General features: G+C 45.3%; 5 protein-coding genes and 1 long non-coding RNA gene across 9 annotated transcripts; 3 read left to right on the top strand and 3 right to left on the bottom strand.

Annotated features, from left to right (window-relative positions):
- Positions 1-31,108: 31,108 nt before the first annotated feature.
- CSPG5 (chondroitin sulfate proteoglycan 5) lies at positions 31,109-180,063 on the bottom strand. Of its 3 annotated transcripts, none has more exons than XM_030196643.1 (5): positions 179,821-180,063; positions 176,306-177,914; positions 68,944-69,132; positions 40,161-40,317; positions 31,109-31,667 (listed from the first exon to the last, which is right to left on the bottom strand). In XM_030196643.1, the coding sequence occupies exons 1-5, from the start codon at positions 179,915-179,917 to the stop codon at positions 31,506-31,508; spliced, it is 2,214 nt and encodes a 737-aa protein (XP_030052503.1). In that variant the 5' UTR covers positions 179,918-180,063; the 3' UTR covers positions 31,109-31,505. The 3 variants fall into 3 exon arrangements, with proteins under 3 accessions (XP_030052503.1, XP_030052521.1, XP_030052512.1); XM_030196661.1 differs by having other exon boundaries at positions 40,242-40,317; XM_030196652.1 differs by having other exon boundaries at positions 40,161-40,314.
- LOC115460062 (testis-expressed protein 36-like) lies at positions 65,111-66,844 on the top strand. Its single transcript, XM_030189913.1, is given in 3 exon segments — positions 65,111-65,311; positions 65,313-65,601; positions 66,684-66,844. Coding segments are annotated over 3 exon segments (651 nt in total).
- Positions 180,064-260,453: 80,390 nt separating the features above from the next.
- On the bottom strand, positions 260,454-803,346 carry SMARCC1 (SWI/SNF related, matrix associated, actin dependent regulator of chromatin subfamily c member 1). Its single transcript, XM_030196622.1, is given in 29 exon segments — positions 260,454-263,059; positions 271,688-271,867; positions 314,129-314,384; positions 321,703-321,837; positions 354,131-354,282; positions 362,570-362,678; positions 383,794-383,855; positions 431,058-431,219; positions 438,206-438,464; positions 460,892-460,951; positions 461,454-461,567; positions 499,225-499,306; positions 499,308-499,376; positions 501,353-501,466; positions 516,828-516,899; positions 539,917-540,038; positions 557,102-557,139; positions 591,945-592,004; positions 627,329-627,453; positions 640,291-640,409; positions 669,223-669,348; positions 691,366-691,441; positions 714,811-714,880; positions 723,979-724,048; positions 744,550-744,642; positions 770,831-770,912; positions 777,445-777,530; positions 794,504-794,623; positions 802,449-803,346. Coding segments are annotated over 29 exon segments (3,666 nt in total). The 5' UTR covers positions 802,995-803,346; the 3' UTR covers positions 260,454-262,952.
- On the top strand, positions 616,405-635,434 carry LOC115465849. The gene is made up of 3 exons (XR_003941468.1): positions 616,405-616,510; positions 626,275-626,277; positions 635,390-635,434. It is a non-coding gene; the product is annotated as an uncharacterized LOC115465849 (long non-coding RNA).
- A 24,555-nt stretch (positions 803,347-827,901) lies between the features above and the next one.
- Positions 827,902-1,004,517, top strand: DHX30 (DExH-box helicase 30). Of its 2 annotated transcripts, XM_030196598.1 has the most exons (19): positions 827,902-828,095; positions 835,212-835,336; positions 858,584-858,694; positions 872,386-872,687; positions 882,483-882,603; positions 883,354-883,503; positions 889,937-890,089; positions 893,330-894,160; positions 902,832-902,910; positions 921,007-921,111; positions 921,716-921,891; positions 941,302-941,508; positions 943,742-943,823; positions 957,360-957,553; positions 969,994-970,153; positions 992,443-992,600; positions 994,178-994,281; positions 999,337-999,473; positions 1,002,872-1,004,517. In XM_030196598.1, exons 1-19 carry the CDS (start codon positions 827,909-827,911, stop codon positions 1,003,120-1,003,122), a joined length of 3,633 nt encoding a protein of 1,210 aa, XP_030052458.1. In that variant the 5' UTR covers positions 827,902-827,908; the 3' UTR covers positions 1,003,123-1,004,517. The 2 variants fall into 2 exon arrangements, with proteins under 2 accessions (XP_030052458.1, XP_030052469.1); XM_030196609.1 differs by lacking the exon at positions 858,584-858,694.
- A 33,085-nt stretch (positions 1,004,518-1,037,602) lies between these two features.
- On the bottom strand, positions 1,037,603-1,144,718 carry LOC115466372 (microtubule-associated protein 4-like). The gene is made up of 11 exons (XM_030197600.1): positions 1,144,674-1,144,718; positions 1,144,330-1,144,528; positions 1,118,211-1,118,273; positions 1,113,842-1,114,158; positions 1,112,322-1,112,447; positions 1,107,165-1,107,290; positions 1,097,279-1,097,371; positions 1,072,615-1,072,696; positions 1,055,864-1,055,976; positions 1,039,949-1,040,129; positions 1,037,603-1,039,681 (listed from the first exon to the last, which is right to left on the bottom strand). Exons 1-11 carry the CDS (start codon positions 1,144,716-1,144,718, stop codon positions 1,039,677-1,039,679), a joined length of 1,350 nt encoding a protein of 449 aa, XP_030053460.1. The 3' UTR covers positions 1,037,603-1,039,676.
- Between the last annotated feature and the right edge of the window lie 8,715 nt (positions 1,144,719-1,153,433).

Here is a 1,153,433-nt window from a genome sequence, read left to right as displayed (position 1 = left end):
CTGATCTGGCATTGATGTAGCCTGCTGGTATTGGCAGGTAATTGTCTTTTGGTTTTGTGGCTGTGGTTATTTTCGTTAGCTGACGTTTAAATGGGTCTTTGTGTCTCTTGGTTTCCTTCTTAGTGCTATTTTTTCTTTGGGTGTTTATTGAGTGGTTATATCTTTTCGGAGTTTCCCATCTTGTTGGTTGGGTTCTGCCAGGAAAGAGGTTGGTTCATCCCGATAGGTGTCCTAGGTTGCATAGTATTGGTATGTTGTTGCTCTCACTTTGTGTCAGGGCTTCCGTGGATGTTATTAGTGTTAAGGATAATAACCCCAGTAGAATTTTTGTTATGTACATTTTTTTTAAGCGTGTAAGTATGTGTGTGTGTGTTTGTGGTGGTCTGTTGTTTCTATTATCATGCCTGTGTTTGTAAATTCCTTATACGGGGGGGGGGGGGGGGGGGGGTCCTATTTGTAGGCTTTGCATAGAAGTGTGTGTTGTAGACAACAAAAGGGAGGGTCAATGCCACAAATTCTGAGCTTTTGCAGAGTGTTCAGAAAGGACGTTATGGTTAGGTAGTTTAAGGCACGGTGTAGTATCTGTGGTTATGGGTAGAGATTGCTCTAGTGTGATATAGGCAGGTGTCCCCCCTAGACTGAGAATTTAAAATGCAGTCAGATTATTCTAAAGTAGGAAACAGGAGGATAGAGAGCTTAGATAATTATCCTTAGAAAAACTGAACAAATTTAGTTCTGTCCAGTACATGGCAGCTGCACAAAATAAGAGGTCAATTCAAGCCAACTGGGAAAAGAAGAGTTCAATAATAGCAGCAGTTCATCTAGTTTAGATCTGTTCAAGGCAGCTGCAAAGAAGAAGACATCAAATCAAGTCAACTGCAAAATAGGGTCAGTAATAGCAGCAGCTCATTACAGGTTTGGGTATTAGGTGTATGTGTCCGTAGTCGATACAGCCAATGGGGCTTGTAGGTTTTATCGGGCAAGTGCTCCATGAAAACCTGTCCACATCCCTTTTCGATGGCGTCTTCGTCACCGTGCCGCATATTAAATAGTAGATCAAGGGGATGATAACCAGGTCGTCAGGCGCTGCATGAAGTTCAGGAGGAGGGTGTTGTCTAAGTCAAATTTTTATGTGCAGTGAGGAAGCAACGGCTTCTTTCTAGGGTATAAGTACCGCTGTGAGGGAAAGTGAAGGGAGAAGTGTAGGGATGTACTCAGCTTTGAGCTGTCGTTCTTCGTTTTTGGGGTCGTACAGCTGCATTATGGGCATCAGTGGTAATGGTGGCGGGACTTTTGAGTATTTTCACTTGCATAGGCGAGAACAGATTCTTTCAAAAGTAGTTCTTAAATTACGTTATTCTATCTGGGTCCTTTATAAAGAAGGGTATTTTTTCCCACCTCCATGACCTCTTGGGGTAACCACTCCAGTGAGTCACGGTCTAATCGGATCTGGCTGCCATGTGGAAAGGATGGTTTTGGTTTCTTCCCTGGGCTGTGGATTACTGGTGTCGTCTTTGGTTCTGCCGCGGGAGCCTGCTCAACAGTGGGTGAGCCGTATCACTGTGATTTTCTCTTAGGTCTTCGGAAGGTCTGATGTTGCTAGCCATGATTTGATTTAGGTTCTACCTCTTCCCAGACCCGGGCCGAAAATGCAGTCAGACTCAGTGCCAGTACACGGCCTTTAAACACAGGCCAGTACTCAAGTGTGTTCTGCCCCTCTCCAGCATAAGAGTTGCACACCGGCACCGAGTCTGATTGCAACTTCAACCCACGTCCAGGATGAGGTACAGCAGTGGTGGTGGGGGTAGGGAAGAGGGGGAAGGAAGAGAAGAGGAGATGGTGCTCTCCTGCTGTGCTGCAACCCCTCAAATGCTGCTGCCCTAGGCAGACACCTAATTCACCTAGAGGCAGCGCAGGCCCTGCTAATACTGCACATGTATACTCTCCCCATCCTTCCGTTTTCCCTCTTTCTCTGCCATCCTTCCATCTGTTTTCCCTCTTTCTCTGCCATCCTCCCATGTTTTCCCTTTCTCTCCCCATCCTTCCGTTTTCCCTCTTTCTCTGCCATCCTTCCATCTGTTTTCCCTTTCTCTCCCCATCCTTCCGTTTTCCCTCTTTCTCTGCCATCCTTCCATCTGTTTTCCCTCTTTCTCTGCCATCCTCCCATGTTTTCCCTTTCTCTCCCCATCCTCCCGTTTTCCCTCTTTCTCTGCCATCCTCCCATCTGTTTTCCCTCTTTCTCTCCCCATCCTTCCGTTTTCCCTCTTTCTCTGCCATCCTTCCGTCTGTTTTCCCTCTTTCTCTCCCCATCCTTCCGTTTTCCCTCTTTCTCCCCATCCTGCCATCCGTTTTCCCTCTCCCGATTCAGGCCCACCAGCCCCAGCTCCCATTGCCGGCCACTGCTGCTTTTCCTGTTGAGCAGCAGGGCCGGCGCTACAAAAAGAAGAATCGCTCAGCTGACTGAGCTGAGCGCCAATGCTAACGACGAGAAAAAATGTTTTAAAAAAAAAGCGCGGCACCGCAGGCAGCCTCGAAGCACTGGCTGCTGGCTCTGCAGGCTCCTCCCGTCTCTTACGTCATTGCCCCTGGAGCGAAACAGGGGCAGTGACGTAAGAGACGGGAGGAGCCTGCAGAGCCAGCAGCCAATGCTTCGAGGCTGCCTGCGGTGCCGCGCTTTTTAAAAAAAATAGCTATAATCAGTCTCCCAGACACATCATTATTCACACCAACTTCTCCATCTTTATCACCACCAATGGACATGTAAAAATAAACATTTTACTATTCGGGGATCTTCAGATATTTCAAAAGTTTCCACCATATGGAACTTTGCCACAAATTGTAAATGGTGTCCTTTACATCCTCATGGATCAACCCGTCAATTTTTTACTTTATCTTTTTCTTACATTTTGCTCTTTATATTTTAAAAGAAGTCGTTAGCGTTGGCGCTCAGCTCAGTCAGCTGAGCGCTTCTTCTTTTTGTAGTGCCGGCCCTGCTGCTCAACAGGAAAAGCAGCAGTGGCCGGCAATGGGAGCTGGGGCTGGCGCGGGCCTGGAGGAAAAGTGGGTGGGCGGGCCAGAGCTGAAATTGGGTGGGCCTGGGCCCACCCAGGCCCACCCGTAGCTACGCCCCTAGGATTCTATCCCTTTCAACTAAGGACATCTATCAAAGAAGGATTACAACATTTGCTTCAAACGTTGTCTATTTAAATGACTTTTACAAGGTATCTGTAAACTTATCAGAATGGTGAGGTGACATGAGAGGGATCCAGAGTCTCAGACCTTTTTCCATTTGCTTGCAGTGCACACACCACACACTGTGGGAACTGTGATGCTAATTAATTAATTTGCTGTTCTTAGTGATGTCACTTGCATTTCAATGACAGCTTCATCACTTCTAAACACATCCATATTGATGATTATTAAATTACAATGCTTCATTAGTTCATGAGGGGAAGTCTCTGGTTCTCAATCATGAAACGCTGGCATGAGACTAGAATGAAATGAAGCTGGCAGGACAAAATCAAATGTATCTTTCCCCACTCACTTTTCTCTCCCTCCAGGCACATAACTGGATTATAGCCATGAGCTGGGGGATGAAGACAGCTTTCTTCCCTTCCTTTTCTTCTTTCCTGCTTCCCTTCCTTCAACAAAAATAGCATTTATCACTTTGCCAGGGTCATCAGGAAACACAGTGCTGCATGAAAGAATTAACAGGGTTTTGATACCCTTCCACAACGTGCTTACACTGAAAGGGTTCGTGATATAAGACTTTGAGGAGGTAGTCTTAAGACAATGTTTCCCAAGTCCGGTCCTTGAGTACCCCTTGCCAGTCGGGTTTTCAGGATATCCACAATGAATATGCATGAACTTGATTTACATACACTGCCTCCATTATTTGCAAATCTCGTTCATGCATATTCATTGTGGATACCTGGAAAACCTGACTGTCAAGGGATACTCCAGGCCCGACTTTGCTTCTCAACCCAGTACTCAAGGCACAGCCAACCAGTCAGGTTTTCAGGATATCCACAATGAATAATCATGAGAGAGATTTGCATACACTGCTTCCTTGGTATGCAAATCTCTCTAATGCATATTCATTGTGTATGTCCTGAAAACCCAAATGGTTGAGTGTGCTCCGAGGACTGGGTGGAGAAGTATTGGTCTAAGGCAGTGATTCCCAAATTTGGTCCTGGAGGCACACCAGCCAGTCAGGTTTTCAGAATATCCACAATGAATATGTCCAAATGTTCTGAGAACCTGACTAGCTGGGGTGCCTCCAGGACCAGGTATGGGAACCACTGGTCTAAAGAATAATGTTAGGAAATATTTTTTATGGGGAGGGTAGTAAATGCAAGGAACATATTCCTAGGCTGGGTGGTGGCAGTTCATAGGTGTCGCTATGGGGCTGCAAGGAAAGCCCCTCCTCCCTCCAAGACCTCTGGGAGTTGTAGTCCCCTTTCCTCCCCTTCCCAGCAAGCCTTTCTCCCTGCCGGGATCTCTGGGAGTTGGAGTCCCCCTTCCCTATTTCAGCATCAGTCAATCCTTGCCTTCCAGGAACTCCACCCCCAGGGTACTGGGATTTCTGGGACCTGTAGTGAAGATTCCCCAGAGGGTGTAGGGCCCTTCTACCGCTTCCCCCAACTCCCGCCTCAAGCGCCCCTGGAGGGTTCTCACAATATGCATGAGATTGATCTGTATGTACCAATTCCATTGTACGCAATAGATCTCATGCATATTCATTGTGGAAATCTTGAAAACCTGAGTCATGGCCTCTGAGGACTGTGGTTGCCAACCCTTGCCCTCAGGACCAGCTCAAGGGATAGTGGTGCCCTGAGCCAACTTGATTTGCCAGCACCCTCTCCCCTGTTGAATCTGGCATCTCTCCCTTCCCCCTCATATAGTATCTCTTTCCCTCTTCTCTGTCCACCTCCTGCAGGCTCACCTCTCTCACTCCTGCGCAGTCCTGTAAAGTTTACATCGGTTGCTGGCGGCAGCAGCAGTATGACAGGCTGCCTTCGGCCAGCCTCTGGGTCTTCCCTCTGCTGCGTCCCACCCATAGGAAATTGCATCACAAGAGGCAGGCCACAGCAGCGGGAAGACCCAGGAAGCAGAGCCAAGAAAGCCTGTCATGCTGCTGCTGCTATCACTAGCAATTGATGTAAACTTTACAGGACCACAGGGAGTGAGAGAGGTGAGGGAGCAGTGCCAGACCTGCAGGGAGAGGGAAAAGAGAAGGGGAGAGACTGGACTGGAGGGGGAGAGAAAAGGCTTTACTTATAGACCAGGTGAGGTCGGAGGCTGAGTATTTTGGCACCCTTAATCGCAGGTGCCTGGTCCTGCCTTAGTTTATTTATTTATTCATTTTATAGCATTTGTATCCCACATTATCCCACCTTTTTGCAGGCTCAATGTGGCTTACAATTCATCGTGGATGCTGAACATAGAAAAGAATTTACATTTGGTTTTACAACAGGTATTGGTGCATGGTGGAGAGATACATGGTAATGGAAGTAGAAAAGAATAGACATATGTGTTAGCAGAGGTTTTGTGTGTATGATGGTGAGATACTTGATAGTGTTTAAGTTATGGGCATTAGGTACATGATAGTGAGAGCAAAAGGCATTAAAGAACGTTCCTGGATCTCTTAAAGAATGTAGTGTTACGCGTGTTGTCCATTGTGATATATTTTGTCGAAGAGATAGGTTTTCAGGAGTTTGCGGAAATTGGTAATTTCGTAGACCGTTTTTAGATTTTGTGGCAGTGTGTTCCAGAGCTGTGTGCTTGTATAAGAGAAGGTTGATGCATGCATTGATTTGTATTTCACGCCTTTACAATTGGGAGGGTGAAGGTTGAGGAATGTGCGGGAGGACTTTTTTGCATTTTTTGGTGGTAGTTCTATTAGGTCTGACATGTAGGCTGGGGCGTCGCCATGGATGATTTTATGGATCAAGGTACAGAGTTTGAACGTGATACGTTCTTTGAGTGGGAGCCAGTGTAGTTTTTCGCGAAGGGGTGTTGCGCTTTCGTATTTTGGTTTGCCGAATATAAGTCTGGCTGCCGAGTTCTGGGCTGTCTGGAGTTTTTTGAATATTTGCTCTTTGCAGCCGGCATAGAGTGAGTTGCAATAGTCCAGATGACTAAGTACCAATGATTGTACCAGGTAGCGGAAGACACTCCTTGGGAAAAATGGTCTGACTCTTTTTAGTTTCTACATTGAATGGAACATCTTTTTAGTTATGTTTTTTGCGTGGTTCTCAAGTGTTAGATGTCGATCAATGGTGACTCCAAGGATTTTCAGGGTGTCTGAGACTGGTAGACTTAGGTTGGGTGTGTTGATGGTGGTGAAATCCTTTTTGTTGTATTGCGAGGTGAGAACTAAGCATTGGGTTTTTTCAGCATTTAGTTTCAGTCGGAATGCATCTGCCCAGGAGTTCATTACGTGTAGGATTTGGTTGATTTCATCGGAAATTTCTCTTAGATCGCGTTTGAAAGGGATAAAGATTGTCACATCATCAGCATATATATATATATATATATATGGGTTTAGATTCTGATTCGATAGTAGCTTAGCCAAGGGCGTCATCATTAAGTTGAATATGGTCGGTAAGTATTTTGGCACCCTTAATCGCAGGTGCCTGGTCCTGCCTTAGTTGAACTCTTCCGTTCCCTTTTCCATGAGTTAAGCTGCCTCTTGCGCTTGTAAATTCAAAGCATGAGCTGTTTGAACTATGTTTGCTCAGAATGCCTAGCAAGCACTATATAAGATGGCAGCAATGAGAGAGCAAGTCAGCAGCTCTGGCTACCAGCTGCATCTCCTATGTGACCTGTGGAGAAGGGAGAAACTCTGTGCTCTCACCCAGCACTATGGGCATCAATCTACACAGCTTTCCAGAAGTTGCTTTTTTTCCCCCATTTTTATACCGATGTTTAATGTTCTGCTTATTTGGGGGTCAGGATGTAGCAGAGAGAGCAGGCTTCAGTGTTGGCAGCGGGCAGCCTATGTGAATTGGTGACGCTGTCCTGAGCCCTTTATGGAGAAATGCATGTTTTAAGGTGGGGAGTGGGTTCAGAGACAGGAGGGCATACTGGACAGCCAGAAGAGGGGGGGGGGGGGGGAGGACACAAACTTGTCCACAAAGGGCCTCCTAATTGCAAAGGTGGGCCCTGAACTCCTGGAGTTACCTTTATGACTCTCTGATAATTGGGACACACCCTGGGGGATGGGCTGAAACATCAGTATTTGGGAGACCCCCTCCTCACTAGAAAGCTCCTCTTTTTACTCTATGGACACAGCTTTCTCCATAGTAGAAGCACACAGGGGTCCTACAAGTACATTGTAAAAAATTTAAAAAAAAATTCCAAAGAGCAATAGAAAAATAAATAACAGAACATTATAATATACCTAAAAAAATTTTACTATGTGTTTTTGCCTCCAACGCAATCTTTCAGCGCCCCACTTTGCCTTCCTTAGCGCTTTGCATTTGACTTGACATTCCTTATGCTGTTTCTTCTTCTTCTAATTATTATTAAGCTTCCTTGCACCTACTGTTACTCTATTTTCCACTCTGTATATATTCCCGGAGTTGGTGCTCTCCTCTCCGGAACCTGTAAACCACATTGAACCTACTGCTATGCGGGAAAATGTGGGATACCAATGTAATAAATAAATATTAAAATTTTCACAGGGCTTTAGTTTTGCTCATAAGGTGGAAACTGAATCGGGCAGGTCTCTGATCCCCGGGGAGGGGGTTCCAGTGATTGAGCCAAGCCAGGTTCCCAGACAGTGCAGGAGGCTAGAGGGTGCCAGCTGGCTAAGCATACAGGTCACTTCTCTTTACAAAAAGGGGCAGACACTGGCTATTTGTGAGCAGGAACAATAGTGATTGCTAGTGATTCCCACCACGAAGATCTGGCCACCCCACAAAGCAAAGCAGGAGAACAAGGCACGGGTGCTCCGCAAGGAACTGCAGTGGCATGATTAATGAAGAGACCAGCCGAAGCTCCCCCCCCCACCCCCACCCACCTGCCATCACAGTTCTGAGCATCTGGGCCAAGGCATCAAGAATGGAGGGGGAAAATTCAACAAACAAAAGAAGAAACAGAGATCCAATTTCTTTATTTAAGATCTGAAAAGCCTGGCTGCCAATTTATGCAGCTTTTTCAGGGGTTGGAAAGAGGAGGAAAAAGCTTCTAAGCCTCCATTGAAAGAACAGGCTTCTTTCAACTGAGACACACAGAAAAAAATCAATCGATCCAGCCCAGGGATCTTTGATGAAAACAAAAAGGAAGAAAGCATTGAATAGAATGTGTTGTGGACCACAGCCGTAAGCATAGTTTGATTATTTACTTTGGAGGGAGAGGGGACAAGGGGTAGGCAGGTCAGATCTGTGGAAGAAGAAGAGGGGTATTTTAAATTGGTTATAAACCACAAGAAAGTGTCCCAGAGGCATTTAATCCACTCATTTAACCTTCCAGTGGCATCATTTAACCAGTTCTTCTGTGCGGCAGTCAGAACTGCAGTATACGTCATGCACCTCCAGTTCTGTACAACTCCCTTCCTGGATTCTATAAAGTTGTACGCTCAAATTTATGACTAGCATGCAAATTTGGGCATGCAAGTCGTAAAATAGTGTCAGCTGTGCACCTAACTTACCCCCCCTTGTTTACTAAGCTGCGCTAGCGGCTGGCGGTGCGGTAATGCCGACACAGCGCTCACTTTGAATGGGCTGTGTTGGCATTGCCACACGGCAGCCGCTAGCACAGCTAAGTGAACAGGGAGGTTAATTGTTAAATTAGGTGCCAGCTGACCTTAAGTACCAATAATAGCTCTTCATGACATTACTTGGTGCTAATTGGCACTAATTTGTAGCCATCGGGCTGTACTTAGGCAATTACTTTATAAATGTACCCCCCCCCCCCCCCCCCCAATATTTAAAACCATTAACTGGCCAGAAACAGCTCCTGGCTGGTTAAAGGGAAATGGGACTTGATATACTGCCTTTCTGAGGTTTTTGCAACTACATTCAAAGCGGTTTACATATATCTCTTTAACCTAATGATGATACCTCTAGCCAAACTTCTAGCCAATCAAAACCTCAACCCCTACATATACGCAGACGATGTCACGATTTACATCCTGTTCAAACGTGATCTAAACGAAATCACCAATGAGATCAACCAAAGCCTCCAAATCACGCATTCCTGGGCGGATGCATTCCAACTGAAACTCAACGCAGAAAAAACACGTCAAGTACTCACCTCACAACACAACACAAACAGCTACTCCACCATAACCACACCATACTGTTCTCTTCCCGTCTCACAAAATCTGAAAATTCTTGGAGTTACCATTGATCGAAACCTCACACTCGATGCTCACGTGAAGAATACGACGAAAAAGATGTTCCACTCCATGTGGAAACTCAAGAGAGTAAAACCTTTCTTCCGAGACATATCTTCCATACCCTGGTACAGTCAATGGTAATAAGTCATCTGGACTATTGCAACGCACTGTACGCTGGCTGCAAAGAACAGACTATCAAAAAACTCCAAACAGCCCAGAATACCGCCGCCAGACTCATATTTGGAAAAACTAAATATGAAAGTGCAAAACCTCTAAGAGAGAAGCTTCACTGGCTCCCACTCAATGAACGCATTGCGTTCAAGATCTGCACGATTGTACACAAAATCATTCACGCAGACGCCCCAATCTACATGCTAAACCTCGTGGACCTGCCTCCCAGAAACGCCATAAGATCAGCCCGGAAATTTCTCAATCTGCACTTCCCCAGCTGTACAGGACTAAAATACAAGCTGATACACGCCACCACCTTCTCTTACATGAGCACGCAGTTGTGGAATGCATTACCTACAGCCCTGAGAACCATTGACGAAATAACTAACTTTCACAAATCTTTGAAGACACATCTCTTCAATAACGCCTACAAAGAGAACCCATAGCCTTACAAAACTACCTCACCAACCCACCCAGTTATTAAAATCCACCATCTAAACTATCCTGCCCAATACATTCCTTCTCTCTTCCCTTTCTTAATCTCTGTATATTACTAATTGTATCTGATATCCTGGAATGACTATGTCATAACAAAACTCTGTAAGCCACGTTGAGCCTGCAAATAGGGGGGAAAATGTGGGGGATACAAATGCAATAAATAAATAAATAAATATTTAGGTACTTATTTTGTACTAGGGGCAATGGAGGGTTAAGTGACTTTCCCAGAGTCACAAGGAGCTGCAGTGGGAATCAAACTCAGTTTCCCAGGATCAAAGTCCACTGCACTAACCACTAGGCTACTCCTCCACTTTTAACCGCTATCTGGCAATATTCAGTGGGTTATCTCCTGCTGAATATTGTCAATTAGCACTTAGCGGATAACCAGTTATATTGCGTGATATAACCAGTTATCTGCTAATATTCAGCACATCGCTGGCTAAGTTTGGCGTCCAATAGGCCACTGAAATAACAGGCCTATCTTTGGCCAGTTTCAAATTAACCAGCCAGCGCTGAATATCAAGTTGGCCAGTTAAATTTAGACCAGCCATAAAACACTCGGATATTCAATGCTGGTCACTGGAAATGGCTGACCACCAACTATGGGAGTTTCAGTAGCTGGGCTCCCCCTCACGGTCTGAGTATCGGGACTTTGGTGCCTAAATGTTATAGCGCACAACTACAAAGGGGGCGTGCATATGGGCAGTTCAGGGGCGAGTCTTGCATTTGTATACATAGGTTCTAGAATACTATCACGTGTGCAACTGCCAACTTTAGGCGTGACTATTTACACCAGCCCTCCACGTGATGTAAGTGATTGTACCTAAAGTTAGACCTGTGCATGCCGACTACCGTTCCATGGCTGCTTAAATAATTAGTATCCGTATATGAAATAAATTTGAACCTGAACCTGCACAGCAGGAATTGCCTTCACTGCCAAGTACACTTTGAAATGGTACAAAACTCTTCCATAAAGACACTCAGAACCAGGGGCAGACTGACAATGATTTGGGCCCCGGGGCAATGTCCCTCAGCTCTCCCTCTCCAGATCCAACATATTTCTTCCCCTCCCTTCCTCCTACAATGCAACATCTCTCCCTCTCGTTCTTTCTCCCTCCTCCAGGTGCACCATCTCTGCCTCTCCTTCCCCCTGGGTGCACCATCTCTGCCCCCTCCCTCTACAGCTTCACCATCTCTGCCTCCCTCCCTCCCTTCCCCAGGTCCAACGTATCCCCCCTCTCTCATTGATCCCCAGGTTCAGCTCTTCCCCCCTCCCCCCACACACATTTACCTCAAAAGTTCCTTTCTCCATACAGGGCCCCGGCCTAGGCTGTCTGCCACGGACTGGAACCTTCTCTCTGCCACGGCCCACCCTTGTGGAAGTAGAAAGTTACATCAGAAAGGGGAAGGCTGCGGCATAGAGAAGATTCCGATCAGTGGCAGACAGCCTATACCAGGACCCTGTACAGAGAAAGGAACCTTTGAGGTAAATGCAGGAAATGCCGGAGAGGGGGAGGGGGTGAGAGAGAGGGGAAGTGCCAGAACCAGGGACACAAGGGAGAGAGATGTCGGTCATGTGGGGAAGAGGTACTGGGCTCCCCAACTGCTCTGGGCCCTCGGGAACTGTCCAGTTGTTCGAATGGTCAGTTTGCCCCTGATCAGAAACTTTGCAGCAAGCCTTCCATACTATGATAGCTCTAACACCCAGGACTCATAACAGCAACAACTCTGCCTATGAAAAGGCAACACTGCAAATATTACATTGGCCTTAGAATACCAACACATCTGCTGGGAAAACAGAATCAAGCATACTGCTGCAAAAAGCCTACACAGAATTTATACATTAACAGAACACTTTACCTTGGTCACTCATGCAAAACATAGACAGACCTTCACCAAATGCAGAATACTTTACCTGAATTTAGAAATGTGCAGAAAAAGAAGGAGAAGTCAGGCTCTACCTGACCCTGGAGAAATGGAAGCAGAAATGTATTTCCTTTTCTGCTGAGCAAAATAAGAGGTGCCCATTCCCAAAGCTGACCTCTTCTAATTACTAAATTAAAATGAAATGCTTTATTCTACCTTTGTTGCCTGAACATCTTGTCCTTCTAATTGTATTGATCCCTGTTTCTCTGTTCTGCTTCTCATCTTGTTTCTTCTTTATCCAAGGTCTTCTTTCTTCCCGTTTCCCTTTACTTTCTCCCCTACACCTGTCTCTGATCTTTCACTTTCATTTCTCTTTATTTTGTCCTGCCTCTATCCATTCATGACTACATTTCACCTTTTTCTTCTCTTCCTTCTCCTTTCAATCCTAAATTGCCCAATTTTCACCTCTCACCAACCCTATCAGCTTTCCATTTTCCACTCTGAACTCCTTCCTAGCCCGTCTCCATGCTCTCTCACTTCTTCCCCAGTTTCCTATTTCCTTACTCTCTACTCTCCCATGTCCACTCTTTATGCTCACCTCTCATCCACAAATACTTTGCCTCTGATCCTCTCACCAACATTTTCTCCTCTCCTGTTCATACTCTCCCCTCTTCATGTCCCAACAGGTGTCTACCTACCTCCTCACTGCTTCTCTTCCTGCCTGCCCAGTGTTTGAACTGCACCAGCCTTTGTATCTAACAGCTGAGGTCTGAATCGTGCAACTCAAAGAAAGTACCATAGGCAGCAGAATCAAGTGGGCCACAGGGACCATGGCAATACCAATATTTTACCCAACATGACTTCAGCACTTTAACAGGGAAATGGGATGGGCCACAGATCTGTAGCCCAACCAACTATATACACCACACTGCATCAATAACTAGGGAGCTTGTTGAGAGGGGGAGGGGGGGGACAGAAGTCAAATTTTATGCCCTGCTTCCCAAACAAAAAGATGTTCCACCAGAAAGTCACCCCCAGGAAAAACATGACAGTGGGGAAGGTAATGTTAATATAGAAACCATCTAAACTCAATAGCACATGGAAAGCAATGAGCACAAATTCTCATAGCCTAAGTAAAAAGATTCAAGATTTGCAAGCCCTGATGTTTGAGGAAGATGTTGCCATTACAGAGACATGATTCAATGATGCCCATGAATGGGAAACGACCATACTGGGCTTTAATCTTATGAAGGATAGGGAGGTCCTAAAAGGTGGAGCCAGTGGCGTAGCAAGGGCGGGGCGGTGGGGGCAGTCCGCCCCGGGTGTCAACGGGTGGGGGGGGGTGCTCCGTCTACCCCCACCCCCGGTGCAGCGCCTCTCACTCCCCCCGACAGTCCCCACCTGCCTACCAGCTGAGCTCCGGCCAGCACCTCCAATCTGCAGCGCTGCTGACTTTAAATGAAGAAAACCGTCTCGTCGTTGGCCCTTCCCTACTGAGTCCCACCCTCTGATATAACTTCCTATTTCCTCGAGGGCGGGACTCAGTAGGGGGACTGTCGGGGGGGAGTGAGAGGCGCTGCGCTGGGGTTAGGGTCCACACCAGGGGGGGTGCCGACGCCAGGGGGGGTACCGTTCCATGCCAGGGGGGCACCGTGTTGCGCTGCACCCGGGGGGGGGGGGTGCGCGCAGCGGCGATCCGCCCCGGGTGTCAGCCAAGCATGGAACGCCACTGGGTGGAGCAGTGGCATTATATGTGAAAAATAATATCAGAGTGGCAGACATGCAGGGAACCTAGGGAAAGGAAGAAGCCATATGGATCGTCCTGGAAAAAGAAGATGGAATGTGTATCTACACAGGTGTTATCTACAGACCTCCAGCACAAATGGAGAAGCTGGACAAGGATCTGATTGATTAAATTCATCATATGCAGTAAGTCTACTTCCAGACATTATCTCACACTAGTCTCAAAATGTTCTTCCTGTTAATTGGCTATGTATTACTATTCTATGTCACATTTTAACTGGTTCTCCCTCTATCGCTTTAGAAACCTACTTTAATATCCCAGTCATTATTTCTCAGGTTTAAAGTTAAAGCAGGAAGCTACAAAACACAATACGGCAAATTCAATTATTGTAATCAACTAAATCATACACATAGTATCAATCAAAAAACACCTGACTCAAAGCCACCGTACTCAAAAATAAAACATAACTCTTTCTCCACAAGATACGGAAGCATTCAGTGAGCACTCGGTGCGATTTAAGCAACGAGACGTGATAGAATTTATGCGATCTCCACTGCTACCTGTTTCTGTCAGTCGTGCTAGCATAATATCATGATCCTCAGTGTCAAAAGCTGCTAAGAAATCTAACAGTACTAACACCAAATTCCAGATTGCTGTGCAACAGATTGATTTTCAGTGTTGTGTTTGCTGATAGTTCCCATTTCCTATATCTATTTGGCATGTTATTCTCCATTAGGAAGATGATGTGAAAAAATGAGGCCAAATGGGTAAAAATGTGAAGTACAATCAAGGAGAACTCCTGAGGCTTAGGAGCTGAGACGCTTCTGTCCCATGCTCTGCACAATGCCAGGTTGGATCCCACCAAAAATCAGTCCTGGCTATGCCATGGAGCAGTACACAGTTCAGTTGCTTCAACACTGTACCCTAATTTTCCTTATCACTACGTGCCTCAGTTTCTAGAGTACCGGGTAATAATATAATTTCTTGCCCCAGAGCCAACTTTTCACAATGATTGAGCGTTCTTAAGTCAATACAGTGAAGGTGTAGTTAAAACACCAATACCTAACAAGATAGGTTAAAATGAAGTGGTATTGATGAGCTTCAACTCTATGTTTCGAGTGGTCAATTCTTGAGAAACTAGGAAAACAAAAATGAGGACGTTATAATGCCTTTGTATTGCTCCATGGTGTGACCGCACCTCAAACACTGGGTTCAATTCTGGTCACCGCATCTCAAAAAGGAATTAGAAAAATGATAAAGGGGATGAGACGACTTCCCTATGAGGAAAAGCTGAAGCGGTTAGGGTTCTTCAGCTTGGAGAAAGGACAGCTGAGGGGAGATATGATAGAGGTCTATAAAATAATGAATGGAGTGGAACAGGTAGACGTGAATCGTTTGTTTACTCTTTCCAAAAATACTAGGACAAGGGGGCACGCAATGAAGCTACAAAGTAGTAAATTTAAAATGAATCAGAGAAAACGTTTCTTCGCTCAACATGTAATTAAGCTCTGGAATTCGTTGTCAGAGAATGTAGTAAAGGCAATTAGATTAGCAGTGTTTAAAAAAGGTTTGAATGACTTCCTAAAGAAAAAGTCCATAGACCATTATTAAAATGGACTTGAAGAAAATCCACTGTTTATTTCTAGGATAAGCAGCATAAAATGTATTGTACTCTTTTGGGAGCTTGCCAGGTACTTGTGACCTGGATTGGCCACTGCTGGAAACAGGATGCTGGGCTTGATGGACCTTCGGTCTGTCCCAGTATGGCAATATGTATGCACTTATGTAGAGCAGAATATAATCCAGCTTATTTTAGAAAGAGAAAGACGCCCATATTTCGACCCAAATTGGGAGATGGGCGTCTTTATCCCGTGGGCGAACAAATCGGTATAATCGAAAGCCGATTTTGGTCATCTTCAACTGCACTCCGTCGCAGGAACGAACAAAGTGGATGGGGGCGTGTCGGAGGCATGGTGAAGGCGGGACTGGGGCGTGGTTATCAGCCGAGAAGAGATGGGCGTCTTTAGCTGATAATCGAAACAAGAAGGGCGTTTTTGACGAGAATTTGGTCCGCTTTATTTGGACCCTTTTTTTCAGATCCAAATCCCAAAAAAGTGCCCCAGCTGACCAGATGACCACCGGAGGGAATCAGGGATCACCTCCCCTGACTCCCCCAGTGGTCACTAACCCCCCCCCCCCAAAAAAAAAAACACTTTACAAACTTTTTTACCCAGCCTGTATGCCAGCCTCAAATGTCGTACCCACCTCCATGACAGCAGAATGTGTTCTATCCTCTGACAGCCTTTCCCTGGTTCTGATGTGGCTCTCGGGTGAGTGTGACACCTTTTCTGTTAAGGGCACTGCAGAGTCACATCAGCAATGCATTGTGGTGGGTGTAGGGTATTGGGCTCCGTGATTCCACTAGCTTGTGTTAAATGCTCACGATGTTGGTAGTTGGTAGGCTCTACTCCCATGGTGCTTTTCCCTCTGCTTACTGGGTCAGTGTGTGCTCTGTTTTGTTTCCGGTAGTCCATGAGGTAGTGGCCATTTTTGTAAGCCAGTTTTAGATCCCTTTCATGTATTACCCACGTTAAAGAACGTTATTACCTTGAATGTGGCTAAAAGAGGGCATTGTACACCATTCTGCCAGCTCTGACCTACTGCTAATCTCAGTACCAGGGAGACTCTTTGCCAGTGGGGCACAACCTCTGATCTGCAGTTAACTGTGAGTAAACGTGCTTATTCCAATAAAGGACGTTTTCGGAGACATTAGTCTTCAGGTGTCAACTGGTGTGCCAAGGGTCTACAGCAGCAACAAGTCCTAGAGGCCTGGAGCACTTTTAGTGGGTACCGCAGTGCACTTCAGGCAGGCGGACCCAGGCCCATCCCCCCTACCTGTAACACGTGCTGGTAAATGGGAGGCCTCCAAAACCCACTGTACCCACATGTAGGTGCCCCCTTCACCCCTAAGAGCTATGGTAGTGTTGTACATTTGTGGGTAGTGGGTTTTGGGGGAGGGGGTTGGGGTTGGGGGCTCAGCACCCGTGGTAAGGGAGCTATGCATGTGGGAGCTGTTTTTGAAGTCCACTGCACTGACCTCTAGGGTGCCCAGTTGGTGTTCCAGAGTTTAAAAAGGCATGGGATGTCAGGGGGGTACCAGTGTACTACGAATCCTGGCCCCTCCCATGACCAAATGGCTTGGATTAGGACGTTTTTGAGCTGGCTGGTTTTAGTTTCCATTATCGCTAAAGAAAACAAATGCCCAGCTCAGAAACGAACAAATCCATGGCATTTGGTCCGTACAAACCGTATTTTCGAAACAAAACAAAGACGTCCATTTTTTTTGAAAATACGGTCTGTCCCTCCTCTTCACGTACCCGTTTTCGGACATAGACGCCCATGGAGATAGGTATTCGAGTTCGATTTTGCCCCTCCACAGCATCCATTTTTACGTTGTATAGAACTGTGAGCAAGAAATGACAGCTTTCCTGATCAAGACAGAGATCTAATAGCTCAGCAGGTAGCCACAAGCTACACAGGAAGAAGAATAAAGGCATTGTTTCTACTAACCTTGTTCTGCTGGGCTTTATGTTCACTACCCAGTCCCCCTGGAACAACAGCTATGTTGTAGGTGGAAAGCACTCATCCCCCTATCCCTCTTTTTCGACAAATGTCACTGTGAATTATACTGTGACTGGTGGATATCTGCTGAGCATGGAACAGAGCAAGACATCAAATCTCATGCAGTAAAAAGTTTCACTGTGGGGGCATTTGTGATTTTTTTAGATGGTTTGAAATTGAGACTGAGAAATCCGTTCCAGTAAGAGGAATCAGCAAAAAGGCACAAAGAGGTCAATGTGATGTACAAAGGTCTGCAGATATGGCCTTGCTTGCCTCCCAAAAATGGCTACCTTCCATTTCTGGTGATGTCATTTACCAGAATGGCAGCATAAGGGGTGAGCTCTGCTAAGCTCACGCAAATTCCCTCATTTAAAAAAAGCGTAGTTGAATATTTATGCTCCCCAAAAGTGAATGGCAGCACCAGGGGAACTTTTAGCAACCTGGATGGCATAAAAAGGAATGTGAGTCAACCTTACTTTATATGCAATTAAAGCAGGGAAAGAACTTGCTCCCAGAGCCAAGACTGAGGCTAGTGACACGAGAGATCAAAGAGGCGACCCGTCAAAGTGACAACAATGAGCTAACATACTTCAGGATAAAGATCAAAGGTCAGTTCAGGGAGCTTAAAAATGAGTTATAGTGGCAAAGATGGGAACACAAAGTTTGATTGGAAAGGTGAGAAACAGAGAAACATGACGGCAGATAAAGGCCATATGACCCATCCAGTCTGCCCATCCTCTGTAACCCCTAATTCTTCCTGTTCCTAAGCGATCCCACATGCTTATCTCATGCCTTTTTAAACTCTGGAACAGTCCTGGACTCCACCACCTCCACCAGGAGGCCAATCCATGCCTCCACCACCCTTTCTGTGAAATAATACTTCCTCAGGTTACTCCTAAGCCTAGTCCCTCTCAACTTTGTCGTATGTCCCCTCATTCCAGAGCTCTCCTTCATTTGAAAAAGGCTCTCTTCATGTACATAAATGCCCTTGAGATATTTAAACGTTGAACTGAAATAGCGCGATGGGACAGAGAGCAAAGGGAATGTCTCCAAAGGTGGAGGACTGTGAAATCCTGCAAATAGTAGGGGATACTTTACAAGTGCAGAAACAGTTCTGGGATAAAATGGAGGACATGGAGAATAATGTGTAGTACAGCAATCTGAAAATGCAAGGTGTCCCCAAGGAGGATGAAAAGAAGGATTATGTTTGTTGTTTGTTATGAATCTGTAAATCATTCCTATTAGCAGCAGAGGTGGAATCAAGAGAGTGTCTCCAGATTTAAAGGATCCCATGGAACATTGGACCCTCGGAGAAAAAGCATGCTCAGAGATATAATTTATTTATTTATAGCATTTGTACCCCGCTCTTTCCCGCTCGGTAGCAGGTTCAGTGCAGCTTACAATGTATGTGTACAAAGTATAACAGAGGTAACACAATGTGTGGGTACAAAGAATCCCAGAAGTAGCATAATGTATGGGTACAAAGTATCACGTAGATAACACAATTGTATAGAAAAGGATAAGAGGGAGAGATGTGAGGGGGAAGGAGAGAGTTATGGTTAATGTTAGTGGTGTGGATTTGGTTCGGGAATTGTTGGGTCGTTTGGGTAGTGTATAATTATAGTACAGCAAGAGACCCTCACTGGATGCCCACCGGAAGGGTGGGAAGGCCAGATTTTAGGACCCAGGCTGTAAAAATACCAGCCAGGTTTAAAAATCTATGACTGGCTGCGCAAGGACTTGCTTTTCCTGTAAGTTAATATGTGTCCCCGCTTGGGATCCATCCACTGGAATAGTGATGGGTCAATTTACATACCTTTAACAGCTAAAATAACTAAAGAAGTACTGACTAGGCCAAATAACAAGTACATGATTTAATATTTGAGAATCTGTAAAAAGCGGTTCTGAATAATGAGTCCTGCTACAAATTGGTACAATTTTTAATTCAAATTCAGCTCCTGTACTGGGGAAAACAAAAACAAAAGGGATGGCTCAGATGAACAAAATGGAGCCTATTACATAGTTCTTAAGATGAACAAAATGGAGCCTATTACAGAGTTCTTAAGATGGTGTGAAAAGTATGTGAAAACTATTGCAACAGGGAACAGGTGTCTCAGAAATGAGATGTGAAAAAAGAACTTGTTCCCAAAACATACTGATAAGCCCGCGTGGGAACGTATCATCTCAGAAATTGAGAGCTAGGTTTCCCACCATTGACTTCTATGGAGAGGTTGTGTATAAAAGAGGGGAAAATGTGCCTTAACTGGGAGTCTTCTCAGAGGGCGAAGCTCTGTCCGGTTGTACTCAGAATCTCTCTGCTGAATGTACCTGATTAAAGTCTGATGTCTGTACTTGTACCAACTTGAAGACTTGTCTTTGGGTAAGAAATAAAATGTATCTATTTATTCAAATCTATCTCTGTCTTTATTCTATCTTCTCTTTACCTTACATTTAGTTTACAAGGCAGATTACATACACTCAGTCTCTGGAGAAACTTAGACAGATTTTTATTAGGCATTATCTGGGAACATAAATGGCCCAGAGTATACCTAGATCCAGGAAGACAGAAAGCAGTAGTTATGGGAATTAGAATTCGATTACAGCCCCTAATGCAAACCCAGAGCAGACCTCCTTGTGATTGGGTGACAATGGAGGTTGGAGAAACCATACAGAACCTGTTAGGTAAAATAGGTATCTTTAGTCCCCCGTGTGATCTGGAGTCAGAAAGAGGTCCAAGAGGGGGAAATTAAAACAGTAGGCTTGTTTGAAGAGGTATGTTTTCAGCAGTTTTCGGAATGGTAGATGTTCGTTGGTTGTTCGGATGTATCTTATGGTGTTCCAGAGTTGGCTGCCTATAACGGAGAAGTTGGATGCATAGTAGGTTTTGTATTTGAGACCTTTGCAGTTGGGAAGGTGAAGATTGAGATATGTACGAGAAGATTTGGACCCGTTCCTGGCTGGCAGGTCAATTAGATTGGTCATGTAACTTGGGGATTCTCCGTGGAGGATCTTGTGGATCAGTGTGTGGACTTTGAAGATTATACGCTCTTTGATAGGGAGCCAGTGGAGTTTTTCATGGAGTGGTGTTGCACTTTCAAATCGTGATTTACCAAATATGAGTCTGGCTGCCGTGTTTTGGGCGGTTTGGAGTTTTTTCAGGATTTGGGCTTTGCAACCAATGAAGATGCTGTTGCAGTAGTCAGCGTGGGTGAGTACTGTGGATTGTACCAAGTTGTGGAAAGTTGCTTGGGGGAGGAAAGGTTTTACTCTTTTCAGTATCCACATTGTTTCACAAGTACAAAGCCAAAGAAATGATCCTGCAAGACACGAGGACTCTCAGCAGAATTTGGTGGGAAAGTAACACTTTAAAGATGTATTTGGACCTCTCACTGATTACCCTGCATAAAAGAAGGAACTTCAAGGAGAATACCAAAACGCTGAGAATGGGAAAAAGTCTTGTATAGGTGGTCACATCCCTTCAGGGCAGATGGTTACAACAGAGGCACGGAATGTAATGCAGTGCAGGTCAATAGCAGAAATAAATAAATCAGAAACACCAGTACCACGAGACAGCCATTAGAGGGAGTCAGACATCAGTTTGGAGGAGATGCTGACCTGGGTAGCAGTGGAGACAGATTGCTGCTGCCTTGGATGTCCTGATAACTCTGCAGACCCCCCAGTAGGATACGGGGGGGCTGAGGGCTGGAAGGAGGGTAAGGAAGGGGGGCCAGGTTTTGGGGGCAGGGGTTTTGAGTAGGATGTAGGAATGTTGTCAGGGGCTCAGAGGGTCCCAGATTTGTAAGGGGTGGGTTAGGGTGCTTGAGTGAGAGGGCAAGTATGAGTTGGAGGGTCAGGGTTCTGGCGTGGGAGAGGCACTTATGTTGAAGCTTCTAGTCAGGGTGGGGAGCAATAAGAAGGATCAGGAGGAGGTATTGTTGGGAGCCCTGCTGCGTTATATATAGCAGCTGTGCTACTGGACTACCGTAGCAGCTGTACTTACTCAGTGTTGTATAGTAACTAAGTAAAAGATTTGTCACTTTTACTTTTATGTTTAAACTGTTTTATTAACGATTCTCACAATACAAAGTAATGTAGAATATGCATATAGCATTGCTTGATATACAAAACAGCATTCTTACAACATATTCAACTTCGCCAAACACTTTTCGTCCCCATTTTTCTCCCCCCTCCCCTCTTAACAATTCCTTGGCCCATGCTAACATTAGGTTTTAAGTGACTCTTGCTCCGAATATCATACACTTGAATACTTCATTAGGTAAAATAGTGCTTATCACAAAATATCAGTAAACTAAACATCAAAGCTCTAGATCACTGCCAAGCTTTAGCCATTTACATCTCACTCAACCCCTCCAACCCCCCACCCAATACCTCCCCCCCTTGCAAGCAGAATTCCACTCTAGACTAAATTTACTACTCCAGGCTACCCATACTCTCCATTTCCACCATTTATCAGGCATTAACAAGCAGACTACGTCCCCTTGGACTAAGCATTTGCAGGTATGGTGTCCAAATCTGCAGAAAGCGCACTCTACGTTTAGGCGATTGTTTTGAATCCCTAGCCTCCCAAGAGGCCAGGAGATGCACCTGATTGCGCCAATGCCAGTAAGCTGGCCCTTCCGATGAGACCCAGTATTGCATAATGCATTTCCGCGCTACCAAGCTCAGCTTCCTGCATAACATTATAGCAGGGGCGCCTAATGGGGCAAACGCTCTTGGTTGATCCAACAGAAACTGCCGCTCCGTTCCTTGAACTCTGTTCCCCAATCGAATCAAAAACCCTTTTACCCTCTGCCAAAACATGCGCACCTTGGGGCATTGCCATAATGCATGATATAACGAGCTGGGACCCCCTCCGCATTTAGAACACCCCGAGTTGTCCGGCCCCAACATATGAGCCAGTTGTGTTCTAGACATATACCCCCGTAGGACCACTCTATAACCACACTCCCTCAGCCTCTCATCTGTTACCAACGCCCGTATGCCCTTCAAGGTAGCTGACACATCCCATGTTGCCAGGGAGGTCCCCAGATCCTGTTCCCATTTTCGCTTAAGATCAACATATTGCCTCTGTGGCCTACGCCTAGCCAGTGCCCCATACAGTGCTGATACAGATTGTTTCTCTATCTGCAACTCCTCAAAGAAAACCCTTAGCAGCTCCCCCATCCGCCCTCTCAGGGGTACTTGGCTCAGGGATTTCACATAGTGTCGGACCTGTGCATAGGCAAATCTATTGCCCCAAGCTGATCCCACTTTATCTTGAAGAGCGTCAAATGTTATCATTTCCCCATTGTCCAATAATAGGTGTTCCAATCTTGTGATGCCCAGCCCTTGCCATCTGCTAAATGTCGGGTTATCTATCCCTGCTTCAAAAACCGGATTGCCTACGATTGGGATTTGATCTGTAACGTGTGGTTGGCCCCCCATTTGCCGCATCCACCACTGCCACGCCTCCCGAAGGGGCTGTAGTATTATACTTTTTTTAAACTTAGAAGGGAGCTGACTACGAGGTAAATGGAGCAATGCTAATATATCATAGGGAGCAAAAAAAGCTTCCTCCAAGCCCCTAGGTGTGTAATACTGCGTGGCATTCAACACATCTCCTAAGTGGCGCAGCAAACACGCCTGATTATATAGGAACACATCCGGGATACCCATTCCCCCCTGTCTCCAGCTCCCTATTAACAGGTTTTGGCTAACTTTAGGCTTTTTGCCTGCCCAACAAAATCTACTAAAAAGGCCATCATCCGCTTCAAATCAGACTGCGATAGGCGTATGGGTAAAGTTTGAAGAACGTACAACCAGCGCGGAAACAACACTATTTGTACTACATGTATCCGTCCCATTAATGACAGTGGCAGACTCATCCAAGAGTCCAATTTAGTTTTAGTATATTCCAGTAAGATTTTAACATTCAACTGATATAAATCTAATGTATTCATTGTGAGTCGGATTCCTAAATATTTAAAAGACTTCACCGAGGAGGATTTGGGGGGGACACCGGTGCCGGAAAGAATATTTGAAGCGGGGGAGTCGGAGAAACTAAACAAATTCTCTGTAACCTTGGAGGATGTAATGGGTCAGTTCAGCAAGCTGAAGAGTAGTAAATCACCGGGACCTGATGGTATTCATCCCAGAGTATTAATAGAACTAAAAAATGAACTTGCGGAGCTACTGTTAGAAATATGCAATCTGTCCCTAAAATCGAGTGTAATACCGGAAGACTGGAGGGTAGCCAATGTTACTCCGATTTTTAAGAAAGGTTCCAGAGGAGATCCGGGAAATTATAGACCGGTGAGTCTGACGTCGGTGCCGGGCAAGATGGTGGAGGCTATTATTAAGAATAAAATTGCAGAGCATATACAAAAACATGGACTGATGAGACAAAGTCAGCACGGATTTAGTGAAGGGAAGTCTTGCCTCACCAATCTAATGCATTTTTTTGAGGGGGTAAGCAAACATGTGGACAATGGGGAGCCGGTTGATATTGTATATCTGGATTTTCAGAAGGCGTTTGACAAAGTGCCGCACGAAAGACTCCTGAAGAAATTGCAGAGTCATGGAATCGGAGGTAGGGTATTATTATGGATTAAGAACTGGTTGAAAGATAGGAAGCAGAGAGTAGGATTGCGTGGCCAGTATTCTCAGTGGAGGAGGGTAGTTAGTGGGGTCCCGCAGGGGTCTGTGCTGGGTCCGTTGCTTTTTAATGTATTTATAAATGACCTAGAGATGGGAATAACTAGTGAGGTAATTAAATTCGCCGATGACACAAAATTATTCAGGGTCGTCAAGTCGCAGGAGGAATGTGAACGATTACAGGAGGACCTTGCGAGACTGGGAGAATGGGCGTGCAAGTGGCAGATGAAGTTCAATGTTGACAAGTGCAAAGTGATGCATGTGGGTAAGAGGAACCCGAATTATAGCTACGTCTTGCAAGGTTCCGCGTTAGGAGTTACGGATCAAGAAAGGGATCTGGGTGTCGTCGTCGATGATACGCTGAAACCTTCTGCTCAGTGTGCTGCTGCGGCTAGGAAAGCGAATAGAATGTTGGGTGTTATTAAGAAGGGTATGGAGTCCAGGTGTGCGGATGTTATAATGCCGTTGTATCGCTCCATGGTGCGACCGCACCTGGAGTATTGTGTTCAGTACTGGTCTCCGTATCTCAAAAAAGATATAGTAGACTTGGAAAAGGTACAGCGAAGGGCGACGAAAATGATAGTGGGGATGGGACGACTTTCCTATGAAGAGAGGCTGAGAAGGCTAGGGCTTTTCAGCTTGGAGAAGAGACGGCTGAGGGGAGATATGATAGAAGTGTATAAAATAATGAGTGGAATGGATCGGGTGGATGTGAAGCGACTGTTCACGCTATCCAAAAATACTAGGACTAGAGGGCATGAGTTGAAGCTACAGTGTGGTAAATTTAAAACGAATCGGAGAAAATTTTTCTTCACCCAACGTGTAATTAGACTCTGGAATTCATTGCCGGAGAACGTGGTACGGGCGGTTAGCTTGACGGAGTTTAAAAAGGGGTTAGATAGATTCCTAAAGGACAAGTCCATAGACCGCTATTAAATGGACTGGAAAAATTCCTCATTTTTAGGTATAACTTGTCTGGAATGTTTTTACGTTTGGGGAGCGTGCCAGGTGCCCTTGACCTGGATTGGCCACTGTCGGTGACAGGATGCTGGGCTAGATGGACCTTTGGTCTTTCCCAGTATGGCACTACTTATGTACTTATGTACTCTCTGGCCCATCTCAACGGAAATTCAGGAATCCAGTCCCTCTGGTTCACCTCTGGCGAAGCCAGCGCTTCTGACTTGTCTAGATTAATACGGAAACCTGAGTAGTCGCCATATTCACGAAAGGTTTCCAATAACGTGTCTAAGGATTCCCTTGGATTTGTGAGATGTACCAAAATGTCATCCGCAAATGCTGCAATCTTAAACATGTGGGTCCCTAAGCCAACTCCCCGGATCAAAGGGTTTGCCATGATTTCTCTGATAAGGGGATCTAAAACTAAAACAAAGAAAAGAGGGGACAATGGGCACCCCTGCCTCGTGCCCCTCCTAATACAAAAACTTTCCGATTCTATCCCGTTTACTCTCAGAGTGGCACATGGGTTGGCATATAAAGCATGAATTGCCTCAACAAATCTCCCTGAAAATCCATAATGTTCCAGCGTATCAAAAAGAAACTTCCAGTGAACCTTATCAAAGGCCTTTTCCGCATCAAAGCTGATCAGCAATGATGCTACCTTCGCCTGCGAGCTGTGTTCTAGTGATGTCAATATTGCTCTCAAGTTTTTGCTCACTGCTCTATCTCCCACAAATCCCACTTGACTTTCATGAATCAACCTTGGGAGCAGCCTCGCCAGTCTATTAGCCAAGATTTTTGCCAACAACTTGGTATCATAATTTAACAGGGAGATAGGCCGGTACGATGTCGGCTCTAGAGGGTCCCTCCCCGGTTTCAACAAAACTATTATTTGAGCCCTATTCAAGTCTGGGGGTAACCTCTGTCTTTCTATCAATTGGTTCAAAAATCTAGTAATTGCAGGTATAACTCCTCCTTCCATTAATTTATAGAATTCACCCCTTAAACCATCAGGTCCCGGGGCTTTCAGTCGCGGGCTGCGGGCAATAACTAGACTGACCTCATCCTCAGTAATGAATTGATTGAGACTGTCCAATTCTTGTATTGTAAGCTTTGGTAAAGCCAGATTTTCTAAATACATCTGATTTAACAGACCGTCTTCCTCTGGGGAAGCGTACAGCTCTTGATAAAAGGCCCGAAAGGTTTCACATATTGCTTTGTCTGATGTGTGGAGCCCTCCCCCCCTTTGTCTCAGTGCCAAAATGTTCTTAGTCCCTCCCCGGGGGTTAATTATTTTTGACATCAACTTGCCTGTTTTATTACCATGTTTATAAAGCATATATCTATAGTAGAGCTGTGACTTGTGTGCCCTTTCTTGCAAAAGTACATTTAAGGCGGTTTGAAGCTCTAACACTTGTTGTTTATCACCTATCGCGTGTGTCTCCCCATATCTCTTCCGTGTCTTACAAAGTTGGTTACTTAAACGCAAGATCTTTCTATCTCGTGTCTTCCTCACAAAGTGCGTGTGACTTATCACTTCGCCTCTAAGAACCGCCTTAGCCGCTTCCCAAAACAAAACTGGGTCTTCTATGTGTTCCTGATTATGAGTACTATATTCCGCCCAGCGAGCTTGTAATCTGCCTTTAAGCATTGGATCTGAGCTGAACTCCAGGGGAAATTGCCATTTATATTCTTGTGGGGTTGTACCGCTTGGTATCCATTCTATCTTAACCCAGGCATGGTCCGACACCATGTACGGTCCTATCTCCGCTGTTGTCACTTCCCCAAACATCTGACGTGATGTCAGAATATAGTCAATTCTCGACTGAGTGGAGTGGGCCCGCGACAGGTGTGTATAGTCTTTCTCACCTGGGTGTAGCACCCGCCACACATCAACCAGGCCCAACATCTGGCTCAATTGTAAAAGGCCTCTATTATTATAACATGAAGAGGCCGTCTCCGGGGCTGATCTGTCCAGAGAGGGGTCCCAAGTTGCATTTAAATCACCCCCCAGCACTATAGCTGCGTGCGGTTGCCTAAGCAAAAAATTAATCAGAGTTTGATAAAACTTCCGATCGTATCTATTTGGAGCATAAATATTACAGATTAGCAGTTTCTGTCTCCCAACTACCACTTCCAATATAACATAGCGGCCTTCAGTATCAATCAGAAGTGGATTAATTACAGAGGCTATGCCTTTTCTAATTAGTATCGCTACTCCTCCCTTTTTACCTTGTGCATTTGCTGCTATACAATCCCCAACCCACCAGGAGCTGAGCTTGGCATGTTCAATCTGGTTCAGATGCGTCTCCTGCAAGAGTGCTATGTCTGCTTTCTGCCTATTCAATTGTTGTAGAATCTTAGAACGTTTGATTGGCGAATTAACTCCGCCTACATTCCACGTTAGTATTCTTACTATTCTTGGATTTGAAAGTGTGTGTCTATATCCATAGATGTCCTCTGTTGTAATCGAGGGGGACATCCCAGCCTCTGCCCCCCCCCCCACTTGCACCTCCACTATGTCAGCTGCCTTATTATGTTCTACTTCTTTTCTAGTTAAGACTTGTGCCCTGCTTGCATCCCTCTTCCCTCCCCCCACCCCCTCCTCCCCCCCCCAATTCCTGTATCCCTTATTCTCAGGTCCACCAATTAGGACCTTGACTTCCTTACGTCTCTCCCTCCCCCCTCCGCATTATACAATGTTACATTAAACATAACTTTCATTGTCAAGCTGATCAGACACTTACAGGGTCTCCCCCCTCTTACCAGGGGTTCAAACCGGTTCACCCACTGTCCATGTCTGCCATACTGAGGCATATTTTCAAAGCACTTAGCCTCCCAAAGTTCCATAGAAACCTATGGAACTTAGCCTCCCAAAGTGCTTTGAAAATATGCCTCATAGTGTCTTAATCAACAGCAAAAGATAAAAAAAAAAACAAAAAAAAAACTCAACACTCAAGTCTAACTCACAAACCATAGAACCTTAACTTTCCAACTGCAGCCATCTTGCCAAGCCTTCTGCTACTATAAGTGGTCCATCTTTGTTTTTGGCTGGGAGATTACTGTATTGTCATGTATTGACCAGTCAGGTCTCTGCTGACCTCTCCGTATAACATTACTCAGTGTTCTCAGAGTGTTCTCTTTTCTATGCTGTTCAACTTGCATCTGAAGATGTTGTTCCCAGCTGTTGTAGAAATTCTTTAGCCGCCCCTGCCGTCTCATATGTCTTAGTAATACCATTATACGTGACCCGCAGTTTGGCAGGGTATTGTAGTGCAAATCTTATTTTCTTTTGGAATAGCGTTGAGCAAACCTCCGAAAACTGTCTCCTCCGTGTGGCTACTCCTGCTGAATAATCTTGGAAACATCTTACTGGGATTCCTTCATACTCCAATGCTTTTCCAGCTCTCAGCAGCTTCATCACTTCTTGTTTTTGCGCATAGTTCAAAAATCTTAAAATTACCACTCTTGGTTTATTGGTGCCAGTCATTTTCATCCCGATGCGGTGAGCCCGTTCTATCTGTATTGGCCCCGAGGCTTCTGGGAATTGTAGTTCACTGGCAAACCATCGTGCCAAAAAAACCTCCAAGCCCCGTTCGGGTAACGCTTCTGGCAGGCCCACCACTCGGATATTATTTCTCCTGGACCTGTTTTCTAAGTCCTCAATCTTTTCCTCCATCGCCTGCAACTTTTTTTGAGTTATATCTTGTATTGTCTCCACCTCCGTTACTCTGTCCTCAATTTCACTCACACGTGCTTGAAAGCCTGCACAATCCCGAGAAAGATCCGTGAGCTGTTCTTTTACCTTTTCCAGGTTAGTATTTATGGGGGAGAGCCGGCGATCCAACATATCTTCTAACACTGAGGACATTTCTGAAGTTATTTCGGCGATCCAGGCCGATGACACTGTCGGGCCCGGCGGGCTTGCGGGCGGCGCCATCTTGTCTTCTGCTCCTCTACCACGGAGCTTATCTTTATGTATATTTTTCGCTGCCATCACGCCGCCAATTAATTTAAAATGTACGTTGCCGGCCTCTCTAATGTTTCAGGCTGCGGCGAATTTCGTTTTTAAATCGCGGTTTGTGAGCTGGTCATGCGGAGGGGGGATTGAAGCCGGAGAGATCTTTTTCCTTCAACCCCTCGCGGTCATGACGTCACCGGAAGTCCTGTCACTTTTACTTTTAAAGAAGTACAGGAAACATTTAACTTTTACCACAGTAATAATTTCATCAATTTTTTTAAAACTCAGTTACAAATCTGATGCTTGCAGTTAAAAATGAAAAGTAAAAGCAGAAACGAGACATAAATGAGAATTCCTCAGTAAACCAAATGAAGGAGCACAAACCAGAACAAGACCTTGCTATTGCAAACCTCATCATGCAAACAGTCTATCATCTCAATCTAAATATTGCTGTTCAGTGAATATAGCCTATGAGAACAGTGAAGTGCCTGTCTTTATTGAATTGGTTACTGGTCGCCAGCCAAACCGAACAGTGATGCTTTGGGTCACTTTGAATTGGAGATGAAGCTGGCTGCAATTCTTGACGAACAGAAATATATGTCTGTACCACAACAGAATGCTGGTCATCCGATGGAAAATTTTACATTGGGGTGACTGTCCACTGGATTGATAGAGTCTTTAGAGAGGAAGTCTGCTTGCCTGGCCTTAAGACTGTTCTTGCATCAGTTCTCGAAGATATTCAAATCAGATGAAAAATTGTTAGAACAGACTTTGTGAAAAGCTTTCTTTGTAATTGAACAGCATGACGATAATAATGAAGATGCACGTGGTGTATTAGACTGCATTACTTCTAATGTAGATGATAATGATGATGATGATAAAGTACTCTTTGATATATGGAAGTCAAGTGTTTCAGACATTCCCTTGATGATAACCTGCAGACCCAGTCAGAAGACATCAGTAATACTGAAACCTGGCCTGATTTGAAGGACGCTTTTATCAGATCGAACAATCCACTTCCTATCAGTGCAGTTGTTAAACACATTTTTAGCTGTGTTGGATTAATGAGTCACAAGCGCAATTCCATGAGTGACAGTCATTTTGAAAATGTAGCTTTCCTATAAGCAAAGTGGATTGAGTAGTAGGATCTATAAAGTTGAGATAAAAACGTTAACAAGAGCTGCATTCATTGTAGTTACAGTACTTTTACTTCTTACTCAATAGAAATCAAACAAAATAAAACATGGAAAAGAAAATAAGATGATACCTTTTTTATTGGACATAACTTAATACATTTCTTGATTAGCTTTCGAAGGTTGCCCTTCTTACTCAAAAAGTATTATATTAGGCAATAACTTTTACGTTCACTTAAGTGAAGGGTCCTTTTACAAAGGCGCACTGAAAAATGGCTTGCAGTAGTGTAGGTACGGGTTTTGGGCGTGCGCAGATCCATTTTTCAGTGCGCCTACAAAAAAATGCCTCTTTTTTTTTAATGCCGAAAATGGACGTGCGGCAAAATCAAAATTGCCACGCATCCATTTTGGGTCTGAGACCTTACCGCCAGCCGTAGACCTAGCGGTAAAGAATTTGGGCAGTAATGACCTGCGTGTGTCCGATGCCACTTGGCGCGCGTTGCAGTAAAAAATATCTTTCAGATGCGCATAGCGGACGCACCCCAAAATAGAAATTACAGCAAGGGCCACGCGGTAACCGGGCAGTAACCTCAATTTGGCGTGCGTTGGGAGCGTATAGGCACCTAAGCGGCTTAGTAAAAGGGGCCCTAAATTTTCACTTAAGTAAATTTTGTAATGTTTTTCACTGTACTTTTACTTTTGTATTAAAAGATATGTTTATTTTTACTTTTACTAAAGTAATTGACTAACTCTGTACTTACTGCCTCCTCTTGAGATGAAGGTTAAGTTCACCTGTGTTAGCGGCATTCCTGACAGCTACGCACAGTAACGACTCGTGTGCTAGCTGTCACAGCCAGCCACTCTTCCTCCCACTCATGTCCCTCCCAGATGCTGCTCTCTCCCACATTCAGCAGCTAATGCGGGGATTGTACTGCAGTGGCTGCCTTTTTAACACAGGAGGCAGTAGTGTAGGTCTGCACTACTGTCCACTGCACAGTGAACTCCACCTTAACTGCTTAACACAGGACCCCGAAGTGACGTGTCTAAAGTGTGTCCGTGGAGGAAATGGATTTAAACTCTGATTTGCAGCCACAACCTTCCCTGCTTTGCTTTAGAATTAGTAGTTTAGAAACTAGGCCAAAGCATCGAGTCATAGGTTAATTTTAAAAAGTTTTATTTCAATTTTTTTTTCCAATTTTTTATTTTATTGTATTTCAAAAAAAAATTGGTAAAAGTACAAAATAAGTCAGTCAAGTACAGGAAAGGTTTAAGAAATCGAACAGCAGTGTAGAGTTGTGCGTGTCTTCAAACTGAAGCAAAGAATATACACATGGGTATGGGAATCAGACAATTCGCTGGCTACATCACCCGGACTTCCGCAGCATCTCCTGTGCCTTCTCTTCTCTGTACAACACACACCAAAGCATGCCATGGACTTGGGGGAGGGACAGACAGGGGAAGGGAGAAGCCACAACAGTTAGGAGCAATGAGTTTTGTACAATGTTTCTCTCGCCTCTCGCTCTCTCATGGTGTCCTCGTGCTGCCGCTGTGCTCTTAAGTCAGGTTGTTTTGCAGGCAGTTCACCTCCAGGCAGTCGTGTCCACTTGTGTCACTGTCATGCTTTGGCGACAGGGCGTTCTGAATGTTGAAGGGCTCCTCGTCCTTCGCAAAGGACTTTGTGGGCTCCTGCAGTTTGTGAATGGCGTTGGGGTCTTCCTGCAGAAGGGAAGGGAAAACAAAGAGGGTCAGAGAGCTGGTGCCGTTCAGTTCGGCTTTTTGTACTCTGCCTTGTTTTCTCACTGCAGGGTGGGGAGGAGGAAGGGCAGAGGGAGGTATGCTGGAGTTCAGAGGAGGTGTCCTTACGACATTTTCCATCAGACTCCAGACATTCGGTAGATGGAGGGGGGCCCTGGAACTCAACACGAGCTGTGTTTCAGCTTTACTGCCTTCATCAGGAGTACACTGCTGAGTCTTTTCAGTACAAAAGTAATGTGGTCATAAAAAGCTTTTGCAGTTGGCGGGAAAGCCGGTAGTTTGTGCCAAGGTGTTTTAGCTGGCAACATCCAAAAGGCTTTTTATTATTATTATTTATTGCATTTGTATCCCACCTTTTCCCACCTATTTGCAGGCTCAAAGTGGCTTACAGAGTGTGGTTATGACATAATCATTTCGTGATAACAGGTACATCTCTTATAGACTGAATACTGTTAAGAGAAGATAAGCGTATACGTTTCTTGGTGACGAGGCTTTTTATGATGCTTGTGGGCTCATTTTCGAAAGAGAAGGGTGCCCATCTTTTGACACAAATCGGGAGATGGGCGTCCTTCTCCCAGGGTCGCCCAAATCGTCATAATCGAAAGCCGATTTTGGGCGTCCTCTACACTGCCCCTGTAAAGGGATTTGTTGGAAGATCACTCATTGTGGGGTCCATGCAGAATGCCTCGCGCTTTCCCACAAAATTAGCACTACAAAAATACCGTGGCATGCTATATGCAATGAGCATGCAAATTACTTCCATGTTAAAATCATTGCTCAATATCACCTTACCTATCAGTTCCTGAGCAGTGATTGGCTCAGGCACTGACAGAAGGGGTGATATTAAAAAAAATAATAAACAAGAAGCTGCAGGCACGCATGCTGTGGAATTTTGCATTGGCCCCCATCACTACCCCCCAATCTGATCTCATTTCAAACCTCCCCAAACACAATATCTCTTCCTGTGCTCCCCCTTCCAAAAAATATCCCTCGTGTCTAGTGGGCCCCCTTTCCCAGGCCCCTATACCTTAAAATAAGGCAGGACCGATGCCCACTCACTCCTGTCGTCTTCAAAATGTCGGTGCACTGCCTCATGCACTGCATTCGGAGATGCACCAGGCAGAGTCTGCCATATAAGAGAAAAATTCCCTTATATGGCAGACTGAACCCGCCCAGTGCATCCTAAGATGTACTGGGTGGGGGTCACTCTGCCATATAAGGGAGTTTTTCTCTTATATGGGGCTGTCATTTAAAAAAAATGGCAACATCCTGCCCCATGCAGTGCATCTCAGGATGCACTGCGTGGGGCAGGGTGCTGCCATTTTTAAAATAACAGCTCCAAAGGCAGGAGCGGGTAGGTATCGCTCCTGCTTCATTTAAGGTTAAGAGGTCTGGAGGGGGCGTAAGCCAAAAGGTCGTGGGTTGAATGGCCCCTCACCCCCAAAACCACGGAGTTTTGGGGGAGGGTGGGGACCACTATACTACCAGGGCAAGTTGCTTTTTTTTTTAATACTGGGGGAAGGGTGAGGGTCCAGGTTAGGGGCAGGACCACTAGACTACCAAGTTGGTTCTTTCTTAAATATTGGGGAGGGGGGGTTGAGCTAGATTTGGGGGGGGGGAGGCACTGGATTACCAGGGACTGTTACAGAAAGGAGTCCGGAACAGGATAATCAGGTTGGAAGGAGAGAGAATGTGCACTAAACACATGCTCCTCTAACCCTTCTACGTTGCCTTGCTCCTGGTGAAAAGCTTGTTGCACACAATGCACATCAATCGCAGTGCCGCAGAATTGTTAATAACTGCATTACCATGCATTTTAATACATTTTAATGCACTGTGAGTAATGGTTTCCCAATGACTTAACACTCATGGTGAAATCATCTCTGCATTGCTTGGCCAGTAAAACCTGCAATAAAACCAGGTTAAACTAACAGTAATGCTTTCTAAAGCATGGATGGTTCAACAGCTGTACACATGTGTTGCGAGATACTTGTTCTTTAGTTAGTTTAGGCATAAAGAAATTCTTGGGATCATGCAAAACTCAGGTATCTGGATTCTAATTTGCATGCAAAGTTCAATCACAACACTACAAGGGTAATTTTATAACAGATCACCTAGCTTGAGAGAGCAAGAAGACACCTATTTGCAGCCTCTTTGATAAAGATACATAGGAGCATATATTTATGTTTAAAAAAAAAAGTGCAAACCCTTCAGAAAGAATGCCCATAATGAAGCCATGGATATCTGCATGACTTTACCTATGCTCCACCCCAGACCACGCCTACACTAAAGTTGTATACAAGCACGTAAATTCTTGTTGTTGTGCATACTAATATGTGACTATCTTTGAGAAAAGGTGACTAAAAGTCGCAGATCCAAAATATTGAGAATGGCCCATACGCAGTCTGCAAAAGTGACATGTTTAAACTTCTGTAACTTCTCTCTATATAAAACGCACCTCCAACATTCTAATGAAGACGGAATCTGTAGTTGTGTAGATCGCTGTTTGCCCATGAGCGTCTGCCCTGCCCTCGCGTCACAACGTGATGACGTCGAGGGCGGAGCACTGACACTCGCCGAATCGCATCGCTCACCCGTTAGTATGCCACGAAATGTTACGTCAGACGCATCACGGACCTAAGAGAACGACGGCCATTAAAAAAGTAAGGAGTATCAACAGCTGCTGCAACTCGGAGGGAGGGGGGGAGGACCCTGGAACTCAGAGGGAGGGGGGACACTGAAAGGAGGGGGGAACCCCGGAACTTGGAGGGAGGGAGGGGGGACCCTGGAACTTGGAGGGAAGGGGGACCCTGGAACTTGGAGGGAGGGGGGAGACAGCCCTGCAACTCGGAGGGACGGAGGGAGGGAATGGCCATGCAACTCAGAGGGAGGGAGGGTGAGAACACATTTAGCCTAACAATCGCTTTCAAAGCATTAATTGCAGAAAGGCAATACCTTGCTAGCGCCCGTTTCATTGGTTTCCGAAATGGGCCTTTTATCCTAGTTTTTCATATAAAAGGTGGGGGGGAGTTCGAACTGTTGTATTACAAATTGTTTGCTCGAACTGAAATCATGAAAACCTCTTTTTTTTTTTTTTGTTTCTGGTGACTTTTTGGTCACTTTTTTCCAGAGATTGTCACATATGTGTATGGTAGTTCTATGAGTCATTTAGGGGTGAAGTCTATAAACGGTGCCTAAAAAATTGTCACAGAAAAATACTCTCTTAACTGCTACTAAACTATACTATCGGAGTTTTCTCTACCGCTATTATTCCGAAAGGATTCAAAGCGGTTTACAGTAAATAGAAGAAGCTCCAATAATGAGGATTACATAATACAGTAAACAAAAAACAGATATAAAATCAAAAAGTCTTAAAAATACATCAAAAATTATTGTTCAAATAGGTACATTTTTAACATTTTTCTAAAAGAAAGAAGATACCAGCCTGAAAGTCAAAGGCAGTTTGTTCCATACTCTCTGGCCCCGACAAAAGGAAAAGAAACCTCGAAAACAGACTTGAAGCGAATATCTTTTTTTTTTTTTACTTATAAATGTTTATTAGAACAACATCTCAAACACATCATCGAGCCAGTGGCTCTAAACACATTACAACTTATCATTTTTTAAAAACATTTTCCTTTTAACCCTTTTATCCCCCCTGTGCCCCCCTCCCTTCCCTCCCCCCTCTCCCCTCCCCCCTTTCCCTCTACACCTTATTCCCCCAATAGTCCAAATCCCCCCTACTCTGTATTTCCCCCACCCTTTGTCCCCTTGTCTGCTAGATGTGACCATTCTGATGCCTCCGAATTGTATCTCCCCTTGCGCTTATCAGTCAATTTTTTCCAATTCTATGATGGTTCTAAATTTCTCCGACCAATCTTTTAAAGAGGAAAAATCTAACTTCAAAGTTCTCATAAAACCCAGCTTTCTATCTACAGATGGAAATACCAACAACTTGTTCAAGCGACGTTTAAGGAATAGTGCTTAAGCGCAGGGGCCGTGCGTAAATTTAGGCGCATCCACTCGCACCAACAAAAACGTGGTGCAGATGCCCACACCTACATTTACGCACGGAACCCGCTTATTTTATAATTGCACATGTAACTAGAATCCATGCCCACACTCCATCCCGAAACACCCATGACCCTCCCATTTTCGCACCCCTTCTCCAGGACGTGCATAAAATTTAGGCACGGATCACATGCCTAAATTTATGCATGTATACATTAATTGATTTCAATTAGCGCCAATAATTGCTTGTTAAAAAGCCAATTATTGGTGCTAATTGGCTCATCATTCAATTAATTTGTGCGCGCAATTTTTAGCGCTTGGGGGGTTAGTGTGTGTATACCGGACATCCCCATGAAAATGCCTTTATAAAATTGCCCTGCACATATTCACTGACTTCATTTCTTCCCCTATGGCAGTCGAATCCTTCTTCCATTTTCTGAAGGATTTTTTTTTTTAGCTCTAATAGCTTCCTTCACCTCACTTTTTAACCATGCCGGATGTTGTCATTCTGAGCCGGCATGGTGACTGTATTAATGCCAGCACAGGCACTTATATTATTATGTAAATTAAGTGCCCTTTCTATTTAGTTTAGGCTTGCTGTTTGTCAGTCCCAAACTAAGGCCCCGATGATCAGAAGCCCTGCTCCCTGCCATCACACCACATTTCTCTTTCTACAGCAATGACATTTTTGGGATGAATTCAAACCAAAGGCACAGCTAAGTGCTAGAAAGCAAGTGGCATAGTGTGGCTGTATCTTTCAACTTTAACCTCTTGCTTCTCCTTAGCTCCACTGGTTTATAATGAACATTGTATCAGGACACTCTGGAGAGGAGAGAATGCCATGGCATATCTGAAAGGTATTAATCTGCAAACGAACCTTTTCCGGAGATGGGAAGGCGGTAGAACTAGAGGGCATGATATGAGATTGAAGGGGGGCAGACTCAAGAAAAATGTCAAGAAGTATTTTTTCACGGAGAGAGTGGTGGATACTTGGAATGCTCTCCCATGGGAGGTGGTGGAGAGGAAAACGGTAACGGAATTCAAACATGCATGGGATAAACATAAAGGAATCCTGTTCCGAGGGAATGGATCCCCAGAAGCTTAGCCGAGATTGGGTGGCAGAGCCGGTGGTGGGAGGCGGGGCTGGTTGGGAGGCGGGGATAGTGCTGGGCAGACTTATACAGTCTGTGCCAGAGCCGGTGGTTGGGAGGCAGGGCTAGTTCTGGGCAAAACTTATACGGTCTGTGCCCTGAAAATGACAGATACAAATCAAGGTAAGTTATACACAAAAAGTAGAACATATGAGTTTATCTTGTTGGGCAGACTGGATGGACCATGCAGGTCTTTTTCTGCCGTCATCTACTATGTTACTATGTTACTATAAGGATAGGGCTATGAGTTCTTAATGCCACTAAAAGAACTCCTTTACCTGGGTATCACATTTTAGTTTACCGCACTGTCCTGCAGGAAGGGCCTTTGACTAAACACAGGATGGGATCCGGAGAAAGTAACATCAGCTACCATAGGGCAGTTTCCCAAACCTGTCTTGAGAAGCTCCCCAGGATATCTGCTGTGAATGTGCATTAGATAAATTTCCTTGCAATAAGAGCCGTTTATGCAAATTCACTTCATACATATTCACTGCAGATGTCCTGAAAACCCCAGGACAAGTTTTGCCATGAGGGAAACAAGGGGCAGACACAAGATCAAATGGTGAAGTGAGCACAAGCAGTGTTGCAGCGAGATTTGGAGGGTGTTTACAGAACAGCTGCAGTTGTAAAGTGGTAAGACTGATGAACAGCCCCTGAGGAAGCTGTAATAATGAAATGTATGGCCTTCGTCGGCTCAGTTTTGTCGGCAAAACCGCAGCCTACGCGTCTATGAGTTTTGAAATATGGATAACTGAGCACATTTCTGTATGGTTTTTTTTTTTACAAAAAGAAAATAGCAAACAAGTAATAAAACTGGAGTTAAAATATTAATAAAAATACAGAGGTTTCTGACTGATGAAAGAAATTTGGGGCCATCAAATAGACACATGTTTAAGTGTCCTGAGGCATCTGAGGTCTTTTCCTCAAACATATACTGTAGGTTCATACTATAGTGGAAATTAATTCCTCGGATTAGATGATGTTATTGGATGTAAGAAGCACATTTGTACAAAGGCAATTTTTGGTCTAATATCATCACTCAACCAATTCTATGGTGGAATATAATACATATTTGAGGGGGATGAGGTGAGGGAGGTGAGGTGGTGGGGGGGAAAGGTGGGGGGTAATATTCAAAACGTTTGATGACAATGTAAAGGTATTTTATTTTACTACATATGACTATTTGTATCTACCTATTTTGTTCTGGTGACACTGTTGACATGTTTCAGTCATCAATAAAAATGTTTTAAAATTAAATTAATTCCTCGGATTATATTGTGGTTGTGTTTTGGTATCACTTAGTATAATCAAGAAGCATCTTTTTGTTTTTGGCCAGTACAATGAATCCATAACCTGAGCTTTAGCACACAATGCCTTCAACAGAAAGCTTTTTTGGCATTTTTGAGGATTTCTGTGTAGGCTTGAACATGAGATTGGAAGAGGACAAATGAAACGGAGAGAGCTGTTTCATTCATTAGTGGTGTGACTGGTGACCTACTAGTGGACTGTACAATTGCTTTGCCTTGGGTTTGTTTCTTGTACTGGATATGCTCAGTACTGATTTCTGTATGAGATTCCACTGTTGGTAACACTAGCATAAGTCCCAAGGGTATATGGAGCATGTTGGTAGAAGCCCATCCAAGTGACTGTCACTCCAACATGGATTGCTTCAACTTAAGATTGTTCTTCCTTTCCCCTCCATCAACTTCAGTAGAAACAGAGAAAAACCAAATGGCCTATCCAGTTTGCCTACTCAAATGTCAATTTATACTCTGACTAGCCGTTTAGCCCGTTAAAACGGGCGAGATTTTTGTTATGCAAAATTCCTCTGTCCCCTGCCCTCTCCCCTCCCCTCCATCCATGTGCATCTCCCTTCCTGTCTTCCCTCTCCTCCATCCATGTCCAGCATTTCTCCTGCCCTCCCCTCCATCCATCTATGTCCATTAGCTCTCCTCTCTCCCCTGCCCTCCCCACCCTTGGCCAGCGATTCTCTTTTACCCCATGTCCTCCCCTCTCATTCTTACCCCCTGTCCTCCCCTGTCATTCACATCCAGTTATTTTCCTCTATCCCCTTCCCTCTCCTCTGCCCCCTCCCCTCCATCCATCCATCCATGTGCATCTTCCTGTCTTCCCTCACCTGCATACATGCCCAGCATTTCTCCTTCCCTCACCTGCATCCATGTCCAGCATTTCTCCTGCCCTCCCCCCCCCCGAGGTCGCCGCTACCGCCCCTCCCCCCCGGGGTCGCCGCCGGCCCCCCTCCACCCGGGCCGGGGGCTCTCCTCTCCATTAAGCTTACAGCGCCTCACCTCCGAAACCGCAGCAGGCAGATCGCCTCCCATCGGCCTCCCTTCCCTGCCTGTGTCCCGCCCTCGTGTGACGGGAGGCAATCTGCTTGCTGCGGTTTCGGCGCTGTAAGTTGAATGGAGAGGAGAGGGCCCGGCCCAGGTGGAGGGGGTGCCGGCAGCGACCTTGGGGGGGGGGGGGGGAGCGGTAGCAACCTCGGCGGTTCCCTCCTTCCCCTTCCGTGTTCCAGGTCCACTCCTCAGCGCAGCATTTCTTTCCCTGTCTGTTCCATCCTCTGACGTCATCACGTGTTGACGCGGGGGCGGGACAGAGAGGGAAGTCTCTACTGCGCATTTGCGGGTGAGTCGGTCACTTGCCATTTATATGTTTGATGAGTGTATAGAACATTTACCCTCTGACTCTAGAAACAGACAAGTAACTTTTGTAGAAGGAAGCTCAATAACTAGATGTTTCAGCAAGAAATGCTTCAGGGGCAGAAATCCTAAAAATGCTTAGAACCATAATTAGCAATATTGAGCTGTAACCTTTTCTTGCCAGGTGAGCATCAGGATAGACTCACTCTCATTGATATGAAAGTTGTTCTATTGAAACTATGAAATTGTATCACTGCAGGGAGAGAAGGATTTCCATTGTATCCCCCCACCCCACTAGCTTCCTTATACAGGTATGATCAAAGTTCCTCAGTATCTAAGGCAGCTTATATCTCTTAAGGGATGGGCATGCCAGTGAATATGGTGGCATCTGATCTCTCACAAGATCTGTATGTATGGTGGCAGTAGTATGAAGGGTGATGTGCCCAAGGTGTGACATAATGGAGATGTATATAACCCCTGGTAAGGAGGAGTTAGTGGTCTCCTTTTCTTTCTCCCAGGTGGTCCTAGGCTGAGTCGAAGGCTTATCTTGAGGATTGGTCCCCTGAACCAGACCTTAGCAGCAGGGATACGGGTCAAAGCATGCAAAGGGAGACATGAAGAAGATGAGTTACCTGACAGATAACGTTATCATAGTAAGCCAATGCACGGGCATAAGGGGAGAGGTTAGATGGGGTGTCGCAAAGTTTCCTTACATTTGGGTGCGAGCCTTCAGCGATCGTGGAGAGAGAAAAATTATCGTTGTGAAGCTCTGACGGTGTTCGGTATCTGCTGGGGAAGGGGGTGACAAAAAAAGGAAAAGAGAAAGAACAAAGCAGAAAAGTGAATGGAAATAAGTAACATCATTGCAATAACTTACATCCAATTCAACAAGGATAGGTGACAAACAAAATTCATCTATTTCATTTTGCCGGCTAGAACTGTAGCTTATACATATGTTTTAATGATTTTTTTTTAAACATTTTTTTCCATTTCACTTCCCCATCCCTTCAGGTTTCAGATTTATTTTATATATCACCTATCATGGTGATAACTACTCAGTTTCCTCAGTTTCCAATAAATTAAAATATAAGTTATACCCTTCATCCACAACCTCCCTTTCCTCTCCATCAAACCACGATTGCTACCAACACTTACCTCTCAAGAATGGTCTCCTGGTCATTCAGGCCAGGGCTGCCGAGAGACAAAGCTGGGCTTGGGGCAAACAATCTTTAGGGCCCCACCGCCCCCGACCACTTCTCCCTCCACTGCTGCCGCCCTCCCCCCCTGCAGCAGCAAATGAGAGCATAAAATTTGTTTTACTTTTTTGGGATCTTGCCAGGTATTTGTGACCTGTATTGGCCACTGTTGGAAACAGGATACTGGGCTTGTTGGATCTTTGGTCTGTCCCAGTATGGTGATACTTAGGGTAGTGGAAAAGGCATATAAATTTTGGTGGGGTGGGGGGAAGCAGCGTTCCCCAGGGGATATGTGTGAATTCAACACAGTTTTATGGACAGGTCATGGTACTATAGTCTGAAAATCATTACATGCAGCAGGAAAGATCACTCAGATAAACGGTAAATATCATACACTACATACTGAGTCTGCTCTCCCCTGGGCCGTGAAACATGTCCCTAGCCTTTCCCAGTGAGTTTTAGCAGCACTGCTCAATAGAAGGATTAACTCGAACTTAGGCCGGAGGGCCTGGGAAATCACACAGTTAGTACTGCAAACGTGGCCTTGGATAAACCGTGTACAATTTTATTCTGGCCAAAAAACTGTTTTTCCAGCATTCCAGATGTGGTCGGAGATGAAGGAAGTGAGCTGATTAAATGGAATGCTGTTTAACAGCAGTATCATGACGAGCAGTGCTTCCTTGAGTTTAAATATTGTTATTCCATGTGCATGGAATGGCAAAGTCTATGAGATGGAAGCACTGCTTTTAGACAACTGCTGCACTGAAGTAGTTATTGTACATATTCATCTGGAGCCGAGGGAGGCAGTAGGTTGTCACTGCTGCCAAGAAAATACAACAGTGCATCCATATTATCCTGTTGTAATACATCTCTGGCATTCTATAGAGCTATACCCAGCACCTGCAGTAAATACAGAGTTTTGGGGCTATCGGGGTAATTCTATAACTTGGCACTTCGTTAACACTGTTCCCTCTAAGCTCAGAGGGAGTCCTCCACCTACAGTCCTGCCATCGGGGGGCACTGTTTCACTGTCACATTTTCAGTACTGAGGGACAGGTAAGCTCTGCAGGACTCCAGGGAACCTGACTGCTCCTAGCAATTGAAAACACAAGAGTGGAGGAGTGGCCTAGTGGTTAGGGTAGTGGACTTTGGTCCTGGGGAACTGAGGAACTGAGTTCGATTCCCACTTCAGGCACAGGCAGCTCCTTGTGACTCTGGGCAAGTCACTTAACCCTCCATTGCCCCAGGTACAAATAAGTACCTGTATACAATATGTAAGCCGCATTGAGCCTGCCATGAGTGGGAAAGTGCGGGGTACAAATGTAACAAAAATAAAATATTGAAGCACCACCACCACCCACCGGAAGCAATGAAGTTGGAGGAGCCCCGCTCAGCTTACAAGGAACAGTGCTCGTTAGGCGCCTTGATGCAATGCGCCGAGTGCCAATTTAATAACAGTATCTTGCGCCATTATGGACTAGTAGCACACAATTTGTCATCAATTCACCTACCTTCAGTTCCAACCACTTATGCCAGGTCTATGGCTGGTGTACCTAAGTACGCCACACAGTGTGTGTAACTTATACCGTCCGTTGTTAAAAATTTACCAGCACACCTCTGCCTATGTGGGGCTGTGTCAAAGGCTTTACTAAAATATAAATATACACCACATCTAGTGCTTCCCCTAAACCCAACTGTTTGGTCACCCAGTCAAAGAAGTTAATCAGATTAGTCTGACGAGAACTTCCTCTAGTAAAACTATGCTGCCTCGGGTCCTGCAAACCATTCGATTCCAAAAACCTCTCCATCCTCTGTTTTAGGAGCCTTTCCATTAATTTACTCACCACTGAGAGCTAAGACTAACTGGCCTGTACTTCCCAACCTCGGCCCGATATTCAGACCACGGGAGTTAGCCGGGCTAACTCTCGCGGCTGGCGCTAAAACTGGATATTCCATGCCACGTTATTTCAGGTGACCAGCACTGAATATCCAGTTTACTTTTGGCCAGTTTGACTTTGACTGGCCAAGCACTGGCAAGTCAAAGTCAAACCGGCCAAAGGTAGGACTGCCTTGCACATGGCCAAATATACTACTACTACTTAACATTTCTAAAGCGCTACTAGGGTTACGCAGCACTGTACAATTTAACATAGAAGGACAGTCCCTGCTCAAAGAGCTTACAATCTAAAGGACAAATGTACAGTCAGTCAAGTAGGGGCAGTCAAATATGGCCACTAATGTTAAGTGGCAATGCACCGAAAATAGCCGGTTATATCGTCCAATATAACCGGCTACCCAATACCTACTAACCGGCCATGTCCTGCTGAATACTGGCCTGCTGAATAGCCAGCTATGTGGCATTTAACCAGCCAGGTGCCAATCCTGGCCAGTTCAATGCCTTTGAATATTGGGGGCGCCTCCTCTCTACTTCCACTTTTGTGGAGAGGGACCACATCTGCCCTTCTCCAGGCCTCCAGGATCACTCCCGACTCTAGAGAAATATCGAAAAGTCACACAGTGGGGCTGCCAGTACTTCCGTAAGTTCCTTCAGTAGCCTCATCTATATCCCATCTGGCCCCATCGCTTTGTCTACCTTTATTTTTAGCTAGCTCCTCGTGAACACAGTCTTCTGAAATTTGGTCAAGGTCTACCACACATTCATTCTTATTAGCATTTGTCTTCTGTGGTTCTACTCCCAGCCCTTCATCTGGGAACACAGAACAGGAATATCTGTGGAGCAATTCCGCTTTATTTTTTAAATCAGCTTCTATGTATTGCTCCCCTTCACCTTCTATTCTCACAATGCCATTATTGCAATTCCTCCTGTCACTTACATGTCTAAAGAATGTCTTGGCCACTAATTTTACCTTATTGGCTATTTCTTTCATTTGCATCTTTGCTTGCCTGACTACTTTATCAGCTGCTCTAAGCTTTTCCATGTACTGTAGCCTGTCATCTTCTTTCTGTGATGTCTTGTAATTTATGAAGGCTTGCCTCTTTTCCATTACCTTTTCACAGGGCCGCCGAGAGATTGCGCCACTGAGGATAGTAGAACTTTGCGATTTGGAAAGAGCGTGCGTGCAATGCTGAAAGGAAATCGCATGCAAATAAGCTGCATGTATTTCCAGCAAGCATTTCGGTAGGGATAGCGTCTAGCACATGTGCAGGACAGTCTCTTGGTAAGTGTCCCCGTCCTTCGCATGTGCTAGGGCTGATGTACTCTTTCCTGTCTCTTGCAGAAATTCAGTGCCAGTGCCCGGTCCCCAGGCCCCGCCAACAGAAGTTTTCCTCCAGCGATGTTCTTCACTCTGCCGACCTGCCTGCCCTTCAGCTGCTTTTTGAAACGCATGCAGTTTTTAACGGGGACTTTTGTGCATCGGGCCCTTATTTTTCTAAAATGGATTTTCATGCCACACATAACCAGAGCATGAAGGCGGTAGAACTAGAGGACATGAAATGAGGTTGAAGGGGGGCAGACTCAAGAAAAATGTCAGGAAGTATTTTTTCACGGAGAGAGTGGTGGATACTTGGAATGCCCTCCTGAGGGAGGTGGCGGAGATGAAAACGGTAACGGAATTCAAAAATGCACGGGATAAACATAAAGGAATCCTGTTCAGAAGGAATGGATCCTCAGAAGCTTAGCAGAGATTGGGTGGCAGCACCGGTGGTTGGGAGGCAGGGCAAGTACTGGGCAGACTTCTACGGTCTATGCCCCGAAAATGGCAAGGATAAATCAAGGTCAGGTATACATATAAAGTAGCACATATGAGTTTATCTTGTTGAGCAGACTGGTTGGACCGTACAGGTCTTTATCTGCCATCATCTACTATGAATGTCCATTTCACCATCTATTTTAGAACAGGCTCTATGTTGGCAGACCCTGTTCTAAACATACTAGCAGCACTTGAGACATCCAAACCAGGGTATCTCAGGTTCTTCTAAAATACTGCTCTATATCAGTGTAGGGGGTGGGGTGGGGCTCCTTTCCTCCACTTCCCACTAGCTTCCTTATAGGGGTAACAGTGAAGGTTCCTCTGTATCTATGGCAGCCTATGTTTTGTAAGTGATTGTGTGACACTAAATTCGGGCACACCTGATCCCTCACAGGATCTGTATGTTGCATGAAGAGGGGCAGGTCAAGAGGGGATGTGCCCAGGGTGTGTTATAATGAGCCCCTGGTAAACAGAGTAAATAGGGTTAGGGGTTTCATCTTCATTCTCTATCCTCCTGAGAGGCAGCCAGGATTCAGAAAGGGAGAACCTGGGCCCTGCAGTAAAGAGTCACCAAGCTGGGGTGTACCAGCAACAGAAGAGAGAAATCCTGTGAGGAGTCCTCACCCTGGTGAGCAGCCAGGGCCAAAGGAAGGTGTCTGGACTCCACAGTGAGGGGTTGCTGGGCTGGAAGTTGTTTCGGACAGAGGAGTACCACAGAGGGCCTGTGTTCTAGTGAACTCCATACAGGAGGAGTTCCTAACTATTTGAATAGTCATCTGGTTAGAGGTCTGAATCAGGGGCGAAGCCAGAAAACAGATTTTGGGTGGGCCTAGGCAAGAAGTGGGTGGGAACCAAGTATTCTCCCCCCCCCCCCCCCCCCCCCACCACCAACCACCACCAAAAAAAAAATCTCAGCTGGCAGGAAAACGCTTCTTTCCACCTTGGCAGTCTGTAGCACGCATGCGCTGAAAACTAAGCATGTGCAAGTGCTGGTATCATGGAGAGTAGAATTTTCATTTCCATCAGGTGGAAGTCTTCAGCTGGTGGAGCTTGGGATCCCCACCAGCTACCGCTAAATGTGTGCTACTGTTGGGTGGGCCTGAGCCCTAATTAGGTGGGCCCTGGCCCATCCAGGCCCACCTGTGGCTACGCCACTGGTCTGAATATTGTTGATTAAGCGCATAACCCCAAGGACTGCCCTTGCTCCACCCCAGCACTATCCAGATAGTGCCAAGGTAGTACTTAAGGATATTCAATGGCACTATCTGTATAGTGCCGCTGAATATCCCAGTCAGTGGCACTTAACTGGTTAGCAGATACTGAATAGCAGGCTGTACGTTTTTATTCAGAGACTGGCCTGAACTATGAATTTTGTAGTGTACTTGAAGGTTGAGCAGATTGGTACAGCCAAAGGAGGAAGACAAGAGACAGTAGGGCTATGAGAGTTAGCTCTCCCCTCACCTAACAGAGCCCCAGGGGTCAGAAGCCTGGAATTTACACCTGGTGTGAAGGCCCCAAGCACCCAGGCTGCTACTTCACTCTCTAAATAGAGGACATTTTTGGACAAACGTAAAATATAGGGACTAGTTCTGGAACCCTGGAATTAGCACCAGTCCACGAAGACTTTTTCTGCATCTCAGACTAGTATAAGATGGCCAGATAATGCTGTGTTGTTCAGGGGCCAGTCCAGCACTGCTTTTACTTCACATCCAGCTGCCTCCAGACAGAGAGGTGTGGTCACACTGTGTGGAATTAAGTTAACTCATTAATGCAACTGTATATTAACAGCCTGCGTAGCTGTGGCAATTGTGTGTTTAGTGCAGGATAGAAGATTTTGATTGGAGTTCTATTCCTGTTTGCTGGCCTTTTTTACTTTGAAGAAATCAAAGCAATACAGAGTATTTTTATTTAGAGACTGGCCTTGATGGTGAAATCTGTAGTATACTTGAGGGGTTAACAAACTGGTATAGCCTGAGGAGGAAGACAGTAACCCACAGAGATCTTCCACTACCTAAAATGACCCCAGGGGTTGGGGCCTGGAGTTTTGCTTCTATCTCACATTGTATGCTTGGTGTGAAGCTTCACAACCTCTCAGGTCTTTAAGTATGCAAAATTGACACTAATAGATTAACTCTGGGGTAGGAGATTAATGCAGCAATGTGTCTTTACAGGAGGCAGGCAGGACGGAGGCTTTACTAACCAGACTCCTCCATCTATGAAGTCCAGTGTTAATTCCCTCCCTGAGCTCCACTTGAGTTCCCCCAGCATGGGGATATCAAGGCCTGCATATGTGAGCTGCAGATAGAGACCCTCCCTGCATTGGAATGTAAATCCCAGGAACCACCAGATGGCCAGGGAGGCTCCTCGGGCTGGTGAAAAGGGCTATTCTGAATACAAGAGAAACACATTTGCACCCCTCTAACCTATTTGCATATTTATTTATTTAGAACAGTTATATCCCACAGATTCCCACCACGGCAGGCTCTATGTGGCTAACAACATTAGGAAAAGAACATCAAACTAAATCATAGGCAGAACAGAGAATAAGGTGCATCTTGGATGGGGCAAACAGGAGGTGTCAAAAGAAGGACAGTAGGAAGTTAAGTAACAGAGGAGTATGTTCTAGCACATAGATAAGTCTTAAAGGACTTCTTGAACAGGTTGTGGTCAATAGTCTCCTTTAATGTTGATGGAAGAGCATTCCAATAACGAGGACTCACAAAGCAAAAGGAGGAGGCGAAGAGTGGTTTGTATCTCAGATTCCTGCAGTTAGGAAAGTGGAGATTGCGATAGGTCCGTGAAGGCTTTTTGGAATTTCTGGAAGGGAGGTCAATCAGGCTGAACATATAAGCTGGAGCTTCCCCGTAAACGATCTTGTGTGTTAGTGCACAGATTTTGAATTCGATACGCTCTTTTATCGGGAGCCAGTGGAGCTTCTCTCTAAGGGGTTTTGCTGCTTCAAACCGAGATTTACCAAATATTAATCTTGCTGCCGTATTTTGAGCCGTTTGGAGTTTCTTTAGGCTGTGCTCTTTGTAACCGGTGTAAATCCCATTGCAGTAGTCGAAATGGCTCAATACTAGAGAGTGTATGAGTCCGGAATAGGTCACACGGAAGGAAATATCCTTCTGAAATATTACTTATTTGTCTACAAAAGCCTTCAGGATAACGGAGTGACTTGGTATGACTTAGGCTTAAGGAACAAATTATTATTGTAGAAAAAAAAAAGTTAATGAAAACGTATTTTTGGTCGGGATTTTGGAATTTTTTGCATGACCAGTAGGACATTTGTTGGATGTATTTTGCATTTTAGCATGTAAATTACATTCGTTTTAATTGCACTGGAAATGATCTCTCATGTTGAATGAAGTATGTAAGTTAGGTCATGTTGTATCATATAGGAATAAATACATAATCATTTTATTATTTTATGTTAGTGTTTTAAGAGGTTTTAGGGGGTCACATGACGTGAGCATTTATGCCTACCAAAGGCTGGTGTAAATGCTGACGCCCAACTGATGGCAGTTAGGCGCAAATCCAAGTATTTTATAAAATCACGCATAATTTCTGGGAACACTCCTAACTCGCCCATGCCCCTCCCATACTCACCCTCCTTTGGACTTGCATTTTATGAAATTTAGGCACATATGTTATAGAATCTGTATGTAACTCCTAATTACTGCCAATCAAGTGCCCGGTAACATCAATTATTGATTGTTAGTGCCTAATTAGCTAAGTAGTTTATGAAGGGATCTGCAATCTCTGCCCAAATTTGGGTGATGGGAAGAAGTAGACACTGAAAAGCGAAGCTCCTCTGTTCCTCTCTCTAATTTACTAAACTCTCCGCCTCTGCTCACAGAGTGAATTCTCAATTCAGCTGGTTAGTCTCAGGACTCCTTCGGGTATCATCTGTGAAAGTTTTCACTCGATATCACCTGATGATGGTTTCCAAACTGCTCAAAAATGACCAAGGCAAGCAGCGTGTAGCAGATACCAAAATGGCAGCCCCGTGCTCCCCGCCGAGCCCGATCATCTGCTCTTCATGGGCTACAGAGATAACAGCTAAGGTCAGGGCCACCGAGAGACTGGGCCAGGTCCGAGGCAAGGCTGCCCCCGCCGCCGCCCCCCGAGGTCATCGTCGTCGTTGCCGCCCCCCTCCGTCCACCATTGGGCCGGGCCCCCCTGAATTAAAATCATAGCACCTCACCTCGACCTTGCTCAGTGTGAAAGAAGCGCTGCAGCGGCAGTCTGCAGATCGCCTCCCTTCGGGCCTTCCGTCCCTGTGTCCCGCCCTTGTGCAAGTTACGTCAGATGAGGGCGGAACACAGGGAGGGAAGGCCCGAAGGGAGGCGTTCTGCAGACTGCCGTTGCTGCGCTTCTTTCACACAGAGCAAGGTCGAGGTGAGGCGCTATGATTTTAATTCAGGGGGGCCTGGCCCGGTGGCGGATGGAGGGGGCGGGTGGAGGGGACTGCGGCGCCGGGCCCCCCTTGGAGGCCCGGGGAATTTTGTCCCCCCTGCCCCCCCCCCTCCTGGCGGCCCTGGCTAAGGTCACTGAGGCAGTAGAAGCCGCGCTAGATAAAAAGCTGCAATAGATTAATGACAGAGCCAAGGAGGCTCACAAACGGCTCGATAGCTTGAGTCTGGAATTGGATGCGCATATGCAGAGGACTGGCAATTGCTGGCGATCACTCCAGGACAGCTTTGTAAAGCTCCAGGCCTCAATGGATTCTACATGGAATTCTATAAGGTGCTGAAGGAAGATATTCTCACCCTACTGATAGCAGCGTTTAATGAGATAGTACACAGAGGGCGCTTCCTGATAGTCTAAAGACAGCTCAGATTTTGGCCTTTCCCAAACTGGGCAGAGATTGTACTAAGGTAGAATCCTATCGGCCTATATTGCTAATAAGCTATGAGGCTAAATTGTTAGCTAAAATTATGGTGAATAGGTTAGCCCAAGTGTTGCCCGGATTGTTGGCGGAGCCTCAGGTAGGTTTTGTTAAGGGTAGGTATTCAGTACTACTACTACTTGACATTTCTAAAGCGCTACTAGGGTTACGCAGCGCTGTACAATTTAACATAGAAGGACAGTCCCTGCTCAAAGGAGCTTACAATCTAAAGGACAAATGTACAGTCAGTCAAATAGGGGCAGTCTAGATTTCCTGAAAGGTATAAAGGTTAGGTGCGAAAGCAACATTGAAGAGGTGGGCTTTGAGCAAGGATTTGAAGATGGGTAGGGAAGGGGCTTGGCGTAAGGGCTCAGGAAGTTGATTCCAAGCATAGGGTGAGTACAGAATGTGCAACGTATTCTAGCCTCATTAGAAGAAGTAACTTGGTGTAAAAGCCCTTCCTTGCTAATCAGTTTTGATGCTGAGAAAGTTTTTGATAAGGTAAGGTGGGATTTTTTTATATGCTACTCTAAACGCTTATGGTCTGACGGGATTGTTTAAGGACATGGTCAGTACTCTTTACACGGGTCCACAAGCGGTGTTAAGTGTCAATGGTATACAGTCGGAACCTTTTCAATTTTTCGAGGGACATGTCAGGGATGCCCCTCTGTCCCCCTACTGTTTGTCTTGAAGCTTGACCCCCTGCTCAGGGAGGTGGGATCTAATCCAGAAGACATCATCAGAATTTAAGATTGCCGCATTTGCAGACAATCTACTTGTACATCTTTTGGACCCCCAATCTTCCCTGCCGGCTTTGTTGGACATTTTCCACAATATGGGGATTTTTCGGGGTTTCAACTTAATTTTCTTAAGTCTGAGGCTCTGCAAGGGAGATTTCCTTTATGATGGGTGGATGGCCATTTCAAATATTTAGGTGTTTATCCGATGGGAGATGTATCTAAGTTATATCACTTCAACATGCAAAAACTATTAGTGTTTTCAAAGACACAACTCAGTGGCATCCTTTGCCGCTATCCCTTATGAACAGAAACAGCTTATACAAATGGCTTTATGTTCTTAGCTGCTCCCTTTATATTTTTGTAAGAAGGACCTTACCTTGTTGCGGCTATTATCTTGTTTTTGCTGGCAGGGTAAAAAAACCTCATTTGAAATTTCAGCTCCTTTGTGGTTGGTGGTCTGAGGGAGGGCTAGGACTCCCGAATGTGGGTCAATACAACAAGGCTTGTATTTTACAACATCTCCAAGATTGGGTTTTTGATACTGATGATTTTACTCCCATAAGGTATGAGCAAGATTATTTGGCCCTGTTGTGCCCCCTTTCCTTACTTCATGCTTCTCAGAGATTCCTCCCAAAATACTTGAAACAAAGCTTGATATTATGGCCTCTGCAGTTGGTATGGAGGGATGTTGCGAGATTATGGAGTCAGAATCCCAGAGGGTTGGATTTATTGCCCATTCAAGGTAATATAGAGTTTTCCCTGGAGAAACTCAGCAGTATTTCAACGATGGGAAAAAGGGGGAGATTTCACTTTTGGTGCACGTGCTTTTGGAAAATGGCTCTCTCATGGCTTTTTCTGAGTTACTAAGACCTCCTTTGATAAACTATTACTACTACTTATCACTTCTATAGCGCTACAAGGCATACGCAGCACTGTACACCATACACGAAAAGACAGTCCCTGCTCAAAGAGCTCACAACCTAAATAAGACAGATAAACAGACAGAACAACTAAGAGGTAAGGGAATTAAAGAGGTGGGGTACAGGGCAAGAAAGTAGTGGTTAGGAGTCAAAAGCAATGTCAAAGAGGTGGACTTTTAGCCTGGACTTGAGTAGAGGAGTGTGGTAGCCATGTTAGTCCACTCTTAAGGTTATCAATAGAAATCAAACAAAATAAAACATGGAAAAGAAAATAAGATGATACCTTTTTTATTGGACATAACTTAATACTTTTCTTGATTAGCTTTCGAAGGTTGCCCTTCTTCGTCAGATCGGAAGCTGACAATGTATATAAGTGAAAACATTCAAGCATTACTATGACAGTCTGACAGGGTGGGAGGATGGGGTGGGTAGGAGGTATGCATGGGGACATCAAAGCATATCATTGATATTCTAACAGGATGGGTGTGGATAGGTGAGGGGTGGGGTGATCAACAGAGAAATACAACTTTATGGTTTATAATGGGCTAGGAACCCCAGATCCTTGTTAAGTCCTTTCTGTTGGGTGTTAAAATATTCAATCATTCTGACTTCAAAGGTCTTACGTAAGTCAGAATGATTGAATATTTTAACACCCAACAGAAAGGACTTAACAAGGATCTGGGGTTCCTAGCCCATTATAAACCATAAAGCTGTATTTCTCTGTTATCACCCCACCCCTCACCTATCCACACCCATCCTGTTAGAATATCAATGATATGCCTTGATGTCCCCATGCATACCTCCTACCCACCCCCATCCTCCCACCCTGTCAGACTGTCATAGTAATGCTTGAATGTTTTCATTTATATACACTGTCAGCTAGCACATTTGCTTATTTCCGATCTGACGAAGAAGGGCAACCTTCGAAAGCTAATCAAGAAATGTATTAAGTTATGTCCAATAAAAAAGGTATCATCTTATTTTCTTTTCCATGTTTTATTTTGTTTGATTTCTATTGATAGCCTGGACTTGAAAACGGCCATAGACGGGGTTAGACGTACAGGCTCGGGAAGTCTATTCCAGGCGTGAGGTGCAGCGAGATAAAAGGAATGGAGTCTGGAATCAGCAGTAGAGGAGAAGGGGACAGACAAGAGAGATTTATCTACAGAGCAGAGTACCAGAGGGGGGGGGGGTGGCATGCCTATCTCCAATTGTCACACTATATCAATTCCCTTCTGAAACCAGGGCTTATCATCCACTATAGTAAGGTTTTGCGTAACTGGTAGGTTTCCTCTAAGGGAGACCGGCTCTCAATTTCAGAGCTGTATAATCGACTACTGAAGAAAAGTGGGCAGGTGGACTTTAGCATTATACGGTACAAATGAGTGGAGGACTTAGGATCTGGGGTGGTTTTAGATTTTCGACGAACCATAGCACAAATTCTTGCTGTTGTTTATTCAGCTGAATTGAAAGAATGTCAATTTTGGGTACTTCATCGGGGCTAGTACATAAGTATTGCCATACTGGGAAAGACCAAAGGTCCATCAAGCCCAGTATCCCGTTTCCAACAGTGGCCAATCCAGGTCACAAATACCTGGCAAGATCCCAAAAAAGTACAAAAGAAATTGGCGTAAATGGTCGCACCTAAATGTAGTCGCGGTTCCCAGCTAAATTTTCAGCACCATTTTTTAAGGCACCGTTTATTGAATTTACTCCATTACGGCATAACATGCTACTTACAATGTCGACACAGTTCACAAAAAAAATATCTTGATTGATAGCACAGGGTGTAAGCAAAGATGGAACATATAGAATAAGGGGATTAATTTAAAGAAAGATGAACGTGAAGTCAGGTGCCTTAATATAATCTCAGCTAGAGCAGGAATGGATAAGCAATTCCTGTTACGGTATGTGCAGCTGGGGTTAGTCCTTCTGTGTGTGTCACTATCTAGTTAGTATGTGCAACTATGAGCCGTCTAGGATATTGGCGGAATACTAATACATAAATGAATTAGTATCAAGGCATTTCAGTGTGAAGAAGCTGGTGGGGTCCACAACTGGCATGGCGTGATTTAAGGAGCGCTGAGGCCAGTATAAAAACTCCTCAGCAACCAGGGGGGAGGATAATGGGAGCGAAGGACACATGTCCTTACATGCACAAAGCTTCTTATTACAAATGCAAATGAGCTGCCCCCCACCCTGCCTCTCTGCCCAGCCACAATAGATCCCTCTCTCCTTAAGTCCTCCTTCTCCCCTTAGCTTAAGGAGTTAAAGAGCTTTGCAGAGTTTTCAGCAGCTGCCGCTCTGCAGGAGGCATCTTATCCCGGGAGCAGCAGATGGTGCTTTGTTAGGCCATCACTTGCAAAACCGGGTGAAGAGATCCAGCCATGCCCTCTTCGGAGCTTGAGTTCAGCACCAATCATATTCAAGCTGCACCCACACCTGCACAAAAGGCTCCAACAAGGAGATCAGTTGAGGGGCTATAAACATTTAAGCAGTGGCATTCCTAGGGGGGCAGACACCGGGGCGGCGCCCCCCCCCCCCCCCGATGCAGCGTGGACCTCCCCCGCAAAAGAGCCCCCCCGGGTGCATGCTGCTGGGGAGGGGTGCCGCAGCGCGCGCCTGCTGCGAGTTTACTAACTTTGCTCGTTCGCTGCAGCTCCCTCTGCCCCGGAACAGGAAGTAACCTGTTCCGGGGCAGAGGGAGCTGCAGCGAACGAGAGAAGTTAGCGAACTCTCGCAGCAGGCGCACGCCGCAGCACCCCCCCCAGCGGCGTGCACCCGGGGCGGACCGCCCCCCACCCCCCTTGGTACGCCACTGCATTTAAGCACTTTGAATATGCTTCAGATCTGGTCAGAAAAAAATGCTCCAGGAATCATTGCCTGTTTCCCCTGTGAACTACCTTCTTAGTCTGTTTGGGTTTCCTGTTGCAAAGGATTTTGGATAAAAGTGATGTCACAGTGCTCTTACATATGTGTAGGTTGTTGGCATCAGGAAAGGCTCCTACTGGAGAATGTGTGTGAATGCGAGGCAGGGTCGGCCTGACCACTAGGCAAACAAGGAGTGCACTAAGGGCAGCACAATTTTGGGGTTGGCACCAATGCAGTAGTGCGCATGCCTATGGATGATAACACAGCTGATGCAGGGCACTGAGCATTCACACAGGCTTAAGAACATAAGCGTTGCCATACTTAAGAACATAAGCGCTGAAAGGTATTAATCCGCAAACAAACCTTTTCCAGAGATGGGAAAGTGGTAGAACTAGAGGACATGAATTGAGGTTGAAGGGGGCAGACTCAGGAGTAATGTCAGGAAGTATTTTTTCACGGAAAGGGTGGTAGCAGTGGCGTAGGAAGGGGGGGCGGGAGGGGCGGTCCGCCCCGGGTGCATGCGCTCGGGGGGGGGGGGCCGCTGGTTCCCTGCTCCCTCTACCCCGGAACAGGTTACTTCCTGTTCCGGGGCAGAGAGAGCAGGGAACCAGCGGGGCCGACGCAGCTCCGAGTGATGTGCACTCGGGGCGGATCGGCCCTCCCGCAGGTAAGAATGGGGGAGGGGGGATGCCGCAGAGGGGGGGGGGGGGGGTCACGCTGTGCTGCACCCGGGGGGGGGGTGCGCAGCGGCGACCCACCCCGGTTGCCTGTAGCCCTCGCTACGGCACTGGGTGGTAGATACGTGGAATGCCCTCCTGCGGGAGGTGGTGGAGATGAAAATGGTATTGGAATTCAAACATGCATGGGGATAAAGAAGGACAAACTATTTAGAAGGAATGGATCCATGGAATCTTAGCGGAGATTGGGTGGCAATGCCGGTAACTGGGAAGCAAAATTTACTATGCTACTATGTTATACTGGGAAAGACTGAAGGTTGTTAAATTTCCTTGCCCTTCCACTGATCAGCACATTCCTTTGTAAGGTCATTCTCTCAGCTTTTTACAAGCCTTCTGTAGTTTTCCATTCTTTTTCTATACAAGGTCCATCGAGCACAGAATCCTGTTTTCAACAGGATATGAGGCTTGATGGATCTCGAAGGTCAGCTCCTGTCACCTCCAAACTTCCTGTTTCAGAAGGGATGGGACCAAGGAGGTTTAATTGACAGGAGATGGCATCACATAGTCGCCATCTTGATGCACTTAAAGCAATGCAAACTATTGGTCCACTCCATGCCAAGCCACACCTAGGCAATCCTTATTTCTAATAGCATTTGCTATTGTTTTGGGTGACTCAATATTGCGGCAAGCTCCACCTACTGGCTTCAGGCCAGAAAATGGGCCAAGCAAACTCCTGCTGTCTCCTGTCAATTAAACCTCATCGGGTTGGACTCAGCAGGCCTTGAGCATGTGAGATTTCTCAAGATCCTGTGTAATGAGTGTTCAGTAGGCAGGCTGAATGCTGCATCAGTGCCACCCCAGAGGAAATAAGGAAGGACAGGAAGCCACTGAACACCTCAGGGTCAAGAAATAGGGAGGGAAGAGGAGATACTGGATACCACAGGGGATGGTGGGAGTAGGGAAACAAAGATCCTAGACACTATTGGGGGGGTGAGGAATTACAGAAAAGGAAATGCTGGACTTTGGGGGGCTAGGGTAGGGAAGGGGAGATGCTAGACACTGGACTTGTTTGGTGGGGGAGCCCTGATGTGAGGGGCCTGCTTTGCTAAATTTATGGGACTGAAGCAATATAACACAGGATGCCAATTTAATCTAGGCTGAGAATAGGCTGAAGCAGTCCTGGTTTTGCCAGGGACTAGTTCTGAATTTCTTGGGGCAATCAAGGGGATAATTAGACCTATATGTCCCTGTATGCACTGGGACACTATCTCCTTTCTCCTCCTTGGGGCAGGGGTAGCAGAGGTGTAGTTTTGCTGCTTATTTTGGGGAGGCAAAGCATAAGGAAATCATAAAGGCAGTTGGGATGGGGCCAATTCAGCATTAGCACCTGCATCATTTGGAAAGAGGCCCATGCTCATCTCAAACTACGCCTATGGGGGGAAGGGACGGGAGGGAAAGATGGAGGGCTGTGTGAACTGTATGAAATTTAGGAGAATGTAAGAATTAATTTTGGGGCTCGCTTCGTTCTGCTTCGATAATTTCTAGCACCGTTTAAAAGAGAAGCAACTTGCACACCATTCTGGCTCAGACACCGCGTCTGACCTCTGCCTGGGATGGTCACTCTGCACATAAATCACAGCGAGGCATTAATTCAGCATCTCGCTGGAGCATGAAGACCTTCAGAGAATGAGCAAAGAGCAAGCGATGGTGCCAGTGCAGTGAATCCATAAACGAGGTTCTGTCGATGTTGTCCTGCTGTTCACGTACTCTCTCTCATCTGAAGCTGTGATACGTACCACATCGACAGAAGGAGGGAGAGGTTGTGACTGGAGCCACAGCGAGCCAGCCCCTCTCAGAAGAAGCTGTATACCTTCTAAAGAGCTACCAAGTTACTCACCCCAAGAGGGAGACTTTTTGACCGGTCCTGATTTTAAACTTATATCCCAAAGCAGTGTAGTATTTGCAGTCTATGATTCTATCCATTGAAATCAGTGCTGCAGTACGCCAGCTGCAAAGAACAGACTATCAAAAAACTCCAAACAGCCCAGAATACGGCCGCCAGACTCATATTTGGAAAAACTAAATATGAAAGTGCAAAACCCCTAAGAGAGAAACTTCACTGGCTACCAATTAAAGCACGCATTGCGTTCAAGATCTGCACGATTGTCCACAAAATCATTCACGCAGATGCCCCAATTTACATGCTAAACCTCGTGGACTTACCTCCCAGAAATGCCATCCTGCAAATTTCTCAATCTGCACTTCCCCAGCTGCAAAGGACTAAAATACAAGCTGATGCACGCCTCTACCTTCTCCTACATGAGCACGCAGTTGTGGAACGCATTACCCACAGCCCTGAAAACTATTGACGAAATAACTAACTTTCGCAAATCTCTGAAAACATTTCTCTTCAACAAGGCCTACAAAGAGAACCCACAGCTGTACTAAACTACTTCACCAACCCACCTTCCATACTTACCCGCCTAACACTTTACCTCTTTCCTCCGCTACTCAATCCTTTACACTACTAATTGTATCTGATACCCTGGAATGACAATGTCATAACAAAACTATGTAAGCCACATTGAGCCTGCAAATGGGTGGGAAAATGTGGGATAAAAATGCAACAAACAAATAATGCACCAGGATGAGGTTGACAGAAATCCAGGACCGGACAAAAAGTCTCCCTCCTGGAATGGGTAACTTGGCAGCTCTGCTTCTATGCTCCCCACAGAGTCTTCTGCCATGAAATGAACTTACAGCCCGACAGTGTAAATAATGCTCCTGCTGAGCGGCTGTGACTGCATATACTGGGAGCAGCCCATGGAAGACATAGTAACATAGTAGATGATGGCAGAAAAAGACCTGCACGGTCCATCCAGTCTGCCCAACAAGATAAACTCATATGTGCTACTTTTTGTGTATACCCTACTTTGATTTGTACCTGTCCTCTTCTGGGCACAGACCGTATAAGACTGCCCAGTACTATCCCTGCCTCCCAACCACCAGCCCAGCCTCCTACCACCAGCTCTGCCAATCAATCTTGGCTAAGCTTCTGAGGATCCATTCCCTCGGAACAGGATTCCTTTATGTTTATCACATGCATGTTTGAATTCCGTTACCATTTTCCTCTCCACCACCTCCCGTGGGAGGGCATTCCAAGCATCCACCACTCTCTCCGTGAAAAAATACTTCCTGACATTTTTCTTGAGTCTGCCCCCCTTCAATCTCATTTCATGTCCTCTCATTCTACCGCCTTCGCACCTCCGGAAAAGGTTTGTTTGCAGATTAATACCTTTCAGATATTTGAACGTCTGTATCATATCACATTTACAGGGTACTGCTTTCATGATTAAAGGGGTTCATATAATAAGGTCTGAATGATATCCTGTGCTATTTAGAATTGAAGTTATAGTAAGGCTGCTAACTGGAGCCAGGTTGATCCAGTCCTGGGTTTACCCCAGTGCATGCTTGGATCGTGCTTTTCATAGGGAATGCAATGAGGAAATCAGAATTACAAGTCCCTGCATGCAGCAGGGTAAACCCAGGACTGGATTAATTCTGTCCTGCAAACCTGGATTCAGTTGGCAGACTTAAATTATAGCCTACGAAAGATAGGTATCTGACACATCAGTTGAGGTGATTTTGAGATACTCACCATACGCGTTGCTACAGGGTGTCAAGAGGTAGATTACGCCACCCCTCAAAAATGGCCTGCCACTCCATCCAGAAACAGTTGACGTCTCTAAGCTGGTCTGGCTGGGCTGTGGCTCTGGTTCTGACAATGGGCTCCTCCTTCCTACATCTGCAGGGCTGTGCAATTGGAACATGCTGTGTATCTATGGAACCCTTTGCAGGTCAGATCAGGAGCGTCGCTGCTATGGGGCCACGGGGGCCAGGGCCCCCATAGATTTGGCCCTGGACCCCCCTACCGTCGACCCCCCCCCCCGCCCGCTCGCCGTCACCTACCTGGGCTGGCGGGGACCCCATCCCCCGCCAGCTGAAGTCTTCTTCCTTCCTTTCAGGTTTCTGAGTCTGATGTCCTGCACGTACAACATACAGGACGTCAGACTCAGAAACCTGAAAGGAAGAAGACTTCAGCTGGTGGGGGATGGGGTCCCCGCCAGCCCAGGTAGGCGACGACGAGCGAGGGAGGGTCGAGTCGGCGATGATGGCGGCGGCAGCGGTGGGGGGGCGATGGTGGCGATGGCGATAGCGGCAGGGGGGCGATGATGGCGATGGCAGTGGCGGGGGGGGGGGGGGTGGCGGCGCCAGGGGGGGCTAAAATATGCCCCTCACCTCGGCTCTGGCCCCCCCTACCGCTGAAGGTCAGATACGCCCCTGGGTCAGATATCGGTGGTGTCAACCACATGGGCCTGTGCAGTTCAAACTAATAATCGTTTATCTTTTATTGAGTTTTAATATACCACCTAATCTGCATTGCACATCAAAGCGGTTTACGAAGTGAAATAACAATAAATAAAAGAAAGTTACTCCATAAAATAATAAAAAACTTTCACTTTCATAAGAAGAGTACACTCAAAATACACATTCTAGAAACCTGGAGCAATATCTTCCACGCTGCTGTCACTGGTAGTGAAAACAACAAATAATTAATTCACAGCAGGTTCAAATGCTGCAGTGAAAAAAATGTGTCTTAAGCTTAGTTCTACAAAATTTAGAAGAAGTTTTGCCACACAAAGATAATGGTAGGGAATTCCACAACACAAACCACAGAAAGTGGAAGGAACACTGGTATCCCACGGAGAAACTCGGGAGAGGAGCAAGGAGTGGGAACGGAGTCAGGTGCTTCGAAACAGACAAGAGACACTTAAGCGTCAATCAATAATCTTTAATGGAGGATGAATTGACAAGGTACCCTGTTTCGGAACACACGGTTCCTTCTTCAGGAGTCTTGTAATCAGTATATGGAAAAGGGAATCCTCCAATCGAAAATTATAAGAGTAGTTGGTCTTGAGAAAGACCTTTGTGGTGAAGTAAAATAGTGTCACTTCTGGACGTCACTAGGACAGCGGTGCTCATCTCCAGGGTATTCCACAATGCAGGTGCTAAAAAAGAGAAAGCACTTTACCTTGTGGACTCCCACCATGCACGAGATGGTCTTGGGAGAATTAATCTATGATCATTGATAGAATGTAAGAAACGAGCGGGTATGTAAGGGATGCTAAGTAGTCAGGTACACCAGAATGTACAGCTTTAAAGGTGAGCGTAAGGATCTTAAATTTAATTCTAAACTCTACTGGTATCCAAAGCAAGTGCAGAAATATGATCCCCACGGTTGGCACAGCAAAATATACAAGCAGATGTATTTTGGACTGTCTGAAGACTCTTTAATTCTGATTTGGTGATTCCTGTATACACTGCATTGCAATAGTCATAACAAGAAGCAATGAGGGCATGAAACGGGGGTAAAGTGAATTTTCATCCAAGTAACCTTGAATAGATCTTAACTGATACAGGGCAAAAAAAAAAAAACTAGACCTCACCACTGAAGAAATCTGTTGGGAAAAGGAGAGTCTAGAATCTAAAATGTGGCCTAGTGGTTAGGGTGGGGGACTTTGGTCCTGGGGAACTGAGGAACTGAGTTTGATTCCCGGCACAGGCAGCTCCTTGTGACTCTGGCAAGTCACTTAACCCTCCATTGCCCCAGGTACAAATAAGTACCTGTATATACTATGTAAACCCCACAGAAAGGCAGCATATGAAGCAAAATTCCATGTAGAAGCCTGCCCTTGCAGATCAGCAATGCGGCCGCGCAGGCTTCTGTTTCTGTAAGTCTGACGTCCTGCACGTACGTGCAGGACGTCAGACTCACAGAAGCAGAAGCTTGCGCAGCCTTCTGCTAGTGGAATAGCAACATTCCATGTAGAATCTCAAATAGTAGCGACATTCCATCTAGAATCTCCAATAGTAGCAACATTCCATCTAGAATCTCCAATAGGGAAAGGGAAATGGGACTTTATATACTGCCTTTCTGAGGTTTTTGCAACTACATTCAAAGCAGTTTACATATATTCAGGTACTTATTTTGTACCAGGGGCAATGGAGGATTAAGTGACTTGCCCAGAGTCACAAGGAGCTGCAGTGGGAATCAAACTCAGTTCCCCAGGATCAAAGTCCACTGCACTAACCACTAGGCTACTCCTCCACTAGCAACATTCCATGTAGAAGCCTGCCCTTGCAGATCAGCAACGCGGCCGTGCAGGCTTCTGTTTCTGTGAGTCTGACGTCCTGCACACAGAAACAGAAGCCTGCGCGGCTGCAAGGGCAGGCTTCTACATGGAATGTTGCCAGTGGAGGAGTAGCCTAGTGGTTAGGGTGGTGGACTTTGGTCCTGGGGAACTGAGGAACTGAGTTTGATTCCCACTTCAGGCACAGGCAGCTCCTTGTGACTCTGGGCAAGTCACTTAACCCTCCATTGCCCCATGTAAGCCGCATCGAGCCTGCCATGAGTGGGAAAGCGCGGGGTACAAATGTAACAAAACAAAATCACTCCCAGGTATTGAAAAGAATCTACAGGATACACTACTGTATCAAGAAGATTTAAAGAACCCGTTGGAATTGGAGAATGACCTGAACATGTAGGGATCCACAAATACCAAGCCCTACAGTTCAAACAGATGATGAGCTGGAACTGGAACCGGAACCAGAGCCACTGCCCCAGGCTGATCAAGTTAGAGGTGCTGGAGCCAAAGAAGAGAGACTGAGAGGCAGATGCACCAAAGTCCCGGTAAAGCACCGATCGCTATTTCCACCTCAGTAAAAATTACCGAGTTGGAAATAGCAAGGGATGTCCAAAAGAATCGGCATGCAAATGAACTGCTCGGTCTCCCGAACATGCACAGTACAGCCAATTGCTAAGCGTGACTGCTCTACGCATGCTACAGATGTCTTTCATACACACATACAAGCTGCATGTATGAAAGCAGTGTGTAGCTTTTTTGTTGTTGTTTTACTTTCAAACTTTTTTTATCACCACCAGACCCTCGGCAGAAGTACAGGGAGGGAAGCAAGGGAGAGCAAGGCGAAGGAGAGAGTGAAGGGCTGCCTGAATGCATGCTTGACGAGGGGGGGGGGGTTGCAAGCTCTAGAGATGCCGCAGCTCTCCTCAGCCACCCGGCAGCTGCTATTTCAGCGGTAATGGGACGGAAACAGCAGTACCAGCAGCTCCTGACCACCCGTAAAAATTTCATCCTAAAGGTAGGTGGTCCTTTCTGTGCATCGCTAGGAAAACAGCTGTGCATCACTCGGAATGCACATCTGAATAGTAATTAACTCATTAAAATAAATTTGCATACAATATTCATTAGCTGCTACTGTGACAGGAAAAGAGCCCACAGAAACCTTTTGTGCATGTCTCACTGATCTCCGTGGTCGCTAAACCAGCTAGAACCAGCATACAAAGCACGTTGCTGGCTCGTTAAGTTTTGTGCATCTGGGCCTCAGAGATTAGGCAAGACGGAAGAACATGGACTCAGGGACTTGGAGCAGAGCAGAAGAAGGATGGGACTTAGGAAGAGCAAGGATCTGAAGATGGTAGAGGGAGGGGCGCAGAGCTGAGAACTGGAGATGGGAGAGAATTTGGAGGGGACAGCAAGGACCCGGCAACTGAGGAGGCATGAGTGGTGGTGGTGGTGGGGGGGGGTGTTAGAAGGTCTCAAGGTAGCAAACAGAGCGATAAGATAATAGATAAAGCCAAAAGGAGGTTAGACTGCAAAGGGAGGAGCATAACCAGCAGAACGAAGGAGGTGATTGTGCTCCTGCACTACTTAGAATAGTGAGTTTAGTATTGGAAGCCAAGTTCCGGAGAAAAGTGACCAAAACATGCAGGATCTGTGCCAGAAAAGACTGGAGCCCTAGTATGTATACACAGTGGCGTTCCTAGGGGGGCTGACACCCGGGGCGGATCGCCGATGTGCCCCGCCCCCCCCCCCCAGATGCAGCGCGGACCCCCCCCGGCAAAAGGACCCCCCGTGAAGGAACCCCCCCCTCGGGTGCACGCCGCTGGGGGGGGGGGGGGTGCCGTGCGCACCTGTCCTCCGTTGTTCCATGCTTCTTCTCTGCCCCGGAACAGGAAGTAACCTGTTCCGGGGCAGAGAAGAAGCATGGAACAACAGAGGACGCGCGCGCCCCCCCCCCCCCCAGCGGCGTGCACCCGGGGCAGACCGCACCTACCGCCCCCCCCCCCCTAGGAACGCCACTGTGTATAGAGGAGGGATGGGGAGAGGTGATACAGATGTTTAAATACTTCAAAGCTTTAAGGGACCAAAGCCAAACGTTTTCCAAGGGAGAAGAAGCTGTAGAGCTATGTGTCATGATATGAAGCTACGAGGAGGTAGGTAGACTCAGGAGCAACAGCAGGGCACGTTTGTTTTCACGGGAACGGTGGCAAATGCTTGCAATGCCTCCAAGAGCAGGTGGAGGAGATAAAAATAGTGATGGAATTCAAAAAGACAGAAGGAGTAAGACATGCGTCATATGGTTTTAAGCATAAAAATAAAAAAAGTTTATATAACTGGGCAGATATTTATGTATATATAGGTGTGCATGTGACAAGATTACGCCTTCTTACCTGTTTGCCGCTTGTACACATTCCCAGGGAGCAGAGGCGGAAGCGTGATATATGTGCGTCTGTATTGTCTTTAAAATAGCAATGACATAGGTGCTGCCTTCAGCTTTCAGCACAAGATAAATTCCCCCCCCCCCCAAACCCCCTAACAGCAAGAGGATGGAAACAAAGTACTGGGGTAACCTACGGCACTTCAGTTCGAAACAACAGGGCAATGAGAGGAGGGCATGGAGCAGCAGCCACCGTCCTGAGGGGATGCAAACCATCCTATATTCACTTGTCATTTTCTGTGTTACTCCTGGCCAAAAACAGTGCTGTATAGGGTGATAAGCAGTGGCGGCTCTACCATTAAACCGACTGAAGTGGGGGGTCTCAGGCAGCACTCTCCCTTTCTCACCTCAACCCTCTTCCCCACCTTTACCTTACTTTTTTCTTTTACAAAAGGCGGCAGTGGCAGCGATCTCCAAAGGCTGCCCTGCCACCAGAACCGGCCTCTTCTCCCTACTGCGGCCTACCTCTTGACGTAACTTCCTGTTTCCTCAGAGGTGGGACGCAGTACAGCGAAGAGAAGCAGGGCAGCCTATGGGAATCGCTGCTGCATTTTGGAAAAGAAAAAAATACTAGGACTAGGGGGCATGTGATGAAGCTACAAAATAGTAAATTCAAAACGAATCAGAGAAAATGTTTCTTCACTCAACGTGTAATTAAACTCGTTGCAAGAGAATATGGTAAAGGCGGTTAGCTTAGCAGAGTTTTAAAAAGATTTGGACGGCTCCGTAAAGGAAAAGTCCATAGACCATTATTAAATTGGACTTGGGGAAAATCCACTATTTCTGGGATTAGCAGTAGAAAATGTTTTGTATTTTTTGGGGATCTTGCCAGGTATTTGTGACCTGGATTGGCCACTGTTGGAAACAGGATGCTGGGCTTGATGGACCTTTGGTCTGTCCCAGTATGGCAATACTTATGTACTTATGTACGGGTGAAGAGGGTTGAGGAGGGAAGGGGGGAGATGCCAAACCGGGCACGGACAGCATCTCATCCCTGCCTCGGGCGGCAGATTGCCTTGGGCCGCCCCCCTGGTGATAAGGATTCAGGTACAATACTGTACAGTCTTAATTATCTGACCTTTGTCAATCCGACCAGCCAGCATATCCAACAGACACCCCCCCCAGTGACATCACTGCGTCGCCGTTACGAAGTGCGCGACTTCTCTTTCCGTTTTCCAGCATAGCACAGAGGGAAGTTTTGCACCTGAGACAATTAGTTTGAGACCTTACTTTTACTACAAAACAGCACCGTCGTGAGCCGGGACCCTGCTTTTACAGCCTTTGTTTCTGCATTGTTTGAGGGGTTACCATTGCTTTCCGCATTATCCGACTTTTCACGTATCAGACAACAGGTGGGTCTCGTTTACGTCGGATAATCAAGATTGTGCTGTTTATCCTTGCCTCAAGGAGTTTACAGTTTAACCTTCTAATTCCATAAACTTGCAAACAAAATTTTATGCTTAGCATGGAAAGTTGCAAGCACAACTTATTGAATAGTTGCCAGTTACAAACATAACTTCATTGTTACAATAACTGCTAATTGGCATTAACAACCAATAATTGGCTGTAATCAGTGTTAATTGGACTGGATTGGATTTATTGCTTTGATAGACCACAATATACTTTTGTGACCCAACTTAAAAGACTCAACTCTGCAACACTTCACTACCAAAGATCGTACTGGACATTATCAAACCCTCCTTACCTTTAACCCTACGTGCTTGAATCTTATCTTCCCTATTCCACCATAACATCTTTTGTACTTGTCCCCTACCCGACTTGGCGAATGCCTTTACGGTACTATGTAAGCCACATTGAGCCTGCAAATAGGTGGGAAAATGTGGGATACAAATGTAACAAATAAGTAAATAAATAGATTCTTGAAACGGACGAGGAGGATTGGCAGGACGTTTGTACTCACCTAAAGACGTAACATGCCTAAAGGAAGGCGTTCCAATCCTTCCACTGAGAAGGATGGCAAATGGTTCCCTCATGGTACAGAATTACAAAACCAGTTTATCTCAAATACAACAGCCATGTTATTGCAGTCAAATAAGACAGCTGTTCCAGAAATTGAAAAAAAAACTCTGCCAACGCTATTTAAAATTCAGCCACAGAAAGCAATAAACATGGAAATTTCCGTTTTCCCATCACCACAACAGACATGCTCTTCAGAATACAGGAGAATACTTTGATACTGGTCTGGGCCGCAAGAAGCCTGACAAAGGTAAGAATCAACTAAATTCTCTCAACTTCATTCTTTGGTGTCATGAACCCCCCCCAGAAGCAAAAGGCAGTTTGGATGGTTTTACTAATTATCAAACATCCTATCAGCATCAGCAACATGAAGAACTTTCTGTTTATAGGCGATACCCAAAGAATGGCCTGTAAAAGTCTGGCAGGCTTATTTTCGAAAGAGAAGGGCGCCCATCTTTCGACACAAATCGCAAGATGGGCGTCCTTCTCACAGGGTCGCCCAAATCGGCATAATCGAAAGCTGATTTTGGACGTCTTCAACTGCTTTCCGTCGCGGGGACGACCAAAGTTCTCGGGGGCGTGTTGGAGGCGTAGCGAAGGCGGGACTGGGGCCTGCCTAACACATGGGCATCCTCGACCGATAATGGAAAAAAGAAGGGCGTCCCTGACGAACACTTGGACGACTTTACCTGGTCCTTTTTTTCTTACGACCAAGCCACAAAAATGTGCCCTAAATGACCAGATGACCACCAGAGGGAATTGGGGATGACCTCCCCTTACTCCTCCAGTGGTCATTAACCCCCTCCCACCCTCAAAAACAAATTAAAAAAATATTTTTTCCAGCCTCTATACCAGCTTCAAATATCATACCCAGCTCCATGACAGTAGTATGAAGGTCCCTGGAGCAGTTTTAGTAGGTGCAGTGCACTTCAGACAGGCGGACCCAGGCCCATCCCCCGCTTCCTGTTACACTTGTGGTGGTAAATGCGAGCCCTTCAAAACCCACCACAAACCCACTGTACCCACATGTAGGTGCCCCCCTTCACCCATATGGGCTATGGTAGTGGTGTACAGTTGTGAGGAGTGGGTTTTGGGGGGCTCAGCACCCAAGGTAAGGGAGCTATGCACCTGGGAGCAATTTGTGAAGTCCACTGCAGTGCCCCCTAGGGTGCCCGGTTGGTGTCCTGGCATGTGAGGGGGACCAGTGTACTACGAATGCTGGCTCCTCCCACGACCAAAGAGCCTGGATTTGGTCGTTTCTGAGATGGGCATCCTCAGTTTCCATTATCGCCGAAAATTGGGGATGACCATCTCTAAGGACAACCATCTCTAAGGTATACCTAAATTTTGCGATTTAGGTGTTCCCAACCGTATTATCGAAACGAAAGATGGACGCCCATCTTGTTTCGATAATACGGTTTTCCCCGCCCCTTTGCCGGGATGTCCTGCGAGGACGTCCTCAGGAAAACTTAGGCGCCCCCTTTCGATTATGCCCCTCTGGGTGGTTTAAATCACTTCAAGACTCAGCAGTTTGGATTCCAAATTATGACAACTACAATACTCCTGTATGTTCAGTAACTGCTTCTGATATTTCCTCCAAATCCAGTGCAGGTTCAGTAACTGTTTCTAATGTTTCCTCCAAATCCAATCTAGGCTCTGTTTCTGATGTTTCCTCCAAAGCCAATGTGTGAGAAACACTGCATTTTCCATAAGACTACAAATTCACTAAATTGAACATTTGGCCAGAAAGTTCATATAATTTAATATTTTTTTTTCTTTTATAATACTGTCCCTAGAAATATTAATACATGTACATAAATTAGGTAAATGTGAAAACAAATACAATTCAAATTCCAAATTACATTCACTAAAAACCTTCTTCAATAAACCATCGACCACTCAAAATAACATGACTAAAACAATACTTCTAAAATAGCCTAATCTTCATTAAGTCCATTATCAACTACATTATCGTTGAAACAATAAGGTTTTTAAAAGTTCACGAAAAGCATAATAAGAAGCTGTATCAGACAAGCTATTCAGCCAAAAATTCCATCAAGAGGGTCCAATGTATGAAAAAAACTCACTTCCGAGTTGACGACAACCTGACAGTGTCCAAACTGGGTAACTGAAGATGTCCTTTTTGCGAAGAGAGCAATGCCCACAAAGGAGAATACTTAGGGTTTTTTTTAACTAAGCCACGGTAGTGTTTTTCGCTCACGGTAGTAATCAGCTGATTTCTACTGCGAGTTAAAAATGCTACCACAGCATAGTAAAAGACCCCTTTAAATATTTTCCTAAATAAATATGCAGGACGGCCTAAGTTTAGAGCTTTAAAAACAAAACACAACACTTTGAATTCCATCTGCTTTGAAACTGGTAACCAATGTAAGTCACGCAAGATTGGAGCAGCATGGTCTGATTTTTTGTTCCACTAATTAGCAGTTGTGCATATAACTGCTGTCGGCATTCTATAAATACCGTGCAAAATGCAAAGTGAGCAACTGCAAGGGTGGTGTGGACCTGAAAAGGACATCAACGGCACAGGGGTGTACCCAGCACTGGCAAGCACAGGTAATAGAGAACTAGCAGTTTCAGCCTATTGGCAGTTAAGCACAAGCATTTATACCAGCCACTGAGCTAGCGTAAGGGCTTGCACTTAAAGTTAGATGTGTAACTGCAGATTTGAGCTAGGATTCTATAATGGCAAATGTGTACCCAATTTGCATTTAGCTCGCATCATCTCGGCGCTTTTCTTTAGACGATCTATAGAGAATTACCTCCCTGTGCGGGTGTCTGGGGCACTGGGAGATGAAATGACTTACCCAATGGCAGAAGTGGGATTTGAACCCTGGCTCTCCCTGGTTCTCACTTGGCCACATCCTTTGTTCCAGACAGACTGGAGGAGTAGCCTAGTGGTTAGTGCTGTGGACTTTGATCCTGTGGAATTGGGTTTGATTCCCACTGCAGCTCCTTGTGACTCTGGGCAAGTCACTTAACCCTCTATTGTCACAGGGTACAAAATAAGTACTTGTATAAAGCATATAAACTGTTTTGATTGTAACCACAAAAAGGCAGTATATCTATCCCTTCCCCACTTCCCCTTCTATCTAGTATGTTTCTATGCGCTCAAACCTTGTAGGAGGCTGTGGAGGGAGCTTGACCTTCTGCTTACTGATCCATACATTGATTATCTCCATAAGTAAGAATCCAGGGCCATGCCTAAGGTGTCTGGAGCCTCCCTGCACACCATTAGTTGGTGTGCGCGCATGCGCGCGTGCCCCCCCCCGCGCTTTAAATTTACCTCTCTCCGCCTCCAGCTCTGACATCTGCGCAGCGTCAGTGAAAGCGCTGCCTGTCTGACGTCTCTCCACCAGCCTTCCCTTCGCTCGTTCGTTCCCTCTGTGTCCCGCCTTCTTCTGACATCATTTCCTTGAGGGCGGGACACAGAGGGAACGAACGAGCGAAGGGAAGGCTGGTGGAGAGACGTCAGACAGGCAGCGCTTTCACTGATGCTGCGCAGACGTCGGAGGTGGAGCGAGGTAAATTTAAAGCGCCGGGGAATCGGGGATGGAGCGGAGGAGTAAGGTTTTTTTTTTAAATACAACTTGACAGCACGGTGCCCTTGAAGGCAGGCGCCCCCCTGCGGCGCTTACCGCGCTTACTGTGTTGGCACGGCCCTGTAAGAATCTCAATCATTCTGCAGAAGCCTGATTTGCTCTTTGACCCACTGTGACCCCAGCCCAGCGGTGCCCCATGCTACCTTCCTCTGCCCCTGGAAGATACTCACTTCCTCTTGCGCAGCTTGTAGTTCTCTGTTTTCAGCAGATAAAGCTTCTTGGCGAAGAAGACCGTCATCATGAAAAGAAGCAGCACCACCAGGGCCGCCGTGCCCACGGCCACACACATCACTTGGAAATCGGTAATGATGGACTCGCATCGCACCCCTTTGTGCCAGATGTAGTCCTGAGTGTTACACCTGTAGTGAGAAGCAGGAAGCAAGAGACGGCAATGAGTTCCAGGGCTGCCAGAACCAGTGTACGAAGCACACACTTTTCACTGGGGTCTTTGCCCCCTTGCATCTCCATTCTCCTCCTCCTCTATAAATAACACATCCTTCATGCCTCCTGCATTGCGCTCAAGGTCTCTGATCTTTTCAGCATCTTTAGTACTCTCTCCTCTGACTTGCTTTTGCTCCTTTGCCCTCCTTTTCCCATTCGTCTCTCAGTCTTTTCCCTCCTTTTCACTCTCCCGCTTTCCCTGTACATCCTCTTTCCATCTCCCTTTCTTGTCTGTCTCCACTTTTTTTGTTCCTTCTTCTCTCTCACCCTTTCTCTCCACCAGGGGGGTAGCCAGACACCCAAGTTTGGGTGGGCCTGGGCCCAAGATGGGTGGGCAGAAGAACTCCGCCTTGTCCCACAAGTGATTTGGTCTCTCCCTCTCTCGCCTGCATGCCATATGGTCTCTCAAACATTCCCCCTCCCCCGCATACCTTTTAAATAGCAGATTTTCACCGACAGCGAGCAGCAAGTAGTACACACTGCTCATGTTGGCCCCACAGCCTTCCCTCTGATGTAACTTCCTTTTTCCGCATAGGCGGGAATACATCAGAGGGAAGGTTATAGAGTTATGGGGCCAGTGCAGGCAGTATGTATCAGTCGCTGCTCACTGCAGGCAAAGATCTGCTATGCAAGGAGGGACAGTTGTTGAGCGTTTTCGGCTGATGGGACTTGGGGATCCATTCCAGCCACATCATAGGTGTGCTGATACTGGGTGGGCCTGGGCCCACCCGAGCCCACCCTTGGCTACGCCACTGCTCTCCACCCTATTACATATTCAGCTTTGCATGTGGATGTTAGCTTTAGCTGTTAGCTGACAGTCACATGTGTGCTTGCTGAGAGCACACCTTTAGCTGTCTTGATCTGCTCTGGTGCAGCAGGCCTTAATTTCTGATGAACCCCAGCAGAAGGCAGCCATGGGCAGCCTAGTATACAGCAGAAAGGAGGTGTGGTATGTGTGTGGGGTGGGGGTAGGGAGAGGGGATGAGAGTGTGTGACAGCAGAAAGGAGAGGTAGGGGGAAAGTAATCACACATACAGTCACACTTGCATGTAGATGAAAGGCAAAACAGACGCTACAAAGATACTTGCTTGAAGATGGACTCAACGCGGTCCGTGTTTCGGCTAACATGGACCATGTCGAGTCCTCATAAACATAACTCCTGATGAAGGCGTGTTAGCCGAAACACAGACTGTGTTGAGTCCATCTTCAAGCAAGTATCTTTATAGCACACACACACACACACACACACACACACACACAAAGGGGGGGGGGGGTCACTGAAGTTTCCCCTTCCCATGAGATAGATTAGGAGATAAACTTCTGACCCAGGAGGATTCTGTGACAGAAGGGGGAATTAGGCTGTCTGTTAAAATTGGAGGACTACCTCTGTTCACTTACTCTCTTGTCCTCTAACTCTCTGCCCCCTTTTCTACTCCCCCTCTGGTTTCTCTCTGTCCCTTTCTCTCTCAGCTCTCCATTTACCTTCTTATCTTGATCAGGTCCCAGATAATGCACAGTTATAAGTGCCATGAGTGATTCATGGGTGCCAAACTGGGCACCTGTATAATGAACAGCTAAACAGGAGGCAGACTGGCTGACATCCTGTAACTTGACCATATAAGAGTGTGAATTATTTTTAGTCTCACAGTTTTCTGCAGCTTCTTTGGGCTTCCAGCTCAGTGGAGCTATGGGACCATTAACAACTGTGCAGGGGTTTATCTGTTTATAATGTTTATCTTCCACTTACTCAGCCCAGTGACAGTCAGCTAGGTGCCCTGTGATCGTGGGTTCTAAGTCAAGCCACTAGGTGTCACTGTTGTCGTCATTTGGACTCCCTCTCCATTCACGAGCAGAGCTTCCCAAGCTACGGGTCAGGACCCTAAATGGGGTCACACAAAACCCACATTTTGGGTCACAAACTGGGTGAGCTCTCTATAGGTGCATCATTATTCTGTACCAGGGGTGAGGGGGGGTGTCACACAATTTTATTTGGCCCTGATCATGGGGTCACAGCCACAAAAAGATTGATAAACATTGCCCCACAGCATCTCAAGCCCCATGTGGCTCAGAGAGCACAAGAATGGCTTTTTGAGACTTATGTGGCTCACTACTTAAAGAGACTTCATGACAAAAGTTGAGATCACCAGTCCTAAAAGAGCATTTCGAGTTTAGGCCTTGAGTACAGCCAAATTCAGGGTTTCAGGATATCCCTAATAAATATGTATTAAATACTAACTAACAACCGTTTAAAGATACCAAACAATTCCTTTATTTATTAAATACTAGGAAAAAATGCCCGTTTCTGAGTGCAACGAAACGGGCGCTAGCAAGGGGCCCCCCTCCCTCCGAGCTACTTGCCTTGTTCGGGGTTCGCGTTCGCCTCGCGTTGCGGCCCTCGAGTGTTATAGCTCCGCCCTCGATGTCATGACGTTTTGACGCGAGGGCGGTGCAGACACTCCAGGGCACACCGGATATCTCGGGCGCCTCAACTTCCGTGGAGGCTTCAGAACGTTGGGGTTGCCTTTTATATAGAGAGATAATATATAACCCAACTACAATTTTAAATAACCCATAGTTATAAAAGTATACTATTCTAAATCCATACACTCACACATACACATACATTCATACACAATTCTCTAAAATTTTAATACACACTAATACAGGATTTATATCTGATTATAACCCAATGTGTTCCAATATAAGAACATAAGTAATGCCACACTGGGAAAAGACCAAGCGTCCATCGAGCCCAGCATCCTGTCCACAACAGCGGCCAATCCAGGCCAAGGGATATATCATAACACATTGGGTTATAATCAGATATAAATCCTGTATTAGTGTGTATTAAAATTTTAGAGAATTGTGTATGAATGTATGTGTATGTGTGAGTGTATGGATTTAGAATAGTATACTTTTACAACTATGGGTTATTTAAAATTGTAGTTGGGTTATATATTATCTTCTATATATATAAAAGGCAAGACCAACGTTCTATGAAGCCTCCAGCCGGAAGTGTGAAGCGCCAGAGATATCCGGTTTCCCCATGAGTGAAGGAAAACAGCACAGCACGAAATCCCTCGCTCTGTAACAGTGAAGGACTCAGAGGGGGAGGGGAGAGAGCAGTGGCGTACCAAGGGGGGGGCGGTGGGGGCGGTCCGCCCCGGGTGCACGCCGCTGGGGGGTGCCGTGGCATGCGCCTGCTCTGAGTTCGCTGACTTCACACGTTCGCTGCAGCTCCCCCTGCCCTGGAACAGGTTACTTCCTGTTCCGGGTCAGAGGGAGCTCCAGCGAACGTGTAAAGTCAGGGAACTCTGAGCAGGCGCGCGCTGCGGCACCCTCCCCCCAGCGGCGTGCACCCGGGGGGGGGGGTTCCGCGCTGCATCGGGGGGGGGGGGTGCTGCAGCCGGGGGGGGGGGGGCGGGGCGCCGCCCCGGGTGTCCGCCCCCCTAGGAACGCTACTGGGAGAGAGATGCCCTCACTCTCTCTGTAACACAGAACAGCAGGAAACTTAACACTGAAGGACTGGACTCCAAGGGGGGAGGGGGAGGGAGAGAGGCCAGAGGGCAGGGACACACACTCCCACATGCACACTCTGAAGAAAACCTTGCTAGCCCCCGTTTCATTTGCATCAGAAATGGGGCTTTTTTACTAGTATTTAATAAATAAAGGAATTGTTTGGTATCTTTAAACGGTTGTTACTTAGTATTTACTGCTGTATTGAGTACGACCAATTATTGAGTGTAGACCTGATTTTATATTGTAATGAATATGCATGAGATAGATTTGTATACAATGGAGGTGGTATCCATGCAGATCTCTCTCATGCATATTCATTAGGAATATCCTGAAAATCTGACCTGTTTGCGCACTCGATGCCTGAACTCCTGCATCCCAGTCCTACAAGCTAATAGGGATGAAGAAATATGCTAATCTCTCCAGTCTAATGAACACCGACAAAAGGCAAGAAAAGTGTCTCTTCTGTTTCTCACATTTGTAATATGATAGCGTGCCTGGGCATGGTTGCCAGAGCACAGAAGGTTTTCAAAGATTGATGAAATGACAAGAAACCCTTTCAGTCCAAGTACTCTAAATCTCAACTGCCACATAGATTGTTAATGTTTGTATTTTAATTTGATGAGAATTAAATTCCTATCTGTTTATCTGGTTTTAACTTTCTGACTTTTATTGTTTTTTATGCTATGCATTTGAATATCTGGAAAATGGTATATAAAAGTCATCAATCAATCAATCACCAAATAAATCCGAGGCTAATGTGACCTGTACATACGTAATTATTAAAGGAGCTGTGCTAGTTGAAGTGCACAAATAGCTGCCTGGCTGTTTTTTAGCACCAGGGTGTTTTCTCGAGGACTCATGCCAGAGTCGCCAAAAATGGTCCATCTCAATGCTGGAGATTTCCCATTGCTATGCTGGAGATTGAAGGCCAATAAGCAAGGTTTTCCTCACAGCCCCAGCCATGCCTAACACCAGATAAACCGGAGAAAATATTTCTTCACTCAACGTGTGATTAAACTATGGAATTCACTGCCAGCAAATGTGGTAAAAGCAGTTAGCTTAGCAGGGTTTTAAAAAGGTTTGGCCAATTTCCTAAAAGTCCATAAGCCATTATTAAGATGGACTTGGGAAAATAGGCAGGGTAAAATCTGTTTAACTTTTTTTGGGATCTTGCCAGATACTTGTGACTTGTTTTGGCCATTGTTGGAAACAGGATACTGGACTTCATGGACCTTCGGTCTGTCCCAGTATGGCAATGCTTATATTCACAAATTGACATATTCTAACCAATAAATAGAAAATAACACTCCTTTTTCTACTTTTGTTGTCTGTTCTTTTTATTTTTCTAATCATTTTGCCCCCCAGTCTCTGGTTTCTGCTTTCCTCTGTGTTCTCTAAACTCTCTTGCCCATTTGGCATTTTATTTCTCTCTCCATGTCTACCATTCATCTTCCCTCTGTGTCCCTATCCACTAGTCCAGCATCTTTCCTCTGTGTTCCTGCCCCTATCCTCCCACCATGTTGTGTAACTCCCCTCTCTGTGTCTTTATTCTTGCCCTTTTCAGCATCTCCCCTCTGTGTCCATATCCCTCCCTCTCTGTGTCCCTTTTCTGCCATGTGTCTGATATCTCCCTTATGTTTCCCTATCTCCTTTCGTCATGTCCAGCATCACCCCTCTGTTTTTCTACCCTCCCCATGAACAGCTGCTCCCTTCACCCGTTCTTTCCTGCTGCACAGCCACTCCCCAGGGCCAACATTTCTCCATTTCTCTTCCCTTCCTATTGGACCCCTTCCTGGGGATTCACTAAGTTTCCTCTCTCTGCCCCCCCCCCCCCCCACAAGAAAGGGTTCAGCATTGCTTCCTCTACCATCTCTTCCTCTCCATCTTCCCCTTCCTGTGGATCAGGCATCTCTCTTTCCCTTTCCTCCTTCCCTCCCCCTGCCTCCCAGAATTTCTCCCTCCTCTCCTGTGGCCCAGCATCTCTCACTCATCTTCTGTCCTCATGGCCCACAGCAGCACTCAAACATGTTGCCTCTGGTCAGTGCAAGGCCATCTCTCTGCCATGTCCTGCCCATTGGAAACAGGAAGTTGTGTCAGAGGAGATAGAACAAAGCGGAGGCAAGGCCTTGCGCCAGGTGGAGGCAGCATATTCAGCACTGCAACCCACAATAGCAAGGTTGGTGAGAAGTGGCACATGGTGGAGGGGGGAATCTGGTACAATCATTAGTACTCAGTCATCTGGACTACTGCAACTCACTATATGCAGGATGCAAAGAGCAAATACTCAAAAAACTCCAAACAGCCCAGAACACGGCAGCCAGACTCATATTTGGAAAATCAAAATACGGAAGTGCAAAACCCCTATGAGAGAAGCTACACTGGCTCCCACTCAAAGAACGCATCATGTTCAAAGTATGTACCCTAGTACATAAAATCATCCATGGCGAGGCCCCAGCCTACATGTCAGAACTGATAGACCTACCACCCAGGAATGCTAAAAAATCATCGCACACAATCCTCAGTCTTCATTTCCCCAACTGTAAGGGTCCAAAATACAAATTAATGCACGCATCAACCTTTTCCTATATGAGCACACAATTCTGGAACGCACTGCCACGCAACCTAAAAGCGACTTATGAACTGACCAGCTTCCGTAAACTACTAAAGACCCATCTCTTTGACAAGATATACCACAAAGATCAAAACATGTGAAACTCCCACATATATCCAGAAATGTTAATAATGCCTTTGTTATATTACTATCATGTATTCCATTACCAGGCAAACCAAAATCCTTCTGTAACACCTAAAATCTATTCTCTTCTCATTTCCATTATCCATGATGTATTGTAAGCCACATTGAGCCTGCAAAGAGGTAGGATAATGTGGGATACAAAAAATAAATAAATACTGCCGGGCCATGAGATGGGGGAAAGGAAAGGGAAAGCTGATGCCATTCCTTGTGTGTGAGACTAGCAAATTAATTATTTCTTCCATTAAAGGCCTGGTTGAAGAGCCAAGCTTTCACCTGCTTCAAGTAGAGATAGAGTACCCTAGCAGGAGAATAAGGGACAGTAAGACGAGAAAGATAGGAACACACCTATTCTGTAAGCCTTGAAAGTCAGAAGTACTATTTTATAGATAATCCGGTATTTAATGGGTAACCAGTGATGTTGTTTCAGTAAAGGAATTGTGTAATCCATGCGACAGTCATGACAGAGTAGTTTAATAGCTGTGTTCTGGAGGGCCTGCAGTTTCTTCAAGGTAGTATATGGAAGACTTGCGTAAATAATATTACAGTAATCTACACGGGATGCGAGTGCATGGAAAGTGTTGTGATCGAAAAGGTGGCAGATGGTCCTTAATTGATGAAAAGAGAAAAAACAGAGTTTAGTCAGAGAAGAAATCCCAGGCCAAAATGACAAAGAAGAGTCAAGAATCACACCTAAGTAACAAAATTGGGATACTGAAGAACTTGATGTACCAAAGAGAGTAACAGGGTCTGAGGGAGGATTTGTAGACCCAGAGAACCAATAAGCAAACAAACAGCTCTGAAGATGGATGCATTTGTTGGATTAATGAGGAGAATATCATCGGTACAGAAATAAGCTCAGATCTCAAAAGATTAAATAAGGGGTGCCAGTGGGCTTAGAAATAAATTGAGCAGGAAGGGGGACAGCATTACAATAATCCACTCTGCTTATGATCAATGTATTTATTAAAATGGTAGAAATAGTTTTGGAATGGAGTCAGTGGCGTTCCTAGCCTCGACGACACCCGGGGCGGATCGCTGATGCGCCCCCCCCCCCCCCCGGCAAAATGACCCCCCCCCGGGTGCACGCCGCTAGGGGGGGGCGGTGCCGCGGCGCGCGCCTGTCGGCTGCGAGTTCGAATCGCTATGCTAAATTCTCTCGTTCGCTGCAGCTCCCTCCCTCTGCCCCGGAACAGGAAGTAACCTGTTCCGGGGCAGAGGGAGGGAGCTGCAGTGAACGAGAGAATTTAGCGTAGCGATTCGAACTCGCAGCCGACAGGCGCGCGCCGCAGCACCCCCCAGCGGTATGCACCCGGGGCAGACCGCCCCCACCCCTTGGTACGCCACTGAATGGAGTTTACATATTGAACAAACCATGCGGAGTATAAAAAAGCATTTCTTAACTAAGGGGATCTTTTACTAAGGTGCACTAGCATTTGTAGCTCATGCTAAAAATCAGCTGGCGCTAAACGCAGAAATACCCATTTTATTCCTGTGTGCGTCTCAGTGTTTAGCGCCAGCTGATTTTTAGCCAGCCTAAAAGCACTAGTGCACCTCAGTAAAAGACCCTCTAAGAGATATGCAAACTGATGTCTAAATTTGAATGCACTGCCTGAAAGGCTCTGTTTAACACAAGACTATCTCTACTTCAGGAAGCAGGTGAAAGCTTGGCTCTTCAACCAAGCCTTTAACGGAAGAAGTAACTAACTTGTTAGTCTCACTCACACACACAAGGATTGACTGGGGCTGCACAACTGCAGCAGGACATGTTTATCCACTCCTACCCTAGCTGAGATAATATTTAACCATCTCTCCAACCTCATGTGCAACTTTCTTTAAATCAGTCACCTTACTTTCTAATTCTTCTTACTCTCTTACCTAGCTATATGTTCCATCTTTGCTTTACCCTTCACTATCAATTATAATGTTCTATTACATATTGTGTTGCCATTGTAAGTAGTATACTATGCCATACTTTGTATTGTCGTTTGAATATTTTTACTGCTGTAATTGCCTATTGCTCGTTTGATTTATTTTTACTGTACATCACCTTGAGTGAATTCCTTCAAAAAGGTGGTAAATAAATCCTAATAAATAAATTATCATCAATAATGACTCTGAGGATTTTAATGGAATTAACCACCAGACAGCCAGCTATTGAGGTTAGATAACTGGGTCAGCTTCTTTAGGTTTGTCTGAACGATTATGTGTAATCCGCACTGAACTGCAAGGTTGTGGTGGAATAAAAGAATGTATCAGTATCAAAAGAATAATGCCTTTAATTTGGGGGAATTTAATTTTAATTTGTGAAACAGTCAGTCAGATATGGTCTGAAGTTTGGTGTTTAACTGAGCAATTTCAGCTGAGCTCCTGGTACTCATTTTTCTTATTATCTGTGTATCATCCACATAAAAGAAGGCAGTAAGCTCCAGAGGTTGAATCAAACTAACCATGGGAGCCATGAATACATTAAATGGAGTCGGTGCAAGTATTGAACCTTGAGGGACTCTACAGCTACAAGAGATTGACTCCAGGACAGAATTCTTTCATTGAACATGAAAAGTACGCTGATGCAGATAAGAACGAAACCAAGGCATGAGCTGCTAATCCAGTGTCAGCTAATCTATACAGAAGCAGCTTGTGGTCCACGAGCTACCCAAAGGTCTAATGAGATGAAGAGAAAAGTTTTGTTCTGATCTAACATTGGACCTAATATATATCAACAAACCAACAATAGCTGTCTCTGTACTACGGTGTTTCCTGTATCCCATTTGATGCAAATGAAGAGAGTTTGTTTTCTTAGAACCTGGTGTTTAAATCTGTATGGTGACCACCATCACTGACACAGAAAAGCCAAGGGTGGCCCATCTCAAAGTTGGAGATTTAGTACCACTATCCTGGAGAATGCTGGAGGATTTTCTTGCAGGCCCTAGCCATGTCTAAAACCAATTCTGGCAGATATACAGTCTAAAAACTTGCAGATTCTAATCAATAAATACAGAAGAATAGCCATACTGGGTCTGACCAATGGTCAATACGGCCCATTATCCTGCTTCCAACAGTGGCCAATCCAGGTCACAGTCTTGATCACCAGTCTGCTCTTACTGCTCAGAATTCTGCAGTTAGAAATAATCTTTTCAGGCTTTCAGGCAAATTAGATCCCTTAGGTCATTTATCAACAGGGATACTGAGCTCTTTCATTAAAACTTGGGAACCATGGGTCAATTTTAGCAGACAGTAGAAAAGGTGCCGGTACTCAGTTCCCCCAAGTACCCCCTCAAAAAAAGCCCTGCATAAGATGTTCATGCTGGCTCAGACCAAAGGTCAGTTGAGCCTGACATCCGGTCTCCAATAGTGGCCAATCCTGGTCACAAGTACTCAACACATGCCAAAGGGTAAATCATTCCTTGTTGCTCACTCCAGAGATAAGTGGTGGTTTTTCCAAATCTGCATGGGTTTAACAATTTTTTTTTTTTTGTAGTTCAGGATCTGTCCAAACCCTTTTTAAGTTCAGCTATGTTGGATGTTTTGACTGTAGTGCTGGCCAGACTTATACGGTCTGTGCCCTGAAGAGGACAGGTACAAATAAAAAGTAGCACATATGAATTTATCTTGTTGGGCAGACTGGATGGACTGTGCAGGTCTTTTTCTGCCGTCATCTACTATGTTACTATGTTATTGCTCCATATTTTCATTATTTTCCACATTGATTTCTGTAATATTCTGTTTAACTACCCAACTATGCTCTTAGGAGACTTCAAACTGTTCAGAATATGGTTACACTTCTTTAGTTTAAGCTCAAACTCACTGACCATGTGTCTTCTTCCTTATGGGAAGCAACCCCCAATCCAGCAGCATTCAAATCCCCCTCCTAGTAGCACTCAACACCCCTCCTTCAGTTGTGAACCCCCACCCCCAGCATTCAGATTGCTGGGGGAAAGAAGGGAAGACAAAGAGTGACTGTTGGTTACAAGGAAGGGGATTAGAAACAGAGAAATATGACGGCAGATAAGGGCCAAGTGGCCCATCCAGTCTGCCCATCTTCAATAACCACTAACTCTTCCTTTCTAAGGGACCTCACATGCCTGTCCCACTCTTTCTTAAATTCTGACACAGTCCTTGTCTTTACAACCTCCGCCGGGAGGCCATTCCAAGCATCTACCAGACCACCACTCTTTCCGTGAAAGAGTATTTTCTTAGATTCCTCCTAAGCCTTTGTAAAAGAATCCACAAGTTTTTTAAGTTTTGTGAAACGCCAAATAATCAGAATTCGAATTTCGAAAGGTAATGAGTTCCACAGGGCAGCAGCTTGACAGTGCAAAGAAGAATTAAATATAGATTTATACTTAAGATGTCTAATGGATGGAAAATGTAACAACATCAAATTGCGCATATCATATGAAACCTTGAAATGAAGTACAATAGCCCAGTCATCAAGATAAAAAGGCACTAATCCATTTAGGGCCCTGTTTACTAAGTAGCCAAGGGTGGGCTTGGGTGGGCCCAGGCCCACCCACTTTGGGTTCAGGCCCACCCAGTAGCAGCATATGAATGATGTGGCTGGCAGGGATCACCAAGCCTCACCAGCCGAAAACTCCCAACAAGTGTCCCTCCTGCATACCTTGTAAGTAGCAGATCTTCGCCTGCAGTGAGCAGTGACATACATACTGCTCGTACCGGCCCCACAGCCTTCCCTCTGATGTATTTCTGCCTAGGCGGAAACAGGACGTTGCATCAGAGGGAAGGGTGTGGGGCCAACATGAGCAGTGTGTATTAGTTGCTGCTCAATGCTGGTGAAAATCTGCTATTTAAAAGGTATACGGGAGAGGGGGGATGTTTCAGAGACCAAATGGCATGCAGGCGAGAGAAGGAGAGACCAAATCACCTGTGGGACGGGGCGAGGTTCTTTTGCCCACCCAAAATTGGGTGTCTGGCTACGCCCCTGGCGCTAAGGGCGCGTTAGAATGTGGTAAAAACGCTACCGTGGCTTAGTAAACAGGGCCCTACATATCTTATAGACAAAGGTACAGAGCTTAAACTAGGCCCTAGGCCTCAACTGGAAGCCAATGTAACTTCTCCAAAAGCGAAGCAGCTGACTCTAACCTGGAAACTGAAAATATCAAACACGCTGCAGTATTCTACAACAGCTGAATTATATTTACTAGTGTTTGTAAAAAGGGAAGGGGGATAAGAGATGTAAAACATTTATGCAATCAGCATTCAAACTTACGCACCTTGAGATTATACAATAAAAAACCGACTCAGCCTGCATCTTATTCTGAATGATGATGATGATTGTTCTTATTTTTAATGTAAATATTTCAATCTGGGAGTGAGTGTGTCATTTTATACACCATCCATGATATTTTAAAAAATACATATATTCAGTAGCACTATTATAGATAGGGCCCTTTTACTAAGTCGCACAGGTGCCTACGCGTGCGCCAATTTGGAACTACCGCGTGGCCCGGGCGGTAATTTCATTTTTTACCAGCCTGCTAACCGGGCAGTAATCGGCAGTGTACGCATGCTGACGATTACCGCCCGGTTAACGCATGAGACTTTACCGCTAAGTCAATGGGTGGCAGTTATGTCTCAGGCCCAAAATAGATGCATGCCAATTTTTATTTTGAACACGACCATTTTCTGCCAAACAAAAAAAAGGCCTTTTTTGCAGGTGCGCTGAAAAATGGACCTGCACGTGTCCAATACACGCATCTACACCAGCGCAGGCCACTTTTCAGTGTACCTTAGTAAAAGGACCCACAAGCCATGGTAGGCACGCAGCACAAAGCGCTGCCATGGGACATGCTGAGGTGTCCCGCGGTAGTATGCCTATTAGCGTGTGCTAATCCTATGCTGAAAAAGTTGATATTTTTCAGCACAGGGGGCGTGACTATGGGAGGTGAATAGGCGTGCCCTGCGCTAATCAGGTAACATGGGCTCACTGATGTACGCTGCCCAATTACCATGGGGTTAGCGCGGGAGTGCCAACAAAATCGGTGTCGGTAAGGGCTCCCGCTGTAATGGCCACGTGGTAATTGGGAAATTAGCATGTGGCCATTTTACTACCATGCTAAAAGTAGCCACAGCACATGGAAAACCCACATGCTGACAACAGCACTGGCCACTGTTTAGTGTGGCTTGGTAAAAGGGCCCCACAGGAACTGGCACTGAATATACATGGAGAGCACTCTCAGCTGGCAGCTAGATGTACGGAAGCAATATTCTGACACTATACACATAGCTAAGCAGTTTTAGCTTGTTAGCTGTCCTAAATTAAACCGCCTAGCTATATGAATAGGGGATGAATTTCACTGCTATCCAGAAACACTAGGACTAGGGGGAACACAATTAAGATACTAAGTATTACATTTAAAACAAACTGGAGAAAATGTTTTTTCACTCACCTGCAATCACCCTCTGGAATTGGTTGCCAGAGAAAGTGGTAAAATCAGTTAGCTTAGCAGGGTTTAAAAAAGGTTTCTATAATTTCCTAAAAGAAAAGTCCATAAGCCATTATTAAGATGGACTTGGGAAAATCCACTGCTTATTTCTAGGATAAGCAGCATAAAATCTATTTTACTGTTTTGGGATCTTGCCAGGTACTTGTGACCTGGATTGGCCACTGCTGGAAACAGGATACTGGGCTTGATGGACCTTTGATCTGCCCAGTATAGCAACGCTTATGTTCTTATGTACGTAAAGTTGAGTGAAGCACCCTCTCTCTATTCCAGCTCTACACAGACTTTCAGCAGCACTTTGCACATAGAGATGCTAAAAATCAAGGAACTGAAGACTTACACATTTAGCAGCAGCTGCTAAGGGCTAGATTCTGTATATGGCACAAAAAAAAAATGAGCGCTAAGTGTTGGGCAGCTATAGACTAATCTACTTAGATTTTAGCAAAGCTTTTGACACGGTTCCCCACAGGAGGCTCTTAAATAAACTAGATGGGCTGAAGATAGGTCCCGAAGTGGTGAACTGGATTAGGAACTGGTTGACGGACAGACAACAGAGGGTGGTGGTAAATGGAGTTCGCTCGGAGGAGGGGAAGGTGAGTAGTGGAGTGCCTCAGGGATCGGTGCTGGGGCCGATTCTGTTCAATATATTTGTGAGTGACATTGCCGAAGGGTTAGAAGATAAAGTTTGCCTATTTGCGGATGATACTAAGATTTGTAACAGAGTGGACACCCGGGAGGGAGTGGAAAGCATGAAAAAGGATCTGAGGAAGCTAGAAGAATGGTCTAAGGTTTGGCAATTAAAATTCAATGCGAAGAAATGCAAAGTGATGCATTTAGGGAGTAGAAACCCACGAGAGACTTATGTGTTAGGCGGTGAGAGTCTGATAGGTACTGAGGGGGAGAGGGATCTTGGGGTAATAGTATCCGAAGATCTGAAGGTGACGAAACAGTGTGACAAGGCGGTGGCTGTCGCGAGAAGGTTGCTAGGCTGTATAGAGAGAGGTGTGATCAGCAGAAGAAAGGAAGTGCTGATGCCCCTGTACAAGTCGTTGGTGAGGCCCACCTGGAGTATTGTGTTCAGTTTTGGAGGCCATACCTTGCGAAGGATGTTAAAAAAATGGAAGCGGTGCAAAGAAAAGCTACGAGGATGGTATGGGATTTGCGTTCCAACACGTATGAGCAGAGACTTGCTGACCTGAACATGTATACCCTGGAGGAAAGGAGGAACAGGGGTGATATGATACAGACGTTCAAATACTTGAAAGGTATTAATCCGCAAACAAATCTTTTCCGGAGATGGGAAGGCAGTAGAACTAGAGGACATGAAATGAGATTGAAGGGGGGCAGACTCTGGAAAGATGTCAGGAAGTATTTTTTCACGGAGAGGGTGGTGGATGCTTGGAATGCCCTCCCGCGGGAGGTGGTGGAGATGAAAACGGTAACGGAATTCAAACATGCGTGGGATATGCATAAAGGAATCCTGTGCATTAGGAATGGATCCTCAGAAGCTTAGCCGAAATTGGGTGGCGGAGCAGGTGGGGGAAGAGAGGTTGGTGGTTGGGAGGCGAGGATAGTGGAGGGCAGACTTATACGGTCTGTGCCAGAGCCAGTGATGGGAGGCGGGAAATACTGCTGGGCAGACTTGTACGGTCTGTGCCCTGAAAAAGGCAGGTACAAATCAAGGTAAGGTATATACATATGAGTTTATCTTGTTGGGCAGACTGGATGGACCATGCAGGTCTTTTTCTGCCGTCATCTACTATGTTACTATCCAGCTCATTTTCGAAAGTGATCACCAGCCATTTTCCGACATTAATCGGGAGACGGCCGGCGATCTCGGAAAAGCGGCCAAATCGGTATAATCGAAAGCCGCTTTTTTTGCCAACATCGCCGCTTTCCCGTCGCGTTGCCGGCCAAAGTTCAAAGGGGCGTGTCGGTGGCGAAGCGAAGGCGGGACATGGACGGGCATGGGCGTGGCTACCAGATGGCCGGCTTTCGCCGATAATGGAAAAAAAAAACAGCAATAAGCAGTATATCGCCAGGTTTACTTGGTCCTTTTATGTTCACGACCAAGCCTCAAAAAGGTGCCCCAAATGACCAGATGACCACTGGAGGGAATGGGGGATGACCTCCCCATACTCCCCCAGTGGTCACCAACTCCCTCCCATACTAAAAAAATAAAAGTAAAAACCTTTTTTTCCAGCCTGTATGCCAGCCTCAAATGCCGTACCCACCTCCATGACAGCAGAATGTGTTCTATCCTCTGACAGCCTTTCCCTGGTTGTGATGTGGCTCTCGGGTGAGTGTGACACCTTTTCTGTTAGGTGCTCTGCAGAGTCACATCAGCAATGCATTGTGGTGGGTGTAGGGTACTGGACTGTACTCCCATGGTGCTTTCCCCCCCTGCTAACTGGGTCAGAGTGTGCCCTGTTTTGTTTCCGGTAGTCCATGAGGTAGTGGCCATTTTTGTAAGCCAGTTTTAGATCCCTTTCACGTGTCACCCATGTTAGAGAACGTTATAACCTTGAATGTGGCTGAAAGAGGGCATTGTACACCATTCTGCCAGCTCTGACCTACTGCTAATCTCAGTACCAGGGAGACTCTTGCCAGTGGGGCACAGCCTCTGATCTGCAGTTAACTGTGAGTAAACGTGCTTATTCAAATAAAGGACTTTTTCAAAGAGATTAGTCTTCAGGTGTCAACTGGTGTGCCAAGGTTATACAGCAGCAACAAGTCCTAGAGGCCTGCATGTATGCAGGTCCCTGGAGCACTTTTAGTGGGTACCACAGTGCACTTAAGGCAGGCGGACCCAGGCCCATCCCCCCTACCTGTAACACTTGTGCTGGTAATGGAAGCCCTCCAAAACCCACTGTACCCACATGTAGTTGCCCCCTTCACCCCTAAGAGCTTTGGTAGGGTTGTACATTTGTGGGTAGTGGGTTTTGGGGAGGGGGTTGGGGGGCTCAGCACCCAAAGTAAGGGAGCTATGCATGTGGGAGGTTTTTCTGAAGTCCACCGCACTGACCCCTAGGGTGCCCAGCTGGTGTCCTGGCATGTCAGGGGGGACCAGTGCGGTACAAATGCTGGCTCCTCCCACGACCAAATGCCTTGGATTTCGCCGGGTTGGAAATAGCTGGCTTTTTTTTCCATTATCGCTGAAAAACAAACCCGGCCATCTCAAACCCAGCAAACTCCAAGGCATTTGGCCGGGATAAACCGTATTATCGAAAAAAAAGATGGCCGGCCATCTTTTTCGATAATACGGTTCCGGCCAGCTGTAGCGCCGCCGCCAACATAGATCGCCAGCGATCTATTTGGCCGGCAACGTTCGATTATGCCCCTCCACTTTACAAAGAAGTATAAATAAAAATTCTTATCAGGCAGTCGCTCCCCCCGAATGCAATCTCTAGCCTACCCCTCTGGTAGTGCACAATCAGGATTTAGCCCCGCCTCCCAACCACCAGCCCTGCCTTCCCCCACTGGCTCTGCCACCCAATCTCGGCTAAGCTTCTGAGGATTCCTTCCTTCCGAACAGGATTCCTTTATGTTTATCCCATGCATGTTTGAATTCCGTTACCGTTTTCATCTCCACCACCTCCCGCGGAAAGGCATTCCAAGTATCCACCACTCTCTCCGTGAAAAAATAATGCAGAGATACTCAAAATATCACACAGTTACTTTTTCCCACCATGCAATCTTAAAGCCTAAGGGCCCTGTTTACTAAGCCACGCTAGAAGTGCGTTAGTGCTTTTAGCACACGCTAACTGTGTAGGCGCCCACAATATTCCTAGGTTAGTGCATGCTAATTTTGTGCACGCGATAAACAAGCTAGCGCACCTTAGTAAACAGGGCCCTAATTTTCCGATGTTATCAAACTTGTAGTCATATTCACTGTGGGACCAATGAGGAGCATGCAATGCTGCACTAAGAAGCTGATTTTTGGCAGCAACTGAATTGTAATATCTGAGGATCCCTTTTCAAAAAAATACTATTTATGTGTTGATATGTGAAAATGATTGCAAGTTTGATGACATCGGAAAGTTAGACTAAGATTGCTTGCTGGGAAAAAGTAACTGTGTGTTAAACTTGGGAAAGGCAAGCTGAAGGCGGAGCATGAAAGGGAGGGAATTCCAAAGGGACGGGGCAATAGAGTCAAAAGCGGATTGTCTTGTGGATTCTAGTCTTGCGGTGGCTGTTGCAGGGATGTTTAGGTGTCAGTCATTCAAGGACCTTAGGAGTCTGGGAGGCATGTATTGGGTTATCAGTGATGAGAGGTATGAAGGGATCCTTGAAGACAGAATTTTATGAGTCAAAGTGAGGATTTTGTGTTGGATGCGATAGTTGATTGGTAACCAATGGTGCTGGATAAAGAGAGTAGTAATTTGCTCATACTTTCTGGCTCAAGTTCTGTATAATATGGAGTCCACAAATAAGTGTTTGAGTGATCCCAGAATAAATGGTGTTACAGTAGTCTAGGTGTGATATAAGTGTGGAACTTTCAGGGAAATCTAAAGGAAAACCTGTGTCCAGCTAAAGAACGGTGTGCAAGAAACATTTTACGCTTCTCTTGCGTTTGCTTGGACACAGCTGGGAAAGTAGAAAGCTTCACCCTCAGAAATACCTTCTCTCTATTGCATCAAACGCCTTTAAGAGAAAATCTCTGTCTCTGGCACCAGGGAGACTAAAAACCTAGCAGAAGCACTTTCTGCTTCCATGGACGTTTAAAGAAAATGAGAAACATGTAGACTGTCCAGTGTTAACTGGGCAGCTGGCTATGCCTCTCCAGCCCGTCTGCAACCTTCCACTGCGGTAAATAATACAAATAAGAGACATCGCTTCCACAGAATATCCCACATTCTAGGGATTAGGTGTTTCTTGCTGATATCCCCACATTGTCAGGAAAACGTCTTACTCTCAAATCACTTCTAAAGCTGAGCTGACCACTTAATATTTATGATACCCACTGTAGAATATAAGGGGCAAAATGAAATGTTCAATTGAAAAGTGGAGGGAAAAGACCTCAAAAGTCTCAGCTTGGCAGCAAGTAAATCCCTTAGGCCCAGATGCACAAAACTTTTACGACCCTTTAACGACCCTCTAACGAGGAAAATTTGAAACGTAGCATGCATTAAAGGCCATTTTCCGACGACGCTAGCCGCTAACGAAAACGGAATGCAAACGAGAAACTACCATTGAAATGTGGACAATTTGGAATGCACTAACCATACCGACGATTGCAACGAATCATTTTCCGTGAGAAATTTAACGTCAGCTCAGACCTGTCGTTAAGGCCTGAGCTGTCATCTGCTCGCTTCCCCCTGCACCATGAAAATCCAAGCTGGCATGTTTAAAAACAAAAGTGAGATTAAAAAAAACACTTGGCTCCCCGCTTCCCTCTGCATAAAATAAAAAATGAACACAAAATCGAAAAAGGATCGGGAGGGGGCAAAGGCGCTCGTCAGAAGCGTACAGTATGGACGGCCTTGCCCCCCCCCCGAGGTCGCCGCTGCTCCCCGCTTCCGCTCATATAAAAATAAAAAATTAAAACAAAACTAAAAAGTTTAGCAGCCCCGGTCCCCCTTCCTTCCTGTCTCTCACTGTACTCCTTCTCCCATAGCTCCGCCTCCCTGCATCCTCCGTCCCCATGCCCCGCCCCCCTGAGCTCATTGCCGCCGTTCCCCCCTTTACCGGACCCCCCCTCCGCTTTACTGGCCCGCACAGCGCCTCTCACCTCTATGTGAAGGCACTGCACGGGATGGAACAGCTGATCAGCGATCACTGTTGCCTCCACCGACGTCTCTCTCTGTTCTTTCTGGGCCCGCCCTCCTCTGACGTTAGTTATCTACGTCAGAGGAGGGCGGGCCCAGGAAGAACAGAGAGAGACGTCGGAGGAGGCAACAGTGATCACTGATCAGCTGTTCCATCCCGTGCAGCGCCTTCACACAGAGGTGAGAGGCGCTGCGCGGGTCAGTAAAGCGGAGGGGGATCCAGTAGAGGGGGGAGCGGCGGCAACGAGCTCAGGGGGGCGAGGCACGGGGCGGAGGATGCATGGAGGCGGAGCTATGGGAGGAGTACAGAGAGAGACAGGAAGGGAGGGGGACCGCGGCTGCTAAACTTTTTAGTTTTGTTTTCATTTTATACGAGCGGAAGCGGGGAGCAGCGGCGACCTCGGGGGGGGGGGGGCAAGGCCGTCTATACAGGATGCTTCTGACGAGCGCCTTTGCCCCCTCCTGATCCTTTTTCGATCTTGTGTTTATTTTTTATTTTATGCAGAGGGAAGCGGGGAGCCACTGTTTGTGGGTTTGTTTGGTTTTTTTGCTGTTTTGGACGTTTGTGGCATGTGCAGAGCAGCCAGCATAATGTTGGCTGCTCTGCGCACGGTTTAGGGGCCGATTACCGACGAGGATTACGAATCTTTGACACATTGTACTTTTCAATACCGCACCGAACATGTGCGACTTGTTTTTTTGCTGCATGCTTCGTTTTTTCAAATTCGTTAAGGACTTTAACGTTTTAGATTTTTTTTTACGTATAGTTGATGCATCTGGGCCTTAGTGCCAGCGAAATGCAGACTCCAGTCTTATCATTGGTCAAGAAACCTCCAACAATATTCATTCAATCGAACAAGTGTCATTACTATACGTTATTCTGTTATTTTTTCTTTTTTCAAGGTTATCAATAGAAATCAAACAAAATAAAACATGGAAAAGAAAATAAGATGATACCTTTTTTATTGGACATAACTTAATACATTTCTTGATTAGCTTTCGAAGGTTGCCCTTCTTCCTCAGATCGGAAATAAGCAAATGTGCTTTTCCATGTTTTATTTTGTTTGATTTCTATTGATAACCTTAAGAGTGGACTAACACGGCTACCACACTCCTCTTCTTTTTTCAAAAAAGCCCCAACACCATAGTTATGTCTCGAATTTACTGTATTAGGTAAATATATAAATATATATGTAGATGAAGTCACTTAGCTTGTGATTTCATCCAGATATATCTCTCTATATAAAAGGCACCACCAACGTTCTATGAAGCCTCCAGCCGGAAGTGTGAAGGGGGAGAGATATCCGGTTTCCCCATGAGTGTCTGCCCCGCCCTCTCTGTAACACAAACAGTGAAGGAAAACACAGCAAAGCACGAAATCAAATCGCTCTCTCTGTAACAGTGAAGGACTCAGAGGGGGGAAGGGAGACAGGGCAGAGGGCAGGGACACACACACTCCCACATGCACACAGAAGAAAACCTTGCTAGCCCCCGTTTCATTTGCATCAGAAACGGGGCTTTTTTTACTAGTATTCATATATTTACCTAATACAGTAAACACGAGACATAACTATGGTGATGGGGCTTTTTTGAAAAAAGACAAAGTAACAGAATAACATATAGTAATGGCACTTGTTCGACTGAATGAATACTGTTGGAGGTTTCTTGACCAATGATAAGACTGGAGTCTGCATGTCGCTGGCACTAAGGGATTTACTTGCTGCCAAGCTGAGACTTTTGAGGTCTTTTTCCTCCACTTTTCAAATGAACATTTCATTTTTCCCCCCTTATGTTCTACAGTGGGTATCATAAATATTAAGTGGTCAGCTCAGCTTTAGAAGTTGTTGGCACAAAAATTTTTTTTTTGCTGAGTGAATGTCCTAGTTTGTTACCCTCAAATTATACTTTCTTTGAACATTATCCAACGTCTCAGCCTTAGATTTTAACGTGAGTTCGCCTTCATCAATGCTAAATCTATTTTTGAAACTTTTGCAGCTTGCTGCTTTAGTCTTTCCAACTTCCCAGCATTGCCTCCACATTAATAACTCATCCAGGCATCTGAAAACACTTTTCTTCAAATATTCTGTCACTGACTGAATACAATCTAATGTCATAATCAGAGGTTTTACCAGGCCACTTCTCCAGGTTTGCAGCCAGAAATCAATTTTTGGGGAGGGGGGGGCAAACATTTTTCCTCTCTAATCATCTCTCTCCTCCCCCATGTTAAAATTCATACCTTTGCTGGCAATGATGCCCTATCAGCTGAAGATGTATGCTGTCCAAGCTCCCCTTACCCCGTGCTGCCAGAGCAGTGGAGAAGTCGGCAGCATGTTCCAGCCACCGACACTTAGCACTCCCTATGCATGCTCTGTTTATGTACGTGAAATGAGCATGCACGGGAGTGCTTGCATCGGCGGTTGGAAGTGCACTGCCGATTTCCTTGCTGCCCGGGCAGCAGAGGGGGCTCAGGGCTTGAGCATCAGCTGGTGGGGCTTGGGCATCCTCACCAGCCAAGGTGGGGGGCCCAGGCCCACAAGGCCCCCCTGTGACTATGCCACTGCTCGGGAGATGTCCCTGCCACACTGTGACTGCAGCTAACTGCTACACTGGATTTACTCAGTCTGTGGGTAGTAGGCAGTAAACACAGTTCCTTTAAATAAATGCCTACTACTGAGAGTGGCAGTGCAGTACAGTTCATTTTAGGTTCCACTTACAGTTCAGGTGGGTGCAGGTCCTTTATAGTTAGGATCGGTTGAAGGATCCTCAGGAACCCTGCAGATATATTAGGTGTATATGTCCATCAGCCCTGTGATATTCCTGGACCATCGGTACCTAGGATTAAATCCAGGTTGCCTTGCTGGAAAATAAACTGAGCAGTCTCTTCTTCTCCACTTCTCAAAAGTGGAGGAGTAGCCTAGTGGTTAGTGCAGCGGACTTTGATCCTGGGGAACTGAGTTCAATTCCCACTGCAGCTCCTTGTGACTCTGGGCAAGTCACTTAACCCTCCATTGCCCCTGGTACAAAATAAGTACCTGAATATATGTAAACCGCTTTGAATGTAGTTGCAAAAACCTCAGAAAGGTGGTATATCAAGTCCCATTTCCCTTTCCCTATTTGAGATTCTACATGGAATGTTGCTTCTATTGGAGATTCTAGATGGAATGTTGGTACTATTGAGATTCTGTTGCTACTATTTGAGATTCTACATGGAATGTTGCTATTCCACTAGCAACATTCCATGTAGAAGCCTGCCCTTACAGATCAGCAACGCGGCCGCGCAGGCTTCTGTTTCTGTGAGTCTGACGTCCTGCACGTACGTGCAGGATGTCAGACTCACAGAAACAGAAGACTGTGCGGCTGTGTTCCTGATCTGCAAGGGCAGGCTTCTACATGGAATGTCGCTAGTGGAGGAGTAGCCTAGTGGTTAGTGCAGTGGACTTTGATCCTGGGGAACTGAGTTCAATTCGCACTGTAGCTCCTTGTGACTCTGGCCAAGTCACTTAACCCTCCATTGCACCTGGAACAAAACAAACATAGTAACATAGTAGATGACGGCAGAAAAAGACCTGCACGGTCCATCCAGTCTGCCCAACAAGACAACTCATGTGTGCTACTTTTTGTGTATACCCTACTTTGATTTGTACCTATGCTCTTCAGGGCACAGACCGTATAAGACTGCCCAGCACTATCCCCGCCTCCTACCACCGGCTCTGGCACAGACCGTATAAGTCTGCCCAGCACTATCCCTGCCTCCCAACCTCCAGTATAGTATTTGTGGGGGAGATGTGATGCCTGAATCCCTTGAGAAAGCACATTCTTTATATATGGCGTGTTAGAATCAGATCATCAAAAGGATAAAGAGTACCTGAATATATATAAACCGCTTTGAATGTAGTTGCAAAAACCTCAGAAAGGCAGTATATATCAAGTCCCATTTCCCTTTCCCTTTCTTAGTGTACCTAAGATTTTGGAGGGAAATGTACGAACTGGATGCAGGGAATAGCCCGGGTCTTCCTTTCTTCCCACAGGGAAGTCCATTAACCAGTGAAAACAAAGGGTATGATTAAATGGCCATTTTTTTTTTTTCAATGGAGGAGGTTGAATAGTGGAGTGGCACAGGGATCAGTTCTATTTAACATACTTGAAAATTATCTGGAAATCAGGACACGTGAGGTGATTAAATCTGTGGAAGACACAAAACTATTCAAAGTTGTCAAAACACATGCGGACTGTGAAAAATTGCAGGAAGACCTTACGAAACTGGAAGGCTGGACATCTAAATAGCAGATGAAATTTAATGTGGACAAATGCAAAGAGATGCACATTAGGAAGAATAATACAAATCAGTTAGCTGATGCTAGGGTCTACCTTGGAAGTCAGCGCCCAAGAAAAAGATCTAGGTATCATTGTAGACAATACACTGAAATCCTCTGCCCATTTGCAGTGGCGGCCAAAAAGCAAACAGGACGCTAGGAATTACTGATGCATGAAGATGTCATTCCAACTTAATATATTCACTTTTCCTGAGATCTGTCACAAGCGATTTCCCCTTTGATTTCTCTAAGGAGCACAGAACTACATCTTCATGCATGTGATGGCACAAATAAAAAAAAGTGGTGCAACCCAACTAAATAATTAAACACTGCCTATAGGGACGTCATAAGACAATCACTCAGTGATAATAAAAGAGAAATCACAGTGGAAAAGATATAATCCTCATTGTCCTATTTATGATGAAGAGGCCTAGGAAGATTGGGAAAATGAAATGAATAGAGCAGGGGTTCTCAACCCAGGACACACTCAGCCAATCGGGTTTTCAGGATACCCCCAATAAGTATGCATGATATATTTACTTGTCCTGCCTCCACTGTATGCAAATCTATCTCATGTATATTCATTGTGGGCAGGGCTTAATACTCAGTTCCACACTTCTTTTCAGAATCCAGAGCCATATGGTTGTTTTGCTGTAGCTCCCTCCTTCCAGGCAACCTGCAGAGGACGGGAGGGAATGAGGCTGGAATAGAGCAGAGAGCAGTCACTCTACTCCCTAATCCTGCCCCTCTCCTGTTGTGGCCTGTCTGGCCTCTTCCCGGCTTCATAGTTCCTTTTTGTCAGGCTAGGTGTCTCAAGCATGGCTACCAAGAGACACAGCCAGGCCCGAAGCAGGACGGCCTCCGCCACTTGGGCTGCAGCTGAGCTGAATGCCTGCCCCCCCACCCCCACCCACACACTCAAGCAGCTGCTGCCTCCCTTACCTTCCTGTGTCACTCAGCTCCTCCCTCAGTCTGTTGCAGGAGAGAGACAGACCAGGAAGCAGGCAGGCACAGTTGCCAGATGGGAAACTTTTGCCCGCGGCGGGTTGCGGTTTTTTGGGCTCGTTTTGTTTTTTCTGTGTGGGTTTTGGGGCGTTTTTTCGGCTGGCGGGGGGTGGGGCTAATGGCAACAGAGGCGGGGTTTGTGACGTTTTGGGCGGGGTTTGCTGACGTATTGGGCGGGGCGATGACGGTGGGGGCGGGGTGATGACAGCGGGGGCGGGGGTGATGACGGAAGGGGCGAGGTTGATGATGGCGGGGGTGGGGGTGATGACGGAAGGGGCGGGGTTGATGACGGCGGGGGTGGGGTGTGTGCGGTTTTTGGGCGGTTTTGTGTGTGAATTTTTTTTTTTAAATTTGGCAACCCTGCAGGCAGGTAGGAAGAAGCTTCTGCTCCCTCATGCCATAACCCCCCTCCCCCCTTGGAGGTTGGACTTAGGGAATCTTGCTACCCTTGCCCCCCCCCCCCCCCCCCCTTGGCGACCCTGGTGTCCAAAGGACTGGGTACAGAACCCCCTGGGTTAGAGGGAAATGCATCTCTCTTTCTAATTCTCAGGACAGTTCATTAAGGGGCATATTTGCTAAAGTGTGGTAAGAATTTGCACTTATCACTCATTAACAGTCACAATTAACATGAGGTAAGTGCAAGGCCCTGCAGTAGCTGTTGGTGGCATGTCCAGCATCCCCCCTGCAGTTACTGCATAGACAAGTTTCCTACTGAATGCTAATGATTAGCACGGATGCACCTAGCGTCACCTCTTAAAGTGAATTCCACCTCCCCTAGATGAAAGATTCCCCAAACATCTATCAAACTGAGCTCCCTGATGAGAAATTTTACTCCTGTTCTTTCACTGTCCCTCCTACTCGCTCTGGGGGAGGGGGGGGGGGGGTTGCAATCTTTATTTATTTAGATTTGTTCACACCTTTTTCAGTAGTAGCTCAAGGTGAGTTACAGCCAGGTACACTGGGTATTTACTTCAGGTATGCTGGAAATATTAAAATCCCTTGCTACTATCAACAGTTAAGGATCATAGGTAGCTTTGCCAGCACTTCTGAGAAAAAGTGGTGAAAATAAACATTAGGTGCATATAGGTTGCAGAGAGTAACTTTGTGGCCTTATAAATCTCCCAATAGGATGACTTTCAGGCTTATTTTCGAAAGAGAAGGATGCCCATCTTTCGACACAAATCACAAGATGGGCGTCCTTCTCACAGGGTCGCCCAAATCAGTATAATCGAAAGCCGATTTTGGGCATCCCCTACTGCTTTCCATTGCGGGGACAACCAAAAGTTCCCGGGGGCGTGTCAGAGGCGTAGCGAAGGCAGGACTTGGGCGTGCCTAACACATGGGCGTCCTCGACCCATAATGGAAAAAAAAGGGCGTCCCTGACGAACACTTGGACGACTTTACCTGGTCCTTTTTTCCTACGACGAAGCCACAAAAATGTGCCCTAAATGACCAGATGACCTCCCCTTACTCCCCCAGTAGTCACTAACCCCCTCCCACCCTAAAAAAAATGTTTAAAATATTTTTCCAGCCTCTTTGCCAGCCTCAAATATCATACCCAGCTCTATGACAGCAGTATGCAGGTCCCTGGAGCAGTTTTAGTGGGTGCAGTGCACTTCAGGCAGGCGGTCCCAGGCCCATCCCCACCCCCCACCTGTTACACTTGTAGTAAATGTGAGCCCTTCAAAACCCACCAGAAACCCACTGTACCCACATCTAGGTGCCCTCCTTCACCCATAAGGGCTATGGTAGTTATGTACAGTTGTGGGGAGTGGGTTTTGGGGGGCTCAGCACACAAGGTAAGGGACCTATGCACCTGGGAGCAATTTATGAAGTCCACTGCAGTGCCCCCTAGGGTGCCCGGTTGGTGTCTTGGCATGTCAGGGGAACCAGTGCAGTATGAATGCTGGCTCCTCCCACGACCAAATGGCTTGGATTTGGTCGTTTCTGAGATGGGCGTCCTTGGTTTCCATTATGGCCACAAATTGGGGACGACCATCTCTAAGGACAACCATCTCTAAGGTTGACCTAAATTTTGCAGTTTGGGCGTCCTCGACCGTATTAGTGAAACGAAAGATGGACACCTATCTTGTTTCGATAATATGGGTTTTCCCGTCCATTCACCGGGACGTCCTGTGAGGATGTCCTCAGATGCCCCTTTCGATTATGCCCCTCATGGTGTCCAGATTTGCATGCCCAAATTATTGCGCATGCAATTTAATTGCGTAACAATCCGTTAACTATCAATAAGTTAATTGGCACCCATAAAAATGTGTGCGTGCATCTGGCTGTGTGCTATTCTACAAGGCATGGTGCCTAACTCTAATAGTGTGTAACTCAAAAGGGTTGTGGCCATGGGTGTTTCAGAGGCGTCCGAAAAGCTGCACGTGTAGTTATAGAATATTGCCTCAGCGCGCTTAACTTGGGCACCAGCATTTACATCAGGTTTCAGCGGGCGTAAGTCTAAAGCCTAAAGTTAGGTGAAGAAATCGGTGCTAAGCGCAATTATACAAAGGGCGCTTGCTAAAATCCACACTAACTGCTTAGTGCACTTTAGCAAACGTGCCCTTGAATGTCTCATCTCCCAGGGGCTGTGAATACAGACTCTTAGCTTCTACATCCCCAGCCACAAAGCTCTGCAGTATTCCATCCTTTTAATCAGAGCATTGCGCTCTGATCGTACGGGCAGAATACCACCTTAACCCTATGCCAGCCCAGAGCTAGAGTTAGGGTTAAGGCTCCTCTTTTCTTAACCCCTACCCCCCCCCCTAAGCCAGGCAGCCTGGGCTGCCACTGTCAGTCCAGTGGACCCCCCAGACCTGCCCACCCCCAATGAATAAGGTCCGCCCAAGCCCCTGAACACCCCCCAGACACCAACACAGGGTGTTGATGTCAACTTCCTGCTCCTCCAGGGGCAGAGAGAGGAGAAAGGAGCGGCTGCAGAGCTGAGCCCATGCTTGAAGGCTGCTGCAGACCCACGCTTACTTTTTAAATTTTTTGGTTAGCTCTTTTTATTTATTTTTTTGTCGCAGCCACTGCTGCTGAAGAGGAGAAGCAGCGGTGGCCAGGAAATTAATACTGGGTGGAAGGGGGAGCTGCTGAGGCCGTGTCTCAACGGGAAACTTTCCCACTTTGGCAGGAGATGACCCGCTGAATGCGGGAGACTTGGCAGGTCTGACAACTTCTGTGGGAGGTTTGTGCCTTGGGCGCATGCCTAGCCACAATCCTCCAACAGACGTACCCCCATGATCGAAGCTAATAGCACACCTAAATTTTCATGCTATTAGTTTCGATCATAGGGGAGTTCTTTCCCCACGCTGTTCCAACACTAATTTCACAGCATTGTTTGGAACAGGACGGGGAAATTGATCATCGGGGCCTCAGAGAGGAAAAGACCTGACTCTAGAATCAAACCCCAGTCTCGGATTAGCAGTGCTGCCTCTGACCATCCCGGTATATAACAGCAAGTAATGCAGCCTACATAGAACCAGCCAAGACACTCCTTTGAGTGAAAGGAACAAGCACCTCCTGATGAAACCGACTTTAAACAGAATCTGTGGAACAGAAGCACCATGAAAGACTAGCTGTCAGTCTCATTTCCATGCCATGCAGCGATTTATGTTCACAACACGTTTTCCTACTTGTACCGCAATGCATTGTGGGCCATCTACTTTTCTGCAGGCAATTAGAGCTGTAAGAAGCTGAATACCCTCAGATAATAAACCGAAAATCAAGATTTGTTCAGAAGATGTGTGGCCAGTTCGGAATGCCAAGTCCAGTACTTACCAAAACATTAGCATAATGTGCAACGTGCACTTTCTGACTCATTTAGGCACCTCAAAGACACAATAAAGGAACCTATTTTGAATCTTTCATAAAGTACAAAGAATAGGGGACACTCAATGAAGTTACATGGAAATACTTTTAAAATAAACAGAAGGAAATATTTTTTCACTCAATGAATAGTTAAGCTTTGGAACTCTTTGCCAGAGGATGTGGTATCGGTGGTTAGCATATCTGGGTTTAAAAAAGGTTTGGACAGATTTCTGGAGGAAAAAAAATCCATAGTCTGCTATTGAGATAGACATTGTGAAAGCCACTGCTTGGCCCTGGAATCAATAGCATGGATCATGCTACTATTTGGGATTCTGTCAGGTACGTGTGATCTGAATTGGCCACTTTGGAAGCAGGATACTAGGCTAGAAGGACCAATCTGACTCAGTATGGCTATTCTTATGTTCTTATGTAACATTATACCCTGGATTCTATATAGTGCGCCTATAGATCGGTGCCAAATTTGACGTGGATTCTATAACACGGTGCACAACTTAACAAGCTTAACAAGCTAATGAGCACTGATATCATCAGCACATAAGAAGCAATAATGAGCACTAATTGGCACTGATTAGAAATTAGGCGAATAACTCTTTAAGTGTATTTTGAAATGATGTACACTGAACTTCTAACGCGCGCAGGCAAAAAGGGGCATAGTTATGGGAGGGGAAATGAATGTTCTGAAATTTACATGCCTAGTTATAGAATATGGCCTAGTGTGCCTAAATCTACATGCCGTGATTTATGCCACATTTTTGCTGGTGTAAATGGATGCACGTAGATTTAGGCGCTCAAATATCAACCAAGCGTATTCTGTTATAGCATACGCTTAGCACTGATTTCAGCTCTGATATTTTAGATGCCATATATAGAATCTCCCCCAATATGGGCAATATACAAAAGGATAGCAAAATGTCTAAATACAAACAATTCAATAAATATTTTGCTTCTAAATGCCTATAAATAAAGATCCACTGTATAAATTTATTAAACAAATGAAACGTCAACTGCCACAGGGGATTCCATAAAACAACAACCCCAGAACTTTGCTTTGAACAGATCAAGTTCATCACGAAAATGTGGCAAACCATGCTTCCCCTGCAGTATGCAGATGAACAATTTGTCTTTCCTAACATCAAGATTCAGTGAAGCATATTTCAGGAAGACTCCCTGTCCCCGCTTCTGTTTTGTTTGACACTTAATCCACTGAGTATTCTTATTAACTCCTTGGGCTATGGTTAGCCTCACTGTAAAAGATGCCAACAATCCAGAGTTACATCATAATCACTGTTTGTAGATGACCTGAAACTCTATAGTTCCAGTAACCAGCAATTAACAGAACAACTTTAAGTGGTGAAAAGCTTTTCAGGTGACATCAAGATGACTTTTGGGCTGGACAAATGAGGCTACGGTGACTTTCCTTAGGGGAAAGTTGAGCAAAACTGAAAACATCTCTCTGACTGATGACTGTGAGATAAAAGAACTTGAACAGGAAGTTATATATAAATTTCTAGGAATGGAGAAAGGAACAACTATCAAGCAGAAATCACTGAGACAAAAAAATCAGTACACAATATTATAGGCGAATTAAACCTATATTGAAGAGTGCATTAATATCACGGAATAAGAAATGAAAAGTTAGATGTGCAAATGAGAAAACTCCTCCATGCCCACAAGGTCATTTATAAGTATCAGTGTATGCCTAGACTGTACATTCCTAGATCGGAAGGAGGGATGGGTCTCATAGAAACAGATTACACCTATCAAGCTACTATTATAGGCCTTCAGGCTTTCTTAATGGCATCAACAGATCCCAATGCACAAAAGGTGTTGAAATATGAAAGAAAACTTCCAGAATCCAGTACCATCATTAAATTTGGACATGCATTCCGATGAGTAGAAGGAATGATTGAAAATCCATCGGTAGCAAAAGTGAAGGAAGAGAAAAAAAAACTTCGAGAAATTGGATCAGCAGGGGAGAAACAACAAGTGGCAAAAGCTAAGTACAGCAGGAAATGCAAAATGTTACTCCAGGAACCATTTGTGGATCAACATCAGACACATAAATGGTGAAGGAGAGGTAAATTGAAATCTAAGATTGAGCAATTGATAGTTTCAGCCCAGGATAGTGGATTATGGATGAGATGCATTACAGCAAGCACTGAAAAAACTGGTGCAACAGACATACCTGTATATAATATGTAAGTCGCATTGAACCTGCTATGAGTGGGAAAGCACGGGGTACAAATGTAACAAAAATAAATAAATAAATAAATTTGTAGATTCTGTAAGAAAGAGCTAGAAACAGATATTCACCTCATGGCTGGCTGCAACGTGCTGATGGTGGAATATTTTTACACATAAATGCACAACAAGGTGGTACGTCTCATCCATTGGAAACTCTGTAAGCATTACAACATCAGTGTACCAGAAAAGCATTGGTATCATGACCCTAAGAGAATTGTGGATTACTCGGTGAATTGTGTGGATAGCGAGAAGATTCTCAAGTACCAAGAAATGCAGTCCGAGATCAAGGAAATGTGGCAGAAAGATACAGAAATATGTCCCATCATTTTGGGAGGCACATGCTTGATCACAAGACTGAACCTAGGCCCTTCTAGAGTCTATATGTTAATGTTGTGGTAGAAAATTCAAGTTTTAAAACTATGGGGGAAAGGGTATGGAGACTAGCTAATAAAGTTTTGATTTTTTTTTTTTAAAATTCTATCTGTGTTTATCAATATCCTACAATTCCTCTTTAAACCCAGTCACAGAGCAAAATAATGTAGCTTACCTAGAGATATATCCTCTTCTCTCAGCACTTCTCAGAAAGAAAGTTAGGTGAGATCTTTCCTCTCTATATAGTTTGGATTCTAATAAGACTTTCAAACAAACCCATTGAAACTAACTCAGCAATCAAATTACCCTTAGTAACCTTTGCAAATATTCTACTTCCTCACACCTTAATTAACACCTAATTCAGGTCAGTAGCAATGCTACCTCTCTAGCAGGCAAAGAACAGAATATAACTTTCATTTAGGACAGTTTGAGCCTTGCTACTATACTTTTAAAACTCTTGGCTGTTAAGTTTCTACCTCTAGAGAAAGTTTCAGTTTAAAACTATGGGGAAAAAGGTTGCACACTATTGGGCTCATTTTTGAAAGAGAAGAATGCCCATCTTTTGACATAAATCGGAAGATGGGTGTCCTTCTCACAGGGTCGTCCAAATCGAAAGCCGATTTTGGATGTCCCCAACTGCTTTCCGTCACAGGAACGGCCAAAGTTCAAGGGGGCGTATCGGAGGCGTAGTGAAGGCGGGACTTGGGCGTGCCTAACACTAGGATGTCCTTGACCCATAATCGAAAGAAACAAGGACGTCCCTGACAAACACTTGGATGACTTTACCTGGTCATGTTTTTCTTACGACCAAGGCACAAAAAGGTGCCCGAAATGACCAGGTGACTATCTGACAGAATCGGGGATGACCTCCCCTTACTCCCCCAGTGGTCACTAACCCCTTCCCACCCTCAAAAAACATCTTTAAAAATATTGATTGCCAGCCTCTATGCTAGCCTCAGATGTCATACTCAGCTCCATCACAGCAGTATGCAGGTCCCTGGAGCACGTTTAGTGGGTGCAGTGCACTTCAGGGAGGCGGACCCAGGCCCATTCCCCCTACCTGTTACGTTTGTGGAGGAAACAGCGAGCCCTCAAAAACCCACCACAAACCTACTGTACCCACATCTAGGTGCCCCCCTTCACCCTTAAGGGCTATGGTAGTGGTGTACAGTTATGGGTAGTGGGTTTTAGGGGGGTTAGCACACAAGGTAAGGGAGTTATGTACCTAGGAGCAATTTATGAAGTTCACTGCAGTGCCCCCTAGGGTACCCGGTTAGTGTCCTGGCATGTCAGGGGGACCAGTGCACTACGAATGCTGGCGCCTCCCATGACCAAATGGCTTGCATTTGGTCGTTTCTGAGATGGACATCCTTAGTTTCGATTATCTCCGAGTAGAGAGGTGTGGTAGCCATGTTAGTCCACTTTTAAAGGTAATCAATAGAAATAAAACAAAAGAAAACATGGAAAAGAAAACATGATGATACCTTTTTTTTTTTTAAATTTGAAAATTTTTATTAGACACAACTTAAGGAACACAATGCAATGCTATGCTGCCTTCAAAATTCTGAAATACATCAAACAATTGAGTTACATCTCGGTATATCATCAGTTTTAATATTTTTCCCCCACCCCCCTCCCCCCTCCCTCTCCCACCCTCCCCTATTCATTACTGTCCACTTCTTGGTTGTATCCCCTGTTTTTTTACAATGTATTAGTCCATAATTTCTCCAAATGAATCCACTCTTTAGCATCAGGTTTGTATTTACCCATTCTCTTATCAGTCAACTGTTCCAAGCCTACAATATTCTTGACTCTCATCTTCCATGATGCAATAGTGGGGCCAAGTCTCTGTTTCCAGTGGGCCGCAACTTCCAATTTTGCGGCTGCCAACCCTAATCTTTTAAGCCTCCTTTGCCATTTCTGACCCCTTTTATTTCCCCACCCTAGTAAACACCATTTTGGCTCTGTTGGAAATTGTGTGTCCAGAATGTGTGTCAAATGTGTGGTAACATCCACCCAAAATGATTGTATATACAGACATTCCCACCATACATGTATAAAGCTACCTACCCCGTCCTTACATCGCCAACATTGATCAGATACATTGGGATATATTCGTTTTAACCTGTCCGGCGTGTAGTACCATCTACTTAGAACTTTGTACGCATTTTCTTTTATTAATACACAGATAGATGCTTTTTTCACCTCCATACACACCCTTTCCCATTCCTTCACACTCATTTCAATATTTAGATCTCGCTCCCACACTGTCATATAGGGTAATTTCTTCATTTTGTCTCCCCTTATATATGATACCTTTTTTATTGGACATAACTTAATACATTTCTTGATTAGCTTTCGAAGGTTGCCCTTCTTCGTCAGATCGGAAATAAGCAAATGTTGGTAGATGACAGTATATATAAGTGAAACATCAAAGTATTTCAGTGATAGTCTAACAGGATGGGGGTGGATAGGTGAGAAACAGGAAGAGTCGAGTGGATGAGGACCAGGGAGATATGCATGGAGATAGGAGGATGACAAAGCAGTACAATTTTATGGTTTATAATGGGCTAGAAAACCCAGATCTTTGTTAAGTCCTGTCTGCTGGGTGTCAAAATATTTAATCATTCTGACTTCAAAGGTCTTACGTTCCTGTATTGTTTTAAAGTTCCCTTTCAGGATTCTTACCATGAAATCACCAGTACAGTGTTCTGGTTTTGTAAAGTGCTGCCCCACAGAGGTGACATCCTTATTGGTACTAGCATTTTTCATATGGTGTCTATGTAAATTAAATCTCTTCTTTAGCATCTGACTTGTTTCTCCAATGTAGCAGCCTTCGCTGCATTTTTTACACTGAATGATATATACCACATTGGAAGATGAGCACGTGAAAGATTCCTTAATGTTGAGTATATTTCCTTTGTGAATGACCATGGGGGTCCTGTGAAATGTTTAGACATAGTTTGCAGCTGGATATATTGCAAGGATGTGTGCCATTCTCTTCTTTTTGAGTCTGTGTTGGGAGCTTACTGTCACGTCTGTGGCCGTGACCACCCTCATTCTTACCCTGTTTCTGGGAGTCAGTGGCTGTGCTGGCTTCTGCTTGTCTCTGTGTCTGTCTCTGCCTTAGTTTCTCTCTGGCTCTGTGTGCTGATTGCCTTACTGGACCTCACCTGTGTGGGCTATGCCTCTTCCAAGATGGCTGCCGACTCCTCTATGCCAGTATCCAAGATGGCTCCCGCTGTTCCTTCCTTTGGGCTGACTTCTCTGTGTGTCAAGCCTCTGTTTGGAGGCAAGGAGATTGCTGCAGCTGTGCCTCTGGTGTTGAAAGGCTTTATTAATCACTTTGAGACTGCAGCCCTTGCCTTTGCATTTCGTCTAAGGGCCCTGGTATGTAGAGTGCTCTGTACACTGCTACATTGTTTGCTCTGTGTGAGTTTCTAGTGTTTGACTAGCTAGCTTGGGCACAGCTTTGCTTGTTAGCATGTGTACAGGTTTGCTAGTTCTCCTGTGTTTCTCTGTGTATGTTTCGAGTGTATGACTTGTTAGCTTGGGCACAGCTTTGCTTGTTAGCCTGTGTACAGCTTTACTAGTTCTCCTGTGATTGCTCTGTGTATGTTTCTAGCGTTTGACTTGTTAGCTTGGGCACAGCTTTGCTAGTTAGCCTGTGTACAGCTTTACTAGTTCTCCTGTGTTTGCTCTGTGCATGTTTCTAGTATATGACCGGTTAGCTTTCGTGTTTAGCTTTCTGGTTTTTCCCGTGTGTGTTTTCTTTTGCTTCTGGAGCTTCAGCCCTTGTTCTGTCTGTTGCCTGTACTCTTTGACACTGGAGCTGCAGCCATAGTTTTGCTCCTTGTCCTGACCATTGCTTTGAACCTGACTACTGCTTTGCTAGCCGCCTGCCCAGAGACTGTGCTTTGAACCTGACTACTGCTTTGCTAGCCGCCTGCCCAGAGACTGTGCTTTGAACCTGCCTACTGCTTTGCTAGCCGCCTGCCCAGAGACTTTGCTTTGACCCTGACTACTGCTTTGCTAGCCGCCCGCCCTGAGACTTGCTTTGAACCTGCCTACTGCTGGAACCCGGACATTCCCTGCCTGTCTGCCTTGCTTTCGCCTAGGCGCCTCGGGGCACTTCTGTATCCTGACTCCTGTTGTTCCTGCCTGCTAGTTCCTGTTCCGGTTTTTCCTGTAAGCCCTACCGGCTGCCCGAACATGAGGGCTCAACCCTCGGGGAACGGTGGCTAAGCGTAGGTGAAGCCTAGGTCCAGTGTGTTCCAGTCCAGCGGGCGTCGCTCCCGTATGTTCCAGTCCAGTGGGTCCACTCCAGTGTGTTCCAGTCCAGCGGGCTCCACTCCAGTGCGCACCCGTCCGGTGCGTTCCAGTGCTGTGTATTCCTGTGCAGAACTCCAGTCCGGGGTTCCGGTCCAGTCTTGTCTCTACCTTGAAGGTGATCTTGCCTGCCACCGCCGCTCCACGGTAGTGGCCCAAGGACTCACAAACCCAGTGCTCCTGGGGAATAAGCCTGACAGTATGCCAAGGTCCTCGAGAACGCGACACTTACTTCTAATTAGCTTGTGTTTTAAGATGGGTAGCTGACGGAAGGCCAGCACTGGTGGGGATGGGAATATCTCTTTCAGTAATTCATCCTCCTGGAGTACAGAATGTAGATCTTTTATGATTTTTCTTAATTTTTCCAGCTGGGTTGTATGTCCTATAAGGGGAATTTTGTCTGTGGCTTTTTTTTTCTTTGTACTGTAGCAGATTTTCTCTGGGTGTTTTGAGGGAGGAGGCAATATTCTTGGAGATTATTTTGGGGTTGTAGCCTTTCTGTTCGAAGGATGCAGTCAGGATTTCAAGGTGTCTGTCTCTGTCCCCTGGGTCAGAACAGATACGGTGGTATCTTGTGGCTTGGCTGTAAATAATGGATCTTTTTGTATGTGAAGCGTGGAAGCTGGAGTTGTGGAGGTAGCTGCACTTGTCTCCAAAATTCAGAAACAACCAAGTCTAGGGATGACCATCTCTAAGAACAACCAAATTTCAGGAGTTGGGCATTCCTGACCGTATTATCGAAATGAAAGATGGCCTTCCATCTTGTTTCGAAAATACGGATTTCCCCTCCCCTGGATGGGGACGGTTTGCGAGGACGTCCTCATCAAAACTTGGATGTCCCTTTCTAAAATGCCCCTCCACGGAAACTAGTTAATAATGCTTGCTTCTCTATAATGTGTTACAGACAGATTTTGATGATGATCATACATTAACAAGCAATCCTGGCTGTTAGATGCAACAGGAAAATCCAACTAAAAAAGAAATGAAATAGCTACTTATTATTCAGAAAAGGAGCTACATTTCACCCCTCCCTCCTTCTTCTTCCCCCCTTCCCCCTCCCCACCCTCTTTTCTCCCATTGTTTCCTTCCTCTTTCTTTCTTTCCCCTTCCCCCTTCTTTTAGTTGTTTTTTTTATTGTTTTAGGTTTCCACTTAAGATATCATCTTCCATGCATGTTTGCTTCTTTCCTCCTTTTTTGCACAAGTAGTTCCTTTTTTGACCCACCCCATCCTCTCACCCTGTCAGACTGTCATAGTAATGCTTGAAGGTTTTCACTTATATACACTGTCAGCTAGCACATTTGCTTATTTCCGATCTGACGAAGAAGGGCAACCTTCGAAAGCTAATCAAGAAATGTATTAAGTTATGTCCAATAAAAAAGGGTATCATCTTATTTTCTTTTCCATGTTTTATTTTGTTTGATTTCTATTGATAACCTTAAGAGTGGACTAACACGGCTACCACACTCATCCTTCTATATAAATACAATACAATGCTTCTGGTCCACAAACACTTTGACAGTTCATTCCGGATTATAAAAAAGAAAACTGGAACATAACTACTATGAAATACACCTTTACTAAATAAAAATAACCAAATTAAATTCCATAAAATTTCTCAAACAACCAAGTTTTCAAGAATTTGCGGGGAAAAAAACAGATAGTTTGATTTAACACGAATATCCTCAGGTAACTTATTCCATAATATAACAACCTGATAATATAATGAAGTATTAATGATAGATTTATATCCGGGTTGCTTAATTGAAGGAAACTGAAGCAACATTAAGCTTACGCAATTTATAAGTGAAGTGAAGGGAAATCTTGCCTCACCAATCTATTACATTTCTTTGAAGGGGTGAACAAACATATGATAAAGGTGAGCCGGTCAATATTGTGTATCTGGATTTTCAAAAGGCGTTTGACAAAGTACCTCATGAAAGACTCCAGAGGAAACTGGAAAGTCATGGGATAGGAGGCACTGTCCTATTGTGGATCAAAAACCTGGTTAAAAGATAGAAAACAGAGAGTAAGGTTAAATGGTCAGTTTTCTCAATGGAGAAGGGTAGATAGTGGGGTTCCCCAGGGGTCTGTGCTGGGACCGCTGCTTTTTAATATATTTATAAATGATCTAGAGATGGGAGTAACTAGTGAGGTGATTAAATCTGTTGATGACACAAAGTTATTCAAAGTTGTTAAATCGCAAAGGATTGTGAAAAATTACAAGAGGACCTTAAGAGACTGGGAGACTGGGCGTCTACATGGCAGATGACGTTTAATGTGAGCAAGTGCAAAGTGATGCATGTGGGAAAGAGGAACCTGAATTATAGTTATGTAATGCAAGGTTCCACGTTAGGAGTCACCGAAAAGGAAAAGGATCTAGGCGTCGTCGTTGATGATATGTTGAAACCCTCTGCTCAGTGTGTGGTGGCGGCTAAGAAAGCAAATAGAATGTTAGGTATTATTAGGAAAGGAATGGAAAACAAAAATGAGGACATTATAATGCCTTTGTATTGCTCCATGGTGCAACCACACCTCGAATACTGTGTTGAATTCTGGTCACCGCATCTCAAAAAAGATATAGAGGCATATTTTCAAAGCACTTAGCCTTCCAAAGTTCTATAGGTTTCTATGGAACTTTGGAAGGCTAAGTGCTTTGAAAATATGCCTCATAGTGGAATTAAAAAAGGTACAGAGAAGGGCAACGAAAATGATAAAAGGGGATGGGAAGATTTCCCTATGAGGAAAAGCTAAAGCAGCTAGGGCTCTTCAGCTTGGAGAAAAGGCGGCTGAGGGGGGGGAGATATGATAGAGGTCTATAAAATGAGTGGAGTGGAACGGGTAGATGCGAATCGCTTGTTTACTCGTTCCAAAAATACTAGGACTAGGGGGGTATGCGATGAAGCTACAAGGTAGTAAATTTAAAATGAATCAGAGAAAATTTTTCTTCACTGTGTAATTAAACTCTGGAATTCGTTGACAGAGAATGTAGTAAAAGCAGTTACCTTAGCGGGGTTTAAAAAAGGTTTGGATGGCTTCCTAAAGGAAAAGTCCATAGACCATTATTAAAATGGACTTGGGGAAAATCAACTGCTTATTTCTAGGATAAGCAGTATAAAATGTATTGTACGTTTTTGGGAACTTGCCAGTTACTTGTGACCTGGATTGGCCAGTTAGAAACAGGATGCTGGGCTTGATGGACCTTTGGTCTGTCCCAGTATGGCAATACTTATGTACTTATGTAGGTTGAATGAAGTAAATTTGCCCAATTAACCAAATAAAAAAGGGCTAACCCATTCAGTATGTTAAATACAAAACTACAAAGCTTAAATTGAGCCCTTGCCTCAACTGGAAGCCACTGCAACTTTCTTAAAAAGGAGTGACTGATTCAAACCTGGAGACTATAAATATCACACATGCAGTAGTATTGTGCAATAACTGCACTCTTCTTATCAACTTCTTAGAACAGCAGATAAATACAATATTACAATATTCTAGTTTACTCAATATTAATGCTTGAACCAACAGCCTAAAAAAGCAAAAAAATGTGCAAATAGTTCTTAACTTTCTCCCAGGAGTGGAGGAGTGGCCTAGTGGTTAGGGTGGTGGACTTTGGTCCTGGGGAACTGAGGAACTGAGTTTGATTCCCACTTCAGGCACAGGCAGCTCCTTGTGACTCTGGCCAAGTCACTTAACCCTCCATTGCCCCATGTAAGTGGCATTGAGCCTGCCATGAGTGGGAAAGCGCAGGGTACAAATGTAATAAAATAGATACTATTGGAGATTCTACATGGAATGTTGCTACTATTGGAGATTCTACATGGAATGTTGCTATTCCACTAGCAACATTCCATGTAGAAGGCTGCGCAGGCTTCTGTTTCTGTGAGTCACAGAAGAAGAAGCCTGCGTGGCCACATTGGTGATCTGCAAGGGCCGACTTCTACATGGAATGTTGGAATAGCAACATTCCATGTAGAATCTCAAATAGTAGCAACAGTGGAGGAGTGGTTAGTGGTTAGGGTAGTGGACTTTGGTCCTGAGGAACTGAGTTCGATTCCCACTTCAGGCACAGGCAGCTCCTTGTGACTCTGGCCAAGTCACTTAACCCTCCATTGCCCCATGTAAGTGGCATTGAGCCTGCCATGAGTGGGAAAGCGCAGGGTACAAATGTAATAAAATAGATACTATTGGAGATTCTACATGGAATGTTGCTACTATTGGAGATTCTACATGGAATGTTGCTATTCCACTAGCAACATTCCATGTAGAAGCCTGCGCGGCCACATTGGTGATCTGCAAGGGCCGACTTCTACATGGAATGTTGGAATAGCAACATTCCATGTAGAATCTCAAATAGTAGCAACAGTGGAGGAGTGGTTAGTGGTTAGGGTAGTGGACTTTGGTCCTGAGGAACTGAGTTCAATTCCCACTTCAGGCACAGGCAGCTCCTTGTGACTCTGGCCAAGTCATTTAACCCTCCATTGCCCCATGTAAGTGGCATTGAGCCTGCCATGAGTGGGAAAGCGCGGGGTACAAATGTAAGAAAAAAAATAGCATAGAATGAATAAGTAAGTAGAAAAAGTCAATAGGCTATCTACTTCAGATCCCAAAATTTGTGTAGATTGCTCAAAGACAAAAGAGTCCAATCCTACATGAAAATTTAGGTTTTTTACAGTTTAATTTCAAACAATTATTAAGTAGAGGAGTGTGGTAGCCATGTTAGTCCACTCTTAAGGTTATCAATAGAAATCAAACAAAATAAAACATGGAAAAGAAAATAAGATGATACCTTTTTTATTGGACATAACTTAATACATTTCTTGATTAGCTTTCGAAGGTTGCCCTTCTTCCTCAGATCGGAAATAAGCAAATGTGCTAGCTGACAGTGTATATAAGTGAAAACATTCAAGCATTACTATGACAGTCTGACAGGGTGGGAGGAGGGGGGTGGGTAGGAAGTATGCATGGGGACATCAAAGCATATCATTGATATTCTAACAGGGTGGGTGTGGATAGGTGAGGGGAGGGTGATCAACAGAGACATACAGCTTTATGGTTTATAATGGGCTAGGAACCCCAGATCCTTGTTAAGTCCTTTCTGTTGGGTGTTAAAATATTCAATCATTCTGACTTCAAAGGTCTTACGTTCTTGTATGGTTTTAAAGTTACCTTTGAGGATTCTCACTGTGAAGTCACTGGTACAGTGTCCTGGTCCTGTAAAATGTTGACCAACAGGCGTGGGAACGCTGCTGGCACCAGTATTGTTCATATGATGTCTATGTAAATTGAATCTTGTCTTAAGCATCTGGCCTGTTTCTCCAAAATAGCATCCTTCGTTACATTTTTTACACTGAATGATATATACCACATTGGAAGATGAGCAAGTGAAAGATCCCTTTATGTTGAATATCTTTCCTTTGTGGATGACTTTGGGGTCCTGTGAAATATTTTGGCACAGTTTGCAACTGGATAAATTACAGGGAAGTGTGCCCTTCTGTTCCTTTTCAGTCTGTGATGGAAGTTTACTTCTGATTAGCTTGTGTTTTAAATTGGGTGGCTGTCGGAAGGCCAGTACTGGTGGGGATGGAAATATCTCTTTCAGTAATTCATCCTCCTGGAGTATAGGTTGTAGATCTCTTATGATTTTCCTCAGTTTTTCCAGCTCTGGATTGTATGTCACTACAAGCGGGATTCTGTCTGTGGATTTTTTCTTTTTGTACTGTAGCAGATTCTCCCTGGGTGTTTTGAGGGAGGAGGCAATATTCTTGGAGATTATTTTGGGGTTGTAGCCCTTCTGTTTGAAGGATTCAGTCAGGGTTTTAAGGTGTCTGTCTCTGTCCCCTGGGTCAGAGCAGATACGGTGGTATCTTGTGGCTTGGCTGTAAATGATGGATCTTTTTGTATGTGAAGGATGGAAGCTGGAGTTGTGGAGGTAGCTACATCTGTCTGTGGGTTTCTTGTATATAGATGTTTGTATACAGCCCCTCACCTATCCACACCCACCCTGTTAGAATATCAATGATATGCTTTGATGTCCCCATGCATACTTCCTACCCACCCCCCTCCTCCCACCCTGTCAGACTGTCATAGTAATGCTTGAATGTTTTCACTTATATACACTGTCAGCTAGCACATTTGCTTATTTCCGATCTGAGGAAGAAGGGCAACCTTCGAAAGCTAATCAAGAAATGTATTAAGTTATGTCCAATAAACAATTATTAGTAATCTATCAATGAGTTGAACACATACTTCCAACTTATTCAGTGGAAATCCAATCTCTAATAATAGGTAACAATAATGTATTTATTTATTTGTGACTTTTATATCCCACATTATCCCAAACAAGTTTGAGTTCAATGTGGCTTACAATAAACAGTACAGGATGCATAAGAAAGTAATTTGTTGTAAGAATCCAATTATACAATACAGTATCATAATCATACTGGGATAACTATGGATGTTAACATTTAGAAAACTAATTATGAATGAGAAATTGTACATGAAGCAAAGAGAAAGTTAATTGTAAATAGAGTAATAACCAATTCAGGTAATAATTAAAAATGAATATTAATAATGTAATATTATTAATATTAATAATGATGTAATCTCATCTGCATAGATATAAAATGGTATGTTCAATTCTCCAGTTCCTGACCCAGAGGTTGAAGCAGAACATTAAACAGAGTAGGCGACAATACCGACCCCTGGGGCACCCCACAACCTGGCCTCCAGCTCCAAGAAGAACAATTCTGCCTTTTGACCATATAGCTACGTTCAGTCAAAAGCCTTTAAACCAAGAAAGTACAACCCACCTAAACCTAGCCTCTCCTAAGTACCATCCAATTTTTGACAGCACCAAGCAAAACACTCCATTAATAAGCAAAAAAAAACCCATAATTAAAATAATGACATTTGAGATTTTGTATCCTAATTCTTTTGAAGTGAGATCATTTAGCATGGAAAAACGGCAATATTTTGAGCAGTCCAGCAGTTGAAGACGCTCTGTGAGTTGAGTACATAAATACAGAGTGGCAGGCCTTTCTCAGTAAGTGTCAAGTGGTTCCTTAAGTGCAAACACCCCGTATAAATGCCATAGTGCTCTTTATGGAATGATCGGTGGATTCAGCCTGCACTTTTAACAACTTCTAACAAAGCAGGTCATAAAATGCATTAGCTGTAAAGACCAAACAGATGGCACAAAGGAAAAGTTGTTAGAAAATAGCGATATTGTTACAAGGTGACATGCATTTGCTTGAATAGGACATTATGTTGCTGCCAGCCCGCTGCAAACGGGCATGCGGTGTAATAAATAACCATTAATAGCAAAGCAATTATGAATGGTTTATTAATTTCAAGTGTCCCCGCTGACTGTCTGAAGGCCCCCTCAGCAGTTATTAATCACAGTGAATGTTCCCTCCCCTGGGATGGATGGTAACGTGGGATGCCATGGAAGAGCTCTGCTCCAGTTGAAAGTATTACATGATCACTGGGAGCCCAGGTGGGTCTGTTAAATTTGCAGAAAGCACTTTTGTACTTAAGGGCAATGTTAAGTCACCAGATAATTATGAAGCCCAGCTATTGCTGGCACTTCAAGGGATGGCAAACAAACACTAGAGAGTGCTGTGTATTGAAGCATATATGTGTGTGTGGGGGGGGGGGGGGGGGATGGGGGGGTCATTCTTTAACCAAAGCCAAGGAAGGCTGAGGCATGTATGTCCTATGACATACTATACCTAGGGCCGACTCAAGGCATTGTACCACCCATGAGCCAACTTTTGCTTTAGTGCCTCTATACTGGCGCCCATGTTGGTTCCCTTCCAGCCAGCTCCTGTCCCCACCCTGCCAACTTGCCTGCATCAGCTCCCTTTCAGTCAACTCCTAACCCATCCATCCACCCACCCACCCACATCAGCTCCTGCCCACTTGCCTGTATCAGCTCCCTTTGTCTATAAATTTTTAGCTATAATGTTGTACTTCAGGTGTGCTGCACTATTTCCCATCCCCCATCTTTCTTTACTATCAGTCACATGAAGGAATTTCTGGCTGATCACAAACTCTGATGGGGCCTCCCGTTCCTAGGGCAACTTAGCTACCTGGTATAACCTGTTACAAATGTAATTTACTGAGAAGAGGTGTGGCAAGGACACCAATTGCAAGCCTCCAGCACATATTAAAGACCCAATTACAAGTCGCCAGCACATATGCAGCACCTATAATTGGTCCAGGGTAGAAGAGAAGTGAATGCTCACCACAGCCTATAAAAGGATGCTGCAGACAAAGAAACTCTGAAACTAGCCATGCTGATAAGAGAGTTTCATACCCTTCCCATTGGCTATTTTTTCCAAAGGAGGTACTTCCTCCCCCCCTCCCCCCCGTAAAAACGAATTCTTTATAGCTAAGAATCTTTCTTCCTTTCTTTCTCTCTGTTCTATGACCTTTGTATGACAGTGAGGAATAAAACTTTCCTTCCTAACTGGATAGATAATGAAAAGTTTGAAAACTTATGGGGGTCTCTATATGGGGGAGGAAAAGGGATCTCTAAGCTATACGAACATATTAGGGGCACTACCTTTGAAAAATTACCCTATATGAAAGCTTGGGAGCAGGATCTTGAACAAGAATTCAATGGGGGAGAATGGAAGAAAATGTGTATAGAGGTTAAAAAAGCATCGATCTGTGTACTGGTGAAGGAAAACGCTTATAAAGTCATGAGTCGCTGGTATTATACACCTGACAGATTAAAAGTAATGTTCCCTAATGTATCAGATAAATGCTGGCGCTGTGAAGAAGGGAAAGGAACATACTATCACATTTGGTGGAAATGCTCCATTATACAAGAGTTTTGGGAAATGGTTACAGGATTAATTACCCAAGCAATAGGGGTTCAGTTCACTTGTGATCCCAAATGGTGTCTGTTGGGCTACGGGAATAAGGGAGGGAAGGCATGGCAAACTCGAATAAAGCGTATATGCCTAGCAGCAGCCAAAACAACAATAGCATTGAAATGGAAACAAAGAACAGGCCCCACGAGACGGGATTGGGAAAATAAAATGTACTTCCTGATGGGAATGGAAAAAATGACTGATAGGCGAAAGGGAAAATATAAACCCAATGCGGAAGAATGGTTACGATTAGGTGAGCTAATGGGGGGAGGGGAGGGGGAGGAAAGGGAGGAGGGGGGGGAAAAATAAAAGAATGTTTACTAAGATTGAATGTTGCAGATGAGCTATGTATAGGAATAATGTTTAAGAGTGTAATACATTGTTGGAATATTAATAAAAAGTTTAACAAATAAAAAAAAAAAGTTAAAAAAAAAAAAAAACTTTCCTTCCTATTGTTAGACTCTGTTCTGTAAAACTACTAATGCCAAGAGCCAATAATATTTCTGGTGCTGTTGCTAGTGAGAAATAAAGATTCCTTTACTTCTTCTAACTTTGTCTGAGTTTTTTTATAAGAATGGCATGACCTTATGCAACAAGCAAGGCAAACGATCTGTAAAATCCAATGTGGAGAACAGACCAGCAGATCTGTATAATATCCAAAATCCTTTATTAAAGAGATACCGTATGTTAGACAAACGCCCAACACAGGCCGTGTTTCGCCCAACAAAGGGGCTGCGTCAGGGGCTAATTAGTATCTTTCCTAAGTAAAAACAGTAGCAAATCGCATATCACAGCATGAATAAAAGAATTCTCCTAAAAAAAACCAGCATAAGCAGCAAAAAATAGCGTCTACTATGGAGTCGCCAAGTAATCGAAATAGTCGAAAGGCCTTTCACAGCAGACTATTATGTGAGAAACTTATAGAATACTGTAAGTCACATACGTATTCCCCCTGATCCTATAAAAGTCACCAAAAGCTGCATGCACAAATCTGGGTGTGCGCCGAATTTATGCATGCAATTTAAATGAATAACGAGCCAATTAGCACCAATCATTGGCTTTTTTCCCCATATTTATAAAGTTTTATGAAATTCAACAAACACAATAAAATGGAGCATACAAATAAGACCAATATTACAAACATACAAAGAACAGTGAAAGTAAATATAATATTAATTATCAGTGTATATAAATGGATTCGAAAATTGCAGCTGTAGAAGAGGGCATTGTAGGATCTAAATAAGTAGGGGAACAAAGAAATATATTTGGGCAGAGGATAGTCTCAATAACAGGAGGAGGAGGGGCTTTTTAACAAGCAATTATTGCCACTGACTGAAATCAATTAACATTTATGCGCGTAAATTTAGGCGCACGATCCATACCTAAATTTTACGTGTCCCAAAAAAGGGGGTGCACAGAAATGGGAGAGTCACGGGCATTTCAGGGCTTGGCCATGGATTTGAGTTACACACACAATTATAGAATAAGGGGGTTTCCGTGCATAAATTTAGGCAGGGGTATTTGAACCACATTTTCCTTGGTGCACCTAAATTTACACATGACCCCTGTGCTTACATGCTATTCTATAAATTGCGCCGAACCTTAGGCACGGCTTATAGAATTGCACCTTAAGAGGGGGGGAGGGGTTGGTACCGATCTTTTAGGAACAATTTATAGAATTCACCCCTAAGTGCCAACAGTTAGGTACTAACATTTACATCTCTCTTTCACATAACACCTAAATGTCGCACAAATGCCGACTTACAGTTTATTCTATACCAGAATCTGGGTGTCCGATATAAAAATACTATGTTAGAGTTGCACATTTTTGGTGGCTAACATTTAGCGTCCTTCATAGAACTGTCTCCACATGTATAAGTGCCGATCCATTTATGTGGAAGTTGTAAAAATCTACGTGGAAACTGCCGAGTTGATGCTGCTTTCATTATGGCTGTGTATAATTGTAAAATGGCTGCTCCCGATGGATGTCCTAGTGAATACACATGCCGTCGTGCACATCCTTAGATATATTTTACAAAAGGTTCAGTATTCAGCAGAGCCTTTTGTAAAATTAACTGTGATTGTCCCAACCTGGATATGCTAAGCAAAATGAGGCTTCATGTGTGTTACTGTGTTACCGTACTGTGTGCGCTAACACACTTATGAAGCGCACGCAAACACAGTAGCGACATTAAGCAAATCTATTCCTTATCTTAGACTGTAAAACTCACCGTGAGCTACCACAGAATAGAAATGGATAAATACTAGACAGAAATTTCTCTCCTATATACTAACTCTCGACATAGGCTATCCTGTCAGCATTTAAGGACAGCAGTTGTATATCTTGTCAGGGTTTACCAAGTGGCTTTGGGGTCCTTTTACTAAGATGCGTTGAAAAATGGCCTGCGGTAGTGCAGATGCGTGTTTTGGGCGCGCGCAGAATTATTTTTTAGCGTACCTACAAAAAAATGCCTTTTTTTTTTCCGGAAACGGACGTGCAGCAAAATGAAAATTGCAGCGCATCCATTTTGGTTCTGAGATCTTACCACAAGCCATTGACCTAGCGGTAAGGTCTCATGCGGTAACCAGGTGGTAATAGTCTACACGCGCCAAATGCCACTTGAAACGCGTAGCTGCCCTGGCGCCAGAAAATAAAAAAATATTTTTCAGACGCGCGTCAAAACTGAAATTACCACAAGGGCTACACGGTAACCAGGCAGTAACTGCAATCTGGCACAACTTCGGCGCGCATAGGCGCCTACGTGGCTTAGTAAAAGGGCCCCTTTAGTTTCTAGTTGACTAGAAATGACAAGTGACCCAGTTCAAAAAGGCCGTCTTCAAATCTAGGCTAAAAGCCCACCTTTTTTATGCTGTTTTTAACTCCTAACCCTTACTCACTTGTTCAGTACCTTAATTTTATCATCCTCACCTTAGTAATTCCCTTGTCTTTTACTTGTCCTGTTTGTCTGTCCTAAGTAGATTGTAAGCTCTGTCGAGCATGGACTGTCTCTTCATGTTCAAGTGTACAGCGCTGCGTATGTCTATTAGCGCTATAGAAATGATAAGTAGGAGGAGGAGGAGGAGATGTTTAGGTCAGTCCTGGATTTCATTTTCTTTTTTTTTTAACAGTTTATTGCAATAAGATAACACAAACAACAGCAAAAATAATAGTGCAATAACCCACTACACACGTGTGTACACCCCAAGATCCTCCTCAGCCACCCCTCCCGAACCCTCCCCCTTAGAGTCAGGGTGCCACTTTCACTGGGTTTGCAGACCCGAATGAGACCTCCAGTGCTCATAAGTTTGCCAGATTTTTGAAAAAGACAACACTATCCTGGATTTCTGACAATCCTCTGGTAGGTTCTGGTAACTGCAGAGCTGATTTCCAACAGCAGAAGCAGGGACTGCAAATCCTACAATACACTGGACTGGCCTTAAAGTTTACAGACGTCAGACAAATAGAATAGAAATGAGAATCTTTCTGAGCTTATTAGACATGTTCCCACATCTGCCTAAACACGGCCTTCTCAAAATCTTCTCTGATCTTATTAGTCATATTTCCAGTTTTATTAGGAGCTGTGATTTACCAAGCTGTGAATTATCCAAGGGGTTATGGCTTTACCTAATTTGGAACTGTGCTCTTGGCCATCTAGACTCATTTACATATGTGCATGGTGCGGAGCAGATGTGCAGGAATCCTGGCTTGCAACGGAACAATTTCAAGCAGTCTAAATTTAGCCATATTGCTTGCCTTCATCGAATGTGCCAGGTCTGTAAGCAAGTCTCATCACAGCACATACTCTTAAAACATGGTGTGTGGTATGCAAAATGTTTAAGATACCTGGGGAAAATTTGTCTTATTTCTGTTCTACAAGGTGATCCTTATACTTCAGCATATGCCTATGCTTTGAATATGGGCTCTGGAAACAAAATGGTTTATGGGGTTTTTTGTTTTTTCTTCCATTTCTAGGAAAACGGAGGTTAAATCTGAAAGCAATTTATGTTTCAACAATTTTTATTGATGATATTATACAGATAACAGTTCCCAGAAAAACATAATGGAGCTCTGATAATGAACACATTCACAGCTCAAGAAAAAGAAAACCCCCTCACATAGAGCATTATCATCAATGTTTTGATATAGAACCCCCCTCCCCCCCTGCCAGCATTCTAAAACAATCTACTTTGAACTCATATGTTCCCCCAACCCATATCAAACTGCCACCACTCTCGAAATTTAATAAGGAACAGAATGTTATCAAAAATTAGAACAGTAAAACAAACAGTACCATCCTTCCCCCCCCCCCCACCTACCCCCCTCCCCTTGTTGAGAGATATCCAGACTTCCAACTTCTTACCACAAAGAATGGACCCACCTCAATATATATCTAAAGGGAGTTCACCACTAAACTCCGCCTTTTAGGAGACAGGCTGTGAATATATGGCCCCCAAATATCCAGAAACCGCCTCCGCTGCCCAGGGGAGCTGCCCACACTTCTCCTCTCAAACAACATAAACTCATGTAGCTTGTTTCGCCAATGCCAGAAGTCCGGAGGGGTCTCCGCCACCCACTGGCTCAGTATTAGCCTCTTACCAATCAAAAAGGCCTTCTGGACCAATTGACGGGCCAAGCCCCCCTGTAAAAGGAAAGCTTCATATTTGTCTAACAAAATTCCCATCGGAGAGCACATGATTCTCGAGTCCAAAAGATCCGCCAGATAGTGAGCAATGGAGTCCCAAAAATGTCTCACTTTATAGCAGCTCCACAAACAATGAAAAAGAGATCCCGGAGCCCTCCCACATTTCCCACATAAAGGCGTAGAAATTCCCCCCATCTTGAATATCTGAACCTTCGTTAAATATGCCCTATGGAGAATACGATATTGGCACTCTCTAAGCCCTGCACTACCCGCCAAACTCCGTATCCTGGCCGTCAAAACATCAAAGTCTAAAATGATATGTGGTCTCTCCAAATCCCCTGCCCACCTCTGTCGAATATGCTCCCGATCCTTGGGCGCCAGAAACTTCCCTAACACTTTGTGTAACCCAGAGATAGAAAGACGTTCACTCTGTACCGAGTGGAAAAACTGCCTCAAAAGACGACAGTGCCCAGAGCCCAGGGCCTCAGTCTCCAATGAATCCACATAGTGTTTTAACTGGGCATGGGCAAAAGCACCTCCCATATCATATCCTAACCCCAGTGCTCCTAGATTCAACATGAAACCTTGCCGGTTCAACACATGTTCCAACCGAGTTATCCCATGCCACGCCCATATCCGAAAAACAGCATTCTCCAAACCAGGCCGAAACAGCAAATTACCTTGAATAGGAAATCTGAAAGCAATTTAAATCTTCCAAGTTTAGTTTACACATTCATTCAGAATATTTGCATTGTCAAATAAGATTTGCCATATGTCTGACAGGAATGTTAACATCCAATGCTCTCCCCAGGACCGGATGAATGGACGGGCCTAGCTGATTTTACTCAGGGCTGGTTTTAGACATGGTTGGGCCCAGGGCAGAAATTAAGGAGGGGGCCTCTGATCCTCCCTCCAACTGATCTCCCCACCTGCACTGCTACTACGTGGTCCGGGTATCTCTTCCCCTTCTACCCACCACAGTCCCTCTCCCTCCCTTCCCCCTCAGCTTGAGTTCTTCTTTAAAATTTTATTTCCTTTCTTAGAGGGGCACTGGCAAAGCGACCATCCTCACAAGCTGCCTCCGGCTGTCCTGAAGCTTATCCATCTCTGCCACAATCTGCCCAGGAGGAAACAGGAAATTGCATCAGAGGGGAGCGGATCACAGCAGAGAAGGGCATTTTGGAGGCATAATTTGCACCCAAAGCTACTATTTCACTTGGACCAACTGGTAGAGCCTCCCCTCTAATCTGCTACTTATAAGAATGAAGTAATTCATCTCCTTTCTTGCATACATTTGTAAAATGTATGTTTTCTCAATAAAAACAAGCGGGGAAAGCATGCCAAGCATGGCTCATGATATTCTGTCCAACTCCTCTACATGCGTGCATGCATCCTTGTTGTGTGTTCTGTGTGTACACTGCATGTGTTGTGTTTGTGGGGGTAGAGCTAGGGTTGGTGGTGCAGTTTGCAGGGAATATTTTTCAGGGTCAGGGATGATTGTAGATTTGGGACATGGGGCATTTTGTGGGGTGGTAAGGCATTAGTTGAGGCAATTTTGGGGGACAGTTTGAAGGATAGTGTTAAATTTACAGGGAGCAGTTTGCTGGGTTTTGGTTAAGTTTGAAGAGGTAGTTTTTAGGAGTGGGGTAGTTTGTGGGGGTGGGCAGTTTTTAGGGTGATAGGGCAGTTATAGAGGAGTATTTTTGAGGTGAAAAAGTGTGCAGGGTGCTTGGGCAGTTGGGGTGGGTAATTTTTAGAGGTGGGGCAGTTTGTGAGGGATTGCAGCAGTTGAGGTTAGGTAATTTAGGATTCAGGCAGTTGCAGTGGTAAGCTTTAAGAGTGGCAGCTGTATGTGGAGGGGTGGCAGGGCTATTGGAAAGTAATTTATCGGGAAGGGGCAGTTTGTGGGATGATGGGGAGTTGTAGTGGGTAGTTTTAGGGTGTGGGGCAGTTTGCAGGATGATTGGCAGTTGTGGTGGGTAGTTTAGGGGATGGGGCAGTTTGCGGGATGGTGGGCAGTTGTGGTGGATAATTTTAGGGGTGGGGCAGTTTGCAGGATGGTGAGCAGTTGTGGTGGGTAGTTTTAGGGGGTGGGCAGTGTGTGCAGTTTTCTGTGGTGGGAGTAGTTTGCTGAGGTTGGAAATGGAGAGAGACGGTTTGAAAGAAGGAGTTCCCTGATACGTTTCACTGTATATACATTTCCATGCTATAGAAGTTGTAACTCTCCCATTAAAGTGCATTGGACCACTTTTGGGGCAAGCTTATTTCTCTGGATCCCTCAGTCCTATTTTTCAAACTCACAGTGTCTTTTTACTGGTTTTTCCAATGTGCCAAGTTTCATCCCATTTCATTACATTTTTGAAGAGTTACTTTGCCTTCAAACAAAACACAAATGGACAGATGACATACTTGACCCCTCCTATATAATAATTCTCACCTCCAACGTTCTGTGCTTGGGACCGTGGATCCCTGGAGGTGGTCTGCTAGGCAGACACGCACTGACGTCACGACAGCTGATTCCAAGGCAAGGAGAGGAGTAGGGAAACACCCTGCCTCGGAATCATCTGTCACCCCCCACGCTACGGCCCCCTTCTTCCGCAAACCTGTCGACTCCCCCCCCCCCCCCCCGCTGCCGTTGTGGACTACCTGTGCTGACGGGGGACCCAAACCCCCGACAGCCGAAGTGCTGTTATGCCCTTCGCGTTGCTTCCTCAATCATCTTCTCTGGAAGTTCCTCTGTGTGCGTCTGACGTCAGACGCACGCAGAGAAACTTCCAGAGAAGATGATTGAGGAAGCAACGCAAAGGGCACAACAGCACTTCGGCTGTCGGGGGTTTGGGTCCCCCGTCAGCACAGATAGTCCACAACGGCGGCGGGGGCGGTTTTCACCGACACGGGGGGGGGGTCAACAGGGACGCGGAAGGGGGGCGAGAAATTGCCTGCCTAGGGCCCGTTTCCTTGCCTTCAGAAACGGGCCTTTTTTACTAGTTTTATATAATTCTTTCCAATTTCCACTGGGCTGGAAAGAATAACGAACAAACAACATCTTGGCATCTCTGGGTAAGGCTTCTGCTCTTTCAGCTGACCTGCGTTGCAAGAGGGCAGCAGTAACAGGGCAGTCACTGGACAAAATGATGCTCTAAGCAAGCCTTGCCACTTATGTTCCCTTCCCTTTTAGGCTCAGACTGGCTGAAAAGAATGATGTGGCACCTTCTCCACCCTTCCCCCCCCCCCCCCCCAGGACTTGGAACCCAGTGAAGCAGCCATTTTTGAATTAGCCTCTTGGAGTCAACAAAGGTGAAACAGCAACCCTGTAGTAAGGGGCCAAATCTCAGTGATTTGGCACAAAGAAGAACCAGAAGGAGCCATGGAAAGTGCCGCATTTTGTGCTCTCAATCACTGGAAACCTTCAGTGTCCAGAACCTGTTATTTTGGAGAGAAACTGGAGAAATCTTTCTGTGCTGAGGCACAGAGATCTGTGTGAATGAATTTGGAACAGAAGCCAAATATAATAAATTTTAAGCTATTAGTCTTGGCGGAAAATCCTACAGATAATGTCTACTTTGGAAAAGATCCACTATAGAATTTAATGTGAAAACCTTTGATGAAACAAGCAAAAAGAGTGAAATTTGTTTGAGACTCGTGGGGCTGGTTGTGAACTGTGTACAGACCTGAAATTTTGGGGGCACCCAGACTTAACATGGGAGGACGGAGCACTAGGCATATAGGTGTGAGCAGTACCTGGTATATTAATTTATTTATTTGTTACATTTGTACCCCACATTTTCCCACCTATTTGTAGGCTTAATGTGGCTTACATATTCATAAATAATGCCCTTGGGCGTCTCGGCGTTTACCGCCAGCTGATTTCTGCCGTGAACTAAAAACTCTACCGCGGCTTAGTAAAAGACCCCCTTGGATTGTACTTGATGATAGAATTCTAAATAAACAATCTGCCCAACTCTTATCTTGCATCAACATAAACCCCACACACACTTATGGAAACTTTGGAAACACTGACATTTTTAAAAATAGTCACATTATCCCATAACGTAATCTCTGCCATTATAGAAGACAAGTCTGGTCAACATCTCAACACATATCACAGTATCAGGCAAAATAATTACCACAATGGTACATATCTTTCAACTCGCTGTATAACAAACATAAACACCTTTTTAAGCTGTATTAATAAAACAGGTAAATACTTTTGAAGTCGCAGTTTAAATATGTAGACAAAGAAATGTAATATAAAAAATACCATAAGTACATAAGTAATGCCATACTGGGAAAAGACCAAGGGTCCATCGAGCCCAGCATCTTGTCCATGACAGCGGCCAATCCAGGCCAAGGCACCTGGCAAGCTTCCCAAAAGTACAAACATTCTATACATGTTATTCCTGGGATTTTGGATTTTTCCAAGTCCGTTTAGTAGCGGTTTATGGACTTATCCTTTAGGAAACCGTCCAACCCCTTTTTAAACTCTGCTAAGCTAACCGCCTTCACCACATTTTCCGGCAATGAATTCCAGAGTTTAATTACATGTTGGGTGAAGAAAAATTTTCTCCGATTTGTTTTAAATTTACTACACTGTAGTTTCATCGCATGCCCCCTAGTCCTAGTATTTTTGGAAAGCGTGAACAGACGCTTCACATCCACCTGTTCCACTCCACTCATTATTTTATATACCTCTATTATGTCTCCCCTCAGCCGTCTCTTCTCCAAGCTGAATAGCCCTAGCCTCCTTAGTCTTTCTTCATAGGGAAGTCGTCCCATCCCCGCTATCATTTTAGTCGCCCTTCGCTGCACCTTTTCCAATTCTACTATATCTTTCTTGAGATGCGGCGACCAGAATTGAACACAATACTCAAGGTGCGGTCGCACCATGGAGCGATACAAAGGCATTATAACATCCTCACACCTGTTTTCCATACCTTTCCTAATAATACCCAACATTCTATTCGCTTTCCTAGCCGCAGCAGCACACTGAGCAGAAGGTTTCAGTGTGTTATTGACGATGACACCCAGATCCCTTTCTTGGTCCGCACACTGGTCTATCACACTGTTAATTTAAACATATTTTTTTTGCATCCACACAAGCCTCCCATAACTCCTCCTCTAAGAATGGTTGCAAAGCAGAAAAGAGCATTTCCCCAGGAACTTGCCATACAAAAAATGTTGATTTTGGTGTTTCGTGACATGCCTAGCCACCCACTTGGGGCTACCCCACAGCCACTTAGAGAGTCTATCCCCAGCACAGCTCAAGTCCACCTGCACCTGCCACTTGTGCTCTACACTAGCACCCTCCTCCCACCAACTGAGTCTCAACTGCCTCTGGGCAAGTCTTCCACTCTCAAATTATCCCCCGTGATTTCTAGATTATTGGGGCCACACTCCCAGTGGTTCCACAGTTCCTAGGAAGAACTCACAGATCCAACACACAACCATGGATTCTTAGTCAGTCCAGACAAGCAAAGGCTACTAGAAAAAATAATAAAATTGATAAAAAGTAAAATTGAGAAAGCAGAAGTCAATACAATTTAGTCACCACATAGAATATATATCAGCCAGAACAGGTTTTAGACATGACTAGGGCCTGCAAGAAAAACTTCCAGCATTTTCCAGGATAGCGTTCTATCTGTTGTGTCCTGCCTTCATGGACACAGAAAAACACACAGTTGCGGAAGCAGGAGCAGAACAGGTAAGATACTCAGGGGATGAGCCCTTTTGTCAGGTGCCAAATGTGGACATGCCCTTTTGTCAGGGGCTGATTTGCCGGGGGCTATTTTGTCAGGGACTTATTTGTTTTGGGTTTTCTTTGTCGGGGTATTTTGACCAGGTACTGTCCAAAATACATGAGCCCTTAGCAAATTTAGATACCAAATGGCTAGTTACAAAAAATCAAGTTGGGCAAAAGAAGACCAAAAATGGTCTGCTGGACAAATCACAAGTAAAAGTGTTCCCAGCATCTTGCTGAAATGATAAATTTGGGGTGGAACTCAAAGTTTGAACTGAAAGAAGAGAGCAAAAGCTTCCATTGTTAAAGTCAACTCTAAAACAGGTTGTGGGGAACTAGTGAGTAATTTCATCAATTGAAAAAAGCTTAAATTTTTACTCTCTAACTTTAGAAGAATAATATTTTAATTTCTCTCTTTGCATCAGATCTTTTTAAGCCCTCACCTATCTCCTCCAATTACCCCTATCTTGCACGTCACGTGTTTTTCTCCAAATATCTGCTAGACTTTTTAAAAAGTTATCAATTCCTGTGTACACCACAAATTAATTCCAGATCTAGGGACTTTACTTTCCTGAACCAATGCTATCTCATCAAGAAGAGCCTGAACAGTGTCATTCCACTGAGACACTGCCAGGCCAGAAGGGAGAACAGGGGCGTCTCCTAACTGCAATGCTACCTTATCCCAAAACAAATAGGGTCTATTTTTCCCCTGGTTAACATCTGTCCTCTATGTGTATCTCGTTCCCAGAGTGCTAAGAGACAACAAATTCCTGCTGCATGTGATCTGACCACATTACAGGGGAAGTTTTCCAAGTTCCTCTCGACTGTTCTAAAAAAAAATTCTGGTACATTAAGCGTGTCCAACATATGACCTGCCACATGTGAGCTGCCAGTATTCAGTATCTTCGGATCCAAATTGTCTAAAAACTATAAAAACAGACTGAACCTCTGGATTTAAATCTTCCTCCAAGTGTAAAATTAAAATCACTTACTATAGGAGTGTAAGGAGTCAGCACTATTGCTTGCAAAATAAGGGGCCCTTTTACTAAGCCGCATAAGCGCCTACACGTACCCGTGTGCCAATTCCAAGTTACTGCCGGCTACCTAGTAGCTCTTGCGGTAATTTCATTTTTTGGAACGCGTCCGCAAAATATTTTTTATTTTCTGGCGCGCGTCAGCTACGTTTGCCAAGTGGCATTTGGTGCGTGTAGGTCATTACCACCCGGTTACCGCTTGAGACTTTACCGCTAGGTCAATGGCTGGCGGTAAGGTCTCAGCGGCAAAATGGATGTGCGGCAATTTTCATTTTGCCACACGTCCATTTTTGGCAAAAATTTTAAAAAGACCTTTTTTTACAGGTGCACTGAAAAATGATCCTGTGTGCAGTCAGAACCCGTGCCTACACTACCACAGGCCATTTTTCAGCGTACTACTACTACTTAACATTTCTAAAGCGCTACTAGGGTTACGCAGCGCTGTACAATTTAACATGGAAGGACAGTCCCTGCTCAAGGAGCTTACAATCTAAAAGACAGGTGTACAATCTAAAGACAATCTAAGCAATCTAAAGACAAGTGTACAGTCAAAAAGACAAGTGTGGAACACCCCTGACCCGCCCATTCCCCTCCCATATCAATGCCCCCTTTTGGATTGCACACAAGACGATTTGTGCACAGATCTTTATAAAATCGTGTGCAGCCAGATCCACACACAAATCCAAATTAGAGCCAATTAACACCAATAATTGTTAATGGTGTATTAACTCATTTATTTGCACACACAACTCAGGATCATGCTCAAATTTGAATACCATTTATAGAATCCAGGAAATAGCGTACCTTAGTAAAAGGTCCCCAAAAGCAGTTAAAATAATCTACTACGGCACTTCATAATCCAAGAGGACAATGGGGAAGAGAAGGAAAAATGGGGATAGACTAAGAGGGACACAGAAAATCTGGACTGAGGAAAGTATGAAATGAATACAGGAAAATAATATAGGAGGAAGAAGATAAGGCATGGAGACAGAATAGGAGAGAAAGGAGGAGAAATGGGCAAAGTAGAGTAGGCAGTAAGAAGAAACAAGAAGCAGCCATAGAAAGGAGAGAAGAAAGAGAAGAGATCAGAAAGAAGGAAGACGTGGCATTCACAGATTTACCTGATGGAAAGAGTAAGAGAACTAAAAGAGAAAAGGAAAAAACAGAGAACACCGTAGACAGAGAGAATAAAGGAACACATTCAAGATCAGAAAAAAAAAAAGATATGCTAAGCTAGAAAATGAAGCCAGAGACATCAAAGGTTGGATCTGTTTATTGTCTGATTGAGAATATTAATAACTCATTAGCGCAAAATATCCCAGAACCCAGTTCAAAGTCTCTGACCTGGACATGATTCTCATGTAGAGTTTACATGGTGAGAATAATTGGATTTTGTTGGCTAATTTGATTTATTCTTGTGTATAATTAATTCTGTTATATATAGGATGTACTAATTAGCACTGAGGATTTTGTACTGGGCCCCAAAACATATTAGATATTCAGCCATTTTGCCGATCGTCTTCAGCGTTATGCCCGGAAGTTCAAAATCAGGCCATGTCTAGGCTTCGGCATTGACTTTTGGGGTTTCCAGTGGCTGCTTATGCCATACCTGGTTAAGTGCAATATTCAGCACTTAACTGGCTATGGGGCACCATGTAAAGAAAGGACTGACTTTTATGCGGTCCTATTATGCGATGACCTTGGCCAGTTAAGGTTCAATTCTCACTACAGCCTCTTGTGACTAGGCAAGTCACTTAACCCTCCATTGCCTCAGGTACAAAATAAGTACCTGTATATAACATGTAAACCGCTTTGATTGTAACCACAGATAGGCAGTATACCAAGTGCCAAACCACTTCCCTTTCCCTTAATTGCTGAACATCTACACTTAACCGGCCAAATGCCAACTTTGCCCCTGAAATGCCCTCACAATAGTCAGTTTTGTTTTAAGCACTAACCAGCCATTTTTGGTGGCACTAGCTGGTTAAGTACTGCTGAATATGACTGGTTAGCCCCAAAGAAGTGATTTAACGGACCAGGAGACGTTTCTGGCTGGTTAAATCGATGTGAATGTTGACCCTATTGTGGAAAAATAATTAACAAATATACTATTGTTATATTTTGAAAGTAGGTTACCACGCTACCCCCTAGGACTAGGGGGCATGCGATTAAACTACAGTGTAGTAAATTTAAAACAAATCAAAGAAAACTTTTCTTCACCCAACGTGTAATTAAACTCTGGAATTCATTGCCGGAAAATGTGGTGAAGGCGGTTAGCTTAGCAGAGTTTAAAAAGGGGTTGGACGGTTTCCTAAAGGACAAGTCCATAAACCGCTACTAAACGGACTTGGAAAAATCCAAAATCCCAGGAATAACATGTATAGAATGTTTGTACGTTTGGGAAGCTTGCCAGGTGCCCTTGGCCTGGATTGGCCGCTGTCGTGGACAAGATGCTGGGCTCGATGGACCCTTGGTCTTTTCCCAGTATGGCATTACTTATGTACTTATATACGCTTTCCTCCCACCACAGAGAATTGCTCGCTCACTACTGGTACTTCAAAGAACAAGTATCTGAAATCAATGTTTCTCAAACCAGTCCTGTATTACAGCGGACCGCAATGGATGAGGATCCATAAAACAATGGATTGGGATCAGTATTTTAGCAGAATTATTATATCTTTGCTAGCAATAGCTGCTGTTGTCGCTGCCTTCCTGGTCTATTCTAATGCCACTACATGGAATTTTATAGACAATTCAACCGGTCAATATTTAACCCGCAGCTGATTAGATGTGGATACTCAGCGCTGGGCCAGATCCAGCTACCAGCACTGAGTATCAGGCTCTACAGCAGCCAGTACCGATACCCAGATAGCTAACCGGGCAGGTTAGGATTGCTATTTATGCGATCTGACTTTCCTGGACCATAAGTGAATATCGTTGGTGCCCTGATAATTTCTAATTCTGCATTTCCTCTGCCCCTGGATCATGCTGCAGTGGTCTGTGCAAATGTTCAGTGGCAGTCTCCTGCTAAGTGCATGTATACCCTGGAGAAAAGGAGAAACAGGGGTGATGTGATGCAGACATTCAAATATTTGAAAGGTATTAATCCGGCAAACAAACCTTTTCCAGAGATGGAAAGGTGCTAGAACTAGAGGACATGAATTGAGGTTGAAAGTGGGCCGGCTCAGGAATAACATTGGGAAGTATTTTTCACTGAGAGGGTGGTAGATACCTGGAATGCCCTCCCGCGGGAGGTGGTGGAGATGAAAACGGTAATAGAATTTAAAAATACACAGGATAAACACAAAGGAATCCTGTTTGAAAGGAATAGATCCAAAGAAGTTTAGTGGAGATTGGGAAGCAACATTGGTAATGGTCTGTGCCCTGATCGTAGCTAAATAGATTTGGATGAGCTGGAGTGGAGCTTTTCAGGGGCTTCAATGTTAACCTCAGAAATTTTAGAACAAGGACAGTGCTGGGCAGACTTCAATGGTCTATGCCCTGAAAATGGTAAGGACAAATCAAGATCAGATATATATATGAATTATAATATACCATATGTAATGAGTTTATCTTGTTGGGCAGACTGGTTGCCTCATGTACTATGTTACTGAATATCTTCCTTGGACCAGTCAGTGTAGGTTAACCATGTAGGAACCAAACCACCTACACAGTTAATTCACAATGAATATCAACCCCTTAAATTAATGCACTGTAAGGTAAATTGATACAGAGGGTGACTGAAACAGTTTGTTTTGTGTTTTTTAACATTTAATCCAAAACCAAATTTGAGGTCGACATTCACCGCATGGTTTCGGTCAAAGCTAAAAACCAAAAAAGGTACTGGCATGCCCTCTCCCCTGAACAAACGTGGGGCCCACTCTGACCTCAGTCCACCCCTCTGAACAAAAAGGGTCCCACTACCACCTCTTTCCACCCCCCTGAAGAAAAACAAGACCCACTCCAACCCCAAACAAAAATGGCCACCTTCTGCCACTCCCAAACAAAAATGGGCCCCCACTTGTGGGCTCCCCTGGGTCTACCTTATAAACCCTGGTGATCTAGTGGCCTCGCAGGGGCAGGAGAAATCCCCAATCACTCCTGCCCATGCCAGCTTCGTAGTGAAAATGGCTGCCGAGACTGCTGTGAAACGTCATGGCAGCCATTTTGAGACTGGAGCTGGCATAGGTAGGAGTGATCCAAGTCACTCATGCCCATTCTGGCTCCAATTTCAAAATGGCTGCTGCCATGGGAAGCCACCACAGTCACTTTAAATGTGGAGTCAGTACGGGCAGGAGTGACTGGGAATCACTCCTGTCGTGACAAGGAGTGGCATGGGTGGGGGCCCATGGGAGGGATCTCGTTTTTGTTCGGGCAGCAGAGTGAGGCTCCGGAAAGATTGGAGGGTGGCCACTGTAACACTGATTTTCTAAAAAGGTTCCAGAGGTGATCCGGGAAATTATACACCTGTGAGCCTGACGTCAGTGCCACGAAAAATGGTAGAGACTATTATAAAGAAAAAATCACAGGGTATATTCAAAAGCATGGATTAATGAAACAAAGCCAACATGGATTTAGTGAAGGGAAATCTTGTCTCACCAATCTACTACATTTCTTTGACGGAGTGAACAAACATGTGGCTAAAGGTGAGTCAGTTGATATTGTGTATCTGGATTTTCAAAGGCATTTGACAAAGTACCTCATGAAAGACTCCAGAGGAAATTGGAGAGTCATGGGATAGGAGGTAGTGTTCTATTGTAGATTAAAAACTGGTTAAAAGATAGAAAACAGAGAGTAGGGCTAAATGGTCAGTATTCTCAATGGAGAAGGGTAGATAGTGGGGTTCTGCAGGGGTCTGTGCTGGGACCGCTGCTTTTTAACATATTTATAAATGATCAAGAGATGAGAGAAACAACTGAGGTAAGTACATTTGCTGATGACACAAAGTTATTCAAAGTTGTCAAGTCGCAACAGGATTGTGATAAATTACATGAGGACCTTACGAGACAGGGAGACTGGGCATCCAAATGGCAGATGTTAATGTGAGGAAATGCAAATGATGCATGTGGGAAAGAGGAACCAGAACTATAGTTACATGATGCAAGGTTCCACATTAGGAGTCACCGACTAGGAAAGGGATCTAGGCGTCGTCGTTGATGATACGTTGAAACCCTCTGCTCAGTGTGCGGCGGCGGCTAAGAAAGCAAATAGTATGTTAGGTATTATTAGGAAAGGAATGGAAACAAAAATGAGGATGTTATAATGCCTTTGTATCGCTCCATGGTGCAACCGCAACTTGAATATTGTGTTCAATTCGGGTCACCGCATCTCAAAAAAGATATAGTGGAATTAGAAAAGGCCCAGAGAAGGGCAACGAAAATGATAAAGGGGATGGGACATCTTCCCTATGAGGAAAGGCTAAAACAGCTAGGGCTGTTCAGCTTGGAGAAAAGATGGCTGAAGGGAGATATGATAGAGTTCTATAAAATAATCAGTGGAGTGGAACAGTTAAATGTGAATTGCTTGTTTACTCTTTCCAAAAATACTAGGATTAGGGGGCATGTAATAAAGCTACAAAGTAATACATTTAAAACAAATCAGAGAAAATATTTATTCACTCAACATGTGATTAAACTCTGGAATTCTTTGCTAGAGAATGCAGTAAAAAGCTTAGCAGGGTTTAAAAAAGGTTTGGATAGCTTCCTAAAAGAAAAGTCCATAAGCCATTATTAAGATGGACTTGGGGAAAATTCATTGCTTATTTCTGGGATAAACAGGATAAAATGTATTATACTGTTTTGGGATCTTGCCAAGTACTTGTAACCTGGACTGGACACTGTTGGAAACAGGATGCTGGGCTTGATGGACCTTCAGTCTGTCCCAGTATGGCAACACTTATGTTCTTATCAGGCCAGAGTGGGGCCCTCTTTTGGTCGGGGGAGAGGAGTTTTGGTTTTAGCTCAAAATGAACTGACATTTTCAGCTCAAACCAAAACAAGGCCAAATTTGAATTCGGTCAGTCTCTAGATTGGAATGAACTATTCTAGGCCTAGGGGGTCTTTTACTAAAGCTGAACTCGAGTTATTTGCACCAGGGTCCATAGGAATAAAATGGGCCCTGCTGCAGATAACTCGAGCTAAGCTTTAGTAAAAGATCCTCCTAACGATTAAGGTGGTGTGCATATGTGTAGAATGTGTGATTAGCCAACACATGTTTAAATCAGTGCCAAGAGCATTCAAAACCATTTTGGGAACTGGAGTTTCCAATATAGTTAACTGTGGGCTGAGAAATGCACAGTAAGAATCATAACAAAGGGGGCTCCCTATATAGAAAGAACAGTGTGATCTAAAAATGTTTGTGAAGATTTAACAATTTTGAATGATGTTTAGTTATTGAAAATAATCATACGGATGCATTTAGAGATGACAGCTGACTTGACTTTTCTGTCTTAGACTGCTTGATTTAATATAAATACTGATGGGTACATATTTTGTGGTGATTTATCTTACGATGTTTAATTAATTTTTTGTGGGTAAAAGAGTGACTGTGATAGCATTTACACATGTGAATACTGATAAACGTTACATGATGACAGCTGTCTCAATAGAGGGCAGAAACCCTCAAATTCTATAAAAGTTATGTGAGGACCACTGCAAGCTACGTACAGGCAGAGCGGCCACACAGGCACAAGGGAAGCTGGGGTGTGAAAATTGCACCCCTTCTATTGGCTTCCCTTGCAAAGTAGGTGGGGCAGGGGAGGCGTGTCAGCAGCATTTGGGGGCGTGTCACATAGGGCATGCGCCAGGCTTGCTAAACTCCCGATTGGCTTGAAATTGGCAATACCAATCCCCACCCTCACCCCCGAGCAGAGAAAGCACTGATTTTTTTCTTCCATAGAAAGCTCCTCCATGGTTGTCATGGAGAAGGTAAATTGATATATTTCTGACAGCCTGTTCTAATCACACACATATGTCACCATCAAAAACAGAAAGAAAAAAAATCTCACATATCAAAATGCCAGTCTCTTTAAGTTATATTTTGGATTTTTAGGAAAAGGAACCGTAAAAAAAAACCCAATTCTTCTTTGTTAAATAACCAGCTTCTCTTCCAACTGTTAACAATAATAGTTTCAGTTCTGTAGCTGGATCCTCGTGAAGTGCTTTGTAAAAATTTGTGTCATAGATTTGTCTATTAATTTCTTCTATATACTTAATCCTACCCATGACTACTATTGCTCTTATCAGCTTGTTCAATAACAATATTCATATCTTCTTTGAGGGACTGAAGAGCCTGTTTTTCATCCTTACACCTATATTTACTAAGCAGCGCTATCGGCGCATTAGCGTTTTTAACACGCATAAATGGTTTACGCGTGTTAAACGCTAACATGGCCATAGAAATGTATAGGCGCGTAGCGTTTAACGTGTCTTAAATTTAGTAAACATACCCCTTAGTCATATTTTTTAAAAAAAGGTTTTTTTTCATCCTTTGATTCAAGCGCCTCAATTGTATTCTACCAAAACCCAGGTTATAAATGGGTTTCACATGTAACAGATGGGGTTTGTTTTTCATCCTGCAGAGATACGAAGTTCTTAAAAGTGCATGTCCCTATAGCGTTCTCACCAGCGGCGTAGCAAGGCCGGCTGACACCCGGGGTGGGTCGCCGCTGCGCACCCCCCCCCCGGGTGCAGCACCACACACCCCCCCCCCCCGGAGTGCATCATTACTGCTGGCGCTCCGCCCCGCCGAGTGCATGTCGTCTCTGGGAGCTGCGTCGGCTCCATTGGTTCCCTGCTCTCTCTGCCCCAGAACATCTGCCCCAGAACAGGAAGTAACCTGTTCCGGGGCAGAGAAAGCAGGTAACCAGCGGCGCTGACACCCCCCCCCCCCCAGCGCGTGCACCCGGGGCTGACCGCCCCACCGTCCCCCCCTTCCTACGCCACTGGTTCTCACATATATAAAATAAAATATATGTATGTAGGTAAATCCATTCCACTTTTCTAATACCATCAAACTCCGTTTCTAATAATACTTTACTATAGCACTGCGCTGGATCCTAGGGTTGGTAGTAATCCAAAAGGCATATAACAGTGCCACAGAAGAGAGGTGGCTGATACCTCTGACATTTAGGGGCTGCGGTAAAAAGTGGCCTGCAGCAGGGGTGTAGCTACAGGGGGCCACGGGGGGGGGGGGGGGGGGGGGGGGGGGGGGGGGCTCCCGCAAACTTCATCTGGCCCCTGGTTTGGCTGGCGGAGGTCCCCAACCCCCACCAGCTGAAGCCTTCTTCAGCGGCGATGTCTAGCGCAGCCACGTACGCTGCCTGCCCCCTGCTCTTCTTTCTTCTCCTGTGCACGCCGATGCAAGAAAAAAGAAGAGCAGGGGGCAGGCAGCGAACGTGGCTGCGCCGGAGACCGGCGCTGAAGAAGGCTTCGGCTGGCGGGGGTTGGGAACCCCCACCAGCAAAGGTATTTGTTTGTAAGGGGAAGCGGCGAGGAGGCGAGGCGGTGCGGGGGGGGGGCGGCACTCAAAATGTGCCCCCAACGTCGGGCTCTGGCCCCCTCCTACCGTGAGGTCTGGCTACGCCCCTGGCCTGCAGTAGTGCGAGCGCGTCTTTTCAGCATGTGCTGGGCCACTTGTTACTGCGACTAGGAAAAAGGGACTTATTTTTAAAGGGGCTGGAAAATGGACACGCACTAAAATTGAAACCAGCACGTGTCCATTTTCGGCCTGACACCTTACCATCACTCGCTGGCCTAGCAGTAAGCTTTCATGTGCTACCCAGGCGGTCAGCATGCAGTGCATGCCAACTGCCGTTTACCGCTGGGTAGGCACAGAATTACCACCTGGGGCACGTGGTAGCCAGGGGGTAATGCCGATTTGGCGTACACTGGACAGACGTAGGCCCTTACACACCTTTGTAAAAGGGCCCCTTAGTGACCAGACTTGTGTCCGCACCTGTGCTGACATCCAGAGAGACCCCAAACTAAGGACTGGGCTTCTGATGACTAGGGTTACAAACCCACCCCAGACCAGCTGAACAGGCTAATTTGGTCCTGGCTTTGACTTCAATGGAAAGAACCCAGTTTTTCACTTTTAATAAATAAAATTATACTCCTTTCCTTTCAAACCCAAGTATTTATCTCTATTATTTGCTGAAATCCATAGAAAGCCCTTAAAACCATTTTTTTTTACAGCAGATTCACCACATATAAATAAATTGTACACAAATTATCATCTAAATCTCTCTGAACCCCACACCCCCCCCCCCAAGTTACCTCACACCAGCAGTACAAAGTATAACAAGCTCCCTCATACTCACTGCACAGCCATGTAAAGCTTTCAAAATGCATCAAAATAAACAACTCAGAATTAAATGAATAAAATTACTTTTTTCAACTTCCCAACCAACCAGAGGACCCCTCTCAGGACCAAACTATCATTGAAATTTAAATTAAAACAATTTTAAAAAACCTTGGCCAAAACCCATAAATTCAGCCCCTGTGTATAACTTGTTTACAACATTCCGTTGGGTCGGAAAGAAAAATAAAAATAAGTGTGAGAATTCATTAACAGATTCTGCAGCTGCTACAATAGTCTTTCCCACAGAATTGCATTGCCTTATTATTTTAGGTGCCTTCTTTCCTTTACAGAATAAACACTACATAGGTGCCTTCTAGATGCCTAAATACAGGCACATTGTGATGGAATTCGCCCTCCCCTTCCCCCAATTAATTAATGTGCAATCTAGCCAATGAGGACCAAGAAACCTTGTCCATTAATGATCTCTTTAAACTTGTTTGATTAATCCACTATCCTGCTTATAATCGAACGAGAAAAACGCCCAAGTTCCGACCTAAATCGGGAAATGGGCGTTTTTCTCACAAAAACAAATAAAGCGGTATAATCGAAAGCCGAACTTTGGACGCTTTCAACTGCACTCCGTCGCGGATGCGGACAAAGTTGACGGGGGCGTGTCGGAGGCGTGGTGAAGGCGGAACTGGGGCGTGGTTATCACCCGAACAGAGATGGGCGCCTTTCGCCGATAATGGATACGTTTGTAGCTAGAATTTAGGGCACTTTTCCTGGACCCTGTTTTTTCACGAATAAGGCCCCAAAAAGTGCCCTAAATGACCAGATGACCCCCAGAGGGAGTCGGGGATGACCTCCCCTGACTCCCCCAGTGGTCACTAACCCCCTCCCACCACAAAAAAATGATGTTTCACAACTTTTTACTTTCACCCTCAAATGTCCTCCTCCCAAGCAGCAGTATGCAGGTCCCTGGAGCAGTTGTTAGGGGGTGCAGTGGACGTCAGGCAGGTGGACCCAGGCCCATCCCCCCCCTACCTGTTACAATTGTGCTGCTTAATGCTTAGTCGTCCAACCCCCCCAAACTCACTGTACCCACATGTAGGTGCCCCCCTTCACCTCTTAGGGCTATAGTAATGGTGTAGACTTGTGGGCAGTAGGTTTTGAGGGGGATTGGGGGGCTCAACACCCAAGGGAAGGGTGCTATGCACCTGGGAGCTCTTTTACCTTTTTTTTTGTTTTTGTAAAAGTGCCCCCTAGGGTGCCCGGTTGGTGTCCTGGCATGTGAGGGGGACCAGTGCACTATGAATCCTGGCCCCTCCCACGAACAAATGCCTTGGATTTATTCGTTTTTGAGCTGGGCGATTTCATTTTCCATTATCGCTGAAAAGCAAAAACGCCCAGCTCACACCTTGGCGAATAACACATGGGCGTCTATTTGTTTTGAAAATACGGTTCACTCCGCCCCTTCACGGACCCGTTCTCGGAGATAAACGCCCATGGAGATAGGCGTTTCTGGTCGATTATGCCCCTCTATGTCACTTATGATCTTTATGTAATACCACTTGTATCTGTCACTCTGGAATGGCGATCACCATGACGGAACAATGTAAGCCACATTGAGCCTGCAAATAGGTGGGAAAATGTGGGATACAAATGCAGCAAATAAATAAATAAATTTCATCAATACAATGGAGTCCAGGATAAGCCCACAGACCAGAGATAGGCAACCTTGGTCCTTAAGGGCTGCAAACCAGTTGGGTTTTCAGGATTTCCTCAAGTAATATGCATGAGATCTATTTGCATACAGTGAAGGCAGTGCATGCAAATAGATTCATTGAGGAAATCCTGAAAACCTGACTGGGTTGTGGCCCTCGAGGACCGAGGTTGCCCACTCCTGCCATAGATAGTCACAGTTTCCTCATTATCCCTCTTCAAGTTGCTGCTTTCGAACAGTAAAAGTATCACAGGAAATTAAAATACTACAAGCAAATAAAAGACCTCCTATACTGAAATCCGAAGTAATGACGCCCCAGATAAACACACCTCCCTCCATGCTGGAGTGGTTTCAGATCAAAGTCACGTGAAATCTTCCATAGAAGAGCCATTCTTATGTCCTGATTACAGAGTTTCTATTGCTACTGACCTTCACAGGCACATCACATACACGCAATCCAGACTACAGTAATGCAAAAAATTATTTTACATAGGAGGAAAAAGCCTCAACAGACTCTCTAATATTTTAGGTAGTACTGGAGTTCCTGCTGTCATCATTGGCAAAAAAAAAAAAACTCCTGAAATCACAATAATTAACAAGATTCAAAAACTTTAGCTTAAAAATGCTGGAGCCTCTCTGATCAAGATTGTTCCATGACCAACAACGGCCAAAGTTTCGACAGGCTGCTTCAGGGTCCGTGGAGCAATCTAAAACAGAACTCCATAACAATGGCTGTTCCTCCTTAGGCTCCCTTCCCTTCCCTCCACCTCCTCTTGGTTCCAGGATTTTTCTCTTTCTTCTCCCCCCCCCCCCCCCCCCCCCCCCCCGGTCAACTTCTCTCCTTTTCTCTTGCTCTTTCCCCTCCCCCAGGTTTACCTAAAAGTGCAAACTGCATCTCCAAGGAGATTCTCCGGCAGTGGCAGCAATTTCACTGTCACTGTTTGCAGCCTGCTTGGAGCCTCTCTTCTGCTGTGACCCGCCCCCTTCTGATGCAACTTCCTGTTTATGCAGGGGTGGACCAAGGCAGAAGAGTCACTCCAAGCAGGCTGCAAACAGTGGCAGTGAATTACTGCCGTTGCTGGGGAATTTCCTTCCAAGACATGGTTTAAGGTAGATGGGGGGGGGGGGGGGTGGAGTGAAGGAGGAGAGTCAAAGAAACAGGGAGAAATGTGGCACTGGGCCCCCTGCTGCTCTGGGTCCTTGGTTGCTAGAACAGTCAGTCTGCTCCTGCCTGCGGCACACCTGGGGTGCAGCTGCGAACACCGGTTGAAAAACGCTGCTCTACACCATAGTGTTGCAAAAGGGAGGGAGGGGAGAAGGCCATATTTCCCAGACACCAGCCCTGGGGAAAAACTGGCAGGAAATGAGCTAGCCTCACTATGAGGTGGTCAGCAGGTGGCAACAGTACTGCTCTCTGCGATACTTGGTTCCTGGGTCTTGCAGTGCTATTGATCCATGTGGTCTCACTCCTCTCTCAAGTCTCTACTAGTGCACTTCCTTTTTCAAAACAGAAGTGTATAGTAGGAAGAGGAGTGAGACCGTGAGGATCAGCCATACTGCACATGCTCCAAGTCCTCATGGCCAATGAGAGAGTACATGAAGAACTAGACTTACCGAACAGGCATCTCAGAGACTTGGTGGAAAGAGAAGAATCAATGTGACAACGTGATACCAAAATGAAAACTATATCGAAATGACTGAGTGGATCGAATCGTTGGAGGGATGGTGGTGCTATGTGTTAAGGATGGCATAGAGTCAAATAGGATAAAAGTTCTGCAGGAAACATAATGTAATGTGGAATCTTTATGAACAGAAATTCCACGTGTGACGGGGTGAAGCTATTCTACTCATAGGAGCCAACTTTTCAAAATTATTGGGGGTGCTAGGCCCAATGAAAATAACCCCTCCCTAGACACATACAAGGAATTTTCTCAATATTAGGGGTGCTCAAGCACCCACAGAGCTGGCTCCTATGATTCTACTGTCCATCTGGACAGGATGAAGTGACAGACAGTGAAATGTTATCAGAAATAGGAAAGCTAACAAATTTGATAATACAGTAATAATGGGTGATTTCATTTAATCCAGTATTGACTGGATAAATATCTCATTGTGATATGCTAAAGAGGTAAAGTTTCTAGATTCCACAACTTGTTGCTTCATGGAACTATAGGTACTAAAACTGGCTGAAAGGAAGATTATTTTAGGTCTAGTCCTTACAGGTACATAGGTCTAATGGTAGGGATAATAGGAAATTGTGATTTCATATTTTTATTTCAAATGTTAATAAGTACCAGAGACAAGACATCACTGAATCTATGTTCCTTGTGTTGGGAGGCAGCTGCCTTGGAGAAGCTATTTTGTCTCTTGGAAGTCTGGCTATAGACAGTCCATGTCTTGCATTTCTGGTATTTTTAGTTTCTATTTCCTGATTGGCCCAGTGGGGAACAGCCCAGAGCGGGTTTCAGCATTTCTGCTCCACCTCTGGACTTGTTTCCTGCTCCTTCAGTATTGTTTTCTTCTCCAGATGTGCATTTGTTTCCCAAAAATTTAGGATTCCAGCATTTTGTCAAGTTCCTTGCTTTCAGTCATCCTTGTTTGTTCTTCTGTGTTGGATGCAGTTCCTGAAGGAACAGTGACGTTAACGCTTACTTGAGCAATCTAGGTTCTTGTTTTGTTCTAATCTAGTATTCAAGCCTCAGGAGTCCCTGCTAGGGACTCTGTGAAAGAATGAACCAGGCAAAGTAAAGGTACTGAAAGATTGACTCAGGGCCCGATGCACAAAGGGGTTAACATGCAAATGAGATGCATGGATCCCCTTTTGTGCATCAGTTGCTGGTTGCAACTTGGAGCTGTTAAATGCATTTGACAGCTACGGTGCCAGAACGACCGAACCCTACCCCTCCCCATGGACCTGACCCCCCTCCCAAGTCCTAAACAGTTCCCTGGTGGTCTGGTGAACCCCAACCCTCCTCCCCACACACCCCCTCGGCCCCTCCATGCAAAAAATCCCTGGTGGTCCAGTGGACCCCTGCACCCCCTCCCAACCTCCCCAAACAAGAATTGCCCTGCTTCTAGGCCCACCCTGCGCAAAATGGCGGCACCCAGCCCCAGGGTTGTCAGATTCCAAAAACATTTGGTTAAATTTGGAGCCAGAATGAGGCTTGAGAGGCACCAAGCTTCATTCCAGTTCCAAATCTGATCAATAGGAGACAAAGCCGGAAACCACCCAAAATGTCACAACCCATGACAGTTAAAAAGTGCCTGCAGGCAACTTATAAAAGCCACCCAATTCCATAGGAAAACCGTGTTGTTGGCAACCCTGCCGAATACATTCTGGGATGCATTGGGTGGGGATAAGCACCATATAAGGAAGAAAACTCCTTATATGGTGCTTAGCCATGCCCAGTGCATCCCAGGATGCACCGGGCAGGGGCTGTGTGCTGCCATTGTGCACAGGACGGGCCCAGAGGCAGGAGGGAGGAGGTGTTGCTTCTGCCTTCCTGCCTTCAATGTTTTTAAGGTATGGGGAGGGGGTCACTAGACCACCAGGGCAATTCATGCTTTGGGGGTGAGTCAGGAAGGGGTGCAGAGGGGTTGGGGTCCACTGGACTGGGGAATTCTTGCATGGGGAGCCAGGAGTATGTGCAGGGGGTGGGGGTCAGGGTCTACCGGACCACCGAGGAAGTTTTTAGGTCTTGAGGGGGTTCTGAGCGCCTACCATGCAGTATACTGCTGCGCCCCATAACAACAGGTTCAGATCTGCCATAAAAGTTTGCACGGTAAAGGTAGGCACTCACGTCTGTGCATTACTCAGAATGCTCATTTTAATACTAAGGAGCTCCTTGCAGTGCATTTACCTAGGGTTTTCTGTGAGTCATGGAAAATCCCTTTGTGAATTACTCGCTGAATAATGTTTGCTTTAGACTAGATACAACCAGTTCATATCATATATTCACAACATGGAAAGCTTTGTGCATCGGGCCCTCAGCCACTTAAATAAAAAGGCTGATAGAAGACCTCAGCTAAATTTGAGTGTGCACAGCAAGAGAGTTGACAAATTACCCAGTTTGAAAAACGAGATTTTAGGACAGTCCTGGCTTTCTGACCACCCTATCATGATATGTTATGGGATCTGCAATATGGATTTCAATGGGTAGAGTTATAAATCCCATATTGATTTAAGCTGTAAATTCAAACCAGGATTAAACAAAACATTACCCTTCCAGAACTAGGTATCTTGGCATTTCTGCATTAGAGAGTTTACTAATGAATTGCCTCCAGTGGTTCCTGGCACACTCCCATGAGTTTCTTACCAGAAAAGGCCAAGGCAGGCTTTACTGCCCCCACTTCAAAGGAAACATCTTATGCTGGATTACTCCCCTGCTGGATGAAAACAGCCCATTACTGTGCAATCTGAAAAACTTTCTGTCATGACCCTCAGGTCTGGGGTACCCTCATGAGCTCCAAAGTCTGTGGCTTTAAGCCTGTTTCAAGCCTCTGCTTCCAAGGCTTCAACTCCTGGATTTCCAGTGCAAGACAGTTCTGCTGTAACATTGGCTCCAATGCTCACGCACCTGGTAAAATCTGAATGTAAAGCACACACTGGCATCTGTAGCCTTTTAGCTTGGATGCTTATAGTAGACGTAGGAAACAGATGCCAATGTTTGTTTTAACTTTGGGCGTTTTTACATTTTTCTAGCATGGACACATTAAATTTATTTTTTTTATTACATTTGTACCCCGTGCTTTCCCACTCATGGCAGGCTCAATGCGGCAGGCAATGGAGGGTTAAGTGACTTCCCAGAGTCACAAGGAGCTGCCTGTGCCGGGAATCGAACTCAGTTCCTCAGTTTCCCAGGACCAAAGTCCACCACCCTAACCACTAGGCCACTCCTCCACTCTGGAAACAGACGCCAATGTGTGCTTTCACTTGGGTCTGCTGTTTCTCATGACCAGTGCTTAAGGGCTTGCACAGGCTTCCTTCTGCTTCCAAAAGCAATCAAAACCAGCAGATTTTGCAGAAGGAATCATGAGAATCATGAGAAATCCTCTCTTCCAACACCCTAACGCTGCTCCGATCTGGCATTTTTGCATCAGTAAGGCAGTTTTGTTTTGGACACTCTTTTCTAAGCATTGGGGAGGAATACAAAATGACCTCATTAACATGAGCTTGACTACATTAGCATGCTACTTGCGTTGTTCTTCTGTGCACTCATTTGTTCCAACGCTCCGGGCCTCTGAACATTCTGAGCAGGTAAATATGGGCGCTAGCATGGCACTAATGGCAACTAGCACCTGCGTTTACTTTTGAACATCGGGGCCTAAATGACTTATTTGCCTCAGTCTTTACTGAGGAGGATGTTGGGGTCATACCCACCAGAAAACATTCTTTGATAGTGATGACTCCGAGCAACCAAATCAGCTCACTGTATGTGGAGAAGATGTGCTAGATCAAATTCACTCAACTAAAGAACAACAAATCACCAGGACTGGATGGTATCCAACCCAGAGTCCTGAAAAACCTCAAAAATGAAATTGCCATTCTGTTACTAATAATATGTAACCTATCATTTAAAATGGACTAATATAATGCCAATTTTTAAAAATGGATCCATGGGAAATCCAGGAAACATTGATGAAAGAGACTCACCTCCTGTGAACTTATGCTGCATATAGAATACTGTCATTTGTGCGCCCAACTGCCAAAAATTAGGTGCCAGCATTTGCACCAGGTTTCAGCAGGCATAAATGCTGGCACCCAAAGTTAGGCACAAAAGCCGCACTAAGATCAAATCCAGCAGAGGGTGCGCTGAACTAAACACTCTTTGCTGAAGACAATCTTAACAAAGATCTTTCTGGAACCTAACTTTGGGTGCCGTTTACTGAATCTGCTCCCTACTTTATAAAATACATACATACAGATACACCTGCTCTTGAGAAGGAATCGGGGCGGACTGACCATTTGGGCAACCGGGCAGTGCCTGAGTGCCCTGTGCAGCTGGGGGGCCCAGTACCTCCTCCCTACATGTCCGACATCTCTTTCCCTTCGTCCCCGGGTCCAGCACTCCTTCCCCCTTAACCCTCCCACCTGTTTACCTCAAAAGTTCCTTTCTCCATGCAGGGCCCTGGTTGTTTGTTGGTGACCGGAACCCTCTCTGTGACGTAACTTTCTGCTTCCACAAGGGTGAGCCGCGGCAGAGAGAGGTTCCACTTAGTCAGGAGATGAGAGGTGGAGATGTTGACCTTGGGACAGGGGAGAGATGTTGGACCTTGGGAATAGAGGGAGAGGACAGAGATGGTAGAGCTGTGGAAGAGAACAGAGATGGTGTATTGAGGAGAGAGAGAAAGAATGAGAAAAAGAGAGAGGTATCGGCTCAGTCTCTCAGCGGCCCTGAAATGGTCAGATATACCATATGTACAAGGGTCAGTTGTGGGGTGCCCCAAGGGTCTGAACTGAGACCTGTGCTAAAAATTCATAAGCAATCTGCAGTTAGCAGGTGATCAAACTTGCAGATGATACAAAATGAATCAAAGTAGTCCTTAAAATGGCAGAGGATTGTGAGGATTTGCAGAAGGGTCTTGTGAGATTAGGAAACTGGGCCTCTCAATGGCAGACATTGCAATGTGGACAAGTACAAAGTGATGTACATTGGAGAATATAATCCCAACATCAAGTACAAAATGCTGAGTTCTGCATTAGGGATCACCACCCAAGAAAGGGAAAAGGGAATGAGACTTGATATACCGCCTTTCTGTGGTTTTTGCAACTACATTCAAAGATCTTGAGAGTGGCTGTGGATAATATGTTGAAATTGTCAGCCTGATGTACCACCACTGTTCAAAAAGCAAATTGAGCGTTAGGGATCATGAGAAAAGGGACAGAGAACAAAACTGAGAACATTATTGTACCTCTGAATAGGTCCCTAGTCCAACCACACTTTGAGAATACTATTTATACTTCTGGTCATCCCATTTAAATAATGATGTATAGCGGAAGTAGAAAAGGTTCAGAGAAGAGCAACAAAAATGAGAAAGGGGATAGGAAACCTTCCTTTTGAAGAAAATCTAGACAGATTAGGACTCTACAGCTGGGAGAAAAGTTGACTGAGTGGGATAGAATGGTTAAATAGGGAATGGTTGCTTTACCTTTCGAACAACACTAAAAGAAGAGGCACTCCGTGAAATTAACAACCAGCAGATTGAAAAGAAATCATAAAAAGAATTTTTCACACAGCTCATAGTTAAGCCAGAGGATGTGGTCAAGGTGACTAGCACAGTGGGACTGGAAAGATGTTTGGACAAGTTCCTGGAGAAAGAGCCCATAACTATTATTAGCCAAAGAAACTTGGCAGAGCCCTGGAAATGAGCTATGAGCAACAGATCTTTTGGGGGATCTGTGGCAACTTGTGACCCAGACCAGCCACTGTCAGAGCTTGAGGGACTTGGTCTGACTCATCACGCCTGTCTAATGTTCTTACGTAACCTAGGGTGCAAACAGTTCATTGGTGAATAAGGGAATAGGCACCCCCTACCCTCCCTTGAGAAAACCTCTGTCTTACGAAAGAAGAAATCTGCACGCAGTGGATTAAAAAAAAACATTGATATTTGGAATTGTGCAAAGATGCAGAAATACAGAATATTCATTCTGTCTCCAGTTTTACAAATATTTGCTTACAATGTGGAGAAATCCAAGGGCAACATCTTGAAAAGATATCAGAACTCGTTGCCAAAAGTGTTTCTCTGTCCAGTTTAGTTCTGGCCTTGGCTCTCCTGTAACACAGAATGACACTTTCACCTTATAGTTCCTCGTTTTTTTCTTTGCTAAAGAACTCTTTAGCATAATAGACACCATGAGTCCGATATTCAGTTGGCAGCAACTATGAAGAAGCACATAAAGATGGACTGTGTTTTATGAGGTCCTACTTACGCAATTGCCTTGGCCGGTTACTTGCTGAATATTGGCACTTAACTGGCCAAGTGCTGATTCTGCCCCCGGAATAGCCCCAAAATAGCCTGTTTTGAGTTGGACGCTAACTGGGCATTTTCACCAGCGCTATCCAGTTAAAGGGGGAATTCATCAAAGACCTAAATGTTAAGAAGTCCATAGATATAAAATAAATTTGATGAGTTACCACTAATGGCAGTTAGGTGCGCAAATGTAAGAATTCTCTTATACTGCGCCTAAATTCTGGGAACGCCCCTGACCCACCCATGCCCCTTTTGGAGTTGCACGCTATGACAATTAGGTGCACATGTTACAGAACAGGGCATAGGCAGCTCTGCACATATCTCCTAATGACTGCCAATTAAGTACTTGTTACCACCAATTATTCATTGTTATCACCAATTAAGCCAATAATGTTGCACACAGATCCAACTGAGAACCCAACTTTGGGTAACCTATACAGAATTCCCCTGCGAATGCCTACACAGAGAAGAGAGGAGTGAGAGATTGGAGACCAGGGTCCATCCCATGTCCTAAAAGCTGACTTACACTATCTAGGAAGAGAAGGGTGGGGCTGCTAAAAGCAGGGTCGCAGAGAGACAAATCCGGGCATGGAGCAAACAATCTTAAGGGCCCCATCACCTCACCATCAGTCAAAAGTAAAGTCATTGGCTGGCAGGCAGCAGTGATCGAGAGAGACTGCTCTGTCGGCCATGGGTCCTTCTTCCTGCTGCGTCCCGCCTCCTCTGAAGTAACTTCCTGTTTCTGCACAGATGGGACAAGACAGGAAGACGGACCTGTGGCCAGCAGTGCAGTCTCTCTCAATCGCTGTACTCCCAGGCAAGTAGAGGACCGGGGAGGGGGACTTGGAAGGGAGGTTAAGATGCTGAACCTGACTGAGCGAGGCTGTCAGGCTGATGATAAAAAATACAGAAGAAACCTGTCTTCGCACAAAACAACAATAATCAAAAACAGCGAAGATGACGCAAAAAAGGAAAGGAAAAGGAGAAAAAAGAGAAAAAAAGAGAAAAAAGCAAAAACGAGAACAAAATTAAGGAATAAAAAATAGAAAAAATAGATAAGGAAAGAAAAAACTAAAAAGTGAAATGGTGGATAAAATATAAAAATCAGAAAAAAGACGACACAAGCAAAATGAAAAAGATAAAAAAATGATGCATTTATTAGGGTGATATGACTCGACACAGCTGTGTTTCGGCCCAACTGGCCTGCGTCAGGAGTCTGTTACACCATATATGTATTCTCTGATAATGGAAGTCCTTGTGGAGTATTCAATTAAGCACGCTTAAATTCAGTAACACTCTACCTTTAAAAAGGCTGTGTGCACAGTTTAAAAAGAGTCGTTGTAGAGGACTCTGATGTTGTTGATATATATATATCTCTCGTCAACAGAAGTTGTAACGATACTTGTGTTCGCTGGCCAGCGAACACAAGTATCGTTACAACTTCTGTTGACGAGAGATATATATATATCAACAACATCAGAGTCCTCTACAACGACTCTTTTTAAACTGTGCACACAGCCTTTTTAAAGGTAGAGTGTTACTGAATTTAAGCGTGCTTAATTGAATACTCCACAAGGACTTCCATTATCAGAGAATACATATATGGTGTAACAGACTCCTGACGCAGGCCAGTTGGGCCGAAACACAGCTGTGTCGAGTCATATCACCCTAATAAATGCATCATTTTTTTATCTTTTTCATTTTGCTTGTGTCGTCTTTTTTCTGATTTTTATATTTTATCCACCATTTCACTTTTTAGTTTTTTCTTTCCTTATCTATTTTTTCTATTTTTTATTCCTTAATTTTGTTCTCGTTTTTGCTTTTTTCTCTTTTTTTCTCTTTTTTTCTCCTTTTCCTTTCCTTTTTTGCGTCATCTTCGCTGTTTTTGATTATTGTCAGGCTGATGAAACATCACTGAAAAAAGCGGCTTTTTGGGCCCTCCTTGGAGACGGGGCCTGGGGAATCTTACCCCCCCCCCCCCCCCCCCCCGCCCCTCTCTCAGCAGCTCTGGCTAAAGAGTTAAACATCTGTCCACAGTGAAGGAGCATAGGAGACGAAGAACAATAGAGAAAAGAGCATACCGCAGAGGAGATCAAGACTGTGAATACTTTGAACACATTTTAACATAGTAACATAGTAGATGACAGCAGAAAAAGACCTACACAGTCCATCCAGTCTGCCCAACAAGATAAACTCATATGTGCTACTTTTTGTGTATACCCTACCTTGATTTGTACCTGTCCTCTTCAGGGCACAGACCGTATAAGTCTGCCCAGCACTATCCCCGCCTCCCAACCACCAGCCCCGCCTCTTTATGGACTATATGCCTTATTATTTTAATATTTCAACTTTTGCAGAGTTTTGTGTGCTTGGGAAGGGCCCAGTAAATGGATATAATTTTAACAGCCTCTTTCTGTTATTTTTCCAGCGTGGGCTTTGTGGCCCTGTCCAGAAACTACACACTGATTATGCAGCCAACTATCAGGGACTAAGTGTGCATGGGGGTGGCGAAGGGGGGGGGATATTTGATCGTATAGCCACAGACCTTAAAAATAATATGTGTACCCCCCTCACCCCACTACATCAAGAGACTGGCTACTCTTTTATTTCTCAGTGTGCTGTTAATATCCCCGTTTCTCCCTGGAGCAAAACTTGCCAGTCCTGATTAGGGATATGGAAGTTCCTGCTGGCTAGACAGGAATTTGTTGACCTAAATTCTCTTCCCCTTCTGGATGAGTGAAGAACACTTATCCCCCATCCCCCTGAACTTTATAATGTTGAGGCCTGGACCCTCCGTGTCTGTTGCTATGACTCCCATTCCCATTGATGTGACTGAAAGAGCAGGAGGTTAACCCCAGTCACTTACCCTCAAATTCTGAGGCACTGTCAACCTATCGATCAGCATTCCTGCTTCTGCCCCAATCCATTATTTCCCTGTAACGCGCGCGGTTCTTCTGCACATTTCCCATTCACGCCTGAGATTCAAGAGTTCTGACAACCCCCACCCTCCTATCCTGAACTCACCCATTCAACTGCTCCCGTCCAACCCAAAGATCTTTCCTTTGTGTGCATTGTCACTCTTTTGTGGTTGGGAAAGTCAGCTGGCCTCTGGGCCCTTTCTACACTGCCAGAAATGGAAAACACAGTTTCAAGACTGATTTAGTAGCCTGTGGCTCACAAACAGACTAATTAATTGTGTGTTTTCCCATCTGTGATGTACAGCCCTGCTTACAGAGAGTATCACGTTGAATTGTGCCATCAGAACCGCAGTATCTGCCCAATTCAAGGAATATAACTGACCATTTTCACGCCCAAAGCTTCCATGTTATCCAGTTCTAGGAGGGAAATGCTAGGCCAGTCCCGGATCTAAACTATCTGAGTTTGGGGGAAGAGTTTTATTGTTAGGAGATCTTAATCTACATATGCATGATGCATTAGATCGAGATGCTAAACATTTTTTTTTTATTTTTTAAAGCTTTGTCAGTTTCAGATGTCTGATGTTCAGTCAACTGATGTTAAGGGTCACCGCTTAGCTATAATAGCTTTTTCGCTGCAGGGTTTAGTAACCTCAATTGTTTGGCAACCTGTCCCTTGGTCAGATCATTTTAAATCATGTTTCTATTTTAATATTTCTCTTCCTAAGGCTTCATTGTTTAAATGTACTAAATCTGTTTGTGTAAGGGATAATGTTAACATACCTGTTTTTTTTGGTCTCAGATAGTGAGACAATCAGATTTTGATGAAACTGACCCTGCAAGATTATTTTCTAATTGGAATTTATTGGTCAGTCACATCATAGAAGACATTGCACCATTGCAAGAAAAGACTGCAAGTCTTAGAAAGCCTGCTCCTTGGTGTCTACTTGAATTAAAGAAAAAAATGCCGGCGACTGGAACATGCTTGGCTTAACCCTAGTGATTCTGATTTGAGACGGTCTTGGAGTGCACAGTTTTCTCATTATAAATCTGAGCTCGTATTGGCAAAAAGATCTTATTAGGCCATTCAAATTTTGAATTCTCCATTTCACTCTAAGACATTGTTCCAAACTGTTCACAAATTATCCTACCCTCCTTTTTCTGGAGATGAAGCGCTTTGTAAACAGCCAACCGCTCAGATGCTGGCGGATTATTTTTCTTTTCTAAAATTAAGAAAATCAGACCTGAGTTATTATTAACCAATGTTACTGGAAGTATCCATGGCGTACTGTTGACTGAATCCTTAGATCAGTGGTTCCCAAATTGTGTGCCACTGCATCCCAGGGTGCTACAGCGAACTCTCAGGGATGCCGCAGCATATTTTCTTCACCTCCCTCCCATGGCCATCCAAGCTGATGCTTCTCTATGAGCAGCGGCAGTAGCAAAACAAGCTTGTCCTTAATAGGGAACTAACCTTCTTGTTCCAGGTTGCAGGGTGGTTTGTTATGCTGTGGCTCCAGCCGGATGGAAGGGAGAGAGAAGGTGGTGCTGAAACTGGATGGAAGGGGGAGGGAGGTGGGCATAAGCTAGACAGAGTAGGGAGAGAAGGTGGGCAGAAGCTGGCTGGATGGAAGGTAGGATTCAATACCATCGGTAGCAGCGGCAGCGGCAACGGGGGGTGGGGGGGGAGAGACTTGAGAGGAAATGTGTAGCCTAGGGTTGCCATGACCCAAGAAAGTTTGGGAGCCACTGCCTTACATCATATTCCTGTTGATAAATCATCGTCTAGTTTTAATGATGTTTCATTTTCTTTGGTTCAATCTCAACTTAAAGTAACAAAATCTTCATCTCCACTTGATAGTTGTCCTGCTGTTTTTCTGAAAGATGCCCCTTCTCAGATAATTAACTAAGTTATCCAGTAAATAAATACTATCTTATGTATAGGAAAATATCCAGAAAGCAAGGGATTTTGCCCTACCTTTGGCACAGAAACAGTGTTGGCTAGACTGTTACCAGAGCGTAGATTAATTTTAGACAAGGGTCACCGGGCATTTCTGGTGCAATTGCATCTTTCTGCAGCATCCGACCTGGTGAACCATAATATCTTGTTAACTAAATTATCAGAGATTAAGAACATAAGAGTAGCCATACTGGGTCAGACCAGTGGTCCATCCAGCCTAGTATCCTGTTTCCAACAGTGGCCAAGCCAGGTCACAAGTACCTGGCAGAAACCCAAATAGTAGCAACATTCCATGCTATCAATCCTGGGGCAAGCAGTGGCTTCCCCAATGTTCATCTCAATAACAGACTATGGACTTTTCCTCCAGGAACTTGTTCAAACCCTTTTTAAACCCAGATACGCTAACCACTGCTACCACATCCTCCGGTAACAAGTTCCAGAGCTTAACTATTCTTTGAGTGAAAAAGTACATTCTCCTATTTGTTTTCAAAGTATTTCCATGTAGGGTCACCTGATGCTGTGCTAGAAAGCAGGTGCGGGTGAGACAAGCTCCTGGGCTCCGGTCCTTACCTTCACCCTCTGGACAACCAATTCTGGTTCTGGCACTCAGATCTACATCAGCCCTTTATTGCAACTGGTTCCTGTGACTGCGGAGTAGTTAGAATATCAGCAAACTGCAAGTATGGCTTCCAGATCTCAAAAGCGAGAGACGGGAAAGCCACGGAAGAGTGAAGTCAAGATGGCGGATGGCGAGCATGCTGGACCACTGCCCATGTGTTCTGCGTGGGTGGGAGAGATTGTGGCAGAAGTCCGCCAAGCCTTTGATTCCTCTCTAGATAAAAAATTGCAAGCTGTGACTGACAAACTCGACATTATAGATGGTCGGCTGGAAGCCCTAAGAGGGAAATTTTCCACTCAGAGTCAGTGCATCTCTGATCTGGAGGATCAAATACAACAGCTTACTATTACTAACACCACCCTTCAATCTCAACTGCAAATGCTGGAAGATAAAGTGGATGATACTGAAAACAGATCACGAAGAGGGAACTTACAATTGGTCGGCCTGTCCAAGGCAATTAGCGATGCAGAACTTAGATCTTTCTTGAAATCTTGGTTGATTAACTCCCTGCATCTTCAATCTGAAGCTGGGCTGCTGCGTTATTGAGAGGGCCCATGGGCCCCCAGAAATCGGCGGAGGGTCGTCCTGAAGAGGTCATCCTTAAGCTCCTTAATTATGCCCATAAAACAGAGATATTGCGGGCTATCCAATCACACGACCTCTGACTTATGAGAATAAACAGATCCTATGCTTCCAGAATTTTTCTACCAGGTATCTACCATGCAACAAGCCTACGTGCCGATTTATGTAGACCTCCATAAGAGATGAATCCAGTTTGCCTTGCTCGACCCAACTCGACTGAAAGTATTTACAGAAGGTAAACCTCAATTTTTTAAGGCTTTTCTGCAACAACTTTCAACTCAGGAGACATCACCTCGATAGATCATTCTGCTGTTCGGTGGTTACAGCTTGTGCATTGGGGAGGTTTGCTTTGGTTCCCATTATCTGCTTATGGAACAATACTTAGTTTTTCATTTGACTTTGCTGGGCAATGTACTAGTGAGGACTGGTGCTATTCCCCAGACCAGAAGATTTGACATTACCGGACTTGACTCTCTTTTGGATTCCTCTAGCACTTTACCCCCACCCCCTTTTATTTCTTTTTTATGTTTTTGTTTCTTCATTTGTTTCTAATGTTTGTTTGTTTTCTTTAATTGAATTAAACGGCAGCCTTTTTGTTTTAGGTTATAAATAGTTGACTCTTATTGTTTATTCTGCTCTTCTCCCTTTTATATATCCTGGTGATGATGTCTGCTATGAACTTGAATGACTCTTTTCTGCGCCACTTAATGCTGCTGGAAACATAAGCTTGCTATTAAAATCTTTCATAGGGTCCTACCTTGTTCTTTTGCTCATTTCATAGCTTTGATTTGTGGAGGAGTAGCCTAAGTGGTTAGTGCAGTGGACTTTGATCCTGGGGAACTGAGTTCGATTCCCACTACATCTCCTTGTGACTCTGGGCAAGTCACTTAACCCTCCATTGCCCCTGGTACAAAATAAGTACCTGAATATATGTAAACCGCTTTGAATGTAGTTGCAAAAACCTCAGAAAGGCAGTATATCAAGTCCCATTTCCCTTTTATGTTTGATAATTGCTACAGGCTGGTGGGCTCTCTTTGGCACAATCTTCATGATTATGTCATCTGTTTGCTGGGATTTTATATGTCTTCTGACTTTTTTCTTCTTCTTCTTCTTCTAGCTGGGAGCATTTCCAATGTTCCATGTGTTCTTCTATGCTGTTTTTTATTTTTCACTTCTAGGTTGATCTTACATGTTATCTTGTTATGTCTGAGGTTTTGGATTTTTTTTTTATTCTTGTCTGGAATTCGTTGCCGGAGAAAGTGGTGAAGGCGGTTAGCTTAGCAGAGTTTAAAAAGGGGTTGGACGGATTCCTAAAGGACAAGTCCATAAACCGCTACTAAACGGACTTGGAAAAATCCAAAATTCCAGGAATAACATGTATAGAATGTTTGTACGTTTGGGAAGCTTGCCAGGTGCCCTTGGCCTGGATTGGCCGCTGTCGTGGACAGGATGCTGGGCTCGATGGACCCTTGGTCTTTTCCCAGTATGGCATTACTTATGTACTTATGCCATATTATATACGTATTTTCTTTCTTTGGAATTGGTGCTTGTTGGGGGGGGGGGGAGGAATTTGTGTCTGTTGAGGGTCTTAGCTCAATCCAGCTGATAGGTTCTCTTCTGTAGTGTGTCTGGGGGGGAGAGGAATGGTGGGGGGGGATCTCAAAGTGACCTAAGTCCTCTCGAGGGCGTAGAACTATTGGATATTTTAAAGGAGGGGAGATTCATTGGGGTATTGGGTTGTAGTGAATATGAATGGGGACTTAGTAGGGGAATCTTCTTCTTTCTTTTTATATTTTCTTCCTTAAGGTGAGATGGCTACTTTTAATTTTATTCTTTTGCCTTTAGATGAGCTTATGGCATGCACTATGTGGTAGGACTCTCCTACCGACTCCACACAAGCTTTCATGATCAAGGGGGGGGGGGAGGGGGGATTACTGGCTAGGACAATCCTCTTGCTCTATGATTAAGCTTTCGCCTAGTTACTTTACTATTTTTCAGGCTGTTCTTGATGCCAGGTGGTGTAATGCATGAGACTAAAAACATCAGAGGAAAGGATAATGGCCACTTAGGAAATAAAAACCATATTAAAAAGATGTATCATACCATGCACAGATATGGGGAGAGACATCCATCTAGTCAAGCATTCCTTCACATGATCTAAAAGACATGAGATGTTAAAAGACTACTGCAATGCACTTTATACTGGCTGTAAAGAACAAATCATCAAAAAGTTCAAACAGCCCAAAACACTGCAGCCAGACTCATATTTGGTAAAACAAAATACGAAAGTGCCAAACCCCTAAGAAAAAAGCTACACTGGCTTCCACTTAAAGAACATATCACGTTCAAGGTCTGCACTCTGGTTCATAAAATCATTCACGGAGATGCCCCGGCCTACATGTCAGGCCTCATTGACCTGCCACCCAGGAACGCTAAAAGATCAGCACGCACATTCTTGAATCTTCACTTCCCCAACTGTAAAGGACTAAAATACAGATTAACACATGCGTCCAGCTTTTCCTACATGAGCACACAGCTGTGGAATGCTTTGCCATTTGACGTGAAAACATTGTGCGACCTAATCAACTTTCGGAAATCACTGAAGACTTACCTCTTCAACAAGGGATACCACAATGAACCATCATAGGAACTGTAACGCATCACCGCTTACCTGATATTCCGAATGCGATCTCTCTATACCTGATTGCTTAATTCTATTATGTTATCCATGTTCTTTATGTAATACCAATTGTATCTTTTACTCTGGAATGGCGATTGCCATGATAGAACATTGTAAGCCACACTGAGCCTGCAAATAGGTGAGAAAATATGGGATACAAATGCAACAATTAAATAAATAAATAAATCTCGAAGCAAGGAAGTTTTATAAGGCAACTGAATTCCCAAGTAGCAAAAGGACATGGTCTTCCACTTTAAGGGACAAGGGCCCTCCCAGCCATGTCTTACCAAGGCCACAGTGGGCAACGCAAAGGATTTATCTAGATTCAATTTGAAGCCAGAAAAGTCTCCATATTCAGTAAAGCTATCCATTAGCACCAACAGAAAAAGATGAGGCTCCACAAGGTGGACCAAGCAATCATCTGCGAAAGCAGAAAGCTTGAATTCTTGAGCACCGATCCACACCCCTTTGATGTCTGGGTTAGCCAAAATCTCTCGAATAAGGGGGTCCAAAGGTATGACAAACAATAAAGATGAGAGCGGACATCTCTGACATGTGCCTCTCTGAACACCATTCACCCAAAGTACTGCCATAGGTGATGCATAAAGAGCCCGTTCAGCATCCAAGAAAAAGCCCATGAATCCATACTTCTGGAAGTTAGCAAATAAGAAATTCCAGCTCACACAGTCAAACACCTTCCCTGCAACAAACTGACCAACAGAAAAGGCACTGCCAACCTCTCCACCTGTTCTATGGAAGCAAGAAGCAGTCTCATATTCTTGGTGATCGTACGGCCCTGTACAAACCCCACTTGTGAATCAGCCACCAATGATGGTAACACTTGTGCCAAAAGGTTCGCCAAGATTTTTGCAAACTGCTTAGCGCCTACATTCAAAAGAGAAATGGGCTAAGAAGTGGTCTTAGTGGGGTCCTTCCCAGATTTCAAGAGCACTACTATCTGAACGAGGCACAATGACTCCGGTATACTCCATTCACCACAAACTGCGTTAAAAAAACTTTCAAGGGAGAAACAATCTAGGAACTCAGAATCTTACAGAATTCCACCCGGAATCCATCCGGTCCTGGAGCTTTATATAAGGTATACTGTTGAATAGCTAAAATAATCTCATCGGTTGTAACTGGGACATTAAACTTATCTCATGAAGTGGTGGAAATTAATCGTAAATTCAAACTTTTCAAGTAAACGTCACTCTCCAGACATCCTTCAGAGGGACAAGCAAAATGATGTTTATAATAATCCTGAAACACCTCAGCTATCTCTCGATCCATGTGTACAAGCCGCCTGCCCACTTTATCCACTTGTGATATGATGTGGGACCCTTTAGACTGTCTGATAAAGTGTGCCAAAAGCCGTCCATGTTTGTTTCCATGTAGATAGAGCTGATATTTAAAATATTGTATAGATTTAACCATGCACACATGAATAAGCTCATTAAAGGTGGCCTGGGTTGCCAACAGGGAACTCCTTTGCTGAGGGTTAGGATGAGAACCATAAAGAATGCGCAACACAGTGACTTGACGCGCAAGACATAAAACATCCCTGTTGTGGGCTTTCTTCTTAAAACTAGTATAAGCTAAGATAGTACCCTGGAGCACTACCTAGCAGCTTCCCAGTAAAGCACAGGATTGTCTTGGTGAGCAGCAATATGGAACTGTTATTCCGACCACTAAAGCAATAGGTATTCTTGGAACTCCATATCCCAAAACAACTGAAGAGGAAACCACCACTGATACATCCCCTCCACAGAGACACCAATGTCCAAAGAATGCCATATCAAAGCATGGTCAGAAATGCCATATGGGCCAATACCCCATCTCGTACCTTAGAAAAATTTATTTGAGATAACAACCAATAATCAATTCTATATTGAGAGGCATGGGCTCGAGACAAATGGGTATAATCCCTGCTCCCAGGATGTAAAGTACGCCAAATGTCCAAAAGATCGAGAGTGGAGCAGAGTAGGAGAATACCCTTAGGAAGATTAAAACTGTCCTGTCCTGAGCCAGAGATTCTATTTAAAGTAGGATCATGAACCATATTAAAATCCCGTCCCATAACAACAAGAATGTCCGGATGATGGAGCAGAGTGTAGATCAATTTACTATCATAGACATTAGGGACATAAACATTCCAGAGAAGTAGCAGTTGCTTATTTAAAGTGACTCATGCAATAAGAAAATGCCTAGAGGAATCCTTCCAACTTCTTCCAAGCAGAAGCAGCAGAGATGGGAGTATGTGAGGGAAGGGGGGACAGAGAGGAGGCAGACACTGGATCGGGGCATGAAACAGAGAGAGGCTTAGGCTGTATGGAAGTGGAGAGAGAGAGGGCAGAAGCTGGGTGGAAGGGGTAGAGGGAGCAGAGGCTAGATGGAAGTTGGGAGAGAGGGAAAGCAGAAGCTGGATGAAAGTGGGAGGGCAGAGGCTGGATGAAAGTGGGAGAAAAGGAGGGCAGAGGCTGGATGGAAGGGAGAGAAGGAGGGCAGAGGCTGGATAGAAAGGGGGAAGAGGGCACACATGGGAATGCACGCGTTAGTGGCTGAAGCATGCCAGAGGTTTGCTTTCTGCACAAGCAGCATGGAGCTCGGACCTCTTTGGCTGGCGGACCTTGGGCATCCCCGACAGCAAAGGTAGGACTTAATACTGTTGGGGTGGGGGGAACCTTAGCTTAGCTCAAAGCGGACCACTAGTGGCCAAGTTCAGGCTCAGGTTCACTATTTTGACAAGAAGACTCAAGTATCCAACATAATTAAAATCCTGCGTCTTTGCTGAATGGATACTACACCTGGGTAAATAGTTTCCCACACTGGTAATCATTCAGAGTTATTTTACACAAAATGCAGAACCAATATATACTATGGGACTCCAGGGGAAGCTTTCTGAGGCCGATGCTCAAAGCCGGGTGCAAAAGTACATAACAGAAAAAAAATAGGGCAGCGAAGCTCAAAAGAAATCATATGCATATGATATGTGTGGTTAATTTGCGCTAACAAATTGAAAGTAAGTGGAGGGATGTGCCTGGCACGTGCACACAAAGGACTGCAGTAAGCGCGGCTCGTATGCGCATGCCCAGACAAAACCGGAAGTGTAAGCACACCCTTTTAAATATGAGCCTTTCAAAAATGGTTTGCACTTTCATTTTTGAACGGCTCATATTTAGGTGCTGATATGTGCTTTCACTTTTCATTTTGCTCAGATTCGCACACGTTTGTTCCTCCTCACTATCAACATTTAAAACTTGCACGGGCTTGCTTCCACTTCTAAAAGATGACAAAACACAGGGGCAGTTGAAAATGGAAAAACTGACAAAAATCTCCTGAAAGCCTTCAATGCTGCCCCTGCCACGGCGAAAACGTTTTGACATTATAAGGCCATCATTTCCTTCTGCGTATTGCAGGGCTTCCGTCTGAGCACTGCAAAGGAATGTTTAGTGACCTCGTTAACATCCATTTAAATACATTTCAGCCATCTTTAGTGCACACATTAACACTCGCACTACAGCTCTTTGAGCATTTGGCGTGCAATAATGTGCACGCAAATCCGACACTAACCACTATTTAACACTGGCATTAGTTTTAAGCATTGGCCTCTCCGTGCTCAAAGAAGGCTTCAAGCATATTTAGACATTATTCAGTAAAGAATCAAGAAAACATCCTTAAGTTTAACTTTACATCCTCACTGAGGTCAAATTTATTTGACAGGATACAGAAAAACCTATTCCCATTAATAAATAAACAGCTTTCTGCCTTATATTTCTGGCCTATTTGAACATTTCTAGCACTGTAGGTGGCTATTTAGTTAATTTTAAAACTTATGGCCCACTTAAAGCCTATAAAACATAAAAATCACATAAATAATAACTTCACCAATATCATCAACAAAAACAATATACATATCCTGCTTATCAAAACAGTCCATATATAGTACTGTATAAGAGGAAATAGGCTTAGAAGGAATCTGAGAAAATACTATTTCACGGAAAGGGTGGTGGATGTGTGGAATGGCCTCTCCTGGTGGAGGTCGTGGAGACGAGGACCTTGTCGGAATTTAAGAAAGAGTGAGACAGGCACGTGGGATCCCTTAGGAAAAGGAGGAGCTAGAGGTTACTGAGGAAGGGCAGACTGGACGGGCCATTTGGCCCTTATCTGCCGTCATGATAGTAACATAGTAGATGACGGCAGAAAAAGACCTGCACGGTCCATCCAGTCTGCCCAACAAGATAAACAAATATGTGTATACCTTACCTTGATTTGTACCTGTGTTTTTCAGGGCACAGACTGTATAAGTCTGCCCAGCACTATCCCCTCCTCCCAACCACCAGCCCCGCCTCCCACCACCGGCTCTGGCACAGACCGTATAAGTCTGCCCACCACTATCCTCGCCTCCCAGCCACCAACCCTCTTCCCCCCACCGGCTCCGCCACCCAATTTCGAGTAGATTCTATGATTCTACGTTCTAAACCTTCCTGAATTTTATCCACTTAACGTAAAATGTTTCCTAAATAAATGTGTTTTTAAAAATGTCTTAAACTGTTCCAATACAGAATTAACAGAAAAATGAATATCACCACACCCTGTCCTACAGAACTTTACATGGATATGACATGTCACCCTACAACAATAACATCTGCTCACCACGTAACCCAAGCAGACAAGTTAGACGTACAGCGGTGGTGGTCAGAAAGGCACTCATTCAGCACACTCAGGACGTGTTCAGCAAACTGAAGGGCCAATCCTCAGAACTCCTGCGGTATGCCAACAGCGCAGAAACCTAATTCGCCAATGCTCAAAGGAAATGATATTCAAATTATATGTGCGCTGTAATAGCGAAAGCAAGGGGGGAAATGTGCTGGCGTATCCACAGAAGCTCAGCTCCTGTGCGCATGCATCTGGCAAACCCAAAAGTGAAGCACACACTGGCGTCTGTTTTCTGTGCCTTTAAATATAAGCGTTTCAATTTTTTTTTTACTTGGAAGGTTTATATTTAAACGCAGGAAACATGTGCCAAGGTTGGGTTTGCTCTGACTCACACACATTTGTCTCTCACTACCAGTGCTTAGGGCAATGGCTCCCAAATCTGGTCCTGGAGGCACCTCAGCCAGTCAGGTTTTCAGGATACCCACCCTCATCCACACCCTTGTCACCTCTCATTTAGACTACTGTAATCTGCTTCTTGCTGGCCTCCCACTTAGTCACCTCTCCCCTCTCCAGTCGGTTCAAAACTCTGCTGCCCGTCTCATCTTCCGCCAGGGTCGCTTTACTCATACTACCCCTCTCCTCAAGACCCTTCACTGGCTCCCTATCCGTTTTCGCATCCTGTTCAAACTTCTTCTACTAACCTATAAATGTACTCACTCTGCTGCTCCCCAGTACCTCTCCACACTCGTCCTTCCCTACACCCCTTCCCGTGCACTCCGCTCCATGGATAAATCCTTCTTATCTGTTCCCTTCTCCACTACTGCCAACTCCAGACGTCGCGCCTTCTGTCTCGCTGCACCCTACGCCTGGAATAAACTTCCTGAACCCCTACGTCTTGCCCCATCCTTGGCCACCTTTAAATCTAGACTGAAAGCCCACCTCTTTAACATTGCTTTTGACTCGTAACCACTTGTAACCACTCGCCTCCACCTACCCTCCTCTCTTCCTTCCCGTTCACATTAATTGATTTGATTTGCTTACTTTATTTATTCTTTGTCTATTAGATTGTAAGCTCTTTGAGCAGGGACTGTCTTTCTATGTTTGTGCAGCGCTGCGTATGCCTTGTAGTGCTATAGAAATGCTAAATAGTAGTAGTAGTAGAATATTCATGAGAGAGAGATCTGCATGCAGCAGTGCAAGACCAGGTTTGGGAACCACTGGCTTAGGGGCTTGCATGAGCTGCCTTCTGCTTCCAAATGATACGAAAACTAGCAGATCTGAAAGAATCACGAGAAATCCTCTCTTCAAACACCCTAACGCCTGCTCTGAGCAGGTATTATTTTTTTTTCAGCGGTAAGGGCGGCTTTGTTTTGTGTGCTGTCCTCTGAGCATTGGAAGGGAATAGGAAATGAGCTCATTAACATGAATCTGACTACATTAGTATGATATTTCTGCTAATCTTTGGCACACACGTTGCCTTTTGCGCTAGAGCCTCTGAGCATTCTGCGCTCACTAATCGCCACTAGTGCCCACATTTGGTTCTGAGCAGCACACTCAGAGTCTGAGGAACATATGTACAGCAGACTGTACATGCAACACACTCATGGTCAAGGGGGGGGGGGGTGTGTACAGAAAATTGAATGCAGCACATTCTAGGTGGAAGGGACATGTATACAGTCAACTGTGCATGCAGCACACTCGGGGTAAGGTAGGCATGCGTACACAAGGGTGCACATGCAGGATAGTCGGGGTCAGAGAATCTATACAGCAAGCTGACTGTTCAGTACATTTGAGTAAGAGGCAGTGACGTAGACAAGGGTGGGCCTGGGTTGGCCCACCCAGTAGCACCACACCTATGATGTGGCTGGCAGGGACCCCCAAGCCTCACCAACCGGAAACTCCTAACAACTGTCCCTCCTGCATACCTTATAAATAACAGATCTTCGCCTGCAGCGACTGATACACACTGCTCGCACCGGCCCCACATCCTTCCCTCTGATGTATTCCCGCCTATGCCGAAACAGGAAGTTGCATCAGAGGGAAGGCTGTGGGGCCAATGTGAGCAGTGTGTATTAGCTGCTGCTCGTTGTTGGCGAAAATCTGCTATTTAAAAAGTATGCAGGGGAGGGGTGGATGTTTGGGAGACCATATGGCATGCAGGCAAGAGAGGGAGAGACCAAATCACTTGTGGGACGGGGCGAGGTTCTTCTGTCCACCCATCTTGGGCCCGGGTCCACCCAAAATTGGGTGTCTGGCTACGCCCCTGGTCAGAAGGGCTTTTGCACAATCTACTATAATAAAACTCACCCTCAACGTTCTGAGGACACTGACGTCAGTGAAGCCAAGCTCTGACTTCCTTCAAAAAGGTTCGAAGGTTCGTGGTGGTGAAGCCACCAAAATCGCTCCGGGCCCCGACCTCGAGGGCGGAGCAATGGCAGAACGAAGGGGTTGGCAGGGAAGGAGGCAGGGAGGCGGGGGAAATCGCTCCGGGCCCCGCCCTCGAGGGCGGAGCAATGGCAGAACAACGAAGGGGTTGGCAGGGAGGCGGTGGGGGGAAATCGCTCCGGGCCCCGCCCTCAAGGGCGGAGCAATGGCAGAACAACGAAGGGGTTGGCAGGGAGGGAGGCAGGGAGGCGGGGGGGTGGGAAATCGCTCCGGGCCCCGCCCTCGCGTCAAACTTCATGATGTTGGGGGTGGAGCAATGCCAGAACAACGAAGGGGTTGCCCAGGGACCGAGGGGGGTGTTGGCGACGAAAACCTTGCTAGCGCCCGTTTCATTTGCTCTGAAACGGGCTTCTTTTACTAGTATATAATAAATGCAGCACATTTGAGGCAGATGGGCCTGTGTACAGCACACTCTGGGTGAGAGCAGCATGTGAGAGCAGACTATGTATCAGCACACTCAGGGTCACAGGGGCCGGTGTATGGTTGTCTTCATATACAGCACTTTTGAAGCTCAGAAGGATGTGTGTAAAGCAGGTTATGAGTGCAAAACACTCGGGGTGAGAGAAGAACGTGCATAACAGACCACACATGCAGCACACTCAGGGGTGACTTGTACAGCTTAGCCGAGATTGGGTGGTGGAGCCAGTGGTGGGAGGCGGGGCTGGTGGTTGGGAGGCGGGGCTAGTGAAGGGCAAGACTTCTAGGGTCTGTGCCCTGAAAATGGCACATACAAATCAAGGTAAGGTATACACAAAAAGTAGCACATATGAGTTTATCTTGTTGGGCAGACTGGATGGACCGTGCAGGTCTTTTTCTGTCGTCATCTACTATGTTACTATGTTACAGCAGGCTATAAAAACAGTACACTTGAGGTGACAGGAGTATGTGTACAACAGACTACACATGCAGCACACTCAGGGGTGACTATGTACACCTTAGCCGAGACTGGGTGGTGGAGCTGGTGGTGGGAGGCGGGGCCAGTGCTGGGCAGACTTCTAGGGTCTGTGCCCTGAAAATGGCAGATACAAATCAAGGTAAGGTATACACAAAAAGAAGCACATATGAGTTTATCTTGTTGGGCAGACTGGATGGGCCGTGCAGGTCTTTTTCTGTCGTCATCTACTATGTTACTAAAAACAGCACACTTGAGGTGACAGGAGTATGTGTACAACAGACTACACATGCAGCACACTCAGAGACACTTGTGTACAACAGTTATAAATGCAGCACACACGAGGTGATGAGCACGTGTACCACCAGCTATGTGTGCAGAACATTCAGAGGTGCTTGTGTACAACAGACTCCACATATAGCACAGGTGAAGATCAGAAGAACATGGGTACAGCAGGCAATAAATACTGCACACGCAGAGTGAGAGAAGCATGTGTACAACAGGCTGTGTACACAGCACATTCAGAGTCAGAGGCACATACAAGACATCTTAAGGTCAGAAAGACGCGTCTTCAGCAGGCTTCACATGTAGCATAATCAGGATTCACACAGCAGAGGCCTGCATGCAGTTCAAGGACTTTTACTATGGAAAGACATTCAAATTTTCCAGGATCACAGATACTAGTGTTGCCATAACCAAGTCTTGAGATGAAGGAAAATTCCTGGCAAGGGCTGCCAGTCTGGCACCTTCCACAAGCACTCAAATAATAATGAGAAAGAAAAAAAATAAATAAACGAGCAGCAGGAGCCCAGGGTACACTTAATCCAAATTTATTCCTACAGGGAATTTTCCAGCTGGAAACTTCGTGGCATGTGGATCCAATAAACAGTAAAATCACAAGCATTCTTTGCAATAATTATTCTGGGCCACCGCGTCACATACACTGCAGTTCTCGGCATCTCAAGACACTTTCCCCCAGGTTCTATATATGGCGCTTTCAGCTGCGCGCATACATTTGGCCACGCACCCAATTTGCATGAACAACTTAATTGAATAACGAGACAATTAGCACCGATAATTGGACAATAAAATCATTATCGGCACTAATTGGCAATAATTAGAATCTACGCACACATCTTTTTAGGCATATTCTATAAAGAGGTGCGTGTAAATTCTAGTGCATGGCCCCGAAAAGGTGGCTTGGCCATGGGAGGAGCATAGGTAGGTCGGGGGGGGGGGGGGGGGGGGGTTCCCGCAATTTATGCGAATTGTTATAGAATTACAGGGATCTATGTCTAATTTGCATATGGAGATTTACACCAGGTTTCATTGGTGTAAATGGTTGCACCTAAATGTAGTCGCGGTTCCCGGTGCTAAACCTTATTTTATAAACTGCACCTAATTTTAAGCGTGGTTTATAGAATAGTGCTAACTGCTATTTTTTTTTTGTGTCAATTTTTTTAGGCACCATTTATACAATCTACTCCTTAGTGGCTCCTATTTGTAAACTGTAAATTGCCCAGGACAGCTGACAGCAAAGTGGGGAATGTTTCAGATGAAGGAGAGCCTCTGCTGATGAAAAACTGCTAAGATGCAGGGCGTCACTCTCTCGCTGTGCCAAAGGACGCAGCTTTCACCACACTAATGTTTATATCGTTCAAGCTCAAATCTTATGCTACAGGTGTGAATTCAGCTCTTCCTCAGTTTGTACCAAAAGACCAGTCTGGGTCAGGAATGCTTCAGCAATGAGGGTTTTAACAGCAACGGGGAATATGTTCCCTGTCTCCATATGCTTCCTCCGCTAACATTCATTAGAAAATATTGCTGTGTTATTCTGTTTTGAATTCTGCACTCGTGAACGGTGTTTTTTTGACAACACTGGAAACTGCAGTCTGCTGTTAATCAATGTACCGTGGCCAGCAAAGGCAGCTGCAATACAAATACACCCATACACACACACACACACCTCAGAATGGGTACAGCACGAGCAGCAGCACACTGCCCCATCACCAAACAGCACGGGCAAGAACAGCACAAGCTTCCCTCTCACACACACACCAGATGCGGTACAAGCTAATTTTTTTGTGTGTTACATTTGTACCCCGCGCTTTCCCACTCATGGCAGGCTCAATGCGGCTTACATGGGGCAATGGAGGGTTAAGTGACTTGCCCAGAGTCACAAGGAGCTGCCTGTGCCTGAAGTGGGAATCGAACTCAGTTCCTCAGTTCCCCAGGACCAAAGTCCACCACCCTAACCACTAGGCCACTCCTCCACTCACTGTCCCACCACTGTCATGGCGTATTATCATTCCGGCATGGCTCAGGCTTCGTCCTCAGGCGTCCACGGGTCCAGTGCAATGCAATTCTGCACCACAGCACTCTGGGGAACGTCGACGCATTTCTCAGGCTAGCGTTTCCAGGTACCACCTGGGAATCACGTGACCCGGTGACGTCAGATGTGCTGGGATTTTTTTACCGCTCATCTGCTGGGTTTGGGGCTGCAGCTTTTGTTCGTTTCGGTTCCAGTTGCTCCCTGTCTGTCTCAGTGCTGCCTGTTTCTGATTCTGGTGGTTGCCTGCCTTCTGACCCAGCCTGACCTCGGATTCTGCTTGGACCTCTGCCTGCCTTCTGATCCAGCCTGATCTCGGATTCTGTCTGAACCGCTGCTTGCCTCTGGACCTGACTGACCCCGGCCTCTGCCTGCCGTAGCTGTTTGCCCCGCTCTACGCCCCACCTTTCTTCCAGAAGTCCTCCTGACTGCCCGCACCTGGGAGCTCAACCCCCAGGGAACGGTGGTTGGTGCAGGCGAAAACCTAGGGGCTTGTAGACTGACTTTTTCCTCTTGGGAACAAGCCCAAGGGCTCACCACACGACGATTTTCCCTGAATTGTGACAACCATAGTACAGGTACAGCACAGGCAGGAGAAATGAGCTTTACTCACACACATACTGTCCCACCACAGTGCAGGTACACCATAGAGCAGGGGTTTCAACCCAGTCCTCAGGAGACACCTAGTCAGTCAGGTTTCCAGGATACCCACAATAAATATGCATGAGACAAATCTGCATACACTACCTCCATTTTATGTAAATCTATCTCATGCATATTCATTGTGGGTATCCTGAAAACCTGACTGGCTAGCTGTGTCCCAAGGACTGGGCTGAGAACCTCCACCATACAACAGTGTTTTTTTGGGGCATTCCATGCTATCAATCCTGGGGCAAGCAGTTGCTTCCCCATGTCTGTCTAAATAGCAAACTGTGGACTTTTCCTCCAGGAACTTGTCCAAACCTTTTTTTAAACCCAGATATGCTAACCACTGTTACCACATCCTGCAGCAAAGAGTTCCAGAGAGCTTAACTATTCGTTGAGCGAAAAAAATATTTCCATAGAAAGAGCGCACTGGTTAAGCTCGCCAGGGCCGTGCCAACACAGTAAGCGCGGTAAGCGCCGCAGGAGGGCGCCTGCCTTCAAGGGCACCGCACCGTCGAGCTGTATTTTTAAAAAAAAACTTACTCCTGTGCTCCATCCCCGATTCCCCGGCGCTTTAAATTTACCTCGCTCCGCCTCCGACATCTGCGCAACGTCAAAGCGCTGCCTGTCTGACGTCTCTCCACCAGCCTTCCCTTCGCTCGTTCGTTCCCTCTGTCCCCCGCCCTCAAGGAAATGACATCAGAAGAAGGCGGGACACAGAGGGAACGAACGAGCGAAGGGAAGACTGGTGGAGAGACGTCAGACAGGCAGCGCTTTCACTGACGCTGCGCAGACGTCGGAGCCGGAGAGAGGTAAATTTAAAGCGCCGGGAAATCGTGGATGGAGCGGAGGAGGCTCAGGCCAAACCCAGCCATTTCCTCCATCGCGCCCCAGACGGCAGCTTGGGGGAGCAGCGCTCGGCTCTTTGGCACCGCCCAGCTCTTACAACTGATAGTCTGCAGGGGGATGCCTGATGGTCTGCAGGGGGGCACCAGAGACCCTAGGCACGGCCCTGAGGCTCGCGACAGGCTTCCTCTACTAGGCCTCATGTGATCATTATGAAAATACTTAACTTTGCCCATAAAACAGCCATAATGTGGGCCCTGAGACCTAGGAAAATGCTGTCCTATGAAAGCAAGTATGTCCTGTGTTTTCAGGATTACTCAGCACAGGTTGCTGCTCAGCACAAAATGTTTATTGCCCATCTGCTCCAAATTATTCACTTTGAAGGTACAATTTGCGCTATTGTATCCTGCTAAACTAAGAGTGATTTATAATGGCACCACACACACAGGTGCGAAACTGTGCCTGAGACACAAACACTTTTGACCCGGATTGAGACAGGAGAGGGTGCTTTGTCATCCTCAAAGCTGATTACTGGTGGAAGGGGACAACCTGGACATATTTTAGCAGAGCTGTTGGATGGGATGCAGTTCCACACATCATTAGATTTTTTAACATGGATATCGGGACACATTACCTATTTGCCTGTTGGCACATTTTTCTGGCAGCATTCTGATCTGACCCCTTTGGGTAACGTCCGGATTTTGGGGCTGGTATTGGACTGAACTGGACTATTGGATACGTCACCATCAAACATTTGTTTAAAGTTTCTATGTACGCTGCCAACTGCCAGGAGGCCCCATTGCCTACTTTCTTTGATCGACCACGACTGGGCTTGTGTTCCTTTACATGGAGGCCTGGACCTTGTTTCAGGTAGTTTGTAGGCAGTATAGCACGCTGGCCTCTGGCTGTGTGGGGCGGGGGCTTGGCCTGCTCTGTGTGACTGGTGGTTTACACAAGCCCCGATGGACCTGGATGTTTCCTGAGAGGTCTGATGTTGGATTATTATATCTTGTGATTGAACAGGCCATTTAACACATAGGCCTGCATTATCTGAGGGTCACAATGGGCACTAGGTACTGTCTGTTAAGATTTCTGTTGAGTGTATATGTATGAGTGTGTGTTTGTGTGTGGATGTATGTGTGTAAAGGTATGTAAGTAACATGGAGAACACACTGTATATGGAGGGTTTCTACCACAGGGGGATTTGCAATAGAGCTGGCAGCAAATGTGGTGATTCCTGTTTTGGGAACCTGGGGGATTGATGGCTGGGGATTACTTCAGTTGTGGGGGCTGGCAAGGGTGGTGCAGTGGGGTTGGGAGGATTGGGGGTGGTAGGGGTTGGGGTACATGGGATTTGATTGTTAGTTTTTTTGTGGAATGACGTATTTGGGTGTACTGATACTGGGCAGTATGGCCTATTGTTAGGATGGTGGGAAGGGCTGAGGACAGGACTTCGAGGGAGCCAGAGGCTAGAATGGCTTTCTCAATGGCATACGGCACACTCTTAGTGATTATCTAAGGTGAAAATTGTAACTTGGAACGAAGGGGTTATCAATTCTCCTATTAAAGAGTGGAGGAGTGGCCTAGTGGTTAGGGTGGTGGACTTTGTTCCTCTGGAACTGAGGAACTGAGTTCGATTCCCACTTCAGGCATAGGCAGCTCCTTGTGACTCTGGGCAAGTCACCTAACCCTCCATTGCCCCAGGTACAAAATAAGTACCTAAGCCGCATTGAGCCTGCCATGAGTGGGAAAGCGCAGGGTACAAATGTAACAAAAAAAAAAATTCTACAACACCTTCAGCATAATAAAATTAACATTATTTTATTACAGGAAACTCACCTTAACCCTTTAGTGTCCAATGTTCCCGTAATAAGCCATATGGGAACAGATTGATGGGAACATTGGACCCTATTAATGCCCCTGAATATGCAAAACATAAAACCTGGTGGATGGGGGAATGTACTGCAGCTCGTGCAAGGGGGGAGGGGTTGTCATTCTGTTCAGAAAAGGTATAACTGCCCAGGTTCAGACACTTTTTGCTGACCTAGAGGGTTGATATATTGTATGTCAAGCACAGGTGGCCCAGCAGGAGCTGTTCTTCTGTAACATGTACGCTTCCAACCAATATGATAGGAATTCCTATAAAGCGGTGACAAACCTCCTCTTGCAATACAACACCAAGTTCCTTATTGCTGGGGGGGATTTTAATGCAGTCTGGGATCCCATTCTAGATAGATTGCACAGCCCCATTTCAGAATGCACACATGGCACTAAGGGCCTCCCAAATATGTGTCAGATTATAGATTTGATTGATGCTTGGAGGATCCCCATCAACAGAGACATACAGCTTAACAAGGATCCGGGGTTTCTAGCCCATTATAAACCATAAAGCTGTATGTCTCTGTTGATCACCCCACCCCTCACCTATCCACACCCATCCTGTTAGAATATCAATGATATGCTTTGATGTCCCCATGCATACCTCCGACCCACCCCCATCCTCCCACCCTGTCAGACTGTCATAGTAATGCTTGAATGTTTTCACTTATATACACTGTCAGCTAGCACATTTGCTTATTTCCGAACTGAGGAAGAAGGGCAACCTTCGCAAGCTAATCAAGAAATGTATTAAGTTATGTCCAATAAAAAAAGGTATCATCTTATTTTCTTTTCCATGTTTTATTTTGTTTGATTTCTATTGATAACCTTAAGAGTCTGAAGTAAATTGGTTACAGTTTTTGTAAAACAAAGAACTTGGTTAACAGTTAGTGTAGAATTAGGTTATAGTTTGTATAGTAGAACGTAATTAACAGTTGTCTTGAGTAAGACAGGCTTTCAGTGTTTGTAGTTGCATCAGTTAGGTGTGTTAAGTGTTCGGGATGAATTTGGTGATGGAGATTAGTTCTGTTCTGTTCATCGGGTTTGTATAACGCTGAGTCGGTAGTCTGGTTGGTTAGGTTGGATCAGGGGGGAGGAATTTTCTGAAAAGATGGGCCTTCAGGTGTTGTCAGAAGATTAGGTAGTTGTCCTTCAGTTTTAGGTCTTTCGGTAATGTGTTCCATAGCTTGGTGCAAACATATGAGAAGCCGGAAGCGTATGTTGATTTGTATTTAACGGTTTTACAACTGAGGAAGTGGAGGGTAAGGTACAATCTCGCTGAGTTAGTTGCGCTTCAGGTTGGTAGATCTATATACTGGTCATGTAGCCTGGTGAGAGGCCGAAAATTATTCTGTAGGCCAGGGAGCAGATTTTGAAGGATATGAATGCCTTGATTGGTAGCCAGTGCAGTTTTTGGAGAAGGGGTTTGACACTTTCGAATCATTTTTTTTTTTTTTCCTGAAGATGAGTCTAGCTGCTGTATTTTGTGCTGTCTGTAGTTTCTTTAATATTTGTTCTTTACACCCAGCGTAGATTCCATTGCAGCAGTGGCGTAGCAGGGGGGGGGCTGCCACCCGGGGCGGGGCGGTTCGCCGTTGCACCCCCCCCCCAGGTGCAGCACGATGACACCCCCTCCCCCCTCCCGACCAGCTCCCGCACCCTACCTTTAAAAAGAATATCGGGAGGCGAGGCACAGCGCCTCACGCCTGCCCTGCACGTAAAAGAAATGTGGACCGTCGGGTCTTCCCTCGCTCTGTCTGTCCCGCCCTTGCGGAAATAGGAAGTTGCGTCAGCGGAGGGCGGGACAGATAGAGCGAGGGAAGACCCGACGGTCCACATTTCTTTTACGTGCAGGGCAGGCGCGAGGCGCTGCGCCTCGCCTCCCGATATTCTTTTTAAAGGTAGGGTGCGGGAGCTGGTCGGGGGGGGTGTCGATTCGCCGAGGGGGGCAGCTGGCAGGGAGCACCCCCCCTGACCTGACACCCAGGGCGGACCGCCCCTCCCACCCCCACCCCCCCTTGCTACACCACTGCATTGCAGTAATCCACATGGGACAGAACCATGGTTTGGATCATGTTGCGGAAAACCTCTCACGGGAAGTATTGCTTTATACCTTTAAGTTTCCACATTGCGTGAAGCATTTTCTTTGTGGAGGCTTTAGTCTGGTTTTTAAGTGATAAGTCTATGGTGATTCCTAGGATCTTCAGATTGTCTGAGATTGGGAGAAATGATCCCAAGGCATTGATGGTTATGTAAAGTTTAGTATTGTGTGGGGATGAGAGTATTGTCTATTCCATCTTTTAGATTAACGTCTTGTTTTCGTTCTACTTTTAATTTAGGTTACTAATAATAGTCAAAGGAGTTTTATTGAAAAAATTTCCTGAAAGCTCATTCTGCTATCAATCTAGCAAAATGTAGAATAACCTTCCAGTATCCATAAGAAGTAAGCTTAATTATTTAGCATTTATTCAATAAGTTCTTTGTTCTTTTTTAACTGTCTTTTTTTAGTTGTAACCCGCTTTGATTCTCTGGTTGAAAAAGGCGGGATATAAATGCTGGTTTGGATTGGACTGGATCAAGAATTTTAAGCCAATCTGAAAAATCATCTCCTAGATTGAACCAGTTTGTGATCTTAAAAAGATAAGGCCATTCTAGTCTGTCAAAAGCTTTTTCAGCATCTAGTGATAGGGCTACACAAGATTCTTTTTTATTACAGGCAATAAAATTAAGATCATAAAAAAGTCTCATCGTAAATATCCTGAAAACCTGACTAGCTGGGTGGGATTGGGATGAGAGACACTGCCATCAATATATATAAATGGCGAGTGTGGTACTCACTCGCAAATGCGCAGTAGAGACCCTCTCTGCCCCGCCCCGCGTCAATACGTGATGACGGGGCGGAACAGAGAGGGTCTCTACTGCGCATTTGCGAGGGACAACGCCGTCGCTAACGCTCCCCCCACCCGGAGTCGCCGCCGCCACCCACCTTCCACCCGGTCGGGCCCTTGCTCCGCTATTGAAACAGCGAGGGCACGCAGCACACAGCTCTGCTGAGCTGCCGTCGGCCTTCCTTCTTCTCTGCCTGTGTCCCGCCCTCGACGATGTTACGTCACACGGGGGCGGGACACAGGCAGAGAAGAAGAAGGAAGGCCACGGCAGCTCAGCAGTAGAGCTGTGTGCTGCGTGCCCTCGCTGTTTCAATAGCGGAGCGAGGGCCCGACCGGGTGGAAGGTGGGTGGCGACGGCTCCAGGGGGGGGGGCAACTCGGAGGGGAGCGGCAGCGGCGAACTCAGCAGTGGGGTGGGGGGCCTTTTACGGGCTGAACGGCTAGTACAGCAGAAGCAGTGCAAGCTTTTCTCACCCACACAGACACAGACACATATATATTGCTCTACCACAAAGCAGAGAGAACACAGGTAGCAACAGTGTAGACTCCCCCCCCCCCCCCCCCCCACATACACACACATACATAATGCTCCACCACAGAACAGGTAGCAGCAGTTAAAGTTGCCAACCATCTCCAGTTTTTGAAGACATTTATCTAGTGGTGAATTCCTATCACATCACTACCTAGAACCTTCTACTACTACTACTCACTACTACTTAACACTTCTAAAGCGCTACTAGGGTTACGCAGCGCTGTACAGTTTAACACAGAAGGACAGTCCCTGCTCAAAGGAGCTTACAATCTAATGGACAAAATGTGCAGACAATCAAATTGGGGCAGTCCAGGACCACTGAGAGGGGGACGAGGGGGGGCAAGATTCCCTGACCCCAGCCTCCAAGGGGGGGGGGGCCGGCGCCGGCAAGGCTTCTGGAGGCAGGCAGAAGTTTCTGCTCCCTCAGTCTGTCTCTCTCCTGCTCCTCTGTGATTGGGTTAATGCGATAACCCAGGTCCTGGCACACAGGAACAGAAGAGTGACAGACCAAGGGAGAAGCAGATGCAGAAAGGTAAGGGAGTGGGGGGGGGGGGGGCGGTGGCAGCCCTACCCCGGGGCCAGCTCTGTCTCTGAGCAGCCCTATTTACATCTACTGCAAAGTCACCCTTTCATGAAAAGGCCAGAAATACAGAGGAATCTATGGATAGCGCTGCGTGCGTCTGGTAGCGCTATACAAATGTTAATAATATCACACAATTTAAGGCAACCTGAGAATCTTTTAAACTTGCAGGCTGCTGTTCTTTTGCAGCAAGAGATCGCCTGCAAGGAGGTATTTTAAAAATGCTTAAGGCCCATTCTGCCAACCACTGAAAAAAGAATTTGGTTTGTGGCACTTAAGGCTGCCAACTGGATCCAGATTTGCAGGACAGGGTTGAGCCAGTCCTGGGTTTACCTTCGTATAAAGTGGGACTTATAGTCTTCCTTTTCTTAGGGAATTAAATTGAGAAATCAGAACAGAACTATGAGTCCCTGCAGGTTATGGGGTAAACCCAGGACTTGCTAAACCCTGTCCTGAGAATCTGGATCCAGCTGGCAGTCTTACTTAAAGACAGTGGTTCCCAAACCTGATCCTGGAGGCACCCCAGCCAGTCATGTTTTTTGGATATCCACAATGAATATTCATGAGAGAGATCTGAATGCAGTGGAGGCAGGCAGTGCATGCAAATCTCTCATTTATATTCATTGTGGATATCCCAAAGACCTGACTGGCTGGGGTGCCTCCAGGACCAGGTTTGGGAATCACTGCTTAAAGATATTCAGGTAGATAGGAGAGAATCAATCAGTGTCATTTCTTTGAGTAGAGAGGTGTGGTAGCTGTGTTAGTCCACTCTTAAAGGTAATCAATAGAAATAAAGCAAAATAAAACATGGAAAAGAAAATAAGATGATACTTTTTTTATTGGACATAACTTAATATTTTTATCTTTTAACTTGATTTTATCCATTTATGAGTAGGCTCAGATTTCTCTATTAGATCTAGGACATCCCAAACCCATCCTGCTGACCCTGCTGTTCCCTGTCAGGTTTTCCAAATGTCCACGATGAATATGCATGAGGTTAAAAGTGTTACTGTAAGCAACATATCTTAAACTGGAGTCAGATATTCAGAGATATGTCTTAACAAACAGCAAAAACAGTGATCCCAAAGCTCCAAACTGAGAGGAAGCTTTCAAAGAAATATGTGTAACCTCCAGAGGGCTAAGAGAATCATCAGGTCGAGCAATCCTTGAACTTCTCCATGAAAAGTTGGATTGAAAGTATAAAAATTGAAACACCAGATAGACAATTCTGTACATCATGTCCTTTGCACATGAACTGAGAACCGTACTGCTCAATGCTCAGGCATTTTTTCACATTCATTTGACATATTCATTATTTATGCCTGTATCATATGTGTGCTAGAACTTTAAGGGGTCCTTTTATTAAGGTGCGCTGAAAAATGGCCTGCGGTAGTGTAGGCGCATGTTTTGGGCACGTGCAGATCCATTTTTCAGCGCGCCTGCAAAAAAATGCATTTTTAAAATTTTTGCTGAAAATGGACGTGGTCTGTGACCTTAGCGCCAGCCACTGACCTAGCGGTAAAGACTCACGTGGTAACCGGGTGGTAATGACCTACGTGCATCAAGTGCCACTTGGAACGTCCAAAAATAAAAATTATTTTTTGGATGCGTGCCAAAAATGAAATTACCACGAGAGCCACGTGGTAGCTGGGCGGTAACTCCATTTTGCCGCACGCTGGGCACGCATAGACGCTTACGTGGCTTAGTAATAGGGCCCCTAAGTGTGCAAATCAATTGTGCCCATACTAATTCAAAGTGATTTTTGTGCACTTTAAATTTCTGGGTGCTCAAACAAACCTGAACGCAGACGTCTAGTGTAACTGCTGGATGTTAACCACATAAGTGGCGAGTATTTTTTTCTTTTTTTCCTTTTTTATGTATTTTATAATACATTCATGTAACTCACCTTCAGCTACTACAGAAAAAGGTGTGAGCAAAATCTAAATAAATAAATATCATGTGAGTGAAAGTGATGCGTAACCTTCATGCAATACCATAATGTATTCTTCTTTACCATGCATGTATGCACATGGTATATATGTATACCATGAACTGTTCCATGTATGTTATGTTCCATTTATGTTACCATGTATGTATGCACCTTAATGCAACACCATTTGTAATTCTGTTACCCGGAAATGGCAACCGCCATTACGGCAAATGTAAGCCACATTGAGCCTGCAAATTGGTGGGAAAATGTGGGATACAAATGCTACAAATAATAATAATAATAATATCTCAAATGGGAGAAGGGAAGACATCTTGAGGTTGAATTTAGCGAGTAAAATGTTGTTAGTAATACTGTTGGATTGTTGGTTTAATCATGAACTGATAATGAATATGACAACTGGGCAGACTGGATGAACCATGAAGGTCTTTATCTGCCGTTTTCTACTATGTTACTGATCCATGTAATTGCTGTATCTTACATAACTGAAAGCCCAAGAGGAGCCAGTGAAGGAGCCGAGGTACAAATACACTTTTGGATTTTAGAGGTAAGCAAAAATTCTGTCCTCAGTTACTCCTGTAAATGTCCACACGAAGAGCACAGCCACGGATAGGCCCTGCAGGTCCATTCTTTTTTGCCTCGGGCCTACCCAGCAACAGCACATCATTGGTATAACTCGAGGGAATCCACAAACTCCGCCTGCTGAAGACATCTGCAGCCCACTAAACTGCCAAACCCCATCAGAAAACTGCAGCAGCCAGTGGCAGTGCCCCGGGCAGCTGATACCAACACCTTGGGCTTGCTCGGTTCTCATGCATGCTCAAGTTAATGTGCAAGAACTGAGTATGCACGGGTGCTGGTTGAGGTGGCTCCGAGCACCACCGCCGATTGCGGCTGTTTTCTGACAGAGTTCAGCACTTCAGCGGGCTGTGGATGTCTTCAGCTTGCAATAACATATGAGCTGTCGTATTTTCAAAAGTACATGTGCTATTTTAGTCAGGAGAAGCGCCCACAGAAAAATGAAGTTCAGGTGTCTGTGGGCGTTTGTAACTTTGATGATTTTCAAAGTGAAAGCATGCGCGTGCTTTCACTTAAAAAAAAACACTGGTGCAATGTCCAGGAATAAAAAAATACCCCCAGATCTCACAACTACGCAGGCGGTATGAAAATCGCTTCCAAAATGTTACCGATCTATGAGAGAAAGACTATTCACCTTCTCTCTCAGTACAAAGTATGTTAGCAGAGACTTCTGAGTTCCAACAACTTTAGCAGGTTTACAGGCGTATTTTCAAACCTATGGAAGTTTTTAAGTGCTTTGAAAATGAGCCCCTTAGTGTGTCAAAGTAAAAGGAATAAACAACACCTAGCTATCAGCCTCTATGCACAAATCTATTTAAAAAAATTACCATAGAAGTTACATAAATGAACATGTTGACAGAGTAGAAAAGAAAGCACAAATTACAGTGATTTCTTGACTTATAACCTTTATGCATTTCCTCCTCTAGAAACGTTTAAAACTGCAGTGACTTCCTAAGGGTGAGTATGATGCAGCTCACTCTAGAGATAACTGGATTTATTCTTTATCTAGGCACCAAGGCTCACATTGAGGCATATTTTCAAAGCACTCCATAGAACTTTGGAAGGCTAAGTGCTTTGAAAATATGCCTCACTGTTACTTTAGCAGTGCTTCCCAACCTACCTAGCCCAGGGAATGAGTGCCCAAGCTGGAAATCAACATATGCATTCAGCTTCCCTCATATAAGCATGCAACTATGGAACGCATTACCAAACACCGTGAAAACAGTGCATGACCCTGCAAACTTCCGGAAATCATTAAAAACTAACCTGTTTAAAAAGGCATACCCTAATGAACCAACCTAAATGCCTGAACCCTGCAATACAAAGTGACTAATACTCAAACTGGACATTACTTAACTCCTCCTCTTGTTTCCCTATTGTGCCTGTCACACATGAACTCTTATCACATTACCACTCTGTACTTGTTATACCGGAAGTGGTGATCGTCAAAACGGTATTATGTAAGCCATATTGAGCCTGCACTATCTTTCTACCCTCATCTCCCCTTACGTTCCCGCCCGTAACCTCCGTGCACAGGATAAATCCCTCCTCTCAGTACCCTTCTCCACCACCGCCAACTCCAGGCTCCGCTCGTTCTGCCTCGCCTCACCCTATGCTTGGAACAACCTTCCTGAGCCCTTACGCCAAGCCCCCTCCCTGCCCGTCTTCAAGTCTTTGCTTAAAGCCCACCTCTTCAATGCTGCGTTCGGCACCTAACCCTTACCGATCAGTGAATCCAGACTGCCCCAATTTGACTGTCCCTATTGGACCGACCGTTCACTTGTCTATTAGATTGTAAGCTCTTTGAGCAGGGACTGTCTCTCTTTGTTAAATTGTACAGCGCTGCGTAACCCTACTAACGATCTAGAAATGTTAAGTAGTAGTAGTAAATAGGTGGGGAAATGTGGGATACAAATGCAACAAATGAATAAATAAATGAGGTTCAAATCTACCATTACAACAAGCAAATCACTAGCCCCAAGGCTGTTGTCTGTTCTTCCCACTTCCTACCCAGCCAGCTTTTATCTATATAAGCCTTGGGTATCAGCTCCATTTTAAAAGGCTGCCAGATCTGGACCAAACTCACCATGGAGAGAACATAATTAAAACACACACACTAACATCTCAGAAAAGAGGTTTGTTCCAAGAGCAAGGGATACATCTAAAAGACATCTGTGCATTTCAAGCCTCCGAAACCTGGCTTGGTGACCCCACAGCCAGTCAGGTTGTTAGGATATCCACAGTGAATATGTATGAGCAGAGTATAAATAAATACATCACCCTACTTATCTCTGACCAGTTGATTTTCATTTCTGGAGGGAAACTGGGAGGGAAAAGGAATGGGACTTGATATGCCACCTTTCCGTAGTTTTTGTAACTACATTCAAAGCGGTTTACGTAGTATATGCAGACACTTACTTGTACCTGGGGTAAAATGGAGGGTTAAGTGACTTGCCCAGAGTCACAGGGAGTTGCAGTGGGATTTGAACCCACTTCTCTAGGATCAAAGTCTACTGCACAAACCACCAGGCTACTCCTCCACTAGCAACATTCCATGTAGGGTCTCAAATAGGGAAAGGGAAATGATGTACCACCTTCTCTGCAACTATATTCAAAGCAGTTTACATAGTACATACAGGTACTTAATTGTACCTGGGGCAATGGAGGGTTAAGTGACTTGCCCAGAGTCACGGGGAGCTGCAGTGGGACTCAAACCCAGGTCCCCAGGATCAAAGTCCACTGCACTAACCACTAGGCTACTCCTCCACCAGTAACATTCCCTGTAGAAGCCTGCCCTTGCAGATCACCAATGCAGCCGCGTAGGCTTCTGTTTTTGTGAGTCTGACGTCCTGCACGTACTCACAGAAGCAGAAGCCTGCGCAGCCTTCTACATGGAATGTTGCTAGTGGAATAGCAACATTCCATGTAGAATCTCCAATAGGGAAAGGGAAATGGGACTTGATATACCGCCTTTCTGAGGTTTTTGCAACTACATTCAAAGCGGTTTACATATATGCAGGTACTTATTTTGTACCAGGGGCAATGGAGGGTTAAGTGACTTGCCCAGAGTCACAAGGAGCTGCAGTGGGACGCAAACCCAGGTCCCCAGGATCAAAGTCCACTGCACTAACCACTAGGCTACTCCTCCACCAGTAACATTCCCTGTAGAAGCCTGCCCTTGCAGATCACCAATGCAGCCGCGTAGGCTTCTGTTTTTGTGAGTCTGACGTCCTGCACGTACTCACAGAAGCAGAAGCCTGCGCAGCCTTCTACATGGAATGTTGCTAGTGGAATAGCAACATTCCATGTAGAATCTCCAATAGGGAAAGGGAAATGGGACTTGATATACCGCCTTTCTGAGGTTTTTGCAACTACATTCAAAGCGGTTTACATATATTCAGGTACTTATTTTGTACCAGGGGCAATGGAGGGTTAAGTGACTTGCCCAGAGTCACAAGGAGCTGCAGTGGGACTCAAACCCAGGTCCCCAGGATCAAAGTCCACTGCACTAACCACTAGGCTGAACAGCAAGAGGAGGGCTGGGCAGCAAAGTCTAATCCTGGCATAAAAGAACACCTCCGGCACTACGGACAAGCAGCAGCAGAGGGGGGGGGGGCCAGGAGGAACTCCCCCAATGACAGGAAGAAGCAGTGCCAGAGAGTGGGGCCACAAGAAACATCTCCACTACCATGGGCAGGAGAGAAGGACTGCAGGGAACACCCAGTGAGATGGAGGAGTCCAGCTACAAGGAACACCACCATTACAGCAGAGGAGGAGGAGGAGGAGTATCTCCACTGCCAATATCTCCACTGCTACAGAGTTGCAGGAAGCCCAGTGCCAGCTTCCCCCTACCTCCACAAGGAGAGAGGCAGCCCAGGTGTCTTGGTCCTAGATCAGGGCCTGGGAAAGCCGCAGCAAAGCATGGAGAGGAGCGTAAGGGGGATAGAAAGACGGACAACGGAGATGGGATGAAGTAGGGAATCAAGAATAGAGAGAGAGAGAAGGATGCAGGGTTTTTTTTTTTTTTTTACAAAAATAGTAAAAACATTTCATCCCTGGTGCCAATTTTTCAAATCGTGTACATGACAAGAGATTTACTGCCATTGAAGACTTTGCATATGCAAATTGGATCTTGTACACATTCACTGTAGATATCCTCTAAACCTACAGGGTTACTAGTCCAGCTCAGGGAAGCCCTCGAGTAGAACTACAGCACTGCCGCTTACCTGCAAAATGCCCCACTATTTTCCACCAAGTAGCACTGGCCCCCGTTGTAGCAGTAAGTGGGGTAAATGTCACACACCGACTTGCAGGTCCTGTTGTGTCTAAGGTAACCACTTCTGCACTCGGCGCTATCGTTGCTGGAGCCAGCCAGTGTCTGTGTCGGCTCTTTCATGGTTTCGGGGTTGGATTTGGGGTGCAGTTCCCCCTGGGAGGTGATGAAAGTTTGTTGGGGGACCTGCTGCACACTGGTGGGCTTCTCGTTCCGCACGGTCATCTGTATTTTGGGAGTAAAAGTCTTCAGCTTGGAGTCGTCTTCGTCTCCAGGCTTTCGGATGGTGCCATCTTCATTCTCCGTGTCCTCCTCCTCGTCATCCTCAATGCCACCTTCCTCGTCCCCATCAGTGTAAAATGAAGTTGTGGGATAGAAATCAGACTCGTCAAAGGTTATAAAGTCATTGTAAAGATCTGATGTTGCCCAGGATGATTTTTTTTTGTCTTGCGTGGTTTTAGTGGAGTCTCCGTCTGGAAAATTCTCCAGATCACTATGGCCATCCAGCTCAGAAAGATCATAGTAGTCAGCATCAATGATCTCAGTCAATAACTTCTTAGAAGGGGGTTCTGGTGATTTTAGGACATTCGGGGGCGGTGTGTTGTCAGTCCAGGGCTCCATTTCCTTGTCTGGTAATGTCAGATCAGTGCTACTCTGGGCTGGAAGGCTACTAGCCGTCTCCTCCCAGGTTTCTGAGGGCAGGTGTTGCTCTCTTTCTGGATCCAAGCTAGTCTCGAGCTTTGACACCCTTTCGGGATTGGGATCTGCAGGTCTGCCACTTGGAGTAGGTGACTGGAGGACCGCTTCCCGGAATACCTGCAAAAGGTGATCGGTCTCTGCAGAATCTGGGCTTATGCTTTTGTCCCCCGGCTCACGTGCCATACCGGTATCCTTTGCTGTAGTACTTGGGGATGGAAGAAGGGTAGCGGTACTTCCCAAGAAGGTCACCAGGCTCCATTCTCTCTCTATGGAGTTTGGAAGCGTGGCCACAACTGCTGGGGTCCGAAGGTGCTGATGATCTCCACTCCCTAAGTCCTCCTGGCTTTCAGCTGTCCCATTAGTGCCACCTAATTCCCGGGCAATGGACTCTTGACCAACAGGCCCAAGTGTACGTCCCAGGACTCCTGGAGTTTCCAAAATACCTTCGTGCTTGACCGTCAAAGTCTCAGCGTCGGGCTGTAATCTTTCATTAACAAGTCCTCCAGAGCATCCCAAGCAGACTGTTGACCCATTGCTTTCATTACGAATCCCACCGCCTGCAAGGGAAAGGCTGCTGCCGCCGTCAGCAGAAATCAAAGTGGCAGCAGCTGTGCCCGCTGCCGGTACCAGGTTTGGGGAATCTACAGGTGGCTTTCTAGAGGACTGCTCTTCCTCCATTCTCTTCCAGGCCTGGTTTTCCACAAAGACATCTTCCTCCTGCCCAGTGGTTGCAATTCTCAATGGTTCTTGGTCAGAATCAGGCAGACTCCTTGCCAAGACATGATCCGGGGCTCCACTGCTGCCCTCTAAGCCAAACTTCGGGGTGTCTGGGGTGGTTTTAGGACCTGGATTCCATTCAGGCACTGAGGGGGTATACACAGAAAGAAGAGAAACAGGTAAGCTATGATGCTTTAGATGTCATTCAGCATAATCAGTTAATTCTGAGCATTCACTATTATAATGAATTCATTATAATAGTGTTATAACTGTTCCAGAATTAGTTAACATTGAATTATTCTTATTTTGGTTACTTTATTACATTGTCATTATTGAATGCTTTTTCACCACCCTTGATTTCAACAATCAGATAACACTACCACGCAGCCTGAAAATGACCTACGAACTGACCGACTTCCGCAAACTACTAAAGACTTATCTCTTCGAGAAAATCTATGGCAAGGATCAAAACACATAAAGCCCATACAATCTCATAGACACGCACCAATACACTCTCTGAACCTCTACTCCCGCGCTCTCATCACTCTTAAACCCTACCCACAGATAAAATTGTCAGACCTCCCTGTTCCCTCGATAATGTTTTGCCCCCCTCTCAACTCACCACTATTATATTCCACTGTTCTATCCCCTAAGAATATCCTGAATTTACTCTGTCTTATATAATTCTTCACAATGTAACCCATAATTGTACTGCAACCAATTGCACTTCCATCATTTACAATGTATTGTAAGCCACACTGAGCCCGCAAATAGGTGGGAAAATGTGGGATACAAATGCAAATAAATAAATAAATTTCCTATATACTACAAAGCCCAAAAGCTATTAAAGCAGTGTACAATCAGGTAACTTGGGTATTTTCTGTCCCTGGGGGGCTCACAATTTAACTTTGTGCCTGAGGCAATGGTGGGTTAAGTGACTTGCCAAAGATCACAAGGAGCAGCAATGGGACTTAAACTGCATTCCCCTGGTTTCCAGCCCTGCTGCTCTAAACATTAGAGTACTCCTAGACTCATCCGTGGTTTCTTCATTACTGTAAAGACTTTAATAAACGTCTAACAAGTTTCCTTCAGCTTCGTTAACAGAGAAACAAAAAGGCCAGGGAGAAAACAGTTATACTCAGTCTTTGTCACTATAAAGCCACCTTAGCACCAAAGTACTTCTGAGTTCAATCATAAACCACAGCATAGCACTTTTAACTGCCAATGTGGTGCAGGAGGGCCCCAGGCTAAAGAGCAGTTGTGATTTATAAGTGGAAGGCTACAGATTGTGGGGGAGGAAGAGCTCTCAGCCTTGCTCCCTGCACTAGTAACCTTCATCTGGTACACATTCTGCCATTCACACACATCAGGAACCCGAAGAGACTGGAGGAAACTGGGCCCCCCCCTGGAGCCTTGCCTTCCAGCCCAGCTTCTGTGTCTCCCTAACCTTAAAGATCCTCCCCAAGTATCCAGGTATGGCGACCCACCCCCACCCCTTTTCAGCTGCCTTTCTCAAGGCAGAGCCATCATCAATCCCTGAAGTACAAGGCACCTCCTGTAAAAGAAATCCCCAGGCAGTGTCCAGTATAGAGGAGCATCTGCAAGGGGCCAAGAAAGTGATAAAAATGCATCTTAATTACCAGATCTGACCTGTCATACAAATGCATAAATAAAAAAAAAACTATGAGATTGAGAGTGGGAAGGAGTAGGAACATCTACCTGGCTCACTTTTAATACACCGACTTTATAATGGAATAATCGATGCAATTTGGCCAGCAAAAGGATTCAGGACAGGTGCGGCCACCACAGCATATGCAGTAAATGCCTTATTCCCAGTAACAGCTCCATCATCGACCCAGTTTTCTTCACATAGGTCGTAGCATCATGAATTCAATAATGCTTCTGCTACAGACACGACGGGGAAAGAAAATGTTTTCTCTCTGAGTCTAGGAGGCAACTTTTGAACATGATTGGGGGGTGCTAAGCCCTCCCTGGACACATGCGAGGCATTTTCCTAGGTATATGTATTGAATGCAGACGCAAGTGACCTACCGGGAGAAGCCTGGGGCGTGAGAGTGCAAAGGAAGGCGATGAGCAGCGCGGTTGTCCCCCAGCGCCTCGGGCAGGGAGTCCTCCGTGCTGCCTCCATGCTCGCCCTGGGGCTTTTCGGCGTTCGCTCCCGCTGCTGCTCAGCCCCCGATCGCCCGCATGCTTCGTCTTCCCTGGCCTGGCTCTGCCCACCTAGAGCCCGGCTGGAGCAGGCTGCACGAGCCCCATCTCTCGCTCGGCGCTTGGTCTGGGCTCCGGCAACGTAACTCTGACGCTGGAAGCAGCCGCCAGCCCTCCCCCACCCCCCCAATCAGTTCATCACCCCTTCGGGCTTGATCGCTGCTACAGCCCAGCCTCCCAGGGGTGTCCTGTGTCAGAGGGAAAAGGGGCATTTCTAGCCCAGAGGCACTAATACAGGTTTAACCCCTTTAGCAGTTTTGTTATCCTGGGGCACGTTTGCATACAGCTCTAATCATAGGAGCCGGCTCTGTGGTGGGTGCTTGAGCACCCCCAATATCGAGAAAATTCCTTGTATGTGTCCAGGGAGGGTTATTTTCACTGGATTTCGCACCCACAATAATTTTGAAAAGTTGGCTCCTCTGGCTCTAATGGATGTGTGGCATTGCCTCTTGCCCCCCCCCCCCCCCCCCCAGCAAAATGAACGTAAACAATGACACTTCTGCTGCTTTGTTTGCTAAAAACTTTTGGGAGCGCAGAAATGGGATCCCCCCCCCCCTCCCTTTCTCTCATAGGCAGCACAATGGAGGGGTAGGAGGAACACTAGGGCAATGGCCTGACCCATATTATACCCCAGAAGGCATCTTCAAGCAGAGCGCTTGGGCTTTGAGCGGGAGATGTTTGGCCCTTCCAGCCAGATCTTTTTTTGTTTTTGTTTTCTTCAGCCATGATTTTGTTGTAACACCAACTGTATCTATCTCCTGGACTGTGGCGATGCCATAACAGGTTTTTTTGTAAGCCACATTGAGCCTGCAAACAGGTGGGAAAATGTGGGATACAAATGCAATAAATAAATAAAAAAATAAAGGTGTTCCTCAGCCCCTGTGGATACTCAGAGCAAAATACACACCGAGATCCAGAATCGGGGTACACAGTCTACTTGTCCCTCAAACCCCCCACACGCACAATTGCTGTGCGATCGCAGAAAGCTTTGCGCGGATAAACGCAGCATTTGGCGTGGGCGGGCTTGGCTGGCTTCCTTCCCTTACTAGCAGGAGGAGAAGCTTAAATATTGTGAAAGCTTCTTGCCCCTGAGCTTCCTCTCCAACTCGGCTGCATCCCCACCGTGCCAAAGTCTGGAACCCCCCTGGCTCGTAAAGGGGAGGAAAGGCCACCTCGCTTCTTGCAGCAGCCCCTTTCCTGGCCTGGGGGAGAGGGGGGGGGGGTTGCACTGAAGGAATCCAGAGCCGCCGATTAACAGGTTGCGAGCAGTGGCCAGCCGTGGAGGCTGAGCAGAGGGGCTGTGAACGAGAATACGGCTAGAAAAATGTCACCAAAAGGGAATGTTATCTTTATTTGACAAAGAACGACATGGTTGGGATTTAAAACACAAAAAAAACGTAGGGGGTCGACTCACACCGAGAAATCTAACATGTGCTTCTGACGGCGCTATATTGAACAGTGTGAGCTCTGTGTGTTCGTCGTACAATAATGTCTAAAGCAGATGCAGTCCGAGGAAAAGGAGGAGGAGGGAGGGGGGGGGTAGGGAGGTGTACAGCAAAAAAAAAAAAAAAAATGATGAGAAACACTAGAGCAGGAAGGGGTAGGGGGCTTGGTTGGTTGGAGCACAGACCCTGAATTGAGAGAGAAGAATGAGAAGGAGAAAGGAGCTGTGTTGTGCAGACGTGACTGGTATAGCAATCGCACGACAGAGTCAGTCTCTGCTACAGTAATCTCATCTCACGAGAGAAAGTCAGTCAGTCTCTGCTGCTGGTCAGGGTTTGTTTGTGTTTTTGTGACAGCAGAACTCGGATCTAGGTACTAACTAGCCCTCAAGGGCTATGAAGGCTACCTGTATCAGAACCTGGCGGCGGCCTGATGGTGTTGACAACCTTTTGGTGTGTGACAGGGATCACAAAGGAAAAGAATGAAAGCTGGAAACGGGGTTCAATCCAGTCCTTAACAATCTCAGGGGCTGCCTTACAAACAGTGCTTTATAGCAAAATCCAGTGTTATTTTGGAACAGAGCTATGATTATTACAGGAGTGCTCAGACTTAGCCACCCTTCTTAATTGGAATTTCGAGTAGAGCTGGGGGGGGGGGGGGCTCCTAAAATTAATACAATTAAAATAGTCTATGACTTAACGCTGTCTGGCTTTGGTTTTCTTCTAAATTAAGGATCCTCTCTTCATACCACCACATTAAAGCACGTATAACAGAGCCCCCCCCCCCCCCCCGCCCCCCGCCCCCAGTACAGTAACAACAGAAAACCTCAAGCAGACCAGTGCGCTAAAGCACAGGCAGGGCTAGTTTAAGGCACCTGCTCATCCTGTTCTTCACATGGCAAGGGCGTGTTGCTTTGCTTTCGCTGCTGTGCTCTCCTTCCTGGGCTGGCTGGAAGGAACCAGCACCGCTGCAGGTTTAAATGCAAGAGCAGGTTCTGGTGTTTCAATCTGAGGCTGTGCAGGGAGGAAAGCACGGTCGACGGTGAGAGTAACGACTAGGTAAGGAGCTGATGTGGGTGGGCAGCAGGGCCGGTCTTAGCAAGTGTGGGGCCCTGTGCAGACCAATTTGGTGGGGCCCCATCCTAGCTAGCTCCACCCCATTGACAATTAATACCTTTAATTAAATTTAGATATTAGATATGTATCATATGTCAAAGAATAAAGTGGTTGCTCAAAGCATATACTAACCACAATCGCTCAACTGCAAAACACTATGCACAACTTTGTGCAAAAACACACTCAGAACCTTACTGTACCATAAATATTACACTGGGCAGAACCTAATACACCAATATACCACCCATACGGAAAATGCAGACAGTCAACAATATGAAGCAAGGGATCATAATATCACAATTCTCATGTAGAGCCACAAAACACCCTTTTAGGGTGGTTAGTGTTCACAATGAGTTCCTTTTATCAGTGGCGTTCCTAGGGGGGGCGGACACCCGGGGCAGCGCCCCCCCCATGCAGCGAGGACCCCCCCCGGCGAAAGACACCCCCCCCCACGAAAGAGCCCCCGTGGGTGCATGCCGCTGGGGGGGGGTGCCGCAGCGCGCGCCTGCTGTGAGTTTACTAACTTTGCTCGTTCGCTGCAGCTCCCTCTACCCCGTAACAGGAAGTAACTGCCCCCACCGCCCCCCCCCCCCCCGGTACGCCACTGCCTTTTATTAACGACCATATGTAGATCATTCAAGAGGTAGTGTGTCATGATTTAGGCTCTACACCCTTTCTGATGTTTTGGTGCCACCTTAGTAAGGCCAACACACAATCTCTCCACTGCAAAACACTATACATAAACTTGTGCGAAAACACACTCATAACCTTACCAAACCATAACAGCACTAATTCCAAGGACAGGACGAGCTACAACCTTATGCGTGGAAAGGCAGCACTATAATTACACCAGGCTCTAAAACACCAGTACACTACCTAATGAAAAAAAAAAAAGGGCTGCAAATACTACACGCTAGCAGAATACTGCACCTTGATCACACATGAAAAACACATGACACAACAGATATGAAGGCAAATTTCTGAACTGGAAAGTTACCTCAAGAAGTCAGATTCAGCATGCAGAAATACTAGAAAAATTGAAACTTACATGCAAAATATCACAGATGCACATTTCCAAAAGCTGACATATTCCAATTAATAAATTCTGAATTAAAAAATGTTTTCTACCTACCTTTGTTGTCTGATCATTTAGTTTTTCTATTTGCTTTGGTCCCAGTGTCTTCTGTTTTATGCAGTGTCTTCTTTCCATTTGATATTTTTTCACTCACCATGTCCACCATCCTCCTGTGTCCTTATGTTCTCTCCCCCTGCCCTCCCCTCTCCTCATCCATGTCCAGCAATTTCCTCTCTCCCCTCCATCCATCCAGCCATGTCCTGATGTCCAGCAATTTCCTCTCTCCCCTCCCCTCCAGCGATCTCTCTCCCCCCGCCCTCCTCTCCATGTCCAGCGATCTGTTCTCTCCCTCCCATCCCATCCATAGCCAGCAATTCTCCTTGCCCTCTCTCAGCTCCCCTCTCCCTCCCCCTGCCATCCCATCCATGGCCAGCGATTCTCCCTGCCCTCCCATCCCATCCATGGCCAGCGATTCTCCCTGCACTCCCTCAGCTCCCCAACAGCCCTCCAATTCCTCACCGTTCCCCCCCCCTGCGCACATGAGTGTGTTGAACCTGTCCTTTTTTTTTTCAGTAGCAGCGAGCGATGTGAAGGTACTGCAAGCTCGCCAGCTTCAAGTTCTCCCTTCCCTGTCTTCACACAGTGTCCGTCCCGCCTTCGTGGAAACAGGAAATACGTCATCGTAAAGGTGGGACGGACACTGTGTGAAGAGGAAAGGGAGAACTTGAAGCAGTGTCTTCATGTCGCTCGCTGCTACTGAAAGAAAAAGGACAGGTTCAACACTCTTGCGTGGGGAGGGACGGAACGGATGGGGGGGAACGGAACGGAGGAGGAGGGAGGAACGGAGCGGAGGAGGGCTGCTGGTCAGGCCAAGGGTGGGAAGGAGGCACGCTGCGCGGGGCCCCTTAGAGCGCAAGGCCCTGTGAGGTCGCACCACCCTAAGACTGGCCCTGGTGGGCAGAGACTTGGTTTAGAAGGGGTGATGATGAGATGGAAACCGATGCTGGGGTTGATGGAAGGGGTTAATGCCGAGGGGCCCCCAAACTGGAAGGGAGCTGATACTTGGGAGGGGGCTGGGACTGCAACAAGGCAGCTGATGCTGAGTGGAGGGTAGGAGAAAGGAAGTTGATAAGGGAGAGGAAGTCAGATACTGTGGGGGAGGAAGAAGCAAAAGCAAATCCTGGGGATGGAGGAGGACAGAGATAGATAGAAAGACGGAAGTCCAAAAGACAGCCAGCATGGTTGAAAAGTGAAGTGAAGGAAGCTATTAGGGCTAAAAGAAACGCCTTCAGAAAATGGAAGAAGGAACCGTCTGAAAATAACAAGAAGCAGCATAAGGAGTGTCAAAGTACATAAGTACATAAGTAGTGCCATACTGGGAAAGACCAAAGGTCCATCTAGCCCAGCATCCTGTCACCGACAGTGGCCAATCCAGGTCAAGGGCACCTGGCACGCTCCCCAAACGTAAAAACATTCCAGACAAGTTATACCTAAAAATGCGGAATTTTTCCAAGTCCATTTAATAGCGGTCTATGGACTTGTCCTTTAGGAATCTATCTAACCCCTTTTTAAACTCCGTCAAGCTAACCGCCCGTACCACGTTCTCCGGCAATGAATTCCAGAGTCTAATTACACGTTGGGTGAAGAAAAATTTTCTCCGATTCGTTTTAAATTTACCACACTGTAGCTTCAACTCATGCCCTCTAGTCCTAGTATTTTTGGATAGCGTGAACAGTCGCTTCACATCCACCCGATCCATTCCACAAAGCAAATACAAGGCGCAGATAAAGAAGGCCAAGAGGGATTACGAAAAAAAAAGATAGCATTAGAGGCAAAAAAAACATAGCAAACATTTTTTTCGGTATATTAAAAGCAGGAAGCCGGCATAAGAATCGGTTGGGCCGCTGGATGACCAAGAGGTAAAAGGGGCGATCAAGGAAGATAAAGACGTAGCGGAGAGACTGAATGAATTCTTTGCTTCAGTCTTCACCGAGGAAGATTTGGGTGGGATACCGGTGTCGGAAATGGTATTTCAAGCGGACAAGTCGGAGAAACTTACTGACTTCACAGTAAACCTGGAGGATGTAATGGGGCAATTCAGCAAACTGAAGAGTAGCAAATCTCCTGGACTGGATGGTATTCATCCTAGAGTACTGATAGAACTGAAAAATGAGCTTGCGGAGCTACTGTTAGTGATATGCAATTTATCCTTAAAATCAAGCGTGGTACCGGAAGATTGGAGGGTGGCCAATGTAACACCAATTTTTAAAAAAGGTTCTGGGGAGATTCTGGGAAATTATAGACTGGTGAGTCTGATGTTGGTGCCGGGGAAAATGGTAGAGGCTATTATTAAAAACAAAATTACAGAGCACATCCAAGGACATTTATTTTTTTGTTTAATTCTTCTTTATTAAACTTTTCATGAACATGCATACAGAAGTATCTGTGTTCAAAATGTCATTTTTATTTATTACATTTGTACCCCGCGCTCTCTCACGCATGGCAGGCTCAATGCGCCTTACGTAGTAACAATATAAAGAAATACAAAGTCGTGAGAAGAATATACAGTTTGTGGTAAATGCAAAGCTAATGGAGTTAACGGATAAGTAAGTGAACCTGGGAGGAATTGGGTTCGGAAGGAAATAAACGTAGGGAGGTAGGCATAGAAAGATGGAAATGAATGGATATGGGATGGTAATAGGATAATGGGAAACATGGTCAATGTATAACTCTTGTCAATGAGAATCATGTGGACAAGTATTGGTTAAGTTGGGTCGTTAGGGTAGACTATCTTGAAGAGATGGGTCTTCAGTGCTTTTCTGAAAGGCAAAAGGCCGTTAATGATGCGGATAGGTCTTGGTAGAGCATTCCAAAGCTGGCTGCCTAAAAAGGAAAAATTTGATGTGTAGAAGGATTTGTACTTAGTACCTTTGCAGTTGGGGAGGTGTAGATTAAGGTAAGTACGGGAAGACGTCGAACTGTTTCTGGTTTGGGAGGTCAATAAGGTGATTCATGTAGGTGGGGGCTTCTCCTTGTTATATCCTGTAAATCATTGTGTAGATTTTAAAGTTAATTCTTTCTCTGATGGGGAGCCAGTGAAGTTTCATTCGAAGAGGTGTTGTGCTGTCGAATCTTGATTTACCAAAAATAAGTCTGGCTGCCATGTTTTGACAAGTCTGGAGCTTTTTCAATATTAGGGACTTACAACCTAGAAAGACACTATTGCAGTAATCAACGTGTGTAAGAGCAGTGGATTGTACTAGGTTCCCGAAGGTGTCTAAGGGAAGATATGATTTCACTCTTTTCAGGATCCACATTATGTTGAACATCTTCTTGTTGATGACTCTTGCATGGTTTTCAAAGGATAGATGACTATCAATCGTTACTTCAAGGATTTTCAAGTTGTCTAATATGGGAAGTTTAACCTCTGGGGTGCTAAGAGTGGTTGGGATGAATGAAGAATGTTGAGAATATAGGACTAAACCCTGTGTTTTCTCTTTATTTAATTTCATCCTGAAAGCATCAGCTCAAGATGTTGAAGTAGTCATACCTGTGTTAATTTTATCGAAGATTTCAGATAGGTCAGTTTTAAAAGAGATGAATATGGTGACGTCATCAGCGTAAATGAAAGGATTAAGGCCATATTTGGCTAGTGCCAGGACTTCCGTGACTAGAGAGAGAGGGTCACATGCAGGGGTTGACCTATCAGAGTCCAGACTGTAAGGACAATCAGGAAGTGACAGTGGAGTTATGAAAGACCTGTCTCTGCACAGTGGGAGAAGGGGGTCACATGCAACGGAATGGCCACTAGGATTAAAGATTATACAGGAGTAAGTAACAAAACTACAACAATGCACTGCAGGACATTGTGGGGAGCAGAACACTGGTTAAATAGGTGAAAGGTGAAGAGAGAGAGACTGAAAATTAAGGAAGGAGAAGGAGAAATTAAATCTAACTTTAAGTATATAAAAAGCAGATGAAAGAAACAAAGAAAAAAAAAGACGAAGCAGAAGGATCAATGTCAGAGACAGATGTAGGACAGGAAGGGAAGATGACAGGGAGAATGAAGAAACAATATGGAAATGAGATCCTAAAAAAGGACATAGAAACAAACGAAAAAGAGAAAATGGTAAAAGGAGCAGCAGAACAGGCACTGATGTGTACTGGCATTTCTGGGGGTTTTAGACATGCGCACAGAACCCTTGTTACCTGCAAAACCTTTCTGCGCTAGTGGCTCCCCTCCCCCAATTAGCAGCAAGTTTTTCATACATAAAATTAGAATACATTTAGCTTTCTTCGAGACACAGTATTATGCTCAGGGTAGAAACCAGGCTCTCAGACATCTGCATGCAGCTGTACGGTGAGAGCGGAGCCTTCTGCACTGACCCCACAGTATTCTACCACAAACAGGAAAACACTTCTTTACAACAGATGCAGTAAACTTAATTGCATGCAAATTACCGCTGCATTAAAATAGTGCACAGTGTAGCAGGGAGAGGCAGCCCTTTGCTGCATCATAAGTAAACATCTCCCTTCCTGTCAGTGTGTGAGTGAAAATTGGTGCTCATAGTGACAGGAAAGGAGATTTATTTGTACCCCGCACTTTTTCCCCACTCATGGCAGGCTCAATGCGGCAGGCAATGGAGGGTTAAGTGACTTGCCCAAAGTCACAAGGAGCTGCCTGGGCCGGGAATCGAACTCAGTTCCTCAGTTCCCCAGGACCAAAGTCCACCACCCTAACCACTAGGCCACTCCTCCACTGGCAACATTCCATGTAGAAGCCTACCCTTGCAGCCGCGCAGGCTTCTGTTTCTGTGAGTCTGACGTCCTGCACATACGTGCAGGACGTCAGACTCACAGAAGCAGAAGCCTGTGCAGCCTTCTACATGTAATGTTGGAATGTTGCTAGTGGAATAGCAACATTTCATGTAGAATCTCCAATAGTAGCAACATTCCATGTAGAATCTCAAATAGGGAAAGGAAACTGGGACTTGATATGCTGCCTTTCTGTGGGGTTTACATAGTATATACAGGTACTTATTTGTACCTGGGGCAATGGAGGGTTAAGTGACTTGCCCAGAGTCAAAAGGAGCTGCCTGTGCCTGTAGTGGGAATTGAACACAGTTCCCCAGGACCAAAGTCCACCACCTAACCAATAGGCTACTCCTCCACTAGCACATTCCATGTAGAAGCCTACCCTTGCAGCCGCGCAGGCTTCTGTTTCTGTGAGTCTGACGTCCTGCACATACGTGCAGGACGTCAGACTCACAGAAGCAGAAGCCTGTGCAGCCTTCTACATGTAATGTTGGAATGTTGCTAGTGGAATAGCAACATTCCATGTAGAATCTCCAATAGTAGCAACATTCCATGTAGAATCTCAAATAAGGAAAGGGAACTGGGACTTCATATGCTGCCTTTCTGTGGGGTTTACATAGTATATACAGGTACTTATTTGTACCTGGGGCAAGTGACTTGCCCAGAGTCACAAGGAGCTGCCTGTGCCTGCAGTGGGAATCAAACACAGTTCCTCAGTTCCCCACGACCAAAGTCCACCACCCTAACCACTAGGCCACTCCTACACTCTTCTGCCTGATTCCCCTCCAATCCCACAAATAGCCTGTGGACCCCCCTTGATCCCCTACAAAAGTCTCACTGGCGGCCCATGGGTCCCTCCCTTACCCTCCCCCAACACCACTCCAAGGCAGGAGTCATGTTGAATGGCAGTGTTTGATTTTCACCAAACAAAAACATTTGTTTGTATTCTGTTTCTTTATGGTTTGTTTTTCTGTGCAAACTAATTAATGAAAACTGATTGATACAAAAAAAAGTTCAATTTTTGACTCAGCTGTCCAGGGAGCATTCTTCCAGAAGTCTTGGGGGGGTCACCCAGATGCTCTTCGGCAAACCAGAACTAGGTTCTTTCTAGTGAGCAGTCATTTCTTTTTAACTGTCCTCCCAGGAACACTATTCCTGTTCAGTTTTCCCTTGTGGTTGATACAATAATCTTTATATCAGAAAACACGTATTCCACACATTTAAAAAGGTTGATAGTAGATAAAATGATAGTCGCTGACCAAGAAAGGGATCTCGGCGTTCTTGTTCATGATACGTTGAAATGCTCTGTTCAGTGTGCTTCGGCTGCTAAGAAAGCAAATAGAATGTTAGGTATTATTAGGAAAAGAATGGAAAACAAAAGTGAGGACGTTATAATGCCTTTGTATTGCTCCATGGTGTGACCACATCTTGAATATTGTGTTCAATTCTGGTCGCCGCATCTCAAAAAAGATATAGTGGAATTAGAAAAGGTACAGAGGAGCGGCCTAGTGGTTAGAGCACCGGTTTTGAAATCCAGAGGTGGCCGGTTCAAATCCCACTGCTACTGCTTGTGATCTTGGGCAAGTCACTTAAACCCTCCATTGCCTCAGGTACAAACAGATTGTGAGCCCTCCTGGGACAGAGAAATATCCAGTGCAGAAATGTAACTCACCTTGAGCTACTACTGAAAACAGTGTGAGCAAAATTAAAATAAATAAATTAATAATAATGCACAGAAGGGCAAGGAAAATGATAAAGGGGATGGGACAACTTCCCTATGAGGAAAGGCTGAAGCGCCTAGGGCTCTTCAGCTTGGAGAAGAGATGGCTGAGGGGAGATACGATAGAGGTCTATAAAATAATGAGTGGAGTGGAACAGGTAGACATTAATCATTTGTTTACTCTTTCCAAAAATACTAGCGATTAAGCTACAAATTAGATTTAATACGAATCGGAGAAAATCTTTCTTCACTCAACATGTAATTAAACTCTGGAATTCGTTGCCAGAGAATGTGATAAAGGCAGTTAGCTTAGCAGGGTTTTAAAAGGGTCTGAACGGCTTCCTAAAGGAAAAGTCCATAGACCATTAATAATTTGACCTGGGAAAATTCATTGCTTATTTCTGGGATAAGCATCATAAAATGTATTGAGCTTTTCTGGGATCTTGCCAATTATTTGTGACCTGGATTAGCCATTGTTGGAAACAGGATACTGGGCTTGATGTCCCAATGTGTCAATGCTTATGTACTTTAGAGAAGGGGGAAAGCGATTTGACATGATAGAGGGTGATATAATAGTCATTTAAATACCTTTGTGGCATAAATACACAGGAGGCAAGTCTCTTTCAATAGAAAGGAAGCTCTAGAACCCCGGGGCATAGGATGAAGCTGAAAGGCGACAGACTCAGAAGTAACCTGAGGAAATTCTTCTTCATGGAAAGGGTGGTGGATTCATGGAACAGCCTCAAGGTGCAGGTGGTGGAGACAAAAACAGTATCTGAATTAATGAGAGCTTGGGACAAGTACAAGTGCAAAATTAAAACCGGTCTGGTCCTTATGGAAAACTGGGCAGAAACTTTCAAACTCAAACAGAGACAAAACCATATTCCTGGTACTGTCGAGCCCGCAGAACCCCACAGCCCACCAAAACTTCACAATCAATCACCAAAGAAACCCAATTGAAACACAGTTAAAAAATACTGGGAATCATCCTTGACAAACACCTAACACCAGATCAAATATCAGCAGTAACAACAAAATGCTTCAGAACACTATGGAAATTGGCTAGGATTAGAGACCATTTTCCTAGACAATCATTCCAGATAATAGTACAATCAATGATACAATCACAGTTCGATTACTGCAATGCAGCTTACATTGGCTGCAAGGAAAGCGCACTGAAATCACTGCAAACCATCCACAACATGGCAGCAAGGCTAATTTTCAAGACACTGAAATATGAAAGAGAAACCCCCCACTACTTTAAATACTATACTGGCTGCAATCAAGGTAAAACTGATCTTCAAAGCGAGCACCGTCATCTACAAAATATTATTTGGTCTGTCTCCAGAATATATGCTAGACTTGGTAAAACTATCCCCAAGAAATGCAAGCCCGGAAAACTAGAAGCTACTTACTTCTTCACCTACCCAACTGCAGAAACATAACTTACAAATCCACCATATATGGCCAGATTTAACTACCTGGGCACCAAATGGTGGAACTCAATACCAAAGATCACAAGAAGCTATCTTCAATTTAGACAAGAACTGAAAACATACCTGTTTATAAAATTCTACAACAAACAATTTAACTATCGATGCCCATTCTGATTATTAAGCATAAACCATTCACTATAAGACCCAACCAAACTGTAAAATGTAATCCAATGCTGTAATTGTTAACCAGAATATAATTTGTAAGCCACTTTGAACCAAAGCTTGGTTTTGGATAACAGTGGGATACAAGAATGCATAAATAAAAATAGGATCTCTGCAGACTGAATAGGCCACATGGTATTTATCTGTCATGCTTCTATGATACACTACACCTTTCTGTGTTACAATCAAAGTGATTTACATACGACATGCAGGTAACATTTTCTGTCCCTAGAGGGCTCACAATCTAAGTTTTGTACTTGGGGCAATAGAGGGTTAAGTGACTTGCCCAGGGTCACAAGGAGCTGCAGTGGGAACCAAACCTGGTTCTGCTGGTTCTCAGGTCACTGCAGTAATCATTATGCTACTCCTCCTAATGAAGGGGTTTATTAAGACCAAAAACAGGCATCTTTAAACAAAAAAAAATAGAAAACAAGGCCAATTGAGGAGAAAAGGGATGAGCATCAACACTGGCAAGTTAGAGGTAAAGCAGTAATAATGCAGGCCAAGAGAGAATTTTAAAATAACCTTGCTAAAGAAACAAGTAATAGAGAAAGTAATATTAAACCTGTGTTGGTTGGCATTTTTAAAATGCTGATCACGGATTTCCCTATAGCAGGATGGGCCACACCTGTTATATCAGCTGAATATCTGGATACTTGGCGGCCACCTGAATTAACCTGGCTACCCCCAATTTGCAGTGCTGGTGCCCAGAAAGCAATCCAGGCACGTTAGGACTGCTGTTTGTGTGACTTAACACCCAGACGGTTATTAAGGAACCAGTACTGACTATTTGGCAGTACTTGGATAACTTCTGACTCCACCTAAGCTCCAACCCCGGACCTCTCTGGCATTACCTACTGTAGATAGTGCTGAGGCATCAGACATGATATTCAACGGCACATCCACGGAATATCACTGCCTGGGCCTGGTGAGCGCTAGTTATCCAGGTAGCTGTCCAGATTACTAGCTTTAAATATCAACAACCTGCAAAATCTTTGTTAAGTTCATCTGAGACATGAAGCCTACAAAGGAGTCAACTGGACCACTAGATGACCAGAAAGACAAAGGGGGACTTAGAAAAGACATGGAAAGAGCAGAAAAACTAAGGCATCTTTTTACTAAACTGTACTAAAAAATGGCCTTAACATGCCCTTATGCAGGTCTTTCCCATGTGCTAAGGCCATTTTTACTGCGACAGTAAAACCCCAGATTTCCCATTTTTCCACATGAATGTTAGTAATGTAGCTGCGTTGACTAGTTAGTGCAGGAACACCCATTCTCTGCTTCTGACACGCCCCTAAAAGGTTACATTCATGCAGTTAGCGTGTATATATGGCAAAACTAACACAGAACGCTTTTGTGAATCTCATGTTACGCATGCATTAGTGCCTTAACGCAGCTTAGTAAAAGGGTCCCTAAATTTGTAGTTTTGGCCATTACAGAAGAGGATGTTGGGCTTATACCTAGACAGTCACAAACAGAAGGAAACTACTAAAAAGGGGGCACCAAACATTGGAAAAAGTAGAGTAACGAAAACTCCTCACAGCTGATGTTCAAACCAAAATTTATTCAGAGTTCTTCTAAAACATGGACAACGACCCGACATGACTCATGTTTCGGCCTAATCGGCCTGCATCAGGGGTCTGGAAATAGTAAACCAATACGTATTTCCAAGACTAGTCATCAAAGGTTAAAAATCCAATCCAACTGAATTCTCAAAACACAGATATAGTAATAAGCTGTATCTATAACAGAACTGTACTCTGATGAGGATTCTAAGGAACTGAAGCCAAATCACAGTGAATTGGAGGATATATTAGAGCAATTTGACAGGCTATAAATCATTAAATCACCAAAACATGATGGTATTCAGTCAAGGGTTCTTGAAGAACTCCGACAGGAAACAGAATAGGATTACATGGTGAGTTTTCCAAATGAAAACAGGTAAATACTGGAATGCCCCAAGGATCTGTACTGGGACCAGTGCTGTTGAATGTATTCATTAATGACCTAGAAATGGGAGTAAAGAACGAGGTGATCAAATTTCCAGATAAGACATTATTATTTAAAGTGATCTAAATAAAAACTGAGTGTGAGGTTGGGAGACTGAATATTGAAGGGGTAATTGTATAGATGATTTTTTTGTGCATAAAAAGCTTTTAAAAAATTAGCTACACCAGTATATGGGATAATTTATTTTTATTTAGTAGGAACTATGTGACGCACAACCAACCAAAATAAATGCCACATATTCAATTTACGTTCTCTTTACTAATGTTACTAGCATTACAATTATCTTAGAAAGTTTTAGGAACATATGTTGTTATCTCTAAATACCAAAATGTACATATATAGGAGTAAAAAAGTATGCTACTTCCGGAAAAAAAGAGGAAAAAGAACCTCAGATCCTTACCAAAAACTAGGGCTGCAAGTTAATCACAGTTAACTCTATGATTAATGCATTAATTATTAATTGTGATTTTAAAATTTGTGTTGCAGCATCTCCTATATCCTTCAAAGATCTCTTCTACTCTCTTCCACTCCCAACCCCTGTCCTCACAATCCGGTATCTTTCCCCCCCTCCCCCCCTGCACTGGTCCATCTTAAAGATGGTCTTCTGTTGGTCTCCAGCAGCGGCCTGTACCGCCCATGCAGAAACAGGAAGTGAAGTCAGAGGCAATGGGACAGGCCAGAGGGAACGCATCGAAGCAGGCCACAGTCAGTGCATGTGCAACGCTTCCACTGCTGGAGTCCAACAGAAGACCATCTTTAAGGTAGACTGGTAGGGGATGGATTGAAAGGGGGGCAGATGCCAAACACTGAGTGGGGAGAGAGGAGTGAGCTGCAGGCCTGCAACACACAACTAGAGGGGTCACTAGTGCAAGCTATGGTCAAGGCGGTAAGTTCAAGCCACAAGAAGAGCTTGATGCTGCTCACCACCAAGTTTGTGTTGCTGCTTATGGGGGTGGAGAAGAGGGAGGGAGGGGTGTTGGACAGTGGGAGGCAGGGAGGAAGGGAAGAGGGAGAGAGAGAATGGACCACCTGGGCGAAGAGGAGAAGGAGGGAAAGAAGAGAAAGGGAGAGATGTGGAGAGATGTTGGATCTGGGGATGGGAGAGGAGGAGATTATCAGGCCTTTAGGGAAGGGAAGGGGGCAGAGGCATAGCTAGGTGGGGTATACAGTGGGGGAAATAAGTATTTGATCCCTTGCTGATTTTGTAAGTTTGCCCACTGACAAAGACATGAGCAGCCCATAATTGAAGGGTAGGTTATTGGTAACAGTGAGAGATAGCACATCACAAATTAAATCCGGAAAATCACATTGTGGAAAGTATATGAATTTATTTGCATTCTGCAGAGGGAAATAAGTATTTGATCCCCCACCAACCAGTAAGAGATCTGGCCCCTACAGACCAGGTAGATGCTCCAAATCAACTCGTTACCTGCATGACAGACAGCTGTCGGCAATGGTCACCTGTATGAAAGACACCTGTCCACAGACTCAGTGAATCAGTCAGACTCTAACCTCTACAAAATGGCCAAGAGCAAGGAGCTGTCTAAGGATGTCAGGGACAAGATCATACGCCTGCACAAGGCTGGAATGGGCTACAAAACCATCAGTAAGACGCTGGGCGAGAAGGAGACAACTGTTGGTGCCATAGTAAGAAAATGGAAGAAGTACAAAATGACTGTCAATCGACAAAGATCTGGGGCTCCACGCAAAATCTCACCTCGTGGGGTATCCTTGATCATGAGGAAGGTTAGAAATCAGCCTACAACTACAAGGGGGGAACTTGTCAATGATCTCAAGGCAGCTGGGACCACTGTCACCACGAAAACCATTGGTAACACATTACGACATAACGGATTGCAATCCTGCAGTGCCCGCAAGGTCCCCCTGCTCCGGAAGGCACATGTGACGGCCCGTCTGAAGTTTGCCAGTGAACACCTGGATGATGCCGAGAGTGATTGGGAGAAGGTGCTGTGGTCAGATGAGACAAAAATTGAGCTCTTTGGCATGAACTCAACTTGCCGTGTTTGGAGGAAGAGAAATGCTGCCTATGACCCAAAGAACACCGTCCCCACTGTCAAGCATGGAGGTGGAAATGTTATGTTTTGGGGGTGTTTCTCTGCTAAGGGCACAGGACTACTTCACCGCATCAATGGGAGAATGGATGGGGCCATGTACCGTACAATTCTGAGTGACAACCTCCTTCCCTCCGCCAGGGCCTTAAAAATGGGTCGTGGCTGGGTCTTCCAGCACGACAATGACCCAAAACATACAGCCAAGGCAACAAAGGAGTGGCTCAGGAAGAAGCACATTAGGGTCATGGAGTGGCCTAGCCAGTCACCAGACCTTAATCCCATTGAAAACTTATGGAGGGAGCTGAAGCTGCGAGTTGCCAAGCGACAGCCCAGAACTCTTAATGATTTAGAGATGATCTGCAAAGAGGAGTGGACCAAAATTCCTCCTGACATGTGTGCAAACCTCATCATCAACTACAGAAGACGTCTGACCGCTGTGCTTGCCAACAAGGGTTTTGCCACCAAGTATTAGGTCTTGTTTGCCAGAGGGATTAAATACTTATTTCCCTCTGCAGAATGCAAATAAATTCATATACTTTCCACAATGTGATTTTCCGGATTTAATTTGTGATGTGCTATCTCTCACTGTTACCAATAACCTACCCTTCAATTATGGGCTGCTCATGTCTTTGTCAGTGGGCAAACTTACAAAATCAGCAAGGGATCAAATACTTATTTCCCCCACTGTATAAGAGGAGTGGCTACTTCCCCAAACAGATTTTGAATAAAATGGTACCTATGTAGATCAGCCCTTCAGCTTCATACTAATTAAAGTCTGCTCCCTATGACCTCAAACCCTGGCTACGCTTCTGGAAAGGGGATGGGACTTAATGTACTGCCTTTTCTGTGGTTACAATCAAAGCAGTTTACATATTATATACAGGTACTTATTTGTACCCAGGGCAATGGAGAGTTAAGTGACTTGCCCAGAGTCACAAGAAGCCACAGTGTGAAATACTACTACTACTACTTAACATTTCTAAAGCGCTACTAGGGTTACGCAGCGCTGAACAATTTAACATAAAAGGACAGTCCCTGCTTAAAGAGCTTACAATCTAAAGGACAAGTGAATAGTCAGTTCGATAGGGGCAGTCAAATAAATAAATAAATAATAAAACCCCATTAATTATGTAATTAATCGCGATTAAAATTTGTAAATCACATGATTGACCAGGATTAAAATTTAAACTGACATGCAACCCTACATAACACACAATTCCTTGGCATTACTTATCACCAGTCCTTAAAAACTACCCAAATACATTGCACCAATTTTAGAGCTCTGTTTACTAAGCTGCGCTAGCGTTTTTAGCACACGCTAAAATGAGCGCACACTAAACGTTAGAGTCAACAATATGTTCCCATGGGTGACGTAGCATTTAGCTTGTCCTAATCAGCCCACGCTAAAAACGCAAATGCGCCCTTAGCACTGCTTAGTAAACATGGCCCCTACTGTTCAAACATAAACTACAAAATTACTGTATAGTCCAATCATATTTCCCCTGAAACGTATTTTTCTCAAATGTAAATGGGCATACTTAGAATTATCTTTCAAAATATGCAACCCCTCATGTCCACTGTACAAATCTTGCAACCCCCATTTTTCATACTGTTTCTGATACCTCATATATTATGGAAAATAGATTCTACATTGTCCACTCTAGTTTTCTTGTCTATAAAAACTCTTTACCCAACAGGATGCTCTGTTTTCTGGTGGTATTCTGTTCTGAAATCACACCCTGCTCCAACCTTGTTCCTCCTCTGCCCCCATCTACCCTACTGATTTAGAATCACAAAATAAAATGGCCCAAAGCTCAAGGATAAACCTCTCACAGTACTAAGGACTGAGGTTCAGATCATATCTAACAAAAATGAGTCTGCCTGAATCACCTTAGCCGAAAGCTTAGCCGAAATTGGGTGGTGGAGCAGGTGGGGGGAAGAGGGGTTGGTGGGGTTGGGAGGCGAGGATAGTGGAGGGCAGACTTATACGGTCTGTGCCAGAGCCGGTGATGGGAGGCGGGACTGGTGGTTGGGAGGCGGGAAGTACTGCTGCTCAGACTTGAACGGTCTGTGCCCTGAAAAAGGCAGGTACAAATCAAGGTAAGATTTACACATATGTTTGTCTTGTTGGGCAGACTGGATGGACCATGCAGGTCTTTTTCTGCCGTCATCTACTATGTTACTATGTTACCTTGTGACATTGAAGAAGGTGCAATCTGGGAACCGTTTAACTCCTTCAGGGCCAGCAGTCAGTGTTGCCAGGTGGGCGGTTTTACCGCCCAATTGGGCGGTTTTCCGCAACCCGCCGCGGGCAAAAATTGCCCACGGCGGGTTGCGGTTTTTTGGGCTGCTTTTTGGGCTTCAGGGCGGTTTTTTGGGCGGCTTTTTGCCTTTTTCGGCCGCGGGGGGGGGGGGGCGGGGTTTTTGGGCGGGGTTAGTGACGTTTTGGGCGGGGCCGATGACGTGGGAGGCGGGGCCAATGACGGGGAGGCGGGGCCGATGACGTCGGAGGCGGGGCCGGTGATGGCGGGGGCGGGGTTGATGGGGGCGGGGGTGATGACGCGGGGGTGGGGTTTGTGTTTGGGCGGTTTTTGGGCTGTTTTTTGGGCTGGATTGGGCTGGAAAAAAAATTTCCACCTGGCAACCCTGCCAGCAGTTGAGGTTGCTGTGCTTGGCAGATGCTGCATCTGCACCAGAGGTAGGAGCTCAGCTCTTGCAGGCTGCAGAGAATTAAACCTCCCTGGCTGTACTCTCAGGCCCGGGTCAGCCTTAACACTGCCAGGGGAGGCCCCAAGTAAGCCAGATCTTCTTGGCAAAAGACTTACTGCCTTGAGAGGTTTTATTTCTTAATGACACAAAAGCCTCACAGTAGAGGTCAGATATCTTTGCTTGGTCCTGGCTTAATCATATCAACAATGCTACAGACACAGTTTCATCTTTCCATGACAGCCTGGCCCAATGTCATCAGATATCGATGTTCCCTAAGTCTATCTGATGCAAGATGCTGTCAATTAAAAAAAGAAAAAGAGAAAAAAACAACCAAGAAAAGGAATCCTGCTAATATTGAGACCTTGCAGCAAAGCTCTTTCCTAGCCCTTAAAGCCCAAATTGCCCCTGGTGTCCTGAAGGTGTACATTCACCCTCTTGCAATATATCTAAACTCATTGCAAACTTTGTTATCATTGCCAGAGAATTCACAGGTTGGTGGATTGAGTGCATTGTCTGACTTAGCTGAAGTGCTGCAATGGCTGGGTAGCGCGAAGATACCCACCTGTAGCAGGTATTCTCCAAAGACAGCAGGATGAATATCGATACTGAAGGATGATATCATCCAACGGAGCCCGACATGGCAGGTGATTCCCAGCATTTTTCTCGAAGCTTTTAGAAGCAGTCCATTATGCACGCATGTGTCTTCTCACCTACCATCACCACACAGGACCTTCTCAGCCTAGAATAACAGCTCATAGACTATAACTTCAAGGGGAGGTAAGCAGGGCAGTGTGGATATTTATCTTTGGCATTTGTCTAGCTCCTCCACCCACCGGCCCCCCCAAATGCTGCAGCATATTGCTAGAAGAGGCAGTGATGAAAGCGGTCTCTTTCTAGCCGGCTAAACCTTTCCCCTGTGTGTCCCATCTCTCTGATGCAACATCCTGTGGGTGGGCCGTGCAGAGGAAAGGCTTCACCTGCCAGAGAGAGGCCGCTTTCACTGCTGCCTCTGTCAGCAACATGCTGAAGCGTTTGGAGGATTGGCGGGGGAAATGGAGAAGGAGGGAAGGTGAAATTTCAGGTAGTCCTTACCACTGGGCAGCCATGAGCATTTTGACAGGCTTGCTTAATGGTAGCTATGACCCTGGTGATGACATCCTGCAGGTTCCCCCTGTTCTAAAACCATTGGGAAGACAGGGTCCATTGAGATTACCTCAAATTGAGGTATGCATGGATGTAACATGCACTGTGGAGGCCATGTGGCCCAACAACTTCAACATTTGCCAACTGGTACCTGTTGACTGGTATTGCCAAGCTCTGTCCAGGGATGCCTGCCTCTAACCATTGAAAACACAATGTTGAAGCACTGCCCCCTGCTGGCAGCAGTGCAGTTGGAGGACTCCCACTCAGTGTAGAGGGAACCTTGGTTGGGACAGGCTGAGATGGGGATTTGGGATAACTGATGACAAACTTAATAGTTCTAGAGTTGTGCTCTTGACTGGCCAATTGTCAAGGTAAAGAAACACTTGCCCTCCCAGGCTGTGTAACAACAGTGTGACTGTTGCTAGGTATTTTACAAAGACCCTGAGTGCTGTCCGCACTTAAAGAGCCAGCATGCTCAACATGTAAGCCCATCAGACCCCAAGAGATGGGCGTCATTGAGACCGCAGGATAAATACAGTTCCTGGCTTCCCTTTTCCCTATGGGCAAAAATGAAGAAAATAGCTGAGGTCTCACAGCAAGTGTCCATGGACCACTGTCATCTTAGCTGTGCTCACCCCTGCCCAAGTCCCTTTTTCTTAAGTAAATCCCTAATTGATTGATCCATTACCCCCTGAAGTACACATGTTGGGAATGGGAAGGATGAGAGATTCAAGTTAAGAAGGGGAGGGAGAGTTACTGAATGTTTCCATCGTCTTCATTGAAACTGGCTAGAATAAATTTCAAACCAGATGGTGTTATTTCCTTGTGAACTGAAATGTGGGCTTCAGAGCAGCAGCAATTGCAAAAAAAACAAAACAAAACATATTTTTTATATAATCTGGTTGGCAGACACAAAACCAAATTGTTAGGATTTCCCTTTCTCGTGCAAATTTGATTTCATGATGCATGGATGCTCTTTTTTTTTTTTTTTAATTAATTTCAATTTACAATGTATTACTTTGGGGCTTTTAGCTCATCTAGAACCAACATCTGTTTCCCTTTCTTCCTCACGCTGAATTTCTACCGCTCCCTCACTTTCTTAGACCCTTTGCAGTAGGAGTCCGGGCTGGGTAGCTAAGCCACAGCCAAAGCAGGATTAAGGTATAAGCAAACTTAGGGCCAGATGCACTAAGGTCCTCGGAAGAGCCCTTCCCTCACCAATTCCATAGCAAATCGGTAGGGAACGGCCATGCATTAAGGAAATGGAATGCAAATGAGCTGCTTTGTTGTAGCTCACTTGCATTCTCTATTCCCTCGGAAGCCAGTCGGCCGGTCGAGCATGCGCAGAGCAGCCAAGCGTTATGCTGGCTGCTCTGCACATGCCAAATACGTCCAAAAAAGACGTCCCTGATGACGTCCGCCTTTTCCGCTTTGCCTATGGCCGTCCCTGTGCCACCCGGGAAAGGAAGACGCCGCGCCGCTCACCCTCTCCATGGCCTGCTGCAGGAAGGCTCCGATGTGGCTCGGGTTCCTCCCTTCCGTGATCCTAGCAGGAGAGTGCAGTTGAGGACGTCCACGTCTTTGACACCCGTCCATCTTCCGTCTTGTAATAGGTTCTGTGACTGGTTGCAGGGGGCCTGGCTATTGTGGGGAGGGTCCCTCAGTGATTACCCCCACCCCTGAAGGGTGGCCTAGCATTTGAGTACCGGCACCTTTTTCACTAGAAAAAGTGCACTGGATTTACTGCTCCAGAGTAAGGTTTTTCAGATGGTGTGTCTAGGGCAGTGATTCCCGAACCTGTCCTGGAGGCACCCCAGCCAGTCAGGTTTTCAGAATATCCACAATAAATATTAATGAGAGAGATTTGCATTCAGGAGTCACCGCCCAGGAAAAGAATCTAGGTGTCATGGTTGATGATACGTTGAAACCCTCTGCCAGTGTGCAGCGGCATCTAAGAAAGAAAAAAGAATGTTAAGAATTATTAGGAAAGGAATGGAAAACAAATCTGAGAATATTATAATACCTTTGTATCACTCCATGGTGCAATTGTACCTCAAATATTGTGTGCAATTTTGATCACCCATCTCAAAAAAGATATAGCAGAATTAGAAAAGGTACAGAGAAGGGCAACAAAAGTGATAAAAGGGATGGGATGACTTCCCTATGAGGAAAGGCTACAGAGGCTAGGGCTCTTTAGCTTGGAGAAAAAATAGCTGAGGGGAGATATGATAGAGGTCTGTAAAATACCAAGTGGAGTGGAATGGGTAGACATGAATCGCTTGATTACTTTTTCCAAAAATTCATGGGCTAGGGGGCATGCATTGAAGCTAAGTAGTACATTTAAAAGAAATCAGAGAAAATATTTCTTCACTCAATATTTAATTAAACTCTGGAATTAATTGCCAGAGACTGTAGTAAAAGCAGTTAGCTTAGCAGGGTTTAAAAAAAGGTTTGGACAAGTTTCTAAAACAAACATCCATAAACCCTTATTAAGATGGACTTGGGGAAAATCCTCTGCTTATTTCTGGGATAAGCAGCATAAAATCTGTTTTTCTCTTTTGGGATTCTGGAATTTGGAAACAGGATACTGGGCTTGATTTATCTTCAACCTGTCCCAGTATGACAATGCTTTTTTCTTTTTTACTGATCAAGGAGGAGGAGGAGGAGGAGGAGGAGGAATGCTGCTCTGAAGACATACTGCTATTGCTGCTTTGCCTAGAAAGCTATTAGAGGAAAGAGTTTTCTGAGTCCTCAGTATTTTTGCCCTTGACACAGACTTTTTGAAGCTGAAATGTGACCACGTCAGGCACTTTGAATGATGAACATTTTTTCTACATCTTGTTAGTCTGCTCTGTTTTGTTTGTGGACATAACACAACAATTCCACAAAACGTACCCTGCTGCTATATAGTTGCAGGGTATTTTTTATGGAATTGTTCAATTATAAAATTGTCTTTGTGTGCTGAGGTAATACAGGATTGTCAGGACTTACTTCGATACAAGAGTTTACATTAGCTTTTGTTTTATTGTTTAGTTATCTCAACTCTTTACAATAGGACTTTAATAGTCATGTGTATGATGCTTTCAACTTTTACAAACACTGCAGCACAGGTGATCACTGGTGCTAGTAAGAACATAACAATAGGTATACTGGGTCAGACCAATGTTCCATCTAGCCCAGTATCCTGCTTCCAACAATGGCCAATCCAGCAAAAACCCAATTAATATCAACATTCCATGCTACCAATCCCAGGGCAAGCAGTGGCTTCCCCCATGTCCATCTCAATAACAAACTATGGCTTTTCCCTGCAGGAACTTGTCCAAACATTTTTTAAACTCAGATATGTGGGGGTGGGGGGATTAAGGGGGGGAGTTACCATTTAGGAATTGTTAGGTGATGAGTGTGTTTAGTTATATTAAGATCTGAGCGATCCGTGGACTCCACCTAGGTTCAGATCCGTGTATGTGATATAGGAATGTGTTCAGCCTTAGAGCCTAGTTAAGAACACTGCAGTAGGTATTGAACATTTGCTGAGAACTGATTCGCCTTAACCCTAGTCCCTGAAGAAAGACGAGTGAAACCCGCGGTGTCGGGCGTCTTCAGGGGAAGGCGGAGGACAAAGTGGACTATGTTGATGCAGTCGGGGCACTTATCCAATACAGAACTCAGATAAGTGATTGGTTGTTTCTCATAACAGTCTCTATATGGTGGTACAGTTGAGATTAACAGTTTGTAGCTTTATGAGGTATTGGGCACACACATATAAAGTGTTATTTTAAAGAAATAAAAAATTTGGTATAGTGTTGCACCAAATTAACAGCACCTGAATTGGGATATAATAAATTAAAATAAGGAACAACCCGATGAATGAGATGTCGTACCACAAAAAAACCACAGTAATTTATCTGTGAGTTATGATGGTGGGAATATCTGAGGGTGCTCCTTAAACGTAGATAAAACACAAACATTAACATATAAATATCCACCATAGATAAGAACACAGAGCATAGATAGTCCAATCAAGTAGATCTTAGAGCTATATGAGTGCAGAGAAGTTCCGTTAATTAGTATACAATTCTGGGAATAATCAAGAAATTAGCAGTTCGTAGAGGCGGGGCCTATAACGAAGGGCTATAAGAAACAAGGCTCTTTGCGATATGATATTGTAATGTATCAGACCTCCCGTAGTGTGAAGTAATATGTCTGTATTTGTTTGTCTGTTTATCCCCTTCACATATTGAAAGATAATAAACAGATTTCAAAAATAAAATTAAACTCAGATATGTTAACTGCTGTTACCACATGCTCCAGCAATTACTACTACTACTACTTAACATTTCTAGAGCGCTACTAGGGTTACGCAGCGCTGTACAAAATAAACAAAGAAGGACAGTCCCTGCTCAAAGGAGCTTACAATCTAAAGAACGAAATGTCAAGTTGGGCAGTCTAGATTTCCTGGGTAGAGGTGTAGAGGTTAGGTGCCGAAGGCGACGTTGAAGAGGTGGGCTTTAAGCAATGATTTGAAGATGGGCAGGGAGGGGGCCTGGCGTATGGCCTCGGGGAGTTTGTTCCACGCGTTGGGTGAGGCGAGACAGAAAGGGCGGAGCCTGGAGTTGGCGGTGGTGGAGAAGGGTACTGAAAGGAGGGATTTGTCTTGAGAGCGGAGGTTACGGGTAGGAACGTAAGGGGAGATGAGGGTTGAGAGGTAAGGAGGGGCTGCAGATCGAGTACATTTGTAGGTTAGTAGCAGAAGCTTGAATTGAATGCGGTACCTGATCGGAAGCCAATGAAGTGACTTGAGGAGAGGGGTGATATGAGTGTATCGGTTCAGGCGGAAGATAAGACGTGCAGCAGAATTCTGAACGGACTGAAGGGGGGATAGGTGGCTAACAATGAGGAGTAGGTTGCAGTAGTCAAGGCGAGAGGTAACGAGAGCATGGATGAGAGTTCGGGTGGTGTGCTCAGAGAGAAAAGGGCGGATTTTGCTAATGTTATAAAGGAAGAAGCGACAGGTCTTGGCTATCTGTTGGATATGCGCAGAGAAGGAGAGGGAGGAGTCGAAGATGACACCGAGGTTGCGGGCAGATGAGACGGGGACGATGAGGGTGTTATCAACCAAAATAGAGAGTGGAGGTAGAGGGGAAGTGGATTTGGGTGGGAAGACAAGAAGTTCGGTCTTGGCCATGTTCAGTTTCAGGTGGCGGTTGGACATCCAGGCAGCAATGTCGGATAAGCAGGCCGATACTTTGGCCTGGGTTTCCGCAGTGATGTCAGGTGTGGAGAGATAAAGCTGGGTGTCGTCAGCATAGAGATGATACTGGAAGCCATGAGACGAGATCAGGGAGCCCAGGGAAGAGGTGTAGGTAGAGAAAAGAAGGGGACCAAGGACAGAACCCTGAGGGACTCCAACAGAGAACGGGTTAGGGGTGGAGGAAGAACCATGAGAGTGTACTCTGAAGGTACGATGGGAGAGATAAGAGGAGAACCAGGAGAGGACAGAGCCCTGGAACCCAAAAGAGGACAGTGTGTCAAGAAGTAAGTTGTGCTTGACAGTGTCAAAAGCGGCGGATAGGTCGAGGAGAATGAGGATGGAGTAATGACCTTTGGATTTGGCGAGGAACAGGTCATTACAGACTTTGGATAATGCCGTTTCTGTTGAGTGAAGTGGGCAAAAGCCAGATTGAAGTGGATCGAGGATGGTATGAGAGGCGAGAAAATCAATGCAACGGCTGTGAATGGCGCGTTCAAGTATTTTGGAGAGGAAGGGTAGGAGGGAGATGGGGCGGTAGTTAGAGGGACAAGTAGGGTCAAGTGAAGGTTTTTTGAGGAGAGGTGTGACAACAGCATGCTTGAAGGTGTCAGGGACAGTTGCGGTGGAGAGAGAGAGGTTGAGGATATGACAGATGGGAGGGGTGATAGTGGGAGAGATGGTGGTAAGTAAGTTGGTGGGGATGGGGTCTGAGGAACAGGTGGTGCATTTCGAGGAGGAGAGAAGATGGGCGGTTTCCTCTTCGGTGATATCAGGAAAAGAGGAGAAGGAGGCCTGGGTTGATTGGTTGAGGGAGTGGGAGATAGGATGAAGGGGAGGAGAAGGTTTAGTGGTGAATTCGAGGTTGATCTTCTGGACCTTGTCACGGAAGTAGTCAGCCAGTGATTGAGGAGAGAGTGAAGGGGGGGGTGGGAGCGGAGGGCACTTTGAGGAGGGAGTTGAGAGTGGCGAAGAGACGACGAGGGTTAGAGCTGAGGGAATTAGTCAAGTGAGTGTAGTAGTCCTGTTTGGCAAGGAATAGGGAGGACTGGAAGGAGGATAGCATGAATTTGTAGTGAATGAAGTCAGTATGGGTGTGAGATTTCCTCCATAGGCGTTCAGCCGATCGGGAGCAGGAGCGAAGGTAATGGGTGCAAGGGTTAAGCCAGGGCTGGGGATTAGTGCGCCTAGTGGGATGGGAAACAGACGGTGCAAGGGTGTCAAGGGCGGAGGAGAGAGTGGCATTATAATTGGAGACAGCCTTGTTGACGGACTCGGAGGACATGATGGACGGGAGGAGACCAGAGATACTAGCGGATAATGTGGGGGGGGGGGGGTCAACTGCCTGGAGATTCCTGGAGGTAGTAGTTAGGGTTGGGCGGGACTGAGGACTGAGGGGGAGGGTGATGAAGTGTGAATGTGATCAGGTGATGGTCAGAAATGGGAAGAGCGGAAACGCAGAGATTAGAGGGCATGCAGGTAGAAGAGAGGACGAGATCAAGACAGTGACCAGATTTGTGAGTAGGGGTGGTAGAGCTCAGTTGGAGGTTGAAGGAGGATGTTAGGGTGAGGAATTGAGAAGCGTATGAGTCAGATGGGTTATCAGTGTGTATGTTGAAGTCACCAAGAATGAGGGATGGGGATGAGGGCTCGAGGAAAACGGAGAGCCAGGCATCGAAGTCAGTAAGGAAGGAAGGAAGGGAGGGACTTATCAGGGGGACGGTAGATGACTGCAACACGGAGTGGCAGCGGGTAGAATAGACGGATGGAATGGACTTCAAAGGATGAGAAGCAGTGAGACTGTGGTAAGAGGAGGGGTTGAAAACTGCAGGAGGGCGAAAGTAGTAGGCCAACACCGCCACCGCGGCTAGCTGTGCGGGGCGAATGGGAGAAAAGGTAGCCTCCGTGGCAAAGAGCTGCGACTGAGGCAGAGTTGTCGGGGGTGAGCCAGGTTTCGGTTAGGGCGAGCAGATGGAGGGAATGGGAGATGAAGAGATCATGGGTGAAGGTAAGTTTGTTGCAGATTGAGTGGGCATTCCACAGGGCACACGAGAAGGGGAGGGAGGAAGGGGGGAGGAGGGGAATGGAGATGAGATTGGAGCTATCGCGGGAACGTTTGCATAGATGAGACGAGGACGAGGACATGTGTGGTGGACCTGGGTTGGGATTGATGTCTCCCGCGGATAGCAGGAGAAGGAGCAAGAGAGAGCGGAGAAGGGTGGGGGAGGTAGGGCGACGAAGGTGCCGAAGGCGGGATGTGCTGAGGAGGAATGGGGAAGGGTTCATGGCAGGAAGGAGGTGTTGGAGGTTGAGAGCTAGGAAGGAGGAGGAGGACAGTAGGGATGGTGAGGTGGTGGGGGATAGGGGTAGGTAGGGTATAGCAGTAGTGGGCAGGACGGGGGGGATGGGTAGTGAGTTCGTGTGGTAGACAGCGGAGGGAGGGGGAAGAGATTGGGGAGGGATAGGGCGAGAAATAGAATGTGAAAGGGGGCCATAGGTAGTGAGAGAGGTAGGGAGTGGGTGAGCAGGCAAGTTGGACAAGCTGGTGGGGTGGAGCAAGCTGGTGCAGATGGACTGGAAGTTGGATCAGGTGGGCTGGAGCAAGCTGGTGCAGATGGACTGGATCGAGCAGGGGAAGCTGGATCAGGCTGACTGGAGCAAGCAGGTTTAGGCGGGCTGGAGCAGCAGGAGCTACTCATCGGAGCTGCGATCCCGGCCAGAGGGGAAGCTGTCTCAGCGACGGCCCACCTGGAACGCTACCAGAGCTCACGCCGCAACCCCGAGGATAGCGATGGGTTCACAAGACCCACCTGTCGGAGAGGAGGTTGCGGTTCGGCAAACCGCTAGCTCAGCTTCTTTGTCCGGCGGTTCGTGGTTGCGAGGTCGGCTGGGCTGCCTGGAGGCCACGAGGTCAGCTGGCCCGTTTGGCCTGCTTGGTGGTCGTCAATCCCTGGCTGGTAAACGCCAGGCCTCGTAACGGATCTCTTCTTAGACCTCCTGGGCTCCGGTAAGGTCGGCACTACCTCCCGTGATCTGTTCTAGCTATTTAAAGCTATTTAAAGCTGACTTTGTTGTTGGATGGCGGCCGTGGGTTACGGAGCTCCTTGACTCCGTGACCCTTAGGTAGCGGCCATCTTTCTTCCAGATTAGTTCCAGAGCTTAAATATTCTTTGATTAAAAAAAAATATTTCCTCCTATTTGTTTTAAAAGTATCTGCATGTAATTTAATTGAGTGTCCCCCTAGTCTTTATATTTTTAAGAGAGTTAAAAATTTATTCACTTTTACTCATTCTACACCATTCAGGATTTTGTAGACTTCAATCATATCCCCCACTAGCTACCTGTTTCTGTGAGAATGCAATACAAAGTCCTACTCGTAGCCCATAAAGCATTGCATACAAGTACTCCTATCTCTTCATTCCATCTAGGTCACATCACTCCTTACGCTCCCAATATCTAAATCAGTTGCACTGGCTCCCAATCAAAGAACGCATCACCTTCAAAATCTGCACCCTGGTTCACAAAATCATCTACAGAGAAGCCCCGAGTTACATGACAGACTTGATCGACTTACCAATTAGAAATACATCCGAATCAACACGATCTTATCTAAATCTGCACTACCCAAGCTGCAAAGGACTTAAATACAAAACAACTTACGCATCTAGTTTTTCCTACATAAGCACACAATTGTGGAACGCACTACCAAAAGTCTTGAAAACAACGTACGACCACCTAAACTTCTGGAAATCACTAAAAACCAACCTGTTAAAAAAGGCATACCCTACCAATCCAACTTAAATGCCTAATATCTGCAACACAACCAAACTAAAGCATGTAATGGACATAACACAACTTTTCCGTTCTCCGATTCCCTAATGTGGCTGTTCCACATGAACTTGATCTTACCACATCACCTTGTATTTGTTCACACCGGAGCCTGCAAAGGCCTCTCTGGTACTATGTAAGCCACATTGAGCCTACAAATAGGTGGGGAAAATGTGGTATACAAATGTAACAAATAAAATAAATAAAATTCCCTCTGTCTCAAATCCATCTTGATACTACCAGACACTCAGCTTTTATCAGTGTTGCTCATTCCTGCTGGAATGTCCTTCCATCCACTTTGAGGTCTGAAATCAATCATATCAAATTTAAATGGAATTTAAAAACTTGTCCTTTTTGTCAAATCTTCAAGAATGTTGCATAGCCTGGTGGAGGTGGGGGGAGCTGGTACACTGGTGTAATCTTTTTCTTCTCTTCACTAACACTGTATTTTTATGATAATATGTTGTAAACTGCTTTTTTTTACCTTGTGTTTGGTGAGGGGGTGGTATAAACTAGCCTAGCCCCAAGTTTACTGCATTGATTGTATTTTGGACCACATTCTATTTATGGTGCCTGAAAAATTTAGGCGTGGTTTATAGCATAAGCCTAAGTGGAATTATAGAATATGCCTAGCTGCCATGACATTGCCTAATTCTAGTCGCATCCATTTACGCCAGGGAAAACTTGGTGTAAATACCAGCACCTAATTTAGGCACGAAGCAGGTGTATTCTATAACCTTGAACGTAAGTTTATGGAATGCCCACAAACTGCCCATTTCATGCCCATGGCCCTGCCCCTTTTTTGGCAGCAAGCATTAGAATATGCTTAGCGAGTAGTGTGAGTAAATTCTTATTAATGCCAATTAGTGCTGCTAATTGATTAACAACCAATTATTGGCGCTGATTAGCTTGTTATCCAATTAGGTTATGCGCATTGTACGCTTCGATTTCCACATGGAAATCTCAGTGCTATGTATAGAATTCAGGGGTTTATGCTTATATTTGGGCATTTTGTTATTGTTATGCTTGTCAAGCCTCTTAAGACTTGTTAACTGTAAAGTCCCAATATCTTGAAGTATAACCTTGGCACACCAGAACACACCTGAAGTCTCTTTATTTTCTGAAGTTTCTTTTATTTAATAAATACAGATAATTTACTCACAGTCAGATGTTCAAAAGTGTTGCCCCAGGGCACAGAGACTCCGTAATTCTGTATCAGGGGTTGGAGGTAGAAATCTGAAGAGAGGCAGCATTATTGCAGAGGTGAGAAAATAGTTGAACAGGTAGAAGTGGCTCAGAGCTGGGTGACAGGAGAGTGCAATATCACATTAGGAAGATATATTCAAGGTAAAAAAACAAGTTCATTCCAAGGAGTGAAGCAGGACAAATGCTGTCTGAAGCAAGATGGAGAATACCTCATGGCGAGAGAGACAGGGAGGTCAAGAAGGCTCACACAGGCCCAGGGAGGAGGAGGTAAAGACCAATGGGGACAGAACCTGCCACCAGGTGGCAAGGGTGGTCCTAGAAGACGGCTCTTGATTGGAGGGAAAGGTTATACCTGGCTGACCTTTCAGGACAGAGATAGTAAGGATGACCAGGAAATGATAGCAGGAAGCTTGGCTGAAAAAGAGAGGTGGTCTGGGCAGCAGCACAAACCAATGGTGTGGCTGCATTGCCTGTGAACTACATTACACACAATGCATTGCTCACGTATCTTTGCAGTGAGAACTGCAGCAATGAAAATCCTTAGAAGTGAGAATAACATCAAAGGCATTAAACACATTTTAGGATCACATTATACACTAGTGCGAGGCTGTCAGAGGACAGAACAATGCTGTTAAGAAAATGTATGTTGTTTATATCAAGCTGTACCAGTTGTACTTCCTTAGGTGACTGTCTCCATAAAGATGGTTAATAAATCCCAATAAATAAATACATTACATAAACTAGGTGAATTTTCAGCCGAAACTTCCTGTTTGACTGAAATTAGAGGACAAAGTTAGGCGCCTAACTTTAGGATCTCGGCTTATTTTGACTATCAAGCTCTTAGACGTCAGTTTGGGGTTCTTTGTGACATCATGATGATTTTCCAGTTTGCTTTTTGAGAGATTTTTGGCAGGATGACTGCTCCTGAAGAAAGGCATTATCATTTTAATTGTTTTCTATTTGTACACTAACCCCAAATTCTATAAAAGTCGCTAAACACTGTGCACGCGTTCTACACGCGAGTTCAAAAGGACTGCAGAAATGGAAGGGTCATGCGCAGAAAGGGGGCGTTCCTAAAATTTGGATGCATTGTTATAGAATGAGGGGGGTATATGCTTAATTTAGGCGTTGATATTTGTACCACTTTTCAGTTGGTACAAATGGCCAAGCCTAATGTTAGCCACGATTCCCGGGCGTAAGTGCTAATCTGTAAACTGCGCCTAACTTTAAGCATGGCTTAAAGAATAGCGCTGTTTTTCAGTTCCATATATAGAATGTAGCCCTATGGGGGTAATTTTCGAAAGGTTGCCTAAGGTTAGTTGCTGGGATGATGTGTGCTTAGGGCCTTATTCTATAAAGGTTATGCTCCTAAATTTACGCTCCTAAATTAAGAGCATAATCTATGCTCCAAAATAGATTACATTCATAATTTAGGAGCATAAATTTAGGCATGTAAAATTTAGGAGCGTACTTTTTATAGAATAAGGCCCTAAGTGTGAATTCTGTATTGACAATTACAACATATGTAATTACCTTTATAGGATACAGTACTAGCGTTAGTCATAAGTTACACACCTAGGCATGAGCAGTTATGGTAACTCAAATGCTGGGGTAAATATTCTCACCTAATTGCTGTCGGTTATAGAATTCTATAATCCATGAACGTAAGTGCTAGGCACGACCCTGACCTGCCATGCCCCTCCCAGATCCACGCTCCCTTTCAGTTGCACACTATGGATTTTGCACAACACAATTTGTAGAAGCCTAAGCTTCTATTTAGTGCCAATTAACATCAGTTATAGCCATTAATTGGTTGTTAATACCAAAGCAGCTAATTATTAAATTACGTTACGTCCATATCTGACACTAGTCTAACTTGCACAGGCAATTTTGCACAATAAGCGTAAAATTGTGCATGCAAGTTTATAGAATTAGGCGGCATCTGTCTAGGTCATGCAAACGTGTTCAGACAGATAAGCATCAGCTATTCGTTTTCATAGGTCAACTGGAATTTATTTTAATTGTGGCATGATGAGTTCCATCCGGCTTTTATGGTGAAGACCAAACACAAAACCTTTGGAAAATTCCTATAGGATAGGATGCCCAAATACTCTGCAGGGTGGTTTACTGGTTACCCACCTATTTACTTGTGAATGTAACTTGCCTGGAACTACTGCTGAAAAGGTGTGAACTAAATGCAAATTTAAGCAGTTGATTCTAATTAACGCTGTATAGGAAACTAGGAATTTGCTTATTATTTCCACACTATTGAGTCTCAAACATGGAATTTGTTTAATTTATACCTTTTTGTATGCATACAAAACCATCAGTTTCAGTTAAACATGAGTATTATGGTAGGAGCTTGTAATTCTCATTATTTTACTTGGGGTTCCAAACTTTTTCTCCACACTGAACCATGACAAAAATGGTCCTAAGCAAGGGTATATCAAAAATGATCTCGACCTCTCAGACACTGTGAATGCACTTATCAACAGTTATGTCATGCCAAGGAGAACTTTCTCCTGGAGTTCATACGGTGTAATTGGCAGGCAATATATCAATTAATCAGGCCAGTGGCGCCCAGTCCAACTGGGATTCGTGGTCATACACTACAGACTGCTTACCAACATCTCACCAAAGTAGCTAAAACTCCAGGATCACACCTTTCTGAATTGAACAGGAGTTCCAATGCTTTCAGGGGCAGTTATCAAACAATTTCCCAAATCTGTAATGTCTACCAGTACTTTGTATCCACAGATGGCATATCAATTTTCAAAGAAAAAAACATTCTTTGGAAAAGTCTGCATATGAATCTGTCCCTGTTATTTGTGTGGGTAATTTACCTATGCATATATTTTGGAAACTCCTAACATATGTGCATACGTCTACTCTGCAACTAGGAATGCCTCCATGATGAGCAAATAGACTTATATGCATAGTTTAACTGCAGAGAGGGTGGGCAGCTCTTAAAGACTGTATTTTTGTACATAAAACTCCAGGAGGCGTATTCCACCATTTTATATTTAAAAAATAATGACGTACGGATAGGGCTTTTACCTGGCTTTTTCACATTCCCACCGTAGAACAGGTACAGCACTGCACACACACACACACACACACACACACACACACACACAGCACAGCAGAGGTAGAAGCACTGCAAACTCCCCCCCACACACACACACTGCCCCACCTCAGAGCAGTTACAGCAGAGGTAGCAGCACTGCAAACTCCCCCCCACACACACTCACATACACACTGCCCCACATCAGAGCAGTTACAACAGAGCACTGCAAACTTCCCCTCCCCCCATACACTGACCTACCGTAAAACAGATACAGCAGAGGTAACAGCACTGCAAACTCCCCCCCCCACCACCACTCCCAAACACACACTGCCCCACTGCAACCCCCCCCCCCTCACACACACATACTGCCCCACCACAGAATAGATACAGCAGAGGTAGCAGCAGTGCAAACTCCCCCCCCCCCCCAGCACACTGCCCTACCCCTGAACAGATACAGGAGAGGTATCAGCACTGCAAACTTCCCCTCCCCCCAAACACAGACACTGGTCCACCCCAGAACAGATACAGAGGTAGCAGCACTGCAAACTCCCCCACCACCACCACCATACTCATTCACACTGCCCTACCCCAAACAGATACAGCTGAGTTAACAGCAGTGCAAACTCCTCCCCCCCAGCACACTGCCCTACCCCTGAACAGATACAGGAGAGGTATCAGCACTGCAAACTTCCCCTCCCCCCAAACACAGACACTGGTCCACCCCAGAACAGATACAGAGGTAGCAGCACTACAAACTCCCCCCCTCACCACCACTCACAAACACACACTGCCCCACTGCACCCCCCCCCCTCACACACACATACTGCCCCACCACAGAATAGATACAGCAGAGGTAGCAGCAGTGCAAATTTTGCTCGAACAGTGCCGACAGTATGGAACATAGACAGCAGCAGTATCATATAACCTCCCCAGGACAAGTGAAAGGGTATTAGGCGCTGCCAGTATAGCCCCTCCCCCTTCACCACACTTAGCACCTTTACTCTGGTTATCTTCCCTCTTAGTATGTGCCAGTAATGTTCACAAGAACACAGATCCTACAGTGGCAACAAAGCATCTAACATTTTGGACACATGCATAGTCATTCTTATTCTGTCCCTCTCTTTCCCCTCACATATTATCTCTTTCTTCTTCCTTCACAGTAACTCACTCATTCTGTCCCTCTTCCTCTCCTCTCCTCCTGTTCCTTTTCTGTGGCTGACGGAAATGAAAGCTGCTCAAAATAGTGCCCCACTCCCTCACAAAAGCCTGGTTTTTACACTGGAAGAGTGGAGTGTGCCAGAGCCGGTGGTGGGAGGCGGGGCTGGTGGTTGGGAGGTGGGGATAGTGCTGGGCAGACTTATACGGTCTGTGCCAGAGCCGGTGGTGGGAGGCGGGGCTGGTGGTTGGGAGGCAGGGATAGTGCTGGGCAGACTTATATGGTCTGTGCCAGAGCCAGTGGTGGGAGGCGGGGATAGTGCTGGGCAAACTTATACGGTCTGTGCCAGAGCCGGTGGTTGGGAGGCAGGGCTGGTGGTTGGGAGGCGAGGATAGTGCTGGGCAGACTTATACGGTCTGTGCCAGAGCCGGTGGTGGGAGGCAGGGATAGTGCTGGGCAGACTTATACGGTCTGTGCCAGAGCCGGTGGTGGGAGGCGGGGCTGGTGGTTGGGAGGCGGGGATAGTGCTGGGCAGACTTATATGGTCTGTGCCCTGAAGAGGACAGGTACAAATCAAGGTAAGGTATACACAAAAAGTAGCACATATGAGTTTATTTTGTTGGGCAGACTGGATGGACCGTGCAGGTCTTTTTCTGCCATCATCTACTATGTTATATGTTTATATGAGTGTGAGCAGGATGGCATTTGTATGAAGCTGGTCATAGGCCCTGTCCTTTTGTTGTCGCCAGCATGGGCTCACACCTTCAATTACAATTTATTAAAATTTGATACACCCCCTAGCCTACGAGGATTCAGGTGATTTACTGTAAAATAAAATAAAATTGTAGAAATTAATGTCATAAGCCTTAAATAGGATAGACCTAACACACACATTCCAAAAAAACCCAATAATATTAATATTGCTACAATTCTGTATCCGCAGGTGCACTAGTAAACCTTCCACTCCTCCTCAAACTGCAGATTGAATACCAATGTTTTATTTTTTTTTTTATAGGTTTTTAATAACATTTTGAAATTTTGTTCAAAACAACTTCTGCTCAAATAATTTTGGGTCAGTTATTCCATAAAGTAGATTCCCATTGGATGTGTGTGGATTCCCATTGAGCAGTAGCAACCGGTGGTAGGACCATTCTGTGGCATGTATGGATTAGTGAGAAGAAGTAATATGTTCATAATCTCAAGGATCGGTGCTGGGGCCGATTCTGTTAAATATATTTGTGAATGACATTGCCAAAGGGTTAGAAGGTAAAGTTTGCCTATTTGCGGATGATACTAAGATCTGTAACAGAGTGGACACCCCGGAGGGAGTGGAAAACATGAAAAAGGATCTGAAGAAGCTAGAACAATGGTCTAAGGTTTGGAAATTAAAATTCAATGCGAAGAAATGCAAAGTGATACACTTAGGGAGTAGAAATCCACGGGAGACATATGTGTTAGGCAGGGAGAGTCTGATAGGTACGGATGGGGAGAGGGATCTTGGGGTGATAGTATCTGAGGATTTGAAGGCGACGAAACAGTGTGACAAGGCGGTGGCCGTAGCTAGAAGGTTGTTAGGCTGTATAGAGAGAGGTGTGACCAGCAGAAGAAAGGGGGTGTTGATGCCCCTGTATAAGTCGTTGGTGAGGCCCCACCTGGAGTATTGTGTTCAGTTCTGGAGGCCGTATCTTGTTAAGGATGTAAAAAGAATTGAAGCGGTGCAAAGAAAAGCTACGAGAATGATATGGGATTTGCGTTACAAGACGTATGAGGAGAGACTTGCGGACCTCAACATGTATACTCTGGAGGAAAGGAGAAACAGGGGTGATATGATACAGACGTTCAAATATTTGAAAGGTATTAATCTACTACTACAACTACTACTATTTAGCATTTCTATAGCGCTACAAGGCATACGCAGCGCTGCACAAACATAGAAGAAAGACAGTTCCTGCTCAAAGAGCTTACAATCTAATAGACAAAAAATAAATAAAGTAAGCAAATCAAATCAATTAATGTGAACGGGAAGGAAGAGAGGAGGGTAGGTGGAGGCGAGTGGTTACAAGTGGTTACGAGTCAAAAGCAATGTTAAAGAGGTGGGCTTTCAGTCTAGATTTAAAGGTGGCCAAGGATGGGGCAAGACGTAGGGGCTCAGGAAGTTTATTCCAGGCGTAGGGTGCAGCGAGACAGAAGGCGCGAAGTCTGGAGTTGGCAGTAGTGGAGAAGGGAACAGATAAGAAGGATTTATCCATGGAGCGGAGTGCACGGGAAGGGGTGTAGGGAAGGACGAGTGTGGAGAGATACTGGGGAGCAGCAGAGTGAATACATTTATAGGTTAGTAGAAGAAGTTTGAACAGGATGCGAAAACGGATAGAGAGCCAGTGAAGGGTCTTGAGGAGAGGGGTAGTATGAGTAAAGCGACCCTGGCGGAAGATGAGACGGGCAGCAGAGTTTTGAACCGACTGGAGAGGGGAGAGGTGACTAAGTGGGAGGCCAGCAAAAAGCAGATTGCAGTAGTCTAAACGAGAGGTGACAAGGGTGTGGATGAGGGTTTTGGTAGAGTGCTCGGAAAGAAAGGGGCGGATTTTACGGATGTTGTAAAGAAAGAAACGACAGGTCTTGGCGGTCTGCTGGATATGAGCAGAGAAGGAGAGAGAAGAGTCAAAGATGACCCCAAGGTTTCGAGCTGAGGAGACAGGGAGAATGAGAGAGCCATCAACAGAAATAGAAAACGGGGGGAGCAGGGATGTGGGTTTGGGGGGGGGAAATGAGAAGCTCGGTTTTGGTCATATTTAATTTCAGGTGGCGTTGAGACATCCAGGCAGCAATGTCAGACAAGCACGCTGAAACTTTGGTTTGGATGCAAGGTGAGATATCAGGGGTAGAAAGGTAGATTTGGGAGTCATCAGCATAGAGATGGTAGGAAAAGCCATGGGATGAGATTAATGAACCAAGGGAAGAAGTGTAGATAGAAAAGAGGAGGGGACCAAGAACAAAACCCTGAGGTACGCCGACAGGCAGAGGGATAGAAGTAGAAGAGGATCCACCAGAGTGAACACTAAAGGTGTGGAGGGAGAGGTAGGAAGAGAACCAGGAAAGGACAGAGCCCTGGAATCCAAGTGAGGACAGGGTATCGAGAAGTATGCTGTAATCTGCAACCGAACCTTTTCCGGAGATGCGAAGGCAGTAGAACGAGAGGACATGAAATGAGTTTGAAGGGGGGCAGACTCAAGAAAAATGGCAGGAAGTATTTTTTCACGGAGAGAGTAGTGGATGCTTGGAATGCCCTCCCGTGGGAGGTGGTGGAAACGAAAACGGTAACGGAATTCAAACATGCGTGGGATAAACATAAAGGAATCCTGCTCAGAAGGAAGGGATCCCCAGAAGCTTAGCCGGAGGTGGGAGGCAGGGCTGGTGGTTGGGAGGCGGGGATGGTGCTGGGCAGACTTATATGGTCTGTGCCCGGAAAAGGACAGGTACAAATCAAGGTAAGGTATACACAAAAAGTAGCACATGTGAGTTTATCTTGTTGGGCAGACTGGATGGACCGTGCAGGTATTTTTCTGCCGTCATCTACTATAATATGCTCTATGAGCAATACTGAGAAATTTAAAACAAATTCTATAGCATATGGGTAACCTATGGAAGTTCAAGAAAAGGGGAGTAATATGATCAAACTTTCTCACATTGCCCAAAATTCTCAAAGCAGCATTTTGAAACGTTTGCAAATGCTTAAGATCATAATGAGAACAATATAAACCACTAGTAAAACATGCCCGTTTCAGGCGCAAATGAAACGGGCACTAGCAAGGTTTTCCTCCCAAACCCCCCCTCAAGAAGTCAGACTCAGCATGCAGCAATACCAGAAAAATTGAAACTTACATGCAAAATATCAAAGATGCACATTTCTAAAAGCTGACATATTCCAATTAATAAATTCTGAATAAAATACTTTTTTCTACCTTTGTTGTCTGATCATGTAGTTTTTCTATTTGCTTTGGTCCGTGTCTTCTGTTTTATGCAGTGTCTTCTTTCCATTTAATATTTTTTCTCTCACCATGTCCACCATCCTCCTGTGTCCTTATGCGTTCTGTCTACCATCTGTAGCCCTGTCCCTATCCTTCCTCGATTTTCAGTATCTGCCCTCAATGTGTTCCAAACCAGCCCTTAAACTCAGCAGTTTGCCCTCCATCCATATCCAGCATTTCTCCTCACTCCCCTCCATCCATGTGCATCTACTTCCTCTGTCTTCCCTCCCCTCCATCCATGTCCATAATTTCTCCTCTCTCCCTTCCCCTCCATCCATGTGCATCTCCTTCCTTTGTCTTTCCTTCCCTCCATCCTTTTCCAACATTTCTCCTCTCTTCCCTGCCCTCCACTCCATGTCCAGCATTTCTCTTCTCTTCTCTTCCCTCCCCTCCATCCATGTGCATCTCCTTCCTGACTTCTCTCCCCTCCATCCATCCGTCCAGCAACTCTCCATTCTCCCCTGCCCTCTCCTCCATCCACCCATATCCAGCAATTTCCTCTCTCCCCTTTCCCCTCCATCCATCCATCCATGTCCAGCAATTCTCCTCCTTCCCCTGCCCTCCGCTCCATGTCCAGCAACTTCTATTGTCTCCCCTGCCCTCCTCTCCATCCATCCATCCATCCATCCATGTCTAGCAACTCTCCATTCTCCCCTGCCTTCTCCTCCATCCATCTCCAGCAAATTTCCTAAGAAAAATCAATTTCACTTTAAAGTGAGAGCAATCTGCTGCAACACTCTGGACTGCTTGCTCAGGGAGTCTGAAAAGATTCTCAGAAAATATTGCCCAATATTTATACAATATGTCATTTAGGGCCCTGTTTACTAAGGCGCGTTAGCAATTTTAACACGCCTACAATTAGCACGTGCGTTAAGTGTGTAGGCGCCTATAGGAATATTGTAGGTGAGTACACAGTTAATGCGTGTACATGGTTAACACGGTTAAAATGCTAACACGCCTATAACGCTGCTTAGTAAACAGGGCCCTTAAAGAGAGAAAGAGAGAGAGATTCCTTTTCCCGCCGCGATCCCCCTCCCCTCCCCTCTCCACATCACACACACACACACACTCTCTCTCTCTCACATACATACCAAGTCTCTGGACCAGTTAATTTTGGACATATCGGGCAAAAAAAATGTTTATTGGAATAAGTGGTTTGTAGTATGAGTGGATCAGATTTGGTTCTTTGTGTATAAATAAAACAAATATTTTTGTATTGTATGTTTGATGGTCTGAAACATTTTTCTTTCTTAGTCTTGTTATTTTACGTCAGCTATGCTCTGTCCGTCGTTACTTCAACCCACAATCGTTTCATGCTGTTATTTTGTCACTTCTAATCACAGGACTTGATTATTGTAATATTAGTCATCTTAGCTGTCCTCGCTATCATTTAAAAAAAGCTCCAATCTTCAAAACACAGCTATTTGCCTTCTCTGTCATGCGTGTCGCTTTGATCACCCCTCCGCCCTGTTAAAACAACACCATTGGCTTCCTGTTGAACAAAAAGTTCTGTTTAAATTTCTTATTCTTACTTTTAGGGCTTTTAGAATAGGTCTTCCATGTTATCTTTCAAGTCACACTATTCTTTATTCTTCCGCCCGCACTTTGCGTTCCCTCAGTGATCATCACTTCCTGGGCTGAAAAAGGTCAGTTTGGAGTCCCTTGTCGTTGTGCCTTTTTCTTTGCCTTCCCCCTTTCACTGGCACTCCTTTCCAAAATAAATTAGGAGCAAGTTATCGTATTAAAAATTTAAAGTTGAATTGAAGACTTGGCTCTTTACTTTGGCTTTTGGTACTGCTTGATCGGGTCTGCTCCTTTTTCTCTCACCTTGCTTTTTTGTTTTTTTCCATTTCTAGGAGTACCTTAACCTACCCCTGTTTTTCTCTTCCCCCTTCCCCACTCCTATTCTCCCTGTGTTCTAGCCCAGTGTCTCCCCCTAATTTTAGTCTGTATGGATGGCTATCTTTCTTATCTGAATATTGCTCCTTTCTGTTCTTCTGAATGTTTTGATACTATGTAAACCGCTTTGATCCGCTACTTGGTAAAGGTGGTATAGCAAGCTCAAATAAACTAATCTAATCTAATTTTAAATTTCAATTGAAATGATTATAAAAATATGACATACTTATTAAAAATTGTGCAAAGCTCACTTTCCATTGTATGAATAGGACATGCCATGCATCTGATACATTTGTTTTTTTAATTGCTGATGTATGCTTTGTTAAATACAAATTATCATGAAAAGGAAAGATAAACTACAGGCAAAGTCAGAAAGCAAAACTAGTATCAGTCTCTTGTTGATTCCTTCAGGACTCTCAATTCCTATGAGGCTCCTCTTTGGATCTTTTACTGCTGTACTCTCTGAATTGGTTTACCCCAGATGGGAGTACCAGTCAGTCTCTATTTTTTTGTGGATTCCAGAGATATTTTCTGTATCCCTTCCTGCTTCTCAGGATCACGATCCCCCCAGGTTTCTCCATTTTCTCCTACTGCTCCATTCCTTTGATCCTCCTTCTTAGAAGTGAAGGTAGGTTAGTTCCCTCTTGTTTACACTGTCAGGCAAATGTAGAAGCCACAGCAACCCTGTCACTGCTTCTGTTTTCCTGCTGGTATAATGGCTGGGCTCCCCAATGATCTTCTTTCTCAACAGTATGATTGCAGGAGCCAAGACTGGAATTTTATACCAGTCATAGCTTCCCTCCAAAAGGGATCTCCTCCCTCTGTTACTGTCTTAAGGTTATTGCTATTGTACAAGGTTTTGGTTTTGATGCATAGAGTTTTGCATAAGGGAGTGCCTGAGTATGTGATACCTATGGTCCGACCTTATACGCCAGCTCGGACTTTGCAGTTTGCTACTGCGCAGCTTTTATCTTTCCAGAAGTGAGTTGGGCTTGCTTTAACGTATGGCAAGTTCTGTTTTTGTAGAATCAGTTCCCCCAAGGGTTGAGGGAGGAAGGATATTTTATGCAGTTTAAAAAATAAATTGAAAACACATTATTGTTTTTTTTTTTCCAGCAAGCTTTTGAGTTGGCTACTTGACCGGAGCAGATTTCACCTTAGGCCTGCAGGATGGTGATTGTTTGTCTTTGTTTGAGTGTGATTGAGGTCTGTCCTGTTTTATATTGGCAGTCTTTTCTGATTTTACTATGATTTTATATAGTGAACCATTATTGACTTAGAAGCAGGGCCACCAAGGGGGGGGGGGGGGCAAGATTCCCCAGGCCCAGCACCAGCAAGGCTTCCAGAAGCAGGCAGAAGGTTCTACTCATCTATCTCTCTCCTGCTCCTGTGTGTCAGGACCCGGGTGATTACATTAACGCAATAACCCAGGACCCGCAACACAGAGTAGGAGGAGCAGATGCAGGAAGGTAAGAGGGGCAGCGGTTTTTATTGTATGTGTATTCATTATAAACTATTTTGAATGGACTTGTTTCACGAAGATGGCATAGATAATTGTATAAATAAATAAGTATTGTATTTAATAGAACACTTCATGATCCAGATCACATAGACATCAAACTCAGCAGAGCACTGTGCTAGAAACCCTTCCTCCCTCTGAAACCTTGCTGAAAATAGCTGTTCCCTCAAGGGCTACAGAGAAGACAAAAGGAGATCTTGGTTCCTCAGACCCTAAATGAAAAGGGCTAGAGGGAGGCAGGAGATCCTGCTCCCTAGACAGCTTATCAAAATTGGCTATACTGATACCAGGGGTTACTGGGTACCACCCAGAAGCTGAGAGTCACCACTGAAGCAAACACCCAGGGGATCACTGTAACAAAAAGCATACTGCTCTAACCCATCTCACATGAGATAGCCCTCCTAAAACGGGCAGTCCTTTATTAGCGCTATAGCTCTCAAATATGTATATATCTACAGGCTAGGATGTTGGCTAGGGTAGCGACTTTTGGGGTATAGCAGAGAACTGCCACAGACAGAGCGAAACAATAGGTCCTGACTGCTATATAAAATTAAAGAACCAGCAAAGCAGCAGATACTTTTACTGACAGGGAGGTGGATCACTTTTAAGTAGCCCTTGTACATGAATTTGCTGACAGCACTTTTGAAGTAATACTCTACTTCTGCATCACTTTCTCCACCTAATCGTAGAGCCAGCCCTGGCACACTGCCTTCAAGTCAATCTGGCTTAGTCAAAACAAACTGATCTGTGTGTATGTATACAGGGCCGGCTGAAGACAAGATGCTGCCCCCGGGCCATGGTCTGGCATCTCCCCCCTTGCGCGAGTTTACCTTCTTTTCACATTTTGCAAAAGGAGGTGGCGGTGATTCCCATGCGCTGCCGGCACCAGCCTCTTCTCTACTGCAGTCCACCTCTGAGCAAACAGGAAGTTACATCAGAGAAGCGGGCCACAGTACAGAGAAGAGGCTGGTGCCAGCGGCAGGGCAGCATATGGGAACTGCTGCTGCTGCCTTTTGGAAAATGGACAAAGAAGGTAAACTCGGGGAAGGGAGTGGAGGAAGGTAGGGGGAGATGCTGCTCCAGGAAGAGTGCCACCTCAGGTGGCCTAATGGTAGAGCCGCCACTGTATGGATAGATAGACAGAGAGGGGTCTTTTTACTAAGCAGCGGTAAGCACTAATGTGAACTTACCTTGCGCTGAAAAGGTACTACCTCAGGAAGTGCTCAGGTGTCCCACGTTAGTTCTTGGATTACTGTGACCCAATCCCACGCTAATAACAAAATCAAGTATTTTTTTTTAGCATGGGGCTTGTATGGAGGCAGAGAGCATGTGTGCCTTGTGCTAATCAAGTAGCCTAGAAAAATGTCCACACACTGCCCAATTAGCGTGGGGTTAGTGTGGGAGCTCTTAGCGCATACAAAATAGGCGGCAGTAAGGGCTTACACGGTAATGGCCACACGCTAATTGGGAAATTAGCACATGGCCATTAATGACACAAACAAAATTGTGGCCATTTTACAGCTGCACTAAAAGTGGCCGCAGTGCATGGGAAACCCACGTGCTAACAACTGCGCCGGCCGCGTTTTAGCATGGGTTAGTAAAAGGGCCCAATAGATAGATAGAGATATAGGTACAAAATGAAGTGGAAGAGTAGCCTAGTGGTTAGTGCAGCGGACTTTGATCCTGGGGAACTGAGTTCGATTCCCACTGCAGCTCCTTGTGACTCTGGGCAAGTCACTTAACCCTCCATTGCCCCTGGTACAAAATAAGTGCCTGAATATATGTAAACCGCTTTGAATGTAGTTGCAAAAACCTCAGAAAGGCAGTGTATCAAGTCCCATTTCCCTTTCCCCCTTAATATTTAGAAGAATAAAATCCAATTACAGAGTTTACAGGAGTGTTCTGGAGGGGTGGTGTTGGGATGATCATGATTGATGAATTTAATTATCAGAATTTCAGAGAGGTGGCTAGGTGCTTGAAAGTTACTTGCATGTCTATCTCTGTGCGATGCTCTGTACACAACTGCACCTGCTTAAAGCTGGTGGTGTGAGGGAACTGTCAGAGCCTCTTGCCCTGACGCAGTCAATTTCTGAAGCCACTAGAACATTTCTCCATTGTGACAGGTCCATCTGTCTTTCTATGCCTTCTCTCTCTTTTCTTTCAATTTATTTATTTATTTATTGCATTTGTATCCCACATTATCCCACATTTTCCCACCTATTTGCAGACTCAATGTGGCTTACAATATTACATCATGGCAAGCGCCAGTCAGGAGTAGATAAACAATTGGTTACATACAAAGAAACAAGTGTAACATAATGGATATAATCAATTCAGTAAATCAGAAAACAGTCATCAAGTAAGTAGTGATGCATTGGAGTTCCTATTATTGATTGTTATGGTAAGCCTTGTTAAAGAGAAAAGTTTTTAGTGTTTTTCAAAAGTTAAATAAGTTGTGAATAGTTTTCAGATCAAGTGGTAATGCATTCCATAGCTGAGGGCCAAAGTAAGAAAAGCAGGATGCATGTACTAGTTTGTGTTTTAGACCTTTACAGCTGTGGAAATGAAGTCCCAGGAATGTGCGTGCTGATCTTTTAGCGTTTCTAGGTGGCAAATCAATAAGGTCTGACATGTAGGCCGGAGCGTTTCCATGAATGACTTTATGGACCGAAGTGCAAACTTGGAACATAGCACGTTCCTTAACTGGAAGCCAATGAAGCTTCTCTCTAAGGGGTTTTGCACTTTGATATTTTGTCTTTCCAAATATAAGTCTAGCTGCGGTGTTAGGAAGAGACAGGAGGAGTTTTCAGTACTCTTGGCTGTACGAGTCCTCTCCATGTCTGCACTGCTTGCTTCAGAGGGTCTGCTGCACTGCACATCATTTTCATTAATATTGGTGTACCTTGTGCTTTAAGAGGTTGGTATACAGAGGACTAGAAATAAAGATATGTAGACAAAAACTGAATGGAAACTGGGCCAGTGTTAGACATGCTGGGGCCCAGGGCGGAAGTTTAGGAAGAGGCTGAAAAAAAAAAAAATCCACCGTTAGGCTGTGAACTTTTCAGGTTTGGGTAGGCTGCCTTGGGGTCTTCTTTGGCATGGGGGCCCAGGGCAGATGCCCTGTTTGCACCCCCTTAAATCCAGCCCTGAGAAGCTAGACTGTATGTAGTGCAATGCTGGAGAAAAAGTGCGTTTCCTGCTGTGTTGGTAACATACAGATATCAGAAATGCATATTTCCCAAAGTTGAGAGAGAAAATCAAAGACTTCCCACAAAAGAATAAGCAGGATAAACTTTGTATAATCCCAAGAAAACAGGAGAAGCAGCAAAATATGTTATATCCTGCCACCAGACCAAAAACATGATCTGACCTGGGACAATATGGACCAGCAGCAGAACCAAGGGGTTATTGACCTTTCTGTATGCTGTGTTTTCATATTACTGATATTTCTATTATGTAATTGTTTCTCTCTTTATTCTTTTCTTTCAGCTGTCTCACGTTATTACTTTGGGAGCCTATCTGCTACCTGTTATGCTGATAAAGTTTCCTAAATCTGAATGATGTGAACAGAGAGGCACCATTCTTACAGTCACAGGATGCTGCTAATGTGTCCACAATTCAAATTAAAAAAAAAAAAAGAGGTAAAGAGATGGAACAGGAGAGAACAATTGCTTCTGTGTCTGAGCTGCGGTGGCAGGCTCTGTAAGGGAGGGGGGAAATGGAGAGGGAGTGGGAAAGTTTGGTTTTCTGAAAGAAAGCTGGTATTGGATTGCTGCACCCAGGCTGCTTTAGAGCTGACACCACCAGAATGATTCTTTTTTCTGCCCCTTCCCTCCTCCTCTGGGTACCAGGAAGGGAAGTCTGAAAGGTATCTCTGTAAACCACCTGCTCGCTCTTTAAACTCAAAGGAACTAAAGACTGACTTAAGCCAAGCAGCCTCAGACCCAAATCAGAGATCTCTCTTTTCAGGTGCCCTTTCTCCTCATTAACAGCAAGATATTTTGAGATTTTAGGTTCTGGAGTCTTTGTGGGTGCTAACCAGCTGCACCTCACTGCTCAGATCACAGGCTATTGGAAAGTTATGGAAAGGAAGCCAGCCTAAATTAGTCTCCAAATATAAAATTGCATGTTGGCTGCATCAAAATCAATTTTTTAAATCTTGTACAGGAGCCACTTTCTTACTGGTCACACCTCTGCAAATTTGGTGAGCAGTTTGTACGCCTGCACTTCCTTTCTTTCTGACCACTTGTGAAAAAATGCAAAAGTGCATGTTTTGTTTTAATTGCTGGCTGAACCCTGACCCAGGCACAGGCACACTTCCACTCAAAGCAACCCAGAAGACAAGTTGTTCCATAGTGCACAATTTGTACCTCCACATGGGGGAAGGGCAGGACAATTGTAGTCTTTTTCTGCTGGTCATACACTGCTGGTCATACCTGTAGAAATTACTTTGGAAATTGCCCACCAACCCCCAGATTCTGTATAGGTCATCCAGATTTGGACACAGATCCCAGATCCATGCATAAACTCAATTAGGCGCTTGCAGTCTATTATTGAAGTTAACAAGCACTTAATTGGCAGTAATTAGGAGATACACACAGCCAGTGACACATCCATTCAAGGAGCTTGTGTTATGTATGCACCCCCTGTTGGTTCCTCCCTTCTCCCACATCTCTCCCTTCCCTTCCTGGCCCTGCAAAGTCTTTGTCTGGGCAGTGCCAGTGGCACTCATAGGCTGCCTGTGGCCTGCATGGGGCGGGGCTTTATCTCCAAAGCATCCCACCCCTTCTGATGGAACTTCCTGTTTGCTGAAGGGCAGGACAGCTCAGAGCGAAAGCCTTGAATAGGCCCAGCTGTGCCTTCTAGAGGCTATCTGTTAATGATGTAGGCTGTGGTAGAAAGTTAAAGTTTTAAAACTGCAGGGAAAAGGGTTTTATACTGTGTTGCAAACTAAAGTTGAAACTCTAAACTGGGGTTTCCTGTGATTATCAGCTCTGCTCTACACTGATGCTAGAATAGTCCCTTTACTGCTAGCCTATGGAACTGTAATAGAGAATTAAATGCTAAACAAAGAAAACCCTATTCCTTAAACTGCCTTTGCTAAATAGAGTATCTTAAAAATAAAGACACTGAAATAACCTATTTAACTCTAAATCTACCTTTCCAAACTTTAAGAGCAATTTCCCAGCAAATTACATACTAATGGAGATTTGCCCTGCTTTGGATTGGAGTGTACTACTGACCGCCTGGCCAGGATGAACAGATGTAGAAATGTTATCTGAAATTAGTGAGGCTAACAAACTGGGCAACACGATAATAATGGGTGATTTCAATTACCCTGATATTGACTGGGTAAATGTAACATCAGGGCATGTTAGGGAGGTAAAATTGCTTGATGAAATCAAGGACTGCTTTATGGAGCCGACAAGAGTAGGAAAAATTCTAGACCTAGGCCCAGATGCACAAAACTTTAACAACCCTTTAACGACCCTTTATCGAAGAAATTGCCAACCGTTTCATGTACTAAAGCCCATTTTTCGAGGACCGTAGCAGCTAACGAAAATGGAATGCAGATGAGCAATTAGTGTAGAAACCCTTTTGAAATGACATACACTAACGTTTTCCAATTGGTTTAACGAAGGAAAACGCCAAGAAATCTAACGAGAGGTCTGTACCTCTTGTTAGGGCTCTCCGGCTAAAAACTCTAATGTAGAACTAAAAAAAAAAAAAGAACAAGGGGGGTGAAAACACGCGCCAGGGGCGTCCTTTATTGACGCCCCAGGTCGCTGCTGCTCCCCGCTCCCTCTGCAAGCAATCCAGAAGTTAAAAAATAAAGGACCGGGAGGGGGCAAAGGCGCTCATCAGGAGCGTCCTGTTTGAACGGCCTTGCCCCCCCCACCCCGTCCGAGGTCGCCGCTGCTCCCCGCATTATAAATTTAAAAAGCAAAACGAAGAAATCCTTACTTTAGAAGCCCCGGCCGGCCCCCCCTCCATTCCTCTGTACTCTGTCAACCCCATAGCTCCGCCTCCTGACTGACACCCTCCACCCTGTGCCCCGCCTCCTCCGCGGGTCCTCGCCGCCATTCCCCCCTCCATCGGCCCCCCTCCCTCTTACCGGGCCCGTGCAGCGCCTCTCACCTCTATGTGAAGGCGCTTCACGGGCAAGAAGATCAGCTGACGCCTCTGTCTTCGCCCATTCTTCCTTCGCGTCTCTCTCCTTTTGGGCCTGCCCCCGTCTGACGTAAGTAACCAACGTAGGTTACTTACGTCAGACAAGGGCGGGCCCAAGAGGAAAGGACGTCCTCCTTTGCTCCTGGGCCCGCCCTTGTCTAACGTTAGTAACCAATGTTGGTTACTTACGTCAGACGGGGGCGGGCCCAAAAGGAGAGAGACGCGAAGGAAGAATGGGCGAAGACAGAGGCGTCAGCTGACCTTCTTGCCCGTGCAGCGCCTTCACATAGAGGTGAGAGGCGCTGCACGGGCCCGGTAAGAGGGAGGGGGGCCCGATGGAGGGGGGAATGGCGGCGAGGACCCGCGGAGGAGGCGGGGCACAGGGCGGAGGATGTCAGTCAGGAGGCGGAGCTGTGGGGTTGACAGAAGAATACAGAGGAATGGAGGGGGGCCGGCCAGGGCTTCTAAAGTAAGGATTTCTTCGTTTTGCTTTTTAAATTTATAATGCGGGGAGCAGCGGCGACCTCGGACGGGGTGGGGGGGGCAAGGCCGTTCAAACAGGACGCTCCTGATGAGCACCTTTGCCCCCCTCCCGGTCCTCTTTTGAGTTTCGTTTTTATTTTGGGAGCCACCTGTTTGTTTTTTTTTGTTTTGACAGTGGCATGCGCAGAGCAGCCAGCATAACGCTTGGCTGCTCTGCGCATGCTTTAGGGGCCTTTTACCAATGGGGATTACGGACGTATGATACCTTGTACTTTTCAATACCGCACCGAACATTTCTGAGCTGTTTTTTTACTGCATTCTTCGTTTTTTAAAAATTCGCTAAGTACTTTTACGATTTTGATTTTTTTTACGTTTGGTTGATGCATCTGGGCCCTAGTCCTTAGTGGAGCACATGATCTGATGCGGGAGGTAATGGTGAGATAACAGTGATCATAATATAATCAGATTTGATATTAGCTTTGGAGTAAGTATACACAGGAAATCCAAAACATTAGTGTTTAACTTTCAAAAAGGAGACTATTATAAAATGAGAAGAATGTTGAAAAAAAACCTTAGTGGAGCAGCTGCGAGGGTCAAAAATTTCCATCAGGCATGGATGCTGTTCAAAAATACCATCCTGGAAGCCCAGGACAAATATATTCCGTGTATTAAAAAAGGAGGGAGGAAGACCAAATGACAGCTGGCATGGTTAAAAAGTGAGGTGAAGGAAGCTATTAGAGCTAAAAGGAAATCCTTCAGAAAATGGAAGAAGGAACTGATTGAAAATAATAAGAAACGGCATAAGGAATGTCAAGTCAAATGCAAAGTTCTGATAAGGAAGGCAAAGAAGGACTTTGAAAAAAATATTATGTTGGAGGCAAAAACACATAGTAAAACTTTTTGTTTTAGGTATATTAAAAGCAAGAAGTCGGCAAAAGAATCAGTTGGACCGCTAGATGACCGAGGGTTAAAAGGGGCAATCAGGGAAGACAAAGCAGAGAGATTAAATAAACTTTTTGCTTCGGTCTTCACTGAGGAGTGTAAAGCTACACGGCTACGAGAAGACAAAATCCCCCCAATATTCAAAAGCATTTAACTGGTCAGGATTGGCACCTGGCCGGCTAAATGCTCCATAACTGGCTATCCAGGAACATTCAGTGGGGGATAGCCGGTTATCCCCCACTGAATATTGTTGGTTAGTGGCTAGCAGATAACGGGTTATATCGGATGATATAATCAGCTATATGCCGATTTTCTGCCCGAGTTTAGCAGCCAAATATGGCCACTTAAAAATGTGGGATATCTTTGTCCAGTTTCAAGATACTTAGCTGGTTATGTTGAAACTGGCTAAAAATAAACCACACTTGGCCGGTTACCGGAAATGTCCCAGTATTGAATATCTGGCATCACTGCAGACCACGGGAGTTAGCCAAGTTCATAGTTCCACCACGCTAAATTGAGAAGTAGGCCTTTCACAACCCACTGAGACATTTTCCTCTCTTATATCATCCCAGGACAAACAGAGACATTCCTTAAATCCCTCTTCAAGTACAGAAACTCAAAGTCCAGGACCAGTATCCTATCCTGCTGACTTTAGATATCCCACACTGCAAGAAATTGCTTCTCTAATGCTCCACTGACTCAATCCAAAAAATATATACCAGGAGAGACACCCTTGGGCTCATTTTCGAAAGAGGACGTCCATCTTTCGACATAAATCGGAAGATGGGTGTCCTTCTACCAAGGACGTCCAAATTGGTATAATCGAAACCCAATTTAGGACGTCTCCAACTGCACTCCGTCACAAGAATGGCCAAAGTTCAAGGGGGCATGTCAGAGGCGTGGTGAAGGCGGGACTTGGGCATGCCTAACACTTGGACATCCTTGACCCATAATCGAAAAAAACCAAGGTTGTCCCTGACAAACACTTGGACATTTTCACCCAGACCTGTTTTTCTAACGATTAAGGCACAAAAAGGTGCCCAAAATGACCAGATGACCACCGGAGAGAATCAGGGATCACCTCCCGTTACTCCCCCAGTGGTCACTAACCCCCTCCCACACTCCAAAAACATCTTTAAAAATATGTCGTGCCAGCCTCAGATGTCATACTCAGGTACATGACAGTGAATGCAGGTCCCAGGAGCAGTTTTAGTGGGTACTGCAGTGCAGACAGGCAGACCCAGGCCCATACCCTCCTTACCTGTTACATTTGTGGAGGAAACAGTGAGCCCTCCAAAACCCACCACAAACCCACTGTGCCCACTGTTGGATTATTTGTAGTAAATAATTAGCAGATTTTAGTACACACAGCTTCAGCTTTAGAAATGTTAATTTCTTTCTTCATCTCTCTCTCATTCACCCCAGAATAATTCACTGCTGAGTCACTTTAAAGTTGAAGTAACAAAACATCTGTTTACTCACAGTTTGTAGTTAGATTATAATCAGACAGGCTTATATATACATATTACTATACATTTGTATTATCAGCTCCTTCCATGTGCTTAGATGGTAATGGATGCTCACACCACCATAGATCCTCTCAGGTTAGGAGAGAACATGAGCTCCATGTGCTCCATGTGCTGTGTGTGCTGCATCTAACCCCCACAGGAAGTTGCATAGCTGTGTGACCTCTCTAAGTAATTCACATCAGAGGTCACAGAGTAATCACAGAGAAATAATATCTGACAGGCAATGCATGTAAAATACAATTACATTCCAACAAACCCCTTCTCATGCATAACTGTCATGCAATTATTTATTCATACAAAGTCCAAGCTTTATACGCAGATTCACAAAATGTTCTCTGGGTAACGGTTTGGTCATGATGTCAGCTGTCATCTCACTGGTGTGACAATAGTGTAGACTGATGACCCCTTCTTTCGCCAACTCTCGCACGTTGTGGTATTTCGTTGCGATGTGCTTGGTGCGTGACTGAACCTTGTCATTCTGTGACAGTCGGATGCAGCTCTGATTATATTCCGAAATCCACCAAAAGTTTTTCAATCCACATCAGTTCTCTGCACGCTTCCGATACGGCCACATATTCAGCTTCTGTAGAAGACAGACTCACAATACTTTGTTTATGACTGGCCCATGAAATTTGTACATTTCCATACATAAACACATATCCACTTGTGGATTTATAATCAGAATGATCCCCTGCCCAATCTGAATCACAGTAACATATTAGTTTTGGATTACTATTGGCTGAAATCTTTAATTTACAATCAATGGTACCCTTTAAATACCTTACCATCCTTTTAACTGCAGTCCAATCTGATTTGGTAGGTGAGCTGACCCTTCTGCTCAAAATTCCTACTGCATTTGCTATATCAGCCCTGTATGTGGTAGCTAGATATAAAAGCTTACCTATGGCTGATCTATATTGGATGTTATCTGGTAAAGGTTCTCTTACTGTTTCATCCTTCAGAAAATCAGTGATCATGGGAGTGCTTACAACTTGGGCATCTTGCATACCTAAACTTTCAATAAGCTCATTTATTTTCTGCTTCTGGCTTAGAAGATAAGAACCATCATTTTGTTTCTCAATTTCTATACCAAGATAGTATGACACATTTCCAAGTTCTTTTATCTCAACATTGTGGTTTAAACACTTTACAATGTCCTTGTACTCTTGCTCACTTTTGCTTGCAATGAGCAGATCATCAACAAAAGCTAAAATGTATGCATATTGTCCATTTGTGCACCTAGTGTACAAGCATTTATCTGCTTCACCTTGCTTAAATCCTAAATTTGTCAATATTTCATGCAATTTATCATTCCAACATTTTGCACTTTGCTTTAATCCATAAAGACCTTTGTTTAATTTACACACTAGCTGTCTTTGTTTTGTATTTATGAAACCTGTTGGCTGTTCCATGTACAAGTCTTCAGTTATATCTCCGTGAAGAAACGCTGTTTTCACATCAATGTGGTTGACTTGCATGCCTTTTGAGACTGCAATGCTCAGAAGTGTTCTGATTGTCGTGTGTTTCACTACAGGTGCAAACACTTCATCAAAATCTTCTCCATATTTTTGAAGATATCCCTTTGCGACTAATCTGGCTTTATACCTTTCCACTTTTCCTTGTGCATTCCTTTTTAACTTGAATACCCATTTGCATCCTATAGCTTTCTTGCCAGGAGGTAATTTTGTAAGAATCCAAGTATTATTTTTATCCAATGCATCAATTTCTTCTTGTGCAGCTTTATGCCATTCAGCAGCTTCTTCTGCTGGCATTTTCTCAATCTCATCCCATGTTAAGGGCTCTTGAGCTTCTGCTGACTTTGTTAGGTAAGACAGTCTTGGGGGTGGAACACCTTTGTTTTCCCTGGATGAGCGTCTGACAACAGATTGGTCTGACCTTTCCGCATCCTCTAAATCTGAGAGTTCTTCTCCAATTGATTCCCCTTCTCCAACTGTACTGTCTTCTTCAATGATCCTTTCTGTGTCTGCTTCCTCTGCCTGTTCCTCGTTAGATACAGGTGAGTTGCTTTCAGACATCTGCCTTGGTATGGCATTTATATACACTGGCATGTCTATTATGGTTCTAGTTTCATATTCTGGATGATAAGGCTCATCTGGGATAATCCAGCCTTTATCAACCCTTTTGTTTTCATCAAAATATGTAACATGTCTTATGCCAACAATGCCAGTTTTCAGATTCAAAATTCTATATCCTTTGTGTCCTGGAGCATAGCCAACTAAAATGCCCCTTTCTGTTGTGGAATCCAGCTTATGCCTTCTTTGCTTTGGTACATGAGCATATGCTGTACTTCCAAATGTTCTTATGTGTGACAGGTTTGGCTTCCTACCATGCCATGTCTCATGTGGTGTGCGCTCAGCGCCTTTAGTTGGCATTCTGTTTTGTAGGTACACTGCTGTGAGAATGGCTCCCCCCATAGTCTTTTAGGGAGATTGCTATCTGACAGCATACATCTGGTCATTTCCACAAGTGACCTAAATTTTCTCTCTGCAACAGAATTTTGCTCTGGTGTATAAGCTACTGTTGTGATATGCTGAATGCCTTCTTGTTCTAGAAATGTGCGCATGCTTTGTGAAGTGAACTCACCACCATTGTCGGTCTGAAGAACCTTTGGTTTTCTTTCAAATTTATTGCTCACCATGGCTACGTATTTCTTCAGCATGTCTGTGACTTGACTTTTTTCTTTCAGCAAATAGGCCACACAGTATCTAGAGAAATCATCCAAGAATATTAGCACAAATCTGTTATTTCCCAATGATGGGATATTAAACGGTCCACATAAGTCACTGTGTATTAAGTCCAGCACTTTATTACTCCTATTTCCTGTGTATGCAGGAAATGAGGGTCTCACACCTTTTTGAGTAACACAGTCTATGCATTTCTCCATTTTACCAGCATCTGCACTTATCTGAATGCCGGTGGCTAGTTGCTTACTGTAAAGATCCTGGATCACCTTAGAATCACGATGTCCCAGGCGGCGGTGCCAGATTTCCAGACTACATTTACCATCATTCTTCCTTACTTGCGCCATATGTGAGGCTTCACCTGAAATGTTCAGCTTATAAACATCATTATGCATAAAAGCTTCAGCATACACTTCATCATTTTTAGAGATTGTGCACTTACTGTTTTCAAAATGAATCACAAATCCCTTCTTATCTAATGTAGATACACTAAGCATATTGCAAACTGCTTGGGGAATATACAAGACATCACTTACAGGAATTTCTTTAACTTCATTAGACACTTTGCATTTTAAGAATCCAATACCTTTTGCTTGGATCTTAGCAGTCCCTGCGTTTGCAGTTTTAAGAATACCTTCCTCTGGACACATTTCCTGAAAGAAATCCTTACAATTGGTTAAATGGCATGTGCTCCCCGAATCCAAAATCCAAGTACTTTCATTTGAATTATTATTTACCATAGTCAAAGATTTTTCTGCCATTAGAAAGCCCTTGTGTTTATCTTTGTCCTTCATACATTTCCTGGTTTGAAAATTCTTTAGTTCCATTGGCTTAGGTGAGCTAGGGGGAGTGTTTTGTGTTTCCTTACACCATTTAGATACATGTCCCTCCTTTCCACATGAGTAGCAAATCAGCTTGCCCTTGGGTGGAGTTTTCCCATAGCTCCGCCTTCCTCTGTTCCTTGCCAAGAAATTTGTTTCATTTCTCTCTGACTTGCTTTGAGAACACATCTCCTCAGAATCATTTATTATGCATTCCTGCCTTAGTTTTGATGTTGTCTGTTCAAAAGATTGCCCTTCAATGGCCTCATTTACAGACCTAAAAACATCAAACTTCTTTGATAGTGAGGTAAAAAGAAATGCTCTTTTCAATGCATCACACATGGGAATTCCAGAAAGTTCTAGCTTTTGAAATGAAGACATAAGATGCATAATGTGATCATTACATTTACTTTTATCCCTTAATTTGGTTTCATTCAACTCTGCCAACCAAATTGGTTGCTGCTTTGCATATGTAGTTGCATACATAGTTCTCAGTTTATATAAAATGTCCTTTGGTGTATCTTTTCCCTCTACTAATATGGCTTGTTTCTCTGAGAGAGCTTCCAAAAGCATGCACTTCACATAATAGTTTGCATTGTCCCATTCAGCCATATTTTCAGCTGTTCTGTCTTGGTCTAAGCATATATTTAATCCTTTTGCTCGAAGGAGACATATGAATCTTAATTCCCATTGCTGATAATTAAACTCAGTTAATTTAGGCACCTTGAGAGAATAGAAAAATGGTGAATTTCTTCCCTCAGCCATTTTCTTAGCCTTCTGTCTGCTGTGTGGGGGGAGAGAGAGACAGACTGAATCTTTCCTTTAAAACTTAAGAGAAAAATGTGGCCTTTTTTTCTGCCTGGTAATATTTCTCTTCTTTTTCAATTCCTGGCCCTGGGCCCATAACCCTTTTGTTGGATTATTTGTAGTAAATAATTAGCAGATTTTAGTACACACAGCTTCAGCTTTAGAAATGTTAATTTCTTTCTTCATCTCTCTCTCATTCACCCCAGAATAATTCACTGCTGAGTCACTTTAAAGTTGAAGTAACAAAACATCTGTTTACTCACAGTTTGTAGTTAGATTATAATCAGACAGGCTTATATATACATATTACTATACATTTGTATTATCAGCTCCTTCCATGTGCTTAGATGGTAATGGATGCTCACACCACCATAGATCCTCTCAGGTTAGGAGAGAACATGAGCTCCATGTGCTCCATGTGCTGCATCTAACCCCCACAGGAAGTTGCATAGCTGTGTGACCTCTCTAAGTAATTCACATCAGAGGTCACAGAGTAATCACAGAGAAATAATATCTGACAGGCAATGCATGTAAAATACAATTACATTCCAACACCCACATCTAGGTGCCCCCCTTCACCCTTAAGGGCTATGGTAGTGGTGTACAGTTGTGGGTAGTGGGTTTTGGGGGGGCTCAGCACACAAGGTAAGGGAACTGTGTACCTGGGAGCAATTTATGAAGTCCACTGCAGTGCCCCCTAGGGTGCCCGGTTGGTGTCCTGGCATGTCAGAGGGACCAGTGCACTACAAATGCTGGCTCCTCTCATACCCAAATGGCTTGCATTAGGATGTTTTTGACATGGACGTCTTTGGTTTAGATCGCCGAAAGTCAGAAACGTCCATGTCTAGGGACGTCCAAATTTAAGGATTTGGATGTCTCCGATGGTATTTTCAAATCGAAAGATGGATGTCCATCTTATTTTGAAAATACGGGTTTCCCTGCCCCTGGATTTCGCCATTTTACAAGGACGTCCAAATCACAACTTGGACGTCCCTTTTGAAAATGCCCCTCCCTGTCTCCAATTAAAGAGGCCCCTCTCCTCCCTCTCTGGTTGAAGGATTCATGCACTCCCCTTTTTATAATCCTACTAAACTCTTGAGGATGGGCAGCATCTCTCTTTATCTTACCTCATCACAATTAACCCTCTCCCCAAGCTTGGAAAGTTCCTTCTCAAATATTCAAAAACAACACCCGTTGATGGAGTCCTAGAGGTCTTCACAATAATTAGAATCTAGCCAGTCATACAGAGATAGAGATTTAAATGAGATAGCAGAACAGAACAAAAACATGGCTCCTGAGAAGTAAAAGCCGAGGAGAAAACAAACAAAAAGGGAATGGGGATGGGATTCGATATACTACCTTTCTGTGGGTTACTTTCAAAGCGGTTTACATATTATATACAGGCATTGGAGCCGACTCTGTGGGTGCTTGAGCACCCCCAATATTGAGAAAATTCCTTGTATGTGTCCAGGGAGGGATTATTTCCATTAGGCTTAGCACCCCCAATAATTTTGAAAAGTTGGCTCCTATGTATACAGGTACTTATTTTGTACCCGGGCTAATGGAGGGTTAAGTGACTTGCCCAGAGTCACAAGGAGCTGTAGTGGAAATTGAAACTGGGTCCCCAGGTTCTCAGGCCATGGTACAGGGTTGTAGCTAGTAATGCACAAAGGGGTTTTCCGTGGCTCTAACGTGTGCCATTAGTAGCCACCGAGAACCGCATGCAAATGTATTACAAAGAGCTCATTAGTATTCTAATGAGCTCATTAGTTCTAATGTGTATTCTGGGGGATGCACTGCTCCAGAGCAAAAGCAAAAGCTGCCTCCTTATGCTTCCTACCGCTCACCTCCCTGCAACCCCCCCCCCACCTCCCCAGCCAAATATATATTTTAAAATTTCACTGGTGGTCCAATGGACCCTGCCCCCCCCCCCCAATTTTTTTTTTTATTTTCTCTGGTGGTCCAGTGAACTGGAACCCTTCTCTGCATACACACCCCTCTCCCGATCCCCTCGCACTCCTCCCTGTATCTTTACAAGAGGTGGCGGCAGGAGGGCAGGAGGGCAGGAGCAACAGCTCCTCCCCTCCTGCCTCCTGACATTTTTCTTGAAGGGGGCAGACTCAAGAAAAATGTCAGGAAGTATTTCTTCACGGAGAGAGTAGTGTATGCTTGGAATGCCCTCCCGCGGGAGGTGGTGGAAATTAAAACGGTAACGGAATTCAAACATGTGTGGGATAAACATAAAGGAATCCTGTTCAGAAGGAATGGATCCTCAGGAGCTTAGCCGAAATTGGATGGCAGAGCCGGTGGTGGGAGGCGGGACTGGTGGTTGGGAGGCGGGGATAATGCTGGGCAGACTTATACAGTCTGTGCCAGAGCCGGTTGGGAGGCGGGGATAGTGCTGGGCAGACTTATACGGTCTGTGCCCTGAAGAGGACAGGTACAAATCAAGGTAGGATATACACAAAAAGTAGCACATATATCTTGTTGGGCAGACTGGATGGACCGTGCAGGTCTTTTTCTGCCATCACCTACTATGTTACTAACCAGCTTATTTTCTAAAGTGATCGCCGGCCATTTCCTGACAAATTGGGAGATGGCCGGCGATTTCTTAAAAGCGGCGAAATCGGTATAATTGAAAGCGGCATTTTTGACAGCATCGCCGGCGAAAGTTCAAGGGGGTGTGTCGGTAGCTTAGCGAAGGCGGGACATGGGTGGGCATGGGCGTGGCTACCAGATGGCCCGCTTTCGCCGATAATGGAAAAAAAAAAAAGCGGCGTTAAGCAGTATTTTGCCGGGTTTACTTGGTCCTTTTATTTTCACGACCAAGCCTCAAAAAGGTGCCCCAATTGACCAGATGACCACTGGAAGGAATCAGGGATGACCTCCCCGTACTGCCCAGTGGTCACCAACCCCCTCCCACACTAAAAAAATAAAAATAAAAACCTTTTTGCCAGCCTGTATGCCAGCCTCAAATGCCGTACCCACCTCCGTGACAGCAGAACGTGTTCTATCCTTTGACAGCCTTTCCCTGGTTGTGATGTGGCTCTCGGGTGAGTGTGACACCTTTTTCTGTTAGGTGCCCTGCAGAGTCACATCAGCAATGCATTGTGGTGGGTGTAGGGTACTGGGCTCTACTCCCATGGTGCTTTTACCCCTGCTAACTGGGTCAGAGTGTGCCCTGTTTTGTTTCCGGTAGTCCATGAGGTAGTGGCCATTTTTGTAAGCCAGTTGTAGATCCCTTTCATGTGTTACCCACGTTAGAGAACTTAGTTATTACCTTGAATGTTGTTGAAAGAGGGCCTTGTACACCATTCTGCCAGCTCTGACCTACTGCTAATCTCAGTACCAGGGAGACTCTTTGCCAGTGGGGCACAACCTCTGATCTGCAGTTAACTGTGAGTAAATGTGCTTATTCAAATAAAGGACTTTTTCAAAGAGATCAGGTGTCAACTGGTGTGCCAAGATTATACAGCAGCAACAAGTCCTAAAGGCCTGCGTGTATGCAGGTCCCTGGAGCACTTTTAGTGGGTACCGCAGTGCACTTAAGGCAGGCGCACCTATGCGCCCCCCCCCACCTGTAACACTTGTGCTGGTAATGGGAGCCCTCCAAAACCCACTGTACCCACATGTAGTTGCCCCCTTCACCCCTAAGAGCTACGGTAGTGTTGTACATGTGTGGGTAGTGGGTTTTCTGAAGTCCACCGCGCTGACCCCTAGGGTGCCCAGTTGGTGTCCTGGCATGTGAGGGGGGCCAGTGCACTACAAATTCTGACTCCTCCCACGACCAAATGCCTTGGATGTCGCCGGGTTGGAGATTGCCGGCATTTTTTTCCATTATCGCTGAAAAACAAAACCGGCGATCTCAACCCCGGTGAACTCTGGCATTTGGCCGGGGTAAACCATATTATAAAAAAAAAAAAAAAAAAAGATGGCTGGCCATCTTTTTCGATAATATGGTTCTGGCCAGCTGTAGCGCCGCCGCCAAAATAGATTGCCGGTGAACTATTTCGCTGGCGACGTTCGATTATGCCCCTCCACGTTACCTCAGGCCCACCGGGAACAAATGATGGTGCCCAGGCCCTGCCCAGTGCATTCTGGGATGTACTGGGCAGGGCTACGCACCAAATAAGGAAAGTAGGATTAACTGGTCAGTATTCTCAATAGAGAAGGGTAGATAGTGGAGTTTGTAAGGTGTCTGTAATGGGACCACTGCTTTTTAACATATTTATAAATGATTTACAGATGGGAGTAACTAGTGAGGTAATTAAATTTTGCTGAGAACACAAAGAGGGGTATAATCGAAAGGGACGCCCAAGTTTTGCTGAGGATGTCCTTGCAATACGTCCCGGTGGAGGGGCGGGGAAACCCGTATTATCTTAACAAGATGGACGTTCATCTTTCATTTCGATAATACGTTCAGGGATGCCCAAATCTTACATTTAGGTCGTCCTTAGAGATGGTTGTCCCTAGACTTGGTCGTTTCTGATTTTTGGCAATAATCGAAACCAAGGACGCCCATCTCAGAAACGACCAAATGCAAACCCTTTGGTCGTAGGAGGAGCCAGCATTCGTAGTGCACTGGTCCCCCTGACATGCCAGGACATCAACCGGGCACCCTAGAGAGCACTGCAGTGGACTTCATAAATTGCTCCCAGGTACATAGCTCCCTTACATTGTGTGCTGAGCCCCCCCAAACCCACTACCCACAACTGTACACCACTACCATAGTCCTTACAGGTGAAGGGGGGGCACCTAGATGTGGGTACAGTGGGTTTGTGGTGGGTTTTGGAGGGCTCACTGTTTCCTTCACAAACGTAACAGGTAGGGGGGATGGGCCTGGGTCCACCTGCCTGAAGTGCACTGCACCCACTAAAACTGCTCCAGGGACCTGCATACTGCTGTGATGGACCTGCATATGACATTTGAGGCTGGCACAAAATATTTTTAAATATTATTTTAGGGTGGGAGGGGGTTAGTGACCACTGGGGGAGTAAGGGGAGGTGATACCCGATTCTCTCCGGTGGTCATCTGGTCAGTTCGGCACTTTTTTGTGGCTTGGTCTTAAGAAAAATAGGATCAGGTAAAGTCGTCCAAGTGCTTGTCAGGAACGCCCTTTTTTTTCCATTATGGGTCGAGGACGCCCATGTGTAAGGCATGCCCAAGTCCCGCCTTCGCTACGCCTCCGACACCCTCCCGTGAACTTTGGTTGTCCCCGCGACGGAAAGCATCTGGGAACGCCCAAAATCGGCTTTCAATTATGCTGATTTTGGCGACCCTGTACGAAGGATGCCCATCTTCCGATTTGTGTCGAAAGATGGGCATCCTTCTCTTTTGAAAATGAGCCTGACAGGCTAAATTTAGGCCTAAAATGGCGAAAAAGGGGTTCTCTCTACACACGAGAACACACAACTTATACCATGAGAGGCCAAATAGACCCGGATACTTTCTGGCAGCAGATATACAACGATTGGACAGCACAAACGGAATCCATACATTACCTCTCAGAATGGGACAAAAGATGCAGATACATACTAGACGAAATAGCACCCTTACAAATAAGAACTTAATGTAGACACAACTCGGCACCGTGGTTCAATGAAGAACTGAAAAAAAATAAAAACACAATCTAGGAAACTGGAACGCGCATGGAAAAAAAAAAAGACGAACACACACTCAATGCATGGAAACAACTACAAAGGAGATACAAATACGCAATTAGACAGACCAAAAGGTCGTACTACAAAACCAAAATTGGACCAGATTACAAAAACACGAAGAAACTATACCATTTCGTGAACAAACTACTAGACACAACACCGGTCACCACAACCAACACTGACATCCCATCTGCAGACAACCTTGCTAAATATTCAAATGAAAAAATCGTAAACCTACGCAAAACCCTACCTCAGAATAACATGGACATAGAAAACTTCATTAATGTTCTAGACCCAACCCCTGATGAATACCCTTGCTGACCGAATATGGTCAAATTTTGCTCTACTCAGTGTCGACACAGTTACCCAAGCTATTAAAAAATACTCAAACAGCCATTGTCAACTGGACACCTGGCCCAGCCACCTAATACAATCTGCCCCATACCGCTTCATAATAGATCTCACATCCCACTTAAACTTCATGCTTCAACAGGGTATCTATCCTCAAGAAAAAGGCAACATCCTGCTCACCCCAATACCAGAAGACACTATGAAAAAAAAAACAAATGACATCACCAACTACCACCCAGTAGCATCTATCCCATTAGTAGTCAAACTAATGGAAGGACTGGTGACAAAACAACTCTATGACTACATAAACAAATTCACTATACTACATGAATCACAATCAGGATTTCGACCCCTACACAGCACCAAAACAGTACTACTCACTCCCCTAACCAACTTCAAGCAGGAAATAGCAATAGGCAAGAGCACTCTCCTCCTCCAATTTGACGTCAAGTGCATTCGACATGGTTAACCATAACATATTGCTAAGAATCCTAGAATACTTCGGAATCAGTGGTGGCAGTCTCAATTGGATTAAGGGTTTTCTAACCACAAGAACATATCAAATGAAATAAAAAACAAACATATTGTCACCGTGGAAACTAGGCTGCGGAGTACCGTAAGGATCACCACTATCACCGATCCTTTTCAACCTCATGACGACTCCACTAGCCAAGACCCTATCCACCCAAGGCCTCAACCCATTTATCTACGCTGATGACGTTACATTATACATCCCATACAAACATGATCTGGCGGAAATCACAGACGTAATCAAGTTATGCTTAAACATCATGAACTCATGGGCAAATGCATTCCAACTAAAACTCAATACAGAAAAAAACACACTGTCTCATCATCTCATCCCAATACAATACTTACAAACCCACAAACATTAACACCCCAGGATGCACCCTCCCCATAGGCGCCCGGTATAAGAGGCTTGGACAGGCTAAGCCTCCCCTGCTGTGCTCTGAGGGGTTTAAATTGTTGATTTACCTCCATCCTCACAGCAGGAGCTGCAGTGAAAGCCCTCTAGCCTTGTCCAGTTGTAGAAATTGGTTTATGGTTTGTTTACCTTACTGCTGGGAGAGTGTGGGGGGGTGTTGGCTGGAGGTGTCCTGGGTTGCCAGGGGGATATTTAACGAGGATGACTTCCTGACCTGCACTGAGGACAGATAGCAGCAGAATCATACTGGGCCAGCATGATCAGAAAAAGTCACCAGACAACAAAGGTAGAAAAGATCATTTTATTTTCATTATAGTGTTTGGAATATGTCCACTTTGAGAATCAGGTGCTCAACATTAAAAGTTTATATTTATTTACTTATTTATGGCATTTTATCCCACATTAAACATGAATTAGGGTGTTTTGTGGCTCTACATGAGAATTGTGATGATATGATCCCTTGTTTCATATTGTTGACGGTCTGCATTTTCCGTATGGGTGGTATATTGGTGTATTAGGTTCTGCCCAGTGCAATATTTATGGTACAGTAAGGTTCTGACTGTGTTTTTGCACAAAGTTGTGCATAGTGTTTTGCAGTTGAGCGATTGTGCTTAGAATATGCTTTGAGCAACCACTTTATTCTTTGACATATGATATATATCTAATATCTAAATTTAATAAAAGGTATTAATTGTGATTATTTTATTTTTATTTTTTTTTCTGTGTGTTATCAGACAATTATGTATATAAGCTCCGCCCCTGGCTCCACCCCTAACCCCACCCCCTTTAGCCTCCCCAAACAGTTGGGTCACCGACCGCCTATGACCCTCCCTGTCTCAGACAGCCTGAAAATTCTCTGAGTAACAATCGACCGTAACCTATCGCTAGAGACCCAAGCGAAATCCATCATAAATAAAATGTTTCTCTCAATGTGGAAACTCAAACGCATAAAACCATTCTTCCCAAGGGAAATATTTCGTAACCTGGTACAGTCCATGGTACTAAGCCACGCAGATTACTGTAATGGAATCTATGCGGGATGCAAGGATCAAATCATAAAGAAACTTCAGACTGCCTAAAACACAGCAGCCAGGCTTATATTTGGAAAAACATGCTTTGACAGCGCCAAACCACTCAGAGAAAAATTGCACTGGCTACCAATCAAAGAACGTATCACTTTCAAAATCTGCACGACTGTTCATACAATTATTTACAGCGAGGCACCGGGATACATGACAGACCTCATCGACCTGCCAACCAGAAACACTACAAAATCTGCACGATCATACCTAAACCTCCACTACCCAAGCAGCAAAGGACTCAAATACAAATCCATCTATGCAACCAGCTTTTCCTACCTAAGCGCACAACTATGGAACGCAGTGCCAAAAGCAGAAAAAACTACGCTCAACCACCTAAACGTTCGGAAAGCACTGACAGACCTGTTCAGAAGAGCATACCCCACCGACCCAACATAAAAATGACTGTTCACTTGCGACACAATGCAACCAAAGACTGTAATGAACATTACCTGATTCTTCTTCTCCCTTTTTCCTCTCTAAGTTCCCCCAATTGTACCTACCTTACATGTACCTCATTCTACCACAATATCACTTTATATTAATTCATACCATGTATCTGTTCAGACCGTAATCGGCTAAAGCCGTTAACAGTGATATGTAAGCCACATTGAGCCTGCAAAAGGTGGGAAAATGTGGGATACAAATGTAACAAATAATAATAATAATATCCATTACCATTCACTTCATGAGAAACTGGAAGTGGAAAAACACACTAAACGAAATAGCACCACTCAAAATGAAAACTAAGAAGAGACGAGAACTGTGCTATCGGTTCAACAAGGAACTATTAGAGATGAAAAAACTGTGCAGGAAACTGGAAAGAGAATGGTCCAAAACCAAATCATACATGAACAAAACCACATGGAGGAAAGCCCAAAGTAAGTATAAACATACCGTAAAAAGAGCCAAAGCGGAATACTATCCTGCTTATAATCGAACGAGAAAAACGCCCAAGTTCTGACCTAAATCAGGAGATGAACGTTTATCTCACAAAAACGAATAACGCGTTATAATCGAAAGCCGAACTTGGACGTTTTCAACTGCACTCCATCGCGGACGCATACAAAGTTGACGGGGGCGTGTCGGAGGCGTGGTGAAGGCGGGACTGGGGCATGGTTATCACCTGAACAGAGATGGGCGCCTTTCACCGATAATGGAAAAAAAGTATGCTTTTGTAGCTAGAATTTAGGGCACTTTTCCTGGACCTTGTTTTTTCATGAATAAGGCCCCAAAAAGTGCCCTAAATGACCAGATAACCCCCAGAGGGAATCGGGGATGACCTCCCCTGACTCCCCCAGTGGTCACTAACCCCCCTCCCCACCACAAAAAAATTATGTTTCACAACTTTTTATTTTCACCCTCGTCATACCCACCTCCCTGGCAGCAGTATGCAGGTCCCTGGAGCAGTTGTTAGGGGGTGCAGTGGACTTCAGGCAGGTGGACCCAGGCCCATCCCCCCCTACCTGTTACAATTGTGCTGCTTAATGCTTATTTTATTTATTTATTTTTTTGTTACATTTGTACCCCGCGCTTTCCCACTCATGGCAGGCTCAATGCGGTGGGCAATGGAGGGTTAAGTGACTTGCCCAGAGTCACAAGGAGCTGCCTGTGGCAGGAATCGAACTCAGTTCCTCAGTTCCCCAGGACCAAAGTCCACCACCCTAACCACTAGGCCACTCCTCCAAACTCCACTCGTCCAACCCCCCAAACCCACTGTACCCACATGTAGGTGCCCCCCTTCACCCCTTAGGGCTATAGTAATGGTGTAGACTTGTGGGCAGTGGGTTTTGAGGGGGATTTTGGGGGCTCAACACACAAGGGAAAGGTGCTATGCACCTGGGAGCTCTTTTACCTTTTTTTTTGTTTTTGTAAAAGTGCCCCCTAGGGTGCCCAGTTGGTGTCCTGGCATGTGAGGGGGACCAGTGCATTACGAATCCTGGCCCCTCCCACGAACAAATGCCTTGGATTTATTCGTTTTTGAGCTGGGCGCTTTCATTTTCCATTATCGCTGAAAAACAAAAGCGCCCAGCTCACAAATTGTCAAATAAAACATGGACGTCTATTTTTTGCGAAAATACGGTTCGGTCCGCCCCTTCACGGACCCGTTCTCGGAGATAAACGCCCATGGAGATAGACGTTTTCGTTCGATTATGCCCCTCTATAGCACATACATGCACCCTGAAGAAACACCAAAAAAATAAATGAACTAATGAAAAATGTACTGAACACACAAGCTCTGCTAACGTCAAATGAAAAATCACCAACAGATGAGCTTGCACAATATTTTGAAGAAAAATAAAAATAAGATCAAACCTAGCTGCAACACAAACAACACTCAGACGTCCTACATGAATGTGCAATCAACAAGGACCACATCAAGGCAGACAGAATCTGGTTCTCCTTTAAGATACCAACAACCAGTTCAGTTAAAGCACTGACAAAATATGCACACACCAATTGCTTACTAGACAGCTGCCCAAAAACCCACCAGATTGGCTCATCATAGTATACATGTTCTCGAAAGGCCATTTCCCTTCTGACAAGGGCAACATCATACTCACTCCAATCCCTAAAGACGTCACCAGAAAGATCAATGAATGCATTAATTACAGACCAGTGGCATCAATACCACTGCTGACAAAAACAATATAGGGACTAGTAGCACAACAATTAATGGAATAGCTAACACACTACTCAGTCTGTCACAGCTCTCAATCAGGCTTCAGACCATACTATAGAACTGAGTCATAACCACCCTGATCATAAAAATCAGAATAATAAGCCAAGGCCAGTCAATACTACTACTACAATTTGATATGTCAAGTGCCTTCGACCTAGCAAATCACACAATACCTAATGACCCTGCTCGACAACATAAGAATAACAGGAGCAGTAGCAGCCTGGTTCAATGGTTTTCTAAGAACTAGATCCTACCTTGTCAAGATGTTCAATGAATTTTCAGCCTCCTGGATCCCTGAATGCGGGGTCTCTCAGGGTTCCCAGATATTATCAATATTATTAAATGTCCTAATGGCTCCACTTGGCAAGAAACTGGAAAACGAATGGGTTTAAACCCATTCATATATGCAGACGATGTCACCATCGACATACCTTTCAACAGCAGTATCACAGAGATACTGGATAAGGCCACAAAAGCCTCAACCTCATGGAAAACTGGGACACAACTGTCAAACAAACTGAACTGAGACAAAACAAAACTCCTGGTTTTATTCAGCCAGCAGAATCCCACTACTTACCAAAACCTCATAATAGATCAACAATCTCACACAAATAAAAATACTAGGGATCATTCTTGACAAACATCTGACCCTTGAAGACCAAGTTGCTGCAATCACATCGAAAAGCTTAAAAATACCATGGAAACTAAGAAGAATCAGAGACTATTTCCCCAGACAGTCATTCCATCTTATAGTACAGATGCTGATACTGTCCCAAGTAGACTACTGTAATGCAGCATATGTAGGCTGCAAAGATCGTTGCACACTGTCCAAAACCCAGCAGTGAGATTGATATTCAAAAAGTTAAAATGTGATATAGAACCCCAGTACTCATAATACTACACTGGCTCCCGATCAAGGCCAAACTATTTTTCAAAACCAGCACAATCTTCTTCAAAATACTGTTTGGCGTGTCACCGGACTACATGCTAGACATGATCAAACTGTCACCAAGAAATGCAAACCCAAGAACTAGAGGTTAACTACTACTTCACCTGCCCAACTGCAAAAACACACAAGTTCAACTACACGGCGGGATTTAGCTACCTGGGCTCAGAATGGTGGAACTCAATTCCCATAGTCATAAGAAGCATCACGAACTACCTCCAGTTCAGAAAAGACCAAGACCTACCTCTTCAGGAAATTCTATGAGTAAAATATGCACTAATTATTCTGGAACAACAATACACAGCACAACCTCTAACTATAAAGCGAATGCTACATACCTGTAGAAGGTATTCTCCGAGGACAGCAGGCTGATTGTTCTCACTGATGGGTGACGTCCACGGCAGCTCCTCCAATCGGAAACTTCACTAGCAAAGGCCTTTGCTAGTCCTCGCGCGCTCATGCGCGGCCGTCTTCCCGCCCGAACCGGCTCGTGTTCGTCAGTCCCATAAGTAGCAAACAAAGCAAGGGAAGACACAACTCCAAAGGGGAGGCGGGCGGGTTTGTGAGAACAATCAGCCTGCTGTCCTCGGAGAATACCTTCTACAGGTATGTAGCATTCGCTTTCTCCGAGGACAAGCAGGCTGCTTGTTCTCACTGATGGGGTATCCCTAGCCCCCAGGCTCACTCAAAACCACCACCATGGTCAATTGGGCCTCGCAACGGCGAGGACATCTGAGATTGACCTAAAAAAATTTACCAACTAACTGAGAGTGCAGCCTGGAACAGAACAAACAGGGCCCTCGGGGGGTGGAGTTGGATCCTAAAGCCCGAACAGGTTCTGAAGAACTGACTGCCCGAACCGACTGTCGCGTCGGGTATCCTGCTGCAGGCAGTAATGAGATGTGAATGTGTGGACAGATGACCACGTCGCAGCTTTGCAAATCTCTTCAATAGTGGCTGACTTCAAGTGGGCTACCGACGCTGCCATGGCTCTAACATTATGAGCCGTGACATGACCCTCAAGAGCCAGCCCAGCCTGGGCGTAAGTGAAGAAAATGCAATCTGCTAGCCAATTGGATATGGTGCGTTTCCCCACAGCCACTCCCCTCCTATTGGGATCAAAAGAAACAAACAATTGGGCGGACTGTCTGTTGGGCTGTGTCCGCTCCAGGTAGAAGGCCAATGCTCTCTTGCAGTCCAATGTGTGCAGCTGACGTTCAGCAGGGCAGGAATGAGGATGGGGAAAGAATGTTGGCAAGACAATTGACTGGTTCAGATGGAACTCCGACACAACCTTTGGCAAGAACTTAGGGTGAGTGCGGAGGACTACTCTGTTATGATGAAATTTGGTGTAAGGGGCCTGGGCTACCAGGGCCTGAAGCTCACTGACTCTACGAGCTGAAGTAACTGCCACCAAGAAAATGACCTTCCAGGTCAAGTACTTCAGATGGCAGGAGTTCAGTGGCTCAAAAGGAGGTTTCATCAGCTGGGTGAGAACGACATTGAGATCCCATGATACTGTAGGAGGTTTGACAGGGGGCTTTGACAAAAGCAAACCTCTCATGAAGCGAACAACTAAAGGCTGTCCTGAGATCGGCTTACCTTCCACACGGTAATGGTATGCACTGATTGCACTAAGGTGAACCCTTACAGAGTTGGTCTTGAGACCAGACTCAGACAAGTGCAGAAGGTATTCAAGCAGGGTCTGTGTAGGACAAGAGCGAGGATCTAGGGCCTTGCTGTCACACCAGACGGCAAACCTCCTCCACAGAAAGAAGTAACTCCTCTTAGTGGAATCTTTCCTGGAAGCAAGCAAGATACGGGAGACACCCTCTGACAGACCCAAAGAGGCAAAGTCTAAGCTCTCAACATCCAGGCCGTGAGAGCCAGGGACCGGAGGTTGGGATGCAGAAGCGCCCCTTCGTCCTGCGTGATGAGGGTCGGAAAACACTCCAATCTCCACGGTTCTTCGGAGGACAACTCCAGAAGAAGAGGGAACCAGATCTGACGCGGCCAGAAAGGAGCAATCAGAATCATGGTGCCTCGGTCTTGCTTGAGTTTCAACAAAGTCTTCCCCACCAGAGGTATGGGAGGATAAGCATACAGCAGACCCTCCCCCCAGTCCAGGAGGAAGGCATCCGATGCCAGTCTGCCGTGGGCCTGAAGCCTGGAACAGAACTGAGGGACTTTGTGGTTGGCTCGAGATGCGAAGAGATCTACCTAGGGGGTGCCCCACGCTTGGAAGATCTGGCGCACCACTCGGGAATTGAGCGACCATTCGTGAGGTTGCATAATCCTGCTCAACCTGTCGGCCAGACTGTTGTTTATGCCTGCCAGATATGTGGCTTGGAGCACCATGCCGTGACGGCAAGCCCAGAGCCACATGCTGACGGCCTCCTGACACAGGGGGCGAGATCCGGTGCCCCCCTGCTTGTTGACATAGTACATGGCAACCTGGTTGTCTGTCTGAATTTGAATAATTTGGTGGGACAGCCGATCTCTGAAAGCCTTCAGAGCGTTCCAGATCGCTCGTAACTCCAGAAGATTGATCTGCAGATCGCGTTCCTGGAGGGACCAGCTCCCTTGGGTGTGAAGCCCATCAACATGAGCTCCCCACCCCAGGAGAGACGCATCCGTGGTCAGCACTTTTTGTGGCTGAGGAATTTGGAAAGGACATCCCAGAGTCAAATTGGACCAAATCGTCCACCAATACAGGGATTTGAGAAAACTCGTGGACAGGTGGATCACGTCTTCTAGATCCCCAGCAGCCTGAAACCACTGGGAAGCTAGGGTCCATTGGGCAGATCTCATGTGAAGGCGGGCCATGGGAGTCACATGAACTGTGGAGGCCATGTGGCCTAGCAATCTCAACATCTGCCGAGCTATGATCTGCTGTGACGCTCGCACCCACGAGACGAGGGACAACAAGTTGTTGGCTCTCGCCTCTGGGAGGTAGGCGCGAGCCGTCCGAGAATCCAGCAGAGCTCCTATGAATTCGAGTTTCTGCACTGGGAGAAGATGGGACTTTGGATAATTTATCACAAACCCCAGTAGCTCCAGGAGGCGAATAGTCATCTGCATGGACCGCAGGGCTCCTGCCTCGGATGTGTTCTTCACCAGCCAATCGTCGAGATAAGGGAACACGTGCACCCCCAGCCTGCGAAGTGCCGCTGCTACTACAGCCAAGCACTTTGTGAACACCCTGGGCGCAGAGGCGAGCCCAAAGGGTAGCACACAGTACTGGAAATGACGTGTGCCCAGCTGAAATCGCAGATACTGTCTGTGAGCTGGCAGTATCGGGATGTGTGTGTAGGCATCCTTCAAGTCCAGAGAGCATAGCCAATCATTTTCCTGAATCATGGGAAGAAGGGTGCCCAGGGAAAGCATCCTGAACTTTTCTTTGACCAGATATTTGTTCAGGGCCCTTAGGTCTAGGATGGGACGCATCCCCCCTGTTTTCTTTTCCACAAGGAAGTACCTGGAATAGAATCCCAGCCCTTCCTGCCCGGATGGCACGGGCTCGACCGCATTGGCGCTGAGAAGGGCGGAGAGTTCCTCTGCAAGTACCTGCTTGTGCTGGAAGCTGTACGACTGAGCTCCCGGTGGACAATTTGGAGGTTTTGAGGCCAAATTGAGGGTGTATCCTTGCCGGACTATTTGAAGAACCCACTGGTCGGAGGTTACGAGAGGCCACCTTTGGTGAAAAGCTTTCAGCCTCCCTCCGACTGGCAGGTCGCCCGGCACGGACACTTGGATGTCGGCTATGCTCTGCTGGAGCCAGTCAAAAGCTCGTCCCTTGCTTTTGCTGGGGAGCCGAGGGGCCTTGCTGAGGCGCACGCTGCTGACGAGAGCGAGCGCGCTGGGGCTTAGCCTGGGCCGCAGGCTGTCGAGGAGGAGGATTGTACCTACGCTTACCAGAAGAGTAGGGAACAGTCTTCCTTCCCCCCAAAAATCTTCTACCTGTAGAGGTAGAGGCTGAAGGCTGCCGGCGGGAGAACTTGTCGAATGCGGTGTCCCGCTGGTGGAGCTGCTCTACCACCTGCTCGACTTTCTCTCCAAAAATATTATCCGCACGGCAAGGCAAGTCCGCAATCCGCTGCTGGATTCTATTCTCCAGGTCGGAGGCACGCAGCCATGAGAGTCTGCGCATCACCACACCTTGAGCAGCGGCCCTGGACGCAACATCAAAGGTGTCATACACCCCTCTGGCCAGGAATTTTCTGCACGCCTTCAGCTGCCTGACCACCTCCTGAAAAGGCTTGGCTTGCTCAGGGGGGAGCGCATCAACCAAGCCCGCCAACTGCCGCACATTGTTCCGCATATGGATGCTCGTATAGAGCTGGTAGGACTGGATTTTGGCCACGAGCATAGAAGAATGGTAGGCCTTCCTCCCAAAGGAGTCCAAGGTTCTAGAGTCCTTGCCCAGGGGCGCCGAAGCATGCTCCTTAGAACTCTTGGCCTTCTTAAGGGCCAAATCCACAACTCCAGAGTCGTGAGGCAACTGAGTGCGCATCAGCTCTGGGTCCCCATGGATCCGGTACTGAGACTCAATCTTCTTGGGAATGTGGGGGTTAGTTAATGGCTTGGTACAGTTCGCCAGCAATGTCTTTTTTAGGACATGATGCATGGGTACTGTGGACGCTTCCTTAGGTGGAGAAGGATAGTCCAGGAGCTCAAACATTTCAGCCCTGGGCTCATCCTCCACAACCACCGGGAAGGGGATGGCCGTAGACATCTTCCGGACAAAGGAAGCGAAAGACAGACTCTCGGGAGGAGAAAGCTGTCTTTCAGGAGAGGGAGTGGGATCAGAGGGAAGACCCTCAGACTCCTCGTCAGAGAAATATCTGATGTCTCCCTCTTCTTCCCACGAGGCCTCACCCTTGGTGTCAGACACAAGTTCACGAACCTGTGTCTGCAACCGTGCCCGGCTCGACTCCGTGGAACCACGGCCTTGGTGGGAGCGTCAAGAGGTAGACTCCCTCGCCCGCACCGGCGAAGCTCCCTCCGCCGACGTAGTCGGGGAGCCTTCCTGGGAGGTGACCGCAGTCGGTACCGCACGCGGCACCGACGCCGGAGACCTCACCCCGGGCGATGGACCTGCTGGCGCCTCGCTCGACGGTACGGGTGGCGCAAGCACCCCCGGTACCGGAGGGGAAGGGCGCAACAGCTCTCCCAGGATCTCTGGGAGAACGGCCCTGAGGCTCTCGTTCAGAGCGGCTGCAGAAAAAGGCATGGAGGCCGATGCAGGTGTCGATGTCAGAGTCTGTTCCAGGCGTGGAGGCTGTTCCGGGCTGTCCAGAGTGGAGCGCATCGACACCTCTTGAACAGAGGGTGAGCGGTCCTCTCGGTGCTGATGCCTGCTGGGTGCCGACTCCCTCGGCGACCCAGAGCTCTCGGTGCCGACACAGGAAGGGGACCGGTGTCGATGCTTCTTCGATTTTTTGGCTAACCTCGCTACCTGAGTCCGCTTTTGTAAAAGGGAACACAGACTACAGGCCTGAGGGCGGTGCCCAGCCCCCAGACACTGAAGACACGACGCATGCCTGTCAGTGAGCGAGATTACCCGGGCGCACTGGGTGCACTTCTTGAAGCCGCTGGAAGGCTTCGATGTCATGGGCGGAAAAATCACGCCGGCGAGATCAAAACTCGAAATGGCGAAAATTGGCACCACAAAAATTGGGAGAAGAAAATTTCGACCGAGGCCTAACTAAGGCCTACCCCGACGAAGAAAGAAAACTTACCGGGGCGAAAAGCTCGAAATACGGGAAGGGAAAAACCAAAAAGGGTCTTCCCGAAACACTTCTCAAACTTTCTGTGAAGAAACGAGTCGAAAACGACGCGCGAGGTCAACTTTCCGGGGCACGAATGGCGAAACACGACCGTACCGAGCGCGGACAAAAGAAGACTGGCTGGCACGAGCCGGTTCGGGCGGGAAGACGGCTGCGCATGCGCGGTGCGCATCGGCGCGCGAGGGCTAGCAAAGGCTTTTGCTAGTGAAGATTCCGATTGGAGGGGCTGCCGTGGACGTCACCCATCAGTGAGAACAAGCAGCCTGCTTGTCCTCGGAGAATAATATTTCAGCTTGCAGGAAAACGCTTCTTTCAAACTTAGCAGTCTGCAGCAGGCATGTCCTGAAAACTGAGCATGCGCAGGTGCCAGTATCATGGAGAGTAGCATTTTTGTTACCATCAGGGGGAAGTCCTCAGCTGGTGGAGCTTAGGATTCCCACCAGATACCACTAAATGTGTGCTACTGTTGGGTGGGCCTGAACCCTGTGGAGGCCCTGGCCCACCACTGGTCTAATCTACTTAAGGTGTCATGGGCTCTGGACCTATGCGTGTATTCCCTTTCTGTGGGATGTAATGTCCTCTATGTGTCTAGTAAATTGAGTGTTTTAGAAAATGATCTTAACTCTTTGGCCTTCTGACCTACTTGGTGGGAGGAAGTTTTATTTGAGCAATCCAGTTGCGTGTCATACACTAAGTTAAAGTCACCCACCACCACCAATCTCTGTTTATTGTAGTTGGCACATTTGCCCACCAGGGTCCGTAGGAATGAGGGGTCATAAGTATTCAGCCCATACACTGTTACAAGTATAATCTCCATTCCAGGTAGCCATACTTTTAGTATTATATATCTCCCATCTTCGCCTGTAGCCTCTCGGGCTACTTTATATACCAGCCCTTTTCTGAACAGTATTGCTATTCCTCCTTTTTTCCCTTTAACCTCCACCGAGAGTACCTCCCCAACCCAGGTCCTCTTCAATTTGGCGTGTTCTGCACTAGACAAATGTGTCTCTTGTAGACACGCTATGAACTTTTTGTCTTTTCAAGGTTGATAAAATTTTTGCTCTTTTAATCGGGGAGCTAATCCCCCCGACGTTCCAGGTTATTATTCTGACCGGCATCTTGTTCTGTCTTGTCTAATATGTTCTTTTACTCTGTACCTGTCCATTATGTGCATTTCTGCCCCTTTTCTGATGTTGGGTGTCTTATTTGTGAGCTTCCTATCCCATTTTTTAACCTTCCCAAACTCTCCCTCTTCCCTCCCCCCCCTTCTCGAAACCCTTTCTCCATGCTCAGGCCTAACGTGCACATGAAGTCTTAGACTCCCTAGGCACATGAGGCCCCTACCCAAACCAACTTTATACCTTAAGTTTCTGGTGCCCTTTATAGTTGTCATCCTCATATCTTGTCCAGTAGTCCTGCTGCCAACACTGCTGTTTTTGCTTCCGTTGCCGTCTTGAACAGCTTCCATCGTCCTTGAATCTGGATCCTCAGGTTGGCTGGAAATTGTAAAGAAAATCGTACTCCTTTGTTCACCAGCGCGGTGCATAGTGGATGGTACTGCCGCCTCTTTGTTTGCACTTCTGTGGAGAAGTCTTGAAATATTAACACCCTATGTCCTTCGTACATCAGGGAATCTCGCCGTAGTTTAAATCCTTGTAATATTTCCATCCGGTGTCTGTAATTGAATATCTTAGCGATTATTACGCATGGGCACGTGTTCCTCCAACTCGCCCCGCGCGGTGTGCTCGTTCCACCACAAACGAGCCCATGGTGGTCTGTTAGCGCTAGTTCTTTGGCTAACCATGTCTCCAGCCAATTAGCCAAGTTCTTATCCGGGACCGCTTCTGGTAACCCCACGACCCGTATGTTACTCCTTCTGGAACGGTTTTCTAAGTCTTCTAGTTTTTTGTGGCATTCCCCAAGCTGTTTGGAGAGGTTAACTATGTCTGGGCCGTATCCTCGTCCGTCATCTTCTAAGGCAGACACCCGAGTCTCAAGGTCCCCCATTCTCGTACCTACTCCGTCTAGCCACGTGGTAAGTTCTTCTAATTTTTGTTTGACTGTTGCCCATTTCGGATCCCACGCCTTTTCTACTGCCTTTGTAAGTTGGAGAAGCTGCGCTTCGGAGAATCCTTCTGTGTGCGGAGCTACTGTTTCCACCATCTTGGTTTCCTGCGCGTTTTGTTTTAACTTTCTCCTTCTTCGCCGATTTCTGCGCCATCGTTTCTGGTGATTGTTTTAGGTACTTGTCCATATATTAATTACTTAAATATCACTTCAGGCACCTCCTGTTTACATGTAGATTTGGGCAGGGGACTCAGAGCTTGACCCGCACGCTGCTGCTCAGCTCATGTCCCAACTGGAAGTCCCGCATGCTTTATTTTAAAGATAAATTACATATTATTAACAATAGTTCTGAAAATTCATATTTAAATTCTACCAGTACGCTGAGATGAATACCATCCAGTCCAGGCGATTTGCTACTCTTCAAATTTATCAATTTGCACCATTACATTCTCCAGGTTTATAGAGATTTAATTCAGTTTCTCTGACTTGTCAGTTTTGAATACCATTTCTGGCACTGGTATCTCTCCCAAATCTTCCTCCATGAAGACCAAAGCAAAGAATTAATTTAATCTCTCTGCTATGGCTTTGTCTTTCTTGAGTGCCCCTTTTACCTCTCGGTCATCTAGCAGTTCAACTGTTTTATTTTGCTGGCTTCTTGCTTTTAATATACCTAAAAAAACTTTTTAACGTTTGTTTTTGCCTCCAAAACAATCTTTTTTTTTCAAAGTCCCTCTTTGCCTTCCTTATGCCGTTTCTTATAATTTTCAATAAGCTGATAATAGTACTGGGTTTTGAGAAGATATCGGTTTCCAATTAAGTAAACACAAAATTGTTCTTAGAGAAAGCAAAAATTGCGATATAAATTACAAAACTAAAATGTATAAAGCCATTGAAAATAAAATTGTAAATTATTAATTGTGCTCAAAATGTGTAAAAACACCATTCCATCATCATTACTACTTAGCTTTGTATCATCTTAGGAGGAAAATCTTTGCTGTAGCGGGAGTTCGGTGTCAATATCTCCTGCTACAGCAAAGATTTTCCATCTAAGATGATACAAAGCTAAGTAGCTCTTTTTAAGACGTTTAATTTTTGTTGAAAATACCAGATCACGTAGGAGTGGAGGCAGGGAGTGCAATGATGGTGGAATGGTGTTTTTACACATTTTGAGCCCTTGGGTCACTGTAATGCACCAAAAAAACTGAGCACAATTAATAATTTACAATTTTATTTTCAATAGCTTTATACATTTTAGTTTTGTAATTTATATCACAATTTTTGGTTTCTCTTATGATTTTCACTAAGATCCTTCTTCCAATTTTTGAAGGATTTTCTTTTAGCTCTAGTAGCTTCCTTCACCTCACTTTTTCACCATGCCGGCTGTTGTTTGGTCTTCCTTCCTCCTTTAATACATGGAATATATTTGGCCAGGGTTTCCAGGATGGTATTTTTGAACAGCATCTACGCCTGATGCAAATTTTTGACCTTTGCCTCTCCTTTAATTTTTTTCACCATTCTTCTAATTTTATCATAGTTTCCTTTTTGAAAGTTAAATGCTAATGTATTGGAATTCCTGTGTGTACTTACTCCAAAAGCAGGTATCAAATCTGATCATATTATGATCACTTATCAAGTGGCCCCAGCACCATTACCTCATGCACCAAATCATGTGCTCCACTAAGGACTAAGTCTAGAATTGTTCCTCCTCTTGTTGGCTCCTGTACCAGCTGCTCCATAAAGCAGTTCTTGCTGTCATCAAGGAATTTTACTTCCCTAACATGCCCTGTTACATTTATCCAGTCAATATCAGGGTAATTGAAATCACCCATTATTATTGTGTTGCCCAGTTTGTTAGCCTCCCTAATTTCTGATAACATTTCTATATCTGTCTATTCATCCTGGCCAGTAGTACACTCCTATCATTATACTTTTCCCCTTTACACATCGAATTTCAATCCATAGGGATTCCAAGATGTGCTTTGTTTCCTGTAGAAGTTTCAATCTATTTGATTCAAGGCCCTCCTTAACATACAATGCTACCCCCTCCACCAATTCGGTCCACCCTATCAGTACAACAAAATTTGTACCCTGGTATGACAGTGTCCCACTGGTTATCCTCCTTCCACCAGGTCTCAGATGCCTATTATATCTATTTTTTTTCATTTAGTGCAATATATTCTAATGCTTCCATCTTATTTCTTAGGCTTCTGGCATTCAGATATAGACATTTCAAATGATTTTTATTTATTTTATTTCTGTTACATTTGTAGCCCGCGCTTTCCCACTCATGGCAGGCTCAATGCGGCTTACATGGGGCAATGGAGGGTTAAGTGACTTGCCCAGAGTCACAAGGAGCTGCCTGTGCCTGAAGTGGGAATCGAACTCAGTTCCTCAGTTCCCCAGGACCAAAGTCCACCACCCTAACCACTAGGCCACTCCTCCACTTTGTTTGTTGTTCCTATTTACATCTTGATCAGCAGTTGGGAGTGTTAATTTGTCTGCTTTTTCTTTGAAGGCACCTGGTCTACTATGGTCTCTATTACAACCTCACTATCAGGATACCCTACCTTCCCTATTTTGTTATCTTTGAAAGATACCTTGTTCCGCACCATGCGCTTTTGAATGACTGTCAGCCTTCCCCCAGGTTCTAGTTTAAAAGTTGCTAAGTCTAAATCCCCTACTGTCTAAACCAATTAAGAATGAAGCTCCTGGTCTGCACAGACAGAAGCCTCTTTTCTGTTTCATAGTTATTGTAGAGCCAGTTTAGGTGGTCTTTCCAGTCTCGTTGAGACATCTATCCACAAAGCCTGCAATTAGCCAAGTGGTCTGAACACAGTTACATTAGTCATTTGGAGAGTGAGTTCTGGATATTGTTTTCCATACCTCAGATAGGGATAGAATGCTGTCTGGGACATTTCTGCTAAGGAATAAAACAAAACAAAAAACAAAACCACACACACCATAGCTTTTTTTTTTTTTTTAAGAAAAGACCACAAAAAAACAATGGAATACATAAGAGATTTGTTTTTCTGTCTATTCAGCACAGCAGAAGAAACACAGCTGAAGGGACTGAGAATGCTACTCACAGGAAGGGTTCTGAATGCTCAAAACTTTACAACAGTTCTGGATGCTGAAAGAACTATTTAAGCAGGCTTTCAAATGGCAACATTCATTGGGTGCCTGACTTAAGTGGAAACACTATGGGCCCAATATTCAAAATGATTTAACTGGGCAATGATTTAACCGGACAGGAGAGTCTCCTGCCCAGTTAAATCACACTGAGATCAGGAAGAGATATTCAGTGACACCTACCCAAGAAGTGCAGTTGAATATCCCTTCTGACCACTGCAGCACTGTCCTGGTGGTGCTGGAGCAACCCAGAGGCAGAGTCTGGAGTTATATGAGCATTAGCTAATTGGGCAAGTAGGACTGCTTAAATAGCAGGCCTACCTTTGCTTAGTTATGTGGGTACAAAACGGAATATTGTTCATACGTGCAAGAGTTCCAGGTACTACCACTGACCCAGATATCCCCAGTGCTGGTGTCCACATGTGACCCAGCACTGAACATCCAGGTCTAAAGCGCATACATCACTGATTACCAGCAGCTATCAATATTGACCCATATAATTTTTAGAAACCATACAATTGTCTTTATTCTCTGTAAAGGCATTCTGCAATCAGATATGGCCTTTTCTCTACTTTCACCTCTTCAACCAGCACATTGCTGGTTATAATTAGATTCACTGATCTATTTACATTTTCAGTTTGTTCTTAGATTAGATTTGTGCAACTGTAGTTTTCTTTTACATTGTGACTGGATTCCTCTTGGTTTGTGGTAGTCTTCAGGAAATAATGTATACATTAGTTTTCAAACATCTACTGAGGCAAATTGAATTCATTATGGGCTACATTTACTAAACTATACTCCCACATTGGTGCACACTAATGCCTTTCATGTGTATTAACAGGTTCCACAGACATGTTAGTATAAGGCAGTGCACTAAATCTAGCCCTGCATGCGACACATTTCATTCAAGAGAGAGACAGATTTTTGCAAATACTGCTGACATATACACAACAAATTCTCTTACATGATATATGTATTTATAAAAGTCGAAGTACAAAGAATGTAAGGCTTGAAATGTTAAGGCTGACTCCTAGCTCTACCTCTTCACACCACAGATTTCAGCCTGCTTGTCTGACATTTTTGCCTGGGTGTCTCACTGCCATTTGAAACTAAACATGGCCAAGAATGAACAACTTATTTCTCCCCCTAAACCCACCTCTCCTCTTCCCCCATTCTCTATTTCTGTGGATAACACACTCATTGCCCCTGTCCTCTTAGCTCATAACCATGGAGTTATTTCTGACTCTTTTCTCTGTCCATATCCAACAGACTGCAAAAACCTGTTTCTTCCTATCACCACCAAAATTCATCCCTTCCTTTCTGAGAGCATTACCAAAAACGTCTCCATACTATTATTACCTCACGCTTAGATTACCGCAACTTGTTTCTCACAGGTCATCTACATAGAAGCCAACCAAGTTTTGGTTTCAGCACTGAAGCCAACCTGAATTCCGGATTCAGGTTTTGGTAAAAAATGCTCATGTAGTTTTGGCTGAAACTGAACCCCCCCCCCCCCCCTCAAATCATTCTCTGCTGCCACAGCTACTCCCTCCCGAAAGCGTGGCCTCCTCGACCAGTTGCCAGCCAAAGGCTCTTCCTAGGCCTCCCTTTAAATGGTCTGGTGGTGTCTTCTGGGAAAGAGTGACCCCCAGTTGCTCTTGCAGGTTTCTCAGCCAAAATGGCTGCCAAGACTGGCATGGATGGTCCTGACGGCCATATTGGGATGGGAAGCAGCATAAGCATGAGCGCCTGAAGATTGCTCTTGCCTGTGCTGCTTCTAATCCTAAGATGGGTGCAGGGACCTCCCATAGCAGTCTCACGAGGCTGCTGCAGGAAGTCCTGGAAGCCATTTTGTCTGAGGAACATACGGTGGCAAGATCGACTGGTGGAGGAGTTGGGTGGCCAGCCAGCTGACCCACCCAGGATCCAGAAGATGCCATTTTCAGTTCAGGCTCCGTCTGAAAGTGAGCAGCGAATTTCAGCCGCAAATTCAGTTTCCGTCGGCCTCTACTCCCACTAAACCATCTCTCCCCCCTTCAATCTGTTCAAAATTCTGTTACACGACATATCATCTGCCAGCTCTTAAAATCACTTCACTAGCTCCCTGTTTCATTTCAATCCCCTTTCTGACTTACAAGTGCATTAACTCAGTATCTCTCTCTCTCCTTCTACCCCTTCCTGGGAACTCCATTCATCTGGTAAATCCCTCTTATCTGTACCCTTTCTTCTCCACTGCCAATTCTGGGCTCTGTTCCTCTGATCCTGCTGCACAATATGACTGGAAGAGACTTTGAGTCATTACATCATGCTCCATCTCTATTAAAATCTAGGTTAAAAGCCCATCTTTTTTTAAGCCTACTTTTACCTTTTGACCCCCCTAACTCACCTGATCAGTTTTAATAATTTGCACAATAAATAACTCCCTAATCTCATTTGTCCTGTTTGCCTTGTACAGCTTGTAAGCTCTGTTGAGCAGAGACTATGTGTTTGGTGTATAAGTGTTGTGTACATCTAAGTAGTGCTATAGAAATAAGTAGTAGTAGTTGAAAAACTAGAAAAGTAGCTGAACTAGAGAGTAATTTATAAATCATCCATAGTTTTGTTCTATCAGTACAGCAAACAGGACAATTTTTTTTTTGTATAAAAGAAAACTTTATTTCACAAAAATGGGTGGCTGTGCATTAAGAAAACACTATCACACATATATGATCTAATGCAGGGGGTGAAAGAAGAAAGGAAAAACAAACAAAATCATCATATATTTATACAAACACAATTGCTCTACAAATTCAGGAACTCATTTATGACATTCCCCTATTACAGTAAAAATACCTTGTCAGGATTTATTTTTCTCTTTTCAAAAACTGGAGTCAATTATATTAAAAATAACCTGAGGTGATATAACCAGACCACAGTCTGAACAACAATTTCTATATGGAATTAAAAACCCTGAAAATTAAAGTTGAAAAATATTTTTCAAGGGGATGGCGAAGACACTGTGACAGGCACGGTGAGTTATTAGAGACCTTGGGCAGGATAGAGGATGTATGTGATGAGAGTGGGTTAAAAAAAAGCAAGCAACACTGCAATTTACTAAACTCAGCAAAAAGTCAATTTAGAACACACTATCATACATTATCAACTCTGAAAATGTCCCCCACTTTATTAGAAAACTCAGCAGCAACATTCAAGATTTCCATTTCTCTCCTTTTGTGTGAAAAGAGGATGAGATTGACGTTGCTTTGCAAATAAAGCTGTTCAAATCTATTTCACTTCTACCACAAAATCCCAAACGATCATCATGAAAACCAATGTAATAGGCGATTTAGAAAATGCTAATCAAAAGGAATGTTGAAAGATTTGAACGGGAAGAAATACTTGAAAGGGAGGACATAGATGAGAATCTTCATTTCCTCAATTACTTAAAAACAAACAAACAAAAAAAAAAAAACAACAACCCTGTAAGAAAAAAAATAAGTACCACATTTACTGAGTTTCCTACCCAAGTTTTCTGAAGAGGTAGTTCTCGGGTTTAACACAAACACATATGCCTGGGTCATCCCAAATTAGAGAAGATCTCACTTCCTGTCTATCTAACAGAGTAAAAATAAAAGTACATGCTCCAAACGATATTCCCCCCACACAAAGTTCTCATTATTTCTCAATTGGCCTCTGTACTGCACTAGTCTAGTTTTAGTGAGCCTTTTTTTTTTAAAGGAAATGTCGTCCCTAATATCAAACAGTAGAGATCTCCAGCCTAATCCACAAGGTAAGCCAACAGTAAATTAATCAGTACAGCCAGACTGCAGTTTTCATCTTAAATGTTTAAACTATAAATTAATCAGTTTATGTTTTTTTTTTCATACAGGCTAAGATCAAACCTCTGTTTTACAGCTTTTTAAACTACTAGAAACAGTCAGCCTATCATTTAGATTGACAGTTTATCTGAGAAATCCTTTCACTGGAAATGTGCTCCAAAACAAACAGCTGGTCACTGCTGCTCTGAACAAGATAGAGACAGCAGATAAAGAAAAATAGCTTCATTCTGGATTGCTTTTATTACTCTGGAAGGACAGGAAGGGTGCTAAGGGAGGGGATTGGGTTGGCCTCATTTTGAAAGTTGACAAGATAAGCAATTTATGGCTCTAATGAAGATACAACCAAGGATGGTTCTCCCACAGATATTCCTTCCATCCACTCTGTGGTGGTGGCACTGGCAGTAGTGGGAGCTTTGATTTTACCATATTACATAAACAAGACATGCTAGAACAATCTCTTATTAGGAGCCAGTACCTACTGCCAAGGGCATTTATTCCACTGCTTTCTCACATCCTTAAGAGAACTTAATTGGTGCAAACAAAACAGACAGGGAAGGAACAGTCACATTTCCTGCAGTCAGAATCATATCGCAGTAACAATTTCTCTTTGGTACTTGATACCCTGGTAGATGTAGGCTCATCACTTGCAGAATAAAAAATAATGCTTTTGCTGCTACAGAAAGAGCACCAAGATAATTTAAAATGGCAATCTGTCTAAATATGCACATCAGCAAGGACTCCATTAACTTTAAATACTTAAAAAAAAAAAAAAAATTTCTCAGTTTGGGTGAGAGTTCAAAGTCAGTCATTAAATGGAGAAAAGAAGAAAAAAAAACCTGATTGAATTGCAGCTAGCATCTATCAATTTTTAAAACTGTTTTAAGAGAAGAGTTTCTGCAGCAATAAAAAGCAAGGATGGATGGTAGAAGGCTCCACTCTGGTCTGGCTTGCACACCACTTCTCTACGAGAACTTCAAAGACAAGCCATATAAAGATGAACACTAAATAGTCTCTGCAAATCACACAGGGAACCCCCAAATATAGTCCTCAAGGAATGCAACTCAGTCAACTTTCAGAATGTTTACAATATGCAAAAGACTTATTTGTATATAATGTAGGTAAGCACAAGAGATATTCACTGTAGAAATCCTGAAAACCTGAATGAGTTGCAGCTCTCAAGGACTGTGTTTGAAGACCATTAGGTTAGAACATCAAAATAAAATGTCCCTTTAGAAAACCAACAGAAGTAAACGGGGGAATATGAGACTGCCTCTCTCCAGGTTTAAAAGCATCTGACTTAGAGGCTCTTGCTGTTCAATAGCTAAGGAGTTGAAGAGGCTACTGGTACTGAGGGAGGTGGTGTTGATCCATCAGATGATGGCTGAGATGAAGCTTGAGGCAGCTGCTGCTGTTGTTGTGCTGGTGGATCTGGAAATATAAAAAAGATTCGTAGTCAGCAAGTGAGTAAGAGCAACAGTTAGGTCACCACTGAAAGAATACAACAAAGGCAACACAGCAAGATGGGGTGAGCAACAGGGGTCATGGCTCTACCAAGTTTTTGCCCTACACAGCATTGGCAGTCAGACACAGCTTTGTTGGTTTGGCCCTCCAAAACAAAAAGATATTCTGCTACCCTTGATAAAGTAAAGGGAGGATAGCAGGCCATTCATTCTCACATGTGGGTGATGTCATCCATGTTGCCTGCTGCGGAGCTTAAACAAGATAAGATAGCTTTAAGCACACGCACAGCACCCCCACTGCAAATGTGCGAGTGCCTGCCTTCCCACTCACCATGAAAGCGCGGGACCAATAGTACAATAACATAGCATTGAAAACAACTCCAAGGGGAGGTGGGAGGGTATGTGAGGATGAATGGCCTGCTGTTTTGTTTATTTTAGGAAAATTATAGGATAAGTTAGTTTAGTATAAGGTCTGTTTCACATACGCACTTGAAAATAACTTCAAGTACTTCTACAGCAAACAATTAAGCACTTAAGTAATTCAACACACCCTATTTTCTGCTAGGAAATATAGATCTCTGATTGTTATACATGAACTTTTAGTTTTTATTTTATTTTGCATAAGCTGTTTTACATAAAAATAGAATGCTTCAACCTTTTTCCATTCAACTTCCTCTTTGTCTGAGTACTTTAATTCTAAAGCAAATAAAGCATTTAACTTCGTCCTTTCTTTCCACATAATCTCTAAGCATTTAAATAAGTATTAATTCCATATTTACTAATTACCCTTACACCTGCATATAAGTATTTAAACTTACCTTTTTCCTATTTTAGAAGTAACATTGTAACTTCCAGGCATCCCTATGCTCACACCAGACACATCCGAAGGCGATTCAGATCAAACACAGGAAATTACCCCGTCACTTCCCCTGGTGTGGTTGACACCGCTTAACTTAAAAATTAACTCTTGTAGGACCATCTTCCTCTATCATAGGAGCCATAACCATCCCATTCCTGTATGCATTGATTGAGCTATCTGTTGATCAATTGCTAAAAAAAAATTTTCAACTAGCATACTAACAAATATGTATATTACCCATTTCTTCGCCCTTAGCCTTATCGCCATAATTTTATTTTATTTTTGTTACATTTGTACCCCGCACTTTCCCACTCATGGCAGGCTCAATGCAGCTTACATGGGGCAATGGAGGGTTAAGTGATTTGCCCAGAGTCACAAGGAGCTGCCTGTGCCTGAAGTGGGAATTGAACTCAGTTCCTCAGGACCAAAGTCCACCACCCTAACCACTAGGCCACTCCTCACTCACATATGAAATATTGAGATCACTGGCACTTACCCAACTGTCCACACCTTTAGGTTAGCTCTAAGCTCCCAACCAGTGATACTCCAATTTGATGTCTGTATGTCACATGCGGTAATGCAGAATGGCAGCGGTATTATGCCAAGCACCCTGTCTATAAGTGTGTTTAGGACACACCACAATCCATTTATGCTTATAATCCTTGTGGAACTGAGACCCTGTATCCAACCCTACCCTCATACTGGCAAGGACAATGCGCCTTAGCCCAGTTAGTTATTCCCATCACCACAGCAGATACAGAAGATTCTTTTTAGAGTATGTTTTATTTTGTACCCTGTAAATATTTTTCACTCTTCTCTGAAATCACTCAGTTATTGACCATATTAGCCTGCCACTTTGATACCATGCCATCCTGTTGTCCTCCTTTTGGACCATGCCTTTGGTATATCTTGCTTACATGGATTTCCTCCCCAACTAGTGTCTCTCTTATGTTATATCCACCTTTTAGTGCTCATGACTGTGTGGCCATGACTGGTAAAGTAAGGCCTAGAAATCCCATCCTGCTTAGGGATTTTAGGATACCTGCAACCTAAGACAGCTTATAATCACAGCATTAAACCATATCCTTTTTGAGTTTATGGTAATACAGAACTAGCTCAAAATGATTTTGAGGTGAAAGCAAACGCTTAGGTGCAGGACTAGGTTACTTGCAAGGAGCACTAGCCATTCCCATATTTAGTGAAGGTGTTCAAAGATCTTCAAGGGGGGAGATGTCTATTATCATTACAGCTGTCTTTGGTTCAGGATTTAAAAATGACAAAAAAAAGTTTACAGGCCTGTAACTTTAATTTGAACGCTGGAGTTCCAGTAAAAATACTGAGCTATTGGGACACAACCATGCAGCAAAATGAGGAAAGGGCTAGGGTGCAAAAACCTCAAAAACAGTATGATGCGGTTTACCAACAGGGCAGAGTCAGTTACATCCAAGAAGATATGGTCAGAAATGTAGAACTGAGTGGCCTTGTGAGAAGATGACCAAGCTTTCTGACCAATGCTAAAAAAATGCCAAGCACGTATGGTAAATGGTACCATATATGGTCACTAAGGTGGTGACTACAATATATTATATCCAATAAGGTGAGTTACTGTCATTTTGTCTGTATGCTAAATGGGCACATAAAAATGAGTGTACTTCCTATTTCTTTGGAGAGAGACAGTTACAGCCAGTACCTTTGTGCAAGCAGGGCTGCTCTCTCTCATGAGAAACCAATCAATTGTATCTGCATTGGCAAGTAATCCTATTGCTTTCTCATAAGTAATTTTGAATCTTTTATACATATATTTGGGAGAATAATAAATAAAAGCATTTGATTGCTTTTATATTCTTTGGAGTCTCAGATAAAGAAGTAATTTTGTGTAGCAATGTTCTGTACTCCCAGTGAGATATCACTGATCTGCTAATAATACAAATACTTGATAAGGTATCTAATAAAGAGCGAACTGATGCAGCCTAGGGTGATTTGTTTCTTCCTAGGTATTGGTGGGTAAACCACCATTGGGAGGGATAAATATACCCTAAAAAAATACATGAACTATTCAACTGAAATGCACTAAGATGAAATGTTCCTTAAATGTGTACTTTTGCCTCACAAGGAGAATAATTGTTTTCTCAGTGATTAGGGGCTTGGAGTGGGCTGAGAGCTTATTCCTTATCTAGAAGCATCCAAGCTTGTCGGAGTTCCATGCTCCTACATTTCCTCTTAAGAAAGTCAAAGAACACCTGGAAGCAAGATGCAAATCAACACAATATTTTCTTATTTCGTCTTTCTGAGGAAATAGAAAAGTTTGAGAACTTTTTGGTCTGATTAGTTTGACATCTCTAAACAAGGTAACAAATCTATTTTGCAATCTCATCCTTAAAACATTCTTTCTTTCTAAAAGTTCAACTAATCCTGAAATTGCAACTTCAGTTCTTGAATTAGTTATCTGTAGACCAAAGATTTCCAACTTTTTTTTTTTTAACACTGTGTGGAACCCCTGATTAATCTCCAAAATGTTCTGGGACTCAAGTTTATCCTCATCACTTTTCCTAGACCCCTTCCCTTCTGATTCAAGCCAGTTCCCACTAGCCTTGGTATCTCCCTTTTCTGTTTTCACCAGTCTCTCTCTCACTCACCCCAACCAATCTCTTTTTCTTTCCCAGCTAGTCCTTACCGGTCTCACTCTTATCCCTCCCCTCAGCCAGTTCCCTCCATTTTCTCTCACCCCCTAGCTCTAGCCTCCAGTATACACAGCTGCCTCTGAACAGGCACCCTTCACTGCTGATCTCACCACCCCCAACTGCTTCTGGTTTGTGCAGCTACCTCTTATACCACTCGCCACAGCTGCTACTTCTTTTATCCTTCAAAACTACTGATGCTGCTACTGCCATCTCCACAGCCACTGCTGATCCTGCCTCTACTGGCTATATCCATTCTGCACTCTGGCTGAATGGCTATAGCAGCATGAGATGTCCTCCAGGAGGTCTGTGGATCACAGGCTGGGGGCCCACTGCTGTAGACTATTCAAGTTAATCAAGTTTGACTGAAGGTTGCAATCCCCGTGGAACTAGTAAACAAAGCATGCATGTTCTCTCTCTTGGTGGGGAGTCATTTCCTAATGGTTAACTCACAATAATGCTGTTATTGAACGTAGTCTACTGTAGGAATAACTGCATGATAACCATTAGTAAATAACTCCCTACATGCCTTACTCTACTGCCAATCTTGGATTAGTCTTAAACAAGCTCTTCTGTCAAGCCACTGATGCACCCTCTTCAGGATAAGACAGATCAAAATCACAAATTTTCAGGTTTAGATGCTTCACATTTCTTTTTAGAAAGAGAAAATGTTTTGCAGATCATGGATTGAACAATTGTTGAAGTACTCAGTGTTTCCAAAACAAAAAAAAAACAAAAAATCAAACATCCAAGCCTATGTACATAGTTTCTGCAAAATGCCTAAGACCCTGCTTTGGACCATTTATAAGGCCAGAGAAACTTTCTACATTCCCAGATTTGTCCACAGGAACATAAATTTGTATAAATATTCAATAAAATATTCTAAGCTTAAAATATCAAAACTGTTTTTACCTCCAACAGCAAAAAAAAAAAAAAAAGAGGGGGCTGGTTCTCTAGTAGCCTAGTGGTTAGTGCAGTGGACTTTGATCCTGGGGAACTGAGTTCGATTCCCACTGCAGCTCCTTATGACTCTGGGCAAGTCACTTAACCCTCCATTGCCCCTGGTACAAAATAAATACCTGAATATATGTAAACCGCTTTGAATGTAGTTGCTAAGACCTCAGAAAGGCGGTATATCAAGTCCCATTTCCCTTTCCCTAAAAAGACGCAGATATGTGTCCAGAACCCAGCTCTTGCAATTCAGACTCTAGAAAGTGTAGTATGGAAGTTGAGTCCTCAATTGCTGTTTTTAAAAGCAACACTGACTTGCTGGCTCAATAGTATACTTGTGTTGTGTTTCAGAACACTGATCTGTTCCTCACAATTACGGCTACTGCTAATATGTAGGAAAAACTCTGGGAAGCCACAAAAGCCTATGGTACTATAGCTTCTGCCCTCCACATCAACATCACCAATTAAGGCTAATGCAAGTTTTATATGAGCTGGAAACCTATCAAATGAAAACATGATGTTTCAGCAGCTGTTAGACTTTAAAGAATCCAAATATATAAGAGTTCTTTGTAAAATACCATCACAGTTACAGCATACATTTCCAAGATAACTGCTGTAGTCCTGCACGCAAACTGAACTGTTACCATGGTAACCAAAGTAAAATTAAATGCAAAATTAACAAAGATGCTAAAGCACCCTTATCTTTTAACTCTTCAGTCAGAAATACATTTTAACAAGTGGAGAAAACATGTAAAACTTGGCTCATGGAATTTTCACCCTCTCTGTATGTGCATGCATGTATATGTTGCCTCTCTGCATTAGTCTCTGACCTGAAGGGGATGAGTCTGTTTCAATGGAGCAGTACCAAATATTTTGTTAATAAAATGAAATCAAATGTGATGATTTATCAAACTGTAAGACATCAGTATCAACAGATTTCAAAGAATGGATTTTGCAGTTTAATCACAGAGTGCCTCTGTCCCACTGCAACAGGTAGTGCTCTACTTCTTCAACACTAGATAGTGGTACACGTGGAGGGGCATAATCGAACGCGAACGCCCATGTGTAAGGACGTCCATCTCCGAGAACGGGTCCATGAAGGGGCGGGCTGAACAGTAATTTCGAAAAACATGGATGTCCATCTTTTTTTTCGAAAATACGGTTTGTGCCAGGCAAATGCCTTGGATTTGGGTGTTTTTTTGAGCTGGGCGTTTTCATTTTTCAGCGATAATCAAAACCGAAGCGGCCCAGCTCAAAAACGACCAAATCCAAGGCTTTGGGTCGTGGGAGGGGCCAGGATTTGTAGTGCACTGGTCCCCCTCACATGCCAGGACACCAACCGGGTACCCTAGGGGGCACTTTTAAAAAATAGAAAAAAAACATTAAATTACCTCCCAGGTGCATAGCTCCCTTACCTTGGGTGCTGAGACCCCCAAATCCCCCCCAAAACCCACTCCCAACTCTACACCATTACCATAGCACTTAATGGTGAAGGGGGCACCTAAATGTGGGTACAGTGGGTTTTTTTTTTGGGGGGGGGGGAGGGGGTTTAGGGCTCCCATTTCCCACCACAAGTGTAACAGGTAGGGGGGGGGGGGGGGATGGGCCTGGGTCCACCTGCCTGAAGTCCACTGCGCCCACTAAAAACTGCTCCAGGGACCTGCATACTGCTGTGATGGAGCTGGGGATGACATTTGAGACTGGCATACAGGCTGGAAAAAAAAAGTTTTTAAAATTCTTTTTTTTTTTTGGTGGGAGGGGGTTAGTGACCACTGGGGGAATTGGGGATGACCGATTCCCTCCGGTGGTCATCTGGTCATGGGACATGTTCGTGAGAAAAAAGGGTCCAAAAAAAGTGGCCTAAATTCTCGCTAAAAATGCCTTTATTTTTTTCGATTATTGGCCGAGGGCGTCCATCTCTCCCCGGCCGATAACCACGCCCCAGTCCCGCCTTCACGCCTCCGACGCCCCCATCAACTTTATTCGTTCCCACGATGGAGTGCAGTTGGAAACACCCAAAATCGGCTTTCGATTATACCGATTTGGGCGCTCGCGAGAGAAAGACGTCCATCTCTCGATTTAGGTCGGAATTGACTGTTCACTTGTCTTTTAGATTGTAAGCTCCTTGAGCAGGGACTGTCCTTCTATGTTAAATTGTACAGCGCTGCGTAACCCTAGTAGCGCTATAGAAATGTTAAGTAGTAGTAGTAGTAATTTGGGCGCCTTTCTCTTTCGATTATAAGCTGGATAGCCAGCAGTAGCAAACCATATAGTTCAGCTACTAGTTACCACTATATATAGTAGCTACTAAAAGCTATATAATTCAGCATAGCATTTACACACAGAAAATTAAATACACAGAATTGCTAAAAGCCAACTCAATAGGGATAGGTGTGGTAACAGTGGGGAAGAGGGTGGTGGTGAAGACATGCAGAACGGGTCTCATGGAATTATTCCCAATCACTGTGTGTGTTTCTGTGCCTTTGTATGTGTGTTTTTATGACTAGCAGAATAGAAAAGGGCAGAAAGGCAATTTGAAAGTAGAATTTCCTAATGCTAACTTTCAGCATATCAGTATTTCTATACATAGAAATGCACTGGGCCATTTTTTGTGAAGCTTATCTCTCTGAACTCCAAGGCCCAATCCATCTCATTTTCACACTAACTTTTCACAGTTGCAAGGGAGTATAGTTTGGAACTGGGGCAGTTTGTGGAGTGTTATGTTAGTTGCGGGTGGGGTTGTTTGTAGGAAGTTATTTTTTTGGAGGATGGGGCAGTGTGTTGGGCAGGGACATAGCCGTAAGTCCATTTTTGGGGGTCCAGTACTCTCTCCCCTTTCTCCCTCTGCCACAATAAATGACCACCTTTGCTGGAGGAGATACCAAGCCCTGCCAGCTGAAGACATCTCTAGCACGAGTCCCACCTGTGCTGAACGAGCAGTACTTAATTCAGCAGGCATGCTTCGGCCGCTAATGCCAACTCTCCCACACATGCCCAAATCAGTCTAACTGAGCATGTTGAATTGTGCTGCTCGTTCAACACAGGTGGGACTCCTGCAGGAGACGTCTTCGGTTGGAAGGGTTTGGTATCCCCGCCAGCCATGAAAGCAGAGGGGGACAGAGCCAAAGGTGCCCATGCCCTCCCCTTTCATGGTTACACCACTGGTGTAGGGATCTAGTGGTGGGTAGGTTTTGAGGGTGGGGTTTTTTTTTTTTTTTTGAGTGAGGCAGTTTGAAAGAGGTAGTTTTAGGGTTGGGCAATTTAGGGGTACTGTAGCAGCTACAGGGGACTTTTGATTGTGGGGCCACATTTTGGCAGTTGCAGGGGATAATTTTTAGGTGTAAGACAATTTGCAGGGGACAGTTTTAGAGGATAGGGGTGGTGTGGTGTGGCAGGTGTGTGTGTGTGTGTGTGTGGGGGGGGGGGGGGTAGATTCTGGGCTGTGATGGCAACTGGAGGGAGCAATTTGAAAAGTGTGCAAATTGCCATGTTCTCAAAACTGCTACATTTTACTCTAAGTTTTTAATGCTACAGAAGCTGGAAATCCTTTTCCCATAGAAATGCATTGGGCCATATTTTAGAGGGTATTTATCTAGAACACGTAGTCCAATATGGCCCATTTTTGAACAATGTGTCTTCACTGTTTTTTCTCACATGCCAAGCTTCATTTCATTCCTTGAAATGTTCTATGCTACAGAAGCTGGAACTCATTCTCTTCCAGAAATGCACTAGGTCATTTATTTTGGGAGGGTGGGGAGGGGGCTTATATGTCTGGAACCCTCAGTTCGACTTGGCTCATTTCAAATATTCTAATTTTTTAAACCAGTTTTTCCTTCATACCAAATTTCATCTCATTCTGTTATATTTTTGCAGAATTATTTTGCCTCCAGACATTCTTAATCCCTTTCTAGCTTCCACTAGGTTAGAATCAATAAAGAAAAAAAAAAAAAAAGATTCTTTCCATAGTAACTTCAGTCTGATAGGCATAAAAAAATTGTGATATGTAAAAAGAACTGCTAAATTCCACCACTTCACAAAATCCATAAAAATATCAAAGAACAATCCCATGCTATTTTTCTCCAAGAGGGCTATCTAAAGAGAAACTTACACATGCCATTTGGTGCCAAAGGTGCACGTGGTCCAACTATGTTTCCAGACAATGGTGGCAGACTTGATGCAGGTGGAGGGTGAGGACCACCAGCTGAGTGCACATTGGATGAGATGTTTGACATTATGCGGCCTGGAATAGTTTGACCAGATATCATGGTACCTGTACTTGGCATCTGACCTGCTGAGATGAATAAACATTTTAGTGAAATAAAAAGCCTTTTTTAGTTATAATTTATTTGGCAGCCTGTTGATCTGCTCAAGATAACTGAAAATATGGCAAGCAGCATAACATATATTTAAATATTTATTAAATTTGCTATTCCGCTTTTGTTGCAAACAAAACAAAGCAATTTACAATAACAGCAATAAAACATAAAAATTTAAAGATGGAAAAGAATGCCATTTGTAGATAGAACAGAACATGCTACCATTATCACTCAGACACTAAAACTTAGTCATAAGAGCAACCACATCAGATAAACAAGCATACAGAGTTAACAAAAGTACAAGAGCGAAGAAATAAGTCAGAGACAAAGACAACCCAAACATAAGCACCATCCCTCCTAACTAAACCTAAACTCTGACCTCCTGCTGTAGGATCAGTCTGGACCTATGTATAAAATGCTTGCTGAAATAGATGACTCATCTTTCAAGCAAGGAAAGCATGACTCACAGAACTCTTTCCAAACCTCCTGCATGTAAAGGCATATGAGCATGTGTATTGGGGGAGAGGGTGTGATTGGTATGTGTGTTTCAGTCTGTGCATGCTTGCATACATGTTTGTGTGTGTTTGTGCTTCTTGTGCCTCTGATCAGGAAAGGAGATAAAGGAAGGAAGTCAGAAAGGTGCAATTCTTTTATCACAGTATTGGTGAATCAGTGAATACATACTGCAGCTGTTGGAACTCCTTTCCATAGAAATATATTGTGGGAGTCTTTATAAACATGATGACAGATAAAGGCCATATGACCCATCCAGTCTGCCCATCCTCTGTAACTCCTAATTCTTCCTGTTCCTAAGCGATCCCACATGCTTATTCCATGCCTTTTTAAACTCTGGAACAGTTCTCGACTCCACCACCCCCACCGGGAGGCCATTCCACGCCTCCACCACCCTTTCTGTGAAATACTACTTCCTCAGGTTGCTCCTAAGCCTATTCCCTCTCAACTTTGTCGTATGCCCCCTCATTCCAGAGCTCTCCATTTGAAAAAGGCTCTCTTCCTGTACATAAATGCCCTTGAGATATTTAAACGTTTCTGTCTCCTCGCTCCCTCCTCTCTTCCAGCGTATACATGTTGAGGTTCATAAGCCTGTCCCTATAATTTTTGCATTCAAGACCGCTTACTAATTTCGTAGCCGCCCTCTGGACCGACTCCAAAAGGTTTATATCTTTCCGTAGGTGCGGTCTCCAGAACTGCACGCAGTACTCCAAATGAGGCCTCACCAGAAACTTCTACAACGGCACTATCACCTCCTTTTTCCTGCTGGTCATGCCTCTCTTTATGCACCCAAGCATCCTTCTGGCTTTGGCAGTCGCTTTTTCTACCTGTTTGAAAGCTTTAAGGTTGTCAGACACAATCACTCCCAAGTCCCGCTCTTCCTTCGCACACTGAGCACTACACCCCCTATACTGTACCGTTCCCGCAGAGTTTTGCGACCCAAGTGCATGACCCTGCATTTTTTGGGATTAAACCTTAGTTGCAAAATATCGGTCCATTCCTCTAGCTTCGCCAGGTCCTTCCTCATGTCATTCACACCCTCCAGGGTGTCCACCCTGTTGCATTGTTTAGTATCATCTGCAAAGAGACAAACCTTACCAGACAGCCCTTCCGCAATATTGCTCACAAAGACATTAAAAAGAGCCAGCCCTAGGACCGATCCTTGCGGTACTCAACTGACTACCTCCTTTTCTTCAGAGCAAGCTCCACTTATCACCATCCTCTGTCTCCTACCATTCAACCAATTTTTTACCCACTTAGTTACTCTAGGTTCCAAACCGAGGGACCTCAATTTATTTATCAGTCGCCTGTGCAGAACCGTGTCAAAGGCTTTCCTGAAATCCAAGTATACCACATCAAGCGCCCCTCCCATATCCAACTACTTGGTCACCCAGACGAAGAAGACAGTCAGATTCGTCTGACACGACTTGCCACTAGTGAAGCAATGCTGCCTCGGGTCTCACATTCCATGTAGTTCAAGAATTGTCACAATCCTCCTCTATTTTTTTTATGATTTATCATTTTTATTAATTTTCTACAAACTTAAAACAGGTACATTCTGTTAAGTGAAATACAGCCATTAGGAACATTACTGTTACAAAATAAAATAAATTCATTTTTCATAACATGTATTGGCTTCATTAGACCCCTATATGAGAGGAGGGGGGGGGTAGGAATTTAGTTAAGATATAATATAACAATGTATTACAGCTTTAAAAGAAAATGTGTCGCCGTAATTCTCAATTACTATTCGAAGTCTCTATCATTGTTTTGAGTCTAGGAAAGACTTAAGCTGATCAGGCATATCAAAGACATATTTAACCTTACAATACATTTACATGGACATACCAAGAGGAAAGATCCTCCTAATTCTATTGTCTTTAACTTCATTAATAGAAACATTTTCCTTCTTTGTTGAGTGACTTTTGTCACATCAGGATAAAGTCAAAATTTTTCTCCTCCAAAAATTATGATTCGCTGATTTAAAGTAAAGTCTCATGATTGAATTTAAGTCTTGTTGAAATACAAAAGACACAATCAGCGTCGCTCTTTCAGTGACGTTATCCAGTGACTGTTCCGATATAGCCATTGTCCATATTTAAATCATGTCCTCAATTATCATTCCTTTCTCCGTCTGCCTTCTTAATTGTATTAGGTATAAAGTAGATTTTATTTAAGGGAGGAATTATCTCTTGTGGATAATTTAAATTTTCTCTCAGGAATCTGGTAAACATTTCTAATGGGGATACCCCCAAAAGTTTAGGAAAATTAAGCAGACAGAGATTTAATCTCCTATTGAAATTCTCTATTTGTTTGATCTTCCTTCTTATATCAACATTGTCCTTTATTACTGCCACTTTAAATTCACTCATTTGTTTCATCTCGGTTTGTAAACTCTCAGTTTTTTGGGAAAAATCCTGCTTAACCATTTCTATTGAATCTTTCAATTCTTGAACTTTAGAGTTCACAACTTTTACCTCTCCTGAGGACTGTTGTAAGGTTTTCTCCATATCTAGTAATTTCAGCCATATTTTCCCGAGGCTTACCTCCGGTTCCTTCCCCGAGGCCATGGTTGTTAGTGCTGAGCCGGTCACACCACAAGGTCCGCCAACATCCACTCTTCCGGTGTCTGTTAGGCTCGCTGCTCGGCTCGCTGACGTTGCGGGGCACGGAGGAATAGTAGAGAGCGGCGGGGGAGACAAAGATGTTTCTCCTTCCAGCGGGGGAGGCGCTTCACTGGCTCCTCCCGCTATGGAATCTAACCGTTTACTGCCTGAGAAAGAGCGGGAAAGAAGCGCTCCAGCCCTGGCCTCACTGGCGTGGATGACCTGGTAGGTGGGGGAACAGCCCGGACAGTCCATTTTCTTTTTGAATGAAGCATCATCAAATTGAAGAAACGAAGTTTAGCGAGGCTGCTGGCGCAAACTTACAGAGCGTCCGCTCTCGGCGCCATCTTGACACCCCCCCCACAATCCTCCTCTTTAGAAGCGTTTCCATTAGCTTACTCACCACGAGGTCAGACTGACAGGTCTGTAATTCCCTACCTCCTCCTTACTTCCACTCTTGTGCAAAGGAACCACATCCGCCCTTCTCCAGTCCACCGGGACCACTCCAGTTTCTAAGGAAGCTGAAGAGGTCCGTCAGCGGAGACGACAGAACTTCTCCGAGTTCCTTAAGCACCCTCGGGTGTATCCCATCAGGCCCCATCGTTCTGTCTACTTTTAGTTTGGCAAGCCCCTCACGAACACAGTCCTTCGTAAACGGGTCTTGGTCTACCATACATCCATCGCCTCTAGCCTTTGTTTTCTGCAGCCCTACCCCCGGCTTTTCATTCGTGAACACAGAGCTAAAATAATCGTTAAACAGTTCAGCTTTATCCTTATCTTCCACATATTTCTCACCCTCAGCTTTGAGCCTCACAATGCTATTATGGCACTTCCTCTTGTCACTTACATATCTGAAAAAGGTCTTGTCACCCAATTTTACCGTATTAGCTATCTTTTGCTCCATTTGCCGCTTCGCTTTCCTGATAGCTTTTCCAGCTTCTCTTCGCTTATTTAGGTATTCTCTCTTGTCTTCATCTTTCTGGGTCTTCTTATAACGAGCAAAGGTTAGCCTCCGTTCCCTTACCTTTTCAGTTACTACATTCGAGTACCAGAGAGACCTTCTTTTCCTCTTACTTTTATGTAATTTTCTAACATAAAGGCTAGTTGCCTTTAATATAGGTCCTTTCCATTGCTGTTCTACATCCTTCAGCTGTTCCCATCCCGCTAACTGTTCCTTGAGAAACTCCCCTATCTTGGCAAAGTTAGTTCCTTTGAAATCCAGGACCTTTAATCTCGAGTGAGCCCTCTCTTCGGTTTTAATATTGAACCATACCATACAGTGGTGTGCTGGTAAATTTTTAACAACAGGCTCTCTCCCTGGTCCACCTCTGTGACCCCTCCAAAAAAAAAAAAACACATTTGCAGAGCTGGCTATACCCGGGGAGAGAGTGTGCTTTCAAACAATCCTTACATCCAAATTTACCTTCTTTTAATGTAAAAAAAAAAAAAAAATCCTTTATCCTCCATCTTTTAAGACACTGCCTACCTGCTGGATTGTGATGGCACAAGGAAAGCAAGTGAAGACTAACTCAAAATAACCTGGCTGTTCCTTAGATGGGCACTAGTATTACGATATTGAAGATGCGACCATAGAATGACTCTGCGGTTATGCTCCACTAATAAGTTAAAAGATTAACTGGATTTCTTGAAAGGATTATATAAACTTAGGATGCAGGACTAGAGACACACACATACACGTATTTAGCCAATATCATAATTCGTCATGTACAGCCACAAAACAACCTTTTAGGGTGGATAGTGTTCACAATGAGCTACTTTTATTATCGACCAGATAGAGACAAGAGTTTTCAGTTTTAACACAGTATAATTTATCACAAGAACAAAATATAAGAAAACCAATGGGCTGCATTAGGGGCTTATGGCCCATTTATGTTTAAACAAAAGAAATCTGCAAGAAACAAAATATTTTTATTTTGACTAATAAAGCTACTTGCCCCTGAAACATGTTCAAAACAGAATAATCCATTTGTGTATCTAAAAGGTAAACTTCTACAAAACAGATTAAGATCTGATTCCATGTGCCCCAATGAAAGGAGAGTTTAATTCTACTTCCATTTAATTTCAATATATTCCATCATCATCTTTATAACACAAGGCTTCCCAAGGTAGATTACAACAACAGTTAAGATGAACCCATCAGGAAACAGGATATCCTCACTGAAATTTGGCCATCTGTATTGTATATAGAGAGTGTATTTATTTATTTATTTTAGTGTAGAAAAATGAGCACAAAATACAGAGTTTAAGATTGCTGTTTCTACCAGCTATAATAATTTTTAAAGATGTTTTAGTGATATTCAATTGTTATTTCAAGATATTTATATATTATGGGAAGCTTTCAAATAAATAAAAAATCTTTCCAATAAGTAAAAAAAAAAAAAATAATAAAAATGAAACAAAAACTTTTGTCCTCCTCCTTTTAAGGCACTGCTTATCCAATTGAAACAGCTTTAGACTTGTTAAAGATGGACCAAGAATAAAAAAAAAACCGAGAATGTGGATGCAGCAGCTCATAGGTTTGATTGCTTTGTTTGGTTTGAGAGTTCACTAGAGGACAGCTGTGCAGGGGAGTGAAAACAAAGATTAAACAAATTGGTTTCCTTGCTTACCGTGGAGTAGATAGGCTGCCTGCAGCTCATCACATCAAACCTCCTTGGTCCCGACAGTGTCCTTTGCCTGCGTCCTGCCTACAAGTAACGATCCGGTCCGAACTGCGGCGGGGGATGGGGGGGGAAGAGGTTGAAGGAGGGAGGCAGGGAGAGGGAGCAGATAGGGAGGGAAGAAACAAAGTTCAATGCATGGGGCAGTGGGAAGGGCAGCAGCAGGGGAGAGAGAATCAGGAACTCGGACGGACGATGCACACGAACCTCTTGCCTGCCGTGAAGCACGAGGAGGCAGGGTTGCCACACACCATGCATTCACCAATATCAGGTGACAGCTGGTGTGTTTGGGCATGCGTGCCTCCAGCCTCCTGCTGCAATTTGTGGGGGAAAAAAAACCCATTCAAGTCCCAGCTGAGAGCAGAACAAGCGGCTCGCTAAATTGTTCAAAAATTAACAACCGGCTCTGCAAAGCCGGCTCCAGCACACCACTGATACCATACGATGATCACTAGATGCCAAATGGTCCACCATCTTGACGTCAGAAATGTACTCTCCATTGGTAAGCACCAGGTCCAGAACAGCTCCATCCCGCATCGGTTCCGTCACCCACTGCTGGAACAATTCTTCCTGTAGGGAATCTAAGATCTCTTTGCTTCTAAACGACCCTGCAGCCGGGACATCCCAATCAACATCCGGTATATTGAAGTCACCTATCAGTAGTACTTCCCCTTTTCTAGTAATCTTGCAGGGGTTCATTTATATTCCACCCTTTTCACTAAACACAGGAATTTCACTTGTACAGTACAAAACTTTTCTTCAGATCACATCCTCTCTTCCTGTGAGTTCAGCTTTCTTCCAGTGTTCTGCCCCCACTGCCTTCCCATTGGCTGGATTCTACCAACAGTCTCTGCTCCTAGTTATAGTGGGGAAAGGAGAGTTTTGTGGGGGAGGCAAGGACCAGAAAACTAGATAGGACATATTCCTGAGCTTAAAACCTCTAACATATTATCCACTCTACCTTCTGGCCATTAATGTGAAATTCTGCTGACTACTTCTGGAATCTTGAGTAAATCTCACAGGGCCCCCGAAACATGTGGGCACAAAGTTAACATGGCTCTACCCATGGCAAGAGATGTTACTTGGCAATAAACATAGCAACCAATAAAAAACAAACAAACAACCAACTGTATAATTCTCAAAGTAGTTTTCACAGAATTAACAACAAATGAAATAATAGGGAAATATTAACATTTTCTCTGTGTAAAATAGTAAATGACAGTAGACCAGCATGGCTCATCCGTCTGCCCAGAAAGGCAGCTAGGACTGTATCTGTGAATCTGTGCGGGCCACCTCCAACCTCTGCCCTGGTGTGTGTGCTGGGCATGTGTTGTTTCTGTGGAAGAGGTAATGGGGGTTGGGGGAAACACTAGCAGGACATCAAGTTTGCGGAGGAGGGGTCAGTTTGTGTGGTATTGTGTATGTTGTGGGTAGGGTATTTTTTTGGGTGTGGGACAGTTTGTAGGGGATTATTTTTTGGGGTGGGGCAGTATGTGGGGTGCTGAGGTAAGTTTTTTTTTTTTTGGAGTAAGGCAGTTTTAGGAGGTGGGGTAGATTATTTATAACCCGCCTTTACCCAAGAGGGTACAACAACACATACATAATAAAAATAACAAATATACCACATACATGTAACCAGAAATACAAACGAATTGACACAAAAAACAAAAATCACAAAAATACATCGTCCATCCTAAAAACGCTCAAAGCATTGCAAAAACTTGTTGCAAGAGGTGACACTTCAATAACTTATTGAAAGAAGTGACAGTCTGTGGTTGTTGTAGCACCAATGGTAAATGATTCCATTCACAAGTCAGTTACTGAAAAAGCCCTTTGCTGTGCCACTTCGAGCCTTGACTGCCGAGAAGTTGGCACCACCAGCCACCAACAGCATAAGGTTGTAAAGCATGATGTACCTAAAAAGAAGAGGAATGATAAAAGTCCCAAATGTACCAACAAAAGTAACTTACACTTGATAAAGAAGGCCACAGGAAGTAATCTAAGTCTATCAAGATGAGGAGTAATATGAAAAAAACGTAGAGACCTAACAAAAGTCGCACTGTGGAATTTTGCAAAACCTGCAAAGCCTGCATTCAAGAGTCGGACAGTCCTAATTAACAATGTTACAATAGTTGATTCCACTGAACACAATAGATTACAAAACACAAAGTCTGGTAATGCCAAAAATGGCATCAATTTACTCAATAACGTAAAATATGAGTTCTGTAGTCCTATCAGAACTGCTGAGCTCTCACTCTCACTGTAAGCTTGCACTTTAGAATTGTTAAGCTCCCACTTTTACAGAAGTCTACACATTTATTAGAACTGCTGAGCTCCCGTTTTTACAGTATTCTACACTCTTATTAGAGCTGCTGAGCTCCAACCTTTATTGTAGCCTGCTCTTGGAGAAGGCTTTCCTCAGCCATCATCTTTCACAACATAATTTCAAACCAGGCAGATGGCTGGTGGCACCAGATAGCACCTCCCACAATAGGCAGCTTGCCTCTGAGGCTCTACTTGTATCAGAACTGCTGAAATCTCACTCTGTGAGCTTATATTCCTATCAGAATCTGCTGAGCTCCCACTCTCACTGTAAGCCTGCACTTACTTTAGAATTGTTGAGCCCCTATTTTTACAGCAGCCTACACATTTATTAGAACTGCTGAGCTTGAGCTGGAGAACCAACATACCAGCCGAAGAGCCAAACAAACAAAAGTGACCGGTCAGAACAGCTGGCAAGGAAATCAACAGCAGGATCCAAGGGAATTTCGAACCGCAGATCAAATTCATCAACTGACGAGGCAAACAACGAAAGTGGCCCTAAACAACCCAACCAAAAGGTAATACACAGCCATACATCGCCTAACCCAAAGAAAACATACTGAGAGATAGTGAAGGCAGACAAGATCTCAAACAGTCATACACAAACAAAAACCAAGTCATTCACTAACCTCATGCGCATGCACATATATACATTAACCCCCCCCCCCCCCCCCAAGCATAAGCAAATCTGACTGGAGACAAACAATCATCTCTAGGCATCTCACTACCGGACCCAGGAAACACACCTCCCCTCCCTAACCTGGAATCACAATGCACTAATGGGCTGTCAACAGTCAAAAGCATTATCCGAGACTGCCAAAGTGCATATATTAGAGGATAAACTTGAGAACAGTAAATGTTCCCATGGAAGCCTAAACCATTGTTCAAGCACTAGCTTCCTCGCTCCCACATTCCAAAGAGCAATCAAGTTAAGTACCTTACCACTGTCTTTCAAACACCATTCATTGACCAAGAGAAATCCTCCCCTCTGGGCCAACAGCCAGCAATCCAGGACAGCACATTTGACACCTCCCTGCTAACTACCTTGAAAGTGCTCTGAAGTTCCCCCCCTCAATCTATCCCCTACCACAGCCAGAAATAGAGCCTGCAGTTTACCTGGCTAGGGTGGGTGAGAAGCAATTAACTGCTAGGAGACAGTTTACAGGAGGACCCAGACTCAGAGCTACCTTCCCCCCCTCACCTTCCCTGCTTTTAACTTATCACTGAAACCGAACCCAACATCGAGCTCAACAGCTGACAGGCAAACCAAACCAGCACATAAGACCAGAACACCAGATTCTATACCAAAAGGAAAAGTCCTATCACGCACCCAACCCTCAGAACACGGTCTTATTAGCAGCCACAGGGAATAGAAACCAAAATGAATACCCTCAAACTACTTCTAATAATGTACTCTTTAACACTAATCCACCTAGCACTAACCACCCCACTTGCTGAAAGCAACATCATACCCATACACAATCGTCATAGATTGACCAGATACACCACACCTCATTAAACTGACAACAACTTAAGCAATAGAAGAATACTAACATGCAGACAATCACAACAGAAGGGTAAGAAAGGTCCAAACAAACTCACCTTAACAAAAGAAACAGCAACTAACAAAAGTCCACATAACACCTAACACAGCAGACCTATTCCAAATAATCCAAGTGGGCTACATCAACGTCAGATCAGCTGTAAATAAAACAGCAACAACAGACTGGATCATGTCTGAAGACCTTGACCTACTCTTCATTAATGAAACCTGGATCCATGACCAAAAAGACCCTATAATCCTAGACCTATGCCCCCCCCCCCCAGGATACAAAATCACACACTGGGCCAGAAAAGACAAAAGAAGCGGAGGCATAGCCAGTGGCATAGCCACAGGTGGGCCAGGGCCCACCCACTTAGGGTTCAGGCCCACCCAACAGTAGCACACATTTAGTGGTAGCTGGTGGAGATCCCAAGTTATATCAGCTGAAGACTTCCCCCTGATGGTAAGCCAAGATGGAAAGAAGCGTTTTCTCGCCAGCTGAGATATGTTTTTGGTGCTGGTGGGGGAGAACACTTGGTGCCCACCCACTTCTTGCCTAGGCCCACCCAAAATCTGTTGTCTGGCTACGCCCCTGGGCATAGCACTAATCTACCGATCCCATTTCACCAGCGAAACAACTGCCGAGTCCATAACACCTCAACTTGAAAATGCCTCAATCAGAATTCACAATATAGACCTATGTGATCATTTGAATTGCATCCTGTTTTACAGACCTCCAGGTAACTGGAACGAAGCCCAGACTAACTTCATGGATTTCATCTCAAACACATGTGTAACCAACTCCAATATATTAGTATTAGGAGACATCACCCTTCACTTGGAAGACCCAAACTCCATCAACGCACGAGAATGCAAGGAATTCCACCGCTTATGGGATCTTAAATGGCTACAAATGCAAGCAACCCACGTCAAAGGACACACACTCAATCTCATCTCACACAAACTTTCAACCAACCAGAATTTAATAATAGCAGCTATCAAATGGACAGAAACACCCTGGACTGACCACTACAAACTAAATTTGTCCCTGGCGGAAGAAGGGCTTACAACGAATACAAGAACACACATCCTACAGCACAAGAGGTCAAGTAGACCATAAACCATTCTGGCAACTGATATACAATAACGAATGGACAGCACAAACAGACTCCACATGCTACCTCATAGAATGGGACAAAAGCATACTAGATGAAATTGCACCCTTACGAAAAGAACCCCACGCAAGCACAACTTGATACCATGGTTCAGCAATGAACTGAAAAAACTAAAAACGCATACAAGGAAACTCGAACGAGCTTGGAGGAAAACCAATGATGAACATACACTCAACACATGGAAACATATACATAGAAAATACAAACATGCTATAAGACAGACAAAAAGATGTTACTACAAAACCAAAATAGGGACAGATTACAACACAAAGAAACTATACCAACTCGTGAACAAACTCCTAAATACCAGTTTGGTCACTACAACAAATACAGACACCCCATTTGCAGATAAACTTGCTAAGTATTTCAATGAAAAAAATCATAAAACTACGCAGCACTCTACCCTCAGGACAACACAGACATTGAAACGTTCCTTAACGAGTTGGACCCAATCACTGGAGAATACCTGGCTGATCGGACTTGGTTAAACTTCGCCTTCCTTACCACTGAAACAGTCGCCCAAGCGATTAACAGGTTCTCCAACACTCACTGCAAACTAGATACCTGCCCCAACTACCTATTGAAATTCGCCCCTGATCGATTCATAGTAGACCTCACATCCCACCTAAATTACATGCTTGAACAGGATCTCTTCCCCAAGGAAGCCGGCAATATCCTACTCACCCAGATACCAAAAGATACCAAGAAAAAAAACAAATGAGATCACCAACTACCGTCCAGTAGCATTGATCCCGCTAGTAGTAAAACTGATGGAAAGCATGGTAACCAAACAACTTAAGACTATATAAACAAATTCTCAATACTACACAAATCACAGTCAAGTTTCCGCCCCCTCCACAGCACTGAAACAGTACTACTCACCCTCCTAGTCAAACTCAAACAGGAAATAGCAACAGGAAAAAAAAATACTTCTCCTCCAATTCGACATGTCTAGTGCATTCGACATGGTAAACCACAATATACTACTAAGACTGCTAGATAAACTCGGGATTGGTGGAAACATACTTAGCTGGACCAAGGGCTTCCTAACCACAAGAACATATCAAGTAAAAGCAAACTCAAAAATATCATCACCGTAGAAAGCAGACTGTGGAGTACCACAAGGATCACCACTATCACCGATCCTCTTCAATCTAATGATGACCCCACTAGCCAAGAACTTATCCAACCAAGGCCTCAACCCTTTCATATACGCAGACGATGTCATAATATACATCCCTTACAAAGCCAAACTGACAGAAATCACTAACAAGCTCAATCTCAGCTTGAACATCATGAACTCATGGGCAAATGCATTTCAACTAAAACTCAATAAAGAAAAAAAACACATTGTCTCATCCCAACACAGTGTGGACAACCCCACAAGAATGGGCACACCAGACTACACCCTTCCTATCTCAGATAGTCTGAAAATCCTCGGCGTAACAATGGACCGTAACCTAACACTGGAGAGCCAAGTGGCATCCAGAACAAATAAAATGTTTCACTCAATGTTGAAACTCAAACGCCTAAAACAATTCTTCCCGAGGGAAACATTTTGTACCCTGATACAATCAATGGTACTAAGCCACGCAGACTACTGCAATGGAATCTATGCGGGATGCAAAGAACAAACCTTAAAGAAACTTCAGACCGCACAAAACACGGCAGCTAGGCTTATATTTGGAAACACGCGATTTGAAAGCGCAAAACCCCTCCATAAAAAGCTACACTGGCTCCCAATCAAAGAACGCATTGCTTTCAAAATCTGCACCCTGGTTCACAAAATCATCTACGGTGAAGCCCCGGGATACATGACAAACCTGATCGACTTACCAACCATAAACATATCCGAATCAACACACTAAATCTTCACTACCCAAACTGCAAAGGTCTTAAATACAAATCAATCTACGCATCCAGTTTCTCCTACATAAGCACGAAATTATGGAATGCATTACCAAAAGCCTTGAAAACGCCATACAACTACCTAAACTTCCGAAAATCACTAGACTAACCTGTTCCAAAAGGCATACCCTTTAAAAAGGCGGTAAATAAATCCTACTAAATAAATAAATAAAAATACCGACCCAACTAAATGCCTGAACTCTGCTACACAACAAAACTCAAGTACATAATGGACATTACTCAACTCTTCCATTGCACAACTCCCTAATGTGACAGTGCTACATGAACTCTATCCTATCACAACATTACCTTGTATTTGTTCACCGGAGACTTCAAAGCCTCTCCGGTATTATGTAAGCCACACTGAGCCTGCAAATAGGTGGGAAAATGTGGGATACAAATGTAACAAATAGATAAAAAAATAAATGAGGCTGAAAAGACAACCATGAGTTGAATCAAACTCCAAGGTTAAGAACCTGATTAACAACCTTTATGGGGATCCCAAATTTTCTGGGGACATTCTGTCAACGACTGTCAGGAATGGTGACCCCTTGGACCAAAGCCGGAGCTTTGGCAGACAAATCACCTGGGCTGGCAGAGGCAGGAATCAGAACAGACTGGACTAGGATAAACTAACAGACTCAACAAGGCAGGATAGAGGTAACTAAACACAATGGACAAAACAAGGACCAGATTCAGACGAAGCAAGGACAACAAGGCAAAGGGGCCAGAACTGGAACCCAGACAAGGCAAGACTTGGAACTGGATTAAAACTGGGACTGGGACCCAAGCAACACAAGACAAGGCAAGACATGGAACTGGCAACTCCACTGTTTAACCTCTCTCGTTGACTGTGCAGGTTTTTGCCAGTTGCTTCGCCCCTGTCATTCTCCCAGCGTAATCACATGTTCCTTCCCCTCCTGTCTCATTCCGTATCTGTGCCTTCTATGTACTGTATTATATCCTCTTGAATTAATGTAAGCCACACTGCGCCTGCTCTTGTGGGAAAATGTGGGGTAAAACACCAAAATAAATAAATAAATAAACTAGATTAAAACTGGGTCCAGAAAAGGGCAAGACAAAAACAAGGCAAGGACTGGATCAGGACAGGACTAGACAAAGAGGCAAGACAAAGCACAACTAGACAGGCAAGACAGGGTAGGAGCTAGGCAACAACAGAAGCAAGACAATAAACAAGGCAGGAACAGGATTCTGGAACAGACTTGGCTTGGCTGAAACAGGATACTGAAAGGGACTTGGCTTAGCAGGGAACAAGGACAGAACTAGCTCAAATACAGAGCAGGAGCAGAACCTGGCTCAAACACACAGCAGGAACAGAACTTGGCAGAAACAAAGCTCACAAGAGCCAGGAAACAAACATAGAAGACAAAGGATTAAGCAGACTAAGGGAAAAGCTGCTTCTAATACACAAGTCAGCAAAGGGGAAGTGCTCAAAAGAGCCAGGTCACAAACACAGCACACAAAGGGTTAAAGCAGGCTACAAGGAAGACAAACAAAGAAGCAATGTGCTTACCAGCACCCACAGCTGGGAAGGGAAAAGCCAGGCAGGTAGAGGCAGCAGACACAGCTGCATAGCAGTGAAGTAATCAGGGACGATGCTGGCTTCTAAAGACTCTCAGAATAAACAGACAAGAGCTACACATACCCAGAACAGTACAAGCAGAGCTAACTAAAAGGTAGTCCATACAAGTACAAAGAAGAACCACACACACAGGAAACAGAACAGGGGATACAGGAAGCAGGAACAGAGCTTGGCTAAATACAGAGGTTGGCTTAAACACAGAGCTTAACTGAAGCAAAAGTCAAAAGCAGGAGCCAAGGGTACACAGTCAAACAGATACAGACACCAAGGGCAGGGTGTGGCTCTAGAGCCAGGCTTTCAGGAACAAGGTTCAAAAGCAAAACTCACAGAAACAAAGCATTGAAGTACAAGAGTACAGAAACACAGAACAGACCTTCAAGGAGCAAGACTCAAAGGACTTACTGATGATGTCACAACTTGGAATGAGGCTTGAATAAACTACAGTGAGGCTTGGATTGCAAGCACACCAAAGCAAGGCTTGGATTGCAGGCAAACCAGGCAGTAGATGCATCAATACAGGGACAAGGCAGTCCAGAGAAGTCACAGAGCCAGATCACTGGAAAAAGGTGAGTCTGGATGCAGGGGCATGACCACATCCGTGACACATACCTAAAATGGAACCTTTTGACACAAACAAAAGTTCAGTCTTGGAAACATTTAATAAACAATTTGTTCACATTCATCCAAACTGAGTTGAGTTAAAAAAATAACCTGCAACAAAGAGGAAGTGACGTCACGCGGCTGAATGGCCGCTTAATCCCTGAGCTCCGTGCTTCCTTACCCTCTCTAAGGTACCATCTGACATCAGAAACCTCTCCAAAACTCTGATGGGGCTGCACTTGTTTAGCAATCACTCCAGAGCGCAATCATGAGTAAAAAGAGCGGAACGCTGCAGCGGGAAAGCGACCGTCCCTCCAAGAGGCAAACGGAATGAGGCCTCGCGCGCCATGTCTCACCCAAGTCGCAATGCCAGTCGGAGTCGGGGTCGACTTCTTCCCGAGAAGACTGCTTCGGTTGCACTGACCCGGCCCCTAAACCAGCTCTCCCTGCGGATTTGACTAGATGCTTACAGGTAATCTGCGCTGAAATTCAAGCATCCAAAGAAGAGATTCTGGAGCACGTGGGCCGGGTGGAAGCCTTAGAAGAGCGGGCTGATGAGCAAGGGGAGAAAAACGAAGAGGTCGACAAGCGCATTGAAAAGTTACATGAGCAGACGGAGGAACTTCAATATAAATTGGATGACCTCGAGAACCGCGGACACAGACAAAACCTTCGGTTCCAAGGGATTCTCGAAAATGGAGATCGGGAGGATGTCCCGGCGGTGGTGCGTGCTATATGTGCCCAGTTGATGGGAGAGGATTTTGACTCGGCTGCAATGGGCATTGATAGAGCCCACAGAGCATTGGGGAAAGCGCGGGATAACAAACCGCGAGATATAGTGGTACGTTTCTCCTCTTATGGTTGCAAGGACCAGATATGGCAAAAAGCCAGAAATACCCCCGACTTGGAGTTCAATGGGGAGCGAGTTGCAATTTACCAGGATCTCTCACTGTTCACTTTGAGCTTGAGGAGAGCTATGAGGCCGGTTATAGAGATCCTGATGAAAGAGAAGATTTTCTATACATGGGCATTCCCGTTTGCGATATGCTTCGAGATTCAGGGCAAGCAGCACAGATGCCGAGGAGTGGGAGCAGCGTGGAAAGGTCTGTACTAAGCGGGATTGGCTCCGACGGCAACCTTACCGGTGGAGTTGGCAACTTCAACAAAAGCAAGGCTCCAGAAGTGGAAGAGGGTAGAGAAAGCGACTAAGAAAGCAAGACCCCAGACCTGAGGAGCCGGGATGTGATCGCGAGACGGGAGCGCAAAATTTGGAGCCGGTGGCCCTAGACAGAGGGCAATGAAGAGAGATTACTTGGGTAGAGTAGAAATGAGAGACTTATGTAGCTGGATGGTATGGGATCAATATGTGTATGTATGTGTATCTATGAGTAAGAGGGGGTGGGGGTGGGTGCGGGAGGAGGGGGGATGGGGGGGGGGGGTTGTGTTCATTTGTGTGTTGTAAAAATTGTTTGTTTAGATAGTGGGCTACGTTTGGCCAGTGGAGTTTCTTCTTCCTAGTTCCCAAGTGGTGCGATATGGTACCAGTTGGTGGGTGGTGGATTGTGGGTCAGGAGGGGTATGGACGACTGGGAGTGGGTTGGGTAAGAGGTAATAGGACAATAGAGAAGTGGGGGGGGGGGGGGAGGGTTTAGGAAGGGTAGGCGTCCTCCATCCAAAGTGGGATGTACACTGTGATAAGTAAGAGGGCAGTCCTATCCGGGCTAGGCCCCCAGAAAGCGCTAGTAGGAGAATAGGTGGAGGTCACTAGGACCGGGGAGAGCTCTGGGAGGTCCACAGGTGTGGGAGGTTATGGGCTGGGTCCTGTGTAGCTAATTAACCACTTTATACCCCACCTGAGTTGTGAAAAGAAGAGAAGTGAGCTAGCAGCAGAAGAAGAGAGAGCCCCTGGAAGATACTGGCTAGCCCTATGGACTTGGGGAGGCCTGTGTGTCCAAAGGAGATCTGCAGGCTGAAAATCCTGGGGTAAGAAGTCCCTAAAGCATTAGTGTTTGACTGTGTGTCCTCAGTACTTATAGGAACTGTGTGTTCAGTGGAAGGACTGTGTGTCCAAAGAAGAAAGGACTGTGTGTCCAGAACGGTGGGTTCAAAGAGAGGGGACTGTGTGTCCAAAGAAGAAAGGACTGTGTGTCCAGAACTGTGTGTTCAAAGAGGGGACTGTGTGTTCAAAGAAGAAAGGACTGTGTGTCCAGAACTGTGTCCCTAAAGAAGAAAGGACTGTGTGTCCAAAGTACTGGGAGAAGCAGGCTGCAAAGCCTGGGGTTAGAAGTCCCCAAAGTATTGGAGCTAGTACTGAGCCCATGTATCTGTGTGGGGAGGCTCAGTGGGAAGACCTATGAAAGTATAAAGTATTAAGCTAGAAGAAGTGTGCCCAGGGGCTGGAATAAAGAGTTGCCTGAGAAATATGCAGTTGGTGAGACCTGTTTAATTTGCTGAGTGGGAACCAGGTCACCCTGAGCTAGAAGGGGTAGCACACTAATTTGCATCTGATCTGCATATTGAGAACCAGGTCACCCTGAGTGAGAAGGGGGATAACACAACACACAGAGTGTTAAATGGTGGACTTTAAGTTGGTCACTTATAATATAAAAGGGTTGATGAAACCACAAGTAGTCTTTTTGCAAGAAACCCATCTATTGAAAAAGCATGAGGGCCTGTTGTCCTCTAAGCAATACCCGGTGGTGGCTTGTGCCTCAGATGCAATGGGCGCTAAAAAAAAGGGGGATGGCTATACTATTCCATAAAGATGTGCAGGTGCAGATTGTAAATTCTAGAAAGGACAGGAAGGGAAGATTTATTTTGCTGCATGTAATGTTGGAGCAGGAGGAGTACACGCTGGCCAGTGTGTATGCACCAAATGAGAGGCAGTTTTTTTTTTTCTTGCGTCTCCGGAAAGAGCTGCAGAGTTTTGCCAAGGGTAAAGTAATTGTAGGAGACTTTAATGCTACTATGCAGCCCGGTATAGATCGGTCTACTCCTCCTGCTCCGTCTGACTGTAAAATTTCACAAGCTTTGAAAGATTGTGTGGATGAGTTGGGCTTCTATGATGCTTGGAGATTGGCCCATCCTCGTGGGAGGGACTATACCTTTTATTCTCCTGTGCATCTTTCTTACTCCAGACTCGATTATATTTTTCTAGATAAAACACTATCTGATGGAGAAGGTGCATCCTCTATAGGTCACATTAGTATATCAGATCATGCCCCGACCTGGTGTATCCTCCCTTCTTTACGAGAAGAGACGAGGGAAAAAAGATGGACACTTAATAATACCTTGTTGCAGGACCCGGAACTGGTGGCTGGGTTTTGTCCATTTTTGAAAGAATACTTTGATATTAACATGGACTCGGGACCTTCCCTGGGAACGGTGTGGGACGCCTTTAAGGCAGTCTCGAGAGGGTACTTTATACAGAGTGCAGGTTGGAGGGCCCGAGCACATAGAGCACACTTGACTCAATGCATGGACAAGCTGGGGACTTTGGAGGCTAGATATTTATTTATTTGTATCCCACATTTTCCCACCTCTTTGCAGGCTCAATGTGACTTACAACACATCATGAATAGTGGAAACATATAAGAAAATATACATTTAGCATTACAGAAAGAACTTGGGTTATATGATAATGGTAAGACATATTAGTAGTTTAACAAGCAAATATTATAAGGCAGTTCTGGATATTTGTATATAAGACCATGGGCTCTGTGTCTGACCTGCGACGGTTGCAAGCAGTGAGATTGGAGATTAGTTCGCTGCACGAGGAAAGCTTGCAATTTGCGCATGCCAGATGAACTAGGTCCATTATGAATATACGAATAAGCCCGGTAGGCTACTAGCAGCCAAATTACGGCAATTGAGATCCACTCGTCACATTTTGAGAGTTAGGGATACCAGGGGGCAGGTGGTGCATAGCTCGGCACAGATCAGAAAATGCTTTGCCCAATACTATGAGACTCTATACAGGGAGGATGCCACTGTGCAGACTGGGGAAATAGATGCTTATTTGGAGGCCAGGGGGTTGGCAGTCCTGACTGAATCACAGAGGGAGGAGCTTGAATGCCCGGTGGGAGCGGAAGAGGTTATTAGGGCTATCAAAGCCTTGCCGACAGGAAAGGTGCCTGGCTTAGATGGGTTCACTAATGAGTTTTTTTTTAAGGCATACGTGATGGACCTAGCCCCTTATCTGACAATGATTATCAATTCTGTGAGGGAGGGTATGCCCCTTCCCAAGACTATGATGGGCTGTTATCCCTAAACCAGGTATAGATGTCACTGACTGTGCTTCACATCGCCCTATCTCCATACTAAACACAGGCGTGAAAATTTTGGCTAAGGTTCTGGCGAACCGATTGGGGAGTGTGCTTCCTAACTTGGTCCATCCGGATCAAGTAGGGTTTGTGGCCAAAAGACAGGCTATGGACAATATAAGGAGAACAGTGGATCTTTTGTACGCAGCTCAGACAAAAGCCAGACCAGTAGTACTGCTTGGATTAGATGCAGAAAAGGCGTTTGATCGGGTCCACTGGGGGTACCTGGACCAGGTTTTACATAGGGTAGGGATAGGGCAGTACTACAGAACCTGGATTCAGCTTTATATTCCTCGCCACAGGCCTGTGTGCGCATTAATGGAGAGAACTCTGAATCATTTAGGTTGGGTTGGGGAACCAGACATGGCTGCCCACTGCCCCCTCTCTAGTTTGCCCTGGCAATGGAACCGTTGGCGGACACCATTAGAAATAATGATGACATCGCGGGAGTGAAGGTGGGAGGACAAGAATACAAAATTGCATTATTTGCTGCTGATGTCCTCTTGACCTTAACAAACCCGCTAATTTCTTTGCCTAACTTAATGCAGGTGATAGAGAATTATGCGAAGATATCTGGGTATAAATTAAATGCCAACAAGTCCACTGGATTAGCAGTGGGAGTCCCACCTAGATTGATGGCCATGAACCTTTATGTAAGGAAAGTAAATAAAAGCAAGAGAAAAGGGAAACCGATATGGTTCTCCAAGCAAGTGGTTGAGAAAATAAAGGCTAAAGAGTTGGCGTTCCAGAAATACAGAAAAACTCAAAAGGAACACATGGAGGAATACCGGATGAAACTGAAAGAAGCCAAGAGAGAGATACGACTGGCAAAAGCGCAAGCACAAATGGCTAGAAATGTAAGGAGGGGTGACAAAAATTTCTTCAGGTATATTAGTGAAAGGAAAATGACTAAAAAGGGAATTGTGAGACTAAAAGATACTGCGAACCGCTATGTGGAAAATGATGAAGAAAAAGCAAATTTGCTAAATAGATACTTTTGTTCTGTTTTCACAGAAGAAAATCCAGGAGAAGGACCGCGATGGACTGGAAATAGTACAAATGAGAATGAAGTGGACAGAGCACCGTTCATGGAAGAAAGTGTGTATCAACACTTGAAAAGCTAAAGGTGGACAAAGCCATGGGACCGGACGGGATCCACTCCAGGATATTAAGGGAGCTCAGAGAGGTTTTGGCGGGTCCTCTTAAAGATTTAATATATCCTTGCAGACGGGAAAGGTTCCAAGGGATTGGAGAACGGCAGAGGTGGTCCCTCTTCACAAAAGTGGTGATAGGGAAGAAGCTGGAAACTACAGGCCGGTAAGCCTCACTTAGTAATGGAAGCGATGCTGAAGGAAAGGATAGTGAATTTCCTGGAAGCCAATAAGTTGCAAGATCCGAGACAACATGGTTTTACCAAAGGGAAATCGTGCCAAACAAATCTCATTGAGTTCTTTGATTGGGTGACAGGAGAATTGAATCAGGGACGAGCTATAGACATAATCTACTTAGACTTCAGCAAAGCTTTTGACACGGTTCCCCACAGGAGGCTCTTAAATAAACTGGATGGGCTGAAGATAGGACCTGAAGTGGTGAACTGGATTAGGAACTGGTTGACGGACAGACGCCAGAGGGTGGTGGTGAATGGAATTCGCTCGGAGGAAAAGGTGAGTAGTGGAGTGCCTCAGGGATCGGTGCTGGGGCAGATTCTGCTCAATATATTTGTGAGTGACATTGCCGAAGGTAAAGTTTGCCTATTTGCAGATGATTCTAAGATCTGTAACAGAGTGGACACCCGGGAGGGAGTGGAAAACATGAAAAAGGATCTGAGGAAGCTAGAAGAATGGTCTAAGGTTCGGCAATTAAAATTCAATGCGAAGAAATGCAAAGTGATGCACTTAGGGAATAGAAATCCACAGGGGACGTATGTGTTAGGCGGGGAGAGTCTGATAGGTACGGGCGGACAGAGGGATCTTGGGGTGATAGTATCTGAGGATCTGAAGGCGACGAAACAGTGTAACAAGGCGGTGGCCGTAGCTAGAAGGTTGTTAGGCTGTATAGAGAGAGGTGTGACCAGCAGAAGAAAGGGGGTGTTGATGCCCCTGTATAAGTCGTTGGTGAGGCCCCACCTGGAGTATTGTGTTCAGTTTTGGAGGCCGTATCTTGTTAAGGATGTAAAAAGAATTAAAACGGTGCAAAGAAAAGCTACGAGAATGGTATGGGATTTGCATTACAAGACGTATGAGGAGAGACTTCCTGAACTAAACATGTATACTCTGGAGGAAAGGAGAAACAGGGGTGATATGATACAGACGTTCAAATATTTGAAAGGTATTAATCCGCAAACAAACCTTTTCCAGAGATGGGAAGATGGTAAAACGTGAGGACGTGAAATGAGATTGAAGGGGGGCAGACTCAAGAAAAATGTCAGGAAGTATTTTTTCAAGGAGAGAGTAGTGGATGCTTGGAATGCCCTCCCGCGGGGGTTGGTGGAAATGAAAACGGTAACGGAATTCAAACATGCGTGGGATAAGCATAAAGGAATCCTGTGCCGAAGGAATGGATCCTCAGGAGCTTAGTCAAGATCGGGAGGCGGGGCTGGTGATTGGGAGGCAGGGATAGTGCTGGGCAGACTTATACGATCTGTGCCAGAGCCGGTGGTTGGCAGGCGGGGCTGGTGGTTGGGAGGCGGGGATAGTGCTGGGCAGACTTATACGGTCTGTGCCCTGAAGAGCACAGGTACAAATCAAAGTAGGGTATACACAAAAAGTAGCACATATGAGTTATCTTGTTGGGCAGACTGGATGGACCGTGCAGGTCTTTTTCTGCCGTCATCTACTATGTTACCTTGAATGCGTCCTTTGCTTTAAGTGGGAGGACAGAGCGTTAGGATATTTAGGAGTTAAGTTGCCTGGCAATTTGTCTGAGCTGTTTACCATTAACTACCCGCCCCTTAAGCGAGAAGTACAGAGGGACTTGGACAGATGGATGTCTATGGGGCTATCCTGGTTCGGGAGGATTGCCGCAATTAAAATGAACATCTTACCCCGACTTTTATATCTGTTCAAGGTCCTTCCCATAAAGCTGTCTAGATCTTTCCTATCTGGACTGCAAGAAGTGATTATCCGCTTTATATGGAATCAGAAGAGACCACGTTTGCCTCGTGCCTTGCTCTACAAGAGTAAGCGGGCGGGAGGGTTGGGGGTGCCCAACTTGTTCTGGTATTACGGGGTGGCTCAGTCTAGAGCGGCAGTTGCCTGGTTTAGGAGGGAGGATCTCCACCTATGTGTAGACATTGAGCAAGCTTTGGTGGGCTCTCGGAGATTAGGGCACCTGATGTGGGTTGCGGGCAAGCATAGGGGGCAGGTTGATAGATTCCCACCCACCGTACAGGCCTTCTATTACTGGGACCTTATGTTTACAGAGAGGCAGCCACTAGTTTCGGGCTTGGCACCGATAATGGATTATCCCTTATTTGAATCCAGGATAGGGAGCACCATTTTTAGTAGATGGGCGGAGTCTGGATTAGACATGTTGGGGCAGATGCATGTGGGTGAGACTGTTGTATCCTTTGAGACCCTGATGGATGATTACGGGCTTAGGCCTGGGGACCGTTATGCTTATTTGCAGCTGGTGCATTTCATGAAGAGCCCCATCTATGTGGGATATCTGAGACGGGAAGTCCATCAGCTGGAGATGCATGTGGGTGAGACTGTTGTATCCTTTGAGACCCTGATGGATGATTACGGGCTTAGGCCTGGGGACCGTTATGCTTATTTGCAGCTGGTGCATTTCATGAAGAGCCCCATCTATGTGGGATATCTGAGACGGGAAGTCCATCAGCTGGAGGAGATGTGTGTTGAGCCCAAGGGTATGCATGGAATGATATCTTGGTTGTATGCGTATCAAGTGGCAAGAGCTAAACCGTTCACCTTGCATAGGAAGAGATGGGAGCAGGAATTGCAGTTCACACTGCCTGAGTCAGGCTGGCTGGCTTTGGAAAAGAAGATCTTAAGGTCCTCCTTGGCGGTGGCCATGCAAGAAAACGCTATAAAGGTTTTCTACCGGTAGTACCTGATGCCAGTACGATTAAATCATATGTTTACTCAGGTATCAAAGTTGTGTTGGGAGGAACTGTGTGTGTGGGGGTGGGGGGTGGGAACTGCCGGTCATATCTGGTGGCTGTGTCCCAAAGCGCAGGCTTACTGGAGAGGGGTGCAGTCGCATCTCCAGAAGTGGGTGGGTCAATCTGTGCAGTGGCATCCTTTAGTCTTTCTGTTTGGGCTAAGGCCGGAAGGTTTAAAGATTGATCAGTGGCTACTGATGAGATGCTCTCTGAATGCAGCTAGAGTAAACTTAGCCAAAAGTTGGAAATCGCCTCTGGTGCCCCCAATGGGAAGATGTATCACCAAAGTAAGATACATGTGTGAGATGGAGAGATTGACTGCTGTGAAACAGAAAACTATGCGTAAATGGAATAGAGTTTGGGAACCTTTCTACAAAAGTGCTCTGGATGAGAAATGTGCCTACTGGATGGATGGGAGGACATAGGGGGTAGATGAGGGGGGCAGGGGGAGGGAGGGAGGGGGAGAGTTAGGGTTGGGGAAGGGTGGACTATATAATACAAAAATGGATAAAGGTTGAAGTATAATAAGTTTCTGTTACAGCATTGATACTGGATTGGCATTTTTTGTTGCTGTCTGCTTGAGTTGTATTCAATGTTTGCACCAGCCTTTCATAGAGCTGCATATGTATTGTACTGTTTATCAATGCTCAATAAAGACTTCTCGAAATTAAAAAAAAACAAAAAACCTGCAACTGCGCAATCACATTTGAAACTGGCAAATCCACTGGAAGTATAAATTGGGTATCGTCTGCATAAATTATATGAAATTCCAAGAGAGCACAGTAATTTGCATAAGGGGATCAAATACAAATTAAGAAGGACTGTCGACAGGGAGGAACCCTGTGAGACCTTGATTCAAAAATTTATATTCTGCTAATAAGTAAACGGAGTACACAAAACATAAATAATAAAATCATAAACAAAAAGAAAAATGCCTCTTACTCTGTGCATAAATAACAAAGACATCAACCCCGTGCTGTCACAAACAAGTATGTTTTCAAACCTTTATAAAACTGTTCCATACTTTTACACATCTTAAATAACCAGACAAGGCATTCCAAATCTGTGGACCAGTTATCGAAAATGCTGAAAGCCGAGTGGAGACATATTTCTCAGTTCCAAATTTTTCATCTGTAAATAACATTGAATTTTCTGAATGTAAGGCCTTTGATGGGTGATACACAGTGATCACCTGTTTAAATACCATGGGACAGATTCTGAGTATAATATATGATGAATCAACCATGCAATCTTATATTGTACATGAGATGCAATTGGTAACCAATGTTAACGCCCGGAGTACTGGTGACATGATCAAACTGTGGCATTTTTGTCAGTAAAATGACTGCAGCATTATGGATAGTCTCAATGCCTGCATCCTAAATTTAGCAACTCCCAGATACAGTGCACTGATCAATCCAAGATATCACCAGATTCTGAACCACCGACCTGAAACCATATTTAGTTAACATAAGTTTTAGTCTTGTCAACAAGTGGAACTGAAAAAAAACACAGACTTTACTACATTCAAAATCTGACACTGCATAGACAGATGGGGGATCCAAAATCACACCCAACACCCGCATTCTGTCCCTCACAGGCAACTCACCCACCTTCACACACTGAAATAAATCCTCATCCTTTCCAAGAAACATCAATTCAGACTTCCTTAAATTTAAAGCTAATCTATTCTCCAACTGCAATCATAAACAAGTTTATTTTTTGGCTCAACCCATTCAACCCTCCTCGCACTGGAAAAAAAAAGGAACTGAACATCACCTGCATATATTCTATGTTCTACCTGCAAATCTCTGAACACCCTACCTAGTAAAGCCATACAGATGTTGAACAAGGCAGAAAGGGCAACAACCTAGTACGAGGGATGGTGAGACAATTGCTGTGGATGTTTCTGGGGTTTGTGAGGTGTGGCAGTTGTAGAGGGCAGTTTTTGGAGATGAGGCACTCTGCAGTGTGGTGTGGAAGATAAGGGGGGTTGTTTTGGGGCTGCAGAACAATCTGGAGAATTGGGCATTTGTGAAGGAGTAAATTTTTGGGGCTTGGAGCAGTATGAGGGTTTAAAGACTGGGGAATTCCACCTTTTAAAACACAGGTAATACGTGATGACATCATTTCCTGCTAGGGAACATAAAAAGCCTTTGCTCTTATTGAGCCGTGCACCACTAGAGTAGGGGCACTTTTCTTTCTTCTTTTCTGTTTCGTGAATCTTTAGCAATCAACATTTCGAGTTCCTGAAGAAGATTCATCGAAACCCTGCAGAGTCAGACTCATTATGATTTTGCTTTACACGGCAGCACACTGAGTTATGTAGCAGTATGGAGATATTAAGATGTGGCGGCATTGAGACGCTGAGATACAAAGACATGGAGACAGTTAAGATGGATTCATGTTGAGAAATGCTACACTGGTGCCATTACATTTCTCTGAAGGGTGAACAAGCATCTGGATAAAGGTGAGCTGGTCGATATTGTGTAACTGTATTTTCAAAAGGCGGTTGACAAAGTACCTTATGAAAGACTCCAGAGGAAACTGGAGAGTCATGGGATAGGAGGTAGTGTCCTATTGTGGACTAAAAACTGGTTAAAAGATAGAAAACAGAGAGTAGGGTTAAATGGTCAGTATTCTCAATGGAGAAGGGTAGATAGTGGGGTTCCCCAGGGGTCTGTGCTGGTACCGCTGCTTTATAACATATTTATAAATGATCTAGAGATGGGAGTAACTAAGGTAATTAAATTTGCTGACAACACAAAGTTGTTAAAACACAAGAGGATTCTGAAAAATTACGAGACTGGGAGATTGGGCATCCAAATGGTAGATGACACTTAATGTGAGTACAAAGTAATGCACGTGGGAAAGAAGAACCCAAATTATAGCAACGTAATGTAAGGTTCCACATTAGGCGTCACCTACCAGGAAAGGGTTCTAGGCATCATCGTTGATGATACGTTGAAACCCTTTGCTCAGTGTGCAGCAGTGGCTAAGAAAGCAAATAGAATGTTAGGTATTATTAGGAAAGAAATGGAAAACAAAAATGAGGACGTTATAATGCCTTTGTATGGCTCCATGGTGCGACCGCACCTTGAATATTGTGTTCAATTCTGGTCACCGCATCTCAAAAAAGATAGTGGAATTAGAAAAGCTACAGAGAACGGTGATGAAAATGATAAAGGGGATGGGATGACTTCCCTATGAGGAAAGGCTACAGCGGCTAGGGCTCTTCAGATTGAAGAAAAGACGGCTGAGGGGAGGTATGATAAAGGTCTATAAAATGAGTGGAGTGGAACAAGTAGACGTGAATAGTGAAGATACTTACCTGTAGCAGGTATTCTCTGAGGACAGCAGGCTGATTGTTCTCACATGTGGGTCGGCGTCCACGGCGGCCCCAGGAACGGAGATTTTCCAGCAAAATCTTCAAAACCTTTGCGACAGCCAGTAGAGCGTGGAATGGACGCACAGTGCATGCACAGCCATCTTCCCGCCCGCGTCCGTTCCCGCCTCAGTTAAATGAAAAGCAAATAAAGCAGAACACAACAACTCCAAATGGGAGGAGCGCGGGTTGGTGAGAACAATCAGCCTGCTGTCCTCAGAGAATACCTGCTACAGGTAAGTATCTTCGCTTTTTCCGAGGACAAGCAGGCTGTTTGTTCTCACATGTGGGGTATCTCTAGCCCCCAGGCTCACTCAAAACAACAAAAAAGGTCAATTGGGCCTCGCAACGGCAAGAACATAACAGAGATTGACCTACGAAGAACAGCTGAAAGTGCAGCCTGGAACAGAACAAAAACGGGCCTAGGGGGGTGGAGTTGGATTCTAGACCCCAAACAGATTCTGCAGCACCGACTGCGCGAACCGACTGTCGCATCGGGTATCCTGCTGAAGGCAGTAATGAGATGTGAATGTGTGGACTGATGACCATGTCGCAGTCTTGCAAATCTCTTCAATAGTGGCCGTCTTCAAGTGAGCCACTGACGCTGCCATTGCTGTAACACTATGAGCCGTGACATTACCCTGAAGAGTCAGCCCAGCTTGGGCATAAGTGAAGGATATGCAATCTGCTAGCCAATTTGAAATGGTGCATTTCCTGACAGCAACTCCCTTCCTGTTGGGATCAAAACAGACAAACATTTGAGCGTACTGTCTGAAGGGGCTTGTCCGCTCTACATAGAAGGCCAATGCTCTCTTGCAGTCCAATGTATGCAACTAACGTTCAGCAGGGCGGGTATGAGGACGGGGGAAAAATGTTGGGAAGACAATTGACTGGTTCAGATGGAACTCCGACACCAACTTCGGCAAGAACTTAGGGTGCGTGCAGAGGACTACTCTGTTATGATGAAACTTAGTATAAGGAGCATGGACTACCAAGGCTTGGAGCTCACTGACTCTATGAGCTGAAGTAACCGCCACAAAGAAAATGACCTTCCGGGTCAAGTACTTCAGATAACAGGAATCCAGTGGCTCAAAAGGAGGTTTCATCAGCTGGGTGAGGACGACGTTGAGATCCCATGACACTGGTGGAGGTCTGACTGGGGGCTTTGACAAATGCAAACCTCTCATGAAGTGAACAACTAAAGGCTGTCCAGAGATAGACTTGCCCTCTACACGATAATGGAAAGCACTAATTGCACTAAGATGAACTCTTACGGAGTTGATCTTGAGACCAGACTCTGACAAGTGCAGAACGTAGTCAAGCAGGGTCTGTGTAGGACAAGAGCGAGGATCTAGGGCCTTGCTGTCACACCAGACAGCAAACCTCCTCCACTTAAAAGAGTAACACTTCTTTGGGGAATCTTTCCTGGAAACAAGCAAGACTCGTGAGACACCCTCAGAAAGACCCAAGGAAGCGAAGTCTACGCTCTCAGCATCCAGGCCGTGAGAGCCAGAGACTGGAGGTCGGGATGCAGAAGCGCCCCCTCGTTCTGAGTGTTGGAAAACAGTCCAATCGCCACGGTTCTTCGGAGGACAACTCCAGAAGAAGAGGGAACCAAATCTGACGCGGCCAAAAGGGCGCAATCAGAATCATGGTTCCGCGGTCTTGCTTGAGTTTCAGCAAAGTCTTCCCCACCAAAGGTATGGGAGGATACGTGTACAGAAGGTCCTTCCCCCAATGAAGGAGAAAGGCATCTGACTCTAGCCTGTCGTGGGCCTGAAGTCTGGAACAGAACTGAGGGAGCTTGTGATTGAGCTGAGAGGGAAAAAGATCCACTGAGGGGGTGCCCCACTCTCGGAAGATCTTGTGAACAACTCTGCAGTTGAGCGACCACTCATGAGGTTGCATTATCCTGCTCAATCTGTCGGCCAGACTGTTGTTTACGCCTGCCAGATACGTGGCCTGGAGAAACATGCCATGACGGCAAGCCCAAAGCCACATCTGGACGGCCTCCCGACAGAGAGGGCGAGATCCGGTGCCCCCCTGCTTGTTGATGTAATACATGGCAACCTGGTTGTCTGTCTGAATTTGAATAATTTGATTGGACAGCCAATCTCTGAAAGCCTTCAGAGCGTTCCAGATCGCTCGCAGCTCCAGGAGATTGATCTGAAGACCTGATTCCTGGAAGGACCAAGCTCCCTGAGTGTGGAGCCCATCTACATGCGCTCCCCACCCCAGGAGAGATGCATCCGTGGTCAGCACTTTTTGAGGCTGAGGAATCTGGAAGGGACGTCCCAGGGTCAAATTGGATCGAATTGTCCACCAATGAAGGGAATTGTGAAAATCGGTGGACAGCTGGATCACATCCTCTAGATTCCCCGCAGCTTGATACCACTGGGAAGCTAGGGTCCATTGAGCAGATCTCATGTGCAGGTGTGCCATGGGCGTCACATGAACTGTGGAGGCCATATGGCCGAGAAGTCTCAACATCTGCCGAGCCATGATCTGCTGAGATGCCCTGGCCATGGAAACGAGAGACAGAAGGTTGTCTGCTCTCGTCTCGGGAAGATAGGCCTGAGCTTTCTGGGAGTCCAGCAGAGCTCCTATGAATTCTAGTTGTTGAATTGGAAGAAGGTGGGACTTTGGGTAATTGATGACAAACCCTAGTAGCTCCAAGAGTCGAATAGTCATTTGCATGGATTGAAGAGCTCCTGCCTCTGAGGTGTTCTTCACCAGCCAATCATCGAGATAAGGGAACACATGCACTCCCAGTCTGCGTAGCGACAATGCAACCACTGCCAGGCATTTTGTAAACACCCTGGGCGCGGAGGCAAGCCCAAAGGGCAGCACACAATACTGAAAGTGCCGTGTTCTCAGACGGAATCGCAGATACTTCCTGTGAGCTGGAAGTATCGGAATGTGAGTGTAAGCATCCTTTAAGTCCAGAGAGCATAGCCAATCGTTTTTATGAATCATGGGAAGAAGGGTGCCCAGGGAAACCATCCTGAACTTTTCTCAAACCACATATTTGTTCAGGGCCCTTAGGTCTAGGATGGGACCCATTCCCCCTGTTTTCTTTTCCACAAGGAAGTACCTGGAATAGAATCCCAGCCCTTCCTGCCCTGGTGGAACGGGCTCGACAGCATTGGCGCTGAGAAGGGCGGACAGTTCCTCTGCAAGTACCTGCCTGTGCTGGAAGCTGAAAGACTGAGCTCCCGGTGGACACTCTGGAGGTCTGGAGATCAAATTGAGGGAGTACCCCAACCAGACTATTTGAAGAACCCACCGGTCGGAGGTTACGAGAGGCCACCTTTGGTGAAAAAATTTTAACCTCCCTCCAACCGGTAGATCGTCCGGCACAGGTACGTTTATGGCGGCTATGCTCAGCTGGAGCCAGTCAAAAGCCCGTCCCTTGCTTTTGCTGGGGAGCTGTAGGGGCCTGCCTGGGCGCACGCTGTTGATGCGAACGAGCTCGCTGGGGCTGAGCCTGAGAAGGCTGTCGGGAAGGTGGATTGTACCTATGCTTATTATAAGCATAGGGAGCATTTCTCCTCCCTCTGAAAAATCATCTACCTGTTGAGGTAGATGCTGAAGGCGCCCGGTGGGAGAGTTTGTCGAGGGCGGTTTCCTGCTGGTGGAGCTGCTCTACCACCTGCTCGACCTTCTCACTAAAAATATTATCCCCCCGGCAAGGAACATCCGCAAGCCGCTGCTGGGTCCGATTGTCCAGGTCAGAGGCAAGCAGCCATGAGAGTCTGCGCATCACTATACCTTGAGCAGCGGATCTGGATGCCACATCAAAAGTGTCATAAGCACCCCTGGACAGGAATTTACGACACACCTTCAGCTGCCTGACCACCTCCTGAAAAGGCCTGGCATGCTCCGGAGGGAGCTTTATCCACCAAGTCCCCCAGTTGTTTAACATTGTTCTGCATGCGGATGCTCATGTAGAGCTGGTAGGACTGAATTTTGGACACGAGCATACTGGTAGGCCTTCCTCACAAAAGAGTCTAAAGTCCTAGCTTCTCGCCCCGGGGGCGCCGAGGCGAAATCCCTAGTACTTCTGGCTCTCTTGAGAGCGGAATCCACAACCGCAGAGTCGTGAGGTAACTGTGACCTCATCAACTCAGGTTCCCCATGGATCCAATATTGGGACTCTGCTTTCTTGGGGATGGTGGGATTAGATAAAGGTTTCATCCAGTTCCTGAGCAACATCTCTTTTAAGGACATTATGCAGAGGGGCAGTGGATGACTCTTTAGGTGGCGAAGGACAGACCAGAACCTTGAGCATCTCAGTCCTGGGCTCATCCTCATTTACCACAGGGAAGGAAATGCCCACGGACATTTCCCGGACAAAGGAGAAGGCCAGACTCTCTGGTGGAGAAAGCTTCCTCTCAGGGGAAGAAGTGGGATCAGAAGGAAGACAAAAAGACTCCTCGGAAGAGAAATATCTGGGGTCTTCCCCTTCACCCCAGGAGGCATCCTCCTCGGTATCGGACAAGAGTTCAAGAACTACATTCCGAAAACAGGCCCGTCTCGATGCCGAGGAACGATGTCCTCAATGGCGATGTCAAGAGGTTGACTCCCATGCCGGTGGCGACGAAGCTCCCTCCATCGACGTTGAGTTGACCTGGGTGGCAGCTGAGGCCGATGCCGCAAGCGGTACCAGCGTCGGAGACCTCACCACAGGCACTGAGCCAGTGGCCACTTCCATCGTCGGTACCGAAGGCGCAAGCACCCCCGGTACTGGAACAGCGTGCTGGAAGAATGGCTCGGATGCTCTCCTCCAGTGTCGCTGTTGAGAAAGGCTGGGAGGCCGGTGCAGGAGTCGAAGTCAGGGTACCGGGCTGTCCGGAGATCGACACACCGACGCTTTCTGGGTGCCGAATCCTTCGACGCCCCAGAGCTCCCGGTACCATGTCTAGGAGACCGGTGCCGATGCTTCTTAGCCTTCGTTTGAAGCACGTCACCGGTACTCCTCTGTACCGACGAGGAGGACTTGGAATCCACACGCCTCCTCGGGGTCGGGTCCGACAACAGTCGATCCCGGTGGGCCTGCCCAGCAGGAGTCTTCAAGACGGGTGGAGACCCACTCGACGGTTCACTGCTCCCAGCTAAAGGTGAAGTTCGGAAAGCCATTACCTGCGCTCCTGATGCCACCCCCAGTGCCGATGTAATGCCAAGGAATCAGTCGGAGCTCGGAAAAGACGGTCCCGAAGAGCTCTTCTTGACGCCTGTGTCCGCTTTTTTAAACTCAGACACAACTTACAAGCATCTTACTCTTTCCAAAAATACTAGGACTAGGGGGCAAACAATGAAGCTACAAAGTAGTAAATTTAAAACGAATCGGAGAAAATATTTCTTCACTCATCGTGTAACTCTGGAATTCGTTGCCAGAGAATGTAGTAAAAGCAATTAGCTTCGTGGGGTTTAAAAAAGGTTTGGATGGCTTCCTAAAGGAAAAGTCCATAGACTATTATTAAAATGGACTTGGGGAAAATCCATTACTTATTTCTAGGATAAGCAGCATAAAATGTATTGTACTTTTTGGGGATCTTGCCAGGTACTTGTGTCCTGGATTGGCCACTGTTGGAAATACTTATGTACTTGTGTCTTCCACTGAGCTGTAATAAGCTCCTGCATAGCCTTATTAATACAGAAAGATACAGGAGGTCTCTTAGTACCTGACATAATAGATGGAGCAGGACCAGAGAACTGAGAAGGGAAGAAATGTTTAAAGCCTCCATAGATTTTGTGATCAACAGAGGGAACTCCGACCTCAAAAACAGCCTAGCTACAGTAGGATCATCACCCAGTCTGCCTCTGAAATGTCCAAGTCAGGGCCATCAGCAGAACTAAGACAGTCAGAATACACAGAAAAAAAACCCTCCTCTGAGTCCTGAGGAGGCACATTCTCCAAATCCTGCAAAATGGAAAGTTTTTGTTCCTTAGGAAGCTGCTTCTCAAAAGCAATGTGAGGGGAAGAAGGAGAGGCAGATTGAGCTGACTTTAATAAAAATGCCGTAATAAAAGAACAAATTCAGGAAAAAATTGAAGAGCAGAGACTTCTACTCCCACAAAACCAACATCCCGGGACATTGTAGCGGACGAGGAACCCACTGACAAAATGGCTGCCCTGCTGAAGCCTCATGGAGTGCAGGAGCCGTTAGCTCTGAGCCTGCCAAAACCGCCGAACGGGGCAGGATTGAACTCCCAGAGATGGAGTACTGACGGCCAAATTAGGCAAAAATGGCATGTCCACAGAAGTAAAGCAAAGCGTGCAGGAACAGGTAGCCTACAGCTTAACCCCATAGTGCACACAAGACTTATTAGGCTCAGACACAGAGAATAATAAATATACTCACAGAAAACAGCCAGTCTCGTGACCTCCAAGGCACTGAAGTCCCACAATCTTGTTTTGATAGAGGCATGAGAAAAAGAGAAGTGAAGACTGAGATAAAGAGGTAGAAAATGGTAACAGGGGAGCAGACAGGGACTTGGGGGGCGGGGAAGGTATGTTGGTGGGTTTCTGGGCAGGGATGTGCTCAGTGCCAAGATTAAAATAATAATTTAAAAAAAGATTGTATATTTTATGTTGGTTGTTTGCTTCAGGGTGGTCTCTGCAGCGACCAAAACATTAAAAAATAAAATGTTTTATATTTAATGCTGGTTTGCTTCAGGGTGGTCTCTGCAGCGACCAAAACATTAAAAAATAAAATGTTTTATATTTAATGCTGGTTTGCTTCAGGGTGAAGGGGGAGATTGGGAAGAGCAGGGCAGATGCCAGACTATGGGGGGATAGGTAGAGGGTAGAACAGGGCTGACACTAGGCTACAGGAATTGGTGGGCGAGTTAGAGTAGAGCTGATGCCTAGTTGCAAGGATAGATGGTGAAGAAGGGAAGGATAGGGCTGATGCTGGGCTAAGGGATGGATGAGGGGAAAAAAGAAGGGAGGGATAGGGCTGATGCCGGGCTATGAGGATGGATTTGGAGGGGGGGCAGGGAAGGCAGAAAAGGGTTGATGCTGGGCTATAGGAAAATTTTTAATTTTTGGTTCTCTATTCTGTATTTGATGAGGGTTGGTATATGTTCGGCATGTGAGCGAGGTGAGAGATTCTGCTGGCTTGTGTGGTATGAGTCTAACTTGTTTGAATTTTCCAATGGAATGTTTATTGCTGCTATGTATATTCACCTCTGCCTTTATAAAAGTAATGTTGGAGGAAATTGGAGAGTCATGGGATAGGAGGTAGTGCTCTATTGTGGATTAAAAACTGGTTAAAAGATAGAAAACAGAGAGTAGGGTTAAATGGTTAGTATTCTCAATGGAAAAGGGTAGTTAGTGGGGTTCCCCAGGGGTCTGTGCTAGGACTGCTGCTTTTTAACATACTTATAAATAACCTAGAGATGGAAGTAACTAGTGAGGTAATTAAATTTGCTGATGACACAAAGTTATTCAATCGCGGAAGGATTGTGAAAAATTACAAGAGGACCTTCCGAGACTGGGAGACTGGGCGTCTAAATGGTAGATGACGTTTAATGTGAGCAAGTGCAAAGTGATGCATGTGGGAAAGAGGAACCCGAATTATAGCTACGTCATGCAAGATTAAGACATAAGCATCGCCACACTGGGACAGACCAAAGGTCCATCTAGCCCAGCACCCTGTCTCCGACAGTGGCCAATCCAGGTCACAATCACCTGACAAGATCCATGGAGCAAAGCATTTTGTACTGCTTGTCCCAGGAATAGTGGATTTTTCCCTACATCCATTTAATAACATTCTATGGCCTTTTCCTTCAGGAAGCCGTCCAAACCTTTCTTAAACTCTGGTAAGCTAACCGCCTTAACCACATTCTCCGGCAACGAATTCCAGAGTCGAATTACGCGCTGAGTAAAGAAAAAAAATTCTCTTATTTGTTTAAACTTACTGCACTCCAGCTTCATCACATGCCCCCTTGTCCTAGTATTTTTCGAAAGCGTAAACAGACACTCCATATCTATCTTTTCCTACTACTACTACTTAGCATTTCTATAGCGCTACTAGGGTTACGCAGCGCTGTACAAGTTAAAACATGGGGAAGGACAGTCCCTGCTCAAGAGAGCTTACAATCTAAAGGTAACAAACTATGTAGTCAGTGTATCATGAATGGGGAAGGTGGTTAGGCGCCAAAAGCAAGGGAGAAGAGATGGGTTTTAAGTAAGGACTTAAAGATGGGCCGGGAGGGCACATAGCGTATGGGCTCGGGGAGTCTGTTCCAGGCATAAGGTGATGCGAGGCAGAAGGGACGGAGTCTGGAGTTAGCGGTGGTGGAGAAGGGTAAAGATAGGAGTGATTTGTCCTGAGAGCGGAGGTTACGGGTGGGGACATAGGGGGAGAGGAGGGTAGAGAGGTAATGGGGGGCTGCAGATTGATTGCACTTGAAGGTCATTAGGAGAAGCTTGAACTGAATACGGTAGCGAATCGGGAGCCAGTGAAGCGACTTGAGGAGAGGGGTGATATGAGAGTATCGGTTCACGCGGTAGATAAGACGTGCGGCGGAATTTTTGACAGATTGAAGGGGGATAGGTGATAAGCGGGAGACCAGCAAGGAGAAGGTTGCAATAGTCAAGACGAGAGGTAACGAGTGAGTGGACGAGGGTTCGGGTGGTCTGTTCAGAGAGGAATGGGCGGATTTTGCTAATATTATAGAGGAAGAAGCGACAGGTCTTAGCTGTCTGCTGGATATGGGCACAGGAGAGGGAGGAGTCGAAAATGACTCCGAGATTGCGGGCTGACGAGACGGGGAGATTGAGGGCGTTGTCAACAGAGACAGAGAGTGAGGGAAGAGGAGAGGAGGGTTTGGGTGGGAAGACAAGGAGCTCAGTCTTTGCCATGTTCAGTTTCAGATGACGGTTGGACATTCAGGCGGCGATATCTGAGAGGCAGGCCGAGACTTTGGCCTGGGTTTCGACTGTGATGTCGGGAGTGGAGAGGTAGAGCTGGGTGTCATCGGCATAGAGATGGTATTGGAAACCATGTGATGAGATCAGTGAGCCCAGGGAAGAGGTGTATATTGAGAAAAGAAGCGGTCCAAGGACAGATCCTTGGGGAACCCCAACAGAGAGCGGGACAGGGGTGGAAGAAGAGCCATTAGAAAATACTCTGAAGTTGCGTTGGGAAAGATACGAGGAGAACCAGGAGAGGACGGGGCCCTGGAATCCAAAAGAGGACAGTGTGTCAAGAAGTAAATTATGATTGACGGTGTCGAAGGCGGCAGATAAGTCGAGGAGGATAAGGATGGAGTAGTGACCTTTGGATTTGGCAAGGAACAGGTCGTTGTAAACTTTGGAGAGAGCTGTTTCTGTTGAGTGTAGTGGGCGAAAGCCGGATTGAAGCGGATCAAGGATGGCCTGAGAGGAGAGGAAATCAAGGCAGCGGCTGTGGACAGCGCGTTCAAGTAATTTGGAGAGGAAGGGTAGAAGGGAGATGGGGCGGTAATTGGAGGGACAGGTGGGGTCAAGTGATGGTTTTTTAAGAAGTGGAGTGACTACAGCGTGCTTGAAGGTGTCAGGGACAGTAGCAGTGGAGAGAGAGAAGTTGAGGATGTGACAGAATGAGGGGTTAACTGTAGGAGAGATGTTGGTAAGCAGAGTGGTGGGAATGGGGTCAGAGGAACAGGTGGTGCACTTAGAGGAAGAAAGAAGGCGAGCAGTTTCCTCTTCGGTGATCTCAGGGAAGGAGGAGGATAGGTTAGGTTGGTTGAGGGAGTGGGTTAAGAAGTCACAGGGAGGAGAAGGCTTGGAGGTGAATTCAAGGTTTATCTTCTGCACTTTATCGCGGAAGTAGTCAGCTAATGTTTGAGGAGAGAGTGAGGGGGTGGGTGGGAGCGGAGGGCACTTTAAGTAGGGAGTTGAGGGTTGCGAAGAGGCGACGAGGGTTGGAGCCAAGAGAATTGGTTAATTGAGAATAATATTCCTGTTTGGCAAGGAATAGGGAGGACTGGAAGGAGGATAGCATGAATTTGTAATGGGTGAATTCTGACAGGGTGCGAGATTTCCTTCAGAGTCGTTCAGCAGATCGGGTGCAGGAGCGAAGGTAACGGATGCATGGGGTTAACCAGGGCTGAGGATTAATGAGCTTAGTGGGGCGAGAGACAGATGGTGCTAGGGTATCCAGAGCAGTGGAGAGAATTTCATTGTAGGTAGAGACAGCCGTGTCGACAGATTCAGAAGACGAGATGGACGGGAAGAGATTGGAGATGTGAGAGGATAGGGTAGGGGGGTCGACAGCTTGGAGATTCCTGAAGGTAGTGGTTATAGTTGGGCGAGGTTGAGGGGGAGGGTGATGAAGTGTGAGGGTGATTAGGTGATGATCTGAGATAGGAAGGACTGAGGTGCAGAAATTAGAAGGTGAGCAGGAAGAAAAGAGAACGAGGTCGAGACAATGGCCATCACGGTGAGTAGGGGCGGTAGAGGATAGTCGGAGGTTAAAGGAGGATATCAGAGTGAGGAATTTAGAAGCGTAAGAGTTGGATGGGTTGTCAACGTGAATGTTAAAATCACCAAGAATGAGGGATGGAGATGCGGGATCAAGAAAGACGGTGAGCCAGGCGTCGAAGTCAGTAAGGAATGAAGAGAGGGGGCTTATCAGGGGGGCGGTAGATGAAGGCAACTCTGAGTGGTAATGGGTGGAATAGTCGGATGGAGTGAGCTTCAAAGGACGAGAAGCAGTGAGACTGCGGCAGGAGGAGGGGTTGGAAACTACAGGAGGGCGAGAGAAGTAGCCCGACGCCTCCGCCGCGGCCATCTGGGGGAGTGTGGGAGAAGAGATAACCTCCATGACAAAGGGCGGCGACTGAAGCAGAGTTGTCAGGGGAGAGCCAGGTTTCGGTTAGGGCGAGTAGTTGAAGGGAGCGAGAGATGAAGAGATCGTGGATGAAGGGCAGTTTGTTGCAGACCAAGTGGGCATTCCACAAGGCACATGAGAAGGGGAGGGAAGAGGGGGGAAGGAGGGGAATAGAGACGAGATTGGAGGCGTCACGGAATCGTTTTGTGGATAGGAGGAGGACAGGTGAGGGGGGCCTGGATTAGGATTAATGTCTCCCGCGGATAGCAGGAGGAGGAGCAGGAGAGTGCGGAGGAGGGTGGGGAGGTCGGGCGACGAAGGCGACGAAGACGGGGTGCACTTAGGAGGAATGGTGAAGGGTTAATGGTAGGAAGGAGGTGTTGAAGATTAAGGGCTAGGAAGGAGGAGGGGGACAAGAGAGATGGTGAGGTGGTGAGGGATGGGGGTGGATAGGGTATTGCCGTAGTGGGTAGGTTGGGAGGGAACACAGGTGGGCAATGAGTTCCAGCAGTGGACAGCGGTAAGGGGAGGGGAAAAAGATTAGGAAGGGATAGGGCAAGGAAGAGGATGTGGACAGGGGCCATAAGTAGTGATTGCGGTGTAAGTGTAGAGACTGAGGTGAGAAGTAGATAGATAGAGCGGAGAGTCGGAGGCTTGGAATTGGAGGGATAGATGGACTGGAGAGCAGGTAAGTCAATGGCTGACAAGTTAGCAGGCAGGCAAGTGAGGCAGTGGCTGCCAGACTAGCAGGCGGGCTGAAGCAAGCTGGTGTGGATGGACAGGGATGAGCAGGGAGAGGCTGGGGGGGTAGGTAGGTCAATGGCTGACAAGTTAGTAGGTAGGCAAGTAAATCAGTGGTTGACAAGCTAGTAGGCGGGTTGGGGCATGCTGGAGCCGGTGGACAAGAACGAGCAGGGAGATTCTGGAGAGCAGATAAGACAAGGGCTGACAAGTTAGCAGGCAGGCGAGTAAGTCAATGGCTGACAAGCTAGCAGGCAGGCTGGAACAAGCTGGTGCAGATGAGCAGGGAGAAGCTGGAGCAAGCAGGCTGGAGCAGATGGACTGGAACAGGCAGGGAGAAGCTGGTTCAGGTGGATCGGAGCACGCTGGAGCAGATGTACTGGAGCAGGTGTATTGGAATAAGCAGGGAGAAGCTGGTTCAGGCAGACTGGAGCCGGTGTACTGGAACAAGCAGGGAGAAGCTGGTTCAGGCGGACTGGAACACGCTGGAGCAGATGTACTGGAGTAGGCAGTCTGGAGCAGGTGTACCGGAGTGGGCAGGCTGGAGCAGGTGTACCGGAGTAGGCAGGCTGGAGCAGGTGTACTGGAGCAAGTAGGTGTACTGGAGCAGATGGGCTGGAACAAGCAGGGAGAAGCCTGACTGGAACGCTGGAGCAAGCAGGGGAAGCTGGGTCGGCGTACTGGAGCAAGCTGGGATCGGCATACTGGAACAAGCTGGGATCACGAGATGGGATCATGCAGACACGAGCAGGCTTGGAGCAGGCGGACTGGAACACACTAGGGCAGGAACATGCTAGCAGGGAGAAGCTGGATCAGGCGGACCGGAACAGACTGGAGATGCTGGATCAGGCGGACTGGAGCAAGCTGGACTGGGAGAAGCAGGGAGAAGCTGGATCAGGCGGGCTGGAGCGACTGGAGCAGATGGACTGGAACGAGCAGGGAGAAGCAGCTGGATCAGGCGGGCTGGAACAAGCAGGAAGAAGCTGGATCCGTTGGACCGGGACAGGCTGGAACAGGTGGCTGGAACAGGCGGACTGGAACAAGCAGGAAGGAGCTGGATCAGGCGGACCGGGGCAAGCCGGAGCAGGAGGCAGGAACAGGCAGGGAGAGGCTGGAACTGCGGACTGGGACAGGCAGGAAGAAGCTGGATCAGGCTGCAACAGATGGACTGGAGAAGGCCGGGAGAAGCTGGATCAGGCGGATTGGAAGAAGCAGGAGCAGAGGCACTGGAACAGGCAGATGGATTGGGGCATGCTGGTGGGCTGTAACAGGCAGCGAGTGCAGATGGAGCAGAGCTGGTGGGCTGTAACAGGCAGCGAGTGCAGATGGAGCAGAGCTGGCAGGGAAAAGCTGGGCCCTGGGTAGCCGGCCGAGAGTGAAGGGGACAGGCTGTAGCAGGCAGGCAGGCGGACAGACAGCCAAGACTAGCCCCGAGCAGAGAAGCCGCGCGTCTCAGCGCGCAACCGAGTGTGCGGCGCTTCCCTCCTCTTCACCTTGATCAGGACGGCAGGCGCTCGCCCCGTTCCGGGGCCTCCACGAGGCAGCAGATAGCCGTGATTGGCTCAGATCAGCCCGTCCACGCCGGCTCCGCACCTCGCCGTTGCAGCGGAAGGAAGACTGTCTCCCTTCCGCTCCGGCCCGCCGCCTGTCCTTCAGCGGGTAAGTGGCGCCTTCTCTGGGGACTTTCTCAGGTGCTCAAATAGTTACCTTGTGGGGGAGGCCTTGTTCGCGGTTTAGGCTCCCCCGGCGAGCCCCTCCACCTTCCCGGGAATGCAAACCCTACGAGAGGAGGTATTCCACCTCCTCGTGTGCAGCAGGGCCGCACAGATCGCGATCTCCGACAGATCCCAGCGAACTTCAGGGGAGCTCCCGACTCGGCATCCGATCAGGTCGCCATCTTGCCTCCCACTTATTTTATATACTTCTATCATATCACCCCTCAGCCGCCTTTCCACGTTAGGAGTCACAGACCAAGAAAGGGATCTAGGTGTTGTCATTGATGATACGTTGAAACCTTCTGCTCAGTGTGCTGCTGTGGCTAAGAAAGCAAACAGAACGTTAGATATTATTAGGAAAGGAATGGAAAACAAATGTGAGGATGTTATAACGCCTTTGTATCACTCCATGGTGCGACCGCACCTCGAATACTGAGTTCAATTCTGGTCGCCGCATCTCAAAAAAGATATAGTGGAATTAGAAAAGGTGCAAAGAAGGGCGACGAAAATGATAAAGGGGATGGGACGACTTCCTTATGAGGAAAGGCTAAAGCGGCTAGGGCTCTTCAGCTTGGAGAAAAGGTGGCTGAGAGGAGATATGATAGAGGTCTATAAAATAACGAGTGGAGTTTAATGGGTAGATGTGAAGCGTCTGTTTACGCTTTCCAAAAATACTAGGACTAGGGGGCATGCAATGAACTACAATGTAGTAAATTTAAAATGAAAGGGAGAAAATTTTTCTTCACTCAACGTGTAATTAAACTCTGGAATTTGTTGCCAGAGAATGTGGTAAAAGCGGTTATCTTAGCAGAGTTTAAAAAAGGTTTGGATGGCTTCCTAAAGGAAAAGTCCATAGACCATTATTAAATGGATCTGGGGAAAATCCACTATTTCTGGGATAAGCAGTATAAAATGTTTTGTACATTTTGCCAGGTATCTGGATTGGCCACTTTTGGAAACAGGATGCTGGGCTTTTTTCCCAGTATGGTAATACTTATGTACTTACGTTGGTATTCATGTTCAGAATTGGTGTTAAGGAGCTTCTTTGCAGGCTTTAGTGTTACTTCACAAAGTACCTGGTAGTGAAGGGATTTTGTATTGCTATTATTGAGGTGCTAGCAGAATTTGAATACATTTTTCCTATATAATTATATTGCAGGATCCTGCCATGTGTGTTGAGAAGTTTGCCATCGTAGTAGACTTATGTATGGTCAATTTTAAGATATGGGATAATGTAATCATATTTAAAAACTTCAATTTTCCCTTAAATATGTATGTGGTTATGTTGATACAAGGTAGTTGTTGGACAGACTACTTAGAAATCCATTATCAAGTGCATTCTAAGACATTATTTTGTAGTATCACAAGAAACACAACTATATTCACAGTGCCCACTCATATTAGCTCTTGGCCCACCCAAAATCTCAGGTCTTGCTACACCACTGACCGATGCCCTGATCGTGCTAGTCAGATTCAGCTTCAGTAGCTGGAGAACAAGGCCAGTGCCGGGCAGACTTCTATGGTCTGTGCCCTGAAAATGGTAAGGACAAATCAAGATCAAGTAGACATAGGAAGTATCACATCTTTTATCTTGTTGGGCAGAGTGGATGAACCGTACATATCTTTTCTTATGTTCCTTTAGGCTTCTGGTTCAATAACAACTGGGACTAGGACGTGGTTCTATGAACTTTGATTGACCAGTATCTGACAATATCCCTCCTATTTTATATCCCCTACAAATTAATTTCCCCATTGCAATAATATTCTTCAGTTGGTGTGAGGGATAGATCATGCAGGTAACAATGGCACCCTACAATCATGAGTCCAAAGGCAATATAGTAGGTGCTATTGTTGTGAAAAGACTCTGATGCTTTCCACAGTATCCCCAGATGACCCAGAACAGTGTACAGATCCTCTGCATGGCAGTGGAAAGCACTATTCTAGCCCTATAAAGCTTGTTTCAGTGGTGGCCAGGAAATAGAATGGACGAGATGTATGCAATAATTACCACTACGCAATCAAGTGTCAGCTATTTATTAAGTCAGCCTTGAAACAGTATTGCTTAAAGCAAATATTACAGGTACTCAGAAGCTTTAATCATTCATTCTACCTTATACTACCGAAACTGTAAACCAACTTTTAGTATATTGCTCCAACTTTGTTAATCTACTACCTTGCTGTGGTACATGAGGCAGGGGCATCTGATGGTGCAGTGTGGAATACGGAGATGGCTGCTGATGAGACATAAGTCCTGACAGGTTGGATGATGCAAGGGGTGCTATGCCAGACCCAGCAGGACCTGCAGACTGCTGTGTGTTTGAGCCATGCTGCTGCTCCAGCTGTTGACGAGCCCTCATTTCAGCATACTTCAGCTGCTCCATGTGAAAGTTCTGACGCTCTGTAAGCAGCTGTTGCCTTTGTTGTTCAAGCTGCAATATCAGAAAAAAAGGAAAGCTTAAAAAAATAGAAAAGGAAAACAAACAAGAAGGGAGAGCTTTCTATGGGAAACACCAAAAGATATGGGGTCAATATTCAGAGCGATTTAACTGGGCAGAATAGTTTGTGCCACTGAGTATCAACACTACAGTGGCGTAGCCAGACCTGACATTTTGGGTGGGCCCAGAGATAATATGGGTGGGCACTATGTATATATAGGTGTGAGTAGTTTTTTTGGGGATCCTAAATCATTTTTAATAAACAGTCTGCCCAACAGCTGTCCTACAGCAACATAAACCACATACATATTCGGAACCTATGTTGCAAACCTTAAAACCACCATGCCGAGAGTACAAAACACTCAGGACCTATAGAGCAATTGATGCCTGTTGAAACTATTTATTTAAAGTGTTTTATTTGTAAAAAGCCATTATAATTAAGAGTAGAATTAGAAATTATGTTTCAACACGTAATATCTTCCAAATCCAATTTACTGGAGATTGCTGCTGTTTGTAAGGAAGTTTGGAAGCGAAAGGCATTTTGTTGCATAGGTCCTTTATATTGGAATAAACCGCCTCTGGAATTGAATTTGTCTTCTTCCCTTTTATTGTTTTGAAGAGAGCTGAAGACACTTGTTTTCTAATATTTAATATCTATACTTGTGTTATTTATTTTGTTTTTGCCTTCTTGATTCTTTTTATTATTAATGTAAACCCACTTTGAATGATTATAATAGAGGTATAAATCTTATAACTAACTAAATAAAATAATCACTAGGAAAAACAGAGAGGGGGTCTCCCATTTCCTCATCTGAACCTGGGTTAGGATTCTGTAAACAGGCATTGTCACTGCCTCATTGGGTGGATTGAGGACTTGGAAGCTACCCAGTACTTCTGTCCTGGGCTCCTCCTCCATCTCTAACTGAAATGGGACAACCTAAGCCATCTCCTAGATAAAATAAATGAGCAGAAGTTCCTTGGAAGAGGATTTACACCTCTTGTGGGGTGGGGAGGAATCTGAAGGGAGACCCATGAACCCTTCCTCTGAGAAGAACTCTAATTCCTCTTCAGAATCCCAGAAGCGCTCTGACTCAGACTCATAGACATAATCTGTAACTGGAGTTCAAGTCTTTGCCTGTCTTGAACTATTGACCACTGGGTCAGGTCACCCGTTGTGGATTCACAACGTGCTGGCAAAACTTTCTCCCTGGATGCACTAGAAATTGACACAAGTTTGGCCAACATCAATTCCATGCCCTGAGGTAATTTTTTGTAAGCAAAGCATGGGTCTCGAGTATTGGCTGGACTGTGTCTGCTCTCGATACTGATGTTAAAATTGAATTTTCACCAAATGAAGAAATGCTCCATCCACTCTTCAAATATCTACAAGATCTGCTCTTTGATGGCTGCCATCGACAACAGAATGCGCAAGGCAACAGGAATAGCCAAGTCCTCCTGAATCACTTGGGGTGTGTATTGGAACCAGGGCTCAGGTCTGGGTCCATGGTGCACCCTGTCTGTCAGCACAGGGAATGAGTGGTCCTTACAGTGGGGGAGTGGGCACTTCAAGGACACTGGCAACTTTGGTGCCTTGGTGTTCTCAGTGACATATCTTGATGAGAGTAATGCAGAGACATTCCAGATTCCACCCATTGACTGCCATTGTGCTCCCTTGGCACTGACAAGAATAAATCATTCCTCTTCTTTGGATGGCACTCAGACGACGACTGCTCCTGGTGTCTTCTACTCAGGGGCGTAGCTACGGGTGGGCCTGGGTGGACTTTGTCCTAATCCTTCAATCAGGAGGATCTTCTAGGTGCTAGATAGGCTGCAATCACTTGTCAGTTCTGCCGCTGCGCAGCTACATAAATTTAGGTAGCCGGCACTGGCAGCAAAAACAGACAGCAGCTCTCCTACCTGTGGTAACTTGCTTAATTTTTAAATCCGGGTCAGAATGGAAGTCTTCCGCTCTAGCGCCACTGCTGCGCTCTCACTCCAAGCTGGCTCTAGTCTCCAGTGCCCCTTGGTACCACCTTTTAGGTGTATAAAAGTTATATAAAAGCCCAGCCCTAATTATGTGCGCTATACTGGTGGCGACAGAAGTGTGAAGGGGTCGTGTACTAGTGAATCCAGCAATAGTGCAATTAGGGAGAATTTTGAATGAGTTTATACCGATCAATCCCACACTCAACGAAGGAAAGAAATACTAGTAGGATCGCCTTGCAAAATGAGTATGGGCTGTTGATATTCTCAGGTCGCCTGCCTTGCTCCCCCCCCCCCCCCCCCCCCCGTGCACACAGGCAAATCTGACGCCAGTGCCGCAGCTTGGCTGGCCAGGTGTCCTCCACCATGCCAGCAGTAGCTGGAGGAGTTATTGGGCCCTCCCAGGCTTGCTTGATCAGCCTTGAGTTGAGCCCCCTCCTCCCAGGCCTCAGCCCTCTCCTGCGGCCACAAACAGGTCAAGCACAGGAGTTAGAAGCACACAGAGCACAATCTACAGTGCTCTGAGTCTGTATCTGTTACCACGTGCACACTGAGTGTATGGTGTGCATAAGAATTTGGAAAACTGAAGCCCAGCTGCCCAGGTAAAATATACATATTTATTTATATTATATACAATGTAATGCTTGTGGTGGGCTCTTCACTGCCTATGGAAAAAAGTATAATCATTAAGTATAATTTTTTTTCCCCTCAGTGAAGGCCCACCTTCACCCAGAAACCCACCAACAATAAATTTTAATAAAGGTGAGTTTCTGGGTGGGGGTGGACTCTACAGTGCACAGGACATTAAACCCCCCCCCCCCCCAAATGTTTTATATTTAATGCTGGTGTGCTTCAGGGTGGGGGAGGGGGAGAATGGGAAGGGCAGGGGATGGGTAGAAGTAGGGCAGGGCTGAGGCTATAGGGAGGGGTGGGGGTAGGATAGGGCTGATGCCTAGCTACGAGAAGGATGGTGAGGAAGGGAAAGGCTGATGCTGGGCTATGCGGATGGATGGGAGGGGGGGGGTAGGGAAAGCAAGGACTACAGGACAAATTTTAATTTTTGGTCTTTATTTTGTAATTGATAAGGTTGGTCTGTGTTCTACCTGTGACCGAATAGGTGAGAGATTCTGCTGGCATGTGGTTTGTGTGAGGATCTATGACTTGTTTGGCTATTCCAATGGGATGTGTATTGCTGTTGTGCATATTCACTGCTGCCTTTTTAAAGGTACTGTTACTGGTATTCCTGTTCAGAATTGGTGTTAAGGTTTGCAGCATAGACTCTAAGAAGCTTCTTTGCAGGATATAGTGTTACTTCACAAAGTACCTGGCAGTGAAGGGATTTTGTGTTGCTATTATTGAGATGCTATCAGAATTTGAATACATGTTTCCTATGGAAAGCTGTTAGAGGAAACATTCTAGCTATGTTCTGTATGTATCCCAAGAAAGGCTACTCATAACCTATATGCATAGTGCCCACCCAAAATGTCAGGTCTGGCTACGCCACTGCTTCTACTGATGCTCAGTGTTGAGGGTGACAGATACTCTTGATGCCAATGCATCCCCAGCATCTGATGCAGGCTACAGGATCCAATGAGATTAACTCAAGTGCTGTTGAAGGAATGATTTTATCATCAAAAAGCTTCTCCTGTAGCTTTTGTCTACCACAAATCCCTCCTTGACATCTGTTAACAGAGAATACAATGAGAAGGACTCATGGCTATGTTCCAGGTTTTGCAGGAAGGTATCTGTGATAGATATGGCCCTGCTGAACACTTCTGAAGCCATTGGGAGTCTTCTCTTGGGACATATCATCCAGAAAAGAAGTGCAGTGAAATCAAATGAATCCACAGTGACAAAAGTACCAGGATGGCAGCTTCAGGCCTATATAGGGCTTGAATCAAGAAAGAAACGTTTAAAATGAATGAAAATCTTACTACGACTACCAGGGATCAAAAGTAAAGAAAACCATGTGACAGCACCATGCAAACGCCGAAACCCAATAACACACACACACACACACACACACACACACACACACACACACACACACACACACACACACACACACACACACACACACACACACACACACACACACACACCACACACACACACACACACACACACACACACACACACACACACACACACACACACACACACACACACACACACACACACACACACACACAAGCCCAATCAGCTATGCTGGAAATAGAAGACTGAGGCGGTCCTGCATGACAGCAGCTGATGGGAACAGGCGCACACACATATACACGTTGAGCCTGCTCAAACCTTCTGCAAAAATCGTTTTCCATGCCAAACTCCATTAGACATGCCACCTGTGAGGATTTAGCTGCCCTGCTTGCCCTCAGAGAACCATTTTTATTTTTCATTGAAACCTATGGAAAGTTTATTATTTTACATTTTTGAATGTTCCTGCTTCTTATATACTTTCACTATGAGAACTCTAAAGTAAAAACCAGAGCTAGCTACCCTCATAAACACAGGTAGGTACTATCGTGAAACATACAGGAGTGGCGGCCTAGTGGTTAGGGTGGTGGACTCTAGTCCTGGGGAACTGAGTTCGATTCCCACTTCAGGCACAGGCAGCTCCTGGTGACTCTGGGCAAGTCACTTAACCCTCCATTGCCCCAGGTACAAATAAGTACCTGTATATAATATGTAAGCCGCATTGAGCCTGCCATGAGTGGGAAAGCGCGGGGTACAAATGTAACAAAAATAAATAAAATAAATAAAGTTGAAAAGCTAGTCAAACATATTGTTTAAATAGAGGGTGCTGCATAACAGACAATATAGCATAATAAAGAATACAAATCACAGAATGGACACCTAGACAAAAGAGAACTACAAATTAAACAGTGGAGAAAGCATGAGGTGCATTAATTCATGGAACATTTTCCGTGTGTGAGAAAGATGCATGGGAACGGGGATCACAGGAATCCCATGGAGTATGCGGGTATAACTTCTGGATTTGTGGAAATCCCATGGGGATGGCAGCTGCTGCTTCGGGTATCCTGTGGGAGTCAGGCTTAAAACTCACTGAAAGACAATTGGAGCACCAGAATGAGGCTTGGAATGAACAGAGAGGAAATTGGAGCACCAGAACAAATAAACCTACACATAAAGCTATGCGGGAAAAACTACAACTGCATCTAGTGGGGATCCAGCTGTCAGATGAGCTATTATAGTGCTGTTTTTGAGGCACAGGAGTGCAAATGTACCGATTGTTTACCAAGGTAAAAAAAAAAACCCAAAAAACCCAACTTTCAGTCTTTGCTCTTTGATGTCCTAAGATACTTTACTACAGAAATACCACAATTTGAGACAGGGCCGGTCTTAGCAAGTGCGGGCCCTATGCAGACTAATTTGGTGGGGCCCCATCCTAGCCCCGCCCTAGCCCCCACCCACCATAGCTCCGCCCCCACTCTAGCTCCACCCCATTGAAGATATTCCATTTTTAGAAAATTTATTTATGAAACTTCAAATAAAGACAAATGAAGCTAAACTTGTACAAAAAAGACTGATGGACTCCTCATGCCACAGGGGGCCCCAAATTTGCCTGAATTAGCAAGGTAGGTGTCCTGGGTCCCAGAATGTCTAACACCAGCCCTGTCCCAAAGAGGGATATAGGGAGAGAGGAAAGGTAATGAGTCACAGACTTAAAGATGTTGTAGGTGAGCAAGAAAAGTTTGAAGTGTATCCAGAAATGTGAACAAGCCACTGAAGTGACTTGAGGAGTATTATGTTAATATAGGGAGACCAGTGGAAGATGAGTTGCACAACTGAATTTTGAATAGATGGTTCAGTAGGAGAGCTGTGAACAGCAGGTTGCAATAGTCTAGTGCTATTGATCCTGGACTAGGAATATTAGTGTTTCCTCCACAAACCTCTTTTATGCACTTTTTCTCTCACTTCTAAGTTGGTTTGCCCATATTTTGGATTATTAAACTGAAAGCAGCAGGCTGTATAACTGTATATTAATATCATTAGGTCCCTAGCACCCCTGATCTCAGAGCCCCCTACTTTTGACCTCTCTATGCTACCTGTTGGTACTCTTGCCACTTTTTAGCAGAACAAGGTGAATACACTTCAGTCCTCCTTAATTAGCTCTTCTCCCCTTTCTCATCCCCCCACTCAACTCCTTCATTCATCCCCCTCTCTCCCCCCTCTAGAGAGTGCTGCCCAACTTCAGTCTTCCTGGTGCTCTTTCAGTGCTATCATCCTCTTCTCCCTCAAAACTCTACTCCAGGACATGAACCCCTTTGACTCTCCTCTTGATCCCTGGCACACTCACTTATTCAAGCATCTAGCACCTCATGTGTTCCCCTTATTTTTACCCATCCTTCAAATCTCGTTAACTAACAGCAGTGTTCCAAGTGCCTGGAAGCATGCTCTAGTTTTGAAACCCACCCTTGACTCCTCTGACCCTGCAAACTTCTGACCCATCTCAAACCTTCCATTCATTGCCAAAATTGTTCACTACCAACTTTGTGACTTCTTGGACAAGACCTTTGCTTTACACCCCTACCAGACCGTTTTTAGGAAGAATGATACCCTGGAGCATCTAAGACTGGCCCTGGGCACAAACTTGCTCCATCTCCTCCACTTGACTTAATTTTAAGTCGCACAGCACTTGCACCAGCGATGGCTCACCTGCACAAATGAACCACCAGATCATCACTTTAATGGTTGAGTTCCATTCGCAAATCAACAAGAGCACTTTGGTTCCTTTATAAGAAAAGCCATCATCATTCATACCTTGCCGGCACTGGCAGAAACTTGCTCCAGGCGCTCCACTTGACTTTCTTTATTTTTTAAGTCGCACTCGCACTGGCACCAGCGAATCGATGGCTCACCACACTCCAGCTCCTTTTCCCTTCCCGCTCAATGACTCCCGCCTGCCCTCGCAGAAACAGGAAATACCTCATCAGAAGGAGGCGGGACATTGAGCGAAAAGGCGGAAGGGAAAAGCTGGGGTGAGCCGTCGTGCCTGCAACTGTCTGTCGGGGGTGGGCCGTCGCTGCAACTGTCGTTGTCCTGGGACTGGGAGGCGCCGGGAGCTGACAGCAGGCTCAGCAGGGGGGTAGACATAATCTCCTAGGCTCAAATGTCACCCTTCCAGTCCCTTATTTCTATGATTTTATAAGATCTATATACCAAAGGAAATGGTATGTTGTTATCCTGTAGTCTGACAAATACCCTTCAATGGTTAAAGCAATGCTCAATCTGCAGGATAGCATCAAACTGTGAAATTTATATCAGTTAGCATTGAGCAGTTATCTTCATACTGAGTGCATCTACTTACAGCCTCTTTTTCTCTGTCCATAATGGTTTCCAGCTCTTCAAAATGACGAAGTTTGATCTCAAGTTTCTTCATTTGTGTTTCCACAAGGAGAGCAACAAGGGATTTGATCTTTCTCTCTTCTACTGCTGCCAGATGCTGCAGACAAAGAATGCTTTTCATTAACAGAAACAGTTGCAAACACAATTTATGGTCTGCTAAATACTGTAATACTCTAAAATACTACAAAAATATTGCTAAAGTCCATACAGAGATAACAAAAACAAAACAGTACTATGTAAACAAAATCTTTAATATGCATTTTATAACACAGAATTTTTAAAATGTATTGCATAGAACTAACTAGTCCGCTGTGGTCTCTTTCTCTGGTTAGAAGCATCCAAACAGTAGCCATTACAGTACAAAAGGAATATCATCTAAGGACAATCTTGTAATAGTGGGTCCTGAGACTGAAATCCCTCATAACAACTATTTAGTCTTGTAAAGTTTGACAGATTGTCACTTATTCCTATACCGCCAGTGCTGCCAATCTTTCTGCAGTCACAACCAATTTACATGGCCATAGAAAGTGCATAATGCCTGGGCACTGCGGGACAATGAACTATCTAGGTCATAACCCCAGAAGCGAATTGCCTAACAATTCACAAGTTGGGAAGCTCTGCACTACACCTTCTTAATTAACTAGTAAAAAAGGCCCGTTTCTGTTTTAAAGGAAACGGGCGCTAGCAATGTTTTTTTTTTTGTTTTGTTTGTAACCATACAGTTTGTATAATAGTGTTTTAAGGAGATGGAATACCATGTGCAGCAACCGTATTGCCATGTGGTAGACTGGTTGTGTGTTGAGAGAGACAGAACGTGTGTGTGTGGGTGAGACAGAGAGAGTGTGTGTGTGAGTCACAGATACTGTGCGATAGAGTATGTATAGAATCTATACAGAATCTATATATATGTGTGTGGTACTGAGAGTGTAAGAGACAGAGTGCTCCCCCTCCCTCCTCTGTCATTGGCAAAGTAAGGTTCCTTTGCATGACAAAGTATGTGTGTGTGTGTATTTCCATGACCTCCTCCTTCCGTCTGAGGTGCAGGACCCCCTTCCCTTGTGTGTTGATTTTCAGTTTTTTTCCCCTAAAGACTGTGTGTGTGTGTGTGTGTGTGTGTGTGTAAGAGAGAGAGAGTGTGTCTGTGTGGCAGAGTATGTGTGTTTCTGCATGACCCCCTTCTTCTGAGGTGCATGTTCCCCCCCCCCCCCTCTCAGTTCCAAGTTCCTGCCCCCTCCCCCTCCTGTGTGAGTGGCAATGTAAGGTTGTTCTGCATGAAGTCCCCCCCCCCTTTCTAAGTGAATTGCGTCCCCCTCCCCTTATGACACTTACCCAGAACAGTTTTCAGGCTTCGGAGTAGTATTTAATTTTTCGTTTTGTTTTTGAGTTGTGTTTCATGTGTTGTCTGTTCCGTCATTGCTGGGTGTTGAGGGCGTTCTGAAAGCCCTGGAGCTTTTGGAGGGCATTTTGTGAGACAGCTTCTGGAGGGTGTCAGTCTTCTCAGCTGTTTTTTTTTGGACTGCGGTAGTCTGTTCCGTCATTGCTGGGTGTTGAGGGCGTTCTGAAAGCCCTGGAGCTTTTGGAGGGCATTTTGTGAGACAGCTTCTGGAGGGTGTCAGTCTTCTCAGCTGTTTTTTTTTGGACTGCGGTAGTTTTGGGAGGCCGGTTCGTGCTGGCGAGAGTAAGTCAGCTGTTTTTTTTTTTTTTGGAGGGCGGCAGGTTCGGGAGGGCGACTCATCAGTCTGGTCAGCTGTTTTGTTCATTTTGAGGAGTACGGCAGGTTCGGGACGGTGGTTCGTGAAGGTGGCAGTCTCGTCGGCTGCTTGGTTTTTTGAGGGCGGTAAGTGTGCGCGGGAGGTTCGGGAGGTTGGCAGCCAGTGTCGAGCCTTTTTTTTTCCCCCCGTGTGCCTCTTCATTGGATTCGATCACCAGTGTGGGATGTATGACGTCAGTGTTATCTACCACACTTAGCAGACCACCTCCGAGGGACCCACAGTTCCAGGCAGCGTCAGAACGTTGGAGGTGAGGATTATTATATAGGATTAATTGGTAAGAAGTGTGTCTTTTTTTCCCCCCTGATGAGTAGGTTCACATGTATTTTATAAAATCTGCGCACCTACATGGAATACACATGCACATATACACTTGCTCTGAGGAGGTATAAATTTGTGTGCACGCATTCTGGATCCTTATTTTATACAAAACAAATATGCATATACATGGCCTTTATAAAATCAACATACAATATGCCCATTTGTCACTTTTTAAAAGGCTTCCTGTTATAAGACTCTCCTCTCAACTTGCTATTTTCAGAAAGATAGTTATGAATGAAATCATTTTGGACAGTTGCGGGTTGATATTCAAAGCGATTTAACTTCCCAGAAACAGCTCCTGGCCAGTTAAATCGTTTGTTTGAGGCTAACTGGTCATGTCTCTTAAACACTTAACCAGCTGGTGCCATTGAAAATGTCTGATTAGTGCCTATCTCAAAACCGGCTATTTTGGGGTTGTTCTGGGGGCAGAGTTGGCACTTAACCAGCCAAGTTAACTGCATAAATAGGACCATATAAAAGCGGTTAGGTGTCATTAAATATTCCCAGTTAGGCAGCGGTAAGCGATTTAAATTGCTTTGAATATCGGCCAGTAAAGCGAAAGATACATACCTGTAGCAGATATTCTCCGAGGACAGCAGGATGATTGTTCTCACGACTGGGTGACGTCCACGGCAGCCCCAGGAACGGAAATCTTCCTAGCAACAAACTTTGCTAGAGCCTTTGAGCAAATGGGTGAACGCACCGCGCATGCGCGGCCATCTTCCCGCCCGTCGCGCAAGAGTCCCGTTTAGTTAAATAAAAAAGCAATAACAAGGAAAAGGACAACTCCAAAGGGGAGGTGGGTGGGATTGTGAGAACAGCCTGCTGTCCTCGGAGAATATCTGCTACAGGTATGTATCTTTCGCTTTCTCAGAGGGCAAGCAGGCTACTTGTTCTCACGACTGGGGTATCCCTAGCACCCAGGCTCACTCAAAACAACAAAGAAAGTCAACTGGGCCTCGCAACATTGAGGACATAACTGAGATTGACCTACGAAGTAACAACTAACAGAGTGCAGCCTGGAACAGAATAAAAATGGGCCTAGGGGAGTGCAGTTGGATTCTAAACCCCGAACAGATTCTGTAGCACCGAGTGACCAAACCGACTGTCGCGTCAGGTATCCTGCTGAAGGCAGTAGTGAGATGTGAATGTGTGGATTGATGACCACGTCGCAGCCTTGCAAATCTCTTCTATAGAGGTTGACTTCAAGTGAGCCACCGACGTCGCCATGGATCTAACACTATCAGCCGTGACGTGACCCTCAAGAGTCAGCCCAGCTTGGGCATAAGTGAAGGAAATGCAATCTGCTAGCCAATTGGAAATGGTGCGTTTCCCGATAGCCACTCCCCTTCTGTTGGGATCAAAAGAAACAAACATTTGGGCGGACTGTCTAAAGGGGCCAGTCCGCTCCACATAGAAGGCCAATGCTCTCTTGCAGTCCAAGGTGTGCAACTGACGTTCAGCAGGGCAGGTACGAGGACGGGGAAAAAATGTTGGCAAGACAACTGACTGGTTCAGATGGAACTCCAACACCACCTTTGGCAAGAACTTAGGGTGAGAGCAGAGGACTACTCTGTTATGATGAAATTTAGTATAGAGAGCATGGGCTACAAAGGATTGGAGCTCACTGACTCTACGAGCAGAAGTAACAGCCACCAAGAAAATGACCTTCCAGGTCAAGTACTTCAGATGGCAGGAATTCAGTGGCTCAAAAGGAGCTTTCATCAGCTGGGTGAGAACGATGTTGAGATCCCATGCCACTGGTGGAGGTTTGACAGGGGGCTTCGACAAAAGCAAACCTCTCATGAAGCGAACAACTAAAGGCTGTCCAGAGATAGGCTTACCCTCTACACGACGATAAGCACTAATCGTACTAAGGTGAACTCTTACGCAGTTGGTCTTGAGACCAGACTCTGATAAGTGTAGAAGGTTTTCAAGCACGGTCCATGTAGGACAAGAAAGAGGATCTAGGGCCTTGCTGTTACACCAGACAGCAAACCTCCTCCATTTGAAATAGTAACATTTCTTCGTGGAATCTTTTCTGGAAGCAAGACTCGGGAAACACCCTCTGGAAGACAAAGGGAGGCAAATTATAAGCTCTCAACATCCAGGCTGTGACAGTCAGAGACTGGAAGTTGGGATGTAGAAACGACCCCTCATTCTGGGTGATGAGGGTCGGAAAACACAGTTCTTCGGAGGACAACTCCAGAAGAAGAGGAAACCAGATCTGACGAGGCCAGAAGGGAGAAACCAGGATCATTGTTCCGCGATCTTGCTTGAGTTTCAGCAAAGTCTTCCCTACTAGAGGTATGGGAGGATACGCATACAGAAGGCCTGTCCCCCAATGAAGGAGAAAGGCATCTGACGCTAGTCTGTCGTGTGCTTAAAGTCTAGAACAGAATTGAGGGACTTTGTGATTGATCTAAGTGGCAAAAAGATCCACCGAGGGAGTGCCCCATGCTCGGAAGATCTTGAGGACAAAAACCATATTGAGCAACCACTCGTGAGGTTGCATGATCCTGCTCAACCTGTCGGCCAGACTGTTGTTTACGCCTGCCAGATATGTTGCTTGGAGAAATATGCCGTGATGGCGCGCCCAAAGCCACATCTGGACGGCTTTTTGACACAGAGGCGAGATCCGGTGTCCCCCCCCCGGCTTGTTGGCGTAATACATAGCAACCTGATTGCCTGAATCAGAGTGATTTGGTTGGACAGCCGATCTCTGAAAGCCTTGAGAGCGTTCCAGATCGCTCGTAATTCCAGGAGGTTGATCTGAAGATCCTTTTCCTGAAAAGACCAAACTCCTTGAGTGTGAAGTCCAAGAGCTCCCCACCCCAGGAGGGATGCATCCGTCGTCAGCACTTTTTGTGGCTGAGGAATTTGGAATGGACGTCCCAAGGACAAGTTGGATCGAATGGTCCACCACTGAAGGGAACTGCAAAAGTTGGTGGAGAGATGGATCACATCCTCTAGATCCCCTGTGGCCTGGCACCACTGGGAATCTAGGGTCCATTGAGCTGATCTCATACGTAGGCATGCCTTGGGAGTTACATGAACTGTGGAGGCCATGTGTCCTAAGAGTCTCAACATCTGCCGAGCTGAGATCTGTTGAGACGCTCGAGCCATGGACATGAGGACCAAGAGATTGTCTGCCCTTGCCTGGGAAAGATAAGCTTGAGACGTCCGTGTGTCCAACAGAGCTCCAATGAACTCCAATTTTTGAACCGGGACAAGATGGGACTTGGGATAATTGATCACGAACCACAGTAGCTCTAGCACCAAAATAGTCATGCGCATGGACTGTAGAGCGTCTGCCTCCGAGGTGCTCTTCACCAGCCAATCGTCGAGATAAGGGAACACATGTACTCCCTGACTGCGTAGCGACAACTGCCAGGCACTTTGTGAAAACCCTGGGCGCAGACGCGAGACCAAAGGGCAGTACACAGTACTGAAAGTGCCGAGTTCCCAACCGAAATCGAAGATACTTCCTGTGAGCTGGAAGTATCGAGATATGTGTGTAAGCATCCTTTAAGTCCAGAAAGCATAGCCAATCGTTTTCCTGAATCATGGGAAGAAGGGTGCCGAGGGAAACCATCTTGAACTTTTCTCAAAAAAGAAATTTGTTCAGGGCTCTTAGGTCTAGGATGGGACGCATCCCTGCTGTTTTCTTTTGCACTAGGAAGTACCTGCAATAGAATCCCAGCCCTTCTTCCCCTGGTGGAACGGGCTCGACCGCACCGGCCTTTAGAAGGGCGGAGCGTTGATCTACAAGTACATGCTTGTGCTGGGAGCTGTATGAATGAGCTCCCGGTGGGCAATTTGGAGGTTTGGATTCCAGATTGAGGGTGTATCCTGACCCAACTATTTGAAGAACCCACCGATCGGAGGTTATGAGAGGCCACCTTTGGTGAAAAAATATCAACCTCCCTCCGACCGGCAAGTTGTCCGGCATGGACACTGGCTATGCTGCACTGGAGCTAGTCAAAAGCCCGTCCCTTGCTTTTGCTGGGGAGCCGCAGGGGCCTTAGGCGCACACCTTTGACGGGAATGAACGCGCTGGGACTGAGCCTGGACTGCCAAGAATAGGGAGCACTCCTCTTCCCTCCAAAAAACCTCCTAGATGAGGAGGTGGTAGCAGAAGATGCCCAGTGGGAGAGAGAATCCATAGCAATATGGCGCTTCTTGATCTGATTGACCATATCCTCTACTTTTTCGTCAAAAAGGTTATGCCCCCGGCAAGGAACATCCGACATTTACTGCTGGGTCTTATGATCCAGGTCAGAGAAGCACAGCCATTAGAGTCTACGCATCACTATACCTTGAGTAGCTACTCGGGATGCCACATCAAAAGTGTCGTAAGTACCCCTGGCCAGGAATTTTCGACACGCCTTCTGCTGCCTGACCACCTGGTGAAAAGGTCCGGCGAGCTCCGGAGGAAGTGCTTCGACCAAACTGGACAGTTGCCTCAGCGAGTTCCGCAAGTGGATGCTCGTGTAGAGCTGGTATGTTTGAATCTTGGCGGCGAGCATTCCAGCCTGATACGTACGACTCCCAGGCTGGTACCAGGTTGCCAGAAGACCGATGCATCGGCACCTCCTGTATAGAGGATTAACGGTCCTCTTGGCACTGACGCTTCTCGGGTGCCAAATCCCTCGGCTCCCCGGAGCACTCGGTACCACGCATGGAAGGAGACAGATGACGGTGCTTTTTAGCCTTCACTCGACGCCCTTCATCGAGACTCCTTGGTACCGAAGAGGATGTGGAATCCTCAGGCCTCCTCAGGGCCGGGTCCGACGAAGGTCGGTTCCGGGGGGGGGGGGGGGGGGGGGGGTTACATAGCAGTAGGCCTCGAGACAGGTGGAGACCCACTCGATGCCTCGCTGCTCCCAGTGTGATATGGTCATTCGGCAGCCATTACCTGCACTCTCAAAGTCGATGCTTCCCTCGACGACATCGATGCCGCCGACTTTGGTATCGATGCCAATGCCGACATCGAAGGACCGGACCGATCAGCAAAAAGCTTTTCCCATTGAGCCTCCCGAGACACTTGGGTCCGTTTTTCATTAAAGTACACAGCTTACAAGCAGCTGGAAGATGATCGGGTCCAAGGCACTGGAGACACCACGAGTGGGGGTCGGTACCCGAGATGGTCCGGTTGCACCGAGTACAACGCTTGAAGCCGCTGGGTGTATTTGATGACATGGACGGAAAAACAGCGGCTGTGAAATTAAAAGACGATGATGCCAATAAAAAGGCACAAGAAAGGAAAACAAAACCCGGCCGAGCAGCCTAAAAGCCGGCCGCGGTGAAAAAGGAAGGAAACAAACTTCAGTGAGAAAATCTAAGGAAAAGAAAGGGAAAATAAACTTTTTTTTTTTTAATTTTGTTGAAACAAAAAACGAGAAGAAAAAGAAGAACAAGTGGCAAAGTGCAGAAAGTCTCCTGGGCCAAAAGGAACACAGCTGAACACCATGTCACCTCAGACGCGGATGAAAATAAACTGAGGATGACACGCTCGCGCCGCGGGCAGGAAGCTGTTCACGCATGCGCAGTGCACTCTGTCCGCATGACGGACCATTCTCAAAGCTTTTTGTATTACTTGCAAAGTTTTGCCGGTTTCCTGGGCCGCCGCGGACGTCGACCCAATCATGAGAACAAGCAGCCCGGGGGGGGGGGGGGAGCAGGAGAACGAGGAGAAGACCGAGAGATGCGGGGGGGGGGGGGGGGGGGGGGGAAGAGAGATGCAGCAGCAGAGGGAAAGACAGCAACAGATGTGTGTGTGTGTGTGTGTGGGGGGGGGGCAGCAGCGAGAAAAAAAGAAGCACGAGAGATGTGGGGGAGGGGTGCCAGAGAGGTAAGAAGAGATGGCAAGAGAAAAAAAGGATAGAAAGAAAGATGGGGACCATGGTGGGGGGTGGGGGGAAGATAGAGACAGATGCTAGAAATAGGGGGCAGATTGTGCTCATAGAAGGGAAAGGGAGGAAAAAAAGGAAAAAATGGTGATCACTGAAGGAGGGAAGGGAAAGGAGAAGGAGATGGAATCAAAGTTACTGGTTGAATGTTTAGGATCAATAAAAGAAAATGTGAACTATGGGGCTCATTTTCAAAGCATTGAGACTTACAAAGTTCTATAGGGTTACTATGCAACTTTGTAAGTCTAAGTGCTTTGAAAATATGCCTCCACGTGTGTAGGAGTAACGCAAGGACTATGAAGCACTATGTACCGCCCTGTATGTACAAGTATGGAAAATATATCTCTCTATATAAAAAGCAACACCAACGTTCTATGAAGCCTCCAGCCGGAAGTGTGAAGGGGGCGAGATATCCGGTTTCCCTATGAGTGTCTGCCCCGCCCTCTCTGTAACACAGTCAGTGAAGGAAAACAGCAGAGCACGAAATCAAATCGCTGGCTCTGTAACAGTGAAGGTCTCAGAGGGAGGAGGGGAGAGAGGCCAGAGGGCAGGGACACACACACTCCCACATGCACACAGAAGAAAACATTGCTAGCCCCCGTTTTATTTGCATCAGAAACGGGGATTTTTTTACTAGTGGATTCATAAAATGCATAGCACTATCCAGCATTAACAACCTGATTACAATACGCAAACTCAGACATTTCATCTTTAAAGCCTGTTGCTTCATGAAGCCGCAACCTTGCATACAAAGACTGCTGACACAAGATTCTCAATGTACTAGAACAAGGTTGCTATCAGAGTTGATATCATGGCTAGGACAGCCAAGTACTCCTGGACTTATCTTTGCAGCCGGAGAGATGCTGTGGCTGGCAAAACCACACATTATTTATGTAACCTCTTAGTCAAGGACCCCTGAATGCGGTGCCAGTGAGACAATCATATGGCCCCTGAAGTCATAATATTTGAGGTAAACAAAGTTATGTGTATGTCATCCACAATACTAGAATGTGCGTCATTGATAGAGCTGCTGTTCATTTCTCCTCTATAAAAAGTGGTTCTTATCACTAATGTTAGTCTGGTCTGGGAACCATTTTTTTCAGAATTAATACTAAGTGTCAGATGCTCCAACACCACCCCAAAAGTGTGTTATCTGTGTTGTGCCTACACGTGTACATGCTAAATTTATTTCAACTCCCTTATGTTTGGATCATGCGATTAATTATGTGATCAAAAATTTTAAGTCCTCGACTCCACAACCTCCACCGGGAGGCCATTCCATGCCTCCACAACCCTTTCTGTGAAATAGTACTTCCTTAAATTACTCCTAAGCCTATTGCCTCCTAACTTCATCATATGCCCCCTCATTCCAGAGCTCTCCATTTGAAAAAGGCTCTCTTCTTGTACATAAATACCCTAGAGATAGTTAAACGTCTCTATCATGTCTCCTCTCCCTCCGTATACATGTTGAGGTTCATAAGCCTATCCCTATATTTTGTTTGTGTTCAAGAACACTTACTAATTTTGTAGCCATCCTCTGGACAGACTCCATCCTGTTTATATCTTTCCGTAGGTGCGGTCTCCAGAACTGCACACAGTACTCCAAATGGGGCCTCACCAGACACTTATACAATGGCACTATCACCTCCTTTTTCCTGCTGGTCGTGCCTCTCTTTATGCACCCAAGCATCCTTCTGGCTTTGACCATCACTTTTTCTACCTGTTTGGAAGCTTTAGGTTCATCAGACACAATCACCCCCAAGTCCCGCTCTTCCTTCGTACACTGAAGCACTTCACCCCCTATACTGTACCGTTCCCTCAGATTCTAGCGACCGAAGTGCATGACCCTGCATTTTTTGGGATTAAACCTTAGTTGCCAAATGTAGGTCCATTCCTCCAGCTTTGCTAGGTCCTTTCTCATGTCATTCATGCCCTCTAGGGTGTCCACCCTGTTGCAGAGTTTGGTATCATCTGCAAAGAGACAAACCTTGCCAGACAGCCCTTCCGCAATATCACTCACAAAGACATTAAAAAGAGCCGGCCCTAGGACCGATCTCTGCGGTACTCCACTGACAACATCCTTTTCTTCAGAGCAAGATCAATTTATCACTACCATCTGTTTCCTTCCATTCAACCAATTTTTACCCAGTTACTCTAGGTCCCATACTGAGGGCACTCAATTTATTTATCAGTAGCCTGTGATGTCCGCATACCAAGGACATCTTGGCCAGTCTGGACCTACAAGAACGACCTTCTCAGGATGACACTCAATCTTGTGCAACATCCTTCCCACAAGAGATCACGGAGGAAACACATAAAGGAGGCTGTCCAATGGCTAAGTCTGTACCAGTGCATCCATTCACAGGGAGTCTCTCTCTCTGAAGCGGCTGTAGAATCTGTGTAGTTGCACACTGAGTCTGGATGCCATGAGGTCCAGAACTGGAAAGCCCCACTGTGAGGCCAAATGCAGTCTTTGACAGTTGCCATTTACCCCGGGTCCAGAGATACTCTGCTGAGGAAATCCACTTGCAAGTCCAGCAAACCTACATGAGACGCTGAAATCATCAGAATGTTCAATTCTGCCCACTGAAAAAGAAGCAGCAGCGCATCCTAGGCTAGAGATACACTCTTTGTTCCTCGACGTCTGTTGATGTAACGGTTGTGACATTGTTCAAAAGCACATGAACCAGCCTCCCGCGAACAAGAGGCAAAAAGGCTAGTAGAGCTTTCCGGACAGCTCCAAGTTCCAATCTGTTGATGGACCAGGAAGCCTCCAAACTCAACCAGTGGCCCTGTATAGAGCGGTGGAGATAAAGGGCTCCCCATCCGAAGAGGCTGCCATCTGAGGTGAGAACACACCTACTGAGAGTCTGTCACCTGAGTGTGCACGGGGAGAAGCCACTAAGGCAGACTCCATCTGGCTTGAGGTGTCCACGGCCCCAGCTGGTCATAAGTCCCTGAGACCGGAGACCACAGGGGCTACTGTAGGGGCCACATGTGGAACTTTGCCCAAGGCAGAACTTCCCAAGTTGCCGCCATAGAACCGAGAACCTGAGCATAACTCCATGCCAGTGGGCACGGAACAGAGAGAAGACTGAGAATTTGCTGTCTGAGCTTCAGCTGACGATGCTACGGCAGGAAAACCTTCCCTGCCTGGGTACTGAAGCATACTCCCAGAAAGTCCACGGTCTGGGTGGCGGGGTGGTGAGACGATTCTTGTTGTAATTTACCACCCAACCCAGCGCAGAAAGAAGAGACAGGATTGTCTTTGTACTGTGAAGCCTCTCTTGATAAGAGGCGCCCGAATTAGCCAATCATCCAAGTAAGGATGTACCTGGACCCCTTGCTGATGAAGAAAGGCTGCCAGCACCACCATAACTTTTGAAAATGTGCAAGGTACAGTGGTAAGGCCAAAAGGCATGACCCTGAATTGAAACTATCTCCCAGGATCGCAAACCAGAGAAATGCCCTGTGAGGAGGCCAAATTGGGATATGAAAATAAGCATCCTTGAGGTCCAATGATGTGAGAAGCTCGCCTGGCTGGATTGAGGCTATGACAGAATGAAAAGTCTCCATGCAGAAGTGCAGCACTCAGAGCCTTGTTCACCCCTGAGATCCAGAAGCAGGCAAAGCGAGTCTTCTTTCTTTGGGATGACAAAATAGATGGAATATCGACCTGTGCCCCTCTCTGCCGGAGGAATGGGCTGAATGGACCCCAGTCGCTTTAAAGAGGCTAAGGTAGTTAGCACTGCCTCACTCTTTCCGGAGCTGCCACAAGGGGACAGCATGAAAAGATCTGCGAGGGGCTTTGAAAATTCTAGCTTGTAGCCATGGAGAATGATATTGGTCTGCAGTAATGTTAGTCCACTCCTTGTGAAAGGGGAAGAGATGTCCGCGTACAAGGAGTGAACCTTGACCCCGTTATTGCAATGGCTGCCAAGACGGACAGGTTCTTGCGGAAGCAGAAAAGGGCTTCTTGCCTCTTCAAAAGAAAGACAGTCTGAGAAATGTGAGGTTTTTGAGAAGCAGAAGCACTATCTTTCCCTGGTCTATATATCAGCTCTTCTCAAAAACGAGACAGCCACCCGGAGATGAAGCTTAGGCTTGTCCTCAGGTAGCCGCAGGACCTTGGAATCTCCCAGGTCTTTAACAATCTTTCCCAAATCCAAACCAAAGAGTAGTTTCGCCCAAAACGGCAACGTCACCAGATGATATTTGGATAACACATCAGTAGCCCAATAACTCAACCATAGCCAGCATTGCACAGAAACGGCCAAAGCCATACCCTTAGCCGAAGCACAAAGAATATCATAAAGAGTGTTTGACAAATAGGACAATCCCGCTTCTAGAGTAGGGAGAAAGTCTGGAGGCAAGTCCAACGTGGCCGATTGTTGAATCCACGATAAAGAAGCTCTGGCTACAAAAGAAGAAATTGCTGCCTGAGAATTTAACACAGCTAGTTGAAAGGCAAGCTTCAAGGAAGCCACAAGCTTATGGTCATGCATATCTGTCGCCTTCAACAGGGATAGTGGAACGTTTAGTAACCGCTGTAATAAGAGCATTCACCTTAGGCAGAGCAAACTGCTCTAAATCAGATGGCAGAAGGGGATATAATTTGGACATAGCATAAAGCCACCCGGAGGTTAGAATCACGGGTCTCCCACTGAGCTGCAATAAGCTCTTGCATAGTCTCATAAGTACGGAAAGATACAGGAGGTCTCTTAGTACCTGACATAATAAATGGAGCCGGACCAGAGGACTGAAAAGCAGGGGAAGAAATGTTTAAAGCCTCCATAGATTTTGTGATCAACACAGGCAACTCTGCTCTCAAAAACAGCCAAGCTACAGTAGGATCATCACCCCTGTCTGCCTCTGAAATGTCCAAGTCAGGGCCATCAGCAGAACAAGGATAGTCAGAATACACAGATAAAACTTCCTCTAAGCCTCAAGGAGGAACATTCTCCAAATCCCGTGGAACGGAAAGCTTTTGTTTCTTAGGAAGCTGCTCCTCAAAAGCAACATGAGGGGAAGGAGAGGCAGCTTGAACTGACTTTAATAAAAGGGCATGATGTAATGTAAGAACAAATTCAGGCAAAAATGGCAGGGAAGACATTTCTACCCCCCCGCAAAACCAACATCCCAGGACATAGTAGCATATAGCACTAAATCTTTCACATTTTGCATGCCGTGCTGTATGTTATTTGAGAAACATCCCCTGAAGAAGCCCAGGCGGGTGAAATGGGTCCCATTGGGATTCACTCTGAGCCATTGATCCAGCACAGCCTAGAATGAATTGAATTCCCAGCAGACAATCTTGGGACTGTGAGTAACAGAAGTTTAAATTAAGTGCTTCTTTAAGTTATGCTGTGGGGCGAATAGTAGTAGAAAGATTGAACATTGAAACATTTGATTCTTCAATCGGTGGAATGATTTGGAGGTTTTTTAAGCCGATGATTATTCTGAGTCATATGGGGCCTGGCTTTGGAACAAAAGTGGGCCAACAGTGCCCAGCCACTGGCGATTCCTTTGACTGCTGAGGCTTTTTCCTCCACTTAAAAAAGAAAATAAAGAAAAACAGAAAAAAGAATAAATAATTTTTGTACTAAGATTTGTTTGCAGTTAAGGAACTTTTTAGTGTCACTTGAATAATTATTCTTTTTCAGATGCTATATAGGTTTCCATCATTTTTGGGTATTATATAACAATTAGAAATTATTCTCTTATTTCAACTGACTCATACTAGGGCTAGGAAAAGGTTTGACGCTAAGGCTGGGAGAAGGGGGCTTGGAGCTAACACAGGGGCAGGGGATTGGAGAAAGGGCAGATACTAAGGTATGGGTGTAGGAGAAGGGTTCTAATGCTGGGGTTGGGAGAAGAGGGCTAGGGGCTGATGCAGCACTGTAAATGGGTGATGGGAGAAGGCAAAGAGTGAAAAGGGGTTCAGAGTGCAGGTAAAGAGGAAGAAGAAAATGGAAGGGACTAGAGGTCAGAATGTAAGGAAAGAGGGAGGGACGTGATGAGATGGGATCAAAATGGAAGAAGAAGGGCAAGAAGGGAAAAGCGTGGAAGGAAGGAATGGGGAGGGGGTGGATATGGGCTGATGGGCACTGAAAAGGAACAGTTGAAAGATCAATGGCTCGGAGTGAATCCCAATGGGACTCGTTTCACCTGCTTGGGCTTCTTCAGTGGATGTTTCTCAAATAACATAAAGTACTAAATCTTAAACTTTCTGTATGCCGTGCTGTGTTATTTGAGAAACATCCCCTGAAGAAGCCCAGGGGATGTTTCAGTTGAAAGGGACAGATTTCAGAAGGGAATGAGAAAACTGGAAATGAATTTGGAGAGATGGAATTTGGAACAAGATAAATGAGGGCTGGGGAGGTGTGAGTGGAAGATAGAAAGCTCATAAGGTAGGTAGAAAGCTCATAGGTAGGTAAGATGTGAAAACAGGAAAACCAAGGACTAGTGGGTAACAGAAAGGGAGAGAGGTAGTATTTAACTGCTGAGTGGAGATGCACAGAACAGAGCAACAGAGAAAAACAAAAGAAGGGGAATGATCAATCTCAGACAGATATAGAAAGCAAAGGAACACAGGAGAAGGAAAAAATAAAAACAAGACCATCCAAAACACAGCAGCAAGACTGATACTCAAAAAGCCGAAACATGATAGAGCAACTCCACTACTCATAATGCTACATTGACTCCCGATCAAGGCCAGACCTTTTCAAAACTAGTACAATCATCTTCAAAATACTGTTTGGCATGTCACTGGACTACATGCTAGACATGATCAAACAATGACCAAGAAATGCAAACCCAGGAACCAGAGGTTACCTACTACTTTCACCTGCCCAACTGCAAAAACATACTATACAAGTCCACCTACACGGCGGGATTTAACTATCTGCGCTCAAAATGGTAGAACTCAATTCCCATAGTCATAAGAAGCATCACAAACTACCACCAGTTCAGAAAAGACCTAAAGACCTACCCTCTTCAGGAATTCTATGAGTAAAATATGTACTAATCATTCTGGAACAACAATACACGACACAATCTCTAACTAAAGAACTAAGACATATCTTTCTCAAGAAACCCAATGAGTATTCCACATGAACTAATGGTTATCTTGCCAACCACTGTAAAACACAGCATCATACAACCTTATAAATGTAACTGAATCAACTGGCAAAAGTATACCTGAGAATGGAATGGATATAGCACCGTTCACGGAAGAGAGTGTGTATCAACAACTTGGAAAGCTAAAGGTGGACAAAGCCATGGGACCGGACGGGATCCACCCCAGAATATTGAGAGAGCTCAGAGAGGTCCTGGTGGGTCCTCTTAAAGATTTGTTTAATAAATCCTTGGAGACAGGAGAGGTTCCGAGGGACTTGAGAACGGCAGATGTGGTCCCTCTTCACAAAAGTGGTGATAGGGAAGAAGCTGGAAACTACAGGCCGGTAAGCCTCACTTCGGTTATTGGAAAAGTAATGGAAGCCATGCTGAAGGAAAGGATAGTGAATTTCCTGGAAGCCAACAAGCTGCAAGATCCGAGACAACATGGTTTTACCAGAGGGAAATCGTGCCAAACGAATCTCATTGAATTCTTTGATTGGGTAACTGGAGAATTGAATCATTGACGTGCTATAGACGTAATCTACTTAGATTTTAGCAAAGCTTTTGACACGGTTCCTCACAGGAGGCTCTTAAATAAACTAGATGGGCTGAAGATAGGTCCCGAAGTGGTGAACTGGATTAGGAACTGGTTGACGGACAGACGACAGAGGGTGGTGGTAAATGGAGTTCGCTCGGAGGAGGGAAAGGTGAGTAGTGGAGTGCCTCAGGGATCGGTGCTGGGGCCGATTCTGTTCAATATATTTGTGACTGAAATTGCTGAAGGGTTAGAAGGTAAAGTTTGCCTATTTGCGGATGATACTAAGATTTGCAACAGAGTGGACACCTGGGAGGGAGTGGAAAGCATGAAAAGGGATCTGAGGAAGTAGAAGAATGGTCTAAGGTTTGGCAATTAAAATTCAATGCGAAGAAATGCAAAGTGATGCATTTAGGGAGTAGAAACTCACGAGAGACTTGTGTGTTAGGCGGTGAGAGTCTGATAGGTACTGAGGGAGAGAGGGATCTTGGGGTGATAGTATCCGAGGATCTGAAGGCGACGAAACAGTGTGACAAGGCGGTAGCCGTAGCTAGAAGGTTCCTAGGCTGTATAGAGAGAGGTGTGATCAGCAGAAGAAAGGAAATGTTGATGCCCCTGTACAAGTCGTTGGTGAGGCCCCACCTGGAGTATTGTGTTCAGTTTTGGAGGCCGTATCTTGCGAAGGATGTTAAAAAAATGGAAGCGGTGCAAAGAAAAGCTACGAGAATGGTATGGGATTTGCGTTCCAAGACGTATGAACAAAGACTTGCTGACCTGAACATGTATACCCTGGAGGAAAGGAGGAACAGGGGTGATATGATACAGACGTTCAAATACTTGAAAGGTATTAATCCGCAAAAAAACTTTTCCAGAGATGGGAAGGCGGTAGAACGAGAGGACATGAAATGAGATTGAAGGGGGGCAGACTCAAAAAAGATGTCAGGAAGTGTTTTTTCACGGAGAGGGTGGTGGATGCTTGGAATGCCCTCCAGCGGGAGGTGGTGGAGATGAAAACGGTAACGGAATTCAAACATGCGTGGGATATGCATAAAGGAATCCTGTGCAGTAGGAATGGATCCTCAGAAGCTTAGTCGAAATTGGGTGGCGGAGCAGGTGGGGGAAGAGAGGTTTGGTGGTTGGGAGGCGAGGATAGTGGAGGGCAGACTTATACGGTCCATGCCAGAGCCGGTGATGGGAGGCGGGACTGGTGGTTGGGAGGCGGGAAATACTGCTGGGCAGACTTGTACGGTCTGTGCCCTGAAAAAGGCAGGTACAAATCAAGGTAAGGTATACACATATGAGTTTATCTTGTTGGGCAGACTGGATGGACCATGCAGGTCTTTTTCTGCCGTCATCTACTATGTTACTATGTTTCTAACAACTGTTAAATGCAAGCCACATTGAACCAAAACTTGTTTTTTGGTATTTATATCCCACATTATTCCCACCCACGGCCAGGCTCAATGTGGCGTACAATAGACTATTAAGCAACATTAATAAAAAATAAAGTAATTAGTGTCAGAGGAGGGAAAGAGGAACAACAGGAGGGAGAGGGAGAGAGGGGAAGGTGACAATTTGTCGCTATGGCAGCCGTGGTTCAGAAGGATGTAACACCAGGAGGGCTCACGGCATATGCTCTACCGAAAAGGAAGGTCTTGAGCCGCTGCTTAAAGGTCGGGTGATCAGGGGTGAATTTGACCACTTGGGGCAGTCCGTTCCAGAACTGAGTGCTAAGATAAGAAAAAGAGGACGCATAGACAGTCTTATATTTTAGGCCACTGAAAGCTGGATAGTGGAGATTGAGATACGAGCGAGCTGACTTGCGGGAGTTCCTGGGCGGCAAATTAATGAGAGTGTCCATGTAAGCAGGAGCATCTCCATAGATGATTTTCTGCACCAATGCGCAGATCTTGAAAACGATATGGTCCTTCACAGGAAGCCAGTGCAACCTCTCACATAGTGGGCTCGAACTTTCAAATCTTGATTTACCGAAGATGAGTCGAGCTGCTGTGTTCTGAGCAGTTTGCAATTTTTTTAGTAGCGTGGATGTGCATCCCCCGTAGATACTGTTGCAGTAATCGAGACGACTTATAACTAGGAACTGAACTAGGTTGCGGAATACCTCTCTAGGGAAATAAGGCTGGATACGCTTAAGCTTCCAAAGAGAGAAGAACATTTGCTTGACTACAGAGTTCACATGCTGCTCCAATGTCAAAGATCTATCAATTATGACTCCCAAGATTTTTAGGGACTCCGAAATTGGCAGGACAAGCTCAGGAGTGATTAGTGTAGGAGGTCTGAGTTTGTTAAAACGAGAGGAGAGGATCAAACAATGTGTTTTCTCGGCGTTGATTTTGAATCGAAATGAGTTGGCCCAGTCAAGCATGGTGTTAAAGCCTTGTTGGATCTTACTAGTTATTTCATTGTATTTGAGGAATACAAGTATGAATAAATAAAATAAATAAACTTAGATGAAGACAACACAAGAAAAGTTGAAAGAAGAGTTATGGACCAAACTGATTAGTAAAATAAAATGCCCAGACAACAAATTAAGACAACAGTTTTTCAGTTAAGTGAATGGCATATATCCAGCTTTTGAAATGTGCAATCCTGATAACTTCATATTCTACACAGTATAGATTTGTTTCTCTTGTGTCACATTGCATTCAGACTTCTCAAAATTCATATTTCTATTTAGTGATTGCTTATTCTGTATTTGAGGCTCTATCTGTATTCTGCAGGAGCAATAGAGGTGAGGTATTGTGCTAGTGCTTAGCTTCTTTAACAGTTTGAGTTCTGTGTTTTTCTTTTTCAGCAGGAAGTATAGAGCTGCCTTTTTATAGGCAAGGCTGTTATTCGAGTTCTGGACCTTGGTACTGTTTTATGATGAGAGGTTTTCTATATAGGTCTAATGTGTTTGTTCTTTGCAGGGTCTGGTTACTGGAGCTCCAAAGGGGTTCCATTCCAACCACCACCCCCCCCCCCCCCCCCACCATCATGTTCCCACCACTTTGGGAAAGATGGTGTTATAGGGGAACATCTTAATTTTTTCACCCACAGTTCATTCAGTTCTAACTAAACCACTGGGGAAACTAAATTCTTACCGGAATCAAAGTGCACCTGTAAGGCCAAAAACAGTGCACTCTGTAGAATGGTATGAATGAATGCCAATTAGCCTTGGGTAAATACCATTAGTCTTCTCTAATGCATCTGTCACATACGAACCTTATTCAACCTAGACATTACTTTGTATTCGTTTATACCGGAAGGGGTGAATGCCTTTACAGTTCTATGTAAGCCACAGTGAGCCTGCAAATAGGTGGGAAAATGTGGGATAGCAATGTAACAAATAAATAAATAAAAATGACAGTTTAGAAACAAGGTGAAAGAGACAAAAAATAAGTCAGCTTTGGGGTCTTTGAGATGGGGGTGGACAATGCCCTGTTTCCAGCCATCAGTGAAAGAGGATAGGAGAGGATCAAGGACTTGTTTGAGGAAACCAGAAAATAACAGAGCAGTGGAGAAGAAAGGGGGGGGGGCTTTATTGTGGCGATAATTTTGGATATGTCTAGCTTAGCAGGAAGGCTAAAACTGGAGAAGGACTGTGAGAAATCAGGGAAGGGTTGCTCGGTGGGATAAGGTTGGAGTTATCAAGATAGGAGGCGCACAGGAGGAGGGAAAAGTGGAATGTAGCTTTCTATTTTATCAATGAAGCTGGCTGCAAATTGGCCAGGAGAGACAGAGATGGAGAGAGAAGTTCAGTTATTTAGTCCTTTAAGGGGGGAAGTTATCAAGGTGTGCTAACAGGTAAGCCTTTACCACAACTTAATTTACTATGGGAGTCATCAACCTGCAGTATTTCTGTACTGCGGGTTGCTCAACTCCTGTAGTAATGGACTATTGCTGCTTGCGAGTGCCACCCCCCTCCACTACCAAGTTGCAGCCTAGGACTTGTACATATAGGCAACATCTATGTGCACGTCCCCAGCGCAGGACTTCCATTAAGGTCCCCCTCCTCAATAGTGCCCCCAATCCTCCCTCCAAAGGGCTTATAAGGTAAGATATATGTTCTTATATGGAAAGATGACCCCTAGTGGTAGCACTTGTGAGACCACAACTAGGGGATCAACAGTGCCATTTTGGATTCTGACTGGGGATCACTCCTGTCCACCCCCTAGATCACCACTGATTTGTAAAGGTATGGGTGAAGGTGGGTCATTGGAGAGGGGAGGTGTGAGGGGTCTTTATGGACCGGGGGGGGGGGGGAAGACACACATGTGGTGGTGGGGGACCTTATGTGGGGGAATTACACACATTGATGGTGCTCCTTTAAGAGGTAATTCAATGCGCCTGGGTGATAAAATAACCTCAGCTAAAAGTCCCTTTATGGAATTTACAAAGTAATGAGCTGCTTATATGCATTTCCATGTTCTGCATCTCATTACTCTGTAACCCACGGTGACTTAAATATTGCCATGTTAGTGTAGGGCAAGCTGCGTTAGTGCCCCTTAAGTCACATTAAGGAACAAATACTGTGACTTAAAGCCCTAATGCAGGTTGATAACTCTCCCCCCCACCCAATCTAGCATCTTAAATAACAAAGATTGCTCTCTCTCTGAAAAACAGTATAGAAATGTTCAATCTTCATATTTGATTGAAATATGTTAATAAAGAATAAGTTAAAAATATAATTTACCTAAAGGGCTTTTGTATATTGCCCTCCCTATATACACCAGGAAAACTGCCACACTTTTATTCAAAAGCAAAGATTATTCCTAGCAGAAACAAACACACATCCTGTGAAATTTAACATGCAATTTTAAATGTGAAGATAAAACACCCACATCTTCCAACTGTTTTTCAGTTGGAAGTGTTAATATACTACATTCTTTAAAACAAAGATTCTCAACTTTCATATTGATGTTAATCTCATTCTTACATTATTCAACAAAGCCCTGGCAATTTTCTCTTAGAAGGACAAATTAAGCCCTATTTTTAGGCTAGAAGCATCTGAAGCAAAAGAAAAAAAATGCTGTTTATGCCTGTTTACATTTTTAGTGTGTCTGATTTCTTAAAAGGAAGAGAAGTAAAAACAATAAGTAGCAATTTAATGGATCACCTTCAAGATCTGCACCCCTTGTCCACAAAATTATATATGGTGTAGTCCCAGGATACATGATAGACCTCACAGGCCTTCCAACCAGAAACAGATCATCTTGTACATACCTAAACCTTCACTAGCAACTTGCAAAGGACTCAAATACAAACAACCTATGCATCAAGTTTCTCCTATATAAGCGCACAAATATGGAACACACTCACAAACAGAGGCGTAGCCAGACACCCAATTTTGGGTGGGCCTGGGCCCAAGATGGGTGAGCAGAACTCCGCCTTGTCCCACAAGTGATTTGGTTTCTCCCTCTCTCGTCTGCATGCCATATGGTCTATCAGACATCCCCCCTTCCCCTACCTTTTAAATAACAGATTTTCACCGGCAGCGAGCAGCAGCTAATACACATTGCTTATGTTGGCCCCACGGCCTTCCCTCTGATGCAATTTCCTGTTTCTACACAGGCGGGAATACATCAGAGGGAAGGCTGTAGGGCCGGTGCGAATAGTATATATCAGTCACTGCTTTCTGCAGGCAAAGATCTGCTATTTACAAAGTATGCAGGAGGGACAGTTCTTGGGAGTTTTCGGATGGTGGGGCTTGAGGATCCCTGCCAGCCACATCATAGGTGTGCTGCTACTGGGTGGGCCTGAGCCCAAAGTGGGTGGGACTGGGCCCACCCTTGGCTACGCCACTGCTCCCAAAAGCTGTGAAAACAATCCACGACCACCTAAACTTCAGAAGATCACTAAAAACCAACCTCTTCAAAAAGCGTACCACTACAGATCCAACGTAAATCCCCATATCCAGCCACCACAACTAAACCAAAAACCGTACTGGACAACATAAAACCTCCCTCCTTTCGACCCTAATGGAGCTTGGAACTACATCTACCTTATTGGAACACAACATAACCTCATATCTGTCTCTCTACCGGATTTGGCAAACGCCTCTTACGGTACTGTGTAAGCCACATTGAGCCTGCAAATAGGTGGGAAAATGTGGGGTACAAACGCAATAAAATAAATAAATAAAAGATATCTGTTGATTAATCACTTTGAAACTTTGTCCTATACAGCTGTGGGCACATCTAAGACTCTTTGCTTAGTTCTCTGATGAAAGTTTAATTACATACAGTAACTACAATGGAGAAAATGTACAGTCTAATTGGTTAAGAGTCAGGACTATTGAACCAGAGTCTGGAGAACTGCTGGGATCAAAGTTCTAATCCTGTCCAATACTTTATCTAAATGTCCCTTGAAGAAAGCCACTATCTCCCTGTGCTTCAGTTTACCAAACAGTAACCAATTAAACTTTGGAAACCTCTGTGCAATCTAGAAATATGCTACCAGATCATTCAAGTCACACATGACATCGACTTTCAGAGTACTAGATTCTACACAACCCTGAGAGACAGTATTTGAAGAGAACTAGATCTTTAAAAAAAGGAGCTACAACATAAACAATTCGACTGCCCATCTTCAAGTCTGCTCAAAGCCCACCTCTTCAATGCTGTCTTCGGCACCTAACTCTCACCTCTCAGGAAATCCAGACTGCCCCAATTTGACTACCCCTATCGGACTGACTGTTCACTTGTCCTTTAGATTGTAAGCTCTTTGAGCAGGGACTGTCCTTTATATTTAATTATACAGCGCTGCGTAACCCTAGTAGCGCTTTAGAAATGTTAAATAGTAGTAGTAGTAGGAAGTGATGTCAGCAGAACAAATAGCAGCTTAATTGCTGAACTCTGCCACTACTGTCCCTGAAGTGATTTTTGCCAATAGTCGATAAGAGAGAGAATACTAGTGGACTATGGAGATTTCTTTTAATCTCTATAGATCAGGATGGGATGGTTAAAGAGGACAAGTAGAACTGAACTAAGAGTGAGAGGTGGTGTTCAAGTGGTGGAGACACTGCACATGGAATGAAGCCTGTAAGCAAGTTACTAGCAGGCTATGAGTCATGGAGGAAGGGAAGGGGAGAAGGGTTGAAGCCTCGCAGGATGGGAGTGACTGTGAGAAGTGTGTGTGGGTTGTGAGGTGCACAGTGATGAGTGAGCCATGATTTCTTACATGAATATGAGATTTGTCTCACTAAATGTCAGAGGGCTACTTTCACCAGAAAAAACATTACTGTGCAGAAACCTAGCCAGTTAGCACACATTTTCTATCTGAGCAACCACATAAAGTTAGAACAGAAAAAAGGCTGTCCTAACTTTATGTGGCAAGTCAACGGAGCACCAATCTAAATTATCAGTCAGTGCCTGGTTAACTTTCAGGTCATGGCATGAAGAACTGACATTGCCCCCTCCCTCCTTGCTATCCCTCTCCCCAAACATCCAGAATCGCTCCTTCTGATTCCCACTCCCACCCCCTGGAAGAACAGCAAGACCCTTCCCTCCAAACCACCCCCAAATGCTTTGAAAGCCCACCCCTTCTGATGCTTGCTTCCCCCTTCCCCCCAAAGCTAAGCATCAGCCTCATGGTACTTCAAAGAGGAGAGAAAGAAAAGATGAATGCTTAATAAGAAATAGTAAACGAGTAAACTGAATCTGAACTCTGGTCCCTTGTTGTGTTGCATTTTTTATTAAAAAAAAAAAAAAAGAAATATAAATATATATATTTTTTTACAGGGGGGGGGAGGGGGGTGACTAGCGTTCTGTTAAAGTGAAGATACTTACCTGTAGCAGGTATTCTCTGAGGACAGCAAGCTGATTGTTTTCACATGTGGGTCGGCGTCCACGGCGGCCCCAGGACGGGAAGATTTTCCAGTAAAATCTAAAACTTTTGCGACAGCCAGCAGGACGCGAGACAGACGCACTGCGCAGGTGAGAACAATCAGCCTGCTGTCCTCGGAGAATACCTGCTACAGGTAAGTATCTTCGCTTTCTCCGAGGACAAGCAAGTTGCAGGTCACATGTGGGGTATCCCTAGCCCCCAGGCTCACTCAAAACAACAAAGAAGGTCAATTGGGCCTTGCAATGGCAAGGACATAACTGAGAACTTTTGGCCAGTTTGTAAGCAGATTTGACCACTATGGAGTTGTGTGGCAACTGTGCCTTCTTGAATCTGGGAGCCTTCTGGATACAATACTGCATATCCACCTCCTTGGACGCAACCTGCACTGTGAAGGACAGGGTACAAGGGTACAGTGATCCCTTCCTTAGAAGACAACATAGACCAGGGCAGGAAAAACATCTCTGTTCTGTACATCCTATTCCATCTCCAACTTAAATGGAAGGCCACAGGCATCTCCCTCAGAAAACTGGTTGAAAGAGTGCCTCAGGTGGAGATTTTCATCTCTCTTTTTTTTTTTGTGTTACATTTGTACCCCGCGCTTTCCCCACTCATGGCAGGCTCAATGCGGCTTACATGGGGCAATGGAGGGTTAAGTGACTTGCCCAGAGTTACAAGGAGCTGCCTGTGCCTGAAGTGGGAATCAAACTCAGTTCCTCAGGACCAAAGTCCACCACCCTAACCACTAGGCCACTCCTCCACTCTTGAGGAGAAGAGGGATCAGATGGAATTCTATATGACTCCTCCATGAAGGAATGTGAATTCCCAAATGACTCCCATGAGCCATCCCAATCTGATTTCACCATACTCAGGTGCTGGTGAATGAGTCTGTACTGACCTCAGCCTGGTGGAACGATGTCCACGCTCTGAGGAAATTTGAGGTGCAGCCCTACCCTTAAGACTACAGGGATGCTTCTTCCCCCAATGTAGAAGGCAGTACTGCCTGCCCTGACATCGACACCCTACGAGGCGCCTGCGTCATCTGAGCACCGGTACTGATGGAGCCTCAGAGAGGGCTCGGTTGGGACTGCTTCATCGGTGGAACAAGCACCCTCAATGCCAAAGCAAGAGCATCCTGCAACTGCGCCAGCTCCTCTCGGAGTATGCTACAGAGCAGCTCAAAGGTAGGCATCGGCAAAGTGAATGGGAGCCGGGACAGAAGCAATCTGAGAAGATGTTGGTGCTGAACCAGTGACAGTGACTGGGCCACCCGACTTGTGCACTGGAACCTCTTCTAAGGAAGGGGGGGGGGGCACTCCTCCTGGCTCCAGTGCTTCTCGGGTATAGGCGATTCGATGGCCTGGTGCTCCCGGCACAGTGTGTCAAGAAGATCAATGCTTATACTTGGGCTTTCTCCGATGCATAAAGCCTTGATCCCCTGGTGCAGATGAGGATGCTGCCGAATCTGTATAGGTCCGATTCTGATTGGTCCAGGGGCCTGCCACCAGTGTTGAGGCAGGTGGAGACCCATTTGATGTCAGTGCACTCCCAGTGGATGCTGAAATTGGAGCAGCCATGGAGGTCAATGCCACTGGTGCTGGAGTTTGATGGGTCTGGCCTTCGAGGAGCCAAAATGATGTCCATTTGAGGAAGTAGCACCCGCTGACACCAATTGTGCAGGTCCATGGTTGAAATCACATGTCCATAATTGGTGCAAACTCTTGAAGCCATGGGGGCCCTTCTGTGACATCCAAAAAAGTACCCGGCTAAATTAAACTCCTGAAATAAAGAAAACCTGAATAGCTGAAAAATTAACAAATACGAGGGGTTAAGGGAAAAACAAAAGTGGAAAAAATATATTTGTAAAATAAACAAAAAAAAATCCACATGGGAAGGCACAAACAAGTCTTAGTCAAACACAGTATGAAGGAGACAGCACAGAATGTGTCCCCTCAGTTGCACAGAAAAGCAGATTGGAGGACCCACAGTGGGATGCTGCTAGAATTTCTACTGTACTTGCTAACCAGTGTCTGTACCGGGCTCAGTCAGATGACATCACCCAGGTGTGAAAATAAGGCAGCCTGCTTGTCCTCAGAGAATCTGTATTTGAAACCAGCATATTAGAAAGCACTGCTGTCTACAGAAAGAAACCTCCAGAGAGCCAGTCTTCATGGTGGCAGCTGGTGGGGGAAGGGAAGGGACTCGGCACTAATGAGTGTTAGTTAACAACAGAGGGCAACACTCTCCAGTAAAGCACTCCCCATACTCAACTGGTTTATAGCCAGAAAACTGGACCAGAAGTTAGTCATAGATGAATAGTCTGGAGGTAGCTCAACCCCACACTCCTCTCAGGGTAGGAGAAATAGGAAAGGGACTTGGAGACCTCCAATTATTTCCTAACTGCAGATTTCCTGTAAGCTCAGAAAATGTTGAGCTTCTGATGGCCAGAAATAAAATAGTTCAGAAGCAAGAGACTGCTCAGAACACAATCACCATCTGAATGGAGAGTAAAGCGAATGCTACATACCTATAGAAGGTATTCTCCGAGGACAGCAGGCTGATGTTCTCACTGATGGGTGACGTCCACGGCAGCCCCCTCCAACCGGAAACTTGACTAGCAAAGGCCTTTGCTAGTCCTTGCGCGCAGATGTGCACGCGCGGCCGTCTTCCCGCCCGAACCGGCTCGTGTTCGTCAGTCCCATATGTAGCAAGACAAAGACAAGGGAAGACACAACTCCAAAGGGGAGGTGGGCTGGTATGTGAGAACAATCAGCCTGCTGTCCTCGGAGAATACCTTCTACAGGTATGTAGCATTCGCTTTCTCCGAGGACAAGCAGGCTGCTTGTTCTCACTGATGGGGTATCCCTAGCCCCCAGGCTCACTCAAAACAACAAACATGGTCAATTGGCCTCGGAACGGCGAAGACATAACTGAGATTGACCCTAACAATTTATCCAACTAACTGAGAGTGTAGCCTGGACAGAATAAACTTGTGCCTAGGGGGGTGGAGTTGGATTCTAAAACCCCGAACAGATTCTGAAGCACTGACTGCCCGAACCGACTGTCGCGTGTGGACAGATGACCACGTCGCAGCTTTGCAGATCTCTTCAATAGTGGCTGACTTCAAGTGGGCCACTGACGCTGCCATGGCTCTAACATTGTGAGCCGTGACATGACCCTCAAGAGCCAGCCCAGCCTGGGCGTAAGTGAAGGAAATGCAATCTGCTAGCCAATTGGATATGGTGCGTTTCCCCACAGCCACTCCCTTCCTGTTGGGATCAAAAGAAACAAACAATTGGGCGGACTGTCTGTTGGGCTGTGTCCGCTCCAGATAGAAGGCCAATGCTCTTTTGCAGTCCAATGTGTGCAGCTGACGTTCAGCAGGGCAGGAATGAGGACGGGGGAAAGAATTTTGGCAAGACAATTGACTGGTTCAGATGGAACTCCGACACCACCTTTGGCAAGAACTTAGGGTGAGTGCGGAGGACTACTCTATTATGATGAAATTTGGTATAAGGAGCATGAGCTACTAGGACTTGAAGCTCACTGACTCTATGAGCTGAAGTTACTGCCACCAAGAAAATGACCTTCCAGGTCAAGTACTTCAGATGGCATGAATTCAGTGGCTCAAAAGGAGGTTTCATCAGCTGGTTGAGAACGACATTGAGATCCCATGACACTGTAGGAGGTTTGACGGGGGGCTTTGACAAAAGCAAACCTCTCATGAAACCAACAACTAAAGGCTGTCCTGAGATCGGTTTACCTTCCACACGGTAATGGTATGCACTGATTGCGCTAAGGTGAACCCTTACAGAGTTGGTCTTGAGACCAGACTCAGACAAGTGCAGAAGGTAATCAAGCAGGGTCTGTGTAGGACAGGAGCGAGGATCTAAGGCCTTGCTGTCACACCAGACGGCAAACCTCCTCCATAAAAAGAAGTAACTCCTCTTAGTGGAATCTTTTCTGGAACGCAAGCAAGACACGGGAGACACCCTCTGACAGACCCAAAGAGGCAAAGTCTACGCTCTCAACATCCAGGCCGTGAGAGCCATAGACCGGAGGTTTGGGATGCAGAAGCGCCCCTTCGTTCTGGGTGATGAGGGTCGGAAAACACTCCAATCTCCACGGTTCTTCGGAGGACAACTCCAGAAGAAGAGGGAACCAGATCTGACGCGGCCAAAAAGGAGCAATCAGAATCATGGTGCCTCGGTCTTGCTTGAGTTTCAACAAAGTCTTCCCCACCAGAGGTATGGGAGGATAAGCATACAGCAGGCCTTCCCCCCAATCCAGGAGGAAGGCATCCGATGCCAGTCGGCCGTGGGCCTGAAGTCTGGAACAGAACTGCGGGACCTACCAGGGAAGATCCGGTGCACTACTCTGGAGTTGAGCGACCACTCGTGAGGTTGACATAATCCTGCTCAACCTGTCGGCCAGACTGTTGTTACGCCTGCCAGATATGTGGCTTGGAGCAACAAGCCGTGACGGCGAGCCCACAGCCACATGCTGACGGCTTCCTGACACAGGGGGCGAGATCCGGTGCCCCCCTGCTTGTTGATGTAATACATGGCAACCTGTTTGTCTGTCTGAATTTGGATAATTTGATGGGACAGCCGATCTCTGAAAGCCTTCAGAGCGTTCCAGACCGCTCGTAACTCCAGGAGATTGATCTGCAGATCGCGTTCCTGGAGGAACCAGCTTCCCTGGGTGTGGAGCCCATCGACATGAGCTCCCCAACCCAGGAGAGACGCATCCGTAATCAGCACTTTTTGTGGCTGAGGATATTTGGAAAAGGGCGTCCCAGAGTCAAATTGGACCAAATCGTCCACCAATACAGGGATTTGAGAAAACTCGTGGACAGGTGGATCACGTCTTCTAGATCCCCAGCAGCTTGAAACCACTGGGAAGCTAGAGTCCATTGAGCAGATCGCATGTGAAGACGAGCCATGGGAGTCACATGAACTGTGGAGGCCATGTGGCCAAGCAATCTCAACATCTGCCGAGCTGTGATCTGCTGGGACGCTTGTACCCGGGAGACGAGGGACAACAGATTATTGGCCCTTGTCTCCGGAAGATAGGCACGAGCCGTCCGAGAATCCAGCAGAGCTCCTATGAATTCGAGTCTCTGTACTGGGAGAAGATGGGACTTTGGATAATTTATCACAAACCCCAGTAGCTCCAGGAGTCGAATAATCATCTGCATGGACTGTAGAGCTCCTGCCTCGGATGTGTTCTTCACCAGCCAATCGTCGAGATAAGGGACACATGCACTCCCAGCCTGCAAGTGCTGCTGCTGCTACTACAGCCACACTTCGTGAACACCCTGGGCGCAGAGGCGAACCCAAAGGGTAGCACACAGTACTGGAAGTGACGTGTGCCCAGCTGAAATCGTAGATACTGCCTGTGAGCTGGCAATATCGGGATGTGCGTGTAGGCGTCCAAGTCCAGAGAGCATAGCCAATCGTTTCCTGAAACATGGGAAGAAGGGGTGCCGAGGGAAACCATCCTAAACTTTTCTTTGACCAGATATTTGTTCAGGGCCCTTAGGTCTAGGATGGGACGCATCCCCCCCTGTTTTCTTTTCCAAAGGAAGTACCTGGAATAGAATCCCAGCCCTTCTTGCCCGGATGGCACGGGCTCGACCGCATTGGCGCTGAGAAGGGTGGAGAGTTCCTCTGCAAGTACCTGCTTGTGCTGGAAGCTGTAGGACTGAGCTCCCGGTGGGCAATTTGGAGGCTTCAAGGCCAAATTGAGGGTGTATCCTTGCCGGACTATTTGAAGAACCCAACGGTCGGAGGTTACATGAGGCCACCTTTGGTGAAAAACTTTCAACCTCCCCCCGACCGGCAGATCGCCCGGCACAGACACGTTGATGTCGGCTATGCTCTGCTGGAGCCAGTCAAAGTTCGCCCCCTGCTTTTGCTGGGGAGCTGAGGGGCCTGCTGAGGCACACGCTGCTGACGAGAGCGAGCGTGCTGGGGCTTAGCCTGGGCCGCAGGCTGTCGAGAGGGAGGATTGTACCTACGCTTACCAGAAGAGTAGGGAACAGTCCTCCTTCCCCCATAAAAACGTCTACCTGAGGAGGTAGATGCTGAAGGCTGCTGGCGGAAGAATTTGTCGAAAGCGTTATCCCACTGGTGGAGCTGTTCTACCAACCTGTTCGACTTTCTCTTCCAAAAATGTTGTCCGCTCGGCAAGGGGAGGTCCGCAATCCGCTGCTGGATCCTATTCTCCAGGTCGGAGGCACACAGCCATGAGAGTCTGCGCATCACCACACCTGAGCAGCGGCCCTGGACGCAACATCAAAGGTATCATATACCCCTCTGGCCAGGAATTTTCTGCACGCCTTCAGCTGCCTGACCACCTCCTGAAATGGCTTGGATTGCTCAGGAGGGAGCTTGTCCACCAAGCCCGCCAACTGCCGCACATTGTTCCGCATATGGATGCTCGTGTAGAGCTGGTAGGACTGAATCTTGGCCACGAGCATAGAGGAATGATAGGCCTTCCTCCCAAAGGAGTCTAAGGTTCTAGAGTCTTTGCCCGGGGGCGCCGAAGCATGCTCTCTAGAACTCTTAGCCTTCTTTAGGGCCAGATCCACCACACCAGAGTCGTGAGGCAACTGAGTGCGCATCAGCTCTGGGTCCCCATGGATCCGATACTGGGATTCGATCTTCTTGGGAATGTGGGGATTAATGGCTTGGTCCAGTTCGCCAGCAATGTCTTTTTTAGGACATGATGCATGGGTACTGTGGACGCTTCCTTAGGTGGAGAAGGATAGTCCAAGAGCTCAAACATCTCAGCGGGCTCATCCTCCACGACCACCGGGAAGGGGATGGCCGTAGACATCTCCCGGACAAAGGCCGCGAAAGACAGATGCCTTTGCCTTTCAGGGGAGGGAGTGGGATCAGAAGGAAGGCCATCAGACTCCTCGTCAGAGAAATATCTGATGTCCTCCTCCTCCTCCCACGAGGCCTCACCATCGGTGTCAGACACAAGTTCACGAACCTGCGTCTGAAGCCGTGCCTGACTCAACTCCGTGGAAACACGGCCACGGTAGGAGCATCGAGAGGTGGACTCCCTCGCCAGCACCGGCGAAGCTCCCTCCGTGCGGTACCGGTATCGGAGACCTCACCTCGGGCAAGGGGCCAGCTGGCGCCTCACTCGATGGTACCGGTGGCGCAAGCACCCCCGGTACCGGAGGGGAAGGGCGCAACAGCTCTCCCAGAATCTCTGGAAGAACGGCCCGGAGACTCTCGTGCAGAGCGGCTGTGGAAAAAGATCGAGAAGCCGATGCAGGCGTCGATGTCAGAGTCTGTTCCGGGCGTGGAGGCTGTTCCGGGCTGTCCAAGGGGGAGCGCATCGACACCTCCTGAACAGAGGGTGAGCGGTCCTCCCGGTGCCGATGCCTACTGGGTGCCGACTGCCTTGGCGACCCAGAGCTCTCGGTACCGAGACGGGAAGGAGACCGGTGACGATGCTTCTTAGATTTCTTCAAGCGAAGCATGTCACCGGAGCTTCCCGGTACCGACGAGAACGTCGTAGAATCCAGCCGTCGCTTCCTCGGGGCCGAAGGTCGATCTGGGGGGGCTGTACCGCAGGAGCCCTCAGGGTAGGGGGAGACCCACCCGAAGGCTCACCACCACCAGCAGGGGAATGGACAGCCCTCACCTGCACTCCAGACGAAGCACCACCGTCCGACGACATGAGCAACAGCGGAGGTCCCGGTACCACCGACGTCGACGCAGCCTTTCGATACCTCGGTACCGACGATGGCGAAGGTAGGGGCCTCGATGCAGTCGATGCCGAAGGCAGAGGCCTCGATGCAGCCGATGCCGAGGTCGAAGACTTCGATGCTGTCGACGTCGATGCACTCGATGCCCGTGCTGTTGTTGTCGAAGAGCCCGAGAACAACACGTTCCACTGGGCCAATCTCGCTACTTGAGTCCTCTTTTTTAAAAGAGCACAAAGACCTGGCAGGCCTGCGGGCAGTGCCCAGCCCCCAGACACTGAAGACACGAAGCGTGCCTATCAGTGAGCGAGATTACCCGGGCGCACTGGGTGCACTTCTTGAAGCCGCTGGAAGACTTCGATGACATGGGCGGAAAAATCACGCTGGCGAAATCAAAATTCGCGATGATGACGAAGGGCACCAAAAAGAAGGGAGAAAAACCCGAATCGAGGCCAAATAGGCCGATCCCGAAAGCGAAAGGAAACTTACTCGGGAAAAAGCTAGAACTACGGGAGAAGGGGTAAATCGTATTTTTTTTTTTTTTTTGCGAAAATTGCGAAGACGCGCGAGGGTCAACTTGAGGGGCACGAAACGGCGGTAAAACACGACCGTCCCGAGCGCGGACAAAAGACTGACGAACACGAGCCGGTTCGGGCGGGAAGACGGCCGCGCATGCGCATCGGCGCGCGAGGACTAGCAAAGGCCTTTGCTAGTGAAGTTTCCGGTTGGATGGGGGCTGCCGTGGACGTCACCCATCAGTAAGAACAAGCAGCCTGCTTGTCCTCGGAGAATACTGAGCATTAAGGCTGTACAATCCCCTTTAAGGGAAAAAGCACATGGAACAACTTTCTCGCTCCGCCTCTATCCACTGGTCGATGGACACAATACCCAACTTACTTGGGGCTGGTCTGGTATGGACAATAAGGAAATTTGCTTTGTGTATATATTTATATTTTTTATTGTTTGTAATGTGTTTTTTTGGCAGTTCTGGAGAGGCATGAATATAGAAAGATTTGATTTGCCCTGACAATAGCTGAAACATGTAATATATGAATCACATCACACTTTTATATTTAAGGGCATATTCAATCATGTAGTCACAACATGAAAGTATTACTTTGCTGTTAAAAGGTAATAAGATAAGTGACGATCTCATGTCATACCTTTGCTTTGGTTGCAGCAGAGGCCAAAGCAGCAGCAGCAGCAGTTACCACATTCCCTTCTGAAATATCATGCTCCATTTTCTTCTTCACAAGGCTATTTTCCTTCTCCTTGGCTAAATCAACATTTTCCTTGTTCTCCTCTGCCTCTTCTTCTAAATGGTAACATTTTCATTATGAAGGACAAAGTTTGTATGGGATCAGATTTATGGTATATTAATATAAGTAACAGTAAATTCTCATTTTCGTTCTACTCCTATCCCACCCCCTATTAAAAAAAAAACCTTGAGAGACTGACCATGCACTATTAGGTTGAACAACTCCTTATGATTCAAAGGGTAGAGGGAGTTGGGTGGGGAGTGGGAGGGTGGGGAAGGGAATAAATACAATGACGTTGAGTAAACAGTCATAAGAGGCTTAAGGAGGGGGGGGGGGGGGGGAGGAGGGCTGATTGGGGATAAAAATGTAAAATTATTTGATGTTGCTGCAGTGGCAGTTGTTGATTGTACTGTTATTGTATTTAATGGCAACATTCTGCGTGTATTATTTGTTCTTTAAGTTAATAAACAGATTTAAACATTAAAAAAAAATCCTCTTGATTTTTCACAAATAACTCCCATTTCCTTCATTCAGTTATATGTAAGATATCCTCACCTCACCTGCTAAGGGATACAGCTGGCCTTAGCTCCAAATCCCTTATTTATTAATTTTTTTATTTGGATGGAAGGGTACCATTACAATGGCTCTACTTTTTTACTTAAAATTTTTTCTACAGTGGATTGAAATGTTCAGAAAAATATACAATGTATTTTACTGACATATTCTAGTACGCTTTGAAATGTCAAACACTGAAAATGAAACCGAAAGGACTGATATAAAGGGAAGTTACTATAGAGGAAACTACACTTCTCTTTTCTTCCTCAAAATGTACCACCTGTCCTCTGATCCCATTCCCACCCACCTCTTAATGCCCTCACCTGCCTAGTATTCCTTTTATCTGTCACATTCTCAACCTCTCACATTCCACCGCAACTGTCCTACTGCCTTTAAACATGCTGTGGTCACACCTCTCCTTATGAAGCCTTCACTCGACCCTACTTGTCCCTCTAATTACCGACCCATCTCCCTCCTTCCCTTTTCTCTCCAAATTACTTGAGCGTGCTGTTCACCACCGCTGCCTTCATTTTCTCTCCTCACATGCTATTCTTGACACCACTACAATCTGGGGTTTCCACCTCTCCCTCAACCGACAACTGCGCTTACTAAAGTCTCCAATGACCTCTTACGGCTAAATCAGAGGTCTCTATTCCATCCTCATCCTGTCTTGATCTTTCCGCTGCTTTTGACACTGTCGATCACAGCATAATCCTCGATATCCCTGTCCTCACTTGGATTCCAGGTCTCTCTCCTTTCCTGGTTCTCTTCCTACCTCTCCCTCCGCACCTTTAGTGTTCACTCTGGTGGATCCTCTTCTACTTCTATCCCCTCTGCCTGTCGGCGTACCTCAGGGTTCTGTTCTTGGTCCCCTCCTCTTTTCTATTACACTTCTTCCCTTGGTTCATTAATCTCATCCCATGGCTTTTCCTACCATCTCTATGCTGACTCCCCCCAAAATCTACCTTTCTACCCCTGATATCTCACCTTGCATCCAAACCAAAGTTTCAGCGTGCTTGTCTGACATTGCTGTCTGGATGTCTCAACGCCACCTGAAATTAAACATGACCAAAACCGGCTCTCTACATTTTTCTCCCCCCAAACCCACCTCCCCACTCCCCCGTTTTCTATTTCTGTTGATGGCTCTCTCATTCTCCCTGTCTCCTCAGCTCGAAACCTTGGGGTCATCTTTGACTCCTCTCTCTCCTTCTCTGCTCATATCCAGCAGATCGCCAAGACCTGTCGTTTCTTTCTTTACAACATCCGTAACATCCGCCCCTTTCTTTCCGAGCACTCTACCAAAACCCTCGTCCAACACCCTTGTCACCTCTCGTTTAGGACTACTGCAATCTGCTTCTTGCTGGCCTCCCACTTAGTCAACCTCTCCCTCTCCAATCGGTTCAAAACTCTGCTGCCGTCTCGTCTTCCGCCAGGGTCGCTTTAATCATTACTACCCCTCTCCTCAAGTCGCTTCACTGGCTCCCTATCCGTTTTCGCATCCTGTTCAAACTTCTTCTACTAACCCATAAATGTACTCACTCTGCTGCTCCCCAGTATCTCTCCACACTCGTCCTTCCCTACACCCCTTCCCGTGCACTCCGCTCCATGGATAAATCCTTCTTATCTGTTCCCTTCTCCACTACTGCCAACTCCAGACTTCGCACCTTCTGTCTTGCTGCCACCCTACGCCTGGATAAACTTCCTGAGCCCCTACGTCTTGCCCCATCCTAGACTGAAAGCCCATCTCTAACATTGCTTTTGACTCGTAACCACTCGCCTCCACCTACCCTCCTCTCCTCCTTCCTGTACACATTAATTGATTTGATTACTTTATTTTTTGTCTATTAGATTGTAAGCTCTTTGAGCAGGGACTGTGTTTCTTCTATGTTTGTGCAGCGCAGCGGCTGCGTACACCTTGTAGCGCTATAGAAATTCTAAATAGTAGTAGTAGTAAAAAGCATCCGGTATACTAAGATAATATACAGGTATACATTCAAAGGGGAAATGGACCTTTGAGCACCTATACATTTGGGACATTAAATCTTCTCCCATGATAACTAGTCCAATGATGATATGACTGGAAGAGCTTTTCCCCAACTTGAGGTTCCAAAGGTTCCCCTAATTCCTTGATCCAATAATCCTGTAAACATACATCTCCACCTGCCCCTCACAGGAGGCTCTCTCACACCTCTTATTTTTTTAATATTAATACTCTAAAACAGCATGTGTTTAATACACACAGTACAACAACTACCATGTAGGATAAAAATAGCATGTTTTCATAAATATCCCCTAAAATACCAAAACAATTTTTTTTCATAAAATAAAATCCCAAAAGATATATGGAGTAAAATAACAATAGTACCAAATATATAAACTCCTCCTGTAGCTGGAGTACATTATAGAACCCAGACTGCATAGATCGTGGAAGTGACGCCAGTCCTTGAAGCAAAAATCAAAACATGGCTACGTTGGATTAAATAGCGTTTTAGCAATCACTGCGGCTGCAGAGCATTTTTAGTGTCAGTTTTTGTCAGTAGCGGAGAACGATGAGATTGCCAAAATACTTACAGGTAAGTTTGATTCCATCATACTTCATTTACAATTGGTGGACACTTTACATTTAAGTTGGTGTATGTGAACGCAGAGACACAAATTATGCTTCTGGAGAGTGAGGGTGACTGATGACGTAATGTATTAACGAATTCCCCCCACAGTTTTGGGTTGCCTTGATTAGCTTGATGCATTGGGGACGTTAAATCCGATGTTAGTTTAACATGGGTGTGGTGCATACACTGAGGGCACATTGTACACACGCACATACACAAATCTATCTATACAGCTGTACTGAATAGCACATTTTATTATTCAGCCAAATACAAATATGAATAATAGACACCAAGCTTTAACATAACAAATAATAAAGAAGCAAAGTGAAATCAGAGATTTTCATTTCAGTAGCATTTAGCACAGTAGAGCCCCAGATTATTCATATTTGAATTTAAATGTATTCAGGGCTGAATCGAATCTGAATATTCAGTACAGTCCTAATATATGTGACAGGGAAGCCCTGTCATGGAATGAGAAGAGGGGGAAAGGAGAGAGGAGAAGGCAGGAAAGGTCCAGCAGTTTTTCTTATCCCCCAGGAAAACAGAAAGAAATGGGGGTGGGGGGGAACCCTGTCCTTACCTAGGAATTTCTGCTATCAGAGCTCTAGCAAATACATGGAACTGGTACAAGCAAAACTCCTGAGGAAGGGACAAGCAGAAAACAAAACCCAGGAAGCTGATCAGGCACATAGCCTGGGGAAGGCAGATGAGGATCCTGGGAATTGTAGCAGGAGGGACTCTCTCACACACACAGGCCAATTAGTCCCATCTAATCAGTAGAGAAAGAGAGAGGGGCATGCCCAACACTGCACAAAGCCAGCAGTATATTAGAGCTAGAGGCACAGAGAGGGGAGGAGCCACCACAGGAGATGTAAAACAGTCTGCAAAGAGACTGGAAGAGAAGCCAGCCCAGGAAGCAGGTGTTTGGAGAAAGCAGGAAAAGCTGTCAGGTGCACTGTCCTTTGGTGGTGCTCTGTTTGCATAGTGGGAGGAGGGCTTGAAGAAGCAGTTAAAACCCCAGGAAGGTGCACAGAGGCAAAGGCAGTGGGAAGGAAGTACAGACTGAAGGAAGTTGGGAACCAAGTATGAGTACAGAAAAGTGTTCCAATTGCACAGAAAAGGAGGAAGAAGAAAACTTAGATGAAGCTAATACTTAAGAGTACTGCAGAAAAGACACGAGGCAGAGAAAGCTGGTAAGGGAAAGTGAGTACCCTTTAAAGTGTTGCCTTTATGCAGGAACTTACACAGAATCCTTGAAGGGTGGGGTTCAGCCCTGGTTAGAAGGGCAAGAGAATCACTGACAGGCAGATGCACCAAAGTCCAGTTAAAGCACTGACTGCTATTTCCAACTCGGTAAAAATTACTGAGTTGGAAATAGCAAAGGATGCTCAAAGCAAACGGGATGCAAATGAGTTGCTTGCAAAAACAGCAAGCAGCTCAGCAGTGGGGAAGGCAATCGATCACGCGAGCATGTGCAGAACAGCCAATCGCTATGCATGCTTGCTCTGTACATGCTGCAGACGTCTTTCATACATGCATACAAGATGTGTGTATTAAAGTAGTGTGTAGTTTTTTTTCCAAACTTTTTTTTAATCACCATCAGCTGTCTCTTCTGTAGTACTCCCTTTCCTGTGGCCAGACCCGCCCAATGACCCTCGGCAGCAGTGCAGCCGGTGTTGACGGGAAAGGGAAGCAAGCCAGGCAAAGGAGAGAGCAAAGGGCTGCTTGGGAAGGGGGAGGGAGGGGGGCCACTACTACTTATTTCTATAGTGCTACTAGATGTACGCAACGCTGTACACTTGAACATAAAAAGACAATCCCTGCTCAACAGACCTTACAATTTAATCAGGACAAATAAGGGATAAGGGAATTACTAAGATGGGAATGATAAAACAGACATGGGTACTGAACAAGTGATAGGGGTTAGGAGGTAAAAGCAGCATTAAAAAGGTGGGCTTTTAGCCTGGATTTGAATTGACATACTAGCTCAGGAAGTCTATTCCAAGCATATGGTGCAGCAAGATAAAAGGAACGGATCTGGAATTAGCAGTGGAGAAGGGTACAGATAAGAGATTTACCCAATGAACGGAGTTCCCGAGGAGGAGTGTAGGGAGAGAAGAGCGGAGAGATACTGAGGAGCTGCAGAGTGAATGCACTTATACGTCAATAAGAGGAGTTTGAGTTGTATGCGGAAACGGATAGGGAGCCAATTAAGTGACTTGAAGAGAGGGCTAATATGAGCATAGCGACACTGGTGGAATACAAGTCGTGCAGCAGAATTCTGAACAGATTGAAGGGGAGAGAGATGGCTTAGTGGGAGACCTGTGAGAAGCAAGTTGCAATAGTCTAAGTGAGAGGTGATAAGACTGTGGATAAGGGTTTTGGTAGTGTGGCTCAGAGAGGGAAGAACTAATTTGGTGATATTATAGAGAAATAAGCAACAGGTTTTAGCAGTCTGTTGAATATGTGCAGAGAAAGAGAGAGAGAGGAGTCAAAGATGACCCCAAGGTTACGAGCTGATGAGACAGGGAGGATGAGAGTGTTATCCGCAACTACGACATATGCACAATCTTTATTATATTTATATTATATTTATGGCATTTGTATCCCACATTCCTCCACCTATTTGCAGGCTCAATGTGGCTTACGTATGCAAAATCTTTATTACATTTTACCAATCACTATTACAAAATCTTTAAAACATATTACATCTCATATGTGATCATTCTCACTCATGTCAAAACGTTGCATATGTCATAGTTGCTTCTATATGATGTATGAAGATTTTGCAACTATATTGGAATTGATAAACCCAAGTATTGAGTGTGTGTTTTACAGAGATAGAGAATGGGGGAAGAGGAGATGTTGGTTTAGAGGGAAAGATAAGAAGCTCAGTCTTGGTCATGTTTAATTTCAGATGGAGGTGAGACATCCAGGCAGCAATGTCAGACAGGCAGGCTGATATTTGGGCCTGGAGTCCTGCTGAAATTTCCGGTGTGGAGATGTAGATCTGGGGAGTCATCAGCATAAAGTTCACTTGTCTATTAGATTGTAAGCTCTTTGAGCAGGGACTGTCTCTCTTTGTTAAATTGTACAACGCTGCGTAACCCTAGTAGCGCTCTAGAAATGTTAAGTAGTAGTAGTAGTAGTAAAGGTGATACTGAAAACCATGGGATGAGATCAGAGCACCAAGGAAAGAAGTATAGATGGAGAAAAGAAGAGGTCCCAAGGCAGAGTCCTGAGGTACACCAACTGATAGTGGGATAGAAGTGGAGGAGGATCCATCAGAGTATACACTAAAAGTGCGATGGGAGAGGTAAGAAGAAAACCGGGAAAGAACAGAGCCCTGAAATCCAAGTGAGGACATCATATCATGGAGTAGGCGGTGATTAACAGTGTCAAAAGCAGCAGACAGATCAAGAAAGATGAGGATAGAATAGAGACCTTTGGATCTGGCCAGGAACAGGTCATTGGAGACTTTAGCAAGTGCTGTTTCAGTTGAATGAAGAGGGCAAATGTCAGATTGAAATGGATCAAGAATAGCTTGAGATGAAAGAAAGTCAAGAAAACAGTGGTGAACAGCACTGCTGTTCAAGTATCTTGAATAGGAAAGGGAGGAGGGAGATGGGGCGATAGTTGGAAGGATAGGTAGGGTCCAATGAAGGTTTTTTTGAGGAGTGGTATAACTACAGCATGTTTGAAGGCATTAGGAATAGTCGCAGTGGAAAGTGAAAGATTAAGGATATGACAGATAGAAGAGATGACAGTAGGAGAGATAGTATTAAGTAGATAGGTGGGAATAGGATCAGAGGAACAGGGCACTAGAGATGCCACAGCTCTCCTCAGCAAATAGGCAGCTATTTCCAAGGTAATGGGAAGGAAACGGCAGTACCGACAGCTCCTGACCACCCGTAAATATGTCATCGTTAAGGTAGACCGTCTTTTCTGTGCATCACTAGGAAAAAGGGCTGTGCATTACTTGGATTGCATATTTGAATGGTAAGTAGCTCATTTAAATAACATAGCATGCAATTATTGTTAGCTGCTACCATTTCAGGAAAAGAGCTCACAGAATCCCTCTGTGCATGTCTCGCTGAACTCCAGTCTGGCTAAAACCAGTGTAAAAACCACGTTGCTGGCTCGTTAATTTTTGTGCATCTGGGCCTGAGAAACCCTGGCTAGTGAAGTGCCTGAGTGGGAGAAAAGTCTGTGATTCAGAAATGAGGTTCTGGAAGAGAAGAGTAACACTGTTTCAAGGTGAAACCCAGAGGGAAGATTACTGAGAAAAGGTTGGGGGGTGCTTGTACTCTGCATAGCACATTCCTCTTGGAGCAATTAGCTAAGAAATGTTTAGTGCTGATTATTATGTACATGCCTTGATCAGACTGAAGAACTTATAGAGTACTAAGATTAATCCTCCAGTGTTGGAAGTTCACTTGAGGAATGCTTGGCTGTGTTTTGTATGCTCGTAATTGTATAGAAGGAGCCAATACTGTTTGTAAGAGGAATTTGTATTTTCCTTCTGAGTAAAAACAGGGAGGTTTGTGCTTTTGATTTGAGCTGAATAAAAGGGCGACACTATGACGCTAAGAGAATAGTCTTATTGGGTGCCAAGAAAGCTTCTGGAGGGAAAATACCTTGAGTTGAAAAGAGGGAGGGCCTGCCACTAGAGGGGGGCAGGGTGCAGTGTAAAAAGAGCTTCCTCTTCAGGGCAGTGCTTCCAGGGAACTATTACCCAGACAGTGCAGGCAACCTGGGAACAGATGCCAGGGCGCCCCCCTAGCTGTGACAAATAAATATAGGTAGGTAGATATATTTTTTCAAACTAAAAAATTATTTGGCTCTACAACATACTGCTGCTAGAGGTGGAGTTTATATATTTAGTATTAAAACAAATTTTCTGCAGTTTACAGCTCTTAAAATATAAATGGATTGATTTTATTTCATTTCCATTCCATCTAAAAACTAGGTGGATTAAAAATCACAAAGTTAAAATTAAAAAAAACAAAATATTACACTATATAAAGTGACTTACATGTCTCTTCACGATATGTACCCTCCTCCACTACTACATCTTGGACAAAATATCCAATGGAAACCAGCAGCTGACTATTTTGGGAGAGATACTCACTTCGTATCATGTTACCCTTTGTTGCTCAAATTTAAGACTAGCAGTCACCTGTCTTTTCAGTGGTCTCACCATCTTCTTCCTTATCAGTAGGTTTCTCGTTTGTTCCATATGAGGGTCTCTCACCACTCTCAGTTTCACTTTCCCCTTTGATTTCAGCCTGAGAAATGAAAGACAACAGGGTAGAGGAAAAATGCCTAATAAAATTTAAATTTGAATCCATATGCCTCTTACATCTCTCTAGGCCATCCATTCCCAATCCAGTCCTTGCGGTTTACCTAGTCCCATCGGGTTTTCAGGATAATCACAATGAATATACATGAGATAGATTTGCATGCATTGCCTCAATTACATGCAAATCTAACTCATATATTCATTGTGGATATCCTGAAAACCCGATGGCACGGTGTAACTGGGCTGGGAATGGCTGCTCTAGGCTATTTGTATAAGCTCTGTTTCAACAGCTACAGCTAACAAGTAAATGTTGCCTTTCAAGACAGTTTTGAAGGAAGACGTATAATACTGAAAACAGTACATAGACACTACAACTTTTATTTGCCTTTATCATTCTATTCAAAGTGAAAGCCTAATACTAAATGTTTTTAATTACAGATGAGCACAGTTGCTTACTTGAAACAAGAAGCCAAACACGGAGAGGAATACAGGAGGAAACTGAAAGAAGCCAAGAGACAGATACGTCTGGCGAAAGCGCAAGAACAAATGGCTAGAAATGTAAGGAGGGGTGACAAAAATTTCTTCAGGTATATTAGTGAAAGGAGGAAGACTAAAAAGGGAATTGTGAGACTGAAAGATGCTGCGAACCGTTATGTAGATAGCGATGAAGAAAAAGCAAATTTGCTAAATAGATACTTTTGTTCTGTTTTCACAGAAGAAAATCCTGGACAAGGACCGTGATGGACTGGCAAAAGTGCAAATGAAAATGGAGTAGATATAGCACCGATCACGGAAGAGTGTGTGTATAAACAACTTGAAAAGCTAAAGGTGGACAAAGCCATGGGACCGGACGGGATCCACCCCAGGATATTAAAAGAGCTCAGAGAGGTTCTGGCGGGTCCTCTTAAAGATTTGTTTAATAAATTATTGGAAACGGGAGAGGCTCCGTGGGATTGGAGAATGGCGGACGTGGTCCCCCTTCATAAAAGTGGTGATAGGGAAGAAGCTGGAAACTACAGGCCGGTAAGCCTCACTTCGATTATTGGAAAAGTAATGGAAACGATGCTGAAGGAAAGGATAGTGAATTTCCTGGAAGCAAATAAGTTGCAAGATCCGAAACAACATGGTTTTACCAAAGGGAAACCGTGCCAAACGAATCTCATTGAATTCTTGGACTGGGTGACTGGAGAATTAAATCAGGGGATGTGCTATAGACGTAATCTACCTAGATTTCAGAAAAGCATTTGACAGGGGTTCCCCACAGGAGGCTCTTAAATAACTGGACGGGCTTGAAGATAGGACCCGAAAGTGGTGAAACTGGATAGGAACTGGTTGACGGACAGACGCCAGAGGGTGGTGGTGAATGGAATTCGCTCAGAGGAGGGAAAGGTGACTAGTGGAGTGCCTCAGGGATCGGTGCTGGGGCCGATTCTGTTCATTATATTTGTGAGTGACATTGCCGAAGGGTTAGAAGGTAAAGTTTGCCTTTTTGCGGATGATACTAAGAATTGTAACAGAGTGGACACCCGGGAGGGAGTAGAAAGCATGAAAAAGGATCTGCGAAATCTAGAAGATTGGTCTAAGGCTTGGCAATTAAAATTCAATGCGAAGAAATACAAAGTGATGCACATAGGGAGTAGAAATCCACGGGAGACGTATGTGTTAGGTGGTGAGAGTCTGATAGGTACCGACGGGGAGTGGGATGTTGGGGTGAGAGTGTTATGGTATAAGCCAATTGTCAGAATTATCAATATAAAAATGCAGCTTTTAAAAGATGTATTGAAACTGCATTTCAATACCTTCTTTCCCCTTTTCCTTGGGAATTTCTGGTAGCAGGGCTAGTCAATTACAAACACTTAACAAAGACAAAAGAGAGATATATAGCTTCCTATGCCCTCCCACCTAAAAAGACTGAACAAAAGCATGACTAAGGTGGATACTTGAAGAATCACATAGACATCTCCACCACCAGACAGATAGTCTGGAAAAGGCATAACTCCAGCTATTGATAAAGACTTCAGAGGGGAAACCATAAACAGAACATTTGCCTGTCATCAGAGGTATACCTGCCCCTCCCATCAACTATCAGACAAATGGACGCCAGGACATCTGCAGATCATGTGAACAGACTACAATAACCATAATGCCTTGCAAGTTATCCGGTGCAAACCAGGAAGCAGGTGCTGGAACTGTGATCATATCCTCCTGCAGCTTGCAAGATATAAAAGCAAAAGCTGTTTCCCCAAGATTCAGATTCTCTCTCTTCAGCTGCAAGCAACTCAGATCCACTCACTGCAGAAGCCCTGCTCCTGACCATGTGCTCATCAATCAGCTGGACCACAGCATGCTTGTAACAAGGACTGTGAGTTAACCTACCTGTTACTTTGTTCTATTTTATGCACAAATTCTCTGTTCTAAGATCCTTTTAAAAACCTACCTCTCGTGTGAAATTGTATTTTAAAATAAACCTTTCCTGAAGCTAAAAGTATAGTCTCTTTGTGCTCTGAGTACATGCTTAATTTATTTAATTTATTGCAATTATCACTTTTGGTGATTGGTGGAGAAATTGATATCCTAAAACTTATAAATACAGCGCCTGCTCTTAAATTATAAACAGTAGTGAGTGCTCTAGAGCTCTTTCCCCCAAGATAAATCATTTCTTGTAACAATAGTATCTGAGGATCTGAAGGTGACGAAACAGTGTGACAAGTGGCCATAAGTAGAAGGTTGCTAGGCTGTATAGAAAGGGGAGTGACCAGCAGAAGAAAAGAGGTGTTAATGCCCCTGTACAAATCGTTGGTGAGGCCCCACCTGGAGTATTGTGTTCAGTTTTGGAGGCCGTATCTTGTTAAGGATGTAAAAAGAATTGAAGCGGTGCAAAGAAAAGCTACGAGGATGGTATGGGATTTGCGTTACAAGACGTATGAGGAGAGACTTGCTGACCTGAACATGTATACCCTGGAGGAAAAGAGAAACAGGGGTGATATGATACAGACATACAGACGTTCAAATATTTGAAAGGTATTAATCCTTTTCCGGAGATGGGAAGGCGGCAGAACGAGAGGGCATGAAATGAGATTGAAGGGGGGCAGACTCAAAAAAAAATGTCAGGAAGTATTTTTTCACGGAGAGAGTGGTGGATGCTTGGAATGCCCTCCCGCGGGAGGTGGTGGAGAGGAAAACGGTAACGGAATTCAAACATACGTGGGATTAACATAAAGGAATCCTGCTCAGAAGAAATGGATCCTCAGGAGCTTGGGTGGCGGGGCTGGTGGTTGGGAGGCGGGGCTAGTGCTGGGCAGACTTGTACGGTCTGTGCCCTGAAAACGACAGTTACAAATCAAGGTAAGATATACACAAAAAGTAGCACATATGAGTATGTCTTGTTGGGCAGACTGGATGGACCGTGCAGGTCTTTTTCTGCTGTCATCTACTATGTAACAGGTGTCCTCTCTAGATAGCAGGATTAATCAGACAAGTCAATGATATCATCTGACAGTGTCAGAATGGAACAGCTCTCCCATGGCTCTGAATTAGTGAAAGGTTGTGAAAATGTGCAGTCCCTTCCAAGCACAGCAGTATCCATAGTTTAAAGCTCAAAACGGACTCTCTGAAAGGTAGGTAGGAATGTGTGCTTCCCTAATCCTGTTGTCTATGGAGAACACCTGTTATAGGTCAGCAACTTTGCTTTCTCCAACAACAAGTAGAACTGAATCAGCCATATGAGTGGTTAATTCCTAACCTATTTTCGAAATGCAACTTGCTGATGTGTTTAAATGTGACTGAATAGTTCACATGGACAGACCATTCCAAATTGCTTTACTGAAGGCATTGTACTTGACGGAGGTCTGCTTCAGGCAGTAGTGTGGTCTTAAAATGAGGACCATGTACTTGCTTTGCAGATGCTGTGTGATGCAGATTCCTCTCACAGTTGGAGGAATACCAGCTGCACTGCACAGACCGTTTGTTAGATGCTCTTTTTAAGCAGTATGTTAGAGCCTGTTTACTTGCACTGATATTTACAAGGCTTAGGATGTAAGGCAGATGAAACTATCTCCTTATACCAGAAATGGCATATTTAAAATGTGTTCTTAAAGCTACCTTGTTGTGAAGTTACTGCTATTAGAAAAAGTACTCTCAATGTTAGATATTTTAGGCATGTTCACTGCATCAGTTCAAAAGTTGGCCTCATGAGGGAGAAAAAAAGGCACAAAAATCAGGTCCCATGGGACTGGTGGCATTTAGAATGGAGGTTTAGGATGAAGACCCCTCATGCACATGAAGATAACTGGACACTCAAGAAGGAATCAGCTACAACTAAAAAAGAATCCAGGATTACTCAATTCTCTGCCAATTTACCACCACCACTGCCACAGAGAATGAAACAGAGTAATAGATGGGTCACAGTAGGCTCTGGTAGACTAAGATCTGTGACACAGAAGCACTCACCTTCCCAACCTTTGCCCCTGTCAAATTATTTTGCTGCGCTGCATCATTATGATGCTGAAAAACAAAGTATTGTGGTGGAACCAGAGCCAATGAAAGTAGCACAACCCAAGAAACATCCCTCAAGCAATGACAGATTGGTGAAAAGCAGAAAACTCTTACTGCTCAGAGACTCCATTATCAGACGAATTAACTTAGGAACACAGTTCAAGGGTTCCAACCTAGTGAAATGCCTTCTAGGATCTTCAGATCTACTGACCAAATACTGAAAGTGATCTGAGAAGAGAGCAAGGCTTCAAATACTGATGTTGTAATTCACCTGGGGACAAATAACCTGGCCAACAAAGCAAAAGCTACATACCTGTAGAAGGTATTCTCCGAAGACAGCAGGCTGATTGATCTCACTGATTGGTGACGTCGACGGCAGCCCCAGAACCGGAATTCTCCCTAGCAACAGAGTTTGCTAGCCTCGCGCTCCCGTGCGCATCGCGCATGCGCGACTGTCTTCCCGCCCGAACGCAAGCGTGCTCCTCAGTCCAGTAAAAAGCAAAGAAAGGGAAGACACAACTCCTAAGGGGAGGTGGGCGGGATTGTGAGAACAATCAGCCTGCTGTCCTCGGAGAATACCTTCTATAGGTATGTAGCTTTCGCTTTCTCCGAGGACAAGCAGGCTGCTTGTTCTCACTGATGAGGTATCCCTAGCCCCCAGGCTCACTCAAAACAACAAACATTGGTCAATTGGGCCTCGCAACGGCGAGGACATAACTGAGATTGACCTAACTTAACCAACTAACTCAGAGTGCAGCCTGGAACAGAATAAAAATGGGCATAGTGGGGAGGAGTTGGATTCTAAACCCCAAACAGATTCTGCAGCACCGACTGCCCAAACCGACTGTCGCGTCGGGTATCCTGCTGTAGGCAGTAATAAGATGTGAATGTGTGGACAGATGACCTCGTCGCAGCTTTGCAAATTTCCTCAATAGTGGCTGACTTCAAGTGGGCCACTGACGCAGCCATGGCTCGAACATTATGAGCCGTGACATGACCCTCAAGAGTCAGCCCAGCCTGGGCATAAGTGAAGGAAATGCAATCTGCTAGCCAATTGGATATGGTGCGTTCCCTACAGCCACTCCCCTCTTGTTGGGATCAAAAGAAACAAACATTTGGGCGGACTGTCTGGGGGGCTGTGTCCGCTCCAGATAGAAGGCCAATGCTCTCTTGCAGTCCAATGTATGCAGTTGACGTTCAGCAGGGCGGGTATGAGGACGGGGAAAGAATGTTGGCAAGACAATTGACTGGTTCAGATGGAACTCCGACACCACCTTCGGCAAGAACTTAGGGTGAGTGCGGAGGACTACTCTGTTATGAGCTACCAAGGCTTGAAGCTCACTGACTCTGTGAGCTGAAGTAACTGCCACCAAGAAAATGACCTTCCAGCTCAAGTACTTTCAATAGGCAGGAATCCAGTGGCTCAAAAGGACGTTTCATCAGCTGGGTGAGAACGACATTGAGATCCCATGACACTGTAGGAGGTTTGATGGGGGGCTTTGACAAAAGCAAACCTCTCATGAAGCGAACTAAAGGCTGTCCTGAGATCGGCTTACCTGCCACATGGTAATGGTATGCACTAATCGCACTAAGACGAACCCTTACAGAGTTGGTCTTGAGACCAGACTCAGACAAGTGTAGAAGGTACTCAAGCAGGGTCTGTGTAAGACAAGAAAGAGGATCTAGGGCCTTGCTGTCACACAAAACGGTAAACCTCCTCCATAAAAAGTAACAACTCTTTTTAGTGGTATCTTTTCTGGAAGCAAGATTCGGGAGACACCCTCTGAAAGACCTAAGGAGGCAAAGTCTACGCTCTCAACATCCAGGCCGTGAGAGCCAGGGACTGGAGGTTGGGATGCAGAAGCGCCCCCTCGTTCTGAGTGATGAGGGTTGGAAAACACTCCAATATCCACAGTTCTTCGGAGGACAGCTCCAGAAGAAGAGGGAAGCAAATCAGACGGGGCCAGAAAGGCGCATCAAAATCATGGTTCCGCAATCTCGCTTGAGTTTCAGTAAAGTCTTCCCCACCAAAGATATGGGAGGATATACATACAGGAGGCCCTTCCCCCAATGAAGGAGCAAGGCATCCGACGCTAGTCTGCCTTGGGACTGAAGCCTGGAACAGAATTGAGGGACTTTGTGATTGGTCTGAGTGGCAAAAAGATCTACCAAGAGGGTGCCCCACGCTTGGAAGAACTTGCGTACTACTCCCGAGTTGAGAGACCACTCGTGAGGTTGCATTATCCTGGCTCAACCTGTCGGCCAGACTGTTCTTTACGCCTGCCAGATACGTGGCCTGAAGAAACATGCCATTCCGGCGAGCCCAAAGCTACATTCTGACGGCTTCTTGACACAGAGGGCGAGATCCTGTGCCCCCCTGCTTGTTAATGTAATACATAGCAACCTGGTTGTCTGTCTGAATTTGGATAATTTGATAGGACAGCCGATCCCTGAAAGCCCTTAGAGCGTTCCAGACCGCTTGTAACTCCAGAAGACTGATCTGAAATCGTCTTTCCTGGAGGGACCAACATCCTTGGGTGTGAAGTCCATTGACATGAGCTCCCCACCCCAGGAGAGATGCATCCATAGTCAGCACTTTTTGCAGCTGAGGAATTTGAAAAGGACATCCCAGGGTCAAATTGGATCGAATTGTCCACCAATGTAGGGATTTGAGAAAACTCGCGGACAGGTGGATGACGTCCTCTGGATTCCCGGCAGCTTGGTACCACTGGGAAGCTAGGGTCCATTGAGCTGATCTCATGTGGAGATGGGCCATGGGAGTCACATGAACTGTGGAGGCCATGTGGCCGAGCAATCTCAACATCTGCCGAGCTGTGATCTGCTGAGACGCCTGCACCTGAGAGATGAGAGCCAGGAGACTGTCGGCTCTCGTCTCGGGAAGGTAGGCACAAGCTGTCTGAGAGTCCAGCAGAGCTCCTATGAATTCTAGTTTCTGTACTGGAAGAAGGTGGGACTTTGGATAATTTATCACAAACCTTAGTAGCTGCAGGAGTTGAATAGTCATCCGCACTGACGCACTGACAGAAGGGCTCCTGCTTCTGAGGTGTTCTTCACCAGCCAATCGTCGAGGTAGAGGAACACGTGCACTCCCAGTCTGCGGAGAGCTGCTGCTACGACAGCCAGGCATTTTGTGAATACTCTGGGCGCAGAGGCGAGACCAAAGGGTAGCACAGTATTGAAAGTGCTGCGTTCCCAGACGGAATCGAAGATACTGTCTGTGAGCTGGCAGTATCGGAATGAGAGTATAAGCATCCTTTAAATCCAGAGAGCATAGCCAATCGTTTTCCTGCATCAAGGGAAGAAGGGTGCCCAGGGAAAGCATCCTGAACTTTTCTCGGACCAGATATTTGTTCATGGCCCTTAGGTCTAGGACGGGACGCATCCCCGTTTTCTTTTCCAGAAGGAAGTACCTGGAATAGAATCCCAGCCCTTCTTGCCCTGGTGGCATGGGCTCGACTGCATTGGCGCTGAGAAGGGCGGAGAGTTCCTCTGCAAGTACCTGCTTGTGTTGGAAGCTGAAGGACTGAGCTCCCGGTGGGCAATTTGGAGGTTTTGAGATCGAATTTAGGGAGTATCCTAGCCGGACTATTTGGAGAACCCACTGGTTGGAGGTTATGAAAGGCCACCTTTGGTGAAAAACTTTTAACCTCCCTCCGACCGGCAGATCGTCCGACATGGACACTTTGATGTCGGCTATGCTCAACTAGAGCCAGTCAAAAGCCCGTCCCTTGCTTTTGCTGGGGAGCTGCAGGGGCCTGCTGAGGCGCACGCCGTCGACGAGAACGAGCGCACTGGGGTTTAGCCTGAGCCGGCTGTCAGGAAGGTGGATTGTACCTGCGCTTATTAAAAGTGTAGGAAGCATTCCTCTTTCCCCCAAAAGATTGTCTACCAGTTGAGGTAGATGCTGAAGGCGCCCGGTGGGAGAGCTTGTCGAATGCGGTGTCCCGTTGGTGAAGCTGTTCTACCACCTGTTCGACCCACTCACCAAAAATATTATCCCCCCCGGCAAGGCCCATCCGCCACTCGCTTCTGGACTCTACTGTCTAGGTCAGTGGCACGCAGCCTTGAGAGCCTGCGCAACACTATACCTTGAGCAGCGACCCTGGATGCAACATCAAAAGTATCGTAAGCACCCCTGGACAGGAATGTACGATACGCCTTCAAGCTGCCTGACCACCTACTACTACTACAATTTAGCATTTCTATAGCGCTACAAGGCGAACGCAGCACTGCACAAACATAGAAGAAAAAAAGACAGTCCCTGCTCAAAGAGCTTACAAATCTAATAGACAAAAATAAAGTAAGCAAATCAAATCAATTAATGTGTACAGGAAGGAGGAGAGGAGGTTACAAGAGGTTACGAGTCAAAAGCAATGTTAAAGAGGTGGGCTTTCAGTCTAGGATGGGGCAAGACGTAGGGGCTCAGGAAGTTTATTCCAGGCGTAGGGTGCAGCGAGACAGAAGGCGCGAAGTCTGGAGTTGGCAGTAGTGGAGAAGGGAACAGATAAGAAGGATTTATCCATGGAGCGGAGTGCATGGGAAGGGGTGTAGGGAAGGACGAGTGTGGAGAGATACTGGGGAGCAGCAGAGTGAGTACATTTATAGGTTAGTAGAAGAAGTTTGAACAGGATGCGAAAATGGATAGGGAGCCAGTGAAGCGACTTGAGGAGAGGGGTAGTATGAGTAAAGTGACCCTGGCGGAAGACGAGACGGGCACCTCCTGAAAAGGCTTGGCTTGCTCAGAAGGGAGCTTGTCCACTAACTGCTGCACATTATTCCGCATGTGAATGCTCGTATAGAGCTGGTAAGACTGAATTTTGGACACGAGAACAGCAGAATGGTAGGTCTTCCGCCCCAAAGAATCCATAGTTCTAGACTCACGCCCAGGGGGCGCCGAGGCGTAATCCCTAGAACTCCTGCCCTTCTTAAGGGTCAAATCCACCACCCCAGAGTCATGAGGCAATTGGGTCTTCATTAACTCTGGGTCCCCGTGGATTCGGTACTGGGACTCAATTTTCTTGGGAATGTGGGGAGTAGTTAATGGCTTCACCCAGTTCGTCAACAATGTCTGCCTAAGGACATTATGAAAAGGAACTGTGGTGGATTCCTTAGGTGGAGATGGATAGTCCAGGACCTAGAACATCTCAGCCCTGGGCTCATCCACCGTCTCCACAGGGAAGGGAATGGCCGTAGACATTTACCGGACAAATGAAGAGAAGGAAAGACTCTCTGGGGGAGAAAGCTTTCTCTCAGGTGAGGGAGTAGGATCAGAAGGCAGACCACAGGACTCCTCATCCGAGAAATACCTGGTGTCCTGCTCCGCTTCCCATGCGTCCTCTTCCATCGGTATCGGACATGAGTTGGTGAACCTTGGTCCGAAGTCGGGCCCGTCTCGACGCCAAGGAACGATGTCCTTCGTGGCGATGTCGAGAGGAAGACCCCCGAGCTGCAGGTGACAAAGCTTCCTCCAGCGACGTCGGCAGGGAGTCAACCTGGGTGGCGGCCGATACCGGTACCACAAACCTCACCACGGGCGACGAGCCAACCGCTGCCTCCCTCAATGGTACCGATGGTGCAAGCACCTGCGGTACCAGAACAGACGGTACCGACGGCGCAAGCACCGAAGGTACCGGAGATAGTCGCCAACAGCTCTCCTAGAATCTCTGGGAGTACGGCCCGGAGGCTCTCGTTCAGAGTAGCTGCAGAGAAAGGCAAAGCAGCCGGTACAGGCGACGACGACAGAACCTGTCTGGGGCTCGGAGTCAGTATCGGGCTGTCCTGGGTAGAGTGCATCGACACCTCCTCAATGGAGGGCGAGTGATCCTCCCGGCGTTGGCGCTTTTCGGGTGCCGAAGTCCTTGGCGTCCCGGAGCTCTCGGTACCATGGCGGGAAGGTGACCAATGGCGATGCTTCTTAGCCTTCACTCGAAGCACGCCAACGGTACCCTCTGGTACCGAAGAGGAAAACGTGGAATCCACACGCCTCCTCAGGGCCGGGTCCGAAGAAGGTCGATCCCGGGGGGCCTGTAGAACAGGAGTCCTCGAGGCAGGTGGAGACCCGCTCGATGGCTCACTGCCACCAGCATGGGACTTATGGACAGCCCTTACTTGCAATCGGGACATCGATGCAGTCTCCGGTACCGACATCGATACCGCCGACTCCGTCGATACCGAAGGACTGGACCTGGCTCCGAACAAAATGTTCCACTGAGCCAATCTCGCCGCCTGAGTCCTCTTTTTCAATTGGAGGCAAAGTACAGGTGTTGGGACGATGACCAGCTCTCAAACACTGAAGACACGAAACGTGTCTGTCAGTGAGCGAGATTGTCCGGTTGCACGATGTGCACTTTTTAAAGCCGCTGGTAGGCTTCGCGGACATGGGCGGAAAAATCACGCCGGCGAGGTCAAACGCAATGGTGTTGAAAGAAAAGGACACAAAAAAAAGAAAAAAGGGGTCCCGCACGGGCGGCCCAAAATGGCCGCCGAAGAAAAAGAAAGAAAACTTACAGGAGCAAAGTTCTACGAAGAATAATGGAAAAATCTCTATTTTTTTTTTTAAACGGAAGATCGTGGAAAGTGAAAAGAGCCAAAAAAAAAAAATGGCGAAAAACTCACGGGGAGTCCGTAAAACCGCAGCGAGGGCAGAGAAGAGCAGCAAAGCAGCGTCCCGAGCCGCGGGAAAAACAAGACTGAGGAGCACGCTCGCGTTCAGGCGGGAAGACGGTCACTCATGCGCGATGCGCACGGGAGCGCGAGGCTAGCAAACTCTTTGTTGCTAGGGAGAATTCCAGTTCTGGGGCTGCCGTCGACGTCACCCATCAGTGAGAACAAGCAGCCTGCTTGTCCTCGGAGAATAGCAAGTTTACAGTACAGAGAGCGTCCCAGAAGCTTGGGAAGGGACTGAAATCTTTGGTTCGGACTGTGGCTTTTTCTGAAGTAATTCCCACGTGGGGAAAAGGAAAGGAAAGACTACACAAAACAGTGGATTTCAATAAGTGACTTGAGTCTTGGTGTAAAGAAGAAGGTTTTAGATAAATAGGAAGATGGGGTAATACGTGGAAAAATAACAGGCTGTACTGTAATGATAGGCTACATCTTTCTGTGACAGGAAAAAGGATCCTTGGGGAGAAATTCAGACAGCATGTTTCTAGACATTTAAACTAGAAGGCGGGGTGACAAAAGGAAACAAGGGAATTCAGATAGTCACCCCCAGAATAAACATGATGGCAGAGGGAAAGGTCATCTAAATATAGAAAACCACCTAAACTCACTATGCACATGGAAAGCAATGAGAACAAATGCTCACTGTCTAGGTAAAAAGGTTCACAACTTGCAAGCCCTGATGTTTGAAGAAAACTTGGATATTGTTGCTATTACGGAGATGTGGTTCAATGATTCCCATGAATGGGATGTGACTATACTGGGCTATAATCTTTTTAGGAAGGATAGAGAGGACCTAAGGGGTGGAGGAGTGGCGCTGTATGTGAGAGACAATATCAGAGCGGCTGAAATGAGGAGAACCTGGGGAAAGGAAGAGGCTTTATGGATCGACCTGGAAAGAGAAGATGGAACCTGTATCCACACGGGGATTATATACAGACTTCCTGCACAAATGGAGAAGCTAGACAAGGATCTGATAGAAGATATTCAAAAGATTGGTATGAAAGGGGAGGTGCTACTGTTGGGAGATTTCAACTTGTCTGATGTGGATAGGAACGTCCTGTCTGCAGAATCGGAAAGAAGTAGGGAGGTTATGGACGCCTGTCAAAGTACCTTGGCTCAGAAAAATGGTGATATAACCCACGAGGGAAGGGTCGATGCTGGATCTAATGCTCACAAATGGAGGAAGTGTTTCCAATATCTGGGTGGGTGCCCACCTATGTAACAGCGATCATCACACGATATGGTTTGATATAAGGGCAAAGGTGGAGTGTGAACGCATAAAACTCAAAGTACTGGATTTCATATGTACTGATTTTGATAAAATGGGGGAATACCTGAAGAAGCTGTTGGCGTGGGAAGGCTTAGAAGAAGTGGAAAATTAGTGGTCAAAGCTAAAGGCTGCTATAATCTTTACGCAAGGAAAGTAAACAAAAACAAGAGAAACAGGAAGCCTATATGGTTCTCCAAACAAGTAGCTGAAAAAATAAGAGCAAAAGAGGCTCTGTTCAAGAAATACATAAGAACACAATGAGAAATGGATTCATCTAACAGATATTGAGGGGGTTTAGGGGGGTTTGGGCTGTTGGGGGAATCAGTTGTTGAGGGGTTAGTGTGGGGGGGAGGGTGAGGGGGGGGAAGTGTGGGGGAATAGGGGGGATAAAAGGGTTATAAGCATAATGTTAAAATAAAAATTAAATTGTTGCATTGTCATGTGCTGGAGCCAATGGCTCGTTGTTATGTTTGAGATGTTATCTCAATAAAAATTCAAAGTAAAAAAAAAAAAAAAAAAAAAGAACACAACGAGAGAATCATGGAAAGACTATTGGATTAAAACCAATGAAGCGAAGAAGGAAATACGGCTAGCAAAAGTGCAAGCGGAAGAAAAAATGGCTAATGATGTAAAGAAAGGTGACAAGACCTTTTTCAGATATATTGGAGAAAAGAGAAAAGATAGGAATGGAATTGCGAGACTGAAAGATAATGAGAATGGCTATGTGAAGAGTGAGCAGGATAAAGCAAATGTGCTAAACAATTACTTCTCTACGGTGTTCACGGAAGAAAATCCTGGTAAAGGACCGTGATTGGCTGCCGAGGGAATATCTGGGAATGGAGCAGATACTGTGCCGTTTACAGAAAGCGAAGATACTTACCTGTAGCAGGTATTCTCCTGTCAGGTTCTTAGGTTCAGAGCTCGCGGGGCCGGGCTCTGGAGCAAACGTGAGCCCTTGAGCTGTTGACGAGGAGCGACAGCAGCAGGCAAAACCCACCAACCAACGCTGGGAAAGCACACCAGCACCGGCAGGACTGCAGGCACCGCCCAGCGAGCCGGAACACACGGACTGGAACACTGGACTGGAATCCCCCGGACTGGAGGACACTGGACTGGAATCCCCCAGACTGGAACACTGGACTGGAATACACCGGACCGGAACACACTGGACTGGTCCCTACAGCTTCACCTGCACTTAGCCACTGCCCCCCAAGGGTTGAACCCTTGGGTTCGAGTGGCCGGCAGGACTTACCGGATACCGGATAACACAGGGACCAGGATACTCGAACAAGCTTGCAACAGAAGTGCTCCTAAATCCTAAACTAAGTGTTCCTAACAGTAAACTAACAGACCTAAGCACTAAACTAACAGCAGCGCTACTAAGCGCTACACTAACAGCAGCGCTACTAAGCACTACACAAACAGAAGGACTTCCAAAGCCCTATACTAACAGGAGTGCTCTTAAGCACTACTAGGGTAAGCAGGGGAGCCACAGGGAAAGAGCAGGGAACCTAACACAAACTAGCACAGGTGCTCCTAAGCACCAAGCACAACAGCTCTACAACCCTAAACTAACTACGGTGCTCCTAAGCACCAAACTACCAGCAGAGCTCCTAGCACTAAAAGGGAAGACAGGGGAGCCAAAAGGGAAAAAACAGGGAAGCTAAACCCAGAAATCAGCAGTGCTTCTAAAGCACCAAACACAGAAGAGCTTCCAAAGCCCCAAACCCAGACGTGCTTCTAAAGCACCAAACACAGAAGAGCTTCCAAAGCCCCAAAACACAGTAGTGCTACTAAAGCACCAAAAAGGAAAGCAGGGGAGCCACAAGGGAAAAGCAAGGAAGCTAACACAGATCAAAAGTGCACACTGCACTACCACTAACCTGGACCTAAAACAAACGACTATGCAACATTGCAAAGGCCCCAAAGGGAAGAACACCACTTCCTTATCAAGGCCCTGCCTGATGATATCACCACTACCAGACACAGGCAGGCAGCATACTGAAACAGAGCTAGAGCTAACTCAGGCTTAACCCCCACAGCTGCAGTATAGCAGAGCAATTAGAGCCACGCTGGAAGCAACCAGCACAAAGAGAGCTCAGGTAACACACACAGCTGCAGTAAAGTAAAGCAATTAGACTCATGCTGGGAGCAGCCAGCCCACAGACACAGAGCCAGCTCTAGCAATACAGAAAGAAGAAACGAAAGCCAGCACAGAAGCTGACCACCAGAATAAGGTAAGTCTGGGAGAGGTCACGGCCACAATCGTAACATCTCCGAGGACAGCAGGCTGATTGTTCTCACATGTGGGTGACGTCCACTGCAGCCCCAGGTCCAGAAACTCTTCTAGCGACAAAGCTTGCTAGAGCCTTCGAGTGTGCGGGCGTGCGCACCGCACATGCATGGCCATCTTCCCGCTCGTCGCATGAGAGTCCCGCTTCAGTCAATTTAAGAAGCAAAACCAAAGAAAATGAACAACTCCAAAGGGGAGGTGGGCAGGTTTGTGAGAACAATCAGCCTACTGTCCTCGGAGAATACCGGCTACAGGTAAGTATCTTTGCTTTCTCCAAGAACAAGCAGGCTGCTTGTTCTCACTGATGGGGTATCCCTAGCCCCCAGGCTCACTCAAAACAACAAACAGTGGTCAATTGGACCTCACAACGGTGAGGACAGAACAGAGATTGACCTACGAAGAAACATCTAACAGAGTGCAGCCTGGAACAGAACAAAAATGGGCCTAGGGGGGTGGAGTTGGATTCTAAACCACGAACAGATTCTGCAGCACCGACTGCCCAAACCGAATGTTGCGACAGCTATCCTGCTGAAGGCAGTAATGAGATGTGAATGTATGGACTGATGACCACGTCGCAGCCTTGCAAATCTCTTCGATACTCTAACACTATGAGCCGTGACATGACCCTCAAGAGTCAGCCCAGCTTGGGCATAAGTGAAGGAAATGCAATCTGCTAGCCAATTGGAAATGGTGCGTTTCCCGACAGCCACTCCCCTTCTGTTGGGGGTCGAAAAAAACAAACATTTGGGCGGACTGTCTGAAGGGGCTTCTCCGCTCCACATAGAAGGCCAATGCTCTCTTGCAGTCCAATGTGTGCAACTGACGTTCAGCAGGGCGGGTATGAGGACGGGGGAAAAATGTTGGCAAGACAATTGACTGGTTCAGATGAAACTCCGACACCACCTTCGGCAAGAACTTAGGGTGAGTGCAGAGGACTATTCTGTTATGATGAAATTTAGTATAGGGAGCATGGGCTACTAAGGCTTGAAGCTCACTGACTCTACGAGCTGAAGTAACAGCCATCAAGAAAATGATCTTCCAGGTCAAGTACTTCAGAGGGTTAGGCATAGTATGCTGCTGGGGCCTTTGTGGCAGATGTGGAGGGAGCTGCTTCAGAGGTGGCGGCAGGACCCGTCCAATAGCGTATTATTACCGTTACATGGCAATGATGATTTTACGCCAGGCAGAGAAAATGTTGTTTACCGAAGACTTAAAGAACAGAGAGTAACACTGCTAGAAAGTTTTATTCAGGAGGATGGAACATTAATCTCAGCAAGTGATTTTATACAGAAACGTTCAGGAGGACTGGCAGTGATTTTGACGTATCATCAACTGGCTCACTATGTGCAAAGCCTTCCGAAAGACAGCCTATCGCCAGGTTTTGGGAGGAAATTGAGGGACTTCTTAGAGGGAGGCGCAGTCGGACAAGTCTCGGTTTCCTGGTTTTGTAAGGAATTAGAGAAAGGGCAGCCAGTGAGGAAGGTATAAGAGGTAGCAGCACGATGGAATCAGGATGCACAGAAACCAATACCCGAGTGTCTCTTAAGGAGGTCACTTGTAGGGGTGCCAAGGGTTATACAAAGTACGGAGCTCCAGGAGTGTCAATTCAGAGCGGTACACAGAGAGTACTTCTCCCAAAGGCGGGCATTTAAGGCAAAGGTAATAGACAATGACAAATGCCAAAAATGTGAACGGATGGGTGCAACCTTTATGCATTGCATTTGGCAGTGCAGATATATTAAATCATTTTGGCAGGATCTAACTAAATTTCTTAGCGAGGCTTTAGGATTCCCGGTGGTTCTCACATTTGAAAGAATGATCAGTATCGTTGGACAATGGGGAGCAGGCACACAGGGGGAACAAATATTTTTAAGTCTTGTATAGTGGAGAAAAAAATGTATTCTCAATCACTGGATATCGGACATACCTCCCTCCTATTGGTATTGGAGGAATAGGCTTCAACTTATGTTATGGGAATCAAGGGGGGGGGGGGGGGGGGGCGAGACTTTTGCCAAAAAGGCAGGGGAGATTTCTGGCCATATGGAAACAATACCTAAATAAGGTGTCTCCAAGAGCACGTGGTCACGTCCTGAACTTGTTGCCATGGGGCAATACAGGGAGAATGGAATCGTAAGGTGTGTGGTATGCATTTGGAAGGGTGGGTGAGTGCATGATGGGGAGGGAGTTGGGAGAGGAAGGGGGGAAAAAGATAAGGATTCATAATAGATTATGGTTAGTTAACCTAGGAAAGGGGGTTGAAAGGGGAGTTTGATGTTGCTTTTGACTACTAACTTTTCACTTGTTCGTAACCTTTATCTTGTCTTCCTCTCTTCAATAGTCCCTTACCCCTATGTGTCCTGTCTGTCCTACCCTTATCCCTTATTTGTCCTGTCTGTCTGACCTGAATTAGATTGTAAGCTCTCTTGAGCAGGGACTGTCTCTTCTTCATGTTCAATTGTGAAGCGCTGCGTACGACTGGTAGCGCTACAGAAATGATTTGTTGTAGTAGTAGTAGTAAGGGGAATTGGGGGGGGGGGGGTCTTGATGCTTGTAGCTGATTTTGTACTTCTTTCTCTTGGTAAATCAGGGTAACTTGGTTATGACTGCCTTACTTGTTAGCTATGGGGATCGTGGATGCTTTCCAAAGTGTTTTGCTCAGACAAATGGTGATGGAACCCACGAGAGAGGGAGCGACACTGGATCTGGTGCTCACAAATGGGGATAGCGTGTCAAATATCCGAGTGGGTGCCCACCTGGGCAGCAGTGACCATCAAACGGTTTGGTTTGATATAACAGCTAAAGTGGAGAGCGGCCACTCAAAACTCAAAGTCCTGGATTTCAAGCGTGACTTTAGTAAAATGGGGGAATACCTGAGGAAGGAGATGATGGGCTGGGAGGAAGTACGAGAAGTGGAAGGACAGTGGTCCAGGCTGAAAGAAGCTATAAATAGGGCCACGAACCTTTATGTAAGGAACGTAAATAAAAGCAAGAGAAAAAGGAAACCGATATGGTCCTCCAAGCAAGTGGTTGAGAAAATAAAGGCTAAAGAGTTGGCGTTCCAGAAATACAGAAAAACTCAAGAAAAGGAACACATGGAGGAATACCGGATGAAAATGAAAGAAGCCAAGACAGAGATACGACTGGCAAAAGCGCAAGCGGAAGAACAAATGGCTAGAAATGTAAGGAGGGGTGACAAAAATTTCTTCAGGTATATTAGTGAAAGGAAAATGACTAAAAAGGGAATTGTGAGACTAAAAGATACTGCGAACCGCTATGTGGAAAATGATGAAGAAAAAGCAAATTTGCTAAATAGATACTTTTGTTCTGTTTTCACAGAGGAAAATCCTGGAGAAGGACCGCGATGGACTGGAAATAGTACAATTGAGAATGAAGTGGATAGAGCACCGTTCACGGAAGAAAGTGTGTATCAACAACTTGAAAAGCTAAAGGTGGACAAAGCCATGGGACCGGATGGGATCCACCCCAGGATATTGAGGGAGCTCAGAGAGGTTTTGGCGGGTCTCTTAAAGATTTGTTTAATATATCCTTGCAGACGGGAAAGGTTCCGAGGGATTGGAGAACGGCAGAGGTGGTCCCTCTTCACAAAAGTGGTGATAGGGAAGAAGCTGGAAACTACAGGCCGGTAAGCCTCACTTCGATTTTTGGAAAAGTAATGGAAGCGATGCTGAAGGAAAGGATAGTGAATTTCCTGGAAGCCAATAAGTTGCAAGATCCGAGACAACATGGTTTTACCAAAGGGAAATCGTGCCAAACGAATCTCATTGAGTTCTTTGATTGGGTGACAGGAGAATTGAATCAGGGATGAGCTATGGATGTAATCTACTTAGATTTCAGCAAAGCTTTTGACACGGTTCCCCACAGGAGGCTCTTAAATAAACTGGAGGGGCTGAAGATAGGACCTGAAGTGGTGAACTGGATTAGGAACTGGTTGACGGACAGACGCCAGAGGGTGGTTGTGAATGGAATTCGCTCGGAGGAAGGAAAGGTGAGTAGAGGACTGCCTCAGGGATCGGTACTGGGGCAGATTCTGTTCAATATATTTGTGAGTGACATTGCCATAGGGTTCGAAGGTAAAGTTTGCCTATTTGCGGATGATACTAAGATCTGTAACAGAGTGGACACCTGGGAGGGAGTGGAAAACATGAAAAAGGATCTGAGGAAGCTAGAAGAATGGTCTAAGGTTTGGCAATTAAAATTCAATGCGAAGAAATGCAAAGTGATTCACTTAGGGAGTAGAAATCCACGGGAGACGTATGTGTTAGGCGGTGAGAGTCTGATAGGTACGGACGGGGAGAGGGATCTTGGGGTGATAGTATCTGAGGATTTGAAGGCGACGAAACAGTGTGACAAGGCGGTGGCCGTAGCTAGAAGGTTGTTAGGCTGTATAGAGAGAGGTGTGACCAGCAGAAGAAAGGGGGTGTTGATGCCCCTGTAAATGTCGTTGGTGAGGCCCCACCTGGAGTATTGTGTTCAGTTTTGGAGGCCGTATCTTGTTAAGGATGTAAAAAGAATTGAAGCGGTGCAAAGAAAAGCTATGAGAATGGTATGGGATTTGCGTTACAAGACGTATGAGACTTGCTGAACTAAACATGTATACCCTGGAGGAAAGGAGAAACAGGGGTGATATGATACAGACTTTCAAATATTTGAAAGGTATTAATCCGCAAACAAACCTTTTCCGAAGATGGGAAGATGGAAGAACGAGAGAACATGAAATGAGATTGAAGGGGGGCAGACTCAAGAAAAATGTCAGGAAGTATTTTTTCACGGAGAGAGTAGTGGATACTTGGAATGCCCTCCCGTGGGAGGTGGTGGAAATGAAAACGGTAACGGAATTCAAACATGTGTGGGATAAGCATAAAGGAATCCTGTGCCGAAGGAATGGATCCTCAGGAGCTTAGTCAAGATCGGGAGGCGGGGCTGGTGGTTGGGAGGCGGGGATAGTGCTGGGCAGACTTATACGGTCTGTGCCAGAGCCGGTGGTGGGAAGCGGGACTAGAGGTTGGGAGGCGGGGATAGTGCTGGACAGACTTGTACGGTCTATGCCAGAGCCGGTGGTTGGGAGGCAGGGCTGGTGGTTGGGAGGTGAGGATAGTGCTGGGCAGACTTATACGGTCTGTGCCCTGAAGAGCACAGGTACAAATCAAAGTAGGGTATACACAAAAAGCAGCAAATATGAGTTATCTTGTTGGGCAGACTGGATGGACCGTGCAGGTCTTTTTCTGCCGTCATCTACTATGTTACTATGTATGTTAGCTTTTTTTTCCCCTCTTGTACTGGTGTTTGTGTTCTGTGTATTGATTGTTCCTCTTTGTTCGGTACAGTATAAAAAAGTGTTTTAAAAAAAAAACAAACTAGTTCTGTAGTAGTTACTAGTTTCTCCATGATTTTTCAAAAAATTAAAAACAAACAAACAAACCTCTTGTTAGCTTGAATCATGAGTCCAAAACATAAACCTCTCACTCACAAAAGATTGTGAGCATTTCAAGAGACAGGTTGTAGATATTCAGCAAGGAGCCATCACTTCAAAGGGGTATCAGTGTTCTAGCTCCCTAAGGAAAATTAGTCTGAGAGCAGGTTTCTGAGTACTGGCCTTATACTCAACATACTAAGATGCACAGTAGTAATGTTAAATGAAAAGGATGCATTTCATATGGTTTAGATATAATAGAAAAACATTCTGCAGCTACATACATTGGAACAGTTGTACCCAAAACCTGTTCTTGGAATTCCCACTTTCCTATAATTAATGGAGTTCTGCCTTCCTTTCTCTATGCTTCTTGTATGCTGTCTGTTCCTACTCCACTTTCCCCTTATAATTGATACTAGATTGTAAGCCGCCTAGATAGTTTGTCTGTAAGGCAGGGTAGGAAATGTGAATAAAACTTGAAACTTGATTTCAGGATATCCACAATGAATAATGCAAAAAATAAACGGACAGTCTGTATTGTAAGCAGGTATCTTGCATTCATATTTATCAAACAGACTAAAGGTTCTTAAGAACAAGTTATAAAGAATGCCACTTTGAGGCATATTTTTAAAGCACTTAGCCTTCCAAAGTTCCATAGGTTTCTATAGAACTTTGGAAGGCTAAGTGCTTTGAAAATATGCCTCTTTAAATCCGTTACTGTTGTACCCAAAGAGCAATCTTCTGTATTCAAATCTCACTTGACAAGACTGCACTGGTCAGATTTTATGATCTCATACTATATATTCCTTCATGAGACAAACTCACACCACTGACTCTCTCCCTCCATATACTTTACACTTCCTCAAATTTGACTGATTCTGGTTAGTAACCTCAAACTTATAAGTTATACCTTTTCAGTTGCTTCTTACCTTTTCATGAGGCGGTGCTTCTGTTGTCTCTGTTTCCATTTTATCTTCTTCTGTTCCATCAGCTATTGGAAACGAAAACAAATCCAGTAAATAATTTACAAGACACATCGACTGTTACAACAACAGTTGGGATCATACTACAGTGTGTCTAGTTACCTTCAAAGGGTGATGTTTTCTCCCTCAGTCTTCTGAGTCATTCACAAATTGAACTTCATTTTAGAACTAATCTTATCTGTAAATTTCACATATATTAGAAAATAGCTAGAGCAATGTTTTCTTTTCAAGAGATATTTGCTTACCTGTCATTTTCAGATGAAAACAAAACACTAAGGGCTTCTTTTACTAAGCTGCAGTAGTGATTTCTGGCTCTGCAAATGTGACAAAACCCATTCAATTTTCTATAGGTTTTGTCACATTTGCCGTGTGGGAATTACTACCAAGGCTTAATAAAAGGTGCCCTAAGTTCAGAAGTATTAACTAATAAAGAATGAATTTGAAAGAGTAAATTTTCATAGTATGCAACTCTAAAAGCCTGGGATAGACTAATCACAGCGTAGTGCATACACATTAGAAAAAGAAATGAAGGTCAGGAGAAAAAAATAGAGAAGACACTAGCTAATGAGGTTAAAAAAAAAATTCCACCCTTTTTCAAGCACATCAAAAAGAAAATTGGAGGGGGTGGGGGGTGGCGGCGCTGATGAGCCAGGGATATGAACAGATGTGGTGTTCCAGAGCTCTCATGAGGCCTACTGATATTTATCATAACAGACAGCCTATATGCATCTTAATCTCTTATTTTTGCTTTAAATATAAGGTGCACTTACTGTTCCTAATGGCGACTACAAGAACTCTGAAGATAAGATGTTGCTTTTGCTGAGATCAGAATGAAACGGTCTAAACCGGACCCACCATCTCCTCAGAAATTGGCAGTCGGTAAGGAGAAAGACTGATGCAACGCTGCACTCCTCAATGATTTTAGCAGAAGTAAGGGTAATTAAATACCTTATTACTACCAACCACTCTGCTATCACTGATATCCGAAAAGAGTTGAGGCGCAACATGCTCAAATACAATCTTTTCAGAAGCAACTTTTAAAACTGGAGCAACTACTGCTGATCTTAAGCTACCACAAATTATTAAACCGTGCTGATTTGGAGGGCCTCAATAATCAAAATTGACACAATTTGCACTTACTTGGAGTTCCTGAATCCACTGAATCAGATATTTGTTACATTTAGACCCCACATTTTCCCACCTATTTGCAGGCTCAATGTGGCTTGCAAAGTACTGTATGACATTTGTCATTTTGGTTGATAACAAATACAAGATTGTGTTGTGGTCAAATGAGGTAGAACTGAATCAGCGACATGAGGTCGAGGAGAAAGAGGAAAGTAAATTGTCCAGTACGATCATTGATTATGGTGTGTTGCTGGATGCAAGGATTTATGTTGGATCGGTGGGGTAAGATTTTTTGAAGAGGTGGGTTTTTAATGATTTCCTGAAGTTCAGGTGGTCATGTATTGTTTTCACCACATATGGGAGTCCATTCCATAGTTGTGCGCTTATATAGGAGAAGCTGGATGCATAAGTTGTTTTGTATTTTAGCCCTTTGCAGTTTGGATAATGTAGGTTTAGGTATGATCATGCTGATCTAAGTCTGTTTGTAGTTGGTAGATCTATGAGGTCTGTCATGTATCCTGGGACTACACCATAGATTTTGTGGACCAAAGTGCAGATTTTGAAGATGATCTGTTCTTTGATTGGGAGCCAGTGTAGCTTTTCTCGTAGGGGTTTAGCGCTTTCAAATCGTGTTTTACCATATTATCAGTCTGGCTGCTGTGTTTTGGGCAGTCTGGAGTTTTTTTGTGAGTTGTTCTTTACATCCTGTGTAGATTCCATTGCAGTAATCTGAATGGCTTAGGACCATTGATTGTATTAGTTTACGAAAGGTATCTCTCGGGAAGAAAGGTTTTATTCGCTTGAGTTTCCACACTGAGTAGAACATTTTCTTAATTACGGTTTTACTTGGCTCTCGAGAGTGAGGTTGTGGTCGATTGTGACTCCGAGTATTTTAGGCTGTCTGAAATAGGGAGTGCGTGTCCTGGTGTGTTTATGATTGCGGGGTTGTAGTTGTGTTGAGATGAGAGGATAAGGCAGTGTGTTTTTTCAGTGTTCAGTATCAGTTGGAATGAGTTTGCCCAAGAGTCCATGATGTTCAGGCCATCATTGATTTCATTGGTTATTTCAGTCAAGGCATGTCTGAAGGGAATGTAGATTGTAACATCATCTGCATAGATGAATGGGTTAAGGCCTCGACTGGATAAGGACTTTGCCAGGGGGATCATCATCTTGTTGAAGAGTATTGGTGATAATGGTGAGCCTTGAGGTACTCCACAGGTTGCTTTCCATGGTGGGGATATGTTTGAATTTGATTTTACTTGGTATGTTCTGCTGGTTAGAAAGCCCTTGATCCACTTGAGTACGTTTCCAACAATCCTGAAGTGGCCAAGGAGTCTTAGTAGTATGTTATGGTTTACCATGTCGAATGCGCGTGATATGTCGAATTGGAGAAGTATGCTTTTACCTATGGCTATTTCCTGTTTGAATTTGGCCAGGAGAGTGACTAGGACCGTTTCGGTACTATGGGGGGAATGGAATCCTGATTGTGAGTCATGTAGTATTGAGTACTTATCCAGGTATTCCATAAGCTGTTTGGTCACCAAGCTTTCCATCAATTTTACTACTAGAGAGATGGACGCAACTGGGCGGTAGTTGGTGAGATCATTTGTTTTTGATTAGTGTCTTTTGGTATCGGGGTAAGTAGGATGTTACCATATTCCACTGGGAAGAGACCTTGTTGTAGCATGAAGTTTAGGTGGGGTGGGATGTGATGTGACTAGGACATATGTCCAGTTTGCAGTGGGTGTTGGCGAATCTATGAGTCACTTGTGTAACTGATTCAGTGGTGAGTAGATTGAATGTAGACCAGATACGGTCAGCTGGGCATCCGCCCGGGATTAGGTCTAAATTGTCGAAAAAGGTTTCGATGTCGGTGTTGTGATGAGGAAGAGTAATGCGTAATTTTGTTATTTTGTCCTTAAAGTAGGCAGCCAGTTTGTCTGCCGATGGGATGTCTGTGTTGGATGTAGTGACAGGGGTGGTGTCTAGTAACTTATTTATGAGTTGAAATACAGTGCAATCTGCTTAAGTGCAAGGGTCTGGGACCAAAGAAATGCATGCAGTTAACCAGAGCGTGCACTTAACCGTTGTGACCCAAAGAAGCTTGACATCTGATAAACATATGTATAGTATTATTATACATACAGTATACAGTCTTAGTTAAATGACATTAGGCTTGCTTGAAGTAATCAATTTTAGTCCTCTGTACACTCTTGGGTCTGTGAGTTCCATAGACTACGTCTGCCAGACTGTAAAAACTGTCATAACACTGACATCCAGTGGCCTCCAGATAGGCCTGCACGGTGTTGAGACTCTCCAGCGCTCTTGCAAAAGTGACAGGAGGAGGTTGTTGAATTTCGTCAGCATGTGCCTCGCTGCTTATTTCTTCATCTGTTCCATCATCAGTCGTTGTTGCCGGCATGTAGGCGCATATCTCGACATCAGTGCGGTCTTCAGCTGTTTGTAGATCGTAATCAACAGCTACGTAGCAACTGAACTCCTCCTTCAGTAACACCGGCTGGGATGTCAACCTCTTCATCTGACGCGTTTGCAACAGCTGCATCTATTTCATCCCTCTCCACATCCTCAACAAAGCTTGCCCGCTTGTAGCAGTTCACAATGGTTGCCTGTGTAACATGATTCCAGGCTTCTTTATGCATATGTAGGGAATCCAACAGTGATAGATTACGAGCCAGTTCAACAGCACGTTTATCCTTTTGCAGTCTGGTCATCCATAACGCTCATCAGACGATGTAGCACAAGAGCCCGATAATGTTGTTTGAAATTGGCTATTATGCCCTGATCCATAGGTTGGATCAGAGAGGTAGTGTTTGGTGGCAGGAAGACCACCTTGACGTTATACAGACTGACATCATCCCTGTGTGCAGCACAATTATCACAAAGCAGCAAAATCTGATGCTTTTGTGCCCACATTCTAGTGTCTCACTTCTTTAGCCACTGCTTCCAAATTTCACCAGCCATCCATGAATTTGCGTTAGCCTCGTATGACACAGGAAGTCGTTTAACTTTCTTGAAGCAACAGGGCTGTTTGCTCTTTCCAGTGACGAGGGGTTCCAACTTCTCACTCCGATCCAAATTGCAGCAGATTGTCAGTCGGTCCTTCGGTGTTTTACCTCCAGTAGTTTCAGCATGTTTGAATGCAAGTGTTCCATCAGGAATTGCTTGCCAGTAGAGACCATTTTCGTCAGCATTGAAAATGTCACAAAGTGCAAACTCGTTCAAGATGGTAGGAAGAACTGAAACAATCCAATTTTCAGCACCAAAGTCATCAGCGTCTTGTTTCTCACCATGCTGTTTCTTGAATTTTATGTTGTTCCTCTCCTTCCATCTTGCCAACTATCCAACAGTGGCTTTGAATCCAGTTAGTCCAATACTTTCAGCTAGCTGGTTAGCTTTCTCCATAAGCAGTGGACCACTGACAGCAAACTGTCGGCTCCTGACTCGAGAAAACCACCGAAGAAGAGCATCTTCTACCTCCTCAGCTTTTCCCGCCCGTTTTCGTTTCCGTTGTGGATTTGTATTGTTTTGCCATTCTTCCAGAAGCTTGTCTTTCTGCTTCAAGACACGTTAAATTTGACTGGGATTGACACCATATTCTTTAGCAATAGATGCTTGACTGTTTGTTTTCTAATTTTTTTAAGAACTTCTATTCATTCAGCCAGTGTTAAAGTCTTACAGTTCCGCCGCGACGATGATTCCGGTGTACGCCCTAACAACATTCTTTCACTTATTCTGCCTGTGGCAGTTAAAGAGGCAGTAAATTTGAAATCTCATTGGTTGTCTTGCGCCAATCGGCTTCCATATTCCATGCATGTGCTTATGTGGAGTCTTTCCTGCAGAGGAGCGGTCTTGAACCATGCATATAAGCGAATCTTGCCCTTATCAGTGGTGCGCTAAACTGAAGTTTGTCCCCATAGAAATTGATGGTGCCCAAAACGGGACCGAAGTACGGCATGCAGTTAAACAGAGCATGCGCTTATCTGGCGTGCACTTAAATGGAGTGCACTGTAGTTTCTTAAGATCTTTGTTGTCCGATCCTAGTTTAGTCTTGTAGTAGGTATGATCCAGTTCTGTAAGAAACTTTTTCAGGAGCTTTTTATCACACATTGAGGGCCAGATAGAAATTGAACCAACACAACCTCAACAGTTCCCTCAATCCATCGTCTTTAATTTTTTGAGATATCAGCAAGTACATCAAATTCTGAATGCCCAGCCTACACCAAAATGGCAAGGGAATAAAACCATTATTACAACAGATGTCAGTAAAACCAAAGCTGAAAAGAGAAAGCAGTTTCTTGCCATCCGTGTTGATCTTAAAATAATTAATACTCAGTATGGTCTTTTTTACCCGGCCAGGATGAGAATTACTATAAATATCACTAAAAATGTTGATGATCCATCTGATATTCGGGTTTATCTCCACCAACATGTGTATTTATCCATGGACACATGATTTGTATATCTGTTTACTTTTATCCACTCTGTGTTTTGCATAACTCAGTAAGTGTATCAATTGGATATGTATGCAAATAGCCAAATCTGACACACTCAAAAGGCAAAAAATATATGTGACGGTAAAGGGAAGGAAAAAGCCTCAACGAGCTCCAGACCAACCGGTCTATAGAGTTAAAAGCAATCAACATGATCTGTTTCTCTTCATTGGCTAAAAAAACCTTCCCTAATGTCCAACAGAACTCGTTATGGAACAAAATCCTTAATATTAACAATTCAGCATCAAAATGTACAAAACCCAAATCCACACTTAGGGTGTCAAATGCTGTTAAAAACATATTGTCCATCTAAACTGTGGTCAAAATAAATACAGCACAAAAACTCCAGGATTAAATATTTAGCTTGAAAAAGTTATCTGTCCCGGAGTCATATTTCCAACTCTAAACAACCGGTAGATTGTTTAGAGTTGGAAATAAACCTGAAGGGGGGAGTCTGGCATTTGACAAAGTCCCTGAAATAGTGCTGTTAGGTCCCTGAAAAAGAAGTGCTGACCGCCAGCTGCATCAGGACCCTGGTACCAAGACCTGTAAGGTCAATCCGGAGTTCCTAGCACCACCAAACCAGAATGCAACTCTATACATTGAAAGATCTGATCCATCAACGGCCACAGGGGATAAACATACAGAATAACCTGGACTAGCAAAGAAGAATCAATGCATCAATCCCTTATGGCCGAGCTTTGTGTCGCCGATGGAAGAACCGGAGCACCTGGGCATTGTTGGATGTTGCCATCAGATCTATCACTAGCCCCAAACACAAACTATGCTCTCAAAGGCTTCTCAATCCAGAGACCATTCTCCCGGATCCAAGGTGTACCTGCTTAAGAAAATTGCCTGCACTTTTCATTCACCTACCACATAAGCCACCGAGAAAGCTAACAGATGAGACTCCACCCAGCACAGAAGGATCACCATCTCTTCTGCCACCAGACTCCTCCTTGTGCCCCCTTGACAACTGGCGTAGGCTACTCTTACCAACCATTCTTTGAAAATTTGCTGCCCAAGTTTCCAGCCTGTTGATAGGCCATCAAGCCTCCTCCTCACCTGACCAAGATAATGGGTACCACAGCGGACCAGGGAGACATCGGGGCTGCTGCACAGGTTGCATGTGTGCCCTGGCCCAAGGCATCACTTCCAATGCAGCTGCCATCGACCCCAATACTTGCAGATAATCCAGTACTCTGGGAGATTGGACTGAAAGGAGGGCACATATCTGGCCCTGCAGTTTGAGAATTCTCACTGATGGAAGGAAGATTCGGCCCTCCTGTATTATCGAACCATACCCCTAAATATTTGAGGATCTGAGTGGGTGAGAAGTGACTGTTGAATGGATTCACAACCCAACTGAAATGTTACAGAAACTGCACTACCCATTGCCATGACCTGTTCGTTTTCCTGAAAAGACATTGCTCAGATCAACCAGTCATCCAGAAAGGGATGCACCAAAATGCCTTCTTCACGAAGTACCACTACCACCACTATCATCACCTTGAAAAAGGTCCAAAAAGCTGTCGCAAAATCAAAATATGAAGAAACGCCTCTCTAAGAACCAGGGAAGTGAGGAAGACCCTGTGACGAACTGTGATAATGATGGTTTGCTGAGTCACCATATGAAAAGAAGGACCTTTAGGGCCCTTTAGATCTAAAATGGACCATAAGGCACCCTCCTGTTTGGGGACTACAAAACAAATGGACTAACTGCTAGTTCACTGTTATTGCTCTGGAACAGACAATAGCCCACAGTCAAAGAAAACTGTGTATTGTGTCCCTTATAGCCTTCAATTTACAGCAGGAATGACAGGGAGACTCCACAAACTGATCTGGAAGAGGTCACTTAAATTCTAGAGAAAAGTCATAGGTTTAAGTTTATTTAATATACCACACCAACAGTGGAAACTATCTAGGTGGTTCACAAATCTACATCATGAATGACATCAAGGACCCACTGGTCTGAGGTGACCTGGGTCCACTTCTGATAAAAGTCTCTTAACCAAGCTCCTATTACTAACAATGGACAACAGTATCTTCTATTGCAAACTCCTGGCCTGCCCAAGAGCTCCCCGGCCACACGCTCGACCTCTGCGACTACCTCCATGAATGCTCTGCAGTTTCTGAAAGTAATGACCCCTTTGGGTCCCACTAGTTCTACAGGACAGATTATCAAACCTTTCACTTATCCAGTTCCTCCCTGAACAGCACATAGTTCCAGAAAGGAAAAGTACAAAGCTTGAACTTGGAAGCCGCATCTGCGACCCAACTCCTATGCCACAATGCTCTCCAGGCTACCACTACAGAGGGGCATATTTTTTGCTGATGCCCACAGCAGATCATAGAGCGCATCCACTAAGAAGGATGAACCCATTGTTATGTTTGCGACATCTTTGTCCACTGCACACCTACCCAGTGAAGGGCCATCTAAAACCCTTTCCGTCCAGAAAATTTCTGACCACCAGAATACTGCAAATGGACTCCAGAAGCCCAGGGCCAAGAGATCAAAACTACATGTCAACATCTCCATCCGTCTGTCCTGAGGCTGCTTAAGCACAGCTCCTCTGTCTACGGGGATAGTGGTCTTTTTGGTAACATAGTAAGTGACAGCAGATAAAGACCTGAGTGGTCCATCCAGTCTGCCCAACAGTCATACTCATTATCAATTCAAGATTAAATCAATAATGAATGTGATATTATATACTTGATCATGTTTTTTTCTTTGGTATTTCTCGGACACAGACCATAGAAGTCCGCCTGGCTCTGTCATTATGTTCCAACTACTGGAGTTGCTGTCAAAGCCCACTCCAACCTATCTGAATCAGTCTTGTCATTTGCTGGACCCAGACCGTAAAAGTCTGCTCAACATCGTACTCAGCTCCAGCTACTGAGGTTGCTGTTGAAGCCCTTCCAGCCCATCATAAACTGGACTGCTATATACAAAACACAGACCTATAAAGTCTACTAGACTCCAGCCTAGTCACTAGTGACAGCCGTCACTAGTACATCCAACAGAGAGGTTTCAAAACCTCTCTATTCTCCACAGGATTAGTTTGCCCATCGCCTTTGCAGTACCTGGAGACACCCATTCAGCATGAACCATGTCACGGAAGTCTCGATTCACTGCAAAAGACTTAAGTTGTCACTTAATGCCCTTCACCAAAGCGTGCACCTGCTTAGGGATCCTTCCAGTAATCTCATCATCAGATTTTAGCATAGAAGAAACCTGGGCAATAAGCTCAAAAGTTTATCTCAATGGAAAATGTGTACCACAAAGGATCTTCCCCAAAGAATTCCTACCCCTCAAGATCCCAGTCCTCAATACCTCTGCCCTCCTGGTCACTAAGGTCCTCATCTGAAAATCTGGATAAAAAATCATCTAAATCCATGTCCCAGTCCAACCTAGGATGTTTAGCTACCACTGGAGGCAGTGTCACAGCAGTCCCCCTGCCCATCTATCCCCCCCCCCCAACTTCCAGGCCTAAAACATGGTTCACATGAAATCTGGAGGGAAACCTGACCCTACCAGTAGTTGAGGGAAAATAGAGGGGAGACTCCAGGGACAAGCGTGGTGGCATCTCAGAAGACCGGGCTGATCCCAACATGGTAGCATTTCCCACCAAAAATGGAAGTGCTTGCCTCAGCCTGTCCTGATACTAAGATGGACTCTGCCCTTGCATTCTCCACCGCAACTTCCTGCATGTTTGCCGACAAAGATTTTGATTCCCCACAGAGCTGACTGAGTTCCCGGTGCTTCTACCTGCCCCCCCCCCCCCTCCCGGGGCACACAAACATGGCTATGACTCAAGGTGCCCAAACTCATCATGCAGCCACTCATGACAAGCCATGGGGACTGCAGAAATCATCAGCTTAGGGCAGAGAGCAAAACAGCAGCAGACCACCATAGTATTAACCTGGAACACCTCTCCATCAGCTGGAGATTCCCAATTTGTACGCTCCCTCTGTTAACTCTTTTGTTGTCCCTGAATTACTAAAACGTTACTTAGGGGCACTCAAGGATCCCAAAGCATGAGAGCAGAGGCACACTGCAGTCCTCTCCAAACTGGGAGGGCAGGGGAGGGGAGAGGTACCCAGTCACCCGGGTGTAGCACCTCAAGGTGAAACGTGGCTCCAGCGGACAAACATCCCTGAACACCATGGCACAGATATTAGACAGACAAAATCCATTCTTTAAAATTTTTTTTTTTTTTTGGAGAAAATCCACTTTCAGACCAAGAGCACTCTGGAGACTACCCCCCTCCCCCGGGTCTACCAGAGCAACTCACACTTCACAGCCACCATCTGTTGGGAAACTGAGAACTACTGGCTGGCAGGGAACTGCACAGGGTTTTTATACAATTTTCAGAGTTAGATGTCCAGTCTCTATCCGCTGATAAACATGCATAACCCAAAACTCTTGACCAGTCTGGAGGGTTGCTGAGGAAGTTGATGCTTTACAAACTTCATAAGGCTGAATTAAAGAGTATTCTACCCAAGTAGAGTGAGCTTTTAAAACTGAAATTACTGGACACCCATGGAGAATATAAGCTGAAATTGTTCCTTAATCCAGCGAGCTACACTGGCTTTAGATGCTATTCTCCCTTATGGGTTCCTCAAAACAAAACAACCTGTTGTCCTTAACTCATCTGCTCTACTAGGATACTCCAACACTTGGTCCACATTCAACTGATGCAAAACTGTAGACTTGTTTATTTCTCTCTTCCTTGAAAACAGGCAAAGAGGTGGACTCGTTCAAATGAAAAGTGGAAACCATTTTAGGAAGGATGGTACCAGTCGAATCACTACTTTCTCATTGGAAAAAACAACTAGAAAGGACAAGGCTTGAAACTCTGAAATGTGTTGAGCAAAGCAAACAGCAATGAGAAAAACAGTTTTAAGAGTAAAATCCATCATGGAAGTTCCCCTCAGAGGTTCAAAGGGCACTAGAACAAGGGTAGAAAGGTTCAAATCCCAATGAGGGATGACGAGGAAGTTTAATCAATTTTACTACCCTCAATAAAATGAACCACATCCTGATGGGAGAATAAGCTCTTACCTTGCACTAGTCCTCTGAAATAAACTAATGCTGCCATTTGTATCTTCAGGGAAGCAAGAACTAATCCCTTATCCAGTCCAGTCCTGGGGAACTGAGTTCGATTCCCACTTCAGTCAAGGGCAATTCCTTGTGACTCTGGGCAAGTCACTTAACCCTCCATTGCCCCAGGTACAAATAAGTACCTGTATATGTAAGCCGCATTGAGCCTGCCGTGAGTGGGAAAGCGCGGGGTACAAATGTAACAAAAATAACAAAAATAATAAAATAAAATCCTGCAAGTCAGACATGGATGACCAGATGGAACCAGACCCTTTCTGCACACCAACCTTCAAAGATTCTCCATGCATTCTGTGATGTTGCCATAAGATCTAGGACCAGCAGGCCTCAGCGGTGTACTACTTAGGAAAAGGCTTCCTCCGTGACATTCCATTTTCCCAGATCCATTTCTGTTGAGAAAGACTACGTGCATATTTTGGATTCCTGTCATATGAGCTGCTGAAATATCTTCCAGATTCTTTTCTGCCCATTCCATCAATAGCTTCACCTCTTCTGTGACTTGACAACTTCTTGTTCCTCATGTTTGCTTACATACACTAGTGCCTTCGCATTGTCTGAGAGAACTCTGATTGTTCCGAGATATACTAGATGATGGAACTCTTTGAATAGGCAACTGATTGACCACTAGACTTCCTCCTGCAATCAGTGATCAGATTACTTGTCAGTGTAATGTGCACACTAACCAGCGAGGCGTGCATCTATTATTACTGAAGTCCAGTTTGCATCACTAGACTTTCTTTTGAGGAAATTGTCATTCTTTAATTACCAACTGAGACTTTTCTTGGCTTCCTGAGTTAATGGCAACACTTGGTCGTAATCCTGCGTCTCAGGAGATCGCTAAATCCAGGGTTGCTACCATTGATTCCAACACCTGTAGGTAGAACCACAAGGGCAGTTTGTGGAGTGAGTCAAGATTTCTGATCTGTGACTAACTTCCTCATTCTTTTGAGACAGAGAAACACTGCCTAAAGTGGTATCGAACCTGGCTTTCAAATATTCCAGAGTCTGGGAAGGAACATGTTGCTCTTGGAAAAAGTTCAATACCCAACCTAAGTCCTGCAGAAATTGAAATACTTGTGCAGTTATTCCTTCGCTGTCTTCTCTGCCCTGTGCATAGATTAAAATAATCTAAATCAAAATGAACTAAAATTCCATTTTTGTGTAGCGCAGCAGCCATGATTACCATAATTTTTGTAAACATCTGAGGAGCTGAAATGAAAATCAAAGAGCATTAAATTGAAAATATTGACCTAATACCGCTACAACCATTTTCAAGGTCTTCATCTAAAAACCTGGTAATCATAAACTTACTGCTGATCACCCGACCTTCAAGAAGCGCCTCAAGACCTTCCTTTTTGGTAGAGCATATGCTCCAAACCTGCCTGATGTCTCTTCCTTCTGAATTACAACTGTCGTAGCAACATACTGATCACCGCTACTCTTTCCCCTTTTCTCACCTTGCTCTTTCCCTTTCTCTCTTACGATATTGTTTGTTTGCAGAATTGTTGTATGCTTTTGTATACTGTTGTACACCACTTTGAGCCTGCCCATGGGTGGGAATATTGTGGGATACAAATGCTTTAATTAAATAAAAACCTGCTGTTTTGAGGTGAAGAATAGGCTGAAGAGTTCTTTCCTTCTTTAGTAAAGTAAATTAAATAGCGTCCAGTCTTTTCTTCCCAAGGAGGTACCAGAACCACTGCTTGTAAATGATTAAGTCTTGCTAGTGTTTAATATAGAGCTGTCTGCTTTTGCAGATCAGCCAGCTTTGTATATGTAACATCTTCCTTTATCTATGATCTACAGCTAATCTGTGTCTTCTTGGCCTTTTCAGAGACGAGTTAATAGACAGGCTTGCTTGGCCTAAGTAATGGGCCATAAACTTTAACAAGCCTCTGTTTATTTTCAAATAGGCTTTGGATATAATACAGAGAAGCACTTTCAGTGAAGGACAAATATGAATGGTAAATATTCAGGGAGAAGGTTACAAAGGGCAAATGATAGAAAATACCAAAGAAGCAGAGTTATGTTAAGGTGACCTTAGAGGGCAGGGTTGAAGAATACCAGATAAGAGAAAAAATATAAAAGGCATTAAGAAATTAGACACAGGGAAGCTTCCATATTCTGGCTAAGCACATCTTGTACCAGTCAGATTCTGATAGCTTCCAATGAAAACACAGAGAGATAGATTTTATTTTGTTGAAATTTAGACTGATATGAATAAGAATTCAAATTTCTGTAACACTGGAATAAAATGTATTCATTTACTCTAATACATTTTAGCATTATTATAAAAGAGAAAAAGTATACTCTGGAGTGTGTTTCCTTTGCCAGAAGGGCTTTCAGACTCTTCTGAAGTGTTTAGCCCCCCTTTAGAGGCAAGATGGGGGCTTTACAATAGGGACTGTTTAACTGCTGCCATCTTTAGACAACAGCAACACAGGGAATCTAGAAATGCCTGAGGAAGAAAATTCAAGTGCATATCCATTGCAAATAACCTTTAGTATCCAGTGATTTAAGGTTATTTGGGTTCACCTCTGATAGAGCAATGCCTGTCGTCCCCACACAGGAGGTATCGGAGAGTAGACCCACAAACTCACACAGGAGGCAACGAGAAAAAAAAAAAACACCTCACATGGACCTTAGAACCTAATTTTTTTCACAAGTCCAAGCTCGCCAGGTGCCCTTGGCCTGGATTGGCCACTGTCGCGGACAGGATGCTGGGCTCGATGGACCTTTGGTCTTTTCCCAGTGTGGCATTACTTATGTACTTATATGGCCCAAGGTAGCCCTATCCAGTCCACATTTGGGACAGTTACCTGACTCAGCAAAATGTGCTTTAAATGCCCTCCAGGGGGATATAAAAGTATGGAGCAAAAATTTGTACTCGTGTTCCCTGTGAAGCATATTGATAGATGTTCTGACAATACTGCTAAGAAAAATCTGAAGCAAAGCAGCAGTGATATTGCAGTCCAGGTCCTTTGTCCAGGCATCAGCAATAACTTGCAGAGAAAAATCAGGCAACAGGCCAGAAAGAAATTCTACATGTTGGCAAAGACACGGGTGCGCAGAGTCCTCCAATCTCAGACACAATGTCACCTGCTGAGCGAAAGAGGCCTGGAGTCGGGCCGCTGGTAATGAGGAGATATAATGCCTCAATTACAAAATCGCATAGAAATCAGAGTCCAGCAGCCTGTATCTCTCCTGCAATGAGAAGGAAAGCATCTTGCTCTCCGCATCTAAAAGATCACCAGTCCAACACTTCTCTCTCCCTCTCCCATCTCGAAAAACTCTTCCCCAAATCTGGGGGAAAATCAGGGTTTCCTCTCACAGGCAGAAATGGTGAGAGAAACCTACAACTCTTTAAAGATACACAGAAACCCTTCCAAACATCTCTCATCTCCAAACCACATGATCCTCAAAAGCTTCCCCTAACCTTGCCCTCCAGGCATGTATCACATAGGAAGCAGACATGGGGTAAAGAAATGTAGCTTTCATCTCCCCTGGCGTAAAACCAGAAGTACCCAACAGCCAATCTTATATGCCGCAACCCACACCCCAGATTGTACCTACGCAGATCTAGAAATCCAATACCACAATTCGAACTAGGGAGCACAAGTGTAGAGAGAGCAATCCTAGCCCTCCTACCTTTCCAAATAAACAGACTTATATAACTTCCGCAAGTCCGCCTCTCTCAGCCACAAAGTGAATGATACATACCTGTAGCAGGTATTCTCCGAGGACAGCAGGCTGATTGTTCTCACGACTGGGTGATGTCCGCGGCAGCCCCCATCAACCGGAAGAAGTTTCGCGGGCGGTCCGCACGCAGGGCACGCCCACCGCGCATGCGCGGCCGTCTTCCCGCCCGTGCTTGACCGTTCCCGCCAGTTGAATGACAAGCAAGAAAAGATGAAACGCAACTCCAAAGGGGAGGAGGGAGGGTAGGTGAGAACAATCAGCCTGCTGTCCTCGGAGAACACCTGCTACAGGTATGTATCATTCGCTTTCTCCGAGGACAAGCAGGCTGCTTGTTCTCACGACTGGGGTATCCCTAGCTCTCAGGCTCACTCAAAACAAGAACCCAGGTCAATTGAACCTCGCAACGGCGAGGGCATAACAAAAATTGACCTACGAAGAACAACTAACTGAGAGTGCAGCCTGACCAGAATAAATTCGGGTCCTGGAGGGTGGAGTTGGATTTACACCCCAAACAGATTCTGCAGCACCGACTGCCCGAACTGACTGTCAAATCGGGTATCCTGCTGGAGGCAGTAATGTGATGTGAATGTGTGGACAGATGACCACGTCGCAGCCTTGCAAATCTCTTCAATAGTGGCTGACTTCAAGTGGGCCACTGACGCTGCCATGGCTCTAACACTATGAGCCGTGACATGACCCTCAAGAGCCAGCCCAGCCTGGGCGTAAGTGAAGGAAATGCAATCTGCTAGCCAATTGGAGATGGTGCGTTTCCCGACAGCGACCCCTAGCCTGTTAGGGTCGAAAGAAACAAACAATTGGGCGGACTGTCTGTGGGGCTGTGTCCGCTCCAAATAGAAGGCCAATGCTCTCTTGCAGTCCAATGTGTGCAACTGACGTTCAGCAGGGAGGGTATGCGGTCTGGGAAAGAATGTTGGCAAGACAATTGACTGGTTAAGATGGAACTCCGACACCACCTTCGGGTGGGTGCGGAGCACTACTCTGTTGTGGTGAAATTTTGTATATGGAGCATGAGCAACCAGGGCTTGAAGCTCACTGACCCTACGAGCTGAAGTAACTGCCACCAAGAAAATGACCTTCCAGGTCAAGTACTTCAGATGGCAAGAATTCAGTGGCTCAAAAGGAGGTTTCATCAGCTGGGTGAGGACGACATTGAGATCCCATGACACTGTAGGAGGCTTGATAGGGGGCTTTGACAAAAGCAAGCCTCTCATGAATCGAACGACTAAAGGCTCTCCAGAGATGGCTTTACCTTCCACACGATAATGGTAAGCACTAATCGCACTAAGGTGATTCCTTACTGAGTTGGTCTTGAGGCCAGACTCTGATAAGTGCAGAAGGTATTCAAGCAGGTTCTGTGCAGGGCAAGAACGAGGTTCTAGGGCCTTGCTCTCACACCAAACGACAAACCTCCTCCACTTGAAAAAGTAACTCTTTTTAGTGGAATCCTTCCTAGAGGCAAGCAAGACATGGGAGACACCCTCAGACAGACCCAACGCAGTGAAGTCTACGCCCTCAACATCCAGGCCGTGAGAGCCAGGGACTGAAGGTTGGGGTGCAGCAACGCTCCGCCGTTCTGCAAAATGAGAGTCGGAAAACACTCCAATCTCCACGGTTCTTCGGAGGACAACTCCAGAAGAAGAGGGAACCAGATCTGACGGGGCCAAAAGGGCGCTATCAGAATCATGGTGCCGTGGTCTTGCTTGAGCTTCAGTAAGGTCTTCCCCACCAAAGGTATGGGAGGATAAGCATACAGGAGGCCGGTCCTCCAATGAAGGAGAAAGGCGTCCGACGCTAGCCTGCTGTGTGCCTGAAGTCTGGAACAGAACAGAGGCAGCTTGTGGTTCGTCTGAGAGGCGAAAAGGTCCACCGAGTGCCCCACTCTCGGAAGATCTTGCGTACCACTCTGGAATGAAGCGACCACTCGTGCGGTTGCATGACTCTGCTCAGCCTGTCGGCCAGACTGTTGTTTACACCTGCCAGGTATGTGGCTTGGAGGAGCATGCCGAACTGGCAAGCCCACCGCCACATGCCGACGGCTTCCTGACACAAGGGGCGAGATCCGGTGCCCCCCTGCTTGTTGGTGTAATACATTACAACCTGATTGTCTGTCCGAATTTGAATAATTTGGTAGGACAGCCGGTCTCTGAAAGCCTTCAGTGCGTTCCAGATCGCTCGGAGCTCCAGGAGGTTGATCTGCAGATCCTTTACCTGGAGGGACCACAAACCCTGGGTGTGAAGCCCATCGACATGAGCTCCCCACCCCAGGCGAGATGCATCCGTCGTCAGCACTTTCGTGGGCTGCGGAATTTGGAATGGACGTCCCAGGGTCAAATTGGTCCGAATGGTCCACCAGAGCAGTGAAGTGCGGCAACTGGTGGAGAGGCGGATGACATATTCTAGATTCCCGGTGGCCTGGAACCACTGGGAAGCTAGGGTCCATTGAGCAGATCTCATGTGAAGACGAGCCATGGGAGTCACATGGACTGTGGAGGCCATATGACCCAGAAGTCTCAACATCTGCCGAGCTGTGACCTGCTGAGACGCTCTGGTCTGCGAAGCCAGGGACAGGAGGTTGTTGGCCCTTGCTTCGGGAAGGAAGGCCTGAGCCGTCTGGGTATTCAGCAGAGCTCCTATGAATTCCAGAGACTGGGTTGGCTGGAGATGGGACTTTGGGTAATTTATCACAAACCCCAGCAGCTCCAGGAGTTGAATAGTGCACTGCATGGACCGGAGGGCTCCTGCCTCCGAGGTGTTCTTGACCAGCCAATCGTCGAGATATGGGAACACGTGCACTCCCAGCTTGCGTAGATACGCCGCTACCACCACGAGGCACTTTGTAAACACCCGTGGGGCAGAGGCGAGCCCAAAGGGCAGCACACAATACTGAAAGTGCCGTGCGCCCAGGCGGAATCTGAGATACTGTCTGTGAGCTGGCAGTATCGGGATGTGAGTGTATGCGTCCTTTAAATCCAGGGAACATAGCCAATCGTTTTCCTGAATCATTGGCAGAAGGGTGCCCAAGGAAAGCATCCTGAACTTTTCTTTGACCAGGAATTTGTTCAGGCCTCTCAGGTCTAGGATGGGGCGCATCCCCCCTGTTTTCTTTTCCACAAGGAAGTACCTGGAATAGAATCCCTGCCCTTCCTGCCCGGGTGGTACGGGCTCGACCGCATTGGCGCTGAGAAGGGCGGAGAGTTCCTCTGCAAGTACCTGCTTGTGATGGGAGCTGAAGGATTGAGCTCCCGGAGGACAATTTGGTGGAAGGGAGGCCAAATTTAGGGCGTATCCGCACCGTACTATTTGGAGAACCCACTGGTCGGAGGTTATGAGAGGCCACCTTTGGTGAAAAAATTTTAACCTCCCTCCGATCGGCAGATCGTCCGGCACGGACACTTTGATGGCGGCTATGTTCCCGTGGATCCAGTCAAAAGCCCATCCCCGGCTTTTGCTGTGGAGGCGCAGGGGGCTGCTTAGGCGCACGCTGTTGACGAGAACGAGCGCGCTGGGGCTGTCCCTGTGCCTGACGAGGCCTTCGGGCCGGCTGGGTAAACCTACGCTTGGTAAAAGCATAGGGCGCAGCCTGCCGGGCCCGGGAAAATCGTCCACCTGCTGAGGTGGATGCTGAAGGCGCCCGGTGGGAGAGCTTGTCGAGGGCGGTTTCCCGCTGATGCAGTTGGTCCACCAGCTGCTCGACCTTCTCACCAAAAATATTATCCCCCCGGCAAGGGACGTCAGCCAGTCTCTGCTGGGTGCGGTTGTCCAGGTCAGAGGCACGCAGCCATGAGAGCCTGCGCATCACTATACCTTGGGCCGCAGCACGAGACGCCACGTCACAGGTGTCATAGATACCCCTGGACAGGAACTTTCTGCACGCCTTCAGCTGCCTGACCACCTCCTGAAAAGGCCTGGACTGCTCCGGCGGGAGCTTATCGACCAGGTCCGCCAGTTGCTTCACATTGTTCCGCATGTGGATGCTCATGTAGAGCTGGTAAGACTGGATGCGGGTCACGAGCATGGAAGGTTGGTAGGCCTTCCTCCCAAACGAGTCCAGAGTGCGAGACTCCCGCCCCGGGGGCGCCGAGGCGGTATCCCTCAAACTCCGTGCCCTCTTGAGAGCAGAATCCACGACCGCCGAGTCATGGGGCAATTGGGGCCGCATTAATTCTGGGTCCGAGTGGATTCTGTACTGGGACTCTGCTTTCTTGGGAATGGTGGGATTAGATAATGGTCTCATCCAGTTCCAGAGCAGTGTCTCTTTGAGGACATTGTGCAACGGCACCGTGGAGGACTCTCTAGGTGGTGATGGATAGTCGAGGACCTCGAGCATCTCAGCCCTCGGCTCGTCCACAGAGACCACGGGGAAGGGAATGCATATAGACATGTCCCTAACAAAGGAGGCAAAGGAGAGGCTCTCAGGAGGCGAGAGCTTCCTCTCAGGTGAAGGCGTGGGGTCGGAGGGAAGGCCCACAGACTCCTCTGAGGAGAAATATCTGGGGTCCTCCTCCTCCCCCCACGAGGCCTCTTCCTCGGTATCGGACATAAGCTCATGTAGCTGAGTCCTCAACCGGGCCCGGCTCGACGTCGAGGCACCAAGGCCTCGGTGTCGTCGAGCGGTGGACTCCCGCGCTGGCGGGGACGAAGCTCCCTCCATCGACGTCGACGGGGACTCCACCTGCGTGGCGGTCGAGACCGGCGCCGCAAGCGGCGTCGGTGTCGAAAGCCTCGGCACCGGGCTAGAGCTCGCCGGCACCACAGTCAACGGCGCCCCTGGCGCATCAGCCCTTCCAGGATCCCCGGAAGGATGGCTCGGAGGCACTCGTCCAGGCCTGCTGCCGGGAAAGACGGGGGGGCCGGTAGAGGCGTCGGGTGCTGGAAGCTGCTCGGGTCCAGGAGACTGCACCGAAGTGCTAGGACCCTGACGCGTCGGTACCTCCACTACCGAGGGGGACCTCTCCTCTCGACGCTGATGCTTACCCAGCGTCGACTCCTCTCCGGCGCCGGAGGCCGGTTGCATCGATGGCGACCGATGACGGTGCTTCCTTGGCTTCTTGCGGTGCCCGTCATCGGCGCTAGGTGGTATGGAGGAGGAGGAGGTCGATCCCCCTCGATCTCGAGGGGCCGGATCAGACAGGGTTCGGTCCCGAGGGCCATGAGCAGAGGGAGTGACCGGGGCCGACTGCCCACGCGGCCTCTCACTCCTACCCTCACCGGAAGACCGGCGGGCCGACGGGACCTGTGCTCCTGGGGTCGATGCCATCGGTGCCGATTTCGCGGACATCGATACCGGTACCGAAGAACTGGCCGTCGATACAGATGCCGTCGAGGTCGACGTCGAGGGGCCGGCGCAAGTTCCAAAAATACGGTCCCGAAGAACTTGCCTCTCAACTTGAGTCCGTTTCCGGAGACCAAGACACAAAGTACACGACTTGGTATCGTGCTCCGGCCCGAGGCACTGGAGGCACCAAGCGTGGGTGTCGGTCTGCGAGATAGGCCGGCGGCACCGACCACACTTTTTAAATCCACTCGGGACCTTCGAGGATATCGACGGAAAAATCGCGTCGGCGAAATCAAAGTCGTCGATGGTGGCAGTAAAATCACACCTCGAAAAAATAACCGACCGCGCGGCCACAAGGCCGCAATGTGACGCCCCCGCTAGAAACGAGGGAAAAAACAGCGCGCTCTCTTTTTTTTTTTTTTAACAATAGAAAAAACCCTTGCGGAACGCGCGACAACAAGGAAAAAAACAAAGAAGGTTCGCGAACAACGCGACGGTTTTCCGGGGCTGACGAAGAGAGAGATGTGCGACACGTCTCTCTCCAGGCGCGGAAAAGAAAAGACTGGCGGGAACGGTCACGCACGGGCGGGAAGACGGCCGTGCCCTGCGTGCGGACCGCCCGCGAAGCTTCTTCCGGTTGATGGGGGCTGCCGCGGACGTCACCCAGTCGTGAGAACAAGCAGCCTGCTTGTCCTCGGAGAAAGGCAAAGTTTGCAGCTGGTTCAGCCACCTAGGTACTATGAGCATATTATACAAAAATATTCTACCTGTAAGGGCCAGGCGCAATCCTGACCACAGCCGCAAGCAGTCCACAGATTCTTGGAGGAGACGACTCACATTCAACTCTTAGAGCCTTTTCATATCAGTTGGTATATACGTGCCCAAGTATTTGATAAAGCCTGCGGCCTCCTTCAGGGGGAAGTCTCCCCACAGACTACCAATCGGCAGTGCCTCAGACTTAGAGACATTTAGTTTAAGACCAGAAAGCTTACAAAAGTCTGCAAACATCTGAAGGACAAATGGTAGCTTCTGCCTTGGATCAGTCACCACTAGCATAATATCATATGCAAAAGCCATACACTTCACTGGAGTACATGTCTGCGGCACGTCTATCCCTGGTATAAGTGGGTTACCTTTAAGCTGCAACAACAGAGGTTCTAAAAAAATATATATATAACAAAGGCAAAAGCAGACATCTCTGTCTTGTACCTTGCCCCAAAGGAAACACCTCTGATGTATTTCTAATCACTAAAACGGCTGCTGTAGGTTTAGTATACAAGGTTTATAGTGCCTGATAGATAAATCCATCTATACCATAGTAACCCAATAAAGAAAACAATAATGACCACTCTACCCTAGCAAAAGCCTTTTCAGAATCAAAGCTACTTGCCAAAACAGGGATGCACAATTGAGCGCACTGTGTTAGGGCCAGAATTAAATGCCTTACATTCACTACAGCATGTCGACCCTTCACAAAGCCATCCTGATCTTGTGGAGTGGAGGAGTAGCCTTGTGGTTAGTGCAGCGGACTTTGATCCTGGGGAACTGGGTTCGATACCCACTGCAGCTCCTTGTGACTGTGGGCAAGTCCCATAATCCTCTATTGCCCCAGGTACAAAATAAGTACTAGTATATATGTAAACCGCTTTGAAAGTAGTTGCAAAACACCACAGAATGCAGGTATATCAAGTCCCATTTCCCCTTTCAACAAGCTTAGGTATATACACAGCCAATCTATTGGCTAGAAGTTTTGCTAACAACTTAAGAGAGATAGATCTGTAGGACTCCGGCAACAGAGGGTCTTTCCCAGGCTTAGGAAGAACCGTGGTCAGAGCTTGACTGGACCACTGGGGAAAGAACCCTCGTTGTATAGCTGTATGAAAGCCAGCCCCCAAAAGGACTACCAAATTACAGTTTAGGATTTTAAAAAAATTCTCCACTGAAGCCATCAGGCCCTGGTGATTGATTTAATAGATCTTCCAGCCAGAAACAGAATCAGTTCACCACGTACTTATCTGAACCTTCACTATCCAAGCTGCATTGGACTCAGATACAAATCAACCTATGCATTCAATTTCTCTTAAGTACGCAAATGTGGCATGTATTACCAAAGAGTGTGAAAACGATGCACGACCATCAAAACTTCAAGCGAAGTGTAAACACCTATCTGTTTTGCAAGGCCTACCCTATTGATTCTACTTAAATGTCTCAACTCTACAACGTATCTATACATACATTGCAATGGACATTTTATTTCTTATTTCCTTGTCCCTTATTGTACCCATTTACCCCTACACCTTACTTGACCCTTTTTCTAATTGTATTTAATACCTACCGTACTTGGCGTACACCATTACGGTATTTTGTAAGCCACATTGAGTCTGCTAATATGTGGGAAAATGCGGGATACAAATAAAATAAATAAATAATGTAACTTCAGCTTCTCGATAGCTTGTTGGAGTTCAAGGCCAGACAGAGGCTCATTTCAACGACTGCATTCCTCCTCCGATAGCCGAGGAACTCCACAAGTATGCAAAAAAGATTGGATTTGTTCCTTTTGCCCACTACCCTCTGTCCTATATAACGAACTATAAAATTGTACAAATAGCGATTCTAATCCTGGAGCGAGGATATTGTTGTTGGCCCAGGCTAGCTTTTTGTAAGATTTGCCAATAACCTGCCCGGTTTGTTACCAAATCGAAAAAGGTGGTATTTATAATAAAAAATATTTTTCTGGGCCTGCTCCTGCAGGAGACCATTCAGGGCAGCTTGTCTCTGCTCAAGAGAATGTTTACAAGCAGCATAGGGATGCGACTGCAACCTTCTGTTTAATAGTCGGATTCGCCACTCCAAGTCTACCAAACGACTTGCGAGGTGCTTTTTATGCTTAATAACAAAAGCTATGATATCCCCCCTAATCACCGCCTTTTCCCTGTGTCCCACATTGACTGGATCTAAGATATGTTTATTGTTACAGAGGAATTCATCCCACTTTTATGCAAGGTAGCGTCTAAAAGCCGGATCTGTGTAGAGATGGGCTTGGGAGCGCCATTTACCACTTTTCTCCCCCTGTGTGCCTCCCAATTCAACAGTTATATAAACGGGTGTGAGGTCTGAGATCACCAAGGGCCCAAAATCTGCTGATTCCATACTACGAAACAGGTTCTTTGTGACAAAAACACAGTCTATTTGGGATTGGGTAGCATGAGCCTTAGAGACATGTATGAAATCCTTTTCTTGTGGATGAAAGGTTCTCCAAGGAGTGGACTCTTTTCCCTTCATTAGCTTCCTCTGGAGGCACAGAAGGCCTTTGCCCCCGGACCACTGTCCTTTCTGATGGCATGAAAGGAAGAGACCCTGTTTGGTAACTAAGGAAGGAAGAGATGGTTCTAGGAAGGAGATATGTAGGACCTGGGGAAAGGGAAAGATGTTGGACCCAGGGTGGAGGGGCAGAAGGAAGAGAGAGAGAGGGAAAAGATGTTGGACCTGGGAGCAAAAGGGAGAGATGCTGGAAAACAGGAAGAGAAAGGGAGACATGCAGGAACATGGGTGGAGAGGAAGGGACAGATATCAGGCTACAAGGTTTAGGGGGGAGAGATAAGGAGATGCTGGACTAGAAGGATGGAGAGAGGAAGGGGAGATATTGGGAATGTTGGAACCATATGGGAGAGGCCATGGGGGTTTGGTCAAGGTGATGAGCAACATGAGGATAGTAAATATAGAGAGTTGAAATGTGGTTTGGGGAAGTAGATGAAAAAATAGAATAGGAGGCTGGGGAAGGGGTGAGACTGGAAATGGGAGAGCTATGGGGTGAGAGAAGGAGGTGAAAAGTTGATAGGTAGGTGAAAGTAAAAAGGAGATGGAGAACTGGAAGGTGAGAAAGAGGGTGAAGCTTGAATGGACAAAGACAGAAAATAAAATGAAAGCAAAGAACTAAAAGGGAAAAAAACCCAGTGAGTTAAAGACAGGTGTAATAAGGGAATTGAACAAGACAAGAGGAAAGAGGAGAAATAACAAATGGACAACAGCCTATTTATTTATTATATTTGTATCCCGCACTTTCCCACTAAAAGCAGGCTCAATGCGGCTTACATAGTAATAGGTAACACAGAATTTTGTTATGTAAAGTAGGAAATTGAGTATAACATAATAGAAGGATGGATGGGTAGTAATAGGATGGGTAGGTAGGTAGGTAGAGACAGGTGCTAGAGAGAGGAGGGTAAGGTGGGAGATAGATTCTGGGTCAATGTCGTTTCTCTTCAGTATATGTAAGGTAGACAGAGACTAGAAGGCAGGAAAACAGAAAAGAAACTGGGCCCAGTATGATAGGAAAGTAAAATCTCCAGACAGCAAAGGTAAAAAAAAAAATACCCCCTCCCCTCAATATTCAGTTGACTGTGGGCAGTATTTGCCCACTGCCTGTGTTAAACCCGGATATTCAATGCTGGGCTGTTTCCAGTATATATTTTGGCTGCAAAACACTTAACCAATTAAGTTACAGTGGTTAAAGATAGGAAAGCTCTTTATATGGTCTTATTTAACCACTAATCTTATCCATTCTACCGCTGAATATCCGCACCTAACTGGATAAGTCGTGGGACACAGCTGGTTTACCGGTTATCTCGCACTGAATATTGAGGGGGGGGGGGGGGGGGGGTCAGTGTTTTATTTATTTATTAACTGGAATATATTATATCTTTAGGGCTGTACTGAATACTCATATTTGATTCAATTCGGCCATGAATACATTAATCATATTCAGCCGAACAGTGATTTAAATTCAAATATAAATAATCTGGGGCTCTATTGTCCTAAATTCTACTAAAATAAACACTTGATGTCATGTTGCTGCTTTTATTATTTGTTATGATAAAGCTCAACACCTTTTTGTATTCAGCCAAATAATATTTTTCATTATTTGGCTGAATAGTAAAATATGTTATTTGGTACAGATCTCTTTGGGAAATGTGAATTGCAAATGGCTTTGTAGTATGTTCAGTATAAGAGGAAAAATGCATTTCTGTTTTTATGTCTTTATTGTTGCAATATATGCAGTTTGACTTCTTGGGGTTCCTAATTCAATTTTTGTCTTCATATTTCTATGTATAATTTGTGATCCCTTGGCTCTGTATATGACGAGGGTCTGACTGTAATTTGGATATGACTGAGATGTGGCATTCTGTTTGCATGTAATTTCTGTGTAGAACTCATTAGCAACTCCACTTGTTCTGTATTATTTGTTGTAGGTGCACTGTTTTAGGACACAGTGTAATTAGGGTTCTTGCTGTTTGAATCATAGGATTAGTGCTATTACATAGGATTAGGGCGGTAGAGTCAGAGTTATGCAATTGGAAGCAACTTTGAGTGGGGTTAGAGTTGGTAAAAATATAACAACTCAGACTTCAGCTTCAAAATAAGACATAATATATGGTAAATATATCATTTTAAATATATATTTTTGTTCAGGTGCACCAGATGTAATCTACTTGGATTTCAGCAAAGCCTTTGATATGGTCCCCCAAATAAGCTAAAAGGGCTGAACTTAGGACCAAAGTGATGAACAGGATAAAAAAACTGGTTGACCGACAGGTGGCAGAGGGTGGTGGTAAATGGAATCCGCTCAGAGGAAAGGATGGTGAGCAGTGGGGTTCCTCAGGGGTCAGTGCTGGGGCCCCTTTTGTTTAATATATTTGTGAGAGATATTGCTGAAGGGTTGGAAAGAAAGGCTTGCCTTTTTGCGGATGACAAGAAGATAGCCAATAGAGTGGATACCCTGGAGGGAGTAGAAACGATCAGAAGGGATCTCCAAAAGCTAGAAGAATGATCGAGGGACTGGCAGTTAAAATTTAATTTGCAATACTGAGGTATCAATTCTTTCTGGTTTCAGATTACTATATGTAATATTTATACAGAAACCGTTACAATTTGTCTTTTTTTTTACTATTTTCATATGCTGTGAAATTACAATTATGTGTGAATTATATTTTTGGTGCTCAGTTTGCATTTCTCCGTGTGGCTTGTCTTCTAGAAATATGCTGTGCTGCACATCATCGCACCATACAACCTGCCTACCTCCCTCGCAATGTTATGATCTTATGTTTCAATGGTTTTTATTGATGACACATAGAAAAGCACAATCCATCTTAACATAGCTTGTTTCAATACAGGTCAACAGAACTCAATAAAATAACATTTCTGAATTAATACTTTCGTGTAGCCATCAAATGTTTATAACTTTTCCCCCCCCCCCCTTCCCCCCCCCTTTCTACTCCCTCCTCCCTTCTTATGTACCCCTCTAATGTGTCCCCCCCCGTGCACCCTCTTTAAATGTACTATTAGTCATAGTTTATTAAGGATTAGACTTCTTCCCCGTTGTGTTAACTTGGCCAAGTAGGGGTTCCAAATCCCAAGAAATCGCAGCTTGCGTTTATAAGAGCCTCTGGCCTCTAGAGCTTCCCAAGTAAGTACCTGATGTATTTGATTTCGCCAATGCCAGTATTCAGGTTTGTTCTGTGAGGTCCATTGTTGCAAAATGCATTTTCTTGCTATTAAGCAAAGTTTACGGCATAGCAAAGCATCACCTGTTCTGAACCCACTAAATGCGTCCGGACAATCGAGCACTACCTGAGCAGGTGTACCCTGTATACAATTTGGCATCATGAGAGAAAGAAAAGCCACCACCCTCTTCCAAAAACATCTTATAAGCGGACATCCCCAAAACCCATGATATAGAGAGTTGTCGGCTAGGTTACACTTCAAGCAAATGGGCGTCCTTATTCCACCTGCGCGGAATAGCTGCACTTGTGAAAAGTAGGCTCTGTGTATAACTCTGTACGCGCATTCTCTATATCCTGCGCCAGTGATTAAGTGTGTTATATTCTTAAGATGTGTTGCTATATCCCAAGATGCTAAGTCTTGGCCTACCTCTACCTCCCAACGCCTCTTAAGCTGAGCCAGCTCTTTTCCAGGTACTAATGACCAAATTTTCTTTTGTAAATTCGAGATGGAGGGAGCCTCATTAGAAACTTCAGCAAATAGGTTTAAAATTTTTTCTCCCAAACGAAATTGAAGTGACACCTTATTAAGAGAATTAACATAATGTTTCAACTGACAATGTGCAAAGGTGTCACCCCACCGAATTAACTCTTGAGGGATTAGATGATTTAAAAGTTTGAGCTCTCCTGTGTGGCTTATCACTGTCTCCAGGCTAGTGAAGCCCTGTGCTTCCCAACGCACAAAAACTGAATTTTCTTGTCCGGGTCCAAACATCGGGTTCCCTCTAATCGTTAAGAGTTCCGACACCTGTGGGTCTCCCCCCAAAAGTTTCCCCAAAAACCTCCATGCATCTCGTACAGGTCTCAAAAGAACAGATTTACCTCCCGAATGTGCCAGTGATGGACCATCCCCATGCAACAACGAGACCAATTGGTATGGTTTAAACAATTCCCTTTCTATGCCCAGTGGTGTATGGTAATCAGAGAGACAAATCCAATCACGTACCTGTCTCAAGTTACATGCTATGTTATAGAATTTAATATTGGGCAGTCCTATACCACCTTGTTTCCATCCCCCCAAAAGTAAGGGCAACCGTATCTTTGCCTTTTTATAAGCCCAACAAAACCTCGTCACCAATCTATAAAACAATCGTATATCCCTCTGTATTAATCTTATTGGCAGTGTTTGCATAACATATAGCCATCTAGGAAGAATTACCATGCGTATCAAGCACAATCGACCTGACAATGACAGTGTCAACGCCTTCCAAGCATCCAACTGCTGCCTTGTTTTCTCTAACAGCCATTGCATGTTGGTTCTTTGTATGTCCACTGTCCTTGCAGTCAGTAGTATACCCAAATATCGAAAGGAGCTCTCCACCCATCGTAGTGGAAACTGTCCCACCCATGTTCTACGGGTCTCTGCTGTTATAGCCAGTGCTTCTGATTTATCGTAATTAATTTTAAATCCTGAGTATGTTCCAAATTCTAAGAATATTTCCAATAAGTCTGCCAGTGATTCCCGAGGCTTAGTGAGCACCACTAGCAGATCATCAGCAAAGGCTGCCACTTTAAATTCTTGATCACCAAACTTCACCCCACTGATTGACGTACACGAAGAGATATCGCGGATCAAAGGATCCATATATAGTGCAAAAAGTAAGGGTGAGAGTGGGCAACCCTGCCGAGTTCCCCGTTGAACTTTAAATACTTCGGATTGCAACCCATTCACCCACAATTTAGCCTGCGGCGCTTCATATAGAACTGTTATCGCCCTCATAAACCACCCCTGAAATCCGTATTTTCCTAAGACAGAAAACAAAAAAGGCCACTCCACCCGATCAAATGCTTTTTCGGCATCAAAGCTGATCATAATGGCTGGGTCACCCGTGTTCTCTAAACGTTCTAGGGAAGCTAAAATACATCTAAGGTTTCGAGTTACCGACCTTCCTTGAACAAAACCCACCTGTGCCTCGTGGATAATACTTGGAAGCACACGTCTCAACCTGTTCGCCAAGATTTTTGCAAAAAGCTTGACCTCTTGGTTAAGAAGCGAGATTGGCCTGTAAGATGTTGCTAGGGTGTGATCTCTTTTAGGTTTAGGCAGTACTATTATTTGGGCTAAATTAAGATGTTTTGGTAACTGGCCATACTCTACCCAGGAATTAAATGCTGCAGTTAAAGGTGAAACTATAGAGTCCCCCAATACTTTGTAAAATTCTGCCCTTAAGCCATCCGGGCCCGGAGCTTTGCCAAGCTTGCAGCTTCCTATGGCCCAGCTCACCTCATCGCTGCTAATAGGAGCATTCAAGGCCTTACATTCTTCCTGTGATATACAGTGGGGGAAATAAGTATTTGATCCCTTGCTGATTTTGTAAGTTTGCCCACTGACAAAGACATGAGCAGCCCATAATTGAAGGGTAGGTTATTGGTAACAGCGAGAGATAGCACATCACAAATTAAATCCGGAAAATCACATTGTGGAAAGTATATGAATTTATTTGCATTCTGCAGAGGGAAATAAGTATTTAATCCCTCTGGCAAACAAGACCTAATACTTGGTGGCAAAACCCTTGTTGGCAAGCACAGCGGTCAGACGTCTTCTGTAGTTGATGATGAGGTTTGCACACATGTCAGGAGGAATTTTGGTCCACTCCTCTTTGCAGATCATCTCTAAATCATTAAGAGTTCTGGGCTGTCGCTTGGCAACTCGCAGCTTCAGCTCCCTCCATAAGTTTTCAATGGGATTAAGGTCTGGTGACTGGCTAGGCCACTCCATGACCCTAATGTGCTTCTTCCTGAGCCACTCCTTTGTTGCCTTGGCTGTATGTTTTGGGTCATTGTCGTGCTGGAAGACCCAGCCACGACCCATTTTTAAGGCCCTGGCGGAGGGAAGGAGGTTGTCACTCAGAATTGTACGGTACATGGCCCCATCCATTCTCCCATTGATGCAGTGAAGTAGTCCTGTGCCCTTAGCAGAGAAACACCCCCAAAACATAACATTTCCACCTCCATGCTTGACAGTGGGGACGGTGTTCTTTGGGTCATAGGCAGCATTTCTCTTCCTCCAAACACGGCGAGTTGAGTTCATGCCAAAGAGCTCAATTTTTGTCTCATCTGACCACAGCACCTTCTCCCAATCACTCTCGGCATCATCCAGGTGTTCACTGGCAAACTTCAGACGGGCCGTCACATGTGCCTTCCGGAGCAGGGGGACCTTGCGGGCACTGCAGGATTGCAATCCGTTATGTCGTAATGTGTTACCAATGGTTTTCGTGGTGACAGTGGTCCCAGCTGCCTTGAGATCATTGACAAGTTCCCCCCTTGTAGTTGTAGGCTGATTTCTAACCTTCCTCATGATCAAGGATACCCCACGAGGTGAGATTTTGCGTGGAGCCCCAGATCTTTGTCGATTGACAGTCATTTTGTACTTCTTCCATTTTCTTACTATGGCACCAACAGTTGTCTCCTTCTCGCCCAGCGTCTTACTGATGGTTTTGTAGCCCATTCCAGCCTTGTGCAGGTGTATGATCTTGTCCCTGACATCCTTAGACAGCTCCTTGCTCTTGGCCATTTTGTAGAGGTTAGAGTCTGACTGATTCACTGAGTCTGTGGACAGGTGTCTTTCATATAGGTGACCATTGCCGACAGCTGTCTGTCATGCAGGTAACGAGTTGATTTGGAGCATCTACCTGGTCTGTAGGGGCCAGATCTCTTACTGGTTGGTGGGGGATCAAATACTTATTTCCCTCTGCAGAATGCAAATAAATTCATATACTTTCCACAATGTGATTTTCCGGATTTAATTTGTGATGTGCTATCTCTCACTGTTACCAATAACCTACCCTTCAATTATGGGCTGCTCATGTCTTTGTCAGTGGGCAAACTTACAAAATCAGCAAGGGATCAAATACTTATTTCCCCCACTGTATGTGGTAGCAAGACATTTTCTAAATAGAGGTCTTCGCTAATTCCACTTTCCTCTCCTGGCTTATACAGTTGCTGGAAAAATTTCTGAAAGACATCTCTTATTTCTTCATCTGCGTGACATAGTTTACCCGCATCATCTCTAATAGTTAGTATATGTCTGGATACGTTCTTGGAATTAATCAAATTCGCTAGCATTTTGCCCCCTTTATTCCCATATCTATAAAGTTGGAATTTGTAATATGCCTGCGACTTAACTGCCCTATCATGTAGTAAAGTATTCAACGCAGTCTGGGCACTTATAATATTTTGTCTAATCTGGTGAGTGGGCTGTTCCCCAAATTTTTTCCGTAAACCAGTTATATGTTTTTCTAAACGTAAAATTTCATTATCTCTGGCTTTCTTGTGGTGACTGACATAACTGATTATGTCTCCCCTTAGTACCGCTTTTGCAGCTTCCCAAAATAAAGCAGCCCTATCTTTCATCTCTTCATTATTATGTGAATAATCCTTCCACTTGTTTACAAGGAACTCCCCAAATTTCCCATCTTTATAAAGGTAACTAGGAAAGGACCAACCTCTTCCCTTTCCTCCTTGATTCCCCCCTTTCCATGTCATCGACACTGCTGCATGATCTGAAATTATACGAGGGCCAATCTCCGCTCCTATTACATCTGAGAAATTCTCACGTGAGGCTAGTAAGTAATCAATCCTAGAATGAGTCTCATGTGCTCTGGACTGATGTGTATAATCCCTTTCTGATGGATGGAGAACTCGCCATACATCTATAAGGCCCAATATTGAGCAGAAATCTGGCAGTCCCCTCATTTTCGATACCCCTTGCCCTGCCGGGGGATTAGATTTATCCATCTGAGGATTCCAAGCCGTATTAAAGTCTCCCCCTAGTACCAAAGGTGTAGATTCTATTTTGGACAAGATTGTAATTAAATTTTTATAAAATTTTTGGTCAAGTTGGTTTGGGGCATATATACTACCCAGGAGCAACTGTTGTCTGTTTATTGTTGCCCGGCAGAAAATAAAGCGACCGTCTGGATCCTTCACAATGTTATTGATTTGCATTGCCACCCCTTTTCTGACTAAAATGGCTACTCCTCTTTTCCGTCCCACTGCCGCTGAGGCCACACAATCCCCTACCCACCATTTTACTAATTTGGCATGTTCACTGTCTGACAGATGCGTCTCCTGCAGAAACACTATATCTGCCTTAATACGTTGTAAATACTGCAATATTTTAGATCTTTTTATGGGGGAGTGAATACCCCCCACATTCCACGTAACTATCTTAACCATGTTCCTTATAGAAAGTATTACTTAACCCCAATTATTTAACATCATATCTGGGGAGAAACCTGCCCAGCCACTGGTCCCCCCCCTCCAGTATCTCAAAGTTTTCATCAACACGTACATCATAATAAGTTGCTTTTGCAAAAGATTCATTCCTAATCTTCTTGTCTGGTGCACTTTCCTAAGTATCCCTCCCATCCCCCTTCCCGTCCCTCCCCAATACATCCCATCCAAATTCCCCTTCATTCCCCAACTATCCCTCTGCGAGATCTTAGTCACTATTGACACCTCCCCCTCACCCCGCATCCAACCAACCAATATTAACTTATGTGTTAGCCCTTCTTATTTATTTATTTAACCAAATTATTGCTTCATCTCTTCCTTCGCCAATACTCCATCTCACTTATTGTACAGATTATATATTGTAAATAACCTCCCCCAGATCTATATTTACCCAAAGAAACAGTTGTAACATTTTTAACCATTCTATCATTATTCCCGCCCTCCCCGACTTAAGCCAGGGTGAGCAAGCACCATTCCTCAGTGCCATCAACGCTGCAGACTTTGATCACCATCAATTTGCTTAAACCTTTTCATGGCGATCAAAACAATATATTTGTAAATCAAGAACAAATTGAACTATTTATAACAGATCATCTCACTAACATTGCTTTGTTAATAATGATCATTCATTCTACAAACATCCAATCACGAATTGAACCTTTCAGCCTCCGGTTAGCCCGTTAATGATAAGTTTTCCTCTGATCCCTCATGGAGGCACATATATTACTTCATTCCATCAGCAGATTGTTTACATCAAGCTTACATACTGCTGCCCCTGATATTCGAGGGGCTACCCTTTATGTAGTGTCCAGACATTATTTTGCCGGCCAGGTTGGAGCCCAGTACTGAACAAATTAGATATAGGGCTCTGTTTCACTCTTCTGAAACTGAAAAGTGGTTCACACTTTAGTAATTAATACTAAACCAGTAGGTAACCCATAATTTCCATCATAGCCGGTCCACTCCAACATTTTCTTTTGCACCTCTCTGCTGCTTCTGAACTCTTTGCCAACCTCCAGCCCCAAACTCCGTCTGCAGCAAGAAAAGACCAGAAGTCAAACAGCTTTTCTCAATTCCACCATTAGAACCTGTCAACCGCTAAGACTCTGCCATTATATGGTGTTCATTAAGCTTATTTTCGGCTTCTGTTGCTGTCTGAAAGGTCTGCCAACGATCTTGCACTTGCACCCGTAGTTTCGCGGGATATTGTAGAGCAAACTATCTTTTTTGCCGCCAGCTTTGAACATATAGGGTGGAATTTTCTCCTCTGCTCCTGGACTGCTTGGGTGTAATCCTGAAAAATCAGTATGTTTTGTCCTCCATATTTCAATGAATCTCTTCGTATCTTGAAGCCCTGAAGGATCTCTAGCTTATGTTTGTAGTTTAAAATTTTTGCCACTACTACCCTGGGCCTGGCATTTATCTCCAGTTTCCTTCCCACGCGGTGTGCGCGCTCAATCACCAACGGGCCCGCCGAATCCGTCAAGGCCAGCTCTTTTGTCAACCAAGCCTCCAGCCATGGTTCCAGATTGCGCTCTGGCAATTGTTCCGTAAGTCCCACAATGCGTACATTATTCCTTCGCGATCTGATTTCCAAATCTTCAATTTTTAACTCCTGATCTCTCAGTTTTTGTTGTAAATTTCGCAAATCGGGACCAAAACTGCGTGTGTCGTCCTCAATTGCAGAGACTCGCGTTTCTAAATCACTTGTTCGAGTACCCAGACCGTCCATTGCCATTTGGAGATTATCTAATTTATCATTTAGCGCTGTCCATTTCAGAGCCCAAGCGCTCGTCATTGCGCCGGTCAACTGGGAGAGCTGCTGTTCCGTAAAACTCGACCCCGCCGCTTCAAGGCCTACCTCCGCCATCTTGCCCTCTGCACTGCTCGCCTTGTTTTTTCCTTTATTAGTCAGCCGTTGGGTCATTGCTGTTGGCGATTTCGTGAAATATTTTTCCATACGCTTTTGCTGTGTTGCTCAGCGGGTTTTGAAGGACTTCTCCGTGATAGATGAAGCTGTTTGCGGGATGAGGGTCTTGGAGCCGAGGCAACACGCTGCTAGCTCAGCTCATGACGTCACGTGACCCCCCAATGTTATGATCTTATGTATTCACAATTTCTCAAATTATGAGCTGTTGCTATCACTGTAGGTTCACTTATCTTAATCTAGTCTTCTATTTTTGAGATGGTGGTGCAAATCTCACTATGGAGTAGAAAACATGTTGACTTTTAGTGTTCCTGATTAGTGCTTGTGCATTCCTCCTTTCCACATTATTCATCTGCTTGGTCTTATTATGGTTTTCAGTTTCCGACACAAGCTGTGTTTCGCTCCTACTCAGCGTCTTCAGGAGAACTGCTATGACACCAGCTGTTTCCCGCTATAGTTAGCGTCTTAGGAGAACTCTATAATTCTAAAACATGAATTAAAAATAGACTTTTTATTGAGCACTCCTCCTCAAATAAACTTTTGTGAATCCAACTAATTCCTTACTCTACATCTATACTTATTATATTAAATATAGGACGTACCTTGTGTGGACCGTCATTCCGATTCAAGATGGTTACCAATTTTTTTTAAAGGACGCTCACCCATACGCACTGCTTTTAAAGTCCCGCTTTATGACACCATCATTCAATTAACCACTCAACCTCACGGTTCAATTCGTGGGGTGTGACGGTATTCCACTGGAAGATTAGTCTTTGTTCTTTCCGTTTTAGTATTTTGATACCTGCCCCTCCAAGCATTGATTTTATTTGGGTTAGAACTACATACTTTAGATCATCCAGTCCATGTTTTTTGTCCTCACAATGATCAACCAATCGGGGCATCTTTCTTTTTTATGCAAAGGTTGCTGATATGCTCTGCAATTCTTTGTTTTATTTTTCTGGTTGTGTACCCTATGTACCATTTTGTACATGGGCATATGATTCCATAAACTAAATGCGATGAGTTACAATCTGTGTTCATTAAAATCCAGTATGGTTTCCCTGCGTTTGGACTGGTTACTGATGTTATTGTCCATTCGTATTTACAATACACACATTTAGAGCATGGTTTGTGGCTTCCCTCTCCTGGTTTTATGGATTCTGAATTTCCGTCCATCCGCTGCTTTAACAGCTCTCCCATGTTCCTAGATCTTGTGAATGCAAATAGCGGATTTTCCGTGATGTTAAGGAGAGATAACATGGGCCAATGTTTTCTTATAATATGTTTTAATTGTCCTGTTTGCGCCGAATGGGGCAGAACACATGTAAATTTATCATGGTCCCTGTCTTTTTTTTGCCGGTTGTAACAACCACTGTTGATGTGTGTTACCTGCTCGTTTCAATGCTTTCCTGATGATATTATTAGGATAACCGCTTTGTTTGAAGCGGTTTTGCATGGTTTCTGCATTACTGCATAGTTTCCTGAGCCATAAAAATTGTCCAATCGGAATACCTGTCTTAGATGTATGTGGATGGAAACTCTTAAAATGTAATAACGTGTTGGTATCTGTGGGTTTTCGATATACCGTGGTATTGAAACCATCAGTATTAAGCCTAATGGTTATATCTAAATTAATTGATTTCCTCTCACTGTAGTTTCAAATTTAATAAATCGATCACAACTGTTGATATACATTAAGAATTCCTCCAATAGTTCCAGGTCCCCTGACCATGCTAGGAAAACATCATCTATGAATCTTTTCCATATTTTAATGTGGGGGCCAAATTTACAACCTTGTATATATTGCTCTTCAAATTTCGCCATATACAAGCATGCTATTGTAGGGGCAACTGTAGCTCCCATGGCTATGCCATTCGTTTGTATGTAATAACGATCTTCAAACAAAAAATAGTTCGTGGTGATCACTCTGTCCGCCATTTTATTGAGTAATTGTATTTTTCCGATAGACAATTCCAGTTTATTCAAATGTGTGTCAATTATTTTCAAAGCCTCCGTGTGAGGTATTCGCTTATATAACGAGACAACATCCATGGAAATGAGTTGTAAATTATCATGATGAATGTTCGTGCTTTGAAGTATACTAATCAAGCGAGCCGAATCTCTTACAAACGAATCAATTCCTGTAAGAAGACGCTGCAAAATCAATTGCACGATCCTTCATATTACAATGAACTGAACGGAGACCCCACAGAATTGTACCAAAAGGAGGTCCACACGTGTATACCTTGGAGGAAAAGAGAAACAGGGGTGACATGATACAGATGTTCAAATATTTGAAAGGTATTAATCCGCGAACAAACCTTTTCCGGAGACGGGAAGGTGGTAGAACTACAGGACATGAGGTTGAAGGGGGGCAGACTCAGGAGTAATGTTACTATGCTATGTTAGGCTCTTTGTTCAAACTTCAGATAAATATATTTTGTAGTCTATTAATCCTAATTTTGTATATAAAAAAACATCCTAAGTTTCTGTAATTAATCAAATTCCTTTCATATTTACTATACATAGCAGGAGTCAGTTGGACAGTAGAAAAATAGAGGAGTCAAAGGTTTGGTGTACCAACTCTATAGCCCTGGTCATATGACATGTTTGCTACATGTATGCTAAGTTAGGATTTTTTCAGGTTTTGTATTATTCACAGTGTGAAGCCCTGCCCAGCACATCCCAGGATACACTGGGCAGGGCGCCGCCATTTTGCAGGCTATTTGCACTAAGAGCCCTGTTTTGAATGCATTTGCATGCTAGCTGCGTTCAGAGCCCGCAAGCGTGTTTCACGTGCTCGGGGACTCTAATCATGGGTCAGTAGCAAACGCTAGCATGGTACTAAAAGCCAGCATGGTACTAAAAGCCTCTAGTGCCGGAATTTGCTTCTGATCATCCGTATGAGTCCATAAAGTTTGTAGGAATCCGCTTCTCTGTTATCTGGAAGCTCTGTTTGTCTCTCACTACATTACTCTAAGAGTTAGTTCCCAAATGGTACAAGGTTAGAGAGTACATCTCAGCACAGGGCCACAGAAGACAGCCCCGCTGTAAACTGGGAAGTTTCTGCTGCAGAATCAAAGTCATGCGTAGCTCCATTATGAAAAATCCACAGCTTTGCCGGGTACGCCAAGTTAAATCGGATGTGGTTTCACTAAGTCTGTGCAAATGGGAGCAAATGTTTTCCCCACCTCTGCTGAATAATCTTGAAAGCAGAGCATTAAATGGTCTTCATATTTTACTACTACTACTATTTAGCATTTCTATAGCGCTACAAGGCGTACGCAGCGCTGCACAAACATAGAAGAAAGACAGTCCCTGCTCAAAGAGCTTACAATCTAATAGAAAAAAAAAATAAAAAAAAATAAAGTAAGCAAATCAAATCAATTAATGTGAACGGGAAGGAAGAGAGGAGGGTAGGTGGAGGCGAGTGGTTACAAGTGGTTAGATGTTTTCCTCCCTGTAGCGCTTTTAAAATCTCTATTGTGTGCACATAGTTAAGTAGATGGAATATGACAACTCTTGGACGGTTTGAAGATTCCCACCGTTGTCGCATCCGATGCGCATGTTCGATGAGCAGAGGACCGGTGGTACATGGTAAAGAGTGTATCTGCCAGCCATTTTTCCAAAAAAAAAATTCGGAAGTCAGCCTCAGGGAGAGTCTCCATAAGGCCGACCAGCCGAAGATTATTCCGCTGAGAGCGGTTCTCCAGTTCGTCCAATTTAGCTTTCAGACTAAGGTATTGTGTGTGTCCAACTGTGGCTGGTGGTCCTCCAGAGCCCTCACCAAATCCTCCGCATCAGCAACTGGACATCTTTAGTAATGGAAGCAAAATTGGATTCCATGGTGTCCAGTTTATCCATAATACGTTGAAATTGACACTCCATAGAGGATTCCATAGCTGCGCTCACTTCAGACACTATCTCAACGGCCCATGCAGAGCTTGGTGAAGGAGACGGAGGCGTGCTCTTATCCGCCATTTTCTGGTCTGAAACACGGCCTCTCTCCCTATGTTTTTTTGTAGATCTGTATGCCATATTTTTTCCAGAATACAGCTGGACCTTTGCGGAGGGGAAGAGAATACTGCCCTGGTTCAGAAACGTTTTGCTGAAACTGAGCAGATAGTTGGTTTGGAGATTTATCCATTCAGAGGAGGACAAAGGCACTTCAGATATGGCCCCAGACATGGTCCAACCATTCTCCCTTGCAATTGGAACTCACCGTAGAGGTGGATCAAGGAGGCACTGGGTATTGGCGTTTTAATGATAAGATCCCATTGACGAGAACCAGTTAGAAAATGATCTTTTATAATACATACAATATAATAATGGGGAGGTTGACCCACTTATGCTATGGAAGGGGCATAAAGCTGTCATTTGTGAGAAACTCACTGATTTGCAGGCTCATCTAAAGACTACGCAAGAGTGTGTGGATGTGTGGAGCAGGATCTCCGGGCAAGGATAGCGGCTTTGGAATCTCAGGCTAAAAAGCGGAGTGCTGCTTCTCCAGAGGGAGATCTCTCTATGCTCTCCAGGTGGAGCTTTGTGCGTTGCAATTAACAGAAGTGATACACTTTTAATTTGGTAATAAGGCGAGCCGCCTCTTGAATCGTAAGCTACAAAAAAAAAAAAAAAGCAGGACAGTCACACACAGGCTCCATCCAGGACGAGTGGGGTTCTCCATACCTCGACGACGGGAATTCAAGATACTACTGTCCATTGTAATGCGCAGCTTTACACACCTGACATATCCCCCCCCCACCACTACCACCACCAAGAGGAGGAAAAGCGAATGCTACATACCTGTAGAAGGTATTCTCCGAGGACAGCAGGCTGATTGTTCTCACTGATGGGTTGACGTCCTCGGCAGCCCCCTCCATCGGAAAGTTTACTAGCAAAGGCCTTTGCTAGTCCTCGCGCGCCCATGCGCACCGCGCATGCGCGGCCGTCTTCCCGCCCGAAACCGGCTCGAGCCGGCCAGTCCAGTATGTAGCAAGACAATACACTTCAAGGGAAGACTCAACTCCAAAGGGGAGGCGGGCGGGTTTGTGAGAACAATCAGCCTGCTGTCCTCGGAGAATACCTTCTACAGGTATGTAGCATTCGCTTTCTCCGAGGACAAGCAGGCTGCTTGTTCTCACTGATGGGGTATCCCTAGCCCCCAGGCTCACTCAAAACAACAACCATGGTCAATTGGGCCTCGCAACGGCGAGGACATAACTGAGATTGACCTAAAAAATTTACCAACTAACTGAGAGTGTAGCCTGGAACAGAACAAACAGGGCCCTCGGGGGGTGGAGTTGGATCCTAAAGCCCAAACAGGTTCTGAAGAACTGACTGCCCGAACCGACTGTCGCGTCGGGTATCCTGCTGCAGGCAGTAATGAGATGTGAATGTGTGGACAGATGACCACGTCGCAGCTTTGCAAATTTCTTCAATGGAGGCTGACTTCAAGTGGGCTACCGACGCAGCCATGGCTCTAACATTATGAGCCGTGACATGACCCTCAAGAGCCAGCCCCGCCTGGGCGTAAGTGAAGGAAATGCAATCTGCTAGCCAATTGGATATGGTGCGTTTCCCTACAGCCACTCCCCTCCTATTGGGATCAAAAGAAACAAACAATTGGGCGGACTGTCTGTGGGGCTGTGTCCGCTCCAGGTAGAAGGCCAATGCTCTCTTGCAGTCCAATGTGTGCAGCTGACGTTCAGCAGGGCAGGAATGAGGACGGGGAAAGAATGTTGGCAAGACAATTGACTGGTTCAGATGGAACTCCGACACGACCTTTGGCAAGAACTTAGGGTGAGTGCGGAGGACTACTCTGTTATGATGAAATTGGTGTAAGGGGCCTGGGCTACCAGGGCCTGAAGCTCACTGACTCTACGAGCTGAAGTAACTGCCACCAAGAAAATGACCTTCCAGGTCAAGTACTTCAGATGGCAGGAATTCAGTGGCTCAAAAGGAGGTTTCATCAGCTGGGTGAGAACGACATTGAGATCCCATGACACTGTAGGAGGCTTGACAGGGGGCTTTGACAAAAGCAAACCTCTCATGAAGCGAACAACTAAAGGCTGTCCTGAGATCGGCTTACCTTCCACACGGTAATGGTATGCACTGATTGCACTAAGGTGAACTCTTACAGAGTTGGTCTTGAGACCAGACTCAGACAAGTGCAGAAGGTATTCAAGCAGGGTCTGTGTAGGACAAGAGCGAGGATCTAGGGCCTTGCTGTCACACCAGACGGCAAACCTCCTCCAATGGAAGAAGTAACTTCTCTTAGTGGAGTCTTTCCTGGAAGCAAGCAAGATGCGGGAGACACCCTCTGACAGACCCAAAGAGGCAAAGTCTACGCCCTCAACATCCAGGCCGTGAGAGCCAGAGACTGGAGGTTGGGATGCAGAAGCGCCCCCTCGTCCTGTGTGATGAGGGTCGGAAAACACTCCAATCTCCACGGTTCTTCGGAGGATAACTCCAGAAGAAGGGGGAACCAGATCTGACGCGGCCAAAAAGGAGCAATCAGAATCATGGTGCCTCGGTCTTGCTTGAGTTTCAACAAAGTCTTCCCCACCAGAGGGATGGGAGGATAAGCATACAGCAGGCCCTCCCCCCAATCCAGGAGGAAGGCATCCGATGCTAGTCTGCCGGGGGCCTGAAGCCTGGAACAGAACTGAGGGACTTTGTGGTTCGCTCGAGATGCGAAGAGATCCACCAAGGGGGTGCCCCACGCTTGGAAGATCTGGCGCACCACTCGGGAGTTGAGCGACCATTCGTGAGGTTGCATAATCCTGCTCAGTTTGTCGGCCAGACTGTTGTTTACGCCTGCCAGATATGTGGCTTGGAGCACCATGCCGTGACGGCGAGCCCAGAGCCACATGCTGACGGCTTCCTGACACAGGGGGCGAGATCCGGTGCCCCCCTGCTTGTTGACATAGTACATGGCAACCTGGTTGTCTGTCTGAATTTGGATAATTTGGTGGGACAGCCGATCTCTGAAAGCCTTCAGAGCGTTCCAGATCGCTCGCAACTCCAGAAGATTGATCTGTAGATCGCGTTCTTGGAGGGACCAACTTCCTTGGGTATGAAGCCCATCGACATGAGCTCCCCATCCCAGGAGAGACGCATCCGTGGTCAGCACTTTTTGTGGCTGAGGAATTTGGAAGGGACGTCCCAGAGTCAAATTGGAGAAAATCGTCCACCAATACAGGGATTTGAGAAAACTCGTGGACAGGTGGATCACGTCCTCTAGACCCCCAGCGGCCTGATACCACTGAGAGGCTAGGGTCCATTGAGCAGATCTCATGTGAAGGCGGGCCATGGGAGTCACATGAACTGTGGAGGCCATGTGGCCCAGCAATCTCAACATCTGCCGAGCTGTGATCTGCTGGGACGCACGCACCCGCGAGACGAGGGACAACAAGTTGTTGGCCCTCGCCTCTGGGAGATAGGCGCGAGCCGTCCGAGAATCCAGCAGGGCTCCTATGAATTCGAGTTTCTGCACTGGGAGAAGATGGGACTTTGGGTAATTTATCACAAACCCCAGTAGCTCCAGGAGGCGAATAGTCATCTGCATGGACTGCAGGGCTCCTGCCTCGGATGTGTTCTTCACCAGCCAATCGTCGAGATATGGGAACACGTGCACTCCCAGCCTGCGAAGTGCCGCTGCTACCACAGCTAGGCACTTTGTGAACACTCTGGGCGCAGAGGCGAGCCCAAAGGGTAGCACACAGTACTGGAAGTGGCGTGTGCCCAACTGAAATCGCAGATACTGTCTGTGAGCTGGCAGTATCGGGATGTGTGTGTAGGCATCCTTCAAGTCCAGAGAGCATAGCCAATCGTTTTGCTGAATCATGGGGAGAAGGGTGCCCAGGGAAAGCATCCTGAACTTTTCTTTTACGAGATATTTGTTCAGGGCCCTTAGGTCTAGGATGGGACGCATCCCCCCTATTTTCTTTTCCACAAGGAAGTACCTGGAATAGAATCCCAGCCCTTCTTGCCCGGATGGCACGGGCTCGACCGCATTGGCGCTGAGAAGGGCGGAGAGTTCCTCTGCAAGTACCTGCTTGTGCTGGAAGCTGTAAGACTGAGCTCCCGGTGGACAATTTGGAGGTTTTGAGGCCAAATTGAGGGTGTATCCCTGCCGGACTATTTGGAGAACCCACTGATCGGAGGTTATGAGAGGCCACCTTTGGTGAAAAGCTTTCAACCTCCCCCCGACCGGCAGGTCGCCCGGCACTGACACTTGGATGTCGGCTATGCTCTGCTGGAGCCAGTCAAAAGCTCGCCCCTTGCTTTTGCTGGGGAGCCGCGGGGCCTTGCTGAGGCGCACGCTGCTGACGAGAGCGAGCGCGCTGGGGCTTAGCCTGGGCCGCAGGCTGTCGGGAAGGAGGATTGTACCTACGCTTACCAGAAGCATAGGGACCAGTCTTCCTTCCCCCGAAAAATCGTCTACCTGTAGAGGTAGAGGCTGAAGGCTGCCGGCGGGAGAACTTGTCGAATGCGGTGTCCCGCTGGTGGAGAGACTCTACCACCTGCTCGACTTTTTCTCCAAAAATGTTGTCCGCACGGCAAGGCGAGTCCGCAATCCGCTGCTGGAGTCTATTCTCCAGGTCGGCGGCACGCAGCCATGAGAGCCTGCGAATCACCACACCTTGAGCAGCGGCCCTGGACGCAACATCAAAAGTGTCAAACTCCTCTGGCCAGGAATTTTCTGCACGCCTTCAGCTGCCTGACCACCTCCTGAAAAGGCTTGGCTTGCTCAGGGGGAAGAGCATCAACCAAGCCCGCCAACTGCCGCACATTGTTCCGCATGTGTATGCTCGTGTAGAGCTGGTAAGACTGGATCTTGGCCACGAGCATAGAAGAATGGTAGGCCTTCCTCCCAAAGGAGTCCAAGGTTCTAGGGTCTTTGCCCGGGGGCGCCGAAGCATGCTCCCTAGAACTCTTAGCCTTCTTTAGGGCCAGATCCACAACTCCAGAGTCATGAGGCAACTGAGTGCGCATCAGCTCTGGGTCCCCATGGATCCGGTACTGGGACTCAATCTTCTTGGGAATGTGGGGGTTACTTAGTGGCTTGGTCCAGTTCGCAAGCAATGTCTTTTTCAGGACATGGTGCAAGGGAACAGTGGACGCTTCCTTAGGTGGAGAAGGATAGTCCAGGAGCTCAAACATTTCAGCCCTGGGCTCGTCCTCCACAACCACCGGGAAGGGGATGGCCGTAGACATCTCCCGGACAAAGGAAGCGAAAGACAGACTCTCGGGAGGAGAAAGCTGTCTCTCAGGAGAGGGAGTGGGATCGGAAGGAAGACCTTCAGACTCCTCATCAGAGAAATATCTGGGGTCTTCTTCCTCTTCCCACGAGGCCTCACCCTCGGTGTCAGACACAAGTTCACGGACCTGTGTCTGCAACCTCGCCCGACTCGACTCTGTGGAGCCACGTCCACGATGGGGGCGTCGAGAGGTAGACTCCCTCGCCCGCATCGGCGAAGCTCCCTCCGCTGACGTAGTCGGGGAGCCTTCCTGGGAGGTGGCCGCTGTCGGCACCGCACGCGGTACCGACGTCGGGGACCTCAACCTGGGCGATGGGCCAGCCGGCGCCACGCTCGACGGTACCGGAGGCGCAAGCACCGCCGGTACCGGAGGGGTAGGGCACAACAGCTCTCCCAGAATCTCTGGGAGAACGGCCCGGAGGCTCTCGTTTAGAGCGGCTGCAGAGAAAGGCTGAGAGGTCGATGCAGGCGTCGACGTCAGAACCTGTTCCGGGCGAGGAGGCTGTTCCGGGCTGTCCAGAGTGGAGCGCATCGACACCTCCTGAACAGAGGGTGAGCGGTCCTCTCGGTGCCGATGCCTGCTGGGTGCCGAATCCCTCGGCGACCCAGAGCTCTCGGTGCCGACATGGGGAGGAGACCGGTGTCGATGCTTCTTCGACTTCTTCCGAAGCATGTCACCGGAGCTCCCCGGCACCGACGAGGAGGACGTAGAATCCATCCGTCGCTTCCTCGGGGCCGAGACCGAAGAGGGTCGATCCCGGGGGGGCTGTACCGCAGCAGCCCTCAGGGTAGGAGGAGACCCACCCGAAGGCTCACCGCCACCAGCAGGGGAATGGACAGCCCTCACCTGCACTCCTGACGATGCACCTCCGTCCGACGACATCAGCAGACGAAGTCTCGGTACCACCGACGTCGATGCAGTCGCCCGATGCCTCGGCGCCGATGCAGAGGTCCGATGCCTCGATGCAGTCGATGGAGCGGCAGCCAAGGAAGATGGTCCGGACGCTGACGACGTCGATGCACTCGATGCCTCCGGTGCCGATGCCGACGAAGAGCCCGAGAACAAAACGTTTCACTGGGCTAATCTCGCTACCTGAGTCCGCCTTTGTAACAGGGAACACAGACTGCAGTTCTGAGGGCGGTGCTGGGCCCCTAGACACTGAAGACACGCAGAGTGCCTATCAGTGAGCGAGATTACCCGGGCGCACTGGGTGCACTTCTTGAAGCCGCTGGAAGGCTTCGATGTCATGGGCGGAAAAATCACGCCGGCGAAATCAAAAGCCGAAATGGCGAAAATTGGAGCACCAAAATTTAGAGGGAGAAAAATCTCGACCGAGGCCAAAAGAGGCCTACCCCGACAACGAAAGAAAACTTACGGGGCAAAACTGAGAAATACGGGAAGGGCAGAAAACCCGAAAGGGTCTTCCGGAACACTACCGGAGCGCTTCCCGAACTTTTTCAAGGAAAAAACTGCAAAAAAACACGTCGAAAAGGACGCGCGAGGTCGACTCTCTGGGGCACGAACGGCGTAACACGACCGTACCGAGCGCGGACGAAAGAAGACTGGCCGGCTCGAGCCGGTTTCGGGCGGGAAGACGGCCGCGCATGGGCGCGCGAGGACTAGCAAAGGCCTTTGCTAGTAAACTTTCCGATGGAGGGGGCTGCCGAGGACGTCAACCCATCAGTGAGAACAAGCAGCCTGCTTGTCCTCGGAGAATACAATTTTATCTGTAACCTTTTGATATTCCTAGGATATCTGTCAGAGAGTGATAATATATTCTTAGGCGATTCAAAAAAAAAGGGAAAAAAAAACAAAACAAAAAAAAAACTTACCCATTGGCAAATCTCCCGGACCAGATGGATTTTCCAGTAAGTGTTACAAATGCTTTGGGAGGCATCTGGCTCCATTAATTCTTTGTGCTTTAAATTTTTTGGAGTCAGGGGGCACTTGCCGGACTCGTGGAGACTGGAGGCTATAACCGTACTGTCCAAACCGGGAAAAGATCCCTTGCTTTATACCACATATAGACCTATCTTTCTATTAAATACAGACTATAAAATTTTTACCAAAATACTCACACAGAAGGTCCAAAGCGTGTTACCCTCTCTGATTCACTTAGATCAATCAGGTTATAATTATGTTTGCAGAGCGATCCATCTTATCCAGCAGGCCCACACTGCTCAGATTCCAGTGCTGTTCCTGTCATTTGATGCCGAAAAGGCATTTGACAAGGTTCACTGGCCTTTTTTGTTTATCATACTGAGTAGAATGGGATTTTCTGGCCGTTTTCTTACCTGGTTTACCCAGATTTATGCTCAGCCAGAAGACTGTATCAAAATAAATGGTACTTATTATCCCCACTGTTTACTACTGAAATTAACTTTTAGTGCAATCTAGACAACATCATCCCAAAATAGCTGGGCTTTGCTGGGGAGGAATATAAACAACAACTTTTTGCTTATGACATTCTTCTTACCCTTACGGATCCTAAATGGTCCCTACTATATATGCAGTCTTATTTCATTTTAAAATAAATATGACAAAATCTGAAATTTTAAATGCTACCCTGAAAAGGGCTTTGGTGGTCTTATTACAGGGAAGGTTTCTGTACTCATTGGGCTCCCTATCATATATGCTATTTGAGTATTGATCTGACTTCTAATGTATTTGACCTTTATGCTACTAATCTCTCTGTTAGGATGGAGGAACTGTTTGGTGACCTATACAGATGAGAGGGCCTTAATATTTCCTGTCTGGGAAGAATAAATGCAGTTAAAATAATGTTCCTACCAAAGTTGACCTATCTGTTTATGGCTTTGCCCCTTCAAGTACCCACCTTTTTCAGCGTTTAAAAATAGGTATTTCGCTATAATTGGAATAAGTGTCTCCCCCCCCCCCCCCCCCCCCCACAAGGGTGCTGGTTTTATTGTAAAAACCTGGGAGGGATGCAGATTTCTTACTTTATTTTCAGGCTGCACAGCTTCATATTCTGACAGACTGGGTGGCACATTTCCCCAAGGTGTGGGTGCAGATGGAGCAGCACTGGATGGGCTCTGTCCCATTATGGGCTATTCCAAGGCTGCCTAATGCAGAGCTCTTAAGCTGCATTAGACAGCTGCCAGGGGGTATAGGAGGTCCTCTTCAGACCTGGTACACTATACGAAAGAAATTCTTCCCTACTAGAATATGCTTCTTGCAAAGTCATTCAATATGCCCCTGGATTTCGGGCGGGACGGGAGGATAGGGTGTTATAGCCAATGGGAAGCCGAAGGGCTTGTGACTTTGGGTCAGATTTGGGAGGAGGGGGAAATTTATTCTTATCAAGACCTCCAAGAAGATATATGGATTAACTCCACACCAGGTCTTTCATTATGGGCAAATGAGAGACTATATCTTAAGGAAAGCCTGAGGAGGCAGTTTAGATAAGACTCTTTTAGAGAAAGCAATGCCCGGTGGTAGGGAGCAAGGCTGTATTTCTTGCTCTATCAGGCCTTGCTCTTGGCTTATTCACCTTTAGATCCTTATATTCATGGTTGAGAACGCAACCTAGGGATCACATATGAGAGGAAGAAATGGTAAATGAGTTTTACAATTCTACTTAAACCATCTGTCAATAGTGCACTAATTGAAAATGGACACAAAATGTTGTACTGCTGGTATTATACATCGCAGCACTTGTTGCGACTTTGTAAATGTAGTAAGGGACTTTGTTGGCGGAACAGTGAACTGCGAGGGGATATGTACCATATCTGGTGGACTTATCCCCTTGTCCAACCATATCGGCAGAATGTTCAGTCTCTGGTGCAGCAGCGTTTAGGGGGCTCTTATGCCTTGAAGGAGGAACACTGTTTGTTGCATCATAGACCTTTTGGGGTAGCCCTCACAGCACAGTTTGGAGATTCATCTGTTCACAGTGCACGCCTAGCTTTGGCAGCAGCCTGGAAGAATTCAATGATACCAGCTCGCTCATTATATCTACATAAATTGGATTATCTTTGCTTAATGTTTGAGTTAACAGTGATTAAAAATGGCCAAATTCCAAAATGTCATAAGATTTGGAACTGCTATCGAACACGGAGGTCCAACCCACAGAACAGAGGATGACTGAAACTGTGCTTACTTAGACTTTATCCCAAGGTGCAATACATGGAGGCTGAGTGCTTTTGTCTTAGGAGAGAGACCCTATTGGGGTATTTTGGGGTGGGGGGCAGGGGGGTTTGATCTTTAGATTCTATTGGATGTATTACTGATAATTTTCAATAAAGTTTTTTGAAACGACAAAAAAAAGAACCATTACTGGCAAAGAAAGATATCTGGAAGACAACTTGAGACATCCAAAAGAGGAGTCAAAACAAAGGATTTTAAAAAAATTATATTTCTCTTGTGATTCATATTTACATCATTCACAAACACACCTTTGACCAAAAGATTTAATTGACCTAATCCCTGGGAAGGAAGAAAATCTCTTTGGACCTACCAGAATTACCAGGATCGTTTGAACCAGTTCCTGCAATGCAGCTATGCTCCAGCCCATACGTGGGATCGACTTTCCCAGATATCCTGGCTGCTTCTTGTACCTTCTTAACATGGGCTTCTACCAATTCTAAAGGTACCTCCTCCCGGACCCGAGAAAACTCCTCTGAGGAAAGGGGGAAAAAAACCCAGTAAATCCTCAGTTATTCTAGTGCCTCAAGAAACCACTGCTACAACGAACAGCACAAAGTTGCAGGGACAAATTAAGCTTTGCATGAGTCTGCTTAAAAACAATATACAGCCGACCCTTAAATTGCTAAATACGCTATCTATATTCAATAGGAATGGGCCACACATCAGTGGGTTACTTCTCAGTTTGTTCTTCAAGTTTAGTTTTATTTAATATACCGCACCAACAGTAAAAACTATCTAGGTGGTTCACAAATTTACAATACAATAAGGCAATGAAAGGAACCACAATTTCAATAGGAAAGAATAATAAAAGGAAGGAGAGGAGACAGATTGGGTCAGAGGAGATGACAGGGAAGGAGAGCAGGGTCACAGCAGAATGTACATATATGCCCTGACTAAGACAGTATCATAACAGGCATCTTGGAAAAGGAATGTCTAATTCTGTTTTAAATTTGTCAAGACTACATTCCAATCAAAGATAGGGTTAAAATAAGTTCCATAGTTTTGGACCACTGATACAGTGAATGATACATACCTGTAGCAGGTGTTCTCCGAGGACAGCAGGCTGATTGTTCTCACGACTGGGGTGACGTCCGCGGCAGCCCCCACCAACCGGAAAAAGCTTCGCGGGCGGTCCGCACGCGGGGCACGCCCACCGCGCATGTGCGGCCGTCTTCCCGCTCGTGCGTGACCGTTCCCGCCAGTTGAATGACAAGCAAGAAACAACATGAAAACGCAACTCCAAAGGGGAGGAGGGAGGGTAGGTGAGAACAATCAGCCTGCTGTCCTCGGAGAACACCTGCTACAGGTGTGTATCATTCACTTTCTCCGAGGACAAGCTGGGGTATCCCTAGCTCTCAGGCTCACTCAAAACAAGAACCCAGGTCAATTGAACCTCGCAACGGCGAGGGCATAACAGAAATTGACCTACGAAGAACAACTAACTGAGAGTGCAGCCTGACCAGAATAAATTCTGGTCCTGGAGGGTGGAGTTGGATTTACACCCCAAACAGATTCTGCAGCACCGACTGCCCGAACCGACTGTCGCGTCGGGTATCCTGCTGGAGGCAGTAATGTGATGTGAATGTGTGGACAGATGACCACGTCGCAGCCTTGCAAATCTCTTCAATAGTGGCTGACTTCAAGTGGGCCACTGACGCTGCCATGGCTCTGACACTATGAGCCGTGACATGACCCTCAAGAGCCAGCCCAGCCTGGGCGTAAGTGAAGGAAATGCAATCTGCTAGCCAATTGGAGATGGTGCGTTTCCCGACAGCGACCCCTAGCCTGTTAGGGTCGAAAGAAACAAACAATTGGGCGGACTGTCTGTGGGGCTGTGTCCGCTCCAAGTAGAAGGCCAATGCTCTCTTGCACTCCAATGTGTGCAACTGACGTTCAGCAGGGCGGGTATGCGGCCTGGGGAAGAATGTTGGCAAGACAATTGACTGGTTAAGATGGAACTCCGACACCACCTTCGGCAGGAACTTTGGGTGGGTGCGGAGCACTACTCTGTTGTGGTGAAATTTGGTATATGGAGCATGAGCTACTAGGGCTTGAAGCTCACTGACCCTACGAGCTGAAGTAACTGCCACCAAGAAAATGACCTTCCAGGTCAAGTACTTCAGATGACAGGTATTCAGTGGCTCAAAAGGAGGTCTCATCAGCTGGGTGAGGACGACGTTGAGATCCCATGACACTGCAGGAGGCTTGACAGGGGGCTTTGACAAAAGCAAGCCTCTCATGAATCGAACGACTAAAGGCTCTCCAGAGATGGCTTTACCTTCCACACGATAATGGTAAGCACTAATCGCACTAAGGTGATTCCTTACTGAGTTGGTCTTGAGGCCAGACTCCGATAAGTGCAGAAGGTATTCAAGCAGGTTCTGTGCAGGGCAAGAACGAGGTTCTAGGGCCTTGCTCTCACACCAAACGACAAACCGCCTCCACTTGAAAAAGTAACTCTTTTTAGTGGAATCCTTCCTAGAGGCAAGCAAGACACGGGAGACACCCTCAGACAGACCCAACGAAGCAAAGTCTACGCCCTCAACATCCAGGCCGTGAGAGCCAGAGACTGAAGGTTGGGGTGCAGCAACGCTCCGTCGTTCTGCGAAATGAGAGTCGGAAAACACTCCAATCTCCACGGTTCTTCTGAGGACAACTCCAGAAGAAGAGGGAACCAGATCTGACGGGGCCAAAAGGGCGCTATCAGAATCATGGTGCCGTGGTCTTGCTTGAGCTTCAGTAAGGTCTTCCCCACCAAAGGTATGGGAGGATAAGCATACAGGAGGCCGGTCCCCCAATGGAGGAGAAAGGCATCCGACGCCAGTCTGCCGTGGGCCTGTAGTCTGGAACAGAACAGAGGCAGCTTGTGGTTCGTCTGAGAGGCGAAAAGGTCCACCGAGGGGGTGCCCCACTCTCGGAAGATCTTGCGTACCACTCTGGAATGAAGCGACCACTCGTGCGGTTGCATGACTCTGCTCAGTCTGTCGGCCAGACTGTTGTTTACACCTGCCAGGTATGTGGCTTGGAGGAGCATGCCGAACTGGCAAGCCCACCGCCACATGCCGACGGCTTCCTGACACAAGGGGCGAGATCCGGTGCCCCCCTGCTTGTTGGTGTAATACATTACAACCTGATTGTCTGTCCGAATTTGAATAATTTGGTAGGACAGCCGGTCTCTGAAAGCCTTCAGTGCGTTCCAGATCGCTCGGAGCTCCAGGAGGTTGATCTGCAGATCCTTTACCTGGAGGGACCACAAACCCTGGGTGTGAAGCCCATCGACATGAGCTCCCCACCCCAGGCGAGATGCATCCGTCGTCAGCACTTTCGTGGGCTGCGGAATTTGGAATGGACGTCCCAGGGTCAAATTGGTCCGGATGGTCCACCAGAGCAGTGAAGTGCGGCAACTGGTGGAGAGGCGGATGACATCTTCTAGATTCCCGGTGGCTTGAACCCACTGGGAAGCTAGGGTCCATTGAGCAGATCTCATGTGAAGACGAGCCATGGGAGTCACATGGACTGTGGAGGCCATATGACCCAGAAGTCTCAACATCTGCCGAGCTGTGACCTGCTGAGACGCTCTGGTCTGCGAAGCCAGGGACAAGAGGTTGTTGGCCCTCGCTTCGGGAAGGAAGGCCTGAGCCGTCTGGGTATTCAGCAGAGCTCCTATGAATTCCAGAGACTGGGTTGGCTGGAGATGGGACTTTGGGTAATTTATCACAAACCCCAGCAGCTCCAGGAGTTGAGTAGTGCACTGCATGGACCGGAGGGCTCCTGCCTCCGAGGTGTTCTTGACCAGCCAATCGTCGAGATATGGGAACACGTGCACTCCCAGCTTGCGTAGATACGCCGCCACCACCACGAGGCACTTTGTAAACACTCGTGGGGCAGAGGCGAGCCCAAAGGGCAGCACACAATACTGAAAGTGCCGTGCGCCCAGGTGGAATCTGAGATACTGTCTGTGAGCTGGCAGTATCGGGATGTGAGTGTATGCATCCTTTAAATCCAGGGAACATAGCCAATCGTTTTTCTGAATCATTGGCAGAAGGGTGCCCAAGGAAAGCATCCTGAACTTTTCTTTGACCAGGAATTTGTTCAGGCCTCTCAGGTCTAGGATGGGACGCATCCCCCCTGTTTTCTTTTCCACAAGGAAGTACCTGGAATAGAATCCCTGCCCTTCCTGCCCGGGTGGTACGGGCTCGACCGCATTGGCGCTGAGAAGGGCGGAGAGTTCCTCTGCAAGTACCTGCTTGTGATGGGAGCTGAAGGATTGAGCTCCCGGAGGACAATTTGGTGGCAGGGAGGCCAAATTCAGGGCGTATCCGCACCGCACTATTTGGAGAACCCACTGGTCGGAGGTTATGAGAGGCCACCTTTGGTGAAAAAATGTTAACCTCCCTCCGACCGGCAGATCGTCCGGTACGGACACTTCGAGGGCGGCTATGTTCCCGTGGATCCAGTCAAAAGCCTGTCACCGGCTTTTGCTGTGGAGGCGCAGGGGGCTGCTTAGGCGCACGCTGTTGACGAGAACGAGCGCGCTGGGGCTGTCCCTGTGCCTGGCGAGCCCTTCGGGCCGGCTGGGTGTACCTACGCCTTGCAAAGGAATAGGGCGCAGCCTGCCGGGCCCGGGAAAAACGTCCATCTGCTGAGGTGGATGCTGAAGGCGCCCGGTGGGAGAGCTTGTCGAGGGCGGTTTCCCGCTGATGCAGTTGGTCCACCAGCTGCTCGACCTTCTCACCAAAAATGTTATCCCCCCGGCAAGGGACGTCGGCCAGTCTCTGCTGGGTGCGGTTGTCCAGGTCAGAGGCACGCAGCCATGAGAGCCTGCGCATCACTATACCTTGTCATAGATACCCCTGGACAGGAACTTTCTGCACGCCTTCAGCTGCCTGACCACCTCCTGATAAGGCCTGGACTGCTCCGGCGGGAGCTTGTCGACCAGGTCCGCCAGTTGCTTCACATTGTTCCGCATGTGGATGCTCGTATAGAGCTGGTATGACTGGATGCGGGTCACGAGCATGGAGGATTGGTAGGCCTTCCTCCCAAACGAGTCCAGAGTGCGAGACTCCCGCCCCGGGGGCGCCGAGGCGGTATCCCTCGAACTCCGTGCCCTCTTGAGAGCAGAATCCACGACCGCCGAGTCATGGGGCAATTGTGGCAGCATTAACTCTGGGTCAGAGTGGATCCTGTACTGGGACTCTGCTTTCTTGGGGATGGTGGGATTAGATAATGGTCGCATCCAGTTCCGAAGCAGTGTCTCCTTGAGGACATTGTGCAGCGGTACCGTGGTGGACTCTCTAGGTGGTGATGGATAGTCGAGGACCTCGAGCATCTCAGCCCTCGGCTCATCCACAGAGACCACGGGAAAGGGAATGCAAATAGACATATCCCGCACAAAGGAGGCAAAAGAGAGACTCTCAGGAGGTGAGAGCTTCCTCTCGGGTGAAGGCGTGGGGTCCGAGGGAAGGCCCGCAGACTCCTCTGAGGAGAAATATCTGGGGTCCTCCTCTTCCCCCCATGAGGCCTCTTCCTCGGTATCGGACATAAGCTCATGTAGCTGAGTCCTGAACCGGGCCCGGCTCGACGTCGAGGCGCCGGGGCCTCGATGTCGTCGAGCGGTGGACTCCCGCGCCGGCGGGGACGAAGCTCCCTCCATCGACGTCGACTCCACCTGCGTGGCGGTCGAGACCGGCGCCGCAAGCGTCGTCGTCGTCGACGGCCTCGGCACTGGGCTAGAGCTCGCCAGCGCCACAGTCATCGGCGCCGGGGGTGCAGCCTGGCGCATCAGCCCTTCCAGGATCCCCGGAAGGATGGCTCGGAGGCACTCGTCCAGGCCCGCTGTCGGGAAAGACGTGGGGGCCGGTAGAGGCATCGGTGCCGGAAGCTGCTCGGGTCCAGGAGACTGCACCGAAGTGCTGGGACCCTGACGTGGCGGTACCTCCACCACCGAGGGGGACCTCTTCTCTCGACGCAGACGCTTCGGCGTCGACTCCTCTCCGGTACCGAGAGCCGGATGTGTCGAGGGCGACCGGTGACGGTGCTTCTTAGCCTTCTTACGGTGCCCGTCACCGGTGCAGGGTGGTATGGAGGAGGAGGAGGTCGATCCCCCTCGGTCCCGAGGAACCGGGTCAGACAGGGTTCGGTCCCGAGGGCCACGGGCTGAAGGAGTGACCGGGGCCGACTGCCCACGCGGTCTCTCACCTCTACCCTCACCGGAGGACCGGCGGGCCGACGGGACCTGTTCTCCTGGGGTCGATGCCATCGATGCCGATTTTTCGGGCATCGATACCGGTACCGAAGGACCGGGCGTCGATACCGATGCCGTCGAAGTCGAGGGGCCGGCGCAAGTTCCAAAAAGGCGGTCCCGCAGAACTTGCCTCGCAACCTGAGTCCGTTTCCGGAGACCGAGACACAGAGAACACGACTTGATATTGTGCTCCGGCCCGAGGCACTGGAGGCACCAAGCGTGGGTGTCGGTCTGCGAGATCGGCCGGCCGCACCGACCACACTTCTTAAATCCACTCGGGACCTTCGAGGACATCGACGGAAAAATCGCGTCGGCGAAGTTAAAGTCGTCGATGGTGGCGGAAATCACACCTCGAAAAAATAAATCGATCGCGCGGCCACAAGGCCGCAACGCGACGCCCTCGCTAGAAACGAGGGAAAAAAGGAGCGCATGCTCTTTTTTTTTTTTTTTGAAGAAAGAAAACTGGGGCACGCGGCAACCGAATAAAACTAAACAAAACTAAACAAAATCGCGTAAACGCGACGGTCTTTCCGGGGCTGCGAAGGGAGAGCGGCGACGGCACGACTCTCCTCAGGCGCGGAAAAGAAAAGACTGGCGGGAACGGTCACGCACGAGCGGGAAGACGGCCGCGCATGCGCGGTGGGCGTGCCCCGCGTGCGGACCGCCCGCGAAGCTTTTTCCGGTTGGTGGGGGCTGCCGCGGACGTCACCCCAGTCGTGAGAACAAGCAGCCTGCTTGTCCTCGGAGAATGACAAGTTTTGAATAAATGGTGTCAAAATGAATCAGTTTAAATGAAGGAATGAAAAGTAGCTTTTGGTCTGAAGACGATGACTCCTAACTGGGGTACATAGTATAACTTCTCTTGATAAGTAAGGCGGTTGACTTGAGTGCAACACTTTGAAGATCAGGAGTATAAGCTTATAGGTAGAACATTTGTCCCAATCTCAATTTTTTGTAAAACTGGTTGGGTAGAAGTTGAAACAGGTTTTAATTTGATTCTTGAAATTGCCTATTTGAAACAGCTTGTAATACTAATATTCTTATTCTATGCATGCCAGAAACATTTAAGTTAAAAAGTTAAAATTTATGTACAGTTTAAATTATTCTACTGGAGGAAGGAAGCTGAAGAAAACATGAGCATCAAAAAAGGTATCTGTTTTAATGAAATTTTCTTTTTGCATAATCTTTATATAGCAAGCAAGTGGGGGAGGTACCTAGAGCAGCTTTGGCTGCAGCTGATGCCACTCTGGGGTCCACCACAGAAGCCAAGAAAGCAACTGTACTCATAACAGGATTTCCAGACTGGCTAAAGGGGACAGGCTGATAAGCCAGAGGACCAAGTGATGCATCTGAATTCTCCAAATAAGGGTCTTCAATGGGAAGCCTTAGGAAGTGGAGAATGCATTCATCCTGAGTGCGGCTGCCTACATGCTCCGAAACCTTATTCCAGTCATCTTTGTACATTTCCAGAGCCTGAAATAGAAGAAAAGAAGCATTACTGATGATATCAGTTTCTACAGTAATAAATATATATGGAATAGACCCCTTTAACTTATATTTATATAGCACCCTAAACCAGAACACTTTCAAAAATTATACACAGGTAGAATACGTAATGTTGCAAAGTGCTTACAGTCTACGTGCTTTCCAAAGGCAATAGGGAACAAGTAACTTGCTTATAGTCCCATATGCTATTGGAAGCAGCAGGACTTGGATCCTGGGCTGTTTAGTGTACAGTTCTGAGCATGTTCAGCCCTAGTTTAAAGCTCAAAATCAACTATCAAGAGTTGAGTGGGATTATGTGTCTGATTAATCCTGAAAAACTGTCTAGGAATGATGAGAACCATCTGCCCATTTAGTACCTGTAACAGCTGCTCGCTGCAGTTCCTGTTCTGTCAAGCATGAGAGCATGGCTCCAAATGCCCCAGAGTCGGGAGGTACTTAAGAGCTGCCGCTCTACAGCACACTGACGCAGGCTTGCTGATATTGATACAGCAATGAGGGGCATGGCAAAGAGGCACACCCTTTTGTGAGACCTGAGGAGACCCAAGGAGATTCTGGTTTTTTTTTTTAAGAGGATCATGCTTTATTATATGTAAAAAGTTCTGTTAGTGTACATGGAGGTAGTATTTGAGGTACTTGTATTAGAATTCAAAGTAGGGATGAAGAGAGTGGGATGGCTTGGTGGTAAATTGGTAGGATTTAGGGGGGAGGTGGATAAGTGTGGGGTGATGGGAAGGAAGGAGTCAAATGTTGCACAGTGGATTGGAAATATGTGAGGAAGGGGTAGGTATGCACACTGGGGGTTTAATGTGCAGAAGTAAAATAGAACAAATGAGAGCAGGATCAACAGGTGTGGTGGGGGTAGGGTGGGTAGAAGGCAATGTATGGAATTTAGCATTATTACATGTTATAGTGTTGTGAAAGGAATATGGTAGTGGCAGTTTGCCCAAAGGGAACTGAAGATTTTTTTTATTGAAATGGGAGACAAAACTGGCATTGGGGTGTTATTACATTATGTCCAGCTCGGATTGGTGGTTCAGGTTTGAGAAGAGGTAATTGAGTTTTAGTGGTGTGATTGCCATTTTCAGAATATACGATATTAGGCGAGTTAATATCCATGTTGTTGAAAGGAGCTATTCCAAAATCCAGCTACTAGCTTCCTCGTTGGATGTGGGGGACTTGCTGCAGGTGGTGAAGGAGCCTACAGATCAGCGAGGGCATACCCAGGATTGATTTTTATAATGGAAAATATTTATCAGAAATAGCAGGTTCAGGTGGGGAGAGGGAGGGCATAAAACCGATACCACAGTAAGGTAATTAGAAAAACATAGGTCATGAAAAGGGGCACTATTAGGGTGGTAGGCAAGGGAGAGGTAACGGGGATGTGGAACGTTGGGAAGAGTTGGGAATTGTAGGAGGGAAAGTCAGTGAATGATTTGATGGAGAAATGGTGTTAAGATAACTGGGGATGCTTTAGAAGAGATGGTGCCAGTTCAAACCAAATGGATAAGGCCAGTCCATCAGAGGAAGTGGTATATGGAGGCACTGAAAGTTCAGAAATGTAGATCTAATCTAATCACTTATAACCCTCTAAATCCTGAATAGGTTCAAAGTGGTTTACAAGAAGAAATATTTAATAAACAAAAATAACAATTCAAAGCAATAGAGAGAAAGCGAAAATACTTACCTGTAGCAGGTATTCTCTGAAGACAGCAATCTGATTATTCTCACAACTGGGTCGATGATCCGCGTCGGCCTGGGAATCGGCAAGAACATAGCAAAAAAAAAAAAATTTTGCCAGAGCCTTCTGGCGCATGTGCAGCGCGTATTGACTTCCCGCCTGTCGTTTAAGTTTTAAAGCATAAAGAAATAAAACAACTCCAAAGGGAGGTGGGCAGGTTTGAGAGAATAATCAGCCTTTTGTCCTCGGAGAATAACTGCTACAGGTACCGTATTTTTCGGACTATAAGACGCACCGGACCATAAGACGCACCTAGGTTTTAGAGGAGGGAAATAGGAAAATTTTTTTTTTCCTTTTTCCCTCCTCTAAAACCTAGGTGCTCCGGTGCGACTTGTCCAAGTTCGGGATCGCCCTCCCCCCGGCCCTGTCACCACTTCTCCCCTACTCACGTCACGCGATGTTCCCTGGTGGTCTAGTGACGTCGGGGCAGGAAAGAGCCCCCTCTTTACTACTAACTAACTAGCATTTCTAAAGCGCTACTAGGGTTACGCAGCGTTGTACAATTTAAACATAGAAGGACAATCCCTGCTCAAAGAGCTTACAATCTAAAAGACAAGAGAACAATCTAAAGACAAGTGAACAATCTAGAGGACGAGTGAACAGTTAGTCTGATAGGGTGGATAGATTGGGGCATTCTATATATCTCGAGCGGTTAGGCGCCGAAGGCAGCATTGACGAGGTGAGTTTTAAGCAGAGATTTGAAGATGGGTAGGGAGGGGGCATGGCGTATGGGTAAAGGAAGATTGTTCCAGGCATAGGGTGAGGCAAGGCAGAATGAGCGGAGCCTGGAGTTGGCAGTGGTGGAGAAGGGTACTGAGAGAAGGGCTTTGTCCTGTGAGCGGAGGTTACGGGCGGGAACATAGGGGGAGATGAGGGTGGAGAGGTAGTGAGGAGCCGCAGACTGAGTGCATTTGTAGGTAAGGAGGAGGAGCTTGAATTGTATGCGATATCTGATCGGAAGCCAATGAAGTGATTTGAGGAGAGGGGTGATATGAGTATATCGGTTTTGGCGGAATATAAGACGTGCAGCAGCATTCTGAACTCTTTCCTGCCCAGCGCGCTGCTCTCCGTCCTCCTGTATGCTGCCTGACAGCCTTGGCGAGATTCAAAATGGCCGCCGAGAATTGAAGTCTTGGCGGCCATTTTGAATCTCGTCGAGACGGTCAGGCAGCATACAGGAGGACGGAGAGCAGCGCGCTGGGCAGGAAAGAGGGGGCTCTTTCCTGCCCCAATGTCACTAGACCACCAGGGAACATCGCGTGACATGAGTAGGGGAGAAGTGGTGACAGGGCTGGGGGGAGGGCGATCCCGAACTCGGGGGGAGGGCGGGAGGGAGGGAACTCGCTACCTTCGGACTATAAGACGCACCCCCCATTTTCCTCCCAAATTCGGGGGGAAAAAAGTGCGTCTTATAGTCCGAAAAATACGGTAAGTATCTTTGCTTTCTCAGAGGACAAGCAGGCTGAGTTGTTCTCACAACTGGGGTATCCCTAGCATCCAGGCTCACCCAAAACAATTAACATTGGTCAATTGGGCCTCCCAACAGCGAGGACAAAACGCAGATTAACCTGAAACTAAATACAGCTAGCTGAGAGTGCAGCCTGGAACAGAATAAAACAGGCCTAGGTGGGTGGAGTTGGATTCTAAACCCCAAACAGATTCTGCAGCACTGACTACCCAAACCGACTGCTGCATCGGGTATCCTGCTCAAGGCAATAGTGTGATGTGAATGTGTGGACTGAAGACCACGTTGCAGCTTTGCAAATCTCTTCAATGGAGGCTGACTAAGTGAGCCACAGACGCGGCCATTGCTTTGACATTATGAGCCCTGACATGGCCCTCCAGGAGTCAGTCCAGCTTCAGCATAAATGAAGGAAATGCAATCTGCTAGCCAACTGGAGATTCTGTGTTTTCCGATGGTGACTCCCCTCTTGTTAGGATTAAAAGTAACAAACAACTGGGCGGACTGTCTGAAGGGCTTCGTCTGCTCCATGTAAAAGGCCAATGCACTCTTGCAGCCCAAGGTGTGCAAGCTGCTTTTGCCAGGATGGGCATGAGGACAGGGGAAAAAAGTTAGCAAGACAATTGACTGGTTCAGATGGAACTCTGACACCACCATCGGCAGAAACTTAGGGTGCATGCAGAGGACTATTCTGTTGTGATGAAACTTAGTATAAGGTGCATCCACTACTAGGGCCTAAAGCTCACTGACCCTACAAGCTGAAGTAACAGCCACTAAGAAAATGACCTTCCAGATCAAGTACTTCAGATGGCAGGAATTCAGTGGCTCAAAAGGAGCTTTCATCAGCTGGGTGAGAACAACATTGAGATCCCATGACACCGATGGAGGTTTGACAGGGGGCTTTGACAAAAGCAAACCTCTCATTAGCCAAACTAAAGGCTGTCCAGAGATCGGCTTACCTTCTACACGCTGAGAAGCACTAATTGCACTAAGGTGAACCCTTACTGAGTTGGTCTTGAGACCAGACTCTGACAAGTGTAGAAGGTAGTCAAGCAGGGTCTGTGTAGGACAAGAAAGGAATCTACGACCTTGCTGTCACACCAGATAGCAAACCTCCTTTATTTAAAAAAGTAACACCACTTAGTGGAATCTTTTCCGGAAGCAAGACCCGGAAGATACCATCCGAAAGACCCAAGGAAGCAAATTCTAGGCTCTCAACATCCAGGCTGTGAGAACCAGAGACTGGAGGTTGGGATGTAAAAGCGATCCCTCGTTCTGGGTGATGAGGGTCGGAAAACAGTCCAATCTCCACGGTTCTTTGGAGGACAATTCCAGAAGGAGAGGGAACTAAATCTGACACGTCTAGCATGGTGCAATCAGGATCATGGTTCCGCTATCTTGCTTGAAATTAAGCAAAATCTTTCCCACCAGAGGTATGGGAGGATACGCATACAGAAGGCCTGTTCCCCAATGCCGGAGAAAGGCAGCTGACACTAGTCTGTCCTGGGCCTGAAGCCTGGAACAGAAATGAGGGACCTTGTGATTTGAGTGGCAAAAAGATCCACCGAGAGGGTGCCCCACGCTTGGAAGATCTTGCAGGCAATGCCCATATTCAGCGACCACTCGTGAGGTTGCATCACTCTGCTCAGCCTGTCGGCCAGACTGTTGTTTACGCCTGCCAGATAAGTGGCTTGGAGAAACATGCCGTGACAGCGTGCCCAAAGCCACATCTAGATGGCGAGATCCAGTGCCCCCCTGCTTGTTGGTGTAGTACATCGCAACCTGATTGTCTGTTTGAATCAAGATGATTTGGTTGGACAGCCGATCTCTGAAAGCCTTCAGAGTGTTCCAGATTGCTCAAAGCTCCAGAAGGTTGATCTGAAGACCTGTTTCCTGGAAGGACCAGGCTCAGAGTGTGAAGCCAATCTACATGAGCTCCCCACCCCAGGAAGGATGCATCTGTCGTCAGCACTTTCTGCAGCTGAGGAATTTGGAATGGTCGTCCCATGGTACTGGGCTGGATTGTCCACCACTGAAGAGAATTGCGAAAGTTGGTGGACAGTTGGATCACATCCTCTAGATTCCCCGCAGCTTGGAACCATTGGGAAGCTAGGGTCCATTGAGTTGATCTCATATGTAGAAGTGCCACGGGTGTTACATGAACTGTGGAGGCCATGAGCCCCATAAATCTCAACATTTGCCAAGCTGTGATCTGCAGAGACGCTCGAACTGTGGACACTAGGGACAGAAGGTTGTCTGCCCGTGTCTCGGGAAGATATGCTCGAGCCATCCTCGTGTCCAGCAGTGCTCCAATGAACTCCAATTTCTGAACAGGAGTGAGATGGGACTTGGCGTAATTTATTACAAATCCCAGTAGTTCCAGCATCTGAACAGTCATCCGTATGGACTCCAGAGCGCCGTCCTCTGTGGTGCTCTTTACCAGCAAATCGTCGAGGTAAGGGAACACATGCACTCTAAGTATGCATAGTGACGCTGCAACTACTGCTAGGCATTTTGTGAATACTCTGGACACAGACGCCAGGCCAAAGGGCAGTACGCGGTGCTGAAAGTGGTGCATTCCCAGCCGAAACCGAAGATACTTCCTGTGAGCTGGAAGTATTGGGATGTGTGTGTAAGCATCCTTTAAGTCCAGAGAGCATAGCCAATCGTTTTCCTGAATCATGGGAAGAAGGGTGCCCAGGGAAACTATCCTGAACTTTTCTCGGACTAGGAATTTGTTCAGGGCACTTAGGTCTAGGATGGGACTCATCCCCCCTGTTTTCTTTTGCACAAGGAAGTACCCTGGAATCCCAGCCCTTCTTCCCTTGGTGGAACAGGTTCAACCGCATGGGCCTCCAGAAGGGTGGAGAGTTCCTCTGCAAGTACCTGCCTGTACTGGAAGCTGTATGAATGAGTTCCCAGTGGGCAATTTGGAGGTTTGGATTACAGATTGAGGGTGTGTCCTACCCGGACTATTTGAAGAACCCACTGGTCGGAGGTTATGAGAGGCCACCTTTGGTAAAAAAAAAAAAATAAATAAATTATATATATATATATATATATATATATATATATATATATATGTTAACTTCCTTCTAACCGGCAAGTCCTCTGGCATGGACACTTTTACTATGGCTATGCCTTGCTGGAGCCAGTCAAAAGCCCGTCCCTTGCTTTTGCTGGGGAGCAGCAGGGGCCTTGGGCGCACGCTGTTGACAAGAACGAGTGTGCTGGGGCTGAGCCTGAGTAGGCTGGCGAGACGCTGAAGTGTACCTATGCCTTGAGTAGGAATAGGGGGCACTCCGCAACTCACCAAAAAACCTCCTGGAGGAGGAGGTCATAGCAGAAGGTGCCCGGTGGAAGAGAGAAGCCATGTCAACATTGTGCTTCTTGATCTGTTCAACCAGATCCTCCACCTTCTCTCTAAAGAGATTATACCCCCCAGCAAGGAATATCCACAATTCTCTGTTGGACTGCACGATCCAGGTCAGAGACATGCAGCCATGAGAGTCTGCACATCACTATACCTTGAGCAGAGATTCTGGATGCTACATCAACAGTGTCATAAGCGCCCCTGGCCAGGAATTTACGGCACGCCTTATGCTGCCTGACCACCTGGTGAAAAAGTTTGGCCTGCTCCGGTGGGAGGGCATCGACCAAACTGGACAGCAGTCTCACCGAGTTCCGCAAGTGGATGCTCGTGAAGAACTGGTAAGACTGAATAAGGGCAGCGAGCATAGCGGCCTCATACATCTTCCTCTCAAAAGAATCCAAGGAACTAGGTTCTCTGCATGGGGGTACCGAAGCATAGTCCCTAGAACTCTTGGCTCTTTTGAGGGCGGAGTCCACCACCATGGAGTTATGGGGTAACTGAGAACTCATTAACCCAGGTTCTCCATGGATCTGATACTGGGAATCCGTATTCTTAGGGATCACGGGACCAGTCAGAGGGAACGCCCAGTTTCGCATAAGGACTTCCCTGAGTACCTTATGCAAAGGAGCGGTCACTGCCTCTTTACGAGGAGAGGTGTAGCCCAGGACCTCGAGCATCTCAACCCTGGGCTCATCCTCCACGTCTACAAGGAACGGAATGGCCTCAGCCATTTCACGTACAAAAGAGGAAAAGGAGAGGTTCTCCGGGGGAGATAGTCTCCTTTCAGGTGGAGGGGATGGTTCAGAGGACTCATCTGAGAAGTACCTGGGATCCTCCTCTGACTCCCAGCGCTCCTCTTCAGTATCGGAAAGCACTTCCCTCAATGACCTCCGAGACTGTACCTGCCTCGACGCCGAAGTCCTACGGTCCTGATGGCGATGTTGAGGGGTCGACACCCGCATAGACTGCGGCGAAGTTTACTCCACCGATGTCGATGGGGAGATGACCTGGGTGGCAGCCGACACAAGAGCCGCAAGCAGCACCGAGCTCAGGGACCTCACCACAGGTAAGGGGCCAGATGTCACTGCAACAGAAGGCTTGGAAGGTGCAAGCATCCCCAACGCCAATGGACACAGCAGTTCTTCCAGGAGCTCTGGAAGTAAGGCCCTGATGCGCTCATCGACAGCCGCCATTGGAGAAGGCTGCGGGGCCGGTGGAGCAGTCGGTGACAGAATCGGTTGAGGCTCGGGAGCAGGAACCGGACTGCTGGGAGACCGACGCATCGGCATCTCTTGTATTCCCGCGCTGACACTTCTCAGGTACCGAATCCCTCAGCGCCCCGGAGCTCCCAGCACTGTGTGTTGAGGGGGAACGGTGACTGTGCTTCTTCGTCTTCGCTCGATGAACATCACTGAGGCTCCTCGGTGCCGACGTTGAATCCTCATGTCGCCTCAGGGTTGGGTCTGACAACGGACGGTCCCAGGGGGCCTGCACAGCAGGAGGCCTCGAGATAGGTGGAGACCCACTCGATGCCTCACTGCTCCCAGCTTGCCATGACCTCTCAGCAACCATGCATACCTCTGCTCTCGATGTCGATGACCTCGGTTTCGATGTCGACGTCGAAGGACTGGAACGAGTCTCTGGGCTTCTCGAGCCAATTAAGTCCTTTTCTTCATATGAAGACAAAGGACACAATGAACCAGGCTATGGTTAGGCCCAAGGCAGTGTTTACACCAGGAATGGGTATCTGTACCTGAGATGGTCCAGTTGTACCGAGTACAACATTTGAAGCCGCTAGGAGTCTTCGATGACATGGAAGGGAAAACCGCACATGCAAAATCAAACGACTCGATTATGCAGAGGAAAAAGGGCATTAAAAAAAAGGGTAGAGACCTGACTGCGCGGCCTAAAAACAGCCACTGACGAAAAGGAAAGGAAACAAAAAGGAAAAAAAAAAAAAAACGAGAAATATATTTTTTTTTACAAAAATGAAGAAAACAAAGTCAGTAAAAGAAACGATAATAAGGTCGAATGAAAAAACTTGAAGGCTCTTTCGCAGGCACGAAAAAAGGAGACACAGAATTAACCTGCTGCTCCTTCCGCGAAAAGACTGAAGAGCACGATTGCATGATGGGTGGGAAGTCAGTCCGTGCAAGCGCACCAGAAGGCTCTGGCAAGCTTTAAATTTTTTGCTATGTCCATGCCAATTCCCAGGCCGATGCAGATCGTCAACCCAGTTGTGAGAACAACTCAGCCTGCTTGTCCTCGGAGAAAGAATAAAATCAACCTAAATATTTCTGGAATAGATAACTTTTCAAATGCCTTTTAAAACAAAGGATAAGAAGATTGTTGTTAATGGTAGACCACTCCAAACCTGGCCCATATGAAAGAGAAGAGATCCTTCTAATAATTTCTTCACATGAACACGCTTAAAAGAAGAATCTCTATATATAAAAGGCACCACCAACGTTCTATGAAGCCTCCAGCTGGAAGTGTGAAGGGGGAGAGATATCCGGTTTCCCCATGAGTGTCTGCCCCACCCTCGCTCTCTCTGTAACACAAACAATGAAGGAAAAAACACAGCAAAGCACGAAATCAAATCGCTCTCTCTGTAACAGTGAAGGACTCAGAGGGGGGAGGGGACAGCAAAGCACAAAATCAAATCGCTCTCTCTGTAACAGTGAAGGACTCAGAGGGGGGAGGGGAGAGAGGGCCGAGGGCAGGGACACACACACTCCCACATGCACACAGAAGAAAACCTTGCTAGCCTCCGTTTCATTTGCATCAGAAACGGGGCTTTTTTTTTTACTAGTAATTCAATAAGTTACGGTTTGAAGACCTAAAAGTACATCTACTAGAGGAAATAACCAGTATAAATAAATGAATAGATGCAAAGCCATAGAAATTATTATAAGCAAAATATGATAGTTTAAAAACTACATAAGCATGAACAAGGAACCAAAGAAGATTTACAAGCAATGGTACAACATGGTCAAACCTCACTCATTTGTAAAATAATCTGGCAGACATATTTTGCAGTAACTTAAGCTTCCTCCAGGTCTTAGTTGTTATTCCAGAGCATGTAGCATTATGATAGTCCAGTTGTGATAATACCACATGCTGGAGTAGTAAAGCAAAGTGATCCTCATGGAAATATGAACGAATCACTCTGTTTAAGAGAGAAAAACACTTTCTTGAATAAGTTATTCACTTGAGGTTCAAAAGATCATAAAATATTTGTTTTGGCAGTATTCAATTAAAGGTATAATCCTCTTGGACAATTTGCAGAACCCACTGGTCTGAGGCTGCAAGGGGCCACCTTTCTAGGAAATAATTCAGCCTCCCCCCTTATTGGTGGACTGATACTTTTACTTTAGCGAATGTACGTAGTATCACACCATACCTTATGAGTTTATCTTGGTAGGCAGGCTGGATGGGTCATACAGGCCTTTATCTGCTATCATCTACTATGTTACTATGGCTATGCTCTACTGGATCCGGTCAAAATTCCATCCCCTGCTTAGACTGGGGATCTGGTTGGGGCTTCTGAATACACTGTGTGGAGAATGGGAATGCAGAGGCTGGGCCTGATGCTAAGGAGGGGAGGAAGGAGTGAACCTAAGCCTTTGAGTGTAGTAGGAACTCTTGTAGCCTGAACCCAAAACTTCCGAAACGTGGAGGCTGCAGAAGGAGTGGACCGAGATAGGGATTTGATGGTGTCAGTTCTCTTCTTTATGAGATCTACTACTTTTTCCATCTTATTCCCAAAAAGATCGTCTCTTTGGCAAGGGACGTCTATTAACAGCTGGTCCCAGGTCAGAGACACGCAGCCATGAGAGTGTCTGCACATGCCAACAATAACAGCAGAAAGTCTTTATGCCACATCAAAAGTGGCCCAAGCTTTGTGCCTTCTATACTCTGCTTATTAGTAATCTAATGAAGTTGAGTGGCCTGTTCTGGCAGGACAGGGTCCACAAAGTCTAGCACACTGCTCAAGAAGTTCTTCAAATAAATGCTTGTGTAAAGCTGGTAAGACTGAGGTAGAAGAAGAGGTTGAAATCTACAAGAGGGTGAAAGTAGTAGCCCGACACCATCTCCGCGGCCAACCGGGCAAGGAGTATGGGAGAAAAGATAACCTCCATGGCATAGGGCCACGACTGAAGCAGAGTCTTCAGGGTAATGCCAAGTTTCAGTGAGGGCAAGCAGATGGAGAGTACGAGAGATAAAGAGGTCATGGATGTAGGAAAGTTTGTTATAGACAGAGCGGGCATTCCACAGAGCGCAAGAGAAAGACAGGGAAGGAGGGGGGGAGGAGAGGAACAGAAATTAGATTGGAGATATCACGGTGTGATCTGCACAAATAGGATGAGAGCTGTTGTGGAGGACCATGATTGGAATTAATGTCCCCAGAGGACAGCAGGAGAAGGAGCAAGAAGGTACGGAGAAGAGTAGGAGAGGTACAATGACAGCGACGGAGAGCAGGAGAAGGAGCAAGAGAGTATGGAGAAGAGTAGGAGAGGTACGACGATAGCGAAGAAGGCGAGATGTACTCAGATAGAAAGGAGATGGATGAATGGAAGGAAGGAAATGTTGAAGGTTGAGAGCTGAGAAAAAGAGGAAAAAAGAGATGGTGAGATGATGAATACAGAGGGTGGACAATGTGTTCCTGCAGTGTACAGTGGTTTAAGATGGAGAAACAAATTAGGAAGGGACAGTACAAGAAGAAAAAGTGTACTGGAGCCATAAATACTAACTGGGAGAAAAATAAATGTAAAGAGAATATGGCGCGCGGCACCTAGAGCAGAGGTCCTGAGTGGATCGGAGTGGACCTGGGAGTCACCCCGGAGAAGGCTGTAAAGGATATGCAGATGAGCTGCATATTACAGCTAAAGTGGAGAGCGGCCACTCAAAACTCAAAGTTCTGGATTTCAAGCGTGCTGACTTTAGTAAAATGGGGGAATACCTGAGGAAGGAGATGATGGGCTGGAGGAAATACGAGAAGTGGAAGGACAGTGGTCCAGGCTGAAAGAAACTATAAATAGGGCCATGAACCTTTATGTAAGGAAAGTAAATAAAAGCAAGAGAAAAAGGAAACCGATATGGTTCTCCAAGCAAGTGGCTGAGAAAATAAAGGCTAAAGAGTTGGCATTCCAGAAATACAGAAAAACTCAAGAAAAGGAACACGAGGAGGAATACCGGATGAAACTGAAAGAAGCCAAGAGAGAGATACATCTGGCGAAAGCGCAAGAACAAATGGCTAGAAATGTAAGGAGGGGTGACAATAATTTCTTCAGGTATATAAGTGAAAGGAGAATGACTAAAAAGGGAATTGTGAGACTAAAAGATACTGCGAACCGCTATGTGGATAATGATGAAGAAAAAGCAAATTTGCTGAATAGATACTTTTGTTCTGTTTTCACAGAAGAAAATCCTGGAGAAGGACCGCGATGGACTGCAAAAAGTACAAATGAGATTGAAGTGGACGGAGCACCATTCACGGAAGAGAGTGTTTATGAACAGCTTGAAAAGCTAAAGGTGGACAAAGCCATGGGACCGGATGGGATCCACCCCAGGATATTGAGGGAGCTCAGAGAGGTTCTGGCGGGTCCTCTTAAAGATTTGTTTAATATATCCTTGCAGACGGGAGAGGTTCCTAGGGATTGGAGAACGGCAGAGGTGGTCCCTCTTCACAAGAGTGGTGATAGGGAAGAAGCTGGAAACTACAGGCCGGTAAGCCTCACTTCGATTTTTGGAAAAGTAATGGAAGCGATGCTGAAGCAAAGGATAGTGAATTTCCTGGAAGCAAATAAGTTGCAAGATCCGAGACAACATGGTTTTACCAAAGGGAAATCGTGCCAAACGAATCTCACTGAATTCTTTGATTGGGTGACAGGAGAAATGAATCAGGGACGAGCTATAGACGTAATCTACTTAGATTTCAGCAAAGCTTTTGACACGGTTCCCCACAGGAGGCTCTTAAATAAACTGGATGGGCTGAAGATAGGACCCAAAGTGGTGAACTGGATTAGGAACTGGTTGACGGACAGAAGCCAGAGGGTGGTGGTGAATGGAATTCGCTCGGAGGAGGGGAAGGTGAGTAGTGGAGTGCCTCAAGGATCGGTGCTGGGACCGATTCTGTTCAATATATTTGTGAGTGACATTGCCGAAGGGTTACAAGGTAAAGTTTGCCTATTTGCGGATGACACTAAGATCTGTAACAGAGTGGACACCCGGGAGGGAGTGGAAAACATGAAAAAGGATCTGAGGAAGCTAGAAGAATGGTCTAAGGTTTGGCAATTAAAATTCAAAGCGAAGAAATGCAAAGTGATGCACTTAGGGAATAGAAATCCTCGGGAGACGTATGTGTTAGGCGGGGAGAATCTGATAGGTACGGACAAGGAGAGGGATCTTGGGGTGATAGTATCTGAGGATCTGAAGGCGACGAAACAGTGTGACAAGGCGGTGGCAGTAGCTAGAAGGTTGTTAGGCTGTATAGAGAGAGGTGTGACCAGCAGAAGAAAGGGGGTGTTGATGCCCCTGTATAAGTCGTTGGTGAGGCCCCACCTAGAGTATTGTGTTCAGTTTTGGAGGCCATACCTTGCGAAGGATGTAAAAAGAATAGAAGCGGTGCAAGAAAAGCTACGAGAATGGTAAGGGATTTGCATTACAAGACGTATGATGAAAGACTTGATGACCTGAACATGTATACTCTGGAAGAAAGGAGAAACAGGGGTGATATGATACAGACGTTCAAATATTTGAAAAGTATTAATCCACAAACCTTTTCCGGAGGTGCGAAGGAGGTAGAACGAGAGGACATGAAATGAGATTGAAGGGGGGCAGGCTCAAGAAAAATGTCAGGAAGTATTTTTTCACGGCGAGAGTAGTGGATGCTTGGAATGCCCTCCCGTGGGAGGTGGTGGAAATGAAAACGGTAACAGAATTCAAACACGCGTGGGACAAACATAAAGGAATTCTATTCAGAAGGAATGGATCCTAAGGAGCTTAGCCGAGATTGGGTGGCAGAGCCAGTGGCGGGAGGCGGGGATAGTACTGGACAGACTTATACGGTCTGTGCCAGAGCCGGTGGTGGGAGAAGGGGCTGGTGGTTGGGAGGCGGGGATAGTGCTGGGCAGACTTACACGGTCTGTGGTCTAAGCCCTGAAAAGGACAGGTACAAATCAAGGTAAGGTATACACAAAAAGTAGCACATATGAGTTTTATCTTGTTGGGCAGACTGGATGGACCATGCAGGTCTTTTTCTGCCATCATCTACTATGTTACTATGTTACACAACAAAACAAAAGCTCGTAATGGTCACTACCTAAATCTTCCTCTCTACGATTCCACAATGTGTCTGTAACACATGAACCTTATTCGACCACATCATTTTGTATTTGTTTCTCTATCGGAGTTGGCGAACGCTTTTATGGTACTATGTAAGCCACATTGAACCTGCAAATAGGTGGGAAAATGTGGGATACAAATGTAACAAATTAATTAAATTAACAAATTAAACTAGCATCAAGCCTTGAAAAATTTGCTTCCCAGCTGACTCCAGAGTGCATCCCTACCTAGGGGAACTGAGGCATGGGTCCTTGAACTTCAGGCTCTTCAACCACCACAGTGTGATGCAGCAAATGCAGCTTCTCGAATCCTGGAGCCTTCCGGACTATAGAGTCCACCTTCTTTGGTACAACATGCACAGAGAGTGGGTTTCCCAATTTTTTTATCTGCACATTCTTAAGGATGTTGTGGACGGGCTCTGTCACAGCCTCCTTAGGTGAGGGAGTCAATCAAGGTCGTCCTACATCTCGATCCTGGGCTCATCCTTGATCTCCAACTTAAATAGAATGGCCTCCATCAATTCCCTCTAAATCTTACAAAGGAGAGTGCCTTTAGGGAGACTTCCTTCTTTCTTGTGGTGGGAAGGAGTCTGAAGGAAGGCTAAGGGATCTCTCCTCTGAGAAGTCCTCTGGCTACATCTCGGAGTCCCAGGAGTGGTTTAACTCCAACTCAAAGTATTCCTCACAGGAAGTCTGATCTTGTACCTGCCTCGACCTACAGGACATCTGGTCAGGATCTGGGCGAGAGTGCCAAGGTGCAGGTCCTCCCCTGGACTGCAGGTTTGCTTCCTCCCCCAATGGGTTCAAAACAAGTAACACATAGGTCAGTGGTGACACCGATGCCTGGTTAAGCACCGATGTTGACCAATGGTCAACAAGCAAAGCATGGGTATCAAGGATTGGCTGAAGCAGCACCATAGTTGGCACCAATGCCCTCGATGCCTTGGTATCATGATGAGCAAGGATGCACCTCAGTTCCGCCTTTAACATAACCCTCAATCGCTCCTCAAGGTCAGGCATCGGTAAAGGGGCAGCCAAAGCCATTGTTTGTACAATGGCAGCCTGCAAAAGAGGGAGGGTCCTGGCTTTAGGGAGACAGGTGCATCAAAATCCCTTCTAAGGAGTGCGCGGTCCTCAGGGCTTTGACACTTTTCAGGTCCTAGCACTCCTAGTGCCATGTCTCAAAGAGGACTGATGCTTCTTTGTCATCATTTGATTTATTTATTGGGATTTATTAATTGCCTTTATGGTGTACAGTAGGTACAGTTTAACCCTTTAGTGTCCAATGTTCCCGTAATAAGCCATATGGGAACAGATTGATGGGAACATTGGACACTAAAGGGTTTTTAACAGAACTCAGTTAACAGCATTAACAATGGTAAAATAACCAAGAATAAACACAGTAACATAGTAACATATTAGATGACGGCAGAAAAAGACCTGCATGGTCCATCCAGTCTGCCCAACAAGAAAAACTCTTTGTGTATACCTTACCTTGATTTGTACCTGTCCTTTTCAGGACCATAATAATAATAATAATAATCAAATACAATAAATGAAGTAAACTTGAAACAGTAAATTGAAATCTAATAACAGAACTACAGTGAAACAGTATCAAAAACATACACATTTAACAGCACGAATTCAAATACCAGAGATATAATACAATGTTAGCATAATGCTAATGATACATCTAATATGCATGCATTAGAACATTCAACTATCAGATATGATGCTAAAGATTTTCTACAATACAGCTTACCATATAGCTGAGGGGCCAAGAGCAGATATATGATGGGAACAAGATATGTGGTACAGAATCAGTTGTGATAATTTGATGGTTAAACTCAAGGCAAGTTCGTTACATAGTTAAGCAAGAGATTTTATTTTTTGTTACATTTGTACCCCGCGCTTTCCCACTCATGGCAGGCTCAATGCGGCTTACATGGGGCAATGGAGGGTTAAGTAACTTGCCCAGAGTCACAAGGAGCTGCCTGTGCCTGAAGTGGGAATCGAACTCAGTTCCTCAGGACCAAAGTCCACCACCCTAACCACTAGGCCACTCCTCCAAGGAACTGATCTAAGTTACAGTGTGTATAGCAAGCTAGTCCAGGTGAAGAATGAGTGTATTGTTAGTCACCCTACATATTAAAGGCTTGGAAGAAGAGTCAGGCTTTCACCTGCTTCCTTAAGTAGAGGTAGCCTCAAGTTAGACATAGTCCCTTTGGGAGTAAATTCCAGAGCATGGGGGCTATTCCTGAGAAAGATCGATAGCAGGTATCACATCGTACAATTTCTTTTGATGAGCATACAAATAGTGATGATCCTTGAGAGGACCTTAGAGGTCTGAAAGGTGTGTAAAGGGCTAACTTATTAAGTACTCTGGCCCATTTTGTCTGAGGACCTTGAAAACCAAAGAGAGTTTTAAATTCAGCCCTGTAAGGTACTGGTAGTCAGTGTAGCTTTTGCAGGAAGGGTGTGATATGGTCACGCCACTAGCAGCCTTTTGCTGTAGCATTCTGAATTAGTTGGAGCTGATACAAACACTTTTTGGTTTGGCCAGTGTACAGGGCATTACAGTAGTCTAGTCGTGATGTTATCATGGACCACTGTGGTCAGACTTCAATATATGGAGAGAGATTTCATAGCTGACGTAGATGATAGAGACAATTTTTGAAGGTTGTTTGAATTTGTGGGATCAGAGTGAATGATGAGTCTTGCAGTATCCCAACAATCCTGACCTTTGACTTTAGGGGGCGTTCATACTTCCCAAAAGGTATTTGTCCATTTGTGTTTGGTACCCAAAGAACCTCTGTTTTATTTGGATTCAGGCAAAGTTTATTTGCCTATTCCTGAGTTGCAGTTAGGCAGGCAGGCAGGCAGGCAGGCTGTCGGTCAGTTTTCTCAGAGTTGTGGGTAGATCTCATTCAATAGGTATGAGTAGTTGCACATCAGCATAGATGTAGAATTTTGTGTCCATTGACCAAAGCAGCTTAGATACTTGAGGTAGATATTAAATAAAATGGGAAACGGTATGGATCCCTGTGGCACCCACAGACCAATGCCCAAGGTGATGATGTGCTGTTGCTGAACAGAACCAACTGTTGTCTGACAGACAGGATTTGAACCAAATAAGTATTGTGCTACTGATAATTGTTTCTGCCAGTCTTGTAAGCCTAATATTATGATCCACGGTGTCGAAGGCAGAAGAAACTGAGCAACACTAGTATTGAGGCAGATCCCCTGTCATAATGCATAACATAAGGATCCTTTGGCACTGATGAGAACTAAGCAAATCCTCAGGAGTCTTTGTGCTGGGTCCGAGTGGACACAGGACACCTGATATAAAGGGCGGTGGAGAACTTGATGTATCTCCAACTTCAGGTGCCGTTCCCAATGCCATCTGGGCCAATGTCTTCAATACTGATGGACTGGACTTAGTATTGAAAAATCTCTCATGCTGGGCCTCTACTCTTCTGGGTGCAGAGTTTAAACTGAGAAAACAAAAGATCAGGGCCGAAGCATGGAAGACACCAGCAGTATCAGTCAACGACATGGCTCTTCTACACTTAGAACACCTTTTGAAACTGCTGGAAGGCTTCTGGGGCAAAGGGAAAACTGCCAAAGGGAAATGGGACTTGATTATACCGCCTTCTGAGGTTTTTGCAACTACATTCAAAGCGGTTACATATATTCAGGTACTTATTTTGTACCAGGGGCAATGGAGGGTTAAGTGACTTGCCCAGAGTCACAAGGAGCTGCAGTGGGAATCGAACTCAGTTCCCCAGGATCAAGTCCACTGCACTAACCACTAGGCTACTCCTCCACTCCACAAAATCAAATGACTCAATGGTAAGGGAAAAACAAGTTCCCCCTTTTCTCTTTTAGGCTGCAGCATGAAGAGACTGCTGAGAACAGACATGACAGAAGTATATAAAATCATGAGTAGGGAGGTATAGAGAATGGTAGCTTATCATTGCAAATAGTACTACATCATACACAGGCAGTCTTACAGACTGTTAACCCCAAGTACACCTGTTCATACCCATTTCAACCAATGAGGATGACTTTTATTCTCTGCAATAATTGTGGTGCTTTAGTTTCAAGGCCAATCATCTGGAGACTTAAAGCTTGTCCTATCTGTCTTCAGTTATCTAGTTTAAAACAAGAGCTCAGTAAAGTAATGCAAGAATTGGATACAATTAAAGCAGCTTCTAGGACCTCACACAATAAAAACTTCTCACCACTGCCTCAAAGAAAACCACATAAGAACAGATGGTTCACAGTAGGCTCAGGCAGACTTCGTCAGGTGACACAGAAACATCCACCCGCACAAGTGTTGCCACTAAAGAATTCTATTGCTCCATTACAGCACTGTGATGCTCCTAAAAATAAAACTGAGGCAGAGGAAAAACCAATAAAGTTGGAACAAAAAGATATGAAGGTACCCAAAGTGAAAAAACACCCCCAAATCACTAATGTTGAAACACATACCAGGAAATATAGATGGAAAGCGATGGCCACAAATGCTCGTAGTCTAAGCAATAAAGTACATGACCTTCAAAGCCCTGATGTTGGAGGCAGACTTAGACATTGTTGCAATCACGGAGACGTGGCTCAATGGTTCCCATGAATGGGATGCAAACATACCAGGCTATAATCTATTTAGGAAGGATAGAGAGGGTCAAAAAGGTGGAGGAGTAGCTCTGTATGTAAAGAATATCATGGCGACTGAAATGACAGGGACCTGGGGAAAAGAAGAAGCAATATGGATCACCTTAAAAAGAAAGGATAGAACCTCTGTCCACGTGGGTGTTGTCTACAGACCCCCGACACAATTAGAGGAACTAGATAAAGATCTGATCGCAGATATTCAAAAATTAGGAAAGAAAAAAGAGGTTCTCTTGATGGGAGATTTCAATCTGCCGGATGTAGATTGGAAGGTTCCGTCTGCAAAATCGGAAAGAAGTAGAGAGATTGTGGATGCCTTCCAAAGTGCTCTGCTCAGACAAATGGTGACGGAACCCACGAGGGAGGGAGCGACACTGGATCTGGTGCTCACAAATGGGGATAGTGTGTCAAATGTCTGAGTGGGTGCACACCTGGGAAGCAGTGACCATAAAACAGTTTGGTTTGATATGACGGCTGAAGTGGAGGGCGGTCACTCTAAACTCAAAGTCCTGGATTTCAAGCGTGCTGACTTAGTAAAATGGGGGAATACCTGAGGAAGGAACTGATGGGCTGGGAGGACGTTCAAGAAGTGGAAGGACAGTGGTCCAGGCTGAAGGAAGTAATAAATAGGGCCACAGACCTTTATATAAGTAGAGCAAATAAAAGCAAGAGAAAAAGGAAACCGATATGGTTCTCCAAGAAAGTGGCTGAGAAAATAAAGGCTAAAGAGTTAGCGTTCCAGAAATATAGAAAATCTCAAGAAGAGGAATACGGGGAGGAATACCGGGTGAAACTGAAAGAAGTCAAGACAGAGATACGTCTGGCGAAGGCGCAAGCGGAAGAACAAATGGCTAGAAATGTAAGGAGGGGAGACAAAAATTTCTTCAGGTATATTAGTGAAAGGAGAATGACTAAAAAGGGAATTGTGAGACTAAAAAGATACAGCGAAACGCTATGTAGATAATGATGAAGAAAAAGCAATTTGCTAAATAGATACTTTTGTTCTGTTTTCACTGAAGAAAATCCTGGAGAAGGACCGAGAGGGACTGGCAAAAGTACACCTGAGAATGGAGTGGATAGAGCACCGTTCACGGAAGAGAGTGTGTATCAACAACTTGGAAAAGCTAAAGGTGGACAAAGCCATGGGACCGGACGGGATCCACCTCAGAATATTGAGGGAGCTCAGAGAGGTTCTGGCGGGTCCTCTTAAAGATTTGTTTTAATAATCCTTGGAGACGGGAGAGGTTCCGAGGGATTGGAGAACGGCAGATGTGGTCCCTCTTCACAAAGTGTGATAGGGGTGGTGATAGGGAAGAAGCTGGAAACTACAGGCCGGTAAGCCTCACTTCGGTTATTGGAAAAGTAATGCTGAAGGAAAGGATAGTGAATTTCCTGGAAGCCAATAAGTTGCAAGATCCGAGACAACATGGTTTTACCAGAGGGAAATCGTGCCAAACGAATCTCATTGAATTCTTTGATTGGGTAACTGGAGAATTAAATCATCGACATGCTATAGACGTAATCTACTTAGATTTTAGCAAAGCTTTTGACACGGTTCCCCACAGGAGGCTCTTAAATAAACTCGATGGGCTGAAGATAGGTCCCGAAGTGGTGAACTGGATTAGGAACTGGTTGACGGACAGACGACAGAGGGTGGTGGTAAATGGAGTTTGCTTGGAGGAGGGAAAGGTGAGTAGTGGGGCCGATTCTGTTCAATATATTTGTGAGTGACATTGCCATAGGGTTAGAAGGTAAAGTTTGTATATTTGCGGATGATACTAAGATTTGTAACAGAGTGGACACCCGGGAGGGAGTGGAAAGCATGAAAAAGGATCTGATGAAGCTAGAAGAATGGTCTAAGGTTTGGCAATTAAAATTCAAAGCGAAGAAATGCAAAGTGATGCACTTAGGGAGTAGAAACCCACGAGAGACTTATGTGTTAGGCGGTGAGAGTCTGATAGGTACTGAGGGGGAGAGGGATCTTGGGGTGATAGTATCCGAGGATCTGAAGGCGACGAAACAGTGTGACAAGGCGGTGGCTGTAGCGAGAAGGTTGCTAGGCTGTATAGAGAGAGGTGTGATCAGCAGAAGAAAGGAAGTGTTGATGCTCCTGTATAAGTCGTTGGTCAGGCCCCACCTGGAGTATTGTGTTCAGTTTTGGAGGCCGTACCTTGCGAAGGATGTTAAAAAAATGGAAGCGGTGCAAAGAAAAGCTACGAGAATGGTACAGGATTTGCGTTCCAAGACGTATGAGGAGAGACTTGCTGACCTGAACATGTATACCCTGGAGGAAAAGAGGAACAGGGGTGATATGATACAGATGTTCAAATATTTGAAACGTATTAATCCGCAAACAAATCTTTTCCGGAGATGGGAAGGTGGTAGAACGAGAGGACATGAAATGAGGTTGAAGGGGGGCAGCCTCAGGAAAGATGTCAGGAAGTATTTTTTCACGGAGAGGGTGGTGGATATGCTTGGAATGCCCACCTGCGGGAGGTGGTGGAGATGAAAACGGTAACGGAATTCAAACATGCGTGGGATATGCATAAAGGAATCCTGTGCAGAAGGAATGAATCCTCAGAAGCCTAGCCGAAATTGGGTGGCGGAGCAGGTGGGGGGAAGAGGGATTGGTGGTTGGGAGGCAAGGATAGTGGAGAGCAGACTTATACGGTCTGTGCCAAAGCCGGTGATGGGAGGCAGGACTGGTGGTTGGGAGGCGGGAAGTACTGCTGCGCAGACTTGTACGGTCTGTGCCCTGAATAAGGCAGGTACAAATCAAGGTAAGGTTTACACATATGTTGTCTTGTTGGGCAGACTGGATGGACTGTGCAGGTCTTTTCTGCCGTCATCTACTATGTTACTATGTATGTTACTACGACCAAGGGAAACCTGATGAAATTAATAAATAACATTTAAAACTGTGAAAAGTATTTTTTTCACTCAATGCACATTTAAGGTGTGGAATTTGTTGCCAGAAGATTTGGTCAAAGCAGTTAGGACAGCTGGGTTTGGCAAGAATTTAGGTTAAGTTCCTGGAGAAAGAGGCACTGCTTATTCCTGAGAGTGGGCAAAAAAAAAAAAAAAAAAAAAAAAAGTATCCAGGATCTCACAGAGTACCTGTGACACATTTAGTATCCAGTTGGAGACAGATGTAGTGCTTGAATGACTTTTGATCTGACCCAGGAATGGCACGTCTTATGGAAAATGCAAAACAAGAATTGTGATTTAAAATATGAAAATTCTTGACCAGTCTCACAGCAGGGACATGTAAACACAAAGTAATATAGCTGCCATCATGCAAAACCAAGACCTCCAGTTGCACTTATATAGCTCATCATAAGATCAGAAAAAGTAGGTGGCAATGCAATCACCAAGACAGCGGCATGTTGTGATTCCTCATGGAATAAGTAATCTACTGCATCTGTCACTCTCCTGAGAATCAGTTGTGTTTACACAAAAGCAGTGATGTGGTAGTAGATCAAGAACCTCAAAACACTGCAACAAATGGGATTCATTTCTACCCATCATCCCAACCCTGCTGCTGAAATCCTAAATCCAGCAACAAAGCTTAACATGGAAGTGCAGAAGTTTAATTGGATTCAACATCTGAGAAATCAATACAACAGATCCTGTCAATCTGAACAGGTCCTGTCAAGCTGAACAGCTGTTCAGATTGATGGGGAGAATGACACAATCGATTACTATATGGAGTAGAATGGAAGGTAAACTTAAGATGGACAGGAACTGAAATATCAGTCCTGTTATCCTCATGATCATCAGAATTTCACAACAAAGCAAGCTTACCTCCAACAGTAGAAGTGTCTCCTGCTCCAACCATTCCCTTCCAGCACTGGCTCCTTTACTCTACAAGAGCAACATTTTAATTAAGAATGTTTAAAATCTGCTTTTAAAACAAAGATGAAATAAAGCTAGAATTTTTCATTCCTTCTCTGTCATGCAACAGGCCTTTTCTATGGGCAAACCACCACACTGCTAGTCCCAATTGCAGGTCTCCTTCCTTCAAAAGCCTGGCTTGTCATGGGCAGATAGAATGTGTACAGGCCTTCTGGGAGGTGAGAGGGGGAGATATGGGAATGCAAGGAACTTGGATGCCAACAGCTAGCAGTTAGGCACCTTTGAAGGGTTCAGCTATACAGAAGTTTTCCAGACTAACCCCATAAAACTGAGGACAACACTCTATACATTTCCTTAGAAAAAATGAAGAACAGAACCAAAGACTAGCCCTTCAGGAGCATATAATTCATTATACATTTACAGCTGTTCAGCCCAGCAACACTTTCAAGGTTTTTTTTTTTTTTTTATTTGGGGTGGGGGGTGGGGGTGGGAAATCACAAAATGAGCTCACCTTTGCTAATGTTTTCTTTGAGTAAATGTCTGTGCGCAAACCAAAGTTTTGCAGGTCTGTTGGCTTGTCTTTGTTTTTCTCAGGAAAATTCAACATTTGTTGAGCAGCAGGAATCTGAGAACAAAAATTAAGATCTGGATTAAGAAATATCAAAAGTGAATCTCCATCTTAAAATACCTAAAATAATCTAGTAATAAGAAGAAATATTCTTACTGCATCTCCAAAAAACAAAGGCCATTATGCTTTTTTTTTTTGTTTTGTTACATTTGTACCCTGCACTTTCCCACTCATGGCAGGCTCAATGCGGCTTACATATTATATACAGGTACTTATTTGTGCCTGGGGCAATGGAGGGTTAAGTGACTTGCCAAGAGTCACAAGGAGCTGCCTGTGCCTGAAGTGGGAATCGAACTCAGTTCCTCAGGACCAGAGTCTACCACCCTAACCACTAGGCCACTCCTCCACTTAAAAAAATTCACATATTTTAAAATTATACTAAAAAACGCAGTGGGTCTACAAAAGCTACCATGATGAAACTGTCCTCCTACAGGAAATGTCAGAGATCATGCATTAGCTTTCTATTTAAGTGGAAAGGAAAAAAAAACCTGGAGGTTAAACCATGTTAGTTCTCAAATTAAGATGAGTGGCAAAAGAAGTGAACGGGATAAAATTTAAACTTTTAACTCTAATCAACACAAAGGAGTCCTTTACAAAGGTGTGCTAACAAATTAGTGTACATTACTTGTTATGCAGCCAACAATGGACTGTTGCGGCATTTATTGCATGCTAAATCCATTAGCGCATCTTAGTAAAAGAACCCATAAATTATGCTGGGGCACCACTGCAAGCAACTAAAGGTACAGTAAATTATCTCAGTGTGTTATGGTTAAACTATAGGATAGGCATGATACAGTTCACTGTGGGAAGGGCATGATCAAGTGAACCATAATGTGCTAGTAATCAAAGAAGAGCAATTACAGAAAATGCAATAGCCTGAGAATATCAATTAATGAAAAAGCAAATTCACTTATTTGTAAAAGGGTTCTCTGCAGATACAATAAATCAGCTACAAAAACAAGTAAGATCATATAATGGAACAGCTCTCAGAAAAATACACAAGTCAAAGGACCACCTCCTCAGTACACAACTCCTACAGGGTGGGATTGTGTGACACATTCATCCTGTTGTCTATGAGGAGCCCCCATTATTGGTAAGCAACTTTACTTTTCATGTTAACATGATAAATCACTCATTTTAACCCGAGACCCTGAGGAAAGATTCTTGAAACCCGCAGTGTCGGGCATTTCCAGGGGAAGCCATTATACGGTCAGAAAGAGCGAATGGGAAGCATGAAATAAGAAGCAAGCTGAGCAATTGAAATCTTGAAAAAAACATATTTTTGATAAGAAGTCTTTATTGAATATTGGTAAGGAATACAGATTATATGCAGCTGAAAACCAAACATTACACTATATCAATCTCACATTAATACAAACTTAAAATACTTTTGGCAAGAAACAAAACCTTCAAATACCGCACCATTGCTATAACAGTAACTCATTATACTTCCAACTTTTTTTATTTTTTTAATACATAAGTCCCCCCTAAATCTACTCCACCCTCCACCCCACTCCCCTCATTCCCCTATCATCCCCCTATCCTACCCCCATGTCCTCCCAAACAATCAACATAATTGCCTTCTCATCCACAGCATTTTTGCAAAAAGGGTTCCCAAATTTTCTTCCATTTAGGCAGCAGTCAGTCTCTCCATCTCACACATACGTCTAACTTTAGTAATCCATCGCACCCTGGACGGTACACCTTGTGATTTCCAGTGCTGGGCTAAGTTTACTCTGTCAGCAGTGAGAGAGGCTCTTACTAAGAACCACTGATCTGTCTGTCATAAGTCCCACTGGCCTCTGCCCCAGCAGAAAAATCAAAGGATGCCACTATACAGACCTACCTGTCCACCCCTCCAGTAGGCCTGTGCCTTAGGGCAGAGCCACCAGATGTGTCCAGCAGTTCCCACCCCTCCACACTGTCTCCAGCAAAGTTTAGATACCCGGGCAAACATATTGTGTCATTTCACCGGTGTCAAGTACCATCGGTAGAAGACCTTTATAGCACTTCCCTATGGCCACCGCCCCAGATGAACGCAGAAGCTGTTTCTCCAAGGCCAACCAACCAGACTCTGGCATTGTGAAGTGTAGCTCCTGTTCCCATCTTGTCCTTTGTAGGAGGGACGGTTTGGCACAAGTCGCCTAATATTCATACAAACGGGATATCATACCTCGCATGTCGCTGGATTCAACACATACCCCCTCCAGCTGATGTACCTCCCGTCTCAAACAATCTACATAGGAAGGACTTTTCAAATAGCGCAACAGCTGTAAATAGGCATATCTGTCCTCAGGTCTAAGGTGGTAGTCAACCCTCAAAGTTTCAAATGGAACTGTAGTCTCTCCCACATGTAACTGCCCTAGCATATCGAGTCCAGAGTCTGCCCATCTACCATATGTGCTACTCCCTATCCCGGGCTCGAACAAAGGGTTATCCACTATCGGTGCTAAACCCGAGACCAGAGGCTGCCTCATTGGAAACATAAGGTCCCAGTAATGGAAGGTGGCCTGGACTGTGGGAGGGAATCTATCTACCCTCCCCCTATATTTATTCGTTATCCACATTAGGTGTCCAAGCCTCCGAAAGCCCACCAAAGTCTGTTCAAGGTCAACCCATAGTTTATGATCCTCCCTCCGGAACCAATCCACCGCCGCTCTGGACTGAGCCGCGATGTAGTACCAAAACAAATTTGGCACCCCCAGCCCTCCCATCTTCCTACTTTTATAGAGTAAAGCACGAGGCAATCGTGGCAGTTTCTGGTTCCATATAAATCAAATAAGCTTACCCTGCATGCCGGACAGAAAAGATCTAGACACCTTAACAGGGAGCACTAGAAACAAGTACAGAATCCGCGGCAAGATGTTCATTTTAATTGCGGCGATTCTTCCAAACCAGGATAATCCTGTGTCCATCCATCTGTCCAAGTCTCTCTGTATCTCCCTCCGAAGAGGCAGATAGTTAAGAGCGAACAACTCAAGACAGATTTCCAGACAGCTGAACCCCTAGATATCTTAGTGACCTCCCCTCCCATTTAAAATGGAAGGACTGCTTTAGTATTTCCAATAACTGCGGCAGGACTCCTACCGCTAGTCTGGTAGATTTGCTAGCATTAAGTTTATATCCTGAGACTCTAGCATAGTCCTCAATCACTTTCATTAAGTTAGGCAGAGACGTTAGAGGATTCATTAAGGTTAATAGGACATCATCTGCAAACAATGTTGTTTTATACTCTTGGTCTCCCACCTTTACTCCGGCAATATCGCCATTTGCCCTAATAGCGGCTGCCAATGGTTCCATCGCCAGAGGAAACAGTAAAGGAGACAAGGGACACCCCTGCCTTGTTCCCCGCCCCAATTTAAACACCTCAGAATTTCCTCCGTTCACTCTCACACAAGCCTGTGGCTCAGAGTATAATGCCCGAATCCAAGTCCTGTAGTGCTGTCCTATCCCAACCCTATGTAAGACCTTATCCAAGTATCCCCAATGGACCCGGTCGAACGCTTTCTCCGCGTCCAGCCCGAGCTACAGGTCTTTCCTTCTTCTGAGCTGTGTATATAAGATCTATTGTTCGCCTAACATTATCCATGGCCTGTCTTTTGGCTACAAAGCCCACTTGGCCTGGGTGGACTAGACTAGGTAAAACATTTCCCAACCTGTTCGCAAGGACCTTCGCCAATATCTTTACATCTGTGTTAAGTATTGATATGGGTCGGTACGAGGCACACTCTGTAGTGTCTTTACCCGGTTTTGGTATGACAGCCACCCAGGCTTCCATCATGGTCTTCGGAAAAGGCGCTCCCTCTCTCACCGAATTGATAATCATTGTCAGGTAAGGGGCCAGATCCACCACATGTGTCTTAAAAAATTCATTAGTAAAACCATCCAGGCCAGGCACCTTCCCTGTCGGTAAGGCTTTAATAACCTTAACAACCTCATCAACCCGCACCGGACATTCGAGCTCCTCCTTCTGCCCATCTGTCAACACCGCCAGCCCCTTGGCCTCCAGATACCCATCTATTGCCTCGGTCTGTACAGCAGCATCTTCTTTGTATACAGTCTCGTAATAATGGGCAAAGCATTTCCTAATCTGTGCAGAATTCCATACCACCTGCCCTTTGGTATCCCTGACCCTCAAAATATGACGATTAGCCTTCAGTTTCCTTAATTTAGCCGCCAATAGCCTACCAGACTTATTGGCACACATATAATGGAACTGACTCAGCCGCGCCTGCACAAAATGCAGACTCTCTTCATGCAAGGAGCCAATCTTCAATCTCACTGCTTACAACCGTCGAAGGTCAGAGACAGAGCCTGAAGCCCTATATCTAGCCTCCAAGGCGCCAAGCTTGTCCATGCACTGAGTCAGATGCAGCTTATGTTCCCTGGCCCACCTGGATGCGCACTTTATAAAGTACCCTCTGGATACTGCATTAAAACCATCCCATACCGTTCCCAGGGAGGGCCCTGAATCAACATTTATGTCAAAGTATTCCTTTATAAGGGGACGAAAGCCCGCCACCAGCTCTGGGTCTTGCAATAACAGATTGTTAAAGGTCCATCTTTTTTCTCGTCTCCTCTCTCAGAGAAGTGAGAGCTGACCAGGTCGGGGCGTGATCTGATATACTAATGTGACCTATAGAAGAGTCGCCACCCGCCTCAAAGTCTTGTCCAGAAAAATATAATTCAGACTGGAATAAGATAGATGAACTGGGGAATAGAAGGTATAATCCCTCCCCCTAGGTCTTTCAAAGCACGGGAAAGTTTACAATCAAGCGGAGCTGGAGGAGTAGATCTGTCCAGAGCAGGCTGCATTGTGGCGTTAAAATCTCCTGCCATTATTACTTTGCCTTTAGCAAAATCCTGCAGCTCTCTGCCCAGACGCAGAAAAAAGTGTTCCTGCCTCTTATTAGGAGCGTACACACTGGCCAATGCGTACTCCTCCTGCTCCAGTAACACATGCAAGAACAAAAATCTGCCTTCCCTGTCCTTTTTAGAGCGCAATCTGCACCTGGACATCTTTATGAAACATTATAGCCACACCCCTTTTCTTTACCCCCAGCACATCTGAAGCACAAACCACCTTTGGATATTGCTTAAATGCCAGCAAGCCCTCATGTTTTTTCAAAAAGTGGGTTTCTTGCAAAAATATTACATGTGGTTTGAGCAGCTGCAGTTCATGCAGAAGTGAGTGTCTTTTATAAGGGGAATTTAACCCTTTTATATTGTAGGTAAGAAACTTAATATCAGTCATTTACCACTCTATATGCAAACCAAATTATAAGTGGAGGATAACTACCCAGGTCTAAACCCCCCCTCCCGTCCCTATTCCCTACTCCCCTGCTACCAAATACCCATCCCTCCTTCTTCTCCCACCCCACCCCCCTTCAGACCCTTAGCTCGCCCTATACCCCCCATAAACACTTTACAACACCCACCAAGTAGTACAGTAACACACCACCTGGGTTTTGGAAAGAAGAAACTCCACTGGCCAAATGTAAACCATCAGCTAAAGTAAAAATAAAGTTAAACACAACCTCCCAATCCCCCCGACCCCGCACCCAATCCCACCCTCCCATTACTCATGTAGTCCCATATGTCCACACTAGCAGCTTATACCATCCATCTCTCAAAGTCTTTAATATCACCTCTCCGCTCACAATCTCACGTCTCCGTCCACTCCAGGTTCGTCTATTCTGATGTCAGTGTCCAAATCTCTCAGATACAGCCCAACTGTTCAGGTCTTGGATTTCTCCTTCCGACTAACTCTTTCCACTCGCTTCCATTTCTGGAATCTTGCTTTTGTGGCAGTCGCCATTCCCATCGGAACATTCGCTGTCGGAACCAGGCCCGCCTCGTGTAAACTCTTCCACGCTATTCTCACATTTCTGCAGCGAAACTTCTCACCTTTTATCTCGAAGCACAATGCAAATGGAAAGGCCCATCTATAATAAATCTTCGCCATCAAAATCTCTGTAGCCGGCCTCATGGCCCTCCTTAGGCTCAAAGTAAATAAAGAAAGGTCCTGATAGATGGCCACATATTCCCCCTTAAACTCCAGGTCAGAATTTTTCCTGGCTTTCTGCCAGATTTGGTCCTTGCAAGTATAATTTGTGAATCTCACCACAATGTCTCTCGGCTTGTCGTTGCGTGGTGTTCCCAGCGCTCTGTGTGCTCTACCAATAACTATTGCGGTGGAATCGAAGTCATCTCCCATGAGCTGGGCACATATGGCGCGCACTACAGTCTGGACATCCATGTAGTCGCCATTTTCTGGGATTCCTCAGAATCGCAGGTTTTGTCTACGCCCCCGGTTCTCGAGGTCATCTAATTTATATTGAAGTTCGTCAGTTTGATCAGTGAGCTTACTCATACGGCTTTCTAGCTCTTCAGTTTTCTCACTTTGCACATCTGCCCTCTCCTCCAGGGCTTCCACCCGGCCCCAGAGTTCTCTCAGATCTGCACTCAGAGTATCGACGTATTCAAGGATTTCCTCCTTAGATGATAAAATCTCAGCTCGAATCGCCTCCAAGGTTTTGACCAAATCTTCTGGAGAAGCTTGTGCAGGGGCCACATCGGTGCTTGCATTGCCGTCTTCTCGCGAAGAAGCCGAACCCGACTCAGACTGACACCGCGATTTAGGAGACAAATGGCGGACAAAGCCTCATTCTCCTTGCCTCGTGGTCGGTCGTTCGCTTTCCCGCAGCGGTACGTTGTTTTTGCTCATCTCGTCGGGTCGGAGCGATCACTAAGCGAATGCAGCCCCGTCGCTTCGATGGAGGGATTTAATGTCGGATGGTTCTAATAAAAAGGTAGGAAGGCACGGAACTCTGGGATTAAGCGGCCATTCAGCCTCGTGACGTCACTTCCTCCTCTGAAAAAAACATTTTAAAGATAAGTTCACGTTTTTTTTGAGTTATCACTATGTTATGTTATAGCACTATTTATTGAGGCAATAGCACATACACTTATGTACAAGAGTGGCCCGATGAAAGAGGAGCTATATCACTTTGGCAAAAGAAATGATATTGCCTTAAAATGAGTGGTTGCTTCTGAGGGCACTCTTTGAACATATATATACAATATAGCGAAAGCTACATACCTGTAGAAGGTATTCTCCGAGGACAGCAGGCTGATTGTTCTCACTGATGGTGACGTCCGCGGCAGCCCCTTCAATTGGAGATCTCCTCTAGCAAAGACGTTTGCTAGCCCTCGCATGCACAGCACGCATGCGTGACTGTCTTCCCGCCCAAACTCGCTCGTGTTCGCCAGTCCAGTAAATAGCAAAGACAAAGGAAGACACAACTCCAAAGGGGAGGCGGGCGGGTTGGTGAGAACAATCAGCCTGCAGTCCTTGGAGAATACCTTCTACAGGTATGCAGCTTTCACTTTCTCCGAGGACAAGCAGGCTGCTTATTCTCACTGATGGGGTATCCCTAGCCCCCAGGCTCACTCAAAACAACAAATATGGTCAATTGGGCCTTGCAACGGCGAGGACATAACTGAGATTGACCTAACTTAACCAACTAACAGAGTGTAGCCTGGAACAGAACAAAAATGGGCCTAGGTGGGGTGGAGTTGGATTCTAAACCCCGAACAGATTCTGTAGCACCGACTGCCCGAACCGACTGTTGTGTCGGGTATCCTGCTGAAGGCAGTAATGCGATGTGAATGTGTGGACAGATGACCACGTCGCAGCCTTGCAAATCTCGATAGTGGCTGACTTCAAGTGGGCCACTGACGCTGCCATGGCTCTAACATTATGAGCCGTGACATGACCCTCAAGAGTCAGCCCAGACTGGGCGTAAGCGAAGGAGATGCAATCTACTAGCCAATTAGAGATGGTGCGTTTCCCGACAGCCACTCCCCTCCTGTTGGGATCAAAAGAAACAAACAATTGGGTGGACTGTCTGTGGGGCTGTGTCCGCTCCAGATAGAAGGCCAATGCTCTCTTGCAGTCCAATGTGTGCAGTTGACGTTCAGCAGGGCGGGTATGCGGACGGGGGAAGAATGTTGGCAAGACAATTGACTGGTTCAGATGGAACTCCAACACCACCTTTGGCAAAAACTTAGGGTGAGTGCGGAGGACTACTCTATTATGATGAAATTTGGTATAAGGAGCATGAGCTACCAGGGCTTGAAGCTCACTGACCCTACGAGCTGAAGTAACAGCCACCAAGAAAATGACCTTCCAGGTCAAGTACTTCAGATGGCAGGAATTCAGTGGCTCGAAAGGGGGTTTCATCAGCTGGGTGAGAACAACATTGAGATCCCATGACACTGTAGGAGGTTTGATGGGGGGCTTTGACAAAAGCAAACCTCTCATGAAGCGAACAACTAAAGGCTGTCCCGAGATCGGCTTACCTTCCACACGGTAATGGTATGCACTAATCGCACTAAGATGAACTCTTACAGAGTTGGTCTTAAGACCAGACGGACAAGTGCAGAAGGTATTCAAGCAGGGTCTGTGTAGAACAAGAGCGAGGATCTAGGGCCTTGCTCTCACACCAGACGGCAAACCTCCGCCATAGAAAGAAGTAACTCTTCTTAGTGGAATCTTTCCTGGAAGCAAGACTCTGGAGACACCCTCTGGAAGACCCAGGGAGGCAAAATCTACGCTCTCAACATCCAGGCTGTGAGAGCCAGGGACCGGAGGTTGGGATGCAGAAGCGCCCCCTCATTCTGAGTAATGAGGGTCGGAAAACACGGTTCTTCGGAAGACAATTCCAGAAGAAGAGGGAACCCTATCTGACGCGGCCAAAAGGGAGCGATCAGGTGCCTTGGTCCTGCTTGAGTTTCAACAAAGTCTTCTCCACCAAAGGTATGGGAGGATAGGCATACAGGAGGCCCTCCCCCCAATGCAGGAGGAAGGCATCCGATGCTAGTCTGCCATGGGCCTAAAGTCTGGAACAGAATTGAGGGACTTTGTGATTGACTTGAGCAGCGAACAGATCCACCAAGGGGGTGCCCCACACTTGGAAGATCTCGCATACCACTCGGGAATTGAGTGACCACTCGTGAGGTTGCATGACCCTGCTCAATCTGTCAGCCAGACTGTTGTTTATGCCTGCCAGATACGTGGGCTTGAAGAAACATGCCGTTCCGGCGAGCCCAAGCCACATTCTGACGGCCTCCTGACACGGGGTGAGATCCAGTGCCCCCCTGCTTGTTGATATAGTACATGACAACTTGATTATCTGTCTGAATTTGAATAATTTGATGGGACAGCCGATCTCTGAAGGCCTTTAGAGCGTTCCAGACCGCTCGTAACTCCAGGAGGTTGATCTGTAGACCTTGTTCCTGGAGGGACCAACTCCCTTGGGTGTGAAGCCCATCGACATGAGCTCCCTGCCCCAGGAGAATGCATCCGTCGTCAGCACTTTTTGAGGCTGAGGAATTTGGAAAGGACGTCCCAGAGTCAAACTGGATCGAATTGTCCACCAATGGAGAAACTGAAGAAAACTCGTGGACAGCAGGACTACATCCTCTAGGTCACCAGCAGCTTGGTACCACTGAGACGCTAGGGTCTATTGAGCTGATCTCATGTGGAGGCGGGCCATGGGAGTCACATGCACTGTGGAGGCCATGTGGCCGAGCAATCTCAACATTTGCCGAGCTGTGATCTGCTGAGACGCTCGTACCCAAGAAACAAGGGACAGAAGACTGTTGGTCCTCGCTTCTGGGAGGTGGGCACGAGCTGTCTGAGAATCCAGCAGAGCCCCTATGAATTCGAGCTTCTGAACAGGAAGGTGGGACTTTGGATAATTTATCACAAACCCTAGTAGCTCCAGGAGTCGAATAGTCATCTGCATGGACTGTAGAGCTCCTGCCTCTGAGGTGTTCTTTACCAGCCAATCGTCAAGGTAAGGGAACACGTGCACTCCCAGTCTGCATAGAGATGCCTACGACCGCCAGGCATTTTGTGAACACCCTGGGCGCAGAGGCGAGACCAAAGGGTAGCACACAATACTGAAAATGCTGTGTTCCCAGACGGAATCGAAGATACTGTCTGTGAGCTGGCAGTATCGGGATGCGAGTGTAAGCATCCTTTAAGTCCAGAGAGCATAGCCAATCATTTTCCTGAAGCATGGGAAGAAGAGTGCCCAGGGAAAGCATCCTGAACTTTTCTCGGACCAGATATTTGTTCAGGGCCCTTAGGTCTAGGATGGGACGCATCCCCCCTGTTTTCTTTTCCACAAGAAAGTACCTGGAATAGAATCCCAGCCCTTCTTGCCCCGGTGGCACGGGCTCGACCGCATTGGCGCTGAGAAGGGCAGAGAGTTCCTCTGCAAGTACCTGCTTGTACAGGAAGCTGAAGGACTGAGATCCCGGTGGGCAATTTGGAGGCTTTGAAACCAAATTGAGGGAGTATCCTAGCCGGACTATTTGAAGAACCCACTGGTCGGAGGTTATGAGAGACCACCTTTGGTGAAAAAATTTTAAACCTCCCCCCCCCCCCCGACCGGCAGATTGTCCGGCACGGACACTGATTTCGGCTATGCTCTGCTGGAGCCAGTCAAAAGCCCGTCCCTTGCTTTTGCTGGGGAGCCGCAGGAGCCTGTGGAGGCACACGCTGTTGACGAGAATGAGCGCGCTGGGGTTTGGCCTGGACAGAAGGCTGGCGAGAGGGAGGATTGTACCTACGCCTATTAGAAGAGTAAGGAATAGTCCTCCTTCCGCTATAAAAACGTCTACCAGTTGAGGTAGATGCTGAAGGCTCCCGGTGGGAGAATTTGTCGAATGCGGTGTCCCGCTGGTGGAGCTGCTCTACCACCTGTTCGACCTTTTCACCAAAAAGATTATCCCCCCGGCAAGGAGAATTCGCTATCCACTACTGAATTCTATCCTCTAGGTTGGAGGCACGCAGCCATGAGAGTCTGCGCATCACCACACCTTGAGCAGCGGCTCTGGATGAGACATCAAAAGTATCGTAAACACCCCTGGCCAGGAATTTACGACACGCCTTCAGCTGCCTGACCACCTGCTGAAAAGGCTTGGCTTGCTCAGACAGGAGCTTATCCACCAAGTCCGCTAACTGCCGCACATTGTTCCACATATGGATGATCGTGTAGAGCTGGTAAGATTGGATTTTGGCTATGAGCATTGAGGAATGGTAGGCCTTCCTCCCAAAAGAATCCAAGGTTTTAGAGTCTCTGCACGGGGGCGCCGAAGCATACTCCCTAGAAATCTTGACCTTCTTAAGGGCCAGATCCACCACACCAGAGTCGTGAGGCAACTGAGTCCGCATCAACTCTGGGTCCCCATGGATCCGATACTGGGACTCGATCTTCTTGGGAATGTGGGGATTAGTTAGTGGCTTCGCCCAGTTCTCCAGCAGCGTCTTCTTGAAGACATGATGCATGGGTACTGTGGACGATTCCTTAGGTGGCGAGAGATAGTCCAAAAGCTCAAACATTTCAGCCCTTGGCTCATCTTCCATAACCACAGGGAAGAGAAGCAGACTCCCGCATCGGCGGCGATGAAGCTCCTTCCATCGATGTCGTCGGGGAGTCTGCCTGGGAGGCAGCTGACGCAGGCACCGCAAGCGGTACCGGCATCAGAAACCTCACGACAGGCAAGGGGCCAGCCGTCGCCTCACTCGACGGCACCGGCGGTGCAAGCACCTCCGGTTCCAGAGGAGAAGGGCGCAACAGCTCCTCCAGGATCCCTGGAAGGATGGCCCGGAGGTTCTCACTTAGAGTGGCTGTCGAGGAAGGCTGGGAGTCCAGCACAGGCGACGAACTCAGAATCTGTCCGGGGCGCAGAGGCGGTACCGGGCTGTCCAGGGTAGAGAGCATCAACACCTCCTGAATGGAGGGTGAGCGGTCCTCCTGGTGTCGATGCCTAGTGGGTGCCGAATCCCTTGGCGACCCAGAGCTCTCGGTACCGCGTCGGGAAGGTGCCCGGGGCCGATGCTTCTTTGCCTTCACACGAAGCATGTCACCGGAACCTCCCTGTACTGACGAGGATGTCGAATCCAAGCGTCTCTTCCTCGGGGCCGGGTCCGAAGAAGGTCGATCCCGGGGGGGGGGGGCTGTACCGCAGGAGCCCTCGAGGCAGGTGGAGACCTACTCGAGGGCTCACCGCCACCAGCAGGGGAACGGACAGCCCTCACCTGCATTCCTGACGAAGAGGCACCCTCCAACGACATCAGTACCAACAATGATCCCGGTACCGTAGATGCTGAAGCACCGGTCGATGACCTCGGTACCGCAGATGTCGATGCACCGGCCGATGACCTCGATACTGTGACCGTCGAAACACCAGGCGAGGCCCTGAACAAGACGTTCCACTGGGCCAATCTCGCCACCTGAGTTCTCTTCTTCAACAGAAGACAGAGATTACAGGCCTGAGGACGGTGCCCAGCCTCCAGACACTGAAGGCACGAAGCGTGCCTATCAGTGAGCGAGATAACCCGTTTGCACTGGGTGCACTTTTTGAAGCCGCTGGAAGGCTTCGATGACATGGGTGGAAAAATCACGCCGGCGAAGTCAAAATCCGCGATGATGGCAGAGGGCACCAAAAAATAAAAGGGAAAAAAACCCGTACGGGTGGCCAACAGGGCTGCTTTCGAAAGCGAAAGGAAACTTGACGGGAAAAAAACAACTCAAAATAAAGGGTTCTTTTTTTTTTTTTGAAAGAAACACACAACGCGATTACTTAGAGATAAAAACATGACTTCTGAAGCGGAAGAACGCAACGAAAGCGCAAGGGTCTCCTCAGGGCACAGAACGACAAAAAACACAGCCGTCCCGAACGCGGAAAAAAGAAGATTGGCGAACATGAGTGAGTTCGGGCGGGAAGACGGTCACGCATGCGTGCTGTGCGTGCGCGAGGGCTAGCAAACGTCTTTGCTAGAGAAGATCTCCGATTGAAGGGGCTGCCGCGGACGTCACCATCAGTGAGAACAAGCAGCCTGCTTGTCCTCGGAGAAAAAAAATATTAAAAAAAGGTTTTCACTAGTATTGCTGTTAGTCGTGGACTATGTATAGCAGATAACAATACATTCTATATAGAACCAAGACTATTTTTTTTACCAAGGACTGTGGGATTTGCTTTCGCATATATCCGGATTTTGAACAAGATAAATCAGGCACAAAAGTGGGGACTCCCAAACTCAAGAGTTGTTCGAAATCCCTGCTCTATTTCCCAGAATCGGTAAGGAGATCACCTGATTCACATGAAAATCAGGAACAACCTTAGGCAAAAAAGACAGGACTGGCTTCAGGGTCATTCCATGTCAAGTGGTCTGATTTCAGAGAAGTGCCCTGCGCAACCATCATGGATTTCGATAAATTTTTTTTGTGAACATTCATATATGTCCCCAATGAACATTGGTAAAGTTTTACGTTCGCCGATGCAATACTTGCTGAGATATAGTAATCTGTTTGACACCATACTGCAGCCTTCTATGGTATGACTCCAAGATTTCGGCAACTTTGAGACACGAAAAAATTATAAAGTTTAGCTTTTTATATTTCTGGAATTAAAGGTGTGATAAACGTGAAACTTTGCACACAACAACAACTTAACACAGGGTTTTCGAATATTAAATTTCGTGCCGCAAATTTTTCGGACCAAGTTTGCTCCAAGTTTTCTTCATGGAAATCACTCATGAAGATTTTTTTATTATTTTGTTTAATAGAGCGCAAAAGTTGTACAAGATGGCCAAGTTTTGTTTCTCTCAACAAAATACTGCCAGAGATACAGTGTCTCAAAGCTGCCGAAATCTTGGAGTCATACCATAGAAGGCTGCAGTATGGTGTCAAACAGATTACTATATCTCAGCAAGTATTGCATCGGCAAACGTAAAACTTTACCAATGTTCATTGGGGACATGTATGAATGTTAACAGAAAATTTCATCGCAATCCGTGATGGTCGAGCAGGGCACTTCTCTGAAATCAGACCACTTGACATGGAATGACCCTTCAGCGAAACCTTCTCCTTGGAAAAAGACAAAAAAGGAGCTCTACAGTACAAAGCCTGCAGCTCCAAAATCCTTCACGCTGAGGAAATGGCCACCAAAAACACTGTCTTCAGGGTAAGGTCTTTACAGGTGCTCGCCTCCAGTGGTTCAAAACTAGAATCTCCAAAATCAAATTCAAATCCTACAGAAGGACCAACGGACGCCATAGTGGGCAAATCAGATTTACCCCCCACAAAAAACAGACCACATCCGGAGAAGAAGCTAAGGACACCGCCGGAACCTTCCTCCGGAAACAAACCAAATCCGCAACTTGCACCTTCAAGGAGGACAGAGCTAGACCCCTGTCCAAACCATCCTGCAAAAACTACAAGATCTCTGTAACAGAAGCCCGCAAAGGAAGATAAGAATGATCCTGACACCAACTCTCAAAAACACGCCACACGCGCACATAAGCCATCGAGGTAGACCATTTGCGTGGCTGCAGCACAGTAGCAATTACCTTGGGAGAAAAACCTTTCTTCCTCAATCGACTCCTCTCAAGAGCCAAGCCATAACCGAGAAAGGAGATGGGTCAGGTATCACGATCTGACCCTGATGCAGCAGGACTGTCTCCCCTAATAGTACTGGCTCCTGCACCCGCCAGACGCACTAGATCTCCGTATCACGGACAACGTGACCAATTTAGAGCCACCTGGATCACCGGGCCCGTGTCGCTTGATTCGCAGAACCACCCAAACCACCGTCCATGGGGGAAATACAAAGTAACACCTGAGGCGGCCACAAAAGAACCAACACATCGATCCATTCAGAATAAGGATCCATCCATCGATTGAAATACTGTGGCACCTAAGTACTGTCAGCTGACACCATGGGATCCATCAACGGCATACACCATTCCACAACAATGTGGTCGAAGACCAAACGATGAAGAGACCACTCTCCAGGATCTAGAATGTGTCTGCTAAGAAAGTCCACGCTGGCCACAGGTCCTGCAGAGAGATCCTGAAGATGAACTTCTGACCAGCACACTAACACCTTCTCCTCCTCTGGAACCACCCGGCTATTTGTGCCCCCTTGCCAATTTGACATAGGCCATGGCCATTGTGATGTAGGAGAGAACTCTTATGGCTCTGCTGACGAGCGACCAGAAGGACACCAGAGCCAACGCGTCTCCAACCGATTGATGGACCATCGAGCCTCCTCCATCAACCAATGTCCCTGAGTTACCTGGCCAACACAATGAGCCCCCCAACCCACCAGATTGGCATCTGTGGAAAAAAACTATCCACTCCGGAGGTTGCAGAAGCATGCCCTTCTCCAGATTCGGTGTGTGTAGCCACCACTGCAGACTGTGGCATGGGGGCTCTCGTCAGTGGCAACCGTTCCTCCAAGTCCTGAGTCTGTGGAGACTAGCAAGCCAGAAGCTGCTACTGCTGCATGTGTGCCCTGGCCCAAGGAACCACTTCTATTGTTACCGCAATCAGACCCAGCACCTGAAGGTAAGAATGGGCTGCAAGAGCCTTCTCTGACAGAAGCTGTCGAATCTGTCCCTGCAGTCTGGCAATCCGAGAGGCAGAAACACATGTCCCTTCAACGTGTTGAAACAACCCCCCCCCCCCCCCGGTACTCCAGGGACTGCGATGGTAGCAGATGACTCTTGGCCGGGTTCACCACCCAGCCCAGTGACTCCAGAAAATTTACAAGATCTGTGGTTGCCGTTTCACTCTCCAACCACGATTTCGCCTGAATCAACCAATTGTCTAGACAGGAGTAGACCAAGATGCCTTGCTTTCGAAGAGCAGCAGCCACAACCACACCATGACTTTGGAAAAGATCCATGACGCAACTGCGAGACCAAACAGCACAACACAGAATTGAAAATGCCTCCCTAAGACAATAAAATGAATTAAACATTTATGAGCCGCTCAGATGGGAATGTGCAAATAAGCCTCTGTCAAATCCAGGGAAGTGAGAAACTCCCCTCGCCAAACTGTGACAATGACCGATCGCAACATTTCCATTCAAAAGGAGGGAGCTTTCAGAGCCCCAATAACACTCTTGAGGTCTAAAATGGGTCAAAAGGAGCCCTTCTTCTTGGGCACCATGAAATAAATGGAATAACAGCCCGTCCCCTGTTCCCTTTGAGGCACGGGCACTACTGCACTCAGAAAGATCAGGCGAAGAAGAGTATATTCAAACAGCCCCCCCTTGAGCTGACAACCTTCGGCACTTCCTTCCTGCCATTAACCCATCCCCTTTCCTCCTCAGTACACCCCGTCTTCGTCGCCTTCGTCGCCCAACCTCCCCCACCCTCCTCCGCACTCTCTTGCTCCTCCTCCTGCTATCCGCGGGAGACATTAACCCTAATCCAGGTCCCCCTCACCTGTCCCCGTCCTATCCTTGCGAACGATCCCGGGATGTCTCCAATCTCGTCTCTATTCCCCTCCTTCCCCCCTCCTCCCTCCCCTTCTCATGCGCCTTGTGGAATGCCCACTCAGTCTGCAACAAACTGCCTCTCACCCACGATCTCTTTATCTCTCGCTCCCTTCAACTGCTCGCCCTAACCGAAACCTGGCTCTCCCCGGAAGACTCTGCCTCCGTTGCAGCCCTCTGCCATGGAGGCTATCTCTTCTCCCACACGCCCCGCCCAATTGGCCGCGGCGGAGGCGTTGGGCTACTACTCTCACCCTCCTGTAGTTTCCAACCCCTCCACCTACCGCAGTCTCACTGCTTCTCATCCTTTGAAGCCCATTCCATCCGGCTATTCTACCCGCTACCACTCAGAGTGGCAGTCATTTACCGCCCCCCTGATAAATCCTTCCCTTCCTTCCTTACCGACTTTGATGCTTGGCTCTCTGTCTTTCTTGACCCCTCATCTCCGTCCCTCATTCTCGGAGACTTTAACGTACATGCTGATGACCTATCCGACCCCCATGCTTCTAAGTTCCTCACCCTAACATCCTCCTTCAACCTCCAGCTGTGCTCCACCACCCCTACTCATCGTGACGGCCATTGTCTTGACCTCGTCCTCTCCTCCTCCAGCTCACCCTCCAATTTCCACGTCTCAGCTCTTCCTCTCTCCGACCATCACCTGATCACATTCACACTTCTTCACCCCCCCCCTCCACCCCGTCCAACTTTAACCACCACCTCCAGGAACCTCCAGGCTATTGACCCCTCCACCTTATCATCTACTATCTCTAATCTCCTCCCCTCCATCATGTCCTCCGAAACTGTCGACAAAGCGGTCTCCGCCTACAATACCGCTCTCTCCTCTGCTTTGAACACCCTTGCGCCATCCATCTCCCGTCCCACAAAGCGCACCAATCCCCAGCCCTGGCTGACTCCTTGCATCCGTTACCTTCGCTCCTGCACCCGATCCGCTGAGCGCCTCTGGAGGAAATCTCGTACCCTTCCAGACTTCCTCCACTACAAATTCATGCTATCCTCCCTCCACTCCTCCCTATTCCGTGCAAAACAGGACTATTACACCCAATTGACCAATTCTCTCAGCTCCAACCCTCGTCGTCTCTTCACCACCCTTAACTCCCTCCTAAAAGTGCCCCCCGCTCCTACTCCCCCTTCTCTCTCTCCTCAATCACTGGCCGACTATTTCCGCGACAAAGTGCAAAAGATCAACCTTGAGTTCACGACCAAGCCACCACCTCCTCTTCACCCTTTAACCCTCTCCATCAACCAACCTACCCAGGTCTCTTTCTCCTCTTTTCCTGAGATCACCGAGGATGAAACTTCCCGCCTTCTTTCCTCCTCGAAATGCACCACCTGTTCCTCTGATCCCATCCCCACCAACCTACTCAACACCATCTCCCATACTGTCACCCCCGCCATATGTCGCATCCTCAACCTCTCTTTCTCCACTGCAACTGTCCCTGACACCTTCAAGCACGCCGTTGTCACACCTCTCCTCAAAAAACCTTCACTTGACCCTACCTGCCCCTCCAACTACCGCCCCATCTCTCTTTTACCCTTCCTTTCCAAAATACTTGAGCGCGCTGTTCACAGCCGCTGCCTTGACTTTCTCTCCTCTCATGCCATCCTCGATCCACTTCAATCCGGCTTTCGCCCTCTGCACTCGACAGAAACAGCACTCTCTAAAGTTTGCAACGACCTGCTCCTGGCCAAATCCAGAGGTCACTACTCCATCCTCATCCTCCTCGATCTTTCCGCCGCGTTTGACACTGTCAACCATGATTTACTTCTTGCCATGCTGTCCTCTTTTGGGTTCCAAGGCCCTGTCCTCTCCTGGTTCTCCTCTTATCTCTCCCACCGCACCTTCAGGGTACACTCCCATGGATCTTCCTCCACTCCCATCCCACTATCTGTTGGAGTTCCCCAGGGATCTGTCCTTGGACCCCTTCTCTTCTCAATCTACACCTCTTCCCTGGGCTCGCTGATCTCGTCTCATGGTTTTCAGTATCATCTTTATGCTGATGACACCCAGCTATACCTCTCCACACCTGACATCACCGTGGAGACCCAGGCCAAGGTATCGGCCTGTTTATCCGACATTGCGGCATGGATGTCCAACCGCCACCTGAAGCTGAACATGTCCAAGACCGAGCTCCTCGTCTTTCCTCCTAAACCCACTTCTCCTCTTCCTCCACTCTCTATCTCTGTTGATAACACCCCTATCCTCCCTGTCCCATCTGCCCGCAACCTCGGAGTCATTTTCGACTCCTCCCTCTCCTTCTCTGCGCATATCCAACAGACTGCCAAGACCTGTCGCTTCTTCCTCTTCAACATCAGCAAAATTCGCCCTTTCCTCTCTGAGCACACCACCAGAACTCTCGTCCACGCTCTCATTACCTCTCGCCTTGATTACTGCAACTTACTCCTCACCGGCCTCCCACTCAGCCATCTATCCCCCCTTCATTCAGTTCAGAACGCTCCTGCACGTCTTATATTCCGCCAAAAACCGATATACTCATATCACCCCTCTCCTCAAATCACTTCACTGGCTTCCGATCAGTTATCGCATACAATTCAAGCTCCTCCTCCTTACCTACAAATGCACTCAGTCCGCGGCTCCTCACTACCTCTCCACCCTCATCTCCCCCTATGTTCCCGCCCGTAACCTCCGCTCACAGGACAAAGCCCTTCTCTCAGTACCCTTCTCCACCACTGCCAACTCCAGACTCCGCCCATTCTGCCTTGCCTCACCCCATGCCTGGAACAATCTTCCTTCACCCATACGCCATGCCCCTTCCCTACCCATCTTCAAATCTCTGCTTAAAGCTCACCTCTTCAATGCTGCCTTCGGCGCCTAACCACTCGAGATATATAAAATACCCCAATCTATCCACCCTATCAGACTAACTGTTCACTCGTCCTCTAGATTGTTCACTTGTCTTTAGATTGTTTTCTTGTCTTTTAGATTGTAAGCTCTTTGAGCAGGGACTGTCCTATGTTTAAATTGTACAGCGCTGCGTAACCCTAGTAGCGCTTTAGAAATGCTAGTTAGTAGTAGTAGTAGTAGTAGTAGTGATTTGAGAAATAAATCGGGAATCAGGCTGTCAAACTCTAGTGCATATCTGTCGCATACTACCTTGAGAACCCACTGGTCCGATGTGATCTGGGTACACCTCTGGTAAAGTTGCCTCAACCGAGAGCCCACTTGCACCAGAGGCTGGACTCCTGCACTCTCATTGAGAGTTGCATGCAGAACCAAAACCCCCAGAGGAGTCAGCGCACCTTCCACGATGCCCCCTCAAAAGAACTGGGTCCACTGAAAAAAAAACAACCTCTGGGAGCTCCGCCTGTCCTGCTTATCCTGTAGCACCGAGCCTCAAGAGCACAATCACACGACAATGCCCCCCCCCCCCTGATCTGGGACAAACTTCCGGAAGCCAAGGAACCTTAGCTTCCCCAAGACCACGCAGCAACTTATACAATTCCTCTCCAAAGAGCATGGAACCTTTAAAGGGAAGAGAACATAACTTGGACTTAAGAGGGCACGTCTGCAGCCCAACCCTGTAACCAAAGAGCCCGGAGGGGCAGCAACCACCAGAGCCATATTCTTCTCCGACACTCAAAGCAAATCATAAAGAGCATCAGCCAAGAAGGAAAAGCCCATCTCTAACTTGGCCAATTCCTGCACCAAAACAGACCTGTCCAAAACCAGATCATCCAGGAGTTTCTCCGCCCAGAGGAAACAAGGGTGAGCCACTAAACTCCCACACAAGATGCATGCAGTGCTAGAAGCGATAAATCAAAACTACGTTGAAGATTCCTATCCCGGAGTCACAGAGCGCCGCATCACCATCTACTGGAATAGCCGTTGCTTTAGTCACCGCCGTTACTACCGCGTCCACCGTGGGAGGCTTTAGGGAATCCCTATCCTCCTAAGGAAGCCTAGCCATAGCCCGAGTCACCTTACAAGTCTCTTGCACCACCATCTCCCTAAGATTCTTATTCATGGGAAAGGACAACGGAGAACGTCAAATCCCCTTAACCAAAGGGTCTATCTGCCTGGCATCCTCCGCAGGGGCCTCTGTAGGTTCAAACTTGAGTAGAAGACACCTGGTCTATTAACTCTGCCAGCTCATCCCTGTGAAAAATCCTAACCAATGAGAGGTCCTCCCCTGGCAGTAAAAAATCCGTCTCCTGAGCCAAGTCCAGAGGATCCTCCTCCCCGAGATCACGAAGAGCTTTCTCTGATCCTGTGGAGAGAGCCTTTAGATCCTCAGCCCAATCCAGGCGAGGTCTACCACCGGACCTGCCCCCCCCCCTCCTACTGGGAGGGTCTGTCCAGATCAGCCCCAATTTCCAGGCCTGATAAAGAGTCCAAATAAACTCAGGAGGGAACCCCATCCCCCCTGAGCTCTCACTAAGCAAGGCAGGACCCGGAAAAAATTTCTCCCTGCAATAACCGAGGCAGCTCTGCAGCGCAGGAAGAATCCAAGATGGCTGCGGTTCCCACCGAAAACAGGACCATTGTTGCCGAATCCGCCTGCATGGCAGTCAGCCCCAGCTGTGTCTGCTGTGGAAATCTCCGCGGTCAACTTGGGAGGTGCGGCCGACAGAGGCTTTTGCTCTCCACAGAGCTGGCACTGTGAATCCAGTGCCGTCTTCTCCCTGGCGTGCATACGAGTGGCAGCGGAGCAGCTTCACTGCACACATCACCGCAGTAGCAGAAAGGGAAGGAGAGATGCTACCCGGCTCCAAAACCAGCAAAAAAGTACCTCCCTCTAACAAGATGCCTCTGCTTTACTGGACTGCAAAGACAAAAAGACACCAGGACCAACTCAGAGCTCTCTCTCTCTCTCTTTTTTTTAATTTAAGCCCCGTTTGAACTGAACCAACACTCAAGGCTCCTGCCTGAACACGGCAGCCAAGGCACAAAGCTGTTCATTCAGGAAAGCAGCGCGGGGGGGGGGGGGGGGGGGGGAGACCTGGCCACCTGGGTGTAAGACCCCAAGGGGAAATTGGAGCTCCACGGGTCCCACACCCCAGAAGCACAAAGAGGTCCCAGGCACAGGGTTAGTTTTGCATTTTTTTTTCTTAAAACTCCAAAAGAAGACCCCAAAGAAAGACACTAAGCACAAAGGACCCCTTAGGGCCTACCAGACCGGTAAGGCTGCTTGTTTACCCTCTGCTGGAGACTTGAGAAATACTGGCTGGTTGGGGTTCTACACAGGTTACATATAGTGTTCAAAGTTAAGTTTTCTTAGTCTCCCTCTGCTGGTAGGTATGAATAACCCCAAGAGTCTTGACCAGTTTGGAAGTTTGCTGAGGAAGCAAGTGCTTTTTACTTAGAAGTTACCAGAAAAACTTTTGTGTAGTCAAAGATGGAAAAATACATATTGTTGACAATAGCAAGGCAGCTAAAAGCAGACTGTTATAATGGTTCCCGGACTGAAATCATGGATCAGCCATAGTGGCTTTGTTCTTTTTGTCTCCTTGTCATCTTGACACTGGAGAGCCATGCTTGTTCTTGGAGCTGACCTGGATGGATGTACAATTGGGGACTATGTGGCTATCTAGAGGATCTGTTCTTTTATCTGTGTGCTCACAAGTGCTGTCTACTAGCACAGATCTGAATTTCCTCAAGACATTTTTTGCACAGACCAGAAAAACATTACAACAGACAGATGCAATTTTGTGCATAGGGATAGCGAATGATACATACCTGTAGCAGGTGTTCTCCGAGGACAGCAGGCTGATTGTTCTCACGACTGGGTTGACGTCCACGGCAGCCCCCACCAACCTGAACAAAAACTTTGCAGGCGGTCCGCACGCAGGGCACGCCCAACGCGCATGCACGGCCGTCTTCCCGCCCATGCGCGACCGTTCCCGCTCAGTTGAATGACAAGCAAAAGAATGAGGAGAAACGCAACTCCAAAGGGGAGAAGGGAAGGTAGGTGAGAACAATCAGCCTGCTGTCCTCGGAGAACACCTGCTACAGTTATGTATCATTCGCTTTCTCCGAGGACAAGCAGGCTGCTTGTTCTCACGACTGGGGTATCCCTAGCTTTCAGGCTCACTCAAAACAAGAACCCAGGTCAATTGAACCTCGCAATAGCGAGGGCATAACAGAAATTGACCTACGAAGAACAACTAACTGAGAGTGCAGCCTGAACAGAACAAAATCGGGTCCTGGAGGGTGGAGTTGGAATCAAACCCCAAACAGATTCTGCAGCACCGACTGCCCGAACCGACTGTCGCGTCGGGTATCCTGCTGGAGGCAGTAATGTGATGTGAATGTGTGGACAGATGACCACGTCGCACCCTTGCAAATCTCTTCAATAGTGGCTGACTTCAAGTGGGCCACTGACGCTGCCATGGCTCTAACACTATGAGCCGTGACATGACCCTCAAGAGCCAGCCCAGCCTGGGCGTAAGTGAAGGAAACGCAATCTGCTAGCCAATTGGAAATGGTGCGTTTCCAGACAGCGACCCCTTTCCTATTGGGGTCGAAAGAAATAAACAATTGAGCGGACTGTCTGTGGGGCTGTGTCCGCTCCAGATAGAAGGCCAACGCTCACTTGCAGTCCAATATGTGCAACTGACGTTCAGCAGGGCAGGTATGTGGTCTGGGAAAGAATGTTGGCAAGACAATTGACTGGTTAAGATGGAACTCCGACACCATCTTTGGCAGGAACTTAGGGTGAGTGCGGAGTACTACTCTATTATGATGAAATTTGGTATAAGAAGCATGAGCTACCAGGGCTTGCAGCTCACTGACTCTACGAGCTGAAGTAACTGCCACCAAGAAAATGACATTCCAGGTCAAGTACTTCAGATGGCAGGAATTCAGTGGCTCAAAAGGAGGTTTCATCAGCTGGGTGAGGACGACGTTGAGATCCCATGACACTGCAGGAGGCTTGACAGGGGGCCTTGACAAAAGCAAGCCTCTCATGAATCGAACGACTAAAGGCTCTCCAGAGATGGCTTTACCCTCTACACAGTAATGGTAAGCACTAATCGCACTAAGGTGATTCCTTACTGAGTTGGTCTTGAGGCCAGACTCTGATAAGTGCAGAAGGTATTCAAGCAGGTTCTGTGCAGGACAAGAACGAGGTTCTAGGGCCTTGCTCTCACACCAAATGACAAACCTCCTCCACTTGAAAAAGTAACTCTTTTTAGTAGAATCCTTTCTAGAGGCAAGCAAGACACAGGAGACATCCTCAGACAAACTCAACGAAGCAAAATCTACGCCCTCAACATCCAGGCCGTGAGAGCCAGAGACTGAAGGTTGGGGTGCAGAAGCGCTCCGTCGTTCTGCGAAATGAGAGTCGGAAAACACTCCAATCTCCACGGTTCTTCGGAGGAAAACTCCAGAAGTAGAAGGAACCAGATCTGACGGGGCCAAAAAGGCGCTATCAGAATCATGGTGCCGTGGTCTTGCTTGAGCTTCAGTAAGGTCTTCCCCACCAAAGGTATGGGAGGATAAGCATACAGGAGGCCGGTCCCCCAATGGAGGAGAAAGGCATCCGACGCTAGTCTGCCGTGTGCCTGTAGTCTGGAACAGAACAGAGGCAGCTTGTGGTTGGTCTGAGAGGCGAAAAGGTCCACTGAGGGAGTGCCCCACTCTCGGAAGATCTTGCGTACCACTCTGGAATGGAGCGACCACTCGTGCGGTTGCATGACTCTGCTCAGTCTGTCGGCCAGACTGTTGTTTACGCCTGCCAGGTATGTGGCTTGGAGAAGCATGCCGAACTGGCAGGTCCAACACCACATCCCGACGGCTTCTTGACACAGGGGACGAAATCCGGTGCCCCCCTGCTTGTTGATGTAATACATTGCAACCTGATTGTCTGTCCGAATTTGGATGATTTGGTAGGACAGCCGATCTCTGAAGGCCTTCAGTGCGTTCCAGACCGCTCGGAGCTCCAGGAGGTTGATCTGCAGATCCTGTTCCTGGAGGGACCACAGTCCCTGGGGTGTGAAGCCCATCGACATGAGCTCCCCACCCCAGGCGAGATGCATCCGTCGTCAGCACCTTCGTGGGCTACGGAATTTGGAATGGACGTCCCAGGGTCAAATTGGTCCGAAATGTCCACCAGTGCAGCGAATTGCGGCAACTGAGGGACAGGCGGATGACATCTTCTAGATTCCCGGTGGCTTGGCACCACTGGGAAGCTAAGGTCCATTGAGCAGATCTCATGTGAAGACGAGCCATGGGAGTCACATGAACTGTAGAGGCCATATGACCCAGAAGTCTCAACATCTGCCGAGCTGTGACCTGCTGAGACGCTCTGGTCTGGGAAGCGAGGGACAGGAGGTTGTGGGCCCTCGCCTCGGGAAGAAAGGCCTGAGCCGTCTGTGAATTCAGCAGAGCTCCTATGAATTCCAGAGATTGGACTGGCTGGAGATGGGACTTTGGGTAATTTATCACAAACCCCAGCAGCTCCAGGAGGTGAATAGTGCACTGCATGGACCAGAGAGCCCCTGCCTCCGAGGTGTTCTTGACCAGCCAATCGTCGAGATACGGGAACACGTGCACTCCCAGCTTGCGTAGATACGCCGCGACCACCACAAGGCACTTCGTGAACACCCGTGGGGCAGAGGCGAGCCCAAAGGGCAGCACACAATACTGAAAGTGCCGTGTCCCCAGGCAGAATCTGAGATACTGTCTGTGAGCTGGCAGTATCGGGATGTGAGTGTAAGCGTCCTTTAAATCCAGAGAACATAGCCAATCGTCTTTCTGAATCATTGGTAGAAGGGTGCCCAAGGAAAGCATCCTGAACTTCTCTTTGACCAGGTATTTGTTCAGGCCTCTCAGGTCTAGGATGGGGCGCATCCCCCCTGTTTTCTTTTCCACAAGGAAGTACTTGGAATAGAATCCCTGCCCTTCCTGCCCTGGTGGCACGGGCTCGACTGCATTGGCGCTGAGAAGGGCGGAGAATTCCTCTGCAAGTACCTGCCTGTGATGGGAGCTGAAGGATTGGGCTCCCGGTGGGCAATTTGGTGGAGTGGAGGCCAAATTCAGGGCGTATCCGCACCGCACTATTTGGAGAACCCACTGGTCGGAGAATATCAGAGGCCACCTTTGGTGAAAGCCTTCAACCTCCCCCCGACCGGCAGGTCGTCTGGTACGGACACTTTGATGGCGGCTATGTTCCCATGGATCCAGTCAAAAGCCCGTCCCCGGCTTTTGCTGTGGAGGCGCAGGGGGCTGCTTAGGTGCACGCTGTTGACGGGAACGAGCGCGCGGGGACTGTCCCTGTGCCTGAGGAGGCCTTCGGGCCGGCTGGGTGTACCTACGCTTGTTGTAGGCGTAGGGCGCAGCCTGCCTGGCCCGGGAAAAACGTCCACCTGCAGAGGTGGATGCTGAAGGCGCCCGGTGGGAGATCTTGTCTAGGGCGGTTTCCCGCTGGTGTAGTTGGTCCACCAACTGCTCGACCTTCTCGCCAAAGATATTATCCCCCCCCGGCAAGGGACATCCGCCAATCGTTGCTGGGTGCGGTTGTCCAGGTCAGAGGCACGCAGCCAGGAGAGTCTGCGCATCACTATACCTTGGGCCGCAGCTCGAGATGCCACATCACAGGTGTCATATATACCCCTGGACAGGAACTTTCTACATGCCTTCAGCTGCCTGACCACCTCCTGAAAAGGCCTGGACTGCTCCGGAGGGAGCTTATCGACCAGGTCCGCCAGTTGCTTCACATTGTTCCGCATGTGAATGCTCGTGTAGAGCTGGTATGACTGGATGTGGGTCACGAGCATGGAAGATTGGTAGGCCTTCCTCCCAAACGAGTCCAGAGTGCGAGACTCCCACCCCGGGGGCGCCGAGGCGGTATCCCTTGAACTCCGTGCCCTCTTGAGAGCAGAGTCCACGACCGCCGAGTCATGAGGCAATTGGGGCTGCATCAACTCTGGGTCAGAGTGGATTCTGTATTGGGACTCCGCTTTCTTGGGAATGGTGGGGTTAGATAATGGCTTCAGCCAGTTCCGAAGCAGTGTCTCTTTGAGGACATTGTGCAACGGTACCGTGGAAGACTCTCTAGGTGGTGATGGATAGTCGAGGACCTCGAGCATCTCAGCCCTCGGCTCATCCACAGAGAACACGGGGAAGGGAATGCATATAGACATATCCCTGACGAAGGAGGCAAAGGAGAGGCGCTCAGGGGGCGAGAGCTTCCTCTTCGGTGAAAGAGTGGGGTCGGAGGGAAGGCCCTCAGACTCCTCTGAGGAGAAATATCTGGGGTCCTCCTCCTCCCCCATGAGGCCTCTTCCTCGGTGTCGGACATGAGCTCTTGCAGCTCAGACCTGAACCGGGCCTGTCTCGACTGCGAGGAACCATGTCCTCGATGATGGCGTCGAGCGGGTGGACTCCCGTGCCGGCGGAGATGAAGCTCCCTCCATCGACGTCGACGGGGATTCCACCTACGTGGCGGTCGACACCGGTACCGCAAGCGGCGTCGGTGTCCTCGGCATTGGGCTAGAGCACGCCAGCGCCTCTATCAACGGCGCCGGGGGCGCAAGCACCCCCGGTGCCGGCAAGGCCTGGCGCATCAGCCCTTCCAGAATCCCTGGAAGGATGGCTCAGAGGCACTCGTCAAGGCCCGCTGTCGGGAAAGGCAGGGGGGCCGGTATGGGTGTCGGGGCCGGAAGCTGCTCGGGTCCAGGAGACGGTACTGAAGCACCCATGGACGGATGCAGCGACACCTCTTCGACCGAGGGGGAACGCTCCTCTCGGCAACTGCCGCTTCCTCGGCGTCGAGTCATCTCTGGAGCGCCGGAACTAGTAGTCCCGTGGGCGACCGATGACGATGTTTCTTGGTCTTCTTTCGGTGCCCATCATCGGAGCTCGGTGGCAGAGATGAAGAGGAGGTAGAACCCCCCCGGCCTCGAGGGATCGGGTCTGACAGGGTTCGGTCCCGATGGCCCTGGGTAGAGGGAGTGGCCGGGGCTGACTGCCCACGCGGCCGCTCGCCGTCCAACGGTACCTGTGCTCCTGGGGTCGATGCCATCGTCGGTGCCGATTTCGTCGACATCGGTACCGGTACCGAAGATCCGGCCGTCGACACCGATGCCGTCGAAGGGCCGGCGCAAGTTCCAAAAAGTTGGTCCCGACGAAGTTGCCTCGCCACCTGTGTCCGCTTTCGCAAGCCGAGACACAAGGTGCACGTCTTGGTATTATGCTCCGGGCCAAGGCACTGGAGGCACCAAGCGTGGGTATCGGTTTGCGAGATCTGCCAGCCGCACCGACCACACTTTTTGAATCCACTCGGGACCTTCGAGGACATCGACGGAAAAATCGCATCGGCGAAGTCAAAGTCGTCGAGGGTGGCGGTGAAAAGCACACCCGAAAAAGAAACGACCGCGCGGCCACAAGGCCGCAACGAGGCGCCCCCGCGGCTAAGACGACGAGGGAACAAACCAACTTTTTTTTTTTTTTAAACACAGAAAATAAAGAAAAGAAGCGTGAACGCGCACGATTAAAGAGAGATGGTAACACGTCTCTCTCCAGCGCAGAATCGAAAAAAACTGAGCAGGAACGGTCGTGCACGGGCGGGAAGACGGCCGCGCATGCGCGGTGGGCGTGCCCTGCATGCGGGACCGCCCGCCAAGTTTTTGTTCCGGTTGGTGGGGGCTGCCGTGGACGTCAACCCAGACGTGAGAACAAGCAGCCTACTTGTCCTCGGAGAAGTCTGGGTACTGTCAGTTTACCATTGGTGAATTTGCTTTATCTACATTCTTTTCTTTTTCTTTATTGCCTTTAGGGAGGGGTGGGTTTGAGGTGGGTGCAGGTGAATTGGAGGAGAAGTGTACTGACTTGGGGCAGGGAGGGACAGGTGGAGGATGAGGGGAGAGGAGAGGAAGGGTGGGGGATTAAGAGGGTAGGGTTAAGTTTATTCAGAGAACACGTACAGAATTGTACTTGTCAGAAAACATTTGGTGACCTTTTTGTGTGGGTTTTTTTTCAACCCCCCCCCCCCCCCCAACCCCTGGGTATATAGACCACTGAGGAGGCGGGGATTCCTGGTGCTAGCCAGTACGTATTTTACATGTGTTTTCTATGAATCCTATACTACCCATATCACAAAATGATATGGGAGTCATATCTTGGAATGTGTCAGATATCAGATATTAATTCCCCGAACAAGAGGTCAAAAATTCTCAAGACTCAAAATAGGCACAAAGCTGGGATAGTGGGTTTACAGGAAACTAAACTCAATGATGCAGAACATGAAAAACTACAATGCTCTTGGGTGGCACAATGTTTCTATTCATCAGCCGACATGAGCAGAACCAGGGTAGCTTTACTAACACATAAATCTGTACTATTTAAGCCACAAAAGGTGACAAAGGATCCTGAGGGACGGTTTGTCATTGTGGAGGGTCTTTTACGGCAATCTACTGTCATAGTTACTTCAATATATGCCGCAAACAATTAAAAAAAACAAAACTTTTTACAGGACATTACTAGCTAAACTATCTAATACAATGGGCCCCTTCAAAATTTTGCTAGTGGACTTTAACTCTAATTTACATATGCAGATGGACACCACAGCAGTTCTACACAGAATCAGACCTTGGTTCGATGACGGTCTGGGAGTCTTAATAGTTTAGACTTGGGGGCTCATTTTCAAAACACTTAGACTTACAAAGTTCCATAGGAACCTGTTGAACTTTGTAAGTCTAAGTGCTTTGAAAATACGCCTCTTGGTGTACTGCTGGAGGATCTTATACTCCCATGAGCGGGATCTTACTGATATCTAAAGGGCATCATATTGACTGTTTCAGTTACTGAAGAGATGCTTTCTGAAGTCCAGTTGGCACAAATTGGCCGCCTAGTGGTTTCTGATCACAGAACAATTTGGACAGATGTTGAGTTGGTGGGGGGGGGGGGGGGGGGGGGGGGGGAGAGACCCAGGGGAGGGGACGGGTGGTGTTTCCCAGCCCACCTTTATAACAACCATACTTGCAGACTATCTTACAATGAAGTGCAAGACTTTCTTGAAAACAAGTCCATGAATCTGACCCCATTTTGTTATGGGAAGCTGGCAAGGTAGTGACCAGGGGTTATATTATTGCTTAGGTCAGTAAACCAAAAACTCAAAATTTGTTCTAGATGGTAACCATGGGCATAGTTTGACTTTTTCATTTGAGGGGACAAAGGATGGGGTGGGGCATATTAGAATATTCATTTGTGTGTGTGTGTATATATATATATATATATATATATATTTTTTTTTTTTTGTGTGTGTGTGTCTGACACAAATGAAACGGGCGCTAGCAAGGTTTTCCTCGGAGTGTGTATGTTTGGAAGAGTGTGACAGTGGCTGTTTGAGAGTCAGAGTGAAAGTGTGAGTGTGTGTGTGTGAGAGAGTGAGTCTGGGTGTGAGTGTGTTTGTGAGAGAGTGTGTGTGTGAGAATGAGAGTGTGTGCAAGTGTGTATGTGAGACAGTGTGAGAGAGAGTGTGTGTGTGTGTGGGCGAGAGAGAGAGTGTGTGTGTGAGACACAGATTCTCTGTGAGAGTAAGTGTATGAGACCAAGCAAGTGTGTGAGTGACTGTGTGGCACATAGAGAGTGAATGTGATACAGTGTGAGACAGAGTGTGAGAGTGAGAGTCAGAAAGACATTGTATATGAGAGAGAGAGTGTGAGCCCTGCCCTCCCAATCCATGCCAATCTGTCCCTTGCCCCCTCCATTCATCCTTTTCCACCAATTCCCCTCTCTCCCTGAGCCTGCCCTCCCAATCCATGCTCCTCTGTCACCTGTCCCCTCCATTCATCCCTATCCAGCAATCCCCTCTCTCCCTGAGCCCTGCCCTGCAATCCATATCCATCCATGCCCATCTGTCCCCTCCATTCATCCCTATCCAGCAATTCCCCTCTCTCCCTGAGCCCTGCCCTGCAATCCATATCCATCCATTCCCATCTGTCCCCTCCATTCATCCCTATCCAGCAATTCCCCTCTCTCCTGAGCCCTGCCCTGCAATCCATATCCATCCATGCCCATCTGTCCCCTCCATTCATCCCTCTCCAGCAATTCCCCTCTCCCTGAGCCCTGCCCTCCCAATCCATGCCCATCCATGCTCCTCTGTCCCCTGCCCCCTCCATTCATCCCTTTCCAGCAATTCCCCTCTCTCCCTGAGCCCTGCCCTCCCAATCCATGTCCATCCATGCTCCTCTGTCCCCTGCCGCCTCCATTCAACCTTTTCCAGCAAGTCCCCTCTCTCCTTCCATGACCCCCCTCGCATCCATGCTCCTCTCTCTCCCATGTCCCAGCCTGGCCCCGCCCTCTTCTCCCCCCCCTTCTCATCCATGGCCCCCCTTTCGCATCCATGCTGTCGTTTCTCCCCTGCCCTCCCGCTGCCATTGTTCTACTTTACTGGCCACCCTCTTCTCTCCCCCCAACTTCTCTTTTTTTTTTTTCTTTCTTCTTTTTAAATTTACCTCCGTGGCGGTTCCGGCAGCGAAGCGTCAGGGAAGGAGGCGGCGCTCCCGACGTCTAGCCTTCCCTTCGCTGTGTTCCGCCTTCTTCTGACGTCATCCTTGACGTCAGAAGAAGGCAGAACACAGCGAAGGGAAGGCTAGAGACGTCGGGAGCGCCGCCTCCTTCCCTGACGCTGCGCTGCCGGAATTGTTTGGGTTTTTTTCCGCCCTCGACGTCATGACGTTTGACGCGAGGGTGGGGCAGAGACGGCTGGCTGGCTTGAAGGCTTCACACCACGAATCCACGAACCCTTCAGCCTGGGAGTGACGTCAGATGGCTTCAGAACGTTGTCCTCAGAACGTTGAGGGTGCGTTTTATTATATTAGATATATATTATTCAAAACAACTGTTCACTCTAATTAAATTCAATACAAACTTTATTAAGCTCAAACTTTATATAACAAATCAACTTAGAATAAACCACATGCACATTCAATCTTCCATTCATTCACACGATATTGATACAATTATCTAATAGATCATTAAAACAACTTATGCTTAAATAAATGTTAAATCGTGACACATTAACTGGTCCTTCTTTATCATAATATTAATATGTCCATTAATACAACATTTCTAATGTCCCGTATCAAAGTTTGATGTTGCAATTCTTGTCGAACATCTCTGATCTTTCACCAGACTTTATATGAACTGTGCTTTTTAATACTGGGACAAAAGGACATCTCTTGTTTAATCATATACTTGTAGACAGTCCAGTGTTAGTGTCTGTAACTTTCTTTAGCCTCAATATTTTCCAAAATGTAGAAATGAAACGTAAAACCCGACACAATTGTGTTTCGCCATCTATGGCATCTTCAAGGATCGTACATTCATCCGACTTCTATCGGCAGTCGGGAACACACCTCCACCAGCGGCACAGGAAGCGAAAAAACGCCCACACAATGCTCTCTTGCAATCCAGGGTGTACAAGCTGCTTTGGCCAGGAAGGGCATGATGTTGGGGAAAGAATGTTGGCAAAACAATCGACTGGTTCAGATGGAACTCAAGACACCATCTTCGGCAGGAACTTAGGGTGCGTGTGGAGGACTACTCTACTGTGATGAAACTTAGTATAAGATGCATCCACTACTAAGGCCTGAAGCTCACTGACCCTACAAGCTGAAGAAAATTACCTTCCAGGTCAAGTACTTCAGATGGCAGGAATTCAGTGGCTCAAAATGAGCTTTCATCAGCTGGGTGAGAACAGCGTTGAGATCCCACAACACTGGTGGCGGTTTGACAGGGGGCTCTCACAAAAGCAAACCTCTCATGAAGAGAACAACTAAAGGCTGTCCAGAGATAGGCTTACCCTCTACATGTTGATAAGCACTAATTGCACTAAGGCGAACCCTTACTGAGTTGGTCTTGAGACCAGTAAGTGTAGAAGTATTCAAGCAGGGTCTGTGTAGGACAAAAGTAAGGGGAACTAAGGCCTTGCTCTCACACTAGACTGCAAACCTCCTCCATTTAAAAGAGTAGCACCTCTTTGTGGAATCTTTCGTGGAAGCCAGCAAGACCCGGGAGACACCCTCCGAAAGACCCAAGGAAGCGAATTCAAAGCTCTCAGCATCCAAGCTGCGAGAGCCAGAGACTGGAGGTTGGGATGTAGACGCGACCCCTCGTTCTGTGTGATGAGGGTCAGAAAACACTCCAATCTCCATGGTTCTTCAGAGGGCAATTCCAGAAGACAAGAACCATATCTGCCGAGGCCAAAAGGGCGCAATCAGAATCATGGTTCAGTGGTCTTGCTTGAGTTTCAACAAAGTCTTTTCCACTAGAGATATGGGAGGATACGCATACAGAAGGGCCTATCCTTCAACTGAGGAGGAAGGTATCTGATGCTTGCCTGCCGTGGGCCTGAAAGCCTGGAAGAGAACTGAAGGACCTAGTGATTGATATGAGTGACAAAAAGATCCACCAAGAGGGTGCCCCATGCTCGGAAGATCTTGCGGGCAATGCCCATATGGAGAGTCCACTCGTGCGGGTGCATTATCTTGCTCAGCCTGTAGGCCAGGGTGCTTGCACCCACTAGATAAGTGGCTTGAAAAACATGCAGTGTTGGCGAGCCCAATGCCACATCTGGATGGCCTCCTGACACAGAGGGCGAGATTCAGTGCTTCCCTGCTTGTTGGTATTATACATTGCAACCTGATTGTCTGTCTGAATTAGAATAATTTGGTAAGACAGTCGATCTCTGAAAGCCTTTAGAGTGTTCAAGATTGCTCGAAGATCCAAGAGGTTGATTTGAATCGTTTCCTGAGCAGACCAAGCACCTCAATTGTGAAGCCCATCTACATGAGCTCCCCAACCCAGAAGAGATGCATCTGTTGTCAGTACTTTCTGTGGCTGAGGAATTTGGAATGGCAGTCCCAGATTCAAATTGGATTGAATGGTCCACTATAGAAAGCGTACAAGCTCCAGGGACACCTGAATGACATCTTTTAGACTCCCCATGGCTTGATACCACTGAAGCCAGGGTCCATTGAACTTATCTCATGTGAAGGCATGTCATGGGGGTAACATACAATGTGGAAGCCATGTGGCCCAACAATCTCATCATCTGCTGAGCTGTAACCTGCGGAGAGGCATGAACCCTGGATGCCAGTGAGACAAGATTGCCTGTTCTCATCTCTAGAAGGTAGGCTCAAACTGTCTATGTGTCGAGCAGGGCTCCTATAAAATTCAATCGCTGAACAGGGTGGAGATGGGGTAGTTTTAAAACAAATCCTAGTAGCTCTAGCACCCGAATAGTCATCAGCGTAGACTCCTGAAGACAGTCCTCTGAGGTGCCCTTCACCAGCCAATTGTAGAGATATGGGAATACATGGACTCCCAGTCTGCGTAGCGATGTTGCGACTACCGATAAGACACCTGGTGAGACCCTGGAAGCTGACGAGAGGCCAAAAAGCAACACGCGATACTGAAAGTGATGTGTTACCAGCCAAATTGAAGATACTTCCGGTGGGCTGGATGTATCAGGATGCGAGTATATGCATCCTATAAGTCCAGAGAGCATAGCCAATCGTCCTTCTGAATCACTGGGAGAAGGGTGCCCAGGGAAACCATCCTGAACTTTTCACGGACTAAAATTTGTTCAAAGACCTTACGTCTAGGATGGGACGCACCCCCCTGTCCTTTTCTGCACAAGAAGTACCTGGGATAGAATCCCTGCCCTTATTCCCTTGGTTGAAGGGGTTTGACCACATGGGCCTTTGGAAGGGTGGAGAGTTCCTTTGCGAGTACCTGCCTGTGCTGAGAGTTGAATGAATGAGCTCTCAGTGGGCAATTTGGAGGTTTGGAGAGTCAATTGAGGGTGTATCCGAGACGGACTATTTGAAGAACCCACCGGTCAGAGGTTATAAGAGGCCATATATGTTAAAACATTTTTGAGCCTCCCCCGACCGGCAAGTCGCCCAGGACGGACACTTTTATTGCGGCTATGATCTGCTGGAGCCAATCAAAAGCTTGGGAGCAGCAGGGACCTTAGGAGCATGCTATTGACGTGAACAAGCGCGCTGGGGATTAGCCTGAGTAGGCTGACGAGCTGGAGTGTACCTACTCCTAGAACAGTAGTAGGGACTGCTCCGTGGCTTGCCAAAAACCTCCTAGATGAAGAGGCAGATGCAGAAGGCGTCTGGCAGGAGAGAGAAGAGATGGTATCAGTGTGTTTCTTTATCTGGTCAGCGACCTCCTCAACCTTCTCTCCAAAAAGGTTATCCCCCCAGCAAGGGGCATCCGCCAACCTCTGCTGAACAGAAGGAACACAGCCATTAGTCTCTGTGGATTGCTATGCTTTGAGCAGAGATCCTGGATGCCACATCAAAAGTGTAGTAAGTGCCCCTGGCCAAGAACTTTTGACACGCCTTCTGCTGCTTGACCAACTGACAAAAAGGCTCGGCAAGCTCCAGAAGGAGCGTATCCGCCAAGTCCGATAGCTGTCTAACCAAGTTTTGCAAGTAAACGCTCGTAAAAAGCTAGTATGACTGTATACAGAATATCAGCATTGAAGTCTGGTACATCTTCCTCCCAAAGAATCCAGGGTTCTAGCTTCTCTGCCTGGGGGAGCCGAGGCATAGTCTTATTTGTTGCAATTGTACCCCACATTTTCCCCCTATTTGCAGGCTCAATGTGGCTTACATAGTACCGTCAGAGGCGTTTGCCCAGTCGGTGGATAACAAATACAAAGTTGTATAGTGATAATATGAGGTATAAGTGGAGGGTCGGAATGGATGAAGATTGCATGTTGTCCTGTTCGATCATAGTCATGCTGTGTTGGTAGGTGAAGAGGGTTACATGGGGTCGTTGGGGTAGGCCTTTTGAAGAGGTTGGTTTTTTAGTGATTTCCTGAAGTACAAGTGGTCATGGATTGTTTTCACAGCTTTTGGGAGCCCGTTCCATAGTTGTGCGCTTATATAGAAGCCGGCTGCGTAAAAGTAGTTGAAAGGCACTCAAAAGCTCTTTGAACCGGATGTGTGAGGAGAGGACTGAAAAAACGCAGCTGCTCCTCACGTGGAAAGAAAAGAACTGAGACCACGTTTATGCGATGGGCAGGAAGGCACTCGCATATGCGTGGTGGAGCACGGCTCATGCTTCACAAAGCTCTAACTTTTTACTTTGGCATAAATGGCAGCCCGGGCAACATGGATTGGCATCTACCCACTTGTGAGAATATGCAAGCCGCTGGACGAAAATGGTGTTAAAGGGGCGATCAAGGAGGACAAAGCCGTAGCGGAGAAATTAAATGAATTCTTTGCTTCGGTCTTCACCGAGGAGGATTTGGGGGGGGACACCGGTGCCGGAAAGAATATTTGAAGCGGGGGAGTCGGAGAAACTAAACAAATTCTCTGTAACCTTGGAGGATGTAATGGGTCAGTTCAGCAAGCTGAAGAGTAGTAAATCACCGGGACCTGATGGTATTCATCCCAGAGTATTAATAGAACTAAAAATGAACTTGCGGAGCTACTGTTAGAATATGCAATCTGTCCCTAAAATCGAGTGTAGTACCGGAAGACTGGAGGGTAGCCAATGTTACTCCGATTTTAAGAAGGGTTCCAGAGGAGATCCGGGAAATTATAGACCGGTGAGTCTGACGTCGGTGCCGGGCAAGATGGTGGAGGCTATTATTAAGAATAAAATTGCAGAGCATATACAAAACATGGACTGATGAGACAAAGTCAGCACGGATTTAGTGAAGGGAAGTCTTGCCTCACCAATCTAATGCATTTTTTGAGGGGGTAAGCAAACATGTGGACAATGGGGAGCCGGTTGATATTGTATATCTGGATTTTCAGAAGGCGTTTGACAAGTGCCGCACGAAAGACTCCTGAAGAAATTGCAGAGTCATGGAATCGGAGGTAGGGTATTATTATGGATTAAGAACTGTTGAAAGATAGGAAGCAGAGAGTAGGATTGCGTGGCCAGTATTCTCAGTGGAGGAGGGTAGTTAGTGGGGTCCCGCAGGGGTCTGTGCTGGGTCCGTTGCTTTTAATGTATTTATAAATGACCTAGAGATGGGAATAACTAGTGAGGTAATTAAATTCGCCGATGACACAAAATTATTCAGGGTCGTCAAGTCGCAGGAGGAATGTGAACGATTACAGGAGGACCTTGCGAGACTGGGAGAATGGGCGTGCAAGTGGCAGATGAAGTTCAATGTTGACAAGTGCAAAGTGATGCATGTGGGTAAGAGGAACCCGAATTATAGCTACGTCTTGCAAGGTTCCGCGTTAGGAGTTACGGATCAAGAAAGGGATCTGGGTGTTGTCGTCGATGATACGCTGAAACCTTCTGCTCAGTGTGCTGCTGCGGCTAGGAAAGCAAATAGAATGTTGGGTGTTATTAGGAAGGGTATGGAGTCCAGGTGTGCGGATGTTATAATGCCGTTGTATCGCTCCATGGTGCGACCGCACCTGGAGTATTGTGTTCAGTACTGGTCTCCGTATCTCAAAAAAGATATAGTAGAATTGGAAAAGGTACAGCGAAAGGGGGACGAAATGATAGTGGGGATGGGATGACTTTCCTACGAAGAGAGGCTGAGAAGGCTAGGGCTTTTCAGCTTGGAGAAGAGACGACTGAGGGGAGATATGATAGAAGTGTATAAAATAATGAGTGGAATGGATCGGGTGGATGTGAAGCGACTGTTCACGCTATCCAAAAATACTAGGACTAGAGGGCATGAGTTGAAGCTACAGTGTGGTAAATTTAAAACGAATCGGAGAAAATTTTTCTTCACCCAACGTGTAATTAGACTCTGGAATTCGTTGCCGGAGAACGTGGGACGGGCGGTTAGCTTGACGGAGTTTAAAAAGGGGTTAGATAGATTCCTAAAGGACAAGTCCATAGACCGCTATTAAATGGACTTGGAAAATTCCTCATTTTTAGGTATAACTGTCTGGAATGTTTTACGTTTGGGAGCGTGCCAGGTGCCCTTGACCTGGATTGGCCACTGCGGTGACAGGATGCTGGGCTAGATGGACCTTTGGTCTTTCCCAGTATGGCACTACTTATGTACTTATTAAGCCTGCTTGTCCTCTGAGAATAGTGTACTTACTCAGAAAGAAAAGTGGACATCTCATTTTGGAGCAGATTATGTTTCTTATCTTGATTTAGAAGATTTCATGGTGGAAGATGAACCCTACTCAGATTTCTTTCCCTTCATAAACAATACTGGAATTTCTGCATCTTCAATGGCAATGTTTTAAATTTTCAGTACTGAATAGCTCTTGGGGACATCCTCACACATGCTGAGAAATTAGGAATATAACGGCTAGGCACCAAGCATGTACAAAGGAGCTTGGCATACATGTAGGATTTTACCTGAGGGGTTCGGAGGTGCAGAGGTGCAAGTCCTGATGGGGTATCTGCAAGCACATTAAAATGAGGAGTAGGTGGAGGGCCATGCCATGGGACGAGACTCTGCATCTACTTGGTAATTAACAAGGCCCCACTGCTCCAAGAAGGCATGTACCCTAAGGAATATTACAACAGGTCAATATTGCAGGAAAGGAACAGAAACCTACTATCAAGAGTACATGAGAAATAAAATACACAACTTCTCAGAACAGCCGTCATTCAACATCTCCTACCAAATCCATCCATTAAGACAGGAGTTCTAGTTATTTCTGGGGAGTGCTGAGAGCACTTGAAGCCTCTCTGAGCAAGTAGGCATTACTCTGCTCAGATATTTGGTTACTTAAACCATGGAATTGAACAGAATTTGTGTTCATCAATAACATGTTTTAATTTCAATTAAAATTAGCTTACTTAAAGACTCTAGTATTCTTTTGTCTCAGTCTAAATGTAGTAGCTAAAGCCCTAGAACATTAAAAGAAGTTATTAAATTGATCAGAGAGTCTTAAAGTCATTTGCCTCCGTTTAGACAGCTTTCCCATCCACCCCAGGAACATCTCTTAATTTATATTCAATTATCCCAATTAAAAAGACAGAAGGGAAATTTGTCACCACAGAGTATTTTCAGGAGCAACTGATTCACCATAAACAAAAAATTATTTGCGGCTTGGTGAGAAGCATAAATATACAAAATAATCTTAAGGAATTTTATATTAGGTTAGGTTCCCCTACTACCTTATAAACTTTAAATACCCAAAAAACTCAATAATAAAATTCAGACATCAGTCCAGAAGTGAGATGGCTGCTATCCAGTCTTTTGCATTGACTGCCACATATATGATTATCTCCCAGCTGGTGAGACGTCATGTGTGTGTACTCAATGCAAAGAGCTCCTGAATCTCAGAGAATGGATCCAATCTTTTGACGCTAGACTAGCAGACGGAGTCGCTGAGGCAGACTGCTATACATTTGTAAATACCAACTTTCTAAAACTGGATCTTACACATACGTGTAAATGCCAGTATAAATTGCAAACAGGCTTCCAAAATAAGGATCATAATAAACTTAGCTCATAAATTTTGAAGTCAGGCTTGAAAAACCAAGGAGATGTTATTTAATTTATCCTATTAAGTTCAAAGAGATCAATATTTACAAAGCATAAAGATTAAAATAATTTTTAAAAAGAGCATTTTCATACAAAGTTTACAAAATAAAAGCATCCATAAAACTTAAAATCCAGACCATTGAACTATGATAAATAAAATTATATAACATAATGGGGTTTATTCTGGATGGATTGAAGAACTCCTTACATAGAAATGTCTTGAATGTTTTCTGCACTTAAGGAATTCTCTTTCTTACAATATATTTTTTAGGGGGGGGAGGGGACAGAGTTCCAAAGCACAGGAACTACGTATGAAAAGGCACATCAACTTAACACAACTCTATCAAAGGAGCTTCTAACAAATATTTTCAGATCTCAAGTTATTGCCTGAAACATACCTCTTCTCACTTTCCCTTTAATGTTGTGAGGGTCATATCATACAAGGCTTTAAGTGTCAGACAAATCTATTGGCTGAAAGTAGGGTTGGGAAGCTTGCAGCTTGCATTATCAATGTACATTATATGGGTAGCATATTATATACTTGTAAAACTATTCTTATAAAATCACATAGGTATATACATATGTAAAAAGCAGATGCACACACAGAGTACCTACATTTATGGCATATACATGTAGGAAATCCCAGCAGCATGATTAAGGATAGCTCTGGGTACGTGTTTTATAAGGCAGATAAGACACCTGCATTGCTTTTAGAAACTAGGGCCTCATTTACTAAGCCGCGCTAGAGATGCAATAGTGCTTTTAGCCAGCGCTGTGTAATAGCACACAATATTCCTATGGGCGCCTACGAAGTTAGCATACGCTAATTTTGTGCATGTGCTAAAAACACTAGCACACCTTAGTGAGGATAGACACTGTGGTTTTTAATCTGGCATCTTCTATGCAGACCATAATTGCTACTTAATTCTTTTATTTTATTTATTTTCTTTTACAGATTCTGCAGGACTTATTGTTCTCCCTTTCCCTTACCTCATTACAGCACAGACATCTCCAGTTAGATTTCTCCTGCAGGCTGTGCTGGTTAAGTACTCCTGAGGATTCAGCCGGTATGTATCAATAATGAAGTTTCGGTAAGCCAGGTATCTGTAAAAAAAAAAACAAACAAAAAAAAACATACTTGCAGCCTTCAGAAATAAACAGATGCTAAAAATAAATGTGGATAAACGTGACATTGCTTGCATTGAAAAACACATCTAACTAGAATTATAAACCTTTACAATGTCCATGTCATTCAGTAGAATTGTAATACACAGAGTCTTAACAAAAAAACCCTAGGTTGTGTGAAGGAGGAGTAGGAAAGCCCTTAGTGAGGAGGCTGGCTCAGACTGAACAAAAACCCAGATACAAACTCCCTCTAGTCTGTAGTTCAGTTGTCAGAACTAGGGGGAGGGGGAGAGTAGAAAAGTCTCTGGAAGTTCAGCCTACAGGCAGCAGATGGCATCAACCAGCCTGGGGGAAGGTGTTTGAAATGGAAATTTTGTTTCACCAATCTGACATTTCTTTGAAGGGTAAGTACAGAGCTTTTTTCTTGACCAGCACTTCCCCCTCCCCCCAGACAGGAGAGGTACCAAGAATCCTAGCCCGACCAGCAGCAGGGGATGGGGAGAACAAGGAGTAGCCAGGGGCGTAGCTAGACTTCGGCCTGGGGGGGGGGGGGGGGGGGGGGGGGGGGTCCAGAGCCTGAGGTGAGGGGGCACATTTTAGCCCCCTCCCGGCACCGCCAACCGCGCCGCCGCCACCAACTTTACCCCCCTTACAACGACCCTCTCGACCACCCCTCCCGCCGTCTCCTAGCTTTGCTGGCGGGGGACCCCAACCCCCGTCAGTCAAGGTCTTCTTCTTCTCATAAAAGGCTTCCTTTTGTTTCGGACGTCCTGCACGTACAACATGCAGGACGTCAGAAACAGAAGGAAGCCTTTTGCGAGAAGAGGACCTCGGCTGGTGGGGGCTGGGGTCCCCCGCCAGCAAAGGCAGGCAACGATGACTTGGCGGCGGAAGGGGGGGGTCGAGAGGGTCGTCGGCAGGGGGGGCCAGGGCCAAATCTACGGGGGCCCAGGCCCCCTTGGCTACGCCACTGGGAGTAGCGGTGCAGGGCTCGAGTGCATGCTGTGGGCTCTGCCGATTCCCTGCCTCTCTGACGTCAATTTCATGCTCCAGAGCAGGGGACCGGCAGAGCCCACAGCGCGTGCCAAGCTGTGGCCCCAGCCTGTTTTCTCCTTGCTTTGCCCCCATTGCTGCTCACCAAGAGAAGCAGTAGTGTAGGCAGGAGACGCAGGCTGGGAGAGAGAGGGGAAATGCTGGCTGGAAGTGGGAAGGGCAAGCTGTAGGCAGACACAGTCAGAAGTGGGAAATTGAAGATTGGATAGTAAGAAAGAAATCTCAACAGCAGCAGAAAATAAACTGAAGAAAGCTGAAAGGAAAAGGAGGAGAGAAAAATGACAAATGAACAGGAAATCCCGGCAATAGAGTTAAGAGAAGCCGAGGAAAATAGAAACCAGAGACTGAGACCAACACAACTTTGATGGTCAGACAACAAAGGTAGAAAAATAAATTTTATTTTTATAGTTTAAGATAAAGTTAGTGTGGTAGTTGTGTTAATTTTTTTTTGTTTATTTGTAGTTGTTAATTTGTAATGTAGTGAATGAAATGTCAATTTTTGAAATTTCCATCTGCTATCTTTACAGCAGTACAAGGGGAATATATTTTTGTTGTTCTGGTGTTCTCTCCTGAATGAAGTCTGGTTCTGAGGATGTGGAGTGGGGTTCAGCTGAATTTTTGTCTACATATTTTATTAGTTTATAGTCACTTATAGAGGTTCTTTTGTGGGGCCTATGGACTTGTGTACTATTGTCAATGATGCCTTTTTATATTTATTCTATTTATTTAGATTTTGCTCACACCTTTTTCAGTAGTAGCTCAAGGTGACTTACATTCAGGTACACTGCTCCATGGCTGGTAAAATGGATGTGGCTACTATAGGGGCCGAGCCATAGATAGTTACCCGATCATAAAGTTGGCCCTGTACAAGTATCAATACCTTTTTCCTACATAAAAATACTGAATAAATATGAGGCTAAGTGAGCCAGTTAATACTGTCCATCTAGATTTTCGTAATGCATTTGACAAAGTACCTCGTGAACAACTCCTGAGGATATTAGAAAGTCATAGAACAGGGGGCAATGTCCTACTGTGGATGAAGAAACTGGTTAAAAAATAGAAAACAAAGTAGGGTGAAATGGTCAACGTTCTCAATGGAGATGGGAAAAGCTAAGTTACTTATCTGTAGCAGGTATTCTCCAAGGACAGCAGGCATATATTCTCATGTATGGGTGATGTGATCCATGGAGCCTGGTGCAGACACCACCAAGTGCACAGTCACTTAAAATTTTTGAGGCAATGCCTTCATCGCACATGCACGGGTGCCTTCATGCCTAATTCGCTAGTTCTAAGAAGACAACTCCAAAGGGAGGTGGGAGGGATGTGAGAATATATGCCTGCTGTCCTCATAGAACATCTGCTACAGGTAAGTAACTTGGCTATCTCTGAGGACGAACATGCCTAATATTCTCACATATGGAACTCATTAGCTACCAGGTTAACAGGAAAGATGAATTTTTATTTATTTTCTGCATTTATATCCCACATTTTCCCACCTCTTTGCAGGCTCAATGTGGCTTACAATAGCGTAGTGGCGATCGCCATTTCCGGAATAAGAAATACAGAAGAATGTTCCAATCAGAGTATATAGAGTACACAGTAAATTAGAATAAAATCTGTAATCAATACATTTCAGGTGCTGAAATCAAGGATAGTGAAAAGCGTTCAATAATGACAATGTGATAAAGTAACCAAAATAAGAATAATTCAATATTAACTAATTCTGGTACAGTTCTGATGTCCTGTTTTAAGAAGGGTCCTTTTGATAAGTCTCTCTGAACAGGTTAGTCTTTAATAGTTTCCGGAAGGCTGCCAAATCGTGTGTTGTTTTTATGGCATTCGGCAGTGCATTCCAACGTTGCGTACAAATGTAGGACAAACTAGATGCATAAATTGATTTAAATTTATGCAATTGGGATAATGGAGATTAAGTAAGTGACAAACTTTTTGTATTCCTTGCTGGTAAATCGACGAGGTCAAACATATATGTCGGGGCCTCAACATGAATAACTTTGTGGACCATGGTACAGATTTTGAATGTAATTCGATCTTTTAATGATAGCCAGTGTAACTTTTCTCTGAGGGGTTTGGCACTTTCATATTTCGCCTTTCGAAATACGAGTCTGGCTGCAGTGTTTTGGGCTGTCTGAAGTCTCTTAATGATTTGTGCTTTACATCCGGCATAAATGGAATTGCAATAGTCCAAATGGCTTAACACCATTGACTGCACCAGGTTGTAAAAAACCTCCCTTGGAAAGAAAGGTTTAACTCTTAAGTTTCCACATTGCATGGAACATTTTCTTTGTTACATTTTTTGCGGGGCTTTCTAGGGTAAGATTTTGATCAATTGTGACTCCCAGGAGTTTCAAAGTATCCGAGACAGGAAGAACGTGGTTTGGAGTGTTAATATTAGCATAATTGGCCTTATTATATTGCGATGAAAGGATAAGGCATTGAGTCTTATCAGCATTAAGCTTTAGTTGGAATGCATCGGCCCATGAATTCATTATTTGGAAGCTGTAATTGATTTTCTTTGTGATTTCTGTTAAATCATTTCTGAACGGGATATATATTGTGTCATCATCAGCATAGATGTAAGGATTGAGTCCTTGATTGGATAATGATACTGCCAGTGGTGTCATCATTAAGTTGAAGAGAGTCGGTGATAGCGGCGATCCTGAGGCACTCCACATTCAGGTTTCCATGGAGATGATGTAATAGAACTTGAAAGCACTTGGTAATTTTTTAGCGGTTAGGAAGCCTTTAAACCAGTTCAATACATTTCCTCCAATTCCAAATATTCTAGGATGTTCAATAGAATATTATGGCTAACCATATCGAACTCACTAGACATGTCAAATTGAAAGAGGAGAACATTGTTGCCAGTTGTAATAATTTGTTTAATTTTGTTAAGAGTGTTAATAGCACTGTTTCGGTGCTATGATTAGATCGAAATCCTGACTGAGATACATGTTTACTGAAAAGTTATTTAAATAGTCAGTAAGCTGTTTAATAACTAGACTTTCCATTAATTTGATGAGAGGAATGGATGCAACCGGGCGGTAGTTACTTATAACCTTTAGTGTTTTCTTTAAGTCTTGGGATCAGGGTAAGCAGAATACTACTACCTTATCCCACCGGGGAAAAAAACCATGTTGGAGCATATAGTTTAAGTAGGAGGTGAGGTCTGTTAAAAAAAAACGTTGGCGAATTTGTTTAATCAATTGAGTAACTGTATTCTCCGTCAATAAGTCAAAGTTTGTCCAGATTTGATCTGGATAATTTATGACGAACCCCAGTAGCTCTAGCACCCGAATAGTCATTCGCATGGACTCCAGAGCACCCTCCTTCGAGGTGCTCTTCGCCAGCCAATCATTGAGATAAGGAAACACATGCACTCCAGTCTGCGTAGCGACGCTGTGACTACAGCTAGGCATTGGTAAATACTCTGGGCGCAGACGCCAGGCCAAAAGGCAGTACACAGTACTGAAGTGCTGTGTTCCCAGCTGAAATCCAAGATACTTCCTGTGAGCTGGAAGTATCGAGATGTGTGTATAACCATCCTTTAAGTCCAGAGAGCATAGTCAATCATTTTCCTGAATCATGGAAAGAAGGGTGCCTAGGGAAACCATCCCTAAACTTTTCTGGACTAGAAATTGTTCAGGGCCCTTAGGTCTAGGATGGGATGCATCCCCCCTGTTTTCTTCTGCACAAGGAAGTACCTGGAAGAGAATCCCAGCCATTCTTCCCCTGGTGGAACGGGTTTGACCGCTTGTGCCTTCAGAAGGGCGGGAGAGTTCCTCTGCAAGTGCCTGCTTGTGCTGGGAACTGTAAGAATGAGCTCGCGGTGGACAATTTTGAGGTTTGGATTCCAGATTGAGGGTGTATCCTGACCGGACTATTTGAAGAACCCACCAGTCGGACATTATAAGAGGCCACCTTTGGTGAAAAAACATTAACCTCCCCCCAACCGGAAAGTCATCCGGTACTGACACGTTTACTGAGGCTATGTTGAACTGGAGTCAGTCAAAAGCCCTTCCCTTGCTTTTGCTGGGGAGCTGCAGAGGCCTTAGGCGCACGCTGTTGACGAGAATGAGCACGTTGGGACTGAGCCTGGACAGGCTGCCGAGAAGCAGGAGTGTACCTATGCATATAGGAATAGGGAGCACTCCTCTTCCCACCTAGATGAGGAGGGTAGTAGCAGAAGACGCCCGGCGGGAGAGAGAATTCATAGTATCATTGTGCTTCTTGAGCTGGTCAACTAGATCCTCTACTTTCTCACCAAAAAGGCTATTACCCCAGCAAGGGACATCCACATCCGCTGCTGGACCGAATGATCCAGGTCAGAGACACGCAGCCATGAGAGTCTGCGTATTACTATAACCCTTGGGCAGCGATCCTGGATGCTACATCAAAAGTGTCAAATGTACCCCTGGCCAGGAATTTTCGACACGCCTTCTGCTGCCTGACCACCAGGCGAAAAGGCTCGGCCTGCTCCGGAGGGAGTGCATCAACCAAGCTAGACAGTTGCCTCACCGAGTTTCCGCAAGTGGATGCTCGTGAAGAGCTGGAATGTCTGGATTTTGGTAGCGAACATAGCCTTCCTCCCAAAAGAGTACTATGTTCTAGATGCTCTTTTGAGTACTAGTCCCCAGTACTCTGGCTCTTTTGACAGCAGAGTCCACCGCCATAGAATTGTGAGGTAGCTGAGACCTTATCAATCCAGGCTCCCTGTGGATCCGATATTTGGATTCAGTCTTTTTCGAGATCATGGGATTAGACAGAGGGAATGACCAGTTTCGCATAAGGACTTCCTTCAGTACATTATGCAAAGGAGCCGTTGCAGCCTCTCTAGGCAGAGAAGGATAATCCAGGACCTCTAGCATCTCAGCCCTGGGCTCATCCTCAACCTCCATAGGGGAGGGGAATAGCCGCAGCCATTTCCTAGACAAAGGCGGTGAAGGATAGACTCTCTGGTGGAGAAAGTCTCCTTTCTAGTGGAGAGAAGGTTCAGAAGGAATCCCATAGGACTCGTCAGAAGAAAAGTACCTGGGATCCTCCTCTTCCTCCCAAGAACGTTCATCCTCAGTATCGGACAAGACATCCCTCAGAACAGTCCTGAAAACTGAGCCTGCACCGACGCCGAGGAACGAAGTCCTCGATGGAGGTGCTGAGAAGCCGACGCCCGCCTAGACACCGGTGAAGCTTCCTCCACCGATGTTGAAGTCGACCTGGGTGGTAGCACACACCGATGCACAGGCGAAGGACTATATGCCGCTGCAGCAGACGGTATGGAAGGCGCAAGCACCCCTGACACCGAAAGCAGACTGGCACAGCAACCCTTCCAGAAACTCTGGAAGCAGGGCCCTGATGTATTCGTCGAGAGCCGTCGTCGGACAAGGCCTGCAGGGTCGGTAAAGGAGCCGGTGGCTGAATCTGTCGAGGCTGGGGAACAGGTACCGTGTGCTAGACCGACGCATCGGCACCTCCTGAATAGAGGGAGAGCGATCCTCTCGGCATCGACGCTTCTCGGGTGCCGAATCCCTTGACACCCCGGAGCTCCTGGCACCGCGTGTTGAAGGAGAACTATGACGGTGCTTCTTCGCCTTCGCTCGACGCCCGTTATCGAGACTCCTTGGTACCAATGAGGAAGACTGGAATCCTCACGTCTCCTCGGGGCCGGGGTGCCTGCATACAGGAGACATCGAGACAGGTGGGAGACCCACTCGATGTCTCACTTCTCCCAGCATGAGTTGGTCGTTCCGCAGCCATTACCTTCGCTCCCGACGTCGATGCATCCCTCGATGTCAATGCTGCCAACCTCGGTACTGATATCAAGGACCGGACCGAGCCCCAAAAGCTTCTCTCGTTGGGCTTCTCGAGACACTGGGTCCGTTTCTTCATGCGAAAGACAAAGACTGCAAGCGGCTGGGCTATGGTTGGGCCCAGGGCACTGGATACACCAAGCGTAGGTATCGGTACCCACAGATGGTCCAGTTGCACCAAATACGTTTTGAACCGCTGGGTTGTCTTCGATGACATGGAAAGAACAACGGCTTCAGTGAAATTAACAATGCGATCGTGCCAAAAAAGTAAAGGGCACAAAAGGGAAAACCCGACTGCGTGGCCTAAGGCCGGCCAAATCGAAAAGAAATAAACTTAGGTGTTTTTTTTTTTTTTTTTTAAAGAAAAACGAATAACGATATAAAGAAAATATAAAAAATATTGTGAAGACTCTCTTTCCTAGGCCAACGAAGCAAACAAGGGAAAAACCTCTTCCCACCGCAGACAAGAAAAAAAGTGAATCGGAACGCTACATGAAGCGGCGGGAACTTGTACGCGGCGCTAGAAGGCTATGGCAAAACTTTTTAAATTTTGGTGTAGAAAAATTTGCCGTTTCCTGGGCCGCCGTGGACACTGACCCACATGTGAGAACAAGCAGCCTGCTTGTCCTCGGAGAAACAGATGTACAAAGAGGAAGTATAATAGTGGAATAACTTCTCATAGGTAAAGTAGCAATTTGTTATAAATCATAATTAGTGTGTCATTTGGAGGAGGGGCTGGTTATAGGGACACACTAGCACTTGTTGTATTTGTGCAGAGATTTTTTTCTCCTGGTAAAGAGCTACTAAAACAGTCATCATGTTATGAGAATCAGGTGCTCAACATCCAGAGTTTCTATTTACTTATTTTAAGCTATTTATGACATTTATATTATCCCACATTAAACATGAATTAGGTTGAAATCTAGGAGCATCTAAAATCTTTTTTTTTCCTGTGCCTATATCCAAAGTGAAAGATAGTTGGCATCCATGCCAGCAAAGGTATGCCTAGTATGCCCGCATTGGGGGAGGGGGGAGTGAGGAATGTGTTGCCCCCCCCCCCCCCCCAAATTGTACAGCCCGGAGAGAGAGCCTGCTAAAATTTTTCCAGCACACCACTGCCCGCCAGAGAACCTTCTCAGGAGTAGCCCCCACACTCTGGAATTTACTCCCAGAGGGGCTACATCTAACTTCAGACTACCTCTACTTCAGGAAGCAGGTGACAGCCTGGCTCTTCTCCCACACACCTGCTGAGACAGAGAACATACTGAGGAGTTTCCAGCAACACATGACCACATAAAGGGAGGCAAAAGATTGCTCTCTATCTCCACCTGCTGGTAGATGGACACAACCCACCAGTCTATGGATTGATCTGCTTGATGATATGGAACTGCAATTGGCCCCTTGGCTACATGGTAAGCTGTATTGCAGAAAATCATTAGTATCATATCTCTGTTATTTGAATGTTCTAATGCGTGATTATTAGATGTTTCATTAGTATTATGCTGACATTTGCATTATATCTCTGTTATTGGAATTTCAGTGTTGTTAAATCTGTATATTTTGATACTGTTTCATAGTAGTACTATTATTAGGTTTTAATTTGCTGTTCTCAAGTTTACTTCATTTATTGTATTTATGGTGAAATTAGATCTTACCTGCTAATTTTCTTTCCTCTAGACCCTCCAGACCGGTCAAGACGCGTGGGTTATGTCCTCCTACCAGCAGAGGGAGACTGAGAAAACACTAAGCTTTTGAAGCCTGTATATATAACCTGTGCAGAACCTCCACTAGCCAGTATAACCCTGACAAAGCAGAGAAACAAAAAACACTAACAACAACTAGCAACCCTGTACGTGGTCACAGTAAACTGCAAAAACAAGAAACATCTTCCGCTTGCTCTTATGGAAACATGGTCCTTTGCCTTTGATAAAACAGTTGGGCTTCTACAGGTGGACTATCAAAGAAGAGCCCCACCTGTCCCAGACTCCTATCACAAAACAGAAATAAACAGTCTGCAATTAGAGAAACAACAATCTACAGCTGCCAAGAATTATCCAACAAACACCTCCTGGCCTCCAATACAGACAGGGCGGGCCTCTTGACCGGTCTGGAGGGTCTAGAGGAAAGAAAATTAGCAGGTAAGATCTAATTTCACCTTCCTCAGCGACCCTCCAGACCGGTCAAGACGCATGGGACGTACCAGAGCAGTAACTAACTTACGGGAGGGACCTACTAAGGCCAGAGGTCAAAACTGCTGCCCCAAAGCGCACCTCGTCCTTTGCATGCACAGGAATCCTATAATGCTTCACACAGGAATGCAATGAAAACCAAACCGCAGCCCGACAAATATCTAACGGAGAAATCATATTATTCTCCGCCCACGAGGCTGCCATTTCCCTAGTGGAATGAGCAGACCAGCCCCTAGGCACCACAGGACCCTTCAAGTAAGCAGATGCAACTGCCTCCTTCAACCACCGTGCTATGGTCACCTTAGGAGCCGCTGCACCCTTCTTTGGGCCACCATGAAGAATGAACAAACGGTCAGAGGCTCTGAAGTCCTGAGTTCCAGAGAGATAACACTCAAAACTCTCCTGACATCCAGCTTGGCAATACCACGCTGCTCCGAATCTTCCAGCCATATCATCCAACACTGGCAGAGAGATGACCTGATTAACATGGAACTCGGAACCACCTTGGGCAAAAAAGGAAAGCACCATCCGCAACGAAACCTTTCCCTCAGAAAGGACAAAAATGGTTCCCTACAAGACAAAGCCTGAAGCTCTGAAACCCTCCGTGCTGAAGTAATCGCCACCAACAAGACCGTCTTTAAAGATAAATCCTTACAAGATGCCGATACCAGAGGCCCAAACGGAGGCCTGATCAAAGCATCCAAAACTAGCTTCAAATCCCACGGAGGCACCATCCGCCACTGAGGCGGACGCAGCAACTTAACACCCTTCAAAAAACGCACTACCTCAGGCACAGAAGCGAAGGACTTTCACTGAAGCTTCCCACGAAAACATGACAAAGCTGCCACCTGAACCTTCAGTGTAGACAAGGCCAGACCCCTATCAACACCATCGTGCAAAAATTCCAAAACTTCCGCCACCGAAGAGCGAAACGGCCGAACCCGATGGTCTTCACACCAGTGCTCAAAGATTCTCCAAACCCGGACATACGCCAAGGAAGTGGATCGTCTACGGGAACTCAACATCGTAGCAAAGCCACTGGACGAAAGCCCCTTCTTCAACTTGTGCCGCTCAAGAGCCAAGCCGTAAGCAAAAACCGAGCCGGATCCGGCATGATTATCGGGCCTTGACACAGAACTGATCCTAACACAGGCAGGGCCGCCGCCCCTGCCAACCGCACCAGGTCTCCGTACCATGGTCGACGCCGCCAATCCGGAGCCACCAGAATCACCCGACCGGAGTGATGTTCGATGTGCTATATTACTCGACCGACTAACAGCCACGGAGGAAACACATACAGCCACTCCCGAGGCCAAGGCAACAGAAGAGCATCGATTCCCTCCGCTCGAGGGTCTCTTCAGCGACTGAAAAAATCTCTGACCTTGCGCATAGCGAGCCGTTGCCCTAAGATCTATCACCGAAAGTCCCCAGACCGACACAACTCGCTGGAACACTGACCGAAGAAAAGACCACTCTCTGGGATCTAGAGTGTGCCTGCTGCGATAAACTGCATCTATGTGACCTACCCCGGCCACATGCGCTGCCAAGAGAGCCTGAAGATGAGTTCAACTGCGCCACCAAGGCTCTTTGTCCCCCCTTGACGGTTGACATACACTACTGCCATGGCGTTGTCGCAGAGCACTCGGACTGCCTTGTGGCGAACTACCGACGGCAAGGCCTGGAGCGCCACCCGAATGGCCCGAGTTTCCAGCCGGTTGATGGACCACTCTGCTTCTGCCCGAGACCACCGGCCTTGAGCTACCTGACCGAGACAATGTGCCCCCAACCTTGCAGACTGGCATCCGTGACCATTACCAGCCCCTATGGGGACTCCAACGGCATTCCTTTTCCCAAATTGCGCGGGTTGAGCCACCAGTGCAGAAAACACATCTCCAAGTCCTGCGACAGAGGGGACCAACGACTGAGCAGAGCTGACTGTACCTGACGCATGTGCGCCCTGGCCCACTGAACTACCTCTATGGTCGCCGCCATCAGGCCCAGGACCTGACGATAAGTACGGGCTGTCGGCCGCCTTCTCTGCAAGGAATCGACGAATCGTACCCTGCAACTTGGAACCAAAAGGCTGCACGAAGGAAAGTGAAGATAAGCTTCCGTCAAATCCAGGGAAGTGAGAAACTCTCCTTTCCGGACCGCACCAGTGACCGACCGCAACGTCTCCATCCGGGAAAGAGGCACCTTGAGTGCCGTATTGACCCTTTTGAGATCTAAAATGGGACGAAAAGTGTCCTCTTTCTTGTGGACCACAAAATAGATCAAATAGCACCCCGAGCGTTGCTGATCTGAAGGAACAGGAACCACGGCTCCCAACGCGAGCAGCCACCGCAGAGTGTCCCTCACTGCTGCCCTCTTGCTCCAAGACCGACAGAGGGATTCCAGAAACACTTCGGGAGAACAGCTTTCGAATTCCAGCGCATATCCGCCTCGAAACACCTCGAGAACCCACTGATCTGACCTGATTTGGGCCCAGCTCTAGTAAAACAGACTCAGCCGAGCCCCAACATGCACCAGAGCCTGAGCCCGCACACCTTCATTGGGAACTGCGGGCTGAATACTAACCTCCCGCGGAAAAGCCACGCCCTCCGCGACGACTCTCACGAAGAACTGTGTGCGCTGGAAAAACCGACCCCTAGAGGTCCTACTACTATTAAACATTTCTATAGCGCTACTAGACTTACGCAGCTCTGTATAAATTAACATGAAAAGACAGTCCCTGCTCAACAGAGCTTACAATCTAAATTGGACAGACGAACAGACCGCTAGGGGTAGGTCCCACTCGATCTGCCCGGCCTATACCGCTGAGCCTCCCTAAACCGTCCCCGAGAGGAACTAGCTCTGGCCCCTGCCTTGAACCGAAAATCTGGAGCCATAGAACCTTGGTATCACTAAGACCTCACACTAACTTGTCCAAATCTTCTCCAAAGAGCATAGCTCCCTTAAGTGGCAGAGAACACAACTTAGCCTTAGAAGCCGCATCCGCGACCCAACCTTGTAAACCGAGGGCCCTACGCGCTCCCACAACCATAGCCATATTTTTGTCTGAAGTACGCAACAAATCATAAAATGCCTCAGACAAAAAGGATGAACCCATGTCCAAGTTGGCTAACTCCTGACCCCCCAGAAGAACCAACATCTACCGAATCATCCAGGAGCTTCTCGGCCCAACGAAAACATGCCCGAGCTACCAGACCCCCACAAACCGAGGCCTGCAGGGCTAGAGCCGACAAAACAAAACTACGCTTGAGAAAAGATCCCAACCTCCTATCCTGAGGATCACGGAGGGCCGTTCCTCCATCAACCGGGATAGCAGTAGCTATAATTACTGCCGTCACTACTGCATCTACCGTGGGAGCCTTAAAGGAATCCCTATCTTCCTGAGGGAGGGGATAAAGCCTCGCCATTGCCTTTGCCACCTTACACAGCAAATCCCATTCCTGACAAATCATCTCCCGGAGATCCTTGTTCATAGGGAAGGATCACGCCTGACGCTGAATGCCCTTCACCAACGGATCCTGGCCAGTTTCCCCCCAAAGCCACCTCAGGACCAAACTGAAGGGTGGACGACACCCGATCTATGAGTTCTGACAGCTCATCTCTATGGAAAATCCGCACTACTGAAGGATCCTCTCCAGAATCCAACAAGCCTGCTCCTGAGAGCCGTCAATTCCATCTGACTCCCCCAGATCACTAAGCGCAGCTTCTGCAGCTACAGGAGAAAAACAATGCCTGTCCTCTGACCACTCTAACCGCGGTCTCTCAGCCAAGACGGAAACAGCCCCCTCTTCCAATTGGGGGGGGGGGGGGTCCCGATCTCCAGGCCTGATACCGCGTCCAGACAAAATCTGGAGGAAAGCCCACCATTCCTGGACCGTCATTAGGCCCTTTTGTGCCAAAAACGGAGGCCACAGGCCCAAAAACAGCTGGCTCCACGGGCCGCGTCGGACTCAAGATGGCGGCCGTTCCTGCCGAAACTGTTCCCGCTGACAGCGGCCCTGCCTACGCTCCCGCTGACCCGGAGACTCCCAACACCATCGATCCCTCCGAGGTCAAGTCGGGGGGAGCCGCAGCCACCTTTATAGGCGCACCGCAAAGCTTACACTAAGCGCCCGGCGCCTCTACCCCTCGCCACGAGCACAGCGCGACATCGGAGGAGCTGGGCCGCCATAAACCACGAGGGAAGGGAAAAGCTGTTCCGCAAACGCGCCCAAACCAAAAACTCACTCACACTGCAAAAGCACTGAAGAAAGCGCTGCTCCCTCGTTCCAGCAAGGAATCGAAACCCCCGTTCGGTCCGCTGAAAATAAAGAAATAAATGCCCTTAAAGGCACAGTACTCCAACTCTGGCAGCTGGAAATTGCAAGGCACTCAAGGCTACAATACTGAGAAGCAGCCGAGGCACAAAGCTGGCAAGCAAAATGAAATAGAATAACTGACCTTAAAGGCACAGTACTCTAACTCTGGCATCTGGAAATTGTAAGGCACTCAAGGCTACAATACTGAGAAAGCAGCCGAGGCACAAAGCTGGCAAGCAAAATGAAATAGAATAACTGACCTTAAAGGCACAGTACTCTAACTCTGGCATCTGGAAATTGTAAGGCACTCAAGGCTACAATACTGAGAAAGCAGCCGAGGCACAAAGCTGCCAAGCAAACAGAAATAGAGAGCAGCACAGGGGGAGGGACCCAAACATAGGTGTAACACCCCAGGGGGAAAAAAACTGGGCCCCACCGGACCCAGGGCCCCAAAGCACATTTTTTTTTTTTTTTTTACACACACACGTACAGGGTACTGCAACAGAATAAAGTTTGGAAGGAAAAAATCCTACGACCCAATGACAAACTACCTCACCAGACTCTTGGAGACTGCACAGGCTGTCAACTGCTACCTCTGCTGAGACTGAGAAAATACTGGCTAGTGGAGGTTCTGCACAGGTTATATATACAGGCTTCAAAGCTTAGTGTTTTCTCAGTCTCCCTCTGCTGGTAGGAGGACATAACCCACGCGTCTTGACCGGTCTGGAGGGTCGCTGAGGAAGTTTATATTTGGCTATTTTTACTATTGTTATGCTGTTAACAAAATTGTAAGTTTTATGTTAAATTGTAACTGCTGTACACCGCCTCGGGTGAATCTGTTCATAACAGCAATTAATAAATCCCAATCAATAAAAATCAAACATATAAACTGCGAGTGACCGTACTCACCCGCAAATGTGCAGTAGAGACTTCCCTCTCTGTCCCGCACACCGCGTCAATACGTGATGACGGGGGCGGGACAGAGAGGGAAACTGCGCGAAGGGGAGAGAGGGAACCGCAGAGGTCGTTACCGTTCCCCCCCCCCCCCCCACCGAGGTTGCCGCTACCGCTCCACCCGGTCCGGGCCCTCTCTTCGCTACTGAACTTACAGCGCCGAAAACGCAGCAGGCAGATCAGCTGAGCTCCTGTCAGCCTTCCTTCCCTGCCTGTGTCCCGCTCTCGCCGACGTTACGTCACACGAGGGCGGGACACAGGAAGAGAAGGAAGGCCGACGGGAGCTCAGTTGATCTGCCTGCTGCGGTTTCGGCGCTGTAAGTTCAGTGGCGAACAAGGGCCCGGCCCGGGTGGAGGAGTGGCGGCGACCTTGGGGGGGGGGGGGGGGGGGAGGGTGCGGAGGGCAGGAGAAATGCTGGACATGGAAGGTATCAGGAGGGGGCCTTGGAGCTGGGAGGGGGAGGGACAGGGGGCCTTGCAGCTGGCAGGGAAGGAGGGAGGATGCTGGACATGGGAGGTCAGAAGGAGGGGGGCCTTGGAGCTGGGAGGGAGGGACAGGAGGGGGCCTTTGAGCTGGCTAGGGGGGAGGGACAGAGGGGGGCCCTTGCAGCTGGGAGGGAATGGGCCCTTGGAACTGGGAGGGCAGGCAGGGGGCCTTGGAGCTGGGAGAGGGTGCCCTTGGAGCTGGGAGGGGGGCCCTTGGAGCTGGGAGGGAATGCCTTGAAACTGGGAGGGAGGGCAGGGGGCCTTGGAGCGGGGAGGGACGGAGGGGGGCCTTGGAAAACCCCCATACCAATACTCACCCGTTTTAAGGAGCTTAACGGCTAGTAAAATATAAAGTATTACAAAATGTAACGAAAACATACAAAAGTCGTAAAGGTATATTTATATATCAATCAATAAATAAATAAATACCTAGTTTTTCTACTTTTTCCAGGATTTATCTCAATCACTGTATTTTTCGTGAACAGTTTGGCAATTCTTATTTTAATCCATGCATTTTACTTACATTTCTGGGGTTTTGGACCTATTTTTTCCATTGAAGAACTCTGGAACAGCACGGCGTTCAATTATATGAATGCTGAAAAAGAACATAAAAATGTATGACCATCATTATCTTGCTTGAGGAAAAGCACACTGTGTGTGTGTGTGTGTGTGTATATATATATATATATATATATATATATATACACACACACATACACACACAATTCTAACTCAGGTTCAAATACAGATAATGGTTGCATATAAATATCAAACCATACATTATCAAGCAACTGTTCAGCACTTAATAACCAATTCAATTTTTATTATCAAAATATCAAAAAAACTAAACATAATATACTGTCATCCTATCACATCTACACACTCTCATTCATACCCACATACACAACCTAAAATCATCTATATATATAAAAGGCACCACTGAAGCCTCCAGCCGGAAGTGTGAAGTGCCAGAGATATCCGGTTTCCCCATGAGTGAAGGAAAACAGCACAGCACGAAATCCCAGGAAACAGTGAAGGACTCAGAGGGGGGAGGGGAGAGAGACGCCCTCACTCTCTCTGTAACACAAACACAGAACAGCAGGAAACACTGAAGGACTGGACTCGGAGGGGGGAGGGGGAGGGAGAGAGGGCAGAGGGCAGGGACACACACACTCCCACATGCACACTCTGAAGAAAACCTTGCTAGCCCCCGTTTCATTTGCATCAGAAACGGGGTTTTTTTTTACTAGTTACACATAATCAGTAAAGGATTTAAAACTTATACTGTATGAAAATCTGAAGCACTTCTTTTCATAATGTTGTGGACAGTCTCTTGCTCAACGTATACACTCATAGTAACATAACATAGTAGATGATGGCAGAAAGAGACCTGCAGAGTCCATCCAGTCTGCCCAACAAGATAAACTCATACATGCTACTTTTTGTGTATACCCTACCTTGATTTGTACCTGTCCTCTTCAGGGCACAGACCGTATAAATCTGCCCAGCACTATCCCCGCCTCCCAACCACCACCCGCCTCCTCCCACCACCGGCTCTGGCACAGACCGTATAAGTCTGTTCAGCATTATCCCCGCTTCCCAACCACCAGCCTTGCCTCCCACCACCGGCTCTGGCACAGACCGTATAAGTCTGCCCAGCACTATCCCCACCTCCCAACCACCAGCCCCGCCTCCCGCCACCGGCTCTGCCACCCAATCTCGGCTAAGCTCCTGAGGATCCATTCCTTCTGAACAGGATTCCTTTATGTTTATCCCACCCATGTTTGAATTCCGTTACCATTTTCATTTCCACACCCCTCCTGCGGGAGGGCATTCCAAGCACTCCTTTTCAGAGCAGATATAGACAGTCATTGCTTAATGCATAAACTCTGAAATGAGCTTATTCTGCGTGTTCACAACTGAATCATATCATATGCTCTAAAGTGGCTAAATACTCACGGAGTCTGCAGGATCTGTTGCAATAATAGTCAATAAGCACCGCAAGAGTCAGTCAGAAAGGTAGCTGCACATTCAGTAGTAGTGCCACTTCAGCTTAAGCAATCTTGTTCACTGCCTCCTCCGCAGTAAATACAGCTTAACTCAACTGCTGATAAAATTCGGTCTTTTCAGCAAAGTTTTCCCCATCAAAGGTATGAGAGGAAATGCATACAGAAGGCTTGTCCTCCAATGCAGGAGAAAAGCATCTGATGCTAGTCTGTTGTGGGCCTGAAGCCCGGAACAGAACTGAGGGACCTAGTGATTGATTTGAGTGGCAAAAAGATCCACCGAGGGGGTGCCCCACTCTCAGAAAATCATGCGGACGCCCAAATTGAGTGACCACTCATGAGGTTGCATTATCCTGCTCAATCTGTCGGCCAGACTGTTGTTTATGCCTGCCAGATACGTGGCTTGGAGAAATATGCCGTAATGGCGAGCCCAAAGCCACATCCTGACGGCTTCCCAACACAGGGGGCGAGATACAGTGCCCCCCCTGCTTCTTGATGTAGTACATGGCAACCTGATTGTCTGTCTGAATTTGGATAATTTGATTGGACAGCCGATCTCTAAAAGCCTTTAGAGCGTTCCAGATCGATCGCAACTCCAGGAGATTGATCTGAAGACCTGTTTCCTGGAGGGACCAAACTCCTTCAGTGTGAAGCCCATCTACATGAGCTCCCCACCCCAGGAGGGATGCATCCGTCAGCACTTTTTGTGGCTGAGGAATTTGGAATGGGTGCCCCAAAACCAGATTGGATCGAATTGTCCACCACTGAAGGGAATTCCGAAAGTCGGTGGACAGCTGGATCACATCCTCTAGATCCCCTGTAGCTTGATACCACTGAGAAGCTAGGGTCCGCTGAGCTGATCTCATGTGAAGACGTGCCATGGGAGTTACATGAACTGTGGAAGCCATGTGCCCAGGGGTGTAGCTACGGGTGGGCCTGGGTGGGCCCAGGCCCACCCAATTTCAGCTCTGGCCCGCCCACCCACTCTTCCACAAGGCCCGCGCCAGCCCCAGCTCCCATTGCCGGCCACTGCTGCTTTTCCTGATGAGCAGCAGGGCCGGCGCTACAAAAAGAAGAAGCGCTCAGCTGACTGAGCTGAGCGCCAACCATAGGCGCCCCGTATAAGAGGCTTGCCCGCCGCCACTGCCCCGCCACCGCACCTTTAAATATTATATTTTTGCTGGAGTCGCGGGCAGCGCCGGCATTGAAGGCATCAGCAGGCTCATCGCGCTTCCAGCAGCCTTCCCTCGCAAGTCGGATGATGGCTCCGCCCTCTTCTGACGTATTTCCTGTTTCTACGAGGGCAGAGCCATCATCCAACTTGCGAGGGAAGGCTGCTGGAAGCGCGATGAGCCTGCTGATGCCTTCAATGCGGGGGGGGGGGGGGCAGGAAGGAAACGAGGGCAGACAGGAGAGGAGGGTTGCTGCACGTGGTGGAAGAAGGGGAGTGGAGAGGGCAGGGGAGAGGAGGGTTGCTGGACAAGGGGACAGGAGGGTTGCTGGACATGGGTGATGGAGGGAAGGGGAGAGGAGGGTTGCTGCAAATGGTGGAAGAATGGGAGAGGATAGAGGGCAGGGGTAGAGGAGGGTTGCAGGACATGGGGAGAGGAGGGTTGCTGGACATGGGTGGATGGAGGGGAGAGAGCAGGGGAGAGGAGGGTGCTGGGACATGGTGGATGAAGGGAGAGGAGAGGGCAGGGGAAAGGAGGGTTGCTGGACATGGTGGAAGAAGGGGAGAGGGGAGAGGAGGGGTTGCTGCACATGGTTGATGAAGGGGAGAGGAGAGGGCAGGGGATTGGTAGGGTTGCTGCACATGGTGGAAGAAGGGGAGAGGAGAGGGCAGGGAAAGGAGGGTTGCTGGACATGGGGAGATGGAGGGGAGGGGAGAGGAGGGTTGCTGCACATGGTGGATGAAGGGGAGAGGAGAGGGCAGGGGAGAGGAGAGTTGCTGGACATGGGTGGATGGAGGGGAGGGTGGAGTGAGGAAGGAGATGAGATGACGGAAAAGGAAGAGTAGAAAAACTGCACATGGATGAGGAAAATAGGCAAAAGCTGGATCCACTGGACAGTCAAGTTTGCGGAGGACCCAGCTTTTACTTACGGATATAGGACAAGAAATGAAGAAGAAAGGCGGAAAGTAAACAAATAAATGGAAAGGAAGCCCTGGAAACGGAGTTAAGAGGACAGATAGCAGCAGAATCGGATACTGGGCCAGCACAATCAGAAAAACAAAGTCACCAGACAACAAAGGTAGAAAAGATCCTTTTATTTTCATTATAGTGTTTGGAATATGTCCACTTTGAGAATTAGGTGTTCAACATTAAAAGTTTATTTACTTATTTATGACATTTTATCCCACATTAAACATGAATTAGGATGATTTGTGGCTCTACATGAGAATTGTGATATTATGATTCCTTGTTTCAATATTGTTGACGGTCTGCATTTTCCGTATGGGTTGTATATTGGTGTATTAGGTTCTGCCCAGTGTAATATTTATGGTACAGTAAGGTTCAGAGTGTGTTTTTGCACAAAGTTGTTCATAGTGTTTGCAGTTGAGTCGATTGTATTAGATATGCTTTGAGCACCACTTTATTCTTTACATATGATACATAACTATATCTAAATTTAATAAAGGGTATTATTGTGACATTTATTTATTTTTTCTGTGTGTGATCAGACAATTATGGATTAAGCTCCACCCCTGGCCCCACCCCTAACCTCACCCCCTTTAGCCTCCCCAAACAGTTGGGCCACCGACCGCCTATGGCGCTAACGCGACGAGAAAAAATGTTAAAAAAAACGCAGCACCGCAGGCAGCCTCGAAGAATTGGCTGCTGGCTCGCAGGCTCCTCCCGTCTCTTACGCCACTGCCCCTGGAGCGAAGAAAGAGGGAAACAACGGGAAGGATGGGGCAGAGAAAGAGGGAAAACAGACGGGAGGATGGGGAGAGAAAGAGGGAAAACAGACGGGAGGATGGGTGATAGAAAGAGGAAAACAGACGGAGGATGGGGAGAGAAAGAGGGAAAACAGACGGAAGGATGGGGAGAGAAGAGGGAAAACAGACGGAAGGATGGGGAGAGAAAGAGGGAAAACAGACGGAAGGATGGGGAGAGAAGAGCGGAAAACAGACGGAAGGATGGGGAGAGAAGAGGGAAAACAGACGGAAGGATGGAAGAGAAATGAGGGGAGATGGATGAAAGGATGCAGAGAAAAAGGGGAGAGACTGGAAGGTTGTGGAGAGAGAAGGGACACTGAACAGAAAAGGGTAGAGAGATAGACACTGGTTAGAAGGAGGGAGAGAGACATTAGATGGAAGGATCAGGAGAGAGGGTAGATGGGTAGAAGGATGGGGAGAGAAAGAGGGAAGACGCTGGAAGGATGCAGAAAGAAAGAGGGAGAGCTACTGGAATGATGGGGAGAGAAGAGGAGACGCGTCGCCTGCATGGAAGGGGGGAGTAGTGAAAGATGGAGAATAAGAGGCAGGGGCACGGGCAGAACAAGGGTGAGAAAAGAGGAAAAGCCATAAGTAGATGAAGGAATTAAAGAATGGATAGTAAGAATGAATTAAATCTGGACACAGAGAGAGGCAGAAAATATTGAAGAAAGCAAAGAAAAAGGAGAGAAAAATGACAAATGGCCTGGAAACCCTGGCAGAAGAGTTAAGCGAAAACGAAGGAAAGCAGAATCTAGAGACTGGGAGCGACACAATGAGAAAAAGTAAATGGCCATACAACAAAGGTAAGAAAATAATTTTATTTTTAATTTATTTAAAGTAATATGGTGTTAATAAAGTTTCAGAGACCAATACTTCCTTCCTTAGGTCAGAAGAGGAAACCATAACAGCATTATACTGACCTGAGGCAGGAGGTTTTGGCCTCTGAAAGCTCACTGAAAAGGATTAGGCTATTAAATAAATTGTCTGAAATCTGATGCCTGAAAAGCAGCACTTTACCCTGTGTGACAAATGCATCTGAGTGTGACTAAATTTTGCTGGGGGGGTGGGGGTAGAGAGAAAATTTTGTGCCCACCCACTTTGGGTTCAGGCCCACACAAAATTGGCAGTCTGGCTACGCCACTGCATGTGCCCCAGAAGTCTCAACATCTGCTGAGCTGTGATCTGTTGAGACGCTTGAACCTTGGAGACCAGAGACAGAAGGTTGTCTGCTCTTGGCTCGGGAAGATGGGCACAAGCTGTCTTCCTGCACAACAGAGCCCCTATGAATTCCAATTTTTGAACCGGGTGGAGATGGGACTTTGGGTAATTGATGACAAACCCTAGTAGCTCCAGCACTTGAATAGTCATCCGCATGGACTGCAAAGCTCCTTCCTGGGAGGTGCTCTTCACAAGCCAATCGTCGAGATAAGGGAACACATGCACTCCCAGTCTGCGTACAGACGCTGCAACAACTGCCAGGCACTTGGTAAATACCCTGGGAGCAGACGCCAAGCCAAAAGGCAGCACACAGTACTGAAAATGCTGCGTTCCCAGCAGAAACCGCAGATACGTCCTGTGAGCTGGAAGTATCGAGATGCGTGTATAAGCATCCTTTAAGTCCAGAGAGCACAGCCAATCGTTTTCCTGAATCATGGGAAGAAGGGTGCCCAGGGAAACCATCTTGAACTTTTCTCGAACCAGATATTTGTTCAGGCCCCTTAAGTCTAGGATGGGAATGCATCCCCCCTGTTTCTTTTCCACAAGAAAGTACCTGGAATAGAATCCCAGCCTTTCCTGCCCTGGTGGAATGGGCTCGACCGCATTGGCGCTGAGAAGGGTGGAGAGTTCCTCTGCAAGTACTTGCCTATGGTGAGAGCTGAATGACTGAGCTCTCGGTGGGCAATTTGGAGGTTTGGATTCCAGATTGAGGGTGTATCCTAACCGGACTATTTGAAGAACCCACCGGTCGGAGGTTATTAGAGGCCACCTTTGGTGAAAAAACGTTTAAACCTCCCCCCGACAGGCAGATCGCCCGGCACGGTCACGTTTACAGTGGCTATGCTCAACTGGAGTCATTCAAAAACCCGTCCCTGGTTTTTGCTGGGGAGCTGCAGGGGCCTGTTTAGGCGCACGCTGTTGACGAGAACGAGCGTGCTGTGGCAGATCCTGAACCGGCTGTCGAGAAGCAAGCGTGTACTTACGGCCTCTAGAGTAGGGTGCACTCCTCTTCCCTTTAAAAAACTTCCTAGATGAGAAAGCGGATGCAGAAGGCGCCCGGCGGGAGACAAGAGTCCATAGCGTTATCACGCTGATAGAGATGATCAATCAACTCTTCGACCTTCTCACCGAAAAGATGATCCCCCCCGGCAAGGGATATCCGCAATCTTCTGCTGAGTCCTTTCCTCCAGGTTAGAGGCACGCAGCCATGAGAGTCTGCGCATCACTATACCCATAGCAGAAAATCTGGATGTCACATCACAAGCATCGTAAATGCCCCTGGACAGGAACTTGCGGCACGCCTTCTGCTGCCTGACCACTTGGCGAAAAGGCTCGGCCTGCTCCGGTGGGAGTGCATCAACCAAGCTCTCAAGCTGCCGCACTGAGTTCTGCAAATGAATGCTCGTGAAGAGCTGGTACGACTGAATTTTGGAAGCGAGCATGCCAGCCTGATACGCCTTCCTCCCAAAAGAATCTAAGGTTCTATGTTCTCGCCCCGGGGGCGCCGAGGCAAAGTTCCTAGAAATCTTAGCTCTTCTGAGAGCGGAATCCACCACCACAGAGTCATGAGCAACCGAGGCTGGACGAAACTGGGTTCCCCGTGGATCCGATACTGGGATTCAGCCTTTTTGGGAATAGTTGGACAAGAAAGAGGCTTCTCCCAGTTCCTCATCAGCACTTCCCTGAGTGTATCATGAAAAGGAGCTGTGGTAGAAGACTTAGGTGGAGATGGATAATCCAGGACCTCGAGCATCTTGGCCCTGGGCTCATCCACAGTCTCCACAGGGAAGGGAATGGCCTCAGACATTTCCCGCACAAAAGATGAAAAAGACAAGCTCTCCGGAGAGGAGAGCTGCCTCTGAGGTGAGGGGGTTGAATCAGATGAAAGACCTAGAGAATCCTCGGCAGAGAAAACTCCATGACCCCCATCTTCATCAGATGAGCCATCATCGGATGGGGCTAGCAACTCAGAAAGAGCAGCCCAGATCGGAGCCCGTCTCGACATGGAGGTGCGGTGACCTCGATGACGGTGTTGAGAAGTCGACTCCGGTGAAGCTTCCTCCACCGACGGCAATGGAGAGTCAACCCATGAGGCTACCGACCCTGATACCGGAAGCGGTACCAGAGAAGGGGACCTCACTACCGGCAAAAGGTTAGGTGCCACAGGAGCCTCCAGCACCGTCGGTACCGGTACCTCTTTCATAAAATCAGGAAAAATAGCCTTGATACGCTCATCGACAGAAGCTGTCGGGGAAGGCTGCGGTGTCGGTGTGGGCTTCAGAGGCAGAATCTGCAGAGGCTGGGGAGCCGGTACCGGGCTGCCAGATGACCTGCGCGTCCATACCTCCACGACAGAGGGAGAGCGATCCTCTCGGCATCGACGCTTCTCGGGTGCCGAATGCCTCAACGACCCGGAGCTTGCGGTACTGTGTCGAGAAGGAGAACGATGACTGTGCTTCTTGGCCTTCGCCCGACGCCCGTCATCAAGACTCCTCGGTACCGGTGAGGAAGACGAGGAATCCACACACTTCCTCGGGGCCAGGTCCGATAGAGGTCGGTCCCGGAGGGGGGGGGGGCTGCAAAGCAGGAGGCGCTGAGGCAGGTGGAGACCCGCTCGATGCATCACTGCTCCCAGCGTGCATCGGTCTTTTGGCAGCCTGTACCCGGTCTCCCGTTGCCAACGCTGCCCTCGATGTCACCGATATCAACGCCGAGGTACCGGACCTAAAAAGCTTTTCTCTCTGGGCCTCTCGAGAAAGCTGAGTGCGCTTTTTCATTTTTAGGCACAACTTACAGCTTTCCTGAAGATGGTCGGGCCCGAGGCACTGAAGGCACCAGGAGTGTGGATCAGTGCCAGAGATGGTCCGGTTGCAGCAGGCGCATGGCTTGATGCCGCTGGGCGTATTCGATGACATCGCGGGGAAAATCGCGTCCACAAAAATCAAAGGACGCGATTGTGTCAGAAAAACAGACACAAAAAAAGGGGAAAAATATCCGATCGAGCGACCTAAGAACGGTCGGAACGAAAAAAAGAAAGGAACTTAGAAAACGAAAAAACTAAGAAATAAAGGAACTAAAAGTTTTTTTTTTAAACACGAACACCCGAAAAGGGTAAACACGAACTTTGTTGAAGAAGAGAAAAGAACTTCCACTCCGAAGGCCTGGAAAAACGCGAAGTGCTGATAACAGAACTCCGTGTCTCCTCAGACGTGGAAAAGAAAGAACTGAGGAGCGTGACCCTGCGACGGGCGGGAAATCGTGTTCACGCATGCGCAGTACCGGTGCCTCGCGCGGTACAACACTCCAGAAGAGACTTCTACGATTTTTTACTAAAATCCTCCGGGGGCCGACGTCACGTCACCCACAAGTGAGAATATAAGCCTGCTTGTCCTCGGAGAATATCTGCTACAGGTAAGTATCTTCGCTTTCTCCGAGGATAAGCAGGCTTACATTCTCACAAATGGGGAAACCCTAGCATCCAGGCACACACAAAACAACAAACAGTGATCAAATGGGCCTTGTAACGGTGAGGACAAAACACAGATTAACCCTGAAAACTATATACAATTGAGTGAGAGTGCAGCTTGGAACAGAATGAAATGGGCCTAGGAGGTTGGAGTTCAAATCTAGACCACAAACAGATTCTGCAACACTGACTGCCCAAACCGACTGTGACATCGGTTATCCTGCTCAATAAGTAGTGAGATGTGAATGCGTGGACTGAAGAAAACGTTGCAGCCTTGCAAATCTCTACAATGAAGGCAGACTTTAAGTAAGCCACTGACACAGCCATGGCTCTAACATTATGAACCATGACATGACCCTCTAAAGTCAGCCCAACTTGGGCATAAGTGAAGGAAATGCAATCTGCTAGCCAACTGGAAATGATGTGTTTACTGATGTTGACTCCCCTCATATTGGGATCAAAAGAAATAAACAACTGGGTAGACTGTCTGAAGGGTGTGGAGGAGTAGCCTAGTGGTTAGTGCAGCAGACTTTGATCTTGGGGAACTGGGTTCGATTCTCACTGCAGCTCCTTGTGACTCTGGGCAAGTCACTTAGCCCTCCATTGCCCCAGGTACAAATAATAAGTACCTGTATATACTATGTAAACCGCTTTGAATGTAGTTGCAAAAACTACAGAAAGGCGGTATATCAAGTCCCATTCCCTTCCCCTTCCATGTAAAAGGCCAACGTTCTCTTGCAGTCCAAGGTGTACAAGCTGCTTTCGCCACGGTGGGCATGAGGTCGGGGAAAGAATGTTGGAAAGACAATAGACTGGTTCAAATGGAACGCACACAGGAACTTAAGGTGCATGCTGATGACTACTCTGTTGTGATGAAACTTAGTATAAGGTGCATCTACTATTAAGACTTGAAGCTCACTGACCCTATGAGCTGAAGTAAGAGCCACCAAGAAAATGACCTTCCAGGTCAAGTACTTCAGAAGACAGGAATTCAATGGCTCAAAAGGAGCTTTAATCAGCTGGGTGAGAACAGCATTGAGATCCCATGACACTGGTGGAAGTTTGACAGGGTACTCTGACAAAAGCAAATCTCTCATGTAGTGAACAACTAAAGGCTATCCAGAGATAGGCCTACCTTCTACTTGATGATACACACTAATTGCATTGAGATAAACCCTTAGGGAGTTGGTCTTAAGACCAGACTCTGATAAGTGTGGAAGGTATTCAAGCAGGGTCTATGTAGGAGAAGAAAGGGGATCTATGGCCTTGCTGTCATGCCGGATGGCAAACCGCCTCCATTTAAAAACGTAACACCTCTTAGTGGAATCTTTCCTAGAAGCCAGCAAGAACTGGGAGACACTCTCCAAAAGACCCAAGGAAGCGAATTCTAGGCTCTCAACATTCAGGCCGTGAGAGCCAGAAACTGGAGGCATGGGATGCAGAAGCAACCCCTCATTCTGCATGATGATGAGGGTCGGAAAACACTCCAATCTCCACGGTTTTTCGTCAGACAATTCCAGAAGAAGAGAAAACCATATCTGTCGTGGCCAGAAGGGCGCGATCAGAATCATAGTTCTGTGGTCTTGCTTGAGTTTCTAGAGGTTTGGGAGGATACTCATAAAGAAGGCCTGTCCCGCAATGAAGAAGGAAGGCATCTGACGCTAGTCTATCGTGGGCCTGAAGCCTGTAACAGAAACTGAGGGACCTTGTGGTTAAGATGAATTTCAAAAATATCCACTGAGGGGGTGCCCCACACTCGGAAGGTCATGCGTGGCTACACCCATGTTCAAAGACCACTCGTGAGGTTGCATTATCCTGCTCAGTCTGTCGGCCAGGCTGTTATTTACACCTGCCAGATAAGTGGCCTGGAGAAACATGCTGTGACGGCGTGCCCAGAGCCACATCTGGACGGTTTCCTGACACAGAGGGCAAGATCTGGTGCCCCCCTTCTTGTTGGTGTAATACATCGCAACTTGATTGTCTGTTTGAATTAGGATAATTTGATTGGACAGCCAATCTCTGAAAGCCTTTAGAAAGTTCCACATTGCTCACAGCTCCAGTAGATTAATCTTAAGATTAGTTTCCTGGAGGGAGCAAGATCCTTGGGTGTGAAGCCCATCTACGTGAGCGCCTCACCCCAGGAGAGATGCATCCATCCCAAAGTCAGATTGGACAGAATCATCCACCACTGACGAGAGCACAAAGCTCTGGGGACACTCGGATGATATCCTCCAGACTTCCCATGTCTTGATACCACTGAGAAGCTAGGGTCCATTGAGCAGATCTCATATGAAGACATACCATGGGTGTAATGTATACTGTTGAAGCCATGTGGCCCAACAATCTCAACATCTGCCAAGCTGTGACCTACTCCAATGTCCGAACCTTGGACGCAAGGGAGAGAAGGCTCTCCGCACACACCTCTGGAAGAAAGGCTCGGATACTTCCTGTGAGCTGGAAGTATCGGGATATGAGTGTATGCATCCTTTAAGTCCAGAAAACACTGCCAATCGTTTTTCTGAATCATAGGAAAAAGGGTGCCTAGGGAAATCATCCAGAACTTTTCCCGGACTAGAAATTTGTTCAGGGCCCTTAGGTCTAGGATGGGACGCATATCTTTTTCTGCACAAGGAAGTACCTGGAATAGAATCCCAGCCCTTCTTCCCCTGGTGGAACAGGTTTGACCACTTGTGCCTTTAAAAGGGTGGACAGTTCCTCTGCAAGTACCTGCTTGTGCTCAGAACTGAATGAATGAGCTCTCGGTGGGCAATTTGGAGGTTTGCATAACAAATTGAGGGTGTATCCTAACCGGACTAGTTGAAGAACCCATCGGTTGGAGGTTATGAGAGGCCACCGTTGATAAAAACATTTCAGCCTCCCTTCAACCGGCAAATTGTCTGGCACAGACACTTTTAGCGACTATGCTCTGCTGGAGCCAGTCAAAAGTTCGTTCCTTGCTTTTGCTGGTGAGCAGCAGGGGCCTTAGGCGCACGGTGTTGATAAGAACGAGCACACTGGGGTTGAGGCTGAGCCTGCTGGCGAGCCACAGGAGCGTACCTATGCCTAGAAAAAAAATAGGGAGCACTCTGCGACCTACCAAAATACCTCCTGAATGAGGTGGCTGCAGAAGATGTCCGGTGGGAGAGAGAACACATAGCCTCAGTGTGCGTTTGGATCTGGTCAGTGACCTCTTTGACCTTCTCTCCAAAAAGATTATCTTCCTAGCAAGTGGCATCCTCCATTCTCTGCTGGACCGAATGATGGATTTCTATTTCCACTACTAGCAGTGCATGGCGCCTTGTCTTTAATGACCTCAGCAATTATGCAAACCTTACATCATGATGACGTAAGAAAGTTTTCTACTATTTAAACCATGTCATTAAGCACCATTTTTTGTTTACTCTCATTTAGAATGACAGACACTGCGGTCCTGTGTATAGCAAGCAGGCAGATCGTACATGCTATTTTGTGCAGTGTCTGCCTTTGTATACCCTCTTTTTTCATACTAAGTAGCTATGATAAGTAAATTTATTTATTCAAACAGGAGATAGCCATAGGTAAAAGCATACTCCTCCCTCCAGTTCAACATGTCGAGCGCATTCGACATGGTAAACCACAAGATACTACTAAGACTACTTAGCCACTTCGGGATTGAAGGAAATGTACTTAATTGGATTAAAAGTTTTCTAACCACCAGAACTTATCAAGTAAAATCAAACTCAAACATATCACCACCATGGAAAGCAGTATGTGGCGTACCTCAAGGGTCACCATTATCACCAATACTCTTCAACATGATGATGATTCCACTGGCATGGTCCCTATCCAATCGAGGCCTCAACCCGTTCATTTACACAGATGATGTTACAATCTACATCTCCTTCAGACATGACTTGAAAGAAATAACCAATAAAATTAACGTTGGCCTAAACATTATGGACTCCTGTGCAAACTCATTTCAACTGAAACTGAACACTGAAAAAACACACTGCCTCATCCTCTCTTCTCAACTTAACAAGTACAAACCCACAACTATAACTACCCCAAGGACACACCCTCCCTACCTCAGACAGCTTGAAAATACTCGGCGTCACATTCGACCGCAACCTTACTCTCGAGAGCCAAGTAAACTCTGTAATAAAGAAAAAGTAATATTCAATGTGGAAGCTCAAACGACTAAAACCTTTCTTCCCAAGGGAAACCTTTTGAAACCTAATACAATCTATGATCCTAAGAGGCATATTTTCAAAGCACTTAGCCTTCCAAAGTTCCATAGGTTTCTATGGAACTTTGGAAGGCTAAGTGCTTTGAAAATATGCCTCTATGTCATGCAGATTACTGCAACGGAATCTATGCGGGATGCAAAGAACAACTCACAAAAAAAACTCCAGACAACCCAAAATACAGCAACCAGGTTAATATTCAGCAAAGCACGCATCGAAAGTGCAAAACCCCTTCGAGAAAAATTGCATTGGCTACCAATCAAAGAATGGATCATCTTCAAAATCTGCACTCTAGTCCACAAAATTATATATGGTGTAGTCCCAGGATACATAATAGACCTCATAGACCTACCAATAAGAAACAGAGTCGGGTCTGCAAGATCATACCTAAACCTACACTACCCAAATTGAAAAGGACTGAAATACAAAACGACCTACGCATCCAGCTTCTCCTACATAAGCGCACAACTATGGAATGGCCTCCCCAAAGCTGTGAAAACAATCCATTACCACCTGAACTTCAGGAAATCACTAAAAACCAACCTCTTCAAAAAGGCCTACCCCAACGATCCTATGTAACCCTCTTCACCCAAAACACAGCATGCCTAATGATCGTACTGGACAACACACAATCTTCATATCCCTTCCGACCCTCCACATATACCTCATTCGATCACTATACAACCTTGTATTTGCAATCAACCGACAGGGCAAATGCCACAAGCCTGCAAATATGTGGGAAAATGTGGGATACAATTGCAATAAATAAATAATGCTATTCCTCGCCTGCTATCGGTTTAGTTGCTAAGTCGGCACAATCTGACGCTATTAAACGAATGTCACTACAAATTACATTTGTATATCAACGACTTTGCATTAGACTATGGTTGTTGCTATATATGTTTTTAATATATTTATGATGTCCTTTATTCCAACGCACTATGTCAAACTAATTTATTTATGTTTACCATAATAAGCTTTTGGCGCCATTCTTTGTCACATGTTGTGACCCATACATTTTAAGTAATGTTTGTTTTCAGTAAGGAATACATTTTAAGTCTGTTTTTAATAGAAGAGCAGAGGTGTACGTTGTGTATATCACCAACACACATTTCTAGCTAGCACTAGTCCAGTGATCACACAGCAGCACTACATGCGGTGTGCCGATACTGAATAATTACACCTAATCTTTATACATATATATATATATATATATATAGATAGATAGATAGATAGATAGATACAGATAGATAGATATATATACACACACATATATATAGAAATAGATAGATAGATAGATATATATACACACACATATATATAGAAATAGATAGATAGATAGATATATACACACACATATATATAGAAATAGATAGATAGATAGATAGATAGATAGATAGATAGATAGATAGATAGATAGATAGATAGATAGATAGATAGATAGATAGATAGATAGATAGACACATATACACATACATATTACTTTTATATATCTTTAAAGGACTTGGTTTAAGTGTTATTTCGAATTCTGCTACCAGTGGGTGTCAAGTTCAGACGATTAATACTGAACGGTGAGTTAATTATTATACTAAAGCTTGTAAAGCAAAAGCTACATACCTGTAGAAGGTATTCTCTGAGGACAGCAGGCTGATTGTTCTCACTGATGGGTGACGTCCAACGGCAGCTCAGCACCGGAAAATCTTCCCTAGCAACAAAAGTTTGCTAGCCTCGCGCTACCATGCGCACCGCGCATGCGCGACCGTCTTCCCGCCCGAACGCGAGCGTGTTCGTCAGTCTAGTACATAGCTAAGACAAGGGAAGACACAACTCCGAAGAGGAGGTGGGCGGGATTGTGAGAACAATCAGCCTGCTGTCCTCGGAGAATACCTTCTACAGGTATGTAGCTTTTGCTTTCTCCGAGGACAAGCAGGCTGCTTGTTCTCACTGATGGGGTATCCCTAGCCCCCAGGCTCACTCAAAAAATAAACATGGTCAATTGGGCCTCGCAATGGCGAGGACATAACTGAGATTGACCTAACATGTTAACAACTAACAGAGAGTGCAGCCTGGAACAGAATAAAAATGGGCCTAGGGGGGAAGAGTTGGATTCTAAACTCCAAACAGGTTCTGTAACACCGACTGCCCAAACCGACTGTCACGTCGGGTATCCTGCTGCAGACAGTAATGAGATGTGATATGGTGCGTTTCCCTACAGCCACTCCCCTCTTGTTGGGATCAAAAGAAACAAACAATTGGGCGGACTGTCTGTGGGGGCTTGTCCGCTTCAGATAGAAGGCCAATGCTCTTTTGCAGTCCAATGTGTGCAGCTGACGCCCAGCAGGGCGGGTATGAGGACGGGGAAAGAAAGTTGCAAGACAATTGACTGGTTCAGATGGAACTCCGACACCACCTTTGCCAAGAACTTAGGGTGAGTACGAAGGACTACTCTGTTATGATAAAATTTGGTATAAGAAGCATGAGCTACTAAGGCTTGAAGCTCACTGACTCTGCGAGCTGAAGTTAACTGCCACCAAGAAAATGACCTTCCAGGTCAAGTACTTCAGATGGCAGGAATGCAGAGGCTCGAAAGGAGGTTTCATCAGCTGGGTGAGAACAATGTTGAGATCCCATGACACAGGAGGAGGTTTGATAGGGGGTTTTGACAAAAGCAAACCTCTCATAAAGCGAACAACTAAAGGCTGTCCAGAAATCGGCTTACCCTCTACACAGTAATGATAAGCACTGATAGCACTAAGATGAACCCTTACGGAGTTGGTCTTAAGACCAGACTCGGATAAGTATAGAAGGTATTCAAGCAGGGTCTGTGTAGGACAAGTGCGAGGATCTAGGGCCTTGCTGTCACACCAGACGGTAAACCTCCTCCATAGAAAGAAGTAACTCTTTTTAGTGGAATCTTTCCTGGAAGCAAGCAAGACTCGGGAGACATCCTCCGAGAGACCCAAGGAGGCAAAGTCAACGCTCTCAACATCCAAGCCGTGAGGGCCAGGGGCTCGAGGTTGGGATGCAGAAGCGCCCCCTCGTTCTGAGTGTTGGAAAACACTCCAATCTCCACGGTTCTTCGGAGGAGCTGGAGTGGCCTAGTGGTTAGGGTGGTGGACTTTGGTCCTGGGGAACTGAGGAACTGAGTTCGATTCCCAGCACAGGCAGCTCCTTGTGACTCTGGGCAAGTCACTTAACCCTCCATTGCCCACCGCATTGAGCCTGCCATGAGCGGGAAAGCGTGGGGAACAAATGTAACAAAAAAAAAAAAGAAGAGGGAACCAAATCTGACGCGGCCAGAAAGGAGCAATCAGAATCATGGTTCCGCGGTCTTGCTTGAGTTTCAGCAAAGTCTTCCCCACCAAAGGTATGGGAGGATATGTGTACAGGAGGCCCCCCCCCCCCCAATGAAGAAGAAAGGCATCCGACGCTAGTCTGCCGTGGGCCTGAAGCCTGGAACAGAACTGAGGGACCCTGTGATTGATCTGAGTGGCAAAAAGATCTATCAAGGGGGGTGCCCCACGCTTGAAAGATCTTGCGCACTACTCTCGAGTTGAGAGACCACTAGTGAGGTTGCATGATCCTGCTCAACCTGTCGGCCAGACTGTTGTTTACGCCCGCCAGATACGTGGCTTAAAGAAACATGCCGTTTCGGCGAGCCCAAAGCCACATTCTGACGGCCTCCTGACACAGGGGGCGAGATCCGGTGCCCCCTACTTGTTGATGTAGTACATTGCAACCTGGTTGTCTGTCTGAATTTGAATAATTTGACTGCACAACCGATTCTTGAAAGCCTTTAGAGCGTTCCAGACCGCTCGTACCTCCAGGAGATTGATCTGAAAACCGGTTTCCTGGAGGGACCAACTCCCTTGGGTGTGAAGCCTAGTGACATGAGCTCCCCAACCCAGGAGAGATGCATCCGTCGTCAGCACTTTTTGTGGCTGAGGAATTTGGAAGGGACGTCCCAGGGTCAAATTGGATCAAATTGTCCACCAATGCAGGGAATTGAGAAATTTTGTGGACAGTTGGATGACATCCTCTAGATCCCCCGTGGCCTGAAACCACTGGGAAGCTAGGGTCCATTGAGCTGATCTCATGTGAAGATGGGCTATGGGAGTCACATGAACTGTGGAGGCCATGTGGCCGAGCAATCGCAACATCTGCCAAGTGTGATCTGCTGAGATGCCCGTACCCAAGAGACGAGAGCCAGAAGGTTGTTGGCCCTCGGCTCGGGAAGGTAGGCACCAGCCATCTGGGAGTCCAGCAGAGCTCCTATGAATTCTAGTCTTTGAAATGGAAGAAGGTGGGACTTTGGATAATTTATCACAAACCCTAGCAGCTCCAGGAGTTGAATAGTCATCTGCATTGACTGTAGAGCTCCTGCCTCTGAGGTGTTCTTCACCAGCCAATCGTCGACATAAGGGAACACATGCACTCCCAGTGCCGCTACTACAGCCAGGCATTTCGTGAACACTCTGGGCGCAGAGGCGAGACCAAAGGGTAGCACACAATAATGAAAATGCCGTGTTCCCAGACGGTATCGCAGATTCTGTCTGTGAGCTGGCAATATCGGGATGTGAATGTAGGCGTCCTTTAAGTGCAGAGAGCATAGCCAATCATTTTCCTGAATCATGGGAAGAAGGGTGCCCAGGGAAAGCATAATGAACTTTTCTCGGACCAGATATTTGTTCAGGGCCCTTAGGTCTAGGATGGGACGCTTCCCCCTGTTTTCTTTTCCACAAGGAAGTACCTGGAATAGAATCACAGCCCTTCTTGCCCCGGTGGCACGGGCTCGACCGCATTGGCGCTGAGAAGGGCGGAGAGTTCCTCTGCAAGTACCTGCTTGTGTTGGAAGCTGAAAAATTGAGCTCCCAGTGGGCAATTTGGAGGTTTTGATATCAAATTGAGGGAGTATCCCAGCTGGACTATTTGAAGAACCTACCGATCAGAGGTTACAAGAGGCCACCTTCGGTAAAAAAAACTTTAACCTCCCTCCGACCGGCAGATCGTCCGGCACAGACACTTTTATCTCGGCTATGCTCTGGAGCCAGTCAAAAGCGCGTCCCTTGCTTTTGCTGGGGAGCCGCAGGGGCCTGAGGAGGCGCACGCTGTTGACGTGAACGAGCGCACTGGGGCTTAGCCTGAGCAGGCTGTCGGGAAGGTGGATTGTACCTGCGCTTATTATAAGCGTAGGGAGCAGTCCTCCTACCCCCGAAGAAACGTCTACCTAAAGAGGTAGATGCTGAAGGCACCCGGTGGGAGAGCTTGTCGTATGCGGTATCCCGCCGGTGGAACTGATCTACCATCCGTTCGACTTTCTCACCAAAAATATTATCCCCCCGGCAAGGAGCATCCATAACACGCTTTTGGACTCTACTGTCTAGGTCAGTGGCATGCAGCCATGAGAGTCAGCGCATCACTATACCTTAAGCGGTAGCCTTGGATGCAACATCAAAAGTATCGTAAGCACCCCTGGACAGGAATTTACGACACGCCTTCAGCTGCCTGACCACCTCCTGAAATGGCTTGGCCTGCTCCTGCGGGAGCTGATCAACCAAACCCGCCAACTGCCTCACATTATTCCGCAAGTGGATGCTCATGTAGAGCTGGTAAGACTGAATCTTGGACACGAGCATAGCAGAATGATAGGCCTTCCTCCCAAAAGAATCCATAGTTCTAGATTCACGCCCCGGGGGCGCCGAGGCGTAATCCCTGGAACTCTTGTCCTTCTTAAGGGCCAAATCCACAACTCCAGAGTCATGAGGCAACTCAGTCTTCATCAACTCCGGATTCGGTACTGGGACTCAATCTTCTTGGGAATGTGGGATTAGTTAATGGATGCGTCCAGTTCGTTAATGTCTGCTTCAGGACATTATGCAGAGGAACGGTGGACTCCTCCTTAGGAGGGGATGGATAGTCCAGGACCTCGAACATCTCAGCCCTGGGCTCATCCACAGTCTCCACCGGGAAGGGAATGGCCGTAGACATTCCTCGGACAAAAGATGAAAAGGAAAGGTTCTCCGGGGGAGAAAGCTTCCTCTGGGGCGAGGGAGTAGGGTCAGAGGGCAGACCACAAGACTCCTCGTCCGAGAAGTACCTGGTATCCGCCTCTGCTTCCCACGAGCCCGCCTCTGCGGAGTCGGACATGAGTTCATTAACTTCAGTCCGAAACCGAGCCCGTCTCGACTCCGAGGACCGATGTCCATCGTGATGTCGTCGAGAAGAAGACTCCCGCGCCGGAGGCGATGAATCTACCTCCATCGATGACGGCGGGGAATCAGCCTGGGTGGCACTCGTCCCCGGCAACGCAAGCGGTACTGGAGTCAGAGACCGCACCACGGGCAATGACTCAGCCACCGCCTCCCTCGACGGCACCGGCGGTGCATGCACCGACGGTGTCGAAAAAGACAGTACCGGCGGCGTAAGCATCGAAGGTACCGGAGATGGGCGCAACAGCTCCCCCAAAATCTCTAGGAGAACGGCTCGGAGGCTCTCGTTGAGAGTGGCTGTTGAAAAAGGCAAAGGCGCCGGTACAGGAGAAGATGTAAGAACCTGTCTGGAGCGCGGAGGCAGTACCGGGCTGTCCGGAGATGAGCGCACCAACACCTCCTGAATAGAGGGCGAGCGGTCACTCTGGCATCGCCGCTTCTCGGATGCCGATACTTTTGGCGCTCCGGAGCTCTTGGCACCGTGTCGGGACAGTGACCGATGCTGATGCTTCTTGGCCTTAGCTCGAAGCTCGGTACCTCCTGGTGCCGAAGAGGAGGACGTTGAATCCACACGGCTTCTCGGGGCCAGGTCCAAAGAAGGTCGGTCCTGGTGGGCCTGCGCAGCAGGAGTCCTCGAGGCAGGTGGATACCCACTCGATGGCTCACTGCTACCAGCATGGGATCTCTGGACAGCCATTACCTGCGCTCCGGAGAACGATGCACCCTCCGATGCCGACACTGATACTTGCGATGACCTCGGTACCGCTGGCTCCGTCGAAGGACCGGACCGGGCTCCGAACAAGACGCTCCACTGAGCCAAACGCACCGCCTGAGTCCGCTTCTTCAACTGGAGACACTGAAGACAGGTGTCAGGTCGTTGACTCTCACCTAGGCACCGAAGACACAAAGCGTGTCTGTCAGTAAGTGAGATGGTCCGGCTGCACTGCGTGCACCTTTTGAAGCCGCTGGTAGACTTCGAGGACATGGGCGGAAAAATCGCGCCGGCGAGGTAGAACGCGATGGTGCCTGAAAAAAAGACAACAAAAAAGAGAAAGACCCCGCACGGGCGGCCCAAAATAGCTGCGAACAAAAAAGAAAGTAAACTTAAGGGGAAAACTAAGAAAACTAAGGGTTTTTCTTTTTTTTAAACAAAGAAAGAAGCAAAAGAAGAGTCAAAGACTCAAAAAAGAAAATCACCGAAAACGGGCGAACAAACAAACAAATAGCGCAAGAGGAATCCTGGGCAGAGAAGCAGCAAAGCAGTGTTCCCGAACCGCGGAAAAAAGAAGACTGACGAACACGCTCGCGTTCGAGCGGGAAGACACCTGCGCATGTGCGGTGCTAGGGAAGATTTTCCAGTCCTGGGCTGCCGTTGGACGTCACCCATCAGTGAGAACAAGCAGCTTGCTTGTCCTCGGAGAATGTTATTTCACTCATATCACGAATGGCACAATTCAATTACTATCATTCTGTCCATATTAAAGGTATTGCTTGTACTAGTTATTTTTCACCATTCCTCATCTTCTGCATGAACACTGTCCAACTATAAACATTCTTTGACAGTTTAAATAATGACTCTGATGTATATGTTAATTTTGTGCCTTCATCTGGACATTAATCCCACCAATTCTATATCATTCTTAATGTCTCACCGGCAATATGTTGTTTATCCAATAATGAATATGAATGATCACATAATATATAGATATGTATCATTTTTAATCATGATTTTACTTTATGTCAAATACAGACCCCTGAGGCAGGTGCTTCGTGCCAAAACACGGCCTGTGTCAGGTTTATGGTTCAAGTTTGGATATACAGAATAAAAGGGTTTTTTTGTCCCGCTTGTGAAGGCCCCTGGTACTTCTTTCTTTGTTATTTGGACTTTGTTTTGTGCTTTGGACCCGCTTCTTGTTGTTGCATGAAAAAAAAAAAAATCACTGAAAAAAAAAATCACTGAGACAGCAAGACCACCACAGGATTTTTCAACTGAATACTGTTGAACCTTTAAGATTAAACACTTCGATTGAGTGGCAGGCTTTTAAGTCATGTCACAAATTCTATAGTCGCTCCAGATTGGCTGTTCCCCTAGTGCGTCTGTTTGATAACTGCCACCATTTTGAATGGATTTAGTTGTGTGGATCCACCTTCTGAAGCAGCAAGGAGGCCCTTATCGGGGTATTGGAGTAATTGGTATACGCAATGGGGAGCAGCATAACTGTTGCATCATGTTTAATTGAGCCCTTTATGATTTTTTGCTGAGACTGATGATGTGCCTGACCTTCGTCTCTTTCTCCAAGTTAAATTTGGTGGATTTTCAATATTGTCTATACTGGGTGCACACTTCTAGGTTTTATTGGGGGGGGGGGGGGGGGGGGGGACTGTGTATATTTGCGTGTTTTTGTATTTTTGCACTTATGTTTGATCTAGATTGAATGGGATTTCGTTAAGAGTCCAGTTTTTTGGGGAGCAACCTTTTTTTGGTTATTTCGAGTTTTGTTGTTGCTTTTTTTTTTTTCTGGATTAGCTCTACAATACGAACATAAGCATTGCCATACTGGGACAGACTGAAGGTCCATCAAGTCCATTATCCTGTTTCCAGCAGTGGCCAATCCAGGTCACAAGTACCTGGCAAGATCCCAGAACAGCAAAACAGATTTTATACTGCTTATCCTAGAAATAAGCAGTGGGTTTTCCCAAGTCCATCATAATAGTGACTTATGGACTTTTCTTTTAGGAAATTATCCAAACTTTTTTTAAACCCCGCTAAGCTAACTGCCCTGGCAACAAATTCCAGAGTTTAATTACTTCTTGAGTGAAGAAATATTTTCTCCGATTCCTTTTAAATTTACTACTTAGTAGCTTCTTTGTGTGCCCCCTAGTCCTAATATTTTTGGAAAGCCTAAACAAGCGATTCACATCTACTTGTTCCACTCCACTCAGTATTTTATAAACCTCTATCATATCTCCTCTCATCCGTCTCTTCTCCAAGCTGAAAAGCCCTAGCCGCTTTAGCCTTTCCTCATAGGGAAGTCATCCCATCCCCTTTATAATTTTCTGCATCCTTCTCTGTACCTTTTCCAATTCCACTATATCTTTTTTGAGATGCGGTGAGTAGAACTGCACACAGTATTCGAAATGCGGTCAATGATAATAAAGTTGGGACTATTAAGAGTTTATACTGGTTTCCAGATGGGGCTCTATGAGAATTTGAGGCCTTGCTTTATTTAAAATTTAGCTACTTTTGGTAGCCCCCTGAAATCTATTTCAATCATTTGGTGTTCCAAACTATTTTTGAGTATAGTGATACTATTTAGAATAACCATGTAAGATATGCCTTTTCAGTTTTCTGATGAGCTATGAGGAAGTCATTTTTTGTAGTCCAGGCACCTTTGTTATTAAAGGCAACAGGCTGCCCCCTCAAATCTACCAGGACTGTATCTTTATAGGATATGACCTGCAGGAAATAAAGATCACAGTGAAAACTCAAGTAACTTAGGATAAATTCTTCTTCACAAAGTTTTCTTTGAATGCTTTAATTTTGTCACATACCAGTTATAATCAAACCAAGATGCATAACTTGGGATGATGATATGGTTTGTCTGTTCTGTGACATTGTCTTCACTTGAGTCAACTGATCGGCTCTGATCACCTTTACCAGGATCATCATCTTCCTACAAAAAATAAGAAACAAAAACTAAAAAAAAGTACCCTAAATATCAACTGTAGATTTTCTACATGGATTCTTTACAGCATCACTTAAATCTTACCAACTCAGAGCTGACAGGTTATAATGCTCAGCAAATCATAAAGACCACAAAGTTTAAGGAATCAAAAGGGATTTTTCTGGTTAATTGTGGGAGTTAGCAAATCATAAAGACCATAAAGTTTAGGGAATCAATATTAAAAGTGATTTGTCTGGTTAATTGTGGGAGTTAACTGGATAAATTGTGATTTTTCAAATTGCAGGGCAAATGATCAGTTAACTATTGGCTGGATAATTTGATCCAGGTAAGAACTGGGTTCTGAGATACAGTAGAAGCTTGGTTTAATTTTAACTTGATAGCAACTCCATGCTATCTTGGATTGCACAAATAGCAGAGCTAAGTTAACCACATAAGATACCCCGTTACAAAAGAAGTATGCCAGCCTAATCTGTTATATCTTTGAATTTCTGATTAACTCTAACCGAATAAGGCATCACTGAATACTGACCTCATGTAAATAGAACTGCTCCCAAACAGAAGGAAAGGACATGATGGACTGCTACGGAAAAGGGGGGGGGGGGGTCATATGATGGACTGCTAGAGAAAGGTTGCCATCAGCTTCAGTTCCTGCACTGCCCCTAAATTAATTCTGTTACTACAATTGCTTTGGGCCACAAAGTGCAAAAGTTCACAGCAAAGGATTCTGGCAAGCCTGCAAAAATCAAAAGAACAAGCAAGAGAGCTGGAGCAGACAAAGCTGGGCCTGCAGATGATAATGCTTCATGGAATCATGGATCTCAGCAGTGTTGGGCCTGGATGTAAAGTACAGATAGCTAGAGACTGAATAGGGCGCTTGCCCCGTGCCTAAGAAGGGCACCCAGCTCTGAGCTTTGGTTGTCAGACTGAACAACTCTCAAGACTAAGATCATATCTTAACAACTGTCCAGAGTAAGGAGGATGTAATTTAGAAAATAAAAAGAATGTCTTCTTTTCATAACTTTTCTGTGGAGTTTCAGAAGACTCGCTAAACTTTTGTTGCGTTAAAGCAGATGTTCAGAGCCTGCAGAAGTAAAAGATACTTTCAGGTATCCAGCACAGCTGTGAGTGGACTATGGAAGGATGATTTATTTATTTTTGCCTCCATGGTGGCAACTAGCAATACAACTCAGACTCATCGATCAGAAGTGAAAAGTTGTACTGTTGGTTGACCAGTGAGCTGCTGCTGTTAAGCAGGACTACAGCTGACTTAACTTAAGCCTATGAACTTCAGTTTATGTTAGTCATGCACCCTTTTGTGGGAATAACAGGTGTGAGTAGTAGATAAACAATTTGGGTTTCTTCATTGTTTTTCTTCTGTGTGCATGTACGTGCATGTGCAGGGTTAGGTGTATAGTGCTTTTGGGATGGACAATACAGGCTGCTGCCAGTTGGTGATAGCTTGCTTGTCTGGTGTTGCACTTGGGTGGCTGGTAGAATTCACTGTGATGTGGGCAGGCAGTTGTTTGTAAGGGTGATGTTGAGCAAAGTGGAAGTTCCTGATAACTATGTATGTCCGGGTCCTGAGGCTGCTCACAAGAAGCTTACATGATAGTAAGGTCTAGATCTAGAGTTCCCCTAGTTGGCCTAAGGACATAGTTTTCGGCTGCTGCTTTGAGGTTGGAAGGTTGTTTGGTTTGGAGGTAGCAGAGTTGCTGGGGAATTTTCTCTTGGGGAAATTAGGGGTGCAATTGAAAATAGTACATAAATACATAAGTATTGCCATACTGGGACAGACCAAAGGTCCATCAAGCCCAGCATCCTGTTTCCAACCGTGGCCAATCCAGGTCACAAGTACATGACAAGATCCCAAAAGAGTACAAAACATTTTATGCTGCTTATCCCAGAAATAAGCAGTGGATTTTAACCAAGTCCATTTTAATAATAGTCTATGGACTTTTCCTTTAGGAAGCCGTCCAAACCTTTTTTAAACCTCGCTAAGCTTACTGCCTTTACCACATTCTCTGGCAACGAATTCCAGAGTTTAATTACACATTGAGTGAAGAAAGATTTTCTCCAATTCAATTTAAATTTACTACTTTGTAGCTTCATTGCATGCCCCCTATTCCTAGTACTTTTGGAAAGAGTAAACAGATGCTTCACGTCTACCTCTATCATATCTCCCCTCAGCCGTCTCTTCTCCAAGCTGAAGAGACCTAGCAACTTCAGCCTTTCCTCATAGGAAAGTCGTCCCATCCCCATTTTCGTCGCCCTTCTATGCACCTTTTCTAATTCCACTATATATTTTTTGAGATGCAGTGACCGGAATTGAACATAATATTCGAGGTGTGGTCGCACCATGGAGCGATACAAAGGCAGTATAACGTCCTCATTTTTGTTTTCCTTTCCTAATAATACCTAACATTCTATTTGCTTTCTTAGCCACAGCAGCACACTGAGCAGAATGTTTCAAAGTATCATCAATGACGACACCTAGATCCCTTTCTTGGTCCGTGACTCCTAATGCGGAACCTTGCATGATGTAGCTATAATTTTGTACTTGCTCACATTAAACATCATCTGCCATTTAGACGCCCAGTCTCCCAGTCTCGTAAGGACCTCTTGCAATTTTTCACAATCCTCTTGCGATTTAACGCCTTTGAATAACTTTGTGTCATCAGCAAATTTAATTACCTCACTAGTTACTCCCATCTCTAGATCATTTATAAATATGATAAAAAGCAGTGGTCCCAGCACAGAGCCCTGGGGAACCCCACTAACTACCCTACTCCATTGAGAATACTGACTATTTAACCTTACTCTCTGTTTTCTATCTTTTAACCAGTTTTTTGATCTGTTTTCTATCCTTTAACCAGTTTTTAATCCATAATAGGACAATACCTCCTATGCCATGACTCTCCAATTTCCTCTGGAGTCTTTCATAAGGTACTTTGTCAAACGCCTTTTGAAAATCCAGATACACAATATCAACCAGCTCACCTTTAGCCACATGTTTGTTCACCCCTTCAAAGAAATGTAATAGATTGGTGAAGCACGATTTCTCTTCACTAAATCCATGTTGGTTTTGTCTCAATCAATGCTTTTGTATTTGCTCTGCAATTTTATTATTCAGGAGTGATAATTTACATCTGTTAATTTTTCCCTGTTCGCCTTTGGGGACGCCAAGAGAGATAAATATATAAGAGAAGTATTAAAAGTTCCAGATGATGATGATCCACTGTTTAATCAGGTTCATTATCTCCCCATGTTAAAATATTCTGAGAAGAAATTGTATGGTCCACGAGTTATGTAAGCTCCCCCCCCCCCCCCCCCCCCCTTGGATGTCTCTGCTATACTCGAGATTTCAGATAATCTTTGACTAGCTCTACTCTGCCACTGTGGCCTTATCACCGGATAAGACCTGGCTGTTAAATCTTTTCTTTAAACATAGGAACTTTTTCATATATGGGAGGCGGGGCTGGTGGTTGGGAGGCAGGGATAGTGCTGGGCAGACTTATACGGTCTGTGCCAGAGCCAGTGGTGGGAGACGGGACTGGTGGTTGGGAGACGGGGATAGTGCTGGGTAGACTTATACGGTCTGTGCCAGAGCCGGTGGTGGGAGGCAGGGATAGTGCTGGGCAGGCTTATACGGTCTGTGCTAGAGCCGGTGGCGGGAGGCGGGGCTGGTGGTTGGGAGGCGGGGATAGTGCTGGGCAGACCTATACGGTCTGTGCCCTGAAGAGCACAGGTACAAATTAAAGTAGGGTATACACAAAAAGTAGCACATATGAGTTATCTTGTTGGGCAGACCGGATGGACCGTGCAGGTCTTTTTCTGCCGTCATCTACTATGTTACTATGAGGCATATTTTCAAAGCACTTTGGGAGGCTAAGTTCCATAGGTTTCTATGGAACTTTGGGAGGCTAAGTGCTTTGAAAATATGCCTCTATGTATAATAGTCTCTACCATTGCCCTCGGCACCAACGTCAGGCTCACCGGTCTATAACTTCCTGGATCTCCTCTGGAACCTTTTAAAAAAAAAATAATCTGCGTTACATTGGCCATCCTCCAATCTTCTGGTACCACGCTCAATTTTAAAGATAAATTACATATTACTAACAATAGTTCCACAAGTTCATTTTTCAATTCTATCAGTACACTGGGATGAATACCATCAGGTCCAGGAGATTTGCTATTCTTCAATTTGTAGAACTGCCCCATTACATCCTCCAGGTTTATAGAGAATTCATTCAGTTTCTCTGACATGTCAGCTTCGAATACCATTTCTGGCACTGGTCTCTCTCCCAAATCTTCCTTGGTGAAGACCAAACCAAAGAATTCATTTAATCTCTCCACTATGGCTTTGTCTTCAGTCATCTAGCAGTCCAACTGATTCTTTTACTGGCTTCCTGCTTTTAATATACCTAAAAATATTATTTTACTATGTGTTTTGCCTCCAACGCAATCTTTTTTTCGAAGTCCCTCTTAGCCTTCCTTATCAGCTCTTTGCATTTGACTATTCTATATGCTGTTTCTTATTTTCAATCGGTTCCTACTTCCATTTTCTGAAGGATTTTCTTTGAGCTCCGATAGCTTCCTTCACCTCACTTTTTAACCATGCCGGCTGTCGTTTGGTCTTCTGTCCTCCTTTTTTAATACGTGGAATATATTTGGCCTGGGCTTCTAGGATGGTGTTTTTGAACAGCATCCACGCCTGATGTAAATTTTTAACCCTCGCAGCCGCTCCTCTAATTTTTTTTTCCACCGTTCTTCTCATTCTATCATAGTCTCCTTTATTAAAGTTAAACGCTAATGTATTTGATTTCCTATGTATACCTACTTCAAAGCTAATATCAAATCCGATCATATTATGATCACTGTTATCAAGCGGCCCCAACACCATTACCTCCCACACCAGATCATGTACTCCACTAAGGACTGAATTTTTCCTTCTCTCGTCGGCTCCTGTACCAGCTGCTCCATAAAGCTGTCCTTGATTTCGTCAAGGAATTTTATCTCCCTAGCATGCCCTGATGTTACATTTACCCAGTCAATATCGGGGTAATTGAAATCACCCATTATTATTGTGTTGCCCAGTTTGTTTGCATCCCTAATTTCCTTTAACATTTCAAGTAGAGGAGTGTGGTAGCCGTGTTAGTCCACTCTTAAGGTTATCAATAGAAATCAAACAAAATAAAACATGGAAAAGAAAATAAGATGATACCTTTTTTATTGGACATAACTTAATACATTTCTTGATTAGCTTTCGAAGGTTGCCCTTCTTCGTCAGATCGATCTGACGAAGAAGGGCAACCTTCGAAAGCTAATCAAGAAATGTATTATGTCCAATAAAAAAGGTATCATCTTATTTTCTTTTCCATGTTTTATTTTGTTTGATTTCTATTGATAACTTTAACATTTCTAAATCCGTCTGTTCATCCTGGAAAGGTGGACGGTAGTACACTCCTATCCACTATCCCCTTTACACATGGAATTTCAATCCATGGTGATTCCAAGATCTGTTGTGTTTCCTGAAGAATTTTCAAACTATTTGATTCAAGGCTCTCCTTAATATACAATGCTACCCCTCCACCAATTCAATCCACCCTATCACTACGATATAATTTGTACCCCGGTATGACAGTGTCCCACTGGTTATCCTCCTTCCACCAGGTCTCAGAGATGCCTATTATATCTAATTTTTCATTTAGTGCAATATATTCTAACTCTCCCATCTTATTACTTAGGCTCCTGGAATTTGCATATAGACATTTCAAATTATGTTTGTTGTCCTATTTACATCATGCTCAGTACTTGACAGTATTAATTTGTAACCTTTTGTCTGATTTTTATTTAAGGACAACTGATCTACTATGGTCTCTTTTGCAACCTCACTATCAGGATATCCTATCTTTCCAGTTCTGGACAACAAATCTTCCAATTTTAGACTAAGACATTCGCTGCCTTTGCTTAAATCAGTATATAACCCATATTGGAATCTACTTAAGAGAGCAGTGCATACGGGAAAACAAAAGTTACTGATCTATAATATATGTTCTCCAAGGGCAACAGGATAAAAGTTCTCACAAGTGGATGACATCATTTGACTAAGTCTAGCATAGGAAAGCTTCCCCTAGCTTTAGAAATCTGAAGAACTCTAAAACTGTCTGTGCATGTGCAGCACTTCTCGTGCTGCGTCATCACATGGAGCCAACTAAGTTCTGTATTTAGCTTATAAGCTGAATACAGTTCCAAGGGGTAGATATGGTGAGGGGTTCTATCCTGCTTTTCATAGAGCAATTGCTACTGATAACTATATTCTGATTACAGTAAATCTCACAAGTGGGAACTCCTTGCTACAAAAACAGTAAAAAAAAAAAAAAAAGGCGGGGAGGGTTAAGATTGCTAACACAAACATTTTTGCTGGGAACAGGCTTTTTCAGATTTTTGCTTGCTTAATTTAAATGAAATAAACAGGAAAACATAATAAGCCCAAGGGGATTCTAAATCTCGAATATTTCTCAGGACCAACTGAACAGCCTGTTTCTTTGGTAACTTCCTTCCAAACACTAATGGCATGTAAATGTATGGACTAAAAGTCCATGTTTATGTTTTGGGAAGTCACACATCCTTTTCCAGTTAAGACGTGTGTATTTTTTAAACAATGTATTGTTGTTGCTGCACAATTGAAGACATTGTTTGTGCCATATAAACACCAGACGTTGGACACTTTTTCCTAGATAGGTATTTATTTTTTCACATTTTATTGTTATTGCTGCATAATTTTCACTTCATAGATTTTCTGTGCAATGATTGGAGTGGGTGTGTTGCTATTGGCCTGTTAGGGGCCAATATAATATAGTAACATAGCAACATAGTAGATGATGGCAGAAAAAGACCTGCACGGTCCATCCAGTCTGCCCAACAAGATAAGCTCATATGTGCTACTTTGTGTGTATACCCTACCTTGATTTGTACCTGTCCTCTTCAGGGCACAGACCGTACAAGTCTGCCCAGCACTATCCCTGCCTCCCAACCACCAGCTCTAGCACAGACCATATAAGTCTTCCCAGCATTTTCCCCGCCTCCCAACCACCAGCACAGACCGTATAAGTCTGCCCAGCACTATCCCCGCCTCCCAACCACCAGCCCCGCCTCCCACCACTGGCTCTGCCACCCAATCTCGGCTAAGCTTCTGAGGATCCATTCCTTCTGAACAGGATTCCTTTATGTTTATCCCACGCATGTTTGAATTCCGTTACCGTTTTCATTTCCATCACCTTCCACGGGAGGGCATTCCAAGCATCCACCACTCTCTCCGTGAAGAAATACTTCCTGACATTTTCTTGAGCCTGCCCCCTTCAATCTCATTTCATGTCCTCTCGTTCTACCGCCTTCCCCTCTCCGGAAAAGGTTCGTTTGCGGATTAATACCTTTCAAATATTTGAACGTCTGTATCATATCACCCCTGTTTCTCCTTTCCTCCATGGTATACATGTTCAGGTCAACAAGTTTCTCTTCATACGTCTTGTAACGCAAATCCCATACCATTCTCGTAGCTTTTCTTTGCACCGCTTCCATTTTTTTAAAACATTCTTCGCAAGATACGGCCTCCAAAACTGAACACAATACTCCAGGTGGAGCCTCACCAACGTCTTATACAGGGGTATTAAAACCTCTTTTCTTCTGCTGGTCACACCTCTCTCTATACAGCCTAGCAATCTTCTAGCTATGGCCACCGCCTTGTCACACTGTTTCGTCGCCTTCAGGTCCTCAGATACTATCACCCCAAGATCCCTTTCTCCGTCTGTACCTATCAGACTCTCCCCACCTAACAGATACGTCTCCCTTGGATTTCTACGCCCTAAATGCATCACTTTGCATTTCTTCGCATTGAATTTTAATTGCCAAACGTTAGACCATTCTTCTAGCCTCCACAGATCTTTTTTCATGTTTTCCACTCTCTCCGGGGTGTCCACTCTGTTGCAAATCTTGGTGTCATCCGCAAAAAGGCAAACATTACCTTGTAACCCTTCGGCAATGTCACTCACAAATATATTGAATAGAATCAGCCCCAGCACCGATCCCTGAGGCACTCCACTATAAAATGCCCTTCTGAGAACACATTTTTCTCCATAAAGTTTTTCACTGTTATATTGGCTATTTCAATTAAATAAATTTTGTGTGCCTTAGTTTCTTCATAAATTTCTTCTAATCAAGATTTCATTTTTTTAAATGTGAAAATTTTTCTTTTATACATATAATCACTTGGTGGGGATATGATCTCAAGACAGCTGCTCAGGAGGCTGTGTAGGTGATAACGAGTGGTTTTAGGCTGCAGCTGCTGAAAGTAGGTGAACAAGGAATGGGGAGAGGTTAAAACTGCAGCTGCTGGAGGCAGTTGGACAATGAAGAAAGGCTAAGACTAATTTCTAGGGGTTGGTGGGTGAGTGCAGCCCACCATTAGCAGTTGCAGCTTTAGCCTCTCCCCCACTTCTCCTGCAATGCAGCCTAAAGCCTTTTGCCATTGTCAGATACAGTGCAGGTGGGTGGGAGATAGAGAAAAAGACTGTCACATAAACTCCTTCGCGCTACCCCTAGCACCCACCTGGAAATAATCCCGTGGCCACTTGGAGGGTCTAATCCAGCACTGCTCAGATCCGCCTGAACCTGCACATGTGTGCTTACAGTGGTATATCCTCCACCCACCCACCTTCTGGGTTCCGCTTTCCTTTGGGTTGTAGTTTCCAGGATCTCTCTCAATTCACGCTGAGCAGTGGAGGCTGATGAACCTTGTCTTAGATATCTTAAATAAGGAGCAGATCACGTATAGATGGGGATTCCCCTTCTCCCTCAACTTTGCCTTGCAGAGCAAACATCATGGGGTACAATCTCTGGCGGATGCCTGCTTCTACACAAAGCGGGTTTGGCTGCATTAGCCACTCACACGAATGCGCTGGCTCCCGCAACAAAAGTCAAACTTCAGCGGTGGCAGAGGGTCCCTGCATCTTCCAAGAAGAATGTGGAGAAAGTTGCAGCAATGGCTGCGGACAAATGACGAAGGCAGATGCACTAAAACCCCCGCAAAAAATGCCTGGCCCCTCGAAACTGAGGTTTTGCGGCTCCAGTCCGAGCTGAGGACTTTGGCTTGTCCTCTAGTAACCTCTGAGACTTAATCTTTTCCAAATCTTCTCCAAACAAGAGCTTGCCTCGAAAGGGCAACCTGGTAAGTCGCTGCTTAGAGACCGTATCTGCAGTCCAATGACGAAGCCATAGTAATTGACAAGAAGCGACAGCCAAGGCCATTAGCTTCGCTGAAGAGTGCAGTAGATCATATAATGCGTCCGCCAGATACACCAGGGTAGCCTCCATCTTAGGCATGACAGCCAAGGGAAAGAAAGACTCATTTCCTGCTCCTGATCTGGAGATTGCTGGAGCCAATCAAGCGAAGCCCAGACCGCGTAAGAACTACAAATAGATGCTTTGAGGGCCAAATCGGAAACCTCAAAAGTGTGCGTCAGAGTGGCTTTCAGACATCTATCCTGTATGTCCTTTAATGCAACCTCCCCCACCCCCACCACCACAGGAAGGGTGGTTTTCTTGGTGACCGCCATACCAAAGAATCTACACGGGAAAGATCAAACTTCTCCGCTTGCATTCCCTGTACCAGGTTCAAACGAGACATGGCTTTGGACACAGAGGCACGTCTGGATCAGACCATTGTGCCGTGATGATTTCCTGATTAGCTTCGTGTACTGGAAAGGCCTTGGCAGGTCTTCTAGTACTCGCAATGTCAACTTTCACAGTCACCGCCGCTTGCGCCTCAGTTTCTTCAATATGCAAAACTTCCAAGGCAGACAATATAAAGGAGGACAGCTCCTCCCTATGAAAAATTCGCACCGCCGTGGGATCATCCAGCTCTTCTATGATGATCTCCCCTTCCTCTACATCCTCCGCACACGCAGACCGCAACAAGCTTCCTGAACACCCTAGGAGAGAAGGGGCGACAGTGGCCCAACAGAACCACTTTCAGACCCCGACTCCAGGTGCCTGCGCTTAGGAGATTGACCTAGGGACATTGGTAAGAGACTGCGATTTGCGCCCCCCCCTCCCCCCAGGGCCGACTCAGGTTCACCCCGCTCACCTGTAGAGGCAAGAGGGGGAAGGGTGTGCTTCAATAGATAAGCTTGATGCAGGAGCAGTATGAACTCAGGAGAGAACGCCTCCCCTTAATCAGCTGCCTCCTTTCCTGATGCTGCAGACATGCCAGCACAAACACCCATCCCCTGAGAAGCCCCATTGCTGTCCTTACCAGCTGAATCCTTCGGTTTCCTGATCGAGGGGGCAGAAATCAACAGCAGTAAGTCCGAGGGAGGAACCACGAGGATTCAAAATGGTGCCCGCATCGTCGAGCACCGAGCGGGAAACCGGTACGCCTGAAGGAAGAGCCCCCCCCCCCCCCCCCCCGATTCACTCCCGATGGAAGCGGTGCAATCTGCACTACAAGTACCCACTGTCAAACGGAGCTTCCCGCATTAGGAACAGTGGTTCACTGCCTCCGCTGCCATTGCCACTGGAACGGGCCAGAGGAGCAGAATAGGAGGGAACTAACACAGAATCACTCACCCAAACGCAGTTAGGCAGAATCTCTCTGTCACACAGTCTACCGACTCTCCGGTCTAGTACACTGTCACCACCTCCACAGAGGGGAACTCCCGTGCTGCACAGATTGATGCCGAAATAGAACTGCCTGCTTTTTCAAGGTTTTTTTTTTTGTGAGGAAGTTTATTGAGCAGTCAAAGCACCGGGAGAGACAGTTAGTCAAGTATGCCTCCAAAGGGGACCACACACACCCCTGGTCTCAACTGGCTAAAAAAGCCCAGACGACCCGAAAGAGCCAGAAAACCCAGGAGCTGGGACAGATTCATCCACCACCTGCTGGAGATAGAGATATACTAAATGGTCTGAGGGCTGGTACTCTGGTATGGCTCGCTACAATTTAGTTCTCTATCTCCACGTGCTGGTAGATGGATACAACCCACTGGTTTCTGGATTCACCTGCTGCAGATGCTATGGAACTTTCTTGCAAAACGATTCTATAAAAGTTTTGAAGTTCCGTATGGCTACCTCTATCTGGCTGAGGCTGGAGGAAACTTTGCTCTTGCTTTGCATTGCTATATATACTTTTTACATGCATACTCTAGCTCAGTGATGGCGAACCTATGGCACGTGTGCCAGAGAGGGCACGCAGAGGCCTCTCTGTTGGCATGCACGCCTGGTCCGCCCGCCCATCCGTCCGCGCCGTTGCTGGTCCGCCCACTCTCTCCCCCTCCCTCCGAGCACATGGCCGGCCTCCCTCCCTCCCACAACCAAACAAGCATCAGGCCGCCCGCCCTCCCTCCCAGGGAGCTTGAGAGACAGAAGGGAAGGCCCGAAGGCACACCGAGCGAAGAACACGCTTTTCGCTGCTGACGCCGCCTTAACCCCGAGGTACACCTTTTAAATTTCAGAGGAGGGGGGCTGATGCATGTTTGGTTGGTTAGAGGGAGGCCTGGTGCTGGGTGCTGCTGCTGTATGCTGGGAGGGAGGGAGACCTGGTGCTGGGTGGGAGGGAGGACTGCTGCTGGGTGCTGCTGCTGCTACTACCTGCTGGGTGGGAGGGAGGCCTGGTGCTGGGTGCTGCTGCATGCTGGGTGGGAGGGAGGCCTGATGCTGGGTGCTGCTGCTGCATGCTGGGTAGGAGGGAGGCCTGATGCTGGGTGCTGCTGCTGCATGCTGGGTGGGAGGGAAGCCTGATGCTGGGTGCTGCTGCTGCATGCTGGGTAGGAGGGAGGCCTGATGCTGGGTGCTGCTGCGTGAGAGGGAGGCCTGGTGATGGGTGGGAGAGAGGCCTGCTGCTGGGTGCTGTTGCTGCGTGCTGGGTGGGAGGGCGGCCTGGTGCTGGGAGGGAGGGCGGTCAGGGGGGAGAGGAGGGTGGCTGGATATTTGTGGCTGGAGGGGAGAGGAGGGTTGCTGGACATGGATGAGGGCAAGAAATGAAGAAGAAAGGAGGAAAGTAAAGAAATAAACGGAAAGGAAGCCCTGGAAACGGAGTTAAGAGAACAGATGGAGAGCAGCAGAATCAGCGACAAGGACCAATATGGATAGAAAAACCAGTGCTTTTTTTGTGCCGGTACGCAACGGTACGGTGTACCGGCACCTTTTTTTTTTTTTTGCTCCCCCCCCCCCCCCCCGCCCCATGAATCCATGTCCCGCACGCATTGCCAGCCCCCATTTCCGGCCGCTGCTGCTTCTCCTGTTGAGCAGCAGCGGCCGCTACACAAAGAAAAAGATTTTTTTAAAAAACTTCAAACCTGTTACCTGGCTGAAACGCGGCACCCCGGCACTGTAGACAACCATTAGGCATTGGCTGTTGCCCCGCAGCCGCTCCTCCTCTTGCCTCTACATCACTGTGCTCCTCCGGGGTCTTCCTCCAGGGGCAGTGACGTAAGGCAAGAGGAGGAGCGGCTGCGGGGCAATAGCCAATGCCTAATGGCTGTCTACAGTGCGGGGGTGCCGCGTTTCAGCCAGGTTTCAATTTTTTTTTTTAAATCTTCCTTTTCTTTGTGTAGCGTAGCGGCTGCTGCTGCTCAACAGGAGAAGCAGCAGCGGCCGGAAATAGGGGCTGGTGCCGCGTGCGTCGCGACTTCGCGCCGTTCGCGGGAAACTTGGCAGGGAGAGGGAAACCAACAGAGGGAAGGATTGGGGAGAGAGAAAGAGGGAAACCAACAGAGGGAAGGATTGGGGAGAGAGAAAGAGGGAAAACAACAGAGGGAAGGATTGGGGGGAGAGAGAGAGAGGGAAAACAACAGAGGGAAGGATTGGGGGGAGAGAGGGAAAACAACAGAGGGAAGGATTGGGGGGAGAGAGAGAGAGGGAAAACAACAGAGGGAAGGATTGGGGAGAGAAAGGGGGAAACAGATGGAAGGATGGGGAGAGAGAGGGAAAAACAGATGGAAGGATGGGGAGAGAGAGGGAAAAACAGATGGAAGGATGGGGACAGAGAGGGAAATACAGATGGAAGGATGGGGAGAGAGGGGAAAACAGATGGAAGGATTGGGGAGAGAGGGGAAAAACAGATGGAAGGATGGGGAGAGAGAGGGAAAAACAGAGAGGGAAGGATTGGGGAGAGAGAGAAAGAGGGAAACCAACAGAGGGAAGGATTGGGGAGAGAGAGAAAGAGGGAAAACAACAGAGGGAAGGATTGGGGAGAGAGAGGGAAAACAACAGAGGGAAGGATTGGGGAGAGAGAGAAAGAGGGAAAACAACAGAGGGAAGGATTGGGGAGAGAGAGGGAAAACAACAGAGGGAAGGATTGGGGAGAGAGAGAAAGAGGGAAAACAACAGAGGGAAGGATTGGGGAGAGAGAGAAAGAGGGAAACCAACAGAGGGAAGGATTGGGGAGAGAGAGAAAGAGGGAAACCAACAGAGGGAAGGATTGGGGAGAGAGAGAAAGAGGGAAAACAACAGAGGGAAGGATTGGGGAGAGAGAAAGAGGGAAAACAATAGAGGGAAGGATTGGGGAGAGAGAAAGAGGGAAACCAACAGAGGGAGGGATTGGGGAGAGAGAGGGAAACCAACAGAGGGAAGGATTGGGGAGAGAGAGAAAGAGGGAAACCAACAGAGGGAAGGATTGGGGAGAGAGAGAAAGAGGGAAACCAACAGAGGGAAGGATTGGGGAGAGAGAGGGAAAACAACAGAGGGAAGGATTGGGGGGAGAGAGAGAGAGAGAGAGGGAAAACAACAGAGGGAAGGATTGGGGGGACAGAGAGAAAGAAAGAGGGAAAACAACAGAGGGAAGGATTGGGGAGAGAGAGAAAGAGGGAAAACAACAGAGGGAAGGATTGGGGAGAGAGAGAAAGAGGGAAAACAACAGAGGGAAGGATTGGGGAGAGAGAGGGAAAACAACAGAGGGAAGGATTGGGGACAGAGAGAGAGGGAAAACAACAGAGGGAAGGATTGGGGAGAGAGAAGGGAAAACAGATGGAAGGATGGGGAGAGAGAGGGAAAAACAGATGGAAGGATTGGGGAGAGAGAGGGAAAAACAGATGGAAGGATTGGGGAGAGGGGAAAAACAGATGGAAGGATGGAGAGAGAGGGAAAAACACAGATGGAAGGATTGGGGAGAGAGGGGAAAACAGATGGAAGGATGGGGAAAGAGAGGGAAAAACAGATGGAAGGATGGGGAAAGAGAGGGAAAACAGATGGAAGGATGGGGAGAGAGAGGGAAAAAAGATGGAAGGATGGGGAGAGAGAGAGGGAAAATGGAAGGATAGGGAGAGAAGGGAAGACGCTGGATGGAAGAATGCAGAAAGAAATAGGGGAGACACTGGAAGGATGGGAAGAGAAAGCAGAGCTGCTGGATGGAAAAGGGGAATAGAGAAAGACTGGAGAATAAGAGGAAGGGGCATGGGGAGAACAAGGGTGAGGAAAAGATGAAAAGCCACAGGTAGATGAAGGAAATTAAAGAATGGATAGTAAGAATGAATTAAATCTGGACAGAGAGAGAGAGAGAGAGCCTGAAAAATATTGAAGAAAGCAAGAAAAAGGAGACAAAAATGACAAATGGCACAGAAGAGTTAAGCGAAAACAAAGGAAAGGAGAATCACAGACTGGGACCAATATGGAAAGAAAAACAGTCACCAGACAACAAAGGTAGAAAAAAAATCATTTTATTTTCATTTTAGTGTTTGTAATATGTCCAATTTGAGAATTTACATTGGCTGTCTTATATTGCACTGGGTATACTGGAGCTGTAAGAGCTTATAGAGATTATTTATAATGAAAAAAAATCATGTTATTTTTTTCTCCTATAGTACTGTAATATTTTCAATGATGTCTGTTTATATGCGCCATGGCTGGTGTAGGGGGTGTGGTTAATGTGGGTGTGGCTATCATATGGGTGGAGCCATATGTGGTGACCCCGCCCATAATGAGTACCGGCACCTTTTTTTGTACAAAAAAAGCACTGAGAAAAACAAAAATCACCAGACAACAAAGGTAGAAAAAATCATTTTATTTTCATTTTAGTGTTTGGAATATTTCCAATTTGAGAATTTACATCTGTTGTCTTATTTTGCACTGGGTATACTGGAGCTGTAACAGCTTACAGAAATGATTTATAATGAAAGAAAATCATGATTTTTTTTCTCCTATACTAGTATAATATTTTCAATGATGTCTGTTTATATGCGCCATGGCTGGTGTAAGGGGTGTGGCTATCATAGGGGTGGGGTCATATGTGGTGACCCCGCCCATAATGAGTACCGGCACTTTGCGATAAATAATTAGATTTTGGGTTGCTGTTTGGGCACTCGGTCTCTGAAAGGTTCACCATCACTGCTCTAGCTGATATCACATTGTTAAAACGCTGAGTGTTTCTGTTTTCCTCTATGCTTGATCAATAAAGACTTCTTACAAATTAAAAAAAAGGAGTGCTCATCAAGGAGTGCCCTTTACAGAACAGTGCATAGTGCTGATTTTTCAGTGCCATTTATAGAATTCACCATTACAGCTCTTGCTGCCTTTCTGAAAACACTAAACATTCAGCGCTGCTCTCAGAAATACCAAAATACAAGAAAAACCAAAAATCTAATATTTTCTTTGTTTTAAAAATAAGCAAAAAAAATAAAAAAAAAATAAAAACAGATCAAATTAGTAACTGTGTTTTGTTTTAAAGAGCAAATTGGCAACCTGATAAGAATGGCAGAAATCTTTTTTCCTTATTAATTTATATTTATTAGATTTTACATCATTTACCAAGCAACAATCACTTGTACAGCAAAGTAAATATAAGCACTTCTATAAGATGTGCAGGATAACTCATGGACCATACAATTTCTTCTCAGAATATTTTAACATGGGGAGATAATAAACCTGAGTAAACGGTGGATCATCATCATCTGGAACTTTTAATACTTCTCTTATACATTTATCTCTCTTGGCGTCCCCAAAGAAGAACAGGGAAAAATTAACAGATGTAAATTATCACTCCTAGAGTAATTTTCCAGAGCTTCATTTTTTCTACGTAAATTAATTAAGTCCACAACAAAAGCAGCCTTTGCTGTCTTTAAATCTCTAACATCCTTCTCATATTCCTCAATCTTTTTTTCTAGGTTCTGTTTATCAGCCATATTTTTATCCACTTGTTCTAGTTTCAACACTCTGTTTGTAGGGAATTATATTTATTTAACATCATTTTCCCAAGGTCCACCAAGGTCTTCCAAATCAATTCTAGCGCAATTTCAGATGGAGTCAAAAGTGAAAAAAAGAAGGGAAGTCTGATTGAGAATCAGGCTTCCAAGAATCAAAATCAGAAAACATTTCCCCACCCTCCACTCCTTGAAGCAACTCTCCAAGACACTGCCTAACTCGAACCGTCCACAGTCTGCTTTATGCTCGCCGGTGATGTAATAATCCTATCTCGCTGTTTGGCACCAAAACTGCCTTCCACGCAGGGTGCCTGTTGAAGTTGAGCCGAGGGAGCAGCCAACGGCAGTTGCGGGGGCAATGTTCTAGTTTCAGGGCTGACCTCCTGCCCAAGAGGATTCGTCACACCTCCACTAACTTAAGAATTCTCACATAGACTCTCAGCATTCTTCAGTGTCAACTGAGACAGAGCATCTGTAAAAACTTTTCAATAGCGCCCGGCGTCGGGGAACAGCTCTGCTCCTGAGAGGTGCGAGCAGCAGCTCTGACCCGGCGCTTAAGCATTACAAACAGCAAATAAGAACAGAGACAAAGTTCGAGAGAGCCAGGACAGTCAGCCATCTTGGATCCCAGGGATGGCAGAAATCGTCTGATGTTTTATGGCTATTCACCAACTCAGTGATGAAAACTTATGAACACATATTACACCATCAAATTACATTGCTAACATTAAATTTCTGCAAATTGCATAAGTGTCAACTTGCTACAAGTTTTAAGAAAATTTGAAAAGATTCAATACTTTCAAAATTGAGATCTTTCCAGCTGCCCAACGACTAGGTGGAATGCTTGAAAACTGCTATCCTTACCTTTCCACTTGCAGCCACCGTCTCATCTTCTTGTTCATCTAAATGAAGAGCAATAAATACAGTAAAACTCATATACCACCACTTAAATTACATTTCTATATTGGACCAAATTCTATAAACACTGCTGAAAAAAATAACGTGCTAAGTCCTATTCTATACACAAGGCAGAGAGAGACCTTGTGTATAGAATAGCACAATAATAAGAAAACATAAAATAGGCTTGAAAAATCCCAACATAGTACAATAGTTGGGACTATTCAAGACTCACTTCATGTTTTCTTATTACCTGTTTCTTAGAATGAATGCATTTATCTTTTTGTGACACTTAAATATTTAAATAAGCACTATTCTATAAACAGTTATTTAAATAAGCACTATTGTGTAAATGGTGCTGAAAGTTAGGCGCTGTTTATAAAATACACTTAGCATACCTAACTTTAGATATGAGGATTTACACCAACTAAGCTCTGGTGTAAATTCTTGCATCTAAATTAGGTGCAGATCTCCTTATTATAGAACAGCATGCATAAATTCTAGGAATACCCTTGACTCCCACAGCTGCACCCACGGTTTTAAGCCACGCAGATTCATATGAGTAGAAAGGGAAAATTAGGTTCTTACCTTAGTAATTTTCTTTCCTTTAGTCACAGCAGATGAAACCATTAACTGATGGGTTGTATCCGCCTACCAGCAGGTGAGGATAGAGAACACTGAAAAGCCACAGTGACTCTGGACGGCTAGCCCCCTCTGCCTTCAGAATATGAAATTTCCAAAGCAGAGTGAATAAGAAAGGTAAAATAAGATAAGCTTTCCTCAAAGTGAACAAACGCCCCAGAACCAGAGCAATAACCAAACAAAGGAGGGACGATCTCAACCTTCTGCAATAGAACAGCATGAAGAAACTCTGAGAACTGTTCTTCAATTCCTCCCGATGAGATACCATATCTGCATGAAAGATCTGAACAAAAGCAAAACCAGACAGGGAGGGATCATGGATTTATCTGCTGTGACTAAAGGAAAGAAAATTACCAAGGTAAGAACCTAATTTTCCCTTCCTTGTCATCAACAGCAGATGAATCCATTAACTGATGGGATGTACAAAAGCACTCCCTGCATAGGGTGGGAACAGGCAACTCCTCGAGCAAGCACCTGCGCTCCAAAATGCTCGTCCTGCTACGCTGCCACATCCAGTCTGTAATGCTGCACAAATGAGAGTTGAGAATCCCAAGTAGCTGCACGACAGATCTCTTGAAGAGAAAAGACATCCGTTTCAGCCCATGAGGTGGAAATCGGTCTCGTGAAATGTGCCTCAAACGCTTCAGGCGGAGGCCATCCTGAATGCAGATATGCAGAAAAAATGACTTCCTTGAGCCAACGGGCTATAGTGGCCTTAAACGCCGTACACCCACGTCGAGGTCCTGTCAACAATACAAAAATGTGATCAGAAGTCTTGAAGTCATTTGACATCTGTACATACTGCAACAGAGCCCTGCGGACATCCAATAGACGCAATTGCTGAAAGGAATCCGGAAAGTCCTCCCTAGAAAAGGAAGGAAGAAAAATGGGCTGGTTCAGGTGAAACACTGAAACCACCTTAGGTAGGAAGGAAGGCACTGTACGTACCGTTACCCCGGACTACGAGAACTGTAGAAAAGGATCCTGACAGGAAAGGGTCTGAAGCTCAGATACGCGTCTAGCCGATGTCATGGCCACCTAAAAGACTGTCTTGAGAGTCACATCCTTCTCAGAAGCTCGCCTAAGCGGCTCGAAAGGCGAATGCTGGGGAGCCTTCAACACCAGCCCCAGGTCGGACACGGTGCCCGCACAGGAGAACGGAGCCAAAGCAACCCTCTGAGAAATTGGACAATTTCCGGATGAGCAGCAAGGGACAAGCCAGAGACTTTCCCTCGGAAGCATGCCAATGCTGCCACTTGAACCCGCAGGGAATTGTAAGACAGGCCTTTTTGTAAGCCGCCCTGCAAAAAGTCCAGTACCAGCAAGACTGTAGCCCGTGTGAGTGTGATCGCCTTTGAAACACACCACACCTCAAACTTGCGCCAGATCTGAGCATAAGCTGCAGAGGTAGACCGCTTGCGGGCCTGCAAGAGAGTAAAGATGACCTTGTTAGAGTAGCCCTTGCCTCTCAATTGCGCCCTCTCAAGAGCCAGGCCATAAGACAAAATCGGCAGGGTTCCTCCATGGTCACCGGACCCTGAACCAACAGGTTCGGTACCAGAGGCAAAGGAAGTAGAGCCTCCACCAGCATTCGACTGAGATCCGCGTACCACGGACGCCTTGGCCAATCCGAAGTAATGAGAATCACCAATCCTCTGTGCTGTTGAATCCGCAGCAGGACTCGCCCTATCAAGGACAAAGTAGGGAACAAATACAGGAGGCCCGAGGGCCAGGGTTCAGCCAGTGCATCCAACCACGCCAAGCGAGGATCTCTCCTTCTGATGAAAAAGCGAGGGACTTTGGCGTTTGCACATGACGCCATTAGATCCAATCCAGGAGTCCCCCATTTGGCACAAATCTGAAGAAAAACTTCTGCCAGTTCCCATTCCGCCGGGTCGATTTGATGCCTGCTGAGAAAATCGGCTTGCACGTTGCTCTGACCTACTATGTGAGCTGCGGGCAGCAGATGGCAAGTGGAGCTCGGCCCAGAGGAAAATCTGAGCAGCCTCTGCGGCCAGGGCCCTGCACTGAGTGCCGCCCTGACGATTGATGTAGGCCACCGCTGTCGTATTGTCTGACAGAACTTGGACAGGAAGCCCCTTCAGAGTCTTGTGAAAGGCCAGAAGAGCCTAGAATATCGCTCTCAGTTCCAAGCGATTGATGGACCACCCCGCTTCCACGGGTGTCCACTGACCCTGAGCATAGCTTCCCTGGCAGTGAGCCCCCCAGCCCAAAAGGCTGGCATCCGTTATCAGCAGGCACCAAGAAGGAAGCGCAAACGGCATTCCCTGTTGCAGCATCCTGTCGGAGAGCCACTAACCCATACTGTGCCGGGGCCGCAGGAACCCACGAAAGTCTGCATTGGTATTCCCGGGAAAGAGAAGACCATTGCTGGAGCAGAGCAATCTGCAGCGGCCTCATATGAGCTCTCACCCAGGGAACCACCTTCATGGTGGCTGTCATTGACCCTAGGAGCTGAACAAAGTCCCAAGCTCGAGGGCGAGACAATCGCCTGTGGTCGGGGAGAAAGGTGAACCCCGAGGCCGTGTCGAACCGGACCCCCAAATACTCGAGAGACTGAGAGGGGGTCAGGTGACTTTTGGGCAAATTGATCACCAGTCCAAAGTCTGCAGAACTGTTATAACTCTGGTCGTGGCGAGTCGGCTCTTGCCTGCCGAATCTGCCCTGATGAGCCAGTCGTCGAGATACGGGTGAACTCTGATACCCTCTCGCCTGAGACAGGCAGCTACCACCACCATCACCTTGGAAAAGGTACGGGGAGCTGTGGCTAGGCCGAAAGGCAAGGCCCAAAACTGGAAATGTTGGCCCAAAACTGCAAACTGGAGAAACCGCTGATGCGGAGGCTAAATAGGAATGTGCAAATACGCTTCCTTGAGGTCCAGAGACGTGAGGAACTGCCCTGGCTAAACCGTCGCAACGACGGAGCGCAGGGTTTCCATGCGAAAGTGTCGCACTTTTAGTGCCCCGTTGACTCTTCGTAAGTCGATGATCAGTCGGAAAGACCCGCCTTTTCGAGGTACCACAAAATAGATAGAGTAGCGACCGCAGTCACGTTCGGTGGGAGGCACCGGAATCACCGCTCTGAGCTGCAAGACTTGCAAGGTCTCCTCTACCGCTGCCCGTTTGACGGCGGTGCCGCATCGGGACTCCATAAAAGCGTCTCTCACCGGGGCACCGAATTCCAATCGGTAGCCTTCTCTGATCAGGTCCAGGAATGCTAAATAGTAGTAGTAGTAGTAGACCCACTGATCCGAAGAAATCTTGGTCCACTTCTCGAGGAAGAGGGAAAGACGAACCCCTACTGCAGGAAACGACGAGTGGACTGGCGTCCCATCATTGTGGAGGACGCCCCTGAACTCCTGGCCGTTGTCCAGCCGCTGCCGAACGTTTGTCCGAGGGAAAGGAGTTCCTCTGCTGAAAACGGGCACGTTGAGAAAACTCAGCAGAGCACCCCGGGCGATACCTGTGAGCTTCGCGGAAACGTGGCCTGGAAGAGGAAGGAAAAACAGGACTTTTGGAAGAAGGCCTCGGCCTATCCTCAGGTAACCGATGGGACTTAGAGTCCCCTAGGTCTTTAACAATCTTCTCCAATTCCTCTCCGAATAACAGAAGGCCCCAAAAGGGTAGGCTCACCAGCCTTTGCTTAGAGGCCATGTCAGCCGCCCAATGCTGCAGCCAAAGAAGGCGGCGGGCAGAAACCACCCCCGACATCTGTTTAGCTGAAGCTCTGACCAGATCATAAAGGGCATCAGCCAAAAAAGACAGGGCAGACTCCATCAGCGGGCCAACCTCAGAGAGTGAATCCGCACCATCCTTGGACTGAGCAACCACCTGCTGTAACCAGGAAAGACAGGCCCGGGCTGCATAGGAACTGCAAATAGCCGCCCTTAAGGAAAGGCCCAAGATTTCAAAGGACCGCTTCACCGCAGATTCTAGCCGCCGGTCCTGCATATCTTTCAAAGCGACCCCTCCTTCCACTGGGAGAGTGGTCTTTTTAGTCACGGCCGTGACAAACGCATCCACTTTAGGCATCCCAAAAAGGGCCAAGTGATCCTCACTCAAGAGGGTAAAGCTGACCCATAGACCTGGCTACCTTCAACGGCCCGTCAGGGTCAGACCATTGAGCTGAAATAAGCTCTTGGATGGAGTAATGCACCGGGAAAGCCCGAGAAGGTTTCCTAGTACTAGCCATCCTAGGATTAACAGAGGAGGCATCGCCCTTGGCCGGATCTTCAATAGAAAGGGCCTGAAAGGCGTCAAAAACGAGGGCTGGCAGCTCATCGCGGTGGAAAATCTGTACCGCTTTAGGATCATCCAAGTCCTGTGGCAAACAGGTACCCTCATCTAGACCATCCGTCCAAGAGGGCCTACCAGACCCCTCAGACTCCCCACAGCCCGACAAAGGGGGGGGGGGGGGGGGAAGGCGCCACCCTCAGATGGGGAATTTACCTGTCTACGTTTAGCGTCAGTCCAACGCTCAGGGGAAGAACAAAACTCTGCATCCAGCAGTGGGCTATCAAATCCTGGAGGGATTCTAGTCCGCAACGTAGTGTCAGATGCCTCCAGTAGAGCTCTCTAACATAAAGGCCTTATGCATCAGCAGCACAAATTCAGGGGAGAAAAACTAACCCTAGCCCTCCACCCCCGAATTAGGAGAAGAGGAGGAAGGAGCTCCTCTAGCAGCCTCCGAACGAGGCGTTCCCCTGTACTCAAGACTCCTCCGCAACAGCGAAGGTCGAGTCACGTGGCGCTTCCAAAATGGTGCCCGCTGCATCGAGTGGGAAGAATCTCCGCTCGCCATGCCCGTACTAGCAGGACCGTCTAAGGAGCACGTACTACAAAGCCCCATTGCTGACCTGCGTTTACCACAGCGGAAGCAGCGCTTTCCTTCAGCAGCCATCGCCCGACTGGACGGAAATATAGAAATAAAATGGCAGCTTCGCGCCAAAACTTACCCCGCACAGAACGCGGTCCGCGGGAACTCCCCGGAGGAGCTGGGCTCCACTCTCACCTCAGAAGACCGAGTCAACGAGCTCGGGTCAAGCTGCACAGCACCAGAATCTCTGGAGAAAGCCTCAGAAACAGCAACGCAGTATAAGCGCGCTTTTGTTTTTCACACTGTGAGGAAAGTTGGAGGCAGGCAGCAACAGAGGGACTCCAGGAGGAGGGGGGATGGGGTAAGGCAGGGACAGGGAACAAAACCAAGTATGCCTTCAAAGTGGGCACCACCAGCCACAACATCCCCACTCTACTGGCCAAGCGCAGGAGCCACCCCAGGCAGAAATCCAGGAGCTGATGAAGCGACATCCACACCTGCTGGGAGATATACTGAAGGCAGAAGGGGCTAGCCGTTCAGAATCACTGAGGCTTTTCAGTGTTCTCTATCTCCACCTGCTGGTAGGGGGATACAACCCATCAGTTAATGGATTCATCTGCTGTTGATGACAAGGAATGTGCTATGCAAAATTTCAATTAAGGCCAATTACTGCTAACACCCAATTACTGGCACTAATTGGCTCGTTATTCAATTAAATTGAGCATACAATTGGGTGCACGGCCAAATTTCTGCACACAATTTTAAGCGCCATTTATAGAATTTCAGGGATTACTATCAAAGGGATAATCACAATTTTCTCTAACTTGGAACAAAAGGAAAATGTCCTCAACTATAAGGATTTGACAGTGCTTATGCATGTTTTCTAAAGTTACCCTTCAAACACCAATGCCCTGATGTTCAAAACTTCGGCACTGCACAGAACGCGGAGTTTTACCTCCACAGTAGCACCCTGACCTAACTCCCTCATGATCAAACCTAATAGTATGCAAATGATATGTGCGTTATTAGGTTTCACCATGAAGGAGTAAAGCGGGCAGATTGCGCCAGGTGCATGCGTTTAAAAGTTGTGCATTAAGCATTTTGAATGTATGCCAAGGAAACAGGGCTGTCAGTGTGTCACTGGAACCCCACAACCCCCCCCCCCCCCTCAAAAGTCAGCTTGGTAGCGCAGTGGGACCCCTGTCCTCAATCCCCTCCCCCACATGTCCAGTGTGACCAGCGACAGGGCCCCGACTTCTCCTCCCCTCCAAAATGTTTTCCCTGGTGAGCTAGTGGTGGACAGAAGCCCCCCCCCCCCCCAAATCCCTCGCCCATACTTTTGACAGAGGGACTAAAACACCCTCCTCCTCGTTGGGCACCACCTTAAAATGGTGATGCTGTGCCCTGCCCAGTGCATGCACTGGGGTCTGCACAGCCTGAAATCGGACAGGAAGGAGCAGGAGGCTGCAGGAAAGAAAATGTGCTGGGAACAGAGCACTGGCACAAGAGCATGTATTATAGATGGACGAGGGTTGAAAGGTGAAGTTCAGTAGCGGTATGAAGAGCGGTGCCCTGAAATCACTGCTTAAAAGTGCTTCTCCACTTCTTCAGACACCCCAACGCGAGAGCAGGTGTAGGGCTTCCCACGGGGTAAGGGTGCCCTTGTTCACTGAGCTGTTTTGAGCATCGGGGGGGGGGGGGGGATAGAAAATGATCTCATCTACACCACATTAGCATGCAATTAGTGTCGACTGCTCCCGAGCTCCTTGTTTCTCGCGGTAAGGGCCTCTAAGAACTGTGCGCTAGCAAATGCAAGCACTAGTCTTACGCTAATAGCCTCTAGTGCCTGCATTTGCTTTTGAGCATTAGGGTCTCGGTTTGTTCTTCTGACTTTTCAATATGCAAACTTTTTTCTCATGTTTCCGTTGTGTTACACTGATTCCTTTTTAAAGATAGGACTATATTAAATAAGATTTTACCATGCCATGCTTCAATTATCATAAGTTGTTCTTAGACTTCAGTGCCTTTCAGGGTCCCTGAGAAGGCACTGGGATATTAGGTGTTTTTCTATTTCTTGTTTTCAATATACTCATCAACAGTGTCAACATGCTTATCTCACATTCTAAATAAGATGCAGTCCTTGACAGCCCCCCTTTTTTTTCATTTTTAAAAAATATTTTATTTATCTTTTACAGAATTCTTGGTCTCTTCACGCACGTTCATTTTCCTCAAAATTGATGCACACTTGAATCATTAATTATACTGACTTTCTACAGAGTTTATGTTGTCATCAATTGTTTTTAGTAGCCCTAAACTCACAATGAAATGAGAGCATTTGCACATTGTGTGCCTTTCTATGCACAATTTTATTCCATTTTTTACCATTCCATATATTTACTTAATTCAATTTTGTAGTGTGTTTACCATAATTTTTTTTTTTTACAATGTTATTTTTGTGTCATATCAATTCATAAACGTTTACTGAGCATCTCATTCTTGGCTGCATTGTGGGTTCTGGTTCTACTGAATTATGAGACCTGATCCTATTTATCAATTCTTACATAGCTTTTTTATTCATCTTGTTTCTTGCACTTCATTTTTACTGCTTTGTACAGCACAATATTTGCCATCCGTGTATTATTATAAGTTCTGCAATCACTATTCCAGCTGTAATTACAGGTGGTTTTTGCCAGAAGAGGGTGTGTGTTATGCCATCTAAATTCTGCTCATTCTATTACCATAAGTGTTTGTATTAGGGACTTCTGTCTACACTTTGCTTTTGTACTTTATCTTTGTAAAGAAATCTCTCTCTGTGGTTTGCTCAGTGTGGCTGATCATTCAATAATAAAAATGTTCTCCCTTAAATTCTTTGGCATTATTTACATGTACAAGGTACCTTCCCTGTGGTGTGGGGGAGGGGTGTCATAGCTGAACCCTCATAGCTATTTGGGTTCATCTGTGATAGCCCCTTTTGCAGTTATTTGATATACATTTTGTATCACTGTTTAGTTCTGTTTTATTTTTCTCTCTGGCTGTGCCATAAATTAAGAATAAACCACTGGCAGTCAGCCCAGACGTTTATCAGTAACTGTGTAAGTGAGCATGTCCTTGGCTGGGAAGGGAAGAGAGTATTTCTTTTCCTTTGGCATTTACATACTGCATTGGTGTAACCTGTAGCTTTCCTTTTTGTGCTTTCTAGTATTTCCCTTTGGTGTAGATTCCCCACACTCTCGCAGGGTAGGAGATAAAATAATTTTGTTTGTGTTTTAAGGCACAGTCTGAGGACCTATAAAGCTTAGACAGAAGAGACTACTTCCTTGCTACTGTTCTAAATACTTCTATTTACTTTTATTTGTGGCAGCTTGCATAACTTTACCCTCTCGTAGAACGGGAGAGAGGAAAATGTAATTTCTCGTTTCAGAATTATTCTTTCATGAGTTGCTGAATGCTGATTTTAACCATTCTATCAGCGTACAAACAAAGCAAGGTCCACTGAAAGAAGTATGTATCTCTCGTGCAAAACATTTTGTCAGCATATCACTATTGCTTTCTAGAACTTGATGTTGGTATGGTATGGTAAGCTGCTGAATAGTAATGGTAACCTTGTTTGCAAGGTTTTGTGTTACTTCAACATTATCTGGAATACGTATTGCTGTCACTGACATGATAATAGAATTTTTTTTGTACATTGGGTTACATAAGTACATAACTACTACCATACTGGGAAAGACCAAAGGTCCATCGAGCCCAGCATCCTGTTTCCAACAGTGACCAATCAAGGTCACAAATACCTGACAAGATCCCAAAAAAGTACAAACATTTTATACTGCTTATCCCAGAAATAATGGATTTTCTCCAAGTCCAATTTAATAATGGTCTATGGATTTTTCCTTTAGGAAGCCATCCAAACATTTTTTAAAACTCTGCTAAGTTAACCACCTTTACACATTCTCTGGCAACAAATTCCAGAGTTTAATTACACTTTGAGTGAAGAAACATTTTCTCCGATTCATTTTAAATGTACAACTTTGTAGCTTCATTGCATGCCCCCTAGTCCTAGTATTTTTGGAAAGCATAAACAGACGCTTCATGTCTACCTTTTCCACTCCACTCATTATTTTATAGACCTCTATCATATCTCCCCTCAGCCGCCTTTTCTCCAAGCTGAAGAGCCCAAGCCACTTTAGCCTTTCCTCATAGGGAAGTCATCCCATCCCCTTTACCATTTTTGTTGCACTTCTCTGCACCTTTTCTAATTCCACTATATCTTTTTGAAATGCGGAGAACAAAACTGAATACAATATTCGAGGTGTGGTCGCACCACAGAGCGATACAAAGGCATTATAACATACTCATTTTTGTTCTCCATTCCTTTCCTAATAATACCTAACATTCTATTTGCTTTCTTAACTACAGCAGCACACTGAGCAGATGGTTTCATTGTACCATCAACGACGACATCTAGATCCCTTTCTTGGTCCGTGACTCCTAATGTGGCACCCTGCATGACATAGCTATAATTCGGGTTCCTCTTTCCCACATGCATCACTTTGCACTTGCTCACATTATTCTTCATTATTTGATTTATTGCATTTGTATCCCACATTTTCCCACCTATTTGCAGGCTCAATGTGGCTTACATAGTACTGTGGTGGCGATCGCCAGTTCCGGTATAACAGATACAAAGTGATATAATAGAAGGTTCACGTGTGATAGACACATTAGGGAATAAGGAGGACGGGTTAAATTTTGTCGAAGGCGGGTAGTAGTTTCCTTGTGCTGCAGGATCGAGGCATTTAGGTTGGGTCACTGGGGTATGCCTTTTTGAACAGATTAGTTTTTAGTGATTTCCAAAATTTTAGTAGATCATGCGTTGTTTTCATGGTGTTTGGTAGTGCGTTCCATAATTGCGTGCTTATGAAGGAAAAGCTGGATGCATAGGTTGATTTATATTTGATTCTTTTGCAGCTTGGGTGATGGAGGTTTAAGTATGTAAGTGTTGATCTTGTAGTGTTACTGGCTGGTAGGTCAATGAGGTCTATCATGTATCCCGGGACCTCGCCGTAGATGATTTTATGAACTAGAGTGCAGATTTTGAAGGCAATACGTTCTATGATCGGGAGCCAGTGTAGTTTTTCATGTAGGGGTTTGGCACTTTCGTATCTTCTTTTTCCAAAAATAAGTCTGACTGCAGTGTTTTGAGCACTTTGGAGTTTCTTTATGATTTGTTCCTTGCATCATCTGCCATTTACACGCCCAGTCTCCCAGTCTCGAAAGGTCCTCTTGTAATTTTTCACAATCCTCCCGCGATTTAACAACTTTGAATAAATTTGTGTTGTCAGCAAATTTAAGTACCTCACTAGTTACTACCCTATCTAGGTCTTTATAAATATGTTTAAAAGCAGCGGTCAACCCCATGGAACCCCACTATCTATCCTTTTCCATTGAGAATACTGACCATTTAACTCTACTCTCTTATTTTCTATCTTTTAACCAGTTTTAAATCCACAATAGAACACTACCTCCTATCCCATGACTCTCCAATTTCCTCTGGAATCTTTCATGAGGTACTTTGTCAAACGCCGTCTGAAAATCCAGATACACAATATCAACCGGCTCACCTTCATCCATTTATTTGTTCACCCCTTCAAAGAAATGTAATAGATTAGTGAGACAAGATTTCCCTTCACTATATCCATGCTGTCTCTCATTAATCCATGCTTTTGAATATGCTCTGTAATTTTTTTCTTTATAATAGTCTCTACCATTTTTGCCCAGCACCAACGTCAGACTCACTGATCTATAAAATGAAGATACTTACCTGTAGCAGGTATTCGCCGAGGACAGCAGACTGCACATCATCACGCGTGGGTCGTCGTCCGCGACTGCCCAGGAGCTCCGGATTTAAAAATCAAAAATTTAAAAACTTCTAGAAGCGACGAGACGGGCGTGGGGACAACACACCACGCATGTGCGAGTGACTTGCCACCCGCGACGCCCTTGCACGTCTCTCAGATATATAACAAGCAAACAAGAAAAGAACAACTCCAAAGGGGAGGAGGGAGGGCTGTGATGATGTCCAGCCTGCTGTCCTCTGAGAATACCTGCTACAGGTAAGTATCTTCATTTTCTCCGAGGACAAGCAGGCTGGACATCATCACGCATAGGGTATCCCTAGCACCCAGGCTCATTCAAAACAAAGAACAATGGTCAATTGGGCCTCACAACGGCGAGGACATAACTAAGATTGACCTAAAAACAAACACAACTAAGTGAGAGTGCAGCCTAGAACAGAACAGAAATGGGCCTAGGAGGGTGGAATTGAATTCTAAACCCCGAACAGATTCTGTAACACCGACTGTCCAAACCGACTGTAGCGTTGGGTATCCTGCTGAAGTCAGTGGTGAGATGTGAATGTGTGGACTGATTTGCAGCCTTGCAAATCTCTTCAATAGAAGCTGACTTTAGCTGAGCCACTGACACAGCCATGGCTCTGACAATATGGCTGTCCAGAGTCAACTCAGCATGGGCATAAGTGAAGGAAATGCAATCCGCCAGCCAGTTCGAGATTGTGCGTTTTCCGAAGGCAACCCCCATCCTGTTGGGATCAAAAGAAACAAACAATTGGGCGGACTGTCTATAGGGCTTTGTCCGCTCCACGTAAAAGGCCAATGCTCTCTTACAGTCCAAGGTATGCAACTTGTCCTCACCAGGGCGAGTATGCGGACGGGGGAAAAAATGTTGGCAGGACAATTGACTGGTTCAGATGGAACTCCGACACCACCTTCGGCAGGAACTTAGGATGAGTGTGGAGGACTACCCTGTTATGATGAAACTTAATGTAAGGAGCATGAACCACCAGGGCTTGGAGCTCACTGACTCTACGAGCTGAAGTAACAGCCACCAAGAAAATGACCTTCCAGGTCAAGTACTTCAGATAGCAGGAATTCAATGGCTCAAAAGGAGCTTTCATCAGCTGGGTGAGAATGACATTGAGATCCCATGACACTGGTGGAGGTTTGACAGGGGGCTTTGACAAAAGCAAACCTCTCATGAAGCGAACAACTAAAGGCTGTCCAGAGATAGGCTGATAAGCACTGATTGCGCAAAGGTGAACTCTTACTGAGTTAGTGTTAAGACCAAACTCCAACAAGTGTAGAAGGTACTCAAGCAGGGTCTGTGTAGGACACAGGATCTAGGGCCTTGCTGTCACACCAGATGGCAAACCTCCTCAATTTAAAAGCATAACTCCTTTTCGTGGAATCTTTCCTGGAAGCAAGACTTGGGAGACACCCTCTGAGAGGCCTAGAGAGGCAACTTCTAATCTCTCAACAACCATGAGAGCCAGAGACTGGAGGTTGGGATGTAGAAGCGACCCCTCGTTCTGAGTGTCGGAAAACAGTCCAATTTCCAAGGTTCTTCTGAAGACAAGTCCAGAAGAAGAGGGAACCATATCTGACGAGGCCAGTAAGGTGCTATCAGAATCATGGTTCCGCGGTCTTGCCTGAGTTTCAGCAGAGATTTCCCTACTAAAGGTATGGGAGGATAAGCATACAGGAGACCTGCCCCCCAATGAAGGAGAAAGGCATCTGACGCTAATCTGGCGTGGGCCTGAAGTCTGGAACAGAATTGAGGAACCTTGTGATTGTGCTGAGTGGCAAAAAGATCCACCGAGGGGGTGCCCCACGCTCGGAAGATCTTGCGGACAACGTCCATGTTCAGAAACCACTTGTGAGGTTGCATTATCCTGCTCAACCTGTCGGCCAGACCGTTGTTTACGCCTGCCAGATATGTAGCCTGAAGAAGCATGCCTTGCTGGCGCGCCCAAAGCCACATTCTGACAGCTTTCTGACACAGAGGGCGAGATCCGGTGCCCCCCTGCTTGTTTGTATAATACATCGCAACCTGATTGTCTGTCTGAATTAGGATAATTTGATTGGACAGCCGGTCTCTGAAAGCCTTCAGCGCATTCCAGATCGCTTGCAATTCCAAGAGGTTGATCTGCAGATGTGTTTCCTGGAAGGACCAAACTCCTTGAGTGTGGAGCCCATCCACATGAGCTCCCCACCCCAGAAGGGATGCATCCGTCGTCAGCACTTTTTGCAGTTGAGGAATTTGGAATGGGCGTCCCAAGGCCAGATTGGAGCGAATGGTCCACCAGTGAAGGGAATTGCAAAAATCGGTGGAGAGATGGATGACATCCTCTAGATCCCCCGTAGCCTGACACCACTGGGAACATAGGGTCCACTGAGCTGATCTCATGTGTAGATGTGCCATGGGAGTCACATGAACTGTAGAGGCCATGTGGCCCAGAAGTCTCAACATCTGCCGAGCTATGATCTGTTGGGATGCTCGAGCTGAGGACACTAGGGCCAGACGGTTGTCTGCCCTTGCCTGGGGAAGATAAGCTCGAGACGTCCGTGCGTTCAACAGAGCTCCTATGAATTCCAATTTCTGTACGGGAATCAGATGGGACTTGGGATAATTGATGACAAACCCCAGCAGCTCCAGCAGTTGAATAGTCAAGTGCATGGATCGTAGAACTCCTGCCTCTGAGGTGTTCTTCACTAGCCAATTGTCGAGATAAGGGAACACATGCACTCCCAGTCTGCGTAGCGATGCTACGACAACAGCAAAGCACTTTGTGAACACTCTGGGCGCAGATGCGAGACCAAAGGCCAGCACGCAGTACTGAAAATACTGAGTTCCCAGGCGAAAATGAAGATACTGCCTGTGATCTGGAAGCACCGAGATGTGAGTGTAGGCATCCTTTAAGTCACGAGAGCATAGCCAATCATTTTCCTGAATCATAGGAAAAAGGGTGACCAGGGAAAGCATCCTGAACTTTTCTCGGACCAGGAATTTGTTCAGGCCCCTCAGGTCTAGGATGGGACGCATCCCCCCTGTTTTCTTTTCCACAAGGAAGTACTTGGAATAGAATCCCAGCCCTTCTTGCCCTGGTGGAACGGGTTCGACCGCACTGGCGCTGAGAAGGGTGGAGAGTTCCTCTGCAAGTACCTGCTTGTGCTGGGAACTGAAGGATTGAGCTCCCAGTGGGCAATTTGGAGGAACTGATTCCAGATTGAGAGCGTATCCGGACCTATTTGAAGAACCCACCTGTCGGAGGTTATAAGAGGCCACCTTTGGTGAAAAAATATGAGCCTCCCTCCAACAGGTAGATCGTCCGGTATGGACACTTTGATGTCGGCTATGCTGCTCTGGAGCCAGTCCCTTGCTTTTGCTGTGGAGCTGGAGGGGCCTGTGGCGTACGCCGCTGACGAGAGCAAGGCTGTTGGAAGCGAGCTTGAACAGGCTGTCGGGAAGCAGGAGTGTGCCTACACCTTGCCCGAGGAATAGGGAGCACTTCTCCTCCCTCCAAAAAACCTCCTAGAAGAGGAGGTAGTAGCAGAAGGCGTCCGGCGGGCGAGAGAAAACATAGCATCATGATGCTTCTTGAGGTAATCAATCATATCCTCAACCTTCTCTCCAAAAAGATTATCCCCCCCCCCCCCCCCGGCAAGGAACATCCGCCATTCGGTACTGGGTTTTCTGATCCAGGTCAGAGACATGCAGCCATGAGAGTCTGTGCATCACGATACCCTGGGATGCAGAATCAAAAGCTCCCCTGGCGGTATGTTTGAATCTTGTCCGCGAGCATTCCAGCCTGATACGTACGCCTCCCAAAAGAATCCAAAGTCCTAGGCTCTCTGCCCGGAGGCGCCGAAGCATAGTCCCTAGTACTCTTGGATCTTCGGAGAGCAGAGTCCACCACCATGGAATCGTGAGGAAGTTGGGCCTTCACCATCACAGGCTCACCTTGGACTCTGTACTGGGACTCAGACTCCTTGTTGACAACTGAATTAGATAAAGGGCATGACCAATTTTGCAGCATCACTTCCCTGAGTGTATTGGGCAAGAGGGCCGTTGCAACCTCTTTTGGTGGAGAAGGATAATCCAGGACCTCGAACATCTTGGCCCTGGGCTCATCCACAGCCTCCATAGGAAATGGAATGTCCGTAGACATTTCCCGCCCAAAAGATGAAAAGGAAAAACACAGGTGGAGATTGTATAACCTCAATAGGTGGAGTAGGATCAGACGGAAACCCCTGAGAATCTTCCTCCTCTCCCCATGAGTGCTCCTCTTCGGTATTGGACAGGAGCTCCTGAAAAGCAGCCCGAACCGGAGCCTGCCTCGACCTCGAGGATCGATGTCCTCGTGAGGGGTGTCGAGAAGTGGACCCTTGCCTGGACTCCGGCGAAGCTTCCTCCACCGATGTTGAGGGAGAATCGACCCGGGTGGCAATCGGCTCAGGCACCGAGGGTGGAGACCTCCGCGCAGATGTGCCAGACGCTGTCTCAGCAGTAGGTACCAGAGGCACAAGCACCTCCGGTACCGAGGAAGATGGACGCATCATCCCTTCCAGAAGGCCTGGAAGCATGGCCCGGAGACACTTATTGTGGGCTGCCATCGGAACAAGCTGTGGGGCCGGTGCACATGTCGGTGCCAGAATCTGAGGAGGTTCGAGAGCTGGTACCTGGCTGCCGACGACTGATGCATCGGCACTTCCTGAATGAAGGGTGAGCGGTCCTCCCGGCGCAGACGCTTCTCGGGTGCCAACTCCCTCGGCTCCCCGGAGCTCTCGGTACCATGACGGGAAGAAAATCGATGGCAATGCTTCTTAGCCTTCGCCCGACGCCCGTCATCAACACTCCTCGGTACTGATGAGGACGTGGAATCCTCACGCCTCCTTGGGGATGGTCCGACTCAGGACAGTCCCGGGGGGCCTGCATAGCAGTAGGTGCCGAGATGGGTGGAGACCCACTCGATGCCTTGCTGCTCCCAGCTCTGAATGGTCTCTTGGTATCCATTACCTGACCTCTCGATGCTGCTTCCCTCAACGTCGATGCCGCCGACCTCAGTACTGATTGTCAATGCCGACGTCGAAGGACCGGACCGATCTAAAAAAAAAGTTTCTCGCGCTGAGCCTCTCGAGCCACCTGGGTCCTCATTTTCATTAATTTACACAGCTTACAAGAAGCTGGCAGATGGTCAGGCCCGAGGCACTGGAGACACCAAGTGTGATGGTCGGTAGGCGAGATGGTCCGGTTGCAGCGGGAACAGCGCTTGAAGCCGCTGGGAGTCCTCGACGACATGGGAGGAAAAACAGCGGTCGAAAAATCAAACGACTCGATGGTGCCAATGAGAAAGGCACAAAAAAAGGAAAAAAGGAACGCGACCGAGTAGCCTAAAGGCGGCCGCAACGAAAAAGAAAGGAAACCTAAAAAGATGAGAAAAACTAAAAAAGATTAAAGGAAACACTTTTTTTTTTTTTTAAAGGAATGAAAGAGGGAAGAACCGGAGTGCGTAAACGCGACAAACGGTCCCCTGGGCTGAAAAATCACGAGGAGTGACAAAAACAGACAACTCACTTGCAAAGCGGAAAGGAACTGAGAGAAGCGCGCAGGCGTCGCAGGTGGGAAGTCACTCGCGCCCATCATCACGTCTAGAAGTTTTAAAATTTTTTATTTTTAAATCCGGAGCTCCTGGGCCGTCACGGACGACGACCCATGCGTGATGATGTCCAGTCTGCTTGTCCTCGGAGAATTTCCCAGATCTACTCTGGAACTTTTTTAAAAATCGGCGTTACATTGGTCACCCTCCAATCTTCCGGTACCACACTCGATTTTAAGGATAAATTACATATTACTAATAGCTCCGCAATCTCATTTTTCAGTCCTATCAGTACTCTGGGATGAATACCATCCGGTCCAGGAGATCTGCTACTCTTCAGTATGTAGAATTGCCCCATTACATCCTCCAGATTTATAGAGAATTCATTCAGTTTCTCCGACTCATCAGCTTTGAGTACCATTTCTGGCACCGGTAGATCTCCCAAATCTTCCTCAGTGAAGACCGAAGCAAAAAAATCATTTAATCTCTCCGCTATGGCTTTGTCCTCCCTGATCGCCCCTTTTACCCCTTGGTCATCTAGTGGTCCAACTGATTCTTTTGCTGGCTTCATGATTTTAATATACCTAAAAAATGTTTACTATGTGTTTTTGCCTCCAACGCAATCTTTTTTTTTTTTAAGTCCCTCTTAGCCTTCCTTATCAGCGCTTTGCATTTGACTTGACATTCTTTATGCTGTTTCTTATTTTCAATCGATTCCTACTTCCATTTTCTGAAGGATTTTCTTTCAGTTCTAATAGCCTCCTTCACCTTACTTTTTTATGTTTCAACAGTTTTTTATTGATGAGTCAACATTTTAAACACAGCCATTAAATTTGACATTTTAAATGATACATCATACTTGTATTTATACATCATTAAAGTCTATCATCAATATTTTATCCTTTTCTCCCTCCCTCCCCTTCAACCCTTTCATTATAACCCAAATGTTTGCTTTTGTACTGTTATATAAGCAGCAAAATAAAAATAAAATGCTTACTTCAGCTTATATCTCATATTGTGCGGTATTTACTATTGTTATATCTTACAAATTTAATTGATGATATACTGCTTAACAAAATCGCAACAATCAACATTTTGCGTTGAAGTATCTTCTTAGACTTGCATTCAAATTTCTAAATTATCGTCATCAATAGATTATCAATTTCTCCCACTTTCCCCCCTCATCTTCCCAGCCCCCTCCTCCCTCCCCCATATACCATATCATAAACTAAGCCCCTCTTACATAGTAAGACGAAGATGAAAAAAAAAAAAAAAAAAAAAAAAATTTTATAAGCTATTCAGTATTAAACTTCGCGCACTCTGCGTCAGGGATTGAATGTAAGGTCTCCAGATCTCCAGGAACTGTGCTCTCTTCTTCGGGGAAGTTCCTACCGCCCTACGTTCATGCATTAAGAGCTCATGAATTTTGTTTCTCCAATGCCAATACTCTGGCGGGTCCACACTCAACCACCCCGCCATAATCAATTTTTTCCCCAACATGCAGGCTTTGCGTACCAGTGTCCTCTGGCTTCCTCTTTGGAGGACAAAGAGCTCATGTTTGTCGAGGATGATCCCCATGAAAGAACAATTAATTCGAGAGTCCACTAACCCCTCCAGATATTGTATTATATTATGCCAAAATCTTTGCACACCGGGGCATTCCCATAGGCCATGATAAAGTGTGCTGTCACGTTGCCGGCATTTAGAGCATAGTGGGTCCGGCACACCTCCCATCTTAAATACCTGTAGTTTGGTCATATATGCTCGATATAAAATCCGATATTGACACTCCCGCAATGCCGCATTAATCGAGATCTCAGGTATACGAGATGTCAGCTGGTTATAATCCAGCGCTAAACTGGGCTTCTGCATCTCTCGTGCCCAACGTGCGGTAATTGCTTCAGTTTTTTTCTGTGGGCACATCGCCCACAGAGCCTTATGCAGTCTCGATACTGTGAACCGCTCCCCCGTTATTGTTTTGAAAAATTCCCTAATTTTTTTCCCATGTCCACTAGCCAGCTTTTCAGCATTTAATGATCTAATATAATGGGCTAATTGCTGGTAAGCGAATGTGTGGCTAATAGTAAAGCCCACCCCTAAAGCACCCAAATTTAACAGCCCTCCTCTAGTCCCCAATACATGTTCCAACCTCGTAATCCCCTGTAAAGCCCACCTTTGAAACACCCTGTTCTCTGATCCAGGTGAAAAGTTTGGGTTACCCTGTAGTGGCACTATATCCGTCATATCTCCTTCCAACCCCCAATAGTTATTAAGATCCCGCCAAATCGCCCGCATCGGATCCAATAACAAACTTCCCTTAAATTTTTTTGGTAATTTATTCTCCGCCTCATGTAATAAATAATGTGGGTGAAATGGCAAGAAATGAACCTGTTCCAATTTCCACGGGGTAAAGTCTTGTTTATCCAATAACCAGTCCCCCAGATGCCTCAACAAACACGCTTGATTATATTTTTTGATATCTGGGAGCCCTATACCTCCTAATTTCCAGGGGCCTACCAGTATGTCCAAAGGCAATTTAGGCTTTCTCCCCCCCCCAAATAAACTGTCTTAAATATTTATGGAACTGCTTAATGTCTTTATTTTTTAATCGTAACGGTAAAACCTGTAATGTGTAAAGCCATCGGGGGAACTCCATCATGCGGAACAACTGGATCCTCCCGTGTAGCGTTAGCGGCAAGGCCTCCCAGTGCTTTAATCGGAGTCTCATATTATCCAATAGTTTAGTAAAATTGAGAGCATAAAAAGCCTTTGTGTTCATGGCCACCTGTACTCCCAAATATTTGAGGCTCTCCCTAGCCCACTTCAACGGGAAATCATTCCCCCACTCCATTTTTACATTATCTGTATCTGTGAGTGCCAGAGATTTGGAATAGTTTATTTTAAAACCAGTAAAGTCTCCGTACTCTTGGAACAATTCCAATAGGGCTCCTAGCGACCTCTTGGGTTCTGTGAGATGTACTAATAGGTCATCCGCGAATGCAGATATTTTAAAGTCAACAGAACCCCAGGTAACCCCCACTATCTCCGGGTGGGACTCAATCTCTCGTATTAATGGGTCTAAGGACAATACAAATAATAGCGGCGAGAGAGGACACCCTTGCCTCACTCCCCTCCTTATCGAAAACGGTTGCGACCCTACCCCATTTATCCACATATACGCTTGGGGATCCGAGTAGAGAGCCCCCACCGCCTTCCTAAAAAAATCCCCAATACCTACTTTCTGCAATACTCTAAATATGAAGTGCCATACCACCCGGTCAAAGGCCTTCTCCGCGTCAAAACTTATTAGCAAAGAAGGCCTTTGCTGCTCCTTCACTTTCTCCAAGGAAGCAATAAGAGCTCTGATATTACCCACCGCCGCTCTACCTTTCACAAACCCAACTTGTGGAGAGGCCACCAAGTCCGGTAGTACTCGGGCCAACCTATTTGCCAGAATTTTTGCATACAGTTTGGCATCACAGTTTAGTAGGGAGATCGGTCTATATGATCCCATGTCCCCTGGATCCTTGCCAGGCTTAAGCAGGACAATAACTTTGGCTAGTCTAAAAGTCTCTGGAATCTTGGCGGTACTAGCCATAGAGTTAAATAAATTTAATAATGGTAAAGTCACCTGTTCCTGTAAAATCTTATAAAAAGCTATACTAAAGCCATCGGGTCCTGGTGCCTTATGTATCTCACTCTGTTGCAGGGCCAACATTAGCTCTCCTTCCTCAATAGGGGCGTCTAAGATCTCCCCCTGTTTCGTTGATATCCGTGGCATGTCAATGTTTTCCAAAAACAATGTGCTGTCTGGTATTACCCCCGATGGCTCCCCATACAGGTCCGCATAGTATCTGCGGAAACTCTCTACTATGTCTTCTTCCCGTCTGACTACTGTGCCATCCTGTCGCTTTACTTGTAGTAATCGAGTCATCCCTTTTTTCCCTTTAGCCAATCGGCTCAGCAATGTTCCTGCCTTGTTCCCATACTGGAACAACTGGTATTTGTAGTACATTATAGACTTCTTAGCCCGCTCATGTAGGAGCTCATTTAAATCTCTCTGGGTTGTCAAATATATTAACTTCTGTTCTTCTGTTTGTGTGGCCCCATATTTCTGCCTGTGTGTACGGACCTCTTTTTCTAAGCGTAATATTTCTTTATCTCTTCGCTTCCGTGTCCACGCCCTATAGTTAATAATTTCTCCTCTCAGGACTGCCTTTGCTGTTTCCCAGTACAGCCCGTATTGGTCTTTATGTTCTTTGTTATTGTATTCATAATCTTTCCACTTGCTCTGTAACATTTCCCGGAATTTCGCATCTTTATACAGCTCAAATGGAAAGGTCCACCCTCTATACCCACTCCAGTCCCCTCTCAATTCCAACCTTGTCCATATGGGGGAGTGATCCGAGATTTCACTCGGACCAATTTCTGCCTCCACTATTTTGGCAAAAAGAGGACGTGATATAAGTATATAATCTATTCTAGATAGTGAAGAGTGTGCCCGAGATAAATGAGTATAATCCCTACAGCCTGGGTGTAGCACCCTCCAAGCGTCCACCAATTCCAATGTAGAGCACAAGAATGGTAGCCCCCTTTGATAATGCCGAGGCCCCAATCCTCCCTTGCTAGTCTTATCCAGCTCTGGGTCATATACCATGTTAAAGTCTCCTCCCAGCACCACATTTCCCATCTGATATGGAGTCAACAGGTCCACCAGCTCTCTATAGAAACTTTTTTCATATACATTCGGTGCATATATATTACAAAGAACGTAAGGAGTTCCCCCCATCTCCATCTCTATCAGGACATATCTACCCATTGCACTCCTCTTAACCGCTTTTATAGATATTGACAGCCCCTTTCGAATTAGTATCAATACTCCCGCCTTTTTATTATGTGCAGGAGCGCCCACTACCGCGCCCACCCAGCCCTGCTGAAATTTATCATGCTCTTGTGTTGTCAGATGTGTTTCCTGAAGAAACACTATATCGGCCGCCTGGCGTTGCAAAGCCTGCAAAAATTTTTTCCGTTTTATGGGCGAAGAAACTCCCCCTACATTCCATGATAACAATTTAACTGACCCCATCACTCCACTGCATCCATTTCCATTGTCTCAGCCTTTTCCTGTTAATCAGAGGGCGTACCTCCCAGCCCTTAGGCACCCCTCTCTTCATCCAAAATAACCACCCCTGCCGTTCTCCAGCGCGCGTTTCCCGTAATGAAAAAGAAACATTAAAATAGTAGTCCATAAACCAAATAAATCTCAAATGAAAAAACAATTTGAAGGACCCCTTCTCCTCTACCCATTGTTCCCTCTCCCCCTCCCTCCCCCCCTCCCTCTCCCTCTTCCAAACTTTACACATTGTGTTCTCTAAGAACCAGACACGTTAGCGCCCTGCCCCTCCCCCCTGCAGCTTCCTCTTTATCGAAATGTTCAGGTCCCACTCCCCTAAGCCCTGTTATTTTACCAACTCTCTACTCCCACTAACATATTCGGGGGGACCTCTTACACACACCATTCAAAGTACAACATTTTTATCTTGAAAACTCCCTCCCCCCTTAAACATATTTGAAGCGTCCCTTTCCAATTAACCTGCACTTGTAATCTCAATCCTAACTCTTGATATAACTTATTATGCATATTTAACTTTTTACTGCCCCACAAATCCCCAACTCATATGGAACTTAAACCATTATATTAAGTGTCTCACAATAATAGTAGCGCTCTCAAGGCTCTGCTCCCGCTACTGCTTTGGATATCTTCTGCCTCTTCGGCAAAACAGTATGAAAGTTCTTAAGCCCTCGATCTTGCAATGGTATCCACTTCTTCTTCAGTGCACCCCCTCCTCAGCAGACTGCTCCATGCCTCCTTTTATTTGCTTGGCAAACTCCAATGCTTCCTTAGCAGTGTCGAAAAAACGTGTCCGGCCTTCATGCTGGACCCTCAGTCTAGCTGGATAGAGCAGTGCGAACCTAATCCGTCTGTTATGTAATTCAGTGCATGCTCCTACAAATTGCTTTCGCTGTGCTGCCACTGCCGTCGAAAAGTCTTGAAAGCATAACACCTTATGCTTATCATAATTCACCATGCCCTGAGATCGCCATAACCTCAAAATCTCCTGTTTGTGGTGGTAATTTAATATTTTACAAATTACCACTCGAGGTCTTTGCGCTTCGGGTCTCAGTTGACCCAGCCGATGTGCTCTTTCAATTTTTAAGTTGTTTATCAACTCCTGCGCTTCAAGCACCTTCGGCAACCATGCTTCCAACACGGCCCGCAGATCTACTTCCCTTACAGTCTCTGGGATCCCCACCAGCCTGATATTGTTTCTTCGTGATCTATTTTCTAGATCATCCACTTTTGATTCCAGCTGGGTAATCCTTTGTTGCCATTCTTTGTACTGACCCTCCTGCTGGGTATTTTTATCCTCCAGCTCCGATAGCCGTTGTTGGAATCCGGTCAGATCAGTTTTTAGAACCTCTAATTTCTCGTCCATAACATCGAGTTTCTCAGAGATTTTCTGCAGTTTCAGGTCTACGGAGGATTCTAATAATTGCAAAACCTCCATTGCAATTTCATTTGCCCAGGCGGAACTTACTGTCTCCCCCGAGGGGCCGGGATCCGCCATTTTGTTTTCTCCCGTTCTCCCTCGTGTTCCGTCCTTCCACGGCGCCTTGGAGGACATATTGATGTTTTTCCACCTTATAAATTCCGCCGTTCGCTAGTTTGGGCTATCTCGTCTATCTTTCCTTCTTTTGCCGATTTCAAATTCGCCGATTTAAGCTGCTAGGGGGGCGATCTTACATCGGGGCCTCAGAGCTCTGTCTTGCGGCGTCCTACCCCTCGCCTAGCATCACGTGTCTCCCACCTTACTTTTTAACCATGCTGGCTGTCGTTTGGTCTTCTGTCCTTTTTTAATACACGGAATATATTTGGCCTGGGCTTCCAGGATGGTGTTTTAGAACAACATCCATGCCTGATGTAAAGTTTTGACCCTTGCAGCCACTCCTCAGTTTTTTTTTCACGGTTCTTCTCATTTTATCATAGTCCCTTTTTTAAAAGTTAAACGCTAACGTATTTGATTTCCTATGTATACTTACTTCAAAGCTAATATCAAATCTGACCATATTATGATCACTGTTATCAAGTGGCCCCAGCACCATTACCTCCTGCACCAGATCATGTGCTCCACTAAGGACTAGGTCTAGAATTTTTCCTTCTCTCATCAGCTCCTGTAACAACAGCTGCTTCATAAAGCAGTCCTTGATTTCGTCAAGGAATTTTACCTCCCTAGCATGCCGTTACATTACCCAGTCAATATCGGGGTAATTGAAATCACCCATTATTATTGTGTTGCCCAGTTTGCTTGCATCCCTAATTTCCTTTAACATTTCTGCATTCGTCTGTTCATCCTGGCCAGGCGGACGGTAGTACACTCCTATCACTACCCTTTTCAATCCATAGTGATTTCATAGATGTGTTTTGTTTCCTGCTGAATTTTCAATATATTTGATTCAAGGTTCTCCTTAATATACAATGCTACCCCTCCACCAATTCGATTCACCCTATCACTACTACGATATAATTTGTACCCTGGTATGACAGTGTCCCACTGGTTATCCTCCTTCCACCAGGTCTCAGAGATGCCTATTATATCTAATTTTTCATTTATTGCAGTGTAGTCTAACTCTCCCATCTTATTTCTTAGGCTCCTGGCATTCACATATAGACATTTCAAACTATGGTGGTTGTTCCTATTTACATCATGCTCAGTACTTGACAGTATTAATTTGCAATGTTTTGTCTGATTTAAGGACACCTGATCTATTAGAGTCTCTTTTGCAACCTCACTGTCAGGATACCCTATCTTCCCTGTTTGGTGATATCTTTGAAAGATACCTTATCCCAAACAATGCGCTTTTGAGCGACTGTCGGCCTTCCCCCAGTTTCTAGTTTAAAAGCTGCTCTATCTCCTTTTTAAACGCAGATGCTAGCAGCCTGGTCCCACCCTGGTTATGGTGGAGCCCATCGTTTCAGAATAGGCTCTCCCTTCCCCAGAATGTTGCCCAGTTCCTTACAAATCTAAAAACCCTCCTCCTTGCACCATTGTCTCATCCATGAATTAAGACTCCGGAGCTCTGCCTGTCTCTTGGGCCCTGCACGTGGAATGGGTAGCACCAGAGAAAATGCTACCCTAGAGGTTCTGGATTTCAGCTTTCTATCTAGGAGCCTAAATTTGGCTTCCAGAACCTCTCTCTCTCTCGAACATTTTCCTATGTCACTGGTACCCCATTGTACCAAGACAGCCGGCTCCTCCCCAGCACTATCTAAAATCCTATCTAGGTGACGCATGAGGCCCGCCACCTTCGCACCAGGCAGGCAAGTCACCAAGTGATCCTCACATCCACCATTCACCCAACTATCTATATGCCTAATGATCAAATCACCAACCTACAACAGCTGTCCTAACCCTTCCCCTCCTGGGCAACACTTGGAGACATATCCCTGGTGGGCAGGTCCTGGCTACAGGAGTACATCCTACTTCCAGGGTGATCATCTCGTTCTAGGAGACCTCTTTCCTCCAAGGTAGCGCAGGGGCTACCAGACTGGAGGTGGGACTTCTCTACAACATCCCTGTAGGTCTCCTCTATGTACCTCTCTGTCTCCCTCAGCTCCACCAAGTCTGCTACTCTAGCATAAAGAAGTCGGGCCCGTTTTCTGAGAGCTAGGAGCTCTTTGCATCAGGCACACACATATAACCAGGTTTAAAGTGAAATGTCTTACTGCTGTAACTTTACTCATTGTTAGGCCAGTTTTATTGGTTGGTGTAGGAATGTTCCATGTCAATGTATAATTATACTCTATTTATTTATTACATTTGTACTCCAGGCTTTTCCACACAACCAGGCTCAATGCGGCTTACACAGTAAGAAGTAAATAGGATTACAAAATACCTTGAAGGAAATTATTACAATTTGTAGCAAACATAGTAGTAGTAGGGTAAGGCTATGTAAATTGAACATGGAGAGGTAAACGAAAGCGAATGCTACATACCTGTAGAAGGTATTCTCCGAGGACAGCAGGCTGATTGTTCTCACTGATGGGTGACGTCCACGGCAGCCCTTCCAATCGGAAACTTCACTAGCAAAGGCCTTTGCTAGTCCTCGCGCGCCCATGCGCACCGCGCATGTGCGGCCGTCTTCCCGCCCGAAACAGGCTCGTGTTCGTCAGTCCCGTATGTAGCAAGACAAAGACAAGGGAAGACACAACTCCAAAGGGGAGGCGGGCGGGTTTGTGAGAACAATCAGCCTGCTGTCCTCAAAGAATACCTTCTACAGGTATGTAGCATTCGCTTTCTCCGAGGACAAGCAGGCTGCTTGTTCTCACTGATGGGGTATCCCTAGCCCCCAGGCTCACTCAAAACAACAAACATGGTCAATTGGGCATCGCAACGGCGAGGACATAACTGAGATTGACCTAACAACTTATCCAACTAACTGAGAGTGTAGCCTGGAACAGAATAAACATGGGCCTACGGGGGATGGAGTTGGATTCTAAACCCCGAACAGATTCTGAAGCACTGACTGCCCGAACCGACTGTCACGTCGGGTATCCTGCTGCAGGCAGTAATGAGATGTAAATGTGTGGACAGATGACCACGTCGCAGCTTTGCAAATCTCTTCAATAGTGGCTGACCAAGTGGGCTACCGACGCTGCCATTGCGAGCCGTGACATGACCCTCAAGAGCCAGCCCAGCCTGGGCATAAGTGAAGGAAATGCAATCTGCTAGCCAACTGGATATGGTGCGTTTCCCCACAGCCACTCCCCTCCTGTTGGGATCAAAAGGAACAAACAATTGGGCGGATTGTCTGTTGGGCTGTGTCCGCTCCAGATAGAAGGCCAATGCTCTCTTGCAGTCCAATGTGTGCAGCTGACGTTCAGCAGGGCAGGAATGAGGACGGGGAAAGAATGTTGGCAAGACAATCGACTGGTTCAGATGGAACTCCGACACAACCTTTGGCAAGAACTTAGGGTGAGTGCGGAGGACTACTCTGTTATGATGAAACTTGGTGTAAGGGGCCTGAGCTACCAGGGCCTGAAGCTCACTGACTCTACGAGCTGAAGTAACTGCCACCAAGAAAATGACCTTCCAGGTCAAGTACTTCAGATGGCAGGAGTTCAGTGGCTCAAAAGGAGGTTTCATCAGCTGGGTGAGAACGACATTAAGATCCCATGATACTGTAGGAGGTTTGACAGGGGGCTTTGACAAAAGCAAACCTCTCATGAAGCGAACAACTAAAGGCTGTCCTGAGATCGGCTTACCTTCCACACGGTAATGGTATGCACTGAATGCGCTAAGGTGAACCCTTACAGAGTTGGTCTTGAGACCAGACTCAGACAAGTGCAGAAGGTATTCAACCAGGGTCTGTGTAGGACAAGAGCGAGGATCTAGGGCCTTGCTGTCACACCAGACGGCAAACCTCCTCCATAGAAAGAAGTAACTCCTCTTAGTGGAATCTTTCCTGGAAGCAAGCAAGATGCGGGAGACACCCTCTGACAGACCCAAAGAGACAAAGTCTACGCTCTCAACATCCAGGCCGTGAGAGCCAGAGACTGGAGGTTGGGATGCAGAAGCACCCCTTTGTCCTGTGTGATGAGGGTCGGAAAACACTCCAATCTCCACGGTTCTTCGGAGGATAACTCCAGAAGAAGAGGGAACCAGATCTGACGCGGCCAAAAAGGAGCAATCAGAATCATGGTGCCTCGGTCTTGCTTGAGTTTCAACAAAGTCTTCCCCACCAGAGGTATGGGAGGATAAGCATACAGCAGACCTTCCCCCCAGTCCAGGAGGAAGGCATCCGATGCCAGTCTGCCGTGGGCCTGAAGCCTGGAACAGAACTGAGGGACTTTGTGGTTGGCTCGAGATGCAAAGAGATCTACCAAGGGGGTACCCCACACCTGGAAGATCTGGCGCACTACTCTGGAGTTGAGCGACCACTCGTGAGGTTGCATAATCCTGCTCAACCTGTTGGCCAGACTGTTGTTTACGCCTGCCAGATATGTGGCTTGGAGCACCATGCCGTGACGGCGAGCCCAGAGCCACATGCTGACGGCTTCCTGACACAGGGGGCAAGATCCGGTGCCCCCCTGCCTGTTGATGTAATACATGGCAACCTGGTTGTCTGTCTGAATTTGGATAATTTGGTGGGACAGCCGATCTCTGAAAGCCTTCAGAGCGTTCCAGACCGCTCGTAACTCCAGAAGATTGATCTGCAGATCGCGTAGGGACCAGCTTCCCTGGGTGTGAAGCCCATCGACATGAGCTCCCCACCCCAGGAGAGACGCATCCGTAGTCAGCACTTTTTGTGGCTGAGGAATTTGGAAAGGATGTCCCAGAGTCAAATTGGACCAAATCGTCCACCAATACAGGGATTTGAGAAAACTCATGGACAGGTGGATCACGTCTTCTAGATCCCCAGCAGCCTGAAACCACTGGGAAGCTAGGGTCCATTGAGCAGATCTCATGTGAAGGCGGGCCATGGGAGTCACATGAACTGTGGAGGCCATGTGGCCCAGCAATCTCAACATCTGCCGAGCTGTGATCTGCTGGGACGCTCGCACCCGCGAGACGGGGGACGACAAGTTGTTGGCTCTCGTCTGTGGGAAATAGGCACGAGCCGTCCGAGAATCCAGCAGAGCTCCTATGAATTCGAGTCTCTGTACTGGAAAAAGATGGGACTTTGGATAATTTATCACAAACCCCAGTAGCTCCAGGAGGCGAATAGTCATCTGCATGGACTGTAGTGCTCTTGCCTCGGATGTGTTCTTCACCAGCCAATCGTCGAGATAGGGGAACACGTGTACTCCCAAGCCTGCGAAGCGCCGCTGCTACTACAGTTAAGCACTTCTTGAACACTCTGGGCGCAGAGGCGAGCCCAAAGGGTAGCACACAGTACTGGAAGTGACGTGTGCCCAGCTGAAATCGCAGATACTGTCTGTGAGCTGGCAGTATCGGGATGTGTGTGTAGGCGTCCTTCAAGTCCAGAGAGCATAGCCAGTCGTTTTCCTGAATCATGGGAAGAAGGGTGCCCAGGGAAAGCATCCTGAACTTTTCCTTGACCAGATATTTGTTCAGGGCCCGTAGGTCTAGGATGGGACGCATCCCCCCTGTTTTCTTTTCCACAAGGAAGTACCTGGAATAGAATCCCAGCCCTTCTTGCCCGGATGGCACGGGCTCGACCGCATTGGTGCTGAGAAGGGCGGAGAGTTCCTCTGCAAGTACCTGCTTGTGCTGGAAGCTGTAAGACTGAGCTCCCGGTGGGCAATTTGGAGGCTTGGAGGCCAAATTGAGGGTGTATCCGTGCCGGACTATTTGAAGAACCCACTGATCGGAGGATATGAGAGGCCACCTTTGGTGAAAAACTTTCAACCTCCCCCCGACCGGCAGATCGCCCGGCACTGACACGTTGATGTCGGCTATGCTCTGCTGGAGCCAGTCAAAAGCTCGCCCCCTGCTTTTGCTGGGGAGCCGAGAGGCCTTGCTGAGGCGCACGCTGCTGACGAGAGCGAGCGCGCTGGGGCTTAGCCTGGGCCGCAGGCTGTCGGGAAGGTGGGTTGTACCTACGCTTACCAGAAGAGTAGGGAACAGTCTTCCTTCCCCCATAAAAACGTCTACCTGTGGAGGTAGAAGCTGAAGGCTGCCGGCGGGAGAACTTGTCGAAAGCGGTATCTCGCTGGTGGAGCTGCTCTACCACCTGTTCGACCTTCTCTCCAAAAATATTGTCCGCACGGCAAGGCGAGTCCGCAATCCGCTGCTGGATCCTATTCTCCAGGTCGGAGGCATGCAGCCATGAGAGTCTGCGCATCACCACACCTTGAGCAGCGGCCCTGGACGCAACATCAAAGGTATCATATACCCCTCTGGCCAGGAATTTTCTGCACGCCTTCAGCTGCCTGACCACCTCCTGAAATGGCTTGGCTTGCTCAGGAGGGAGCTTATCCACCAAGCCCGCCAACTGCCGCACATTGTTCCGCATGTGTATGCTCGTGTAGAGCTGGTAAGACTGAATTTTGGCCACGAGCATAGAGGAATGGTAGGCCTTCCTCCCAAAGGAGTCTAAGGTTCTAGAGTCCTTGCCCGGGGGCGCCGAAGCATGCTCCCTAGAACTCTTAGCCTTCTTTAGGGCCAAATCCACAACTCCAGAGTCGTGAGGCAACTGAGTGCGCATCAGCTCTGGGTCCCCATGGATCCGGTAATGGGACTCAATCTTCTTGGGAATGTGGGGATTACTTAGAGGCTTGGTCCAGTTCGCCAGCAATGTCTTTTTTAGGACATGATGCATGGGTACTGTGGACGCTTCCTTAGGTGGAGAAGGATAGTCTAGGAGCTCAAACATTTCAGCCCTGGGCTCGTCCTCCACAACCACCGGGAAGGGGATGGCCGTAGACATCTCCTGGACAAAGGCCGCAAAAGACAGACTCTCGGGAGGAGAAAGCTGCCATTCAGGGGAGGGAGTGGGATCCGAAGGAAGGCCATCAGACTCCTCGTCAGAGAAATATCTGATGTCCTCCTCCTCCTCCCACGAGGCCTCACCATTTGTATCAGACACAAGTTCATGAACCTGTGTCTGAAGCCATGCCCGGCTCGACTCCGTGAAAACACGGCCACGGTGGGAGCGTCGAAAGGTAGACTCCCTCGCCCGCACCGGCGACGCTCCCTCCGCCGACGTCATCGGGGAGCCTTCCTGGGAGGCGACCGCAGTCGGTACCGCAAGCGGCACCGATGTCGGAGACCTCACCCCTGGCAAGGGGCCAGGTGGCGCCTCACTCGACGGTACCGGTGGCGCAAGCACCCCCGGTACCGGAGGGGAAGAGCGCAACAGCTCTCCCAGGATCTCTGGGAGAACGGCCCGGAGACTCTCGTGCAGGGCGGCTGTGGAGAAAGACATGGAAGCCGATGCAGGAGTCGAAGTCAGAGTCTGTTCCGGGCGTGGAGGCTGTTCCGGGCTGTCCAAGGTGGAGCGCATCGACACCTCCTGAACAGAGGGTGAGCGATCCTCCCGATGCCGATGCCCTCAGCGACCCAGAGCTCTCGGTACCGACGCGGGAAGGAGACCGGTGTCGATGCTTCTTTGACTTTTTCAAACGAAGCATGTCACCGGAGCTTCCCGGTACAGACGAGGATGGAGAATCCAGCCGTCGCTTCCTTGGGGCCGAGGCCGCAGAAGGTCGGTCTCGGGGGGGCTGTACCGCAGGATCCCTCAGAGTAGGGGGAGACCCACCCGAAGGCTCACCGCCACCAGCATGGGAATGGACAGCCCTCACCTGCACTCCAGTCGAAGCACCACCGTCCGACGACATCAGCACTAGTGGAGGTCCCGGTACCACCGACGCCGACGCAGCCTTCCTATGTCTCGGCCCCGACGATGCAGAGGGTCGATGCCTCGATGTAATCGATACAGTCGCGGCCGAGGGCGGAGGTCTTGACGCTGTCGATGTCGATGCACTCGATACTCCCTGTGCCGACGAAGAGCCCGAGAACAACAAGTTCCATTGGGCCAATCTCGCTACCTGAGTCCTTTTTTGTAAAAGGGCGCAAAGACTACAGGCCTGCAGGCGGTGCCCAGCCCCCAGACACTGAAGACACGACGCGTGCCTATCAGTGAGCGAGATTACCCGGGCGCACTGGGTGCACTTCTTGAAGCCGCTGGGAGACTTCGATGACATGGGCGGAAAAATCACGCTGGCGAAATCAAAACTCGTAATTGCGGTAAGGCACCAAAAAGAGAGGGAGAAAAAAACTCGACCCGAGGCCTCAAAAGGGCCTACCCCGAAAACGAAAGAAAACTTAACGGGCAAAAAGCTGGAAATACGGGAAGGGGAAAAAGACCGAAAGGCCCTTCTCCGAAATCCCTTTTTTTTTTTTTTTTTAAGTAGCGAAAGTCAAAAGACGCGCGTGGATCAACTTAAGGGGCGCGAACGGCGCAAACACGACCGTACCGAGCGCGGACAAAGGAAGACTGACGAACACGAGCCGGTTCGGGCGGGAAGACGGCCGCGCATGCGTGGTGCGCATGGGCGCGCGAGGACTAGCAAAGGCCTTTGCTAATGAAGTTTCCGATTGGACGGGCTGCCGTGGACGTCACCCATCAGTGAGAACAAGCAGCCTGCTTGTCCTCGGAGAAGATAGGATATGTAAAGGAGAAGAATTTGGGGAGGGTAAGACATAGCAAAAGGAGAAAAATTTGAGCAGGGCAAGGCGCAGGAAGGATGAAGAGGGAAAGATTGGGGATGAGCATAAGAAGATTGGGAGACAATGGTCTAAGGTATAACAATCGTAGGACAGGAATCATGTGGTTGGGTCTTTCGTTAAGTTGGGTCATTAATGTAGGCTTTCTTGAAGAAATGGGTCTTCAACACTTTACTGAAGGGTAAATGATCGTTGATTCTTCTGATGGATTTTGGTAGTGTGTTCTAAAGGTGGCTGCCCAAAAAGGAAAAATTAGATGCATAGGAGGATCTGTACTTAATACCTTTGCAGTTGGGAAGGTAGGTGTAAATTGAGGTAAGTACGAGAAGACATCACTCTGTTTTTGGTTGGGAGGTCAATGAGGTTCTTCATGTAGATAGGGGCTTCTCCATATATTATCTTATGAATCAATGTGTGGACTTTAAAATCAATTCTTTCTCTGATGGGGAGCCAATGAAGCTTCTCTCGAAGAGGTGTTGCACTTTCAAATCTTGACCTATCAAAGATAAATCTAGCTGCCGTGTTTTGGGTAGTCATAGTAACATAGTAGATGATGGCAGAAAAAGACCTGCACGGTCCATCCAGTCTGCCCAAGAAGATAAATTCATATGTGCTACGTTTTTATTTGTACTGTCCTCTTCAGTGCACAGACCGTATAAGTCTGGCCAGCACTATCCCCGCCTCCCAACCACGCCTCCCAACCACCAGCTGTGGCACAGACCGTATAAGTCTGCCCAGCACTACCCCTGCCTCCCACCACCGGCTCTGGCACAGACCGTATAAGTCTGCCCAGCACTATCCCCGCTGCCCAACCACCAGCCCCGGCACAGACCGTATAAGTCTGCCCAGCACTAGCCCCGCCTCCCAACCACCAGCTCTGCCACCCATTCTAGGCTAAGCTCCTGAGGATCCCTTCCTTCTGCACAGGATTCCTTTATGTTTATCCCACGCATGTTTGAATTCCGTTACCGTTTTCATCTCCACCACCTCCCGTGGGAGGGCATTCCAAGCATCCACCACCCTCTCCATGAAAAAATACTTCAGTCTGAAGTTTCTTCAGGATTAGGGTCTTACATCCTAGGAAAACACTGTTGCAGTAATCTGCATGTGTAAGTACTGTATATTATACTAGGTTCCGGAAGGTGTCCAAGGGAAGATATGATTTCACGTGTTTTAAAATCCACATCATGTTAAACATTTTTTTTGTGATGAATTTAGCATGGTTTTCAAATGCTAAATGGTTGTCAATCATTACTCCAAGGATTTTTAGGTTGTCAGATATGGAGAGTTTAACGTCTGGGGTGCTGAGGGTAGTCAGGAGGAATGGAGAGTATTGAGATGAAAGGAGTAGACACTGTTTTCTCTTTATTTAATTTCATCTTGAAAGCACTATTGAATCAACATATAAAGGTAATTATGCATTCACTAGCAAATGCATAATTAACCTATCCATGTTTAAAAAAAAAAAAATATATATATAGGGAATCATCACACCATTTCAACTGCTAAAATGCAGATATCCATATATTTGTGCACCAGGTTAGAGAGGGAGGCCAAAAAATTACCTAGATAAGTTATATGTTTAAGTCTAGGCCTGCTGAATAACCAAAATTAAACAGACGGTACTGGCACAATCACAGCACAATGCATATATTTGGAGCTCTAGCCATATAGATAGTGTCACTAAATATATGGTGACCACATTGGCTGAGAATGTATACCATCTCTGAAGCCTATACCACAAGACTGCTCCAAAGACATTGGATAAGGGTGTCATAATCCCTTGAACTGGCCCTGACTGCAACACAGAAGTCTATGCTTCCTTTGGCAGCTCCTTCTTTCAAGCATTCAGCCCAACTCAATGATCCTTGTGCTTCGATGCTATTTTAGACACTGGTTCAGTAAATCGGCAATCTCTTTTTGTCTGTCTCCTTAAAATGAGACAGTTCTTTCACATGCATATCTTGAAACCTCTTGGCAGCATCCTAGAGCAGATGCTGCAGTGTGACAAATGATCCATGCCCAGACCCATACAAGATCTTACGATAGTCTGTTTCATATATCTAATTTTTGCAAACTTTTTATACTGCTTCCCTAGTTAATAAAACTGCTGAAAGCTTAGATATTTATTGAAGTCACTGATCATCTTTTCTATCTAAAACAAAAACTTTTGTTTGAAGAAGACAAACAGAAAAAAAAGGTAGATAGATTTTTATCAAAAGCTGAAAAGCAAGCAAGGTGAATCCAAAGACAATTCAAGAAAAAAATATAAAAATAAATCTTAAAGGTAAACAGAAAAGAAATAAGGTGTACTAATCCTTACCTCTCCCTCCCACCACCAAAAAAAAATGCTCTGAAGAAAATAGAAAGCAACAGAAACAGCAAATACTGAAAGAATGAAATGCATCCAACATTCAACAGAGAAAATATAGAACTGAAGCACAGTGTGTGGTCGCAGGAACTGCCATACATGCTCAGAAAGGTCTCAATTCCATGAAAAGCTGTGGAAAGCATGCACATACTGTACATTACTGGAGCTGCTTGTCTTCACAGAATACTTACTGCAATACTTTCCAAGTACACAGACTTCACAGTAAGAAAATCATATTAAAACAGAATACTTATTACCTAGATCTGCAATAAATCCTCCTTTTACAGGTGTGTGCTCACTGTCTTTCTTTGGGTTCACTGTGAATTAAAAAAAAGACAAAATAAAAAACAACATTCCAAGAATGAGGGAAAAAACTTACAATATTTTAAAATATCTATATGATCTGAATCTTTATATGTTCCTCCTACATTTGGGTTAGGGCCCCACGCCCTTATTTAAAGGAGTCCCTCCCTTCATGCATGAGTACATGGATTCTTCTCTAAAAAAAAAAAAATAATAATAATAAAAAAAAAACAACCAGAAGTCTACACAATAATCCCCAAAACTGTCCTTGGTGACCCTCAGCTAGATGGGTTTTCAGGTTATCTTCAATGATTATGTATGAAATGAAGGCAGTGCATGCAAATCTCACATATATTCACTGTGAACATCCTGAAAACCTGACCGGCTGGGGGCTCTCCAGGGACAGGTCTGGAGCGTTCGAGTTGAGCAGAAGTGCTGTGGAGCTGGAGCTGTGACCAGCAGAGTATGTAAGATCACTGCAAGAGAAATTCAAAGACCTACATCAAGATTTCTGAGCTAAGAAAAAGTAAAATCTGTTGAGGGAAGAAATTCATCTCTGTTCAATAAATGCGTCAGCGGAGCTGTTACACCAATATAAACCAGAACATTATAAACTGCAATTCTGAGTAATTGTTTATGCTGTATTAGACAAATCACTGGCAGATAGCAACTGAGTAAAAGCTGCTCTTGAGCCACCACACCCATTGTCTCAAGTCTTCTCCAACTCAGAACTCGATAGCATTTAAGTAACACTGAAGTCTCCTCAAACCTTATCTACACTGCACAGGCCTGGTGCAAGAGATAGCTCTGGCTGAGTTATCACCGCCTCTGATTAATTTCAGAAAAGTATGACAAGCTACAATCTTGCTTTTGTTCAATAATTTTAAACAAGGCTTAGTACAAAATCAAAAGTACACAATATATACCAATGCCAACTTATGAATGACTAGCATGATCAGTGACAGAATTTCAAGGCATACAGAACCCTTCAAATTTTAAGTTCTGGTTCAAATTTGGCTTCAAGTGGTAGTACCCCATCTGAAATCTGTTTAGTATCCTACATGTAATGTGTAGGTTCAGCTCCCAGCAGACTTGTATCATATCACTTTAAACATACTCCAAATTCAAGCTAACAAAAATACTACTACTGAAAGTCTCAAAGAGACTGAAGATGTATTAGAAACAAAGAATATATAAAAACCACAAGGATCACCTTGCCAACCCATTTTTACTGTTTCAATACAGCAAATTACTGAATATCAGTTTTTAAACTCATTTCCCTAATTCTAAGAATATTCTCTGCTTATTCCAATTTTATTTTTTTTTTGTTACTGATTACTTCTCCCACCACCTGAAAGGCTATTCTATGTATCCATCCTTGTTTACATGAAGAAATGTCCTTGTTTCTCCTGAAACTAATCCAGGCTCATATCACAACCCCTTAAATCTAGATCAGCAATGTTCAGCCTCGATCCTGAAGGGCCTCAATCCAGTCGGGTTTTCAGGATTTCCCCAAAGAATATGCATTCACACTCTACATGCACCTAGGTTTTAATCTCTAAAATAACTGTAATTTAATAGATACCTATGTCAGACCAAACAGTCCTTTACAATCCAGGTTTGTCCTCCACTCTGCATGAAAGACGCTTCTGCATAATGAAAGTGGAGGACAAACCTGGATCGTAAAGGACTTGTAAAGATTTAGATCACAGGAGGGAAGTGTTGTGACTCTTAAGTTGGTCATACATAGATAAAGAGCTCTGCTTACCACAGCACAGCTGAGGATGGTGAGCTGTTCAGATGTGCTTTATGGCAGTTAGTTATTGATGTATTAGTGAGAATAGGTTTATGGAAGAGTGTTTGTGTGAATGCAGTTGAATGATCTGGGGTATTTAAGCATTTGTTAAATGGATTAAAATATTTGAAAATAAAGTAAAGTACTTACCTGTAGCAGGTATTCTCCGAGGGCAGCAAGCTGATTGTTCTCACGATTGGGTGACGTCCGACGGCAGCCCCAGATCGGAAGATCTTCCTAGCAACAAAGTTTGCTAGCCCCCGTGTGGACATGCGCGAACCTCGCATGCACGACCGCCTTCCAGCCCGTAGCGTGAGCGTGCTCCTCAGTCCAGTAGAAAGCAAAAGACAAGGGAAGACAACTCCAAAGGGGAGGAGGGCGGGTTTATGAGAACAATCAGCCTGCTGTCCTCGGAGAATACCTGCTACAGGTAAGTAACTTCGCTTTCTCCGAGGACAAGCAGGCTGCTTGTTCTCACGATTGGGGTATCCCTAGCACCCAGGCTCACTCAAAACAACAAACAGTGGTCAATTGGGCCTCGCAACGGCGAGGACATAACTGAGATTGACCTAAATAAAGCCAACTAACAGAGTGGAACAGAATAAAACCGGGTCTAGGGGGGTGGATTTGGATTCTAAACCCCAAACAGATTCTGCAGCACCGACTGCCCGAACCAACTGTCGCATCGGGTATCCTGCTGTAGGCAGTAATGAGATGTGAATGTGTGGACAGAAGACCACGTCGCAGACTTGCAAATCTCTTCAATAGTGGCTGACTTCAAGTGGGCCACTGACGCTGCCATGGCTCTAACACTATGAGCCGTGACATGACTCTCAAGAGTCAGCCCAGCTTGGGCGTAAATGAAGAATATGCAATCTGCTAGCCAATTTGAGATGGGTGCATTTCCCGACAGCAACTCCCCTTCTGTTGGGATCAAAAGAAAAACATTTGGGCGGACTGTCTGAATGGGCTTGTCCGCTCCAGATAGAATTGCAGTCCAATGTGTGCAACTGACGTTCAGCAGGGCGGGTACGAGGACGGGGAAAAAATGTTGGCAAGACAATTGACTGGTTCAGATGGAACTCCGACACAACCTTCGGCAAGAACTTAGGGTGAGTGTGGAGGACTACTCTGTTATGATGAAACTTAGTATAAGGAGCATAAGCTACCAAGGCTTGAAGTTCACTGACTCTACGAGCTGAACTGACTGCCACCAAGAAAATGACCTTCCAGGTCAAGTACTTCAGATGGCAATAGGTCAGTGGCTCAAAAGGAGGTTTCATCAGCTGGGTGAGAACGACATTGAGATCCCATTAAACTGTAGGAGGCTTGATAGAGGGCTTGGACAAAAGCAAACCTCTCATGAAGCGAACAACTAAAGGCTGTCCCAAGATAGGCTTACCCTCCACAGGATAATGAAAAGCACTAATTGCGCTAAGGTGAACCATTACAGAGTTGGTCTTGAGACCAGACTCGGACAAGTGCAGAAGGTATTCAAGCAGGGTCTGTGTAGGACAAGAACGAGGATCTAGGGCCTTGCTGTCACACCAGACGGCAAACCTCTTCCATTTGAAAGAATAACACCTCTTCGTGGAATCTTTTCTGGAAGCAAGACTCAGGAGACACCATCAGAAAGACCCAAGGAGGCAAAGTCTACGCTCTCAACATCCAGGCCATGAGAGCCAGGGACTGGAGGTTGGGATGCAGAAGCGCCCCCTCGTTCTGAGTGATGAGGGTTGGAAAACACTCAAATCTCCACGGTTCTTCGGAGGACAACTCCAAAAGAAGAGGAAACCAGATCTGATGCGGCCAGAAGGGAGCGATCAGAATCATGGTTCCACGATCCTGCTTCAGTTTCAGCAAAGTCTTCCTTACCAAGGATATGGGAGGATACGCTTACAGGAGGCCCTTCCCCCAATGAAGGAGAAAGGCATCTGACGCTGAAGTCTGGAGCAAAACTGAGGGACCTTCTGGTTGACCTGAGTGGCAAAAAGATCTATCAAGGGGGTGCCCCATGCTTGAAAGATCTTGCGTACTACTCTCGAGTTGAGAGACCACTCATGAGTTTGCATTATCCTGCTCAACCTGTCGGCCAGACTGTTGTTTACGCCTGCCAGATACGTGGTTTGGAGAAACATGCCGTGCTGGTGAGCCCAAAGCCACATCCTGACAGCTTCCTGACACAGAGGGCGAGATCCGGTGCCCCCCTGCTTGTTGATGTAGTAAATAGCAACCTGATTGTCTGTCTGAATTTGGATAATTTGATGAGACAGCCGATCTCTGAAAGCCTTTATAGCGCGCTCCAGACCGCTCGCAACTCCAGGAGATTGATCTGAAAACCTGTTTCCTGGAGGGACCAACTCCCTTGAGTGGGAAACCCATCGACATGAGCCCCCCACCCCAGGAGAGACGAATTTGAAAGGGATGTCCCAGGGTCAAATTGGAGCGAATTGTCCACCAAAGCAGGGAGGTGAGAAAACTTGTGGACAGTTGGATTACGTCGTCTAGATTACTCGCAGCCTGAAACCACTGGGAAGCTAGGGTCCATTGAGTTGATCACATGTGAAGACGGGCCATGGGAGTCACATGAACTGTGGAGGCCATGTGGTCGAGCAATCTCAACATCTGGCGAGCTGTGATCTGCTGAGATGCTCGTACCCAGGGAACAAGGGACAGAAGATTGTCTGTCCACGTCTCGGGAAGGTAGGCATGAGCAGTCTGGGAGTCTAGCAGAGCTCCTATAAATTCGAGTCTTTGTACTGGAAGAAGATGGAACTGGATAATTTATCACAAACCCTAATAGCTGCAGGAGTTGAATAGTCATCTGCATGGACTGTAGAGCTCCTGCCTCCGAGGTGTTCTTTACCAGCCAATCGTCGAGATATGGGAACACATGAAATCCCAGCCTGCGTAGAGACACCGCCACGACTGACAGGCATTCCGTGAACACCCTGGGCGCAGAGGCGAGGCCAAATGGTAGCACACAGTACTGAAAATGCTGTGTTCCCAGATACTGTCTGTGAGCTGGCAGTATGGGAATGAGAGTATAAGCATCCTTTAAGTGCAGAGAACATAGCCAATCATTTTTCTGAATCATGGGAAGAAGGGTGCTCAGGGAAAGCATCCTGAACTTTTCTCGGACCAGATATTTGTTCAGGGCCCTTAGGTCTAGGATGGACGCATCCCCCGCTTTCTTTTCCACAAGGAAGTACCTGGAATAGAATCACAGCCCTTCTTGCCCCGGTGGCATGGGCTCGACCGCATTGGAGCTGAGAAGGGCAGAGAGTTCCTCTGCAAGTACCTGCTTGTGCTGGAAGCTGAAGGACTGAGCTCCCAGAGGGCAATTTGGAGGTTTGGAGATCAAATTGAGGGAGTATCCTAACTGGACTATTTGGAGAACCCACCGGTCGGAGGTTACAAGAGGCCACCTTCGGTGAAAAAACTTTAACCTCCCTCCTACCGGCAGATCGTCCGGCACGGACACTTTTATATCGGCTATGCTCGCCTGGAGCCAGTCAAAAGCCTGTCCCTTGATTTTGCTGGGGAGCTGCAGGGGCCTGTGGAAGCGCACACTGTTGACGGGAACGAGCGTGCTGGGGCTTAGCCTGAGCAGGCTGGCGAGAAGGCGGATTATACCTACGCCTATCAGAAGCATAGGGAACATTCCTCCTTCCCCCATAAAAAAGTCTACCAAAAGAGGTAGATGCTGAAGGCGTCTGGTGGGAGAGTTTGGCGAATGCAGTGTCCCGCTGGTGGAGCTGTTCTACCACCTGTTCGACCCACTCACTAAAAATGTTATCCCCCCGGCAAGAAGAATCCGCAATCCGCTGCTGGACTCTATTCTCCAGGTCAGAGGCACGTAGCAATGAGAGTCTGCACATCACTATACCTTGAGCAGTAGCCCTGGACGCAACATCAAAAGTGTCAAACACCCTTGGACAGGAATTTTCGACACGCCTTCAGCTGCCTGACCACCTCCTGAAAAGGCTTGGCCTGCTCCGATGGTAGCTTATTGACCAAGTCCGTCAGCTGCCTCACATTGTTCCGCAAGTGGATGCTCGTGGAATCTTGGACACGAGCATAGCAGAATGGTAGGCCTTCCTCCCAAAAGAGTCCAGAGTCCTAGACTCCCGCCCAGGGGGCGCCGAGGCGTAATCCCTAGTACTCTTGACTTTCTTGAGAGCCAGATTCACAACACCAGAGTCATGAGGCAACTGGATCTTCATTAACTCCGGGTCCCCGTGGATCCGATACTGGGACTCAACCTTTTTGGGGATAGTGGGATTACTTAAGAGTTTTATCCAGTTCGCCAACAATGTCTGCTTCAGGACATTATGAAGGGGAACAGTGGACGACTCCTTAGGTGGCGGATAGTCCAGGACCTCGAACATCTCAGTTCTGGGCTCATCCTCAGTAACCACTGGGAAGGGAATGGCTGTAGACATTTCCCAGACAAATGATGAGAAAGACAGACTCTCAGGGGAAGAAAGCTTTCTCTCTGGCGAAGGAGTGGGATCAGAAGGAAGACCACAAGACTCCTCATCAGAGAAATATCTGGGGTCTTCCTCTGCCTCCCATGAGGTCTCACCCTCGGTATCGGACACCAGTTCACGAACTTCGGTCCGAAGCCGAGCCTGTCTCGATGCCGAGGAACTAAGTCCTCTATGGTGATGTTGAGAAGACTCCCTCGCCACCGGTGACGAAGCTCCCTCCAGCGACGTCAAAGGGGAGTCAACTTGGGTGGCCGCAGACGCTGAAAGCGGTACCGGCATCACAGTCCTCACCATGGGCGGGGAGCCAACCGCCACATCTCTCAACGGTACCAACGGCGCAAGCACCGATGATACCGGAGCAGAAGGTCACAGCGGTCCTTCCAGAATCCCCAGAAGTATGGCTCGGAAGCGCTCGTCTAGATCATCCGTCAAGCAAAGCTGTGGGGCCAGTACCGGCGACAATGACAGAATCTGTCTGGGGTACGGAGGCGGTACCGGGGTGTCCGGAGAAGCGCGCATCGACACCTCCTGAATGGAGGGTGAGCGGTCCTCCCAGCGCCCCGGAGCTCTCGGTACTGTGACGGGAAGGTGACCAAGATGGTGCTTCTTCGCCTCCGCTCAAAGCAAGTCAGCGGTACCTCCTGGTATCAATGAGGACGTGGAATCCACACATCTCCTCGGGGCCGGGTACAAAGAAGGGCAGTTCCGGGGAGGGGGGGGGGTCTGTACCGCAGCAGCTCTTGAGGCAGGTGGAGACCCACTCGATGGCTCACTGCTACCAGCGTGGGATCTCTGGACTGCCATCACCTGTGCTCCGGATGTCGATGCACCCTCCGAAGCAGACATCAATACCGTCGATGACCTCGGTACCGCTGGCTCTGTCGACGTCGAAGGACCAGACCCGGCTCCAAACAACAAGTTCCACTGAGCCGATCTCACTGCCTGGGTCCTCTTTTTCAGCTGAAGACACAGCGTGCAGGCGTTGGGACGATGACCAGCCCCCAAACACTGAAGACAGAAGACGTGCCTATCAGTGAGCGAGATTGTCTGGCTGCACCGTGTGCACTTCTTGAAGCCACTGGTAGGCTTCGAGAACATGGGCAGAAAAATCGCGCCGGCGAGGTCAAAATTTGCGATTGTGCCGAAAACAGACACCAAAAAGGGAAAACACCTGCATGGGCGGCCAAAATGGCCGCTCACAACAAAGAAAGGAAACTTACAGAGAAAAACTAAAGAAATAAGGGAAAACTTTTTTTTTAAGAGAAGAACACGAGCAAACTTGTAAACATGCCGAAAAGTGGTGAAAAAGACAAGAAAAACGTGGCAAAAACGCAGCGGGGGCCTCTCTGGGACACAGAACCGCCGTAAAACAGCTGTCCTGAGCTGCGGAAAAAGAGAGACTGAGGAGCACGCTCGTGCTACAGGCGGGAAGACAGTCGCGCATGTCCAAGCAGGGGCTAGCAAACTTTGTTGCTAGGAAGATCTTGCATTCTTCTAACAATCGGAGATCCCTTCTCATCGTTTCTCCTCCAGGGTATCCACTCTATTGGCTATTTTCGTGTCATCCACAAAAAGATACACCTTTCCTTCCAACGCTTCAGCAATATCTCCCACAAATATATTAAACAGAATAGGCCCCAGCACAGACCCCTGAGGAACTCCACTGCACACCTTCCTTTACTCCGAGTGGATTCCATTTACCACCACCCTCTGCCACCTGTCGGTCAACCAGTTTCTTATCCAGTTCACCACTTTCGGTCCTAAGTTCAACCCTTTCAGCTTATTCACGAGTCTTCTGTGGGGGACCGTATCAAAGGCTTTGCTGAAGTCCAAGTAGATTACACCTAGCGCACGTCCCTCATCCAGTTCTTTGGTCACCCAGTTAAAGAAATCAATAAGATTCGTTTGGCAGGATTTTCCTTTGGTAAAGCTATGTTGCCTCAGGTCCTGTAACCCGTCGGTTTCTAGAAAGTTAACTATCCTTCCATTCAGCAGCAACTCCATTATTATTCCTACACTGACATGAGACTTACCGGTCAATAGTTTCCCACTTCTTCCCTGTCTCCACTTTTTTTTTTTTTTTTAATTTTTATGAAGTCTTTCTTGAAAAATAATACACAAAATCTGAAACATAACACATCTTGCATAACGTAGTACAATCCACTTGAACATAATACAAATCTTTAGTGATGTAGCGGATAACTAATACAAAGCGTAGTGATGCTCTCAATTCAAACAAAATGAACATGTCTTCCTGTGCTAGAGCACCTATTAGACCAATCAAGTTATACATGAAGGATAAAAGAATCCCAAGTCAGGTGCCATCTACCCAATTGGTTACATCTTTCCGCTAATAACCTTTCCATCTCGCAGATATGCTTCAATTTTTTAATCCACCGAGATATCGGTGGAACTGAGGGCTGCTTCCAATGAGCGGCAATTACAACTCTGGCGGAGCTTATCGCCTGCATCAAAAATAAATTGCTGGGCAAGAGGACGACCCGCAACCCCCGCAGGAAATAAGAAAAAAGTTGGGCTCCATGGTATCGGGGTACCCGTCCACAACTGCAGCCTGCTACGTATCGCCCTCCAATAAGCACTGACCTTTCTACATGTCCACCATATGTGTCCTGCTGTTCCCTTTACCCCACAGCCCCTCCAAAACAGCCCTGTCGTTGTGGGGTAGATGCGCTGAAGACGCTCAGGTGTCAAGTACCATCGGTTCAACACCTACACCGCATTCTCCTTAAAGGGTACATGAGACAACACTCCCACCACAGCCCGCTCCATTTTCTCCCAGGTTGTCTCATCGAGTTCCAGGCCCAACTCTCTCTGCCAACTCTTCCTGTGAAGTGTGTAAGCCGGTGACTATCTATTAACAATGTTATAGTGCCGCGATATCAGTCCATTGGTCTTTGGTGGACCCTCACATATGGTTTCTAGTGTTGATTTTTCCCTAGACACTACCTCCCGGACTGCCCGTGTCTTAAGAAAAGAGGACAGCTGAAGATATGCATACTGATCAGACCCCAGGATCGGGAATCTCTCAAGGGCCTCCAAGTACGACAATAGGGTCTCCCCCTCAAACAGTTGACCCCACAGTCGTAAACCTCCCGTGTACCATCTTGTGAATGCTCCTTTTAGTGTACCAGGGTAAAATAGTGGATTGTGAGCTATGGGAGACAGACGAGAGAGTGTGGTAACTTTTTTGTGGAAACATACTATCCCAGTTTGAAAGACTGACATATATAAAAGGACACAGTCCCACCTCCAGTGACCTAAGTGAACTCGGGATCCACATGAGAGCCCCTAGTGGCCTCGCACCTAGAGTGTATTGTTCCAGCTGCACCCATTGCCGGTCCGGGTAGTCCTGGAACCATTCTACTGCCGCACGCGCCTGGACCGCTCTATAGTACCATGCCAGATTGGGTACCCCCAGCCCTCCTCTCTTCCTGTCCTGATACAGAACCGAGCGTGCCAGTCGCGGACGTTTTCCGGCCCAGATAAAGCGCACGTCCAAGCAGGGGCTAGCAATTTACAGGGCATTGTGATTGTGAGGGCTTGAAAGAGGTAAAGCAAGCGTGGCAAAACGTTCATCTTTACTGCAGCTATTCGGCCAAACCAAGAGAGGTCAAGGTCGCCCCATCTACCCAAGTCCTCGATAAGTGTCCCCGCCAAGCCCTTATAGTTTGCCATAAAGAGATCCGAAAGGTGAGCTGTCAGGTTGACCCTCAGGTAGCGAATGCTCCTGTTAGCCCACCGGAAGGCAAAGGATAATTTCAGCGAGGAGCTCCCCCGGGAGATTCACATTCAAAACTTCAGACTGACATATTTACTTTAAATCCCGACACATTCGAGTATTCTTCAATCTCCCGTAGTAGCCCAGGAAAAGTGGTCATGGGACGCGTAACAAACACCAACACGTCGTCAGCGAAAAGAGATAGTTTGTGTTCTCTCCCTCCAATAGAAAGTCCACAAATATCTGGGTTAGTTCTGAGCCTAGTTGCGAATGGCTCCATGACCATTGCAAACAGCAGGGGGGACAAGGGACAACCCTGTCTAGTGCCTCTGTATAAAGGAATCATTGCAGAATTGCCCCCATTTACGCGTATACACGCTTTAGGAGAGCTATAAAATGCTTGAATCCACCCACGGAACTGTGGTCCTATCCCAAAAGCCTCCATCACTTTGTACATGAATGGCCAATGCACCCTATCAAAGGCTTTTTAGGCGTCTAAGCTAAGGAGACAAAGAGGCCTCTTCATTCTCCCAGCCAGAAACATTAAATCGACCGCTCGCCTGGTGTTATCTGTTGCTTTTCTGTATGGGACAAACCCCACCTGGTCAGGGTGGATAATGGCTGGGAGCAAGGGTGCCAGACGATTGGCCAATACTTTAGCTAATATTTTGACATTGGCATTTAAAACGGATATTGGGCGATAGGACCCACAGTCCATATGGTCTTTATTCGGTTTAGGCAAAACTGCGATCCATGCTTCCATCATGGAAGAAGGCATGGACTCCCCCTTCCCAATTAGATTAAACAAATCAGTTAGGAGCGGGACCAGTTCAGGGGCAAATTTCTTATAGAATTCATTGGGGAGGCTGTCCAGCCCCGGTGATTTACCTGCTGGCAGGTGCTGGATAGCTTTCTGTATCTCAGCTGGAGTGACCGGTGCATCAAGGGTGATCCTCTGCTGATTTGTCAACGAGGCTAGGTCACTCTCAGCTAGATATTCTAGAATAGATTCCTCAGGGGTGCTGATCTCACGAGCATATAGTTCCTGGTAAAATTCCCTAAAACACCGCCGTATGGCGTCAGATGTATTTAGTAATTAACCCCTCTCATTCCTAATGTGAGTGACTGCTCGGTCAACCTTTCGCCTACGTAACTTTATAGCCAAGAGACATCCTGCTTTGTTGGTGTATTCATAGGATCTAACCTGGTTTCTATTTTGTATCCAACTTAATTGTTCAGAGTAAATAGAGTCCAGCTGGACCCGCTGCCCCCGCAGCTCCTCCAAAACCGCTGGGGTGCCGGATCTTTTCCAGACACTGGGCCACCTGAGCCCTACGAATCTTCGCACGTTTACTAGCTATCTGTATAAAGTAACCTCTTGATACTGCCTTCATAGCATCCCACACGACACTGAGAGGTGGGCCCGACTCCCTATTAAACTCCAGGTATTCCTTCAGGGCCTTCCTGCATCCCTCCGCCACCTCCCCCTCCTGCAGTAACTCTGTGTTAAGCATCCATCTTTTGTCTTTGACCTCTGCTCCGACTGTTGGCAAGGTAACCCAAACTGGGGCATGATCGGAGATGGTCGCGCTACCAATTCCCGTTTTCGGACCCCTTTCAGCTAATGTGACGTCGAGAAAAATGTAGTCAATACGAGAGTACGTCTTATGTACTGGTGAAAAAAAGTGTAGTCCTTCATATTTCTATGGCTCAGTCTCCAGACGTCTAAAGTCCCCAATGAGTAGACCAGTGAACCCAGGGCCAGTGAGTCCTTGTTTATCGATTGCTGGGGTCTCCCTGATCTGTCTATTACTGGGTCCATGACTTCATTAAAATCTCCCCCCATGACCAAGGAGCCCTGAGTAAATGTAGCTAATAGGCTCTTTACTTTGGCGTAAAAGGACCCCTGGTGTTCATTGGGTGCATAAAGGGATGCTAGGGTAAGGTCCACTTGGTCTATGACAATTTGCAAAAACAAAAAAACGCCCTCCTGGGTCACGCTTAATATTTTTTTTATTTGAGCCGATATGGATTTGTGCAACAGCACCGCAACCCCACGTTTTTTGGATCCATCAACAGAGGAGGCAAAAAAAGCACCGGGATAGTCTGGATGGAAGAGGAGTCGCTCATGCACCCTGCAGAGATGAGTCTCCTGCAGCAGGACAATATGCGGTTTGAGCTGCTGTAACTCTTTAAACAGTTTCTGCCTTTTCTGAGGTATGTTCAGCTCCTTCACGTTATATGATATTATCTTTATGTCTGTATTCATTACTAGGATATTAGGTAAACTTAACCCCCCAACGGGTAGATTCCACCTACTTCATATTTATGTACTCCCCGATACATGTGGTGCTCCCGTCCCTCCCTAATCTCCCCCCCCCTCTTGTCTAACACCAACTATAGGCAAAAGCCCCATAGTGGGAAAAGAGAAAGTGACACTCCGACACCCACACAACCCAGCCCCCAAATCTCCCCCCGAATTACCCCAAATTACCACCAGGGTCTACCACCTTTTTTCTTTTTTGTCCGTGCCATTATCATTCATCCACACACTAGACCCCAGCACACCAACCATCCCTTTAGACTACCCCCTCCCTGTGTCGCTTGTAACTTTAGTACATCATAGACAACATTCCCCCGCCCTTATTAACACCCCTTATCATCTATTAAGAGACTTCATGTCCCTTATGCAAAAGTTAATATTAAATCTTTAACAGATGTTACTCCCGCATCTTTACCAAACATTGGCTCAGAGTTGTCCAGTGTCCCTCTGACTGCCTTACGAAAAGTGACCTCGAGTACAGTATACCGGCCAGGCTGCCATATCTATTCAGGTGTCTTCCACAGCCACTTTTTGTTTTGGATTGCTCCTTTTAGTGTTTGTAGGGACATGCTGCCATTTTTGAAGCTTGGCCTTTGTAGCAGAAGCTAGACCACCTGAGGGTTTGCTCATTTTCACCAGGCCTGCCGCGTGCAGGGATGCCCAGGCTTCCATTAGTGATGTGACTCTGCTTTTGGCTCCCTGTATGGTGTAGTTCAGAGAGAAAGGAAACCCCCATCTGTACGCGATCTGCTCCTTAGTTAGGATATCCAGAACCGGTTTCATGAGGCGTCTCTGCTGTAAAGTGAACTGCGAGAGGTCCTGATACAGTTATTTTAGCTCCTCCGTATTCCAAGTCTGGCTTTTTCCTGGCGCTATTAAGAAGTTGTTCCTTCACTTCATAACTGTGAAACCGGGTAATAATGTCCCATACTCTGTTTTCCTGCCACGGGCCAAGCAATCTGTGCGCTCTATTTCTACCTTCACTGCTGCAGCATCGGCCCCCAGTAAAGTAGCGCATAGCAATTGTACAATGTGTAAAACATCTTCAGTTTCGCCGCCCTCCGGGACTCCACGGAATCTAAGGTTATTCCTTCTGCCCCTGTTTTTGTGGTCGTCAAGCTTGTATACAAGTTCTGAGTTCTTTTGATCCAATGCTTAAAAAGTTGGGCCTCATGCGAGAGCAGGGACTCAGCGTGCTCTTCCAGCTTTGTTTCCGCATCTTCGACTCAGTTCCCCAGTCCCGGAGGTCAGAGCTCAGTGTTTCCATCCGGTCCAGGATTTCATCTTTCGATTTTTTTATATCGTCTTGTATACCAGAAAGGAGCTGGCAAAGTTCACTTGATATTCCTTTTTTTGCAGGCGGTTTCCGCGTTTCTGCCAAAGACAACGCAGAGTCAGAGTCTGATTGAGACGCCCGCGCCATTGCCTCGTGGCGCTTAGCGGTTTTGCTCGTTCCACCGCCCGCCGACTTCTCTGAGTCTTTTGGGCGCCCCAAAGACGCTTTACTCATGCTACTGCCGGTAAGGGGCGATGGGGAATTCTTCCGGTGGGTTTAAAGTGGCTGGCGACTGCCTTTTATAGCTATTTTATGCTTCGGGGAGTGGGAGCAAGAAAGCTAGGCTGCCATCGGTTGCGGTGACGTCACTTCCTCCCCCTTCCCTGTCTCCACTTTTGTGAAGAGGGACCACATCCGCTCGTCTCCAATCTCACGGAACCTCTCCCGCCTCTAAAGATCTATTAAATTAATCTTTAAGAGGTCCCGCCAGGACCTCTCTGAGCTCCTTCAGTATCCTCGGATGTATCCCATCAGGCCCCATAGCTTTCTCCCACTTCAGAATCTCCAGCTGTTTATAAACTTTCTTCCGTAAACGGCGCAGTATCCACTCCATTCCCAGATGTTCCCTCGGCAGCCAACCGCGGTCCTTCTCCAGGATTTTCCTCGGTGAACACTGAAGAGAAATAATTGTTTAGCAAGTTCGCTTTATCTTTATCACTCTCCACATAGCCATTCTCATCATCTTTCAGTCTCGCAATGCCATTCCTATCTTTTCTCCTTTCTCCAATATATCTAGAAAAAGGTCTTGTCACCTCCCTTTACATCTTTAGCCATTTTTTCTTCCGCTTGCGCCTTCGTTAGCCATATTTCCCTCTTCGCTTTTTTAAATTTAATCCGATAATCTCCAGAGAGCATAGCTAATCGTTTTCTTAATCATGGGAAGAAGGGTGCCCAGGGAAACCATCATGAACTTTTCTCAGACTAGGAATTTGTTCAGGACCCTTAGGTCTAGGATGGAACTCATCCCCCCTGTTTTCTTTTGCACAAGGAAGTACAGTATCTGGAATAGAATCCCAGACCTTCTTTCCCTGGTGGAACGGGTTTGACCGCATGGGCCTTAAGAAGGGCGGAGAGTTCCTCTGCAAGTACCTGCCTGTGCTGGGAGCTGTATGAATGAGCTCCCAATAAGCAATTTGGATTACAGATTGAGGGTGCGTCCTAACAGGACTTTTTGAAGAACCCACCAGTAGGAGGTTACGAGAGGCCACTTTTGGTGAAAAAATATTAACCTCCCTCCAACTGCCAAGTCGTCCAGCATGGACACTTTTACTATAGCTATACTTTGCTGGAGCCAGTCAAAAGCCCGTCCCTTGCTTTTGCTGGGAGCAGCAGGAGCCTTAGGCGCAGGCTATTGACGAGAACAAACGCGCTGGGGCTGAGCCTGAGTAGGCTGTCGGGACGCCGAAGTGTATCTATGCCTAGCATAGGAATAGGAAGCACTCTGCGCCCTCCCCCCCCAAAAAAAACCCTCCCAGTTGAGGAGGCTGTAGCAGAAGGCGCCCGGCTGGAGAGAGAAGCCATAGCATCATTGTGCTTCTTGATCTGGTCAACCAGATCCTCCACCTTTTCTCCGAAAAGGTTATCTCCCTCTGCTGGACCGAATGATCCAGGTCAGAGACACGCAGCCATGAGAGTCTGCGCATCGCTATACCTTGAGCAGTGATTCTGGATGCCACATCAAAAGTGTCATAAGCACCCCTGGCCAGGAATTTACGACATGCCTTCTGCTGCCTGACCACCTGGCGAAAAGGCTCGCCCTACTCCGGAGGGAGGGCATCGACCAAGGTAGACCGCTGCCTCACTGAATTCCGCAGGTAAACGCTCATGTACAGCTGGAAAGACTGGATACAAGCAGCCAGCAGAGCAGCCTGGTACATCTTCCTCCCAAAAGAGTCCAAGGTCCTACCTTCTCTGCCTGGGTGCACAGAGGCATAGTCCCTAGTACTCTTGGCTCATTTGAGGGCAGACTCTACCACCATGGAATCGTGAGGTAACTGACACATCATCAACCCAGGTTCACCATGGGAATTAGTCTTCTTTGGGATCACAGGAGCAGCGAGAGGGAACAACCAGTTTCGAAAACGACTTCCTTGAGTACCTTATGCAAAGGAGCCGACACAGCTTCCTTAGGTGGAGAGGGATAGATAATCCAGGACCTCGAGCATCTCAGCCCTGGGCTCATCCTCCACCTTCATAGGGAATGGAATAGCAGTAACCATTTCCAAGACAAAAGATGTAAAAGACAGGCTCTCAGGAGGAGACAGTCTCCTTTCAGGTGGAGGGGAAGGTTTAGAGGGAATCCCAAATGACTAGAGGAAAAGTATCTGGGATCTTCCTCTGACTCCCACGAACGCTCCTCTTCAGTATTGGAAAGCACTTCCCTAAGGGAACTGTAAGACTGAGCCTGCCTCGACGCAGAGGACTGACGTCCTCGATGGCGATGTCGAGAGGCCGACCTGGGTGGCAGCTGACACCGGTGCCGCAAGGGGACATCGCCACAGGTGAAGGGCCAGACGCTGCTGCAGCAGGCGGCATAGAAGGCGAAAGCACACCTGACACCAAAGCAGACTGGCACAGCAGTCCTTCCAGAAGTTCTGGAAGCAGGGCCCGGATGCGCTCGTCGAGAGCCACCATCGGAGAAGGCTGCGGGGCTGGTGGAGCAAACAGTGGCAGAATCTGCTGAGGTTCAGGAGCAGGTACCAGGCCGTAAGCAGCCAACGCATCGGCACCTCCTGTATGGAGGGGAAGCGGTCCTCTCGGCGCCAACGCTTCTCAGGTGTTGAATCCTTCAACGCCCCGGAGCTCCCGGCACCGTGTGTCGAAGGAGATCAGTGATGGTACTTCTTCGCCTCGGCTCAATGCCCTTCACCGAGGCTCCTCGGTGCCGAGGGCGACATGGAATCCTCACGTCTCCTCGGGGTCGGGTCCGACAATAGTTGGTCTCAGGGGGCCTGCACAGCAGGAGGCCTCAAGACAGGTGGAGACCCACTCGACACCTCACTGCTCCCAGCGCAACTGGGCCTCTCAGCAGCCATTAACGCTGCACCTGACGTCGATGCTTCCCTCGATGTCGACGCCGCCGTTGAAGAACCGGACCGAGCTTCAAAAGGTTTCTCGCGTTGGGCTTCTCGAGCTACTTGAGTCTGCTTCTTCATACGAAGACACAGAGCACAAGTAGCTTGGCTGTGGTTGGGCCCAAGGCACAGGATACACCAGGAATGGGTATCGGTACCTGAGATGGTCCGGTTGCACAGAGTACGTTTGAAGCCGCTGGGTGTCTTCGATGACAAGGGAGGAAAAATGGTTTCGGCGAAATCAAAAGACTCAATTGTGCCAATAAAAAAGGGCACAAAAAGGAGGAGAAAACCGGCCATGTCAAAAAAGAAAGGAAACTTAAGAATGGGGGGAAAGACTGAGGATTTACTTAAAAAGGAATCCTATGGGGGGGGGGGGGGGGGGGGTTAAGAAAACAAGTAAAAGAAATAGAGAAATGGGGGAAAAGACTGAGGATTTACTTAAAAGGGAATCCTATGGATTTTTTTTTTTTTTAAGGAAAAGAAGTAAAAGAAATAGAGAAACGCGAAAAAAAAAATCGCTTACAGAAGAAACTCTTTCCCGAGCCAGAGGAACACAGGAGGAACCTGCCACACCTCGTTGCAGAAAAAAAGTAACTGAGGTACGCAAACACACGCCAGAACACTCTAGCAAAGTTTTTGTTTTTTGCTATGGCATAATGCCAGTTCCCGGGCCGACACGGATGTCGACCCACGTGAAAGAATAAAGCAGCCTGCTTGTCCTCGGAGAATAGGATGTTGCTGTATTAAGTATGTATCCTAGTAATGTGACACTACTCCCTAGTAGAGACCTGCACGGGAACGGGGTTCCCGCGGGGATGAAAGCAGTTCTAGCGGGGTTCCGGTGGGGGCGGAAGCAGTTCCTGCAGGGTTCCCGTGGAAGTGTAAGCTGCACCTGAACCAGCTTCTCACCTACTGAGTACCAAGTTCTTTGACTGCTGTCTCCTCCTCCTTGCTTTAACAGCACAGATGCAGAAAGCCTCCATTAAGGAGGTGGTAGTGACACATATGGTGACAGAATTCAAAAAGGTGTGGGACGAACACAGAAGATCTCTAATTAGAAAATGGAAGTTATAAAAAACCTAAACTTAAATGGCTGCATGTGTATGGATGTGTCAAGTTATGCTTAGATGGCGACTCCAGCTCTGATGAACTAGGGTCGATACCAGACAGACATCAATAGTCTGTGTGTCATATATGGCTAGTTTAGGATGGGATGGAAAGGGCTTAGATAGCAACTTCAGTGGCTGGAACATGAAGACAGTGCTGAACAGACTTTTACAGTCTGTGTCCCACAAATGAGAAAACAAATAAGCTGGTGTGGGCTTCGACGGCAATTCCAGCACTTGGAATATAAGGATACAGCCAGGGAACTTCTACAGTCTATATCCAAGAAATGTCAAAGACAGACTATAATCAATAATATAATATTTATTTATTACATTTGTAGCCCACATTTTCCTGCATAGCAGTAGGCTCAATGTGGCTTACAGGTTCCGGAGAGGAGACTACCAACTTCGGGAATATATACAGAGTGGAAAATAGAGTAACAGTAGGTGCAAGGAAGCTTAAGAAGAAGAAGAAACAGCGTAAGGAATGTCAATTCAAATGCAAAGCGCTAAGGAAGGCAAAGAGGGACGTTGGAAAAAAAAAAAAAAAAAAAAAAAAAAAAGATTGTGTTAGAGGCAAAAAAACACATAGTAAAAAAATTTTTGTAGGTATATTAAAAGCAGGAAGCTGGCAAAAGATGTTTCCGGGATAGCCATGTATGTATCAAATCCTGGCTCCATAAGAATCCTAAAGCTTGAACTCTGAAAGAGTTCATTTAATCATGAATTGATTGGGCAGACTGGATGGAAAGTTCAAGTCTTTATCTTCCGTCACTTACTATGTTATTATTAACCCCCTTTGCTTTCTTAGTCACCACTGCACATTGAGTAGAGGGTTTAACCTTATCAAGGAGACACCTAGATCCTATTCCTGGGTGGTGACTCCTAATGTAGAACTTTGCTTCACTTAACTATGGGTTGGGTTCCTCTTTCCCACTTTGCACTTGCTCACATTATAAGACATCTGCTATTTGGATGCCCAGCCTCCCAGTCTTGAAAAGGCTTCTTGCAATTTTCATAATCCTCTTGTGGTTTAACAACTTTGAATAACTGTCATCACCAAATTTTATTACCTCATTAGTCATTTTCATCTCTAGATCATTTAAATATATATATTGAAAAGCAGCGGTCCCAGCACAAACCCCTGGGGAACCCAACTATCTACCCTTCTCCACTGACAATAATGATCATTTAACCCTACTCTCTGTTTTCTATATTTGAAACCATCTTTAATCCACAATAGGTCATTACATCCTATCCTATGACTTTCTAATTTCCTCAGGAGTAATTCATGAGGTACTTTGTTAAATACCTTTAGAAAATCCAGATCGACCAGCTCACCTTTACCCACATACTTATTCACTCCTTGAAAGAAATGTAGCAGATTGGTAAGACAAGATTTTCCTTCAATAAATCCATGTTGGCTTTGTCTCATTAATCCATGCTTATGTATATGCGCTATAATTTTGTTCTTTATAATAGTCTCTACAATTTTGCCCAGCTCAGACGTCAGGATTATCGATCTATAATTTCCCGATCACCTCTGGAACACTTTTTGAAAATCGGCATTACATTGGACACCCTTCAATCTTCCAGTAACATGCTTGATTTTAACGATAGTGGAGGAGTGGCCTAGTGGTTAGGGTGGTGGACTTTGGTCCTGGGGAACTGAGGAACTGAGTTCGATTCCCACTTCAGGCACAGGCAGCTCCTTGTGAGACTCTGGGCAAGTCACTCAACCGTCCATTGCCCATGTAAGCCGCATTGAGCCTGCCATGAGTGGGAAAGCGCGGGGTACAAATGTAACAACAAAAAAAATACTAATAGCTCTGGGATGTATACCATCCAGTCCAGATTTGCTACTCTTCAAATTGTCAAATTGCTCCATTACATCTTCCATGTTTACAGAGATCTGTTTCAGTTTCTCAGACTCCGCATTAAATACCATTTCTGGCACCAGTATCTCTCCCACATATTCTTCGGTAAAAACTGATGCAAAGATTTTCTTTTAGCTCTAATAGCTTCCTTCACCTCACTTTTTAACCATGCCAACTCGTTTGCCCTCCCGTCCTCCTTTTTTAATACATAGAATATATTTGGTCTGGGATTCCAGGACAGTATTTTTCAACAGTATCCACACCCAATGTAAATTCTTGACCTTTGCATGTGCTCCTCGGTTTTTGGTGTGTTTTTTTTACCTTTTGTCTCTTCTTATCATAGTTTCTTTTCTGATAGTTAAATGCTAACTAATGTATTGGATTTCCTGTGTGTACTTACTCCAGAACTGATATTTATTTTATTTATTTATTGCATTTGTATTCCACATTTTCCCACCTTTTTGCAGGTTCAAAGTGGCTTACAATGTATCATTTTTGGTGGTAGTGGATTTGAACATAGTTACTTATTGTTACATAGAGAATTAGAGTAACATGGTAAAAGTTTAAGACAAGCAGATAATATATAATAATTACATATTGTTGCATAGAGATTTTGAGTAACCTAGTAGAAGTTTAGAGCAAACAGATATTATAAAATAGGTCCGTGTAAAGGAAAAGGAGACACATGCATTTATATTTGTTGTTCTGTGTGGTATGCCTTGTTAAAAAGATGGGTCTTCAGTGATATTCGGAAGTTTGTTAGTTCGTGGATCTTTCTCAGGTTGTGCGGCAGTGCGTTCCATAGCTTGGCACTCAGGTAGGTAAAGTTTGCTGCATGCGTAAGTTTGTATTTTAGACCTTTGCAGCTTGGGAGATGAAGGTTGAGGAATGTACGGGCTGATCTTTTGGCATTCCTAGTCGGTAAGTCCATCAGGTCTGACATATAGGCTGGGGCATCTCCATGGATGATTTTATGAACTAGAGTACAAATCTTAAATGTAATGCGTTTTGAGTGGGAGCCAGTGTAACTTTTCTCATAGCGGTTTAGCAGTTTCATATTTTGCTTTTCCGAATATAAGTCTGGCAGCGGTGTTCTGGGCTGTCTGAAGTTTCTTGATTGTCTGTTCTTTACATCCAGCGTTGAGTGCATTACAGTAGTCTAGGTGACTAAGCACCATTGATTGTACCAAGACTGTCATTGGGAAAAAATGTTTTACTCTTTTTAATTTCCACATTCAGTGGAACATCTTTTTGGTTGTGTTTTTCGTATGACTCTCAAGTGTTAGATGACGATCAATAGTCACTCCAAGAATTTTTAGGGTGTCCGAGATAGGGAGTGTCAAATTTGGAGTGTTTATGGTGGTGAATTTGCTCGTATTGTGTTGTGAGGTAAGTATTAGGCATTGGGTTTTTTCTGCATTAAGTTTCAGTTTGAATGCATCAGCCCATGAATGCATGATATTAAAACTCTGATTGATGTCGCTGGAGATTTCCTGTAAATCTGATGAGATGTGCGAAGGGCTCTGGAATGTCAGTGTCCCACTGATTATCTTCCTTCCACCAGGTCTCACTTAGTGCAATATATTCTAACTCTCCCATCTTATTTCCTAGGCTTCTGGCATGTGCATATAAACATTTCAAACAATGTTTGTTGTTCCTATTCACATCCTGCTCAGCAGTTGACAATGTTAATTTACAATCTTGAAAATCTGTCTGCTCTTTATTTAAAGACAACTGATCTACTATGGCTTCAATTGCAACCTCACAATATCAAATCTGACCATATTATGATCACTGTTATTAAGTAGGCCCAGCACCATTATCTCCTGCACGAGATCATGTGCTCCACTAAAGACTAGGTCTAGAATATTTCACCCTCTTGTTAATTCCTGAACCGGCTGCTCCATAAAGTAGTCCTTGATTTCATCAAGGAATTGTATCTCCCTAGCATGCCCTGATGTTACATTTACCCAGGCAATATCAGGGTAATTGAAATCACACATTATTATTGTGTTGCCCAGTTTGTTAGCCTCCCTAATTTCTGATAACATTTCTACATCAGTCTGTTCATTGTGGCGAGGCAGACAGTAGTACACTGCTATCACTATCCTTTTCCCCTTTACACATGGAATTTCTATCCATAGGGATTCTAAGATGTGTTTCGTGTCCTGCAGAATTTTTAGTCTATTTCATTAAAGGTCCTCTAACATATAATTCTACCCCTCCACCGACTTGATTCACCCTATCAATGCAATATAATTTGAACTCTGGAATGACAGTGTCCCACTGATTATCTTCCTTCCACCAGGTCTCACATACTGCAATATATTCTAACTCTCCCATCTTATTTCCTAGGCTTCTGGCATGTGCATATAAACATTTCAAACAATGTTTGTTGTTCCTATTCACATCCTGCTCAGCAGTTGACAATGTTAATTTGCAATCTTGAAAATCTGTCTGCTCTTTATTTAAAGACAACTGATCTACTATGGCTTCAATTGCAACCTCACAATAGGGGTTCCCTACATTCCCTGTTTTGGTGATATCTTTTACAGATACCTTGTTCTGAACCATGAGTGACCGTCAGCCTCACCCCACTTTCTAGTTTAAAAGCTGCTCTATCTCCTTGTTGATGCCAGCAGCCTGGTTCCATCCTTGTTAAGGTGGAGCCCCATCCTTTTGGACCAGGCTCCCCTACCCCCAAAATGTTATCCAGTTCCTAACAAATTAAAATCCCTCATCATTGCACTGAGACTTCAGAGCTTTGCCTGTCTCTTGGATCCTGTGTGTGGAACAGGGAGCATTTCTGAAAATGCTATCATGGAGGATCTTAATTTCAGTTTTCTACCTAGGAGCCTAAATTTGACTTCCAGAACCTCCCTCCCACATTTTCCTACGAAACCGGTACTCACATATCCCAAGTCAGCCAGTTACTCAGCACTATCTAAAAAGTGAAGGTACTTACCTGAAGCAGGTATTCTCCAAGGACAGCTGGCTGATCATTCTCACAAGTGAGTCGGTGATCCACATCAGCCCGGAAATCGGCATAATAGCCCGCAAAAAATTCTCTAGAACCTTCTGGTGCACGTGCCTTTCCGCCCACCGCGTGACCGTGCTCTTCAGTTTAATCCAACAGCATAAGAAAAACGAAAGAGAAAAACAGGGGAGGGGAGGCAGGATTGTGAGAATGATCAGCCTCCTGTCCTCAGAGAATACCTGCTACAGGTAAGTATCTTCACTTTCTCAGAGGACAAGCAGGCTGAATCATTCTTACAAGTGGGGTATCCCTAGCATCTAGGCTCGCCCAAAACAACAAACATTGGTCAATTGGGCCTCGCAACGATGAGAAAATAATGTAGATTAACCTGAAACTATATACAGCTAGCTGAGAGTGCTGCCTAGAACAGAATAAAAAGGGGCTGGGAGGGTAGAGTTGGAATCTAGACCCCAAACAGATTCTGCAACACCGACTGCCCAAATCGACTGTCACGGGTATCCTGCTCAAGACAGTAATGAGATGTGAATGTGTGGACTAAAGACCACGTTGCAGCTTTGCAAATCTCTTCAATAGAGGCTGACTTCAAGTGGGCCACTGACACAGCCATGCCTCTAACATTATGAGCCGTGACTTGGCCCTCCAAAGTCAGCCCAGTTTGGGCATAAGCAAAAGAAATGCAATCTGCTAGCCAACTGGAAATTGTGCGTTTACTGATGGTGACTCCCCTCCTGTTGGGATCAAAACAAACTAACAACTGGGAGGACTGTCTGAAGGGCTTTGTCCACTCCATGTAAAAGGCCAACGCTCTCTTGCAGTCCAAGGTGTACAAGCTGCTTTTGCCAGGGTCGGCATGAGCACAAGGGAAAAAAATCTTGGAAAGTTCAAATCGACTGGTTCAGATGGAACCAAGACACCACCTCCAGCAGGAACTTAGGGTGCATATGGAGGACTATCCTGTTGTGATGAAACTTAGTATAAGGGGCATCTACTACTAAGGCCTGAAGTTCACTGACCCACGACCTTCCAGGTCAAGTACTTCAGATGGAAGGAATTCAGTGGCTCAAAAAGAGCTTTCATCAGCTGGGTGAGAACAACATTGAGATCCCATGACATCCGTCGTCAGCACTTTTTGTGGCTGGGGAATATGGAATCGTAATCCCAAGTGCAGATTGGACCAAATTGTCCATCAGTGAAGAGAATGTAAAAACTCGGGGGACACTTGGATGACATCCTCCATACTTCCCATGGCTTGATACCACTGAGAAGATAGGGTCCATTGAGCAGATCTCATGTGAAGACGTGCCATGGTTGTAACATACACTGTGGAAGTCATGTGGCCAAACAATCTCGACACCTGTCAATCAGTGACCTGCTGCGACGTCCAAACCTTGGACACGAGGGACAGAAGATTGTCTGCATGCGTCTCCGGAAGATAGGCTCTTACATTCTGAGTGTCAAGCAGGGCTGCTATGAACTCCAATTGATGAACAGGAAGGAGATGGGAGTTTATTATGAACCCCAGTAGCTCCAGCACCTAAATAGTCTTCCACTTGGACTCTTGAGTACCTTCCTCCGAGATGCTCTTCACCAGCCAATCGTTGAGATAAGGGAAGACATGCACTCCCAGTCGGCGTAGCAACACTGCAATTACCACTAGACATTTGGTAAACACCCTGGGAGCTGACACGAGGCCAAAAGGCAACACGCGGAACTGAAAGCGATGTGTTCCCAGACAAAATCTAAGATAATTCCTGTGAGCTGGAAGTATTGGCATGTGTGTATATGCATCCTTTCAGTCTAGAGAGCATAGGCTCTCTTCTGAATCATGGGAAGAAGGGTGCCTAGGGAAACCATCCAAAACTTTTCTAGGACTAGAAATGTGTTCAGGGCCCTTAGGTCTGGGATGGGACGCATCCTCCTTGTCTTTTTCTGCACAAGGAAGTACCTGGAATAAAATCCCTGCCCTTCTTCCCCTGGTGGAATGGGTTCGACCACATAGGCCTTTAGAAGGGTGGAGTGTTTCTCTGCAAGTACCTGCTTGTGTTGAAAGCTGAATGAGCTTCTCAGTGGGCAATTTGGAGGTTTGGATATCAAATTCAGGATAGTCTAACTGGACTATTTGAAGAACCCACTGGTCGGCGGTTAAGATTTTAACCTCTCCCCCACCAACACACACACACTTTTACTGTGGCTATACTACTACTACTATTAAGCATTTCTATAGCGCTACAAGGCATACGCAGCGCAGGAGCCAGTCAAAGGCCTGTCCCTTGCTTTTGCTGGGGAGCAGCAGGGGCCTTGGGCACACAATGTTGATGAGAACGAGCATGCTGGGGTTGAGCCTGAGCAGGCTGTCGAGCTGCAGGACCCACCAAAATACCTCCTAGATGGTGGTTGCAGAAAACACCCAGCGGGAGAGAGAAGACATAGCATCGGTGTGCTTCTTGATCTGCAGATACTTGAGGGTTCACTAAGTTTTTTGTACATGGGGCAATAGATGGTTTAGTGACTTGCCCAAGGTCACAAGGAGCTGCAGTGGGAATTGAACCCAGGTTGCCAGGATCAAAGCCCGCTGCACTATTAATTTACTCCTCTACTCCACACTTATCCCATTTCCCATTTGTAAGCACCAGATCCAGCATTGCTCCTTCCCTCATGGGTTTCGTCACCATTTGTCCGAGCAGAGCACTTTGAAAGGCAGCCATGATCTCTCTATTTCTTTACGATTCCACAGATGGAATTTTCCAATCCACAACCAGGAGGTTGAAATCTACCAGCAACAGAACCTCCCCTTTCTTTCCCAACTTTTGGATATCTTTAACCAGATCTTTATTTAGTTGCTCTGATTGTGTCGGAGGTCTGTAGACAAATGTTCCATCTTCCCTTTCCAAGGCAATCCATATCGCTTCTTCCTTTCCCCAGACCCCTGCATTTCAGTCGCTTTGATAACATTTATCACATACAGAGCTACTTCCTCCACCTTTTTGACCATCTCTACCCTTTTTAAATAGATTATACACCGGTATGTTTGTGTCCCTTTCATGGAAATCACTGAACCATGTCTCTGTGATAGCAACAATTCCTAAGTCTCTCTCTACCATTAAAGCTTGCAGATCATGAACTTTATTGCTTAGACTGTGAGATCGTTTGTGGTCATTACTTTCCAACTACATTTCAATGACAGTCATGTTCTTTTTCTTTGTCTCACTTCCTGCTGTGTTAGTAAGAAGCGATTTGCTAACATTGTTTACATTGTTTTCTTTACTACTGTCACATTGTGTCTTTAGCTGGTGTAGTGGAAGTGAATTTTAAAGATTGTTTTTCAACTCTGCCTTGACTGACCAGTGCACTCGGGGTCTGTATTTGTGATTAGAAGTAATTCTGTTTAAAAATGATTGTTTAACTTTGATCGTGTGAAAATATATTGGAATGTAGAACATAAGACACAACTCTAATTAATTTGTTATGTGAAGGGAAAGATGGGGCCTGTTTTCGAGTTCAGACTGGCCACCTGGACTAGGAAACATGTGACCACATTCCCACAGTATGGCTTGTTTAGCATCCTGTAATTTTCCTTAGCTCTGAACATGAGTTCTAAGCCTAATAAAAAGGGGAGTTTCTTTCAGTGAAATTGGGAGCTCATCTGTAATGTATAAACTGCACAGAGAACCACGTTTCCTGGTCAAAGAAACTCCTGGCTTTCGCTGTGAACAGGGCCCCCCCCCCCCCCCTTCCACAAGCTGATAACAGCCTGGATGATGTAAGGACCAGTGATGATGTTTTATTGCTTCTTTACCTGGTCTAGGGACTCTTAGCATTGCTTAGATGTAGAGACCAGTGATGTAATAATTGTTTACAGATAGGTATTGTTTCTTTTCAGTTTTATAGCTAACCATTGTGTGTACATAGCTAATCATTGTATATGTCTTAATCACTGTAGATTTTAGAACCTCTAATAGGGGTCTCATTTACCTAACACGAATCCAAAAGAATCCACAGTAATTATTGAGTAGTCTGTGTCAGTGAAGCAAGCTGTTAATCCATAGCAGTAGAGCTGGGTGTGACTACTGGAAGTGACCTGCATCTATATGCCACCACTGCCTTCTAGTTTAAACACCTAGAAACATATTCTCTGAATTTTTCACCAAGGATTCTTTTTCCTGCCACAGTGTGATGCAGCCCATTGTTACAATATAGATACACAATACAAATCATGCATTCAATGTAAATTGTTTAAAATGTGTTCATATATTCAGGGAGGCAACCACAGATCAAGACCTCCTGCATCAATTGTAATCACCGCACACACTCTGTCTCAATCTTCAAACTTGGATAAACTCTTGTGTTTTTAAGTACTTAGTGTTATTGGAATCACTAACACTATTCAAATTGCAATAAAGGCATGTCATTATAATCAACAAAAAATATTTTAAAGTTATCTTTTCTTGGGTCCCGACATGGACCATACTTAGCAAGATGCTGCCTCAGGAAACCCAAAGTCATGTATATTTCAAATAATTTTGTGAAAATATTTCCACTGTGCTAGTCCCTAAAAGAAGGTAAAATTATGTATAATCATACCTGATAATTTTCTTTCCATTAATCATAGCTGATCAATCCATAGACTGGTGGGTTGTGTCCATCTACCAGCAGGTGGAGATAGAGAGCAAACTTTTGCCTCCCTATATGTGGTCATGTGCTGCCGGAAACTCCTCAGTATGTCGATATCAAAGCTCCATCCGCAGGACTCAGCACTTAGAGAATTACACCCACGAAGGGACACTCTGCCCAGCTCACCACTGCCGAAACGGGGGAGGGGAATTAACCCAGCTCATCCCCACACAAGTGGGGGAGGGGAATCCGTCCAGCTCATCCCCGCGGAGCGGGGGAGGGACACCACACCCGCCGATGCGGGGGGATCTGGCTTATCCTGCAACCGCAACCGCGGGAGGAGCTGACTGACCCTAACACCGCCGAAGCGGGAGGGGTACAAAGCTGCCCTACAGCCGCACGAAGCGGGAGGGAGTGCCGGCAGAATTTTAAGTCTCAATCCAGCCCCGTAAAACGGAGGGGAGAGGAATGCAGCAGCTCACTGTAACACAAACTCGTCTTAACTCTTGAAGAATCCAAGTGAAAAAACTTGAACACGAAGTCTTTCTGAAGTAACTGAAGACTAAACTTGAACCTGAAATGCAACCAGAATAAAAACAGTACAGATATCTGGGAGGGGCTATGGATTGATCAGCTATGATTAATGGAAAGAAAATTATCAGGTATGATTATACATAATTTTACCTTCCATATCATCAAGCTGATCAATCCATAGACTGGTGGGATGTACCGAAGCAGTACTCACCCAGGGCGGGACATTGAAATCCCTGACCTCAACACTGAAGCTCCAAACCGGGCCTCTGCCCGTGCAGCCACAGTCAAACGGTAATGCTTGGAGAATGTATGAGCCGAAGCCCAAGTTGCCGCCTTGCATATCTCTTCCAAGGAGACGGATCCGGCCTCTGCCATCGAGGCCGCCTGAGCTCTCGTGGAGTGAGCCTTCAGCTGGATAGGCGGCACCTTCCCCGCGGCCACATAAGCCGCTGCAATGGCTTCCTTGACCCATCTTGCCACTGTAGGCTTAGCAGCCTGCAGACCCTTACGAGGACCTGCAAACAGGACAAACAGATGATCCGATTTCCGGAAATCATTGGTCACTTCCAAGTATCTGATGATGACTTGTCTCACATCCAGATATTTAAGAGCAGAGTACTCCTCTGGGTAGTCCTCCCTACGAAAGGAAGGGAGACAGAGCTGCTGATTCACATGGAAGCGAGAAACAATCTTGGGCAGGAAGGAAGGCACTGTGCGAATAGTCACTCCTGCCTCAGTGAACTGCAGAAAAGGCTCTCGACATGAGAGCGCCTGGAGCTCAGAAACTCTTCTGGCTGAAGTGATAGCCACCAAAAAGACTGCTTTCAACGTCAGGTCTTTCAGAGATGCCCTCGACAAGGGTTCAAAAGGCGGCTTCTGCAATGCTCTTAGTACCAGGTTGAGATTCCACGCAGGCACCACTGAGTGCAGAGGAGGGCGCAGGTGATTAACTCCCTTGAGAAAGCGCACCACATCTGGCTGTGAAGCCAGGGAAGCACCCTTCAGGCGGCCCCTGAAGCAAGCCAGAGCCGCTACCTGGACTTTAAGGGAACTGAGCGACAGGCCTTTCTCCAGACCTTCTTGCAGGAACGCCAACACTGAAGAAATTGGAGCAGTGAAGGGAGAAAGTGAGCCTGCTTCACACCACGCTGCAAAGATACGCCAAACCCTGGCGTAAGCAGTAGAAGTAGAGCGCTTCCTCGCTCTCAGCATAGTGGCGATGACCTTGTCTGAGAAGCCCTTCTTCCTCAGACGCTGCCGCTCAATAGCCAGGCCGTAAGACCAAAGGGGGAGGGATCCTCCTCACCACGGGACCCTGATGTAACAGGCCCTGCTCCACTGGCAGCCGCAGAGGATCGTCGACTGAGAGCCTGATCAAGTCCGCATACCAGGGACGCCTGGGCCAATCCGGACTCACCAGGATTACCCTGCCGGGATGCTTTGCCACCCGGTCTAGCACCCTGCCCAACATGGGCCAGGGCGGGAACACATAGAGAAGCTCTTGTGTCGGCCACTGTTGGAGAAGAGCATCTACTCCCAGGGATCGAGGGTCCCGTCCTCTGCTGAAAAAGCGCGGCACTTGGCAATTGGCCGATGACACCATCAGATCTAGGCTCGGCTGGCCCCAGCGCTTCGTGATGTCCAAGAAAGCCTGAGCAGATAGCTGCCACTCTCCGGGCTCCAAGGTATGGCGACTGAGAAAGTCCGCCTTGACATTCATGACTCCAGCAATGTGGGCCGCTGAAAGCTGCTCCAGGTTCGCTTCCGCCCACTGGCAAAGATTCATAGCCTCCTTGGCTAGAGGGGCGCTCTTGGTACCTCCCTGGCGGTTGACATAGGCCACAGCCGTGGCATTGTCCGACAGGACCCGTACAGGCTTCAACACCAGTACCGGGATGAACTCCAAAAGCGCCAACCGAATGGCTCTGAGTTCCAGGAGGTTGATAGACCACTTTGCCTCTGCAGGAGACCAGAGCCCCTGCGCTGTCCTTCCCAAGCAGTGGGCTCCCCAGCCCGACAACGAGGCGTCCGTCGTGACGACAATCCACTCTGGGGTCACCAGAGGCATTCCCGCAGACAACTTGTCTGTCTGCATCCACCAGCTCAGCGCCTTGCGCACTGCTGGGTCCAAGGGAAGGCGCACAGCATAATCCTCCGACATCGGAGTCCAGCGCTGCAGCAAAGAGTGTTGAAGTGGTCTCATATGAGCCCTGGCCCAGGGCACAACTTCCATCGTGGCCGTCATAGAGCCCAACAGCTGCACATAGTCCCAAGCCCGAAGGGGAGAGGCTACTAGGAACTGGTCCACCTGAGCCTGAAGTTTGACAATCCGATTGTCTGGCAGGAACACTCTGCCCACTTGGGTGTCGAATCGAACTCCCAGGTACTCCAGGGACTGAGTCGGGCGCAGCTGGCTCTTCTCCCAGTTGATGATCCATCCCAGGGAGCTCAAAAGAGCAACTACCCGGTCCACAGCTTTGCCGCACTCTGCATAAGAGGGGGCTCGGATCAACCAGTCGTCCAGATAAGGATGGACTTGTACCCCTTCCTTTCGCAGGAAGGCCGCGATGACCACCATTACTTTGGAAAAGGTCCGCGGAGCAGTAGCCAACCCGAAAGGGAGGGCTCTGAACTGGAAGTGTCGTCCCAGGACTGCAAAAAACGCAGAAAGCGTTGATGAGGAGGCCAGATGGGAATATGCAGGTACGCTTCCTTGATGTCCAAGGATGCCAGGAACTCTCCTGCCTTCACTGCCGCTATAACAGAGCGGAGAGTCTCCATGCGAAAGTGCCGCACTTTCAAGGCCCGATTGACCCCTTTGAGGTCGAGGATAGGCCGGACAGAACCTCCTTTCTTTGGTACCACAAAGTAAATGGAGTAACGTCCCTTGCCAAGCTGACTTTCTGGCACCGGAACGACCGCGCCCAGGCGGATCAGATTGTCCAAGGTCTGCTGCACTGCCACAGCTTTGACCGGAGACTTGCAGGGAGAGAGTACAAACCCGTCTTTTAAGGGTCGGCAGAACTCTAGTTTGTAGCCGTCTCTGATGACTTCCAGCACCCACGCGTCTGAAGTTATTGTGGTCCACTCGCCCAGAAACGAGGACAGCCGTCCTCCAATCTGCACTGGGGCGTGGACCAAGACCCCGTCATTGGGTACGAGACCCTGGGGGAGGACCGGAGGGAGCACCTCCGGGACGGCGGTCTCTGCGAAAGGAATGCTGCTTGGGGGAGAAATTCCTCTTGAAGGAAGAGGGGGCAGAGGAACCCGACTTGCCCGGGCGGTACCGACGGGCTTCCTGCAACCGTCCTCTGGAGGTACCGGGACGAGTACTAGCCCGAGCCCTGACCTCTGGTAATTTCTTGCCCTTAGACGTGCCGAGATCGGTCACGATTTTGTCCAGCTCGACCCCAAAGAGCAGCTTGCCTTTAAAAGGCAACCTAGCCAGGCGGGATTTAGAGGCGTGGTCAGCAGACCAATGTTTCAGCCAAAGCCACCGCCGCGCAGAGATTGTCTGAGCCATGCCTTTCGCTGAGGCCCTCAAGACATCATACAGCAAGTCTGCCAAATAGGCTAAGCCCGTTCCAGGGCCGGCCAATCAGCCCTCAAGGAATGATCCGAGGGGGAAGCCCGCTGCACCATAGTCAGGCACGCCCTGGCCACATAGGAGCCGCAAACTGAGGCCTGCAAACTTAAAGCAGCCGCCTCAATGAACGACCTTAAGGCCGCCTCCAATCTTCTGTCTTGGGCGTCCTTTAGGGCCGTGCCACCTTCCACCGGCAACGCCGTTTTCTTAGTCACCGCAGTGATTAAAGAATCCACGGTAGGCCACAGATAGGCCTCACGTTCACTCACAGCCAAAGGATAGAGGCGGGACATAGCCCTAGCCACTTTAAGGCTCGCTTCTGGGACATCCCATTGAGCCAAAATTAGGGTGTGCATGGCATCATGCACGTGGAAGGTTCTAGGCGGGCGCTTCGTCCCCAGCATAATGGCAGAGCCAACAGGGGCTGAGGGAGAGACGTCCTCCGGAGAGGAAATCTTCAAAGTGTCCATGGCCTGTAACAACAGGTTGGGCAAATCCTCTGGGGCTAAAAAGCCGTGCTGCAGAGGGGTCATCCGCTCCATCCGAGCGGGGATCCGTCTCCTCCAAGGAATCCGCAAAGGACCGTTGGGAGATCTCAGACACGCTGCCCTCATCTACATCGGAGGAGACAAATTCCTCCAAGGCCTGGGAATCAACCCGAGGGCGTTTACCTCTGGGAACCTCAACCTCTTTACCAGACGAGGGAGCAGGGGCAGCGTTTTGCATGAGGAAAGCCTGATGCAGCAGCAAAACAAACTCGGGGGAGAAACCCCCCAGACTGTGCACTTCCGCAGCCTGGGCAACAGCCCTAGACGCACCCTCAACCGGCGCTCGCAAGAGCGGGGGAGAGACATGCTGCGCATCCAAAATGGCATCCGGCGCGACACTCCGCGAAGGAGCCGCGCGGGAAGAACGGCGCTTAACTTTAGCCGCTTTTGTGCCGTCGCCCAAATTAAGGGCGTTCATGGCATTAATGTCTCCAACCTCAAGGGCGGCCCACGAAGAAGCCGTCCGAGCCGCGTGGCCGGCCAAGATGGCGGAGGCGAGGAGCGGGGGATGGCCGTTTATGGCGGGAAAAACCGCCACGCCGGAGGAAGGACCGGGACATTCATCGGTCACGAAACTGTCACCCAACAAGGGCGAATCAGGCTGTAAGACCCCCGCATCCCCTCTAGAAGCGCTCAAGCGATCCGGGGAGCGACCCTTTGCGCCCTCGCCCTCCGACGCCATATGCCACGAGGAGAAGAATCGGGGAACCCCCTGCCCGCTATAAAAAGGTAAAAATTACCTGCTGTCCGCTCCGAGCTGTAACGAACTGGTGTCCCAGTGAGTAGCTGCAATGAACGTTTAAATAAACGTTGAAATAAACGCCTTTAAGGACGTTTAAAATTTTTTTTTTTTTTTTAACGGAGCCAGCGGGAGGGGGGAGAAAAGGAGGGACCTGGCACCACCAGGTTTGCACTTGCTCAAAAGAGCCCTCAACCCCAGGCACTCAACAAAACCTAAAAATTAGGCTTGGAGGCCTAGCCAGAGCTGCTGCTGTGTGTGACCACCACCTGCTGAGATAGAGAACATACTGGGGTGTTTCCGGCAGCACATGACCACATATAGGGAGGCAAAAGTTTGCTCTCTATCTCCACCTGCTGGTAGATGGACACAACCCACCAGTCTATGGATTGATCAGCTTGATGATATGGAAGTGTCAGTGTTATCAGTGTTAAAAGAAAAGTCCATAAGCCATTAATTAAGAGGGACTTGGGAAAATCTGCTGCTTATTTCTATCATAAGCAGCATAAAATCCGTTTTACTGTTCTGGGATCCTGCTAGGTACGTGTGACCTGGATTGGCCACTGTTGGTAGCAGGATACTAGGTTTGATGGGACCACTGGTCTGACCTAGTATGACTTAATCCATGCTAGATTATTGATCTTGGTTGCAGGACCTGGTGAGTTAAATGAATGAAAGGGAATATCCATTAAGCAGAGAAAGAACACAGAAGAGAGCTGGTGGATCCATCTGCCTGGCAGGGCAGATAGAACAGACTGAGAAATAAGTGGGGTCTGTGGTGGTGGGAGCAGTTAGCACATACTTGGAGACCTATCTAGCCTTTTTTGCACACTAGGGGCCAGATGCACTAAACTTAACGAGGCATTAACGAGCAAGTAGTAAACCGCGGCATGCACTAAATGCTTCTCCGAGCCATTTTCCGATCGCGGTAGCAACTAACGAAAACGGAATGCAAATGATCCAAAGGGTATTATAATGAGCTGCACTACCTTTGCAGGCTATTATAATGAGATGCACCAAGGTATTATGATCCCCTCACCGTGGAAAACCTAACGGGAGGTCTGCACCTCTCGTTAGGCTAGGGCTGCTGTGAACGGGACCCATGGAGACCAGTGGGGGGAAAGCGCCTAACACCCATCTAAAAAAAATAAATAAATAAAAAACAAGCTGCATGTCCCAAGTGCTCGTGAGGGACTTTTAAATTTTTTATTTTAAAGTTATGGCACCTTCGCTATGCCTTTGGCCGTCCCTGCACCTCCCGGGAAAAGGAAGACGCCGCGCCGCTCACCCCCTTCATGGCCTGCTGCAGGAAGGCTCCGGGGGTTCCTCCCTTCCGTGATCCCGGCTCAGCTGCCACCTGAGAGCCCACCTCAGACAAGAAAAATGCAGGAGACCGCAGTTGAGGATGTCCATCGTCCACATCTTCAACTCCCGTCCATCTTCCACCCCTAGGTCTCTCTCAGCCAATCACAGCACGTTTGATTGGCTGAGAGAGACCTAGGGGCGGAAGATGGCCGTGGAGGGGGTGAGCGGCGTGGTTTCTTCCTTTTCCCAGGCGGCACAGGGAGGCGCAGGGACGGCCACAGGCATAGCGAAGGTGCCATAACTTTAAAAACAAAAAATTTTAAAAGTCCCTCACGAGTACTTGGGACACACAGCTTGTTCTTTTTTTTTATTTTTTTTTTAGATGGGTGTTAGGCGCTTTTTGGATGTATTGGCATGCGCAGAGCAGCCAGCATAACGCTTGGCTGCTCTGTGCATGCTCGACCGGCCGACTGGTTTCCGAGGGAATAGAGAATGCAAGTGAGCTACAACGAGCAGCTCATTTGTATTCCCTTTCCTTGATGCATTCCCGTTGTTTACCGATTCACTAAGGAATCGGTAAGCAACGGGCATTAACGATTGGTTTAGTGCATCTTCCCCTAGGAGAGCTGAACCATCCATGGCACCATCAGATGACATTACCCAGTGTGTGGCTGACTCATCCTGCTTTTCCATGGAGAATGAGGCTGCTTTTATTGCAGAAACCCCTGCCTGCCAACGAGAGGTGGCTCTCCTTTAGCCCAGCAAGTAATTTCAGATGATCCCAATACATGCTTTGGGAAGAAGTAGGGAGAAAAGAAGGAGGTTAAAGAGGAAGAGATGGTGGGGGGGGGGGGGGGGGAGAACCACATCACTGCATGCAAAAATACTCCTCCCCCCCCCCCCCCAAAAAAAAAAAAAATGCAGTCATAATGCTAGTTCACTGTGCTTTCAGTGAATAACCCAGATAATGAATATGGACAGTGTGTTAAGGGTCAGCTAAAGGAGAAGCTTCTCATGCTCCCAAGTCTGTGACAGAGGTCAAGGAGTTTGAATGTATTTCACATATTTTGCCAGCATTTGTATGGTAAGATTAGGCAAACTAGAAGGTTGGACTCCATTGAACTTTGATCAGTCAGCTTATAATTAACTACATAAAAACTGGAGTAATGTTCAGATTTCCATGAAAGCATATGGCCTGTTCTAATGTTCATTAAATCCAGTGTTAAAGGCTATTAATGTTGAAATTATAAAATTGCTTTTTTAAAACATACCATTTTTGGGAAGCACAACCTCCTCTATGTTGGGAACAGGCGTTGGATCCTCCATGTCTTTTGTAAGGTCTTCCTGTTCGTCGTCATCCTTCTGCCCTTTCTTCTTGCCATGCATAGCAGTCTGACTAGATTGACAGAATGAAAACAAGTTAAAGTATAGCCTTCTAAAAACAACTGCCCGCATTATTGCTTTCTATCAAAGACACTGACATCCAGATCACTTCTAAAGGAGAAAAAAAAGCACAAATACTGTGTGCAGTTTTTTAAACTTTATAAACAGGCATATTACAGCACCATTCTTCATGCCATTTCACTTATGGGACTATAATTAACTGCCATTATTAATGTGGTCAGAAAATAATCTGTCTCAAATATCTAATGTCACAACAAATGTACACTTAATATTTTGGTCCAAAAAGACAGAGAGAGCTGACAATTCAACATGGGGCCAGGCACCTACTACTATCCACACTAGAACACCTGGCCTCGGTAACAAATGCAGAACACAGGATATCCCCTTTTCAAATACAGGATAAGTGAAGAAAGTACTAACATGACAAAAATTAAATTGCAACTCTAAAATGTCAGTCTCCATGCAATGCAACACTACAGAAATAGAAAGGAATACAAAATATCTACGGTGCAAAATGTAAAGATTGCAGATGTAAATTCTCAAAACAGCTACATTTCAAATCAGTAAACTGAAAATAAAATCATTTTTCCTATCCTTGTTGTCTGGTGATTTTATTTTTCTAATCATTTTGTTCCCAGTTTCTGGTTCTGCTTCCCTCTGTCCATGCTCTTAACTCTAGTTTCCAGATCTTCCTGTCCATTTGATATTTCTTTTCTCTCCTTTGCTATTCACTTCTTGCCCTACATCCATCCTTGGAACTGATCTTTCATGTTCACTTTTCTTCCATATTTCTGCCTCCTTCTCAAATCTAGTTTTTCATCTCCTCTCTCTCTCTTCCCATCCATGTGTAGCATTTCCTCCCATCCATCACTTGTTTTCCTATTCACCCCCTTTTCTAGCACTGCTCCTCCATGTCCTCTCTCCCTATGGTCCCTCTTGTCTAGCATGTTTCCTGTGTTTCTGTCCCTCTCTCCCCTTCCTCCCCCGACAGTCCACCTCTTTCACTCTCTGCTTCCCTCCCTCCCACCATGAGTCATACAAACATATTACTACTATTCCTTCCATGCCACCTCCATTGAGGCCGACATTTCTCCTTAATTCCCTTGCTCCCCTACCCCATTACTACTACTACTTATTTCTATAGTGCTACTAGACATATGCAGCGCTGTACACTTGAACATGAAGAGACCCATGGTCCTCCAAACCTGCTGTTGTTTTACCAGCAGTGATTAAAGCAGCAGCCACTGGCTGGCCTGTGAGCATTTCTTCTGCTGTATCCCTCCCATACAGCAACAGGAAGTTGTGACAGAAGGAAGGCCCCAAGGCTGGCTGGTGGCTGCCTGGTTTAATCACTGCCAGCAAAGAGAGCAGGTTTGGACGACTACAGGGAGGGGGGGGGGGGTGGAACATGGGAGGTTGCCTGAAATGCGAGACCCAGGGTAGAGCGCACAAAACTTGCTAACCACCTTACTAGATACATTTGGATGCATCATTTAGCTCAATGTGTACTTCAGTGCAAGGTTCACTGCCTACACCCACTGTTGAAGGAAAAAAAAAATGGAACGAGAGGTACCTGGAAGCCACCAGTGTCCCATTACAGAACACTGACTTGCATAATAAGACTCTCCAGCTAAGACTCTCCTGTTCAAATAAAAAAACAGGAAATCGCAAAAAACTAAGCAGAACTGTTATTTTTTGTGGCATGTAATATTTTTATACTGTAATAGAATCAAACAATAAAAATGAGCTTTGGGAAAGACTACGTTGCGCACTATTACGTCATTATGTACATACTCTTAATAGAGAAGAGCTTAGCAAGAAATAAGGGGAACGAGTTAAGTTCTACGAGGAACTTTCTGAGAATGATCCATCCATTTCCAACCTTCATTTAAAACTGTGGGAATTGGTGCCTGGGAGGGAGCTAGGTCAGCTTCGGCAGAGATGGGAAATAGATACAGGAAGAAGTCTGACAACATGGAATATTTTAACACAAATAAAGGATATCCTCAGGTTAATAGGAGGGGCAGGCCTAAGAGAGCGCGTTTCGCATGCTGCATAGAGCCTATTTCACCCAGGTACAATTGTATAGATCGGAAGGAATTCAGACGGCTATCTGTTTGAAATGCAATGGGACAGATAATACATTATACCATGGACTTTGGGCATGCCCATTAATACAGCGATATTGGAGACAAATTGCTGCATTCCTATCTACTATTGTGAACCGTAGTATTGAAATGAATCCATTGCTGTTAATATTGGATATACAATGTGCATATCCTCTGTTAAAAGCAGATAGCATAATGCTTTGCCGAAAAGTATGCTTGGTGGCTAGAAAATGTATAATGCAACATTGGACTTCAGCATCTCCGCCGACCTTTTGGCACTGGCGCAACCAGATACATCAATTGCTGGCTTGGGAAGCGAGAGAAGCGAAAGGAACACACAAGCAGAAAACACGTTTTCTTAAAATTTGGGGGTGCTATTTGGATGGGATGACTCAGAGAGGGAGAAGTCGAATTCTCAATACTTTGTAATACCTGTTGTACTAATTGTAGTGAATTAACATACATCTAATAGATTCTATAGGAAGGGAGGGAGGGATTTTTGTGTATATTGACTTGCTGAGTATATAGAGCTGATGTAACTATTGGATACTGTAGAGATAAAGAGGATAAGATCAAAGCTAGAATATTTAGAAATAACAGAACAAGGATCAGTAATAGATGATTTTATTCTATTATATAACTCTCCAATTCCTTACTCATAATTTTAACATCAGCAAGTTGGTTTCCAGGAAGGGTGGGGCGGGGAGGGAGGGGGGGGGGGGGAACTATGTTAAATACTGTTGAACAGAGTCAATGTTCTACTTGGTTGATAGAGATGTACTTGTAATATGATTTGTTGTAAAGTATATTGGCATTACAATACTTTAATAAAAATTGTTGAAACATAAAAATGAGCTTTGAGAGTTATATTCGAACTCCAGCATCCCTCCCCCTTCCAAAAAAACCCTGAGAATAAACTACCTAAACATGCTGTCAGACTGGGAGTCTGTATCCAAACCATGAAATATAAATGTGTGAACTCAAGTTCATGCTGCAGCCTGGCATACCTTAACAGAGACTGACCTTAGAAGGGCCACTGACACAACCATAACCCATGATATGCTCAAGGTCAAACCTGCATGGACACAAGTGAAGGACATTAAATCTGCTATCCTCTCGGAAAGTTTTCTTCCCAACACTATCCCAGGTTTGTTGGAATAAAAGTCTTTCTGGATCTTTTAAAGGTCTTGGTGCACTTTGAATAGAAGGTGACAGCTCTTACAATCCAAGGTATGAAGAAGAGTTGATCATCTTTACTGGCAAGAGACATTAGAAAAAAAGGGATCAAACCACAGAAGTGGAAAGCCAACAGTCTTAGGCAGGCAACTAGGATGCATGTATATTAGACTCCTATAAATGAAATTAGTATAAAATATGTCTCTAGGTCTAAATCTGACTCTAGAGGCTAAAGTTCTTATCACCACAAAGGGCTATTTTCCCAGGGATGGAACTCTAAGCTAAACAAGGTCAGAAGCTTTCCTCAGTTGTCTTAACAATATGGAGATCCCATGACAATGCATGAAGACTTGATGAGAGGCTTCAAATAAAGCATACCTTTAATGGAATTCTGTGAGTCCCTGTTATTTAAAAAGATAAGTTTGCTGCCACAAAGCATAGTGCTAGGACTAGGTGGGAGTGGGAAAGACTTGCGACCTATGGAGAGATTATTCCTCTATAAGGCTATTTTGATTGGGAAACAAAGCATATTGCAACATTGGACCCAGGACGTGGGGCCCTCATACTGGCTATGGAGAAATATGTTACATTCACTGGTGACAATGGAGGCACGAAGTGTGCACAATAGTCCAAAAAGTAGACGCCGCTTTTGGGAGGTCTGGGAACAATACGTGCAGGCGCTCTGGGGTAGAGCTCGTAGCTTATTGGTCAACTCACTCACATGATAGGTTAGAGCCGGTTGAGGGGAGGTAAGCGTAACAAAGATATCTGGGTGGGAGGAATGGGGGGGGGGGGAAGGGGGGGGAATAAAGGTTAATATGGTTTGCAAACAATGGTGGTTAGCATTCTGGAATGTTTTTGGAGTATCTGCCATGATAATGTAAATGTGTTATTTAATGTTTTAATGTTTGTATGATCTTTAATAAAAATGATTAAATATAAAGCATACCTTTAAAAAAAAAAAAAAAAAAAAAAACACCTTACATTAATGACTATAGAGAAATTGATCTTTCAGCTATATAGCATGCTATCCAGAAATCACCGAAAGGTGTACCTTAACAAGCTCAGTTTGAATGACATCATCCCATCTGGGCAACTAAAGTGAACTGCTGGTCTTCAGAGAAGAAAAAATATAGTAACATAGTAAATGATGGCAGAAAAAGACCTGCATGGTCCATCCAGTCTGCCCAACAAGATAACTCATGTGTGCTACTTTTTGTGTATACCCTACTTTGATTTGTACCTGTGCTCTTCAGGGCACAGACCATATAAGTCTGCCCAGCACTATCCCCGCCTCCCAACCACCAGCCCCGCCTCCCAACCACTGGCTCTGGCACAGACCGTATAAGTCTGCCCAGCTCTATCCTCGCCTCCCAACCACCAGTCCCGCTTCCCACCACCGGCTCTGGCACAGACCGTATAAGTCTTCCCAGCACTATCCCCGCCTCCCTACCACCAGCCCCGAGTCATCACCAAAGAGCAAGCACCCTGCACTAAAGGGCAACTGACTCATCTTCTTCAAAGTCGCATCTACACCCAGTGGCAAAGCCACAACCAACGGCAACCCCTGACTTCACCACTGAGCAGAAAGCCAGATAGACCAGATCGTAGAGGACATCTGCCCCAAAAGACCATCCTGAACTCCAGGCAAGAAACCTCCAGAGACTCCAGCAACTGTTGGAACCAACACAGCATGGAGCTACATAACCACCACAAATAGCAGCCTGAGAAGTTCTGAGAGAAGAGGACATTTCTCTGGTAAGTGAACGCTACTTTGCTTTGTGCTTTGGGAACTTAAAGATTGGGGTTTAAAGGAGGAACTGTAGGTTAGTGTTAAGCAAAATAAAAATATAAAAAGCAAATTTTAACAACTAATCGCCATAATCTGTTCCACTTAATTTTAAAAGCTTTGTACCACAGCATTAACAGATATAATCTAACAAGCACTGCAGGATCTAGTTTAGTATTACGGGGGAATAAAAAGAGAGAGAGTGAGAGAAAAGCAAGCAACATTAACTAGTTGCCATAGTGTACAAACCCTTTTCCCATAGTTTTAAACTGAAATTTCTCTAGAAATAGGCATTTTCCCCATAGTTTTAAACTGAAACCTTTTCTAGAAGTAGAAACTAAACAGCTAAAAACTCTTGTTCTAAAAGGCAGTTATTTTCTGTTCCTTGGCTGCTGGAGAGGTAGCTCATCCAGCGACCTCAATTAAGTATCAACTGTCAATAGTTCTAAAAAGCAGTTATTTTCTGTTCCTTGAATGCTGGAGAGGTAGCTCATCCAGCGACCTCAATTAAGTGTTAACTAAGGTGTGGGGAAGTAGAATACTTGCATAGGTTGCTGAGTCAGCTTCAAAGAGCCTGTTTAAAAGAGGCCCCTTAGATTCAAAACTACATAAAGAGGAAAGGTCCCACTGAACTTTCTTTCTGAGAAGTTCTGAGAGAAGAGGACATTTCTCTGGTAAGTGAACACTACTTTGCTTTGTGCTTTGGGAACTTAAAGATTGGGGTTTAAAGGAGGAATTGTAGGTTAGTGTTAGGCAAAATAAAAATATAAAAAGCAAATTTTAACAACTAATCACCATAGTCTTTTCCACTTAGTTTTAAAAGCTTTGTACCACAGCATTAACAGATAGAATCTAACAAGCACAGCAGGATCTAGTTTAGTCTTCCCACCCACCCCTAGAACAACTCTTCAATTATAGTCAGTTATTGTAATTAGGGTAACAAGCAAGGAGTGCTCTTACAGAGTTTTAAATACATTTCTTTACCATCTAAGAAGGAAACACTAAATAAATCATACAATATACTATATAAACTAAAAGACACATTTACATTAGGCTAATATCCTTAATACTGTAGCAAGTTTTAAATTATTAAAAAACTCAAAAACACTAAGATGGAGTCAGCAGTCCAGCAGCGAGAGGGGTGCTAGCCAGTCTTTTGCGTTGAGTGTCGCATGTATGATTATCTCCCAGTTGGTGAGATGTCATATGTGTGTGCCCGATGCAAAGAGCTCCTAGCTCTTAGAGAACGTGTCCGTTCCCTTGAGGCTAGAGTAGCAGACTTGGTGGAGCTGAGGGAGACAGAGAGGTACATAAAGGAGACCTACAGGGAGGTTGTAGAGAAGTCCCACCTCCAGTCTGGTAGCCCTTGTGCTACCTTGGAGGAGGGAGGTCTCCTAGAAGGAGATCATCACCCTGAAGTAGGAAGTACTCCTGTAGCCAGGACCTGCCCACCAGGGGATGTACTATCCTCTCGCACTGAGGATATGTCTCCAAGTGCTGCCCGGGAGGGAAAGGTTAGGACAGCCGTTGTAGTTGGTGATTCGATCATTAGGCATATAAATAGCTGGGTGGCTGGTGGATGTGAGGATCGCCTGGTGACTTGCCTGCCTGGTGCGAAGGTGGCGGACCCCACGCGTCACCTAGATTGTATTTTAGATAGTGCTGGGGAGGAGTCGGCTATCTTGGTACATATGGGTACCAATGACGTAGGAAAATGTGAGAGAGAGGTTCTGGAAGCCAAATTTAGGCTCTTAGGTAGAAAGCTCAAATCCAGATCCTCTAGGGTAGCATTTTCTGAAATGCTACCTGTTCCACGCGCAGGGCCAAAGAGACAGGGAGAGCTCCGGAGTCTCAATGCGTGGATGAGACGATGGTGCAGGGAGGAGGGTTTTAGATTTGATAGGAACTGGGCAACATTCTGGGGAAGGGGGAGCCTATTCCGAAAGGATGGGCTCCACCTTAACCAGGGTGGGACCAGGCTGCTGGCGTCGGCATTTAAAAAGGAGATAGAGCAGCTTTTAAACTAGAAAGGGGGGGGGGGGGGGGAGGTCGACAGTCGCTCAAAAGCGCATGGTTTAGGATAAGGTATCTTGCAAGGATACCTCACAAACAGGGAATCAAAAGAAACAAACATTTGGGCGGACTGTCTGAAGGGGCTTGTCCACTCCACATAGAAGGCCAATGCTCTCTTGCAATCCAATGTGTGCAACTGACGTTCAGCAGAGCGGGTATGAGGACTGGGAAAGAATGTTGGCAAGACGATTGACTGGTTCAGATGGAACTCCGACACCACCTTCGGCAGGAACTTAGGGTGCGTACAGAGGACTACTCTGTTATGATTAAATTTAGTATAGGGAGCATGGGCTACTACGGCTTTAAGCTCATTGACTCTATGAGCTGAAGTAATAGCCACCAAGAAAATGACCTTCCAAGTCAAATACTTCAGATGGCAGGAATCCAGTGGCTCAAAAGGCGGTTTCATCAGCTGGGTGAGGACGACGTTGAGATCCCATGACACTGGTGGAGGTCTGACAGGGGGCTTTGACAAAAGCAAACCTCTCATTAAGCGAACAACTAAAGGCTGTCCAGAGATAGGCTTACCTTCTACACGGTAATGAAAAGCACTAATTAAACTAAGATGCCTCTGAGGTGTTCTTCACCAGCCAATCGTCGAGATAAAGGAACACATGTACTCTCAGTCTACGTAGCGACGCTGCAAATACTGCCAGGCATTTTGTAAAAACCCTGTGCACAGAAGCAAGACCAAAGGGTAGCACACAATACTGGAAGTGCTGTGTTCCCAGACGGAAGGAATCGAAGATACTTCCTGTGAGCTGGAAGTATCAGAATGTGAGTGTAAGCATCCTTTAAGTCCAGAGAGCATAGCCAATCGTGTTCCTGAATCACGGGGAGAAGGGTGCCCAGGGAAAGCATCCTGAACTTTTCCTGGACCAGATATTTGTTCAGGGCCCTTAGGTCTAGGATGGGATGCATCCCCCCCTGTTTTCTTTTGTACAAGGAAGTACCTGGAATAGAATCCCAGCCCTTCTTGCCCTGGTGGAATGAGCTCGACCGCACTGGCGCTGAGAAGGGCGGAGAGTTCCTCTGCAAATACCTGCCTGTTCTGGAAGCTGAAGGACTGAGCTCCCGGTGCACAATTTGGAGGTCTGGAGATCAAATTGAGGGAGTACCCTAACCGGACTATTTGAAGAACCCACCGGTCGGAGGTTATGAGAGGCCACCTTTGGAGAAAAAATGTTAACCTCCATCCAACTGGCAGATCGTCCGGCACAAACACTTTTATGGCGGCTATGCTCAGCTGGAGCCAGTCAAAAGCCCGTCCCTTGCTTTTGCTGGGGAGCCACAGGGGCCTGCTTTGGCGTACGCTGTTGAGGTGAACGAGCACGCTGGGGATGAGCCTGAGAAGGCTGTCGAGAAGGAGGATTGTACCTACGCCTATTAGAGGCATAGGGAGCATTCTTCCTTCCTCGGAAAAAAAAGTCTACCAGTTGAGGTAGAAGCAGAAGGCGCCAGGCGAGAGAGATTGTCCATAGCAGTTTCCCGCTGCGTGATCTGATCAACCACCTGCTCGAATTGGGCGGGACTGAGGGGGAGGGTGATGAAGTGTGAAGGTGATCAGGTGATGATCTGAGAGGGGAAGAGCAAAGGCGCAGAAATTGGAGGGTGAGCAGGTAGAGGAGAGGACAAGGTCAAGACAATGGCCAGAATGGTGAGTAGGGGTGGTGGAGCTCAGCTGGAGGTTGAAGGAGGATGTCAGAGTGAGGAACTGAGAAGCGCAAGAGTCGGATGGGTCCTCAGCGTGTATGTTAAAGTCTCCAAGAATGAGGGACGAAGATGAGGGTTCAAGAAAAACTGAGAGCCAGGCATCGAAGTCAGTAAGGAAGGAAGGGAAGGACTTGTCAGGGGGGCGGTAAATGACTGCAACTCTGAGTGGCAGTGGGTAGAATAGACGGATGAAGTGAACTTCGAAGGATGAGAAGCAGTGAGACTGCGGTAGGAGGAGTGGTTGAAAACTACAGGAAGGCGAGTAGAAACCCGACGCCTCCTCCTCAGCCAGCTGGACAGGGAGTGTGGGAGAAAAGATAACCTCTGTGGCAAAGGGCCACAACTGATGCAGAGTCGTCAGGAGAGCCAGGTTTCAGTTGGGCGAGCAGTTGAAGGGAACGGTAGATGAAGAGATCATGGGTGAAGGAAAGTTTGTTGCAGACCGAGCGGGCATTCCACAGGGCACACGAGAAGGGGAGGGAAGAGGGGGGAGGAGGGGAATAGAGATGAGACTGGAGATATCTTGGAATCGTTTGCATGGATAGGACGAGGACAGGTGTGGGGGGACCTGGATTGGGATTGATGTCTCCCGCGGACAGCAGGAGAAGGAGCAAGAGAGTGCGGAGGAGGGTGGGGGAGGTAGGGCGACGAAGGCGACGAAGTCGGGGTGTGCTTAGGAGGAAAGGGGATGGGTTAATGGCAGGAAGGATCGGAATGTGAGTGTAAGCAACCTTTAAGTCCAGAGAGCATAGCCAATCATATTTCTGAATCATGGGAAGATATTTCTCGGACCAGACATTTGTTCAGGGCCCTCAGGTCTAGGATGGGATGCATCCCCCCTGTTTTCTTTTGCACAAGGAAGTACCTAGAATAGAATCCCAGCCCTTCCTGCCCTGGTAGAACGGGCTCGACCGAATTCGCGCTGAGAAGGGCGGACAGTTCCTCTGGCAAGTACCTGCCTGTGCTGGAAGCTGAAAGACTGAGCTCCCGGTGGACAATTTGGAGGTCTGGAGATCAAATTGAGGGAGTACCCCAACTGGACTATTTGAAGAACCCACCGGTCAGAGGTTATGAGACGCCACCTTTGGTGAAAAAATTTTAACCTCCCTCCAACCAGTAGATCGTCCGGCACAGGCAAGTTTATGGCAGCTATACTCAGCTGGAGCCAGTCAAAAGCCCGTCCCTTGCTTTTGCTGGGGAGCTGCAGGGGCTTGTCTGGGGGCACGCTGTTGACGCGAACGAGCGTGCTGGGGCTGAGCCTGGGAAGGTGGATTGTACCTACGCTTATTGTAAGCATAGGGAGCAGTCCTCCTTCCCCTGAAAAATCGTCTACCTGTAGAGGTAGAGGATGAAGGCGCCCGGTGGGAGAGTTTGTCGAGGGCAGTTTCCCACTGGTGGAGCTGCTCTACCACCTGCTCGACCTTCTCACCAAAAATATTATCCCCCCCCGGCAAGGGACATCCACAAGCTGCTGCTGGACCCTATTGTCCAGGTCAGAGGCATGCAGCCATGAGAGTCTGCGCATCACTATACCTTGGGCAGCGGCTCTGGATGCAACATCTAAAGAATCGTAAGCACCCCTGGACAGGAATTTACGACACGCCTTCAGCTGCCTGACCACCTACTGAAAAGGCCTGGCCTGCTCCGGAGGGAGCTTATCGACCAAGTCTGCCAGTTGCTTCACCGTGTTCCTCAAGTGAATGCTCGTTTAGAGTTGGTAAGATTGAATTTTGGCCACGAGCATAGAGGACTGATAGGCCTTTCTCCCAAGAGTCCAGGGTTCTAGATTCCCTGCCCGGGGGCGCCAAGGCAAAATCTCTAGAACTCCTGGCTCTCTTGAGAGCGGAATCTACAACCATAGAGTCATGAGGTAACTGTGACTTCATCAGCTCAGGTTCTGCGTGTATCTGATATTGGAACTCAGCATTCTTAGGAATGGTGGGATTACTTAGTGGTTTAATCCAGTTCCGCGTAACAGTCTCCTTGAGCACATTATGCGAAGGAACCGTGGATGACTCCTTAGGTGGCGAAGGATAGTCAAGGACCTCGAGCATCTCAGTCCTGGGCTCATCCTTAGATGCCACTGGGACGGGAATAGCCACAGACATTTCTCGGACAAATGAAGAAGAAAGACAGACTCTCCAGGAGAGAAAGCTTTCTTTCTGGTGAAGGAGTAGGATCAGAGGGAAGACCACAAGACTCATCAGAAGAGAAATATCTAGGATCCTCCTCTTCATCCCACGAGGCATCCTCATCAGTATCGGACAAGAATTCCTTGACTGCAGTCCGAAACCGGGCCCGTCTCGACGCCGAGGAGCCATGTCCTCGATGGCGATGTCGAGAAGTCGACTGCCGTGGCGGTGGTGATGAAGCTCCCTCCAGCGATGTCGACAGGGAGTCGACCTGGGTGGCAGCCGATGCCGCAGGCAGCACTGGCGTCGGAGACCTCACCACAGCCAGAGAGCAAGCTGCCACTTCCATCGACAGTATGGAGGGCGCAAGCACCCCCGGTACCGAAGCAGACTGACGCAACAACCCTTCCAGAAGACCTGGAAGAATGGCTCGGACGTGCTCGTCCAAAGTCGCTGTCGAGAAAGGCTGCGGGGTCGGTGCAGGAGTCGGGGTCAGAACCCATGGAGGTAGAGGAGGCGGTACCGGGCTATCAGGAGACCGACGCACCAACACCTCTTGAATGGAGTGTGAGTGCTCCTCCCGGCGTCGGCGCTTCACGGGTGCTGAATTATTCGACACCCCAGAGCTCCCGGTACTGTGTCTGGAAGGAGACCAATGACGATGCTTCTTAGCCTTCGCTCGATGCACGTCATCGATACTCCTTGGTACCAAAGAGGAGGACATGGAATCCACCCGCCTACTCGGAGTCGGGTCTGAAAGTGGTCGGTCCCGGTGGGCCTGCACAGCAGGAGCCTTCGAGGCAGGTGGAGACCCACTCGACGGCTCACTGCTCCCAGCATGTGCTGGTCTCCGGACAGCCATTACCTGCGCTCCCGAAGTCGATGCCATCTCCGGTGCCAATATCGACGACGACGACGACCGGTATCGATGTCGAAGAACCGGGTGAAGCTCCAAACAGACGATCCTGAAGAGCTTTTCTCGATGCCTGTGTCCGCTTTTTAAGGCGGAGACACAACTTACATGCATATGGGTGATGGTCGGGCCCAAGGCACTGAAGACACCACGCGTGTGGGTCGGTACCCGAGATCGCCCGATTGCACCGAGTACACTTCTTGAGACCGCAGGGAATCCTCGATGTGATGGACGGAAAAATAGCGGCGGCGAAGTCAAAATTCTCAATTGTGCCAAAAGTTAAGGGCACAAAAAATGAGAAAATGCGTACGAGCGGCCTAAGAGGGCTGCAACGGAAGCGAAAAGAAACTTAAAAAGGCAAAAAAAGTAGGGACTAAAGGGACTTTTTTTTTTTTTTTTTAGTTTTGAAGAGAAACAGGGCTAAAGAAAAGAAAAAAACAAGGAGAAGGCAAAAAATCTCTGAAAAAACTAAGGCTCTTTTCGGGCTGAAACAGAGAGAGACCGCAAGCATTCACTCCCTAACCGCGGAAAGAAAAGAACTGAGGCGAGACTCTCGTGCGACGGGTGGGAAGATGGCCACACACCCGCGTGCTCGAAGGCTCTAGCAAACGTTTGTTGCTATGGAAAACTTCCGTTCCTGGGGCTGCCGTGGACGCCGACCCATCAGTGAGAACAAGCAGCCTGCTTGACCTCAGAGAATAATCAATGTGTCCATCCACACTAAAAATCAGAATGTCAAAGCAAATAATTTTCCAACACACTTCTGTGGGCAAAAGGAGAGCCTATGTAGGACATTTGTGGAACTTCACCCTTATAATCACACCAGAGGTGGCTCAGATTTCTTGCACAAGTCATTAGGATCTTGAGGGAAAGTCCATGTTTCCCTTTCTTCCCCTATAGCTTCTTCCTCTGTCCTAGCTCTTACCCTTTTTTCCCAGTCTTTTTCTTGGGCTCCAATAGAGTGGCAGGTGGAGATGGAGAACGTTTTCTTTTCTTGGCACTAGCTGTTGTCTTCCTCTCTCTTCTCTCAGGACTGTGTGCAGGCTGCCAGAATATACAATACATAGCATAAACCAGTGATGACAAATCTGTGGCAGACACAAATTTCAATGGCACTTAACACATCTCCAAAATACAGTCAAAGTAATGCTAGTATTCTAGAGGTTCGGCTTGGAAACATAGCTTGCCTTTGCCCTGCAGAGTTTTTTGTTGCAGAAAAGTAACCATTTAAAAATGAGAGATACGAAAGCCTTTGGACACTCATCCCAATGACCTGCTCCCTCCCATGACAAGCCTAAATATCCAGACGCCCTTGGAGTAGAAGCCAGCTAATGGTTAGAGCAGTGGGCTAACAACCAGGAAGCCAGGACTCAAACCCTGCTGCTGCTCCTTGTGATCTTGGGCAAGTTACTTACCCTCCACTATCTCAGCTACAAAATTAGATTTTAAGGGAGCTTGGCATTTCTTAATTTTGATTTTGTCACCTACCACCTGTGACTCTTACAGTGCCCATAAACTATGCTCTCTAGGTACGTAGTTCTATTGAGCACTACTGTAAACCACACAGGAAAGGTGGCATGTATATTTAAGTATAAGGTGCCTGGAAACAGGCCATTGGAGAGGGTGAAAGAAAAAAAAAAAAAAAGAATGACTTGGGGGAAAAGGGGCAAGGGATAAAAAATGATTGGCACAAGGGAGTCATAGGCCTAGACTTCAAAATCCAGCAGCTTGGCCATGATGTTCCTCTTCCGGAAACTCATGCATAACCCCATGACTCCATTGAGTAAAACGGGTGACCCAGAATGTGGCACATATGCTTGGGGGCTGCCAGCCTCTGATATCAAGGATGGGAAAACAGCAATGATCACCAATTTCAGACGTGGAAGTAAATTAGTACATTATAAATATATAGAGAGAGATGAGCTCACTAAGGACAAAATTCAGAGAACTGTCACGGTGGGTACTTGGCAGAAATTGGATGGGGATAACATGGTCAGCCATAGCCATAAATAGCAAGCAGCTTTAAGAATGAGAAACAAAATAAGAGAAGTTATTTAAAAGAAAAGCAGGCAGGAAATCCAGGAAGTTTAAACTTAAAGCCAGTCAGTAGGAAGAAAATATTTGCAGAGGAGTCAGTAAAGGAGAAATTAGATCTCACCTGCTAATTTGCTTTCCCTTAGTCCCTCCGGACCAGGATTGGACTGATGGGTTGTGCATGCCTACCAGCAGGTGGAGACTGAGAAAATTCTAATACTAGAGAGCCAATGAGAGCCCTGGCCACGTGACCCTAGCCTCAGTATCTGACTAACAAAGCAGGAAAGAAAGAAAGACCACCCTTCTGTGCATCATGGAATCCAAGCAGCCACAAAGCACTCATTAAATGTGCTTAAACAACGGCAATGCCTTGTATTAGAGCTCCCCAGCAACTCTCACCAGAGACGTGGTATGGCCCAAATATATCAGCATCTGAGCTCACCAGCAACTCTGACCAGAGAAGTGGTATGGCCCACTTAAAGTTTTATATGCATATACCAGCATCTTTATTTTTTTTTTTATTGCTCCGTGTGTGAGAAAAAAATGAACTCACTTCCAAACCTAAGAAAAAAATTTGAAGAGTTGACAGAACATGGGAGGGGCGTGGTCCGGTCCGGAGGGACTAAAGGAAAGCAAATTAGCAGGTAAGATCTAATTTCTCCTTCCTTAGTGTCCCTCCGGACCGGACCAGGATTGCACTGATGGGAAGTACCAAAGCAGTAATCTTAAGGGAGGGACCCTATCAAACCCGCTGAGAATACCAGTTGCAAAGACCGCCTCCTGGCGACAATGAACATCTAGTCCGTACTAATAAGAAAAAGAATGAAGCGAAGCCCATGTTGTCGCCTTAGCAAAGTACGCAGCGGGCAGCAAAAATTGCTCTGTCAAGGAAAAACCGCTTATCAAGTTACGAAATGTGTTATAACATTCTCCGGAACTGCTGTCCCAGTGAGAAGACAAATAGAAATTCTCATTTCCTTAAACAATCGAGATATAGCGGGTTAGCAATGGCCAAACCCTTACGCCGACTGGCTAGAAGGACAAAAAGACGATCCGAGCGCCAAAAATGATCAATAGCTGCCAAATAGCATGTAAGAGCTCTCTTAATATCTAAAGTAATCAATTTCCTGTGATCTTCCATGCCCGAATAAGACCGCAGAACAGGAAGAAAAAACTGAGTGGGAAAGATGACAACGTGAAACTACGGTAGCCAGAAAAGAAGGAACCAGATGTAGTACGACGTAGATGTACTTGCTCCTTGAAAAAAAAATTCCCAAAAGAAAACGGAGAGCTACAGGAAAGAAACTTGCAGCCCCGAGACTCTCCTAGCTCAACTAATGGCTACTAAAAACACTGTCTTAAGAGAGAAAACCTTAATCGAAAGAAGAAGAGAACAGATCAAAAGGAGTACCCATCAGAGCTGAAATAAAAAATTCTTTAGATATGACGAAAAAAAATTTCTCTCTTGGACTGTCGGGTGAAGGAGTGCAGGAGTTGCCTAGTGGTTAGGGTGGTGGACTTTGGTCCTGGGGAACTCAGGAACAGAGTTCGATTCCCGGCACAGGCAGCTCCTTGTGACTCTGGGCAAGTCACTTAACCCTCCATTGCCCCATGTAAGCCGCATTGAGCCCGCCGTGAGTGGGAAAGCGCGGGGTACAAATGTAACAAAAAAAACAAAAAAAAACTCCCATGAAGAAAAAATGGGAGCCCTCCAAAAGGATGGGGCAAAAGGTTACCCCGTATCCGACCTCAGAAACAGGAAAGAGCTGCAACCTGCAGGTGAAGAAAAGAGAGAGAAAATCCTGAAGCTTGGAATGGAGTAAAAACCAACCTCTGAAAACCAAGCTTCAAAAATGCCCCAAGTACGAATATGAGAAAGAGATGTGGCTCGACGATGCAACTGCAGCATAGTAACAATTACTGAAGCGAAAAATCCTGTCTTAGCTACTGAAGCCCATAGAAGAGCCAAACCATAAGACAAAATCAAGCCTGGTGTGGATGAAAGATCGAATCGTGGAACAGAAAGGTCCTTGAGAACAGGAAGATGTAGAAGAAACGCCGAAAAAAACGCTGAAGATCCGCGTACCACAGACTTCAGGACCAATTTGGATCTACCAGGACTACCGGACCCCCATGTGTCTCGATCTTTTGTAAAAGACGACCCAAGAGAAGCTATGGAGGAAACACACAGAGAAGAGTGGAAGACCACTGCTGAAAGAGAGCATCTACCTCTGCCGCTGTCGAGTCCTTTTTGGCGACAGAAGAAGCGAGGAACCTGTGAGGAGAGAGTAAAAACAAAATTTTAGAACTGGAGTGTCCCATTAAGCTACTATCAGTTGAAAATGCTCAAGAGCTGAGAGTCCATTCCCCTGGATGTAGGATAAGAGAGAAAAAAATCCGCTTAAAAATTCTGACTCCCGCCAGTTGGAAGGCTGAAAAATGGCAGTAAGGTGAATGTCTGCCCCTGCCAAAAGACTCACCGTCTCTCGTCTAAAGAGAAGACTCTTCATTCCTCTTTGACAGATGACATAGGCCCCTGCAATGAAAATGTCCGACATAACTCTCACCGCCTTGCTAGCCACTAGGGAACGAAACTCCTCCAGAGGTAGACAAATTGCAATGATTTCCAAGAAATTGAAAAAGTGGAAAGTTGTCAAAAGAGACCACAGAACATGCAGTAGCTTGCCTAAACAATGGGCTTCCCAGCCGCGGAAACTGACAACGATCGCTAAAAACTGTACACTGTGTATACTCTAAAGGCATACCTGAAGTGAGATTCGTCAACCTCAAACACCAGAACTGACTACTGCGCTGCTGAGAATGCAGAAACCACCTGAGCTGAAGGAATTCCATCCGAGAGGAATATCTGGATGGAAGAGAGAGAGACCTCATTAAAAGTCTGGCCCAGGAAAGTACCTCTATAGTTGCTGCCCTGGAACCGAACCTGAATATAATGCCGAACATAAAGAACACAACCTAAAAGTAATCCCTGAATCTGAAATCGCAGCTGGAGAACTCTGCCCTGGGAAAGAATAAAAACTCATGACCCCACGCAGTGTCAAAGGTATGTAGGAGTATTTGCTGTGATCTCGCCTACCCTGTGTGCATATGAGAGCACCTTTACAGACAAAATGGACGCTGCAACCTTTCACCTATATGTCTGGCTACCAACTGTGCAGAAGGCAGCATTCCAGCTTGTAATAGATTTACTGAAGCCTGCACCACCTCCAAGGTCACTCTGTATCTGGAGAAAATGCATGTCCTTGGGAGAGAGGGAGAGAGAGTACGAGATAAGACGGACAAAGGAGGCTTCATACAGATGTTGGGAGTACATGAGGGGATTATTTCTGATTGGCTCCCTGAAAACTGATGGATCTGAGAAGCGGGAACAGAAAGGGACTAGTTCCTAAGAGTTGCTGAAGAACTAAGAAGAAGAACAGAAGCAAAGAAGAAGATAACACTTGCATTTCTGCAAGCACCTGATTTTCCTAAGAGACTTACTGATAATACCTGGCAAAGCTTCTCCCCAGGTTACAGCTGTCTACAGGATCTATACTGAGTCTGTATCATATGTGGCTGATCAAGACAAGTGCATCACCTGAGCTTGTGGGACCTCGCTGAGACCTTCGGCTGAGGCATTGGAAGGAATCTGATCTGGAAACCGGGACGGTGAGATCATAGTTTACTTCCTTCAGGCTGGGTTAGATAATTAGTCTGTGCTCGGACCCATCAGATGTGTGACGTCAGGATTTATGATCTCTAGTTGCTGTTAGCCTAGTATAAGATTTGTGTGGTAATCATTAGGATCTTGGTATTGTGTTTATCTGTCATTACAGATTTTAGCCATAGGATAATCATAGTTATTCTCTATATTTTTGGGTATCATTGTGTGTGCAATCAGGAATTGCTGATGCTATAAGCTGATAAGAGTTTTCTATATTTTTGTATATAACGCTGTATAAATAAACTAATATATTCCATTGGTCTGTCCGTTATTTTCCATGCAGCTAATGTTGGGCAGAGGCCACGCCCCCTAGACATAAGCGAGTACATAGGTAGGAAATTGGCCTCTTACAAAAACATATATATAATCCCCTACAAATTGGGGGCTCGTCCGGGATGGTAGTGCAGGACCAGCAGAATTTAAAACTTTTTCTGAGTGTTTTCAGAAAGCTGGTTTGACTTTCTGTTTCTCTCTGCACGAACTGCAGTTCCACCCTAGCTAAAACGACAGACTTTTGTTTATACAGCTGTGTTTTATTGCTGTAATTGGTTGACAGATTTATTACTCTGAGCTCCAAAAGAAAAAACGGTTTCTCTAACTCTGTAAGGAAGGAACAGGGTGTGTTTAACATGGCGACCGGCACTGTTGGCACATTGCCTGAAATTCTTCTGAGTGAACAGGAGAGGGGCGTGCTTAAGATATTACTGCCGCTCTCTCATAGTAAGGCGAAACCAGCTCCTCCTACAATAGAGTCTGTACGTGCTTTATTTGGTAGCAGGTCACCGAATAGCTCAGAAGCATATGCTACGGTTTTAAATACAATTATAAAAGAGAAACAGCATTTGTCACAATGGATGCTTTGTGAACTGGGCGTGTCTCTTTTGGCAGTCAAGGACTCTTTGATGAATGAGATAAGACAGATATCTGTACCTCTAACAGATCGCATAGCAGAGTTGCAGTTAGATTTGTCCCAGACTAGGGAAACTGTCCAGGAGCGAGACAGTGAGTTAGCTGCATTACGAGTTGATTTAGACACTGCCAGATCTGCTTTAGCAGGGACCAATGTAAGCCCCGCCCCACCTGACTCCTCTGAAGAGATTTGTACGGAGTGCCAGACACTGTACGATAAGTGTAAAACTTTGCAGTGTGACCTAACTGATTGTGAAGCACTTAATTCCACATTAAAGCAAGAAATTGCCCAGTACCTCGAGTCTTTTGATTCGTTGCAGGAGAAATTTTCTCGTTTGACTGATGCATTACACAACCAGATTAGGGAAACAGATAAGTTGCAGACATTAAATCGGGAGCTAAAACAGGTCTCAGAAGGTGTTCAGAGTGAGTTGCGCAGGGAGCTAGTGGCCACTCAAGAACAATCTGTGTCTGTGTTTCAAGATTGGCACGCAGCCAAGCTAGAGTTAGCGGAGGTAAAAGAAAAGCAGGAGACAGTCTCACTACAATTAGAATGTGCAGTGAAGGACAGAGATTCATTGTCTAAAGCATTAGATGAGTGCACTGTAAAGATTTCCACAATGCAGCAAGAGCTTACGCACATGGCGCAGGAAGAAGTACCGTATACCTTAGAATTCCCCGACAGTTTTGCTGTGGGTCACCCAAGCCCAGCTCCCGAAATGAACCGTTACGTGAGCCGGGAGGGACCCGAGTTAAACACACCCACTGGGGGCATGGCTCCGGCTCTTTCCCGCCCCTCTGTACAATTCAGCCCCATAGTGGCTGGTGACCGAAGCAGCAGACCCGAGACAGTGCCACACCCATTGGAGGCACGGGCCCAGGGACTGCCTGCTGAAATCATCAGCTCACTTGGTCAGGTGCCTAGCTCAGGGCCTCAGCCTTCGGCAGATACACCCAGTTTTAGCAACGCACCTGCCCCGAGGTTCTCTACACCTGGTAGTGATCAGCGGCATGTCAAGCCGGAACCCAAGAAAGGAATGTCTATGGAGAGGCAGGCATATGTTATAAAGATGCTACGCACCGTAATAGCGCCTTTTAAAGAGTCTGCCTTGGTATCCATAGAAACCCATCTTAAGGCAGTGCATGAACTCCTGCAAACCATGCACGTCTCTTCTGAGAATGATATCAGAGCCCTCCTCAAATGGACCTTTAGTACCGAGTGCCATGAAGTTCTAGATTTGATCATGTCCGATAACCCTGATTTACGGTCAGTGGAGCAAGCCTTAGCGAAGCGCTACGGTCTCTTTGCCAACTCTCTGGAAGCTAAGCGTGCAGCGTATACTATTAGTTGTAAGCCGGAGGAGAGTCCGCGGGAGTGGGCCCATCGCTTGAAGCGTGCATTTTACCAAGGGGGGGTCCCGCCCGATTCTAAAGATCTTGAATTTGGTGATTTCAGGGAACTTTTTATACAGGGTCTGCCTGATCCGATAAAGATTCCCTTGGCAGGAAAAAACGCAGAACCCTATTCCAGCCTTCTCAAGCAGGCTGAAGGAATTTTTGAAATCTGCCGCGCCAAGCCAATCGCAGAGACTCTGAAACCGGCGTCCAAGAGTCGCAACAGGGTGATACCACCCGCTGTTTGTGCGGTCACTTCCACGCTTTCTCTGGAAAACAAAGCGCCGAGGCCAACTACGCCGCCGGGCTCTCAGGCCCTGCCGCGGGATGCAGCGCCCCCTATTGCACAGGAGGGACAGCAACAACCTAAAAAGAAGCGGTTTAATCAGAAGAAGTGGAATGCAGAGAAGATCCGCGCTATGCAAGCTCAGCTGGACCAATTGATGGCAAGATGTTCAATCGCGGAGTCTAGCAATGTACCTAAGACACCACCATCTCATAAAAAGGTCAAATTCCAGAAGCAGAAGGACCAGTCTTCTAGACCGCCGACCCCTCCGGGGCTTAGTGTTAAATCTGTTGAGGTGGAACAGCCATCCTCTTCGGAGGAAGAACAAGCATGACTAGACGTGGCCACAAATCCTGTTACCGCAAGCGTCCCCACTGTCCACGTGGATGCGTTGTCGCCCATCAGTGAGGAGTCCCCCGTGAACCATGCTGCGTCTCAGCCCTCGAACCCGGAAGGGCCTCTTTCAAAAGACTCATCCCAGGAAGTCAGGTATTTTCTAGGTAAGCTTATATCTAAAGGTTACAGATATACCGTGGAGTTGTTAATTCAACAAGTACTTTCCTGTGAAGGTCTCCTGGATATAGCCTCAGAGGTGACTTTGGTCACCCAGGGCCTGTTTCAGAAACTAGAGGCATCTCTAGGGGGGGGTCAGGATGTGCTGCATGTCACACCGTGCGACTTGTCACTGGTGGCCTATGGCAATCAAAGTATTGGAACTGTGGGACAGGTTTGGCTATCTTTACAGCTTGGACAGATGACCGTCAGGCACCCAGCCATCATCACTACCAGTGAGGGTGAAGAATTTCTGATTGGAAATGACCTTTTGAAGAGATTTCGGCCTGTTTTGGATTATGACGAGGAAACGATCTGGTCTAAAGTCACTCGACCCCTTAAATATGTGCGAGGGAGATACTGGCGTACAGTCAGTGATGCCAACTCTGTGGAGCTACAGGACACTCCCCTGCGGACTGATCTCCGGTGTTCCGCGGATCCGCCCATGCGGGAGCCTCCTTTGACAGATGCACCAAAAGGGGGTCAGAAGCATGAAGAGCTGGTGCAACAAGCGGACCAACTAGAGATTGTTTCACAGGACTCAGCCAAGACGGATGACTTAACAGATACTGTGTCTCCCGTATCACTTGAAATCTCATCTCCTATCTCTGCTCCTGATTTTGCTCATCCTTGCAAGGTGACTGTCATCACCCAGAAAGGCGATGAATTCACCATACCAGTTCAAGTGGCTAACACCCAATTGCTTCAAGCTACTTTACTGTTCACTAGTGATCTCTCCTACATCAGTGACTCTTTGTACAGCCAAATTCGTAAGTCTGTACAACTTCCCTTCAGCAGATGTTCCTCTACTTCGGTACAGGTACCGGGACAAGGCTCCAAGCCGCTTGACGGAATATGTGGCCTTCCCTTGACTGTGGGAAAGAAGACATTCACTCACCACTTCTCTATTGTCCGGGGCTTGAGGGAACCCTTATGTTTGGGGTCAGATTGCCTTGTACGACTGGGAGTTTATGTGGACCTGGTGAATCTTGTCCTGTGGAGTAGAATGCAGAACAACCCAGTGGAACTTGAACCTACGGCTGTTTGTTTGAAGTCTGGACAGACCATTCCCCAGGTCTGTGAGGTAGTCTGTGACAAGGATGTAACCATTCCAGGAAGAGTTCGGGATTTTTCCCTCAAGCTTCGCCTCGCTCAAGGACAACGTCTGCTGGATGATGTAGTGTTCTTTAACCCACATGCCCACTTTCGAGACCTTGGATTGACAATTGGTGTTCTGCCATGTTTGGAGATCACCGGTACCACCTTATACCTGTTGGTCACCAATCCACAGTCTGCTGAAGTTGAGCTATCTGCTGGAGATTCTTTTGGCTTTCTGGTTGGCCAGTCCTTCCATGATGTCGAGGTAAGTTTGCCTATCCTTGGCAGGCTGCCTTCTTCTTGGGACACCTGCCAGGGGGGGGAGACTGACAGTTGGTTTACCTCTCCCAGGGGCCTCATATCTCTCGAGTTTGTTTGGCCCTATGATGCGACGTGTGCTCAGGTACAGGTGGAAGATGACTTCTTGTTTCTGTCCAGGGAAATGTCTGTACCTCAGAAGCCTCGACGGGTGAATTCTGTGGAAACCTCAACCTTGCAGGAGGACATTGAAGAACAGGTGGAAATTTCATCCAACCAACCTTTCTCAGAGTTTGATGCTATGGTGAAAGAGCAAGTGGAACAGGCTGATGCTTGTACTACTCACACAGAGAAGAGGAAGTTGACTCAGTTGTTGTACAATTACAAGGACCTTTTTGCTGTAGATTCGTATGACTGTGGACTTACGAACCTACATGTCACCAGAGTGCCTACGGAACCTGGTAGCAAGCCTGTCTTTGTGCGTCAGTATAAGATTCCATTGGCTTCCTATGAGTCTGTACAAGAGATTCTCAACACTTTGGAGACCAGGGGTATCATCAGACAATGCAACAGCACGTACAACTCCCCTCTGTGGCCCATCTTGAAAAAGAATAACAGCTGGAGAATCGCTCTGGATTACCGTCAGTTGAACAAGCGAGTACCCTTGTCCAGGTGGCCTATGGCTCCACTGGATCAGAACCTTGCCACCATCAGGGGGGCTAAGTATTTCACCAGCCTGGATTTGGCATCAGGGTTTTGGACAGTACCAGTCCATCCCCACGATCAGTATAAACTGGCTTTTACGTTTGGGAAGAAGCAGTATACGTGGAACAGGACACCCTTTGGGTTTCTCAATTCACCTGCTGAATTCAACATTTTCCTACACAAAGCCCTACCAGATGCTGAAGCTCGAGGAACAGTGGTCTATGTGGATGACATTCTGATCAAGAGTCCTACCTTTCAGGAACACCTGGAGGAGATTGAGCATGTCTTCACGCAGTTGGCAGATGCTGGAGCTAAACTGACTCTTGCCAAAGGACAATGGTGCAGGAAATCACTGAATTACTTAGGGTATGAAATTTCTGCTGAGGGTCTGCGACCCCAGAAGAAGCGAGTGCAGTCTTTACAACAGTTGAAACAGCCCACCAATATCACTGAACTTCGTTCCTTTCTAGGAATTTGCAACTACTCCAGACAGTTCATAGATGAGTATGCGGAGATCACCCGACCATTGGTCAAGTTGTTGAAGAAAGATACACCTTGGGTCTGGGGGCCAGAACAGAAATCTGCTATGCAGGAGCTGAAAGATAAGCTTAGCTGCTTCCCATGCCTCGCATACCCCGAGGGAGGTCGTGAGTTCTACGTGGACTTGGGATATTCCCAACACTCTATGAGTGCTGTCCTATATCAGAAGTATGACACGGATAAGAGGGTAGTGGCGTATGCCAGTAAAGGACTAACGGATGTGGAGAGGAAGTATTCCGACTGTGAGAAAGCACTCCTGTCTACCGTTTGGGCTTTGCAACACTTCAGAAGTTACATCCAAGGTGAGAAGCTAATCGTGGAGACTTGCCACCAGCCCATCAGTTTCTTGGGTAGTGACCGAATTAAGACCGGTCGAGTGTCAAACAGCAAAATAGTCTCCTGGACATTGGCTCTTCAAGGCTGGCCTCTGGAGGTAAGGTATGCTCAGAAACATCGTAACGCAGTAGCCCAAGGTATGGCTGACCTACATGATTGTGCCGAACAGAATTCCATTGCAGGTATTCCCGAAGCAGATGTTCCCCCGCTAGAGAAAGAACCTCATCGACACCATCTGTATGATGAACAGACTTGTGCTACCATGCCTAAGGTCTATGTAGATGGTTGTGCTTACCGTCGTGATACAGTCAAGGAATTGGTTGCAGGAGTAGGAGTGGTATGGGATCCAACCAATCTTGAAGAGACCCTGAAGCACAGCTTGGGCTCGCGAACTAATCAGTACGCTGAGATTGTGGCAGCTCTGGTGGCGGTACAGTCTGCAATTCAGAAAGGAGTCCGACAGTTGGTCATATGTACGGATTCGGACTATGTGAGACAGAATTTTGTGTCCCATTTGCCCATCTGGAAGCAGAAAAATATGTTAAATTCCAAAGGGAAACCAGTACATCATGGAAACTTGATCCGGATTTTAGATCAACTGGTAAAGGACCATGACATGACCATCTATTGGAAGAAGGTCAAGGGTCATGCAAAAGTTGACAGTCCCGACAAGCTGGGAAACGACTTGGCCGATCACCTGGCCAAGGAGGGTGCGCTTACCGGAGAATTATGGCGACCCCCAGAAGTGGAGACTGCGACTGTCCATGCTGTCACCCGACGACAGGCGAAGCAGTCCAACGACACGCCGGTGGTCCAGTGGTGCAGTGAAGTCCCATCCTTTGATCTTGTCATGGCACAGAAATCCGACCCGGTGATCGGGAGATTTTATGAGTCCATATGGAATCCGCAAGCCTGTCCCCTGACGGAAAAAGACAAGCAAGATGAGGAAATGAGGATCCTCTATGCCTCCCGAGAGAAGTTCAAACTTCACAAAGACCTGCTTATTCGGACGAGTAAGCATGGCATTGAGCAATGGGTGGTGCCTAAAGAATATCGAGGCATTATGTTGCAACATGCCCATGACGAACCATGTGCTGGACATCGAGGGGAGAATATCACCTATGAGACCCTAAAGCAAGTAGCTTATTGGCCTCACATGCGACAGGATGTACAGTTGTACACGCGAGGGTGTTTGACCTGTTGTCGTTTCCAGCCATCTTCACCATCTCACCGAGCACCACTTAGGAAGAAGGGTATCACCATGCCCTGGTCGGATATCCAGATTGATTGGGTTGGTCCTGTAGTTCGATCCACTCGTGGTAACAAGTACTTGCTTACTGTCACCTGCATGTTCACCAAGTGGGTGGAGTGTCTGCCTGCACCCAACTGCACGGCAGAAACCACGGCTACCTTACTACTGAATCATGTGTTCAGCCGGTGGGGTTTGCCTATGCGAGTGGATTCAGACCAAGGTTCTCAGTTCACGGCAGAGGTGATTCAACAGATGTGGAAGATGCTTGGAGTAAAGAGTAAGTTGCACATAGCTTACCGACCTCAATCTTCGGGACAAGTGGAAAGAGCTAATCGCACCATCGTGACCATTCTGAAGAAGTATGTGTCATCCTCAGGTAAGAATTGGGACATGGTCTTACCATTGGTCCTTATGGCGATTCGTTCCACACCCCACCGTTCCACGGGAGTGTCTCCTTTTGAGATGATGACAGGTAGGGAAATGACATTACCAATTCATTTGTTGTACAGGACTAATGATGTGAACTTGTCCAGTGCTACCTCCACTCACGAATATGTCACCCATTTGCGTAAGCATTTGCAAAGTGCCTTTGCCTTTGCTCAGAAAAACTTGGAAAGTAGCGCTAGAGGTAGAAAAGCCTATTATGATCAAGGGACTACCTCTAAAGAATACCAAATTGGCGACAAGGTATTCTACTTCAATTTTGCCAGAAACAAGGTTAAAGAAAGGAAGTTTCTGCCGAGTTGGCGTGGTCCATTCCCAATAGTGGAAAAAGCTTCACCTGTGGCTTACCAAATTTGCCTCAAGAAAAATACTAAGGGTGAAGACACCCTTAAATGGGTCCACATCAATCAGTTGAGACCACGTCATCCCAGTCATTTGATTCCAGACGTATGTGTTGATGAAACGAACTGTACTAACACCCCAACAGCATAGTCTGTTTTCTTTGTACCTTGCAGATGCAGAAAAGAACCCTGATGATCGTGTTCTTGATCTCCGTGCTGCTGGGATCGTGGTCCAAGATGATCGAACCTGGTCCCATGTCTGGAGTTGTTCTGCAAGATACCCCTGGCTTCCTGATTACCCAGTCCCAGATTGTTCCCCAGAAAGTAGTTGTGTCCCTTGACCCAATGCATGTACTACTGAAACATTTCAATACGAGTAACTTATCTCTGTCTGCCGTTACCTCTTCCTGGTTTCACAATTATATGCAAAATGCCCGTGCACAAGTGAAGAACATTTTGCATCAACTGGACAAAGTCATGGTACAACCTATGCAACCTTATAATTCCAGGTCCAGATCTAAGCGTTTTCTGGGTCTTGCCGGTGGTTTGATTTTTTCGGCCATTGGTTCACTTTTTGGTATTTCCATGTCTGTTGCCAACGTAGTTTCTGTCCAAAAGCTGCAGGCCAATATACATGCCATCCAAGCAGACTTGAAAGCCATTGAGACCAAGTTGGTAGTCCAACAGAGCCAACTTGTTGCCCAGGGTAAAACTATTGCTGATACGGTCACTCTTGTGAATTTACATACACATAAAATTAGTGCTAACACAGCTGATTTGTTGACAATTAAAGGTACCATGAATGAAGACCGTGTGTTTATACAACCTGTTAAGGACCTTATTCAGGATTTATTTAGGGAAGTAGATACTAGTGTTAGTAAGCTAATGCAGGGACAGATACCAACGTACCTAATACCATCTGAGGTTGTTAAAGATGCCTTTGCCAAAGTTACCCGTTTGTCTATTGAACCGGTTCAAATTCAAATTGCATTTCATTTAGGTACTGCCCTTCCCCTTTATTTGGATATGGAGCGTATGGAAATTGCCTTCATCCTTAATTTGCCATCTATTATGCCTGAGAATGTATACCAGCTTAAACAAGTTGTAAATGTAGGTACCTGGCATGAGAATTTGTACCTTAATGTTGATACACCTAAGTATGTTGCTTACCAACAGGATGCTCCGCAACATTATTTGGTCCCTAACTTAGACCTTTGCCACAAAACTAAAGATGTTAATTGGCTATGCCCTGGTAAACCTTTCCTGAAAGACACAACAGAAGCTCTTTGTGGATTGTCCACAGAGAATGTCCAAGAGAAGTGTAAGGTTACCGTATCAAAATATGATGATTTTTCTGATACCACTGTAGCTGTACTGGATACGGTATGGTTAGTTAGCACACCTAGTACTGAACTTACTGTCACCTTTCAGAAGCATGATGTAATCAACCGTTACACTCTTCCTTGCAATGTTTGTGTGATCGCTGTACCCAAGTATGCTGTTGCCCATGTAGGAGGAGTTTCCCTGTTTTATCTTGACACAGACCCAGTTGTTTCTGAATTGGAAGTGCTTGATGTATTTCGTGGACATCCTATTGACTTTGCTATGGACCTTATACCATTTTTACAGTCCAAAGACTCTCACACTGTTGAATTATCTGTTGACCATGAGACTCTCGAGGTTGCAGATTACAAACGTCGTCCATCTGATGTCACCCAGTTCCACATGTCCACTCACGTTGTCATCCCACTTTTGACCATCTCGTGGGTCATCATGCTCCTGTGTGCTGTAGTGTTTTGGAGAGACCTTCGTCATTTACGCTATCGCGTAAACACTTTGTCACCTACGGCAATGAGATTGCAAGACTTTATGTAGTTACCTTTAACCAGAGTTTTGCCAACAATTTATTCCGTTTCACTTTTCTGTACTAATATGCTTTGCTTTGCATGATGTGATTTTCATGATCTATGTGATTATGGTTCATGATTTGTTTGATTAATTTCATGTGTTAAGACTTTTTAACTAACTGCACATGCGGGTTCTATTATTCAGTATTTTGCTGTATTAGCATTTGTGATTTCCTTGTGAACATTATTTTGCTTAATTGAACTGTTTGAAGAGTGTTAGTTTGCATTAGTTGGGATTTATTTTGAAACTTTTTGTAGTTTTGACCATGAAGTTTGTACCTGAATCCTGACTGAACTGTCTGGCTTATTTTTGTAGTTAGGTTGGAGAAGGCCTTTACTCCTTTGTAGTAATTTCCATCTCCAAGGGGGGGAATCTGTAGGAGTATTTGCTGTGATCTCGCCTACCCTGTGTGCATATGAGAGCACCTTTACAGACAAAATGGACGCTGCAACCTTTCACCTATATGTCTGGCTACCAACTGTGCAGAAGGCAGCATTCCAGCTTGTAATAGATTTACTGAAGCCTGCACCACCTCCAAGGTCACTCTGTATCTGGAGAAAATGCATGTCCTTGGGAGAGAGGGAGAGAGAGTACGAGATAAGACGGACAAAGGAGGCTTCATACAGATGTTGGGAGTACATGAGGGGATTATTTCTGATTGGCTCCCTGAAAACTGATGGATCTGAGAAGCGGGAACAGAAAGGGACTAGTTCCTAAGAGTTGCTGAAGAACTAAGAAGAAGAACAGAAGCAAAGAAGAAGATAACACTTGCATTTCTGCAAGCACCTGATTTTCCTAAGAGACTTACTGATAATACCTGGCAAAGCTTCTCCCCAGGTTACAGCTGTCTACAGGATCTATACTGAGTCTGTATCATATGTGGCTGATCAAGACAAGTGCATCACCTGAGCTTGTGGGACCTCGCTGAGACCTTCGGCTGAGGCATTGGAAGGAATCTGATCTGGAAACCGGGACGGTGAGATCATAGTTTACTTCCTTCAGGCTGGGTTAGATAATTAGTCTGTGCTCGGACCCATCAGATGTGTGACGTCAGGATTTATGATCTCTAGTTGCTGTTAGCCTAGTATAAGATTTGTGTGGTAATCATTAGGATCTTGGTATTGTGTTTATCTGTCATTACAGATTTTAGCCATAGGATAATCATAGTTATTCTCTATATTTTTGGGTATCATTGTGTGTGCAATCAGGAATTGCTGATGCTATAAGCTGATAAGAGTTTTCTATATTTTTGTATATAACGCTGTATAAATAAACTAATATATTCCATTGGTCTGTCCGTTATTTTCCATGCAGCTAATGTTGGGCAGAGGCCACGCCCCCTAGACATAAGCGAGTACATAGGTAGGAAATTGGCCTCTTACAAAAACATATATATAATCCCCTACAGGTAACCCCTAAATATTCTAGAGACTGCAAAGAAACCAGACGGCGGATGACCACCTTTACTAGCCAAGGTAAGAACTGCAAAAAATATTGTACCACTCGGACAGAGACTGCCGACTCTCTTGATAAGAAGTTTCCCTGATTAGCCAGTCATCTAGATATGGAAAAGTAGAATTCCCTCTATCCTGAGGGTCACTGCCACCACTACGAAAACTTTGATGAAAGTGGGAGGGGCTGTTGCGAGACCAAACGGTAGAGCCCGAAACTGAAAAAAAAAATGGTGACCGAGAATCACAACCCGAAAAAAAGGGTTGGAGACCAGTCCTGATAGGGGGTGTGGCTTGGATCTCTTTCAGGGAGAGAAAACTAACAACTTATAGCAGCAGCTTCAGAGAGCATTTTCCATCTCACAGATAGGCTGCAGAGAATACCTTCTCCTGCTTTAGACTTAGCCTGGCCTCAGAATGACATCCTATAGTATATCTCCTATCAAACTGAGCTCTCTTTTTCATCAAGCACTGCCATTTCCTCCCCTCACCCTCCCCACTGACAGTTTGAACTTCGTGGGTGTGGCTTGGATCTCTTTCAGGGAGAGAAAACTAACAACTTATAGCAGCAGCTTCAGAGAGCATTTTCCATCTCACAGATAGGCTGCAGAGAATACCTTCTCCTGCTTTAGACTTAGCCTGGCCTCAGAATGACATCCTATAGTATATCTCCTATCAAACTGAGCTCTCTTTTTCATCAAGCACTGCCATTTCCTCCCCTCACCCTCCCCACTGACAGTTTGAACTTCATGGGTGTGGCTTGGATCTCTTTCAGGGAGAGAAAACTAACAACTTATAGCAGCAGCTTCAGAGAGCATTTTCCATCTCACAGATAGGCTGCAGAGAATACCTTCTCCTGCTTCCACCCACCCTACCCCTCTACCCACCCACCCCTAGAGTGACATGTCTTATATAACCTCCCTATCAACCCACTCATTACTTTACCTCACCCATTTCTATTCTTCTATCACCTTCTCCCACTACTCCAACCAGAGTTACACCTAATCACACTGACCACCCTTCAACATCTTCTGTCCTTCTGTGACTGTTCTCTTGTGCTTGACTGCTTAAATATTTTAAATTTAAATGCTTTACTTTTTGTCTATTAGATTGTAAGCTCTTTGAGCAGGGACTGTCTTTCTTCTGTGTTTGTACAGCGCTGCGTACACTTTGTAGCGCTCTAGAAATGTTAAATAGTAGTAGTAGTAGTAATATGTAGATAAGCTTCCATCAGATCTAAGGCACGAACTACCACTATGACGTATTCAAGCGTCTCTATACGAAAACAAGTGACATTGAAAACACAATAGACGGCCTTGAAAAATCAAAATAGGATGAAGGAATCTTCCTTCTTAGAAACTACAAAGTAAATGTCTTGAAGGCCCAAGAACTGCAGTAGAGTGTCCCCTACCGCGCCCACATTGTAGCAAGAGCGACAAAGAAAAATGTAGAAAGACAGCGGAAAGAAGGCTGTCGAAGGATGAGGCATAGCCATCTCGAAGAAAATCTCCAAGATCTACTGGTCAAAGGTAAAAAGGGTCCACTTCAGCAGAAGAAAGTGGAAATAGGAACTGTGAACTACAAAATCCTACAGTTGGATCGTAGACCACTGCCGACATACTTGGAGATAGCGATGTAAGTAAAGGCTGTCATCGAGAAATTACGTCATCACCCGAAGCTAAAGAAGTGAAAACAAAAGTAGAGTTTGTGCAGCGCTGCGTACACTTTATAGTGCTATATAAATGCTAAACAGTAGTAGCAGAAGTAGTAGTTAAATAAACAGACAAATAAGAAAACATCTCATGAATTGCCAGGCGCTGCAGTTGTACAAAATACCATTCAGGCACATATGTTATGCAAAGAAATATGTCTCAAAATGCAATACATACCAGACAGTAACCGCCTGAAGATGCTGCCCCTGCCAAGAAACCACCAGTGGCTTTGTGCTAGAGACAAAACTTGAGTGTGCTAGAAATGAAGCTACCTGAGTTAACATACCTGGGCATTATTATATTTATTTAATTATTTATTTCCACTGCCGAAGCTGCAGTCAAAACCATACGTGAGTATAACTATGCCTGGGAATAGAAAACTGCACATACATAAAGTGAAATGATGGCATATTGAAAAACATTCTGAAAGTTGTAAAAACTGCAACTAGAACTGTGCACTACCTACATATTCTGAAGGTAGATATTAAATTAAAGACATGGTACAGTGTCAACATTGGGGACCCACAGACAAAAATCACCCTAGATTACAGAGCACCAAACAAACAGGTTGTCCATACGCTGTGCATAAAGTAGCCAGCAAGCAAGCATTCCATGGAAAACATACATTGCATAGAAGTGTAGTCTAATAGCCCAGTGGACTAATCCTGGGGCAACCACGAATACACTTGTGGATCTCAACCTGACGGTCTTTAGAAAAAAGAAAAAACCTGGAAGACTCTCCTGGAACTTCAACCTGAAGACCAGATTTCTTCTTCAAGAACATGTGGTAGATAACCCAGGGAGAACTCCCCTTCTCCTGCGAATCTCCAGACTAACCCAGAAACAATACCTCCGTTCCCTTCTGCACTCCTGAAAACAAAGGAGAATCAGAGAAGCGCTTCCACGGAGAAGAAGTTGCAGCTGCGGGCAAAAATGGCAGCATTCCGCGTCAAAATCAAAAGAATGAGGGAAGTTCGACGGAGAAAACACGAAGGACATTGAAGCAAACGCGACAGACCGGGCCAAATGAAGAAGCAGAAAATCGCTAACACCGGCAAAGAAGAGGCACCGAAACGGACGTCTAATTCCGTAGAAAAAACTTGTACGAGCTGAGAGCAGTTACACCCCGGCGCCAACAAAAACATGTTTTAGTGTATCCTGCATAGCGGAGCTCTCTCCGCCCGAGAAACGCTTCATGCCTTTTTTTTTTTTTTTTTAACAAACCACCGCTACTAAAACGCAAGGAAACGTAGGAAAATAATCCTGAAGAATAAAATCGCTCGTTAAAGCCATGGTTACTGTATTATTCTCTTCTGTTAGCCTTTTTTTTTTTTTTTACTGAGCTAGGAAAGAAAAAAACTCCTGAAGCATGATAGATCAGAATAGAGCTGCCCGCTTGTTAGAAGTCTGGGGAAAGAAAAGGCTTCTTCTTTAAATATCCTTATAATATCCATTTATTTGTTTTAATTCTTTTAAAGTAAAAGTGGCTGCCTCTCCCAAAGGCAATACATCTTTACATCAAAAGAGTAGCCCTTCCCAGCTAAGTATGGGAGATGGGGAGGAAAGGGGGGAGGGACTCGGGGACACCCGAGTTTAACACCCCAGAGGCTGGAAAAGAAAAGAAATCCCTATCAGCCAAGCCTCTAACTGAGGTTCCTGCACAGAAGAACTATTATTATTATTATTAGCTTCTAAAAGAGAAAGAAAAAGAGAGAGACTAATGGGCTCACCTCCTGCCTGCTGGAGACTGAGAAAATACTGAGGCTAGGGTCACATGGCCAGGGCTCTCATTGGTTCTCTAGTCTTAGAATTTTCTCAGTCTCCACCTGCTGGTAGGCGTACACAACCCATCAGTCCAATCTTGGTCCAGTCCGGAGGTACGCTAAGCAATTGAGGTTTCACAGCAGTAACAGGGATTTTCCATGGACAACAGGATAGGTCAGCCACACACTTATGATGTAATCCAACAATGCCATGGATGCATTAAATCTTCTAAAGTTCAGGAAAGTTCTTTCTGAGCATGTGCAAGCCACCATTAACCATCATGCCCGCCAATTTCAACTCCAATGTATTCTCCAGCTGTAAACAGGTTCATCCCAAGTGGGATGATGGACAGTTTCTGTAGCTGACTCATCCTGCCATCCCTGTAAACCTCCAATACAGGCAGCCTACCTCATTCTCTTCATGGATGAGCAGGATGAGACAGCCATACACTAGTAACTCCCAAGCAGACAGTTGAGAAGAAGTGCTATATAGGGGGGTGTTCATCCTTGGAGCATGCTATGGTTAGGATGAAGCTGCACGAGAAGGCCAAGTACAAGACTAGTGGTCCGATGATCAAAAGTAAATGTAGGTGCTAGAGGCCACTAGCACAGGACTGGTATAGTGGCAACCTCAACCCCCCCCCCCCCCCCCCGCCAAATATCTCAGCACTGACTGGAGGAGGGAGTAGCACTCTCTCCCTCTTTCCAGTGTCGCCCTGCCCAATACATCCTGTGATTCGCTGGCAGTAGTTTCTCTACCATAACAATGTACATGCAGTAGGAACCCCAGAAACTACTTTCATCATTTAATGCTAATAAAATGCAGGATCATGCATCTGAGCTACAAAAACCTGAAGAAACTGTACAGTTTAGGGGTGAAGACCTTTTGTGCACAAAAGAGTGGGGCTTGGGTGTGAATGTATGTGATCATCTTAAGGTGGCCAAACAGGCAGAAAAGGTGACTGTGAAAGCTAGGAGGATGCTTGGGTGTGATTGCATGTGATCATCTTAAGGTGGCCAAACAGGCAGAAAAGGTGACGGTGAAAGCTAGAAGGATGCCTGGGAGCATAGGGAAAGGAATGGCCAGTAGGAAAAAGGTGATGATGCCCCTGTATAAGACTATGGTGAGACCTCATTTAGAATATTGTGCACAAATCTGAAAACGAGAATATACAGGATAGCATCGGTCCAGAGGGCGGCTACTAAAATGATCAGTGCTCTTCGTCATAAAGTGTATGGGGACAAAGATCTCAATACATATACTTTGGGAAAAAGGTAGGAGAGGGGAGACATGATAGAGACATTTAAATACCTAAACGGCATAAATGTACAGGAGGCGAGTCTCTTTCAATTAAAAGGAAGCTCTGGAATAAGGGGGCATAGGATGAAGGTGAAAGGGGATAGACTCAGAAGTAACCTACTTCTTCAAGGAAAAGGTGGTGAATTCGGGGAATGGCCTCCTGGTGAAGTGGTGGAGACGAAAACAGTATCTGAAATAATGAGAGCTTGGAGCTATGCACAGGATCACTAGGAGTGATAAGGAGAGCAGATGGCATAGATGGGCAGACTGGATAAGCCATATAGCGCAGGTACTTACCTGAAGCAGGCGTCATCAGAGGACAGGAGACAATGAGGCATATTTTCAAAGCACTTAGCCTTCCAAAGTTCCATAGGTTTCTATGGAACTTTGGAAGGCTAAGTGCTTTGAAAATATGTCTCTTTGTATTCTCAAAAGTGGGCGATGCCGACCCTCGTTGCCTGGGCCAGAATTTACAAAAGTCTAACAAAAACCATCTCGCCCGCCACGAGAACACAGTCTCCTCAGTTTAATACTACACTAAAAAACAGAGTAAAAAAACTATGAAAGACAACTCCAAGGGGAGGTTGGAGGAATTGTAAGAATATAAAGCTTGCTATCCTCGGAGAACGCCTGCTACAGGTTGAGTACCTGCGCTATCTACGAGAACAAGAAGGCTTATAATTCTCACAAGTGGGAATCCCTAGAATCCAGGCTCACCAAAAACAACAAACATTGGTCAATTGGGACTTGCAATGACGAGGACATAACACAGATTAACCTGAAATTATATACAGTCTGAATGCGAGTGCAGCATGAAACAGAATAAAACAGGTCTAGGAGGGTGCAGTTGGATTCTAGACCCCAGATTCTGTATCACTATCTGATTGAACCAACTGTTGAATCAGGTATCCTGCTCTAGGCAGTACTGTGATGTGAATGTGTGGACTGAAGACCACATTGCAGTCTTGCAAATTTCTTCAATGGAAACTTACCGCAAGTGGACTACCGAAGCAGCCATGGCTCTGACTTTATGAGCTGTGACATGACCCTCTACAGCCAGCCTAGCCTCGGCGTAAGTGAAGGAAATGCAATCTGCCAGGCAATTACCCACCTTGAATGAATTCATTCAAAAAGGCGTTAAATAAACCCTAATAAATATATAAATTACACATGAGATCAAAAGAAACAAAAAGCTGAGAGGACTGTCTGTGGGGCCTGGTCCGCTCCATGTAGTAGGACAATGCTCTCTTGCAATCCAAGGTGTACAAGTTGCTTTCAGCAGGATGGGCATGAGGTCGGGGAAAGAATGTTGACAAGACAATGGACTGGTTCAGATGGAACTCGAACAACACTTTAGCCAGGTGTATATAGAGAACTGTTGTGATGAAACTTAGTATAAGAAACATATACGACTAAGGCCTGAACAAATATTTATAATCATCATTAAAATCATAAAACATCACGTTTTATGATTTTAATGATTATAAATATTTGTCTTACAGATGATATCATATATGTTTATACATGTTTTTTAGAATTTTTAAAAATGTTTTATATATGTTGAATCAATTTTTAAATAATTGTTTTTTATTTGTTGAATCATGCTTATGGCATTGTTATTATGTATGGCTATATATGTTTTTATACTTGTGTTTTGTTTTCATAGTTTGTACCCCTGACGCAGCCTGAGGGCGAAACATGGCCACGTCGGGTATTGTTCCAATAAATGCATTTCATTCCACTGCTTTGTTGTTTTTTATATAGAGTTTACAACAGCTTTTTAAACAACTTACCAAGTTGTCTAATAACTATAATTATTAAAAAAAAAAAAAAAAGGAAGTAGATACCAGTCCAATAGTTTCATGGGGGCTATCCAGTCTTTTGCGTCAAGAACCACGTGTATTAACAGTCTGCTGGAAGGTGAAATTAGACCTTACCTGCTAATTTTCTTTCCTCTAGATCCTCCAGACCATTCAAGACGCTTGGGTTATGCACTCCTACCAGCAGAGGGAGACTGAGAACACTAAACCTTCTTATACAAGTAGCCTGTGCAGACCTTCTACTAACCAGTAAAACAGTAACAAAGCAGAGGAACAAAACACCTCCACCTAAACAAAACCACTGAATCCACACTCAGATCTCCTCCCCTTAAACGGGGGAATTCAACTGCAGATGGGCACAAACGGTACCACAAACTGCCCTTAGTAAAACTCCAGGACCCAAATCACAGGAGCTACTAGAAATATCAGCAACTGATGTCTAAAGAAAATATCATATTGAACTGTCCAATACACTGGGTGGGCTCTTGAACGGTCTGGAGGATCTAGAGGAAGGAAAATTAGCAGGTAAGGCCTAATTTCACCTTCCTCAGCACCTTCAGACCGTTCAAGACGCTTGGGACGTACCAAAGCAGTAAACACATCTAAGGGTGGGACCTGCGAAGCCCAGAGGACAGGACTGCAGCTCCAAAACTGGCATCCTCCCTTGCCTGTACATCACTCTGTAATGTTTGACAAAAGAATGCAGGAGGACCACACTGCCGCTCTACAAATGACCACCGGTGGAACAAACTACTCTGTGCCCAAGAAGCCGCCATCCCCCTAGTGGAATGTGCCTTGAGCCCCACCGGCACCGTACAGCCATGCAATATGTAAGCTGAAGAGCTGGCATCCTTCAACCACCGAGCTATAGATGCCTTAGAAGCAGCCGCTCCCTTCTTGGGCCCCCATGAAGGACAAATAACCTGTCCGAAGACCTGAATTCCTCCAACGTACGCAAGTAAACCTTCAACACTCTGCGCACATCCAATTTCGCCAAACAACGCTGAGAAGCATCCCCCATCCAGTCCCCCAAGACCGGCAACAAAATCACCTGATTGACATGAAAGGAGGCTACCACCTTAGGCAAAGACGAAGGGACTGGACGCAGCGAAACCTTTTCCTTAGAAAACCACAGAAACAGAGGCCTACATGAAAGAGCCTGAAGTTCCGAAATCCTGCGAGCCGACGATATAGCTACCAAAAAGACCACCTTCATAGTAAGGTCTTTTATCGAACAAACTCCAAGGGCTCAAAAGGAGAACCCGCCAAAGAGTCAAGAACGATATTAAGATCCCACTGAGGCACTACCGGCCGCTGAGGAGGACGAAGCAACTTCACCCCTCTCAAAAAACGGACCACATCCGGGAAAGACGCAACCGACCTGCCCTGCACCTTATCCCGAAAACACGCCAAAGCAGCCAGCTGCACCTTCAAAGATGACAATGAAAGGCCCTTCTCAAAACCATCCTGCAAGAAATCTAATATGCACGACACAGAAGCTGTCGAAGGGACACACGCCCGGTCCCCACACCAATCTTCAAATATGCGCCACACACGCACATAGGCCAAAGACGTCACACGTTTGCAAGACTGCAGCATCGTCTGAATCAACTGAGGGGAAAAACCCTTTCCTTCTCAACCGTTCCCTCTCAAGGGCCACACTGTAAGAGAGAACCGATCCGGCATGACAATTGGACCCTGACATAACAGCACCAGCTCCCCAGCTGCAGAGGCTCGCCTTCTAACAAGCGCATCAGATCCCGAACCACGGCCGACGCAACCAATTCGGAGCCACCAACAACACCGGACCCGCATGACATTCTACCCTCTGTAGAACTCGACCTATCAAGGGCCATGGGGGAAACACGTACAGCAACACCCGCTGAGGCCACGGAAGGACCATCGCATCTATCCCTTCCGCTCGTGGATCCAGACGCTGACTGAAATACCAAGGAACCTGAGCATTCTGTGCCGACGCCATGAGTTCCACTACTGGCATTCCCCACTTTAGAACTATCTGGTCGAACACCGACCGGTGCAGAGACCATTCACCGGGGTCCAACATGTGTCTGCTTAGAAAATCCGCGTTCACGTTGTCCACCCCGGCCACGTGCGCCGCCGAAATCTGCACTAGATGCCTTTCCGCCCAACTCATGAGCAGAGCTGTCTCGATTGCCAACCGCGACTCTATGTACTGCCCTGCCCGGTTGACATTACGCTACCGCTGTCGCATTGTCGGACATGACTTACCACCTTTCTGACACACACTTGAGCGAAACGCCAACAAAGCTAGCCAAATTGCCCTCGTCTCCAACCGGTTGATAGACCACTGAGCTTCCTCCGTCGACCACTGCCCCTGCGCGGACCGACCAAGACACTGAGCTCCCCAGCCCAGCAGACTGGCATCCATTACCAGAATCACCCACTGAGGAAGTTCCAACAGCATGCCCTTTTTCAGATGGGCCGAGCACAGCCACCACTGGAGAGTGCGCCGAGAAAGCCCCCCTCAAGGCAACCGCAACTCCAAACTGTGTACCTGGGGAGACCACCGGGACAACAGAACCGCCTGAAGCTGACGCATATGCCCCCTGGCCCATGGTACTTCCCTCTATTGTCGCTGCCATGAGGCCCAGAACCCGAAGGTACATTCGAACCATCGGACTATGAACGGACATTAACAGCCAGACCTGCTGCTGAAGAGAGGCGATCCGAGAATCCGGCAGAAAAACACGACCCACTGCCGTGTCAAACCGCCCTCCCAAGTACTCCAGACTCTGCGATGGGATCAACAGACCTTTTGACTACATTCACTACCCATCCGAGCAATTCCAGAAACGCGACCACCTGAGCCGCCGCCGTAACACTGAGCCCGAGACTTTGCCCGGATCAACCAGTCGTCCAGATAAGGAGGCATCAGAATTCCCTGCCTCCGCAAAGCCGCTGCTACCACCACCATTATCTTGGAGAAGGTGCGTGAGCCGTTGCCAGACCAAAAGGCAGAGCACAGAACTGAAAGTGCCTCCCTAAAACAGCAAAACGAAGGAAACGCTGATGGGTCTCTCGAATCGGCGCACGTTGCAGATACGCTTCCGTGAGGTCCAGTGACGTGAGAAATTCCTCCCTGACGAACAGCCACTATGACCGAGCGCAGAGACTCCATGCGGAAGGATGGCACCTTGAGCGCTCCATTGACCCTCTTGAGATCTAAAATGGGTCGAAACTGGTCCTCCTTCTTGGCACCACAAAGTAAATGGAATAACAACCCATTCCCTGCTCGTGCCGAGGACGGGTACCACAGCTTCCAACTGGATTTAAGCGACCAGAGTCCTCTTGAATAGCCTTTAAATTGTCTCGAGAGTGACAAGGAGAGGGAAGAAACAGATCTGGCAGCGGGTGCTCGAACTCGAGCGCATAAACCGTCGCGAACGACCTCCAGCACCCACTGATCTGAAGTAATTTGGGTCCACCCCTGGTAAAACAAAGTCGCGCCCTGACCTTCACCAGAGGCTGGACCCGCACACCTTCAAAAGGAGGACTTATTACCATTTCCAGCACCTCCGGAGGAGTCCCGACCTCCTTGACGACCCCCTCGAAAGGACTTGCGTCTACTGGAAAAAAACGGCTTTAGAAGGAGATACAAATCTGCCCGGCCTGTATCGCTGGCTTATAAACCGACCTCTAGCCGAACTACCTCGACTAGCCGCCTTATGCCGTAACTCCGGCAACCGTGAGACCTTGGTAACTCCAAGACCACTCATCAGTTTATCCAAGTCCTCTCCAAACAACATAGAACCTTTGAAAGGTAGAGAACACAACTTTGCTTTAGAGGCCGCATCTGCCACCCAGCCCTTAAGCCAAAGAGCCCTGCGAGCCATCACCGCCAGAGCCATATTCTTAGCCGAAGCCCTTAGCAAATCATAAAGGGTGTCCACCAAAAACGAAGACCTCATCTCCAATTTGGCCAGGTCCTGAACCAAACCAGTCCTATCTAACGCAGGCTCATCCAAGAGCTTCTCCGCCCAACGGAACAAGCTCTGGCTACCAAGCCCCCACGCACAGAGGCTTGCAAGGCCAAAGCCAACAATCAAAGCTCCGCTTCAGAAAGGACTCTAGCTTCCTATCCTGAAGATCCGTAAGGTTGTACCGCCATCCACCGGAATGGCCGTAGCCTTAGTACCCCGCCGTAACCACCGCATCCACAGTAGGTGGTTTCAGCAGGGCCAAATCTTCCGGAGGCAAGGGATACAGCCGCGCCATAGCCCTAGACACTACTACTATTTAGCATTTCTATAGCGCTACAAGGCGTACGCAGCGCTGCACAAACATAGAAGGAAGACAGTCCCTGCTCAAAGAGCTTACTATCTAATAGACAAAAAAAAATTAAGCAAATCAAATCAGTTAATGTTGTACAGGAAGAAGGAGAGGAGGGTAGGTGGAGGCGAATGGTTACAAGTGTTACGAGTCAAAAGCAGCCTCCGGCACAGACCATTCCTGAACATAACATACATAGTAACATAGTAGATGACGAGAAAAAGAAAAAACCCATGTCTCTAATGTCTGAATTCATGGGAAAGGAACAGGAGGCTCTCCGTAATCCCCTTAACCAAGGGATCTACCTGGGGTCCCTCCACAGAGGAGTGGCCGCCGGAGAAACTTCAAAGCAGAGATCACCTGATCAATGAGCTCTAACAATTCTCCTTATGAAAAATGCGAACCACTGAAGAATCTTCCCCAGCCTTAGCCATCCTGACCCTCAGACTCATCTAAGAGATCCTCTTCTCCTGGGTCACTCCATACCTCCGACCCAGGCAGAGATCTCCATATGCTCCGAAATATCCACCCGCGGGCACTTACTCTCCCACTGAGCTAGCAGCCTTCGGGGAACAAACAGCCAGAGAGGGACCAGCTCTCCAGGCATTATACAGGACCAAACAAACTCAGGGGGGAAACCAGACCCCCCCCCCCCCCCCCCCGAAGCCCCAACAACACTTCGCCCAGTCTCCGCGACGGACCCCCCTCGCTTCCGCGGCGGCAGGTTCCATCGCGTGATCCGCAGCTAAACTAGGCACGCTTACCCGCCACACACGGTTCACCTGGCGCCGGTACGGAATGCGCGGCCAAAAAGGCTGCGCTTCCTGCCAAAAACGGCTCCATCGAGGTCGACCCGGGACGCGCAGCCAAAATGACGTTTCCCGCCAAAACCGGCCCCACCGTTGCCGGCCCGGAATGTGCGGATCCAATTGCCGCCCAACATCTCCGCTGACTCAGTGGGAAAGCACGGGGGGCAAGAGCGCTGACAACGTAGGCTCCCCACAAATTTTACATTGGCCACCTTTCACTTCAATGCCACGCTTCGCGCAAAACCGACACCTCGCCGGCTTAGACATAATGGCCACAAACACAATAAAAACAAACAGTTGCTTTGTGCTCTGACAGACTAATAGGGAAAACCCCCTAAGGCATGAACGGCCAAAATAGCCGCCTTTACTTTATTTTTTTTTTTTAAACCTCGTTGCTGATGCCTAAACACCTCAAGGGTACAGAACGAGGTCTGTAGCCAGGTCAAGCAGTCCTCCAGAGGAAGAGCATAGGGGGAGGGACCCGGCCACCCGGGTGTGACACCCCACAGGGAATAAGAAGCCCCTTAGAACTTACACCCTGTAATAGAGATCCAAGTGTGGTTCTCTAGCATTTACAACCCAACCTAGAAACCCCAAACAGGCCTACCAGACAGAGTACATGCACATGCACACATCTACCCTCTGCTGAGACTGAGAAATACTGGTTAGTAGAAGGTCTGCACAGGCTACTTGTATAAGAAGTTTTAGTGTTCTCAGTCTCCCTCTGCTGGTAGGAGTGCATAACCCAAGCGTCTTGAACGGTCTGGAGGATTGCTGAGGAAATGTCAAAATATACGTACTAAGCAAAGGTTTTCAGCTTTCAGAGAACAAGTACGGTCTCTGGAAGATAAGAGTGGCAGAGTTGGAGCAAGTGCGACAAGATAAACAAACAATATGAAGGGGCAATACCTCATCATTCTTCAGGGAGATCCGCTGGCGGAAAGCCACCGGCTTCTTGTTCTCATCAACCTCATAATCTTCTTCATTCATCCATTCATTGAAAACATCAGTATCCAGAATCCATTTTGCATAAACCTGTGAATAAAATCATAATGAATCCTCACTGAAGACAGATGAAAAGGAGCCTACTACCATTTGTTTCATTTTTGCTTTTTAGTGGTACATTACATTTGTAAATGCATTCATCAGTGTTTACACCTTGCAGCATGATAATCCTATAGAACCCATATGTACAGTAAAAACAGGACCCCCACCCCTCGAAAAGAAAGAAGCTTATTATTACAAACTATATGCCATGGAACGCATTTACTGGATCATAATCACACACACACAAAAAAACTAAACTAGGTGTTCAAACAATTTTATAAATATCGGAGTGGCGTTTCCCCATCCATAACTGGATAGGAATGTAAACACCTACAGAGATAATGTCATCTTATGTTTGCTCTCCCAGATGCTCTTCAAAGCTTTATCCATTTCTATCCCTGTGTGCTCCACCATTCATGCCATTAACAGATACCCTCAAACCCTCGCTAACAGAAACTTTGTATTCCCTTGCTCTTCGCAACAGAACCTTCAGTTGTCCCTACCTATCTACAGATCTGGTTGGAAAATATGCCTTAATCCCTGTTTCACTGTTATTACACCAACATTGCGGAACAGTTTGCCCATTGACATACAAACTGAAACCTTGGGCTTTCAGAAAAGCTCTGAAAATCAATTACTTCACACTGTTTCCACTAGAATAGATTGTCTTGTTCCTTCCTTTCTCCAGCATGACAGCCACTTTGCTGGCAAATCCTGCTATAAATCTTGGCCACGTCTCCTTAGGAGAAATTAGACTGTACCTGCTAATTTACTTTCCTTTAGTCCCTCTGGGCCGGCACAGGAATGAACTGATGGGTTGTGCTTCCAGCAGGTGGAGACTGAGAACTTCTGACTCTGGGAGCCAATAAGAGCCCTTGGCATGTGACCCTAGATTCAGTATTTGACTAACAAAGCAGGAAAGAGAAAACAGGACCTTCTGTATCACCAAGTAGCTGAGCAGCCGCCAAAGCACATACAATAGAGTGCGTGAAGCAAACTCAGAAATACCTGGAGGCATATTTTCAAAGCACTTAGCTTTCCAAAGTTCCACAGAAACCTATGGAACTTTGGAAGGCTAAGTGCTTTGAAAATATGCCTCCTGGTGTCTCAAAAAGCAAACACAACCCACCCTGGGGAAGATGTTTGAATATCAGCTGAATTTCATATTTCCGTTGCAATTTTTTTTAATCAAGAAAGGAAACGGAGCAGCTGCATCCTGGGAAAAACTGCAATCGAAAGAATCAGGATCGCAAAGACAAAAGTAAGAACCTTTGAAACAGCAGTCGATTTAAACAATGGAAAATCAAACAAAGAAAAGCAAACATGGGAGGGATCTGGGCCGGTCCAGAGGAACTAAAGGAAAGCAAGTTAGCAGGTAAGGTCTAAATTCTCCTTCTTTAGCGTCCTTCAGGACCAGCCCAGGAATGAACTGATGGAAGTAACAAAGCAGTAATCCTAAGGGAGGACCCCAACAATCCTGCCGTGAGGACCTAAGACCCAAACACTGCATCTTGACGACACTGCACGTTATAAGAAATATAAAGAGTTGAAAAAAGTTCACAGCAGCAGGAAGTGCTGACAGTGATTGATTAATGCAACCTCCCCCCCATGTCTTGAGAGAGAGTGCTGCAGAACGGGCAAGGGCAAGGCGCCTGAGTGTCTGTAAGAGAAAAGAAAAGTGAGCAATAATGGGAACCAGATGCGGCATATGTTTTGCTTTAAGTTAAAGGATTATGGTATGATATAGACTGCACGTGATCTTAGAAGAAAGAGCAGGGAAAAACAGTATTTAAGCAGGATGAAAGAAATATGTATAAGCATTCTGCTTTGTCTAGATATGCTTCCTGGATACCTCCATTGAAGGTACCCGGTAGAATGTAAATAAACTTTTTATATTCAATATGAAATTCGTCTAGCCTTTTCTTCAAAGTGGCGAGCCAGCCAGGAGCGAAGATTTATGCCGCACACGGAAAAGAGAAGGCGAGACGAATGACAATTAAGTGTTGTTGTTAACGAAGTTTTTACAGGAGAGAGCAAGCGTTGTTTAAGCCTGATTTCTGTGTACCACGGATTTGGGAGTGATCAACCTACTGACGTGGACATACAGGTGACGACTCCTGGGCTTGCTAAAGAGAAATAAGAAGACGCGTGAGTAAGCTTACATTGTGGATCTTATTAGTGGTATATTTGTTTAGCTTTGTAGTTTTCTTTTTGTATATTTTCTTTGTTTAAGTGCATTAGTATATTTTTGTAGGTTGTGGCTCTATAGGAGAAATTGTAATAGTCAGAATAAAATGGAAGGGAAAGGGGCAGATAAGAAAGAAAAGCCTCCTGTATATGCTTGTATTTAGATTTAGATAGTCAAAAAAATGCTCCCCTTTGCAGCATGTCATAGAATTATTCCCGTTAGAAAAAAAACAGATTGAAAAAATACATGAGAAATGGGTCAAATATGATGCAAACTGGTCTCAGTATGGATCGTTTGATCGTCCAAAATTATTATCTCTCCTGAAATATATACAAGAGAATAAAAAAAAGAAAAGCTTAGAGAAGCATCTTACAATTTGGAATTTATTTTCTGTAGCAGCAGATCTTTTTCATGCTGATGTAGATAGGATACAACAAGAGGCAGAAATGTATAAAAGAAATAATCCCCCGTCGTATGAATCTAGCAGGGACACGTTGTGCCCATAAGGGCGACTGATAAAATGAAGGAATTAAAGCCTAAGCGCTCTGTGCCATGCACTGGGTATTCGGCTCTTGATGACCCCCCCAGTGATTCAGAAAGTGAAAAGGGAGGGGATAATGAGGACAGTGATGTGGGGACTAGGGAACAGAAAAAGGAGAAAAAACGGGTGAGACAGAAAGAAAAAGGAAAATCTAGTGCAGAATCAGGCACTACCCTGATTTGAAAACCCTAATTACATCAGAACAATATGACCTGGCAATCCAATTTGAAATTGAGGGACGACTGCGGATGTATTCCGAGCCTCCCATGACCATGTCAACCCCAACTCATAAGCGAACAAAACTATGCCAACATCTTTAACCCCAGGGCCCCCCAGGCCAATTTTTCGAGGCACGCATGTGGCTGCAGAGCTTATGAGACTGAATAATACTAGATATGGTGAGGAATGGTGGGGGGCTACTAGACACTTGTTAGATGTAAAACGGCTCCCCTTGCCGTGCGATGAAAATGGTCCTAGTACACATGAGGACATTCAGGAATTATTAGAGATTGTCAACAAAATTGCCCGGGTATAGGGACTGGAACATTTGTAAAAGAGGGATTGGAATTCTGGGATCATTGGTTCCACAAAATAAAACGTGATTTGGAAGAAGAACAAAAGCAGGAAGTCTGTGGGGCACTGGCCTCCAGCTTCAGTGAACAGGTCATGCCAGTTATGACGCGCTTAGACGCAGCTGGCAATCGAGTAGCCATTACAAACCATACACCCCCGTAGATGTTACAACTTTAGTTGCAAAAATTCCCAGTATAGTGAAAGGAGCTCGTATGTGGTTAGATGGGATAGAACAGGCAACTGCAGGGACTCAATTGACTATTGGAGATTTTAAAGCCCTGTGTGCAGCGTCAGGTATCAGTAATTTCTCAACTGGCAGTGCAGTGTGGATATCAGCGCCTGCCATCACATACTGTGGATGGGGGATGTATACGCAGGGAATAGTAAGGCTGCTCTTCTGCAGCTCTGCATGTGATGTATCCAACCCCGATTGATTTTTTCAGCCATAACCAAATAAATGGGACCCTAAAACTGATTTTTCGGCGCATTTTACAAAATGTATAAATTTGTATAAGGCTCAAACAGGGCAAGATGGCAGATGTGGACCATAATGTAGCAGTATTTTTACACCTATTCATGTCCACACTGCCTGAAATATGCGTAAGAATTTAGACGCTGTCATTGCCCTGTCCTCAAGCCGTGGCCAGAAATAAGAGAGACATTGATGCATTTGTAGTAATGTGCATCGTAAACTGATAGAGACCCCACAGAAAGAACAGGCGAAATTACTTCTAAGTTAATGACTATGCAGTTAAAGGATTTGGAAAGCAGAACAGGATAGAAACAAAAAACGGAAACAATTGTACCTCCACAGTCAGTTACTATGTACAACAGGGATATACCGGCCATACCAACCAAGGGGACGAGGCATGGTTAGAGGGCAGGGGTAGAGGTCGAGGGATGCAAGGATCAGGACCATCACCTAATAGAAGGACGCATGTACAATTTGGGGGGCTTAGTAATCAATTTGGTCACTATGCTTCAGAATGTTATCAGAATGCAGGAATGCCCCAGAGTACAAATGCAGACGCAGCAAGGATTAATGCCACAAGTAGTAGGGATACCTGCGAGTGCACCGCAGACTGCAATACAGCAGCCGGCGACGCAATCACAGGGACCAGGGGCAGCAGTACAGAGACAGGGTACGTGATGCCGTTCCAACTTGGCAGAATATTCCAGACCATGCTATTGACTGGAAACAGACCCGTGTCAAGAGGAGGGAATGATTTTCAGGTTAGACACAAGGGAGCCCTTATTACATTGACAATTGGAAAAATATGGAACTCCTGTGAAATTTTGATAGATACAGGGGCGAGTACCTCTGTGTTATGTGCAAAACCGCAGGGGAGTTAAGCTGTCAAATCAGTATAGAACAACAGTGGGATTACGGGGATAGAACAAAGAAAAAGGCTAACGGAACCGACTCTGGTGCGCTTGGAATGCCAACCGCACGGTTCAAGGGAGGTTGTGGTACCCTTCTTAGTGGCACCTGATTGGCCCAGTAAATTTGTGTGGTAGAGACTTGTTGTCTCAATTAGGACTGTGTTAGATTTGGAAATAAAGAAATACCAAGTTTGCTCACCATGGTCCAGCAGTTTGAATAATAAAAAATAAAGTAAGGGTTATGGAAGAATTACCACAAACATATTTGGAGTACAAGTGATTCACCATATGGACTTAGCAGTAAATGCAAAACCCACAAGATAGAATTAATAAAAGGGGCACAGGGGCCGAAGCAAGACCCTTACCCCCATACGACCTAAATTAGTATCCAAAATCCTGGAACACATTGGTAAATTATTGAAATGTGTATTATTGAACCTTCGTATCCCCGTACAATACCCCTTTGTTTCCGGTCCCGAAAGGGGAAAACAATGTAAGGATAGTACCTGCATTTAAGAGAGCTAAATGATATTACAAGGAAATCAATTTCCGGTTTGTGCAAATCCTGCTACTCTTTTGCATACCCAGAATATATATGCATATAACACTGTTATTGACTTGTCTAATGCATTCTTTTCAATACCTCTTCATCCAGAGTCTAGGGATTGACGTCATTTATAGTACAGAATGAGGCATACAGGTGGACTAGGATGCCTCAAGGCTTACTGATAATCCATCGGTATTCTCAAAACAACTAATGATGGATTTAAAAGATTTCAGGAGGTCAATTGCTGACACGGTGTCATTGTTGTCTATGTAGATGATATTCTATTGTCTGCTGAGACTGAAGCAGAATGTCTAGAATGGACTAGAAAATTATTTTTGTTATTAGGAGAGTTAGGATATAAATGTAATAAGGAAAAATGTGTTATAGCTCAGTCTACTGTCACCTTTTTAGGACAAAATGTTTCAGCAGAACATAAGGTCATTATACCGGAAGTTATATCTATTTTAAATGAGACTCCCGGTACCGCAAACAGTTACCCAGTTACGTACTGTTTTGGGAATGTTAAATTACTGCAGACAATGGATACCAAATTATACACAAAAAGTAATGAGACTTTATAAACATTTGAAACTGCCCGCAGCCACACCAAAGAATACACTAATTGTGTTGGAAGAGCAGGATAAAATAGTGCTGGCTAAGATTGTGAGGGATTTGTTATCCCCAGGACCTTTAGCAGTAATAGATATACAATCACCTGTGCATTTGTGGGTAAAAGACATGGGAAACAGTTGGGCAGCTATGATTAATCAAAATAATGAAGTAAATACACCAGTAGCTTTTTTATCAGGCTCTTTTAATAATGTGAAAAGGGAATGAAAGAGATACCAACGTTATTGACTGCTATTGTGGGCAGCAGTAGGCAAATGGAGAGCACAAATGCCTTTTGTTCCTATTGTAATACATACTAACCACACGATTAAAACGCTGTTGAGCCCTAGCCAGACGGCATTGACAGCCACTAGATTTGGAAAATATCAAGCAGTACTTTTAGGACAAGATATAAGATAATACCATTAACTAAAGAACAGAGAAATAAGATAGATCTGCTTTTTCCTGTCAATCAAGAGGGTGAGATCGATACTATAGAAATCCCTACATTTCACTGTCTTACTTTTGAACCCTTATCTGATGGGTTAATATGGTTTACAGATGGAGCTTGTGAAAGGACTGTTGCAGGCTTTGCCTGCGTTCAAGTAGATGAGAATCTAAGAAAGATAATGCAAGTACAATATAAAACCCCTCCTGACCAGACTGCACAGCATGCTGAACTTTTAGCCATTATTACGGCCTTACAACACACTGATATGACTCAAAATGTCACTATATATACTGATAGTGGTTACGTTGCAAGTTCACTACAATATCATATATTAAAATGGCAGTGTAGGGGGATGATAACCGAGTGCAGGTAAAAATTTACAACATTACACATTGGAAATTGCTGTTTGAAATTTTGGCAAGAAGGGGAACGTGAAGGTAGAAAACTGCAGTTGTGTGGACCCCGGGCCACACTGAAAGGCCAACCTTTGAGGCACAAGGTAATGCAATGGCTGATGCAGCAGCAACAGAGGTGGTTAAGCAAAGTGAAAAGATTTTGTATAATACTAGACAGACACAGGAAGGCCACTTACGAATGTAGATAAGATTGAAATGTGGAGCCAGAGGGACAGGAAAGTGAAAATGGTTTGAAGAGAGGATGTATGAAATTGGGAAGTGAATGGTTTAATGCAGAAGGAGGATTACCTTGCATCCATAAGCCAGGCGATTAAGGTATTGCTCGGGTGGCATGCAACCATGCATTGGAACAGAGAAACAATGAAACTACAATTTGAGCAAAGATTTTGGACTTTAAAATTGATAACCTGGATTCAACAGGTTGTGCAAATTGCATGGTATGCAATATTAACATACCTAAACGAGGTCCTAAAATATCGCCTGGGACACTTCCAATACAGAAGGCCCAGCAAAAGAATGGTAATATTGATTTCACTGATATGATTGTTCCAGTGCAGGGAAAAAGATATTGTTAGTTTGGGGTGGATGCTTTCTCAAGGTGGATAGAAGCATTTCCATGTAAAAGGGGAGACAGCACATGAGGTGGTACAATGCCTGGTAACTCACATTATGCCAAGCCATGGGTGTCCGTCTAGAATAATTTCTGATAACGGGACGCATTTTAATAACAGTGTTTTGAAAGAAATGGAATGATTATGGGTTTAACACACAGGAAAGTATCAGTGTATCGCCCCACCCTCCAATGGTTTGGTAGAGCGCTACAATGGTATTTTAAAACAAAATTAAGAGTTTTACTAAAATCTCTCAATAAAGAAATGGTGGGAAAATTATATACATGGCTTGATGTATTGCCATTAGCATTAATGACAATACGGGCCCAACCAAATGGGCGTACTAAATTGTCCCCATTCCAAATTCAGACAGGACGTCATTTCTTCCCGATGCAGACAGCAAGTATGATAGCACAGCTCAGTACTGGCAAAAGCTACAACCAATGTTTGAACCTGACAAGTGATATGATCCGAACAAATGTAGCATCACAGGCAGGGATTACTAATGATGTTTGTGCTTTTAAAGTAGGTGATCTAGTACTACGAAAGAACTTTACACATAAAACATGGAAGGATCCTGTGTATGTAGGACCTTTTGCTATCACAGCCCTTACTCAGACCGCTGCCCGTCTGAAGGTCATACTTCTTGGATACACTTATCAGATATTCGACGAACTAATAATATTGAAATGGACAAAGAATAAACAACATCATGTCCCTAAACATGATGGTATTGGGATGTTGTTGTTGTTTTGTTGTTGTTTGTTAATGGACAATGAACACATATAGACTTGTTACAGCGGCCAAGATGTTGAATTTGACTGATGTATCATATGTGCCCACTGACTGACATCATCCTTGTCCTTGCCAGCATGATATATGGGACACAATGATAAAATCATGTCGGTTATCCCAATAATACCTGTGTAAGGGATGATGGAAACTTCATTGGACAAATGAGACTATTATAAGCAAGCCATGCTTATGGACAAGTACCCACAGACATCATGTTGGTGTCTAATTAATAGTATGACAACTGGAAACATTCCCCTGATAAGTGCAATTACACGCACAATGTTGTAACAGGTAATTGGTCTATAGGAAGAAGTACAGTGATTATAAATGTCACAGCCACCAAAGAAAAGTGTGGCAATAAAACAAGCTGCAATAAGACTTTAACTCAATGGTATGTAACAACCGATTCAATGAATGTTAATACCTTGGAATATGTTTTTAATTTGTGTAATTTTAAATGCCACATCAGCTAATGAAAAGTAAGAATGAATGACAGTGTATTCCCCTTTGATGAAGCTCACTGTCCTATAAATTATATACCTCAAGAGATATAAATTTTGTACCCTAGTACAATTGAATCTGTTTAATGCTGTGTAACATGTGTATTAGCATGTTTGCAAAGATATGCCAGGATACTTTTAAATGACAATGGTAACTGAAATCAAGAATGAATAGAACTTTAATATGTCAGCAGAAATATTGAAAGACGTATGATAAAGATGATGGAAAGACAGAGCTTGCAGGCATAGCATACCATAAATATGAGGGGGTGGATTAGAGGAGGTGTGTATATGAATGTCCTATTTTCTAATCTCGCAGACAAAAGGAAGCCAGTACCAGACCCAAAAGTGCACGCACATAAGAAGTGTGAGACCTGACTGACAAGTCATCAGATCTCAAGGGAGGATTGTAAGAAATATAAAGAGTTGAAAAAAAGTTCACAGCAGCAGGAAGTGCTGACAGTGATTGATTAATGCAACCTCCCCCCCATGTCTTGAGAGAGAGTGCTGCAGAACGGGCAAGGGCAAGGCGCCTGAGTGTCTGTAAGAGAAAAGAAAAGTGAGCAATAATGGGAACCAGATGCGGCATATGTTTGCTTTAAGTTAAGGATTTATGGGTATGATATAGACTGCACGTGATGTTAGAAGAAAGAGCAGGGAAAACATATTTAAGCAGGATGAAAGAAATATGTATTAAGCATTCTGCTTTGTCTAGATATGCTTCTGGATACCTCCATTGAAGGTACCCGGTAGAATTGTAAATAAACTTTTTATATTAATATGAAATTCGTCTAGCCTTTTCTTCAACGTCAAGCCTGTAATGTTTCGAAAACAATGCAAGGAAGACCAGTCGCTGTTCTACAAAATGTCCAGGGAGGTACGAAAAACCTCTCCGCCCAAGATGCTGCTTGCTCTCTCGTAGAATGGGCTTTAACTCTGTCTGGAAACTGGCTTCCTCGCCAAGTGTAAGCAGCCGCTATCATCTCCTTAAGCCATCCAGATGGCAAGACCACGTGAGGGCCAATCTGGAGCCACCAGGATTACATGGTCCTCCGTGCAACTTGATCTTTTGGATGAGGCCACGAAGGAAAGGCATAGAGGAGGCCCTGAGGCCACTGTAGAAGCAACACATCTATTCTTTCTGCTTTGGGATCCTTTCTGCGACTGAAGAAGCGAGGCACCTTGGCGTTGAGACTTGTTGGCAACAAACTTACGACAGGAGCCCCCCACTGTTCCACTATCAACTTAAATGCTCGCGGGCTGAGGGACCACTCTCCCAGATCGAGACTGCACTGGCTGAGAAAATCCGCCTGGATGTTCATCACTCCCGCCACATGGGAAGCTGAGATTGCAGCAAGATGGCACTCTGCCCAGGCTAGAATTTCGCAGATTCCAGGTGCAACTGGTGACTTCTGGTCCCCCCTTGCCGGTTGACATAAGCTACTGCTGTCGCATTGTCAGAAAGGATACAGACCGCCGCACCACTCACCACGGATAGGAAGGCTATCAGAGCAAGTCGAATCGCCCTGGTCTCCAAGAGATTGATAGAAAGGGAGCTTCCTGAGGAGTCCAAAGCCCTGGGCCCACTGTCCCAGGCAACGGGCTCCCCAGCCTTGAGACTGGCATTCGTCGTCACTACAAGTCACTGAGGCGGTTCCAACGGCATTCCTTTGGTCATATTGGACATCTGTAACCACCAGTAGAGACTGCTGTGCCCTTGGCTCGTAGAGGAAGTTTCTTCAGCAGACAATCTGTGGAGACAATCTGGACAGGAGGGAAGCCTGAGAGGTCGAATGTGTGCCTGAGCCCAAGATACCACCTCTATTGTTGCTATCATGGAACCCAGGACTTGAAGGTAATCTCAGGCACAAGGAATGGGCATGCTCAATAACCCCTGATCTGTGAGTGCAGCTTGCGAATTCTGTCTGAGGCGCCTCTCAATAGCCAGGCCATAAGGCCAAAGTGGGAGGGATTTTACATCCGGACTGATCCTTGATGTAGAAGATCCGGAGTCACCGGCAGCCGCAAAGAAGAACCCCTGAGTAATTGAATCAGATCCGCATACCATGGGCACCGGGGCCAATCCGGAGCTACTAGCACGACTGGTTCCCAATGAAATCCTATGCGTACAGAATTCTCCCTATCAGTGGCCATGGGGGAAAGACATATAACAGCTCCCTCTCCGGCCAAGGCTGGAGAAGGGTGTCGCGGCCTGCAGTTCCAAGTTGTCTTTTTGATTGAAGAACAGGATATTTTGGCATTTTGTGCCATGGCCATGAGATCCATCACTGGCCTCCCCCAACACCGACAGAATCAGACGAAACGCTGAGTCCAACAGTGCCCATTCCACTGCATCCAAAAGAGTCCGGTTGAGAAAGTCCACCTGAGTATTGCTCTGACCCGCAATGTGTACTGCTGACAGGCTAAGGGCATGAGATTCTACCATACTAGCAGCCGGGATACCTCTTCTGCTAGGGGAAGACTGCAAATGCCCCCCTGTCGACTGACGTAGGCCACGGTCGTAGTGTTGTCCGAAAACACTAGAACCACTGACCGTCCAGCAGATCTTGAAAACTCATCATGCATTCAACGACTGCACTCAACTCCAAGATGTTATTGTGGTCCAAGATCCCTGAGCAATCCGATTTAGGCAATGGGCTCCCCACCCCGAAAGACTAACATCCATTACGACCACCACCCAATTGGGGGAGGCCAGTGGCATGCCTTTCTGCAAATTGGAAGAAAGGAGCCACCACACTAAGCTGTCCTTGGCTTGGCTAGACCAAGGGAGACGCCGCTGATACCACAGTGACCATCTGCTCAACAGGAAGATCTGAAAAGGTCGCATGTGAGCCCATGCCCACGGGATGACTTCTAAGGTGGATGCTATGGAACCGAGGAGTTGAACATAGTCCCACAATCAAGGGGAGTAGAGACTCAACAAGGACCGGACATGGGAAGCAACTTGATCCGCTGACCATCTGGCAGAAACACCTTCCCCTGCTTCATATCAAACAGCACTCCGAGGTATTCCAGGCTCTGAATAGGAAGGAGGTGCTCTTGTCTCTGTTGATGACCCAACCTAAGGATTGAAGGAGTGCAATAACTCGGTCGGTGACAACCCAACTCTCTTGCGCTGTAGTCGCTCGAATCAGCCAGTCATCGAGAAAGGGATGTACCGAATCCCTTCCTTCTGTAAAAAAGCTGCCACCACCACCACGACCTTGGAAAAAGTGCGCGGGCTGTGGCCATTCCAAAGGGAAAGGCCTAAAACTGGAGGTGCTCTCCTAGAACAGCAGACCTGAGGAACCGCTGATGAGGCTACCAAATGGGAATGTGCAAATAAGCCTCTCGCAGGTCGAGAGAGGTCAAGAACTCGCCAGGTTGAACTGCAGCAATAACGGCCCACAATGTCTCCAGGCGTAAGTGGTGGACTCGTAAAAACGTGTTCACTTTCCTTAGATTGAGGAAAAGGCCGAAAGGCCCCTCCCTTTTTTTGGAACTACAAAAAAAATGGAACAGGCACTATTGCTCCTATCTGAAGAAGATCTCGTAAGGACTTTAGAACCACAGCCCGTCTGGAACGCGTGAGACAGCGGAACTCCAGAAAAAAGTCTGTGATGAGAGAAACTAACTCTAGCTTGTAACCCCTCCAGCACCACATCAAGGACCCAATGGACTGAAGTTATTTTGACCTACTCTGGAAGAAATAGTGAGTTTACCCCCAATCTGCTCCCCTACAGAGTGGGCCTGCGCCCCATCATTGGGGGATTCAAGTAGCAGCTCCCTGACGAGCAGGGGCCCCGGCCGGATGCTTATCACTGCGAAAGTAAGAACGCTGAGCAACGTGAGGACGCTGAAAAGCACTGGTAGAACGACCTGGGCGATACCGCTGCGCCTCCCAGAAATGAGTTTTTGAAGATCCATGCCTAGAACTAGGCTTGGGTATACCTTCAGGGAGGCGTTGTAATTTGGATTCCCCCAAATCTTTAACAATTTTCTCCAAGTCCTCACCAAAGAGCAATGTCCCTTGAAAAGGCAACTTAATGAAGAGCTGCTTAGAGGCCATACCTGCTGCCCAATGTTGACGAGGAAACAGCCAGGGCCATGAGCTTGGCCAACATGCGAACTCAGTCATACAGGGCATCCGCCAAATAGGCGAGGCCTACGTCCATCTGAGAGAATTGCGGTGCCCTCAGAAGATCAGACTCCTAGTCAGAGTCCATAACTGAATAGAGCCAACTAAGACAGGCTCTAGCCACGTAATAACTATAAACAGAGGCCTGAAGAGTAAAAGTTGCCACTTCAAAGAGGATTCTAGACACCTGTCTTGCATATCCTTGAGCGCTTATACCATCTCCACCTTCCAGCCGTCACCAAAGCATCCACCTTAGGAAGAGCAAACTGCTCTGCCCGGTCTGCCGAGACTGGATATAGGCAGGACATAGTTCTGGCCACCTGAAGCACCCATCAGGGTCTGCCCACTGAGATGAAATTAACTCTTCTATAGCCTTGTGCACTGAAAAGGCCTTTGAAGGGCATCTGGTACTGGCCATCTTGGGGTTAACAGCCTGAGAGGCAGCAACCTCTGGGCCCTCAATATTAAAGCCTCTAAAGCCTGGGAAATAAAGGAGGCCAATTCCTCCTTATGAAAAAGCCACACAGCAGAAGTGTCATCTAGGCCCGTCTTGTCGCCCCTCAGAAAGAGCCACGAGAAATGGAGCGTAGGCATTGGGACTAAGGAACGTTCCTCGGACACCGAAGAAATCCTCCGTCTCTTTAGGGAGGAGATGTCCTCCAGAGACAACCCAAAAGACTCCATTTACTCCCTAAGCCCCCAGGAACCTCAAGAACAGGAGCTGGGGCAGAAAAGGGGAGGGAACGATTCAGCACATAAGCTTGATGTAATAACAAAAATTCAGGGGAAAAGAAATCCTCCGACGAAGTCAACCCTGCAGATATGCCAGGTCCCCCTGAAGGCTCTCCCAACAAAGGAGAAGCAATACCATCAGAAACCGCCACCGCTCGCTTCTGCGGCATTCATTAAAATGGCGCGCGGATCGTAAGGCTCAGGGCGGGGAAAAGTAAGGGCCCCTCTAACACTGAAACCTCAGTGCACCCGGCACTGCAGAGGCCGCCGCCAACCGCCATTTCCCACAGCAGGAACAGCGCTTCACGGTTTCCACCGCCATACTGACGCACCCAAAGGAACAAAACTGGCACTTACCCACTGCTGATAAAAGCGCGGGACCTGCAAGTCAAGAGCCGAGGTAGAAACGCTCTGGCTATGAAGAAAGGCAGGACTCAGGCAGGGCAGAAAACAGTACTGCTCTCGAAAAAAAATTTCCCTTCTTTTTTTTTTTCTTTTTATAAATAAATCTACAGTTCTTTTTCTTTTTTTTTTTTTAGTGAGGAGGTAGGAAACGGGAAGAAAGCTGCAGAAAAAGCCTGTCAGAGGAAATATGGGGTGAAGCAGGGACCCAGAGACTTGGTATGCTCCCAAAGTTGACACCCTCAGTCAGACACCCCCGGCTCAACCTGGCCAAAGGCCCTGGAGCACCCTCAGGAGCCTCGGATCAAGGAGCTGGAGAGAAGCCATCCACCATCTGCTGGAGATAGAGATATAATAACAGAGAAAGGGGCTGGCCGTGTGGAATCACTGCCTTCAGTTCTGTTTATCTCTATCTCCACCTGCTGGTAGACAGACATAACCCACCAGTTCCTGGATTCATCTGCTGCAGGTGACAAGGAATATTAGACTCAACTATCTTTTCAAAAGCAGATCAATGTCCTTAGTACAGGATCTTTTTAAAGCTTCATCAGCTTTGTGCAGATTTCAGATCTATTGCTCAGGTTATCTTGATGCCACAATTAGATTATTACAGTTCACTTTATTCTGTATCTCAGCACCTGTAATTGATGCAGAACACTTAGACTGATTAGTGGGGCTGGGCACTCATATTCATTGAGGAATTTCATTGGCTAACAATAAGTAACCAAATTGATTTTAAGGTTCTTTGATTTTTAAGTCTTTATTTGGCTTGAATTCTGAGGATCTAAGTCAGGTACGTCCAACATTTTACTTTTTTTTTTTTTTTTTTTAAATCAGGGTTACATGGGAAAATTAGGTTCTTACCTTGGTAATTTTCTTTCCTTTAGTCATAGCAGATGAAGCCATTACGTATGGGTTATGTCCATCAACCAGCAGGGGAGATAGAGAGCACTCAAACTTTCACAGTGCCCTCTTGGCCAGCTAGCTCCACTGCCTCTTCAGTATTTGAAGCTTCCAAAGCAGTATGGCAAACCGCAATGGGAATCACAAGAGCTTTCCTCACAGCGAACGATGGCCCATCACAAGGGCATGAACTCATAAAGGAGGGAATGCACATCCTCCTGGAGGGAATAAACTCATCCTCCTTATTGTAGAAGTGGAGGGGAACACACGCGCCTCCTGGAGGGAATCACACATCCTCCCAACACACTGGAGGGAATGAACTCATCCTCCTATTTATAGAACTGGAGGGGAACACACGCGCCTCCTGAGAGAATCAACACATCCCTCAAAAAAAACACATGCTGGAGGGAATGAACACATCCTCCTAAATTTAAACTGAACATGAATCCTGAAGATTGTTTTCCAACTTTCTCCCAAGGAAGGAACTTCAGGAAATTAGAACAGAACCTGAAAAACAGATTCACAGCATACAGACAATCATACAGGGAGGGCTCATGGCTTCATCTGCTATGACTAAAGGAAAGAAAATTACCAAGGTAAGAACCTAATTTTTCCCTTCCTTGTCATCAAGCAGATGAAGCCATACGTATGGAATGTAACAAAGGCAATCCCTAGATAGGGTGGGAACAAGCCACACCACGCGCTAGCACTTGTGCACCAAAACGCGCATCCCTCCTGGCAGCCACATCCAGCCTGTAATGTCGGGCAAAGGAGAGCTTAGAAGCCCATGTTGCTGCACTGCATATCTCTTGAAAAGAGAGTGCTCCAGTTTCAGCCCAAGAGAAGAAATCGCTCTAGTAGAATGTGCCTTAAAGGCTACAGGCGGAGCCGTGCCGGCCAGCAGATAGCTGAAAAGATAGTTTCTTTGATCCAGCGGGGCAATAGTGGCTTTAGACGCTGGAGACCCTCTGCGAGAACCGGATAGCAAAACAAACAGATGATCAGAAGTCCTGAAAGAGTTAGTAACTCGCAGATACTGCAGCAGAGTCCTGCGCACATCCAAAAGGTGCAGCTGCCCAAAAGATTCTGGAAACTCTTCCTCTGAAAAAGAGGGCAAGAAAATAGGCTGGTTTAAGTGAAAGGCTGAAACCACCTTAGCATAAGGAAGGCACGGTCCGAACCGTGACTCCGGACTCTGAAAATTGCAGAAATGGGTCTCTACAGGACAGCGCCTGGAGCTCTGACACCCGTCTCGCCGAAGTAATGGCACCAGAAAAAACGGCCTTCAGTGTCCAGTCTTTCTCCGATGCTCGCCGAAGCGGCTCAAAAGGAGATGCCTGCAGGGTTTTCAAAACTAGCCCCAGGTTCCAAGCTGGACAGGGTGCTCGCACTGGAGGTCGGAGCCGAAGCACCCCTCTAAGAAACCGTGCCACATCTGGGTGAGCAGCCAAAGACACGCCTTCCACCTTACCACGAAGGGAGGCCAACGCTGCCACCTGCACCCGCAGGGAATTATAGGCGTACACCTTCCTGCAAAAAGTCCGGAATCGGCGAGACAGGAGCCCACATTGGAACAATGGCTCTGGAAGCACACCAAGACTCAACAGGCACCAAATCCTGGCATAAGCCACGGAAGTGGACCGCTTGCGGGCTTGCAGGAGAGTGGAAATAACTTTATTGGAAATAACCTTTATCCCTCAATTGGCGCCCTCTCAACAGCCATGCCGTAAGACCAAAGCAGCCGGCGTCCTCCATGGCTACCGGTCCCTGAGTCAACAGGTTCGGTACCAGAGGTAACGGCAGAGGAGCCTCCAGGAGCATCTGTCGGAGGTCTGCATGCCAAGGTCTCCTTGGCCAATCCGGGGCGATGAGGACCACTTCTCCTGGGTGCAGCCGAATCCGCAAGAGCAGGCGCCCTATCAAGGGCCATGGGGGAAACACATAAAGTAGACCCGAGGCCAGGGTTGAGCCAAGGCATCCAACCCCGCCGAGCGAGGATCTCTCCGTCTGCTGAAGAAGCACGGGACTTTGGTATTGGCACTTGTCCGCCATTAGATCCATCACGGGCTTGCCTCATTTGGCACAGATCTGCAGGAATACTTCGGCTGCCAGATTCCATTCTGCTGGATCGATCTGATGCCTGCTCAGATAATCGGCCTGCACATTGCTCTGACCTGCAATAAGAGCTGCCGACAGACACTGAAGATGCAGCTCGGCCCAGTGGCAAATCAGTTCGGCCTGCACGGCTAGTGCTCTGCACCTTGTTCCGCCTTGTCGATTTATATAGGCCACCGTTGTCGTGTTGTCCGACATCACTCTGACAGCCAATCCTTCCAGGTTCACTTGAAAGGCCAGAAGCGCCTGAAACACCGCTTTCAACTCTAGGCGGTGATGGACCACTCCGACTCCTCGGGTGTCCATAGACCCTGGGCATGCTTCCCCTTGCAATGTGCGCCCCAGCCCTTCAGGCTGGCATCTGTTACCAGCTAGGCACCAAACGGGGAGCGTCAGCGGCATTCCTCGCCGCAGCATGCTGTCCGAGGCCACCACTCCATGCTGAGACGGGCCGCAGGGAGCCAAGTAAGTCTGCATTGGTAATCCTGAGAAATAGGAGACCATCTCCGGAGTAGGGAATACTGTAGAGGTCTCAGGTGCGCTCTCGCCCAGGGTACCACTTCCATCGTGGCTGTCATCGATCCCAGCATCTGGACAATGTCCCAAGCTCGCGGGCGGGGCATCCTCAGGAGCAGACGGACCTGATTCTGAAGCTTGCACCGCCTTAGCTCGGGTAGGAACACATAGCCCGAGACTGTGTCGAACCTGGCCCCCAAAACTCTAGAGATTGTGAAGGGGACAGGTGACTTTTGGCCATATTGACGACCCAGCCTAGAGATTGTAGTACTGAGACCACTCTGGCTGTAGCTTGTAAGCTCTCTGTTGCAGAGTCTGCTCTGATGAGCCAGTCGTCTAGGTACGGGTGAACCCTGATTACCTTCTCGCCTGAGAAAAGCAGCTACTACCACCATTACCTTTGAAAAGGTTCGGGAGCTGTGGCGAGGCCAAAAGGCAAGGCCCTGAACTGGAAATGTTTTCCCAACACCGCAAACCTCAGAAACTTCTGGTGCGGGGGCCAAATCAGTATGTGCAAGTAAGCTTCTTTCAGGTCTAGAGACGTGAGAAACTCTCCTGGCTGAACCGCCGCAATGACGGAGCGCAGGGATTCCATGTGGAAATGCCGCACTCTCAGGGACTTGTTCACTTCTTTTAAGTCCAGAATAGGGCGAAAATGACCCACCTTTTCGCGGCACCACAAGTAGATGGAGTATCGGCCGCAGCCTTGCTCGGCGGGAGGCACCGGGGTCACTGCTCCTAACTGAATCAGACCTTGTAAAGTCTCCACCACCGCCGCCCGTTTGACGGCAGAACCGCATCGGGACTCCACAAACACGTCTCTTACTGGGGTGTTGAATTCTATTCTGTATCCATCTCTGATCAGGTCCAGAACCCACTGATCTGAGGAAATCTTGGCCCACTCCTCGACAAAGAGGGAAAGCCGTCCTCTGATGACAGGCATCGAGGAGAGAGCCGGCGCACCATCATTGAGAGGGTCGCCCCTGAACTCCTGGTCTTGAGCCACCGGCTGCGGAACGCTTGTCCGAGCGAAAGGAGTTCCTCTGCTGACCACGGGCACGTGAAGTGAAACCAGCAGAACGCCCCGGGCGGTGCCTTCTAGCTTCACGGAAGCGAGGTCTGTACGAGGAGTGGACCGCCTGGCCCTTAGAGGAAGGCCTCTGCCTATCTTCGGGCAAGCGCTGGGGTTTTGGATCACCCAGGCCTTTCACAATTTTCTCTAACTCCTCACCAAATAGGAGAAGGTCTTGAAAAGGCAACTTCACCAACCTTTGCTTAGAGGCCCATGTCCGCTGCCCAGTGTCGTAGCCACAGACGACGGCGAGCCGCCACTGCTACTGCCATTTGTTTAGCCGAAGCTCTGACAAGGTCATAAAGGGCATCAGCCAGAAAGGACAAGGCCACCTCCATCCGCAGAGCCACATCCAAGAAGGGCTCCGCTCCATCTCCGGCTGAGCCACTGCCTGTTGCAGCCAAGCTAGGCAGGCTCTCACAGCATAACAGCTGCAGCAGACGCCCGAACAGTGAGACCTGCAATTTCAAAGGACCGTTTCAATGCTGTTTCCAGCCTACGGTCTTGAACATCCTTCAGGGCAACACCTCCTTCAACAGGGAGGGTAGTTCTCTTTGTCACCGCAGTGACTAGGCATCCACTGTAGGCATTTGAAAACAGCCATATGTCCCTCACGCAGAGGGTATAACTGCCCCATAGCCCTGGAAACTCTCAAAGGTCCCTCGGGGTCAGCCCACTGAGCTGAAACAAGCTCTAGGATGGAGTCATGCAAAGGGAAGGCCCAAGCAGCTTTCTTGGTACTAGCCATCCTGGGATTACCCGAGGAGGCCATGCCACTGTCCAGGATCTTCAATCGAGAGGGCCTGCAGGGTATCTGAAATAAGCGCTGGCAGCTCATCATGGTGGAAAATCCTCACCGCGGAGGGATCATCCAGATCCTGTGGTAAATCCGCACCTGACTCTGGTTCCTCAGACCAAGAACGTCTGTCAGAGTTCTCCGAATCCTCACACCCCGACCCGGGGGGGGGGAAAAGGTGCACCACAATCTGAAGGGGCATTAACCCTTCTGCGCTTATCTTTAGGCCAAGCATCCGGGGAAAAAACCTCACTGGGCAGTCCCAGGCCAGAATCCATCGGGGGGGCAATCAGAGGAGCCTCAGGCGACCCTGAGGAAGGGCTCTTTCATCATGTATGCTTTATGCAGCAAAAGCACAAAATCCGGGGAGGAAATCTCACCCTGGGCACCCAAATCCTGTCCGGTGCTAGCCACTCTTGAAATAACCTCATCTCGAGGTGCCCCACCCGGCTCAGGTCTCTCCGTGTCCACGGAGGCCGCGCCATGCGGTGTAAGCAAAATGGCGCCCGCTGCCAGCTCAGAGCGGGAAGAAACATCGCTCGCCATGCTCGTGCTGGCTCCTACGCCAATACAGCACGATTTACAGAGCCCTGCTGCTGATTTTGCGCTTGCCACAAGTGAACAGCGCTTTACATTGTCCGCAGCCATCGCCGAAAAACGGCGGTAAAATCCAAAATGGCGGTTTCGCGCCAAAATCGCCCCGATCGCGGGCCCACCCCGGAGGAGTTGGAAAACACTCTTACCTCAAAGGATCTAGTGTACAACTACGATCCTGCTGAAATCAGGTCAAAAACCTCTGTTCCAGCGTCTCTGCATTTAAAAACGCGACGCAACTTTTTTTTTTTTTTTTTTTTTTTAAGCTGTGAGGAAAGCAGAGGTATTGAAGACTCCGGAGGCTCAGATGAGTGGGAAAGGGCGAACCTATATGCCTGTATCCACTGTGGTGGGTAAGGACAGGGAAAGCAAGGCAATATGTCCACATCCACAGAGGTATGGGTAAGGCAGGGAAAGGGCTAACCTATGTGCCTTTAAAGTGAAGCTGCTATAGCCTCCAACACCCGGTTAACAACTGGCAAGCCAGGAACCACCTCCCGGCAGATTTTTCTGGAGCTCGAACAAGCTGCAGCCACCCTGCTAAGGGAGATAGAGAATACTGAAGAGGCAGTGGAGCTAGCTGGCCAAGAGGGCACTGTGAAAGTTTGAGTGCTCTCTATCTCCCCTGCTGGTTGATGGACATAACCCATACGTAATGGCTTCATCTGCTTGATGACAAGGAATTAATATTTCATAACATTCAGAGGACCAAGACATAGGTACACACACGAGCACACTCATACATTCTCTCTCATGCTATCCTGCCTTCATCCATTCTCTCTTTCTCTGGTATGTATCCCCCCCTGCTTTTACCTATTCTCTCTCTCATGTTACCAATCCCTCCCCAGCCTTCAGCTAATACAGTCCATGAATTAAGTGCCAAAAAAAAATCAAAATAATACATCAGTATTCAGGAAATATATACAAGTACTAGTAAAAAAAGGCCCGTTTCTGCCTCTGATGAAACGGGCCTAGCGGGCACGGGAGTCCCTTCCCCTCCCCTTATGCTAGTCTCCTGGTGGTCTAAAGCTACCTGTTCGGTCGGGGCAGGAAAGAAAGAACCCCCTCTTTCCTGTCCGTATCGTTGCTGCTAGCTGCCTTGCTGCATCGTGTGGGAGTCCGGCTCTCGGCGTTTCAAAATGGCCGCCGAGAGTTGAAGTCTGGCAAGGCAGCTTCAACTGTCGGCGGCCATTTTGAATCACTGAGAGCCGGACTCAGACACGATGCAGCCGGGCAGCTAGCAGCAGCACTCCGGGGCAGGAAAGCGGGGGTTCCTTCATTCCTGCCCGAGCGAACAGGTACCGCTAGACCACTATGGATAGTGGCTTAAGGGGAGGGGAGGTGACAGGGGTGAGGGAAGGTGATGAGGGGAAGTGTGTGCTACCGGGGGCGGGGCGAAGGGGCCGGGGTGATTGGCACAGCGGCGGCGGCTGGGATTTCTTGGAAGGGGAGGAGTAGATTGCTCCCCGTGCATTCATTGCCTTGTTTTCTTATTTCGCCCTCGAAGTCATCACGTGTGACGCAAGGGCAGGGCATGAAGACATGGTGAGTGTTGTGGCTTCACCACCATGAACTTACGAACCGGTGTGTGAGTGCCCTGCAGTGACGTCAGTGTCCTCAGAACGTAGAGGGTGCGTTTATTATAGTAGATGTTAAACACTTGGCTCACAGACAGGCATAGAAAGAACCCTCTGGCCCTTCTCCCCCCCCCCGACCACTGTCAGGCGCCTCATAAGCTAGAGCCTATAGACTTAGGCTACGGATGGTCAGCCCCTTCTAGGCTCAACCAAAGGAAGGTCTGTGGACCAATCCCTGCAGCTCTACTGGCCTAGGGACTCCACCTAAAGGGCCACAGTCTGTGGACTGAACCCTGGTACCTATACTGAAAAAAGAAATTCAGCTGCAGCCAAACCAACCTGCAGAATCTGCTAGATGCAGAGAAATACTGACAAGTTCTAGGGCTGCATCACTCCTTATACTATTGACTGGAATTGTCAGATTGTCAATATTCTCTGCCTCCATCTGCTGGTAAGGGGACATATCCAGCTGTTTCTTTTTAACCAAACCTCAGAATCCGAACCACCCCCAAATCACTCCTATTATAAAATGATATCACCACTCACCCTCCATGGTTTCTCTGGGACTGCAGGGGCTTCAACTTCAGCATCAAGATCATTGGTGGGGACCCATGTGTCATAGCTAAAAAAAGGAAAGAAAGGTACAGTCAATGAAAATGAAAGCAGAAGTCAAGCAACATTTGTAGAGCGTAAACATCTTACAGTTCAACAGCAGATACTCTAGTTATCAGTCTACTGGATTAGATTGAACTCATACCTCTTCAGTAGTTGTTCAAGGTGAGTTATATTCAGGTACAGTAGCTCAATGCTTCTTAAAAGTGTGCCACAGGACTTCTACCGGTGGACTTTTACGGTTGATCCCTCCCTATCTTCCAACCCACTAACTCGAAGGAACAGAGGAGACAGCATGAAAAACAGCCATGACGGGCCTTGAAGTGTAAGCACTGTCTCAAGTTCTGCCAATCTCACCTCCTCAGACTAAGAAATCAGATCAGATGGACATGACCACAATACACTGGGCATGTGTTCGGTTTCCGAGGCACCACATGGCCATTGTCTCTCCTGCTGAGAGCAGCAGCAGAGAAAGAGGTGAGTACATATGTGCCAGACCCAAAGGAAGATGGAAGATACTGGAGAGCTGCTGATCTCACGTGGTGACAGAAAATAAAGATACATACCTGTAGCAGGTATTCTCCGAGGACAACAAGCTGAATAGTATCACTGATGGGTCGTCGTCTGCGACGGCCCAGGACTTACAAAAAACTAGAACTTTCGAGAACGTGACGTCACGCGGGTGAAGACAGCATCGAGCATGAGTGAACAGGTTCCCGCCCGCAACGCGTGCCTCCTTCAGTTAATAAAAAGCAAAAGGAAAGAAAGAAATAACTCCAAAGGGGAGGAGGGTGGGTTGTAATACTATTCAGCCTGCTGTCCCGGAGAATACCTGCTACAGGTATGTATCTTCATTTCTCCGAGGACAAGAAAGCTGAACAGTATCACTGATGGGGTATCGTATCCCTAGCCCCAAGGCTCACTCAAAACAATGAACATCGGCAATTGGGCTTCGCAACGGCGAGGACATAACTTAGATCAGTGATGGCGAACCTTTCAGAGACCGAGTGCCCAAACAGCAACCCAAAATCGAATTATTTATCGCAAAGTGCCGGTACTTATTATGGGCGGGGTTACCACATATGACTCCACCCCATATGATAGCCAAACCCCTACACCAGCCATGGCGCATATAAACAGACATCATTGAAAATATTATACTAGTATAGGAGGAAAAAATAGCATGATTTTTTTTCATTATAAATCATTTCTGTGGGAGATCACGTGATGTGCTGAAGAGAGCGGAGGCTGAATTGCTCTCCTCTCGGGCGGAACCCTCCCTATCGCCATAAAAACGTCCGTCTAACCTCAAAATTACAAATTTCAAGCGTACAGATAGTAGGAGTGCATGGACAGCTTCGTTACTCGTCTAGACACGAAGATGCCGCCGAAAAATGTAAAGAAAGAAGCTGAGAGGCCCCGCGCTGCGGAAAGCAAGATGGCGGTGAGCCCGCCGAAAGAGACGCCAGAACCGATGTTCACAACTCAGCAATTGACACAAATAACAGAGGCGGTAAAATTGGCGCTGGATCCCCAGTTAAAGCAGCTAGCCACCCAATTAACTTCAGTAGAAAATCTACTCGCCGATACGACCAGGCGCACAGGCGAACTAGAACAAAGAGTGTCCGCCATAGAAGATGAGGGGGCCGGAACAGCAACACAGCTTAAGGAATTGAGATCCCTGGTGCAGAAGCAATCCCAACAACTTGACGGTCTTGAAAATCGCTCGCGACAAGCCAACCTGCGAATAGTAGGCTACCTGAGACTATACCAGAGCGCCAACTACCCTCGGTGCTAGAAAAGTGGCTGCAGAACGAGTTTGCGCTATCAGACGGAATGGGTGCCATTTGTCTCGAGCGAGCGCACCGGGTGGGCGGAAAATAGACAACAACCAGAGACCCAGGATGGTGATGATCAAAGTACACAACTTCGTGCACAAGGTGGAAATTTTAAGAGGTGCCCGACTGAAACGAGAAACCTTGGCCTTCGAGGGCTCACCAGTGAGGATCTACCAAGATTACTCCTTACGCCTTACAAGAACGTAGGAGGGCCTACAGCCAGATTTGTACAACATTGGTAGAAGCAAATAAAAAATTCATGCTAGTATACCCCGCTACACTACGAGTAAATCATCAGGGCAAATGGCAAGGTTTCATGACCCCCAAAGAAGCTCAAGAAATGGGCGACAGAGACACTTCAGTCACAGCAAAGCATGGATAATAAATAAAGGACTAAGAGATCAGATCCTGGCTTTAAACAGCAGGCAAAGCAGAGGCCCAGAGTCAAAGAAGGTATTGGAAAGGGGCCCATAGCTGCAGTAAATGGCGGGGGAGGGGGAAGCCCCACATCATTGATCTCCCTAATCTCTCATATGTTAGGTGGGGGGAACAGAAGGGTTTGTACGGGGATGGGCAGGGAGTTAAGGGAGGGTGGGAGGGGTGGGGCAGAAGGGTAGGAAGGGGGGAAGCAAGCAAGCATGACCATGACACAACACATTTCTAGGAAGTCCCACAGTACAACAAGAGAGACCTGGGTAATAGAACAATTCACAGTGTCTCGGGTGAGGCTGGGCACCTGAGGCAGGCATATCAATGTTATTTATCATGTAGAGTCCCACAGACTAAAGCACATTAAAAACCATCAGATTTGCCTCCTGGAACGTGGGAGGTATAACGACCCCGATAAAAAAGGGCAAAAATCTTATCCAATCTTAAGAGACAGAAAGTAGATATCGGATGTCTCCAAGAGACAAGACTTACACCAGAGGAGCATAACAAACTAAAAAGACAGTGGGTGGGAGAGGTACACTCTGCATCCTCTGGGGATCGGAAAGGCGGAGTGGCAGTGCTGATAAGAAAAGGGATAGGTACAAAATCCGAATTAGTGAAAGCAGATCCAAAAGGGCGATATGTTTTGGTACGGATATGGATACAACAGAGAAACTTCCTACTTCTGGGAATATATGGACCAAATATTTATGATGCACAATTTTACCCTAATCTTGTTCAGATGTGCCTCCCATACAAACCAGAGCAGCTCCTGGTAATGGGAGATCTCAACCTAGTGGCAGACCCAAATGCAGACTGTTCAAACCAGAGAGTGCTTCGAGAGGAGGACCAAGAGCGCATGTACTTAACTTCTTTAAGCGCTCTCTCAATTTGGTAGACACTTGGCGTAGTTTACACCCTGGGAGAGAGATTTTACTCACCTTTCCAGAGCATATGGCACACTCTCCAAAATAGATTATATATTAATAGCCCAGACCGCATTCCCATGGGTGCGGGCTGCTGAGATAGGCCCGGAAGAGATATCAGATCATTCCATAATATGGATAGATGTGGAGGTACCCGGGTTCTATCAGCAGGGTAGGAATTGGAGGTTTCCAAACTATTTGTCCCAGAATAGTGAATTCCAAGAGCATATCAAAAAGAAATGGGAGGACTATGTTCAGACAATAGGAATCACAAAGATCAGCCTGGTCTGTTCTGGAGTGCAGCTAAAGCCGTACTCAGAGGAGAGATAATAGCCTTTGTACACGCCCACAACAAAAAGCAAACGATAGCAATAATGAGACTGGAACAAACTTTAAAAAAGCAAAAGCTAGATACATTAAGCAGCAGATCCAAGAACATAAAGACCAGCTTCGAGCACTGCAGGTGACGCTTAATGCTTTGCTCCATGACCGAAGCAAGAGATACCTAGCACATCAGAAATTTAGATTTCGCAGGTTGGAAACAGACCAGGGCGATGTTAGCAAACTTAGTTTCGGCGTGGGGACCACGCAAGCCGATAATAGCCCTCCAAGATGAGACGGGTCTCATGCAGAATAAGAGCGAAAGGATAGCCGAGATATTGACAAAAATTTTTTTCTAGATTGTATAGTTCGCCTGAGGACCCAGAGGAAGGAGAATACAAAAAATTTTGGAACAGGCAGAGCTCCCAAAATTAACAGACAGTGAACGAGCAGTCCTAGAAGAACCATTAGATGCTAGGGAGATACAGGAAGTAGTAAAGTCCCTACCACTTGGATCCGCGCCAGGCCCTGATGGGTATACCGGGGAATTTTATAAAATTCTACCACACTCCTTTTACCCGTTATAAGTGACTACTATGAACAAGTGGTTAGGGAGGGACATTCCCACATCATGCAAACACAGCCTTGATCTCCCTGATCTTGAAACCCGGGAGGCCAGAGGGTCAGGCTGATTCATACAGGCCCATCTCCTTACTCAATGTTGACCTAAAAATACTGGCCAGGATCCTAGCGAATCGTTTGGCCGGGATTTTGCCCAGATTAGTGGGTGAGGAGCAGGTGGGATTTGTTAAGACTAGACAGGCAGCCAAAAACGTGCGTAGACTGCTATTAGCCATGGCGACCGGTCAGCTGACAAAAACCCCAACATCCATAATTTCACTCGATGCTGAAAAAGCATTTGATCAGGTGGGGTGGACATATTTGTTCCAAGTACTGAGGCATATGGGTTTTGGGGGCTGGTATTATAGAGCTATAGAATCCTTGTATGCGAATCCGTCTGCCTCGGTGATAGTAAATGGAGTTAAAGCAGAATCATTTGGAATATCCAGGGGCACCAGACAGGGATGCCCCTTATCCCCTACATTGTTTATACTATCATTAGAACCCTTACTGAGGCTTATAAAGAGGGCAGAGGGGATCCACGGAGTGCAAGTTGGGGGGGATACCATAAAGGCCTTAGCGTTCGCAGATGATCTGATGATAATATCAGCCTGCCCGATGAACTCTTTGGACCAGCTGCTGAACCTAACAAGGGAATTTGGGCAAGTCTCTGGTTTCACGCTGAATAAAAAAAAGTCTCAAATAATGGATGTATATCCGAGTGGAACCCAGCAAGAGAAGGAAAGGTGTCCCATAGCCAGAGTGGAAGAGAAAATTAAATACCTTGGAACCTACATTCCGCAAGACCTATCTAAATTATACCAAGAAAATGTTGAGCCCTTGCTTGAGACTACTCGCATAAAACTCCAGTTGTGGGAGAAATATCCGCTGTCCCTTATGGGATGAATTGCCATTTATAACATGATAATAGTACCAAAGTGGCTCTATAAATTTCAAACCCTTCCACTTTTTCTCAAGAAAGAAGATGAAAAACGCTTGCACCGGTATATACAGCGTTTTCTGTGGAAAGGAAGGAAGCACGTCATCCCAGTACGGACGCTGCAAATACCACGAGAATATGGAGGATTGGGATTGCTCAGCATCAGGTATCTCACAATAGCAAGTGGCATGCGACATATTTCTGATTGGTACAGATCAACCTCAGACTTTTCAGCAACAAATTTGGAAACAACCTTAACACAGGGAATACATTTCAGTAGCTTGTTGCATGTGGGAGGCTGTCAAGCTCCTAAAGTTCTACAACAATCTCATATAATGCCCACAGCAAAGGCGGTCTGGAAGTGGGTTTGCCGTCATCATCAATTTTCTGGACGAATTACGCCATTTCAAGCAATTTGCAATAACCCACAATTCCCCACCAGGAACTCTACACCATAGATTAGCCAATGGCAGCAGAGAGGACTGGTTTACCTATATCAGGTTTTGACGTCAGAGGGAAGAACCAGGCCATTCGTGGAGCTTCAGGCCCAGTTTAAATTTGATCAAAGAGATAGATTCTACTACTGGCAATTGAGACATTATATAAACAGCTTACCCTGGGAATGCCTCACAGAAGATGTGCAGGAGGAGATTTCCTCAGCCCTTTCACTAAGGGCACAGGGCAGAGTGTCATTGACTATGCATCATAGACATTTAAGAGACATGACAGAAAAATAGACTATGTAACACTGGCCCAGGCATGGACGGAGGAACTGCTAATGACCTTAACGCCTCAAATACTACAGGAATACATTTATTTGACGCAAAAATCATCAAAGATGGTCCAATATTGTGAAATGGAATACAAATTTGCATTAAGAACTTACATTCCACCAAGGAGAGCCTTCCATATGGGAGTCTCTCCAGACGGTGCATGCCCTAAGTGCGGGATGCAGGGCGCGACGCTAGGGCACATGTTCTGGTCTTGCTCAAAAATACAAAGATTTTGGACCAGAGTAATACAAATGACATCCAGTATGTGGGGCGCCACATGGAAGAAAGGGCCACTGTTGCTGTTCGGAAGACCAAGGATAGTTCGACCAACTCCAGCAGGCTTCAAAGGATTTACTTATAGAGCTGTAATGGCAGCGAAAAAACTTATTCTCACAGTGTGGATTACAAACAAAGAGCCGACCCTGCAGCAGTGGCGTGAACTGTTAATGGATTACATGAAATTCGAAAAGAGACTAGCAGACTATAGAGGAGAACGGAGATTCACAGACAAAGACTTCTATCGACTGTGGACCCCGTTTTGGCAGACAATACCCCCAGGGGGTAGAGGACGTATCTTAAATATGTGAGAAATGGTCAATGTTATAATCAAGAAGAATAGACCTTACTAAACAAAGGGTTGAGAGCGGGAGATGGGAGGAGGGGAGGGGGGATGGAGATGGGGAGGAGGGGAGGGGGGATGGAGATGGGGATAGAGTGGAGGGTGGGGTGAGTAAGTCGTGACGAGCCAAGTTTATGTTTCAACTTTTTTATTGTATTATCGTAATAACAGACCATTATACAACACCAAAATGAATATATGTACATCACAGTCAACTAAATATATTATCAACAATATTTTTGTAATGGTTTCCCCCCCCTCCCATATTCCCCTTTCTCCCCTCCCTCCCCTCCAACAAGCTGATATATTATTGTGATATTATTGACAAAGGAAAAGGAATAACATCATTTACATAATAAAGTAGAATAGTATCAACCTCCGTTGTCTTATGTGTTTTCATTTGTTATCCTTCAGTTTTGATTATATAATATAGCCAATATCACATCTTGATCATAAGATCCCCCTCCCCTCCTATTAACCTATACATAAGTCTTCTGTTATCACAATTGATACCCAAAAATATTACAGAGTGTTAAGACGAGCCAAGTTTAAAGTTTGTTATTATATAGAATACTGTACTGAGACTGGGAAGGATCAATGTTCCTAAACCAGGCTTTGGAGAGATAGAAGAATTCGTAAATTGTTTTTTTTTTTTTAATCACATGCAAAATAATAAACACATTTTAAAATAAATAAATCATTTCTGTAAGCTGTTACAGCTCCAGTATACCCAGTGCAAAATAAGACAACAGATGTAAATTCTCAAATTGGACATATTCCAAACACTAAAATGAAAATAAAATGATTTTTTTCTACCTTTGTTGTCTGGTGATTTTGTTTTTCTATCCATATTGGTCCAGTCTCTGATTCTGCTGCTATCTGTTCTCTTAACTCCATTTCCAGGGCTTCCTTACATTTATTTATTTACTTTCCTCCTTTCTTCTTCATTTCTTGCCCTCCATCCATGTCCAGCAACCCTCCTCTCTCCTCCAGCCACCCATGTCCAGCCAACCTCCTCTCCCCCTGCCCTCCCTCCCAGCACTAGGCAGCCCTCCCTCCCAGCACCCAGCAGCACCCAGTATCAGGCCTGCCTCCCTCCCACCCAGCACCAGGAAGCCCTCCCTCCAAGCACCCAACATCAGGCCTCCCACCCACCCAGCACCAGGCCTGCCGCCCTCCCTCCCAGCACCAGGCAGCCCTTCCTCCCAGCACCCAGCCTCCCTCCCTCCCACCCACACAGCACCAGGCAGCCCTCCCTCCCTCCCACCCAGCACCTGGCCTGCCGCCCTCCCACTCAGCACCCAACACCCGGCCTCCCTCCCACCCAGCAGCAGGCCTCCCTCCCACCCAGCAGCACACAGCACCAAGCCTCCCTCCCACCCAGCAGCACCCAGCACCAGGCCTGCCTCCCGCCCTCCCTCCAACCCAACAAGCATCAGGCCGCCTGCCCGTCTTCCCTCCCCTTCCAGCGCCAGGAACCCCCCCCCCTCTCCGCCTGTGACATTTAAAAAGCGTACCGTCCTCCTCGGGATTAACGCAGCGTGCAGCGGCAGCAAAGCGCATGTTCTTCAATCGGCACGCCTTCGGCCTTTCTGTCTCTCAAGCTCGGGACCAGAGCTTGAGAGACAGAAGGGAAGGCCGAAGACGCGCCGATCGAAGAACATGCGCTTCGCTGCCGCTGCCTTAATCCCGAGGACGGTACGCTTTTTAAATTTCACAGGAGGGGGGGGGGCCCTGGTGCTGGGAGGGAGGGAGGACGGGCAGGCGGCCTGATGCTTGTTGGGTTGGAGGGAGGGTGGGAGGCGGCGAACTGCCTGGTGTTCGGAGGGAGGGAGTGTGGGCGGAGCAGCTACGGCACGCGTGCCATAGGTTCGCCATCACCGACTTAGATTGGCCTGAAAAGAAACACAACTAGGTGAGAGTGCAGCCTGGAACAAAACAGAAATGGGCCTAGGAGGGTGAAGTTGGATTCTAAACCCTGAACAGATTCTGCAGCACCGACTGCCCAAACTGACTGTCGCGTCGGGTATCCTGCTGAAGGCAGTAGTGAGATATGATGTGTGGACTGATGACCACGTTGCAGCTTTGCAAATCTCTTCAATAGAAGCTGACTTCAAATGAGCCACTGACGCAGCCATGGCTCTAACATTATGAACCATGACATGGCCCTCCAAAGTCAGCCCACTATGGGCATAAGTGAAGGAAATGCAATCCGCTAGCCAATTCGAGATGGTGCGGTTACAGATGGCGACTCCCCTCCTGTTGGGATCAAAAGAACAATTGGGTGGACTGTCTATAGGGCTTTGTCCGCTCCACGTAAAAAGACAATGCTCTTTTACAGTCCAAGGTGTTGAACTTGTCCTCACCAGGGCGGGTATGTGGACGGGGAAAAACGTCAGCAAGACAATTGATTGGTTCAGATGGAACTCCAACACCACCTTCGGCAAGAACTTAGGGTGAGTGCGGAGGACTACTCTGTTATGGTGAAACTTGATATAAGGTGAATGGACTACCAGGGCTTGAAGCTCACTGACTCTACGAGATGAAGTAACCGCTACCAAGAAAATGACCTTCCAGGTCAAGTACTTCAGATGGCAGGAATCCAGTGGCTCAAAAGGAGCTTTCATCAGCTGAGTGAGAACAACATTGAGATCCCATGACACTGGTGGAGGTTTGACAGGGGGCTTTGACAAAAGCAAGCCTCTTATGAAGCGAACAACTAAAGGCTGTCCAGAGATAGGCTGACCTTCTACACGTTGATAATAAGCACTGATTGCACTAAGGTGAACCCTAACGGAATTGGTCTTGAGACCAGACTCTGATAAGTGTAGAAGGTATTCAAGCAGGGTCCGTGTAGGACAAGAAAAAGGATCTAGGGCCTTGCTGTCACACCAGACGGCAAACCTCCTCCACTTGATAGAGTAACACTTTTTCATGGAATCTTTCCTGGAAGCAAGCAAATCTCAGGAGACACCCTCCGAGAGACCTAAAGAGGCAACTTCTAGGGTCTCAACATCCAGGCCTTGAGAGCCAGAGACTGGAGGTTGGGATGTAGAAGTGACCCTTCATTCTGAATGAGGGTCGGAAAACACTCCAATCTCCACAGTTCTTCGGAGGACAACTCCAGAAGAAGAGGGAACCAGATCTGACGAGGCCAGAAAGGAGCAACTAGTATCATTGTTCCCCGGTCTTGCTTGAGTTTCAGCAAAGTCTTCCCTACTAGAGGTATGGGAGGATACGCATACAGGAGGCCTGTCCCCCAATGGAGGAGAAAAGCATCTGACGCTAGTCTATTGTAGGTCTGAAATCTGGAACAGAATTGAGGGACTTTGTGATTGATCTGAGTGGCAAAAAGATCCAACGAGGGGGTGCCCCACTCTCAGAAGATCTTGTGGACAACATCCATGTTCAGAGACCACTCGTGAAGTTGCATAATCCTGCTCAACCTGTCGGTCAGACTGTTTTTGACGCCTGCCAGATACGTGGCATGGAGAAACATGCCGTGGTGATGGGCCAAAAGCCACATCTGGACGGCTTCCTGACACAGAGGGTGAGATCCAGTGCCCCCCTGCCGATCTCTGAAAGCCTTGAGAGCGTTCCAGATTGCTCGTAATTCCAGCAGGTTGATCTGAAGATCTTTTCCGAAAAGGACCAAGCCCCTTGGGTGTGAAGTCCATCCACATGAGCTCCCCACCCCAGGAGAGATTCATCCGTCATCAGCACTTTTTGCAGCCTGAGGAATTTGGAATGGACGTCCCAAGGTCAAATTGGATCGAATCATCCACTACTGAAAGGAATTCCAAAAGTCGGTGGACAGCTGGATCACATCCTCTAGACCCCCCGCAGCTTGACACCACTGGGAAGCTTGGGTCCACTGAGCTGATCTCATGTGTAGACGTGCCATGGGAGTTACATGAACAGTGGAAGCCATGTGCCCTAAAAGTCTCAACATCTGCCGAGCTGTGATCTGTTGAGACACTCGAGCCAAGGACACTAGGGCCAGGAGATTCTCTGCCCTTGCCTGGGGAAGATAAGCTCGAGACGTCTGTGTGTCCAACAGAGCTCCAATGAACTCCAAATTTTGAATGGGAACAAGGTGGGTCTTGGGATAATTTAAAACAAAATCAGTAGCTCCAGTAGTCGAATAGTCATCTGCATGGACTGTAGAGCCCCTGCCTCTGAGGTGCTCTTCACCAGCCAATCGTCGAGATAAGGGAACACATGCACCCCCAGTCTGCGTAGCGATGCTGCGACAACTGCCAAGCACTTTGTGAAGACCCTGGGCTCAGATGCTAGGCGAAAGGGCAGTACACAATACTGAAAGTGCCGAGTTCCCAGTCGGAATCCAAGGTACTTCCTGTGAGCTGGGAGTATTGAGATGTGAGTATAGGCATCCTTTAAGTTCAGAGAGCATAGCCAATCGTGTTCCTGAATCATGGGAAGAAGGGTGCCCAGGGAAACCATCCTGAACTTTTCTCAGGCTAGGAATCTGTTCAGGGCCCTTAGGTCTAGGATGGGACACATCCCCACTGTTTTCTTTTGCACAAGGAAGTACCTGGAATAGAATCCCAGTCCTTCTTCCCCTGGTGGAATGGATTTGACCGCATTAGCCTTTAGAAGGGCGGCGAGTTCCTCTACAAGTACCTGCCTGTGCTGTAAGCTGAAGGATTGAGCTCCCGGTGGGCAATTTGGAGGCTTGGAAACCAGACAGAGTATCCTAACCGGACTATTTGAAGAACCCACCTGTCGGAGATTATAAGAGAAAACACAAAAAAAGGCGGAAGACAACCCAAAACAGACCAAAAACAAGGGAGTTAGAGCGCCAGAAAAGTTTAATAGGACCCTACACGGTCCGTGTTTCGGCCAGCAGGCCTTCCTCAGGGGTCCTGAATCTGACGTTTACAGGTACTCCTCCAAGATATTCATGAAACAAAAAGCTGCATGTCTATCTTGGAGGAGTACCTGTAAACATCAGATTCAGGACCCCTGAGGAAGGCCTGCTGGCCGAAACACGGACCGTGTAGGGTCCTATTAAACTTTTCTGGCGCTCTAACTCCCTTGTTTTTGGTCTGTTTTGGGTTGTCTTCCGCCTTTTTTTGTGTTTTGTTTTGTCTTCACGGGAGATTTGGACTTCTCTTTTTGTATGCTTGGAGATTATAAGAGGCCACCTTTGGTGAAAAAATATCAACCTCCCCCCCTGACAGGCAAGCCGTCCGACACGGACACTTATCAAGGCTATGCTGCACTGGAGACCATCAAAAGTCCATCCCTTGCTTTTGCTGGGGAGCCCTAGGGGCCTAAGGCGCATGGCGTTGACGGGAACGCGCATGCTGGGGCTGAGCCTGAACCGGCTGCCGAGAAGCAGGAGTGTACCTACTCCTATTATAGGAATAGGGAGCACTCTTCTTCCCTCCAAAAAACGTCCTAGAAGAGGGGGTGGTAGCAGAAGACTTCCGGCAGGAGAGAGAATCCATGGTGTCATGATGCTTTTTTATCTTATCGACCATGTCCTCTACTTTTTCGCCAAAAAGATTATCCCCCCGGCAAAGAACATCCGCCACTCGCTGCTGGGTCTTCTGATCCAGGTCAGAGACATGTAGCCATGAAAGTCAGCGCATCACTATACCTTGAGCAGCTACTCGGGATGCCACATCAAAAGGGTTGTAAGACCCCCTGGCCAGGAATTTGCGACACGCCTTCTGCTGCCTGACCACCTGGTGAAAAGGTTCAGCAAGCTCTGGAGGAACTGCTTCAACTAAACTAGACAGTTGCCTTACCGAGTTCCGCAAGTGGATGCTCGTGTAGAGCTGGTATGTTTGAATTTTGGCGGCGAGCATGGCGGCCTAATACGTTCTCCTCCCAAAAGAGTCCAAGGTACTAGACTCTCTGCCTGGGGATGCCGAGGCATAGTCTCTAGTACTCCTGGCTCTTCTGAGAGCAGAGTCCACCACCATGGAATCGTGAGGAAGTTGGGCCTTCACCGTTACAGGCTCTTCATGGACTTTGTACTGGGACTCAGACTTTTTGGGGACAACTGGATTAGAAAGAGGGCACGACTAATTTCGCATGAGCACGTCCCTCAGTGTATTATGCAAGGGGGCCGTAGCAACCTCAGCAGGTGGAGAAGGATACTCCAAGACCTCGAGCATATCGGCCCTGGGCTCATCCACAACCTGCAGAGGGAATGGAATGTCCTTAGACATTTCCCTAACAAAAGATGAGAAAGAGAGACTCTCAGGTGGAGACATTCTACTCTCAACTGGCAGAGTAGAATCAGTAGGAACCCACACACGACTCTTCCTCCGAAAAGTATCTGGGATCTTCCTCGTCTTCCCACAAGCACTCCTCATCTGTATTGGACAAGAGCTCCCTAACAGCAGCCCGAACCCGAGCCTGTCTCGACATCGAGGATCAATGACCTTGTGGGGGATGTCGAGAAGTCGACCCCTGCCTGGACTCCAGCAAAGCTTCCTCCACCAACGTCGAGGGAGAATCGACCCGGGTGGCAGCCGATGTTGGTACCACAAGCGGCACCGAGGAAGGGGACTTCCTCATAGGTGACAGCCCGGATGCTGCCTCTGAAGTCGGTACAGAAGGTGCAAGCATCCCCGACACCAACTGGTGAAGCAAGCCTTCCAGAAGCTCCAGAAGAAGGGCCCGGATACGCTCGTTGAGAGCTGCCAACGGAAAAGACTGGGAGGCCGGTGCAGGAGTCGGTTGCAAAGTCTGAAGGGGCTCGGGAGCCGGTACCAGGCTGCCAGGCGACCGACGCATTGGCACCTCTTGAGCGATCCTCCCAGCGCCGACTATTCTTGGGTACCGACTTCCTTGGTTCCCCGAAGCGCTCGGTACCGTGAATAGGAGAATGATGATGGTGCGTCTTATCCTTCGCTCAACACCCGTCGAGACTCCTCGGTACCAAGAGGAGGACGTGGAACCCTCACGCCTCCTCGGGGCCGGGTCTAACTCAGGTCGGTCCCGGGGGGGGGGGGGGGGGGCCTGCATAACAGTAGGCCTCAACACAGGTGGAGACCCACTCGATGCCTCGCTGCTCCCAGCTCGAAGCGGTCTTTCACCAGCCATTACCTATACTTCCGATGTCAATGCCTCCCTCGACGCCAATGCCACTGACCTCGGTACCGATGCCGAAGGACCAGAGCGATCCGAAAAATGTTTCTCACGCTGAGCCTCTCGAGCCACTTGGCTCTGTTTTTTCATCAACTTACACAGCTTACAAGCAGCTGGGAGATGATCGGGCCCAAGACACTGAAAGCACCACGCGTGGGGGTCAGTACTGGAGATGGTGCGGTTGCACAGAGTACAACGCTTGAAGCCACTGAGTGTCTTCGATGACATAGAGGGAAAAACAGCGGTCATGAAATCAAAAGGCTCGATGGTGCCAAGAAAAAAGGGCACAAAAAGGAAAACAGCCCGACTGAGCAGCCTAAAGGCGGCCGTGTCGAAAAATCAAGGAACTTTAAAAGAGAAGAAGAAACTAATAAAATACAGGGGGGAAAAAAAGGTTTTGTTTAACAACTTTCCCAGTCGCGGATAAGGAAAAAAAGGAGGCACGCTCGCGTCGCGGGAACCTGTTCGCGTATGCGTGGTGCGACGTCACATTCTCGAAAGTTCTAGTTTTTTTATAAATGCCGGGATCCTGGGTCGTCGCAGACGACAACCCATCAACTATTCAGCCTGCTTGTCCTCAGAGAAAGATAGATCAGCTAGAACTGCTTGATCCAGGAGGTGGTGGAAGGGAGATCAGAAAAGCTGATGTATCATAGAAATCAGAGAGAAATGCTGGACATGGGAAGGTGGAACAGGAGATCATGGAGAGATGCTGGGCACAGGAGAATAAACACCAACATTTCAAAATGATTGGGGGTGGTAAATACAATATTATTTACCCCTCCCTGGGAATAAAGGAGGTGTTTACTCAATATTCTGGAGCATTCACTGGTACCCAAAAAGTAGGCTTCAATGCACAGAGGGAGATGGAGAGGAGATCAGAGGCTGGATAAAGGGAAAGGTGGACGGGGAGATCAGTGTATATAAGATGGGGAGGGGAAGCTATAGACAGAAGCATTAAAAAGAGGGACCTTGAAAATTGGATGGAGAGAGGAATGAATAAGAATACTAACAGCCGTGGATAGTAAAATTAGTCCCAACTGATCAATCCAGAGACTTGTGGGTTATGTCCCTCTCCCAGCAGATATGCAGCAGCCCTAACCTCAGTATCATCAATACCAAAGCAGTGGTGAAAAAATGCAAGACCCATGCAATTTCCTGCCTCTAGGAAGAAAACTCCAGCAACCACAACTGCCTTTGCAGGAGAGCATGCCACTATTTGTTAATCTTATTTGTGTACATAATATTTATAAGCTGTATACCATAGACATAGATGAATATACAAAATATTTCTCTTTTTTTTTTTTTTTTTTAATTTTCCAATATATCACCACATAAAGTGAATATGCAATCGGCATTATTTAACATTAGAAAACAAAAATGATAAGTATATATCTTTACAGCCCATTTGTCCACAAGTTAAAGAAATTTGATTCCAAGATTAAGGAAATTAAAAAAGAAAAAAAGATACAAAAATTAATAATCAATAGATGCTTCCTCTGGTTCAGACCCCAGCCTGCTAAATTAGGGAAGGTTTACTATTCACATCAACTCTTGCATCATAAACTCTTTCAACTGTTTTGGATATACAAACTGAAAATGTTTACCCTCAAGCACCACATTACAAAAACAAGGAAATCGCAAAACAAAATTTGCTCCCAATGCCACCACCCTGGGGCGAAGTTCCAAAAGGCCCTTCGTCTCATCTGTGTTGGCCGTGAGAGATCTGGAAAGATACGGACCTTTGAGCCCAAAAACAGATTTTCTAAGTTTCTCAACGAAAGCCGTAGTACGGCATTCCTATCAGGCTCCAACGCGAAAGTGGCAAGCAGAGTTAACCTACTACTACTACTACTATTTAGCATTTCTATCGCGCTACAAGGCGTACACAGCGCTGCACAAACATAGAAGAAAGACAGTAAGTAACTATTTCTAATGAGCTTTCTAGGAATGAGGTAAGAATCATTCCCTCCCCTAGTACTGCCGATGTAATAAGCCCGTGGTAATGGGAGGGAGTGAATCCTTGTCCATTCCCAGGATGTCCACCAAATATTTTTTTAACCATCTCCAAAGGAGAAATTAATGGCGATTTGGGAAAATTAAGAAACCTAAGGTTAAGCCTTTTAGTCTGATTTTCAAGGTATTCAAGTCGTATATGTAGGAAAATTATTGTCTTTAAGCAAAGCTGTTTCTATAGATCCCATTTCTTGAATTTTGATATCCACACGTTCCAATTTCTGGGTTTGCTGTGCAGTCACTTGTGCTTGAAGCAGGGCAGCCTCAGAAAGAACTTCAATATCAGAAGAATTCTGCTTTAAAGTAGTTTGCATAGAGGTTTGGATATTGTAAACCATATCCCATAGTGACTCCAGCGTCACAATTGCTGGTCTAATCACTCCACTAGCCACAGGAGAGATTGAGGTTAGCCCGAGCTAACTTGGAAACAATAGCTTGAGGCAATACCTTTGAAGCCTGTTGTAGTAATGTTTCCCAAAGTTGAGAATCTATCTCCGTTGCTGCAGTCACACCCTCAGACAGGACCAGCTGAGCCACTTCGGCGTCTGTCTCTGTTTGAACAGCCAGCAACTCTCCTCCAGGCTGGGGAGGTGCAATTCACTCCACAGGGCTCAAAGAAGCCCCGTTTCCACTCTCAATCGACTCCGAAGGGCCGAGAGCTGCAGTGGGGGTCTAAGTTCCCTGAGGACCCCGGTTGCTGCCTGGGAAATTGCAGGGTTGTTTGTTTCATCGTCGAGGAGGTCACAGGAACCGAGGGAAATTCCTTTACCTTCCCCCTCCGCTTCCCCATGGTTAACGAGGCTACAGAGGCACCGAGAGAAACTCACAAACACAGCAGCCTCCAGGAGCAAACACAGGTGCGTCTATTCACAGCACCATCTTGGAATCTGCCTACCAGCTCCATGATCGATGAGCAGACGACCCCAAAAATAAAATATTTCTCTTTTAAATAAGTTTATAAATGTGTTTATACGTTTTTAATTTTAAAAGACAAAAATTAATTACAACACCATTTTATGAAATAGTTTTTATACCTGTCCAATGGTTTATTTACTTTGTATACATTTTTTAATAGGTTTGCTTACGTGTCTAAAGTATATATTTATTTATTTGTTTGTTTATAGCATTTATAACCCGCTCTTTCCCACTCGATAGCAGGCTCAGTGTGGCTTACAAGGTATGGTACAAAGTATCACAGAGATAACCCAGTTATAATGAGTAGGACAATAGGAAGAGACATGGGGGAGAGGATTAGAGTATGGGTAGTGCTAGTGGTGTGGGTTAGGTTCGAGACTTAAGTTGGGTTGTTTAGGTAGGCTTGTTTGAAGAGGTAAGTTTCAGAAGCTTCCAGAAGGGTAGATGTTCATTGGTTGTCCAGATATTATTTTAAAGAGTTTATTTGTATACTTTATATTAAGATACATATGTGATGTTTATTTCTCCTTTTTTACATCTGTAATATTTCTTTGTGAAATATTTTTTAATAGTAATACTTATTTTGTAGACTCCTGAAGAAGGCGCTGTTTGCGCCGAAACACAGCTGTGTTGAGTTTTTCACCGTGTAACTTGAAGGGAAAATTAGGTTCTTACCTTGGTAATTTTCTTTCCTTTAGTCATAGCAGATGAAGCCATTACGTATGGGTTATGTCCATCAACCAGCAGGGGAGATAGAGAGCACTCAAACTTTCACAGTGCCCTCTTGGCCAGCTAGCTCCACTGCCTCTTCAGTATTTGAAGCATCCAAAGCAGTATGGCAAACCGCAATGGGAATCACAAGAGCTTTCCTCACAGCGAACGATGGCCCACCACAAGGGCATGAACTCAAAGGAGGGAATGCACATCCTCCTGGAGGGAATAAACTCATCCTCCTTATTGTAGAAGTGGAGGGGAACACACGCGCCTCCTGGAGGGAATCACACATCCTCCCAACCACTGGAGGGAATGAACTCATCCTCCTATTTATAGAACTGGAGGGGAACACACGCGCCTCCTGGAGAGAATCAACACATCCTCCAAAAAAAAAACATGCTGGAGGGAATGAACACATCCTCCTAAATTTAAACTGAACATGAATCCTGAAGATTGTTTTCCAACTTTCTCCCAAGGAAGGAACTTCAGGAAATTAGAACAGAACCTGAAAAACAGATTCACAGCATACAGACAATCATACAGGGAGGGCTCATGGCTTCATCTGTTATGACTAAAGGAAAGAAAATTACCAAGTGTATGTTTTATGCCGTATCATTGGAAGTTCCCAATACTCCTAACACAAGGTAAGAACCTAATTTTCCCTTCCTTGTCATCAAGCAGATGAAGCCATTACGTATGGGATGTAACAAAGCAATCCCTAGATAGGGTGGGAACAAGCCACACCACGCGCTAGCACTTATGCACCAAAACGCGCATCCCTCCTGGCAGCCACATCCAGCCTGTAATGTCGGGCAAAGGAGAGCTTAGAAGCCCATGTTGCTGCACTGCATATCTCTTGAAGAGAGAGTGCTCAGTTTCAGCCCAAGAGGAAGAAAATCGCTCTAGTAGAATGTGCCTTAAAGGCTACAGGCGGAACCCTGCCGGCCAGCAGATAAGCTGAAAAGATCATTTCTTTGATCCAGCGGGCAATAGTGGCTTTAGACGCTGGAGACCCTCTGCGAGAACCGGATAGCAAACAAACAGATGATCAGAAGTCCTGAAAGAGTTAGTAACTCGCAGATACTGCAGCAGAGTCCTGCGCACATCCAAAGGTGCAGCTGCCCAAAAGATTCTGGAAACTCTTCCTCTGAAAAAGAGGGCAAGAAAATAGGCTGGTTTAAGTGAAAGGCTGAAACCACCTTAGGCATACCAAAACCGTCCCGATCGCGGGCCCACCCCGAAGGAGTTGGAAAACACTCTTACCTCAAAGGATCTAGTGTACAACTACGATCCTGCTGAAAATCAGGTCAAAAACCTCTGTTCCAGCGTCTCTGCGTTTAAAAACGCGACGCAACTTTTTTTTTTTTTTTTTTTAAAGCTGTGAGGAAAGCAGAGGTATTGAAGACTCCGGAGGCTCAGATGAGTGGGAAAGGCAGGGAAAGGGCGAACCTATATGCCTGCATCCACTGTTGGTGGGTAAGGACAGGGAAAGCAAGGCAATATGTCCACATCCACAGAGGTATGGGTAAGGCAGGGAAAGGGCTAACCTATGTGCCTTTAAAGTGAAGCTGCTATAGCCTCCAACACCCTGGTAACAACTGGCAAGCCAGGAACCACCTCCCGGCAGATTTTTCTGGAGCTCGAACAAGCTGCAGCCACCCTGCTAAGGGAGATAGAGAATACTGAAGAGGCAGTGGAGCTAGCTGGCCAAGAGGGCACTGTGAAAGTTTGAGGCTCTCTATCTCCCCTGCTGGTTGATGGACATAACCCATACGTAATGGCTTCATCTGCTTGATGACAAGGAAATAAAGGTTTGATTTACAATATATGTCTTCCCCGGTTTCTTGGAGGAGTCTTCCCTTCCTACTCCCTGCTGTGTGCAGTGCTGGGAAGGACCATTCAGGTGGCCACAGGATTAACTCCAGGTAGCATTCAAGTGTTAAGTGACACACCTTTTTATTTTTTGTGCCAGTGGTGGGATTGTCAGTTTCAGTGCGCAGGATGAGGGTCACCATCTACTGAGTGGTTCAGCGGGTTATTTTATTTTTCATCTGTAACATCCAGACACAGAGCACAGTGAATGAGTGCAACAGCAACAGGGTCCCTTTCCTGTTCAGTTTTTTTTCGGGTAGTGTTAATTAGCAGTGTGCTGATGGTGACTGACAGTGACCATCAAACACCGGATGTACCTGAACTAACATGACAGCAACCAGATAACGTCAGCGAAGAGCTGCAGGACCTGCCTGTTCGGAGTTAAATTCCTGGGAGGAGACCAGACTCCTTGTGGGCACAGGCCCCTGAGTTGGCAGAGCCGGATGCCTCACCAGCTGAAATCCGGCAGATCTACATGGTAGACTGACAGCAACAAGAGAAATGAGCAGAACGAGTGGTATGAACAGTGTGAATTCCAGCTGGAAATGGATCATATCCAAAGCTCCAGCTCATCCTCTGAGCCAATGCCAGAGACAAGATATTCAACCCAAGTATGGCCCAACTTATTTGCGCAGTTTGATGATGCCTGAGGTGACACAGATGGATATCTAACTGCCTTTGAAAAAAATGTACCGCCTCAACGGGAATCCCAAGAAAGACTGGGTGCGCTATTTGGGAGGAAAGCTCACTAGTAGAGCACTCAAGGTATTCTGAGGACTGTCAATGGAGACATGCTCCCAGTTTGAGGAGGTGTGCAAAGCTATGTTGAAACCATTATGCCCTTACCTCCCACCGAGACCTACAGGCTAAAGTTTCAGACTTTGGAAAATGGGGTGGATAATACTCACAATGAGTTTGTGATTCAGCTAAGATACCAGCACCAGTGGTGATTCAATGGATCAGAGGTTAAAAACCCTGGATGACTGCCAAACCTGATGGTCCTGGAACAGTTTCTCAATGCAGTCATCCAGAGGCGAGGAAGCAGGTTCAAGATCGCCAGCCCCATACTCCAGAGAAGGCAGCTGAATTGGCTGACATCTTTATGGCTAACCGCCCTGGTTGGTGAAGAGAAACCACCCAATAATTAGAGTAAACTGATGTATCAAGTATGTGCTTAAAGAGGGCAGAAGCGAGCTTGCTTCCAAGCCACAGGAAAAGAACCTGATATGTGTGACGAAACGCCTAGCCACCCGCCTAGGGTTACCCCGCGGCCACTCAGAGGGTCTATCCCTAGCACAGCTCAGGTCTGCCTGCACCTGCCGCTTGTGCTCTACACTAGCACCCTCCTCCCACCGACTGGGTCACAACTGCCTCTGAGCCAGTCTCCCACTCTCCAATTATCCACAGTGATTTCTAAGTTACTGGAGGCCACATTCCCAGTGGTCCTTCAGTTCCCAGAAAGCACTCACAGACTCCAACACACAAACCACCAGGATTCTTTATCAGTCCAGACAGGCAGAACGAACAAACAATTGTGTTTATTCTCATAAAAATATTGAACAGTGGACAAAAATGTGCAAATAGCAAACAATAACAGGTAACACTAACTAAACACTTGCATACATCCTAGAAAGTACCTGGGGAGATCAGGACATATATCTGTTCACAAACCTTCAAGCAAAGAGATCTCACTCTCCTTCTCCCAGGCTAAAACTGAAGCAACAGCCAGCATCTGCTGGGCAATTTAAAAACTCCAAGCCAATCAGAGCCCGAAGAGTCAAGTTTAAATAAAACTGATTACATCACCGCAAGGCACTTCCTATTATCTGTGTGCCAACTAAAAGAAAGAAGTCAGTCCTCTGTAACAGCTTTAAGCATAAACATGCACCATCTGCTGGCCAAACAGGAGACATACACTTCAGACATTTTAAGACAGGAAAATATCCAATACATTTTACAGGCTCAAAACACACTTTCTCAGTGTGTCAATTTGTCAAAATAAAAAACCAAATTAAAAAAAAAAAAGAGAAGCAAACCAAGATATGGGATGCTAATCCAGGCATGGAAAGGGATCTTGTGGACACACTGTAATCCTGAAAGAGGAAATTAGCTACGTATTTTCGATCACCAAGCTTAAATGAATGAAGACTAGAATGGTCACCTTAGAATCATTATGAGCAGCATCTTGTGGGAGAACCAGACTGATAAGTGAAGAGGGAATGAAAAAGATTTGAAGGCAAACTTGATCTAAGTATGAAGATTTCAGACTCAAAGGCCTGTGTAAGGTCTTCCACTATAGGATTAGAAGAAAATTCAGGCTGAGTCTAAGACAAAAGGTGAGAGTGCACACTGAAAGATTTTTTTCAGGTGACTGGAAGCCAAAGTGAGTAACAATGAATAATAGGTTTTCTTCACAGTCTTTACCACTTGCTGACAGTAAATGGCCCACCCTGCCTGCCCAGTTTAGATTCAGCCTATTTGGTAAATGTGCATATAAAAACACAACTTGGCACAGACTTCTCTTGCCACGTCTACAATTTGACTTCTAAATCCTCTTCACCTATTTGTCTCAAGGCATAACCAAAATCTATCACACTGATGGTCTCTCCATACCTTTTTGATGCAACTGTACTCAACTGTTAAGATTATAACTACTGCTCTACACAAGTTCAGTCAAGGTGCTTCATTTCCATCCTCTCACCACTATGGATCTCCTGTTTATCCCATGCTTTGATTCTTGTTACTACTTTTTCCACCTTATCTGGAGGGTCATTCCAGGCATCCATCACCCTTACTGTGAAAAAAGCGTTCCTGTCTAATCCCCCCCACCCCAATGACTTCTTTGCTATTGAAAAACAGTCTAAGAAACAGGAAAGGCAAGGTTCAACCTTGTTTCTCTCCACCGATGCTCCTTGAGACCCTGAGCAAGTCAATTCATCCTCTATTTTCCTCAGCTATAACTTAGCTCATAAGTCCAACTTGATAGGGAAATAACGTGCATACCTGTTCTAACTCACCTTGAGCTTAGATACTTCAAAAAATGCAAGTAATTAAATCTAAATACAAATATAAATTCAAATCTCTCCCCCCCCCCCCCCCCCCCGAGATATTTTCCCCAGAACTGAATACAAAATTCTAGATGGAAGTCTTAGCAAGACCTGTATAGCAGCATCCCCCACCTTTGATCTTCTACCCATGCCTCTCCTTATGCATTCCACTACCTTATTACACTACTTCAATATCCTTGAGATCAGATGTAATTACCCAAAATCTGTCTCTGCTTAACTGAATATTAGCTCTTCACATTTCAATGTTTACTGTTCTTTCAGATTTCTCCATCCTAAGTGTAAGAAACTGCCAATTTTCTGCTAAGTATTTGACCCCTCTTCAAGCCTTTTTAGATCACATTTCATTCTATCTACTCCATCCAAAGTGTCCATCCTACAGTAGATCTGTCTCTCACCTGCAGAGATAAGAAAACTTATAAACTCTGACACAATGCTACTAAAAGATATCGAACAGAAGGGCTCCAGGAATTGATCCATACGCCACTACCTTCTCATATAGAAGTACACAGCTATGGAACGCACTACCCACAGCCTTGAAAACCATGGACAATCCTAACCAACTTCCGCAAATCTTGAAGACACATCTCTTCAACAAAGCCTACAAAAGAACCCTTAACAACTCAATTCACTACCCATCCCACTCAAGTATTAAAATACACCTCTTAAACCACCCTAACACTTACTTCTCTAATCCCTCATACATCTTCTGATTATTACTGATTGTATCTAAGATTCTGTCATGACTATGTCATAACAACACTCTGTAAGCCACATTGAGCCTGCAAATAGGTGGGATGTGGGGTACAAATGCAATAAATAATAATAATATAATCCTAGAGACAGTTTACTAATTGCCTTGCTCTTCTCAAAGTAAGCTTTACCACTACTATCTGCTGTTTCCTATGTCATTTCCAACAAATCCATATCCCTACAGCGAAATAGGATATAAGCATTTCATGACACATACAACACTACAAATTTAAAACAAAACAAACAAAAAAAAAAACAATCCTCAATATAAGCCACTCCTGTCCTAACCTTTTAGGCAATGTGTCCAGCAAATAAGAAAGTACAAGCAGCATAATTTAAAACTGTGCTCAAGAAACTGATCTTCATTCCAAATAAAGAACGAACAAAAACGCAGGTCTTAAATTAAGAAAAACAGATATCTAGGTTCAGACCTGGTTATGCTTTGTTACCTGTCTGGGTAAAAACCCCAATGGACCAAGACTTGTTTGTCTCTTTTCATCACAGGTCTCAACCACTCATCTAGAAGAAAAGAAACACAAAGAAAAAGAAATTGATTATGTTCTTACTCAAGTAAGCTACAACAACTAATTTCAACCACAAAGGTCAATTCTATAAGTAGGCACCCTGGTGCTGTACGGTGAGGGCCTATACATAACGGTATCTGCGTGCCAAGATTCCATTACAGAAGCATTGGTACACCTACATGTACATACCTGCAAGTTACACCAGCCATAGACCTGGCATTAGCTGCAGTCGTGTAATACAGTAAAGGCACACATAAATGAAGTCACTAACTGTAGCAGGTGTTCAAGGACAGCAGGATACATATCTTCACATGTGGATGATGTCATCTGACAGAGCCCTGCATAGGAATTGCTCTTCAGTTTTCCACAAAGCTTTGAGAGCATTCTACCATGAATGCACATGCTTTCCCACCTGTTGCTGTCACATGGGAGCTGGGCAGTGAAATTTCTAGCTAGTAGAATTCAACTCCAGAGAGAACGAGGAAGGGTATGTGTGGATATTTATCCTGTCGGCCTCAGTGAACACCTGCTACAGGTAACTTCATTTTCCCAGAGGACAAGCAATTACAACTATCCTCACATGTGAGAGACCCTAGCTAAAGGCTGCCTTCAACAAAAAAAAAAAAAAGGAGGGGGGAATAATAACTATAAGCCTTACAAAGGGCAAGGCCTACGAATAACATGTAAGCTACTATATACTTTTTTTTATTGTTGTTGTTGTTGTTGAAAGGCAGCCTGGAACAGAAAACAACTGGGTCCAGAGAGCTGGAAAGGGATTCTAAAACCTAAATACATTCTGAAGTACTATCAGTCCAAACTGACTGATGCGTCAGAAGTCCCGTTTCAAAGCAATAATGTGATGTGAATATCTGGACTGAAGACCACATTGCAGTTCGGCATAACTCCTCTATGGAGGCCAACTTGAGTGGGCTACTGACAAGGCAATAACTCTTTCATTATGAGCCATGATATGGCCCTCAAGAGTAAGGTTGCATGGGCATAAGTGAAGGACATTGGTGTGTTGGCTAGTTTGAAAAGAGTGTGCTTTCTGAAGGCAGCCCCATCCTTGTTCAGTCAAAAGAAACAAAAAGCTGAGTACAATTTCTATGGACTTTGGTCCATCCAAGATTTATTTATTTGTTGCATTTCTATCCCACATTTTCCCATCTATTTGTAGGCTCAATGTGGCTTACATAGTACTGGAGAGGCCTTTCTCTGGTGTGAACAAATACAGGGTGATGTTGTGGTAAGATCACGTTCATGTGGCACAGCCACATTAGAGAATCGGAGAATGGAAGAATTGTGTTATGTCCACTACGTGCTTTAGATTGGTTGTGTTGCAGAGATTAGGCACTTAAGTTGGATCAGTAGGGTATGCCTTTTTAAACAAGTTGGTTTTTAGTGATTTCCAGAATTGTAGGTGGTCGTACGTCGTTTACAAGGCTTTTGGTAATGAGTTCCACAGTTGTGTGCTTATGTAGGAAAAACTAGATGCGTAAGTTGTTTTGTATTTAAGTCCTTTGCAGCTTGGGTAGGGCAGATTTATTTTATTTATTTTTGTTACATTTGTACCCCGCGCTTTCCCACTCATGGCAAGCTCAATGCGGCAGGCAATGGATGGTTTAAGTGACTTGCCCAGAGTCACAAGGAGCTGCCTGTGCAGGGAATCGAACTCGGTTCCTCAGTTCCCCAGGACCAAAGTCCACCACCCTAACCACTAGGCCACTCAGGGCTTCTCCGTAGATGATTTTGTGAACCAGGGTGCAGATTTTGAAGGCGATACGTTCTTTGATTGGGAGCCAGTGTAGTTTTTCAGAGGGGTTTTGCACTTTCAAATCGCGTTTTACAAAATATAAGCCTAGCTGCCGTGTTTTGAGCGGTCTGAAGTTTCTTTAAGGTTTGTTCTTTACATCCCGCCTAAATTCCATTGCAGTAATCTAAGTGGCTTAGTGTACCATTAATTGTATCAGGTTGCGAAATGTTTCCCCTCAAGAAGCATTGCTTCACACGTTTGAGTTTCCAAATTGAGTGGAGCATTTTATTTGTTGTGGATGCCACTTGGCTCTCTAGTGTTAAGTTACGGTCCATTGTAACGCCGAGGATTTTCAAGCTGTCTGAGATAGGAGGGGTGTGATCTGGGGTGTTGATACTTGTGGGGATGTCCGTGCTGTGTTGGGATGAGAGGATGAGACAATGAGTTTTTTCTTTATTGAGTTTTAGTTGAAATGCATTTGCCCATGAATCCATGATGTTCAGGCCGAGCTTGATTTCACTGGTGATTTGTAAGGAATGTATATTGTGACATTGTCTACATATATGAAAGGGTTAAGGCCATGGCTGGATAAGGACTTGGTAAGTGGGGTCATCATTAAGTTGAGTAGGATCAGTGATAGCGGTGATCCTTGCGGTACTCCACAGTCTGCTTTCCATGGTGATGCTATGTTTGAATTTGATTTTACTTGATATGTTCTTGTGGTTAGGAAGCCCTTGATCCAGTTAAGTATGTTTCCACCAATCCCGAACTTATTTAGTAATCTTATTAATATATTATGGTTTACCATGTCGAATGCACTAGACATGTCGAACTGGAGGAGAAGGATGTTTTTGCCTGTTGCTATTTCCTGCTTGAATTTGGATGGAAGAGTGAGTAATACTGTTTCCGTGCTGTGGAGGGGGCGAAAGCCTGACTGTGATTCGTGTAATATTGAGAATTTGTTTATGTAATCTGTAAGTTGTTTGGTTACCATGCTTTCCATCAGTTTGACCACCAATGGGATAGATGCTACTGGACGATAGTTAGTGATTTTGTTTGTTTTTTTCTTGGTATCTTTTGGTATTGGGGTGAATAGGATGTGAAGTCTGCTATGAAGCGGTCAGGGGCAGATTTCATTATGTAGCTGGGACAGGTATCTAGTTTACAGTAAGTGTTGGAAAACCTACTAATCGCCTGGGTAACTGTTTCGACAATAAGGAGGGCGAAGTTTAACCAAGTCCGATTATTAAGGAAGTTTTCAATGTCGGTGTTGTTCTGAGGTAGCATGTTGCGTAGGTTTACAATTTTTTCATTGAAGTACTTCGCACGTTTATCTGCAGATGGGATGTCTGTATTCGTGGTAGTGACCAAATTGGTGTCTAAGAGTTTGTTCACGAGTTGGTATAATTTCTTCATGTCTTTGTAATCTGTCCCTATTTTGGATTTATAGTATGATCTTTTGGCCTATCTTATTGCATATTTGTATTTTCTTTGTATTTGTTTCCATGTGTTGAGTGTATGTTCATCTTTTGTTTTATTCCATGCTTGTTCGAGTTTCCTGGTTTGTGTTTTTAACTTTTCAGTTCATCGCTGAACCATGGTGTCGAATTATGCTTGCGTGGAGTTCTTGTTCTTAAGGGCGCAATTTCATCTAGTATGCTTTTGCATCTTATGTCCCATTCTATGAGGTAGTATATGGAGTCTGTTTGTGTTGCCCATTCGTTATTGTATATCAGTTGCCAGAATGTTTTTGTGTCTACTTGACCTCTTGTGCTGTAGGATGAGTGTGTTCTAGTATTCATTGTATACCCTTCTTCCACCAATGTAGGGATACGTTTAGTTTGCAATGGTCAGTCCAAGGTGTCTCTGTCCATTTTGTATTTGTTATTGTTAGGTTCTGGTCTGTTGAGAATTTGTGTGAGATGAGATCAAGTGTGTGTCCTTTGACATGGGTTGCTTGCATTGTGGCCATTTGAGATCGCATAAAACGAGAAATTCCTTACATTCTCGTGCATTGATAAGAGTTCGGGTCTTCTAAGTGAAGGTTGATGTCTCCTAGTACAAAACACAAACAAAAAAAAACCAAGGTGCTCTTACAATCCAAAATATGCAGTGCAATTTCATCTTCGCAGACGTGAGGTTTTTGAAAAAAAACGTTGGCAGAACAACTGACTGGTTAAGATGGAACTCTGATGCTACCTTAGAAATGAACTTAGGATGCACATGGACTGAAGTAATCACCACCAGAGGTATAACCTTCAAGGCTAGAGGTTCAAAAGGAGTTTTCATCAGCAGGAATAAAACACAGAGGTCCCTTAATACTGGAGGAGGCTTTGATACAAGCAAGCCTCACATAAACTGAACTTAAGGCCAAACAAAGATGAGCTAATATTTTACCTGATGATGGTAAGCACCAATTGCAATAAGGAGAACCCTAATAAAGTTGGTCTTGAGACCTAGATATAGAAGGTATTAAAGTAGTTTTTGTATAGGACAAGAAAACAAATCTAAAGAATTGCCCTCACATCAGACCAAAAACCTCTTCCATTTAAAACTAAGACCTAGCAGAAACTCTTCTGGAAGTCAATAGCACTTGAGACACTGACAGGCAAGTTCAATGAATCCACTATTACCCTTTTAATGCCTCAAACTGTGATGGATATGGATTGAAAGTCAGGATGTAGAAGGGTCCCCTGATCTTGAGTAACTGGAGTTGAAAAACACTCCAGTCTCCAAGGTTCTCTGAAGGAAAGCTCCAGGAGAACTGGGAACCATATCTATCTCAGCCACTAAAAGGCAATCACAATCATGGTTCATCAATCCTGCTTGGATTTAAGAAGAGTTTTCACAATGAGAGGTTATTGAAAGGCATGCAAAAACGCGGCCTCACCCACATAGGGGAAGAAGGCATCCAAAGCTAGCCTTCCATATATTCCTAGTCTGGAAAATAACTGATGGCATTTTTTTGTTGATGTGCTGATTGGCAAAAAGGTCTATCAAGTGGGTATCCCCACTCTCCAAAGATGATCTGGGCAACACACACATCCAAAGGCGACTCATGAAGTTTAAGAACTCTGTCCACCACACAATTGTTTTTAACCACCAAATACACAATTCTGAGGTACATCTTGTGCAAAATATCCCACTTCCACATTCTGCTTCTCGACACAAGAATTACAAACCTGTCCCTCCTCCCGGTTGATGTAGTACAATAATCTGATTGGCTAAGCGATCTCAAAGTCTTTAGACAGGGTCCACTGAGCTTCCCTCAAACTGAGGTGTGCCATGGGTGTTAAGTGAGCTGTGGAGGCCATATGTCCCAGTATCTTCAACATCTAATCAGCTTATACCTAGATGACCATTTTGTACTTCCTCTACCACAGACATGAGTGTCAATATCATCTGCTGTGGAAGAAATGCTGACACTTGGGTCCTATGAATCCTAATTTTGTATGAGGGGCTGACCTGCAACTAGGGATAGTTTATGACAAAGTCTAACCAGCTCTACAACCAAATGATCATGCACATGGATTCTTTTGCTCCTTCCTCTGATGGGTGATTGATGTACACCCCAAGTCTGAATACAGATGCTGCAATAACTTCTATGCACTTTGGAATCACCCTTGCTGCTGAAGCAAGGCCAAATGGCAGTATGCAGCACTGGTAGTAGTGTTTTCCTACAATAAATCTCAGACACTTCCTGTAATTTGGATGTATCTGTATGTGTATACAAGCAACCTTAAAGTCCACAAAGTATAACCACCTCATCAATGTCGCTTTCGGCCCCTAACCATTGTACCTCTAACCAGGAAATCTAGACTGTTCAATCTTGATTGACTGCACTTTTTGTCCTTTAGATTGTAAGCTCCTTTGAGCAGGGACTGTCCTTCTTTGTTAATTGTACAGCGCTGCGCAACCCTGGGCGCAGACGCGAGACCAAAGGGCAGTACACAGTACTGAAAGTGCCGAGTTCCCAATCGAAATCGAAGATACTTCCAGTGAGCTGGGAGTATCGAGATGTGGGTATAGGCGTTGTTTAAATCCAGAGAGCATAGCCAATCGTTTTCCTGAATCATGGGAAGAAGGGTGCACAGGGAAACCATCCTGAACTTTTCTCGGGCTAGGAATTTGTTCAGGGCCCTTAGGTCTAGGATGGGATGCATTCATTCCCCACTGCTTTCTTTTGCACAAGGAAGTACCTGGAATAGAATCCCAGCCCTTCTTCCCCTGGTGGAACGGGCTCGACTGAACCGGCCTTTAGAAGGGCGGAGAAATCCTCTACAAGTACCTGCTTATGCTGGGAGCTGTAAGAATGAGCTCCCAGTGGGCAATTTGGAGATTTGGATTCCAGATTGAGGGTGTATCCTCACCGGACTATTTGAAGAACCCACCAATCGGAGGTTATGAGAGGCCACCTTTGGTGAAAAAATATCAACCTCCCTCTGACCGGCAAGTCGTCCGGCATGGACACTTTTTCCGAGGCTACGCTGCACTGGAGCCAGTCAAAAGCCCAACCCTTGCTTTTGCTGCGGAGCCGCAGGGGCCTTAGGTGCACACCTTTGACGGAAACAAACACGCTGGGACTGAGCCTGGACTGCCAAGAAGCAGGAGTGTACCTACACCTATTATAGGAATAGGGAGCACTCCTCTTCCCTCCAAAAAACCTAGATGAGGAGGTGGTAGCATTAGACGCCCAGCGGGAGAGAGAATCCATAGCATTATGGTGCTTCTTGATCTGATCGACCAAATCCTCTACTTTTTCGCCAAAAATGTTACCCCCCCCCCCCCCCGGCAAGGAACATCCGCCATTCGCTGCTGGGTCTTATGATCCAGGTCAGAGACGCACAGCCATTAGAGTCTACGCATCACTATACCTTGAGTAGCTACTCGGGATGCCACATCAAAAGTGTCGTAAGTACCCCTGTCCAGGAATTTGACACGCCTTCTGCTGCCTGACCACCTGGTGAAAAGGTTCGGCGAGCTCAGGAGGAAGTGCTTCGACCAAACTGGACAGTTGCCTCACCGAGTTCCGCAAGTGGATGCTCGTGTACAGCTGGTATGTCTGAATCTTGGTTGCGAGCATAGCGGCCTCATACGTCTTTCATCCAAAAGAATCCAAGCGGCACAGAGGTCGGGGACCTCACCACAGGCGATGGACCAGATGCCGCTTCAACAGATTGTGCAGAAAGGCGCAAGCACCCCTGGCACCGAAGTAGACTGGCGCAGCAATCCCTCCAGAAGCTCTGGAAGAAGGGCCCTGATGCGCTCGAAAGCCTCCATCGGAAAAGGCTGCGAGGCCGGTGCAGAAGCCGGTGGCAGAATCTGTGGGGGCTCGAGAGCTGGTACCAGGCTGCCAGAAGACCGACACATCGGCACCTCCTGTATAAAGGGTGAGCGGTCCTCTCGGCGCTGACGCTTCTCGGGTGCCGAATCCCTCGGCTCCCCGGAGCTCTCGGTACTGCGCATGAAAGGAGATCGATGACGGTGTTTCTTAGCCTTCGCTCAACGCCTGTCGAGACTCCTCGGTACTGAAGAGGAGGACGTGGAATCCTCACGCCTCCTAGGGGCCGGGTCCGACCGGGGGGGCCTGCATAGCAGCAGGCCTCGAGACAGGAGGTCACCCACTCGATGCCTCGCTGCTCCCAGTGTGATGTGGTCGTTCGGCAGCCATTACCTGCGCTTTCGAAGTCGATGCTTCCCTTGACGTCGATGTCGCCAACCTCGGTACCGATGCCGACGTCGAAGGACTGGACCAATAGCAAAAAGTTTTCTCGTTGAGCCTCCTGAGACACTTGGGTCCATTTTTTCATTAAACGACACAGCTTACAAGCAGCTGGTAGATGATCGGGCCCAAGGCACTGGAGACACCACATGTGGGGGTTGGTATCCGAGAAGGTCCGATTGCACCGAGTACAACGTTTGAAGCCGCTGGGAGTCCTCGATGACATGGACAGAAAAACTGTGTTTGCGAAATCAAAGGACGCGATTATGCCAATTAGAAAGGCACAAAAAGGGAAGAACAAACCCGGCCATGCGGCCTAAAAGAAAAGAAACAAACCCAGTGACTAAAACTAAGTAAAATAAAGGAACTACTCTACTTTTTTTTTTTTATGTTGTACAAAGATGTAAAGAAAAAGAAAAGAAGCAATCACGTACAGACTGTACCTGGGCTGAGAGGAACACAGCGAAAATCAAAACCGTGTCATCTCAAACGCGGAGAAAAAAAATACTGAGGGACTTACACGACGGGCAGAAAACCGGTCCGCGCATGTACACTGCGCTCCGCTTGCGCGCCAGAAGACTGTAGAAGATTTTTTGAGATATTGCTAGCAAAACTTCTGATCCTGGGCCGATGTGGACGTCGACCCAAGTGTGAGAACAAGCAGCCTGCTTGTCCTCGGAGAAACTGGTTTACATATTATATATAGGTGCTTATTGTGTACCTGGCGCAACAGATTAAGTGACTTGCCCAGAGACACAAGGAGCTGCAGTGGGAATCAAACCCGGTTCCCCTGATTCTCAAGCCACTGCACTAACCACTAGGTGGCTACTCCACTTAATCATGAGGCCAACTTCTATGAAGTAGCTCATCCTGAAGAACAGATGTAGTTTCAAAAATTCATACACATCTTGTAATCATAATTCGCAAAAAAATCCACTTTACCACTGGGAATTTAACATACTATGAATTTATCTAAAGTATGTAAGGGGGGGGGGGGGGGGGGGGATGGAGTAAATCTTCTACAAGCTACCTAATGCAAGGTATTTTCTATATGCCAGGGTATATTTATAAACAAGTCTGGGCTGCAGGTTTTTGTTTTGTTTTAACAAGGCATGCATATGAACTGACAATATGCAAGTGAATTTTGTCTGCACAGGAACTACTGAAAAAGCAGACAACATACCCACCGCTGAGACCAACTATCAAGTACACCTTATCTCTGTAGGATCCATGCACCATATTTTTTCAAAATTAGAGCAAATGAAGAATTCAATATAATAGCAAACTAGCATCCGACAAACTACAAGATTCATTCTTTAGAAGTCAAATAATGGAAACCTTTGAACCACTATCAGCAATTATGTGAGTGTGAAATACCAGAAAATCAAGCAAGCAGAGTGCTATAATGACCACTGAAAAGCAAGTGAAAATTAGAACAGGAACTTACAGGAGTACAGATTTTGTTTTGTTATCACCTTACACCCACCCACTTTAGACTGAACAGCACAAGCATGAATGCAACAAGTCAGAAAGCGCAAATCAGATAACCTTTTTCTACTTGCTCATAGTATTGCCCAGCACTGAAAAATCAGAAAGTCAAGTTTCTGTCCAAACTCACCATCAACCAGTGAGGTAGGAATGGGGTAAACATGGTGCGAGGCTTTTGACTTCTCATCAGTGACTGTTCCCTAAACGAGTAAAAGTAAGGATTGGGGAGAGATGGGGAGAAAACATATGAAAAATCACAAGGGTTTAAAAACTACTGCATTTGCTATTCTGGAAACGGGTCTAGGAAATCTTTTGCATACAGTAATTCAGTGTGCTTTAAAAATAAAGATCAGAGGAATACAACAGTTAACATATCAGGTTTAAGATAGGTCTTGACAAACTTTGCTAGAATCTAGAGGCCAGCCCAAAAACCTAGGAGCCACACTTGGAAGAAATGCAATTTTTATTTAGTTATGCACATTTATAAATTGTACACCCATAATGTACTCAAGGTGTACAGCAAGCTATTACAGTAGAAGGGAAGGAGTGAATAAAAAGCTATTGCTCTCCCCATCTCCCACCTATCTACATTGTATCTGGTAATGGGGGGAAAGGCTAAAGCTGCAGCTAATAATAGCTGTTGAAGGGGTACACCCCACCCTCCTACCCCCAGCAGTCACAGTCTTAGCCTCTCTCCATTGCCCACCTGTCCCCAGCAACTGCAGTTTTAACCTCCCCTCAACTGCTCATCCACCCCTTTCCAACAACCACAGCGTAAAGCCACTCTTCATCACCTACCTAGCCACCCCAGCAGCCATAGTGTCACATCCCTGCCCCACATGCTACAACTAAGGGCGCTTTGCTGCTAAGGGGTGAGGGGAAGACATCTTGACTGGTAAGTTGTATAATGTCAGCAAAACCTGCAGTCTTGATTATAACCATCTATCATCCTCATCATGTTTGGTTGCCTATATGGTTGGCATGGTGGAGACTTGGCAACCAGAATTTTAGCACAGGTAACTGGGGTGCAAGGTGAGTGCGCCATAGGGATGCTGTGGAGTGGGGACAGAGCAAGATGAGTGCGCGCTATGGTGGTGGGGGGGCAGAGCAAGGTGAGAGCGCGCTATGGTGGTGGGGGGGCAGAGCAAGCTGAGAGCGCGCTATGGTGGGGGGGGGGCAGAGCAAGGTGAGTGTGCAATGGTGGGGGGGCAGAGCAAGGTGAGTGTGCAATGGTGGGGGGCAGAGCAAGGTGAGTGTGCAATGGTGGGGGGGCAGAGCAAGGTGAGTGTGCAATGGTGAGGGGGCAGAGCAAGGTGAGTGTGCAATGGTGGGGGGGCAGAGCAAGGTGAGTGTGCAATGGTGGGGGGCAGAGCAAGGTGAGTGCGCAATGGTGGTGGTGGGGCAGAGCAAGGTGAGTGCGCAATGGTGGTGGTGGGGCAGAGCAAGGTGAGTGTGCAATGGTGGGGGGGCAGAGCAAGGTGAGTGCGCAATGGTGGTGGTGGGGCAGAGCAAGGTGAGTGCGCAATGGTGGTGGTGGGGCAGAGCAAGTTGAGTGCACTATTGGAAGGTAGAGCAAATTGAGAACACCATAGCAACAGAGCAAGGTGAACACATGCCCTGGAATTTGATGGGAGCAGTGCAAGCTAAGTGTGCCATGGAGATGGGAGGAGGGGCAGAAAATGCAGAGTGCGCCACTGGTGTGCGGAAAGATAAAGCTTGAGGGTATGCCATGAGGGAGGGTGGGGGAGAGATACAATGATAGCTAGGAAGAAGAGGAGAAAGAAAAGAAAGTATGTGCCTGGAGGAGGGAGAATGAAAGGTGGCAGTACTGCTTGTGGTAGAAGACTTCTGGGGAAGAGAGAATTAGAAGTCTTGCTGGGAGTTGGGGAGAGAACTGCAGTTGGAGTGGGATATGGAATGGGAAAAAGCTGGAGGGAATTTCAGGCCTCATAGGAAATTCAGCGGCAAAAAAAAAAAAAAAAAAAACACAACACTACAAATAATCAATGCAGAATTTTTAAATTGTGTGCAAAACTTCAAAACTTTGTACAGAATTCCTCCAGGAATAACGATACATCAGGGTTCTTAACGTGAGGTCAATAGACATCAGGGGGTCCATGAACTTGGATGGAAAAAAAATTACTATTAATTTAAGAACATAAGAACAAAAGAACATAAGCTTTGCCATACTGGGAGAGACAGAAGGTCCATCAATCCCAGTGTCCTGTTTCCAACAGTGGCCAATTCAGGTCACAAGTACCTGGCGAGATCCCAGAACAGTAAAACAGATTTTATGCTGCTTATCCTAGAATATGCAGTGGATTTTCCAATGTCAATCTTAATACAGTGCAATCCGCTTAAGTGCAAGGGTCTGGGACCAAAGAAATGCATGCAGTTAACCGGAGCATGCACTTAACCGTTGTGACCCAAAGAAGCTTGACATCTGATAAACATATGTACAGTACTGTTTATTATACGTACAGTATACAGTCTCCGTTAACTGACATTAGGCTTACTTGAAGTAATCAGTCATAGTCCCCTGTACAATTTTGTGTCTGTGAGTTCCACAGACTACGTCTGCCAGACGGTAAAAACTGTCATAGCACTGACATCCAGTGGCCTCCAGATAGGCCCGCACGATGTTGAGACTCTCCAGCGCTCTTGCAAAAGTGACAGGTTCTTGAATTTCATCAGCATGTGCTCATTTCATCATGTTTCATCATCAGCCATTGCCTGCGTGTAGGCACATATCTCGACATCAGTGCTGTAGTCAGCTGTGTGTAGATCGTAATCAACAGCTACGTAAATGATGAAACTCCTCTTCAGTATCACCGGCTGGGATGTCAATAACCTGTTCATCTGACGTGTTTGCAACAGCTGCATCTGTTTCATCCCCCTCCACATCCTTAACAAAGCTTGCCTGCTTGTAGCAGTTCACAATGGTTGCCTGTGTAACATGATTCTAGGCTTCTTCCTGCATATGTAGGGAATCCAACAGTGATAGATTACGAGCCAGTTCAACAGTACGTTTATCTTTGCCAGTCTGGTCATCCATAACGCTCAGACGACGTAGCACAAGAGCCTGATAATGTTTTTTTGAAATTGGCTATTATGCCCTGATCCATAGGTTGGATCAGAGAGGTAGTGTTTGGTGGCAGGAAGACCACCTTGACGTCAGACAGCCTGACATCATCACTGTGTGCAGCACATTATCACAAAGCAGCAAAATCTGATGCTTTTGTGCCCGCATTCTAGTGTCTAACTTCTTTAGCCACTGCTTCCAAATTTCCCCAGTCATCCATGAATTTGCGTTAGCCTCGTATGACACAAGAAGTTGCTTAACATTCTTGAAGCAACGGGGCTGTTTGCTCTTTCCAATGACGAGTGGTTCCAACTTCTCACTCTCATCCATATTGCAGCAAAGGAAGATCGTCAGTTGTCCTTCGACATTTTACATCCTATAGTTTTGGTTTGTTTGAATGCAAGTGTTCCATCAGGAATCACTCGCCAGTAGAGACCGTTTTCGTCAGCACTGAAAATGTCACGAAGTGCAAACTCGTTCAAGATGGTAGGAAGAACTGAAACAACCCAATTTTCAGCACCAAAGTCATCAGCGTCTTGTTTTTCACCATGCTGTTTCTTGAATTTTATGTTGCTCCTCTCCTTCCATCTTTCCAACCATCCAATAGTGGATCCGAAAGGGGCGTGACAGTGGGCGTGACATGTGTCCTCTTTTTCAGAGGACAGAAAATGGTAACCCTACTCAGTAGTAACTCCTGATGAAGGCCTTTGGAACCGAAACACAGTCTATATAGATTAACTTGACTGAGACTTGTTTTATTAAATATACCTTTTCGACCTGTGAAGGAAATATTTTTTCAGTCAAAGAATAGTTAAGCTGTGGAACTCATTGCTGAAGGATGTGGTAACAACAGTTAACATATCTTGGTTTAAAAAAAGGTTGAACGAGTTCCTGGAGGTAAAGTCCATAGTCTGTTACTGAGATGGATTTGAGGTAACCAACTGCATGCCCTGGGATTGGGAGCATAGAATGCCACTACTAATTGGGATTTTGCCAAGGACTTGTGAGCTGGATTGGCCACTGCTGGAAGCACGATGGGCTAGATGGACCATTGGTCTGACCCAGTATGGTTATTCTTATGTTTTTATCTCAACACAGGTTGACTTTAACAAAAAAATTAAACAGCAGCCTGCCATGCAAGCCAGAAAACAATTCTTTTTCATTTTTGTCCCCCCTCCCCTCCCCTTTTCTTTTTGTTTTGTTTTAAAGTAACAAGGAAACTAAAAATCATAAATTTGGGCCTTAGCAGGGACTGGAGTTTATTCAGATCTCAAACATTCTGCAGATTGGTTTGACCAATCATGTTGGGAATGAATCCCCTGGATTTTCCTTTTCTGGAGGCAGGCCTGGCATATTTGGCAGATGGCCTCTATGACTTGCTTAGGGCTTCAGCAAAACAGATGTCCCTGGTGGTTTCTGCAAGGTACTCCCCTATGGCTCAGGAACTGGGCAGCAGATGTAGCTTTGTAGTCCACCAAGCTTCTCTTTAGAGGTAAACTTCTGTTTAGAGAAGACTTAGGGAAGCTGCTTAAGGACTTAGGAGAATCTGAGTCCCATCGTTTGCTGAAGAACACGAATAAATCCTCTTATCGTTCCTCTCAGTCTTATTCCTGTTTTCAAGATTCCAAAAAGTACAGGCCAGGGTGATCTTCAGGCTTCTGCAGATCTTTTTAACATAAGGAGTCATGCTTTCATTCAGACAAGATGGCGGGGGTGGGGGGGGGGGGGGTTAGTCCATGCGGGCATCCAATGCTGCCCAACCCTTTCAAAGAAGGTATCCAGGGTATCTTCTCAAATATTCTTATCAAAGGTTGACTTTCTGGTTTTTTTGTTTTTGTTTTTTTTTTTTGGGGGGGGGGGGGGTGGTTTATGAGAAGTGGACCCACATCACTTCAGCCCAAAGAGTTATGGAAATTAAACGGGATGGATACAAGTGGAAGTTCACCTAGTCTCTCAAATTTCTTCTTGGAATCTACTTGCTGTGTGCCAGCCAAAAAGGTGGTGGTGCAGGACACCTTACAAGCCCTGATGAACTGAGGCATCATTGTGCCTGTTCCAGGAGGAAAAGGGTATGGGTAGATCCTGCATCTACTTTCTGGTATCCAAGAAAGAGGGATCCTTTCATCCCATTCTCAACCTAAAGCATGTGAACAAGACGCTCCGGGTCACGCACTTCAGGACGGCGACTATTCTAGCATTAATCTCTTTGGTCCAACCAGATGAATTTCTCACCTCCCTGGCCCTCAAGACGACCTATTTTCACATTCTGATTTGGCCTCCCCATCACCATCTTGGCTTGGCATTTTCAGTTCTGAGTCATGCATTTTGGCATTTCCACGGCTCCCAGAACCTTCTCCAAAGTTACAGTGGTGGCAGCAGCATATCTCCCATGAATGGGCTCATCAGAGCCTCTTATGAAGGCAGTCCAGATACAACCACAAGGGTAGTCAGTCCTGGTGTTGGATGGTCAACTCATCCAAGAGCTATCTGTTTCCTTTCAGTCTATCGAGTATTTTGGTGTCATCCTACAATTACAGTCAAAAATTAAACTACATTTAAGCCTTCCCTCTCCTCATGTTTCGGATTACATGCAAGTGCTGGGCTCAACAGTGGTGACCTTGGATGTGGTTACCTGGGCTAGAGTGAACTTGAGGCTGCTTCAGGCCTCTCTCCTCCGTCCCCAATACATCAGGAATATGGTGTCATCATCCTCTGGACTTATCAGGAAAGGAGGAGTATGGCTTGGTGGCTCAATCAGTCCAACCTACTCCAGGGGAACTCACTGGCAACTCATGACTGGCTTGTGGTCACCACAGACATTAGTCTTGCGAGCTGAGGTGGTTATTGCTTCCATCTCATGGTCCAAGGCAGATGGTCTCCGGTAGAGGACGCCTGGCAGATCAATCTGGAGATCAGGGCGATTTCTCAGGCTCTGGAGAGGCCTTTGCTCCAACCTTTCATTGGTGACTTGTCTGAATTCTGTTGGACAATGCAACGTTGGTTGCTTATGTCATCAAGTAAAGAAGCACTCCTAGAATTAGAAGCTCATCTCCTCTTCCTTTGAGCAGAAAATCTGTAGCTACTCTCAGCAGTTCACATTGATGGGACCCCGAATAAGCAGGCAGATCTTCTCACATTGGGAGAACTGAATCAAACATTTTCACACATAATGGGGCTCCAGGTCAAGGATCTGATGTCAAGGAAAAGTAACACCAAACTCCCGAATTTCTTTGGTCATCAAAGGAATTACAGCTCCCAAGGTGTGGATGCTCTCCTCCAAGCATGGCAACTAGACAAATCTCCTGCGTTTCCTTCCTGGCCAGAGAGAGCCCCACGCCTGCCAGAAGTTGAAGGCAGCACAGACTGCTAATCAGCTTTGGAATTCCCTCTCAAAGTTTTGCCCTGGGCCTCAGTCATAACCATTATTAAAATGGACTTGGGGGAAATCCACTGCCTATGTTTAGGATAAGCAGCATAAAATATATTGTACTGTTATGGGATCTTGCCAGGTACTTGTAACCTGTACTGGCAACTGTTGGAAACAGGATTCTGAGCTTGATGAACCTTCCGTCTGTCCCAGTATGGCAACACTTATGTCTTACACTGGTTCTATACATTGCAAAAACTGACTTATTCAATCACTGGAATAAATCATTTCTTCTTTATAATTTTGTTGTCTGGTCATTTTTTTCTTCTAATTGTGTTGTCCCAGTCTCTAGTTTCTGTATTCTCCTGCCTTCTCTTAATTCTCCTTCCAGTATGTCTTGCCTATTTGACATCTGTACTCTCTCCATGTCCACCATCAATATTTTCTTTGTATCCATGTCCTTATCCTCCTCCATAGCAAGTATCTCCCCCATTCCTTCCCTCATGCCCCACATCCCTTCCGTGTCAATAATCTTCCCGATTCCATTCCCTCATGTCCAGCACCCCCTCTCTAGCCTCCCTCCCTCCAACCCAATCCAGTTCCTTCTCTATTTCCCTATCCTCCTATTTATCTTTATTTCGAATTCCCCTCCCCTAGTGCTCTAGCATATTTCCTCTAGGTCTACCCCCCCCCCCCCCCAAGCAGCATCCTTCTCTGAAGCACCACTAACCCTTCACCTGAGGCTGTAATCTGACCATCCAAAGACCTGCAGTAGTGATATGAAAATCAGAAGGCAGTGTGGGATTTCCTACTCACTTGTGCACTAACAGCTCTACAGTGTCCTACCCCCACAAAACCAGGAAGTCTGTGTCCTATGGGTGGGTCGCTGCAGAGCCATCAGCACACACATGGCTGAGAAGTCCTGTGCCACCTTCTAATTTTGACATCACTATACAAATCTTCGAATGGCCTGGGGGAAACTATGGCAGCAGCACAGGAGGGAGGAAGCAGGGAGGGAGCGCTCCTGGAGTCTAGCAGTTGACAGAAAACCAGCACTTACAGTAGCTAGTTTTAATGGCTGGTTTTCTGTTCTCCCCTGTGAAAACTGGCCACTCCGGCTGCTCCTCAGTGGGCCTGAGGAGAAAAGTGGATGGCCTCAGGTCCTCCCAAGGCCTACCCCCTTGAGTAGAACAAAATTAGGATAAATCGTTGTTTTATTTATGACCAGAAAATACTTGGAATAAAGTTTCTACCTCCTTTCCCCTGGTGGGAAAAGTTCCACTGTACTGGACTCCCAGAATAACAGTTCCTTGATAACAAGATGTTGGGGAAAAAAACTGTATGTAAGGCATCAAAATTTCTGCTCTTCTGACTGGTCGTAAACTCAAAGCTTAACAGAATGGGGCTGAATTTGCTGGGGAAAGGGGGGAAACAGGAGAAGTCACAAAGTTCGAAAAATAGAAGTTGCTTACCTGTAACGGTAGTTCTCCTTGAACAGATGATCTTAGTAAACATAGTAGATGACGGCAGAAAAAGACCTGCACGGTCCATCCAGTCTGCCCAAGAAGATAAATTCATATGTGCTACTTTTTTATTTGTACTGTCCTCTTCAGTGCACAGACCGTATAAGTCTGGCCAGCCCTATCCCCGCCTCCCAACTACCAGCTCTGGCACAGACCGTATAAGTCTGCCCAGCACTATCCCTGCCTCCCACCACCGGCTCTGGCACAGACCGTATAAGTCTGCCCAGCACTAGTCCCGCCTCCCAACCACCAGCCCTAGCACAGACCATATAAGTCTGCCCAGCACTAGCCCCACCTCCCAACCACCAGCTCTGCCACACATCTTGCAGCCACACAAGTGAAGTGACTCTCCCGTGACGTCACTGACCCGAACCCGTAGAAAGCATGAAACAAAAAGTTATTTACATATGCTCTCGTGCAGATTCCCGCTCCCTGTAACAGTATAAAATGCCCACTGAGGCCGCCCCTTTCCAGTTAGTATAACAGCTGGCGGCAACGTCAGGGAGGGTTGGGAGGGATTGTGTGGCTGCAAGATCATCTGTCCAAGGAGAACTACCGTTACAGGTAAGCAACTTCTATTTCTCCCTGGACAGAGTATCTTGCAGCCACACAAGTGAAGACTCCCAAGCTACACAAGGTAACAGATTAAGAAACAATTCATGTCTATATAAAGAAAAAACTGGTACCTGTGTGAGAAGGAGGTGGTAGTTGACGCCTCATAGTATAGAAGACAATACGGCATGTCCAAAAACTGCATCAGCAGAGGAAGTTGTATCGATGCAATAATGCTTGGTAAAAGTGTGCATCGTTGACCATGTACACTTTCGCCTGCCTGTAGTTTTCAACCCCTCCTCTTACCGCAGTCTCACTGCTTCGCATCCTTTGAAGTTCACTCCATCCATCTATTCTACCCGCTGCCACTCAGAGTCGCAGTCATTTACCGCCCTCCTGATAAGTCCCTCCCCTCCTTCCTTACCAAATTCGATGCATGGCTCTCCGTTTTTCTTGAACCCTCGTCTCTGTCCCTCATTCTTGGAGACTTTAACATACACGCTGATGACCCATCCGACTCTTACGCTTCTCAGTTCCTCAATCTGACATTCTCCTTCAACCTCCAGCTGAGCTCCACCACCCCTACACTCACCAAACTGTCCATTGTCTTTACCTCGTCCTCTCCTCTACCTGCTCACCCTCCAACTTCTGCGCCTCAGCTCTTCCTCTCTCAGATCATCAACTGATCACCTTCACACTTCATCACCCTCCCCCTCAGTCCCACCCTACACTAACCACTACTTTCAGGAATCTCCAGGCCGTCGACCCTCCCACCTTATCCTCTAGTATCTCTAATCTCTTCCCCTCCATCATGTCCTCCGAGTCTGTCAACAAGGCTGTCTCCGCTTACAATGCCACTCTCTCCTCTGCTCTGGACACCCTTGCACCATCCATCTCCCAACCCACAAGGCGTACTAATCCCCAGTCCTGGCTGACCCCTTGCATCCAATACCTTCGCTCCTGCGCCCGTTCTGCTGCACGCCTCTGGAGGAAATCTCGCACCATACCGACATCATTCATTACAAATTCATGATATCCTCCTTCCAGTCCTCCCTATTCCTTGCCAAACAGGACTATTACACCCAATTGACTAATTCCCTCAGCTCCAACCCTCGTCGTCTCTTCGCCACCCTTAACTCTCTCCTCAAACTGCCCTCTGCTCCCACCCCCCACTCTCTCCCCAATCACTGGCTGACTACTTCCGCGACAAGGTACTGAAGATCAACCTCGAATTCACTACCAAACCACCTCCTCCTCCTCACCCTTTAACCCACTCCCTCAACCAACCAACCCAGGCATCCTTCTCCTCTTTTCCTAATATCACCGAAGAGGAAAGCGCCCAACTTCTTTCCTCTTCGAAATGCACCACCTGTTCCTCTGACCCCCATCCCCACCAACTTACTTAACACCATCTCTCCTACTGTCACCCCCCCATCTGTCATATCCTCAACCTCTCTCTCTCCACTGCAACTGTCCCTGACACCTTCAAGCATGCTGTAGTCACACCACTCCTCAAAAAACCATCACTAGACCCTACCTGTCCCTCCAACTACCGCCCCATCTCCCTCCTACCCTTCCTTTCCAAGATACTTGAACGCGCCGTTCATAGCCGCTGCCTTGATTTTCTCTCCTCTCATGCCATCCTCGATCCACTTCAATCCGGTTTTCACCCCCTACACTCGACAGAAACAGCACTCACTAAAGTCTGTAATGACCTGTTCATTGCCAAATCCAAAGGTCACTACTCCATCCTCATCCTCCTTGACCTATCCGCCGCTTTTGACACTGTCAATCATAATCTACTTCTTGCCGCACTGTCCTCATTTGGGTTCCAGGGCTCTGTCCTCTCCTGGTTCTCCTCTTATCTCTCCCACCGTACCTTCAAAGTACATTCTCATAGATCTTCCTCCACCCCCATCCCGCTCTCTGTTGGAGTTCCTCAGGGATCTGTCCTTGGACCCCTTCTTTTTTCAATCTACACCTCTTCCATGGGCTCACTGACCTCATCTCATGGTTTCCAGTATCATCTCTATGCTGACGCCTCCCAGCTTTCTCTCTCCACACCAGACATCACTGCCGAAACCCAGGCCAAGGTATCGGCCTGCTTGTCCGACATTGCTGCTTGGATGTCCAACCGCCACCTGAAACTGAACATGACCAAGACAGAGCTTATTGTCTTTCCACCCAAACCCACTTCTCCTCTCCCTCCACTCTATCTCAGTCGATGGCACCCTCATCCTCCCCGTCTCATCTGCCCGCAACCTCGGAGTCATCTTCGACTCCTCCCTCTCCTTCTCTGCGCATATCCAGCACATAGCCAAGACCTGTCGCTTCTTTCTTTATAACATCAGCAAAATTCGCCCCTTCCTTTCTGGGCACACCACCCGAACTCTCGTCCACTCTCTCATCACCTCTCGCCCTGACTACTGCAACCTATTCCTCACTGGCCTCCCACTTAGCCATCTATCCCCCCTTCAATCCGTTCAGAACTCTGCTGTGTGTCTTATCTTCCGCCTAGACCGATATACTCATATCACCCCTCTCCTCAAGTCACTTCACTGGCTTCCGATCAGGTACCGCATTCAGTTCAAGCTTCTCCTACTAACCTACAAATACACTCAATCTGCAGCCCTCATTACCTCTCTACTCTTATCTCCCTCTACACTCCTACCCGAAACCTCCACTCACAGGACAAATCCCTCCTCTCTGTACCCTTCTCCACCACCGCCAATTCCAGGCTCCGCCCTTTCTGCCTCACCTCTCCCTATGTCTTCAAATCCTTGCTCAAAGCCCACCTTTTCAATGTCGCCTTCGGCACCTAACCATTCTACCTCTATTCAGGGAAACTCTAGACTGCCCCAATTTGATTGTCTGCACATGTTGTCCATTAGATTGTAAGCTCCTTTGAGCAGGGACTGTCCTTCTTTGTTAAACTGTACAGCGTTCCGTAACCCTAGTAGCGCTTTAGAAGTGTTAAGTAGTAGTAGTATGTAGCTGCTCTACAGATGTCCTGTAAAGGAGTTCTTTATAAGTTAGCCATTGTGGCCGCCATAGCCCTGAGATTGTGAGCTGTCACATGAGGAATGTTTGAGATAGGAGATGAGTGTGCCAGCTGATAACACAAAGCTATATACTTTGCAATCCACTGAGATAATGTTGCCTTTGTCACTGGTTGCGGATGCAGAATAGACCGAAGAGAAAGAAATAATTGAGACGGTCTATCCTGAAAGTTAGTTCTTCGAAGATAAATAGTTAGATCTCTTAGACAGTCGAGAGTATGAAATTTTTTTATGATCCTCAGAATCATGTGGAGGAGGGTAAAAGTTGGCAGAACGATCACTTGATTTAAATGATAAGGTGAGACTACCTTAGGCAAGAACTTCGGGTGAGTGTCAAATTGTCCATCGGATCATGAAACACTGAGAGGGCTGCCAAATGGAGTCTTACTGACGAGTAAGATAAACCTGATTTTGCCAGATGGAGGAGATAATCGAAGACACCAGACAGAGAAGCGTTATCCAGTGAGAGATCACGACTGGAACACCAAGTAGAAAAACGCTTCCATTTTGCTCCATAAGATTTCAGAGTGGACTCTTTCCTGGAGGCTAGAAGAGCTTTGAGAACGTCCTGAGAAAAAATCATGTTCGATTGGGACCGTGAGGCGTAGAGATGCAATGTCCGGATGAAGACTGCCCTGATGTTGCGTTATCAGGTCCGGTTCTAGTGAAAGCGGAGGCTGCAAAGTTAGGTTTAGGAGAAACGTGAACCATGCCTGCCTGGGCCAAAACGGAGCTATCAACAAAAGAGATGCCCCTTCCAACTTTATCTTCTGAAGTACTTTGGAAATGAGTGGAATTGGAGGAAAAGCATAGAGAAGGCTTTCTGTCCAAGGAATCTGGAACGCGTCTTCCGCTATTCTGTTCAGACTGGGAAGCCTTGAACAGAATCTATGACATTTGGCGTTGAGAGGGGATGCAAACAGGTAGATGAAAGGCTGACCCCACCTGCTGAAGAGATCGTGCGTAACAGTGGTCTTGAGTGACCACTTGTGAGGCTGCAATCTTTTGCTGAGTGAATCTGCCTAGGCATTTTACACGCCCAGCAGGTAGGATGCTGAGATTGTAGACTGGAGAGACAGAACAAGATGCCAGATCTGAAGAGCTTCTCTGCATAACTGTCGGGATCCGGTACCTCCTTGCTTGTTGATATAGTACATCACTACCTGATTGTCCGTGCGGACATGAATTTGCTGATGAGAAAGGTGAGTGCGAAACGCCTGAAGAACCAATCTGATAGCTCGGAGCTCTAGGAGATTGATACTGCATGAAGTCTCCTTGAGAATCCAGAGACCTTGCGTTTTGTAAGAGCTCATGTGAGCTCCCCACCCCTGTTTGGACGCATCGGTAGTTAGATAAATTGAAGGTAGAGGAGGCCGAAACTGCATTCCTTGCAGAAGATGTGGGGTGCGAGTCCACCATTGTAGAGAAGATTTTAGCCTGAGCGAAAGCCCTATCCTTGCTGATAGAGGGTGAAGAGCTTGAATCCATCGGTCTCTTAGATGCCACTGCAAAGGCCTCACATGTAGTCTTGCTAACGGTACCACTGGTATCGCAGCGGCCATATACCCCAGGAAAACTAACAATGTCCAAGCTGTGGTGAATGATAGTTGACTCAGATGAGAGATGGGAAACAATGTGCGAAGCTGTGCTGAGAGGCAAGTACGCCAGCATTCGAGGTGTATGCAACACTGCTCCTATGAACTGGAGTTTTTGAACTGGAATAAGTTGAGTCTTTCCTGAATTGATGATGAACCCCAGAAATTTTAGAAGAGAAGTGGTCTTCTGCAGAGCTTGGAGAGCATCTTGAGCCGTCGGCGAGATGAGCCAATCGTCCAGGTAAGGAAAAATGGTGATCTTCTGCTGACGAAGATAGGAGATGATTGTGATTACATTTTGTAAATACTCGCGGTGCTGAGGAGAGGCCAAAAGGAAGAACTCAAAATTGGTAATGATGAGAATCCATCTGAAAACGAAGATACCTTCTGGACGAACTGTGGATGGGAATGTGCAAATATGCATCCTGAAGGTCAAGAGACAGCAGACACGCATGTTGATCCAGTAGTGTAAGAATCATTTGGAGAGCTGTCATTCTGAATTTTCTTTTTTGAGAAATTTGTTTAGTGATCTTAAATTCAGAATAAAGCGTAGACCACTGTTCTTTTTTGGAATAAGGAAACATCTGGAGCAAAAACCCCTGTTCTGGTGAGTCTCCTGTACTGGTTCGATTGCACTGATCTGCAGGAAGACGGGAAATTTCCTCCTGAAGGACGTGAAGGTGAGAGGAAGGAATCTGAGAGGAGAAAGAGCAGCTTTTAAACTAGAAATGGGGGGAAGGCCGACAGTCGCTCAAAAGCGCATGGTTCGGGATAAGGTATCTTGCAAGGATACCTCACAAACAGGGAAGATAGGGTTTCTGGATAGTGAGGTTGCACAACAGACCGTGATAGGCCAGATGCCCTTAAATACAACCAAAGATCAGACAGAAGATGGCAAATCATTAGTGTCATGTACTAAGCATCATTCAATTAGGAACAACAAACATACTCTGAAATGTCTATATGCAAATGCTAGGAGTCTAAGAAATAAGATGGGAGAGTTGGAATATATTGCACTAAATGAAAAATTGGATATAATAGGTAGTGAGACCTGGTGGAAGGAGGATAACCAGTGGGACACTGTCATACCGGGGTACAAAGTATATCGCAGTGATAGGGTGGACCGGACTGGTGGAGGGGTAGCATTGTATATTAACGAGAGCCTTGACTCAGATAGATTACAAATTCAGCAGGACAAAAATCACACCTTTGAATCATTGTGGGTTGAAATTCCATGTAAAAAAGGAAAAAGGACGGTGATAGGAGTGTACTACCGTCCGCCTCGCCAGGATGAGCAGGTAGACGCAGAAATGATAAAAGAAATCAGAGACGCAAACAAAATGGGCAATGTGATAATAATGGGTGACTTCAATTATCCAAATATAGACTGGGTAAATGTAACATCGGGACACACTACAAAGGTACAATTCCTTGATAAAATCAAGGACAGCTTTATGGAGCAGCTGGTGCAGGAGTTGGTCCTTAGTGGAGCGCATGATCTGGTGAGGGACGTTATGGTACTGCGGCCGCTTGATAACAGTGATCATAATATGATCAGTTTTGATATCAACCTTGAAGTAACTATACACAGGAAGTCAAATACATTAGCGTTTAACTTTAAAAAAAAGGAGACTATGATAAAATGAGAAGAACGGTTAAAAAAAAAAAAAAAAACTTAGGGGGGGCAACTGAGAGGGTAAAAACTGTACAACAGGCATGGACTCCGTTCAAAAATACCATCCTGGAAGCCCAGGTCAAACATATTCCACGAATTAGAAAAGACGGAAGTCCAAAAGACAGCCGGCGTGGTTGAAAAGTGAGGTGAAGGAAGCTATTAGGGCTAAAAGAAACGCCTTCAGAAAATGGAAGAAGGAACCGTCTGAAAATAACAAGCAGCAGCATAAGGAGTGTCAAAGCAAATGCTAGGCGCAGATAAAGAAGGCCAAGAGGGATTACAAAAAAAAGATAGCATTAGAGGAAAAAAAACATAGCAAAAATTTTTTTCTGAATATTAAAAGCAGGAAGCCGGCAAAAGAATCGGTTGGGCCGCTGGATGACAGGGTTAAAAGGGGCGATCAAGGAAGATAAAGACGTAGCAGAGAGATTGAATGAATTCTTTGCTTCTGTCTTCACCGAGGAAGATTTGGGTGGGATACCGGTGTCGGAAATGGTATTTCAAGCGGAGAAACTTACTGACTTCACGGTAAACCTGGAGGACGTAATGGGGCAGTTCAGCAAACTGAAGAGTAGCAAATCTCCTGGACCAGATGGTATTCATCCTAGAGTACTGATAGAACTGAAAAATGATCTTGCGGAGCTACTGTTAATGATATGCAACTTATCCTTAAAATCGAGCGTGGTACCGGAAGATTGGAGGGTGGCCAATGTAACACCAATTTTTAAAAAAGGTTCCAGGGGAGATCCGGGAAATTATAGACCGGTGAGTCTGAGGTCGGTGCCGGGGAAAATGGTAGAGGCTATTATCAAAAACAAAATTACAGAGCACATCCGAGGACATGGATTACTGAGACCGAGTCAGCACGGCTTTTGTGTGGGGAAATCTTGCCTGACCAATTTACTTCAATTCTTTGAAGGAGTAAATAAACATGTGGACAAAAGGGGAGCCAGTTGATATTGTGTATCTGGATTTTCAAAAGGCGTTTGACAAGGTACCTCATGAAAGGCTACAGAGGAAATTGGAGGGTCATGGGATAGGAGGAAATGTCCTATTGTGGATTAAAAACTGGTTGAAGGATAGGAAAGAGAGAGTGGGGTTAAATGGGCAGTATTCACAATGGAGAAGGGTAGTTAGTGGGGTTCCTCAGGGGTATGTGCTAGGACCGCTGCTTTTGAATATATTTATAAATGATTTAGAAATGGGAGTAACTAGCGAAGTAATTAAATTTGCTGATGACACAAAGTTATTCAAAGTCGTCAACTCGTGACAGGATTGTGAAAAATTACAGAAGGACCTTACGAGACTGGGCGGCTAAATGGCAGATGCTGTTTAATGTGAGCAAGTGCAAGGTGATGCACGTGGGAAAAAAGAACCCGAATTATAGCTACATCATGCAAGGTTCCACGTTAGGAGTTACGGACCAAGAAAGGGATCTGGGTGTCGTCGTCGATAATACGCTGAAACCTTCTGCTCAGTGTGCTGCTGCAGCTAGGAAAGCGAATAGAATGTTGGGTATTATTAGGAAAGGTATGGAAAACAGGTGTGAGGATGTTATAATGCCGTTGTATCGTTCCATGTTTCGACCGCACCTTGAGTATTGTGTTCAATTCTGGTCACCGCATCTCAAGAAAGATATAGAATTGGAAAAGGTGCAGCGAAGGGCGACTAAAATGATAGCAGGGATGGGACGACTTCCCTATGAAGAAAGACTAAGGAGGCTAGGGCTTTTCGGCTTGGAGAAGAGACGGCTGAGGGGAGACATGATAGAGGTATATAAAATAATGAGTGGCGTGCAACAGGTGGATGTGAATCATCTGTTCACGCTTTCCAAAAATACTAGGGGGCATGCGATTAAACTACAGTGTAGTAAATTTAAAACAAATCGGAGAAAATTTTTCTTCATCCAACGCGTAATTCGTTGCCGGAGAACATAGTGAAGGCGGTTAGCTTGGCAGAGTTTAAAAAGGGGTTAGATGGTTTCCTAAGAACAAGTCCATACACTGCTACTAACTGGACTTGGGAAAAATCCACAATTCCAGGAATAAAATATATAGAATGTTTGTACATTTGGGAAGCTTGCCAATTGCCCTTGGCCTGGATTGGCCGCTGTCGTGGACAGGATGTTGGGCTCGATGGACCCTTGGTCTTTTCCCAGTGTGGCATTACTTATCTACTTATAAGAGGTGACAATGTGGGTGAGAGGTGACAATGTGAGTGTGAGATGGAGGATTTGCAAAATGAAAATGGTACCCCTGTTGAATAATTGAAAGAACCCACTTGTCTGAAGTGATAAGGGACCACTGTGGAGGAAAATATTGAAGACGGCCCCCTACCAGAAAGTCTTTTGGAAGCAACTGGTCAAAAAGACGACAAGGCTTTAAGTGCTATAGTGGTCGCTGGCTTAAGTGTTCTCCGCTCTCTGTAAGAGTTTTTAGACTGCTGCGACTTATTTGGTTTATTGTTGTATTTGTAATTAGAATTGTATCTACTAAAAGAATATGTCCTACGATAATTGTATCTACTTTTTGATGTAGGATAGGATGAACGTTGAAAAGAAGATCTGGGCTGGTTGATATTGTCATCTTCTAAAGTATCCAGAGTGGTGCAATCCTGTTTAATATTATCGATAATGTCCTTGACTTTATCATCAAAGAGATTGTCTCCTGTACAAAGAGCATCAGCCACTCGGTTGTGAACATCCTCGCGGGGACTGGACGCTTTCAACCAAGCCAATCGTCTTGCAGAAATGCCCACTACTGCTGCACCTCTAACTGAAGTGTCACACGAATCATGGGCAGCTCTTATTAGATTAGTAGCACACTCCTCCAGGTTTTTAAGGAACGGTCGCAGCTGAGGTTGTATTGCAGCTGGTAGAGAATACACCAATTTAGACAAAGCATCCAGTATGGTAAATTGATAGCCAGTGTAATGAAATATATGAAAACCTATCCGGGCATTGAACATGGCACTTTGATACATCCTTTTTCCCAATAAGTCCATGAGCTTCATTTCCTTAGCTGGTGGAAAATTAGAATGGTCTCGTGAACTCTTATGCTTACACATGGCTGAATGAACTACTATAGACTGATGAGATAATTGAGGTTTACCAAATCCCAAAGAGTCCTGGACCTTGTATTGTGTATCCAAACTTTTTTGTGGGTGCTGATGAAAAAGGAGTAGCCCAAATAAGTTTATGTTGATTCGCAAGGACATCATGTAATGGAAGAGCTATTATTTCTTTCGGTGCCTCTTTGTAGCGAAGAGCCTTTAGTTTCTTTGATCGGGGGTCTGGTTGGGAGGTTGACTGAATGTCTAAAGCTGATGCCAACTTGAGAAGGAATTTGGGATATGAAACATCCTCAGGTTGAGAGGACTTAGATGGTTGCGGAGGAGAGGGATCTGAAGGCAATCCGTGCGTGTCTGCATCATGGTCAGAATGATAATCCGGAGAGAAAGCTCTAGACTATGTCTGAGGATGTAGGGGAGAGGATTCATAATTGGAAATAATTTATGCTGCCATGGATTCTGATGTAGAGACTGATCAAGAACGCTTGCTGTGACCAGTGCCTGAGAGTGGAGCTGCCGCTTCCAATGGCAGCTGAGAAGCTGAGTGCTGTTGGCTTTGATTTTTTAATAAAAAATCTCAAAGTAACTGGAGACTATCCTGATTGGAATGAGACACTTGAAAAGAAGGAGAGGGATTGTCATGAGGCATACTGGCCAGAAAATCTGATTGATGCCTAGGAGACATAGCATGGTGAACTACATCCTGTCTTCCTTGTGGAGAGAGATGGAATCCTTTTCAGAGTGGTGTGAGCATGTGAAGGAGAAGAACCACCAGAAAATTGCTGATACGAAGCATTATGCTGGTGAGAGGAGGAGGAGTGGATCGGTTTCCCAAGAGAAGGGGAGGAGCCAGGTCGATGACGATGAGAGTGGGAGGAGCCAGGTCAATGATGATGAGTGGGAGGAGCCAGCTCTGTGACGAGAATGGGAGGAGCTGTGTCGGTGCCAATGAGAGGGATAAGAGCTCCTTCAGTGCCGAGAATTATGGTACTGACGAGAGTGAGCTCTGTGCTGATGATGAGGTGAAGAAGCCGATCGGTGACCACGAGAATAACCTAGTTCAGTGCCAGTCTGTGGATCAGTGATCATTTTTGCTCTCTTAGGAGGAGATTGAGCCAGCCCTGATGATCCAGGGGGCATATGCTGAAGCTGAGTCTCGGCACCGACAACTGAATCAGTGATTTGTGGTGGCAGAGACTAAGGCGATATAAACAGCTGCTGAGCAGGCTGTTGATTTAAAAGAGGAAGAACACACTCCAAGTTTTTCCCCTCACCGGAGTGCCTTCTCTTGCTTGTAGATTTCTTACCCAGCTGATGAGAAGGTGAGTGCTGAGGTAAGTCAGTAACTGCTCGCATTTTAAGTTCTCTAATCTTCTGTGTACGAGGGAGCATACTGGCACATTTCTCACAGCTAGTATTTAAGTGTGCCTTCCCTAAACACAGCACACATCGATCGTGTGGGTCTAAATTAGACATTTTGCCACACAGCGCTTGAAGCCTTGTTTCTTCGGTGGCATGACAGCCACATTATTCTTTAAATAATGAGGGAATTATGAGGAAAAAAGTAAAACAATTAAAGAAAATAAAATTATTGAAGAGAAACTGCACAAGTAATAATACGAGGACGCGGATCTAACCATCCATCATGCAGGAAGAAAAAACTGAAAAGAGACAATCTCAGTGGGCATTTTATACTGCTACAGGGAGCGGGAATCTGCACGAGAGCATATGTAAATAACTTTTAGTTTTATGCTTTCTACGGGTCAGTGACGTCACGGGAGAGTCACTTCACTTGTGTGGCTGCAAGATACTCTGTCCAGGGAGAATGATAAGATCTGTAGTTTGGAAAAAAAATTAAGTCCTCCTAAAAATGGCCCAGTTTATTTCTATCTCTTCAAGCCTGGCTCTCACCCATTCAAATGTTTTTCTTTTTCTTTATTATAAATTTTACTGGAAACTGTGTGACTGAACTGTATAGCAGAGATTTCCAGGACCCCCAGCCAATCAGGTTTTCAGCATATTCATCATGAATATGCATAAGAGACCTGCATGCAATGGAGGTAGTGCATACAAACCTATGCACAAAGTCTCTGAAGTCCTTATTTTTACTCAGCCAGAGGCCTGATGGAACTGCCTCTCTAACCAGAGCACGAGGGAACCCAAGAGCTGACAGAGGAATCCTTTGGTCATAGAAGGCGGACAACAGACTATTATCCAGGATGGATGGATGCAGCTCCACCAAGAAGCACATATTTTGGACTGTGGCCCTGGGAGCTTACACCAGGAACCAATTTGACCAAGAAGGACAATCCTGAGATTGTAGCCCTGGGACTCAATCTTGCTGCTGCACTATTCCTACCCATCAACCATCTGCTGGTGACAGAGAATACAATGGCAAGTGTCTATCCTGTATCTCTCTCCTTATACTACTGGTGACATTGTTTTTTGTCTGCTGGCTTAAAGGTACAACCCCACATTTCTGGACTGGTTGAGCAAAAGAAGAAATGTTATTTTTAATAAAAATATAAACCAGTATTTTATAACTCACGCTACTGCTAGGCTTAAAAAACATCTCCCCACCTACACAGATATATAAATGCTGATGAACAATGCATTCAGTTCCACTAAAGCATTAGTTTCGGTGCTCTATAAATGATGAAAATTAAAATTCCAAAATGTAATATAAGCAGTACAAGTTGGAATTTTAAACAACCCACATTCCCTAACAATTTTTACATAAAAACTCTGAAGACAACATGCAACTTAAAACAAAACTAACCTGATTACGCTTAACAATGTCCTTCAGTTTACTGGCCAACTTGAGCTCAAGATCTGGAACAAGGTAGACAGTTGGTCTGGTCAGACAGTTGTTCTGCAGAGATGGTAAGAAAACAAAATAATGGTCAGAAACATATAGACTACCTGCAAGAACGTTTCCTTACAGATCTTAATTCTGAAAAGCTATAGTTAAAGGACAGACAATGGCTCACATGCTGTCATTTTCCTTTTTAGATTTATATGTTTATTAAAGTTTTTTGCATTCAAATAATACAAAAGTGAACACTAAAGCAAACAGAAACCCCCAACATCCTTATTTGAATCTTCCCTTTCCAACTTGTTTTGTGTGATGATCTGGAGTGAAGGAGTAGCCAAGTGGTTAGCGCAGCAGACCTTGACCTTGATCCTAGGGAACTGGGTTCAATTCCCACTGCAGTTCCTTGTGACTCTGGGCAAGTCACTTCAACCTCCACTGCCCCAGGTACAAAATAAGTATCTATATATAATATGTAAACCGCTTTGATTAAAACCACAGAAATGCAGTATATCAAGTCCCATCCCTACCACAGAAAGGCAGTATATTTATTTATAGTTCATTTGTATCCCACATTTTCCCCACACATGCAGGCACAATGTGGCTTACAGTAATTTAAGAAAAAATTACAAACTGAGATAATACAGTTAAAGGTGACTAAGGATAGACAGGGGGAGCAGTAGCTAACAACGGGGAGCTAAGCAGGGTAGGAGAGTTTGATGGGAATACTAATCAGCAGAGCAACTAGGGGAGTACGTTTTAACAAAGAAATAAGTTTTCAGCAATTTTTTGAAAAGGGTGTGGTCCAATTGCGTTTTGAAGTGTTGCGGAAGAGTATTCCAGTGCTTAGGACTCCAGTAGCGGAAAGACGAGGTGAAAATCAGCTTATATTTGACGCCCTTGCAGTTTGGGAAGTGTAATTAGAGATATGACCATGCTGCAGGTGTTGCATTCCTTGGTGGAAGATCAATCAAGTTGAACATATAGTCCGGAGCAAGGCCATAGATGATTTTGAGGGTTAAGGAGCAGACAATGTTTTTCTTCTATAGACCAATAAATGAGGGAGATCTACACTATAAAAATGTTTTAAATTAACATTAGGCTTAAATAAAATACCATACATGATACATGTTCAGATTTTATTTTGTTCTAACTGGTTTTTACTAATGTTTTTGAGACTGAATGGTGAATGATAAATTCTGTTCACTGCAGATAGCCTAGCCACCACAGATATTGTAATGTGATAGAGTACACAGCAGCTTTAATTAGATTTATCAGTTTTCTGACAGGGTACATAAAAGTTGTATAAATGGTATGCACTGGGTATATTAGATCTACATATACAAAAATATAAGTTTTGTCTTCAATGTGCATGTTTTTCTAAACAAGGTATTTTTTTTTTACATCATGCTTACATGGGCTACTCAAGATAGTCACCAATCCTTATTGGTATAGATTTAGGGACAGTATTTATCTCTAATTTTTATCTTTGGGTACTGCTTAAGTTTTCTTTGGGATGATAAGTATGTATGGCATCCAAGGCTATTTATAACCCTGTCATTTGCTATTCAGGAGAAAGCTTTACGTACTTTTATGTACCTGAAATAATAGTTTGCTGTACTACACATTATCTACCTGCTCAAAGTATTTTAGTTTTGTTTTTTGGTCTGAAATTTATTATGACATTGTCTCATTTCCGTAGGTCCGATAGGTTGAAACTTGTGTGATAGTCACACTGCTGTTTGCTGCTGTGTTCATGTGATAACCAAAAACAGGAATTTGGTAAGATTGTATCAATCATAACATTAATAGTGTCACTTTGGCTCACTAATGTTCCTTTAAAAATAAAAAATAAAAAAAATCACACTATCTCTAACACAGTACTAGAATGTGAGGCGTGTACATGAAAAGTACTAGTTTTACAGATATTTGCTTTATTATTTGATTACTTTTTTAACATTAGTTTTATTTGGGTAACTATTGAATATGTTGGAACAGTAGCCATCTGTACAGAATTTGCTCAGCGATGTTGTTTACAGTTATGAAATCCTTATGACTGATAGGCAAGCTTAGCACCAAAACATCTATACTGGTACCAGTTTTGATACATTTAGCTATTTCTAGTACTGTGCACACCGTTGGTAAAAATTCTGCAAGTCTGTCCTTTCATTTATGATTTCTCTACATATCTGTAAGCATGTATATATAAATAACTCTTATGGGCAAAGCTACCCAATGAGTACTTCCCAGGTTCCCGTTTACAGAAGTCTGGCTCACAACTTCTTAGCTCTGCCTAGGGGTAATATGCTACAGGAACCTGCCTCTTCTGGTGCCTAAGCCAGAACTTTCCTTCCGTTGTAGAGACAGCACCCCAATATGCCAACCTTTTTATGGCTGAGCTGGAAGAGACATTTCTGAATCCACACCAGACCAAACCTCTAAAATACTACCAGTACATCAATGACATTTTTATGATTTGGACGGAGGGTGAAGAATCTCAAACAATTTCACTCTTCCTTCAATACATACCATCCTACAATCAGATTTAAAATTGACTACTCCCCAGAAAAAGTCAATTTTCTGGACACCACGGTCTCAATCAGTGACGGCTGTATACAAACATCTATATACAAGAAACCCACAGACAGATGCAGCTACCTCTACAACTCCAGCTTCCATCCTGCACATACAAAAAGATCCATCATTTACAGCCAAGCCACAAGATACCACCGTATCTGCTCTGACCCAGGGGACAGAGACAGGCACCTTAAAAGCCTGACTGCATCCTTCAAACAGAAAGGATATAACCCCAAAATAATCTCCAAAAATATTGCCTTCTCCCTCAAAACGCCCAGGGAAAATCTGCTACAGTACAAAGAGAAAAAAACCACAGACAGGATCCCCCTGGTAGTGACATACAATCCAGAGCTGGAAAAACTGAGGAAAATCATAAGAGATCTACAACCTTTGCTCCAGGAGGATGAATTACTGAAGGAAATATTCCCATCCCCACCAGTACTGGCCTTCCGACAGCCACCGAACTTAAAACACAAGCTTATCAGAAGTAAACTGCCAACACAGACGGAAAGGGAACAGAAAGGCATACGTCCTTGTGATATATCTAGCTGCAAACTATACCAAAACATTTCACAGGACCCCATAGTCATGCACAAAGGAAAGATATTCAACATAAAGGAATCTTTCACATGCTCATCTTCCAATGTGGTATATATCATTCAATGTAAAAAATGTAACGAAGGTTGTTATATTGGAGAGACAGGCCAGATGCTTAAGACAAGATTCAATTTACATAGACATCTCATGAACAGAGCTGCCAGTAGGGCCCCAACCCCGGTGGGACAGCACTTTACAAAACCAGGACACTGTACCAGTGACTTCACAGTGAGAATACTGAAAGGCAACTTTAAAACAATACAGGAACATAAATCCTTTCAAATCAGAATGATTGAATATTTTGATACCCAACAGACAGGACTTAACAAGGATCTGGGTTTTCTAGCCCACTATAAAACATAGGTTGTATTTCACTGCTTATCACCCTCCCCACAAACATCCTGCTAGACTATGGAATGCTTTGAAGTCCCCATGCACATCTCCTACACACCCTGCTGGACCATCTATGAAGGACTGTTATATACAGTGGCAGCTAACACATTGGCCTATTTCTGATCTGATGAAGAAGGGCAACCTTCGAAAGCTAATCAAGAAATGTAACATAGTAACATAGTAGATGACGGCAGAAAAAGACCTACACGGTCCATCCAGTCTGCCCAAGATAAACTCATATGTGTATACCTTACCTTGATTTGTACCTGTCTTTTTCAGGGCACAGACCGTATAAGTCTGCCCAGCAGTATTCCCCGCCTCCCAACCACCAGTCCCGTCTCCCATCACCGGCTCTGGCACAGACCGTATAAGTCTGCCCTCCACTATCCACACCTCCCAACCACCAACCCCTCTTCCCCCCACCTGCTCCGCCACCCAATTTTAGCTAAGGTTCTGAGGATCCATTCCTTCTGCACAGATGTATTAAGTTATGTCCAATAAAAAAGGTATCATCTTATTTTCTTTTCCATGTTTTATTTTGTTTGATTTCTATTGATTACCTATTTGATTTTTAAAAGCTTGATATCATCAGATAATTTAAATACTGGTTTAGGTTTGCATGGCAGTTTCCTTGTGGGGGGGGGGGGGTTCTTTTGCAGCAGCAGCAGCACAGGTTTCCACAACTGAACACAAGAATTGAGCCAGAGACTTTTTTTGTTTTATCATGATCTTGTTCTATGTGCTCTGCTTTGCTAATGTTAATCTAAGATAGTATAATATTTAGCACTGCTGCAGCATTTAATTATCAGTTATGTACATGGTCTGAACTGAGATTACCACAGAGGTCGCTTATCGATAAATGCTGTGTTAAGCAGAGTATAGCTTTCAGAACTAGCCCTGAACTGGCATTTATTTCAGAGATTAGAATAGCACTTATTTGTATTGAATTTGCTTTCTGGTGTAAAAAAAATGTGAGTTTGTTTGATTCTGTCGGTACCAGTGCTGTGATAAAGGTGCTCATTTTCAAAGCACATGAAAATGAGCCTTAGTCTCTTTCAGCATAGCGTACTCTGTTGGAAAATGGCACGTATATGTGTCATTTTATTTTATTTCATTTTGTTTTCTTTTCCAAGTTTTTTCCTAAGTAAACACTGTTTCTATTTCATGGATTATAGTCCAAATAAGTACTGAGTCATCATGAGTTAAATGACTTATATTCCACCGCATCATAAAGAGACGGGACCCCGTGTAGTTATTTATTGGTTTGATATTTGGACCATATTATTGATGCTTGCTCTGAGTAAATTGTTATATACTAGAAGTTGTATTACTGATATAAAAAAAAAAATAAATAAATAAAATTTCAGTCTTTTGGAGGCGGGGCTAGTACTGAGCAGACTTCTACAGTCTATGCCCTGAAAATGGTCACATGGTCAGGTATACATATAAAGTAGCACATTTGAGTTTATCTTGTTGGGCAGACTGGATGGACCGTACAGGTCTTTTTCTGTACTATGTTACTATGTATGAATTGCATTTTTATTTTAGTATTTATTGCAAAAGATGACTTTTACGTACACATTTCTTTTTTGGTTTTTTTAATCAATGACAATATTGTAATTTTTAATTTTTACAGTATATTCAATACTAATGTAATTAGGACTTGCAAATTAGGCAAAACAAAGATACTAGGACTCTGTGTCGTCAGCAAATTTAAATACCTCACTAGTTATTCCCATAGCTAGATCATTTATAAATATGTTAAAAAGCTGCAGTCCCAGCACAGACCTCTGTGGAACCCCACTATCAAGAGTAATGACCATTTAAACCCTACTCTCTGGTGTCTATCTTTTAACCAGTTTTTAATCCACAATAGAACACTACCTCCTATCCCATGACTCTCCAATTTCCTCTGGAGTCTTTGTTGAGGTACTTTATCAAATGCCTTTTGAAAATCCAGATACACAGTATCTACTGGCTCACCTTTATCTGTTTTGTAGTAAAATGGTGAGGCAAGGTTGACCTTCACAAAATCCATGTTGGCTTTTTCTCATTAATCCATGTTTTAAAATATGCTCTGTAATTTTGTTCTTTATAATAGTCTCTACCATTTTGCCCGGCACAGACGTCAAGCTCACCGGTCTGTAATTTCCCAGACCACCTCTGAAACCCTTTTTAAAGGTAAAATTATGTCTTACCTGATAATTTTCTTTCCTTTAGCCGCAGCAGATGAATCCAGGAACTGGTGGGTTGTATCCGTCTACCAGCAGGTGGAGATAGACAAAACTGAAGGCAATGATAACAGACAGCCCCTGCATCAGTTAGTGTATGTCATTCATAAGCAATGGAAGGTAACTTGAAAACAGTGTAAACCATAAACCTTCTTCATAACAAAAAACTATAATCCAATCAGTGTAAAAAGAGGAACTCAAGCACCAATTTTGATGAACTCCTCTTTAGAGTGCTCTTTTTCTAGACTCTACACCTTAGAAAGAGCCAAAAGAAAAGCAGAAGTCTGAACGGAAGAAAAACACTAAGCAGCGGCTAACAAGGAGGGATCCTGGATTCATCTGCTGCGGCTTAAGGAAAGTAAATTATCAGGGAAGACGTAATTTTACCTTCCTTTGCACCTGCAGTAGGATGAAGCCAGGAACTGGTGGGAAAATTATTGAAATCAGTTTTAAGAAGGCTTATTCCCCAGGTTTAACATAACTTGAATTAACTATTACTATAAACTCAGATCCAAGGACAACAATTACCTGTCATTATCACTTGCCTTTTGCTATTTAATTGTTATTTTATATCTTTATTCTCAATTTGTATAATAGTTTTTCTTGGACTGTAGCTTGCACTACAGACTTTGTAAGCCACTTTGAGCCTGTGATCAGTGGGGAAACGTGGGATATAAATGTAATAAATAAATAAATAAATGTACCAAAGCATGCCCTACGTAGGGCGGGAAGCTGCTGACCCTGCGACACTTCCGCCCTGAACCGCACATCCTCCCACACAGGTCTATCAAGTAATGCTTCGAAAAATTATGTCGGGAAGCCCAAGTAGTCAGCCGATAAATCTTTTCTAAAGGAAGGGCCAAAATTTTCACCCAAAAGGCCACCTGCGCACACATAGAATGAGCACACAGTGCCGCAGACAGGGCCCGTCAATGCAAAACTTAAGCCAACATAACAGTCTACTTAACCCAGCAAGCAATAGTTACATTGGAGGCGGCCTCGCCCCTGCGAGCCCCCGAAAGGAGCACAGTTGATCCAAATGCTAAAATTCGTTCACAAATACCAGAGAAGAACCCTCCGAACATGAAAGGACGCAAACTCCACCAGACCATCCTCCCACAGAAACAAGGGCAGAAAAAGTATCCAATATGAAAAGCCAAAACCACCTTTGGCAAGAAAGAGGGAACGTTCCGAATAGAGACCCCTGTCTCTGAGAACTGCTGTCAAGCATCTCGACAAGAAAAGGTCTGAAGCTCAGAGACCTGTCGAGCTGAGCCATGGCCACCAAAAACACCATTTTGAGCATCAGAATCTCTCTCTGACATCCTGTTCAATGGCTCAAACTGTGCCGCCTTCAGTTCTCGAAGCACCAGGTTCAGCCACAACTGACACAGCAGTGGACAAAGGTGGAGAGCCCCTCAAGAAAATGAACCACACCCGGGTGAGCTGCCAGACAAAAACCTACCACGCATACTCTGTAACACGCAAGAGCTGTCACCCGAACCCACAGCAAATTCTAGGCCACTCCCGTCCTGCAGGAAGACCAACATGAAAGAAACCAATGCTGTAAAGGGAGAGCCGGCATGCAGAACACACCACGCCGAGTACACTCTGTGGAGGTAGACCTGGTGGGCAGGAGCCCCCAAAGCTCGTTTGTCAGTCTGAAAGGAAGGTTGTTGCTGAAAACACAGGAGCCGAAAAGCCCCTGAAGACCAGCCCGGACAGTACCAGAGTGCTTCACGAAAACGAGACTTCAAGGACCCTGCCCAAAAAGCAGGTTTGGGTTTATCCTCAGGGAGACACTGTGACTTGGAATCCTCCAAGCCCTTCACAATCTTCTCCAAATGGTAATTTCCCTCAAAAGACAATTTAATAAGACACGGCTTAGAAGCCATGTCCGCCGACCAATGACGGCTACAAAAGAAAAGAGGAAACCGCCAACACCATCTACTTGGCAGAAGCTCGAACTAAATCATATAAGGCATGTGCTAAATAGGCGAGGCCCATGTCCATCTGAGAGAACGCAGGAACCTCAGACAGTTCTATCTCCCGCTCGTGTTCCAGCACCAAGCAAAACCAGCTAAGACAAGCTTGAGCCACGTAAGAAATACAAATGGAGGCCTGCAGAGCCAGAGAGACAACCTCAAAGGACCGCTTTAAAGAAGCTTCCAGACATTGGTCCTGCATGTCCAATGCCAATCCACCCTCCACAGGGACAGCTGTCTTCTTGGTAACCACTGTCACCAGGGCGTCCACCTTGGGCAGAGAAAACTGCTCTGCCCGATCTGCATTCACAGGATAAAGCCGCGCCACGGCCTTGGTGACCTTAAGGCCCCTATCCATATCCAATCACTGCGCAGGAATGAGTTCCTGGATAGCCTCATGGACCAGGAATGCCTTAGACGGCCTCCGAGTACCAACCATCTTCAAATTAACTGCATCCAAAGCTGCAACCTACAAGTCAGCAATATTTAAGGCCTCCAAGGCCTGAGAGATAAAGGATGTCAGTTCCTCCCTATGAAAGAGACGGACCGTTGTGAGGTCATCCAGCTCCTCGTGAAGGAGCTCACCCTCTTCAATGTCCTCTATGCCAGCCACCCTCCAAGAACCGTCTGAGGGGGCCACCAGGGAGGTGGCAGCCAACACTGGGCCCAAAGACCCCACTTCTGACAATGAAGCCATATGCCGCCTTTTAAGGGCTGGATCATCTCCGTGAGAAAAGGGCGGCAGACTCTGATCCACACAAAGGGCCCCCAGGGGCTACCGGGACCAGGGCCGGAAGTGGCTGAGGGAGGGCATGTTTGAGCTCACAGGCCTGATGCATGAGAAGGACAAACTCAGGAGAAATGAAAGAAAAAACTCTCCCAAGTCTGCCACCGCAGCAATCATCCCTAGCCCAGGTCCAGAAATTATCCTGGACACCCTCAAGCAGGGAACTAACCTGCATTAAAACCGGAGAAGGGTCCGCCTCAGTGGCTCAAGACAAAATGGCAGGCACGACTTGCGACTCACCACAGGAAACCGTGCCATCAGAGGAAGAGAACGAACCGTCCCCCTGCTGGACTCAACGCATTCTGCGCTGCATAATCCGGACGCTGAACACCATTTCCCGCATTAGGAACAGCGTTTAACTGTCTTTGCCACCATTCCCAAACTTGGACCACCCGGGGAGAAAGGACCCAGAAGAACAAAGGAGCCGGCACTTATCCCAGCCACCGGTGCTCCAATCGCAGCGGGACCTCCCAGCCTAGAGCCGAGCAGCACACACTCCAGCTCCCTGAATAAAGTCAGAGCTCAGTCTTTTTTTTTTTGGTTGTGAGGAAGGAAGGGAAACTCTGAGCAGCCTAGCCCAAAACAGAATGGAAGAAGGCGTAAAGCAGGGTGAGGCAGGGAGCTAAACACCAAGTATGTCCCCAAAGTCGGCACCCTAAGCCAAACACCCCCTTGCTCAGGAGCCCCCCCCCCCCTTCCAGGAACCTGAAAATCCAGGGGCTGGTAAGAATTCGGCCACCACTTGCTGGAGATACTGCTACTAAAACTACTACTTAACATTTCTAGAGCGCTACTAGGGTTACGCAGCGCTGTACAGTTTAACAAAGAAGGCCAGTCCCTGCTCAAAGGAGCTTACAATCTAAAGGACGAAATGTCAAGTTGGGGCAGTCTAGATTTCCTGAAGAGAGGTATAGTGGTTAGGTGCCAAAGGCGACATTGAAGAGGTGGGCTTTGAGTAAGGATTTGAAGATGGGGAAGGAGGGGGCCTGGCGCATGGGCTCAGGGAGTTTATTCAAAGCATGGGGTGAGGCGAGGCAGAAAGGGCGGAGCCTAGAGTTGGCGGTGGTGGAGAAGGGTACTGAGAGGAGGGATTTGTCTTGAGAGTGGAGGTTACGGGTAGGAACGTAAGGGGAGATGAGGGTAGAGAGGTAAGGAGGGGCTGTAGATCTAGTGCATTTGTAGGTTAGTAGGAGAAGCTTGAACTGTATGCGGTACCTGATCGGAAGCCAGTGAAGTGACTTGAGGAGAGGGGTGATATGAGTATATCGGTCTAGACGGAAGATAAGACGTGCAGCAGAGTTCTGAACGGATTGAAGGGGGGATAGATGGCTAAGTGGGAGGCCAGTGAGGAGTAGGTTGCAGTAGTCAAGGCGAGAGGTAATGAGAGAGTGGATGAGAGTTCGGGTGGTATGCTCAGAGAGGAAAGGGCGAATCCTGCTAATGTTATAGAGGAAGAAGCGACAGGTCTTGGCTATGTGCTGGATATGCGCAGAGAAGGAGGAGTCGAAGATGACTCCGAGGTTTCGGGCAGATGAGACGGGGACGATGAGGGTGTTAACTGAGATAGAGAGTGGAGGGAGAGAAGTGGGTTTGGGTGGGAAGACAATAAGCTCTGTCTTGGTCATGTTCAGTTTCAGGTGGCGGTTGGACATCCAGGCAGCAATGTCGGATAAGCAGGCCGATACTTTGGCCTAGGTTTCCGCAGTGATGTCTGGTGTGGAGAGATAAAGCTGGGTGTCGTCAGCATAAAGATGATATTGGAAACCATGAGGAGATCAGCGAGCCCAGGGAAGAGGTGTAGATTGAAAAGAGATGGGGTCCAAGGACAGATCCCTGAGGAACTCCAACAGAGAGCGGGATCGGGGTGGAGGAAGAACCATGAGAATGTACTCTGAAGATACGGTGGGAGAGATAAGAGGAGAACCAGGAGAGGACAGAGCCCTGGAACCCAAATGAGGACAGGGTGGCAAGAAGTAAATTGTGATTGACAGTGTCAAAAGCGGCGGATAGGTCAAGGAGGATGAGGATGGAGTAGTGACCTTTGGATTTGGCAAGGAACAGGTCATTGCAGACTTTAGATAGTGCCGTTTCTGTCGAGTGTAGGGGGCGCAAGCCGGATTGAAGTGGATCGAGGATGGAATGAGAGGAGAGAAAGTCAAGGCAACGGCTGTGAACGGCGCGTTCAAGTATCTTGGAGAGGAAGGGTAGGAGGGAAATGGGGCGGTAGTTGGAGGGACAAGTAGGGTCAAGTGATGGTTTTTTAAGGAGTGGTGTGACAACAGCATGCTTGAAGGTGTCAGGGACAGTTGCAGTGGAGAGAGAGAGGTTGAGGATATGACAGATGGGGGGGGGTGACAGTAGGAGAGATGGTGTTAAGTTGGTGGGGATGGGGTCAGAGGAACAGGTGGTGCATTTCGAGGAGGAAAGAAGATGGGCAGTTTCCTCTTCGGTGATGTCGGGAAAAGAGGAGGAGGAGGCCTGGGTTGGTTGGTTGAGGGAGTGGGTTATAGGGTGAAAAGGAGGAGAAGGTTTGGTGGTGAATTCTAGGTTGATCTTCTGCACCTTGTCGCGGAAGTAGTCAGCCAGTAATTGAGGAGAGAGTGAGGGGGGATGGGAGCGGAGGGCACTTTGAGGAGGGAGTTAAGAGTGGCGAAGAGACGACGAGGATTAGAGCTGAGGGAATTAGTCAATTGGGTATAGTAGTCCTGTTTGGCGAGGAATAGGGAGGACTGGGAGGAGGATAGCATGAATTTGTAATGAATGAAGTCGGTATGGGTGCGAGATTTCCTCCAGAGGCGTTCAGCCGATCGTGCGCAGGAGCGAAGGTATCGGGTGCAAGGGGTCAGCCAGGGCTGGGGATTAGTACGCCTTGTGGGACGGGAGATAGATGGTGCAAGGGTGTCCAGAGCAGAGGAGAGGGTGGCATTGTAAGTGGAGACAGCCTTGTCGACAGACTCGGAGGACATGATGGATTGGAGATACAGGAGGATAAGGTTAATTACCAATGCAGTGGCTGGCCATCTGATATCACTGCCTTCAGTTTTGTCTATCTCTATCTCCACCTGCTGGTAGACGGATACAACCCACCAGTTCCTGAATTCATCTGCTGCAGGAGCTAAAGAAAACTGGAATTATATTGGCCACCCTCCAATCTTCTGGTACCATGTCTGATTTTAAAGAGAGTACGAGTGGGAGGAAATGACGTCACGGGGCTGAATGGACGCCTGAGAGTTTAGCTCCTGCACTACCCTGCTTTTAATTGCTTCATCCACCGACATCTACTTCCCAGGGCCGCCGAGAGACTGGGCCAGGCCCGGGACAAGGCCGCCTCCGGGCCCCCTCACCCCACCCGAGGTCGCCAGGACCTCTCTCCACCCCCGCCCGGGCCCTCTGCACTGACCTGCACCTCACCTTCGAAGGCGCAGCAAGCAGCAGCACACCACTCCTTCCTTCTGTGTCCCGACTCCCGCCCTCGCGGAAGTTACGTCAGGCGAGGGCGGGACACGGAAGAAAGGCGTGGTCTGCCGCTGCTTGCTGCACCTTCGAAGGTGAGGCGCTTAAATTCAATGCCAGGAAGGGACAGAGGGCGGGCCGGCCGGCTGGACTGCGGCCCGGGAAATTTTGTTCCCCCTGTCCCCCCCCCCCCCCCCCCCTTGGCGGCCCTGCTACTTCCTTCTCCGTCTCTACTTACCTGGGAAGATTCGTGGTGAGTTCTTCGTAACCATGAGCAAGCTTTCGTCGTCGCAGCATAAGGAGGGTGAGCGCCATTCGGTGAGACAGCAGGCTAAGGGCCTATCACGCCATGTGTCTCCAGCTCCTGGTTGCTCGTCGGATTCAGCCTCCTCCCACGCGGCCCTGCGTCATTCTCTCCCCAAGAAAGGCTTCCCAAAGGAATTAACCAAATGCCTCGAGGAGATCCGTGCAGATATTAAGGCCTCTAAGGTCAAAATCTTGGAGCACATGGACGCTATCAGTCTGAATTTGTGAGAGCTCGGGGGCAGGGTGACGAGCAGGCTGAGCAAGCGGCAGTTGTGGACTCTCGATTTTCTCAGTTGTTGGAGCAAACTGAGGAGCTTCATTACAAAGTTGACAATCTCGAGAATTGGGGACGCAGGCACAATCTCCATTTCCGTGGGGTGCCGGAGAATGGCAACATGGAGGATGCTCCCGCCATAGTGCGTTTACTGTGTGTAAAAATCATGGGCGATACTCTGGATTCAGGTGCAGTGGAAATAGACCGGGTGCATAGAACCTTGGGGAAGACACTGGATAATAGACCCAGGGACATTATAGCGAGATTTTCTTAATTTGCTTTTAAGGAGAGTTTATTGGTGCGTGCTCATCAACTATCATCTGTGGATTATAATGAAGCCAAAGTATCAGTCTATCAGGACCTTTCCTTGTTCACGTTAGCTCAGAGACATGCTATGAAGTCAGTGTTGGAGATCTTAATAAAAGAGAAGATTGCATACAGTTGGGCTTTTCCTTTTGCTCTATATGTTTTACGATCAAGAGAAAGCAGAGCAGGCTTCGCAGCGTTCCAGAGGCTTGGAAGATTCTTCATGAGGCTGGCATGACTTCATCTGCTGTCCCACTGTCTGATCTGGCTCCCTCGAAGAGGGACAAGTTACAAAAGTGGAAGAGAGTTGCTCAGAAGGCTAAGAAACAATTGGCCCAGACTTGGATTCTTCTTAGACTCCAATCATTACTGTTTTGCTTGTGAACTTATTGCAAGCTCTTTGATGACTGTTATATTGCCTTGCGATAATTGTGCAGTTGTGCATGGAGAATATGCTAACTGCGGTGAATGAGTGGTGCTTGGATGTATTTCTACCAGGTGATAAAGGCTTAGGTAGGGTGTGAATGTGGGGGATATGTGTGAAGTTAGGGGGTTCATTTGGTCCGGTAGTTACTTTCTCCTGATTTCCCATTCAGTGCGGTGAGGTGCTGTCTGGAAGGTGTGTGAGGCGGGGGGGGGGGGGGGGGGGGGTTGTGAGGAGGATGTCTTTAAATTTGCTTTAGTCTTGAGGGGTTCCCATGTTCCTATGTACACTCTGCACAGCTGCCTGTCGTGTGTCTGATATGATTAAGGATTTAACATTTTTGACTTACATGAAAGGCCTGAACTCTCCTCAAAAGCGCCAAAACTTATTTAAGGAATTGCTGCACTTTAAATCACATGTGGTGTTTCCTCAGGAAACTCATTTGAGAAGGGACCATGAAAAATGTTTATCTCATCTTCAATATCCCTCTGTTTTCTGCACCTCGGCGATTGATGGTTCTAAGAAGCGGGGGGTAGCAATCTTGCTCCACTCCTCCTTGGACACAGGTACTTAAAATTCAGCGTGACAAAGAAGGGAGATTCTTGTTTTTGAGTCTCAGGATAGATGGCTTGGCCTTTAATTTAGCGTCAATATACGCTCCCAATGAAGCCCAAGGGTTTTTTTTTAATAAGCTGATAGGACGCTTCACATCTTGTCCCGCTGGTAAATTGACAGTGGGGGGGGGGGGGGGGGATTTCAATGCCACACAGCACCCTGTATTGGACAGATCGGGCCCACCTTCCGGTCCAGATGTTCAAGTTTCCCAAGCTTTAAATAGGTTTGTTCAAGATCTTGGCATCTCTGATGTTTGGCATGTATCTCATCTGGGGGTTCGAGATTATTTGTTTTATTTGCACTCTCACGATACTTATTCTCGCATTACCTTTTCGTTGATATCTCTCTGACGCATGCTGGATGGACTTCAGATATTGGAACTTTTACTTTATCGGACCATGCTCCTGTGTGGGTCCGGCTTCCCTCTCTACGTGAGGAGATTAAGGAGAGAAGGTGGATGAGATTTTGGCTGGTTATAGAAAACTCTTGCAGGGGTATCTTGAACTTAATTTAAACTCGGGACCATCTATAGGTGTTGTTTGGGATGCACTTAAGGCTGTCTCTAGAGGTTTCTTTCTCCAAAAAGGTAGTTTCCATGCCAGGCAGCAAAGGGCTGAGGTAGCTAAGTGCCTATCTCAATTGACTCACTTGTCTGAAAATCACAAATCTTCTCATTCGGTTGCTACCCTGCGGGAAATTCAAGCACTTCGTTTGAAATTAGACCACATATATTCTGATCAGTTACAATTCTTTTATGCTCAACAGCGACACTCTATGTGTATAGTAATAAACCAAGTAGGGCCTTGGTGGTTAAGTTGCGTCAACGCCGGGTAGACCACACCATGGTAATGGAAAGTTTGTGACATCATCCTTCCAGGTCCGTCAAAAATTTCAGTCATTCTATCAAACTCTTTACACATCTGACACCTCTACTACGCCTGAAACGATTAATAATTTTCTATCGACATGTTTTTTCCCTACACTTACAGTCGAGCAACAGGATGCTCTAGATCAGGGGTAGGCAACTCCGGTCCTCAAGAGCCGCAGGCAGGTCAGGTTTTCAGGATATCCACAATGAATATGCAGGAGACAGATTTGCATACCATGGAGGCAGTGCTTGCAAATCTATCTCCTGCATATTCATTGTAGATATCCTGAAAACCTGACCTGCCTGCGGATCTCGAGGACCGGAGTTGCCTACCCCTGGCTCTAGATGGTCCGGTTTCAGTTGATGAGGTCTCTAAGGTTATTAAAGCACTTCCAATTGGAAAATCACCTGGTCTGGATGGGCTGCCCAATAACTTTTATAAAGCATTTCGGGGTGAATTGGCACCTATATTGACGGAGCTCCTTAATGAGACTTTAGCTGGAGACGAGTTTCCCCCCTCTATGATGGAAGCCTGGGTCGTGGTTATTCCAAAACCTGGTAAGGATAAGACTGATTGTGCTTCTTATCGTTCCATTTCAATATTGACCTCTGATGTTAAAATTTTGGCGAAGGTTTTGGCACTTCTAAAGTGCTGTCTGACTTAATCCATCCGGATCAGACGGGCTTTTATGCCTTATCATCAGGCCATGGACAATGTCCATCACATGATTAACTTGATTCACGTATCTAAGAAGTGTGATCTTCCAGTATGTTTACTGGGGTTGGATGCCGAAAAGGCTTTTGACAGAATCCATTGGCCTTTCATGCTTCAAGTTTTGGAACGATTTGGATTTGGTCCGGATTTTCGTAGATGGATTCAGGCTCTCTATACTTCTGCTCGGGCTTGTGTCCGTATTAATGGTGGTAACTCTCCGATGTTTCCTTTGTTTCGGGGCACTAGGCAGGGATGTCCCCTATCGCCGCTGTTGTTCGCGTTGCTTATGGAACCGCTCGTGATGTTTTTACGTTCTGACCCTAACATTTCTGGAATCCTTGTTGGGGGATAGGGAATACAAACTGGCTATGTTTGCTGATGATGTTCTTTCACTGACGAAACCGTTGATTTCTTTACCTAATCTTATGAGGCGTTTGACTGCTTATTCCTCTGTGTCAGATTTTAAATTAAATGTGAATAAATCGGAGGCTTTATCGATCAGGATCTCTCATCCAGTTCTGGAGTCCATTCAGCACTCTTTTTCTTTTAAACGGGTATCTGTGGGTATAACTTACTTGGGGGTTACTCTTACCCCCTACTCTTTCAGATTTGTTTGCTGCTAACTATCCTCCTCTTTTGAAGGCTCTTTATAAGGATCTGGAGAGGTGGGATGTCTCTGATTTGTTTTGGTTGGGTAGGATTGCTATGTTAAAGATGAATATACTACCTCATTTGATGTATCTTTTCCAAGTCCTTCCTCTTAGAGTTTCTAGGGGCTTTTTATCGAGTTTGCAGGACAAACTGGTACGTTTTGTCTGGTCTAACAAGCGCCCTAGACTGCCTAGGGAGTTACTTTATCGAAGCCAGAGGAAAGGTGGTCTAGGGGTTCCTAACGTTCTTTGGTATTATAAAGCGGCTCAAGCTTGAGCGGCCTTTGAGTGGTTTCAAGATAATCCACAGAAGTTATGGGTTCAGTTGGAGCAGGTTGAGGTGGGTTCTTGTCCTCTTTGCTCATTGATGTGGCTTCCACGCAAATATAGGTTTTAAGCAAGGATTTGTGCCCCTCGATTTTTTCAACATTTTTTTTTACTGGGATGGGTTATTTACTAAGTCGTATTTACTCCTTTCCAAATTGTCTCCAATAACTAACAACCCACTTTTTCCTCCTGGTCTCTCTCCTGGGCCGGTTTCTAGATGGGTATCTCTGGGCTTGGTGACCTGGGGTCAACTGTATGACAAAGATCACCTGATTCCTTTTGATTCGTTGAAAGAACAATATCCCATTCTACCCAAAGAGTTGTATGCCTATTCTCAGCTGAGACACTTCCTTTCCTCTAAGGAGATCAAGTCTAAAATATTGCGAGAGGACTCTTTCTTAGAGGATCTTTGTGAAGATTCTCAAACTACTAGGGGTCTTATCACTTGCTTGTATTCCTATCAATGTAGGAAAATTTGTCCCAGTTTTGCCCATAGGGAACACTGGCATCAGGAATTAGGGGTGACTATTGAGGATGCTGATTGGTCCTTTTTGGAGAATGGTTGGACGAAGGTGTCGATATCGGTTCCCTTTCAGGAGAATGTAGTTAAAGTACTCTACGGTTGGTACTTGACTCCTGTACATTTGCATAACGTTTCCAAGTGCATCACCACTGTGTTGGCATGGATGTGGACAGAGGGTACGATGGGCCATATCTGGTGGTCCTGCTTTAAAGTGTGGGCCTACTGGAAAGCTAGTCAACAGATTAAAAAACTGGTTTCTTAGGCCAATTAAATGGTCTCCTGAATACTTCATATTTGAGCTATGGTACATATCATGGAGGATGCACTTGGGGGGGCATAGGCTGGGACGTCCATCCGAGGAAAATACTTGATCTGAGAGAGTACCAACAGAGAAATAGGTTACCTATAGACCATGGTTAGGCTAGTCACATGGAATGTGGGGGGCATCAACTCACCCAATAAAAAGAACAAAAATCTTACAACATCTGCAGAGACACCATATAGACATAGCTCTACTACAAGAAACGCACCTTAGCCCAGAAGAACATGCAAAATTAAAAACATGGTGGGTGGGGGATTGTATCTCTGCAGGGGCACAAGGGGAAAAAAGGAGGAGTGGCAGTGTTACTCCGTAAAGGAGTGGCGGCCTCGGTACGCCCATTGGTAGCAGACCCCGGAGGTAGATATGTTTTGATGGAAATAGAAGTTTCTGGTCGGAAGCTACTAATCTGTAATGTATATGCTCCCAATCAATATGACAGACAATTTTATAACCAGGTGATGCATCATTTGAGTTCCTACCCGGGCAACCATGTCTTGGTGGGTGGGGATTTCAACACTATGTGGGATGCTTCAATAGATAGCTCACAGGGACAGAGGAGAGACACGGTGGCTTCCAACAAAGGCCTGAAACGGATGGGGCAGACATTAGATCTAATAGATGTATGGAGAGTGTTACATCCCACCGAGCGGGACTATACACATCACGCATGGGCACATGAATCCCAGGCTAGAATAGATTACATACTACTATCAGAAGAAATGCTTGAGAGGGTAAAAGATGTGTCTATTGGCCCTTACACGATCTCAGACCATGCCTGGGTATGTTTAGATTGGGAGCTGGGAATAAACCAACGCAAGAGGAGCTTTTGGCAATTTCCCTTAGACCTAGCAGGAGATGACATTTTGAGGGCAAAACTAAAAGAATGCTGGGAGGAATATGAAACTTTGAATCAACAACATATAGGAGACCCAGTTCTATTTTGGGACGCGGCAAAAGCAGTAATAAGAGAAGAAATAATAAGTTATTATCACCACGTTAGAAGGACGCGAAATAGAGAAATATTGCGCTTAAGTAAATTAGTGTGTAAGGCACGCCAGACATATGGAAGGACACACCTAGAAACTCACTGCAGCAACCTCTTAGAAACCCAAGCCACACTGAATATGCTTCTACACCAAAGAGCCTCTAAGTCCCACTTATACTATAAATTCCAGCTACATCGCTTTGGAAACAAAGCAGGATGCCTTCTGGCACGTCTAGCCAACCCAAGAGGGAATAAAAGACAAGTACTGCAAATCAGAGGGGCCCAAGGGACAGTAGACCGCGCAGCTGATAACATTTGTGAGACCTTTGCAAAATTCTATAGTGAATTGTATGCGCAGCCAAGGGAGCAGGTCATGCCGGGAACCATGTACTTAGATAATTTAGAACTTCCAATTCTCGGTCAACGAGATAAGGATAAGTTGAACCAACCAATAACAGATGAAGAGGTACTGGCTATTAGACAGGGTACCCTTCTTAAGGCGCCTGGTCCCGATGGCATGCGCATAGAGTTTTACAAAATGATGGGAGAGTTCATTACACCGACCCTCACCAAATATTTTAATACAATGGTAGACGCGGAACGAGTGCCTGAGGCCTTATCCATAGCGCAAATAGTGGTGCTCCCAAAACCAGGTAGAGACCCACAACAACCAGAGTCATATTGTCCCATACCAATTCTCAATGTGGAAATTAAATTATTAGCTAAAATTCTGGCCAATCAAATGAAAAAATTATTACCAAAACTAGTGCACGAAGCGCAAGTTGGATTTGTAGAGGGCAGAGTTATAGCCAAAAACCTAAGGAAAATAATTGGGGCACTGGAAATGAGACATAGGAAAGGTATCCCCTCTTTGCTTATAAGCTTCGATGCAGAAAAAACATTCGATAAGGTGTATTGGCCATTTATGTTCTCCACACTGGAAAAATATGGGTTTGATGGTAGATTCCTGTCAGCAATCCGGGCTCTTTATTGTAATCCAAAAGCACGGGTGAAGGTTAATGGGATGTAATCAGAGGGGTTCCCGATATGCCGAGGAACCCGACAAGGGTGCTCATTATCCCCGTTACTCTTTGTACTGTCACTGGACCCGCTGATTAGAGATATAATGGCCAGTCCAACAGTACAGGGTGTTCGAGTGGGTCGGACCGTATTTAAATTAGCGGCTTTCGCGGATGACCTATTGGTATTATTGACAGAACCCCGGACATCTCTTGCGGTACTCATGGAACTGATGAAAGAATACGGTGATTATGCAGGATTCAGGTTGAATTTGACTAAGTCAGAAGCCTTAGCTTCCTCAGCGACAGTGAAATCACTATGGGGTGGGACGGCCTCCCGCTGTCCTTGAGGGGCAGGATAAACCTAATCCAAATGGTGATATTTCCCAAGTGGCCATACCTCATGCTAAACGCTTCCCATTCGACTACGATGAAAAGACTTAGCGAAAATCACAAAACTTTTCAGTAGATTCTGCTGGGGAAAAAAGAAGCCCAAGACGCAGTTTAAAGTGTTACTGGGTGGCTGGCATCGGGGGGAGGGGGGGGGGGATGGGACTGCCTGATATAGCTTTATATAACCAGGCTTGCCTGCTGAGACATGTAGGAGATTGGATAGGCCAATCAGATATATTTACGCCAATAGAGGTGGAGCGAGAATATTCTGCCCCCTATGATGTTCTTACCCTCCTGCATCTCGATCAGAGGCAGATTCCGACCCAGTTTAAACGTTGCAGACTATTACAACCCATGCGCGTGGCTTGGAGAAGGGTGGCTATCAGCATGGGGGGCACACCAGCAACATCAGAACTTTTAGCACTCAGAGGAAATCCGAATTTTGAGCCAGGGCAAAGTAATAATACATTTATAAGATGGGGTAATAATGGAATCACAAGGGTGAAGGACCTGATGGGACCAGAAGGGAGCCTACTAACATTTGAAGAATTACAAGATAAGATAGGGAACACTTGGGGAGACCGCTTTGCCTATGCTCAGGTTAAGCATTACATTTTACATCTAAACCAGCCTGCATTAAGATTGAAACTTGGACATCTGGTAAACACATTTTTTCAAAACCTGGAGACAGCGGGAATGACAGTTTCAACCCTATACAGAGCACTAGTGTCACGCTATCCCCAGAATAACCTAGGATATATCATACAAAAATGGGAAAGATACTCGGGGAGGTCATTAAGAGGATGGGACATCAGGGCAACACTGGGACACATTCCGTCACTCACCATAGATGAGAGATTAAGAGAATGTGGATATAGGGTGGTTATGTGGGCATATATGTCAGGGCAACAATGGGGACATAAGAGGGCCACAAATGATACTAAATCTATAAAATGCAACCATGCACCCCACAACTTATACCATGCTTTTTGGGGCTGCCCAAGGGTACGTGCCTTTTGGAAACAAATCCAGAATTATTTAACTACAATAACACAGGTCTCAGTGGGTGGAACCTGGGATCATTATGTCTTAGATACACAGGCTGCCTTTGCGACTCAGGCGAAAGGAAATAGAGTTTGGTGTCGCAAGGTATGTTTAGTGGCACGCAAGACTATTCTACAGAAGTGGATAGACCCGGATCCACCGGTGTATTGGCACTGGAGGAACCAGATACATGAGCTGGCCACATGAAAGCCAGAGAGGCGAAGGGAACCCCGAAAAGGAAAAAACAGTTCATGTCAATATGGGGCCGGTATATACAAGGACTTAGTCCACGGGGGCGAAGTTTGCTCCTCAATCTATTGAGTTACCTTGGCAGTGCACATGGTCTGAATGTTTAAATCCATTATCCCCAATATTGTTTGACACACAGAAGTAAGGGGGGGAAGTATACAAAAAACTTGATGATGGTCTGTTCAATACTTATATATGAAGTTTCACTGTACTGTTGAAGTTTTATATTTTATGGTATCTGTTATACCATATTTATTTCATCATTAATAAAAACGTTGAAACATAAAAAAAAAATGTTCAGCTTTCGAAAGGTGGGTTTCCTGCAGGAATACAATGTCAGCCCCATGCCTATTGAAATCCCGCAAAAGTTTTTGCCTCTTAATAGATGAGGAGACTCCATTGACATTCCATTGACATAATTTGTACCAGATCCACTGCATTTTGACTGCCAGAGAGCTGTCCCAGCCAGCAGCTCCCCAACCAATCCTCCGCCGCTCTAACAATTGCCACCCCCCTCAAAGAGAACCCCCACCCCACCCCGGACTATAACAAAAAACAAAAAAAGCAACAAAAATAACCAAACAACAAAATAAATGACTTATCCTTCCATTAATCTCTACTCCCTGCCCTCCCTCCCTACTATACATGACAAAGTGCCGCACGAAAGACTCCTGAAGAAATTGCAGAGTCATGGAATCGGAGGTAGGGTATTATTATGGATTAAGAACTGGTTGAAAGATAGGAAGCAGAGAGTAGGATTGCGTGGCCAGTATTCTCAGTGGAGGAGGGTAGTTAGTGGGGTCCCGCAGGGGTCTGTGCTGGGTCCGTTGCTTTTTAATGTATTTATAAATGACCTAGAGATGGGAATAACTAGTGAGGTAATTAAATTCGCCGATGACACAAAATTATTCAGGGTCGTCAAGTCGCAGGAGGAATGTGAACGATTACAGGAGGACCTTGCGAGACTGGGAGAATGGGCGTGCAAGTGGCAGATGAAGTTCAATGTTGACAAGTGCAAAGTGATGCATGTGGGTAAGAGGAACCCGAATTATAGCTACGTCTTGCAAGGTTCCGCGTTAGGAGTTACGGATCAAGAAAGGGATCTGGGTGTCGTCGTCGATGATACGCTGAAACCTTCTGCTCAGTGTGCTGCTGCGGCTAGGAAAGCAAATAGAATGTTGGGTGTTATTAGGAAGGGTATGGAGTCCAGGTGTGCGGATGTTATAATGCCGTTGTATCGCTCCATGGTGCGACCGCACCTGGAGTATTGTGTTCAGTACTGGTCTCCGTATCTCAAAAAAGATATAGTAGAATTGGAAAAGGTACAGCGAAGGGCGACGAAAATGATAGTGGGGATGGGACGACTTTCCTATGAAGAGAGGCTGAGAAGGCTAGGGCTTTTCAGCTTGGAGAAGAGACGGCTGAGGGGAGATATGATAGAAGTGTATAAAATAATGAGTGGAATGGATCGGGTGGATGTGAAGCGACTGTTCACGCTATCCAAAAATACTAGGACTAGAGGGCATGAGTTGAAGCTACAGTGTGGTAAATTTAAAACGAATCGGAGAAATTTTTTCTTCACCCAACGTGTAATTAGACTCTGGAATTCGTTGCCGGAGAACGTGGTACGGGCGGTTAGCTTGACGGAGTTTAAAAAGGGGTTAGATAGATTCCTAAAGGACAAGTCCATAGACCGCTATTAAATGGACTTGGAAAAATTCCGCATTTTTAGGTATAACTTGTCTGGAATGTTTTTACGTTTGGGGAGCGTGCCAGGTGCCCTTGACCTGGATTGGCCACTGTCGGTGACAGGATGCTGGGCTAGATGGACCTTTGGTCTTTCCCAGTATGGCACTACTTATGTACTTATTAAACGTAGCTTTCCCCCCTCTTCCCTCCCTCCCGTATCTCCCACCCTCAGCCCCCCTCCCCCATTTCCGTCCATTGCACTTAATGGACTGAGGTCCGTGTGGAAGACCTCCCGACTCCAGTCACCTCCCTCCTCCTCCAAAAAAAAAAAATTCTGCCCACATTGTACCCAAACGAGTGACATTTGCAGCCAAGTCCCACAATTCTTATACAACTTTATAAACAGGAAGAGCATATTTATAAACCACAGCATATTCATAGCATCTATATATAGCAGTTGTTAATAATTATCTCCCCAGTCTCTCAACCCCTCTCCCTCCCCATGAGAAGCCTCCCCTCTCCCCTTCTTACTTCTTCTACTGACCAATCTCCCCCCCTCACATCACTTCCATACCTCATTCATCCACCCCTCCCTTTAGCACCCCAACTCTCCATTTCCCACTTATTTTAAAGAATCAACAATATCATATTTGCTTCCAATGGAGTCTCTGCAGAAAACAGTCTCCCCATTTCCCAAGCAGACTCCCACAACCATTATATACTTCCTTCATGTCCAGTCCCTTGTCTCCCTCTCCTCTCACTCACTCCTTCACTCATCTGATCTAGAATGCTCATGTACCTTGCCCCTTGGGAGGTTTGTAAAAGATGTCCTTATTCCATTATTCTGGATTCTGCTGTGCCCCGCATCGCCTCTGCATTTGGATACAAATTCAACTGAGTTGACGTCTCTCGGACCGGCATCTGCACCAAAATTCCAGCTTTCTGCTCCAGACCCGGTCTTAGTTCAACTCCCTTGCTTTTCTCCTCCAAAAAGACCTCCTTTATCAGTCCATTGCCTAGTTGGCTAGGTCCATAATTTCCCTCTGATCCATATCACTATTGATTAGCGGGATTGGGCAGCCCCCTGCAGGAAGGTTCTAGCTGATTCCGGTGAATCATAGAATTTAGCCTTGCCCTCCTGGAAGACTTAGAGGCGCGCTGGATACAGTAAAACAAACTGTATGTGGCGCAGGTGTAATTCTGTACAAACCGGCGCGTATGCTTTCCGCATGCTGGAGACTCGTGCCGAAAAATCCTGGAAACATACGATTGTTTTACTGTCGTACTTTAAAGGTCCTTTCGCTCTTATGGCTCGGAGAATTTCCAACTTATGAGCATAGTTCAGGATTTTACATATGACCACCCTGGGACGATCCTCTGATGATCTTTGAGGTCCCAAGCGGTGTGCCCTTTCAATTCTTAATGGCCCCCGTTGTCGGCTGCAATCTCAATGCCGAGATTAGCCATTCTTCTAAGAATTTCCTCAGCTTGGCCTCTGGGATAGATTCAGGCAAGCCCACCAGCCTTAAATACCCCAGTCGGGAACGATTTTCCATGTCATCCGACTTGTCTTCTAGGCTTTTCACTTTATCCTGTAGAGTCGCCGTCAGCGCTGTCAGCTGCTGCACCCGATCTTCCAAGTCTGAGACAAGCTGAGTACAGGCCGAAAACTCTCCTTTCAAATACTCCAAGCTCCCATCTAAGTTATCCAGTTTGGCTGATACCATTTGCAGTCTTTTATCTAATGAGGCGTCGATAGCCTGTGTCACTTCAGAGACTATCTCGGCCACCCACGCGGAGCTGACCGAGGAAGGGCTGCCATCACTGGCCGTTGCCATCTTGGAATTGCACTTTGCAGACTTCTCTTTTTCCCTACGAGTCGTTTTTGTTGTCATCTGTGCTAACAGCGGGTTTCCCAATTGCAGCAACGTTCTCCACAATGATTCCCCTGCCCTTTCTTCGTTTTGGGTTCTTCAATGGTAGCGGGAAAAAGGTAGAGTTTAGCGATTCAAGTCGGGAGCCTCCTCCACCGACGTCCGCTTGTTCAGCATGACATCACGTGACCCCCCTGAATACTTCATATTTACAAAAAAAAAAAAAACAGGTCTTACTAAATCTCAGGCGTTGTTGACAAGGCAAGCTATGTCTGCAGCGAGAGTTATGTTAGCTGCACGTTGGAAATCTCCAACCGTCCCTCCTTTGGTGAGATGGTTAAACAAATTATGGTTCATTTGTGAAAGAGAGAGAATCCAAGCTGTGCGTTGTACCGTGGTGAAGTGGGAGGCAATATGGGAGCCCTTCTTGAAACATTGGTCTTGTAAAGCTGGGGGTGGGAGGGGGGAGGGGGTTGGTGTGGGAGGATTAACTGTGGTCATGGGAGTGGGGGTATTTCACCAAAAAACTTCAACAATTTGAGGTTATAGTTTGTATCCATAGCTGCATTGAGAATGTTTTTGTATGTCCTTATAGTGAGGCAGAGTATATGCTCTAGGGCACACTGGTTGGGTGTATTTTGATTGGTATTTTGCATTTACTCCTATGTTTTACCTGCTGTTGTACTGTCTTTTCAATGCTCAATAAAGACTTCAAAAAATTAAAAAAAAAAAAAAAGAGAGAGAGAGAGAACAAGTGAAGGCACATAAGAAAATGGGTGAAGGCTCTCCCCAAAGCTACAGTACCTGTTCAATGGCTGGTGGGGTACCTGAAGCCCCACCAGTTGACGAAATCCACTTCCTCACTCACCCCCTTCTTCCTCGTACTGCCGCAGGAGCGAGGAAGTCAGCGTGGTGCCTCCAACCACCAATAATTGCACTCCGCAAGCATGCTCAGTTTGTGCATGAACTAAGCATGCTCGGGAGTGCTGGCATCAGCGGCTGGAGGCACCCCACTGACTTCCTCGCTGCTGAGGCAGCACAAGGAGGAAGAGGGACACTTTGGCAGTAGATTTCTTCAACTGGCTTCAGCATTCCCACCAGAAAAGGAATGATATCTAATGTGGGTGGGGGTGGGGGGAAATGTGCCCCCCCCCCCCCAGCACAGCTGGCCATCGCCCAACTTTAATCGCACGATTGATCATGATTAAAAATTTCAAACTGCAGCCCTAGGTCTTGGTAATTCAATCCGACAGCAACCTGAGAAAGGCAAGGACAAATCAAACTCGGGTATACATATAAAGTATCACATAACATGTAAAATAAGTTTTGTTGGGCAGACTGGATGGACAGTTCAGGTCTTTATCTGCCGTCATTTACTATGTTACTATGTAACTTCTTTCTTGTTTAAAAACTAATGAAAATTAGAGAAGGCTGTTTAGTAAGCTCTTCTATGGCCGTCTATATAGAGTCCATCTACTGGTAGAAAAGGGACACAACCCAATTGTTTGGACAGGTATGACAAGGACAATAAGGAATTTTTTGTTCACACTTTATTAGGTTTAAGCCTATTTTATACTCTCAGGCCTATAAGGGCCCATACAAGAATAAGGGAGAGGGAATTAAGTGTTTTAAGAAGAATTACCTGTACTAGTGTTTTTTCAAAGTTCATAAACATTTCTACATTTCGATCCATTCGTGAAGGGTTCTGAAGGTCAAATCTCCTCCTGAAAGAGAAAGAGAATACTGTAAATTCTAAAAATGCCTTCCCAGTACAGCAAACAATTCCTTAAAGGATTTATGGCAGATTCAATTCCTCTGCATACTGTATGTGATTAAGTGGCATTTGAGCTAGTAGTATCAATTCAGTGAACAGTACAGGTAACATTTTTTTTTTGTTACATTTGTACCCCGTGCTTTCACACTCATGGCAGGCTCAATGCAGCTTACATGGGGCAATGGAGGGTTAAGTGACTTGCCCAGAGTCTGTGTCAGTATACAATTCTTCAGCCTAAAAAAAGCAAACCCAAGAAATGTTTCCCATGTTATGTTATTTTAGGCCATTCTAGAGAAAGAAACTTTTATGCTTGATGCTTATGATTTTCATTTTGTGCTAACAGCTCCATTTTGTTTCTAAGGACTCCGTGTCATAACAAAGGAACTAAACTTTTGTACACCAAGAAAGTATGAGAAATATCCAGTGTACCTGAATGTAACTCACCTTGAGCTACTACTGAAAAAGGTGTGAGCAAAATCTAAATAAAAAATGTGTGTGTGCTGGGGGGGGGGGGGGGGGGGTGAAGAAAGAACAAAAGGACTTCAGGCCTAATAGTTGAACTGTCAGTGGGAAATTAGAGATTGCACTGCTCCAGTTGCATGCAGAATACTGATTTTTCTATGTCCTGGTGCCAGCAAGAAACTAGAAAACTTGCGGCTGCCCATGTGGGAACCCACTTTTCTTGACCGTGAGATTGACTACTTATAAGTAGCATTTTCTTTTTTCTAAGAGTTTTTATTGGTGGTAAAAAGAAAAAAAAAACACAAAATGCTCAAAATCACAAATAAATCTGTGTAACTATCAACCTATGAACGACAAAAGGTAAAATTATGTATCATACCTGATCATTTTCTTTCCATTAATCATAGCCGATCAATCCAGACTGGTGGGTTGTGTCCATATACCAGCAGGTGCAGATAGAGAGCAATCCTTTTGCCTCCCTGTATGTGGTCATGTGCTGCCGGAAACTCCTCAGTATGTCGATATCAAAGCTCCATCCGCAGGACTCAGCACTTAGAGAATTACACCCACAAAGGGACACTCTGCCCAGCTCACCACCGCCGAAACGGGGGAGGGGAATCAACCCAGCTCATCCCCACACAAGTGGGGGAGGGGAATCCGTCCAGCTCATCCCCGCGGAGCAGGGGAGGGACACCACACCCGCCGATGCGGGGGGATCTGGCTTATCCTGCAACCGCAACCGCGGGAGGAGCTGACTGACCCTAACACCGCCGAAGCGGGAGGGGTACAAACCTGCCCTACAGCCGCACGAAGCGGGAGGGAGCGCCGGTAGAATTTAGGTCTCAATCCAGCTCCGTAAAACGGAGGGGAATGGATTCTTTAATCACTGTGGTGACTAAGAAAACGGCGTTGCCGGTGAAAGGTGGCACGGCCCTAAAGGACGCCCAAGACAGGAGATTGGAGGCGGCTTTAAAGTCCTCCTTCGAGGCGGCTGCTTTAAGTTTGCAGGCCTCAATTTGCGGCTCCTATGTGGCCAGGGTGTGCCTGACGCTGGTGCAGCGGGCTTCCCCCTTGGATCCTTCCTTGAGGGCTGATTGGCCAGCCCTGGAATCGAGCTTGGCAGACTTGCTGTATGATGTCTTGAGAGCCTCGGCTAAAGGTATGGCTCAGACAGTCTCTGCACGGCGGTGGCTTTGGCTAAAGCATTGGTCTGTTGACCACGCCTCTAAGTCTCGCCTGGCTAAGTTGCCTTTTAAAGGCAAGCTGCTCTTTGGGGGTCGAGCTGGACAAGATTGTGACCGATCTCGGCACGTCTAAGGGCAAGTGGTTACCGGAGGTCAGGGCTCGGGCCAGTGGTGCCCGCCCCGGTTCCTCCAAAGGACGGTTTCAGGAAGCCCGTTGGTATCGCCCGGGCAAGTCGGGCTCCTCTGCCCCCTTTTCCTTCATAAGGAACTTCTCCCCCAAGCAGCATTCCTTTCGCAGAGACCGCCGTCCCGGAGGTGCCTCCTCCGGTCCTTCCCCAGGGTCTCGTACCCAATGACGGGCGCTGGTCCATGGCCCAAAGCGGATTGGAGGACGCCTATCATCATTTCTGGGCGAGTGGACCAGGGTAACTTCAGTCGCTTGGGTGCTGGAAGTCATCAGAGACGGCTACAAGCTAGAGTTCTGCAGACCCGTAAGAGACGGGTTTGTGCACTCTCCCTGCAAGTCTCCGGTCAAAGCTGTGGCAGTGCAGCAGACTTTGGACAATCTGATCCGCCTGGGTGCGGTCGTTCCGGTGCCAGAAGATCAGCTTGGCAAGGGACCTTACTCCATTTACTTTGAGGTACCAAAGAAAGGAGGTTCTGTCCGGCCTATCCTCGACCTCAAAGGGGTCAATCGGGCCTTGTAAGTTCTGCACTTACGTATGGAGACTCTCCGCTCTGTTATAGCGGCAGTGCAGGCAGGGGAGTTCCTGGCATCCTTGGACATCAAGGAAGCTTACTTGCATATTCCCATTTGGCCTCCTCATCAACGCTTTCTGCGTTTTGCAGTTCTGAGCCGACACTTCCAGTTCAGAGCCCTCCCGTTCGGGTTGGCTACTGCTCTGCGGACCTTCTCCAAAGTAATGGTGGTCATCGCGGCCTTCCTTCGCAAGAAAGGAGTCCATCCTTATCTGGACGACTGGTTAATCCGAGCCCCCTCTTATGCAGAGTGCGGCAGAGCTTCAGACCGGGTGATTGCTCTTTTGAGCTCCCTGGGGTGGATCATCAACTGGGAGAAAAGCCAGCTGCGCCCGACTCAGTCCCTGGAGTATCTGGGAGTTCGATTCGACTCCCAAGTGGGCAGAGTGTTCCTGCCAGACAATCGGATTGTCAAGCTTCAGGCTCAGGTGGACCAGTTCCTATCAGCCTCTCCTCTTCTGGCTTGGGACTATGTGCAGCTGTTGGGCTCTATGACGGCCACGATGGAAGTAGTGCCCTGGGCCAGGGCCCATATGAGACCTATACAGCTCTCTCTGCTGCAGCGATGGACTCCAGCTTCGGAGGATTACGCTGTGCGCCTTCCCTTGGATCCAGCGGTGCGCAAGGCGCTGAGCTGGTGGCTGAGGCCAGACAAGCTGTCCGCAGGAATGCCTCTTATGACCCCGGAGTGGGTTGTCGTCACGGCGGACGCCTCTTTGACGGGCTGGGGAGCCCTCTACTTGGGAAGGACAGCACAGGGGCTCTGGTCCCCTGCAGAGGCAAAGTGGTCTATCAACCTCCTGGAACTCAGAGCCATTCGGTTGGCACCTTTGGAGTTTCTCCCGGTCCTGACACTGAAGCCAGTACGGGTCCGGTCAGACGATGCCACGGCTGTGGCCTATGTCAATCGCCAGGGAGGTACCATGAGCGCCCCTCTAGTCCAGGAGGCCATGAAGCTATGCCTGTGGGCGGAAGCAAACCTGGAACAGCTGTCGGCGGCCAACATTGCGGGAGTCATGAATACTGCTCAGGCCTTCTTGGACATCATGAAGCGCTGGGGCCAGCCGAGCCTAGATCTGATGGCGTCATCGGCCAATTGCCAAGTGCCGCGCTTTTTCAGCAGAGGACGGGACCCTCGATCTCTGGGAGTAGATGCTCTCCTCCAACAGTGGCCGACACAGGAGCTTCTCTATGTGCTCCCGCCTTGGCCCATGTTGGGCAGGGTGCTAGGCCGAGTGGCAAAGCATCCGGGCCAGATAATCCTGGTGAGTCCAGATTGGTCCAGACATCCCTGGTATGTGGACTTGATCAGGCTCTCAGTGGACGGCCCTCTGCAGCTGCCAGCAAAGCAGGGCCTGTTGCATCAGGGTCCTGTGGTAATGGAGGATCCCTCCCCCTTTGGTCTTACGGCCTGGCTATTGAGCGGCAGCGTCTGAGGAAGAAGGGCTTCTCAGACAAGGTCATCGCCACTATGCTGAGAGCGAGGAAGCGCTCTACTTCTACTGCTTACGCCAGGGTTTGGCGTACCTTTGCATCGTGGTGTGAGGCAGGCTCACTTTCTCCCTTCAGTGCTCCAATTTCTTCAGTACAGGCGTTCCTGCAAGAAGGTCTGAGCAGAGTGGCCAGCCAAAATGGGGGGGGGGGGGGGGGGGGAGCGAGCAGCGGGGGGTGGGCACTTATGGAGGGAAAAATATGCCGCACCGGAGGAAGAACCGGGACACTGACCGGACTCCAAACTGACGCCCAAACAAAGGCGAGTCAGGCTTTGAAACCCCCGCTAGACGCACACACGCGGTCCGGGGAGCGAATCTTCGCGCCCTCGCCCTCCGACTCCATAAACCACGTGGAGACCGAACGGGGCACCCCCTGCCCGCTATAAAAGGTAAAATTACCTGCTTCTCGCTCCGAGCTGTAACGAACTGGTATCCCAGTGAGCAGCTGCAATAAACGCTGATGTAAACGTTGAAATAAACGCCCTTAAAGGACGTTCAAATTTTTTTTTTTTTTAACGGAGCCAGCGGGAGGGGGGAGAAAAGGAGGGACCTGGCACCACCAGGTTTGCACTTGCTCAAGAAGAGCCCTCAACCCCAGATACTCAACAAAACCTAAGAATTAGGCTTGGAGACCTAGCCAGAGCTGCTGCTGTGTGTGACCACCACCTGCTGAGATAGAGAACATACTGAGGAGTTTCCGGCAGCACATGACCACATATAGGGAGGCAAAAGGATTGCTCTCTATCTCCACCTGCTGGTAGATGGACACAACCCACCAGTCTATGGATTGATCGGCATGATGATATGGAAACTTTTTTTGAATCCCTCCTGAAGGAAAGATAAAAGGAAGCACGAAACAAGAGAAACACCATTCTGTGCAGAATAGCTCTCAAAAGTTCTCCAGTCCACACTAACATAAGAGGAAGTGGACCGCATTTGGGCTTGTAGCAAGGTATTATCATCATCATATGTGTAACCCTTCTTCCTCAATCGCACCCTCTCAAGAACCTGGCCATAAGACTAAAACAGGAGGGATCCTCCATAAGGATTGAACCTTGGTGCGATAAGCCTGTCTATGGAGGAAGAGTCAACCGAGGAGCGATCTGAAGACTGATGAAGTCCGCATACCAAGGATGTCTGGGTCAGTCCATTGCTACAAGAACGACCTTCCCGGGATGACGCGCAATCCTGTGCAATGTCCTTCCCTCGAGAGGCCAGGGAGAAAACATGTAAAGGAGGCCATCCGATGAGCAAGGCTGTACCACCAGTGCATCCACTCCTATTGAATCTTTCTCCCTGAAGTAGCTGTAGAATGTGTGTACTTGCACATTGAGTCTGGGTACTATGAGGTCCAGAATCAAAGGCATCCAACGTGTGGAAATGAGACAAAATGCAGTCTTTGACAGTTGCCATTCCCCCAGGTGCAGAGTTCTGTGAACCCGCTATGTAAAACGTTGAAATGTTCAAAATGTTCGATTCCGCCCACTGAAAAAGAAGACATGCCTCCTGGGCTAGAGATATTCACTCTTTGTTCCTAGTCTGTTGATGTAAGACACGGCTGTGACATTGTCTGAAAGCAAGTGCACTAGCCTTCCATGAAGAAGAGGTGCAAAGGCTAATAGAGCTTTCCGGACACCTCGAGGTTCCAATCTGTTGATAGTCTAAAAAGCCTCTACTCTCGACCAGCGGCCCTGTGCAGAGTGACGGAGATAGTCTCCCCATCTGAAGAGGCTGGCATCAGAGATGAGAGCACACCAACTGGGAGTCTTTAAAGAGTTGCCTGAGTGTGCGCAGGAAGAAGCCACCAAGTCAGACTCCATCTGGCTTGAGGCATCCCACAGCACCAGCTGGTCTTAAAGTCCCCAAGATTGGACATCACCAACTCAACATGGACAACTATAGGGGCCACTTTTGGAAGCTACAGTAGAAGTGCCTTCTTGGCATCTCGTTCAAGTACCTCTTAGATCAGGGCTGGGCAACCACGGTCCTTGAAGGCCTCAGCCCAGTCAAGTTTTCCAAAATGAATACGTATGAGATTGATCTGCATGTACTGCTTCCATTGCATGCAAAAAGACTTCATGCATATTCATTGTGGAAATCTTGAAAACCAATTGGGTTGTGGCCTCAAGGACCATGGCTGCCCACCCCTGTCAAGGTTGATATGGAAAGCAAATCCAAAGGGGATGTGCCAAGAGTCTCATGGCTTCCTCACTGTCTCCATCCCACTAAAAAAAAAATTAAAAAAATTAACCTAAGCTTGCATCTATGAGAAATTATGACAAACTCTTACTTCAAAAATCATAGGTCAATCTGTTTTCCAAACTCCTTATCCTAGATCCACCAGTGCCTAGGATCATCATGCTTCTCCTAAGGGAGAAACTGAGATATCTTAATTATATTGGCAACCCCTGATACAAAACCACCTGCAGGCAATCAGGTAAAGCAAGACCTCTTTATATTTTAGCACAGGAATGGGAGTGTGGTGTAGTATTAAATCATAAAGGCAGTAAGGAAAAAGGCAGACAAGCTCTAGATTTGTAATACAACTGCTCTGAGGAACATTGGAGAAGTTTCCAGGACTTACCATCCCTGTTCATTTTTGTATTTGTAGGCAGAACCAAGAATGTGGCATAATGTTCCAGAAGCTTTAAAATCCATGAAGCATGTTGCCTAGAACAAGGAAAAACATTAGAAAAAACACATACACACTATTATTAATATAGATGCAGAAATTTTACAATTCAGTAGATATCTGCACAAACACAGAATTCAGACCAGTGACTTTATTCATTACCTCGTATGTGCCAAGGTTCAAGGAGTAGTCTAAAATGTTTAAAAATTAATGCTCGAGTGCTTAATCTTTTGGTACATTAACTACAAGACCTGAAAATTAGATATAAACTTTTACCTACTGCATGCCAAAAATACACCAGCCTAAAGAGATGTGAAAAGGAGTAGTCTGTTTGCACGTTTTTCCACTTCTTGTCAAAGTTCAAATTAAATAAATAAATAAAGGGCTCAGAAAATGAGTTTCTTTTTTTTTAGATCATGCTGACTACGGGAGGACAGTTTCAACTTTCAAATACAGGTTCATGTAATGAGTGCTAGTGAGCAAATACGCAGGTTGTTGAGATCCTGCTAAGGGACCCAGGTTTACCTGCACAGTCTCTCCTAATCTTCATATATTTATGCTGGATGATACTGAAGGAAGGTATGGCACCCCTAACAAACCTAAAGATTCCAGCCTAAATGACTAAACATCCCAATCAGCAAAATTCAGAAGGCAGTATACAATGACAATGCATGGCCCTGAAGGAGATGCTGCAGAAAACAGGAGTGGGAGACAAATCCAAGCGCTTTGAACACAGACCAAGAATCACCTATGAAATTAAAACTTTTATTGATGACTCTTAATGACTTGACAAGGCATCATGTTTCGGCACAAAAATGTGACTGCCTCAGGAGTCTCTTGAAAATATTGTGTTGTAAAAAAATAACAGTCATAGCTAAATCAGTCTTCGGTTGTAAACAGTCAAAAAATAGTCTCCAAATACTAAATTACTGAAGGAGGTCTTGAAAAAGAAAGTAGTGGTCTGTAGGACATCCACTACCAACAAATGATGGTAAAGAACTGTGGATAGAGATAAATATCTTAAAATGTCTTCAAAATTTGCCACACACAGATGGGCTACATTGGGGGCCATAGCTGCCCCCATTGCCATGCCACTTATTTAAAATAAAACCCATCAAGGAAACAAAAATCATTTTTTATTAAGGCTATTGTATCAAGTGTGATGATGAACCAATTTGCTATGCGGAGATTGCTCGTGTGATTCGCATCCCTATCAACAGAATATCTTTTTTTTTTTTTTTTACAAAAGGCATATAGATTATATTTTTTTACTTTGACGTGGAGACATTGTTTGTTTAGAGGATTTCTTTAATTGGCTCAACGGGAGAGACCCTGATTTAACGTTATTACAATATGATGCACATCAGATTAATTTTTTGGACCTGCTGATTTGCAGAAAAGAATAAGTCTTTGTCCCTACTCCTTACAGAAAAATTACAGATAATGCCTTTTTGGAATATTCAAGTTTTGACAACCCACTGCTCAAGCAAAATCTGCCCTTTAGTCGATTCTTAAGGCTAAAGAAAATTTGTTCAGAATTTGAAGATTTCGAAGAACAGTCACCCATCATGGAGAGATTTCTGAGAAGAGGCTACCCTAGAAAATGTATTGAAGAGGGCTATGTGAAGGCAAATGAAGTCCCAGAGTTGTCTTTTGGAGGTATGAGGAAAAAGAAAAAGCCCGGATCTCGTCTACACCTTAAGATGTTTCCATCTTGCCAGCCAGATCCAAAAGATCATTAGGAAACATTAACACATCCTAGAAGGCCAGGAATATTTTAGAAATAAAGATCTTGTTGTTGCTTACTCAAGGAATAGGAACTTTAAAAAAAAACTTGCTCCGTCAGCACTTCCAGAAAACATCCACAATCTTCTTGAAGATCTTCATTTGGGGCACTTTCCCTGCGGCAAATGTGGTATCTGTCCACACGTCCTGGAAGTTCCTGTGTTTCGTTATCCCAGTTCAAAAGTTAGAGTGAGAAATAAATTCTCTGTAAATCGGCACTATAAAGGAATGATGGGGGAAAAGACCTCAGATGCCTGCAACAACTTCTGTGCTGTTCTAATGTCAAATTCCAGCATCTAAATCACAGTGCCAGCTTCTATCATTGGTCATAAAAAACCCCAACCACACCAAAAAACAATTTTTATTGGTGCAAAAATCTTCAACTATGAAAATTATATGACAAACTCATAAAACCAAAAGTTGAACTTAGCTTTGGCAGTGTGGGGAAGTAGAATCATCATCCCAACGAGGACCCATTTTCACCATTCGGCTTCCTCAGGGGATGGAGTAGTGCCATGCCTTCTTTTGAAATACTGCCTGACCAGACTACATGGTCACTGATATTGAGTTGGACAGGCAGTATTTCAAAAGAAGGCACGACAGTACTTAATCCCCTGAGGAAGCCGAATAATGAAACGGGTCCCCAATGGATGATGTTTCTACTGCCATATAATAAGTTTTCTGATTTGAAAATTTTACTGTTCAAAATATTTAAGATGTCTAGGAGAGGGGGAGATATAGATAAACTATTACGAGAAGAACAGAGGACCATCCACCATTTGAATTCATTAAATCTACAGGGTCTGAATACAAAATTAGAACCGATACATTTTTTTTGTGATTACAATACATGTTTTGATGGTTCTTGTTCCTATACGATTGTTTAGTTTTTAACTTGCTTTTTTTTAACTTTTTGTTCATTTTTACAGTTCCATATTCCATTTCCTTTGTTTTATGCTGCCATTTGCCTTTATGTATTACTTTTATGACTGCCTTATAGATTACCTTTTGGGGCCGTTGTTACATTTTAGTCCCCATGTGACTGGTTTACTGTTACGTTTACTTTTATTTTATTCATTTATCATTATGGTTTACCTTGTTAACCAGTTATTTTAACCAGTAACATAACTGGCTACAGTTCTACCCGGTTTCAGCTGCCCTGTTTGATGCATCCACTATAGTGGCATGATTTGAATATGCATAAGGCACACATTTAAATGGATTATGCCCCCGGCATGCTGTTTTTCATATTATAAAGTGACCACCTTTCGGCTGCTTTGTTTGACCAGTTCATCTCCTTGGTAAATTTTACCATGATTTTGTCATCATCTTTTTTTGAGCAGGGGCTGTCAATGGGTGATATAACTGGCTATTGCTTTACCGGTTTCAGCTGCCCAGTTTGATGCATCTACTATAGCAGCATGATCTGAATATCCATAAGGCACACATTTAAATGGATTATGCCCCTAGCATGGCGTTTTTCATATTATAAAGTGACTGCCTTTCGGCTGCATTGTTTGACCAGTTCAGCTCACTGGTAAATGGGAAAATTAGGTTCTTACCTTGGTAATTTTCTTTCCTTTAGTCACAGCAGATGAATCCATTACTGATGGGTTGTATCCGCCTACCAGCAGGTGGAGATAGAGAACACTGAAAAAACACAGTGACCCTTGGACGGCTAGCCCCATCTGCCTTCAGTATTTGAAATTTCCAAAGCAGAGTGAATCATAAAGGTAAAATAACAAACTTTCCTCACAGCGAACAAACACCCCAGAACAGGAGCAATAATCGCACAAAGGAGGGACGATCTCAACCGCCTTTGATAAAACAGCATATTTCTGCATGAAAGAACTGAACAAATAAAGTCAGACAGGGAGGGATCATGGATTCATCTGCTGTGACTAAAGGAAAGAAAATTACCAAGGTAAGAATCTGATTTTCCCTTGTCATCAGCAGTAGATGAATCCATTAACTGATGGGATGTGCAAAAGCACTCCTTACTTAGGGTGGGAACAGGCCACTCCGCGAACAAGCACATGCGCTTCAAAATGCGCATCCTGCTTCGCTGCAACATTCAGCCTGTAATGCCGGACAAATGAGAGCCTTGAATTCCACTAATATCACCTTCCCACTACGTCCACGCCCTTATGAATGGGCGCTCAGAACAAACATCATAGGCTCTATGTGTGCCAGCCGGGCCCCCTCCAAACAGTATTCTGTTCCCGTTGGCGACTCAGCCTGCACGGGAGTCATCCAATACAATGGTAGCCGGACTACCTGGTGGCAGACTGACGACCTGTCCAGACCAGCACCCATGTGGACTGTACCTACCTTGAATGTAACATGGACTTACGGAGGTAATGAATCTCTTAAATGGATAGCCCCGGCCGGTTACTACTATATCTGTGGCCGCAGGTCCTACGAACAGCTCCCGGTCCGCTGGTATGGCACCTGCCTCCTAGGCACAGTCTTACCCAGTTTCTTCCTCCTACCCCTTCGTGCGGGGGAGACACTTGGTATTCCCCTCTACATGGAGCAAGGGCCGGGACGTAGACGACGATGATCCACCCGCGCCTCAAAGGTCCAGATCGGGGATTGGAAGGACAACGAGTGACCGCCGGAACGCATAATCCATTATTATGGCCCAGCCACCTGGGCTGAAGATGGCACATATGGGTATCGTACCCCTATCTATATGCTGAATCGCATCATTCGTCTTCAGGCAGTACTTGAAATACTCACGAATGACTCGGCTCTTGCGCTCAATGTCCTGGCACGACAGAATACCAAGCTAATCACCGCAGTCTACCAGAACCGCCTCGCCCTTGATTACTTATTGGCCCAGGAGGGCGGGGTGTGTGGCAAAGTCAATCTCAGTAACTGCTGTCTGCAGATTGACGACCAAAGTCACGTCATTAAAGATATCACCGACCGCATGGTGAAATTGGCCCATGTCCCTGTACAGACCTGGAACAGTGCTTGGGATTGGACTTCTTCCCTCACCGATTGGTTGCCAACTTCGGGGGGCTTTAAGAGCATCCTTGTTACGGTGGGCCTGTTTTTGCTGTCTTGTTTATTAATCCCTTTGTCTCTCCCCTTCGTTTTCAGGTGTCTCCGGTCCACCATGAAAACCATTGCTGATCGGCGTGTGGCCACTCAGATTATGGCCCTACAGAGGTACTCTCCCCTATCGCAATCCAAGGTTGATGACGTTAAAGCTGACCCCTCTTTTCCTGAGGTGATCGATGGGCTGCCCTCCTTGTGACAGCAAAGTCCGGCTACAAAAGGGGGGGGGGGGGGGGGGCACCATTAGGGACCCTCCGTCTCAAACCCGGCGAAGTACCCAACGGCTTAGCAAGGACCTAGGGCCCACTTATTACCTCCTGACGCTAACTTTTCTTGTCTTTCTCTCCCTTTCAGGATTCTTGGAGGTGATACTCTCCACCGGACCGGATGTTCAAGTATCAAAAGGGGGGAATTGTAGGAGTGGACGACTGTAATGTACCATCTACGGGTCTGCCAAGATGACCTCCGCCCTTGGGCATAACACTTATGAACTTTTGCCTTACCTGTGGCATGCTCCACATTTGAATAATTACTGGACTTTTGTGAACTTTTGCTCTAACAAGATTCTATTTGGACTTTGCATTCACATTTGCACTTTTGTTTTGTACCAAGATCTCAGCTTCCATATAATGAGCCTAGACTAAGACCTGAACCTGTGTAGTTTGAATTTCTACTAGTAGTGTGTATTTGTTAACTAGCAGCTAGATAACAAATTGTAGTAGTCAGCACGTTAGGAGTGTAGGGAAGGCAGCAGGCTCTGCCAAAGCAGTCTCGTGATCTATGCATAGAGGCTGTATTGTGCGAACGTGCTGGAACACTGCAATAAGTTACATTTTCTTGCAAAGTAACAATTTCTGTGAAAACTATGAAACTGACGTATCTTTTCTCTGTGAGAACTACAGAACTACTAATGTACTGCGCATGTGTATGTGTGACGTATGGTGTGTTTTATGCGCATGATCACTAATTTGTATAAGACCGAATGTCTGATAACGCTCAGGAGGCAGTATCATGAGATTGAACTCAGTACTGTTCATTGCTAGCAAATAAAGGTGTCCTGCTTTCGGAATCATTTGCCTCTTGTCTCCTGATTTACTAGCCGAGGGCCTGTTTCAGTAGCACACCGCTTCACGGAGTTGGGCTGTACAGTGGAACTCCAGCACGGGAAACTGCAGCAGCCCAGTGGCTCCCACACTGGGAGCCACTTTTGCTCTGCCCAATGGCGCATGGCGCAGATAGGATAATGACTACTCACCCCCTCGGGAATCGCTGTCACATGCCAAGTCGGTCCTCACACCGTTCAGCCGGTACTGCAAACTGGCATGAGCTTGCCGTGCTGGACAAATCTCAGACTGGGAGATTTTTAAACAGTGCTCAAACGGCTTTTTTTTTTTTTAAGACAGGAGAGGATGCCGGAGCAAAAGAAACCTCAGACTCCTTTTAAAGTCAGGAGAGTGAGAACCACAAACCCCAGTCAGGCAGACAGGAGGGGTTGATGGAGGAGGAAGGGAGAGACCCAGGACCCGGACACCTCAGACCCCAGAAGATCAACTAGACCCAGGGGACCAGGCCAGGAGACAATCAATCCAGAGCTGCACAGATATGACCATCCACCTGCTAGATAGAGAGAATACTGAAGTTAAGGTGACTGCACATGACCACATATAGTAAACCTCTGAAGTTCTCTCTATCTCCACCTGCTGGTAGAGGGACATAACCCACAAGTCTCTGGATTGATCTGTGGGACGCTATGGAAGTGAATAATGATTTTGTTAAATTTCACTATTTAAGGACTTCCATGTGGTTAATAACAAAATAACCATTCTTTTCTGGTAGAACAGCTTGGCTGCAAGTTAGAGGCCCTAGGTGGCAACGGAAGGTAGAGGCTTGATGTATCAGTGTGAGCACGGGGGGTTATCCTAAGCTAATATACACTGAATTGTGGGTAGCTTTTCCGGGTTTAGGCCCGGTACTTTTGGCTTTGTAGTTTTATGTCTCACTTTGCTAATTTAAATAAATAGTGAAGGAAAAAGAGTTTTTTAGATCATTCGTTTTTCTCATGTACACATGAGTTTTTTTGCGTTTGGCCTTTTTTTCTCTTTTTTTTTTTTTTCACTTTAAATATTTTTATTAATGAAGCAACTTACAACATTCAAGACAGTACAGATAATGACAAGTTGTCCTAAAATATTGGACATCCATATAATATAACAGAAAAGAGCAAAACAACCACCCAGTCACCCTTATGGTGAAAATTGAACTATCAACTCCCAATCACTATAAACAAGGGTCTACACCTTCAGCTCTGTCCTACCCCCTTAAATTTGTTCAGGCATATAATTGCCTCACTTCCCCCTCTAGCCCTCCTCTTCCATTCCTCCCTTCCCTTCCGCCCCCCTCCCTCCCTCTCCAACTACCACCCGTTCCTATCAAAATTTGATTGTCCTCACCCATTCTTGCAGTCGAGACCATCCTCTTTTGCATCGTAGCTCCCCATCTCTACGGTATGCCGTTAAGCGCTCCATAGCTATGAGTTGTTCTAATTTTGCTTTCCAATCCCCCAAGGAAGGAGGGCCAGTAACTCGCCACTTCCGAGCTATCAGGCATTTTGCCACCACCAGACCCCAACTTAACATTTTGCTCCGTTCCCATGAGTCACTGTCATTATACATCCCCAGCAAGCACACCCGCGGACTACACACCATGGAATCTCCAAACATTCTTACCAATGCTTTCATCACCGCCTCCCAAAATGGTATCAACTGGGGGCAGGACCACCAAATGTGCAGAAATGAGCTCTTGTCTTTACCACAACTCCAGCACCGGTCAGAAGCATTAGGGTACATACCCCTAATTCTCTCAGGAGTGTAATACCACCTCGATAGCACCTTGTATGCATTCTCTTGCACTAGAGTGCACTTATTTTCCTCTCAATGGGACCTATGATAGTACTCTACTCCTGACTTTAATAGTGGATTGCGTAATACTTTTAGTATTTTCCCTATTAGGAGCTTTGAGGTTCCCTGTTGATTAATTTAAAACTAAGGATTTTATGGTTTTAATCCTTGAATAACAAAGAGAGACATCTACAAAACTTTTTTATGTAGAATTTATATTAAAAATAAGGAGAAATTAGGCCTTACCTGCTAATTTGCTTTCCTATAGTCCCTCCAGACCAGCCCAGAATGTGACTGATGGGTTGTGCACTAAAAGGCCCCCGCGGACCTCTGCCTCCACGTAACAGGCTTTCTCTTTTGTCAGAAATAAAAGGATGCACAGAGAATAAAAGGGAGAAACCAAATATGAGAAAATACAATAAAAAAAGAGAAGTACAAGAATGAGACTGAAAGGCTCAACACCTTCCATCTGCTGGAGACTGAGATTACTGGATCTTTCTCTAGTTGGCAAGAGCTCTTATTGGCTCTCTCTAGAGTTACAGGTTTTTTTCTTAGTCTCCACCTGCTGGAAGGCGTGCACAACCCATCAGTCACATTCTGGGCCGGTCCAGAGGGACGCTAAGAAAGCAACTATTAATGCCTCCCAGATAAACCAGTGAACTACTGAGGAATCATCCCATTCTTCTGGACTCCAGACTCCTGCACGAACTCCCCAGACTCCTTGTTCCTCAAATTTCTTATATAAATGACCAGGCTGGAAACAGTGTTGAGCGATATAGCCAAACCCCACAACCAGGGGACCTGGGATGATTACTATGATCATAAAGTCCCTCAAGAGAATCCTGGGTGCCAGCCAGACCCTTAAACATTTAGATGCACCATACAGAGCAGGGGCCTGAAGCCCAGAAAGAGCGTAATGTATTCCAAGAGTGTATGACAGAACTGCAGGTCCCCTGTGTCCCCTTCCTATAGGGAATGACTCCCTACCGCAGGAAGGAGGAGCAGTCCTCTATACCGAATAGAGTGGAACATGATCTTCCTTGGACATGATGAAAGAATGGTCTGCCGCTGACAAAACAGACATCATTCCCAACAAAAACTGAGGTTAGCACAGAATGCTGCTATTTAGGAAAGGATATTCCCTGACTCACTCAAAAGCTCTCCTGAAGCTCTTGCATTACAAACAGGATAGGAGACGGCAACAATACTTAACCGTTAGCTTCCACAGACTTTGCGAATCCGCCTGTCGGTTTCCACAATCCCCACACATCTGCCCGCCTGTATCCTGTCAAACCTATGTCAGACAATCTTGCTGAGTGAAGGCCCAAGGCACAGGGCTACTAGAGGGGCAGCAAAGCCTTCAGGGCTCAACTACAAAAACGATGGAATTCCAACTCCTGGGAGCCTACACCCAGCCAGCCTCAACTACTGAATATAGGCTTCAACAGGCCTGACTCCCCTGAATGCATGCTGCCATAAAAATCCTGCCACAACAATCTGACTGCGGCACCTGCTGGAGGCAGAAAAATACTAAATGAAACTGTTGGAACAGACACAGTTGGTAGAAGGACTTTACTGAATGTTAAATTTAAAAAGTGTACCCTTTCAGAATTTGCAGGTCACTTGCCAGTTTGTTTTCTGGCAAAAAAAAAAAAAAAAGTGACAGGATTCTTGCTGCACCACCTATTATATTGGTGATGTTAGACGTGAACCGCTTGTTTACTCTTTCTAAAAATACTGGGACTAGGGGGCAGACAATGAAGCTACAAAGTAGTAAATTTATGGTTTAACTTTTTTATTGATGTCACATCCACAACATTTAAGCATCAATACAATCACCAAAATGATATTTCTAAAGTCAATAACAAAACCTTTTGTTAAAGTAACATCAAACTTTTACATAGTCTTTTCATCCCTCCCTTTTCCCCCACCCCCCCCCAACCCTCTCATCCCCCCTCCCTTTTACCCTCCCTATGATCTGTCTAAAGGCATCAATGGAGTCTCCAGGTTTTCAATCATAGTTTGTTAAGGATGAGACTTCTTCCTCTTTGCGTGAGTTTGGCTATAAAGGGACTCCACGTCTTTAAAAAACGTGATTTCCGCTTAAAGGAACCCCTGGCCTCTTGCGCCTCCTAAGTCATCAGTTGATGCACCTGATTGCGCCAGTGCCAAAATTCAGGTCTATCCGGAACAGTCCATTTTTGCAAAATACATTTACGTGCTAGTAAACAGAGCTTTCTACACAGCAGGACTTCCTCCGCCCTTAGCCCCCTGAGAGAGCCAGGACAGTCCAACAACAACTGTTGAGGTGTGCCCTGTACCCTTCTTGACAGCATCAAGGAAAGAAAGGCCACCACCCGTTTCCAAAAACATCTTATAATCCCACATTCCCATAAACCATGGTATAGTGTATTATCAGCTAAATTACATTTCATACAGGTAGGCGAACCAATTCCTCCCGCTCTAAACAATTGTACTTGTGAGAAATATGCCCTGTGGATGACACGAAATGCACATTCTCTGTATCCCGCCCCACTAATTATTTGCGAAATACCTTTAAGGTGTGCTATAATATCCCAGGAGGCGAGCTCACATCCCACATCCAGTTCCCATCTCCGTCTGAGCTGTGTCAAATCCCTGGCTGGTGCCAAAGACCATATTTTCTTCTGGAGGCCAGAGATTGAAGGAGCCTCCTCAGCGGCCTCCTCAAACAGTGTCTGAATCTTCTCCCCCAATTTGTAATTCAGGGACGCCCTGTCTAAGGATTGTACATAGTGCTTCAATTCACAGAAGGCAAAAGTGTCTCCCCAGTCTAATGACTCATTAGGGATCAGCTGTTCCAGTGGTCTAATCACTCCAGTCTGATCTACCACTACCCCCAAGTTATGAAGTCCCCGTCGCACCCAATGTTGAAATACTGGATTCTCAATTCCAGGTAAAAAGTGTGGATTCCCCTGTTTAGTTAGCAATTCTGTCACATGCGGGTCTCCACCCAATAATTTCCCCAAAAATCTCCAGGCCCCCTGTAAGGATCCTAACAGCATCAAACCTCTCATTCTCTGTGGCAAAGAAGATCTATCCCCCTGCAAAAGTGAAATCAATTGATAGGGACTAAAGAGTGATTCCTCCAACTCTATAAGTGTGTGATAGTTTGATGAGAATACCCAGTCCCTCACGTGTCGCAATAAACAAGCGAGATTATAATATTTAATATTAGGTAGGCCCAACCCACCCTGATTCCACCCTCCCATTAGCAACTGCTGGCGAATTTTTGCTTTCTTATACGCCCAGCAAAACTTCGTTACCATGCGATAGAACACTCTAATATACTTCATCAATAAGTGCAATGGCAGCGTTTGCATCACATAAAGCCACCTTGGCAAAATAACCATGCAAATTAAACACAGTCGCCCCGATAGTGATAGTGTCAGAGTTCTTCAGGCCTCCAGTTGCTGTTTGGTCTTAGCTATCAGCCACTGAATATTTATACTGTAGATCCCCCCGTCCGGGCTGGTAGAAGGATACCTAAATAACGAAACGATTCCTCCACCCATCTTAGTTGGAATTGTCCCGGCCATGCTCTTTGAGTCTCAGCGGTAAGAGCCAATGCTTCAGACTTGTCATAGTTTAATTTAAGGCCAGAATAGGACCCAAATTCTTTAAATATCTCTAAAAGATACACTAGCGTCTCCCAGGGCTTCGTGAGTATGATTAACAGGTCATCGGCAAATGCCGCCACCTTAAATTCCTGGTGCTCAAATTTAACTCCTTTAATTGCCGGGCATGTGCATATGTCTCGGATCAGAGGATCCAGATATAGAGCAAAAAGTAAAGGTGACAATGGGCATCCCTGTCGGGTCCCTCGACAAATTTCAAACTCTTCTGATTACAGCCCGTTCACCCACATCCTGGCTCGAGGCGACGTGTATAATGCAGAGATCGCCCTCTGAAACCAGCCCTGAAACCCATATTTGGCTAAGGTTGTAAATAAATAAGGCCACTCCACACGATCAAATGCCTTTTCGGCGTCGAAACTAATCATTATAGCCGATTCTTGAGTGGTTTCCAATCTCTCTAGTGAAGCCAATATGCTTCTCAGATTACGCGCCACTGAGCGCCCCTGAACAAACCCTACCTGTGCTTCGTGAATGACACTCGGTAACACTCTACTCAACCTATTAGCTAAAATTTTGGCGAATAGTTTTACCTCTTGATTTAGGAGAGAGATCAGCCTATATGAAGACACCAGAGTGGGATCTCTCTGTTTAGGTAGCACTATAATCTGAGCTAGATTGAGATGTTCTGGTAGCCGGCCAACCTCCACCCACCTGTTAATGCTTTCGCTATTGATGGAGCTATCAGATCCCCCAGCATCCTATAGAATTCTAATTTGAGACCATCTGGGCCCGGGGCCTTACCCAACTTACTATGTCCAATTGCCCAGCTCACCTCGTTATCAGTTATAGGGGCATTTAACATCCTACGATCTGCTTGTGTAATGCCAGGGAGGGCAATGTTTTCTAAGTATAGCTCCCCACTAAGACTACTCTCCGCCTCTGACTTGTACAGTTGCTTGAAAAATTTTTGGAAGACAACACGTATCTCTCTGTCAGTATGAAGCAATTGCCCCTTATCATTCCTAATAGTTAGAATTTGTTTAGAAGTGTGCCTAGGAGCAATTAAACGAGCCAACATCTTGCCCCCCTTGTTACCAAATTTATAAAGATGAAATTTATAATACGTATGGGATTTAACTGCACATTCGTGTATCAATGAGTTCAAAGCGCATTGGGCCACTACTATATCTTGTCGAACCCTTGGTATCGGGTTCACACTAAATTGTTTCCTCAAACCCAGCAATTGTTTTTCCAATCGAAGGATTTCCCTATCTCTAGCTCTCTTGTGGTGACTAACATAGTTTATTATGTCCCCTCTTAGAACGGCCTTTGCCACTTCCCAGAAGAGTGTGGCATCTACATTTGGTGCTGCATTAAAATGTGAGTATTCACCCCATTTGGTTAACAAATATTCCCGAAAATGCACATCCTTGTAAAGGTAGCTAGGGAAAAAACACCCCCCCTTTTGCCTCCTTCTGGCCCCCACCATTCCATGTCATCCAGACTGCGGCGTGGTCAGAGATCACACAGGGACCAATCTCGACTTCCCCTATATCTGAAAAGGCCACTCTAGAGGTCAACAAATAATCAATCCTGGAAAAAGTATTGTGTGCTCTGGACTGATGTGTATATTCCCTATCAAGAGGGTGCAAGGTCCTCCATACATCAATAAGGTCTAATAATGAACAAAAATCAGGCAATCCCTTCGCGTGTTTTCTAGTCCCTGGTCCAGTCGGAGGATTAGATTTATCTAAAGTGGGGTCCCAAGCCGTGTTAAAATCACCTCCTAGCACCAAGGGGGTGGGTGCCACATTCGTTAGAATCGTCCCCAATTTCTTATAAAATTGGAGGTCGAGCTGATTTGGGGCATAAATGCTACCGAGCCTCACCTGTTGCCTTGTCACTGTAGCTGTTCCAAAGACAAAGCGCCCCTCGGGGTCTTGCACTATGTTAGTAAGCTGTGTAGCCACCCCCTTTCGAATGAGTATTGCCACACCACCCTTTCGACCCATGGCTGCTGAAGCCACACATTCTCCCACCCACCACCTCGCTAGCTTAGCATGTTCTTGTCCAGACAGATGTGTTTCCTGGAGGAATACTATATCCGCTCTAATGCGCTGTAAATACTTTAAAATTTTTGATCTTTTTATTGAGGAGTGTATACCCCCCACGTTCCAGGTAACAATCTTAAGCATCCCTCTCACAGTGTTTAAGAGTATTAAGCCAGATGAATCTTTTATCTAACATGAGGAGCCAGCCCAGCCTCTGGCCCCTCTTCCACAAACCACTGATGTTTCCCTCGTGTCTCTTGTCACTCCTTAACTTCCAGTAATAGATCAAAATTTTCCTTGTCTCATCTTTACAGTCTAAACCCCAGTCTACTCCTACTTCTTTCCATTCATGCCCCGAAGCTAACTTCCTTATTATACCTTCCTTTACACTCCCACCCTCCCACCCAAATCCCCTCCAGAATCCCCCCTTTCTCCCCTCCTATCCCTATGGGATACAGGTCACTTCGAACGCCCCTCCTCTACACCCTGATAGTCAACTAATCAAATTTTTTCGTGCAACCACCCCCCATCCACCAATCATCAGCCAATGACCCCCTTGCCATTATTACCCAGAAAAACGGGACAGCCTCTGCCAAGCACTATTTTCACTCCCTTATTTTTCCATTTCACCCCATTCTGGGAACCAAAAACATTGCTAACATTATTTACTCTAAACAGTGAACATAACAAATAGAAACACAACATATTTCAAATGTACTTGGTCTCTCTTACTACTGCATTAGATCTTATAAGCAACCAGTCACTTGATATCTAATGTTCCTGAGTTGATGAGCCGTTTCAGCTGGGAGCCAGAAAACTGCATGGAAGATGGCTCTCTCTCTCTTGAAGCTCTGGTTGCTTCCCCAGCCACTGACCTTTTTCTGCAGCAGCAAACCCTCTCAAAATGTTGCTGTAGATCAATTCACCAATCCACTCTGCTGCAACATATACAAATCTGCATTGTTTCACTGCCGCTTCGCCAAAAGTTTGACTACTAATTATAGGCATCCATTAACAACTCTTTTCAGCTTGCTCTAGGTGTCTCCAAATCTTTTATAAAGGCACGGGCTTCTTCTGCTGTAGTGTAAAACTTTGTCTCCGACTTGTGCACTATGCGCAGCTTCGCTGGATATAATAAAGCAAACGGAATTTTGCGCTGCACTAGTTCAGAACAAACAGGTGAGAACTGCTTTCTCCTAGCCGCAACTCTGGCTGAATAATCTTGAAAGCAGAGTATTTTCTGGTTTCCAACACGCAGTTCTCTCCCGCCTCTCAGCGCCTGCAGAATAGCCGTTTTATGTGCAAAATTTAGTACACGACAAATAATCACCCTGGGTCTTGTTGCATTAGTTTGTTTTGGTCCCAGCCGATGTGCCCTCTCGATTTTTAAAGGTCCCAGCTCCTGCGGAAGGTCCAGTTCTTTAGTGAGCCAACTTTCCAAATAGCTTCTCAGATCACGGTCTCCTCGATCTTCCGCTATGCCTACTAAGCGAAGATTGTTGCGTCTCGACCTGTTCTAGAGATCTTCAATTTTGTCGGCGTATTGGGATAATTGTTTTTCCATCTCACTATGGCTGGCCTCCATTTTAGCCACGCGGTCCTCTATATCGCTTGTCCGCTGTTGGTAGGACGCCATGTCTTCCTTAATTTGCGCGACATTATGATGCAGTGATTCCAGTTTCGATTCCAGCAAACCCAGCTTGTTTTCTAATATTGTTTCCAGCGCATTAGTGACTTCCTCAACTATTTCAGCCGTCCACATCGAGCTGACCTGGGAAGAAGACAGACTAGCCGGGGCCGCCATCTTGTCATCTGTCGGCCGTTTTTTCTCCTTGTCTTTTCTGAGCGTTTTCGCCGCCATTGAGTCTCGCCGCCGGGTCTGGCTGATCTTAAAGCTTCCCTCCAGGTTATCGTGGTAGAATGGGTCGGAGGTCGCACGAATTTCTGCTGTTTATCCGCAAGGTTCTCGAGGAGTTGGCAGGAGCGAAGTAGCTAACATCCGCTCCTGTGCATAGCGTCACGTGACCTCCACAAAGTAGTAAATTTAAAATGAATCAGAGAAAATATTTCTTCACTCAACATGTAATTCAACTCTGGAATTCGTTGCCAGAGAATGTAGTAAAAGCAGTTAATTTAGCAGGGTTTTAAAAAAAAGTTTGGATAGCTTCCTAAAAGAAAAGTCCATAAGCCATTATTAAAATGGACTTGGGGAAAATCCACTGCTTATTTCTAGGATAAGCAATATAAAATGTATTGCACCATTTTTGGATCTTGCCAGGTACTTGTAATCTGGATTGGCCACTGTTGGAAACAGGATGCTGGGCTTGATGGACTTTGGTCTGTCCAAGTATGGCAATACTTACGTAGAATATTCAGTTTTCTCTGCCTCTATCTGCTAACTGATTCCTTATTTGTCCTGTCTCTTTTTAATAAGCTGTAAAACTCTAGTAACAATATGGAAAGTAGCAGTAAAAGTGGCATAACCCACTAGCCTGGACAGGTCTAGCAGGATAAGGAAATGGTCGTGATAGATTAATTTGCTTCAAACAGCTGAAAGGATGCATATGCAACTGATCATTATAAGCTTATGATCTATTTCATAAACCAAGACTCCTTACTACTACTACTACCTCCTCTGAACTGATTATGCTCACCCTACCAGCACCTCCTTAGGGTAAATCACTGGCAGTATGTTAAAAGACAGATTCCTTCAATTTATCCACAATTTTGGATTTTGGGTTTAATTTTATATAATGTTGTTCTAGTCACACCACTACAGCTAATAGGCAATGATTCACATTACTAACGTCTTTTCCATAACCTGTTGACACACAGTGGCTGAAAGCTTGGATATTTTTGTAATTACAATTACTGGTTAAAACTAACGAACTCTGACAGAAAATCTCCAATTTGTAAATCAAAAATCGGGGCTACTGATATTTACAAAAATTCTATACCTTCAACAGAAGATCAAAGGTGGCTTAGAAATGTACTCATCAGCACCATAGAGAGCACAAAACACAGACTAATACAACATAACATTCTGGAGGAGTGGCCTAGTGATTAATGTGGTGGGCTTTGGTCCTGGGGAACTGGGTTTGATTCCCACTGCAGGCACAGGCAGCTCCTTGTGACTCTGGGCAAGTCACTTAACCCCCCATTGCCCCAGGTACAAATAAGTACCTGGATATAATATGTAAGCCGCATTGAACCTGCTATGAGTGGGAAAGAGCGGGGTACAAATGTAACAAAAAAACAAAATAAAAATGACCATTCATAAATCATTGGCAAAGCCCTTCCGAAAGAGTAGACTAATGATTAGAGCAGTGGGCTAAAAACTAGGAAAGCCAGGGTTTGAATTTCACAGCTGCTCGTGATCCTGGAAAACTTACACCTACTATATCTAAATGTAACTGGGCTTGAATTATTACTAAAGGCCTCTCCTAAATAACTCCCTTCCTCACCCCCTTCCCCCCCCCCCCCCCACACACACAATAATTATGGCAAGAGGCAGACCAATAATGCTTTTCTTTTTAACAGTAAGCTGACACATGGCAATGAAAAGGGGATCAGAGTAAAATAAAACCTTACTTACAGGAAGTTTGGTAAAAGCTGGGTTGGTCACATGCTGTCCAAAAGCATCTTCTTGAAACTGAAGCAGTTGAACTATCAAGCCAGCCAAGGTTTTGTTGGTAGGGGCATCTGCTTGAACATACTATAATAAAGACAAAAACTTATTATAAGACAAAATGTAGTAGCTTATTCACTACAATAAAGCTAAAATGTAGCCATTGAAGCAGTTACAGTGCATTTTAATGGAAAACATTTCCATCTAGTATATTCAACCCAGTCAAAACAAGCTCCACTTCACAATGTGCCAAAAAAAAAGAGGAGCATCAAGTTTGTGACCTTCATCCTCCTCAAATTTTAAAATTACCTTTTTCATAATCAATTTTAAAAAATTAACAGGAAAAATCATAGTTACCTAATGCTAGGGTTCACCTTGGGGGGGGGTCAGCACTCAAGAAAAAGATCTGGGTGTCGTTGTAGATAATACACTAAAATCTTCTGCTCAGTGTGTGGAGGTGGCAAAAAAGCAAACAGGATGCTAGGAATTATTAGGAAAGGGATGGTGAATAAGACCAAAAATACTATAATGCCTTTGTATCGGTCCATGGTGTGTCCGCACCTTGAGTATTGCGTTTTCTGGTCGCTGTATTTCAAAAAGAATATAGTGGAAATAGAAAAGATTCAAAGAAGAGCGATCAAAATGATACTTAGATTGTGAGCTCTTTGAGCAGGGATTGTCTTTTTCATGCATGGTGTACAGTGCTGCTTATGCCTTGTAGCGCTATAGAAGTAATAAGTAGTAGTAGTAAAGAGGTTAGAACTCCTCTCATACAAAGAAAAGCTAGAGGTTAAGTCTTTTCAGTATGGAAAAAAGACGGACGAGGGGCGATATATTTACAAGATCCTGAGTGGTGTAGAAGTAAATCAATTTTTTACTCGTTTCAAAAGTACAAATAGTAAGGGACACTCAAGGAAGTTATATGGAAATACAATGGGAGGAAATATTTTTTCACTCAACTAATAGTTAAGCTCTGGAACTCTTTGACGGAGGATGTAGTATCTCGGTTTAAAAAAAAGGTTTGGACAAATTCCTGGAGAAAAGACCACAGTCTACTACTGAGATAGACATGGGAAGCAACTGCTTACCCTTGGATTTGTAGTACAGAGTGTTGCCACGATTTGAGTTTCTGCCAGGTACTTGTGATCTCGCTTGGTCACTTTGGAAAACAGGATACTGGGCTAGATGGACCATTGGTCTGATCCAGTATGGCTACTCATATTCTTATATTAGATTTTGAACCCTATTTTAATCTTTTATTTTTTTAATTTTATTGTAAACTGCTTTCTGCCTATATCCCAGGCATTAGCGGTATATCAAGCCTACCAGTTCTTAATCCATATTAGGAAACTGCCTCCTATCCCATAACTTTTTAAATTTCCTCAGGAATTTTTCATGTAGTTCTTTGTTAAATACCTTATGCACAATCTATACCTCCCCCACTGCTTTAAGTAGAAAGGGAACGCTGAAAAAGCCTCACACATTGAAAATTTAAGGGAGGGGGGGTGGGGAAGCCTCAAGGTGCTTAGGATCTAACGATCTTACAAGCATCCATCGATCCTGGTGACCAATCACTCGGTCTTAAAAGGATCCATTCCTCATCATAGGCTGAAAAAAACCACCCCAAAGTTCTCAATGCAAAGATTGACACAAAAATGGTACGTGAGGGAAAGTATTAGAAACCGTACTGGTATATCATGACATTTAATCCTCAATTAACATTGTCCATATCTCAAAAGTGATATTTAACAAATGACTTAGCTTGTATATGGGTCTCTCGTGATTGCCACAACCTCTTTTTCCTTTTTTTTTTAATTCTTTATTTATAAATTTCAAAATTTTAACATCACAAGAAAAACTTGTTACAGAAAATCAGACCTAAAGTAAAATATTAGGATACATTATCCTTAGAAAATATTTATAATCTTATATTGTTTGTCTTCTTTAAATCACAAATGAGCATATAAAGGGGGGCATGAAACATAAAAAGGGAAATCTAAACAGGTATAAATTCAGGAATAGGCTTAATACGCATTTTCATACCTATTTCAACTACTTCTAATCAATTGTTAGCTGCCGCAGATGATTTCCTTGAATCCAGAAACACTCTTAACTGCTCTGGCAGAAAAAATATATATTTAAGTCCTTGATATTTCAAAACACACTTACTAGGATAATTCAAAAAGAACGAAGCACCTATATCTAAAGTTTCTTTTCTCATACTCAGAAACAATTTCCTAAGTTCTTGTGTCTGCTTTGTAACATCCTGATATATTCGTACTGTTTTACCATAAAACAAATCATTCATTTTTCGGAAATATATTTTTTTTATCGCTTCAATATCTTGTTGGAAAACTAGTTGAACAAATGTCATTCTTTCAGAGTGTTCAGATAAAGAAACTTCCAACAATTCAGATAGAACAACCTCCTTTTCCTATACCGATGTTGGCCAGCGTTTCGCTATATTACTTGCTGATTCTAGCTGCGTCAGGGTCCATTAAGGAAGGAGCATAACATCGCTGCAGAAAAATTCTACATGTATGTGTGCTAATCTATATATGACTGAGTTTGAAAAAAAGTTCATTTACAGAAGCTCATTTTTTGCTCATGTTCAACTCTGGGTTCGTTATATAGACGATATTTTCTTACTATGGGATGCCGATACAGTCCTTCTGGATCAGTTCATCAACTATCTGAATAGTTGTCACCAGAGAATTCAATTTGTGGCACACTGCCAAGATGACAAAATATCATTTCTAGATGTGGACATTAAGAAGAATTTGGTTGGATTTTCGACCTCAGTCCATCATAAGGATACAGACAGAAACACTTTATTAGAATATAGCAGTTGTCACCCACCATCGCTTAAAGACAGCCTCCCTTTCTCCCAGTTCCTTAGATATAGAAGAATCTGCTCTTCAGACTCTGAGTACAAGCATCAAGCAGTATCTTTACGATCAAAACTTGCTACAAGAGGATATCCTCGGCATCTGATCAAGAGAGCGTACCGTAGGGCATATCAGGAGTTATTGTTAGCGGTGCCAAAAACAGAGCAGGGTGAAGACAAGAATCTCACATATGTCATGCGATATATGACCAATTCATCACGAATAGTCCATGCCATTTGAAGACATTGGCCTTTGGTACAGACTATTCCTACATTCAAAGACTATTCAATCAGAATTGCATACAGTAGGGGAAGAAATTTAAAAGAACTCCTTTGCTCCTCAGCTCTTCTACCCATCTCAGAAGAGCTAAACATACGGGTTGGGGGGCACAAGAAATGTAATGACTGCTCCGTCTGCCACGTTATGGTAGAAACAAGAACTTTTCAACATCCTAATAATGGTATGACATATTACCTGAGACATTTAACTACCTGCAAGATGAAAGGGGTTGTGAACTGTCTGAAATGCCCATGTAATAAATTGTATGTGGGGCAGACATCAAGAGCATTACATGTCCGGTTAACTGAACACTGCAGTTCCATTACCACTACTACTACTACTATAAATCACTTCTATAGCACTACCAGTCGTACGCAGCGCTTTACAATGGAACATGAAGACGACAAATTGAATCTCCCCCTAGCGGTTCACTGCGCCAACAGACACCACAGTTTTAACGACCTTCAATGTTGGATTATTCAACGTGTTTTCCCTCCAAAAAAGGGGTGGCGATTATAAGAAACTACTTATACAAAAAGAACAGAAATGGATCTTCTATCTTGACACTATTGAACCGAAAGGGTTAAATTCACAATTGGAGTGGAGTCATTTTTTGTGATAGGCTTAGGCATTTCTAGGCGTCTGATGTCACATCTAGAGAGGATTTAAGCGCGCCATGTTTTGCACAACATTTAGTGTTGCCATTTAATCGGGCTGGAGAAGCCAGTGTTCATGTAAGCAAGGTGAACAATTTTTTATAGAAACTAGGAGAATCAAGCGATTATACAACATGTAGAATTTTTCCACAGCGATGTTATACCCCTTCCTTAATGGACCCTGACGCAGCTAGAATCAGCAAGTAATATAGCGAAACGCTGGTCAACGTCGGTATAGAAAGAGGAGGTTGTGGCAATCACGAGAGACCCATATACAAGCTAAGTCATTTGTTAAATATCACTTTTGATTGAGACATGGACAATGTTAATTGAGGATTAAATGTCATGATATACCAGTAAGGTTTCTAATACTTTCCCTCACTTACGTTCCATTTTTGTGTCAATCTTTGCATTGAGACCGAGTGATTGGTCACCAGGATCGATGGATGCTTGTAAGATCGTTAGATCCTAAGCACCTTGAGGATTTTTCTCCCCTTAAATTTTCAATGTGTAGTCACTTTTTGAGGCTTTTTCAGCGTTCCCTTTCTACATAAACCAGTGGGAAGTATTGATTGTGCATAAGGTATTTAGTGGCTACTTCCACAACCACTATTCATTGTGTTTAGAGGGTTCTTTATTAAATGCTTTTTGGAAATCCAGATACATAATATCAATCACTTCATCCTTATCCAGGTTTATTCACCCCTTCAAGAAAATGTAGCTGGGCTGAAGATGTTAAGTCCTGTATATAACTGGTCCAGGTATATCACTAACGGCACTCGAATTTCTGAGACTCATATAATTGACTACCATCACTCCATCACTGACCAGTAGTTTTTATAGTCTGAATGCCAGCAACCCGATGACCCTATTCCTCTTACCATAATACATAGTAACATAGTAGATGATGGCAGAAAAAGACCTACACGGTCCATCCAGTCTGCCCAAGATAAACTCATATGTGTATACCTTACCTTGATTTGTACCTGTCTTTTTCAGGGCACAGACCGTATAAGTCTGCCCAGCAGTATTCCCCGCCTCCCAACCACCAGTCCCGTCACCCATCACCGGCTCTGGCACAGACCGTATAAGTCTGCCCTCCAATATCCACACCTCCCAACCACCAACCCCTCTTCCCCCCACCTGCTCCGCCACCCAATTTTAGCTAAGGTTCTGAGGATCCATTCCTTCTGCACAGGATTCCTTTATGTTTATCCCACGCATGTTTGAATTCCGTTACCGTTTTCACCTCCACCACCTCCCGCGGGAGGGCATTCCAAGCATCCACCACCCTCTCCGTGAAAAAATACTTCCTGATATCTTTCCTGAGTCTGCCCCCCTTCAATCTCATTTCATGTCCTCTCGTTTTACCGCCTTCCCATCTCCGGAAAAGATTCGTTTGCGGATTAATACCTTTCAAATATTTGAACGTCTGTATCATATCACCCCTGTTCCTCCTTTCCTCCAGGGTATACATGTTCAGGTCAGCAAGTCTCTCTTCATACGTCTTGGAACGTAAATCCCATACCATTCTCGTAGCTTTTCTTTGCACCGCTTCCATTTTTTTAACATCCTTCGCAAGGTACGGCCTCCAAAACTGAACACAATACTCCAGGTGGGGCCTCACCAATGTCTTATACAGGGGCATTAAAACCTCCTTTTTTCTGCTGGTCACACCTCTCTCTATACAGCCTAGCAATCTTCTAGCTACGGCCACCGCCTTGTCGCACTGTTTCGTCGCCTTCAATAGCAGTTAATTTTCCTCAATATGGTGTCACAAATACGTCTAAAATATTTAAGGTGTTTAATCTGAATTAATTAAAATCTACCACTGTTTGTAACAAACGTTCAGATCGGTACATAAATAATTCTAACAGCTTTATCCTCCCCCCACCCCCCCTAAAAAAAAAACACTTTTAAGGTTCAAATCCAGGAACTAAGGCCCTCATGATCAAAAGCAAACTCCGGCGCTAGAGACTGTTAACACCATACTAGCGCTGGAGTTTGCAAACCACCCATGATCAGAGCCCTCGAGCGCCTGCAACAACGCACTCGAGGGCTCAACGCAAGTAGCATGCAAACAGGGCTTCCAGCATTCATCCCCAATGATCAGCGGCCAGCGCGCCAAAGATTGGATCGCTGGCCGCGGCAAAATCAACGCCAGCTCTGAGCTGGCGTTAGACTTTGCGGATCATTGGGGAGGAATGGTGAGCCCTGTCCAGCATGCAGTTGCATGCTGGCAGGCCCCCATTCACCACCCCCCCCCCCCCAAAGCAAACGCAAACAGGGGACTGGAGGTCCGGTGGACCTACGGTCCCCCCTACGATTCGAGCCCCTCCATGCCCAGGGAGGGCTGGAGATCCGGTGGGTCTCCAGTCCCCCACCCCGGACCCCCATAACTCGTGGTGGCCGCCTCCGGCCAAACGCTATCCCACCCTCCTTCCCACTCAGCGACGGGGGGGGGGGGGGTGGAGGTTCGGTGGGTGTCCAGCCCACCCCAACTCCTCCCCCCCCCCCAAGCGTTCTGAATCCATGGTCCCCCCAGCGTTCTGATTCCCTGGTGGTCCGTGGTCACCCACCCTCCCTGCCGCCCCCCCCCCCCCGGCTGGCCCCCTTACCTTTTGTTGGAGGAGGGACGCAGCCTACCTGCCTCCCTCCTCTTTCTGTCGACGCCGCTGCAAAATGGCGGCGCCCAGCCCCGCCCTTACATGGTCTGTAGCCCCGCCCAGCGCATCCCAGGATGCAATAGGCGGGGATGGGCGCTGCCATTTTGCAGCGGCGTCGACAGAAAGAGGAGGGAGGCAGGCAGGCTGCGTCCCTCCAACAAAAGGTAGGGGGGGCCAGCCGGTAGGGGGGGCCAGCAGGGAGGGTGGGTGACCACGGACCACCAGGGAATCAGAACGCTGGGGGGACCATGGATTCAGAACGCTTGGGGGGGGGGAGTAGTTGGGGTGGGCTGGACACCCACCGAACCTCCACCCCCCCCCCCCCGTCGCTGAGTGGGAAGGAGGGTGGGATAGCGTTTGGCCGGAGGCGGCCACCACGAGTTATGGGGGGTCGGGCCTCGGCAGGCTGTTTGACAGGTTTGAGCTTTTGACAGCCCAGACCTGCCAACAAGTGCGGGAGGATTGTGCTGAGCGCATGCTCGGCACAATTCTCCCGCACTTTAAACATGATGATCAAAGATAATAGCGCTGCTTAGGTTTGCATGCATTATCTTTGATCATCGATGCAGAAAAGCCCTGTGCTGTCCTGGTGCTATTTTTAGGGCGCTGTTTGGAACAGCGCAGGGCTTTTGATCATCTAGGCCTAAATATGCTAAAGTAAATTATGGTAAGGTGACTAAAATATATCTTTTTTTCTTTCATGGATCATTAGGTACCTCAGAACCACTAACTTACAAATATAAAATAAGAAAACCATATCACGATAAAACAAACACAGCTATACATTTCCTACCAACAAGGGGGGTGGGCTTCCACTGTACCACAGTATTTAACCACGTGTTCATGTTTACTGTAGTTATAGTTATAGCCTATGTTCAGCTAGGAGCGCTCAATAAAGACACCACGCTTACTAACCTAAACATAAAAACCTCTCCTGGACTAAAAATTACGCTCAAAAAAACCACTTTGCGCTTGCAACTCCCACATAACCCATTTGGCGACACTGCCTCAGCGATAAACTTAGATCTACTACATGACACCGAGGCCCATAAAGCGAATAGCGATAGTGAAAAAATATTGTCTACCATAGAATACAGAAGGGCGTCGGACGATTTATAAAACCCAACAGTGCAAGTCAAAAACTAGTCCCCTATCTCCACAGAAGTTTTGCCAAGGAAGTTGAAAGACAATTCTTTTGCAGACTAAGAATGGGTAATCATTGGGGGCTATCGTTAAGACATATCGATCAGATAGATTCCTCCCCCCCCCCCCTCCACCGCAACAAAAGTGGGGACAAGGTGGCATCTCTTTGTTGTCCCCACGTGCTTTCCGGAACACGCAGGGCCCCGGCATGTTTGACCGAGTTGGTGAGAAGTGTTGAAGCCAACACCCCCTCCCCCCCCCCCCAAAAAAAAGCTCTCACCTTCTTATAATGTTTCCCGATCCACACCCGCACTGAATCCAGCTGTGACACCGTCTCCGGGCTCTCCCAGAACTTCAGCGTCGGTCCGCCGTCTTTCTTCCGCACCAGGGCAGCCGCCGCTGCCATCGTAGAGCAGCAGTCTTCTTCCTCCTCCTCGTTCTCCTCCTCCTCCTCTTCGTCAACGTCCTCCTCCTCCCGGCGGCGCCGCCGCTCCACTTCAGCGGAAACCACCTCACTGCCACCGCCTCCTAATTCTTCTTCACCGCCGCCGCCACCATCGTCGTCTTCGTCCTCCTCGTCGTCTACCTCCTCCTCTTCCTCCTCCTCTCTAGCCGGGCTCGCGCTCTCTTCGGCGGCGCGTGCACAGCTTCCTCCGCCGCCACCGCTGCTGCTGGTGCCGCCGCGACGCCGCCCCCTCCTCCGCCGCCTCCGCCGTTGCTGCTGCTGCTGTAGCAGCCGCTGCCGCGCGCTAAAGCACGCCAGCCCGAGGCCGTTGCCGCAGCCACTACCGTCCGCCAGCCCAATGCTCGCTTGCTTTTGTTTCATTTTCTTTCTTTTCAATCACTCTACAGCAGAAAACTTTAATTCCTCCAGAAAAAAAAAAAAAGGCGAGAAGAAAGCCTTCCTCACACAAACCAAAAGTAGGGGCGGGAAAGCAGTAGTTGTAGTGTAGTAGCAGCACCCGTGCCACAACTGACACGCACGCGCAATGGAACCACTAAAGGAGATGGTTGGTGAGGTGAAGAAAAAAAGGTTGGGGGGGGGGGTGGCCGTGGTGACTACTTAAAGGTTGCGTGATGAATGAATTCCCTCTGTGAAGAGGAGGACAGTGTTGGAAGAGGATTGTGGGGAGACCAAGAGGATTGATTTTTCCCGGTTGGGCGGAGACTTCCGGATACTAGAGAAGGGTTATAGTTCAGTGGGGGAGGAAATGCCTTAGTTTTAGTTATTGTCCGTCGTCACACACTCACTGATCACCTTAAGGGCAATGAGGTCTTTCGGCTTCAGATTTTGCTAACTTTATTTGCATCATAGTTTTAATAGGGCTGCATGTCTGAAGTAGGCTGTGAAAACTGTAAGGCAGTTTATAGCTATTCTGAATGCTATTTTAGATTCTTTTAATTTGTAATTTCTGTATTTCTTATCTGTTATTTAGGGCTGCATTTTTATTTAAAATTTGTAATCATGTGATTAAGGTTAGGTGTTTTGTTTTCTTCCCAGTTGTAGCTCCTTCAGCCAGATGCTCAAAACTCGGGCACCGGAAAATATCACTAGCATTGCCGAGCCGAGGAACTACTTTCTAATGCTATTAGCGAGCGTTGAGCATTTGGGAGTAAAAGGGGTATAATTGTGCCTGGTGCATGCGCTCAGGAGTTGTGCACCAAGCACAGCTCTTCACGGACGGTGTAAAAACCGGATACAGCGGGATCCTCGGGATCTTCCCGGATTCGATCGCCAACATTTTAAAACGTCATTTTTCTTTTGGTAGTCGTAGATCTGGCTTTTACACCGTCCCCAGCTCTTCAGCTTATGCCCAGAATAGAGAGTTGCTGGGGGACAGAAAACCAACCCATCCCAGCCCTGGGCCCACGCCGCCCCCCCCCCCCCCCCCCCCAAAAAAAAGAAAGAGATCTGTATGAAATGTTTATTTTTGTTATTTTGAGTTATGAAAAACACTTGTCCCTGAAATATTCGCAAAAAAAAAAACAGAATCCATTTATACAAAAGAGATGAGGTGAAGATGTGATTCCATGTGCCCCAATGAAAGGAGCGTTTGAATTACCTTCCACTCTTTATAACACCTGCCTTTCCAAGGCAGATTACAACAGTTAAGATTAACCCATCAAGATATTTATATTTATATATGGGAAGTTTTCAAATAGGTTAAAAAGATGTCAAATAAGTAAAACAAAAACATCTTTTGTTCTCCACCTTTTAAAGCACTGGAACAGCTTTTTTACTTTTTACAGATGGACCACGCATAGGCAGTCCCTTATTTCTAAAAATCTTTTGATAGTGTTTTCAATAGCATTTGCTACTGTACTGGGTGAACCAGTGTGACGGCAGTCTCCGCCCTTCAACCCATTGGGCTAGACAGCCTCCCGTACTGTCTTCTGTTCTCAATTTAACCTCCTTGCCCCATTTCCCCTTCTTCCTGCACCCACTCTGTGCATCCATCCTTGGGTGCCCTCCCTGCACATATCTGAAGTCACCCTGGTGGTTTAATGGCTTGCTTCGGGGCAGGAAAGATCCCCACTCTTTCCTGCCCACTGCCACTGATCTGTCTTGCTGCCCCTGTTTGTTTAAAATAGCTGCTGAGACTACAGGCAGTGGCCTTGCAAAACTTCCGCTGAAGTCTTGACAGCCATTTTAAACAAGTGGCAGCAGCGAGATGGATCAGTGGCAGCAAGCAGGAAAGAGTTGGGAATTTTCCTGCCCCAAAGCCACTAGACCATCATGTGACTTCAGCTATGTGCAGGGAGGGAAAGCATTGTTCAGTTCAATTTTGTGGCTCCATGGGAACCCCGCAGAACCCTGGTCCATCCCTGTGGACCCTGTTCAGTTGAACTAGTCTTATGTTCTCTATGGAGCTAGTGTCCACGGACATTGAGTGGTAGCTGCATCTATCATCATTCCACAGAACAGCTGATGACATTTGTTGCACAGTCAACCACCATAGTGCTACACAGTGGCAGTGACTGTGGGTGGTACACAGTACAACTTCCAGTTTGTTTTCTGGTGTTCTACCAGCTACCACAGATGCTATCTAGAGACAGAACCCCTTTGTGTCATGAAAGGGCAGCATGCTCAGATGCTGTGCAGGGAGAACATCCAATTATACTCAGCAGTGGTGGCATCTATATGTCAACTCATCCTCAGCTGTAACTTCTGCTTAGCGGGGGCAGCATGCTCTTGAGTTTTCCAGTGACACCATGCTGCTGTGTTCTCCAGTTCCAGCATGCGCTTGTTCTGAGAAGTGACACCATGCAATCGGGCCACGCAGTGACACATTCTCAGCTGCCACATGATGACAACATCCTTCTCTGATGGGCAGTACCAACAGGCCCTTGTGTTGCACACTGGCCACGTCTACAGGGAAGCGCAGTGGCAACATCCTCGTGTTGCCATGACCTCAATGACATGCCAGCCCATATGTGGGTAGTGCATGGACAGCGGCTCTACTTGTATTTCACAGGGATACCATCAGTAGGTAGTGCGCTGTGCCGGTTACTACTGCTTTTCCACAGAGGCCATCCCAGGTACTTTCCCACTGAAAGGGACTATACTCACCTCTCTAGACCACATACAGTGGGGGAAATAAGTATTTGATCCCTTGCTGATTTTGTAAATTTGCCCACTGACAAAGACATGAGCAGCCCATAATTGAAGGGTAGGTTATTGGTAACAGTGAGAGATAGCACATCACAAATTAAATCCGGAAAATCACATTGTGGAAAGTATATGAATTTATTTGCATTCTGCAGAGGGAAATAAGTATTTGATCCCCCACCAACCAGTAAGAGATCTGGCCCCTACAGACCAGGTAGATGCTCCAAATCAACTCGTTACCTGCATGACAGACAGCTGTCGGCAATGGTCACCTGTATGAAAGACACCTGTCCACAGACTCAGTGAATCAGTCAGACTCTAACCTCTACAAAATGGCCAAGAGCAAGGAGCTGTCTAAGGATGTCAGGGACAAGATCATACACCTGCACAAGGCTGGAATGGGCTACAAAACCATCAGTAAGACGCTGGGCGAGAAGGAGACAACTGTTGGTGCCATAGTAAGAAAATGGAAGAAGTACAAAATGACTGTCAATCGACAAAGATCTGGGGCTCCACGCAAAATCTCACCTCGTGGGGTATCCTTGATCATGAGGAAGGTTAGAAATCAGCCTACAACTACAAGGGGGGAACTTGTCAATGATCTCAAGGCAGCTGGGACCACTGTCACCACGAAAACCATTGGTAACACATTACGACATAACGGATTGCAATCCTGCAGTGCCCGCAAGGTCCCCCTGCTCCGGAAGGCACATGTGACGGCCCGTCTGAAGTTTGCCAGTGAACACCTGGATGATGCCGAGAGTGATTGGGAGAAGGTGCTGTGGTCAGATGAGACAAAAATTGAGCTCTTTGGCATGAACTCAACTCGCCGTGTTTGGAGGAAGAGAAATGCTGCCTATGACCCAAAGAACACCGTCCCCACTGTCAAGCATGGAGGTGGAAATGTTATGTTTTGGGGGTGTTTCTCTGCTAAGGGCACAGGACTACTTCACCGCATCAATGGGAGAATGGATGGGGCCATGTACCGTACAATTCTGAGTGACAACCTCCTTCCCTCCGCCAGGGCCTTAAAAATGGGTCGTGGCTGGGTCTTCCAGCACGACAATGACCCAAAACATACAGCCAAGGCAACAAAGGAGTGGCTCAGGAAGAAGCACATTAGGGTCATGGAGTGGCCTAGCCAGTCACCAGACCTTAATCCCATTGAAAACTTATGGAGGGAGCTGAAGCTGCGAGTTGCCAAGCGACAGCCCAGAACTCTTAATGATTTAGAGATGATCTGCAAAGAGGAGTGGACCAAAATTCCTCCTGACATGTGTGCAAACCTCATCATCAACTACAGAAGACGTCTGACCGCTGTGCTTGCCAACAAGGGTTTTGCCACCAAGTATTAGGTCTTGTTTGCCAGAGGGATTAAATACTTATTTCCCTCTGCAGAATGCAAATAAATTCATATACTTTCCACAATGTGATTTTCCGGATTTAATTTGTGATGTGCTATCTCTCACTGTTACCAATAACCTACCCTTCAATTATGGGCTGCTCATGTCTTTGTCAGTGGGCAAACTTACAAAATCAGCAAGGGATCAAATACTTATTTCCCCCACTGTATGACCCAATCCAGAATCAACTATTTATTAGTAGGACTTTTTTTTCTGAGATTCTTGAGGCAGAGATAGGACCAGTAGAAGTGTCGGATTATGCATCGGTGTGGTTACAATTTCGTGCTATTGAGGAGCATCACCAAATTCCTCTGTGGCAATTTCCTCTTGATCTGTTTACTGACCCCCAATTCTTAGCTTATATTAGGAATAAGTGGGTGGAGTATAAAACCTTTAATGGTATAAACCAAACAGATGCCGTTTTGTTCTGGGACACGGCTAAGGCCATACTGAGATGAGACATTATAGCATATTGTACCACCAGGAGGAGGGCCTGGGATGGATCCATTCTTAAACTCGAGAGGAAATTAGTGGGCCTCCGTAGATTGGCGAGATTTTCTCAAGCCCCAGGTTACCCTGAACAACTGTTGGCTACTCAAGCAGCGCTTAATGAACTTTTATATCAGAGGGCTAAGAAATCCACTGTATACTATCAGTATCATTTGTATAAACATGGAGATAAGAGTGGGAGATTATTGGCACGCTTGGCATGTCCAACAGCAGCTTTGTCTACTATTTTGGCTTTGAAGGGGTAGGGAGGTTATGTGAGTCATGATACTTCAGGTATTACAGATATTTTCCTAGGGTTTTATAAAGCTTTATATTGTTGAGAACATGAGGGGGCATTGACCCGGGAACATATTTGTCCAGTCTTGACTTATCAACTCTCACGCAGGCTCAGACGGCCGCTCTAAATCAACCTATTGAAGAAGAAGAGGTGGTGTGGACTATAAAACGTAGCTCTCGGTTTAAGGCACCTGGACCAGACAGGTATAGAGCAGAATTTTATAAACTTTTGGTAGCAGATATTGCTCAACCTATTACGGCTATGTTCAATGAGTTCATTGCATCTAAACGACTTGCTAAATCTTTGACGTTAGCTCATTTTATAGTTTGTATATCACAGAGGTCATGGAAAGGTGCAAACCCTCCACATTTCTAGTTTTTATTTTGACTATTTTGCTTTTCTTGAGCTGGAAGCAGACCTGGAATTGCAAGACAGCTAGAAATGTAAGGCTGTAGAAATTTGTGGTTTGACATTTGGCCTATGCTAACTTGTGATAAGTTGCTGATCAGCAACTAAGAGCCAGAAACTCCTATGACTAAGGACACATGCAGTATCCAGATAAATAATCAGAAGAAGTAAGTGGATTTGGGTGAAATTGTAACTTCAGTAAAAGGTTGGGGGGGGGGGGGGCTAACATAGTGATTAGCATAACAAGGACATAGGTCGACCCATTATCTAATGAAGACTTATGCTTTATATGACTGCCAATGCAATGAGGAACTAAATTATAGAAGTTGGAAGATGATAGAATGTGCTGGAACAGGATTCACCATAACAGGAAATAGAATATTCTGGAAAGATGCATATTCATTCAGGATAATTATAATTAAGACAATGAAGAAAGGAAGAAAACAATATTTAAGAGGAAACAGAACTGAGGATGGTGAGCCTCAATGTGCCTACATTAGCAGGTGCCACACTCAATAATTGGCCGATTCAATTGACAGTTAGACTGGTCAAGATATATCTCTTACAGTTAACAAAGCCAATCCACAGTGTATATATTGTATTTCTTCACCAAATATATACTATTGTTCAAAGAAATCTTCAGCAGTCAATAACATCTTATAGCATTTATATACTTTTATAGAATGCCTCAGTGATGTCTGTCGTCCACCACCCTTACAGGCTTTATGTGGCGACCAATATTAACATCAACGTCTTCATTGGCCCAATTTATTCTTTTATAGGCTACTTAAACTATAGTTTATACAAAAAACGTGTCCACTTTTACACTTACCTGTCGGACTCGGGGGTATCACTGTCCGACATGCATGTTTCGCTTGCAACGGCAAGCTGTCTCAAGGACCTACCCCTGCAAAAGAAAAATACTGGATCAAACTCTATCTCTCCTAGGTGTCTGTCTTCAACTAACCCCTAGAAGCGATACCCTGCCATATAATTTTCTTAACTGCTTACCCCGTAGTCTTCCTAGCGCCAGGAAGGTTGCCTTCAATAGAAAAAAGGAGAAACAGCAACAAGGTGCTACAACAGGCAGACACCAATAACTTATTTTGGTGGCAAGTAGGCTTTTCCATGTTTTTTTTTTTCTTTTTGGATGCCAGTCTGGAACAGAAAATAAATGGTCCTGGGGGAAGGGGGTATGGAATGGAATTATGGAGAACTGTCTGGCTAAACCTGCTATTGCTTGGGGAGCCCTTCATTAAAAAGTAGTAGGATATGAATGCATTGATAGAAGTCTGTTTGCAACCCTGCAAATTTCTTCCATGGAGATTGATTTTATAACTCTGATTTTAAGTTGAAATTACTTTGAATTGTGCGTGGAAATGTAGGGTATAAATGTCAAATACATACAGTAAATAATTCAAGCTAGCCAACTGTTCTTTATGGCAGCTTCCATCTTGTTAAGGTCAAAAGAAATAAAAAGTTGGATGAATTTTCTATGGGCTTTAATCCACTCCAAGTGTCTCTTGCGATCCAATGGGTGTAATGTGCTTTCACCTTTGTGGACATGAGGCTTGGAGTGTACATTCTATTACAGAAACAGGAAATGGAACTCCATTTCCAATAGGACAGTAGAAAAAGAGAATGAGAGAAAACAGGAAAGATGGGTTTAGGGAAAAGAGGAGAACTTTTATCTTGGCAATGTTCAGCTTCAGGTTGTGGGGGGACATCCAGGCAGCAATGTCAGACAAGCAGGCTGAGACCTGGACCTGGATTCCTGGTGAAATTTCTGGTGTAGAAAGGTAGATCTTGGAGTCATCAGCATAAAGACAATGCTGAAAACCATGGGAGGAGATCAGAGTACAAAAGGAACCTCTTAATTTGAGTTGAACAGATGCCTGGGCGTGAGCTCTTAGACCTAGGCTGAGGCTTAGGGCGAACCTAGGCCGAGGCTTTTTTTTTTTTTTTGTTACATTTGTACCCCGCACTTTCCCACTCATGGCAGGCTCAATGCGGCAGGCAACGGAGGGTTAAGTGACTTGCCCAGAGTCACAAGGAGCTGCCTGTGCCGGGAATCGAACTCAGTTCCTCAGTTCCCCAGGACCAAAGTCCACCACCACCCTAACCACTAGGCCACTCCTAGAGCCCAGGCGAGTACAGAGACAAAAGGCTACGAACCCAGCATGCTCAAGGAGACCAGAGAGCACCACCAGAAAAGAAAGACAGAACACTCACATGGGCCACAAGGCCAAACCGGAACCCACACATAACAGAGTCCAAGCGTATGGGCCGCAAGGCCAAACAAAGAAGGAGGAAGGAAAAAGGAACAGAAAGTCCCAGAAGGGAATACAAACTAGGCCGCGCACACTGTGCAAAACACAGTCACCAACAAAAGGTAATAAGACCAAACACACAGGTACTAATAGTACCAACAAGAGCAAAATAGAATTTAAAAGGGAAACCACACAGAGAAGCAGCTCAGGGCTGTGCAACACAGCTGAACGGAATAGCTAACAAGAAAGTAATTCACACAGGTTCAAACAAGAACCATACACTCACAAAGGGTTAAGGGAAACCACACAAAGAAGCATGTCAGTGCTGTGCAACAGCTAAACAGAAGAGCTAACAAGAGAGTAATTCACCCAGGTTCAACCAAGAACCATACACACAGAAAGGGTTAAAAGAACCCACACTGAGAAGCAGCTGATAGATGAGCTACAGTACAAGGAGCCAGCTCTCACAGACTGAAATGGCAATTACAGGAACAAAGGGTTAAAGATTAACCACACAGAGAAAGAACTCACACTGTGCCACATGCACAGACAATGGAGAATCACAAGGTAAGCTCACAGCTGAGGGAATTAAGGCTAGAGCATCCTATGCAAGCAGAGGTAGGCTTAAATAGGGTTTGGCAGGTGACATCATGTGCCTCAGACCTCAACGCAATCCCTGACATAGCCAATCAGGACCAAGACCCTATCGCTACCATGCTTGTTCCAGCAGGATTATAACAATACCGCTGAAGGTATTCCTTCAATTTTGTGAAAATAATGGGAAAACTTGTGGGGTCCCCCTAGCTCAATTATGTTTGTAAGAGAACGCTGTCTTGCGTTCTGAGGTTTGGAAGGAGAAAGTTTGTACATCCTGGAGTTTGGTTGTGCTTGTGGATGGTAGGGTTGGTGAGAGGGGATGTAACATAAAACTTATACAACATTAGGTTAAACTGAGCTTTGGTTTTGTAAGACTACACTGTTTGCTATGTTATAAGTGTGCTGTATTTCTTGCATCGGTGTGGCCATGATTGCTGGTTCCTAGTATTGTAATATTCATGCTGTACTTGTTTTAATAAAAGACCTTGTTAAATTAAAACAAAAAAGATGGAAATTGCATGGTGCTAAGTCTGGATTCTATGGCAGATGGGAACAACGTTTGACCTACCAAACTTCCGGAAATCACTAAAGACTATCTTGTTCAAAAAGGCATACCCTAACGACCCAACTTAAACACCTGTATCCTCCAACACAACAATACTAATACTCGAACTGGACTTAACATAACACTTCCTCCTTTCTATTCCCTTATGTGTCTGTCCCACATGCACTCTATCCTATATAATAATTCTCACCTCCAACGTACTATGCGTCTTGCTGCCTGTGTTCGTGACTTCTTCGGAGTTGGTCTGCTAGGCTCCGTAGCACAGGCTGACGTCAGAAAATGCATTGTGACATCAACATCAGAATCCGGGGTAAAAAAAAAAAATCATGCCTCACAGCTGATCCAAACCCCCCCCCCCCCCCCCAAAAAAAAAACTGCCATACAGCTTGACAGCAACACAAAAAAAAAGGCTCGAGCCTGCCTGACGCCACTGACACACTCAAGAGCCACCCTCCCAAAACATCTGTGGGGGAGTGCAGCATGACACCCCCCCTCGGTGCATCACCCAAGCCCCCCCCTCGGCGCATCACCCAAGCCCCCCTCCCCCTGAGTGCATTCTTGCCTGCCGTGTGCACGCCGCTGGGGGGGGGAGGTGTCGGTTCCGCTGGTTCCCTGCGCCCTCTGCCCTGGAACAGGAAGTAACCTGTTCCAGGGCAGAGGGACCAGCGGAGCCGACAAGCCCCCAGCGGCGTGCACCCGGGGCGGACTGCCCCCACCGCCCCACCCTTGCTACGCCACTGGTCAAGGGGAAGATGCTGGATAGAGGAGTAGAGAGGATAGGGAAGACGAGATACTGGATCAAGGAAGGATGGAAAAGAAATATGCTTGCTCAGGGAGAGAAGGGTAGATAGACATGGTGGGAGTAGGGTGACAGAAGGGAGATGCTGAATTGGGATGGGGAAGAGAAAGGGAGGGAGGGGGGGGACCCTGAAACTGGGAGGGAGGGAGGAGACGACCCTGAAACTCAGAGGGAGGGAAGGAGGGTGGCCCCTGGCACACACTCTCATTCTCACACACACACTCGCACCCAGTCTCACTCTCTCTCTGTCATACACACACTCACACACATTCATTCTCTCTCACAGAGTCACTCTCACACACACTCTTTCAAACATACACACTCCGAGGAAACCCTTGCTAGCGCCCATTTCATTTGTGTCAGAAACGGGCCTTTTTTTTTACTAGTTATACCATAATATCACTCTGTATTTGTCATACCGGAAAGGCGATCGCCTCACGTTACTATGTAAGCCACACTGAGCCTGCAAATAGGTGGAAAAATGTGGGATACAAATGCAACAAATACATCAGACTGTGAGACCCCCTTGCAATTGCCTCTGCAGTGTTAGTGCTGTGTGAGGCCTAGCATTGTCACATTGCAACAAAATTTCCTTCTTATGCTTCCAAACTCTTCTCTTCATTCTTTAAAGTGTTCAGAGTTGCACTGTAACACTTTCAGTGATCCTCTGATTGTCCTTTCTTTGCAAGTTTCTCATGTCTATTAGATTGTAAGCTCTTTGAGCAGGGACTGTCTTTCTTCTATGTTTGTGCAGCGCTGCGTATGCCTTGTAGCGCTATAGAAATGCTAAATAGTAGTAGTAGTAGTTATTTATTTATTAATTACATTTATACCCCGTGCTTTCCCACACATGGCAGGCTCAATGCGGCTTACATAGTAACCATATAAATAATTACAAAGTCGTAAGAAGAATATACATACAATTTGTGGTAAATGCAACATTAATGGGGTTAACGAATAAGTAAATTGAACATGGGAGGAATAGGGTGCAGAAGGAAATGAGCGTTGGGAGGTAGGCGTAGGAACAGCTCTTTGTGACTCTGGGCAAGTCACTTAACCCTCCATTGCCCCAGGTACAAATAAGTACCTGTATACAATATGTAAGCCGCATTGAGCCTGCCATGAGTGGGAAAGCGCTGGGTACAAATGTAAATAAAATAAATAAACATGGAGAGGAATGGATATGGGGTAGCAATAAGGATAATGGGAAACATGGTCAATGTATAACAATCGTCAATAAGAATCATGTGGGCAGGCTTTGGTTAGGTTGAATCATTAGGGTAGGGTGTTATGGGTTGTCATTTAGATTTGATCACGAGTTAGCCCTTCCCAGTCCACAATATTTACATTTTAAGGCCCAGCAAAACACAGTACTCACATCAACACAGTCATCACCATGAACAACCTGTATGCAGCAGTGAATTTCATCTCCTTGAATAGTCAGAAATTCTGTCACGGCATGTTGCTTAAATTGCACCAATAAGTGTTCACTGCACATTTCCATTTCATTATGGATAGCAAAATGCCATCCTCACAGAGACACTTTTCACCAACTGAGGTGAAGGAAGAGATTTAAAACAATAAGTGGACACCTATAGCGTGTCAGTGCTGCCATCTGTTGTTGAATTATGGAGATGAAGGCATTACTTTTAATTTAACCCTCATTTTGTAAATATAAATATAGAAGTAATGGAGGGAGTAGTCAGTATTGGAGTTTTTACAGTTGAAAATCCCCTTTAACTTCCATTTTTTGCTATTTTGTTTTCAACGAATCTAGACAAATTTCTAAATCTGTTAAAATATTCAGGAAATAAAATAATTTGAGAAAATTAGCATCCCTTTAAAGAAGCACCATTTAACCTTGGACTTCCTAGGTACAGCTGAAAAATAGAGGTCTCACAATTCTTTATTTATTGTACATATTTTGCAGCCATAAAAATCAAATATTAGTCTGTTTCTGGTTGCTGATGGATAAAACTAACCACACTGGTGGGCCAAATAGCAATTTGGGTGGGAACTACAGAAAGGAGATCAGTGACCTTTCTTCCCTGTAAGGTTGAACTCAAAGGCCTGCAAAATAATGCTCTCTCAAAAACACAAACTGTAGTTATAGGGTGTAACTTGCCCAGGATCCTTTCAGGTGAATTTTCGAAAGAGGAGGGCGCCCATCCTCCGACACAAATCGGGAGATGGGCATCCTCACAAGGTTGCCCAAATCGGCATAACTGAAAGACGATTTTGGGTGCCCTCAACTGCTTTCCATCGCGGGGACGACCAAAGTCACGGGGGGGTGTCGGCAGTGTAGCAAAGGCGGGACTGGGGCATGCTTAGGAGATGGGCGTCCTTGGCCGATTATGGAAAAAAAGAAGGGCATCCCTGACGAACACTTGGGCGACTTTAAGTGGTCCATTTTTTTTCACGACCAAGCATCACAAAGGTGCCCAAACTGACCAGATGACCACCAGAGGGAATCGGTGATGACCTCCCCTTTCTCCCCCAGTGGTCACTAACCCCCTCCCACCCTCAAAAAACATCTTTGAAAATACTTTTTTGCCCACCTCAAATGCCATACTCAGGTCCATCGCAGCAGTATGCAGGTACCTGGAGCAGTTGTAGTGGGTGCAGTGTACTTCAGGCAGGCGGACCCAGGCCCACCCCCCCCCCCCCCCACCTGTTACACTTGTGGTGATAAATGTGAGCCCTCCAAAACCCACTAGAAACCCACTGTACCCACATGTAGGTGCCCCCCTTCATCCCTAAGGGTTATGGTAGTGGTGTACAGTTGTGGGGTTTGGGGGGCTCAGCACCCAAGGTAAGGGAGCTATGCACCTGGGACCTTTTTCTGAAGTCCACTGCAGTGCCCCCTAAGGTGCCCGGTTGGTGTCCTGGAATGTGAGGGGGGCCAGTGCACTACAAATGCTAGCTCCTCCCACGACCAAATGGCATAGATTTGGTCATTTTTGAGATGGGTGTCCTTAGTTTCCATTATCGCCGAAAACTGGGGACGACCATCTCTAAGGTCGACCTAAATTTAATGATTTGGGCGTCCCCGACCGTATTATCAAAACGAAAGATGGACGCCCATCTTGTTTCGATAATACGGGTTGCCCCGCCACTTTACGGGGCCGTCCTGTGAGGACACCCTCATGAAAACTTGGCTGCCCCGTTCAATTATGCCCCTCCACGTCTCTCTCTCTCTGAAGAAACCGATACTTGTGCAGATCTGCAAAAGACAGACCAAAGCTCTATCTATCCTGTTAGCATGAAAGCTGAGAGAATGGATCCAAATACAGCACTCAGCACAGTTCCCCTTTGCTTTTTTTTTTTTTTTTTTTACAAACAGTGAGAACTGAATTAAACTGCAGGGCATGACACAGAAACAAGCTGTATTTCTGGACATGCGCCCATGTTTTTAATTGAAGCTGTTGATATGCAGGCAAAGAACCAGACGTAATGTTGTGCTGTGTACATCATGAGATCCCTAAAGACACTCACTGCAAGTCAGAAAAGATAGAGCCTGGGAAAAAATGCTGTAAAACATAAGAAATGTAACCTGTTAGTGTCAAATGACCAACATCTGAAGTTATTGAATTCTGGGAGAAAAGAGACATCGTATTAGAATACAATGTACAGCCAACCCTCAGAAAAACACCACAGTTTGAGATCAAGTGGAGCACTGTTTTCCAAGATTCTGTGAGAAGAGCCATTTACATGTAGAAGAATTTTGTTACACTGACTGTGACCTCAGCCTGTCCTCTTTTTCTCACAATAGGCCAGGACAAACTGATTCTGCTTCACCCAGAAGCAGCCTATTGGCTTAAATTACCACAACAGGTGAATCAGTCCTTGTTTTATTCATCTCATGTTTCAATGTATTTCTTACTAAAAGCCTCCAGAATGCTTTGAAACATAAGTACATAAGTAATGCCATACTGGGAAAAGACCAAGGGTCCATCGAGCCCAGCATCCTGTCCACGACAGCGGCCAATCCAGGCCAAGGGCACCTGGCAAGCTTTCAACGTACAAACATTCTATACATGTTATTCCCAGAATTGTGGATTTTTCCCAAGTCCATTTAGTAGCGGTTTATGGACTTGTCCTTTAGGAAACCGTCCAACCCCTTTTTAAACTCTGCTAAGCTAACCACCTTCACCACTTTCTCCGGCAACGAATTCCAGAGTTTAATTATACGTTGGGTGAAGAAAAATGTTCTCCGATTTGTTTTAAATTTACTACACTGTAGTTTCATCGCATGCCCCCTAGTCCTAGTATTATTGGAAAGCGTGAACAGACGCTTCACATCCACCTGTTCCACTCCACTAATTATTTTATATACCTCTATCATGTCTCCCCTCAGCCATCTCTTCTCCAAGCTGAATAGCCCTAACCTCCTTAATCTTTCTTCATAGGGAAGTCGTCCCATCCCCGCTATCATTTTAGTCGCCCTTCGCTGCACCTTTTCCAATTCTACTATATCTTTCTTGAGATGCGGCGACCAGAATTGAACACAATACTCAAGGTGCGGTCGCACCATGGAGCGATATAACGGCATTATAACATCCTCACACCTGTTTTCCATACCTTTCCTAATAATACCCAACATTCTATTCGCTTTCCTAGCCGCAGCAGCACACTGAGCAGAAGGTTTCAGTGTATTATCGACGACGACGACACCCAGATCCCTTTCTTGGACCGTAACTCCTAACGTAGAACCTTGCATGACGTAGCTATAATTCGGGTTCTTTTTTCCCACATGCATCACCTTGCACTTGCTCACATTAAACGTCATCTGCCATTTAGCCACCAAGTCTCCCAGTCTCGTAAGGTCCTCTTGTAATTTTTCACAATCCTGTCGCGATTTAACAACTTTGAATAATTTTGTGTCATCAGCAAATTTAATTATCTCGCTAGTTACTCCCATCTCTAAATCATTTATAAATATATTCAAAAGCAGCGGTCCTAGCACATACCCCTGAGGAACCCCACTAACTACCCTTCTCCATTGTGAATACTGCCCACTTAACCCCACTCTCTTTCCTATCCTTCAACCAGTTTTTAATCCACAATAGGACATTTTCTCCTATCCCATGACCCTCCAATTTTCTCTGTAGCCTTTCATGAGGTACCTTGTCAAACGCCTTTTGAAAATCCAGATACACAATATCAACCGGTTCCCCTTTGTCCACAAGTTTGTTTACTCCTTCAAAGAATTGAAGTAAATTGGTCAGGCAAGATTTCCCCACACAAAAGCTGTGCTGACTTGGTCTCAGTAATTCTTGTCCTCGGATGTGCTCTGTAATTTTGTTTTTAATAATAGCCTCTACCATTTTCCCCGGCACCGACGTCAGACTCACCGGTCTATAATTTCCCGGATCTCCCCTGGAGCCTTTTTTAAAAATCGGCGTTACATTGGCCACCCTCCAATCTTCCGGTACCACGCTCAATTTTAAGGATAAGTTGCATATCACTAGCAGTAGCTCTGCAAGCTCATTTTTCAGTTCTATCAGTACTCTAGGATGAATACCATCCGGTCCAGGAGATTTGCTACTCTTCAGTTTGCTGAACTGCCCCATTACGTCCTCCAGGTTTACCGTGAAGTCAGTAAGTTTCTCCGACTCGTCCGCTTGAAATACCATTTCCGACACCGGTATCCCACCCAAATCTTCCTCAGTGAAGTCCGAAGCAAAGAATTCATTCAGTCTCTCTGCTACGTCTTTGTCTTCCTTGTTCGCCCCTTTTACCCCTCGGTCATCCAGCGGCCCAACGGATTCTTTTGCCGGCTTCCTGCTTTTAATATACCGAAAAAAAAATTTACTATGTTTTTTTTGCCTCTAATGCTATCTTTTTTTCGTAATCCTTCTTGGCCTTCTTTATCTGCGCCTTGCATTTGCTTTGACACTCCTTATGCTGCTGCTTGTTATTTTCAGACGGTTCCTTCTTCCATTTTCTGAAGGCGTTTCTTTTAGCCCTAATAGCTTCCTTCACCTCACTTTTCAACCAGGCCGGCTGTCTTTTGGACTTCCGTCTTCTAATTCGCGGAATATGTATGGCCTGGGCCTCCAGGATGGTATTTTTGAACAGCGTCCACGCCTGTTGTACAGTTTTTACTCTCTCAGTTGCCCCTCTTTTTTTTTTTTACCGTTCTTCTCATTTTATCATAGTCTCCTTTTTTAAAGTTAAACGCTAACGTATTTGACTTTCTGTGTACTGTTATCAAGCGGCCCCAGTACCATAACGTCCCTCACCAGATCATGTGCTCCACTAAGGACCAAGTCTAGAATTTTGCCTTCTCTCGTCGGCTCCTGCACCAGCTGCTCCATAAAGCTGTCCTTGATGTCATCAAGGAATTGTACCTCTTTAGCGTGTCCCGATGTTACATTTACCCAGTCTATATTTGGATAATTGAAGTCACCCGACTTCCTTCTTTTTATTACTTAAAGCCCATCTTAACCCTAGATGGACACTTGTTATGTGAATCAGTTTAAAATAGTTTATTTAGGTTTTTGTCTCTTTCTAAGGTAATTTGAAGTTTGATCTTTGGAAAAGGCAGCCATTGTCTTTATCGCTGAAAGTTTATTTTTGAGAACTGCCATGTATTTGTGACATAGATTGGCCACTATGCTGTCACTCCTGTGTTTTTTTTTTTCCTGTGGTACAGAGAAGTATAACAGACAGCCAGTATCCTACATTGCATAATTTATATGGAATCAAGTGGATGAGAAATGTTATGTTACTGTTACTACTAATCATTTGAGTAGCACTACTAAATGTACACAGCCCTGAGTGGTGTAGAATGAGTAGAAGTTAATAAATGTTTTACTCTTTCAAAAAGTACAAAGACTAGGGGACACTCAATATAAGTTACATGGAAATATTTTAAAAACATATAGGAGGAAATATATTTTCACTCAATTAATAGTTAAGCTCTGGAACTCTTTGCAGGAAGATATAGTAACAGCAGTTAACATATCTGGGTTTAAAAAAGGTTTGGACAAGTTCTTGGAGGAAAAGTCCATAGTCTACTATGGAGACAGACATGATGGGGAAGCCACTGCTTGCCCCAGGATTGGTAGCATGGAATGTTGCAACTATTTTATTTTCTGCCAGGTACATGTGACCTGGATTGGCTACTGTTGAAAACAGGATACAGGGTTAGATAGACCATTGGTCTGATCCACTATAGCTATTCTTATATTCTTACATAAACAAACATGTAAGAGACAGTTTATGCAATAAAGGATTATGCAGTGAGTACTATGGGAATGATTAACAACATGGGTACTGAACAGGTGAATAAGGGGTAAGAGTTAGAACCAGCCTCAAAAGGTAGGCTTTTAGCCTGGAGAATAGGGCCAGAGATAGAACATGATGTACCAACTTAGAAAGTCTATTCCAAGTGTGGAGTTGGAAGGGAACAGATAAGTGTGACATACCTGAAGAATGGATCTCCTGGGGAGGGGTGTGAGGAGAGATACATGTATTTCATTTTTATATACCACTTGCAAGGCCAAAAGCTATTGAAAGTGGTGTACATTCAGATACAGTAGGTTTTCTGTCTCTGGAGTGCCCACAATTTGTATATCTGAGACAATGGAGAGTTGCGTGACTTGCCCAAGATCACGAGGCACTGCAGTGGGATTTGAACTATGTTTTCCTGGTTCTTAGCCCACTATTCTAACCTTTAGACCAAAGGCTTTCAACCCAGTCCTCATGGACCACCTCAGAGATGGATTTCTACATGGGCCTATTGGGCCCAGGCCCAGGGGCCCAAAAGTCTGTGGGCCCCTTCTCATTATTAAAGTGGATTTTGTGCAGCAGCCTACCTTTACAGTCTGGTGGTTATGTATTTTTAGGAACATGATAAATCTATTTATAAACTCAGCTGAAACCCTGATGTTTACCATTTATTAATGCTTATAACTTCGCCAAGCAAAATATTTTATTTTCTTCCATTTATCTATATCTACATTTCATACTCTATGCAATGCAACCTATTACTCCTTATGTCATTTACATCATTGTCCATTGTCATTTTGTCACAAGAAGGCTGGATTAACACTATATTGGGGCCTAGGCAAACAGTTACTTGTGGGTCCCAGCCCCTCTCCAGATTTACTTATTTTCTCATCACTGCCCTCAAACCACATGCACACGTGTGTGCGTGCATGTACTGCATTTCACCTCTCCAGAAGTTGCAGGGAAAAGTGCAGAACCTAGCTGTGGGTATGATAGTAGTAATAGTTTGTGAGTGAACTGCCAATTTACCTAGTTCCAGGAGGGAAATTCTGAGCCAGTCCTGGATTTCTGACAAACCTATCCTGGTACATTATGGGACCTGAAGCAATGGTTTAAATTGGTGGGATCAGAGACTACAATAGAACACTGAATTGGGGATAAAAGTTAAAAAAAACAGGACCAATAACAAGTCTCCCTCCTGGAACTGGGTAACTTGGCAGCTCTGGAGCAGTAGGGCAAGTCATTTTCACTTTTCATTGCCTCTGGTATAAAACAGAGATGGCAAGGGTGGACTGTCCCAAAAAAAGAGTAAGAGCCCATGAAGAAATATGGCCAGCAGGGCTGCGGTAGTATTTAATATCTGTCATCAACCATCTATGAATAATTCATTTAACTCATGGGTAAAAAAAAAAATCAGCGCAGAAGATAAAAAAAGAGCTGCAAGAGTCAAAGTATTTTTTTGTGATTGTTGACTCAACACCTGCAGCAATGGTAAAGCTGTAGAATGATTTCTAGCATTCCAGTCAATCAACACCGGTTAAAGCAAGAAATGTAAAAACATAAGATGTTTGACTTATTCTTGCTGTACACTGCCTTGAGTGAATTCCTTCAAAAAGGCGGTAAATAAATCCTACTAAATAAATTAGTATGAGTCAGAGGGTCTTTAGCATGAATATTAAAGTCCCCAATAAGGGGAGGATCATTCAAGAAAGAAGAAAAGTCAGGATTCAAAGGCAAAAAAAAAAAAAAAAAAGAGGGGCTTATCGAGAGTGGGGGTGGGGTTGAAAAATGGTAGGCCACCTGGAGAGGTAATAAAGTGAATATGCAGATGAAATGGACTTCAAAGGAAGAAAAGCAATGAGGTTGAAGAAGAGGTTAAAACCTAAAAGACGGTGAGATTTGCAACCCAACACCACACAGCCAACCAGGGGCCAGATGCACGAAACTTAACGAGCCATTAACGAGCAAGTAGTAAACCATGGAATGCACAAAAGGCTTCTCTGAGCCATTTTCCGATCACGGTAGCAACTAACAAAAACGGAATGCAGATGATCCAAAAGCTATTATAATGAGCTGCACTACAGTTTTCCGATCCCCTTACCGTGGAAAACCTAACGGGAGGTCTACACCTCTCGTTGGGGCAAAGGAAAGAATCAAAAGAAAAAAAATGTTGTCAGGGACGTCCTTTTTGGACGTCCTTCACCTGTAAAAAAAAAAAAAAAACCCACTCCAAATATGTTTTTTTGGACGTCCTTCATGCATAATAATAATAATAATAATAAAAACCCACTCCAAAAATACGTCCTTTTTGGACGTCTTTCACTCAAAGCAACAACAAAAAAAGGACATTGTACTTCTTAATTTTTAATCTCGCTCTTCTGTTTTAAATCTTCCTTTGATACATTTTTCCCTTTCTCATCGGCAGCTGAAGAGAGGGTTAATGGATGATTGTGACGAGCAGGGCGGGCTTTTCTTCAAGGGTGCTCGATTATGCCCCTCCTCCAGGTCTCTCTCAGCCAATCACAGCTGTTTAACCCTCACTGGTGTCAGCTAAAGGCGCTGTGATTGGCTGAGAGGCCGTGGGGGGGCCTCACAATCGTCCATTAGCCCTCTCTTCAGCTGCCGATGAGGAAGGGAAAAATGTCTCAAAGGAAGATTTAAAACAGAAGAGTGAGAGTAAAAATTAAGAAGTAAGATGTCCTTTTTTTTTTGCTCATCAGAGACGTCCTTTTTTTTTTTTTTAGTGAAGGACGTCTATAAAGGACGTCCTTGGCATGCGCAGAGCAGCCAGCATAACGCTTGGCTGCTCTGCACATGGCCGACTGGCTTCCGAGGGAATAGAGAATGCAAGTAAGCTACAACCAGCAGCTCATTTGCATTCCCTTTCCTTGATGCATGGCCGCTCCCTACCAATTCACTATGGAATCGGTAAGGGAAAGGCTCTTCCGAGGACCTTAGTGCATCTGCCCCCAGGTGAGGCATATGGGAGAAAAGGTAAATAGATTATAAATAGATACTTTTGTTCTGTTTTCACAGAAGAAAATCCTGGAGAAGGACCGCGATTGACTGGCAAAAGCACTAATGAGAATGGAGTGGATAGAGCACCGTTCACTGAAGAGAGTGTGTATGAACAACTTTAAAATCTAAAGGTGGACAAAGCAGTGGGACCGGACGGGATCCACCCCAGGATATTGAGGGAGCTCAGAAAGGTTATGGCGGGTCCTCTTAAAGATTTGTTTAATAAATCCTTGGAGACGAGAGAGGTTCCATGGGATTGGAGAACAGCTTATATGGTCCCTCTTCACAAAAGTGGTGATAGGGAAGAAGCTGGAAACTACAGGCCAGTAAGCCTCACTTCGGTTATTGGAAAAGTAATGGAAGCAATGATAAAGGAAAGGATAGTGAATTTCCTGGAAGCCAATAAGTTGCAAAATCCGAGACAACATGGTTTTACCAAAGGGAAATCGTGCCAAATGAATTTAATTGAATTCTTTGACTGGGTGACCAGAGAATTGAATCATGGACGTGCTATAGACATAACCTACTTAGATTTCAGCAAAGCTTTTGACACGGTTCCCCACAGGAGGCTCTTGAATAAACTTGACAGGCTGAAAATAGGACCCGAAGTGGTGAACTGGATTAGGAACTGGTTGACGGACAGACGCCAAAGGGTGGTGGTTAATGGTATTTGCTCGGATTAGAGAAAGGTGAGTAGTGGAGTGCCTCAGGGATCGGTGCTGGGGCCGATTCTGTTCAATATATTTGTGAGTGACTTTGCCGAAGGGTTAGAAGGTAAAGTTTGCCTTTTTGCAGATGATACCAAGATTTGTAACAGAGTGGACACCCCGGAGGGCGTGGAAAACATGAAAAAGGATCTGCAGAAGCTAGAAAAATGGTCTAATGTTTGGTAATTAAAATTCAATGCAAAGAAATGCAAAGTGATGCACTTAGGGAGTAGAAATCCACGGGAGACGTATGTGTTAGGCGGTGAGAGTCTGATATGTACAGACAGGGAGAGGGATCTTGGGGTGATAGTATCTGAGGATCTGAAGGCGACAAAACAGTGTGACAAGGCAGTGGCCAGAGCCAGAAGGTTGCTAGGCTGTATAGAGAGAGGTGTGACCAGCAGAAAAAGGAGGTGTTGATGCCCCTGTACAAGTTGTTGGTGAGGCCCCACTTGGAGTATTGTGTTCAGTTTTGGAGGCCGTATCTTGCTAAGGATGTAAAAAAAATTGAAGTGGTGCAAAGAAAAGCTACAAAAGTGGCATGGGATTTGCGTTGCAAGACGTATGAGGAGAAACTTGCTGACCTGAACATGTATACCCTGGAGGAAAGGAGAAACAGGGGTGATATGATACAGACATTAAAATATTTGAAAGGTATTAATCCACAAACAAACCTTTCCCGGAGACGGGAAGGCGGTAGAACTAGAGGACATGAAACAAGGTTGAAGGGGGGCAGACTCAATAAAAATGTCAGGAAGTATTTTTTCACAGAGAGAGTGGTGGATACTTGGAATGCCCTCCCGCGGGAGGTGGTGGAGATGAAAACAGTAACGGAATTTAAAAATGCGTGGGATAAACATAAAGGAATCCTGTTTAGAAGGAATGGATCCTCAGAAGCTTAGCAGAGATTAGGTTGCACCACTGGTGGTTGGGATGCGGGGCTAGTGCTGGGCAGACTTCTACAGTCTGTGCCCTGAAAATGGCAGATACAAATCAAGGTCAGGTATACATATAAAGTAGCACATATGAGTTTATGTTGTTGGGCAGACTAGATGCACCGTATAGGTCTTTTTCTGCCGTCACCTACTATGTTACTATGCTTTAAACTTTGATTGTTTAAATTTGTTTATCCACACCTTACATGCACATTGTACTGCTTTTAAACTCATAGATGAACAATTAGGTATAAACTGTGTTGTTTCTGTTATGGGTCCTACTGATCTGTACATCTGCTGTCTAGAATTTTGGAAGATGGAATGAGGAAATAAAAATTAAGTTTCGGATGTGCTCTGTAGATGTTGTTGGTTACTTTTGCAATGTGTGTATGGATGACTGTTCTGGTGTGTGCACATGATAATGTTTGAATAAATGTCTATACTTATGGCTATTATTTCTGAACACGTCACATCATTAAAAGGACAGACTTTTAAATGACAAGTTGGGTATATATGGTAATCTCATCTTTGTTAAATGTTTCAGATATATCCATAGACTTGCTCTCATGATGTTACGGAATTCTATTATTCTGGCTCACTGTATTTTCAAATGTAAGCCACACTGAACCCAAGTTTGCTTAGATAATGTGGGATAAATGTTCAAACAGAAAAATAAATCCTTCATGCTACACATTTGAAGGCACTGCCTATCCAACTGGATGGTGATGACACAAGGAAATCAAGTCTGGTCCAGTAAAGACTAACTCAAAATAATCTGTTCCTTAGCTGGGCTCTATTGATATAAGGGATAAGAGTTTTCAGTTTTGGCACATTATAAGTAATCACAAGAATAAATTATAATAAAACCAACAGACTGCATTAGGAGCTTATTATAGCCCATTTAGTTATGTTTCTTCAACAAATGAGAGATCTGCAAGAAACCAAATATTTATTATTATGATTTTCACTTATAAAACCACTTGTCCCTGAAACATGCTCAAAACAAAATAATCCATTTGTGTATCTAAAATATAAACTTCTACAAAACTGCTGAGGTGAAGATGTGATTCCATGTGCCCCAATGAAAGGAGAGCTTAATTTTTACTTCAATTTAATTACAATATATTCTATCTTTATAACACCAGGCTTCCCAAGGCAGATATGAGACCCTAGTCCGGGAGGGGGGGAAGCGATGTCAGCCAGCCAGACCAAAGGGAAAGGGGGATGGAGAGAGGAGGATGTGATGCCACATCTAAGGGGAAGAGGGGGTGGATACTGCGATGCCAAACCTAAGGGGAAAAGGTGGCGGACAGGAAGGAAAGCAATGGCAGGGGAATGGGAAAAGGGGGGTAGAGAAAGGAGTGAGAATGATGCTAGTCTAGATCTAAGGGAAACAAGAAGGGGAGGGAAGAGAAACGTGGGATGCATGAGGGAGAGGAGACTGGGAAAAACCTGGATCAGGGGAGGGGGAGAATAAGATGCAGTACTATGAAGCAGAGGAGAGAGATACTGGTCCTAGGTTTGAAGTGCAGGACAGAGGGAGAAAGAAGGGTGAAGAACATGGGAAGGGATGGGGACACTGAGCAAATGCTGAACATGGGCGAACAGGGACAGAGACACAGAGGGGAGGTTATGGATAGGAGAGAGAGGGAGTAAGAGGGAATGACAGTGAACATGGAGAGAAAAAAGTCAAATAGACAGGAGATAAGCAGAAGATGGATATGGATGGGGAACAGAGAGTGGAGAGAGAAAGATGGCGAGAAGGGGAGATACTGGAATGCATCATATAAAAAGGAGAGAGGGAGGCACATGCTGGAAAGGGAGAGAAAAGGCAGGCAGTGGATGGAAGGGGCAGAGAAAGCTGGCAGACACCATATGGAAAGGGGGAGAGGGCAGACAGTGGATGGAATGGGCAGAGAAAGCAGACAGACACTGGATGAAAGGGATAGAGAAAGAGAGCAGATGGTGGATGTAAGGGAGAGAGTGATGAGAAGACGAGGAAAGCAGAAACCAGAGACGACAAAGGTAGAAAAAAAAAGATTTATTTATTTGCTTTAGAATAAAGTAGTATTGTGGCTGTGGTGATAAACAGAAAATGAAAATAAGGTGATCTTTTTGTTGGACTAATTTTAATACATTTTTGACTAACTTTCAGAGACCAAAACCTCCATCCTTAGGTCAGGACAAGACCACAACACCAGTATACTGTACTGACCTGACCTGAGGTAGGAGGTTTTGGCCTCTGAAAGCTAATTGAAAAATATATTAGTCCAATAAAATGGTATTACCTTATTTTCTATTGTTTTGTTTTATTTCCATTTGTTAATTTGTAAAGTGATGATTGGTATTTGTCAGTTTTTCAAATTTATGTCTGCTATCTTTATATTTTGCACAGTACTAGGGGACATGCATCACTGTTTCTATGGTGTTGCATTGTATGCGGGATCTGGCCTCTTGGGGGTTCAGTTTAATTTTAGTTTGTGGTTACTTATTCCAGTGGCATAGGAAGGGGGGCGGGAGGGGCGGTCCGCCCCGGGTGCACGCCGCTGGGGGGTGTCGGCTCCGCTGGTTCCCCGCTCTCTCTGCCCCGGAACAGGTTACTTCCTGTTCCAGGACAGAGAGAGCAGGGAACCAGCGGAGCCGACGCAGCTCCCAGCGACGTACACTCGGGGCGGACCGGCCCTCCCGCCCGCGCCCTTTCCTATGTGAGCGACTGGTAAGAATGCACTCCGGGGGGGATGCGCCGAGGTGGGGGGGGGGGGGTGCCGTGTGCACTGGCGAACTGCCCCGGGTGGCAGCCGCCCTCGCTACAGCACTGACTTATTCTATACTTGGTGAGGATGTATTGGTGTTCTATATTTGTGAAAAAGACATGGTTTTCTGTTGGCAGAATAATTTTTACTAATGTCTTGGTTAGTTTTACAATGGGTGTACTGATGTTCTAGTGCTCACTGCATTGTTTAAGATGCTGCCTTTCCTAGGTACACCCTTGTTATGTGACTCATGGATTATTACTAAAAATAATATTTTAATATAGAGGAGAGGGTGTTAAAAAATGATGGGCCCTGGGTGTCAAATATGCTAGGTACGCCACTGTCTACAATACAGAATTTTTCAAACAAGACCCATAAACACCAAAGGTGTGGCTTAAGTTAAAGCCCATAATTATAAGGGTCATTCTGCTATTGGGACTGGCGACACTGAGCTGTGCTTTAGAGAGGCCACCCTACCCGCTTGAGGATGTCGATTAAACCAAGCGATGGCTGGTCAGCCACAGTCGTTTTCCTGCAGTTGTACCTCCGGGCCGCTGGGGGCTTATGTGTTTCCTGGGGATCCTTCTGGGCCTTGCTATTCTTCCCTCTCTCCAGTGGCCGGGGCGGGGCCTGGCATCTTCGGCTTTCAGTCATGGCAGCGGTCAAAGGGCTGGCGCTGCTGTCTTACCTGGGTCATGCGGCGCGCCGGCTCTACGGAGGTGTCGGTGCGGGCAGGGGCCGTAGTCTGGCGGCGGACTATTCAACTAACGAGAAGGAGAAGCTTTACTTACGTAAGCAGCAGCTGGAAGAAGGAGCCGGCGAAGACAGCATGAAACAAAGTGAGAGCATGAGTAGAGGCAGGAGGGTGACTTTCCCCGTCCAAAGCTAGTATCTGAGGATGGGAATAGAAAAGAAAAAGACATCACGTGCCCTGGTTCCTACTGCCACTAGGCGAAAGGGGCTTTTTTTTTGTTTTTAATCGCGGTGTGTAATTTGTATGTTTGGGTGGTGAGCGTGAGCTCTGTAGTGATCCAGGTGCACGTGGTTTCTGTTTTCCACATGCCGCCGGTTCTGCTCTTTTTCCTCCTGTTGTCTTTTGGCTGACATTCTCTTCGACTCGGGTGCTGCAAGCGCCTCCCCTCTCCTTCCCTGCACAGTGCGGTTTTCACTTTTTTTCCTTTCTTTTGTTTTTCTATGAAATTTTATTAATTTATAATGATACCGGGATATGAGATGCAAAATACAAGGAATAATCAAATTGTCAGATCAAATAATATCAACATGTGTATATAACAGAGGAGGGAAAGGGTAGGAAGGTAAAAAAAAAAAAAGGGGGGGGGGGTAGGGAAAAGCAAAATTATAAATAAAATCAATACAGAGCCTGTAATTTTCCTCCAGTGTTTTTTTTTCTTCGCCTCGCCTTTTGCGGTGGGTTCGGAATAGTGCACTAAAGCTGTGTTACTGTTGCCCGCTCCCCCAGGTTAAGAAAAAACGAAGAAGGAAGGAAACGTGAATAAAGCTTTCTCCTTCACCCCTGTCACTTAGAACTCCCCCCCCCCCCCTCAAACCCATTCAGAACTAATGTGGGTTGTGTGTTTGCTTTGAAAGTGGTACGGTCCAGCGTGCAGAGCCGAGCTTATTTTTAAATTAGAATGCTATTAACTGAAGCAACATGGCACGGTCGGTCTCATCTGGAGGAGCAGAGGGAGCACGGGGAGTTTTCAGGAGGACACTCGACAGAGCGACTAGTTTGTTATCGTCTCTTTGACGTGCACCTTAGCCTCTTCTTCTCTGACGGAAATGTGGAGCAGGCCTGGCCATAATTACGAAAGGTATTGTGTAGTGAATTAGAAAGCAGTTATGATCCATGAAGGTAAATTGTTGCTAGAAAGTTTTGCGTTCGGGACCAGATTTGCATCTCTTGCCTCCCGGTGGGGGAATTCCTTACCAAGGATCTAGTTGGGCTCAGACCATAAGATAGACGCTCAGTATCCTCACACGAACAGTATGTAGTTTTTACTTGTTGATTATGAAAACTACTAGTGAGAAATGGCCGTTTCGGATAAAAATGAAACGGGTGGAAGTCTCCGATTTACAGGCAGTAGCCAGAATGAGTCATGCTGCATTAAGACAATGTTGGATAAGATGTTGCTGTGCTCCTGGAACTGGTCTATAAAGTAGATTCATGGGCCTTGTAGCGCTATAGAAATGATAAGTAGAAGTAGTAGTCGCATGGTATCTTGAAATCCAAGATTGCAGCTTATACTGCTTTGTTTTCCAATAAGCTCACACCTTGAGTGAGACAGGTCCACCAAATGTATCATAGTTCCTCTCTTACCCCATTTTCTCCAACAGAGTGCTGGAACAACAGGAAAAATGTGATAGTCTGGCAGGAGTAAGACACCAACAATAAATTAATTTAACACCATTCTCTTGAAAGTTAACATCTCTAGACAAGCATGCTGTTTCCATTGCCTTCCAATCACACTCATATCAAGTACCTAGGTCAGATTTCCGTTTAGTTCTATAAGATGGATCAAGGGGCAGTCTGTCCCTAAGATAAATGATACATCACCAAAGTTAATTTATGAATAGTAAGAAAATCTTCACATAAATCTTTAGTAAAGTCTTTTCCTGTGTGACAACAGGCTTAATAGATTTTGAAGCTAAGAAATAAGTGAGCTGCAAATAAGGAAAATGATCACTTGGTGGCAATAGTCATGCGCAAGCTATTCAAAAGGTATTAAGTCAGTGTCATCAAAAAGTTGCCCCAGGTAACTGCATCAGATGCAACCACCTAAAGACCCCAGGACTTTGACCAGGTGGAAAGAGAAGGGTTATCCTCAACAGGAGAAAACTTTGATAACTGAAAGTCGATCTCATCCCATGCAATCCCAATCCTGAAGAGTATTGCAAGTAGTAGGGCAAATGATCATTGCAAGCTCTCTATGTTGAGGAGGCACACAAAGAGATCAAGTTCATAGGGCCAGCTTGAGCCTGCTCCAACACAATCCACAGCTTATGAGGATGGGCTTGAAACCGCTCAATGCCTGCACGTACCTGAGCCGATTGATGTTAGAGACAAGTGGGGCACACCAAGGCTGCCCTATTTCCTATGCCTATAAAGAAAGTTACAAAGCAATCTTGGACGTTTGTTGTTCCATATAAAGGGTGGTATGTGATTTTGAAGGTAAGAAACAAATGTTCTAGACAATACTTGAAATATAAAAGCCTAGGTAAAAGATTAATTTTTATCATGGCTATTCAACCAAACCAGGAAATGGACAAGTGATACTTTTAAAACAAATAGGGTGAAATATTTTTTTAATTCAAAGAATAGTTAAGCTCTGGAACTTGCTGCCGTAGGATGTGGTAACAGCAGTTAACGTATCTGGGTTTAAAAATGGTTTTGGATTGGGGCAAGAGTGCGGATTAGAGCGGACACGTGAAAGAGAGCTCCTGACTCCTCAAGGCAATCTCCTTCTGGCGAGAAATTCCTACCCCAGGATATGGGGAAGGGGAAACCCAGAGATCTGGTCTCCTCGGCTTCTGGAACTAATCCCGCTCCCCGGCAGTTGACCCTTGAGCAAGTTGGCATCCTTTCATGGGCTATGCAGATACCCACCTTGAATGCACCCATGGAGGTTTCCCTGGGTCACAGCGAAGGAGCGGTCTCGCTGAGCCCGCTCTAAATACAGCTCCTCCGCAACCCGGAAGTAGTTTCATCTCCGAGGCAGGAACTCCGCGTTCGGTTCCCGGAGAGGAGAGTAGCAAAACGCTCCTAGGAGGTACCTCGGCGACTTTTGCCCCGATAGTGGGAACAACTGAAACTTGGAGGGTTAATGCAACCTTGACCCCCACGCTCTTGAGAGCTACAACCGTTGGTGAAACGGAGATGACAAAACCTGCTGTAGTAACATTGGACTCCCTTTGGGACGTACTTCAGGGAATCAATTCCTTACTGACTAAGGTAACTAACTCTTTCACTAAAGAAATTTTGGATTTAAAACAGTTGCAGCAGAAGTTAGTGGATAAATTTCAAGATCAAGAGAATCAAGTCGGAAGTTTAAAGGCTGAACTCTCTACTTTGCAGTTGTTTGCAGGAGAGGTCTCTAAAGATAGGAATATATTGAAGAAGAAAATGGAATTTTTGGACAATCAGGGGAGGAAGAATAATTTACGTTTCATAAATTTTCCTAAAGTTCCTCTGTCTCAGCCTATAGATATGCTTCGTAGATATTTCCATGAAATACTTAAAATCCCAGCTGAGGGGTTTCCACCGATTAATAAAAGTGCAGTATTTAACTGGGAATAAGAAATTGGCTCCCTTGGCTGCCCAAATTCCGCTTGAAAATTTAACAGATTTTTTTGAGAATTCACTGGACACTGTGACTGAGAGAACAACCCTTCTGGTATCATTTGCGATGGAGTTGGACGGAAATGTTTTCAAATTATATTTTAAAAATTTAAATGAAAAACTCCTAGGGGAACAAGTCCGCATTTATCCAGATTTAAAAAAAGATACTCAGTTGCGGAGACGAGAATTTATGAGTCTTAGACCTAGAGCAATAGCCTTAGGCGCTTTGTTTGTCTTAAAATTTCCATGTCGCTGCATTATATCTATAGATTGTTACATATATGTTTCTTGAACCCCAAAAAATGAAAGTCTTTATTAGCTCTAGAGAAAGTAGAGGAACTCAAACCTGACTGTTCAATAGGTTGTGTGATGCTGTTTTAAATGGACCTCTTTTAGCCCCCTTCTGGACTTTTCCAAATGGGGAGGGGAACATCTTAAGTTCATCCAGAAGATTCTTTATAGTTTCCCTCCAATCCCAGGGTGGTTGGTTCTGGGGAGGCATCAGAAGGCGTAATTCAAAACTGATCCCCATGACCTCTGCTTTCTGCCTTTCTGGATCTAGGTGTATTCTGGGCCATTTATGTTCCCACATATAGTCTATTTGAATCTATCAGTATTTTGTGCACAAAATGAGTGTCTGGTGTGGGTTTAGTTTAGTTTGTAAAATAAGTAACAGGTAAGGAATACTTGAAAATGAAGACAGAGATAGGTTTCAGATAGAAGGCATTTATTCTTACCAAAGTTTCAAAGTATTACAGACATCGGACAGATTCTGGGTTCAATGGCACAGCGCTCTGCCGTCTGAGATGCGTTGGGGACGACTCCGAACTTAAGCCAAATTCACCCTTCTTTTATACTCTCATCTCTCTATTGAAGTCTATGGCAGCACCTATTTTGGGACCTGTTTTTTTCAAATATTTCTCAATTTCTGCGGTTAAACTGTCGCGTACTGCCATCTGTGCATTTTGTACCCAGCTCTTCCGTTCCATGTATTTCACAAGGTTGCAACATTTTCCGGTAATATCAACATGTTTTTTTGGAACAAACTGTTTTTGCGGTTACTAACATTTTTTTCTGTTGAGATACCAGTTTCACATATTTCATCAACATCTTTCACAACACCTTCTGATCTCTGTATCAGTATCATTTTATACAATAATGTACTAAATTAGGCCCCATTTTGAGAACCACATTTTATTCATTTTATCCATCATTCTTTCATTTCAGGTGCTATATATTATTTGGATATTGTACCTGTACCTGTTTGTGTCAAGACTCATTGTTCAGACCTGCTTTCTGCAGATTCTCAAATATTAATTCATTTGTTACTTGTTTGGCCTAATCAGTACTTTTTCAGATGTTTTTGGCTCTGTGGCTTTGTCCATCACAATTCCAGTGGCAGATCTAAAACCAGGCCATATATTAACAGTTGCTACGCTGATATTTGGCTGTGAGTAATGTGCATGCCACCGCTCTTAGATTAGTTTTTTATTTCCTTTTTTCTTTTAATATTCCGTGTTTCTTGCCCGTGTAATTGTGGTCTAAAAGTATTTGATTTATTTCCTAATATGTAATGCAATGATAATTTGTTTCCTTTTTCTGACATTTATGTTGTATGACGACTAAGTGTAATATAAATTCAATAAATAAAAAATGAAAAAAAATGGGTTGGATAAGTTCCAGAGGAAAAGGCCATAGTCTACTATTTGAAATACACATGGGGGAAGCCACTGCTTGCTCTGGTTTGGTAGCATGGAATGTTGCTGCTATTTGTGTTTCTGCCAGGTACTTGTGACCTGTCTTGGCCACTGACCTAGTATGTGTGTTTGCTTCCAGTGCAATCTTATTTTCAAAATCTCTTTGCCTTCTTTATCAGCGCTTTGCATTTGACTTTCTCCTTATGCTGTTTCCTGTTATTTTCAGTCAAATCCTTTTTCCATTTAGGATGTTCTTTTAGCTCTAGTAAATGTAACACCAGGGCATGCTAGGGAGGTACAATTCCTTGAAAAAATCAAGGACTGCTTTACGGAGCAGCTGGTTCTGGAACCAACAAGAGGGGGAACAATTCTAGACCTAGTCTTTAGTGGGGCACGTGATCTGGTGCAGGAGGTAATGATGCAGGTGCCACTTGATAACAGTGATCATAACATGATCAGCTTGGATATAATCTCTGGAGTAAGTACACACAGGAAATCTAATATGTTAGCAAACTTTAAAAAAGGAGACTATGATATAATGAGGAGAATGCAGCTGCTTCTTTAGTTTTTTTTTTTTTTTTTTTGACCAAAAGTCAAAAATTTACATCAGGTGTGGATGCTATTCAAAAATACTGTCCTGGAGGTCCAGACCAGATGTATTCCAAGGCCAAATGACAGCTGAAGTTTAAAAAATGAGGTGAAGGAAGCTATTAGATCTAAAAGAAAATCGTTCAGATCTAACAGAATATAATAGAAAACATCATAAGGAATGGGAAGTCAAATGCAAACCGTTAATAAGGAAGGCAAAGACAGACTAGTAAAAAAAACTTTTTTAGGTATATTAGAAGCAAGATACTAGTAAAAGAATCCAACTGACTGAGGGCTAAAAGGGGCACTCAGATATAATAAAGCCACAGTGCAAAGATTTTAAAAAAGTTATTTGCTTCAGTTTTCACCAAGGAAGATGTGGGAGAGATACCAGTGGGTGTGGAATTAGAACTTCAACTGAACAAACTAAAAAAAAAAACTAATCCACGATAAAAAAATGTTGACTGGATAAGCAATATTTATGTTAGGGAAGGAAAAGCCTCAAAGAGCTAAAAAAATCTTTCTGATTTAAAGAGCTAGTTGATCATAATGATCTGCACTTCATCATCGGCAAAAACCTTCCCCGCAAAAGCATTAAACCTTATTGTGAAAAAATTGGTCTTTAAGTGCTTCTCGTAAAAACTTTTTGAGAGAATGATTCCAAAGAAATACTTAAGTGATTTGTTAGGCAGTCCTTCAAATATAGTTAACAATAATAGTGAAAGCAAAAGAACACTTATCTCAATGAACCACCAGTTGGATACAGAGTGAGCATCAATTTTTTCTTAGATTCTCCTCATCTCGGGCCAACGATGGCCAGCATTTTGCATAGCTGCTTCAGGGTCCCGAGTGGTGGGATCTTAAGACTTGTACTTTCACGGACATTATGCTCATAATGTCCGTGAAAGTACGAGTCTTACAATCCCGCCACAGAGGACCCTGAAGCAGCTATGCTCATAATGTCCGTGAAGCTGGATTCTCCATTGCCAGTAGGATGGAGAGGCCTGTCCAACCCAGTGTTGTAGAATACATTTTTTCCCCATACATTTTTAGTGCCAGCTGATTTTTTTGCTTGAGCTAAAAACCCTAGCACACCTTAGTAAAAGACCCCCCTAATTGTTTACTTGACAGCTCCTAATAAGTAAGACTATTTTACCCACGTTCCCAATATAAAGGCTTCAGAAGTGTAATTAGATATTAGGTAATTACTTTTAAAATTAAATTGCAAATTTCAATGTAACAATATAATTAGTAAATATTAATGGACATTGGTAAAATGTTTATCAGTCTTATTTTTTTCTCTATATCTTCAGATGATTTGTTGATGGAATTTCCACATCCTAAAAACCTGCTTAATAGTGTGATTGGAAAAGCTTTGGGGGCCTCCTATACTAAAGACACCCTTGTATATATCCACACTGATGGGACAAATGGAAAGGTAAGCAGTACTCTGCTGGGCTATGACCAGTCCAAGAATTTCAACAGGGCACCCTGTGGTTTGTATGTTTCTACAGCCAAGTATCTGCCTCACAAACAGGTGAATATATGGAGACTCAAGAATTCTAGTGAGCAACTGACTACTGGATCCTTAATTTGGAAAACTGAACAAAGGTTCCTTGTACACAGTGCCTGAAAGTATGTTGTGTTAAGGTGGTAGTTGGTCATAGAGCAGTCTTCCTGTGGGTTGAGCTTTGCTTCTGTGGATGCAGATGTTGCTAACAAAGGATGTTAAATTCACTTCCAACTAAGAAAGGCTGTTGAGCACTTCTGTGCCTCACTGGGATCCAAGATGGCGCATGTCAACAGACGTGCGTCGTGAGAGCTCCCGTACCTCCGCTGTGTGTTTGGCAGTGCAGCGCGTCCCCAGTGAAATGGGCAAGAGAAAGGGGAAAACCGGTACCCCTGCCTCCTCGGGACCGGTTGGGAACCCCACCTCGCGTCAATCTACTTTGGAGGCAAACGGGATCCGGGCGCCGGAGACTCCAACGCTTACCTCAATAGCGCAGACATCCGCACACAGCAGTAGCGAGGGAGTGACGCTCAGTCCTCCTTCGCAAGGCCTAACCCCGCCACAACCCGGAAGCAGTCTTGTTCTAAGCAGCGATCGCTCGAGGACGTCCGAAGTGGGCTTGTTTCCTAAAGCGCTCGGAGGAGGCTTACTCGCTGAATCCCTCTCTGGAGAAACATCGATTGAGGGATTGAGATCTACCTCGACGCCGTTACAGCCCAGAGAAGGTATTTCCGGGGGAATTTGTGGTTTGGTAAAACCTGCCTCAGTCACAATTGACATGCTCTGAAATGTCATACAGAGGCTTGACTCATCTTTAATTAAAATTTCGGAATCTCTTCAAGGAGAGACCCAGGAACTTAGAAATAATCTTCAACAATTATCCAGTAAAGTAGAGGGAAACACAGATGGTATAAAAAAAACTGGAAATTGAAATGGTATCCTCCAAAGAAACTACAACAGCACTAATTAAGGAAAGAAATGTAGTTGCTAGAAAATATGAGTTCCTTGAGAATCAACTCAGGAAGAATAACTTGCGATTTTTGAACTTTCCTGTCTCAACTTTTATTTCCCCAATGGAACTGTTAAAGAAATATTTCTCACAAATTTTGAGTTTTACAAATAAGTACCCACCAGTGACAAAAGTTTATTATATAAAAGGAAAAAGGGAGATTGAACAATTACCAAAGGCAGGTGAAGAACTTTTAAATATAACAGAAATTTTAGAATCCTCTGTGATAACAGAGAGAGCTACTTTATTGGTATCCTTCGCTTTTGAACTGGATAAAATCAATGTTCAACGTATATATTTTCAACATATGAAAGAAGATTTCATGGGGGGACAGATTAAAATTTTTCCTGATTTATCATGGGAAACTCAGTTAAGGAGGAAAAAACTTCTTGCCTTTAAGGCAAGAGTTTTAGCCCTAGGGGCATCTTTCTTTATTAAGTTCCCATGTAAATGTTTAATTTCTTATGAAACTAATAATTTTCTTTTTACTGACCCCATGAAACTTCAAGAATTTGTAATTGCTAAAGAAAGTTTGAGAAATCCCTCTGGAGGAGTGGCCTAGTGGTTAGGGTGGTGGACTTTGGTCCTGGGGAACTGAGGAACTGAGTTCTATTTCCGGCACAGGCAGCTCCTTGTGACTCTGGGCAAGTCACTTAACCCTCCATTGCCTGCTGCATTGAGCCTGCCATGAGTGGTAAAGCGCGAGGTACAAATGTAACAAAAATAAAAATAACCAGAATAACGCTGCTATTTGATTGTAAAGTTGGTTTAACCTCTGTTCTAAAATTTAAGATGATATTGTGTTTAAGTTAATTTTTGATTCTTGGATATCACTGGTAGTGGTCTATGAAAATGAGAATATTTTCCTGTATGTTAATTTTTGAAATGATTCTATTTTCTATAATTTTCTCTTATTGCGTTCCTTTGTGAATGTTATAAATTAAAACTAATAAAGAAATTAAATTAAAAAAAATCCACTTCCAACTTTACTTGTAAGTGTGGGTAAAATGTCCACAATGATCTTATAAACCCAACGCTACAATTATTTTAATAAAGGTACCAAACATAAACTTCATTCAAACTTTCAATATCATCTTCTCAAGGACCTCGGCAGCGACTTGTTTCACATAGAGAGACAGCTCTGTGGCTTACTGAAATCATAATCTGTTCAAATCTTTTATGTGCTTAAATGTATATACACAGAGATACAGAAGAGCAGAACCTTGAACACTCTGGAAACAGCAAAGGTGATAAAATGAAACGATTCTGTATGGTTTAGAAGATGTATTAATCAGCAAGATTGACTCAACAAACGGTCTGCAGTTCAAAGAATGTATATAAACTTATTACTCTTTATGTTTGAAAATTTTAAGAGACCATTTATCTTTATCTTTATAATTATGTTGAAATCATTTATTTTAGAACAGCAATAAAACACAAACATCTGAAAACTTAAGGCAAGAATGCATTGTTCTATAAATGAATATACAGAGGAAACACTACTATTCAGTATAAACCATGCCAAATCCTCCCTTTCCTACCACTCTATCCCTATGCAAAACTACATGGTTCCAAAAGGACAGTATCAGTTAAGAATACGGCTGCTGGCTGAAGACGTGCCCAAAATTATCTTTATAATTATAAGCTGCTATAAGGGCACTAGCCAGCATGGGCCATGTTTCGCTATCGCTGTATCAGGACTTTGGTCCTACAGCAAAACAGATAATTAAAACTTACTCCTCATACTTAAACATGAAACAAAGATCATGATCAGTACTGTAGTAACTGCTAAAACAAATTCTTATTCCAAAGTGTCTCCTGCTAATCCATTCAAGATGGCATCTATTGAAAGATGCCAACCTTTTAAACTATCACATGACACCTCCACCAGTAGCCAGTGGAGTTTCACAGTAAGGACAACCAATCGAATTCTAAGTTTAATCCCTTGAGATAGATGGTATTTAAATCATGAATCCAACGCTGTTCATTTAAGTTTAGAAGATACTCTGTATTCCCTCCCTTCCAACCCATTTCAGTTTTATCAGTTATACTCCCATTTAATCTCACAGTGCATGCAAGCCAGGAATCGCGTGGGGCATGGAGGAAATGGTCGTCGGCAGCACATTTTTAGATTTGGTGTGGCATCAGAATATGCTGGGGTCACCAGCAGGACTAGTGCGCATTTTGAAAACGCACGGAGCACAGCTGCCATTTTACAGGCTCAGGGCCTGAAAGAGCATTCAGCTGCATCAGGATCTTTGTTTTTTTTCCGGAGGTTATATTGCTTTTACACCAAACCTGTTTACTAAAACAGGGACAGTCAGAGTTGCTTCAGGGTGCTTCAGTTTCTCGCCCTGCTTGCCCCTCCAGCTCCTAAGAGATCTCATTTAGACCTCCAGGAGTGGGCAGATGAGGCTATCTCTGCTTCTCCCTCCTTATCTGATGTAGCCTCAGTCTATGCAGAGGAGCCATCACTGAAGGAGCTGTTAGAGGAGGGAGAGCTCCCACCTGAGGAGGAGGATAATCCGAAAGTACTGGGGTTTCATAAAGAGGAGCTCAGAGCTCTTATTTCTTAGACACTGGTGGTGCTTTCCGTTGAGGCTTCTGCTTCGGTGTCAGGAGTTTCATCTTAGTTGATCATGAGGGGGCTTAGAGGACCTTCTAAGGCCTTACCAATGTATCCAGACATTTAGGACCTGATTACAGCAGAATAGGTCTTGCTGGATGTGGGACTGAGAGTGGGAAGAGCCATGGCTTGCCTCTTCCCATTAGTTCTAGACGAGAAGGATAAATTTGCAGCTTCCTGGTGTGGTCTTCCTTGTTACAGCAGTGACTAAGAAGACCAGTGTGCCAGTGGAAGAGGACATTGCCCTAAAAGACCTACAAGATAGGAAGCTAGAAGGCTCGCTGAGACAAGCTTTTGCAGTGGTCTCTTTGGTCCTTTAAGTGACAGTGTGCAGCTCGTTTGTGGTAAGAGCATTCCTGAAATGGCATCAGCAATCGGCATCACAAGACAGACGCCATAACTCCTAGCTGGAAGCGGGGTTGACCTGCTTGGCGGATGCTGTTTGACATGTTACAAGTTAGGGCCTGCAGTATGTTTTTGACTGTCATGGCACATCGACAACTCTGGTTGCAACATTGGGCAGCAGATGCAGCATCAAAGTCATGCCTAGTTAAACTGCCCTTTTGAGGCAAGTGGCTATTTGGAGAAGATCTCTGTAACTTGGTGAAAGAACTAGGGGAAATTAAGCCACAGCCAAGCCTCTGGTCATCTGTCTTCAGGGGGCTCTTGATTTAGAGACAGCAGATGATACGGGCCTGGTCATCAGCAATATGATCCGAAGTCCCACTTTCAGGCATACCAGTCTTCTTTTTGTGCAGACAGGAAGTCCTTCTCTCAGCTAGAGCGCTCAATGCCTCCTGAGCGTCTTTCAGTGGGAGGACTTCTTCAGGAGTTGGAGTGCACCAAAATTATGTCAAAACACTGGCTTCTGCATGTTCTTAGAGAACACTACAAGTTGGTGTTCTCCCACCTGGTCGCTCCTCTCTTGCAGTCCCTTTTTGAAAGGGAACCAAGGTGGTCGAGACTCAGGCCACCGTATATTCTTTGCTAGTGCTCTGGGCCATTGTTCCAGTTTCCTAGGCCAAACAGGGGCAAGGCAGATACTCCATCTACTCCGTGGACAGGATGCTGGGCTCGATGGACCCTTGGTATTTCCCAGTGTGGCATTACTTATTGTTGCAAAGAAGGAAGGCACCTTTCATCTGATCTTAGATCTCAAAGGTCTAAACCGCTGCTTCCGAGTGTCCCGCTTTTGCATGGAAACACTAAGAGTAGTCATAGCCTTGGTTCAAGCGGGAGAATTTCTCACTGCTGTCGGTCTCAAGGAGGTTGTCAGGCTTCTTCCCTGGAAGCACGGGGTTGTGAGCCCTTGGACCACTACCGTGGAGCGACAGTGGCAGGCAAGATCACCTTCAAAGCAGAGGCGAGGCAAGGCTGGATTGGAACCCCGGACTGGAGTTCTGCACTGGAATACACAGGACTGGAACGCACCGGACGGATGCGCACTGGACTGGAACACACGGGACCGGAACCCGCAGGACACGAACACACTGGACCTAGGCTTCGCCTACGCTTAGCCACCGTTCCCCGCGGGTTGAGCCCTCAGGTTCGGGCAGCCGGTAGGGCTTACAGGAAAACCGGAACTGGAACGGGCAAGCAGGAACAACAGGAATCAGGATACAGAAGTGCCCCCAGGCACCTAGGCGAAAGCAAGACAGGCAGGGAATGTCCGGGTTCCGGCAATAGTCAGGTCTGGCCACAGGCAGAGAATATCCGGGTTCAGGCAGTAGTCGGGTCAGGCAGCAGGCAGAGAGTGGTCAGATAAAGGCAAAGGTCAGGTCAAGTAGCAAGACTATGGCTGGAGCTCCAGTAGCAAGGAGAACTGGCAGCGGACAGGACTAGGGCAGAAGCTCCAGAAGCAAAGGAAAACACAAACGGGAAAACTAGAAAGCTAAACACAAGAGAACTAGTAAAAGCTGTACACAAGCTAACAAGAAAGCTATGCCCAAGCTAACTAGTCACAAGCTAGAAACACACACTAAGCAAACACAGGAGAACTAGTAAAGCTGTACACAAGCTAACAAGAAAAGCTATGCCCAAGCTACTAGTAACAAGCTAGAAACTCACACTGAACTGGACAAGGTAGCAATGCACAGAGCACTCTAACATACCAGGGACCTTAGACAATTCAAAGGCAAAGGCTGCAGTCACCAAGTGATTAATAAAGCTCTTCAACACCTGAGGAGCAGCTGCAGCCATCAGTAAGCAACTACGGAGGCTGTCCAGGCACAAACAAGAGAAACAAGTCCGGCAGCCTGGAAGAACCGGACCGGGCCAAAGTCTGGAACGGGTAGGAACAACAAGACAAACTATGGCAGCCACTGGCTCTGGCCACCAGCTGGTGAGAGAAGCACAAACCAAGGAGCAGGCAGAGCGCACACAGAACATAGAGAGACTTAGAATACCTAGGTGCAGCAGAGAGGAGCAAACAGAGCCAGGCTTGAGGTAGAGCTAACTCAGGCAGCACCCCCAGGTGCAGTAGAGTGGAGTACTTAGAGCCATGCTGGAAGCATCCAGCACACAGAAGGGAAACTACTCCAGAAAGGATAGGCAGAAGCCAGCTTAGAAGCTGACCTCCAGAAATAAGGTAAGTCTGAGGGTGGTCACGACCACAGACGTGACAGAGGTGTACTTGCATGTACCCATATGCCTGCTGCAGCAGAGGTTTCTACTGATTTGTGGTGCTGAGCAGTCACTCCCAGTTGAAGGCTTTTTCCTTCGGTCTCACTATGTCTCCAAGAACATCTACCAAGATTATGGTAGTGGTTGTGGTGGCAGCCTTCCTTCGGCACTAGGGAATCAGAGTTCACCCTTATCTCGATGACTGGCTTATTATTCTATTGAGAGAGTGTGGTGGTGATGGACAGAGTTGTCCGTCTTATGCAGTTGGGTTGGGTGATAAATACTGAGAAGAGCAGACTAATTCCATTGCAGATGTTGGAGTATCTAGGCTTTCTATTTGACACAGCATGGGAGCGGATATTCCTCAGAGTGCAGGAGGTCAAAACTGGTTGAACAGATTTGTATTCTCAGTGAAGGCAGGGCCAGAGTCTGGGACTACGTCCAGGTTGTGGGATTGGTGACGATTGCGATGGAAGTGGTGCCATGGGCAAGGGCTCATATGCGGCCATTAAAGGAGTCTCAGCTGCTTGTCTCCTGCATCACAGAAATACAGTCTTCGTCTTCTTTGGCCGCTGGTTGCCAGACAATGTGCAGTGGTGGTTGTCGCCCAGGATTTTGACACTCGAAGCTTCCTTTCTGATAACACAATGGGATGCTGTCATGAAATGTCTATCCACCTGCCTGGGGTAACCCCGCTGCCACTTAGAGGGTCTGTCCCCAGCACAGCTCAGGTCTGCCTGCACCTGCCGCTTTTGCTCTATTCTGTCACTCTCCTCCCACCGACTGGGTCTCAACTGCCTCTGGGCAAGTTTCCTGCTCTCAGATTATCCCCAGTGATTTATAGGTTACTGGATCCACACTCCCAGTGGTCCCACAGTTCCTAGAAAGTACTCGCAGACCCCAGCACATAAACCACCAGGATTCTTAATGATTCCAAACAAGCAGAGTAAATAAACTAAAATTGTTTATTGTCTGAAAAATTAGAACAATGAACAGAAAATGTGCAATCGGCAAAACAATAACAGGTAACTGAAGTATGTATCAGTTATAATACTAACTAAACATTTGTATACTATCTAACTAGTACCTGGAGAAATCAGGACATATAGCTGCTCATGTTATCAAATATAACTGTTCACAGGCTTCAGCAAAGAGATCTCTCTCTTCTCCCTGGCTGAAACTGGAGCAAAAGCCAGTAGCTCCTGGGTAACTTTACTCTAGGCCAATCAGAGCCCAGAACAACATTTGAAAATAGCTGGCCACATCACTTCAGGCACTTCCTCTTTGTGCTTAAACTAAAGGAGGAATCATTCACTTATCTGCAACAGCTTAAAACATAACGTGCACCAGCTGCTGGCCAATCTAAAGAAATATATAGCATGAAAATATCAAAACAATTATCACAGGTGTAAAAAAGTCCACTGTTTTGTCATAGAGGTGATGACAGTGGATGTCAGCAAGTGGGTTTGGGGAGCATAATTACAGGTTCCATCTGGAAGAGGGTACCTGGTCAGAACAGGATTCTCAGTGGTTGATACATTTCTTGAAACTCGGGGCAGTGTAGAATGTCTTAGATGATTTCACTCCCTTTCTGGTGGGGGTCCTGGTCCAAGTTTTCTCTGACAATGCAACTGCGTTGGCTTATATCAACAACAAGTCCTGACCCACAGCCATCTAATGGCGGTGGAGGCGGTCTCTCTCATGAGGTGGGCAGACAAAATTTTTCTCTGCTTGTCAGCAGCTCCCATTGCTGGGTCCTTGAATGTGGAGGTGGACTTTCTCAGCAGGCACTCATTGGACCCAGGAGAATGGGAGCTATCCAGCTAGGGTTTCAGCTGATAGTGGACCGATGGGGTTCTCCGCTTCTAGATGGCGATGAAAAGGAATTCCAAAGTGCCCAAGCTCTTCAGCCTTCGGAAGGAACCGGGCTCAGTAGGGATTGATGCTGTACTTTAGACCTGCACACGAACTGGAGGAACACTCAGTCCCTACATACACCCGCGAAAGAAAGGTCAAGGAGTATATTTATAAATGACCTAGAGATGGGAGTAACTAGTGAGGTAATTAAATTTGCTGATGACACAAAGTTATTCAGAGTCATTAAATCGCGGGAGGATTGTGAAAAATTACAAGAGGACCTTAGGAGACTGAGAGACTGGGCGTCTAAATGGCAGATGACATTTAATGTGAGCAAGTGCAAAGGGATGCATGTGGAGAAAGAGGAACCCGAATTATAGCTACGTCATGCAAGGTTCCACGTTAGGAGTCACGGAACTAAGAAAGGGATCTAGGTGTCATTGTTGATACGTTGAAACCTGCTGCTCAGTGTGGTGCTGCGGCTAAAAAAGCAAATAGAATGTTAGGTATTATTAGGAAAGGAATGGAAAACAAAAATGAGGATGTTATAATGCCTTTGTATAGCTCCATGGTGCTACCGCACCTCGAATATTGTGTTCAATTCTGGTTGCCGCATCTCAAAAAAGAAATAGTGCAATTAGAAAAGGTGCAGAGAAGGGCGACGAAAATGATAAAGGGGATGGGACGACTTCCCTATGAGGAAAGGCTAAAGCGGCTAGGGCTCTTCAGCTTGGAGAAAAGGCGGCGAGGAGATATGATAGAGGTCTATAAAATGAGTGGAGTTGAACAGGTAGATGTGAAGCTGTTTATGCTTTCCAAAAATACTAGGACTAAGGGGCATGCGATGAAGCTACAATGTAGTAAATTTAAAACGAGTCGGAGAAAAATTTTCTTCACTCAACGTGTAATCAAACTCTGCAATTCGTTGCCAGAGAATGTGGTAAAGGCGATTAGCTTAGCGGAGTTTAAAAAAAGGTTTGGATGACTTCCTAAAGGAAAAGTCCATAGACCTTTATTAAATGGACTTGGGGAAAATCCGCTATTTCTGGGATAAGCAGTGTAAAATGTTTTGTACTTTTTTGGATGTTGCCAGATATTTGTGACCTGGATTGGCCACTGTTGGAAACAGGATGCTGGGCTTGATGGACCTTTGGTCTTTCCCAGTATGGCAATACTCATGGTCTTATGTACTTATGAGTAGGATAGATGGCAGATAGGCTCTTCCAAAAAAACCAAGGGAGACGTCAACTCAACAAGGTGATCTTTATTGAAACAAATCATAAGACTCGACACAGCAACTGTGTTTTGATGTTAAAAACGTCTGCATCAAGAGTCTCGTTTGTTGTACAAAGGAAGGTAATGTTTCCAAAACTACATGCAACTTTAGATCCAAAGTCTGCAAACGTGTGATAACTTCTGTCAGCAAAAACACTGGCATTTTTGCTGACAGAAGTTGTTGTGCAGATTAAACATAGGTGAAATAGGAGAACCCTGGGGTTTTCCCCACAACCTGGGTTCCATGCAGCTGGCACCTCAACCTTCATTTTCACCTTATGCTTGATAGGAAACCCTTAAACCATTCCAGGATGGCTCCTCCAATGCCATATTGTAGAATACTATATACATGGCCTTTTGTGATTTAGGGGCAATCATTTGATTGCACCTTAATTCTAGAGGTGTGTTTGATATGTTATGCTGGTAATCTGTAAAGAAAAATGTGTGCATACATCCTATATAATAAAATGCACCTCCAACATTCTGAAGCTGACTCCATGGCTGAGGCATTCCTGCTCTCTATCCATCTCCTGAATTCCGGGTTCGTCACAAGCAGAAGGTTTCTCGGCTTCAGAATGTTGGAGGTGCATTCTATTAAATAGGATTAGTCAGTTCCTTGAAGCACAGCCAGAGCTCAGTGTCCTGCACAGTAACGCTCGGACACCAGAGAGGGGGGGGGAGGTATCTCTGTCACACACACACACTCTCTCTCACACAGTCAATGTCTTTCTCACACACTCTCACACTGTATCACATTCACTCTGTGTCACACAGTCACTCATACACTCACTCACAGAGAGTCTGTGTTTCACGCACACTCTCTCTCGCACACACTGTATCTGTGTGAAACTCTCTCTCGCTCTCACACTGTCTCACATACACACTTGCACACACTCTCATTCTCACTCGCACCCAGACTCGCTCTCTCACACACACACACACACACTCGCACATTTACTCTCTCTCACACACACTTTCACATACGCTCTCTCAAACATACACACTCTGAGGAAAACATTGCTAGCGCCCATTTCATTTGTGTCAGAAATGGACCTTTTTTTTACTAGTGTCTTTATAGAATAGACTACAAGTAGGTGTCCTTTATAGAATTATCCTTGTGTCTCAATTATTGTAACTCTGTATACTGTGAACTCAGAACATTCAATCTTAAATGCTTTCATAACATCCTGAATACTATCATTACTTATTACTCCTCTGTAATGCTTATAAATATGATCATGTTACTCCTCTTTTATCTAGAAATCATTGGCTTCCTGTCATTTTTAGAATACAGTTTAAAATCTTTCTCTTAACTCATAAGGCATTTTATGCTTGTATCCCGCTCTGCTTAGCTTCCTCTCTGACCACCTATTCACTCTTCCCCATCCCATGCTCTTGGATTACATAAGTACATAAGTGTTGCCATACTGGAACAGACCAAAGGTTCATCAAGCCCAGCATCCTGTTTCCAGCAGTGGCCAGTCCAGGTTACAAGTACTTGGCAAGATCCTAAAACAGTACAATTTATTTTATGCTGCTTATCCTAGAAATAAGCAGTGGATTTTCCCGAAGTTCATTTTAATAATGGCTTACGGACTTTTCTTTTAGGAAACTATCCTAACCTTTTTTAAGTCCCGCTAAGCTAACTGCTTTTACCACATTCTCTGGCAACAAATTCTAGAGTTTAATTCACATTGCGTGAAGAAATATTTTCTCCGATTTGTTTTAAATTTACTACTTTGTAGCTTCATTGCGTGCCCCCTAGTCCTAGTATTTTTGGAAAGAGTAAATAAGTGATTCACGTCTACCTATTCCACTCCACTCATTATTTTATAGACCTCTATCATATCTCCCGTCAGCCTTCTTTTCTCCAAGCTGAAGAGCCCTAGTCGGTTTAGCCTTTCCTCCATAGGGAAGTCGTTCCATATCCTTTATCATTTTTGTCACCCTTCTGTGTACCTTTCCTAATTCCATTGTATCTTTTTTTGAGATGTGGTGACCAGAATTGCACACAGTATTCAAGGTGCAGTTGCACCATGAAGCGATACAAAGGCATTATAACATCCTCATTTTTGTTTTCCATTCCTTTCCTAATATCTAACATTCTATTTGCTTTCTTAGCTGCTGCCGCACACTGAGCAGAGAGTTTCAATGTATCATCAACGATGATGCCTAGATCCCTTTCCTGGTCGGTGACTTCTAATGTGGAACCTTGCATCACATAGCTATAGTTCGGGTTCCTCTTTCCCACATGCATTACTCTGCACTTGCTCACATTAAACATCATCTGCCATTTGGATGCACAGTCATAAGAACATAAGAGTAGCCATACTGAGTTAGACCAGTGGTCCTTCTAGCCCAGTATCCTGTTTTCCAAACAGTGGCCAAGCCGGGTCACAAGTACCTGGAAGAAACTCAAATCGTGGCAACACTCCATACTACAAATCCCAGGGCAAACTGTTGCTTCCCATGTCTGTCTCAATAGCAGACTATGGACCTTTCCTCCAGGGCTTTGTCTAAACCTTTTTTAAACCCAGATACACTAACAGCTGTTACCACATTCTCTGGCAAAGAGTTCCAGAGCTTAACTATTCGTTGAGTAAAAAATTTTTTCCTCCTGTTTGTTTTAAAAGTATTTCCATGTAACTTCTTTGAGTGTTCCCTATTCTTTGTATTTTTGGAGCAAGTAAGAAAATCGATTTACTTCTACTTGTTCTACACCACTCATGATTTTGTAGACCTCAATCATACCTCCCCTCACCTGTCTCTTTTCCAAGCTGAAGAGCCCTAACCTCTTTAGCCTTTCCTCATACGAGAGGAGTTCCATCCCGTTTATCATTTTGGTCCCTCTTCTTTGAACCTTTTCTAATTCCGCTATATCTTTTTTGAGATACAGTAACCAGAACTGAACACAATACTCAAGGTATGGGCGCACCATGGAGAGATACAGAGGCAATATAGTATTTTTGGTCTTATTCGCCATCCCTTTCCTAATAATTCCTAGCATCCTGTTTGCTTTTTTGGCTGCAACTGTACACTGATCAGAAGATTTCAGCCTATTATCTACATTGACACCCAGATCTTTTTCTTGAGCCCTGACCCCCTCCCCCAAGGTGGATCCTAGCATCAGGTAACTATGATTCAAATTCTTTCCAATGTGCATCACCTTGCATTTGTCCACATTAAACTTCATCTGCCATTTGGATGCCCACTTTTTCAATTTCCTAAGATCTTTCTGCAATATTTCACAATCCGCACATGTTTTAACAACCTGCAAATTTAAGCACCTCACTCGTTAAAATTTCCAAATAATTTATAAATGTTAAATAGCACCAGTCCCAGTACAGATCCCTGTGGCATTCAACTGTTCAACATCTTCCATTGAGAGAAATGACCATTTAACCCTACCCTCTGTTTGCTGTCCAATAACCAATTTCTAATCCACACCAGAACCTTGCCTCCTATCCTATGACTCTCTAATTTTCTCAGGAGTCTTATCTTGAGGAGCTTAATCAAAAGCTTTCTGAAAATCTAGATATACTACATCAACTGGCTCACTTTTATCCACGTTTATTCATGTCTTCCAAGAAATTAAGCAAATTGGTGAGGCAAGACTTCCTTCGGCTGAACCTATTCTGACCCTGTCCCGTTAAACCATGTTTATCTACATGTTCTGTAATTTTATTCTTTATAATATTTACCACTATTTTTCCCAGCACCGATGTCAGGCTTACTTGTCTATAATTTCCTGGATCACCCCTAGAACCCTTTTAAAAACTTGGCGTCACATTGGCCACTCTCCAATCTTCAGGTACTAAGGACGATTTTAATGACAGGTTACATATTACTAACAGCAGATCAGCAGTTCCTTGTCATCAGCAGATGAATCCATTAACTGAGAGACCATAGTGCCTCTAGGATGGCTAGCCCCAACTGCCTTCAGTATTTTTCTATCTCCCAGCAGGTGTGGATGTAGCTTGATCAGCTCCTGGACTGCCTGGGGTGGCTCCTGTGCTTTACCAGTTGAGCAGGGGTGTTGTGGCTGGTGGTGCCCACTTTAAAGGCATATAGGTTCGCCCTTTCCCTGCCTTACCCATTCCCCCCGCCTCCCGGAGTCCCTCTGTTGCTGCCTGCCTCCAACTTTCCTCACAGCGTTAAAAAAAAAAAAAAAAAGCGCGCTTTTACTGCGTGGCTGTTCTGAGGCTTTTCCCAGTAATTCTGGTTCTGTGCAGCTTGACCGGAGCTCGTAGACTCGTTCCTCTGAGGTGAGAGGGTGCCCTGCTCCTCCGGGGAGGTCCCGCAGACGCCGTTCCAATCGGGGTAAGTTTTGGCGCGAAGCTGCCATTTTATTGCTATATTCCCATCCTGTCGGATGATGGCTTCTGAAGGAGTTAAGTGCTGCTCCCGTTGTGGTAAACGCAGATCAGCAGCGGGACTGTGTAAAACGTGCTCCTTAGACGCTCACGCTAGTTTGAGCATGGTGAGCGATGTTTCTTCCCACTCGATGGAGCTGGCAGCAGGCGCCATTTTGGAAGCGCCGCATGTCTCGACCCTCGCGGTTGCGGAGGAGTCTGAGTGCAGGGGGCTGCCAGAGGAGCTACTACATCCGTTTCTCCTAATTCGGAGGGTCAGGGTAAGTTTTTCTCCCCTGAGTTTGTGCTGTTAATGCATAAGGCTTTCATGCTGAAAAGAGCTCTGCCGCAGGTGTCTGACACTGTGTTGTATCCTGGCTTACCTCCAGGTGTTGATGCCCTGGGGATGACTTCGGAGGCTATTTTCTCCCCCGAGCGTTGGAAACACGCTAAACATAGACGGGTAAATTGCCCGTCTGAAAGTGGTGCATATCCTTTCTCCCCCCCCCCCGTGGTCGGGCTGTGGAGAGTCTGAGGGATCTGGCAGTCCCTTAGGGACGGATGATCCAGAGGAGGGTGCCTGTTTGTCACTGGATTTGGATGATCCCAATGCGGTCCGGATTTTCCACCGTCACGAGCTGCCAGCTCTCATTACTGATGCCTTGCAAGCCCTCTCGATTGATGATCCTGCTGAAGGCGAGGCCTCCTCTGTTAATCTTAGGATGGCGAGTACTACGAAGCTTTCTCGGGCCTTTCCAATGCATGACTCCATCCAAGAGCTTATTTCTGCTCAATGGTCTGACCCCGATGAGCCTTTGAAAGTGGCCAGGGTTATGGGTCAGCTTTACTTCTGCATGAGGAGCACTTGGCCCCTTTGGGGATGCTTAAAGTGGATGCATTGGTCACGGCAGTGACAAAAAAGACCACTCTCCCAGTAGAGGGAGGAGTCGCTTTGAAAGACATGCAGGACTGGCAGCTTGAGTCCGCGCTGAAACGGTCCTTTGAAATTGCGGGCCTTGCCTTGAGGGCGTCTATTTGCAGTTCCTATGCAGCCCAGGTGTGTCTTTCCTGGCTACAGCAGGTGGTGGAACAGCCCGCCAATGGTGCGGGCCCCCTTTCTGAGGTTGCCCCGTGGTTGGAGTCGGCCCTGTCATTTTTGGCTGACACCCTTTATGATCTGGTCAGAGCTTCGGCTAAACAGATGTTTGTGGCGGTGTCTGCCCGCCGCCTTCTTTGGCTGCAGCATTGGGTGGCTGACATGGCTTCTAAGCAAAGACTGGTGAGGCTACCCTTTCGTGGCCACCTGTTATTTGGAGAGGAATTGGAGAAGATTGTGAAAGACCTGGGGGAATAACCCCAGAGGCTACCTGAGGATAGGCCGAGGCCTTCTTCCAAGGTTTCTGTGTTTCCTTCCTCTTCCAGTCATCGCTTTCATGAAGCTCGAAGGTATCGCCCAGGGCGCTCTGCTGGGTTTTCTCAACGTGCCCATTTTCAGCAGAGGAACTCCTTTCGCTCGGACAAACGTTCCGCAGGAGCCGGTTCAAGGCCAGGAACTCAGGGGCGTCCACAATGATGAGACGCCGGTCCACTCCTCATTGCCTGCAATAGGAGGATGTCTTTCCCTCTTTCTAGAGGAGTGGACCAAGATTACCTCAGATCAGTGGGTCCTGGACCTGATCAGAGAAGGTTACCGACTGGAATTCGGTGCCCTGGTGAGAGACGTGTTTGTGGAGTCCCGATGTGGCAGTGCCGTAAAACGGGCGGCGGTAGAGGAGACCTTACAAGTCTTGCTGCACCTCGGAGCGGTGATCCTGGTGCCTCCCGCCGAATGCAGCTACGGCCGCTATTCCATTAATTTTGTCGTGCCTCGAAAAGATGGGTCTTTCAGGCCGATCCTCGACTTACGAAAAGTAAACGAGGCTCTGAGTACAACATTTTCGTATGGAAACCCTGCGCTCCGTCATTGCGGCGGTACAGCCAGGAGAGTTTCTCACGTCTCTGGACCTAAAAGAAGCTTATTTGCACATTCCTATCTGGCCTCCTTACCAGCGGTTCCTCCACTTTGCAGTGTTGAGAAAGCATTTCCAGTTTCAGGCCTTGCCTTTCGGCCTAGCTATAGCTCCCCCGTACGTTTTCCAAGGTAATGGTGGTAGTAGCTTGCCTGTCTTAGGCGAAAGGGTATCAGAGTTCACCCTTATCTCGACAACTGGCTCATTAGAGCGGACTCAGCAACTGAGAGTTGTCTTGCCAGAGTGGTGGCAGTTCTGCAGGCGCTAGTCTGGGTGGTCAGTATACCCAAAAGTCACCAGACCCCCTCTGTCTCTCGAGTATTTGGGGGTCCAGTTCGACAGGGCCTCGGGGTTTGTCTTTCTCCTCGACCAAAGGTGGTGCAAGCTTCAGAATCGGGTCCGTCTACTCCTGTGGATGCCTCGCCCGCAAGCTTGGGACTTTGTCCAGCTGCTGAGGTCGATGATGGCCACCTTGGAGGTGGTGCCTTGGGCGAGAGCGCATACGAGGCCTAATCTGCTTCAACAATGGTCTCCAATGCCCCAGGAATATCAACGCAGACCAACGTTGCTCCCTGCGGCCCGACTCAGTTTGGAGTGGTGGCTCTCCGACAGGATGCTGCGCCAAGGAATGCCTCTGGCGCTTCCTTCCTGGTGATAACAGATGCCAGCTTTCTAGGCTGGGGAGCGCATTGCCAGGGAAGCTATGCTCAGGGTCTGTGGACTCCCGTGGAAGCGGGGTGACCCATCAATCGCTTGGAACTGAGAGCGATATTCCAGGCTCTTATGGCCTTTCAAAAGACTCTGAAGGGGCTTGCTGTCCGGGTTCTGTCAGACAACACGACAGCAGTGGCATACATAAATTATCTGGGTGGCACTTAGTGCAGGGCCCTGACTGCGGAGGCCGCCGAGCTCCACCTGCAGCTTCTGTCAGCAGCTCACATAGCAGGTCAGAGCAACGTGCAAGCTGAGTTTCTCAGCAGGCATCAGATTGGCCCGGGGGAATGGGAACTGGCAGAAGAAGTTTTTCTTCAGATTTGTGCCAAATGGGGGACTCCCGGTATGGATCTAATGGCGTAGTGCAAACGTCAAAGTACCTCGCTTTTTCAGCAGAAGGAGAGATCCTCACTCGGCGCGGTTGGATGCTCTGGCTCAACCCTGGCCCTCGGGCCTCCTGTATGTGTTCCCTCCTTGGCCCTTGATAGGACGAGACCTACTGCGGATTCAACAGCATCGAGGTCTGGTGATTCTCATCGCTCCAGATTGGCCAAGGCGTCCGTGGTATGTGGATCTCTGCCGGATGTTGGTGGACGCTCAGGTGCATTTGCCCCTGGTGCTGAACCTGTTGGTTCAGGGTCCGGTGTCTATGGAGGATCCCTGCCAATTTGGTCTTACGGCCTGGCTATTGAGAGGGCGCAATTGAGAGACAAGGGCTACTCTAACAAGGTCATCTCCACTCTTTTGCAGGCCTGCAAACTTATGCTCGGATCTGGTGCAAATTTGAGGCGTGGGGTGTTTCAAAGGCGATCACACCCATGTGAGCTACTGTCTCAACTGTGCTGGACGTTTTGCAGGAGGGCTTACAAAAAGGCCTGGCTCACAATTCCCTGCGGGTACAAGTGGCAGCATTATCATGCTTTCGAGGGAAAGTCCCTAGCTTGCCCCTTGCTGCTCATCCGGACATTGCCAGATTTCTCAGAGGGGTGTTTAGGCTCCGTCTTCCTGTCCGGTTGCTCTGTCCGGCCTGGAACCTGGTGCTAGTGTTGAAGGCTCTTCAGTGTTCGCCCTTCGAGCCGCTTAAGCGAGCTTCAGAGAAGGATGTGACTCTCAAGACAGTCTTTTTGGTGGCCATTACATCGGCTAGACGTGTGTCTGAGCTGCAGGTGCTGTCCTGTTGGGACCCTTTTCTTCAATTCTCGGAGTCCGGAGTAACGGTACATACAGTGCCTTCCTTCCTGCCTAAGGTGGTTTCAACGTTTCACCTGAACCAGCCCATTTGTCTTCCTTCCTTTTCTAGGGAAGCGTTCCCAGACTCCTTTGGGCGGTTATATCTTCTGGATGTCCGCAGGGCGCTGTTGCAGTATCTACAGATGTCAAATGACTTCAGGACTTCTGATCTCCTTTTTGTCTTGTTGTCAGGTCCTTGGTGTTGAGGTCCGCCGTCTAAGGCCACTGTAGCCCGTTGGCTCAAGGAAGTAATTTTTGCTGCGTATCTGCTTTCAGATCGGTCTCCGCCTGAAGCGTTTAAGGCGCATTCCACGAGAACGGTTTCCTCCTCATGGGCTGAAACGGGGGCACTCTCTCTTCAAGAGATCTGTAGTGCGGCTACTTGGGCTTCTCAGCTCTCTTTTGCCCGGCATTACAGGCTGGATGTTGCAGCGAAGCAGGACGCTGTTTTTGGAGCTCAAGTATTGTCTCGTGGTGTGGCCTGTTCCCACCCTAAGTAGGGATTGCTTTTGTACATCTCATCAGTTAATGGATTCATCTGCTGCTAATGACAAGGAAGGGAAAATTAGGTTCTTACCTTGGTAATTTCCTTTAGTCACAGTAGATGAATCCATGATCCCTCCCTGTTTGACTTTGTTTTTTGTTCAGATCTTTCATGCAGATATCAATCTCATTGGGAGAAGTTGGAAAACAGTTATCAGAATTTCTATATGATATTCTACTGCAAGAGGTTGAGATCATCCCTCCTTTGATGCTCCTGTTATGGGGCGATTGTTCGCTGTGAGGAAAGTTTGTTATACGTTTATGGTTCATTCTGCTTTGGAAATCTCAAATACTGACGGCAGTTGGGGCTAGCCGTCCTAGAGGCACTATGGTCTTTGTGTTCTCTATCTCCACCTGCTGGTAGGCGAATACAACCCATCAGTTAATAGATTCATCTGCTGTGACTAAAGGAAAGAAAATTACCAAGGTAAGAACCTAATTTTCCCTTTCATGCTTGAGTTCTTTACCCGGATGTATGCCATCCGGTCCAGGTGGTTTACTACTCTTTAATTTGTAAGTTTGGCTCAGTACATCTTCCAGGTTCACCGAGATTTCTTTCAGTTCCTCCGCATCATCACCCTTGAAAACCATTTCTGGTACAGGCAGCTCTCTCACATCATCTTCCATAAAGACAGAATTAATTTAGTTTCTCCGCTGTGGCCTTGTCCTCCCATAGCGCCTCTTTTGCTCCTTCGTGATCTAAAGGTCCCACTGATTCTCTCGCAGGCTTTCTGCTTCTGATGTACCTGAAAAAGTTGTTACTGTGAGTTTTAGCCTCTGTAGCAAGTTTCTCATCATATTCTCTTTTAGGCTTTATTAATGCTTTCCATCTGACTTGCTAGTGCTTATGTTGCCTCTTATTTTCTTCATTTGGGTCCTTTTTCCGTTCTTTTGAAGGACAGTCTTTTGGCTGTAATGGCCTCTTTTACTTCACCTTTTAACCATACTGGCTGATGTTTTCTCTTCTTTTCACCTTTGCAAATACGTGGAATGCATATGGGCTGGGCTTTCAAGATGGTATTTTTGAATAATGTCCATGCTTGATTTGTGTCCTAACCTTTGCAGACGATCCTTTTAGTTTCTTTGTAACCATTTTCCTCATTTTATTATAGTCACCCTTTCAAAAATGAAATGCAGCTACAGTAGATTTCCTTTGCAGGTTCATTCTAGATAATAGCTCAAACTTGATCATGTTATGATCACTGTTTCCCAGGTGGCCAGATCCAAAATGGCTGCCCCTCTTGTGTGTTCCTGTACCAGCTGCTCCAAGAAGCAGTTTTATTACATCTAGAAAATTTTATCTCCCTGGCACTCCCTGATGTAGTAATTATCCAGTCAATATCGGGGTAATTGAAATCACCCATTATTATTAATGTTGCTCGATTTGCCAGCATTCCTAATCTCTGTAAACATTTCTTTATCTGTCTGTTCATTCTGTCCGAGTGGATGGTAGTTACAATCCTACAAGAATACTCCTTCCCTTCACACATGGAATTCCTATCCATAATGATTCCATGCTGCTGTGTGTGTCATGTGGAATTTGACTCAATTTCCTCTTTAACATATAGCTGAACCCCCCCCCCCCCAATTGATCCTTTCATTGCATACAATTTGTAATCTGTTTACACAGTGTCCCCTTGATAGGCATCTCAAAGACTTGGTGAAAAGAAGACAATTATATCTACCTCATCATTTAGTGCTATATATTATAACTCTCCCATCTTATTTTTTTAGGTTTCTAGCATTTGTATAAATGCACTTCAATTTTTGTTTTTTCTTTTGATCTACAAGCTGCTTAGAAGTTGAAAGGGATGATGTGCTTCCTTTACTCTTGCTGTCTCATTAAGCACACCTGGCTTACTTTCAGCATTGTTGAAATGTCTCTACTGGAATTCTCTAAATGTCCTGTTTCAATAGTATCCTTCAAAAATACTCCACACCGAACCATCCACTCCTGGGCGACTGTCGACTCCCCCCCCCCCCCCCCCCCCCCCCCCCCATTCTAGTTCCTGGTTAAGATGGAGCCCATCCTTTTGGAACAGTCTTCCCCTTTCCCAGAATGTTGCCCAGTTCCTAACAAATCTAAATCCCTCATCCCTGCACCATTGTCTCAACCATGCATTGAGACTTCGGAGCTCTGCCTGCCTTTTGGGTCCTGTGCGTTGAATGGGGAGCGTTTCTGAAAATGCTACCCTGGAGGATCTGGACTTCAGCTTTCTAAGAGCCTAAATTTGGCTTCTAGAATCTCTCTCCCATATTTTTCCTGTCATTTGTACCCCCATGTACCGAGACAGCCGACTCTTCTCGAGCACTGTCTAAGATCCTGTCTATGTGACACATGAGGTCTCCCACCTTCGCGCCAGGCAGGCAAGTCACCAGGCGTTCCTCACGTCCATCAGCCACCCAGCTATCTACATGCCTAATGATCGAATCACCAATTACAACCCTAACCCTTCCCACCTGGGCAGAAGTTCTTGGAGACATATCCTTGGTTCAGGAGGATAGTTCATCCCCTGGTGGGCAGGTCTGGCTACAGGAGTACTTCCTACTTCCTGTTTCATCAAGTCAGCATAGAGGCTGCCAGACTGGAGATGGGGCTTCTCTACAATGTCCGTGTAGGTCTCCTCTATGTACCTTTTTGTCTCCCTCAGCTCCACCAAGTCTTCTAATCTGGTCTCAAGAAAACGGCCCCGTTCTCTGAGAGCTAGGATATCTTTTCATCGGGAACACACACATAACCACTCGCCAACTGGGAGGTAATTATACATGTGGCAATCTATGCAGAAGACTGGATAGCACTGCTCTTGCTGCTGGACTGCTGTGTCCATCTTAGTATTTTTGAGTTTTTCAATAATGTAAAACTTGGTAAGGTATTAAGGGTATTAGCCTAATATAAAAATGTCTTTAGCTGATATGGTATATTGTCTCATAAGGTCCTCTTGTAATTTTTCACAATCCTTCATAATGGTCCCCCAGTGACCCAGTCATGATTAGACTTTACTAGATGCTCTGCTTTTTATTAGGCTCCCTCTCTTATGAAATTCATTACCACCTTCACTTTGTGCCGAATCATTCTACATTAAATTTAAGGTTGATTTTATAAAACATACATTTTTCATCTTGGCCTTTGACATGACAGGCAGACTTAGATATCAGGGCAACAAGCATTCCATCTTTGAATGATTGTGCTGGTTCTTCCTCTGACTGTATTCTTTCTTGTCCCAGTGTTTGAGTTCCTATTTTCCCTCCTTACTCTTCTCTTCTTATTATATTTTATATTCTGCTTTGCAGAAATAACAGGAAAGCATTTTTCAAAAATGATATAGTAAATCTCAGTGAACAAAAGCAAACATTGGCCACCTAGATTTTTCTTGAGCCAGTAAGAATGGTTAAATGAATAGTGGTTTTACACTTGTGAGTCTGTGACAGTACTGTTCATGAGTTTCAAACCTCTACAAATTCAGCCCTGTTTTTTTTCTGCAGGCATACATTCATTAAATGCTGTAGTAGTTGAACCCCTGTGTTGAATCAGTCTTGGTTTGGGTTACATAGAAAAATGTAGGCAGTTAAAGACCATATGGCCTATCCAGTCTGTCCATCCATGCTATCTACTCTCCCTGTTACTCCCTTAGATATCCTGTGTACATGTCCGAAGTTCTTGAATTCAGATACTGTTTTTGTCTCCACCATTTCCACCTGGAGGCTGTTCCAGGAATTCACCATCCTTTCCGTAAAGTATTTCCTCAGGTTACTTCTGAGTCTATTCCTTTTCACCTTCAGCCTGTGCCCCCTCATTCCAGAGTTTCCTTGAAAGAGACTCGCCTCCTGTGCATTTATGTTGCATAGTATTTATTTGTTACATTTGTACCCCACATTTTCCCACCTATTTGCAGGCTCAATGTGGCTTACATGGTACCGTAAAGGCGTTTGCCAATTCGGTTGATAACAAATACAAGGTTGTATTGTGGTCAAATGAAGTAGGTGTGAATCAAGCGTCATGAGGGTCGAAGGGAGTGAAGATTGTAGATAGTCGGTACGATCATTGGTTATGCTGTGTTGCTGGGTGTGGGAATTTAAGTTGAGTCGGTGGGATAGGCCTTCTTGAAATGTCTCTATTATATCTTTCCTTTCTCGCCTTTCTTCCAAAGTGTATATATTTAGATCTTTAAGTCTGTGTCCATATCATTTATGACGAAGCCCACTAACCATTTTAGTAGCCATTCTCTGACTTCTGTTTATATCTTTTTGAAGGTGTGGTCTGCAGAATTGTACACAGTGTTCTAAATGAGGTGTCACCAGAGTCTTATACAGGGGCGTCATCACCTGTACACCCTATACACCCAAGCATCTTTCTAGCTTTTGCTGATTCTTTTTCTCTCTGGCCACCTTAAGATCATCACATGTGATTGCACCCAAGTCCTGGCTCCTCTTTCATGTGCAAAAGGTCTTCTCCCCCTAAACTATAGTGTTCCCATGGGTTTTGGAAGCCCAAATGCAGGACCCTGCATTTTTTTAGCATTAAATCTAAACTGCCAAATTCCAGACCATTCCTCTAGCTTCGTTAAGTCCTTCTTCAGGTTATCCACACCATCAGGGGTGTCTGCCTTATTGCAGATTTGATATCATTCTGAAAGAGTCAAACCTCACCAGATAAGCTCTTCAGCAATATTGCTTACAAAAAAGAACTGGCCCACGAACTGATGTAGGAATGCTGTGGTATTAAAGCTTCAAATCCCTGGAAGGAAAGGAGTGGGGAGTCTTCGAGTTTGTTCTGAGAATTGGTGGAAAGGCTGAAAGTTTCAGTTTCTGGCCATGCCCTGTGGTGATAATAGATTTGGTTTGGATATAAGGCTTCTTGGAGAGCCCCTGTGACTTGTTAAACCTTATGCTGGTAGCATAGTATCTCAAGGATTATTACAATGCCACTTCTCGTTTCAGAAAGTCACTTTGCACATAAAATGGCCAAAGCCCATAGAAGTGGAAGGCTATGGGATGAATAAGATTGATGCAGAGTGGAGTGCTGCAGCAGTAGCCTGCAAACTTTTCAAGGTATGGAAACAAATTCTTTTCCCCTTCCCTTGTCTTCGGTTTGCCTTCTAAAGCACAGAAAGCTGTCCAGAACAAGAGCCATGTTTTCTTGTACTAATATGTTGGTTTGTACGTTTGGGGTTTTTTTTTTGTACTAGTGCATACATTTGAATAACTGTTCTACCTTTCTTTTCAGGGAGAAAGGGGGAAGATGGGGGTGACAGTTTCATCCTTTGGGATTCCAGCTCAGTCAGAATTGTGGCTGTCTTCCATTGCCATGGGCTTTCATTCACAGCTACCCTGAGATTTTTGCTTTGTTATATGGTGTTCTGAACTCACTTAGCCAGTTATGGCTGCAGCAGTCTTTAGCCAGGATCCCCTGCACCAGAGTTCCTTCCTGAACCCTACAGGGGAGGCAAAAAAACAAAAAGTAACCACCTGAAGTCTTTTTATTGTTTCTCAGCAACCACTTGAAATTTTACAGCTTTCTTTGTTACTGTCTGGTAGCGCTATACAAACGCTAATAATAATATGCTGAGTGACATGAGATTATCTTTAAAACATGGCAAAGTTACAAACTTTTTAGCGTGACCACCCAGCATCTTTCACGTATTCAAAAATGTTTGCATTGTAAAACTGCCATTATTGGGGGTTGGGGGAGAAATGGGGTACCAGCTTACTGTTAGTGATGGCACAGTGACGTAGATATTTGTCTGGGGAGAAGAAAATAAACGTTGCTGTCCTGGGACCGACCGAAGCTTCATCAAGCCCAGCATCCTGTTTCCAAAAGTGGCCAATCCAGGTTACAAGTAACATAGTAGATGATGGCAGATAAAGACCTGTATGATCCCTCCAGTCTGCCCAACAAGATTAACTCAATTGTATGTGATACTTTATATGTATACCTGCCCTTGATTTATCCTTGTCATTTTTAGGTCACAGGCCGTAGAAGTCTGCCCAGCACTGACTTTACTTCTCAATTACCAGTATTGCCACCCAGTCTCCACAAAGTTTCTGTGGATCCATTCCTTCTAAACAGGATTCCTTTGTGTTTATCCCACAAGTTTTGAATCCCCCCCCCCCCCCCCGCCCTGCGGGAGAGCATTCCAAGTATCTACCACCCTCTTCATACCTGGCAAGATCTCTAAGCAGTATATTTTCCCCAAAGCCATCTTAATAGTGGCTTATGAACTTTAATTTTTTGGATGTTATATAAACCTTTTTTAAACCCCACTATGCTAACTGCTTTTGCCACATTCTCTGGCAACGAATTCTAGAATTTAATTAAACATTGAGTGACGAAATATTTTCTCTGATTTACTTTAAATTTACTACTTTGTATCTTCATTGTGTACTCCCTACTCCTAGTATTTTTGGAAAGAGTAAAAAAGCAGTTGACGTCTACCTGTTCCATTCCACTCATTATTTTGCAGACCTATATCGTATCTTCCCTCAGCAATCTTTTCTCCAAACTGAAGAGCCCTAGCTGCTTTAGCCTTTCTTCATAGGGAAGTCATCTCATCCCCTTTACCATTTTCGTCGCCCTTCTCTGTACCTTTTCTAATTCCAACTTCACCCAAAGCTGCAAGGAAGCGCTGCAGATGATCTGGAGCAGCCTGCCACAGAAGGCCTGTGCTAAAGCTGGGGTGGACACTTTGAGCATTTACAGTGACTGCGAAATTCTGACACATTGTTAATTGTATTGTTTGAATGATATTATTTTGCTGTGTTTTAGCTTGAACATTTTTAATGCACAAAAATCGCTAGTTAAATTATAGACCGGCGTGCCTGATGTTGGTGCCAGGCAAAATGGTAGAGACTATTATAAAGAACAAAATTACAGTGCATATTCAAAAGCATGGATTAATGAGATAGTGAAGGGACGTCTTGCCTCACCAATCTATTACATTTCTTTGAAGGGGTGAACAAATGTGGATAAAGGTGAGCTGGTTGATCTTGAGGCATATTTTCAAAGCACTTAGCCTTCCAAAGTTCCATAGGTTTCTTTGGAACTTTGGAAGGCTAAGTGCTCTGAAAATGAGCCCCATTGTGTATCTGGATTTTCAAAAGGCGTTTGACAAAGTACATCATGAAAGACTCCAGAGGAATTTGGAGAGTCATGGGATAGGAGGTAGTGTCCTATTGTGGATTGAAAACTGGTTAAAAGATAGAAAACAGAGAGTAGGTTTACATGGTCAGTATTCTCAATGGAAAAGGGTAGATAGTGGGGGTTCTGCAGGGTCTGTGCTGGGACCACTGCTTTTTTAAACATATTTATAAGTCTTGAAATGGGAGTAACTAGTTAGGTAATTAAACTTGCTGATGACAAACTTATTCAAAGTTGTTAGATCGCAAGAGGATTGTGAAAAATTACAAGCGGACCTTACGAGACTGGGAGATTGGGCATACAAATGTCAGATGATTCTTAATGTGACCAAGTGCAAAGTGATGCACGTGGGAAAGAGTAACTCGAGCTATAGCTATGTGATATAAGGTTCCACATCAGGAGTCACCGACCAGGAAAGGGATCTAGGCGTCATCATTGATGATACGTTGAAATCCTCTTCTCAATATGTGCTGGTGGCTAAGAAAGCAAATAGGATGTTAGGTATTATTAGAAAAGGAATGGAAAACAAAAATGAGGATGTTATAATGCCTTTTTAGTGCTCCATGGTGTGACCGCACCTTGAATACTGTGTGCAATTCTGGTCACTGCATCTCAAAAGAGATATAGTGGAATTAGAAAAAGTACAGAGAAGGGCATTGAAAATGATTAAGGGAATGGGACAACTTCCCTATGAGGAAAGGCTAAAGTGGCAAGGACTTTTTAAGTTGGAGAAAAGATGGCTGAGGGGAGATATGATAGAAGTCTGTAAAATAATGAGTGGAGCGGGTTGATGTGAATCACTTGTTTACTCTTTTCAAAAATACTAGGACTAGGGGGCATGCAATGAAGCTACAAAGCAGTAAATTTAACAAATCGGAGAAAATATGTCTTCACTGAACGTGTAATTAAACTCTGGAATTCGTTGCCAGAGAATGTGGCAAAAGCAGTTAGCTTAGTGAGGTATAAAAAAAGGTTTGGATGAATTCCTAAAAAGTCTATAAGCCATTAAGTCGGACTTGGGGAAAATTCACTGATTATTTCTAGGATAAGCAGCATAAAATGTAAAAAATGAAAAAATTGCAAATCTACGCAGCACGCTACCCTGGGACAATACCGACATTGAAAACTTCATCAATGGTATGGACCCAACTTCTAGAGAATACCCAGCTGACCGAACCTGGACCAACTTCGCTCTTCTCACCGTAGAAACAGTCACCCAGGCGATTAGTAAGTTGTCCAATACTCACTGCAAACTGGACACCTGTCCCAGTTACCTTTTAAAATCCGCCCCTGACCGCTTCACAGGAGACCTCACAACCCAGCAAGGCCTGTTCCCTAAGGACAATGGCAACATCCTACTCACCCCAATACCAAAAGATACTAAGAAAAAACCAAACGAAATCACTAATTACCGCCCAGTAGCATCTATCCCACTGGTAGTCAAACTGATGGAAAGCATGGTAACCAAACAACTCACTGACTATATAAATAAATTCTCAATACTACATGAATCACAATCAGGATTTCGCCCCATCCACAGCACTGAAACAGGAAATAGCAACAGGTAAAAGCATACTTCTTCTCCAATTCAACATGTCTAGTGTGTTCGACATGGTAAACCATAAAATACTACTAAGGCTCCTAGATTACTTCGGGATTGGTGGAGGTGTACTTAGATGTATTAAGGGTTTCCTAACCACTAGAACATATCAATTGATATCAAACTCGAACATATCATCACCATGGAAAGCAGACTGCGGAGTACCTCAAGGATCACCACTATCACCGATCCTTTCCAACTTAATGATGACCCCACTAGCCAAGTCCTTATCCAACCAAGGCCTCAACCCTTTCATTTACGCAGACGATGTCACAATATACATCCCTTTAAAAAATGATCTAACAGAAATCACCAATGAAATCAAACTCAGCTTGAACACCATGGACGAATGCATTTCAACTAAAACTCAACATAGAAAAAACACACTGTCTCATCCTCTCATCCCAATACAACACGAACAGACCCATCAACTTAAACACCCTAGATTACACCCTCCCTATCTTAGACGGCCTGAAAGTTCTCGGAGTTATAATCGACCGAAACCTCATGCTAGAGAGCCAAGTGAAATCTACAACAAAGAAAATGTTCCACTCAATGTGGAAACTCAAACGCGTGAAACCTTTCTTCTTGAGGGACACATTTCGCAACTTGATACAATCAATGGTACTTAGCCATGTAGACTACTGGAATGGAATCTATGCAGGATGCAAAGAACAAATCATAAAGAAACTTCAAACTGCTCAAAACATTTAAGTTAGGCTTATATTTGGAAAAACATGATTCGAAAGCGCCAAACCCCTCTGAGAAGAACTGCACTGGCTCCCAATCAAAGAACAAATCACGTTCAGGATCTGCACCATGGTTCACAAAATTATCTATGGCGAAGACCCGGGATACATGATGGACCTCATAGACCTCCTTCTCTGCACATATTCAGCAGACTGCTAAAACCTGTCGTTTTTCTCTATAATATCAGCAAAATTCGCCCTTTCCTTTCTGAGCACACTACCAGAACCCTCATCCACACTCTTATCACCTCTCGCTTAGACTATTGCAACTTGATTCTCCCAGGTCTCCCACTTAGCCATCTGTCTCCTCTTCATTCTGTTCAATATTCTCTGCACGACTAATATTCCGCCAGTGTCGTTATGCTCATATTAGCCCTCTCCTCATGTCACTTCACTGGCTTCCTATCCGTTTCCGCATACAGTTCAAACTCCTCTTATTGACCTATAAGTGCATTCACTCTGCAGCTCCTCAGTACCTCTCCACTCTCCTCTCTCCCTACATTCCACCCCGGGAACTCCATTCACTGGGTAAATCTCTCTTTTCTGCACCCTTCTCCTCCACTGCTAACTCCAGACTCTGTTCCTTTTATCTTGCTGCACCATATGCCTGGAATAGACTTCCTGAGCCGGTACGTCAAGCTCCATCTCTGGCTGTCTTCAAATCTAAGCTAAAAGCCCACCTTTTTGATGCTGCTTTTAACTCCTAACCCTTATTCACTTGTTCAGAACCCTTATTTTATCATCCTCACTTTAATATTCCCTTATCTCTTGTTTGTCTGTCCTAATTAGATTGTAAGCTCTGTCGAGCAGGGACTGTCTCTTCATGTTCAAGTGTACAGCGCTGCGTACGTCTAGTAGCACTTTAGAAATAAGTAGTAGTAGGACCAACCAGAAACACAACAAGATCAACACGAACATACCTAAATCTCCACTACCCAAGCTGCAAAGGACTCAAATACAAATCAACTTATGAATCCAGCTTCTCCTACATAAGCACACAACTATGGAACGCACTACCGAATGCCGTGAAAACAACGTATGACCACCTAAACTTCCAGAAATCGCTAAAAACTTACCTGTTCAAAAAGGCATACCCTACTGATCCAACTTAAATGCCCGAACAGTGCAACACAACGAAACCAAAGCTCTTACTGGACATAACCTAATCTATTCCCCCCTACGATTCACTAATGTGTCTATTACAATGATCTTTATTCTACCACTAAATCACTTTGTATTTGTTCATACCAGAATGGAGATCGCCTTTACGGTACTATGTAAGCCACATTGAGCCTGCAATTAGGTGGGAAAATGTGGGATACAAATGTAACAAATACTGTTTTGGGATCTTGCCAGGTACTTGTAACCTAGATTGGCCACTGTTTGAAACAGGATGCTTGCTTGATGGACCTTCATTCTGTCACAGTATGACCACGCTTATCCTATATAATAAAAAGCACCTCCGACGTTCTGAAGCTGACTCCGTGGCAGTGAAGCTTTGAAAGGTTCGTGTTCCTGTTGTATCCATGTCCTGTCCTGACATTTGCGTGCTTTCTGGTTCGTCACCAGCAGCAGTGACCAATCACTGGAAGGGAACGCTGCAGAGTTGGCCAGGCAACGGAACTCGACGTCACACGCATGAGGGTGTCGTCGTTCCTCCCTCCCTCCCAGTTCCAGGCCCCCTCCCTCCAAATTTTAAGTCCTCTTCACTTACCAAGTCGGGTTTACGGCGGCTGTCAGCAGCGGTAAAAGCCGTGCAGACTCGGCCCTTCTCTCTCTCTCTCAGCTCTGGTCCCGCCCTTGCGGAAATAGGAAATGAGGGCGGGACTAGAGCTGAGAGAGAGAGAAGGGCTGAGCCCGCACGCCTTTTACCGCTGCTGACGGCCGCCGTAACCCCGACTTCGTAAGTGAAGATGACTTCTAAAATTCGGAGGGAGGGGTGCTGGAACTGGAAGGGAGGGAGGGGGGGATCCTGGAACTGGGAGGGATGGGGACCCTGAAACTCGGAGGGAGGGAGGGGGGGACCCTGAAACTCGGAGGGAGGGGGGGGACCCTGGAACTCGGTCCCCTGGAACTCGGAGAGAGGGAGGGGTCGACCCTGGAACTGGGAGGGAGGGAGGGAGGGTTTGCCCTGGAACTGGGAGGGAGGGGGCCCATGGCGCACAAACACGCATTCGCACCCAGTCTCTCTCTCTCTCTCTGTCACACACTCGCACATTCACTCTCTCTCACACAGTCACTCTCACACACACTCTTTCAAACATATACACTCCCAGGAAAACCTTGCTAGCGCCCGTTTCATTTGTGTGAGAAACGGGCCTTTTTTTTACTAGTGTTTTTATAAATTGGAAGGGAAATATCGAGTCTTTAGAGAAATCTGGGGACACAAGCCCAGGGAGGGGGATAGAGTGAAAGGTAGGGAAGGTTGAGACTAGAGTGGAGCACAAAGAGGAAGCTGGAGGGGTTCATGCTGAAGTCAGGCAAATTAAGAGCTGGTAAAGTGGTTAAGCCTGTTAAAGTGACTGCCATGTCTCGGTTTGGGCCAAAAATACCAGTGCATTTTCTGATGAAATTGAAACTCCACCTTCCCCAACCAGAAGTGCTGCTCCCACCACTTGTCATGCCAAAGTGAGCTTCCTTCTGGAGTTATTGCTGTCCTCTGATGAGGTAGTTCTCTTAATCACACACGTTCTGTCTCAGTGAGGGTTTAATGGGCTGAACCTTCCTTGTGAAAGATCCCCTCTAGCTTTACAGCCTCAGTATGTCTTGTATTTCTTGTCTCCTATTGTGTAATAATATGGCGGCTAGTGGTCTTTTAGGCATGGTCTGTTGGGGCATCCAGGATGAAACAAAGCTGTTTTGCTCGTAAGCTGGTGCTCCTTGCTGCAAAATCTCTTTGTGGTATGCTGCACATAAATTTAAAAGCAAACGTGAATTAAGTTGGTGTGTGTTGAAAATTGAAGCCCTTGTTAGCCCCACTGTATCTTACAAATGATGGAAATTTGGATTTATATCTTATCTTTCTTGCAGTCAGGGTCCCAGTACAATTATTATACTGCCTTGCTATAAAGAAGTACAGGATAACATTTGTTACTTCTATTTCTACTGAAGTAATAATTTCACCAATTTTTAGTACTTTTAGTCAGTCACATCTGATGCTTTCATTTAAAAGTAAAAACGGGGAGGGGGGGGGGGTCTAAATGACAATTCCTCAGTAAACCAAATGAAACAGCAAAACTGGGAACAGGATTCTGCTATTGCAAACCTCATCGCAGGGCCGTGCCAACACGGTAAGCGAGGTAAGCTCTGGGCGGTGCCCTGCCGCGCCATGCTTACCTCGCCTTCCCGTGTCCCAACTGCCCGCCTTCTTCTCCCCCCAACAAGATCCCTTTGAAATTTACCTCCGTCCGGCAGCGAAGGCACGCCGCAGCATCAGTGAAGGAGGCGGCGCTCCCGACGTCTCTACTAGTCTTCCCTTCGCTCAGTGTTCCGCCTTCTGACGTCAAGGAAATGATGTCAGAAGAAGGCGGGACATTGAGTGAAGGGAAGACTAGTAGAGACTTCGGGAGCGCCGCCTCCTTCACTGACGCGGCGCGCCTTCGCTGCCGGACGGAGGTAAATTTAAAAGAGATCTTGGGGGGGGAGAAGAGGGCGGGCAGTTGGGATATGGGAGCGGGAGGGCAGCGATCATTTTCACGGGGGGGGGGGGGCGCCAACTGTTCGTCTGCGAGGGGGGGGCGCCAACTGATCTCCTGCAGGGGGGGCGCCACAGACCATTGGCACGGCCCTGCCTCATCGTACAAATGGTGAATCATCTTAAATTCTGATGTTCCATGAATATAGCCTATTATAACAGTGGAGTTGCCTATGTTTGGTTCATGTTCTACATGCAAACAGATCAGTGATGAGTTGAGTCCTTTTTAAACTGGGGATGAAGCTGAAACTGGTATCAGTTCTTGATGAACAGACATACTACAAAAGACTGCTCGTCATCCAATGGGAAATTTTACATTGGGGTGACTGTACACTGGATTGATGTGTTTAGAGAGGAAGTCTGCCTGTCTTGCCCCAAGATTGAAGAGTTCCTACAAATTTGATGTTCTTGAAGATATTATTGAAACAGAGTTTTCCATCAGAAGAAAAATTGTTAGAACAACACAGTGATTCCAACTTTGTGAAAGCCTTTTCTGTAACTGGACAGCATGAAAATGGTGCCAAAGATGAAGATGCAAGTGATATGAATTAGACCAGTTGTTGTCCAGTCCTGGAGTACCTCTTTCCAGTCAGGTTTTCAGGATATCGACAGAATATGCATGAACTTAATTTGCACACTTCCTCCATTATATGCAAATCTCTTTCATTCATATTCATTGTGGATATCCTGAATACCTGACTGGCAAGGGGTACTCCAGGACCAGACTTGGGAAACACTGAGTTAGACAGTACTACTTCTAATGCAGATGATAATGACAGTAATGATGATAAAGTACTGTACTCTGCTCTGTGGAAGTCAAATTTTTCAGAGATTACCTTGATCATAACCTGCAGACCCAGTTAGAAGTCAACAGTAATGTTGCAACCTGGCCTGATTTAAAGCCACTTTTTATCAATATCTCACCTTGCATCCAAACCAAAGTTTCAGCGTGCTTGTCTGACATTGCTGTCTGGATGTCTCAATACCACCTGAAATTAAACATGACCAAAACTGAGCTTCTCATTTTTCCCCCCAAACCCACCTCCCCACTTCCCCCGTTTTCTATTTCTGTTGATGGCTCTCTCATTCTCCCTGTCTCCTCAGCTCGTAACCTTGGGGTCATCTTTGACGCTTCTCTCTCCTTCTCTGCTCATATCCAGCAGATCGCCAAGACCTGTCGTTTCTTTCTTTACAACATCCGTAAAATCTGCCCCTTTCTTTCTGAGCACTCTATCAAAACCCTCATCCACACCCTTGTCACCTCTCGTTTAGACTACTGCAATCTGCTTCTTGTTGGCCTCCCACTTAGTCACCTCTCCCCTCTCCAGTCGGTTCAAAACTCTGCTGCCCGTCTCATCTTCCGCCAGGGTCGCTTTACTCATACTACCCCTCTCCTCAAGTTGCTTCACTGGCTCCCTATCCGTTTTCACATCCTGTTCAAACTTCTTCTACTAACCTATAAATGTACGCACTCTGCTGCTCCCCAGTATCTCTCCACACTCGTCCTTCCCTACACCCCTTCCCGTGCACTCTGCTCCATGAATAAATCCTTCTTATCTGTTCCCTTCTCCATTACTGCCAACTCCAGACTTCGCGCCTTCTGTCTCGCTACACCCTACGCCTGGAATAAACTTCCTGAGCCCCTACGTCTTGCCCCATCCTTGGCCACCTTTAAATCTAGACTGAAAGCCCACCTCTTTAACATTGCTTTTGACTCGTAACCACCTGTAACCACTCGCCTCCACCTACCTTCCTCTCCTCCTTCCTGTACACGTTAATTGATTGATTTTGCTTACTTTATTTTTTGTCTATTAGATTGTAAGCTCTTTGAGCAGGGACTGTCTTCTATGTTTGTGCAGCGCAGCGTACGCCTTGTAGCGCTATAGAAATGCTAAATAGTAGTAGTAGGGGTCTAAATGACAATTCCTCAGTAAACCAAATGAAACAGCAAAACTGGGAACAAGATTCTGCTATTGCAAACCTCATCACACAAACGGTGAATCATCGTAAATTCTGATGTTCCATGAATATAGTGTATTATCACAGTGGAGTTGCCTATGTTTGTTGAACTGGTTCATGTTCTACATGCAAACAGATCAGTGATGAATTGGGTCCTTTTTAAACTGGGGATGAAGCTGAAACTGGTAGCAGTTCTTGATGAACAGACATACTACAAAAGACTGCTCGTCATCCCATGGGAAATTTTACATTGGGGTGACTGTACACTGGATTGATGTGTTTAGAGAGGAAGTCTGCCTGTCTTGCCCCAAGATTGAAGAGTTCCTACAAATTTGATGTTCTTGAAGATATTCAAACAGTTATTGAAACAGAGTTTTCCATCAGAAGAAAAATTGTTAGAACAACACAGTGATTCCAACTTTGTGAAAGCCTTTTCTGTAACTGGACAGCATGAAAATGGTGCCAAAGATGAAGACGCAAGTGATATGAATTAGACCAGTTGTTGTCCAGTCCTGGAGTACCTCTTTCCAGTCAAGGTTTCAGGATATTGACAAAGAATATGCACGAACTTAATTTGTACACTTCCTCCATTATATGCAAATCTTTCTTTCATATTCATTGTGGATATCCTGAATACCTGACTGGCAAGGGGTACTCCAGGACCAGACTTGGGAAACACTGAGTTAGACAGCACTACTTTAATGCAGATGATAATGACAGTAATGATGAATAAAGTACTGTGCTCTGCTCTGTGGAAGTCAAATTTTTCAGAGATTACCTTGATCATAACCTGCAGACCCAGTCAGAAGTCATCAGTAATGTTGCAACCTGGCCTGATTTAAAGGCACTTTTTATCAAACTGAACAATCCACTTTCTGCTAGTGCAGTCGTTGAAGCTTTTTAGTTGTGCTTCACTGATGACTCTCAATTGCTCTCACAATAGTGGCAGCTGTTTTCAAAAATTTAGTTTACATAGTAACATAGTAGATGACGGCAGAAACAGACCTGCACGGTCCATCCAGTCTGCCCAACAAGATAAACTCACATGTGCTACTTTTTGTGTATGCCTTACCTTGATTTGTACCTGCCCTTTTCAGGGCACAGACCGTATAAGTCTGCCCAGCACTATCTCCGCCTCCCAACCACCAGCCCCGCCTCCCACCACCGGCTCTGTCACAGACCGTATAAGTCTGCCCAGCACCATCCCCACCTCCCGCCACCGGTTCTGCCACCCAATCTTGGCTAAGTTCCTTAGGATCCATTCCTTCTGAACAGGATTCCTTTATGTTTATCCCACGCATATTTGAATTCCGTTACCGTTTTTGTTTACTAAAAGCAAAGTAGAATGAATTGTAGAGCAATAAAATTGATGGAATAAAAACATTAACAATAGTTGTATGCATTGCAGTTGCAGTACCTTTTTTTACTTTTTAATCAAAAACTGTCATATTAAGCAATGTTCTTTTTTTTTTTTTACTTTCACTTAAGTACATTTTAAAATGTTTTCATTGTACGTTTACTTAGGTACTTTGACCAAGTAGTACTTTGTACAACACTGTAGTATACAGGAACATGCAGGCTTTTGAATTCAGTGTCCTGGCAGCACATTTCTGGTATCTGACCTGAGTGACCAATTCTGAAAGGGAGAAGGAAATTATCAAGAGAATGGTACCCATTTGACAGTGGTCCGCAGATGGCAAATAGCAATCAAGGATTTGACTAATGTTTTCTGTTGGTAGATGGTTCCATGCCCACCACATTTACAGAGTGGCCTAATGGTTAGTACAGCGGGCTTTGATCCCAGCAACCTGGGTTCAATTCCCACTGCAAGTCCTTGTGACATTGGGCAAGTCACTTAACTATTGAGTCCACCTACATCTTCAGGAATTGTCCGGTGCCTCGGGCTGAAAACTTACTACCAGGGTGCAGGCTGCTTCCTGGGCGAAGGCCCGGGCGGTTTCCCTTGAGGAAATTTGCAGGGCGACAACTTGGTCATCGCTCCATACTTTTGCTAAGCACTACAAGTTGGATGTGTTGGCCAGAGCCAGTTTGGATTTTGGCAGAGTTGCTATTTGGGGGGCCTTGTCTTCCCCCGCCCAATAAATCTGCTTCTCTACAACCTATTTGTGCTGAAGCTAAGAAAGGAGTAATTATACTTTACCTCATAATGTTCTTTTCTTTAGTCAGAGAAACTGTTCTGCAGTCTCCATTCTTGTTTTCCCATTCTCTTCATTTAAACACACACACGCAGGCACGCACGCAAAAAGGAATTAGACCAATTCAGGTTGCGATTGGCAGCCATATGGGGTTCCTGTGATATGGCTATTCCCTGGTGTATGCAAGGTAGAGAGTGCCACTCTGTGGGGTTTTGCTTGCTTGCTTATCATTGCAGTTGTAGTGATTGATAGGGCTTGGTGCGTTGAAAAAGGGACTTCTGGTGCTTAGGCAGATGCATACTGCATCTTTCCAGGGAGCACCATCAGGTTTTATACCGGTGAGAAAGGGAATGGGGCTTGATAAACTGCCATTCTGTGGTTACAATCAAAGTGGTTTACGTAGTATATACAGGCAATGGAGTGTTAAGTGAGTTGCTCAGAGCAGGGGCGTATCTGGACTCCGGCGGTAGGGGGGGCCAGGGCCAGAGGGAGGGGGCACATTTTAGCCCCCCCCCCCGCCGCCGCCCCCCCCCACCGCCGAGCCCCCACCGCCACCAATGTGACTCTCTCCACCCCCCTCCCGCCGCCAACCCTCCCCCGCTGCCGTTCTTACTTTTGCTGGCGGGGGACCCCAACCCCCGCCAGCCGAGGTTTGCTTCCACCTGCCGCTGCCGTAAAAACATCTTCTTCAGCCGGCGGGGGACCCCAAACCCCCGCCAGCCGCCCCGCGGTGTTTGAAATTCATCTTCGGCCTCCGTGGCCGTGCTGCTGTGATAGGCGCTGTTGAAATCCACTTCGGAGTCTGACGTCGCAGCACGTACAACGTACAACGACGTCAGACTCCGAAGTGGATTTCAACAGCGCCTATCACAGCAGCACGGCCACGGAGGCCGAAGATGAATTTCAAACACCGCGGGGCGGCTGGCGGGGGTTTGGGGTCCCCCGCCGGCTGAAGAAGATGTTTTTACGGCAGCGGCAGGTGGAAGCACACCTCGGCTGGCGGGGGTTGGGGTCCCCCGCCAGCAAAAGTAAGAACGGCAGCGGGGGAGAGTTGATGGCGGTAGGGGGGTCCAGGGCAAAATCTGCGGGGGCCCAGGCCCCTGAGGCCCCACGCAGATACGCCCCTGGCTCAGAGTCTCCAGTGGGTTCTCAGGCTACTGCCCTAACCACTATTCTGCTTCTCCACTCCGCTGAAGTCACTGGTAAAACCCGGTTTTCTGTACCTGTGTTTGCTGGTAGGAGGGGATAACAACCCATTTGTGCAGAATGGTTTTGCTGACTAAAGAAGAAAAAATGACCATGTCGGGCATAATTGCTTTATGAACATACTTATCTCTGTTATGTGTTGTGCTGGGTGGTGTAACCCAAAATGTTGATCTCTATTTAAGTTGATGCTCCCCATCTCTTATCTTGCAGTTGTGTCAATGTTTGGTCCTCTGTCTTGCAGAGCTGGGGCTTGTTGGGTCCTAAGAATGAGCTGTTTGACTCTTCAAAGTACAGAGCCCTTTCTAGTCAGCTGAGCTCTTCTGAGGGAGCTAGGAAGCTGGAGAGCAGATTACCAGTGAAAAATGACTTCTCACATTCATGGAATGGGTTAAAGCCAGCAGCTGTAGATGGGAGACAGAGCCAAAACAAGATGTCTCGGGTATCAGCAGTAGAAGAGGAGGATCTGGAGGAAGAAACCATGGATTGTACGGATTTTCTGTCCATGGAGCAACAAGAGACCCACAGCTCTCTTAAGAACACCAGGTAAATTTGTTTTTATTTGTAAAGCACCAGTGGTGTCCTTGGGTTTGCTGTGCATAGTGGTAATAAAGCACATCATCTTGGTTAGGAAACATTTATTTTTTATTTTGTATCATTAATGATGAAATGCCGTATACTCTAACTTAAGTACAGTATCATTTTTGTAAATAATTTATAGGTGGAAAGGGGAAGTCAGGTTGTGATCTCAAGGCTTATATTGCCCTGCAATGGCAGAAGAAAGTAAGTCTACTTGTGCTCAAAAATAGCTGCCTATTTGTAATCTAGAAAGTATGTCCCCATCATGATGTATGTATATTGGACTTCTGCATAGCCCCATCAGAATCACCAGGATTTCAGAGGCAAAAGGCAGTTCATTGAAGAGAAACCAGGCAAAATGTTTTTCTTCTGCCATTGCAGGGCAGTATAGTGGTTCTGTGTAAGAATAGTATGTGATCCTCTCAGGCCAGGAGCCTTCTGCATAGCTAAACAGGTATCTACAGTATGTAGCTTTTCTGTTTGGAATATGCAACTGGTATTGCTGGAACTGAGTAAAGTGGGGCATAGTGAAGGAAAGGAAAGCTTGATCTGTTGACCATTATCTTTGACCTCTCATTTTTCTACTGCTGTTTTATGTCTCTCCTTCGGCTTCAGTGATTCAGCTTTGTTACTGTATTAAGGGTTGATATCCTATTTGTGGCAAGCTTTAGATTTTTCTTTGCTAAGCAGTCAGTGTAGCTGTTTGTCTGTTGTTTCCACCACAGATTACTGAAAACAAGTTTATCTTACAGCACAGAAGTGGGTATGGCAAGCTTTCTCTTTTCTGCACATGGGAGGGTATCGCCCTGTGAGTAAACAGGGACATTGATCTATACAGCGCTGCGTACGTCTAGTAGCACTATAGAAATAAGTAGTAGTAGTAGTATTCAGGAGAAACTACCCACCCAGAGAAGTTTGAGTGACAGCTTGCTCTCAGTAGTCCTCCTTTCCCACTTTTATGATGATAATGGACCCCCTCATTCTGAGCAGTGGGCTGAGCACTTTATTGTGAGGATTCTTCAGCTTTCAGGATCATGCAATTTCACTTCATTTATTGCGTCTGTACCATTCTACCAGTGGTCAAGGCTGCTGAGCAATATGCACAATCATCCAAAAAGTGTTGCTCCAGGAGGCTGCAGGTTGATAATCCCAAAACGTTAGTTTCTGTAACCTTAAAAATAAAATTATGTTTGTTTTATACTCTGCTCTGGATAAGAGTGGTGTATAAGTGGTAATAAATGAAAAATGCAGTCCACAGGGGAACAAGAAGATGCCCTCTATGAAATGCAGTGAGGATCCAGAAGTAGAGGGTGACGCATGACTCTCAAGCCTTGAGAATTCAAGTACAAACTCTTTATTAGGCACCAAAGTAAAGGACCCAACGTAGGCTTGTATTTCGGCGGAGGGCCACCTGCCTCAGACTGCAGATATAATATACAAATGCAGGGTTGTAAATAATAAAGTATAACATCATAAAAACTAGTGTACATATGAGACGTAACAATAAATGTCTATAGACCATGGGCACTAAAAGCACATGTATATTAAAGCATGAGAAAAAACACATATCAATAGAACATCTTGTGCACTGAGTGAAACTTTTGAGGTATGTGATAAATATAAAGGAATGAACTAATAAAACAAACTGTTCCCGAGTACCAATGGCCGGTGCTGCAAAGAGCGGTCCAGAATCGTATTATCAGAAAAGATGGCCGTCCATCATTTGTTTCGATAATACGGTTGGGGCCGGCCATATATCAGAGATGGCCGGCATCGGTTTTCGCCGACAATGGAAACCGATGCCAGCCATCTCAAACCCGGCCAAATCCGAGGCATTTGGTCGTGGGAATACGGTTGGGGCCAGCCAAATGTCAAAGATGGCTGGATTTGAGATGGCCGGCATCGGTTTCCATTATCGGCGAAAACCGATGCCGGCCATCTCTGACATTTGGCCGGCCCCAACCGTATTCCCATGACGAAATGCCTTGGATTTGGCCGGGTTTGAGATGGCCAGCATCGTTTTTCGCCGATAATGGAAATCTCAAACCCGGCCAAATCCAAGGCATTTGGTCGTGGTAATATGATTGGGGCTGGCCAAATGTCAGAGATGGTCAGCATTGGTTTTCACCGATAATGGAAACCGATGCTGGCCATCTCAAACCCGGCCAAATCCAAGGCATTTGGTTGTGGGAGGGGCCAGCATTTGTAGTGCACTGTCCGTACCTCGGAGTTCAACTTTCTGGAAAGTGAGAGTCCTGTCAGGCGGTTTGTGTGCTTCCCACCACCATGGTCCTCTGTTCTCTGGTCGTGGCGTTACTATGCAGCCTTCCCTTCCCTCCAAAGGCGGGACAGTGAGAGCGAGTGCGATTGCCTGTGGTTGGTCCCTTCTCCTGACATCGCGTTACCATGCAGCCTTCCCTGCCCTCGAAGAGCGAGGCACTGACAGCAATTGCCTGTGGTTGGTCCCTTCTTCTGACGTGGCGTTTTTTTCCCTGGCAACTATACAGAGTTCCCTCGAGGGCGGGGCAGTGATTGGCAGTGCGATTACGAACCCTACGAACACTACACGGCTTCACTGCCACGGAGTCCGCTTCAGAACGTTGGAGGTGCGAATTATTATATTAGATAAGATAATCTACTACCTTAATACACTAAATACCATTGGTGCTGAACTCAAGAGATTGACTTTCGACCATTTTTATAATGTTATACTTTTTCTATTTTTTACTCTATATAATGTGTGGTTAAAAAAAAACTGCGGCTTTTCATGTAACCTATTTTTAAGTCAACTGGTTTTCTTTCTAGGCAATTTTCTTTCTTTAGCCTGTTTTCATGAGTGTTCCACAGCAGTGCTGTATGGAACTTTATACATATTCGTGAAATGTCCCTTTAAATATCTTATAACCAGCGCTCCTTTTCATGATGTTTTGTGATGACAACGTTTTGAAAGCTGTTTTGTTAGGCGTGATTGCATACGGGTAAGAGCTTGCTTTTTAATTCTGACCAGCATTTGATTTTTACTACATACTTCTACTTGTTTTAATTTAATTTGTTTTATCATGCCGCACCATCACACATGCTCTTTAAGCCTCATAGTTTTTTTTATTTTTTTATTATTGTGCTGCTCATTTCAGCGCTAAGAATCTATGCCAGCTGACCCTCAGCTATTCTAACCCATCCTTGCTAACTGGTCATTCAATACCTGGTTTATAAACATATCCAGTTTATATATTCATAGTATGTTTTTTGGACAATGTGTGTTTGTTTTTTAAAATTTGAGTTTAACATTTTACATATCTATCAAAAGAATATGTCAATTGGATAATGTGTTAAAAAAAAAAATTGAAGCTTTTAACATCCCTGATTTTAAGTTAACCAGTTATTTATTTATTTAGCCGGTTTTCATGAGTACTCATCAGCTGTGCTATTTGGAATACTATACATACTCATAAAACGCCATTTAGTTTAAACATTTTTATTGGTAAATAGAAAACCAACATGTACAATCCAAGCACTGAACAAGAAAATAGAAAAATGCAGCTCTACCATAATCATAAACAGGTATAAGTAAGGTATCACCATTTTAAATATTTATTCCCCCTCCCCCCTTTTGAAGCATGTTTTACTTTATACCATTTTTGTTATTGATGATGAATCTAACAAAATGAGGATGCAGTGAATCCAATGTCAAAACGTATATGAAGAAACAATAAAGGTAGTACCATATAAACAGTCATTGAACTGTTAACAGTTTTATCGCCCCTTCACTACCCATTGTCCAGTGTAAAGCCACTATTATTGATGATAATCCTAACACCAAACAACATAAAAAAAGCCAAACATCTACATATATATCAACAAGATAAATATGAAAATTACTCCCAGCGCTACCCCTGGCATATCCCCCCCCCCCCCCCCCCCCCCCCGAGGAACCTCCATCAAGTGAATGTGATACAGTGTGAGACATAGCATGTGTTGTAGACAGCGTATGAGAGTGACACTGTGTGTGAGAGAGAGAGTGTGTGTGACAGAGATACCTCCCCCCCTCCCTCTCTGTGTTCGCAGGACCCCCTCCGTCTGCCTCTCCCGCTGTGTTGTTGCAGGACCCCTCCCCTCCCTCGCTGGTCAGTCTCCCCCCCTCCTCTCAGGTCTCTGGATCCCCCTCCCCCCTTCGTCTGTGCTGTCAGGACCCCCTCCCCCCCTCCGTCTGTGGTCTGTGGACCTTTTCCGGCCCTCATCCTCCCCCTCCTTGTGCTTTAACTGTTGCTTAGCCTTGGGCTACAGTGAAGACAGCCGTGCAGGACCTCCTCTTCCAACCCCCTTCCCATGTTTCTTCAAAAAGAAAACTAAAAAAAACTTTTAAAAAGGAAGCGGGGCACCGCAGGCAGCCATCGGCTGTCAGCTGTGCATCCGCTCCTCCTCTCACCTCTCAGTCGCAGCGCTCTGGGGCAGTAACGTGAGAGCTGAGAGGAGGAGCGGATGCAGAGCTGACAGCCAATGGCTGCCTGCGGTGCCCTGCTTCCTTTTTAAAAGTTTTTTTGTAGGTTTTTTTGTTTTGCTTTTATTTTTGTTTCTACCGGCCACAGCTGACATCGGACGGAGGGGGGGAGCGGCGGCGACCTGTGGTGGAGGGTTCAGCAGTGTCTGTGGAGGGTGGTAGCGGTGGCAAAGCTGACAGCCAATGGCTGCCTTGGGTTCCCCAGTTCCTTTTCGTAAAGGTTTTTTGTTGGTTTTTTTGTTTGTGTTTGTTTTTTTACCGGTCGTAGGTGACGACGGAGGGGGGGGAGTGGTGGCAGTCAGGCTTAGTGCTGTGGTGTCAGCGTCTCCGTCCAGGCTTGCATGGCGTGGTTTGGGTCCCTGCTGCCTGTCCTTAAGCTTTGCGGGGCAGTGCCGATCGGTCACGGGGTGCTCCGAATTGCGTTCGCGCGTCATGGGTCTGACGTCACGTTTTGTCGAGCGATGCGATTTGCTGAGTGTCAGTGCTCCGCCCTCGACGTCATCACGTTGTGACGCGAGGGCGGGGCAGACACTCATGGAGAAAATCTGATCCACACCGCTACAAATTTAGAACGTTGGGAGATTTGAGGCTTCATTAGAATGTTGGAGTTGCGAATTATGTCTGGATGGGGTGTGGCTGAGGGCGGGCTATGAGTGAGGGTGAGTGGTGCTGACAGCCCAGCCTAGGAACAGTACAGGGCTTCAGTGCTTCACTGGCACGGAGTGAGCTTCAGAACGTTGGAGGTGGGAATTATTTATATAGATGTGTGTGTATATAGATATAGATATATATAGAGGTGTGTGTGTGTGTGTATCTCCATCTAATTCAGGTTAATTAGGGCAGGGCCGGTCCTAGGCAGAGGCGACTGAGGCGGCCGCATAGGGCCCCGCGCGGCGTGCCTCTCCGAGACTTGACCCAGCTGCTGCTCTGCTCGCTCGCAACATGATCCTGAGGCTGATCCGATCCGCCCGCTGCTCACGAATGCCTGCCTCTGACGAGACGCTCGCTCCCGCCCCCCCCCCTCGCTGAGCCTGCCCAACGACAGCTCCCAGTCCACTCCCAGGCCAGGAGTCAGGACGACGTCGACGAAAGCAAGTCCCGCCCCGGAAAAGACACAGTGCAGCAGCAGCTCACGCGCCTTCCCGCCCGCCTTCTGATGATTACTTCCTGTTTCCTCGAGGGCGGGCGGGAATCTGAGCGGCCCGAGCGGGAGGAAGAGAAAGAGCTGCTTGGAGAGCGTGGCATGGTCGACTCCTCGGAGGTGAGCAGGAGGCAGGCAGGTAGGCAGCCATTCAGGCACTCACAGACTTTTTTTTTTTTTTAATAATCCGCAGGGGGGGGTGGGAGAGGTTGTTTGTCGAATGTTATAATACAGACTGAAATGCAGGTTGCGTGGCTGTGTTTTGCAGTGAAGTCAGTGAATTTCAGTTTCCCATGTTGCTGTATATTAGGAGAGTTTCATCATGTAACTTTTAGTCGTACATTTGATTCCCTGTTACTCTACTATTTGTGTGATATTTAAAGCCTATTGTAAAGATCCGCCAGCTTTATATAAATATTTTAGTTTGGAGAGGGACGAAACGTGGTAGACATTGACTATTTGGCATCTTCTAATCTAACAGACATTTTCAGTCAAGGAAATGTATCAGTGTCCAGTTAGTTTTCAGTGGTAGATTTAACAGAACGCAGAATGATCCTGTATGTCCGCAATTTCACACATCACTGTTTTCTCTCCTGAGTCTCCTCTCCTGCCATGTGTTTATTGATGTCAATGGTAGCAACCTAACCTGGATTTGCTGATTAAAAAAGCTCCCTGCCTACCCCCCCCCCTAGTTTTTTTCCTTCCCAGTTGGATACATTTTTACATTCACAAAGCCCATAGACCACCTTACTGCAATGGCATCACCCCATTTCCTTTCCACTGCTCAGAATAAATGCAACGGACAGGCCTTAACAGAAAACGAAGAACACTTTCAAGCTCATTTTCAAAGCACTTAGCCTCCCAAAGTTCCATAGAAACCTATGGAACTTAGCCTCCCAAAGTGCTTTGAAAATATGCCTCATTGTATCCTGAAATGAAGAGCTTCATCTCTTTGCAAGAATCACAGAATGCTGCTCAATATTTTATTTTGCATGCTTAATCTTTCTACTTTGATAATGATTGTGTGTGATAATGATGAGTGTGCCTTTGGTGCTATCAGGTGAGCCGCCTCCCCTGGAGATTCTCAGTCTCATCCAAAAGGGCTCAGCCTCTCCACTGTGATTTTAGGAAAAGGTCAAGAATCACACTCTGTTAGCAAAGCTAAGATTTTATTTGACTAACATACATTGGATCAAGTTGCTCAGGTTCTGGATAGTAGGTACTAGTTCTGTGGCTGCTTGAGCATCCCCAAAAGTGAGCAAATGCTGTTATTCTGACAAGGGAGCATTCATTTGTGTTGAGTGTAAGCAACCTCAATTATTTTGAAAAGTTGGCTCATGAGAGCTCCTTATTCTCAGTGCTTGAGCTATTGCGTTCTTGGCTTAACTCTGATCGGTCGTATAGAACAGATCAGGAATGGAAATAGTAATTCTTACTTTTCAGAGAGAGCTTTTGGGAGTGTATGACTTAAGAAGCTGGGTAGGGTCGCAGGGGCGTAGCCAGACAACAAATTTTGGGTGGACCTAGGGAGAATTATGTCTAAACAAAGTGTAAGGGCTGTAAGATATCAAGCTGGCAATTTCTATGATGCACTGATAGAAATAGCTGAAGCAACAGAGGATCCACAGGCAAGGAGTGAAGCTGAATCATTAGCTAACCAAATGAAAGATTACAAATTCATTGTTTCTTTGGTTTTCTGGTATGACTTGTTGTTTCAAGTTAATTTTGTCAGCAAAGAGCTACAGAGTAAAACAGTAGATCTTGCCACAGCTCTTTCTTCATTTGAAAAGCTCTTGCAATGGCTGAAACAGTATAGAGAAACCGGCTTTGAACAAGTCTTGGTTAGTGCAACTGAGCTTGCAAATGACTTGGAGGTAACTCCAGAATTCCAAACAGACTGCGAAAAAGAAAACGACACTTTATGTATGAGTCTGCTGATAATCCCATTACTGATCCCAAGGAAGCTTACAAGGTAAATTGCTTCAACCAAGTCTTAGACAAAGCTATGCAGTCTTTGGAGCCACGGTTTAAGCAGCTGAAAAAAAATGTTGATTTATTTGGCTTTTTAAGTACATTTCAACAAATTCCAAAACAGGAATTACAAAAATATGCTGCGGATTTGGAAATTGCGCTGATGTCAACCTCATTCAGGAAAATGATGATGTCAATCCAGATTTAGATGGTCATATGCTGGTTGAGGAAATGGAAGCACTAAAGCCAATTCTTCCTTCTTCGTCTTTTGGAAAGCCATTGAAAATATTGGAATTCCTTGCACTGAATGAGAGAGCAACTGGATTTCCACACTTTTTTATTGCTCTACGCATAGTTTTGACTATTCCAGTCACAGTAGCATCAGGGGAAAGGAGCTTTTTCAAATTAAAATTGATCAAATCATATCTAAGGTCAAACATGCTCCAGGATAGACTGAACAGCCTTGCAATATTATCCATAGAAAGTGAAGAAGCTAAAAAATTAAAGTTCAACAAAATATTGAGAGCCTTTGCAGAAGAGAGAGCAAGAAAGGTTAATTTATAAGTATTGTTTTGTTGTTTTAACATTTTGTAGGTCTGCAGAGACTTCTGTTTCAGCTGGTATATTTCCTCTCACAATTGGGATTTGGGTATCGGAAGGGAGGACAGCCCCTGTTAGACCTCTGAGCAGACAGACAGTTGACCCTTTTGACTCTTTTCTTCTAAGGAGCAGTGTGCAGAGAGAGAATGGGACAGGAGCAGTGCCTGGAGGGACCAAAGATAATATGGAGCCCTGACCCAAGGCCCTCACCCTTGCAGCCGTGGGCCTCAAGTTCTCCTAACCCATAGCTCTCTGGCTGAAGGCCAGCGAGAACCATCCGTGGTAGTCCTTTTTTCACTAGACACACTAATGGGTATTTTTTTTTTCAATAACAGTCCTTCAGATGTTGGTCAATTTACATGGTCATATGCTGGTTGAGGAAATGGAAGCACAAAAGTCAATTTTTCCTTCTTCATGGAAGATTCGCGGCAGCAGGGGGAGCTGATTTCAAAGCAGCACACCCAGGAGCAGGAGGACTAGATTTAGGACAGTCGGTCTATCTGTAATATACCTGATTTATGGAAACATTTGGTACTGTAAATGTGTTGTGGTTTTGTCTTTAATGGGAACCTTGCACTTACCTCTTTTTTTGGCTACTTGCCTCTCTGGTTTGATGGGTTACAGAGTAATAGGGGAATTTGAAAGTACTGAATCTTTTCTTAATATTTTTCCTTTATTCTCCTTTGTTATGAGAATTGGAACTACTAATTGTAGTGGACTTGAACTGAATAATTTCTGGGGAGGGGAGGTTTCATGATAGCATTGTGCTTATTATTTCAATCAGTTTTTTTGTACAAGTTTAGCTTCATTTGTCTTTTTGAAATTTCATAAATAAAATTTTCTAAAAATGAAATAATCTTATCAATGGGGCGGAGCTATGGTGGGGCGGAGCTACAGTGGGGCGGGGCTAGGTTGGGGCCCCACCAAGTTGGTCTGCATAGGGCCCCGCACTTGCTAAGACCGGCCCTGAATTAGGGTATGGTTAATTGTGACAGTCATTTATTGAGAACAAATCGTGCTGTTTAATTGAGTCAGTTCCTGCCACATAGCATGCTTGTGACGTATGTCATTGATGCATCATTTAGTCAATAAAAATAGACACCTAGTTACAGTTGCTCTAGGCTTGCAATTTGTGCTGTGTGCCACAATTTTCTTCACTTAAAGTTTAGGAGAAATTTAACACTCGTTGACTACTACCTAGAAACTTGTGTTGATTTTGTTAGCTGCAGTTAATGAAGGGAACATGGCAGGGCTCACTATCATTTCCTTAGTTATTAACTGTTTTCAGAGTCAGTATTTTTCTGTTATTTGCATTGATTGTTTTTTGCTCATCTAGAGTCAATGCTGTATTTTTGTTGGCTAATAAATGGAAAGCTTATCTTTTTTCTTATGTGCATTCAGATTTTCAACTGTTTATCTCCAACTTTGATTAGCTGGGGCAGCTGCTTAATTGGGACAAAGTATTCTACTCCTGGTTTGTTCCTATTAACTGAAGTCTACTGTATATATGTGTGTGTATACACACTTCAGCATGTCCATTTCCATTTTGTAGGTCTCCAGTTGTTGAAATGTCAGATGACATTGTTACGCTGAGTGCATTGTCCCAGTTCACGCACCCTAAGAACCTCCTAACCACTGTGATTCAGATTGCAACCTCCTCCTCGACGGTCAAGGTGAGTTGCCAGCTCTTTGTTTAAAATGTAAAAGAATGGGATAATCAAGTTAATACCACTTTTTTTTTCTGTTTACTGTTTAATTGATCTCCTTGTCTTGTTTTACTCTCCCTATTTAGTGGTCTAAGGAAGAGAATAGAATTACCTGACTGAAATAATTCCTATTTATTACTTTCTCTGTATTTCCGGCAAGTTGTTTTATCACTTGTAAAAATTGAAATGGTTATAAATAAAAAATAAATTTTTTTAATGTAAAAGAATGAGCATCTCCACTCTGATTTTTCCATTATGATTTCTTGTTTGATGAAGATCTTTTCATCCAGATATGTAGTGTTCTGCAGGCATATGTCTCTCAGATTTTTTTTTTTTCATGTTGAAATGCTTGAACTTTTATGTTTGGCTATGATTATTGCCCTTTCTTGATGTGCATTTTACTTTTTGTGTTGAAGCAGGGGAATGAGTCATTCTTTATTGATATGTTGGATTTGTTTGTCCAGAAGAATCCAAAGGCCAAATACTCTATTAGCTCAAGAAGCCTGAGCTAATTAAAACATTGAATGGCAAGCTAGGAGACATCCTGGAGTTCAGTTATTCTCAAAATATTGAGACTTTTTGTGACTCCGGGCAAAGTTACATTATTACCCTGTATCTCTGTGCTGACTTCAGTTTTGTCACCAAAAACTTGGTCAGTGTTTGTCTCTTTGTGCTTTACTTTGCTCGACTTTGTTTCAAGCGGGATCTGTCTTTCAGGACTACTTGCACTATCACTGTAAAGGAAGGAAGAATGTGGTTTGCCAGCTCGCACTACAGTGGCCATATTCCATGACTTTCGTGGCTAGAGGGCACCGCAAGGCTGATGCAGAAAACAAAGCTGCAGCATTGGCCTGCCAGAAGCTAAAGGTGAGAGAAATCCAGACGTACCAGACCTTTTTGGAGTGGTTAGATATAGCTTGATAATTTGGCGGGCTAGGGAGGGGTGAGTTGGGAGATTGATTCTCTTAAACCATCCATTAATGATTGTTAATGTACTAATTACATCTAGGTAGAGGAGGGTTATGATAGTACGAAGAGGTTTGAGCATGTGATTTGTTTTGCCTTTATCAAGTAGGAAGATGGGGGATGTAAGAGAACAGGTGCGGAATGGGAGAGATAAAGGTGGAATTCAAAAAAATTTAGACTGCAATAAGTTGGAGGGGGGGGGGGAATGGGATGGGGAAGGGGAGAGGCAAAATGTTAGATATTTTGCTGAGGCGATTTATTCGCTCTATGGTTTGTTCATATTATATTGTATATTGCACTTGTTGAAGGATTGCTCTGAGAGATCACCAATAAGAATTGTTGAACTATTAAGAAAAAAAAAAAGATACTACTGCTGGGTAATGGACATAAAATTAAAATGATGTACTATTGGGTGTATCAAATCTTATTTACAAAACATCGAGTTGCTGAAGGAGCAAGACGATACTACTGCTATTGTGTCAAAAACAAAAAGGAAATCGAACCTATGTATGACCATTTAATGGATGTAAATAGTGTAAAATGCATATGACAGTTGGGAGTGGGAATCTATAAAACGGATAGTAAATAAGGTAAACTACATGAGTGAGTACAGTGTGTCGCATAGTGAATGAGGCTGGTGGTTGGGAGGCGGGGATAGTGCTGGGCAGACTTATACGGTCTGTGCCCTGAAGAACACAGGTACAAATCAAAGTAGGGTATACACAAAATTAGCACATATGAGTTATCTTGTTGGGCAGACTGGATGGACCATGCAGGTCTTTTTCTGCTGTCATCTACTATGTATATATTTATATGTACAGTGGTGGAAATAAGTATTTGATCCCTTGCTGATTTTGTAAGTTTGCCCACTGACAAAGACATGAGCAGCCCATAATTGAAGGGTAGGTTATTGGTAACAGTGAGAGATAGCACATCACAAATTAAATCCGGAAAATCACATTGTGGAAAGTATATGAATTTATTTGCATTCTGCAGAGGGAAATAAGTATTTAATCCCTCTGGCAAACAAGACCTAATACTTGGTGGCAAAACCCTTGTTGGCAAGCACAGCGGTCAGACGTCTTCTGTAGTTGATGATGAGGTTTACACACATGTCAGGAGGAATTTTGGTCCACTCCTCTTTGCAGATCATCTCTAAATCATTAAGAGTTCTGGGCTGTCGCTTGGCAACTCGCAGCTTCAGCTCCCTCCATAAGTTTTCAATGGGATTAAGGTCTGGTGACTGGCTAGGCCACTCCATGACCCTAATGTGCTTCTTCCTGAGCCACTCCTTTGTTGCCTTGGCTGTATGTTTTGGGTCATTGTCGTGCTGGAAGACCCAGCCACGACCCATTTTTAAGGCCCTGGCGGAGGGAAGGAGGTTGTCACTCAGAATTGTACGGTACATGGCCCCATCCATTCTCCCATTGATGCGGTGAAGTAGTCCTGTGCCCTTAGCAGAGAAACACCCCCAAAACATAACATTTCCACCTCCATGCTTGACAGTGGGGACGGTGTTCTTTGGGTCATAGGCAGCATTTCTCTTCCTCCAAACACGGCGAGTTGAGTTCATGCCAAAGAGCTCAATTTTTGTCTCATCTGACCACAGCACCTTCTCCCAATCACTCTCGGCATCATCCAGGTGTTCACTGGCAAACTTCAGACGGGCCGTCACATGTGCCTTCCGGAGCAGGGGGACCTTGCGGGCACTGCAGGATTGCAATCCGTTATGTCGTAATGTGTTACCAATGGTTTTCGTGGTGACAGTGGTCCCAGCTGCCTTGAGATCATTGACAAGTTCCCCCCTTGTAGTTGTAGGCTGATTTCTAACCTTCCTCATGATCAAGGATACCCCACGAGGTGAGATTTTGCGTGGAGCCCCAGATCTTTGTCGATTGACAGTCATTTTGTACTTCTTCCATTTTCTTACTATGGCACCAACAGTTGTCTCCTTCTCGCCCAGCGTCTTACTGATGGTTTTGTAGCCCATTCCAGCCTTGTGCAGGTGTATGATCTTGTCCCTGACATCCTTAGACAGCTCCTTGCTCTTGGCCATTTTGTAGAGGTTAGAGTCTGACTGATTCACTGAGTCTGTGGACAGGTGTCTTTCATACAGGTGACCATTGCCGACAGCTGTCTGTCATGCAGGTAACGAGTTGATTTGGAGCATCTACCTGGTCTGTAGGGGCCAGATCTCTTACTGGTTGGTGGGGGATCAAATACTTATTTCCCTCTGCAGAATGCAAATAAATTCATATACTTTCCACAATGTGATTTTCCGGATTTAATTTGTGATGTGCTATCTCTCACTGTTACCAATAACCTACCCTTCAATTATGGGCTGCTCATGTCTTTGTCAGTGGGCAAACTTACAAAATCAGCAAGGGATCAAATACTTATTTCCACCACTGTATGTTGTAACCTTATAGCGTGAGAAAATGAAAGGAGTAGAAATGACAAGAGCTTAAAGTTGTAAAAACAAAGGTGGTGGGGTAGACGAATGAGAACCAAACTCTAGTGAGATATCTGAATAATGGTAATTTGTGAAGTATATGAAATATATGACAAAGGGTGACAAAACAATGTCTAAAAAGCAGACTAGCAGGGGTGTGTGTGCCAATAGGTCATACTGTGCAAATCACATAAAGTCTTAGACACAGATAATGAACCACTGATACAAAAAAAAAAAAAAAAATTAAAATTGTGGTTGGGTAGGGCGGGGAGAAAAGTGTTAACAATTTGATGATGAGATTATTACCTTGCTGTTGCTCAAATTGTTTTGTTTTCAATTTGGTGTCTATTAAGCTTGTTGCCTGTATTCTGTTGAATCATCAATAAAATTGTTGAAACATAGCTTGATAATTTGTAGCCTTTGACTTAAGAGGAAAAAAAATCCCCCAAACCTCTGTCAACTATAAAATTAGGTTTCTCTACCTCACCAGCTCTCCCTCCACTAGTCCGTTCCCCTCTCTCTCCTTCCCCTCATTCCCTTTCCTCCTTTCCTGAAGTTACTATTGAGGAAACTACACTTCTCCTTTCTTCCTCAAAATGTACCACCTGTTCCTCTGATCCCATTCCCACCCACCTTCTTAATGCCATCTCTCCTACTCTTATTCCTTTTATCTGTCACGTTCTCAACCTCTCACTTTCCACTGCGACTGTCCCTGCTGCCTTTAAACATGCTGTGGTCACACCTCTCCTTAAGAAGCCTTCACTTGACCCTACTTGTCCCTCTAATTACCGACCCATCTCCCTCCTTCCTTTTCTCTCCAAATTACTTGAGCGTGCTGTTCACCGCCGCTGCCTTGATTTTCTCTCCTCACATGCTATTCTTGACCCATTACAATCTGGTTTTCGCCCTCTCCACTCAACCGAAACTGCGCTTACTAAAGTCTCCAATGACCTATTACTGGCTAAATCCAGAGGTCAATATTCCATCCTCATTCTTCTTGATCTTTCCGCTGCTTTTGACACTGTCGATCACAGCATACTTCTCGATACCCTGTCCTCACTTGGATTCCAGGGCTCTGTCCTTTCCTGGTTCTCTTCCTACCTCTCCCTCCGCACCTTTAGTGTTCACTCTGGTGGATCCTCTTCTACTTCTATCCCTCTGCCTGTCGGCGTACCTCAGGGTTCTGTTCTTGGTCCCCTCCTCTTTTCTATCTACACTTCTTCCCTTGGTTCATTAATCTCATCCCATGGCTTTTCCTACCATCTCTATGCTGATGACTCCCAAATCTACCTTTCTACCCCTGATATCTCACCTTGCATCCAAACCAAAGTTTCAGCGTGCTTGTCTGACATTGCTGCCTGGATGTCTCAACGCCACCTGAAATTAAATATGACCAAAACCGAGCTTCTCATTTCCCCCCCCAAACCCACCTCCCCGCTCCCCCCGTTTTCTATTTCTGTTGATGGCTCTCTCATTCTCCCTGTCTCCTCAGCTCGAAACCTTGGGGTCATCTTTGACTCTTCTCTCTCCTTCTCTGCTCATATCCAGCAGACCGCCAAGACCTGTCGTTTCTTTCTTTACAACATCCGTAAAATCCGCCCCTTTCTTTCTGAGCACTCTACCAAAACCCTCATCCACACCCTTGTCACCTCTCGTTTAGACTACTGCAATCTGCTTCTTACTGGCCTCCCACTTAGTCACCTCTCCCCTCTCCAGTTGGTTCAAAACTCTGCTGCCCGTCTCATCTTCCGCCAGGGTCGCTTTACTCATACTACCCCTCTCCTCAAGACCCTTCACTGGCTCCCTATCCGTTTTCGCATCCTGTTCAAACTTCTTCTACTAACCTATAAATGTATTCACTCTGCTGCTCCCCAGTATCTCTCCACACTCGTCCTTCCCTACACCCCTTCCCGTGCACTCCGCTCCATGGATAAATCCTTCTTATCTGTTCCCTTCTCCACTACTGCCAACTCCAGACTTCGCGCCTTCTGTCTCGCTGCACCCTACGCCTGGAATAAACTTCCTGAGCCCCTACGTCTTGCCCCATCCTTGGCCACCTTTAAATCTAGACTGAAAGCCCACCTCTTTAACATTGCCTTTGACTCGTAACCACTTGTAACCACTCGCCTCCACCTACCCTCCTCTCTTCCTTCCCGTTCACATTAATTGATTTGATTTGCTTATTTTTTATTTTTTGTCTATTAGATTGTAAGCTCTTTGAGCAGGGACTGTCTTTCTTCTATGTTTGTGTAGCGCTGCGTATGCCTTGTAGCGCTATAGAAATGCTAAATAGTAGTAGTAGTAAATAGTAGTAGTAGGTACAGGAAAACCAGCGTAATGGATGGGTGGAGATGCTGGTACTATGAATAGACTTTTAGAGAGAGGAACATTTTAACATAACCAGCGTGGACCTTACTAGTATTTTAATTTTGTTAGCCTGCCATTTCTGCCAAATACATTGTACTGGTGTGACTTTTGTTTGGGTCTAGGTGGATTGTTTCTGCCTTTTGAGGTTACCAACAGGAAAATAAAATGAAAATTTAATAATTTTGTGTTTTGTAAATGTCAGATTAGCTCAGAGGAGTTCTCATATCTTCTCTGACTTCTTTTTGGTTTGATCTGCCCAAAAAGATCTCTTCTCTATAGAAGAGACTTAGGGCTGTATCCTTGGGTTTTAGTGAGTGTTTGTTTTGGATCTTGCTTCACTTTTTCTATCCCACAGTTACAGCCTTGTCGTCTGACTTCGAAGGATCCTAGCCGAATACTCTGAGCAGCAATAGCACCATATCTGCATGGCTGAGGATGTGTTTCTTAGAAAAGCAGCAGAGAGCTGGCTGGGATGAGCTTGCTTGGAAGAATGTAGGAACCTTGAAGCAAGAAAAAGAGAGAAGATCAACAGTTTGCCAGCCATGATAGGAACTATTTTAATACTCCCATGGTGTAGCAGTTTGAAGCATTTCATGTTTCATTGTGGATTTAGTCACCACTGTCCTAATCAGTACCAAAGCAGAAAGTGGGATGGCTCAAACTGTTAAGCAATGGGAGTCATACAATATTTTCTGGGAATCTCTAGGTTCAACAAAATCAGTTTATTTTTCTTCTAAGCTCATCTCTACTGTAATAAAAAGCACCTCCAACGTTCTGAAGCTGACTTCGTGGCTTCACTGAAGTGAAGGGTTCGTAATGTTCGTCAGATTCGTCAGTCTGTCACGATCTCTTTCGGCCCCGCCCTCGCGTCAAAATGTGATGACGTCGAGGGTGGCGGACCTATCAGAGGCGCGAGGGCGGGGCAGAGAGAGATGGCAACAGACTGAATTTGACGAAACTTACGACCCCTTCACTTCAGTGAAGCCATGGAGTCAGCTTCACAACGTTGCAGGTGCGTTTTATTACACTACACAGCTCCCTAATTTTGCAGTTAAACGTCGCAGGGTGGCTGGAGGAGGGGGAGAGAGGGGGGGCAACGACCCTGGAACTGGGAGGGTGGACCCTGGAACTTGGAGGGGGGCGGGCGGACCCAGGAACTGGGAGAGAGGGGGAGAGGGCTGACCCTGCAACTGGGAGGGAGGGGGGAAAAACCCTGGAACTGGGAGGGAGGGGGGGCCCCTGGCACACACTCTCATTCTCACACACACACTCTCGCACCCAGTCTCTCTCTGTCACCCACACACATTCACTCTCTCTCTATCACACACTCACTCTCACACACACTCTGTAAAACACACAAACTCAGGAAAAACTTGCTAGCGCCCGTTTCATTTGTGTCAGAAACGGGCCTTTTTTCCTACTTGTGTAATTAGGTATCATTTGATTTTACTCATAAATGCCTCTAAGGACAGGTATGTATAACTGGCCTTCTCTTTTTGTTGATTGACCCTGCAGAGCCTTGGCTTGGTGGGCAAGAACAACAGGCCTTTGACCCATGCCAAGTACAACCTGGCCTCTCTACAACAGCTGCGTGATAACCAGAGGAAACCGGTTTCATTCCAAGTACCTGAGGCCATCCTTCAGAAGATAGAAGACTTCTTGTACAAAGTAGGGACTGTTGTTACTCAGAGGACTATTTAATACTGCTTAGAGTACTCTGTGTACTTAAAAAGCCACTGATTTTTAATGATCAGGACAGGGATGTTTAGATATTTATAAAGTCTGTTTTTCTTTATATCTGGTGAGTGATTTAAATAAGGTATGTGTTACATAATCTAGTGCAAATGGTTTGACACCACCTGTAGCATCACTGGGAGCTGAATATCCAGTGATAAAGTACAGCAAGACTAATTGTAGTCATGAGGAAGCAAACATGATAGGAGCTTGGTTGTCTGTTAAGATCAGCATACATTAGAGAAGTGGAAGCCCACAAACCTTGTAGCCAAATCCACTATGTTTGATGCTCTGTAATTCTTTAATAACTATTGTAATAATGGAGGACACTAGGGGCTCCATGGTGATCTTTTTTTGCCAGTAAGAGTAGGTACTTGTGTGATTCTGTATGTGACCTTACGCACATTTTCAACCCTATAATACCAAATGCAGTGTGTGTGACAGAACAGTGTGTTTTTAAGCCTGTAATTTGTATTGAATATTTCTTGAAGTGTATTTCTCTAGTTTGGCCAACGGGTGGTGCATGTTTATGTTTGAAACTGTTACAGAGAAATGACCCACACAGACAAAGGAAATGCCTGTAGTGATCTAACCAGCTATTTTTGAAACTTCTTGTCCTGGGCTCTAATTAGCTCAGGAGCTCAATTTCATTTGGATTGTACTGACTTTTGCCCCAGTTTTCTGCCTGGGAGGAGAGAAAGCTCTTTGTTGAAGCCCTGTAACACAGAGTTGTATTTGATAACTGGTGAGCATCTGTATGTCCTGATCTCCCCAGGTACTTTCTAGAAAGTAAACAAATGTTTAGTTAGTGTTATAATTGATCCATATTTCAGTTACCTGTTTGCTAATTGCACATTACTGTTTAGATTTTTAAGCCAATAAACAATTTAGTTTGTTGCCTCTGCCTGTCTGGACTGATAATCCTGGTGGTTTGTGTGCTGGGTCAGTGAGTGCTTTCTAGGAACTGTGGGACCACTGGAAGTGGAGTCCCAGTAAATTAGAAATCACTGGGAATAATTTCAGAGCAGGAGACTCGCCCAAAGGCGGTTGGGACCCAGTTGATGGGAGGAGGGTGCTAGTTAAGAGCACAAGCGGCAGATGCAGGCGGACCTGAGCTGTGCTGGGAATAGACCTAAGTGGCTACGGGGTAATCCCAGGCGGTGACTAGGCGTTTTCATGACACTCAGCTTTCTACTTTTTAGCCCCTTTATAATAGAATGATCTCCCATTAGACCTGAGTAGAGAATCCAGTTTCAAAATATTTAAAACTGAACTAAAGACCCATTTTTTTAAGTTAGTGTTTGGAATGGAGGAATGGGATCTTGCCAGGTACTGGGGCCTGTACCTGGACCTCTTCTTCCAAACTGAATCTCAAAAGACTTAGCAGATGTTTACTGAAATGAGTCACTCTCAGCTGGAAGATCAAAAATGGGACAACTGGACCATTGTTTGTAGAAAATCTAAAGTATGCAGAATTCAGCTTTTAAGAAACTTTATTTTTGAGGGACCCTTATCATGATGCTATGATGACTGATTAGAGGGAATCATATTTCATAAGTATGGCTAGCTGTTCTGAAATGCTAGGGATGCCTGTTTGCCAGCAGTAAAGCACAAGAGCAAAGCTGGAAACCAGTGAAGGTAGAGATACCATTTGCCATTCTACTTCATCCTCCTTTGTACCCTGCTGTGTGGGTCTCATGTAATTGTGAGTTGAGCGGTGGGTTTTTTTTTTTCGTGGCTGTGGATGAAATGCATGTATAGTATCCATGGAACTGGAGGAACACATTTGAATTAAAACACAAAAGAAAAAGCTTACCCAAAAGTGCTTCCTAGGTTTGTTTTTATTTTGTGCTGAGTTTTTACTGAGCAGCCATCATGTGCAAAAAGGGATGCTGTAAACCAAGAGGTTATGTGCTAGAAACCACAGAGCAGATGCCCTCAGGCCATTCAAACTGCAATGTACTTAGAGGAAAGACCCAGAGCCACTGAAAAATGCACTTGTTCTTGAGCCTTCAAAAATTGCAACTCAGTGCCAGGAAATATTGATCTAAAACTTCTAGATCTCAAATATTCTGTTTCTTGTCAGTGTGTCAAAATACATTCTGTTTATACAGTTATGTCTTAACACTAGAGACACACCAAACTGGACAATGGGCTGTTAGATAATGTGAGATTGTGTTTTGTTTTTTAATGGTAACTGGTTAGATAATGCAAAAAGTTAACTGGCAAAGCACATACTGGCAAATGGTGCAGACATTGGTTCATTCTTCATTTTATCTCAACTGGATTATTGTAAATTTTTATTTTATAATGGGGTAACAAAGTAATATGAAAAAATTAGTCGCTACAAAATACAGCTGTTTGCTTTTTTGCCTGAACATATAGAACCCACCATGCTATTCCATACAGCGTTTTCATTGGCTTCCTATGATCTACAGGGTAAAGTTCAAAATTCTTATTTTGACCTTTAGGGCTGCTCTTAATAGCCTTCCTCAATGTTTGACAAATGTAATTACATACACTCCAGCTTGTTTTCTTAGTTCTTGAAATCACCATTGGTTATTGCTTCCACAATCCCTTGATGGACAAATTAAAATTTTCCTGTCACTCAGCTTTTTACTTTTTAACCTTTTTATAACAGAATGATCTCCCATTAGACCTAGGTAGAGAATCCAGTTTCAAAATATTTAAAACTGGACCCATTTTTTTTTTAAGTTAGTGTTTGGAATGGAGGAATGTGATTTTGCCAGGTACTTGTGGCCTGGATTGGCCATTGTTGGAAACAGGATACTGGGCTTGATGGACCTTCGGTCTGTCCCAGTAAACATTTATGTTCTTATGTAAATTGTCAATGAGAATTTAAGCTTTTCTTCTTAACTTACAGGAGTTCTCTAATTTTTTATTTATGTATGTATTAATATTCTTCTTGGTTTACTCCTTATAGTCTTAATAATTTGTAGGGGATTTTTATTTTGGAATGAATTGCTGTTGATATATATAGTTTCATTTCTGTCCTATCAAGCATTGTAGTTCCTTTCTGTGATTAAATTTAGCCTGTAAGCGTGACTGGATAAGGCGGTATAGAAAGTTTTATTAAACTATAAAGAAAACAAAATGTTTGCTTAATTGCGAGCTCTTAATACTTTTTTTTTTCTTCTTTCCTCTATTTAATAGTATTCAGTGGACAGCAAGATAGACTGTTTGGAACTAGAACCATTGGTTTCTGAGATAGAGTCAATGAATTTGGACCAAGATGTTAGCAGCGTCACTGATGCTATTACAGGGCGATCATACACGCCACTGTCTGAGATGGAGGAAGCGTTCCTCAATCAGAAGCTGCTGCACCTCTGGAGGAAGAGGACTTCTCTGTATCAGGAGTTGCGGGTACTCCCCATAGACTCTCATAAAGAAGCCATTATATCTGCCATCGAGAAACACCCCGTGGTGGTCATTGCAGGAGACACCGGCTGTGGGAAGACAACCCGCATTCCCCAGTATATTCTGGAATACTATATCACAAGTGGTAGGGGGGCTCAGTGCAACATGCTGATCACTCAGCCACGCCGCATCAGTGCAGTTTCTGTGGCCCAGCATGTTAGACATGAGCTGGGACAAGGCCTGAATAAGAATGTAGGCTTCCAGGTGCGGCTAGAGAGTTCATTGCCCCCAAGGGGAGGGGCAATGCTTTTCTGTACAGTAGGCATCTTGCTGAGGAAGCTGCAAGGGAACCCTAAACTAGAGGGTATCAGTCATGTTATTGTGGACGAAGTCCACGAGCGAGATGTGAATACAGACTTTATGCTAATCCTACTGAAGAAGATCCAACATATGAACCCAAACCTACGTGTAGTGGTGATGAGTGCCACGGGAGACAATCAGCTCTTTTCACAGTATTTTGGTGGATGCCCAATCATCAAGGTACCAGGCTTCATGTACCCAGTGAAGGAATATTACCTGGAGGATGTCCTTCCAATGTTGGGTAGGAGTTCATCAGAGCTCTTTGAAGTGAGTACAATACTTCATTTCTCTTCCTCAATTTCCAAGCACTCTTCCTTTTCTTCTCATTGTCTGATCAACATCCTTGATATTAGTGACAAAGCTTTCTTTACCTAGTTTACTAGAATATTATCCTATGATTCTGTCTTGAGAACCTGTGAAACAAACTTTTAGCATTTAAGGTAATTGAAAAAAAGGACTTGGGAACATTTGCAGAGCCTCTTCTAATTTTCTACCAAAACTTCTTTTTGATAACAAACCTTTGCAATGAACCAGTCATGTGTGACTTTGTTCTAGAGCTGTCTTGTCTTTCACTCCGTGTTAGATTTGGATTTTAGATTTATTCACCTTTTCCAAATGTGATGAGCTACATTCAGGAATACGAGTAATCTCCGTGCCCAAGTCAGTTCACAATCTAAGTTGTACTTTCGGCAACGGAGGGTGAAGTGACTTGTCCAAAGTCACAAAACATCAGTGGGAGAAGGGGAAATTAGATGTTAGCTTTCCTTTAGTCCCTCTAGACTAGCACAGATGGGTTATGCACTCCTACCAGCAGTCTGAGAGGCACCGACGTTCAAGTAAGCCTATAAATGAGCTGTGTAGTCCCCTGAAAGTCAGTCTACAAATAGGCAAGCAGAAATCCTCAGAGGAGAGAAAAGAAAAAACCTAAGTCGAATGCCTCTCTCAGCATTCCATTCTCTTAGGCCAAAAACACCTAGGACCTCAGCTGCCACTGCCTAGAGCTGATAAAGCAACCAGCGCAGTGCGGGCAACCTATCCAAGGGAGACCTGACACTTTTTTTTTGTTTTTTTCTTTTTTGTTGACTTGTTCTTCTCAGTCTTTCTCTTTTTATGTTTTTAAACTTAGCACTCCATTGAAGAGAAATTGCAAACAACTGCTTGCAGCCTCAAGTTCATGACCACACATGAACCAGCAAAGCCAATACAACCGTGAAAAAAAAAAAAACCCAGAAAGCCGCAGATCAAGGCAAACACAGTGGGTACTGTGCCAGTCTAGAGAGACTAAAGGAAAGCAAATTAGCAGGTAATACCTAATTTCTCCTTCTGTGACCCTCTAGACTGGCACAAATGGGAAGTAACAGAGCAGTGACTATTAAGGGTGGGACCCCCCAGAGCCCTGTCTCCAAAACTCTCACCCCAAATGCTGCATCTTGATGAGCTTGCACATCCAACGTGTAATGTCTAGCAAAAGAATGCAGTAATGTCCAAACCTACCATCTTACAGATATTGAGAGGCAAAGTCAAGGAGTGCTCTGCTCACAAAGCTGCATGAGCTCTGGTAGAATGAGCATTCAAGAATGCTGAAATCTACTTACTCTTCAGCAAATATGACGATGCTACTTTCTCTTTAATCCACCTGGCAGTTGTAGCCTTGGATGCTGCCTTTCCTATATCCTCCTATCAGCATAGCCAGCCGATCCGACTGATGAAACTCCTGAGTAACTCTCAGGTACTTACAGAGAACCCTCTGGATATCCAAACAGTGTAAATGCCACTGCTCCTCAGGCCTGGAACATTACATAAGTACATAAGTATTGCCACACTGGGACAGACCAAAGGTCCATCAAGCCCAGCATCCTGTTTCCAACAGTGGCCAATCCAGGTCACAAGTACTTGACAAGATCCCAAAAGAGTACAAAACGTTTTATGCTGCTTATCCCAGAAATAAGCAGTGGATTTTAACCAATTCCATTTTTATAATGGTCTATGGACTTTTCCTTTAGGAAGCCGTCCAAACCTTTTTCAAACCTCGCTAAACTTACTGCCTTTACCACATTCTCTGTCAACAAGTTCCAGAGTTTAATTACATGTTGAGTGAAGAAAAGTTTTCTCAGATTCATATTAAATTTGCTACTTTGTAGCTTCAACGCATGCCCCCTAGTTCTAGTATTTTTGGAAAGAGTAAACAAATGATTCACGTCTACCCGATCCACTCTATTTTATATACCTCTATCATATCTCCCCTCAGCCGTCTCTTCTCCAAGCTGAAGCGCCATAGACGCTTTAGCCTTTCCTCATAGGGAAGTCGTCCCATCCCTTTTATCATTTTCGTCACCCTTCTCTTGTTCACTTCTGTCTTACATCTGCAAGAGAAGTAACCTTCTGGAAGAGTAAATTTTCACTCTCCAGGCAAGAAAAACTGTGGCTACTAAATAACTATTAGACATAATAAATGTTTATTCAAATTGTCAAAGAAGCCAATCAGTAATTATTGAAATAGTAACAAATAAACTCCCAATACGGTATAATATGTAGCAAATAAAAGTAGAGTTTTCCCTGAGAGCTGTCAATATGTCCACCTGCTAGTGTAGGCACATTGTGGTTCGACATCCTCATTTCTGTTTCCTGTTATATACTTTTTTCTTCCTTCCTTCATTATCTTAATTATAATTATTTTTATTTTTGTTATATTTGTACCCCACGCTTTCCCACTCATGGCAGGCTCAATGCGGCTTACATGGAGCAATGGAGGGTTAAGTGACTTGCCCAGAGTCACAAGGAGCTGCCTGTGCCTGAAGTGGGAATTGAACTCAGTTCCTCAGTTCCCCAGGACCAAAGTCCACCATCCTAACCACTAGGCCACTCCTCCACCTTTCCTACCTAATGAATATGCATCTTTCCAGAATATTCTGTTTCCTGTTGTGACGTATCATGTTCTAATATGTATCAAATGCTATCATTTATTCCCTTATTATATTTGGCAGTTCGGGCCTCTCATGCATATAAACATAAGTTTTTATTTGATATGAGTTGACCTAATGGCCTTGGTATGCCCAGTCATCATACAGCCCTCTCCACCCTTTAGTTTAACCTACGGTGTTACCCACACCCCTTACTTCTCCCTCTGATTGTTTATCTGGATACAGCAGGCGTCCTTAGTCATAGGAGTCTCTGGCTCTTAGTTTCTGACCAGCAACTTATACTACTACTACTACTATTTAGCATTTCTATAGCGCTACAAGGCGTACGCAACGCTGCACAAACATAGAAGAAAGACAGTCCCTGCTCAAAGAGCTTACAATCTAATAGACAAAAAATAAATAAAGTAAGCAAATCAAATCAATTAATGTGAACGGGAAGGAAGAGAGGAGGGTAGGTGGAGGCGAGTGGTTACGAGTCAAAAGCAATGTTAAAGAGGTGGGCTCTCAGTCTAGATTTAAAGGTGGCCAAGGATGGGGCAAGACGTAGGGGCTCAGGAAGTTTATTCCAGGCGTAGGGTGCAGCGAGACAGAAGGCGCGAAGTCTGGAGTTGGCAGTAGTGGAGAAGGGAACAGATAAGAAGGATTTATCCATGGAGCGGAGTGCACGGGAAGGGGTGTAGGGAAGGACGAGTGTGGAGAGATACTGGGGAGCAGCAGAGGGAGTACATTTATAGGTTGTTAGAAGAAGTTTGAACAGGATGCGAAAATGGATAGGGAGCCAGTGAAGGGTCTTGAAGAGAGGGGTAGTTTGAGTAAAGTGAACCTGGCGGAAGACGAGACGGGCAGCAGAGTTTTGAACCGACTGGAGAGGGGAGAGGTGACTAAGTGGGAGGCCAGCAAGAAGCAGATTGCAGTAGTCTAAACGAGAGGTGACAAGGGTGTGGATGAGGGTTTTGGTAGAGTGCTCGGAAAGAAAGGGGCGGATTTTACGGATGTTGTAAAGAAAGAAACGACAGGTCTTGGCAATCTGCTGGATATGAGCAGAGAAGGAGAGAGAAGAGTCAAAGATGACCCCAAGGTTTCGAGCTGAGGAGACAGGGAGAATGAGAGAGCCATCAACAGACATAGAAAACAGGAGGAGCGGGGAGGTGGGTTTGGGGGGGGAAATGAGAAGCTCGGTTTTGGTCATATTTAATTTCAGGTGGCGTTGAGACATCCAGACAGCAATGTTAGACAAGCACGCTGAAACTTTGGTTTGGATGCAAGTTAGCACAGGTCAGATGTCAGACCACAGCCTTAGAAAGGTATTTACCAGAAAAAGCACATTTATAATTCTCTTAAGTCTGTTCTCAGCTCGAGGAGAGCAAAACAGCTTATAATAAAACTAGAAATATGTATGGTTTGCACCTTTTCATGGCCTTTATACTATACACTCTGTACCTTTTCTAATTCCAGTATATCTTTTTTGAGAGACGGCGACCAGAATTGAATACAGTATTCGAGGTACGGTCACACCATGAACCGATACAAAGGCATTATAACATCCTCACTTTTGTTTTCCATTCCTTTCCTAATAATACCTAACATTCTATTTGCTTTCTTAGCCGCCGCAGCACACTGAGCAGAAGGTTACAACATATCATCAACAATGACACCGAGATCCCTTTCTTGGTCGGTGACTCCTAATGTGGAACCTTGCATTATGTAGCTATAGTTCGGATTCCTCTTTCCCACATGCATCAGTTTGCACTTGCTCACATTAAACGTCATCTGCCATTTAGACGCCCAGTCTCATAAGGTCCTCTCGCAATTTAACAATTTTGAATAACTTTGTGTCGTCAGCAAATTTAGTTACCTCACTAATTACTGCCATCTGTAGGTCATTTGTAAATATGTTAAAAAGCAGCGGTCCCAGCACAGACCCCTGGGGAACCCCACTTATCTACCCTTCTCCATTGAGAATACTGACCATTTAACCCTACTCTCTGTTTTCTATCCTTTAACCAGTTTTTAATCCACAATAGGACACTACCTCCTATCTCATGACTCTCCAATTTCCTCTGGAGTCTTTCATGAGGTACTTTGTCTAACGCCTTTTGAAAATCCAGATACAAGACTTGCTCCCCCATCAGATGATGCTCCACCAGTGCAGGCTGTGTTTTGTCAGGCCCCAAAGGGGGGAAGCTTGTCTTCCAAATCCTGTGACTCGGGACCACCGGGACAGAAGAGCCTTCTGAAGTGGATGTATGTGAACCCTGGCCTACTACACCACCTCTAGAGAAGCCACCATGGAGCTAAGAACCTTAACATAGTCCTTTGCCTGAGGAGAGGTCTTCGTGAATGGAGAAGAGATCAAACTTGGGCCTGCAGCTGCTGGATCCTCACTGCTGTCAGGTGCACTGTGCCAAACTTGGTGCCAACCCCCCCCCCCCCCCCCAGGTAGTGCAAGATCTCTGACGGCTTCAGATGACTCTTGACCAGGTTGATGACCCAACCCATCCCAGTGACTACAGAATTTGCACAACCCTGGAAACACTCTCCTTGAAGGTCTTCGCCTAGATGAGTCAATCGTCCAGATAGGGATAAACCAAGATATCTTTTCCTCTGAAGGGCCCCTGCCACCACCATTACCTTATGTGCAAGGAGCTGTAGACAAACCAAAGGGGAGCGCACAAAACTGATAATGCTGTCCCAAAACAGCAAAGTGTAGGAACCTCTGGTGAGCCTAGCAAATAGGGAAATACAGGTAGGCCTCCATGAGATCCAGAGAAGTGAGAAAATCTCCAGGCTGAAACGCTATGATGACTGATCTCATGCTCTCTATTTCATGGCAATTATGTGGGAGTCTCTCTTATGCTCAGTGAGCTCTATACTTCTTTCAATTTTACTGCCTACTTGGCCATGCAGATGTTTTACTTATTCATTGTTGACGTCATACTTTACATTGGTTATAAATAAAGATATATATATATATATATATATAAAGCTGAAAAAAAAGCAGAGAGGCTCTGCATGAGAAACGTTTTGGCGCTTCTAAGACTGATCCAACATCGGCATCGGGAGGCATCAGTACCCTTGACTGGAGGAGTTGCATTAGACACTGGGGGTGCATCAACATTAGGGAGGTCTCCCTTTGCCTCGACTTTGGTAACAGATTGGACTCAACATTGAGGACACATCTGGATTCCACATCACCTTCATCGACACCAAGGATCCCGATGTTGTGCATTGAGCGAAGGTGAAGAAGCACTGACCTCAGTCCCCTTCAAAGCATGGTGCCAGGAGCCCCAAGTTATCGGCACTACCAATACGGTGCCATAAGGGTTGCTCCCTCCTCGTGGAGTTGGTGCTTCAGTCTCCTAACCACTGGAACCAGCCTTCCGATTCAGCACTGGCACCTTTTGCAGGCTCTCACCAAACACACCGGTCCTATCTTTAACGATGCCTGCCTCTGAGGGATGGTTCCAGGTCATGCTGCAGGAATAGTTGGAGTTGATCTTGGCCCAGCATAGTGCCAAGGCCTCGAGGGCATCAATGCCAACTATGGCTCTGCCCCAGCTGATCCTGGAAGCTCATGCCTTGTCTGTCACCTATGTGTTAACACTGCTTCCATTGTATGCAAATCTCTTCCTTACATATTCATTATGGATATCCTAAAAACTTGACTGGCAAGGGGGTACTTCAGGACCAACTTGGGAACACTGCAGTACAGGAGGATGCCTCATCTGTACTAAGCCAAGCCTGGAAGGCTCTAGCAAATTCAGGGCCAGTCCTCTTCTGTAGATAGTGTCTGAAGGCCTGCTTAGGGCACATTGTAGTAATAGCTTTCTGTATGACATGGCAGAACGTTAAAACTTCACAACTCTTGGAAAATATTGGGAAACATTGTCCAAGCTTCATTCTGAGTTGGCATTGCAAGGATCAGAATATCACCTATAGGCTAGCCTAAGGGGAAAGTTAGGTTGCCATCTGTCCTTCAGCTCAAAAGACAGCAAGAGAAAGGAAGTCTTATTAGGGAAACAAAGAATCTCAGTGCACAAAAACTCCTGATTCATCACATAAGTTAATTAGGGTAATTGGAATAATGACAACATAAATTTTTGTAAAACAAAGCATATGGTGGTGGTGGGAGAGTGAGAGAGAGGGGGGGGGGGGGCCAAGAGCCTGTAAGGCAATTCTATAAAGTGATGCCTAGAGGTGGCACCTATGTGTAGGTGTGCCAACTTAAACCTGTTGTTGACCTGGTCTAAGAGGACACACCTACACATGGGTAAGCCAGTGCTGACATGCTGGTATTCCATAATGGAATCTTGGTGCTAAGCGCATGACATTGGGACACCTAGACTGAGAAACCAATTTATAGAATTGCACTTTGTGAGATTCTTCCGGTGCACGGTATAGTAAATGTTGAGAACCTCACTGCTGTAAAGGGCGACGAAAATGATAAAGGGATGGGACCGACTACCTTATGAGGAGAGGTTAAGACGGCTAGGACTCTTTAGCCTGGAGAAAAGGCGACTGAGGGGTGATATGATAGAGGTCTACAAAATAATGAGTGGGGTAGAGCGGACAGATGTGAAGCGTTTGTTTACGCTTTCTAACAATAATAGAACTAGGGGACACAAAATGAAATTAGAATGTGGTAGGTTTAAAACAAATTGGAGAAAGTGTTTTTCTTTACTCAGCGTGTGGTTAGACTCTGGAACTCATTGCCGGAGAAGGTAGTGACGGCAGCTGGCCTTGCTGAGTTTAAAGGGGGTCTGGACCGATTCCTGAAGGAAAAGTCCATTGATCGTTATTAAATTTTGGGTTTTTGCCAGGTTCTTGGGGCCTGGATTGGCCGCTGTCGGAGACAGAGTGCTGGGCTTGAAGGACCTTTGGTCTTTTCCCAGCGTGGCAGTGCTTATGTACTTAAGGCCCTGATTCCTATTGGATGTTCTTTGATGACTGATCATTTTTCATTAGCTATTATTTATTTTTGGCCCACACATTATCGTGGACCTTTCAGTTTCCAGTTCAGTTGGACCTGGCCTCTGTGGTGCTACAGTGCCATGAGCCTTCAATGAGACCTTCCCGAGGATCATTTCTTGCATTTTACCTTTCCTCCCAGCTTGCTTACTTATCCTATCCATTACAGAGGCTGTCCTTGGCTGGAAGTCATAGATTGTAGCTGCCACTAGACTGTAACAATGCGACCCTTGATTGGCCACTAGGTGACACTATTGAACAATGGTTGTGACATCTCTCCTCCTCTTCCTGGGCCCTGACTACCTTCTTATTGAACACAACTCTTCCATATAGCACTTGACCCTGGTCCATCTTTCATTAGCTTATAGTTAAAGAAACAGCCCTGTGCTTGTGTGCATTGCCTCATAAAATCTTTATAATAGTAGTACTTAAACAGTAACTCCTAATGACAATGTATGTAGTGATTGGTATGGTATGAGGACTAGTACTTACTGTATAAGTATATGGGTGAGTATATGAAAGGCTTTGCTTAATACAAGATTGTTTACTTGAGGAAACAGGCGAAAGCTTGGCTCTTCTCCCCAGGTCTTCAATGAAAGACGTAACTAACTTGCTAGTCATACGTGCAAGGTGTGACACAGGCTGCACATACTGTTGCAGACCTAGCTGAGATTATATTCATGCACTTTTATGACTTCATGTACAAATTTCTCTAAATTAGGCTCCTTATGTTCTTATATTCTGTTACTCTATCTTATCTATCTATATATTTCATCTTTGCTTACACCCTATGCTGTCTTCTAAATTGTTTTATAGCTTATTGTGTTGACATTGTAATGTAGTATGCATTGCCGTACCTTGTATTATTATTTGAATATTTTTACTTCTTATTGTCCATTGCCTATGTTTGACTTATTCTTGATGTACATCAAAGGAAGTTAATGCAGTGTTTCAAGAAAGGCAGCAAGTGTGCTTGAGTGGGTGCAAGAAAAGTGTTAATGTTGTGAACATCTCAGTTGCTGAGTGTCTATGTCTTTCTCATTCTCCAGCAACCAGATGATGACAGTGGCCCCAACCTGGACTTGGTCACTGATGTCCTAATGCATGTTGATGCCCATGGAGAACCAGGTAAGGGAAACTTTCTTCAGTGTCTGCAGGTAGCTGAGCTGCTAACGTCATTGCTTTCTCTCCCTATAGTTTTCTTTGATCCTTTATCTGTTTAATTTCGGTACTCTTTGATTTTTTCTGTTTAATTTCAGTACACAGCCACAATCTTTCCTTTATATAACATGTATATTAATATAGAAAATAAACATTGTTCAATATGTGTGCTTATCAAAATTACTTTTTTTATTGATCTATTACAACCATGCAATACAACAAAACACACCAAAAAGACAATGCAGCGTGGTAATTTTCATTTTTACTCCCCACCACCCTCTTCCCAATCAAAGGGTACAAAACAAACGGATCAGATCATAGTAACATAGTAGATGACGGCAGAAAAAGACCTGCACGGTCCATCCAGTCTGCCCAACAATAGGTTAAACAGCCTGTTGTAAAATTGCCCTGAATATGACTTACACTGGTTGTTGAATTTTCACAGAAGAAAACAATACTCAACCTGTATCGACCTGGGATTGAAGGTCCTAAAAGCAGTTCCTGAACTTGGGTTCCTTCATTAATACTGTTATCAAGCTGGCTTCTGCTTCTACTTTCAATTTTATATACCATGAGTGAAGTATAGATACATACCTGTAGCAGGTATTCTCCAAGGACAGATCGCACATGTTGATTATTCATGGCAATCTGAACCCAGTCATAACAAGCTCAAACAGTGTTACCCCCTCCCCCAAAAATCAATATTTCAAGTTACAAGTTCAACAGATAACTATGAACACGATGTGGCAAACGATCTCGCACTGGGGACCAAATTGAAAAGTTTTCCATGCCCTAGGAGATTACAGTCCAACATTCAATCTCTCCATTTTCATTAAATGAAAGAGTTCATTCCTCCAAACAGTCACTGATGGGGCTGCTGGCTGCCTTTAGCACATCAATATGCACTTGGTTTAGGACCCGATCTTAGGCCCAAAGAAACAAAATTCGAGAACAATTGAACATCCTCTCAAAGCAGCAGACATCTACCCAATATCATAGACAGGTGAGTCAGCACCCACACCCAGAAAGGCTTTATCAAAGAACATGGCCAGAACATATGCACCACCATTTCTGACTCAACTCTGCATCGTGGTCACTCGGCCGTGCATGCCAAACAAGCCTGATAACGCCCAATCAGGAGAAATATGTGTTTCATTAACAACCAACGCTCATCATTACCTGTGACCATCTCCTCTATTTGTAATTCCAGTTCCAAACTCCAGCCAGAGTGTCATAGTCCCAAATGGGTGCCATGCTTACACAAGCTAAGCTGATGAAAAGATAAACTTGCCTTAGTTGTTCGAGTTAAAAGCAAAGTCTCAGAGACCAAATACACGGTATCTTCATTCAAGGTAGATATATCCAGTGCACTCACATAATGGTGCGCTTGACGATAGGCTAACCAGCCAGCAGTTTGCAAGCTCCCCTCCTTCCGAAGATGGACAAAGGATTTCATAGCCTCAGTATCCGTCACGCAAGATCATGAACATAAATCAATCCATATTGAGACCAACGCTTTAACATAGTAACATAGTAGATGTCAGCAGATAAGACCTGTATGGTCCATCCAGTCTGCCCAACAAGATAAACTCATTACATATGGTATGTGTACCTGTTCTTGTTTTATCCCTGCTATTTTGTGGTCATATAATGTAGAAGTCTTCCTGGCACTTGCCTTTTTCTACAATTTCTGAGGTTGTCAAAGCTCCCGAAAAGCTCCACTCCAACCCATCTACTACTACTACTATTAAACATTTCTATAGCGCTACTAGACTTACGCAGCGCTGTACAAATTAACATAAAAAGACAGTCCCTGCTCAACAGAGCTTACAATCTAAATTGAACAGACGAACAGACAGCTAGGGGTGGGGAAATTGCAGTGGTAGAGGTGATAAGTGAGGGTGTTGAGTAACCCATTCAAATCTAATTCTGCCTCCCATCAGGGCACAGACTGTAGAAGGCAGCCTAGCATTGGCTTTTCTACTTAATCACCCCTAATCTTCTTTGGATCCGATCCTTCTAAACAGGATGCCTTTGTGTTTGTCCCACGCATTTTTTGAAATCCGTCAAGTACAGCTTTGTTGCATCAGGGTTCAAATTTCTATTACCCCAAAGAGGAAGCAACATGGTAGAGGGGAGTTGTCTGCTTGCAAAGCCACTTCCAACCCTGGTGCATAGCTTTTAAAATGGAATGTGCTGCAGCCATCACCACCCGTGTGAGTTGTTTGGTATGAAGATAGTACATCATGTGGGTTGGTACAATCAATTGTTCCAGAACAGTAGGAGTAAAATAAACAGTTCATTTAATCCAGTCCACTAAATGCTGCACAATACAGACCACATTATACCGCCTCAACTCAGGTAAATTTAAGCCCCCACTACCAAAAGGCAAAACGTGCTGATGCAAGGAGACTCTAGGCCTCTTATAATTCCACAAAATCTTTGTAAAACTTTTCTGAAAAATAACAAGATCACGATTAGTAAGATGCATCAGAAAGGCTGGAAATAAAACAGTCTTATGTAAAGCTATACACCCAGTAAGGTACAAATGATAGTGGCGCCCACAGAGCAAAAACATCTAAAAACGTTTTGAGCAATGCAGTATAATTTTCCCGATAGGCATTTGTCACATTACTGGTCAAATAAACCCCCAAATACTTAAATATATGAGGCACCTTCTGCAATGGAAAATCATTCCCCCAATTAGCATATTGGTACCCTCCCATGGCCAGAGCCTCAGATTTACAAAGATTAAGCGATATCACAGAAACTCCACGATGGGACTGCATCAAGTGCAAAAGCCGATGCAATGAGCGGCGTGGATGAATAAGGACACGTAGCACATGCATCAGCAAAAGCCATACATTTCACCACTTCCTCCCTGATAGTGAGGCCACTAACAACCGGGTCTTCCCGTAGTGCAATCAAGAGGGGCTCCAAAGCAAGAACAAATAACAGCGGTGACAAAGGGTACCCCTGATAGGTGTCCTGCACCAGAGACAAGTAATCAGACCCCTATTGACCAGCACCGCCAACATAGGGTTAGTATAAGATTTTTATCATATTCAAAAGGGGCCCCCCAAACCATATTTATCCAATAAGAGGAACAAATAGCCCCAGTGCACACAATCAAATGCCTTTTGGGCATCCAGACTAACTAAAAGGGTAGGGATATTTCAGTACCCCATAGCAGCCATAACCTTTCGGACATTCCAAACTGCCTGTTGGGATGCATAAAGCCCACCTGATCCAGATGGATAAGATATGGAAGCATGCCCACCACTTGAGTTGCAATAACATGCCCACCACTTGAGTTGCAAGAATCTTAACCATCAGTTTCACTTCCAAATTAAGTAAGGAGATGGGTCTGCTTGAATCCAACAGAGTAGGATCAAGACCGGGCATAGGCAAAACCACTACAATTGAGTGTTTTGCATGAACTGGAAAAGCCAAGAAAACAGAACAGTCTATCTGCAAGATCCAAGATGGCGATACAAAAAGCAGAACAGATGAAAAAATCTATATGAAAATGAATTTACTCAACCAAAAATTCATTTTTGATTGAATAAATTCATCTTCATATAGATTTTTTTGTCTGTTCTGCTTTTTGTGTTGCCATCTTGAGCCGCAAAAGCTGCACCTTCACAGACTAGCCCAAAATACGCCTCCAAAGGGAGAGAAACATGGTCCTGCAAAAGTTTATAAAATTTGGCACTGAGAGCATCAGGACCAGGGGTCTTAGCCAATGGGGCCTGCTATATGGCATGAAGAATGTCCCAGGCTGAAATCGGCCCTGTGCATGGAAAGGGGAGAACTTCAGAAAATGCAACCCTAGAGGTTCTGGATTTGAGCTTTCTACCTAAGAGCCTAAATTTGGCTTCCACAACCTCTGGCAAGTGTCCAAGTGATTCTCGTGTCCAACAACCACCCCGCTGTCTACATGCCTAATAATTGAATCACCAACTACAACAGCCATCCTAACTCTTCCCTCTTGGGCAGAAGCTCCTAAGACACATCGCTGCGAGAGGATATTGCATCCCCTGGTGGGCTGGTCCTGGCTATAGGATGACTTCCAGCTTCACTAGACTAAACTAGATCCTGCAGTGCCTGCTAGATTCTATCTGTTAATGCTGTGGTAGAAAGTTTTTAAAACTAAGTAGAAAAGACTATGGAGATTAGTTAATAAAATTTGCTTTTTATATTTTTATTTTGCCTAACACTAACCTACAATTCCTCCTTTAAACCCCAATCTTTAAGTTTCCAAAGCACAAAGCAAAATAGCGTTCACTTACCAGAAAAATGTCCTCTTCTCTCGGAACTTCTCAGATGGGACAGAAAGCGCCAAACTTTAGGTCCTCGCCCAAAACTCCCTGCAAATCGATTAAAATTAAGGAGTGATCAGAGAGCATAGGAAGATATTTGGCAGTATCTATTACCCTATACAAATGACGGGGAATATAATCTAATATAATCTATGCAGGACATAGTAAAGTGCACCCTGGCAAAATGGGTAAAATCTTTATCTAAAGGATGAAAAATCTGCCAGGGATCCACCAAATCTAATACTATGCAAAAATGTTGGAGGCCCCGACTAGTTGTAAAGTCTACATGCCCCCCACCTCCACACCGATCCACAGAAGGATCCATTACAATTTTAAAATCCCCCCCCCCCCCAAAAAAAAAAAAAAAAAAATTATAAGGGGCAAATGTAAATAAGGTGCAACATCCTTAATGCCTGAAAGAAGGGAAGAGCAAAATCATTTGGGGCATAAATACTAAGGATGACCAGCTCTGTATTCTTAATAGTCAAATGGACCAACACATATCTTCCTTCCTGCCCCACAAGCACCTTATGAAGATGATGAGGTACAAATTTACTAATCAAAAGTGCCACTCCCAAAGATCCTCCTTGAGAGTTTGTTCTTGGAAACATTTTGCCCTTTTAATACTCATCACATTCCATGAACAAACTCTTAAGGAGGATCTTGTAACATATTCATGATATACATAATAAGAAAAGAAACCAAATTAGCCAGAGTAACCCAGTGCCCAGCCCCCACCAAGTCCATCCCACCATACCACAAGCCACAAAGAACCCACACTACACTTGCGACCAACCAAACAAACCTGAAGTACCTAACCCCAAAGCCAACCCTCCTTCCCAACACCCTCTCCAAAACCCCAAACTCTATCTCACGCATACCCCCACACAAAGATTTCCCTATGAACACCAACTCCCCCCCCCCCTTCCACACAACACACACATATAACAGCCCACAGACAATTACACCCCTAAACATTTGACCACAACCAAGTAGCATAAATCAGGCCAAGCAGAAAACAAAAACCTCTGAAGAGGCAACAAAACAAAGGCCCACAGGCTTACAGAATGTATCCACTCAAAAGATTCTCACATAATGTCCACCAACTGTCCAATAACGAATCAGAGTGGCAGTACTACATACTGCAGACCACAGAGTAAGATGAAAAAACTGTCCCAAGGAACACATGAAGGCTGAATGATCTGGGCCAGATGGAGAAAGTGGGCCACTACCCACCCCTACCAAGTCTAAAAAGGCCTGTGCCTCCGTAGGAGTGTCATAAAAAAATTGTACATCCCTCATATATCACCTGAAGACAATTGGGTAAAGAAGCACAAAATGAATTTGGTGTTTATAAAGTGTTGAGCACACCAAGCTGAATTCTCGGCGGTAGGACACAACCGCTGCCAAATACTCTTAAAAACACAGAATCTTATGATTATCCATTTGCAAGGTCTTACCAGCACATAAAGTGCAAAGAATTTGCTCTTTATGGGCAAAGTTTAATATCGCAAGATCACCACCTGCGGTCTGGAGCCTTCATGTCCACAAGGTCCCAGACATTGAGCCCGTGCAATCCAGAACGGGCTATGTCAAATACTCAATTGTAAGCTTTAGGAAAGCCAAGACTCCAAATAGTGCAACAAGTCCCCCTCCTGAACACACACTGGAATGCCCACCAAGTGCAAATTATGGCGCCTAGTCCGATTCTCCAGATCTTCAACTTTGTCAGTAAGCGCCTGTAATTGCTTATTCAAGGTACTTTGCTTGGTCTCCACCAGATGCGTGGAGTCCTCCACTATTCCAGTCTGCCGCTCTGCCTAATCCACTTCCAGGCCCAGCGCTCATGGGCATTATCAATTTTATCAAAAAAACTTTAAATTTCCTGAACCACTGCTCCCTTCACTAAAGAAATTATTTCCACGGTCCACTCCAAACTAACCGAAGGGCTTGGCAAGTTTGCATTCAGTGCCATCTTGTTCTCCACAGTGTGGCCCTTGTCCTGTCCTTTGTGCAAAGGTTTTGCAGCCATATAGACAGAAGAAGCGCTCCTTCAAACTCAGGTACCCCAGAGAGTGGTCTCGGTAGGTAGCAGATCAAATCAGGGCGAAAATCCATAGGCTATTTTTTTGTAATATGCAGGCTTTTAGAAGGAAAGTGGGAAGCAGCACTACTCAGTGTCATGGCTCCACCGGAAGTCCATCAAAAGTACTTTTAATGTTACTGAATGAGGCTGGATAGATTGGGACAGTCTGCTCATTTAGTACATTTAGAACAAATATTTTTTTACTCTGTATTTAATTAATCTCTGGAATTTGTTGCTAGAGAATGTAGTTAAAGCAGCTAGCATAGTAGAGTTTAATAAAGGTTTATACAAGTTCCTTGAAAAAAAAAAAAGGTCTATAAACCATTACTAAGATGGATGGGAAAATCCACTGCTTATCTATTTTACTCTTTTGGGATCGCCAGGTATTTCTGACCTGGATTGGCAACTGCTGGAAATAGAATGCTATTTTTGAAGGACTTTTGGTCAGTCCAAGTATGGTGATGCTTATGGTAGATAAGAGACTCTTAAAAAAAAAAAAATGGAGCCAAAGGGCCATGCCAATCCCCTTGGGAGCCCTTTGGAGCAATGAAGGAAGAAATGTTGATGAACTTGGTCGCTGAATTTCTGACTGTGAGTCTGGTGTATCATGGGGAAAAAGAAAGGAAAATCAAAGGATCCTCCAAGTCAAATACTACAGTTGGGTCTTATGGACAAACTAGTAAAAAAGCCCCGTTTCTGATGCAAATGAAACGGGGGCTAGCAAGGTTTTCTTCAGAGTGTGCATGTGGGAGTGTCCCTGCCCTCTGCCCTCTCTCCCTCCCCCTCCCCCCTCGGAGTCCAGTCCTTCAGTGTTAAGTTTCCTGCTTTGCTGTGTTTGTGTTACAGAGAGAGTGAGGGCATCTCTCTCCTCCCCCCTCTGAGTCCTTCACTGTTACAGAGAGAGGGATTTCCTGCTGTGCTGTTTTCCTTCACTCATGGGGAAACCGGATATCTCTGGCGCTTCACACTTCCAGCTGGAGGCTTCATAGAACGTTGGGGTTGCCTTTTATATATATAGATATTTATTTCATAAATTCCAATACTGGTTTCCCTTCAAGAACACACAACACTGAGCTCAGCAGAATGGTCCCCTCCTCCTATGCCTACCACTTCTTTTTTGAATTCCATCTCCCCTGAGGTGGGACTTGCTGTAGAAGCTTCTGGATATGCGCTTAACCGTTGGTTTCTCAACTGGAGACAGTTCAGTTCCGCTTCCTAAACCATGTTCTCCCTGCTGGGGAGTCATCTGATTCAGATATTGCTTCTGAAATTTCTTTGAAAGGTATTTGGAAGGTGGTTACTAGGATTGAATTCAAGCTGGGAGAGACCATGGGGATAGCTATGTCAATTTTAACAAGAAGACAGTCACAAAAATGGAGGATTTGGATAAAAAGTTTTTTGATAGAGAAGAGACTCTAAAAAAAAAAAAAAAAAAATGGAGCCTCATGTTTCCAATATTCAGGATGCTGGCTCTTTAGCGATTAGAGAGAACCTTTTCTACCCATAATGGATTGGAACAGCTTGAAAATTCACTAAGAGCCAGAAATCTGAGATTGTTGAATTTTCCTAGCACAGAATTACTTTTAGCTGAAATTTGCTTTTTAAATATTTTAAAGTGCTATTTTCAGAAGATATAAACATTTCTCAGTTATTATAGTCCCTCTAAGATCCAGGCAGTTGATGTTGTTGAAGGGACATTTGGCTCCTCAGAGGTGTGGCTTTCTTGATTTAACTAATTTTTTTTAGAATCTTCTACAGATTTTCTACTAGAGCCACCCTCCTCATCACATATTCAGTAGAGAAGCGTTGAATGCAAGTGTTGAAATCTTAAGTTTAGGAAAAAAGATTTCCTTTTTTGTGGTCAAAATATCCAGATGTTCCCGGATATGGCACAAGCCACACAGCGGGAAACAGTTTCTGGATTAAAAATTAATTACCCTGTTTACTAACTGTGCTAAGGGCTAGCGTTTTTAGCATGTGCTAAACAGCACGTGCTAAATGCAAAAGACACCCATATATGCCTATGAGTGTTTCTAGCATTTAACACATGCTAATTTTAGCATTCACTAAAAACACTAGTTTACCTTAGTAAACGGTCCTAAAGGTTTTGCAAGTAGGGGGACCCTTTTTTTTTTTTTTTTTTTTTTAAATATTCCCCTGTAAATATTTGATGTCTTGGCAAGGGAATCAATTTGTTTTCATTGATCCCTCTCAGAGTTTTCTGATGACAAAAAAAAGAAAAAAAATGTATATTCATAGGTTTGTTTTTATTATTTACAGCCCGCCTTAATCCAAGGCAGGCAACAAATCAACAAACACAGCTAAAAATACATTCAACAAACTGAGTAAACACAAACACACAGCAAGCAGTAACGTGAGTAAGTCACAGGCAAGTCATGGTAGTTCATAGACTTGGATAACAAAATTCAGCTAGGATATACTGGCTTTTTCTCCAGCCTTAGCCAAAAAGAGAGAGAGAGAGAAATATCTCTTTACTGAGGCCCTGTGAACAGTTATATTTGATAACTTGTGAGTAGTTATATATCCTGAACTTCCCAGATACTATTTAGATAGTAAACAAATGTTTAGATAGTGTTATAATTGATCCATATTTTAGTTACCTGTTATTGTTTTTGCTGATTGCACCTTTTTCTGTTCATTGTTCTAATTTTTCATGACAATAAATATTTTTAGTTTATTGCCCCTGCTTGTCTGGACTGACCAAATATCCTGATGGTTTGTGTGTTGGGTATGTGAGTGCTTCCTAGGAACGATTGGACCACTGGGAGTGTGGCCCCAGTTACCTAGAAATCACTGGGGATAATTTGAGAGCGAGAGACTGGGACCCAGTTGGTGGAAGGAGGGTGCTAATATAGAGCATAAGCCTCAGGTGTAGGAGGACCTGAACTGTGCTGGGGATAGACCCTCTAAATTGGCCACAGGGTAGCCCCAGGTGAGTGACTAGGTGTTCCATGACAGTCAGTGACTTTGTTAATGGAGCAAAAAAATTGTATATAAGAACATAAGAATAGCCATACTGGGTTAGACGAATCGTCCGTCTACCCCAGTATCCTGTTTCCAGCCATAGCCAATACAGGTCACAAGTACCTGTCAGAAACCCAAATAGTAGCAACACTCATTGCTACCAATCCCAGGGCAAGTAGTGGCTTCCCCATGTCTGTGTCAATAGCAAACTAGAACTTGGCCAAACCTTTTTAAAACCCAGATCACTAACCGCTGTTACTACATCTTCTGGCAAAGAGTTCCAGGGCTTAACTATTCATTGACTGAAAAAAATATTTCCTCCTATTTGTTTTAAAAGTATTTCCATGTAACTTCCTTGCGTGTCCCCTAATCTTTGTACTTTTGGAAAGAGTAAAAAAATCGATTCACTTTTCATTTTACACCACTCAGGATTTTGTAAACCTCAGTCATATCTCCCCTCAGCTGTCTCTTTTCCATGATAAAGAGCCCTAACCTCGTTAGACGTTCCTCATATAAGGCTAATTATTTTGGTCACTCTTCTTTGAACCTTTTCTAATTCTGCTGTATCTTTTTTTTTAAATACAGCAACCAGAACTGAATACAGTACTTTAGGTGAGGTTGCACCATGGAGCAATACAGAGGCATTATAGTAATCTCAGTCTTATTTACCATCCCTTTCCTAATAATGCCTAGCATCCTATTTGCTTTTTTGGCTTCCGCCACACATTGGACAGATTTCAGTGTATTATCTACAACCACACCTAGACCTTGTTCTTGGGTGCTGACCCCCAAGGTGGACCCTAGCATCAGGTAACTAGGATTTGGATTGTTTTTCCCAATGTGTTTCTCTTTGCTTTTGCCCACGTTAAATTTCATCTGCCATTTGGATTCCCAGTCTTCCAATTTCCTAAGGTCTTTATGCAGTTTTTCATAGTCTGCATATGTTTTTAACAACCATGAAGTTGTGTCATCTTCATATTTAATCACCTCACTCATCGTTCTGATTTCCATATCATATATATATGTTAAATAGCACTGGTCCCAGTACAGATCCTTGCGGCACTCCACTATTTACCTTCCTTCATTGAGAGAAATGGCCATTTAACCCTCCCCTTTGTTTTCTGTCCAATAACCAATTCCTAATCCACAACAGAACATTGCCTCCTATTCTATGAGTTACTAATTTTCTCAGGAGTCTCTCATGAGGAACTTTTGTCAAAAGCTTTCTGAAAATCTAGATAGACTACATGAACCGGCTCACTTTTATCCACATGTTTATTTATGCCTTCAGAGAAATGAAGCAAATTGGTGAGGTAAAACTTTCCTTAGCTGAACCCATGGTGACTGTCCCATTAAACCATTTTTGTCTATATGCTCCATAATTTTATTCTTTATAATAGATTCCACTATTTTACCTGGCACTGAAGTCAGACTTGCTGGTCTGTAATTTCCCAGATCACCCCTGGATCGGCTTTACGTTGGCCACCCTCCAATCTTCAGGTACTACTGATGATTTTAATGACAGGTTATAAATTACTAACAGCTGATCAATCAGGGCCAGTCTTGGGCCGATGCGACCGAGGCGACCGCATAGGGTCTCACGCTTAGGGGGCCCCGCGCGGCGCGCCTCAACTCTGCCTCCTCCGCTCCATCCCGGTTCGCTCCCACACCAAGCACATGCAGTCTCGGCAGCGGTTTCACCTAAAACAACCGCAGTTCCACAAAGCCAGCAGGACGGTGTCATTTTCAGCAGCAGAACTCACCATCAGCGGGCAGGCTCAGTGCGGCTCCGCCGCTGCCTCCTGGCTCCTCAGCATCTGCATCTCCTTCAGCCTCTTCAGCCACAGCAGCTGCAAGCTCCGGTAGCTAAGCCACTTGCCTGCTGCAGCACAAGACACCCCAACAGGCCTCCTGAGGGACACCCGCACGAAACCAATCACAGCCGTCATTGTCTTCGATTAGACCCAATTGGAGACGAGAATTCAACCACTACCCGCCCCACTGATGAGGTGCCCGTCTATCGGCGTGGGTGTTCCTGCTGGAGGCTCGTGGTCTCTTGAGTCAGAGGTTGTGCAGTTCTTGCAGGAGGGTCAGGCGCTTTATAAGGATCTCATGTTCCTATAGTGTGTGTGTACATTGAATATTCCTTGCAGATAGCCAGACGTGTGGACTGTCGGCAGTGGTAGGAATGGAGAGAGGAGGGCTGTTGGGGAGCTGAGGGTGGACAGGTGGGGGCGGGGCTGGGTAGCACCTCAAACTCGGGGGCTGGCTGGGGCAAGTCAACATGGATGGCAGGGGTGGACAAGGAGGCAAAGGAGAATCGGACATGGAGGGGAGGGCAGGGAAGAGAGGAGAAATCGCTGCTGGACATGGAGGGGAGGACAGGGGCAGAGGAGAAATCACTGGACATGGAGGGGAGGGCAGGGGAGAGGAGAATTGCTGGAGGGGGCAGGGGAGAGGAGATTTGCTAGATATGGATGGAGGAGAGGTCAGGGGAGAGAGGAGAGTTGCTGGACATGGATGGATGGGGGAAGGGCAGGGGAGAGATGAGAGTTGCTGGACATGGATGGATGGAGGGGAGGGAAGACTGGAAGGAGATGCACATGGATGGAGGGGAGGGAAGAGAGGAGAAATCTGGACATAGATGGAGTGGAGGGCAGGGAAGAGAGGAGAAATGGGACTGTGAGCACCGGTGTGGGAGCGTAGCAGAGGAGGCAGAGTTGAGGTGCACCGCGTGGGGCCCCCATAAGCGCGAGGCCCTATGCAGTCGCCTTGGCCTAAGACCGGCCCTGGATGGAGGGGGAGGAAAGTAGATGCACATGGATGGAGGGGAGTGAGGAGAAATGCTGGATATGGATGGAGGGAAAATTGCTGAATTTAAGGGCTGGATCGGAACACTTTGAAGGCAGATGCTGAAACTGGAGAAAGGACAGGGACAGAGCTACAGATGGTAGCAGGACACATAAGGACACAGGAGGATGGTGGACATGGTGAGAGAAAAAATATCAAATGGAAAGAAGATACTGCATAAAACAGAAGACACTGGGACCAAAGCGAATAGAAAAACTAAATGATCAGACAACAAAGGTAGAAAAAAGTATTTTATTCAGAATTTATTAATTGGAATATGTCAGCTTTTGGAAATGTGCATCTGTGATATTTTGCATGTAAGTTTCAATTTTTCTGGTATTGCTGCATGCTGAGTCTGACTTCTTGAGTTAACTTTCCAGTTCAGTATTTTGCCTTCATATCTGTTGTCATGTGTTTTTCATGTGTGATCAAGGTGCAGTATTCTCCTAGCGTGTAGTATTTGCAGCCCTTTTTGTTTTGTTTTTTCACTAGGTTGTGTACTGGTGTTTTAGAGCCCGGTGTAATTACAGTGCTGCCTTTCCACACATAAGGTTGTAGCTCGTCCTGTCCTTGGAATTAGTGCTGCTATGGTTTGGTAAGATTATGAGTGTGTTTTTGCACAAGTTTTTGTATAGTGTTTTGCAGTGGAGAGATTGTGTGTTGGCCTTACTAAGGTGGCACCAAAATATCAGAAAGGGTATAGAGCCTAAATCATGACACACTACCTCTTGAAGGATCTACATATGGTCGTTAATAAAAGGAACTCATTGTGAACACTATCCACCCTAAAAGGGTGTTTTGTGGCTCTACATGAGAATTGTGATATTATGATCCCTTGCTTCATATTGCTGACCGTCTGCATTTTCCATATGGGTGGTATATTGGTGTATTAGGGTCTGTCCAGTGTAATATTTGTTACAGTAAGGTTCTGAGTGTGTTTTTGCATAAATTTGTGCATAGTGTTTTGCAGTTGAGTGATTGTAGTTAATATATGCTTTGAGCAACCACTTCATTCTTTGTTCTGAGAATTGGAACTACTAATTGTAGTGGACTTGAACTGAATAATTTCTGGGGAGGGGGGGGGTTTCATGATAGCATTGTGCTTATTATTTCAATCAGTTTTTCTGTACAAGTTTAGCTTCATTTGTCTTTATTTGAAATTTCACAAATAAAAAATTTTCTAAAAATTGAATAATCTTATCAATGGGGAGGGGCTAGGATGGGGCCCGACCAAATTGATCTGCACAGGGCCCTGCACTTGCTGAGACCGGCCCTGTCAGCAATTTCATGTTTGAGTTCTTTAAATACCCTTCAATGCATGCCATCCAGTCCAGATGATTTACTACTCATTAATTTGTCGATTTGACTCAGTACGTCTTCCAGGTTTGCGGAGATTTCTTTCAATTTCTCCGCATCATCACCCTTGAAAACCATTTCCGGTACAGGTAGATCTCTTACATCTTCTTCTGTAAAGACTGAAGCAAATAATTCATTCAGTCTCTCTGCTATCGCCTTGAACGCCCTTTTTGCTCCTTCATGATCTAACAGTCCCATAGATTCCCTCATAGGCTTTCTGCTTCTGATTTACCTGGAAAAGTTGTTACTGTGAGTTTTTGCCTCAGTGGCAAGTTTCTCTTCATATTCTCATTTAGCCTTATCAGCACTTTGCATCTAACTTGCCAGTGCTTGTTTCTTATTTTCTTTGTTTGGGTCCTTTTTCTAGTCTTTAAAAGTCATTATTTTGTCTCTAATAGCCTCTTTCACTCCACTTTTAACCATGCTGACTTGTCATTTTTCTCTTCTTTCCATCTGCACAAACTCTGTAAGAGAAAAATAATTATGCTTATTTAAAAGGTAGTTAAATGTGTTCAGCTGAAGAGTAAAAAATTACCCAGCTGCTTTATTACATGGAGTTTTTTATACCCAGTGATAGAACCGGGCGAGTGTTACTTCTGTTGTCAATAACCCCGCTCTAAACCTGTGGCAGTTTGCCTCTTGTTTTTGAGGGTTTTTCTCCACTTAAAAGCACTTCTTTTGAAGTTTTGTCCTCTAGAGTCTTTGTATATTTTGAGATCTCCTTAATTCCCAAGGAAGGTTTTTTTTTTTTTTTTTTAACTGGACAGATTGTAGCCACTTTCAGCTCCTCTGGGAAAAAAATCCACCTTTCAAGATGTAATTAGCCATGATAGTAAATGCAGGGACAGATACTGTCTCAGTACTTCCCATTTTTTTGGGACTACAGATATTGCCAACCGATGATGTGTGCCGAGACAATTTGAAATGAGATCGAAATTCTGTTTTCTTCACTTCAAACACATTCTACTGGCAAATAACTACATAGTAACATAGTAGATGACTCTTGTTGGATAAGTATCCAAATTCCGCAGTGGAAGAAAAGATGTAATAATTTGATGAATTTTCCTCTAAAAAAAATGAGTCAAAGTCATCAGGAGCAAATGGACAATAGATTTCCAATGCCTTATGTTCCTGAGTTATGAATAATCAGTCGAAAAAAAGTTCCCTTGGACGATTTAAGGATTCCCCAATTTTCTTTTGATAGAAACAATTCTTCTCGTTTGCTACAGTCAAAATATACTCATTCAATTTTATCATATAACCATAATGCACATCAGGATCTCGAGTACACCTCTATTATGGCTCTATTTGCCATGGCTCATGCCACAATTGATACAATGCAGTACCAAGCCATGGCAAAGGTCCATTACCTGACCTCATGGTATCTGTCTTTCAAGTGTGAATAAAATTAGACTCTAAAATTGACCTCGTATGGCCCAGAGCTTTCCACAAGCTATAGGCAATAAAGACGCCAAACAGAAGGGACTGTGAGTTATGAGAAATCAGCTCTCAATCTTTGATACTCACTTAAAGCAAATAATACAAGATCAGTTATAGCTCTTTTCTCATAGGGAGATCCGACAGCGAAACAAGCATGTCATTTAATCAAGACTCTTCACTAATGAGATCTGCTGTCAGTCTTTTTATATTCTCTTCTTTACATTGATATGTATTAGCTTCAATGATTGGAAATATGCTAGCATATGTTAGTTTCGGCCACAATGACTTTACAAATGACTCTCCTGGCCACAGGTTTCACTCTGCCCCTCTCTAGATTCCGCTTTTCTACACCTGGGCCCCTGTCATCTATCTTTTGTAAGATATCCCTGACCGCATCTTCTCGTTATGGCTTGTCCATTTGGCATTTTTACATCAGCTTTGGCAATTTTACATCAGTGCCAAGTTTCAGTAATTCTTTAGGCTGTCACAACTGTGTTACTGCAATCTGCTGCAATCTTTGAGTCAGACAGGGTCTTATGATTTTTATTGAGGCCTAATTTAACAGAGACAAGCCTCTTGACCTGTTTTTCCCAAAGACAGTTTTACAACAGTTTTCTACAAGGGTCAACTATATCCAGTGCTGTCTGTAAGGATTGATTCTAATGGCTCACCATCACCTCTGATTTTAAAGCAGAAACATCGCTTAACAACGGGAACCATACACCATTAAGGTATAGGGTCCACTTTCGGTCTAATAGTCGTAACTGTGCCAATTGATCTCCCACGTGCCACAGATTGTAACAGTGGAGCATCTAACAATAACATACAATGATAAGTCCAAGCAGTAGGCAACACAATGGTAGAGAACTAATCTAATGGGTCAAGCACAAGGTCTGATATATATGCCCAGCTACATGAATAGATTGGTCCACTACTTGACATAGATAACTGCTGACAATGCACCAAACAATACATGGGAAAATTGCACAATGAGAGATATGGTCAAATTAAATCTTAACATAATCAGATTTACCATCTCTACAGGTAGTATTTTTAACAAATTTTAAAGGAATCAATTAGCTTGCTTTAGTATCATTGAAGGGACAGTACAACAAATGGAAAAGTGTGCATTTCCTAACACTAAAACATCTGCTGACTCAACAAATCCAGCATAGGAGTGGAGGAGTGGTCTAGTGGCTAGAGCATCAGTCTTGCAATCCAGAGGTGGCTGGTTCAAATCCCACTACTTCTCCTTGTGATCTTGGGCAAGTCACTTAACCCTCCATTGCCTCAGGTACAAACTTAGATTGTGAGCCCTCCTGGGACAGAGAAATATCCAGTGTACCTGAATGTAACTCACCTTGAGCTACTACTGAAAAAGGTGTGAGCAAAATCTAAATAAAAAATAGATAGTATGCAGCCACAAACTTTCCCTATAAATCAAGAGCACGCCACACCCCACTTTGAGATCTCTACATACCTAATCCCAAGAATGTTCAAGAGAACAACATCACTTCACCAATACTACGTCCGAAGGTTCCAACCATAACTCAGTAATACATAAGATATCCAGTCCATACTGATTAAAATAGTTTTATTTCTTACTGAATGAGCATTTATAAGGCCCACTTTTCAGTAGCTTTAACTTTTCCATCAGTCCTGCAGATGTGATTGGGACAGCAGTCAACATCTTGCTCATTTTAACAGCAGGGACTATCCCTGAGGTAGAAGTTCATAATGACCTTGTCCACTTATCACTGAGATTCTACACATACATAGTAATGACAGCAACTAGTACTCAGTCCACCCAAAGGAGCACTTTTGTCGGTGCGACTGTATCGGCACACTCCTTCCTGCATGAGTCTCCTGCACTTCACCTGCACCATTAGTGATGTCACCAGTAGGTGGGGCTAGCTGTGATTCAGCTGGACTCACAATGATGGTGAAATCATGGAACAATCAATAGAGAATCTACAAAGCGTGGAGAACTCAAAGAAGACCCACAGATACTTTGTAAAACAAACAGAAAAGTGGGCACAAAACCAGGAGTCCCAGAGACTGGATCACAGTAAAGCTAAAACCAAATTTTATTAATTAGTATATTTGACTCGACACAACCGTTGTGTTTCGGCCAAAAGGCCTGCATCAGGAGTCTAAATACTAAAGTAGACAGCTAATGATGATCCAGAATAAGAAATACTGGCGCATAGTCTATAAATGGTCTTAAAAAAGACCTTTGTATCGAATCGTGGAACGGATCACTTGCCAGTATTTCTTATTCTGGATCATCATTAGCTGTCTACTTTAGTATTTAGACTCCTGATGCAGGCCTTTTGGCCGAAACACAACGGTTGTGTCGAGTCAAATATACTAATTAATAAAATTTGGTTTTAGCTTTACTGTGATCCAGTCTCTGGGACTCCTGGTTTTGAGCCCACTTTTCTGTTTGAAATCAGGGAACAACCCACCAAGGATGATCCAGTCTCAGAAGAGCCTCTTTTCACCATAGCACGACTGCCACAATTCTGGTTTTCCTATTTAGCATAGGAGATTAGATAGGTCCAGAATACGAATGTATCACCAGATATTTTAGTTTATCTTAATATTTCACTATTTCTTTCTCCCTTCCCATGATAGGGGTTAAGTACACCTAATTGCTATTGTAAAAATTGATGTTTCTATTTCTTTTTCCTATGTATGTGTTCTTGCTATGGGTATTTTATTCTTGAAACTATAAAAACCTTAATTTAAAAAAAAAAAAAAAATGAACCCATAAGCGTTGCTTACTGGGACAGGCAGGCCAAAAAGTCAGCCCAGTATCCTGTTTCCAACAGTGGCCAATCCAGGTCACAAGTACCTGGCATTATACCAAAAGGGTAAAACAGATTTTTATTTTTCCTACGGTGCAAAGTCCTGTTTAATTTGAGTTTTGCTCAGATAGTGCAGTGGGCTAAGCTGGTCTCTTTTCTTTTGCCACATTAGTCTCTTTATTGATTTGTTACTTTTTCCTGATTGTGCCTTTAGGTGCGATCCTTTGCTTTCTGCCTGGCTGGCAAGAGATCAGAGGAGTTAAGCAACTGTTGGAGGAGAGACTGGCTTTGCAGATGGACAAGTACCTTATCTTACCAGGTGAGAGTAGAACCTCTGCAATTCTAGAAGAAAGGTAAGAGAGCCTAGTGGGGGCCTGAAGAGACAACTGATTCTAGGTGATACTACTTGATGTGTGTGCTAGATGAAAACAGACAGTGAATTTGAAACTGTGTTCTCTTTGTTCTTAGGATGGTCAGGTAGAAGGCTAGTAACTTTCTGATTTCATGAGCAAGGGCTACAAAACCTGAGCTGACCAGGACTTTGAGAATATAAAACAGGGGTTCTCATCTGAATCTCAATTCAAACACTAATTGATTTTGAGTTGAACTTCAGAGAAGAAATGCATATGAGATTCAAGTGTCACATTTTCACAGTATATTCTTTAGCAGTGTAAAGATAAATTCATAAGAGACCGTGGTTGGGGCTTGTGGATTCTGTGGTTGGGGAGTAGGGATCTATTGCTTTGTTTTGCAAGCAAGGTGTGTGATTTATTGGGAGAGCTTACAGGCACCATAGATGGCAGGAGGTATTCGGGGGCCCTTTTTCTAGCGAACAGGGTGCCACATCTGATGTACAGGGCTGGGTGATGCTGAGGTTGAAAGCTAATGGTATGTGCTTTTACCTGGTTTTCTATTGTTTCCAGTACATTCTCACGTTCCCATGATGGACCAACAGTCTATCTTCCATCAGCCACCACCCAATGTCAGAAAAATAGTTCTGGCCACAAACATTGCAGAGACATCTATCACCATTGATGATATTGTCCATGTGGTGGACAGTGGATTCCAGAAGGAGCAGCGCTTTGATCTGAAGACAAAGGTATTAGCCTTATGTGCTTTAAGAGTAAGGGTAATGGGATTTGATATACCGCCTCTCTGTGGTACAGTGAAAGCAGTTTACATTTTTTATATTCAGGTACTTTCTCTATCCCTAATGGGCTCACAATCTAAGTTTTTGTACCTGGGGCAGTTGTGGGTTAAGTGACTTGCCCGTATGAACATAAGAATAGCTGTACTGGGTCACACCAATGATCCATTTAGCCCAGTATCCTTCCAGCAAGTGCCAATCCAGGTCACAAGAACCTGGCAGAAACTCAAATAGCAGTAACATTCCATGCTACCAAACCCAGGGCAAGCAGTGTTTCCCCCCCATGTCTATCTCAATAGCAGACTATGGGCTTTCCTTCCAGGAACTCGTCCAAACCTTTTTTTAAACCGCTGTTACCACATCCTTTCACAAAGAGTTCCAGAGCTTAACTATTGGTTGACTGAAAAATTATTTCCTCTTATTTGTTTTTAAAAGTATTACCATGTAACTTCCTTGAGTGTCTCCTAGTCTTTGTACTTTTGGAACGAGTAAAAAAATTGATTTACTTCTACTTGCTCTGCACCACTCAGGATTTTGTAGACTTCAATCATATCTCCCTTCATCCTTATCTTTTCCAAGCTGAGGAGCCCAAACCTCTTTAGCTTTTCCTTATACGACAGGAGTTCCATCCCCTTTTATCATTTTGGTCGCTCTTCTTTGAGCTTTTTCTAGTTCCGCAGTCTCTTTTTTGAGATACGGCGACCAGAACTGAATGCAGTACTCAAGGTGAGGTTGCACCATGGAGTGATACAGAGGCGTTATAGTATTTTTGGACTTATTCACTATCTCTTTCCTAATAATTCCTAGTACTGTGTTTGCTTTTTTTGGCTTCCGCCGCACATTGGACAGATTTCAGCATATTATCTACAACTACACCTAGATCTTTTTTTTGGGTGCAGACCCCCAAGGTGGACCCTAGCATCAGGTATCTTTGATTCAGATTATTCTTTCTAGTGTGCATCACCCTACATTGATCCACATTAAATTTCATCTGCCATTTGGATTCCCAGTCTTCCAATTTCCCAAGGTCGTGCTGCAATATTTCACAGTCCGCACGTGTTTTAACAACCTTGAATAGTTTTGGGTCATATGCAAATTTAATCACCTCACTCGTCATTCCCATTTCCATATCATTCATAAATATGTTAAATAGGACCGGTCCCCCTTGGAGACTGGTTCTTGGCGTGAGATGATTATACCTGGAGACGGTTGGAAAGTCAATATTATGCACCTTGCCATTTTCACTTCCTTTTACAGGCTCCCAGCAAGTCGCTTCCACCTGATTTGCGTTCCAGTATATTAGTGCTCCCTATGCGAAATCTTTGGAAAGATATGATGCAGATGTTTGGCCTGAGTCAATGCACCTCGGATCTTCTTCCTATTCAGGGTAATTTGTTGTTCCGGCCGGGCTCGGAGAATGATTTTTTTCAGATATGGGCGCGACACGGGATAACTAGGTTGGAGCATGTGCTGAGCCAGCAAGGTTTAATGTTGAATTTGGGGGCACTGGGGTTAGGTTATGATATGGGAGGTGTTTTTGCCTATGCCCAGTTGAAACATTATGTAGATTCATTGGAGAAAGAGGCTCTGGGCACTGTCGCCTTCTGAGACAGTTCTTTCATTCGGTACAGAGTGAGCGTCTTTCTATTTCTGGGTTGCATAAGGTGTTAGGGAAGTTTCTAGTGCCCAAGGATCGAGAGCTTATTCAACAGAGGTGGGCATGAGACTTGGAGAGGCCACATATCATAGAATGTTGGGTGTTATTAGGAAGGGTATGGAGTCCAGGTGTGCGGATGTTATAATGCCATTGTATCGCTCCATGGTGCGACCGCACCTGGAGTATTGTGTTCAGTACTGGTCTCCGTATCTCAAAAAAGATATAGTAGAATTGGAAAAGGTACAGCGAAGGGCGACGAAAATGATAGTGGGGATGGGACGACTTTCCTATGAAGAGAGGCTGAGAAGGCTAGGGCTTTTCAGCTTGGAGAAGAGACGGCTGAGGGGAGATATGATAGAAGTGTATAAAATAATGAGTGGAATGGATCGGGTGGATGTGAAGCGACTGTTCACGCTATCCAAAAATACTAGGACTAGAGGGCATGAGTTGAAGCTACAGTGTGGTAAATTTAAAACGAATCGGAGAAAATGTTTCTTCACCCAACGTGTAATTAGACTCTGGAATTCGTTGCCGGAGAACGTGGTACGGGCGGTTAGCTTGACGGAGTTTAAAAAGGGGTTAGATAGATTCCTAAAGGACAAGTCCATAGACCGCTATTAAATGGACTTGGAAAAATTCCGCATTTTTAGGTATAACTTGTCTGGAATGTTTTTACGTTTGGGGAGCGTGCCAGGTGCCCTTGACCTGGATTGGCCACTGTCGGTGACAGGATGCTGGGCTAGATGGACCTTTGGTCTTTCCCAGTATGGCACTACTTATGTACTTAGACTTTGATGTTTTGACAGCCAGAATACCAAGTCTGACGGGCAATGCAGGACTTAGAGAGTGCCAATATCGTATCTTACATAGGGCCTATCTAACAAAGGCTCAGGTATTTAGAATGGGGGGGATATCCACGCCTTTATGTGGCAAGTGTGGGAGGGCTCCGGGATCTCTTTTTCATTGTTTGTGGAGCTGTTATAAGGTGAAACATTTTTGGGACTCCATTGCTCAATATCTGGCAGATCTTTTGAACTCGAGAGTCATGTGCTCCCCGATGGGAATTTTGTTGGACAAATATGAGGCCTTCCTTCTACAAGGTGGTTCGGCCCGCCAGTTGGTACGGAAAGCCTGCTTGATTGGCAAGAGGCTAATAATGAGCCAGTGGGTGGCGGAGACCTCTCCAGATTTCTGGCACTGGCGAAATAAATTGCATGAGTTCATGTTGTTTGAGAGGAGAGGTGTGGGCAGCTCCCCTGGGCGGCGGAGGCGGTTTCTAGATATTTGGGGGCCATATATTCAGAGCTTGTCTCCTAAAGGGCGGAGTTTAGTGGTGAATTCACTTTAGGTATACTTTGAGGTAGGGCTATCCATTGTTGTACGGAGTTGGGGGTTCGGGTATCTCTCAGCAGGGGGAGGGGGTAGATAGGGGGGAGAGGGGGAAGGTTTCAGTGTTTGTTTACTGCTATAAATTTTTGATAAAATTTATTCTTCCTTATGGGACTTAGTGTGAGGTGGGAGTTCGGTGTGGGATAGGGGGGAATAGATGAGTTACTAGTTTACTGTTCTAGCGTGATGGAAGGGGGAGGGGATTTTATAATATAATAATAAAATATTGATGATAATGTCGCATGTTAGGTTTTCGAGATGTGAATCAGTCAACTAATATGGTATAAGTTGTGTTCTTGGTACTGTTGTCCGTGTAATATCATTAATAAAAATTGCTGAAACATAAGTAAGGGAGGTGGGGGGAGGGAAGCAGTTCAGGACAGGGGTAATAGTAAGCAATGCACAACAAGAGTTACTATTTGAATTCAATATTTTATTTAGAAGTTCATTTAACAACAAAGATATAAACATTATGTTCACAGTAACAACGGTTTGAGGGGAAGGGAGAGAAAATGGGGGGGGGGGGGGACCTTAATGATCTATGCATATAAGTATGTTATGTTATTTAAGCAATCATATATCGAAATGTCTGTCCATGTGTAGCATGCTGAACCATCAATAAAAACTGTTGAAACATAAATAGCACCGGTCCCAGTACTGATCCCTGCGACACTCCACTATTCACCTTCCTCCATTGAGAGAAATAACCATTCAAACCTGCCCTCTGTTTTCTGTCCAATAACCAATTCCTAATCCACACCAGAACGTTGCCTCCTATCCCGTGACTCTCTAATTTTCTCAGGAGTCTCTCATGAAGAACTTTATCAAAAGCTTTCTGAAAATCTACATACACATCACCAGCTCGCCTTTATCCACATGTTTATTCACGCCTTCTAAGAAATGAAGCAAATTGGTGAGGCAAGACTTCCCTTGGCTGAACCTATGCTGACTCTGTCCCATTAAACCATGTTTGTGTTCCGTAATTTTATTCTTTATAATAGTTTTCACTATTTTCCCTGTCACTTAAGTCTGTGCTCATTGGTCAGTAATTTCCCGGATCACCCCTGGAATCCTTTTTAAAAATCGGCGTCACATTGACTACCCTCTAATCTTCAGGTACTACGAACAATTTTAGCGACAGGTTACATATTACTAACTTTAGATCAGCTATTTCATGCTTGAGTTCTTTGAGTACCCTTGGGTGTATGCTATCCAGTCCAGGTGATTTACTACTCTTTAATTTGTCAATTTGGCTCAGTACATCTTCCAGGTTCTCAGAGATCTTTCAGTTCCTCCACATCACCCTTGAAAACCATTTCCAGTATAGGCAGATCTCTTACATCTTCTGCCATAAAGACCAAAGCAAAGAATTCATTCAGTTTCTCTGCTATGGCCTTGTCCTTCCCGAGTGCCCCTTTTTTTCCTTCATGATCTAATGGTCCCATGAATTCCCTCACAGGCTTTCTGCTTCTGATGTACCTAAAAAAGTTGTGAGTTTTAGCCTGTGCGGCAAGTTTCTCTTCATATTCTCTTTTAGTCTTCTTTATTAATGCTTTGCATCTGACTTGCCAGTGCTTATGTTGCTTCTTATTTTGTTCATTTGGGTCCTTTTTCCATTCTTTGAAAGACGTTCTTTTGGCTGTAATAACCTCTTTCACTTCACCTTTTAACCATGCAGGCTGTCGTTTTCCTTCTTTCCATAATTGCAAATATGTGGAATGCATCTGGTGTAGGCTTCCAAGATGCCTGATTTAGTGTCCTAACCTTTGCAGCCAATCCATGTAGCTTCTTTTAACCATTTTCCTCATTTTATTATAGTTGCCCTTTCAAAAATTAAATGCAGCTACAGTAGATTTCTTTTATGTGTTCATCCCAGATAGTAGTTCAAACTTGATCATGTTATGGTTGCTGTTTTCCAGGGGACTCAACACTGCTACCTCTCGCACTATGCCCTGCACGCCATCAAGGACCAGATCCAAAATGGCTCCCCCTGTTGTTGGTTCCTAGACCAGTTGCTTCAAAAAGCAGTCGTTTATTACATCTAGAAATTTTATCTCCCTGGCACTCCCTAATGTAACATTTATTCAGTCAACATTGAGGTAATTGAAACCACCCATTATTATAGTGTTGCCCAAATTGCTAGCTTTCCTATTCTACACGCTGCTTTGCAGTTAATGGGGATAATTTATATCCTTACTCTGTTCTCCCATTGAACACTCCTGGCTTTCTATCACCATTATTGAAACTTCTCTGTCGGGGTTCCCTAAAGATCCTGTTTTAATAGCATCCTTCAGGGATACTCCACACTGAACCTTGTGCTTCTGGGTGACTGTCAACTCCCTTCCCCTCCTCCCATTTTAGTTTAAAAGCTGCTCTATCTCCTTTGTAAACGTTAGCACCAGCAGCCTGGTTCCAACCCGGTTAAGGCGGAGCCCATCCTTTCGGAACAGACTCCCCGTCCCACAAAATCACCACACCAACCCACCCAGATATCAAAATACACCTCGGACACTACCCTATCTAACACCTTCTTCTCTAATTCCTCACCCAATCTCTGCTTATTACTGATTGTATCTAAGATCCTGTCATGACTATGTCAGAACAACACTCTGTAAGCCACATTGAGCCTGCAAATAGGTGGGATAATGTGAGGTACAAATGCAATAAATAAAATAAATTCCCATCCCTGCTTACCCCTTTATCTCTTCGTGGTCTCTTAAATCTAGACATGGAAATATACCTCCACCATAGAGGATAAAGCTCAAAATGGAAAGATGTTCCACCTTCAGTTCCTTATCCCCAGTAATTTGGAACCCTTGATCTTTTAGGGTCGGAATTCCTACTATAAAATTTTAAAGCTGGGGTGAAAAGCTTGCTGTCTGCCTTGCATACAAGCATTACTAAGGGATTTGGCTTTGAGGGAGCCCCCCCCCCCCCCCCCCCCCCCGATAAAAGTACATAGATAATTTGTAACCATATCGTAGTGGTAGCCCACCAAAGCAGAAAAGGTTTGAGGCTTGCTAAAAGTGACCATAGGAATAGCGTGTGGAGAAGTGGATCCAAGGTCTCCAAGTTTAAAGCTTTCTGTTCTGACTACTATACCTTAGTACTCAAAATGCCTGCTTCCAAACATCAGTTACTGGATGGATTCTGGCATCATAGCAGTCACTTTATATTCATAGAGATGTGCTGTGATTAATTGTCTGGACAACTTTTGGAGATCCTGACATCTGTGATTGTCCTAAGAAAACATATGAGCATGTCCTTATACACAAATGTAGAATTATAAGGGGGAATGAGATTGTTCAATAGTTTTTGTATGATATTTGGTTTTTTTTAGATGGGAATCTAACATTGTCCAGTAGCTTTCATCTTTCTTATCTGCTCCCCAGTATCTCTCCACACTCGTCCTTCCCTACACCCCTTCCCGTGCACTCCGCTCCATGGATAAATCCTTCTTATCTGTTCCCTTCTCCACTACTGCCAACTCCAGACTTCGCGCCTTCTGTCTCGCTGCACCCTACGCCTGGAATAAACTTCCTGAGCCCCTACGTCTTGCCCCATCCTTGGCCACCTTTAAATCTAGACTGAAAGCCCACCTCTTTAACATTGCTTTTGACTCGTAACCACTTGTAACCACTCGCCTCCACCTACCCTCCTCTCTTCCTTCTCGTTCACATTAATTGATTTGATTTGCTTACTTTATTTATTTTTTGTCTATTAGATTGTAAGCTCTTTGAGCAGGGACTGTCTTTCTTCTATGTTTGTGCAGCGCTGCGTATGCCTTGTAGCACTATAGAAATGCTAAATAGTAGTAGTAGTAGTATTTTAATGTTTTTCTCTTTCCATTATTTTTGACAATTTATTCCATCAACTTAAACATGTACAACATGATATTTATAAAATATTTATTCTGATGATCTAACGGTTACAGTACAACATATTTATAAAATATTTATTCTGATGATCTAACGGTTACAGTAAAACATCTGAAATGTAAAATTGACAAACTACCGTAAAACAATAGACATAAAAATGAAGCAAACAGCAATTAATAAAGTATCAGCTAAAAACATACAATAAAACAACGTTCAGTAGCAGAGCGGAGGAGTGGTCTAATGGTTAGAGAATTGAGCCGAGAACTAGAGGAGCCCAGTTCAAATCCTACTGCATTTCCTTGTGATCTTAGGAATGTCGCTTAATTCTCCATTGCCTCAGGTACAATCCTAGACTGTAAACCCTCCAGAGACAGAAAAACACCTGTTGTACCTGAATGTACAATACTTTCATAGCTTTCGGGCTTGCAGGTGGTATAATAGGAAAAATAAGGGGGTCACATGAGCGGCAGCGGACGTGCGTCGCTTATGCTGCTTGGAGCCCCGTCTGTATCTTGGTCTTTTCACCGGTATCCCGGACATTGTAATTGTTCAAATTGCCCTCACCACTCCCCAATGTTATGGACAAATATTTAACGCAATCAACGATGGCGCAGGTGACCAAGGGTGCAAAGCACAAGGACGAGAAACAGAAACCTGCCGAGTCCATCATGGCGGTGGTCTCCCCGGCGGCCTCGCCTCCCCATCCAACCTCAGAAACCCTCATCCCGGATCTAACAGCCGCGGTGGTGCGGGCCCTTGACCCCAAATTTGATCAGCTGTCGGAGCAGATTACGGGCATCGCGGCCTTGATGTCGGAGCTGGCGCGCTGCACAGGGGAGTTAGAGACTAGAGTGGCAGAGGTGGAGGACGGCCATCAAGAACACGCAGGAGAGCTAGAACGGCTGTCCCGTCTGGTGCAAGATTGTTCTCAAAAAGTGGAGGACTTAGAAAATCGTTTGAGACGGGACAATTTACGCTTTGTAGGCTTCTCAGAGGCCCTACCGGATGCTCACCTGAAACAGACTTTGGAGACCTAGCTGCTGGCTACCTTCCTGGAGGCAGGAGAGGGCAGAGCAATCCGCTTGGAGCAGGCTCACCGGGTGGGCCCTAAGGCAGCAAGAGACTCACGCCCCCGGGTAGTGATAGCTAAGTTTCATTGCTGTTCGCAGAAGGCCGCCATCCTGAGAGCATATAAAAACAGCAGAGAGTCTACAAAATACGATGGCTCATTAATTCGCATCTTTCAAGATTACTTGGCGGCAATAGCGGTGCAACGTTGGGCCTTCTCCGGGGTCTGCACACAACTAGTGGATAAACAATACCGCTTTATGCTACAATATCCGGCAACCTTGAAGATCCAGACGAATGGCACGTGGAAGTCATTTGCGAAGCTGGAGGCCGCCTTAGAATGGTTGAGTCAGCAGAACACCTGAGTAGTGGACGGATAAGTAATCTCCTGCCACTTCGCGCTTGGGAACATGTTGCAATTGTTCAGCAACCACAAGTTTGAGTTTCTACATTGGGATGTGTGGAGTTAGTTTGGTTTCAAGGTACAAATCGTGAGGGCATGGCTTACAGAGCCTTGGACTTGTGAATCCGATGGGAGTGCCCTGGACTGGAGTCTGACAGTTGGAGCAGAGCCGTAGCCGGGCGGTGCCCGCAGGCTGAGCAAGGACATAGCCGAGAACTGACTCCCGGGATATTGGTGACTGATTTGCTTTAAAATTAGATTGGGCTGAGGATGGGGTTCCTGTAGCGTCTCAGACCCCTACTAACCACCCCTGTACACAGAGTGGTGGTCAGTTTCTTTGGGAAGTGGGTTATGTTTGGGGGTGGGAGAGAGGGAGGGGGGATAGGGAGGGTAGGGGGGTGGGTGAGGGGGGGCGAGAGGAAGGTAGGGAGGTGGGGGGGAAAAGGTGGGCAGAATGTATGGCAGAGTGTAATTACGGTGGGCTTGGAGTAAGTGTGGAAGGTGGGGTAGAGGCTGCGTGAGGGAGGCTTGGAGGCTTGTAGAATGGTGAATGGTTGATTTCCCCCGACCTGAGGCTGGGCAGCTGGGGGGGTACAGAGAAGTTTGACATCATTTGCAATGAATGTAGTGAAAGGTTGGTATTGTTAATGGCCCCACCAGTATGCTTTGTATCTTGGAACGTAGCAGGGATTACATCTCCCATTAAGTGCTCAAAAATCCTTTCCACCCTTAAGCGCCAGGGGGCCTCCATAGCATGTCTGCAGGAGACAGAGCTCTCTGATGAGGAGCACCGGAAGCTGCTTTTTCGCTTCTTCGGAGGGCCGACGGGGGGGGGGGGGGGGGGGGGAGTGGCAATATTGATCAAATGGGGTGTACCTCGTGTCTCGATTGGTGGCAAAGGACTCGGGGGGAAGGTACATCCTGATACATTTAAATTTTCTGGGCCAGGCATATTATTTGTGTGCAGTGTACGGTCCCAATACATATGATGCCAGTTTTTTTCACACGTTGGTCAATTTGGGCATTCAATATGACACTGCTCCCTGAATTATAGCGGGAGACTTTAACCAAGTCCTGGACCCGGCCTTAGATCGATCTGCCATTGGGGCTTGGAGAGCGCTGGCTAGGAGTAAGGGCTTACCGTACATATGCAGGCTTATGGATTTGTTGGACCCTTGGCAACTACTGCGCCCTCGGCGGAGAGATTATACCCATTTGTCGAGGGCCCACCGGACCTGGTCGTGCATTGATTACATTTTTGTTTCTACTTCTCTCTTTTCATGTGTGGTTGCGGCGGATATGAGCCCGCTGGTGATCTCAGATCACACACTGCTCTGGGTGGATATGTCGGCCGTGAGGTGCGACTGTCGAGAACCTGGAGATTCCCGTCATATCTTTTCGAAGATAGAGACTTGCGGGATTTTGTGATAAAGCGATGGGACCTTTTTGCAGCCACGAATGCGGCGCACACAGACGACCCAGAATTGTTCTGGGAAACATCAAAGGCGGTTATGAGGGGGAGATTATTAGCTATGTGAGCGCACGGAACAGGAGGATTTCGCAGGGGATCCTCCTGCTAGAGCGCACGTATCAAGAGGCCAAGAGAGCCCACATACGCCAGCCTTCCCAAACGAACCACGACAATGTAACAGCGGCCCTCGTGGCCTTAAATTTGTTGCTTCACAAGTGCATGAAGAAGCAGCTGTTTTCTCGTCGCTGCCGGTTTCATAAATTTGGTAACCGCCCGGGCAAGCTGTTGGCTCGAGTAGTTAAAGCTTGGTTGGATCGGACGTTTGTCCTCACATTATTAGCGCCAAACGGCTCCCATAGATACCATCCTGAAGATATCATGCGCATATTTTATGACAACTTCTCTCAGACCTACCAGAAGGGCGAACAGCAGAGTGGTCCTTCTTTGGAGGAGTATCTGATGGACTCAGGTCTTCCGACTCTCTCCTTGGCGGCTAGAGCCCAACTGAGTGCCCCACTTCAGACCCGAGAAGTACAACAAATCATTAAAACTTTATCAGCGGGCACCGCTCCGAGAATGGATGGCTTCTCCCCAGAGTACTATAAATTATTAGTCCACCAAGTAAGTGTACCTCTCACTCTTTTCTTTGAGGAGGTAGTGGCGGGGGGGGGGGGGGGGTAAATCGCCTGCTAGAGCGAATGAAACGCTTATTGTGCTTATTCCCAAGCCGGGTAAGCCCCCCGAACTACCAGGGTCCTACCGCCCGATTTCGCTTCTCAATGTAGACTTGAAAATCCTGGCCAGAATTTTGGCAGATAGGTTAGCCCTTCATCTTCCGACTCTGATGGACGACCATCAGGTTGGCTTTGTGAAGGGGGCGACATCCTGGTCTGAACGTCCGCAGAGCCTTGTTAGCAGTGGCCCAAGCTGAGTCCTCCCACCAACCGCTGTTATTGGTGGGATTGGACGCAGAGAAAGCTTTCGACTGCGTTAACAGGGACTATCTTTTTGCAGTGTTGCGATTTGTGGGCTTGTCGGGATGATACTTGCAGGCAGTGGGAATGTTGTATTCTGACCCAGCGGCCCGGGTTTTGGTGAATGGGATGCATTCTCCTAGCTTCCCGGTGAGCAGAGGCACCAGGCAGGGATGCCCGTTATCTCCTCTTCTGTTTTTGGTATATTTGGAACCCCTTCTTAGAAGCATTGTGAGAGATCCATCGATCACTGGTGTAACGTTACCCCAACTCACCATTAAGTCCCTAGCTTATGCGGATGACATTCTGCTTGTTCTAACACACCCCCAGGAATCATTAGCATCAGTCTTGGAAACTATTGAGGAATTTGGATATTACTCCGGTTTTCGGATGAATTTGCAAAAATTGGAAGCGCTGCCGGTCCCATTCTCGGTACAGTCAGTCTGGGTGGGGCCTTTCCCATTACGATGGGCTACTGACCATCTCCAGTATCTTGGTATTCGGATTCCAGCATCGTTGAAACAGTTGTGTAATATCAACTTGGCTCCCTTGTGGTCTGCGACCAAACTCTCCTTATAGATGTGGCAACATCTCCCGTTATCCTTGTGGGGTAGAATTGCAATATATAATATGATCTTGGTCTCCAAGTGGCTGTACAGTGGTGGAAATAAGTATTTGATCCCTTGCTGATTTTGTAAGTTTGCCCACTGACAAAGACATGAGCAGCCCATAATTGAAGGGTAGGTTATTGGTAACAGTGAGAGATAGCACATCACAAATTAAATCCGGAAAATCACATTGTGGAAAGTATATGAATTTATTTGCATTCTGCAGAGGGAAATAAGTATTTGATCCCCCACCAACCAGTAAGAGATCTGGCCCCTACAGACCAGGTAGATGCTCCAAATCAACTCGTTACCTGCATGACAGACAGCTGTCGGCAATGGTCACCTGTATGAAAGACACCTGTCCACAGACTCAGTGAATCAGTCAGACTCTAACCTCTACAAAATGGCCAAGAGCAAGGAGCTGTCTAAGGATGTCAGGGACAAGATCATACACCTGCACAAGGCTGGAATGGGCTACAAAACCATCAGTAAGACGCTGGGCGAGAAGGAGACAACTGTTGGTGCCATAGTAAGAAAATGGAAGAAGTACAAAATGACTGTCAATCGACAAAGATCTGGGGCTCCACGCAAAATCTCACCTCGTGGGGTATCCTTGATCATGAGGAAGGTTAGAAATCAGCCTACAACTACAAGGGGGGAACTTGTCAATGATCTCAAGGCAGCTGGGACCACTGTCACCACGAAAACCATTGGTAACACATTACGACATAACGGATTGCAATCCTGCAGTGCCCGCAAGGTCCCCCTGCTCCGGAAGGCACATGTGACGGCCCGTCTGAAGTTTGCCAGTGAACACCTGGATGATGCCGAGAGTGATTGGGAGAAGGTGCTGTGGTCAGATGAGACAAAAATTGAGCTCTTTGGCATGAACTCAACTCGCCGTGTTTGGAGGAAGAGAATGCTGCCTATGACCCAAAGAACACCGTCCCCACTGTCAAGCATGGAGGTGGAAATGTTATGTTTTGGGGGTGTTTCTCTGCTAAGGGCACAGGACTACTTCACCGCATCAATGGGAGAATGGATGGGGCCATGTACCGTACAATTCTGAGTGACAACCTCCTTCCCTCCGCCAGGGCCTTAAAAATGGGTCGTGGCTGGGTCTTCCAGCACGACAATGACCCAAAACATACAGCCAAGGCAACAAAGGAGTGGCTCAGGAAGAAGCACATTAGGGTCATGGAGTAGCCTAGCCAGTCACCAGACCTTAATCCCATTGAAAACTTATGGAGGGAGCTGAAGCTGCGAGTTGCCAAGCGACAGCCCAGAACTCTTAATGATTTAGAGATGATCTGCAAAGAGGAGTGGACCAAAATTCCTCCTGACATGTGTGCAAACCTCATCATCAACTACAGAAGACGTCTGACCGCTGTGCTTGCCAACAAGGGTTTTGCCACCAAGTATTAGGTCTTGTTTGCCAGAGGGATTAAATACTTATTTCCCTCTGCAGAATGCAAATAAATTCATATACTTTCCACAATGTGATTTTCCGGATTTAATTTGTGATGTGCTATCTCTCACTGTTACCAATAACCTACCCTTCAATTATGGGCTGCTCATGTCTTTGTCAGTGGGCAAACTTACAAAATCAGCAAGGGATCAAATACTTATTTCCACCACTGTATGTGGTCCAGGTGTTGTCACTTTTTATTTTAAGAAAAGATGAACGGCTGTTGCATCGCCTGCTAGTGAAATTCTTCTGGAACGGAAGGCGGTCTCGCGTCTCCTTCCCGCAGACGTACCTCCCGGCGAGCAAGGGAGGTTTGGGAGTGCTTAGTATAAAGATGTTCTCCGTAGTGGCTTGTATGAGACATATTACTGATTGGTACCGGGGTACTTCCTTTTTTTCCTTCCTGAATACGGAACCAAAGGTGTTGGTTCCCAGGGCCTTCTCTCCAAGTGCACAGAGTTTCCAGGTGCTTTTTGGCTAGGATCAGGCGACCCTCAGGGGGAGGAATGCTGGCTTCGGCCTAACCCCTGGTAAGCCTTTCCTCAGCTGAGAGGTGCCCACCTCTACCACCGGCTGCCTTTCAGGTGCTGTGGAGGACTTGCAGCTCATCTGCATATCCTTACAGCCTTCTCCGGGGTGACACCCAGGTCCACCCCGATCCACTCAGGGCCTCCGCTCTAGGGCATTTTTCTCTTTGTATCTAATCTTTTTCCAGTTGCTAAAGTACCTTAATCGTTTATGGCCCCTATTCACATTCTCTTCCTAGCTCTGTCCCTTCCTAATCTTTTCCCTCACCCCCTACCTCTCTCCGCTACAGGAACTCACTTCCCATCCATTGACTTCATCACCTCACCTTCTCTCCTACCCTCTTCCTCCCTCTTGGCTTTTAATCTCCGTCTCTTTCTTCCCTCCATTTTGCCTTCCCCATTCCACCTATATACCTCTCGCCTTCGACGCCTTCGTGGCCACACCTCTCCTACTCTCCTCCGCTCTCTTTTACTCCTTCTCTTACTCTCAGCTGGTCACATCAATCCCAATCCTGGCCCTCCTCACCAACTATTATCCAAACTCTACAGATCTCACCGTGACCTCTCTAACCTCATCTCTATTCCTCTACTCCCCTCCTCTTCTCTGCCCTTCTCTTGCGCCCTATGGAATGCCCGCTCTATCTGTAACAAACTCCCCTATATCCAGGACCTCTTTATCTCGCGTCACCTCCATCTGCTCGCCATAACAGAAACCTGGCTCTGCCCTGATGACTCTGCTTCAGTCGCAGCCCTGTGCCATGGCGGTTATCTATTTTCGCATACTCCTCGCCCTGCTGGCCGTGGGGGCGGTGTTGGACTACTTCTCTCTCCCTCCTCCAGATTTCAACCCCTTCTTCCACCTCAATCTCACTGTTTTTCCTCCTTTGAAGTCCACTCTATCCGCCTTTTCTCTCCTCTGCCTCTTCGAATAGCGGTCATTTATCGTCCCCCTGATAAGTCCCTTTCATCCTTTCTCAGTGACTTTGACGCCTGGCTTGCCTTCTTCCATGATCCTTCCTCCCCCTCGCTCATCCTTGGTGACTTTAATATTCCTGCTAATGATCCTTCCAACTCTTATATTTCCAAGTTACTCGCTTTAACGTCGTCCTTTAATCTCCAACTATGCTCCACCTCCCCCACTCATCAAAATGGTCACTGTCTTGATCTCATCTTCTCCTCCAACTGTTCACCTTCTAGTTTCCTTGCCTCTGATCATCCCTCCTCTGATCACCATCTTATAACTTTCACACTTAAATCTCCTCCCTCCCAGTCCCGTCCTATCCTATCTAATCTATCTAGGGATCTTCACGATATTGACCCTTCATCTCTATCCTCCCATGTTTCAAACCTCCTCTCTACTGTGGCACCATCCACGTCTGTCAACGAGGCTGTTTCTTCTTACAACAATACTCTATCCTCTGCCTTAGACACTCTTGCACCTTTGATGACCCGCCCTGTAAGGCGTACAAAACCCCAACCTTGGCTGACTTCTAATATCCGCTACCTACGTTCCTGTACCCGCTCCGCCGAACGCCTCTGGCGGAAATCTCGGGCCCTTGCTGATTTCTTACACTTTAAGTTCATGCTGACCTCCTTCCAATCTGCTCTTTTACGTGCCAAACAGGATTATTATATCCAACTGACCAACTCTCTTGGCTCTAATCCTCGACTTCTCTTCACCACATTGAACTCTCTCCTCAAGGTGCCCCCTCCACCAACTCCCCCTTCATTATCTCCTCAGACCCTTGCTGAATTCTTTCACAACAAGGTTCAAAAGATAAACCTTGCTTTCTCTACCTCACCAGCTCTCCCTCCACTAGTCCGTTCCCCTCTCTCTCCTTCCCCTCATTCCCTTTCCTCCTTTCCTGAAGTTACTATTGAGGAAACTACACTTCTCCTTTCTTCCTCAAAATGTACCACCTGTTCCTCTGATCCCATTCCCACCCACCTTCTTAATGCCATCTCTCCTACTCTTATTCCTATTATCTGTCACATTCTCAACCTCTCACTTTCCACTGCGACTGTCCCTGCTGCCTTTAAACATGCTGTGGTCACACCTCTCCTTAAGAAGCCTTCACTTGACCCTACTTGTCCCTCTAATTACCGACCCATCTCCCTCCTTCCTTTTCTCTCCAAATTACTTGAGCGTGCTGTTCACCGCTGCTGCCTTGATTTTCTCTCCTCAAATGCTATTCTTGACCCATTACAATCTGGTTTTCGCCCTCTCCACTCAACCGAAACTGCGCTTACTAAGGTCTCCAATGACCTATTACTGGCTGAATCCAGAGGTCAATATTCCATCCTCATTCTTCTTGATCTTTCCGCTGCTTTTGACACTGTCGATCACAGCATACTTCTCGATACCCTGTCCTCACTTGGATTCCAGGGCTCTGTCCTTTCCTGGTTCTCTTCCTACCTCTCCCTCCGCACCTTTAGTGTTCACTCTGGTGGATCCTCTTCTACTTCTATCCCTCTGCCTGTCGGCATACCTCAGGGTTCTGTTCTTGGTCCCCTCCTCTTTTCTATCTACACTTCTTCCCTTGGTTCATTAATCTCATCCCATTGCTTTTCCTACCATCTCTATGCTGATGACTCCCAAATCTACCTTTCTACCCCTGATATCTCACCTTGCATCCAAACCAAAGTTTCAGCATGCTTGTCTGACATTGCTGCCTGGATGTCTCAACGCCACCTGAAATTAAATATGACCAAAACCGAGCTTCTCATTTTCCCCCCCAAACCCACCTCCCCGCTCCCCCCGTTTTCTATTTCTGTTGATGGCTCTCTCATTCTCCCTGTCTCCTCAGCTCGAAACCTTGGGGTCATCTTTGACTCTTCTCTCTCCTTCTCTGCTCATATCCAGCAGACCGCCAAGACCTGTCGTTTCTTTCTTTACAACATCCGTAAAATCCGCCCCTTTCTTTCCGAGCACTCTACCAAAACCCTCATCCACACCCTTGTCACCTCTCGTTTAGACTACTGCAATCTGCTTCTTGCTGGCCTCCCACTTAGTCACCTCTCCCCTCTCCAGTCGGTTCAAAACTCTGCTGCCCGTCTCATCTTCCGCCAGGGTCGCTTTACTCATACTACCCCTCTCCTCAAGACCCTTCACTGGCTCCCTATCCGTTTTCGCATCCTGTTCAAACTTCTTCTACTAACCTATAAATGTATTCACTCTGCTGCTCCCCAGTATCTCTCCACACTCGTCCTTCCCTACACCCCTTCCCGTGCACTCCGCTCCATGGATAAATCCTTCTTATCTGTTCCCTTCTCCACTACTGCCAACTCCAGACTTTGCGCCTTCTGTCTCGCTGCACCCTACGCCTGGAATAAACTTCCTGAGCCCCTACGTCTTGCCCCATCCTTGGCCACCTTTAAATCTAGACTGAAAACCCACCTCTTTAACATTGCTTTTGACTCGTAACCACTTGTAACCACTCGCCTCCACCTACCCTCCTCTCTTCCTTCCCGTTCACATTAATTGATTTGATTTGCTTACTTTATTTATTTTTTTTGTCTATTAGATTGTAAGCTCTTTGAGCAGGGACTGTCTTTCTTCTATGTTTGTGCAGCGCTGCGTACGCCTTGTAGCGCTATAGAAATGCTAAATAGTAGTAGTAGTAGTAGTAGTAGTTGAGTTCCTTCCGTTTTAGTTACTGGCTTGATGCACCTACTGGACGCGCCCCTACCAAACCAGGATTTGCCCCTCTATTTGCACCACTACGGAGGGCATGGCATTGGATCTGTAAGCTCCGGGGTTTTGAGGCGCACTCTTCTCCTTTGCTACCGATTGGGAGCAACGCTGATTTCCCGGTGGGCACGACCTCAGTGATATTTCGGTGGTGGAGAGAGGGGGGGGGGGACTATCTTTCTTTTTCAAGTGCTGACAAAGAATGGTACATGTAAATCATTCCAAGAATTGTGTGGGAGTGGTCATCTTTCCCCCTGGGCATTTCTGCCGTACCTACAATTATGCTATTACATCAGATTGCTCCCGGGGGCTTCGCTGACCTCGAGGAGACGGAAACAACTTGTAGAATTATATGACTTGGAGGCGCAGCTTTCGGTTCCCCTAAAACATTTTCATAACCAGCTTAGAGAAGCGCTTCCTGGGCAGAGTTATGGAACTTTGGCACAGGCTTGGTCCGGGGAATTGGGATTCTGTGTTCAGGATACAGTTTTGCAGTCTTGCTTAAATACCTGCTATAAAACTTTTGGATGTGTGACTTTACGTGAGTTGCAATATAAATTTATTATGCGACTATACATCTCACCGCATAGAGCTTTCAGAGCTACTTTGAGACCCCAGGATGATTGTCTGAAATGTCCGGGACTAGGGGCACACTTGGGCCACATGTTCTGGCTCTGTCCCCCTGTACGAACCTTTTGGACTCTATTGTGTGCTTTTGTGGGGGGATATCCAGCAGACAGCTAAGACCTGTCGCTTCTTCCTCTATAATATTAGCAAAATTCGCCCATTCCTCTCTGAACAGACCACCCGAACCCTCGTCCACTCGCTCGTTACCTCTCGTCTTGACTATTGCAACCTTCTCCTCGCTGGCCTCCCGCTTAGCCACCTATCCCCCCTTCAATCTGTCCAAAATTCCGCCGCACGTCTTATCTACCGCGTGAACCGGTACTCTCATATCACCCCTCTCCTCAAGTCGCTTCACTGGCTCCCAATCCACTACCGTATACAGTTCAAGCTTCTCCTATTGACCTTCAAGTGCACTCAATCTGCTGCCCCCCATTACCTCTCTACCCTCCTCTCCCCGTATGTTCCCACCCGTAACCTCCGCTCTCAGGACAAATCACTCCTATCTGTACCCTTCTCCACCGCTAACTCCAGACTCCGCCCCGTCTGCCTCGCAGCACCTTATGCCTGGAACAGACTTCCTGAGCCCATACGCCATGCGCCCTCCCTGCCCATCTTCAAGTCCTTACTCAAGGCCCATCTCTTCTCCCTTGCTTTTGGCGCGTAACCACCTTCCCCATTCCTGTTACTTACACTGACTACGTAGTATGTTACCGTTAGATTGTAAGCTCTCTTGAGCAGGGACTGTCCCTCCCCGTGTTTAAACTTGTACAGCGCTGCGTAACCCTGGCAGCGCTATAGAAATGCTAAGTAGTAGAAGTAGATGTCGGCATTTCTCCGACGAGCAGCCATCATGGGGAAAAAGACTATACTGTCTGCCTGGTTGTCGATGGATCCACCTTCCCTGCAGCAGTGGCGATTTCTTATGATTTCCTTGAGTGCGATGGAACGTAGAGATGTGGAAGACTTGACCTCACAGAGGGGAGACCGTTTGTTCCAACGTTGTTCCCCCTTCTGGGACACCTTAACATCGATAGCCTGCAGTAGGATTTTGAATGGGTAAAGCCCACAGGGGAGGGGAGGGGGGAGGGGGCTGCTGGGGGAGGGGGAGTCTTGAGGGGTATGTAGGAGTCCATATCTGGGGTTGTAACAAAAGGAAAATGTTGTGATTCTACTCAGTTACTGTTGTTAACCGCGATCTCTTGTTATTGAATAAATAAAGATTAAAAAAAAAATAATAGGAAAAATAAAATAGGCTATGATTTTTATATTGGAATTTCTCTTTATCTACAAAAATCATAAAGATTGTCCGTCTCCTTTTGCAAGACTTAGATATGAAGTTATAGGGTACTTCTGTGTAAACAGTTTCTCTTGAAATATATTAAAATAATTACAGTTTTGAAAAAAAAAATAAGTGGCTTCTACCTCTTGTAAAAGAAGATGTAGGAGGAGGATATGGTGATATGTCATAGGGGCACACTTCTGACATACTACTTGGAGAAACGCTCAGTTGATCTTTGGTGAAAAGCATGTTTGTAGAGTTACAATATTTGCAACTCTACAAACATGTTTTGTTTTATAATTTTTTATTTAATTGTTTAAAGGTTTCTTGCTTGGAGACCATGTGGGTATCCAAGGCCAATGTGATTCAGAGGCGTGGGCGTGCGGGTCGCTGTCAGTCTGGGTTCTCCTACCACCTTTTCACCCGTGAGCGTCTTGCAAAAATGGAGAACTTCCAGGTTCCAGAAATCCTACGCACACCACTGGAGACACTAGTGGTTCAAGCAAAGATCCACATGCCGGAGATAACTGTGAGTGAGCCTGGAGTTGGGGGAAGGCTATATGAATTTTAGTGCCTGAAAACAGGAGTGACTGGGGAGTATGGTGGCAAGCTGTGTCCTCTGTACAGAACTAGAAGACTTAACTTATTGTCTCTGGAATCTGAGATTTGAGGTAAACATTCCATCTTTTGTGTGAGGGTCATTCACTTTGTTTCTCTGAGACTCTAGACCTACATACATCCAAAATAGTTCACAGTTTATTTACATTACATAAAATCTGGAACAGAAATCCATAAAATGATAGGAAAGGTCTCACAAACATACCTACAAAGAATAGCAATTAACTGAGTGCAAGTACAGGCAAACTAACTATCTAGTTGGGCACACTGGCATAACCCCACATGCCTTGTGGAAAAACCATGTTTTTAAGGCTGTCTTAAATTTTGTGAACGATTTCCCTGGATATCCATGGGGCACAAGGTCATTCCAGAGCCGTGATGCCCCCCCCCCCCCAAAAAAAAATAGAAAACGGGTTGCCGGGCTCATTTGTAGTGACCAATATTGCAGTGAATCTCAAGAGATTGAGGGCAGAGACATATAATGGCAATCAAAATGGAGGATGGGTGTGGCGGGGGATGGGGGTGGAAATCTGAAAAAGGTAAAATTTGTGTGTCAAAGCAGGTGGGTGCTTGTTTTATTATTGCAATGATGTTGCACACTATTGGGCTTCAGTAAAGATGATTTTTCAAGAAATGGCAATCAAGAAAATTAGAAATTTACCATGGTGGAAACCTGGGCTTGATTATTTCTCTCAGCTCTTGGTTCTTGGATTGCTATAGACTGAGACTGCTGTGTAGCCTGCTTTTACAACAGCAGAAGGGTCTCTAACAGCAAACAGCATGCAACAGTGACATTTCTGGTTGGACTAGAGGTATAAAGGCAATGAGAGCCATAATCTGTGGCCTTAGCTTAAGCAACAAGGTAACAAAAACAGATGGAGGTTGTGTGTTCAGTACTAAAAGGGTTGTTAAAACAATCAAATAAAAGCATGAATAAGTGACCAGCCCAGATACAAACCATTTATTAAAAACTAAAATTAAAACAAATCCTAAAACAGATGTGTAAAACCTAAATATACTATATTCTCTCTAATAATCTCCCAGGCTATTAAAACATTAGGTTTTCTGAAGTCTAGGGTAGGTTATTAATAGAGGCAACATGTCTGTCCTGCAGCCCTCCTCCCTAGGATGACCATTTCTCCCCTCCCTATTTCTGTCTGCCACCCTGCCCCCCCCCCCCCCCCCTCCGCAATAACCACCATTTCTCTCCTTAACTCTTCACTTTCCCCCCGCCCCCTCCCGACAACTGGATCTCTCTTCCGACCTCATCTCAAGGTTATGGTGCTAGGCTGGGTTTGTGGCCTGGAGCATGTGCAGATGCTCTATGCCCTGCCCTGGCCCAGCCACCATAACCGCGTGACGAGGTAAGAAGAGAGATTTGGTTGTTGCTTGGGGGGAGGGGAGCAATGCCGAGGGGGGGTGGGAGATTGGTGGAATCGTAATGTGGTCTGAAGACCAAATTTTCCAGTATTTTTGAGTTCTTAAGCAGGGGTTATTGGAGGTGGGTGTTTATTAGAGACAATACAATATACATACAGCAAAGGCATTAAAACAAATTATCAGTGTGTAGTGGGGGTGGTTTTCCTTTTTGTCCTATTGGTACGATTCATATATATATATTTTATTTTTTGAAGTCTTTATTGAGCATTGAAAAGACAATACAACAGCAGGTAAAACATAAGAGTAAATGCAAAATGCCGTTCAAGGCAAACACAACCAGAGTACCCTACAGCATGAATTCTGCCACACTAAGAGCATACAAAAATAATCTCAGTACAGCTATGGTTACAAACTAGAACCCCAGATGTTTTGGTATTTTTGATCAAGTACCCTCACACTTTGATATATTTTGTAACAATTTGTTTGATGCCTTTGTTTTATGTATATTTAGGTTTTAAGTATCTGTCTTAGGATTTGTTTTTAATTTTAGTTTGTAAAAAATGGTTTGTATATGGACTGTTCCTTTTTTTATGCTTGTAATTAATGTATTGATTTATTGTAACACCTGCTTTAGTATTGATCAAATGCATATTCTTCATCCTGCTTTTTTGTTGCCTTTACAAATTGCAGGTTGGTGATACCACCACAGTTCTTGTGTACATTTTCAGTAGTGAATGTTCATTGATCTTAGTATTTTGTTCCAGGCTGTCGATTTTCTCTCAGAAGCTGTGGAGTGTCCAGACATAAGAGCCATTGAGGAGGCTGTGAGGCTTCTGCAGGAAATTGGTGAGTCTGGAAGGGAAATGATAGGCATTTATAATCACAGGTATGTAACATTTGGAGGAGAAAACTCAACCAAATGTGTTTATTTCCAATTTGTTCTTATTAAAACTTTAACTGTCCATGGTGCTTTAGTTTTTGTGTTTTTGTGGGAAGAAAATGACCATAGAGTGTCAAGGTTTTAATTAGTCCCTAACCAAAAATAATGAGATCACAATCTAATCATACAAATAATCTCCAAGAATAGATTGTTTAAAAAAAAAAATACAAAAACTTCCTTGTCATCTAGACCAGACTAGTGGGTTATGCCCATCTGCCAGCGGATGGAGACAGACAAAAGTAGTTTCAAGTAATTTGTCCCTTAAGGATATTGTGCAGCCTGGAATGTTCAGTATTTTCTGTCTCTCCAAGTGGATGGTAGTTGGATCGTGCAGCTCCTTCTTGGTGTTGATCTGGCAGCTCCTGAACCAGTTTCTTGTCGGTATCCATTGAGCAAGAGGTTACTCCAAGTGGGGCCTCATAATCGACTTGTAGAGGATCATCAACACCTCCTTTCTTCTGCTGATTATACCCCACTCTATGCAGTCTAGCGTCCTTCTGGTCACGGCCGTCGCCTTTTCATATTGTTTCTTCACCTTTAGGTCCTCAGACACCAATACCCCAAGGTCTCTGTCCTGAGTTAAGCTTATTAATCTCTCCCCTCCTATCCGGTATCTCTCTTTTGTGTTTCTGTACCCCAAGTGCATCATTCTACACTTCTTGGCATTAAATTTTAACTAATGGGCTCCAGATTTTTTTTTGTTTTATATTACTACACACCATTTATTGTGTCTATATATCTTTACATATATAAACATAAAAATATGTAGTATGCCTTTCCTTCAGCACAAGTACGCTCCACATTCACACCATTGAAGTCAAAGCCTATAAAAATATGTAGTATGCCTTTCCTTCAGCACAATTACGCTCCACATTCACACCATTGAAGTCAAAGCCTATAAAAATATGTAGTATGCCTTTCCTTCAGCACAATTACGCTCCACATTCACACCATTGAAGTCAAAGCCTAACAGCAATACTAATGAACCTTTTGATAGAGCTTGACATAATGTTGCTGAATAGTGGTTTAGCACCACACGCTAACAATGTCTTTGAAGTCTGTTCCCAAAGTCTTATAGCGTGTATCTATTAGTTGTAGACACACTTTACGATGTGTCTAGGTTTATTCTTCATTAAACCACATATATACTCAATTCACCACTTATCTCCTGTTGCTTCGAAGGCAACACTTGCAGTTCATAAATCAGGCTTGACGAATGGTTTAACACCAAATGAAAACCTCATTGCATGGCTTTATTGTGTCCCTTTGGCTTAAACGATAGGACGTGGTCGTGATTAGCTGGCTTCAAAATCCTCAACCATTTGATTACATTCCTAGTAAACGAGCGGTTCCTCAAATCAGGACCGCATTTTGTGTAACTTCCTCAGGAGGAACCACTTCTTAAATCTATAACAATCAAACGACATATCCTATCATAGACAATCCTAAATAGATTCAACAATCAACACTAATTATTTGCTCAGTTATTTAATACTTGTAATAATAGTTATATCGGCTGCTTACCGGCGGGACCGTCATCACTGAACATTACTTTCCCCTCGCAGTCGCTTCCAGGTTTATATACCTGACCTTTTGCACGTTTTCTTTTCATATTTAAAGAGACATGACTTCACACAAGATATATAGACACAATAAATGGTGTGTAGTAATATAAAACAAAAAAATCTGGAGCCCTCTAGTACAATTTATTAAAATTCAAGACTCTGGTATTCTATGATTGTCCCTAATACTTAAGTAGGATTAAATTTTAACTGCCAGACCCTTGACTATTCTTCTAACATTCGGAGATACCTTCTCATCGTTTCTAGTCCCTCCAGGGTATCTACTCTATTTGCTATTTTCATGTCATCTGCAAAAAGGCAAACCTTTCTTTCCAACCCTTCAGCAATACCTCCCACAAATATATTATAGGCCCCAGCACCGACCCCTGAGAAACTCCACTGCACACCTTCCTTTCCTCCGAGCGGATTCCATTTATCACCACTCTCTGCCACCTGTCAGTCAACCAGTTTCCTATCCAGTTCACCACTTTTGGTCCTAAGTTCAATCCTTTCAGATTATTCACGAGTCTTCTGGGGGGGGACCGTATCAAAGGCTTTGCTGAAATCCAAGAAGATTACATCTAGCGCACGGCCTTCATCCAGTTCTTTGGTCACCCAGTCAAAGAAGTCAATAAGATTCGTTAGGCAGGATTTTCCTTTGGTAAAGCCGTGTTGCCTCGGGTCTTATAACCTATTGGCTTCTAGAAAGTTAACTATGTAGATTATATAATAATGTGACACCGCCACATTTTGGTATTAGACATTGTGGAAATTAATTGTGTTCCCTTTATCTATAGACCCAAATTCATAATGCCCAAATAACAGAACTAACTCCACACCCAAAGGTATTATAAAAATATTATGCTTATTTATTTACAGTAGCAGCAGGAACAGTAAAAGGAATGCAAAAATAGTGACAGATGAATTTATCTTTATTTAGCCAAAAGGAAATACACATAAAGCCCACAGGAGGCTCTTAAATAAACTAGACGGGCTGAAGATAGGACCCGAAGTGGTAAACTGGATTAGGAACTGGTTGACGGACAGACGCCAGAGGGTGGTGGTGAATGGAGTTCGCTTGGAGGAGGGAAAGGTGAGTAGTGGAGTGCCTCAGGGATTGGTGCTGGGGCCGATTCTGTTCAATATATTTGTTATTGACATTGCCGAAGGGTTACAAGGTAAAGTTTGCCTTTTTGCAGATGACACCAAGATTTGCAACTGAGTGGACACCCCGGAGGGAGTGGAAAACATGAAAAAAGATCTGAAGAAGCTAGAAGAATGGTCTAACGTTTGGCAAAATTCAATGCGAAGAAATGCAAAGTGATGCACTTAGGGAGTAGAAATCCAATGGAGACGTATGTGTTAGGCGTGGAGAGTCTGATAGGCACGGACGGGGAGAGGGATCTTGGGGTGATAGTATCTGAGGACCTGAAGGTGACGAAACAGTGCGACAAGGCGGTGGCCATAGCTAGAAGATTGCTAGGCTGTATAGAGAGAGGAGTGACCAGCAGAAGAAAGGAGGTTTTAATGCCCCTGTATAAGACGTTGGTGAGGCCCCACCTAGAGTATTGTGTTCAGTTTTGGAGGCCGTATCTTGCGAAGGATGTTAAAAAAAAATGGAAGCGGTGCAAAGAAAAGCTACGAGGATGGTATGGGATTTGCGTTCCAAGACGTATGAAGAGAGACTTGCTGACCTGAACATGTATACCCTGGAGGAAAGGAGGAACAGGGGTGATATGATACAGACGTTCAAATATTTGAAAGATATTAATCCACAAACGAATCTTTTCCGGAGATGGGAAGGCGGTAGAACGAGAGGACATGAAATGAGATTGAAGGGGGGCAGACTCAGGAAAGATGTCAGGAAGTATTTTTTCACGGAGAGGGTGGTGGACGCTTGGAATGCCCTCCCGCGGGAGGTGGTGGAGATGAAAACGGTAACGGAGTTAAAACATGCGTGGGATATGCATAAAGGAATCCTGTGCAGAAGGAATGGATCCTCAGAAGCTTAGCTGAAATTGTGTGGCGGAGCAGGTGGGGGGAAGAGGGGTTGGTGGTTGGGAGGCTAGGATAGGGGAGGGCAGACTTATACGGTCTGTACCAGAGCCGGTGATGGGAGGCGGGACTGGTGGTTGGGAGGCGGGAAATACTGCTGGGCAGACTTATACGGTCTGTGCCCTGAAAAGGACAGGTACAAATTCAAGGTAAGGTATACACATATGAGTTTGTCTTGGGCAGACCATGCAGGTCTTTTTCTGCCGTCATCTACTATGTTACTATGTTAGCTAGACCTATAATACAGCCAGCTAACTCCATAGTACTATACAGTAATTACATGGCAACTATACAACCTGCATGTTGATGAAGCCAGGCATCCAGCAAGTGGCAGAGTGTTTCTCATACAAATCAGACAGACGGCAGAGCAGGGCTGCACTTTAGATAGAATGCAAACAACATTGTCTTAGTTTACAGTTCCATTTTATAGAGAAAACATCAGCACCTGCTGGTGTGGTGGCATGACTCCTAGCTTGACATGGACCTCGTGTGTTTATTCAGACAACCTTGTTTGTTTCAGATGATGTGATTTGAGGGGCCACAATTCTGTCCCATCGGCACCACAACGAAGGGTACTTTAACCAGGAGGTCATGATTCAAATAAACGAGGCGCTTTTCTTTGAAGGGAATGAGCCTCGAAGTCTGCAACCACCAGTTCCTGTGTGGTGATGTAATATGGTTGTTACTCTCCTCATCCACTGGCTGCAGATTTGGTCTGACCCTAAGGTCACTGTTCCAGTGTACAACGTTGTTACTGTTATTGCTCTCGGTTCTGTAGCCCTGGCCATATTAATCTGTGTCCTTCCATGTGCAAGCTAAGGCCTAGTAAGTTGGCCAGATTCTAATATCAGGTTGGTAGTGCTGGAAGGTGCTATGAATTATAATTCTACGTAACTTTATTATATAGGAGCATGTAATTCTTAATGTAGTGCGTTTTGCTCCTACAGGGTGGTACTCGGTGGTGCTGTGTCCCTGTTACCCCCACTCTCCAAAAATCCAGCTAACCTCTTTCCCTGGCTTGTTCCTATAGGGAGTGAAATGAGGCAAAAGAACAGGATAAAACAAGCACTGTTGTGTGTTTGGGAGGAGGGGGAGGCTGTACACTCTCAACCAGGAAGTATTCTCTTTATATTTAATGCCATTCCTTCACTAGGTTTTTCTGGGGGTTGAGGTAAGTATTTTCTTATTCTGTGCTTGCAGCATTTTATTTTATGGGACATATGTTTTTTTTGCGGCCCTTTTTTTCAGGCTTATTTGGTCGGTCACAACGGCTGCACTGATGCAGTCAGTGGGAAACTTAGGCGCGCTAAGTGGCTCCAACAAGCATTTTTTTCTTCTCCTGACTGTTGCCATTTTTTTTAAAAGTTACTTTGTGGTACTATTCTCCCGCCGCTCTGCAGAATGCATCCCGCCTTTAGGCCTGGATGGTTTGCCAAAGGATTGCCTCGTACCGGTTTTCTTCCCTGGTTTGGCAGGCTTTGGGGACTGTTAAGGTTCTCCTGTCAGGACGAGCCACAGTCTGGTTAGCAGCGGCCTTTGGGGAGCTGTGGGCAGTAATTGTTTCCCTGCAACTGGTACATTTATTTGCAGCCTGTTGCCTTTTGTCCTGTCTGTGTGCAATGTCATATTTCCCATGTCTCTCATTTCTGTGAGATTAGGGTTACCATACGTCCGGATTTACTCGGACATGTCCTCTTTTTGAGGGCATGTCCGGGCGTCCGGACGGATTTGGCCAGCCTGCCCGTTTGTCTGGATTTCTGGACAAACGGGCTGGCTGGCGGGAGCGGAGGCGGGCGCGGGACTCCCTTCCCCTCCCCTTACGCTACTGTCCCTGGTGGTCTAGAGGTACCTCTTCGCTCGGGGCAGGAAAGAAAGAGCCCCCGCTTTCCTGCCCGGAGCGGTGCTGCTAGCTGCCCTGCTGCATCCTGTGTGAGTCCGGCTCTCGACGTTTCATAATGGCCGCCGAGAGTTGAAGTCTCGCGAGGCTGCTTCAACTCTCGGCGGCCATTTTGAAACGCCGAGAGCCGGACTCGCACAGGATGCAGCAGGGCAGCTAGCAGCAGCGCTCCTGGCAGGAAAGCGGGGGCTCTTCCTTTCCTGCCCCGAGCGAAGGGGTACCTCTAGACCACCAGGGATAGTAGCGTAAGGGGCGGGGAGGTGACAGGTGGGAGGGAAGGTGATGGGGGGAAGAGGGGGCGACCGGGGGCGGGGCGAGGGCGTGAAATGGGTCATGGCAAGTGTCCTCTTTTTATGAGGACAAAAAATGGTAACCCTATAAAAAAAATGGTAACCCTATGTGAGATGGCAATCTGTTTCTCTAGGGTGTGAATACAGACAAAGATCTCATTTCCTGGTCTAACTAGGGCTGCAGAAGGGCATTTTCTCAGAGATTGCAGGCTTCTCTGGTTTCAGGGATCCACATAGCCCCATTTCCTTGTCTCAGCGGTGACATACAACAATTTTGCTTGACACAGGGTGCTTCTTCCCATCTCCCTTGCTGTGCTGATCGGCTAGTCTGTGTCATCTGGGCTGCACAAATCAGTAATTTCATGTCTCCAATGAGGTGCACAGCACCTTTTCTTGTGTAGGGCTGCTGTAGCGGCAATCCCATGTCTTACGGGTTCTTGGATTTAGTATGAATCAAGATTCCTAGCCTCTGCAGGTGTTGGAGCCTTATTTTGGTCTGCTCTGGTCTTTTCAGCAGATTTTGGACTCCAGGGGACTTCTGTTCTTTTCGCTTTCTTGTGCAGCTCCTGAGCATCAATGGATGAGTTATGCTGTACTGATGGGCCTTGATCATCAGAGCTTCTTCGGCCTCTTTATTATGACTTTCTCTGGCTGTAGAACAAAATTCATGTTCTTTGTTTCAGAGCTTACTCATTCTTTTGCAGCTACAGCATGGTGATGTAGGGATTCTAGAGTCCAAAGCAGCTCTCTTACAGGTCTCCAGGCTTTCCAGTTCCTGCACCCTTGTCCAGGGGCTATCAGAAGCAGTTGTGTTTGGTGATAGCACCACATTGCCACGTTTGGCACACTACCAATGGTCTTTGGTCTTCCTCGGCCAAGCGTCTGATACACATGTTGGGCAGTCTAGTAATATTGCTGTCCCGAGGTGTGGTGGTTCAGTGTCTTATGGATAGGAAAGGAACAGTAAACCAAGGTTATGTAGGAAGTGTCACCCTAGGGGGTGGGTGGGCTGATTGTCAGGGTGGGAGGGCCTATGGAAGCAAGAGCTGCAGACTGTGTTATCTGTGACACCAGGCTGCAGTGTTCTGCTTCTCTGCTATTCTACAAGCTTGTCATCAAGACTGGGTGTAAAGTAGTTTAAGTGATAAAATTAAGCGGGAAAACTATAGATAAATATCTAATTTCTACCATGCCTAGTTGTAAACCCTCAGATGTCGGAGACTTAACAGTTTTGAAATGCAGTGGTTTTAGGTAAACAACCCAGTATCAGAATTAACAAGTTTTAAAATGCAATACGCAAGTTCAAAGCAATACTAAAAAAGTTCTTTTTAATTTTTGTGAAAGAACAGACAAGGTTTATAGAAACAAGCAGAAAAGCGCAAGTCAGGTAGATAGGAGGGGATGAAGAAATTTTGCTTACCTCAGTGAGTCTCCAAGCTCAAAAGGTTGGTCACAAAGACCACATATAGGCCTACAGCTTCCCTATTTTAAAAGGCTAGTCCTACCTCTGCTTCACCATCAAGAAAGGAATGGTGGGGGAAGGGCAGGAAGCAAATACTTTAAGGGATAAAATTAAGCAGGAAAATTACAGATAAATATCTAATTTCTAACAAGCCTAGTGCTAAACCCTCAGGTATCAGAGACTTACTAGTTTTGAAATGCAGTGCTTTAGGTAAGCAATTCAGTATCAGAATTAACAGGTTTTAAAATTCAATGCACAAGTTCAAAGCAATCCGTCCTTGTCATCTATACCAGACCAGTCCAGACTGATGGGATGTAGCAAAGCAGTTCCTAACTAATGCAAGAGAAAAACACCAGAAGAGACAGAATGTTGAAACAATCCATGACAGGGGGAAGGACCACTGAAAGCTGCAAGGCCTGGACATGTCTCTCCATGTGCTCCACAGTTCCATCTCCGAACATGGAGCAAGGCTCCATTTCAGGCAGGGTGCGCAGCTCTGTCTCTGGCCATGGAATGCCATTCTGTCTTTGGCCATGGAGCTCTTAGGTCACAGCGCTTCTTACAACCATGGCATCAGCTTTTCTTCCAGCAGATGTCTAGATGGTTGTAGTTAACTCCGCTGTTGGTACTGGTGACAGATCTTCTCGCTCGTATATCTCCTCCTGAAAGGCACTGGGGTCCTTTTCTCCTCTCACTTTGCACTACTTTTCCCCAGGTTCAGTGACATCTTGTACCCCTCCTGTGGGGGGTGGTTGCTGTCTTGGGTTAGTTGCCATCTTGGTAAGGTCCTTCTTTTATTTTTCAAGGCCTTATTCCATTTGCATACTGCTAGTATTCCAACTCGGACTTAGCCCATATCTCGATCTGTTGCTTCCTGGTAAGTCTTTTCATGTTCAGGGTGTCCTTAGCACCCCTAAGATACTGGAGACTACTTGGCTCTACCCTTCAGTTCAAACCTTTGAGACTGCCATTGAGTTATGTCTCTTCTGGTGTTTTTCTCTCCACCCTAGTGAGGAGCTGCTTTGCTACATCCCATCAGTCTGGACTGGTCTGATACAGATGACAAGGAAGGAAAAATTATGTTCTTACCTGATCATTTTCCAGCAAGATAATTTTCTTTCCTTTAGTCATACCAGACCAGTACAGAGCCCCACCCTCTGGTGTTTTCTTTCATTTGATGTTTATTCACAGATATCACCTCCAGTTGTCTATTTCATCAGTGCAACAATGATTTTGCTACTGAGAGAAAAACATGTGATTTATACTAAATTGAACCCGCCGATTCCAAATATGAACTCCGAATTTGCCTGACATGTCTAGATTTTAAGTTATACATGCAAAGCCTATTCACTTATAATATTAATGCATTATATATTGGAAATTTTCCAACAGACATGCCTGGACCTGTCCAGATGCACTCAGGCAGGTCTATTGGCTGATGTCAGCAGTAAGTATATAAGGCAAGATGGAAAGGTCAGTATAAAATTCTGTTTTGAACAATGTTCAGATATCCTTGTTACTGTTTTAACTTGTTTGTGTAATTTCTGATGCCTTTAATAAAAACTACTGAAACATAAGGCAAGATGGATAGACGCAAATGTGTTAACGATCCGGACAATTTCTGCTACATATGTGGCAAATACACTGATCAGCGCAAGAATCTGACAAAGCGAGTGCGCCTTGCTTACAAGTATTACTTTGACTGTCAAATTGGAGATCAAGATAAAAGCTGGGCACCTCATGTTTGTTGTACTGTGTGTTACTCTGAGCTAACGCAGTGGTTGAATGGTAAAAGGAAAGGAATGGCTTTTGCAGTGCCGATGATTTGGCGTGAGCAGAAAGATCACCATTCAGACTGTTATTTTTGCATGACTAAAATCGCTGGATATTCAAAGAGAAACAAGTCACAAATTGTGTATCCTGACTTTGAGTCTGCTCTTAAACCAGTACTACACGATGTAGAGAATCCAGTGCCTGCCCCTCCCGCAGAAGAAACGGCAATAGAAACTGACGCTTCTGATCCTGATGAAGAAGAAGATTTTGATTGGCTTGATGTATTTCCTGATCCAGAACAACTGGAGGGTCAGCCGCACTTTCTGAGCCAATCAGATTTAGATGATCTGGTAAGAGATCTGTCATTATCTAAAGAAAAGTCAGAACTGCTAGCTTCTAGACTTTGGGAATGGAATTTGCTACAACGAAGCACCACAACTTCACACTTTCGTCATTGACAATACCAAGTTAGCTGCATACTATGCAATGGAAAGTGATGTCTGTTTCTGTACTGATGTAAATGGTCTTATGATGGAGTTAGATGGTGCACATGTTCCCGATGAATGGAGGCTATTCATAGACTCTAGCAAAACGAGTTTGAAAGCTGTCTTGTTGCACAATGGTAACGAAAAACCATCTGTTCCATTGGCTCATGGGGTTGGAATGAAAGAGACCCATGCTTCTATGGAGTTAATTTTGAAAATGATCAAATACTCTGAACATAAATGGAATATTTGTGCTGACCTGAAACTGGTAGCACTGCTGCTTGGCCTACAGTTAGGGTACACGAAGCATATGTGTTTCTTGTGCCTATGGAACGGTCGTGATGACAAAAATCATTACAAAATGAGACAGTGGCCTCTCAGAGTCGAGCACACAGTTGGTCGGTACAGTGTACAACACAAATCACTGGTCGATCCACTTCAAGTTTATCTTCCACCACTTCACATTAAACTTGGTTTAATAAAAAAATTTGTAATTGCGCTTGATCGTGATGGAAATGGTTTCCAGTATTTGAAGGAGATGTTTAGCACACTGAAAACTGAGGCTAAAATAAAAGCCGGAATTTTTATTGGCCCCAAAATCAACAAACTAATGCATGATGACACATTCAGAACAAAACTCAACCCTCTGGAACTTGCAGCTTGGGATGCATTTGTGCTAGTAGTGCAGAACTTCTTTGGGAACAGACAGGCTGAAAACTATGCTGAGCTAGTAGACAACATGCTTAAAGCATATTAACAACTTGGCTGCCGAATGTCATTGAAAATGCATTTCTTACATTCCCATCTTAACTTTTTCCCACCCAATTTGGGACACGTAAGTAATGAGCATGGAGAGAGGGTCCATAAAGACATTTCTACAATGGAGAACAGATATCAAGGCCGCTGGAATCCCAGCTTGATGGGGGACTACTGCTGGTTTTTGCAATGGGAAAATATGACCGGTCACAAATGAAAAAGCAGACGCCTGAAGCACTTTTAACAGTACTGGGCCTTGCTGAAGTAAGACTTTTAAACTGGAATATGAGACTTTTTTGAAATTTTTGTTGTTCCATTACATTTTCATATACTGTTTACTACGAAAACTTTGATGTAGATCAGGTAATTGTTGGAGTAAAACTCATTCTGTAAAAAATTATTCAATGCTTTCCAAGTGCTTAATTCATTTGGACAAACTTATGCATAACAGAATTTCCTGACGTGTTACAACAATTCTGACTTCGGATTCGGAATACGCACACTGAATTTAGTATAGGACAAATGGTTTTTGCCCAGTAGCACACGAAAAAAAATTTTTTGTTGTGCTATCTTGCATCTCCTGTTTCTGTGGATTCTCTGTGGAGCATCAGCCTCTACATGATATAGCTCAGGCTGAGCCGCCTCATGAGTTGTTCTGTAGGATATATCACAGGTAATAATTATCTGTGCCCAAGGTCCCCAAACAGAACTATCTGCAAGCAAAATACTCTGTACTCGGTCTAGGGGAGGGGAGGGAACCTTGGATTGGCACCAAGCCAATTACTTCCGAGAGAGAGACGCAACTGAGAAAGCAGGCTGAAATATATTAGCTTTTATTATAGATAAGATACAAATATAGAAACTCTGGCAAAGCTTTAGCTGAATACAAAAATACTGGCTGATAAAATTATAAACTATATTGTCACACTACACACTCTGTTCTTACCGGTTACCAGGTAAAATTACACAACTGATTGGGAATGCTACAACTATGTTACGAGGTAGTACGGTTATTAGCAGCTTATCTCCTGATCACGGTCCGACTATACCCAGTCTTTTGCTCAGTTAATTACCACTCACTAAACCCATACTAATAGGAAATAAATCACCGTATTTCTCACCAGGCTGACTTTCGTGGCAGTCTCTCGGGAGTTGGCACAGGATACTTCCCAGACTCAAGCTGAGTTTCCAGCGAGTCTTAGTCAGAGCTAGGATAGGCACACTGCAGCAGACAGGGAGGGCACAGGTCACTCCTTGCAGGTAGCTGAACCAAGCGGTACTTTTCACCAGATACACGGTACATAAGATGGTGGACCTTATCAGGTCTCTCTGGTCTTCTTTCCAGCTTCCACCCTCTTCCAAGGATTCCGACTAACTGATTTCTCCTTGTTCCCGCTTTTCCCAGTACCTCTCGGTCAGGTGACTGCAGGAACCCAATCTGGATCTTCCTCAGCTCACTGCATGGCAAGAAGGGTCTGTTGTTCTTGACCTTCAAGTTGTTACATTGTGGTATGCATTTTCTGTTTCTCACCCAGCTTGCTGGAGCCTTTCAGCTTCTCAGGGAGATAAAGGGGGCTGGTTTGCCCACTGCATGCCCTTGGATGTTAAATGACTGCTAGTGATTTTTCAGAAAGCTGAATTAGCTAAATCACTGATGTGCAGGTCATAGGTTGCAGACTCCATCCTGATGTCATAGGATTATACAGGCCAAGACGAGTAAGGTGAGACACACAGGGAAATACCCCTACAGTTCTATATTCGTAATTATATATCTTGGGGCACCAAGGTTTGTCTATTCGAAATACTGAACATTCCAGGCTGCATGATACCCTTAAGAGGCAGATTACTTGGAACTACATTTCTCTGTCTCCATCGACTGGTAGATGGACATAACCCATTAGTCTGGACTGGTGTGGTATGACTAAAAGAATTATTAGGTAAGAATGTAATTTTTCTTTACCACGATATTTATAATTTTCTATTTTCTCAATTATTAAAAATTGTCTCAATGTTTTGTTACTTGAATTTTTATTGGTATACTTTTACAAACAGCATTTCACAATCCTCTTGTTGTACATAAGCACCGCCATACTGGGAAAAGACCAAGGGTCCATCCAGCCCAGCATCCCGTCTCCAACAGCGGCCAATCCAGGCCTCAAGAACCCGGCAAAACCCCACTCAGGGTGTGCACATCTAGGTTACATTTAAATTTGGATTTGAGATTTAATTAGACTTGCTTTTTCAAATCTATGTTCGGCGTGAGTTGCATTTAGATACAAGAGAGCTTAATAATCCAACCAAGGCTCTTATTTACAAAGCTGATTAATTCTCTTTGAGGCTTATTTACTAACTATGCTCTTATTTCAAATTAAAACATGTTAATGTTCTTTAACAGGTGTAAAAATGTTAACAAAGCTTTGGTAAATTAGGGCCTAAATTTGTATCTGAGGCACTGGAGGATGAAATGACTCATCCAAAGGCAAAAGGAGCTTTTGTAGAAGGAGCAGGATTTGAACACTGGTTTCCCTAGTTTTCAGTTCATTGCTTTAACCATTAGTTACTCTTGAACTGGACACAGCTGGGACTAGAGATTTCATATTACAAAAGATTAAATGTCTCAAATGCCTTAGTATTAAGGATCCTTATGTGTGGAATTGGAGTGTGCATTGAGAGAAACATTGATGCAGTTACTGGTACAGATGCTTTTGGAAAGCCATCAAGAGAATTATTGCCTTTTCCTACTTGAGAGCACTTGGAATCTAGAGTTGTCTCACTTTTGATGCTTAGATTTAAGAGTCGGCTCTGGGTTCTTTATGTAGCCGAGGGGGGAGAAAGACTCTTGGATTGCCTGATCATTGATAATGCTGCTTTCCATCAGCTCTATTAAGTGAATGTCTGTGATGTCTGTCTCATGTGGACAAAAAGATTATAATATGGAACAATATGGAATATCCTTCCAAGGGAAGTGGCAGGGACAAAATCTTTATCAGAATTAAAATAAGCATGGGATAAATACAGCAGATTGTTAGCTTTGAGGAAAGGGAAATTAAACTGGTGGTGGGGGGGGGGGCTTCTGTAGTACTTTATCAGGAAGAGTAGATGGGCCTTTCAATCTTTAGATGTCATCTTATTCTAATTCTGTGACACTTGGTTTACTTGCAGGAGTGCTGGATGAGGAGGAGGCCCTCACTACTCTTGGTCAACGCCTTGCTCACATCTCCACTGATCCCCGCCTGGCCAAGGCCATCGTTTTAGCATCTGTCTTTCGCTGCCTCCATCCCTTGCTCATTGTTGTTGCCTGTCTTACTCGGGATCCCTTTATGGGTAGCCTAGAGAACAGAGCAGCAGTCATTAAGGTGAGGACTGACTTTGCCCTTTTTAAAAAATCTCTGGTTTGTGAAGGGGTGAGTAGAAGGGCAGTGCTCTTACCAGTCTCTGTTGTGGCATCTCTGATGTTTCTGCCTTATTCTACATACAGTCCTGTGTAAGTCTTTACACCCTTTACATTTTTTGTACATTCTGCTGCTTGGAAAATACAACTGGAAATGCGTTGAAGAGTTTTGTTCCACTGATTTACATTTAGTAATTAAGAAAGCAAAAATTTTTGATTGCATAAATCTTCACACCTGTTGTCATAGCAAATCCAGATTAGCTCTAGTTCCAAAAATTCCCTTAAGACTTATAGTAAGTTAAATAAAGCCACCTGTATCCATTTATAGAAACTGAGGTGATTAAAATACTCCTGGATGAAGAACTGTGCAAATTTGAAGGAAAGGTCTAAGCATTCTGACCATGGAACTGCCAAAAACTCTGTAATAAAATTTCCTCAAAGGTACAAAATATGAGAAGGCCGTACTAAAATTTTAGTGTGTGAACATCCCTTGGAGTGTTATCAGGTTCATCACTATAAAGTAAAAGAGTTTAGCACTACCAAGACACTGCTTAGATCGAGATGTGGGTTAAAGAAACTGTTGAGGAAGGTTCCTTTGCACATGAAAATAACTTGGAAAGAACTACAGAGGTTTCTGGTTGAGACTGGGGGAAATGTTCACTGTTGAACATTTTCAAGGTTGCTCCACAAGCACTTCCTATTTGGGAAGGTGGCACTACTGAAGAAAAGCTGTATGATGCACTGCATGGCATTTGTAGAAACTGCATGCATTTGAGTGAAGGTTTTGTGGCTTGATGAAACAAAAGCAGAACTTTCTGGTTTTAGTGCTAAATGATATGCATGGTGTAAAACAAGCACAGTGCATCACCCTGATAACATCATCTATACTGCAAAACATGATGTTGGCAACATTATGTTGTAGGGATATTTTTTCAGTAGTGGGGATAAGGAGGTTTTAAAGATGGATGGTATAAAGTACAAGGCAGATCCTAAAGGAAAACTTGTAGGCCAGGGACTGGGGAGGAACATATATCTTTCAGCTGGGCAGTGATCCTAAGCACAAAACAAAAGTCAGAATAGAGTATCTTGGCAATAAGAAAGTGAATGTCCTTGAGTGGCCCAGCGAAAGCTGCGACCTCAATCAAACGCAAAACTTTTGGCAAGATTTGAATACTGCGGTCAGTGGCGTAGCCAGACTGCCAATTTTGGATGGGCCTGAACCCAAAGTGGGTGGGCACAAAATTTTCTCTCTACCCCCCTCCCCCAGCAAAATTTAGTCACGCTAATCAGATGCATTTGTCACACAGGGTAAAGTGCTGCTTTTCAGTGCATCAGATTTCAGAAAATTTATTTAATAGCCTAACACCCTTTTCAATGAGCTTTCAGAGGCCAAAACCTCCTGCCTCAGGTCAGTATAATGCTGTTACGGTATCCTCTTCTGACCTAAGGAAGGAAGTATTGGTCTCTGAAACTTTATTAACACCATATTACTTTATCCTAAATTAAAAATAAAATTATTTTCTTTACCTTTCTTGTATGGCCATTTACTTTTTCTCATTGTGTCGCTCCCAGTCTCTAGATTCTGCTTTCCTTCGTTTTCGCTTAACTCTTCTGCCACGGTTTCCTGGCCATTTCTCATTTTTCTCTCCTTTTTCTTTGCTTTCTTCAATATTTTTCTGCCTCTCTCTCTCTGTCCTGATTTAATTCATTCTTACTATCCATTCTTTAATTTCCTTCATCTACTTATGGCTTTTCATCTTTTTCTCACCCTTGTTCTCTCCATGCCCCTTCCTCTTATTCTCCAGTCTTTCACTTCTCTCCTTTTCCATCCAGCAGCTCTCTTCTTTCTCTCCCCATCCTTCCAGTCTCCCCTCTCTCTCCCCATCCTTCCAGTAGTCTCCCCTCTTTCTTTCTGCATCCTTCCGTCCAGTGTCACCTCTTTCTCCCTACCCTTCCATCCAGCGTCTTCCCTCTTTCTCTCCCCATCCTTCCATCTATCCTCTCTCCTTATCCTTCCATCTAATGTCTCTCTCCCTCTTTCTAACCAGTGTCTCTGTATCACTCTACCCTTTTCTGTTCAGTGTCCCTTCTCTCTCCACATCCTTCCAGTCTCTCAGCTTTCTCTGCATCCTTCCAGTCTCTCCCCTTTCTCTCCCCATCCTTCCATCCAGAGTCTCTCTCCCCATCCATCCGTTTTCCCTCTTTCTCTCCCCATCCTTCCATCTGTTTTCTATCTTTTCTCCCCATCCTTCCATGTTTTCCCTCTTTCTCCCCATCCTTCCATGTTTTCCCTCATTCTCTGCCATCCTTCCATCTGTTTTCCCTCTTTTCTCCCCATCCTTCCACGTTTTCCCTCTTTCTCCCCATCCTTCCATGTTTTCCCTCATTCTCTGCCATCCTTCCATCTGTTTTCCCTCTTTTCTCCCCATCCTTCCACGTTTTCCCTCTTTCTCCCCATCCTTCCATGTTTTCCCTCATTCTCTGCCATCCTTCCATCTGTTTTCCCTCTTTTCTCCCCATCCTTCCATGTTTTCCCTCTTTCTCCCCATCCTTCCATATTTTCCCTCTTTCTCCCCATCCTTCCATGTTTTCCCTCTTTCTCTGCCATCCTTCCATCTGTTTTCCCTCTTTCTCTCCCCATCCTTCTTTCTCTCCCCATCCTTCCGTCTGTTTTCCCTCTTTCTCTCCCCATCCTTCTGTCTGTTTTCCCTCTTTCTCTCCCCATCCTTCCGTCTGTTTTCCCTCTTTCTCTCCCCATCCTTCCGTCTGTTTTCCCTCTTTCTCTCCCCATCCTCCCGTCTGTTTTCCCTCTTTCTCTCCCCATCCTCCCGTCTGTTTTCCCTCTTTCTTCGCTCCAGGGGCAGTGGCGTAAGAGACGGGAGGAGCCTGCGAGTCAGCAGCCAATGCCTCAGCAGCCAGTGCCTCAAGGCTGCCGAGACAGTGCCTGCCGGTGCCGCGCTTTTTTTTTTTTTTTAAACATTTCTCGTCCTTAGCGCCGTTAGCGCTTCTTCTTTTTGTAGCGCCGGCCCTGCTGCTCAACAGGAAAAGCAGCAGTGGCCGGCAATGGGCGCTGGCGCTGGGCGGGCCTGGGCTGAAATTGGGTGGGCCTGGGCCCACCCAGGCCCACCCGTAGCTACGCCCCAGACTGCGGTCCGTTGGCTATCCCCAGCCAGCTTGAAAGAGATTGTGTTATTCTGCCAAGAAGAATGGGTAAAAACTGCACCATCCCACTATGCAATGTTGATACACTTCCTTAGCATCCCTCCAGACTGGTCCAAATGCTTGGGCTTATGCACAGTTGCCAGCAGAAGAAGACCGAGTACTATTGACTGCAGAGTGAGCCTTTAACTGTCTTGTGCAGGTTGTGCAGGCTACATATAGTCAGTATTTCTCAGTTTCTAGTGGAGGGTAGACATGGGTAAACATGTGCACTCTTGACTAATCCAGGTAGATAGTGTAGCTGGAAGTGGGCACCTTAGGTCAGCACAAAAACAAGAACATTTTAAAACCCCCCCCCCCCCCCCCCCCCCCCCCCAAAAAAAAAAAAAAAAGTTGGCATTTTCTGGCTTGTAAGTAAGGACAAGGGGTCCTTGCAGCACAATTTCTGCCCCTGGGGTGTTACACCCAGGTGACTGGGTCTCTCCTATACCCTCCTCATTCTTGCCTGTCCAGGGCTTTCCAGGTGGGAACGATGTGAGGAGTGGTGTGGGTGCCTTGGCTGCTTCTTCCTGGTTTGGAGGGAAACCTTGAGTGCCTAGTTCAGAGCAGCCAGACAAAAGAAAACAAAAGAAAAGAAGTAAGGGAAGCTGGGTAGGAGCAATCTCTTACTAACTTCTTCTCTGGCTGGCTGTCATTCTCTTGCCACAGCCTGTTAGCTGGTGATCCTTGACGGAGGAGAGAGTGCACTGCAGTTCCAACAGGAATCAGGTCAGATAATCTGAGATGAGCTTCAGAAAGCCCCAGCGCTGTCACTTGTGCAGATTGGTGGAAGGGCCAGTGCTGGATATGCTTGTGTGATGCGCAGCAGGGAGGTGGAGTCTTGGGGGCTGAGCTTGCAGTTGTTGAAAGGGCCTGGAGCATAGTAGAGAGCCACCATCTTAGAGTTTTCTCATGTACCTGATGAACTGCTATGCCCAGTGCTGGGAGGTTGTAGCAATGATGGAGAACCCTTTGGAGTGGTGGGGTTTACTCTGGAGTTCCTTCTGGTGATGTATAGGGCCTTCTGTTTAAGGAAGACAGGAGGTCAGGCAGTCCAGTCTTAGAAGGTTTTGATTTGGGGGTTGGGAGGGTGGTCCTTGTGCGTTGAAGAAGCAGTGGTTGGACTGGGCCATGGATCTGGGGAAGGATGGATTTGGAACTCTCTGGGAGAGAATCAGATTCAGCCGAGGAAGTTAAGGACTGGCAAGAGCAGCATGTGGGGGATTGTTGGATAGAGAGGAGTTCCCCTAGGTGAGGAGGAGTACTCTGAAGTGTGCATTTTCCATAAGGATGAACTTGAGCTAATTTTGCATGTTGTCTCTGTTGTTAACCTTTCTGAGGAGCACAAGCATGATAGTGCCAGAAGGAGAATCCCCTACTAGAAAGTATATGGAAACCTGCCTGGTTGCATCAGGTTATCAGAGACATGATTGACGTGGAACGGGATGCAGTTTTTGAGGTTTGTTGATCCATGGTGAGGCTTTACCCTACCCCAGTGGAGGAAAGGGAAGCCTTGAGACCACAAAAGTGGTTTCTGCTGTGACTAAGAAGACCACAATCCTGGTAGAAAGAGGGTGCTGCACTGAATGATCCTCAGGACCGTAAGATTGAAGTCCTCTTGTAGCAGAACTTCGATGTTTTAGTCTTGGTCTTGCAGGCAGCAATCTGTGTTGGCTTCTTAGCAAGGATATGATTTCAGCAGGCTGAGAAAGTGTTAGACGGACGGAAGAGTCAGGTCTAGGAGATCAGGAGGTGTGCAAAATTGAGATGGGCTCAGCCTTCCTGTCAAATGACCTGTATGATTTGATCAGGGATTCAGTGAAGAATATGGCAGTTCTAGTAGTGGCCCTTAGATCTCTGTGATTACAGAGTTTGTTGTTGGAAATAGCATTTAAAGTGAGGTTGAGCAAGCTCCCCTTCAGGGAAAAGTTGTTTGGAGAAGATTTAGATGAGCTAGTGAAGAGTTAAGGGGAATCCAAGGTTCCATGTCAACCACAGGATACACCAGAGGGCATAGATTCACCCAAGGAACCTGTAGTTAGAGCAGAGAACACTCAGGTGGATTTTCTGAGCAGAAAACTCCTGGACCCAGAAGAGTGGAGTCTGGCCCAGGAAGCCCTTGCAAAGAGAGTGCAACGCTAGAACCAGCCAGTGGTGGATTTAATTGTTTTGAAGGTGTCTGTATTTTTCAGTTACAGAAGAGATTCTTGATCGTAAGGAATGATGTATTTGTTCAGCTATGGCCTGTAGTTGATTTACCCTGTTTGTTCCCACTGTAGCCATTGCTGGGCCAAATCATCCAAAGCATAGAGGAACATGGAGGCCTAGTGGTGGTAGTGGCCCTGAATTTGCCACAGAGGCTCTGGTATGGGGATGTGATGGCATCTAATTGTGGAGGCCTAAAATGAGGTTTCTGGTCTCAGAAGATGTGGTGATGGCAGAGACTGGTTTGGATGCTGGATCTATCTTCATATTGTAATACTGTTTTTGTCTACTGGAGTGGAGGAGTGGCCTAATGGTTAGTGTAGCGGGTTGTGGACCTGGGGAACTGGGTTCAATTCCTGCTGCTGCCTGATGGTCAGCAGTAGATTGAGATCTGGGGAACCAGGTTCAGTTTCCTCTGCAGCTCCATGTGTTAAGTACTGAAATGAATACTGCCTGATTCTTGAGAGGGTTGTGAAAAAGAGGATATGCTGGCAAACTGATTTCCACCATGTTGAGGTCAAGGAAGTGTGGCACATCTTTGATGGATGGTGTCGGGAGCAGCAGTTTGTTCTTCTGAGGGCATCCATAGCAGAGATTCCAGACTTTCTAAAGGATGGTTTGCATAGGGGGTTGGCATTGGCCTACCTTTAAGGTTCAGGTTATGGCTATCAAGCTTTGGTTTTACACAGGGCATTGGCCTCCTAGTTAGATCCCTGAGAAGGAATAAAGACAATTCAGCCTCCTCGTCATCCAGTGGTTTCTCCTTTGGGTTTGAATCTTGTGTCTCAGCTTTGGTTCAGTTGCTTTTTGAACATTTGAGGGGGAAGTCATGTTAAAGGATTTTGGAGTTTCAGACTTTAGTGTGCAGGAAGCCTTTCCTGTTTGTTTGTTTTTTTGAAAGAGAAGGTGATGCTGCACTCTGTTCCTTCCTTTCTCCCCAAAGTGGTATCTTTTCGTTTTAACCGGAACATTTCTGGTATTGGAGGAAGCCGGAAGGGAGGTGAAGCAGAGCCATTCATAGTGGTTGGATGTCAGAAGGGTACTACGCAAATGTTTACTAAACACTTTTGCTATACTACCAAAAGGACAAAGGAGTTTCATCACTTTGATTAGTTGCTTGTCCTGTTTGGGGGACAGGGCAGAGGAGAGATGTCTTGATAATGACTATAGCCTGGTGGTCTAAAGTGGCCATCACATCAAAATATATTCTCAGGGGATGCACAATACCTATGATTCTGCAGGGAGCAAGCAGTCTTATTTCACCTCAAGACATTTCCAGGTGGCAGTCTGGTTGTCCTCACACTCTCTTGTGAAGCATTATGAAGTATATGTTCAGGTTCATAAGGATGCAGCCTTCAGGACAAGAGCTTGACAGGTGGCTTAGCAGAGTGGTAATTCTCTACAAGTTGGCCAAAGTTAAGTGTTGGGATGCTGAGCATGAATTCTGTATTAGCAGTTATGCATATAATTACGATTTATAGAATATTAGCAGAAGTCCACAGTAATTAACTTTAGGGCTCAACAGCTGGTATAAATGCTTGTGCCTAACTCTATAATAGCATAGTAACATAGTAAATGACGGCAGATAAAGACCTGTACGGTCCATCCAGTCTGCCCAACAAGATAAACTCATTTACATGGTATGTGATACTTTATATGTATACCCGAGTTTGGTTTGTCCTTGCCTTTCTCAGGGCACAGACCGTAGAAGTCTACCCAGCACTGTTCTTGTACTAAGTTCTGGAGCAAACGCCGAAGCCCCTTAAAATTTACATTCCAGCCCATCCCTATCTATTCAGTCACAATCAGGGCATAGACTGTAGAAGTCTGCCCAGCTCCCATTTTGTTTCCCAATTACCAGCGTCGCCACCTAATCTCTGCGGAACCATTCCTTCTAAACAGGATTCCTTTGTGTTTATCCCATGCATGTTTGAATTCCATTACTGTTTTCATCTCCACAACCTCCCACGGGAAATGTGTGCTTAAGTGCTGGGCGTCCCTCACAGATCGATGCCTCCCTCACAGTTGCACACTTTGGATTTTGTGCGCTTAACTTCTAGAATCCCAACTAAGGACAGTTACTTGTGTAACTTCTAACTAGTGCCAAATATAATAATTGGTAAATACCAATTAACAGCTAATTATTAAATTGTTACGCATGTAAGTGGCATTGTTGTGTAACTCATGTGCGCATCTTTGCGTGCTAAGCGTAAAATTGTGCGTGCAAGTTTATAGAATTAAGGAGAAAGTAGTTACTACTTTGGTACTTCCCAAGCATCTGGAGGGATGCTAAGAAAGGAGAAATTAAGTGTTAAATTTGCTAATTTTCTTTTCTTTAGTCCCTCCAGATCAGTCTAGAACCCAGCCTAATTCAGTGCATTTCTTAAGACTAAGCAATTGGGAGCTGTGTAGGGAGTGATGACAGAACTTCAGAGAGGAAGTTGCTTCCATGTTTATCTATGGTTTGATGTCTGTGGCTAGTGTACCCTAAGTCTTAAGGGGAATTAAATATTTTTTAATTGTCTTTCATCTGGCTTTGGTATGAAAACACTGACTAGATGTTGGCTGCACAGGACAGAGGCTCACTCTGACTTCAGTAGTTCTCAGTCTCCACCTGCTAGTAGATGTGCATAAACCCAAGCATCTGGACTGATCTAGAGGGACTGAAGGAAAGAAATTTAGCAGGTAAGATCTAATTTCTCCTTAACTCAAGACTGTTATAAAAGTGACTTCCACCAAGTACAGAGTAAAGGGGTATGCAATAAAGACTTTTTTTTTTTTTAATGTTAAATCTTTTTTTATTATTGCAACGAGTAGTTGCATAAGTAGTACAAAACATTATCAAAAAGCAGAGTGTTCCAACTACCCTGTTTCACTCTTTTTTTTTTTTAATTCTTGGCTACTTTTGAGTATTTCTATAATTGTTTTTTCACATTGAAAGTCAGAGTATGTTATGCAGATTAGTGGAAAAAATCCTGTAATTCAATCTAAACTGTATTTTTAGACTACAGAATATAAAAATGTACAGGGGTATGAAGACTTTTACAAGGCACTTCATTTTGTGTGTGCATCTGATCACTATAAATTCTTTTCCTTATTTCTCTGTTTTGAGGTGCTGATGTGCAGGGCTGGATTAACACTATATTGAGCTCCATACAAACATACATTTGTGGGCCCCAATAAGGAACACTCAATTACAGTTCTTGAAAGTCCCCTCACTCCCAGCAGGGTCACATTTGCCTATTTTTTTCTGTTCCACCATGGAATCTTTATTCATGGCCTTTCCCACCCTGGACACTTCAAAAGTGTCCTGGGGAAATCTGTGTGGCTTAGGTTTTGGTGTGGTGGCAGCAGCAGGGAACTGTGAGTGAGTTTGGAGATTATGCATCCGTGACCACTTAAACTTCAGGAAATCACTGGAGGAGTGGCCTAGTGGTTAGGGTGGTGGACTTTGGTCCTGGGGAACTGAGGAACTGAGTTCGATTCCCACGTCAGGCACAGGCAGCTCCTTGTGACTCTGGGCAAGTCACTTAACCCTCCATTGCCCCATGTAAGCCGCATTGAGCCTGCCATGAGTGGGAAAGCGCGGGGTACAAATGTAAAACAAAACAAAACTACTTAAACTTCAGGAAATCACTCAAAATTCACCTCTTCAAAAAGGCCTATCCCACCGATCCAACATAAATCCCAGCAACACAGCATAACTGATGATCGTACTGGACAATTTATAATCTTCACGTCCTTCGACCCCATGACGCCTGATCCACACCTATCTCATCTGTCCACAATATAACTTTGTATCTGCTATCAACCGAATTGGCAAACGCCTCTATGGTACTGTGTAAGCCACGTTGAGCCTGCAAATAGGTGGGGAAATGTGGGGTACAAATGTAACAAATGTGTTTTGAGCGCAGTAGACTGAGAACTAGGGAAGCTGGGCAAGTCATTTTCAATCTTACATTGCTTCTGGTGCCAGGGCTGTAGCAACCTATGTGTGGGCGGTGTGGCCGCACAGGGGGCAAGGGAAACTGGGGCACAAAAATTGCACCCCTTCTATTGACTTCCCTTGCAAACTGGATGGGGCAGGAGCGCGTTGCACAGGGTGCACACCAGACATGCTTTGCTCCTCTGGCGCAGACTGGAAAAGCCAAGGAGGAAGTCCATCCCATCAGTGAGATTGAAGGCCAGAGGAAAGGCTTACAGGTGATGTGTCTGAGGTTTAAAAGACTTCACTGATGGAAGAAGCAACAGAAAATGTTTAGCTTTCTTTAGTGCCTCTGAAAGGATATAGCGTGGAGGCAGTTTTGTGCTGCTGCCTCCTGCTCCTATGCTCCCTCACCCCCATCGTAAGTGTTGCCCAGTTGCGTAGCCACAGGTGGGCCTAGCACATTTTTAGCGGTAGCTGTTGGGGATTCCAAGCTGCACCAGCTGAAGACTTTCCTCCTGATGGTAACAAAAACGCTGCTCTCCACGATACTGGCACCTGTGCATGTTCAGTTTTCAGCACATACCTGCTGCAGACTGCCAAGATGGAGAGAAGCATTTTACCGCCAGCTGAGATATTTTGTTGGTGGGGGGGAGGGGGAAACACTTGGTGCCCGCCCACCCACTTCTTGCCTAGGCCCACTCAAAATCTGTCTGGCTACGCCCCTGGCGTTGCCATAATGTGAAGTTGATGCAGTTGCTGCCAGCTTTTTCCCAGAGTCTGTAGTTGCCCTTCAGGCTCTTCCCCCCCCCCCCCCCCCTCCCCAAAATGATTTCCCATTCCTACTATTTCTCAGCGACCTTCAAGACAAACTTGGCTCCACTGGCTCTTCAGGGTAATCCTTGTGCTCCTTGTAGAGCATAGGCTCATTTCTTCTACAGCTCAGAGACGTTCTTCTGTTCAACCTTTCCCTTTCTGTGACTAGAGCTGCTTTCCAGTGCTCTTTTCCCATTGATTGGATCTTTCCCACACACACTCTGATTCCTGTCTTCCTGTCTTGAGTTCTTCCTGCATGAGATTGGTCAGATTGCTGATGATATTGGAAGTGTGGAGGGCAGGCTCACTCGTACAAAGTGGGAAGTTAGAGTGTTTATGTGACACTGAAGAAATAAGTAGAGAATGACACGAGAATAAAATTTGTCCCCATCCCTGCGGGCTCTGTCCTTATCTGCAGAAGCCTCGAACACTAAAGATTTTATATTTAAATCTTTTTATTAAAGTATAAAAAGGAACAATATTCTGTACGACTGTTGTTTATAAATCAAAAATAGAAAACAATAATAATGAGCAACTATAATAACCTTCCCACCACCTCCCTCTACCCTTCGAACCCCAACAATAGCTAACTTCTTCTACCCTAAGGAACCCTAATCCATCCTGTTAAAATGTCCAGTATACGTTCTATATGCCCTAGCAGGGAAGAAATACGCCCTATTGAAGCACTGTTATGATTTTTTAATCTGGATGAATAAATTGTCAACGGTCTCAGGATTCAGTCTAGCTCTCCTGTCTTCCACAGTCCTTCCTGCAATAGAAAATGGCTTCTCAGAAGATGTGCTGGTAATAGGAATGCACAGTATCTCTGTACAAATTTTGCCAGTTGCTTGTTATTGCAAAAAATCAAAACATTGTCGTCTGCATCATTTGAGCATAAGTAACTGTCCAAGTCATTAACAGTCTTCAAAGTAGAGAATGACTTTGTGACCCCTGTGGGCTCTGTCCTGCCCTGTCTCTGTGTCATTCTTTAATAAGTAGTAGTAGTAGATAGAGATCCCTAAACTCTGGACATTTTTCACATATGTAAGAGATTCTTCTGGCTTCCAGAAATTAATTTAAAATCTGTAGAGTCGTAAAAAAAAATCCAGATAGTCGCCAGAGTCCTAACTACATCTGGCAGAGCTCCACTAAACATTTAGACTCTAAGCATGTGCCTTGTTTATCTCTGCCTTATTTTTGGTTTATGGTGGAAGGGAGGAAAGGGGCAGGATGGAGAGTGTTAGTTTCTTGTTTCCCCCACTGTTTTTCACTGCAGTATACTTCAGTTGGGGAAGAGAGGATTTAGGGTGGAATAGTTAGTTGTGTCTTCTCTTCCAAGTGTAATGGTTTAGTCCTTGGATCTGCTGTTCCTGTGTATTTTTCATTTTGAGGGGAGATGGGCTAGATGAAGACAGTTTGTTTCTCTCTGATTTTTGAGACCTTGATCCAGGGGACAGATAAGTACTTTGCAAAGGCTTAATCTCACTTGATTCTCTCGCATTTTATATTTTAAGGACACTTTCCCTCCACATTCTCACATAACATTTTTTTCCTTCATGGCAGAGATTTTGAGTTGGGTGGTGGGAGCTCCCCATCAATTTTGGAGGAGGAGGAAGATGCAACAGTAATTGCTGTAAAGTCCTCCTCCTAGTTAGCAACTATAAACAGGTGATATTTTTAGGGTCCCCTGTCTCTGTGGATTTTGGAGACGAACAGGATATTTCAGCACTTCACACTAAATTTAATACTGGTAAAATAAATACCTGTGACAGTGCTTACAGCTAGATGGGTACCAGAAGTAATGGGAAATACAATGATGTGTCCAGTGTGTGTCATTTTCAAAAGCAAGAGTGAATCCAGATCTTTATTTTTTATTTTTTTTGTTACATTTGTACCCCGCGCTTTCCCACTCATGGCAGGCTCAATGCAGCTTACATGGGGCAATGGAGGGTTAAGTGACTTGCCCAGAGTCACAAGGAGCTGCCTGTGCCTGAAGTGGGAATCAAACTCAGTTCCTCAGTTCCCCAGCACCAAAGTCCACCACCCTAACCACTAGGCCACTTCTCCACTCCGTCCATCTCCTAGTTTTATTAGGATTTAGTAAATCCTAATAAATAAAATGTCAGTTGTTGTGGAGTCCTCCCTCTCCTTTGGAAAGGGAACAGAATGGGAGGGATCCATTCCTCTTTTTTTTTGAGGTGGTGGGGGAGATAAGGACATGTAACAGTGTTGGCTTATCTGATTCCTTGCTCATATCTCAGGCAAAGTCCTTTCTGAGTGGAAACAGCAACAGTGATCACCTGGCCTTCATCAGGGTAGTGAAAGGTTGGAATGAAGTTCTGAGGGAGCGGAGGAACGATACTCGGGACTGGTATCTGACAAAGAACATGCTGCATGCTTCCAGTCTGCGCTTCATTCAAGGTGAGCTGAAGACTGTGTTCTATGCCAGGGTGTTTTCCTCTTAGCCCCTTCAGTACTGGCTTCAAGAATGAGGTACATTTTTACAGTACATGTCAATTACTAGAGTGGACAGCTGACTCAGTATGGCAGTTAACTGATTATAAACTAATGCTATAGGCACAATTACTTAAATTAAAAAAAAAAAAACAACAACTTGTAAGTGTTTGTTTTAGTTCCACTGCTGGGCTTCATAGTATCTATCTATTTATTAAAAAAAAAACTTATTGCCCACTCCAGCCATAGATCTAGGCGGGTACAATAAAACAGTCATAAATTTTAAAAAAACCCCACAAAAAACCTACACAGAACAAAGGAGTCGGACATCTGCAGTAAGTCTGAAAGATTGAGATACTGTACATTTCATGTCATTACAATTTAAAATATGCTTAGCAGGGATCTCTTAAGAATCTGAATGTACACCACTTCACTACTTTTTGGGCTTGCAGGTGGTATATACAAAATTAAAAACATTTTAAAAAATAGGGTTAAAATAATGATCCATCCCAGTATCTTTTTTTTTTTCCACTTTAAAATATTTTTTTTATTTTGCATAACTCTGTAACAAAAGCACAACTTGCTCACATTTGCCCACGCAGGGGCTCATAAGTACTTAACCCCTACACTACTACAACTAAAACCAGCTCATCTCTGTAACCACTACAATAAATAACAAGACCATCCCAAAGACAACTACCACTGCCCAACTAAACCTTGTACTCCTAAAATACAACATCCCCTTCCCCTGCACTTAAATCATTATCAACCCCAACACAACTTGAGAGCACCCCATGATTCTGTGGGGCACTCTCTCTCCCCTCCCCCCAACCTTCTTCCTTCCCCCAACCCTCCCCCCTCATATAAGATTCCCTTAACCTAAATACTTGTCAATCGCTGTTGTAAGTGAGCCCATCTTCTCTTATGCCGCCATGTCCCCTCCCTGCGATAGGCCGTTAATTTCTCCATTTGTACTAACTGACCCAATTTACATTTCCAATCACTCAGTGTCGGGGGAATCTACCCTCTTCCAATATTGTGCAGTGAGGCACTTAGCTGCTGCCAGCCCCCAGCGCAACCATTTCCGCTCCTCCCAAGATTCCCTCTCATTATGTATGCCCAAAAGACACACCATAGGACTGCACACCAAGGATGATCCAATTAACTTTACTAATGCTTTCATAACATCCTGCCAAAAAGGTACCACCCCAGGACATGTCCACCAAATATGTATAAATGAACCCCTCTGTAAACCACACCTCCAACATAAATCTGATGCACTTGAGTACATCCTCTTCAATCTTTCAGGTGTGTAATACCCTCGGGATAAAACTTTATATGCATTTTCCTGCACCAAAACAAAAACCGAGGCTTTCTGCACTTCCCCACAAATAACTTCCAACTCCTAGTCAGAACATTGATAACTTAAATCCTCCTCCCAAGCCCCTTGAAAACCGACTGGCCTAGAATCGTAACCCCTCAAAAATTTATATATCACTGGTATTGGTCTGGGAACCTTCTTCAACAAGAACCATAGATTTTCCAAACTTTCTCTCTCCTGTGGATTCCTCCCCCTCCAACCCAATGTCCCCACAAAATGTTGAATCTGTATATAGGGAAAATTATCTTCCCCTGATAAGTTATACATAGAACACAACATATCACAACTCTTCATCCTCCCCCCCCCCCCCCCCCCCACCGCAACACTTCCCAAAAATTCACAATACCCGCTTGCGCCCACCGCACAAAACTAGCGTTTTCTCTCCCTGCCCCAAACCTCGGTTCCCATCTCAAAGGCGCCAGTGTCGACACCCCCTCATATTGCCCCCATTTCCTCCTCACTTTTCCCCACACTTCCATCAAATTCCTCACATATGGGTTCTGTATACCTGCCAAAATCACTCCCACTCCTTCTGTAGTCCTTAAGTAAGAGCTCAACGGCCTGTGCTGGCTATACAATTGCTCCAACTGACTAGCAGGCTTAATTATCCCCCTCTCCCAGTCCATAATCATCCTCAATTGAGCTGCCATATAGTACCATTCAATATTGGGTACTGCTCTACCCCCCCTCTCAGGGGCACCCCATAACACCCGTCCAGCCAAACGAGGATGCCTACCCCCCCCCCCCCCCCCCCCATATAAACTGTGCCACCAGACTCTGCAATTGCTTAAATATCTGTTTCGGAACCGCCACTGGTAGCGCCTGAAACAAAAACAACGATCTAGGCAGCACATTCATTTTCACCACCGCCATGCGCCCCACCACGAAAGCCACAGACCCTTCCACCTTGACAACTCCCCCCGAATTTGGTCTATTATTTTCCCATAATTGAGACTATACACCCTGCCCAAATCCCTAGGAATCTGAATCCCTAAATACCTAATATGATGCTTGGCCCACTTGAACGCAAACAATGCTTCCAATCTACTTTTTTCCCTTTGTTGCAAAGAAATCCCCAATAGTTCACTCTTATCCATATTAACTCTTAGGCCAGTATATCGTTCAAATTCCTCAAAAATCCCCAACACCACAGGTATTGTCCTCTCAGGATCCACTACATAAAGTAACACATCATCTGCAAAGAACGCAATCCGGTGTTCCAATCCCCCAACCCTAATTCCCCTTAAATATGGATGCAGCCGTATCAATACCGCCAACGGCTCCATATACAGGGCAAAAAGGAGTGGCGACAGGGGACATCCCTGCCTGGTCCCTCTACCTATGGGGGAAAAAGGAAGTATACCCCCCCCCCCATTAATGTTAAGGCGTGCCTTCGGGCCTGTGTACAAAGCCGCCAACCAAGCCCAAAAATTATCCCCCAATCCCATATGACTCATCACGGCCCTCAAAAACCCCAACTCACCCGTTCAAAAGCCTTCTCGGCATCTATAGCCAACAAAGCTGTACTAGCCCAGGATCTTTGCACTTCCCATATCAAATGAAGAGTTTGCCTAATGTTATCCCCTACCTACCTTTTGGGGATAAAACCCGACTGATCAATATGAACCAACTTTGGCAACACACTTGCCAGCCTATTAGCCAGGACCTTGGCCACTATTTTGCATAAACATTCAGAAGTGAAATAGGTCTATAGGCACCACAATCCACCGGATCTTTCCCTTGCTTAGGCAAAACCGTTATCCCAGCCTCAGACATAAACACCGGAAGCCCACTACCCTCCAAAGCACCATTTCCCACTCACACCAAGAGGTCACCCACCTCCCCCACAAAGCATTTATAAAACCTCGCCGAATATCCATCTAAACCAGGCGCCTTGCCATTAGGGAGTCTTTTTATCACCCCTTGAACTTCCCCTAATCTGATGGGCTCCCCAAGCTGGGCTCTTTCAACTTCATCCAAACATGGCAAAGGAGTCTGATCCAAAAACCGAGCCACATCTACCATCTGTACTTCTCCAGACGCACTATAAAGTTTTTGATAATATTCCACAAAACAGTTTCCTATCTCTACGTGAGTATAATGCCACCCTCCCCTCTCATCCCTTAACTTCTGAATCAGAGATCGCCCTCTTCGCACCCGCAGATAACGGGCCAACATTGCATTGGATTTATTGGCAAATTCAAAATATTGTTGCTTGAGCTTTGTTCTCATAAAATCCACCTCTGCCATCTGTAATTGTGCAAGTTCCCCCTCACTTGTTTTAGATCTGCCCGTACCTGCAGTGTAGGGTACCTTTTATGCGTCTGTTCTAAGTGCAATAACCTCTGTTGTAAAATCAACGACAGGTGGCCTTTTTCCCTTTTCTTACGTGCCCCCCACTTAATCAAAGCACCCCTCACCACCACTTTCATCGCATCCCATAACACCCCATCCTTGACTTCCCCATTATCATTAAAATGTCTGAATTCCTGAATAGTTCGCTGAATATCTTCCCGCACTTTCTCATCACCAAGCAATGATTCATTGAGTCTCCATACCCCTTGTCTCCTGCATTTTATACTGCTTATCCCAGAAATAGTGGATTTTCCCCAAGTCCATTTAATAACAGTCTATGGACTTTTCCTTTAGGAAGCTGTCCAAACGTTTTTTAAACTCCGCTAAGTTAACCGCCTTTACCACATTCTCTGGCAACGAATTCCAGAGTTTAATTGCACGTTGAGTGAAGAAACTTTTTCTCTGATTCGTTTTAAATTTACTACATGGTAGCTTAATCGCATGCCCCCTAGTCCTAGTATTTTTGGAAAGCGTGAACAGACGCTTCACATCTACCCATTCAACTCCACTCATTATTTTATAGACATCTTTCATATCTCCCCTCAGCCGCCTTTTCTCCAAGCTGAAGAGCCCTAGCCGCTTTAGCCTTTCCTCATAGGGTAGTCGTCCCATCCCCTTTATCATTTTCGTCGCCCTTCTCTGCACCTTTTCTAATTCCACTATATCTTTTTTTGAGATGCGGCGACCAGAATTGAACACAATATTCGAGGTGCGGTCGCACCATGGAGCGATACAAAGGCATTATAAAATCCTCATTTTTGTTTTCCATTCCTTTCCTAATAATACCTAGCATTCTATTTGCTTTCTTAGCCGCAGCATTACACTGAGCAGAAGGTTTCAACGTATCATCAACGACGACACCTAGATCCCTTCCTTGGTCCGTGACTCCTAACGTGGAACCTTGCATGACGTAGCTATAATTCGGGTTCCTCTTTCCCACATGCATCACTTTGCACTTGCTCACATTAAATGTCATCTGCCATTTAGATGCCCAGTCTCCCAGTCTCGTAAGGTCCTCTTGTAATTTTTCACAATCCTCCCGCAATTTAACGACCTCGAATAACTTTGTGTCATCAGCAAATTTAATTATCTCACTAGTTACTCCCATCTCTAGGTCATTTATAAATATACTCTTTGACCTTTCGTTCGCTGGTGTATGTAGGGACTGAGTGTTCCCTCCAGTATGTGTGCAGGTCTACAGTACAGCATCAATCCCTACTGAGCCCGGTTCTTTCCGACGGCTGAAGAGCTTGGGCACTTTGGAATTCCTTTTCATCGGTCCACTATCAGTAAACCCTAGCTGGATAGCTCCCATTCTCCTGGGTCCAATGAGTGCCTGCTGAGAAAGTCCACCTCCACATTCAAGGACCCAACAATGGGAGCTGCTGACAAGCAGAGAAAATTTTTGTCTGCCCACCTCATGAGAGAGACCGCCTCCACCGCCACTGGATGGCTGCGGGTCAGGACTTGTTGTTGATATAAACCAACGCAGTCGCATTGTCAGAGAAAACTTGGACCAGGATCCCCACCAGAAAGGGAGTGAAATCATCTAAGACATTCTACACTGCCCCGAGGTTCAAGAAATGTATCAACCACTGAGAATCCTGTTCTGACCAGGTACCCTCTTCCAGATGGAACCTGTAATTATGCTCCCCAAACCCACTTGCTGACATCCACTGTCATCACCTCTATGACAAAACAGTGGACTTTTTTAAGCCTGTGATAAATGTTTTGATACTTTCATGCAATGTACTGTATTTCTTTAGATTGGCTAGCAGCTGGTGCACGTTATGTTTTAAGCTGTTGCAGATAAGTGATTGATTCCTCCTTTAGTTTAAGCACAAAGAAGAAGTGCCTGAAGTGATGTGGCCAGCTATTTTCAAATGTTGTTTTGGGCTCTGATTGGCCTAGAGTAAAGTTACCCAGGAGCTACTGACTTTTGCTCCAGTTTCAGCCAGGGAAAAAAAGAGAGAGATCTCTTTGCTGAAGCCCTGTGAACAGTTATATTTGATAACATGAGCAGCTATATGTCCTGATTTCTCCAGGTACTAGTTAGATAGTATACAAATGTTTAGTTAGTATTATAACTTATACATATTTCAGTTACCTGTTATTGTTTTGCCGATTGCACATTTTCTGTTCATTGTTCTAATTTTTCAGACAATAAACAGTTTTAGTTTATTGACTCTGCTTGTCTGGAATCATTAAGAATCCTGGGGTTTATGAGTTGGGTCTGTGAGTGCTTTTTAGGAACTGTGGGAGCACTGGGAGTGTGGCTCCAGTAACCTAGAAATCACTGGGGATAATTTGAGAGCAGGAAACTTGCCCAGAGGCAGTTGAGACCCAGTTGGTGGGAGGAGAGTGCTAGAATAGAGCAAAAGCAGCAGGTGCAGGCAGACCTGAGTTGTGCTGGGGATAGATCCTCTAAGTGGCAGCGGGGTAGCCCCAGGCAGGTGGATAGACATTTCATGACAGTATCCCATTGTGTTATCGGAAAGGAAGCTTCGAGTGTCAAAATCCTGGGCGACAACCACCACTGCACATTGTCTGGCAACCAGCAGCCAAGGAAGACGAAGACTGTACTTCTGTGATGCAGAAGACAAGCAGCTGAGACTCCTTTAACGGCCGCATATGAGCCCTTGCCAGTGGCACCACTTCCATCGCAACCATCACCAATCCCACAACCTGGACGTAGTCCCAGACTCTGGCCCTGCCTTCACTGAGAATACAAATCTGTTCAACCAGTTTTGACCTCCTGCACTTTTTGAGGAATATCCGCTCCCATGCTGTGTCAAATAGAATGCCTAGATACTCCAACATCTGCAATGGAGTTAGTATGCTCTTCTCAGTATTTATCACCCAACCCAACTGCATAAGACGGACAACTCTTTCCATCACCACCACACTCTCTCAATAGAATAATAAGCCAGTCATCGAGATAAGGGTGAACTCTGATTCCCTAGTGCCGAAGGAAGACTGCCACCACAACCACTACCATCACCATAATCTTGGTAAATGTTCTTGGAGACGTAGTGAGACCGAAGGACAAAGCCTTCAACTGGGAGTGACTGCTCAGCACCACAAATAAGTAGAAACCTCTGATGCAGCAGGCATATGGGCACATGCAAGTACACCTCCTTGAGACCGACAGCAGTGAGAAATTCTCCCGCTTAAACCAAGGCTATGACTACTCTTAGTGTTTCCATGCAAAAGCGGGACACTCGGAAGCAGCGGTTTAGACCTTTGAGATCTAAGACCAGATGAAAGGTGCCTTCCTTCTTTGCGACAATGAAGTAGACAGAGTATCTGCCTTGCCCCTGTTTGGCCTAAGAAACTGGAACAATGGCCAAGAGCACTAGCAAGGAATATATACGGTGGCCTGAATCTTGACCGCCTTGGTTCCCTTTCAACAAGGGGACTGCAAGAGAGGAGAGGAGAGACCAGGTGGAAGAACCCCAACTTGTAGTGTTCTAGCAGCCAGTGTTTTGACATAATTTTGGCCCACTCCAGCTCCTGAAGAAGTCCTCCCACTGAAAGACGCTCAGGAGGCATTGAGCGCTCTAGCTGAGAGAAGGACTTCCTGTCTGCACGAAAAGAAGACTGGTATGCCTGAAAGTGGGACTTCGGATCATATTGCTGATGACCAGGCCCGTATCGTCTGCTGTCTCTAAATCAAGAGCCCCCTGAAGACAGATGACCAGAGGCTTGGCTGTGGCTGTGGCTTAATTTCCCCTAGTTGCTGGCAGATTGCATTTCCTTCACTTATGCCCCAAGCTGGGCTGACTATGGAGGGTCATGTCACGGCTCATAGTGTTAGAGCCATGGCGGTGTCAGTGGCCCACTTGAAGTCAGCCACTATTGAAGAGATTTGCAAGGCTGCGACGTTGGCCATCAGTTCACACATTCACATCTCATTACTGCCTCCAGCAGGACACCCGATGCGACAGTCGGTTTGGGCAGTCGGTGCTGCAGAATCTGTTCGGGGTTTAGAATCCAACTCCACCCTCCTAGGCCCTGTTTTATTCTGTTCAGGCTGCACTCTCAGTTAGTTCTTCTTCGTAGGTCAATTCTTATGTCCTCGCTGTTGCGAGGCCCAATTGACCCTTTTTGTTGTTTTGGGTGAGCCTGGGGGCTAGGGATACCCCATCTGTCAGACTATTCAGCCTGCTTGTCCTCGGAGAAAATGAAGATACATACCTGTAGCAGGTATTCTCCGAGGACAGCAGGCTGATTGTTCTCACCAACCCTCCCTCCTCCCCTTTGGAGTTGTTTTGTTCATTTTTGCTATTCATTCAACTGAACGGGAGAGGTCGCGCACGGGCGGGAAGACGGCCGTGCATGAGTGGTGGGCATGCCCCACGCGCTGGACCTCCCACGAGACTTTTGGAGTTTGCTGGGAAACCCCTTCGATCCGAGGGGCTGCCGTGGACGTCACCCACATGTGAGAACAATCAGCCTGCTGTCCTCGGAGAATACCTGCTACAGGTATGTATCTTTTGCTTTTTCGACACGGCCGCCCTTTAGGCTGCTCGGTCGGGCTGTCTTTTCCTTTTTTTGCCCCTTTTTTCTTGGCACCATTGAGCCTTTTGATTTTGCGACCGCCGTTTTTCCCTCCATGTCATCAAGGACACCCAACGGCTTCAAGCGTTGTACTCGGTGCAACTGGACCATCTCAAGTACTGACCCCCACGCGTGGTGTCTCCAGTGTCTTGGGCCCGACCATCTCCCAGCTGCTTGTAAGCTGTGTAAATTGATGAAAAAACGGACCCAAGTGGCTCGAGAGGCTCAGTGTGAGAAACTTTTTCCAAATCAGTCCGGTTTTCGACATCGTTGACGTCGAGGGAAGCATCGACATCGGGAGTACAGGTAATGGCTGCCGAAAGACCGCATCGAGCTGGAAGCAGCGAGGCATCGAGTGGGTCTCCACTTATCTCGAGACCTGCTGCTATGCAGGCCCCCTGGGACTGACCTGCGTTGGACCCGGCCCCAAAGAGGCCTGAGGATTCCACGCCCTCCTCTTCAGTACCAAGGAATCTCGATGACGGTCGTCGAGCGAAGGCTAAGAAGCACTGTCATCATTCTCTTTCCATGCACGGTATCGAGAGCTCCGGGGAGCCGATGGAGTCAGCACCCAACAAGCGCCGGTGCCGGGAGGACCGCTCACCCTCCATTCAGGAGGTGCTGATGCGTCGGTCATCTGGCAGCCTGGTACCGGCTCTCGAGCCCCTTCAGATTCTGCAACCGACTCCTGCACCGGCCCCCCAGCCTTTACCGATGGAAGCTCTCGACGAGCGTATCAGGGCCCCCAGAGCTTCTGGAAGGGTTGCTTCGCCAGTCTGCCTCGGTGTCGGGGTGCTGGCGCCTTCCGTACCGACTGCAGAGGTGGCATCTGGGCCATCACCTGTGAGGATGTCCCCGTCCTCGGTACCACTTGCGGTACCTGCGTCTGCTGCCACCCGGGTCGATTTCCCTTCGACGTCGGTGGAGGAAGCTTTGCCGGAGTCCAGGCAGAGGTTGACTTCTCGACACCCCCCCCCCCCCCCCCCCACGAGGCTGTCGATCCTTGATGTTGAGACAGGCTCGGGTTCGGGCTGCTCTTAGGGAGCTCTTGTCCGATACCGATGAGGAGCGCTTATGGGAAGAGGAGGAAGACACCTGATACTTTTCAGAGGAAGAGTCTTGTGGGGTCCCCTCTGATCCTACTCCGCCAATTGAGAGTAGAATGTCTCCACCTGAGAGTCTCTCTTTCTCATCTTTTGTTAGGTAAATGTCTAAGGACATTCCATTCCCTATGGAGGTTGTGGATGAGCCCAGGGCTGAGATGCTCCAGGTCTTGGATTATCCTTCTCCGCCCACAGATGTTGCTATGGCCCCCTTACATAATATACTCAGGGTAGTGCTTATGCGAAATTGGTAGTGCCCTCTTTCTAACCCAGTTGTCCCCAAAAAATCCAAGTCCTAGTACAGAGTCCATGGAGAGCCTGTAATAGTGAAGGCCCAACTTCCTCACAATTCCATGGTGGTGGGCTCTGCTCTCAGAAGAGCCAAGAGTACTAGAGACTATGCCTCGGCGCCCCCAGGCAGAGAGTCTAGGACCTTGTATTCTTTTGGGAGGAGAACGTATCAGGCCTCTATGCTCGCCTCCAAGATCCAAACTTACCAGCTCTACACAAGCATCCACTTGCGGAACTCGGTGAGGCAACTAACCAGTTTAGTTGAAGCACTTCCTCCGGAGCTTGCTGAACCTTTTCACCAGGTGGTCAGGCAGCAGAAGGCATGTCGCAAATTCCTGGCCAGGGGGTCTTACGACACTTTTGATGTGGCATCCGGAGTAGCTGCTCAAGGTATAGTGATGCGCAGACTCTCATGGCTGCGTGTGTCTGACCTGGATCAGAAGACCTAGCAGCAAATGGCGGATGTTTCTTGTTGGAGGGATAATCTTTTTGGAGAAAAAGTAGAGGACATGGTCGATAGATAAAAAAGCATATGATGCCATGGATTCTCTCCCCTGCTGGACGTCTTCTGCTACCACCTCCTCTTCTAGGATTTTTTTGGAGGGAAGAGGAGTGCTCCCTATTCCTATAACAGTCATAGGTACACTCCTGCTTCTCGGCAGCCGGTTCAGGCTCAGGCCCAGCATGTGCGTTCCCGTCAGTGCCGTACACCTAAGGCCCCTAGGGCTCCCCAGCAAAAGCAAAGGACAGGCTTTTGACTGGCTCCAGTGCAGCATAGCCTCGGAAAAAGTGTCCATGTCGGGAGGAGGTTGATATTTTTTCACCAAAGGTGGCCTCTTATAACCTCCTACAGGTGGGTTCTTCAAATAGTCCGGTAACCGATCTGGTATCCAAGCCTCCAGATTGCCCACCAGGAGCTCAGTCCTTCAGCTCCCAGCACAAGCAGGTACTTGCAGAGGAGCTCTCCGCCCTTCTAAAGGCCAATGCGGTTGAACCCGTTCCACCAGGAGAAGGGCTGGGATTCTATTCCAGGTACTGCCTTGTGCAGAAGAAAACGGGGGATGCGTCCCATCCTAGACCTAAGGGCCATGAACAATTCCTTCTCCAAGAGAAGGAAAAAGTACAGAGCAGATCGTAAAGAACGTAATTTATTAAACAATAAAAAATATAAAAAAATAATAATAATATAAATACATATGAAAAGTAAGCCCGACACAGGCCGTGTTTCGCCCAGCAAGGGCTGCTTCAGGGGCTACAAGAAATCATAACATAGATATAATTATTATAATTACTCTTCTAAAATCATAATACGGTCACATGTATATAAAAAAAAATTAAATATATATATATTCCATAAATACACATGGAAAGAAACATATATCAAGATTCACTATAGATATGTATATGTCCATAACACCAAAACCCACAAACAAAACATCTAAATATATATGTGTATATAGTCAGACAAGTATAATAAAACTTAAATATACATGTATATACTAAAAAAATCATATTAAAAAATCATCATCACATCCATATGAACTACACATATATATATATATTTTATAAAAAAACATATATAATAAAACAAACTACATATATATATATATATTTATTCTTAAAAAGTAGCATGAGAGACTTACAAGAAAATAACATGGAAGACTTATATAGTATAGTATACACCCACCTACACAAAAATCCTTTCAAGTTGGAAAATTAATAAGCAATTTGCAATAATGCACTGTAAAGAAAAAAAGGGGGAAAAAGAAAATTATTAAACAAAGAGTAAATCAAAAATCAGAAATACAAATAAACTGGTGAAGAGCATATCCTAAAACGGGAACTCACATATGCTAGCAATCCCAGTATGAAAAAACAGCTCTTCGAGAGGGCCAAATCAACATAACCTAAAAAAATAAAAAAATATATATATATGATAATATAAATATTAATTCATATACAGATCAATAATATTATCAACATCATTCTTGTAAGGGGCTCAAATGTGATTTCAAAAGATGCTTACTGGCGCACGATTAAAAATCATATATCTAGTTGCAAAAAGAGTAAAAAGATCATCATTTTATACTGCACAACTCCGATATACGGGTATTACTGCTGCTAATAGTATCGCTAAACAATCGCCATCGGGAAAATTATATCAGCTAAACTTCTTTCATACCATCTATCTAGTTTCTCCGTCGGAAAAATATATATATATATATATATATATAGATAGGCTAGGCTTCTATCGAGCGTCTCTGAGGAAGGTAAAAATACTCAAAACAATATATATATATATCTCTCAAACATCCGGGGTGAGTTACATATCTTATATCAATGGTGATGCAACAAACCGGCAAACGTCGAAAAAACTCTAATAAGAAATACTTACATCTAATCTATCTGGCGTCTCTTGCCTCTGAAGAAAGCCGAAACACGCGCGAACAAAATACAGGAAGTTAAATACTATCGAGCGTCTCTGAGGAAGGTTAAATACGCAAAACAATATATATATCTCTCTCAAACATCCGGGGTGAGTTACATATCTTATATCAATAGTGATGCAACAAATCCGGCAAACGTCGAAAAAACTCTAATAGGAAATACTTACATCCAATCTATCTGGCGTCTCTTGCCTCTGAAGAAAGCCGAAACACGCGCGAACAAAATACAGGAAGTTAAATACTATCGAGCGTCTCTGAGGAAGGTTAAAATACGCAAAACAATATATATATCTCTCAAACACGTTCTTTACGATCTGCTCTGTACTTTTTCCATCTTGGAGCTTGCAGACCGTCTGCCTTTGTGCTTTCTTGGACCCTCCCTTTTGGGCTTTGTTGAGCCTGTTTTTACAGGCACTATGTCATTCTCACCATGGAAGGACGTGTTAAGTTTTAACGAAGAATGCCTTCAAGAGATGCTACCACCAGAACCTTTTTTCAAAGAACCTGATGTTCTAGAGGACAATCTTAAGCATTGGGAAGAAGCTGTAAATTTGAGCAAAAGATGGAAGAGGACGGAATTACATGGTTCATCGCTGTTAGAATATTGCAGATACAAAAGGATTCCGAGAGGATTACGCATGACTAAGGCATCTACTATGTTTAATGATGACCAGACATTTTTGCTACAATGGGAAGCTATACTCAATAAGTGTTCGTTAGATCTCATGATCCTGCTCATCAAAACATGTAAAGAGAAAGAACATAAAATTAAGGCAGATTTAGATAAAGAATTAGTGTTTTTAAAAGAAAATGATGCATGTTTTGATCTTTTACATGAGGATTTTAAAAAGAGTATGGAACAGTTCGAACGAGATATAAGATTAATTAAGTTTGAGAAGTTCAGAAGAGATGACCAGGATTATAAGAACCATAGTGTTTACCCATGGCATAGATATAAGAATCAGAGAAATAAGAATTTACGTAGATATTCGAATAGACAGATAGACCACTCTCGTAAAATAGTGAATCATAATGCACTATATAATAAAGCAATAGGGAACAATTTCCCTATAAGTCCACAAACCATCAGAGAAAGGAAACGCCCTAGAAGTGATCACGATGAGGTATTCGATCCGTCTGCCTCCCTGTACACAACACCTCCAAGAATTAATATTAACAAACAAATGCATCACTTAGACCAACTTTGGAAGAAGAAATCTACCACTGGGACCTCTACCTCAGAATATCCTAGAGGATATTTATCGTATCGAGGAAGGGGCCGTGGTAGAGGCAGAGGAAGGGGTGGCTTTTCTTTCAACAAGTATGGACAGGAAAACATAAGCAAGTATTGAGTACAGTATATAATATTTCAGGAAGAGAATTAACCAATATAGAAGAGAGAGTCCTAAGTAAAGGACTATCATTTATACCTACACCGAAATACAATGCATTTAAAACTCGGGTGGAATTTTTTAAGTTTATACGAAAATTGAGAATTATGGAATTTTTCTCCAAAAATCCGTCGGACTACATTGACCATTCAATAGTCAAGCAAAACAGCAAATGGCTCCCGCCTGGTAATGTCCATCATTTAATACAAACCTAAGAGACTGTAGTGCTTAATGAAATAACAGCATTAGAGAAACAAGGAAAGCAAAGGGCCTTTTACAATTTGACTAAAGAAGAGAAAGTGGCAGTTAAAACTCTACAAAAAGATAGAAATATTATTATAAAACCTGCGGACAAAGGGGGAGCCATAGTCGTAATGAACAGGGACGACTACATTCATGAAATTCAAAGACAATTGAGTGATCCAACTTTCTATAAAATTTTGAAAAAAGATCCGACAAAGGATATTCAGAATGAAATTTCCATTTTGGTAGAAATAGGTATAAAAGCACAATATTTAACACAAAAGGAGGCTAATTTTTTGGTTGTTAAAGAACCAACTATACCAACCATATATATTCTACCCAAGATACATAAATCCTTGTCCAAACCCCCAGGCAGACCTATAGTTTCTGCCTGTGGCTCATTATTAGAACCATTATCCATCTTTATAGATAAATTTTTGCGTCCTCTGGTTTATAAAATTCCATCATATACACGAGATTCGGTAGATATGATTAATACACTAGATAAAATTACTCCAAGCAAAGACATGATTCTAGCTACTTTAGATGTAGAAAGTTTATACACCAATATCCCACAAGATGAATCTATAGATATCATACAAGAAGAATTGATTAAATGTGACAAACATCCTAGGATTCCAGTACAATATGTGACTGAGCTGGCCACTCTAGCACTAACTAAGAATTTCTTTTTGTTTAATGGTAAGTTTTATCAACAGATTAAAGGCATAGCTATGGGCTCTACATTTGCACCATCCATTGCTAATTTATATGTAGCACGCTTTGAGGAGAAATTCATATCAAAAAATCAACATATAGATAAAATATGTCTGTGGAAAAGATACATAGACGACATTTTTTTGATTTGGAAAGGTACAGAGAGTGAGTTGAAAGATTTCTACAATTGTTTAAATACTATGGATGTTAATTTAAAATTTCAAATGAATTACAGTAACAAAAGTATTCCTTTCTTGGATATAAATATTAGTATTCTTCAAAATAGATTTATAACAGATATCTATCGAAAACCAACAGATGTCAACAAATATTTAAATTATGAGAGTTGCCATAGCAAAAGTCTTAAAACAAATTTACCTTATAGTCAATTTCTTAGGTTAAAGCGGCTATGTTCAGACTCTAGCACATATACACTAAGATCGAAAGATATATCCAAACGCTTCATAGAGAAAGGATATCCATCAAAATGCATACGAGAAGGTTTAGAAAAAACCTCTGGCATTTCAAGAGAAACACTATTGAAGCCTGCTCACAGAATTAGTAATGAGAAGATTGTCTGTACACTACCATACACAAATATGTCTAAACCTATTGTTAATATTATCAAAAAGCATTGGCATTTGCTTGCTAATTTAGAGGTATTTGAACAAAAGAAACTGATTGTGGCTTACAAAAGAGAGAAGAATCTTAGAGATCTCTTAGTACCATCCACATTACCTGAAATTGATGCACCACTAAACAGTCGCCCTAGTGGCCATTATCCATGTGGCAAATGCTCAGTGTGCAATGTAAATGTCAAAACTAGGAATCTATTTATACAATCAGCTAATAAAGAGATCAAACTTTATGAGTTTACAAATTGTCAAACAAGTGGAGTCATATATACAGCCATATGCCCATGTAACCTTGTTTACATAGGGAAAACAAAAAGGAAACTAAAGACTAGGATCATAGAACACAAAAGTGCATTAAAAAGGAAATCTTTAGATAAACCATTGGTACAGCATTCTATTGATTTAGGCCATGGATTTGAAGAATATAAGTTTTGTGTGATCTATGTCCATAAGAATAGATTAAGAGGGGGACCAGTTGATATTCACTTGCTACGCAAGGAACAAGAATTCATATATGATTTAAATACTCTTCATCCCTATGGTCTGAATTCTGAGACAGACCTTTCGGTTTTCTTATGACTTTTACATATTAGACGTTTATGCCATTAGATATCTTTGACCTGATATAGATATGTTTAACATCCACCACACAGAAATTCTTTTATCATCATTTTTAAGTACTACTGAGATATCCTCTGACTTTTTATTTTTATTTTTATTGTTGCATTATATGGTATTATCTTTTAACGTTTTGCGCTGTTATTTATACTTCAGTCTGTATATTTGGATGTCACGTAAGATATACGATATATACTATTGTTCTTTTTAACTAAGTATCGCAGAGCATACTTTCTTTTTAACTAAGTATCGCTGTGCATACTTTTGTCCTCTGGACCCCCTCGGTTTAGTTATGACATTCCTTTTCACGTTGTTTCCCCCGTTGGTTGTGGTACCACACCATGAACTTTAACCCGGAGATCCTGTATTTAACTTCCTGTATTTTTTTCGCGCGTTTTTCGGCTTTCTTCAGAGGCAAGAGACGCCAGATAGATTGGATGTAAGTATTTCTTATTAGAGTTTTTTCGACGTTTGCCGGTTTGTTGCATCACCATTGATATAAGATATGTAACTCACCCCGGATGTTTGAGAGATATATATATTGTTTTGCGTATTTTAACCTTCCTCAGAGACGCTCGATAGTATTTAACTTCCTGTATTTTGTTCGAGCGTGTTTCGGCTTTCTTCAGAGGCAAGAGACGCCAGATAGATTGGATGTAAGTATTTCCTATTAGAGTTTTTTCGACGTTTGCCGGATTTGTTGCATCACTATTGATATAAGATATGTAACTCACCCCGGATGTTTGAGAGAGATATATATATTGTTTTGCGTATTTTAACCTTCCTCAGAGACGCTCGATAGTATTTAACTTCCTGTATTTTGTTCGCGCGTGTTTCGGCTTTCTTCAGAGGCAAGAGACGCCAGATAGATTAGATGTAAGTATTTCTTATTAGAGTTTTTTCGACGTTTGCCGGTTTGTTGCATCACCATTGATATAAGATATGTAACTCACCCCGGATGTTTGAGAGATATATATATATATTGTTTTGCGTATTTTTACCTTCCTCAGAGACGCTCGATAGAAGCCTAGCCTATCTATATATATATATATATATATTTTTCCGACGGAGAAACTAGATAGATGGTATGAAAGAAGTTTAGCTGATATAATTTTCCCGATGGCGATTGTTTAGCGATACTATTAGCAGCAGTAATACCCGTATATCGGAGTTGTGCAGTATAAAATGATGATCTTTTTACTCTTTTTGCAACTAGATATATGATTTTTAATCGTGCGCCAGTAAGCATCTTTTGAAATCACATTTGAGCCCCTTACAAGAATGATGTTGATAATATTATTGATCTGTATATGAATTAATATTTATATTATCATATATATATTTTTTTTTATTTTTTTAGGTTATGTTGATTTGGCCCTCTCGAAGAGCTGTTTTTTCATACTGGGATTGCTAGCATATGTGAGTTCCCGTTTTAGGATATGCTCTTCACCAGTTTATTTGTATTTCTGATTTTTGATTTTTGATTTTTGATTTACTCTTTGTTTAATAATTTTCTTTTTCCCCCTTTTTTTCTTTACAGTGCATTATTGCAAATTGCTTATTAATTTTCCAACTTGAAAGGATTTTTGTGTAGGTGGGTGTATACTATACTATATAAGTCTTCCATGTTATTTTCTTGTAAGTCTCTCATGCTACTTTTTAAGAATAAATATATATATATATATATGTAGTTTGTTTTATTATATATGTTTTTTTATAAAATATATATATATATGTGTAGTTCATATGGATGTGATGATGATTTTTTAATATGATTTTTTTAGTATATACATGTATATTTAAGTTTTATTATACTTGTCTGACTATATACACATATATATTTAGATGTTTTGTTTGTGGGTTTTGGTGTTATGGACATATACATATCTATAGTGAATCTTGATATATGTTTCTTTCCATGTGTATTTATGGAATATATATATATTTAATTTTTTTTAATATACATGTGACCGTATTATGATTTTAGAAGAGTAATTATAATAATTATATCTATGTTATGATTTCTTGTAGCCCCTGAAGCAGCCCTTGCTGGGCGAAACACGGCCTGTGTCGGGCTTACTTTTCATATGTATTTATATTATTATTATTTTTTTATATTTTTTATTGTTTAATAAATTACGTTCTTTACGATCTGCTCTGTACTTTTTCCATCTTGGAGCTTGCAGACCGTCTGCCTTTGTGCTTTCTTGGACCCTTCTCCAAGAGAAGTTCAGGATGGTTTTCCTGGGCACCCTTCTTCCAATGATTCAGGAAAACGATTGGCTATGCTCTCTGGACTTAAAGATGCCTATACTCACATAGCGATACTGCCAACTCACAGGAAGTATCTTCGTTTTCGGTTGGGAACTCGGCACTTTCAGTACTGTGTACTGCCCTTTGGCCTCGCATCTGCGCCCAGAGTCTTCACAAAGTGTTTGGCAGTTGTTGCAGCATCGTTACACTGACTGGGAGTGCATGTGTTCCCTTATCTCAACAATTGACTGGTGAAGAGCACCTCGGAGGCAGGGACTCAGCTATCCCAAGTCCCATCTTGTCCCGGTGCAGAAATTGGAGTTCATTGGAGCTCAGTTGGACACACTGACATCTCAAGCTTATCTTCCCCAAGCAAGGGCAGACAGTCTCCTGGCCCTGGTGTCTTTGGCTCGAACTTCTCAACAAATCACAGCTCGGCAGATGTTGAGACTTTTAGGGCACATGGCTTCCACGGTTCATGTAACTCCCATGGCACGCCTACATATGAGATCAGCTCATTGGACCCTAGCTTCCCAGTGGTGCCAGGCCACAGGGGGTCTAGAGGAGGTAATCCTTCTCTCCACCGTGTTTTGCAGATCCCTTCAGTGGTGGACCATTCGATCCAATCTGACCTTGGGATGTCCATTCCAAATTCCTCAGCCACAAAAAGTGCTGACGATTGATGCATCCCTCCTGGGGCGGGGAGCTCACGAGATGGGCTTCACACTCTGGGAGCTTGGTCCTCTCAGGAAAAAGATCTTCAGATCAACCTCCTGGAATTACGAGCGATCTGGAACGCTCTCAAGGCTTTCAGAGATCGGCTGTCCAACCAAATCATCCTAATTCAGACAGACAATCAGGTGCTATGTATTACACCAACAAGCAGGAGGGCACCGGATCTCGCCCTCTGTGTTAGGAAGCTGTCCGGATGTGGCTTTGGGGGCACCATCACGGCATGTTTCTCCAATCCACATATCTGGCAGGTGTCAAAAACAGTTTGGCCGACAGGTTGAGCAGGATCATGAAACCTCACGAGTGGTCACTAAATATGGGTGTTGTCCACAAGATCTGAGCATGGGGCACTCCCTCGGTGGACCTTTTTGCCACTCAAATCAATCACAAGGTCCCTCAGTTCTGTTCCAGACCTCAGACCCACGACAGGCTAGTGTCAGATGCCTTTCTCCAGCATTGGGGGACGGGCCTTCTGTATACGTATCCTCCTATACCTCTAATAGGGAAGACTTTGCTGAAAAGCAAGACCGTGGAACCATGATTCGGATAGCACCTTTTTGGCCCCGTCAGATCTGGTTCCCTCTTCTTCTGGAGTTGTCCTCCGAAGAACCGTGAAGGTTGGAGTGTTTTTCAACCCTCATCACACGGAACAAGGGGTCGCTTCTACATCCCAACCTCCAATCTCTGGCTCTCACGGCCTGAATGTTGAAAGCTTAGAAGTTGCCTCCTTGGGTCTTTCACAGGGTGTCTCCCGAGTCTTGCTTCCAGAAAAGATTTCACGAAAAGGTGTTATTCTTTCAAATAGAGGAGGTTTGCTGTCTGGTGTGACAGCAAGGCCCTAGATCCTTTTTCTTGTCCTACACAGACCCTGCTTGAATATCTTCTACACTTACCAGAGTCTGGTCTTAAGACCAACTCCATAAGGGTTCAACTTAGTCAAATCAGTGCTTACCATCAACGTGTAGAAGGTCAGCCTATCTCTGGACAGCCTTTAGTTGTTTGCTTCATGAGAGGTTTGCTTTTGTCAAAACCCCCTGTCAAACCTCCACCAGTGTCATGGGATCTCAATGTCGTTCTCACCCAGCTGATGAAAGCTCCTTTTGAGCCACTGAATTCCTGCCATCTGAAGTACTTGACCTGGAAGGTCATTTTCTTGGTGGCTGTTACTTCAGCTCGTAGAGTCACTGAGCTCCAAGCCCTGGTAGTGCTTGCACCTTATATCAAATTTCACCATAACCGAGTAGTCCTCCGCACTCACCCTAATTTCTTGCCGAAGGTGGTGTTGGAGTTCCATCTGAACCAGTCAATTGTCTTGCCAACATTTTTTCCCCGTCCACATACCCGCCCTGGTGAGGACAAGTTGCACACCTTGGACTGTAAGAGAGCATTGGCCTTTTACGTGGAGCGGACTAAGCCCTACAGACAATGTTTGTTTCTTTCAATCCCAACAGGAAGGGAGTCGCCATCGGAAAACGCATCATCTCCAATTGGCTAGCAGATTGCATTTCCTTCACTTATGCCCATGGTGGACCTACTCTAGAGGGCCATGTCACGGCTCACAATATTGGAGTCATGGCTGCGTCAGTGGCTCACTTGAAGTCAGCCTCTATTGAAGAAATTTGCAAAGCTGCAACATGGTCGTCTGTCCACATATTCACATCTCACTACTGCCTTCAGCAGGATACCCGACGCGACAGTCAGTTTGGGCAATCGGTGCTGTAGAATCTGTTGGGGTTTAGAATCCAACTCCACCTTCCTAGTCCCATTTCTGTTCTGTTCCAGGCTGCACTCTCACTTAGTTGTATTTCTTTTCAGTTCAGTCTATGTTATGTCTTCGCTGTTGTGAGGCCCAGTTGACCAATGTTCATTGTTTTGAGTGAGCCTGGGGGCTAGGGATACCCCATCTGTCAGAATATTCAGCCTGCTTGTCCTTGGAGAAAATGAAGATACATACCTGTAGCAGGTATTCTCCGAGGACAGCAGGCTGAATATTCTCACAACCCTCCCTCCTCCCCTTTGGAGTTGTTCCGTTTCTCTTTTTTGCTTTTCATTTAACTGAAGGGGACATGCTCGTGTCACTGGCCGTTCACGCATGCGTGGTGTGCTGGGCCTGCACGATGGAGCGTTATAAAGACTTCTAGTTTTTTTCTAAAATGTTCCGGTCTCCTGGGCCGTCACGGGTGACGACTCATCTGTCAGAATATTCAGCCTGCTGTCCTCGGAGAATACCTGCTACAGGTATGTATCTTCATTTTATCTAATTTTCTTTTTTGTCAGCTGTTTTGCTGCCCTTTGGACTGTGCAGTTTCTTTTATGCTTTGTATTTTTCTTTCTTTGTAAACCACTCTGTTGTTTTTGTATGAAGGGTGATACATCTAGTGATTTATTCATGACTAAACATTGACTATTCTCACTCTAGCTTGTATTCCAATCCCGCTGTATCGTAGCTGCTCTCCACAGAATCCTGCTAAGAATGACTCTTATTGCATAGCTTAGCTGCATGGGATTGGTTACTCGCATGTTCCATCCAAGTGGGTTTGTTTTTTCTTTCGGCACAACAAAAGAACAGGAACCCTTGTAGCCGTGCAGACACAACAATTACAACAAGGGGATGAAAAGAAGAGGGGACAATAGGTGATCTAAAAGCTTGTACTTTATTAAGCATCCAGGACTCTACACGAGCCGTGTTTCTGCCCACAAGAGGCCTTCTTCAGGAGTCACTAAAAACATGTATAAAAGTCATGTATAAAAACAATCATATTACATTGACAGTCAAAATATATTAAAAAAAACTGAAGATATAAAAATGACAAAATAACAATAGTGTTACAAAAATGACAATTACATATATAAAATGAGCAAATAATAAAAAGTAAGTACAAATGAAATCTAAATGTAAAACATGGTCCAAAATCAATAAAACATAACCTATGATGCATTAACCAATAATGAGCATAAAAGAAACAAAAAACTAACATGAGCGTAGAAATAGGTTGTGTTTTTTATTTGGCTGCATATTGGTTATTCTTGACACCAGGTGCTCGAGGAGTTGAAGGTCAGTTACATCCATTCCTTGACTTATTCCTCTTTCTTTGGTGCTGCTGACACAGACTTTGCTTTGTTTTTGCTTTATAGTGTAATGACCCAGTTTTGTTTGCAGCTCATCCTAGGGAGGGTGCAGTAGAGCCCATGCAGGAACTCCTTACTTGTGGATTTGTATTTCTAGCTCCTCTACAGAAGAGATGTCTGAAAATTAGAAGGGATTGGGGGAAGGATGTCCCCATCTGAAACTGTTGTTTCTCATTTAAAGTATGGCATGTTGTCTCGTTTAGGTCTCTTCTGACAAGGCCCTCAGGGGAGAGTGGGGTCTGCAGTAGTTGCTGTTATTCATGGGACTCCCTATTTCATGATGACCCTGTTTGTACTGTATTTCTACATGTTCTATCTTTCCTCACCCCTGGACTCCATATGGATGCTTAACACAGATAGAGCCTTATAACAGTCTCTTGATCTTTGTTCTCTGCAAACAGGTCTCATTGCACAGTTTTCATCAAATTTATTTGAAGCCTTCCTGGTGTCTGATCCCTCGGAATGCACCAACGCCTACACTCAGTGCAACCAGTATAGTGAGGAAGAGGAGTTGGTGAAAGGAGTACTGCTTGCAGGCTTGTACCCCAATCTCATCCGGGTAAGAACAGAAGCAGTGGCATCTTCCACACAGGACACAATTATTAGAGCACAGAGTTCTTTTATTGGAGGCTGCTAGATCACGCCCTGGAGGAAGTCATATAAACTCCATTCCCAGAGCCTGACAGATTCATCCGTATGTTTCTCCCTGCCAAGAAAGTTTTAGGGATGAGAACTAAGAGTGGCCCAACTTGATGCTTACTTCACTTTTCCTACAGTCAGTAGTGCGAGGACAATAGTGAGCTTACACAATTCTGAGGCCCTGTGGCTGCTCTGCCCTCATGGGCTTCCTGCTAGAAAGCAAGATGAAACTAGCAGTGTACACTCAACAGTCCTCTAGCCTAGCAGTTAGGGTGGTGAGCTGAGAACCAGGGAAGCTGGAGTTCAAATCCTACTTCTCTCACTGGCACTCCATGTGACCTTAAGCAAGTCACTTCATGTACAAAACTCAGGTTTCAAGTTGTCTTGGGCAGGAAAATATATGTTGTATCTGAATGCAACTTGCCTTGAGCATGGATTTGAAAGGGCACGTAATCAAATCTAATAAATTCAAATGAAATCACTGTTGCACTGCTGACATTTAGACTGCCAGGTCAGTGGAGAGAGGTATATCGAACAGAGGGATGGATATAGAATCCTTAAAAGGTGAAAAGGGAGCAAAATGAGCTTTTTGAGGAGAGAAGGCTAGGTAAAGAAAGAGGGAGGGGAAAACCTAAAAAGTGATTTTCCACTTCCCTTATAACTTGGTACATCTCTGGTATATTTTTCAGGCCCTGTCCACATGTTCAACATAAATGATGAAGCTCTCATAGAAAGGATGTTGTAGACATTTCTGTACTATTGCACACTGTGTGGCCACTAGTGCTGTGTATATACACTTATTTATTTTAGTATTCCTTTCCAGTGGCAGTTCAAGGTGAGTTACATTCATGTACAGTAGTCCCCTTTCCCCAGAGAGCTTACAGTCTGTTTGTAGCTGAGGTTCTGGAGGGTGAGGCCACAAAGAGTGTTGGTACAATTCAGACGCTGGTTTCTCTGGTTTCTAGCCTGCTGCTCTAACCACTAGGCTACTCCACTCTGTTTATTATTATTGTGGATATAGGCAACATATCTAGCACACAGCTGCCAAACTTGACTAGGAACTGGGGATGACTGATTTATTTAGCATTTCTTCTTTCATATAGACAGAAGGGGAAAACAGTCAATAAATTAAGCACTAAAGCAATAGCAACACAGTGTCATGTCATTTTTCCAGTTGGGGGAGATGAGGATGTGAGATGATCAGTCACTTGGACGTTTTGAAATAACTCCTAGATCCAAAGAAATGTTGTCATGACTTGGCCTATATTTTACTGATGAGAGAATATCTGGTACCATTTTTATAAAGTAAAAAGTATATTATTTCCCAGTGTGGCATTACTTATGTACTTACGCAATATGATGGGATGAATGACACATTTTTCTTGATAAAATGACACTATGCTTTCAAGAGCATCAGCATTACCTGAATTACTTGGGATCTTCGTTCTGGAAAATTCTCTTCTGTGTGATAGAACATCAGCTACTTTCCCTTTCCAGGTGAAGCAAGGCAAAGTGACCAAGCAAGGAAAGTTGAAGCCCAGCAGCCTGAATTATAGGACCAAGAGTGGACCTGTTCTTCTTCATAAGTCAACTATCAACAGGCAAGTACTGAACAAATGAGGTGAAGCAGCCATGTGGTCCTCATTACACACTGAGGGTAGCCAGGAGAGGAGATTGCTTCTAGCATACCCATGAAAGAAGAATAGTTTAGAAGGGAGAAAGATACAGCCCCAGGACTAAAATTAGGGTAATTTGTTCTGTTTACTGTTCTCTCTTGACAAGCAGGATGATATTATCTACACATTCGATGGCATCAACATGGGCTCTGTCAGAATTCAGAAAGACAAGTATTAAGATCTGCTTTAAGTTGAAGGGGTGAGACAGCCAAGTAGAGGCATGGCAGTGTGCACCCCCACAATGAAACCAAAAGGCAGGGAACCATGTGTTAAATAAAAACTGTAATATAAATGTATTGTAACTGGACAGCGTGAACCTTGAGAACCTGATGTGTTATGGTTTGAGCACATTCTGTGTCACCATACAACCGTTATAAATTGCATGTGGTTTGTCCTGTACATACAGTAAAATCTCCTGTCATGGCATACGAGAGTGCTTTGTAGGCACTTCAAGGTTTTTGTTTGTTTTATTGGCCTAACAGTCACTTCCTACAGTGCTAAGCTTTAGTTAAGCCTTCAGTTGCATCTGCCTAGGAATTTTCCCCCCTTATTTTCATCTCTCTTCCAACTCAACCCTGTTGTTACAGTGAAAGGCTTTGGCCAGGAGCCAGAAGCTGTGCACTTTCCATTTTGTGGCCAGTTTAGAGCCAAATCGGGCCATGAGGCTGAGCAGCTCTCTCAGTGGCCATGAGCACTTATCTTTGTAGTATGGCCATCCCCAGCTAGTTGGGGGGAGGGGCACAGATGAACCAAGTCCATCCACTTGGCAGTATACAGTGTTGCCAATGGGCTCCCCGAGAATTCTCTTTCATATAATGGACAGATAATTAACACATTAATATCACAAATATGTCTATACCATTACAACGGTACAAAGCTATAAAGTATAGAATAAAATGTTAGCACATCAACTTCTGAGTAAGAAATGGATCATGAGATATTTGCTCCTCTGCCTCTCCGAGTAGCAGTCATTTATCGATCCCCTGATAAGTCCCTTTCTACCTTTCTCACTGACTTTGATGCCTGGCTTTCCTTCTTTCTTGAAACTTCATCTCCTTCCCTCATTCTTGGGGATTTTAACATTCATGCTAAACATTCATGATCCATCTGACACTTATGCTTCTCAGTTTCTTGCTTTAACATCCTCTTTCAATCTTCAACTGTGCTCCACTGCCCCCACACACCAGAATGGCCACTGTCTTGATCTTATCCTCTTCTCAAACTGCTCACTCTCCAGTTTCTGTGCCTCAACTCTTCCCTCTCTGACCATCATTTGATAACTTTCACACTTAACACCCTCCTCCCCAGTCCCGTCCAATCTTAACCAATACATTTAGGATTCTTCAGGCTATTGACCCTTCTACTCTGTCCTCCAGTGTTTCAAATCTCTTCTCTACCACTATGTTATCCAAGTCTGTCAATGAGGCTGTCTCTTCCTATAATACTATTCTCTTCTCTGCTCTGGATACTCTCGCTCCTCCCATTCCCTGTTCTGACCTCTAGAATCCACTACCTACATTCCTGTGCACGCTCTGCCGAATGCCTTTGGGTGAAATCCCGTGCCCATGCTGACTTCATACATTTCAAATTCTTGCTGACCTCCTTCCAGTCTGCTCTTTTACTTGCCAAACAGGACTATTACATCCAGTTGACAAATTCTCTTGGCTCAACCCCTCGACGTCTCTTTGCCACACTGAACTCTCTCCTCAAAGTGCCTTCACCTCCAACCCCCCCCCCCCCCCCCCTTCACTTTCCCCCCACACTCTGGCTGAGTACTTTCATGATAAGGTTCACAAGATTAAACTTGAATTCTCAACCAGGTCACCTCCATCTCTCCTTCCCTTAGTCCATTCTCTCAACCATCCAACCCCTGCCTCCTTTTCTTCCTTTTCTGAAATCATTGAAGAGGAAACTACACATCTTCTTTCCTCCTCGAATCTAACTACCTGTTCCTCTGATCCTATTCCCACCCATCTACTTAACACTATCTGTCCTACTGTCATCCCTTTTGTCTGTCATATCCTCAATCTTTCACTATCCACTGCGACTGTTCCTGATGCCTTCAAACGTGCCGTAGTCACACCACTCCTTAACCTTCATTGGACCCTACCTGTCCTTCCAACTACCGCCCCATCTCCCACCTCCCTTTCCTATCCAAGATACTTGAATGTGCTGTTGACCGCCGTTGCCTTGACTTTCTTTCATCTCAAGCTATTCTTGATCCACTAAAATCTGGTTTTCGCCCCCTTTATTCAACTGAAACAGCACTTGCTAAAGTCTCCAGTGATCTGTTACTGGCCAGATCCAAAGGTCTCTATTCTATCCTCATCCTTCTTGATCTATGTGCTGTTTTTGACACTGTTGATCACAGCCTACTCCTTGATACGCTGTCCTCACTTGGATTTCAGGGCTCTGTTCTTCCCTGGTTGTTTTCTTATCTCTCCCAGCGTACCTTTAGTGTATACTCTAGTGGATCCTCCTCTACTTCTATCCCACTGTCAGTTGGTGTACCTCAGGGATCTGTCCTAGGACTTCTTCTTTTCTCCATCTATTCTTCTTCCCTTGGTACTCTGATCTCATCCCATCTTTACGCTGATGATTCCCAGATCTACCTCTCCACACCAGAAATCTCAGCAGGAATCCAGGCCAAAGTATCAGCCTGCCTGGATGTCTCAGCGCCATCTGAAACTAAACATGACCAAGACTGAGCTTCTTATCTTACCCCCTAAACCAACCTCTCCTCTTCCCCCATTCTCTATTTCTGAGGATAACACACTCACCCTTCCTGTCTCATCAGCTCGTAACCTTGGGGTCATCTTCGACTCCTCCCTCTCCTCTGCACATATTCAGCAGACTGCTAAAACCTGTTGTTTCTTTCTCTATAATATCAGCAAAATTCACCCTTTCCTTTCTAAGCACACTACCAGAACCCTCATCCACACTCTTACCACCTCTCCCTTAGACTATTGCAACTTGCTTCTCACAGGTCTCCCACTTAGCCATCTCTCTCCTCTTCAATCTGTTCAAAGTTCTGCTGCACGACTAATATTCCACCAGTGTTGTTATGCTCATATTAGCCCTCTCCTCAAGTCACTTCACTGGCTTCCTATCCATTTCCGCATACAGTTCAAACTCCTCTTATTGACCTATAAGTGCCTTCACTCTGCAGCTCCTCAGTACCTCTCTCTCTCTCCCTACATTCCTCCCCGGGAACTCTGTTCACTGGGTAAATCTCTCTTATCTGCACCCTTCTCCTCCACTGCTAACTCCAGACTCCGTTCCTTTTATCTTGCTGCACCATATGCCTGGAATAGACTTCCTGAGCCGGTTCGTCAAGCTCCATCTCTGGCCGTCTTCAAATCTAAGCTAAAAGCCCACCTTTTTGATGGTGCTTTTAACTCCTAACCCTTATTCACTTGTTCAGAATCTTTATTTTATCATCCTCACTTTAATATTCCCTTATCTCTTGTTTTTCCTGTTTGTCTGTCCTAATTAAGATTGTAAGCTCTGTCAAGCAGGGACTGTCTCTTCATGTTCAAGTGTATAGCTTCTGCGTACATCTAGTAGCGCTATAGAAATGATAATTAGTAGTAGTAGTAGTATATTCCTAATGTTAAACAAAATATGTCCTTAACTACTCTGCTCAGAACAATTGTGGACCTAAATCTAGCAACTTAATATTATCTTAATTTATAATATCTAGTCTAAATCATCTCTGTTAAATTCATAGGTGAATACATATTCAATTTATTCTCATATCTATATTTAAAAAAAAAATGTAATGCGGATTTGATACACCACCTTTCTGTGATACATCCAGAGCAGCTTACACTTTCTCTACCTCTAGTGGGCTCACAGTCTTTTGTAGCTGGGGCAATAGAGGGTTAAGTGACTTGCCCAGAGTCACGAGCTGCAGTGGGAATCAAACCCAGTTCTCAGACTGCTGCACTAACCATTAGGCTACATCTCCACTCCACTTTCTCACAGTTCTGAAATACTTGGGTATGTTTTGGTGGAGGGCGCAAAGGGGCACTGTCCTGTTAGTGGAGTACGTTGGAAAATAGTTTGCACTACCCAAGAGGATAGCAGGGCTGTGGGCCTGAGGGAGCTACAATAATGGCAGTGGCCTGTGTGGATCTTGGGACAGAAAAAGTCAGTATGCTGGATAAATTGGTTTGTACAGGCTGCTGGAGGGACTGAATAGCTGTCGGAGGTTGGGAGAAAAAAAAAAGTTGAGGTTGGCTGACCTGGTGTCCATTTCCAGTGTTTCAGGGGAGAAAGCTTTGACAGTGCAGAATTCAACACTTAACCGAATAAGACAGACAGATTCAAGATAGGACTGTGTTTTATGTGGTCCTTTTTATCTGGTTAAGTGCTGACTCCACCCCTGGGCTGCCCACAAAATAGCTTGGTTTGGCTTGAGTACTAACAGTATATTCAGCAGCACTATCGGGTTACATGCCACTGAATATACCCGGTTAGTCCCAGGCAAGCAATTTAAATGGCCAGGAGCCGTTTAAGTCACTTTGAATATAAGTTTTTAAAATAGTGGCTCTGCACACCCACCTGAAGTTCCTTCCTAAAGTTGCGGTGGTGTTCCATCTTAACCAATCAACAGTCCTTCCAACTTTTTTTTCCTAAACCTCATGCCCACTGAAGTGAAAGCATACTGCACATTTTGGACTACAAGAGAGCCTTGGCTTTCTATCTGGAGTGGACTAAAGCCCATTAAAAGTTTACCCAGCTTTTGCTTCTGTTGACCCAAGTAGCTTGGGGCCTGTCGTCCACAAACGCACAGTTTCCAATTGGCTAGCAGACTGCATTTCCTTGACCTGCTACAGGTAGGTAACTTAAATTTCACTACCAAAATCCTGTCTGCTGTGACTCTGCTTCTGCTGGATTTTGCTCGTTAGTTTGAGGAGTGGAAATGCTGGGGATGGAGTATGAAATATTGATGGTCGTGCTTAATCTTCTGTTTAGGGATACCCAGCTCCGGAGCTCTTGGTTGACCTATTTCTTGGCAGTGAAGTCCAACAGGAATGTGTTTGTGCGCGATTCCTCTGTCGTGCACCCTCTGGCGGTACTACTGCTAACCGACAGTAAATTCCAAGTTCGAGGTGAGTATCGCAGGCTGTTTCTAGAGCAGAAACATTAAGAACAGATCCATTCTGCCAGCTGGGGTAAAAATGATTACTGTATAGAGTTGTGGCTACCCTTATTCATCTCTGTAGAGTCATCTTGAACAGTAAGTATTAAATATTAAAGCACTAGTAAAAAAAACCCCGTTTCTGATGCAAATGAAACGGGGGCTAGCAAGGTTTTCTTCAGAGTGTGCATGTGGGAGTGTGTGTGTCCCTGCCCTCTGCCCTCTCTCCCTCCCCCCTCCGAGTCCAGTCCTTCAGTGTTGTTTCCTGCTGTTCTGTGTTTTTGTTACAGAGAGAGTGAGGGCATCTCTCTCCCCTCCCCCCTCTGAGTCCTTCACTGTTTCATGGGATTTCCTGCTGTGCTGTTTTCCTTCACTCATGGGGAAACCGGATATCTCTGGCACTTCACACTTCCGGCTGGAGGCTTCAGTGGTGCCTTTTATATATATAGATGAATTTTCTTGAAAGTAAGCTGCCTTTGGAATCTATAGTTTACTGTATAACGTTCCAAATTAGACATATTGCATTCCTCTGTTCATGTAATATGATTGTAAAACATTTACATAAGTACATAAGTATTGCCATACTGGGACAGACCAAAGGTCCATCAAACCCAGCATCCTGTTTCCAACAGTGGCCAATCCAGGTCACAAATACCTGACAAGATCCCAAAAAAGCACAAAACATTTTATACTGCTTATTTATTTATTTGTTGCATTTGTACCCCACAATATCCCAGAAATCGTGGATTTTCCTCAAGTCCATTTAATAATGGTCTATGGACTTTTCCTTTAGGAAGCCGTCCAAACCTTTTTTAAACTCCGCTAAGCTAAACTCTGGAATTCATTGCCAGAGAATGTGGTAAAGGCGGTTAATTACACGTTGAGTGAAGAAAATTTTTTCCCTGATTCGTTTTAAATTTACTACATTGTAGCTTCATCGCATGCCCCCTAGTCCTAGTATTTTTGGAAAGCATAAACAGACGCTTCACATCTACCCGTTCAACTCCACTCATTATTTTATAGACCTCTATCATATCTGCCCTCAGCTGCCTTTTCTCCAAGCTGATGAGCCCTAGCCGCTTTAGCCTTTCCTCATAGGGAAGTCGTCCCATCCCCTTTATCATTTTCTTCGCCCTTCTCTGCACCTTTTCTAATTCCACTATATCTTTTTTGAGATGCGGCGACCCGAATTTAACACAATATTCAAGGTGCGGTCGCACCATGGAACGATACAAAGGCATTATAACATCCTCATTTTTGTTTTCCATTCCTTTCCTAATAATACCTAACATTCTATTTGCTTTCTTAGCCACAGCAGCACACTGAGCAGAAGGTTTCAACGTATCATCAACGACAACACCTAGATCCCTTTCTTGGTCCGTGACTCCTAACATGGAACCTTGCCATGACGTAACTATAATTCGGGTTCCTCTTTCCCAAATGCTTCACTTTGCACTTGCTCACATTAAATGTCATCTGCCATTTAGACTCCCAGTCTCGTAAGGTCCTCTTGTAATTTTTCACAATCCTCCCGCGATTTTACGACTTTGAATAACTTTGTGTCATCAGCAAATTTAATTACCTCACTAGTTACTTCCATCTCTAGGTCATTTATAAATATGTTAAAAAGCAGCGGTCCTAGCACACACCCCTGGGGAACCCCACTAACTACCCTTCTCCATTGAGAATACTGACCATTTAACCCTACTCTCTGATTTCTATCTTTTAACCAGTTTTTAATCCACAATAGAACACTACCTCCTATCCCATGACTCTCCAATTTCCTCTGGAGTCTTTCATGAGGTACTTTGTCAAACGCCTTCTGAAAATCCAGATACACAATATCAACCGGCTCACCTTTAGCCACATGTTTGTTCACCCCTTCAAAAAAATATAGTAGATTGGTGAGACAAGATTTCCCTTCACTAAATCCATGTTGACTTTGTCTCATTAATCCATGCTTTTGAATATGCTCTGTAATTTTGTTCTTAATAATAGTGTCTACCATTTTGCCCGGCACCAACATCAGACTCACCGGTCTATAATTTCCTGGATCTCCTCTGGAACCTTTTTAAAAAATCGGCGTTACATTGGCCACCTTCCAATCTTCCGGTACCACGCTTGATTTTAAGGAAAAATTGCATATTACTGACAATAGCTCCGCAAGCTCATTTTTCAGTTCTATCAGTACTCTGGGATGAATACCATCCAGTCCAGGAGATTTGCGACTCTTCAGTTTGTAGGACTGCCCCATTACATACTCCAGGTTTACAGAGAATTAGTTAAGTTTCTCCGACTCGTCAGCTTCGAATACCATTTTTAGCACCGGTATCCCACCCAAATCATCCTCGGTGAAGACCGAAGCAAAGGATTCATTTAATCTCTCCGCTACGGCTTTGCCTTCCCTGATCACCCCTTTTACTCCTTGGTCATCTAGGGTCCAACCGATTCTTTTGCCAGCTTCCTGCTTTTAATAAACCTGCTTCAGGGTCCACAATACCGGGGATCTACAGACAGCACTCCAGCTTTGAGAAGCACTGGCCATCGTTGGTCCTGGGGGATCCTGCTCTTGTTTACGAAGCTGGTTCACTACAACCTCGCTACAAGTTCTTTAAAGATGTGCATTGCTTACTGAAAGTTTTGAATATTTGCACTATTTAATTTGAACACTTTATGGGTGATATATCTGCACATGAATGGAAGGTTTTTGCTGATGATTAAGAGTGGATCTTGATTGATCACATACAGCTCTATAAATCATTAGATTTGGAGCTTTTTGAGACTTTTTCTTCCTATTTTTTTTAAATTTGTCTCCTTTTGTGAAGTGGAACATGCTATTTTGAGGTTGTATTGATTTTATATTTCCACACCCTTAGTTGGATTTTGCAGTAGTTTCTTAGTGTAGAGGCATGCAGGTATGTTTATGTTCATGGATATTTATTGAGGACATACTGAAAGCCAGATCTTTGTGAATATACTGCCCACATTAGTGAGCTGAGAATCGAATACACCTTGTAGAAAGTAAGGTGAAGATATCTGGGTTTCTGTGTGCCACAAATATAAAAAGAAGAGCTTGCTTCCAGGACATATGAAAAGTGATGGGGAAATGTCTTGTTTGTGCCCAGCTGTCTGTGAATGCTTCTTTGGTGTTGTGCCTGGAGAGTAGCTGGAAGCAGGCATTAGTGTTAGAGTATTACTGCTTCCCATGCCCTTTAAATCAGTGGCATGCACTGCCTACTGCCTTCTTGGCGTTCATATTTCTCATGCATATTCATTATGGATATCCTGAAAACCTGACTGGCCAGGTGGTCTCTGTGAGCTGGGTTTAAAACCACTGCTTTAATTAACACTTCTGTTCTCTTTCCGCAGATGAGGGCTGCCAGGCAGTTCTGTATCTGAATGACAGCTATCTCCTGAAGATGAAAAGCGACTCACGCACGGTGGCTTTGCTTACTGATTTTCGCCAGGTGATCTGCAGGATGGTGGAGACCTGCCTGCAGCACGAGCTTGCCGCTGTTCCCCAGGCCCTGCAGCAGGAGCACAGTCAATTGCTTGACATACTTGTGCAGCTGTTAAACAGCTCAACGTATAGCTGTTCAGAGACAGCAGTGGAGGAATGAATGGGACTTGTAATTTGCACAGACCTGAGTACACACATTGCTATTTACTTTAAATAAAAGTTAATTTATGCTCTGAGTTAATTTCTGTTTATGGGAGGCTTTTGTAACTCTAATGGATTTTGAGGATGAGCCAAAGAAGAACACACATCATGTCGCTATATAGCTGCAGGACTTTGGTGGTACATTTTTTTGGTTTAGCAATGCAACAGAGTGAATTTAGCCCCCCGTAGCGCTGTGGTGGACGGTGCTGTGCAGAAGCCATGGAAGAAAATTGGAGACAGTGAAACATCTTCAGGAAGTGATTGAAATGTAAGTGTGCCACGGTCTCAGGAAGGAAATTATAATTTTTGGTTCTCGTTGGGAGGGACTATTGCACATGTACATCTGGTTTATCAGTTGTGAATAAGAGTGTACTGCATCTGTTGCCACTCCATGGTGCTGGCTTGTTCCTTGCTGGCAGTGTACTGTACATCTGCAGCTTACTTCGTGAGGAACTGCCTTCTACACAGTTGTGCTTTTCCCTTTAACCCATGGTTACTGGTGCCATAGGGGTTGGTCTCCTTTTCCTTCTAGACAAAGCAGGAAGAGACTCCCACAAGTTCTCTGAAAACCTGCATGCAATACTTAAAAAAAATGTCCAGTTTTTCAGCAGTGGAGACAGAGCAATAATGAAACCATTATTATGCTGGTGCAAACATTCTGGGTCCTGATCATCTAAGCTGTGGGAAATGTTCCCCTCAGAGATTACCAGTCTTTTTCTGCATGGAGCTTTTTCCAGGCAAAACAACAAACATAGTTTTGAACATCCAAAATTATATGTTCTGTCGCCTCCCCAGACCTAACCCCACCAAGAAAGTGGGCAGGTTTCCTAATTCAGCGGGTAAAATGCTACTTTGGTGGTGGAAATGGTTTTGATTATTGCTCTTGTAATGCCCAGGACAGCAGTTTCAGCTGGACACGGCCTTATCGTTCACCTGGAGAAATGCTGTTAACAGTACCTCTATTTTCATGGTAAGAAACCAGGCTGCGAATGATATTTGTATTATGTAAAGCTGTGATTAACCTTTGTCTAGATCTGTATGATGGATGTATATATAGTTATTACAAGAGATGCTTTTACAGCACATCTGTGGGCCCTTTTTCATTGTTCAAAAGGAATCTAAGATCCCAGTATATGTGGTCTTTTCAGAGTCATGTAATTAGACTGCAGATTGACTTACAGTAATTGTTTATTGTGTAAGTCACACTGTTTAAACAAAACAAGTGATCATTTTCCATACTGTATTCTAGCTTTCCTAGAGCATATGGCATTGCTTTGCTTCATTAGAAAACCAAGGCTATAGAATGCCACTTGCTCATGTTTACTCAGAAGCATTTATAAAATATACATCAACATGTTGGACAATAAAAAGTGAAAAGCTCCATTACGGGCTGGAGATGTTATCTATGTAGCAGTCATAAGTAGAGAGCTGCATGGGAACGGGGATAGTGGAAATCCCACAGGAATCCCCTCCAGGTCCACAGGGATGGACCAGGTCCTGTGGGGTTCCCACAGAAGTGTAGGTGAGCCGAGCTTTGCCTGACCTCCCCTGGGCCTCAGGGTGCTCTCCCTGAATGTACCTCAATACACCCTGGTGATCTAGTAGCCTCTTCAGGGCAGGAAAAAATCCTCTCTCTTTTCCTGCCCTGAAGAGGCCACTAGACCACCAAGATGTATTGAGGTACATTCAGGGAGAGCACCCTGAGGCCCAGGGGAGGTCAGGCAAAGCTCGGCTCACCTACACTTCTGTGGGAACTCAAACTGGAGGGGAGGTAGATAGATGGAGTCGTCTGTAGATGGGTGGGTGGAAGGGGGCTATAAAAAGGGTGGAGGGAGTGGAGGTGCAGGAAAGAGGGAAAAAGATTGGTAAGAGGGAGAAGGGAAAAGGGGAAACAGAACCTATGAGAAAGGAGGGGAGGGGGATATGCTGCTCTTGAATGGGAAAGGGGAGGGACATGCTGCTCATGGATGTTTGCTTTTTTGGAAATGTGTAGTTTTTAAAAATGTTGTATTTAGCAGAGTACGGAAGAAAATGATATATGTTACTTTTACCAATATTTTTACTGCATATAGAATCTGGCTTTCTTGGGGGGTGGGGGGGAGGGAGGTCAAGGTGACTGTGGTGCAACAGGGCCTGGGCTGGGTGGGCCGGGATGGAGGAGCTTACTTGCAGTGGAGACAGGTTAGATTCTGGCTTGGATGAGTTAGATTTCTATCCCCATGCAACTCTCTCTTCACAAGCCATGGAGCGGAGAAGGAGACCCTGCAACTGCACAGCACTTGCTGAATCAAGGACATAGCTGTAGCAGGATTTAGAGGGACTTAAATATGGCTGACGACTACCGTGACAAGGTGCAGAAGATCAACCTCAAATTCACCACTAAGCCGCCTCCTCCTCACCCTTTAACCCACTCCCTCAACCAACCAACCCAGGCCTCCTCCTCTTTTCCTGATGTCACCGAGGAGGAAACCGCCCACCTTCTTTCCTCCTTGAACTGCACCACCTGTTCTTCTGAACCCATCCCCACCAACTTACTTAACACCATCTCTCCTACTGTCACCCCCCCCCCCCACCTGTGCCTTGCCAAATCCAAGGGTCATGTGGAGGAGTGGCCTAGTGGTTAGGGTGGTGGACTTTGGTCCTGGGGAACTGAGTTCGATTCCCGGCATAGGCAGCTCCTTGTGACTCTGGGCAAGTCACTTAACCCTCCATTGCCTGCCGCATTGAGCCTGCCATGAGTGGGAAAGCGCGGGGTACAAATGTAACAAAAATAAAATAAAAATATCCTCAACCTCTCTCCACTGCAACTGTCCCTGACACCTTCAAGCATGCTGTAGTCACACCACTCCTAAAAAAAAACCTTCACTAGACCTTACCTGTCCTTTCAACTACCGCCCCATTTCCCTCTTGCCCTTCCTCTCCAAGATGTTCACAGCCGTTGCCTTGATTTTTCTCTCCTCTCATGCCATCCTTGATCCGCTTCAATCCGGCTTTCGCCCTCTACACTCGACAGAAACAGCACTATCTAAAGTCTGTAATGACCTGTTCCTTGCCAAATCCAAATGTCATTACTCCATCCTCATCCTCCTTGACCTATCCGCCGCTTTTGACACTGTCCTCATTTGGATTCCAGGGCTCTGTCCTCTCCTGGTTCTCTTATCTCTCCCACCGTACCTTCAGAGTACGTTCTCATGGATCTTCCTCCACCTCCATCCCACTCTCTGTTGGGAGTTCCTCAGGGATCTGTCCTTGGACCCCTTCTTTTCTCAATCTACACCTCTTCCCTGGGCTCGCTGATCTCATCTCATGGTTTCCAATATCATCTTTATGCGGTTGACACCCAGCTTTCTCTCTCCACACCAGACATCACTGCGGAAACCCAGGCCAAAGTATCGGCCTGCTTATCTGACATTGCTGCATGGATGTCCAACTGCCACCTGAAACTGAACATGTCCAAGACCGAGCTTATCGTCTTTCCACCAAAACCCACTTCTCCTCTTCCTCCACTCTATCTCAGTTGATGGCACCCTCATCCTCCCTGTTTCATCTACCCACAACCTTGGAGTCATCTTCGACTCCTCCCTCTCCTTCTCTGTGCATATCCAGCAGATAGCCAAGACCTGTCGCTTCTTTCTCTATAACATCAGCAAAATTCGCCCTTTCCTCTCTGAGCCCACCACCTGAACACTCGTCCACTCTCTCATTACCTCTCGCCTTGACTACTGCAACCTACTCCTCACTGGCCTCCCACTTAGCCATCTATCCCCCCTACAATCCGTTCAGAACTCTGCTGCACGTCTTATCTTCCGCCAGGACCGATATGCCCATATCACCCCTCTCCTCAAGTCACTTCACTGGCTTCCGATCAGGTACCGCATACAGTTCAAGCTTCTCCTACTTACCTACAAATGCACTAGATCTGCAGCCCCTCATTACCTGTCTACCCTCATCTTCCCTTAAGTTCCTACCCGAAACCTCCGCTCACAGGTCAAATCCCTCCTCTCAGTACTCTTCTCCACCACTGCCAACTCCAGGCTCCGCCCTTTCTGCCTCGCCTCTCCCTATACCTGAAATAAGCTTCCTGAGACCATACGCCAAGCCCCCTCCCTGCCCATCTTCAAATTCTTACTCAAAGCCCACCTCTTCAATGTCGCCTTCGGCATATAGCCATTATACCTCCATTCAGGATATCTAGACTGCCCCCACTTGACATTTTGTCCTTTAGACTGTAAGCTGCTTTGAGCAGGGACTGGCCTTCTTTGTTAAACTGTACAGCACTGCGTAACCCTAGTAGCGCTTTAGAAATGTCTAGAAGTAGTAGTAAGGTAAACCCACTGTGTGTAAGTATAGGATTAAGGGGTGAGATACTGGCAAGGGCAGACAGCCCCGTGAGTGCCAATGGTTTGAATTCAGTTAAGGGCTCAGCCCGTAGAATGTTTCAGAGCACATGGGTGGCTATCCCTGCTTTCCTCCAAGTTCTTTAAAGGAATATTCAGCAAAATTTGGATACACTGCAAATACCACCAGTACCTTATCTTTTTTTTGTCAGTCTTCCATCTCCTTGTATAATGTAAGCTCTTTGGGACATGGACAAACTGTACAGTACTGTGTACGTCTAGTAGCACTATAGAAATAAGTAATATTAAGGCTGGTTTGTTTTGGTTTTTTTTGCCTATAGACTGGGATAAATAGTTGATAGGAATGTGCATTCATTAGCATAGCTTAAAAATTGTGTACACTGAATCGATATGTACATTATTAACCTCCAAATTTATATGCCAGGTTGATTAGTTCAGGTTAAAATGGAAATAGGACGATATACCGCTTTTCTGTGTTTTTTGCAACTACATTCAAAGTGGTTTACATAGTATATACAGATACTTTATTTGTACCTCGGGCAATGGAGGGGTTGAGTGACTTACCCAGAGTCACAAGGAGCTGCAGTGGGAATCAAACCCAGTTCTCCAGGATCAAAGTCCGCTGCCCAAACCACTAAGCTACTCCACTATTAAAATTAACCCTATTTTAAAACTGGAAAGAAACCCACACCAAATGCAAGTGTCCATCTTGTGTGACAGGTGGGGGACATCTGCCTGAGTTTGACAGTAATGCTGTGTAGAGGTCCAGTACTAGGTCTGATCAATTAGGCTAAATCACAGGAAATAAGCCAGTGAGTAAAGTGGGCCATGTGCTGTTTTGAAGTTCCAGAAGCAATCAGAAAACCAAATCGTTAATAGGGCTGCATTCCGATTCAAATTTTTAATTGCGATCAACCATTTGATTAAAGTTTGGCCATAGCCAGCTGTTCATGGGGGGGGGGGGGGAGCACAGGGATGGGGGGTCCACTGTAGGTAGACTAAATAATTCTTATAGGAAACAACTCCCAACAGATTATTTATGCCAAGGTCCAAGGTGCAGAATTCTGCCCAAGCAAATATTCTGGACTCGTGCTAGGGGAAAATAGGACCTTGTTTGGCACCTAGCCAAAGTTGCTGTTAGAGAATACGAAACCAAAGCCACAGCTGGAATATATATTATTTATTTATAGATACAAATATAGAATAGCTCTGCAGCAAGGCTTAGCAAAGTACAAATATATATAACTTGCTGATAATAGAAATACAAAATAGATTGCTACTAAAACTATACAAAATGATTCTTACTGGGTTACTAGGTAATTACACAACCTGATTTGTAGCACTGAAACTGATACTACTTATGTAAAATACACTGTTAGCAGCTTATTCTCTGACCACGAGCTATGACCTAACCAGTCTTATCTCAGGTAAACACCAATCACTAATTACCAACATCTATAGAAGTAAATCCTGTTATCTCACCATTCTGTCTCTGAAGCAGTCTCTCAATGAGGTTGGCAGAATTCTTCTTAGACTCCAGCTCAGTCCCGGAGTCAGTCTTGGATTTAGTACAGGGTCTGTCTTCTGAAAGCAGGTGTAACGATCATTCAGTGCTGCATCTCAGATCAGATATAGCTGAGCCAATCGGTATTGTCACCAGATATGTAGGTCACAAGGTTAGCACAAAACAGTCTCTTGCTCTCCCAAAGCCTTCTAACCTTGCAGGATTTTCAGGTCTCCTCCGTTCTCTTGCCAGTTCCAACTCCTCATCTTCCGTCTAACTTCTAACTGACTTTCGTCTCCCGTTCCCGCTTTCTTAGTACCTCTCCATCAGATGACACCACGGAACCAATCAGGATCCTGCCCAGCTAACTCCATGAGCAAGAAACATTCTTTGTTCGTGACCCTGAAGTTGTTATTTTATGGTATGCATATCTGTCTTAAAACCAGGCTTTTTGGAGCCATGGGTCTCCCCTTTCAGCTTCTCAGGGAGACAAAGGAGTGATTACAACACAGAATGTCCTTGGATCAGTGGTGTTCCGAGGGGTGCTGACACCCGGGGTGGATCACCGATGCGCCCCGCCCCCCCCCCCCGGGGTGCAGCGCCCCCCCCCGAGAGAAGGGACACCCTCCACCCCCGGGTGCACGCCGCTGGTCAGCGTCGTTCGTTTCCATGCTCCCTCTGTCCCGGAACGGGTTACTTCCTGTTCCGGGGCAGAGGGAGCATGGAAACAAACGACGCTGACCGGTGCGCAGCACCTCCCTATGGTGTGCACCTGGGGCGGACCGCCCCCCCCCCCCTTGGTACGCCACTTCCTTGGATGCGGCATGCCAGCCAGTAATTTTCCAAAAGCTGAAAAGCTGGATCTTGCTGACACAGAGGTGTTCAGGTCATAGGTTCTAGAATCCATCTTGTTGTAACAGGATGTGTCAGGCTTATATGAACCAAGTCCAGCTCAGGTGAGATCACAGGGAAATACCCCTACAGCACATGTTCCCCCCCCCCCTCCCCACTAGATATCTTACTTTTTCTGGTGGGTATGCTAATGCTAGTTGAAGAAATCCACTGCCAAAGTGTCCCCCCTTCTTGTGCTGCATCAGCGAGGAAGTCAGCAGCGTGCTTCCAGCTGCCGATACCAGCACTCCCTGAGCATGCGCAATTCATGCACAAACTGAGCATGCTTGGGAAGTGCAAGCCTTGGTGGCTGGAGGCACCCCTCTGACTCCTTGCTCCTGAGGTAGTATGAAGAGGAAGCAGTGTTGCCAGGTGGGCGGTTTTCCGCGACCCGCCGCGGGAAATTTTTGCCCGCGGCGGGTTGCGGTTTTTTGGGCTGCTTTTTGGGCTTCAGGGCGGTTTTTTGGGCGGCTTTTTCGGCCGTGGGGGGCGGGGTTAGTGACGTTTTTGGGCAGGGTTAGTGACGTTTTGGGCGGGGTTAGTGACGTTTTGGGTGGGGGCCGATGACGTGGGAGGCGGGGCGATGACGGGGAGGCGGGTCCGGTGACGGGGAGGCGGGGCCGATGACGGCGGGGCGGGGGTGGGTGATGACGCGGGGGTGGGGGTGTCAGGGGCGGGGTTTGAGTTTGGGCGGGTTTTGGGCGGTTTTTGTGCGGATTGGGTGGGAAAAAAATTTTCCACCTGGCAACACTGAGAGGAAGGGAGTGAGTCAGGAAGTGGATTTCTTCAGCTACCCCACCAGCCATTGAATAGGTGCTGTAACTTTGGGGGACCTTCACCTATTCTCATGTGCCCCCCTGTGCCTTCACCCATTCTTTCTCTCTTCTGCATTTTCCATCGGTCTCTTGCCTGCCATGTCTCCTAGACTGTGATGGTGACAGCAGCAGCTCTCCCCAGTTTATCTCATCAGTTGCAGTAAATGTTCACCCTGCAGCAGCTGGTGTCATGGCGGACTAGCAACAATTAATCGCGATTATTATTTTTTAATTGCTGTCCACGTTCCAGCCCTAGTTATTAATAAGCTATTTGCTGAGGACTTAGTTTGGCATTCATCCTAAATAGCTGCCTAGGGTATTTTCTCAGTGCTTGCTGTTACGTTTCTGCTAGCAGGCTGAGTAGGGGCTGGGAATCTCTCTGCTAGGGTAGCTGGGGAGGGACTTGCTCACTATTGGTCAGCTGAGTAGTAGCTGACGTCTGCAGCTCAGACGTCAGTAGCCAGGATCTATTTTTACCTGCAGTGCCTGGTAAACGTTGCTTTGGCGTTACAGATTTGTGGCTGCTGGAAGCCGTTTCTTCTCTGTTTGGAGAGCTGTTGCTCTGTGGGGGGGAAGGGTAGATTTCTCTCTTGCCTCTCTCCCTTTCTGTATTCTCGAGCACTTGTTCAGTGTTTTGTTTCTTCTTTTGTTTGTTTTGTCAGTGTGCGGTTAATTAGCTTCCCTCTGCAGCTGGGCTCGTCACTTTTTCACCTTAGTTCACCTTAGTTCTGTCTGTTGTGGTTCCACCCCCTTCTCTGAGTCTAGTTTGCTGTGTTAACCCTTTGGTCTCTGTGTCTGACTGTGTAGGGGTTTGTGGCCAGAAGCCTTGCTCTGGCTGGGATTCTTTCTGATTATTGTGCTGGGGCTGTCTGCCTGTTCTGCTGGTCAGTTTGGTTCAGCTCTACCTGCTCCTGCTGCTGCTTGCGGTGACCCTAAGTTCTGCCGGCCGCCTGCAGCCAGGGGCTCAACTGGTGGTGAACGGCGGCCAGGTGAAGTCTGGTAGCTGTTCCAGTATCGTTGTTCCTGCTGTTCCCCGGGAAGTACCTGTTGTTGCCAGCCGGTTCTTGTGGCCCTGCTTCCGGTATCTGTGTGCAAACCATTCGTGTCCTGAAGTTCTCTAACTGTGAGGAGTTCTGCACCTCTCCGCGGGAGCTGGAGTCCTGCGTGAGTACCCAGTGGGCTGTTTCTTTTATTTATTGTTGTTCGGTCTACCTCAGGCCTCTCCTAGACTTCCTTTCTGTCTGTGGCCTGGGCTCAAGGGCTCACGAGCGGGGTGGTAGTGACAGAACGCCAAAGCCATGAGCTCGACTGAACCCTCTGCCATGCAGCTACTCCAACACTGCATGCGCAGGTACAGCAAGTAGCAGGAGCTGTGGCTGCATTAAATCAACAGGTGCACCACCTTACTGGGACTGGTGGGGATTCCGTAGCCCCCAGTGAACCCTGGGAGGGGGTTCGGGTAGCCCAGCCCCCCTCCCCTCCCCTCCGCTATGATGGTAATAGCAGGACTTGCCGGGGCTTTATAAACTGACTCTCCCACCCCTAACCATTTCCTTACTCATCACTTGACCTTCCCAACTATAAATTTTCAGGGATCATTTAGGAGAACTATACTCATGTATAACAACCGTATATCCAAGTGCGCAGCCCAGAAGCCTATCCATAATTACAAAATTTAAAAAGCCCCTCCCACCAGTGAAATCAGGAGCATCACAACGTGCTCTCCTTGCAGGCTACATTAGCCTGCTGCTCTGAGGCACTTCAAGCCCTGCTCTACTGCCCACACCCATCCAGAGGAAAACACCAGAACTACAGGATCTTCCCCTTTGTTCTTCATACCTTTACCTGATGAAGCCCCGGCCCCACCAGTGGTTGTCCAGCGTCCCCCTGGTGAGCAAACATTGGCGTGCTGCTCCTGAGATGCAGGTGAGCTGCTGAAGGTGCACAGTAGGGTGCGCGAGTCGTGCCACCTTTGTGGGCTACTTAGGACACTTTGACTCCGTCTGCAAAAGAGTAAGACCAAAGTTTAACAACCATAATAACGGCTGACTTAAACCATTAGTTTCCAAATTTCAGCAAAGTCACTCTTAGGTTATGGACCAATGCTATTAATTATCTTTCTACTACTAGGTGGAGAAGGAGTGCCTAATCCTCTTCCCTTCTTCAGTAACTCACACTCTAACCAACTCCTTCTTTATAAAACAGTAACAATCATCTGCTCAACTGTGCTGACCAATGCAGCAGGAAATCCCAATCATAACTGGCCACAAAGCAAAAAGCATTTCCAAAAGGCTAGCTCCACCCACAAACCAATCAAATGCCCCAACTTGATCAATATTTCCTGCATCCAAACAAAAAAAAACACACCAAAAATTTCACCCCCATTCCTTATGGATACATAAACTGTTGCTTGGTGACCAACAAAACAGAAACCCTTCGAGATTTGGAAGAAAACAGCCAGCTTGGTTTCCTATTCCTGACTGAGAACTAGTTTCCCCTTCAAGATGACCCACGACTACAACTACTATGCCCCTCGGGATATAAATTCATGCAACTACCCAGGCCAAATCATAGCGGTGGAGGTCTTGTTACTATACACAAATCCTTTTTTTAAGCTGAAACTTCTAGAGTCCATTATTTATTTATTTAGATTTTGCTCACACCTTTTTCAGTAGTAGCTCAAGATGAGTTACATTCAGGTACACTGGATAGTTCTCTGTCCCAGGAGGGCTCACAATCTAAGCTTGTACCTTATTAGCTTTCCTTCTCTTGAATTATTAGCTTGCAAAATTAATTACAATTCATTTGATGACTCACTGTGCTGTATATTATGTCCCCTCTGGAAAATGGCTTGAAGCAGAAGACAATTTCCATGAGGCTCTTTCCAGATACTCCATACTTTGAGTTCACTTTCTTATTGAGTGACCTCAACCTCCATCTGGAAATATCTTCCGATCCTCAGATCAGGAAATTTGTTGACTCCATAGAAGCAATTGGACTTTGACAACTGTTCCATGCTCCTACTCATGATAAAGACCACCAACTGGATTTGCTAGCATCCATGACAACTTGTATCCTTTAACACTATTAGACTGGTTCCATGATCTGACAATTCACTATTAGACTTCATCCTATCCTGGAGAGAAGCACTCAATAAATGGTTGGTCCCTCAATATTTTACCCACTACAGAGACAAGGTTGATTCAGTCAAATTTTGGAAAGAAGCTGACAACCAATTCTTTCAATCTCCCCTACTGATGATCTTTTTTTAGAATACTGGAACTCTACATGTGATGAAATTCCGAATACTCTAGCCACAACTAAATGCAAATGAAAATCCACAGAACCTTGGACAAATGGTTTGACCATGAACTTTAGTTTTTAAAATGCTTCTACTGAAAATTAGAGCATCTCTGGTGATGCTCCCCTACCCCCAAATAACAAGAACATGTGCCAAGACAAGATCCAGGAGTACAAAGCCGTACTGACCAAGAAGAGGAAAGATTTCTACTCCAAAATAGTCAGGAACAACAAACCATATACCAGAAAAATATTCTTCCACTTTAATCAACTAGCTGACATAAACCACCTAGTAAGCACCACTGACAATACTTCCCCACTCACCAAAGATCTTGACACCAATTTCAAAATAAGAAATCGATCATAAACCAACTCAGTCCATCAAATTTTTGCTTCGCCGCATTTTCTATGCTCCCACTTCTCCAGTAGACCGAATCTGGTTGTAAATGAAAAACAACCCTCAGACTTGAAACATCTACTCACAAAATACTCCAAATCATTATAATGCAAAGATGCCTGCCCTCCATACCTGATTAAGTCAGCTTCCCCCATTTTTCTCACAGCCCTTACCCAATGGCTAAATTGCTATCTACTCCAGGAATATTCCTGCCCCCCCCCCCCCCCCCCCACTAGAGGTGACATAGAGGCATATTTTCAAGCACTTTGGGAGGCTAAGTTCCATAGGTTTCTATGGAACTTTGGGAGGCTAAGTGCTTTGAAAATATGCCTCATAGTCCTTACACCTATACCTATAGATCCAAAATTAAGCATGTCTGATGTGAGCAACTATCAGCCATTTGCATCTACCCCTCTATTTGTGAAAATCACGGAGGGCTATGCAGCTGAACAACTGGATCTTTATTTACAAAATTTTACATCTTTCATTCCTGTCAATCTGGGTTCAGGAAAAATCACAACACCAACATCAAGGTGGCGGCTTTGGTAGCGGAAATGAAAGAGCTATTCAGCAAATATCACTATGCAATTGTGATTCAATTTGACCTTAAGCAGTGCATTCAACCTATCCCAAATTTTGAATCACTTCAGTGCTCAAGGCCAAGTGTTAACACACAGTATTACACAGTAAACATTACCTCCTAAAATACTTAACCTCACAAATGCATACATTGTAACATAGTAGATGACGGCAGAAAAAGACCTGCACGGTCCACCCAGTCTGACCAATAAGATAACTCACGTGTCATTTTTTGTGTATTCCTTACCTTGATTTGTACCTGTCTTTTTCAGGGCACAGACCATATAAGCCTGCCCAGCACTATCCCCACCTCCCAACCACCCGCCCCGCCACCCACCACCGGCTCTGGCACAGACCGTATAAGTCTGCCCAGCACTATCCCCACCAGCCCTGCCTCCCACCGCCGGCTCAGCTTCTGGGGATCCCTTCCTTCTGAGGAGGATTCCTTTATGTTTATCCCACGCATGTTGAATTCCGTTACCATTTTCCTCTCCACCACCTCCCGCAGGAGGGCATTCCAAGCATCCACCACTCTCTCCGTGAAAAAAATACTTCCTGGCATTTTTCTTGAGTCTGCCCCCCTTTCAATCTCATTTCATGTCCTCTCGTTCTGCCGTCTTCCCCTCTCCAGAAAAGATTCGTTTGCAGATTAATACCTTTCAAATATTTGAACGTCTGTATCATATCACCCCTGCTTCTCCTTTCCTCCAGGGTATACATGTTCAGGTCCGCAAGTCTCTCCTCATACGTCTTGTAACGCAAATCCCATACCATTCTCGTAGCTTTTCTTTGTTCTAGTTACCTTATGAAGGAAGCTCCTAATATTTTAATTAATTTGCTTCAGCAGCATATCTCCTTCCTACTATTCCTGATAATAAAGGCTCTCTTATCCTAACACTAATACCAAAAAAAAAATATTCAATCACTATAACTGATGTAACAAACCACAGACCAGTAGCCTCCATTCCTTTGATGATAAAGGCTATGGAAGGAATGGTAGCAGCACAAACTATGGCCTACCTTTCATATTTCTCCCTACTACACAAATTGCAATCAGGTTTCAGACCATGCTATAGCACTGAGATTGTCCTTACTTACCTAGTATCAAATCTTAGAAAATAAATTAGCATAGGGTCTAAGATCTTAATAATGCAGTTCGATATGTCTAGCACATTTGATGTAATAGATCATAATATCCTACTAAACGTACTAGCAGTGGCGTACCAAGGGCAGGGCGGGTGGGGGCGGTCCGCCCCGGGTGTCAGCAGGTGAGGGGTGCTCCGCTGGCACCACAGTCCCTACCTGCTACCACCAGCTCTGTCGACAAACGACCCTCTTCTCCTGCACCCGGCCAGCACCCAGCCTTTAAAGAAATCTGTGAAGCGCCTCGCGTCTGCTCTGCTGTAATGAAGCAAATCACCTCGGCCCTTCCCTCACTGTGTCCCGCCCTCGCGGAAATAGTAAGTTAAATCAGAGGGCGAGACACAGTGAGGGAAGGGCTGATGCGTCGAGGCGATTTGCTTCCTTTACAGCTAAGCAGACGCGAGGCGCTTCAAAGATTTGTTTTAAAGGCTGGGTGCTGGCCAGGTGGCAGGAAAAGAGGGTCGTCTGTCGACAGAGCTGGTAGGCAGGTGGGGACTGGGTCAAGGAGGGGGGAGTCTCAGATGTGAGAAGGGGACTGGGTCTGGGGGGGCTCAGATGGGAGAAGGGGTCTGGGGGGCTCAGATGGGAGAAGGGGACTGGATCTGGGAGGAGAGGGTTCAGAAGGGAGAAGGGGCCTGGAGCTGGAACTGGGGTCTGAGAAGGGCAGGAGGGAGAATGGGGCCATGCCTGGAGCAGGTGGGAGAATGGGTCTGAGGCTGAAAAGGGGGGGCCCTAATGCAAGGCATATGGATGAAAGGGACGAACTGGGGGCTGAAAAGGAGGGTAGGTGGGATAAGGGGGCTAGTACTGGAACTGGGGGCTGAAAAGGGGCAGGGGCTGAAACTGTGGGGACTGGGGGCCTGAGAAGGGGACAGGGAGAAGTGGCAGGGGCTGAAGCTCAGTACTGGTGGGAGAAAGCTGGGTTGAAACGGGACTGGGAGATGTGGCAGGGGGCTGAAGCTCAGGACTGGTGGGAGAAAAGGGCTGAGGCTGAAACTGGGGACTGATGAGATAGAGGGGCTGAAACTGGGGGACAGGTAGGAGATGTGGGCTGGGGCTGGAACTAGGGGCAGGTGGGATCATGGGATGGAACTGGGGACTGAAAGAGAGGGGGGGACAGATTCCTGGATGGAAGGGGGAACGAGAGGGAGGGCAGACCCTGGATGGATGGGAGAAGGAGGGCAAATGGTGGATTGAGGGGGCAGAGAGAAAGGGCAGACAGTGGATGGAAGGGAAAGAAAGGGCAGACAGTGGATGGAAGGGGGAGAGAGAGGGCAGACGTGCAGATGGAAGGGGCAGTGATAGAGGGCAGATTTGGATGGATGGAAGGGAGAGAGATGGCAGGTAGTGGATGGAAGGGGCAGGGAGAGAGGGCAGACAGATGGAGGGGATGGCAGAGAGAGAGAGAGTGAAGACAGCTGGATGGAAGGAAGACAGTGAAAAGAAGATGAAAGCAGAAACCAGAGACAAGAAACTGTAAATAAAATATGTATTTTTATGTTTTTGCTTTAGGATAAAGTAGTATTGTAGATGTGTTAATAAATGTTTATAATAGAACATGTAAACAAGGTCATATTTTTATTTGTACTAATTTTAATACATTTTGACTAACTTTTGGAGAACACAACCCCTTCCTCAGGTCAGGATAAGATACTGTAACAGCACTATACTGTATTGACCTGAGGAAGGAGATTTTGGCCTCTGGACGCTAAATGTATTAGTCCAATAAAATGTATTTTATTTTCTGTATTGTTTTATTTCTATTGTTAATTTGTAAAGTGGTGATTGGTATTTGTTTTTGGGTTTTTTTTTTTTTTTCAAATTTACATCTGCTCTCCACTCACCCATACTGCTTAATGTTGGGCTGTTCATCAATTCAAATTTTTAATTGCATGATTAATCATGATTAAAATTTTGGATTGCACCATTAATTGCATAAAATGTCCTCACTAACAATTTCCTCCTGATCAGTACAAATATAGACAGCAAGAACATAAATTCTCAGACAGATGTTTCAATTACTAACTGAAAATAAAATATTTTTCTTACCTTTGTGGTCTGGGATTTTATTGTTCTAATCATCTTGCTTCCTGACTCTGCTCTGAACTCTGTTTCCAGGACCTCCTCTCGTACTTTCTTCTTAACTCCATGCCCTATATCCATCTGTCACGCCCCAACTTCTTCCCATAATTTTTTTTTTGCATACTTCTGCTGTCTATCTAGTTTCCAACTCTTCCCTTTCCCTCCATCCGCTGGGCTGCAAATCCTTCCTTCTCTTTTCCTTTCCCTTCCATCTAAATGCATTACCCCTCTCGTCCCTTCTCCTATCTTCTGTTCATGTCCACCACTTCTTTCTTTTCATCCCCCATTTCTACATCTATCCCTCTCATCCCCTGCCATCCAGCATCACCCCTTTCTCCTCCTCTTTCCCAGCCATCCAGCATTGCGCCTCTCCATCATCCACGTGCCGATCCTTTGCTTCTCTTTTCACCATGGCTGTAGCGCACCAAGCAAAAGACAGATGCAGAGATGTTCTCCTTTGCATGCTGCCGTTGGCTCTGCCGGACCCAGAAACAGGAAGTATATAATTGCTTGTTTCTGGGTCCAGGAGAGTCAGCTGCAGCACATTGGGGGGGGGGGGGGGGGAAATATCCCTGTGCCTGTCTTTTGCTTGCTGCCGCTACAGCCAAGGTGAAGAGAGAAGCAGGGGATCCGGTGCACAAGCTCCAGACCATCTATAACTAGCTTCTTGTTTCTGGTTTGGGAAAGCTCCAAGCTTTATTTCTCATGCTATTAGTTTGTCATGTATGTACCTGAAGTAGTGTAGCCTGAGATAGTGAGATCAGGTCCTAAATCAGGTGTGGTATTGTAGGAGACCCCAGGATTTATGAGTACACATTCCCATATGGTGACAGAAGTGGTACAGGGCATTAGATCCCCAACATGTGATTAGAAAACATTTTCCTGTCATTTTGACAGCCTGTCCTCTAATATCCATGTTCAGAATAGTCTCAGCCAGCTGGAACAAGTCTCAATGCAGCTTGTCGTTCATTTCAAAATGGCAAGCCCCTCACACATTAATGCAGAATGACTAGAACTTATGTTTGTGTTCAGTTTGCCTGTTATTCTACCTGATAAGGTTGATCAACTGAAGCAGATGTTTAAGTTGAGTTCTTGGAATAATGTTTATACTAAGGCTAACACACCTGAGTATGCCTAGCCAAAATTGGATGGCGGTGCAGGTAGGGGAAGAGAGGTTGGTGGTTGGGAGGCGAGGATGGTGGAGGGCAGACTTATACGGTCTGTGCCAGAGCCGGTGATGGGAGGCGGGACTGGTGGTTGGGAGGCGAGGATAGTGGAGGGTCAGACTTATACGGTCTATGCCAGAGCCAGTGATGGGAGGCGGGACTGGTGGTTGGGAGGCGAGGATAGTGGAGGGCAGACTTATGTGGTCTGTGCCAGAGCCGGTGATGGGAGGCAGGACTGGTGGTTGGGAGGCGGGAAATACTGCTGGGCAGACTTGTACGGTCTGTGCCCTGAAAAAGGCAGGTACAAATCAAGGTAAGGTATACACATATGAGTTTATCTTGTTGGGCAGACTGGATGGACCATGCAGGTCTTTTTCTGCCGTCATCTACTATGTTACTATTTGGCATTCCACCACAATGACCCACCACCATATCTGGTACCTTTCCCAAAGGATGCCATTGAATCCTTTAGTGGTAGAACCTTCATTGAGGCCACTGAGAAATGCAAGGCTACTGTAACAAGAGTTTGCAGGCATCATGTGTAGGTATGACAGTGGTAATCAGGTATCATTACTAAGTAATAGGTGTTATGTCTCTGAGGCAAACCAATCTGTTGTCAATACAGGGACAGTGTTGATGTCTTACAGGGACCCTGACTTGGTCCAGGCTGAAGTGGAAATGCAGGACACACGCTGTAGCCAGCTTTTGAACCCCATTCAAGCGCTAACTGATCTCTTAAATCATAAGGGTGACCATATTTCAGGAGGGTCTATTAATCTACAGAAGGCACAAGTGGTAGATTATCACCTCAATGTGTATACTCATGTTTTGTTAAGTGACATGTTAACTACTTCTGTGTTTCCTTTCTCTACCAGCCTCAGGAACTTGTTGTTCATGATCAGGGCTTATAAGAGACATCAGATTTCTAGGTTGTCTCAGACCTCACACCCATCAGATGGAACCCCACTGACCAAGCAGACATTAGCAGTATAATTGTGGGATCAGGCTGCTAAATTGCTGCCTGTCCCCAAACACATAAATACCTCAAGTAAAATAAACTAACCCTCTTAATTATTTTTCTCAGGGTAGGCATGTGAGCTTTGAAAACAGCAGCCTCAATGAGATGTGAGAACGTGGAAAGGATATCTTTATGCTAGAGCAAGTAATGCTTCCATTGTCTCTTCATTTTTATCCTGTATGGGGGGAGGGGGAATGGATCACCCTCAAACTCATCAGGCTCTAAAAGAGATGGCACTTTGCTTCTTGAAAAGCAGAACGTACCTATGCACAGGTTAGTTGGCTAAGACATGTATTTAGAGATCAATACCCTGTTCATTAAACTGCTAGAGGTATTGTCCCATTGTCATCTTATGGGTGGGCTATATTGTATTGGAGTGGAGGAGTAGCCTAGTGGTTAGTGCAGCAGACTTTGATCCTGGGGAGCTGGGTTCAATTCCCACTGCAGCTCCTTGTGACTGTGGGCAAGTCACTTAACCCTCCATTGCCCCTGGTACAAAATAAGTACCTGAATATATGTAAACCGCTTTGAATGTAGTTGCAAAAACCTCAGAAAGGCGGGTATATATCAAGTCCCATTTCCATTTGACCTTTGTGTGCTGTAGTCATAGTTTTCAGAATCCATCGATCCCAGTTGCTATGTTCCTGCTCTCTGTAACCTAATGACCCAGGACTTATAGCACATCATTTATTTTTCAGAAACGCCGAGCCTCTAGGTACCAAGCAGACTTCAGGATGAGACATCCCAACAGAAGTAATTGCTCTCAGGGAGGAGGAAGATTTTCATAATTGTCACAGGCCACTTTTTGCTATACCAGGTGACCTCAGGGAGTGAATCCTTCTACAAATCCAGTTAATACTCATCACTAAAATTCTGTTCTATTCAGTTTAAACAGAAATTAAGTGCCGTCATCTCACAATTTGGAGGCGGCTTATTAAACAATCTCTTTTCATTTTTCCAGAACTGACTGTTTCTCTGGCATGAGGGGAAGGAAAAAATAAAAAGGTAACATTACTAATACACTAACCTCTGGGTGGTCCCAGAACTAATCAAGTAATACCCCGAGAATACTATTAGGTTACACATATAGTTAGCATTAGGTAATATAAGGGGTCAATGTATTTTTGTCACATTTGAGTGTTTTCATATCATAATACATACACCTTGTTGACAACACTTGCTTTAGCATTTATACCAATATGTACATAATTTAATTCACACTAATTATTTTACATACCATGCTATATGTGTGATACACTACGTTAGACCAAGTATTATTATTTTGTGTTACACTTGCTTTATTTACATCATCACAATACACATTATCATATTGAATACTGTTCACTATCATTCTAGTGCAAATACACACTGTAGGTTTTTTGTATGAATAATAGTATATAGTTAATAGCTTTGCTTGTGAAACTTGTACTATTGCTGTTGTATTGATTTATGCTAAACATTATCTATTGCCTGTGCTTATTGAGACATATTTCATGCATTGAACTACAACTAACATGCATCATCAGAGACTTATAAGCATGAGTGTTTATCATTCCTGTGGCATAAACATTTTATATGCCACCCACAACTTTTGTTGTTGTATTGCCCAGCATGTTAAAGACTGCATCTTCTGGACTGAGTTACCTATAGACACCACTGGCAGCCATGCTGTGGACAGTGAAGGTCACTAAAGTGGTGTATCCAAAATTACCTTCAACACCATGGGCTCATCACTCAGCTGTCGTCATGCTTTTGCTACAAAGTGACTTTTCTCTTCTTCCGCAAACTCACAAGTCATTTGACTTTTATGAACATTTGCTTAGGAATTTCAGTCACTTCATTACATTTTCTGATGGATATTATTACATGCAGCTCAATCTGCTTTGTTCAGTGAATACTCATGCATTTCAGTATTGCATCTTTTCATACTTTTGTATGCTTGTTCTTATCTTAAGCCCATATTCTAGGCTTGATTGTAATTTAAAACACTTGATGAAACGTTGTAATAACACTGTAATACACATAATGTTGCTTACTTAGCTAGTGTTTCAAGCTGTCCAGCTCCCCCTTAGAGCTGAACATTTGAAAAAGGGGGGGGGGGGGGGGGGGGGGGGGGGGGAATGGTAGGAGCAAAGCTACTGGAGCACTATGCCCAACCATTCATGTGACTATATGGACCTATATGATATACAGGCCACTATCCAGTATTAAGAACCTGATTATAACAAGCAAATTCAACAACAACAAAAAAAAAAACCTCTAAGACACTGTGGACATCCAGTCTAAAGAAGACCAACTCTTGTTTACTGGACAAAAGCTGCTGATGAGGTCACAATGTTCCAGGATGATCAAGCTTATCAGCATTAATACAGGATAGCAGCAGAATGGATGCCAATGCAGGGCACTGGGGTATAGAACAAAGATATAAGGCTCCCAATTTCTCCATAAAAGGAAGCGCTTGCCAGGGTTAGCTACCATATGCCAACATCACATCAGAGGCGCAAGGTCTGCGTGGGACCATGCTGACATCTTAAGGACTACATCAGTTTGTATGTGTGTCATGTATCCTTTCATATTGGTCTAGGGTTAGAGTGACTCTTTATACTTTAGAGTCTAGCTAGGTATTTCTATACTTTTACTCCAAGCTATGTCTGTAATAGAAGTGTCTTTGTCTTTATTGAAAACACTCAATGTCAGTTGCTGCTACTGTAAATAAGACCCTATTTGTTTTAATAATATTTGGGTGTGGAGTTAGTTTATTTAAATATTTTGGCACAGAAGGCTGGGCTCAAAGGTTAGGGTGATACATTCACATCTGACACTTCCTTAACCACTGAGCTGGTTGGGACCCAGTCTTGCTATAACTTACACTAAGTATCAGGTACCCCATTAACATCCCAAAACAGTCCTTGTTTTGTAGCTACAGTCATAAAAGAGTGTGCTGGTATCTCTGTACTCTGGTCCAATATATTTCTTCCCTCCACTATGTCCCTGTCCCAACAGTTTCCTTATCTCTCTTCTCTCCCCCCCCCCCCCCATCAGAACAGGGACACACCTATCTCCTCCCCCTTCTGCACCTCCCATACCTAAACCCTCCTTCACAGGCAGGGGCACCCACAGCTAATGCAGCCATTGACTGCTGCTGCTGGAACTTTCAGTCCACCCCTTTTTTGAAGTCACTTCTTCCACAAGCACGGGCTGCAGAACAGGGAAGTTCGTGTCAGTGGCAGACTTGATTTAGCTGCAGGACCAAAGGAAAACGTCAGTGGCGGGCCAGGAGGGGGGGGGGGCGGGCAATGGTCTTTCATTGGCCAGGGGCTCAGACCACACTCAGTCTGCCCCCGCAATGGGCCAGGAAGTACTATCACCATTGCAAGCAACTCTTTCATGCATATTTATCATGGGCACCCTAAAACCTGACTTGTTGGGAGGCTCCAGGCCAAGGCTTAGAAACAACTCTCCTATACTGCATTAGCTGTCTTGATGATCGGAATCCTAGGTCTGAAAAGGCACAGGAAGTGGGCCTCTCTCAGCAGAGGTGATGGTATGGCACAGGATGACAGCCAAAGAGGTAGACTCATGTGTAAGCACAGAAACTATTTCTTTACAGAAAGTGTGGTCAATGTATAGAACAGCCTGACACTTGAACTGAGACAAGGTTGCTATATCTTCAAGGGAGCTTGGGACAAGTACAGAGCTCAGGGACTAAGGAGTTGAGCAGGTAGCACATACAGACAGGGGAAGGCTATATCTTTTTCTGGAATTATGTTCCTATACAGAGCCTAATGCAAATTCACTTTCCTCAAACTCTTTTGAAGATTAAGTAGCAAGTGAGAGCACTGCCAGAAGGACCTTCACTTCTGTAACAGCATGTAGTAACATTCTGAGCTCAAGCAGGAGCCATCATGAGCCCTGGCAGTAGCTTGTAGCTCTTTTCACCTAAACTACACAGCAGGGGAGTTTCAGGTGTCACAACTGTGTGGTCAACTGTAAATGATGCAGCTTCTGTTACAGTACTGCAGGTGCCTGAGAGCACTGCCTATATATTTCACTACATATATGCACATGGAAGTCAAATATTAAGTGGAAAAAAGTGCATACTTTGGGTTTTAGTTAAAATAAGTGGTTCATTATGATGCAGCACTTGTACAAGAAGTATGGTCATCCTATGCCCCTTAAAGTTATAGGAAGTGGATAGATACACTCAATATATCACTCTACTGCAGAGCATAATTTTCACAAATTTGTACAACAGTAGCACAGTGCTGAGCCATCCAGTCCCACTCAGCACTGAGAACGTGTGCATTTGAAAATAAACTGTTAAAAAAATGTGAGCAAAGAAGAGGGTGGTGGATGACTTACCACAAATCATTAACAGGTGTGAGTTTGCTTTCTATATTAAAAGACTTGTGCATATCATGCTATCATTTTAACACTCTTGGTGGTGCTCTGCCAACTTGTCAATCAACCCCATCTGCATTAGAAGCTACCTGTGTTAAGCACCTTCTGCAGCCAGTAAAGGACAACCTAGCCACAGAAAGCATATGTTCTCAGAAGCCACCAAACTTTAGGGAGTATTCTGGAGCCTGGGCACTTTTTTTCCCCCCCCGGTTAGTCTGAATATAATGCAGTGCTTGGAGGGCATGTAACCCACTTATCTTTACTGTACTCTCTGACAAGGACCTCATGCCAACAACAAAACTAAAACACCAAGCAATGGAGCTTCAATGGGCTGTGCAAGTGTAAACCCAGAATTTATGTTTAATACATTATAAGTTTCTCAAAAATGGTCCCCTTCCCTACATACCATTAAACCTAGAATCCAACATCCTTTCCTCTGATAGAAAAGGGATTGTTTCTCCAACTACTAAGAAAGAAAAGATGCTTACCTGTAGCATGTATTCTCTGAGGACAGCAGGCCATTCATTCTCACATGTGGGTGACGTCACCCATGTCACCCGGTATGGAGCTTAAATAAAGTTAATACAGCTTTAAGAGCATGTGCCGTGTCTCCACCACACATGCACAAGTGCCTTCCCACCCTCCACAAGAGCCCAGGACCCCAAGTATAACATAGCATGGAAACTACCAAGGAGAGGTGGGACGGTTGTGAGATGAGTAGCCTGCTATCCTCAGGGAATACCTTGCTAGGTAAATATCTTTGCTTTCGCCAAAGACAAGCAGGCCATATTTTCACATGTAGGAAATCCCCAGCTACCAGGTTCACCAAAAACCACCACAGTAGGTCAAATTGGACCTTGCAACAGTGAGGGCAAAATAGTAATTAACCTGAAACAAACGGTCTGTCCAAACCGACTTTTGCGTCAGGTATCCTGCTCACAGCAGTAGTGAGATGTGAACATGTGGACTAAAGATCACCTTGCAAATTTCTTCTATAGAGACTGACCACAACTGGGCTACCGCCATTGCCATGCCTCTGACATTATGAGCCTTGAAACGACGCTCAAGAGTCCGAAGTGAATGAAATGCAATCTACCAGCCAACTGAAGATTGTGTGTTTCCCGATGGCAACCCCCATCCTGTTGGGATCAAAAGAAACAAAAGCTGAGCGGACTGTCGGTAGGGCCTAGTCCGCTCCAAGTAAAAGGCCAATACTTTTTTCAAAATCTCATGCCTACTTTGGACTGGAAACAAGTATCATAAGAACAATGGACTGGTTTAGATGGAATTCAGACACAATCTTAGGCAGAAAGTTAGGGTGCATGCGGAGACTTACTCTGTTATGACATTTAGTGTAAGGTGGATCCGCTTACTAGGGCCTGAAGCTCACTGACCTTGCAAGCTGAAGTAACAGCCACCAAAAACAGGACCTTCCAGGTCAAGTACTTCAGATGATAGGAATTCAGCAGTTCAAAAGGAGTTTCCATCAGCTGGGTGAGGATGATGTTGAGGTCCCATGACACAGGCGGAGGTTTGACAGGGGCCTCTGTCAAAAGCAAACAACGAGAGGCTGTAGAGAGATGAGCCTACCCTCTACACGGTGATGGTAAGCACTAATCGCACCAAGGTGAACCCTTACACAGTTGGCCTTGAGACCAGACTCAGATGTGTAGAAGGTATTCAAGCAGGGTCTGTGTTGGACAAGAAAGGGGATCCAGGACATTACCCTCAAACACCTACTCTATTTGAAAGAGAAACACTTCTTAATGGAATCTTTCCTAGAAGTCAGCAAAACCCTGGAGACACTCTTAGGATGATGCAAGGAAACAAATTCTAAGCTCTTAACATCTAGTTTATGAAGGCCAGAGTCTAGAGGTTGGTATGTAGAAGAAATCCCTCATTCTGTGTGATGAGGGTTGGAAAAAAAACTCCAATCTTCCTCGGAGGCCAACTCCAGAAGAGGAGGGAATCAGATCTACCTGGGCCAGTATGAAGCAATCATGATCACAGCTCCTCTGTTTCGCTTGAGTTTCAGCAAAGTCAACCCAAGAGGGATGGAAGGATACGCATACAGAAGACCAGTTCCTCAATGAAGGAAGGAAGGCATCTGATGCTAGTCTGTAATGGGCCTGGAACAGAACTGAGATAATCTGTGATTGAATTGAGTAGCAGAGATTCACTGAGGGGGTGTCCCACACACGGAAGATCTCACATGCAACGCCCATGTTGAGTGTGTGGTTGCATGACCCTGCTCAGTCTGTTGACTAGGCTGTTTGATTTGCCCACCAGATAAAATGGCATTGAAAAGCATCCCATGCTTGACTGCCCAGTGCCACATCCGGACAGCCTCCTGACAGTGGGCATTATCTGGTACCCCCTCTGCTTGTTGGTGTAGTACATTGCAACCTGATTGTTTGAATGAGTACAATTTGGATGGACAGTTAAAGCCTTTAAAGTGTTCAACTGCCCGTAGCTCCAGGAAGTTTAATCTGAAGATGATTCCAGAGCTGACCAAGAACCCTAGCTGTGAAGCCCATCCATATGAACTCTCCACCATACGTGGGATGCATCTATTGTCAGTGCCTTCTGGGGATGACAAATTTGGAAGTCCCACAGTCAAATTGGACGTAACTGTCTACTAAAGTAGCGAGTGAACAAAATCTGGTGTTACTTGGATGACATCTGCTAGTTTCCCTGAGACTTGGCACCACTGGGGTTGACTGGGAAGTTCTCATGTGAAGATATGCTATGGGCATGACATGGCCTACACTGTCCTAACCACCTCAACATCTTCTAAGCTATGACCTGCTGGCTGGCTCGGACCAGAGCTGCAAAAGCGACAAGTGTCCACCTTTGGCACAGGGAGAAAAGCCTGTACCTCCTGTGTGTCTAGAACAACTCTTATGAACTCTAATTGTTGAACAGGATGGAGATGGGACTTGGGGTAGTTTAAAACAAACCCTAATAGCTCTAACACCCGAACAGTTCTCTGCATGGAATCCTGAGCACAGTCCTTCATTGTGCTCTTCACCAGCCAATCGTCCAGATAGGGGAACACATGTATTCCCCCGTCTGCACAGCGACGCTGCAACCACTGCAAGACATTTGGTGAAAAGTCTGGGAGCTGATGTGAGGTAAAAAGGCAACATGCAGTACAGGAAGTGGTGTTCCCAGCTGAAATCAAACATACTTTCTGTGACTGTAAACATCCTTTGATTCCAGAGAGCATATCCAATCATTTTCCTTGATCAGGAGAAGGGTGCCCAGGGAAACTATCTTGACCTTCTTTGATCAGGAATTTTGTTCAGGGCATTTAGGTCTCGGATGGGACATATTCCCCATTTCCCTCAGCACAAGGAAGTACCTAGAATAGAATCCCTTCCTCTTTAGAAGGGGCCTTTAGAAGGGAAGAGATTTCCTGCTTGTGCTAAGAGCTGAAGTGAGATGCACTTGGTGAAGAACCCACAAGGTCAGAGGTTACAAGGGGCTACCTTTCTTAAAAAAAAAAAAAAAAAAAAATTCAGCCGCCCCCCCAACCAGCAAGTCATCCAGGACAGTCACTTTTTACAGCCAAAAGCTCATGCCCACCCTTGACTGGGGAGCTGGCTGGGCCTTGGGTGCATATTGTTGATGAATAAACACATTGAGGTGGAGTCTGATGAGGCTGCAAGGAAGAGTAAACCTACATCTCAGAGTAGTAGGGATTCCAACTTGCCGAAAAACCTCCTTGATGAGGAAGGTGCACAAGATGTGTAGCAGAAGAGGTGTCAATGGTGTCAGTGTGCTTCATGATGTCAGCAGCCTCCTCCACCTTGTCTTCATCTCACCAGCACGTTGCATCTGCTAACCTCTGTTGGACTGCAGGGTCCAAGTCAGACACGCAGCCATGAGAGTCTGCGCATCACCATACTCTGCAAAGAGTTCCTGGATGCCACATCAAAGGTGTTACAGGCACCCCAGCCAAGAACTTTCTACACACCTTCTGCTGCTTGATCAACTGGCGAAGAGATTCGGCCTGCTCCTGTGGGAGAGAATCCGCCAAATCAGACATACTGCACACCAAGTTCAACAAGTATAGGTTAATGTAGAGCTAGTAAGCTTGAATACGGGAGATGAGCGTAGAGGTCTGCCCAAAAGAATCTAGGGTTCTAGCTTCTCTGCCCAGGGGCACCAAAGCATAATCTCTGGAACTCCTGGCTATCTTGAGCATGGATTCCACCACTAAGGAATGATAAGGCAACTGAGGCTTATCAAACCCTGGGGAACTCTGGAGATGATACATGGTGTCTATGTTCTTGGGCAGGCCAGGGACCAACAGAGGGGACTCCCAGTTCTTCACCTGAACATCTTTCAGGATCTGCTGAAGGGGGACTGTCGCAGCCTCTTTAGGAGATTCATAGTTCAGGACCTCGAACATCTCAGCCCTGAGCTTGTGCTCCATCCTGAAACAAATGGGCATAGCAGCTGCCATTTCAGTGACAAAACTGGGAAAGGCACTCAGGTTGAGATTTTCTCCTTTCCTCTGGAAGGGGAGGGGTCATATGGGATACAATAGGACTCCTTCTCCGAGAAGTACTGTGGATCCTCATCAGACTCCCATGAGCACTCTTCATTGGTGTTGGCAAACAATTCGTGGAAAAGTTGATACCGAGCCTTCCTCAATAGAGGAACCACGTCCTCAAGAGAAGCATCCAGGTGTCAGCTCCACCCTCAATTTCAGGAAAGCTTCCTCCACCGTTGAGGGGGTGTCAACACAGGTGCCACACGCGACACTGGCGTCACTGCAGGCTGAAAGGGGCAGTGGCAAGGGGCACGGGCTAGTGCAAGCACCCCAGAAGCCAATGTATATTTTTGTAAAACCTCAGTCAAGTGTTCATGAAGCATGGCCTGGTTATGTTCATTGAGAGAAGCCATCCTGAAAGACTGGGGTGTTTCATCAGAGAAAGACAGCTGAACTGCAGGGGTCGAGATGGGTGCAGCTTAAAACAGAGCTTTTTGTGGCACCATTCTATTAAGTAGTGATTACTATACTGTTTATCTGATTTAATCTAATGGGTAATAGTTGTTTTGTATTTTTTGTGTCTTGCTCTTATTATCTATGTAATTTTGGAAACCACCTAGGGTTTAAGGTGGTATATAAATTTTAAAATAAATAAAACCACACATCACCTCTTGTATGGAGGGGGAGTGGTCCTCCTGGCGCTGATGCTTCTTGGGGACCGAATCCCTTGGTATCCCAGAGCTCCTGGCACTGTGCATCAAGGGGGAATCGACATTGCTTCTTCTTGGCCTTTGCCAGATGCCAGTCACATCATTGAATCCCATGTCTTTTTGAGGTCGGGTCCGATGGTGATCAGTCCCGGGGGCCTTGCACAGCAGTCAGCATCAAGGCAGGTGGAGACCCACTCGGTGCATGTCCACTCCCAGTGTCCAAGATTGGTCTCTCAGCCATACAGGACTGATGCACCCAATACTCCCAACGTCGATGCTGAGGTTTCAGACCAGGCTCCAAAAATGTTCTCTTTGAGCCTTTCTGGCCAGCTGGGTTATTCAAAAAAAGGCAAAGAACTCAGCTGGAAGGGGTATGTTCAAGTCCCAAACGCTGAAGACACCAAGAATGAGTGTCTTTGCATCGTACCGGCTACAGCACTTAAAGTCACTGAGAACCTTCAAAGACATGGACAGGAAAACAGTCATGGCCAAATCAAATGGCTCAATGGTAACCGAGAAAAAGGGGCAAGCACCAGAAAAAGAGAGCCTGAACTGAGCTCAGGCCCAAGAGAGCCTACAGAGTGCAGTAAAATAAAAGTTAAAAGTGGGGGAAACCAAACTAAGACTATATAGGAAGGGAGAGGAAACTTTTCAGAAGAAAAATAAAACAAAAATCGGGGGGGGGGGGGGGGGGGGGGGAACTCCCGCAGGGAAGGCAAGAAAGCTCAAACACAGATTCATTCACCAGACACTATGAGAAATGCAGGACGTGTTCTCTCCTCACGGTGAAGAGACTCTGCTGGTCCTGTGCTCTCACTGTGGGAAGGAAGGCACTTGCGTATGCACAGTGAGGACACTGCGCATGCTCTTAAAGCTGTATTAGCTTTATTTAAGCTCTGCACCAGGTGACTTAGATGACGTCACCCACATGTGAGAATATGGCCTGCCTGTCCTTGGAGAATCATGCTATACCTCTGGTACAACTTCAGTCTAAAAGTGGGTCCACTTTCAAGCAAGCAGCAGCAGCAGCAGCACACACCATTGTGTTTAAGGTTACACATGCACATATGATTTGTATATTCAAGGTTATAGTTATATTTTTATCCTGGGCTGTGGCAGAAGAGTTACATGGTGAACAGCTGAATTTTACTGCTCTCCATATCACTTGGCAGGTCATCCTCTCTCTCTCTCGTCCTCCACCCCCCCCCCCCCCCAAATCAACCCTTGAATGGTTTAGTGGTTATAGCACTGAGCTGGCTCTAGGGAAGCCAAGGTTCTAATCTACTGCTACTTCCTTGTGATCTTGGGCAAGTCCCTTAACCCTCTCTTACCTAAAGATACATTAGGTTTAAATCCTCAAGGGGCTGAATACCAAGTGCCTGTACACTTTAGCTAACTGGCAATATTTATACTCTAAACCAGAGCAGTGATTAGGCCAAATAGGGCAACAGTCCCTCTGTCCATAACTCTCCCCAGCAGAGGTAGTAAAGTAGGGGGCCTGTAAGTCCAGTGATATCCACAGACCCTGCCCTCTCCACACGTGGGCTTCCCATGCAGAACACTGGGGTATGAGAGAGCATATTGATACAGTCCTGTACAGACTGTTGCTGCCATCATGATCTGAATAAGTGTGGGGAGGAAGATGTGGATAGGGGAGTGGAGGCATGCTCTTATTTTAATGATCTGGGCTCATACCTATTGGATAAAAGTTTGAGCAGCACCAGATTAGTCTCTTTCCTGACCAGGAAGGAGCCAACTCCCATTCAGTACTGAACAAGATTATTGTTCTCTTCACCATCAGCTCTGTCATGAAGGGCAAGAGAGCTGCTTTGATGGCAACTCCAGCAGTGGGGAAGTAAGGCCAATGGCGGGAAGATTTATATGGTCTTTGTCCCAAAACTGGCAAGAGACAGATCAGGGCTTAGAATATCAATATTGTATGCTAACGGTGGATGCTGTGTATCTCAATGGGGGGAGAGAAAGATATTAAAGTTTAATATAGCAAGTAAAATGTTAGTAATACTGCTGGATTGTTGGTTTAATCGGTCTGTGCCAGAGCCAGTGGTTGGGAGGGGGGGGGCTGGTGGTTGGGAGGCGGGGATAGTGCTGGGCAGACTTATACGGTCTGTGCCCCGAAGAGCATAGGTACAAATCAAAGTAGGGTATACACAAAAAGTAGCACACATGAGTTGTCTTGTTGGGCAGACTGGATGGACCGTGCAGGTCTTTTTTTTCTGCCGTCATCTACTATGTTATGTTACTATGTAATGTGACTGTTGGGTAGACTGGATGAAGCATGCAGTTCTTTTATCTGTCAACATTGACTATGGTACCACTCTACCGTGATAAATATTAAAATCCCAGTACAGCGAAAGCAGACACTTTGTATTCAGTCACTGGAGGAGGTGATGGTGGTGGTGACGACTTTCCTTAAAGGCTTTGTGGGCGGTGACACTACCCAAGGTTGCTGCCAGCTGTAAACATAGTTAAAACCAGTGGTATTGATTGCTTCTGTGTCAGCATTGCAATCCTACTTTACCTGGAGATTAAACACAATACCCCTTAAGAGGTGTGAGGCAAGGCAGACTACCACCTACTGATCTTACCTCCACTGCAACCCTGCAAACCGCAGGCAGCTAGTCACCACGCTGACCCTTCACCTCTATGCACCTCAATATCAGACCCCTCTTCCCATCACACTAGAAAGTTACACACTCATGGAGTCCCACAGTTAACATCTATTGCATTTTATTTCAATTTACAATAGTAAGCACCACAACAAACTGGAAAGCTTGTCTACGGAGGACAGAAGGTCTTATTACAGAGTCCAATAAAAGGATGACAATTGGCAGAAGCAAGAAAGGAATCCCACATCTCAGTATCTGCTTCTGCTCAACTTAAATAACCACTTCTAACACAGTTGGACTATCTCTAATAAAAGAGAGACAATGATTCCCAACCCCAACCAACCACTTCCCGCCGCTCTATAAAACTGAATGTCTTAAGTTCTCCTGAAACATCCAAATGCTCTAAAGATCTGCAACAAATGTAAAGCTCCGTTAGGTAAGCATCAGTGAGAATGAGGAGAAATTCTATTCCACGCTTTTGCATTGTTAACTTTTTTTTCCATCTGAATTAAAGATTTGCAAATAAAAAACAGTGCTAATCAGGTGCCAGGCTTGGAAGACACTTATGTAGAACTGAATTTCAGCCTGCAGCATGTCACTGGCAGTTACCCTTTCCTTGTGACAGAAGAAAAGACAGGCAGAGAGATATGTAAAACGCAGCTGGTAGAAGGATCCATTTCCACATGGTGAAAATATTTCTTGCATGTCCATATGAAAAATAGTCCTGCTGAAGACGTTAACTCCTCTTGCATATAACTCTGCCAGAGTTTCTGCATAGCCAAAGAAACTGAAATGCTTTAGAATAATTAGGTGAAATGAATAGTCTTAGCCATCAAACAGGTGAATACATAAAAAGGATTTCATTCAGCAGCAGTCTGTAACAGCTCCACAGAGCTATAATACAAATTTCAAGTTCTTTTCAAGCCAGAATCACTTATTTCAATTCTTGAGACATTTAACTTCCTATAATTTCATTTGCATTATGAATAGCAAACTCATCCTCTCTTGATGTGGATACAAATCTAGGGGCATTTCAAGTGCTGAGCAGAGGCGTAGCCAGAAAACAGATTTTGGGCGGGCCTAGGCAAGAACTAGGTGGGCACCAAGTGTTCTCCCCCACCCCCCAAAAAAAATCTCAGCTGGCGGGAAAATGCTTCTTTCCACCTTGGCAGTCTGCAGCAGGCATGCGCTGAAAACTGAGCATGTGCAGGTGCCGGTATCGTGGAGAGTAGCGTTTTTGTTACCATCGGGGGAAGCCTTCAGCTGGCAGAGCTTGGTATCCTCACCAGCTATCACTAAATATGTGCTATTGTTGGGTGGGCCTGAGCCCTAAGTGGGTGGGCCCTGGCCCACCCAGGCCCCCCCTGTGGCTACGCCACTGGTGCTGAGTATGTTTCTTCAAAGCACATAAACCATAGTTTAAGTCAGTATTTTAGCAAAGCTATCACACTGAACATGCCCAGTAACACCATGCTGAGGACAGACTATATGCTGGGGCTGAGGGATACTCCCCTGGGTCCCAGCAAGCAGCTCTAATTTCCCTTCATACACACTTCTATAGAACAGAAATATGATAGAGGTGGTTTGTGAAGCTCACCTATGTCCAATTTCATTCCTGTGCACAACCACAGACCCCAGCTGATATCTGGCTTGCCTTCAAATTGTTACCCTTTGTGTCTCTACCACTGGGGACATTCCAGGCACCCACCTTTTTCCATAAAAATATTTCTCTAATACTGCTCCCCAGTCTATCTCCATGGAGCCTGCTGTTGCAGAGCTTTCTTTCATTCAAAAGAAGTTTGCTTCTTGTGTATGGATTCCCACTTACAGATTCTATTACCAGCCACTTTTAAGGACATTTAGGCTCACTGTTTTCAACTGACTGTTTTAGAATCTAAATGTACAGTTCTGTAACAGGACAGTCCCATATAACACGATGTGCAAGTGTTGGAAAAGTGTGAGAAAATCTGGAAATAGTTCAAGCCCAGAGTTTCTCCTTAAGCAGAGCTACTAACCTCTCCAGAATTACTTGAAGCTTAGCTCTCTTCCCTCTGCCAAGCAGCCATGACCAGGCTGTATTTTAACTGGCTCATTATATGAGGCCCCCCTCATGCTACCCATTATCAAGAATTGAAAGTTTGCTCCTTACACCAGGCAGGACTATTTCCATTAAAAATTCCCAGATGGAAAGGACTTTCCCTATCGTAGGTGTGTGTGTATTCAAGATATGAATCATATGAAGACAGCTTGAGACTTAAAAAACAAAACAAAAAAAAAACGAGCCCACTGCTATAAAACCGCACAAAAATGTCTTCTGCTTTCTCCTGCAGACATAGTTATAAAACAGATGCCTTATTCAGCTTCTGCTGCCTTTAGGACACAGTCTCTCTCCAAAACTTTAGGAATTGTTAAAAAAATAATAATTAAAAAAAAAGAGTCAAACAGAACATAGCCAAGCTTGATCTTTACCACATTTAAATCAAATGGGACACAAAAGAGTTGAAGGAAATTTCCAACCATAATCAAAATTGCTAAAAACAGTTCACAAAAAGAACGTCTTTCCTTCAGTGTAGAAGTCAGGGCACAAAACACCTCTAATTTAGTGCTCTCACTGCAGGTATCCTCACACGTTTATGAGATGCATCTCTAAGCATTTGAGAATGGGTGTGTAGGAGAAGCTCTCAAACATTTAATGCCAAGTTCTTGGGTATTAAAAGAGAAACCTGAATGGGGGAGAGGGGGAATAGTTTCAAGTCAGTTTACATACCCTCTCCAAATAGCTTCCGGTAGTTCTGGTATCTGCAAAATCCCTGTAAACTGCATTACTACAGAAGAATATAAAATGGAGCATACACCTTTTGTTCTAATAAAAAACTAAGAACAAAACATGAAGCACTATAGAAGGGGGCAGAGAAGTTACCTGATGGATACAATCAAACTGAACAAAAGCAGTATTCTAGAGCAAAGAAAGCAACCTAATACCAAAAAGACCGCTCTAGCAAAAATAACTAACTGGTGCTTGTTTTTTTAAAAAATGGAGAAAAAAACCCTCAGAAACCATAAGCCAAATTGCCTGAAGGTTTAGAGCGTGGTTAGGACTGATCTTACATCAACTTGTAACACACGCTACAGTTCGATCATTGGGCCAAAAAACTCCATTTTGAAAAAAAGGGGCTCATAGAGTTTTTAATCGCCTCAATATTAAATTGTTGGTAAACAAATTGGTTTTCTTTCAGTAAGTTCATATATAAAGATTCAAAGTCATTCAAATACTTTTTCAAAAGATTATCGCATCAGCATATCAGGAAACACTTAGCTTTTTAATGTGTTAGAACCAGGTACTCATCGCTGTCCGTTCTACGGGAACCCGTTTCGCCTAGAAACGTGGCTTCTTCAGGAACGGAGTGCTGTAAGAGTATGCTGAAAATTTTTAACCGGACGTCTGCAATGCTTCAAGATGGCGCCTGGTCCTAACACATTAAAAAGCTAAGTGTTATTTTCCTGATATGCTGATGCGATAATCTTTTGAAAAAGTATTTGAATGACTTTGAATCTTTATATATGAACTTACTGAAAGAAAACCAATTTGTTTACCAACAATTTAATATTGAGGCGATTAAAAACTCTATGAGCCCCTTTTTTACAAAATGGAGTTTTTTGGCCCAATGATCGAACTGTAGCGTGTGTTACAAGTTGATGTAAGATCAGTCCTAACCACGCTCTAAACCTTCAGGCAATTTGGCTTATGGTTTCTGAGGGTTTTTTTCTCCATTTTTTAAAAAAACAAGCACCAGTTAGTTATTTTTGCTAGAGCGGTCTTTTTGGTATTAAGTTATCTGATGGCTCAGCACTCTGGCTGCTTTTGGTAATTGCAGAAACGGAGCAATTCTTTCAACAAGGGGCACAAGAGATTCCGCACCCCTCCCATCAGACCTTACTATAAACTAGGCCCCACCTGCCTGGGCAGCAGCACACCAAGCTGCAGATGGGTCACGGCCCGTCAAACTGAAGCATTTTCAGGCACACTACTTGCATCCTTGGAGAGCTTTGGCCAGCTTGGCATACAAATTCTTCAAAGGCTAATTTTGATTACACTGAGGCAAGAACTACAGCCAGTGCTACCTGTGCCCAATGACCAATGATGGAGCCATTTGATATTAAAAGCCCTTCAGAAAATGTGGCTAAAACCTATGCCTTTCTTTTTTTTTCTAGGGTAGGTAACAATTGAAACTGTTAATGAGCTAGATGAGACTACTACAGCAATGAACTGGAGGTAACTGTATTGCCAGCATGGAGAGCAAGGGATAGACAAAACCCAGTCTCCTTGAGGGACACAAACAGAATTGCTTTTTCAGGATGGCCACATCTATACAACTGTATCTAATGTCTATTCCTTGTGGATACCCCACAAACCAGACCTATTAGTGGTCTCAAGGATCAGAGCTGCATGAGCATGTGGTAGGAGAGGATGGAATTCACACAGCTGGTTTTCCACAATATCCATATGAATGAGATCTACATAATGTTAGGGACCCGGTAGGTGCAAGGTGGCAGGTGGGACACTTGCTGACTAGAAATTTTGATGAACTTATGACAGCAAAGTTCATTCTTAAAAACAAATTCCATTATTTCCGGATAATAGAAATAAAAACATTTTTAAAAAACCCACTTTTTTTTTTTTATTGCAGTAGCAATTCATTTTTTTTGACAGCTATGAAAGCTGGTCAAAAATGTATTAAATTAGGCCAGTAAAAAAGGATCTTTTTGTTTGATTCCTATTTAGTCCCTTTAAAGTTGGCTAATATGGCTGCCACACTTCTTGAAGCAGATGACAAAGCAGGGGTAAGGGAGAAGAATGTAACAAACCCTTTTTCACAGATGCAAACCTGAATATAGCTCATTTCATTGTGCATTTAAAGGAAGAAGCACTTCTGAAACTTACACCACTTCAATGCAATTCTGTTACATTTTAATATCATTTTATTAGAAATCATGCAAATTTTATATAAAAAAATACAAGTGCAATAAGAATCGTATGTAAATACAGATTACGGGATATCGTGTCATTGTCAGCTTCACAAAGAGAAATCCTTCCAAACCCAGGAGAGGCCAGACTTTCACCTCCCTCCCACTTGGCTCCAGTTATACCAGTGCCACAGAGCCAGTGCAGGCCCCCCAGAGTCAGTTTCTCTTTGTCTTCATTTAATTTACTTACTTTGATCCCCTGTATTTTTATTCCACTATGCTTTTGTTTTAAATTACCTTTTTCTAAAGACTCAAGAACACTAGGCTTTATTTACATTTCATTCCTTTAGTGTCATTCACAACCCACGGAACACATTAGAACCTCAAACCAAAATACAGAATTATCTTTCCTTCCCCCCCCCCAATATCACAGCTGTGAATGATTTCAACTCCAATCTATTCTACCCTACAGACTCTGAAACCACCCCTGACATTAAACCCTCCCTTCTCAATACAGATGCAAGTCTGCTCTACTCCTTAAAAACACTTCTTCCTCTCCCCACACTTGATTTATAATGGAAACTACACAGTTACTTTCTTATCGACATGCATAAACCAAGAACAATTCCCTTGCCATAGCCATGATGGGCTTGCATTACTTTAATCTACCTCCAGGGGGAAGAACACAGGAAAGGGACTCAAGAGCCATCCTGAAACACACAAACAGGAATGGAAAATTCCTGTAAGTGGGGCCCAGCTGCACCGGAGCCACCAAGGGCCACTAATACCAACTCCAGTGAGCCGCTTTGTCATCAGCAAGCACTTCCTGCTATTGCCAAAACACGAGCACTAGCAAGGATTCACACAATGATCTGAAGCGGCCCTCGGTCCCCTTATATCGGCCTGCACCCCAACACTACATCCTTAGGACCTTCGCTTCACAACATGGCTTAATCCCATGAAACTGCTCCATATTAACAAAAATAAAAATGGAGGAGAAAACATTACAGTTACAATTGTTCGATATGTGGATAAGAAGCCAGCACTGCTACAGTGATTAATATTTGCTGTCTTACAGCTAGGGAAACAAGAGGAGGAAGGAAAATAAACGAATTACAGTTGGAAGCACACAATTTCATCAATATTCCATCACAACAAAACGGTTAAAGTCTAAGGGTAAAACAGCCTAGTCGCGCCTGTGTAATATATGTAGTTTTTATTAAATACTTAAACACCAGAAATGTAAGCAGCAATTATACGTCAGAAAGGGAGAAAGAAAAAAAGACCAGCTTATCCTCATGAACTGTGGCTTGACTTAATTCCATGGCATTTCCTATGAGCGCTGTGAGTGGTATTCCTATGAAATTGGGCTGTGCTTGCAGGTCTTATAACAGCCTTACCCACCCCTCTGCAGACCTTAGTGCCATTTTCCTGGAATCTCTGGCCCAGAGTTAAATAAAATCTGGACGCTATTTTTGCCCCTTACCCAAATGTCACTTTGAAAGTGGTAAAAGACAAAATATCCCTTTCAGTTAAGAGAGGGGACCTGTTCTCCTAAAAAGGCCCAATGGAGGATATGACAACTGCGGAGTGGAAAGGAACCTCTGAAGTTCCCAGGGCTTCTGATTTGTTCACAGATTGTGCCGAGGTGTGAGAGGCTGCGATCCTGTCCTCCTTCCCTTCAAAGGATGAGGAAGAGGAGGAGGAATTGCTAGGTGGGAATAAAGATTTTACTGCTGAAACACCCCTCTTCCTCCATGCTTTCCCTAAAGCCAGACGCTGAGTTAATGAGGTTAGGCTGGAGTGCTCTACAGAAGCGCAGGGCGGGGGGCATCACAAGCCTTGCTGACCAAAAGCTGCAGCGGAAGCCTCGCCAGCTAAGGGAATAGCCGCCTGCCGCTGCAGCGGGGAGGAGGCGGTGGAGCTGAGGCTCTCACTGACAGACGTGCTGCGCCATGGGGAACTGCTGTCAGAAACGTTGGGGGATTGGTACATGATGTCTGCTCCATGGTCCGTGCGAGCCTTGGCGTTTTCACGGAACGTCAGCTTGCGTGTTTTAATCTGCAGCAAAGAGAAGGGGGTGGGAAGGGAGGAGAAAGACAAAAGGGGGGGGAATGGAAGGCGACACCACAAATTCATCATTAGATGCCTGGAAAATAAAAGTTGTTTTGATTAAGACCAATGAAAAATAAAGCAAAGAAAAAATAAATAATGATAAAAGTAGAGTGAACGTAAATGGAGCACCTGCCCTGTTGTTCACTGGCCAGGTTTGATGTCGCTGAATGACAGCGCCACAACCCAACAGAGGAAAGCAGCGCAAGCACTTACTTGTTTCTTGTATCTGAGTGCTGAAGCTCTGAATTTCCCTTTGGTCACCACCCTCAGCGAGTACAGTCTCCTCCCCTACTCCATTCTCCCGCATTTCATTGCCTGCCAGGCCCTGGGGCGCTGCCAGATCTCCGTTCTCCGGAGTCTGAGCCCACTCGCCTGCCTCTTCGCTCCCCTCAGTCTACAATGAAATAATGGGGGGTGTCAATACAAACATGAAAATGAGATGGAGTGACAAACTGTACAAGGTGGAAACTCCCTCCAACCCCCCCCCCCCAATCACACACATTATACAATGACACATTCATGTTGAAACTGAGGCCAGTATAAAATCAATCCTTGTCCTCTATACACGTGTTTCATGAAAGCAAAGGCTGCTGAGCTATGCTAGGCTTCCACTCGTATCATGACTGCATGCCATCAGAGCTAAAAGGAAGTAGTGAACCCTCAGTGTATATCTGATCACCACCTAAACATATGTCATGCCACCGTTTATTATGTTTAATTAATATATATAATTTTTTTTAACTATCTGGAAGTTGGCAGAGTTTGCTTACTCAGCTCCGTTCATTACTGTGGGATGATTGTAAGCTCTTCTGAGCAGGGACTGTCTTCTTCATGTTCAATTGTAAAGTGCTGTGTACGACTGGTAGCGCTATAGAAGTGATTTATAGCAGTAGTAGTAGTAGTAAGTTCACAGTGGGAATGACCTCAGCTACCGAAAACAAGCCAACCTAAGTCTTCATAACTCACATTTCCAGGCTGCCACACCACATTCTATAAAAATGCAGGTGCAGCCTACTAGTTGGATAGGGTAATCTCTTTTTAGCGATTTCTTCCCTGTACTCCCTCAAAGCAAATGTGTGATCAGAAGTTTCCACAAGGCACCAGGATGCAACCCATTTACTCAACAGAACATGGCTTTTCAAGGCTAAATTAGACTCTTGAGACAACACCCAACTCCAGGCTCATAATGACCAGAGTGCATCGATACAAGGCAGGTTAACTCATGCCAGAGGAACGGGGAAAAAGGCCAAAGTTCTGCCTGGTATCTAAACAGATTCCACACCTGCATATCAGCACTTTACTTGGAGAATTCGGTGATGTGGCAGACCCTACACATATGGCCTTAAAACCTTTTTTATTTTTTTTGCTCAAATATTTTTATTGAAATTTTAAAGACAAAAGAAACCTTCCATGTCAACGGAAGGTACATTTGCTGAGGTACATAAACATAAAACACAAAAAAATATATAACTGTTGCATAAGTAAAAGGATGCTAGGTAAAATAAACTAAAATAGGTAAATAAAGTAAACTAAAGGAAGATAAAATAACATAAAATAGAAAAGACTATAATCAATATATTAATTAATCTCTACAGTCAATCATATGTCATGTAATCAGAATTAGAATAAGTCATGCATGAGATTCGTCTACACAATGGCAATAAGTACAGCCATATTCTTTATGCATTTACATCAAGAAAGTACAATTCAACTTTGTAATGAATAATAGTAGCTATTAGCTTCAAATTACTCAAAACTGAAAATAACAGTTTTTGAATTTATATACTCCTGAAAGGGAGCCCATATTATATTTAGATAATGCACAATTTTTTCTCTGCTGCCACATGCTCATATTTCGCTATAAGGCATAGAAAATTCCACCATTGGATATATTCAGTTTAGAAAGGTTTTTCCAGTTTTGAAGAATATAATAGCTATGTGTGGCAATAAGTTTAGAAGCTTGGAATGTTCCTTCTTAATAGAAGAGGAAAGGCCATAGGCACCCAATACTATTATATTACTACTAGTCAAAAAGGCCTGTTTCTGACACAAATGAAACAGGCACTAGCAAGGTTTTCCTCGGAGTGTGTATGTTTGAGAGAGAGTGTGTGTGACAAAGAAAGATTGAGACTGGGTGCGAGTGTGTCTCCTCTCTCCCCTGCCCCCTCTCCAGCCACCCAGCAATTCTCCTCTCTCCCCTGCCCCCCCTCCTGCCACCCAGCGATTCTCTTCTCCCCTGTTCCCCCTCCAGCCACCCAGCGATTCTCCTCTCCCCTGCCCCCCCCAGCCACCCAGCGATTCTCCTCTCCCCTGCCCCCCCTCCAGCGATTCTCCTCTCTCCCCTGCCCCCCCCTCCAGCCACCCAGCAATTCTCCTCTCCCCTGCCCCCCCTCCAGCCACCCAGCGATTCTCCTCGCTCCCCTGATTACCTCCATTGAAGCAGCCGCGTTATTGAAAGCCCTGGCCGTCTCTTGCCTTCCCTTCAAGTTCGTTCCCTCGGAGGATGGGAATCTGAGGGAATGAACTGGAAGGGAAGGCTGGAGAGGGGCAGGGCTTTCAATGACGCGGCCGCTTAGAGTTCCCTCGAGGGCGGGGCAGTAATCGGGAGTGCGATTACGAACTCTACACGGCTTCACTGCCACGGAGTCAGCTTCTGAATGTTGGAGGTGCGAATTATTATATTAGATTATAGTTAAAAGTGTCGGTAATATGTAGAATATATGGCAGTTGGTGTTCCACACAGTATTCCAATAGTGACGTAAGTAGACAGTCAATTAATAGATGCTTGAGAGTTCCCTCTTGTTGATGACAAGTCCAGCACACTGTGTTAGCATTGTTAAAGCCATTTTATGTGGAGTCCAAATGGCTCTGTGCATTAGGAAAGAGATGGTTTGTGTAATTGTAGTAGATTTTGTACATTTTAATAAAGTAGGCCATATTGTTTTCCAACGCTCGTTAGGGACTTGCTGATTGAGCTCCTTTGACCATGCTTCTTCCGAATTATGTACTGAAGTATATTTCCATTCTTGTATCTGTTTATACCAGGTTGATGCTGGTTTTCCTTTAGCTTGAAATGTGTTACATAATGCCCACACACTGGGTTCTGAAGAGGACAAGGCGGATATGTTTAATTTTGTTTGAAATACAATGTTTTAATTGTAACTAGCGGTAATAGTGATGTGAAGGAATGTGAAAACTTGTACTTGAGGTCTCAAATGAGATCCAACTTGCATCTTTTATCATCTGATGGACAGATATTATGCTGGATTCTTACCAATCGGACCAATTTATGTTTTTGCTATTGATTTGAAACATTTGGTTATTCCAAATAGGAATGTGACAAATATGCGACCAAGGTAATGTAACAAATTGGTCTATGTCAGAGAAGATATGTTGGGTGGATTGAAATATTTAATTTTGTTCACTTTCATTGGAGGTAGTAAAGATAAAGGCGTGTCCAACCATTTTGATATTCAAATTGCCACCATATGGGAGCAGTGAATTGATCTGAAGTGGTAATCCAGGTTGCAGACTGTCTTAATAAAAAGGCTGAGTGATAAGTCTATAAAGCTGGGAAAGTTTACGCCACCGTGTGAACGAGGAGCTTTCGCCTTTTTAAAGTTATGCGTGGAGTTTTGTTAACCCAAAGAAAAGTGGATAATGTTTTATCAATGAGTTTGTAAGTGCAAGGCTTGAGTAGTACAGGTAGCATAATTAGTTACCGTTGAGACTTTCTTGGTGGGGGCATTTGTATACAATAAAGATAATGATAGCTCCTAAAGTCAATTATGTACTACTTATTCGTTAGGACATTATTTTTAAAATCATCTCTGAATTTATATGTACTATATCGTCCATAGTGGGGCCAAATTGAACACCCAAATATTTTATAGAAGATGGCAACCATTGAAAACCATATTTATTAAGTTCAGAATGAGCCTTAGGACAATAGTAATATTTCCGTTTTTGAAGTGTCGAGCTTATAACTTGAAAAAGCAGAATACTGGACAACAGTATTTAAAATAGTAGATATTGAAGAAGGAGTAGTACATACGAGTATATTATCTGCATAAGCTGACAGTTTTAGTGAAACTGAACCAATAGTTACTCCCATAATGGAAGGAGATATATGGATAGCATGAAGTAAAGGTTCTAATGCTAAATTAAAAAGAAGAAGTGATAAAGGACATCCCTGTCTAGTTCCTCCAGTAGGATTAAAAGGTTTCAATGTGATATTGATCTGTATTTTAGTAGTGGGAAAACTATATTATACCTTCACTATATTGATGAATTGCGAGTTGAAACCATACCAATTGTCACGTCTGTGGCCGTGCCCTCTCTCTGACTCACCTTATTTCCTGTGGTCAGCTTCTGAGCTGGCTTCTGTCTGTTCTTTGTGAGTTAGTTCTGTCTCTGTGTGCTGGCTGTATTAGATTGTCGGTGTGCTGTCACCCGTTCCAGATTTCAGCTCAGTCCAGTCCGGATCTTCCAGGCTGCCCGACCCTTAGTTGCCTGGTGATTGTTGCACCTGAGTCTCAGCTGCCTGCTGGGCTTATTAGCCATTTGGAACCTCTCTGCCTTTCGTCTAAGGCCCTGGTATGTTGGTGCTTTTGCACTTCAGCCTGTGTTTGTTTCCTTGCTCTAGTTCTTGCCTGAAGTCTTGCCTGTTCTAGTTAGTCTATGTTTAGTTTAGGGTATTGCTTGTTTACTGTATTGCTTGTTTCCAAGTCTTGTGTCTTGTTTGTATGTCTTTGTCTAGTTCTGGGTTTATCTGTGTTTGTTCCCTGCTTCAGTGGCTGCTTGCAGCTTTCAGCTCAGTCCCCTGTCTAGCTGTGTTTGTTCCGTTTCAGTGGCTGTTCGCAGCTTTCAGTCCTGTCCTTTAGCCTATCCTTTCCCTGCCTTGCTGTCCCTGTGCTGCCTAGCTGTTAGCCAGTCCTGCCCTGTCCAGTAAGTCCTGCCGGCCACCTGAAGCCTTGAGCTCAACTCTTGGTGGAAAGTGGCCAGGTGCAGGTGAAGCCTAACTGTTTGCCAGTGATCTGCCCTGTCTCTAGTGTGGGGTGGTTTTGCCTGCCACTGCCGCTCCTCGTCAGTGGCCCAAGGGCTCACAAACCCTGTTTCCAGCTTTGTAAACGTGACACCAATTCAATACCTTAAACAAGTAGGGCCACTCCATGCGATCAAAACTTAAATTCTGAGACTATTTCTACCCAGGATATTTTTAGAGTAACTTTCCTCTTGTAATGTCCCATAAAAAAAATCTTTGTAGAACAAGCAAACCAAAAACAGGAGAAAAAAAATGTGGTATGGTGTTTTGGAGATTAGATCTATACTAGTAAAAAAAGCCCCGTTTCTGATGCAAATGAAACGGGGGCTAGCAAGGTTTTCTTCTGTGTGCATGTGGGAGTGTGTGTGTCCCTGCCCTCTGCCCTGTCTCCCCTCCCCCCTCTGAGTCCTTCACTGTTACAGAGAGAGCGATTTGATTTCGTGCTTTGCTGTGTTTTCCTTCACTGTTTGTGTTACAGAGAGAGCGAGGGCGGGGCAGACACTCATGGGGAAACCGGATATCTCTCCCCCTTCACACTTCCGGCTGGAGGCTTCATAGAACGTTGGTGGTGCCTTTTATAGAGAGAGATATTTGCTCTAATTCATTTACAATTTTTAGTAGGCAGAATGAGGTTCATCATATCATCAGGTACCCTTAATCTGATGTGCAGAGCAGATTATAAAAGCAGATATTTCAAAGAAGAGAAGAAATAAAATCTTGAGATTTATTTTTTTCTAAATGTAAATATGAAACACAAAAAGTTTGGTGAAAAATTGTTTCACTTGTTTTGAAGACGGTCCGTTGACTGACACTCAAGAGAATTGGTTATAAGTGTTATGATTCAGCCTTGTCCGATGATCCCTGCTCATACTTCAAGGTAGGAGTGCGTTTTGCTTTGATATAGTATTTTTCTATAAGAGTGGATATTTCTTTGGACAGAAGCATCTTTGAAGATGTGTGGGAGGGCCTGTGTATAGGCAAGTTGGGTTAGGTGGTTTGAAATGCATTGTCAGCACCCCTCTGGATGATGTATGAGGCTACCTGTAAGATTTGTTCATCCAGTAGGTAGGAAAAAGAGAAGTTGGAAAAAGTTCTTACTGAACGGGACATAGCTAGCCGACCACAAGGTCAGATGGTACAGCAAAAATAGCTTAGCTACAGTTTGGATATGTTATACAAAAAATGCTGAAGTAACATGAGGGCATAGAATTTAGAATAAAGGTATGGGTGGGAGAGAAGTTTCTAGTAGTTGGGTGGGATAAACGTGTGGACAAATGATTGGTGGCAATATATAGATGGGTTGTCCTCAAATTTCCTGTTGTATGGTATGAGATGTATATTAAGGAAAGATACGGGGGGGGGGGGGGGGGGGGGGGGTGGGGGGGGGGGGGGGTTAATACTTCCAGCCAGCCAGGAAGCTGACTGAGTGGATCAGCCTCCTTGTTTCTCATAAGACTTGCCTTGCAGTTATGCTGCTGAATTAAACATTCTTTTCCTTTGGAATAAGCTCTCTTATTTTATTTCTAAGTAACTTGTGAGTTCTTGTTTTTATTTTGTATAAGGTATAAGGCTAATGGACAGTGCTTCAGCTATCAGCTGAGGTAGGGTGTGTGCTGGGGAGATTTTTCTCGGTTTCTATACTTCCAAAATCATGTTAATTCCGATACCTCCCTTGGGAGGCATGCAAAGCAACCAGAGGGGAAATTAACAGTTTCACAGCGTGCCAAGAAACAATGAACAAGAGATTAAGGTCAGAGAATTATATTGGTCATCTTGAACAGCCATATATGCTAACTGGTGCCCCTGAACAGTTTTGGTGCCTGCAGTGATAAATGATACCTGCTCAAGCAAAACGGACTAGAGCCAGCATTTTCACAGGAAAATCTTATGTTGAAAGAAATAAGACAAGGCAGGTTCCTATAGCCTGATGGATGGCTAATCCGTGAAAGTGAGTGCAAATTCACTCTAATCGACTCACAGGCTAATGTGCTTATGCAAGATTCAGATATGCGACAGTCTCTGGGAAAACATGACTAAAGTCTAGTAACTGCTAGTTAGTCTTCTTGTATCTATTTAAGCAGGTTAGCAAATTCTACACTGCCCTTTATCCATCCAAAGGCAGGAGCACAAGTTGTAGTCCTGAATCTGTAGGAAGGATGACAGCTGCAGAAAATGCAGTGGCGTAGCCAGACAGACAATTTTGGGCAGGCACAAAATTTCTCTGCCTCGCCCTATCTTTACCTCAAAATTCAAATACTTTAGTTAATGAGGATCCCCATGCTCTGTCAGCTACAGATTTTCTCTGAAGGTGGCCAGAACTCCCTTTTACCAAGCTTTGGCAGGCAGCAGCAACGTCCCTAAGCCACTAATGCCAGCACCCCATGCATGCTTAGTTGCTGGTGGCTCAAGGATGCTGTCACCGACTGCAGAGCTTGGTAGAAGAGAGTTCTGGCCATCTTTGGAGGAGGTCCTCAGCTGGGGATCCCCACCAGCCATACAGCAACGTTCAGGACCGGTGTTAGACATGCTAGAGCCCAGGTCAAAAAATAAAGGAGGGCCCTCAACTCCCGATCCCCTCTCCTTCCTGCCTCCCCTCCCATTTCCCCACCCGCCATTACCCTTTACTCTCACCAAATATAGAACAAGGGATCATAAATTAGAAATAAAAATATTTAGACAAAAACAGAAATGCATTTCCTTTTCTACAGAGCACAATACAAAGACATTTATTATGCTCATTTCCCATAGCTAACATATTCCATTTAAAATATTCAAAATAAAATGTGTTTCTCTACCTTTGTTGTCTGGGCATTTTATTTTTCCGTCATGCTGTATCCAGTTTTTCTTTCCTTCTTTCCTGTCATCTGCTAATTCTCTTTCAAGCGGCTGTTGTCCATTTGTCTTTTCTCCTCTCTATTGTCTATTCCCTGACTACACCTGCCTCTGACATCTTGATGGTTTCTTTTTAGCTCTTTCGTCTCTTATTTTATTTTCTGCCTGTCAATTCAAAATTTCACCCTGTTTCTCACCCTTCTCCTCCTCTTTACTTTTTAGCTACCTATAAAATCTCCACCTTATCTCTCTACTAAATGTCCCATTCTCCATCTCACTCCTTCCTCAGCCCTCCATTCCCATATTTCTACCCTCTGTAAACACTATCCTCCCATTAATTTCCTTGCCACCCCCATCCTCCCTTTCCTGGCTTCTCCTACATGGTTCCACCATCCCAGTGTCTTCATCCCTCGACCCTTCTGCCCTTTCCCCCATGGTCCAGCATTTCTTCCTCTCTTCCCTCACTCCCATTGTCCAGCATCTCTCCATCACTCCCTTCTGTTTCTGGATCCAACATATCCCTCTTTCTCCCTTCTCCACCTCCTGTGTATCTCTCCCCCCCCCTCAATATCCCTCCCTCTCTCCCATTGTCCAATTTCTCTCTCTCTCTACCTCCTTCCCTTGTGCCTGGGTCCAACATCTCTCCCTTCCTCCCCTCCACCATCATACCCAATATTTCTCTCTCCCCCCTCATGCACCATATCTCCCTATCCCCCCACCATGCACCATCTCTCCCTCTCTCTCACCCATCTCCCCTCTCCATGTAGTATCTCTCCCTCCCCTTCTCACCCCTCTCCACCCATATGCTGCATCTCTCCCTTTCTTCCCTCCACCCCATATCCATCAATTCTCCCTCTCTCACCTCTCTCCCATCCTCCACCATCTCTTTCTCTCTCCCTCCCTCGAGCCCCGGGTTCAACCTCTCTCCCTTCTTCCCCTCTACCATCATAGACAGAGAAGATATGTAAAGACAAAGGCATAATGGATAATTAAATTGAATGTAAATTAAATAGTCAAATAAAGGTACGTGGAAGCGCTCTGTGTGCTGCATACAGGTCCATATAAATCGCCAGTACACAGCGCTGTACCAACCAGTGGCGTAGCCAGACCTGATATTTTGGCTGGGCCCAGAGCTAATATGGGTGGGCACTATATATATATATGGAAGGATTGGGAGAGGGTAATAGGTGGAAGGATGGAGAGAGAAAGAGGGATGACACTGGATGGAAGGGTAGGAGAGAAAGAGGGAAGGGCACCCGCTCAGCTGCCAGTCCAGGGACTCCAGTCCAGCCCACCACCATCATGTGCACGCCATGCAGTGCACGTTTTACAGGAGGGTTGCGGAACGGAGGTGAGGAGCACGAGCCTGGCCCTAGAAGGTTCTTCTTCATGATTCGACATTATTTCGAGGCGAGCCCAGCAGCAATAGGAGCCGGTAATAAAAATTTAAGTACTTTTTTTTAATCATAATTTTTAACATTGTGTGACATGTGCTGTGTAATTTTTTTTTAAATTGAGCTAGCTGGGGCCTGCTGCCTGCCTGGGGCTGGTGGTCACTATTAAAATTTATTGCTGGGGAATTTCTGGGTGGGGATGGGCTCCTCATTGCCTTGGGTAATATGAGTGGGCACTATGCACTATATTATATACAGTGGGGGAAATAAGTATTTGATCCCTTGCTGATTTTGTAAGTTTGCCCACTGACAAAGACATGAGCAGCCCATAATTGAAGGGTAGGTTATTGGTAACAGTGAGAGATAGCACATCACAAATTAAATCCGGAAAATCACATTGTGGAAAGTATATGAATTTATTTGCATTCTGCAGAGGGAAATAAGTATTTAATCCCTCTGGCAAACAAGACCTAATACTTGGTGGCAAAACCCTTGTTGGCAAGCACAGCGGTCAGACGTCTTCTGTAGTTGATGATGAGGTTTGCACACATGTCAGGAGGAATTTTGGTCCACTCCTCTTTGCAGATCATCTCTAAATCATTAAGAGTTCTGGGCTGTCGCTTGGCAACTCGCAGCTTCAGCTCCCTCCATAAGTTTTCAATGGGATTAAGGTCTGGTGACTGGCTAGGCCACTCCATGACCCTAATGTGCTTCTTCCTGAGCCACTCCTTTGTTGCCTTGGCTGTATGTTTTGGGTCATTGTCGTGCTGGAAGACCCAGCCACGACCCATTTTTAAGGCCCTGGTGGAGGGAAGGAGGTTGTCACTCAGAATTGTACGGTACATGGCCCCATCCATTCTCCCATTGATGCGGTGAAGTAGTCCTGTGCCCTTAGCAGAGAAACACCCCCAAAACATAACATTTCCACCTCCATGCTTGACAGTGGGGACGGTGTTCTTTGGGTCATAGGCAGCATTTCTCTTCCTCCAAACACGGCGAGTTGAGTTCATGCCAAAGAGCTCAATTTTTGTCTCATCTGACCACAGCACCTTCTCCCAATCACTCTCGGCATCATCCAGGTGTTCACTGGCAAACTTCAGACGGGCCGTCACATGTGCCTTCCGGAGCAGGGGGACCTTGCGGGCACTGCAGGATTGCAATCCGTTATGTCGTAATGTGTTACCAATGGTTTTCGTGGTGACAGTGGTCCCAGCTGCCTTGAGATCATTGACAAGTTCCCCCCTTGTAGTTGTAGGCTGATTTCTAACCTTCCTCATGATCAAGGATACCCCACGAGGTGAGATTTTGCGTGGAGCCCCAGATCTTTGTCGATTGACAGTCATTTTGTACTTCTTCCATTTTCTTACTATGGCACCAACAGTTGTCTCCTTCTCGCCCAGCGTCTTACTGATGGTTTTGTAGCCCATTCCAGCCTTGTGCAGGTGTATGATCTTGTCCCTGACATCCTTAGACAGCTCCTTGCTCTTGGCCATTTTGTAGAGGTTAGAGTCTGACTGATTCACTGAGTCTGTGGACAGGTGTCTTTCATACAGGTGACCATTGCCGACAGCTGTCTGTCATGCAGGTAACGAGTTGATTTGGAGCATCTACCTGGTCTGTAGGGGCCAGATCTCTTACTGGTTGGTGGGGGATCAAATACTTATTTCCCTCTGCAGAATGCAAATAAATTCATATACTTTCCACAATGTGATTTTCCGGATTTAATTTGTGATGTGCTATCTCTCACTGTTACCAATAACCTACCCTTCAATTATGGGCTGCTCATGTCTTTGTCAGTGGGCAAACTTACAAAATCAGCAAGGGATCAAATACTTATTTCCCCCACTGTACATACATATATACATACACACACATACATACATATATACATATATATATACACAGGTCCATATAAATCGCCAGTACAAAGCGCTGTACCTACGAGTGGCGTAGCCAGACCTGATATTTTGGCTGGGCTCAGAGCTAATATGGGTGGACAGTTTTATTGGGACTTGATTAAGATGCTATATTACATGGCAGACCTATGATGATACATCGTTATATGCACCTGAGGGAAGGCATTGGCTTCTAGCCCTGTGGTATTCATGGGCCCATTAGAACAGCAATTGTAAAGGCTGTCACACACATTATGTGGCTGCTGGGTGTCAGATTTAACTGATGGTCTTGCGTCTTTGCTCTAAAAGATAGTTTTGAATGTGTTGGGGAGTTGCTGTCTTTAATTTCTTGACAACACCACAGAATGTTTTAGGGTTGTATTGCACTTACTCTCCTCATAGGGATATATTGATTTATTGGATAAAACTTAAATGGAAACATTTCCGGCCAATCAGGAATATCAAAGGACTAGATGTCAGATGCATGAAGGGATGTGAACTTGAAGACCAGAGTCAATTGTCACAAGGGAGTTTCATTCACTGTAGAAATCCCAGCTCAAACAATGGCCAGGCGGCTTCAGAGGAAGGAATCTCCTATAAAATTAAGATTAATGTCCTAGAAGGTTCAACCAGTTTAAAGAGGAGACCTATGACACACCTGCGTTTGTTCACTTGATATATTGATCATATTTAACACCTGAGCCGTTACAATTTTTTAAAAAACAGTTAAAGACCACCAGCTTCAAGAAACCGGAAAAACATTTTCTCCTTTGAAGTAGTACAGTTTTTTCTTCTAATAGCTGCAAGGAAGCAACAAATCATAAATCATAATGAAAATCACCATTCCATGAGGATGAGTGTTGAATGATGTCGGTGACATGGTATTCTAAACTATTTAGCAAAGAATTCATCAATCCTTTATAAAAAGTTTTATATGCTAAGCCTAAGATCATTAATTTTACTTGTAAATCTACTGGGAGACTATGAAGCATCCTCAAGAGTTAGGAAATATGATCCCACCATTTTCTTCCATTTATGAACTTTGTGGCCATCTGTAATCTCTTCAAATTGGTCTGCCAATCCCCAAAATAGTGTTACAGTAGTCCACTCTCCTTGTTAATGTAGCATGAAACATCTACATTTGAAGTGTCAGGGACACCACCAACAAATCAGTCTAAGGCGACAAGCATATCATCACACTTTCTATATAGGCTTTCATCCACAGCCGGTTACTGAATTTAAGTATCAAACTGGTAAGGGTAAGGGATTTGGTATACTGCCTCTCTGTGGTTACAATCAAAGCAGTTTACACATTACATTCAGGTACTCATGTTGTATCTGGGGCAACTAGCCGTTAAGCCCGTTAAAACGGGCGAGATTTCCAGCTACCCTCCTTGCCGCCGCTCCCTCCCCCCTCCGTGCCGGGCCCCCTGCACTGACCTGACAGCGCCTCTCACCTCCGTGTGAAAACAGAGATCTGCTGCTGCCTGCAGCGCTTTCACACGGAGGTGAGAGGCGCTGTCAGATCAGTGCAGGGGGCCTGATACGGAGGAGGGTGGGAGCGGCTGCGGGGATTGGGGGGGTGGAGGTTACACGATGTTCGTTTCCAGGCGGCAGCGTCCGACAGTGACTCCGACTCAGTTTCCCTCTCTGACGTCATCACGTCTTGACGCGAGGGCAGGACAGAGAGGGAATTCTCTACTGCGCATTTGCAGGTGAGTCGGTCACTTGCCGTTTATATGTTTGATGGAGGGTTAAGGGATTTGCCCAGAGTCACAAGGAGCTGCAGTGGGAATTGTTAGGCTACTCCTATCATTAGGCTACTCCACTCCAAACCGGTGTCAACCACCCCCAGCCGAGAGCCATATGAGCAAGAAGAAGCAGTCAGCTACTGTTTCAACATGCAATACCCATACATGAGTGGCCATCATCTCCGAGCACCTATTCTATTTTGCAGTGGCCCCTTGTCATATGCTAATAGATGTACAGCATAAATATAGAACTGTTATACTGGTAACAAGCTCCCATGCTAAAGGGGTCAGACAAAGTTAAACAGAACTAGGGACAATAGTGACCCCTGAGGAGCTCTGATGTAATGGACAACATCCTGAAAAGACTTCCTGTCCCAAACCACACAGAGCTATTACTCAAGGAATCAAACCATCAGGAGCAAATGTCCCAGGTTTTCAACTGCCTTCCATGCTTTACAAGTCACACAAAATTCTGCTGCCTAATTACAAGCACTTCAAAATGTGAACATAACACACCAGTATTATCTTGGCTGCACTGAATCCTCATTTCCTGAAAAATCCAGTTTAAGGTTTTAACCATAATTTAAGGCTTAAAAAAAAACATGAAGCCCTTTTTGTCATAGCTTCAACTCTCAAAATTTATTGACTAGTATAAGCCTTAGGCTCAGGCAAAAAAATACCTTCTGGATGTATTATCTTATCAAGCAATCAGCCTCCACAGATTACGCTCCTCAACCTCGCAAGTGGTTAGACCACAATGGTGGAATGCACTTCCCCTTGAGCTTGACAAGGCTCCCAGAACATGGCCAGGCAAGTGGGTGGGTTTTGCCAGCCTGCCCGTATGTCTGGATTTTTGGACAAACGGACAGGCTGGCGTAGGGTTACCATATTTTGTCCCCCAAAAAGGAGGACACATGCCCTGCCCCCACCACACACCTGCCCACCCCTTTCACACCCTCACTCCGCCCCCTGTCATTTCCCCCCCACCCCCATCAACCCCCCCTCCCCTTACCTTACTACTGCCCTGGTGGTCTAGTAACCTCTTCGGGGCAGAAAAGAGCCCCCTCTTTCCTGCCCGGAGCGCTGCCCTGCATGCATCCTTCCTGTTGCTGATATCGGCGACGATTCAAAATGGCCGTCGAGAGTTGAAGTCTCGCGAGGTTACTTCAACTCTCGGCAGCCATTTTGAATCGGTGCCGAGATCAGCAACAGGAAGGATGCATGCAGAGCAGCGCTCCGGGCAGGAAAGAGGGGGCTCTTTCCTGCTCCGAAGGTGGAAGAGGTCACTAGACCACCAACCAGGGCAGTAGTAAGTAAAGGGAGGGGAGGCTAGCAATCTGCCCTTTTGTCTGGATTTCTGGACAAACGGGCAGGCTGGCGGGCGGGCTGTCCTATGCCCACCAGCCTGCCCGTTTGTCCAGAAATCCGGACAAACGGGCAGATTGGCAAAACCCACCCGGTTGCCCGGACATGTCCTCAAAAAGAGGACATGTCCGGGTAAATCTGGACATATGGTAACCCCTAGGCTGGCGGGCCTAGTGGTGTCCTATCTTCCACTCCCCTTACCTTACTATACTGCCCTGGTGGTCTAGTGACCTCTTCGAGGCAGGAAAGAGCCCCCACTTTCCTGCCCGGAGCGCCTGCATACTGTTCCTTGCTGACAGGCCCGGCTCCAATTCAAAATGGCTACCGAGAGTTGAAGTCTCACAAGGCCGCTTCAACTCTCGGCGGCCAATTTCAATTGGCGCCGGGACCGGAGTCAGCAAGGAACAGTATTGCAGGGGCTCTTTCCTGCCTTGAAGAGGTCACTAGACCACCAGGGCAGTATAGTAAGGTAAGGGGAGGATAGGACACCCTTAGGGGTGTGTGATGGGGTGGTATGTGACAGGGGTGGGGCATATGTCCTCTTTTTGGGGTGGGGGGGAGCAAATATGGTAACCCTAAGCCAGCATGACCTACTATGCTGCAGATGCATGAGGGCTTGCCTGTCTGTCTTGGCCTAACTCGGTCCAGGGCTCTGGCATATTGTCCCCAGCTCTCTCTGGGTGTGCCTAGAGGGGAATTCCCTTATTAAAACAGCATTAGCTCATGTGAAAGGGCATAAAGCTAGCCAGGCCAATTGAATTTTTTTGTGTGCTGCTGCTGAAGCATGCACCTTTGGAAAGCCTGGGAGCTGCAAGGGGAGCCCATGAGAACTATACCCAAACAGGGTGAACAGGCAAAGAGGGGTGGGGGGAATGGGGACTCACAATCCTTGGGCAAGGCCCCATAGGACAGAGCCAAAGCCTCATATGGTGGCACTAAGAAATGTTAACTGACCTGGGAATGGCTATTAGGCTCGTCCACTGTGCGGCCATGGCCAGAAGAGCAGGGAGCTGGGACAGGAGCACTGTCAGCATAACCTACCATCTGCTGAAGGTAGAGAAAACTATACTGGATTGTTCTAGGTAGCACCTCTGCTTATGCTGGTGGTGTTGCTGGCAGAATTCAGTTCTTTCTACCTCTACTTGCTGGTAGGAAGGGATAACAACCATTTGTGCAGAACAGAAGAGTTAATGCTAAGGAAGGATTGGATTTTGAAGACATGTCAATCAGGACTTGGAAAATACAGGAAGATATGAAAAAAAAAAAACCCCCAACTTGCAATATCCCTCAATGCCATCTCCTACAGCCATACAAAAAGAAAATGGGCAACAGTATCAAAAGCTGAGCTTAGATCCAATTGGATAAGCATGACATCCCTTTTAGCATATAAATGACAAGACTATCATGTAACATTGAAAAGTGCCTTTTTGGTACTATGCCCTTTCTCAAAATCCCGAGGTCTTGGATATAAAGCATTAACAGACCAAAATCTTGTACCTTGTTGGTATATTGCTTTCTCCAACAAGGTTCAAAGAGAGCATTAGTTTCTCCTGAACTATCATCTTACTCTTGGAGTACAAAAATACTGTACTGTTAAGCAAAATTCCTTAATGCCCACATTTCTTAGCTCTCAGGTTATGACAGAAGGGTGGGGGTGATGTTGTATGTGAGTTAATGGCTTGTGTCAACACACAGAGGCAGCAAGCAACACACAACACAAAGGGAAACTAGTTACCTTGCATAAATTACCCAAACTTATCTGTAGAAGAGCCATTCCCCAGCCCAAACCTTTCCTGTGCACTCTGTTTAAAAAAACAAACAAACCAAAACTGAGGGGCGGGCCTTACCTTCACATTGCCTCCAGCTGGTACATGACCCATGTTGTCCAGAGATCCAACCTTTGATTGCACCTTACCCTTCAAATTTATTTTATGACTCTCAATCTTGACATCTCCTCCACCTAAAACCAGAGAGAAAGGAGTTTTAACTCAGATTGTGCCTGAATGTACCAGTGAAGACATATAAACGTGCAAGAGTTATATGAAACTGACCTCTAATAATTTACATTAGCCAAGAAAAGGCTTTCTAAACACCCTGTGTATGCTTCAGATCCACTCAAACATTCACTGTCCTTTCTAGCAGAAATGCCAGTCAACCCCAGTAGCCTAGTGGTTACTGCAGTGGACTTTGGTTAGGGAACCTGTCTGATGCCTAAAAGGGTACTCCTAATTGGTTGGGAGCGACACTGATGTGACTAGGATTGCTGGTTGCCGTGTACAAACTCCAAGGTTATAAGGTAAAGCCGACACTGGGGAACAGCTCCGAGGTGGGTTCCGAACCCTGACCAAGGTAAGACTACCAATGCCAGGGCAGCGGGGTCCCTGGGAACACGAGGCCCTATGCGGCTGCTCCTGTCGCCCCTGCCTAAGACTGGCCCCTGCTTGTAGGACAGATCTTTCATAATTCAAGAGCTACTTACATTATGAGCTTTGTTCTCGTTACAAAATTAAGTCCCTCCAGGTTATACATACTGGGTGCTGTGAACCCTTGTAATTAAAGATCTTGGAATATTCTTTTGCAAATTTTTTCATTGATATTTAATAATAACTAATGCCTAAGCCTGACATCAGCAGCCCACACAGTGATCAGCAGCAAGGTCCTTTAGGAGTACCATAAGTGATCCCTGTTAAGTCATGCAGTTAACTGAACCCACAGCCAGCAGCTCAGATGCTTGTTCTCGTAAGAGAAATAGATTTGAGGGGTGGGGAGTTCTATAATTTTATGACCTACCACTTACATAGTTGGGGAAGCCAGCAGTTCTAAACTTTCCAACACAACCAGGTGTTGAGTCATAAGAACTTAGAGTTGCCCTACTGGGTCAGACCAAGGGTACATCAAGCTCTGTTTCCAACAGTGGCTAGTCCAGGTCATAGGTACCTGGGCAGAGTCCCATACAGTAGCAAGATTCCATGCTACTTAACACCAGGAAAAAAAAACAGTAACTTTCCACTCTCCACTGGCCTAAATGTCACACTTTTTTGGTAGGTTCTTGGGGATGATACTGGAGAACTGTGTCAAGAGTCAACTAAGTTATGCTCATATGATGTCAGCTAGTGAACACACCATTACCTCAAAGTTAAAGCAAGTAACCACTTTCCCCCATTATTGGGGGATCCCAAGAAGCTAGGGAGTAGGGAATTTTCCAGTAGGGCTTCTCCTCGACAGAAACAGTTGTTCCCCTGTAGGAATGGAGCAGTAAGCTGCAGCTCCTCTACTCAGTTCAGCGATTTTTTGACTCTGCTCCACGAGTCCTAATCCACTCAATGGTACTGTGTCATCCTTTTTCTGGGCCTGAATTGCTCGTGTTATGTTGTGAGGTGATTATAAGGCATTGTGTTTTTTCTGCATTAAGTTTCAGCTGAAATGTATTTGCCCATGAATGCATGATATGGAAGCTTTGGTTTAGGTTAGTAATTTCCTTTAAATCGTTTTTATGGGATGTAGATCGTTACATCATCTGCATATATACATGGATTGAGATTTTGGTTGGATAGTAGTTTGGCCAAGGGTGTCATCATTAGGTTGAAGAGGGTTGGCAAGAGAGGAGATCCTTGGGGGACTCCACATTCAGGTGTCCATGTGGCTGAGGTATTCGAGTAAGATACCACTTGGTATGATCGTGTGGTTAGGATGCCTTTGAACCAATTGAGAACATTACCTCCAATTCTGAAGTATTCAAGGATATGTAATAATATTCCATGATCAACCATATCGAAGGCGCTGGACATGTCGAATTGTAGAAGAAGAATGTTTCTGCCGGTTGACATAAGGGTAACTAGAACTGTTTCGGTGCTGTGGTTGGATCGGAATCCTGATTGGGATTCGTGGAGTATTGAGAATTTGTTTAAGTAGTTGGTGAGCTGTTTGGTCACTATACCTTCCGTTGGTTTGGTTATCAGAGGAAAAGATGCTACTGGACGATAGTTGGTTAAGTCGCTTGTACTTTTCTTTGCATCTTTGGGTATTGGGGTGAGTAAAATATTTCCTTTGTCCTGTGGGAAGAATCCGTTTTGTAACATGTAGTTCAGGTGCTCCATGAGGTCAGATATGAACTGTTGAGGTGCCGTCTTTATTAGGTTGTTGGAATATATGTCCAGTTTACAATGAGACTTGGCGAACCTTTTGAGCGTTTGGGAGATGGTATCATCCGTTAGTGTGTCGAAGTTGGTCCAGGTTCTGTCCGTTGGGTATTCACCAGGGTTTGGGTCTAGACAGTCGAGTAGTTTTGTGTAATCTATGGTATTGGCAGGTATTTTGAGTCGTAATTTTATGATTTTCTCATTGAAGTACTTCGCAAGGTCTTCTGCTGCCAGTGTGTCTGTTGTTAGAGGTCACCAATGTAGTATCTAGTAATTTGTTAGCTGGCTCCCCCATGTGAGGGAAATGTGGAAGTAATGAAGGTATATTTCATGCCTTTTGGCCTGGTCCTAAAATCTAGACTTTTTGAAATGAGATTAGCTATCTGAGCTTTTTGTTGGGAGTTGCATATTCAGTCTACTTTTGACAGAGTGGTGTTGGACTGTGGGAGAGATTTGGGAGCAAGAGGTAAGGGCCATAAGTTATTTATTTGAAAGGTAACTTGTGGGGAAAAACATATCCAATCAATAGTGTGTACACAGAGTCCCTCATTTTGGCAATGGCAGAATCATCTACTTACCTTTATGATGTGGGAAGCCCTATAACCTCCATTCCTGTACTAATTAAATTGATGGAAAACAGGGTGACCTCTCATTATCAACGATTATATACAAAAATTCTCCATTCTTTTTTTTAAATTTTATTTATCATTTTACTTAATTACATTCACATTTATCACATAAATGTAAGGAAATACAGAAATTAATATAAAAAGGAAAACATTTTCTCTCAACAATATATATTTATATAATTGTTCACAATTGGAAGATCCAAGATCAGGAAAACAATCTTAAAGAAAATAAGAAAAACTCAAAATGGTTAATCTTACACTTCACATTTTCTGAGGGAGGAAGGTTAATCGGTTATTGCAGCCGGTACAGTGGTAACTGAAGGAAGTTGCTGCAAAGGATTCTTCATCTGTTTCCACAAACTCTTATAATTTCTTAGGTTCAAACCAATAAGTAATAAGGAAATAAAACACTTACAAGGGAATCGCGCTAGGAAGGTCCCACCTAGGGCAATGATTCCTGGCTTAAAAGCCAAGACCTCACACCTCCCAAGTCTGCGATTCCCTTGATGTGTCAGGAACAGTGCTTTTTTTGTGCCGGTACGCGCCGGTACGGCGTACCGGCACCTTTTTTCCCTAGGGTTCCTGACTTGCGTTCCTGCCGCCCGTCAAGATCCAGCGCCCCTGCCCCAGCTGCCCGCCCTCTTTGCTTTCCGACAGGCCTGCTTTCCGATCCAAACCTCCCCCCCACGACGCGTTTCAATCTTTTATTTATTTTTTTTACTTGCAGTCACAGCGCCGGCGTTGTTGAGAGGACCAGGCTCGCCTCATGCTTTCCCTCCCTTCGCTGTTCCGATTCGCTGCCTCTCAGTGTCCCGCCTTCGCGGAAACAGGAAACACGTCACAGGAAGGCGGGACACAGAGGCAGCGAATCAGAACAGCGAAGGGAAGGAAAGCATGAGGAGGCGAGCCTGGTCCTCTCAACAACGCCGGCGCTGTGACTGCAAGTAAAAAAAATAAATAAAAGATTGAAACGCGTTGCGGGGGGGGGGGGGGGGGGAGGGAGGTTTGGACCGGAAAGCAGGGCTGTCGGGAAGCAAAGAGGGCGGGCAGCTGGGGCAGGGGCGCTGGATCTCGACGTCGGGTGGGGAGAAGGTCTGATGTGGGGGTTGGATGAATGGCAGACCCTGGGGATGGGAGAACAGGGCACATGCTGGGCGCTAGGGGTTGAGGAGAGAGAAGGGTATTTTGCTGGGGCTGGGAGAAGGGAGCTGATTTAGGGAGAAGAGTCTGACTCTGTGGCTGGGAGAAAAAGGGACCAAGGACAGACACTGAGGTTTGGGGCTGAGGGTCTGATGCTGGGGCTGGAGAAGAAGGGGAGGGCAGGGAAGAGAAAATTGCTGGACATGAAGGAGAGGGGAGGGGAGAGAGGATAATCAGTGGACATGGATGGCAGGGGAGGACAGGGGGCAGAGAAGAATGGGCCGCGGATGGCAGGGGAGGACGGAGCAGAGAAGAATGGCTGGTCACAGATGGCAGGGGAGGACAGGGGGCAGAGAAGAATGGGTCACGGATGGCAGGGGAGGACGGAGCAGAGAAGAATGGCTGATCACAGATGGCAGGGGAGGACAGGGGGCAGAGAAGAATGGCTGGTCACGGATGGCAGGGGAGGATGGAGCACAGAAGAATGGCTGGTCACGGATGGCAGGGGAGGACAGGGGGCAGAGAAGAATGGGTCGCGGATGGCAGGGGAGGACGGAGCAGAGAAGAATGGCTGGTCACAGATGGCAGGGGAGGACGGAGCACAGAAGAATGTCTGGTCACGGATGGCAGGGGAGGACGGAGCACAGAAGAATGGTTGGTCACGGATGGCAGGGGAGGACAGGGGGCAGAGAAGAATAGCTGGTCACGGATGGCAGGGGAGGACGGAGCACAGAAGAATGGCTGGTCACGGATGGCAGGGGAGGACAGGGGGCAGAGAAGAATGGCTGGTCACGGATGGCAGGGGAGGACAGGGGGCAGAGAAGAATGGCTGGTCATGGATGGCAGGGGAGGACAGGGGACAGAGGAGAATGGCTGGTCATGGATGGCAGGGGAGGACAGGGGACAGAGGAGAATCGCTGGACATGGGAGGGGAGAGCAGGGGAGAGAGGAGACATGCTGGACATGGATGGAGAGGAGAGCAGGAGATAGAGGAGAATTGCTTGACATGGATGGATGGATGGAGGGGTTGGCGGGGAGAGAGGAGAAATGCACTTGGAAGGAGGAGAGGGGAGAGAGAATTATTTCTTTATATGGATACAGGGGAGGGAAGAGAGAGGAGAAATGCTGGACATGGATGGAGCGGAGGAAAGAAAAAAAGAAGATGCACATGGATGGAGATGAGGGAAAGGAAAGAGAGGAGAAAAACTGCACTTGGATGGAGAAAATAGGCAAAAGCTGGATCCATGTTGTACCTCCTCCAGTCAATTCCGCAGAGGAGGATCCAGCTTTTACTTATGGATGTAGGGCAAGAAATGAAGAAGAGGAAAGGAAAGAAATAAATGGAAAGGAAGCTCTAGAAATGGAAAGAGAACAGATAGAGAGCAGCAGAATCAGAGGCTGGGACCAATATGGATAGAAAAACAAAGTCACCAGACAACAAAGGTAGAAAAAATCATTTTATTTTCATTTAAGTGTTTACATCTGTTGTCTTATTTTGCACTGGGTATACTGGAGCTGTAGCAGCTTACAGAAATTATTTATAATGAAAAAAATCATGTTATTTCTTTCTCCTATACTAGTATATTTTCAATGATGTCTGTTTATATGCGCCATGGCTGTTATAAGGGGTGTGGCCAATGTGGGTGTGGCTATCATAGGGGTGGAGCCATATGTGGTGACCCCACCCACAATGAGTACCGGCACCTTTTTTTCTACAAAAAAAGCACTGGTCAGGAAATATATGCATCTTTGAACCCAAAAAACTATCAACCATGTATCAGAAATACAATTTCAAAACATTATTCCTATCTAAATCAAAGATGAAAGTCACTAATAATAAATCTATAACTTCTGAATTTTCCAAAATGTCAGTTAAACTTACATCTCTTTTCTCTGATAAAGAAGATTTTAAAGGAAATATAATTTTAGTCACCAAAAGGTGGCTATCAGAAGGTATTAGCAAAGTATCAGAGAAATATTTCTTCATGAATTCAGTAACTTGATATATAGGATATTATAGGTAAATTTATCATTCTCAAGTTATTTTCCCTTAATTGGTTTCCAGAAATTCCAATTTTTACAAGAAAAATAACTATTCTTCATTACCAAATTATCTGATTTTCATAGGGAAGCCATTTCCGTAATCAAAGTCTCTATTTTTATATCTTGGACTTCCTCTTTGTTAGATAAGTATTAATGTAAATACTTTAACTCATATAGTAAAAAATTTTAAACATCTGAAGAGAGTTATTCCCATTCTGCTGCAGTTCCTATAGTAAGTCCATTATGACATTATTGGCTTCACCAAGTCCAATTTCTCCACAGAAACCGCTCCAGATATCTTCGGGGGGGGGAAGAGCTCACTCTCCAATCCCCCAGTTGGTTTATTATCCGAGTCGATGCTGCGCCAGGACCTCCTCGGGTCACATGAAAATCCTAACCCACTTCGGGCGTTTCCATTATTGGCCTCCATAGCGAAGCATTACTATTTCCGGGTCTTGGAGGGGTCGTGCCAACAGGGGGACTCAAAGTCACTCCCTCCACTGAGATTCGGCAATAAAGCCTTGCTGTTCCCTGAAGCAAGAACCGATATCCCCGGGTCGTGGGAGGGGCCACGATTCATAGTACACTGGCCCCCCTGATATGCCAGAACACCAACTGGGCACCCTAGGTCAGTGCAGTGGACTTCAGAAAAAGCTCCCACATACATAGCTCCCTTACCACGGGTGCTGAGCTCCCAAACCCCTCCCCCAAAACCCACTACCCACAAATGTACAACACTACCATAGCTCTTAGGGGTGAAGGGGGCACCTACATGTGGGTACAGTGGGTTTTGGAGGCCTCCCATTTACCAGCACAAGTGTTGCAGGTGGGGGGGATGGGCCTGGGTCCACCTGCCTGAAGTGCACTGCGGTACCCACTAAAAGTGCTCTAGGGACCTGCATACACGCAGGCCTCTAGGACTTGTTGCTGCTGTATAACATTGGCACACCAGTTGACACCTGAAGACTAATCTCTCCGAAAATGTCCTTTATTGGAATAAGCACGTTTACTCACAGTTAACTGCAGAGGTTGTGCCCCACTGGCAACGAGTCTCCCTGGTACTGAGATTAGCAGTAGGTCCGAGCTGGCAGAATGCTGTACACAATGCCCTCTTTCAGCCACATTCAAGGTAAGAACTAAGTTCTGTAATGTGGCTACCACAGGAAAGGGAACTAAAACTGGCTTACAAAAATGGCCACTACCGCATGGACTACAACAGGAAACACAACAGGGCAAACTCTGACCCAGTAGGCAGGGGGAAAAGCACCATGGGAGAAAAGCCTACCAACTACCAACATCGTGAGACTGTAACACAAGCTAATGAAATCACGGAGTCCAATACCCTACACCCACCACAATGCAATGCTGATGTGACCCTGTACTGCACCCGAGAGCCACATCTGACCCAGGGAAAGGCTGTGATTGGATCGAACACATTCTGTTGTCATGGAGGTGGGTACGACACTTGAGGCTGGCATAGAGGCTGGAAAAAAAGTTTGTAAAGTGGGGGATTTTTTTGTGGGAGGGGGTTAGTGACCACTGGGGGAGTCCGGAGAGGTCATCCCCGATTCCCTCCAGTGGTCATCTAGTCAGTTGGGGCACTTTTTTGGGACCTGTTCGTGAAAAAAAAGGGTCCAAAAAAGTGACCCAAAATCGTGGTAAAAACGCCTTTTTTTTTTCGATCATCAGCTACAGACACCCATCTCTCCTCGGCTGATAACCACGCCCCAGTCCCGCCTCCGACACGCCCCTGTCAACTTTATTCGTTTCCGCAACGGAGTGCAGTTGGAAACGCCCAAAATCGCCTTTCGATTATACCGACTTGGGCGCCTTTGCGAGAAAAAACGCCCATCTCCCAATTTGGGTCAAAATATAGGCGTTTTTCTCTTTCGATTATAAGCTGGATAGTATTCTAACCAAACTACTGGACAAACTTGGAATCGGTGGGAATATCATCAATTGGATAAAAGGCTTCATCACCTTAAGGTCTTACCAAGTTAAATCATCCTCAACCATCTCATCTCCCTGGACACCAAATTGCGGTGTACCTCAAGGATCCCCTTTATCGCCAATACTCTTCAATCTTATGATGATCCCACTTGCCAAAGCTCTATTCAGACATGGTCTCAACCTTTTCGTTTACGCTGCTGACGTCACCATATTCATTCCTTTCAAATCTAACCTTACTGAAATCTCCGACAAAATATCCACGGGCATGAACATCTTGATCTCTTGGGCCAATGCCTTTATGATGAAATTGAACAAAGAAAAAACACAAAGCCTAATCCTCTCATCTCAACATTCCGCGCCCCTGCCATCTATTCTTAAAACCTCAGACATCACAATTCCCATTTCCGACAACCTGAAAATCCTTGGAGCGATACTAGACAACCACCTTTCACTTGAAAATCACGCTATATCAACTACAAAGAAAATGTTCAATATGATGTGGATATTGAAACGCATAAAACCCTATCTACCCCTGAAAACTTTCCGGAATTTGGTGCAATCCACGGTGCTTACCCATGTCGACTACTGTAATAGCATTTTCTTAGGCTGCAGGGCCCATATCCTGAAAAAACTTCAGACTGCCCAAAATACAGCAGCGAGACTCATTTTTGGCAAATCACATTTTGAGTGCGTAACTCCTCTTCGTGCAAAACTTCACTGGCTCCCTATCAAAGAGCGAATCAACTTCACGATCCACACATTAATCCACAAGATTATCCATGGTGAATCTCTGGATTATATGCTCAATCTGATTGACCTTCCTACCAGATACATGTCTGAAACTTCGCGAAATTACCTCAATCTGCATTACCCCAATTGCAAAGGAATCAAGTATAAGACTTATTATGGATCTAACTTCTCCTTCCTAGGCAGCCAACTCTGGAATGCCCTTTCCAGATCTATCCGATCAATCAGTAACTACCTACCCTTCCGGAAAGCACTAAAAACCCATTTATTCAAGCAAGCCTATCCAAATGACCAAGATTAATCTTATGAACCCATCTACCTAACACATACCCATATGATAACGACATTGACCCAGACTATATATCTCCCACCTTGCTCCCCTCCCCATTGCCTATCTCTACCTACTCATCTCTTCTATTATTCTGGTATGCTTAACTTTTACCCTGTATAACATTATTCTGTATTCCTATTACTATGTAAGCCGCATTGAACCTTCTTTGAGTGGGAAAGCGCAGGATACAAAATACATAAACAGGTCTTATATTTAAGCTTAGGCACCATTTTTTTTTTTTAGCTATTTGGAATACATATATCCAACCCTGGTCTCCAAGAGTAAGGAGTTTAATCTTAAATAGATTACATTTGTAACATTGAGTTTCAGTCCATTGACATGGTGGTTTTGGGTCTACACCCTTTTAGTTTGGGAGCATCATGGTGTTTAGGCAGGCATGAGTGGGGGAGGGGGGGTGGGGAGAGGGGATTCATGGATGAGATATGATAGATGAATGGCTTGGACTTAATAGGGTGGGCGGCTATAAGAAACCAGGTCTTTCACCTCACTTTTGGTCATGCTGAAATACTTCTCTTACTCAATTTTCAGCCAAGATGTTTATTTGCATGGTATGTGTATGATCTCCACACTGTTCATATATCTGTCTGGAATAATATGAAAGTTTCTGTTGTGTACATCTTATATTAATAATAATAAAAAAAAAAAAAAAAAAAAGATTTCAACTAAGACCCTAAAGGTCTTCTCTATTCTTAAAGAACATTTTCAATAAGAACAACAGACATACTCTGAAATGTCTATTTGCAAATGCTAGGAGTCTAAGAAATAAGATGGGAGAGTTGGAATATATTGCACTAAATGAAAAATTGGATATAATAGGCATTACTGAGACCTGGTGGAAGGAGGATAACCAGTGGGACACTGTCGTACCGGGGTACAAAGTATATCGTAATGGGTGGACCGGACTGGTGGAGGGGTAGCATTGTATATTAATGAGTACCATAACGTCCCTCACCAGATCATGCGCTCCACTAAGGACCAAGTCTAGAAAAATTTTCCTTCTCTCGTCGGCTCCTGCACCAGCTGCTCCATAAAGCTGTCCTTTATTTCATCAAGGAATTGTATCTCTGTAGCGTGTCCCGATGTTACATTTACCCAGTCTATATTTGGATAATTGAAGTCACCCATTATTATCACATTGCCCATTTTGTTCGCGTCTCTGATTTCTTTTATAATTTCTGTGTCTACCTGCTCATCCTGGCGAGGCGGACGGTAGTACACTCCTATCACCATTTTTTCCCCTTTTATACATGGAATTTCAACCCACAGTGATTCAAAGGTGTGATTTGTGTCCTGCTGAATTTGTAATCTATCTGAGTCAAGGCTCTCGTTAACATAGTAACATAGTAGATGACGGCAGAAAAAGACCTGCACGGTCCATCCAGTCTGCCCAAGATAAACTCATGTGTATACCTTTACCTTGATTTGTACCTGTCTTTCTCAGGGCACAGACCGTATAAGTCTGCCCAGCAGTTTTTCCTGCCTCCCAACCACCTGTCCCGCCTTCCATCACCGGCTCTGGCACAGACCGTATAAAAGTCTGCCCTCCCCTATCCTCGCCTCCCAACCACCAACCCCTCTTCCCCCCACCTGCTCTGCCACCCAATTGTAGCTAAGGATCCTCAGAAGGATAGGAAACAGAGAGTGGGGTTAAATGGGCAGTATTCACAATGGAGAAGGGTAGTTAGTGGGGTTCCTCAGGGGTCCGTGCTAGGACCGCTGCTTTTTAATATATTTATAAATGATTTAGAGATGGGAGTAACTAGCGAGGTAATTCAAAGTCGTTAAATCGCGACAGGATTGTGAAAAATTACAAGAGGACCTTACGAGACTGGGAGACTGGGTGGCTAAATGGCTAAATGGCAGATGACGTTTAATGTGAGCAAGTGCAAGGTGATGCATGTGGGAAAAAAGAACCCAAATTATAGCTACGTCATGCAAGGTTCCACGTTAGGAGTTACGGACCAAGAAAGGGATCTGGGTGTCGTCGTCGATAACACACTGAAACCTTCTGCTCAGTGTGCTGCTGCGGCTAAGAAAGCGAATAGAATGTTGGGTATTATTAGGAAAGGTATGGAAAACAGGTGTGAGGATGTTATAATGCCATTGTATCGCTCCATGGTGCGACCGCACCTTGAGTATTGTGTTCAATTCTGGTCGCCGCATCTCAAGAAAGATATAGTAGAATTGGAAAAGGTGCAGCGAAGGGCGACTAAAATGATAGCGGGGATGGGACGACTTCCCTATGAAGAAAGACTAAGGAGGCTAGGGCTGTACAGCTTGGAGAAGAGACGGCTGAGGGGAGACATGATAGAGGTATATAAAATAATGAGTGGAGTGGAACAGGTGGATGTGAAGCATCTGTTCACGCTTTCCAAAAATACTAGGACTAGGGGGCATGCGATGAAACTACAGTGTAGTAAATTTAAAACAAATCGGAGAAAATGTTTCTTCACCCAACGTGTAATTAAACTCTGGACTTCGTTGCCGGAGAAAGTGGTGAAGGTGGTTAGCTTAGCAGAGTTTAAAAAGGGGTTGGACGGTTTCCTAAAGGACAAGTCCATAAACCGCTACTAAACGGACTTGGAAAAATCCAAAATTCCAGGAATAACATGTATAGAATGTTTGTACGTTTGGGAAGCTTGCCAGGTGCCCTTGGCCTGGATTGGCCGCTGTCGTGGACAGGATGCTGGGCTCGATGGACCCTTGGTCTTTTCCCAGTATGGCATTACTTATGTACTTATGTACTTATAATACCACGGGTACCAATACCAGCGGCTACCAAAGGTGCCACTGTTGCTGACTCAGTGTCCGAGGATTCCAAAATGGCTGAAACAGAAATTTCAATGGCAAATACATTTGAGAAAAAGGGAATACTTTCTTCAGAGCAATGTCTAAGACCCCCTTGAGGTATCGCTTAAGCATATCTCTGGGTGTAACAGCAAAGACATGCTGGCCAACTTTCTTCTGTCTTATTTTCTCCCAGGAGATCTGTGTTCTTCACAACAAAATCTTTAGGCCTCTTATATCATACTATCTAGCTCCCAACTATTTGGCACAAGCAATTGGTGTTATGGGCCCCACACTTTATGGGGCTCTATACCTGTTGAATTTAATCTAGAACACACTATAGCTGGATTTAAGTCTCAGTTTAACATATACCTGTTTCTTTAAGGCTCATTGTCCAACTCTTATCTTCACCCTCGACTGGGCTTCATAACTACGACAACGTTGTTCTCTCTCCTTCCTATACCCCTTTTCTCCAGGCTCTTGGTTCTCAACCACCACCACCCCTTTTTCCTGCTGTCCTCCCTATTCTTCCTTTTACTTAATAAATTGAAATTTCTTTTTTGGATTTCTTATGTTGATTTTTGTAAACCGTTCTGAGAGGCTTCTCATGAGTGGTATGTAGTTAATAAACTTAGAAACTTCCCTCAAATATCCCACGAAAATGATCCCTGTGCAGGCTGTTTGCAGATATCAATATCAATAATATCCTGCATATACCACCCCCCCCCCCACCCAAAAAAAAAATGGCCCAATGTGAGTTACAAAAAGAAAACTACATATGCCTAGATGTACAGAATTCTACATAAAGATCAAATGATTTACAATTTATCAGCGATATAACATTGAAATAAAGTCTTCAAACATTTCTAGAATAGCAATACAGCTAGTTAATCTAAGTTTCAAAGGTAAGTGTTCCACACCTTAGCTGCCTGATAAGAAAAGGTTAGCGTACAAATCCGCTTAGATCTAATGCTCTTCCACGATTAAGTGTAATTTTAGTTGTCTCAGACATAGATTGATTTTTTTTTTTTGCTGTTCCTAACAATAATGCCAAGTACTTAAAACATAAAGGAGTCACGTTGTCAAATTTTGTAGCTGAATACACTAATTTCTAGGCTGTGTTCTAGATTGTCTGCAATTTCTTAATTTATCTGAACCCAAATATTTCAAATTACAATAATCCAGTTGAGATAAAAATCAAGGCTTAACAGCTAATTTAAATTGATTCATCTCCTGAAAAGGTCTAATCTGGTGTAAATGTCTCATACATAAAAGACTTCCCTAATTAATATATTTACTTGGGTCTGCAAAGTGTAGATAATAAACACAGTTATGCACCCTGGAGTCAATGGGCAAAGGCCATAAATCGTGAGGCCCAGGAACTTATGATCTGATATGATATCCTTATGGGCAAACAGGCCTGGGAAAGGAGGAAGCATAAACATGAGAATGTGGTTTAGCAGGTGAGGGAAACCAGATAGTTTTGAAAGAAGACTAGATGATCCTGAGTAAGATAACTGGCTGAAACCTTGTAAATCATTGTTAAACACAAGTGTATAAAAATAGCTGTTTCAGTTCAGTATGTTGGAGTGATAGATACAGTGAGCATATGTATGCAGCAGTTCTATTATCTCATGAGAAAATATTAATTATATCAATACTTGGTAAGTAAATAAATTGCTTTTCTCATAAGCGGCAGCCTTAGTCTTATCTCTACAAACTGTGGGTAACTGGTATATGAAGATTTGTAGAGGTGGTAAAAAGACCTAAACATTTACACTGAGATTAATTCAAAAGATAGAATACAATCTATAATGCCCAAAATCATCATGGATGTTTTCACCATAAAGGTTACCCCTTTTAATGGTTAAATTATGCTGTGAGAGCAGCAAGAGCCTTTGATGTACCAATAAAAAAAAGTTGTATCCATATTGAGCTTTTATAAATGTGCAGATACTCAGTTCTCCACTAACTCCAAATAAATTTGCAAATTAATTAAAAAAATGACTTGCATCTAAAATAGGAATCAAAGTTATATCATCCACATATCATGTTTTCAGCTGTACCTTATCAAGGTCAGAGCCCAAAGATGACTTGACACATTGAATAAAATGGGCGATTGAATTTTCAGATTCTTGGGCTGCAGATTGCAATGTACTGCAAGGTTATCTTCTTCCTCCATCATAACTTTATAAGATCTCAGGCCTAAAAATCTTTCAAGCCATTTTAAAATATGTTCAATAACTCCTCTCTTCAACCTTTGGAAGTAACACTATGGTCCACTAGATCAAATGCTGAGGCTACGCCAAATTGTAATAGTAGGACTTGGCCGCCAGCACTAATTAGGGATCAAACGCCTGACACTAGTGCCCAAATAGTGTCTCCAGACTAAAATTCTGCTTAAGTCTGTTTGAGATTTATGAAATACATCATGCAATTCAGGATATTCCATCAAGTATTTAGAAACGAAGTTCTCCACTAATTTTACAAAAAATGGAAGAGGCACTACTGGGCAATAGTTTGAAATTAAAGAGAACTTTCTTGTGGATTTGTTGGGATAGGAGTGAGTATCATCTCCTAAATATTGTCAGAATGATGCAAAGGAGAAATTTAACTCCAGCCACTTTATTAACCAACATAAAAATTCTATTAGTAGGTTCATTCTATTAGTAGGTTCTTTTTATTTATTTTTAAATCGGACAAGCTTCCAGCGTGCAGCGAGATGTAGAATATTTAACCACATCTGCAAGTTCATCCAACTTAATCCTTGTAAATACTCTCCATATCCTGTCTTCAGGGACAACCCAACCATGCACATTTGTCTGAATTAACCAGATGTTTCAATAGATGTCCTAAGCTTTTCAATTTTGCATTTAAAAAATAGTGAATTCCTGAGCATTTGGCCTAATATCAGCACTAGATAGTATTAACTCTGTAGGCTTAATAGTTTATGATTCCAAAAAGGGTTCTTTGATTAACATCAGCTCTACTAATCAAGACTAATAGCTCTTTTTCATACTTCATATTAACAAAGCTGCTTGTTTAGTTTTTCAAATCCTACAGGGCTTCACCTCTGAACTGCTAAGACTGCTTTGTATTATCTAGTCTAGCCTAACAGACAAACAACAATTGATGCTAACATCATCGTTCCAAAAGAGAATTAGAAATCAGAAGATTTTCAGCTCTCTATTCCCCATCTTGGAGTCAAAATATGGAACTTTCTACCTATTCCCATCCTATATAATAATTCTCACCTCCAACAGGATGTGCTTGGGACCGTGCCTGCCGGAAGTGGTCTGCTAGGCAGGCAAGCACTGACCTCAGTGACAGACAATTTGGCAAAGCAAAACAATCTGAGTGCTGCCCATTAGGACACAGGGTTGATAGGAGAGTTTTAAAAGACTGAAGGAACCGAAAGTGTTAAATGGGGGGGAGGGGGGAGTTCTGAAGGACATGAACATTTGGGAAAGGAAAACAATCTGAATGCTGGCCATTAGGACACAGGGTAGATAGGAGAGTTTTAAAAGACTGAAGGAAAGGAAAGTGTTAAACTGGAGAGGGGGGGGGGGAGTTGTGAATGACTGAAAGACATGCAAATTTGGGACAGGAAAACAATCTCAATGCTGGCCATTAGCACACAGGGTACACAGGACAGTTTTAAAAGACTGAAGGAACCAAAAGTGTTCGGGGGGGGGGGGGGGGGGGGGGGGGGCAAGTTCTGAATGAATGAAAGAAATGAAAATTTACCAGAGGAACACAATCTGAATGCCGGGCATTTGTACACAGGGTAGATAGGACACTTTTTTTTAAAAATGAAGGACGTGAAAGTATTACATCTTGGGGGAGGGGTGAGGAGGAAAGCGGTGGGGTATCCGGATACTGGGCGTTAGGGCCACGGGGGTACATAGACTTTTGAAAGCCTTAAGGAACCCAAAGTGTGGGAAGGAGGAGGAAAAGGAGGGGAGGGAACGGGGTGAGGGGCATTAGGAACAGGGGAGGGGGCCCTGTCACACACTCTCATTCTCACACACACACTGTCACACAGACAGTCTCACTCTGTCACACACCCGCACATTCGCTCTGGCTCTCTCTCTCTCAAACATACACACTCCCAGGAAAACCTTGCTAGCGCCCGTTTCATTCGTTCCAGAAACGGGCCTTTTTTACTAGTCAGAACAGAAAGCAGCTTCCTCAATTTTAGGAAGAGACTAAAAACCTTTCTACCTCCTTTATCCTCCATTATCCTTTCCTTAATGTTTTTAGTCTCGGGCATTAATCCAATGTTCTCTAACGTTTCTCAAACCTCAACAGTAACACTATTTGCTTTTGTCTTACCTAGAATGTAAACTGTACTGAACCCTGGACAGAGGATATTAGTGTATTACAAGGACCGATTTGATTTGAATTAAGCCAGGGAAGGAATCCTGCCTTTTTCTTTTTTAGGGAAGGGGCTGTGTCATTTAGAATTTGAATACTAGTAGTATTCCAAAATTCCCACATTCTCTGTGGATTATCATATTCCTGTATTGTTTAGTGTATTCTATTCCAGAATCAGTCACCATTAATTTTTCCCCTTGATCAATAATCTTCCTTCTTTGACTTAGCCCGTCTCGATGAACATCTCCATCTTCCATTTTAGGGAAGACTCTTCCTTGCAATGGAGAGCAGCAGAGAAAGGGAGACTTGTGATGCCGACTACTCTTGCAGTGAGCAGCTGCTCAGGGGAGCTACTCAAAGACTGAACTGCCACAGTTTATTCACATGCACATGGGTTCTCTGAATATATAAGGATATATACACTTTATAGATACCTGGCTTGTGTTTGATGTTGGTTTTAGAGCCACACTTGGATGCCACTTTGGACACATCCACTTTCTTGGTTTGAATAAACACCTGTAATAAAAAGAAGGGAGGGGGAAGAGGGGAGTTATACACATTTGTAGTTACAGGAGTGGACTAGTAACAGGCTGAAATACAGGGAAGCCAGGTTCAAATCCCACTGCAACTCCTTGTGATATTGGGCAAGTCAATTAACCCTCCATTAGCTCAGGTACAAACTTAGGGAATGATGCAGAAAGCTACTGTCAAGAATAACCACACAGTTACCACAGGTTTAAAATTAAAGTAAAATGGCAACTGCACACCACAATAAAATGAATGGTAATGTGGTCACTATCAACTCTGCTACCATGAAATAATAAAAAAAGGCTTCCGACTCACCCACAACAGGGAAACTTTTTGCCAGGTACGAAACAGCATAAAAGGGTTGGTTGAAAGGAGTAAGTGTCTAGTTGCACCCCCCCCCCAAAAAAAAAAAATAATATCTGGCCATCCTGCCCCCGATAGCTTTCTGCAGTGGTCTCTGGTAGTTTAGTGGCCCCCTTCCCTCCCCCATCCTAACCCCCTGCCCCTGAAATAAAAATATTCCTTGGTAGTTTAGTGGCTGGTATCTAGCGCCTTCCCTTGATCTGACTTAAAATAATCCTCCTTGGTGTCTACTGGGACCCCTTCCCCCACACCTTAAATGAGGCAATGGTAATGCCCACTCTCTCCTGCCTCATTTATGGTACACGTCTGGGGGGGGCTCCCACTACACACCAGGGAGGGTTTTTTGTTTTTTTTTGTAAAGTCAAATTAGGCCTTGGAGGAGTAGGTGCTACTACACACTTGGGCTATTTTTTTCACAGGGGGTATAAGATGCGAAATATTGACAGCATGCTTTTTATTGCCTACAGCTTTTTTTTGTCACCTCCCTCTGTTGGTGCCTGAGCCAATCACTAGTCAAGTACCGATAGAAAGGTGACATTCAGCAGTGATCTGTGGATTACTGCCACGATTTTAACTTGGCAGCAACACACATGCTCACTGTTTTTCGATTGCTAATTTCACAGAAGAGATGTGCGATGCGCCACCTGTACTGCAAGGATTGCTGCATTGGCCCCTTAGATTGTAAGCTGTCAAGAAACAGAAAAATACCTACTGTACCTGAAACTTTTCAGCTACTACTGAAAAAGGTACTAGCTAAATCCAAAATCCAGTCTAGGAATAAAAGGTTGATTTAGTAAAAGCTTGTTTTAAAAAACAAACAAACCCCCCCCCCCCCCCCCCCCCCCCAAAACAAAATCACCTTTCCCAATGTTCTGGTGAAACTTAGCTAACACTTTCTAATTTGTCAGGTATAAGCTGCTGTACTGCTCCTCAAGCTCCCAGAAGGGATGTTAAGATGTAGGATGCTCTAGTCCAGTGGTTCCCAAACCTGGTCCTGGAGGCACCCTAAGCCAATCAGGTTTTTAGGAAATCCACAATGAGTATTCATGAGAGAGATTTGTACACAGTGGAGGCAGTGCACGCAAATCTCTCTCATGAATACTCACTGTGGATTTCCTAAAAACCTGACTGGCTGGGGTGCCTCCAGGACTAGGTTTGGGAACCACTGTTCTAGTCTCTAAAGCAATGTGTCCAGTTCTTTGACCCCTGCACCTCAGTATACAGATCATCTAACAGCAAGCACCATGGATTATCAGCAGAAGTCATGGTGGATACCAAAAATCGATGGAATACACTTTTCAAAGAACTTAGGCTTACAAAGTTCCATAGTAATCTATGAAACTTTGTAAGTGCTCTGAAAATGAGCCCCATAGTCTAGGTCAGTGGTTCTCAACCCCATGGGACTTACCTAGCCAGTCAGACTTTCAGGATACCCATAATACAAATTTATCTTATTTTTTTATTTTTGTTACATTTGTACCCTGCGCTTTCCCACTCATGGCAGGCTCAATGCGGCTTACATGGGGCAATGGAGGGTTAAGTGACTTGCCCAGAGTCACAAGGAGCAACCTGTGCCTGGTGGGAATCAAACTCAGTTCCTCAGGACCAAAGTCCACCACCCTAACCACTAGGCCACTCCAATACATATTTGCTACAGATATCCTGAAAACCTGATTGGCTAAGTCAGTCCCAAGAATTGGGTTGAGAACCCCTGGTCTAGATGAAGTTGTTGGCCATCAGTCAACCTGTGGTAAGCCAATAATGGGGACAATTCTACAACTGGGCACCTTCATATAGGCACCCAGAGGATAGACAGTAGGCCCCCACTTTCCTTTACAATACTAAGTAAACCTAGTATAGACAGCCATAGAATTGCTGTAGGAGTGCTGCTTAAGTGTGGTAGGGACACATACACAACTGATAGTATTCTAAGTTACATGCATAAGTAGGAGTCCCACCTACACTCCTTCCCTTGTGTACCCCCCCCCCTTCCAAATAAGCAGGTATTGTAGAATAGTGCTTAGGTGGTATAGACGTGTCTCGATGCACACATACATGCATAGATGCTAACATTCTAAATTTGTGCACATATTTGCATCTAGCTTACAGAATTGTCCCAAATATATTTGAAGGGATCTCATCCTCTTGGCTGGTGACAGATTGCTGCTGTGTGTATACAGAAATATGTTTTCTCACTTAAATTCTATTAAACACGTAATCAGTTATGCTTAGAACATTTTATTAATCAATTCTTGTATTCAAAAATTACAATCTATTAATTTTTACTTTATAACTTAATTCCCACATGCATACTCTCTCACCATACACGCCATCAACCATCCTAACACGTACCCTGCATAAGAGCTCACAATTCAATCCTAACTACTCGCCAAATGCCCAGATCAGCTACTATTTTCACCATCCATGATCACCATCCATTGTTTATGCCTCTAAAAAAAGTTCTATATAGGCTCAACTCTGTAGTACTCCGTCAGGTATTACTACTACTACTACTATTAAACATTTCTATAGCGCTACTAGACTTACGCAGCGCTGTACAAATTAACATGAAAAGACAGTCCCTGCTCAACAGAGCTTACAATCTAAATTGGACAGAAGGACAGCTAGGGGTGGGGAAATTGCAGTGGTAGGGGTGATAAGTGAGGGTGTTGAGTAAGAGAGTCATGGTTAGGAGTCGAAAGCAGTAGCAAAGAGGTGGGCTTTAAGCCTAGACTTGAAGACAGCCAGAGACTGAGCCTGAAGTACTGGCTCAGGGAGTCTATTCCAGGCATAGGGAGCAGCGAGATAAAAGGAACGGAGCCAGGAGTTAGCAGTGGGGGAGAAGGGGGATGACAGGAGACATTTACCCAGCGAACGGAGTTCACGGGGAGGAGTGTAGGGAGAGATGAGAGCGGAAAAGTACTGAGGAGCTGCGGAGTGGATGCACTTGTAGGTCAAAAGAAGAAGTTTGAACCGTATGCGGAAGCGGATAGGGAGCCAGTGAAGCGACTTGAGGAGAGGGCTAACGTGAGTATAGCGACTCTGGCGGAATATAAGACGCGCAGCAGAGTTTTGGACAGATTGAAGAGGAGATAGATGGCTGAGCGGGAGACCAGCGAGAAGCAAACTGCAGTAGTCTAGGCGAGAGGTGATAAGGGTGTGGGTAAGGGTTTTGGTAGCGTCCTCAGAGAGGAAAGGGCAAATTTTGTTAATATTATAGAGAAAGAAACGACAGGTTTTGGCAATCTGCTGAATATGAGCAGAGAAGGAGAGAGCAGAGTCAAAGATGACTCCAAGGTTGCGCGCAGACAGGACAGGAAGGATGAGAGTGTTATCTGATTGTATGCTGTGCCCCTTTCAAAATCATGCAATCAATTTCATATTGCTTGAAGGTGATTCACTCAATCTCTCCTTAAGGATCACTGAGTATTTGACCGAATAGCATATTCAAATCTTTGAGTTCTCTGCTATTTGTTTCAATCCACTCGAACAGAACACCCCGGACTCAACACAGTCTGCGTGTCGCTATAACAGCGTCATCAGGAGTCGGGTCCTACAGAAACCAACATGTATGGTGACCCTTCATGATATTCTCAATAACTGTATACACCCTCTACTATATATCAATCTACACAGTACTTACATTTGGTAGTTATAAACAACTCTTGGATGCAAGACAGGTAAGGTATTCCACCTTCCATAAACTCACGCACTCAACAAAACACGCCGACACATGCACAGTGGAACCTGGTTTTCCCCTCCTATTAATACTACCCAAACTCCTCCCATTTTCACACACACAGCCATTCAACCTCTTTGTTTAAACCAAATGGCTCGACAGTGTTCCACATAAATATTGTTCTCTGCTCTCGCCTTAACAGTTGTCGTGCAATTTCCCCCCTCGGCTGCTGCACTGTACCCTAATTAACAACACAAAGCGTAAGTCTTCTAATGTGTGTCCTGCCTTACCCCAGTGCGCAACTAATGGTGTTTCCTGCTTACCCCAACCGAATATTACTTAAGTGTTGGGCAATCCTATTCTTCACTTTTCTAATGGTATGTCCTACATACCAGAGTCCACATGGACACCATATACCGTATACACACTGTCTGGTGTTACAATCAGTATGTGCACGTAAATTAAATGTAAGCCCCTTTGAATGAGGTATCACCACTTGTGTAAGTTGCAGCGCGTACTTGCAGTATACACATCCCCCACAGGTAGTGTCCTAGGATCATGCCATTTATTAGCTCTCCCTTCATTGTTTTGTAGTGGGATAAAAGCTCCCCCATGTTGCGTCCTCGTGTGTATGTGAACCATGGTTCGTCCACACCTTCAGTATTGCTTTCAGTTCTGGTCACTGTATCTCAAAAAAGATATAACAGAATTAGAAAAAGTGTATGTGAACCTGGGAATCTGCTGAAACTCCTCATGTACTGTGACCATCGGCCATAATTTCTTGATATTTTCTACTGCCATACCATTATTTGTGTAGGGTAAGATGCAGGTAAGCCTACAAGGCTGCTGTTGCTTGTTGGAACTAGACAGCCACTCCCGCTGGGCATTAAATGCCCGCTTGGCTGCCTTATGTATCACCTTGGGCGGGTACCCCCTCTGTCTGAAACGTCGTATCATACATTCAGCTTGTTCTTGGTATGTACCCCGAGCAGAGCACAACCTACGAATACGTAGGAACTGGCCTATAGGTATACTGTTTTTTAACCGCTTCTGGGTGATGACTACGATAATGCAATAACGCATTACTATCTGTGGCCTTGCGGAACGACTTTGTAACAAAAGTTCCCTGACTCACCATGATAACGTCTAAACAAATTAGCCGATGTACCTCCTATTTGACTTTCAAACTTAATGTTAACATCCTGTACATTCAAATACGTCAAAAGCCGATCTAACTGACGCCTATCACCCCGCCAAATCATCAGCACATCATCTATATACCTAAGCCAACCTACTACTTTATCAAAGTAAGGGGAGCCATAAATCCACCGTTCCTCAAATCGGGCCATGTAAAGGCATGCCACCGTGGGGGCAACTGTTGCCCCCATGGCGACACCCTTTACTTGCAGATAATATTTCTCCCCAAACCTGAAAAAGTTGTGTGAAATCACCATCTGAGCCATCCGAATCAACAACGCTACTTTCTGATGCGACAACTGTAATGTGTTTAATGATTGTTCTATCATCAACACAGCCTCTCTCTGTGGTATGTTCGTGTACAACGAAACCACACCAAGAGTCACAAGCGTAACTCCCTCTGTCAGCTGATGTTCATAACACTTTAACAACTCAAGTGACTCGAGTCACGAACATAGGACCGAATGCTGTGAAGGCAAGGACGCAGATGAAAATCTAAAAACTGCAAAAGGGGTTCAAACAATGAACCCCTACTTGAAACAATAGGACGACCAGGGGGCTGGTGTAGACTTTTGTGGATTTTAGGAGTAAAATACACTATAGGCGTGATCGGAAACTGACTGTATAGAAACTTATATTCTCGAATAGTTATTATTCCTCGTTTGTTGGCATCTGACAGCAATTCAAGCACTGAATTTTGATATTGAATAGTCGGATCCTGCCCCAGCTCTGAATAACACCTCTCATCAATCAGTTGCCTATTCACCTCCTGCTGGTAATCACAAAAGTCTTGAACCACCACCCCCCCTCCCTTATCCGCCCACGTTATGACAATAGTTTTGTCCTTCTGTAATTGTTCCAAGGCCATTTTTTGTGCCCTGCTCAAATTAGGAATACATCTAACCCGATCTTTTTCCAACTTGCTAATTTCTCGCAACACCCACTGCTGAAATGTAGCTATTACTGGATCAGTAGGGCCAGGGGGAACCCACACAGAGGGAATCTTATATTTCTGAAAAAATGTACTTTGCTCCCCTTGCTCACTGCTGTCCACATCCCAAAAATATAAGTGCAGCCTCATCTTGCGAAAATTTTTTTGCAAAGCCACCCTAGTGTTAAACGCATCATACGCTTGAGTTGGAACAAAAGATAGACCAAATGCTAACACTTGAAGCTGTGCCTCAGTTAGAACCTTTGATGGTAAGTTAAATACTATTGAGCTGCCTTCTTGATTTGGCGTTTGGGACGTGTACCTGGACCTACCCCTGCCCCATCGGGACGTGCATTGCTGACTCCTAAAAAAAAAGTTGTTGTGAATTAGGTTTCACTGCACCCTCTGTACCCGCTACTACTGTTTGCGGGTTAGGTCTGCCCTCATCACCAGAGGACTAACTGGACGAATTTAGAAACGACACTGTTTTATTACGCCGATTGCGCCTTGATGTGGATTGAAACAAATAGCAGAGAACTCAAAGATTTGAATATGCTATTCGGTCAAATACTCAGTGATCCTTAAGGAGAGATTTGGAGTGAATCACCTTCAAGCAATATGAAATTGATTGCAGGATTTTGAAAGGAGCACAGCATACAATCAAGTGATACCTGACGGAGTACTACAGAGCTGAACCTATATAGAACTATTTTTAGAGGCATAAACAATGGATGGTGATCATGGACGGTGAAAATAATAGCTGATCTGGGCATTTGGCGAGTAGTTAGGATTGAATTGTATTAGTGAGTTCTTATGCAGGGTATGTGTTAGGATGGTTGATGGCGTGTATGGTGAGAGAGTATGCATGTGGGAATTAAGTTATAAAGTAAAAATTAATAGATTGTAATTTTTGAATACAAGAATTGATTAATAAAATGTTTTAAGCATAACTGATTACATGTTTAATATTTACTATAGGGGGGCATTTATTGTACCATTTAATTTAGCCCAACCACATTGGTTTGTTAGCACTTAAATTCTATTGGTACATAAGAGTAGCCATACTGGGTCAGACCAATGGTTCATCTAGCCCAGTATCCTATTTTCCAAACAGTGGCCAAGCCAGGTCACAAGTACCTGGCAGAAACCCAAATCGTAACCACACTCCATACTACAAATCCCAGGGCAAGCAGTTGCTTCCCATGTCTGTCTCAATAGCAGACTATGGACTTTTCCTCCAGGAATTTGTCCAAACCTTTTTTAAACCCAGACACGCTAACCGCTGTTACCACCTCCTCTGGCAGAGTTCCAGAGCTTAACTATTCATTGAGTGAAAAATATTTCCTCCCATTTGTTTATTTCCATGTAAGTTCCTCGAGTGTCCCCTAGTCTTTGTACTTTTGGAACAAGTAAAAAAAATTGATTTTCTACTCCTCGTTCTACACTACTCAGGATTTTGTAGACCTCAATCATATCTCCCCTCATCAGTCTCTTTTTCCACGCTAAAGAGCCCTAACCTCTTTAGCCTTTCCTCATATGAGAGGAGTTCCATCCCCTTTACCATTTTAGTCACTCTTCTTTGAACTTTTTCTAATTCTGTTATATCTTTTTTGACATGCAGTGACCAGAACTGAACGCAATACTGAAGGTGTGGATGAACCATGGAGCGATACGAAGGCATTGTAATATTTTAGGTGTTATTCGCTGTCCCTTTCCTAATAATTCCTAGCATCCTGTTTGCTTTTTTGTTTTTTCTTATATACCACCCGCACTATTTTCTTTTTTTGTTGTTTTAAATCTTTTTGGAAGAGTTGCTGGATTATATTAAACTTCAGTAAATTCTTATACCTGAGAAAGGCCACTCATAACAAATTGTGTGCTAAAAAAAAAAGGAAGGAAAAATTTAGCAGCAGTCTGAGTAATAATTGTAGAAAAGAGCTTATGAAATGTAGCCTAATCGTTAAAAGGCAAATTGTCACATTACCTCTCATCATGGAACGATGTGCTAGCCCTTTTTGCAGGGAATTTGTTTTTGGTGGTGGTTCTTAGCTCCTTTACTTTCAGAAGTAAACACCATTCTGTTCTGTTTCACCCCTCAATGGGGCACCTGTCTTTCCTCCTCCCCCCTAGGAGACTGTCATTTTACAACAAAAAAAATGAGAAAAACAGATCTTGCCAGCTACTTGCGACTCTGATTGGCTTCTGGATGTGATTAACCTGTGGTGTGATCCAGTATGGTAACACTCATAGAAATATCAGGACTCCTCTTGCGGCTGGCAGGCCCAAGTAATCTACTGGCGATGAAAGTGCCTGGGACAATCATTCATTCTGAAGGACCAAAGTCCAGATTTGGTGTAACAAAATTAATGCCCAGGGATAGAAGAACAAGAGGCAATACAATCAATGTAACTTTGTGAAAATCAGGTGTGTTTTTTTTTTTTTAAATTGGAAAGGGGGGGGGGGGAATCTTAAATTGAACAAGACAGGCATTACCACCACCCAGGGCTTTTTTTGAGGGGGTACTTGGTGGTACTGAGTACCGGCACCTTTTCAATTGTCTGCTAAAATTGACCCATGGACCCCAAGTTTTAATGACAGAGCTCAGGCACTACACACCAATTCTGCCTTGTCATAGATTCTGTGACTGGTTGCAGGGGGCCTGGCTATTGTGGGGCAGGTCCCTCAGTGATCACCCTACCCCTGAAGGGTGGCCTAGAAGTACCGGCACCTTTTTTGCTAGAAAAAAACGCACTGCCACCACCTTACAGCTATGGCCTGACATTCTCAGCTTTCAGCTACACACCTCCATTTCCATAGCTTGAAGCTTTTCTGTTTAATATGGGACCAGAATGTATTCTCTGTACCAGGTACTCAAAATTCCCTTATCCTTCCCTCATACAAGCCACCACTTATAGCCCATCATGGGCAGTTAAGGCTCGTAGAAAAGGTGTGGAAAGCCAAGCTTCTGCCAATTCATTAATTTGATCAAGTATTCCTTTTATTTTAAAAGTATACAGCGCTGTCAGTGCATAGGGAAGTAAAGAACATAATTCCCCTAATGGAGTGTGAAAATGAATTTCCACTACGTGTTCATTTATAGCCCTGAACCCTAACCATACAATGTTAAACAAGGGTCTCCAGCCCCCTACCAAAGGCTTACAGGAATGTCAGCCACTCGCTCATGCATAAAAGACTTTCCTGGGCAGACTCCTGCCTCTCTACAATATTTTAGAATGCCAATAAAGTCAAGTCCAGAAACAATTCCTCCATTGAATAAGATCTATTATATACCAAGTACAATGAAAAAATTACAAGGAGAAACAACTACAGATTTGGCAAAATATTACAGCCATTCTGGAATAGTCACTGGAAGACGTTTCTGAAAGAGGGACGCTGATCGTTTCATTTGTTTTCCAGCAGGACTTAAACTCAATAATGAGACTTTACTTTAAATCGGCTAATCGTATGTTTGGTGGCCAAAACATTTGGTTTTATCCCGATGTGACCAAGTCTACCCAGGGAAAGAGGAAAATGTTTCTTTCTATGAGGTCTAAAATATTAGAATTAGGGGGTACCTTCCTCCTTGCATACCCATGTAAATGTGTCATAAGGCTAAATCACATATAATATGTATTCTATGTACCTGATCAGCTTAAGACTTTCCTGGATGCGAAACAGCATTAGAGTTTTTCAAATATGAGAGAGACGGTGCCATATTTCTTCTTTGTATTTAGTTTTGAAATTAACTTTAATCTTCACTTATTCTTACCTCCCCCTTTGTAGTATTGGGGTCTAAGGAAGCCATTTCAGATTTATTAGAATGTATGTATTTCCTACAATAATAATAATATACTTTTGGTTGTATTTCACTTTGCAGCTTTATGTCTGTTTAAGTTTATAAAACTAATAAAAATTAACCATAAAGTCAAGTCCAGTGGCTTGAATCCCAAAAAGGAATGTTGGGGTGGGGGCAGAACAAACCAGCAAAACCACTCATACAAAGCTTTGAGACAATGTGCCATTTAAGTAACAGAACAAGAGTGGTACTCAATCTGGCTTTTTGTCTACTTTGATTAGATGCTGCACGTTCCACGACTTACGTTGGGAGAATCAAGCTGCAGGGGTAACCACCTTCTTAAAATTAAAGACCTCAATCACTAAAACAAAAACTTTTTGCCAAACCAACCTTAAAAGGAATGATCACAAATCATTTAACCAATGAGGAGAAAAGGACCTCAAAAACCCATCTGAAATGAAGGCTGATATTCCATCAGGTCTGATAAGCTCCAAGAATTTACTGTTTGTGATTCAAAACACCAGTAAACTTCAATGAAGAAACTGAAAATAAATAGCGCACTCTTTTTGGTGGCATTTTTTCCAATGGTGGCAAGTCAATCAGTTCTTCACCAGTTCTTAATGTTCATAAATGGTCATCAACTTATCTAAATGTTTCTCACCTCCCGCATATGCCTAACCAGTAAAAAAGAAAGGGGGGGGGGGGTGAAGAAAGCAGATGGCAATAAGAGCTGAAAGGATGTCTGCTGTTTAGATTATCATCTGGTGTTACTTGAATTTAAGTGTTAAAATTGGGTCATCTTGGATTAAAGTTTGGACAGGACTGTCCTAGAACCTCAGATTTGGCAAGCTATTACCATTAAGGGGACAACACAGATAAGTTTGAATTATTTTGATACTGTACTTAACTGGCTTTTCGGGCAAATGCTGCAGATACAGCTTTTACCCTTAATGCTCATGCAGAGGGGGATGTACCATAAGGCTTTGCTTCCTCTCAAGTTATGTGAATTTTGTATAGTACCCCTTCTGTGTCATAACATATGAGATAGCATGAAGGTGGGCTCTGAAATAGGAAATTAGATTTACATTTGGATGCGTGATGGGAAACCATGGGTACTGAACAGTTCTTGCTGAACAGAGTAACCAGCTGAGTGCCAAAAGAGACTAGTCCTGGGTCCTCTATTCAATGCTTTGTAAGCTATAAGGCAAAGAACTAGAAGACATGTGACTGAGGATGAATTAAGATTTGTGATAAGGCTAACCCCACTAGATAGCAGAAAGATTTAATGTAAAGAAAGATGTGGACATGCATTATGGGTGCCAAAATTCAACAATACAAACCATGGATGAGTACTGTAGCCACTGAACTACAGGAATCTGACGGGCATGGGGAAGGGTATGTATGAGGACCCAAAAAGTTGACAAAGCAATAAAGTGGGGAGTAGAACAGAAGTGTGAACAAAGGAAAAACTCTGAATACAAATAAACAGGACTCCTGTAGTCATGTCTCTAATATTAGAGGCCGCAAAAATCAGAAAGGCATTATGTAGGGCAGCTGCCACAAATGGGATGGAGTCTGTACAATAAGTCGTAGTCTTAGGTATCCTACGAAAGTCTGAAGAGAGACTATTCTGTGCATTGTCTTGCTCTCTTCAATAGTCCCTTTCCCTATGTGTCCTTCTGTCTGTCCTACCCTTACCCCTTGTTGGTCCTGTCTATCCTGATTTAGATTGTAAGCTCTTTTGAGCAGGGACTGTCTTTTCTTCATGTTCAATTGTGAAGCGCTGCGTATGACTGGTAGCGCTATAGAAATGATTTATAGTAGTAGTAGCTATGAGAATCAGAGCTTTTCCAGAAGTGTTTGATTCTCATCTTCCTGACACTGATTTATAGACTTTTACCCCAATTGGTTAGGAGGAAAACTTTTCATGCCACACAATTAGAGATTTACATCCACAAGTTAGTAATACTGACTAGTAAGTAACAAACCAACAAAATACATCAAGTAAAATTTAGGTGGCTTTAAATCAGATTAAGTATCCCCCCACACCCCAAAAATATTCACTCCCTTAATAATCAGATCATAGTCCAGCAACAAGATGGGAGCTACATAGTCATTTCTAGAGTGCTACATATATGAATTACTAATTTACTCTGTGTGTCTGGTGCAAGCAGCAACTTGCCATCAGACATTGAGTCTTTGGAGGCTAGAGTGGCAGAAAGAAGCAAAGTCACCTGAAGGGAGTAAATTACCTTGAGGTGGTAGGAAGTGATCCTGTACCTAGGACTTGCCCCTCCAGGTCATGCACTATTCTCTTACAGTAAGAATATTTTTCTACGGGAGTATCTCCAGAAAGATTAGGGCTATGTTGTAAAAAGCTGGATGCCTGCTTGCTGCAAAAGGTAGAGAAGCTCATGTGCTACCTAGAAAAGGTTTCAGCCAGTGCAGAGAAAGCCAGTTGTCATGACAAAGGAAGGCACAGCAGGGAGGTTCTGGAAGCCAAATTTAGGATTTTAGGTAGGAAAAATCCAGAATCTCCAGGGTAATATTCTCAGAAATGCTTCTATTATACATGCAAGACCCCAGAGGCAAAAGCAAAAAGCAGTGGGCCATACACTGCACGCCTCCAGCCCAGGATGAAACAAATGCTAAGAGAAATTAGGAAAGCTATCAACTTTGGTAACAATTGAAACCTGTCATTACCTAGATATTGACTGGATAAATGTCTCACTGGGACACACTAGTGAGGTAAAGTTTCTAGATGCCATAATTAATGGAACAGTTGGTCCTGGACCTGAAAGGAGAAATTACTGTAGATTTATATTTGAAAAAATGTATTAATCCCGCCATCCATTTTTTCTGAACAACTTCCAACAAAACATACACAATAAAATTGTACATAAAACCAAAACAAATAGACAAGACAAGTGGAACTATCAGCCTCAAAATCAATAAACTGATCTAGTCCTTAGTGTAATAAAAGGACCTAGGAAAGGGGTAATAGTGGTGAAGCTGCTTGTCAAATTTGATAGCATTATGATCACTGCTGATCACTGGAGGGGGATATTAAGGAAAACTGTCTTGCAACTAACTTTAGACAAGGGGACTGTGAGAAATCGAGGCAATCAAAGAATCTAAAAGCAACTGCAAGGGCTCAAAAAGCTTGCAACTTTCTATGGATAGTTTAAAAAATCCCTTAGAAGCCCAGACTAAAAAGTGGGTAAATGAGAAGACACTAGTATAGCCAAAGAGACATCTTTCAAGACATGGAAAGTGGATCCGAATGAAGAAAATAAGAAAAAGTATAAATAATGGGAAGTTAGAAGTTAAACTTTGAAAAGAATTTTATGAAAGAGGTAAAATATACTTGAAAAAAGGTATTTTCTTGATATACCTTTTCAAAACACACTAGCAGAGTGATTTACAATAACCATAAAATCAAATTCAATGCAAAAAATAGAAGACAGAAGGGTTAAATGGAAATTCTCCCAGAGGAAGGTGAAGAGGAGTGCCACAGGGATCAGTACTGGGACAGTGCTTAACATTTATAAATGACCTGGTAATGGGAACAAGTGAGCTGATTACATTTGCAGGAGACAACTATTTCACATTGTCAAAGCATGCACATTGTTTATTAATCATATCTTTGAGATTGTATTGTATTACATATTTGTAATATTTTATTATGCACATTTGATTTGTACACTGCTGTGGATACGGGTGGTGTAAATGAAATGAAATTAAAATATGGACTTGAGAAATTGCAGGAAGACCTTATGAGATTTGAAGACTGGGCTCAAAATGGCAGATGAAATTTAAAGTGGACAAATGCAGTGATGCACACTAGGAAGAATAACCTAAATTATAGCTACATGATGCTAGGTTCCATGAGTCATCACCCAAGAAAAAAAGATTTAGATATAATCATGGACGATATGTTGAAATCATCTGCTCAGTGTGTGGCGGCAGTGGCCAAAAAAGCAAGCTGCTATAAATTATTAGGAAAGAAATACAAAATAAAACAATTATAATGCCTCTATCGCTCCACAGTGTGACCTCACATTGAGTATTGTGTGCAATTCTGGTTGCTACATCTCAAACAATAGAATTTGAAAGGATACAAAGAAGGGCGAACAAAATGATTAAGAGGATAGAATTCCTTATATGAGAAAAGGCTTGTTATGGCTTGAAGAGATAGCTGAAGTGGGATATGAGAGGGATCTATAAAACTTGAATGGAGAATGGGTAAATGCAAATTAACAAAATTGGGTGGCGGAGCAGGTGGGGGGGAAGAGGGGTTGGTGGTTGGGAGGCGAGGATAGTGGAGGGCAGACTTATACGGTCTGTGCCAGAGCCGGTGATGGGAGGCGGGACTGGTGGTTGGGAGGCGGGAAGTACTGCTGCGCAGACTTGTACGGTCTGTGCCCTGAATAAGGCAGGTACAAATCAAGGTAAGGTTTACACATATGTTTGTCTTGTTGGGCAGACTGGATGGACCGTGCAGGTCTTTTTCTGCCGTCATCTACTATGTTATGTTACTATGTAACTGTCTACTCTCCCAAAAAAGTACAAAGAACAGAAGACATGCCATGAAGTTACATAGTAATATTGTTTGACAAACATTTTCCTATTTAAGCCTTGGTAAGAATGGAAACAAATTATGTGTAGAAAGAAGTTAACATCTATTTCCTGAAAATGTCTGTTAGATATACATGATATTAATGTGCATTGTAATATGTAATTCAGTTTGCTATTGTAAGCTCTTGGTCTACATTTTTTTATATTGTAAACAGCACTGAACCCGAAATGGGGAGTTTTGTAGTTAAGAATAAATTTTATATTAATAGTTAGCACAGCAGGGTTTAAAAAAGGGTTTGGATAAGTTCCTGGAGTTAAAGTCCATAAACTTGTTAAAACAGATCAGAGGAAAGCCACTGCATATCCCTGGGATTGGTAGCATGGTACCTTCTTGCTACTTGGGGTTCTGTCAAGTTCTTGATTTAGACTGGCCACTGTTGAGAGGTCCATTTAGCCCAGTATAATGCTTCCATATGAGAGTACAGAAATTCTTAGAAGTCAGCTGGACTGTTGGATGACTGAGCATTGTAAAGTGAACTCAGGTAGGACAAGACCTTAGCAGAAAAAACACAATGTTTTGCTTCAGTTTTCATAGAGGGTGGTGGAGATACACCCATACATGATCATGAAGACACAATAGAGTTCAGTTTTTCATTAAGTTTTCAGAAGACATCACTAGGTAATCTATCATTAAAATCAGCTATGGCACCTAAGGATGGGAAAATAGCCAATATAATGCCCACCTTTATAAAAAGGGCTCTGGGATGTTCCAAGAAACTAGAGACCAGTAAAGTCTCTGCCAGGCAAAATGATTGAAGAGATTCTGCAAAAACCATGGATGGACACGGTTTAACAGGGCTTAGTCAACATAGATTTAACAAAGGGAAACCTAAAAAAACAATAAGATGGGAGAGCTGGAATACATAAGCACTAAATGAAGAGGTAGATATAACGGGCATCTCAGAAACTTGGTGGAAGGAGATCAAATTGGAAAGGCGGCGGGTTGCGCTATATGTTAGAGGGAATTGAGTCAAACAAAAATATTCTACATGAAACAGATAGCAGCGTGGAATCCTTGTGGATAGAAATTCAATGTGTTATGAGAAAGAGTGTACTGGTAGGGCTGTACTACCGTCTGCCAGGAGAGAACGAACAGATGAACAAATATTTACAGAAGTTAGGAAAGATGGCAAACTGGGCAACATTATAATAGGCAATTTTAATTACCCTAATATTGGCAGGATAAATGATACCGACTACACAAAGACTCCAGTATTTTTTCTTTATCACAAAAACATTTTATTGTATTGCAATGCCCGCTAACCTCACTAGCACTGCTGCCTACTATTAAAACCTCACACATTCACTCCTCTGCTCACCTTGCACACCTGTATTTAATTTAAATACAAAACAGTTGATTTTACATTTTAAACTGTATACTTATACTGTTTCGTATTGTGCATATGTTTTGCCATGCTTATACATTATATCATACTCAAATAATCAAAACTCAGTCCTGCCAGCTAAATGGTCCTTTTCCTACAAACGCCACGCCTTCCGCATGGACGCAGTGAAAATGTTTCCACATAAACGCTGGATGACTGTTCTTCATGGACAAACTCTGCATGTCCGTTAAACCTTCGTAGGAACTGGCTAATTGATAAGCTACAGAACTAAATGGAGAGGAAAGGCTAAACAGCTGAGTGATTCAGGGATCTGCACTGGGACTGGTGATTATGAATTTATAAATTTTGTGGAATTTTGTGATATGATTTAGTTTGCAGAGGCCATTATTCAAAGTTGTTAAACCTCAAGCAGATAGTGAGGTGTTGCAGAAAGAGAGGGGGCACTGGAAGACACAGCAGATGAAAAATAATGTGGACAAGTGCAAAGTAATGCATACAGGGGAAAATAATCCTAACTTACAGGTACGCCATGCTGAAAATTGCAACCCAGGAAAAAGATCCTTGTGCCATCAGGGAAAATATGTTGTAATCATCAATGTGAAGTGGATCGAAGCAGTAAGCCATGTGAGGAATGGTTAGGGAAGGCAGAACAAAAAGGCATCTATCAATTCATGGTGTAATCATAGCTTGAAGTACTGTTCACTCCATCTCAAAAGCAACTAGAAATGTTACAGATAAAGGCAACCAAAATGATAAAGGAGATGGAACAGTTTCTCTATGAGGAAGTACTGAACAGTTTAAGGTTCTTCAGCTTGGAGAAGAGACTGCTGAGAAGAGAAAATAGAGGTTTATTAAATCATCAGTGGGGTGGGATGGAAGGGAGGGAGATATTAGATAAGGGGTTAACAGCAACGCAAATACAAGTTATTATTTTTGGAAAGTGCAGATAGCGGACAATGTTTATTGATGTTTATTACTCTATTTTGATATAAGGAATAGGTTACAGACAGTATTAAGGGGGGGAGGGGGGGAATTGGGAAGAAAACTGTAAATCAATTTGATGATAATGACCGCGGATTAATGTACATATGACTGACAAAGTTAAAACTGTTATGTATTTAATCAAAGAACTGTATTAATCTGTGGCATCATCAATAAAAACTTTGAAACATAAATCATCAGTGGGGTGGAATGGAAAAACAACAGCTGACCCTTGCAAATACTATGACGACACTTTCCATAAACAGAAAGCTAGTAAATTATCAGAAAAATTTTATTGTACAAATTAAGCTGTACACCGTTTAAAAAAAAATTATACAAAGCTTGTTTTTTGCATAACTGTCAAAAATGTATTATCCTGCATAAATCTGCAATAAGCCTACACTCATGCCAGCCAGATCACCTAAACAACATTGCCACCACCTAGCGATTATCATGCTATGCGCAGACACCATTTTGCTTTAATCAGCTACCAAGGTTCTCAGTCAGGAGGCTCTGATCCTTATTAAAAATCTGTATCTGGAGAAAAGGTTGTTCTCAGACCGGTGTACGAGTTTCCAGAAAAGAGTAAGTGTAGAATGTTTTGAAGAAGTTGCAAGAAATGGGCTCAACACTGATCGACAGTCACGAAACAGCAGGGCCTGATCAGTTAGCACTGAAGAAAACCTTGCAACAACTGAAAAACCAGATAGTGAAGTGACAGTTTAGCCAAGTATAGGCTACTGCAAATTTATTCAGAAGGATATATCCCAATTACGTTTTGACCAGATTACGTAGATTTTTTTTTTTAATTGTGCAGAATGTGGTCAAGGCAGTTTGCATAGCTGGGTACAAAGGGTTTAGAGAGCATCCTGGAGGAAAAGCCCACATATCAGCCATGTAGGGTTGGAAAAAGCCACTGTTATGAATAAGAAATAGATTACCTTCCTTAGGATCCTGCCAAGTACTTGTGACCTCTGCAGACATGATGCTGGGCACATTTCACATTCTCATACTGGACCAGGGTAAGCTCTATCATAAGATAAGCTACAAGAGCTTTCAAGACAACACAAATCCCATGTTAAACCAAGATAAGGACTGAAGGCATTTTATCTAGAAATAAAGGAATCCTGTGCAGAAGGAAGGGATCCTCAGGAGCTTAGCTTAGAATGGGTGGCAGAGCTGGTGGTTGGGAGGCGGGGCTAGTGCTGGGCAGACATATACGGTCTGTGCCGGGGCTAGTGGTTGGGCGGCGGGGATAGTGCTGGGCAGACTTATACGGTCTGTGCCAGAGCTGGTGGTTGGGCGGCGGGGATAGCGCTGGGCAGACTTATACGGTCTGTGCCAGAGCCGGTGGTGGGAGGCAGGGATAGTGCTGGGCAGACTTATAGGGTCTGTGCCAGAGCTGGTGGTTGGGAGGCGGGGATAGGGCTGGCCAGACTTAAACGGTCTGTGCACTGAAGAGGACAGTACAAATAAAAAAGTAGCACATATGAATTTATCTTCTTGGGCAGACTGGATGGACCGTCCAGGTCTTTTTCTGCCGTCATCTACTATGTTACTATGTTATCTAGAAATAGTCAGTGTAAGAAGTCCCACAGAAGAAGTGTCTTTACATAACTCTTGCAATTTAACCTCACCAGTCATCCTTTCCCAATAGAGATGGAAAGCAACCGAGAGCCTCATGTAGTTCCTAGCTTTGTATATCTGATGACTGCTATCAAGTCACTCATTCTGACCTTTCTGGGGGTTAAACAAACCTAGCTCATTCAACTTCCCAGGATTTATGATCTTATTCTCTGGACTTTCCTCCGTTTAAGGGTGCTCTCCAAAAGTGGAATCTGTAGCCTAACAATAGCCACGGCAAAAGCAAGTACAGCGATTATGCAAGTATGTCTTTCTTACATGTCAGAATCTTAATATAATCTAGGATGTTTTTTATACTAAATTTATATTAAACTAAAATTCGAGATTTACTCATGCCTGGCCATTTTTTTTTTGTTACATTTGTACCCCGCGCTTTCCCACTCATAGCAGGTTCAATGCGGCTTACATATTATATACAGGTACTTATTTGTATTTTTTTTTTTTTTTTTTAAGTGAAATACTCTTCCACCTCCACTAATTCCAGATCATTTTTCCAATACATGAAGATAAGGAAAGAGGATGGGATTTGATGTATCACCTTTCTGTGGTTACAAAGCAGTTTACCTATTATATTCAGGTACTTATTTTGGCCCTGGGGCAATGGAGAGTTAAATGATTTGCCCAGTCACAAGGAGTTGCAAGTGGAAACTGAGCCCAGTTCCTCAGGTTCCCAGGCCGCTGCACTAACCAGATTACTTCTCTCATTTTATGCTGTTTTGCACTCACTCACAATTTGTTTGCATCAACTGCCGTTTAGGGATCCTTTGTTGATTCCATGATTTATTTGGTATTCCATCAGCTTTCAGGGCATTCCAGGCATCTACTGCCTCTTTATGAAATAACTAGTAAAAAAAGGCCCGTTTCTGACACAAATGAAACGGGCGCTAGCAAGGTTTTCCTCGGAGTGTGTATGTTTGAGAGAGTGTATGTGAGAGTGACTGTGCGTGAGAGAGAGAGAGAGAGAGAGTGAATGTGCATGTGAGAGAGAGAGAGAGTGAGTCTGGGTGCGAGTGTGTCTGTGAGAGAGACAGTGTGTGTGTGTGAGATTGAGAGTGTATGCAACTGCGTATGTGAGAGTGTGAGAGAGTGTGTTTCACACAGATACAGTGTGTGCGAGAGAGAGAGAGAGTGTGTGTGTGTGTGAGACACAGACTCTCTGTGAGACTGAGTGTATGAGACCAAGAGAGTGTGAGTGACTGTGACACATAGAGAGTGAATGTGATACAGTGTGTGAGAGACAGTGAGAGAGAAAGAGAGAGGGAGTCAGGCCCCCCTCCCTCCCTCCCTCTCTCTGGTGTCTGAGCGTTACTGTGCAGGACGCTGAGCTCTGGCTGTGCTTCAAGGAACTGACCAATCCTATTTAATAGGATGCACCTCCAATATTCTGAAGCCGAGAAACCTCATGTGGTTGGTCACTTCTGCTTGTGAGGAACCCGGAAGTACGTGATGTCAATTCAGGAGATGGATACAGAGAGCAGGAATGCCTCAGCCATGCAGTCAGCTTCAGAATGTTGGAGGTGCGTTTTATTATATAGGATGCAAGTCAGGGAATTTTCTCTCAGATTTTTTTGATTATGTAATTTTTAAAAGCGATTGTAAATGGTACTGGGTGACCCTTTCATGGACCAGGAATGGTGTCTAAACTTAAGACTAGTTTGCTCCTGAGTTTCATGTCTCCTAGTTCTCCAGCTTACTTCTCTTTGAAAAGGCATATTTGTGGTTTAGTACCTTTCAAGTATTTAAACACATGTATCATGTTTATTTAGAAATTTACTACCTGCTCCGACAGGCTGATCAGAACGATTCAGATTTATTAGAACAGGAAAGGAACACCAACATTTGCTAGGACAGATATGCAAAAACACTCATTAAAAATATAAAATAAAGGTGACCAAGAAATTAAGTAGAGTTTAGCAGAAGTAAATGCTGTGTCTCAAGATTCCGATGGCCGGACACCAAAAGCCTGTTCAGAAAAGTGCGATTTCAGGCCAGATTTAAATTTTGAGAAGGAAAGTTCAACATCTAAGTACGGAGGTCACAATTTAGGAGTCAAAAAGAAAAAGAAAGACTGAATGATGCGTTGTTTCAAAGCAAATGTGATGTGGAGCTGAAACAGCCAAACAATGTTGATTGAGAAAGTGAAGGACACATCATGGAATACAAGGAATAATGATCGCAGACAGGTAACCATTGGCTTAGAAGTGCAAATACCAGAGACTAAGGAAACAAAGGATACAAGTTGAACTTGGGGGACACCACACTGAAGAAAGTGAAGTGGGGAGGGTGAACAAAACGATGTAAGAGCAATTTTGGAAAAATGATACATCTATCCCCCCCCCCCCCCCCCCCCATTCCTGCGCTCTTGTCCAAGAGATACATACTTAGATCCTCTGTACCATCTTCTGGTACAGACCCTAGCACCATTTCAGTTGCCCCCCCCCCCCCCCCCCCCCGAACTAACGCTTTGCATAAGTATTGGATTTATTCTCCCAAATATATGAGAAAATTGAAAGGCAATATTCTAGAGCTTTTTCAGTATCTTTTCAGGGGAAGATTTCATATATTAAAAGATATGCATCCTTTTGATGGCACTACGAACCACCACACCCACCAGAGGGGATCGTTGGTGGTAATTGGTTAGGTAGTGCCTCCCTTTCAATCTCCCCCACCCCCAGTACTTTTCTCACATCGTGCCTGTGGTGCTATACCTGCATTTAACTCTTATTACTCTTTAGGATAGTGGAGCAGGATAATACTGACCTGAGTGACCATTTTGAAACCAGCCCATGAGTTTTCAAAACAGAGATCCTACAGCAGCCCAAGTCTATATCAATATTTTCACATCTCATGGCTGGATAAGATGTGCTGATGTCACAGACAGGTGCAATAAGGTAGCACAGCTCGTCGACTGAAAGCTATGCAAACATGTTTCTCCTTACAAGTCACCATAAAAATATATTCAAATTCTAGTGTCACCTCAGTAGCAATACAAATACCCTCCACTGCCTGAGATTGTAAAAAAATACAAAACCCTGTTCAAAAAAAATGTACTCAGAACATATGCCAAACTGCTACAGACCTCTAGACAGAAATTATGTACAGGCAGAATCCATCTCAGTCACATATGCAGCACAGGGACCTCTCCACAGAGGAACCTCCCCCACTCAGTACAGCACAAGGACAAAAAAATTTGAAATGCATAGATGAAAACAAATGTGAGCTCCAAGAAGCCATACTGTTTGCAATGTGAAGCTAGGAAAAACCAAGCAAATGTATTTTCTCCTGTACTGAGCAAAATACAAAGATATAAAAGATGTACATTGCCAAAGCCAACATATTTCATACACTAAAGTGAAAACAAGCTTTTTTCCCTACCTTTTATACTAGATATTTTTCTAATCGCTTTTCTTCACCGATTCCCTAACCAATTCCCTCTCCGGTCACCCTCTTTCACTATCCTCCCCCTCCAAACATCTTCTCATCCCCAATCAACATAAATTTACTTCTCCCTCTATTCCATTTCACCATCTCTTCCTTTTGCACTTTCAGCCCTTCCCATCTTTGATTTTACTCAATCACACCTATTCATATCTCACCCACATTTTCCTCTCCCAGTCTAATCTTCCTCTTTTTATTCCTTGCCCAACTACTGGGTTTAGTAGTGGTTAGAGCACCAGGCTGAAAAAGGAAGCTCACTTAAAATCCTACTGCTGTTCCTTGTGATCTTGGGCAAGTCACATAACCCTCCATTGCCTTATACACAAGAAAATTTCTACTGTACTTAAATGTAGTTCACCTACTGAAAAGATGCGAGTAAAAAACTACTTAACCTTCCTCACATTCCCCAACCATCTTCCCTCTTAGTCCCCTCACATTCCCCTTCCTCATGTCTCCACACTGCATTTTTACTTCAGTCACAGAGAGACCCTCCTCTACTCCCCTGAATTTCTCTTCCCTTCCTGTTCCCTCACATCTCTCCCTAGGCACTCTCTTAGGCATGCCCACTGGTAAAACTTGAAATAGGCAGCAGAGTTAAGATAAAATATTCATCTTAATCGTAAGAACTCTGCTAAACCATGTGAGGGAACTACCATTCCATCTCGTCAAGTCTGTGTGAATGTGGAGATTGGCATATGGTAATTAGCCTCATATAATTGATCATAGGTTGTAATCATATCCTCAAATACCTCAAACCCTGAGTCATTCAGCGGAACGGGAAAGATGACTGCACTATCTGAAGTGTTCAGATAGTGTAAATCCAGATTAATATTAAGAGCCTCCTTCGGTCTTTCCCATATTCACTCTGAAACTAGAGACTGCAGAATATGCCCTCAAAACTACCAGGGATTTCTACGGGCTTTTATTTATTTTAGATCATTTATACCCCACAGCCCCAGAGCGGCTTGCAATGAACTAATGAAAAGAATTACAATGACAGTTGGAGGCAGAAGGGAGGGAAGGAAGGGAAGATAAATACAAAATTTAAAGAGATAAATAAGCAGCAGGTAGGGAAAATAAATCAAAAAGAAGAGAAAGTAAAGAGAAATGAGTCCAGAATCAGATCTTGACTCGTTCAGACACAGAAAATCAGATCTGTATATCTTCCTGTATGTCAGTGCATGAGCCAATACCCTGAACAGTAGCAGGTTAGCATGGTGGTGTGTGCTTTTCTTTTCTGGGATCGTGCCAGGTACTTGTGACCTGGCCACTATTGGAAACAGGATACTGGGCATGATGGACCTTCGGTCTGTCCCTATATGGCAATGCTTATGTTCTTATGTATCTATATGGAACTGTACGGTGAACTGCAAAGGGCAATATGCTATCTCTATTAATGGGGAATGTGTTACAGAACTGGAGCCGCATGGTTTATCCTTCTGACTTCTTTCCCCTGAATCATCGAGCATCATCAAATGATAGTTCAGAGTGTTAAAAACGACCGACATCTCTTTATCCATGAAAGACCAAAAACTTTTTTGTAGTATATTCTGTAGCCAATTTGGGCAGCAAATACTGTCTAAAAATGCCACCGCATAAACCATATCAAGTGAGATGTAAGTGATGTAAATGATGTCTATGAGGGATTGAGACAGTCACATACTGAAACACCCTGTGAATTTTATTTATACCTTCTCAAGAGGCAAGCATTCTTCATTGCAAACGAGGACCTAGAACAAGGGCTTGTTGGATATAAGACTGAAAAGAGAAAGACTTGGGAGCAAGAGAATTATTCTTCCTTCCATTTCACCATTGGAGACAGTGGAGATGAAAAATAGAATTCAAATGATCCTTTGTGCTAGCAAGCTAAATTGTGGGGAAATGGAGATTTGTGATTTTGCACAGAGCAGGACAAATAGGCAGATTAGATGGAGCATCCAGTCTGTCATTCCATACGCCATGTTCAGGCCTCTTCACAAATTCAGGATTTGAAGTCAATTTAGAATCAGAAGCAAGTTTCAACATACAGCTGGAGTATATGGACTCCATTCTTTTCACCCAGAATCTCCACAGTGCTAGTGTTCAGTACAGGCCAAGAGTTTCAGGACTGGAAGTTCCCTTGAAGAGCTGGTCTGCTTTATACAGATTGTTAAGTTAAATAAAAACTACTATACAACCATAAAGTCCATCCTTGTATGTGTTCTCTTATTGGTTTGGGGCAACAGCCAAACATTCAAACATTCTCAGAAAAACTCCTAGTGATTATGAGCAGTTTTAAGGGGGGGAGGGGGGAGATTGTGAACCTGACCTAATGACCACAAATGTAAGAACCAAAGAATATTTAAAGTTTTCGACTATCCCAGGTGAAGAAGAACTAGGAGCAACAGTGTCAGGAAGCCAAATGCACAGTGCTACAAATCTGGATGGCTACCCTCCATAGATTTAAATGTTGTCACACTTATGTCATACACCCAAGTGGTCCAATACCAAACATACATAAAAAGCAGTACAAGCAATAGGTTAGTTGAAAGGTAGGCAGTCCAGAGCCCATACTTACATTCCCACCACCAGGGACATGCTTAATATTGTCCTTGGAGCCACACTTGGACTGAACATGGTTGTAGTTCACTTTTTTGGAGACTATCTGGACCTGGAGTGTCACAGAATGGAAATTGCACAAACGGGAGAGGCATAGTTAGAATTGTAACACAGATGGCTGAGAGTTATGGCTTAACATGGTAAACAGACAAGAAAATGTTTTATTATGTCTGGAATACAATCTCAGTACAAGGTGTGAATGAACAAGGGAAGAAAAAAGTAGAGACAGAAATAAGCAGACAGTGTAGGTAACACGGTAAGTGCCAATATAGTCCATCCTATCATCACACACACTGTGCCTATGGGACAGACTAGCTGCTAATCTGGACCATCTCCTGGAGAAAGTTACATATTTTATTTCATCTCTCAAACTGGTCTCCGTACTTTTCATTCCTTCTCAGTCCGGTCTGAAACCCCCACCTCACCATGGCAAAGAGCAGCAGGAATTTAGTCTAATGCCTACTAATACTTTAAAATCAGAATGACCTTTACTACACCTCATTTCCAAATGATGTGTTCTTGTTACATGTTCCACCTATCTACAGAGCTGCAGAACACTTGAAAGAGCTTCTGTGGTTCTACATGGAGCATAGCAGCAGCATGCATGCCAGATAAGCAGTCTCACTATGGAAGATGGTGGAATGCCAAATTTTAGCAGCAATACAATATTGTCTTTGAAATCTCAGGTGTGCTCTTTTTTTTGTCCTCAATAGCACTTGAATTAGCAGGAGCGTAATTAGACAACTGTCATGCCGAGTCAGACTGAAAGTCTACTGAGCTGAGTATCCTGCTTTTATGCTTGGTTTTTGATAAATCATCAAATTTTGGACATGCCAATTCTAAGCAATGTACAATCATAAATTAACTTCTAACAGTGGCCAAGTCAGGCCACACGTATACGGCAGAATCCCCAAATAAAGCAATATTTCACAATACTTACACCCCAGGGATAAGTAGCAGCTTTCCCTGTCTACCTTAAAATATGGACTTTACCTTCAGGAATTTGTCCAACCTTTCCCCCCCCCCTTTTTTTAAACCTATAGTTGGTCTTAAGTTAGCAATGTCTGTATAGTTCCACTATTGGGTCATGAGACCTGGTACTCATCCCTATCTTTATACTGGGCACTTGAAATCCAGATGGTATTAGAACAGTGGTTCTCAAATCAGTCCTTGGGAGACCCAGCCAGTTGGGCTATCAAGATATCAATAATGAATATGTATAAGATAGTCTGTTTGCAAGTCTATAAATCTCTCATGCATATTCACATTGTGGATGTCCTCAAAACCCACTGGGTATGTCCCAAGGGCTAGGTTAAGAACCACTGTATTAGAGCAGCTGTAACAAGATCGATTTATTTCCATGATGAAACAGAACAGCAAACTCCCTCCCCAAAGTGGAGGTTGTGCAATTTTACTGGGATTAGCATCTTCCAAGAATTATAAATAAGAACATTCTCAAAGTGGGAGGTTGGGGAAATTAGCTAAAGATGGGCAGGTGCAGAAAATAATGCAATGGGGCAAAACCAACAGGAGACCAAAACGACTCATCTGGTGTCAGTCAAGACTCTTCCTCCTGGTTGATGTGCACAACACACTTCTAAATGCAACCCAATACCAACTCCCCTCCTGCCTGTACCTTCCAGAAAGCCTACCAAACCCTCTTCATATCTGTCTCAATCATGAAGAAAACCTATCGGTGCCGACATCCCCATGTTTCTTGGAACTCTCAGGCAATCATTTCTAGGGCAGTGATTCTCAACCCTGTTCTCGGTACACATCCAGCCAGTCATTTTCAGGATATCCACAATGAATATACAAAAGATAGATCTGCATACAACGGAAGGGGTGCATGCAAATCTCTCATGCATATTCATTGTGGGTATCCTGAAAACTGGACTGGTTGGGCGTGTCCCGAGGACTGGGCTGAGAACCCCTGTTCTACGGCATTATTTCCAAATTGGTTAGTCTTATACATGCTATGATGGTAAAGATCATCACACCTAAGCCGAGGAATGTAGAGCATGATCTCAGTCACTCAGATTTACTGCTAATACTTACTGCAGTTCATGCATTGTGTCAAATGGCTTCCAAATTAAGCTCACAGGATTTAACATGTATAGGCAACCTATCAAGATGCACTTGGAAACTGCTTTTATCAAGCCTGTAATGGGAAATTTCTACATCTTTCTGCCAAATGCTCTTGGTATTTAAAGATCTATAGTGCACTCCACTTAAATGCACATGGGATAAGCGCACACACACCAAGAATTTGAAATGTATGAAGTCAGAATGTGCATTGGATTTCAGCCAAAGGCGCTTGGCAGATTGGGCACAGGAACGTAGGTAGCGGATTCTAGAGGTCAGCCAAGGTTGGGGTTTGGTATGTCTTATAGAACAGGGAATGGGAGGAGCGAGTATCCAGAGCAGAGGAGAAAATAGTACTATAGGAAGAGACAGCCTCATTGACAGACGGATAACAGTGGTTGAGGTTTGAAACACTGGAAGACAGAGTAGGAGAGTCAATAGCCTGAAGATTCCTAAATATATTGGTGGAGATTGGATGGGACTGGGGGGGGCGGGGGGGGAGGGTGTTTAAGTGTGAAAGTTATCAGATGATGGTCAAAGAGAGGAACAGCTGAGGCCCAGAAACTGGAGAGTGAACAGTTGGAGATCGGATCAAGACAGTGGCCATTCTGGCGAGTAGAGGTAGTGGAGCACAGTTAAGACTGAAAGAGGATGTTAAAGCGAGAAACTGAGAAGCATAAGAGTCAGAGGGGATCATTAACATGAATGTTAAAATCCAAAACATGAGGGAAGGAGATGAAGGTTCAAGAAAGAAGAAAAGCAATGAGTCAAAATCAGTGAGAAAATAAGAAAGGGACTTATCAGGAGATCAATAAATGACTGCTACTCAGAGAGGTAGAGGAGTGTGAATAGACAGATGAAGAGGACTTTGAAGGAAGAAAAACAATGAGACTGAGGTGGAAGAAAAGAGCAGTAGCCCAACACCATCTTCAAGGTCAACCGGGCAAGGAGTATGGGAGAAAAGGTAACCTCCATGACACAGGGCCACAGGTGAAGCTGAATCTTCAGGGCAAAGCCAAGTCTCAGTCAGGGCAAGCAGATGGAAAGAACGAGAGATAAGGAGCTTGTGGATGTAGGAAAGTTTGTTACAGACAGAGTGGGCATTCCACAGTGCACATGAGAAAGGCAGAGAAGAAGGGAAGAGGAGAGGAACAGAAATTAGACTGCAGACAACTCTGTGATCTGAACGAATAGGATGAGAGCTGATGTGGAGGACCAGGATTGGGACCGATATCCCCAGAGGAGAGCATAAGGAGGAGCAAGAGAGTACGGAGAAGAGTAGGAGAGGCATGACAACAGCGATGAAGGTGAGGTACTCAGAATGGAGACGGCTGAATGAAAAGAAGGAAATGAAGAAGTTTGAGAGTTGAGAAGGGAGAAGACAAAAGAAAAGGTGAGATGATGAAAGCAGAGCTGGTGGTTGGGAGGCGGGGCTAGTGCTGGGCAGACTTATACGGTCTGTGCTGGGGCTGGTGGTTGGGAGGCGGGACTAGTGCTGGGCAGACTTATACGGTCTGTGCCAGAGCCGGTGGTGGGAGGCAGGGATAGTGCTGGGCAGACTTATACGGTCTGTGCCAGAGCTGGTGGTTGGGAGGCGGGGTTGGTGGTTGGGAGGCGGGGATAGGGCTGGCCAGACTTATACGGTCTGTGCACTGAAGAGGACAGTACAAATAAAAAAGTAGCACATATGAATTTATCTTCTTGGGCAAACTGGATGGACTGTGCAGGTCTTTTTCTGCCGTCATCTACTATGCACTAGAAGGTGGGCAATGTGTTCCTGCAGTATACAGTGATGAAGAAAGATTGGGGAGGGACAATACCAAAAAGAGACTCTATACTGGAGCCATAAAAAATAGCAAAGAGAAAATAAAAAGTGTATACAGAAAATGTTTCGGCACGCAGCACCTAGAGCTAAGGACCTGGATGGATCAGGGTGGACCTGGGGAGTCACCCTGGAGAAGGCTGTGAGGATAAGCAGATGGGCTGCAAGTCCTCCACAGCACCTGCAAAGATTTATAAATCAAAATCATTTAAACCTTAATTCTAAACAATACAGCTAACCAGTTTAAGTAAACAAGTTGTGGATAAATGACTAAAAAGCAAAGAAGTTGGAGGGCTTTAATGATGACCCGTGAAAGCCGCCAGAAGAAAGCATTCCAATAATCAGCTTTGCTGAAGCTAATACAGTCCTAAAGTCATCAGAAACTAAAGGTCTAAAGCTAAGCAAATAAAAGTCTTAAAAGGCAGATTTAACCACCTGTCGCATGTGGCACCATGGATAAAGCGGAATTTAAGATACTTTAGACCCTGTTTACAAAGGCACGTGCTAACGTGTAGATGCCCATAGGAATATTATGGGCATCTACATGGTTGGCACATGCTAAAAACGCTAGCACACCTTTGTAAGCAGGGCCCCTAGATGCCAAACTTGCTGAGAAATCTGAATCTGACAGTCGACAATGGCTAACACTACATTCAAATAATGCTAACTAGTAAAGAATTTCAGGCTTCTTAATGGATATATTCGAGTGAGAACTGAACAGCACACTGAACATTTCCAGATGATCACACAATCAAGGGTTTAAAATTATTTTGATGGAACGGTCCTACTTTATAAGACTTATAACCAAGGACTCCAAATTCCTCCTTTTGGAGAATGTTATTGCAAACGTTATTGTGTTATCAACAATGGATTTAGGAGCATAGGTATGTGTATGAATGTGAAATATTATAATTTTAAGAGAATTTTGATGTCATTGGAAATTTTCTAAGATTATATTAATAAAGAATATTTATATCTGAGTTTCTAAAGGTATTTCAAAAGAGTTATTTGGTACATATAATTTGTGTAGTAGCAGAGGTGATATTTAAGCACCTAAATAAAGTGTTTTAGAGGGTAAGGAAAAAATATATTTTGAAAGACTTTGGAGTAATGACATACTTATTTAGAGAGGGTGATGGATGCAAAACCAGTAAACTGAATTTAAGAATATGTACAAGCAGAATATTCCTAGCTGCAAAGATGTGAAAGACAAACCGCATCACTGAGGTTTATGAAACTGCACCAGGAAGTAAACTGAGTCAGCCTTAGATCTTCTTATCCTTATCAGCCATCATTCTAGTGGGCCGATGCTTAGAACTCCCACTGTAAAGCTAAAGCCAACAGCACAGAACTCATACCACTGGAACAATGCAGAAAACTAGCTCACTAATACTCCAAGGAAATGCTATTCAAATTATGTACGAACTGTAAAAGCAAAAGCAAAGGGGTGGGAGGAACGTGCTTGGCGCATTTGCAGAAGTGTTTCACAGTACAGGCAAACCTGAAAGTGAAGCACACATAGCGCCTGTTTTCTGCGCATTTAAATAAGCTTTTCAAAAAAAAAATTTTTTTTTAAAAACAATTTAAGGTTTATATATAAGCGCAGGAATCGGGTACCAATGTGTGCTTTCACTTTCGGGTTTGCTCCGACTCGCACATATTCATCTCTACCAGCGCTTAGGGATTTGCATGAGCTCCGTTCTGCTCCCAAATGAAATAAAAACCAACAAAAAAAGGTTCGATCACATTACACCTCTTTCATTACAAAATTCTACCCAGTAATGAACAATAACGCTCCGGTTTATAAAGCAGTGCCGTGTCGGTGCTGCTTCGTAAACAGACCCCTAAGTCTTTTCTGACTCTGTACTAACTTAATAAAGACAGTGGAGAATGGTATACAACCACCATCTAACTTAAACCAGATGTTACTGACATCTGGGGAAGTCACTTAACCCTCCATTGCCCCATGTAAGCCGCATTGAGCCTGCCATGAGTGGGAAAGCGCAGGGTACAAATGTAACAAAAAAAAAAAAAATTACAGGATTCTCTTATCATTGCTGCTGCCCTGAAAGAAACCTTTGTCAAAAAATGTAAAAACCCATTTGTAAAGACTCTGGTACTATAGATTGTCAATTACAGTTTAAATTGTGTATGTGGGGAACACAAATCTGAGCATATATTTTATTTGTTACATTTGTATCCCACATTTTCCCACACATTTGCAGGCTCAATGTGGCTTACATAATACCATGAAGGCATTCGCCAAGTCCGGTACGGGATAAGTACAAAATGTTGTAGTGGGATAGGGAAGATAAGATTCAATCAAGTTGGGTTTGAGGTAAAAGGGTTTGTCAATGTTCAATACGATCTTTGATAGTGAAGTGTTGCAGGGTTGAGTCACTTAAGTTGGGTCATTCGGATATGCCTTTCCGAATAGGTGAGTCTAATAATTTTCTGAATTTTAGGTGATCATAATAATTCTTCCAGGATTTATTTCCACACAGGCTCCTAAACATGGGGTCTTGCACTTCCAACCTGGTCTTAAAACTAATCCAGCAACCTGATGGGGGAAGACAGACGGGCTGGGAAATGTGCAAAATGGCCACAGTTGAGAGGCAGCTGCCGGCAGGAAAAGGAGAATAGCCCCATGGCAATGCTATCCCACTCAAAAACCTGAGGTAAAGTGAGGCAGCCTCTTGCTGAACAGCAACCGTTAGCAACATACACCACTACAGTTTTCTTAAAGCAGTGGAAGCTAATTTCACAAGAAAAAAAACCCCTCACAGAAATAAAAGTCAGGTTACCTCAGCAGGAATAGTAAATTAAACTGTATACTTGTGTTTTGAAGACTGGCACAAACATTTCAAAGTTGTTAATAAACCTCAGCCTCATAACATTCACAAGGAGTGGAGCTGGGGTGGGGGGGAGAGAAAGGATCTGGCACCACCAGGTTATCACCCACCATGGGAGGCGAGAGACGTGAGACCACCAGGTATCAACCATGCTCAGTAAGGCAGTGTACAAATCAAAGACCACCACCCAAAACCCCCTTGCTCAACTGACACCCGGAAACCACTTGGGTCAGGAGCTGCCAAGACAAGCAGGAAGGAGGAGCTGCATGATCTATCAACCATTTGCTAGGAGACGAGAAAAATACTGAATATTCCAGGCTGCACGAAACCCTTAAGGAGCGAAGTACTTGGAACTATTTTTTTCTGTCTCCTCCTGTTGGTGGATGGACGTAACCCGCTTGTTCTGGACTGGTCTGGACCAAGTGGAACAGGCTCTTATAAACTGCTTGTGGGTATACATGAATAATGATTAGGAACCCTGTAAAACAGCACATACTTTTGGGTAATCTGCACACAGCCCCCCCCCCCCCCCCCCCCCCCCCCGAGGCATAGCTTGGATGCAGCTGCAATGTGTGTATGAATTTATCATATATATGCATACATTTACACCTTCTGGGGAGCAGAGGTAAATTTATGTGAGCATTTGGGTAATAATGGTGGGGGAGAGCACAGACAAATAAAAAGGCATGCATCAGCACCCTTTTTTTAATATAAACTCAGTCTATTAGAGATCAGGCACCCCTTTCAGTCTGACAGGAGAATGTTTGTTAGTCCAACAAACAAAATCAATCTGTGAAGAAATTATATTTTACAGCCCCACTTACCAACCTGTGTTAACACAAGCCCTCTTAGTCTCAATGGGGTGTATTAACTAAGCACATGTTAAGGAAAGTTTTGATATTTAACCATGTACTCTACACAGTTACCAGATGAATCTGTAGGAATGACCAGTTGCAAGTATCATGAATCATTAGATAGCTGTAATAGGTAATAGCTATTACTACTAGGGTACGCTATTCAAACTCTGCTCATTCTGTTTATTACAACAGTCACCTGTGCTTTATTGTGAAGTAAATTTGTCTACTTCAACGACCTCTGAAGACCTGTGACACACTAAGAACCCCACAATTTAACACACGCTTAAAACCTGCACTAGGTAAAGGCTTTCTTCCTGCTTCCCCCTCCATAAGGGCTACAACCCTCAGTGTTCTGTCATTACTGCTGATTGCACTCAAACTAAAATTTTGAGTATGGAGAAAATCTTCAAAGCCATTAACCCAAATTATTTAGTCACAAAAAAAATCTAATTTATCTGGGTAAGATAACATGATAAATGTTTGTGTCTAGCTATAAAACACACAGACCGCCATAGCATGTCCTTTTAGCTAGGTTAAAACGAGGCTCTGTGGTGGACACAGCCAGGTCAGGAAAGGGACGACATATCATACTTTGTCCTTTTTTTTTTTTTTGCAACTACATCCAAAGCAGTTTTCACAGTATATACAGGTACTTATTTGTACCTGGGGCAGTGGAGGGTTAAGTGACTTGCCCAGAGTCACAAGGAGCTGCCTGTGCCTGCAGTGGAAATCGAACCCAGTTCCCCAGGACCAAAGTCCACCACTCTAACCACTAGGCCACTCCTCCACTAACAACATTCCATGTAGAAGCCTGCCCTTGCAGCCGCGCAGGCTTCTGTTTCTGTGAGTCTGACGTCCTGCACGTACGTGCAGGACGTCAGACTCACAGAAACAGAAGCCTGCGCGGCTGCAAGGGCAGGCTTCTACATGGAATGTTGCTAGTGGAATAGCAACATTAACATTCCATGTAGAATCTCAAATAGTAGCAACAGAATCTCAATAGTAGCAACATTCCATCTAGAATCTCCAATAGTAGCAACATTCCATGTAGAATCTCAAATAGGGAAAGGGAACTGGGACTTCATATGCTGCCTTTCTGTGGGGTTTACATAGTATATACAGGTACTTATTTGTACCTGGGGCAATGGAGGGTTAAGTGACTTGCCCAGAGTCAAAAGGAGCTGCCTGTGCCTGCAGTGGGAATTGAACACAGTTCCCCAGGACCAAAGTCCACCACCTAACCAATAGGCTACTCCTCTACTAGCACATTCCATGTAGAAGCCTGCCCTTGCAGCCGCGCAGGCTGCACGTGCAGGACGTCAGACTCACAGAAGCAGAAGCCTGTGCAGCCTTCTACATGTAATGTTGGAATGTTGCTAGTGGAATAGCAACATTCCATGTAGAATCTCCAATAGTAGCAACATTCCATGTAGAATCTCAAATAAGGAAAGGGAACTGGGACTTCATATGCTGCCTTTCTGTGGGGTTTACATAGTATATACAGGTACTTATTTGTACCTGGGGCAGTGGAGGGTTAAGTGACTTGCCCAGAGTCACAAGGAGCTGCAGTGGGACTCAAACCCAATTTCTCAGGATCAAACTCTGCTGCACTAACCACTAGGCTAACTCCTCCACTCCAAGGAAACCCATACACGTACAGGCTACTATTCCCACACTGTCACCTGTGCAAAAGCATCTGGACATTTGGTGCTTGCTAATTCAAGGGGAAACAGACATCTTTATTTTACAAACTGCAAACATGGGCTTTGCAGTTATGCATAAGGAGTCCTGGCATGAAGCTTTAGTACAAATCTAGAGCATGAAGTGGAGGAAGCTTTACATTCCTAAACAGATAGGAAGATGCAGTTAAAATAATCACTGTCTGCAGTATACAAAAACACACAGATTACCCAAGTCTAAAAATCTGGCCTATGCAGTTGACATGTTCCACTTAAGCAGAGGTGCACATCGTAAGAAGTGCAAGGACAAAAGACATGCAGGGGTGAAAGTGCAGCATTAAATGTAAGTATCAGTAGTACACTTTGCAAAATGTCAACAGTTAGAAAGAACAAGGAACGCAATTAAAAATGAGGTGGGATGCAACAGTGCAATAAAAGGACAGGATAAATTAAGAATGAAGGGAAAGCGACTTGTGAGAAAATAAGGTCAGCCCCACTTTCACCTTTTCTCTTCATTTGGTGAAAGGTCTGTAAAATAAATATGACTCACTTTCCCATCGGTCTGTTTTTGTGCACTCTCTTTAGTGACAGCTGTTTTAACAGCAGCAGTTCTAGTTACTGGAAGGGGCTCAGACTTGCAGGCTGGGTCAGCTGACTTGAGTTTTGTTACTTTGGCCTAGACAGAGACAAAGGCAGATGATTTTAAACCAAAATATGCAAAAGCAAATTATAGGGGAAAATAATTGATGTTAACAGAAAACAAATCAGACACAAAAACCAAAAAAGGACAAAGCGCAGCAAGCAGGCACAACTTCACGTAGGGATGGCTAGATTGAGTGACAACACCTCCACCACAATCCCATCAGACACAGAACCATGAAGATGTTACTGCTACTGCTGTTTGGGTACTCCAGAAGAATTCTATGCAAAATAAAACACTGCACAGAATTTTTGAAAATTCTTCATTCTTAACTCTGTGTGTGTGTAGAATTCCCCCATCATGGTCTTTTCTGCCCCAGGATCTGAAATCTCCCAACTTTTCCAGCTCAAGTTATGACACTGCCTCCCCCCCCCCCCCCCCCAACCCACTCCATTCAACCAGAGATCACCGAAACCCACACCCTAGCTTGTTCTCTTCTCAGTCCCCCTGGCACATACTCTTGAGTTTGGTCTCTTCAACTCGGCATAGATCCTCCTGAGGGGCCAAACCTCCTACTCCTGCCACCCCCACATAAAGGCACGCACACTGTATTCTCCCACCCATGCATACATCTCTCCTTTCTCCCCACCTCCAGGCACAAACTCCTCCAGCTCTCCCCTACCCTACATATCCCCTCTATCTCTACCACCACCTGCAAAGTAGGACAAACTTTCTAGTATTTTCCCTTACCCCAGAGCCTAATGTAACAGCAGAGGAGATACAAGGCAGGTCATCCTTTACCAGTCTTCAGGCTGGAGAAGAGTTGGCTGGGGAGGGATTTAACAGGTCTACAAAATCTTTAGTGCAGTAGAACAGGAAAACAAATTGTTTACTCGTTCAAAAAGCACAAAAACTAAGATGCTCCATGAAGTTTAGATAGTAATACTTCTAAAACATTTTTTTTACTCAGCAAATAATGTTACATTTGTATCCCACATTTTCCCACCTATTTGCAGGCTCAATGTGGCTTACATACCGCAGAGGCGATCGCCAATACTGGTTATAACAAATACAAAGTGAGGATGTGGTAAAGTAAAGTTCATGTGTGAGACACATTGGGGAATTGTAAGAAGAAGAGTTATGTCCAGTATGAGCTTTGGTTTTGTTGTGTTGCTGGGTTAAGGCATTTAAATTGAATCGTTAGGATATGCCTTTTTGAACAAGTTAGTTTTTAGTATTTTCCAGAATTTCCGGTGGTTATATGTTGTTTTCATGGCTTTTGGTAATGCGTTCCATAGTTGTGCACTTATATAGGAGAAGCTGGATGCATAGGCTGATTTGTATTTGCAGCTTGGGAGATGGAGATTTAGGTATGTTCGTGTTGATCTTGATGTGTTTCTGGTTGGTATGTCATCTACTATGTTAGATTAATATTTAAGCTGGCAATTTTCTCATGCCACTCATATTGACTTCCGGCACTGCCTACCTATTTGTGCTCACATTGATTTTAAGTTGCCTTCTCACGTTGCTTGGTTTGCCCTTATGCGTGAGATGGCTGCCTGGGTGTTGACTCAGTCCTCCCGATGTTCATCTGTCTGGACGACGCAGTCAGTACTGTGCTCTTCGGCAGCATCTATTGGACTTATACCTGACAGTCTGCTGAAGGCTTTCCCCATGCACATATATGCATGTCACCTTGGTCAAGAGAGTGGAGGTGGGTGGGGGAGAGGGATAGAAAACATTTTATAATGAAAAGTTACTACTACTACTATTAAACACTTCTATAGCGCTACTAGACTTACGCAGCGCTGTACAAATTAACATGAAAAGACAGTCCCTGATCTGTAGCCTGTACGGACTAAGAGTTGATGTGTTGTACATTTTTTGACTGTTACTTCATTGGATGATGCTCCATATTTATGTTTTTCTTGTTGCTTTTGGTTTCAATAAAGACATTAAAAAACAAAAAGAGAAAAAAAAAAAAAAAAAAAAAAAAAAAAAAAAAAGATTGCCTTGTTGTGTTTAGATTTATATGGCTCTGCTCTTATACATCTCAGTTTTGTTGCTTTTACCACGCAGATCCACTGGTCTCTTATTGAATTCCCCTTCTTTTAAGCATATAATCATGAAAATTATTTCTTGAAACGTTTCTTTCCCAGTTGTGCAGATTTGGAATGGTTTGCCAGTCTATATAACATTTCAAATTTCTTATGCTTTTTAGAAAAAACCTGAAAGCATGTTTTTCAAAAATATCTGAATTATTCCGATTGCTTATTTTGTAATCTTTTGCTGCAAACCACTTTAGACCTAATGCAGAGATTAAGTGCTTTAGAAGCAAGCAGATTAGATTAGAAAAATGTGAAATACATGTGATTGATTGGGAGTGAAGAAAGGAGTGAAGAAACATGATTCAGAGGGGCAGGTGGGGGGTGTCAACCTGAGGATGCATGTTTTTTTCGAGAGCGTATCATACAAATATGATCCATTTTTGGCTTAGTCTTCAGAAGCTGGATATGATATATTGTGGTTTCAGCAAAGCTTTTCGTACAATCCCCCATTGAAGGCTGACAGTAGCATCCTGGGGCTACTGGAGGATAGGCAAAGAACCAACCGGCTAAGAAATTAGGAAAAAAAAAAACCCTGCTCCATTTGATATTTAAACGTGTTCTCTATAACTAAGCTTACCAGGAGCAGCCATTCAGAGTTGCAATACTGGGCCAGATCAAAGGTCACAAGTAACTGGCAGAATCCGAAAGAGTAGCAAGATCCCACACTATTGATCCCAGAGATAAACTGTGGTGTTTCCCATGTCTACCTTAATCATCATCTATGGACTTCATCTCCAAGTTGTCCAAACCTTTTTCAAATTCAGTTACATTGGTTGCTTTCACCACATTATCCAGCAGCAATTTCCGGAGCCTAATGTTACATTGAGTGAAAAAAATTATTCTATTTATTTTAAATATAACACTATATAACTTCATGGAGTATCCCCTGGTCTTTGTACTTTTTGAAGGCGAAAACAATTGGCATTTACCTGTTCTACACCACTCAGGATTTAATAGACCTCTACCATATCTCCCCTTAGCTGCCTCTTCTCCAAGATGAACAGCGCTAGTCTTTTCCCACATGTGTACTGATTTTTGTATTTGGTATTGTCACCCTTTAGTTAGGCAAAATGGCTTGACAAAGTTATTTCTATATAGCTATGTCTCTGGAAAAAGGTGACTAAAGTATTGGATTCAAAATGTTGAGAATTGAAAACGTTTTCATGTCATGGGTCCATAAGCAGTCTGAATGTTACATGTTTGAACTTTTTAACATTTTTTTTCACATAAAAGGATGGGTTTTGAACCGTTGTATTACAAATCGTTTGGTCTAACAGAATTCATTAAAACCTCATTTTTTTGTTTCCCCAGAGATGGTCACATACCTCCACAATTCCAATTCTAGCTCTGGAGAGATAAGTCAGCATATGTGCATGGATTGAAGTGTGAATGTAGGTAAAAATGCACATAAATACCCACAAATAGGTGCAAACAATGCAGTGCTTTTAATGCTGGCTAACACAGAATTGTCCTTTGCAAACTGGAACACAACCTATTCAGTACTGCTTCCATACTGACCCAAAAGACTTCATACATATGATCAACGTGCCATGTCATACAATCAACTGCATTTGGTTTTTAGGCTAACTGGCCCAGATGATCAGATGAACACAATGAGCACGCGAATGAATGCTAAGCAGGGTATTACCTATTCCTCCCCAATGCTCAGTGGGCAGTGCGCCAAACATTGGTGCTGTTCCTGCAACAAACCATATGCCCCTCCCAGGACAGCGACATGGGGGGGGCAGGAGGTCCAGCAGACCTCCAGACCCCAACACCCACCCTGACATGAGGGCTGGAGATTTTGGTGGATCTCCAGCCCCCCTAACTCAAATAACCATCCCTTGTTGGCCCGTGGGCTGCCAAGATAACCCTCCACCCGCCTTGGTGGTCTAGCAGCCAACCAGCCCCTCCCCCGTACCTCCGCAGTGGAGGAGGGAGTGTTATTCCCTCCTCCAAAGCGGAGGTAGGATGGGTTGGCCGTGGGGTTGACAGTCCACTTAGCCCACCATGTCGGGAGTGGGTGTTGGGGGTATGGAGGTCCACTGGACCTCCTGCCCTTCATGTCACTGTCCCCTGGGGGGGGGGAGCTTGGGGGGGGGCACTAGGCCACCAGGGTCTTGCTGTTGGAGGAGGGTCCATGGGTCCCACAAACCTCCGGGCCCCTGTGTTTCACAGGTCCGGGCATTTGACAGCCTGGACCTGTCAAACAAGTGCAAGAGGGATTGTGCCTGAGCAAGTGCTCAGGCATAATCCTCCCGCACAGTATCCCAATGATCAGAGCTAATAGCGTGCTTAAACTTGCATGCTATTAGCTCTGATCATAGAAGCAGTATAGCCCCGCGTTGTTCCGATGCTAATTTTAAGTGCTATTAGGAACAGTGTGGGGCTTTTGAGTCATATATGCTTTCAGTTCTTTTGTTTTAAATCTTCACATGCTAGCTGTACAAGTGGTTGGATTAACATGTCTACCTTTTTCATATTTGGTTGTTTCCTAGAGTTTTTCCATTTTTTTGTCTCGTGTATTTTGAAACCTACTCCAACCCTTCTTGTACTCTAATACATATTTTGCAAAAAGAATCCCCTCACTACCAAAATCCAGCTAACTCCACAGTTATTGGTCATAAGGACTTCCAGGAACAAAAGGCATGAAGTCAGGAAAGCAAACAATCCTATAATAAGCTATAAAATAAAAAATAAGAAGAAACCCACCACCGAGCCAAGAACTTAGAGTGTTGCTTTAAAAAACCTGTTTATAATTACACAGTGTACTTACATAGGAAAGCAGAATGTGCTAAGATGATGTAAAGAAGCAGAAAAGGGCACAGCCAGAGGTTGTGCAATATGAAAAAGTAAAGGAAGAGTTAAGACTGAAGGGAAAGTGCGTGTGAGGAAAATCATCAGGTCCATCTTCTCTTGGCTTCATTTGGTGAAAAGTCTATAATTAAAGAAAACTCACTTTCCCATCGGTCTGTTTTTGTGCACGCTCTTTAATGACAGCCGTTTTAACAGCGGCTTTTCTAGTTACTGGAGGGGGCTCAAACTTGCGGGCTGGGTCAGATGACTCAGGTTTTGTTACTTTGGCCTAGACAGAGACAAAGGCAGATTATTTTAAACTAAGATATGTAAAAGCAAGACATGGGCAGGGGGAAATAACCGATGTTAAAAGAAAAAAAAATTAGCAACAAATGAAACTAGACATGTTAAGCAAAGCAAGCAGGCATTTTCCTAGGAAAAACAGGAGCACGAAGAGGTCCTCTAGATCCATGACCCCTATTTACCCTTCCACCTTTAAAGAGCAATAGGCTATGTCTAGCCATAACTGGCCTTAGTCTATTCTATAAGTTGGGTGCTCATATTCCAGAGTGTGCAACTTCGAGGGCAGAATGCACCTGGGAGGGGCATGGGCAGGTTGAGGGTGTGTCAGGCAGTTACACGAACAGGTTGTATAACATCAGGCACAAGCATTTACAATAGCCATCGAGCTAGTGTAAGTGCTTGTGCTTAACATTAGGCCCACAAATGCGGACTTAAGCTAGTATTCCATAAAAGGCAACTGTGCACAGAACTACCATACAGGGTTCGTACTTAGTGTGCATCATCCCAACACCTAACTTTAGGGAACCTTTTGAGAATTACCCACATTATGTTGTGTTTTTAGGTAAATGAATACAGAATCATAAAAGAAGTATACTGAATAAACATATAACATACCTATTACTTTATTCATTAGCGTCCTCACCAGACCATTTCAGAACTTGTGGGTGTTGTGCCCATTGACCAACAATCTGCTGGTGATGGGCACAACCCACTGGTTTTGGACTGGTCTGATAGGACTAAAAGGAAATTAGCAGGTAAGGCCCAAGGCCTAATTTCTTCTTAAGGTTTTATTAGATTGTTTTAAAATCTGTCAATTCAGTACATAATTTTTGTGTTTCTATATGATTATCAAGTCTCATTTACATAATTATACATTCATATACATCATGCTAAGTTTTTAATGATTTAATTGCTTATTAGACATCTATTTTAAATCTTTATTAAAAATAGAAGAAATTCACAAAAGATAACCACCAACAATTTTTTATCCCCCAAATAATATCTGACTGCCCAATACCTTACTGCGACTTTTTTTTTCCCCGTTTGTTTGTGGCTTATTTTTGCAGTTTTCTGTACATTGTGTTTGTGTGCATGGTAGTCGCCTCTTTGTACCAGTCCTATTCATTAGACATCCTGAAACCCCACTGCCAGGTGTGCCTTAAGAGAGTATTAGAAAAACAGTGCTTCAGATTGTATTGATAGCTCCAGATTGTATTGTTAGCTCTAAGGGACAATTTACAAAAACTTTTGAATACGCATGAAATAGCCTTGCTCAGTACCAAAGGAATGAGGATTCAAACTTGTTTCTTTTGTCTAGAAACGTACAGAGATGAATCACCAAAGGGGACCAGTTGGAAGACATGACAAATCATGACCTACCTTGCCTCCACCAGGTTGGTGCTTCATGTTGTCTGTAGATCCAATTTTGGAGCGGACATTCTTCAGGTCTGGAGCTGGTGCGCTGGCTGGGCGAGTCTGCTTGGGCACAGTACTGGGCTTGGGTGGTGGGACTCTGACTGTTGATAATTTTTTGGTGTCTGTAGTAGAGTCTGAGGCGGGTTTCGCCAAGGCCTGCTTCAAAGGCTTGGGGCGGTTAGGAGCTGTTCCAGTGGAAGATGCGCCCCCTGGAGCAGTAGGTGTGGTTGTATTGCTTCTGCTGGAGTTCACTGGGCTAGTCTTTGGACGACTTAACTCTGCTGCAAGGAAGGGGAAACCAGTATAAAACAAGTGGACTTTTCTCCCCGTTTTGTGTTTTTAGTAACATTTTCACATACTGCCAGACTTCTCTCAGTACAGCCCTTTAAGTTCACATCAGTATTGAGTTTTGGAACTTGAGAAAAGGTAGGAAAAAAATTAGCTCTGGGCTAGTTACTCAAATATGAATTGGCTTTCTCTCTCTATACTGAAATTTTTCAGCATCATGACCAAGGCCTGAATGTTTCAAAAGGAGGGTAACATAAGAACACGAGAATAGTCATAATGGGTCACACCAATGGTCCATCTAGTCCAGTATCCTGCTTCCAACAGTGGCCAATCCAGGTCACAAGTACCTGGCAGAAACCCAATTAATAGCAAAATTCCATGCTACCAATCCCAGGACAAGCAGTGGCTTTCCCACGTCTGTCTCAATAGCAGATTATGGACTTCTCCTCCAGGAATTTGTCCAAACGTTTTTAAACCCGGATATGCTAACCGCTGGTACTACACTCTGGCAAAGAGTTCCAGAGCTTAACTATTCATTGAGTGAACAAATATTTCCTCTTATTTGTTTTAAAAATGTTTCCATGTAACTTCATTGAAGTCATGAAAAATCAAACCCTTGGCAAAAATACCGATAACTAGACTGAAATGTGTGTTCCTTATTTCTTATACTCTGATCAAATGGGACGTGTTTTTGGTAGGCAGTAAGTAATGTAAAGAATTCTAACATTAAACACACATTAAAGTAAGGAAAAATCCAGGAGGACGAACTTCATTAAATAACACATTTAGTACTGTAGAATGGTAGTAACTTTTATCTTCTGGCCTTCTTGAACTTGTTATAGGCTCCCAAAGTAGATAAAAGGTCTACTGTGGCGCTACTAAGACCAGATTTTGATCTTTACGCAAGGAGAGGTAAGCCTATCCCTGTTACTGTCTGTATTAGATACAATGAATGGGTTAACACTTACTTGGCCTTCCTGAGAGTGAATTTGATTACCAAGTGGTATGGTGTGGTAGTAGTTGCTTCTTGAATCCAGAAGCCTTTAGAATCCACCTCTTTCATAGGTGAAATGGGGAGGGGTGAAGTCTTCTACATTATCTGCTTTCTTGTGGATAATCATGAATGGGCACAGTCATGGTCTCCTTAGGTACGGTTCAGAAACTAGAGAATGTGTAGCATGTGCACCCTGGGATCTTCCTCCAACAAAAATGTCTTCGCCATCTCTTACAAAATCTTGTGTTTTCTGGTGGAGACTTTCTCCTTTCTTTGAGGAAAGGCATGCGAGGGAAACCTATTGATTCTTACCTATAGCCCATCTCTGAATAGTTGCTCAGACTGATCAAACAAATGCTCTGTTGGAGAAATCCAACTGTAAGCCTGTTGACTTAGTGAAGCTTTCTCCCCTGATGCCCATATCTCTAGGCACCACTGGTTTCCAGGGTGGTCTGAACCCCTTTCTGTATCTGTGTCAATACAGTCTGTGCAACCGTCTTCACTAGAGGATGGTTCAGCATATCCTGATCATTTTATCCAGTCCCTGAAACCACGGCTGATGCTAAAGGCACCTAGAATGCAGGAACGGCGACATTCTCCTGGGTCACATGGAATACATTATTGGCCGGGACTCAGGCCCTTGAAGTCTGACGTGATCTCCCAGATCTGCTTGAGACGTTGTATTTCACTACTCCCAACATAGTGCAGTGGGATGCCTTGCTTCCATCAGGCAAGACTTAGAAACAATTAACAGACCATTATCTATCAATACACAATCTCAAAGGGGAACAAAATGTTCTCAGTGTTGATATACCACCAGTGGCTGGCATAGCAGAGCCCTTGGTGGTTGATGCCATCAATACCAATGTTGGATTCAGCTTAACTAAAGAGCTTTTCTGTGTATTTCTGATACCTATAACTAGAAGTCATCGTTTGGCAAGCAGAAGAGCTAGGAGTAGCATGACTGGGCCCTATGCTTGAAGCACAAATCATGTATTAAAAAGCCTTGCTGCACTTAGCACATTTTTTAAAACCACTAAGTTTCTTCTGCTTTTGGGATATCAGTAGAAAATTAGCCAAGGCAAAAATCAAATGACTATGGTTTAAAAAAAAAAAATGCCTGAGGCACCACTTATTGGTGTAGGCTGAGGATGCATCCAAAAACCTCAATACACCAAGAAAACAAAAAATAAACTAGGGGTTTACTAAGGAGTAGAAAGGCAGAACTGAGGTAGTCCCATGGGCTATGAACATGCAAACTCAAATTTTTATCATTTTACAGAAAAAAAAAGTGTGTCAGGTTCAACAGAAAAACTAGAATGGAGGTGGACCTGTGTGATGGTGCTGACATGGGACCTCTAGAATTTTCTGGTATACTTAAGAGTTCATACTGCTCCGGATTTACATGTGAGGACAGTCAAACTTAGTTTTTATAACCATATATTCTGAGAATTAATTTTCACTGATCAGGGATAAAAGTAGGATTTGTAAAGATGTGGTCTTCCCACTCTGCATCTATATAATAATGCACAATAGGGGTATTATTTCATCACATGGTCAGTGTTTGATTTTACCAAAGTTAGTAATACTGATCAGCTTGAGTAACTTGGTTTAGATTTACTGAAGTTTCTATTTTAAGCTTTAATGGGGGGGGGGGGGGGGGGGGGTTTATCTTTTGAACTTTCAATAAAGTGTAACAATGAAGGCGGTATAGATGGTACTGAATGTGGCCACTAGTGTTAAATGAATTCTACTGGCTGCATCTGAATATCATTGAAAGTTAAGGTGGCTCTATTGATGTTCAAAGTACTTAGGCTGTTGACTCCTTTGCACACAGTTTCTAACTTCCCAGAGACCAATGTTTGCCGCCACCATTCTGGTTCATGAGACACATGGGATGCAGTCTAACTTGCCAGGGCTTGTTTGTGAAATTCTTTGCCCAGTATAGTGAGGTTGAAACTGACATGCTCAGTTTTTTTTAAAAGGACTTAAAACTCTCCCTCAAGCACTCAAATGAGATCAGTTATGTCCATCCTGTGCATTAACTGGATGTATTGTAGTTATGTATTCTATTGTGTTTCAATGTTTTTATTATGGCATGTGTTTGATGAATCCCACTGAGAGCCAAAAATTAGGAAAATAAGTATTTTATATTAAGAGCATAGAGGGAGATGACTGAATGGAAAACAAATACTCAAGTTTATCTACACTGAAATAAGGACTGTAAATATTTTTATGAACACTGAAGTTATGAAGAATTCTATGGACTCGTGAGATTAAAAATAAAAAGGCAGGATTTCATAAGCAGTTAAGTACCTTAAAGCTGTTGAAATTAAAACCAGCTTTAAGTTTGCCAAAATTATGGATTTCACTTCCAATGCACTTGTGATGCGCTCTCAACCAGTGCTCCCCTTCAGGAAACAGCTAAAAGCATTTTTTTCAAACAGGCTTTTGATGGACTGATTTTAGTTTATGATAATTTAATAATTGTTGTTGATGATGCTGGGTGTGTTTTTGTTACGTTACTATTATTGTGAATGATTTTTGGTAACTACCCAGAATAATTCATGGTGCGGGTTATACATTTTTTAAATGAATTCCAGATAGGGAGGTGCCTAAAGCTTAGGTCTACGGGTGGTTAATGTCGGTCCTCGAGGTCCGTAACCCAGGTAGGTTTTCAGGATTCCCACAATGAATATGCATGAGATCTCATGCATACTCATTGGGGAAATTCCAAAAACCCAATTGGGTCGTGGACCTCAAGGACTGACACTGAGCATCCCTGGCATAGGTACTAGTGGTTAGGAACAAATGCACCATATTGCTGGCTGATGCTGTCCAAACACATGGAGGTCTGTCCCCTCCTACTCAGACTGAGTGCTGCCTCAGATGTACTCAATGTAACCCAATTCTGGGTTACGGCTTTACAGCTCTCGGTTGTAAATATAACTGCTCTTTATTCCACTTCCCTGATTTAATACTGAACTACTCAAATAGGAGGCTGGCAGGACAAAGAACAAATTTGGAAATGAAAGCTTTGTTAGCCGTTACCTGCTGACTTAATGGTGGAGCCTGACTTCTTGGTATCTGCAGACTTCACATCATTCTTGATGGCTGAACAAAGAAAAATAGGTAATCACATAAATGGAATAAACAGTACTGAGAAGTTTTCTGCACAATGACCAATACTTCAATTGAAAACTAGGAGCCATGATAGAATAAAAACTACCCTGTTTCCCCGAAAGTAAGACATCCCCCGAAAATAAGACCTAGTAGAGGTTTTCCTGAATTGGTAGATATAAGGCCTCCCCCGAAAGTAAGACCTAGCAAATTTTTGTTTGAAAGCAAGGCCGCCCCCGGGCCGCCCCCCACCCACCCTCCGTCGCTCCTGGAACTAACCTTAAACGCCTCCTTTCACCTTCGCAGCAGCAGGACAGACCTCTCCTTCCTTCCGTGCCCCGCCCTCGCGGATGTTACATCAGGCGAGGGCGGGACATGGCAGGAAAGAGTGGCCTGCCCTGCTGCTGCGAAGGTGAAAGGAGGCGTTTAAGGTTAGTTCCGGGAGCGACGGAGGGCGGGCGGGCCAACCCCGATCCAACCCCGATGTTTCCCCGAAAAATAAGACAGCCCCTGAAAATAAGACCTAGCGCATTTTGGGGGGCAAAAATTAATATAAGACAGTGTCTTATTTTCGGGGAAACACGGTAGCAGATGGGTTTGTCTGGCAAGCAGGTCCAAAGTACTATAATCAACATAGCCCCTGATTTTCTGCAGCAGATTATGTGGCACATTTTAATAAATTCACATATTCAATCATGTAATTTTTTAAAAAATATGTCTTCAGTATTCATATGCCAAGCTAATTTGGTGATTTATTACGGAGGAAAGGGAAATTAGTGATTGGTGAAGGGAATTTGATTTGATTACTTTATTTATTTTTTGTCTATTAGATTTTAAGCTCTTTGAGCAGGGACTGTCTTTCTTCTATGTTTGTGCAGCGCTGCGTACGCCTTGTAGCGCTATAGAAGTGATAAGTAGTAGTAGTAGTAGTCTCTTGTAACCAGAGCTAATATTGTGATGTCATAATGCCTCAGGCCACCAATAAGAGCTAACCTCATCAGTGATGTCACAATGGCTTGATTGTCCTATACTTGGCTCACTTTTATTACATAGCTCTTTGAGCAGGGACTGTCTTTCTTCTATGTTTGTGCAGCGCTGCGTATGCCTTGTAGCGCTATAGAAATGCTAAATAGTAGTAGTAGTAGTAGTAAGGGGAGGAGAGGGACAGCGAATAAGGAAAGAGGATCTCAGGCAGGCCTGTTTCTTCATGTTCAAGTGTACAGCGCTGCGTACGTCTAGTAGAACTATAGAAATGATTAGTAGTAGTAGTAGAAGGAATTCTGGAGAAGGAGAAATGACCCCCTCACTCTCCAAGAATTTTGGCTCACATTACTTTCTACATCTCCCCTTCACGCTCCACACCTTCCAATACAACCATAGTAATATAGTAAATGATGGCAGATAAAGACCTGTACGGTCCCATCCAGTCTGCCCAACAAGATAAACTCATTTTACATGGTATGTGATACTTTTTATATGTATACCTGAGTTTGATTTGTCCTTGCCTTTCTCAGGGCGTAGAAGTTTGCCCAGCTCCCGTTTTGTTTCCAATTACCGGCATCGCCACCCAATCTCCGCTAAGATTCCACGGAACTATTCCTTCTAAACAGGATTCCTTTGTGTTTATCCCACGCATGTTTGAATTCCATTACCGTTTTCATCTCCACCACTTCCTGCGGGAGGGCATTCCACATATCCACCACCCTCTCTGTGAAAAAATACTTCCTGACATTAGTCCTGAGTCTGCCCTCCCTTCAACCTCAATTCATGTCCTCTAGTTCTACCGCCTTCCCGTCTCCGGAAAAGGTTTGTTTGCGGATTAATATCTTTCAAATATTTGAACGTCTGTATCATGTCACCCCTGTTTCTCCTTTCCTCCAAGGTATACATGTTCAGGTCAGCAAGTCTCTCCTTGTACGGTTTGCAACGCAAATCCCATACCATGTTCGTAGTTTTTCTTTGCACCGCTTCCAGTCTTTACATCTTTAGCAAGATACGGCCTCCAAAACTGAACACAATACTCCAAGTGGGGCCTCACCAACGACTTGTAGAGTCCTCCTTTCTTCTGCTGGTTATGCCGCTTTCTACGCAGCCTAGCATCCTTCTGGCCACGGCCGTTGCCTTGTCGCATTGTTTCTTCAACTTCAGATCCTAAGACACCAACACCCCAAGGTCTCTCTCCTGAGTCGAGCTTACTAATCTCTCCCCTCCTATCCGGCATCTCTCTTTTGGGTTTCCACACCCCAAGTGCATCACTCTACACTTTTTGGCATTAAATTTTAACTCAACTGATTAACTATAGGGATTATTTTAGAACAACCAGAGTCAGTATTAATACATAGCTGCTAAAGACTCCAGAACATATGAAAAACTCTTTTACTTTTATTCACAATAAATATCAATTATTCATACAAACCTACATACCCTGTAATGCCTCACTCAGACATTCACACACTTCTACCCTCCATCCATATACATAACAATAGTATACAACTATAAATGCCTCTTACAAAGATGATACAGCTCATCATAAATCAATACAATGTGCATATGTCAATTTGAAACTCATCGATTAACCAATGAGCTCATCATAAATGCTGGTTCTATGAATATTTAGAAACCTGCGTACAGTCTGTATCCATTGTCCTTTGTATAGCTGAAACAGCTTTATAAAAGTTGTACCATATACATAAGTGAATTGGAATATTCCTCCAACCACAACGATGTTTCTTATGGAAGACAAATGTCACTGGGAATATCCAAAACCCACAAATTGAGGAGGCTGGAAACGTGTGTCCAAGTTTGAAAACATCAAATCGCCGGTTCCCCGATGCTGATCGGCATTTCGTTTCCTTCCTCAGGAGGAACCAAAGCTGTAACAACATTAGTAATCATCACCTTCTACATACTTTTATATATTCAAATCTAATGGTTCAAACAAGCGTTTTAAATAGCACTTACTAATAATACTACATCAGGCTGCACACCGAGTGGTAATCGGCCGGACTTCCGCCCCGGAATCGCACCACCGGAATCTGTTGCACGTCACCCACAACGGCACATGAATTAAATACCCTTGGGCTCATTAAACAAACGTACATGTCAATAATTACATCACACCCACTCGACCTCCAAATTGAGGCCATGCGGTGTTACTGTCCCCCATGTGTAAATGTATCGCTGCTCCAATAGTAGTAAACGAGCACTAATGTCTCCACTTCTATTGGTAGGTACAATCTGCGATAATACTGCACATTGAAGCTGTTCAATAGTGTGATTATGACGCTGCCAGTGAGACACCAGCGGATTCTCCTTTTTACCTAACCTTAAATTACTGACATGTTCTGCCAGTCGATTCTTTAATTGTCTCTTTGTATGACCTATATAATATAGTGCACACGGGCACCAAATGCAATACACCACACACTCGCTAACACATGTGGTGTTTTGCCTTAAAAAGAATTATCACTATGTGGAATGTCAATCACGCTAGTGTCCACAGAATAGCGACAATACACACATTTACCACACGGGGAATGTCTACCTACACTATTCTGTCGTTTGGAACGTTTGAGCAATTCCCCTATGTTGGCCTGTCGTGCATACGCTACTTTGGGGCGTTCCCTGAACTCTGGATGAACAGACAGAACATGCCAGTATCTGTGGATGATGGAAGAAATGCCCACTGCTCTATGTGAAAATGGAATAACGCATGCCATTGTGTTTCTGGAGGAGACCTGACCTGAATAAAACAACCAAGGACGATAGGCATATAGCGCCCTCTTATAAGCGCTCCGTATAACCTGCTTCGGATATCCGCGCTCTATAAATCTACCACTCATCTCCCGAGCTTGAACTCTAAATTCATTAACTGAAGAACATAGACGGCGTAACCTCAAAAATTGGCCCACAGGAACACCCCTCCTCAGAGCTTTATGGTGGAAGCTCTGATAATGTAGAAGGGTGTTCCTATCGGTCGGCTTGCGATAGATAGTCGTGGCAAATCCACCATCCAATGCTCTAATGATCTTAATATCCAAAAACTCAAGCTCATGGGTATCCCTTCTAGAGGTAAATTTGATATTGACATCGACACCATTAAGACTTTCGATAAAGGCATTAAGAGCGCTAAGAGGGCCACGCCAAAACAAAATAACATCGTCAATGTACCTTTTCCACATAACAACATGGCGGTACCAACTTGAAGTGTAAACATAAGTGCTTTCATATTGAGTCATGTATAGACAGGCCAGGGAAGGTGCGACTGTAGCTCCCATCGCAACTCCCCGGGTCTGTACATAAAACTGATCTTTAAATTGAAAATAATTATGCCCAATCACCAAGGTTAACAGTGTTTTTAACACTTCAATTTTGGGCAAAGGCAATTGTAGAGCAATCAAATGGTCAACTGCTAACTGTATAGCTTGTGCTTGCGGAATATTAGTGTATAAGGCGACGACATCCAACCCTACCATGTAAAACTCCTCGCCGCAGCAAGGGTCCATCTGATCTAATATCTGAATAAAATGCATGGAATCACGAACGTAAGATGTAGCTCTTTTAACCATAGGGTTAAGCAGTTTATCAATATACTTGGATATAGGTTCCAATACCGAGTCTCGTGTGGAGACTATTGGACGACCAGGTGGATCCACGAGAGATTTATGGACTTTAGGGACAAAATATATATATGGTACTTTTGGACTGGGGTGACATAAATATTTCTGATCGGTCTTAGTAAGTACCCCATTCGACACAGCCTCAGCAACACATGTTTCTATTTGGTCCTGCAACCATTTAGTAGGATCATGATCAATAGGAGTATATTGAACATAGACGGCGTAACCTCTTAGTAAGTACCCCATTCGACACAGCCTCAGCAACACATGTTTCTATTTGGTCCTGCAACCATTTAGTAGGATCATGATCAATAGGAGTATATTGAACATAGACGGCGTAACCTCTTAGTAAGTACCCCATTCGACACAGCCTCAGCAACACATGTTTCTATTTGGTCCTGCAACCATTTAGTAGGATCATGATCAATAGGAGTATATTGAACATAGACGGCGTAACCTCTTAGTAAGTACCCCATTCGACACAGCCTCAGCAACACATGTTTCTATTTGGTCCTGCAACCATTTAGTAGGATCATGATCAATAGGAGTATATTGATCATGATCCTACTAAATGGTTGCAGGACCAAATAGAAACATGTGTTGCTGAGGCTGTGTCGAATGGGGTACTTACTAAGACCGATCAGAATATTTATGTCACCCCAGTCCAAAAGTACCATATATATTTTGTCCCTAAAGTCCATAAATCTCTCGTGGATCCACCTGGTCGTCCAATAGTCTCCACACGAGACTCGGTATTGGAACCTATATCCAAGTATATTGATAAACTGCTTAACCCTATGGTTAAAAGAGCTACATCTTACGTTCGTGATTCCATGCATTTTATTCAGATATTAGATCAGATGGACCCTTGCTGCGGCGAGGAGTTTTACATGGTAGGGTTGGATGTCGTCGCCTTATACACTAATATTCCGCAAGCACAAGCTATACAGTTAGCAGTTGACCATTTGATTGCTCTACAATTGCCTTTGCCCAAAATTGAAGTGTTAAAAACACTGTTAACCTTGGTGATTGGGCATAATTATTTTCAATTTAATGATCAGTTTTATGTACAGACCCGGGGAGTTGCGATGGGAGCTACAGTCGCACCTTCCCTGGCCTGTCTATACATGACTCAATATGAAAGCACTTATGTTACACTTCAAGTTGGTACCGCCATGTTGTTATGTGGAAAAGGTACATTGACGATGTTATTTTGTTTTGGCGTGGCCCTCTTAGCGCTCTTAATGCCTTTATCGAAAGTCTTAATGGTGTCGATGTCAATATCAAATTTACCTCTAGAAGGGATACCCATGAGCTTGATTTTTTGGATATTAAGATCATTAGAGCATTGGATGGTGGATTTGCCACGACTATCTATCGCAAGCCGACCGATAGGAACACCCTTCTACATTATCAGAGCTTCCACCATAAAGCTCTGAGGAGGGGTGTTCCTGTGGGCCAATTTTTGAGGTTACGCCGTCTATGTTCTTCAGTTAATGAATTTAGAGTTCAAGCTCGGGAGATGAGTGGTAGATTTATAGAGCGCGGATATCCGAAGCAGGTTATACGGAGCGCTTATAAGAGGGCGCTATATGCCTATCGTCCTTGGTTGTTTTATTCAGGTCAGGTCTCCTCCAGAAACACAATGGCATGCGTTATTCCATTTTCACATAGAGCAGTGGGCATCTCTTCCATCATCCACAGATACTGGCATGTTCTGTCTGTTCATCCAGAGTTCAGGGAACGCCCCAAAGTAGCGTATGCACGACAGGCCAACATAGGGGAATTGCTCAAACGTTCCAAACGACAGAATAGTGTAGGTAGACATTCCCCGTGTGGTAAATGTGTGTATTGTCGCTATTCTGTGGACACTAGCGTGATTGACATTCCACATAGTGATAATTCTTTTTAAGGCAAAACACCACATGTGTTAGCGAGTGTGTGGTGTATTGCATTTGGTGCCCGTGTGCACTATATTATATAGGTCATACAAAGAGACAATTAAAGAATCGACTGGCAGAACATGTCAGTAATTTAAGGTTAGGTAAAAAGGAGAATCCGCTGGTGTCTCACTGGCAGCGTCATAATCACACTATTGAACAGCTTCAATGTGCAGTATTATCGCAGATTGTACCTACCAATAGAAGTGGAGACATTAGTGCTCGTTTACTACTATTGGAGCAGCGATACATTTACACATGGGGGACAGTAACACCGCATGGCCTCAATTTGGAGGTCGAGTGGGTGTGATGTAATTATTGACGTGTACGTTTGTTTAATGAGCCCAAGGGTATTTAATTCATGTGCCGTTGTGGGTGACGTGCAACAGTTTCCGGTGGTGCGATTCCGGGGCGGAAGGTCCGGCCGATTACCACTCGGTGTGCAGCCTGATGTAGTATATTAGTAAGTGCTATTTAAAACGCTTGTTTGAACCATTAGATTTGAATATATAAAAGTATGTAGAAGGTGATGATTACTAATGTTGTTACAGCTTTGTTCCTCCTGAGGAAGGAAACGAAATGCCGATCAGCATCGGGGAACCGGCGATTTGATGTTTTCAAACTTGGACACACGTTTCCAGCCTCCTCAATTTGTGGGTTTTGGATATTCCCAGTGACATTTGTCTTCCATAAGAAACATCGTTGTGGTTGGAGGAATATTCCAATTCACTTATGTATATGGTACAACTTTTATAAAGCTGTTTCAGCTATACAAAGGACAATGGATACAGACTGTACGCAGGTTTCTAAAGATTCATAGAACCAGCGTTTATGATGAGCTCATTGGTTAATCGATGAGTTTCAAATTGACATATGCACATTGTATTGATTTATGATGAGCTGTATCATCTTTGTAAGAGGCATTTATAGTTGTATACTATTGTTATGTATATGGATGGAGGGTAGAAGTGTGTGAATGTCTGAGTGAGGCATTACAGGGTATGTAGGTTTGTATGAATAATTGATATTTATTGTGAATAATTAAATTTTAACTGCCAGACCCCTTGACCATTCTTCTAACGTTCGGAGATCCCTTCTCATCATTTCTACTCCCTCCAGGGTAATCCACTCTATTGGCTATTTCGTGTCATCCGCAAAAAGGCACACCTTTCCTTCCAACCCTTCAGCAATACTCCTCACAATATATTAAACAGAATAGGCCCTAGCACCGACCCCTGAGGAACTCCACTGCTCACCTTCCTTTCCTCCGAGCGGATTCCATTTACCACCACCCTCTGCCACCTGTCGGTCAACCAGTTTCTTATCCAGTTCACCACTTTCGGTCCTAAGTTCAACCCTTTCAGCTTATGCACGAGTCTTCTGTGGGGGACCGTATCAAAGGCTTTGCTGAAGACCAAGTAGATTACATCTAGCGCACGTCCATCATCCAGTTTTTTGGTCACCCAGTCAAAAAAAGAGTCAAGATTCGTTTGGCAGGATTTTCCTTTGGCAAAGCCATGTTGCCTCACGTCCTGTAACCCGTCGGTTTCTAGAAAGTTAACTAGCCTTTCTTTCAGCAGCAACTTCCTACCACCAACGTGAAACTTACCGGTCTGTAGTTTACCACTTCTTCCCCATCTCCACTTTTGTGAAGAGGGACCACATCCGCTCGTCTCCAATCTCGCGGAACCTCTCCCGTATTTAAAGATCTATTAAATAAATCTTTAAGAGGTCCCTCCAGGACCTCTCTGAGCTCCTTCAGTATCCTGGGATGTATCCCATCCAGCTCCATAGCTTTGTTCACCTTCAGATTCTCCAGCTGTTTATAAACTCTTTCTTCCGTAAACGGCGCAGTATCCACTCCATTCTCAGAAGTTCCCTCGGCAGCCAACCGCAATCCTTCTCCATGGCCCCTCACTGACCCAGGTGAATCCCTATCCATCAGCTTCTTAAACTTTGTTTTTGTGGTCACTTCTACTTGGCTTCCATTAGTATTCCTTTTTCCAGGCAGGGATGAGTACAACAAAACAAAACAAAAAAAAAAGGACAGATCTGCAAAATTTTGCCTGCCTGGGGAGCAGCCAGACCTGGTGCGAAGCAGGCATGTTGTCTGCGTCAATCCAATCAGCACCAGGGATGCCCGCAAAACAACCTGTGAGCGGCAGGGTCGATTTTTCCCCATATATGGGAGAGATCAAATGAGACCGAATGCTGGTTAAAAGATATTAAAGCTGAGACTAAGCATTTGAGCAGATCTGGCTTCTCTGGGCTCCGGATTTATGCTCTGATATTGCAAAGCTCAGGAATCGCATAGAAGTGGAGCAGAGAACTCAAGAACATGCAGACTTGCTCACTACACTAGAAAAACAGCACAGTGATTATGAACAGCAACATCTAGAGCTTTTTGATAAGCTTGGACACCTGGAAAACAGGAGTAGGAGAAATAATTTGAGATTTCAGGGTATTCCTGAAGGCCACTATTCATACAAACATCCAGGGAGTCTGATTTGCCAGTGTTAAGATCACTTGGATAGTGGGATGTAGAAGAGATGCATGAAGTACATAAGATTAGCCTATTTCTGATAGCCTCAAAATTTTAGGTGTTACAATTGATCGCCATCTTACACTTGAGAGCCAAGTTAACTCCATTATAAAGAAGATGTTTCATTCTATGTAGAAACTTAAACGTCTAAGACCTTACTTTGAGGGAAACATTCCGTAACTTGACACAATCAATGGTTCTGAGCCATGCAGATCACTGCAATAGAATATATGCAGGATGTAAAGAACAGCTCATGAAGAAACTCCACAGCCCAAAACACAGCTGCCAGGCTGATATTCGGCAAAACACGATTCGATAGTGCCAAACCTCTCTGAGTAAAACAGAATTGGCTCCTAATCAAGGAATGCATTACCTTCAAATTTGCTCTTTGGTCCGCAAGATTATTTACGGTGAAACTCCAGGATACATGGTTGACTTGATAGATCTTTCGACCAGAAACAGAACTAGTACATCACATCAGGGGCGTAGCCAGACTTCAGCAGGAGGGGGGTCCAGAGCACGAGGTGAGGGGGGCACATTTTAGCACCGGCACCGCCAATCCCCTCCCGCCATTGCCGACCGCCACCACCACCTTTGCCCCCCCCCCGCCGCCGACCCTCTTGACCTCCCCTCCCGCTGCCGCCTACCTTTGCTGGCAGGAGACCCTAACCCCCGCCAGCCGAAGTCCTCTTCTTCTGGCGCAAGGCTTCGTTCTGTTTCTGAGTGACATCCTGCACGTTGAGGGTCCCCTGCCAGCAAAGGTAGGCGGCGGCGGGAGGGGGGTCAAGAGGGTCATCGGCAGGGGGGTCCAGGGCCAAATCTACAGAGGCCCAGGCCCCCATGGCCCCACATAGCTACGCCACTGCATCATGTACCTATTTGAACCTCCACTATCCGAGCTGCTTAGGACTCAGATATAACAACCTATGCATCCAATTTCTCCTATTTAGGCACACAAATGTGGAATGCACTACCAAAGACTGTGAAAACAATTTATGACCATCTTAACTTCAGGAGATCATTAAAGACTTACCTGTTTTGCAAGGCCTATCTTACTGACCCTACTTAAATGTTTCAACTCTGCAACACAACATAACCTTAGATCATATTGGACATTATATATTCCTTATTATCGTTGACCCTTAATGTACCTTATACCCTAACCTTACCCCTATTTTAATCTATATTTTTATTACCCCTACCGGACTTGGCGTTCGCCTTTACGGTATTTTGTAAGCCACACTGAGCCTGCTAATGGGTGGGAAAATGTGGGATACAAATGTTACAAATAAATAATTTTCGTCACCCTTCTCTGTACCTTTTCTAATTTCACTATATCTTTTTTTGAGGTGCGGCGACCAGAATTGAACACAATATTTGAGGTGCGGTCACACCATGGAGCTATACAAAGGCATTATAACGTCCTCATTTTTGTTTTCCATTCCTTTCCTAATAATACTTAACATTCTATTTGCTTTCTTAGCGGTAGTAGCACACTCAGCAGGTTTCAATGTATCATCAACGATGACACCTAGATCCCCCTTTCTTGGTCTGTGACTCCTAACGTGAAACCTTGCATGACGTAGCTATAATTCGGGTTCCTCTGCCATTTAGACACCAAATCTCCCAGTCTCGTAAGGTCCACTTGTAATTTTTCACAATCCTCCCGCGATTTAATGACTTTGAATAACTTTGTGTCATCAGCAAATTTAATTACCTCACTAGTTACTCCCATCTCTAGGCCATTTAAATACTTAAAAAGCAGCGGTCCCAGCACAGACCCCTGGGGAACTCCACTAACTACCCTTCTCTGACCATTTAACCAGTTTTTAATCCATAATAGAACATTACCTCCTATCCCATGACTCTCCAATTTCCTCTGGAGTCTTTCATGAGGTACTTTGTCAGACGCCTTCTGAAAATCCAAATACACAATATCAACCAGCTCACCTTTATCTACATGTTTGTTCACCCCTTCAAAGAAATGTAGTAGATTGGTGAGGCAAGATTTCCCTTCATTAAATCCATGTTGACTTTGTCTCATTAATCCATACTTTTGAATATGCTCTGTAATTTTGTTCTTTATAATAGTCTCTACCATTTTGCCCGGCACAGACGTCAGACTCACCGGTCTATAATTTCCCAGATCGAAGCTCCACTCCAGCTCTTCCAAATTTGTCAAACCATGATCAGGGCACAGACCTAGAAATCAGCCCAATACTGGTCTTGTTCTCCAACTTCTGAAGCCAAATCTGTACAGCCACGATCAGGGCACAGACCTAGAAATCAGCCCAATACTGGTCTTGTTCTCCAACTTCTGAAGCCAAATCTGTACAGCCACGATCAGGGCACAGACCTAGAAATCAGCCCAATACTGGTCTTGTTCTCCAACTTCTGAAGCCAAATCTGTACAGCCACGATCAGGGCACAGATTGCATAAATCTGCCCAGCACTAGCTTTGCTTTCCAATTATTGGTGTTGCCATCTGATCACCATTAAGCTTCTTTGGATCAATTCCTTTGTGTTTATCCCATGCATTTTTGAATTGCATTACTATTTTCATCTCCACCACCTTCTGTGGGAGGGCATTCCAGGTATCTACCACCCTCTCGGTGAAAAAGCACTTCCTGACATTATTTCTGAGTTGGTCCCCCTGCAACCTCAATTCATGTTTAGTTCTACCACCTTCCCGTCTCTGGAAAAGGTATGTTTGTAGATTAATACCTTTCAAATATTGGTGAGTCATGAGGCTATGTTAACTTCATGTGAAATGAGTCACCAGCTGATGTTTCAAGGAAGGCCAAGGGATTATACAGAGTGAAAACATCTGACTGTGGAAATGTTATATATTGAATGCCATTCTGATTATTGAAGCTTTGGGATAGATTATCGGAAATGAGTATCTTGTTGGGCAGACTGGATGGATCATGCAGGTCTATTTACTGTCACCTACTATGTTACTATAAAAAGCCTACATTTATATTCAGGAGATGCAATTAAATCACAAGATCATGTTCTACAGAGTAAAGAATATCCCCAGTGGTGTGCTGGAGCCGGCTCGCAAGAGCCGCTTGTTAAATTTTGACAGCTCTTGCGAGCCGGTTGTTGTAGGGGGCGAGCCTGCTCCACTGCACGAAGTAAGCATGGCAGGAGGGCGCCATGCTTACCTCCCCTCCCGCTTCATCCATGTGTAGCGATGTCCTTCGCCCCCCATCCTCCTCTGCGCCGCTCCCATCCGTCCGTTTCAATTACCTGCCTCGAGCGCCGCATTATCTAAAGCCTGCCTGCTGCCCGTCTCCAGCTGCCTGCCTTCCCTGCTTGCTTCTCAGGAAGTTGGTTCGCGTCCTTAGTCCCGCCGTGGGAAAAGGAAATGACGTCAGAAGGCGGGACTAAGGTGCGAACCAACTCCTGAGAAGCAAGCAGGGAAGGCAGGCAGCTGGAGACGGGCAGCAGGCAGGCTTTAGATAATGCAGGCGCTTCGAGGCAGGTAATTGAAACGGATGGATGGGAGCGGCAGGGGAGGATGGGGGGGCGAAGGACATCGCTAGACCTGGATGGGAGCGGGAGGGCAGGGGAGGGAGGAGAACTGCTGGGCATGGATGGGCAGAGGGCGGCAGGGGAGAGAATTGCTGGGCATGGGTGGGCAGAGGGGGCAGGGGAGAGAAGAGAATTGCTGGGCATGGGTGGGCAGAGGGGGCAGGGGAGAGAAGAGAATTGCTGGGTATGGATGGATAGAGAGGGGCAGGGGAGAGAGGAGAGTTTCAGGACATGGATGGCGGGGAGAGCAAGAGAAATTCTGGTCATGGAGGGAAGATAGAGGAAGGAGATTAGATGACGGAAAAGGAAGTGAGGAGAGAAACTGCACATGGATGGAGAAAATAGGCAGAAGCAGGATCCACTGTACAGTCAAGTATGCGGAGGACCAGAAATGAAGAAGAAAGGAGGAAAGAAAGAAATAAATGGAAAAGAAGCCCTGAAACGAGTAAGGGAACAGATAGAGAGCAGCAGAATCAGATACTGGACCTGCATGATCAGAGAGAAACAAAGTCACCAGACAACAAAGGTAGAAAAAAAATAATTTTATTTTCATTATAGTGTTTGGAATATGTCCACTTTGAGAATCATGTGCTGAAACGTTAAAAGTTTATGTTTATTTACTTATTTATGGCATTTTATCCATATTAAACATGAATTAGATTGGAACCTGGGATCATTTAATTTTTTTTTCCTGGAGAGTAATGTGTTGGCCACTGCCCCCCCTCCCCCCGGGGTATAGCCAGCTCTGCAATTTGTTTTGGGGGGGGGGGAGGCGCAGAGGTGGGTGGGGGGGCGCAGTGGTGGACGGGGGAGAGAGCCTGTTAAAAATTTACCAGCACACCACTGAATATCCCTATGTGGTTTTGGCAGCTAATGAGTTAGAGCCTCTAAGGGGGTGGGGGGGGGGGGGGGAGATATTAGTCTCAGACCAGCATTTGACTGACAATGTCCTCAGGGATGGTGAAAGGGTGCTTTATACTGTTTTACATGGTGCTTGTCAGGACTGTGCTGCTCTGGCTTGTTTGCATGCCTTGAATTATAGCAGAGAAGGGGAAAGGGGATGGGACTTGATATGCCGCCTTTCTGTAGTTACAGTCAAAGCGGTATACATATTATATACAGGTACTTATTTTGTACCTGGGGCAATGGAGGGTAAGTGATTTGCCCAGAGTTACAAGGAGCTGCAGTGGGAATCAAACCCAGTTCACCAGGATCGAAGCCAGCTGCACTAACCACTAGGCTACTCTTCCACTCCGACCAGAAGGTTGCTGGGCTTGTATATGCTGTTGTAGTGCAGATTACTTTCCCCATGTTTTCTTATAAGTGCGAAAGTCATTACTTAGTTCAAATGCTCAGCTCGGGACAATTTTTTTAAAGAGCTATTGGGACAAATTATGAGGTATTTGAGACCCAATAACTACAAGAGGAGAGTATTATACATAGAAACAGTCTTTTGAAGTCATTTAACCTGACAGATGTTCAAGAATAAGACATGAGAATAAGTGAGTCTATACTTTCTCACCCACACGAGTCCTACAGCTGAATTGATATCCTAATCAACTGGTCTTGTGTACAGAAAGAAGTAATGGAAAATTTCCCAGTTTACATAATCTGACCATGATCCAATGTACATAAAATTGGAAATGGGGCATACGGTGGTGGAGTTACATTCTTGGAATTAAATGAATCATTGCTGGAAGATTGAAAATTGCATACAGAACAGGCAGAGCAGTAAGGTAAAAAGGATGAATTCTCTCTTTTTTAATTGAATTTTAATTTATAAATCACATACAAACCATGCAGTGATTTTAAAAACAATTAGCAAACAGGCAAACAGGAAACAAAATCTATCCAACAAGATTATTTTATGACATTTTATATCCTTTATTAGCTGAAGTAAAACTCAGGTTCAATGTGGCTTACATAACAATTAGAAAAGCATGAATATGTTCAAAATATATTAAAGTAAAATACATCATATAATGTTAGACCAGTAGAACTTGAGTTAGGAACAGATGTAATTAAATACTTGGTCATTTAAACTAGCTAATTGAAATATGGAGGAAAAAGGTAAAGAGCTAGGATTAATTGGGATAGACAGGAGTAGTGGGAGGTGGGATGAGCTAAAATTAATGCCATGAGTTTATTTGAAAGGAGTGCTTATTTCCTTAAAGGCTAGACTGAAGTGACTTTTCAAAAGACTTTGGAACAACAAATAACGGTGCATTTGATGGTTTTAGGTAAGGAGTTCCAAACTATAGTGCCTTGATATAAAAAGTTAGCAGTATGGATTGTTTTGTAGGCTACTTTCTTATAATTTGAGAAATGTAGGATAAGATATTTTCTAGATGACTTAGAGGCATTACGAGAGGGTAATTCAATGAGGTTGCTCATGTATATTGGGGCCGAACCATACAAAATTTTGTGAAGGTACATAGATTGAATGATATTTTATCTTTTACTGGCAGCCAAAGCAAATCGAACAGAGAGGGAGTTGCTTTTTAGTGAAGCGCGGTAGTCTGAATATGATACTACAAAAAACAGAAGAAACCAGTCTTTGCAAGAAAAACAACAGAAAGCAAAACAGCGAAGATGAAACAGGAACAAAAATAAAAAAAAATAGGAAACAAAATTACGTAGAAAAACATTAAAAATAATCATAAAATATGTATTAAAAAATATAAATACATAAAAAATACATAAAAGACACTGGTTGTAAAAATTAAAAAATAATAAACTTTATTAGCCAAAGGATAGCAAGGGAGAAAGGGCCTCGACACAGCTGTGTTTCGGCCATACAGGCCTGCGTCAGGAGTCTTCTCACCATATGCTGATTACTAATTCTAGCAAATTGTGGAAGGAATGCGTCTCTCTCTTTTTTGATACTGTAGCTGCTAAATCATACTCAAAACAAATCGAGCGGAAAAGATCGGAGCAGCGTTTCATATTTCATAGACATGAGACGCTGCTCTGATCTTTTCCGTTCAACTTTGTTTTGAGTATGATTTAGCGCTACAGTATCAAAAAAGAGACACACATATTCCTTCCACAATTGGATAGAATTAGTAATCAGCATACGGTGAGAAGACTCCTGACACAGGCCTGTATGGCCGAAACACAGCTGTGTCGAGTCCGTTCTCCCTGCTATCCTTTGGCTAATAAAGCTTATTATTTTTTAATTTTTACAACCAAAATGTCGTCTTTATGTATTTTTTATTTTTTTATGTATTTATATTTTTAAATACATATTTTATGATTATTTTTAAAATTTGATGTTTTTCTACATAATTTTGTTTCCTATTTTTGTTCCTGTTAGTCATCTTCGCTGTTTTGCTTTCGGTCTGAATATGAGACGTGTGGCAGTGTTTTGAGCAGTTCAGTTTTTTTTTTTAAGGAGATCCCTTCTAAGTCATGCGTACAGTTGCAGTAATCAAATTTTGTTAGGACTAGGGATTGAACTAGGGTACAGAAGGCTGACTTTGCAAAAAAATGGTCTTAGTCTCCTCAATTTCCATAATGAATTGAAGACACTTGAGACCACTAAAATTTGGTTAGCTAGAGTGAGGAATTGGCCAATTGTGACTGCTAAGATTTGAAGACACTCGAGACCACTAAAATTTGGTTAGCTAGAGTGAGGAATTGGCCAATTGTGACTGCTAAGATTTTCATAGTTGAGTCAAGGGGATATGTGATGTTCTCAATGGTAAATGACTTAAGATTTATAATATGATGAGCCTGCAAATAGGTGGGAAAATGTGGGATACAAATGCAACAAATAAAATTAGTAACTATTAAGAATTTAGCTTTATCGGTGTTGAGTTTTATTTGAAATTGGATGCCCAAGATTCCATTAGAGACACACCTAACCGTATATAAGTAATTTCACTTATTTCTTTAGTGAATGGAATATAGATGGTAACTGTCTTTATAAACGAATGTTGGGAGACCATTTTTATCTAGTAAATTGCCTAATGAAATCAACATGATGTTAAATAGGATGGAGGACAACGGAGAGCCCTGGGAAACTCCACAAACTGAGGACCATGCTGATGAAATTGTAGCCTGATTGTATGATCTAGACCTTAGGAAACCTGAGAACCATTTTAACACAGCTCCACAGATTCCATAATGGTCAAGAATGTTTAGAAGGATATTATGATCAACAGTATTAAAAGCACTGGACATATCAAACTGGAGTATTAATATTTTATTACCAAAGCTAAACTTCTCATCTAAATTTAGCTAGGAGGGTGGTGAGAACAGTTTCAGTACTGTGAGGAGGTCGAAAACCGGAATGTGAGCTATGTAAAATGGACTGAAGTTGGAGATAGTCCATTAGTTGGTGAGTGACTAACCCCTCCATTACCTTTACCAATAATGGGATTTAAGCCACTGATTTGTAGTTAGAGAATACACTTAGGCTAGTTTGGGTATTCTTCAGTATGAGAGTCAAAATAATGTTTGTACCAATGGTTCAACACTCAAAGGATAAGAGAGTATATAATAATGGCGAAACTTTGGCACAGTGGGTGTGACTGACTTTGTTTGCATGTTTTTGTGTCTATCACCAATCCACAAGCTAAATGTTTTTGGAAATGATCCATTAAGAACTTCCTGTGGAGTTTTTAGCAAGAGCTAAAAGTTTTCTTGTGCGATGAAGAAAGTTGGATCCATTAATAATCTTCTTACCCTGTTAACACATAAAGGGTGGAGGTTGGGTTACAGAGGGCTTTTCCCTTTCTCATATTTTGCACTCCACAGGAATAGTATAGTATATTAAGTACTTTGCAGTTATACAAGAGAGGGGCTGTTGTATATCAGAGTCAAAATAATGTTGCCATTTTGAGGGGGGAATAGGCCCTGATATATTAAAGTTATGTTTGAGTGCAAATAGCTTATGAGTAAATCAGGGGTTGATCTGAGAAGGTAACTAAGGCAGTTATCAAGTAGGTATTATGATTTAGCGCATTTGTGAAGAGTGCATCTGACTTGATCAATTGTAAAAGGGTGAAAGGCCGACCAGATTCTGTCTGCTTGGGAGCATAGTGGTGAAGGATCATGTAGATTAAGAAAATGATCTAATAAGTACATTCATCCACAACTTAAGGAAAACTAGATCCAAGCCTCAGGAAATAGAACAAAATATTATAAGACTCAATCTTAATGAAGGGAAAGGGGAAAGGGTCTTGATATACCGCCTTGCTGAGGTTTTTGTAACTACATTCAAAGCGGTTTACATATATTCAGGTACTTATTTTGTACCAGGGGCAATGGAGGGTTAAGTGACTTGCCCAGAGTCACAAAGGAGCTGCAGTGGGAATCGAACTCAGTTCCCCGGGATCAAAGTCCACTGCACTAACCACTAGGCTACTCCTCTACTATGTTACTATGAAAGGTATTAATTCCGCAAATGAACCTTTTCCGGAGACGGGAAGGCAGTAGAACTAGAGGACATGAATTGAGGTTGGAAGGGGGGCAGACTCAGGACTAATGTCAGGAAGTATTTTTTCACGGCGAGGGTGGTAGATATGTGGAATGCCCTCCCGCGGGAGGTGGTGGAGATGAAAACGGTAATGGAATTCAAACATGCTTGGGATAAACACAAAAGAATCCTGTTTAGAAGGAACGGTTCGGTGGAATCTTAGTGGAGATGGGTGGTGACGCTGGTAATTGGGAAACAAAATGGGAGCTGGGCAGATTTCTATGGTCTACACCCTGATCGTGACTGGATAGGAATGGGCTGGAGTGTAAATTTTAAGGGGCTTCGATGTTAGCTTCAGAACTTAGTACAGAACAGTACTGGGCAGACTTCGACAGTCTGTGCCCTGAGAAAGGCAAGGCCAAATCAAACTTGGGTATACATATAAATAGATAGGAATGGGCTGGAGTGTAAATTTTAAGGGGCTTCGATGTTAGCTTCAGAACTTAGTACAAGAACAGTACTGGGCAGACTTCAACAGTCTGTGCCCTGAGAAAGGCAAGGCCAAATCAAACTTGGGTATACATATAAAGTATCACATACCATGTAAAATGAGTTTATCTTGTTGGGCAGACTGGATGGACCATACAGGGTCGTTATCTGCTGTCATTACTATGCTACTATGTAAACCCACCTTTATAGTGATTTTCCCCTGGGGACATGAACTTTTACTTACTCCTTAGCTTGAAGTATCAATTGTTGGGGATCAAATAATTCTTACTCTCAAAAAACTATAATACAATTACAGGAAAATGTAGAAGAAAAGATGCCCCTAATGCCAAAGTCCTAGGTTTCAAAGCCAAGAACTCCTGGGGTCTTTGAGAGTTCTTCAACAAATCAGGAAAGAGAGATCTTTTTGAGCCCAAAAACTGTTCCTCCATATATCTGAAGACGAAAAACATTACTGCGATCAAATTCAAAGGCTAAGTAACAATCAACATTCTCTGGGTGATGACTTCTACAGAAGATTCCAGAATATCAGTTAGATTCATTGCAGCTCCTTTAACCTGAGTGGCCTTCTCATCCAAATTCCTCCTATGGAGAAATATTGGGGCTCTTTCGGTGGAAGTGACTCTAATGATATATTATCGCCATAAGATTTTTTAAAAACATATCAATTGAGGCCATCAAAGGCGATTTTGGAAAATTAAGAAGTCTCAAATTGCAACATCTAAACTGATTTTTCCAGATACTCCAATCTGCGGTGCTTATAGGACTTATTTTTAACTAATGCAATAGTCACCTTCCGCATTTGCTGCACATTATTCCCCAGAGAATTCAACTTGGTCCCCTGTTGGTCTTGGCCTAACTTCTCTGAATTAGCTACAACTTCAGAAAGAGTGGTCAAATCTGAAACAAAATTTCCAGAAAGCTTCAGCAAGGACATATTCAAGCCATGAATGGCATCCTAGAGTGACTCTAAAGTCACAGTACCTGGTGTCTCAATATCCAAGATCTCCAAATATGAAGCAGCCTTCTCCTTGAACTGCAAGATATCTTTCACAGCCTGTTGTGCTAGCTGTCTTCCCATATCACAAGGGAGGTCTCCAGCACATCCCAGGGGAGTTGAAACTGCCAGCAGGAGATCCTCCAACATGAGTGGATCAAACACCTGCACAGAACTGGAATTGCTCACTCCAACCACAGGTAGACTACTGGGTCGCAGTGCAGGGACTCTCTCGGACTGGGCTCCAATGAAGCCAGATCTTCACTGCTCTCTGCTAATACGCCCAAGGGGAAGGGGATGGAGAGGAGGAAAACGGAGATCCTCTCACCATCGGCAAAGTGGTTCTGGCAAAGCTGCGGTCCAGTCCAGAGTGCAGAGGGATTTCCTCCAGCTCACACCCTTCCTCTTGCCCATAGCTCTCCCACAGACAAGAGGGCTAACGATGCTACTACACTGCACAGCAAGAGGAGCACCATTCAACGTGTCTCACAGTGTCATCTTGAATCTCACACCACTGGTGATTCTCAAGGGTAATTCATTGGAGAACAAAGTGGACACAGGACTGTGTTTTTCTTTCACTGCTCCCACGCTTTTGCCAGAGACAGCATTCAGCTACTAAGCAAATTTACTGTATTTCTCATGGCTATTTCTCTGTTTTAACATTGTGAAAGAATAACTTTCAGATTCTACCTGAAAAAGACCCCTGAAGCAGATTTTTGCAAGCCAAAAGATGGTCCTGTGTCAGGTCTTTGGTTCGTCAATAAAACTACACCCTTGAGAATTCACCAGTATTGGAAGATTCATTCTTTTTTCCTTACAGCCCTATTGCTCAAGTATTTCGTACATTTTTTTTGTGTTGTTCCTCCACCTTGGTGGTTTCTCTCCCTACAAAACAGGCAATCACGGAGTACTTTTATTTAAATAATGGAAAAACTTTGTAAGGGGCATTGTGGGATTGTATGAAAACTAATTTGGAGGAACCTTCTCTCTCTACTGCAGTACACTAGAAGAGAAAGAGGGAGGCCAGAGAATGACAACTAAGGGACAGTTCAGGTATTGAAGGCAAAGCATAATGGGACCTTGTCCTCCAAAGGTGACTAGGGAGTTGGAGGGTGTCTAAACTGATCTGTATGGATTAGGGATAAAAAAATTTGTATTCAAATTGAAGAGGGTAAAACAGGTATATTTGAGTTTTGAAACAAGGCAAGAAAGTTGCTGGCACAGATTAAAAATAGGATTAAAGAAGCAAAATATTATACATTTTTATCTATATGCGAAAAGGCTAAAGGAGACTAGGACTCTTCAGCTTGGAAAAGAGACGGCTGAGGAGGGGACATGACTAAGGCCTAGAAAACCCCGAGTGGTGTAGAACAGGTAGAAGTGAATCGAGGCCAGGGGATGCTCAAAGAAATTACATGGAAATACTTTTAAAACAAATTGGAGGAATATGGTTTTACTCAAGGAATAGATAAGCTTTGGAATTCGTTGCTGGAGGATGTGGTAACAGCAGTTAGCATATCTAGGTTTAAAAAAAAGGTTTGGACAAGTTGCTGTAGAAAAAGTCCATAGTCTGTTATTGAGATGGTCATGGGGGAAGCCACTGCTTGCCCTGGATTGGTAGCATGGAATGCTGTTACTAATTGGGTTTCTTCCAGGTACTTGTGACCTGGATTGGCCATTGTTAGAAGCAGGATACTGGGCTAGATGGACCACTGGTCTGACCCAGTATGGCTACTCATGTTCTTATGATTCTAAAGACATTTGAGCGGTTTTCCAGGGAGTATTATAGAAAGCTGTTTGCTCAAGAGACAGTGGCCAAAGGATAATAGGGGGGAGGGGGAGTACTTGAGGCTGTCCCTTGTTAACTTAATGAGGAAGAAGAGTCTATTGTGGATATTACAAGTGTGGAAGTGTTCAGAGCTATTGCCAGAGTTTTTTTATATTTACTAAGAAACCTCCAGGTCTTAGAGTCTCAGGCGTTGCTGGTCAGGCAAGCAATGGTGGCGGCGAGAGTTGTGATTACTAGGCATTGGAAATCCAGGGATGTCCCATCTTTGACAAGGTGGCTAAATACACTCTGGTTCATTTGTGAAACGGAGAGGCTTCAAGCTGTTCGAGGCCACACTGAGGTGAAATGGGAGGCCATATGGGAGCCCTTTCTGAGACACTGCACATACCAGGAGGGAACGGTTTAGGGGAGGTACTTTGGGTGAATGGGGGGGGGGGGGGGGGGGGGGGGGGGGGGGGCTTTGGACTTAAATACAAGAAAAAGTTGAGGTCGTATCTTGAGCCAATTGTGTACTCTGAACTCCTGTTGATGTTTTGGTGTGCAATAGCACCATTTTGAAATCTGTGTAGATGTTATGTTCACATTCTGTATGCTAGCAGTACACTGTTTTTGAAAGAATAGTTTTGTCTGTACAGGAATTCTTTAATGATCAATCAAGACTTCATTAACATAAAAAAATGATTTAAAGATTCATTGGTAGGCCCCACAGTGATGTTGTCCCAGGATCTATGAATAATGTAGCAATTACCCTTATTCTGATATCAGGCAAAGTTGTGTGTGTGTGTAGCTCATATGGATCCATCTCAGTGTTAATCTAGATGCTAAATTATTAGTGTAGATATTAGCTAGCAGGTTATAAGTGTTTATTCTTCATCTAGTGCACGAAGTTCAGTTGGGTTTTAATGAGGCAGACAAGATATTAGAAAAGCTGCTCAACCTGATCTGAAAGGCTAAGGCAAATAAGATTTCTATGCTGCTAGTGGTGGATGTGGAAAAAACCCGTTGTTAAGGTTGAATGGAAGTCTATGTTCCTGGTGGTTCAAAATAGCACTGGCAACTTCTAGTTGTCGTCTCATGGTATCAGTAGGGATCAAGCTGCTGTATAAGGGCAAAGAGTGGCAAGGACAGGAGTAACTGGAAATCACTCCTACCCCAGTAGACACCACAGATGTTCCAAGTAGGCTTGAGTGGAAGGTGCAGTCTTGTTTTTGCATGCTGGCCCCTTTAAGAAGCAGCTGGGAGCATTGGCAGTGGCTTTGTGACAATACTCCTGTTGCAAAACATGCCAATATTTTGCTGGCATTTTTTTCTCAAGGAGTATTGTTCAGTTTACATAGTAACAAGGTGCTTTGCATGCTTTCCATCTTATTACTGAATATCCCAAGGCAACTAACAAGCGTAAAGGCAATGTAACACACATTACTGCCCATTAACATACATTAAGGAGAAAATAATGTGCTATGTTCTGAAATTTGACCGACAAGGACCAGGTGGAATGGGAGAAGCTATACCCTATTTCTAAACTTCAACAGAATGTCCAAATGTGCACTGCTTCCTTGCCTCCTCAAAATTCTCCCCCCCCCCCCCCCCCCCGATTACGGTAATTCGGTTTAGAAGTTCCATCAGGATACTGTGTCATACACCCAGAATGCATCGACTTATAAGTACATAAGTACATAAGTAGTGCCATACTGGGAAAGACCAAAGGTCCATCTAGCCCAGCATCCTGTCACCGACAGTGGCCAATCCAGGTCAAGGGCACCTGGCACGCTCCCCAAACGTAAAAACATTCCAGACAAGTTATACCTAAAAATGCGGAATTTTTCCAAGTCCATTTAATAGCGGTCTATGGACTTGTCCTTTAGGAATCTATCTAACCCCTTTTTAAACTCCGTCAAGCTAACCGCCCGTACCACGTTCTCCGGCAACGAATTCCAGAGTCTAATTACACGTTGGGTGAAGAAAAATTTTCTCCGATTCGTTTTAAATTTACCACACTGTAGCTTCAACTCATGCCCTCTAGTCCTAGTATTTTTGGATAGCGTGAACAGTCGCTTCACATCCACCCGATCATTCCACTCATTATTTTATACACTTCTATCATATCTCCCCTCAGCCGTCTCTTCTCCAAGCTTGAAAAGCCTAGCCTTCTCAGCCTCTCTTCATAGGCAAGTCGTCCCATCCCCACTATCATTTTCGTCGCCCTTCGCTGTACCTTTTCCAATTCTACTATATCTTTTTTGAGATACGGAGACCAGTACTGAACACAATACTCCAGGTGCGGTCGCACCATGGAGCGATACAACGACATTATAACATCCGCACACCTGGACTCCATACCCTTCCTAATAACACCCAACATTCTATTTGCTTTCCTAGCCGCAGCAGCACACTGAGCAGAAGGTTTCAGCGTATCATCGACGACGACACCCAGATCCCTTTCTTGATCCGTAACTCCTAACGCGGAACCTTGCAAGACGTAGCTATAATTCGGGTTCCTCTTACCCACATGCATCACTTTGCACTTGTCAACATTGAACTTCATCTGCCACTTGCACGCACATTCTCCCAGTCTCGCAAGGTCCTCCTGTAATCGTTCACATTCCTCCTGCGACTTGACGGACCCTGAATAATTTTGTGTCATCGGCGAATTTAATTACCTCACTAGTTATTCCCATCTCTAGGTCATTTATAAATACATTAAAAAGCAACGGACCCAGCACAGACCCCTGCGGGACCCCACTAACTACCCTCCTCCACTGAGAATACTGGCCACGCAATCCTACTCTCTGCTTCCTATCTTTCAACCAGTTCTTAATCCATAATAATACCCTACCTCCGATTCCCTGACTCTGCAATTTCTTCAGGAGTCTTTCGTGCGGCACTTTGTCAAACGCCTTCTGAAAATCCAGATATACAATATCAACCGGCTCCCCATTGTCCACATGTTTGCTTACCCCCTCAAAAAAATGCATTAGATTGGTGAGGCAAGACTTCCCTTCACTAAATCCGTGCTGACTTTGTCTCATCAGTCCATGTTTTTGTATATGCTCTGCAATTTATTCTTAATAATAGCCTCCACCATCTTGCCCGGCACCGACGTCAGACTCACCGGTCTATAATTTCCCGGATCTCCTCTGGAACCCTTCTTAAAATCGGAGTAACATTGGCTACCCTCCAGTCTTCCGGTACTACACTCGATTTTAGGGACAGATTGCATATTTCTAACAGTAGCTCCGCAAGTTCATTTTTTAGTTCTATTAATACTCTGGGATGAATACCATCAGGTCCCGGTGATTTACTACTCTTCAGCTTGCTGAATGACCCATTACATCCTCCAAGGTACAGAGAATTTGTTTAGTTTCTCCGACTCCCCGCTTCAAATATTCTTTCCGGCACCGGTGTCCCCCCCAAATCCTCCTCGGTGAAGACGAAGCAAAGAATTCATTTAATTTCTCCGCTACGGCTTTGTCCTCCTTGATCGCCCCTTTAAACACCATTTTCGTCCAGCGGCCCCAACGACTCTTGGCCGGTTTCCTGCTTTTAATGTATCCTAAAAAAATTTTTACTATGTATTTTTGCTTCCAACGCTAATTTCTTCTCAAAGTCCTTTTTTGCCCTCCTTATCTCGCTTTGCATTTGGCTTGGCATTCCTTATGATCTATCCTGTTACTTTCAGTTGGTTCTCTTCTCCACTTTCTGAAGGATTGTTTTTCGCCTCTAATGATTTCCTTTATCTTACTGTTTAGCCACGCCGGCTGACGTTTAGTCTTTTTTCCCTTTTTTCTAATACGTGGAATATATTTGTCCTGAACCTCCAGGATGGTGTTTTTAAACAGCATCCACGCCTGATGCAAGTTTTTTACTCTGCGAGCTGCTCCTTTCAGTCTTTTTTTCACCATTTTTCTCATTTTGTCGTAATCACCTTTTCTATAGTTACCTACGCTAGCGTACTTGATTTCCTAGTTTCACTTCCTTCCAATGCCAATATCAAAACGATCATATTATGATCACTGTTATCAAGCGGCCCTCGTATCGTTACCCCTGCACTAGATCATGACGCACCCAATAAGGACTAAGGTCTAGTATTTTTCCTTCTCTTGTCGGCTCCTGAACTAGCTGTTCCATGAAGCTGTCCTTGATTTCATCAAGAAATCCTATGTCCCTTGCGTGTACAGATGTTACATTAACCCAGTCTATATGCGGGTAATTGAAATCCCCCATTATTATTGTGTTGCCCAGTTTGTTTGCGTCCCTGATTTCCTTTAACATTTCCGCATCCGTCTGTTCGTCCTGGCCAGGCGGACGGTAGTATACTGTCTTCACCATCAAGATGTGCCCTTCATGCAGCACAGATCTAGCCAATAGTATTGCCTAACCACAAAGCATTGTCCTTTGGGTTGTATAAACTGTTGATAAAATAATTTCTTGTCCATGGCTGATACTTATGTAGTAGACATTCAGTTTCCCACTCTCCTAATCTTATGATAAGTAGGAACAGAAGAATCGCCAACTGGGTCAAAGTCAGAGAAAGGATACTTGGCTCTGTTAAGCTGTGAATATTAATGAGGGCAACATTTGACCACTGAAAGGCAAGATAAACCACACTATCAAACCAATTTACCAGATTTTTTTTTTTTTTAACGAGCTTGATATGTCACGTCACAGAAAAAAGGAAGTTACAAATCAGTGCTTACCTGTTGGCCTCTTAGGAGTTGAAGCTGTGGTTTTCTGAACAGACCCAGTCATGGAATTGTTGGCGTCAACTGAAGTGGATGTTGGCGTTCTGGGAGCCACAGGGCTGGCCTTAACAGTAGTCCCAGAAGCAGTGGTAGGGGTTTTTGAAATAGCTGTTCGCTTCTCTGGACTCTTTAACGGGCTTTTTGTATCCACACCCTGTTGAAAACATTGAATTACAGTTCTATAGCAGGCTGGCTATCTAGAGTACAGTACACTACATTGGGAAAAACACAACCAACTGAATACAAGTTTACTTACAATCCAATGTGGGAAAACTAGTCAGAAGCCTGGAATTTCTTGCCCTTGTAGTCTGTAGTGACAAGTTTAAAATACCAAACATAGCCATGTTTCGCTCACAGGCTGCACTTGGGTAAAACGTGCTAGAGATAATATGTGGATGTTCAATTTTCACTGTACACACTATTTTTAAAAATTGTATTATCTTCCCAAGGGTCATATAATTCAATTTGTTCTTCCAATCAAATATGCTCCAATAGTGTTTGCTACATTGATCAGAGCTTGAGTGTAGAGATGCTGCTGGCCAACGTTCCATGAGAACATACAGTGATTGAAGAAACTGAACCCTCCCCTCGCCCTCCCCCAAAAAAATACGTTGGGTATTTAAACCATAAAATGTGGACCTGGTACAGCAAATGAATTTGAAATACTATCTTTGCTACTAGGCAAAGTAGCATCTGGCAGTGCAGTATTTCAGATAATTAAAAAAAAAAGTTACAAAACTATGTGGGCCAGACCTGAGTAAACCTTCACATTGCTACTTGCAATGAAAAGTTTTACACTGATCAACCAAGCCCTTGCAATTCAAACACTTAAACACAACAGCTGCTTGGAAAAACTATAAATCTCCCTTGACTTCTTCCATTCTGCTTGCATCCTCTTGATTTGAACTGTAGTCCTTCATAATACAGATGTTCTATCTAGTATCCTGAATGGCTAGTGTTTCACTTCTAGCAATCCCAAGAGCTTAATGGTAAATCGGATCAGCATCGCCTTACCTCACTTTCAGGTCTCTCGGTGTGGCAGAGAGCCGTGTAGTGCTGGTGAGAGGGCGTTTGGGAGTGGAGGAAGTTGCTGGACCAGATGCTGCTGGGCTGGCAGGTTTTTTGGTTTGGGTAAGTGTAGTAGCAGAAGCTGGCCGCTTGGGGCTTGAAGTGGAGATTGGTTGCTTTTTGCAACTGCTGGCTTGGCTGATGGAGTGACTGCTGAAGGCTAAACACGTTCAAAAGCAAAACCGAAAAACCACACACACAGCAAAACAAACAAAAGAAAGAAATTGAAAGATCAGAATTTCAGCCAAAGTAAAATGTATGCAGCATGGAACAGCATAAAATGAACCATTAAAGCTACAAAGCAAACATTCTGTTTTCTGAGTTTCCCTGCCAAAATTTGAATTAGTACAAGCTGTGACCCCTTTCATTGGGCCAACGTAATAGGTTGCCTTCCAGATGCACTGGTCTTGTGTTCAGGTTTCCAGAACCACTTTGGTCTCAAACATTCAGCCACAATCTCTGGATAAATTTTTATCCTGCTTCAGTGAGATGCCACATCCTGCCAAGAATCTAGTCTAACCCAGGACCAATACAGCTACTGGCCTCTGCACCGTAAAAAAAAAAAAAAAAAAAGCTAGCACACACTAATCATTTCCCTTTCCAAGGGGAAAAACCTTCCCAAACATCTGGGTCTCAGTGGAAAACATTTAAGACAAGCCTTCGTTTTCATGAGAACACTAATAGCATTCACCAAGTCCATGCAGCATAGCATAAGGTGGTCTGTTAAAGCTGAAGCCCATCATTGCACCTTAGACTAGCGAATGACACAGGGATGGGGACAAACTCTAAAAGGTTAGCCTTAAACAGGCTGGTCCACCTAGATGAATAGCATTTATAAAATGCTAGTATAAGTAAAAATTTAACACATCTTAAGACAACTGGCAACTGAATTCAACGATTTCCAACACTTGACACTTATTTTCCTGTTCATCCAATATACAGGCAACCAAGTCTTTGAGAAGGTTGTATCAAAGCCAGATAAAAATGGAAGGCTTTCCATCAACAACTCAGGATCCTCCAAAATCCACACTCCCAGAAAGCATCACATCTACGGAACAGCTCCCCTCCAAAGTAATGAAAATGGATGTTAGCAGTTTTATGATCAACTTCTATGGAACAATTCCTCCTTTGAAGGCTACTGTTAATGAACTGGACAGTTATGCTTGACTGATGCAGATGACTGTGTTTTGATTTTTTTGGAAGAAAGAAAAGCAGAAAGTGTTGTCCCAGAACTGGCAAAACTTGAAACGGGGGATCCTGTGCATTCCTGCTACCATAGCATGTCTGAGAGGACATTTTTTTTTTATTGTGGAAGGAACGTGGAAGACAAGAGAGCTAGACTGAATCCTGAGATTGTGGCTGAATAAGTCATCCACAGATTTATAGTGAAGTCAGATTTTGGGGGATGGAAGGGTGGGGAGGGGCTGTATTTCAGTTGTTTATTATAGTTTATTTGTGATTTTATAACACTAGTACATAATATTCCTTTTATAAAACTTTACTAAAAAGATTTAAATATAAAATCATAAGCGTTCAAGGCTTGTGCAGGAGGTCAGAGCCTGGGAAACAGGGCAGAGACTAGGGACAAAAAACCCCAACTTTGTCCCTGTGTCTCTCTCTACTTCAGACTCCTGCCTATCCTAACTTTAGGATAGCAAGAGTGAGAAAATCTACTTAGAGTTGAGTAGTTTTCTGAAACTACTGAACTGAATTTGAAATCATGATACTACTGGTCATAAGATTTACAGTCATGTAAGGCTTAGAAAAGATTTTCAGTCTTGTATATTTTCAAAACAATGGGCAGCCTTGCACAGTAAAGAAAGATGGTAAAAAACTGAATTTTTCTGGGTGGCCATATGTTTCGTTGTAAACTTTAAAAAGAGGGAACAAAGAAGGCTCTTTATCTCACACTGTGAGAAGTGTAGCTAAATTTTATAAAATTATACTGCTTTTCCTGGAAAATCATTCAAAGCAGTTTACCATACTATTAAGAGTAATTCAGTTCTTTCAGCTGCCTCTGTGGGAATGGGCTTCTGTCACATACAGTGTATCTGACTGCTGCTTATGTCATTGAAAAAGATAACCCCAAAACAGCAACAAGATACCAGGCACATATGTGGCACTGAAATTCTCTCTCTAAGAATTGGGGAGGGGGGAACTAACTTTTTAAATATAATTCATACAGGTGTGTGTAAATCACACCGAGTACATTAAAATGATCCATCCTAGTATATGGATTACTGTGAATGAGGCTAAGAGTCTTGGAAATAGTAAATGCTGGTAAGGGGACTGTGAGAGTCACTTTCTCATTGCTATTAAAACATTGTTTTTATAGACTTATACTACTGCACTGCAAAGTCCAGTTACTGTGAAACTCAACTTTCTTTGGGATGCCCAAGTAGACTTACTGGGACTGAAAGAGCTAAGGATCTTAATCCAAACCTACTGAACGAAATATGGTTATCTATTTATATTAACTATGGGACAAACGATCGGCTCCTTGGACTTATGAAAACACATGGGATCCATCCCATCTATGGACGAACATCACAACTGCATTCCCATTTCAATGGCTTGAAGAGATCTGTGAATGAATGCCAGAAACCATCTTTCACTGAGTGGGCGAAGTAGAACTAGAATACAGGATTTTACAGCGTAATAAAAGCAAATCTTTAAAACAAAAAAAAAAAAAAAAACCTGAACAGTAAAGCAGTCCATAGATAGCAGCTTAAATGTGCTTTTTGGTACTCTAGACTTGGCTCCTAATTAACCATCTCAGAAAACAGAATTCTCTCACCCGTGAAGCGGGAGTAAAAGCAGGGATAGAAAATATCAAGACTCCAACCCCCCTTCCATCATAGTCACGAACCTTGGTTTTTTTCTCTGGGCTTGGTGGAAGCTCTTTGCTGGGAGGCGCTGTGATGTCGACTCCAGTGGTACCATCCTGTGCTTGTGATGCTTCTGTTTTTTCTAACAGAGAACAGACAAGAACACTGCTTCAATCAGTTCTAGTAAAACCTGCCATAAAGAAAAGGGGGTAAACTAACCACTCCATTTCAGATTTACCATTAAAAATGTGTGTATATATATATCTCTCTCTCTATACATCTCCCTGTGGTAGTCAAAATCTGCCTAAACAATGTACTTCTACAAAAGTGAAGTAGAAGATGCTCAAGTTAAGTCTAATTGAAAAATTTCATGAAGTAATAAGACTCCATCAGCTCAAGATAAGTTAGTTCAATGAATGCCCCTGACCAGATGGGCAAAGGAATGCAAGCAACTTTGACAAGTTCTGAGAGAGGCAACATATACAGGCAGCTGAGAAGTTTACTCAGTTCAGAAAAAAAAAACTTCATGCATGCTGCTCCCTTTACACTTCTGGTGCACTTTCCTGCATCTTAATTCTTACCTATTATAGCTCAAAACCTCTGCCTTACATGGTTAATGCCTTAATTAAGAGGCCAGGAGGCAGGATACCTTAGTCACATCAGAAAAATCGAGGAAGGGTTATGGTTTCAAAGCATTCATAGTAGAATACGGCTGTCTCAGGGCTGGCCCTTCCCTAGGTGAATCTAAGCTGCCATGATTTTTTTGTTTTGGGGGGGTTTAATAGAGAAGAGTGAGGAGCTGGAAGTAGCAAAATAGTCAGTACAGTTGGTTGGGGGGGGGGCATTCTTCCTTCTCTTTCTTCAGGCTGGCACCATGAGTGCACTCAAACATGTGGATATAAGGCCAAACACTCTTTGATAACCTCCTTGTGCAACATGAGATCAGCTTCAGGAAGTGCTGGCCTTGCAATATGGTATGCTGTCCTTAAGAGGAGAAAGGGCAGCAGGTGAATGGGTAGCCTCTTAAGACCCTGATAGTGAACCTATGACACGCGTGTCAGCACTGACACGCGTAAGCCATTTTCGATGACACGCGGCGCCGCCGCAGTGTGGTCGCCCTCCCTCCGGAAACTAACCTTAAAGCCTCCTTTTACATCGCAGCAAGCAGCAGCAGGGCAGGCCACTCCTTCCTTCCATGTCCTGACCTCGCCTGACGTAACGTCCGCGAGGGCGGAGCACAGAAGGAAGGAGGAGAGGTCTGCCCTGCTGCTGCTTGCTGCAACGTGAAAGGAAGCTTTAAGGTTAGTTCCAGGCCCGGTAGCGGGTGGAGGGGGGGCCCGGCGACCTCAGGTGGGCAGCGATCTCGGGTAGGGGGGGCCCGGGGGCGGTCCTAGAAGCAATGATTTTTCTTGAAGTGACACACCACCCGAGTTATGCTCGGTTTTTTGGTGAATTTTGACACACCAAGCTCAAAAGGTTGCCCATCACTGCTCTAAGACATGCTGGAAATTTTAATCAGCTATGATGCAAAGAGGGTATACCAAACTACTGTGTGCTTGTATCTATGATCTGTGTATGTAAGAACCATCTTACAAACTGTATTTTTTCTAACAATCTCTCATATAACCACCCAATTTTCTCTCTCACTAACCTCATCCTATAACTATAGGAGTACATTTTTGGTAAGATAATTAGACAAAATACATTAACGGAAGAGACTAACCTAGGAATCTAAGACATGCACCTGTAACTGCATAAAGCCAATATGACGTGCAGCTCATGATTAAACTGAACATTTAAGGTACATATAGGGAACTGGAAACAACGCAAGTGTAGTCTAAGAGCAATTAAGCATAGATCTGAGGATCAAATGTAGGTCAAGTGTAAGGGTATTAAGATACTATAGTTAAACCTCCAGTCTTGCATCCCCCTCCCATGATGTTAATAATTACACACAATCACTGTGGGGGAGTTGGACCCCCCTCCAAGAATTTCTCCTACATATCAGACTTTAGCCCATTTCTAATCTGCAATGTTGGCTTGGGATGTCATCATACTGCACCATACATATACTGTGCATGGAAGACTGCCTCTGACCCTTATTCTGTCTATTCAGTGATATATCTGGCTCAATCTGGAGGACATACATTAGAGAATGACAGGGGACCTGTGGTAAAGTGGACAGAGCCCGCGGGGACAGGACGGGGATGAGACAGAGCCCAAGGGTGGCGGGAACAAATTTTGTCCCCGTGTCATTCTGTACTTTGAAGCCTATTAATGAATTGGACTGTTTGCGTGATGCAGAAGATATTTTGATTCTTTTTCAAAAAACAAGCAAACATGCTGGCCACAAATAGCAAATTGCAAGGAGGATCCTGGTACATTCTTGCTACCAGCACATCTTCTGAGAAGACATTTTCTATTTCAGGAAGGGACTGTGGAAGACAGGAGAGCTAGACTGAATCCTGAGATTGTTGATGACTTATTCATCACAGATTATAAAATCATAACAGTGCTTCATAGGGCATATTTCTCCTTCACCAAGGCATACACAACGGGTTGTATTTTGTACCCCTGGACATTTTAACAGGGTGGATTAGGATTCCTTGGGGTAGTAGAAGTACTATTACTACTATTACTACTATTAACATTTCTAAAGCGCTACCAGGGTTATGCAGCGCTGTACAATCTAACAAAGGACAGTCCCTGCTCAAAGGAGCTTACAATCTAAAGGACAAAAAAGTGCAGTCAAATTGGGGGCAGTCTAGATTTCCTGGATAGAGGTACAATGTAGGTGCCGAAAGCGACATTGAAGAGGTGGGCTTTGAGCAAGGATTTGAAGATGGGCAGGGAGGGGGCTTGGCGTATGGGCTCAGGGAGTTTATTCCAAGCATAGGGTTGAGGTGAGGCAGAAAGGGCGGAGCCTGGAGTTGGCGAGTGGTGGAGAAGGGTACTGAGAGGAGGGATTTGTCCTGTGAGCGGAGGTTACGGGTAGGAGCGTAAGGGGAGATGAGGGTAGAGAGGTAATGAGGGGCTGCAGATTGAGTGCATTTGTAGGTTAGTAGGAGAAGCTTGAACTGTATGCGGTACCTGATCGGAAGCAGTGAAGTGACTTGAGGAGAGGGGTGATATGAGCATATCGGTCTAGGCGGAAGATAAGACGGGCAGCAGAGTTCTGAATGGATTGAAGGGGGGATAGATGGTTAAGTGGGAGGCCAGTGAGGAGTAGGTTGCAGTAGTCAAAGCGAGAGGTGATGAGAGAGTGGATGAGAGTTCGGGTGGTGTGCTCGGAGAGGAAGGGGCGAATTTTGCTGATGTTATAGAGAAGAAGCGACAGGTCTTGGCTGTCTGCTGGATATGGGCAGCAGAGAAGGAGAGGGAGGAGTCGAAGATGACTCGAGGTTGCAGGCAGATGAGACGGGGAGGATGAGGGTGTTGTCGACTGAAATAGAGAGTGGAGGAGAGGAGAAGTCAGCTATCATTGGGGTTGGAACGGTAGAGGGTGGTGGTGGTGGGTTATTATAATTACTCATTCTTACTGTTTTCTATTTGTGATTTAAAACAGTTGCACAGCATATTGTTCCTTTTTATAATTTAATAAAAAGATTTTAAATATAAAATCATAAGTGTTCGAGGCTTCTGCAGATGAGGACAGAGACCAGCGGGGACAGAGACAGAACGCACGGGACATGGGGACAGAGAGAACCCCGTGGAGCAGGGAAGGGGACAAACTCTGTCCCCATGTCATTCTCTAACATGCATGCAGTAACCTTGGCCAAGGACATTTTGTTTATTCAGCCCCAGACTGCTTGAGCCTCAGGAATTCACAGGCAGATGATCAAAAGCCCTGTGCTGTTCCAAACAGCACTCTAAAAATAGCGCTGGAACAGCGCGGGGACATATTAGACCTATGATCAGAGATAATGATATGCAAATTTAAGCACGCAATTATCTCTGATCACGGGGTAGAAATGCGGGAGAATTGTGCCTGAGCATGAGCTCAGCACAATCCTCCGGCACTTGTTTCGACAGGTCTGGGCTGTCAAAAGCCCAGACCTGTCAAACACAGGGGCTGGAGGTCCATGGGACCACTAGACCCCAACTACCCCTGCCCCGAGCAAGGCAAAACGGGGGCTGGAGATCTGGTAGACCTCCAGTCACTCCAAACGACCCTCCACCCCCCCCCCCCCCCAGGTTCAGGAAGGGCTGAAGATCTGATGGGTCTCCAGCCCCCCCCCCCCCCCTAACTCTTCTCAGCATTTGTAAAGGTCCCTGGTGGCCCAGTGGGTGACTGACCCCCCCCCCCCAGCGACAGGGGGCTGGAGGTCCGCTGGACCTCCGGTAACCCCCCAACACCCCCCCCCTGACAGTTCAGTGAGGGCTGGAGATCTGGTGGGTCTCCAGCCCCCCAACTCCCCTCAGCATTTGCAAAGGTCCCTGGTGGCCGAGTGGGCGACTGACCCCCCCCCCCCCCCCCCCCAGTGACAGGGGGCTGGAGGTCCGCAAGACCTCTGGTGGGTCTCCAGCCCCCCTAACATTAAGAAGGGGTCCCTGGTGGTCCAGTGTCAATTCCCCTACCACCATCACCCACAATAAATATTCATGAGAGAAATCTGCATGCAGTATAGGCAGTGCATGCAAACCTCTCATGAATATTAATTGTAGGTATCTTGAAACCTGACTTGCTGGGGTGCCTTCAGGACCAGTTTTAGGAACTACTGATTTAAGGGTCAACAGAATAAAAGTTGCTAATTCTCTCAACTTCTAAGCAGCTTGCAGATGCAAGGAAAACACTCTGAAGTATCTGTATACAAATGCTAGAAGCCTAAAAAATAAGACAGGAGAGTTAGGTTATATAGCATCAATGACAATGTGGTGGATTAAAACTGGAGGGTGTGGGTGCGCTGTATTTTAAACAGGGACTTCAGTTAAAAAATATGTTAACAGAAATTAGAAAACCTAGCAAATTTGGCAAAAGTATAATAATGGGGTGACTTCAATGAACCCTATAGTGACTGGTTAAATGCCACATCAGGGAGTGCTAGGGAGGTAAAATTTCTAGATGTAATAAATGACTGCTTCTTGGAGCAACTAATCTAGGAACCAACAAGAGAGGGACCTATTTTAGATCTAGTGCTTAGTGGAAAGCAGAACTTAGTACAA

The sequence above is a fragment of the Microcaecilia unicolor genome, chromosome 1, assembly GCF_901765095.1.
Source record: "Microcaecilia unicolor chromosome 1, aMicUni1.1, whole genome shotgun sequence".
NCBI lineage: Eukaryota > Metazoa > Chordata > Amphibia > Gymnophiona > Siphonopidae > Microcaecilia > Microcaecilia unicolor.
The sequence above is the reverse complement of the archived record's forward strand: the minus strand, read 5'-3'. Positions and strand labels throughout refer to the sequence as shown.

Excerpts from the sequence above, each read along its gene's own strand:
- CSPG5 (XM_030196643.1), bottom strand. The coding sequence starts at position 179,917 with ATGGAGGCAGCACGGAGGACTCCCTGCCCGAGGCGCTGGGGGACAACC. Across the intron at positions 40,318-68,943 it reads TACAAGCTGCGCAAGAGGAA|CAGATACCGAACACCGTCAG; the intron begins GTGAGTATCTTC and ends CCCCTTCCCCAG. Across the intron at positions 31,668-40,160 it reads ATGATAACGTTATCTGTCAG|GAAGACCCCAACGCCATTCA; the intron begins GTAACTCATCTT and ends TCCCTTCTGCAG.
- DHX30 (XM_030196598.1), top strand. The coding sequence starts at position 827,909 with ATGGCAGCGGTCAAAGGGCTGGCGCTGCTGTCTTACCTGGGTCATGCG. Across the intron at positions 858,695-872,385 it reads TAGCCTGCAAACTTTTCAAG|AGCTGGGGCTTGTTGGGTCC; the intron begins GTATGGAAACAA and ends TCTGTCTTGCAG. Across the intron at positions 894,161-902,831 it reads GTTCATCAGAGCTCTTTGAA|CAACCAGATGATGACAGTGG; the intron begins GTGAGTACAATA and ends CTCATTCTCCAG.
- LOC115466372 (XM_030197600.1), bottom strand. The coding sequence starts at position 1,144,718 with ATGGCTATGTTTGGTATTTTAAACTTGTCACTACAGACTACAAGG. Across the intron at positions 1,118,274-1,144,329 it reads AACTCCTAAGAGGCCAACAG|CCATCAAGAATGATGTGAAG; the intron begins GTAAGCACTGAT and ends TTCTTTGTTCAG. Across the intron at positions 1,107,291-1,112,321 it reads AAAAACAGACCGATGGGAAA|GCCAAAGTAACAAAACTCAA; the intron begins GTGAGTTTTCTT and ends GTCTCTGTCTAG.